Below are 1,153,433 nucleotides of genomic sequence, written 5' to 3'. Positions count from 1 at the left end.
CCATACCATATGCCAGAACCCCGCCTGTTTCACACCACACCTGGGGCATTCATCAGACTGCTCCTTGTTCATTGCCCGAAGCCCCACCAGGGTCACATACGTCCTGTGTAAAATATTAAACTGGACCAGCTGGAAGCAGGCATTCCGTGATGTCTGCCGGACCAATCCCCAGACCTGTGTTCATTCTTTTTCTGATATTGGACGTCCCATGTCCGCCTCCCACCTCTCCTTTATCCTCAACTCACCCTTGGGGTTCCCCTCCCGTAGGGCTTTATAAAGCCGTGAAATACGCGCCTTACCCCTGTATGGTCAAGCAAAACTCGGAGCACCGGACTCGCCTCCGGTTCCTTAGGCATTCCCTCCCACATCTCTGCTAACCTACGAACCACCGCTCCATATGCCAGAAAAAGTCCCTGCGGTAGGCCGAACTTCAAACACCATTCCTTGCAGGTAAGTAGCTTCCCGCCTTCAAAAAAGATCCCCCACGGTCTCACACCCCCTCTCCGGAGCCTCTGTATTCCTGCACTTCCAATCGCCTGGTGGAGTTTCCGGTCCGCGCCCCATGGAAGTCTGCCCTCCTAGTGACCCCCAAATCTCCTACCACCAACATATTTCCTCCACGTCTCTGTCACCGCCTCAAATACCGTGGTTCTCCCCTTATTACCCATTGGATACCAAAGTAGTTCAACTGCTCTACGGTTTGGCGGTAGATCCCCTATCAATACTCTCAGGGTTTCCCCCCCCGAGGATGATCCCACACCAAAATTGACTGCAACTGTGCCGCCAAAAAATATTTTTCATAATTCGGGAGGCCCAGTCCCCCTTCTCCTCTATCTCTCTACAATGTCTCCAAAGATAACCTCCTCCTCCCCATATTCCACAGTAGTTCCCTGACCTTAACGCCCAGCATTTTAAAGAAGACTTTTTTCGCCACATAGGGTATATTTGTAAAGAAATAGAGCAATCGTGGCAGGATCACCATTTTACAGATTGCCACCCTACCCATCAGAGAAAGGGGTAAGACTTTCCAGAATTGTATTGAGTCTCCTAACCCCTGACAGCGCCCTCCCTGTATTATGTACGAACGTATCCTCCACCTCATGAAATACCCTTATCCCCAGATACTGGAATGACTCCCTCTCCCATTTAATTCCAAACTCTGGTAATTCCTCCTGTGGTCTATCTCTCAGCCCCCCTAATGGGAACAACAGTGATTTTCCCGGATTAATGCGAATGTCAGACATGAAACAAAAAAGTTTTAATATCTCTACCAACTCTGGAAGATACGTCTTGGGGTTTACCACGTACAACAGTAAATCATCCGCATAGAGGGAAAATATATGCCTTTGACCCCCCCGCTTCGATCCCTGCCTCACTCATTTCTTGCCGCAAAAATGCTGCTAAGGGCTCCAGGGCCAAAGAGAGGCTGAACACCCCTGCCGCATCCCCCTGCCCAGTTTCCATGTTCCAGTCACCCAATTATTGGTCCTCACCTTAGCCATCGGCTTCGTATATAACAGGGCCAACCATCTACACATGTTATCCCCAAATCCGAATTCCCTCAGCACCCGGAATAGCCATTTCCACTCTAGGGTGTCGAACGCCTTCATGGTGTCAAAAGAGGCTATCGCCATGTCCTGCTTCCGTGACTTCACTAGATCCATAACATGGTGAAGGCGAGAGATATTACCAGACGTGTTTCTTCCCCCAACAAACCCGCATTAGTCCGGGTGGACCAAGGCCGGCACTGCCCTCGCCAATCTAACGGCTAAGAGCTTCCCCAAAATGTTTGCATCCACATTCAGCAGGGATATCGGTCGATACACCACGCAGTCCATTGGGTCCTTCCCCTCCTTCAATATCGCAATTATCGCCGCCTCTCTCAATGATTCCAGGAGGCAATCCTCCTCTGAAAAGCTTCCTCATATACCTTCTTAAGCTATGGTGCCAGGAGATTGACAAACGTGGAGTAGAACTCCACTGGAAGTCCGTCAGTACCCGGCGCTGTGCCTTTCCTCATTGTGCGAATCGCCCAGCGGATGTTGGCCTCCTCGATTGGGGCCTCCAATTCTTCCCGTAAGCCCTCCCCCAATTTCGGTAACCGTAACAGTTCCATGAGGTCCTCCACATCGACATCCACATACCCCCCTCACTCATATACAACTCCTCGTAGAATGCCACAAAGGCTTCATTAATCTCCTTTTGGGTACCAACTATCTCCCCCGAGCTTGTCCTAATCTGGGTTATAGCCCGGCTCGGGTTTTCCTTGCTTGCTGATCAACCAGGCCAGCAGCTTGCCCGCCTTATCCCCCTCCCTGTGCAATCTCCCATCCCGCCTACTACTATCAAAGCGCGACAGGTCTGCTAGGGTCTCCTGGTTGAGCTCCAACTTCTGCCCCAGAGCTTCCCCCACCACCGTGCCCCCTGCTGCCTCCCTATCCAATTCCGCCACCTGAGCGTCTATTGGCTGCAGCGTGTCCAGGAGCTGCTTACGCGTGCCTACTGTCATGGATAGACACTGCCCTCTTATGGTCGCCTTAAAGGCTTCCCAGAACAACCCCCTGGACTCCACCGACCCCTCATTCAGCTCAAAAAATCCTGTGATCCCCTCTCTAAGCTCTCCGACAAATGCCCCATCCCCCAGTGCCTCTCTCTGAAGTCGCTATAACCGCTGCAGGGGACTCTCATTGGTCCCAAATAATGTAGCCACCAAGGGGGAGTGATCTGACACGGTGCGCCCTAGGTACCTTATCTCCTTGAAATACTGGCAGTGCTCCCTCCCCGTAATAATATAGTCCAGGCACGAGTACGAGCCATGTACGCCCGAATAATAGGAGTATCCCTTTTCCTTCCCATGCCTCTCTCCCTCCACACCTCCACCAGATCTAAATCCTTCATTATCCTATGGAGTGACCCCGTTATACCCTTCTTAGGCAACCCTCTACCCCCCGACCCATCTAATCGCTCATCCAAGTGACAATTGAAATCACAGCCCCATATTAGCATTTCGCCCCTATATGCCCCCAACATGCGTAACACTGATGGAAAATATTCCTTATCATCTACATTTGATGCGTACGAGTTAATCAGACACAGTGTTTTGCCCTCCCATAAACCCTTCACTAGCACCGTTCTACCAATCTCGTCCTTCAGCACTGCCTCTACCTTCAGTGGTACCCCTCTCGCGACCCAAATAAGCACTCCTCTAGCTTGGGTTGAATAAGTCGTGCCAACTACCTGTCTCCCCCATAGTTTCCCCAGTCCCTCCTTATCCACATGTGTCTCCTGTATCAAAGCCACTTGTATCCCTTGCCTCCTCAGGAACTCCCCCACCCTCCTCCTCCTCCTCTTCTGGTGGTTCCCTAATCCCCGGACATTCCATGTCACAATTTTCAAATTTCCCACCTTACCCATCTATCCTACTGATACGATCACTCAAGTTACCCCCTTATCTCTCCCAAAAGTCCCCTTCCCAGACTCTCCCTCTCTGCCTTGCCCAGTACCTTTATACAGAACCATCTCCAACCTCACAATATGTTTTATTACTGCCATGCCATTCCTCCTGCCTCCTCCCTGTCTCTGGACCTCCCTGTCTCTGGACCTCCCTCTCCCTCGCACCCTTCCCTAACTCGGTGCACCCAACCCCAACCCTTCCCTGACCAAAGACCCTCCCCCTGACCCTCCGCTCCCCCGCCTCCCTCCCCAACTGTCCCTTCCCTCCCACTCCTCCCCCCCTCCTTTTCCTACCCCCACACCCCGCAACTACTGTGGGTGATCAAACCCCACCCAAACTCCCATTCTCCTCTCCTTCCCCATAGACCTCTTAACTAGTCTACCCCCACTCCTCCCCCTCCCTACACGGGCAGTAGTCAACGGCATCACCAGTTCTGGGGGATTCTGCTATCCCTCCGATACCCCCCTCCCATGTAGCATGCCCCTCATATCACACCACACTTCACTCTCAAACAACTTCTTTCCTGAAAACCTCCACCTGGTCCTCTGCTCCATCTCCACCTTCCTCATCCCTCTGTGGCCCGGCGCTCCTCCGCCCGGTTCCTTCGGTCTGGGGGTCTGCCCCATGTGTCCTGGCTTCTAGCCAGTCCCATACCTCCCTTGGGGACGTGAAAAACCATGACCTTCCCCCCCGACAGTACCTTCAGCTTCGCTGGAAAAAACATCATATATTTTAAATTGAGTTCTCTGAGTCGTCGCCTCACTGCGTCGTATGACCTTCTCTGACGCTGCACATCCAAAGTGAAATCTGCAAATATCCTCAGCTTCGCTTGCCCAATTTCATAGTAGCCTACTCTATGGGCGTCCTGCAGGATGGCATCTCGATCCTGAAAATTCAAAATTTTCGCCACCAGGACACTCGGCGGGGCCCCTGGCGGTTGGGGCCTCCCCGGGACCCTGTGCGCCCTCTCCACAGTGAAAAACTTGGAGATGCCTTTAATCTCCAGCACCTTCAGGATCAGGTTTTCCATGAATAGCTCGGGGCTAGGGCCTTCCTCCCTTTCCGGGACTCCGACCAGACGGATGTTACAGCGCCTGGTGCGGCCCTCTGCATCCTCCGCTCTTACTTCCAGTGTTTGGGTCGCCCCCACCAAACCTGCCACTTGATTCTTGAGCTTCTGGATGTCGTCCTCCACCGTACTGACCCTCTGCTCCACTTGCGTAACCCTCTCGCACACTTTGCGGAGGTCTGATCTCACCAGGGAGACATCAACCCCCACCTCCTTGATAACTCTCCTGAAGTCTAAATCTAGAGGCCTGTATCGCCTCCATTAGCAAGTCCAAAGTCACTCCACTTTCCTCCCCAGTAGCACGTCTCTCTCCCGTCTGTCGCTCTGGACCGTCCTGTTTATGTGTCCTTTCCTTTGCTTCCGTATACTTGTCCATCCGCTGCTGGTTCTTGCCCATACCGAACGGGGGAATGTGCAGCCCCCCTCCCTCGGGCAGCACTGTTTATATCGTGGCCTTCCTTATGTCTCCAATGTTCGCCCCAGTATTTCCCCACACTCCGTCTCCCTACGTTGTTTGTCTTGCCTACTATCTACGTTGTTGGATCTGCTGAGCCTCTCCTTGGATTCAACCGTCCTCACTCGAATTCTCCTCTCCTCTCCTCCCCCGCGCACAAATGTCTGTGTTCCACCCCACCGGAAGAGGTCCGATGGCCGAGCTTAGCGGGGCTCCAAGACCCTCGATCCCTGAGTGAGCCCCTAACGAGGAAGGAGCCAACAATGACCTACAACCCCGCGCTGCTAGAATGCTCTGCGCCAGCCTCAGCGCTCACCGTAGCTCCACAACAGCCTCCGGCGATCGCTTCACAGTCTGGGAGGAGAGTGATCCTTTACTCCATTTAGCCCCCCTCCTTCCTTAGGTAAGCGCCAGCTCCCAGTTCAGGCTCTCACTCCAGCAGGGCATCCGTCCGTCGTACCCCCAATATCTACAAGGCGTCAGTGCCCAGTCTTACTTGAGCCCTCTGGCTCCAGTTCAAACAGTGCAAGTCCTCCCTCTGACAGGGCGTCTCCACGTGACTCACTCCCAAGGCGACACCCCGCCGGTGCTCTTCTCATGCCCTGCATACCTCCTCCCCTTACGAGCGCAGCCGGCTCCCTCTTCCTGCAAGACATCCGTCCCGCTGGCCCACACACACAGATCCACTGCGTGCGTGGGGGTTGGGGGTGCAGCTTCTGGCACCTGAACCTATCCGCGGTGCACTCCGGATGTTGCTGCCACGTTTTCAGCCTGTGCCGCAATCCAAGCACTGCAGCACCAGGGTCGGGCGCACGGTGTACCCGGTCGCTCCTCCTCACCAGAGTGTGGCCGCCATCTTGGAGGCTTTCCTCACGTCCCGCGGCAGCTCCCTTCTCCGTCAGTTTCCGCAGTGTGGCTCTGCCTGAGTCTCCTTCCCGTTGCAGCGCTCTCACCTCCAGGGCTTCCCCCGTCAGTCAGAATCCGTTTAATGTCCCGACATGGGGTATTTCTGTCGGATTTCAGCAGGATTTCCTCGGCAGTATTGGAGCTCTACAAGCCTACGTGTGCATCTCACGCCGGCTAGCCACGCCGCGTTTGTGGATTTTAAATCTGGTTTTGACCTACTCAACAGAGAGTGACTATGGGTTAAAATGTCCGAATGGGGCTGTCCTTTGTGGCTTTTGCAGATAATTAAGTCCCTTCTTAACAATACCACTGCCAGGATAAGGCTAGGACATGGAAATCAACTCTCTGGCGAATTCAGTATAAATAGAGGAGTTAAACAAGGATATATGATGGCCCCGCTCCTCTTTAATTTATATTTAGCAGATTTGATTTGCCGACTAGAGACGGAGGGTAAAGGGTCACCTAGAATTGGTCAGGATTGTATCACTGCAATTCTTTCGCAGTTGACCTTGTCCTTCTTAGCCATACTTTAGCTGGAATTAAGGATTTATTTGTAGAACTGGCACGATATGTTAATGAAAACGAGTTGACCATAAATCTGGAGAAAACTAAGGTAATGCTGGGGCCCTCTAAAAAAAAAAAAAAATACGGCTATTGAAACCCAGTTGGGTCATATCCAGTACACTGCTTCATACAAATATCTTGGTCTTGATTTAATGCAGTCCGTGAGCTATGGAAACTTAATAAAAGCTAAAAGCATGAAGGCTAGACAATTGACCTTTTTGATTAATAGATTTGCAAGAGAAAGGGCAGGATTTTCTATGAGCAGGATTTTATTGTTGTATAAACAGTGGTTCTGCCCTTATATATTTTACGGCTTAGAAGCTCTTGAAATGTATAACCTAGACTGGTTGAATCTTATTGAAGGTTTGTTTGGCGTTGTATGCTGAATTTTCCACAGTCTACTCATGGAGTATCTGCGTCTTGAATTAGGGCTCCTATCTATGAAGGCATTGATAATAAGATGCATGGGTGAGTTGTTTCTCCGAGCACAACTGTCAGTAAAACCTTGCTTCTAGCTTGTATGTTTTTTTTAATCCCGAGGGGATACAAAATACTGATAAATATTTACAATTGATAAAAGAGCTGTTTCTTACTGTAAATTTGTATCCTACTTTTCAACCGCGGGACCCAATATGAGGGTTTGAAAAGAGTGTTTGCAAAGAAGGTAGCGCAGTGGGACTAGGTCTGTAACTATCAACATTTAGCTAGGCTTCACAGCTATGCCCCGGTGTCACTCGTGACCCACAGGTATATGAGTCCTCAACCCTACTTACTACTTTGCCCTGATCCCGAGGTACGAAGGCTCAGACTTCTGATCCAGATTAATCAGCTCCCGGTGCTTGCCACATTGGGGGGATGTTTGAAGCGGCACAAGGACAACAGATATTGTAGAATCTGTATGATCCCAGGGGAATAAAGAAACAGCGAGGCATTTTTTCACGCTATGTCTGAAATTGGGCCCGCTATACATGATCCACCTAGGGCACTTGGTTCATAGTTATGATGCAATATTAGACCACGAATTTTGGACATGCTGTCTTAATACAAATTCTACCTCAGTCTATATTGCCTTGTACCAAATTTGGCTTGTTGTTAAAACACATATTGGGAAAGGATTCTATTAACATTCCTATGGAGGAAATATATATATATATATATATATATTTTCAATGAAAAAACTTTGTTAAAGGGACGTTATGGTTAAGTTGGGCTACTAAAAACCTATCAAATTCAGTGAAAAAACTTTGTTAAAAGGGACGTTATGGTTACAAGTAAAACTGAAAACCCCCTGAAATTCGCCAGTTATGGTAAGCTAAGCAACCATAACTCGCGCCACCACCGTGCACTGCTAAGAATAACACCCATGACATCAAAGATGACATCAAAGATATGATTGATGACATCACTGATGACATCACATGTGCATTTCATTTTCAAAGGAAGTCTCTACAAGGGGTTGTGAATGTAATGTTGGCAAAAAAGTGTCATGGGTGATCTGGAGATGTGTGATGAACTACATACTTGATTATGCAATGTATTGCTCCAAAGAACATTCCATTGCAGTGTTGTTTCTAGAACAGGAACCTACTCATACAGAAACATAGGCATTGGCTGCAGCATACACCATAGAGATGTAATATTTCTAATTTTCCCATGTTGGATAGTAAAACAGTGAATGCTTCTGTATCACACTTTTGCATACTGTGAAACATATACTAAGTAGGTAATAATGCATCACTTACTACATGCTTTACTACTACACACAAAACATTAAGAGACCACAATGTATACAAATATGGGGTTTATACAGGGAGAGTAAAGTAAGTAAACAAGAGGCAGTATCATGAGCCACTGTGTATAACCAACATGATTATCTTTACGCATAGAAATGATTGCTGTGTTTCAGGCCTGCTTCTTCCCTTATGTATGTGCATCATAATATGCAACTGAATTCTAAGGAAAGTACTGTAAGAACATGTGAGAATAGCAACGTCTACAAATGTAATACCTTTTGAATTTTAAGTTTTTGACTGTCAGTGAATAAACTCACCTGGCCTAGATATGTCAGTGAACAAAAAAAGAAGGGGCTAGACATGTGATGTCATCATTGATGTCAACAATCATATCTGTGATGGCATCTTTGATGTCATGGGTCTTATTTTTAGCAGTGCACAGAGGTGGCGCGAGTTATGGTTGCTTAGCTTACCATAACTGGCGAATTTCAGGAGTTTTTCGGTTTTACTTGTAACCATAACGTCCCTTTAACAAAGTTTTTTCACTGAATTTGATAGGTTTTTGGTAGCGCAACTTAACCATAACGTCCCTTTAACAAAGTTTTTTCACTGAATTTGATAGGTTTTTGGTAGTACAACTTAACCATAACGTCTACGAACATCTGACTTCATTGCAGACCTTCCGGACAGTGCCACATGACCATATGCTGGCGCGCGGCATGATGACGTCTCCGAGAACCTGTCCGCACTTCACGATAAGATCCGTGCTTCGCGGACAGTTCGGAACTGCATTTTCTACTGATCTAGGAACTTTAAACTTCAAAATTTCCCTTGCACAGCTCCAACACCTATTCCTACTTATCCATCTAGTACACAGTACATACTTTTAGCAAAACTGCTATTTATCTTAAAATGGAATCAGCTAATGCCATAACACACGCGCATAACACACACGCAACATTTTCCCCTGTCCACCTGGCCCTCCATATTTGTGTTTGGTGCCTCTTCCGTCATTTCCCTCCCCACGTTTCGTTCTAAGCTCTCCTGCCAAAAAAAAAGAAATGCATCCAAAAACAATAAAAGAAATGTTCCTTTAGGAACCACCTTTCACAGTTAAAAAATAGAACTAAAAAAAACGTATAGACTCCACATACTTTATATTTCTCAGTAAGGTACATAGACTCAATAAGATTTTCCAACATTTCCATTTGCATTTTGTGTTATGCTAATGGCAATATTGTGGCGTTTATCCTCCGTTCCAGGGATGGAACAGTGGACACCAGCCTGGCAGCCCAAGTTATCAGCCCAAGCGAAGAGAGGGTGGATAACGAGGTCTCTGGACCATTATCCCCCCATTCCAGCCCCTGTAATGGGGGATGAAGGCCATTAGCACACTAGGTTCCCAAAGCGGGAACCCAGGGTGCTAAAAAAAAAGGATTTTTCTACCTACACCGGGACGCCTCTGGCATCCCGGTGTAGGAAGGAAAATCCTTTTCCAAAATGTCCACCATGGAAAGGGAAGGCGGAGTTCCATACAGGGCCCCTCTTCGCTTTCCATGGCAGCCTGCAGAAGGCAAAAAGAGAACTCTATGACCATATTACCACAAGCACATTTTTCTTCCTTTTCAAATCCATCCCTATTTCGAATAACTTTACCACAAAGCCAGTCCCAGGTGGACATGGCCACTTTAACCCCATGTTTTGTCCCTCATGGTCATGGCCAGTAGCCAGATTGTCCGGATCATGACCTTATTCCATGACCCGGACAATCTGGCCACTGCCCATGGCCACAGGCTACACGTCAGTCACCAAAGGTATATCACTATTTTTTGTACTTACATTATGACACGTGTCAAAAAATAAAACACGGGCACATTTTCAAAACCAAGTTTGCTGGAAATCCACCCATGTTTTATTTTTTCAAAAGTGTCAAGTGATGCACATACCATCGTCATATAACCTAGCCCCCACTTGACAAAATCCATTCAGACTTTACGAAAACATTTATTTCTAGATCTATAATCTTTTTGCAAACCTGTGTGTAGATTTGTCAAATGGCACCACATTTATAAGGCTTTACAATATTTTGGGACCCCACCTCTAATTCTTCCCCCTCTTGACAAAATCCCACCGAACTTCGCAAAAACATGTATATCTAGGTCTATTATCAGTTTGCCAAATTAAGTGTAGATTCGTCAAATGGCACCTCATTTATGAGCCTTTACATTATTTTAGGACTCCCCCTCTAATTTTGCCCCTCTTGATAAAATCCCACCAAACTTCGTAAAAACGTTTATATTTATTTGTATTATCAGTTTGCCAAATTAAGTGTATATTCATCAAATGGCACCTCATTTATAAGCCTTTACATTTTTTTGGGACCCCCCCTCTAATTTTGCCCCCTCTTGACAAAAGTCCCCCCCGATCTTTGCAAAAACATGTATGTTTCGATCTATTATCAGTCTGCCAAATTAAGTGTAGATTCGTCAAATGGCACCTCATTTATGAGCCTTTACGTTATTTTGGGACCCCCCCTCTAATTCTGCCCCCCTCTTGACAAAATCCCACCAAACTTCGCAAAAACATTTATATCTATTTGCATTATCAGTTTGCCAAATTAAGTGTATATTCGTCAAATGGCACCTCATTTATAAGCCTTCACATTATTTTGGGACCCCCCCGCTAATTTTGCCCCCTCTTGACAAAAGCCCACCCAACTTCGCAAAAACATTTATATCTATTTGTATTATCAGTTTGCCAAATTAAGTGTATATTTGTCAAATGGAACCTCATTTATAAGCCTTTACATTATTTTGGGACCCCCCCTCTAATTTTGCCCCCTCTTGACAGAATCTCACCAAACTTTGCAAACCCATCCGGGATCAGGTCAGGAATATAATTGCAAAAGTACATGCCGTTCCATTAAGTGGCACCAAAGTTATAAACCATCAAAGAACTGCTTTTCACCAAACCAGTAATGCAGAGGTGTCCGCAAACTTTCACAGGACCGTTAGCGAACATCTGGACTGTTCGGGGACTTTCACGGCAAAAAACACCTGTTTTTTTACTTCTTGCAGCCATACTCCATCTCATCCTCATCACCACTCATCTCCCCAGAGATTATTTGATAAGTTTGACAAGTGCAATGTTGTGTTTTTTAATATGTTTTTACCGCGATGTCCGCGGATCCAAGATGACGGCCATTTCCAAAAATCTGATGCACCTCACGCTTCATGCCAACCAATCAGCGAACACGTTGTGTGTCCGCGGACATGACGCAAGTCAATTAGCCAATCAGTGTCTTGTCCGCGGAGCGGACATAGATATCACTAATTTTTTTGCCTTACGATTTGGTCGTTTAAAAAAAAAAACGACTGGACGGATTTACACCAAATTAACAAAAGCACGCTTTCAGAACCAAGCCGCCGCTCCTGCCGCAAATTTGGTGAAAATCAGTCCAGCAGTTTGGGCTGTAGGCGTGAGCAAAGTTTTTTCCCATTATGTCTATGGGAAAAAAATACATTTTGGGACTTCCCCTATAACTTTGCCCCCACTGGACCAAACCTCACCAAACTTTGCAATTCAGAGTGGGCCATATACTTTTTTTTGCAAAGTTTGATGAGGATTCGTCCAGGGGGAGCGAAGTTATAAGCCGCCCAAAAAGTGCTCTTCCTATGGGTTTAGCAACTTAACCATAACTACATGGCTGCTACCGCAGGCCATGTAATATATATATATATATATATATATATTATTTTTTTTTTTATTCGTATTTTATTGAATTTATGTAGCGTTTTAATCCAAAACGGTTTTACAAGAGGAAAAAACAAGATACAGCAAGCATTACATAACATTTGAATTAAACCAGAAAACCGTACAAAAACAATTTACATTATGGAAGGGGAAGAAGAGTAGGGAGGGGCCAAGATGAGAGAAGAGGTAGGAGGTATGAGCAGAGGAGAGAGCAGAAGTAAGAAAGGAGGCAGAGGGAGTAAGGGAGAAGTAAGGAAGAGATGAGGATTAGAAAGGTGCAGGACATGGGATAGGAGGGAGGTGGAAGGAAAGTAGGAAAAGGAGTAGGAGGTGTGGGTGGGAATACTAGTAGACGTAAGAGAGGAAGCAAAGGGTTTTAAGGAGGTGAATGGAAGAGAAGATTTTAGAGAGGTACGAAAGTAAATGAAGGAGGAAGTAGAGCGGATGAAGAGAGGAAGGCGGTTCCAGTGGTAAGGGGCAAGCAGTTGGAAAGAGCGGAAGTGAGAAGGGGCACAGGGTGGTGGTTGAGAAGAGAGTAGGTAGAGATCGGCAGAGCGGAGAGAACGAGAAGGAGTATAGAAAGTGAGGAGGGAGGAAAGGTAGGGGGGCAAGACCATGGATGGATTTGAAGACTAGACAGAGGAAATATATATATATGTATATTTACTATGTAATGTGTCGTATTGTATTGATGATGTTTTTTACACATTTTAGCTTTATAGAGCTTTTAATGTGTTTGTTGATGTTAATGTGTTTTATGATTTCATTCTTAGCTTTGTCTGTAACATTGTAGATTTGATGATTTTAAAAGTTTTATTAATTAATTTTAGAAATGAGCATATGTGTATTAAATTATATGTGTAAAGTTCTAAGAAGAAAGAAAGAAAGAAAGAAAGAAAGAAAGAAAGAAAGAAAGAAAGAAAGAAAGAAAGAAAGAAAGAAAGAAAGAAAGAAAGAAAGAAAGAAAGAAACTCCCATTGAATAAAGCGTTGTGACCAGATGGCTTCCCGGCAGTATTCTATAAGACATTTTCGGAATGAGTTGGCTCCGAAGTTAACAGTACTATACAACAACTTCATGACGCTGAGCTGAGTGTCACCCCTATGGATCAAGTGAAGGTGGTACTATTTCCCAAACCAAATAAAGAACAAAGATTTGTGGTTCTTATCACCCAATAGCATTGAGCAATATCGATGTGAAAATGTATACCAAGATACTTGTGAACAGGATAGAATAGATTCTCCCAACCCTTATAGACCTTAACCAATAGGGTTTCCATAAACAATCGACAGACTTTTGACAATATCGGGAGAGTCTGCCATCTAGTTGAGAAAATATCCAAGGGAAAAACCCTGGCTCTCCTACTATCTCTCAATGCAGAGAAGGCGTTCAACAGAGTTGAATGGTCGTTTCCGTTCCACACTCTAGAAGATATGGGGTTTGGGACGCACTTTATACCAATAGTGCGAGCAAACTATTGTACTCCCAACATATGGGTATCAATTAATGGCCAATTATCTCACCAAATCATTATCGAAAGAAGAACTAAACAAGATTGTCCTCTGTCCCCATAACTGTTTGCCAGTATCCTGTAAAAACATCTGAAACATAGAGTGGTAAATTTCAGAGTGGACAAAAACACTGAAAAACACTGTGGGCCTTATTACGACCCTGGCGCTAAGTGGTTAACGGTGCCGTAAAAGGCTGCGGCGCCTTTAACCACTTAGCGCCTTACTACAAGGTCCCTTTGCGGGACCCGACCTGAACGGCTGGTCTAGACCAGCCGTTAAAGTAGGGACCCGCAAAGGGACTCTCGAGGTAAGTACGGTACCGTAATTTGCAGTACCGTACTTACCACCTTCCCCAGTCCCATTGAGCCCTATGGGGCAAAAATGGGAATGGGGAAGGGCCAATGTTCAATGGGGAATTACCGCCCCGCCAACCTTGGAATGGGGTGGTAATTCCCCATTGAACATTGGCGGACTCGTTACGATACCGGCCTCAACCATGCTGCTAATAGCGCCATGGTTTAGCACCAGTATCGTAATGAGGGCCACAATAAAGGTTAGTTGGGTAAAGGGGTTAAAACGGGTCAGGATGGGGTTGTGGTGGCATTTTAAGGGTTTAAAAAACAGGGTTTGGGGTAGCCACCAAATAAATAAATAATCTGTATTTTTTTATATTCTTTCCACAATTAAATTTACCACTCTAATTGTGGTCGGTAAGATCACATATAACCTTGTTTGCCATATACTTAGAACCCTTTCTGGCAAGGCTATGGAATACGTCACAGGTCGAGGGCATTACATCCAGAGGAGAGGAACATAAGATTGTTGCATTTGCAGACAATGTGCTACTCACACTGACGGATTCAGTTTGCTCATTAGGGGCTGTCATTCAGGAAATTGAGACCTTTGGGGGAGTTGCAGGACTTAAAATAAACCTATATAAATCTGAAATTCTCAACTTATCCATTGAGGGAGACCAGTTGGTGCAGGCACATTGTTCCTCTCCATTCAGATGGGCTCAAGAGGGGATCCTTTATCTTGTCTTGGGGTGGCCATAACAAAGACATTAGATTTGTTATACGAGGCAAACTATAAAACATTGCTAAACACTACTAAAGTGGACCTCAGTTAGTGGGCCCCCTCAATATTTCATGGTTAAGTAGAATAGCCACAGTAAAAATAGTAACCCTCCCTAAGATCCTCTATTTCCAGGCGCTTCTAATATCCCTCCCAAAGTATTTCTTCGCAGCATTGAATAATATCGTAACAACCTTTATCTGGAAAAACAAGAGACCACAAGTAGCCCTACAAACGTTGATGGCTGCAAGGTGCAAGGGGGGGTTAGCGCTTCTGAATTTTGTAAACAAGTTTGAGACTTTGCAAACAGGGGTAATAAAAGAATGGTTTTCTGAGCACACAATTAAACTCTGGGCCAAAAGGGATAGGGCAGTGGTGGGGGCACCACTATCGGAGGTATTATGGCTTAATAAAGCTGATAGACCAAAAAGTATACACGCCTGTCAGATAACAGCACTTTTGGAGGAAATTTGGGACAGATTGCTAGACGGGGTTGGGGAGAACTGGGCAGGGGAAATCTCCTTCATTCCCTCCCCATTTACGCCACTATTCAGGATCCACAATTTACACCAGGGATGGAAAGTGGGACCTTCCAACTTTGGAGTGCAGTGGGATGTTAAAATATGAGAGATTTAATACATGGGCAGGCAGTGAAATTCTTTGAAATGTGTAAACAGGCATTTGGGGTTAGAGAAGGGGAAAGACTTAGATATTATCAGTTGAGGCATTGGCTATTGCACCCACAGAATAAAATAGCTTCCCTAACATTCATCCCCTTGGAGAAATACATTACATCCCATTCAGGGGACAAAAACCTCATCTCATCACTATACAAAATCTTCACTGAAACTTCCCTATAGAATCAATGGTCATACATGAAATAAACTGGAAGAGATGCTTAGGGAGGGATTCCACAAGACCGATGGGACTTTCTCTGGGGAAACATACCGAAACTACCCAGGGCTATACAGCTCCAGGAAATGTGGTACAAAGTTATGGTACAATGGCATTATACCCTGGATAGGTTGTAGAAAATGTTCCCTTATGTGTCTAACTACTGGAGGGGCTGTATGGAGAGGGGGGGTTGGGCCCTTTTGGAACTGTAAAGTGATTAAACCCTACTGGGCAATCATAACCTCAAGTATAGAAGAGATCTTCGGAACAGAGTTTACCCTGGTTAAGGAAGAATGCCTACTAGGTATTTGGGCTCCCGGGAAAGGAGCACAACCCAAGGCACAGTTTAAAGCATATATGCTCTTCCTATTGGCGGCATCTCTGGTTCTGGCAAAGAATTGGAAGGTTAAAGAAGCATCAACTGAACATGAATTGTCTGTGAAAATATGGAACATTGTAGCGTTAGAATGGGCTACATATTCGATTGAAGGAGATTGTACGAAGTTGGGACAGGACTGGGGTCCAGTCCTGACTTTTTTTAGGGAACGATTTTAAAATGCCCACAATGGCTGAAATTATTGGATATCATGTAAAGAAGTGTGATTTCAGTGTGGTTTTAGGGAATGAGATCAGTAGACTATCTGGCTTGAACTCCAGGGAGGGGAGATGAAGGTGGTAGGAATTTGGGGCGAGGGGTAGGGATAGGTTTGGTTATGTTGTAAAAAATGTAAGAAAGCCAATAAACACAGGTTTAAAAACAAATCTATAAAGACATTTTAAAGCCACTTTCTTTAGTCCTGTGGTGGGGTCACTTATTATTTACATTCTGACATTCCAACTGTAGTCGGCTTATCTGCCAAACCCAAAGTCTCCTGACTGTATTTCTTTCCTTATTGGCTTACAGAGTGTATGTACACTGACTATTTACAGCTCATGTAAAAATAATGTAATTTGTTCTTTTAATTTGACAAGGTCCCCGATTACTTGTTAAATGTTCTTGATACCCTTCCCTGCATTGCATAAAGTCCCCTTCTAAGGGTATTAACTTTCTTTTTTAACTGTCCTTAGTAAACTTAATTGCACCTTTGAACTGACTTAATCAACTGTGCCGCCAAAAGAGAGATACATTTGGCTACACAATAAACATTTGCAACTCTCCCATCACATCTGGTAATTACAAGGGATGTGTTCATCTTCCCATACAGGCTCCTCATGCTTTTATTATGTATTTCCCCCCATACTAATACTTATAATTGAACGTTCTATTAGGGGAATGTGTTCTATACCAATATCATTAAAAGCATTAGTTTGAGTTGCTAAAAAATGTTCAAGTCTAGCATTGTATTGATGCTGGACATTAGTTAAGGTACAGCCTTGTACTTGACTCATATTGACCCCCAGGATCAGTAAGTCAATAGTCAGTATTACGTTTACTAATACACCTTATATTATGATTCAATTTTCCCTGTTTTAGGTTTGATTCATCCATCGCCTTAAATGCAGTGTTAAAAGCCCCCCTCTGTTGAATTTGTTTACTGGGCGACAATCCTGGGTGACTGATTAGTTGTATCTATTAGTGATGGAAGAACATCTCCTTGTGCTTCTATTGAATTACAAAAGCTGTTTGTAACAGTAAAAGGCATCCTTCAACAATCAGGCTTAAGTTTAAAGGATATTGATATATACCTTATGTTTATTGGTTGGGAAGGCCAATCCACTTTTCCGTTGCAGGGCTACTTTATATTGCCTTACTCTCCAAGTGTTAATCCTGAACAAGAAGTCATGGCTATACCCAAGAGGAGTTTGGGGGAGGAAATGGTGGAAAAGAAGTGACAAAACATCCTACAAATGCACAGAGTCGGAGTGCCGTCCTAATAGAGGCATGGGGCTGGCCCTACAGGATGTAACAGAACATTTTTTGCAGCTCTTGAATGAGGAGAATGCTGCCCGACTCATGTTTTTAGACCTCTCAGTTGCTTTCAACAACCTAGATAAGCCCCATCTTATTTGCTGCATGAGGTTGGTCGTGTGTTGGTTTTAGGATGCAGCAAATTTAATTATTAGTACTTAAGGGAATAGACTCTCCAGAGTCTAAGTAGATTTGTTTCAGTCACGTTTTGATGTGGTGCATTGTGGGGTCCAGCATTTCCCCCTTACTTTCTAGCATCTACATTAAAACCCTCCATGATCTTGCAGATCTTGAGTGGCATTTCAAAATTAAACAGATGGCATCCAGATTGTCATCCATTTGGAGGGTAATTGGGAAGAAGTACATTCTCACCTGCAGAACACCTTCAACTGTGTAAAGAGGTAGGTTGTTAAAACAAACTGCAAAGTTCGAATCATGACAAAACTGAGCCTCCATTCGTATCCTGCATATATCCCGACTAAAGGTTTATAGACCTCTATCCCCATTTTTCCATCTCAAGCTTTTGTATTTCAGTTTAGGACACTCCGCTCTTTTATGGATTTAAATGTTACATATTTCCATCTTCATTAACTATTGCCTGATGTTCTTAGACAGCTATCTGAGACTCATTGCACCATTATTGTCCATGTGATCATGGGTGCAAGGCTGGATTATTGTAATGTGCTTTTCCTTGGAGCTACCCAACAGGTTCTCTGGCGTCTTTAGGCCCTGCAAATGCAGCAGTGAGAGACGGCATAAGAACTCTGACACTTATATCACTGGTGCATAGGGAACTTAATTGGCGCCCAGTGAAGGCACAGGTAGTTTGACACTAGTTGGAGCATTACATAAGAATGGCAGTGCCAGAAGCCAAGTAAGCCTGTTTATTGGTAATTAGGGCTTTCCCAATGAGTCTGGAGTCTTGAGGTTCGTAACCTGGCTGTGCACGCCGAGTCAATGGAAGAGAGCATCAGTGTGGTTCTCTCTGGTCCTGTTGTGCTGTTGTGAGGTCAGGAGCAGGTAAACTCCATCCATACTTCACTGTCAGAGAGTAGAGTATAGAAGAATTAAGTTACTTACCTGTTACTCCTGTTCTCCACCATTGGTATCTTTCATGGATGCACATGCTCCTGAACATTCCCCATCATCAGGTTGGGAATCCTCTGTAACATTGAAGCAGTTTTACCTTTAAACATTTAAACTGCGTGTCACTTCAGTGCTCTATTCGTGAATTTGGGTCATACTGCCCACAGCCAATTAGACCGGTCCCCTTAGCTCCTCCCCTGGTGTCCATCTTCAGATTTGGCAGTGCACGTAATGTGGCAGTATGAGCCAAGAAAAGCCAAAGAGGGGCAGGAGGGAGGGTCGCATGTGAATCCATGAAAAATACCAATGCTGGAGAACAGGAGTTACAGGTGTGAGAAACCTGAAGGTGTCTCTCTAGCTAGTCCCTGGGGATCTGTCATGCAGGTGGCCAAGACACGGCCATCGTTATTGGATCCAGTTCCTGAGGGTGGACCAGTGAGGGAGGATCACCTGGATGGCCGTGTCCTCAGGGAGTGGGACACCAAGGGGTGAGACGCGGTATCCCCCTTCCTTTGACATCTTTTCCCCATCCTCTCACATAGGACATTCAAAACCACTGCCCCCGCTTATCCAACACATAGACTTTTGCACAACACAAAGGACAACAGACAAAACCCCAGCCGTTTACCTGACATGTCCCAATACAAGGGTCAGGCAAAGTCAGGCAATTGACCAGAATCACACACACACACACACACACACACACACACACACACCTGACGGCTGTTTCCCTTCCCCGCAGGGATAAAAGGTGGAGACCGAGAGCACAGTACGAGCACCGCAGACAGCACAACAAGATGGGTAATCAGGTGCTGGAGTTTAAGAGAAGGAGAAAGCCAGCAGGAACCGAGGGTGGCGAAGAGAAGAGTGACCTTGCCCTTTTCGTCTCAGGCCCGCAGAACCTTCGTGGAAGAGAGCCTAAAACCACGAACAATAGCACAAGTGTCTTGCAGCTGATGTCGACGGTACACGCGGCAAGCCTACATGAATAAGCTAGAGCGAGGGAAGCTCCTGCGCCCGTGAGACCAGCCTTGACTCCAGAGAAGAGAAATGCCAAGTGGTTCATCATAGCTGGTGAGTCGAGGGGAGAACCGATAAGAACCGGGCTGTGTTGATTGAGAATCGCAAAGTTGAAGGTTTGGACCAAGTGCAATGAACTGTGAAAGAACTGTAAAAAGTGTTAAAGGGGAGACCAGCTGCAGAGGGACACTGGCATCACGTGGGTGTTGGCTCCAAAGACTCTCGTAAATCCCCATCTGAGTGAAACTAAAGATACCAGAAGGTCGTAGGAGAGACACCTAAATAGGTCAAAGTGGTCATACTGAGGGTCCAGCAAAATCCCAATACAATCAAAAGACTTTGATCTACAAACTGTGTGAAAACAAGGAAAGTGAATCCCAGTGACATTAAACTGCATAAAAGAGACAGCAAGAGTTAACCCGACCGAGAGATGCCAGAGTATAGGGCCAAACAGTGTGTTGACAAAAGTGAACCCAACCGAGCGATATCCACTGGAACTGTTTAAAAAGACATTAAGGTTTGTGATGAAGGAAAAGCCCTAGTGAACCCAACCTAGGGAGGCTAAGATTCGAGAGAGGTCAGCGCCCGGAAGAGGGGGACCCAAGGGTGGAGAATCCTCACTCTAAGTGAAAGCAAGAAACAAACTTTCATTTGTTGAAGGAACTTTTGTTTTATTATTTTGAAGACATCAGGTCCTCGAAGGCAAGAGACTTTCAAGTGACACGAGACTTGGCCATCGACGGCCCTGATAGCTGAAAGCTGAACTGTCATCTCGTGCTGGTAAAGCTCAAGAGTGTGCTGTGCTCCACAATCCCACCTTACCCCGTGCTCAAAACGTGGGGAAGGGAGACCCAGGCTGCCGCATACTGACATATTATTTGAGAACAGTTCTTTCTTTACTTGAGGACTATCCCACACCCCTGTTTGTATTATTTGTAAGGTTCGGCAATAGATTTCTTAGTATATGCCCTTTTATTTGACACAACGCCTCTAGGACTGCCTTATTTTTCATTTGATCGTTGAAACTTGCTCCCATCTTAGATTTAGATTTAGATTAGGCGTGCTTTCCAACCTGCATACAGCATTCATTGTTCAATAAACACCCCTGAACTATGATCACTTGTGTCTGTCTTACTTGTTGCCACCATGAGTTCCTTACAAAGGTAAGTAACTTATTCCTTCTCCAGCATTAGATTTTTCATGGATTCAGATGCTCTTGAATAAGATTATACAGCAGTACATAAGCACAACCAAAAATGGGTGGCGGCATCACTCAGCAGAAGTAACCAACTCACCTCTGGAACACTCACCTTATGGGAACAGGTTGCGGAGCACAGCCTGGCCCACTCAGGAATGCTCCCTGGAATCCCTATTGACGCAGTAAAACCTTGTGATGGTGTGGTGTGGGTCAACCTCCACGTAGCTGCCCTGCAGATGCCGAGCGGGGGAACACCGGACAGCAAAACCATAGTGGATGTCACAGATCTTGTCGAGTGTGCTCTTGGTCTTCCTGGAAGGGGCCTGTTGGCCAGGTGATGGCATTGGGGAAATACACGCGGATAGCCATCTGCAAAGGACCTGGTGATATGGATGGTGGTGGAGGAAGCAGGCCTTCCCTTGCTGGCTATCCATGTGACTATGGTGGCGAAGGCAACGATGGGGCTGGAAACGGTTGTTGAAGCTCAGACACAAGTGTCTGCATTATGGATAGGATATCCATTGATATCCGTTGAACCGGCCAGTACAGGGGTCTGCAGAGCCTTGGAGGGCACATCCCTGGCTACTGGCAATGGTTCCCTTGAACCGGCCAGTACAGGGGTCTGCAGAGCCTTGGAGGGCACATCCCTGGCTACTGGCAATGGTTGAGCTGCGCCTTGAAGAACGCCTTGCTTCCTCTGGGGAGCCGGAGGTGTCATGTCCGCCTCAGGGGTTACCCCATTGTCACCCCTTCGGCTTCAGACAACACCATCTCTGGCAGATCTAAGTCCAAATCAGCACCTTGCTGTAGCAACTGCTCAGAGGTCCCATAGATGGACAATGGAATTGCAGACGATGCATAGGGAGCCACTGAAAACAGTGACTGAGCACGCATTGGCCTGGGTATATAAGACAAAGCAGACGAGGCATCCCTGTCTACGGCAAATATCTGTGAGAAAGTTAAGACCAAGGGCCTCTGCACAGGCGTTGTGGGCGATGCAGATGTGCTTGGTGCCGGCGTAGGGGTAGTCGGAAAACTAAGTGTATCTAGTAGATCTAGACATGGATGATGATTTGGTGATCGACGAAGTGGTTGATGGGATTGAAGCAACCACCTTAACCGCTGACAGGGTTTGCAACGGGATTGTGGCGGAAGAGGTCATGGACGAGGATTTTGTTGTTGGCGATGATGATCTTGGTCGACTATGGGTCATCGATGATGATGGTGTAGATGGAAGAACTGTAATCGTGGACGAGCATCGCTTTTCCGAAGAGTGCTTGATGGCGCAGGTGTTCTTGGCACTGAGGTAGTCAACAAGGTGACCATAGGCAGTGGTGGAGCTGTCCGTGGTTGTGATTCATGTCCCTTTTCAGCCTTCTTCCCCTGGGACCTCAACCTCTTTGAAGAGGGAGTGCGCTCTAGGGTATGCTGTGCCTGGCAGAGGAATAACTATGGACAGAGGCAGAACCAGGGGCCCTGGCACCTTCATCCAACCAAGCCACTAACCTGCGGTGGTGATCTTTGTGGGACTTAGATGAGAAAGACTGGCAGACATTTCAATTGTTACCGCAGTGCAACGGGTACAGATGACACTTTTCAAGAAGATCCTCAACCTAAACGTTCTTTAAGTTACATTTCGAGCAGTCCTTAAATAGGCTTTACTTCCTTGTGTCTGTCATCTTGAAGATCTCAAACGAAGATCGGAACTCTGGAGGCAATGGAATGGGCCGAAACATCACGGCCGTCAGCGAGAAGCGATGCAGCACCAGACCAGAAGATTTGATCGAAGAAAATAGCAAAAATAGACAAAGTCAAAGTTGTAGAAGAGAGAATTCTCAAGGACTCCCAACACTTAATGTGCAGTAAGAAATCTGAAGATGGCCACCAGAGGAAGAGCTAAGGAGACGAGTCTTGTTGGCTATCGGAAATATGACCTACAATGACTCTAATAGAGCACTAAAATCACAAGCAGTTTAAACGTAAAACTGAATTAATGTTACTAAGGATTCCATCCCTGATGACGGGGAATATTCAAGAGCATGTGAAACCATGTAAGATCCAATGCTGGAGAAGTAGAGACTTCTCTTTGGGGACAAGTCGCAGCATTTGACAAATAGAGGTACAAGTACTCCTGTTCTTACATAGATCCTAGGGGCTGGAAGCACATCCCGTCCTAAATGAACATGATGCACCATTCAAACAGGTTGTGACCACCTAATGAGGAGTAAGTGGACTCCACAGACAAGCCTTGCCAGGCAAACACATAGGATGTGGATTCAGGAGTGAATTCCAGACACACATTCACACAGCCGGTCAGATCTGTCATTGGCAGCCCTGAGTTATCAAGCTGTAATCTCATTAAGACCATACCTATAACTTGTTTCCATGTTATCACTGCCTTGTGGTGGAGTTTCATTCAATTTCTGCATCCAGGTCCTAATGTCAATGAGATCAAAGAGGTCATGCTGGTTACAAGCCCTTGTTACCTGAACCTCAAATGGCTGTCACCAGCCAGGGAGTTCACACAAGGCTGAGCAAGTTGCCCTGCATGGGAAAACAGATTATAGGGTGCCTTTGTGGCACCCTGACCAAGAACATGTACACAGATTTACATTGCCAGTGATGCCTCCGGTGGGGACTCACTAGGGATAAAAAGGTTAAGAAACTTCAAAGACAATATAAAAAAAGACACTCGCTGTAAGTCAGTTCAGGATTTTAATCCCAACAGCTTGTAAAACCTGGTTGACCCAGCTAAACGTAAGCTTTTAGCACTTACGGTAACTGTGTTCAAGAGTGACTCCCTAGCTGTTTATCTTTAAAAATCCTAAATGTTTGCTTTCCCTACCTCCACATTCCCCAACCGAACCCTGCTCCTCTTCTGCCCGACCCCACCTATCGCTTATGGGGGTATGCTTAAGTCCCCCCATGAATGCTGCATCTATCATTGTTGAACCGAACCAGATGCCCATGCACCACCAGACATGTGCTACCAGACATGTGCTACTGTGTACACACGATATATTCAATGCATTTCAGCAATCATTGATCACGTTTTGGGAACAAAAAGCTGTCATCACAACAAAGCGTCTTCTACCTGCCCAAAATCCTTAGCAGGAGCATTCTTACACTAATTTTCCCTGGCTTTAGTCGGAATAAATTCCTTCATGTCAAAATCTAGAAAATTAACAATCCCAGTTTGCAGACATTTACTATAATTGTTTAATCTTTATTACACTGTATTTAGTTTCAAATTATTTTTTACAATGCTAAAACTAAAAACAAACAACATTTCATTAATATCATATAATACAACAAACGAACAGAACAAAAATGAAAACAGCAATGAACTTACTTCTCCAACTCACTACAACTTTCAATTCGTCATTATATCAATTCATCCATTCAATTCATCACATCATTACCATAGCATCCTTTTCTAGAATGTCTAACTATTCTGAACATTCTAATATCCTACAACACCTAAAACAATAGTTATTAATACTAATTAATAATCCGTTGGCCATTAGACACTCTTCAAATCCATTTTTTTTCCTTACGTTATTGGCCATTCTCATTCATATATGTTGATGCCTTCTGCCACACCCTATAAAGTGCCACGTGCATTGTATTTGAATCTGTGTTTATACAATAGGGCCAAAATTCTGGCGATTTTATGGACCCATAGTTGTGCGTACATTTCCCCAAGATGGTTATATATACAGAACCTAACCTCTGGCATTCTGTTAGAAGGTGCTTTGTAGTTTCAGTACTAATCCATACCATGCAAATTCTGCAGAAAAAAGTTCTTCGGGGGCAGCTTCCATTTTGACCCCTGAGTTGCCCGGTCTGGTAGCTGATTCATATGTAATTTCAATCGAAACCTACTCACGCCTGGGTCTGGACATTTCAGTAGATTGGATTGAAGGATCATATACCTGTGCACCACCTGCGCTACCTGAGGGTAGTTGTGTAGCTTTGTCAGGTGGGGAGAATTCTCGCCCCATTCCTATCTTTGAACCCTTTTTCTGAAAGCCCTCCTTAATGTACGATAATGACAACATCGTTCAAAATCAGGAAAACAATTGATCTTGATCGCATCACACAACTCTCTCATCAACATGGTGAATGGATCACCCTTTTTGCATGTAGCTAACAGATTGAGATCAGCACCTATAATCCCTAAGAGGGGGCACTTTGGAGATGCTTTGGCTTTCAAAAAGAATGTGCCTCTGCGTTTCAACTGCTGCGCCTTCAGGTAGAGCAGACCCAGCTCAAGATGAATGTACTCAATCGGGGTGCAGCTGGGTAAACCCAGCACCGTATGCCCCAAAAAAACCTCAGTAATATTGAGCCATTTCACGTCTTTCAAGCAAAGTGCCTCCAAACCATATAACACAGACGGGCAAAACCACTGTCGATATAAAACTAATATACCCCCAAGAGAAAAACCTGTGTGTTGGTTTGCAAACTTCTGAACTAACAATGTAATCTGGTTAGCCCTCCTTATTTTATCCTCTTTTATAATCTTATGTCCCAACCCATTGGACATCTGAGGCCCCAAGTACCTATAGGTATGTGTATAATCATTCGTTCCCGAGGAGGTTTTTAAACTGGGGCGGTTTATCTTTTTAGAAGATACCAACCTACTTTTTTTTTTTACGGGTTTTTTACGGGTTTATAGTTATCTCGTTTTCCTCCTCGTAGAGACCCAGTTCCTCTAACATTGCCTACATTCCAGTGTATGGTCGAAGAGAACCAAGTCATCAGCATAGAGCATAAATGACACTACTGTCTGGGCAAACCTTGGTGGACATTTAGCCTTCACAGCCAAATGTGCTGGTAGATCTGCAACATACAAATTAAAAGGCAGATGCACAAGCATGCACCCTTTCTTTATGCCTCAGTTTATTCTTATTGAGTTGGAGAGCATTCCCTCATCATTCAGACGGATTTGTGCAGTTGTGTCAGAGTGCATTGCAATAACTATCTGCACCAACCAGTATGGGCAGCCCATCTTCCTTAATTTTGACAATAAAATCTTATAGGTTCACCTGGTCAAATGCTGCCCTAAAGTCAATGAAGACAAAATATAATGACAAGCCCAATCCTGACTTTGGACGTGTTATAAAGATAATCCAATAATCTGATGTTGTGCGTGGTACTTGAACCTGGGCGAAACCCGGTTTGAAATGGGCAGAGGATATTATTATGGGTGACCCAAGCTTGCAAGTGGTCCAAAACACAAGAAGCAAAAACCTTTCCAGTAGTGACAGTAATTGATAATTCTCCGGAGACAATCGATCACCCGCTTTATGTACAGGCACTAAAATTTACCGCCTCCATGATACCGGGAACAGGCCTGTGTCACATACTTTGCTAAATAATGTTACAACCAGGCGCCCTTGAATTCTTCCAATTCATTATCAGTGACCTCACGCTTTCAACACTAAATTGCAAGGGCCACGATTGTGTTCCTTCAGCTTTTGAGGGCTTCTCACCACATCGCTCAAACATTCTGTATTCAATGTGTGACACCAAGCTCTCCTCAGTAATTGGATTTAGTACCCTCAAATCTGATTCACGCCTAGCCAACTTTAGCACCTTCCATACTATGGTTTTAGGCAACAAGGAGTAGGTAGTGAGTTCTTTTGATACATTAGTCGGGAATGTTCCAGTTCTGGTACCAGGTACCCCTTTTAGCTAAGCTTCACTAAATTGTTCAATCTTACCCACATTTTGTGTCCTGCTATGGGATTCTGATAACTCAGATTGGACTACCTAGAAAAGTTCTCTAAGGCCTCATTCTTTTGCATCCTTTTCTTCACCTTTGCATGTACATTTGGTTCCTATCAAATATGTTTAAACCACAGTCCCCACTTTGTAGATCCTTCATATCGATCAATTTTTGCATCAAATGCTTCCACCTTTTAATTTAGCACCTCTAGATTTGGTTACGGCACATAGTGGTGCTTTAGCCCCACCATGTGCAACAGAGAGAGAAGAGAAAGGGCTTTGGGAAGAAGGATGGGGGTAGGTAGGGAAAGGAGGGGGTGGGTGGGTGGGGGGTAGGTAGGGAAAGGAGGGGGTGGGTGGGTGGGGGGTAGGTAAGGAAAGGAGGGGGTGGGTGGGTGGGGGGTAGGTAGGGAAAGGAGGGGGTGGGTTGGGTAGGTAGGGAAAGGAGGGGGTGGGCGGATGGGGGGTAGGGAAAGGAAGTGGTGGGTGGGTGGGGGGTAGGGAAAGTAAGGAGTGCATGAGTGTGGCAGTAGGGAAAGGAAGGGGGTGGATGGCATGGGTGGTAGGGAAAGGAGGGGGTTAGGGAAAGGAGGGGATTGGGTGGTAGGGAAAGGAGGGGGTGGGTGGCATGGGCGGTAGGCAAAGGAGGGGGTGGGTGGTAGGGAAAGGAAGGGGGTAGGGAAAGGAGGGGATTGGGTGGGTGGGGGCTAGGTAAAGGAGGGAGGGGGTGGGTGGGTGGTAGGAGAGGAGGAGTTGGGTGGGTGTTAGGGAAAGGAGGTGGTGGGGGTTAGGTAAATGAGGGGGTAGGGAAAGGAGGGGGTGGGTGGATGGGCGGTAGGGAAAGGAGGGGGTGGGTGGTTGGGGTTTATAGGGAAAGTTGGGGGGTAGGGAAAGAAGGGGGGTTTAGGGAAAGGAGGGGTGGAGGGACAGGAGGGGGTGGGTGGTGGTAGGGAAAGGAGGGGGTGGTTTGTGTTTTATAGGGAAAGTTGGGGGTGGGTAAAGGAGGAGGCTGGGTGGGGGGTAGGTAGGTAAAGGAGGGGGGTGGGTGGGGTTAGGCAAAGGAGGGGGCAGGTGGGGGTAGGGAAAGGAGTGGGGTGAATCGGTGGGGTTACAGAAAGGAGGGGGTAAGTGCGTGGGGGTAGAGAAAGGAGGGGGATGGGTTGGAAGGTGGGTCGGAGGGGGTAGGGAAAGGGTGAGGGGTGGGTGTAGGCAAAGGAGGGGGTGGGTGGGGTTTGGGAGGAGGGGTGGGTTAGGGTAGGCATAGGGTCGAAGCAATTCATGGCAAAAATGAATGGGGTGGGGAATTGGAAGAGGCAAATTGGAAGGTGAAGGCAAGAGGTAAAGATTGGAGAGGGGGAGACAAGGTCATGAGGGAATTAAGTGCAATGGATTAGGTAGGTAGTGGGAATGGTGAGAGTGGGATAGAGCAGCAGGATGAGGAGGGTAAGAAGAGGGGGGAATGGGGAGAGGGGGAATAAAGTTGAGTTGGAGGGGACGAGGTTGAGGGAGAGAGGATTACAGATTGAAGAAGGAAAGAATTAGGGTAGTGACAGGATTGGAGAAATGGGGTGGGAAGAAAAAAAGTCAAAATTCAGAATGGGAGAATTTAAAAATGGTTGAAATGTGAGAATTGAAGATTGAACGTTGGATTAGAAAGACAATACTGAAATAGGGTTAGGTTAGGGGATTAAGGGGATTTCAATGGGAGCAGGATTTCAGGGTAGGGGTCAAAGGAGGTTTCAGGTTGGTATTCAGTTTGGTATTCAGTTCAGTTCAGTTCAGTTCCATTTAGTTCAGTTTGTTTATATACTTAGCTTCTTCCCCTTGCCCCCCAGCCATCCATTCAACCCAGCTAAGGCCCCCAACTGACACTCACAGAACATTCACACATAGATCCACCCAACATTCTCCTGAGCTGCATTCATGCACCAACATTCTACGGCAAGCACCCAGGCCAGTGGCAAGACAAGACTACACTACAACATCTCCCTTTCATACCAGACTCACCACACACAACATCCCCCTTTCATAACAGACTCACCACAGACTCTCACCACAACATCTCTGTAACACCAAAACCATATAACTAAAACAAACACCTTCCATTTGGACCTGCCACATCCAAACACAGAGCCTGCCACACTCTGGCACCAACCATAAACAACCAAGGAAACCAATAATACATCCGGGTGGGGAAAAAGGGGGGGCTTCACGCATTTGCCCTGCCACGGACCCGGTATCACCACAACCATGACACCCAAGGGAACATAGTCCAAGCCCAACCATTTAACAAACAAAAAGAGGTGTTGCCATGACAGGTCAACAATTTCAGAGGGGATAACTTAGATCACACCTCTTCCTCTCTACACCCTCACGTCTCATCCAAACACAAATCGCTCCCACATGACTCCCTCAGACATCCCACAGAATCACAGCCACACAAAAAAAACAGCTACCACCAGAACTACAGGGAAACTCCAACCAGCCATGGTGAACATACGCATACATCACTCATCACAATTATCATCCAAACCACACACTACCAGACCCATGCTAAGACACCAAAGAACAAATGAAATGCTCCTGGTAGCATTAACTTTTTTTCTAACATAACTATAATAACTAAAAACCATAACAACTCAAAACATTTGGGGACCTTGATAACCTATACATTCATTATTCTCCTTAGTGCACTATATTTTCATTTGAAATTCCCGTTAGGCATAAATCCTCATTTCCCATTTGCCATAAATCCTGAGGCCTTTTCTTCTTTTACGCTATATTCTTTACTCTACTCACTGCACTTTAACAGCATTTGCATTATCACATTTGTAAACCTCACACCTTTTATATTTTTACTCAATAAGAGCGCATCTACTGAAGATTGCCGCACCATCCAAACTTTTGTGGATGTCCCCATACAACTTTGCATTTTCATTTTGCATAAGCTTCACAAATTTTATATAAGTGCGCAATTAATGAAGATTGTCGCACCATCCAACCAAAAAAAAACTTGGAGGATGTCCTCTCATATCATGACACCAACCATACTTGCAAAAACATGCAGTGTGTCTGCAAAAAAAACAAAAAAAAGCAAATTAAGATTAAATCAGTGTCATGCATTAAAAATCTATGAATTCCACTTTACTTTTCCTGTATTTACTTTTAGAATTTTAACCATTATGACAAAATGACCTTTGTCACCATACAATATAGTTTACACCATCATGAACCCTTGGACCACAACATAAAACAACATTCCACAAGACAATGGCCCATAACTATCAAAATTATCACTACATAGAACATGCACAATACATTAACATAGTGTGTCCCCTTGACCACAGTTAAGCTTTTAAAATGTCCCCACCTACCAAAATGGCACTGAAACAACCCGAGTTTAAACTCCCATATCACTTTCAACATAAAAGAAACACTTTAAAATGGCACATTAAAATTGTCTCACAAAATTCAAATTGCAAAATAGAAATACCTTGCATAATTCAGTATGAATTTGGATTCCAAGTCACTGTCCACCTAATTATTGTTCAATTCAGTCAGGAAAAACATTAGTAAGATTCCTGGAAAAAAACGTTATAAAGTATCGCCCTTAGTGCATTTGTGATGACATTCCTCATTATATAAATTCACCATATGTGTACCACAAGAGTTATTTCATTGTAATAACTGTTCGCTTCACTTCCCTTATATGTGCCCATTTCTGCCAGCAGATAAATTATCCAATTATAATAGCTGTTAGTTTTATTTTCCACTCACTACTATGCATTATGGCATTCCTTATCATGTTGGTGCCACCTGCTCATGAATCCGAATGGCTGTAACTTCAGACAACGTGCTCTACACTTTGGCATTTTCCTTCCTTAGTTCAGCACGTAAATCGCTGTCACCCAAACTTGCCACTAATACATAGCTTCAAACACTGCAGACACATTTCTTCAATACCAAGCGCTGCACTCTGAAACATTACTGCAGCTTGCTTCATAGGAGCAACAAAACGCTGAACTTAATTTCCTTATAGCATCGTAACTCCTGTTAACACTGGCCAGATTTCAAGCCGGCATTTTTTTTTTTTTAAACACACATCCATTTCTTGAAAAGTCATCACGGCTTCATATGCATGCTAGTGCGTTACTCTGACAGGATTAGAATGTTGTGGACACAACATTCTTCAGTCCGCCAACTCCCTCAGCAACACAAACACGTAATAATTTCCAGCAGTGTCTCCGACAAAGAAAGAACTTCCCCTGTAGCAACCGTCACTCTAGCGCTGCCACTATCCATGGGTAGACTTTCTCCATAAACACACATCTTGTCTGTTGGCTGGCAGACACTGAAACAAATAGTCTCACTTTCAACAGGCACTCTCAGCACTGGCATTCATGTTCATTGGGAGCCTCTCGCAGCGCTCTGCATTTGTTTTCCATATATGACAGATTTACTTTAAAAAGTGTCTCGGCGCTCCGGACATGTCTATTAACTTTTTTTTTATATATAGCTGAAAAATCCACGTGCTCTAGCTCCTTAGTATGCAGGCTGTCCTTTTCGGGGACCAATGTCTCTTGTATAGGGATCTCTTGGAAATGTCTCAATTGTTGGGGATCTCCCTCCCAGAGTCCAATGTCATTTTCCATTATTTTCACATTAAGCTGGGCAGGATGGTGCACATTAAAGGCATTTGGGGAAACGGTGGGTCACTCTTACGCTGCTTCCCCCCAACAGCTCTCCTGTACTTTAAAGTTGCTGCAGCTCCTCTATGCGCACGCGGACCAGTCCCTTTCTCCATGTCCTTTTTGTTTCTGGTTCATCTCGTCGCCAATGTTGTAAAGCCTTATGCTAGACAACCAGAGGCACTTCTGAATCACAGACCAGCTGCAGAGTCTAGGTTAGTTCCAGGTAGGCTTTATTTCACATATGTACAATCTGTACATTCCTCCAGTTACTCCTCATGTATTTACAGCACGTGTAGACAGACAGGAACATGGGAAGGTATAACATCACTTATAAAGGAGCTGACCCACCGGCCATCCATTCAACCCAGCTCAGGCCCCCAACTGACACTCACAGAACATTCACACACAGATCCACCCAACATTCTCCTGAGCTGCATTCATGCACCAACATTCTACGGCAAGCACCCAGGCCAGCTGCAAGACAAGACTACACTACAACATTCTGCCAGTGTGGTTGCTCCCTAATCTTTATTAATTATGTAACACACTCTCTTCCATTAAATCCCACACCTTTGTGCCTAAATTTATAAAAATAAAAGGGAACCATGCACAGTAAATCCAAAATTCGTTTCTGCCCGGGCCATTTCTTTTACATGTACTGACTTTTTACAAGTTTTATATTAAAACTATTCCTGAAGCTCTCATTCACCTCATCAGCCTCTTGGCACAAGTGCACTGGCAACACTAGGGGGAGGATGCGCTCATACAGATAGGTCTTGGGCGCCTTATTGAAAACCATGGCTGACCCTATTTTTAGCTACCATTGTTTGCGGTTGGGAAAAATCATGGTAGTTTGATCTAAACCACTGACACCAGCCATTTCAAGTAGGAAAGGGTACATTTGACTGTTACATGAGTGTTTTGACTCAGGGGATGCTAGGCAACCCCTCCAGCACTCTATAGGAAGATAGTGTGTGCTGGGTCTGTAAATTTAAAGAGACTAGTGTAGGGAACTGTAAGATGTCACCGCATTCCAGTTCCGCGAGACACCCTGTTTGTGTCTCGTAGAACTGGAATGCAGGGTTTGAATGTACGGTTTTGTTGGAGAAGGAGAGCGGAGGTGGGCCCGCTGAATAAAAGCTTACCTCTAAGCTTCTGAGTCCTCGCATTCTTACACTGGCGACGAGGATAGCAGCGGGCCACAACACGCTAGAAGTACAGGCAGCTGCGGGTTGCTGTGGAACAGCTGATCGCTGCGCTGGGAGGCGCTCCCCGCACTCCCAGCTGGGAGCCGTTGTTGACCAGGCCGTGCCACTCCACCCGACCTCTGTGTGTCGAAGCGGCCAACGTCTGACGGCAAAGGGGTGCTGTTCCAGACCGGGGACGACCGCGCACTGTCCACAAGTACGCCGCTCCGCCCCTGTGGGCGTTGATGTGGCCAACGCAACAGTGTTTACAATTCCGCCATTGATTACAGTATTATCTGCAATAGACGGGAGGCGGACCTGCACAGTACAACAGAGGATAAGTACCGCACATACTGTAATATGGCCACAAGTTAGAATTTGAACCAGTAGCAGCATTTCCTGTAGTAGAAGAGCAGCAAGCCCGCAACACAGGCTCAGGATACTACTGTATGTATTGTAAGACTACAGCAAGCGAAATTGGGGGATAGTCGGTCACTTCAAACTGGGACTACCACAATTGCTATTATTAGCAAATAGCACAGCCCTAATATATTCAACATTGAGGGTGCCACCCAGGGAAGGATGGTAGTGAAGCAGGTCTGTTAAGTAAGTCTGTTAAGTAATTGGGAACCAGAGATCTCTCTTCACAGTGCCAAAAAACTGTGCAGTTGGGTTCACAGTCCACAAGTTGAAAGTGGAGGTTCCGCCATCTAGGAAGAGAGGACAGAGGTGTAAAGTTGAAATTGCCTAAACATGAAGAGCAAGAACTTGGGTTCCTTGAGAGTACATGCTGTGATCATGGCAGCTGCCAGTATGCCCCCCTCCCCCACCTTTCTTATCTGAACCAGGTACTCCACTAATCAGGTGGGACAGATGGAAGAAGTTATTTGATACTTATCTGGTTGCCATTGGGGGAGATAAATTTTCCCCGGCCAGAAAGGAGGCTGTCTTGGTCCACAACTCGGGGACAGAAGGGCACAGTGTCTTTGATGGCCTTGCAGAACCCACGGAAATAGGGCAAGGGGAAGAGGATCAGTTCTCGGTTGCAATCAGGAAATTGCACTCGCATTTTGAACCTAGGAAAAATGTCACGTTTGAGAGGCACACATTTTTTTCAAGGAGCCAAGAACCTAATGAACTTGTGGAAACATTTATTGCTGCACTCCGCACCCTTAGTCATTCATTTGAGTTTGGACAATTGACAGATTCTCTAATTCGAGACCAGTTAGTGCGCTGCACTAACAACAGTAGGGTGCAAGAGAAGCTACTGTCTAGAGACCTACCCCTGGATCAAGCAGTAGAAGTAGCTAGGGGTATGGAGGAGACATCCAAATATATGGCTAGTATGAGAGCGGACAAAGAGGCGAATTAAGTGTCAGCGATTCGCAATACTAAGAAGACAAATTACACAAGAGGTGTAAAATGTTTTAAGTGCAGTAGTAACAGACATGTTTCTTCAAACCCGTTTTGTCCAGCGCAGAATGCGAACTGCCAGAGTCTGTAAGGAGAACACTTCAGTGGAGAACATTGAAGGAAATACCAATGTTAGATGTCCTGAACAGGAGGAAAGTGTCGGAGAATACCAACAGGGTAAACACGTGTTGGAAATTGGAGAATTGTCCAGTCAGGATAAGGGACCGATTGATGTATTCATGGTTAACGGCAGGGTAGTCACAATGAAGGTGGACAGCTGCTCTCCATGGACAATAATGTCTAGGAAATCCTTTGGGAAATGTGTGAATGGAGATAAGAAGCAATTGGAACTTCCAGGCATAGAACCATATGCATAAGGGAATGTCAGAATAGAGTTGCTATGAAAGTTCCAGACCACCATAAAAATTAAAGGCAGAAGCTGTGAAGCTGATGTATTTGTCACCAAGGAAGGGTCATCATTGCTAGGAGGGTCTGAACAGAGAAAACTAGGTATAAGGATCCAGGCTAATGCGGAGTGCCCAGTCACTGTGGCAGAAGTAAGAGACCAATGGGAGAGAGAGTTTTCCAATGTATTTACGGAGGATCTGGGAAGACTAAAAGGTTATGAACATTATATCAGACTAAAGAAGGGAGCTGTTCCGAAAATACACAAAGTTAGAGTCGTTCCGCAGAATCTTAAGCAAAAGGTGAAGGAGTAAATTGAAGTATTGCTCCAGAAAGGCATTATAGAGAGAATAGAGGGATCGGAGTGGTTGTCACCAGTTGTGGTAGCAACTAAAGGCAACAGAGACATAAAGGGCCTCATTCCGAGTAGAGCGCAAAAGGATACCGCGCACCGTTAAGGACATCGGTGCCGGTAATCCCTTTGCGCCCTACTGCGAGGTCCCTTTGCAGGTCCCGCTAAGGCCGCAAAGGGTCCAGGGAGCAAATAACGGTACCGCAAATTGCGGTACCATTATTTGCACCTTCCCCATTCCCATTGAGCCCTATGGGGGCTCAAATGGGAATGGGGAATGGTATTTTCAATGGGGACTTACCGGTCCCGCAAAGGTCAGACTAGACCGGTAAGTCCCCATTAAACGAGGGCGGACACGGTACCGGTATCGGTGCTAGTCATGGCGCTAATAGCGCTAGACTAGCACCAACCTCGGAATGAGGCCCTTTGTGTTGACCTAAGAGACCTGAATAAGAAGATTGTTGTGGATCGTCATTAGTGAAGAACTAGCCACATTGGGCAAAGCAAAGTGTTTCTCAGTGATTGATTTATCCCAAGCATATCATCAGATATCACTTTCGCAGGAGTGTCAGCATTTAAGCTCGTTCATCACCACAGAAGGAACATTCAAGTACTGCAAGATGCCATTTGGGTTGGCTTCAGCAGCCACTGTCTTTCAGAGGGTGATGGAGATGGTGATGGAGGGGGTTAAGACTGATCATTTTCCAAGTTGACATTTTAGTATATGCAGAGTCTGGTGAAGAGCATGACAGGTTGCTGAGGATGGTATTGACAAAATTGGGAGAAGCAGGCCTTACTGTGAAAAGGAGTAAATGCAAGCTATACGTGGGGAGTGTTGAATATTTAGGTCACGTCGTGTCTGCACAAGGGGTTAAAGTCGAGTCTGGTGGATGCGATCCAGAAAGCACCATGTCCCAGTGATAAGGATCAAGTTAGGTCCTTTTTAGGGTTGGCGGAATATTATCACAAGTTTGTGAGGGATTTTGCCTGCATTTCGACTCCACTAAGGGCATTATTGAGGAAGGGAGTACGTTTCCAGTGTTCTGCACAGTGTGATGAGGCTTTAGAATTAATAAAACAAGGCATTGTACAAGCTCCCTCTATAGGGAAGTTTAATGCTAATGACAGTACTGTGATGGTGGTTGCTGCCAGTACTTTAGGATTGGGAACAACCTTATTGCAATACAATGTGAATAAAGTGGAGAGGGTGATAGCTTTCACCTCTAGAGCTCTTAGAGGAGCAGAAGAGAGATATTATTTGATAGAACGGGAGGCGTTGGCCATGTTCTGGGCAGTAAATCACTTCAAATATTTTCTGTGGGGAAGGAATTTCACAGTACGGTCAGATCACAAACCCTTAGTGCAGCTATTCAATAGTGGCAGGTGGGCTATTGGATCACCAAGAATAAGTAGATGGGGTCTGGGTCTTCAACCATATAATTTTGAAGTTTGCTACTTGCCTGGAAAAAAGAATTTAGTGGCAGATTGTCTATCAATATTACCTACATCAAAGGAACCATCATATACATGAACAAGATTTGATATTTAGTTGTAAGTATCTAACTCAACATTGACTGTATAAACGTCAACATAAAACACTCTGTTCAAAATTGCCCATTTTTCTCTTTATTCCCACCTTTTTCCTCTCAGATCTTTCCATTTGCCTATCTACCTACAAATTCCTCCTGAAGAACCGCCATAAACCATGTGGCGGAGAAACACGTGTTGAGGATAATATTACCTAGTGAATGAGGATAATATTACCTAGTGAATTAAACTAGGGCTTCGCAATTTTCGAGCAACAACGTGAAGACAACATTGACTAAACTTTGAACCAATTCAAATTGAGGCCAATACTGCCTAGTGAATTAAACTAGGGCTTCGTAATTTTCTAGTGACAACGTGGGATACAGCAACTTAGTGAATTCAACTAAAAACTTAGAACCAATCTAAATTTTGAATTCTTTTGTCTCTCCATCAACCCAAATGTCGAGTGAATCATACTAAGGCTTCGCAACTTTCAAGTGACAACGTGGGACACAGCAACTTAGTGAACTCAACGAAAAACTTTAAACCAATTTAAATTTTGCATTCTTTTGTCTTCCCATCAACTTATATGTTATGTTCAAGATGTAAAAAGGAATCCCTATTTGTTTACAGCACAATAGAATTCTGAATAAAAATGACAAATGGAACCTAAAAACGAGAAAGTCTCTATATTATAACATTTAATTTTGGAGAAGCGCTAGAGGAGGGCTTCTCTTCGTTTCAGATTGTCTATCAAGGTTACCGATAAGGAGAGGTCAAACTAATCAGGCACAAGATGAGGATGAGGAGTATGTAGTTGCTGAATGGAGTGTGTAGACCGAGAGGAGTGGGAACATGCAGAGCTGGTGGATCATGATCTCAATCTTATAAAGCAGTGGACTATTGAAGGGTGGCCGGAAAAAGAATTACTAGAAAGTGTGAGATATGGTGGGAGATAAGTGATGAGTTAAGCCTAGTGGGGGACAGGTTAAGGAGGGGAAGCTGTATAGTGCCCCCTGAGGCGGTAAGAAGGAGCTTGCTGGAACTAGCACACCAGGGACATCTGGGTGAAGGGGCTACAAAAAGGAGAGTGAGACTATGTTACTGGTGGCCCAAAATAGACAAAATGGTGGAGGATCTTGTGAAACAGTGCAAAGCTTGTCAAATGAGTGACAAAAATAAGGTGGTACGAGAAGTACCGTTAATACCAAACAGTGTACCTGATCAACCGTGGCAGAAACTAGCAGTTGATATCCTGGGACCGGTGTCTGGTTTGGGAGATGGGTTTAAGTATATTTTAATGCTAGTGGATTTCCATTCCAAATGGGTGGAATGGGAGGTGGTGAGAGAGGTGACAGCTGTGGAGTTGGTGGCTTTTTTAGAAAGGGTGTTCCTTAAGGAAGGTTGCCCTGCTGAATTGGTTTCAGACAATGGGGTGCAATTTTTCTCTCAATTTATGAAAACCTTTCTAGAGGGCTATGGCATTAAGCATGTCAGGACAGCTCTGTACCACCCTAGAGCGAATGGGTTGGTTGAAAGAGTAAATAGATTCAGTAAAGGTGGGATTCAGTTAGCGATGCGCAATAGACAACCTTGGATGGAAGTGTTGAATCACATGCTTTTGGAGCTACCTGACAACCCCACACTCCACTACGAAAGTATATCCTTTTGTCTCTCTTAAGGGAAGGGAGCCTGGAACCAGGTTATGTCCAGGTTGGTTAGGTTTGACAGGTACAGTGACAGTTGACAGGGAAGCTATTATGAGGTTGATTGTCATAAGCCAGACCAGTAACAAAGAGTCTTTTGACAGGAGGGAGTGTGCCAAGAGTAGAGAGTAGAATGTTGGAGATTGGGTGTGGAGTAGGTGAGGAAATGCAGAAGGGGGAAAGTGATGATGATCCTCCTACAGATGATTCTTCTGCAACTATGCGTGTCAGATTGGATAATAATTGTGAAGGCAACAAGAGACTTAGACGCAAAACTAACTGGTTAAAAGACTTTACTCAGTGATAATCTCTTGATATATATATATAGGTTGCTGTTGCTTCTATAGATTTTTTTAAATTGTTTTTTTGTTTTTGTTTTTTCCTCTCTACTGTTTATTCCTATTAAGTTTTCTTTTTGAGGTTTTACTTAATTGTTATAAGGGGGAAGATATGTATGGGACTTTAAGATGTCACTGCATTCCAGTTCCGGAAGACATCTTTTTTCGTGTCTCGTAGAACTGGAATGCGGGGTTGAATATATGGTTTTGTTGGAGAAGGAGAGTAGAGGTGGGTCCGTTGAATAAAAGCTTACCTCTAAGCTTCCGAGTCCTCGCATTCTTACAACTAGTAAAGTCAATTTAACTTTACATTCTCTGGGAGGCAGTAGTCAGTCCAAGAGAAGGTATTTAAAACTTGGGAAGTCTGAAAGACATCCCTGTGCCACTGCACTGAAGGTGCTGTGTGACACCCAGAAAAAGATGATGCTTATGGAGTTGTTTTGCAGCATTGTCCCCCAATATTCCAGGACCAGATTAGTAATTTAACCCAGTCTTAGAATATTTTGCAAGTGGTTTTCGGAACTATATTAACAAAAAAACGCTTTCTAGGATGTGGAGGTATCATGAAGCAAGACACAAATAGATTCAAAGTTCAAACAAAAATGGTTTATTACCTTAAAGGCCAGGATGGTAGAAGGCCTAACTTGCCCTACGCTAAGGTGGGTTTTCCCAACCTAAATAAACTAAGGATAGTCTGAGTCAGTAAGTACAACTTAAAAGTATGTCTGTGGCCATAACCTATGCTTTCCCTCACAACTAAAGCTAAATAATGTGTTGGGATGTCAACAACAAATCAAGTAGTGTTTCAAAGTAAAGTTCTGAGCTTCTTCCAGCTCTCGGCTTGCGCTCCAGCTCCCCTTCCTCAAGTTCAAGAAAGCTCCATAAAGTCTCTGGTTTCCCTTCCCCAAGGAAAAAACAAAGTTCACAAGGTCTTAGGTTTTCCTACCTTAAGACGTCAGCTTGTCCAGCTTGGCAACTCACACTTAGTTTCAGCCTCTTAATATTCAAAACCAGTTCCAGGTAAACTTTACACTCCTTCTGATTCCTCGCCAGTTTACACAGATTGCTTTCTTCTGCTTCACTTCAGCAATCTCTTACATGCATGCGGATTTATGATCTGTACGTTTCCTTTTCTTTCACAGATAGGGTATCTGCAGTCTAGGCGCAGTGGTCAGACCACACGGTCCACCCATTACAGGACACGCAACTGATAATCCTAGGCTTTCTTGCCCATATGTGTTTTTCTGTTACTGCACCTGTGTTCTGGTTCACATTCACTTTGCTTTCTCCTCGCCAGTTTTTTGACTTTGCCACAATGTGTTTTCCTCCTTGCCTGTCTTTTGGCTTTGCTACAATGTATTCTGTCATGCAGTTCAGTCCGTGGTGCTCTCCTTCCTTCACCACATTACTTCCACACTCTTCATTAATGTGCATTACTTGCTTGGACTTGTATTTCATAAGATTCATGCCTTACATAGATAGGCTTATCAAAACTTTCCGTTAGTTCGGTATTCAATAGTTCTCAACTCACGATCTTTAAGTTACAGTTCAACCTTTTCATATGGTTCACTTCAGCCCCTCACTTTGGGTTCACTTTAACTTGCATATTTTATTTTATTCATTCTGCAATTACATTTGCCCTGTAGTAGTCCCCACTGATACAAGTGTTCCCTTTTGTACACTCACCGGTCCTTGGCAGCTATTGGAACTGTATTTTCTTCTTGGGGAAGGGAACCCCGAGACTTTGTGGCACTGTCTTGAACTTGGGGAAGGGGAGCTGGAAATCAAGCCGAGAGCTGGAAGAAGCTCAAAACTTTACTTTGAAACACTATTTGATTTGTTGTTGACATCCCAACACATTATTTAGCTTTAGTTGTGAGGGAAAGCATAGGTTATGGCCACAGACATACTTTTAAGTTTTACTTACTGACTCAGACTATCCTTAGTTTATTTAGGTAGGGAACACCTACTTTACCATAGGGCAAGTTAGGCCTTCTACCATTCTGGCATTTAAGGTAATAAACTATTTTTGTTTGAACTTTGAATCTGTTTGTGTCTTGCTTCATGATGCCTTCACATCCTAGAAAGTGTTTTTGTTAATATAGTTCCGAAAACCACTTGCAAAATATTCTAAGACTGGGTTAAATTACTAATCTAACTCTAGTCCTGGAATATTGGGGGAACAATGCTGGATGGTGGTCAGGGAGCCATTAGGAATAAATATTGTTTCAGAAGTGGCATATTTGTCATCGATATTTTCATTAGATGCTGACCTTGACAGCAGGTTGATGCTCTATTAAAGGTTCTCAATTCACATTCTAACCCCGATCCCTGCTGGGAGAAGAGAAGTGAATAATTCCAAACAGCACCTCCATTTTAATCTACTTGCTACAACTTCCTTCTGCATTTCAGTTTAAACTAACATGCAATACTTCTAAGCACTTGCACATGCAGAAAAAATGTATCAGGCTCATTAACCCTGTAGATGGAGTAAAATCTCTCTCGCGTAGCATTCTTCTCTCCAAATTCATTTAAAAACGTATCTTTTCTGTGTTGCTTTCCCTTCATTTGAGAACTGGGTTCAATAACTTGGTTCTAATGTGTTTTTCTTTTCTCAATCGTTTGTCAATAATACTTTTATAAATTGCTTTATGCCTGCTTTTCATCCTTTCATTTAATTTTTCCTTTGCTTTTGGTCATCTATTCAATGTTCTCATTCTGCAAATTGTCATTTTATTCTTAAATACTTTACAGTTCCCAGGTACCCTTTGACTGTTAGGACGTCCTCTACACACTTGATAAATATAAACATTTTAAAATTGGTCACCATCTTCAGCTGCCCCTTACGTTAGAGTCCTGACATCATGTTAGGGAGAATTCTCAAGAATGTGCTCATTTCCCTTACCTTTTGAGACAACCAGCAATTTTGCCGGATTTCTAGGATTAGATTTTTCTACCTGGGAAGAGTGAGAGCCTTTTCTCCACTCTTCCATGTATTTTGATGTGTGTTTTACTTTTGTGTTCTTTGGTTATGGAGTTTTAAAATAACTCCATAGGCATCATCTTTTTCTGGGTGCCTCACAGCACCTTCAGTGCTGTGGCACAGGGATGTCTTTCAGCAGGGCTGTCACAATATGTGGTGAGGCCCTCTTATGAATGTTTGCACTGGGCCAGCTGCGGCACCCCCGAAAATAGGAGACTCGAGAAATCTCCCCTTGAGTTTGTGTGGAGGAACCCAAGTATGGTTTATTTCTACAACTGCAAATCATCAACTACAGCAAAGATAGATTTCTCTACTGAAGAAAGGTTTATGTCAGACTAGCTTTTGTATCATATGCATAAATATATATAGGATGGCATGAAGTCATGTGGTGCATGATGCCAGCATTAAAGAGCACCCTGTCCCTGTGTGCACATTAAAACACACATCATACACAGTGGCAGTCAGATAAGATGATGGACAGTGGAGGCTAGTGAATTTCTGAACTGAAGAGGCTTAAATGTTTAAGCCAAATATGCAGGATCGACAGAGCACAGGGAGGGAGCCCAAACCAAACAAGGGTTGCTTGAGGGGGTTTCTCACTCCCAAGAAAATGTTTGAACATTGGGTTAAAATGATGCATTTTACAGCACTTTCTTTGCAAAATTGGCTAGAAATCCATACAGTTTGTAATTGGTTTTGTATGGTAGCACATGGAAAAACCCAATAGTTGCAAGTCTTCAACCATGCACAGGAACATTTTCCAATGCATTTCATGCCGCCTTTGCACACAACATATATTAGTACAGAAATATATTCATGCTTGTTGTTCCCATGTATGTCCATGCAGGCTGCAGCAATATATGCCATTATTACCATGTACAGACTCCCGGCCTGTAAAAATGCCATGCCACAGAAAGTATGCCCAGGGAGACTGTGCACCATAAGCGTTATTACTGCCTAGACTGACCTAAATTCAAGGTGGGCCAGTTTAGCCAAATAGTATGTTTGCTTTAACCTTGATGTATAGTGCTGTGCTTCAAGAGTAAAGAAAAACAAGCATTGGCAATGCTAACAGTTTGGGCTTTTGTGTAGGCATGGGAAAAGCACTGCTGTATTGGTATCTACTAACCATTGATGTTAGCAGGTGCAAAATGTTTTGAGAACCTGAGCATCTAACAGCAGTGCCTGGCAAATGCCTAATACTTATACACAAGCCAAAACGGTTGGCTTTGTCAGTGTTTGTTTTTAACAGGACTTCAGTAAAAGACACGCACTGTGCTTTTAAATAGAGTGACTGAAGGCAGACCTGGTCAAGACATTTGCATTACACTGGTACTGTGCTTAGAACTCCAACTAAGTCATTAACTCTCAGAAGACTCCTTTGAGAAAACACTCACAGACACTGAGGGCAAAGTTTGCCACTCCCACTTTGAGGCAGATGGCCTCTTTCGATGTGTCACCAGCAAGTAGCACTCATTAAGGAGCGGCATCAGCATCAAAAATGCAGAGCACAAAAGCCTATTCACGCGATATCAACAGACTCACTTTGATAAAGTCAAAGTCTTAACTTCTGTTCTCAGCTTTTAGATGGCCCACCTCTCGTGAGACTAGCATAGCATTATGAAAGTAAACAACCTCTGAATTGGGGTGAAAGGTGCGACAATGGCCAAAGGGAAGGTGCGATAGCTATTCAGCTTCCTAGCTGGGCTCAGGGAATTGGGAAGGACGTGGGAGAAGAGCTGGTGGAAGATATGTCAGGGCTGGTGGGGGCCCGTTTTTTTGGATGTTTTTGGGGCACCCCTTACATTACAGATTGGAAAAATAGGCCAAAGCACCTGTGAAGTGCTTAAATCAATAATAAAGGCAAAATAATGCAGCAAGGTGGTTAAAAGCTGTAGATTATCAGTAGGTTTTTGTGTCATAATACTGCCAACATGAGGCAGCTGCTTTGGGGCCCATTTCAACTGTAAAAGCTGAAAGGCCCACATGCCCTCCCTCAGTGGGGAGACGGATAGCGTAATGGGTTTATTGGCCCCACACACTATACGCTTTCAGAACTGTCATCCAGCCCCTGACGGGATGTCCAACGGAGCTGTGGCCAGCCGCAACAGGACACAGACGTTAATCGGTGCCTGGGCTTCGCTGTTAAGAAAGGCCCTGCAATTACTAACATAAAACATTTCGCTGTTAGCACCTGCATTCATATGCATACATATTTAGATAATTGAAATTGTGATGTGGGGTTAGCACTTGTATACCAGGGGAGTGATTAGAAGGGAAATGGTGATATGATACATCTCATTCTCACTGGCAGTAGTCCTTGAGTGCAGGGTTTCAGAAATGAAAAGAGTTAGTTGCTTTAACATTGAAGCTTCACCAGAATAGTCTCATTTGAATGTGGAAAGATGCCCCCACAGTAAGTTTGCCCCTCTCCCAACATTTGAAGTGTTAGTCCGAACCCACCCCCCGAAAGTTTAGCCTAGGTACACCTCTGATGCAGTGACCCCACCTCTTAACTATGCAGGGCTGCTAAATTTAGGGGTAGGGGCTGACACACACACTCACATACCACACTTTCATAGATGCACTCATCCACCAGTCACACAACTCCTTACATGCATGCATACATAAAAGCCAAACACAGAGTTGACCCCAACATAAACACCAACATGCACGCATGCATTCATACACATATACATACTCATTACACATATATACACATTTAATTAAAATAAAATAACACTAAACTTACCTCCATGCACCTTTCAAAAGCGGATGGCCCTCCCATCCACTTTGACACGTAGAGATGCTGCTGACTGATAGGAGAGAACGCCTCTCCTATCAGTTAGCGTGGTCACGCTGAGCAACTTGAACACATTGACTGACAGGAGAGGAGTCCTCTCTTATCATTCAGCTTGTCCACGTTGTCACTTCTGAGCACTGCTGTCCCCCATGATTTTGTTGGTTGTTGTGGAGCCAAACGGCTTCGCAACAAACAGCAAAATCATTGCTGGTGCAGAGAGCAGACAGCACAGTCCCCCGTGTGAACAAAGAACACGGAGGACTGTGTTGCCTTCTTTCTACTCAGGAGAGGGGGCCGCGAGGCCCCTGACAAGCGCAAGGCCCGGGCCAGTTTACCCCTCCTGCCCCCCCCCCTCGTGACGGCCCTGTCTTTCAGACTTCCCAAGGTTTAAATACCTTCTCTGGGACTGACTACTGTCTCCCAGAGCATGTAAAGTTAAATTGACTTTACTAGTTTCTTTAAATTTACAGCCCGAGCACACACTTTCTTCCTATAGAGTGCTGGAGGGGTTACCTAGTATCCCCTTAGTCAAAACACTCATGTAACAGTCAAATGTTACCCTTTCCTACTTGAAATGGCTGGTGGCTGTGGTTTAGATAGTAGCAAAAAATCGGGTCAGCCATGTTTTTCAATATGGCGCCCAAGACCTATCTGTAAAAACAGACTCCGGTCAACTTTTTTTGCCATTTATTTTTGGAAAGGTCCTTCTTGTGTTTGTCTCTGCGTGCCAAACCAGGTTTGGTCCCTTTGTTCGTTGGCCTTTGGCGGGCTTCAGTGCTGAAGCCCTCCTCTGGCACCTGAGTGTCTGGGGTGGACAGGATGTGAGGGAGGTGCCAGAAACTCCCTGTGCTTAGTCTCCTAGGAGACCTGAATGCACTCTGGCATGATTGGCCGGCTGGCTGTCTGGCAAGGACAGCCACCCTGCTGTGTGAGTGACAGCCAGGCTGAAATGAATGGGGGAAAACTGTTTAAAAGCAGGTCTCTGAGACGTGGAAAGCAGATTCGACCACTGGAACAAAAGAACCGAAGACGAGCTGAAGGAAGACGACTGCTGCAACTCCTGGATGACCGGTGAAGCCCTGCTGCAGGTCTGAATTGCCTGAAACTCCATCGACAGAGAAGCCCTTCAAGGTTAACTTCTTCCCTTGAGTTTGGTGGGAACAACCAACTCGCAAGCCGCCTGGACACCGTCCCCTCCTGGTCGATTTTTCTACAGAGTGCTGTGGAAAACCGTATAGCCAGTGGGAATTATACCAGTTTGTGGTCTTTAAGGCACTCACACCTTAAACCGACTTTTTGCCAAGCTTGTGGCCTCTTTCCTGGGCAGTGCAGGAACCTGCCGATGTCCTCCTTCTTGTCCCCACGACTGAAGCTCAGAAACAGCGAGATCTGCTCGAACTGCCAGGAACAACTGCCTCAGCTCCAGCTCTTCTTCACTTTAAAGGTACTGTGCAAACGCAGTCCGGAAATCTTTCGGCCACAGTGAAAATTTGTGAAACTTTCCCGACTTCGAAGGCTGTCCTTCCCTAAAGCAACATCTAACTTTTCGTCTGACCAAATTCTTCTAAGATCCCTGGCAAAGACTTAACGTTTACTACCAGAACTGTGCTATCCTATACAAAGACTATGAACCATTGACTTTGGCCCAGGTCTATGAACTGAATTGCTGGTTGTAGTTAACTGAAACCCTTTGCGCTGCCTATGAAAGTATTTGTGCTGCGTTCCCTATAACCTTATCTTTTTACCCCTTTTTAAAGTAACTGAAGTGCTATTTTGCCCCCTGAACTTGTTCATTAACTAATTGGTTGTGTATTTGTAGTATATTAGTATATGATATAGAGCTGCTCTTGCTAGTGTAATGTTTTCTAAATGACTGTATAAATAAATGTATATTCTTTTACCAAGAAACCTTGAGTGTTTGTTTGAATCACTGTATTTGTTGGTCCTTTGTGTAACGTACTGCTCACTCAAATCTTGAGATAAGTCTGGCTGCTCAGCCTCTGCTACCACACTACTGTGTAGTACAGGCTTGTACCAAAGGTGAAATTGTACTGACACTTGTAGTCTTAATTGCATGTAGTGTTCCCCAAGGGTACTGCATGGGATTCTGCCTCACGCATCACAACTATTACCTGAAAGAGGGAAAAACAGTGCAACCAGGGAAGATCTGTGCTGCCAGACACAGAGATAGGCTGAAGTAGAAACTAGTGGACAACCCAGGCCTCCATTTAGAAGCAGGAGGACCAAAGTGAGTCCCACACACTTCTTCTCCACCATATCACCATGGAGGGATTTTGGAAACACAAATATGTAGGAACTAGAGTGTAATAAAGTGTGATGGAGGGGACACAGGCCTTTTCAGCACAAGTCTCTTAAGCCATTTCCCTGCCTAGGAAAGGAAATTGGTCAGTAGTTTTCACCCAAAAAGAACCTTGTACACTTTGAGGTGTATTCAGCGAATATGAAGCAGCCACCAGATGTTGCTTGGAATTGGATTCCAGGTCTGGATGTGAGCACATCCTCCCCCTAGTTTTGCCAGTGCACTTGTGCCAAGAGACCGATGAGGTGAATGACAGCTTTAGGAATAGGTTTTATATAAAAAAGCCAAAAAGCCTGTACATGTGAAAGAAATGGACAGGACAGAAACTGAATTTCGAATTTTCTGTGCATGGTTCACTTTTATTTTATAAATTTAGGCACAACGGTGTGGGATTCAATGGAAGAGAGAGTGTTACATAATTAATAAAGATTAGGGAGCAACCACACTGGCAGAATAGTTTGAAACGTCATCAAGCTCATTACCCCAGTGGCGCATGGAGGCAGATCCTGAACAGTGTGATGAGAGAAGATGGGACAGTGACTGTAGGGACATTCGTTTGAAATGATGTCTGGGAAGTACCCCGCTAGCGGCAGACAAAACACATGAAAATGTACTTGCTCACACCCTTGAATATGCGTACCCCGCTCGTGGCAGCCAAAACGTGTGGAAATCAACTTGCGCACCCCCTTCAATACGCGTACTCCGCCTGCGCCAGGCAAATTGCGTGGAAAATGTCCCCACTGTGGTGTGGGCTGCCTTTGGGTCATGGTCAGGGGTGATGGGCTGGCTGTGGGTCATGGTCTGGGGTGATGGGCTGCCTGCGGAGCATGGTCTGGGGTGATGGGCTGCCTGCAGGTCATGGTCAGGGGGGATGGGCTGCCTGTGGGACATGGGCAGGGGTCATGGGCTGCCTGCAGGGCATGGGCAGGGGTCATGGGCTGCCTGGGGGGCATGGCCAGTGATGATGGGCTGCCTGCGGGGCCTGGTCTGGGGTGAAGGGCTGCCTGCGGGTCATGCCCAGGGGTGATGGTCTTCCTGCGGGGCATGGTCTGGGGTGATGGTCTGCCTGCGGGGCATGCCCAGGGGTGATGGGCTGCCTGTGGGGCATGGACTGAGGTGATGGGCTGCCTGCCGGGCATGGGGAGGGTGGATGTATTGCTTACGCATATTCCGGGAGTACGCGTGGAGTTCTACACGTGCTTGGCCTGGCTCGAGCAGGGTATGCGTATTCCGGGTGTGTGCGGGGAGTTTTACATGCAATCGGACTGGTGCGAGAGGGGTACACATATTTCGAGGGTGCACTGGGAGTTTTACACGCGATCAGCCTTGCGCGAGCGGCGTACGCGTATTCCGGGGGTGCGCAGGGAGTTCTACACATGATCGGCCTGGCGCAAGCAGGGTACGCGTATTCTGGGGGTGCGCAGGGAGTTTTAAATGCGCTCTGCCAGGCGTGAGCGGGGTACGCGTATTCCAGGGGTGCACGTGGAGTTCTACACACTATTGGCCTGGCGCGAGCGGGGTATGCGTATTCCAAGGGTGCACAGGGAGTTTTACATGCGATCAGCCTGGCGCGAGCGGGGTACGCGTATTGCGGGGGTGCGCGGGGAGTCCTACACGCGATCGGCCTGGCGCGAGCGGGGTGCGTATATTCCGGGGGTTCGCATGGAGTTCTACACATGATCGGCCTGGCGTGAGCGGGGTACGCGTATTCCGGGGGTGCGCGGGAAGTTTTACACGCGATCGGCCTGGGGTGCGCAGGGAATTTGACACACGATTTGGCAGTGTGGGCCCACACGGGTGTGCCTCTGCCCCCCTCCCCATGCTCCGCAGGCAGCCCACACCACAGGGGACACACCTACAACCCCTCCCCATGCCCCGCAGGTAGCCCATCAACCCAGACTATGCCCCGCAGACAGTCCATCCACCCTCACCATGCCCCGCAAGCAGGCCACATGGCACCATGTACTTGGGAGCCCCAACACATGTCCCCCCAACCCACCCCCAGTGAGGACAACCTGCCAGCAGGCCCTGACACATGTCCCCCCACCCCAATTAACAGGCACCTGCCAGCAGGCACTGACTCATGTCCCCCCCACGCCACCCCCAGTGAGGGAAACCTGCCAGCAGGGCCCGACACATGTCCCCCCCCACCCCAACCCAATTAACAGGCACTTGCCAGCAGCCCCTAACTCACGTCCCCCCCACCCCACCCCCAGTGAGGGCAACCTGCCAGCAGGCCCCGACACATGTCCCCCCCCACCCCAATTAACAGGCACCTGCCAGCAGGCCCTGAATCATGTCCCCCCAAACACCATGTCATAACTATACAGACCCATGGCCCCAATCCCAACCCAAATCCCACTCCCCCACCCCCAGTGCAAACATCCAACGATCCACTGCACCCACTCCCTAGCAAATTACCCATTCCATGATAGTCTGAAAAGAACCAGCATGCCCATCAACAAATGTCCTACATAGCCACACAGTGGCAACACATGACTGAGCCAATGCTCATGGAGACATGCGCAAAATAAATCATAGTACACCACACCAATAATGTAGAATGATGAAATGTATTAAAAATAAAACAAAATTACAAAATGAAAACCACACATGCAAATGAAGAAATAATGAATGCAATCTGAAAAAGAAAGTTAAATCCAAGGAAAAAGGAAAATCCAAGACATGAAAAATGAAAAGTGGTCCATTGCCAAAGTCCATAGAAATAAATCCAAAAAATGAAAATCATAAAAAACCATTACTCCATGGGATGACAAAAAAAAGAAAGTATTTACATGTCCGGAACTATTTACAAAGAAAGTCTGAAGGGTCCATGATCCCAAAACAAAAGGAAACCTACCTAAAACCCTATCTAAAATACAACCATATACAAAAAGTGGAGCAAAGTCCATGGACTCCAAATCATAATAAAAACCAAATGAAACCTAAACCTAAATAACCATATACAAAGGCGGCTAGTCCGACGGCTCACTCATTGATGTCCCGGGCCAGGGCATCATCGAACTCCACGTCAATGTCCCAGAGGCGGGCCTCTTCCCTGGCCTTGAGGTCTCACAGGGATGCAGCTATGGCCTCCTCCAACTCCCTGCGAGTTGCCTCGAGGCACTCAGCCGCCGCAACGCCCGGTGCATGGCGTTCTCCACCCTGACCATTGTGAGCCGTGCCCTCTACGCCCGCCGCAGCTCCGTATCTTTTCACTGCCCCAGCCGCTGCCACACGGAAGACACTCCCAATCCAGGGTCCTCCTGCCCGCCGGCCGATGCCTGCCCCTGGGATGTTGATGGCCCGAGCCATGATCGCTCCCACCCTGAGCCTGCTGCTGCCGTGCACGTGCCCTGCCTGTTCATGCCTGCACATCCTCCTTTTGCTGGGGTCCAGTTGGTGGGGTGGCCACCCCTGCTGGTCCTCCGACTCCCGACTGTGGCAGGGATGTGCCCTCTACCCGCCTGGCCGCTGGCTCAGGGGCAGCTCCACAGGGGGCCCAGGTGATACTTAGGTGGGAAAATGGCAGAGGACGACTGGCGCATAGGGGGTTCAGTTGAGGAGGGGGCACAAGAACATCCAGCACACGGATGAACACAGTGCCGACGACCTGTCCCAGTAGGTCGACGCGACCAAAGAGGTATTAGAAATGACGTGCATTGTCCAGACGAGAACCCTGCACATCATCCCAAATACCATGTTGGCGCACCGCCACCCCAGCTAGGACAGGCTAAATCCAGTCATGGATTGCAACGTCCGCAGGGAGAGGAAGGACAGTTGTTGTTTGCACATCCCCTCCCTGAAAACGGGTCTGGGCCGAGGCATCCCTGCTGGTGGTGGACGATGCAGTCACAGGATCGGGGACAGGATTACACACAGGCACCTCCGCGGCGGCCTATGCTGCCTCCTGTCCCTGCCCCTGGACTGCACCACTAGCACCAGTGGAATCCCCCCTTCCAGGCCCCTGCATGGGGCTTCCACGGCCTCCTCCTCAACCAAACCGCCCACCAACCTGGATGACTTCATGCCATCTTCCTCCATAGGCCCCTGTGGGGGCGCAGCTGCCCATACTGCTGCCGAGGAGTCCTCCTCCAAACTCTGCCTCTTGGACCTTCCCTCGGCAGCTGCGGACATGGACGCGGCACCAGACTCCTCACTCCCGGAAGAGATCACTACCTGGGAGCGTAGCTGGGCCTTGCGTCTCCGGCTGGCAGTGGGATCCCTGCTGTTGTGCTCCACAGCACCGTCTCCGCCCTCTTCATCAGTCGACATTGCAGACAGGGAGAGACAGAACACAGGCATCAGGGCACTGTGCAATGGTCTGATACACACATGACAGTTGCACATGAGTGGTAGTGTCAAACTTCACAGATGGCATCACACTCCCCAACACTCATATCATTTGAACCCACGCACAAATTAACAGGAATCGTGCAGCAGGCAGCAGCATCCATACACACACAACAGCATGAACATCCGAAGGTTGGCATGACGTCACAAGCAACATGGGGAGTGCCAAACACCTGCACACACGCCACCAGACAGACATGCATCTGTACATCTCCACCATCTGTCACAGAGCAATCATCGGCAACTATGTCACATCTGCCAATCGGGTTCCTACATGTCTGTGTCACAATCATCCATGGCTGTCACAGTCGCACACATGTCAAACACGCACATGTATGCTGTGCACATACATGAAGGTGGAACCAGCATCCATGTGTCACACCCCAACCATGGCATAGTACATACACAGAAATGCTACACAGAAATGCTAACATGTGTTCGTCTTCATATGCAGTTGTGCATCATGCTTTGGAACACATACACCATTGATGTGCATCACACATGACTGGACTCACATGCAGCATGGTCATGTCCCTGCACATACACATCCATTCATAGGCCTTTCCAGACATATGTCCAAGCTGCACACTTCTGGCACACCTCAACATGCACTGCGTCCAATGAGTACGCATGGACACTTACCGCTCGACTCCGGATGGATCTGCCTCTCGAGGACCTGGAGGTGAAGCGCTGGGCGAATGCGTTCCAGGACCCTCATTTGGTCGAAGATAAGGTGGACCCGGCACCCCACTGCATCCGCTGCGTCCAAGAGGCGCTGGGCCTTCCTGGAGGGTCCTGGACCTGAAGTCCTCCCAGCGCTTATGGACGTCTGGTAGGTCACGGGTTGCCACCCCCTCTGCGTTGATGGCAACCCCGATGTCCATCCAGATCCTCTTCCGTCCATCCTTGTCGGCACGTATTCGTCCGAAGAGGGCATCATAATGCACCAGGACTTGCTCCACCTGGATGCCAACTTCTCCTGCAGTGAATCTAGCAGATCCCTGCCTCTCTTCTGGGGGGTCGCCACTGGTCCCCGATGGATTTTGGCCTGACATGATAACCCCCAAGGCAGGTGTGGGTGGGCAACTGAGTCCTGGTGCTGGGCTGTGGAGCAATGGAACTGCAGTGGGGAGTCTTCTGTTCCAGCAGGGGTGGTCGCAGCAACTGGACCCCTGCAGATGGCTGACGTACAGGCACCAAATAGCAGGGCACGTGGCTAGCAGGCAGGTAGGCAGAAGCAGATGGCTCGTGGGAGGCAGCTCAGTGGTGTGGGGGGCAGGAAAATGGCCTTCTGGGCAGGAGCGTGGTCTTCCGTGTGTTGTCACGTGGCCAGCCTGATGCAGAGGGATTTGGCACGTGAAAAAAAACAGCACGTCAGCGTGTAATTCGAGGAAAGGCCCTTGGCACATAAGCGCATCAGTGACGTGACGTGCGCTGGCGTTTCCCTCGGCACGGGTGCATAGTGATTCCGCACGTGCAAAAACACAATGTCCGCGTGTTAATGCGTGCAATTAGAGGAAAGGGCCTAAGCGCGTAAGTGATGTGACTCGCGTGGCTATTTCCCTCAGCACGGGTTGAAGGTGAGCGGGGCCCAGCAGTTCGCTGTATGTGCTTTTCATGGAGACCGGACGCGTGTGTGGCTACTTCTTGTTTCACGTGCCATCACTTCACAGCGGATCGAGAACGTATCTCTTTTTTTGGAGGGGGTCTTGCCTAAGCGTGTTTTTCATTACCACGCTAGTCAGATGGTGAGTCGCGCACTGTATTTTTCCCACTGCGGGTCCCCTTGTGTATCACTTACTCGTTTTCGAGGTCATAGTAGTCTGTGTGTCCCACGCGTACGTGTTTTTTGTGTCCCTGGGTGCCACTGCGTACTGCGGGAGGTTAATTCCACACACGTGGGCTACCGGGGTTGCGTGCCCGATTTTACTGCAGTTTTGGGGTGCCTGATCTTTGCGTGACCCGTCATTTTCTCACCGGGGTCACATAAAGCCTTGCAGGCGCACAGGGGTTCTGTTTACATCTAGTACCCTACCCCTTTCACCCCAATTGCCCACAACAATTGTTGTGTACAAATCCCATTGGCACTACTACATCTGTGCCATGGTTGGGAGGCCATGAAAGGTGAGGGGCGCCTCAGCTGGGTGTCCTCCACGTGGTGGGTGTGGTCAGGGACGTGGCCGGGGTGACCAGGGAGTAGGGGGAGTCTAGGGTGCCCAGGGTGGCTGCAGAGGCGGAAGAGGCATGGATGCGCCACTTCGGCAGGATGTTCTGCCACGTGTTGGTGCAGTCATGCCACCACCCCCTGCGGCTCCGAGAGATGCAGCTCTTGCATCTTACACTGGCGCCCATGTGACTCGGCAGTCAGTTTAATCGACTGCCATGGGCCCAATGGTAGTGGTAGCTGCAGGTGCAGCTGTGGCGACCACCACCCAGGCTCAGGGTCGGCCAGCGCATGATGCATTTGCACCTGGCGCAGAATTTCAGGTGGTCAGGAGGCACATGGTAAGTGCACGCAGGGCTGCTCTGACCGAGGCACATGTCCCTGGGGCAGTGTTGTCATCTGCTGCCCCGAGCAGCCGGGTGTTAGCAACTGCATGGGCAGATGCAGCCGACAACACCCCAGCTTTGAGGCTGCTAGCCAGGACAGTCTCGGTCAATGACCTTAGCACAGCAGCGGTTGCTGCGCCTGGTCCAGTCAAGAGCACCCAGCAGCCACTGACGCAAGTCAGGGCTTCCGTCCTAGTTCCACCTGCCACTCCCATGGTCCAGTCCACCAGCGCCACTGCCCCTACTGATCAGGGCGGCATTTGCCAGTCAGGGTCCGGACCACTGTCCAAAAGGATGAAGGTTGCTCCTGCACAAGAGGCTGGGACCCCAGACACAGCTCCGGCCTCTGGCACGTCGAGGAAGAAGCCTTTCGGCAAGCAGGAACTGGACTTCCTTGTGGGCCATGTGTCGGAACACAACCGTGATATGCTAGTGGGCCCAAATTGTCACACTACGGCTGCCCAGTGTTGTGACCACTGGAAGCATGTTGCGGGGGGTGTTAGTGCATTCGGACATGAGGAGCGCACAGCTCAGGAGTGCAAAAAGTGATGTGATGACCTCTGACGCTGTGCTACGCTAAAGCGTGCATCGCGGGACAACGGAGGGGTTGAGGGGTCATGGGAGAACATCACGGGACAACAGCGGGGTGCGGGAACATGGCAGAACATCACGGGGCAACGGAGGGGGTGGGGGTGTGGGAGAACATCGCAGGACAACGTAGGGGGTGGGGGAACATGGGAGACCATCGCGGGAGAACGCAGGGGGTGGGGGGCATGGCAGAACATTGCAGGAGAACGGAGGCGGTGGGGGGACATTGCAGAACATCTCGGGGCACCGGAGGGGGTGGGGGAACAGGGCAGAACATCACGGGACAACAGCGGGGGTGCAGGAACATGGCAGAACATCACAGGGCAACGGAGGGGGTGGGGGGCATGGGAGAACATCGCAGGACAATGGAGGGGGTGGGGGACATGGCAGAACATCGCGGGATAACGGATGAGATGGTGGACATGGCAGGACATCACAGGACAAAGGTGGGGGGGCGGGAACATGGCAGAACATCACGGCACAACAGAGGGGGTCTGGGAACATGGGAGAACATTGCGGGACAACGGAGGGGGTGGGTGGACATGGGAGAACATTGCGGGACAACGGAGGGGGTGGGTGGACATGGGAGAACATTGCAGGAAAACGGAGGAGGTGGAGGGTGGCATGACATTACATTGCGGGAGAACGGAGGGAGTGGGGGGACATGGCAGAACATCTCGGGGCACAGGAGGAGGCAGGGGAACATTGCAGAACATCGCGGGATAACGGAGGGGGTGGCGGGTATCTAAAAGCAATGAGGGATAACGGATGGGGTGGGGAGACATGGGAGAACATTGCGGGACAATGGAGGGGGTGGGGACATGGGAGAACATCGCGGGACAACGGATGGGTGGGGGGACATGGGAGTACATTGTGGGACAACGGTGGGGGTGGGGGAGATGGGAGAACATCGTGGGACAATGGAGGGTGTGGGGGTCATGGGAGAACATTGCGGGAGAACGGCAGGGGTGGGGGGACATGGCAGAACATCGCGGAACAACAGAGGGGATGGGGACATGGCAGAATAACACGGGACAACGGAGGGTGTTGAGGGATTTGGTAGAGCATCATGGGACAACGGGGTGGGGGACATGGCAGAACATCGCGGGACAATGGAGAGGGTGGGGGACATGGGAGAACATCATGGGACAACCGAGGGGGTGGGGAGACATGGCAGAACATCACAGGACAACGGAGGGGGTGGGGGACATGGCAGAACATCGCGGGGGTGGGGGATATGGCAGAACATTGCGGGGCAACAGAGGAGTGGGGGGACATGGGAGAACATCGTGGGACAACGGAGGGGGTGGGTGGACATGGGAGAACATTGCGGGAGAACAGAGGTGGTGGGGGCCATGGCAGCACATTGCGGGACAATGGAGGGGGATATGGGAGAACATCGCGGGACAACGGAGGGGCTGGGGGGTCATGGGAGAACATCACGGGAGAACGTAAGGGGTGGGGGACATGGCAGAACATCGCAGGACAACAGATGGGGTGGGGGGACATGGCAGAACATCACAGGACAACGGCGGGGTGCGGGGACATGGCAGAACATCACGGGACAACGGCGGGGGCGGGGACATGGCAGAACATCACGGGACAATGGCGGGGGTGTGGGAAAATGGCTGAACATCACAGGGCAACGGAGGAGTGGGGGGACATGGGAGAACATCGCAAGACAACGGATGGTAAAAAAAAACTCAGTGTAATTTCAGTGAAACTGTGAAATACATGAGTGAAGGATAATGAAGTTTAAAAACAGTATGACCTTGAGAGACACCAGATGGGTTGCTTCAGCGTGACTCAGAAACCAAATCACTAAACTCCTATCCTCTGAATAGTAAAAAGATATCTACCTGGCTTAAGTCAAATGTCAATCACATAACTCTTAAAGAGCAAAAGACAGTCAGAACATAACAAACCTGTAGAATTACAGCCTTCACAAGTTTCATTGGAATTTACATTAACAGTCCTGTCCTCTTGAGTAGCAGAGAGATCTCAACATAAGTTAAAATAAATGTCATAATCATGTACATCCTAAAGTGCAGCAAACACAATCAGATCACGGGTAACATATCAAGTTACAGTCTTCGTTCCATTAGGAGCCCCCAAATCCAATTTGTCAATCCAAAAAGTCTTTCTTTGGTCGAACCTCTGTGTCAAATTGTCATGTGGTCCCCATTTGTGAACTTTCAACCAAAATCTGAAACCTGGTCTGGGAGATGTGCTGGCATTCAATCCGATGGCACGCCACCTCACACAATTCATATTTCTGGTATGTATTGGAGCGATGCTCATTCCAGCGTAGCTTGCATGGATTTCTTGATTGTCCCATGTAGTACATGCCACAGGGGCACTGTATCACAAATATGAATGAATGAAACTTGATTTGGTGAGAAGCCATGAAGTATACAAAACAAATTACAAAAACCAAAAGCACAGACAAAAGACACTTCTAAAATCAATCATTGTGAGCCTAAATGAGATCAAATCGACGAAAAAGCAGCATTAAAACAAGGGGACCTAGAATCATGTAAAAATCAATATAACAATATTCCAATCAATACATTCCATAATTAATAACAATATCCGGGGAGGGCATGCTCATAGGCCCTATTATTCCACAATCTGAAAAGGAGAGAACATGCATTTCATACATTTACTGCCCTGATCTGAAACCTCTTATGGGTTTGCATCAAATACTAGCTTCTAGCGTCAATGAACCAGCCTCATTCATCTTCAGCAGTTTTGTCCTTCCAAGCCACGCCCTGTGAATGCAACGGGGCTATGTTAAGTACACTATTCAGATTGGCACACCCTTTACAGAAGCAACTTTGCTGGATTTTTTGGGATTTGATTTTTTGTATTTTGTGAGTGGTTTACTTTTGTGTTCTTTGCTAATGGAGTTTTAAAGCAACTCCAGCGGCATCATCTTTTTCTATGCGTCACACAGCACCTTCAGTGCAGTGGCACAGGGGTGTCTTTCAGACACCGCAAGGTTTAAATACCTTCCCTGAGACTGACTACTGTCTCCTAGGGCATGTAAAGTTAAATTGACTTTACTAGTCTCTTTAAATTTACTGACCCAGCACACCCTATCTTACTATAGAGTGTTGGAGGGGTTGCTTAGCTTCCCCTGAGTCAAAACACTCATGTAACAGTAAAATGTTACCTTTTCCTACTTTAAATGGCTGGTGGCAGTGGTTTAGATCAACTACCGTGATTTTTCGCGACCGCTAACAACGGTAGCTCAAAATCAGGGGTAGCCATGTTTTTCATTATGGCGCCCCAGACCTATCTGTAAAAGCAGACTCTGGTCATCTTTTTTCTCCATTTCTTTTAGGAAAAGTCCTTCTTGTGTTTGTCGCTGCGCGCCAAACCAGGTTTGGTCCCTTTGTTCTTTGGCCTTTGGTGGGCCAGAGCTGAAGCCCTCTTCTGGCGGCTAAGTGTCTGAAGTGGACAGGATGTGAGGGAGGTGCCCGAAACTCCCTGTGCTTAGTCTCCTAGAAGACCTGAATGGCGTGATTGGCTGGCTGGCTGTCCAGCAAGGAACGGCCACCCTGCTGTGTGAGTGACAGCCAGGCTGGAATTAATGGGGGAAAACTGTTTAAAAGCAGATCTCTGGGACTTGGAAAGCAGAGTCGACCACTGGAACGAAAGAACCGAAGAGGAGAGGAAGGAAGAGGACTGCTGCAATTCCTGGACGACCGGTGAAGCCATGCTGCAGGTCCAAATTGCCTGAAACTCCGACGACAGAGAAGCCCTTCAAGGTTACCTTCTTCCCTTGAGTTTGATGGGAACAACCAACTCGCAAGGCACCTGGGCACTGTCCTATTCTGCTCGAATTTTCTTCAGAGTGTTGTTGAAATAGGCAGAGGGAAGGAGACCAGGGGGACTTTAAGGCACTCGCACCTTAAACCGACATCTTGCTACAGCTTTTGGCCTCTTCCCTGGGCAGTGCAGGAACCTCCCGACGTTCTCCTTCTTGTCCCCACGACTGAAGCGCAGGAACAGCGAGATCTGCTCGAACTGCGAGGAACAACTGCCTCAGCTACAGCTGTCTTCATTAAAAGGTACTGTGCAAACGTGGTCTGGAAATCTTTTCGGTCATCGAGAAAGTGCGTGAAACTTTCCTCAACTACAAAGGCTTGTCCTTCCCTAAACATTTCGTCAAACTCTTCACCTAGCCAAACCCTTTAAAAATCTGTGGCGAAGACTTAACCGTTACGTACCAGAACTGTGCTATCCTATACAAAAGATTCTGAACCATTGAATTTGGCCCAGGCCTATTGAGTAGAATTGCTGGTTGCATTTAACTGAAACCCTTTCCCCTGCCTATGAATGTATTTGGGCTGTCTATTCTTATAACCTTGTCTTTTCGCTCCTTTCTTAAGTATCTGAAGTGCCGTTTTGCTCACACTTCATTTTGAGCTAAACTTGTTCAAATACTTACCGGTTGGATTTCTGTGGTATATCAGTGTGTGATATTGAGCTGCTTGTGCTAGTGTAATGTTTTATAAATGATTGAGTAAATAAATGTATATTCTTTTACTAAAAAACCTTGAGTAAGTGTTTACTTGAATCACTGTATTGGTTCTACTGCTCAAACTCTTGAGATAAGTCTGGCTGCTCAGCCATCGCTACCACTTTACTGTGTAGTACAGGCTTGTACCAAAGGTGAAATTGTGCTTACATTTGTAGTCCTAATTATCTGTAGTGTTCCCGAAGGGTACTGCACGTGATTCTGCCTAACAGTCCCCCCCTACCCCTCTTCATTGTCCCTAGTCTATCCCCGTCCTAATTGGCCCTAGTCCCCCTTCCGCCTCCTCATTGGTCGCAGCCACTCTCCTTCCTCTTCGTTGGTCCTAATCCCCCCTTTCTCATTGGTCCTAGTCCCCCCTCCCCCTCCTCATTCCTCCTCTTGCTCCTCCGCCTTCTCCTCCTCTCCCTCCTCCTCTTCCTTCCTTACTTCCTTTTCCTTGGTCCAAGTCTCCATCCTTCTTGATCCTCTAGCCTGATGATTCTCCTTGTTCTCCATCATCCTAGTCCTCCCCCCTTCATCCTAACCCACCTCGGGATAGTATTACTTTGTCAAAATCCTCCTTTGTCACAGTCCTTCAGTCCTCTTTCTTTACAGTCCTTCTTATACGGCTTCTGTGCCCTAGTCCCTTTTCTTTGTTTTTCTGTCATAATCCTTCTCCTTAGTCAGTCTTCTCAATCCTAGTCCTTCTCTGTCATCATAGTACTTTGTCACAGTCCTTCTGCATCATATTTCTCCTTTTACCAGTCCATCATGGACCTTCATTCTTGTCCTCCTCCTTTTCCATGGTACTCCTCTATTAGTCTTTATTTGCCTTAATCATTCTCCTGTCTCCCAATCATTCATAGTCCTCATTTGTGAGTCCTTCTCATCCTAGTCTAGAGTCTTAGTCCTCTGAGTTCCTGTCCCTAGTCATTGTCCTCAGAGTCCCTAGTCCCAATACTGTTCCAAGTCCTAGTCTTCCTCTGAGTCACAAGTCCTCATCCTAAATCATCTCCTCAATGTCCCTTGGCATCCTCCCTAGTGCAAGTAGTTCTCAGAATTCTAGATCTCAAAGTCCAGAGCCTTTCTCCTTAGTCTGGTAACAAGTCTTCCTTGAGCCTGGTCCTCCACCTCCCCCTCCTCCTTAGACCTTGTTCCCCTCCTATGTGGACCGAGTCCTACTGTTCCTCCGCTGTCATTGTCCTCCATCTTCAAATTAACCATCCTCTTCTTATCATAGTACTACTTAGGATGTCAGACCGGAACAAAGGAGGATTACCACTGTCACTGCTTCCTTGCCCTAATCCTTTGACAAAAGAGAAGGATTATGACACAGAAGGATTTTGGAGTAGAACTATGGCAGTCTTCTCCATCATAGTACTTCATTCTAGCTCGCCTCATCCCAGTCCATCTGCCATAGTACTATTTTGTCACAGTCCTTCTCTGTCATATTTCAACTTTGTCTCTCATCATCCTTTCTCCCTGTCCTTGTCCTCCTTTTACCATGGTACTACACCAGTCAGTCTTTTTCCTTTGCTGCAGTACATCATAGTCAGTCGTCAGTCCTCCTCCTTCTCCCTTGTTGTCCTCAGAGTCACTAGTAATCATCCTTTAAGTGCTTAGAATTAGCCCTTGTCATCCTCCTCAGAGGTCCTAATCCTAGGTTGCCTCTTAGACATCCCTAATCCGAGTGCTCTGCCACATCCTTAGTCCTCTGCCACACTCCTAGTCAGAGTCCTCCACCAAGTCCCTAGTTTGTCACCCTCCACATCTGTAGTTCATCCTACTCCTACACGTCCCTAGTCACTCTACGTAGTCTAGGCTCTAGTTGTCGTCCCTCCTCCTTGGCCCTGGCCCTAGTAACATCATCCTACTTCCTGCCCACCTTCATCTTCCTGTATCTTAATTCCCTTTGTCCTGCATCCTAGCTCCCCTCCTGGGTCATAACTGCACTCTGTCACCGTATTCTGCACCAATTCACCATTGTCGCAGTCCATGATAGTGCTACTTCACAGTGATTGTCCTTTATCATAATGGTTCTTTGCTATATTCCTTAATCGTCATCATACTATTACTACTTCATAATAGTGGTTCTGGTTTAGTGCTTCTTTCTCAAACTTTGTACATCTCAGTCCTTACTAAATAATTTGTCATAGCGCCACTCTGTCACAGTCCATCATAGTCCTTTTCCATCCTAGTCCTCTGCTAGTCTTTTGTTATAGCTCTCCATCAGCCCTTCCCCACTACGTCAGTCAATGTCCATTGGTCCCCGTCCTTTGTCTGTCCCCTTCTTCAGTCAGTCCTTGTCACATTCCTAATGCTTGAGCACAGTTCTCCATCATCCTAATCCATTGCTGTTAGTCCATCTTCATTACAATCCCTCACAGTCCTCAGTCATAGTCAGTCTCATTTGGCACATTCTACTGCAGTCCTTGTTAATAGCTTTTGTCACAAGCCTCCATTAATTTCTCTCTTTAGTCAACCTTCTTCTTAAACCCTCTTATTCTGTTAGTCCTTATTCTGGGTCCAAATCTTCCTTGGTCCTAATCCTCTACCTGCTTGGACCTAGCCCTCTACCGCCTTGGACCTAGTTTTCCTACATTTAGAGTCTGCCTCCTACCCGGACCGTCACAGTCCTTCACATTCTGCCTAGTTGTCCTCTTTCAGCCCAGTCCCCCTTTTCACAGTTCTTCATTACAGCCCTCCTTTGAAACAGTATTTTTCTTTTGTCCTAATCATTGTCTTAGGCAGTCTCTCAGCCAATCAAAAGCTCCCTCTCTCCAGCGGCTACTATAAAACTTCAATCTTTTCTTCTTTTACTCCTCTAACTGTCCCTTTTCTCTTGTGTATGCTATCACTTCCTCCCTCTTTCCTTCGCTCTTAAAGGAGATTGTGCTTCCCGTCGGGGAGGAAACCGCACAAGAGAAAACTAAGAAAGAATTAAAGGCTGGCTCTCCAATTCCCTTTTCGAGCTGTGCACGCAGAGGAATGTCTCAAGAATTAGCTTCCAAGCCGATTGTCGGAAGCGGCTGACTCAGTGGCTTGACAATCCGACCTGCAGCGTCCTCGACGTACAAGATGTGAGGTTCTTTCCACAGGAGTCAGCAGCAGAGCAGAGAGTTGGTACGGTAGACAGGAGTCGCCTATATACTGCGGCATATGGCTGTGGCTCCTTCATACAACCGATGGGCGTGTCCTTGCATCCTCAAGATCCCCTGCACAGTGTCCTTGGTGGCTGGTTGGAGCTGGTAAGTGTGGGCTGGTGAGGGTTGCCAGCCGCATTCTGGACCAAAAGCTGAGCTGTGTTGAACAAGTTTACGCGGTTTAACATGCTGAATAAGTCAATTGTGGGTCAGATTTCCTGCAAGATAAGCAAGTATTGCGCTGAGCTCATTGTACAAACTGTCAGCTATCGCTATGCCCAGTATCTATCTCCACAGTGGCGTATTGCAGGATGATCTGTGAGCTCCTGAGTGTTAGATCATTGGTAATCCTCCCCCTCTCCCGTCCAACTCATTGCTGGAGACTGGGGATTGTGTTCATATGGTTACATCTCAGGTGCATAACCAACTCGCACTGTTGAGACGGAGCCTTGTGGCTACTGTGATAACTGGCGTGGGGGTGTGTGAAAGTCGTTACTCCCACACCATCAAAAGCTTTAAGAATATCTTTGGAAAAAGGCTTAGAATATACCCTAAAGAGGGGGCGAGGCTTTGGATTACTTTAGGCTAAATTAAGAAATATACAATAGGGGACCAGGCAAAATGTCTGCCTCCCTGGGAGGGAGATCCTCTGTCATACTCTCGAGTCTGCCACCTCAAGTCCAGCACTCTAGCCATAGTCCAGTGGTGGCTTTGCATTCCCGATTGGATGAAGTCTGCTCTTGCTGTGCCCAGGACTCTGACACTGAGCAGCGCTTGGGGGAGCTGGGGGGGGGTGGCTTGAGGGGGTGAAGGAGCCCAGTGAGGTCACTTTGGCAGCCTTGAACTTTGCTCTTAAGTCCACGTCCACTCAGGGATTTTGATGGAACTAACTAAAGAGTCTAACGTCTGTGATTCATCTCTAGTGGGCCTAATAACTGTGATAAACATAGCTGTCGTGGATGCTTTACAGGACCTCCAGTTTGAAGTGAAAAGCCAGTTCTCAAGGGTTGAAAGCACTACAGAATCAGTCTGTGGTTTCAAAACAACTGTTGGGAGATCTGAATAATGGTGTATCCTTATTGTTAATCAATATGCAGAAGGGTGTTGCTAAACCAGAGTATAGTGTAACACAGCACTTAAGTAGAGTTGTAGCTCCCCTTTTAGCAATACGCCATTGTCAGAATCAGTGTTGGAAGAATTTAAAAGTCTGGTTTAAGCGGTGGAGTTAGTGGATTTAGTAGAACTTGAAGAAAAGAAGGGAACAAATGCATCATCGAAGCAAGGAGCGTCTAATGGTGTTGCAGATTCTGAGGTGCAAGAACACTGTAGCCTGGAAGAGTGTGTGAGGTCAAATGGCAAAAAGGGTAAGAAGAATAAACATATGAAAGTTGTAAACTCCGTACCTCCTGTAGAGGAAACTAAATTAAAAAAACGAGGAAGAATAGAAATTCTGTGAAATCAAATTTCTTTCGTGGAATATTCTGTCTGAGCATGGGAGATCATAGGCAAGTGCCATCTAGAAAAAAGAACACGGACCAGCAAACTTCAACCCCTCCTGCTCTTGAAGTTACAAGTATTCTTCATGTTTGGGTATAGATGTTCAGGTTGAGCCAGTAACAAAGATTAATAAAGACAAGACAGTTGATGCCCGGGAGTTAAAGAAATGGAAGCTGATTTTTTATCGAGGCAGTAAATATGGAGCAGGCACTGTGCAGACATCCTAGAAAATCTACAAAATCGGACATTGGTGTGCAAATGGTTGTGGCTCAGATGGCAATAAAATGGGAGCCTATTTCTTATAGGGGGAAAAGACAGAGTTTGGATGTAGCGCAAAGTACTCGAATAACACCACAAGAAGCTGTAGAAACACATTCTGACTTGTGGTATTTGCTGGACAACAGGGGGGGGGGGTAAACAACCCATCTGATTTAGAATCACAAAGGGATGAGTTACTGCCTTCTGCAAGACAGAGTTTGGCTATAAAGGATTGCTGGGGGTAGGTCTAGTGCTGCCCTCAATTAGGGTGCAAGTTTTAAAGAAGTTCCTGAGCTATATCTTTTCAGCACAAATGATATATATTATGTTCGGTTCTCGTTTGATGATGGTGTGTCAATAGTCGAAATGGGTTTGAAGTCCAAACTGGGGGGCCAAGGCGATTCTGGCGATGAAGGGGCAACTCCTTAAGCTTGGTGATAAGATCTCGCTTGTAATTTTTGATAGAGGAGAGTGTGAGGGACTCGGTAGGACAGTTAATAGGTCGAAAAATAATTAAGTAGTACAGGTGACCGTCCCTTCTCAGACCAGTGTTACTAATACTGGTGTATCAAAAAACTCAACAAAATATTACAAAAGTAGTTAAAAAAGATTGTACGTTGGTGCAAGAACTAACGCAGTTTTATTCAGGGCAACAGACGCAGCTGGGTCAGCAAATTCAAACAGATCGGGGAAAAGAACTGCATGAAAAGGCATTGTCAAAGAAACGCCCCTAAAGTTAGAACTTTTATACAATGCAAGTAATTAGTATTTGTAGTCGTGTTACATGAAAAAATCTCCCCACACAAAGCTGATTGGATTTCTCACTTTGAACCTTTATAGAAAAGCATAAATTGCATTCAACAATTGGGTCCACAAACCTTTCACCACCGCCCTCGTTTACAACCTGTGAGGTCACAATGCACCCCGAATTCCCACAGCACAAAGGTAAGTCATTAAAACGACCAGCAGAACTTTAATCAACTGCCCTGGTTGCCTCATCCGAATTCTCATGAGAATAGCTTACCACCATGTCATTGCCAGAGCCTTGAACCACAGACTTACTGCTACACAAATGTTGCATATCAGGGACACTAACCCTTTTCCCAGGGAAAATGGTCTAGAGGGCAATTTGAAACCGCTGTGGTTCTTTCCAGCTCCGATAGAAAATAGCATTTCATAAATGATTTTGATTAATAAAATGGTCATGTACTCATTATTCATTTGCGGAACTTGTGAGTTCTAATCTGTGACTTCGTAAAATAACAACCACTGTATACTTCTTTCAGCACTGGCCTGGGATCGCAGACTGCACTAAATCATCAGCCACAGCGGCTTTTTCCACACACAAAATGCTAACACATTTTCTGCAAAGCAAGATTTTAAGGCCCATTTACCACATTTTGTTCTACTGCTAAGTTTTATTATACTTACCTGTGCCCCTGTATTTATGGATTAGTTTTATTGAGCATTTTATTTCATAGATATCAAAAAGATACCCCACCCCTTTTACAGTGCTACTCTCACAGCTGGTAAGTGTGTTCCTTTACATCATGTTGAATTTGCAACTTTATTACATTATTCCCCCCTTTTATTGATGTAATATCTTTTTAGGCCTCTCGTTCCTTTTTAGCAACTTCATCTTTATGTATCCAAATGTTGTCCAATCATGTCATGTCTCTGCCAGACTCCTCCCAACCATTCAGATCTTCCCCACCCATACACACCCTGTCCCATCCATTAGACATTGAATCCAGAAAGCTTTATCATTTTCAACATCTGCAGGCTGTGCAGAAACCCATCCATCAGGATCCTCCTCTTCATCTTTCCCCATTATTTTGTTTCTATTATTCATTTCAAAACCTTTCTTGTCAACACTCAAGGGTAAGACCAACTGTCCTGTTTGCTTGTTAAAATATACTTTCAAAATGTTCTTAAAAATGCAGAAGGTAATGAGAATAAGAACGAACACCGGCACAGCCACTGGCAACAATCCAGAAAGCCAGGTCGGTACCCATGTCAAGCCAGTCTTTTGCTTGCACTCCATTACCTCGCTTGTCATATTTCCATGGTGTGTCCATATCTCTTGTATGGTCACATTTGAGGCCTCACCATAAGGTATGGCAGTACAACAACATGTCCCAAACTTAGCGCAGACACCTCCTTCGATGGCTGTTAGGAGGTCCAAGACAAAACAATTTTGAAGAGCCACCAAGTGCAAGGCCCTCGTCTCGTCTTTAATTGCGTTCAAACCTTTTGCTGTTCAATTGTCTAGCTGCAGTTACTCATACTGAGTCAACTGCAACCATTTCGAATTGTATGCAGCCTGCACTCCTGGAAGCAACAATGAAGTGAAAAAGGGGGCAGTCATGGAGAATAAATGGTACGCATCGGCTTTCTTGAGAAATAATTGCTTTCACATTTTCATCTCATTATTTTTTGCTGCTCATTTTGCTGCACCATTTATCCCTGCAGTGCAATTGTCATGGCAGTACTATTTTGAGGCACCACTAGTGCAGGGCTGTGCAAGGTGTCAAGAGCCCACACTCCGCTCCAGTCAGGCGGAAGTTGGGCATATGCTTTGGTTCCGCAGGCCCACTTAGAAATCCATCACCGTAGATGTTCCCTGTGTCAGCGCTGCATTCTTCACCAACTTGCACAGCCCAAATTAGCCACCAGGAAAATGGACCCATTTGACCTGAAACACAAAGGGAATCGTGTAAAGCTCCTTATGTCAACTGGTTGATGTTTTTCATGAAGCCACTTTAAGGCATGCACATATTTTCCCCAAGTTATTCGGCAGCTGTCATTTACCTTGGCTGCCACGTTTTGCTCAAATCCTACCAATCTTTCAGCAGACAACTGCATTATTCCCCTTTTCCATTTGGCCTGATATCATACTGCTCCTATCCTCACCGGTGGCCTTGTGTGACACCAGGGAACCCTTTGCCCTCCTTTAGTTGTGCACTGCAATCTTTAATGGTCTCTTATTTGTAATTCCCCTTGTTTAGGACCCTCAGTGACATATTCCACCACCTTATGCCAGGTTTCCTCATTTTTAAGCATTTGTGTTAATTGTAACGCTCACCTGATTCTCGCAGAGGCGCCGGTCTTGACTGGGCGACTACCGTATCTTCAAAGGTGATGTGTAGCACCCGGTTGGCTCTTTGGGCTGGACCCCTGTGCACTGTATGCCTGACGTGTAGAGTAAGATGTCTGCAGATAGAAAAGATGGGGTTAATGAACTGGGGTTATTGGGGTGTCCCTATCTCTTTCCTCTTCTCCTCTCCTGTAGACCCCCAAAGGTTAACGCTCTCACCTTAGGTAAGTGAATGCCGAGCTCTCCATCTGCCTCGGGGCAGGGTGCTGTAACCAGTTTCTTCACTGGATAGGTAGCGCAGGCCTCTTGACTTCAGAGGACTGCTGTCCGTCGTTTACTGCACGAACGGTAAGTTTCGAGTCATTCAAATGTCTTTAAAGTCTTTAGTAATGATGTCTCTTGTTTTGCAGGGTTCCGGCGATGGCGGATGACGGGCTGAAGTGAGTTGAAGATGGAGCCCGTGTGATGAATAGAAGCGCCTGGAAGCACGTAAGTAAGCGCTTGTTGCCTGCTTCACTATGCGCTCTAACTGTCTTTTTATTTTGCAGGTACGAGTTCGGAGCGGCTGCAGGGTGCCGGAATACCCACTGGATTAGATGTGGAAAGGAGTAATGGCACGTGAGTATTAAAGTTCCCCAATGTCTTTAAACGCACCTTGTTTTGTCTTTCAGATGCGGGATGCAGCGCCGAAGGCCTCCGGAGCGTGCGAAGAGTTGGTAAACTTTTGTCTTTCAGATGCCGGAATGCAGTGTGAAGACCTCCGGAGCGCACGAAGAGTAGGTAAGCCTTTGCCTTTCAGATGCCGGAATGCTAACCTGTTCTTTCTTGTCTTTATAGGTGTTGCTGAAGACTGGATTCAGGATGGTAAGCCTTTGCCTTTCAGATGCCGGAATGCTAACCTGTTCTTTCTTGTCTTTATAGGTGTTGCTGAAGACTGGATTCAGGATGGTAAGCCTTTTTCCTTAGGCCCAGGACCGGATGCAGAAGACACGATGAGCGTTCTGCTGCAGAGGTTGCAGAATAACGCAAAGCAAGATTCATCCACCGGGTGTGGTTTAAATAGCCTCCTGTAGTGCTTAGGTCTCTCCTTCCACAGCCACGCCTAAGTAAGAAAAGAGTTCCTGGTAAGAAAAGAGTTCCTGCCTTCCAGAAGAGTTCCAGTGTTCTGAATCTAGGGAGTGGCTCCAGCCCCACCCAACAGGAAAAGTAGTTCCAAACAGAAGAGGATCAGAGGCTCAACTGGCAGGCAAGTAAGCAGCATGGTCTGCTGAAGGTAAGTCCACCCAAGCATTATGAGCCCGGCACTTCCAGCGCTGGGACTGGGCATATTTATGAGCCTGGTGCCACTGGCGCCAGGACTGGGTCCAAAAGGTCCCAATTGGGACTGGTTGGCACTCGGAACTTGGGTTATGGATCTGCTTCCAAGGGAGTTGGGAAAACCCTGACCTTTTGGAAGCAGAGATCATGACATTAATATAAAAACATTGTCTTCATACAAATTTTACACTTCATCCACCCAGTGAACAGCTAATTTTTTCCTCTGTAATAAACTTCTAGTTCTACAGAGAGACAGGTGCATTAGGCATCCCGCCTCCTCATATGACACAGCTTGCGCCAGGAAAAGGTTGGACACTCCAACTAATTGTGGAATGAGAGATCATATGTAGCATGTGCCATTTAATATCTCCCTTCCCATAAACATCATCTCATAATACCAAATGTTTCCCGTTAATGAATTATGCTTCTCTTCAGTGCCATGGTGGAACCCTCCCCATTCATCATACTTCTTTTTCCCATATTTCATTCAGTTTTGTTTTATTTGATTTGTAAAGAAAAAAGTGAAACACAAGTATTAGTATAATACCAAAACATATTAACATCATTACGCTCCAGAAAACTGAAAATGGCTTTCTTAACTACACCTTTTTCATTATGTTGTGCTTTGGGAGACGGTGCTCTTGTCTTTGAAAACGTTGGTGATGTGAACCCATCCTCGCCGACCTTCAATCTTGACAGCAGTTGGTGTTGAATAGATTATGTGGACCAGTGAAGTTCACCTCTTTCAACTTTCTGACATGGTTTCTCACAAGGACGTGGTCACAAGGATATAGAAGTGCTGCTGATGGAAAGTGTCTGTTTGGGTCACCCTATAGTGCAGATTGGTTTGTAGGCCTCCTCCACAAGGAGATATATTTAAGGGACTTGGTAAGTTCTTTGAGATACATATCAAACCCCCCCAGAATAGCAGAGGAAGAGTGAGCGTCAGATTGTACTCATGGGTCAGATGGTGATCTGCTCCAGGCGTATTTCTTAGTGCAAACAGAGCAAGAGGCAAGCAGTGCACCCATGATTTTTCAAGCGTTTGCGTAAGCTTAGCCAAACGCATCTTGACCAGTCCATTCACCTTTTCTACCAAACCGTTGGCTTGAGGATGGTAACCCATGCATAGTTTTTGCCATAACATCACCAAACCATGTCAGTTGTGGACAGAGAACATCCTCGCCCTTTCCACAACTCTTTTTTTGTGCACTCTCCAGCCCGCCTGTGTACCAGACCTCAGCTCACCTTTTGGATTGCCTTGCCGCCTTGACTCTGCAATCGGCTTCGCATACCATCTCATCTACTGGCCCACTCCAGTCAACTAAAGAGGTCTCTCAGGGTTTTTTTGTGCCATTGGCTTTTTCCCCTTCTCGACATTCCCGGAGGATTGCCCTTTGTCACCCTTGTAGGTGGCACAGTGGCATCCTTCCGTGAACGTTCCTATTTCCACAAAAAAAAGGAGAGACCCAGAAGAAAAGATAAGATGGGTACCAAGAAGAAGGACGAAGGTGAGGAGCTTGGGGAGGGTGGTGAATCGGACTCTTCTTTTGAAAACGAGTATATTACTGACCCCAGTGACAGTTTACAACGCCAAAAAGAGATTGAGATGGCAACACCACAAGTAGTTCAGGAACTTGTAGCTGCATTTCAGAACTTGAAAGTACAAAATCTCAAGGCAGCTAATACCACTTTGCAGCAACGTATGGCGGAGAGAGAACGGCCTTCTGCGGATCTACCTCCGCTCCCTTTAGTGTCGGACAAGTTTGATGGCTCTCCAAAGAAAGCCAAAGAATTTTTGGATGCCTGTAACCTTCACTTCTCTTTCCGTCCCCAAACCTTTGCCTCAGATCACGCCAAAGTGGGCCTCATGATTACCCATATGACGGGTAACGCCATGGCATGGGCCACCCCTCTAGTAAATCAGCCTGATCCTGTTCTACAAGATTATAGCGCATTTAAAACCCTCATGAAGCAGACTTTTTTGCGCACAGAAAGTACATTTCTGGCATCTGAAGATCATCTGGACATCCGTCAAGGAAACTCCGACCTACTTACATACATAACCGCCTTTAAACAAGTAGGAGCAGAAGCAGGTTGGCAGGAGCAGGCACAGTATGCCATCTTCCGGCATGGGTTAAGAGAAGACCTCAAGGATGAGCTGGCCTGTATTGCTCGGCCTACATCTTTTGCCGATCTCCTTACTGCTACCCTCCAAATAGACTTCAGATTAACAGAAAGTCTCATGGAAAAGAAAAAGACCAAGTTTTATGGGCCCCCTCCCTTGGAAGCTCACTCATCTACATCAGTGCCTTCCTCACGTCAAAGCAAAGAAGAACCTATGCAAATCGGCACAACTCGAGCTCCGCTCACCCCGGAGGAATGTAAGAGACATAGGGATGGCTGTTTGTGTATGTATTGTGGGGCATCCTCACATCTATTGAGGGATTGTCCTGAAGTTCCTCCCAGACGTTCGGGAAATGATTGCCCTCGGTGAGTGTTGGGACTCACTTCAGAGGGGCCATTCCAAGTCCTTACACAACCCTTTCGGTATCCTCATCGGAGACACCCGAAGACTCTCGCCTCATGGTTCTCACAGTAACCCTCAAACTAGGGGACACCGAGGTATCTTCCCTGGCTTTACTCGATTGGGGGGCAGCCGGTAACTTTATTGATACCCATTGGGCCGAACAGAAGGGAATCAACCGGATTGCCAAACAAGAAGACCAGAAGGTGGAAGGTGTTGATGGTGAACCGTTAAGTTCTTGTATGATTACCCACATCACTGAAGAACTAACCCTGTCCATACAACAGCATTTGGAAAAGATTGTCTTTGACATAATCCGTGCGGCCCACTTTCCCCTTATCTTGTGGATTTGCTGGTTATGAAAGCACAACCCCAACATTGATTGGACTAAGAATTTACTGAACTTTCATTCAACGTTCTGTAAAACGGAATGCTTGCCGGAACCCAAATTTGAAACGGTTAAGACTGCAAACAGCTGCGAGACCAGAGCCGTTCATTGCCTGCCACACCATCTAAAGGAATTTACTGAGGTGGTCACCGAGAAGATTCCCATCGAACTACCTCCACACCGACCAGAAGATTGCTGTATAGACCTCACTCCTGGAGCCCTGGTGCCCTTCTGTAGGATGTTCCCTCTATCTCTGGAGGAAAAACGTTTTCTCAGAGAGTATCTGGACAATAACCTAGCTAATGGACTTATCAGGCCTTAAAAGTCTCCAGCCGGGGCCTCCTTGTTTTTATCCCAAAGAAAGAGTCGCAGGAATTGAGACCTTGCATCGACTATCAGGGCTTGAACAAAGTGACCATAAAGGACCGATACCCGATGCCCTTGATAACGGAGATTATTCAAGCAGTCCATGGAGCCACCGTATTCACCAAACTCAATCTAAGGAATGCGTACCATCTGCTCCGAGTACAGACAGGAGACGAGTGGAAGATGGCCTTCAGGACTAAGTTTGGGCTCTTCGAGTATCAGGTGATGCCCTTTGGGTTAGTAAATGCCCCATCCATCTTCCAACGCTTTATGGATCGACTATTTTCAGATCTACTGTGCCATACTACCGTAGTATATCTCGATGACATTCTGGTGTTTTCCAACAATTTAGAAGAACACGAAAGTCACGTCAAGGAAGTCTTCCGAAGACTAAGAGACAACCACCTCTCAGTCAAACTCAACAAATGCGTGTTTTCAGCCACATCCATTCCGTGTTTAGGATTTATCCTTTCTAGTCAAGGTATTGCCATGGATCCCCGCAAGGTGGCCTCTATCCTGGAGTGGCCCTCGCCAAATTCCATCAAGGAGATCCAAAGATTTCTAGGTCTGGCGAACTTTTATTGAAAGTTCATATCAAATTTTTCCCAGATGATCGTACCCATTACGACCCTACTTAAGAAGTCTTCGGTTCCGTTCAAATGGACTACTGAAGCAGAAGACAGTTTTTGCAGTCTCAAAGAAGCCTTTTGTTCGGCTCCCATTCTTCTTCAGCCAGATCAAAGTTTACCCTTTATCTTGGAGACGGATGCGTCGGCTGCCGCCATTGGTCTTATTACAGGAACATCTGGGCATGGAGAACCCCATTTCATATTTTTCTAAGACCCTCAATGCCAGCCAGAGGAATTATTCTGTAATCGAACGCGAATTGTTGGCCATGAAATCAGCTTGTCTGGAGTGGCGCCATTTTCTTCAGGGAGGCGAGCACCTGTTTACCATTCGGACCGATCACAAGAACCTTCAGGCCCTGAGGCAATTTGACTGTTACAATACACGTCAAGCCCGATGGGCTCATTTCTTCGCCCAATTTGATTTTGTCATTACGTACATACCAGGAAATCAGAATGTGGTGGCAGATTCCCTTTCTCGCCGAAGTGAATACCTGCCAGAAGCAGAACCCTCTCGAGAACGGATGTTTCCTCTAACCAAGCGGATCGGAATGCTTTCCACATTCTTGAGGCAAGTGAAAGATGCTTCTGGAGGACAATATTTACCCACACCAACTTTTCGGAAGACGGCATTGACTTGGTGTCATGATTCCAAGATAGCTGGTCATAGAGGCTGCAAAGGCACCTTAGAGTATCTACAAAGACATTTTTAATGGCCAGGGATGAGAGAAGATGTTGATCACTATATACGATCCTGTGCAGTCTGTCTTCGTAACAAAGCCTCACATCAAAAGCCCGTAGGGTTGTTAGAATCCTGTGCTGTACCTGTCGGGCCTTGGAGTTCCATCTCGACCGATTTCATCATTGAGTTGCCCCAGTCTCAAGGATGTACGTGTATAATGGTGGTGGTAGATTCTTTTACCAAACTGGCTCATTTTTCTCCCTTGCCTGGTGTTCCATCCGCAGCCGAAATGGCAGAGGTGTTCCTTAAAGATGTCTTCCATCTCCATGATATACCCACTAAAATAATCTCAGATCGTGGAAGTCAATATACTTCCCGGTTTTGGAGAGCCTTCTGTGATAGGCTGGGAGTGGAGAGAGCATTGACATCTGGATTCCACCCACAATCTAACGGACAGACTGAACGCCTAAATGGTACTCTCGAACAATACCTGCGATGTTTCATAAATCTCCAACAGGACAATTGGTGCTCACTATTACCCCTAGCTGAGTTTTCTTATAATAACTCTGTACACTCTGCTCTTGGTATCAGTCCTTTTTTCTGCACTTATGGCTATCACCCCCGTTCTATCATACCACTTTCTGACCTACCAACCAACTTGCCCGCTGTTGATTCTTCACTTTCCCTTCTCAGAGAAATCCACAAGAAAACTAGGGAAAGCCTCAGTGAAGCACAGAAGTGTTACAAGACACAAGCCGACAAGCACCGCCAACCTGGATCTCGGGTTATGCTGTCCACAAGATATTTAGCTCGATGGACTCATCCCTCCAAGCTGTCCCCTAAGTTCCTAGGACCATACAAGATCATACAGAAAATCAATCCTGTGGCCTTTCGGTTAAAGCTTCCCCCAGGCCTTCGTAGGGTACACCCTGTCTTTCATGCTTCGCAATTGAAACCTTTCCAGGAGGATACCTGGTCTCGCCAACCCAAGAGGACTACTTTACCCCCAGATTCTACCCAGGGCGAGTATGAAGTTGCCCAAATCTGCGATTCTAGATATCGCAGAGGTAGATTGGAGTATCTTGTGCAGTGGAAAGGTTATCCCTGGTCTGAAAATTCATGGGAACCTACCTCACATATTACAGCCCCTTTTCTGATACACAAGTTTCATTACTTTCATCCGGGTAAGCCTGGGGGAGGTCGCCTTAGGAGGGGGCATACTGTCATGCTTCTGCGACGGTGGCGGATTTGGAACCACTGGCGCTATGGTCTGCCATAGTCAGTTCCGTCACGTTTGTTCTTTGGTTCTATTACTGGTCTAGTGTTGCGCGTGTACGTGGCCAGAGGTATTTCTACAACCACTTCCGGTTTACGGACGCGTTGCAACGCTTCCTGGTTATCGACCTGTTTGTTGCCCAACGCTTCTCCTGCGTTCCTTCCCCGTCCGGACTGTGTTCCCTTCCTTTCTCCTCCCTCCAGCTACTCTTGCTCTCTTGTTTATTCACTCCTACTCCCTCTCCCACCGTCTTTCTTATTATCTACTCTGTTTCCTGTGTTTTCTCTCCCTCCTCAGCTGTACTCACTTCCTTTGTTCTCCTCTGTACTCTCCTGTCCGCCTGTGTACCAGACCTCAGCCCGCCTTTGGATTGCCTCTGCCTCACGTTGTGTACTCTCTAGCCCGCCAGTGTACCAGACCTCAGCCCGCCTTTGGATTGCCTCTCTCTCACGTTGTGCACTCTCCAGCCCGCCTGTGTACCAGACCTCAGCTCACCTTTTGGATTGCCTCGCCGCCTTGACTCTGCAATCGGCTTTGCATACCATCTCATCTACTGGCCCACTCCAGTCAACTAAAGAGGTCTCTCAGGGGTTTTTTGTGCCGTTGGCTTTTTCCCCTTCTCGACGTTCCCGGAGGATTGCCCTTTGTCACCCTTGTAGGTGGCACGGTGGCATCCTTCCGTGAACGTCCCTATCTCCACAAAAAAAGGACAGACCCAGAAGAAAAGATAAGAGGGGTACCAAGAAGAAGGACGAAGGTGAGGAGCTTGGGGAGGGTGGTGAATCAGACTCTTCTTTTGAAAACGAAGATATTACTGACCCCAGTGACAGGGTGTTGTACTTTATTAATGCCAACTCTACTGGCAGTGGTAACATTTCTAGTAGTTTACTCAGTAATGCTGCATGCTGAACGGGAGTGCCATCACTTCTTTTAAACCCTCTCCTTTCCCATCTTGCTAATCCTGAGTGCAATGTAGAGGTGACTTAGGCCAAATCAGAGATGATGTTCACTGCTTGGCTCTCTGTCATGTTTAGTGCTTCAAGCAAGGCCACTAGCTCTGCTGCTTATGCAGAGTAATTGTTTGGCAGCCATGGCTGAGAACACCATCAACTCCTCCCCTCTGTGCGCTCCTTGTCTGTGCCCAACCACTTTCCAACCTGAATGCCTTTGCCCTGTGGTCTGGTCAACACTGGAACTTCAGTCAATAAAAATCATGGCCCCCTCATCACTTTTTCCTTAACCAGTGGGTTACCTTCACACATGTCTATGCATGGTCTGCAGTCACGTACATAATCCCCTTCTATTTTCTCTGCAATTAACACTGCTGGGTTTATGGTCCTGCATCTCACCCCTTCTTTTGCTGGGTTTGTTAGTATTACCTCATATTCTAAAGATCTCCGAGTTGTTAGTGTTGATTTTGTTTTCTGCAGAATTGCAAATTATGCATGTTCCACGTACAAAATCACTAGGCCTCCCATAGTTATTGTGGAAGCCTTCTCAATAGTAAATGCAGCAGCAGCAAGTGCCTGCTCACATGGGAAATGTCCCTGCATCAATGCATCCAGTGACTCACTGTAATATGCAAGTAGCTTGTGTCTGTGTCCCTTTTTCTGCATCAGTACTGCTGTCCTTACTTTTGTATCTGAAAGTGAGAACTGGTGAAACTTTTCTTTGTAATTGGGAGTTGGTAAAACACAAGCTAGCACATGCACCAAAGCTTTCGCCCATTTCAACTGTCCATTTTGTGTGCGTTTCATTTTTTTGTGCTTCTTTTAGTGCTTGCAATAATGGCCTGGTGTATGCGGAATAATCAAAAACCCATGCTCTGCAGTAGCTGCACAAGCCAAAAGACTGCTGCATCTCTTTCACTGTTTTCAGTCGTGGAGTCTTGTGTATGGCCTCGACTCTTTCTGGTGTTATTTTTCTCCTGTCTGCTGACTCAATCTAACCCAAGTACACCACCTCTTTGCCAGCAGACAAAGGATAAAAAGTGGATGGAGAGAAATGACAATACTGTCAAAGTCCGTAGTGTCACTGAGTTCCTTCTACACTCCTCTTCTGTTGGGCTGCACACCGATAAGACATAAACGTACTGTATTACTGTGCTAGCAACCTGAAAATTGCTCAAGTCCATTTGCATTACTCTGTTGAAGATGCTAGGTCATTCGCAGTACCCCTGAGACTTTCTAGCATGTTCAAACTGGGTCCCGCAAAACGTAAAGCCGATGAGATACAGAGTCTGGGTGTAGGGCAATGGCGAAAAATGAATTTTTTAAGTCAACTACTGTGAAATAGTGTACCTCCGCAGGAACGCTGTAAAAAATCATCACAGTGTTGGGGGCTAATAGATACGCTTCCTCAATATAATTCAGAGGGCGTAAATCCTCTATAAAACACCATACTCCTCCCTTTACTTTCTTATTCAGATAGATAGCTGTGTTGCAAGGTGATGAGCTCAACTGTATTACGCCTTGCTGCCATAGGGCATGCAGTGTCTCATATATGCCCTCATCTGTTTCTCAAGAAAGGGGGTATTGCTTTACTCGTGGCAATAGTGCTTCTTCTTTTAACTCGATGTGTACTGCCCTGCCCCTTCAAGTATTCCTACATTATGGGGTCCTGTTGTCTACAAACCCTTGGTCACTTTTTCCATATCTTCCTTCAAATATTGTACTTTCGTTTCTGTTATCTGAGTAATCTGGGGCACTTTCCTTTATTTTATGTGTATTGGGCAAGGTATGCTCAGTTCGAAAACTACCTCTCCTTCTTCATTGTCTTTTGTTGCAAACAACTCTGTCACTTACTTCGTCAGTGTTAGTGTGGGGTCAATACATACTATTGAATGCCATTCCATGTTCACATCAGTGGCAACTAACATAATCATGTCTTTTCTTACCACTACTTCCTCCAGGAACAATAAAGTGTGTGTGTCTGAGCTAACCAAGGAAGGACACTGATGCCTGAACAGAAATGTGTTGGACAGCCGGAACACCTTCCCCTCAATCCCTGGCAACCATCCCAAGAGCACCTGTACGCCATACGCAAACACCTCCATGCGTGTGAGTATTCCTTTCATTGTATTGTATTGTATGCATAGTATGCCCGGATCACTACTGCCACCCGAGCTGGATACACCCCAGGTGTGGTGCACACCATTCCTTTCTCTGAAAATTAAATTTTTGTGTTCAATTTGCTGAGTAGGCCCCTCCCCAGAATGTTGATGGAAGTGTCTTTTGAATACAGCAAAGGTGCTACAATATGCTGTGTCCCTACTGTCAATGGTAATTCTTTAGTCAGAGGAACTTTCAAAATTGTCCCCGAAAAGCCTTGTGTCTCCAAACCTTTTAGATAATGGAAATCCTTCTTCCTTGATGCATGATCTAGTTGCACTAGTCTCTATAAAAAAGGAAACTCCTCTCTGTCCTATCTGAACTGCTACCTCTGGTTCCTCCTCTGGGTCTTCAGTTAGTGCTAAAACAGGACACACGTGCACTCCCTGTGGACACCCCAATTGTGAAAATGTGTTAGCGGATTATGTAAATGGGTTACTGTTCACCACTGTCACTTGTGTGTATTGGGGCATGGCGTTCTGTCCCAGTATAGATACCCCTTCTGGTATTTGTGTCTGTACTGATGCCTGAAGTACGCTCACTGTACCTCGAGTTCCTGCCATTTCCCCACTCTGCAACTGCACTTGTCCCCGAGTAGCAATACCTTGCGTTTGTGCAGGCTGTCTCTGTAATTGCTGTTGCTCTGGCATGCCCTGCACCTGGTGAGGAGTCTGCTGCGTGTATTTCTGCTGTTGCTGCCCTGCCTGTGAAATAAGTGGGCATGTTCATGCAAAATGTCAAAAATTCCCACATGCAAAAGAAAACGTGCAAAACAAAACGTGGTGTCATTCCCATGTATCCCATTCCCCTGCCTGTGCATAATATCCTCTCCCTGTCTCATACTTTCCCATGTATCCATTTCCTCTGCCCACCTGCATAACCCCTTGCTGTTGCACGTTTATGAATGCAAGTTGATGCTCCATCTGTACCATTCCCCACTGCTGGTTGGGTGGCACCTGAGTGTAACCTCCTGACTGCATTACTGTGGCCACTGGGAGCCTTCCTTGCTGAGCTTGTGGAGCGACAACTGGCCCTGTAAGTACTTCTCCCTCCATATGTATTTTTGCCAGTTGTTTCTGAACTAATTTGTTCTCCGCTTTTGTTGCATTATGGATTGTCTCCTTATCATTCTCCCGCTTTCTTTTGCAATAGTGTACAACTGTTGCATGTATCTCAGGCCACCCTTTTGCCTCAATTCCCACTATCTTTTCTAATGAAGTCTGCACATCTGTGGGGAGCCCCCTCACTAAGATGTGGTAAAGCAAGGGTATTTTGTTCATCCCATGACACTTTATTTTTCTGTGTCCACATTTCTTGTATGGATCATATGTATTGCGCAGGATCCTCATCTGACTTATCTGGATACAGCTCCCGCAGAGCCTTGCTAACATGTACTCGATAGTTGTTAAAGGGTGCTTCATCGTGTATATTAGAGCTTAATTTTACCGCTGGTATCCAGCCTGTTGCCATATTTTGGCACTTCTCTCCCCAGCCAATAGTGCCAATACACTTTTTTTCTCCTATGGCCAATGGGATTCCAACTCTGTCTCCTTTTCAAAAACATAAATCCACTTGCTCAACCCGCCATCAAACAAGGTAAACTGTAAATTAAATTGTCCCTGTCCATTGTCTGCCATGGTATGTAGTGAACCTCGCCCCTATCTTTCTATAAAAGGGGCATCTGCATGCATGCTCTATATTTATTAACACGTTGTGGTCTCTTCACTACTGCTATTCTGATTTTCCTACTCCAAAGTCTATTTCCCCAGTCACCCAGTGATTCTTCTCTTTCCTCCTCTTCTCACTCATCTCTTCTTCTTTCCCTTCTCCTGTCTGTCAGACTGCGTGTGTCTATTTCATCAGTCCCATGATCGCTGCCACCACAGTCTTGCCAGTCCGATATGGTGTGCCCTTCTTCTGCCATATCAGTTCCACTAGGGTCTAAGTTCTGTCCCAACTTGTCTATTTTGAACTTTATGCATCCTGTTGTCCACCCTTGTTCGTTGGCTCCCTTCTCATGTTATTTTCCTTTCTCCTCTATTTCCGTTTCCATTGCTTTTTCTGCTTCCTTGAACACACTGTCAAGTTGTTGCTGAGCACTGTTTTTTTAATGTTATTTAAATACTTCCTCCTCCCTTTCTCATCCTTGCTAATAATGCTCATGTCGTTCTCCTTTTCCTTTTTATGTGTTCCTTCCTTGTCTTGAGACACTCTTTTAGGATTTGTATACCCTGCAGCTGGTTTTAATAATGGGTGCATAGTATAGGGAGGGCGCGGTGCACTCGTTTTTTACCACAGCCACATAAAACAAATACTATCACCACTGACCACAACACTAAAAACAACTGCTGCTATTCATGAAACACTTGTGCGCATGTACCCCAAAATAATTTTTCCCCAAAGAAAATAAAGTGAAGCAACTATACCAATTGCCTTCACTAGGTACAGCTCATGTCGAACAAGGTCTGCCACTTACTATGCAAATCTCTGCTCTAGTGCAGGTGTGCCACAGTCTACCTGCTCCCTATCGGAACGGCAGACCTAACATCTAAGACTACTACAGTCAATCGGCTTTCACAATGAATGAGGGTGTGTTCTATACACCATAAAAATAATCCTTCCCATCCCTTGCGCTTTCATGTACGGGTACACCCATGTATCCGTTTAGGAGATTCTTCACTTCTCTTGACCATAGAGTCACCCCTTTAAAGGTCTGCACTTCAGTCGGAGTGAAAGCAGTGCCAGACTAGGCGGACCTTTGGGAAGTGGCGTCTGTTGACCTCTTCTGGCTCGAGCTCTTAGTACTGGCCAATGGATGCTGTCCCGCACTCCGGGAGCACGGCTGGAATTCCCACGCCTCGGTTGAAAGGGCAGATATATCTCACGGGGGCCTCCAAAAATGTATCAGGTGTCACCTCGAAAAACTCACTAAAATATTGCAAAAGTAGTTTTCCCCCGGTGCAAGAAGTAACACATTTTTTTATTCAGGGACCTAGATGCAGCTGGGACAGCAAATTCAAACAGATTGTGGAACAGAACTGCATGAAAAGGCGCTGTCAAAGAAATGCCCCTAAAGTTACAACTTTAATACAATGCAAGTAATTAGTATTCGTAATCGTGGTTCATGAAAAAATCTCCCAGACAAAGCTGAACCCTTATAGAAAAGCGTACATTGCGTTCAACAATTGGGTCCACAAACCTTCCCACACTGCCCTCAATTATAACTTGTGATGTCACAATCCACCCCCAATTCCCACAGAACAATTTTAAGTCATTGAAACATTTGGGATGACTAGCAGAACTTTAATCAACTGCCCTGGTCGCCTCATCCTGATTCGCATTACAATATCTTAACGCCATGTCACCGCCAGAGCCTTGAACCACGGACGTACTGCTACATAAATGTTGCATATCAGGGACACTCTTATCCTTTGCCCCGTAGAACATTTTCCCTGGTAAATTTGAAACCGCTGTGGTTCTTTCTGGCTCTATTTGAAAAAAGTATTTCATAAAAGATAATGAATTATAAAATGGTCATGTACTCATTATTTGTTGGCGGAGCTGTGAGCTCTAATCTGTGACCTCGAAAAATAACAACCACTGTATACTTCTTTCCGCACTGGCCTGGGATCACAGACGCTGCACTAAATCACCAGCCACAGCGGCTTTTGCCGCACACAAAATGCTAACACACGTTTTCTGCAAAAGCAAGCTTTTAAGGCCTATTTACCACATTTCGTTCTACGGCTAAGTTTGATTATACTTAGCTGTGCCCCTGTATTTATGGATTAGTTTTATTAAGCATTTTATTTCAGAGATATCAAAAAGAGCCCCTCCCCCTTTTACAGCGCTACTCTCGCAGCTGGTAAGTGTGTGTGTTCCTTTATACCTCGTTGAATTTGCATCTTTATTATACTGGAGTGCCCACTGTGGGAACAAGCGACCCTAAAGTATTAAGTGACACAAAGATGCAGATGTGGTCAATGCTCCCAGACACTTTGTAGCTCATTTTTCAGAAATTGGGGTCCCCTGAGGTGGCACTTTTTTCAGATTCTGAGTTTGAACACGCTGGGTTCCACTTCATTTAGGAATAGTGCAATGAAAAAGGTTGTTTTGGTAGTAAACTAATTATCCTACAAGAGACGTGGTTGACCAACTGCTTACAATGAGATGGCTTCTTAGTTTTACATCAACTGGCAATACCCCATAAAAATGGTAGGCCCGGCCGGGGGAGGCCTTCTTATAGCAGTTTGGAAATCCTTAGTCAAAGAAGTCGAACTGATCTCTCTGGATATAAGGGGCATTTTAGCAGTAAGATTATCCCTGAGAGGAGATTTGCCTCGGAAGTCTCTTGTGGCTGTTAACATATATTTTGGAATTCCGCCTGCTCGACGCTTCTGCTTTTTTTGGAATTCTTGTCTGTTCTATTGTTGAAGATCAAGAGTATGTTTGGGTCAGCTGACAGTCATTTCCATTAAGTGATGGTCTTCTCAATTGTCCTTTTCCCCCCATGGTCAATGAGGCTATACATTGAGAATTAGATGGTTTTCCTTCATGGCAGAATGGAACCTGAAGATGGCCAATGGAAATATTCAGGGGGAGGTGCCTTCTGCTTCAACTTGGGGGCAAGGCCAAATGAGTTCAACTATAGACTGTTTGACATTAGATTTGCTTGCTAGCTGTCACAGCTTCCACATTTTAGATTGTGGTAACAGTGATCACAAGCCCCTTAGTGGGATTTTTCCATTAAGTTAACTGGTACATAAATGGGTCCCTGCACTGACTGGTTAGTGAATAATCGTAAGAATAGAGTGGTGAAGTTTCGAAGAGGTGTTCAAGTTCAGAATCAGACTTATTTTCCACAAATCTCTTCAAATTGCCATTCGAATGGAGAGGTTTGTGGCCCAAAAAATGTTGTGAGATTTTTGTGGGATCTCGAGTCACCCTACCCTCCCATTCCCATCAGACCGAAAATTCATAGCCATTGTTTGGATGAGGAAACCTGGCAGAGGAAGCTCCAATTAAGACAAGACATCAGATGTTTAAAAGAAGAGTTATTAAATGTTGGGGAGTATGAGTGTAAAGGGCAGTTCCTGTGAATAACATCGGAATTGGGCCAGTTCATATAGATATCTTCATCATCAACTAGACAGAGTTGATGCTGGAAGCTCTGATGAATGGCAATTCCAGAAATGTGTGGTCTCTTATTAACCATGAGAGAACCACCCACATTTCTTTGCTAGTAAACATGGCGTCAGACAAAGCTTGGTGTAAGCATTTCAGTATACTGTATGAGAAAACCCTAACGGGGAACTGTACCTTGAACTTGGACGTCCCTTGGAAGTTACAGCTCTCACAAGAAATAATAACATACCTCATTTTGAGCTCCTCTATATCGAGAACGGCGGGACCAAATGGTCTGTCTAATCAAATACTGACAGTGGATGCATATTCCTTGTCTACGGTCCTGTTGATCTTATTCAGGGAAATCCTATAAAGTCGACGAATTCCGGAATCCTGGAGGACGTCTATTATTGTACCCATCTACAAGAGTGGGCATGGGGCTGATCCAGGCAACTATCGCCCGATTGCACTCTTGGATGCGGATAGCAAGATTTTCGCTGGGGTTATCTTAAGAGAATTAGAGACCTGGGCATGTGATACCATCTTTTTGAAGTTACAAATAGGATTCAGAAGAGGCCTGTCGACATCTCTAAATGGCATCATTATGAATGTGGCGTGTGAACATTCTTGGTCTAGGGGAGGTTGAACCCTATATGGAGCATGGATCGACCTCTCCAAGGCCTATGATACAGTTAACAGGGAGCATCTCTGGGCAAAGCTGGCAGCCTGGGGACTGCTGAGACCGCTGCTAGCAATTTTGGTCTGCTTACACGATAACACTAGTCTGCAGGTCATATTAAATATGCTTTGTCATTTGTCTTCTTCGATGTCAACTAAACGGGGCGAGGCAAGGCTGCATCATTGCCCCCCTTTTGTTCAATTTACATTTGGTGGACCTGGAAGAATTTCTGGCACCGTATTCTCTAGGTAGTCCGAGGATTAGCTCCCGCCTAACGTTGTGGATTGCCTATGCTGATGATCTAGTCCTTATGGACTATACCCCAGTCAGTCCTCAAGCGCTCTCAGGGAGCGCTGTAGGCCATGTCAAAGAAAATAACCTGCAAATTAACCAGATGAAGAACTGGGAAATGCATTCCGCATTTTGTCTGCTCTTTGGGTGAGCAAGCAATCCTGATCGAGAAGGAAGCAACCTACCTAAGCTTTAAACTCCACTCATTCCCGACATTGTCACAGCATGTGTCGTAGTTACATGGGAAGGCCCACCAGTTTTCGTGCCAGATGTCAAAATTGCTGTCAATGTATTTCAAATTCTCACTAACGCCTTTAATAAGACTCCACACAGCAAAGTGCTTCCAACCTTGCTCTATGGTGTTGACATTAGGCCATTAGAGGCGAAAGTCAACTGGACCAAAATAGAGTGAGGTATCTGGAATAGGGTGTTGAGGCTACCCCAGAGTTTGCTGATGGTCAGCCCGAGACACGAGCTGGGCATATACTCCCTGCAGATGCATGTGGAGTTGCGTCTTGTCTCACTGTATAGGTTAACCGTTCCGCAGGGTAAGACTTCGTATAAGGATATTAATGTTGCACTGGAAAGGGGTATGAGCCCACTCCTGGTGAATCTTAAAATAAAAACTAGTGATCAAAGTCCTGAGTGAGTGTGAGCGGGATCTTATTGCCAATCCTGTGGGAGTTAAGGCGGTGATGGGTAGCCGGGACTGGATTCGCACCATCGAAAATATGCGCAAGCTAGTCCTGGCAAAACCTTTGTGTCATTTTGATAAACCAAGAGGCTATCTCCCAAAGTGCATGAAGTATTTCCCCAATTCAAGGTTCAAAGAAGAGTTCAGATTCGCCTTAATTTAATTAACACAGGTGAAATGTTGTCTAGCCGTAAATTGTGCGTAGGGGCAGTCTGTTCTTGCTCTTATTGTAAAGAGGAATGTAACCAATCTCTGAAGCACATCACGATTAAATGTCAGGTACGCGGGAGACAAGACTTGGATTCTTGGGTCGCTTCGTGGCCCGGCAGCGTAGTCTTTCCTCTGAAATGTTTTGGGAGCTTAATTGCAGGACAAGAAGCATTGCTCGCCAGGTGTTAAGAGTACTACAGGCATTAGGCCTCAAATACATAATCGACCATTGGCCAATTCTTAGAATTGGTTACTACGTCGAGTGGACTGGTAAACACGGACGCTGGCTAATTCACTATGGGGTAAAAATTGGCTAATGTAATGGATGTACTGATTAATGAAATGTTATGAAGTTGGTGACATGCTAACTGATCTCTCCCTTTTTTCTCCTCTCACATTTCTTTTTCACTCTAATTTCTAACATTTTATCTCAAAATAACACGTTTTTGATTTGTGTATGTAACTTTTTTTTTTTAATAATGAGATTAATTGTATTGAGTTTTTGCATTAACATGTTTTTTCTCCTGGTTTGTAAAAAGTCGATTATTTGGCTGAAACATAATACAAAATAAATTAAAACATTAATTAAATGCTGCATGCAAAACATTTACAGGCATGGGTGTTGAAATCATAAAATGTAATGTACGATTATTCTGCTCTCACGCTGAAACAAACCCCACCACGCAGCCTGCATAAGGACCAGCTTGTGATATTTTCAAATTCGGCAACTGAGGGCCTTTCTTGGATGCAGGGTTGGATGCATGCATGGAACATAACCTCCACGATTAAGAGTGTCAACTTGGGGGCAAGGGCTGAGTGGAGCAGCTGCTTGAGGTGTTCCGAGAGAAATGGTAAGGCATGAATGCTGATAAAATAGGATCTAAAAGTGGGCATAAAGGTGTCATACTGTTGATTCTTCCTACCACATGCACGTTGATGCCCATGCCTGGGAAATCGGTGCTGGGTCTTAGTACTGCGCAGTATTCTCATATTTATTTATTTTTTTTTTACATTTATAGAGCGCACTGCAGCCCATAGACATCGAGGCGCTATTACATGAAGGCGTAGGCAGCAAGATTGTGTAAACATAGGAAACATAAGGTACTTAGTTACAGAGAGAAGAGCGGAGCATAGTTACAAATGACGTTCGTAAGCCTGTAAATATAAAGGCAGGAAGGTTTAGACAAACAGCCTGGTTTTTAAGGCTTTGCGGAAGGCTAGGTGAGAATCAATCCCCCTGAGGAGCGAAGGTAGGGCGTTCCAGTGTGAGGCTGCTAGGGCTGAGAAGCTCGAGCCGCCCGCACGTACTCTACAAGTCTTGGGAGTAGAAATCAGGTTGGTGTAGGCAGATCTGGTGGGCCTGGCCGAGGTGGGTCGTGAAATTCTCTGGGCAAGGTAGGGGGGAGCAAGGTCATGGAGGCATTTATGGGTGAGGGAGAGGATTTTAAAGATGATCCTCTGCCTAATGGGCAGCCAGTGGACCTGCCTCCTAAGGTCAGAAATGTGGTCTTTCCTGGAAAAACCTGTAGCGGCCCTGAGGGCGTTGTTCTGGGCAAGCTGGAGTTTAGCGATGTTTTTTCCGGAGGTCCCACCAAGGAGTGCGTTGCAGTAGTCCAACCTAGATCCTATGATGGCCCTAGCAATAGTGAGGCCATTTTGTGAGGATAGGAAGGGTCTTGCTGCGTAGATGAGCTTGGAGTAGTATGCTGATGAGGAGGCTATGGCATTAACATGCTTGTCCATGGTGAGATTAGAGTCGAGGTAGACTCCTAGAGTCTTGACTGATTGGGATACCGCAATCGGTATGTTGTCGATGGTAAAAGAGGTGTATTGTTTGTCAAGGTTGCCTAGAATGGTTGGTGACCCAATAAGTAAAAGCTCGGTCTTCTCGCTATTGAGACAAAGCCAATTGTCAGCCATCCAGGCTTGGATGGTGGCGTAGATGGAGTTGAGGGTGTTCTTGTCCAGCTCATAGTCACCTGTAAGCGGGATGAGTACTTGGGTGTCATCCGCATAATTCGTGTATGAGATGCCCATAGAATCAAGGAGATTGAAGAGAGGACGTGTGAACAGGTTGTAGAGGGTGGGTGCTATGCAGGAGCCCTGGGGCACCCCACATTTGATGTGACTAGGAGATGCACATGCTGAGTCCGAAAAGACTTTCATGGCCCTTTCCTGTAGGAATGAGGTGATCCATGCGCATGCTTTTGGGGAGAAGTTGGCTGCTATAGAGAGATGGTGGCAGAGTGCCCCAAATAGCAGTTTTCAAGCAGTACACACTTTCTTACAGTCCCAAATCTCTTATTTCTGTATTCTATTTCAGAGCGATACATTGCAACTTGTTGGCCCTGTAGTACACAGATAGTTAGGTGTTACACCATTCTGTTGGTCATTGTTAATTGGAACTTGAAGATCGGGTTTTACATTTTGAAATAAGTCATGCTGGATGGTACAGAGACCAAAAGCATTTTATTGGCTTTCATTGCAGGCTATATACGCTGCAGGTTTTATGCACAATTTTAGTAATTTTTTATTAATACCATGTGTTGCAGTTTACAAAAAATCTACTTTTCACACTTAAAAAAGATTTTTCATAGATATATCAACATAACCTTTTACAACAATCAAGATATACTAATTCCATACAAAATTACCTACTTTCAATTTAAAAAGGAATTCTCGTTAACATAATTAACACAAAGCACACTTAATCACGGTTACACTATGATGTACATCTTTGAAGACCACAATTAAAATCTACTGGTCTAACCAAATAGAAATTGGACAGGAAAAAAACATTATTAAGCACCTATATCCTAAAAGGCAAAAAAGGCCCCTTAATAGTGAGGTAAAAAGATAAAATAACCTCATACGGAAATTAACCAGTGACATCAGAATTCATTCTTTGCAGAAGTTAATTTTCAATTTTACATAATAACCGTCCCAATGCACACATACATGAAATATGAGGATTACTCATGCATTTGATCCATAGCATTTCGCGTGCACATACAGAATTCATTGCGTTTCTGATACGATCTTCTTCAAAGTGACTGCAATAAATTACCAAATGCTTGATAGTTTGCGCAGACTATTCTAAAAGTTAGTAGTAGTTAATCTTCCAGCTGAGGCAAACAGGGCACATGTACACTTGACAGCGTCTTCAGCTCGCATGTTTTTTCAGCTGGCCCTGTTCTTTATGAAGCCAACACAAATTAATAACTATAAATGTAAAATCAAACTACTGCATTTGCCCATGCTTGCTTACAATAATAGTTACCCTACATTCTTGTTTATCTTGCTTCTATCCTAAGGGTTGACTGACTTATCAAGCACAGCTACCACTAGATAGGAAGGAAAGCTTAAGGAGCTTATTTGCATAGGTTAACAAAGCTGTCCCTATAACCCTGATCACAATGTTAGGAGAACCAAGAGCTGGGTGTCAGACCATCTGACCGCCTAACAGGGGCATCACAGAACGACAAAATCAAATCTCCCAATTATTTAAACAAAAAAGAGAAGAAGTCTGAGCAGAGTTTGGAACCATTTAGAATTCTGCTGCCTTCCCTCCCCCCAGGATGCAGGCAAAGAACAGGCTGACTGCTCCCTAGTGGAAAACCTTGTACCGCATGATGGGCATTTTGAAATTTGGGGAACTGAATGATGAACCTCTGCCGAAGGAAGAGAGCCGGAACAGTGTACCAATGGCTCACAGGACCAAGGTAAAGTTACCTGTGGCTGCCCCAACTTACCACTACATAGGCAATCTTATGAAGAATTGGTTGCGATAAAGACAATCAGTTTGGAAGCCAATGGCAGATCTTAACTTGATTAGCTTTGGTATTAGGCCTCAATGACACCTTTGGAGTGGATGGTGTCATTAAGCTTAAAGTTCACCTTAACGTAACCTCTGGGTCTAGGCTATTGGGCACGCAGGGGTGACCCTAGGCGTAGGTTTCTTTTTAGCAGTGATTGTACTGTCCTTGAGACTCAGTCTTGTGCCGATTGGGGTGACTAGACAAAAATAAGATGCCTAGTAGGAGGGTCTGTGAAAAGGGTAGGTTACCATTCGCTTAATCATGATAACTGTGCTAATCTCCGAAGTGTCTGGCTGTCGATGACTTGGCTCTGGGCAGGTGTCCTGATAATGGGCAGGTGTCCTGATAAGATTCTGCATTGGGAGTATTGTACTCCATACGTTTTGAAGTTGGGAGTAAGAGGACTGGTCAGGGAGTAAAAAAGAATGCCGTTTTCACTCAGATCTAGTGTATTTTTTAGGAAAGTAGACTAATATTTTAATTTGGCCTAAATACACAAACTGTAGTGCAGACAGAAACATCTAGTCTATCAATCACAAAAACAAATACATCCTTGTTAGGCAGAATTATATGCAGTACCCTTTGGGAACACTACACACAATTAAGACTACAAGTGACAGTACAAATTCACCTTTGGTACAAGGCTGTACTACACAGTAAAAGTGGTAGCGATGGCTGAGAAGCCAGACTTATCTCAAGAGCAAGTGAGCAGTATCAAATAGTTACACAAAGGACAGCAATTACTATTATTCAAACAAACACTGACTCAAGGTTTTCAAGTAAAAGAATATACATTTACTCTTCAGTTGTATAACATTTCACTAAAGTAAAGCAGTTTAAAAATCACTCTCTTAATACACCACACCACTCCCAATATGTTCCAGACAAGTTAAGCTTACAAAATGAAGTGGGAGCAAAATGGCACTCCAGCAATTTAAAAGGGAGGGAAAGACAAAGTTGATAGAAATTGAACCACACCAACAGGTACATACTCAGGGCAATTGAGCAAGAGGAACTACAGTGATAGAATCAGGTAAAAAAGGCTTAGGGCCAAAGTCAATAGGTCAAAAGTCTTTTGCTCAAGATCACACGGTTCAGGGTAGTTCGCGGTAAAGTTCGTGCCACGAGTTCCAGACGAAGTTGGTCAGCAGAAAAGTTAGTTCAAAGAGAAGAGAAGGACAAGCCCTCAGATTGGAGAAATATTTCACACACTTTCACCGCGGCTGACCGAAACGAACAACCGGATTTGCACAGTACCTTAAAATGGAGAGGGAGCTGAGGTGGACGTTCCTGCAGGCTCACAGTTCCTGAAGCGACTGTCGGACTCACAAGACGTAGGAAGACTGGAGGGTCCTGCACTACCCAGGGAAGAAGCCAGCAGCAGAGCAAAGCAACGAATAAAAGGTGCGCTCCTTAAAACCCAAGCATGGTCCACCCTTCCTGGCTATCCGACCCACTGTAGCTCTGTACAGTGAATTCGACCAGAGGAGGGGTCCTGGCTTGAAGTTTTGGCGTACTGGTTGGTCCCACCAGCTCAAGGGAAGAAGATTCCTGGAGGATCCTCTCTGTTGTCGGATTCTGAAGATTCAGACCTGCAGCAGGGCTTCACCGGGCGGTTCAGTCATTGTAGGGGTCCTCTTCTGTCAGCTCCTCGTCGGTTCTTTCGTTCCAATGGCGACTCTGCCTTTCCAGTCCCAGAGACCTGCTTTTTATGCAGTTTTCCCCCATTCACACAGCCTGGCTGTCAATCACACAGCAGGGTGGCTGTCCTGGCAAGGACAGTCACCCAGCCAATCAAACAGGAGTGCGACTTGGGTTACCAAGGGAACCCATGGCAGGGGTCCTAAGACCCCTCCCTCACATCCTGCCTAGCCAGACTTTCAGGCACCTTAAGGAGGGCTTCTGTGCAGAAGCCCACGAAAAGATGGCGAACAAAAGAATCAAACCTGGTTTGGCGTGCAGAGTAAAACACGAGAAAGACTTTTACAAAAAGAAATGGTGAATAAACCCAGCCGGAGCCGAAATAAAATATATTTGGTCAAGCGGATTTATGTTCGAGGCTAATAAAATAGCCTAAAACAATACCATGGTTATTTAAGATAACTGCGGTATGAAGAATTGGGTAGTTACCATTGCCACCAGCCAAGTCTTGATGAAAAGGGAGCAAAACAGTGCTCCAAGAGAAACAGACAAAAAGGGATAAGATTTAACCCTTTCCAATACTCCATGTAAGATGGGGTGTACTGGGTCTGTGGTTTAATGAGACTACATAAAGTTAATGGCAACTTTACATGTTTCTGGGAGACAGTAGTCAGTACCAGAAAAATGGAGTCAGTGGGAAGTCTGAAAGACAACCCTGTGTCACTGCACTGAAGGTGCTGTGTAACACACAAAAAGATGGTGCCCATGGAGTAGGTGAGGCTCCAGAGCCCAAGATCACACAATTGGTAAAAACACACACAGCAAAATTCATGTAAGAGTGGGAAAAAGGGTCACACTCTTACCAGGTGAAAAAAATAAATCCTAGAAATCCAGCAAAGATGCTGAGGGACTCAGTAGGTAAGGGAAATTAGCCATTTTGGAGAATTCTCCCTAACACTCCTCAATGAAACTTTCTTTGAGGAAAAGAAGTTTTCTCCAAAATTCAATTAGAAAACGTTATGCAGAAAATAATAATTTTAGTCAAGTAACTTATGACTTAACCAGCCAGACAGACTTGTCTTGTTTCTCTTTTTCGTCTGGAGCATTTACCTAATTTGAGTGAGGAAAAACAGACAAGGTAATATGCTTATTCGGAGGGCTGGCTATGGTAGAAGTATAACTCTCGACATCCTAACTTAAAAGGTCACAAATGAGGTTATTTTCGTTGTAGAGGAAAAACAATGAGCATATTTTTTCATGCACGTTTTTTTACTCCCCGTGTTATTTTGGTGTATGTAAAGCGGAGCATGAAATGTACGATTCCTCCACCAGATCAGATAAAGCTGCATGCAAATTTGATGCAGATTGTGATGGTACCGAATGTGCATGCTTTTTACACCTGTTAAGTAAGCGGATTACGTAGGAATGCGTGTAAATATCTCCCACCATGTTCATACATGGCAGAATACAATTACAGTCTATTTTGGAAATGGTGCACTGCAAACATGGAAGCCGCAGTCCATATGTATTTCAGTTTTCGAAATGCACCATTCATCAAAACAGATCAAAATTGCATGGAGACTTGTACAGAAGTTGTTTCCTATGTGGTAGCGCCTTTTAATTAATGGGGCCGTGTGCCTGGCAGCTGTTGGTGTGGCAGTTTGGGCTGTGCATGAAGAACATGGAGCACCAGAGCAGAGTAGGAAGCACCTGCACATTTGAACGTAACCGATGTGTGAGCGCGGCATGGCAGCAGCAGGAGCTTCCCCAATCTGGCCTGTGGATTGAGGCATCTAACTGGACCACTAGAGCAGAGGAGGAAGCAGCTTCACATTTAAACGTAACGACTGCACTGTCAGGAATGCCCTACCGGTTGGCCGCCAAAATCTAGTGAAAGTACCTGCTCAGCGCCCCGTGTTCCCAGCCAGGGGTACGGGCAGGCATTGTTACAATGCGCCGTTTCTCCGGTGTTGGCAGTTGCCATGGCGCCGTAGGCAACCAAACTGGATTGGATGCCATGGACGCATAAGGAACGTTGCGCGTCACTCGACGCAGCGCCACGTGACACAGTGTCACGATTCGACGCTCGTATCCGGAAGTAAAACCGGAAAACACAGACGCGGCGGTGCTTCTGATTGAGCATTTTGTTGTGCAATCTGTTGGTGCTTCGTTTCTTGTTGGATTATTCTTGTTTACCTGACCTTGGCCTGCCTTTGGATTTCTTTTGGATCATCCTTTATTATGCTCTGCTCTCGTGTGTACCAAACCTCGGACTTCTTACTGGATTGATTGTGGTTTGCCCCGTTTTCTCCTTGCCGACTCGGAATCATTCTGACCTGCTTAGCTTTTTGTCTTGGATCCTGGTTCATCTGTGGAATTTTGTTTTCTGGCACTCTGGGATGTACTTACCTTGGAATTCGGCAAGCATCTTCCCAGCAACTCATCAACAACCCGGATTAAAGATGCTTTCCTGCTTGTCCTAAGGTGTCCTCGTGCCAGTGGGATAGGTTGTGTTTTCAGCAGCCTGGAACTAGAGACGCTCTCTTGTTTGCTGCTTAGGCGTACTCGTGCCGACGGGATAGGTGTGTCTTTTGGAACTGTGACTTTTCTCTGGATTTCCACGTGGAACTGCAGGACTGGTACATCCTTTGAACTCCCATTGTCCACGACCTTGGTTCACGGTTTTCGGGTGCGCCTTGGGACATCACTTCCTCCTTCCTTCCCTGTTCTCAGCGCCTCCACTAACAAGCAAACAGGTGTTCCGGAGTGATGTCCTATCTTCCGACTACTGGACCCCGTTGTTTGTAAGCTTAGAACAACAGAGGGTTACAGTTGTAGGAAGAATCCTTCTCCTACTGTCTCCAGATCCATAGTGGTGAATCTGTTACGGAGTAAGGGTTGATTCATGACAGAATCAGAAGCCTCTAACATAGAGACAGTAGACGCTCTGGACAAATTGGTATCTGAGTTACGTGCAGACATGACCACTGCTCATGATGCCACCCATCGCCGCATTGGCGTTTTACAGGCAGCTCAGGCTACCGGGACTCAACCCACCCCTTCTTCATCAATGGCGGCAGGTTACTCATTACCCAGGCAAGAGCCAGTACCAGTGTTGATGTCCACACAATTCCCTCTAGCTGCCCCTGAGAGATTTAATGGTGACCCAAAGCATTTCAGGACATTTGTCAACCAATGTCCGCTTCATTTCTTATGCTGGCCGGCTTCCTTCCCGGACTCTACTACAAAAGCTGCATTCATCCTATCCTAATTGGGGGGGAACAGCAGTGGCTTGGGCGAATCCTTTGCTAGAACAGAACAGTTTTATGTTGTACGACTGTGACGCTCTGCTCTCAGCCATGGGTAGCATTTTTGATACCAGACATAAGTCCCAAGCTACCGACCTGGAATTGCTTAACCTCCAACAGGGTAATACCCCTATCTTGTCCTACGTTGCCAGGTTTAATCAGCTGGTAGCTGAGACGAACTGGCCAGAGGACACAAAATCTGCTGTATTTTATAAGGGGCTTTCCCGATTCTCTAAAAGACACTTTGGCTACTGTCCCAGTTCTACCATCCGTATTCGCAGACCTTTTAGATCTGGTATTACAAATATATGCCAGACGGATAGAGAGAAAAGGAAAACGCAAATCACCTTTTCTCGTTGCTCCGCGTTCAGACGCTGGTGGTAGCACTGTACCTGAATACATGCAAATTGGGGCTGTTCAGGGTCCCTTGTCCCCTGACAAACGAGAAAGATGCAGAAAAAACAACCTGTGTTTTTACTGTGGGTCCTCTGAACATTACATCAAATCATGCCTCAAGAAGCCCAGTAGGCCCCAGGGAAACTCCATAGCTCGGCACTAGACTGGGTCCGTGTGCCGAGCCTTGGGTACAAGGAGTCCCCTACCTTTGGTGGGTTTTCTCCATTCACCGTTGCCATATCGTTTTGTTACCCTTCTGGCATACCATGGACAGCATAAGCTGTTATAGACTCTGGAGCCACAGGCAACTACATGGACATACAATATGCCCGGGATAACAACATACCCACGGTAACCAAAGAACACCCTGAGATGGTTAATGCCGTAGACGGCACGTCCCTGGTTTCGGGATTGATCACAGAAATTACTGTGATGTTAACCATGATATCGGAAGACGGGCACACTGAGGAACTTGCTTTTGATCTGATTGCTGCTCCCCAATACAGGATCATTCTTGGCTTACCATGGTTAACGAAACACAACCCATGCATTGATTGGCAAAAGCAAGACGTTAGCTTTTTCTCTGTGTTTTGTGGGAACAGTCGCCATCTAGGGGCCCATGCCAAGCACTCCTTAAAGGCACCCTTGATTCCATTCCCATTGTGGGGTTGGTGTCCGTGTCCACTCTGCCTGCAGAATACAGTGATTAGCAGGATGTTTTTGACAAGGCCTGTGTGGAACAGTTACCACCCCACAGGCCCTATGACTCCCATTGATTTGAAGCCTAGAGCTTCTGTTCCTAACGGCCGTATATATTCCCTTACACCAAAGGAGGACACGGTCCTGAAGGACTATATTGAGCATGCGCTTCATACTGGGTTCATTCGCCCTTCATGATCCCTAGCGGCTTTCCCGTTGTTTTTTGTGCCTAAAAAGGAGGGGGATCTGAGGCCCTGTATCGATTATAGGGCATTGAATGCCATCACTATACGGAATCAGTACCCCCTTCCTCTGATTTCTGTGCTTCTTGACCAACTAGGCAACTCCACCCTATTCACCAAGTTGGACCTGCGCGGTGCGTACAACCTGGTGTGCATACGCGAGGGTGACGAGTGGAAGACAACTTTCAAAACTAAATACGGGCTATATGAGTTTTGCTTAATGCCCTTTGGCTTATGCAACGCACCAGCCACTTTCCAGAACTTTATCAACGATATATTCCGTGACATGTTGGATCGATACGTAGTGGTCTACTTAGACAATATTTTGATATTTTCTACGTCTTATCAACAACATGTTGAGCATGTTACCAGTGTTCTCCAACGCCTTCGCAAGAATCACCTCTATGCCAAATTGGAAAAATGTATTTTCCACACCACTGAGGTGGAATTTTTGGGTTATGATCTAACCAGCAAAGGGATACAAATGAATAAAGTGAAGGTCTGTGCGGTCTTGGACTGGCCCAGTCCTAAGTCATTGAAGGAGCTGCAGTCCTTTTTAGGGTTCGCCAATTTTTATAGGCGCTTCATACGTTCCTTTTCAGGGATTGTGTCGCCCCTGACAGTTTTGACTAGTACCAAACAGCCTTTCTGTTGGACAGAGAAGGCGCAACTGGCCTTTGAGTCTCTAAAATGCTCCTTCACCTCTGCCCCTGTTTTGCAACATCCCGATCCTACTTCCCTGTTTCAAGTGGAGGCTGATGCATCGGGTATAGCCATAGGCATAGGCGCCATACTGTCCCAACAGTGCAAGGATACGGGGCTTCATTCAGTCGCCTTCTTCTCTCGGAAACTTACTCTGTTCGAGAAGAACTATACAGTCACTGACAGGGAATTATTGGCGATTCGTGATGCATTCAGAGAATGGTGGCATCATCTGTTAGGGGCGTACATCCTATCCAGGTCTATACCGATCACCGTAACCTCCTAACCATGAAGTCAGTCAAGTGTTCCACCTCCAGGCATGCTCTTTGGCACGAGTTCTTTTCTATGTTTGACTTTACTGTTAAGCATTGTCCTGGCAATCAGCATTCAAAGGCGGTTGCCCTTTCACGTCTACATGGTACCCCGCTTATAACCAGTCATGTTGAGCCTCTTTTGTTGCCACATCAGGTGGTCTGCGGCTGTACACCACAGCCGTCTCTCAAAGCTGCCCTCAGCGAAGGGGTTAAAGGCACACCTGCAGAGATCACGGACTTGCATCTTGACGTGGTGAATATGCTGCCATACATACAAGGCCGTCTGTATATACCAGACGCTAGGACTCGTCAGACTGCACTCCAGTGGTGCCACGATTCAGTCTTTTCAGCACATCCCGGTCGCAGTAAGCCTGTTGAATTACTGCGCCGGTGGTGTTGGTGGCCTACCTTGGATCAGGACGTGGCTGATTACATCAAGACCTGTGCGGTCTGCATTCAATGCAAGTCCACACCGGCCAAGCCCGTAGGTTTGCTCCGTCCCTTGCCAGTGCCACAGCGTCCTTGGGCTATGGTATCCATGGATTTCATCGTGGATCTCCCCGCCATACAGCAGTACAACACTTTATGGGTGGTCATTGACTACTTTACGAAGATGGCGGTGTTCGTTCCCTGTCGTGGTCCACCTTTGGCCCTGCTGTTGGCTGATTTGTTTTTGAGGCATGTCTTCAGAGTCTTTGGATTGCCATCCATCGTGGTGTCCGATAGAGGATTGCAGTTCACCTCGCACTTTTGGAGATCCCTTACGGCTTTGTTTGGTATCAACGAACGGTTCTCAAGCTCATACCAACCTCAGACTGATGGCCAGACTGAGCGGTTGAATGCCACCCTCGAGCAGTACCTACGCTGCCTAATCCTTCAACATCAAGAGTCCTGGTTATCAGTCCTAGTGGCGGCAGAATTTGCGTATAACAACTCTGTCCATACCTCTACAGGTTCTTCCCCGTTCCATGCCCTCTAAGGTCAGCATCCGAGGGCCTTGCCTCTGTTCCCCTCTGTTTCCATGGACAATCCGGCTGCTCTGGCTCGTGTCTGGGATGTTTCGGCCATTCACAGGAGTGTTGAGGAACATCTGTAGAAGGCTCAAGAGTCCGCCAAGTGATTTGCCAATCGGCATCGTTCACCTGAACTGGATTATTGTCCTGGTATGATGGTGTGGTTATCCTCCAGGAATTTGCATCTCCCGGGGTGCAAGCTTTTGCTACCCCACTTTGTGGGGCCTTATGTGATAAGTGAAGTTATCCATCCTGTGGCTGTCAGGCTTGTTCTTCCGTCTCCTTGGAAGATACATCCGGTTTTTCACGTTTCATTACTCAAGCCTTTTTGTCCTGGTACTCGTTTATCCACCACTACTGCTGCTCCTCCGCTCGCCCCCCCTTCTGATGTCTTCGAGGTGAGAGCCATCCTCGATTCGCGAGTGGGGCGGGGTGTGCTTCAGTTCCTGATTGACTGGAAGGGTTATGGTCCTGAAGATCGGTTCTTGGGAACCTCTGCGGAACATTAACGCACCTCTGCTGCTGGATCGTTTTCTCAAGTCACGAGGGGTGCGTGCTCCATTGGGTGAGGGAACTGTCAGGAGTGCCCTCCCGGTTGGCTGCCAAAAGCTAGTGAAAGTACCTCCTCGGCGCCCCGTGTTCCCAGTCAGGAGTACGAGCAGGCATTGTTACAATGCGCCGTTTCTCCGGCGTTGGAAGTTTCCATGGCGCCGTAGGCAACCAAACTGGATTGGTTGCCATGGACGCATAAGGAACGTTCCGTGTCACGTGACGCAGCGCCACGTGACACAGTGTCACGAGGCGACGCTCGCGTCTGGAAGTAAAACCGGAAAACACAGACGCAGCGTTGCCTCTGATTGAGCATTTTGTTGTGCAATCTGTTGGCGCTTCGTTTCTTGTTGGATTATTCTTGTTTACCTGACCTTGGCCTGCCTTTGGATTTCTTTTGTATCATCCTTTCTTACGCTCGGCTCTCGTGTGTACCAAACCTCGGACTTCTTACTGGATTGATTGTGGTTTGCCCTATTTTCTCCTTGCCTCCTTCGTTGCCGACTTAGAATCATTCTGACCTGCCTAGCTTTTTGTCTTGGATCCTGGTTCATCTGTGGAATTTTGTTTTCTGGCACTCTGGGATATACTTACCTTGGAATTCGGGGAGCATCTTGCCCGCAACTCATCAACAACCCGGATTAAAGACTCTTTCCTGCTTGTCCTTAGGCGTCCTCGTGCCGGCGGGATAGGTTGTGTTTTCAGCAGCCTGGAACTAGAGACGCTCTGCTGTTTGCTGCTTAGGCGTCTTTGTGCCGGAGGAATAGGTTTGTCTTTTGGAACTGTGACTTTTCTCTGGATTTCCACTTGGAACTGCAGGACTGGTAAATTCTTTGAACTCCCATTGTCCACGACCTTGGTTCACGGTTCTCGGGTGTGCTTTGGGACGTCACTTCCTGGTTCCTTCCCTGTTCTCAACGCCTCCACTAACAAGCAAACAGGTGTTCTGAAGTGATGTCCTATCTTCTGACTACTGGACCCCTTTGTTTGTAAGCTTAGAACAACAGAGGGTTACAGTTGTAAGAAGAATTCTTCTTCTACTGTCTCCAGATCCATAGTGGTGAATCTGTTACGGAGTATGGGTTGATTCATGACATGCACATTAGCGAGCATGGCAGCAGTTGATGTGGTCGTTTGGGCATTACATGCTGTTGCTGCCTTGTACGCTTTAATTCCTCTTCACTGTTTGCGCGCTGTCTTCCCACTGTTAAGCCCATCTCCCAACATTCATCACTGCCATTCTGCCACAGTCCTGTGACCATGTGCACACACTCTGGGGGAGCGACCATACTTCATTGTAATTTGCGCTCCCCAGCATGAACAAACTTGTTAACCGCTTCCCCCTCTCTCTCTCAAGCTTCCTCCCTCCACATCCCACCCCTGCCTCTCCCTCCTGGCCCACCTGGTTAGCATGTATTGGTGCGCTCGGTACCATCACGTGACTGGAAGGGTCACCAAGCACCTGGGTACACCTCTGGTGTAGAAACACATTTCGGTCAATTCTGACTCAGTGCTGTGACCATGTGCAGACCCTCTTGTTTAGCGACCATACTTAATTATAATTTGTCCTGTCCAGTGCCTACAAACTTGTTTACCGCTTTCCCCTTTCTCAAACATCCTCACTCCCTCCCAATCCTGCCTAGTCAGCACTGATTGGTGCACTCAGTACCATCACATGACCGGAAGGGTCCTTTTAAGAGACCCTACCAGGGCAGCCTTGCACGGGCAGCCGGCCAGAGACAAAGTGCAGCTTGCATTCCCTGTTTGCACAAGAAGCCCTGGCCAGAACCACTCAGGCTGATTTGCTGAGGTACGACATAACCACCTCCTCTCTCATGCCTTTCCTGCTGACCTGGTTTTGTGCTACTCCATTCATAAGCCTTGCACTGTGACCAACTCTCTTCCTCCCCTCAAGTACGCCTGCTAGACTCAATCGCTTGTAGCCTCATTTAGCTTGGTCATCTCCTCTACCTATTGGATACTGTCCCTCCCTTCCTAGCTCTCCCCTTGGTCCCAGATTCTCGATTTCTACCCCTCCCGTATTCCCTTGCCGACTTCTCCCACTTACTCAGAACTTGCCCACACATCTCACTTTAACTATTAGTCAACACAAGGTGCATGCAAACTAAAGCCAAACTTGGTTTCAAGTTATATCTCAATGGAGACAAGACCGAGCTTATGGTCTTCGGATCCCCACAGACCATAGCCAAACTTGATCCGGCTTACTCTATATTTAAAATCAAAAACTCAACGGTTAAGGTCTCAGACAAAGTAAAGACCATTGGCGTCTATCTACAGACTTCTCTGGGAGCAGACGCCCATGTTACATACCTTAAGCAAACTTGCCAATACCACCAAAAACTCCTTAGATGAATCAGGCCCCACCTAAATCAGCAAAACAGTTGCACCATTGCTAGAGACATAATCCTATCCAGGTTAGATTATGGGAACTCACTGATGCTGGGGGCCAGTAGCTAATGCATTAACCAATGCCAAGTCACCCAAAATAACACTGTAAGGACAGTCACTGGCAAATCGAAAAAGGAACATATTACAAAGGAAAGAAAAGCCCTTCATTGGCTGTCGATTGAAGATCGAATTACTTTCAAGTCAATGTCCCTGGTCCACCACTGCCTACACGGAACTGCTCCTGAATATCTAAAAAAAGCAAATCAGCCCATATGTACCTGGCCGGACCTTAAGGTCCATAAACCAAGGGCTAGTTAAAACTGGGCACACAAAAAAAGCCAATGCACTTGGACGGGCATTATCCACCAGAGCGACTGCCAAAAGTAACGAACTCCCAGCCCACCTCAGATTAGAACCAAACTATCTTAAATTTAGAAAAAATCTCAAAACTGTGCTGTTCAAATAAGTCGGCAACGACAAGACTTCCCTCCTCGTGACTGCTTTATTACTTAAAGATCCTGTCTCTATTCTGTTGTCCTAGTCTTTTAGTGATGTGCCCTGATGCCTGTGGGCTGCGGCGCTCTATAAATAAACAAATAAAATAAATATCTCAGTACGCTTAGGTGGGAACAGGAATGGAGAACAATCTAATTTGAGTCTAGGTGCACTTTAATACTGCAACTGTTTTGAACCTAGGTTTACTACAATTCTGCATTTTTTTTAACCTAGGTGCATTTTAATGCTGCAATTGTTTTGATCCTAGGTGCCTTTTGATGCTGCAAATGTTTTGAATCTAGGTGCATTTTAATACTGCACCTGTCTTGAATCTAGGTGCATTTTAAAACTGTGATCATGCCTAGTGTAAGTGTGCAGAAGTACGGGTCTTTATAAAGTTGTGGTAGATTGGTTGGCATAGATTTATTTACAATAATAAAGGAAAGAGAAAAGCCTATATTGCCTACTTTTCTATGAGGGGTTGCCCTACCTCAGCAAAAATACTAAAGGACCCAGTCAGGATGTCTGTAAAGTAAATGCCCAACGTCCTGTGTCTAGACCTATTTCCGCCCCTTCCACTTTGTCTCATTAACCCAGAAGGAGGCCCCTCCCGTTCTGCATGTAGACTCCAAGGCACAGTAGTAAATTGTTCACTGTTTGAATGTTCATCCCAAGTTAAAGAAACACACAGTTGCTCACTTTCCTGGATAAAACCTTTTCCTCAGTTCTTGCTTCCATTTATAAACAAAACCTATTTCTTCCCTCTTCTAGAGGAAACCTCACTTGAACAAAACTGTCTGAAAGCAATACACAATTCTGCCCTCTCCTGAAGGGAACTTCTCTTGAGCAAAACACGGTTGGAAAAATAATCCACAGTACCCCAGTCTTCAGGGAGGGCACTACCTTCCTTGGTTTGTGAATCACAGTTGAACTTTCTCAGTCTTATCCGCCTGGCTCACTAACCTGCCAGACCTGACCGTAGACTTTATCAATGGTATCCCAAGTCAGGTTCACGAACCAGCTCGACTTGGTTTCATAATGTTTAAGTTTCAACGATATTTGCTCTTCCACTGGTTTCCCTATGATATCCTTTTATGCCTTCTCGGGATCTCCCCGACTGTTTCTGGAGGCCAGCCCACTGGTTCTGCGTCTCTGCGCCTTGAGGTGGGTGTTCAACCCTTAGATACTTTGTTGATGCGCTTTGTTTGGGTCCCAGATCCTGCTGCACATTTGCAGGGCTTCAATGCTTTCATATGGGTCCCAGACCCTATTTGGCTGCTTCCGTGGGTACCCCTGTGACTGGTTTACTTAGTGTCCACTTGGACAGACCTGGTATACACTCCTGCCAGGTACTATTCCCCATATGTTTGTTCTTAATTTATTTATTTATTACATTTATATAGTGCACAGACAGCCCAGGGGCATTGTGGCGCTGTTACTTGTAGGAACAATTAGTTACAGTGTCAGTGCATAAGGTTCTCCTGCTATCCCCTTTGCACCCTTTGGGATTTGGTTATCTGTTTTGCAATGTTCGTACTAAGTTGCACGATTCCTCTTCTAACCCCTTGGGCTTTCCGGGATATATTTTCAAAATTTACAAAGTTCATATCAAGTTGTACAATTTCATCCCGATGGGTTTTTTGGAAAGCGCTTTCGAGTCTTTTCAGTGTTTTCAGCTCCCTCAATGCTGCTACAACCGGTCTGACCCTTTTGCTACCTTTAGGAAGTCATGGGGCAATTTCTGGTCTGTTCCTGAGGTGGAGCAGAGCTTCTCTGCTGCTGTCACACCCAGTGTTCTCTCCCTCGTGGCTCCGCAGCTCCAGACTGTTCCTCGCATCTCGAGCTGCTTGCGCCTTAGTTCTTGGTTGGATCTCGTCAAACTGGCTTTCTTTGTCTCTGCCAGCAGCCTGGTCCACCTTGCTGGGACCTCTGGGACCATCACAACTCTGTTTCCAACTTTCGGGTCCTCTGCCACAGAACGAGCATCTCGTTCCCTGCTCCTCCAGGACTGGCTCGTGACAACTATACTGCATGTTGTTGGTGCTGCGGTGGGCTTTTCCTCCTTGTTCCCTCTTACTCATCTCAGTGGTATTTGGTATAAAGTTTGGGTAAGACTCCCCCTTCCTCGTATTACTTTACTATCACACACAGAGGCATGGGGGATAAGGAGAGTGGGGACACAAAAGGGTGAAATGAATACCGCATTCTCCCAGGGGCATCATCACTGGTCCCATGAAGGACCTCTCTCCCCATGAGATCCACACGCTGAGTACCACCCACAGGGGGACTATTGTGTAGCAGCCTCACGTCCCTGTCCTCATGGAAAGGGGCTGCCCCATGACAATACCCTGGGATTCACACTAAACACAGTTCCAAGGCCAGAGGTGCTCTTTGGCACACCGGAAGCCAGCCCTCCCACCTCTGTGGCCCCATAACTCCAACCTCCCACCCACCCCTGCTCCCCTTCAACACTCACTGCCTGCATCTCCACCTCCCCAGCACCCTCCTTCACTCTCCACCACCTCCCATACCCTCTCTCACCCAGCCTTCCCAGCTCTAAATGCAGCCTGCGCAGCCCTAGCAAAGACTCCTCACTCAGCAGCCCCACCAACTCCCATACACCTCAAGCACCCTCGCACCACTCAAAACCCAGAATCCACGCTCATCGTAATCTCACATCCCACCTATCCCCTATACTCTCTCCAAGAACTCATGCCGCTCTGATCTCCTATACCCTAACAACCTCCCCCTTTTCGTAACCCCATCCACCCACTTCTCTTATCCTCCAATGCCAACTCTCCAAGCTCTGCACCTGACCCACTTCCAAACTCAAGTCCCCCCTACCTTCTTGTGCACTCCCCACTGTCCCAGTCAACTCCCAGCATCTACCTCCCTCCAGCCCACTAAAAACACTCTGTCCTTGCAATCCCCTCCTCCTACCCATGATCACCCCTCCACTTCTCCTGTACACAACCCCACCTAAATATCCTCTCCCTTGTATCCCCCCTAGAAGCTCACCTCTCCTGCATATTTCCGTGCCTCAACTAGTCACCTCATACTGCCCACTCCCTCCCCCCACTGCCGCTCCCCCACCCCCTCTCTTGCATATTAATCAATGCCAGATCTGTCGCCAAAAACAAACACATTGAATTTGATTTTATCTCTTCTGAAAACCCAGACATCCACTTAATTACTGACCCACTGCACACAAGGGCTTCCCCACTGAATACTCCCTGGTCATACACAATCGATCCAGCAGAGCAGGAGAGGTAGCCATCCTCCACAAACTACACCTCACAGTCCGACACACTAAGAATGAACCCTGCTACGCTGACTGTGAATCTCTGCTAGTTAAATTCCAACCACCCCCCCACCAACACCAACACCCACAGCTTCCTACACCTTTACAGAGCCCCTGGCTAAAATAGAAATTTTGCAGACTCCCTTGCGGCCATCCTGATCTCTTGCCCTTCACGTACCCTGCTAGGAGACCTTAACATCTGGTTTGACACCCCGTCCAACCCGTGACCCATCCGCTCAACAACTTGGAAACCCTCAACAGGACCCAACTGGTATCAGGGCCCACCCACATAGCAGGGTACACCCTTGACACGGTATTTAGCTCCACAGACTCAATCTCCCCACCAGCCCTCTTGTATAAACAGATCACACCACCATCTTGTTTGTATTTATGGCCCCCCCCTCCTCTCCCACTCCACCTCACCAACTCTGACACCCCCCCGCCCTTTGGAACAAGGTAATTATTTCCCCAGACCTGGCTAACTCCCTGCTCTCCTCCCTTCCCACTCTCCCCTCCCCCCCAAGGAGGAATACCATTCATCAACCTCTTCGACCGATGGTTCTCTGGTGCCCACATCCCTCTCAAATCCTCCTCCCACAGAGCAGGCCCTTCCCCAAAGTGGTTCACACCCTCCCTCAAAACCCTCAACCACAGCCTGTAACGTAAATGGTCAGCTGATCTGTCCTCCCTTAATAAAACTCACCTTACCAGGCAGATCAAGGCTGAGGGCCGAAGTAAGGAAAGCCAAAAGATCTTTCTTTGGTTTTTGAATCTCCAATGCCCTCAACCCCAGCAGAGAACTCCACAAGATCATTGTGGAATTCAAGGCCCCGATCTGCTCTTCCCCCCTCCACCCATCACTCTCAGTCACTCTGCGATGCCCTGTCAGATCACTTTTATAACATCACTGTCGAAAGTAACCTCACCATCAGCACTAGATTAGCAACATTCCACCCGCTCGCCCACTCCCCGTTCCTCCCCCCCAGAACCCTTCTTCCGTACCATCTTCCTTCTGGAATTTCTAAAGCTACTTTCAAGTAGCTGCCCCTCACTTGTGCAGGCAGTATCGCTAGATCAAAAATCTCTCTAACTTCTGGTGTTTTCCCAGCAGTCTGCAAAACCTCCCATGTCAAACTACTACTAAAAAAGCCCACCTTCAACCCCCTCATCCCTTGGCAACTGCTTCATTGCCAAACGTTCAGCTCCCAACACTGCCACTTCACAGAATCCCATGGCCTCCTCAACCCTGCCCAATCTGGCTTCACACCGCTCCATGGACCTGAATCCTTCATTCTCTCCATCTCAGATGACATGAAAAGAACAGCAGACTCAGAAGGATGCCTTCATCCTCCTTGCACTCACGGCAGCATATGTGTTACGCTCACCTGATCTCTGCAGAGGCGTTGTTACGCTCACCTGGTCTCTGCGGAGGTGTTGGGGCACGGTTGCAGCCCTCCCTGAACTTGAATCACCCCCTTCAGGCCTCTCCCTCAGTAGAAAAGCTGAGAGTGGTGGTACATGGTGATACTGCTCCTGTGTGGAGATGAGTGTGTGTGAGTGCGCCAATCAGTGATTGTTATACCTCTCAAACCCTTCACCCCAAAGTACAGTTTCTGTGAGCATACGCCGGCCCATAAAGCTCACCTGTGAATTATGGAAGATAAGCTCTCTGTCCTGCTATTTCTGGCAGGGGCGCGTTGAATGGGATCTAGTTACTTCACTGATCCCTGATAAGCATTAGTCCAGTCCAGCTGCGACTATGCTTCTCCTTATGATTGGTAAGTATTTTTTGAGCTCTTGTGATGCTGTTCGTTCTGTTTAATGCCTTTATATGTTTCTCCTATTTATGCCCGCAATAATGTCTCTCTTCTGTTTTCTTCCCTTAGATGGAAAAGCGGCCTCAATGCAGCTGCGAGACGGGGGCAGATGGAAGATGGATGCTACCGCAATGTTCGACAGCAGGTAAGTGATGGTTTAAGGGAAAGCGCTAAGTATGGCGAAGCGCAACCTTAAACTGACTTTTTTTCGATGTCTAACCTTGTCTTCTGTTTTTCCTTGTAGGCGCTGCTGTCGACGATGCCAAGATGAAGATTTCAGCGTTCCGGAAAGTGGAAAGATTAATACTTGGTTCGCCGAAGAGATGTACAGGTAAGAACAGCTTCCCCCAGTTGGTAAGTATGCCGACAGGAAGCAGGATGTCCAGGAAGCAGGATCTTCAAAGGTAAGTCTGACCTCAGGTGACGGTGAGTGTTACGCTGCTTGCAAGTGCACAATAACGCGAAGCATCTGTCTTTAGGATTGGGGCAGCTTATATAGCTGAGATCTTGGGCACGCCCATTAGGTCCGGCTTACCAGCCACACCCTGCCACTCCTAGAGAGTGAGCATGTGCGAAGGCAATCCACTAGCAGCCACACCCAAGAATACACTTGGGGCTGCTTAATGGATGGAATGTTCAAGGTTAATGCATCTGAAGTGGTATGTCCATAATAAAAGCCTTTTGGTGTTAAATGGATGTTCTTGTTTATTTTTGTTCATGAGCCTGGCACCAAAGGCGTCAGGACAGTGTCCACCCAGGTCTCCTGTGCATGCGACCCCTGCATGCCTGTGCCCCTGACTTCATGACCATGATAGCCATTGGGGCACGGTTTCAGCTGTGCCAGGAATTAGATCACCCCGTCAGATCTCTCCCCCTGCGGATAAACTGTGGACTGCAACAACTGCTGACACATCTCCTGCGCTGATAGGAGAAAACGTGAGTTCGCTCATCGGTGACTATGGTACCTCTCAAACCCTTCTACCCAAGGTGTGATTTCTGTGGGCATGTACCGGCCCATAAGGCTCACCTGTTAATTATTGAGGGTGAGCTCTCCGTCCTGCTACTTCTGGCAGGGGCGCTTGTTGATGGGATCTAGTTCCTTCTCTGATCCCTGGTAAGTAATAGTCCAGTCCAGCTGCGACTATGCTTCTCTTGGTTGATAGTAAGTGTTTCTCAATGTCTCTTGTCTTTTCCTCTTTCTGTTTTCTCTTTGCCCCTTCTCGCTTTCTGTCTTGTATTATTGCTCTCAATATTGTTGTTAATTCCTGAATAATGTTTTCTCTTCTATTTTCTTCCCAATAGATGGAATTGTGGCCCAGAAGCAGCTGTGGAGGTGCGGAACACGGCCGGGAGGAAGATCCATGAAAACGCTTTGTCTGACAACAGGTGAGTGATGGTTTAAGGAAAAGCGTGAGGTGCGGTGGGAGCACAGCCTTAAACTTAATGTCTTTTTTAATGTCTAACCTTGCCTTTCACTTTTACTTGCAGTTGCTGCGGTCGCGGACGAAGCGCGTAGTGCTGCGGTGCCAAGAAGATTTCAACGTCCTTGAAGATTTGAAGATGAGCTGCGGTGCCAAGATGAAGATGTCGGCGTTCCGGAAGATTTGAAGAAGACGCGCACAAGTGAGAGCAGATTTCCCAGGTGGTAAGTATAAAGGCAGGAAGCAGGATTTCCAAGGTAAATTTAATCCCAGGCGACAGTGAGCGTTACGCTGCATGGAAGTGCAGAATAACGCAAAGCGTCTGCCTCGTGGATTGGAGCAGTTTATATACCTGTGATTGTGGGCACGCCCACTAGGCCTGGCTTGCCTGTCACACCCTGCCACTCCTAGTGAGTCAGCATGTGCAAGGCAACCCAATAATAGCAGCCCCACCCAAGAGTACAGATGGGGCTGCTTTAGTGATGGAAGTTCCCATGTTAAATGCACCTTGCACCTGAGGTGCTATGTTCACAATAAAAGCATTTTTGTCCCGAATAAATGTTCTTGTTGACTGTTATTTATGAGCCTGGCACCAAATGTTCTTGTTGACTGTTATTTATGAGCCTGGCACCAAAGGCGCCAGGACTAGGTCCATCCGGGCCCCTTCTGTGTTGTTGGCCCGATGACCATGACAGTATGCCACCATCAACCACGTCACGCTGACAAACTCCAGTCCCTAAGCATCAGGAACTCTGCTTTAAGATGGATCTCTTCTTTCCTCTCCAACTGCTCATAAATAACCATCCTCCCTTCCTTTCTTCTCCTCTCAACCCTATCTCCCAGGGAGTCCCCTCAGGGAGCTTCCCTCTCCCCCTCTTCACCCTCTACCTAAGCCCCCCTCACTGCACTCATAGGCTCCCACAACCTTACCTGCTACAACTACACTGACGACACTCTGATCATTTTTAAAATTCCAAATTCCCCCTGCTCTCCACACCCAGACCTTGCCTGCTGACTCATGGATATCGACCACTGGATGATGGCCAACCTCCCCCTCCTCAATGCTGGCAAAACAAAAAATTCTGATTTGTAGCAAGACAGCACTCCTCTCTCTCCGAACCCACCCCTTGGGCGCCCTTCCTAGGCCCCCCCCACATCATCCACCTCAGTAAAGAACTTTTGATGCACCCTCAGTTTGGATCTCACAAACTCGCCAAATTGACACAGTCTCCAGATCTTGCTACTTTTACCTCTACATTGTCAGTCGAATCTTCTCCTACCCTCACAATCTCTGCAATACTGGCCACCATCCTCTCTCGGCAAAATTATGCAAACTCCCTCTACATAGGCACCCCTGCCTTCCAGCTCAGAAAGCTCCAGCAGAATCAAAAACAGCAGCAATGCTCCGCCTTGCCCTCTCCCAAGAAAGCACACATCCCCTGCACTTAGAGTACTCCATTGGCTCTCAATAAGCCGATGGTCCACTTTCAAAGCCATGTGCATCACCCACTGTGCATTCCACAAGAAAGGTCCGGAATTCCTCCAAAACAAATTCTCTCAGTTCCGACCAAAAAGAATCCTCAGATTTGGCTCTGCGCACCTCTTGGTGGTTTTCCCCTTTCAATTTCACAAGGCTAGAGGGATCTGCTGTCTCAGTCCAAGCACCCACAATCTGGAACTCCCTCCCTTTAAAAGTCTTCCTCCTAGAGGACCACCTTGCCTTCAGGAAGGCCTTCAGGAAGGCCCTTAAAATGTGGCTCTTCCCTCCTGCAACCTGACTTCCCCTTCATGCCTACACGAATATACCTAGGCCAGAACTCCATGCCCGCCCACCCAAGCCAATTCCGGTCCGTGTCTGGAGGACTCCCGCTTTGCTTCAGAGACCTGCCCAAGGCCTCTCCAAGCACCCACACTCTGGAACTCCTTGCCTTTAACCCTGCCTCCTGGAGGACCTCCTCACATTCACGAAGGCCCTTAAAACTTGGTCTTCCCTCCTGCAACCTGACTTCCCCTTCCCGCCTACACAAAGATATCTAGACCAGGACTCTATACCCAGCCACCCAGATCAATTCTGGTTTATTACTGGATAACTGCCGCTTCAGTGACCTGCATAGGGCAGCCTGCCCGAGTAGACTGTTGAGGCCCAAGGCATAGGACAGCTCCTGGGTCAGTGCCTTGGTCCCTGAATCGAGTCTCGTGATCAGAGAACACCCCCTCTCGGTGGCTCTACCAGGATGATCCTGCCCAGTTAACAGCCAGCGATGGGGGAAGCTATCAGGGACAGCTCCCATCCGCAGCTTGCCCTTCTTGCCTGTGGGAGGCCCCATCCAGGCATTGAAACCAATCAAGAGACAACATCCCAACTCTCATTGTCTATGGTAGCATGCAGCCAGGCTGCCGTTAAGGTATAGACACTGCATTCTTTCAAGCCGATTGTCATAGTGCAACCAGTGTATCAACACTAGGTAATTGCAGAATGCAGCCAGGCTTGAATCTATGTGAATGAAGACTACAGCCAGTGTATTAGATCTAGGTACCTGTGTAAAGTAACCTTCACTTTATTTCAGGTCTTGCGGAACGCAGCCACATTTTTAATTCCAGGTGAAAATAGAATGTAGCCATTGCACTGAATGTAGGTGACCGCAGAATAGTCTCTATGGAATCCAAGCTAATTGATGAATATAGCATGAATAATGAATCTAAGCGAACTGAAGGTTAGCAAAGGTCTGAATCTGGAAAAATGTGTAGTGCAGCTTTGCTGAATCCAGAAGAAGGTTGACGGCAATCCTTGCACTGAACCTAGGATCATGACAAAATAAAGAAAGCTGACTTAGAATTTAGCCATCCTATTTATCCTGGGTCACTGTTTAGAATGTAGACAATGCATTTAACCTCTCAATCTCCATGCATAGGTATACTAGCTGAAGGCACGTACGCAGACCCGCACACACCTGCCATCATACACCACCAGAAGACACTTCGTGCAACACCTCTACCATAAGAACGCAGCTACTGTTCACGACATAAATTTGTTACGTAACTGCACACAATTTCTCTCCCGCATATCCTCCCTCTAGACCGCTTATCACCCCTTCACATGTTAGCTCGACATGGGTGGCTTGCAGGGGCTTGGCCAGCCCTCAGCATGTCTGTGTGCATATTGGCCTGTATGATGATATCATCTCCTCAAATTTCCTCCCATACCTGGACTTCGCCCCCCCAACGCCTGAGGGTGTTCAACCAACTGCGCGTTATGACCATACTAATGATGAAAGGCACTATACAAATGATGCATTACATTACTCTCTTAACTGTATTAATACGAAATCCCCTTGATGACATATCCACACACTACTTGGGGATACCTTGTCTTCCACTTGTTGGCCTCCTTCAAACAAGGACCTCTGTTTTCATGATGCCTTCGAGATCCTGGAGTTACTCATGAACTTGTGTTGAAAGGTGCTGCTTCTGATCTCTTTCTGATCCCCTATCTGGGTGGCCACTGCCGCTTTCTTTATTAAGGACTTTGTCACCTAGTGTAGTATGAATGGATGAAGGCAAAGTAGTGAACAGAAGCACGATGCAGAGCCACTCTAGGAATGAGGCAAGAGATTACTTGCTCACAATGAGAGCATCCATTTCCACCCGATAACACTTGCTACGCAGGTACCAGATCGATTTATTTGCTGGCTCTGTGGTTGATTAGTCTCCATTTAGTACTGTTTTGCATTCTTTGGGTGCCTGTGGCAGTCAAGAGCTAGAATAGGAACAAAGATTTTTAAAAATCTTTTGGATAACCATCAGTTTGGGCTATTGCTAGTGACTTTAGTGACAATGATAACTGTAACGGAGTAGTCCTCAGAAGCTACCAAATACAAGCTAGGATACTTCCTTCAATTTGGCTGCTGTCTTTACTAACTTCTGACAGTTTTAGGCTACAAGGAAGGCCATACTATTGGGCATGTTGGAATTTTGTGTTAGCTATAAATTTGGAGGGTATACTATAATTAGTTCGGGTTACTCTTGGATCCTTAAAAGTCTATAGTTGTCCATTGAGGCCATTGGTGAAATGACGTAATAACCATATTTTAATCCAATTTAAAATCTGACCTATTTTTGAGAGAAAAAAATATTTAGTTCACTGCAGCTGGGTGGTGGGGGGAGGGAGAGCTGGGCTTAGCCCTGCCCCAAAACAGTATGTGTTCCGAGAAAGGTATAAAAGAATTAACATTGTGGCACACAGGAATGTCAGAGGGCCTTTTTTCTAGATCAACCTGATAAACCCTACATTTTGGCATTTTAAATGTGCGCATGAATAAATGCTGCATTTTACAGTGGCTGGCAAATTACATAACTGCATACATTTAACTTAATCATTTTTATTCTATTTTAATGAATAGCTTTATTAGGTTTGTATATTTTGTGTGCTAATATTTCACACACATTGTGCTTGTATTATCAATTTTGTTTTTTACAGGTTTGTAACTTTTGATATATATTTCACAAGGTTGACAGTATTTTACGCTATTACAATAGGCAAATAGCAATTAGCATCTTACATTGTTATTTTAAACACATTACACACTTCTAACCCATTTAAAAGGGGCGAGTTGTCAAAAAAAGACAACCAATTCACTATTGCTCAAAACCCAAGGAAGCTAGTGGGCAATTAGATGCAAAGATACCCTGCACAGAATATGTATTAAATCTGTGAAGACCTGCTCTCCAACCTTGATTCCAACACCCCCTGTGTCCTCATCTTACTTGATCTCCCTTCTACCTTTGACACGGTCAACCATGCCATCCTGCACAACCGTCTCCGTGATAACCTGGGTATCACCGGTCAGGCCCTGGCGTGGCTGACTTATTTCCTTTCTGATCAACCCTCCCAGGTTCAACTTGGGTCCTTCCTCTCCTCCATCTCTATCTCTACCAGTGGTGTTCCCCAGGGGTCTAACCTCTCTCCCTGGCTTTTCAACCAATACCTGGCACTTCTTGCCTACTGCATTGCTGCACTCTGCCCCAACTTCCAGTGCTATGCGGATGACACTGAACTAATTTTCAGGCTACCCTCAGCCACCTCTTCTCCCTCTCTCATCTCTGACTGGTCTGTCCACCATCCAGGAGTGGTGTGCCGCCAACGATCTCTGCCTTAATGCCAGCAAGACTGATATTCTCCCCATCGGCACACTCGCTTCCTCCTTTCCTGCCACTCTCTGGCCGGCCTCTCTTGGCCCTCTTCTTGCTCCCACCTGTAAGGCTAAGAACCTCTGGGTCATCTTCGACTCCACACTCTCCTTAGAGACGTCAGAGATGTGAGGAGAGAAGAAGTCAACTACCAGCTGCACCTCCTCAGAGGTATTCTTCCTTTCCTTTCCTTTGCCCAGAAGCTCACTGTCTCCAGAGCTCTGGTTCTCTCCAGGCTGGACTACTGCAACAGCCTCTTCTGCCTGCTTCTACCCTCTGCACCTCATTCAGAACAGGACTGCGAGACTTGTCATTGGCCTCAAGCCCAGGGATCGTATCTCTCCAGGACTGAAATCTCTCCATTGGCTCCCAGTGGCTGCGAGGATTAAGTTCAAAACCCTCTGCATTGTTCACAAGGCCTTCTGGTGCCTCAATTCCTTCGACTCTCTCTTCCTAAATATCTTCCTTCTCGAGCTCTTCGCTCATCCGCCTCCAACTCCCTCAGGGTCAGTTGCTTCTCCAAGCAACGAGTTGGTGGTAGATCTCTTTCTTCAGGTGGGACCTCCCTATGGAATAGCCTCCTTGAAACTTGAGGAGAATCATCTCCGGTTCCGGAAGCACCTCAAAACCCCTTGTTGCTTCTGCTTTTTCTTCTCCTCTCCCCTGCTGATTTTCTGAGCGAAATTGAAACTGCACTGGTTACCTGGCCACCTTCTGATCTCGGGCCCAGGTCCCCTCCCCCGCTAGTCGCACACCTGCACTGCCTTCCTGGCAACACCTGCACTTGAGGACTGTTTCTGTATCCCTACAATCCCACTACCAGCACTTGACACCTGATGTCTGCACTTACCCTTGCACTTGCCACCTGCTGGCCATACTTTTACTTACTGTTATTTATTCTATTATGTACTGCACTGTCCCCTCCACTTCTCACCCACACTTTCCCACTTCCCCCTCCCATGCACTTGAGCGATCTGAAGGCCACCTGGCCTAGTAAAATCGTGGTCTGTCTTCCCTCTGTTCCCCCTCCCTTGCCTTGTCGTGCCTTGAAACACGTGTGTATAGGCGCGTTATAAATGCCATATCATATCATGCTTTCATTAATACAAATTCCTACCCAAGTTCTTGGAAATCAGCAGGTTTAGTGCCAATATATAAAGAAAGGAGACCCTATTTGCCCTCAACAACTATCGCCCGATTTCCCTTTTCGACTCCCCATTTCATTTATTTGGGGAAATCATTTTGGAAAAATGAGGGGACTGGGTAATAAGAACCAGATACTAAACAACACGACTGTGTACCATTCATCAACCCCTAAACCTATACCTTATATAAGTCTAATCATTTTTAATTAAAAGAAGCCAATCTTCATAACATTTTTGGATTTTAGCACAACACAGCCAGATTCTGTAAATAGAAGTAGGCTGTAAAAAATGGATTATTCCATCAGAATTCCAAGAGAGCTTTTGTATTCAAGAGTAGCAATGTATGTCTCAAATCTCACTGCTTAGCTATGCAGAATATGGTCTCAACATATGTTAAAATAACTTAATAGGCGAGGTGCGTCTTAGTGCCATTACTGTTTAATTTATACACAACAGGCTCTATGAGTTTCGAATTAAGCAAGAGTTAGATGTTCTAAAAGTGACTCAAACAATAGTACCTAGTCTATCATATGTAGATAATTCAGTACTTAGCACTTTGACTCATCGTATGATACATTTGATTACAAGTTACACATTGTTTATGAAGGATTTAGAACTAAGAGTGAACCCATAAGAATATATGGGGATTAGGTTTGGACCAGGGGCTACATGCAATCCCACTTTCAGTGTAAAATGGAAGGAGAGATTATCCCATCTGTTATAGAGTTCAATTATCTTGGAAAAACATTTTCAGAAGAGCCGAAGAGGTTAAAACAGAGAATCTAAGATGCTACAATCAGTAGCTAGTTTTATTTGTTTTTGGAAGGGGTTGAAGGCGCAACTCAGTAGAGAGGAGGCATTTTGCTTATCAAATCTAACTATAGAAAATATGTTTAGTAAAAATATTTTGGGTTCACCCTGTTCAGTTGCCATTCTTGCAGAATAGAGTCATGAATGAGCTATACAAGAGGCTGTTTAAAGGGAGCTCAGTAGGCTTGTCTTGTTTTAAAAAATGTTAGCGAATCACAGACCTATGTGTTCCCACATGATTCTGTACATTTGCCATCATCCAAATAGAAAACTTTGATTACAAATAATGTGCTTACATTGCTCCGTAGTATAGGCTTGACAAGTATATTTTTCATTCTCTGCTTCCCTTAAAGACTAAATATTGATAATAATTTTACACTTCAATTGTCTTCCAATAAATACTTTAATAAGCACGTGGATTGGAACAGCACAGTTGTCTTCTAGTTGTCCGTTTTTTTACACAAGCTTTAGCACATGCTATTCTTGTGTCCTGTATATATAGATGTTGAGGACTAGATAATTAGACAGATTTTGAAAAAGTTTGGGATTACACATTTTATTTCAGTTTATATTTATTTACTTTTGGCAGATACAATTAAGTGTTTTTCAGGCTCCTTTACACTTGGTGGTTATGAATGCTATTTCAAGGACTAGATTGATTCCAGCTTTCTGGAAATGTGCGGGCACGTTCCAGGTTTAAAAAAGGCGACAAATCCTTATTGGTGTCATCTAGGCAAATTTCACTAATTGATGCTACAACTCAATTGTTTGGGAAGTTGTTTCATAATAGCTCATGTAAGGGGTGCAGAACATTTGACACAATACACAATATGGATTGCAAAAAGGTTTAGGTATCATTAATCAGATTATTCATTTATTTGCAATCACATCCAAGCATGCGGTTAGTAAACAGTCACCCACAGGTTTCACCTATGTGGACCTGCCCACGGCATTAGATTGTGTGAGAAGATACCTTTTATGGAACATTCTGGAGGAATGACTAAAACACAACTTGAAACGTATTGAAAGTTTTAAATGAAAATAGTACTGTGATCGTAAGATTTGGCAATAAGGGAGAGCTACGACTATTTCCGTCAGGGATCACCTGCCTTCACCGCGGTGCAGCGTTTAGTGGCGGTATGCCGGTCCTGCAGGGGGCTGGCGTCTCCCAGTAACATCTGGCAGAACATGTGGCCCGTGCTCTGTGCCGGCATTCTCCTGTTGCACACGCGATGCCACCAACCGGACTACAACTCCCTGCAGCCCTTGCAGTACAGCTTGGGGAGTCATACACACATTCTAGTGTGCAGCCCGGAGGCTCTCAGCATAAAAGGAACAGGGATTAGGCACCCCGCGCTCCTCAACTGTGTTTCATCGTGATTGGCGCCCTGGATTCTTTCCGACTTGTTTCCTTGTGTTTTTTGACTTTTTGCATTTGTCCATTTTTAGATTGCCTCTGGATTTCCTCTGCGCTGTGTTGCTTGGTTTGGTTGCCTACGGGTTCACTCATAACTTGCTGGTGGTATTTGGACTTGCTTGGCCTTCTCCCTGCCTGCAGTGACGTTTTGGATCTGCAAGCCTTGCTTGGATTTTGACTAGATGTTGTGTATCCCCGATTGCTTATGGATTGTCCCTGGATTATGGTGTTTTTACATTTAAAAATGTTTTATTGCGATTCCGGCCTACGGATTTCTTTGGAACTTTGTACCTGGACTAGAGTAGTTCGCCATTCGTTTCCGTTCTTGTGACTTTAGGGTCATGCCCCTGTGGGTCACCTTGGGACTTTGCGCTCAGTGGCAACTGTGTCGGGCGGGCATCTCTGACCTATGGACTTGTAACTATCAATCTTATCATACGTAGCTTTAGCAGGTTTTTCCACATCTGGCTTCAGGTAGGAAGGGTAACAGGAGGGCTGTTCTGGTCGATTGTTAGGTAACATGTGATTGTACCACATATCCCTTTCCTTCTTTCCTTGCAGAGTTTGCTAATTTCCTGTGCTCCTGCCTTTTCGCCTCAGCCCGTGGCCTTTCAGTATCCATTTGGGGCTGTGGGCGGCGTTCTCAGGAGAAAAGTCTACCCTGATAGGTGACCACTGTCCTTCCACTGCTACGGGCGGGCAGTGGTGTTCGTGGAGGTGACACATTCCAACAACAATTTCCTATTGTTCGTAGCAAGGATGCGTTTTACGTCCTTTACCAGACTTAATATAGAAGTTAAAAAGTCAAATCCATTATAGATCAGCCCACAAAACAGGTGCCCAAGATAGCGTAAAGGTATATTCCTGCCATGTCACACATACATAATCTGTTTAATCACGCATACCACTTGAGCCTTACAAATACATATATTACATATATTACACGGCCTGCGGAAGCAGCTGTGTAGTTATGGTTAAGTTGCTCAACTCATAGGAAGAGCACTTTTTGGGCGGCTTATAACTTTGCTCCCCGTGGACGAATCCTCACCAAACTTTGCAATATGGCCCACTCTGAATTTTTTTGCCAAGTTTGGTGAGGTTTCGTCAAGGGGGCGCAAAGTTGTAGGGGGGGTCCCAAAATTATTTTTTTCCCATAGACATAATGGGAAAAAACTTTGCTTACGCCTACAGCCCAAACTGCTGGACGGATTTTCACCAAATTACCAGCAGGAGCATTGGCTTGGTCCAGAAAGCGGGCTTTTGTTAATTTGGTGTAAATCCGTCCAGTAGTTTCTTTTTAAAATGACCAAAAAGTAAGTAAAAGAAATTAGTGATATCTGTGTCCGGTCTGTGAACCAATTTCCCTGTTCGGTCCGCCAACAGGGCTCTGATTGGCCTAGAAGGCAACGTGGTGTCCGCGGACATCGGACGCACCCACTGGTTGGATGGTGAAAGGCGTGAAGTACGTCAGATTTTTGGAAACGCCCGCCATCTTGGATTCGTGGACAGCGGCCGGTGTCCGCGGACATCGCAGTAAAACCATATTAAAAAAAACAACATTGCACTTGTCAAACTTATCAAATAATCTCTGGGGAGGTGAGGGGTGATGAGGATGGGATGGGATATGGCTGAAAGAAGCAAAAAAACAGGCGTTTTGTGCCGTAAAAGTCTGCATACAGTCCGGATGTTCGCGAACAGTCCTGTGAAGTTCGCGGACACCTATGCATTACAGGGTTGGTCAAAAGCAGTTCTTGGATGGCTTATAACTTTGGCGCCACTTAATGAAACTGCATTTATATTGTTGACCTGATTTCGAATGAGTCTGCCAAGTTTGGTGGGATTCTATCAAGAGGGGGCAAAATTAGAGGGAGAGCCGCAAAATATTGTAAAGGCTAATAAATGTGGTGCAATTTGACGAATCTACCCAAACGTTTGCAAAAAGATTTTAGATCTAGATATAAATGTTTTCGTAAAGTCTGAATGGATTTTGTCAAGTGGGGGCTAGGTTATATGACTATTGTATGTGCATACATTTGACACTTTTGAAAAAATTAAACATGGGTGGATTTCCAGCAAACTTGTGTAAGGAGCATTGGCAAGGACCTGAAAGCAGTGTTTTGCAAATGCGCTCGTGTTTTATTTTTTGACAAGTGTCATAATGTAGGTACAAAGAACAAGTTATTACCAACTGGTAACGTTCTTTCGACTGGATGTTTCTCCAATGTATTCCACATCTTTGACATGTAATGTCCACAGCTGTGCCCTTCGGAAACTTTTTCAGCAGAGGGCGTCCTGCATCGATGACGCCGGGTCGATGTCCCTTGAAGGCCTCCATCGAGGGCGATATCACCGGATGTTATAAATAGGACGCATGGCGCCCATAGCCTCCGTTTAAGTTTTTTCCCTCAGAACATGTGGCACCAGTCTCATGCCTGCTTGACTGCACGTAGCCTTGCAGAAACGTAAGCTGCAATCGCATAGGAAATTCTCCAGAGGGGCAGGCTGGGAGGGCGAAATGGAATACGTTGGTAAGTAACTTGTTCTTCAAATGGATTGTTTCCTCCAACGTATTCCAAATCTTTGACAGACTCCCAAAGCAGTACCAGGAAATGGAGGAGGGAAAAGAATTTAGAGTACCCAATCAGATTGCGGGATAAAGAACCGCCTTACCAAAGGCCACATCCTGACCATGGACTGTGTCCAGGGAGTAATGTTTAACAAAGGCGTGGATTGAAGCCCATGTGCCAGCATCACAAATGTTCCTAATAGGGACCCCCTCGCTGGAGGGCTGTGTAAGTAGCCACGCCCCTAGTGGAATGAGCTTGCAACCCTTCAGGAGGGACCTTACCCACCAATCGGTAACACTCTGTAATGGTGAGGATAATCCACCTGGACAAGGTCTGTTTGGTAACAGCCTGGCCCAAACGGTGTCCAGCATATCCTACAAAGAGTTGATCGTCCACTCTGACCCTGGACATCCTAGAAATGTAAAAGCTCAGAGCTCTCCTAGGATCCAACCAATGGAGTTGCTCCTCTTCCTTACCAGGATGAGGAGGAGGGTAGAAAGATGGAAGAACCACCTTTTGTCTCAAATGATATTCAGAAACTACCTTGGGTAGAAAAGAGGGACGTACCCGCAGTACAACCCTGTCCTTGTGAAACACAGTAAAGGATGGCTTAGATGAAAGTGCCTGCAATTCACTCACTCTGCGAGCAGAAGTAACCGCAACCAAAAACACAGCATTGAAGGACAGTAATCTCAAAAGGACAAGAGTGCAAAGGTTCAAACAGAGCACCCATGAGAAATTTCAAAACCAAATTCAAATCCCAAACCGGCACCTGGAAAGGGGACGGCGGGAATACATCAGTCAGTCCTTTAAGAAACTGAGAAATCAAAGGAATCTTAAAGTAAAAACATTCTTCAGACGAGCGCTTAAAGATAGACAGCGCCACCAGGTAACCCTTAATGGTACCCACTTGAAGGCCCCTGTGGGCCAAAGAAAGTAGAAAAGACAAAACCAAAGGAATGGAGCACTGAAAAGGATCAACATTGTGATCTCTGCACCAGTCGCAGAACTTACACCAACAGCAACGGTACAGGAATTTTGTTGCAGGCCGCCTGGCTGAAAGCAACACCTCCATCGCGTCATCCGGGAGGTCCCAATCCTTATACCTCAACCTTTCAGATACCAAGCGTGAAGGTTGAGAGTTTTGACCTCTGGTACCCACTTGAAGGCCCCTGTGGGCCAAAGAAAGTAGAAAAGACAAAACCAAAGGAATGGAGCACTGAAAAGGATCAACATTGTGATCTCTGCACCAGTCGCAGAACTTACACCAACAGCAACGGTACAGGAATTTTGTTGCAGGCCCCCTGGCTGAAAGCAACACCTCCATCGCGTCATCCGGGAGGTCCCAATCCTTATACCTCAACCTTTCAGATACCAAGCGTGAAGGTTGAGAGTTTTGACCTCTGGATGGAGAACCTGGGCCGCCCCACCCCACACACGCGAGAGCAGATCCTCCCGGTAGGGAAGACGGCATGGAGGGCAGATGGCATTTCTAGAAGGTCCAGGTACCACACTCTCCTGGCCCAATCCGGAGCAGTGAGGATCATGTGGGAACCGAACCTCTGTAACCTCCGTAAACTCTGCAACACTTGAGGAATGACAGGGACTGGAGGAAACGCGTACAATAGTGGGAACAACCAATCCACCACAAAGGCGTCCCCTAAGGCTCCTCTTGGAGGAAATTCCCTTGAGCAGAATCTCTCGCACTTCTGGTTGACACTGGTGACGAAGAGATCCACCTGCAGCGTTCCTCAAAGGGCGAAGATCTCCTGAAGGACTTCCTGAGCCAACTCACACTCATGAGAGACCGTGCTCTGCCTGCTCAGAGCGTCCGCTGCCACATTTTCGTCTCCGGCCAGATGAACTGCCGAGATCGAAATTTCCTGCTGGATAGCCCAGAACCAGAGCTGCATTGCCTCTGCACAACGGAAGTGACCCTAGCCCCCTTTTTTGTTGAGGTTGGCCACTGTGTTGTCCGTCATGATCAGGACACTCTTCCCCGTACAGAGGGCAGAAGAGCCTTCAGGGCTAGCCTGATGGCCCTCAGCTCTAAAAGATTGATGTGGAGTCTGGGCTCCGACAGAGACCAACGACCGCTGGCGGTCAAGTCGTTAGCATGAGCACCCCATCCTGTGAGGGAAGCGTCCGTCACTACCGACACCTCCTGCCACGGTTGCCAAAATGGTTCCCCCCTCATCAGGTTCCCTTCGTTGGCCCACCACAGAGGATCCTGGGAGACCGAGAGTGGAATCTGAACGGGATCCATCATCTTGCCGGAGAACTGCGACCACTGCATCTTGAGGACCCACTGCAGGAATCTCATGCGCAACCTGACCTCTAACACCAGAAAAATGCAGGATGCCATGAGGCCAAGCAACCTTAAGAATTCAAAAGTCGGGAGACTCTGGGCATGTTGAAACTTGTCCACCATCTGCACAATGTGATGAGCCCTCACCTTGGGAGGCGAGCACTTCCCTAAGGACGTGTCTAACACAGCCCCAATGTACTGGAGCTGTTGGGAAGGTGTCAGATGCGACTTCTTGAAATTCAGGGAGAAGCCCAGCCTGTGGAGGGTGTGGCTGGTGAGACCGAGGTGATCCAACGCTTGCTTGGGAGAGCATGCCCGGATCAGCCAGTCGTCCAGGTAGGGGTAGACGTGAATCCCCCCTCGCCTGAGGTACGCTGCCACCACCACCATTAGCTTGGTGAAGACCCTCGGGCGGAGGTCAATCCGAATGACAGGGCCGAAACTGAAAATGCGCCAGCTGCAAACCTCAGGTACTTTCTGTGCACGGGATGAATCGGCACATGAAAGTAAGCATCCTGTAGGTCCAGAGACACCAACCAATCCTGAAGTTGAAGGGCCTGGAGGACTTGTGAAAGAGTAACCATCTTGAACTTGTCCTTCCTGAGAAGGTTCTTCAACCAATGCAAGTCCATGATGGGTCTCAATCCCCTGTCTTTCTTTGGTATCAAACAAAAAATAAGGAGAATACCATCCCTTGTTCCTCTCCGCTACAGGCACTAGTTCTATAGCACATTTCTCCAGCAAGGTCAAGATTTCCTGCGCAAGGAGCAGATCCGGAAGCTTCGACGAGAGTTTCCCCGGTGGATTGTCGTGAGGCCGCTGAAGGAAGGGAAGGCAGTAGAAATGGGCTATGGTATCCAGAACCCACACATCTGAAGTAATGGCTCACCACTCTTCGAGATGCTGAGACAGTCTGCCCCCATCCGGCGAACCATGGACATGGCCTCATAACTGTTTGGAAGCGGCTGCGGCAGTGCCTGAAGGCAAAGAGCGAGTGCCTGAGCGGCTTTGGCATCTCGATTTCCCCGACCACTGCGGGTACTTTTTCACTGGCCCCTTTGACTGGCAGCCCCTCTCGTTCTACCAAAAGAGGAACAGTAATGAAAAGAACCTCCCCTCCACTGCTGTCCCCAAGGACGAAAAGGCAGAGGTTAACGCACCGCGGTGCTTAAAGACCTTGCCGCAGCTTTTGAGGTCTGCAACCTCTCATGGCTCTTGTCAGCCTTGCTGCCAAACAAATGTGCGCTATCAAAGGGCATGTTCAGAAGACGGGCCTGCACATCTGGAGCAAACCCCGACTTCCGCAATCACGCAAATCTGCGTATAACGGTGCTCGCAGCCATAGACCGGCTAACACTGTCGGCCGTATCCAAACCCGACTGAAGGGATTCGCACATGGCATCCGTGCCGTCCTGCACAATAGCAAGGAACCCATCCCTTTTTTCCCCCTCGGGAATATGCTCAGCCGCCAAAGAAACAAAATTCCACAACAGAGTGTGTGAAAACCTTGCCAGGGCACACATGGAGTTGGCCGATTTCAAGGCCATGCTCCCAGCAGAAAATACCTTCCGGGCCCAACCGTTGAAGCACTTGTCTTCCCTATCTGGAGGGATGGTAAGGTACGCCGCCTGCCTCGAGGTGGCTGTAGCTGCCTGAACCACCAAACTCTCGGGAGTGGGGTGAGTAGATTGGGTCGCTAATGGAAGGGCAGCATTTCTTGGTCAAAGATTTATCAACAGCCGGAATAGATTCCGGGGACTGCCAAGCAGCTGCCACCCTTTTCTGCAAGGTGAGATGAAGTGGCAAAACTGGGTCAGAGGACGGACCTTGATCTAAGATGTCCATTAGATCATCCTGCACAAAGTCTTCAGGAGGACTGGACCAGACCAGATACTCCGAGACCCTTGCCATGAGCCTCCTGTACGAAGACTCTGCATGAACCCCAGGCTCAGGCCTACCAAAGTGCACTTCCGGAGAAGTGTCCAACCCACTGGCATCATGGATGGTCTGCCTCAACTCCTCAACTGACTGTCTCCAGAAAAAAGTGGAGCCTCATCAAGTTCACCAGGGTCCTCAAACTCAGACCTTTCTTCCTCTTCATAAATGTCATCCAGAGTGGGCTGAAACTCAGGCCTGGAGACAGAAGAGGGCCTGGAGGCCAAAACTGGCTGCACAGACTTCCCAGTAGCCTTCCTTGGAGGATCCACTAGATCCGGGTACTCCAAAGGCAAATTTCCCCGAAGGCTTCGACACCGAGAGCCTCGACAACCTTGACATCGTGAGCGGCGAAGGCTTTGGCGTCGACACAGGTGCTGACGGTGCTGTGGGCTGATATGATGGCAAAGCGTCGACGTCCGAGTCGGACGCCGGCATTGAGCCCTCAGTAGATTGCTGCGGTCTCGCTGGTGACGAGGACCGAGACCTAGAAGCACGTCTCTTGCGACTTTTCGAATCCTTGTGCTTACGGGACCTCGAAGGCTCCCGATGCAATTCGCGACGTGGCGCCGAGCCTGAAGGCGTGCAAGCCACGGAACAAGACTGATCCAGGCCAGCTTCGTTAGAAGGAGCGACCGGACCCGTGCCCTGCGATTGAAAAAAATCGCTAATATTTGTTCTTTAAACGCCGGCCTTTCCTCCGGTGTCGAGGACTTTGTTGGGCATGCTACCTTCCTCGAGACACCATCCTCTGAGGAGGACAGGGAAGGCGACCACCAGTGACTGCGCTTCCTAGAGTGCCGGGACCAGGAAGACGAATGGCGGGAACCACTCCGGGACCGAGATCCCCAGGACTCCTGATGTGGAGAGTCGCCCCTCGAGTTGTCGGTGGAAATCCCCTTGGACTTAGATTTGGATGTACGGGACTTAACATGCTTAGAACCCCTACCTACCTCGAGCTTCCCCTTTCCCTTCCGCTCCCGCAAGGCCTTGGCAGTCAGCAACTGGCATTTTGAGCCGTCGTCTTTGGCATGCGACTCGCCCAGTCACTACAACAAATGCGGTGTGGGTTGGTGAGCGACATTTTTGACTTGCAGTTCCGGCAGGTCTTGAAGCCAGACCGCGGAGTCGGAGGGGTCGAAGAGAAAGACATTGTAACGATGAACACACAAGGCGTGCCGAGTTTCACAAATCAACACGTTTGCAGAAAAAACAGAACTGAGGCTAAGAGGGCACGTGCTTCCTATTTATAACATCCGGTGACGTCACCCTCGACGGAGGCCTTTGAGGGACATCGACCCGACGTCATCGACGCAGGACGACCGCTGCTGAAAAAGTTTCCGAATTGCACAGCTGTGGACATTACATGTCAAAGATGGGGAATACGTTGGAGGACACAATCAATTCAAAAATAGTGATATACTTTTGGTGACTGAGGTGTAGCCTGTTGCCATGGGCAGTGGCCAGATTGTCCGGGTCATGGAATAAGGTCATGATCCGGACAATCTGGCTACTGGCCATGACCACGAGGGACAACAGATGGGGTTAAAGTGCCCATGCCCACCTGGGACTGGCTTTGTAATAAAGTTATTCAAAATTGGGATAGGTCTAAAAGGGGAGAAAATATGTGGTCGGTACTATGGTCATAGGGTTCTCTTTTTGCCTTCTGCAGGCTGCCATGGAAACCAAAGAGGGGTCCTGTATTGAACCCTGCCTTCCCTTTCCATGGTGGCTATCTTGGAAAAGGATTTGCCTTCCAAGTCCCGGTGTACGAAGAAAAATCCTTTTTTTAGCATGCTGGGATCCCGCTTTGGGAACCTAGGGTGCTAATGGCCTTCATCCCCCTTTACAGGGGGGATGAAGGTCTTGCTTCGCTTGGGCTGATAACTTGGGCTGCAGGGCTGGTATCCACCGTTCCAGTCCCTGGAACGGGGGATGAACGCCACGTTAGCATAACACAAAATGCAAATGGAAATGTTGGAAAATCTTATTGGTTCTATGTACTTTACAGAGAAAAGTAAAGTAGATGGAGTCTATACGTTTTTTTTTGTTCTATTTTTTTAACTGTGAAAGGTGGTTCCTAAAGGAACATTTCTTTTGTTGTTTTCGCATGTATTTTCTTTTTTGCTGGAGAGCTTAGAACGAAAGGTGGGGAGGGAATTGAGGAAAGAGGCACCAAACACTAATATGGAGTGGCAGGTGGACGGGAAAATGTTGCACGTGTGTTATTTCTAAGGTACGGGGGCAGTGTTTCTCATGCTCCTTGATTACAGCGGAGGTGGTGGCTCTTGGGGAGGAGGGATGGCATTAGCTGATCCCATTTTTAAGATAAATAGCAGTTTTGCTCAAATTCTTCCAAGTATGTACTGTGTACTAGATTGTTAATGGATAATGAGTAGGTATAGGAGCTGTGCAGGGGAAATTTTGAAGTTGAAAGTTCCTAGATCAGTATAAAATGCAGTTCCATACTGTCCGCAAAGCACGGATCTTATCGCAAAGTGTGGACGGGTTCTTGGACACATCATCATGCCGCGTGCCGGCGTATGGTCCTGTGGCACTGTTCGGAAGGTCCGCAATGAAGTCAGATGTTCGTTGACGTCTACGGATGCAAAACCAGTTGAAATAGTTGCAAAAAAAGTATAGAAGTGTTAAAAATGATTCTAGAAGGTGGGACATGGCAGAGTTTTAAGGGGACACTTTGTAAATTGGACACAAATATTGCTATATTTGGCAAGTATGATATTAGTAAGTTGTAGGAAAATAGCATGAACTGGTAAAAACCCATGAAATTCACTGAAAAAACTTTTTTAAAAGGGACGTTATGGTTAAGTTGCACTAATAAAAACCTATGAAATTCAGTGAAAACACTTTGTTAAAGGGACGTTATGGTTACAAGTAAAACTGAAAACCCCCAGAAATTTGCCAGTTATGGTAAGCTAAGCAACCATAACTCGCGCCACCACCGTGCACTGCTAAGACCAACACCCAGGACATCAAAGATGACACCACAAATGTCATTGATGACATCACTGATGACTTCACATGTGAAATTAATTTTGATGAAAAGTCCCTACAAGGGGTTGTGTTTATATTGTTGATAACAAGATGTCAGGGGTGATTGGGAGACCTATCATGAACTACTTAATCCATTAAAGAATGTACTCATCTAAAATCATTGTATTGGAGTGGTGTTGTTGAAACAGTCATATATAAACATAGTCAATGACTGCTGCATGCACCATAGAAGTACAATATTTATAATCTTGTAATTTTGGATAGCACAATAATGAATGCTACCTTATCAGAGTTTTGAGTAATGTTAAACATGTAATAACTATCTAACGATTCAAGACTTATAACACTTGTGCTAGTACAAACAATACATATGAAGAACCACAATGCATACAAATCAGAGGCACATACAGGGAAACTAAAGTAAGGAAGACAGAAACAGCATCATCAGAAAATGTTAATAACATTAAAGTTTATCTTCATATACACAAATGAATTGTGTGTTTGACGCCTGCTCATTTCTTCATGTATGTGCACCATGAGCTGAGACCAAACCCTAAGGAAAGTTCTTTCAGAACATATGACAAGGTTAACGTCTAGATATATAGCACCTTTTCAATTTTAATATTCTGACTGTCAGTGAACAAAACCACCTGGCCTACATATGTCAGTGAACAAAAACAAGTGGGCCAGATATGTGATGTCATCAGTGATGTCATCTTATTTTTTAAATTTGCTTTTATTGAGCATTTTTCAGATAAAAGTTTCATACAGCAATAAAAGTTTAATAAAAGAAAACCGTTAACATGCAACACAGGAGAATATATTAAAAAGTCCCTAGCCCCCTCCCCAGTATTCAAACATGGCATCATCGGGAGCCTTGATGGCTAATCATGAAAGAATATTTGCGATTGGGATGGCACAGTGTTCCTCTCGTTTATTTGTAGGCCTCAATGAAAGGGGCCCGTTCCAATTCTTTGCTTGGTGTAATATCATGTAGGCAGGCTGTTATGTTTTCCATCTCAAAGAGGTCTTTCGCCTTTTTTTGCCCAAGTTGTTTCCGTCGGCAGCATTTCAGATTTCCAGCATACCTCCAAGCATGCCCTTGCTGCCAGGAGTAGGAAGTGTATCATATGGGGCACTTTTTTCCACCTATAGTCTCATAATTCTAGGCCGAATAAGACCAGTCTGGGGTCGCTGTCCCTAGGGATCCCTTCAATCTTTTTGGTCCAGCCCAGGACTTCCTTTCTGTATGCTTGTGACTTAGGGCATGCCCACCACATATGCCAGTAGTCCGCTTCAGCACCACAGCCTTTGCAGTACATTGGGCTTGTTTGGGTGAACATTTTCGAAAGTCTTTTGGGGTCAAATTGCCACCTATGTAGCAGTTTCAGTCTGTGCAACTTATATTGGGCAGAGATAGATGTTTTGTATGCTGTTGTGCAGATTCTAGCCCAGATGGCATCTGTCATCCTTGGGCCCATGTCTCGCTCCCATCTCTTTTTAAGGTCCTCCATCTTGTTTTCTTTCACCTCGAGCAAGGCCCTGTATTTCTTTGAAATGAGGCCTTTGGTAAGGGTTGACTCGCTTAGGATTCTTTCCATTGTGGTGAGTTCTCTCTCCAGCTTTTCTTTCCATTTCCCTGCCAACAAAGTCCCCTTGAGCTGCAGGAATTTGAACACATCTAGTGGCCCAATCTGCAGGCCTGTTTTACAGCTCTTGAATTGTTATTCACCCGCTTGGTTTGATCATCTGACCTGCCCTTTCTAGCCCCGCTTCATACTATTCCTGGAACCCTAATGGCTCATCGATATCATCCAGAATCGGCGGCGCCCATACACAACTCATGGGAGATGGCCAGGTTCTAAGTCCCCACATTTCCCCCTTGCTCCACCATAACCTTAGGAGTGAGCCCATTGCAAAATGGTTGATAACACTTTTCGAGAAGGCTTCCTTTGGGGACCATAGCCATTCCCCTAACGAGACTGGTCTCATTCGATGGTTCTCGATGGCTACCCATTGCTTTTGTTTGTCTCCCCTCAAGTGTGGCACCAGTGCTCTGAGCTGTGCGGATCGGTAATACGTATACATTTCTGGCAAACCCACCCTTCCCCTTTGGCTGTGTCAATACATTGTATGATATCCTCTGCCTTTTTCCCTGCCATAAAAATGTACAGATCATCCCTTTTAGTTCCGTGAAGTGATGAGCTGGGACACTAATTGGGAGCTTTTGGTACAGGTACAGCAACTTCGGGAGCACCACCATTTTTAAGGCGTTAACTCGTCCCAGCCATGATATAGTGAGCTTGGCCCACCTCTCCAGGTCGTTTGCTATTTCCTTTAAGAGGGGGGGGAGGTTTGCTTCGTAAAGTTTATCAGTGGTTCTCGTGATGTTGGCTCCCAAATATTTAAGACCCTGGATGCACACCGGTATTCCCTCAGCAGCTGGGACTTTTCCATCCACACATTCGGAGGCCCTGTACAGGAAGAGAGTGGATTTGTCGCTCTTCACTTTAAGTCCTGCCCACTTCCCGAATTTCTGGATTACTTGGATAACTTTCTAAATGTCTTCCTGGGGTTTTGACAAATAGAGCAGAATATCATCTGCAAACATGGCCAATGCATGTACTCCGCTGCACCTACACATATCCCTCTGATCTCTTTTTTTCCCCTAATGTTGTTCCCCAGCCGCTCCATGGACAAAGTGTACAGGAGTGGTGAAAGGGGGCACCTTTGTCTGGTCCCTCTAGTCATAACAATCTCGTTCGATACTTTGTTGTTTACCACCACCCTTCCTTTTGGGGATTTATACAGAGATTGGACACCTCTTATGAATGTTTCCCCAAATCCCATGTTCCTCAGCACAGCCCAGAAAAACCCCACTCGACTTTGTCGAACACCTTTTCTGAGTCCATGCTGAGGAGAGCATGGTTTTCCTCGCTTCGTCCCTGTAAGGCAGAATCCTGTGCAGTTCCCCTAGGGAGCACTAAAGAAGATTAAGACTACAGGTGAGAGCAATAAATCCCCTTTGGTATCAGTCCATACCACAAAGATTTAGTTGATAGCTGTGGCTGAGCAGTCAGACTTATCTCAAGAGGGAGATGAGCAGTATTCCGGGTTTACACAATAGGCCTACAGTACTATGGCACAAGGAAACACTGACCAAAGCTTTGTATTTAAAAAGTAGATATATATTTATTTTTATACACTGCTAAGTTAAACACATGTATCACAGTATCAAGCAAGTTAAATTAAGTCAAAAGAAAAATATACACACGCCCAAGTTGAATTGTAGACCAAGTGAACCAGAGTGAAAACTGAGCAAAACGGCACAGTGACAACTACACACAAGGGATCCTCTAATAATTCCTCACAAAGGAGGGAAAACACAAGTTAGCTAGAAATAGTTTCTTTAACACCCAAGCAACACCTCACATCAGTTTGTGAACCAGTTTAAGCAAGACAGTGCATCAGTATGAATAATACTTAAACGAAAACTCAGCAAAATGGCATTTCACAAGGTTTAAAAATGGGAGGAAAAGGGTAGTTACAAGAAATAGGTGCATCAACACAGTTCTCAGTGAGAATCAATCCCAGGAAGTCAGATCTAACAGATATAGCCAGAGTCAATAGGCCTGTGCCAGAGTCAGTGGTACAGGGCAAGGGCCCAGGAGCAAAATGTTCTTGTAGCTGCAGTCCAGTCTTTGGTTAACGAATTTGAAAAGGTGGATGCAGAAGTTGAAAAGACAATGTTAAGAGTGAGGGGCGGCCAACCCAACAGGTAGGTAAAGGATTTAAAACACCTTTAGGCTACCGCGAAGAAAGGGCGGCCTGGCGGAACAATGTACCTTTAAAATGAAGAAGTGGCTCCTGCGGTGGTGGTTGTTCCTGGTAGTTCCTGCAGTTAGAGGGATCCAGCAGAGGAAGAGAGGCTCTCGTCGTGGATGAGGGTTCGAGGTATTGCACTACCCAGGGATGAAACTAGCCGTGGTGCTGCCAAACGAAGTCTTAAAAAGGTACACTCCTTTTAATCGCGGTCTGGGTCGATAGCTGCCTGGCTATCCGGTCTCCAAGTGCAGGGCTCTGGCGATTCGACCACGGCAGGTCCGAGAAGGCGATTGGCAAACGCCCCCCCCCAGTTCAAGGGAAGAAGGCTCTTGCAGGTGAAGATCTTCGTCGTGTGGAGAAAAGTAGTGAGACGCTGCAGCAGGGCTTCACCGGTGGTTCAGACGTTGCTGATGTCTTTGGCTTCTCTCCTCTTTGGCTTCTTAGTTCCAGTGGGGACATCTTGCTCTTCCAGTCCTCAGGACCCTGCTTTTATGCAAAAAGATCCCCATTCATACAGCCTAGCTGTCACTCACACAGTGGAGTGGTCATCTTGGCGGGAGACCCTCCAGCCTATCAGGATAGAGTGCGACATGGGTTACTGAGGCAACCCTGTCCAGGGGTCCTACTCCACCTCCCACACAATGGATCAACCCCAGACTCAGTGGTGCCGAAAGGAGGGCTTCTTAGCAGAAGCCCGCCAAAAGGATGAACAAAGCATCCCCGACCTGGCTTAGGAGTTTCGAGAAAGACACGAGAAAGAAGTTATATTAAAGGTCTGGCAATAAAAACCAACCGGAGTAAAGTTAATATTAAAATACAACGGCAGTATGTTAGAGGCCGTCAGAAAATGTGGTAGCCTCGAACAATGGGAAAATCCCATATGGAAATATTTGCGGTCGAATATTTATGGTAGTAACCACTGCCACCAGCCAGAAACTTTTGAGAGAGGGACTGTACGGTACCCTCTCGAAAATGAACATAAGGGAAAAACTATTAACCCTTCCCAGTACTTCCATAGTAAGATGGGGTGTACTGGTTTAGTTCATAGGATTTGACTAGTAAAGTCAATGGGGACTTTACATGCCCTGGGAGACAGTAGTCAGTCCCAGGGTATGGAGTCTATGTTTGGGGGTTGCTACGACACCCCTGTGTCACTGCACAGAGGGTGCTGTGTAACACATGTGAATAAAGACGGTTCCTATGGGGTTGAGAAAAATCCCATAAGCATTAAACACAAAAATAGACTAGGACACACACAGTAAAAATGCCTAAGAGTGGGAAAAAGTCTCACTCTTGGCAGGTAAAAAGAAACAAACCCTTCAAATCCAGCAAAGCTGCTGGGGGACTCTATAGTTAAGGGAAATTAGCCATTGAATGAGAATTCTCCCTAACAGTCCCGTATGTTCCATGATATCCAGGGTCTTCCTCACTGCGTCAGCTCCCTGCCCATCTTTTATGAAGCCTACCTGGTTTGGATGGACCAGGCGGGGCATAACGTCCTCCATGCATCACTGGAGGACGTTATCTCTCTCGTGTAAACCTTAGCATCTGTATTCAGAAGCGATATGGGTCTGTATGATTTACAGTTCGTGGGGTCCCTACCCCCCTTTGAGATTACTGCTATGTGTGCTACTGAAAATCACAGAGGTGCCGAGCCTTCTTCTCGTATCTGATTGAATAGATCTGCTAGGTGTGGGGCCAGAGTGTCTGGAAATTGTTTAAAGAACCTCATGCTATATCCATCCTCTCCCTGCACTCCCCCCGGTGGGAATCTTTTTATGGCTGCCTGCACCTCTTCTGCAGTGATGTCTCGGACCTCTCTGCGTCAGTCAGACGTGTTAACCCTGCCTCTTTGATATAATCCTCCATCTCACCTCCCCTTCTGACCCCCTCCGAGGTATATTGAGTTTCATAATATTTTGCGAATTGCCCTGCTATATCATCTGGTGACCTCACTAGCCCCTTCGCCTCTGTTTGTATCCCATCCATCCATCTTTCTGCTTTCTGAGCCCAGAGTCTAGCAGCCAGCATCTTGTCGGCCTTGTCCCTTTTTTCCTAAAATGTTTGTCTTAAGAATTGGAGCTTTCTTATTACCTCCCTTTCCCCATCGCCTTCAATTCTTCCATTTTTCCTTTAAGAGTTACCAGGTGTTCTCTGCGGTGTGATCCCTGTCCATCTAGCTTTCCCTCTAGTTCTGCGTTCCCCCTTACGTCTGGAGCCTTCTCTCATAAGGTGACCTCTCCAGACCGCCTTACCCGCCTCCCACATCGTGGTCTTGCCTACTTCACCATTGTTATTAATTTGGAAGTACTCCTCCGCTGCTTCCTTAAGTTCTTGGGCATATAGCTTGTCCAACCATAAGGAGTCATTACATTTCCACCTGGTGTCTCTGTGGCCCACCGCCTCTATCTCTATGGAGGCTATGACCATGTTGTGATCTGTCCATGTCACTGGTCTGATTACAGTGTTTTGTACCCTGGATCTGTGGTCTTTATTAATCAACAAATAATCGATCCATGTGAAAGTATCATGAACCTCCGATTTAAACGTATAGCCTTTTCTCCCCGGGTTGCATTCCCTCCAATCGATCAAACCCTCCTCTTGCAAGGTGGCTGTGAACTTACTTGCATCGAGACGAGTGGCGCTCTTTGTCTGAACCTTTGTTTGCTGCCTGTTCATTTGGGGATCCGCCAAGGTGTTGAAATCACCCCCTACCAACACCAGTTCTCTGTCATTTCTTCTGAAGGATGACAGGTCTGCTTGGTTAAAGGAGATTTGGCCTTGATTGGGCAAGTATACCCCTACCAGAGAGATTCGTGCAGTTTCCCATTCCCCCAAAACTATTATCTGTCTACCTTCTGCAGACCTTTCCACTACTGGGTTTTCTACCCTTAATCTTTTACTCAGCAGGATCCCCACTCCCCCTTTTTTTTGGTTCGCTGAAGCCCAGAACACCTAGCCCAGTCCTCCACCCCTCAACGGTCTCTCCTCCCCTGTTTTAAGTCTTGTCTCTTGGATAAAGAGGACGTCTAATTCTGCTCTTATAAATTCCCTTATTAGTAGGGATCTCTTAGTTGGCGAATTCAGCCCCTTCACATTCAAAGTTCCCACCCTTAAGATAGGCCTCCCCGGCATTTGTTCAGTTTGTTCTGCCATTTTTATTTCCTATGCTGGGTCCCATTGTCGCCTTCTGTTCTTTTCGCCCCTGGTCCGTGATTGCAATAGCAGCTTCACCTTCCCTGGTATCCCGTTGCTGTTGCTTATCCGTCTGATTCCTCCCCCTGTTTCCACCATAATAATAAACTTGGTTAACCATATAAACTGAACCACAGCCCCTGATGGTTGCAATGGTCCCATGGTTTGTCACGCCTTCCTTAAACTGAGGGCCATCAGGGTTTGTACACCGCCCTCCCCTGGGGACACAATTAGTTACCCTGTTCTTCCTTCTCATTATTCCCCCCTCAGATCTCAATTTTGTGTTCACAGATTGTTCTTGAGGTTCATCTAACCATGTCTCTTGTCGCCCCCATTTTCATACCTTTATCATGGCGGTTTCGGCTGCGACACAGGGTTCGGTTTAAAGTATTTCCTCCCCTCCTTTGTCTGCGCGCTGCATTTTCATGTTCCGCCAATTGAAAGCGTGAGATTTCTTGCGGGCCCACCAGGCCCCTGGTGCTCATCTGATTCGTAAGGCTATCGAGGACTTGTTTCGCTTCTTCAGGTGTGGTAATTCTATAGTCCTCTCCTCTGTATTCAAAAGTCAGGTCAAACGGATACCCCATCTGTATCGAATTGCCTGCTCCGTGAGCCACACGGTGAGCGGCCGGCATGCCCTTCTTCTTACCAACGTAAAGCTTGAGAGATCTTGAAAGATTTTTATTTTGGAGCTTTGGAAATCTACGTCCTGTCTCTGCTTCGCTTTGGTGAGGATTTCTGTTTTTTCCTTATAGCTGAGGAACTTGATCACAATTGAACGCGGACCCCTCCCGAACGCCCTGCCTCCTCTGTGGGCTCTTTTAGTTGTAACCACCTTTCCTCCCTCATCCTCAAATAGGTGGTTAATTATGTGCTGAACCTTTCTTTCCACTTGCTGTAGGGTCTCCTCGTCCTTCTCCGCTAGGCACAGGATTCGCAGGTTTAACCTCCGTTCCCTGTTCTCCATGTCGTCCATCTTGAGCATGATTTCTTCTTCTCTTAGTTCAATGTCCGTCATCCTAGCATTAAGTTTAATTTCTACTAGGTCCACGTTGGGCTGGTTGTTCTCCAGGTTTTCCACTCTCCCTTCTATTCGCTCTACATTGCCCCTTATTTCTGATATGGACGTGTGTATGTCCGATCTCAGCGCCTTAATCTCTGCCATTATATAAAGGGTAAGGAAAGGTGGTTATAAGAGTTTAGGTGCACCAACACATTTCTTTATGAAAAGCAATCTAGAGAAGGCAGTTGTAACTGAAATAGCCAGAGTCAATAGGCCTGTGCCAGAGTCAATGGTACAGGGCAATGTGCCCAGGCTCAAACGGTTCTAGTAGCTGCAGTCAAGTCTTTATTTAACGATTGAAAAGGCAGTTGCAGAAGGTAAAAATACAATGTTAGACGAAAGGGACGGCCAGCCCAGAAGGTAAGTAAAGGATTTAAAACACCTTTAGCAGTACCCAACGGAACGGGAGGCCTGGCGGAACAATGTACCTTAAAAGTGGATGAGGCTGCTGCGGTGGCTGTAGTTCCTGGCAGTTCCTGCAGTTTGGGAGATCCAGCAGAGGAAGAGAGGCTCTCGTCGTGGAGGAAGGTTCGAGTCACTGCACTGCCCAGGGAAGAAGCCGGCCGCGGTGATGCCAAAACGGAATAAAAGGTACGCTCCTTTAAATCGCGGTCATGGTGGACGAGTGCCTGGCTATTCGGTCTCCTAGTGCTTGGCACTGGCGATTCGATCAAGGCAGGTCCTGGAAGGCAATTGGCGAACTGGTTGGCCCCACCAGCTCAAGGGAAGAAGGCTCTTGCAGGTGAAGGGAGCGGGAACGGGAGAGAGCAGTCGCCGCTAGCCCTGAGGGAACTGCAAGCCAAGGGAAGCCCTGCCAGGCCCTCCGAGCCTCCGTGAGTTTAAATTGTGCATTTTTTTACCATTCTGCTGTTCGCGCTCTGAGCACATTGTTGTGCCTGCTCCCCCCTCCCACTTCCTGGTCCTCCTCTCCCTTCCCGCCTCCCTGCCCGCCCACTCCCCCCCTCTGATTGGCTGACTGGCTAGTCCCTTCTGGAATACTCAACGGCTGCTCCCCCTGCTCGCTTCTTTGTACAGCGGAGCGGGAGAGAGCAGTCACCGGTAGCCCTGAGGGAACTGCAGGCCAAGGAAAGCCCTGCCAGGCCCTCCGGGGCTCTGTGAGTTTAAATTGTGCATTTTTTTACCATTCTGCTGTTCGCGCTCTGAGCGCGTTGTTGTGCCTGCTCCCCCCTCCCACTTCCTGGTCCACCTCTCCCTTCCCGTCTCCCTGTCCGCCCACCCCCCCCCTCTGATTGGCTGACTGGCTAGTCCCTTCTGGACTACTCGACGGCTGCTCCCCCTGCTCGCTTCTTTGTACAGCAGAGCGGGAGAGAGCAGTCACTGGTAGCCCTGAGGGAACTGCAGGCCAAGGGAAGCCCTGCCAGGCCTTCCGGGCCTCCGTGAGTTTAAATTGTGCATTTTTTTACCATTCTGCTGTTCGCACTCTGAGCGCGTTGTTGTGCCTGCTCCCCCCTCCCACTTCCTGGTCCTCCTCTCCCTTCCCGCCTCCCTGTCAACCCACCCCCCCTCTGATTGGCTGACTGGCTAGTCCCTTCTGGACTGCTCGACGGCTGCTCCCCCCGCTAGCTTCTTTGTACAGCGGAGCAGGAGAGAGCAGTCGCTGGTAGCCCTGAGGGAACTGCAGGCCAAGGGAAGCACTGCCAGGCCCTCCGGTCCTCCGTGAGTTTAAATTGTGCATTTTTTGACCATTCTGCTGTTCGCACTCTGAGCGCGTTGTTGTGCCTGCTCCCCCCTCCCACTTCCTGGTCCTCCTCTCCCTTCCTGCCTCCCTGCCCGCCCACCCCCCCTCTGATTGAGTGACTGGCTAGTCCCTTTTGGACTACTCGACGGCTGCTCCCCCCGCTTGCTTCTTTGTACAGCGGAGCGGTAGAGAGCAGTCGCCGGTAGCCCTGAGGGAACTGCAGGCCAAGGGAAGCCCTGCCAGGCCCTCCGGGCCTCCGTGAGTTTAAACTGTGCATTTTTTGACCATTCTGCTGTTCGCGTTCTGAGCCCGTTGTTGTGCCTGCTTCCCCCTCCCACTTCCTGGTCCTCCTCTCCCTTCCCGCCTCCCTGCCCGCCCACACCCCCCTCCCCTTCCTCACCTCCCTCTGCCTTATAACTGTTTCCTCCTGGGCAGCCCCCCCTGCCCGGCAGCCCCCCGGCTAAGGGCCCCTTAGGCAAAGGGCGGCTCCTCGGTTGCGGCTCCCTCTGTGTCTGCAGGTGTCCGCAGGGGACGCCAGGCGCCAGCTATTACCTTGCTTCACCACCTGCTCTCCTGGCCCACCCCACCCACACCTGTTCACTTCATTCGCATGGTGTCTACACGTCACTGTGTTCCGCAATTTGTGGTATACTAGGGCCTTTTTCGCCCCTCGCAGGATTCTCAAACTTAGGTGGCCTCTCCACTGGGTACCTAGTACGCATTTACTGTGTTACTGTTGTTTTCTGAAATGTGGTAAACTAGGGCCTTTTTCTCCCCTTGCAGGATTCTCAAACTTAAGTGGCCTCTCCACTGGGTACCTAATACGCATTTACTGTGTTACTGTTGTTTCTGAAATGTGGTAAACTAGGGCTCACTGCTCACTTCCTGTCCGCTTGCTCTCGTCTGTCCCCCCCCCACTCCCTCCTATTCCATGGTGCTCTCTATCTCGCCTATCTTCTCTAACTGCTTCTCCATTGACTATCCTCTCCTCACTAAATCTTGTAGGAAAAAGTTTAAAAAGGACATCCTGGTCTCCAACCCAGGCCTCCCTATCGCTGACACCTACTCCAGTGCCTCCTCCAAGGAAACTCTCACTGACATCCTCTTTTTCGTGCCTTCGCCTGACCTATGGACCCTTCATATGGTCTCTGTGCTCTCTCCTTTCTCCTCTTCTCCCATTAATGGTGGCACCCGTTGAAATGTCCTCCTGGCCCCCTTCCACTCCTCTAAGGCCATCATTAATGTCTACGCTAATGGGACCGTTTTGGTCCAAGGCCCTCAGGCCAACCTTCACCTCTTTGATAGACGCTTCCCACGCCTCATCAACTTCCTTTCCTCTCCTGCTGTCCCCCCTACTCTGTCCTCGGCTACCTTGCCTCTACCCTCCCTCCCTGCCCCCTCTCTTGCTCCTTCCTCACCTCCGCAGGGCGTACCTCTGATTTGTACCCCGCCCCGGAAGTCCTTCAAGGTTGGCAACCTTCTCCACATTGCCACTCTTAACTCTCGCTCTGCCATCAAACATTCCTCTCATATCTGTCGCCTTCTTGAGGAACTCGACCTCGACGACCTCGGTCTCACTGAGACATGGTTCACGGCCAGCTCTGTCACCAGCTTTGACACACTCCTACCTGACGGTTACAAGATCCTCTCTGTGCTCAAGCCCAACCGTGCTGGGGGGGGGGGGCAGTGGCCCTTATCTTCCCTGAGTGGATTCCTGCCACTGTCACTCCTACGCAGACCTACTCCTCTTTTGAATGCCTTGTCTGCCGACTCTCTCTCTCTCCTAGCCATTCCCTTATCGTGGCTACTATCTATCGGCCACCTGGCCAAATTTCCTCCTTCCTCTCCGAGTGGGCAGACCTCTCCTCCTCACTCCTGTCGTCAACCACTAAACTCCTCTTTCTTGGAGACTTCAACATCCACCTGGATGCCTCCTGCCCCCCCTCTGGACTCTTTCGCGACCTCTGCGACTCTCTCTAGCTCTCTATTCTCCCATCTGGGCCGACTCATTCGGCAGGACACACCCTTGATGCTCTGATCTCTTCTGACCTTCCCCTCTCCGCCCCCCTCTCCACTCCTCTCTCTTGGAGTGATCACTTTCTCCTATCCTCCCACCTCACCTTCCCTACCCCACAGGCAAAGCCACCCTCATCACTGCCACCCTCCTTCTCGGTCATCCGACCCATGAAGCGCGTGTCAGTTGAGGCTTTCGCTGCCACCTTCTCGCCCCCCCTACCCCCTGCGGCTGACTCCCACCCTGACACAGCCTCTCTACGCTCCACTCTGCTACATCTGATACTCTTGATATCCTTGCCCCTATCATGAGAATCCGCCTGAAGCCCAAAGCCAAATGTAACTCCTGGTATGACTCGGATCTCGTCAACCTAAAACGCAAGTGCAGGGTGGCAGAGAGGAAATGGCATACTTCATGTTCATCCTCTGACAAACTGGCCTGCCGCCTGCTCCAAAGGCAATACCGGCTCTCCGTTCTCACCAACAAGAGAACCCTTATCCAAGCCCGCATCTCTGCGGCATCTAACAATGTGGCCGAACTCTTTAAAATCTGCAAGGAGATGGCCAACCCTGCTGCAGTCTCTACCTGTCCTGTCCCCTCCCAGGCCCTCTGCACGGCACTGGCCTCTCACTTCATCTCTAAAACTCAGGACATCCTGTCCTCACTCTCCTCCCACCACCTCCCTCCCTCTATTCCCTGCTCTTCCTCTGGTCCCTCTGCAGCCACCATTCCTCCATTCTTCCCTGCCTTTCCCCTTCTCTCCGCTGACGAGGTTTCCGATCTATGAAAGTCTCATCAAAACAGGATCACCCCTGTTCCTCCAAAACTATCAAGGACCACATCGACTCCCTGGCTCCTGCCCTGGCTGACTTTTGCAACCACTCCTTCGCCTCTGGAGTCTTCCCATCCCCCTTAAGCACTCCCTTGTGCACCCTCTTCTTAAGAAACCCTCTTCCGACCCCTTCCGACCCCTTCTGCCTGGCCAACTATCGCCCAATCTCCATCACTCCCTTCCTGGGCAAGCTCCTGGAGAAACTGGCCATCTCCCAGCTTAACCTTCATGCTGAATCTGTTGGTAGTCTTCATGACCATCAGTCTGGCTTTAGAGCTGCCAGAAGCACGGAAACTGCTCTCCTGAACATCCGTGAGGACCTGCTCTCGAACCTTGACTCCAACACTCTGTGTGTTCTCATTTTGCTCGATCTCACTTCTGCCTTTGATACTCTCAACCATGCCATCCTGCTCAACTGTCTCCGTGATAACCTGGGTATCACTGGTCAGGCTCTGGCGTGGCTGACCTCTTTCCTCTCCAATCGACCCTCCCAGGTCCAACTGGGGTCCTTTCTCTCTGACATCTTTTTCTCTGCCTGTGGTGTCCCCCAGGGATCTAACCTCTCTCCCTGGCTGTTCAACCAATATCTGGCACTCCTTGCCCATCGCATTGCCGCTCTGTGCCCCAACTTTCAGTGCTATGCGGATGATACCCAGCTCATTTTCAGGCTACCCTCGGCCTCCTCCCCTCCTTCCCTCATCTCTGACTGTCTGTCTGCTATCCAGGAATGGTGTGCCACCAATGACCTCTGCCTTAATGCCAGTAAGACTGAGATTCTACTCATCGGCATACCCACTCCCTCCTTCCCTGCTACTCTCTGGCCGGCCTCTCTTGGCACTCCTCCTGCTCCTACCTGCAAGTCAAAAAACCTCTGGGTCATCTTCGACTCCACACTCTCCTTCTCTCCTCACATATCTGACGTCTCTAAGAAGTCACACTACCAGCTGCACCTCCTCATAGGTATTCTTTCTTTCCTCTCCTTCCCCAAGAAGCTTACTGTCTCGCAAGCCCTGGTTCTCTCGAAGCTGGACTACTGTAACAGCCTCTATCTAAATCTGCCTGCCTCTACTCTCCGCAACTTATCCAGAACAGGACTGCAAGACTTGTCCTTGGCCTCAAGCCCAGGGATCGTATCTCTCCAGGACTGAAATCTCTTCACTGGCTCCCAGCGGCTGCGAGGATTAAGTTCAAAACCCTCTGCATTGTCCACAAGGCCTTCTGGGGCCTAAATACCTTCAACTCTCTCTTCCTAAATATCTTCCTTCTCGAGCTCTTCGCTCATCCGTCTCCAACTCCCTCAGGGTCAGCCGCTTCTCGAAGAAACGAGTTGGGGGTAGATCTCTCTCTGCGGCAGGGGCCTCCCTCTGGAATAGCCTTCCTGCCTCCCTGAAACTTGAGGAGAACCATCTCTGGTTCCGAAGGCACCTCAAAACCTTCCTCTTTGCTTCTGCCTTCTCCCCCCCCTCTCCCCTGCTAAATTCTTGACTGAAACTGCACTCAACCTGCAACTGGGCCGCTCTCCACTTGCACTGCCTCCCTGGCAACCGCTGCACTGCGGGACTGTCTCTGTATCCCTACAGCCCCCCTTACCAGCACTTGTCTGCACTTACCTTGCACTTGCCACCAGTCTGGCCCTATTATTTATCTGTTGTTCCACTACCCTGTACAGCACTTTCCCCACTCCCTTTCCCCTTGCACTCTTCCCTTGCCTCCACCCATGCACTTGCACGATCTGAATGACACCTGGCCTAGTAGGATCGTTGTCTGTCTTCCCTTTGTTCCCCCCTCCCTGCCTTGTCGCGCCTTGAAACACTTGTGTATATGCGCGTTACAAATGCCATATCATATCATGAAGATCTTCTCTGGTCGTTGGAGAAAAGTGGTGAGGATCTGCAGCAGGGCTTCAACGGTGGTTCAGTCGTTGCAGATGTCTTTGGCTTCTCTCCTCTTCGGATTTCTTAGGTGCAGTTGCGACTTCTGTCTTCCAGTCATCAGGTCCCTGCTTTTATGCAGAAAAAACCCCATTCATACAGCCTAGCTGTCACTCACACAGCGGGGTGGTTATCCTGGCGGGATAACCCCCCAGCCCATCAGGGCAGAGTGCGACTTGGGTTGCTTAGGCAACCCTGTCCAGGGTGCCTATTCCCCCTCCCACACATCCTGTCTACCCCAGACTCCCTGGCGCCTAAAGGAGGGCTTCTGTCCAGGAGCCCGCCAAAAGGACGAACAAAGGGCCGCAACCTCGACTTGGATTACAGAAAAAGACACGAGAAAGAAATATTATTAAAGATCTGACAAAAAAAAAACTACCGGAGTAAAGTTAGTAATAAAATAATCCGGCGGTATGTTAAAGGCTATCATAAAAAGTGGTAGCCTCGAACAATGGGAAAATCCCATAGGAAAATATTCACGGTCGAATATTTATGGTAGTAACCACTGCCACCAGCCAGAAACTTTGGAGAGAGAGACTGGACAGTACCCTCTCGAAAATGAACACCAGGGAAAAACTATTAACCCTTCCCAGTACCTCCATAGTAAGATGGTGTGTACTGGTTATGTTCATAACTATTGACTAGTAAAGTCAACGGTAACTTTACATGCCCTCGGAGACAGTAGTCAGTCCCAGGGTATGGAGTCTATGTTTGGGGGTCACTGTGACACCCCTGTGTTACTGCACTGAGGGTGCTGTGTAACACACATGTAAAAAGATGATACCTATGGAGTGAGAAAAACTCCATATCCCATAAGAACAAAATATAGGTTGAAAAACATATCAAAATACAACTAAGAGTGGGAAAAGAGTCTCACTCTTAGTAGGAGTAAAACATTAAACCCCTATAATCCAGCATAGCTGCTGGGGGACTCTATAGGTAAGGGAAATTAGCCTTTTAAGAGAATTCTCCCTAACACTCGTCCCCCCCAGACTAAGGAACAGGAGGATCTAATCCACTCCTGGATGAGTCTCTTACCTCTCGTCGGTTAAAAACGTCCTAGAGACACCATCAGCATATTGGTGGTGACATCCTGATCAATGCTCCAAGGTTTTCCTTTGTAAGCTATATGACCTACAAACCCTTTCTGGTACATCTTTCCTATTTAAGGTATAAAAGGAGCTGATCTTTATTTTATTTATTTATTTATTTAAATTTATATAGCGCGCAAGCAGCCCAGGGGCATTGAGGCGCTGTTACTTGCAATAACTTAGTTACAGGGTACAGGCAAGATAGCGATTGTTGACACATTATGAATACTACAAAACATCATACTGTTGTTACAGATATTGCATTTGGTCATATATTACAACTTATATGATAAGTATTCATGCTGATGTGACGGGCCTTATGTGAAGAGGGTAGTTTTCAGAGTTTTGCGGAAGGTGGTGAGGGAGGCCTCACCTCGGATAGTGGGAGGTAAGGCATTCCAGTGAGTGGGCGCGAGATAAGGGAAGCTGGATCCGCTGGCTCTGACTCTTTTTACTAGTGGCACAGAGAGCATGTTGGTGTACGGTGATCTGGTTGGCCTGGTAGTGGAGACGGGGTGGATCCTTTGTGAGATCTAACAGTCCCCTTGAAGTTGCAACAACTTCTGAACATAAGAGAGGTATTCTCAAGGGGTCCTTAAGAAGGATTCCCTTGGATCTAGAAGGGCCTCCATGGTTCCTCACCACCTCTCTTTCAAGAGCAGGTTGGGTCTCAGGCATCCTGGTTGGAGGGTCAGAGGTCAAGCCAAGTAGAGGCTTCCTCTTCTTCTGAGATCTGGTTTTACCTGGTGGAGGAGTTTCTTTCCTAACACTAGGTTTTCCTTTGGAGTCTTCAGTAGAGGAGTCCACAGCCTTAATGCTTTTAGCCTTGGGCCTATTGTTCCTGGATTTCCACCAGCTTTGAGTATTACCAGTTCTCACAGGCCTAGAGAGGGGTCCAATCTGTCTATCCACCTCTTCCTCAGAAGCAGGGGGAGTCAAAGACTTTATAATTTGATGGTCAATGGTGGAGCTTGGCTGGGGCTCCCATTTCCCTAACATTCTAGCCTCAGATTTGCCTGTGTTAGAGGTCAACTTACTAACATCAGGGCTTTCAGTAGAGGTTCCCACAGGTTCAGAGTGGTCTCCTAAGGTTGCCTCTCTAGCCAATTTGGTTTGGTCCTGTGTCTCCTTACTGGGAGGCCTGGGGGTACTGGATACTATTCCTAGAGTTTTTAGATCATTCCCCAACAGGACTCTCCCAGGCACCTCAGTCTGAACACTGACAGGAATCCTCACTGTCATGTTATTTCACTGAATGAGGGCGGGTACAATAGGAACCAACTGGACAGGACCTCCAGAAAGTTTAATGGGAACTTTGGGTGACTTAGCAACATCCTCAGGCTTGGAAAATCTTTCATCCACGACTGTTCTGCTGGCCCCAGTTTCTCTCCTGGCAGGAGTATCCTGGCCATTGACAAGGATACTGTCCATGTAATATACTTTAGAGTTTTCTGGAAGGGAGTCATACACACCTCTATTCTGTTTGCTAACCAGACCCATGGACTCTAAGGATACAGTTGCTTGAAGACCCAAGAGTGCTTCAGCAACCAATTCATAATGGGGACTAGCCATTTGTACTTCTTCCTGTTGGGAGAAGGCTAAGGAGGATGTGCTGATCCCTGCAGGTTTACCCTTGCATCTGGGATCACACTTTATATGGTCAGTAGACCCACAAACATAGCATTTTCCAAATGCTCTCAGGAATGGGGGTTCTGCTGATCTACCTCTCGTTGGGCCCCAGAGGGTTCACTAGCCCTATTTGGGTTCCCAGGTGGCTTACCCTGGCTATTTTGTTGTTTTGGGCCCTCTTTGGGATGGGAGGTATTAGAATTCTTTTGGTTCTCTTTGGTGGCTGCTTCCCCTCGTCCTTCTTCTGAGTTGCTCCAGATTCCTTGTGAGTAGCCCTGTTGGCAACCCACAAGTCAGCAGCCTTGCCTAACTTTGTAGGATCCATTTCCTTAGAATCAGCCAAGTGCTGTCTGAGCTCAGGAGAGCAGGCATCATAAATAGACTCCAACATAACAAGATTTCTCATTCCCTCATAAGTGTTAACTTTGTAACCCTTAATCCAACCCTTTTTCAAACATTCAGTTACCCAGGTAGCCCACGGGGTACCATCATGCGTTTTGAGGGTCCTAAACCTCTTAAAGTACTGGGAAGGGGTCTTCCCAAATCTAGCAATTAAACCTAGCTGTAACGCTCACCTGATTCCCACGGAGGCGCTGGTCCCGGCTGAACTGTTATAGTCTCTTCAATTGAGAAGCGTAGAGCTCGGATGACTCTCTGGACTGGGCTTCCTCTTATTGACCGTCTGGCTTGCAGGGTAAGGTTTCTGCAGGCGGAAGAAAAAAGGGTTAATGACCGTTTGGCTGGACTTCCTCCTCACTAATCGCCAACTCTCCGAAAGTCCAATGTCCTGGTGAGCTCTCACCTTAGGCGTATAAATGCTGGGCTCTCCATCCTGCGACTTATGCAGGGGTGCGTGGGTTCCAGTTACGTCACTGGAGGTCCTCAAAGTCTTTTGTGGCCTTAGAAGTGGCACAGGTGCTGAGATGCCAAAAGGTGATGCCGCCGTTACTGCACGAGCGGATGCCAGTAGGTATAAAGAGTTTATAGTCTTGAAGAGATGGGCACCTTTAATGAAGTCTTTGCATTGTCTTTTTCAGGTGCCTGGATGCTGAGGGCGTGGTCACTGAGAGCGCGACACGTGCGGTTGTACGTAGGTATGGGAATTTCAATGACACCTCAATAATGTACCTTGTTTTCTGTTTTCAGGTCTTGAGATGTTGCGGGCGTTGTTCGTCCGTTGCACGTGCGAAGTACGTGAGTATAATGATCTGTGACCTTATTATAGCACCTCTAACAATGTTCTTTTCTTATTTGCAGGTGTCGGGACCTTGCGGGCGTTTTCCCAGTCGTGGTTGCACGTGGGGACACACGTAAGTGTTAGGCTTTCTTGCAGTCTTTAATGGCACTTAAATAATGTCTTTTTTTGTTTTCAGGTGCCGGGCTGCTGCGGTTGAAGAGATCGTAATACGCGCACAAAAGCAGGTAAGAAAAGTAAATGCGGCCGCCTTCACCCGATTCCTACTTAACAATGTTCTTTGTCTTTACAGGTGCCGTTAGGCTGCTGAAGAGAAGGCCGCGAAGAATCTGTGAAAGCACAGATGGATCAGGTAACCGAGCGCGGCTGCGAACGTGTTGCAACTTGCTAACCTTATGTTTCTTTTGCTTGCAGGTTCTGCCGGTGTCTGGATTCCTGGATGGTAAGTATAGTTCTCGTGTCTTTCTTCCACAGGTTGCTGAGCTGAAGCTGGAGATGTCACTGGAATGCTGGAGCTGACTCGGTGAGCGTCCTGCTGCAGATGCAGAATAACACGAAGCACGTTTTCCCAATCGGGTGTGGTTTAAATAGTGTTGGAGTGATTGGGTGTCTTCTTCCTCAGCCTCGCCCAGGTAAAAGAGTTCCTGTGTTCCAGAGCTAAGGAGTGGCACCAGCCCCACCCAGGTAAGAAAGTAGTCCCAGTTCAGGGAATAGTTCCTCCCAGCAGAAGGCTGGGGACTTCATCCTGCCAGCATTTGCAAAGGTGAGTATGCAGCATGGTCTGCTACAGGTAGGTCCACCCAGGCACCTTTGCAAGAATTATGAGCCCGGCGCCCCTGGCGCCGGGACTGAGGTTCCTTATGAGCCTGGCCACAGAGGCGCCAGGACATGGTCCAAAGGGCCCCAATAGGGGTTTGCTGGAGCCGGGGACGAGGGTCGTGAGCCTGCTTCTGGGGATGCTGGGCTTGACTTGGCTTCTCGGGAGCAGTGCTCATGACAGCACCCCCCCTCAAGGCCCCTCCCAAACTTGTCTTCCCCGGAGGTTTTGGCCTATTGGGAAAAGTTCGGTGGAATTTTCTGACTAGACGAGGAGCATGGACGTGGTCATAGGGTTCCCATGATCGTTCTTGAGGTCCGTAACCCTTCCAGTCGATCAGATAGTATAATTTTGACTTGATGATCTTGGAATCCAGGATGTTTTTAACCTCAAATGCAGGTTCTCCATTTACTTGAATAGGCTCTGGAGGTTTATTCAGTCTGGTTCCAGGTTGCAAAGGTTTTAGTAGAGATACGTGAAACACCGGTTGTATTTTCATGTGGGATGGCAAACCCAATTTGATAGCCACTGGGTTTATTATGGCTGTAATTGGATATGGTCCCAGATATTTTGGGTTGAAGGTGTGAGGTCCTTTAAGTGATAAATGTTTGGTGGATAACCAAACTTGATCTCCAACCTGGTATTGAGGGGCGTCTCTTCGGTGTTGGTCTGCTCCCCTTTTGTACCGTTCTTTAGCCTGTTGTAGGTGGATTGTCGCTTCTTTGAAAGCTTGAGTGATAGCATTGTGAAGTTGATCCACGGCAGGCGTTCCAAGATCTTGGGGTGGGTCGAGATTGGAGGTTTGAGGATGAATCCCATATAAAATGTAAAAGGGACTTTTTCCGGTTCCTGAATGGATCGAGTTGTTGTAAGCATATTCGGCTATCCAAAGGATATCTTTCCAATTACTTTCCGACTGCTGTAGCATACAACATAAATATTGTTCCAGAGTTTGGTTTGTCCTCTCAGTTTGTCCGTCGGTCTGGGGATGAGGGCTGGTTGAAAGTCTCACATCGATTTGAGCTAAACGACAGCAACTTTGCCAAAAGTGAGAGATAAACTGGCTCCCCCTATCTGAGATCAAAACCGAAGGGAAGCCGTGCAATCTTACAATATTTTCAAGGAATTCCCGTGCTAGAACTGAAGCTGAAGGTAAGCCCTTTAGTGGAACGAAGTGGGCCATTTTAGAAAACAAATCTACAATTACTAGAATAGTGTTGTAACCGGAACAGGAGGGTAAATCGGTGATGAAGTCCATGGAGAGGGTATGCCAGGGATGTGGCGGGATGTCTAGCGGATGCAGGAGACCCGCTGGTCTTTCCTTCTGACCTTTGTTTTGGGCACACACACCACAGGACATCACAAACTCCTTTATGTCTTTTCTCCATGACGGCCACCAGAAGTGTCTCTTGACTTTTTCCGAGGTTTTGGCAATGCCTGGGTGGCCCTCCATCAAGGAATCATGGTAGCAAGAGATTACCTGTTTTTGTAAATCGGCATGTGGTAAGAATAGTCGTCCCTGAAAATAAGGCAGGTCTTTTTTTATGATGAAGTCCTTTCCCTTCAGTTGCCAGTTTTGTAAGTCCGAAGGGGTCACAAGTTGTTTAACTTTTGCTTCAATATCTTCGATGGATTGTGAAGAAATCAGGCCCAGGATTCACTGTTCTGGAATTATTGGCCCAGGTTCAGGATTGACAATATTATCTCCCATTCCAATCCGGGAAAGGGCATCCGCTTTGCCATTTTTGTTGCCGGGGCGATAAGTAATTACAAAGTCGAATTCGGCAAAGAAAAGTGCCCAGCGAAGCTGTCTGGAGGACTGAGCTTTGGCTGTTTTCAGGTATTGTAGGTTTCGATGATCGGTGATTACCGTGACAGTGTGTTTGGCTCCAAGGAGATAGTGACGCCAGGCCTTGAAAGCGGACTTAATTGCTAAAAGCTCTTTATCTGTGATGGTGTAGTTAATTTCAGGCGCCGAGAACTTGCGAGACCAGAATGCCACGGGGTGCAATTGGTTAGTTTCCGGATCTCTCTGTGATAGAACCGCCCCCATTGCTAAGCTGGAGGCGTCGGTCTCAACGATGTAAGGGAGGCCTGGGCGTGGGTGTTTCAGTATGGGTGCTGAGGTGAACTTGGCTTTTAGCTCTTGAAAGGCCTGTTCTGCTTCTGTTGACCACTCGAAACGTTTGTTTTTTCTTAAGAGGGCGGTGATGGGACTGCACCACTCGTGAAAACTCTGGAATAAACCTGCGGTAAAAGTTGGCAAAACCTAACATGCTTTGGAAACCTTTCACGGAAGTAGGTGATGGCCACTTGATGATAGCGTCCACCTTTCTCGAGTCCATGTGGACTCCTTTGGGTGTCAGAATAAAGCCTATAAATTCGACCTCCGTGATGTGAAAAACACATTTTTCGAGCTTAGCAAAAAGCTTATGTTGGCGGAGTTTTTCAAGGACGGCTCTAACATGTTTCCGATGATCTGCTTCTGAAGATGAGTACACAAGGATGTCATCTATGTAGACGACTACGCAAACATCTATGAGTTCTCTGAGGACATCATTCATAAAATACTGAAAAGCGGCTGGTGCATTGCATAGTCCGAAGGGCATCACTTGGTATTCAAATAGTCCATACTTGGTGCGAAATGCCGTCTTCCATTCGTCGCCTTCTTTAATCCGTACCAAGTGGTAGGCTCCCCGGAGATCTAGCTTTGTATAAATGCAGGCGTTCTTAACTTGGTCAAGGAGTTCCGGAATCAGAGGTAGGGGGTATCTGTTCTTTACCGTTATCTGGTTCAGGGCACGATAATCAATACAGGTTCTAAGGTCACCTTCTTTTTTAGGTACGAAGAACAGAGCCGAGGATGCAGGAGACTTTGATGGGCGGATAAATCCATTGGCCAGGTACTGGTCCAGATACTGTCGCAAATGAAGATTTTCAGGCTCGGTAAGGGCGTAAATTCTACTACAAGGGGGAGTGGCTCCGGGTATCAGGTCTATTTGACAGTCGTAAGATCTGTGGGGAGGCAGGGTATTAGCCTGTTCCTTCTGAAAGACATCTTGGAATTCTTGATACTCTGGAGGCAATTGCGGTCCTTCGGATGTTGCTACTGCTAGGCCAATACTGGGTCGAGGATAACAAGTAGGTGCACACTCTGGGAACTGTATCGTCTTTGCTCGCCAATCAATTTGAGGATTGTGTTTCTCCAACCAAGGGATCCCCAGAATTATTTGGAACTGAGGGGCCTTGATCACATCGAACACAATTACCTCCCGATGTCCATCTTGGCCTAAAAACGTCACTTCTGTGGTGGTATGGGTTACCGGTCCGGAGGCTATTTCCGTACCATCCACTGTGGTAATGACGTCTTTAATTACCTTAGGACAAAGGGGTAGGTTCATCCTGGAAGCCATCTCGCGGTCTACATAATTTCCAATCGCTCCGCTATCAATGTATGCTTTAATGGCATGCAAACGATCCGGTCGTTCTGGATTTATGAGGACCATTGACATTATGAAGTGCGAGGTCAAAGAACTGGTTTTTACGCTCGGCAAGCGGACCTCTACACTTGTCGGGCGAGGTCGTTTCCCGGCTCGGGCTTTTCCGAATTCTTATCAGAAGCTCCCACTGTCTTCTTCTGAGGTTTCACCAGGCAATCTCAGAGGAAATGTCCTGAATTTCCACAATAGAGACATAGCTGCAATTGTTGTCTCCTGTCGCGTTCTTTCTGGGTTAGGGGACCCTTTACGACCCCTATTTGCATAGGTTCTACGGCTTCAACTCCTTTGGTGTGAGTTAGTGGCTTAGAGAATACTCGAGTTTCGAACCTGGAGCGGTCTGCCTTTCTGTTTTGTAGTCTGTGATCCAATTGGACCACTAAATCAATGTACTCTGAACAATCTTGAGGGGGATTCACGACCTGGGCTACGACTTCTTTGAGTTCGCCACGCAAACCCCTGTGGAAAAGCGTGATCCTCTTGTCCTCGGGCCATCTGGTTTCTACGATTAGTCTGTTAAATGACGCAATATAAGCCAGAAGATCCTGATTGCCCTGCCGTAGGGAAAGGAGTTCGTTGTCCAGGGCCTGCCCCTGGGAATGTCTTGCGAAATGTCTTTCCATATTGGCCTGGAAGGCCTGGAAATTGCGAAGAATCGGGTCATCCTGTCTAACCAGAGGGATCGACCAATCAGCGGCGCTGCCGCTAAGATACGAAAGCACAAAGGCTACTTTAGTCTGATCAGTCGGAAAAGCAGCTGGTCTACAAAGAAAGTGCAATCGGCACTGATTTATGAACACCGCAAACCTCTTAGGGTCACCAGAGAAGCGTTCGGGCGGAGCCAAAGGCACATTTCCGAGCAGATTGATTTGAACAGGATTGGCTGAAGCCGCTGGGGTATAGGTCCCTCCTGAATTAGGTAAAGGGGTTTGCCCCGCTTGTGTTTGTTATAACTGTCTGGCGAGGTCATCAGTTCGTTCTTTGGACATAATCAATTCCCTCCTCAGGGCATTAGTTTCCTGGCGGGCAGCATGTACTTCAGCTCTTAACTCCCCTAGTAACTGGGCCAGTTGATCAGTGTCGGAAGTTTCCATAGCGCCTGGGTAGGAGGTTATTGGAGGGCTTTGCGTTCTGTAACGCTCACCTGATTCCCACGGAGGCGCTGGTCCCGGCTGAACTGTTATAGTCTCTTCAATTGAGAAGCGTAGAGCTCGGATGACTCTCTGGACTGGGCTTCCTCTTATTGACCGTCTGGCTTGCAGGGTAAGGTTTCTGCAGGCGGAAGAAAAAAGGGTTAATGACCGTTTGGCTGGACTTCCTCCTCACTAATCGCCAACTCTCCGAAAGTCCAATGTCCTGGTGAGCTCTCACCTTAGGCGTATAAATGCTGGGCTCTCCATCCTGCGACTTATGCAGGGGTGCGTGGGTTCCAGGTACGTCACTGGAGGTCCTCAAAGTCTTTTGTGGCCTTAGAAGTGGCACAGGTGCTGAGATGCCAAAAGGTGATGCCGCCGTTACTGCACGAGCGGATGCCAGTAGGTATAAAGAGTTTATAGTCTTGAAGAGATGGGCACCTTTAATGAAGTCTTTGCATTGTTTTTTCAGGTGCCTGGATGCTGAGGGCGTGGTCACTGAGAGCGCGACACGTGCGGTTGTACGTAGGTATGGGAATTTCAATGACACCTCAATAATGTCCCTTGTTTTCTGTTTTCAGGTCTTGAGAGGTTGCGGGCGTTGTTCGTCCGTTGCCGTTGCACGTGCAAAGTACGTGAGTATAATGATCTGTGACCTTATTATAGCACCTCTAACAATGTTCTTTTCTTATTTGCAGGTGTCGGGACCTTGCGGGCGTTTTCCCAGTCGCGGATGCACGTGGGGAAACACGTAAGTGTTAGGCTTTCTTGCAGTCTTTAATGGCACTTAAATAATGTCTTTTCTTGTTTTCAGGTGCCGGGCTGCTGCGGTTGAAGAGATCGTAATACGCGCACAAAAGCAGGTAAGAAAAGTAAATGCGGCCGCCTTCACCTGATTCCTACTTAACAATGTTCTTTGTCTTTACAGGTGCCGTTAGGCTGCTGAAGAGAAGGCCGCAAAGAATCCGTGAAAGCACAGATGGATCAGGTAAGCGAGCGCGGCTGCGAACGTGTTGCAACTTGCTAACCTTATGTTTCTTTTGCTTGCAGGTTCTGCCGGTGTCTGGATTCCTGGATGGTAAGTATAGTTCTCGTGTCTTTCTTCCACAGGTTGCTGATCTGAAGCTGGAGATGTCACTGGAATGCTGGAGCTGACTCGGTGAGCGTCCTGCTGCAGATGCAGAATAACGCAAAGCACGTTTTCCCAATCGGGTGTGGTTTAAATAGTGTTGGAGTGATTGGGTGTCTTCTTCCTCAGCCTCGCCCAGGTAAAAGAGTTCCTGTGTTCCAGAGCTAAGGAGTGGCACCAGCCCCACCCAGGTAAGAAAGTAGTCCCAGTTCAGGGAATAGTTCCTCCCAGCAGAAGGCTGGGGACTTCATCCTGCCAGCATTTGCAAAGGTGAGTATGCAGCATGGTCTGCTACAGGTAGGTCCACCCACGCACCTTTGCAAGAATTATGAGCACGGCGCCCCTGGCGCCGGGACTGAGGTTCCTTATGAGCCTGGCGCCAGAGGTGCCAGGACATGGTCCAAAGGGCCCCAATAGGGGTTTGCTGGAGCCGGGGACGAGGGTCGTGAGCCTGCTTCCGGGGATGCTGGGCTTGACTTGGCTTCTCGGGAGCAGTGCTCATGACACTAGCTTCACACATTCATAATCCATCCTATCCACCTCCCCCAACTCCATTACCACATCAGATGCAACAGGGGGGAGCCTATAGAATAACCAGGGAAGCAAATGATTCCCTGTGATTTCTTGGAGCCCATGATTGTATTCAAACATAGCTAACCAATCTAACACATCCAACTTAGGTTCATACATACCCACAATCTCTTTAGGCATCCGGGGTCTCTTTGGACTGGAAGATGAGGGTCCGGGGAGAGAAGCATTTTCCAAAGACAATTTCTTCATCTCCAACTCATGATTGAGCTCCATTTCTCTGAGCCTTAGTTCTTGGTGTTTCTGTTAAGAATGGGCCTTAAGTCTTTTGAATTCAAGTTCAAGCCTCATTTCTTCTAGTGAGATAAACTCAGGACTTAATGTGGGACCTGACACAGGTCCAGTAGACAAGGCTTGAGGCCTTTGAGCAGGCAGAGGGTCAATGGGGGCTACATTGTCAGCCTCCTCTTCCTCATCTGCTTCAACAATAACATCATCAACATTATCATCCTCAATATTTGCTACAGTTGCTGGTGGAGTAGGCACTACAGCCCCATTCTCCAGACTTTGTTTCTCTAACAATCTTTGAATCAACTCTGATTTCTTGCCTATGGCAGGAAGACTTTTCTGTCTGCACAGATCCCTCAAATAATCAGCAGTACTTACAAGGAGGGTCTCCTGGCTATAGCTTTCCATATTTGACTTTTGTTTAAAATAAACTTTTAGTGATTGTTAAGCCTTGTGGTTAATTGAACCAAGGTACTAGCAGCACTCTAAAATGTAAACTCAATACTTTATCCTCACTGCTGTACACCAGTGTTAGGCAGAATCCCGTGCAGTTCCCGTAGGGAACTGCACGGGATTCTGCCTAACATTCCCCGTCAGAATCACTGCTTGTTTGCCCAATGTTCTGGGGTCTCGCACCTTATGCCCCCAGAGCCCCCTCTCTCGTTGTCCATGCTATTTGGCTGGTTGGCTTGCTGTCCGGGGGCTTTCCGTTTATTTGACGGGTGTCTTTTCTATTATTCTATCTTTTTGTGCCCTCCAACAGTCTACGTGCCGCATCTGTGGAGTCTCATTTCCGTTTGCGCCCTCCACCTAGCTTGCCGCTCCACTTCCCTTTTAGGGGCGCTTTCACCCGGTGTTCTTAGCTGTCTGTACCTGGTGTACTTCCTTTCACAGGCTTCACTTTTACCTTTGGGTTGGGCGTCTTTCTTCCTGCCAGTGAGACAGCACTCCTCCACCCCGAGTCACTGTTCACTGGGCCTGTCGTGCCTTGCTCCCGTTTGTTTCAAAGCTTTTATTTTGGATGCGCTCCTCACCTTACGATGGAAGTGGATGCCCAGAGTTTACTCCCCTGTCGGTGCCCCAGTCTTTCCTTTGTTTTATGTTGCCGGCAGTTCGTTCCCTCTATATTCCCACGGCGGTCCGTTGCAACCTTCCTCGTGGGATCTCGATCGACTTCCCGATCCTTGCTGTCAGCCTTGGGTCGCCTTCCTAGGGAGCTCCGCTCTGGGGTCCCACCGAGTCTCTCCCTCTCTAGGGGCGGATCGCTGGTGGCTCTTTCTACCTCCGTCTCTCCTGCGTAGCAGCCACACTCTGGATGCTCTGTTGACCGTTTCTGCTGTGTGCTACGTAGCCAGCCCCCTCTGAGATTTTGGCTGCTTTCACCTTAAAAGCTCCGTTAGCTTCCGTTACTTGTTGTCCTCCGCTGCATAGCAGTTATCTGTGGTGAAATCGGGGTATCGGTTCTCGCTTTTCGTTGTAGCTTCCCACTGTATGGTGGTCCTTTCCAGCGGTGCTTCAGAAGGTCGCCACGGCTCCTCTACCCCTGTGGGATCCATTGATTTCGCCCGCCATTTTCCAGTTGCCACTGGGGTGATGGGTCGACCTCGAGTTTGCCTCTTTTACCACTCCGTTTTCAATTGTAAGACAGATTCTTTTCTTCCCCTCCGGTTACGAGGCAAAATAATTTCATTTCTGTTGAAATTGGAAGTCGGGGTAATCTCTCATTCATCTCTCCTGTCCCCTCGGATTGCGGAGCCGAGCTTCAGGCGGCCATCACCTTCTGCACCCCTTGGTGGTCCAGAGATGTTATTTTTGATGTCCTGGGTGTTAGTCTAGCAGTGCACGGTGGAGGCATGAGTTATGGTTGCTTAGCTTACCATAACTGGCGAATTTGTGGGGGTTTTCGGTTTTACTTGTAACCATAACGTCCCTTTAACAAAGTTCAATTGAATTTCATAGGTTTTTATTAGTGCAACTATAATGTCCCTTTAACAAAGTTTTTTCATTGAATTTCATAGGTTATTAATGCAACTTAACCATAACGTCCCCTTTAACAATGGTTTTCATTGAATTTCATAGGCTATTAGTGCAACTTAACATAACGTCCCCTTTAACAAAGGTTTTTCATTGAATTTCATAGGTTTTTATTAGTGCAACTTAACCATAACGTCCCTTTAACAACGTTTTTTCAGTGAATATATATGGGATACATTACTCACCGTAATCATATTTCTGATGCTTGTATCTGCTTAGATTCACATGCTGTGCATAGTCCGACAACTAGTGTAAGCTGCAGAGTATTACAGTTGTTGTTTTCTAAACTCGAAAAGGGACGTCCACAGGGCGTGCCAGTAATATTATCCCTAGTGTGACGTCCACTGTACCTATGATCCCTCACGCATCGAGGTCCCTCAGATTGTTATTTTTCTGACATGAGGTAGCATGAGGTGTAGCGTGAGTACAGTTGTATCCAAGCAGATATATATATCAGACAAGCTCATAAGCATCCATGTGCCTTCTCTCCGAGGGGAGGAACGGTGGGTCGCATGTGAATCTAAGCAGATACAAGCTTCAGAAATATGATTACAGTAAGTAATGTATCCCTTATGAGGCTTGTGGAATCTGCTTAGATCACATGCTTTGCATAGATTAGCGAGCAGTGGAAGAAGGAGGTGGGATGTGAGAAGGTTCATGAGCGAATAAGTGACTTAGAACCGCTTGTCCCACTTGTGTATCTGTCTTGGAATGGGTATCAATGCAGTAGTGCTGAGTTAAAGTATGTATAGAGCTCCATGTAGTTGCTTTGCAAATACTGTCTAAGGGGACATTTGCATTGAAAGCCAGAGTGGCTCCAGTTCCTCTTGTGGAGTGGGCCCTAGGCGTAAAAGGCAGTGTCTTATTTGAAAGGGAATAGCACAGTTGGATACATCAGACTATCCACCTAGAGATGGCATTTGTAGAGATGCAATCTCCTTCTCTGCCTGGCGCTATGGAGACAACAGTTGATCTGTCTTTCTTAGCGGTCTGGTCTTGTCTATGTAGTAGAGGACCGCCCTCCTCACATCGAGTGTGTGGAGTTTTACCTCAGCAGAGCTTTTGGGTTCTTGGAAGGAAGCCGGTAGCTCAATAGACTGGCTAACATGGAATTTGGAAATGAACTTAGATGAGAACCTAGGGTGAGTCCGTAAAACCAGTTTGTCCTTAAGTATAGTAAAGAAAGGATCCTGCACTGACAGAGCTTGAATTTCAGTGACCCTTCTTATGGAAGTGATGGCTACTAAAAAGGCAGTCTTATAAGTCAGGTGTTTAAGACTAGACTTGTGCATCGGCTCGAATGGGGAACCCATGAGCTTAGCGAGTACCATGTTTAGGTCCCAACCTGGCGGTGGGTTAAAGATTGGAGGGTGGAGTCCCTTTACCCCCTCCATGAATGCCTTGATGACAGGTACCTTCCACCATGAGACATTATTCTGGGAAGTGGTGTAGGCTGACAAGGCCGCCAGGTGGACTTTCAGGGAGTTGAACACTAACCCCGCATCTAGAAGGTGGAGCATGTAGGTAAGAATGTCAGATGGAGTACAATCAATGGGATTGATTTGCTTATTCTGGCACCAAATTACGAAACGTTTCCATTTATCATAGTAACAGTGCCTAGTGTTTGGTTTTCTTGATTCTTTCAAGATATCCATGCATCTCTGTGGTAGATTGAGATGCCCAAACTCTGACTTCAGGAGCCATGCTGCTAAGTTCATAGAGTGTGGCTGTGGGTGCACTGTTAGTCCCTTGTGTTGGGTGAGTAGGTCGAACTGCCATGGGAGTTTGATGGGATCGTACATTGCCAGCCTGCGTAGGTGTGGATACCACGGTTGTCACGCCCACATAGGAGCAACTAGGATGAGCGTCATAGGTTCCATGTGTAACTTGTTCACCACTTTCCTCATGAGAGGAGTCGGGGGAGGGGGAGCGTAGGCAAACTTCCCTGACCAGTTCATCCATAGGGTGTTCCCCTTGGAGCCTGGCTGGGGGAACCTGGACGCAAAGTCTGGGTATTGACGATTTTCAATAGGTCTATAGTTGGAAAACCCCACAGAGAAGAGGTGTGTTCTACGACCTCTTCCTGTAGACTCCACTCGTGTTCCTCTGGCAGGGGATCTCTGCTCAGTGAGTCTGCTAGAGCATTGAGTTCCCCTGGAACATGTTGTGATGACAGGAACATTTTCCGTCTGAGTGCCCATTTCCAGATTTTCTGTGCAAGTTTGGATAGATTTGGAGAACGTGTCCCCCCCTATTTGTTGATATAAAACATCACTGTGGTGCTGTCTGTTAGGATCTGCACCGACAGGCCAGGTAAATGGGGTTCAAATGCTTGAAAGGCTTTCAACACTGCCAGAAGTTCCAACACATTGATGTGGTTCCGAGCTGCAGAGTGAGACCACAGACCCTGAGCTGTGTGGTGAAGGTAGTGAGTCCCCCACCCTGCCAGTGAGGCATCCGTTGTGACCACTGCCTGTATCTGTGGATCGTAGAAGGGTTTCCCCTTGGTCAGATTCGCTCTCGTCCACCAGCGAAGATTTTGTACCAGTGTTGGATAAACAACCACTAGATCATCCCACTGACCGCTTGCCTGAGACCATTGTTTCGCCAACCACTCCTGTATGGGACGCATGCGCAGGCGCGCGTGGGGAACCAGGAGTATGCAAGATGCCATCATGCCCATTTAAACGCATCGCTTTGCGTACCCTTATCTGGCGGCCGGCCTGATAATGTGGTTTTTGCAGTAACAAGTTCTTTATCCTTTCCTCTGAGGGAAAGACCAACCCTTCCTCTGTGTTTAGGATAGCTCCTAGGAACGGTTTGGAAGTGCTGGGCACCAGGCTTGATTTATTTCTCGTTGATCGAGAAGCCCAATTGAAAGAGGAGGTTGATAGTTGTGTGGATGTTTTTTCTGCAAATCAGAGGTGATTCCCCTGATGTGAGCCAGTCGTCCAAGTAAGGGTACACTGGGTTTGCCTCCCTGCGCAGGTGCATTGCCACCACCGCCAGTACCTTGGTGAATACCCTTGGAGCCGAGGCTATTCCGAAGGGCAGCACTTTGAATTGGTGGTGCTGGTTCGCTATCCTGAAAGGCAAGAATCTTCTGTGCGCTGGGAACATTGAAATATGAAAATAGGCATATTTCATATCCAGTGTGGCCATGTAATCCCCCTTTTTTAGAAGCAGGATTACCTCTTGTAGCATGGTCATGCAGAACCTTTGTGGCTTGACATACTTGTTTGCAGGCCTCAAATCTAATACAGGACGCATTGTTAGATCTTTTTTGGGAACAAGGAAGTAAGTTGAATAGATACCCCTGTTTACCTGGTTGGCTGGGACCACTTCTATGGCGTCCTTTAATAGAAGCGCTGTTATTTCCTCTAGAAAGATCTGCTGATGTTCTTCTGAGTGGACCTTCTATCTTGGGGGGGGGGTGATCACCAGGTTGTTTAAGAAGTTCTATACAGTAGCCCCCTGCTACCGTGGACAGCACCCATCTGTCTGAGGTGATACCCTCCCATGCGTGGGTGAAGTTGGAAATGCGTCGTCCTACTGGAGATGCATGGGAGGGTACCTGGAGCGGAATGTCACTTGCTCTGAGGTGGGGTGCCATCTCGAGCTTGGCCCCTGCCCAGAGTACCACAACCTCTTTGTTGTCCTCATGGATAGCCTTGAAACCCATAGGAACTCTGGCCTTGGTTGTATCCTGATCCCCTCTGAGAATTTTGGCCCCGAAAGCGGCGAAGATTGCCGTCACGTCTCTGCCCCGTGGGCTTGTTCGTGAGCTGGCCTAAAGACTTAAGAGTGTCGTATTCATCTTTAGCAGTTTTCACCGGCATATTAATTAATGTGGCCTGTGTTTCTAGCCTGAAGCCTGATTGGCGAAGTCATGCATGTCTTTTTATGATGACTCTACCTGCATTGTCGGCAGCGTCAAAATTTGACTTTAGGAGACAGGTAGACACCGCTCTACCATCTGCTGCCACCTGGGCTAAATGAGACTTAAGTGGCTTAGGTGCGGATGAGAGTAATGCCGAAACCTCTTCCCGCTTGTGGCAGTTGTAACTTGCTAAAAGTGTAGCATTATTTGCGATTCTTGTCTGGTAGGCCGCGGAAGAGGTTACTTTCCTGCCCATTGCATACATTTTCTTGCTCTCCTTATCCAGAGGAGCCTCAGAGGAAGCAAGAGGAGTGCATGCTCTTTTACGTGTGGTGGTAACCACCAAAGAGTCTGGTCTTAACTGGCCTCTTATGTATAGGGGGTCAGAAGGTGCAGGTCTGAACAGTTTCTTCACACACAGGTTAACGGCCAAAGAAGGTTGGATTCTGCATTGCACAGACTTTAGCAGTGGAATAAATAGTCCTACTGTTTTCTTATCTCCAACAATTGCTCAGCGAAGTCTCTGTCTTCTAGAACTTCCTGTGTGTCTATGCGGAAATGTTCTGCCAATTTAGTTAGGACTTCGTTGAGGAGGGGTTGATTGTCTACAGGGGAAATCTACCACTGGAGGGTCTTGATTGATAGGTGAACCTATGGAATACATGTTTTCCTCCAGGTCCGGGTCCTCATCGTCCCCATAATAAGTTCCGTATATGTCCTCATTAATAAGTTGAGGGTCAGATGTATTGATGAACGAAAGATCATCCTGGCCTTCTGGATGAACTTCACGGTCATATAGATCTATAACTCTGCCCTAAACTGGGGCATCAGAACGGGCCTTCTTGGTAGGAGGTTTAAAGACAGAGGCTTGAGAGCCTGACGGGGCTGAGGTGGGCGGGGTGGTCTGAAAGCTTTGAAGATAATCGGGATTTATTTCAAAGAAATTTGCCATAAAGGTAATTCTTCGCATTACTCTGTCGATGTCCTGCTAAGACCATTCCTTTGAGCTTGGGATTACAGTTTCGGGCTCAGTGTCGGGAATACCCTTGTCTTCATTAGTAGGAGGACTAGGCCTAGGCCTAGAGTCTTTAGGTTTCTCTATTGGTTTGAATAAGATACCCTTTTGTGAGGACCTGTCCCTAGTAGGGCTCTTGTCTCTATGGGGGGGGGTCTTAGAGGGTGTCTTATGGTGTTTCTCCCCACCCTGGGGCCCAGAGGAGTGTGTAACTGACTTTTGGGGGCCTGGCGTTTTACCAGATGAATGTCGAATTTTGGGTGTGGGGGCTGAGGTTTCATCTGCAGATGAACGACCTTCGGACGGTGTTTTTCGTGCGACACCCTTACCATCTTTCGACGTCTTAGCCTTGTAATGCGGCGATCTAGAACGAGATTGCCCAGAGGACCGGGACTCGGTGGACCGTTCACGGGGTGTCGAACGTTGCCGACTATTCGACTCATTTGTCGAATGTCGACTGGGGCTTGTGTGTTTTGTGGTGTGTGCCCATGGAGTGCTTCCGCCGCCGGGTGTAGTCCCCACAACATGGCCACCGGCCTGTCCTACTTGCTTGGGGGCTTGCGCTTGGGTAGCTAAAGCTACTCCGGTGCCCTCGCCGTCCGAAAGTGCGTCGTCGCTGCCATCGCTGAAGGCTCCTTCCATCTCCATGGCCTCGAGTTGCCTGGCGTACTGGGCCCAGCGCTTAGTGGAACGGTCCTTCAACGTCTTGCGGCTTGAAGAGCATGTAATCTCGACAAGACGTCTCGACGTGGTCTCTCGGGAGACACAACTTGCAAACTAGATGTTTGTCTACCCAGGGGAACTTACAGTTGCACTTAGAGCAAAACTTAAATGGAGTGTTCTCCATAACACTGGCTAAAAGGGATGGCAGTTGGGCGAACAAAGTGTAGGAAGGGGAGAATATGCATTCTAAAAATGCCCTCCTAACAATGGCTTCCCCCCTCTTTCCCTACTTTCTGGGCCGAGGCTCGGGGTGGTCTTCCAAGGCCGTACGGTCCGTCGCGATGGTCTCCGACGGCAGTATTCTTTCTGTTTCTTCAGCGTGGTGTTCCGAAGTCGAAGAAAGGATAGAAAGAAAAACTATCGTAATTAAACAAATTCAATGGCTTATCGCCGAAAGGAACTCTGCTATATGCGACCGTCTAGCATGGCGGAAAAAAACAATCTGAGGGACCTCAACGCGTGAGGGATCATGGGTAGAGTGGACGTCACACTAGGGATAGTATTACTGGCACGCCCTGTCGACGTCCCTTTTAGTTTCGAAAACAACAACTGTAATACTCCACAGCTTCCACTAGATGTCGGACTATGCACAGCATGTGATCTAAGCGGATTCCACAAGCCTCAGAAATATATATATATATATATATATGATACATTACTTACCGTAATCATTAGGCCGACATCTAGTGGAAGCAGCAGAGTATTATAGTTATTGTTTTTGAAACTCGAAAAGGCACCTTGACAGGGTGTGCCAGTATTACTATCCCTAGTGTGACGTGTACTGTACCCATAGTGCTTCACGCGTTGAGGTCCTTCAGGTTGTTTCTGACATGAGGTTGCATGAAGTGTAGCATGAGTACAGGTGTAGTAAAGTAGATTATGTTCCAGATACGCCCAGAAAACATCTATGCACCTTCTACTCCAGGGAAGGAAGGGTGGCCGCATGCAAATGTAAGCAGATACAAGCATCAGAAATACAATTACGGTAAGTCATGTATCCCTTCTGAGGCTTGTGGAATCTGCTTAGATCACAAGCTATGCATAGATTAGCGAGCAGTGTTTGGAGAAGGTGGTGCGTTGTAAGAAGCTACAGCAGCAAATAAATGTTTTAGCCCGGCTTGTCCCACCTGAGAATCTGCTTTAGAGTGAGTGTCAATGCAGAAGTGCTGAGTAAAAGTGTGGACAGAGCTCCATGTAGATACTTTGCAAATGGAGTCCAGCGGGACGTTTGCAATAAATGACAAGGTTGCGCCTGTACCCATAGTGGAGTGAGCTCTTGGTGTGAAAGGCAGTGTTTTGCTTGATAGAGAGTAGCAGAGCTGTATGTATTTGATTATCCATCTGGAGATGTCATTTTTGGAAATGCAGTCTCCTTTCCTGCCTGGCGCTACAGAGACATACAGTTGGTCTGTTTTCCTTAGCGGTCTGATCTTGTTTACATAGTAAAGGACCACCCTTCCTTACATCTAGTGTATGGAGTTTTTTTCTCAGCTGAGCTTGATTGATTTTGATAAAAAGCTGGTAGTTTTTAGCGCGCGTTTGTGGAAGTGCGATTGCAAGTGTGATTGCTGTCTCGCTGTGGGACACCTTTAACCTGATCCCTGAAACTTGCGTGGAATTCGCCAGAGACTCAGCGATTACTAACACAAGCTATTGCTATTGACTGTTCTTTACGAGCCTAAGAGGACCAGCAGACTTTGATCCTTTCCTGCTTTTTTCTCTCTCATAGCCCGTTTGGCCCACCCTCCCCGCATCACTTCCTACAAAGACATTGTGCACGCGCGTATGCGCGCGATTGCAAGTGTGATTGCTGTCTGGCTGTCTAGTGTGATAGCAGAAGGCGGGGGGCGCCGTTTACCAACCGATAAGCCGAGTATTCTGCTGTCATTTACGTGACCACCGGAGTTTATTATATGGTAATTGCTTTTGCAATTTGATTTTGATTATTTTATTTATTGTATTATTTTTAATTTGGAATTACCCAATTCATCGTTGATTGCGTTCTTGTTACTCAGTGGAGACAAGTGCATACGTGAAAGTATGTTTTAAGAACTGGTATGCCGAGCTTTAACAAAGATATTCACAGCACTATAGAACTTTCTACTAAAAAAACACTTATGAATACGATGATTAAAGAAAAGAAACAGACCAAAACTCAGCGCTCGATGTCTTTAACATCGGACATTCAAGCTTTTTATTTGTCCGATGGCTTTTTATTTGTCCGATGGCAAACAAACGACTATAACCAATTTTGGCAGCAAAGCACGGGTTGAAGTACCTGAGTCGTGCGCAAATATACACGATGCCAATATCTGCCTTAGCGAAACTGGGGAGACAACACTTGGTATTCCTGCTGTGGTTAGTACCATACAGCCCTCCAGTGAAGTCACAGATATGACCTTGGTATCGTCATGCAATGCTGGCGAATTGTGCTCCCCTGGTGCTGCGGCTCCAGACCGAGCTAATATAACAGCTTGCATCTCCACTCCCAAAGCCCCAGCCATCTGCACAGTTGAAGCCCAACATAAACTAAGAGAGGCCTATAATAATGTAACTACAGCTGGGGAATTGATGAAGAGACATTGAACTTTATGAATATTAGTAATACTCAAGAACATTCATCACAGGATACTAAGTATATATGCTCTAACACGGGTGATCTGATTCAGCTCCATGAAGAGCTTAATGATAGTCCCATGCCCACATTGCCAGTCCCTCTAGGAGAGACCGAGCTGAATTTGTCTCATTCACCTGTTCTGTTTGATAAATCCTTTTCTGGGGGCTCGATCAGATCGCTTTCTTTTGTAGCACCTACACCTAGATGCACGAAGTTCAAAATGACAGTAGAAGAGCAACCATTTTTTATTCGGGTTCACTTAACTAATACAGCACATAAACGGTTCTCTGTCCCAGACGCGCCAGCTTTAAACAACACTTTAGGTGCCATGAACACTGCATTGCTTGCAATAGCAAAGTTATATGAAACTGTGAATGAGAAAGTCAACAGGCAAACTAAACTTTTGACAACATTATTGACAGAGCTAAAAGCCAAGTCCAATTTGGTCGATATAAACAAACTACTTAACGAGATGAGACGAACTTCAGACGTCGTCTCTCAAGAGTCACAACTTGCACATAATCAACACAGCCATGGGGTATCTTACAAATTAGTTCAAGCTAAGCCAGCTCTGAAAGTACTCATGGCTGAAAATACACCTATACAAGCAAAAGGTATTGTTGCAAATGCACTCCATGGCATAGGTGTGAATAACCTTGTGGAGCAGGCGCCCATTTTGTTAGACAGGTCAACTAATATAAACGAGGATGCATCGGATTCAACTGACCAGAAGCTGACTGACATCACGACTAACAGGCCGATTCATGGAATTAATGTGCGCCGAAAAAAACGGCGCACGCGTGCGAAAATGTGCGATTCGCAGTGAAATAGCGAAAAACGCAGTGCAAGTGCGATTATCGCACAGTAAACATCGCACATCAATTCATGGAAGTCCGTGCACGCGCAAAATGTGGGATGTGCGCTGAAAAAGTGCACGGCGCACGCTGGCGCACAGGTCATCGAACGCCGTGCGATAAGGCCACAGCGAATTCGCACATAGCGCGGCGCACATAACAAAAGTAGGCGTAACACGGGGCGTCACACGCAGAATGGGGAACAACTCGTGAAAATGTGGGCGTCACGGGGGAAGTACAGGAGGCAAGTGTGCAGAACGCCCACACGCTCGCCTACAACACGTATTCATGGAATCGAATAGGGAAAAACAGCACACGTCCAAAGACGCGCACACGCCCATACATGTCCGCCACATGAAAGCAGGCGGTAGCGTCCCTGCGCAGGAAAAAAATGTGCGCCAAAGTTCTACACGAGCGAGAAGGCCCACACGCAATCGGGCCTGGGGGAGCGTGTGTGTGTATTTCAGAGGTGCGCAAGAAGTTTCACACGCGATCGGGCCTGGGGGAGCGTGTGCGTGTATTTCAGAGGTGCGCGAGAAGTTTCACACGCGATCGGGCCTGGGGGAGCGTGTGCGTGTATTTCAGAGGTGCGTGAGAAGTTTCTCACACGCGATTGGCCTGGGCGCTTGCATTTCAGGGGTGCGCGAGAAGTTCCACACGCGATTGGCCTGGGCGTGTGTATTTCAGAGGTGCGCGAGAAGTTCCACACGCGATTGGCCTGGGCGCGTGTATTTCAGGGGCTTGCGGGTGTTTTCACACGCGATCGGGCCTGGGGGAGTGGGGTACATGTATTTCAGGGGCTCGCGGGTGTTTCTACACGCGATCGGGCCTGGGGGAGCGGGGTATGTGTATTTCTGGGGCTTGCGGGTGGTTTCACACGCGATCGGGCCTGGGGGAGCAGGGTACCACTCACCCGTCTGCCTTGCGTGTAGAAGAACGCGTAGCCGATATCGTGTGAACCCCAACGCCTGCAAAACACACGCACCGCACCCCACGAAAAGCAACGCCCGTGCACGATACGTCACAGACGCGCATACACGCTAAGGGCCTTTGGTCCAATGGAATCGCGTATGCGTGCTTACGCGCTAAGGGCCTTTCCTCGAATTACACGCTGACGTGCAGAATTTTCACGTGCCAAATCACTCCGTATCAAGCTGGCCATGCGTAAGCACACGGAAGACCACGCTCCTGCCCAGAAGGCCGAACTACTGCCCCCCAGAGCCCCGAGCACGCTCCCACCTGCCATCTGCTGCTGCCTGACTGCCTGCTGCCCACGTGCCCTGCCATTTGCTGCCTGCACATCAGCCAGGGGTGCTGTTGCTGTGACCACCCCTGCTGGAACCGAAGACTCCCGACTGGGATTCCATCGCTCCACAGCCCAGCCCCAGGACCCAGTTGCCCACCCACTCCTGCCTCTGGGGTTGTCATGTCGGGCACTGCAACATCTGGCACCACTGACAACCCCCGGCCAGAGAGGCAGAGGGGCACCAGCTTCAGTGCCACCGAAGTTGGTGTCCTGGTGGAGCAAGTCCTGGGGCAGTATGATGCCCTCTTCGGAAGTTCCCGCGCCGACAAGGAAGGACGGACTCGGATCTGGACTGACATCGTGACTGCCATCAACGCGGAGGGGGTGGCAGTCCGCGACTTCCAACATGTCAAGAAGCGCTGGGAGGACTTCAGGTCCAGGACCCTGAACAAGGCCCGGCGCCTCTTGAAGGCAGCGGATGCCAAGGGGCGCCGGGGCTACTTGTCAGAAGATCAGATGAGGTTCCTGGAACGCATATCCCCAGCGCTCCACGTCCAGGTCCTTGAGAGGCAGACCTGTCTGGAGTCGAGCGGTAAGTGTACATGCATCCTGATTGTGAGCTGTGCGTGTGGTGATGTTTCAGTAGTGTGCAGGTTGCACATCTGTTTGTATGGGGTCGAGTATGGGTGGGGGTGTACAGGGCCGTGGGGCTAACACATGCGAGGGCTGTAATGTGTGAGACATGGATGGTGCTTGTGTGTGTAGGCTTGCATGCCAAATGCAGTTGTGTGGGCACACGTTTGGATGAATGTGTATGTAAGTAGACATGTCCGTGATGTCACGCATGTATGTTGTTTTCAGCTGCATGTATCAGCACTGTGTACATGTGCATTTGTGTGTATTTGACAAGGGTGCAACAGTGATGCAACATGGATGCATGTGACAGCGGGATGTGGAAGCCTGATTGGCAGATGTGACATGGATGCCCATCTGAACACTGCGACACTTGGCAGAGGTGTACACATGCATGCAAGTGTGGTGGTGTGTGTACATGTGTGGTGCACTTCCTGTGTTGCATGTGATGTCTGGCTCAGCTTTGCCTGCTCATGCTGTTGTATGGGTATGGATGGTGCTGGCAGTTGCGATATGGCTGTGGTATGGCTCATGTGTGCGAGTTGAAATTACATGTGTGTTGGGGATTTTGATGCATGTCTGAGGTTTGCCAATGCCACTCATGTACAACTGTCATGTGTGTATGTGTCCATTGTACAGTACCCTGATGCCTGTGTTTTATTTCTCCCTGTTTGCAGCGTCAACTGATGAAGAGGGCGGAGAAGGTGCTGTGGAGCACAGCGGCGGGGATCCCACCGCCAGCCGGAGACGCAAGGCCCGGCTCCCCTCCCATGTTGCCATCTCGTCGGGGAGTGAGGAGTCCGGTGCCGCGTCCCAGGCCGCAGCTGCCGGGGGGAGGTCCAAGAGGCGGAGGTTGGAGTTGGACTCCTCGGCAGCAGAAGGGGCAGCTGGGACCCCACAGGGCCCAACGGGGGAAGATGGCACGGAGTCATCCAGGTTGGTGGGGGGTTTGGTGGAGGAGGAGGCCGTGCAAGCAACAGAGACGGGGTCTGGAGGTGGGGATCCCACTGGTGCTAGTGGTGCAGTGCAGGACCAGGGACAGGAGGCAGCACAGGCCGCCGCGGAGGTGCCTGTGTGCAATCCTGTCCCTGATCCTGTCCCTGCATCATCTTGCACCAGCAGGGATGCCTACGTCCAGACCCGTTTTCAGGCAGGGGATGAGCAAACGACAACTGGCCTTCCTCTGCCTGCGGACGTGGCTATCCGGGTCCGGGTTGAGCCTGTCCTGACTGGTGTGGCATTGCGTCAACGGGCCATGCGAGGTGACCATCAGTCTTTTCATGAGGAGACTGCACGTCATCTCGAATGGCTCGATGACCACGTCAGCCTGCTGGGACAGGTCACCCAGGCCGGATTCCTCCGTTTGATGGGGCTTGCTACGACCCCCTCCTCAACTGAACCCCCTACGTGCCAGTCGTCCTCCGTGCCATCTTCCCACCCATCAGTCACCTGGGTGCCCTGTGGAGCTGCCTCTGACGGTGCGGCCAGGCTGGTGGAGGAGGCATCCCTGCCACAGTCGGGAGTCGGACGTCCAGCAGGGGTGGCCACACCAACGACTGCACCCCAGCCGGCGGAGGATGTGCAGGCAGCAGGAGGCAGTGCACGGGCAGAGGCACAGCAGCAACGTGGTGGGAGCCATGAAGGCTCGGGGCCTTCAACATCGGAGGGGCAGGCATCGGCCGGAGGGCAGGAGGACCCAGGACAGAGAGTGTCTTCCGTGTGGCAGCGGTTGGGCCCGCCATAGATGCGGAGCGGCAGCGGGCGGAAGAGGCACGGCTCACAATAGTCAGGGCGGAGAACTCCATGCAGAGGGCCCTGAGGCGGGCCGAGTGCCTCGAGGCAATCCGCAGGGGGTTGGAGGTGGACACGTCGACGGCCCTGTGGACCCTCGGGCCATGGAGGAGGACCGCCTCCGGGACATTTAGCAGGAGTTCGATGATGCCCTGGGCCGGGACATCCAAAAGTGAGCCGTCAGACTAGCCCGCTGCCCTTGTACATAGTTATGTAGGTAGTGTTAGGTTTCCTTTGTTTTTTTATTTATTTTGGACCTTTTGGACATTGGCCACATTTTTGTATATAGTTTATTTTATAGGTTGGTGTTGTTAGATAGGTTTAATTTCTTTTGTTGGGATAATGGACCCTGGCTTGTTCGTCTGTACATAGTTCACTGTTGGATGTAATTTTTCTTTCACAATTTACCCATGGAGCAATGGCTTTCAATTATTATTTCCCATTGGATTTGCTTTTGTGGACAGTGACTTTGGACACCATTACTTTGGATTATGATTTTTGGTTTTGCTTTTTTTCACGGACATGCTTCTTTTCTTTTTTGTACATTCCCATTTCTGTTTCTTTATTGTTGAATCTATTTATGTTTCCTTTAATACATATTTTTTTATCGAACTTCAATGTGTAGTATCATCTCATTGGTTTCATGCATATCATGATATGGGTTTTGAGATTCACTGACACCCAGTGGGTGTATGTGAGGGACATGTGTTTGTTTCGAAACTTGCAATTGGTGTTCTGTCATGTAATTGCCATTTCTGAGTGGGTGGATGCAATACGCGGGTGGGTGTTTTGCATTTGGAGGCTGACCATAGGGACCAGGGATCTAGATTGTGATGACATGTTGGCTGGGGAACATGAGTTGGGGCCTGCTGGCAGGTGCCCCACAGTGCTGGGGGGTGGGGGTGGTGGGAGACATGGATGGGGGCCTGGTGGAGGGTGCCCCCCTACACTGCTGGGGGGTGGGGGTGGTGGGGACATGAGTTGGACATGGGTGGGGGCCTGCTGGCAGGTGCCCCACAGTGCTGGGGGGTGGGGGTGGTGGGGACATGAGTTGGACATGGGTGGGGGCCTGCTGGCAGGTGCCCCACAGTGCTGGGGGGTGGGGGTGGTGGGAGACATGGGTGGGGGCCTGGTGGAGGGTGCCCCTGCACTGCTGGGGGGTGGGGGTGGTGGGAGACATGGGTGGGGGCCTGGTGGAGGGTGCCCCTGCACTGCTGGGGGGTGGGGATGGTGGGGACATGAGTGGGACATGAGTGGGGGCCTGCTGGCAGGTGCCCCGCAATGCTGGGGGGTGGGGTGCAGGGGGACATGAGTGGGACATGAGTGGGGGCCTGCTGGCAGGTGCCCCGCAATTCTGGGGGTGGGGGTGCAAGGGGACATGAGTTGGTGATCATTAGTGCAAGGAGACATGTGCCTTTGCTGGGGGGCATGCCCCTGTGGTGTGGGCTGCCTGCAGGGGCCGTGGAGGGTGTACAGGGAACACCTGGGAGGACCCACACTGCCAAATCACATGTAGGACTCCCCGGCACCCCTGAAATACACGTACCCTGCTGAAATCGCGTGTAAAACTTTCCGCGCACCCCTGGAATACACGCACACGCTCCCCCAGGCCAGATCGCGTGTGGAACTTCACGCGCACCCCTGAAATACCCGCACGCAGCCCAATCGCGTGTGAAACTTCTCGCGCACCCCTGAAATACACGCGCCCAGGGCAATCGCGTGTGAAACTTCCCGCGCACCCCTGAGATACACGCGCCCAGGCCAATCGCGTGTGGAACTTCTCGCGCACCTCTGAAATACACGCGCCCAGGCCAATTGCGTGTGGAACTACTCGCGCACCTCTGGAATACACGCGCCCAGGCCAATCGCGTGTGAAACTTCTCGCTCACCTCTGATATACACGCACACGCTCCCCCAGGCCAGATCGCGTGTGGAACTTCTCGCGCACCTCTGAAATACACGCACACACTCCCCCAGGCCAATCGCGTGTGGAACTTCTCGCGCACCCCTGAGATACACGCGCCCAGGCCAATCGCGTGTGCAACTTCTCGCGCACCCCTGAGATACACGCGCCCAGGCCAATCGCGTGTGGAACTTCTCGCGCACCTCTGAAATACACGCGCCCAGGCCAATCGCGTGTGGAACTTCTTGCGCACCTCTGGAATACACGCACCCAGGGCAATCGCGTGTGGAACTTCTCGCGCACCTCTGAAATACACGTGCCCAGGCCAATCGCGTGTGGAACTTCTCGCGCACCCCTGAAATACACGCGCCCAGGGCAATCGCGTGTGAAACTTCCCGCGCACCCCTGAGATACACGCGCCCAGGCCAATCGCGTGTGGAACTTCTTGCGCACCTCTGGAATACACGCGCCCAGGGCAATCGCGTGTGGAACTTCTCACGCACCTCTGAAATACACGTGCCCAGGCCAATGGCGTGTGGAACTTCTCGCGCACCCCTGAAATACACGCGCCCAGGGCAATCGCGTGTGAAACTTCCTGCGCACCCCTGAGATACACGCGCCCAGGCCAATCGCGTGTGGAACTTCTCGCGCACCTCTGAAATACACGCGCCCAGGCCAATTGCGTGTGGAACTACTCGCGCACCTCTGGAATACACGCGCCCAGGGCAATCGCGTATGGAACTTCTCGTGCACCTCTGAAATACACGCGCCCAAGCCAATCGCGTGTTAAACTTCTCGCTCACCTCTGATATACACGCACACGCTCCCCCAGGCCAGATCGTGTGTGGAACTTCTCGCGCACCTCTGAAATACACGCACATGCTCCCCCAGGCCAATCGCGTGTGGAACTTCTCGCGCTCCTCGGAAATACACGCGCCCATGCCAATCGCGTGTGGAACTTCTCGCGCACCCCTGAGATACACGCGCCCAGGCCAATCGCGTGTGCAACTTCTCGCGAACCCCTGAGATACACGCGCCCAGGCCAATCGCGTGTGGAACTTCTCGCGCACCTCTGAAATACACGCGCCCAGGCCAATCGCGTGTGGAACTTCTTGCGCACCTCTGGAATACACGCGCCCAGGGCAATCACGTGTGGAACTTCTCGCGCACCTCTGAAATACACGTGCCCAGGCCAATCGCGTGTGAAACTTCTCGCTCACCTCTGATATACACGCACACGCTCCCCCAGGCCAGATCGCGTGTGGAACTTCTCGCACACCCCTGAAATACACGCACCCAGGCCATTTGCGTGTGGAACTTCTCGCGCACCCCTGAAATACACGCACCCAGGACATTCACGTGTAGAACTTCTCGCGCACCCCTGAAATACATGTGCCCAGGCCATTCGCGTGTGGAACTTCTCGCGCACCCCTGAAATACATGCGCCCAGGCCATTTGCGTGTGGAACTTCTCGCGCACCCCTGAAATACACGCACCCAGTCCATTCGCGTGTAATACTTCTCGCGCACCCCTGAAATACACGCACATGCTCCCCCAGGCCAGATCGCGTGTGGAACTTCTCGCGCACCTCTGAAATACACGCACACGCTCCCCCAGGCCAATCGCGTGTGGAACTTCTCGCGCACCTCGGAAATACACGCGCCCAGGCCAATCGCGTGTGGAACTTCTCGCGCACCCCTGAGATACACGCGCCCAGGCCAATCGCGTGTGGAACTTCTCGCGCACCCCTGAGATACACGCGCCCAGGGAAATCGCGTGTGGAACTTCTCGCGCACCCCTGAGATACACGCGCCCAGGCCAATCGCGTGTGGAACTTCTCGCGCACCTCTGAAAAACACGCGCCCAGGCCAATCGCGTGTGGAACTTCTCGCGCACCTCTGGAATACACGCGCCCAGGGCAATCGCGTGTGGAACTTCTCGCGCACCTCTGAAATACACGCGCCCAGGCCAATCGCGTGTGGAACTTCTTGCGCACCCCTGAAATACACGCGCCCAGGCCAATTGCGTGTGGAACATCTCGCGCACCCCTGAAATACACGCGCCCAGGCCAATCGCGTGTGGAACTTCTCGCGCACCTCTGAAATACACGCGCCCAGGCCAATCGCGTGTGGAACTTCTTGCGCACCCCTGAAATACACGCGCCCAGGCCAATTGCGTGTGGAACATCTCGCGCACCCCTGAAATACACGCGCCCAGGCCAATCGCGTGTGGAACTTCTCGCACACCCCTGAAATACACGCACCCAGGCCATTCGCGTGTAGAACTTCTTGCGCACCCCTGAAATACACACGCCCAGGCCAATCGCGTGTGGAACTTCTCGCGCACCCCTGAAATACACGCACCCAGGCCATTCGCGTGTAGAACTTCTCGCGCACCCCTGAAATACACGCGCCCAGGCCATTCGCATGTGGAACTTCTCGCGCACCCCTGAAATACACGCACCCAGGCCATTCGCGTGTAATACTTCTCGCGCACCCCTGAAATACACGCACACGCTCCCCCAGGCCAGATCGCATGTGAAACTTCTCGCGCACGCGTGTTCCCGACACCCGTAATACGCGTTTCCCGCTTTGCGTTTGCTGTTTGCCAGTCCGGTAAACTGGTACAGGGTTGGCGCAGCCCTTTGCGATGGTTTTGCGATCCTGATGGCTTTTCCTTGCGCGAGGGCGTTCTTGGGGGCGTAACTGGCGCTGCTGCAGGGTCGCTGCGCCACTCTGCGCCACGTCTGCTTTTGGAGGCGAGAATCCATGAATACGCTATGCGCGGAAATTGATTTTATCGCACGCGGCTGGCGCAGACATTCGTACGGGCACGCTGTGCGCCAGCCGCGTGCGACACTTTTGTGAGGAATTACATGAATCGGCCTGTAGGTATACTGTAAAAAAAACCTTACAATTAATTTAATATATTCCTTGGCCCTTCTAAGGACCAGACTGAAGAGTCGGCTTTGAAAGTGCAGAATGAGGACAAAAAAGCTCATCGCAAACTGGTGCACAAAAAGAATTCTTTTTTAATTAAATCGAGAAAAATGATAAGAATTGCAACTATGGCGACCACGAAGAAAATTTGTATAGTACCATTGAAAACAAATTTAACGCCTCATCATTTAGAACCATACAAACCACTAGATGACTTGGTTGCATTGTCAAAACGCACACCTACATTTGTAGACAGTGATACATCTGTGAATCCACATCTCTCAAAGCAACCACCGATAGTTGCGCAGGTAGCCCAGAAGCAGGATGCTCCCTCATTTCAAGTGGTTCCTGATGAGAAGCTAAAACCTATTTTTGCCTCAATTCAAGAATTAAGAGATGAGATTAGGCAATCTATAGCGCAGTATAAAATGCCTGTCCCGGATACCTCTATTCATCCAATAACCAACTACCAAACTATACTAACTACAGATGACAGACTCACCTTGCAATCCTTGATGCCTAACATCAATACATTACCAAGAGGCCCTAGTGCCGATCAAAGACTGCAAACAAATGAGTCACTGATAGGGAACATTGGCGAAAGCATTAATTATGCTAATGGAGCATTTTCTTCAGCCACTAAGCTTGACAAGATTCAAGATCCGTCATATAACAAAAAATGGGCATTGTATAAACATTTCCATCATTTGGTGATAAAGTGTAGACCTCATCCACATCCACATGCGGGGCATGACTTGAATCGCACAAGCATCTTCAACATTTGTTCGGAAGTTTCAACATTGAAAGATCTAACATCTGCAGATATTGGTTTGGTGGAGTTTATTGAGCCCAAAAATCCTGACACAGCTAGACTGTATATTCAATCGGGAATGGTGGCAAATATACTGTGGCAGGCACGCACCTCCTTGTATAAGCTAGGATTCATACTCCTGCAGGATATTGCCTTAAATGATGAAATGAAGAAATCATCAGAGTTGCCAAACGCGCGGATATATGGGCGAGGCAGGCAGGAGCAAATCAAACGGGGTCAGTATCAAACCAAGGTACACTGGCAAGATCAGGACAGAGAGAAAAGATCATAACAATCAGTAGATTGTGATCCAATAACCCTAATCTCATGGAATACGAGAGGGCATTACCATTTTATTAATACCAAAAAAGGATCCTTGAGCGAATATGACATAATAGTGTTACAGGAGACATGGCTGCTCACAGGGACTCACATAATATATTCACGTTCTCTGCCATACAAGCAATCCAAGGCCGTCCAATGGCTGGTTTGCTTATGGCATTTAAAAAAGACAAACAATTTAGAATGCAGTCATACCCTACCCAGTCTTCGTTCTTCCAAGCTGTCAAGATGCAAAGAGGCTCGTTAATCATGGCTATTGTAAATATATACTGGGGTAGGAAACATCTGGACCCTGATTCCTTTTTGGTGCATTTAAATTCTATATTAGATGTCTTGATATTAGACTGCTCCCTTCAACATATTTTAATAATGGGAGACCTAAATCTCCATCTTTTGCCAACAGATAAAGTAGTTAATACTACCGAGGAGCAGAGATGGGTCTGCACCATGACAGAGAGAAATTATATCATGTTGAATACTGCAGTCCAAGGAGGTACATCTCCAAGAGTAACATGGCAGCGAGACACTCAGCAAGCCACACTGGATTTTATCTATTCTGATATCGCCTTTATGAGCAGAGTGATCTCTCTGGAAATAAAACCCTCCTCCGTAAGCGATCATTCCCAATTATGTTTGATCTGGAATGGGGAGAAGCCAGAATATGAACTCAAGATAAATCATGATATGGGAAATCTGACGTTAAACAACGCAGGCAATCGAATCCAATGGTCAAACAAAAAGCTCAGTACTGCCAAGTGTTAAAACACGCATGTGGTAACAGCGTAAATGAAAACAGTACATGTTATGTCCAAGCCATGCAGATCTTTAAACAAAAAAGTCAGCATGCTCATCAATGCAATAATACCCATTTGCATGTTTTTGACAGCGTGGTAAAAGAGAGAAAAGCGGAATTGCGCAAAAATATCCGGAGGTTAAGATACACTTCGCCTGAGTTCAGAATTCTGCAAACTAAACAATTGCGATATGCCTAAAAACACTGGCTTAAAGAGAGATGTGCAATCCAATACCAGAAGGATGTGGGGGTCAATGATGAAACAGATTATTTTAAAGTCTTCAGGGGGAATATGGGCTCTTCTTAACAGGAGTTCTCGTAATCAATTGATCACACAGATAAACCCTATATACATACCTGCATGCATATGGAGCTCCTATTATACTGATGTATATGATATGATATATGATATGATAGGGGGGCGTGGCCAACTGGCCATGGAATAGGACGTGCTGCGCGAGGAGCTCCTGATGATCCGACTATTTTTGCCAAAGTTACCCGTTGAAACTGTAACGAGCGCCTAGAACTTTGGGGATCAGGTGTCGGAAGCCGCACGCCAAGTGAAGTTCGCTGGAGAAGTTCATAGTCCCCGGAAATCATGAAATATACACATTTTTGTTGGCGCGACTGTGCGGCCGCTTCGGCACCAAGATGGCGGCTAACAAAAGAGAGGCCTTCATGGAGAAACGACACTGATTCCCCGGAACTGCTGGATATGGCTGCGGTAAATTGCCTGGAGGAATAGTACGACAGGGAGATATGTCGGAGTGTTCGAATTAACACAATGAGAGCGCCCGGCCTGGCATACGCTAATGGAGCCTCGGCAAGCTGACCGATAACATTGGATGCTTGGGCGACGAGGCCTACGGAACTTGAATGGGGAGTGTGAGGCCCCAGCCCATCCGTAAGACAATTCGAAGTGCCATCTCGAATGTGAGTTAGGAGACTTGGGAGCCAGACCTTTGTCGGACCGAGGACAGTGCAATAGCTGCATTAAGGCGGAGGCGTACAAGAGTGGAGGGCAGCGCCATGTCGGCGAAAGGGTTGAGAACCAAGACTAAGCAACCCACGATGGAGACTTTCACGAAAACGCAACGGACCCCCTCAACATCGGTGCAGAGCATGGTCGTGACCCCTGCGGAAGACGCCCCCGAAGGGGACAAGCACCAGATCCTGGAGGCTATAACGGGCCTGAGCGCAAAATGGGACTTGGCAATGGCGGACTTGCGCACAGCTCTAGAGAATAAGATCGATGCTGTAGGTACGGAACTCACCCTGCTGCGTCAAGATGTTAGAGCACTTGCAGAAAGGACCAGCGGTCTGGAAAGTGAGGTGAAGATTAATGCCGATGTTAGCACGAGCAATGCGAAGGAGATTCATGTCTTAAAACAACAGGTCACCAACCTGGAAAATCGTGTGGAAGAGGCGGAAGGAAGAGCGAGGAGGAACAACATTCGCGTGGTTGGCCTTCCGGAGGGGAGGGGGGAAGAAGGCCAAGACCGCACAAACTATGTCGAAAACATGATCCTACAAGGGATCGGAGCCGGGAATCTTTCGCAGGGATTTACGGTGGAGAGGGCGCACCGCGCCCTAATGAGGATACCCCGGCCGGGGGACCCGCCAAGACCGATCATAGCGAGGATCCAGAATTATAGGGATAGAGAAAAGATCCTCGAATATTTTCAGAAGAGCGGCACGATAGAGAGAGCATCCACCAACATCACAGCATACCCGGACTATACGATACTGGTGCAAAGGCAGAGGTATAGTTACGTCACCGTCAAAAGAAGGCTAAGGGCGGCGGGAGTCAAATATATGCTGTTGTATCCGGCACGATTGAAAGTGCTACACAAGAACAAAGCGCTATTTTTTGATACCCCTGAGGATGTTGTCACATGGCTGGACCTGCAGGGCTGCCCGGAACAAGAAGCGGATCGTGACCGGCAGGATCATACCGAATGAAGATTTCGTAAGGAGGAAGACCCTGATGGCACAGAGAAACTGTAACTAACTGAACTTTGTACGCAATCTGAGCCAGGTGCTCGATTTGGACTGGAATATATTGAGTGTAACTGTAACTGGTAACGGTTTGGCAACTGTATACGTAATGTTTTTTGAAATGAGCAACAGAACGTGGACGACCTACCCCAATAGATTACTAGTTTCAGCGGCCATTAGGGCGGCTTAACCCTACTGATCCCTGAGTAGAAGCTTGTGCTAGGCAAGGCTAGATGTGGGGGTGCCTGAGATCCAGGAATGGAGCTGGGCAACGGTTGGGGAGGGTATTGTTGGGGGAGGGGTGGGTGGGAGGAAGGTGGGGGGATGGGAATTTGAATGTGTGTGTGGTCTTGGGGAGTTTAAGTTTTGTTTCTAGTCTATTTGGAAGAATTGTCACGCTCACCTGATTCCCACGGAGGCGCAGGGCTGGCTTCGAGTGCTGATGCTTCTTCTATGGTGAAGCGCAGGACTCTGAAGATGAACTCACTGGCTCGCAGGAATATTCCCCTTAGGGTCTGGAAGGATGAGTTCTCCATCCTGCTTCTGATGCAGGGGCGCGTTGAAACCCAGTTACTTCACTGGATTGAGGTTTGATGGGAGTTCAAATAAGCTTGACTATTCAGGTAAGGCGCTGTAAGAGTTCTGTAGCAAGTTCAAAAGTTCAAGCTTAATAATAATGTTCATTGTCTTATTGCAGCAAGCGCTAACGCTTATGTCTTTTTCCCCTTAGGGGCCGGGGTTCGGAATGCCGGAGATATGGCGCCGACCCGAAGTGAAACGTGCAGTTCCAGTAAATGACAGGTAAGTTCTGGATGAGCGTTTGGGTAATGTCTTTGCATTCGCTCATTCAATGTCTTTGTCTTTTTTCCCCATAGGGGCCAGGGTCCGGAATGCCAGGAAGCGGCAGGACCCGAAATGAAATGGGAATGACCCAACAGGTAAGTCTTAGAAGGAAACTGAGCTTTTCCTATTCCCTTCCTTCTCTCACCTTGTGTTCTTGTCTTTTTCTCTCTAGGCTCTGGGAAGTGGATGCGGATCCGGAGGATCGCTGCTGAAGATGGAGGTGCCCAGGAAAGGTGAGTGAAATGCAGCGCTGCAGCGATCGGAGCGAAATGCTTTTAAAATGATGTCTTCCCTTTCAGGATCGTCGGTGTGAAGTCTCCGTGATGCAGCTTTAGCAGGTAAGGTCTTCTTTCTCTCCAATTCTCTCTTAGCAGGTGACCAGGATGCTGACAGGCGTGGCTGAAGTCCAGATGCAGGAGCCGACACGGTGAGCGTCCAGCTGCGAGGAGCAGAACAACGCAAAGCGTGAGTTGCTGATCGGGCGTTGTTTAAATAGCTTTGGAAGAAGTTCCAGGTATGTATCCTTCCACCGATCAGGTATGTATCCTTCCCCGACCACACCCATGGGAAAGTAGGTCCACAGGTAAAGTAGTTCCATTCAGGCCTCAAGAGGGCCTGGATGTAGCAGCATGGTCTGCATCAGGTAAGTGCACCTTAAAACACTTGAACACATGTCTAGCTTTATGAGCCTGGCATCTAAGGCGCCAGGACAGGGGTCCAACATGAGCCTGGCGCCTAAGGCGCCAGGACTGTGTCCAAAGGGCCCCAGCTTGGGCCCGCTGGCACTTCCCTGGGGGAAATGATGCCTGCCTCTGGGGTTGCTGGGTCGGACCTGGCTCCTTGGAGGTAGGCATCATGACAAGGATCAGCATGGTGTACTTGCGGTGCATGAAGGGGCGTAATCGGCGGAGGATCGGGAGGGTGCTTATTAATGACCTATGGGGGACCTCAGGATAATAACGTGGAACGTCAGGGGCCTTAACAGCTATCTGAAAAGAAACAAAATCATGATGTATCTGAAAAGGCAGAAAATAGATATCGCACTACTACAGGAGACGTACTTGACGCGAGAGAAGTTGGACCTGGTTAAGAGAAAGTGGAGAGGGACCGTAGTGGGCACGCCATACTCTGCATATCCCCAGGGGGTGTTAATCTGGGTGGCACCGCATGTCCCGTTCAAATCGATACAAGAGGTAGTTGAAACTGATGGAAGGATGGCTATATTGCGAGGGCTGGTGGAGAGCAGGGAGGTATGCATAGTAAACACGTATGCCCCCAACCAAAACACAGCAACATATTTCAGAGCCTTGTGTACTAATCTTAGTATGTGTACAGGGAGCGCAGTGATCTGGGGTGGGGACTTTAATTGTGTGTTGGATCCTGTGGTGGACAGATCTGATGGCAGGGCGGGTAAGCCTAGCCCAGCGGCGAAAGTGTTGCAGATGCTGTTAACTGATTTTGGCTTCACAGATGCGTGGAGGATGAAACACCCCACTGAGAGGCAATATTCGCACTATTCAGCCCCGCACCAACTGCATACTAGGCTCGATTACGTCCTTGCCACAGCAGATGTGGTGTCTGAGATCACTCAAATTGAATATAAGGCCAGGGTCCTCTCGGATCATTCGCCCCTGATCCTCGGATGGCAATATTGCCCCCCGAGGGCGAAGATCCCTACATGGCACCTCCGAGCGGAGGCGCTCAAAGATCCAGTCTTTAGAGAAGATATAAGGGAAGAGATTACTAACTTCTTTGAAGACAATACTGGGAGTGTTGATTTTGCGGGGACATTATGGGAAGCTTTTAAGGTGGTGATGCGGGGGGCGGCCATTGCTAAGTCAAGAGGGTTACAAGGTGGGGTCTTGGCTGACCTGCAGAGGGTGGAAACTGAGCTAGAAATAGCATTGAAGAGCGGTGATGTAGACACGGAGCTGGTACTCCAACTACAGCATCAATGTGCAGGGCATTGGGAAAGACTCTGCAATCTCAATTATAAGAAATATGTTGAGAGGCGGCACGCGGGGGGAGACAAGACAGGCGGCCTTTTGGCCTGGCTATACAAAAGCGAGACCCCTAGGCCTCCTATCCGGACTGTTATTAGGGAGGACGGAGATGAGGTGGCCACACAAGAGGGGGTTAACAAAGAATTTGTGGAATATTACAAAGTGCTGTACGGAGACGATTAGATGGGTGACCAGCGCAAGATAATCAAAACGTTAGAAGACATAGGGCTGCCCAAGATAAGTGAAGAAGAGAGAGAGGAGTTAGATGAGCCAATCACGTTGGAGGAGTTAGAAGAGGTTGTGAAGCAGCTGCCTACCTGTAAGACCCCAGTAGCAGATGGGTTCCCCAGCGAATTTTATAAAGTATACAGAGAGGAAATCCTCCCCCCAATGTTAGACATGCTTAATGAAGAGTTTGAGATAGGACGGTTGCCTGAGTCACTCAGAGAGGCGATCATAATACCGCTGCCCAAGCCCAATAAACCGGAGCACAGATGTGGCTCCTACAGGCCCCTGTCTATGCTGAATCAGGACAGCAAGATTCTCACGGCTGTCCTAGCAAATCGATTGCAGAAAGTGATTGGTAGTCTCATACATCCTGACCAAACGGGTTATGTCCCGAGCAGAAACATAACACACAATCATAGGCGGCTTCACCGGGTGGTCGAATGGGGTAGTAAGAACGAGGGTTAGATGGCGATAGTGTTTCTAGATGCAGTTAAAGCTTTTGACTCGGTCAAGTGGTCATGGCTATTGGCTGCTTTGGAAGGGTATGGAATGGGGCCAGGCTATATCAGGTGGGCCAAGATGTTGTATAGCGAGCCGCTTGCCAGGGTCCGAACTGGAGCGGTGATATCGGAGAGATGGCAACTTAGCAGAGGCACCAGACAAGGGTGCCCCTGGTCCCCGATGCTTTATATCTTGGCCCTGGAGCCTCTGGCAATATGCCTTAGGGCACAGTATGATGCGATTGGCATTGAGGTAGGAGGGGAATGACACTTGATATCCTTGTACGCGGATGATCTGTTACTGTACTTGCAGTACCCAGAAGAAAATCTCTGATACACACTTGAAGTGATGGAAAGGTACGCAGAGTTGTCGGGCATCTCGGTGAACCCCCAAAAGTCTGTCATATTCCCGCTAGGTAGCTATAAGGGGATCCCTGTAGAAGGACTACCGGTGCTACAGGTACCATGGGCAACTAGCTCTTTTCGCTATTTGGGCGTAGATGTATATCACACGGTGCAAGAAGAACACAGACACAATACGGAAGTAGCCGTCGAGAAAATTAGAAACAGCATGCAGTTCTGGGCAAGATTGCCCTTGGCGATGATGGGGTGGGGGGCCATGCTTAAGATGGTAGTTCTGCCCAGGCTACTGCACTACTTCAGTAATATCCCATGCATAATACCCAAGAAGTTTTTCAGCAAATTGAATAGCATGTGTAGGGACTTCCTGTGGCACGGTACCCGAAATAGAGTGGCGTTTTGGAAACTGCAGAACTTTTATGAAAAAGGAGGTATCAGACTGCCTCATTTTGAGGTTTATTACTTGGCGGGACAGTTACAGTATGTGGCCAAGTGGCTTTCTGATGAAGTAACCCCTGAGCATAGGGTGCTTGGACAGGACTGCGCCCCGTTTTATCTGAAAGAAATGATTTGGCTGCCTGAAACTGAAATGAGGGGGCGTCCTGCGATGTTGAGGCTTGGATTGAAAATTTGGGGTAGGGCTTGTCGTTTGATGGAAGTCCCTTGCCCGTGCCTCCCGCAGATACCGCTGGTTGCTCTGACAGGAGGGGATGATCAGTTGAGGGCGATTGTTAGGACCTACTGGGAATCAGTGGGGCTGGCAACGCTAGGCGATGTTTGGCAAGAGGGATCCATTAAGGAGTTTATAGAACTCAACGAAGAAGCGGGGCTACACACGGGCCAATATGTCATGTACATTATATTGGTACGGATGATTAAGAATACCTGGCCAGAGACAGTTTTGATAGAAGAACCAGATGCAGTTTTGGAAACAATATATGATATGTCCGAAGGGGGTCATGAGATCTCGAGACTGTATGAGATGGTGATGGCTAAGGCGGGGAAAGATTTAACACATCTGAGGCTGGACTGGGAGGTGGAAGTGGGGGCCCCGATGGAGGACGGGGTATGGGAGCGTGCCCTGGGTTACCACAAACAAGTGTCTAGAAATGCCAGATTAAAACAAATACAGCTGTATGTAACGCATAGGGCATACATGACCCCCTTGAGGATATCCAAGTTCCGAAACGCTGGAATACAAGTGTGTCCTAAATGTAACCTAGAAAATGCTGACATGACACATATGTTTTGGTCGTGCCCGATTATCAGGTGCTACTAGGGAGAAGTGCCACAGAAACTGGCTGATAAAGGGGTTACTCTTGTCACAGACATGGCCTCGGCCTGCTTACTGGGCGGGTTCCCTAGGCCACGGAAGCTCAAGCATATTGAGAAACTGAGAAATCTGGCGTATGTGCTTGCGAAACGCAGGATCGCCATGGGGTGGAAGAAATGCCACAAACCTAAGGTGGATGTATGGTGGAAGGACTTGCAGAAATGGGCGGAGGCTGAAACGGTGGCATGGCAAGAAGCGAGTAGCCGGGCTGATGATGGGGAGGCGTGTACCTTGTTGGCTTGGAAAACGCTAATAACAGAACTGTTTGGAGTAATACCAGATCCAACAGACTCCGAAGAGAACGAAACCCGGCCGCATGCGCCAAACATTGAAAGGGATTGACAAATAAGCTCACGGGGGAAGGGAGGGATAATGGGAGCAGTGTTTACGATAACTTGATGTGTAACTGAATTATTATGATTATGCTGCTTGTTTGGTTTTTGTTGTTTTGTTTGCATAAAATCAATAAAAGAAATTAAAAAAAAAAAATATATGATATGATATGGCATTTGAAACGCGCCTATACACAAGTGTTTCAAGGCGCGACGAGGCAGGGAGGGGGAACAAGGGGAAGACAGACAACGATCCTACTAGGCCAGGTGTCATTCAGATCGCCTATATCAATAGCCTTTTCTGGGTTATCAGATAAACATGAATCCTGTGAATTCTGACCACATGATTAATTTAGAGGAGGCGGATACAGAACATTGCATATCGAAATTAAGTAGATCACGTGCCAGATGGCCTCCACAATGTTATGCTTAAGAGTAATCCCAAGGTATGGGCCCATATTCTGTACACTATTTACTCCCACATCATGAAGACTGGTAAGATCCCCTCATCATGGCAGAGATTGATTATTCTGCCAATATTCAAGAAGGGCGATCGTGCCGAGCCAAAATCTTACAGGCCAATAGCCCTCCTTGATTGCCGTGGCAAAATATTTGCACGGCTGCTCTTAGCAGAGTTTATCAAGTGGCTGGATAGGAGCTGCCTGAGAGATCCTTATCAAACAGGATTTATACCGGGGTTAGGTACAGCAATTAACTTAATTACATTGACCTCCATTTTACAGCAGGAACAGCAACACAAACAGGCCATTTATGTGGCATTCATTGACTTTAGGACCACATTTGACCTGGTACCAAGAGAAATATTACATAAAAAATTGCTGTCACAAGGATGCCCATGGTACATAATGCATGGATTGTAGAGTTGCATAGAGCTACCACCATACAAGTAAGACTGAGACAAGAAGGTTTATTAACTGATCCTATTCAGACCGTGCGCGGTTTGAAACAAGGATGTTTATTAGCTTCCGCCTTGTTTAATTTTTATATTTCAGATGTAGATACATAGTTTAGGGGATTAATTACGGATGCCCCTAAACTTCAAGGGATGGCAATTAATTGGTTTTTATATGCCGATGATATGATCCTCATATCTAAAACTCCAAGTGGATTTAAAAAAATGTTAGAAGCCTTAGATAAATATGCTACAATGAATTACATCAGTATTAATACAACAAAATCACAAGTGATGCAATTTGGAAATATTGCACAGAAACATAGATGTCATAATTGGAAACTACAAAATGTAAAATTAGTATCCGTTAAATCTTACATATATTTAGGTATCTGTGTAAATAACCACCTCCGAGATTTACCATATGAGGAACATATCAAGACTAAACAGCTTACAGCCTCATCTCAGATGAGGATTATAAGAACTAACAGGGTAATTCATAGAATTTCGCAGAAAAGTGTTGCAAGCGGCTGGCGCAGAGTGTCCGCGTGCGATTGACTGCGCCAGGCACGTGCGCTAAAACCGATTTCCGCGCACAGCGTATTCATGGATTTCAGGCTTCCAAACCAGCCGTGGCGCAGAGAATCGCAGCGACCCTGCAGCAGCGCCAGTAACGCCCCCAAGAACGCCCTCGCGCAAGGAAAAGCCATCAAAATCGCTAAATCATCGCAAAGGGCTGCGCTAACCCTGGACCAGTTCACCGGGCTGGCAAACAGCTAACGCCAAGCGGGGAACGTGTATTGCAGGGGTGCGCGGGAAGTTCCACACGCGATTCCATCAGGGTACGTGTATTTCAGGAGTGCGCGGGAAGATACACACGCAAATGGGCCAGTGCGAGCAGGGTACGTGTATTCCATGGGTGCGCGGGAAGTTCCACACGCAATTTCATCAGGGTACGTGTATTTCAGGGTTGCGCGGGAAGTTCCACACGCGATTGGCCCAGTGCGAGCAGGGTACGTGTATTTCAGGGGTGCGCGGGAAGTTCCACACGCGATTGTCCCAGTGCGAGCAGGGTACATGTATTTCAGGTGTGCGCGGGAAGTTGCACACACGATACCAGCAGGCAATGTGTATTTCAGGGGTTCTGGGGAGTACTACACGTGAATTGGCCGTGTGTGTCCTCCCAGGTGTACGCTCCACAACCTGCACGGCCCCTGCAGGCAGCCCACACCACGGGGGACTACCCTGCACCCCTGCTCATGTCCCGCAGGCAGCCCATCCACCATGGGCATGCCCCCCAGCCAACCCACATGTCACCTTGCACTACTGATCAACAATGCATGTCTACCACCACCCCCACCCCCCAGCACTGTGGGGCACCTGCCAGCAGGCCCCCACCCATGTCTCCCAACACCCCCACCCCCCAGCCACCAGGGGCAGCCTCCACCAGGCCCCCACTCATGTCTCCCACCACCCCCACCCCCCAGCAGTGCAGGGGCACCCTCCACCAGGCCCCCACTCATGTCTCCCACCACTGCCACCCCCCAGCCACCAGGGGCAGCCTCCACCAGGCCCCCACTTATGTCTCCCACCACCCCCACCCCCCTGCCACCATGGGCAGCCCCCACCAGGCCCCCACTTATGTCTCCCACCACCCCCACCCCCCTGCCACCATGGGCAGCCTCCAGCAGGCCCCCACTCATGTCTCCCACCACCCCCACCCCCCAGCAGTGCAGGGGCAGCCTCCACCAGGCCCCCACTCATGTCTCCCACCACCCCCACCCCCTGCCACCATGGCCACCCTCCACCAGGCCCCCACTCATGTCCCCCTGCACCCCCACCCCCCAGCATCCAGGGTCACCCTCCACCAGGCACCCACTCATGTCTCCCACCACCCCCACCCCCCAGCCACCAGGGGCAGCCTCCACCAGGCCCCCACCCATGTCTCCCACCACCCCCACCCCCCAGCAGTGTAGGGGCACCCTCCACCAGGCCCCCACTCATGTCTCCCACCATCCCCACCCCCCAGCCACCAGGGGCAGCCTCCACCAGGCCCCCACCCATGTCTCCCACCACCCCCACCCCCCAGCAGTGCAGGGGCAGCCTCCACCAGGCCCCCACTCATGTCTCCCACCACCCCCACCCCCCTGCCACCATGGCCACCCTCCACCAGGCCCCCACTCATGTCCCCCTGCACCCCCACCCCCCAGCATCCAGGGTCACCCTCCACCAGGCACCCACTCATGTCTCCCACCACCCCCACCCCCCAGCCACCAGGGGCAGCCTCCACCAGGCCCCCACCCATGTCTCCCACCACCCCCACCCCCCAGCAGTGCAGGGGCACCCTCCACCAAGCCCCCACTCATGTCTCCCACCACCCCCACCCCCCAGCCACCAGGGGTAGCCTCCACCAGGCCCCACCCATGTCTCCGACCCCCCAGCAGTGCAGGGGCAGCCTCCACCAGGCACCCACTCATGTCTCCCACCACCCCCACCCCCCAGCATCCAGGGCCACCCTCCACCAGGCCCCCACTCATGTCTCCCACCACCCCCACCCCCTGCCACCATGGCCATCCTCCACCAGGCCCCCACTCATGTCCCCCTGCACCCCCACCCCCCAGCATCCAGGGTCACCCTCCACCAGGCCCCCACTCATGTCTCCCACCACCCCACCCCCCAGCAGTGCAGGGGCACCCTCCACCAGGCCCCCACTCATGTCTCCCACCACCCCCACCCCCCAGCCACCAGGGGCAGCCTCTACCAGGCCCCCACCCATGTCTCCCACCACCCCCACCCCCCAGCAGTGCAGGGGCAGCCTCCACCGGGCACCCACTCATGTCTCCCACCACCCCCACCCCCCTGCCACCATGGGCAGCCTCCAGCAGGCCCCCACTCATGTCTCCCACCACCCCCACCCCCCAGCAGTGCAGGGACAGCCTACAGCAGGCCCCCACTCATGTCTCCCACCACCCCCACCCCCCAGCAGTGCAGGGGCAGCCTCCACCAGGCCCCAACTCATGTCTCCCACCACCCCCACCCCCCAGCCACCAGGGGCAGCCCCCACCAGGTCCCCACACATGTCTCCCACCACCCCCACCCCCCAGCATCCAGGGTCACCCTCCACCAGGCCCCCACTCATGTCTCCCACCACCCCCACCCCCTGCCACCATGGCCACCTTCCACCAGGCCCCCACTCATGTCCCCCTGCACCCCCACCCCCCAGAATCCAGGGTCACCCTCCACCAGGCCCCCACTCATGTCTCCCACCACCCCCACCCCCCAGCCACCAGGGGCAGCCTCCACCAGGCCCCCACCCATGTCTCCCACCACCCCCACCCCCCAGCAGTGCAGGGGCAGCCTCCACCAGGCACCCACTCATGTCTCCCACCACCCCCACCCCCCAGCATCCAGGGTCACCCTCCACCAGGCCCCCACTCATGTCTCCCACCACCCCCACACCCCTGCCACCATGGCCACCCTCCACCAGGCCCCCACTCATGTCCCCCTGCACCCCCACCCCCCAGCCACCAGGGGCAGCATCCACCAGGCCCACACCCACGTCTCACACCACCCCCACCCCCCAGCAGTGCAGGGGCAGCCTCCACCAGGCCCCCCCCATGTCCAACTCATGTTCCCCACCACCCTCACCTCCCAGCACTGTGGGGCACCTGCCAGCAGCCCCCCACCCATGTCCAACTCATGTTCCCCACCCCCCACCCCCCAGCACTGCAGGGGCAGCCTCCACCAGGCCCCCCCCCGTCTCCCACCACCCCCACCCCCCAGCAGTGCAGGGGCACCCACCACCAGGCCCCCACCCATGTCTAGCACCGCCCCCACCCGCCTGCCACCATGGGCAGCCCCCACCAGGTCCTCACAATCCCCAATCATGTGCGTAATGGTCAGCCTCCACAGCCAAAAAGCCCTACCAAGTAACCCATTCACCCACATGGAATTGGAAATCACATGTTACACCCCCAATGTTCATGAAGCTAATGAACCCATGTCCGTCACACACAATGGTTGCAATTGAATGGGAAAACACCCAACATGACATGCATGAAACCAATGAGATGATACCACACAGTGAAGTATGGAAACAAAATTGTATTGGAAAAAATAAAGAATGCTAAAGAAAGAAAACAAACTACAATGTGAATGAGAAAAAAAAGCTGCATGTCCGTATAAAAACACAAAACTGCAAATCAGAATCCAAAAAAAATTTGGCCAAAGTCCAATGTAAAAAAATCTCCATGCAATAAAGAACTATGTAAAAAACTACCAAGGGTCCATGAGCCCAACTGAACAAAGGAAACCTACTAAAAAACCTACCTAAAAATCAACTATATACAAAAAGTGGAGCAGTGTCCGTCGACTCCAAATCATAATAAGAAAGAAAGGAAACCTAAAACTAAAGAACTATATACAAAGGCGGCGGGGCAAGTCCAGCGGCTCACTCCGTGGTGTCCCGGGCCAGGGCATCATCGAACTCCTGTTCGATGTCCCGGAGGCGGCCCAGTTCCATGGCCCGAGGGTCCGCAGGGACGACGCTGTGTCCTCCTCCAACCCCCTGCGGATTGCCTCGAGGCACTCGGCCCGCCTCAGGGCCCTCCGCATGGAGTTCTCCGCCCTGACCATTGTGAGCCGCGCCTCTTCCGCCCGCCGCTGCACCTATGGCGTGGCCCAACCGCTGCCACACGGAAGACACTCTCTGTCCTGGGTCCCCCTGCCCTCCGGCCGATGCCTGCCCCTCCGATGTCGAAAGCCCCGAGCCTTCATGTCTCCCACCATGTTGCTGCTGCTGCTCTGCCTCTGCCCGTGCACTGCCTCCTGCTGCCTGCACATCCTCCGCCGGCTGGGGTGCAGTTGTTAATGTGGCCACCCCTGCTGGACCTCCGACTCCCGACTGTGGCAGGGATGCCTCCTCCACCAGCCTGGCCGCACCGTCAGAGGCAGCTCCACAGGGCACCCAGGTGACTGATGGGTGGGAAGATGGCACAGAGGACGACTGGCGCGTAGGGGATCCAGTTGAGGAGGGGGTCGGAGCAAGCCCCATCAGACGGAGGAATCCGGCCTGGGTGACCTGTCCCAGCAGGCTGACGTGGTCAACGAGCCATTCGAGATGACGTGCAGTCTCTCCATGAAAAGACTGCAGGTCACCTCGCATGGCCCGTTGACGCAACGCCACACCAGACAGGACAGGCTCAACCCGGACCTGGATGGCCACGTCCGCAGGCAGAGGAAGGCCAGTTGACGTCAGCTCATCCCCTGCCTGAAAACAGGTCTGGACGTAGGCATCCCTGCTGGTGCAAGATGATGCAGGGACAGGATCGGGGACAGGATTGCACACAGGCACCTCCGCGGCCGCCTGTGCTGCCTCCTGTCCCTGGTCGTGCACTGCACCACTAGCACCAGTGGGATCCCCACCTCCAGACCCCGTCTCTGGTGCTTGCACGGCCTCCTCCTCCACCAAACACCCCACCAACCTGGATGACTCCGTGCCATCTTCCCCTGTTGGGCCCTGTGGGGTCCCAGCTGCCCCTTCTGCTGCCGAGGAGTCCAACTGCAACCTCCGCCTCTTGGACCTCCCCCCGGCAGCTGCGGCCTGGGACGCGGCACCGGACTCCTCACTCCCCGACGAGATGACAACACGGGAGGGGAGCCGGGCCTTGCGTCTCCGGCTGGCGGTCGGATCCCCGCCGCTGTGCTCCACAGCACCTTCTCCGCCCTCTTCATCAGTTGACGCTGCAGACAGGGAGAAACAAAACACAGGCATCAGGGCACTGTACAATGGACACATACACGCATGACAGTTGCACGTGAGTGGCATTGGCAAACCTCAGACATGTCATCACAATCCCCAACACACATGTCATTGCAACTCGCACACATGAGCCATACCACAGCCATATCGCAACTGCCACCACCATCCATACACATACAACAGTATGAGCAGCCAAAGGGGAGCCAGACATCACATGCAACACAGGAAGTGCACCACACATGTACACACACCACCACACTTGCATGCATGTCTACACCTCTGCCAAGTGTCGCACTGTTCAGACGGGCATCCATGTCACATCTGCCAATCAGGCTTCCACATACCGCTGTCACATGCATCCATGTTGCATCACTGTTGCACCCTTGTCAAATACACACACATGCACATGTACACAGTGCTCATACATGCAGCCGAAAACAACATACATGCCTGACATCACGGACATGTCTACTTACATACACATTCATCCAAACATGTGTGCAAGCACAACTGCATTTGCCATGCAAGCCCACACACACAAGCACCATCCATGTCTCACACATTACAGCCCTCGCATGTGTCAGCCCCACGGTCCTGTACACCCCCACCCATACTCGACCCCATACAAACAGATGTGCAACCGGCACAATACCGAATAATCACCACACGCACTGCTCACAATCAGGATGCATGTACACTCACCCCTCGACTCCAGACGGGTCTGCTTCTCTAGGACCTGGATGTGGAGCGCTGGGGATATGCGTTCCAGGACCCCCATCTGTTCTTCCGACAAGTGGCCCCGGCGCCCCCTGGCATCCGCTGCCTTCAAGAGGCGCCGGACCTTGTTCAGGGTCCTGGACCTGAAGTCCTCCCAGCGCTTCCTGACATGTTGTAAGTCCCGGACTGCCACCCCCTCCGCGTTGATGGCAGTCACGATGTCAGTCCAGATCCGAGTCCGTCCTTCCTTGTCGGCGCGGGAACTTCCGAAGAGGGCATCATACTGCCCCAGGACTTGCTCCACCAGGACACCAACTTCGGTGGCACTGAAGCTGGTGCCCCTCTGCCTCTCTGGCCGGGGGTTGTCAGTGGTCACAGATGGTGTTTGCCCCGACATGACAACCCCAGAGGCAGGAGTGGGTGGGCAACTGGGTCCTGGGGCTGGGCTGTGGAGCGATGGAATTCCAGTCGGGAGTCTTCGGTTCCAGCAGGGGTGGTCACAGCAACAGCACCCCTGGCTGATGTGCAGGCAGCAAATGGCAGTGCACGTGGGCAGCAGGCAGTCAGGCAGCAGCAGATGGCAGGCGGGAGTGTGCTCGGGGCTCTGGGGGGCAGTAGTTCGGCCTTCTGGGCAGGAGCGTGGTCTTCCGTGTGCTTACGCGTGGCCAGCTTGGTACGGAGTGATTTGGCACGTGAAAATCCTGCACGTCAGCGTGCAAACCGAGGAAAGGCCCTTAGCGCGTAAGCGCGTCAGCACGCATACGCGAATCTATTGGACCAAAGGCCCTCAGCGCGTAAGCGCGTCTGTGACGTGACCCGCACGGGTGTTTCCCACACAGCATGTGATGACAGAGCACACGTGGAAAGACTGCACGTCAGAGTGTCATCGCGTGTGATTGGTGGAAATGGCCCTACACGCAGAAGTGACAAAGCGTGTAATTGGTGGAAATGGCCCTACACGCAGAAGTGACAAAGCGTGTAATTGGTGGAAATGGCCCTACACCATAAGTGACAAAGCGTGTAATTGGTGGAAATGGCCCTACACGCATAAGTGACAAAGCGTGTAATTGGTGGAAATGGCCCTAGCGCGTACACGCCGCGTAAGTGACGCTGGACGTGTGGGCCTGTATAAAAGGTACGCGTAGAACACCATTTCCTTGTACGTGCTTTTCGTGGAGAGCGAGTGGGTGAATTCTGTACTTCTTGTCGTTTCACACGCGATTTACTTCACGGCGTTTCAAATTCGTATTCCCTGTTACCTCTGACAGCTTTTTCTCTTTTTTCTCTTTTACTGGTTTACCTGGGCCTGTTCCCTCAAACAGTGTTCCCTTCTACTGTTGTCCTGTCTCCTCAGACAGCGTACAAATCTTCTTTTGGCGGGGGTGTTGCCAACCAAACGCGCTCCTTTTTCACGCTCTTTTACCTGGCAGACGGTGAGTCACGCACGTATCTAACATCTGTGCTTGCCCCGTGTGTAGCCTACCCCTTCAGAGGTCATTCTAGGCCGTGTGTGACACGCATACGTTCATTCTTGTGTTACTGGGTGCCACAGCGTAGTGCAGGTTTTTCTTTCTGCACACGTGGTCTAGGAGGGGTTGCGTGCACGTCATCTCCCTTTTTTGGGGCTCCTGTGCATAGCGTGACCCGTCATCTTTCCCCAGGGGTTACAATCAGCCTTGCAAGAGCACTAGGGTACAATTACCATCTGGTACCGAACCCCTTTGACCCCCAATTGCCCAGGACAATATTTTACAGCCACTCCCATACGCACATTAACATCAGTGCCATGGCTGGGAGGCGAGGATTCCGTAAGGGTGGCAAAGGTGGAAGAGCCACAAGTGGTGGCCGTGGTGGATCCGGTAGGGGACGTGGTCGTTACTTGCAGGGTGAGCCTGTCCCCCCATGTGTGGAGGACCAGTCAAGGGCACCCATAATCACCCCACCCCCCCTCCCGTTGAGGCTGATGTGGCTGACACCATCCATGCTCAGCCCGTGTTGGACCAGCCCATTGTGGCACCAGACCTGGCAGACTCAATGGCAGACTTCCAGGTCAGCAGGCCTATGACACGTGCGCTGGTGCACGTTGATGTCACCATGCCACGTGCATCTGGGGCAGCAAGGTCATCTGCTGCACCAAGTAGGCAGGGCGGAGAGGCTGCAGGGGCAGCTGCGGCTCCATCCACCCCAGCCCTCACACACCCAGCCCGGACAGTGTCGGTCCTAGTCCATGCTGCTGACATTCCCCCTGACACCATCACACTAGAGCCAATGCCTGCACCAACTCCCATGCTGAGTGTGCAATCCCACACTCCTGATGCAGAATCCACCAGGGCTCCTGCCCCTAGTGTCCAGAGCGGCGCAGGACACTCAGGATCACCACCACCTTCCAAGCGGAAGAGGAAGAGTGCTCGTCCGGCACAGGCTGATGCCCCAGACACGGCTACACAGTCCGGCCCGTCCAGGAAGCCCAGCTTCACGGATGACGAACTGAATGCACTTGTCGAGTATGTGTCCGTACATGACAACGAGATGGTCATTGTTGCAGGATCCAAGACCACACCTGCACAACGCCAGGCACACTGGCAGACCGTTGCGGACATCGTAAGTGCCCTTGGAATCGTGAGGCGCACAGCCAATGATTGCTATAAGCGCTGGAATGACCTAAAGCGCAGGGCAAAGAGTAAGCTGGCCTCAAGTCATGCCGCAACTCTAGTGACTGGAGGTGGGTCTCCAGTAGTAGACATGGAACTCACTCCACATGAGTCAGTCGCTGGGACCTACGTCACGGAGGAACAGATCCAAGGCGTGGGAGATTTGGCTGATTACGAGGCATTGTCCGGTGAGTGCACATGCATGTGTGCGTCATCCATGTGCATGGTGTGTGTGAGGGCTTCTGTTTGTGTGACAGGTGAGAGTGTGTGCGCCTGAGTCGTATGGGTCTGCCATGTGCTTCATGCAATACATCCTGCGCAGCTGCATTTGGCCATAGCAGTATCCCTTCTGCCAACAGTAGACATCTAGCCCAACAGCACGCCAGTTGCCCTTGAAGTGTCACCTTGCCACAACATTGTTGCTTAATTTTTCACTGTTCATTTAGTCAGATTGTTTGCATTCCACCACTTTTACTAGGCATGTCGCAGTCCTCTAGTCACATGTCTGACATGGCTATGGTAAAGTGGAGTGACTTTGTTACCTGGATATCATTTGTTCAAACATGTCCCTGTGCAATTGCACCATTTCGGACTGGCAGCTCCAGGTGAAGAATCTGACCTGTTTGAATTAGAAAAGCTATTACATGCGGGAACTGGACTGAATGAATAGGTGCTGCCCTCTTCTCCATCTTCACTCAATAGCAATGGTACATGCCATCTGTGTGATGGCATGTGTGTTTCGCCTGCCAATCACAGGCCAATGTGTGATGCCACTGCCAGGCAGCATGCAGAAAATGTGTTCATCTTCCATCTTGGTGTCATCAGTGTGTGCCATTTGCCTGCCCTTCATACGCAGTGAGGGTGCATGCATGGGAGGGTTTTAGTCATGTGGGACATGTGTCAAACAAGTACTGGTTCTCTTGCTTCTCAGCCCTCATTGTGTGCCATGGTGCTAATGCCTGTTTCCATTTCTTTGTTTTTATGTCTTTGCAGGGGAAGACGCACCTGATACTGCTGGGGTTGTGGAGATGGTGCAGACCCAGGAGGGTTCCGAGGGCCGACCAACCACCAGTAAGGGACGTGGTGTGGTGGTGGGTGAGAACCCACAAGTGCTGCAGGTCCTGCTCTCAAGGGGTGTCTCTGGCTGCACCTCCCCCGAGCTGTACTCAGGTGTTGATTCGGATGAGACCTACATGCCGTCGCAGGTGAGTGTTCCAGGGAGGGATTCTGTTCTGTCTCACCCACCTGCACCAGGGTCAGAACCCTCAATGGGGATGTCAGTGTTGGCAGCTACGCCTTTGGTGGTTACGGATGCAGGGTCACACTCTGCAACATCTGATCCTGTTCCTGGGCCAGCAGATCAGAGGGGGAATGCAGTCCTGCAGCCTCAGGCAGTGCCGGCACAGCAAGGCGCAGTTTGCCTTGCCCCAGACAGGTGTGGTGCCCGCCGACGTGGTGGCCGTACGCCACCTGGCAATACCGCATGGGAGCAATCCATTTACGGTATGGCAACCCAACAGGCAGCATCATCCGAGATGATGGCTCAGGCCATGGATAGGGTGGCCACTTCCATTGTCCCCCCTGAAAGGCTGATGGAGCGACTAGAGCAGGCAACCGACTCCATCTGCCAGTCACACAGGGAGGACATGTTGGGGTCCAACAGGGACAGGCGGGCGGCATTGGCGACTCTGCAGGAGGCCATCTCCATTGAATCCCAGGGCCACAGGGAAGCCCTGAGGCAGGAGCTCCTTCACCTCAGGACGACTCTTGTTGAGCTTGAGGCTTCAACACACCAAAGGACAGAACAGCAGCTGGAGCGTCTCACCCGTACGCTCTCAGCTGAGATGCAGGCAACGAGGGCGGAGGTCCGGGCATCCCGTGAGTTGTTGCATGGGGACCTCCGCACACTCATCCTCCAGAACCAGACCTATCACACCCGCATGCTTGCAGCCATGGAGGAGCAGACTAGGGCCTTGCGTGGGCTGCCTCCCATAGTGCAACCACCTCCGGATGCAGCTGCACAGGGTGATAATAGCGACAGCAGTGATACTCCCACAATAGGGTAGCCGTGTGGGCCATGAGCCCATGGAGGTGTTTTTTTTCCCCAGGATCCACGCAGGTGGGTTCTGGTGTGCATCCTGTCCTCGGACCTCCTGGGTGGCCTCCCCAACCCCCCCGGGCCCTTCAATGGCCATTTTTTATTTTTTTTTAATTTATTTTATTCCCAATTATTTTGGGACGATTTGTTGGCTTCCGTGGTTCCTGTGGGCATACGCTGCATTGTGGCTGGGCACATGCAGGCTTGTAATGTATTTGGTTCAGATGCTTGGGTTTGAGTCACACACACCCCTCCTGCTTCCCATTTCCATGGGCTTGCAAAGGGTGTGCCCAAGTGACAGTGAATTACACAGTGACGTTGGACTCCCATGAGCTGTGTGGGCAGTCTGTAGTCAATACTGTGTATACATTCCTAGTGCATATTGCTGTTGTGTTGTACACTGCATGTTGCATTGATGTGTAACTCATCTTCTGTGTCTACCTCCCAATTTGCAGGTCCCTTCCTCATGTCTACACAAGGACCTCTAGTCTGGAGATGTGGTCCATGTTGGCAGCAGTGCAGCTACAACTCTACATGGCGCCAACACTGCACAGTTGGTAGTGGTGGGAGTGCAGGCATTTCCAGGTGGTGAGACTACTAATATTTAACATTAGTTATGTCATCTTAATGGTAGTACGTGCTCAAGTTTGTTGTTGGTCCGCCATTACTGTGAGCATTTCAGGTGTTGCAAGTTTCTAATAGGGACACTGTACATTGTGACACTAGTGTCATGTTGTGGGGATTACTTTGTTTACCTGCAAATAGCATGACATGGCACGGTGTGTCATGTGGCGGTGCTGGGGTTGGGTTGGCTGACATGGCACTGTCCTCTTGTTGCATTTTGCAAGTGGGTATTCATTTTAGCTGCTTGAATGTGTAACTTCACAAAACTGCATTGGTGGTGTCTGTGTGGGTAGGGATGCACACATTGTGACACTTCCAGGTGAACAATCTCAGGCTGATATGGTTTTCACAGTTCTTTCTCCAGACATTCAGGATCAGTGTCAGGTTGAGTCATCATTGATTGTCAGATGGAATGTGCCAGGGCAGTGTGCACTCCACAGGGGTGTGATTTCTGTGTGAAGTAATTAGCCACTAGCTGTGTACGGGCTGCCTCCCCCCGTGCCCTTTCCCCTCCCATGCGCAGCGGCTGTGCATGTGGTTGGGGATGGGGGGCACCACCATGTCCACGGCCAGGCCCCGGCGTGTTGCAACGTTGTGCAGGACACATGCTGCCACTATGATCCTGCACACTACTGGGGGAGCGTACAACAGCTGCCCGCCAGAACGGTCAAGGGAGCGAAAGCGTGACTTCAGCACTCCGAATGTGCGCTCCACTATGCCCTGGGTTGTAATGTGGGCTGCGTTATATCTTACCTGGGGTGGCATGGTGGGGTTCCGAATTGGCGTCATCATGTGGGGGCTGAGAGGGTAGGCACTGTCCCCTGTGGAGGTGGTGATTGGTATCATTGGTGGGGTTGTGACCTTGCTCAGTATCTGACATGCATGCATGTGCAGTGGCATTCATACTCACCAAGCAGCCATGTACCGCCATGCCGGCCAGCTTCTAGGTCCCGGCTTAGGGTGGACATTCGGTGAATGAAGCTGTCGTGGGTTGACCCGGGATAGTTGGCATATACTGAGGTGATGATTCCCTTGGCATTACATACTACCTGCACGTTGATGGAATGCCAGTGCTTGCGGTTCCTATAGATGTGCTCAGATGCCCTGGGGGGACGTAGAGCCACATGGGTGCAGTCGATGGCACCTAGCACTTTGGGGAATCGTGCCACAGCGTAAAAATCCAGGGCGGCAGCATGCCTTTCTGCAGGGGTTCTGGGCAGGTATATGTGCCTGCGGACTGATGGGCGTGCAGTGATGATGTTCAAGACCTGGTGTAGGCAGCGTGACTGGGTGGCCTGTGATACACCACCCACAATGGCACTTGTCCGCTGAAATGATCCAGTGGCTAAGAAGTGCAGTACATAGAGGACCTTCTCCAGGGGGCTGAGTGCTTGGGAGCACAGGGTGGGTGATGTGAGGTCATCCTCCCACTCACTCACCAGGTCCAGTATGATGTGTGGTGGAAACCTGTACCTCCCATGCACCTGGTCATCAGGCATCCCGAAAAGGCTGGTTCTGGGTGTGAATATTCTGGCCCTGACTATCCTCCTCCTCCTCCTTTGGTAGGCCACGCTCACTGCTGCTAGGAACGGTATGTTCATCCTGGGTCTGAGCTTGTTATTTTGTTAGCGCGCAAATTAATGCGTTGCGCGTGTTGTAGGCGAGCGTGTGACCCGCGCACCTCTGAAATCCAGTACCCAGTCCAATAGCGTGTGGAAATTCCCGCGCACACCGGGATACAGGTGCGCTGACGTACTTGCGTGTGTAAGTGTACGCGCACACCTGATATACACGTACATAGGCCAATCGCGTGTACGCGCACTTTTGTCCAATTACACGCGATGACACCCTGACGTGCTGTCCAATTACACGCGATGAGACTCTGCCGTGCTGTCCAATTACACGCGATGAGACTCTGACGTGCAGTCTTTCCACGTGTGCTCTGTCATCACGTGCTGTGTGGGAAACGTCACAGACGCGCTTACGCGCTGAGGGCCTTTGGTCCAATAGAATCACGTATGCGTGCTGACGCGCTTACGCGCTAAGGGCCTTTCCTCGGTTTTCACGCTGACGTGCAGGATTTCCACGTGCCAAATCACTCCGTACCAAGCTGGCCACGCGTAAGCACACGGAAGACCACGCTCCTGCCCAGAAGACCGAACTACTGCCCCCCAGAGCCCCGAGCACGCTCCCACCTGCCATCTGCTGCTGCCTGACTGCCTGCTGCCCACGTGCACTGCCATTTGCTGCCTGCACATCAGCCAGGGGTGCTGTTGCTGTGACCACCCCTGCTGGAACCGAAGACTCCCGACTGGAATTCCATCGCGCCACAGCCCAGCCCCAGGACCCAGTTGCCCACCCACTCCTGCCTCTGGGGTTGTCATGTCGGGGCAAACACCATCTGTGACCACTGACAACCCCCGGCCAGAGAGGCAGAGGGGCACCAGCTTCAGTGCCACCGAAGTTGGTGTCCTGGTGGAGCAAGTCCTGGGGCAGTATGATGCCCTCTTCGGAAGTTCCCACGCCGACAAGGAAGGACGGACTCGGATCTGGACTGACATCGTGACTGCCATCAACGCGGAGTGGGTGGCAGTCCGGGACTTACAACATGTCAGGAAGCGCTGGGAGGACTTCAGGTCCAGGACCCTGAACAAGGCCCGGTGCCTCTTGAAGGCAGCGGATGCCAAGGGGCGCCGGGGCCACTTGTCGGAAGAACAGATGGGGGTCCTGGAACGCATATCCCCAGCGCTCCACGTCCAGGTCCTAGAGAAGCAGACCCGTCTGGAGTCGAGCGGTGAGTGTACATGCATCCTGATTGTGAGCAGTGCGTGTGGTGATTATTCGGTATTGTGCCGGTTGCACATCTGTTTGTATGGGGTCGAGTATGGGTGGGGGTGTACAGGGCCGTGGGGCTGACACATGCGAGGGCTGTAATGTGTGAGACATGGATGGTGCTTGTGTGTGTGGGCTTGCATGGCAAATGCAGTTGTGCGTGCACACATGTTTGGATGAATGTGTATGTAAGTAGACATGTCCGTGATGTCAGGCATGTATGTTGTTTTCGGCTGCATGTATGAGCACTGTGTACATGTGCATGTGTGTGTATTTGACAAGGGTGCAACAGTGATGCAACATGGATGCATGTGACAGCGGTTTGTGGAAGCCTGATTGGCAGATGTGACATGGATGCCCGTCTGAACAGTGCGACACTTGGCCGAGGTGTAGACATGCATGCAAGTGTGGTGGTGTGTGTACATGTGTGGTGCACTTCCTGTGTTGCATGTGATGTCTGGCTCCCCTTTGGCTGCTCATGCTGTTATATGTGTATGGATGGTGGTGGCAGTTGCGATATGGCTGTGGTATGGCTCATGTGTGCGAGTTGCAATGACATGTGTGTTGGGGATTGTGATGACATGTCTGAGGTTTGCCAATGCCACTCATGTGCAACTGTCATGCGTGTATGTGTCCATTGTACAGTGCCCTGATGCCTGTGTTTTGTTTCTCCCTGTCTGCAGCGTCAACTGATGAAGAGGGCGGAGAAGGTGCTGTGGAGCACAGCGGCGGGGATCCGACCGCCAGCCCGAGACGCAAGGCCCAGCTCCCCTCCTGTGTTGTCATCTCGTCGGGGAGTGAGGAGTCCGGTGCCGTGTCCCAGGCCGCAGCTGCCGGGGGGAGGTCCAAGAGGCGGAGGTTGCAGTTGGACTCCTCGGCAGCAGAAGGGGCAGCTGGGACCCCACAGGGCCCAACAGGGGAAGATGGCACGGAGTCATCCAGGTTGCCAGGTTGGTGGGGGGTTTGGTGGAGGAGGAGTCCGTGCAAGCACCAGAGACGGGGTCTGGAGGTGGGGATCCCACTGGTGCTAGTGGTGCAGTGCAGGACCAGGGACAGGAGGCAGCACAGGCGGCCGCAGAGGTGCCTGTGTGCAATCCTGTCCCCGATCCTGTCCCTGCATCATCTTGCACCAGCAGGGATGCCTACGTCCAGACCCGTTTTCAGGCAGGGGATGAGCTGACGTCAACTGGCCTTCCTCTGCCTGCGGACGTGGCCATCCAGGTCCGGGTTGAGCCTGTCCTGGCTGGTAAGGCGTTGCGTCAACGGGCCATGCGAGGTGACCTGCAGTCTTTTCATGGAGAGACTGCACGTCATCTCGAATGGCTCGTTGACCACGTCAGCCTGCTGGGACAGGTCACCCAGGCCGGATTCCGCTGTCTGATGGGGCTTGCTTCGACCCCCTCCTCAACTGGACCCCCTACGCGCCAGTCGTCCTCTGTGCCATCTTCCCACCCATCAGTCACCTGGGTGCCCTGTGGAGCTGCCTCTGACGGTGCGGCCAGGCTGGTGGAGGAGGCATCCCTGCCACAGTCGGGAGTCGGAGGTCCAGCAGGGGTGGCCACATCAACAACTGCACCCCAGCCGGCGGAGGATGTGCAGGCAGCAGGAGGCAGTGCACCGGCAGAGGCAGAGCAGCAGCAACATGGTGGGAGACATGAAGGCTCGGGGCTTTCGACATCGGAGGGGCAGGCATCGGCCGGAGGGCAGGGGGACCCAGGACAGAGAGTGTCTTCCGTGTGGCAGCGGTTGGGCCACGCCATAGGTGCGGAGCGGCGGCGGGTGGAAGAGGCGCGGCTCACAATGGTCAGGGCGGAGAACTCCATGCGGAGGGCCCTGAGGCGGGCCGAGTGCCTCGAGGCAATCCGCAGGGGGTTGGAGGAGGACACGGCGTCGTCCCTGCGGACCCTCGGGGCCATGGAACTGGACCGCCTCCGGGACATCGAACAGGAGTTCGATGATGCCCTGGCCCGGGACACCACGGAGTGAGCCGCTGGACTTGCCCGCCGCCTTTGTATATAGTTCTTTAGTTTTAGGTTTCCTTTCTTTCTTATTATGATTTGGAGTCGACGGACACTGCTCCACTTTTTGTATATAGTTGATTTTTAGGTAGGTTTTTTAGTAGGTTTCCTTTGTTCAGTTGGGCTCATGGACCCTTGGTAGTTTTGTACATAGTTCTTTATTGCATGGAGATTTTTTTACATTTGACTTTGGACAAAATTTTTTTGGATTCGGATTTGCAGTTTTGTGTTTTTATACGGACATGCAGCTTTTTTTTTCATTCACATTGTAGTTTGTTTTCTTTCTTTAGCATTCTTTATTTTTTTCAATACAATTTTGTTCCCATACTTCACTGTGTGGTATCATCTCATTGGTTTCATGCATGTCATGTTGGGTGTTTTCCCATTCAATTGCAACCATTGTGTGTGACGGACATGGGTTCATTAGCTTCATGAACATTGGGGGTGTAACATGTGATTTCCATTTCCATGTGGGTGAATGGGTTACTTGGTAGGGCTTTTTGGCTGTGGAGGCTGACCATTACGCACATGATTGGGGATTGTGAGGACCTGGTGGGGGCTGCCCATGGTGGCTGGGGGGTGGGGGCGGTGGGAGACATGAGTGGGGGCCTGGTGGAGGCTGCCCCTGGTGGCTGGGGGGTGGGAGACATGGGTGGGGGCCTGCTGGCAGGTGCCCCACAGTGCTGGGGGGTGGGGGTGGTGGGAGACATGAGTGGGGGCCTGGTGGAGGCTGCCCCTGGTGGCTGGGGGGTGGGGGTGGTGGGAGACCTGAGTGGGGGCCTGGTGGAGGGTGCCCCTGCACTGCAGGGGGATGGGGGTGGTGGGAGACATGAGTGGGGGCCTGCTGGAGGCTGCCCCTGCACTGCTGGGGGGTGGGGGTGGTGGGAGACATGAGTGGGGGCCTGGTGGAGGATGCCCATGGTGGCAGGGGGGTGGGGGTGCAGGGGGACATGAGTGGGGGCCTGGTGGAGGCTGCCCCTGGTGGCTGGGGTGTGGGGGTGGTGGGAGACATGAGTGGGGGCCTGGTGGAGGGTGCCCCTGCACTGCTGGGGGGTGGGGGTGGTGGGAGACATGAGTGGGGGCCTGCTGGAGGCTGCCCCTGGTGGCTGGGGGGTGGGGGTGGTGGGAGACATGAGTGTGGGCCTGGTGGAGGGTGACCCTGGATGCTGGGGGGTGGGGGTGCAGGGGGACATGAGTGGGGGCCTGGTGGAGGGTGCCCCTGCACTGCTGGGGGGTGGGGGTGGTGGGAGACATGAGTGGGGGCCTGCTGGAGGCTGCCCCTGGTGGCTGGGGGGTGGGGGTGGTGGTTGACATGAGTGGGGGCCTGGTGGAGGGTGACCCTGGATGCTGGGGGGTGGGGGTGGTGGGAGACATGAGTGGGGGCCTGGTGGAGGCTGCCCCTGGTGGCTGGGGGGTGGGGGTGGTGGGAGACATGAGTGGGGGCCTGGTGGAGGCTGCCCATGGTGGCAGGGGGGTGGGGGTGGTGGGAGACATGAGTGGGGGCCTGGTGGAGGCTGCCCATGGTGGCAGGGGGGTGGGGGTGGTGGGAGACATGAGTGGGGGCCTGGTGGAGGATGCCCATGGTGGCAGGGGGGTGGGGGTGGTGGTAGACATGCATTGTTGATCAGTAGTGCAAGGTGACATGTGGGTTGGCTGGGGGGCATGCCCATGGTGGATGGGCTGCCTGCGGGACATGAGCATGGGTGCAGGGTAGTCCCCCGTGGTGTGGGCTGCCTGCAGGGTCTGTGGAGGTTGTGGAGCGTACACCTGGGAGGGCCCACACGGCCAATTCACGTGTGGTACTCCCCAGAACCCCTGAAATACACATACCCTGCTGAAATCGTGTGTGGAACTTCCCGCGCACCCCTGCAATACACGTACCCTGATGAAATCGCGTGTGGAACTTCCTGCGCACCCCTGAAATACACATACCTCGCTGAAATCGCGTGTGGAAATTTCTGCGCACCCCTGAAATACACGTACCCTGCTCGCACTGGGCCAATCGCGTGTGGAACTTCCCGCGCACCCCTGAAATACACGTACCCTGATGAAATCGCGTGTGGAACTTCCCGCGCACCCCTGAAATACACATACCTTGCTGAAATCGCGTGTGGAAATTCCCGCGCACCCCTGAAATACACGTACCCTGCTCGCACTGGGCCAATCGCGTGTGGAACTTCCCGCGCACCCCTGAAATACACGTACCCTGATGAAATCGCGTGTGGAACTTCCCGCGCACCCCTGAAATACACGTACCCTGCTGAAATCGCGTGTGGAAATTCCCGCGCACCCCTGAAATACACGTACCCTGATGAAATCGCGTGTGGAACTTCCTGCGCACCCCTGAAATACACGTACCCTGATGAAATCGCGTGTGTAACTTCCCGCGCACCCCTGAAATACACATACCTTGCTGAAATCGCGTGTGGAACTTCCCGCGCACCCCTGAAATACACGTACCCTGCTCGCACTGGGCCAATCGCGTGTGGAACTTCCCGCGCACCCCTGCAATACACGTACCCTGATGAAATCGCGTGTGGAACTTCCCGTGCACCCCTGAAATACACATACCTTGCTGAAATCGCGTGTGGAAATTCCCGCGCACCCCTGAAATACACGTACCCTGCTCGCACTGGGCCAATCGCGTGTGGAACTTCCCGCGCACCCCTGAAATACACGTACCCTGATGAAATTGCGTGTGGAACTTCCCGCGCACCCTTGAAATACACATACCCTGATGAAATCGCGTGTGTAACTTCCCGCGCACCCCTGAAATACACATACCTTGCTGAAATCGCGTGTGGAACTTCCCGCGCAACCCTGAAATACACGTACCCTGCTCGCACTGGGCCAATCGCGTGTGGAACTTCCCGCGCACCCCTGCAATACACGTACCCTGATGAAATCGCGTGTGGAACTTCCCGCGCACCCCTGAAATACACATACCTTGCTGAAATCGCGTGTGGAAATTCCCGCGCACCCCTGAAATACACGTACCCTGCTCGCACTGGGCCAATCGCGTGTGGAACTTCCCGCGCACCCCTGAAATACACGTACCCTGATGAAATCGCGTGTGGAACTTCCCGCGCACCCCTGAAATACACGTACCCTGCTGAAATCGTGTGTGGAAATTCCCGCGCACCCCTGAAATACACGTACCCTGATGAAATCGCGTGTGGAAATTCCCGCGCACCCCTGAAATACAGTACCCTGATGAAATCGCGTGTGGAACTTCCCGCGCACCCCTGAAATACACGTACCCTGCTGAAATCGCGTGTGGAACTTCCCGCGCACCCCTGAAATACACGTACCCGGCCAAATCGCGTGTGAGACTTCCCGCGCACCCCGGTATACACGCACACGTATTTTTTGTCAGCGGGTGTCCGTGTTTGTGGGTACCTCTTTGCACGTCATTTGTCCTGGAGGGCCACAGTATAGGACATTCATCATGGCAGTATATAGGTGCTATTTGTTGGCGCACCTTTTGGCGCACATTTCTTACAGCCGCAGAGACGCTACCGCCTGCTTTCTTGTGGCGGTCGTATTTGTGCCTGTGCGCTGGTTTGAGCGTGCGCTTTTTTGCCCTATTCTATTCCATGAATACGTGTTGTAGGCGAGCGTGTGGGCGTTCCGCGCACTTGTGCCCTGTACTTCCCCCATGACGCCCACGTTTTGGCAAGTTGTTCCCCATTCCGAGTGTTACGCCTGTGTTCCGCCTACTTTTGTTGCGTGCGCCGCGCTATGTGCGATTTTCGCTGTGGCCTGTGCGATTTTCGCTGTGACCTGGCGCACGCTGTTAGATGGCCTGTGCGCCAACGTGCACCGCGCACTTTTTTATCGCACATCCGCTGGTTTTCTCGCGCACGGACTTCCATGAATCGATGTGCGCTGCTTTTCGTGCGATTTTCGCACTTGCACTGCGATTTCCGCTATTCCACTGCGATTCGCACGTTTTTGCCCACTTGCGCCGCGCTAATTATTCCATGAATCGGCCTCTAAATATTGCACATTTTCTATCATGCCATTATTATTATACTACAAACTAAAGCTTGTGCCTACAATTCTTTATGGTTCTGAAACCAAAGGATGTCAAAAATACCTTTATTGGTCAAAAATAGAGTCTGTACTGGAAAAAAGCTCTCATGTTACCAATGTCGGAATCTATATGCATCATCAGGCACGAATTGGGCCTGATATCACTTTAGGCAATGTATAAATGGAAAATGTGTATGTTGTATAGAAAAAGCAATAATGATCTATTAAAGATAATAGAAAGACATCTTAAAATATCTGAAGATCGATTCGCATCGACCTGGCGCAACACTGTACAAAAGATTCTGCAGAGCGGGAATATCATTGGAGATATTGATAGAGAACACAAATAAAGCCAAGAGCATGCTCTGGAAGTATGATTGGATACAAACACGGGAAAGCTGTATGGAATGTCAAAAATTCATGCAAAATCTCTTTAGGCTAAAGCGTCAAGGAATAACTGAGACCTACTTATTACGATCTCCACATTCCAGCCATCACGCAGACTTTTTACGCTACAGACTTAATATCTGGCCAACTAGAGAAATACTCTGTAAATACAAATTGCTCACAACCGAGGGAAACACTTGCTGGTTTTGCAATGAAACGCCAGAAACCATGAAACATCTAATGGTTGAATGTACCAAGTTATTGCAGTTGAGAATAAAACATCTGAAGCAATATTTCGAGGGTTAGGATGGCTTATTAGCAGAAGAGTTATGGTCAGAATTATTTCATGCACAAAAGAAATCATTGAGATACGCGATCATAAGTTCATTGAATTGTTTAAAAATTAAGAGATCTAGATGACTGGTATACGTCTACTCCAAGTTTAAACTTCCACAATGTAATGAAGATAAGTGGATAACCAATGTTAACTTGAGCGATCGAAAGAAGGTTACATTTGTTTTACTTGTTTGCGTATCCATTTTTCTTTTAGGAAATGTATCATATTATATTTTTTGTGATATTTGTTTTATTTTCTTTCTCTTTTACAAAGACTTAACTTTTAACTTGTTAATAGATTGAATATTGATTTTGTTTATACTGAGAATTGTATTGTATTGTTGATGCTGAAAGGTTGGAATTTTATTTTTTCAATCATACCAGCGAATAATTTTAAAAAAAAAAAAGCTGGTAGTTCGATGGCCTGATTGACCTGGAACTTTGAAATGAACTTAGGTGAAAACCTAGGGTGTGTTCCTAATACCAATGTGTCTTTGTGGATAACAAAGAAAGGGTTCTGCTCTGACAAAGCTTTCAGTTCAATGACTCTGCTTATGAAGGTGATAGCCACCAGGAGAGCCGTCTTATACGTAGGTGTTTAAGGCTGGATTTATGCATAGGCTCAAAGGGGGTCCCATGAGCTTTGCAAGTACTACATTGAGGTCCCAACCTGGCGTCGGGTTTGAAATAGGAGGGTGGAGTCTTTTTACTCCCTCCATGAAGGCCTTAATGGCTGGGATTTTCCACCAGGATACCTTCCTCTGGGAAGTTTATGGAGTTAAATACAAGCCGAGTCTAGTAAGAGAAGCATGTAATGAAGATTGTGTGATGGTGTACATTCTATTGGGTGTATTTGTTTTGAGTGGCACCAAATTACAAATCTCTTCCACTTGTTAAAGTAACAGTGTCTAGTGTTTGGTTTACGTGCCTCCTTGAGGATTTCCATACACCTTTATGGTAGATTTAAATGTCCAAACTCTATGACTTCAGGAGCCAAGCTTACAAGTTCATAGACTGAGGTTTAGGGTGTATTGATGTGCCCCTGTGCTGCGTGGGCATGTTGAATGGGCACGGGAGTAAGATAGGCTCGCACTTTGCCAGTTTGCGCAGATGTGGATACCAGGGTTTTCTCGCCCACACAGGAGCAACTAGGATTAATGTAATCCGTTCTTTGTGAATCTTGTTCACCACTTTGCTCATTAGAGGAGTTGGGGGAAAAGCATAGGCAAATTTCCCTGACCAGTTCCATCCACAGGGCATTCCCCTTGCAGTTGTGTTGGGGAAACGTGGATGCGAAGTCTGTGTATTGTTTGTTTTCTCTAGTTGCAAACAAGTCTAACGGGGGGTAGCCCCATTGTGTGCAAATGTAGTAAACGATATTCTTGTCGAGTTGCCACTTGTGTTCTTCTGGTAGAAGATCTCTGATCAGTGAGTCCGCCAGAGTATTGATTTCCCCTGGAACATGTTGTGATGTTAGGAACATGTCCTGCTTGAGTGCCCACTTCCATATTTTTTGTGCTAGCCAGGACAGACTTGGAGAATGTGTGCCCTCCTGCTTGTTTATATAAAACATCGCAGTGGTGCTGTCTGTAAGAATTTGTACCGTTTGATTTGTCAAGTGTGCTTGGAAGGTTTGTAACGCTTTGAGCACTGCTAGAGGTTCCAGCAGGTTGATGTGGTTCTGTGCTGTGATTTGAGCCCACAGCCTATGCGATGTAAGATGAAGGTAATGCCCCCCCCACCCGGTGAATGATGCATCTGTTTTGACCACCGCTTGCACTGCCGGGTCATGGAAGGATTTCCCTTCAATAGATTTTCCTTTGTCCACCAGCATAAAGCTTGTACTAGGGTTGGCAAAACGACCACTAGATCGTCCCACTGACCGCTTGCCTGAGACCAATGTTTCGCCAACCACTCTTGCATTGGGAACATGTGCAATCGTGCGTGTGGGATCAGGTAAATGCATGATGTCATCATCCTGAGCAGGCGCATTGCTTTGCGTACGGTTATCTGGCGACCGGCTAGATACTGAGGTATTTGCAGCATTATGTCTTGTACTCTTCCCTTTTATGGAAAGACTAGACGCTCTTCTGTTTTCATCACCGCTCCTAGGAACTGTTTGGTCTTGTCTGGTACAAGGCTTCACTTTTTCACGTTGATTGAGAAACCCAATTGAAAAAGTTATCAAAATGTAGTCATAGGCGACCCTCTGGGAAAACAAACACGGCCCATTGCCCTGTTCTTTGGGAAGGTACCCACTTGAGAGTCTGCAGCCACATTTTAGCTCCTTTCACAGATGGGAAATATCTATTTGCATATCAGTCTTTGTCTCGCCCATATGGGCAGCCCAGCACCGAAATGCTATGGCAATTGCCTTCTGAACAAGAGTACCAACAGCAACCCCATACACGTGTTTCAGCCTTGTTGGGCATCATCAGTGAGGTGGAGCTGTGCCTCTCTGAGCACAGTGAGCAAGGGGTCCACGTCTGGATGACCCTGGGAAACTTAGGGTGAATAGACCTAAGGCCCTTGAAATAATCAAAATGTTGTCATAGGCACCCCTGTGAGAACGAACACGGCACATTTAACTGTTCTTTGGGAAGGTACCCACTCGAGAGTCCGCAGCCACACTTTAGCTCACTGTACCTTTCACAGATGGGAAATATGCAAGCCTTAGTGGATGGTTGGTGGGTTGCTGTAGCAGCTCTTTGCAATAACCGCCCGCCACGGTTGAAAGTACCCACTTGTCCGAGGTGATTCCCTCCCATACATGGGTAAAGTATGAAATGCGGCCTCCTACTGGAGTGGCATGGGAGGGAAATTATAAGTTACTCACCATAGTGACTAACGTACTCCTAGTTCATAGTCCCCTTTCCTCCATACTGCATAGGTGTTCCTTGCTAGGGACGGGAGGGATCTTTTTCACCAGAAAAAACACCCCCTTTTAAATTTAGAGGCGTGCAGCCCTGGGAGCATGCACTCTCCTGACTTCGCCCACCGGCACCACTCCTCAGTCCCTATTGACGCGTCGACAATTAAACAGGTTACTCACCGTAGTGACCACCTTACTCCTAGTCCATTGTGCCCTTTCCTCCATACTTATGGGACATTGCTCCATCCTGTGGGATGGGACCGGAGCACTTTGTAAATGTGCATTTTAGTCCATCCTCTCATTCTACACGGGGTACGGCACGCGGCCGTGACCCTGCCCATCTTAGCTCCGCCCCACACATCGCCCATCAGTCCTTTTCTATCGCCAGGTCACAGACCTTTAAGCAATAATAGAGGAACCTTATTAGAGGGGACGGCGGGTGGGCGTATGGAGGAAAGGGGACTATGGACTAGGAGTAAGGTGGTCACTACAGTGAGTAACCTGGTTATACTCCTACGTTCCGTCCCCTTTCCTCCATAGTTCTGGGAGATTCCCAAGCACTCCTCACAGGAACTATGGGTGGATGGAAAAACCCCTATTGAAAAAGGTTCTTCAGCACAGCCTGGCCAAACTGAGCATCAGATCTGGAGCTCAAGTCTAGACAATAATGTTTACAAAAAGCCGATGGGGAGGCCCAAATAGCTGCTTTTGTGATGGTCTCCTAGGGGACATATTTTTGAAAGGCAACTGCGGCTGCCTTGCCCTGCACCAGGTGTACATGAATACCTTTAGGAAGCTGCAGTCCTTGGACAGTGTAAGACTCTGTAATACAGGCAGCAATCCATCTGGAGATAGTCGCCTTAGAGGCCTGTTTACCTTGTGGATTACCAAAGGTAACCAACAGTTGAGAAGAGTTCCTAAATTCAGATGTTCTGTCTAGATAGAACGTAAGAGCCCTTCTCACATCCAAACAATGCAGAACCCCTTTCCGCTTCTGAAGCAGGGTTCGGAAAAAAGACCGGTAGGGAGATCGATTGGTTCAGATGAAAATCAGAGACCACCTTCGGCAGGAAAGAAGGATTTGTCTGTAGGACCACCTTATCCTTGTGTAAAACCAAGAAGGGGTGCTCCACTGATAAAGCTTGGAGTTCACTCACACGCCTTGCTAAAGTAACGGCAACCAAAAAGGACACCTTCCACGAAAGGTACTTGAGGTCCACCGTGGCCATTGGTTCTAAAGGTTCATGGCACAACGCCGTAAGGACCACATTCAGATCCCACGCCGGGTGCGGTTTGCGAACCAGGGCATAAAGGCCCGTCAAACCTGCAAAATGTCTCCTAACCACTGGATTAGACAGAGAGTAAGAGCATTGGTCAGTGGATAGGTAGGCGGATACTGCCGAAAGATAAGTTCTGCAAGACAGAAAGTGAATGCCCGACTCTGCTAGGTGAGACACGAAAGACAGCACAGTGTCAATTGTAGCTGCCTTTGGGTCCAGCTGTTTGTCTAAGCACCAATGACAGAACCTAAACCATTTGCTTCTATACTGAGACCTTGTCAAGTGTTTCCTGGCTGCCTTAATAATGTGCATGATATCAGCAGACAAGTTGAGATGTTCTAATGACTTGAACTCAGGCACCATGCCACCAAGCTGAACGATTGTGGGGAGGGATGCCACAGCTGTTGATCCTGGTGAAGCAGGTCGGACTCACTGGTAGCCTGATCGGTGGATACACCGACAGGTGTTGAAGTTCTGAGAACCAAAACCAGGCCGGCCACCACGGGGCTATGAGCAGAACAGAACTGTTCACCGTGTTCTTTAGCTTGCAAATCGTCCGATGAATCAGAGGTAGAGGCGGGAAAGCATAGGCTCTCATGTTATGCCATGGAATCTCAAGAGCATCCCCCAGAGAGGAGGCTCCCAGCCCGTTTCTGGAGGCATAGAGAGGAAGTTTCTTGTTTGCCGCTGTTGTGGAGAGGTCCACTTCTGGAGTGCCCCAACGCAGGAAAATCCATGAGAGGATCTCCGCCTTCAGTTCCCACTCGTAGCTGACCATCGTCCGCCGACTGAGGGCATCTGCCGTGACATTCAGCTGGCACGGAATGTGTACTGCAACACCATGACGAACCGCCCACTCCCAAATCTGAATGGACAGGTCCACGAGAGGGGGAGACTTGGTGCCCCCTTGCTTGTTGATGTAATACATTGACACCACATTGTCCGTGCGGATACGAACCATTTTGTTGGCAATGATCGGTCTGAATGCCCCGAGCGCTAGGAAGATCGCCAGAAGTTCCAGATGATTCATGTGGAGGAACTTGTCCTGAGGCGACCCAAGATCCGAGACCTGAAGAAAATCCAACGTCGCACCCCACCCCAGAAGGGAGGAGTCCGTTGTGACCGTTACCATTGGGGCTGGGTCCTGAAAACCTGCACCCACCGACAGGTTGTGAGAGACGACCACCACTCCAGGTCCGCTCTCATGGAAGCCGGAATCAATATCAACTTGGAGTCCAGATCCACAGCCTAACGCCAAGAACTCCGAAGAGCCATCTGAGTACGCCTCATCTTGAGACGAGCAAGAGGAAGAGTCAATACGCACGAGGCCATGAGGCCCAGGAGCCTTGGGAACCACCAGGCCGACATGCTCTCCAACTGCGCAAACATCTGACACGTGGCCAACAGATCCGCCATTCTGTCCCCGGTCAGGTACACTCTGCAGTCGATCGTGTTCTAGCGAAAACCCAGGAAAATCAAGTCCTGCGAGACCGTCATGGAAGATTTCCGCCAGTTCACCGACAGCCCAAGATGGAACAGGAGCTGAAGGAGAGACTGAAGATTGCACGCAGCTTTCAATGGGCAACGGCTGCGTAAGAGCCAGTCGTTCAAATACAGATACACATAATACCCTGCAGATGAAGATAGGCCGCAATCACCAACATCATCTTAGTGAAGAGACGCAGCGCCGAGCTGAAGCCAAAAAGAAGCACCCGAAACTGGAAGTGCTCCTCTCCCACAGAGAAACTGAGATATCGCCTGTGTGGATTCCAGATCAGAATATGCACGTATGCATCCTGAAGGTCCACCACGCTGCAAAGAGGACCGTACCTGGCCGGGCGTGATCATCTTGAATTTCACTTGGGGTAGGAAAAGATTGAACTGAGAAAGGTCTAGGATGGTGCGCAGGCCAGCCTGGTTCGGTTTGGGAACCGTAAACAGCCGGGAGTAGAAGCCCTCCCCTCGTTCCCCAAGGGGAACGGGTTCCACAGCTCTGAGGTCCAGCAGTTTCGGAACCTCGGCTTTTAGGGAGGACGACCCCGACTGTTGGAAAGGAGGGTTGAAGGGTGGGGTGGGGGTAAGTGTAAGGGTAAGCGGAAGCCCGCTCGAGCGACTGACAAGACCCACCAGTCCTCGGTGATGGTCTGCCACGCCTCCCAATGAGACGCAGTGCGTCCTCCCACCGGGGTCTCGTGCGAGCACGGAGAACCCTCATTTGGCAGGCTTTTCAGTGGTGTTACCACCTGAGCCGGAGGAGGAGGCTGAGGAGCGGGGAAAAAAACGAGTCCGTTGCTGCCTCTGGCAGTTATTACCCAAAGGGGTATCCGCTCTGCGGGATTTCCGATCTAGAAACAATGGTCTCTGGGTTCTAAAAGGAGTTTTAACCAGGACGGACAAGGACTTAGCTGTCTGGGTGCTGTCCTTCATTTTGGTCAGCTCCACATCCGTTGTGGAATGGAAAGGCTCCTTACCATCAAACGGCAGGTCCAACATCTTGTCCTGCACCTCCTTTGAGAACTTGGTGGCATGCAACCACGCCTGTCGAGAGGAATCAACTCCCAGCATAAGGCCCCGAGCCGAAGTGTCGACGTGATGAGCCGCGGCCTCCAGCAGATCCTGGGCCAAGACCCTGGCATCGGACAATCCTGCCTTAAAGTCCTCCAGCTTCTCGACCGAAATTAATTCCTCGAACTCCGACAGACCTTTCCACATTTTCATATTTGCCCCCACTAACACCAATTCTGAATTGGCCTGCCGGAGCTGCAGGGCCGTGTTAGCAAAAACCTTCCTCCCAAGGGAGTCGAGGAGCTTGTCCTCTTTCCCCAGGACCCGAGTAGCTGTCATAGAAGAGGATGCTGCAGACCTGGACTGTAAAGTGGCCGAAGCCACGACTGTGGAGGAGGGGGGCGGACAAGATGCTAGGGCCACCTCTTCCGAAGAATGCAGCCTGTATCGCGGGTCAATTTTCTTATTGACGAAAGGTCCAGAGTGTGGCTTCTCCCAGACTCTACGGACATCAGCCAAAACATCCTTCTGCAAGACCAGGACGGTACGCTCCGAAGGAGATAAGGTGAATGCCCCCGAAAGCACATCCTCCTGCGGGGCGGGTGCCTCGGGCACTGGAACATCCAATAGACACATCATGTCCAGCACCCGGTCGTGGAAAGCTCAAATAGAGCGGGGCTGGTCTTCACCGTCCTGATCGCCCTGCGCATCATCCGACAGGTCAGGGTCTTGCTGAACTACGTCGGGCACGGCCTTGTCCACTGGGGACAACGGGGGCAAGGGCGGAAGGGTAGACGAAGGCACTGCAGTCAAAGGCAGCGCCGGCAGAACCACCGGAGGCACTGGTGGAGCCGGAGGCCCAGGCGGGCAAATTTCCCTAAAAGGACCCTTGAAATACTCCCTCATGGGGTCGGTACGCATGAGCGTCTGAAACTTGCCGAAAAAGGCGTCCTCCGGAGAAGGCTTTGGAACTGCTGGAGGAGCCCTCTCATGAGGAGGATAATTCCAGGGACGCAGAGGGGAGGGTTGCCAAACAGGCCCATCCCCAGAGGTGTCCACATAAATCAAGGGTGCCGAACCCACAGGCAGCGAGATGTTGTGCGGAAGAGGCATCCGAGTGTTCCAGTCGTAAATTGGACGAAAGGGATGCACACAATGAACCTTATGTTCACCCACAGAACCAAGCCCTACATCTTCGGCCGATGACGTAGCTGCAGGGAAAGCGCCCAAAATGGCTGCCTTGGTTGTGGTGGGAACTGCCGCCATTTTGCCATCACCTGAGGGGAATTGCAGCACGAGTGGAAGTGAAGCAGGGGTCCCCGCCGATGGATCAGGGGTCTTCATTTTAGCCTTTACATAAGGAACCTCGGCCGAGCCGGTACTATGCGGCCTGGAATGTTTCTGCGACATACCAATAGCCAAACTAGCCTTCACAGGAAGGACCTCGGCACTGCCGGTAAAGGAGGAACTTCGATTCAAAAGCCCATGGTTTCGCAGGCCACCAAGGATCTATCCGAATGATGCTGAGGTGACATGATTCTCTTATCTTGCAGATCACCCTGTGAACCAGGGGAGTGGGAGGAAATCTGTATATGCTGTTCCACTGTAACTGCAATGCATCGCCCAGGCAGCCGGGGCCCTGTCGCTACCAAGACATAAACTGAGGGCTCTTCTTGTGGTACCAGGTGGCAAAAGGATCCACTTGAGGATGCCCCCATCTGCTGAAGATCCCCTGAAGGACCTGGTCGTTCAATTGCCATTCGTAATGGTCTGCTACCAGTCTGCTGAGCTTGTCCGCCTCCAGGTTGGACCCCCCCCGCTGGGAGGTGGATTGCGCTCAAGTAAATGTTGTACAGGGCCCACTCCCAAATGCTGACCGCTAGGCTGCACAGAGGAAGGGACCTGGTGCCACTCTGCTTGTTGATGTAATACATTCTGTTGGAATTGTCAGTTTGAATGAGGATCATCCTGCCACTGATAGGAGGCAGAAAAGCTTTGAGAGCGAGCCAGATAGCTTTCAGCTCTAGCCAATTGATATGGGTCTTCTGCTCCTGGATGAACCAGACTCCATGGACGCTGTGGTTGTCGAGGGTAGCCCCCCAGCCTTCCAAGGAGGAATCCGTAGTGATGGTCACTTGTGGTGCTGCTTGCCGGAAGGGCCTGCCTGTTCACAAGTTGCTGGTGGAGAAAGGGAGGAATGCTGACAAGCTCCGCTTGGGAGCTTTGCTCCTTATTCCACGAGGCTGCGAAGTGCAGCTGCAACCTCCTAGTGTTGAGCCTCGTGCGAGGTACTGCCAGTAGGAACGCCGCCATGATACCAAAGAGATGCTGGTACCACCAAGCTGAGGTCACCTCTCTGCTGTGAAAATGACCTGTGGCTCTCTTGATGGCTGTGATCTTGTCCTCCAAGGGGAACAGTCTCTCAGTGCTTGTGTCCCAAATGAGGCCCAGGAAAGTCAGACTCAGCGTAGGCTGCAGCTGTGACTTCTTGAGATTGATGGACAATTCCAGTTTGTGGAGTGGGTTCATAAGGGTGGAGGAAGTGTGCTGGACCGCCTCCGGGATCTCGCCCTGACAAGCCAGTCGTCCAAGTACAGGTAGACATGGTGACTTTGGGCCCTGAGAAGGGCTGCCACTGCATTCATCAGTCTGGTAAAGATTGTGGGGGTTGAGTTGAGGCCGAAGGGTAGAAACTTCTATTGGAAATGGAAGCCCATGATCCTGAGCCGTAGAAATGACAGATGAGGCTGCCAAATTGTGACGTGTACATACGCGTCCTTCAGATCCAGGGAGCACATCCAGTCTCCCCTGCACAGTGTGTCCGCAATAAGAGCTGGCGTAACCATCTTCAATTCTTGAAGAGGGAGGGAGAGGTTCAGGGTGGAAAGGTCCAACACAACTCTCAGGACAGCCTGGTTCTTCTTTTGTATGGCAGAGGTTGGGACTTCATCCACTGCCTGGCTCTCTACGAGCGAACGAATTTCCACCAACACGGTTGTTGTCCCAATCTGTGGGAGTGGAGGGGAGGAGAGGGAGGAACTGGTAGGCGGTAACCCATGGACACTACGGATAGGATCTAGGGGTCAGCCAACCTCTGACGCCAAGACTGTGCGTGAAGGGCAAGCATGCCCCCCACCAGAGACACGTGGATCGGAAGGGGTGCGTCATGCCTGGTTTCCCTCTGAGGCTCGGGCTGAGGAGGGGTACTGAAAGAAGCCCTTGCTCCTTCCCGTCTGCTGCTTGCGCCAGTGCTGGCTGAGAATGGTCCGGCTGTCTCAACCTCCGTTCCTGGAAGCTCAGGAACCCGCCAAAGACTTGCCCCTAGTCGGAGCGTTGATGCGACTGGGTGTAGGTCTTGGGCGTGGCCTTCAGTAGGAAAGATAAGGACTTCACAGTTCGGGAACTGTTCTTATCAAGCTCCTCATCAGTGGTGGAATGAAAGATGTTGCCACCCTCGAATGGTAGGTCTAATATGCGTTCCTGTACATCCAGGTTGAATTTGGTAGCCTGTAGCCAAGCAGTCGTTCTCATGTCTGTGGCGATGCAGATGGCACAGCCTGAGGTGTCTCTGTCTGCCACAGTGAACTCCATGATATCGTGGGCCACCATTTTGGCTTCTGCCAGCTACACCTTGAAACGTGCCTGGCTCTGCACCGGAGGTTATGGAAGGAAGTCAGCTATTTCCCGCCAAAGCCTCTGATTAACTGCTGTCAGCATGGCATCTACGCTGGATTGACGAAGATGCAGTGAGGCGTTGGAATAGACTTTCTTTCCATAAGCCTCCAAGATCTTTTCCTCCTTGCCTACAAGCGCCTAAGACGAGGTGGCTGAGAACGACTGAGGCTTGGAGTATAGTGATGGTGCGGCGATCACTAAAGAGTGTGGTTGAGGATGTGCTGATAGCAAGAGTGGATCCCCCTCCAACTGCCTGTATTTGGCGTTGAGTCGCCGATTGATAGGCTGGGCTGAATGTGGTTTCAGTCATCCCTTTTTGGCCAAGGCAACATCATTCTGCATCGGGATCCTTGCTCTAGCCGCGGGGCATAGACTGAGGACCTCGGCCAGGACCCCCATCTCCGTTTGTTCCACCTCGGGTTGTGGAAGCCCCAAGTATTCGGCCAAACCCGAGAGCCATTCGTGAAAGGCCTTGGCTGAGGATGGCGTTTCGTGGTCCTCCTCCGCGGGTGGAGGAGTGCTGGGTCCGAAGGCTGCGGTGTGAGAACCGGAGCCAGTGGCTGGTGTGGAGCCACCTGAACTGTGGGAGGCAGGGGAGCCGGAATCGAAGGACCCGGCGTGGGCAGCAAGGTCTGCGTGGGGGCCTGAGGCACTGGAGCCATAGGGAGGAATGACTATAGGTGCTGGCGGTAGGACCGGCAGGAGCATGTCCCTGATCACATCCTGAAGGATGCCCCCCATCTGAGGAGACCTCATGAGCGTGAGGGACTTTAAAAAAAAAACCTGTCCTCACAGGCTAGTGGGGTGGTAGATGGTATTGACAGGGCCTGTGCGTACTCTGCCTTGCTGGTTACGGGGTAAATCTGCCCTGCGACGCTGAAGGATAAGCTGTAGGCCACGTACCTCGTGAAGACCAGTCCCACTTCGAAACTCGAGCAGCCATTTTGTCGGGCTGCATGCCATGTGCCTGTGTCATGGTGCTTGCCTCGCTGGGACCAGCCTCCTCCAGGACTCTTGGTGGTGGAGCTTGAGGCCTACCCTGCACCTCCGGACGAGGCCTGGTAGGCGTATTGCCCTTGGCTGTGTTGCCGGTAGTGCTGGTAGCTGAATCAGCCTTGGTACCTGTGCCGGTACGAGAACCTGAATGGACCCTCCCGCTCGGGTGTTTCTTTGGGAAGGAGTCACCTTTGCGAGGTGCGATGGAAAGAAGCGGCCCTACCTTGGGCCTTGACCTGTGTCTGACGAAGTTCTTCAAGTCCTCCGGAGGCAGGGTCAGATTGGCCCCACGGCCTTTTGGCCTGTGGCCGGGCTGAAATCGTCCCTGGAGTGTGGGGGCCGGTTTCTGGCCATGTCTGGGCCGGTTTGGAAGAAACAAAAAATGTTTTATAAAATATATATTTTTCAAATTCTTTTTTTTTTCTCCAAAATCCTTTCATCCTTCTTAGGTCTATAAATGAGTCCCAACAGAGGTTGGGTGATATTGTATGCATATTTGTTCTATAAAAAAGAGCTTAAGCATAAGTGCTATACAATAACATATTATCATGTGGCCTTGGACGTCTGCTTGGATTCAAAGTAATTTAGTGTACTTAGGGACAATGCTATTTGATGCCACTTCCTGTTTTGTCAAGGGGTGAAAGGTTATGTTTCATCGCTTGCTGTGATGTCACTTTGGGGTAGGGTCAAATGATATCACTTCTGGTGATGTCATCAGAGGTCAAGGGCCATGAGGTGAGGGGTGCGCCACTTTTTTGAGGCGAGGGGTGGGCCACTTTTTTGGGTGACCGGGCCTATTTCTTGTCTCAGTCCGATCCTGTCCGGAGGCGACTTCTCGAAGAGCTCCCTCCACCGAGCTAACCTGTTCTTCAGAGCGTGCAGCGTAAGCGCATCACACGCTGTACAACCCTCCCACCCGTGACTGAGGCCAAGGTAGCGGAGTCAAAGAGCGTGGGGGATCGGACATAGGGAAGAGCCTATCTCAGACTGGACACCTGCTGAAGCCCACTGACGTCGACATGCGCCAGGGAGGAGCGTGGCGCCAGAGGACCGAGAACCTGATTAAGACCAAAAAACAGAAGACAAAAGACAGTATCCGGGGAAGAGCGCGTGAATTATAAGGCCAAAGCCAACCCCAGGAGCGCTGGTGAAAGTGGTCCATTTCCGCCAATGCGGAAAAGGAGACTGGGAAGTGGCGCCAGTGGGTGGAGTGAGTAGAGCACATACTCCCAAGGGCGAGCCTCCAAATTTAAAGTGGAAGTTTTTTTCTGGTGAAAAAGGTTCAGTCTCCCGTCCCTTGTGAGGGATGCCCATGCAGTATGGAGGAAAGGGGACGGGACGTAGGTGTACCTGTAGCAAGTGGTCATTGTTTGGGGCTCCCCTGGAAGAGGAGGATCTATCCCTGCTGTGAGGCCTTCACTGGCCTCTTTGAAAACCTTGCAAGGACTGTCCCTGTGATAAGCCCCAGGACGAGCTCTGACCTTGGTTGTAACCTGACCCCCAAAGCAGTGAAAATTGTAGCCCACTCTTTGCCTGGAGAGTTTATTAGTAAGTTGCCCTAATGACTTTTGGGTATCATATTCTTCTAAAACGCTCTTTAGAGCATCTTCCACCGCCTTGCTGAACAACACGTTTGGCTCTATGGGCATATTAAGAAGGGTAGCCTGTGTCTCAGGCTTAAACCCAGACTGGCATAGCCATGCGTGGCGTTTGATTAACGTGCCCTCAGCTATTATTCTGCCTGCATTATCTGCTGTTCTTATGGATGCAGTTTGCAACAGTTTTACCTTCTGCAATGGAGCGTGACAGTTGTGTCTTCAGGGGTTCTGAGGCTGAAGCCATTTGTTCGGCCAACACATCCCACTTATGACAGCTGTAGCTAGCCAGTAAGGTGGTGTTATTGGCAATTCTCGCCTAGTAAGCTGCCGAAGAGGCTACTTTCCTACCAAAAGTGTAAATCTTCTTACTTTCCTTATCCGGGGCCGCTTCGGGAGAGGCTAGAGGTGCTCTCGTCCTCTTTCTAGTGATTTTAACCACTAAGGAGTCTGGTTTTAATTGTCCCCTGATGTCAAGGGGGTCTGAGGGAGCTGGTCGGAAGTCTTTCTCAATGTGTATTTTAAAAGCCTGTGTTAAATTTGGTGTGACTAGAGAGGGTTGAATTCGCCGCTGTACTGACTGGAGTATGGGCATTAATTGGGTAGCTGAATTTTTATCTCCCACTATTTTTTCAACAAAGTCCTTGTCTACCTGTGTCTCCTGTGTATCGATCTTATAATATTCTGCTGCTTTTAGGAGCAGGTAATTAGACTGAATATGATTGTCGACCGGTGAGTCTGCCACTGGTGGGTCTGAGTGATCCAGCGATTGTATGACGTAAACGTCGTCGTCGTAAAACTGGTCAATATCATCCATGTCCCCTTGGTTCTCAGTGTAAGTTTCAGTGTCCTGAAGTCTTGCTTGGAATCACAATAAGCAAGCTGCCCCAAGTCTTGCTGAGAGGTGGGTGCTTGTGTGGTGTCTGTGCGGGTTCTCTTGGTGGGGGGGCTGTGCAACTGTGGTCCTACTACGCTGGTCTGCTGTGTGGAGTGCCCTGAAGGTTTACTAAGACCTCTGGTGGTTATCAAGGAAATTGGCTAGGGAAGACATTTGTCTCATGACTATTTCCTCTGCAGACCATTCAGCTGAAGTTGGGATAATTGGGGGGCAGGAGGGGTTGGTGTACGTTCAGTTGCAGGGGGATTCTTGTGCCTCATAGCCCCTGAAATGGTGCCCTCCCCATGGGTCATAGTCCCTAAACTAGAGCCCTCTTTCTGTGTTTATGAAGACTTGTGGTTTTTTTCGACGTCCGACCTTTCAATAGCATGCCTGGGATGTGTTTTTTGATGAGCTTTCATTTTTGAGCTTTGTGTGGTCTTCGCAGGGGCTTTAGACGTGTTTTTCGACGGTCGATTTTCGGCATACTTGTGGGCCGTCTTTCGAAGCTCGGTTGTCGCGTGTGTGGACTTTGAGATTTTGGACACAGTGTCAGAACCAGACTTCGTTGTCTATTTCGGGGGCCTATCGTGAGGCGAACGAGAGAATGATGGCCCAGAGGACAGGGAACTGTTGGACCTCCTCCTTGATGCCATGTGTGGCCTTCCGGTCAGCGTTGAGGTCGACTTTTGGCCGTGTGATGTGTGTTTTTTGTGATGTTTGTTTGTTCTAGTGCCGCCGGTTGTTGTCCCGATAGCAGAGCCACCGGCCTGCCTGATGAGGTCGGGGGGTTTGCATGCGGGCATCCGACAGATCCCGTTCACCCTCAGCGTCACTATAGATGTCGATGCTGCCGTCACTGGAAGCTCCCCCAACATCTATGGCGGGCTCGGCCTGCAATGCGTGGTGGGCCCAGCTCTTTGTTTTGCAGTCCTTAAGTGTCATGGGCTTGAAGAGCTTGCAAAATTTGCAGTGGCCCTCGTTTTGATCCCTTGATAGACAAAGATTGCACACCTGGTGTAAGTCTTTCCAAGGGAATTTACGGTTGCAGGATGGGCAAAACATAAAAGGTGTATGGGGAAGGCAGACTGGTGAATTAAGTGGATAGAGAAGGGAATATGCATTCTCTTAGGGAGACTAACGAATGAACCACCCCCCAATCTCCCTACTGTGAGGGCCGAGGCCGTCTGAATGGTTCGTCGAGACTTGTTGGACTAGTCGATGAAAGTAGTCCTCAATGCCGTGAACGAAGGTCTTGCGGGAGAACGGCTAACAAAGGACAGAAAGAGTATACTACTATACTAGAATTAATTATTTTTGTAAGTAAAGGAGATAGCCAGAAGGACGCTGGTATGATCGACCAACAATGATGGCGGAAAAAAAACGATCTGATGGACCTCGATGCGTGAAGCACCATGGGTACAGTAGACGTCACACTAAGGATAGTTTTACTGGCACGCTCTGTCGACATCCCTTTTCGAGTTTCGAAAAACAAATGTAATACTCTGCAGTGTCCACTAGATGGTGACCTATGCATAGCATGTGATCTAAGCAGATTCCACAAGCCTCAGAAATATATATATATGTAGGATGAACCAGCTGAATATAGGCTTATCAGTTAATATCAAAAAGTCTAAAATATAAATGGTGAACACATTAAAACATGTAATCTTTTTAGACTGGTCTGTCTGAGAGAACACATTTCTGAGACTCTCAGATGGACCACACATGTCAATGGAAAATGTTCCAACACCACAAGCTAGTGTTTTTTTGTAGATTTGCAAAAGATTTTGTGCCCAGCCCTAAAGGCCAATGCTACAGTTGTATAAGGCAAAAGCATGGACCTTGGCTGCATATGGCACTTCAGTCTGGGAATATGCCACTTGCTCAAAATTGGAAATCAGAGTTTTAAGAGCCACCTTTTGGGAGCATCTAGGTCTCTGGTACAATCTCCATTTCAAACATTCTGATGTGACTTTAGCAGAAGCCCAAAACCGAATCAATTTCCTTTAAAGTTGCACAGCTCCATGTGTTAATAGCCTTAAAGACCTTAGGAGGGTCATTATCACTTGGGATGATGACCCTTCCATAACTTAAAGGGGTAGTTCACGCAAACATTTTATTGTTTAAAAAGATTGGTCATAATGAAAAAGCTATATATTTTACAAAAATTTCCTATGTCAAATTTTCGGGAAATTAGCCTCAAAGTCAGGATTTTCAATTAGTAGGAGGCATCCATTTGGTGAAATTAACAAGACTCCTGTGTTCATTTTAACTCTGATCTTGTGGCACGAATCGAGCAAAAGCCCCCTATTAGGAGTGTTTGCTTATTGCTGCCGGAGAGCAGAGACTGGAGGCTTGTCCATGTTCTCCTGGTGAGTGCTGCCATCAATTTCAATTTATATTTATTCTGGCTCCCCGTAAACTTAAAACGTAAGTACCAGCAATTATAAATACTTTGCCGCAATCGGCGTGCAGCGGAATATTCATAATTGCTGTGACTTTCGTTTTAGGTTTCCTGTGCTGGAACCTTAAAATGAAAGTCAGGGCAATTATGAATACTCCAGCCGCCACATTTCTATATTAGTGAAGTTCATTAACAGGAAATCAGGAGGCTGCATAAATGTACAAAATGGATGCCTCCTAGTGCAAACTTTGAGGCTCATTTCCTGAACAATTTACATAGGAACTTTTTATAAAAATATTTTTTATATAAATCTTTTATTATGACCAATCTTTTTAAACAATAACATTTTTGAGTCAACTACCACTTTAATTGTCCATGATCATGACCCCTCCCTCGGACTACAAGGTTAAATTATTATGAAGGATCTTTTTCAAAGTGATGAAAGAGATAAAATACCATGGCTGCTGGACATCTAAACTTGTCTACATACTATACACTGGGAAGGTTGGTTACAAGTGTTGGAGCCACGTCCAAGTAAAGCCATGTCCATTATCAGATGTGAAATAAATGCATATTTAACTTTGAGACAACAGGGAGTGTGTGAAAGCCTTTGTGAGATCATATGTTTTAGCCCCTCTTTCAAACACAGATGGATATCCATTACTATTGTGCTCCATTACATTGAAACACCAAATGTGCATATCTAAAGTGCAATTGAATTTACTAACTCTAGAAACAGTTACAGGGAAGTGGGAGAAAAAATCATTTCATCGAATCTCCATCCTTTTTTTTCCCAGAGATTCTGGAAACTAATGTATTTCTTACTATTTTGCACAGCATATGCCATTATAAGAAAATGACCTCTAATATCTTTATTAAGGAATCGAGGCATTAGAAAAGTTGGTTTGTCCGTTGTATACTGGAAAATATTCTGCTCTTGTATTTTTAATGTAACGCTTTAACAGAGTAACTTACTTTTCATTTCATCTGTAAATGGAATCTCTCACGCAGATTGTGAATGGTTATTGAAGTGGTATTTCTTAAAAGGGAGCGTCATCGTAATTTGGTTGTGTTTTACTGTAATGATATTTTTCAACTAATGTACAGTTTACCTTTTTTATAGCATAATGCCTGTATTCACTTGTGTGAGTTATAATATGCTTTTACTGGGGTAATCTTGAAATACACTATTGATTGACCCCGGCAAAAGAATGCAATCGGGCAAGGCAGCATTTAGAAAAGGCACACAGCTTCTGAAAATTAGTACAGACGGCATGACAAAACCTGTTGCTTGTATAAGAAGGTATGGAAGTGCATGGACGATGGAGTTAAACAAGTAGCCTGACCCAGACCAAAAAGTGAACTCTCAAGAAATAACGGTGGCATGAGTCTACTGTGCAAAACACTTGCCCTCCTTGACTATATGAAAAGGACTGAAGTACAGAAAGATAGCTTGCACAGAGGGTTGAGAGAAACCAAAGCATACACTTTTGAAAATGTTTCAGTGCTCTTCACTGCCCAATAGCCAGCCAAAGAATCTGAGAAAAGGCAGCCGGCTCCAGGAATAATCAGCAGTATTAAGGTTGGGTGGAGTTGGTCTTAACATGATTCCTTAGCTTAACAGTATAAATGGCTCAAATGACTTGGAAGGTATTGTTAAACAAGGAATGGACAGTACTTAGTGTGGGTTTCGGACAAAATGACCTAAATGATCTACACCACCAAAAGTTCAAAAATAGATACTACTAAATGTCCTACTGACTAAATGTTCATAGGACATTTTGTAGTATCTATTGGTGGTGTAGGTAAAAAAAAACATGACATTTTTAAAAAAAGGCTGCGGGAGTGTCTCCTGCAACATCCCGCTCACTATGCTATACAGTATAGTGAGTGGGATGTTGCGGGGGACACCCCCACAGCTGACCCGACCAAAAAAAAAAAAAGAAAACAAAACCCCCTCAAAAAAAGGACCCTGCGGCGCCGGTTCCCGATCACGAAAGTGAAAGGGAACCAGCGTCGCAGGGACACAGCGCGTCGGAATGAAATGTAAGTAAGGGTCTGGGGGTGTGTTGGGGTGTGGGCAGGTGGGAGGGGTTTCGGGTTTATATAGATTTGGGGTTGTTTTACCGTGGATGTCCGAATGGGAAATGTATGAACAATTTTGTATAACGTACATTTCTCATGCAGTCATTTCCTTCGCGGACATTTCCACCGCTGTAAAACAAGCCCAAATCCTTAGTGTGTGCTGTGAAAAACCTGAAGGTGTCGCCCTGGCTACACCCAGGGGATCTGTCATCCAGGTGGTCAGGACACAGCCATACCTATTGGATACATTTCCTGGGGGTAGACCATTGAGTTAGGATCACCTGGAGGGGGGGTTCTTGGAAAGTGGGAGACCGATGGGTGAGACGTGGTATCCCCTTTCTTTCAACACCTTTTCTCCATCCTACCACGTAGGATATTCCAAAACAATGCCCCCCACTTCCCTCCTGACACAAACACTTTCGCACAACACAGAAGACAATGGACTAACACCAGAGTCGTTTACCTGACATGTCTCAATACAAGTGTCAGGCAAAGTCAGGTAATTAACCAGAATCACACACACACACCTGACTGCCATTTCCCTTCCCCACAGGGATAAAAGGTGGAGCACAAAGGCACAGGACGAGCAAGGCAGACAGCACGACGCGAGAGCTAAATCAGTGCTGCAGTTCACGAGGAGGAGAAAGATGGCACAGACCGAGAGGGTGACAAGGAGAGAAGCAACCTTGCTCTTTCCGACCAAAGCCAGTGAATCCTCCACAGAAGGAATCATAAGACCGCAAACAATAGCCAGCGTGTGTTGCAGCAGAGGTGTCATGATCCATCGGACACGCCCCTTCTGGGCCTCCTGGTCCCTGTCACGTCAGGGCTTACACTCTGTTGCACTACCAACATGACCGCAAGCACTGACGCTGCCTACCAGCCTTCATTTTCATTGCAGCACGTTCTATAAAGTAGCCACACCCCCGCGACCCCACGCATCTCAACGCTACTGTTAGCTGTGGCTAGACGTGTGCTCCGTAGTTCGCCTTCGCGGAACTCTGTTGTTTTCCTGGCTCCCGGACCTTCTGCTTCATTCTATCCTCTCTCCTTCTTACCCAACCGTCTCCCGGATTCCGTGCACCGCCTCTGAGTGCTCCTTCCCCTTTTCCTGGATTTCCTGGAGTTTCCTATCGATCCCGGTCAAAGAAGCTAAACGAACACTGGAAGCCGAAGACGGCGAGCGGGCTTGTACAAGACCCGAACCATAAGGAAGAAAACTTCTACTAAGGATCCTATCAAACAGCAAAAACAGGTGAGAAAGGGGGAAACCTGTGACAAGAGGTCTATGGTACGCAAGACCCTCCTCCGCTGATAACCAAGCCAGGGAAGGACACTGGTCTCGGCGGTACCAACCTTGACTCCAAGGATAAAGAAAGGGAAGCGGTTCATCACAGCAGGTGAGTCGAGCAGAGATTTGATAAGAAACCGAACTGTGTTGAACGAAAAATAGCCAACGGCTAATTTGAACATTGAAAGAATTAAAGATATAATGGACGAGCAAGGGGAACACAAGCAACAGAGGAGTTCGGCACCATGTGGGTGCCCAGGCAGGAAACTCTGTGCGATTACTCGATGGTATAAACTACCATAACCAGAAGCCCTTGGGAAGCGTAGAGAAAAGGTCAAAATAGTGATACAGGGGTCTTGTAAAATCCTCTGTACCATTGAAAGTCTTTGACAGATGATTGAAAAGCTAAGAGAAATGTGTCCTGTTTGCTGAAGTCCCCATGAACAGTGTGTTGTAAAGTTGTCAAAAGTGAACCCGGCAGAGGGAAGCAAATGTCAAAATGCAGTCCAAGCCCGAAAGAGGGAGATCCGGGGTGGAAAGTTGTCACCCAAAGTGTAAAAGTGCATTGAAAAAGGAACTGTGTAATCAATGTGTTGCATACGAATTTGTGAAGGGTCTACACCCGAAAGAGGGAGACCCAGGGGTGAAGCCATACCCAAGGTATACGTGAAGCAGAACTTTGTGTTTGTTGGATACATCAGGCCTCTAAGGCAAGAGACTTTAGTTAAGAGACTTAACCATCGAAGAACCTGATAGCTGGAACAGAACCGTCAGATCGTGCTGAGAAAGCTCAAGCGTGTACTGTGCTAGCTGTAACCGAAGTGTTGGCTCATGCTGGGAAAGCTTAAGTGTGTTCTCTGCTCAGAAGTCGCACCTTATCCCGTGCTGAAAACGTGGGGAAGGGAGACCCATGGCAATCACATCCTGACTTATTATTTGAGAACACTTCTTTCTTTATTGAAACCCTATCCCACACTCTTTCTGTAATTAGTTGTAAGGACTTGGCAATAGGTTTTTCTTAGTATAGGCCCTTTTATTTGACACAACGCCACTAGGACTGCCTTAGTTTTCATTTGATGGTCAACGCTTGCTTCCATCTTAGATTTAGGTTAGGCGTTTTTCCATCCTGCATTTCATTGTTCAATAAATACCCCTGAACTGTGCTCATTGTGTCTGTCTTTACTGTTGTCACCATGAGTTCCTTACAGTGGTTAATAGAGAAATGACCAACAAATGTTTAAAAACAACAAACATACTCAATTGCATAAACAAACTTATCTTGCTTTCCAAAAACGCTGATAAAAACCAAAATCAAATGAAAAGCAAATGTTTGTGTTTAAATTAATATAGAGATTTTGGTGGAATTCATTATTTTTATTTGCTGTAGAAATGTGAAAAAGAGGTATAGGTATCACGTTGATTCTTTTCGAGAAATGGATTGGTCGATTAGCACCATTATTTTTATAGCTTGTATAACTGTTTAAAATATCGCATCATCCTTCTTTGCTGTTCTTCGGTTTTCTGCCTTTTTTGGGTGTTGGTGGACCATTCTGACAACAATCACAAATCCAACGACCTAAAAATGCACAAAACAAAAAAAAAAGAAAATCAGTTAATACTTCATATAGTGAGAAAGAAAATTGTACCTCCTCACTACCAATGCCCGCCACTCCTTTTCTTTACCCTCTATGCCAATGTTTATGAAACTTAGTGGTCAGTATTCCAGACACTTTTAACCGAACCAGAAACTTCCAACGTTGATGTGGCCGCCTCTTACAATTTAGGACACTTACCCGAACAGCCAGTGGCAATATGCTGTGTGAAAGGCAGAGCTAATTAGATGGTGAAAGTGACATATGAATGGGTTTGAAGAACCATAAGTAAAGGAGTTGCCTTAATGAGTTGCTTTCTTGAAAAATAACAAATGTAAGGCATTGAAACATATATGTCTTGAACAGAGGGGCATAATTCAAAGAACACATACACAAGGAAACACAAAAGCATTTTAAAGCAGGCTTACTTCCCTGTTTGAGGCGCTGACAGAGCCTTACCATGACCAGCACTTCCACCAGTCTAGGTGTCGCTCACAGTTGTTGACCTCTTGACCTGTTCCCCAGCACCCCCCACACACACAGCCTTGACCTTCACATCTTCCTTTTGGTTACCATCCACCACCTTTCTAGCATATAGCTCCTCCACTCTGTTTCTCCACTGGTCATTTCTGCCTCCTGCTCCTATTTCTCCCTCTTCCATTTGGTCTCCCTTCATTGTTTCTGCTCTCCAGTATCCCTCCCCGAACTCCACTCCCACTTCCGCCACTATCACTTCCCCCTCACCTGCCTTAACTCTCCTCTCCATCTGATTGGCCTGCTTGGCACATTACCAAACGTGCTGTGCCTCTCACTGCACTTATTACTCTCACACGGTCATCTGCTTCCTGCTCCCTTTGATATCCCTGCCAGGTGGGTTGCGGGGCAACTGATAAAGATTTCAGTCGTGTGTAGCATGTGAATAGAGCCTGTGACTCACAAGGTGGCGCCAGGACAACTTGATCACATATTAAAAATTGGCTACTGGCCTAACGCACAGCTCCACTATCCGAGCTCACTTTACACCTCTGGCAGCCATTTTTATTCCTAGGCCATGGGCTGCAGCACTGATCGCCGCTTGCTAGTGAAACTGGACCTTCTGCATGACATTGAAGTAACAATACAGGTTTCTGGGAAGCAGGATTGCCCATTTTGGTAGGTTTGCGGCCTACAATGGTCTACATGACTGAGTGGCAGACCTGCATCTCTCAAATTAATAGATTCTCTTTATAAGTACAGTGTTTTCCATGGCTCATTAAACCATTTGATATTTCCTCACTATTCTATAGTATTGTCCGCAGTGTGACATAACCTTATTTCACTGAGATGGTTCATGGGTAACATTTTGTGGAGTAACACCAAAGCTATACATGCGTTGGGGAACCTCTCTAAACCCACACTATGGCTTACATCATGGAGCTGTTGGCTCTCCCTAGTTACCAGAGCCCTATCTCCTTGCCTCCGGCATGGGCCTTCATCACAGTACCAACTTCCTCTGCAGCAGCACCAACTGATTTTTTAGATAATTGAAAAATGTGTTAGTGTATAATAGTAGCAGAGCAACATGTTTTATTGAATTGCTAGCATTTTCTGATAATTTGAGAGAAATTATTTGTTAAGAGTCCACCACAAATATATCTCTCCAGAGGAGATGTCTGTCTCCTAATGACATTTTTTAATAGCATGCCAGTCAAGCGATATTGCAACAAACTGTATATGGTCTTTATGGAGCTTTCGTACAGTCTCTGCAAAATGGGCTTGTAAATTAGAAGTTCACCCTTGTATCTCCTACTTTCAAAGAATTTAGAATGTTAAGTGGTAAATTGCTCATTCCCACTCTTCAAGACAATAATTCAACTTCATCTCTTAGAAATAATGATCCATGTAGCCGCCCCACACACACACCTGGCAGATTTTCACGATCTCTCGAAAATCCATTCTTTTCAGTCTTCCATTTTGGATTACATTAGTCACACGATTACTCCATAGGCAACCCTCCCTTGTTCTGTTTCTTCAACCATCTCTTTTTTACCTTATATTACATTATTTAAATTAGTTTGTAAGGGATTGTGGGGCGTCACGTGTGAGACACTGGTGTTTTGCCAATACAACCCCTCAGGTAATTTGTCACAGTATAGCTGTTGTGTAACCACTGCAGAGGTTTGGCGAACCACAACTTATCTCATGTGAAACATCTGGACACCTATTCTTCCATATTTCCATCACTGCCATCTCTACAATTACATTTTTGATCAGCTTACCAATTCAAAGGAAAGAAGAACAAGTTACTTTCTTACCTGGTAATGTTCTTTCGATGGGATGTTCCAACAACGTATTCCACATCTATGACAGGTAATCACCACAGCTGTGCTGCTTCGGAAAACTTTCACCGTCTGCGTCGATACGCTGTCCTTGAGGGCCTCCGTCGAGCCGACGTCACCGGATGTTATAAGTAGGACGCATGACGCCCGTAGCCTCAGTTGTAGTTTTTTCCCAGAACGTGTGGCACCAATCTTCTGCCAGTATGACTACAGAAAGCCTTGCGGAAAAATGGAAGCTGTAATTGCATAAGAAATTCTGTAGAGGGGCAAGTAGGGAGGGAGCGATGTGGAATACATCATCGGAATATCCCATCGAAAGAACGTTACGAGGTAAGAAAGTAACTTGTTCTTCAAAGGGATTGGTTCCTCCGACGTATTCCACATCTATGACAGACTCCCAAAGCAGTACCAACGTATGGAGGTGGGAAAAGAATTTAGAATTTTAGAATACCCAATCAAATTGCAGAATAGAGGACAGCCTTACCAAAGGCTAAGTCTTGCCCGTGGATCGAGTCCAGGGAGTAATGTCTTACAAATGTATGGTCAGAGGCCCATGTGGCTGCTTCACAAATGTTACGAATGGGAACACCCCTCTGCAGAGCAGTGGAGGCAGCCACACCCCTAGTAGAATGGGCCCTCAAGCCTATCAGAGGGTCCTTACCCACCAGACGGTAGCATTCCGAGATGGTCAAGATAATCCACCTTGACAAGGTCTGCTTAGTAACAGCTTGACCCAAACGCCTTCCAGCGTATCCTACAAAAAGCTGATCGTCCACTCTGACCCGGGACATGCGTGAGATGTAGAAGCTTAACGCTCTCCTAGGATCCAACCTATGGAGCCTTCCTCTTCCTTACCAGGATGCGGAGGAGGATAGAACGCCGGAAGAATGACCTTCTGGCTTAAATGAAATTCCGACACAACCTTCAGGAAGAAAAGAAGGACGAACCCTAAGGACAACCCCGTCCTTATGGAACACCGTGAAGGGTGGCTTGACGGATAGTGCCTGCAACTCACTCACTCTGCGAGCGGAAGTAACCGCAACTAAAAATGCAGTTTTCAAGGTCAACAGTCTCAAAGGACAAGAATGTAAAGGCTCAAACGGAGCTCCCATTAGGAATTTTAGAACCAGGTTCAAATCCCAACAGGGCACCTGAAAAGGTGACGGTGGGAACACATTAGTGAGCCCTTTCAGAAACTGAGAAATCAAAGGAATCTTAAAATAAGAACACTTCTCAGACGAGTGCTTAAATATGGGCAGCGCCGCAAGGTAACCTTTAATTGTACACACTTGCAGGCCCTTGTGGGCTAACGAAAGCAAAAAAGACAGAACCACAGGAATGGCACATGAAAAAGGATCCACATTCTTTACCCTGCACCAGTCGCAGAACTTTCTCCAACGGCAACGGTACAGGGACTTGGTTGCGGGCCTTCTGGCCGAAAGCAACAACTCCATTTTCAAGTTGATCTTCAGGGAGGTCCCAATCCTTATACCTCAACCTTTCAGAAGCCAAGCATGAAGGCTGAGGGACTTGACCTCTGGATGGAGAACCCGACCCCCCTCCCGTGAGAGCAGATCGTCTCCGTAGGGAAGACGGCGTGGAGGGCAGATGGACATGTCGAGAAGGTCCGGGTAAAGAACAAAACACACCCTGGACGTTGCCGACCAGAAACCCAATGATGCACTCCTAACTGGATAATATCCCAGGTAAAGTATCGCAACTCAAGAGGGTTGACCCAAGAACTACATAGAGTCAGTCATCCCTAATGGTTGAGGTAGTAATATTGTACTTTTGTGGCGAGCACTGTACATATATGCTCACAGGTTATTCACAATCTCATAATTGTTACAGTATAACCATATTTCAATACTTCTGTCCGCCTACTGGAGTATAGAGAGGAAAAACAACCACACTGACTCAAGACAGGTTTTGACAGGTGAAACACAGGTGTTTATATATCACAGTTACTTAAGATCGCACTGTTAACCACACAGTGCGATGTGTAAACAGTAAAAATTGTCGCAAGACAGTGATTCAACACAACAATGGTACAGTTTGAGCTGTAAAAATGCTCGGGAAAACCAAATTTACAAAGTTATATCACAATTACGCCATTGGTAATAACTTTTGAAGTTTGAACATAAGAAAGCACCCTAGGTGATGTTTGGTGCCAACGTGTTTCAGATTAACCTAATCCATCTTCAGGGCTGGATGTGCTCATCTTTCATACTGTATTCAAGAAAAACACTCTCAGTGAGTCCTAAGAGTAATTAGAATAAACTAGTCAATAAGTGTATTTGAAAGTAGTGCAAATAAAGCGATTAGCTCGCAGATCCACTAACCTAAATAGTCCAGAGGACAGGACTCATGAGTATGGACTGGTCTGGGGTGAGACTCCTAACAGCCAGACCGCAGAGGAGTGGTGGCGGGATTCAACCCCCTTGCAGGCATCTGCGAGAAAAGGAGGGAAAGCCTCAGTCAGAGCAGATAGGAGAACCCAATGGAAAAATAGTTTAGATGCCCCAATGTAGTGAGTACACCCGGACTAATGTTGAAATGCAATAAAATGTTCAAATCCTCATTCGAACACACAGCAATTAAAATGATTGGTGAGATGAAATAGTGCACGATGCAACTAAAAAAACCGTCTTGTTACAGTTAAATGTCCATTTGTGATGCTGTTATGGGCTCGGTGAATGTGGCGAGATATCGTATATTCAAAACCCTTACTTGTCATATGCGAGGAGAAAGTAGAATCGAGCAGCCTGTCACCAAGACCTCTTACCACTTTCTCCTGGCCCATGACAGAGCAATGAGGATCATTCGGGAACCAAACCTCCGCAACACTTGCAGAATGACGGGGACTGGAGGAAACGCGTACAGTAGTGGGAAGGACCACTCCACTACGAACGCGTCCCCTAAGGATCCTCTTGGAGGAAATTCCCGCGAGCAGAACCGTTCGCACTTCCGGTTGGCACTGGTGGCAAAGAGATCCACTTGTGGGGTCCCCCCAAGGGTGAAGATCTCCAGGAGAATCTCCTGAGCCAACTCCCACTCGTGAGAGACCGTGCTCTGCATGCTCAGAGCGTCCGCTGCCACGTTTTCGTCTCCGGCCAGATGAACTGCCGAGATCGAAGTTTCCTGCTGGATGGCCCAGAACCAGAGCTGCATCGCCTCTCTGCACAGAGGGAGAGACCCTGCCCCCCCTTTTTGTTGAGGTAGTGCATGGCCACTGTGTTGTCCGTCAGAATCAGGACATTCTTCCCCCGCAGAGACGGCAGAAAAGCCTTCAGGGCTAGCCTGATGGCCCTCAGCTCCAACAGATTGATATGGAGTCGGGACTCCGACGGAGACCAACGACTGCGGACTGTCAACTCGTTGGCATGAGCTCCCCATCCCGTGAGGGACGCGTCCGTCATGATCGTTACCTCCGGCCAGGGTAGCCAAAATGGAGCCCCCTTCATCAGATTGCCTTTGACGGCCCATCACAGAAGATTCTGGGCGACCGAGGGCGGCACCTGAACGGGTTCCGACATCCTGCCAGAGGACTGCGACCACTGCAGCTTGAGAGCCCATTGCAGAGATCTCATCCGCAACCTGGCCTCTGGCACCAGAAGAATGCAGGATGCCATGAGGCCGAGCAACCTGAAGAACTCGAACGCAGGGAGACTCTGGGCATGTTGAAACTTGTGCACCATCTGCAGAATGTGATGAGCCCTTATCTGGGGAGGCGAACACCGCCCCAGAGATGTGTCGAGCACTGCTCCGATATACTGGAGCCGCTGGGTAGGTGTCAAGTGGGACTTCTTTAAATTGAGGGAGAAGCCCAGCCTGTAAAGGGAGTGGCAGGTGACTGACAGATGATCCAGGACTTGCTCGGTAGAGCGCGCCCTGATCAACCAATCGTCCAGGTAGGGGTAGACGTGAATCCCCCCTTTCCCGAGATACGCTGCCACCACCACCATGAGCTTGGTGAAGACCCTCGGGCGGAAGTCAATCCGAACGGCAGGACCCGAAACTGAAAATGCGAGTCGCCATCCGCGAACCTCAGGTACTTTTTGTGCTTGGGATGAATCGGCACATGAAAATAAGTGTCCTCGAGGTCGAGAGACACCAACCAGTCCTGAAGTTGAAGGGTCTGGAGGACTTCAGAGAGAGTAACCATCTTGAACTTGTCCTTCCTGAGGAGCTTGTTCAAACCGCGCAAGTCCATGATGGGTCTCAATCCCCCGTCTTTCTTCAGGATCAAAAAATAAGGGGAATACCATCCCTTGTTCCTCTCCGCTACAGGCACCAGTTCTAGGGTTCCTTTCTCCAGCAGGGATTTGATTTCCTGTGCAAGGAGCGGATTTGGACTCTTCAAAAAGAGAGATTCCCTGGTAGATTGTCATGAGGCCTCTGCCGGAAAGGAAGACAGTAGCCGTGGGCTATGATCTCCAGAACCCACACATCTGAAGTAATGGCATGCCATTCTACAAGATGCTGCGCCAGCCTTCCCCCAACCGGCGAACCATGGGACATGGCCTCATGACTGAGCTGGAGCGGCTGCGGCAGTGCCTGAGGGCAAAGAGGCAACTGCCCGAGCGGCCTTGGCACCTCGAGTACCTTGTTTTCCACCTCTGGTACTCCTACGGTGGCCCCTTTGACTTGCAGCTCCCATCGATCTACCAAAGGAAGAGTAGTATCGAAAGGAACCTCCCCTCCATTGCTGTCCCCTAGGACGAAAAGGTGGAGGTTGGTGAACTGCAGCGCTCAACGACTTCGCTGCAGCTTTAGAGGCCTGCAACCTCTCAAGGCTCTTGTCAGCCTTGCTGCCAAAAAGATGTACTCCATCAGAGGGCATGTTGAGAAGCCGGCTTTGTATGCCAGGAGCAAACCCTGACTTCCGCAACCACGCAAATCTGCGCATTACGGTGCTCGCCGCCATGGACTGGCTGACACAATCTGCCATGTCCAGACCTGACTGAACGGATTCACAAATGGCATCCTTGCCATCCTGAACGAGGGCAAGAAAACCATCCCATTCCTCCCCTTCGGGAATATGTTCAGCTGCCAAAGACACACAATTCCACAGAGTGTGAGCGAAACGTGCTAAGGCACACACGGAGTTGGCTGCCTGTAAAGCCATACCCCCAGAAGAAAACACTTTCTTCGCCCAGCCATCAAAACGTTTGTCGTCCCTATCAGGAGGGATGGTAGGGTACGACGCCTGCTTTGCTGGGGCCGTAGTCACCTGCACCACCAAACTCTCTGAAGTGGGGTGCGTAGTCAAGTAGCAGGGATCGCTGCTGGCTGGACAGTATTTTTTCGGCAACGACTTGCTCACTGCCGGGAGCATCTCCGGAGCAGTCCAAGCCACCGCCACCCTTCTCTGTAAAGCCATATGAAATGGCAGCACCGGGTCAGTGGGTGGACCTTGGTCAAGGATATCTGTCAGGTCAACCTGCAGAAAATCCACTGGTGGCGCAGACCACCCCAAGTACTCCGTCACCCTCGACATGAGCCGCCGGTATGAAGACTCGGTGTGCATGCCAGGCTCAGGCCAACCGAACTCAACCTCCGGAGAGGTGTCCAGACCACTGGCGTCGTGCAAAGACTGACGCAGGTCTTCCAACTGGCTATGACCAGACACGAATTTGTCAGGAACCTCCACAGGAACCAAACTGTCATCAGACCCTTCATCCACCTCAGAGATGTAATCCAGAGGCTGGAATAAATCCCTGGATGAGGGCACAGAAAAAGGTTCAAATACAGGCCTTACTGACTTCTTCAAGGATTTCCTCTGAGTTTCCACCGATGGACAGGGTACCACCAGTAAAGCCTCCACAAAAGGCGTTGAGGGTGTCGACAGAATCGGCGTTGATGTCGAGTGTGGCGCCAATGGCTTTGACACAGGCCTCAAGGGCAGTGCCCCGAGCGTGTCCTTTGACGGCCTCAGCGCCGATGGCGTCGATGACTTCCTCGGAGGCGGAGCCTCGAGAGAGTCCCTCGATGGACATGGCTCCGATGGCTTCGACGTCTTCTTAGAAGACCTCACAGGCTCCACCAGTCTCGAGGGCGTCGAGGACCGGGACCTGGAGCGGGCATGGCTAGAGCGATCCACCTTGTCCGACCGGGACCTCGAAGGTTCCCGGTGATCGCGCCGACCCCCCGAGCCCGAAGGCGTGCGAACAGTGGCCCTAGCCCGTTCCTTGCTGGCTTCTCTCGAAGGCGCAGATGGAACGGAGCCCTGCGACTCGAAAATCGCCATCATTTCCTTACGAAATGAATCCCATTCCGCAGGGGAGGAATGCTTGGTAGGACAAGCTACCCGCCGTTTGGCGGAGTCCTCGGATGAGGACGGGGAAGGCGACCGGTGACGGCACTTCTGCGAGTGCCTAGAAGAGGCAGAGGAATGGCAGGAACCACTCCGGGACTGAGACCCCGCGGAGAGTCGCCCCTCGAATCATCGGTCGAAAGCCCAGCGGATTTTGACTTTCGGGGTTTGGAAACCCTACTTACAGAAAGCTTCTTCTTCCGCTCCCGCAAGGCCTTCGACGTTAACGACTGGCAATCATCACAGTCATCAGTGGCGTGGTCCTCGCCGAGGCACCAGAGGCAGACGTCGTGCGGGTCCGTAAGTGACATCTTGGAACCGCAGTCCCGACACTTCTTGAATCCCGACCGCGGGGTAGCAGAAGACGAAGACATGATATCTTCACAAATAACCAAGTTCAAAGAACCGATAGAAGTTACAGAAGAACCTAGGCGTGCCGAGATCTCCTCAGCGAACACGTTCGCAGAAAAAACGGAACTGAGGCTACGGGTATCGTGCGTCCTACTTATAACATCCGGTGACGTCGGCTCGACGGAGGCCCTCGAGGACAGTGTATCGACGTCATCGACGCAGGACGCAGAAAATGTTCCGAAGCAGCACAGCTGTGGTGATTACCTGTCATAGATGTGGAATACGTCGGAGGAACCAATCCATTCGAATATGTGGATATCACAAGCGGCAGTGATCTAAAAACATACATTAGTTTTTGTAGAATCAATTTTGACTGAGTTTCTCTCAAGGCATTGAAGACATGGTTGGTAATAAGCACCTGTTTACATCATATTTGGTTTGTGAAAGTGATATGTTCAAGATGCATGTTGATGTGTTCAAAAGATTTTGTGATGAGAATACCCAAGTATGGGTTCCAAGGAATGCCTCAGATATTCCCTCTAGTAGTTATGTTTGTAGGTTTTTCGTACATCCTGAGTACTGGCCAATGTCTGGAATATTGATAATTCTCAAGATCAGACAGTAATGGAAATGGATCTGCATCATATACATGTGTTATATGCTTGAAGATGAGACTACTGTAACCAATACCTTAAATATTACTATTTTGCATGTTAGCAGCTACAATGGCTTTTAAATATTAATCAAAAAGTGAGAAACGGGGAAAACTCCTCTCAAAAGTGCATATGAAATTAGATAATCAGTCAATATTCATGAGCTAATACCACCATTCCCAGTTTTGAAGAGGTCTACGAGTTTTCACAAAAACCAAACCTCATCAGTTTTAAGTGAAAGATACCCTTCTCCCAGATTTAAAGCCTTCTTCCAATAAGTCACAACAGCATATTAGTGTTACACCCGATACCCTCATATGAATCCAGATGGATTTGATGTCACCACTTTTTTTTTTAATTGTGCTAGTTAAATGCAGTAAATATGTTCATATAATTAATTAGGGAGATAGGCCTAACATTTTCATTCAGGGATTTTTGTTTTCAGCTTCTCTGGAATCAGAGTTATCAATGCCTGTCCCTCAGATGTAGAAAACGGACTGTTTTTAGACAACATTGAAAACAATCAGAAAAGAATGGGCTCAGTGCGTTCTTGCATGCTAAACAAAAATCACCTGGGAGACCATGGAGTGCTGGTGAACAATTTTTTCAGATTATGTTAAATATCAAAGCATCACTAAGACATATACTGTTCTTAAGACTGGTCACCCACCTCTTGGCTCCTAGTACAGTGAGCTGTAAAGGATTCTGCTGTCATTAATGTCTACCTCCTTTGACAGACCCTACTAGGAGACCAAATTACTGTAATATCCACCAACACCTTATTTTTTAAACTCTCAACTAACATTGAATTGCTTCTCTTTAGAACAATAATAACATTTCTAAGTTAGCCTTTCATCTCCATAAACTAAACAGACATAATAAGAAACCCAATGAATGAAAGGCACACAATATGATCAGAGTGTTAGGGAGAATTCTCATTCTATGGCTAATTTCCCTTACCTATAGAGTCCCCCAGCAGCTTTGCTGAATTTGAAGGGTTGGTTTCTTTTTACCTGCTAAGAGTGAGACTCTTTTTCCTACTCTTAGGCATTTCTTGCTAGGTGTGTTCTAGGCTATTTTTGTGTTTAATGCCTATGGGATTTTCTCTCACCCATTGGAACCATCTTTGTGCACATGTGTTACACAGCACCCTCCGTGCAGTGACACAGGGGTGTCATAGCGACCCCCAAACATAGACTCCATACCCTGGGACTGACTACTGTCTCCCAGGGCATGTAAAGTCCCCATTGACTTTACTAGTCAATTGTTATGAACTTAACCAGTACACCCCATCTTAATATGGAAGTACTGGAAGGGGTTAATAGTTTTTCCCCTATGTTCATTTTCGAGGGGGTACCTTAAAGTCCCTCTCTGAAAAGTTTCTGGCTGGTGGCAGTGGTTACTACCTTTTATATTCAACCGCAAATATTTTCCTATGGGATTTTCCCATTGTTCGAGGCTACCACTTTTACTGACAGCCTCTAATATACCGCTGGTTTATTGTATTATTAACTTTACTCCGGTAGGTTTTATTTGCCAGAACTTTGATATAAATTCTTTCTCGTGTCTTACTCTAAAACGCCTAACCCAGGTCGGGGATCCTTTGTTCGCTATTTTGGTGGGCTTCTGCCAAGAACCCCTCCTTTCGGTGCCAGAGTCTGGGGTGGGTCTGTTGTTTGGGAGGGGGAGTAGAACCCATGGACAGAGTTGCCACAGCAACTCAGGTCACACTCTAACCTGATAGGCTGGAGGGTCTCCCGCCAAGAAGACCACTCCACTGTGTGAGTGACAGCTAGGCTGTATGAATGGGTCTCTTTCTGCATAAAAGCAGGGTCCTGAGGACTGGAAGAGCAAGACGTCGCCACTGGAACTACGGAACCGAAGGGGTGAGAAGCCACAGACATCTTCAGCATCTACACCACCGGTGAAGCCCTGCCGGATCGTCTCAACACTTTTCTTCCACATGACGAGAGGAGATCTGCATCGAAAGAGTCTTCGTCCCTGGAGCTGGTGGGGTCAACCAGTTCACCTATCGCTTCCTCGGACCTGCCTTGGTCGAATCGACAGTGCACAGCACTTGGAGACCAGATAGCCAGGCAGCTATCGACCCGGACCGCGAATAAAAAGGAGCGTACCTTTTAAACTTCGTTTGGCAGCACCGCGGCTGGTTTCTCCCCTGGGTAGTGCAGCGACTCGAATCTTCCTCCACAACGAGAGCCTCTCTTCCTCTGCCGGACCCCTCGACCTGCAAAGACTACCAGGAACAACAGCCACCGCAGGAACCACTTCTCCACGTTTAAGGTACATTGTTCCGCCAGGCAACCCTTTCGCCGTGGTAGCCCCAAAGGTGTTTTAAATCCTTTGACTACTTGTTGGGTTGGCCGCCCTATCTCTTAACATTGTCTTTCACCTCGCATCTACCTCTTCAATATTTTTCTACTAAAGACTTGACTGCAGCTACAAGAACATTTTTGCTCCTAAGCTCTTGGTCCTGTACCACTGACTCTGGCTGATTTGTTAGATCTGCTCTCACTAGATTGGTTTCCAATAAGAAATGTGTTGATGCACCTAAATCTTCTGAACCCCTCTTCCTTCCTACTGTTTTAACTTGTGGAGTGCCATTTTGCTAATTTTCATTCACTTATCTTTCTGCTAAAGTGTTACTGTGCATTACATGTTCACAAAACTTCAGGGAAGTGTTGCTAGGGGGTGTCTGAAGGTATTTCGGTTTTTACTTGTACTTTCCCTCCCATTCGAAGAATTGTAGAGTGCCATTTGTAGTTGGTTTTCACTGTGCCGTTTTGCTCAGTTTACACTCTACCGCAAACTTGTCTAACATTGAATAGGGAGTTGTATAATAATTTTCCTTGACTTAATTTAACTTGCTTGATACTTGTGATACATGTACCTTCTTAGAAGTGTGTAAAATAAATATATAACTACTTTTTAACTACCAAGCTTTGGTCAGTGTTTTCTTGTGCCATAGAACTGTAGGCCTAATGTGTAAACCCTGAATACTGCTCATCTCCCCTTTGAGATAAGTCTGACTGCTCAGCCACAGCTACCAACTAAATCTTTGTAGTACGGACTGATACCAAAGGGGATTTATTGCTCTCACCTGTAGTCCTAATCTGATGTAGTACTCCCTAAGGGAACTTCACTGGATTTTGCCTAACAGAGAGCATAAAGTGAGTGTATGGCAAATACTACAATAAACTCTGAGCCAACAATAGTCCATCCAATTTATTTCAAATTCCACCCCTGAACTCAGCAATTTGATTCAATGCCCATCCTTCAAACAAATTTTAGGTTAAATAATGCTGTTAAAAATGTAGAAGCATACAAATAGGACTGCATATTAAGATGTTGATCCTAAGGGCATTGTTTGTGCCAAAGGCAAATTCCATAAAAGACAACTATAGACTGCTATACAGCAAACTGCTTGAATGAGTCTTTAAAAAAGTGGTAATGCTAAAATAATGTGGAGACCCTGTAATAGCCCCGCTTGTATCAGATTTCGCAGAGGATAGATTCAACAGATCAGCTTCATAACGAGCACCTAACATGTCTCATGGGATAGTTTGAGCGCACTTCAGATAGCAGGCTGTTGCACAGAAGTCTTCACTTAGTGAGCTGTTTCTTTCAACCTAGGCAAACATTCTATTCTACCCTACCTCTAGTCTGCAGCTTCCCTAAAACATTAAAGGTGAACAAATAATTAAATGATTTTCTCTCTTTTTCGAGAACAACAAATGTATTATGACACTAAATAACACTCTTTGTTTAAAGGACTGTTGGAAGCCAATCCAAAGAAAACCACCAGAAAATGTTACCTATTTGATGGTTTGCATCCTTTAGGAAGCTTATCAAGATAGTGTTGTAGAGCCACGCTGGCCGCAAAATCCAGAGTGTCACCGCCATTTTCGATCCGGTATGGTTTGGTACCCAACAGCCATACCTAACAATTTAATTCTTAAATGTTCCCATATCACTGGGCTTTTCTAGCATATTGTGTAAATCTCAATCTACGACCAATTCCACTGAAGAATTTGTGCCTTCTTCAGAAATTGTAAAATCACCATACACCTTACTTAACATATTCCAAATGAAGGCCCTGGGAATAGCATCTAGGGACAGAGGTGTGAAAAATTGAAAAAAACATTGTTTGCTCTGGATTACAAAGGACCTGAAAGAAATTCATCTATAATCGGTTTATTCTTGGCAATCTTACTGGATCAGAGACGTCTGCTATTTTTAAGATCTTTCTCCTTGATCTGTTCTTCTGGCTTTAACTGATGCTTGATCTTGTTTTATTCTGGATGGAGCACTGAAGGAAACAAGGACTCTTACCCTCTAATGAATCCTGGTTTCAAATGTATTGACCCTTCCTGTGATAGCTTGCAGTGCTAATTTTATTCCTGCATTACTGCTGCATTTTATTGGATTATATTGAAGGTGGACCTTATCAAATAAGTCACCTCTGATTTCTCAGTGTTTTAAAGCCTTTCACCGATATATCCATCTGGGAGGGCTTAAGATATTAGTTTATGACAGACTAATGGAATGGTTATAATGCGACAGAAGGTCTGAACTCATCAACCATGACTAAGTCAAGGTATTTTCCCTGTAGAAGAACAGATTGCTTACAGCCGGTAATGTTCTTTCTGAAGGATGTGTCTCCCATGGATTCCTCATCTTAGATATATTTTCCAGTGGGAGTAGATCTCAAAGTTTCAACAGCAGGGCACGTCCCTTGGCGCTCTTAATCTCCAAGGCAGGATGTGACGTCAGTACAAATAGCTTGTACCGTGTCCCTGACCTGTTAACTCGTTTTTCACTTTGCTCAGCTGTTTTGGGGATTACAAAATATATGAGACATACCTTGACACTAAAAGAGAAAGGAATAGGAGAGAGCACTGTGAATGTGGGGTACGATGAACAAGCGGTGAGGAATCTGTGGTAGGCTCATCCATCAGAAAGAACATTACCGGAGGCAAGTCATTTGTTATTCTAATGTATTGTGTCCTCCAACGTATTCCTCATTTTAGATAGACTCCTGCAGCAGTACCAAACCCCTGGAGGATGGAGGAGCAAACTCCTTTTCTATTACACTAGAACATGCTACAGGACAGCTCTAACAAAACTGGTGTCCTGACCACCGGGCATCCAGGCAGAACGTTTTGCAGTGTTGTTGATAGTAGCCCACATTGCCAATTGGCAGTTGTCTTGGACTTGTACTCCTCAATGCAGCCTTTCCTCTTCCTTAGAACGGTGAGGCACAGGGTAAAAGGCTGGCAAGCAGACTTTTCTCAAGAGGTGAAACTCAGACACCACTTTGGGTAAGAAAGAGGTACACACCGAGTATGAACTTGTCCACCAACAAAATCATAATAGGCGGTATATATGACAGAGCATGAAGCTCATTCACCACCCCCAGAGCAGAACAGTTTGCACTTCTTGTTGGAACTGGGTGCACACTTATCTATCTGATAGGTTCCCCAAAAGGTAAAAGTCTCTGAAAGAACTTCCTGGCGTAGCACACTCATAAGAAACCAAGCCCTCAATGCTCAGGCATGTCTGCCGTCATATTCTCCATCTTAATTATTTGAACCGCTGACATGAAGATCTACAATGTCCAAAAAGAGTTTCAGTGCCTCCCCAAGGTTCCAAATTGCTGGGAGCTATTTGGCTCCTGCTTCTACCCTAGGAAAGCCTGGTTATCTTAAAACCAAGAGTTACCAGGAGCTACTTTTGGCTCCCCAGGCCAACTAGCACCTTTCAAATATGCATATGTGGCATGAACTTTGAGTGTTTAATAATGCAAATAAACAAGAATTAGGACACATTTAAATATGATCGATCATACATAATGGGCAAACATTTCCATAGTGCATCTCACATAGAAGCTAGATTTTTGGTGCACTGTGTACTCGCTCCTGGTTCCCCAGCAGTACCTATTGCCTACTCGGCGATGCCCGACACCCAAGAGCTGGTTTTATTTACTGCTCACTGAATTTTTATTTTGAACCCTGTTCCCTGTACAGAGGGAGTGCTCCTACAGTACCTCTTGTTCACGTAGTGCACAACCATTGTGTTGTCCGACATGATCAGGAAAGTCTTCCCCTGTATAGAAAGCAAAAAAGCTATCATCGCTAGTCCGATTGCCCTCCGTTCCAACAGGTTTATGCAGAGTTTGATCTCTGCCAGCGACCACAGCCTACCCACCATCAGCTTGTTTAGATGAGCAGACCAGCACTTTAGGTAAGCGCCTGTAACCACAGTTGCTTTCGGCCACAGTTGCCAAAAGGGTTCTCCTGCCTTCCAATTCTCTCTTCAAGCCCACAACAGTAGGTCCATTATGTTGCTTGAAAACTGACCATTGAGACCTTAGGGCCAACTGAAGTGACTTCCTTCGCAACTGGGCCTCCAGCACCAGAACAATGCAGGAAGCCATGACACCTAGCAAGTAGAAGTCTAGGGCCAGCAAGAAGTGGGTATTTTTCAAATTTGGTGACCAACTGTTGGATGTGCAAAGTCTTCTGAGAGGATGAATCCAGGACCACTCAGATGAATTCAAGTATTTGATAGGGTGTCTCTGGGAATCAAGCGGCTCGAATGGGGGCTCCATGTGCTTTGCTAGTACTACATTGAGATCCCATCCTGGCGGTGGGTTTGAAATTGGAAGGTGGAGTCTTTTTACTCCCTCCATGAATGCCTTAATGACTGGAATTTTCCACCACAATACTTTACTTTGAGAGATGGTATAAGCTGATAAAGCCGCCAGGCGGACCTTTATAGAGTTGAATACTAACCCAATATCTAACAAGTAGAGCATATCATTTAGAATGTGTGAAGGAGTACATTCTATGTGGTTTATTTGTTTTGACTGGTACAAAATTACAAATCTCCTCCACTTGTCGAAATAACAGTGTCTAGTGTTTGATTTTCGTGCCTCCTTGAGGCTATCCATACACCGCTGTGGTAGATTAAGATTTTCGAACTCTATGACTTCAGGAGCCATGCTGCCAAGTTAATGGAGTGTGGTTGTGGGTGCACTGTTTCCCCGTGTTAGGTTAAAAGGTTGGTTTGGCACGGGAGTTTGATGGGATCGCACATTGCCAGTTTGCGCAGATGTGGATACCACGGTTATCTCGTACACATGGGAGCAATTAGGATGAGCGTCATCTGTTCTCTGTGCAGCTTGTTAACTATCCTGCTCATTAATTGAGCAGGGGGAAAAGCGTAAGCAAATTTCCCTCACCAGTTAATCCATAGTGCGTTCCCCTTGGTGTCTGGCTGGGGGAACCTGGACGCGAAGTCTGGGCATTGCTTGTTTTCTCCTGTAGCGAACAAGTCTATTGTGGGGTAACCCCACAGAGAAGATGTGGTCTACGACGCTTGAGTCTAGTTGCCACTCGTGTTCCTATGGTAGGGGATCTCTGCTCAGAGAGTCTGCTAGCGTGTTGAGTACCGCTGGAACATGTGGGAGGATAGAGATATCCCCGTCTGAGTGCCCATTTCCATATTTTCTGCGCCAACTTGGACAGACTTGGAGAGCGTGTTCCCCCCTGTTTGTTGATGTAGAACATCGCAGTTGTGCTGTCCATTAGAATTTGAACTGCCTGGTTCGTCAGTTGCACTTCGAATGCTTGAAGTGCTTTGAATACTGCTAGTAGTTCCAGCAGGTTGATGTGGTTCTGTGCCGTGATGCGAGTCCACAGACCATGTGCTGTGTGGTGAAGGTAATGAGCCCCCCCGACCCGAACAGCGACGCGTCTGTTGCGACAATCTCTTGTGCTTCCGGATCGTGGAAGGGTTTTCCCTTTAACAGATTTTCTCTTGACCACCAGCGTAGGTTTTGAACTAGTGCTGGCGAAACGACTACTAGATTGTCCCACTGACCACTTGCCTAGGACCACTGTTTTGCCAACCACTCCTGCATTGGTCGCATGCGCAGAGGTGTGTGTGGGACTAGATATATGCACAATGCCATCATGCCTAGGAAAGGCATTGCTTTGCATACACTTATCTGGAGACCGGCTTGATACTCGGGTATTTGCCGAAGCATGTTCTGCACTCTTTTCATGGATGGAAAGGCTAAGCCTGTTTTTTAATCTAATACAGCTCCTAGTCACTTTCTTGTTGTGTTTGGTACAAGACTTGACTTTTTATCGTTTATCGAGAAGCCCAATTGAAAGAGAAGATTTACGGTTCTTTGCGTGTTTTGTTTGCAAAGATGGGGTGTTTCTCCTGTGATCAGCCAGTCGTCCAGGTAGGGGTACACTTGGATTGCCTACCTGCGCAGGTGTGCCGCCACCACCACCAGTACCTTGGTGAATACCACTGGGGCTGAAGCTATTCCAAAGGGCAGCAACTTGAATTGGTAGTGCTGGTTCGCTACTTTGAACCACAAGAATTTTCTGTGCGCTGGGAGCATTGAAATATGAAAATAGGCATCTTTCATATCCAATGTTGCCATGTAATCCCCTCGATTTAGCAAGGGGATTGCCTCTTGTAGCGTTGTCATGCAGAACTTTTGTGGCTTTACATAAGTGTTTGCAGGGCGTAAGTCTAATACTGGGCGCATGGTTAGATCTTTTTTAGCACAAGGAAGTATGTTGAATAAATACCCTTGTTTACCTCGGTAGATGGCACAATCTCGATGGTGTCCTTGGGGAGCAGCGCGTTGACTTCTTCCATCAGGATGTGTTGTTCTTACCTTGATGTCTTCCTTTGGCGCGGGGGTGGTGTGATGGTTTTTCTAGGAGCTCCACACAATAACCTCCCGCTTCTGTAGATAACACCCACTTGTCCGCGGTTATTCCCTGTCACGCCGAAAACCTCTGCGATGTCTATGGGTACCTCCGTCCCCAAGCACCAGTGAAGAAGAGATATAGTATACTCCTTCACCAATTATTGAGGCCACAGGTGTGAAAGGTCAGGAACACGGGTACCAGGTGCTGTAAGGAAAAAGTGGGTAAGTATGAGTGCAAGACAAGAGACTGGAAATGACCAACAATAAAGAAAACGGAGTGGGACCTACCTAGTGAGATGAATCAGGATGGGGAGATATCAGGGAGCACTGGATCCGGACCCCATTATTAGGCACCTGACGTGATACACAGCTGAGATCCAAAACAATCTAGAGCCCAAAGAAGTTACCAGAAGCAGTTCCAAAATGTTCGAAGCAGAAGAGGTCCAAGATCCGTGGAAGGCAAAACCCAAAAGTTCAAAAAGCCAGAAGTCCGAAATCCGTAGAGAGCGAGTCCAAAGGTGCAAGTCAAATGTCCAAAGTCCGTGAAACTGAGTCCGAGTAACAAATCCAAGGAGCAGGCAAAGGCAATCCAAAATCACCAGAAAACAAGGTCCAAAAGCTGGAATATCAGGATCAGAAAACACAACGCCACTCGAGATGCTGAGAACAGCTCAGAAGCACGGAGGATCGGCTTCAGTGTGCTTTTGAGCCAGTGCTTGGGTCACGTGATCGCTTTCTCATTGGTCCACGTGAGTGGTGTTGCGTGTCACGTGACCCTCGCAACCGGGAAGCAGCAACAGGATTGGCTGGGCGGGCCGCCCCTTTAGTATCACGTGAGCGCTGCCTAAACACACGTGACCAGGAAGCCGGGTCAGTGGAGACTGATCCTCCCCAGCGCCACCGCGGCCATAGTTTCCATGACGCCGTACGCCGCCTACCCCATGCGGGGACCCCGGCGCCATGGACTCTCAAGGGGCGCGCCCGGGAAGGGTTACTGCCACAGGTATGGTGCTGCTGGGAAGTGGTTGGTGTTGTGTGGGTTGTGCGTCTCGTGACATTCCCTCCCATGCGTGGGTGAAGTTTGAAATCTGTGACCCTACTGGGAAGGCATGGGAGGGGACCTGTAGCGGTTTGTCATTGTTTGGGGGGGTTCCTCCTCCTTGAGAAGTAGAGGACCTCCCATAGCCGCGGGATCTGTGCTGGCCTCCAGGATAATCTTGGGACACTTGACCCTGGTTCTTCCAGGATGAATTTTGATTTTGCCGTATCCAGAGCCTCTTTGGGAATTTTGGCCGCAAATTCATATTCCTCTTTGGCGGATTTCAGAGCATCCTCCACCGCTTTGCCGAATAGAAAGGTTGGTTCCGCAGGCATGTTGAGCAACCTTGCCTGGGTCTCAAGCTTGAAGCCAAGCGTGGCGCTTGAGAATGGTTCCTTCCTCAATAATATGGCCCGCATTATCTGCAGCATCAAGGTTGTTCTTCAGTAAGCTGCTGGCAGTGGCTTTGCCTTCCGCTGCTATTATGGCAAGTCTAGACTTTAAAGGCTCTGGAGCAGAGTCGACGAGGGCTGTAATCTCGTCCATTTATGGCAGTTATAGCTGGCCAACAGCGTGGAATTGTTGGCGATCCTAGCTTGAAACGCTGCAGAGGTTACAACTTTCCTCCCCATTGTATAAAGCTTCTTGCTCTCCTTGTCCGGGGGAGCTTCTGAAGAGGCTAGTGGTGTACATGCCCTCTTTCGCGTAGTTGTGACAACCAGCGAATCCGGCTTAAGCTGTCCTCTAATATATAAAGGATCAGATGGAGCCGGGCGGAAACGTTTTTCTATCCACTGGTTTACTGCCCTTGTCTGATTGGTAGTTTCCAGTGTAGGTTGGATTCTTCTCTGGACAGACTTTAGGATGGGTATGAACTGGGTGGCAGCTTTTATGTCTCCCAGGATATCTTCGACAAAATCTTTGTCTTGCTGAGTCTCCTGAGTTTGAATACCGAAGTGCTCAGCTGCTTTTATTAGTAAGTCATTAAATAAGCGCTGATTATCTACTGGAGAATCAGGCACTGGGGAATCCTGTTGAAGACATAGTATACACCCCTGCCTCATTATCATCACCATCATAGTATTGACATTCTTCCTGATCCCCTTCAGTGTCTGTATGGATGTCATAAAGCTCAGCAGAAATGCGAGACCTTTTTGCTGGTGGCTGGGATGAAGACAGGGTCTGAGAAGTGGAAGACAGGGGCTGAGAGCTTGAAGCCCGAGCAGCAGGAGGTGTGTTTTGGAAATGTTCTATTGCATGAGGGATTTTTTCAAAGTAGTTTGCAAAAAATGTCATTCTAGACATCACCCTATCCTGTCCTGTGCTGTCCATAGGGCTGAGCTTGGGATGACCCCAGGGTAAGGTATGGCAGGGACTTGGGCTGTAGGTGTGGGAAGGCCTTTATTATGTAAGGCCTCACTTAAGAGACCCTCATCCTCTTCTTGTGGGACAGTTCTAGTTTCCTCAGAAGAGGTAGCTGTATCCCTATGAGACGGGTTCCATGTCATTTCATCGCCTGCCTGTTCATCCCCAGGCTTAACGTGCACATTTCCCCAAAGCCCCTCTTCCACACATATGTTTTGCTATTGCCCACCCGCCCAAACCCTTATCTGCCCTTTCCCACCCCCCCCCTAAAAAATTTGGTGAGCACATTCGATGGAATGTACACATACATTCAGGTACATATACACGTTAAAAAGCCTGGGGATGAACAGGCAGGCGATGAAAGGACGTTGTACCACAAGACTTGTTCTTATCTTTATGAGACTTAGTCTCTACGATTGGAACTCAGAGGAAGACTTCTTGGAATAAGAAGCCTTTAATATGCTTTCTGGGACATGTTTTTTAACCAGGTGTGATAACCCTGCATTTTTGGACTTTGAAAAAAATGTGTCGAGTTTCGGCATTGGGAAGGACCTCCGCCACGTCTGCCGACGTTCGGTCGAAGGAGTTTTATGGGCAGCGTCCTTTGTCTTATGGGGCATGTCATGGGGCGACCAGGATTGCGAGTGCCCAGAGGACTGGGAATCTACTTATCCCCCCCTAGATGCTGAATCTGGGCGTACGGTCGGCGGTGCCGACACATCGCTGCGGGGTGTGTGCTTAGTGTGGCAAGAGGAAGTGCTCTTGCCGCCGGGTGTTAACCCCACAACAGGGCCGTCTGTCTGTCTACTAGGGTCGGGGGCTTGCACTTGGGAACTTGGATGTTGCCCTTCGCCCTCGTCGTCCGAGAAGATGGCGACGCTGCCGTCACAGGAGGCTCGGCCTGCATGGCATGATGGGCCCAGCGTTTTGTTCTGCGATCTCGAAGGGTCTTCGGTTTAAAGAGCTTGCATGCTCAACAGTGCCCTTAGTCATGGTTCAACCACAGGTTGCACACTCTGTCGATCCACGGAAACTTTTTGTTACATGTGGGGCAGAATTTAAAGGGTGTCTTATCCATGTTTGGGAAAGGCAGCCGGGGGATAAAGGGAAAGGGTGGGAAAATGCATTGTTCAATGACCGCCCCCACTCTCCCTATTGTATGGGCCTAGACTCGGTGCGCCTTCCAAGGCCGAAAGGGTCAGTCGAAACTTGACTTCGTCCGACGGCGTTGTCTTGTGCTTTGTCTTGACTCTTTACCGTGTCAAAGAACGATGTCGGAAGAATAAAGGACAGAAAGAGTAACTATATTTAAACTTTGCATAATCAAATGGCGTCAGCTGAAATTGAACTCTGCGAGAAGCGACCGCTCACGATGGCGGAAAAATCAATCTGAGGGGCCTGGACCCTTGACGCGTGAAGGACCATGGGTACAGTGGATGTCACAGTAGGGATAGTATTACTGGCACGCCCTGTCAACGTCCCTTTTCGAGTTTCGAAAACAACAACTGTAATACTCTGCAGCTTCCACTAGATGTCGGCCTATGCATAGCATGTGACCTAAGCAGATTCCACAAGCCTCTGAAATATATATACACACACAGAGATATATATTTGATTTGTCACAGCAGATTACAAAGGTTGGTGTATTTTTTGTGTGCAGTCAGCCCTATAAACTTCTGAAAGACTATCCTATCTAGCAGTTGTGATACGTATAACTCCAACTGGTGGATAAGACTCCGGATATGATGATGTAACCCTAGATTTGTCTTATATGTGTTCATGTATAATTTCCTACTTTATAATGCCAGTATTATGCCCATCAGATGGATTTTAACAAGTGTATATTTCACAACCGGATAAGCCACAAAAAGTAAAAATTGTTACTTCTGAATGTTACTGAGTAGGGTTTAAAAAGTTAACATTACCTGAGGGAATAGCACCAAGACCCACGCAAAAAGTGTGATAACCACGGTCACACTTGTCGCAGAACATCATTTCTTCTTCATGATGAGGGTGACCACAGATAATGCAGGTTTTACATTCCATACACTGCCATGGATATTTCTTAATCACAGACACAAGCTCAGAAGACATATCCAAACAAGAAGGATGACCTGAAGAAAAACAAAACAGGTAGAGAAAACATATTGGAATACAATTTTATCAGCGCACACCTAATGTCTAGACAAATGTTTAGAATTATTGTATTACATTACAAAGAAAGATTTGGGTGCAGGGGAGGAATACCGGCCCTGGCACGAAGCAGTACAAAACATGCAGCAAAATAATGTCCAAACTATAGACACTTCCACCCCTGCACACCACAAATGCTGAACAGCAGCGAAATAATGTCACAGCATATGCACAAACATGTTTAACTTATACATCCATCTTGTGGTCTTCTTTTATAATGGTTAAATTATTTCAAGGCAAGTCCTTCATACTCTACAGGATTCGGGGTGCTGTGCCCCTTCTTCAGGAGTGGACTTCTGTAGGTATAACAAAACAAAACGAGGCTCAGATTTCACATAATATAACTCTTTACCTCCACGATACTTTCATCAATAATGTGCCACTAGTTACAAGGCAACCTTCATCTCAGGTGCATAGCTTAATCAATAAATAGGTGTTGTCTAACAACCCCTGTATGCCCATAACTATAAATTCACTGCTTGGTTAGCCATGCACAGTGTAATGCCAGTCATAAAAGAGAATGCCAATCCACACTCCATCCCATCTGATGTTAAATTCATGCTGTATATTTCATGCAGGTTATAGCATGTCTACACCGTGATTATAATTTAAGCCACTCCTGCCTAAATATAGCACCCGTGATGATTCTGAAGTGAATGTTCCACACAAATCCCTGTGTTAAGAGGCCACTCCTACCTTATGATTCTCAAAGCGATGTGATGATACACTCTATTCCTTTATATCGAGCAAAATCACAAAGATGTAATTACTTCCTTTAATATAATTACAAATACGTAGCCCCGCCGGGCAAATAATAAGTGCCAGGACAGCACTGTGGTTCCTATTAGCGCCATGTGCATGTGGGTACAGAGTAGAGTTAACAGTCTTCACCCATAGGATATGCACTGCACGGGAGAGAATACATTACTTCTCCTGTTACAACAAACCGTGCAGTGATTAACTGTCTAAGGACAACTATGACTTAATTACATATAACCTAGATAAAAGTCTAGGTTATATGATAAAAGTGTGAATGTTGGCATGACCACACCTGTATGGAGCCCTAAACATTGGCCTGCGCCTAGATGGGTATGTGAGGGCCAACAAGTGCCACACTCCTCAGAACTGCGAGTGCTAGCATTGGTAAAGGTCAGGTAACCCACTAACCAATATAAGCTCAAACTCTGCATACTTATCTCACTCAAAAAACTCACACAACCATCTCTCGCACAACAAGCCGCACGCACTTCACAACACTGCAACAACACATAAGCCGGAACAACAGCACACGCGGACTGACTCAGATCCGATACCCGCACCAAAGCTCAGCACCCGGTGTATACTGAGTTGAAGCTGCCAACAGAACACCAGTTCTCTCACTATCCTACTCCCTTCTTCAACCTACTAACCCATCCCACCTTTATCGTTTACAGATCCGCCTGAGCGCCTGGGGACCAATTCCGTTGGTGACGGTGCGCAGTACAAATACCTTTAACATTTAACATTTAAATTGAAAGTTAAAGGTCAGCGTTGTTTGCTATTCAAAGATAATGACACTGATGAATAGCATTTTAATTTCTTTTTTATGCTACTTATCTATGGTTATTGTATGTTTTGTAAATGTTTTATGGATTTTTATTCAAAATAAACATTACGTTGTTGGTTTAGCCAGAGGTCGGAAGCTTCTAGGCAGGGTCTTGGAGATGTCATAACCTTGAATAACTGGCTTCAGGCTGATTGCCTTTGTTACTCCAAGATTACTTTTTGAAACATGGTTCAATTAATTTTTGGTTACTTCCCACCAATACTGCAAGAAATGTATTAGTGAGAGGAGACTTCCTGATTGATGTTTGACCGAAACTCTACCTGGAAAAAAAATGTCCCCCCTTCCACCTTATTACATACTTTATATTTGATTTTTAGGTTGGGGGAACATCCAGTGGTGGCAATATTTAAGGAAATATGGAAATGCAACTTCAATTCTACTAGGTTTTGCTTTTGAAACTATATCATGGAGACCATATTGCAGATTATTTTGTCTCCAATCAGGTTTCCACCCGAACCATGGCACAGAGTCGGCCCTTCTATCCGTACATGATGATTTAATGGAGGCCGCTGATTGGGGGGGGGTATCTACAGTGCTACTAATGTTGGATTTCTCTGCGGCCTTCAATACCGTAAATCACCAGATGACAGAACGAATCGGGCAGGTGGGAAAAGCCTCTGAACGGGTTGTGAAATGGTTTGAGTCATTTCTCAAAGACAGAACCCAGAGGGTCATACTGGATGGTTTCACCTCACAAATGGTGGAACTTGATTGCGGGGTTCCACATGGCTCCTCTCTGTCCCCACTCATCTTAAACCTTTATTTTTGTCCTGTTTTTAGGTTATTCAGGAAATATGGTCTGCTATTTCATTCATACGCGGATGATACGCAGCTGTATATTGAGTTGCAAAATAGTGAAGAGGTTTTTGAGAGAATCAACCAATGTATGAAATAACTTAATGAGTGGATGAATAACAACCATTTACAACTAAATGCAGCAAAAACAGAAATCATACTGTTCAGTCCAAAGAATAAAAGAGCATCGAAAACCCAAAGCTCTACCCCACTGATCCTAGGGGAACAACTGCAATATGCAAAAAAAGTTAAAAATCTAGGCTGCTGGTGGCAGGAGAATTTGAATAGTGAGACGCAAGTAAGAGATAAAGTGAAAACAGTTCATTTTGCATTACGATCACTACGGAAAATACTCCCTTATATTCCGATGGAAGACAGAGCAGTTGTGGTGGGTGCAAGGACTAACCCCCAGCTGGATTATTGCAATAGTTTGCTGGCAGGAATTCCTCAAAAGCAAATGATGAGACTCCAAAAGCACAAAATACAGCAGTAAGAGTAATTGGAAACTTGAAGGAAAGAGACCATGTGTCATCAGTGCGTAGATAACTCCACTGGTTGATGGTGGAAGATAGAATTAAATTTAAGATGGCATGCCTAGTGTTCAAATGCATTAAAGGGCTTGTCCCCGCATATTTAGCTGATAAAATTGTATTATATCAGCCGAAAAAGAGTCTACGCTCAGAGGACAAGCTTCTACTCGGCATCCCACAAACAAAATGTATTTCAAGAGGAGACAGAAGCTTTGGTGCCTATTGTCCTAAAGTTTGGAATCAACTCCCACCTGAAATCAGAAAGTGTGAAACCCTGGACATTTTTAGAAAGAGATTGAAAACATTTCTATTTAAATAAATGTGTACAGTTAACTAAGTCAGAATGCCAGCTACGCCCTGTTCTTTTCTTATGAAATCTTCTATTTTTTTAGTTACCATCTGTGCCCGAATGTGGTTTATTCTGTTTGGTGTGCGTAATAAATTACTCAAAATCAAATATCACACCTTGGGAAAAATATCTGTATATAATTTTGTGTTAGAGAGATAAAGGACTGTTGGTCTACAATTTTTGTGTTAAGCCACAGATGAAAGATGGATAAACTTTACTGTGGCTCCATTAATTTAAATGGCTTAGGCTATTAGAAGTAGATTTTTACCTAAAAACATTTTGCAAGTGATTTTATTTTATTATATTGAAACTGCGCTATTTTGTTTTTGTCATTATTGACTCTTGTATTTTATCTAACAATTTGATTTTATATTGCAATGACGTTGTTTTGCTGACAATCGGAATTAGAAATGCAATGTTTGTTGTATCAGACTATATAGAAACACAGGGTGCTATCATTGTGTTATGTGCTTTTGCTGTTAGTGATCCTTCAGCTAAACCAGTCTGATGAATGTGCTTGTATTCTTTCCTTCCCTCTTAGCGGATCAAAATATTCTGACAAGCCAGAATTATTTATTTTTTTACCCAGAAAGATAAAAATTGATATTTTAAACTGTAGCTAGGTTGAGAGTCCCGGGAATCACTTTTCACAATCCTTAGCCAGATATATCACGAGACCAGTTTGATTGTACGTTTTGGTCTAATGAAGAAATTAGTCATTTATGTGTGGCTCTGGTTTCAAGCAAGAAGTTTTCTTTTTTCTTAACAACTTTGCTTTATTAATCTATACTATCTATCCCCAGAATCTCATATGCAGATCTATCCTATCCTTGGGGCATTCTCTTCCTTTCCCCCTGCCCCACTCTGTTCTCCTGCTGACCTCATCATCCTCCCTTCCAGCTTCCCTTTTTTCTTCATACCCCACTCTGGATTCCCTTCTTTGCTCCTCCTCCTCCTCCGTCCCCTCTTACTGTTGTCTCCTACTTTTCTCCTCCTCATACTCCCATGAACCTGACCCGCTCTGGGTCCTCCTACTCTTCCACCTGCCCCTCACTGTGCATTGGTCCGGCTTCACCCCTTTTCTCCGCCTTCCCTATGCTTGGTACTCTCTTGGTTCTGCACATTTTCTCTCCTCCATGCACCTTTCCTGCTAATCTCCACACTCCACCTGGAACCACTCAACCAGGTTTTTGGGTACCCCCTCATTCCTGTGGCCTGTTACAGGTGCCATATGGTTGTCACTCTGTGTCCTGATAGAGTGCTTTTTCTGTGCCCTGCACCGGGTCTGTACCCTCCTTCTGTTGTCATCTCGGTCCCTCATGCTCTTGGTAGTAGTTCTTTCTTGCTATGGTTCTCTGTGTGGGGCAGAGCTTGGCTTCCATGCTATGCAAAGGGCACTGCATGTATTCCTACATGGCTACGCTCTGAGGTGTCTGTAAAGGCCTCTTTAGCGTGTATATGTATGTATATGTTCATATTCATTTACATATACATAATTAGTATATATTAACATTGTGAAAGGTATGAATGTTCTTTTCTTAAAATCCTGCATATTACACATTGGGTCTGCCCATAGCCTGCCTCCATCCATTTTGGGGTAGATAATCTAAATTGGGGTTCCACCATTAGCTACTTGTGGATTTCCTTACACAAATCAACACGCCATTTGTGTGGTACAATTTAATGGTGGTACACCTCGTTTTGCCACGACATTCAATACCTCACTAATTGAGCCTCTGATTAAAATGTAGATTGCAAAATGTGCCCCAACTGCACTTCATGGTGATGGTTTCTGGGGCTGGGTAGTTTCTTGTCCTCTGCAGATGAAAGTAAATATCTGCCTTTGCGCCACTGCAGTGCTCCCTCAGACAGTTCTAACCAATTGCACTCCTTTGGAATACGCCTATAGATTACAATCAAGTGGCTGAACGATAGACTAAAGAAATGCTTATCATTGGGTCTTCATGAGGGGTATATAAACACTTATTCTACACCTAAAAATGTAAAATTATATCCAAACCCTATAGATGGTAAGAACAATCTTCTATGGAAATCCTCAAACTAGCAGAATCAAAGACAAACCAAGGGCTGGAGAGATACTTTAATTGTGTTGTGGAGTCGAGTGAAAGGGTTGCCCTTACTAGAATAACTGAATAACATGCCAGTCGCCTCTTCAATGGTGTGTAGTCTGGAACTAAAACACAGAACTATGAATTAATGTGTGCATATTTGTTATGTTATGTCATTGGAGTTGCATGGCAAAATGACTACTGTCCTGCAGGAGTACAGGGGATGTGCTTCTAAGCTCTTACTCAGCCAAACTCTACTTCTAGAACAGCATTGATCTCAATCATAAATTGAAACACACAAAATATGAATAGTATACATCCTTCACCTCTTTAAGGTGGCATGGGACAAAAGCAGCTATACCTTTCAGGAGGGTGTGAGCCAGCATGGAAGCATCCAAAACAACAATACTATGGTTGGCAAAATAAATGTCTACGGTTCTATAAAAATAAGTCTTTAATTAAAGTGAAAGGACAAACTATTAACAACACCACTAACCAACCCACTCCTATAATGAAATGCAAAGAGAATGCATATTGTCGGAGAAAAGGGAACTCTGGGCATTGAAGAACATGGGAGCGCTCATAAAATAATCTTGTAGAAAAGTCAAAAAAGTTCTCAAATGTTTTTAAGACATCCAATGTGGTCTCAAATGTCAATAGAGGGCCCATTGCACAATGCCAGGGGAACAGAACTATTGATGTATACATGTTTAATGTTAGTTCAGGATCTGAATGCAACATTCCGGGTTTCTGGGTGCTTTTCAGTGCATAGAGTCTGGTTCAAGTTGGCAAGCCGGCTTAACTGGATCCAACAAAGTAGTGCATTCACAAGTAATCTATCCATGCCACCCTTGCCCTGTGTATCTTTGGTAATTGGCTTGGTCTTGTAAATATTCGTTCGTCATCCTGGTTCTTCTCCAGAGGTTGAGATATGTAATAAAGGTATTTTTAGAAAGTGGGTGTGGAATTGGATTTCTTGGGAAGGTTCCATTTTGGGTTTCATAAATTGTTGTTGTGGCCCTTTCTGACATTCGGACAAAGCAGTTCAGTAATATGTTCCAGGTAAGCATTTACAATTGTTTAATAAAAACAATATGTATGCAGGCTTATGTACTGTAACAATTCACCTCTAAGTGGCACTTATGGACAATGATTTCTCTGCCGCAACATAGCGTCCAAACTATAGGCACTCCTGTCCCCTGCACACCACAAATGCTGAACAGCCAAATAATTTCACAGTATATGCACATTGTAATTTGTAAAAAATTACAAACAGAACATGTTTAACTTATACATCCATATTGTGGTCTTCTTTTACAATGTTCAAATTCTTTCAAGGCAAGCCGTTCATACTTGCACAGTGTAATTACAGTAAAAACAGAGAATGCCAATCTACACTACATCCCTTCTGATGGTAAATGCATGCTGTATATTTCATGCAGGATATATCATGTCTATAACGTGAATATAATTTAAGCCACTCTCCTGCCTAAATATAGCATATGTGATGATTCTGAAATGAATGTTCCACACGATTCCCCATGTTAAGAGGCTACTCCTACCTTATGATTCTCAAAGCAATGTGATGATGCACTTTATTCCTGAATATCGAGCAAAATCACAAAGCTGTAATTACTTCCTTTAATGTCCTTTTAAATACGTAGCCTGGCCAGGCCGAATAAATATGTACCTGTTTATTACGTTGTAAAGCAAATGCACAAACTGCACTCCAAAAACACTTCATCCCACTATCAAACGTCGATTTCGATAGATTCGTAATGTGTGGGGAGAAACAACACGATGATGAGTCCCAGGACCAGTTTTGCGCACGTCTGCGTCAACTGTTGAGCACCTGCAGGTGGGACAATGAGGAGGTAATGATTCGGAACCAAGTGATACAGGGATGCAGCTCCAGCAAGCTGAGAAGGCAGATTCTGCGAGAGCCAGGCATGACATTAACGCAAATACTTGACAATGACAGGGTGTATGAGCTCGCAGAGAGCAGAGGCGCGAAAATGGACGCTGCAGTGCGCCCGTGCAAAGGAGAGGAAGCGTTTGCCATAGGGAAATCGACCCCGTCCAAAGCACGCTGGAGCCAGAGGCGACAAGAAGCATCATCTACACAGGGCACCCCAGCAGTGTGCCAGTAAAGTGGGTGCAATTTACCACACTCGGAAGACTGTCCGGCGAAGACAAGGGTTTGCGGGAGGTGCAGCACACCTGGGCACTACGCGAGGATGTGCTCTGTGGCCGCTCCGGTGACAACGCACAGAGGGCACGCAAGAGCAAGTGGGAGCAGTTTCAGGAGACAGCGAAGCGTCGCTACGCTGGAACAGGAAGCCTAGAGGCTAAACATTGCAGAAGAGGAAGAAGACGACGAAGAGATCTTCTTTATTTCGAACCTTGCCACGGGAGCCAAGAGAAGGAGGCAACCCACATGTGTTGTTGACATGCAGGGCGTCCCCACACCAGTACTGATCGACACAGGGGCCTCGGTGTGTGTGTGTGTGTTGGCCACAGAACACTACAAGGCCATCCCAGGCCCACTGCTGTTAGATAAATCAAAAGCCAGAATTTACACTTTTGGAGGCGACACACCGTTGCCGATACAAGGTGTATTCGTCGCGCCAGTGACACATGGGACAAATGCAATCAAGGCGCGTTTCTACGTCACCGACGTCAGCACACACTCACTGCTGAACATTGTGGAAAGTGTGAGTTCTTCCGGGATCGCATTGGATTCTTTGGATTCAGCTTTCATGCAAATGGGGTATCACCTGACCCAGAGAAAGTCTGAGACCTCTGGGAGGCCGCTGCGCCCCAATCTCCCACCGAGGTGCGCAGCTTCCTCTGAATGGTTAATTATTGTGGACGATTTATAAAAGGCCTCGCTTCACTATCAGAGCCGCTCCGAGCCCTGACAAAGAACAACGTGCCATGGACATGGGAAAAAAGGGAACAGGAAGCGCTCCAAGACATAAAGAAAGCACTCTCAGACCAGGACACCATGGCCTATTTTGACCCTACAGCCGAGTCAGAGATAGTGGTGGAGGCTAGCCCGGTGGGGTTGGGAGCCGTACTCATGCAAGCAGATGCAAGGGGGAACATGCGCCCAATTGCCTATGCCAGTAAGGCCCTAACGGACACCGAGAGACGATATTCACAAAAGGGAAAAATCGAAAGGGAGCCGCTAGTGATCTTGTGGGGGTGCTGGCATTTTCGCCTCTTTATCCTAGGGAAACCAGTTGTGGTGGTGACAGACCATAAACTGCTGATACCAATTCTGGCAGGCGTGTCACTGATGCCCCCACCATGCATAGAACGGTGGATGCTTGCTCTCATTGTGTATGGAGTGAAACTGGTGTATAGACCCAGTACGAACAACCCGGCTAACTACCTGACCCGCCACCCGAACAGCGAAAGGGGACAAGGTCCGGGAGAGCTGGTGGAATGTCAGGAGTTCGTTCACAATATTGTTGAAGGAGCCATGCCAGTGGCACTGTCAAGGGAGGTCGTAGCCAAAGAGTCCATAAATGACGAAGTCTTCAAGATCATATAGGCGGCCCTACGGAGCGGAGAATGGAAGGAGGTGCTGAACAACAACACACGGCGAGAGGACAGAGCACAGAGAGACTTACAGGCTCTGTGGAAGGTGCGAGATGAACTTTCTATCTCTGATGAGGGCCTGCTATTGCGAGGACGACAGATTGTTTTCCCGCACTCGTTAGTATCCTGGGTCCTGGAGCTAGCGCACACCGGTCACCAGGGAGTCACCAGGACGAAAGCACGGCTGAGACCAAAGGTGTGGTTTCCCGACCTACAAAACCAGGTGGAGGGACATGTGCGGAGGTGCCTGCTGTGTCAAGCAGCAAGCCCAGCGGAGAGGGCCCCGCCCATAAATTCAATGGACAGGAGTGAAACCCCTGGGGCACAGTTCATGCAGACTTTGGCTCGACGGGGAGGGGTATGTATTTCTTGGCCGTAGTTGACCAGTGGTCAAGGTACCCTCAAGTCGAGCTAGTGGACTCAACGGCAAGTGACCACACCCTCTTAGCACTTGAAAAGATGTTCGCAACTTACGGATTCCCAATGGTTCTGTGCTCCGACAATGGGCCACCATTCACGGGGAACCATTTTGCACAGTACATGAAGGAGAGGGGGATACAGCACAGGAAGGTGACACCACTCTGGCCCTGGGCCAATGGGGAAGTGGAAAGATTCATGAGAACATTGAACAAAGTATTCCGCATCTCGGCAAATGGGGGTGGCTAGCTGAAGAAGAACATGTTCGAGTTCCTACGAGAATATAGAACGACTCCCCACCAGTCGACAGGGGTCACTCCGGCCGAGGCCATGTTTGGACGCTGCCCCAGAGGGCTCATACCAGAAATAGAAGGACGCGAGCCAGGTGTAATTGACGACGACAGGGTTAGACAGGAGAGAGCGGCCAGGAATAAGAAGGAGAACGTGAGGAGAGGCCTGCTGGATAAGGAGGTAGCAGTAGGAGACTCCGTACTCGTCAGGAACCGCCGACCCGAGGGGAAATTATCGCTCACGTATGAGCCGCAACCTTGGACAGTCACACACGTACAAGGGACTATGGTAACAGCAGCCAGCAAAAGAGGGACAGTAACTCGCAACAAGACCTTCTTTAAGAAAGTAGAGGTACACCACAGGGAACGGTTGCAGGAGGACGACAACCAGACCAGAGGAAAGGGCAGAGACCCCAGAAGCCGATGGGCAAGAGGACATACCACACATCGATGTTACACCGCTGCCGACCCCAGGGAGTAGCAGCCGTTACCCGGCGAGACATGGACGCCAACCACCCCTGCGTTTCAAGGACTATGTCATGAACTCAGGAGACTGAGCTGGCAGTATGCCCAGATCAGTGACTCACGTTGATTCTGTTTAAAGTTGTGTTATTTTATGTTTAAAAAAGGAGGGATGTTACATTGTAAAGCAAATGCACGCATGCGCGAGCCTCGTTCTAGTTTATAGGTTATATAATCTATTAGAACAAATCCCCTAAGACCAACTACCAACTATTAACAATAACAAATCTCCATAATCATTGTTAACCAATATAATGTTCACTTCTCCTGGCAATTCTTGGATTCCGAGTATCTTCAAACATACTTGTAATCTCGTTGACCTTTTAATTCATCACCTAAATGGGTTCCATATGAGCCACAGTTCAATGTTTTCTTAATAACCATGCTGTTTGTGTGCACTTAGTAGTTTTTCTAACTTTTGAGGTATCAGTTGATTTACACAGGGCTATTTATTTTATTTATTCACATTTTTTAAAGCACACAGCAGCCCTTAGGCTAGCGCATCAAGTAGGTGTTGGATAAAAAAACTCTTTAAAATAAACTTCTCCCATGAGACTATATGATGGGCAAAGAAAGAGGAAATCCTCAATATTTTCCTTGTGCTTGGTGCAGCCTGGACACATATCTGAAGAAATCATATATGATGTGATATCTGAATTTATAGTGCGCCCATACACAAGTGTTTCAAAGCGCGACGAGGCAGGGGAGGGGAACAGGAGGGACAAGACAATGATCTTACTAGGTCCAGTGACATTGAGATCATGCAAGTGCAGTGGAGAGTAAAGGGGGAAAAGTGCTGGGGGGGAGGGGGAGCAAGTGCAGGACATAGGATCTAAACATCAAGAAACAAGAAGTGTGCCCAGCAGGTGGCAGTGCAAGTTTAAGTGCAAAAACAGCAAGTGATAGACAGGGCAGGTAGGGGGGACTGTAAGGTTACAGATATGCCAAGCATGATGAAGTTCGTCAAAAGGTATTATGCCTAATCGAACGTTCAAATAAAGAGAGCATGCATACACAATGCTTATCATGTCCAGATAACCTTTGTAACCAAAGTGCTGTTTGCAATCCCAATAAACAGCTACGTGAGTGAATGTGCTACAAAGGGTCATGTTTTTCTCTCAACAATCTGATATGTGCCTTCTTTATCACAGATTTCCTGCTGCCATCAAACAATGCACATTGGACCAAAGCTCTTTAAGGCCCAGAGCAAACAAACATTAGTTTGATATGACTGCACCAGGGTAGATCTGGCCCTCTGCCACACGCTAGTAAACCAGATAATGCCTCTCTGCACTTCCCCAAATGAGGTGAGGCCCAAAGACGTGCCCAGTACAAGACGGGTCTGAGTATAATGACATCAGTTATGTGCTTTTTGGTTTGCCTCTATATGCAAGACCATATTTAGTGTACTTTAGGGGAAGATTTTTTTTAAAAAATTCGAAATATTTTCTCAACTACCACATGTCTTGCAGACTATTGCAGCTGACCTAGCCTGTATAGTATAAATATTTGGGGCAGGCAAGAGTGAACCATTCCCATGGGTAAAGGCGAATTTCAGAACTGTGTTGACGGACCTATCCAAGAAAGCAGTGTCTTTTCTATTTGGTTGGATTAGTTGACATTGCCCATAAATCTAGAGCTGAAATTATGAAATCTATTTACTTGCTCAATTGTATGCCTCACAATTGTGCCCTGTAATTTTGTTTTTCCTGAGGCGAATGAAAAATCATTATCATTTAAGGCCATTCTGAATCATGAAATGCTGCCACTTGCTTTTTCAGCCCAGCAGGACTAAGGGAAGATGTTTTTGTTGTATTTTATTATTTTTGGTTTATACAAAAAAACTTTACAAAATTTCTTTATAAAATTTCACCACAAAACGTATCATTCAAATTACTAAAATTTCAATTTTCACATAACGTACCAAATACAGAAACCACATTACCTATGGAATAATCAACAGCACGTCAACTTTCATCATGTCGGTTAATAATTCATTAGCTAAAATAAAATACTCTACATAAACAAACACAATACTAAATCCTAAATACTATTAAAATTTCATCTATACAGTCCTATACCTGTCATGGAACTAAACATTGTTGATCATAGTTCCAAAAGGAATCACCTCCAGCAGAAATCACACTATTCCTTATATCTCCTCTGGTCTCTATAGCCAATAGCCATGTGACTAATAGAATAGTATGACAAGAATCTAAATACTGGATTTTTGGGAGAGATTTTCTTCGATAACCTCTAGCAATTTGGTTAGCCTAATTACTAGCTTCTGATTAGTTCCCCACATGGAAAGTAAAATAGCATCACCTGCGAAAATCAATAATGGAATCTTGTCCCGACCCAATTTAGGAGCATCCGATTATGTGTCAATTAATCTTTTTATGAGCATTCAAAATAAGGTTGGGGTAAGGACACAACGTTACCTCACACCTTATTGATGCTACAGCAGGTGGTTGTGTCAATACATAGGTTCCAGTGGACCATGGCTGTGCTTTTTCTGTACAGACTTGGTTACTTCCTCCTCCCTTTCGATGGCCAGATTCACCAGACAAAGAGCGGGAGGAGCCAGCTTCACATGTATTGCTCCCACTCTTTGGAATGCTCTCCTTTCCTCTATCAAAGACGAGCCTTCTTAATTGATCTTTCGTAAAAAAATCAAAAAATGTTGTTCAACAAATACGCCTAATTGTTTCCTACTTACCATTACTGCTGCAACCTTACTAATTATGTAACCGAGCAGCTATTCTGTGACAAAAGCATCCTTCCATGCAACTTACCGTGTCAAGCAACGAAACTGGACTATAATTCGAAGGGCCCTCGAAGACCCGTTTCTTGTACAGTGGTACAATAAGCGTGTTAGTCCAGGAAACCGGAACCACAATCAGACCCAGGACATGAGTAGTTTAAGAGCGGCCAGATCTCCAATATAGGTTGCACCTAAGTTGCACTGCATAGAAAATAAACCGTCCCTGCAGCTGGGCTCAAACGTTGCACTTGCCAATAGCCATTGGATAATAATTGACTCATGGCAAGTAAGAATGGTGTAATGGTGTACTGTGCGTATGTGAAGATTTGAGGAGGTGTGTGACTTTATGGCTGGCTAGTAGCTTGCAATTCGAAATGTTGAACCCTGCACTAAAAGAAGAACAGTAAACTGCCAGTAAAACATACTGTCAGGAGGGCCTTGAGCCTTTAGTCTAGCACAGCCCCATAGTTCAGCTTCATACATGGCTGCTGAAGAAGCCACTCTCTGGTACACCAGAATAGCATGCGCTAGTATAGAACCACCAAATGTCTTGTTAAAAGCGAGAATACTTCCAGCAACCTCATTCAAGGGAGTAGCGGTTTAATTTATCTGCAAAACCCAAGATCAATTAATTGAAAAGTGTAGCTCTAGGAAATCAAACCGTTAACCTATTTCCAAGGGTTTCCGGTTTAATTATCCAGGACACCACAAAGAATACAATTTTCGCTTGATCTCAGCTCTGCTTTCAAGCTATAAACTGATTTTTCATGCATTAATGTTAGGGAGAATTTTCTTATAAGGCTGATTTCCCAAACCTAGTGAGTCCCCCAGCAGCTTTGCTGGATTTTTGGGGTTTGTTTCTTTCTCCTGCTAAGAGTGAGACTCTTTTACTGCCACTCTTAGGCATGATTGGAGGTATGTCTTTGACTTGATAAGTGCTTATGGGCTATGGGGTTTCTTTTTACTCCATAGGGTATCATCTGTTTTTTGGTATGTGTGTTACACAGTACCCTCAGTGCAGTAACACAGGGGTATCACAGTGACCCCCAAACATAGACTCCATACCCTGGGACTGACTACTGTCTGACTACTGTCTCCCAGGGCATGTAAAGTCACCATTGGCTTTACTAGTCCAAAAGTGTGAATAGATCCAGTACAAACCATCATATTGTGGAAGTACTGGTAAGGGGGAATTCGATTGCCCCTGGGTCTGTTTTCGAGGGGGCAATGTCCCGTCCCCCCTCGTCGAGTTCCTGGCTGGTGGCAGAGGTTACCACGCAAAATATTCCACCGGAATATTCTCTATGGGATTTTCCTATTTATTTTAAACGCACCACTTTTTGGTGCAATGCTAAAGATACCGCCGGTTTATTTATTTAATATTAAATCACCGGTTGGGTCTTTTTGCCAGAACTCGATTATAAAATGGCGTTTGTGTCCGTCTCTGTAACTCTGACCAAGGTCGAGCCCTTTGTTCCACTTTTTGGCGCCACTCTGCCACTCTGTCTGGGTTCCACAGGAGGGGTGGAGGGGGGAATTGGCACCCTGGACTGCGTTGCCTTAGCAACCCAAGTCGCACTCTACTCTGATTGGCCCAGTGCTGAGCCGCCCGGCTCGCCACTTAGCATGTGTGATTGACAGCTAGGCTGATGAATGGGGGTTTTTCTGCATAAAAGCAGGGCCTTTGGGACTGGAACTTCAGAAGTCACCACAGGACCTAAGAATCTGAAGAGGGAAGAAGCTGAGCATCTGCAACGACGACACCACCGGTCGAGCCCTGCTGCAACAAACTCACCACTTTCCCAACGACAAGAGAAGATCATCTGCTGGACGAGTCTTCTTCCTCTGAGCTGGTGGGATAAACCAGTTTGCCCCTTTCACCTTCCAAAGACGTCTCTTGGTCGAATCGCCCGTGCCAAGCACCCCGGCGGCCGGATAGCCAAGCTTCACCACTTTAACCGCAAATAAAAGGAACGCACCTTTTAACCGGAGAACTCCGCGGCTGGTTTCATCCCTGAGCAGTGCATCGACTCCAAGTTTCCTCCTCGACGAGATCCTCTCTTCCCCTGGTCGGAACAACGAACTGCAACCACTGCCAGGAACAACTGCCACCGCTGGAGCTTCCTCTCTCTTTAAGGTACTGTGTTCCACCTGGCCTCCCTTTCTTCGGATTGCTAAAGGTGACCCTTAGATCCTTGGCTTTCCAACTGGGTTGGCCCCAGACCTTCTAACCTTATCTTCCTGATTCGCCCCCACCTCTTTTGAATATTCTGCAAAGACTTTTAGTACATTTTAATCCGTGTGATCATGGGCACATTTCGCTTTGCTCCCTTTAAAGTGGGCCTGGCCTATGAACTTTGGCTCTCCAGTGTATACTGCCTTTATTCCCTTGCTAAGAACTCCTAAAAGTGTTGGGAACTGTTTTATTTCCATGCTCTGCCTTTTTCTCTCCCGTTAACTGCATTATCAGAGTGCCATCTAGGTTACACGCTCACCTCTGTTTTGCCAGCTAGTGGTGTTTTGACCTAGACTTGTTTGATAATCATTTAGGGAGGTGTCTATACTTTACCTGACTGTGTTTTAATTTGCTTTTGATTGAGAGTGCTAGTATATGCCTTAAAGTGTGTTTTAAATAAATAATTATATACTTTTTATACAAAGCTCTGGTCAGTGTTTGTGTGTTCTACTGTGTTTTTGGCCCTTTTGTGTATACTCTACATACTGTCCTACTCTTCTTGAGGGAGGTCTGACTGCTCAGCCATAGCTACCAGGTAAATCTGGGTGGTGCAGACTTCTACCAATTGGGTTTACTGCTTACTCCTGTAGTCTTAATCTTTTTGCAGGGTTCCCCAAGGGAACTGCACAGGATTCTGCCTAACAATTAAGAAGAGCAGACTGAGAACAAAAAGCCTTCTCGGTCTTTGCCAATAAAACTGCATCATCTGCATATACAAATAAAGGAACAGGTACACCTTTCAGTACCAGGACATCTAATTTTAAATTCTTAATACATACAATGTAAAGCATTTAAAAAAGGAGCAAGAACGCAACCTGGGACACATGCTGTTCCTACTCCTTGAGGCTCGTATTGGAGAGGAGCTTGATATTTTACTGTGCAAACTCTGCAATACATTTAAAACCAAGTTAACACCCTCCAGTTTCACAGATTTCTAAAGATCTATGGTCAGCAAAGTCAAATGCTGTTATAAAAGCAACAAAACCCTAAACAAATTAATCTTCCTGACTGTCACATAGAGAAAGTCAAACGCCCCGCTCAATAGTCCCAAAGAACTACACTAAGCCTGCTTCCTCATAGTTTCTCTCCCAAGCTAAAATCTGTGTTAATACTTTCCAAAGAGTTTGCCTATGTTATCAAAAAGAGATAGGGTGATAATTGAGTCTAATCGCCCTTTTATAGGTAGAGACTTTATAAGTCTCCAAATCAAGAGGGCGTGTGGGGGGGCAGCTGCTGTAGCTAGTAAATATTCTAAGCAAGTCAGGAGCCCAAACATCAGTATCATGCTAATGCATATCCAGGGGTATCCATTTGGGACTGGGGAGCTTACCTTTCTTTTGTTCCCAGTTACCACTTCACTCAAGGTAAACTAAAGATGCAACAGCTCTTCCAACTTTTTGCCAGTGACAAGTATTGAATATCCCAAATTACGATTGTAATCAGAAGGCACGGTTGCATGGTGGAAGTTCATATAAAATGTGGAAAAAGGTCAGAACCATTCATCGACACTAATGTTAGAATTGGGGGATAAATACCCTTTGTTCCCTAGGCAGCAGGGCTGCCAAAACCACCAACTCTTGTGGGTCTTGTCTGCTTCCACCAAATCTTTCCAAGTAAGCTGCCTGGTTTTCCTGGGTCTTCCATTAATGATTACAGCATAATGATTGTAAAAAGACAGGACGTCAAAGACAAGGTGCCCACATTCACTAGAAATAAAATGTTCTTTGATGGAAGCGTAAGGTTAACTTCATTCCAATTACCCCATAAAGCAAGACTACAAAATTACATCAGAATAACTAACTACAAAAGCGGGGAAACCACCAAAGGATGCATAACAAATTTGAACACATCTAACATGGAAAGCTAATCTAAATCGAAAAGAACAGAAAGGAAAAGGTCTGCTTGGAACATGCCGGAACTCAACAGAAAGCTTTATGAACTTGTTGCTAAGATAGCATTCATCATTACTTTCCTCTTAAGACTTTTGTAAAACAGACAACACCAAAAGCACAGAATTACCTCAACTCAGGGCCTGATTCATGGAACCTTTTCCTATGGGATTGCACCATTATAAAACACTTCCATGAATCAGGCCCCACGTATTCATTTTGTCCTTTTGAGGATTATGTCATCCGTTCCATGCATTACAAGGATAAGCAGATTCAGAGTATAGACTCTGAAGAGATGCAAGAATCAATTGAAATGAATTTATAAAAAAACATTCTGCAAACAGGCCTTGTTCAACCTATCCTTCCAATATGCTGTTTTTCATGTTTTCCTTCCATTTTCTCTATAATTGTTAACAATTGAGGTTTGATTTAGACTTCTTTCAATGCATCAAACTAATAAAGAAATGGGAAATAAAATGCATGCAGGGTACTTCATTCAGGAACCACCATGCTGTCACTGTAGGACAGACTGTGGAGGCAAGAAAATTGGGGTTCGGGGCATGGTGGGAAAAGTGGTGTAGGTGGTAGGGGGGTTGCCCTTAATGGGACTCTCTACCAAAATTCAAAGCTGGACAGAGGGCATAGAAGTTCTGAGCCTATCATTAGCAAGTAACTAACTAGTTAGAGAGATGGGGCAGCTGGAAATAGTGTAGCTACTGTGAGGGGTCAGAAATTAAAGCCAGACACAAAGTTGTCATGTTTTTGGATAAATACTTATTAAAATGAAAATGGGTTGGAAAGATGCATCTCTGGCCCTATTCTAAAGTGGAGTTTCCCTAGCTAACAACCAAAAACGAAGGATAGGTCTGTGTCAGGATGTCAATAACTGAAAAGCCGTCCTTGTGCCCAAAACGGCTTATCCTGTCACACTACAAACAAACAAAATAGCTGACTGAAGAAGCAGCAGTTCCATCGTGCCACTTCCAGCCCCTCACTGATGCTGCAATTATGGTAGGTAAACACATTTGGGCTCTGTAATAGCACCGTGCATCGCCTCCTCCTCGTCTTAAATTGAAAAAAAGATATATTTTTTTTATTTTGCAAACACGCACCAAAAATATAAAAGTGTTGCAAATTTGAACTACCCGCAAATAGTCACCCTCCAGTTTGCATCTTTGCAGTGAAGGATGCTTTTAAAGGGCAGTAATCCTCCTGGCTGCATTGATGGTGATGTTCGTGGGATTTTTTCCAAGATGGCTGCCCCAGTCTACCCCAGTGGAGCCATCCATTGTTGATGCCTGGCCCCATCCATTTGGATGCCCCCTCCTATTTCACTCAATCAGGGCCACAGGGAGGCGGAAGCCGGCCCTACATCGAAGGGCCCTGCACTCTATTACCACTAAATCCAAAGATGCCCCATCATGTAGAATACTGCTTCCACGCACTTCTGGACTGTGACATCCCCCCTCTTGCCATCACATGAGTACTGTCTGTTGCTTGGTGGCCGTTTCGCCTCTACGCGATTCACTCCCTCTGCCTCTCCAGTCATTCACACTGCAGATGGCCCCTGATCTACATTGGAACCTCACTCTGCTTTCACTCCCTGAACTACATTTCCACTGACCCCATCTCTATACTGCTGTTCTGCAATTCCTGTGATATCCTTCATAGCTCTGTCTGCTAGTGTAAACATCGAATTTAGGTGTGCCTTCATCGTATTTGTCTGTTAGTGTAAAACCCGAATTTGTGTGTACCTTTTTGTTTTTGTACTCTTAACTCCCAGTTGGCCAACTGTGTAAAAAGACATCCTTGCTGCAAACCCTGGCCTCCCAAATTGCAGACAACTATTTCAGTGCATCATCAAGAGAAATCTTCACTGACATCCTCTACTCTGTCCCATCTCCTGACCGATGGACCTCTCACCTCACTGCCACTCTCCCACCTTACTCATCCACATCCATTAAAAGGGGAACCAAGTGTGAAGTCCTTCTTGCGGTCTTCTCATCCCGCTGCTGCATCAATCTCTACCGCACGGGCATAGTCCTGGTTCTAGGCCCTCAGGCCAACCTCCTTTTCGACCAGATCCTGCCTTCCCTCATGAACTTCCTTCCTTCCCCTGCCTCTCCCCCTTCTACCCACTCTGCTCCACCACTTTGGACGGAAGCCCCACGCTGCGACACTCCACCTACAAAAACCTTCAAAGGCAGCAATCGCCTCCACATGGCGACCCTCAACTCACACTCAGCCATCAAACACTCTGCTGACATCTGCCTTCTCCTTGAAGACAATGACCTGGACATACTCGCACTCACTGAAACTTGGTTCAATGCCAGCTCAGTTACTACCTTTGACTCACTCCTACCTGACGGCTTCAAGATCACCTCAAAGCCCCGACCCCTCCGTGCTGGCAGTGGGGTTGCCTTAATCTTCCCAGAGTGGATTCCTTCTTCCATCCTACCTACTCAGCCCTATTCGTCCTTTGAGAGCCTAGTATGCAAATTGGTAATCTCTCCTTCCTCCACCATGACCATTGCTACTATCTACCAGCCCCTTCTCTGTTCCTCTCTGAATGGGTGGACTTCTGTTCCTCCCTACTCGCCACTACCTCCAATCTGCTAATAGGTGACTTCAACATCCACCTAGACACTCCTTGCACAGCAACCACCCTCTTCACTGACCTCTGCTCCTCCCTATCCCTCTCCTTTCTTCCCTCAGGCCCTACCCATTCTGCTGGACACATGCTAGACGCCATCATCCACTCCAACCTCACTCTCTCTACTCCCCTGGTCACCCCTCCCTCCTGGTCTGGCCACTCTCTCCTCGACTCTCACCTCGGGCCCTGTGACAACTCCTCATAAAGCTCTGCAAACCTTGTTCACGAACATCCATCAGATGAAACGAGTGTCAGCTGCTGCATTCTCTTCCACCTTAATTGCCCCTTGCCCACCCAACACAGACTCTCCCACTGATTCTGCCCTCAGTAACCTCTATCTGTCCATTACCAACACCCTTGCCTCATTCATGAGGATCCGCCTAAAATCTGCCTCCAAGCGTAACACCTGGTATGACTTAGAAATTGCAGACCAAAAACATATGTGCAGGGCTGCTGAACGTAAGTGGCACACTTCAGGCTCACCGTCTGACAAACTGGCCTGCCGCCTGATCCAGAGACACTACAGACTCTACAACTATGCCACAAAAGCGCACACATTCAGGCACGAGTGTCCATGCATCCAACAACACGGCTGGACTCTTAAAAATTTGCAGGGAACTTGCCAACCCATCCACAGTATCTTCTGCCCCTACTCCTTCCCAGACCCTTTGCAATGCACTTGCCTATCACTTCATTTCCAAAACCCAGGACATACTGAACAGCCTTACCACGCAGTCTTCCAACCCAACCCTCTCCTCTCTGCCCCCCCACTACTCACTCTCCCACCTTCCTCGCCTTCGCTCCTGTCTCCCCTAAAGAAGTCACCAGTGTGGTCAACTCCATGAAGGTCTCTTCCAAACAGGTTGACCCATGCTCTTCCAGAACCATCAAGGACAACATCTCCTCCCTTGCCCCTGATCTTGCTGATCTCTGCAAAAACTCCTTTGTGGTTCTTTTCCATCCTCCCTCAAACCCTCCCTTGTGTGCCCCCTCTTTAAAAAAACCCTCTGCAGACCCTTCCTGCCCAGCTAACTACCACCCCATTTCCATCACCCCCTTCTTGAGGAAACTGCTTGAGAAGTTGGCCCTCTGCCAACTCACCTCTCATACAGAACTTGTTGATGGTGTACGTGACCACCAGTCTGGATTCCGAGCATCCACAGGCAGGAAACTGCTCTTCTGAACACCTGTGAAAAACTGCTGGCATCCCTTGATGTTGGAATCCCCTGCTGTCCTCATCCTCCTTGATCTCTCTCTTGCATTTGACACAGTGAACCATTCCATCCTCATAAAAAGGCTCCTGGATACCCTTGGTATCTCCGAGCGGGCACTGGACTGGCTGACCACGCTCCTAACTGACCGTTCCACCAAAATCGTTCTGGGCCCTTTCTCCTCCCCTACTGCCTCCACCTGTGGCGTCCACCAGGGCTCCATTCTTTCACCCTGGCACTTTAACATTTAGCTTTCTCTGCTGGCACGCCTCATTGCCTCGTTCTCCCCAACTTCCAGTGCTACGCTGATGACACGCAACTCTTCTTCAAACTTCCTATTGACACCCTTGCACCTTCCTTCATCCCGGATGGCCTCTCTGTCATCCAGGCCTGGTGCACTGCTAATGGCATCTGCCTCAATGCCAGCAAAACAGAGATTCTCCCCATTAGGTACCCTGCACCCTACTTCCACCCCTCGCTCTGGCCTTCCTCCATGGGCTCTCTCCCTGCCCCCACCTCTGAAGCCAGGAATCTCAGAGTCGTCCTTTCCCTCATCCCTCATATTCAGGACATAGTCAAGAAGACCCACTTTCAGCTCTTCCTTCCCAAAGGAACTCTACCCTTCCTCACCTTCCCCCAGGAGACTGAATATTGACCGTGATCTGGTTCTCTCCAGGCTAGACTATTGCAACAGCCTCCACCTTAATCTTCCTTCATGCACCCTTTGACCCCTCCAGCTAACCCAGAGTAGGGCAGCAAGACTTATCCTTGGCCTCAAGACAGGGACCGCATCTCTCCTGCCCTACAAAGCCGTCATTAGCTCCCGGTCTCAGCACGGATTTAATTCAAATACCTCTGTATCATCCACAAGACTATCTAGGGCCGGGGACCACTATCTTCAATGCTTCCTGACCAAATACTCTCCTTCTAGACTCCACGTTCCTCTGGCACCAACTCCCTGCGTGTGAAGCGGTTTGCTAAACAGAGAGCTGGTGGTCGATCCCTTTCCTCGGCGGGCTCCCTTCTGTGTAACCTCCCTCCCAATCTGCTTCTTGAGCAGGACCCAGTGGTCGAAGTGAGTGGGAGCGGTGCTCCTCTACTTTTTTATATTCAGTTTTACTGTTCCTATACTTTTATTTTAAAAAGAAACTGTTCCGGAATGCTTTCGTTTTAAAATAAAAGTGTAGGAAGAAGTTGAAACTTGCACTTTCACTGCTCTACACTAAACGTTCCCTTATACAGCAGCGCATGTGTTTGGGGGTTTGTATTGTGTGTGGGAGGGGGAGTGGTGATGGGTTTTGTGGGGAGTGGGTGCAGGGCAGCAGGGAACATAGCTCCACTACTTCTTTTCATACACCTCGACCACTGGCAGGACCTGCTCAAGTTCTGAAAAAGCCTCAAGACCCATTTCTTTACTTCTTCCCTCTCCTCCGGTCTTTCCTGCTAATCATACAGTAGTGTGACTGATGTCCAGGGCCCTTATGTATCCTCGAGGCCCTGACACCCCACATCTCTCATCCCAGCCGCTGTCTATTCGCTGCACTTGCTTAGGCCCAACTTCCCCATGGAAGGTTGCACTTACGATTTCCCTTCTTAGCACTTCACCCCGAGCACTTTTCCATGAGCACCACAGCACCTATCCCTTAATCCCCTCCCTTATGCACATTCTGAATACTCACAAGGCATAGTAGGTTCGTCTCCCCTCCATTTTATTCTCATGATTGCTGTACTATTATTTCAATTATTTATCTTTGTTTTAATTCATTGTCTACCTTCCCCTGTCCCCACCCACATGCCCTGTGGGGGCTTTGAAACAGTTTGGCTAATTGTATAAGCGCCAATAAATAAATAAAATCAATGTCTTGAACCTGATATTGATAAAAAGTGTTCATAAATGAAAATTAGAATAACTCCAACAAAAATTAAAGATACCAACGCGGGGGAAATGGAGTTACAGGTAAGAAATGACTCCCTTCTCCAGCATTGGATCTTTCATGGATTCACATGCTGTGAATAGATTGTATAGCAGTATACATGTTAGGAGGAGATAAACCAGGCAAACAAAGACTAGAAACTTGCATTTTTCTGTGCTCATGCGAGAAGTATACATAATATGATATATTTGATTTATAGTGCGCCTATAGACAGGTGTTTCAAGGCGCGACGAGGCAGGTGAGGGGAACAAGGGTGGGACATGACAATGATCTTACTAGGCCCAATGACATTGAGATCGCGCAAGTTCAGGGGAGAGGAAAGGGGAGAAGGGGAGGAGGAGCATGTGCAGGACAAAGGATCTAAACAACGAAAAAGAAGAAGTGCAGCCAGCAGGTGGCAGGGCAGGGGTTAAGTGCAGGCAACAAGTGTTAGATAGTACAGGTAGGGGGACTGCAGGGTTGCAGATACAGCCCAAGAGCAGGGTTGCCAGGAGGCAGTACAGGTGTGCAACTGGGAGGGCAGGGACCATAGTTCAGAGGGTAACGAGTGCAGTATCAGACAGGAGATCAGCAGCGAAGAGGAAGAGAGAAGGCAGAAGGAAAGAGGAACATCTTGAGCTGCTTCCGGAACCGGAGATGGTTCTGCTCAAGTTTCAGAGAGGCAGGGAGGTTGTTCTAGATTGAGGCGCCAGCCGAAGAGAAGGATCTGCCTGCAGCTAGTTGCTTAGAAAAACTACTGACGCTCAGGAAGTTGGAGGTGGAGGAGCGAACAGCTTGAGTAGGAAGATACTTCAGAAGAGAAAGCTAGAGCTATTTTGGTCCTAGGCCCCAGAAGGCCTTGTAGACAATGCAAAGGGTTTTGAACCTGATCCTTGCAGCTCCTGGGAGCCAAAGGAAAGATTTCAGTGCTGGAGAGATACGATCCCTGGGCTTGAGGCCAAGGACAAGTCTCGCAGTCCTGTTCTAGATAAGTTGCAGAGGATGACGAGTAGAGGCGGGCACATTTAAAAAGAGGCTGTAACAGTAGTCCAGCCTAGAGAGAACCGGAGATCTTAAAACAATGAGCTTCGGGAGGAAGGAGAGGAATTTGAGAATACCTCTGAGGAGGTGCAGTTGGTAGTTTTACTTCTTAGAGATGTTGGAGATGTGAGCAGAGAAGGAGAGTGTGGAGTCGAAGATAACCCTGAGGTTCTTAGCCTCACGGGTGGGAGCAGGAAGAGGGCCAATGGAGGCCGGCCAGAGAGTGTAGGGGAAGAGGGATGCAGGTGTGCAGGTGTGCCGATAAGGTGGATCTCTGTCTTGCTGGCATTCAGGCAGAGATCACTGGCGGCACACCACTCTTGGATTGCAGACAGACAATCAGGGATGAGAGAGGGAGAAGAGGCGGCAGATTGGGAGCCTGAAAGCGAGCTGCGTGTCATCCGCATAGCACTGGAAGTTGGAGCAGATAGCAGCAATGCGGTGGGTGAGAGGTGACGGGTATTGGTTGAACAACCAGGGACAGAGGTTAGACCCCTGGGGAACACCGCAGGTGGAGAGAGGGATAGGAGAGGAAAAACCAAAGTTGGACCTGGTAGGGTCGGTCAGATAAGAAAGAAGTCCGCCAGGCCAGAGCCTAATCAGTGATACCCCGGTTATCACGGAGCCGGTTGAACAGGTTGGCATGGTTGACCGTGTCAAAAGCAGAGGAGAGATCAAGTAGGATGAGGACAGAGGGAAGATTAGAATAGAGGTCAGAGATCAGGTCTTCAGGAATGTTCAGGAGAGCAGTTTCCGTGCTTCTGGATGCTCTCAAGCCAGACTGATGGCCATGGAAACAACCAACACATTCAGTGTGAAGATTAAGCTGGGAGATGGCCAGCTTTTCCAGGAGTTTGCCCAGCAAAGGAGTGATCGAGATCGGGCGATAATTAGCCAGCAGGGAGGGGTTGGCTGAGGGTTTCTTAAGAAGAGGGTGCATAAGAGAGTGCTTCAGGGGCGGTGGTGTGGGGGGGAGATTCCAGAGGTGAAGGAGTGGTTGCAGAAGTCAGCTAAGGCTGGAGAGAGGTCAATGTGGTCCTTGATGGTTTTGAAAGAACAGGGAAGAACTTGTTTTGATGAGGTTTTCATAGATCAGATTTCTCTAGAAACCTAGTCAGGGGAGAAGAGAGGAAAGGCAGAGAATGGGGGTTGGAGGAAGGGTGGCCACAGGGGGGCCAGAGGAAGGGGAGAGACTGGAGGAAGAAGCAGGAGAAACTGAAAGGGTAGACAGAAAGTCCTGGGTTTTAGAGATGAAGTGAGAGGCCATGTGTTAAGGAGAATTCTCTGTAAAGGCTAATTTCCCAAACCTAGTGAGTCCCCCAGCAGCTTTGCTGGATTTGTGGGGTTTACTTTTTTCTCCTGCTAAGAGTGAGACTCTTTTACTCCCACTCTTAGACATGATTTGAGGTGTTCCTTTGTCTTTCCATGTGTTTTATGGGCTATGGGGTCTTTTACTCCATAGGGTCTCATGTGTTTTTGACGTGTGTTACACAGCACCCTCCGTGCCGTAACCCAGGGGGTGTCGTAGCGACCCCCCAACATATACTCCATACCCTGGGACTGACTACTGTCTCCCAGGGCATGTAAAGTCACCATTGGCTTTACTAGTCCCAAATTATGAACAGAAACCAGTACAAGCGATCATATTGTGGACGTACTGGTCGGGGCAATTCGATTGCCCCGGGGTCTGTTGTTTGAGGGGGCACTGTCCAGTCCCCCCCGACCGAGTTTTGGCTGGTGGCAGTGGATAATACTTTTTATATTCGACCGCAAATATATTCCTATGGGATTTTCCAATTGTTGGAGGCTACCACTTTTTAATATAGCCTCGAACATACCGCCGGTTTATTAAATTAATATAAATTCACTGGTTGGTATTTTTTGCCGAAACTTGGTTACAAAATGGCATTGGTGTTCGCTTCTGTGACTCCAACCCAAGTCGAGCCCTTTGTTCCACTTTTTGGCGGGCTTCTCCACAGCAGCCTCCAAAAGTGGTGCCACTCTTTCTGGGTACCACAGGGGGTGTGGGGAGGGGGTTTAGGAACCCTGGACTGAGTTGCCTTTGCAACTCAAGTCGCACTCTTGTGTGATTGGCCCAAGTGGTGAGCCAGCCGGCTCACCACTTAGCATGTTTGATTGACAGCTAGGCTGAATGAATGTGGATTTGCTGCATAGAAGCAGGGCTTTGGGGACTGGAACTTCAGAAGTCGCCACAGGACCTAAGAATCCGAGGAGGGAGAAGCTGAGCCAACCTGCAACGACGACACCACCGGTGGAGCCCTGCTGAACCATCTCACCACTTTTCCCGATGACAGAGGAGATCTCCAGTCCGGAGAGTCTTCTTCCTTTGACTGGTGGGGATAACCAGTTTTGCCTTCTTTTCACCTTCCTGGAGCATCTCGTGGCCGCCTTGCCTGTGCCAAGCACCCCGGCAACCGGAACACCACGGTTTACCACTACCACGAAGAGAAGGGTAGTACCTTTTAACTGAAGAACTCCGCGGCTGGTTTCTTCCCTGGCAGTGCAACGACCTTCATCTTTCCTCCACGGCGAGACCTCCTCTTCCTCTGGACGAAACACCGACTTGCACCCGCTGCCAGGAATAACTGCCCCCGCTGGAGCTTCCTTCACACTTAAGGTACTGTGTCCCGTCTGGCTTCCCTTGCGACAGATCGTTCGGGGTGACAGTAAAGCCTCGACTTTCTAACCTGGTCTGGCCTGGAACAACCTAGCTAACTTTTCCGGACTTTAATTTCATTCTTTGTGTGCAAACTATCTACAAGACTCCTTGGGCATAACTCCACTGTGTAAACCTGGACCCCTTCTGCTTGCTATCTACAAGAGTGGTGGGCCAGGCAATTGACTTCCTTGCTCTCCAGAAGAACTCTGCCTATCCTGCCTTACTGTGGTTCTTTTAAAAGTATTGAAATTTGTGTGCTTCCATAACTCTGCCTTTTTCCCTCCCTTTTTAATAACTTATTAGAGTGCCATCTTATGTTAAGCGCTCACCTCTGTCTGAAATTAAGTGGTGTTTCTCACTAAGACTTGTCTAATAAGTAATTAGGGTTGTATATATGTAATAGTGACTGTGTGCTGAATTTACTTTTCTCTTTATGGTAGTGTAATTTACAAGTGTGTCTTTAAATAAATAATTATATACTTTTACACCAAAGCTCTGGTCAGTGTTTGCTTGTGCTACTGTATCTCTGTACCTATTGTGTATACTCTATATACTGCCTAACTCTTCTTGAGGGAAGTCTGACTGCTCAGCCACAGCTAACAAGTGAATCTGTGTGGTACAGACTGCTACCAAGTGGGTTTACTGCCAAACACCTGTAGTCTTAAGTCTTTTGCAGTGGTCCCTAAGGGAACTGCACAGGTTTCTGCCTAACATCATGGCCGTACCGGGGGCCTGGGAAGGAACAGGAGAGGTAGCGGCTTCGGCAGGATTGGCCAGTTACTTGCAGATTTTAAAGAGTTTGGCCGAATTGTTAGATGCTGCAGAAATGCGTACTTGTATGTGAGCTCTCTTCTTAGCGAGGATACAGAGTCAGTATTGCATCGGAGCAGGCAGCAGGCCAGTATGTCAGAGGATGTACAAGATGCCAACCATTTCCTCTCAACCACCCTACACTTGCGTTTAAGGGTGACGAGATCAGAGCCATACCAGGAGTTGCACTTGGCTTTAGGCTTCATGCGGACCCTCATGACAGGGGCAAGTGCATCGAAAGTATCAGAGATAGAGTGGAGCATGATAAGGGCTGTGTCAGGGTGTGATTCAGCCAGGGGTGCAGGAGGGGGAGAGAAAGAGGTGGCGAAAGCCTCAACTGACACACACTTCATGGGTCGAATGACTGAGAAGGTGGGTGGCAGTGTGAGGGTAGGCTTAGCCTGAGGGGTAGAGAGAGATGAGAGAATAAAGTGGTCACTCCAGGAAAGAGGAGTGGTGAGACAGTTAGAGAGGGGGAGGTCAGAGGAGATCAGAACATTGAGAGTGTGCCCTGCAGAGTGAGTCGAGCCAGAGGGAAGAATAGAGAGGGAGAGAGAGAGTTGCAAAGGTTGTGAAAGAGTCCTGTGGCGGGGGAGGAAGCATCCAGGTGGATGTTGAAGTCTCCAAGGAGGAGGCGTTGAGTGGTTGAGGACAGGAGGGAGGAAGGAAGGAAGAGAGGTCCACCCACTGTGAGAGGAAGGGGGAGATCTGACCAGGTGGACAGTAGTTAGTAGCCACTGTGAGGGAGTGGCCAGGAGAGAGAATGCCTACAGACCAGGCAATGATATATGATAAGATATGGCATTTGTAACGCGCCCATACACTAGTGTTTGAAGACGCGAGTTGGACTCCCATTCAAGGGAGGAGTAGGCCTGCATAGGAATGATAGAAGCAGGAATCTACTCTGGGAAGATCAGGGCTACACCCGCACCAGAACAGTTGGATCTGCCGCGGACAGGATCTTGTAGCCATCAGGAAGGAGAGTGTCAAACCTTGTGACAGAGCTAGCCATGAACCATGTCTCGGTGAGACCAAGGACGTCAAGGTTGAGTCCTTTCAGGAGATGGCAGATGTCAGAGGTGTGTTTGATGGCAGAGCGGGAGTTAAGAGTGGTGAGGTGGAGAAGGTTGCCATCCTTGAAAGTCTTCGGGGGAGGGGTACACATCAGAGGTACTCCCTGCGGAGATGTAGAAGGAGCCCGAGGGAGGGCAAGGTTGCAGAGGAGGAGGAAGAGGTTGCCAGAGTAGTGGCAGTGGGTGGAGGCAAAGAAGCCAAAGAAGGGAGAGAAAGGTTAGCGGAAGAGGAGAGGAAATTGATAAGGCGCGGGAACCGTCTATCAGCGAGGAGGAGGAGGATGGCCTGAGGGCCTTGAACCAAGACCGTGCCATTGGGGTAAACATTGATGATGACCTTAGAGGAATGGAAAAAAGCCAGGAGGCCCTCCCACCCGGTACCACCATTAATGGTAGAGGGAGAGTAAGGAGAGAGCCCAGAGAACATATGAAGAGTCCATAGGTCTGGCGAAGAAGCGACAACGATGATGTCAGTGAGGGTCTGTCTGGATGAAGCGCTGGTGTAGGTATCACTGATAGGGAGGCCTGGGTTGGAGACCAGGATATCCTTTTAGAACTTCTTCCTACCAGACCTAGTGAGGAGGGTTGGATAGTCGATAGAGAAACGGTTGGAGAAGATGGGAGAAACGGAGAGCACCATAGGTGATGTGGAGGAGGAGAGAGAGAGAAAGAGGGAGGGGTTGGTGGGTGGGAACACTAGGGGAGAAAATAGGAGGGGGTGCAAGCATAAGAGCCAAAACAAGACACACAGCGGACAGAAGAAAACGCAATGCAGCCACTAGGCACAGCTACATTCAAAATTAGCAGGACAAATGAAAAACACAGTGCAGCCACAAGGCACAGCCAAATTCAAAATCAGCAGGACTAATGACACAGTGCAGACACTAGGCACAGCTACATTCAAAATCAGCAGGACCAAAGAGACAGAATGGGGGGAGTCTTGAGAGGGGGGTCACAGGGGTAGGATATGGTGTTTAGTATGGCGACTCACCAACAAGGGAAGAAAAAGTGTCACAATGTTCTTCAATCCAACAGCTACCATGCGTTCATGTGGGCGGTAGGGGTAGAGGAGGACCCCCAGACCCGGTCAGGCAGCGGACAGGGCCTTCGTTGTGGGCCTTTCGGTTGCTGCAATTGGCTGAAGAGGACCAAGGCAGCCAATGGGAGGGGGGGGGGGCAAGCTCAGGCAGCAGCGAACACCAGTGTTCAATTCAGGTCGGCAATCTTGGCAGGGTCTCACGAATACGGCAAAAAGCAATTTGTAAAGAAATTCGGATCGACCTGGGTGCTTGGGCAGATGTTACTTTTCCCCAAAGCATGCAATGATCGTGCGACTAACAAATAATTAAATTAGCTCGCAATTATTTTCATCATTCGCGCCGAGATGCGTGTCGTCACAGTGCGGGAAAAGGGCTTACCAAGGCTCTGGGAGCACCGTGAGGTTGACGGCAGACAGGATGCATACTTAAGCAAACAAAAATACTCCGGAAGCTACAGGGCTTAGCTTACTGGAAAAGCCATTGAAGGACTGCCCGTCCCATCTGCACATCTTCGGCGTGCTGCTGTTATAGGCAGTAGTGCCTGGTAAATATGTGAGGCACTGCCCATGTTGCTGCCTGTCAAATGTCTTTGATGGGCACTCTGGACCAGAGAGCCACTGAGGCGGCTGTGGCCCTTATAGAGTGTGCCCTAGCTGCAGTTTGCAGAGGCCTGTTGGCCTTTGTGTGGCAGAAGGAAATCGCTGAGTATATTCACCTTGTGATGCCTTGTTTTGTGATGGCTTTTCCCTTGTTTGAGGGGCCAAAGGCGACAAAAATCTGTTTTGTTGCTCTAAATGATTTTTTCCGATCCAGATAATATTTTAACACCCTTTTCACATCCAGAGAGTGTAGAGCTCTCTCTGCTGGGGAAGTGATGTTTTGAAAGAATGTAGACAGGGTTATGGTTTCATTCTTGAGAAATTCCGATGGCACTTTTGGGATGAAGTGAGGACTGGTGGAAAGGATTACCTTGTCCTTTGTGAATCGGAAATACAGAGGGTACACCACTTAAGCCTGCAGTTCAGAGACTCGTCTGGAGGTTGTAACAGCGATTAAGAAATCCACTTTCCAGGTCACACACTTGATGTGTGCTGCTGATAGAGGTTGTTCGAAAGGAGTTTTCATCAGACCGGCCAGGACCAGATTCAGGCTCCATACTGGTGGAATTATTTTCTTTGGAGGAAAAGTGCGAAAAGAGTCCTTTTAGGAAGCGTTTCAGAAGCCTGTCGTTGTAGAGAGGAGGTGATCCTCTTTCCCTTGTGAATATAGAGAGTGTAGCTAAGTGTACCTTTATAGGGGAGATTGCTAGACCTCCATTTGCCAATTTGAGAAGGTAGGGAAGAACCTGTTGAGGTTGTACGGTGCTACCAGAATGATTTTGCAGTGATATTTGCGCATCATCTGGATAGTTTTTTTCTGATGAGAGGTAATGGAGGGAACGCATATGCAAACATGCCAGTCCATGGGAAAGAGAATGTGTCCCCATGAGAGTCGGGCTGTGGAATATGGCTTGCAAATTTCTTGCACGGCTTGTGGCCCTGAGTGGCGAAGAGGTCCAGAGGAGGTTGACCCAATGTCGAGAAGATTTTGGATACTTGGTTGTTGTGTAGTTGACATTCGTGGTACTGCAAGGAATCCCTGCTGAGGGTGTCCTCTTGTTTGTTGTGTATCCCCGGGAGGTGGAAGACTGGCAACAGAATTTTGTTGCGAATGGCCCAGTGCCAAATGGTCTGCGCTTCTTGAGACAGGGTGGTTGACCGTATTCCGCCTTGTTTGCGCAGATAAAACATTGTGGTTGTATTGTCTGTGAGGACTCGCACAACTGAATTCCTGATAGAGGTAGGAAAGCCTTTAGGGCCCAAAGTACTGCAAGCAGCTCCAGCACATTTATGTGGAAGATGGATTCTTCGGGGGTCCATAAGCCTTTGACCTGGAGCTCGTCTAGGTGAGCTCCGCAACCCAACAGGGAAGCATCGGTTACGAACGTGAGATAGTAACTGGGTTATTCTAGGAGCATCCCTTTCGAGATTTTGTCGGGGACTGTCCACCATTGTATTGAGTTTGATAGAGACCGGGAGATGGTAATTTTGTCTGACCAGGACCCTTGTGTTTGGTACCATATGGTAGCTAGAAATCTTTGTACTGGTTGTATGTTTAGCCTCAATTGGGTATTAGTGGAATGCAGGACGACATTGTCCCTAGAAGAGCCATGTATTTGCACACCGTGATTTGTCTGTTTGGAGTGAAGGAGTTTGTCAGGGTTATTTATTTTTTCCATGGTGGACAAGGGTTTGACAAGGCTTTGGTCCATCAGAAATTTTGTGCCCAGGAATAACAAGCTTTTGGATGGAACTGTTCAAGATTTGACATAATTGATTGCAAATCGCAATTGTTGGAGAAGGGTTTCCATTTGTCCCAGAGGAACCGTGGTTTGTTGAAATGTTGGACCTCTAACCAACCAATCGCATAGGTATGGGTAGACGTGGTGGCCATGTTTTCTGAGAAAAGCTGCCACTGGTGCCAAGCATTTGGTGAACGTCCTGGGGGCTGATTTGAGGCCGTATGGAAGTCCTCGAAATTGGTAATGATTTTCACCGACCTTGAATCTGAGATACATTCAGTGTCTTGGATGTATCGGGATATGGAAGTATGTGTCCTTGAGGTCTAACGCTGCTAGATATTTGTGGGCTTGTACCATCTTTATGACATCTTGTAGTGCGACCATCTTGAACTTTTGCTTTTTGATGTTTATGTTTAACTTTTGCAGGTCCAGGATTGGACCCCACTTTCCGTCCGGTTTCTTGACAAAAAAATATCTTGAGTATAATCCCTTACAAGAATCAGGAACTCTTTCGATTGCCCGCACTTCCTGTTGTAAAATTGGACGGTGCGGATGCAATACCTTTAGGGGAGTTAGCGGTTTCTGTGTGCGTTCGAATTCCAACAACTAGCCGTGCTGGATGGGATCAAGCACCCATCTGTCTTTTGTAATTGCTTGTCACTTGTGGAGACGTAGTGAATAGAGCGGATGTAGTGAATGGAGCGGATGTAGTGAATGGAGCGGATGAAGTGGACGAAATGGATGAAGTGGATGAAACGGATGAAGTGGATGAAACGGATGAAGTGGACGGAAAGGATGAATACAACGGATCGGAGTGTATGGAAAAGATAGAGTGGATGAATTGGAGTGGATGGACTGGATGGAAAAGAAGGAATAAGAAAAGAAAGGATGGAAAGAATGAATCGGATGGAACAGATGGAGTAGATGGAATGGACAGAACGGATAGAGTGGATGGGAAGGATGGATGGGAAGGATGAGTGGATGGGAAGGATGGAGTAGATGAAAGGATGGAGCGGATGGAGTGAATGGAACGGATGGAAAAAGTGGATGGCGTGGAAGGAAAGGACATAGTGAACGGAATGGATGGAAAGGACAGAGTGGATGGAGTGGATAGAATGGATATATCTCGATAAATCTCTGTATCGCATATTTATGCTATGTATATGCTATGTTCCTGTATCCCCATGTTATCCGTATCACGTTTACCCTATCCATCCTGGCGCTTTATAGATGTATGCTGCTATGTACGCCCCTGTACTGCTATCGTGCTTGATCGCAGGCACTTTACTGATAACCACCATATCACACTACTACGCTTACTCTCTCCTATACACCATCATTCAACTAGAACACAGCTATACTATGACACATTCGGTATATCTGTTCTCATACTAAAATGACCCCACAAACCCATCATCCTAATAAAACACAGCTAGCTGAGCACATACCGCTAGCTTAGGCATCGCCTCAGGCCTAACACAGCCAGAACTCAGTCTGGGTGTCCATCCTCCAGACTGAACACATCCAACTGATTTCCTCAGCACCACACCTACCGCTAAGAAGCAGCTATCATGCATCAACCACACCAGCTGCACACATATCCAGTGCGCCCACGCACTATACGGCACTCTCTCTCTCTCTCTACTGACTTGAACTGCGGTTCCCGAGGGCGTTCAACCTACCAGCGCTTTGAGGTCATACCAATGATACATAAGGCACTATATAAATGCAAAGTAACATAATATAACACGGAACACTGCATTTTCTCCAACCTGTGTGCCCCTGATGCAGTCATTGCTGGGCTTTGCTCTGTCTACCTCCGAGAGGTAGATGATTCGCATTCTGTACCCGGTGATACTCCCTGCTGCGCGGACTGGTAGTTTCTCTTGTATCCCTGGGAGTAATATCCTGATCTGCCGTAGTTTTTGTTGTCCCTTGATGAGAACCTACAGTGACCAGAGGCACCCCGAAAGGAACGAAAATACGTCTGCCCTGTAAGGATGTTAGTGACCTAGCAGTATCGGAGTCTGCTTTCATCGATTTTAGGGCCTCATCGTTTTTGTTACCAAAAACATTTTCTCCTTCAAAAGGCATATCAACCACCTTATGTTGTACCTCCCATCTAAAATCGGTGCAACGTAGCCATCCTTGTCTTCGGAGGACGACCCCATTACCAATTTGTTTGAATCCTGTTTCTGCGAGATCCACTGCAATGTTAATGCTGTGGTTTGAGACCTACTCTCTTTTACGCACTATGGTCACGGCTTCTTTACGTTGTTGCTCTGGCTAGTGCTCTAGCAAAGGAGCTAAGCAATGCCACATTTCTTGATTGTAGGGCATTGGCCGCTTTGACTGTTGTTGCCCCGATTGTGAGCATTGATTTTTCTACCTTCATTATCTGGGGGGAGTGGCGCATTTGTGCTGCGTGCGAGCCTTGCGACCTGCTGTCGCTGACACAAGCGACTCTGGAGAGGGCTGTGAGGTGAGACATTTTGGTGTTGTGTCTGGTGCTTTACATTTTTTGTCAAGTATCCCTTCAAGTGCCGGTTCAGAGAATGGGTGTTTGAGAGTACGCAGGCCTTCTTGCCACATATAATCTAGGATGGGTATAGAAAACACAGCCTTTCTGCGCTCACCCATGTGCTAAAAACAGAAAGCAGTCTTTGTTTTTTCTTCCGCAGGAGTTAAACTGAATTCCTGGCACGCCTTAGATACCGTGGAGTGGAAAGTCCCAATGTCATCTGGAGCCGAGGTTTGAGCAGGACTTTGTGTATCTTGATCCGGGTCATTCATGTCCCACGTATTTTCTCTGCGAGGAGATGAAGAGGTGGTAGAACTTGTGTCCCTTGGACCTGTATCTTGGTCTGTTTCTACTAGTTCCCCCTCTTCTTGTTCGCTTATTTGTGGACTATTCCTTTGTGGAGGTGGAGGTCTAGGTGGCGATTGGGCCCTTGGGCATTTGTCGTGGTCCCGGGAAGAATGCCCTGGATCCCTTTGTTGCTGCTGACCTGGTGTACCCTGATCTTTCCTGCATCGATGAACCCCCTGCGGCTGTGGAGGTGGAAGCCTGGCATCGAGTTGTCCCAGCAGTGTTTGTAGAGTGGAAAGCACTTGGCAGGCAGAGCAAGGATTGTGCGTTTAAAAGGGGGTATTGTGTAGTCATACCTCCCGTTCTTGAAGGTGTTGATGGTAGAGTAGGTGGTATGTTCTGTATTCTTAAAGGAGTTTCTTCAGAGGGTTTGTCATGAATATTAGTTTGGGACCTGCCTTCTTCAGGATCGGAGTCTGTGACCCCTAGGCACTCCTCTGCTGGAGGCTCGAAATCTGAAGTGATTTGTCATCTGGCATGACGTCGGGGTAGCTTATAGGAGACACTCCTAGAGGAAGATGTCCGTGCTCTACGGGATCCCTTGTCAGGGTTTTTAGTATTCCTTTGCCGGATGGGTGAACAACTCTTGTCCACAAGAGGATCTATGACCTTCTTTAGAAGTGCAAGACTCAGAGGACAAATGGTGTTTCTTTTTTGCGGATGAAGCCTGGATCTTCGTGGACGACTTGAATTTGTGTTTGTACGTCGTTGGAGAGGACCTTCTCAATGAGTCAGACGTGGTTCTAGTCGACAGGACTGAGCCTTTATCCATCAGCTTTTCCGATGGCGTCTTAGTCGAAGGGACTTTGGACAAGTGCTTACACCCAGAATTGGACCCCGCACCGCTACCTGGGTTTTTTTTAACAGGAGAGGAGTGTTTGGCTTTATCGTGGACTATTTTGGCTAACATGTTTTCTGTTTTTTCACCAAAGGTTCTTCAGACTTGGACCTGTGACCTGATGGCGACCTCTTGACACCACTCTTCCACTGCCTTGACGTACCCGCTTCCGACGCCGGGTATGCCCCTTCATTAAGCAAACAAATGAGGTGACTGTTTGTCTTTAAGGGTTTTCTGTGAAAAACCCTGGCAGATTTCACATTCGTCTGGGGAATGGGTAGGGTAGAGGCAGTATAGACAATTTGCATGCCTGTCACCTTCATACAAATTCTTTAGGTGCAAGTGTCACGGGCCTGGACAAGGACTTCTTTTGGTACAACAGTCACCATGGTCGTAAACTGGACCGTAGATGAGTTGTCGGTTGCTCCTGTTACAGAATAAGTTGAAAAAATATTAATTTTGTGTGGAATGATATTTTCTTTCAGGAGAGAAGAACTCGAGGAATACCACCAACTTGAAAGATGGTTCAAATCTGAACGGAAGCTGCTGGGGCAGAGCTATACAATCAACGTCCTATTGGTGGGGACCAAAAGCATCCACAACGACGTTGATGGGACACTCAAGGTGTCAAGTTTTTCCATTGGAAAATTACTAAATCAAAGTAACCAGGGATTCCCAGCCTGACAATGGGAATATTCACAGCATGTGAATCCATGAAAGATCCAATGCTGGAGAAATTAGGCCATCAATCCTAGGAAGTTCATATTCCCTCTTTCAGATAACATAGGCACCGGCTGACTGAACAGCTCAGATTGACAAATAAGTGGGGGAAAAAACTGTCCTGATGTAAAACAGTACCTAGGAACGGAGTGGGACCACTACCTAAAAGGTAGTCAACACAACTCAATGCTGACAACCATCATGGTGATTAACTACCAAGAAAGGAATTGGAAGACAAAGCAGGATTTCTGTGCCAACTGAAAACAAGAAGCCATAACATTACATGGAACTGCCAAAGCAGCAAATGCTAGCTTAGATCAGTAAGAGTTCCAGTCCTTCAGAACCTCCTCACAGGTTTTGGGTGAAATCTATGGTCCCCGACCATGTATGAACAGATAACCACAAAACTCTATGAAATGAGTTCAAATGCAAACTCTCGACATCTAGTCACTTTCTCAAAAACTGATTTTATTAAGGGGGCACCGTTGTATGGTACAAATCTTGTCTTTACAATTGAGGAGGTTACAGTGGCAATTGAAATACAAAAGTACAATCACTGCCCAGGGATGGATAGTATATCTGCAGATCTATCCCGAGCGAAGGGACAGCGGTTCCATGGGGAAGTCCAAAACAGGTGTCACATTAAGGAAGCAGTGACGATGGTGACATCTAGAGGCTATGGATCCTAAAAAAGGAGAGAACCCACAGTCCTGCCGCCTGCCTCATCAGGTAGCACAGACTCAATTAAGTCAAGGAGATGAGCTGGAACAGGAACTGATTGGGGCCCAGAGTAAAAAAAGGAGAGGTTGGTGAGCCAGCCAGTGGAGAACTGGACTGACAAAATGGCACCTGAGCCCGACAAAGCGAATAGCGCTGTAGCAATAGCTGCACGCAAATGCCGCACAACGGGCTACTAGAAGATTGTGATGGTACTGGGCGACCTCAGAAGTAGATTGAGGATCAGTGGCCACATTCCGAAGTAGGATGAAGCATTACTAAAGTGGGGGATGCTGCTGATGGTGTGAAGAAAGATGGTGGTCGTGCACAGTGGAATTGGAGTGTGAAGGAGCAGGACACAACATACAGAGACAGGTTGCACAGGGCACCTGACAGGCTGTGATGGCCATGGAGAAACTCCAGATGTGCTATCAGCAGCTCCTAGCCCACAGGCTGAAACACAGTGGTGGCGGACTATCTGACTGGTAATGAATTATGGGGCGATTGCTACATATGTCCCGGCTCGCTACTAACTCTAATTAAATTGCTGCATACAAACACGACCATGCAGGTGAGACTTTCCTTAGAGGGGCTTTTGTCTTCCAGCTTTTCAACCAAATGTGGTCTTAAACAGGGGTGTATTTTGGCCTCCATTCTATTTAATCTGTTCATCCTTGATTGATATGGCCGAAACCTTTGCTGCCATCATGTCTGATGCCCCAAAACTAGGTCTCCAACGTATCATATGGCTCTTCTATGCGGACAATCTCGTCCTACTTTCCCAGACCCCCAAAGGACTTCAAAATCTTCTTAATAGTTTGGACAAGTATGCTCTTGAGAACAACATGATTATCAATACATATAAGACCCAAATAGTTGTTTGCAATGGCTCCTCGACAAAAACAACCTGTACCAAATACAAGTGGGTGTTATAACATGCTGAATTTAAGGTGGTTACCCAGTATAAATATCTGGGAGTACCTTTCACTAACTCATTGTCAGTTGCCATTTATCAATCCTTGGAGTTAAAATTGTCAACATTGACCTCACAGGCTAAGATTCTAATGTATAAATATGGCAAATTCTCATGAAAACATGTAATGATATTTTTCCAACAGAAAGTTGTACCAATTCTATTATATGGGATTGAAGCCAGAATTCTGCGCGCACAAAAGATTTGGGATCGCTTAGAAGCGCGCTTTTGGAGGCAAGTTCTAAAACTCCCAAATTGTGCGCCTCTTCCCATTATACGCTATGAATTGGGCTCCTTTTCTTTATATGTACACGTCTTATGGAAAATGTCCACATTGTTATGTAAATATCTTTTAGGACTTAACTCAAACAATATCTTGAGCGCTGTTGCCTATTATCTCTTGGAATCTGACCATAACTTTCCCAGCAAGTGGAGGATTTGTGTATTGGATGCTTTATCTGACGCCTAAATAACCTTGGATTTCCTACAGCAGAATCCTTTGCGAGCAAAAAATAAACTGTTTGAATTTGATTGGATCAGTAATCGTGCTAAATATGCATCCCTCCAAGACTTCAACAGGGCTTCCTTTGGTCATAAAAAATGTTGTAGCATGGGATATTACTTACTAAAATGCCCAGCCTTGTACTTCCATTATAAATACCTACGATTTAGGCTACATTTATGGCCAACTTCCGCCGTGCTGGCTAAAACGGGTCGGATTCCTAGTGACCAGAACTTTTGCCGGTTTTGTGCTGATCACCTGCAGCAAGAATCTTTACAACATCTAATTGTAGACTTCCCAGCCTTGGCAAAGAAACGACAATTATATTTTAAAAATGTGATGTGCATTTATCGACCTTTAGATTCTAACATTATATGGCAGCTTTTATTTTCCAATTCTAAGATTACCATCAAAATTGCCATAGTTCACTTTCTTAATGCAATTTTTCCATCGCAATTGAATTTCTAATTTTTAGGAGACCTTAGACCCAAGTATAACTTGGTCTGTCTTGGTTCTAATAGAGCTGTGCCATGTTGGACACTCCATTGCGCCTGTGGAACGTGAGAATTGTTGGTTTCCAACTGTATTGACAACTATATGATGTGTTGTGGGGCTGGATTTAACTCCCCAAGAAGTTGATTGTCTGTTTAATATACCTTTGGGGGTCATTCCCTGACAGCATTTTGTTGATATCATATTCAAGTTGTCAAAGAGAGTCGTAATCATTATGCTTTGTTCACATTTCTTGTTTTTATTTCATTCTATTATGTAGCATGTAACATTTATTTTTGAAAGGTTGATATTTTCAGCCAACCAAAATTAAAAAAATTAAAAAAATAAAAATAAAGATGTGCCTCTTATCAATGCTTGTCAATGGGGAGAGAGAGAGGAACAAGTTACTTTCTTACCTGGTAACGTTCTTTCGATGGGATGGTCCGACGACGTATTCCATATCTATGACATGTAATCACCACAGCTGTGCTGCTTCGGAAACTTTTTTCTGCGTCCTGCGTCGATGCGCCATCGTCGAGGACCTCCTCCGAAGTCCGACGTCATGCGATGTGATAAGTAGGACGCACGACACCCGTAGCCTCAGTTGTAGTTTTTTCCCCCCAGAACGTGTGACATTAGTCAACTGCCAGTCAGACACAAAGCCTTGCGGAACGTAAGCTGCAATCGCAAAAGAAATTCTGCAGCGGGGAAGGCAGGGAGGGAGCGATATGGAATACGTCGTCGGACCATCCCATTGAAAGAACGTTACCAGGTAAGAAAGTAACTTGTTCTTCGAGGGGATTGGGTCCTCCTACGTTTTCCATATCTATGACAGACTCCCAAAGCAGTACCAGAGCAAGGAGGAGGGAAAGAATTTAGAATCAAAATTTAGAATAGCCAATCAAATAGCAGAGCAAAGGACCGCCTTGCCAAAGGCCAGATCCTGTCCTCGGATGGAATCGAGGGAATAGTGACGTACAAATGTATGTACTGAAGCCCAGGTGGCTGCATCACAGATGTTGCGAATAGGAACACCCCTCTGCAGGGCAGTAGATGCAGCCATACCCCTCGTAGAATGGGCCCGCAAGCCAGCCGGTGGGTCCTTACCCGCCAAGCGGTAACACTCCGAGATGGCCAAAATAATCCAGCGAGACAAAGTCTGTTTCGTCACAGCTTGCCCCAAACGCTTTCCAGCGTAACCAATAAAGAGTTGATCGTCCACTCTGACCCGGGACATGCGTGAAACATAAAAGCTTTAAGCTCTCCTAGGATCAAGCCTATGGAGCCTCTCCTCTTCCTTACCAGGATGCGGAGGAGGATAGAATGCCGGAAGAACAACCTTCTGGGCCAAATGAAATTCTGTCACTACCTTCAGAAGAAAAGAAGGACGAACTCTAAGGACAACCCTGTCCTTGTGAAATACAGTGAAGGGTGGCTTAACTGAAAGTGCCTGTAACTCACTCTGCGAGCAGAAGTAACCGCAACTAAAAACACAGTTGTCAGAGTTAACAGCCTCAAAGGGCAAGAATGTAAAGGCTCAAACGGAGCACCCATAAGAAACCTAAGAACAAGGTTTAAATCCCAACCGGGCACCAGGAAAGGTGACGGAGGGAACACATTAGTGAACCCTTTCAGAAACTGTGAAATTAAAGGGATTTTAAAGTAAGAACACTCTTCAGACGAGCGCTTAAAGATGGACAGCGCCGCCAGGTAACCTTTAATGGTACCCACTTGCAAGCCCCTGTGGGCCAAAGAAAGTAAAAAGGACAGAACCATGGGGATGTCACATGCAAAAGGATCCACATTCTGAACTCTGCACCAGTCGCAGAACTTACGCCAACGGCAACGGTACAGAGACTTTGTTGCTGGCCTTCGGGCCGAAAGCAACACCTCCATCACGTCTTCAGGGAGGTCCCAATCCTTATACCTCCAGTATTTAACCTTTCAGAAGCCAAGCGTGAAGGTTGAGGGATCTGACCTCTGGATGGAGAACCTGACCCCCCCTCCCGTGAGAGCAGATCGTCTCGGTAGGGAAGACGACGTGGAGGGCAGATGGACAAGTCGAGAAGGTTCGGGTACCACGTCCTCCGAGCCCACGCCGGGGCAATGAGGATCATCCGGGAACCGAACTTCCGTAACCTCCGCAGCACTTGCAGGATGACAGGGACTGGAGGAAACGCGTACAGCAGCGGGAATGACCACTCCACCACAAACGCGTCTCCTAAGGCTCCTTTTGGAGGAAATTCCCGCGAGCAAAACCTTTCGCACTTCCGGTTGACACTGGAGGCGAAGAGATCCACTTGAGGGGTCCCCCAAAGGGCGAAGATCTCCAGGAGAATCTCCTGAGCCAACTCCCACTCGTGAGAGATCGCGCTCTTCCTGCTCAGAGTGTCCGCCGTCACGTTTTCGTCTCCGGCCAGATGAACTGCCGAGATCGAAACTTCCTGCTGGATGGCCCAGAACTCGAGCTGCATCGCCTCCCTGCACAGAGGAAGTGACCCTGCCCCCCCCTTTTTGTTGAGGTAGTTCATGGCCACTGTATTGTCCGTCAGGATCAGGACACTCTTTCCTCGCACAGTCGGCAGAAAAGCCTTCAGGGCTAGCCTGACGGCCCTCAGCTCCAACAGATTGATATGGAGTCTGGACTCCGACGGAGACCAACGACCGCTGACTGTCAGCCCGTTGGCATGAGCTCCCCATCCCGTGAGGGATGCATCCGTCACGATCGTCACCTCCGGCCAGGGAAGCCAAAATGGAGCCCCCTTCATCAAGTTGCCTTCGACGGCCCACCACAGCAGGTCCCGGGCGACCGAGGGCGGCACCTGAACCGGGTCCGACATCCTGCCGGAGGACAGCGACCATTGCGTCTTGAGTGCCCACTGCAAAGATCTCATCCGCAGGCGAGCCTCTGGCACCAGAAGAATGCAGGATGCCATGAGGCCGAGCAACCTCAAGAACTCGAACGCTGGGAGCGTCTGGGCATGCTGAAACTTGTGCACCATCTGCTGAATGTGAAGAGCCCTCACCTGGGGAGGAAAACACTGCCCCAGGGAAGTGTCGAGCACTGCTCCGATGTACTGGAGCTGCTGTGTTGGCGTCAAATGGGACTTCTTTAAATTGAGGGAGAAGCCCAGCCTGTGAAGGGAGTGGCAGGTGACGGACAGATGATCCAGGACTTGCTCGGGAGAGCTCCCCCTGATCAACCAATCGTCCAGGTAGGGGTAGATGTGAATCCCCCCTTGCCTGAGATGCGCTGCCACCACCACCATGAGCTTGGTGAAAACCCTCGGGTGGAGGTCAATCCGAACGGCAGGACCCGAAACTGAAAGTGCGAGTCGCCAACCGCGAACCTCAGGTACTTCTTGTGCTTGGGATGGATCGGCACATGGAAGTAAGCATCCTTGAGGTCGAGTGACACCAACCAGTCCTGAAGCTGAAGGGCCTGGAGGACTTGAGAGAGAGTAACCATTTTGAACTTGTCCTTCCTGAGGAGTTTGTTCAAACCGCGCAAGTCCATGATGGGTCTCAATCCCCCGTCTTTCTTCGAAATCAAAAAATAAGGGGAACACCATCCCTTATTCCTCTCCGCTACAGGCACCAGTTCTATGGCGCCTTTCTCCAGCAGGGCTTGAATTTTCTGCGCAAGGAGCGGATCCGGACTCTGCAAAGAGAGGTTCCCCGGTGGATTGTCGCAAGGCCTGTGCCGAAAGGGAAGACAGAAGCTGTGGGTTATGATCTCCAGAACCGACACATCTGAAGTAATGGCTTGCCACTCTACAAGATGCTGCGCCAGCCTTCCCCCAACCGACAAACCATGGGACATGGCCTCATGACTGAGTGGGAGTGGCTGCGGCGTTACCTGAGGGCAAAGAGGCAACTGCCCGAGCGGCCTTGGCACCACGGGTACCCTGTCGTCCACCTCTGGTACCCCTGCGTTGGCCTCTTTGACTGCCAGCTCCTCTCGCTTTACTGAAGGACGAGTAATAGCGAAAGGAACCACCCCTCCACTGCTGTCCCGTAGGACGAAAAGGCGGAGGTTGGCGAACTGCAGCGCCCAACGACTTCGCTGCAGCTTTTGAGGTCTGCAACCTCTCAAGGCTCTCGTCAGCCTTGCTGCCAAAAAGGTGTTCACCGTCAAAGGGCATGCTGAGGAGCCGGGACTGCACATCAGGAGCAAACCCCGACTTCCGCAACCACGCAAACCTGCGTATCACGGTGCTCGCCGCCATGGACCTACTGAAGCATTCAGCTAAGTCCAAACCCGACTTAACGGACTCACACATGGCATCCTTACCATCCTGGACCATAGCAAGGAAACCATCCCGTTCGTCCCCTTCGGCAATATGTTCAGCCGCTAACGCAACACAGTTCCACAGAGTGTGTGTGAAACGAGACAAAGCACAAATGGAGTTGGCTGCCTGAAGCGCCATACCACCAGAAGAAAACACTTTCTTCGCCCAGTCATCAAAACGTTTGTCGTCCCTATCAGGAGGGATGGTAGGGTACGTCGCCTGCTTTGCCGGGGCCATGGCCGCCTGCACCACCAAACTCTCCGGAGTGGGATGCCTGGTCAAGTAGCAGGGGTCGCTACTGGCTGGACGGTATTTTCGTGACAAGGATCTGCCCACCGCCGGGAGACTCTTCGGAGCAGTCCAAGCCACCGCCACCCTTCTCTGTAAAGCCATATGGAACGGCAGTACCGGGTCAGTTGGGGGACCAACATCAAGGATGTCCGTTAGATCATCCTGCATCCCTGGGGGAGCAGACCATCCCAAGTACTCAGAAACCCTAGCCATAAGGCGCCGGTACGAGGAATCGGCATGAGAGCCAGGCTCAGGCCTACAAAACTCCACCTCCGGAGAGGTGTCCAGTCCACTGGCATCATGCAGTGACTGCCTCAAATCGTCCAACTGACTATGGCCCGAGACAATTTCATCTGGAACCTGACTAGGAACCAGGCCATCAGAATCCTCATCCGCCTCTGAAATATATTCCAGGTGGCGAAAAGAAGGCACCCGAGAGTGCTTGCTCTTAACCAGAGCCTTCCTAGGGGGTTCCCCCGTGCCACGGGGTACCTCCGACACGAAAGGCGTCGATGGCGTCGAGCGAATCGGTGTCGAGAGAACAGGCATCGGCGCCGAGAGGATCGGCGTCGAGGAAATCAGCGTCGACGTCAGATACAGCGCCGCCAGCATCGGCGGCGTCGACACAGCCCTCGAAGCCAGAGCCCCAAGCGTGTCCTTCGATGACCTGAGCGTCGACGGCTTCGACGACTTTCTCGGAGCCGGAGCCTCGAGAAAGCCTGTCGACGCCCTCGACGCCTCAGACGTCGATGTCTTCCTCGAAGACCTTACAGGTGTACATGGTCTTGAACGCGTCGAGGACCGGGACCTGGAACGGGTACGTCGAGAACGAGTCTCCTTGTCCGAACGGGACCTCTCCTGTGACTCGTGCCGACCACTCTTGCAAGCGGTGTCTCTTGACCTCTCACGACCGACCCCACTCGGGGGCGCGGACGGCCTAGTACCCTGCGACTCAAGAATTGCCAGCATTTTGTTCCCGAAGGAAGCCCATTCCTCTGGCGTTGCACGGCTGGTGGGGTAAGCGACGTGCCGGGCAGAGTCCTCCGAAGAGGACCTGGAAGACGACCGGGGTCGGCGCTTCCGAGAATGCCTCGAAGAGGCTGAGGAGTGGCGAGACCGACTCCTAGAAGGAGACCCACGAGACTTCCGACGATGACGCGGAGAGTCACCCCTCGAATCATCTGTCGAAAGCCCCGCAGACTTCGACTTCCGGGGCTTGGACACCCGACCTACCAACAACTTCTTCTTCTTACATTCGCGTAAGACTTTGGACGTGAGCGACTGGCAGTCGATACAGTCATCCGTGTCGTGGGCCTCCCCGAGGCACCAGAGGCAGGCGTCGTGCGAGTCCGTCACCGACATCTTGGACCCACACTCCCCGCACTTCTTGAAGCCCGGACGCGGGGTCGAAGACGAAGTAGAAGACATCTTCACACGAAGGATTTTCACAAAAACTAACAGGTTCGAAGAACCGAGAAGAACAGAACTCCAAAGAGTCGAGGGGTTAACCGAGATTCACGAAGCAACACGTTCGCGGAAAAAACGGAACTGAGGCTACGGGCGTCGTGCGTCCTACTTATCACGTCGGATGACGTCGGACGTCGGAGGAGGTCCTCGACGACGGCGCATCGACGTCATGGACGCAGGACGCAGACGCCGAAAAAATTTTCCGAAGCAGCACAGCTGTGGTGATTACATGTCATAGATATGGAATACGTCGGAGGACCCAATCCCCTCGAAAAGGGGGTTCACATGGTGTCTCGTCACCCTGCTGAATTCGCTGCAGCGGAATAAACCTGTCTCTCTGAGCTTCAAAAACCAACACTCTGTTCTGGTGTTATTTTCTGAACACATGCGGGAATACTAGAAGTATTTTCTCACAATTGCTTTTGGTGGAACTTTGTGGTTGGTTGGATTTGTGGAGGGATATGAAATCCACAAAACAGAAGGATTCTTTAAAAAAAACAGCTGCAGATTCTGGTGCGTTCCAAGATGCTATTCACTGCTTTATTAGAGAGCCCACAGAGCAATGACCACAAAGCCACATGATGGATCTCTAACACACGCAATCATCACCAGAGAGCTGAATCACAAGGATCATTAAAGGAAACTGAAAGAAGCAGCAGGAAACATGCATTACTACAATAGTACCATCTCTATTTTAACAGTTTACACCACAGCAGCACGGAGGAAGCTGTGCTCCATTGACAAGGTAAAATATAAGCTGCAAACATTTACTATAAAATGCATAATCATCTTGTGGTCCAAGCTCAAGATAATGCGAGGATAGCAGGACCTGTTTTTTTTCTTTTCGATGCAGCCATAGAGGGAGAGGGCACTGTGCTGAAAAGCTCAAGTTGGAAGGAAGAGATGGCAGACCTAGAACTGCAAAGGAGCCTATACATGAAGCTGCAAGGTGAAGTTGGAGGATCAGTGGTGGGTAGAATGGATACTTCAGACAACATGGAGGAAGACAATTTCAAAGGTATCCAGTGAAGTTACTGAAAAGAAAACAAATGAAACGTTACCAAAACAATAATGAAAACTAAATCTATAGGGGGTGTGGGCAAAGGGTTAACAGGTGTGGGGGTGGTTTGATTTGGGGGGACGCCACCCCAATTTTTTTTAAAAGACTAAAAATGAAATCAATATTTTATATTTCCCAGGAACATTTAATTTGTTTAAATTATTTTCGGTAAGATCACATGGAACCAAGTTCAAATGGTTGATTGGCCAGGGGTGCTGGACTGGGGTTGGGGGGAGGGGAGATTTGAAAAGAGGGCAGTTAGAAGTACACCAGGAAAAAAGAAATTCAATTAAGTCACCATAGTGACTAGAGTACTCATAGTCCATAATCCCCTTTCCTTCAGCTTTGTGGGTGTCCCCCACCATGGGGATGATTTTGGAACCTTTGACAGCGAAAAATTGAGCTTCCCTTTTAAATTTAGTATAGCGTACATCCTCAGGCGTAGGAATGGGCCACCGAGGCCCTGCCCTCAGGCGCCTCACTTCAGTCCCCTTTGAACACATCGGACACTTAGCTACCTGACTATGCTCATTACATATTAGCCATTGGCATAATAGCAGGGGAAGGCAGGTGGGACGTATGGAGGAAAGGAGACTATGGACTAGGAGTACTCTAGATACTACGGTGAGTAACTTATTACTCATACGTCCCGTGCCCTTTCCTCCATAATTGCGGGTGATTCCACTGAACAAGAACATAGGGTGGAGGTGTGATAACCTGCCTCATATCTAGGACAAAGCAAAAAGATTCTTCAGAACTGCCTGACGAAACTCTGCATTGCGCCTGGAGTTGGTGTCCCGTGAGTAGTGCTTACAGAAGGCCGATGGAGTGGCCCAAGTAGCTGCCTTTCTGAGGACATCCCAAGAAGCATATCTCTGACTGCAGGTTCAGGAAGAATAGTGGCAGGCAGATCTCCTGATTTAGATGAAATGGAGAGACCACCTTGGGCAAGAAGTTTGGGTGAGTGTGCAAGATGACCGTGTCATTGTGAAACGTGGTGCATGCAGAGGTGAGAGCCACCAGTAAAACCATCTTTAGGGTCACCAAGCGGATGTCCACAGAGGCCATCGGCTCGAAAGGCGTGTGCTGCAAAGCAGCCAGAACCACATTGAGGTTCCAGACCGGATGCAGCCTATGCACCAGTGGAAAAAGCCTAGACAACCCCTGAAGGTAGGCCTTAACCACAGGTTTGGCCGCAGAAAACACACGCTCAGGGGAATTCTTGTAAGCCCCAATGGCTGCCAAATAAGTGCAACAAGAATCCACCTGAACTCCAGTGTGCTGAAAAAGCCAGTATGTCATCCAGAGGACAGGTGACAGGGTCCAGACCCTTGTCACGATCCCAATGGCAAAACCTAGTCCATTTACTCTTATACTGGGACCAAGTCGTGGACGTCCTGGCCTGCTGAATGATGTCCTGGTTGTCATCTGAAAATGGAGTATTCTGAAGCCTCAGCTATTTAGGAACCAGGCCGCCAGCGCCAGCTTGGCCGGTCTGGATGTTCCACCACCCCACCCTGCTGCGTCAGGAATTCCCTGCTGGAGATCGGAAGGTGGACAGGACCCTGGGAGCACAAGTGCAGCGGTTCCGAAAACCAAGGTCTCCAAGGCCATTGGGGGGGCTATCAGGATGAGGCTGCAACCCACCGAAGCCGGAAACATGCAGGGATGCGTTGGAGCAGAGGGGTGGGGGGGAACACAACACCTGCAGCCGTGCCAACAGATCTGTAAGCGACCCCCCGTCCAGCCCATGAAGCAAACTGGGGGCACTTAGAATTCAGAGGGAATGCAAACAAACCCAGGTCCGCGATCCCCCAACGCTGGAATGGGGCAACAAGGAGTCGGTGTGCAACTCCCACTCGTAGGTGTTGAACCCCAAGCAGCTCAGCTGGTCCGCTTCTGCATTGCTGTCCCCTGGGAGGTCGACTGCTGGAATCCAAATCCTCGGTCAGGGCCCATTCCCAGATCGATACAGTCTCCATGCAGAGGAGGGTGGGGGGGATATTGAACGGGTGACACCCTGCTTGTTCAGGTAAAACATGGTGGTAGAATTGTCCGTCCTGACCAGAACAGACCTTTCCCTGATTAGGGGCAAAAATACCTTGAGGTTCAGGCCCACTGCCCTGAGCTCGAACAGTTTGTAATGCAGGAGGGCTTCCGTCCTGGACCATGTTCCATGAATCGCATAGCCCTCCAGAGCAGGCCCCCAGCCCGAAAGGGAAGAGTCTGTCGTCACCAACAGGGTAGGCTCCGGTCAGGTGAAGGGGGCTCCCACTGAAACATTGCCATCCATCAACCACAAGTGAAGATCAGGCAGTAGGAGCAATCGTATTGGTATTGGTCCGACTGAGACCCTGTCTCCTCATCCCAATTGGCCGCCAGGTGGAGCTGGAGGCACCTCATCTTGAGGCACGCATGCTGTACAGTGAGCATGCAGAAGGCGATCAGGCCCAGAATGTGCTGAAACCACCATGCCTAGGTGGTTGAGTTGGCCAGAAAGTGCCCCACTGCCTTGCAGAGGGACAGAAGCTTGTCGGTAGTAGGGAACAACAGCTGAGCGGTAGTGTTCCAATGCTCACCTAGGAAGACCATTTTCTGAGATGGGCACAACTGCGACTTCCTCTGGTTGAGGGACAATACCAGCTGATGAAGGATATCCGCCATCTCTGGCAGGAGTGCGCTACTCCTTCGGGTGACCCCGCCCTCACCAGCCAGTCATCCAAATAAAGGTACATATGATGGCCCTCCAAGAGGAGAAGGCCCACCACTGCGTTCATCAACTTCGTGAAGACACTACTTGGCGGGTTCAGGCCGAAGAGCAGTACCTTGTACTGAAAGTGGTACGACAATCGTGAACCGCAGAAACTTCTGATGCCGTTGATAGATGGGTACATGCAGGCAGCATCCCTGAGGTCCAGGGACAACATCGAGGCCCCTGCACACAGAGACTCAGCTATGTGCGCAGGAGTAATCATCTTGAAATGTTCCAGTGTGTAAAGACAGATTTAGAAATGACAAGTCCGGGGGCGCTGTTGCGCGACTAGAAAATGACTGCAGCCTGATAAGCTCTGGCAACAGTCAGAAATCCTCAATTAATATGTTGCAATCTGAGCCTCCGGTTTCCTGTGGAATTCACGGCATGACTCTGATAAGTGGGGCAGCAGTAGATCAAAACAGCGACTCACCGCAATCCCCTGGCGCAGCGCACTGAGTCACCCGCTGGACAGGGCCACCCCCTGCAAGCTTGTAGAGCATGCTTTCCTGAGCGACACGACACCGCAACAGCATCCTGTGCCCCTGATAATCTAAGTACCTGGTGCTGCAACCATTGTGCAGGTGAGGTACCCCCGACACGACTGACCTAGCACTGTGGGCTGAAATCGGCGGCCCGGTCCTGCAGCGAGGAACTGACCAAGCAGGGCTGGGGGGGAGAGCCCTCTGTGACCAGGCCGCTTCCCCCCTGGTTGTGTGACCATGACCCTGGTCGCGCCCCCCCACGACCCTGTGGGGGAACACCCACCATTGGAGAGACAGAAAAACATGGTGGGTAAAGTACTACCCGGACCCCGCTATTAAGAAGGGGGGAGCGCACCACAACATCCTACTGGCCAACCCGGAAGGAAGCACCGCGCCACGGACCTGGCAGCTGGAGCCTGATGGCACCTGTGGCTCTCGCTGCAGAGACCACTCTGAACCTTTTTGCATTCCCGAGTTTTGAAAGTGTGGGGTTGTCACCTTGTGAGGAGGCGCAGTACATGGCAGGCGGGGAGCTACACTGAGCCATTATATCACTATACTTCCTTCAAAAATACAAACTTGCTGCACAGTGGACTCGGCGACCTCGGACAGTTGGGCCTGGTGGAATAACACGCTGTGGGGGCCACAACACTGCACGCACCTAGATAGCACCGGAACCTGCATTCTATTATCCATATCCCTAGGTGTGATGGATCACCTACTGCTAAGGAGGCCCATATCGGAGTAAAAAACGGGGCACAGCCTGGGATGCACTGCTACGGGCCCGCCTCCAATACCCCTGAGAGACCCGCCATTCCGTCCTCTCAATCAAACCAAGTGGTCATCGGGACGGGCCCCATTATACCCACATTCCTACTTGACAGATACCAGCAATTGGGGCCAAACTGACAATAACCGCTTTGATATACCGGCTCATGTCGAGTCCGCTATCCGACCCCCAACAAAAGTGGGGTCCACGATTGAAGTCCTTAGATAACCCACTTATCGACGTGACCCGACAGAACAAAACACAAGATAAAGAAGCACTCACAGTGTGCGCAACAACAGCGGGCATTGTTCAATGGGCAACCCCAAAAGACAGACCAAGAGATGGATCAATTTGCGAGGACGGATCAGTCGCACCCCCCTCTGGAGAAGAGCCAGGGCCCCACCCACCTGGATGTGTCGACCCTAAACAAAACGCTACTGGCCCTGAAAAGCGGCACAGATAAACTTGGCACAAAAACTGATGCCCTTACCTGCAAAGTCGACGTCTCAGCTGTACAAATCGATAAACTGGCCGAATGACTGCGGCGGACCAACGGATAGGTGAAGGGGAGGACAAGGTTACCACCCTGCAATGGGAAGTGGCCGCGCTTCAACAGTCAAGAAAATGCTGGCGAATAATGAAGACCTGGAAGGGCGATCAAGACAGAATAACATTTGCATTCTGTGGATACCGGAGTCCACACCAATCAATATCAGAGACATTTGTGAAAAAGCTTCTTGTGTAAGTCCTTGGCGACCCCTCGGTCACGAATATGTTCATGGTGGAACGGACACTTTCGATCACTGGCTGCCAGATGCCCCCCTTGCGGCACCGGAATGCCCCATCATTGCCAGAAATTTCAGCTACTGTGTCAAAGGATATCCTGCTTTGTACTGCCAGAGACAGGAAAGAACTATGGTGGGGATCTGCTACCATACGCCTTTTCCCCAGACTTCAGCTCACTAGTCCAGGAACAAAGGAAATCCTTCCAGCCAGTAAAAAACGTCCTGCGGAGAAAGGAGGTTCGATACTCAATGATATATCCTGCAAACTTCAGGGTGGTCCACAGTGTTACAGTGACCTTCACCTCCTCGGATGCCGCTGAGCGCTTTGCACAGGGCCTACCCGACCCCGATGGGCCACCTCGCCTTCATATCACCATTAATAATACATTATGGATCACCACATGGATGCCCAGACACACTAAATGGGGAGTTCCAGACAGGGCACATAAGGACGAAATGATGTCAGACATGGCCAGGAGCGATGTGGTCGCATATGGCTCCCCAATGTGCGCAGTCACTGTGGACATTGTTTAGTGTTTGAGTATGAGGGATGTTTGGGGGACGGGGGAATGGGAGCTGGTAGGTTTATGTTTCTGGCGTGGGTGGATATTAGTGGGTTATGGTATTATACATGTTTACCTGACTTAGTTTATAGTGGGGGTGGGGGGAGGGACCAGAGTACAGCGCAGGAACGAGCAAATCAATGTCCAAAGCACACCATGATTACAATCCGGTCCCGGGACCAACCACGACCCAATCAAGAGGGCATCTTAGGTTTTGTCAATTCTTACCACTGTTTACAATACAGGGATGCCTAAAACTATGGGAAAAGTAGACAATGTAATGTCATTGCGGTCACGGAATATACGTGGATTTACCAATCAGAAAAAAGTCTGCCTGATAAATTATGTCAAGAACCATAATGTAAATATTCTATGTTTGCAGGAAACACCCAGAACCGGGGAGGGACCCTCCCTAGCATAGTGGGCTGGGGAATACACAGGTATTGCTCTTCATACACCTCACACTCCCGGGGAGTGGCCACGTATATAGACTGCACCTTAGAATTTAAATTACATGAACAGATTGGTGACAAGGAAGGTCAGTATATCATACTGGCTGGGAAGATATCTGGATTGAAACTCCTCGTGGTGAATATTTGTGCCCCAATTACAGACTCACCAGAATTCTTGCACCGCTGCGCTAGCCATATTCATAAATACCTGGACTATGACATTGTGTGGGTGAGCGATTTTAAAATGGCCATCGCTTTAGACCTGGATAGATCATCAACAGTACAACACATCCTGCCTTGTGCGGCCCATGCATGGACCGCCATTGCAAATGATCATGGGATACACAATACATGGCGCAAGATGCATCCCGATGACAGGGAATACTCCTTCTATTCAAGTGTGCACTGTAGCTCCTCCAGAATAGACTATGTTATGGTAACATTCCCCCTACCTGGGAATGCAACTGAGGCAGACATGCTTCCTCACACCCTCTAGGAGCACTCCCCAGTGTTGGTCCACATCACAGGACCAAATAAACCCCTGAAACAATTGCGCTGGCGGTTTAGGGCGGGCGCACTAGATGATGCAGTATTCCAAGAAGAAATTGGGCAGGATATACACACTTACTTTCAAACTAATGTGGGCTCTGTCCGTTACCCGGGAGTGATCTGGGAGGCCTGTAAGGTGTACCATAGGGGATGATGTATATCAAAAGAAGGTGGGGCTCTGAAGGCTCTAGGCAGGTCCATGCTCACACTAGAAACTGCTATTAAAGACCTAGAAATCAAACACGGATACCGAGACTCGCTATAGATACGCAACACTCACAAGTGAAAAGAGATGAGCTGAGATCACTGGCGATCTGAGAGGAAAAGTTTGTTGGTGACCGCATCACAGCTATGAGATATGGCGAGGCCGACAGACCTAGCAGGACGCTTTCCTGGGCTATCAAACGAGAACACCAACTGATGTCCATCATGGAGGTAGAGGACCTGGGTGGGAACATTAACAGAGATCCTGGGGATCAATGGTGTCTTTTGGGAATTCTACTACAGTCTATACACATCCCAATTAGATGTTGGACATGACATCATAGGGCAGTATCTGGACAAAATAGCCTTGGGGTGGCTAGACCTGACCCAGGGAGAGACCCTAAACACGCCCACTACAGATGAAGAGATCCGTAATGCAGTCTTCTCCCTGCCCAACGGTAAGGTTCCTGGCCTGGATGGGATAACGGCGTACGTGGACCTGCTGCTTCCACACCTGCGAGATATGCATGAGAATGCTATATCCTCAGGCATTCTCCCGGAGTCTACCAGAATCGCCATGGTAACAGTGCACTTAAACCAGATAAAGATCCTAAAAAACAGCACCTTGTAAAGACCACTATCCCTAATTAACACGGACAACAAAATACCAGCTAAAATACTTGTGGACCGACTCTTACCCTACATGCCCACTCTGGTACTCCCGGTACAGGCGGGATTCATCCCCGGACGGTCAACCCAGAATAATTTAAGACAGCTATTCAAGCTTATGCATAATGTCAAACCGGAAATACCCATTGCAGTGGCTGCACTAGACGCAGAGAAGGCCTTCGACTCTGGAATGGCCTTTCCTGTTCAAGGTCCTCTGTCGTTCTGGGTTTGGTCTTACATTTATAAAGTGGATCTGTCGGTTGTACACTGCACCCAGAGCTGCAGTGAACATTAATGGAATTACCTGAGAATATATCCATCCCACACGGGGGACGCGACAGGGTGCCCCTTATCGCCAATCCTGTTCGCCCTAGCGGTTGAACCTCTGGCCTGCTATATACGAGAATACCATGCCCATCGAGGCACAAGGATACAATTACACCTCTCCATTGTCTCCCTGTATGCAGAGGATATAATATTATATGTAAAACATCCCAAGCAGAATCTACCACCACTGACACAGGAAATAAGCAGGTTTGGGGATCTCTCAGGGTTGAGAATTGGACTAAAATCAGAGGTATCGCCCTTAACCCCAAATGTCCAGCAGTCAGATATTGGGAAGGATTTCCGCTGGTGCCCCCCCGGCATAAGATATCTGGGGGTCCTGGTGACACCATCAGTGGGAGATCTATTAAGTGAAAACTATGTAAAAGCTCTCGAATTACTAAAACACAGCGTCGGATCATGGATCCTTTTGCCTATTTCCCAAGCTGCCCGCATTTCCTTGGCAAAAATGATAGTCCTGCCTAAACTACTCTATACAGTTAACAATGTACCTATCTGGCCCCCTGTAAGCTTCTGGTCCCGGCTTAAGAGCCTGTTAGTGCGACTAGCCTGGGCAGACAAACAGGCAAGGGTGTTTTATGACATCCTCGCCGTCCCCTACGAACGAGGTGAATTAGAATACCCTGACATATTTATATTTTTGGGCTGTGCAGATTCAGTACTCTGTGTGGTGGTGGTCCCCCACGACCGAACGCCCGCATACACTTCTAGCGAAAGCTATCACTTATCCAAACAACTTAAAGGGAGTTCTATGGGGCACCCGAGGGAGGATGGCGAGATCCGAGATCCAACCAGTGGAAATCATGCGTGAAGCCTGGGAGCAATCCTGTCAAATGGCAGACTCGTTGACCTGCTACTCTCCGAACCTCCCCATATTTAAAATATGTGGGATCCCGATTACACACAAGAAGGTGTTCCAGACTCACTTTGAGAGGCTGGGAATCCAGACTCTAGGGGACCTGGTACTGAACAAGCAGTTTATTACATGGGATGCCCTGAAAGCCAGGGGCGAGTGGACAGCAGTGACTATACTGCTCGATTTCCGACTCAGGGAGGTAGTCAAATCCAAATGCCCTAGTTTCCCGCAATCCCCCGCCTCTCCCCAATGCTTCAATACGTGATTAACACAATGTCCACCAAGAAATTAGTTGCCACCATCTACAAGATGCTCAGAACATTGAAGGAGATGAGGGGTCAGAAATATACAGGTAGGTGGGAACGGTCCCTGGGATGGTGATAAATGAAGAGCAATGGAAACTCGTATGCACACAGACACGTAACCTTTCCCGATTTATTAACATTACTCACCAGCCTGCTTGTGTAGCTTCTTCCCTGAGAAATCTACCCTTTGTAAAAGATGAAACTGGGACTCGCCGATTTTTATCATGTGGCATGGTCCTATCCACGCATCAGGCCCTTCTTGGAAAAAATGCAGGATGCTATTACTCAAATGTTAACAACTCCATGGGACCTCTCCCAGGAGCTATGGTTGTTGGAAATGATCAGGGAGGACACTACTGGGGATGGCAACTGTGACTGCTAGATCTAAACTTTGGGGAAACGTAAACCACAATGCTTTCAGAGTTGCCTGAACTATATAAATGTGTGAGAGAAAACAGAAATGCGGTATACAATTATGCTCCAAATATGGTAGACCACCTCTTGACTATTGGGACCCTTTCAGGCGCTACTATGCCGAGCTGATGTGTGACACGTTGGCAGGCAGGGGCAGCCCTGCAACAACGGAAACTGACCCCCAATGATTATTTACAATTCCAAATACGTGGGAAATGAACTTCGGACTATACAGACTTGGGTGAGATGTGTACCCCTGACACCCGATTCATCCCATCGCAATGTAAAACTGTAAGAGAACCAGGGTTAATATGGTCTCACACACTTACTACCATGATGATCCCTATTGTGTTGTATACAATGATTAGGTATGACATGTATATAAAATCTGATGCACCGTATGGGGGAGCTTGAACGGGAGTTGGGGGGGTCATTGTTATCATCAGTAGTATTACTATCACTTACTGTTATGTAAAATCAATAAAGACAGTTGGAAAAAACAGAAAAAAAAGAAATGACAGGTCGAGGACAACCTTCAGGCCAGCCTGGTTGTTTTTGGGTTCCACAAAAATCCTGGAATAGTACCCGGAGCGCCCGTCTACAAAAGAACCCGTTTGTATAGCCTGCATCTCCAAGAGCAAAAGGACCTCCCGTAAAAGAGCCAGGGACCCGATTTGACAAAGAGGAGAGGATGGTAGAGGCAAAGGAGGAAGAAGACTGAAGCCCATGGAGACTACAGATAGGAGCCACAGGTTGGTGAAAATATGCTTGCAGGTCTCCTGGAACAGAGCCAAATGGACCTCCACAGGCGAGCAGTATTTCCCCACCTTGACGTCACTGCTTCTTGGTATCCGAGGCGGGGGGCTGGGGGATGGGAGCGGAAATACCTGAACAACGTTCTCTGCTGCTTCCCTCCTGTTGTTGCTGGGCAACCCGTCAGGCCTCTGTACCGCAATCCTGGAACCCCTTGAAGGTCGAGCAAGCACAAGGCTTGAACTCGGTCCTGCTCTGGGACTGAGGGAAGGATTTCTGTCCAGGTTTTGTCAGGATGGGCAAGTTTGAGTGGAGGTGTTCTTCTTTGTCAACTCGTCATCGAATGACGAATGAAAAAGGTCCACGCCCTCCAAGGGCAGATCCAGGATCCGCTCCTGCACGTCAGATGAAAACTTAGTGGCGTGCATCCACGCCGTCCTTCTCATCTCAACACCAAGGCACAGCCATCTGCTGGCTGTGTCGATGTGGGAGACCAAAGACTCCATGAGGTCCTGCACAATGGCCCCGGCATATGCCAGACAGGCCTTGAAGGAGGCTTGCTTGTTCGAAGGGAGGTCGCGCAGAAATTCCCCAAGCTCCCGCCCCAGCTTCTGGTTAGCCGCAGCCAAGTGTGAGAAACCTGAAGGTGTCTCCATAACTAGTCCCCGGGGATCTGTCATCCAGGTGGCCAGGACACGGCCATCGCTATTGGATTTGGTTCCTGGGGGTGGACCAGTGAGGGAGGATCACCTGGATTAGGGCTTTGGAGGGGGGGGTCTTCGGGGAGTGGAAGGGGGGCACCGACGGGTGAGACGTGGTATCCCCCTTCTTCTAACATCTTTTCCCCAGCCTACCACGTAGGATACTCCGACACTACCCCTCACCCCTTTTCCGACACAAACACTTTCTTACACCACGAACGACAACAGATAACGCTAGAGCCTTTTACCAGACATGTCCCAACACAAGGGTCAGGCAGAGTCAGGCAATTGGCCAGAACCACACACACCTGAAGGACAACCTTTCCCTTCTCCACAGGGATAAAAGGTGGAGCACAAGAGCACATGACGAGCAAGGCAGACCGCACGATGAGACAGCTATTCAAGCATAGCAGTTGAAGAGGAGGAGAATGGCGATGAGAACCAAAAGGGTGACAAGGAGAGAAGCTACCTTGCCCTTTCTGACTCAGACCCGTGAAGTCTCCCTGAAAGGAATCTTCAGACCACAAACAGCCAGCGTGTGTTGCAACAGATGTCAACGGTACACGGAGCACGCCTACATTGATAATCAGAACATGGAGAGACGCTTGCTACTATGGTACTGTTCTTGACTCCAGAGACAAGAAAAGCCAAGCAGTTCATCAAAGCCAGTGAGTCAAGGGGAAAACCGTTAAGAAACTGAACTGTGTTGAACGGAAGTCGCAAAGAGCAAATTAAGGAAAGTTAAAAGAACTGTTAACATTAAAGGAAAACCAGCTGCAGAGGGATCCGGCACTACGTGGGTACTCATTCGAGAGACTCTGGTTGATCCTACGTTTGTTTAAACTACCGATACCAGAAAGCCCTAGGCGTGCCAGAAGGAGTAGGTCAAAGTGGTCATATAGGGGTCTAGCAAACTCCCTGTAAAATGGAAAGTCTTTGACCTACACATAATTGAAAAGCTAAGGGAGGTGAATTCCCCATAGTGACAAAATAGAGAGAACTGTGTGATTGGCAAGAGTTGACAAGAATGAACCCAACGGAGGGATGCCGATGGAAAGGGGGCAATGTCTGAAATCCCAAGAACATTGTGTTGACAGTAGTGAACCCGACAGAGGTATGTCCACAGTGAACTGTTTAAAAGACATTAGGCTTGTGAATGCCACAGGTGAAATTGTTTTGAGATTGAAAAGGGGTCTGAGCCCAGAAGAGGGGGACCCAAGGTTGAAAAGACATCACCCAGCTATACATGAATATAGCAGAGAAAATGTTCTTGAATACAAGCCATAGTGAACCCGACGGAGGGAGGCTGACATTGGAGCAGGGTCTGAGCCTAGGGGTGAAGAATTCTCACCCAACGTACCAACCGAAAACGACTTTTTGTTTATTATTTTGAACCTATAAGGCCCTTGGAAGCAAGAAACGTAACAACCGAAGGTCCTGATATTGCTAGGAACTTTTGTGGATCTGAGCCCGGAAGAGGAGAATCAAGGGGGGTAAAAAGTCATCACCCAATGTACATTTGGAAAGCAACCTTTTGTTTGTTATTTTGAACACATCAGGTCATCGGAGGCAAGAGACTTTTTGTAGAAAAGTGACAACCACCGAAGACCTTTATACCTGAAAACAGAACGGTCGTCTCATGCTGGGAACGCATGAGTGTGTGCTGTGCGCAGGAGTCCCGCTTTGTCCCGTGCTCCAAACGAGGATCAGTATCCCGGCTACCACATTCTGACTTATCATTTGTGAACACTTCTTTCTTTATTGTGAACTATCCCACACTCTTTTTATATTTAGTTGTAAGGATTGGCAAAAGGTTTTTTGTATAGGCCCTTTTATTTGACAAGACGCCACTAGGACTGCCTTATTTTTTGATGGTCGTAGCTTGCTCCCATCTTAGATTTAGGCTTAGGTTAGGTGTTTTTCCAACCTGCACGTACAGTTTAATAAACACCCTTGAACTGTGATCACTTGTGTCTGTCTTTCCTGTTTCCACCATGAGTTCCTTACACACAAGAGGGCGTCTGTGTTGGCTTGCCGCAGTCCTGAGATGGAATAACAGCGCTTTCCCAAAGACTTGAGGACCTGGTCCTCCTTGGAAAAACAAGTGGAGGTGGCTCCCGTGGAGGAAGACAACTGTTTATAATACAAGGCGGCCGCAGGCACCACTGAAGAATGAGGCTGCAGGTGGGAGGCCTGGAGGGTTGGCTCCTCGTCCATCAGTCTAAACCTGCTGTCCAACTTCTTGTTCATCTGGGTGTTGGCCCTAGGAGTCTCCCAGACCTTGCGTACCACCTGCAGGATATCATTCTGGAGAGGGATGCCAGACCTGACCGTGGTGTGTTTACCCAAGACCTGTGCTGGCACTCCCGACTCCTGGTGGTCTTCCTCGGGCAGAGGGACCCCCAAAAACTTTGCCAGGCCCTGAAGGCAGTCATGAAAGGCCTTAACGGATGCAGAGGGTTCATTGTCCTGGGCTTCATCATCCTCATCGACCCCCCCCCACACCTTTTTCACAGACCGAGGGGATCCAGGTCCTAGGACACAGGTGCAAACCAGGTCCCCCCCACTACATTCGGCGCCAAAGACAGGTCCAACAGCTGTTGAGGGGAGGCGTTTGTGGTACAGGAGGAGGTGGAGGGGTCTGGATAACCGGTAGGGACTGGACCACAGGAGTGCCGGCACCAGAACCGGCACCACAGGAGGAATGGGAGGCATACCGAGAGGAGGGGGCTGGGGCGGCGCCACCTGCAGAATGACCTCCTATACTATATCCTTCAGGAGCCCCTTCATCTGAGGGGGAACGCATGAAGAAGAGGAAGCCCTCGAAGAAGCGGTCCTTGAAAGCCGCTGGATGCCTAGGGGCCAGGCCATCCAATGCGCTGGGCCATCGCTTGTGGTCGAAGCCCTTAGGCACCTGGGGCATGGAGCCATAAGGGTCTGATGGGTAGATGTATCCCTGAGGAGAAAAGATGCCTGTACTGTGCAATCCGCTGCCGCTTCCAGAGGGAAGGGGGCTGGGATCATCTTGCGAAGCCCATTCGTTGGGCAAAAGCATGGGTAGGCACTGAACTGGATCCCATATGGCCGGCGGTCTGGCAGGCTCTGCCACATGCCCCTCTACCATTTTGAAGCATTGCGCCACACCCTGGGAGGGAGGTTGCGAAGGCCCTGCGCCACGAGAGGCCTCAGACACGGGAGGAAACAGCTTGGGTCTTGCACTCGAAGCAGAAGTATCGACCTCAGAGATCATTTATTTATTAACAGTTATAAAGCGCGCAACAGCCCCAGAGGCATTGTGACGCTGTTACAAGACAGCATGCTTAGTTACATAATGCATTCCTAATAACATACATAATATATTCTTAATTATATACAGAGTTCAGGATGGGGAGGGGAGGGGAGGTAGCATGCAGAGGAAGAGAATAGGGCTGAGTTAATTGAAGTGTGGTTTTTAGCACTTTCCGGAAAGCTGGGAGGGAGGTCTCAGCTCTAACTGTGTTGGGTAGGGTTTAGTTGCTATATGGGGGAAACCGATCCCATCCGCTTTGGCCCTTTTAATGGGAGGGATACACAGTTGGTTGGCGTGGCAAGTTCTTTTAGGACGCGAGGAGGTGGCTCTGACGATAGTCTCTGATAGGTAAGGAGGGGCTATGAGTGTTAAGCACTTATGCGTTAGTGTGAGGTTCTTGAAGGTTATTTGTTCATTAACGGGGAGCCAGTGAGCGGCTCTCCTGACATGCGCGATGTGTCCTCTTTTAGGGATGTATAGTGCTGCTCTGAGAGCATTATTCTGTATGACTTGGAGTCTATTTAATTTTTTTGCAGAGGTCCCTGTTAAAAGGACAGTACAATAATCTAGTTTAGCCCCTTAGCCCCTATGGCGGCTCTAGCTATTTATGGGCAGTTTTGTTTGGACAGGAAGGCTTTTACTGCATTTATTAGCTTGGTGGTGTGAGCAGAGGCAGACGCAATGGCGCTAACCTGTCGCGTCATGGTCAGAGTGGAGTATAGGTAATCCCCTAGTGTCTATACTGAGGAGGAGACAGGGATGATGGAGTTCTCGATGGTGAAGTTACAGTATTGTTTACCAAGTTTGGATAACGTGGGCCAGTGGAGACTATGGTGTTGTAGGGTTTTGGTGCGGAACCTAAGCCTGGAAAGCCTGGACGCTATGTGGGCCGTAAGGCCAGTTGTGGCAGTGGGGCACCTAGGGTGGGCAATGTTAGCAGGGAGGGCGTACTGTGGTTAAGTATGGGTGGTGGTACCCCGTTCCCGGGGAGAATGTGCGAGGGGTAGGTCATGCTGGAATTTTGTATTGTTAACGGAGCAGAATTGAGGCAGGTGATTAAGATAGGCATTGGGGCTAGGGTCATATGCCAGGGTAATGTAGGCTCATGCTGGTAGGCAGTGAGCCTTCGGCTGGCCGGCAGTCGTAGCACCCTGACTCACAACCTCAGCGCAAGCTCCGGTAGGCTGGACTCCCTCGGCACCTGTGCTGGCAGCATGCTGGTTTCTGCCGAGAACAGACTCTTGGAGATGGCACTCGACATTCCCTTTACCCCGGGGTCGAGGAAGAGGACGAACTTGACTGCACTTCTGAGGACAGCCCTTTAGGGCCCCTGAGCCCCTCAGCTTGGGAGCCGGAAGCCTTAGAGGCCTGCCAGAACCTGAATCTGAGGAACCCCTGATCCGTGGGAACCCCCGGGGAAGGAGTTGCTGCGCTGCAGAGCCTACCTTGTCTTGATAAGTGGTCTTGGAGACCAAGTCCTTAAGGTGGGGCGGAAGAGAAGTGTGGAAGATCTCCTTCCACTGCGACAACTAATTCTTCAATGCCCTGTGACCAAGAATGCTCCAAGCTAAACATGCGTCCCAGCAGTGGTCGGGACCCAAACACTCAAGACAGAGTCCATGGGGGTCCGAGGCCAGGAACGAGCAGTCGCAAGGAGTCACATCTTGTGAATCCTCCTGCAGCTGACATGCGCTGGGGGAGGAGAGGCACTGAAGGGGGGTTAAATTAGATTGAAAAAAATAAAACTTGGAGCAAGCGGAAAGCCAAATAAAATCTCTGCACTGGCTACCAAGTCAGACGCCGTGCATGCGGAAAAAGGGACAGAGGTAAGGCACCGGAGGGCGGGACCTCGACAAGGCATTCGCACACCAGAGGACTCGCGCTATACTAAATTTAAAAAATTGAAGCTCAATTATTTTGCTCCCAAAGGGTCCGGTACCGTCCCCTTGTTGGGGGACACTCACAAGGATGGAGGAAAGGGGACAGGACGTATGAGTATGGGGCAGGAGCAGGAGCAGGAAACATATGAAGCCATAAAGGGGAGGTAAAATTAGGTTATGTGCCTTTATTCTTGTCCATCTATTTCTTTCCACTTCTTCATCATAATGTTTATTTTGGAAATGTACAAAACTTTCCATAAAATCAGTGCAAGAATAATATAAAATACATAACAATACAGCTGCCAAAAAATAAAACATTTTTAAAAAAGTATCAGTCATATCATAAAATCTTTAGCAACCATACAAAACCACATTTCATAACATTCATAATCATACGCTTTCTAATATAAAGTGCTATTTCTAGGTACAATAAGAGTCCAACCAACACGAGGAGAATCGACCCATAATAAGAAAGTCAATGCAGGTCGATATTGCACAAAAAACAATTCACGCAGCAAAGGGTAGAACAGAGAAACTCTCACTCTCATATGCCAAATAACAAATGGGCTAGATCCTTCCTGGAGGCACTTTTCCCTCCACGTCGAGGCCTGACGCATGGTCCGGTTGCTCTGTGTCATGCCTTCGGGTCGTTCCTCCGGCCATGTCCCGACACCCAGTCTGGTAGCCCGTCCCTCCCATTCACCTGTCTCCCGGGGCTCACGCAGGCAACCCAGTTTGGCTCGCGCGCTAGCAAGACAAACACCATACACCCCACAGTCGCGGTTGCGGCCGTTTCTCCATTGGCAGTTGCCATGGAGATTAGGCCACCGCTCGAGCAGTAACACACTCGCTCGTACCGTTGTGGCCCGATCACGTGACCCGAGGAGACGGTCACGTGCCCCAGGTTCGCGGTCACGTGACTCCGTTTAGTGTCATGTGACCAGGAAGTAGACGATATTTAAGCAGTGCAGTGCCGGTACACTACGCTTCACAGCTGGTTTACCTGGAAACACTGTTTGGCTTACTTACCCTTGTTGCTTACCTGGCTTCCTTGGACCTGGCTTTTGTTTTCTGGAATTCTTGTGGATCGCGCTTGGCTATTGCTACATCGGCTCTTCTGTTCATCACGGCTCCTGACCTCGGACTGAACTACGGACTTCCTTTGGATCACGTTTTTGTTCTTCCCTTTGGTTCGGACGGCTCTTCCTGGCTTCAGACCTTTTTCTGCAACGGACCTATCTTGGGCCTCCCTGATTGCACCTCTGCACTGGTAATCTCACTTTCCAGTTGGTGGCTGCCATCTGATTACCTGGGGCCCCTCTACAATACCTACACTCTCCAGGTGGAGACTGGCGAAGAACATCCAGACCTATCCAGGTCCTTTGCCTACGTGAGTCCCGGAACCATCCTCCCGTTCAGGTTCACCATCCCTTTCATCAGATCCCCGGTAAGACTCTGATTGTCTTCTGATTAATATATGTAGTATCCTGTCTGCTTGGTATATAATCATTGCCTTTTTTCACAGCTGCCTTGGGGTTCCTAGTACTTCGGTTCCGGCTCCGGATTATCTCCACCTGTGGCCTCAAAGGTTGCACAGGGAGTGAAATAGTGGTTCTCCCTGTGCGGCATTTGGGGACGGAGGTCTCCTATATCTTCACGACTCTCAACACGAGACAGACTGTGAAGCCTGTCGTGTAAGATATGGAGGGTGCCGCTGAAGACCCCCTGGCCGCTGTCATCCAAGCGATCACGGTACTACGGGCCGACATGGTGGCTGCTAATACAGCGGTCCATCAGCGTCTTGACCTGTTACAGAGCGCCCAACATCCCTTACCCGTGGACCCGGAGCTCGGAGACGCCCCTCCAGCACCGATACCCCATGCAGACCCAATCCCGATTCCCTCGGCTCCCGTTCCGGTGGTCCTGCCTTCTCCCTTTCCTTTGGCTGCCCCAGAAAAGTTCCATGGGGACCCGAGAAAGTTTAGGACCTTTCTCAACCAGTGTAAGCTGCACTTTTTGTGTCGACCCCTTGTTTTTCCAGATCCTACCACCAAGGCTGCATTCACTCTCTCTCACCTAGCTGGCACGGCTGCTGCTTGGGCAAACCCGCTGTTAGAAACCGATCATCCTGCCCTCTATGATTTCGACCAGTTAGTATCAGAGATGTCCCGAGTGTTCGACACCAGGTATAAAGCACAATCCCACGATCTAGAACTGCTGGACCTGTCCCAGGGTAAGGGCTCCCTTATTGAGTACATTACACGATTTAACCAACTGGCAGCAGAGACCTCCTGGCCCGAAAGTAAGAGATCGGTTGTATTCTATAGAGGGCTGTGCAGCCCTATGAAAGACGCCTTGGCTATGGTACCGTCTCTACCAGTCCAGTTCCCGGCCCTAGTGGACTTGGCTCTCCAAGTGGACGCACGACGCTCTGAACGCAGGGCTGAGGCCGGGTTTTCCCAGACGGCCAGCTCTGCCATCTCGTCGTCGTCCTCTGAATCCACCGGTGAGCCTATGCAAATAGGGGGTGTTAGGAGTCCCATCACCTCGAGAGAGAGGGAGCGCAGAAGGGCTGAGAACGCCTGTTTTTATTGCGGCTTAGGGGGGCATTTTGTGAAGGAGTGTCCCCGGAGACCCAGACCCAAGAAACAGGTTTTTCATCCAGCTCGATCCTAGATACGGGGGTAGGATCGAGTTCTCCATGCCCTTCCCCGAGAATCATTCCATCGTTTGGTCAAATCAGGCCCATTCAGGTAGAAGCCACCATACAGCCTGCCCCTGGTATCATCCACCCCGTGCGGATCATTTTGATTCCGGGGCCTCCGGGAACTATATTGATATCGCTCTAGCTCAGACACTGAACCTACCCCTGATCAATAAACCTCGACCCGAACCGGTTCAAGCAGTCGATGGGACAGAACTCGCTTCTGGTCCCATTAAGCAACAGACCACCCCCCTCGTCCTAACCATCCTATCAGTCCATAGGTAAACCCTCCACTTTGATCTGATATCCACGCCTCAGTTCGGCATCATAGTAGGAATACCTTGGTTACGAGAACACAACCCGCATATCGATTGGGGAACGGGACACGTCCATTTCGAATCTGAACTCTGTCAGAACTTCTGCCTCCCCGTGGACAGAGAAGCAGACACCCCAGCATTAGCACTTGGTGCTGTTGCCCAACTCACGATACTGGGCGACGACATTCCCCCTGCCTCGTATATAGTGGGTTTAGTCACCGCTCACATACCTGTGGTTTATCAGGATTACACAATGCTATTCGATCCGGGCTCCTCTGAAGTACTCCCTCCTCACCGCTCCTATGACTGTCCGATTGACCTGGTTCCCGGGGCCTTGGTGCCTTCAGGCCGCATCTATTCTTTGTCTCTATCGGAGGACCTGACTCTTAAGGAGTACATCGATAGAGCGCTGCGTCTGGGTCACATACGTCCGTCTAAATCAGCTGCAGCTAGTCCCATATTCTTCGTGCCTAAAAAAGAGGGCGACCTTCGTCCTTGTGTGGATTATCGTCGGCTTAATGCCGTCACGGTGAAGAACCGCTACCCGATTCCACTCATCTCTCCCCTCTTGGACCGGTTAACCCACGCCTCCATATATACCAAGTTGGATTTGCGGGGGGCCTATAACCTCGTCCGCATCCGAAAGGGTGACGAATGGAAGACCGCCTTCTGTACACGGTATGGCCTTTTTGAGTATACGGTCATGCCCTTCGGCCTGTGCAACGCCCCTGCCACTTTTCAGCATTTCATGAACGACATCTTCTCGGACATATTAGACACGTTTGTGGTGGTGTATCTCGATGATATACTCGTCTTCTCTCACACTCTGAAAGAACACATACAACACGTACGAGAAGTGTTGTCCCGGCTGCAAAAACACTTGTTGTTTGTCAAACCCGAAAAATGTTTGTTCCATGTGTCTAACGTGGAATTCCTAGGGTTTAACATCACACCTGGTGGTCTGGCCATGAATCACGCCAAAGTTTGGGCGATCCTCGAATGGCCAACACCAAAGACTCTAAAGACTGCAATCCTTCTTGGGTTTCGCTAATTTCTATCGGCGCTTTATCTCTGGGTTCTCTTCTCTTGTGTCACCTCTCACATCCCTTACCAGTCCTCTTGTTCCATTCAAGTGGCAGGAGATACACCAACAGGCCTTAGAGGCATTGAAGAACGCCTTTACCACTGCCCCTGTGCTCCAACACCCCGACCCCGACCAGCCTTACGTCGTTGAGGCTGACGCCTCTTCTTTTGCATTGGGGGCGATCCTGTCACAGGCCTGTCCCGCTACAGGGCGGTTGCATCCTGTAGCCTTCCATTCGCGTAAGTTTAGCCCCGCAGAATCCCACTATACCGTAACCGAAAAAGAGCTACTGGCGGTGATGGACGCCTTCCGAACCTGGCGTCATCACCTGTTGGGGGCCAAACATAAGGTTACGGTATACACAGATCACAGGAACCTGCAAGACCTGGCAGCCCTAAAATGCGTAAACAGTAGACAGGTCAGGTGGCATCTGTTCTTCGCCGCTTTCGACTTCCAAATTAAACATCGCTCTGGTACAGAGCATAGCAAGGCTGACGCTTTGTCTCGCTCCCCTGGGGGGGGTTTCGTTACCGGTGTTTCCTGACACGCTCTTACCCCGGGGGCATGTTGTCTGCACATGTACACCCCCTCCGGCACTACTAGAAGAGATTCGTTCTTGGGTTCAAAAGCACCCCGATCAGCTGTCAGAATGGGATCCCATTTATCACAACGGTCTGCCATATGTACAGGATCGCCTAGTTCTCCCTTCCACTGACACCAGAAACCTAGCCCTGGAGTGGTCCCATGACGCCGCGATCAATGGTCACCCGGGCCAAGCCCGCACCTTGGACCTCTTGAAACGTGGGGTTGGTGGCCTTCCATGAGACACGACGTGGGCTGTTACGTAAACTCATGCTCAGTCTGTGCTCAGGGCAAACATCGTAGGGGTCGTCCATTGGGGCTACTGCGACCCTTACCCGTGCCACCAAAACCCTGGCACACCCTGAGCATGGATTCCGTAACCGATTTACCCAGGATCCAGGGCTACGACACCGTATGGGTAGTGGTCGATGTCTTCACTAAAATGGCTCATTTCATCCCTTGTCATGGTATCCCGTCTGCCCCTGCCTTGGCCAAGCTTTTCTTTGATACTGTTTTCTGTCTCTACGGCCTTCCCTCTGTCCTTGTGTCCGATCGAGGCTCTCAGTTCACATCCCGTTTCTGGCGTGCATTGACCGCTCTGCTAGGTATCGATGCACGTTCTCCTCCGCGTACCACCCGGAAACCGATGGCCAGACCGAGAGAACAAATCAGTCCATGGAACAGTATCTGCGTTGTTTGATGCTACAACAACAATCGACCTGGTTGCAGAACATACGTTACGCTGAGTTCGCCTACAACAACGCTACACACTCCTCCACTGGTCTTTCTCCGTTTTACGCCATGTATGGCCAACAACCCAGGGTCCTCCCTATCCCCGACATTTCACCCACCGAGAACCCTGCCGCAGCAGCCTGCGTTCGGGATATGTCAGCCCTCCATGCCCAGGTCCTCGTTCATCTGCAGGAGGCACAGGCATCCATGAAGGCCTCCGCAGACGCTAGGCGTACCATGGCCCCGTTGTATCCCGTTGGTTCCCAGGTTTGGCTGTCCTCCCGTCATCTACACTTGAAGGGCTGTCGCAAACTATTGCCCCGTTTTGTGGGTCCTTATGTTGTTTCCCGTGTCATCAACCCTGCGGCCTATCGCCTAGTTCTCCCCTCCTCTTGGCGAGTACATCCTGTATTCCATACCTCCCTCCTCAAGCCTTGCCCGTCCTCGACGCGTCTTCGCCCTTCTCCTGCCCCCGTTTCCCTGGATGCGCCTGATGTTTTCGAGGTCTCGGGCATTCTGGGGTCCCGTTTCCTTCGGGGTTGCCTGCAGTACCTGGTCGATTGGTTGGGTTTTGGTCCAGAAGAGCGCACCTGGGTCTCCGCCTCGGATGTCCATGCCCCTCGGTTGGTTTCTCGGTTTCATCGGGAACATCCTTCCTGCCCACGGGGTCGTGGGCCTTTGGGGGAGGGCTCTGTCATGCCTTCGGGTCGTTCCTCCGGCCATGTCCCGACACCCAGTCTGGTAGCCCGTCCCTCCCATTCACCTGTCTCCTGGGACTCACGCAGGCAACCCAGTTTGGCTCGCGCGCTAGCAAGACAAACACCATACACCCTACAGTCGCGGTTGCGGCCGTTTCTCCACTGGCAGTTGCCATGGAGATTAGGCCACCGCTCGAGCAGTAACACACTCGCTCGTACCGTTGTGGCCCGATCACGTGACCCGAGGAGACGGTCACGTGCCCCAGGTTCGCGGTCACGTGACTCCGTTTAGTGTCATGTGACCAGGAAGTAGACGATATTTAAGCAGTGCAGTGCCGGTACACTACGCTTCACAGCTGGTTTACCTGGAAACTCTGTTTGGCTTACTTACCCTTGTTGCTTACCTGGCTTCCTTGGACCTGGCTTTTGTTTTCTGGACTTGTGGATCGCGCTTGGCTATTGCTACATCGGCTCTTCTGTTCATCACGGCTCCTGACCTCGGACTGAACTACGGACTTCCTTTGGATCACGTTTTTGTTCTTCCCTTTGGTTCGGACGGCTCTTCCTGGCTTCAGACCTTTTTCTGCAACGGACCTCTCTTGGGCCTCCCTGATTGCACCTCTGCACTGGTAATCTCACTTTCCAGTTGGTGGCTGCCATCTGATTACCTGGGGCCCCTCTACAATACCTACACTCTCCAGGTGGAGACTGGCGAAGAACATCCAGACCTATCCCGCAGGGTGGGTCTTTTGCCTACGTGAGTCCCGGAACCATCCTCCCGTTCAGGTTCACCATCCCTTTCATCAGATCCCCGGTAAGACTCTGATTGTCTTCTGATTAATATATGTAGTATCCTGTCTGCTTGGTATATAATCATTGCCTTTTTTCACAGCTGCCTTGGGGTTCCTAGTATTTCGGTTCCGGCTCCGGATTATCTCCACCTGTGGCCTCAAAGGTTGCACAGGGAGTGAAATAGTGGTTCTCCCTGTGCGGCATTTGGGGACGGAGGTCTCCTATATCTTCACGACTCTCAACACGAGACACTCTGACAACCACTTCCTTGCCTCTACTTTACAGCGTTAGCTTGCACTGGCAGACCCAATCCCAATATATAATAATTCTTGATTTTGGGATGTGTAAAAATATGTAAAAATAACTAATTTATTTGTTTCTTCACAATTGTCCCATAACAAGGGGCACTTGTTTCCACTATGATTTCCTAGTAAGGTCACAGTTTATCATTAATACAATTGTTTCTTCAATTCCATACTTCCACTTGTTAAGAGTTCATTTGTAAACCAACTGTGACTAAGAACAAATTTATGTCAACTCTCTTCACTAAGTGTTCTCATTTCCTTAATGACTCTACACCTAATAATTGTATGTACCATTTAAATCACTGATTTTATATGCTTTTATATGCTAGACCTCACTACTTTGTAATTTCCATAATGTTTATGTCTCATTTTGAAGGAATGACTTTACTTTCTGACCGCATGCAATATCTATGAATTATACTAGATATAAAGGTTTTGGACCGGATGAATAACTCTAATTAATTTATACCCCATATGGGCCAACCCTTGATACACCAGGACCTTGTTTTGTTGTAAATACAGATGCCTTTTGACCCCCCTGGTGTGTCACTCCTGGGTCAGACCACTGCTGCTAGATGGTGGCACTCTTTTCTGTATATAGATCCTCATATGGGGCATCGCAACGAGGACAAGACCTATTACCAATCTCTCTAGACCAAGCTGCCACCACTGCCTTTAACAAAACACAGTCAAACCTTGCCCTGGTTATGACAACTCGCTCCGCTGGTGACTCAGCCCACAGTAAGTACTTCTGAATGCCAGGAGACATGATGGCCATAAGCCCTCTGTTCTAAGGTTTCAAAAACTCGAAGCTCTCCCTCTGACCCTAAATGATCATAGAAGCGGCTTGTCACCAATCTTTTCTCCTCTTGCGATATAACATTAAGACGTGGGTACAAATGTGTTATATTGATTTCCATCATTTCTTTCTTAATGTGGCACAGTCTTTCCACCGATATCTTTGGCAATTATGAAGTTGAACAACTCAGGGGTAAGTACTGCTTTTTCATTGCCCCATAACCTGAGCCAAAGAAAGACAGGCTTTAGGGAAATCACATCCCGAATTAGTTTACAGCCCAATTCTAATTGCACCCCAAAGATCAGAGCAGAGGATAGCAGGCCCAGGATACTTCAAAAAAATGGTTCTATACTACTTGGATGGAGTTAGTATTAGAATATCCCCCAACTCCATCCCAAATCTAGCGACAGAAGTCGCTTTTCCATTATACAATTTCAGCAACAGGTCAATTGGTTTAGCTCTGAACATACCAATTGACCTGCTAACCCCTTCCGTTGCCTGCTTAAGGCGAGCTGCCTGTTTGCTCAAATGCGAATTTGGCCCAAAATTGGAGGAGAACCTGACCCCTAGATAGAGGTTTTCGACCTTGGGATCAGAGCGGCCCTACAGTACATAGCCTTGAATTTCACGGTTCCTCTCCCTCTACGACATGCCAACACTGCTGACCTTGCTGCGTTAACCAGAGTGAAGGCTATCCATGAAGCAAGCGTAATCTCAAATAAGCCTATGTAGGGTCATCAGGGTAAGCACCATTAAGTGTCATCCGCGCACACAAAAACTGGCAAAGGCCGGCCACCCATCCTGGGGACATCAGGTGAGAATCTCAAAAGATGATCGTACAAGTCATTAATGTACAAACTGAAGAGCAGGGAGGCTAGGACACAGCCCTGGCGCACCCCAGACTTCACCTTGAAGGAACCTGTACATTTCCCACTGGCATCACTCCTGGCACAGGCCTGTGTCGAGTCATGCAATCGTCCCAAGAGACTCACCAATGCAGGAGGGCAATTCATGGATCCAAGCACGGCCTACAAGCGGACCCTATTAACCTTGTCAAAAGCCACACTCCGATCCATGAATGCCAGATAAATTGACTCCTCCCTTCCATAGATCGAATGAGAAATAACCATATAAAAAATGAGACTGTTCAGCCGTACCCAGGCACAGCCAAAATCCTAGCGAAAGGACCCCCACTGTCCACAAACCCCTCCTCTAGCCTTGCAAGAATAAAGCAGCCAAAGATTTTAATAAGAGTCGAACAGTGAGATCGGCCTATATGCGGCGGGGACATCCTGCGACTACTTTTTATATATTGGCTGGATGATTGTACAGGACCATGATGGGGTACCACTCCCCCTGCAGCAATGGCATTGAACCCCTGGCTCATAACATGAGGAGGCCTCAGCCATCCGAACCGGTTACCTTTTGTGCTGTAAAAAATTACCCAAGACATTTTGTTGTGGTTGGCAATAAAACAGGCCTGGCTTTTTATTGCAGACAGTAATATCAAACAACAAGAGTGCCACAAGCCAGCTACCCGTACTTGCCCACCGAGGTGTCAAAAAGCCGTAATCAAAACATTTATCTAGCTGACAAAGCTAAAATAGACAGGGGTCTCAAAAGATGTAAAAAGAAAGACATATTTTAATATTATCTAGTACATATTCATACAAAACATAAAACAATTCATAAAAGACCAGAAAAATGAATCGGAAAGTAAAAGAATGACAACACATGAGAAAGCCTGCCTATCACAAATTGAACGTGAGGTTAGTACTTCTACGTGAGTGAATGTACATATTTAGCCATCATTCACTTATTTCAACATTACTTCTCATTGTTAGCATGTCTACATCAAAAGCATTTTGAGACAGCAGTATTGTGTCGACCAGATACAGTTTAGTCCTTCTGCCAACCAGCCCAGTAAAAAAGAAGGACACCAGGGCTCCTGGTTTTAGCTCACAGACAGCAATATCATAAAACAATTAGGTACATTTATTTATCCAAACAAACACAATGATAAACAACTGTAATCGTTTGGGCACCGGGCCAGTGGCGTCTACCTGTCCCGTGCCGCTAATTTCTTCCCACAACTTTGTGGGCCCGTTCGTTGCCCTGTTGTCCTCTCTTCTTCCTTCCGTTAGGGTGGGTGGGTTTTGGGAAAAGAAGTCTTCTGCATACGCAGCTGACTTGTTTGGTACTCAGTGCAAAGTACCAAAGAGAACTGGCTTCCCCACAGCCAGGCCTCCCCTTATATTCTCTTTTTTGCTTGGCTGGAGGTATGCAAGAACGCTAGAGGCTTCCTGCCCCATGTCCGGCTGGCGCTGATGGCAATTCACACCTATGTGTGTGGTCTTGGCCCTCCCTTCCTGCCTACACCTTGGGCTTTTGTTTCCTTCCCACCTCCCTGTAGTGTGACAAGTGTTGTAGGTGGGAGCTCTAGGCATTGCGGTGCCGGGCAGCCTTCTCCTGCCTGCTGGTGGCAAGGGCTGCCCAGCAGCCTTTGTTGTGTCAGCTGTCCTGCTTCCTTGCCCTGCCCCCCCCCTCTGATTATGTCCCTGTGCCCTTGAGCTCCCTTGGTGCCCAAGCTTGCGGCACCTGGACAGAATCGGGGGCCCACAATTCCAGGGCCATGGCAAACAAGTCAGCCAGGACATTATCGGGTCCATGAGTCCGAATGCAGCGCCGACAGCCAATGGCTTTAGTTATATCCACCACTGAGAAAACAATCCTTGCAGCAATGCCCCCCTCCTCCATGTTCCCTATACTCCCCAACGTAACAGGGCTACAAATCACTTCCCCTTGATGTGCGCTATATAAAGATGAGATTAGAGACCAGGACCTTCCGATTACATTTGTATAACAGGCCATAATTCATGATTTCCCAAAAGAGTTGTACATCATTAACCTGGGAAGCTCTGACCCATGTGTCCCATACCTCTTCTTCAATGAACCTTTTAGTCCTGGCCATAACCTTCTTAAAAAGGGACTTTGGACAAATAATAGAGTATTTGGTGAGCAGAGGACTTTTCAATAGTAAAAGTAAATGAGAATTGGCTCTAGTGCAATCCTGTCAAACCAGGCAGACCTAAGTACATCCATTCTTTTGCCAGCTGCACGGGTTACCACCAATGACAGATTGCACAATAATGACCCAAACTCCTTAGAGATAGAATTCCGCTCCTCAGCCCACGACGATATAACCTCCAGTTTGTATGGACTAGATTGAACAGCCTTTCTCAGTAAATCCTCCTTCCCATAATTGTTCCACCGGAGCCTACCACCGGGTGCGGCCAGAGATACCTCCCCCGCAGATAAGCCTGTCCAAGTGGAACAGCTCTATAGCCCAAATCCATATCGAGCCTAATAGGAACATGGTCACTGCAGATGTTATCCACCACTGTGAACCCGGTCAATTCACCCCAAACCTTTAATGGGACACATAAATAATCAATGGGGGAGCTACCCAATGCAGAGGAGAAAGTTCACTGACGTGGATTGTCATTCCCAAGGCGGTCATTTACAGTGCGCCACCCCACTCAGAGGTGGCAACATAACCTCTGCTCCTCTGCACACAGTCGATCATAATTGGAGCAGGGATCGCTGCCACCTCATCCTCCATCTCGTTCTACAGCATATTGCCCGGCCTCTATGCAACTTCGCATTCAAGTCTCCCCCAAGTACCTGACACAGGTTTTGCATAGTGAACTGGGGGATATAATCCACCAACACTAGACTGAGGACTTGTATGCAGTTTTTCTTATGTTGGCTATGAAGGCTATTATAAAAATTAAACACCAGTACATTCTATGACAGAAATGACATTTGGTCAATGTGTGAGTTTAGATCTACAGGGGCTGGGGTGGTGCCCTGGGAAGCCCCTTGGGTATGGCGAGAGTTTAGGCCTGGCTGCTCCTTTCAAATCTTCTCTCCTTGCTATGATGGAAACCAGTTAGTAGTTTATTTTTAAAACTGAGCGGAAAGTGATGGTAAACAGGTGTCGATCACCACAAACCTATATGGGGGTGAGGATAGAAGAGAATAGGGGAGGAGAAGAAATTAGTGTGTTAAGTAAATGTTTCAAATATGCAAACATTAAATGTGGGGTCTAAGAGGGACAATTATTGGGCGTTTTGCTGAGGTTAAGCACTATTTTAAGGGAAGGAGGGTTGTTCATTGTGGAGGTAAGGGGCAGGTGTTCTTTGGTGCATTACCGGGAAGGGTTTGCACACCCACAACTACCATCCAGCTGCTTGCTCCACAAGTGGATAGGTTGTAGTACAGCCAGGAGGAGCAAAAAAAAACAAATGTACAGTTAAGGAGGCAATGTTTGCAGTGTGCAACAATTCAAAATACTGCTGTCAATGCACCAGTTGAGCTGGGACTGCCAAGACGGAGGGGAGATGGAGAGTTAATTCGACAATGCAAGCAGCGGGCCAAGACAGACCACACACAGAAGATACAGATATTGATATATGGGGTACATATGGACATGTGCGCGAGGGAGACTTAAGGGACATTCCAAATTAATGTGAACTATAGAGATCTTTGGGACTACTCAAAAGGGTGATATTGGAGATGGTTATGGAAAAGTTATTGGGGTGGAGACACAGCCCTGAAAGACAAGCTCCTTAATCGCTTCACAAACTAGGTTAATCATGTTGAACAGGACTTAAACTAGGGACAAAATGGCAACAAAAACTCGGAAGGAACATTGCAGGCAAGTGGCAGTTAAAGAACAATTGAGAGTGCAACAGATGCAAATGGAACAGATGCTAAGCTTTTTTGCCTTGTGGTGCCGAGACTCCAGGGCATACAAAATAGTGAAGAGCAGCAGAATTTTAAAGTCAAAAAGCAGGAGTTTTAGCACCTCATGAGCAGAATGAACCACAAGAGAGCAGAGTAGTGCGACTGACATTACCATCTGGCCCAGAGCCAAAGCAGAGGAGGGCTCCTATTGGTAACAAGCCTGAAAGTAGACAAGTCTTGTGAAAGAGACTGCAACAGTGCAGTGGACACTGAGAAGGGTAGGTTATCCCAGGACATGCTGTTGGATTTATGTAAAAGAAATAGGTTTTTGGTATGTTTTAGCTTATTAAAACTTTTGACAAACGATCACAGTTATACAGTTACACAATATACAATACAAAAGGATGTATAAATATTCCTTCATCATGCAATTAATTGATTTCATCATTATACAGCATAGGCAGACTAATCAGTGGATTAGTGAGCATCCAACTAATGCAATTATTAGGTGAGCCTGCATGCCCTCCATCGGGCATTGCCAAAATATATCAGTTTTTATAAAATTCAAGTTGTGAATGAATTTCTTATATGCATGGCCTTCAACATGGTAATCACTAAACACCCAATTAGGAGATGCTTGACTGATTCTGTTTAGAATATATCGGACAATCAACAACCTCTTTTATTCTTCTCTAGACCCTTATTTGGGCCCCATCTATCGAAGGATCCAAAGAAGGTAAATTGAAAATGCATATAAATATAACTTCACCTATTATCCGGGAATTTGGAATGATATTGAGGGAGCGAACTGTAAGGTCTCTGATTTTATTGCATATTCCGAGTGGAGTTTATATTTTTGGATGTACAAGGTTGACGGCAATCAATCAGATTTTCTTTCATTCTTTAATTTTATCAGGGTTTATCAGCAGAGATTGTGAATTGCAATCCAAGTCTTGTAATACCGAATCACACTCCAAGATAAAACTAGTCCTTTAAGTTCTACAAAGAGAAGTTGAATAAATAGGGTGCGAGAACACAACCCTGTAGTAATCCAACAAATGTACAAAGTCCCCTACTTAGGACACCACATGAGTTCAATCTAATCTGATTCATGGCATTGTGAAGAAATTATATTATTTTAAGTAGTCCTTGGATACCCCATGCCCATAGTTATCCCATAATCTGTGTCTATTGACAAAATCAAACGCAAGAGACAGGTCAAAGCATGCTAAATGTGTCCACCATGCTTGCTTTTGTAGAAGCCTAACCAAGATGCCTTTTAAAACCTTCCCCGTCTGCTTTCTGAATCCCGTTTAACACTTGGATGGTCTGCTGACCATGCAGGCCCAATTATTGAGATCTAACAAAAAAGAAGAGACCTTAAATGAGAAGTCTAGAAATGCTATAGGGTGATAATTATTAGGACTGGAGAAATCTCCTTTCTTATAAATTGGGACTATATTGCTCCTACAACATAGTAGGTCAAATTCCTTTTACTGTTATGTCTGAGAATAATTCAGATGAAATATGCGCCCACATGTAAGCATCTTCTTTTTTTTAAAAAAAAAAATTGTTTTTTATTGACATAATACATACAAGGTAGGGTGCGACGGCAATCCCCGCCTGCCATATAGCAACCAAACAAAAGTGTCAACTTTTTTTATCGTTTAATCCCATCCCCCCTCCCCCCTCCCTCCCCACCCTCCCAACTTTGCTCCATACCAAGTCTTGAGGTTTTGCAGGTTATAGAAGTTGCCGAGAGCACATTCGAACATCGCTATGTACATTGTTATAAACTTTGACATCGTGGGATCTGCTTGATTCAAGGCAGACTGAGGGCCAAACACTAACTCTGGGGCTAGTGCTTAGATGGTTACATGAAATACGTAGTAAAGCATTTTTTGTTACAGACGCATCGAAACACAGTCATCATGGAGGAGCACCGCAGTCCATTCCTGCGTAAATTCCGATACCGAGTCATTTTTCACTGCTGTAAGCTTTTCATAGGTGAAAATCGACCTTAATTTACAGAGCCATTCCTCCTTGGATGGTGCTAGAGCACTTTTCCACTTTTGGGCCAGCGCTAACCTCCCCGCCCTCAACATGGCCCCAATGACCCTCAGGAATGCGTTCTGTTCCGTCTCCGGCATAGTGGTACCCAGGAGAATTTCCAGGGGGAGTAGGGATGGGCAGAACCCCTCTATGTCCTTTATCCAGCTGAGCAGTTCCGACCTGTATACCTGAATAACCGGACATCCCCACCACATATGGAACCATGTGCCCCTTTGGAGACATAACCTCGGCCAGAAGGGGGATACCTCTGCAAACATTCTGGACACGGTAGCCGGGGGGCGATGCCAGGAATGGAGGATCTTAAAGCTGTGCTCCATGGCAGCGGTATACAGAGAACCCGTGAATATAGACTTGAATATTGCCCTCCATGTGTGGTCATCCAACGTCATACCCAGCCTTTCCTCCCAAATTTGTTTGAAGGGTTGTCTGCCCTCCAGGTTAGCCGTTATCAGTGCCCTGTAAAACTTAGATAGAGAGCCCTTCCGAGAGACACTTTTAGCTATTACATCTTCAAAGGGGATGAGGGGGCGTTTAAGGTTGTCAGACCACCGAGGGTGAGTCAGAATTCCCTTTAAGCGTAGATACTCAAAGGTCGAGGGTGGTTTGTCCCCCAATGCCTCACACAGTTGGTCATAGTCTATGAAGCCCTCTTCGCGGGATAGTTGGGAAATCCTCTCCAAACCCATGTCTGACCATGCCTGGGTATCCCGGAAGCCTCTGGTGTCTAGATTGACCGGGGGGGCCCCACAGTGACGTTAAGGGGGACGGCCAGGATGACAGTACTTTGTTATCTTTATTCGGTTTCCAGGCTGCCCATAGGGCCGCTAATGTAGGGTGTGTTCTGAGGTGGGAGGGGAGGGCTTTAGGAGAGGCCTATAGCAAGTCTCTGACTTTTTTCGGGTGGGTGTGGATATCTTCGATATATGTCCAATATGCCCTCATGTCTTCCCGCATGTGTTCCATCATTACCCGGAGCTGAGCTGCTTTATAGTATAGCCTAAAGTCAGGGAGGCCAAATCCACCATGACATTTCGGAAGGGTCAAGGTGGAGAACTTGACTCTTGCTCTCCTCCCGTCCCATATAAACTGAAGGACTCGGGATTGTAAAACCTCAAAAAAGGCATCAGGGATCACCACGGGGAGGGCTGTAAATAGATACAGTAGGCGAGGCAAGACGTTCATTTTCACCGTGACCATACGCCCAAACCAGGAGAGTGTAAGTGGTGCCCATCGTTTGAGATCATTGCTAATCTTGGCCAAAATTTCGGGGAAGTTACTCTGGTATAGTAGTGAAAGGTCCCTAGGAATGCAGGCACCCAGATACCTAGTGGATACTCGTTCTATTCTTACCCCCAATATTTCGGAACTATTCCCAATATCGTGATCCCCCAGACCCATAGGCATAATGCTAGACTTGGACGCGTTTATCTTAAGTCCCGAAAGTGCACCATAATAGTTTATAAGCTCGAACAGTCTGGGTAGTGAAACCTGGAGGTTGGTCAGGTAACCCAAGATATCGTCAGCAAATAGGGAGAGTTTAAAGTCGCAGTCCTCACAGCGTATCTCTGAGATTTCCTGGTCCGCTCTAATCGCTATGGCCAGGGGCTCCATTGCCAGAGCAGATAAAAGGGGTGAAAGGGGGCAGCCCTGCCGGGTTCCCCTGGACAGTGCCAGGGGTTCCGATGTGCCACCATTGACCAAAACTCTTGCTATAGGACCATTATCTAGTGCTGAGACCCACCCACAAAAAATTTTCCCCAGGCCCATTTTCTGATGAACTGTACCCATATAAGGCCATTCGACACGGTCGAAGGCCTTTTCAGAGTCCAATGCCAGCAAGTAGCCCTCCACCCCCTGCCTAGAAGCCTCGTGCATGAGGTCTAGGGTCTTCCGTATATTATCCGAACCCTGAATGAAGCCTACCTCGTCTCCATGTATTAAGGAGGGGAGGAGCTTCGCCAATCTGTCCGCCAGAAGTTTAGCCAGGATTTTAACATCCACGTTAAGAAGGGATATAGGTCGATATGATTGACACAGGGAGGGATGCTTCCCTTCTTTGGGGAGCACTACTATCAGAGCAGACATCATCGAGGATGGAAGGGTGTCCTGAACTAGAGCTGAATTAAACATCTTAGCCATAAACGGGGCCAACGTTGACCGGTAGGTCTTGTAAAACTTGACTGTAAACCCATCATCCCCTGGAGCTGTACCACTTTTCAAAGAGGATATGGTGTCTATTATCTCCTCTGAGGTTACGGGGAGTTCTAATGTACTTGCTATTTCGGGAGAGAGACCGGGAATCGGGAGCGAATCCAGGAAGTTGTCAATCTCGGTTCCATCTCCTGCGTACTCCGAGCAGTACAGGTGCTCATAATACAGCCGAAACTGTTCAGCTATTTTACTATCTCTAACCGTCGATTCCCCTCCCGGAGAGCGGATGGAATTCACCCTTCTACTGTTTCCAAGCTAGTATCTTATCCGCTTTTTCCCCTTTTTCCATATACTTCTGTTTCAAAAAGGACAGTTTTCTTTCTGTTTGACCCACCTGGAGATCTGCCAACTTTGAGCGCAACCTTTAAAGCTCCTCCCACTTTCCGGGGAACATTTGCGTTTTTAATTTCCCTCCCGGTTGGATGGCCTCTATCTTTTTCTTCAATAGTTTCTCCTCATGGCCCCTCTCCCTCTTTTTCCTCAAACCTGTTTCAATGAGAATGCCCCTAATGGTTGCCTTGAATGCCTCCCAGACTCCTTTGACCCCGACCTCCCCATTATCATTTATAGAGAAGTATTCTGTAATATCTGTTAGGAGGGATGGGCGTACTTCTTTGTCATGCAGTAGGAGATTGTTACACCTCCATAGGGAGCCAGGTGGCGGGGCCGGGGGGATACCCATTTTTATTCTAACCAAGTCATGGTCCGTCCAAGGGACAACCTCCACCCCGAGTCTGTGACCTCTCCCCGAAGCGTGGAATCCACTAGGATATAATCAATACGGGAAAATGTAGCGTGTGTTTTTGAGAAAAATGTAAAGTCGGGGTCATGGCCTCGCTTACTGTGGTGTGTATCGCTCAAGCCCAGCTCTTCGTTAACTGTTTGGAAAGTCTCAGCCAGTTTTTTTTTGGAGTCGCTGATTAGGACACGGGATGGGCGACCTCCTGTCCCGTTCAGGGCTGAGAACCATGTTAAAATCCCCACCAACCAATAAAGTACCCTCAGAAAAAGCTATAATCTTCTCTCTCATCCCCACCCAGAAGCTATCTTGCCCCTCGTTTGGAGCATATACACAAACCAAGGTAAACAGCCGACCCCTCACCTCCCCCTTGACCATGATATATCGCCCTTCTGGGTCTGCCCTCTGAGCTTTGTGTACAAAATGGGCCCCAGGAGAGACCAGCAGTGCAACTCCACGTTTCTTCGCCAAAAAGGATGCTGCATACGTCTGTTCAATAGTTTTAGCCCTCAGCTTCGGTTCCTTTCCCCTAACCCAGTGTGTTTCTTGCACAAATAGGAAGTGGAGCCGGAGCTTTGAAAATTCCCTCACCAGCAGCGACCTTTTAGTGGGAGAGTTAAGCCCCCGTACATTTAACAAGCCCACTGTCAAAAATTGTACTGAGTCATCCATTATAGCGATGGTGAAAGTTCCTGTCTCCCTCCACAAAGCAACTAATTTCAGTGCTCCCACAATATTTCCGCCCCCTGCTATATTCAAAAGACAGAACTGTAGTTACATAACAAAGCAGAACACTTGGCTTGCCCCAGCTTAAACCCCATTGAACAAACCCCAACTTTTTCCTCCCCCTTCCCCCCTGAACGCCTGGCAATCCAGCAGCTTCATCCTGTCGCTGAGCCAGGCCACCAATGTCTCCCCCCTCCGGGCTCTTGAACTCTTCAAGTACCATCAACTTGAGCTCCCCACCCCCCTCTTGCATTTAGATTGTAAACGTTTACAGCGCTCACCCTTTGGGAATAAAGAACAAACTTGACCGTGAAGTGTCCTGTGGTTCCTCATGTGTCAGGTTGACCAGGGGATGTCGGAGCCACTCTTCTGAACTTCCTGTGGCCTCGGACTTTACGTCTCTCGCGTGGAGCCTTTGTCCCCCCCGGGCCAACCGGTTCTCTTACACTCTCTTGCTCTCCGACCTCCATGTTTGGTTCATCTAGGAGCTCTCCCGACACCCTACGAATATCATCCTCCGTGACCAGGGCATATTTGTATCCCTCCAGTTCGAAAGAAAGTGAAAAAGGGTATCCCCATCTGTATCGAACCCCCTTGGCCTGGAGCATTTTCGTTAGCGGGGAGCACAGTCGACGTCTTGCCAGGGTGAAGGCGGACAAATCCTGATACACCGAAATGCGGGCCCCCTCCCAGTCCACCGGACCCTTCTTGCGTGCTAGTTCCAGGATTTTGCTTTTCTCCGTGAAGTAATGGAATCGTACGAGAATGGATCTGGGGCCTCTGTTAGCCGCACCCGCTCTGTGGGCTCTATCAATAGTAGGTTCATTCGTATTTGCACCTTCAAAAAGAGTTCCCACCACCGCATTTACAGCTTTCAGAATGTCCATGCAAGGGTCTATCGCTCTCTGTCCCTGCTTTCTGTCGGGATACCTCTGCTTGAGATATTCTCCTGAGGGTGGACACTGTAGTGGGGCCCAGCAGCAGGCGCGGTAGGTAGCCCCGGGACGATCCCCTCTGCCCTGGGTGTTGATGTATGATTTGGGGCACCCTCATACCGTATGGGGTCCTCGGAGTCCGGTTCACCTCTCCTGGTCAGCGCTGGAATCAGGGGAAGCCCGATGGGGAGGGGACAGAAAGACCGCCGTTGGCCCCCCTTCCCGGGGGGGGGGATCCCGTTCTCCCGCTCCGCCCGTGGGGGCCCTTGCTCCCAGGGTCCTCTGATGAAAAATGGCCCTGTAGGCCGAGAGGAGGTCAATAGTTAAAATGGCGCAATCCGCGCCCACTGCGTAAGCTCTTACGCCAGCTCCCCGGGCCTCCCGTGTTCCGTGGGGGAGTCCAAGTCGTAGGGCCCAGCTTGCGTCCCCAGGCAGTGGTCCCAGAAGAGAAAAGTCAGCCCAAAACACTATGTGACCTCACTCGGGCGTCAATGGACCCGGAAGCCCCCCACCGACGTGGGCCTCACGCAGGCCGCAGCTCCCCTCTACCTGGTGTGCAGCCGCCGTCAGGGGAGGCCAGGCTCGCTCTCCTTCCTGGTACAGAGCCGCAGGCCGCCCGTGGCGTTGAGTGTCCCGGCGTGGATTCCCAGGAAATGCAGGATCAGCCGCGGTGGCCAATGCGGCGGGATGTCGCTCTCCTGGGCCCCAGCTCAGCCGCGGCATTCCGTTACTTCTCGCGGAGCCGCTGCGTGGGAGAACTCGGTGAAATCTCTGTGTCGGATGACCGGATTTGGGGCGCTCGGAGGCCCTGAGGTGTCCGCAAGCTGCGGGGGGGGGGGGTCGGCGCCTCACTCCTGGGGGTCGAGACGGGGCTCAAGTCCCTTTAACAGCGCCCTGTGGAGGAGACCAGTGCAGATGCGTCAGTGCATCTCTGCGCCCCCTGGTGGATCTTCAAGCATCTTCTTTTAATACCAAGTTCAGAAGGAGGTCAGGCCCCGTAGCTCTAGAGCTTTGGGGTTTTATCATTTTTGTTTCTCTATCGGAGCATGAAAAAGAACCAGTCCATGGAACCAGTGTGTCAATAGTGAACATAAGTGGCGTAGCTGAATCTCTTAACAAAATATTCCCTCCATCTTGACTGAGAAATGGCATTAGATATTTGACTGGAGGAGGGAATAGATATCACATTTATGCTTTTCCAAAACATGAGAAGACTTCATACTAGCAATCCTCAACATGATTTCACTGTCACTCATTCATGAGAATTATTGTAATTTTACTTTAATGTTTTCTTTTTTTGTATTTCGGCAAACAAGAGGACATAAGATTCCTCTTCAAGGACCTAAACTAACTGCCATGCAATACTGTTTTATCTTTTGCATAATTTCTGCATCTCCGTTGAAATTCATCTTCGTTGATTTCAGGCTAGTATGGACTAGTATTTCGGAGACTCACTCAGTTATTTCATGGAACTTAAATTGATGTTATTTTATTCACACAGGAATTCATTATACCATCTAAAAGTATGTTTAAAAATACACTGTACTTGGCTATCGTAGATGGAGACTAGAAAATACTTGTGCATGAATTGTTATTTAATAGACAAAGGTCTGCCCGGTCAATGGAATAATTTTAAGTATTAAGCAGCAGTGATGACTTAGTTTGGACACTAGCGATAAAAGAGTGAATATTTGGTCGAAGAGAATGAAATATACATAGCCTTTTTTCTGAATACTTGATTACCTCCATGTATAACGACTAGGAATGCTACCCTTGCTATATATTGCCATGATTACATCAAGTCAGACCAGCGAATGCCTGGTTCGATTACACAGTCTGTTCACCTAGGATGTCATGGAGTGAAGAGAAGCGCCACTCTGTTCAGAGGTGAAGAGATGGCACCTGTGGCGAGAGCAGCATAACAAAGAGTCTGTCCTATTCCCTGCATCAAGAAGTCCCTCTTTGCAGATCAGAGCAAAGAATGTGCACTTCCCTCTCTGCCATCTCTTCGGTTTCTGAAAAGGCATGTAGGCAAGCCAAAGTAAAAGAAAAAAGTACTACCCATAGCTGGAGACCCCATACCCAGTCAGTTAACAGAGGGACTGGGCATACGAAGGAAAGGGGGAAAATACCTACAACCTTTGCTAAATATCTATAAGGAATAACCATAAAAAAACATTCTCCCACTGCCCAATGTGACTGGCATCTCCAATTCTCCATAGATAGGTGGCACATCTAGGGCAACTAGAGATGACAAGTAGTACATTTTTACAGACCTCTATCTTTGGACGAGAATTTATATACAAAAATTAAGATTTAAAAACAGACCATTGCTAAAAAAATAAAGCATGGGCAGGGGAAGAGTCAGACTGTCGGCGTAGCTCGCTAAGTCTGCAGGCCTTCCCAAAAAGCAGAAAGGAGGCCACTAATGTTAAGCCCAAGAAAGCGAGCATAAGAACCATTTCATTTTAGGGCTCTGTGATTGAAACACTGTAAACTAGTATGCAACAGATAAAGAGCACTTCAGGGGTGGGAGTTTCATACAATTAGCAAAGACTCAGGCTAACGCAACATATAAAAGAAAGATTAGACACCACAACCATGGCAATTCAATTGATAAGTTCAGATCAAATAAAGAATGATCCTGCGAAACGCACTAGCAAATAGACGAGGTGAGTGAACATAGTAATTCAATCAAAACAAAGCCCCAAAGCGGATACATTACTAAATCTTAACAAGAGTGGAAAAAAGCAACCACATTCAAAAGGTAAACATTCAAAGTTCAACCCAAATGAACAAAGTTCATTACTCGGCAAAAATAACTGGCGCTTATAGTAAACCACCTGTCGAAGGTAACACAGTAGGAATATAAATTAAGCACCTAATTAATTTACAATGCTTGGACAATAAAGGTAAGGTGCCAGAACATTAAAAGCTTGTTGAAGCCAAAGTAACCACCATGCAGACCTCCAGATAACCTTACTACAAAACAACACGAGGGACAAACTCAAATGTTTGACTTTAACAAATAAATGGCTACTATGCAAGCGATCGGGGAACACGCACAGAAGCACTTCTTAAAGAAATTGGCTCTATCAAAGGGGGATTCAGGAAAAGTCAAAACGAGAGGCAAGATGTAAACAAACAGACTAGGATATCATATAATTTAAGTTGAAAATTGATATACTGACCTACCAACAAATTGTGAGGCAATAATAGACTAAAGGTATTCGAGGACCACAAAAAATTCCTGCTAGAAAAGAACATCTTGTTAAATCCATCATTAAGTAACATCGATAACAGCCTACTTTTGGGACTTACCGGATCAAACAAGCTGTATCCAAAACCAACTGGAGCAGCAAAACTTGCTCCCAAAATGAACTTGTAAACACATATTCTGGCCGATCTTCACTACCTACCGCTCCAAGCATGTATCATCTTTAAACCCGGCTGCAGGCACCGTCCGCTCCTACCAGGCAGGCAAAGACACCACACCATTGACTTTAGCTAATCATCAGAAGTCTGGTCCAGAACAGCAGAAATGAAAAAAAAGAAAACCAGGAAACAAGCATGCTTGACCTATGCCCCCAGAATGTGGATCATCATATCTGTCCTAAACTGACCCAGCTCCCGCACACCCTTACGCATTTCAGAAAATAAAATAAGACCCTTTTCTTCTATGAGCACCTTCTTCTAAATCTACTGTGGTAAGCCTAAGGAAGGATGCAAACAACTGGACATGTTTCAACTATGTTTTATTAAAGAAAGAAAACGTCTCCTAGCCTTATTGCTACTTTGAAGATCCCCTATTCGAAATTGAAAATAACAAAGTGCTATCCTATATCTCTGACAAAGAAACAGAAACTTAGCCCAGAGAGGTTTTTCTCATTGACCCTTGCTTGGCTTCTGCTGAATAGTTCACAACCCCCCCGCCGCCCCTCCCAACAATGTCTCTGGAATTTGTCCGATTAACTTCCCAAGGTTTCGTGTACAGTTCAAGTAAATAACAAAGGTTTTGGATTCCATCACAAATACAACAGGCACACGGTTGGCCCTTCTAGTTCTGGTCCTTTTACAAACCGCCGTGGAAAACAAGTCTTTTGGATTCGCGGAATTAGCCGTTGGCTCAACTGCTGTCTCTCGCTCACTCCACAAGGGTGCGCCAGATTTGTGGCAATAGTGAGTTTTTATGGCCCCACGGGAAACTTCTGTCTGAACAAACTGAACAAACTACAGGTACTGCAGAATAATGCCCTCAGTGCGGCACTGAGTATCCCGCGTCACTCACATATCTCCAGCTACAGACAAGATGCCCACTGGCTACCTGTACGAGACAGAATCACCCTGAGATCCCTCGTCATCGTCCACAAATGCCTTTCTAACGACGCCCCCAAATACTTGGCAGACAAGTTCAACAAACACACCTCAACCAGACCAACCAGAACTGTGTACTCTCACTGCCTATCCATCCTCAAATTCTGCCTTACAAAAGCAGGCAGCTCCAGCTTGCCGGTCCTAGCCGCCAAACAATGGAATGCTATACCTTTGAACCACAGAGCAGAACCATCCTTTTGGACCTTCAGAGCTAAAACGAAGTCCTGGCTCGCCAACAAGAAGCCCACCACTGTCTGACACACTAATTGATGTACCCCTATTCAATGTCTGCTCTCGACCACCATGTAACCCGGTCACCTGCACTTACTGTTTTCTTTATCCTGTATGTCTATATTATGCTGTAACCTCCTCTAAGTCTCCGGCACCCAGTTACCCTAGGGTTCGGCACGCGGTATAAATAAAGAAACTAAACTAAACTAAACTTGAGAATTGGAGATGCTGTATGTTTCCAACCCCTGTGAGTGGCTGGGATTTTTAGCGCGGACTGGGCTCTGGGTTCCTAGCCAGGTTTTCCCCTCTCTTACGTTGCTTCGTTTCTCTGAACCTTTCTCAGGTATTTCTTTTAATTGGTCTTTTCTCGGAAATCCTTTGTGGGATAGGTCTTTCAAGTTCGTTCCCTTTTTATATTGGCTTCTCAAAAACCATTGAGGGTAGTTAGTGGCCTTCGCAACTTAACCCCCTTTTGGTATTGTGCTCTCTTTCTGTTTTAGAATAACCCTTTGTGAGTTATTATTCTCAGGTTCACGCCTTTTCGGTATTTGACTAATTCCCTGGTTTCTAATAACCTCTCACGCATTATGGTTCTCTGCTTCAGCCCTTTTATGCATCTCTCTCAGACTCTTATGGTTTATAGGCCCACTGGCCTTCTTAGCACTTGGTTCGCTTTCTCAGAGTTCTGGCTCCCTGTTGGAGCCCTGCAGAGCTCAACTACCTTCTTCCCTTCTCCATGGCGAAAACCGCATACCTGCTTTTTTGCAGTGGCCTTCTTTGGGGGAGGTCACTCCTTCCACCGTAGAACCGGGCTCCTTACGCCGTCTTTTCTCGGTTGCTTCCTTCAGCTGCCGCAGTTTCGGCATGCCGGTCTTCCTTCTTGGTCGTGGTTCAGTCACGCTCCTCTAGAGATCTTGGAGCCTGGGCTTCCAGCACTCTGCATGTTTCGCAGGCTATCTGCCCACCAAGGATGCATTGTGGTCCTGCCTCCAAGATGTAACCACTCCACACTGCAGCAGTAGCTTGCTTCTGGTGAGTTTCGTCCTCTGGTTCTCCTGCCCCCAATAGTCAAAGCTTTCCGCATTGGCTCCTCAACTACAGGTAAGGGTCTTGCCCCTTTTATGGGTCTCCCTACAAGGAGAGACAATTCCATTAGTCATGGGATTCCGGTCTCAAGGAGGTGTAAGCAGCCAAACCAAGCATACTAAATGACCCATTTCTCTACCATGATAAGCCCCCATGTATGCAATAACCCTGGTGCACATTGGTGGCAAGGGAGATGTTACAGATTTGCTCACTGGAGTGTCATTTTTCCCAAAGGGGGAGGGAGGGGACGCGACAGCGCAGGGCACCCCCCAGTCTCAAAAGCAGTGGCTCCCCCTTGGTGAGAAGGGACACATTCTGTGGATTTGTGTCACTGGCCTGAACACACCAATCCCAGCATTCATATTCCCAATTTTACCCACAGTCCCATTTCTTATATTTTAAAGTTAATCATTGAAGGTAAATATGAACTAATCCCTGCAGTGCTAAATGGCATGACACTCGCGAAGACTGCTGCCCCATCTGGACTATCTATAACCATGACTGAACAACTGCCTGTAATCCATACTCAAATAAAACGATACATTCTTCACAAATCTAGTTTCATGCTCAAACAGTCATAATAAAATTGATATCTTGAGAGAAGGACATTTTTTCCTAATTAAAAAACAAATTAGGCTAATAAAGGAAGAGCTATGGTCTAATAATATGACTCAACTTTTTCCTTACAGATGTAGGATTGCAAAGAAGAGGTACGGCTGAAAACCTTAGCCTAGCAAAAAAAGGCAAGTTGAAGTACCTCAGAGTTCAGCCATTCCAGCTTAATTTCAGATGGAGTGACTGAGCAAGGGTAATCACCATGCTACATGAAGCAGAGAATGAACATATAGAAGAACAAAAAACATCCATAACCCGGTAGATCGCCATGAAAGCTGGAGGAGATAGAAAAGAAGAATGATGTAGGGTTCACCAAGTAAGAAACAGCATAAATGACACTCAGTAAGGCAAATTTATTACAACATGTTTGAGCAATTTACCTTTTCAGGTAACACAGGAAAAACTTAAATTCCTGAGGTGCATGATTACGTTATTAAGTGTGATATCCATATCCATGTTTACTAAAAGGAGACATTAACTCCAATCATTAGGAGCTGGCCTTGAAGACCTCACAAAGCAGCAATTAGAAGTGTAGAGCCCAGCATTTACCCAGAGGCTTATGGGTACTGAGTTCATCCGATCTCTATTCTTACAATAGTTTATGTATAGGAGTGGTTCAAACAAGGGATGAGATCACTGCAGAGAAGAAAAATGAAAACAACTACAACGCTCATTAATAATTGGCCAGTTCTAGAAGAATAAAGACAAAACACGCGTAGGCTTGTTAATAGTCATTCAACCTTTGGGGCCTTAATATGCCCACAAAGAAAAGAAACACAGAATTACACCCATAAAGATAGACCAAGTGATTCAAGTCCAAAAAATCTTACTTACACAACCAAAGCACAGCAAGGCCCAGCAGGTGCTGCTCCAAAGTGCCATTAAAAGCTGTGCGAAACTTAATTGAGGGAAATTTCAAATTGCCCTAGACAGAGTAAGTGAAGACTGTCGCTGAAGGGAAATATCAAGATCATTTGACGGGGCCAAAGTGGAGTGACTTCTTGGCTTGAACCGTTTCCACAGCCCAGGTTTGATGGTCAACTATATAGAATTTGATTTCTCTGAAACATCAGGACGACATAGAATTGTGGAGCACACTTTGGTATCTCATTCGCCTTTTCTGTTACTTCGGAAATTAATTTGGCTACCAGCCTGAGGTGTAGCTCCATCTAAATTGTCTCAAGTCAGTTGGCTTTTCTTCCCTTTCCTGTAAAGTTGACTGTGAAGTCTGGATAATTGGACAGTCACTTCATTATTTTAAGGTTTTCTTTTATGTACAGTAAAATAAAAAAAATTGGGTAGTCTCATTCTAGTGATACTGGAGCTGGGTCTTTTTGCAAAATGCAATAAACTCTCCAGTTGGGAATTATGGCCAGAAGAGGAAACCAAAGGGGGAACGTGGTCATTTTGGAAACCATAGTGGCTTAGGTAATCAGTTATACAGAAAAAACAGAGGGATTCTATCCAAAACCAAAAGTATTGTACTACAACCACTGGTTAAACGCTCTGCCTATGCAAATACTGAACCAAAGAATCCACCACCTGACGTTATAACAAGAAGGAACAAGAAGATAGGTCAGCAACACCCAAATAAATGTATACCAGCAACATATTCTAAGAGCACAACTATTGACCATATCACACACAGTGGCAGGTGTTCAGATGTCAATCTGCCAAAGACAGGAAAAAGCTACAGTAACTATCACTTTATTTATTTATATGCGCCGGAAGCCGCAGGCATAGGGGCGCAACGAAAAGATAAAGACAAAACATCGGACACGTTTCTAGACAAGACACTTGGCATAGCCAAACAAAAGAGACTACCTAGCTAACTGAGGGGTAGCTGTATTCATTTAAACAAATATGTTTTCAGATTTCTTCTGAAGATGAGCTGTTTGGACTCTAGTCTCAAGTTCAGTGGTAGGTTGTTCCAATTGGAAGCTGCACGGATAGGAAAGGCTCTGTCTAAACCTTTAGCTTTTTTGTATGGCTTAACCACAATTAGTCCCAGTGCTTCTGATCTCATTGCACATGCAGGCATATATCGGACAATCTTCGATTAAGATATGCAGGTGCTTTCCCATACATGCACTTGTGAATGAGTGTCATGGATTTGAAAAGAACTCCGTCTTCTACCGTCAGCCAGAGTAACTCCCTCTGGCATTGCTTATGTGCTCTGTCCTGGGTTTCTGTTTGATTATCCTAAATGTATTGTTTTGAATTAGCTGGTATTTGGCTGTGCATTGTTTGCCATCACCCAGCAAAAGTACATTCCCATTATCCAGGTGAGATAAGATGGTTGCTCTTGCTATAGTTGCACAGTTTGCTTCATTTAGAAACGGTTTGTTCGCTCTAAGGAGCCTGGGGTAATATGAGCAGTTTCTGCTCATATACGATCCCTGAGCCTCTAAACTCAGAGGCTTCCAGAGTCATTCCTAAAGTCTTAACCTTGCTCACCACTTGCATATGTGTGTCTTAATCATGAAGGATTCATATTGGGATGATAATTTAGCCCTGGCTTGATGGGATCCAAAAACCATCAGCTCAGTTTTATTACCGTTCAAACACATCCAGTTATGGTCCATCCATGATTCTATGATGTTGTATAGGTCCTTTACTGTGTGGCTGTCCTTTACGTAATTACCGCTCAACTGCACTACCAGCTGGGTATCGTCAGCGTAGTTAGTGAAATAGGTGTTGATATTATCCAGGTCTTCGCAGAGAAACCTCAGGTACAAGTTAAACAAAAGCGGTGATAGACTTTCTCCCTGCGGAACGCCACAAAAGATGTCAGATTCATGGGAGAATTTAGCTCCCCAATGTACCTTGGACTTTGTCGGTAAGGAAAAAGGCCAGCCAGCTAATTGCCTGCTTGGAGCAATTAGCTACTTTCTCAAGTGCACGCTGGAGTAGTTGGTGGTCCAGGAGGTCAAAGGCGGCACTTAGGGCGAGAAGGATAAGTAGTCCTGTCTTGCCTTTGTCAATTATACCTAACGTGTGTCTGCAAATCGAGCATAGCTGTCTCGGTGCTGTGTGCAGCACGCAAGCCAGATTGTTGGTGGTGAAGAATTTCACTTGCCTCTACAAACGACTGTAACTGCGCAGTGGCGATCTTATCCATAACTTTGAGAGTAAAGTTACAGTTGGTAATGGGCCTGAGATTCCCTGGATCTCGTTGGTCAAGGCTAGGCGTTTTCACTAATGGGGTGATGGTAACCTTTTTAATGCTATTTGGTACCATTTTATCATGGAAGGAGGCATTAACTATTTTCGTGAGTAAAGGTGCAAGGATGTCCGCATTGTCAAGGATTATTTTCAGAGGCAGTTTATTCTCTGCGCACAACGAGGGCTTCATTGAGGCCAGCGTGGTTAACATATCTTCTGTTGAAATCTCCTTAAAGCTAACATTTTCCAAGTGTTCTGTATTCGCTCTTGTTTAGGGTTGATTAAATTTTGCCTTATTTATTTGGGCACTTGTTATCAATTCCCTTGCCTTAGTGATCTTAATGGAGAATGTTAGCTGGGTTTTGTCACATTCTTCCTAAATAGAGCAAATAAGTGGACTAATGCGGCAGGCTTTTCGATGGATTTAAGTATCAAAAAGTTTGCTAGGCGCATTAGCCACCGACCTGATTTGGTCATTGAAATAGTTATTCTTTGCCTCAAAGATGCTCTTTTATAGGCTCTCTCCATCTCCTTCCAACTTTCTTTGTTGGTGTGTGATGAATTCTTCAGCATCTGGTTTCTCTTCTTTTTTTGAGCTGATAAGTCAGAGTTGAACCCCCTTTGGTGTTTGCTGTTAGGTCTGACCAATTTGGACTATAGTGGGGCCTTCCGATCCACTAGCTCCATAACATGGTTATCGTATTTGGATATAATGGTCTTGCTTGTGTCCTCTTCCTTGAGATCTCTTAAGATTTTGTTGACGCACTGTTCAAGGTGGGATCTTCCGATTTTCTTAAAATTCCGACAGTGTACACTCTTTGCCTCGTTGGCACGTTTCTGACTCGGATATGGCAAGGTCCGTGAGGTAGTGATCAGTCCAAATACAGGGTGTTGTCTCCTAGTTGTTTGTCTGTAGGTTATTTGTTATTACTCAGTCCAGCTGGTTGCCATTTGCCATGGTGGGGCTGGCGTTCATGACATGGAAATGTATCTTGTTCAACGCTTTCTTGAGGCTCATGGCTTCCTTATCCTTGGAATTCCCTCGCCATCTATTGAGGTCGCCCAGCACCAGTGTTAGGGCTCTTCAAAACATTAAGTAGCTGTGTTATTTCATCACTAAACTCATATGTAAGAGATGGGGGTCTATAGATTAGAATTATATTGATGCAGCTGTTGTCTGAGGGAGAGTGTTTGAAGTGTAAAATTTCATACCCTTTACATACTGATTTAAAAGGAAACATATGAAGGGAGTCTCAGATTATCATTGCAACACCATGTCATGTCACGCGGGAGACTGGGGTCTGCCGCTCCCATTTCCTCCTGGCGAGTCTACCCGCGCGTTCGCGTCTGGGGACTCGCCGGGAGGGGAGCGACGGGTTACGGGGCCGGCGGCCTTCGGCGCATGCGCGGAGGTCCTCTCTCTCGGTTCCGCGCATGCGCCGTGGGGGCTTGCCTCCCAAGCCTCGTTCTGGGTTCGCCGGCGCCCGGAAACGGAACGGTTTGCGTTCCAGGCCTCTCGGGCGCCGGCGGCCCATAAAAGAGGCCGGGAGTCAAAGCGGGCCGTGTCTCAACGCGGTTCGCTTTGCTCACCTCGTTGTTCCTGCCCAGCCTTACCTGTGGCCTGTCCTGGGCCTGCTTGCCTCCAGCCTTACCTGTGGCCTGTCCTGGGCCTGCCTGCCTCCAGCCTTACCTGTGGCCTGTCCTGGGCCTGCCTGCCTCCAGCCTTACCTGTGGCCTGTCCTGGGCCTGCCTACCTCCAGCCTTACCTGTGGCCTGTCCTGGGCCTGCCTGCCTCCAGCCTTACCTGTGGCCTGTCCTGGGCCTGCCTGCCTCCAGTCCTTACCTGTGGCCTGTCCTGGGCCTGCCTGCCTCCAGTCCTTACGTGTGGCCTGTCCTGGGCCTGCCTGCCTCCAGTCCTACCTGTGGCCTGCCCTGGGCCAGCCAGCCTCCAGCTACTACCTGGGTTCTGCCCTGGGTCAGTCTTCCCTCAGCCCATTCCGGAGTTCTGTCCTGAGTCATCATTGTGTAGATGGGACTTATCCCACACTAGCCTGCATCCCCCTGTTCCATCTTGGGCACGTTCCTACAGTTCTCTAATTGGCCAGACTGCTAGTTCCAACTGTCCTCACTCTTTCCTGTCTTGCCTGACTCCGAATCTCATCCTGTGTACCATTGGAACCATCTGCACCAGCCAAGCTCCTTTTGCCTACTGCAAATACCTTTCTGCTACACTGGTCTATCTATCAACTGTCGCTGCACTGAGGTTCTTGGAAGATTCATGGTCTTGACAACAAGCTCTACCTGGACTATGGTTCCATCCATCTGAGCCTACATCCTCTTGTCACGCTTACCTGGGAGAGTGCCTTCGTGACATTGGGGGTTGGTCCATCCTTCACCCAGTTCCTCTTTTGGGTGGTGGAGAGGCTGATTCCTCGTGCCGCTATCTCATCAGTTCCTGGACTCCAGACTGGCGACTTCTGCGAGACCAACCACCAAGACTACAGGTACGCGGTCCTCACGGGCCAATCAGCTTGACACACCACCCCTTTGCCCCGATTCTCTATTGGTGTAGTGAATGGTGTATCCTTCTAGGACTGTCATTGCACAGGTGAGACCAATGGGTTCCTGCAGCCAGGATTCCGTAATGCACATCATGTCCAATTTTTCCTCAAGAATAAGATCATGGATGCATACTGCACGTTTGTTTAAGGACCGAGTATTCAAAAAACACATCTCAAGGTCCTTTACCTGGTTTTTTTGGGCGGTGTCCCAGGTTTAGAAGATTTTTGCAGATAGCTCCCTGGGCCCCATGCCAAAGAGATTAACTATCAGTGGCCTCAAGCTAAACAAAAGAAATAATAATAAAAAGAAATAACAGAAAATTAAGGCAGGCTGAGGACTTCAGGCCACCAGGAATGGCCAATTGCCCCAAAATGGCAGAGGATGCCCTTTATAAGACGACTTCACATTACATCAAAACGGACAGTTCTTTTGTTTGCCAATTTTCATAGTTATATATATCAGTATAAAATGTAAACCCTTGAGTCATTGCTAAGGAGAGTCAATTTGCTAATGCAGCATCTCCCCAAATTAACTGATCACCCAGAAGTGGCAAAGAAACATTCTTGCAGGTTTGACACACATTTTTCCAGCAGTTTTAATGACCAATCTTGTATTGTTTGGCACACTCCAGCTTGGGAAGTATATCCAGCAACCTACCTCCCAAATGGATAACTGCCACCCCCTTAAACGTACCCATTCCGCACACTTAATTTCTTCCCACACACCTCTTTCCTCCCTTTTGCACACATTAAATTATCATGCTTTGTTATGTACTCAGCCGGAGAGAAAATTATGAAGATCTGTTTTAACTTTTGGAACAAGACTCCTTGGTCAAGAGTGGACAGAAATACATTTTTGTACAGCCTAAGGGACTAACTGTAGCTAGGTGAGATCGACACCTACACTCAAATGTTTTGCGGGAGAATGTCTAGTTCTGTATTGCACACATTATTTTGTGGTGGGGAAATGTTTGCAGCTGCTATATTTAATTCAGTCACATGCTTGGGCTATTTTTTGTTTTTGTTTTAATGTTTTTACTGGCATCTTGCAAGTTTACATAACAATCACCCCCCATCCCCTCTTCCGTTCCCCCACCCCTACTTTTCCCCCGATCAGCAGAACCCTTAATGATGAATAGACATTAGTAATTTGTGCTTTCTAAATTTCTAAATAATAATGAGGCTTTAGGCAATGATCAAAATCCTGATGTTTTGTGGGCATAAATTAGATCGGTATTCGTCCTTCAAAAAGTCAAATAATGTACCCCAGTCCTTCCTGAACTTCGATCTTCCCCTTGTAAATTATATGTGAAATATTCCATGGCCAGTACTTGCCAAAGTTTATATAGCCACTCATGGTAAACTGGGGCTGCCTCCTCCTTCCAACTCTGTGCAATCCCAAATTGGGCCGTTAACATCAAAACCACTAATTACTTTTTATGTGCCCTATCTCGTGGATTCCCATCTTTTGTCCAAAGGCCTATAAGGCATTCACCTGGCCCTACAGATACATTGGCGCCCAGAACCTCCTGATTGGTCCTATTAACCTGGTCCCAGAAAGGCTGCAAAACCAGACATTACCACCATATATCGATTCAGGCCCCCCGCTTCTTACATTTACGCCAGCGATCCAGCGATGTTCCCTTGAAAATCTTGTTGAGTCTCTCCGGGGTATAATGCCATAGAGTGAGAATTTTAAGCCACATTTCCCTTAGTTATATCGATCGTGTTAGATTTGGGATATTGAACCAAAGTGACTCCCATTCCTCATCAGCTATATGATGATCTAATGTGCATTCCCATTTGCCCATGTACAGCCATTTGTCTCGAGGGGCCCCTTCACACAGTAAGGCATATAGTGTTGAGATCAGATGGGTGTGCCCCGTGTTTAATGTAAAATATTTCTCATATGCAGTGAACGGTCTGTCAGCTAGAGCTTTACTGGGGGCTTGGGCTATTTTAACAACACACTCCCAATAATATCTCAACAGTACAAATAAAAAAAGGTGGGTAATGGCAGGTTGCAACAAAAACGAATGACTGAACCAAATATTTACTGCCAAATAGATTTGATGTGCCAGAATATAGGGTTTTCCATCGAACAAAGGACAGGGCAACAAGGCTTTTACACACTTGTATGAAACAATTGGATAGTAGTTATTTCCTAGGCAGACCTACAATCTGCCTTGCCCTAACACCACAATGTAAGGCTGTGGGTAATGGAAGTGCACCAATAATATTGAGTCCTCAGCTAGAGAAAAACAGAATTTCATGTAGCGTAGTACTGCACGCCAAATGATTGGTGCCATTATATGCAACCTTTTGAGATTTCTCCGATATTGGAATCTTAGATAAAAGATAGCGCCACTTAAGCTACAAGGCATATTGTACCTCCTGCAGTTGAATCCAAATAAAGCACACATTAGGAGTGGCTCCTGTCACATGGCTGCCTAGGACAAAGAAGCATGCCACAACTATATGAGGTTTAGACTTATTTAGGGGAATATTTACCAGTCAGGTCTAATTAAAGTAAAATTGGTTCTTCTCAAAACCCAAAATGTGTCACAATAGGTGCTCTCCCAACCCTGACTATCATTTTCATAACTGGGTGGTTCCACAATGCCCTCTCCCAGGTCGCTGTGGCTTTCCCCGCCTCTAATGTAATGTCCTTCCTAGCATTTACATTTCAAAATGGGTTCCCTCATCCCATTTAGTTCTCTGGACTGTGCAGCCTCCTAGGGTTTCCCGAAACCAACTCCTGGTGACTGAGTACTTGCAGGTTTTCTAGGGTCTTGTACCCAAAAGTGTAACTGTAGAAGGTATCCAGAGGCCCTGCTGCTCACTTCCCATTGGCCTCTTTGATCTTATGCAGTCCCCCCTGACTTGACACCCTCTCGTCCTCCTACCACCTTCTAGTCCTGCCTTGGGCTGACCATCTGATCTCATCCATCTCTTGCCATCCAGATATGCCTCCTGTTATCGGCACATCCCTCTCTCAATATTACCACCTCCTCCTCAACTCCATGTCCTTCCCTCCCCCTTCACTCAGGCAGTTTTGGCTGCCTCCTTTCCATCAACTTCCACTGCTGGCATCACGTCCTCCTTCCCTATAGATGTTACCACTACATTCTTTCTACCACCTTTACACCGCTTGGGGTTAGTAGCTCCCCCGTCCCACTAGTTGTTGGCACCGACGCCTTAACTTTTTTATCTCTCACATCCAACTTTACCCATTCACCGTTGTCCAGTATCAAATCTCCTCCGTCCCACCAGCCTCTGTTTCGCCACATCTCTCCAATCACCAACCCCCTCCAAATTAGAGCCTTCTGCTTCTATAATCCACACTGACTGGGTTCACTTGGTTTTACAAGCTCTTCCTGTTCCACTTCAGTTGGGCTATTGATGAGGGTCTGCACTTGGATCCAGTAACTGGGGTAGGTTTGGGATAGGTTACTGCTCATGGCCTCATTGTGGGTTTGGGGGTCAGACCACAAAAATGGATTGCAATCCCCACTTCCAGTCACTCTCTAATGCCACTTGCAAAGAAGCCAGTTCTCCTGTTCCTGCAGAGTGTGAATAGTATCCTGGAAAAACTCTTGGTAAGCTCCAGTTTCAGCTCCATCAACATCATTGGCAAGCCCGCTTTAGATTCGGATTGGGATCCCTCCATAGGATCCGCATGGATCTGCACTTCAACTAGCTGGGACTGTTCCTTCAATGGAACTTGTGCTCACAACATTCATTTTTATATCTTTACCTTTCACGGTGGATATTGAGATGCTGAGTTTTACTCCTCTTTGCCAGCAATAAGAATTGTTTCATGAAACTCTTTGTAATAAAAAAACTGGAACTTGGGCGTAATTTACGGTATTGTACGAAAAGACGATTACAAGTTAACTGTACTGAGATCACCTAAAAAACAAACAAAAATATAAAAATTGTGTGAAATCCTACAGATCAGTATTTAAAAATAGGACAGGAACTTTTGGAATTTGATAAATCTTCAATAACGCCAACCAACTGAGCATGCAGGCAAATCCATTCTTGGAAGAAAAGGGAAGCAATATCTTGAGGTATTATACTGCAGAGAACTGGAACATATTAACACTTTACAGTACCTGAATTCTGAACCAGATATCTATAATTTCATTAAAAAAGCAAATAGTTAAAGATCTCCAGGTACTAGTGAAATTTCTAACAGGACAATCAAAGGAGATGTTTCGAGTTATGGGTTCACATTTTGTTTCATTTATTTATAGCTTTCCTTAGAAATAAAATATTACATGACTCATGGAGACAGCCTGCACAGTGCCAATCTTCAAAAAAGGAGATTGGTTGATAATTACTGATCACATTGAGTATGGTTTTTGCATCAATACACTTAAATAATCTAGAATCCTGGTTTTTATGAAGCTGATATTCTAGACAAGAATAAGTCACGTTTTCTCAAGAGATTGGTGGCCATTTTTAATGGGTTTATCTTGCACTTTCTTACAGAACGGGTGAATGGAAAAAAACATTGTCTTTAATTGATTTGTCAATGGCATTTCACAAAGTGAACTGAGAAAAGTTGTGGGCGAAATGTAATAAGTGGGGGTGTCCGAAGCATCTTTTAAACATTCTAAGGAATCGTCATTATGGCACGAAGATCTAAATTAGATTAGATAGAGAGGGTTCCTTAATGGAACTTATGTCTGCCTATTGAGGCCTACGACAAGGCTGTGTTTTAGCACCTACACTTTTTTAGTTTGTATACAGCAGATGTTGTACAATACGAAAGTAATGTGTATCCCCCCACCCCGTAGTTGGAATTCGCCAGCTTGCATATGCTGATTATTCCCTCCTTATGGATCTGACACGGATAGGATAGCAACAATCTCTTAATTCCGTTAATTCCACAGAAAACTAAAATGATAATTTTCAGCCCGAACAACAGAGCAAAGACAAAATCTACAAAACATGTAATTGGTTTATTAATGATATGGAACTGGAGGTGGCACCCAATTGGAAATACTTTGGCTTCACCATTATAGAAAAGCACAGATACAAGATATGTTGCCTCGTCTTGTGGACTAGATGAAAAAACCAAATAAGAACAGCAAATTCTGTACTAAACCAATTTTGAAATTTTATTCTGGTAAAGTGACACCAGCTTTGCACTATGAAGCGGAATTCAAAGACATTACATTTCCTTGGTCTACGCTGGAAGGAAAAATATGGTGTACGTTTTTACACTTGCCTCAACGGGTTCCTATCATGATTATTCCATTTGAATTGGCTTTTACTTCTATTCAGGCGACAGCAGAACGGAAGAGACTGCTGCTGCTCTCAAAAATATTGTCTCTGCCATCTCACTCTTTGTGATTTGCATCGCCTGGTGGAAGTGAGATCTTGTATTGTTCTTAGCAATTGGATGCCGGATTGTTCCGTTCTTTTGCAAAAAAGTGGAACCACTAAAGATGAATTGGTTGACAACTCACCCATTGTTAAGAAGCAGCTTTGGCTTCGAGACTGGATTGAAACGTCTTGAGGAAAAATAAATATACGTTTTATTCCCATCTTCCCTATGAAGAGAAAAGATTATATTTGCCCAAATATTTAAACATTTGCCCTTCTAGAAAATGTAGATCCACTTTTATGAGGTTAAGATTTAATATTTTGCCTACTAGGGATATACGGGAAATTAGAGGAAAATTATAACGGGCATTACATTCTGCCATTATTGCAATATCCAGGAATTAGAAACTCTGAAGCATCTCTTCATAGAATGCCCTAATTTAATTTTAATATAACATTTTGGCAGATTTGTTCACGCTGCTCATAACATTCACACCAAAAGGTTCAGAATTAAGAAAATTAACTAAACAACATTTGAGATTAGATGATTTCTTGGTAAGAAAGAAATCTATTATTGAAAAGTATAAGAATCAACTAAAGTGGTATCAAATTGATGCCTATAATTGTGAAAATACAAAGATGCTCAAATTCATATGTGCTCAAAAAACGAGAGATATATGGAATCTTCTAAAACATGTAAACCCTATTGAACCAAAGGTTGACTCTTGTATTCCGTCTGATATTTGGACCGAATACATAATCAAGAAATTCAGTCTGCCCGTAAAATTTTAAGATTTTATCTATATTCCTCCTCTTTCGACATTCACGCAACCCTTACAGATCTCTATATCAGATATATTATGGGCCATTGGGAAATTAAATCCTTCTAAAGCAGCTGGCCCCGAAGGCGTGCCTCCTTGTGCATTTAAGAGTGATCCATATTCTAAAAGTTAAGTTTGACCTTATTCTTAAAACCACCACGACTCCAGACTCATGGGCTAATGCCATCTTTGTCCCAATTGATAAGAAAGGAAACCATATGAACCCATGTAATTATAGACCCATAGCTCTGACGCTTCATCAAAAGTTTTTTCGACCATTTTACTATTTGAACTGGAGAAATACATAAAGGAACACAATCTTCTAAATGTTAAATTGGTTTCAGAAAGGGGATGAGCACTATGCTTAATGCGACTGTACTTTCCCATCTTTTAGCCGGCACTAAAAGTCCTAAGTCTACGCCAGTTTATATTGCTTCTATCGATATGACCTCGGCCTTTGATACTATCATTAGAGATATTCTATGGAAATGAAATGGAACTGTTGAGTCTCCCGACCATACTAATATTTTGGATAATTAAGCTCCATCTAGGTACCTCATATCAAATTAGGGTCACCAAGGAAGGCTCCACCACGAAATCCATTCTTACTTTTGTTGGACTCAAACAGGGCTGCGTTTTTAGCAGCCACTTTATTCAATCTTTATATTTCTAATCTCGATATGATTTGGGATTCCATAATTACGTATGCGGTGCGAATAGGATCCATGCGTCTGCTCTGGTTGGCTTTTGCTGACGATATTTTATTATTGGACCCAACTCCTTATGGACATCAACATAAACGACATGCTTTCGCAAATTTTGCAGACACTCACAATCTTAGCGCAAATGTTGAAAAAAAAATGATGTATGTTTTCACTTCAAACAAAAAGCAATCCTAGCCAAATGGAAAATGAATGATATAATCCTAAAACAACCCACACATTTTACATATCTAGGTTCCAATATCTGTAATTCTTCCTCCCTAAAATATTGGGTAGAGCATCTAAATGAAAAGGTACGTCCATTAACATCACAAATGAAGATCATCTACAAAAAATTCGGTAAATTCTCTCTATTACCCTAAATAGAGTTTATTACGAAAAAGGTAGAACCTGTATTCTTGTATGCAACTGACATGTCCCTTCATAATGTAGATACCATTTTAAATACAATACAGGGATGTCTTATGAAGAAAACATTTGGTTTAGCAATGGCTATTCCCAATAAGGTCATACGGCATGATTTTGGGCTTATATCACTTGCAAGTCGCAATCACTGGCGTATTTTGTGTAATTATTCAAAGATCTTAGAACCTCCTAAAAATGTGTTGCATTATGATCTACATCATATGAGGCTTGCACAAAACCTGCCTATTGCTATGAGAACCTACCTAATTTATGTAAATGACATCTTGACAGAATTAGAGACATCTAATGAAGATCTAGCATTCGCCCAGCCCATGTGAACACATTTTTTTATGAAAAAGACTGGATTCAAACCATTGAGTCTATTTCCAACTATAAAACTTATTCCGACTATGCTAACCATACAAGAAAACGGATACCTTACCAACAGTATATTATTTCCTTTCCTTGTAAAAATGTTCAGTATATGTATTTAAGATTTAAATTGAATCAGTTACACACTCGTGAACGTATATCTCAATGGTTCAACTCTTCATCAGGATAACTAAGTGTAGATTTCCAGGCTGTGATGCCAAAATTGAATCATTAAAACATATAATTCTAGAGTGTATTCACTTTAAAAATATTAAATGTAATCTGTTTCTCAGGATTGTCAATCAACCTTTTGAAGACTGCTTGGTGTTTTTTGGAACAGACTGATGGAAGGATCACACAGACCACTGATATTTGCTTTGTTTCGGTTCATTGGTTACTTTGAACAGCTATGTGAGATTTATAAATCGTAATATGTTAGCCTCATGACCTAAAGGGACTAATGGTGTTTAACATGATGAGTGTTATCTCCTGCTCTGTTGTGGTCATTAGTCTTTTTAATAGTAATATGAGACTCTAAAAATGATTTAGGATGTTTTTCTGTCCTAAATGGATTTATTACGTTTAATATGATGAAAGTGTCACTTTTGATAATTGATTTTTTTTCCCTTCCTTCATGACTAGGAATGTTGAACATCGTGAAATGCAAAAGAATTTTATTTTTTAACCTTTTCTTTGTAAACATCTCTTTAAATTGTATATAATTATATTTAATTCTAATGGAACTTTGTATGCAATTGTTTAATTACCATTTTTTACAATTATTTTATGTTCTTCACATGTAAGCAATAATGAACTAATTAGATGAACATTGTTTGTAAAGGTTTTTCATAAACTAAGAGCAATAAAAAACAAAAACAAAAAAGGTTTTGCTGAAGAATTCTAAATTCAAATTCTTCTGTTCTAACAATTGCTGTTATTAGATTAATTGAGAGAGTTTTGGGGATGGACTCTTATTGTCATGTTCATGATTAGCAATGAATTTCTTTCTCTTTTCCTGTTTTTATTATTCACATTACGTATGAACTTACCATCTTATTGGAATCGTGGGGATATATTTATTGTATGTTAAAATGTAATTTGTTCATAGTATGTTCTGTGATAACTAAATATACAGATTGTTATGTAGCGTTTGTAACAAACTGTATACAATAAAAAAAAGATAATGATTGCATATCTAAAGCAAGGAAGGTGGGACTTTGCAACTCAGAACTCTATGCAAACACATCTTCACCTGAACTATGTCTGCTCTCTGCACAAACGCACTAATGAGGGATGCAGAACCCATGGTTGTATTATAACTGCATCTGCTTGCATCCACCAACCACACCACCGGGGTCTGTCCCCCTCCCGGAGGGCCCACAAAACGTACTGAAGCTCTTTGTGAACTGCTGCAGCACTCAGCTCTGTTGGCAAGATGAAAAGGGCTCCACTGCATAACAGCCAAAAGTTTGAGCAGCTTCCTGGTAGGGGCCCTCCAATGGCCCATATCCGGGTCTCGGTTTCTCCAGTAGTTGTTGAATCCTCCCCTTTGCTCACCTCAATACTGCCCGCAAATCAGCGCTGGCTCTCGCTTGCAGATCGAGATTACTAGTGTGATCTGTGCTGCATCATTATGCAGGCAATCTGCCGCTGTTTTCGTTTTGTTAGCTGGTGTGTCTCACCAGATTGAGAGGCTCTAATCCTGCTTGCATCAGTCAGCACCTCATGCTTGGTGGACACACCACTCTTAATGGAATACTGCGGCACTCCGCCCCATTACTAACATGGAAGGAGGTTCCTGCATAGGCCATCAAGAGCTTTCACAGTGGCTTCCTGAAAGGGGCCCTCCCATGGGCCATCCTGGGTTTCTTGTTGGTACAGGAGTTGCCGAACCCAACTCCCCTTAACCTTTCCTCTGCTTGCAGGCCAGCACCGGCTCCCTCCCTTCAGCCCACGAGCACTAGTGTGATCTGCGCAGCGCCATTTTGCAGACGACCCATAGCATTTTTCACTTCGTTCCCCAGTGTCTCCCACCGGATTGACATCCTCTAACAATACTGTTCTCTGTCTGGGCAGCAGGTAGAAACTATGCTAAAGGCTACATTTCTGGCTCTTCAGCACAGGCATTGAGGGGCTTCGGGTCAATGGTTTCCCGGAGCTGAAGCGCTCAAGGCCACGACCCCCCAACTTGGGTCCTTCCTATCATCTATCTCCCTCTCGATCTATGGTGTTCCCCTGGGGGGGGGTTTAACCTCTCGCCCTGACTTTTCAACCAATACCTGACAACTCTCGCCCACTGCATTGTCATTTTCTGCTCAAATTTCAAGTGCTAGGCTGACGACACTCAACTCATTTTCAGGCTGCCCTCGGCCACCTCCTCTCCCTCTCTCATCTCTGATTGCCTGCCATTCAAGATTGGTGTGCTACCAACGATCTTTGTCTGAATGCCAGAAAGTCGGAGATCCTCCTCATCGGCACACCTTCACCATCCTTTCCCCTCATTCTCTTGCCAGCCTCCCTTGGCCTTCCTACACCCACCTGTGAGGCTAAGAACCTCATTGTCACCTTTGACTCCACACTTTCCTTCTCCGCCCACATCTCTGATTTCTCTAAAAAGTCAAACTTCCTACTGCACCTTCTCAGAGGTACTCTGCCTTTCCCCTGCTTCCCTCAGAAGCTCACTGTCTCCCAAGCTCTGGTTCTCTCTAGGTTGGACTATTCTAACAGCCTCTTTCTAAATATACCTGCCTCTACTCTCCGCCCTCTGAATCTAATCCAGAACAGGACTGCGAGACTTGTCCTTGGCCTCAAGCCCTGGGATTCTATCTCTCCAGCTCTGAAATCTCTCCATTGGCTCTCAGTGGATGCAAGGATTAAATTCAAAACCTTCTGCATTGTCCACCAGGCATTCTGGGGTCTGGGTCCTTAATACCTTCAGCTATCCCTCCGGAAATACCTCCCCTCTCAAGCTCTTCGCTCCTCTACCTCTAACTCCCTCAGCGTCAGTCGTTTTGCAAAGAAACGGGCTTGGGGTAGATCTCGGTCTTTGGCTGGGGCCTCCCTCTGGAACAGCCTCCCTGCCACTCTAAAATTTGGAGAACCATCGCCGGTTCCGGAAGCAACTCAAGACCTTCCTCTTTGCTTCTGCCTTCACCCCCCGTCCTCTGCTGATCTGTTCTCTCGGCACTGTGCACCTGGCCACCCTCTATCCTCGAGCCCAGGTACCTTCTCACCCTGCCACCCTCCCGCACTGCCTCCGGGACACCCCTTGCACTGGGGTCTGTATCTATACCCATACAGCCCCCCCTTTTTCTTCCTGCATATCAGACCTACCCTGTCTGCTACTTTAAACCCAGCAATTGCCACTTGCTGGCTGCACTACCACTGTTTGTTGCCTTTATTATTTATTTATTTATTATTATTGATCTGTGTTTATCCTTTGCTCCGCACTTTCCACTCCCCCCTTCAATGAACTTTTCCCCTCCTTCCACGCACTTGCGCGTTCTCAATGCCACTGGGCCTAGTAAGATCATTGTTTTGTTCTCCCCTGTTCCATTCCCTTGCCTTGTCATGCTTTGAAACACTTGTGCATGAGCGCAAAAGAAATAAAATATCAATTCAATTAAAGAATTGCGTCTCATCATGTACCTCCTGATGCTCAGCTAGCTCTCCCAACTCCCACACTTATTTTCAACCATTTCTTTTCAGAGTTTCCTCCTCTTCAAAGATCTATTTCTGCACAGTTAATTCCTTGCACAGGGGAGGCCTGTCCTTTGTTTTCTTGCTCCACCATTCCATGGGACCACACAGAGACGCTTTTTGCAAGTGGCTTTTTAAGTGGCTGTTTGCTGGAACTAGCGTATGCAGGACTCAATAGGAACGTTGGAAAATTGCAACGGTACGCCTTCCATTATTGGTGAAAACAAGCAGAAACAAGGATACAGGGATAAAGAGACTATATATGCCAGCCTCTCCATATATCTGTTTTTGTTTTAGGAGCGTATTCTGCAAGGCTCCTTCCTTACTTACTCAGAATGCCATGAAACCTAGGGTGTGCATATGCTTTTTGCAAGTGGCTTTTTTAAGTGGCGGTTTGCTGTTCGCTGCTTCGTGCATAGTGAAAGTGAGCGTGTTGGGGTGAGTCTATCACACGGTAACTATTGAAGAGCGCCTAGCAACTACACTCCTTGTGAATTAGTGATCTGTTGATCGTGCCTTGATCGTACCTTTTACAACTTGTATTAACTTGTAAGGGCTGTAGACACATTGCGTGAAATAACGAGTGAGTACGAGTGAGTATGAGTAAAGGTCTTCTGTGTGTGGCGTACGAGCACCTCAGAGACTGGCACATAAATAAGTTACTCACCATAGTGACTAATGTACTTTTAGTCCATAGTCCCCTTTCCTCTATACTGCATGGGCATCCCTTCCAAGAAACGGGAGACGGAACCTTTTTCACCAGAAAAAAACCTTCTTTTCCTTTAAATTTAGAGGCACAAGGGTGTGGCCCAGGGAGACTCCACCCTCCGGTGCCACACCTCAGTCCCCACTGACGAGTCGACAATAGAATTAACATTGCCTAATGACACCAATATTATTGGGGGGGAGGCTGGTGGGACATATGGAGGAAAGGGGGACTATGGACTAAGAGTACATTGTCAATACAGCGAGTAACTTATGATTACTCTTATGTCCCGTCCCCTTTCCTCCATACTGCATGGGCGATTACAACTGAATGTAGCCCCAGGGTGGAGAGGAGACCCTCCTTAAGCAAATAGGTTCCTGAGAACTGCCTGTCCAAAAGCCGCGTTAGATTTAGAGCCGGCATCCAAACAGTAATGCTTGCAGAAAGCCGAGGGAGTGCCCAAGTGGCCGGCGTGCTTATGACTTGCCAAGGGACATGGAGCTGGAATGCGATGGCAGTTGCCTTGGCCCCGACTGCGTGGGCATGCATGTTGGCCGGAAGTGGTTTGTGCTGGCCCTCGTACACTTCTTTGATGGCAGAGACCATCCAGCGGGATATGGAGGACTTGGAAGCCTGATAAGCTAATCTTGAGCCTCCGAAGGTGACAAACAGGGCATTCTATTTGCGGAAGCCCTTGGTCCTGTCCAAATAGAAATTCAGGGCACGCCTGACATCCAGGCATTGCAGCACTCTGTGCTTCATCCTTAGGATCGGCAAAGAACGTAGGAAGGACTATTTCCTCGTTCAAGTGAAAAGCAGACGGCACCTTGGGCAGAAATGCTCGGTGTGTCCGCAGGGCTACTTTGACCCTGTGAAAGGTAGTATATGGTTCCGAGGCGACCAGTGCCTGGATCTCACTGACTCTACGAGCCGAGGTGAGGCCGACCAGTAAGGCCGTCTTGATGTTGATCAGCCTGATGTCCGCAAACACCATTGGATCAAACGGTTTGTGTGCCAGGGCGCCCAATACTATGTTAAGGTCCCACGCGGGGTGTGGTCTCTGATGGGCAGATAGAGCCTTGCAAGCCCTGTCAAATGTTTCTTGATGATAGTAGTCCGTGGTGGAGTGGAAGAGCCCCCCGGTAGATCTAATATGCGTTCCTGGACGTCAGGGTTGAATTTCGTTGCCCAAAGCCACGCTGTCCATCTCATGTCCATGGCGAGACAAATGGCACAGCCAGAGGTATCAATATGGCCCACGGTGGATTAATGAAGACCTGCGCCACCAGCTTGCCTTCAGCGAGCCCCGCCTTAAAGTGTGACTGGCTCTGCGTAGGGAGCACCGGGGCCGGGGGCGCGTGTGGAGGCACTTGTGGTGCCGCTAGCATAGTCGTGAGGACCTCCATGATGGCGTCCTTGAGGATAACCCCCATATGAGGTGACTTCATGAGGCCGAGGAACCTCTCGAAGAGCCCCTCTTCACATGCCAAAGAGGTTGCACGGGGTACTGACAGAGTAGACTGGGTCTGATAAGAGTCGCTGCATACCCTGCCCGTATGGACGTAGTGGGAAGCTGCCCTGCGCATTACAGGGGTAGGCTGTAGGCCACGTACCTGGTTGAGGCCCTTTCCACCTTGACACTCGTTCATCGCCTCATTTGTGGAATGGTGTTGGATGTGTGCCTCTGTCTGGCGCAGCGGCCATCTTGTCGAGCTGCCTGCCACGTGCCTGCAACGTGTTACTCAGCCCGCTGGGCCCATCCTCTTACAAGACTCATACGTGTGGATCACGAAGCCTACCCTGCTCCTCGGGCCTAGGCCTGGTAGGTGTGGCACCCTCGACCCGAGGGTCGGTAGAGTTGCGTTTAGGCGCCCCCTCGGACTTATTGCTGGTATTAGGGCATAGCCCCTCGGCCATATTGCTGGTACAAGGGTGGAGCCCATCAGATGATAATCCAGTACAAGAACCTTCTGGTCCCTCAACACTACCACCAGGAGGATCCAAGGATCCCTCGGTCCGGAGGCTGGTAGCTGCGGCAGCCTCTGTGCACGTGCTAGTAGAAGGACCTGACCAGTCCCTCCCGCGCAGGAGAGTTCCTGGGAAGGAGTCTCCTTTGCGGGGTGCTATGAAGAATATCGGCCCTACCTTGGGCTTGGCTCGATGTTTCACGAAGTTCTTGAGGTCCTCTGGAGGAGACTTCTGGAAGAGCTCCCTCCACCTGGCTAGTCTGTTCTTCAGCGCTTTTGAGGTCAGCGAGCCACACGCTGTACAAGTATGCCAACCGTGGTCTGGGCCAAGGCAATGTAGGCAAAGGGCGTGGGGGTCTGAAGTTGGGAAGAGCCCATTGCAGGATGGACATCTGCTGAACCCTGCGGAATTCGATATGCACCGGGGAGGAGCGTGAAGCCAGAGGACTGAGTACCTGAATGATAAAAAGACAAAGAGCAGAAGTATCTGTGCGTGGAATTACATGGCTGAAGCCAGACCTAGGAGCTATGGTGAATTCGGCCCATTCCCGTCGATGCGGAAAAGGGGACTGGGGTGTGGCACCAGAGGGTGGAGTCAGGGCAGCGCATGCTCCCTGGGCCGCACACCCGCGAGCCTCTAAATTTAAATGGGAAGCTTTTTTCTCGTGAAAAAGGTTCCGTCTCCTGTCCCTTGGAAGGGACGCCCATGCAGTATGGAGGAAAGGGAACGGGACGTAAGAGTATATGACCATATGACTTGGCCTGTCTGGTTAATGTGAGGTCTAGTGTAGTCATCCAATGGAATTAAGATCAAATAGTCCCAACCATACCCGAATGACCCCTCCTAGCCAATTTCCCTTGAAGAAGTTCTCTGGTGCTATGCCGGATGAGTATTTTACTCGTTTTGGCATGACGTGCAAATGTAATATTATTTCTCAACCCGGCCTCTTAACCGATGGAAGACTAGCAAAGATTTTTTTTGTAAAATTGAGCAAACTGCATGTGCTATGTCAAGCCAAATGTCTGCGACTGTGGAAGAAAATCGCCTACTTGAAATAGTGGAAGATTTGACTTCTAGTCTCCCCTGCGTTGCTTTAAAGTTGCTCTCTCAAGTTCTCCAGAGACCTATTGAAAAGGTCCCTGTGAATGAGGGAAATATATTTATTGTTAGGGGTAAAATACCTGAAGAGTGTGAATATAGTGAGACTACTATGACCCCTAAGAATGATGTTCTTAACCTCTGATAAATATAGGACTGTCTTGCTGTTCTATGCTCTCTGATACGTTTGTGCTAGTGACGACCTTGAAAGCGATATTTGAAAAAAGTATGACAGCGGCGCAAATGGTAACTGAAGTATCCAATTAATTACCTTTTGTGCCCAATTCAGTATTTGATTTGCTGGGTGAAACTGCTCCTAAAAACAATTCTTTAAGTAGAATTGAGGTTGAACCCATCACCGGGCAGATAATTCGTAAAGAGCTGTGGCATCCACATGAGATATCTTCCTCTGAGCAGACGGCGATCAACTTGGATGGGTGTATGCATTCCCGACTTCCCTAAAGACTTGAGCTTTGATAGCATCGACACTGAAGAATTGTTTGAAGCCTTGGAGAATGTTTTGACTACCCTGGTTGTTAAGTGCGACGACAGAGCGCAAACTTGATGTGCAGTCCTTGTTGTTGCACAAGAGTATCAATAAGGGTAGAAAAACTCTTAGAGATAGCAGCACAAACACAGAACAGGCAATGCCTAAAAATATTTTGGCATTAAGTATAGGAAACATGAACTACCCTGAATCAGTGGCACCCCTTTTTTAAGGATCTTATTTAGAACGCCGAAGTTTTTTGCCTGTGAATACATTTTATTGGCGTGGAGCCTAATGTATGCTAGTGATATTCTCGAATACAACATGGCAATGTTTGTGAAATTGAGCTCTCTAGATAATGATACTTTTATAGTCGAGTTGATAAAGGTATTTCACAAAATTGAGAACCAACAGGACTTAAGTGTAATAGACTCAATGTGCACTGTATACTTGAGATGGGCCAAGGAAAATGCCCCATTATGGTTTCCAAATTCACATTCAAAGGTCAAATAGTTACTGAAAATGTCGATAAATGACTATGCCAAAGAACTTCACATGATCAATCTATCAACTAAAACTAATAGAGTTATATTTTTGGTGTTTTGGATGAAAGACTCAACAAAACCAAAATATCAAAGTGCTTTTCCAGATTGCATCACCATCAGGCGCTACCTCCTATTTAAATTTAATATGTGACACCCAATGGAGCTCTTGGGAGCAAGATATGCTATTGCTAGGCACTTGAGATTACGCACACTGTGTGGTACAGTGGTCATTGAAACTGCAAAACATTATTTGTCACTGTGAGAGTCTAAAGTCTTTGATAACTAAATACTTTAAAGCATATGACAAAGCCAGCAATAATGAGAACATGCATGGCACATGGGAAGCCCTCCTGTGTGGAAATGATGTGAACCTTATTTTCCATTTGATAAAATGTTATGAGCTGATTTGATCTATTTTAAAAGGGAATTGTCCCTCTGCACTTTGTTTTTATAGAAATTGTTTTCATGGCGATAAACTGATTTGGAAATATGTATTGAAATTAGTGTTTGTTATGCTTGTTTTTATATGTAAAGCCTTTGTTGGCTATGCACATATTAATCAATAAATAAATATAGGAGCCAGTCCATGGAGGGAAACAGATGAGTTCTACTTGTAAATAATTGCCACATACACAAACTACTACTTTCTCCCTAGTGTCTGTGTCCTTTTATTAACCTCGTTTCCCTCAGGGAGTGAGCATTAGAACAACTCCAAGGCATGCCCCAGTTGGGCCAGGCAATACACAAATACACACGGCACTGTAGCTTTTGAAAAAGAAAAGACTAGCACTATTGTTTAATAATCCAATCATTCAAAGACGTTAAGATCATATTATGCAAAATGTGATATAACAATGAAAGGTTTGTTTAAAATGCATGCGTACACTTATAAAAAGCCATACTTACCACTGTTTTCACATTGGGAGCATTGTATTAGTGCTTCAGACTTCCCTTTCTTATTGGATTCTTTACCCTTCAGACAAATCCCACACAACGCATTTGGGCTGACCTTCAACTGAAAGGGTAGAAAAGGGCATACAATCATGACACAAGAACCCATACTGGGTTCAACAGGATTCTCTGAAGTTGTGGTATACAGTATATTTATATATTCTGTTTTGATCTGTCAAACACAGCAAAAGAAATTCAAATGTCTCCTGGTCTAAATTTAAGAAGGGTGATGTTTACTCCTGATCATTTACTGACATCAGTGGGTTGCACGCCGAAGGATTCGAATGAACAAGTCACCATCATTTAAAATAGCAATTATTTTGTGTATGGTCAACCACTTTCACCCTACCACAACAAATTCACTGACTTTCGGAGAAAAATCAGAGCTTTCAAAGTTTTGCCATGAAGAATATATTAAGTAAAAGAACAGCACATGCACAGGCGCGCAGAAACATCTCTATATACATACAGAAATTGCACCAAATTTTGTATGTCCTCATAATACCTCAACACACACCTGTTTGAACCCATTTTTAATTACAAAACTTTTTCCAGATAAGAAATGAAACAGAAAAAGGGCAATAATGAGGGATCCATCAAAAGAAAAGAGGATTATACAACTCAAAAATTAACAGATTGCCAAACAATTTTGTTTATGAAATACCATGTTGTAGGAGGAACACAATGTTTCAGAGCTGTACACTCAACACATCCTAATCGCCCCAGCATACGACTATCTAACCAAGTAAACCAGTCTCGCTAAATAATGTGCCTTTCGAAGCAGAAAGTTGCACTACCAATGCTAAACTTCGAAAGGAGTGTGTGGGTTGGTCATCTGTGGCGAGTAGCATCAAAACTAGCCTGATTAGCGTACAACCTGCCAAAAATGTTATCAATTTGTTGGATTAACTGCTAGCACATGCAGTACCCGAAGAGGATCTGTAAAGAGGCGAGGTGGACTGCTTATTTTTTATTCTATTGAGGACGTGGGCAGAAAATGGCTTGACATTACAATGTAATGATTTTCTTTCTGGCAGCTGGAGATTAACGTTTTCTTTTTTAAAAATACATGAATGCTAGAATGAATTTAAAATATATGGGAGCCAGAAATCAACCTACTCCCTCCAATTTTTGCAGAGAATATAAAATGTTCCTTCGCTCCATCCCTTTCTAGCGCCTGCCATGGTTTGTTTTGTTTTTCGCCACATTCCTGGAACTGACTGTACGATCACTAAACGCTTTCACCAAGTAATTGATAACCTTCATTCTCAAATGACGGGAGGGCGCACCTTTAGCATTCTGCAATAAGTGATGCGCAAAATTACACTCATGAGCTTGCAAACAGGCCCACAAAGTAAGCGCAGTGTGGCAGTTGTAGGACCATCATTGGTTGATAGTAGATTTCTTGTACACGCCATCACACAGACAGAATAGACCCAACAAGAACAACTTCTGGACATCTGCCATCACAGCTGAAAAGACTACTCCACCAAGAGGAAGACTTTACCTCTAGTCAAAAATGTGCATGATTGTAAATGAAAGGGGGTGGGGCCGGGGGTATAACCGGGCAGCTTTTAAAATTCATTACCTGAGCATATATTTACAAAGTTCACCTTTTTCACTGCATTGCATTACTGTTACATATTGACAAACACATCAATGCACATAGCGTGACAACATTGTTATGGTGATTTCCAAATGTGGTTTAATATGGTCTTGCTATCAATCACTGTCGACTGGTCCCTTGATGTGGTTCTTTATATCGTTGTATACATGTAACACTGTATTTTCGTCCCATGAAAACGACATTTCTCACTTTTCTAGTGGAGGCAGGTGCGCTTAGAATGTCATTCTCATTACCACTGCATCACTAAATCTGTAGATAAGAAAGAGTTAAATAAGGAACAAGTTACTTACCTGTAACTGTTGTTCTCCAGCATGGGTCTGGCATGGATTCACATGCTCATGAATATTCCCAGTCGTCAGGCTGGGAATCCTCGGTAAAGAAAAAACCAGTATCAGTTTCGTTTCTGATCTGTCTTTCGTAGTAATAACCAATCACTGGTCTCTGCGTCATACTGACCACAGCCAATGACTGCCCTCTACCTAAGCACCGCCTCTGGCAGCCATCTTCAGATTTGGAAGCACGTGAAGTGGCAGTATGACCAAGTGAAGAGCCGCAGAGGGGTAGGCGGGAGGGTTCGCATGTGAATCCCTGCCAGACCCATGCTGGAGAACAACAGTTACAGGTAAGTAACTTGTTCCTTCTCCAGCAATGGGGCTGGCATGGATTCACATGCTCATGAATAAAGAATACATAGCAGTACACACATGCACAACCACGGGAGGTGGCAAAGGCTCAACATTAAGCATTGCATCAAACTCAACATTAAGCATCTTACCTCCCCACCAGGCTCACCTCAGGCGAACAGGTTGCGCAGCACTGCTTGGCCGACCCTGGACTCCTCCCTGGAATCCCGATCGACGCAGTAGAACTTCGTGAAGGTGTGCGTCGACCTCCACGTAGCAGCCCTGCATATGTCCAGCCGGGGCACACCAGAAAGGAACGCCGTGGTAGCTGCGATCGCTCTGGTGGAATGGGCTCTCGGACGGCCAGGCAGCGGTCGGTTTGCCAACCGATGACAGTACATGATACAGCCGGAGAGCCATCTGGAAATGGAAGCCTTCGAGAGAGCCTTCCCCTGATTGACAGGTCCAAAGTTCACAAAGAGTTGTGACGTCTTCCGAAAACACTTTGTGCGGTCCACGTAGAACTTCAGCGCTTTAGCCACATCCAGCGAGTGCAAAGTTCTCTCAGCCGGCGACGAAGGCGACGGGAAGAATACAGGCAACACCAAGGGTTCGTTGAGGTGGAAGTCCGACGGTACCTTGGGCATGAAGGAGTGGTGCGTCCTGAGCACTACCCTCGTGTCGTGAAAAGTCAAGTACGGGGCCTTGCAGGAAAGGGCCTGGATCTCTCCCACCCGTCGTGCGGAGGTGATGGCCACAAGAAACGCTGTTTTCCACGACAGAAACTTCAACGGGGCCGAGTGCAGAGGCTCGAACGGAGGTCCCATGAGCTTGGTCAGCACCACGTTGAGCTCCCACGCCGGGGCCGGAGCCTTCACCGGCGGGAACGATCTGAACAGTCCCTTCATGAACTCTTTCACCAGACGATGAGACCACAAGGACGTCCGCCCCGTGGTTCTGGTGTATCGGGAGATCGCAGCAAGATGAATCTTGATGGACGTGTGTGCCAGTCCAGCTTTGGCCAGCATCAGCAGGTACGGCAGTACTTGGGGAGCCGTAATCCGTAGAGGGTTAATCTTCTGTGCGTGGCACCAGACAGAGAACCTCTTCCATTTGTGTCCGTAGCATTTAAGAGTCGAGGACGCCCTGGCCTTTGTAAGGACCTCTCTGCAGTCGGCCGGTATGTCGTATCCTCCAAACTCTAGCGCTGCAGGAGCCAGGCCTGCAAGTTCAGCGATTTCGGGTCGTGGTGGAGGATGGCGCCTCCTTCCCTGGAGAGCAGATCCGCGTCCACCCGCAGCTTGATTGGCGGGGACGCTGACAAGTCCAGAAGGTCCGGGAACCATATCTGCCTCGGCCACGCAGGTGCGACGAGGATCATCCTGCACCGTGACCTCTTGAGCTGGTTGACGAGCCGGATTAGCAGTGGCAAAGGAGGGAACGCGTAGAGGAACAGGCCCTCCCAGGGGAACGAGAAAGCATCGCCCATGCTTCTCGCCTGGGGAAACCTGCTGGCGAACCTCCGGCACTTGGAGTTCGTCGCCGTCGCGAACAGGTCGATCTGGGGTGTGCCCCACCGTCGGAAGAGGCGATCCACTAGATCCTGCCGTAGTTCCCACTCGTGGCACGAGCGCAGCTCCCTGCTGAGTGAGTCGGCGATGGTGTTTTTTATCCCTGCCAGATGAAACGGCACCAGAAACATCCCTTGGGCGCCTGCCCAATGCCACAGGTCCTGCGCCTCCTTGGACAGTGCTGGGGACCTGGTTCCACCCTGTTTCCTGATGTAAAACATGGTGGTGGTGTTGTCGGTGAAGATCCTCACCACCTTGCCCTTGAGGGACGGAAGGAAGGACCTGAGGGCCCAAAACACTGCACGGAGCTCCAGGACGTTGATATGTAAGGATTTCTCCGTCGGGAGCCAAAGGCCTCTTGCGTGCAGATTTTCGGTGTGTGCTCCCCACCCTTCCAGGGAGGCATCCGTGGTCACTGTCTCCTGGTGGGCTGGGGTCTGGAAGTCCATGCCCGCCGTCAGATGCGCGCGGGTGCCCCACCACCGGATCGCTCGTCGGAAACTCTCGTCGAGTGTGATTCTTTCCTCGAAGCTGCCCGTCGTTTGGATCCAGCGCGCGTCCAGGAACTCCTGCAAGGGGCGCATCCGGAGCCTGCACATGGGAATGAGGTAGATGCAGGAAGACATCATTCCGAGGAGGGACTTGATGGACCTCACCTTGGCCGCGTCGGCCACCAACATCCGCTGCACCTTGCCCAGGATGGTCCTGGTCCTCTCCTCCGACGGGGAGGCCAGAAGGGACACTGTGTTGAGCCTTGCTCTGGTAATGACGCCCTTGGACCACAAACCTGAGGAATTTTCGGTGCCCCTTAAGGATGGGAATATGGAAGTAGGCATCCTCCAAATCCAACGACGACAGGAAGTCTCCTTCCTCCAGCTGACCCAGGACGTGCTGGAGGGTGACCATCCGGAACTTTTGCGCCTTGATGAACTTGTTCAGACGTCGCAGGTCCAGGATGGGGCGCCATCCCCCCGTCTTCTTCTTCACGAGGAAGTATCTCGAGTAAACTCCGGAGCCCCGAAGCCTCTTTGGGACGAGTTCGATGGCGCCCTTCCTGAGCATCGCCTTTACCTCCAGGAGAAGTTGAGGGACGTGAAGTTCTTTCCTGGCCACGGGGGGGACGCGCGGACACTTTCTTTGAAACTCGAGCGCGTGGCCCCGGGCCAAGGCGTCCAGCACCCAACGGTCGGTGGAGATGGACTCCCACACGCTGACGAAGCTCGCCAGCCGGCCTCCCACCGGGGTGCTTCGGTGGGGGCCCGACCCCACGGCCGGTTCAATCCTGCTTCGACGAGGCTTTGCCGTCTTGTCCTTGGCGACGACGGCGGGGTCCGCCAGACTTGCCTCGTCCTCTGTAGGCCTCCTGAGACGACGAGCGGGCCGCTTGACGGTAGGAGGAGAAACCGCCGCCGGAACCTTTGGAGGCGCCCTTGCCTCCGCTGCTCCGAAAGGGCGTCCGTCGTTGTTGCAGAACTTCAAGGGCCCGGGCCGTCTCGGTGTCCGCTTTAATGGCCTGAAGGGAATCGTCCACTGTTTTCCCAAACAGGTTGTTCCCATCGAAGGGCATGTCCAGGACTCTGGTCTGAACGTCTTGACGGAAGTCCGTAGCCTTGAGCCATCCACGCCGCCTAAGGCAAACGCCGTTGCCCAACTGGCGGAACCCAGTGTCGGCGATGTCCGTCGCAACGGTAATGGCGTGGTCCGAAGCCACCTCACCTTCCTGCAGGATCTCCAGGGCCTCTGCCCTCTTGTCGTCCGGCAAGAAGTCCAGCAGGGGAGCCAGTTTGTACCGGAGCTCCCTGTCGTATCGGGCCACGATAGCCAAGGCGTTGGCAGCTTTAATCGTCGTCGCTGCAGACGAGATGACCCTGCGTCCCATAGCGTCCAATTTCTTTCCCTCGCCGTCCGGTGGGGAAGTCGATGTGGAGGCCGCACCCCCCCCCGCTTTCTTCCTGGCCGCCGCGGAGACGACGGAGTCCGGGGTAGGCTGCGCCCGGAGGCACAGGGGGGCCGTGTCTGGGACCCGGTACTTTTTCTCGTACCGGTCTCTTCTAGCTGGCGTCGTGGAAGGGTTCTTGAGGAGGGTGAGGCCCTCATCCCAAATGTCGTCCAATAGAGGCACTGCGAGGACCGTCTTCCTCTTGGCCTCGCGCCGCTGATAAAGGAAACCTTCCTTCTTCTTCTCCTCAGGGCAGAGTTGGAAAAGCTCGGATGCCCTGGCGATCATGGAGTGGAACGATCCAATCTCGTCGGGCGGAGAAGCCCTGGTGGGAGGCGACGACGGTACATCCTCGTCGTATACCTCGTCGTCCGTACCCGTCGCTGCCGTGTCAGTCCCCGTATCATCCCCTCGGGTGGACGGGGAGGAGGGCTGGAAGGGGCGCGACGGCTGAAAAGGAGGAGGAGGGTGGATCCTTCTTTTCTTGGTAGGGGGAACCCCAGAAGGTCCCGGTTCTGGGTCCCCCGACGGGAGAGGTTCCGTCGGCAACGGTAGTCTCGTCCTTATCTCTGAGCATAAGGACTGTATAGCCAACAAAATGGCCGCCAAGCTGTCTCGCGGCGCTGGCAGAGGGGAATCCGGCGGGCGATCAGGGGCCCCGTCGGTACCCTCGACGATGTCGTCGTCACCTGCGTCGGGATCCATCCCGACGGGCCGGTCTTCTTCCACGCCGAGGCCGTGGCTTAAGACCTCGACCAGCTCCTCCTCCGAGGTTGAGGCCGAATCTACGACGACGCCCTGCCCCCCTTTTTTCTTCCCCAAGGGGGATTTCACGGGGGTCCTATCGATGGGCACAAAAGAGGACTCCCTCCGAGGTGGCAGGGAGACTCTGAGCCCCGAGGTCGCCACCACTGGTGTAGCCTCCACAGGCTGAGCCAGGGCCGCCGCGACAGCTTCGATAGAGGGCTTGGCCGGATGGATTAAGGCCTTCACCACCTTAGGTGCGCTCACCGCCTTATCCTTGAGGGGGGGGACACTGCCTCGCTCCCCCTCCGCCTTTGAGCTTGACCGGGGCCTCTCCATGAGCCTCGCCGGGTGCTCGGCCTTCCTCTTACCCGACCCAGAGCGTTGGCTTGTGGTTGATGGTGCCGGGGAGGGTGCGCCCAGCCTGGCGCCCGTAGAGCCCGACCGTTCGGCGCTCCCGGTGCCAGCGGACTCGCGGTGCTTGGCCTTATGTTGGACCCCCGTCGCCGGGGCGTCCTCAAAGGTCTTAGAAGACCGCTCGGATTTCTTCCTCTTCTTCTCGCCGGACGGGCTCTTCCCTTCCAGCCAGTTGGCGAGACGTTGATGGCGGTCCTTCATGGTCCGCTCCGACATGTTGCCGCAAAACGCACAGTCCTTCTCCACGTGCGTCTTGTCCTCATGTAAGCAGTAGAGACAAAAGGAGTGTTCGTCCTCCTTAAAGACGTTCTGGAGCTGGCATCCAGGGCAGATCCTGAACAGCTTTCCGGGCGTCGAGCTTCCCTTCTCCTGGGCCATGTCCGGGCCTGAGAAACTTCTGGAGTCCTCCAAAAGCGTAGCTCGACGAAATCTTCACCCTTGAGGGGCGCAGACGAATCCGACACGGGTCCCCGTTGATCGGATGGAGAGTCGGTGGAGCTTGAGGCTCTTTTGACCGAAAAAACGAAGTTTTTGAGAAAAAACTTGAAAAAATAGCACTAACGCTCGAGAGCAATAACACGAGGATCCCAACACATGAACGTGCGGTAAAAATCTGAAGATGGCTGCCAGAGGGGGTGCTTAGGTAGAGGGCAGTCATTGGCTGTGGTCAGTATGACGCAGAGAGCAGTGATTGGTTATTACTACGAAAGACAGATCAGAAACGAAACTGATACTGGTTTTTTCTTTACCGAGGATTCCCAGCCTGACGACGGGGAATATTCATGAGCATGTGAATCCATGCCAGACCCCATGCTGGAGAAACAACGTGCCATCCCACTTTAGACTAACGTTTCCTTCCATTAATACATCTGAAAAAGTTACCGAACTTCGATATGGACAACAGCAGCAGTGTGGCTCCTGGTCGCAGAGTTACACAACGGAGAGCACCAGAATAGAACGACGCAGTTCATGTGGGCATGGCTCACCCATATGACATCGCTTCCTGGAAATTTTCGTGTACCACAAAATCATGGAACAGACAGAGCTTAAAAAAAATAAGTTACCCAAGGTATTTAAAATCTTTTCAGATACGGGGTTATGGTAGGGTGGGAAAGATGAAACTGCAGGAAGTTAAAAGTGACCATTTAAAAAAATAAATTAAAAAAAAGTACAAAAGACAAATTATTGCTTTTTCTAATCTTCTCTTCCCAGAGACAAAGTAATCGCCATCATAGTAGGAAGGGCAGAAGAGAAAAAGAAATACAGCACTCTGCAACTCATTTGTTGCTGACTCGTGTCTAGGTATTCAGCTAGTATTGGTCGATCTAAATACTGGGTGGGAACTGTGGAGAAACTATCTAAAGCCGTGAATGTCATGGTTCCCATGCGGCAATGCACCTGGTGATCCCCACACACAGGCCGGCATCGAGGGCCCACTGACTATTTGTCAGGGTCCATTCCAATATGATGTTTGGGTCTGTTACCAACTCTGATACTGCATTCTCTTTTGGTTTCTTTTAGGCACATTGGATGCAATGAGACTGGCCTACAGCTGAACACCCATGCCAAGCGAGGTGGCAGAGCTGAGCTGTGGAACGCATAATGCCTCAGTCCTGGAGCAGTTCATGAGCCCTTCCTGAGAAGTACATAGCTGACAACAATGCTGGACCAAACACCAAGGCCAGTGGCTGCCTCGCAATGCATTTCACAACTGCAGGTAATACGCCCTCCTTTTCTCCGTAATGGACCGGTTTGTTATTACACGTGCTGTTTTATGGGTGGAGAAAAGATTTAGCCACTCCATTTGTATATAAAGGGTGAGTCAAGCCTGGAAGAGGGGAAGGAGGGATAGAGCAGTAAACTAACATATTTGACTGAAAACAGGTCAGAGGATTCTTAGAGGCACCTTTGATAGAGCACCGGTCGTGGAGAGATGGTGTAGGGTCGATGCTGTAGAGGGTACAGACAGGGTAAGAATGTGAGGCCAGAAGCCTAAGTTAACCTGCCGTATGTCCGATACCAGTTACAGATTACAGTTACAATATTTATTTGCATCTTTAAACCGCTCACACATCCTGGGAGCATCGAGGCGCAGTTACAGAATTTGTTGTTGTCTTAGTTGCATATTTATAACGTGCTTTAATACCCAGAGGTTTCTAATGCGGGCCCAGGGATCGAACCTGTGCTGCTTTGTGTCGTCTTGCTTCCAAGGTGAGCACGTTGCCACGGAGCTATCCTCCCGGGACAATATGGTGGACACCGGTCCACTGACCAGACGGGAGGAGGGGTCAGACCGGTCATATAAATCGGGGTCAAGGGCAATGCTGGAGAGGTTGAGGAGCATGTTGGACAATTAGGATGTGGTCCCCCTGTTGGTACAAAAGAATAGGGAGGTGGGGGTTGCCCAGGAACAGCAATTACAAAGGGTACCGTAGGGCAGGGATGGAGAGATGTTGCTGAACTACAAGCGAAGCACAAAGATCTCACAAAGATGATGAAGATCGGGAGGGATCAGAGACCCTTGCATTTTGCAAGGGTAGTTTTCAGAGTTTTGCGGAAGGTGGTAAGGGAGGCCTCACCTCGGTTAGTGGGAGGTAGGGCGTTCCAGTGAGTGGGTGCGAGATAAGGGAAGCTGGATCCGCCCGCTCTGACTCTTTTTACTAGTGGCACGGAGAGCATGTTGGTGTATGGTGATCTGGTTGGCCTGGTAATAATGTGTATATTGAGTTTACTAGCCCCATTATTTACTGTATCAGTATTATGGTACTTGGAGGAAATGTACCCTCTGGAAGTATTTCTGCCTATTATGAACATTTCTACGACGGAAAGCCCAGTTCATATGATTTCCTATACCCTGTCCCCAATGGAAGAGAGACATAGGGAAGGGTATGGGAACAACACAGTACTATTAATAATGAACATGACACACTCAATATTAGGAAAAAACAATTGTTGGGTTTGTGCCCACTTGCCACAGCATGGTGGTAAGGGAATCGGATGGTATATATAGCCCCTGTCACTGACCTCTGCATGCTATGCCTCTCTGAGTGCCTTATATTATGGGAAATGGAACGAAAGTGAAACTGGTCAATTAGATAAGACAAACATGAATGAGTTTAAGGAAGTGATTATGAAACCCGTGGGTTGTTCCATATTCCACAAAGCACGATTGATTACACCAGCAATAATGCCACAAGATAGATTTTCTGTGCCTTATAAATCATCTGTGATCACGTTCCATATGAGCCCAGAGGGAAATGAGGATGCGGAGCCCCCTTTCTATACAGTGAATTATAATCCACATTCTGTTCCTTTTTGCTTAAAGAATAAGGGCTCTTTCCAGGTGGGGACATTTACTAGATGCAACAACATAGCATTCCTTGATAAAGAAGTGGAACCAATATATGTAGGAGAACCTGTGTACTTTATATGCAGGGAAAAAGCATATCTTTGGTTACCCAGAAACTGGGGAGGTTCTTGTTATTTAGGCTTTCTATTTCCTGGGGTATTTCTTTCAAAAACAGCAAACATAGCCAAATTAATCAGGTCACGAACTCGCCGAAATGTTGAAGGCGGGTTGATTGCAGAAGACATAGCAAAATCATTCATACCATTCTGGGGCCAAGCAATAAACTCTTATAACATAAGACGACTATCCAGAATATTAGAAGAGACAATAAATGGAACAACTGACATATTATATAATATGACTCTTGACGAAAAAGGAATCAGATTAATGTCACTACAAAATAGAATGGCTCTTGATATAATCTTAGTTCATCGCGTCGGTGTCTGCAAAATCGTGGGATCAGCGTGTTGCATATTTGTAAGCGATTCCTCCCCCACGATTTTCGAGGCAATAAGAAAGTTACATGTTTTCAGTTCGGATCTTCACCTTCCTGAGGGAGGATGGGAAATGAACATAAGCTCCTGGTCCTGGGAAGTGTTGTGGTCCTGGGGATGGAAAAACTATTTGCAATCTTAGTAGCAATTCTAGGAATATTTGTGACATGTTGTTGTTGCATACATTGTCTCCCTATAATATGCACTGAAATTAGTGAAGAGTGTGTACAGATGATGGGACGAAAGAACACTACTAGATCAAATACTAACAACAATGAATCCAAAACTATTAAAGAATTCATGGCAATTGATATTGCTGATAATGAGGAGGAGACGACGAGTGTACGCGAGTCAGAGTTCGAATCAGATTCCGAATCTGATCTAAACATTTGGTCAGAGGAGGATGCAATGTATGGATGAGGTGTTTGGCATACAGCCAAGAGGAGGGTTTGTCAGTCTAGAAAAAACAGACACCCCTCGAGCAGACGGCAGTGGAGGACAATTAATTGGCCGAAGACCAACCGCCTCATTCTCAGTGTTAGAAATATAAAGCTATTCGTCATTACATAGTTATTAGCTCAACTAGAGTGCGGTCATTTTAAAATTACCAGAATCGCCATTTTGTTTCCTCTCTGTTCTCTCCAACGCTGCCACTTTGCCTCATGTAAAACTGCTTTGCTGTAGATATTATTCCCCTTCAATGGTCCAAGGTTATTAAAGACATGTTGAAACATTGCGCGGAAAGCCAGACAAAAATGACCAGTCCCCTACTTCACATATCCTTGGAAGCAGGGAACAAGGCATTCTAATCAGTACGTGGATGCCAGCGAGTCTCCCTAAAAGAATAGCAATGTACAAAACTATTATTAAAAGGTTCGAATTATGTTCTTCTTTACGGCCCCCCTTCTTGGGCACTGTGAGGCCCGGAGAGCAAGTTGACCTCCGGAGCGTGAATAGAAACCAGGAGATGGCAAGACCTGGAATGTGCCATTCCCCTACGCGCAGCTTGTCCATGAAAACAGAAGCGCTGTGTTCTATTAAATAAAGAATGGTGTCTGCAAGTCTGAGATTGCAAAAACTGTTGCTAAATGTAGCAGCCCAAGATGTCAAATTCGTCACTATGGTCAATCATCATCTCTAATTCAAAGAGAATGAATTGGGGGCGGCATTGCTGATTGCAAGACGCTCATTTTGTATATATGTAACTGATGTACGATTCTCGCTCTCTTGTGACCCCCGAGGCCTGTTAGACACACGTCGCGGGGCATGGGACCATTTGGCCAACTGAGACTATTTGCTTTACAATAAATCCTAGATTTTGGGAATACAACCTCGTGTCTGGCGTATCAGTTCGTGTGTGGTGATTGTGCCTTGTTTCCACATTCGAGGGTCCCTCAGGGGCCCCTTCAGCTCTATGGGCTCAAGTGCAGTCATCACAAAGTTATCATTGCTGCGTAAGTCTGGATTTGCGCTTGACGTCTAGTTAAGACTTCAAGACTGCTGGACATGCCCTTTGATGGGTCCAAACTTTTTGGATCGAAAGCTGACAGTTTACAGATGCTTCAGGCTTATAAAGCAGACGCAAAATCTTTGGGAGCCGCCATTCCTCATCCAGCATCGCAGCAACATCTGCTTCCCCAGGCTTGGAGAGGACATTCTTTCGCTTTTATTCTTCTTTTGGAGAGAGAGGGAGAGGTCAGGTGACCCAAAAAAGGGCAAAGGATATTTTCACGTACCCCTAGAGGACGTAGAGGAAGAACTGCTCAGGCAGCCACCTCCTCACTGCCCTCTGCCGCAGTCATAGCCCCAAAACCTGTGAGCACATTGCACCCAGCACCCTGGTGGGAGGCAGGTTGACCCGGCATCTGAAAGAATGGCGTTACATTACTTCAGATTCTTGGGCAATACAGACAGTAGGCTAAGGGTTTTGGCTCCCATTTCTAAAAAAGAAGATTCTTTCCCTGCTGTAGAAAGGTACCATGGAAAGGGTACTTGTGGCGGAGCAATATCAAGGTTGGTACTCCACCTATTTTCTGGCTGCCAGGAAAGAGGGAGGACTGCAGCACCCTTGGCCCAGAGACTCTTGAACAGAAGGACAGATTGAAGATGCTCACTCTTTCACAGATTCTCCAGGCCTTCAACTCCAGGATTGGATGGTGTCACTCAATCTTTAGGATGCTTATTTTCATGCCCCTTTACATCCCAAACAGGGAAAATACCGGAGGTTCACCATTGGCAGTTCCCACTATGAGTTTCGAATTCTGCCTTTCTCACCTCCGCCCAAGTGTTTTCACCAAGTTGATGGCGGTGGTGGCAGCAAATCTAAGGAGGGGAGGGATTCACATCTTTCCCCATCTAGACAATTGGCTGATCAGAGCTTGTTCTCCCAAACAGGCCCTGTAATGTCTCAACAGCACCTGCCACTCTCTCCACAAACTGGGCTACACCCTCAATTTCAAGAAGTCCCAGGTGACACCTTTTCAGGAGCGTCAATTCATTGGAACAGTCCTGGACTCTTCCTCCGGGAAGATTTCGCCCCCCGAGCGGGCTCAGCATATCTTGCAGATGGTAAAGAGAGTTCAGAACGCCCAACATCTTCCAGCGTTCGACTTTTAGGTTGCTGGGCCCAATGGCTTCCTACTTATTTCTGGTGTCAGGAGCCTGTATAAGGATGACATCCCTTCAGTGGGCCCTCAGATCCCATGCTTACAATTCTCAGGCAGGACAACAGACATTCTTCAGGTCCAGAGCAAGGTTGCAAAGGATCCCCTGTGGTGGGCCTGCGAGGAGAATGCAATGATAGGGCAACATTTTTGGCAAAAGTAGCCAGAGATCACTGTAGTCATAGATTCTTCCCTCATAGGACGGGGAGCTCATACGAGCTATCTCACAATCGGCAGACTTTGTATCCCATCAGAAACCAGACTACACAAAAATGTTCTTGCTGCGGGCAGTCCGACTGGCACTGATGGCCTTTTTGCCTTCGATACTGGGGAAGAGCGTCCTGATAATGACGGACAATACAGTGGCCATGCAGTACAACAACAAAAGAGGAGGTGAAGAGTCACTACAACTGGGTAGGGAGGGAATGCAGCTCTGGTTTTGGGGACTGCAAAACAGAACCTCTCTATGGCCGTTCAACTAGCCAGAGAAGAGAACACAATGTCAGAGGCTCTGAGCAGACAGAATAAACAGTTTCCCACGAGTGAGGTTAGCTCAGGAAGTCCTTTTAGAAATATTTGCCCTTTGGGGAACTCAAGTGGATCTGTTCACATCCAGTATCAATATAAAAGGAGACCTGTTCTGTCCCAGGGAATTTCCTCAGGGAGGAGTTCTGGGGACGTGCTCGTAGTGGACTGGGTATTTCCACTCCTGTATGCGTTCCCACCAGTCCCAGTCATTCCTCATGTCATCAGGAGGTTTGACGGAGTTTGAGAAGTCCATGAAATGGATTGCTCCGGATGGGGCCAGGAGGACACATGACCAGCTGCCCTCCATTCCGTCTTCCCCAAAGACCTACTCTCACAAAAGTTTGGCCGTCATCTTCGCCCAGAAATCAGAACTCGGAACCTTCACGCCTGGTTTCTGAGAGTTTAAGATACAAAGATTGGGACCTCCCGGAAGACGTGAGGGAGGTGTTGCTTCGGCCAGAAGACCAGCAACAAAATCCCTAAACTACTGCAGTTGGAACACGTTTTGCAGCTGGTATAGACATAAAGATAGTGATAATTTCACTTGTAATATACCTGCAGTGCTTTCTTTGTTGCTACACCTAGCCACTCAGGGGTTGCAGGTGGTTACCGTCAAGGGATACCTGGCACATTATCCATCTTTAAATGCACGCCAGAGCAAGGTTCTTACTTTAAGATGCCAACTGTTATTCAATTCCTCAAGGGGTTGACAAATACTTACTCACTGGTCCCCTTCTTGGCCCTGTCCAGGGATTTAAACCTGGTATTCACCTTTTTAATGGGAGTTCAATTTGAATGTCTCTATTCCTGTCGACACAGATTATTAACTTTGAATACAATCTTTCCAGTAGCCATAATTTCTGCTTGCAGAATGAATGAGCAGCAGGCTTCGTCATGTAAACTTCCTTTCACTATATTTTCGAAGAAGAAGGCAGTCATGAGGGTTGTTTCTCCTTCTCTCAAGGTGTTGTCTGAATTCAATTTGACATAAAACATTACTTTGCCAGTATTTTACCCACCTCCTCATCCTTCTAAGGAGAAAGGAATTGCATAGAATTGATTTAGAAAAAAGGGCTAGGATGGCAAATGTTAGGCAAGATGACCAACGTTTTATTGGTTATACAGGCCACAGACAAGGCCAGGCAGTGACTAAACAAACCTTGTCACGCTGAATCATTCTGTGCATTTCAAAATGCTATTCCACAGCTGGGAAAGACGTCCATGAAGATCTAAGGGCACATTCCACCAGTGGAGTGGGAACCACAACGACTCTGCAAAGAGTTGTACCAGTACAGGATGTTTGAGAATGCTGCAACTTGGTCCTCGCAACATACCATTTCAAAACATTACTGTTTAGACACCTTGTTGGGTCAGGACACACTTTTTGGAAGAGCAGTTCTGCACAATATAACCCAGTAAGAAAAGATCTAAGACAAAAATCCTCTTGTCCCACCTGTATTTATGAAACTGCTATGGGAGTCTATCAAAGATGACGAATCCGTGGGAGGATACACTCCATTAAAAGAACAAATTACTTACCCCTGGTTCTTTCAACAGGATGTTCCTCCTATGGATTACTCATCGCCCTCCCAGCCTACCCGTCTGACTGTGGGTGAATTTTTTATTTACACTTCTCTCTTTCAATGCCCATGTGGGCTTCCATAATCCTCAAGTCGGCTATGAAGAAAGGAGGAAACATTGAGGCGTACCCACTCGCAGGAGGACCTGCAACTCTACTTCTGTGCTCTGAACTCTTAAGTCCACGCTGCATAGAGCGAAAAGGGAATTCTACCTAACCATCTGACTCGCTCCAACCATCCTCCTCAGCTACAGGGCACCCTAAACTCACTCCTCCTAAGTCGAACTATCAACTCCACCCTTGCAACTAATGACCCAGCTGAATACTAAGCTGCAAACATTTTCAAAATTAGAAACTCTCTCCTGACCTTCCTCACACTCCCCCTCCTGCATTTTACACTCTGCCTACCCCTACCATCATCCTCTGCCGCTATCTCCCACTTTAGTCACACTACTGACTTAGTTCTATCGATACTGATGAAAACTAACCCCTCTTGTGCCCCATCAGACCCTCCTTTTCCTCAGCTAGTCATGCCTATGGCTACTTTAGTGGACTCTCACCTCGCTGAACTCTTCAACCTGTACTTTCTTAGGCATCCACAACCTTTGAGAATCCGTACAAGCAGGTTTCCGCACTCGACACTCCACAGATATTGCGCTCATGAATGTCTCCAACTTCATTGCCTCTGCTAAGCACGCCAACCTATCTTCTATCCTAATTCTCCTAGACCGGTCTGCTGCCTTTATCACGGTTGATCACTATGCTCTCTAATACTCTCTTCTTAGGATTCATGAACAAACCCTTGCCGGGAATGAATCCTACCTCGCACATCGCCAATTCTCTGTCTCCTGGAGCAACAACACCTCTCAACTCACTCCCCTATCTGGTGGTGTTCCACAAGGCTCTCTCTTGGGTCCGCTCCTCTTTACACTCTGCACCTCTGCCCTTGGGGAACTTCTCTTCCTTTGGGTTCTCGTACCAACTGTTTGTGGACACACAAATCATCTTCTCTTTTCCTGAACTCTCCTCCGATTGCTCTACCAAAATTTCCAACTGTCTCTCCGTCATTCAATATTGGATGGCTTCGTACTCTCTGATGTTAAACCAAAACAGAGGTGCTCTTCTCTGCCAAAAGCTCTCTCTCATCTCTTCCTCTGTCTATCCTTTTCCCACCTGACACTCACCCCTACTCTTCTTCAGCAAGAAACCTCGCCGCCATCTATGACCCTTCTCACACCTACTCTACTTTTATCTGCAAAAAAAACAGTAAACCAAAAGAAGCCCTGGCAAGCAGAAGTACCAGGCACCTGAAGTTGTATGAAGTTTGGACATTGTGGGAGGATACCTGGCAGGGGAGTATAGCACAGGATCTGAGAAACTCAAAAGAAGTCCTGACAAGCAGAAGTACCAGACATCTGAAGTTGTATATTTTGTATACAAATTCAGACACTGTGTGAAGTACGCGCCAGGGGAGTATACCAGGCGATCTGAAAAGCCCATAGGAGGATACCTGGCAGGGCAGTATGCCAGGCAATCCGCTAAAGTTACCAAAAGACCTAAAGAAACACTGACATGGAATGTATTATTTGACCAAGTTAAAGAAAGACTGCTATGGCATTCCTTATTTGAACAAGAACTTTGTAAGTCCAGTATAAATTCACAAAAAGAACTTTGGGATAAGAGACTTTTGCCATCCTACTCAATAGTCCAGGGGAAGGACCACGCTCTGGATCCAATGATGCTTCCCTGGAAGTTGTGTTTGTTGGAATCATTGTTATATTTGATTGTGAACACTTTTTGTTTATATCAGGTCAAAGACACTTCCTTGCATCATTTGATGTTTTATTTTAGTGTGAGGGTCAACTTAGAATGTTTGGACAGAAGGACGGCTTACTGACATCCCGACGCAGACAGGTCCTTAGTTTTAGAGGTACGGAAGTTGCCCTGTAGGATAGGGCTAGAGGTGTTTTTCTAACCCGTATTTATTTAATAAAATGTCTGATTTTGAAAAAATAAACTTGTGTCCGCCTTTCATTTCTGACCCCTTACACATGATATTGGTATATCAAAGATGAGGAATCCATGGGAGTAACATCCAGAAGAAAGAACATTACCAGTGGTAAGTAATGTATTCTCTATATTAAGGGTCAGTCCCTCGATTGCAGAATAGTTAGTACCTGGCTCATGGACTTGTACTCTCCAACAGTGGCAGAACACACCAGAAAGTCATCTTGAAAACAAGCCATCACTGAACCTTCCCCAAGAGGTTAGTGCATGAACCACTGGACTAATAATGATGCTGAGGCCAAACCAAAGGGCAAGCATAGGAACCTGTACAACCCCTCTAGAGTCCCAAAAGTAGTGTAGTCAAAGGAGTCTGGTTAGAGGTTCTCGGTGCTGGCTAGCCCCCCCCCACCCAAGGAGCTCACAGACCAACAATATTGGGTAATTAATGGTACTGGTTAAATGCATTTCATGGAATATGTGGCCTGAATAATCCACTCAAATCTTATAAGATTGTGTTGTATAAAAACCTCCAGACTCTTGGTCTAATATAGGAAACAAATCTTTCTGAGCCAGCACATCAGAAATCTGCATGCACATGGTGCATCAATAAATGGTTCGGAAGCTACTCTCCTTAATCGAGAGGGATGATTAGATTAGTGGATAGCTGATTCGGTTTCATCCCTGATTACAGCATCAAGGACATTTTTTTTTTTTTTACATTTGTAAAGCGCCACACAGCCCAGAGGCATCGGGGCGCTGTTGCACGAAAATGACTTAGTTGCAGTGCAGGGAGGGGTAGATCGAGGGTGTTACAGCGAGATCGTGTCTACCCCTAGCCTGGAAAAAAGGACGTGTGACAATGAGGGCAGAAATGTGGTTGTGGCTAGAGGGCTTAAGTATAGTCCTGATTTTATAAACTGCGGATTCCCTGGAATCTTGAGTTTGTATTCTCTATAAATGTGATTTTAAAGGGACAGAAATGTGATAGGGTTTTATTTTGTTACTACACAACACAATCTTAAACATATCCTATACTAGTCCATACGCCCCTCACTAAATTTACTTGAGCCACAAAGACATAATGATGTTTTGGCTTTAACTGGTATCTGATACAAACTTTGTCAATGAGAAGTGACGTACACTCTATTTACTGTACATGATTTGAACTTGAGAATCTCTGGCTGGGTTTGATTACAACTACAGTAATGGTAACTGACTGTTCATTACTACCGAGAACCTTTTCAGGTAGCTCTTCTGTTTTCTCTTGCTGCAAATATACTCTCCTTACACATAAATTAGCAATTGATGTCACAATCTACCTTTTCGGCAGGGCTTAGCCCAAGAAGTTGTACAAATCTTTCGTACAATTTGGACCCAGTAGAGCGTTTCACTTTCATCTAGGAAACCTTAACATTTTACATTAGAGGATACTGTATATGTAAAGTAGTTGGTATACTGAAGTACATATGTAACTCATTAAATTAATTTGAAAGCTCTTTAAAAATCCCAGAAGACAGATATGTCTCAATTTAACAACTTAATCTGACTTAGCTCTTCAGATCTGTGAATGTCCTAATAAAAAAATCCAATTTATTACGGGTCACAGAGGCGGGCAGATACGCTAAGGTGGACAGTCCGGGAAGATAGCTAACCTGGGCAATCAACTCTGAAAGTGGTTGATCTTGTGATAGATGCCATTATCACCACAGATTGAAGCTTGTCCAATAGTTCACAGGACATCAACCGTGTGTTTCCTTGTGAAGTGGTACAATATAAGGCAGAACAATATCAAACAATGGTGACCCAGATTGAATCGAGAGAGAGAGTACAGAACTAGTCTGGCTTGACGAACAGCGTGCCACACTAAATGTAATCATCGAGACTGAGACACTAGGTGCATTTGTGGAGTTGAAATCTGGCAAAGACCCCGGCCTGACTGCAAGTCTTCAAGGAATGTGGGTGCGTATTAGCTCTTACGCTTATCAGGAGGCCTTACAAAATACCTTGCTGCCTACTTCATGGGAAGCTCTTAAAATACTGCTTCCTAAATCTAACACAGAAAATAAACTATAATTACTATAATCCTCCCTCTATGCTAAATCAAGAGAATAACACTCTTGCTATGATACTGGCCCGACAACTTAACCTTTTATTACCATAAATGATTCTGCAATACCAGTCGGGACTCATCCTTGGCAGGTCAACATGGGCTAATTAACACAAACGCTTTAACGTGCTTTTCCTCTTTAACCCAGAGATTACTGTGATAGCGACATTGGATGCTGAAAAAGCATTTCAGCGAGTGGATGCTGAAAAAGCATTTCAGTGAGTGAAATGTCATACTCATGGTATTGAAATTAATGGTCGTACTTTCCATCCTAAATCACATTAATAAACACTCAGCCTTCTGCCACAGTATATACAATGCATTAGTGTCAAAATCTCTCTCATTGTCTAGCGACACTATACAGGGTTATACCCTGTGTCCAAACCTCTTTCCCTGTATCAGTAGAACCCATGTCCATACAGCGTGAATACCACAGCCACAGAGGATGGCTGATGTATAATCATGGTTTCATTTTAATGTACAGAAGGATAATCTCCTGCTATATGGAGAAAAAAAAGCTCTCAATCTACCCCCGTTGATTCAACAGGTAAACGATTTTGGATGTTTCTCAGGACTTCAGATCAACTAGGACAAATCAGAGATATTTCCCTAAACAGCAAACAGAAAAAAGACCCACTTATTTAGATGTTACTGTGCCCAAAACCCCACAACTTTTATTGGATTTCAATGTTAAGACCTTCTTTTCTGATATTTTACATACAATAGGCAAATTGAGTTAACATACAATTTTTATTTTTTAAGTTGGCATACATTGTATCAGTTAAGATGGTTGTCCTAACTACATGCTTGTATTCATTCACTAATATGCCCATCTAACTATCTCACACATTTTCTTTTATTTAGGTTGAATGTTCTAGACGTAAGAGAAGACGCACATATCATACACTTATCCTGGCAACGTCCTGCTGTGAATGCTTTCTGGTCTGAAGATATTGACTCAATATCTTAAATAGTTGACTTAGTTATGCCATTTAAGTTATTGTTTTCTCTTTTAGGGATCCTGACTTTGATTGCCAAACCCAAGAGCAGGCTTGTAAACCTACCCCTTTCTCCCTGAACTTTAAGCCAAATGTTGCATTGAATCAGAAAGATACAGAAAATAGAACAGTCAAATCAATAGCAAGTGTATACAGAGGTAAACATCAGAGCAAATTCAAAGACTGGATCAAAATAGACACAAGGACTTAAACATAGCAGGTCTAAAGGTTTTGGTCAAAGTAGATGAACAGTAGGCAGCAAAGGGCCCCCATTAATGCTGAAATTTGGGTAGAGTACCATTCAGAATAGCTGTCAGTCTTTCCATCGCACAGGTGTTTCACAATGTGCACCACCAGATTGCCATGGTATGGCCTCCAGATTCCTCCAGCATTGGGCAAGTGTGAGCCTAGCCACATGTAAGGAGTGTATGATAAGATTAGAAAAGTGGGCAGTCTCGTTTTTTTCTTCTGCGTCTTAATATACCCAGGACTAGGAATAAGGGGTTTAGTGGTAGTGTCATCGCCGTTAGATCTTTGATTCTAGCTAGAATTGACCTCCAGAAAAAAACGTGCCTTTTGTGATAAGTCCACCACATGTGGTCAAGATTGTCCATCATGACACAATCTTCCAGCATAAAGGTGAGAAAACAGGTATGGAGCAAAGCAAACGCTTAGGGTATTAATACCACCACAATTAGATCTTGTAAAGGCATTTTTTGGTGGAAGTGTGTCTTCTCAATGTTGTGGCTTTGCTCCAAACTGTTGACCAAGACTCTGGGGAAGGGGGCGGGGGATCTCTATGCCCAAATCTTCCTCCCGCTTCCTCATATAACTCACTTCAGGGTTGGCTCTACCAAACAGATGATCTGACTTTGTAATCTTTCCTCTATGAATGTCCAGTAGGAGTAGCTCAAGGAGAGTGTGCGGTCTAGTACTGGGACCATGGCCATTGGGTGCATTCTCTAGTGACACAACTGAAAGTATTTGTATCATTCAGTTTCAGGAATATCAAACCTATGGTGTGTGAGAAACAGGAGGGTATCCTCAATCCTACTCCCCCTGGATCCTCTTCTCCAGTGGCCAGGGAAAGGAAATCGCTTTTGGATTCTGAGCGAGAAGAGAGGGAGGATCACCTGGGTGGAGGGTCCTTGGGGAGAGGATATCCATAGGCAAGACATGGTATCCCCTTTTACTTCTGAGAACCAACCTCCCCTCCCCTGGCCTTTATAGGCTATAGTAGAGCATTTCCCCACATCTAACCCACTCTAGTACTGGGACGAGGAAGAGGCGACTAGAAGCAGTACACATTGACATGGCATTTCACCACTCTAGCACTGATACGAAAAAGAGGGCTGTGAAACATCAATATACAAGTCACAGAAATCCCATTAATTGGGGTCAGGCAAAGGACTTACACCTGGAGCCAATTGCCAGGCCCCAGGCAGTTGGGGAACAGGTGCAAGTGGATCTAGGTCACCTCCGTAAGCACCACCCACCTTCTTAGCCCTGCCTCTTCCTTTCTGCTCTTAATTCTTAGATCAAGGGCGTTCCTCGCCCAGGACTCAGAAGCGAAGGCCAGATGGAGAAAAGGGCAAAACCTGTTTGGGCCTCTTCGGACCAGGAGGACCCAGGGCCTGAATCCCTGGTCTGACAGCAGATAAGCATGCACCAACATGCGTTTTCTCACTCTGTCCCCACAAGCCATCCCCAACATCATCAGGCAATGCCAACATTAACTTCTCCAGTGCTGGGGTGAGGACAGGTGCTCAGTGGCACAGTTGTGCATTTGTAAAAATGTTATTCTCGCGCTGCACCGCATGTGCCCGCTCCCCCTCCCTTTGTCCGGGTTGCTTCCTTGTTTGTTGGCCCTCCCTCACATTGCGCTCCCATTGGTTGGTGGGCCCTTTAAAATCATCCACTCAAGGCACCCCCTGCCGTGGTAGCCTCCTCGGCCAAGGACCAGAGGCTACGGACAGCTCCAGTGGTGATTGTGGTGTCCACCGTGGTAGCAACTAGCCTTCTGCTGCATGGTGGACTGCCATTTTGCCTGCAGTGCTGTCAGGATCTGCTTGCTATGGTTCCTATGTCTCCCTGGTGCCTTCTACCATAACTGCTTTTTCTCCTTGCTTTTGAGTCACACTTCTGGTAAGGCGGATTATTATCCTTTTGGGCTATCACTGGTTTTGAGGTTTAGGTTTCAGTTTTAAGTCTCAAGGTACCGGATGCTTCAACTTCTGTAAAAGAAGCTGTGCACTTGCTGGGTTGTTTTGCCATACACGAGCAAAGTCATCTGAACCTCTACCTTGAATACTTACATTTATGTCCTGGACTGTTGAGTTACTCAGCAGATTTCCCATGGTGGGTCCCCTTAGCTCCAGTGGTAGCGAGGTTCTACACATCTACTGCAGTTCGCCATTGACTACATTGGCCCCGAATCATGCTCTGCTTCCATTCCTCTGGGGTCTTCTTGGTCTCAAACTGGAACCCTTCATGGCAGTCTAGTCTGAAGTCCCCTGGATTTGGTTGCACCTTTAGCTGTTGCTATGCAGTAGAATAATGACTTACCGGCCTTTTACCCACCCACAGCCATGTACATTACATATGTTCCATTATTTCCTTTGTGGAACATTTACCTTCTTGGAGACCCCCCACACTAAAGTGACTTTAATAGTTATATACCTGAACACTGACATTTGTGCTGGGTTCCCCCGTTGGACCTCTGTTTTCTACAAGAGCTAGAATGTCAGCATATACCACTGATTTATTGCATATTTTTAAATCATTGCATTTCCTTCCTTTCTATGGAAATGTGTAGTTACAAAGTATAACTGCTGATTGATTTGTGCCACTGGGTTTCATGAGTGTAATGAGACTGTTCAGTTCTGGGATTTTCAGAATAAATAAATACTAACTTTTGCTAGACATCTGCCCATTGATGGGAAAATTATTAACCCCCTTCAATCCCATCTAGGTTGCTGTATCTAGTTGTATGGTCTCCATTTGTAAACATTTTACTATGTGGGGATTACTGAAACAATTAAAGTGTTGGCATTTTGGTTATTGATCAGTACTTCAATGCATTTTACTGTTCTATAGGATTCCCTTTTCTGTGTTACTATGTGATCATTCTAATCTAAAGCATGCATTTGGCCAATTAGTTACTTTCTGTGTAATTTATTATATGGTGTATATTTTACAGTAAACCGGTACAGCATTTCACTGCCGGTCTACCTTCCCTGTTGCGGTAAATCTGACTGCTCTGCAATTGCTACCCTGAAAAGATTGGTTCATCTTTTGTTTGGGATCATTGTCTTTCCAGTGGGTTAGATCATTTTACAGACTCCAGTGAGGGCTGTGAAAATATCTTCTAACGGTTTATTGAGAGGTCACCCTCAACACGGGGAGTTCCTTCCCTCCCCACTCAAGGTGTCATGCAACAAACTGTTAAATGGATTATTTTATTTAGCCATTTCTCCAATTCATCTAATACCCCTTGGATCTCTTCCCCTAAGCTACCAATGAGCCAAAAACCAGGCCGGTGTACAGGAAATATATTTATTTGAAGTAGATGTCAAGATAAATCGCACAAACTACACCCGCCACCTTCTTTGTGGCTTCCAATCAACTTCTTGTTACTCAATTAAATGACACAAATTGTTTGGGGAAAAACAAATCACAGTAATTTACCTCAATTTCAATTCAAGAAATAATTTTGTGCTGGTCAGTGAACACAAACAATTACTAATGTAGTGCTGTGCAATTTTGATGTTCCTGCACGTTTAAAAGGCTAGCAGTTTACTTTTACAAATTTGGGCAAATGCATATGGCAATTATTATTTCACCCACACTTCCAGAGGAAGTCCGACAGAAAATTAGGATGCTTGAAGCATTTTGGATTTCAGACTCCCCTCTACTGAAAGGCTTGTGTTGGGGGAAGGTTCGACAAAAAGATTGGACTGATTTAAGAATAAAGATACCCCTCCCTCTTTAAAGAAGTCGGGGTCAACAGGACAAAAAGGATTACCCAATTAAATTATAGGCTATAGTTTTTCAGCGCACACTGGGAAGAGAGCTTTGCTAATTTCACTTTTTAACAATAATCACCCCAAATTCAGGACAGCCAGCTGCATGTCGGCCCCCTCTGAAGGAATAGGGCACAAATCTGGTCGCTTCTCTCCCAGGATGGCCCCCTGCTCTCCACCACAGGGTCCAGTCAGCTTTTATTTTCTTTTTTCTTAATAAATGTTTATTGGTTAAACATAAACAAACTACAGCTTAGTTTGACATGTTAAGTCAACCATTTAAATTCATATTCAATTACATGATATTCATTCCATTTCAGTGTCCAAGGATTAAAACCAACTAAAAGCATATTTCATAGATCATCTTCATTAGAACGGTGACAAACAATGGAGTGAATAAACAGGGTTTTAAAGGCCGAAGAAAAGAGGAAGTATTACTCGTCTCAGTCTTTGCTAGGATGGCTTCAATGAACTTGAAGACTTCAAGACATAAGCTGGTGCTCTCCCCCATGATCATCCACTTTCACCAGCTCTGATCAAGTTCAATAGATTCAATCTTTTGAGTTTTCTTTAAATGTGTAGTTCATAGGGTTGCTAATTTAGGACAAGAGGTTACCCAGTGAACAAGTGTTTCTACCTTACCCTCCGATTCGCATAATCTGCAGTAAGCTTCGCCTGGTGATATTAATTTCCTCTCTAGGGCTATCTCTCGTGTATCAACTATGTTCAGTCTTACTCTTAGCAAGAGGTCCCTATAAATTAAGTATATTGGTAATTCATTTAACTCTTTTTTTCCTTTTCCTAAGCAGGCCCTCTCATATCACGATTTCTCCTGTGTATAGTTTCAATCCAATCCTGTTCTACTAACTTTTTTTTAAATTTTCATAGGATTGAAAATAAGTTCTCTCACATAGGTCATGATCTTTCATTATTTTCTCTATCTTAGTCCACCTTATCTGAAGCGTAGGGTCTTTAGTTTCCGCTTGACAATTGAAGATTTCCAAAGGTGAATCCAGTTCTGCTATTTTGGTTTTTCGATAGAGTGTAATGGTCTTCCATAACACAATGCTCTCCAGTGATTGTAATCTAAGTTCATGTCGAATGACCGCTATTCGGAGGGAAGACGCAGACATTTCCGCCAAAATAGGCCTTCTAAAAGGGACCAGATTTTCCAAGATAGACATAACATTCCCTCTGAGCCCTATGCCAGGATTGCAGCAACCTTTTGGCGATAGAATGAATCAAGTGGCATTATGGAATATCTTCTGTACATTTGGAGGATACTTGTGCCTTGGGATACTAGGCATTTGGTTTTAAGTGTGAGAGCCCAGTCAGCTTTTTAGGTCTCCCCAGCAACTAACGGCTCCAATAGACAGCTCCACCCAAACGCAATTTCTGCAATCTCTTCTGGTGTTTCCTTCTTGCTGTCAGATGGTAAGTTTCAGCAGCTCTCCTTCGATGGTAAATTTCAGCAGCTGTGTCCCTTCCTCATAGTGTATTCCACTTTATATAGCAGCAATGACACCATCAACTTTACAATGTTGGGGGGAGTACCCGGCAAGAGTTCTTATAAATAGGATTGGGCAGTCACCCTTCTCTTGCCTCCCAACTCCCACCTTTCTCTACGGATTGGTTTAAGAGTCTTGAGCAGAAATATGGCAATACCCATTTGCAATCGCAATTTGTTCTCAATTTGGGCAAAACTAGTTATGTATCAAAAACATGGTGATTTACTATTAACTGCCATCATAATATATATATTTTCTGCTTCAACTAATCAGGGGGCATTTGATAGAACAACAGCCAAGTCTGCATCATGTTGCACAGTTATGTGGCAATTTTCTGCCGTTTTAACAAAAAGCATAATTGTTAGGAACAGGATATTTATTATCCATATTCCCAATTTCACCCTCCACCTGTTTGCCAACTCTTAAATTCGGGACATTTGCAGATCAGCCAGGAACATAGTTTAACTGGCCATTGTAGTTCCGTAAATTGCAGGTGGATGAATTTTATATCGCAAAAATCATCTGGAAATTATCTAAAAAATCACACAAAGAAAATCTGACTTATGGTTGCTGAAAAAGTGTTTACGTTACTTACCTGTAACTATTGTTCTCCAGCATGGGTCTGGCATGGATTCACATGCTCATAAATATTCCCTGTTGTCAGGCTGGGAATCCTCGGTAAAAGAAAACAATGTTTTACTTTCACTATAAAACTGTATTTCTCCTCTAAATCAATCACTGCCCCATCCAATGACAGTCTCCTCTCCTCCCTAAGCTTCACCCCTGGTGGCCATCTTCAGATTTGTTAAGCACGTAAAGTGTCAGTATGAACCAAGAAGAGACAGAGGGGAAGCGGGAGGGTTTGCATGTGAATCCATGCCAGACAACAATAGTTACAGGTAAGTAACTTAAACCTACTCCAGCATGGGGTCTGGCATGGATTCACATGCTAATGAATAACAATTACACAGGAGTACATATACACAACCACGAAAGGTGGCAAGGCTCAATAGAAGCAATAAACACTAACCTCTGGAACAGACTCACCTCAAACAAACCAATTGCATAGCACCGCTTAGCCGACTCGGGACTCCTCCCTGGAATCCCTGTTGATGCAGTGGAACCTCTTGAAGGTGTGCGTCGACCTCCATGTAGCAGCCCTGCAAATGTCCAGCAGGGGCACACCAGAGAAAAACGTGGTTGTTGCTGCGATGGCTCTGGTGGAGTGGGCTCTGGGCCAGCCTGGCAGCAGCCTGCTAGATAGTCGAGAACAATGCATGATGCAGGCAGAGAGGCACCTGGAGATGGAAGCCTTCGACAAGGCTTTTCTACGATTTACAGGTCCAAAGTTAACGAACAACCGAAAAGTCTTCATGCAGCATGCAGCGAATGCAAGGCACTTTCCGCTGGTGACGATGGATTCGTGAGAAAACCAGTAAGGCTGAATGCAAGACAGGGCCTGAATCTCCCCGACCCGCCTGGCGGAGGTGATAGCCACGAAGAAAGTCTTTTACCACAAGAGAAACTTGAGCAGGGTCTGGTGCATAGGTTCGAAAGAGCGTTCCCATGAGTTTAGTCAGCACAACATTGAGTTCCCATGAAGGGGTAGGGGACTTCACAGGCGGGAAAGTACTTAAGAAAGCCTTGAAGAACTCCTTCACAAGCCTGTGAGAACACAGCGAAGGTCTGCCCGGAGACCCGATGTAGATGGATATGGCGGCGAGATGCACCTTAATGGAGGCCTGAGCCAGTCCCGCTTTGGCTTAGGAAAACAAGTATGGTAGAAGTTGCAGAGCCATGACATGCAAAGGGGTAATCTTCTGAGTTGGGCACCACATGGAGAAGTAGTTCCATTTATGCCTGCAGCACTTGAACGTTGAGGAGGCTCTGAGACACCCCTCATGCACCACATCTGCTAAAGTGTATTCTTTTCACTGCCCAACTCCCGAAATGCCCCATCTTCAGCAGTTCCATTAGGTGCGTGTTATGGCAAATGGGCTGATCTAGGGTCGGTTTCCCACCCGATCCGATGTCCTGATGTGCCTCCTCCCACACTTGGCACGTGTGCCACGTCAACTCGGGGAGAGCCCTTCTGTGCCTTGCCCCCTCTGTACCGTACCCGTCTGGGTGTCCTGTCCAACATTCTTTTTGTGTTCAGCTCTAATGTGAGGGAAGATCAGGTCTCCATGCAGCCAGCCATTCACAGCACGCAAGCTGTGCGGCCCAGTAGTAACTACGCAGGTTAGACAAACCTATGCCACCTTCCCAAACTGATCATTGCAGTGTCCTCAATGCCACCCATGGCTGCTTCCCATCCCGTAAGAGCCCCCGGAGGGACCCTGCGATTTCTGCAAAGACCTTCTTTGGGACCGGGAGTGGGATGTTTTTCATGACAAAGACATTTAGGTAGTGTTGGCATTTTGAAAAGGCCTGCTTTCCCCAGTAAGGTTAGTGGGAGGGTTTGTCAGTGCACAATATGCTGCGCAAACTTATTCACCACCAGGGAGAGGTTAAGCTATATGAAGTTAGTCGGGCATGGACTGAGGTGAATTTCCAGGTACTTAAAGCCTGCGGCTGCTATTGTGTACGGGCATTCCCGTGAGCGTTGTTGCACACCCCCTGCACCAGGAAGAGGACTGACTTTTGCCAATTTATTTTGATCCCGCTAAAGCTTTGGTATGCCTGCAATATACTGGTCACAGCCGAGCACGATACCCTTGGGTCACTGAAGTATGTTAGGATGTCTGCGTAGAGAGAGACCCTGTCGCCCCGCCATTTGAATCCCACCCATTCTGGGCTCTCCCCTAAGCTGTATCGCCAGTGGCTCTATTGCTAGTGTGACCGAGAAGGGGCATCCATGCCATGTTCCCCGCCCCAGGAGGTGACTAGTAACTCTTATTATCGCCTCTGGGCAGATGTATTGCAAACATACCCAGGCCAGGACGTTTCCCCCAAACCACATGCGACCCATAATTTTCCAAAGCGCATCCCACCTCACGGAGTCAAAAGCCTTAGTGTATTGCAAGGAGAGCCAGGGTATCCAGTGTGTCGGCAGTCAGGCCTATGGCGAAATGCACCCTGCACTGGTTCATTCATGTGTACCTAGAGGGCATAAATCCACACTGTTCCGGATGCACTTGCGAGACAATGATCCCCGTCCAGGTGATTAGCCAGCACCCAGGCAAGGATCTTGGCCTCCCCATTTATTAAAGATATTGGCCTGTATGAGGCACACTGTTCCAGAGGTTTACGGGTTTCGGGAGAACCACGTCTCAAACGGGAAGCCATTGGGCCCTGGTGCTTTACTTGTCTGCAGCTGCGCTATTGCAGCTGAGATTTCTCCCTCTGATATGTCTGCCTCCATACCCAGAGCCAGTTGAGCTGGGAGCCTCGGTAGAGGTACTTGATCCAGTGAACCCAGTCATTCTCTCACCAAGCCCCCCTGCCCGGGACTATATTGCGCCTCACATTATTGAGCAAAGGACTCAGCAATGTCTGCATCGTTAGTTCCTCTCCTTGGGAATCCTGTAGGGCTCGCCATATCCACTGCCCCTGTCCCTCCTCTCCAGCCAGGCGAGCATTTTACCTGCTTTATCCCCAGCTTCATGTATTTGGCTTTGCATTGCCCAGTACGCCTCCCTGGCATTGTCTAGTGCCACATTGCGCAGTGATTCTTGCGACGTGGCTAATGCAAACTTGGTGTCCTGCAACCCCAATGAGAGAAATTCTTCCTCTGCTTGTCGTGCTGCCCTTTCTGCCGCCTCCACTTCCTTTACGTGCTTCCTGTGCCTAGCTACCACCATTGAGAGTGCCTACCCCTGCATCGATGCATTGTAACCCCCCGCAAAGCGTGACTGGGCCGTCAACTCTCCCTGTGTTCAACTCAAAGTACTCCCCAAGTTTTTTTGGACAGATCGTCTATGAATTCCGGCTCCCCCAGGTAGTAGGTGTTTAGTCACCAGCTCCTATTGGGCTTAGGGAGCTCGTTCTTCAACTCCATAGACTAACGCGGAGTGGTCTGATATCCCTCTAGCCAATAACTTAGCAGACAGCATCTTATGGGTAATATTAGATGGGATGAAAAAGTAGTCGATCCTTGACAGGGAGGCGTGTACTCCAGAGAAGAAAGAGTAACCTTTTTTTCTGTTGTATGCAACCATCTCCATGCATCCACCCACCCTACGGCCTTGGCAAAAGAGCACCATTTTGTGTAGGGTGCCGGGTTCCTAGTGCCAGCACGCGCCCTGTCTAAACCCCAGTCCATTACCTCGTTAAAGTCCCCAGCACGCCCCAGTATCCAGACTTCCGCGTGGTTCTGCAGTGTGAGCCCTTGGAGTTCCGAGAGGAGGTCTGATGCAAGTGGTGGGGGTGCATAGACAACGACCATTCCCCAGGTAGCCCCCCCACACTACCCCCCTTAACAAAACATAGCCCCCTGGGATCGGACCTCACCTCTTCCAAGCCGGAATGTAACCCTCTTGTGTAGGATTATGAGCTCCCCCCTTTGTAAAGCCTGCATGGAACGGTACCCTGCAATTGGATCCGAGAAGAAATTTGCACTCTGTTCCCGCCAGGTGTGTCTCAGTGAGGAATACAATGTCGGGGGACTGCCTATTATGGAACTGTAGCACCAGCCTTCGTTTAATACTTGAACATAGTCCGTTGACATTCCAGGTCATCAACCTGACTTTCCCATTATGAGCCATCATCCCAGAGAAAACGTACCTTACCACAGATTTTGCCCCCCCATCCTATTCCTCCCCCTGTCTCCCTTTAGCGTGCCCCTTGTCGTGCCATACCCATGCGGGATGCCTGTATGCCCTGCGTACCTTGCAAATCATAATTCAAACAAAACAAGGGCAAAAAAATGGCAAACTCCACCCACATCCCACCCGTTACTCCAACCCCATATCCCACTGTGTACAGCCACCCCAACAGGTAGCACCTATCGCGCTAACACTGCACCTAACGAGTGCAAGAAAACCAAGTCAACCATCCGGGATGCCCTCTGTTTCAGCTTGTGCAAGCCTCCATCGCCGATCAGCAGCTGCTATAAACGATTACCCCAAAATATCCCTGCCATGGGGTGATCATGGCCCGGCACCATCCCGGCCCCAAAGTCATTCATTGCCTACTACCCAAAACGCGGGCTGCAATGGCACTGTTTGATCTACTGTCTGTAATTCTAACAGGATTGGAGAGAGGCCGCAATCGGGTGCCCGTCTGGGCCGCCCGCCCGACTGCTGAGACCCAGGGGCTGACAGAATGTGAGTCACTAGCCATGCCCAAGCCTCACTCGGATTGTTGAAGAGGTGCACAGTTCCTTTGTGATAAACTTTGAGTTGCGCTGGACAAAAAAGAGCATACTTCATGCCCAGTGAGTGCAGCTTCCTCTTGAGAGAGACATATGATTAGCATGCTTTTTGGACGTCCGTAGTGTAATCCAGAAAGAATCCAATACAATAGCCATTGTACGTGATGGGGCCAGTAGCGCGTGCCATTTGCAGTAGGGCATCCCAGTCCCGATAGTTCAGAAGCCATGCTATTATGGTGCGGGAGTAGGGCAGGGGGGCCAGAGCTTTCTTCAGGGCGACAAGAGCAGCTCCTCCATGCTTGGCCCCTCTTCCCTTTCCGGCACCCCAAGGATACAGATGTCATTGCGGCGCGCTCTCCCTTTGCTATCTTCTGCCCTACTTTTAAGGTGTGTGAGCTTCTGAGTGACCGCTGTTAACTGCTTTTCCATCCGCTTGATCGCATCTTCCAAGTCTGAGATACGTTGTTCTGTTTCCCCCAACCCGCAAGGCCAGGTTCTGCATAACTTGCCAGAAGAAGGACACTTCATTTGAATGCAGTCAAGTTTTTCTTCCATAGAGGATCTGGATTCCCCTATGGCTCCCATGATGTTGTGAAGGGGGATTTGAGAGCTGTGTGACTTCCTTTTGGTTGTTGTGCTGGTTCTGCACCCCTTGATCCACCTGCCGCCCCTGCTAAAAGTTTCATGCCTGACCCAGGCACAGCTGCAGTTTGCGTCCCCAGTCCCACTTCATCCTCCCAAGATCTTTGTAGGGAGGGCTTAGACTCGGTATAGTGTGCTTGTCAGGCCCAGCAGAGTCCTTAAATCGGGTTCCAGCGCCCGGTCCGCCTTGTTGCCACCTCACCACTGTGCTTAATTGGCGGACCACCACCCATTGACAGTGTCCCACCGGTGCCTGGATATCCCCCAGTGCGCAATTTATAGGGCTGTCTTCCAGATGTGTTAGAATGTGGGGTTTATTGGATTCTGCATCCACCTGCTGTTGGTTTGGCGGGGCCGTAGCTGCGGCTATGGAGCATCCCCCACCACTTTCTCATGGCGGGTCCACTTCTCCCACCCACAAGCTTTACGGGGAGGGCTTAAACCCTGTATATAGAGTGGGCGGCATGCCCGGTCCAGCAGAGTCCTTAAGTCGGTTCCAGCGCCCGGTCCACCTTGTTGCCACCTCTCCAATGTGCTTAATTGGCCAGCAACCCCCCAGTGAGTGTCCCACCGGTGCCTGGGTATCCCCCAGTGAGCAAATTATAGGGCTGACCGCCAGATGTGTGAAAACGATGGGTTTACTGGATCCTGCACCCACCTTCTGGACTGGTTTGGCGGGCCATGGCTGCAGCTATGGAGCATCGGCCCACCACCTTGTTGTGGTGCTCGCTTTAACGCTGTGTCTCCTGCCTCCTTTCCAAGTTTCCAACGAGTCCACAACACATTGTGTTGCTGGCGGTGTCCATGATGTCTGGTTCCTGGGTCCCCCTCCCGGGCCTCCGGAGCCCGCAGCGCAAGCTCTCCTGCTCCCAGCGCCAGCTGCCTGCCTAGGTTCCAGCCCTTGTGTGCCGGCAACGTGGGGGTGTGGCTCTCTTGCCCGGGGTCCCCACCGCACCAGTGCACTTGGTAATGCCAAGGCGTGGGAGGGGGGGGTTCGGTTAGGTGTTGGGCCCGCATGCTACTACACCGCTTTGACTTTGGGCTCTGGTGATGCCGCCGGGGGTCTGTATCAACATGACACCAGCCGTCCCGCTTTCCCGCTGATTGGTCTTTACACCGTTTCCCTTCTTAGTTTCTTTTTGCGAATGAAGGTTTGTGGCTGCAACGTTTCGCTTGTAGGGGATGCAGATTCCGCTGTGAATTTCATCCAGGGAACAAGATTTATACCTTAGGATATTTGCAGCCATCATCATATTTACCATTCTTATGGGGACACGATGGCTAGGGGCGTTAGATGGCTTGATAGTAGAGGGTGCCGTGTAAATTATTCTCTTGCACATTGCATCCCGCTTCTTCCCCTCCTGTTCCGGAGGCACCATGGCTGCCGATGACTGGTTCGCTGAGCGCGTCCTGGCTGCTGCCGAGACCACCGATTTGGGCGAGGGCGAAGACCTTAAGAACATGGGGCTGAATCCGGGACCTTGTACTTGGGGCTCGTCCGCATGCAGCGTCTCCCCGTCGGTCGCAATGAAGTCGTCTTCCTCGTTGGTGCCTGTGACCGTGGTGGATGTGTCCCTGCCCATGTCTGTAGGCAGGTCAAGGGCTCTGGGTGGGGTCTTTCCGCAATGAGGTGGTTGTAGAGTCTGATGATGGCTAGGATCAGCGCCTCCCCCGCCTCCCTTTGGCCTTTTTCTTTTCGCAGGGATGAGCTTAGCCTTGGGGGCTCCTGCATGTCCAGTGAAGGCTTAGGTCCTGGGGCATCCTCTGCTGGATTTCGGTGACCAGTGTGTGCAGGTTCGTTGGAATATAGAGTGACACGTCCCTATCTCTAGGTGTGAACGGAGCCAGCGAAGTCAGGTCTAGGCTGATGTGCTTCCCTCTTTCAAGCAGGAGACCCCCTTGTGATCCATATAGCAATCGTCCTGCAGATCATTGTCCTCGTCTGTACTAGAATAGATCTGCTCTGGTCTGTCTAGGACAGCCAACTGATCCATGTACTGAGGAAGCTCCACCGGAAGGACCGTCCGTCTCTCTCCTTTTCAGGAGACTGCTGAGTTTGTGTGGTCGCCGGGTCCATCCCTGACCCCGGAATGGCTGCCGCCTTAGTCACTGCTTCCGCAACTGTTGCTCGCCTTGGGGACAAGGACACCGTGGCCACCACCTCCTTCACTGACCCACTCCTTCAGCCCTGTTGCAGCGCTCGTCGTTGACTTTGATGACGATGAGCTTGTTTCTGCTTTTGTCGACAGTGCCGTCGTCAACTCCGTTGACCTGGCATGCTGTGAGGTCTTTGTCAGATTCAACGAGTCCTTCCCGGACTTGTCCTTCATAGGCTTATCCGTGGACACAGAGTTTTGCTGTGTTTGGGGACTTCCTCTTTGAAGAGGACTCTTTCAATGTTAGGCTCACTGTAGAAGTCGCTGGTGATGGCAATCACCTTTTGCCCGATTTAGGACCTGCATCGAAGGGGAACCCAGAAGCACTAGAATTACGGAGCTTAGCCTTCTCTTGGACCCCCTCCGAGAGGGGTGTCCTCAAAGGATCTCTACCTCCTCTCAGAGGGAGTTTGCTCCTCAGACCGGCAGGTCCTAGAAGAGGCTGGACTCTGCCCAGTGGCTAAATCAGTGGCCTTGCTCGAATTGAGCCACGTTGACAGTCTGCTGTAGCGGTCTTTTTTGGTTTTCTTCGAGAAACCACAGCACACTTCACATCCCTCCTCATCGTGGTCCAGATGCAGGCAATATAAGCATTTATGATGCCGATCCTCACTTAATCCACACTTCGCGCAGAGTTTGAAGAGGCTTCGACTTTCCTTCTTTTCCTCACTCATCGTTGAAAAAGTGTGAAGTAGGGCCAAACCAGGCCCTCTCGAAACTTTGATGATGATCCCACAGTGGATGAAGATCTTTGCTGGTTGCGGATCCCCGCTGCCGGCCTCTGTCCTTCAAAGACATTTAAGCCAAAATCAGTCAAAATTCAAACTATTTTGGTAAAAAATCTGGAAAAAACACGAAAATAGCACAGAGAGCAACTTGAGGACTCCAACACTGAAGCGTGCGGTAAAAATCTGAAGATGGCCCCCAGGGGTGGAGTTTAGGGAGAGGACTGTCATTGGATGGGGGCAGTATAATCCAGGGGACAGTGATTGGTTTAGAGGAGAAATACAGTTTTAAAGTGAAACACTTTTTTCTTTTACCGAGGATTCCCAGCCTGACGACGGGGAATATTCATGAGCATGTGAATCCATGCCAGACCCCATGCTGGCGAAAAGGTTAATCGTCCTTTTAAACAAAGGGAATCTTCATATGGGCAAATATGAGCTTCCGATCTCCACGCCATTTGCCACTCTGGGCCAGTGTTTTTATTAGTCTCTTTGAAGTTGGTTGCCTCTTTGAAGTTGGTGATTCAGCTCGTAAATAGGCTAGGGGATGCATGTGCTACACAGAGACCCCATCACTGTAGATGAACAGGGCTGGACCTGTGATATCACAAGGCCTGTCCCCTTATCTGGAGGGGAGCACTATTTCGATCTGAAAGGCATCCATTTCTTGTATTTCTTTCAATGTTCAGCTCCTCTTAATTGTAGCCCCTGTTGTCACACCACTTCTATACATTCCGGGGATGCACGAGCCAGGGCCATTTGTCTCTTCACAGAACCCAGCCTTTAGGGACAACACCTTTCAGGCAGGCCACATTTTATTGCAGTTGTAAACAACTGGGATGCAACAGAGGCGCGCTATGGGGAAGTTCTTTGTGAAGTGTGCCCACCCACAAGCAAAAAGGTATGTCTCGGGCCAACAGAAAGTTTTTCATGGAAACAAAGTGGGCTTTTCTCTTCAAATGTTGCCTGGTATTTTGCCTGCAAAACATAATATACATTACACTTTTTGTCAACACGTACCATGTATTATCCCTGACATATGTTAGCAGGGTACATTTTTCACATTCAAACTGCACACACATGCAAAGCCGTTTTTGTGTCAGTGTTTAAAAATCCTGTTTTTCTTATAAAAGAGACCTTTGCAATTCTTCTTGCTTTGTGAATTAAAATGTTGCTTTTCCTTTGGTAATGACAGGCATGCCTGGTTCACATGGACCTTCAGTTTGGGGTCTTTGATTACACACCACAATCTCCCTAACAGCAATATTTTTACTGGGATTATTTCTCCTGCTTTAGTCGGTGTACAAGGTCTCCCTGGCTAAGAGGTTTTAGACACTAAACCCATGCCTATGTCTGGAAATGCTTTTGCTAAGAAACACAAAGCCGTAAAGGAACATTGTTGTTTGTGTTTAGCGTTCATGGGATCTGTCACTTCAGTGCGCGTCCAGGGGGGAACACTTGGGTTACGTGTTTGTTGCTTCCTTTCCCCTTAGGCCATTAACTGCTGTGTGTGCAACCTCTGAACAAAGATAGACGCCCGACAGTTTAAGTCCTTCATCCCTATTAAGATCAATAAACAGATCCATAAAATTGGCTAGGAATACCTAACTCAAGTGCTTTAAAGCAGTAAAAATATGGGAAGCGCTTTGTTAAAATGCAATATTTTTAGGATCAGTTAACTGGTGTTGGGATGCCAGCCCAGCTCCCCTTTACCCCTAGGCGATTTAGACAGAGCAATACGCTAAGAGTGCATGCACTGAAGGGCTGGGTGTGGCAGGGGGAGGTGTAAAGAAGGGATAATAGAGCTTGCAGGAAATGTATAACTTGGAGATGTTAGGTTTTCGAAGTGGCAAAGGCACACTGAACCACTGCCATTTTGGAAGTTAGGCCCCAAACAGCCAGGACCCAGTACTAGGGAATAATACATGTAGGCCTCAGTAAGGAACCTCCTCCCTAACCCTCTCCATCATTGCTCCCTTCCCAGACAGTAGCGTAGAAGGTCATTGTATCAATTAGGAGCCAAGCAATTTCTTGTTTCACACTGTAGGCCCATGTAATCCGAAAGGAATGTGCACAGCCAAGTGTGGGTAGGGTTGTGTGCGAGTTTGAAGGACGATCTCACGAGAAGCAGGACAGAGGTCTAAAGCTGCGAAAACATGGATCTCAGATTTAGAGCACCCACACGTCCCCAAACAGTCAGTTTGAACCACCAGGGAACCATTATCCAAAGTCATAAATCCCTCAACTGTCAATTGATTAGTGTGTCCACAACAGGCAACCCAGGAGGGGGTTTATGTCAAGGTGGGAGCTCAAGTACAATGCCCTGTGATTTGTAATGCGAGGCGTGCGGGGTGAAAATAACACATTTAGGGTAGCGATGGAGAGGTATGGCAGGGGCACTACAGCATCTGGGATCGAGCTAAGCTCCTCACATTTCTGTGGGCTATCTTGACCTCGAGAGGATCCACCAAGCTCATGTCTAAATTACCAAGTGCACAACATGTGGTCGAAATGTCAACAGAAAAGCCTATTCATCTAATGAACCAATAGAGTTACTAGGGTGTGAACTGTGAGAAACCTGAAGGTGTCTCACTTACTAGTCCCCAGGGATCTGTTATCGAGGTGGACAGGACACGGCTGGCGCTATTGGATCCAGTTCCTGGGGGTGGACCAGAGCGAGATGAACACCTGGATGGGGGGTCCTCTGGGAGTAGAAGTGGGATGCTGACAGGTGAGGCGCGGTATCCCCTTTCCCATAACACCTTTTCCCCATCCTACCACGTAGGATACTCAGAAACTCTACCCCGCCCTCTTTTCCGAGACACTTTTACAGCATGAAAGACAACGGCCCAACACCAGAGCCGTTTACCTGACATGTCCCAACACAAGGGTCAGGCAGAGTCAGGCAATTAATAATAACCACACACACCTGACAGCCCTTTCCCTTCCCCACAGAGATAAAAGGTGGAGCACGAGAGCACACTCCGAGCAAGGCAGACTGCACAACGAGACAGCTATTCCAGGACGGCAGTTCAAGAGGAGGAGAAAAGCGGCGAGAACCAAAGGGGCGACAATAAGAGAAGCAGCCTTGCCCTTTTCGACCCAGACTCGCAAAATCGCTGTGGAAGGAAATCATAAGGTCGCGAACAATAGCCGACATGTGCTGTAGCAGATGTAAACGGTGACAGAACCCTCCTCCACTGATAACCAAGGCAGGGAGAAACGCTTGTTACTGTGATACCGTCCTTGACTGTAGAGACAAGAAAAGCCAAGCGGTTCATCACAGCCGGTGAGTCGAAGTGAGAACCGATAAGAAACCGAACTGTGCTGAGCGAAAGTTGCAAATGGCAAATGAATGGAAATCAAAGAACTGTTAACGCTGCAGAGGAAAACCAGCTGCAGAAGGGTCTGGCGCCACGTGGGTGCTCACTCGAAAAAGACTCGCGCTGATGCCCCTTATTGTTTAAGATACCGATACCAGAAGGCCTTAGGAGAGCCGCAAGGAAAACGTCAAAGTGGCCATACATGGGTCGAGAAAAAAAAACCTGTACAGTCGAAAGTCTTTGATAGGCAAGTAATTGCAAAGCGAAGGGAAAAATCCTGAGGGATGCCTGCAGAATGGGGTGAAGCATGATGCCCCAATGAACATTGTGCTGACAAGAGTGAATCCGACGGAGAGATGTCCACAGTGGATTGTTTAAAAAGACATTGAGACTTATTTATGCAACAGAAGAAATCTTTTGAATACAAGCCGTAGTGAACCCGACGGAGGGAGGTTAACATTCAAGGAGGGTCTGAGCTCGGAAGGGGGGACTGCAGGGGTGAAAAGCCATCATCCAACGTACATACGGAAGAGGAACTTTTGTTTTGTTATTTTTAACACATAAGGTCTTAGGAGGCAAGATACTCTTTTCTAAAAAAAAAAAAAATCAAAAAGAAAATTAAAAGAAGAGTCTTAACCACTGAAGATCCCGATACCTGAGAACAGAACTGGTGCCTCGTGCTGGGAAAGCACAAGAGTGTGCTGTGCTTAGGAGTCCCGCCTAAACCCGTGCTCAAAACGTGGTGAAGGGAGAACCCCGGCTAGAACATCCCGACTTATTTGTGAACACTTTTCTTTCTTGTGAACCCTATCCCACCCTCTTTTTGTATTTAGTTGTAAGGATTGGCAATATATATTTTTTTAGTATAGGCCCCTTTTATCTGACAAGACGCCACCAGGACTGCCTTATTCTTATTTAATGGTTGTAGTTTGCTCCCATCTTAGATTTAGGTTTAGATTAGGGATTTATCCAACCTACATATACAGTTTAATAAACATCCATGAACTGTGATCACTTGTGTCTGTCTTTACTGTTGCACCATGAGTTCCTTACAGAACTTATCGCTGCCAGGGTCCACGTGGGAGAAGATCGACACACAACACCAGCCAATCATTGGATGGTCTATGAGGAGTCGACTGTATGTACATAGAGGCTCCACCAGTAATAATGAAGACATTATACTGTATATTGTTTTCGTCATGAGTGACATTTGTGTGCCTTAAATGCTTAGTCTGCTTTTGAACCAACCAGTGCACTCCATGTCAGTAGGGTCTGAATGTCCCTGCTGACAAGTATTATTCTTTTTGGAAGTAAAACTATCCTCGGAAAAGGTGTTCTGAGCTTTTTTCCCTAGAGGGCTGTATTTATTCCTTGTCTGGAGGTCTGCCACACACTGGGAATAAAAAAGTCAAGAAGAACATTAACTAGTTAAAACAAGGTTAAAATCACACTCTGTGCTGAGGGCAAAATAGGTCTATTCTATATAGAAAAGTATTATTTTATCAGGATTTGGGACAATAATCAAAAAAGTCCCAAATATTCCCAATACATTGGTGTGGCAGCAACCCATTCCATCTGATGTCAGCACAAACAAGAAAAAGTGAGGGGGCACTGGGCCAACAGCCCTTCAAGCAAACAAGGGACAATATGGGTAGTGTGGTTGCTACATGCTGAAAACATTCTCATGTGTAAACGTTCCTAAAAGGCTGCTATCTTTCTGTATTATAGCTCAAGTGATGCAAGAGGAATATTCAAATAATGAAAATATGCCTTTGAACTACAAGAAGCATATGCCCTCAGTAATATATGTTTATGTAACTCACCATATATGATTTTTTCTTTTTCACTTTGCGATGTACAGCGGGTGAGAGTGCAAGGGCCAGCAGCTTAGTTTATTTGACTGGCACCTACGACTCACAGGAGTATCTAAGTGCCTACCTAAAGCGCATATCCTTGTACTGGACTTATAAAGTCATAATGGGACAGGATGAAGAAACAGCAGAAAGATTAGTTTGAAGTGCTTTCCGAAAGAAGAACAAGTTACTTACCAACTGTAACGTTCTTTCGACTGAATGTTCCTCCCACGTATTCCTCATCTTATGATAAATCGTTATCTCACGCTTCGCTGCTTCGGAAAAAATAATTCTCGGCAGAGGGCGCTGTGCTCGAGGTCGTGGCGTCGATTGTCCCTCGACGGACTCTGTACTCTGTCGATGTCACCGATGGTATAAATAGCTCGAGCCGCGCCCGTTGCTTCAGTTCTGTTTTTTCGATAAACATATAGGAGGAACACCAAGGCATGCCCCATGACTGATGCACTCTTTGTGAGAGGAAAGTGTAAGAAAACGTAAACTGGACTGTGGGGTAGGATGGGAGGGTCGACGAGGAATACGTGGGAGGAACATCCAGTCGAAAGAACGCTACAGTTGGTAAGTAACTGTGGACAGAATGCAGAACTGCCTTGGCAAATAACCCCTCATTGGAGGAGGCAGTATCCAAGCAGTAATGCTTGATAAAAGTATGCATTGTTTTCCAAGTTGCAGCTGAACAAATATCTCCTGCCGGGACTCCCCTCTTTAGAGCCGCAGAAGTAGCCATTCCCTTTGTAGAATGGGCTCGAAGCCCATCTGGTGGGTCTTTTCCCGCCAATCTGTAGCATTCAATTATGGCCAAAATGATCCAGCGGGATATGGTCTGTTTTGTTACTGATAAGCCCAGTTTATGACCAGTATAACCCACAAACAGTTGGTCATCTTGTAGTAATTTAGACATCCTTGAGATGTAAAAACTAAGAGCCCTCTTGGGATCTAGTCTATGCAGTCTCTCCTCTTCCTTGCCCAAATGAGGAGGAGGATAAAATGTTGGTAGCATTATTTTTTGTGACAAATGGAAGTCCGAAACTACCTTTGGTAAAAAGGAAGGTTTAACTTTAAGGACTACCTTATCCTTATCCTTATAAAAAATAGTATATGGTGGTTTGCATGAGAGAGCCTGAAGTTCACTAACCCTGCGGGCTGATGATAGGGCCACAGGAAGGACAGTTTTTAGTGTTCGAAGCCTCAATGGACAGGAGTGCAGAGGCTCAAAAGGTATGCAAGTCAAACATTTTAGTACTAAATTTAAATCCCAAGTTGGGACATGAAAAGGTACTGGAGGGTATATGTTAGTAAGCCCTTTTATAAATTGAATGATTAATGGTATTTTGAAATATGAAACCTCTTCCGAGGTGCGCTTGAAAATGGACAGAGCAGGAAGTATCCTTTGATTGTTCCTATCTGGAGTCCCAGATTGGCTAGATGTAATAGAAAAGAGAGCACTACTGGAGTGCCACATTGAAAAGGGTCCACATCCTTATCTTTGCACCAGTTACTAAACCTGTTCCATTACGTCACCCGGAAGATCCCAAGCCTTGTGTCTCAACCTCTCAGAAACCTTGCGTGAAGGTTGAGTGTCTTGACCTCTGGATGGAGAACTCGACCTTCCTCTTGCGAGAGAAGATCCTCTCTTTGTGGAAGACGTATTGGAGGGCAGATGGACATGTCTAGAAGGTCTGGGTACCACGTCCTCCTGGCCCAATCCGGGGCAATTAGGATCATGGTTTTCCTGAACTTTCTCAACCTCCTGATTACTTGAGGAATCACAGGGACTGGGGGAAACGAGTACAGTAGTGGAAACTTCCACTCACTACGAATGCGTCTCCCAGAGCTCCTCTTTGAGGAAATTCCCTTGAGCAGTACTGATCGCACTTCCAGTGGATCGCAGTGGCGAACAGATCCACTTGAGGGGTTCCCCAAAGGGCGAAGATCTCCAGAAGGACTTCCTGAGCTCAGAGCGTCTGCCGCCGTCTTCTTCTCTCCGGCTAGGTGAATGGCCGATAGAGATATTCCTTCTTGTATTGCCCAGAACCAAGGCTGCATTGCCTCTCTGCACAGTGGTAGTGACCCTACACCTCCTCTCTTGTTGAGGTAGTACATAGCCACTGTATTGTCCGTCATTATCAGGACATTCTTGCCCTGTACAGAGGGTAGAAAGGCCTTCAGCGCTAGTCTGATTGCCCTCAGCTCCAAAAGGTTGATGTGTAGAGTTTGGATACCAACGTCTGCTGATTGTCAGATCGCTGGTGTGTGTTCCCCACCCCGTGAGTGAGGCGTCCGTCACTACTGTTATCTCCGGCCATGGTTGCCAAAAAGATTCTCCCTTGAGAATGTTGTTGTTGCAAGCCCTGCCATAGAAGGTCCTGAGCAACTGCGCTCAGGACTTGCAGAAGATCCAACATATTCTCTGAGAACTGGGACCACTGAGTTCTGAGTGTCCATTGAAGGGATCTCATTCTCAACCTGGCCTCTGGTACTAGGAAAACGCAGGATGCCATGAGGCCGAGCAACCTGAGAAAATCGAAAGCCGGTAGACGTTGGGCATTCTGGAACTTTGTTACCATCTGCTGGATGTGGAGAGCTCTCACTTCGGGAGGCGAGGCTTTTCCCCAGGAAGCATCCAAGACTGCTCCGATCAACTGGAGCTTTTGGGATGGTATCATATGGGACTTCTTGAAATTGAGGGAGAAGCCCAATTTGTGGAGGAAGTAGCAGGTGATCGAAAGATGTTCCTAAGCTTGTTTTGGGGAACTTGCTCTGATCAACCAGTCGTCCAAGTAGGGGTATATGTGAATACCTCCTCTCCTGAGACTCGCTGCCACAACCGCCAACAGTTTGGTGAAAACCCTCGGGGCGGAGGTCAACCCGATTGGCAGAACTCGAAACTGATCATGAGAGTTGCCAATCGCGAACCTCAGGTACTTTCTGTGCTTTGGATGGATTGGCACATGAAAGTAAGCATCCTGAAGGTCCAATGATACCAACCAATCTTGGAGTTGGAGAGCCTGAAGGATCTGAGAAAGGGTCACCGTCTTGAACTTGTCCTTCCTGAGGAACTTGTTCAAGTTTCTTAAGTCCAAGATGGGTCTCAGTCCTCCGTCCTTTTTTGGAATGAGAAAATATGGGGAGTACCAACCCCTGTTCCTCTCCGCTACAGGTACCTGTTCTATGGCACCTTTCTCTAGCAGGGTTAAAATTTCCTGCAACAGGAGCGGATCTGGAATTTTGACATAGTTGGCTCCCGGTGGATGATTCTGAGGCCTTTTTTGGAAGGGGAGACAGTAACCTTGGGCTACTGTTTCCAGTGCCCAAGCATCTGAGGTAATGCACCGCCATTCCTTCAGATGCTGAGAGATCCTGCCTCCCACTGGTGTTTTGTGCAACAAGGCCTCAGAGGGATTTGGAGGCGGCTGCAAGAGTGGCTGAGGGTAAAGATGCCACTCCTGAGGCTGATTTTGCACCTCTTCCTCGTGCTCCACGAGGGAAGTTTCTTTTGTCTCTTTGAGAAGCCTGTCCTCGTCCTCTACTAAATGAGGAGTAGTAACGAAAAGAACGACCCCTCCAGGAAGATGAGCTGGAATAGGGTTTTAGAGGCTGGTGCATGGAGGTGCTAAGCGATTTAGCTGTCGCTTTCGAGGTCTGAAGGTTTTCTAGGCTTTCATCAGCCTTACTGCCGAATAGCCTCGAGCCATCAAAGGGCACGTTAAGGAGTCTGGTTTGCACGTCTGGTGCAAACCCTGACTTCCTCAACCACGCAAATCTGCATAGCACAATGCTTGCAGCCATGGATCTGTTGATACTATCAGTAGTATCCAGTCCAGACTGGAGACATTTCCCCATTGCCTCCTTCCCGTCTTTGACTATATTCAGGAAGCCTTCCCTTTCCTCGCCTTCCGGAATATGATCAGCCGCTGCTGAAATACAGTCCCACAGGGTATGGGTAAACCTGGCCAGGGTACAGGTGACATTTGTCGATTTAAGGGCCATACTGCCTGACGTGAAAACTTTACGTGCCCAGGCATCAACTTTTGTATCCTCTCTATCTGGAGGGATAGTAGCATATGCAGTTTGCTTTGATGTGGATGCTGCCTGAATGACTAGACTTTCTAGAGTCGGATGCTTGTTTAAGTATTCAGGATCCGTACCATCTGGTCTGTATTTCTTGGGGAAATTACTATCTGCAGCAGCAGTGCTCTCAGGCTTTTCCCAGTTTTTCTCCACCGTCCTCTGAAGAGCCCTGTGAAAGGGGAGAACTGGATCTTTTTGAGGATCTCTGACAATTATATCCGTCATGTCATCCTGTTCAAAAATGGGTGAAGTGTTACCCCAACCCATATACTCAATTACTCTGGTCATAAAACTCCTGTACCCTGCGTCTGCATGTTCTGCAGGATCAGGTCTGGCAAACTCTAATTCTGGGGAAGTGTCAATTCCACTGGCAGAATGTAGAGTGTCACTCAGGTCTCTCATTTTAGACTCTTGATCAATGAGTTCCTCAGGAACTTGCTTTGTGCCATTGAAACTCCAAAGGGAGTGACTTCCTCTTCCTCCGAGCCAGATTCCTCATAAATTGAGGACATGGATTCAAAAAAGTCTGACCTGGGCAACGGAGTGAATCTTCTTTCTCCCTCTACCATACGCGTCGAAGGAATAGAAAAATCCTTCGAAGTTGTCGAAGGAATCTTCGATGACTTCGAAGATGACTTTGATACGGGCGTCGAGGTTGTTTTTGGTTTCGCTGCCGATCGACGACTTATATTTTTTATATGGCACCGGAGAGGTGCTCGACTCTCGAAGAGTCCTCAACGACTTGGTGTCGACTCGAGTTTTTCCCGTATCCTCGACACTACTGGTTTTTACCATGGTAGTCTTAGACTTCCCTTTGTCGTCCAATGGAGCGACTTTAGGGGTATGGCTCTTCCGAGGTTCATTCGAGGGAGTCGGGCCGCATTCTCGAATACCTCTATCATCTTTTTACGAAATTCTTCCCATTTTCTGGGAGAATCCGATTTTGTCAGATATCAAATTTCTTCGGTCGACTCTGAAGATGATGATGAGGGAGATCTACGTCTCCTCTTCATTTTTTTGGACGAGGAAGAAGAGTGTCTCAATCTACTCCTAAATCGAGATCTCTTGGAATGCCTATGGTGATCCGATTCCTTCGAATCAGTCACTTTCTTATGTTTTTGGACTTAGCCTTCTTAGAGGCTTCCTTCCCCACCAACAGTTTACCTTCTCCTCTCACGAAGAGCTTTCTCAGTCATGGATTGGCAGGAACCACAGTCGTCGGTCCGGTGACTGGAACCGAGACACCAGAGACAAACCCGGTGAGGATCCGTGATCAACCTTTTTGATCCACAATCTACGCACTTCTTGAACCCAGTCTTGGGTTCGAAAGAGTCGAAGAAGATGACATTTTCTTCACAGAAAATCTCAAGCGTGCCGTTCTCGAAAGCGAAGCGATCGGCGAAACAGAACTGAAGCAACAGCCGCGGCTCGAGCTATTTATACCATCGGTGACGTCGACAGAGTACAGAGTCCGTCGAGGGACAATCGACGCCACAACCTTGAGCACAGTGCCCTCTGCCGAGAACATTTTTTTCCAAAGCAGCGAAGCTGGAGATAACGATGAGGAATACGTGGGAGGACACAATCCATTCGAATAATAGGTTATTAATCTTATGTATCTTTCCGGTCCAGGAGTTTCAGAAAGGGCAGTTTGGATGGTAAATGAGCGTCCCATTGTTAGAGGAAATATACTTCTTGAATGGAAACAAGTTGCTTACCAAGTAATCGCAGGGATCTTCTGCGGATATATATTTTGAACTGATTTTTAATATAACTTTAGGCATTGCCATAAACTGCCTTATGGATCAGGTTTAAATATTTGAAGACTGGATCGGAACGGTAGCCAGTGTAATTTATGCAACATGGGGGTAATATGCTTTCTTCTTGGTCTATTAGTGATCATACTAACTATGCCATCAATCAGAAGTTGACAGTGATTAGTTACATATTGAGGAGCTCAGAGAAATAATGAATTGCAATAGACTACTCTTAAATCAATAATAGCGCAAGCTATTTACCGAAAGGGATGGTTATTTAGGAAGGTTTTTCTTGGTGAAGGAGCATACGATCTAAGGAAGTAGTGCAGATCACTTGATTTACTTTCGCCATAATTTAATTGGACGGATGATTCTCAGGCACACAAATATCCCAGACCATCTCTCAAAACAGTGTATTGTATGAATGGATGATCCAAAGTGACCATGCCCCATTAGGATGGTACTCATTTCCCTTGTTTAACTACTGCAATGTACAGGCTGAATCACAGCAATAATGCAAAATAAAAGTCCTTTTCTTAGTGCTTTCAGTCAATTGTAGATAAAGTGAAGCAAACTGCCAAACATTTTAAGAGCAAAATAGTAAATTACTTTTTGTGTTGCGGGTCTTTTTCTGACATATTTCTAGCCCAACGCTCAGTATTATAAAATCCAGTCAAAATTTGCAATCATGCCTCGTTTCTTTTTTTTTACAAGTTAAAACAAGTAATTTTTATTTTGAGGACAGTCCCTGAAAACGTTTTGTTAGATAGTTGTGTTTAAATATTACAAACTGTACATCTTTCTTAAAAAGAGGACAGAGGCACTCGCACATTTTGTCAATTTATTTTAGAAACATTGTCTGCCTATATTATACATACATTAAAAATAATCCAAGAGTTTAACATTCAAAATGTCACTACAAACAAACATATAATGGATGTCAACTGAAACCTACATAGATACGTGTCATTACTTATTGCGTTGTAAATTGCACTGTATCACATGTTGCCTCTTGTCAATGGTACATTTTAAAAATAGTTTCTGTGCAGCACATTTTTATTTCTTGCGTTACTTACAAGTAAAACAAGACCAGTGAGAAAAAGCATCCAGAAAGTTCAATTAATACAAAAATAAGGCCTAATTTAAAAATGCCATAATATACAGCAATATACATAACTTGCCTACTAGTAAAAATGTAAAATACGTAAATCGGGCCTATTTGTGCAAACCTGCTAGAAATAGCAAGGCAAATGTTATACTTTGTTTTCTAGCAGACAGCAACACGGTCATAGTTAATGCTGCTCTTTTCTATCTCCACTCCTTTCCTAATTATATATTCACAATGTGAACAGAAAGCTGTATTTAAACTAAAGGCAATTTTCTGGATATTTGTGAATATGTGTGTTTATCAAGGAGCTTTCGCAAGAGGTACAGCAGTGAACACAATCTCGGGTGTCCATTTTATGTAGCATTAATCTGTACAAAACTACTAGAATTAGTTGTGGTCTGGTGACGCATACCAGTGCTTGTAAGATTTTGCAACAAAGACCTTTGAGGGACGCTTAAACAAATGCCCAACAATCAGAGGTTTCTCAGTGATAAGGCAAGGCAATGCTACTAAACAGCACAGCATGTGTTAATGTTTGCTACTTGGCACTCAAATTTTAAGAAAGTGTGTTTGCTTTTTAAATTTGTATTCAGTCGTACTAATGAATTACCCTTTCACTGAATGTAAAGACATGTTCCCAACGTTGGAATGGGGCAGGGTTACTATTTAGTAATGTGGGTCACAGCATTCTAGATTTGTTGACAAAATGATTTATTTTACATCTAATTGTTTTGCCTTTCAATCATGTCACCAGACAGTAATCAAGATAAGGCTATCATTGGCCACCAGTTATTTGTTTTAACCGACGTTTTTGTTCTTTTATAATTAATCTCATTTTAATCGCCAACTTTTTTATATTAATAAGGGTACGTTCTCAACAGCTGACTAAACTAGGTTTAATATACTTATTTGGATGCCTGACTAATATGGGGGTTGCCATGCACAGATGTTTTACTTAATAGGCTCGAATGTGTGGCAAAATTACAGCAGAGTTCAGTTCAAGTGTATGTTTGGAATGTAGTTTGCTTCTGAAAGAATCCTCTCCCATGACCTCTCTCTCTCCACTTACTTTAGTTGGTCGTGCTCGCCCCAGTAAGTAAATGTAAGTAAGTTAGTCTGATGATCTTTTGGCAAAGTTCTTGGTTTAATGGAGTACACTATTCAAAAAAGAATACAGCCAACACGTGTTTCGATCACAGAATCTTTTTCAAGGCGATGGTCATTGAGTGGATGTCCCCTTATGCGTAGTCGATTTCTTGTGGTTGGCTGCAAGTTAATATATAATTCTTAGTTGGATAGGGTTCCTCGGAACCCTATCCAACTAAGAATCATATTATCTTGCTCAACATTCACATTATCATCGCATTTTGCAACACTAGCACACAAGACCAACTATACGCTAATTTGGGTAGTTTTGCCTGCTGCCAACCACAAGAAATAGACTAGATATAAGGGGACATCCACTCAGTGACCATCGCCTTGAAAAAGACTTCATGTCGAAACACCTGTTGGCTGTATTTTTTTTAAAAAGTGTACTCCATTAAAGCAAGAACTTTTCCAAAAGATCATCAGACTAACTTACTTACATTTACTTTTTGGGTCAAGCGCGACCAACTAGTACCATTATATTATAGCTTGCTTACATTTTTGAGGTTGGGAGTAGAGTCTCGATGTACAAGCTGCACTCCACACCAATACCTGTTTTCTAGGACTAGAGGGCACTGCAAGATGGTCATACTCAACTCTTAGTTTGCCTCCACTTAACTCCCAACATCCTCAGCCTTGATAACTACTCAAACCATCCTAGCATCTCACTCATGTCTTTTTTTCCCTCCAATTAGACAACCTTAGAGATCGTGCACATGTGACAAATCAGATTTAGCTGTTACGTCTTTCACAACACTACTCTTATACTCAACCTCGAATGCCTCAACATTGACTTGTCTGAACCCATTGTACTAAATCCTTTAAAGAGCCACTCCACTTTCATTTCTTAACTTGCCTAATTCTAGTTTTTGTGGGCACATCAAGTATCTATTAGCGCAGCCACAAACCGCTCTCTAATTTGCCTATTTTCCCCATCTGGACTCATTACTATTCACTTCTAATAACCTTCACCCTCTCTCAGCTACCCACTCTACATTTTGTCCCCTGCACACTCTAAGCTATCCGCTCCACACTTACCTATCCCAGACTCACCCACCACCACTTCTACCTCATCTAAACTATTCACCAAGTGTGCGTTTATGTGTCTGCCCAACTATCATCTTGCAAGCAACTCATTCTGATTTTCTAGACCTCGACTTTTACCTGTTTCGTGATCTTCACTAGCACTGCCGATTTCAACACGAATGACCCTGGCACTGTTTAAAAAAAGGAAAATCTTCAGTTCTCAAATCATTGCGCCAATTCTTGATCCTTTGTCCCCCTCAATCTGAATTCCCTGCCCCAATTCTGGCCTATTTAGACACCCTTTCGCTAGCCTCTCCAATTTCAGGTTTTCCAAATCATTGCTTTGTGCCACTCTGGTGTCTTTCAACCATCAATTCTTACCATTGCCAAGCTCCAATTCTTATCTTTCCATTCTTAGCTCACACAATTTGCCTACTCTAACCTCTTGAGCACTCATCCATGTTCTACCTTACAATCACCCTCACCTTATCCGGTCTCAAAAGTCTCATCTCGCCTAAACCCACTTTTCTATCTTTAAATCTATGCAGCACCTACACGTCCACACATCATGCCAACCACTTCCCCTTCACACCTTGCTTAACCATCTTGCCCCTCCCCTCGCACATCAATTCTCTCAAAAAGAAATGCTAATACATTAACATTTCAAATTAGGTTCCCGTACTAAAAATAGCAAACCAGAGAGAACATTTTAGGTCAACCTTAACCGCACACCCAGCAGTGGTCGCTAATTAACTTCCACAAAAGCTATGCAATTGCAGTGAATGATAACAGGGGACAGGAGTGGAGGTAAAATGAAAACAGCGTTGAGTCTTGCCACACATTTTTTAACACTTGAAGCATATTGGACTGGTATTGCCACTGGAGATTACCACTTCCTATGACATTGGGAAAAAACACTTAAAGCGAACATATAAAAATATCACAATTAAACTGAATAATATTTTTAACTGCTGGAATGCAAAATATAACCAATATCATTGTCGTGCATGTGCTAAATGAAGCAGTTAAATGTCCACTGTAAGTCTAACATACTAGGTCAATTAAACAGTCTTGCAAAGAAGAAAACATTCATCCAGTAGGTACACTTCAGTTTTTAAATTATTGGTTAATGTAACCTAACAGTCTTCTAAAAACTATTAGCCAACAAAGGCCTGTCTGATTTGGCAATGGCAAACATTTTCTAAAATTTCATTCAAAATATGCAAAACAATTTTACACACTTTGATGCTAACCACCTTTACATGCAATTTACCTAAAAGCTCATTCAAAGAGCAGGTGACTAGTACAAATGTTACAACTATGTTCTCATCAATACAATACCAACTTGTAAGCCCAGTACTGAGAGTTAGGGATGTCCATACAAAACAAGGTGGTTTACACTTTTGCTTGAATTTAATTTTTTATGACGGCTACATTTTGAGACATTACATGCCTAATGACAAAACTCATTGTTGACGATCAAAACAAAGAATCGGCTACTTAAATCGTAGCGTTTATCAAATCTATGGCATGGGTGCTAAAATTTTGCACCAAAAAAACAAAAAACAAACAACTGCTCCTTTAGGGAGCTACGATTATGTCTGAAATCTCAGCCTCTTTGCAAGTATACACTACATTCGGGGAATACCTTGGTGTGATGTTGGTAGAGGAGTGGCACAGGGGCTTAAAGGAAGAAAGTCATGACAAACACAATAGTTGCGTAAAACAATACTACATCGGTTAATCCGTGACTTATAAACTATAATGCAGGTGAGCAAGCCAGACACCTTTTGTACAAAATATTCTCAGGATAAAAGGGTCAGAAACTTCCTGCATGTACGCTGCTATTGTGTCATCATATTTCCAGAGGTTGTGGGGGAGTTGAACCCTCATTGCATCTATATTCGCTACCTTATTGATCAAAACGAAAATCACTTTTCTCAGTAGACAAAGGGATAGAACAGAGAAAAGATGCTGTTGCACAAGCAGTAAGGAAAAACTTTAGTTTTTATCCCCAAAACGAAAGGCAACCATAACAGGAGACCAATCCACTGGCTTGTTACTGTTCCGGGCTCAATGGGTTTCCCCACCTCTAACAATTTACATATTTGATGACATCATGTGTTCCCATATTTCTCTGTGTTAATCTTCCCGTATAGTCTGTCTCACTCCTAACCTAGAAAACAAAATGGCATTCAGACTTTATACCAAAACATCCTCACAAATCATTCAATCCTGAAGGCATATATTTTAAGATTTTTTAACTTGTAGATTGCTCTGGCTTGGTTTACATTTCCTAGTATTGTTTTTACTTTTTGTAACTTAAGGTCATTGGAATCTTCCTTTTATTATGCCAATATGCCTTGCAACCTACTACTTTCAAGTATAATTACATTTAGAAGATAAAATTCAGCGCATGCCAACACAACCTTAGTTGCATTACGTTACTCCCAGAAGGCTACGGTCACCATTTTATTTGTTGGCACAGTCGATCATTTGTGGCAAGAACTGATCAGCTGTAGTAAGCACTTCCTCTAACGTGCCCATTCAGCTACCTGAAGTGTTGCATGTCCCAGCATGGCACTATGATCAATGCTTCCAACTACCTCTTTAGTAATCCTTTTAATGAATGCAATTTATTAGCCTTTATCCTGTTCATCGATATCACAAAGGGCCCTTTGCACATACATAGTTATGGAGAGAATTTAACTGCAATGCTTGAAACCATGGATGATAAATTGAGATCAGTGGGGGCAAGGAGGCCAGTGGGTCATGCTGACAAAGAAAGAATTCAGTCATGCTACAACAGAGTGGCAGAAATAAAATGTGTGTGACAGAAGCCGATAGCGAAACAAGTTCAAGAGGATATTCCTCTGATGAAAGAAATAGATTCAATCATGATGCACACACTAACGAGGGGAGAAGGGATTACAAGTTTGAAGTTGCAATGTCAGACGTCTTGGAGGCTGAGGGAAAGGATGCATTCCAGAAAATGAGATGAATAGTAATTTAAATAGGATGAAAAAAAACAACAGGAAGCAACAGAATCAAAATTATACCTAGTGCCAAAAAAAAAGAGAAAAAGCATTCATGTGTTAGGGTGTAGTTGGGCAACTGACAAGATAGCCCCTTAAATCACAGAGATTGCTAAGAGGTTCCAGATAGTGTTAGAGAAAGAATCACACTGATGTTGCACACCTAGGTGAGTTGTGTGTAAGGTAAGTTAGATTAGTAGTTCTATACACTGGGGGTGCTGGGCAGAGTGATACCACCTGGGCATAGGGCAGAAAATAATATGAAAGGAAGAGTCCCAAAAGATAAGGACCCTTGTGTCCCCTGCCCACTATACTGAAATACAGTCAAAATCCATTAGAATCTGTGAGTATTGTGGTAACCAAGAAATCAAAGTCAAACTTATTTCAGAAACAGTTATTTTAATAATACAATATAAAAATCAGCTCTACGCATTTCAGGAATCCCCCTTCATCAGGAGCAACATTATTCATTCCAGAACATTTCAGTCTTCCGGCTCTACAAGGTAAATACAACAAATGTAGAGAAAAATGTATCATATCAATCACTCAAACTAAACATCAATCTACTTCCGAAGTATATAATCTCTGCAGTCTACCATGATCAAGAGACATTATTCACCTAGATTGTAGAGCGAGTCAATGCTAATTGTGTATTGAATTCATCCGGGGGAAACAACACTCATCCAAATCGGTTGTCCACCGTGATATGTAACACTCTAAAGAAAAAGGTTTGATACAACCAGATTAGGGTCTAAACTGTGCTGCAAAAACTGTGGTGACAAATGAAACTAGTATAATTACACAAACTACACAAATATACACAACGAGCATTGACTCGGTCTACAATGCAGGTGAATAATGTCTCTTGATCATGGCAGTTTGCAGAGATTATATACTTTGGAAGTAGTTTGATATGATACATTTTTCTCTACATTTGTTGTATTTACCTTGTAGAACAGGAAGACTGAAATATTCAAGAATGATGAAATCATTTTGCTCCTGATGAAGGGGGAATCCCGAAACGCGTAGAGCTCTGATTTATATATTGTATTATTTAAATAACTGTTTCTGAAATAACTTTGACTTTGGTTCCAGATAGTGTTCCCTGAGATTTTTGCTCCTAACTGAGCAGTAATCTGTGGCATTCCGACCTCAAAGACTGGGCAAAATGCCCATGGCATTTCTCTGGCCACCACAAAAAGCAGTGTGCTCGCATAAGGAGTTAACTCGTGGCCCTGTAACTGCAGTAAGAACTGTGAGTGTCTGGACAGGCTGCGACTGCTGCAGGTCCACAGATGTTGCATAGTCAGGTGCTCAGCTGATCTGCCCTCTCACAATGGCTTGAAAATCATAACTGTGATAAGAGTTTTTCCAAGGCACAAGTGCCTAGAAATATGAGAGGTGAAGAGCAGAACCCCAACATCACAAATGATGTTGCTTAAGCGCTCTGTACATTTCCATCAAGGAGGCAATGCATAGGAACATCGAAGTGGGCACATCTGCAGAGAATCTAGAGGTCTTAAATTAATTCCATACTAAGGAAGTCGGAGCCATGGAACTGCTGGACTAAACTGTAACTTGCTGACAATGCCGGCTGGGCAGATAACATAAGGTTGTTGGAGGTCCCTGTGACAATGGAGGATAATCCTCTCTGCCCATTTCAAAACAAAATCTTCTCTTTACTGACATGCGCCTGGAAGGATGAGGCAGCAAGGACAGTTTTCATGGTATTAAAGGGTGCTGTTAATCGGCTAATTGTTTTGGTCAAGGATGCTAAATGACCGTTTCCTGATCTTGGTTCAGAAATCAACATAAGGCCTTCGGTACAACTTCATATTTTTGCTCACAGTGAAATTTAAGGTAAGGTTATCATTTCCTGATGCAAGTGCAGCGTCAGGGTTTCATGATGCTCTTCCCACAGATTGCTTGATGAGACACACAAACTTTTGCGAAGGCATCATGAAGTAAGACAGACAGATTCAAATTTGAACTCAATCGTTTTATTGAACTTAAATTGCAGGATGGAGTGAGGCCTAATTTGCACAATGCTAAGGTGGGATGTCCCTAACTAAAGAGAACGAAGGATAAGCTGCGTCAGGATGTTCAAATCAGGTGACTGTCAAAAAAGCTGCACTTGCCCTCACAACTAATTGTATACAATGTGTAGGGATGTCGGTTTCAAAATGAATTGAGTTCAAAAGAAAGTTTAGAGCTGCTCCCGGCTTATGGTCAGTTTCCCCTTCCCCTAGTTCAAACCAGTTCACAAATGATTGGGGTTTCCTTCCCCAAGAGTTCAAATCTTCTAGCTTTTAAAAACAATACAGTTCCTTGGGACACTTCCCAGCTCTCTTGTCATTAGTACTCTTCACTGGTTCACAAAGACAAGTCTGTTTCTTGACTTCAAAATCATATAAGCAGCGGTTGCACAACACAAGTTTCTGTATGGATACTTTCGTTGACTTTCTTCATAAAGGCCTTGGTCTAAGTGCAGTTGTGGGACCACATGGTCCACCCAACACAGGTCACGCAACCGATACCCCGTATCTGCTTTCCAGCAACAATTATCCACTGATTTCCATGAACAGATAAACATGTTCCTTTCATCAATGTTACACACTTCCAACACTTAACGTGGCTTCTTTTGCCAACATTCACTTTGTTACACCTTGTGTATTCTTCTGGCTCTTGCCAATACAGGGTTTCCCTTAACCTGCAGTTCCTTGAACAATTGTAACTTTGCCCAACACTTGACTTCTCCTCTCATACCCTTATTGGTATTCTCTTGGCTTTGCCAACACTCGTGTATCAAACAACTCACTCTGGTATCCCTTACTTGCACCATCGTGTTTCCGTTCCATTCACAGTATTCATAACTTGTTTTATGCAGCATTCAAAATTGTTCAATGTCTTTCAATTCGTTTGGGGATAAAAAAAAAAACGTATCTTGGCCTTCAAAATTGCTCGTTACAACTTTCAGTATGTTCGCTTTTCCAAAAGCACTGTTTCTGCGTTCCAAAGTGCTTATAACAACTTTACTTTCATTTGGTAGTTAAGAGTGCGTACCTCAAGCTCCCAGATCGCCCCGGTATCAAGTGTTTTTTTTAATCACTCACCGGCTCCACTAAGCAGCTCCATTTGCCTTCTCTCGTGCTCCTTGCACAGCTGTCTGGCTTCTTGCGTCTCCGTTCTTCCTTCACAGAGACCGGAGAGGACACAGCTCACTCTCCTGGCATTCTGCGGCCACTAGAGTGCCTCTGCACCTCACAGCTCCTGCTGCGTGGACCCACCAGGGAGCGCTGGCAGGCCTCTGCCACAGCTTCCTTCTATCCAACCTGCTTCTGGGTTCTTGTCCGTGCTCCCCTACTTGCTGTGCAGCCAGGTTTCTTATACCCATTGGACTTGTTGAAGGCCCACAGATGTGAGTCATTTAGTTCAATTGCCTGAACTTTAGGAAGCCCATTAGCTGGACATGCCTGGCTATTGCACTGATATACTTCCATAGCCTTCTTCTTCATCTCTGTACCAAGGTGGTGTTTGGGGAGATCTAGATTAAAGGAAGTGTGCATTACTCTGTGCTGTCTCCTACTCGTCTTGGTACTTGACTGATGCATGTCATCATAAGGTGAATATATTTTTATCTCACATAAATGAGGATGTGTCCTCCTAGTTGGCCTCTTCCTCGTCCCAGTGTTGAGGTGATAATTTTGGGGGACATTTTGGAGGGAAGCAAAGTGAAAGGGCTGGCAATAGCCTACAAAGGCTTGAGGAACAGAAGGTTTGTTTTGGAAAGGGAATGGGGATACCATGTCTCACCTACGAACGTCCTCTCCCCATTCCCCAAGTTCCCTCTACCTAGGTGATCCTCCGTCGCATATCCACCCCCAGGGTCGAGATCCAAAAGCAATGGCCTTTCCCTGGCCACCTGCAAAGAGGATCCAGGGGGAAAAGAAGTGAGGATGCCCTCATGTTCCTCACACTGTCCATTAGCAGACTAAGCTATGTGGGTCGGTATGGAGTCACGTCTGGCCGAATAGTCATCCTAATTACAGGTTTTGGGGAGGGCGGCTGTGGCCTCATTTCAGACACTGTTGTGTGTGGAAGTATTTTTCTCTTTTCTGAGAGATATGTAGTGGGTATATTGCAGTCTTTACCTGCGTTCTTATTTCCCCACGCAGTGTAGTGCATCATGGTTGTGGGGACTAAGATTTGGTGCACTATACTGTTAAATGTTTGGCAGATGGAGTTGTCTGATCTATGCTAATGGCGATGGGTGACAGGGTGTAACATGTCTAACTTTATGGTATAGTCCCGGCTCTAAAGTAGCAGCACCATTTTGGAATGGAGATTGAGCGAACTGAACAAAAGTGCGTGTAAACCTTTCATTCATTTAGCGTCCACTAATTTACTGTATGTCTACTGCTGTGTGACCATAGCAGATCGCTGATCATCAATGTCCTTTGCTAAATCTAGTGAACAAGTGGGGTCTGACCTTCCCATACAAATTTACTGACACTTCTGGTTTTAGTGCGATTGCATAGACCAAGGGGGAGGCTCTCATCAAATTTGCCTCCAGAACCAACAAATGTTGAACCCTAAAATAGCTCTGGATAGATATATATGTGTATACACACATCCCTTAAGATAAATTATTTGTTTTTCGAAGGTTTATGGGAGGACCAGCCCAAAATGGGCCTCTTCCCTTCCCCCAAAGCCCCCACTCCTCTACTTTAGTACTTTAGATTAGCTGCTTTCCATAGCTAACCTACAATATGACTTTTTTTGTTTTTTAAATCGAAATTTAAAAAAGGATATATTTTGTTCTTTATTTTTAAACTCTAGGTTTTTACCAAAGAAAATTTGACTGAATGTTGTTTGCCAGTGAGAGGGGGAACTATATGTACACATATATATATATATATATATTTATATACACACACACTTTATATTGAGAGGGGCACTACATTAATTATTTTATATATGAGTGAGCTGAACATTATCATTGTTGCAGGAAAAAATGGACGATGCACCTTCCACCTGGACAAATTAAAACTAGCAAGCTGGGTGCTAAATCGAAATAAAGGATAACTGGGCAAATACACCGATATGCGCTATTTCATTGAAACTGTGAATAAAAAAGCTACAGGGTGCTCTCTCAGACTCATCCTGTGAAGGAAGTGGTTGTGTGCTATATCCATACAACTGTATAGAGGGTAGACTACCCAAGGGAGACCAGTATCCATATTAAGAGTAAGAACCCTAACAACTTCATTATTATTATTATTATTATGTGCCACATGCCCGTGGGCCTCAGAGGGCACAACACAAAACAAGGGAACGAGCAGGAAAGTCAGTACTTGCAGTGGATGAAGGTTTCCTCAACTTGGTTTTTGATAAAACAGGTGGATTTAATTGAGCTCTTGAATTCTGCCAGGGGCGGGGATACTTTCAAACAGAGAGGGAGAGCGTTCCATTCCCTGGGCACTTGCACGTCAAAACTAGCTGCCCCAAATGAGAGCTTGAAGCGTGGTTGTACTAGTTTGTGATTGTCATTGGAGCACAAATTGCGTTTGGACTGATTGATGGTCATGCGCTCAATCAGGTATTGAGGGGATGTAGTTGGCTAGCATCATAAGTAAGTGACAACAGTTTGTGATCTCCTGTGTCTCATGGGCAACCAGTGTAGGCCCTTCTGGACGAGGTCACATGATCACATTTGGATAGACCATGACCAGCACGCACTACACCATTGTGTGTGGTTTGAAGGGAATGAAGGTTAGCCTGTGATGTTCAGTTAAGGAGACTGTTACAGTAGTCAAGCCTGGTATTAACCAGGGCGGTAGCTAATATGAATAGTTCAATCCATCCCAACACCTTGTATCTAGAATGTTCCAATATAGGACACCATTTTTAGTTGCAAATCAACATACTGTTGCCATGGGAGTTTAATCAAAACTGGATTTGGTAAGAAATAAAGTGTTGAAATGTACTTTGTGTGTCTCATACGCCAGGGGTCCCACAACCTGGTATTCTCCATTGTATGTCTTTTGAACTACTCTCTGCAGAAGTTCAAGTGGCCTGTTTTTATTTCACTTTTGTAGGTTGAGAGAGGGAGGAGGAAGATTACTATGAGGTGTGGAGCTCCCAATGAGACTATGGAGCCTATTTCAGCCAAGGTGGTTTCCCCTTGGAGGAAAGAATGTAAAAACCTCGCTGAAGGCACTCTGTTCTTGCATTGTATCCAGACAATCTTGATTTGAACTGTGGTTTCCTGCTCAGCCTTTTTTCTGCTGACTGCTTTTTGCCATTGCCTGCTACATTTTCCAATGCCCTTATAACCCCCTCCCCCACCTTGTTCTCGCTTAAAAATTCCAGTGACCCAGGTTATCCCTCCTAGACTCTCTTGCATTATCCTTTTTCATGCACTTGCACGTTCTTAAAGTCACTGGGCCTAGTAAGATCGTATTTTGTTCTCCCCTGTTCCCCTCCCTTTGCTTGGTCATGCTCTGAAACAAATGTGTATGAGCGCGATATAAATAATATATCATATCATATCCTCTGTTCCCTGCTGCCCACAGTGCTTTTGCACTCTGTCTGCACTCCACTGTCAAGTGTCACCAGTATGTCTCTGCCCCTTTTTTCTATTAGTGTGCCATTTTAGTCCTTAGTTTCTGACTGTAGCTCCTTGATGCCAGTCTGTAGTCAAGTCAATATTTCCTTCACTCCAGTCCATGGTTTCCAGTCAGTAATTTCAGTCCCTGGTACACTTATTTAGTCCACAGTACTCTTGTTAATGCTCTTGCTCATGGTTTCTCTGCTTTTTACGATTTTTCTTGGCAGGGCCTTCTATTGCCTTGACCTGTATTTTCACTTGCACTGTATTGTGTCCTTTGTCCTTAAGTTAGTTTTTCCTTTCTGAACCATTACCTACCCTGCCTATGTTCTACTAGTAATTTCTGCTAAGGTTTGAGTTTCTGGCTGTCCCCACTTGTGGTTGTATACAACCTTTGTCCAGAGATGTGCTCCCGGAACCCCAGCAGGCAATCCTTGGCCTTCCCCTGTGCTGTGTCTCTGTCTATTGTCCATTATACAATATATGTTAGCAGTGGCAGTGGCAGTAGCAGTGGGCTGCTTCCCTTTTTTCAAAGGCAGTAGCTGATATAATTCCTACTGGATCCACACAGGAAATTTTCTTGTGAGGACTATTTCCTTGGTTGAGACTGAAGGACCAATCCACTCTGATTCTTCCCTATGAGCATTTGAAGTGAGGTACATTTTTAAATAGCTAGCTCAGAAGGATGGACAGTCTGTGATTGTAGGAGAACATGCAACCATTCTATGCACACCTAGAACATGTTTGTCTTTGTTGCATGTCACTTCCGTGGTTTCTAGTCTATACCCATTGTGACGTGCTGGAAGGAGTCAGACAAAGGAGTGGTGTGGTATGGTATGGTATGGTATGAACACTTCTTTATTAAATAATAAGAAAAGAAAAAGCTAACACTCCCTGTTCTAAAGGGTATTGAAAGAAAATGTGGGTGCTCGTCGTCAGGGTGCATGTCCAAATGAAAAGAAAGTCCTGCCTTCAATCCAAAACTACGAACTTTAGCCTTAGCACTAAACACACAAATAACAGAACAGGAGAACAACTCCCTTTCTCACGATTCACCTTAGTGATTGGGTTGTTTTGTGTTCCACAAAGAGGTAGAATACCTGGATGATGACGCCCCGATCTTGGTCCAATGGTTAAGCGTCCTGACAATATCTTTGACAACCGTTGCCCTAATGTCTGAATCTACGAACTGTATTGGGAGGCCAGAAGGACTTCCTTGTCCTAATTCACTTGGCTTTTGATGACAATATATTTCTTAAACTTTCTTATTAAGCTTTATGCTTCTCTCCAGGCTTTCTCCAGATTTCATTTAAGTGTTCTTGCTTCACTTTGCTTTCTGTTACAATAAGTGTTGTGGCGAGGCAGATCACAGCAGAGTCTTTGGTTATCGTTGCCAGAGTTACTGAGAGGAGGGAGATCACACCTGATGCTTTCATCAGCTTTGCAAGAATTACAGAGAGGGAGATCACTCCCAATGCCATTGGCTATTCTCCCCCAAGCACTACTGTGGTTCCAGTTACCTCTTCCTGGGAAGTTGGGGCCACTCTTCTGCATTCGTCGTCACTCTTTCCTCGCTTCTCTCAACCCTGCTTTGGTTCTGCAGGGCCTCTGATTTACTGGTGTCGGCGTTAAGGAACCAACTGGTCCACCTCGCTGAGGTCACACCACGGTTAACAGGATGATCGCTTCTGCATTGGTCGGGCCTCCTCCTAGTTCCCAAGGCCTCCTCTTACCTTCCAGCCACATCCTCTCAACCTGTTTCTCCGTTCTGCGTCTTAGTTGGTGGGTTTGAATTTCCCGGGCAGGTGAGTCTTCATGCTGGCTTCTCACTGGTTGTCCTGGTCTCCTTGCAAGCCGTCCTTTGTCTGTTTTTATGGTCGGTAACTGGGTCTTCCCCAGCACAATGTTATGGTCCCTTGTCTGTATCGATGATGCACTCTTCAAGCCTCCTCGGGATCACCTCTTCTCAGTACTTTGGCTATCACATGAAAGAGTAGTTTGTAGAACTCCCATAATCATCATCTTCACAGTATTTCCATAACACAATGTATTCGGTTATATACGATGAAACAGAGGAGTGTCACAATAACACAGTGGTACTGTCAGATCTTAGGGATTTCAGGGACTTAAAGGTAAGAGGGTTAGGGAGTTCCACCATGAAATGGGAGCCATCATCCTCATAAGGGAAGTGTCTCCCTGTGAGGTCCTCCTGCATTTTACCACCCGTAAGGGGAATATCGGGTAGCCGTCGAACCCCCATAGCCTCACAGGGAAGGCGCCCCCCCCACCACCCCTGCCCCCATGGGGAGAAGTGACCCCACGATTCGTCGCACTATAGAGACCACCTTCTCATGTTTGCAGGAATCACTTCCTTACTGTCTGGTGTACACTATCCACTCTTCAGCTTTTGGGTATCAGCTCCCCATTCATCTCCCGACAATAACTAGCCAATAGATGAAAAAGGCAAATATCAAGCTAGATATACCGTGAGGGAACTCCCCACAAAGGGAGTCAATCCTATGGGGGATGGGGAGATATAGACATTACAAAGGTTCATCAAGATGCAGACATATCCGTTCCAAAAGGGAGAAAAATATACCAACTATGAGTCACAACCTATTCACCAACAAGGAAATGTTTCCATGTGGTCTGAATGCAATCATGAGCCAGGACCCTCCAAACTAGAGCAAAGCTATACAACAGTAAGTGCTCAGCCTTGGCTTCAATCACATGCTAAAATAAACTGGTACAAAGAACCCTAAATCTGCCATCTCAGTCAGAGTGGTAGAAATGCAAGCGTTATTTGCGGAGTTTAAAACTAGCATTTCAAGGCTCGGACACCGAGCCATGCCCCACCCCCCCCCCATCTCCACCCACCCACCGTCACATCCTAGCAGCCTTGATCCCACCGTCTCACCACAAAGGGCCAAGGGGCCTCTTCCTCAAGCGCCTTTTCTTTCTCCCATTGATGGCCCCAATCCCTTGTAGACGCGTATGTATGAATCCCTTCATAAAACCTTTTTTTGAAAAATATATATATTTTAGATTATCTCCATTAATGAGTGGTAATGAAGATATTGGTCAAAGGTCATCCAGTCATGGGAACAGCTCACTGCTCTCAGGAATGGGCCTTACTTTGCTTTGTCCATTATCTAAATGTGTCAGACTGTTACCAGCTGTGCAGCTTTAATCCATTAGCTCTAAATTACAGTTGAATCTGCTCCTTTAACAATCGAAGTATGAAATGCAGGTTCTAACTACAAGGAGAAGACGGCAGCTTGTATTCCATGCTTCTGTTTTTACTGTTCACAATTCTCTAGCCAACCAGCAAGTTTGGAATGCATGATTTAACCCCTTGCATTCCAAATTTCCCTTTGTAATGTGTACACACTGGGCAGGGGACATGTACAAGCTCAACCATCAGGAGTCCTGAGTGAGGCTTTCGTTTCCCCCTGTGCACAAGTTCTAATAGTGTTTGAGTCTTTACTAGCCAGGTCAAATGTGTGCTAGTTGACTTTTGCCTTTTTACAGGCCCTCGCCTTTAGCTCACAACCAACTTCAGTGGCTGTCACCCATCATACAATAGAGCCAATGGTGCAGGAACCAATGCTTAATTTGAGAATACCATGCACATGAAGATGTCCTGTGGGAGAACATGATCAGTTCTCTGCATATTGTAGCTAACAATGCAAAGCTGGAGGACATTTTACACCTCATGGCAGTGACACGTTCGACAATGATATTAAGCAAATGGGACATTAACTGAATTAACCTGAATTGACAGCAGCCTATCAAAACGTAAACTTAGATTTCCTTAATAGACCCAAAAACAGTTCATTTGCGATTCTTCACCCCCAAGGCAGACTAATAGGCAAGCCAAAATATAGATCGAATGAATAGATCATTTTATTGTGCACACCGATTTGATTTACGTGAGAGACTAACAGTTGACCAGTTATGATTCATCCTGACCGAAATGGAAGTACTTCCATCAAGATGGAGATATGAGATTAAGAGAATTGGACCAAAATTAGACTCTATGTCGCATACACTTTTTCAAAAGCAAACCTTAATAAAGCAACACAAATCCATTTGCTATGCACTTCAAATAGTTCTGACAATGACACTGGTGTATTCATTCTTGTAATTTGTTATAGCGCCTTTCACCATAATTATGGTCCCAACGCTCTTTTGGTTGAACGCCTTCGGAGGGACCAGAGTCCAAAAATGTGGACGAATTTGGAAGGTGCTAGTATGTGTGTGTGCATTTCAACCATTAAAGTTATGCTTAAGACGCCAAGACCCTCTAGTCACCCAGGGAGATGGGGAGAGGGAGGAGGCAGAGGCTGAGAGCAAGGGGGAGAAGGAGGAGGCAGAGAGGCCGAGAGGGAGAGGCAGAGAGGCCGAAGGAGAGGGAGGGGGAGAGGGAGAAGGCAGAGAGGGAGAGGGTGAGGGAGCGATGGGGGAAGAGGCCGAGAGCGAGGGGGGAGAGGGAGGGAGAGAGAGAGGGGGGCAGAGGTGCCGAGAGAGGGGGCAGAGGCGCCGAGAGAGGGGGGGAGAGGCAGGAGAGGCTCCTAGAGATGGGGGAGAGGGACCTAGAGAGGGGGGAGAGGGACCTAGAGAGGGGGGAGAGGGACCTAGAGAGGGGGGATACACCTAGAGAGGGGGGAGAGGCACCTAGAAAAGGGGGAGAGGTGGGAGAGGCACCTAGAAAGGGGGGAGAGGCGGGAGAGGCACCTAGAAAGGGGGGGAGGTGGGAGAGGCACCTAGAGAGCGGGGGGAGGTGGGACAGGCACCTAGAAAGGGGGGAGAGGCACCTACTGAGGGGGAGAGGCGGGAGAGGCACCTAGAGAGGGGGAGAGGCACCTAGAGAGGGGGAGAGGCGGGAGAGGCACCTAGAGAGAGGGGAGAGGCACCTGATGAGGGGGGAGAGGCACCTGAAGAGGGGGGAGAGGCACCTGAAGAGGGGGGAGAGGGACCTGAAGAGGGGGAGAGGGACCTGAAGAGGGGGAGAGGGACCTGAAGAGGGGGAGAGGGACCTGAAGAGGGGGGAGAGGGACCTGAAGAGGGGGAGAGACAGACTGAGGCCAACAGAGACAGACTTGAGGAAGAGAGAAACAGACTGAGGTGGAGAGAGACAGGCCAAGAGAGAGGCTGAGAGAGGAAGTGGGAGACAGACTGAGACAGACTGAGGCAGAGAGAGAGAGAGGGCGAGACAGGCAGAGAGAGGGCATGAACGAAGGGGGAGAGAGAGGACGAGACTGAGGGAGGGAGAGAGGCTGAGAGAGGGCGAGAAGACGAGACTGAGGCAGGCAGAGAGACTGAGGAGGAGAGAGAGAGAGTGAGGGAGGAAATAAGGGGGGAGAGAGAAAGAAAGAGGAAGAGATCTTGATTTATTATAACACAGGGAAGCCAGTTCAAGTCAAAGAGCCAATAATAGAAAGGCTAATGAATGGAATGGGGACCTAAAGTCCATGGTTTGTAGAACGGAACTAGGCCCATTAAAATACTGTAACATCAGGTCACGCAAAAGAAACAGTGAGAAAAATAATAATGCATGTTAGAACCAGTGCCCTGCAGAAAGACTAGAAATAGGACAACGCTAGGAAGTCGGGCCAAATCCAAAGAATCAGAGAAGGGGAAACGGATACATGTGGGAGCCGGCAATACATTGAACTGCAGAGAGAAGTGAATCATTGTAATTCTGGCAAAAACAAGGCAAAATTAATAAAGGTATGAGAGTTCTAGTTACAGCAAGTGTTGGGACAAAGTTCATATTGAAGTACCCTAGCTCCATGCTGGAAGCAATTAACTTATTGACTATGAAGTAGAAACATTTCTAAGCTCAAGAATCACTGAACACATTATTCTTAAAGTCTATGAAATACACATTTGGTTCAGGCTAAGAATTGTTAAAAACATTCATCGAGCCTTTGAAATAATGTTAAAGTTCTGGATTCATTGAAAACATTCACGGATAGACGAATATTTCCACAAGTTAAAAAAAAAGGATGCTGAATATGAGACTTTCCAGGAACACAAATACTGAAGGAGAGTCTGGCCCTCTTGGAGCCCATGAGAAGGGAAAAACGTTTCCAAGTACTACTGAGACCCCACTGTTCTAGATCTTAATTATGACTTTGAGCTTCATTTAGTTTATGTTGTCACAAGTAATACCACAGTAGGAAATTAACTTTGAGTTTCCCTTGGCCACTGGTCAAATGCAGCTTTCCTTATGTTGTGAATGTCACATGTTCACAAATACAAAATGCAGACAAAGTGTGCATTTATCCTCTTCATGTGAAAGCTGCCGCCACCTTCTTTGCCATCTTAACAGAGCCCTGCTTGCCATTTTCAACTACATAGTTCATGTCTATGAGGTATGTAGGAGGTCCAAAACAGTACATACAAAACAGGCTTATGATATCCTTGTGCATCTGGCCATTGTGAGATGGCACAGTAAGAAATGCATTTTCTAAAAAGCAAAACTCTTAATTGGAATACAACACTAGATGGTTGAAGTGTAAAAGGATGGACAATAGCATTGATAAAGCCATGAAAGGAGCAGCGTTCAGAATTCCTTCAGCACAGCAGACTATCCTGCTCTCCTCACAAAATCTGGTAGGAAGAAGTTTAAAAGGGACATCCTGGTCTCCAACTCAGGCCTTCCTATCGTTGACACCTATACCAGTGCCTCCTCCAGGCAAACTTTCACCGACATCCTCTTTGTTGTTCCCTCACCTGACCGATGGACCCTACATATAGTCTCTGTGCTCTCTCCTTTCTCTTCTACTCCCATTAATAGTTGCACCCGGTGGGATGCCCCCCTGGCCTCCTTTCACTCCTCTAAGGTATTCATTAATGTTTATGTGAATGGCACCGTCCTGGTCCAAGGCCCTCAGGCCAACCTTCACCTCTTCGACCGGCCCTTCCCACGCCTCATCAATTTGCTTTCTTCTCTTGCTGTCCCTTCTCCCCCCTACACTGCCTCCTCACCTCCCCCCACTGCCTCCCCCTCCGCTACCTTGCCCTGTCCTTCCCTCTCTGTCCTTCCCTCTCTGCCCTCCCCCTCGAGCTCCTTCCACACCTCCGCAGGGCGTACCTCTGATTTGTACCCCTCACCGGAAGTCCTTCAAGGGTGGCAAACTTCTCCATATTGTCACTCTTAACTCTCGCTCAGCTGTCAAACACTCCTCCGACATCTGCCGCCTTCTTGAGGAACTTGACCTCGATGTCCTCGGTCTCACCGAGACATGGTTCATGACCAGCTCTTTCGCAAGCTTTGACACGCTCCTCCCCGACTGCTACAAGATCCTCTCTGCACCCAGGCCCAACCGCTCCGGAGGTGGTGTAGCCCTGATCTTCCCTGAGTGGATTCCTGCCTCTGTCATTCCTACGCAGGCCTACTCCTCTTTTGAATGCCTCGTCTTTCAGTCTCTCTCTCTCTCCCTCTCCCTCTCTCTCCCCCTCTTTCTCTCTCTCCTTCTCTCTCTCTCTCCCCCTTTTTCTCCCCTAGCCATTCCCTTACAGTGGCTCCTATGTATCGGCCACCTGGTCATATCTCCTCCTTCCTCTCTGAGTGGGCGGACCTCTCCTCTTCGCTCCTGGTCTCAACCACTCAACTCCTCCTTCTTGGAGACTTCAAAATCCAACTGGATGCCTCTTGTCCTCCCTCTGGACTCTTTCGCGACCTCTGCGACTCTCTCTCACTCTCTATTCTCCCCTCTGGCCCGACTCACTCTACAGGTCACACTCTGGATGTTCTGATCTCCTCAGACCTTCCCCTTTATGCCCCGCTCACCACTCCTCTCCCCTGCAGTGATCACTTTCTCCTTTCCTCCCATCTCACCCTCTCCACCACCTCCATCACTGCCACCCACCTTCTCAGTCATCCGACCCATGAAGTGTGTGTCAGTTGAGGCTTTCGCTGCCACTTTCTCATCCCCACCCAGCCCCCTCGCTGACTCTCACCCAGACACAGCCCTTTCCCTGCTCCACTCATCTATATCTGATACTCTTGCCCCAGTCATGAGAATCTGCATGAAGCCCAAAGCCAAGTGCAACTCCTGGTACGACTCAGACCTCGTCATCCTTAAACGCAAGTGCAGGGTGGCCGAGAGGAAATGGCGTGCTTCATGTCCATCCTCTGACAAACTGGCCTGTCGCCTGCTCCCAAGGCAATACCGACTGTCTGTCCTCACCAAGAAGAGAGCTCATATCCAAACCCGCATCTCTGCGGCATCCAACAACTCGGCTGAACTCTTTTTTAAAATCTGCAAGGAACTGGCCAATCCTGCCGCAGTCTCTACCTCTCCTGTCCCTTCCCAGGCTCTCTGCACTCTAAAAAGAAATCTAGAACACTTGATTATCCCAGTAATCTATTCTCATTTCAAAATCAAAACCATTTTCGAATTTCCCTTTTCATTTATCCTCAGTTAGAAACCATGCTTATCCAGATGCAAACCATATGACGTAAACCCCTGCAATGCCCAGTTAGCAAAATCTTCTCTCACACTTCACAATTATTTAATAAGCCCGGAACTTTGGAGGGGTGGGGGGCGCATTACTGCTACAGGTAATGCCCTTGGCCCATATTAACATGCAGGAATAGGATTGCAATGCTTTAGCCAGGCAGATTAAATTTTGCAGTTCTGGAACATCAGTTATTTGAATGCTTTAATGATTTTATGCTGGTCATTGAACTAAATATATTTTGTGAATCTGTTTAGAACAGCTATGAACATACTATGATCTATATATGCATGCCTGAATGAAAACTGAATCATCTGTTCTGTGTTTTACTTGAACTAGGCAGGCTAAAGATTTCATTTTGTTTTTTGTGACAACCTCTTATGCAGTGTTCTGGCGACTTTCTCAGCACTGAGTTGGAGGATAAGCTATATTTCAATGCAGTGCTTTAAATAAAGCAAACAAAATATTCTACCCAAAACAGTCTGATTGTAGTGCCACAATGCGGGGTGGGATTGTCATGAATGGGTTTGTTAAATTCGGGTCATCTGTGCCATCCACCAACTCAATTTAAGCAATTTGGCACGCCAGATTTTGGGTGGGTTGTTAAAGTGCTTGGAGCTAGCTTCATAGAATTGATTCAGATAGTTCTCCAATTGGTAGTGTGACATTGTGTACATTTCTCATCCTAAACTTTAGCAACTCCAGCTTTCCCTTTAGTGGTCAGAGACCTAGGATTGCACACTGTGTCCAGTATTATCATTGGAATAAGGCAGTATGCTGAATAAATATCATTTGCCATTTCCATTGCTCCTTTTATTTTTTACAAACGGCGATTGTGTAAAACTGTGGTTCGCACCCATTTGTGAGTTGTTACTTTTAACTACTGAGAATTGAAGTATTTGCCTCTGCCACCCAATTGGGTTTTGTGATTAAAGGGTATTGTGAGGAACCAGGAATGAGACACAGACAAAGAGAACTCATGGTATTGTTTAATGACTTTTAGTAAAGAATTAAGGGGTTGGAAAATGCCACACTCTCCCTAATTTAGGAGGTATTTTACCTACCTCAATCAAAACTAAGGGTCTGTCCTGTGTCAAGATGTCCAAAGGCAAAATGTCCTGTGTCGGAAAGCCTATCCTAGCCCTTGCATTCTAAAACAAACTCTAAGGTGTTAAGGGCATTGTATCTTGCATGAAAAGTGCACAAACGTTCTAGTTAAAGAAAAAGATCTAATCCAACACAAGTTCAAAATGGGTAATGTTCACACCAAAACCAAAATAAAAATTTCCAAAGAATAAGCAAGTTCTTTAAGGCCGAAGAGGTTGCCTCTCTCCACTTGGTGTTGCAATCCACTCCTGGGGAAACAACTCCCTTCCCCAAGTCTTTTCCAAAAACACTTTCAAAACACCCAAGGGCATGACTCTTCCGTGGGATTCTCTTTACAAAGCAACACACTTTGGGTGCGGGTCTCAGACTTGCAAGACACCTGGTATACTCTCCTGCAGGCTCTCTTTATTTCGGTATTTCTTGCATCACATGGTTCCGGTATTCTGTATTGTTTTCACCAAAACACTAGGTCTCAAACCCCTTTCATTTGCTTTCCTTGTTAAATGTCCAAACACCTGGTATACTCCCCTGCCAGGTTCACGCTTTCTTCTATTTCTCAGATTCACAAAGTAAAAAAATTCTGTATTGTGTCTTAATCCCCCTTTGATTTTCTTTCTTTGTGGAATGTACCAGTGACCGATCCTCCTCGCTCGAGGTCACCCGACTTATGCACTTTGCACTTATTGGTACATGGTGGTGTTGCCAAAACGCCCCAGTGACATGGCTTCCCTTCCCAGAGCTCACCGGCTTTCTTGGGCGTCTTTCACATCTACTGTGGCACACACACCAAAGCATCCCGCCTCCTCTCCACGGGCTCTCCCGCTTCGCCTGGTAGCTTACACTTCGTTCGCAGCTCCTGAGCCCTCCTCGTGTTCAGGCGGCACAGGCACTGCTTCACGGTTCCCTCATTCGCCAGGAAGGGTCCTCCTCTCTTCCTGCTGCAATACCAGCACGGAGACCCGGCTCCAGCAGTCCTCCTCTCGTTGTCTCCCTGCTCCTCCATGGGCTTCCCTGGCAATAACTAGCCAGCTTCAACTCACCGTTACCTACAGCTATCCCATCTTTAACCCCTTAACTGCTTAGCTTTAATAAAGTCTACGCAAAAAGGACGAGCATACTCATCCTTAGCAATTAAGGGGTTAAACTCCCGCCTCTAGGAAGGGAGTTGCTTGGAGCCAATCGGCTCCTTCCAAACACTAGTCTGCTTCTTCAGATTCTGCCTAGTATTCAGCATTACTCTGCCCCTGTTCCTCATCTCAGTCTTTGCTATTCTGTTAGTTACAGAATATGGAGGGATTCAATAGCAGGCTTTAAGGGTTGTTGAAGGGGGTAATCACAGTTTGCCATTAAAGCATGAGGAATGGAAGGGATATCCCTAAAAGGGAAAGGCCGGATACCATGTCTCATCGGATGATGCCAGTTTTTTTGGCCTGAGGGTCACCTCCCCCATGTGATCCTCAAATAGCTGCCCCCAGGGCCAGGATCTGGTAGCTGCTGCCGAAACATCGCCACTTGAGGAGAGGCTGTTCTGGGAAAGGAGTGATGACATCATAAGATTCATCACAGTCTCCTGACACACTTTAAGAGGAAGTGGCTCCTTTTCTAGTGTCCCTCTTCCTTCTAACCATGTGAAAGGTTTGTATGATCCAGAACTCTACTGCCAGCCTGAGAGTCATTGAAAGGGCAGATTAAATGCAAACCAAACTTCAGAGCTTCATTGGGTTGTTTGTCCCATCATGTCCCCATTGCCCTTGCCACCTCATTCCATTCTCTTTTTTTCTTTTGGTCTTAACTAGTCTTGTGTGAAGTTGGTGGGGAAAATGTATGCCCATGTCTGGTTTAAAACCTAAAACCCCAAGCCATGAATGCTTTAATAGCTAGCCCTGGAAATGCCTGTCGGTCAGTCATTTTAGCTGAAGCCAGGCTTGTCTTTATCTTTTGGCATATTACTCTAACTTCCTTTCGTAGTAATATAATTTCCTGCATCTCGTCAAATTTGCAATAGGGTAATATGGCAAGTGATGCTGCTGGTTTTATGTCCTATACAGATTAGGTTGACACATTCAGTTCAAAAGCTTACTATCTTTTCAGCTTCCTCATCAGGCAGTGCTTCAGAGGAAGAGTGACAAATGCAAATTTTCAGAGGCAGGGTGGACAATAACCATTGTTGGGTCCTGTGGTGCAGGTTTATACTTTATCTCAATTCTTGGATTGATTGAACATTTTCTGGTGACAGCATTGCATGCTTTAGGTGTTTATTCATTTCAGCCAGTAGAGGCAATGCAGAGTTTTCTGTTTTCAGAGAAACACCATGTTTCAACCATGAGGGTTTAACATGTTCATCTAGGATAAATATGGCATCTAAAATACTAATTTCAGATGTTCCAAGATGGCCAACGGTGATGGGAGACGTGTGTAGGTCTCGCTCCCGCCGAGCCTTTCTTTAGCACCTCACTAAGCTTCGCTCCGGAGGGTGCCAGCCAAGTCTCTTGGCTGGTTTACGCGCCTGGAGGCTCAGGTCAAAGCTCGGAAATGAGCCCATCTGAAACGAATACAGAGAACCGCAGCAGCGAGGGTCTTGTGCCCCTCACCCACTGGGACAGCGTCAAGGCCGCCGCGGTCAGGAGGAAAGCGGTGGCTGCCTCGAGATCCCAGCGCCCCCCCGATGTGACCAGAGAGACGCCAGCCTCCGTGGAGAGACAGCCGGAGGTGGGAGCGGGGTGGCAAGAGTTGGCGTTCCAGCGGCAGCACTTAGGCGCCACACGGACTTCCCCACCCCTTGTGAGGTGATACGGGTGCGGAACACTCAGAGGCACCTAGGAGCCTCGGGGGAGGTCGGCGCGAGTGCGGACAGTGCGCATCTCCAGCCCAGACGGTCCAGGCGGGGCCGGGTGAGCGGTACGGCTGGAAGGCAGTACGGGGACCTAAGGACACACGCCCCGGCCCCGAGGAAGAGGACACAATCGGCTGCAGGCGGGGAGGTGGTGGCACAGGTGAGAGGCTCCCCCCACCCCCTCCACGTTCAGTCAGCAAACAGTAGATCGAGAGGTGCTCGAACAACGGGAGGGCACCCGACCCCTCCAGGGGGGCGGCGATTACAGCATAATAGCACTGGGGGTATTGGGGGATATCTCCCTGCCCCCCCTTCCCGCTTGTGGGAAATCAGCAGAACACGGGGGGCATTCAACCTGTGGGGGAAAGCTGATCCATCTGCCCCAGTGGCTACAAGCACAGCAGAGAAGCCTACTTTTCCGGAGCCCCAAAGTTGGAGGGCTGACTCAGACTGTTACACTAGAAACAAAGCAGTATCCCAGCCCCGGCGTTAACCCAAAAGGGTTTCTGCATAGTGGTCGGTGGGAGGCCAGCAGAGGATTATAATCTGGTCTAAGGCCAGGGAGCCACTCGCAGGAAGACAAGACATTACGCAACCAGGAACACAGAATTGAAAGTGGGCAATGTCCAAAGCGAAAGGGAAAGGGGGGGAGCCCAACAGCACCCACAACCTTCTAAACAGGACACGAGCATCCTCCAAATGTGGGCTTCAGACACCCCGGTGTCGACCAGAGGCAGGTCGCAGGAAGACACGACAACGGATGCTTCCCAGACCACCTCGGGTACCCAACCCCCATCGAAGGAGGATATGCGCTACTGGTTTATGGAGCTCGAAGATAAATTCATGTCAACAGTGCAAGATCAATTTGCTACAATGCGAAATGACATGAAACAGACAATCCAAGACATCAAGCAGGACATAGCCAACCTGGGGGAAAGGACAGACACATTAGAAAAAATTGTGCAAAACGTGGAGGACGAGGTAGTCCAATACAGTGAAGCCCAAGAACACCTGGCGAGGCTGACACATAACCTGGAGATCCAATGCTAGGACCTAGAAAACAGGTCCCGCAGATCGAACATTCACATTAAAAACACGCCGGAATCAGTCTTGGATAAGAATCTAAAGAAAGCAGTGCAGGAAGTGTTTAGGGATATCATTGAAGCGCAAGACGCCGAGTCCATTGGCATTGACCGTATCCATCGAGTGGGCCCCAAATGCACAGGCGCTCCTGGGGAAAGACCAAGAGACGTGCTGGCGGCAGTCTCCTCATACCCACAGAAAGAACTTATTTTAAGGAAGGCAAGGCAGCTAGATCACATTAGGATGAATTGAGCGGACATTCAGCTATACCAGGACTTGGCAGCCACAACACTCCTAAAGAGAAGAGACATGGCCACTCTAACCAGGGAACTGACCATGAAGGAAATAAAATACAAGTGGACCTTTCCTTTCGGCCTATTGTTTGAGTGGGAAGGGAAACAAAGGAGAGTGTCCACTTGGGAAGAGGGGCTGCACATCATGGGCCTTCCTACGGAGGAGGTGTCACTTGGGGGCGATAGGGGAAAAGTAGATCAGCAAAAGAGGCCAAACAGGTGGGAAACGGCAGGGCAAAAAAAGAAGCGAAATGGGAGAGGTCATTTTAGACCGGCATCTACAGAATAGAGTTTGGGGTATGACAGGTAACAGAAGGGCCCATGCTTCCATCGAGGCCGCGGGAACGGTACCCAATGAAGGACGACAAAATCTTTTGCTCAACCGACCCGGCCGCAGAGCGGGAACAGATACACACACCGGTCTGAGAAACATGCAGGGTTTAGGACTCCCCATAAAATTAACCTCGAGTTCACAGTGGGCAGGGAGCGATAGGCGGCACGCCCTAGCTAACATGGGTACCCTGGCCCTTCTCGGGGTGAAAGTTGTTTTTGGTTATTGGTTGGGAAATTCGGGGGGGAGGGTTGAAGAGACTTCTCCGGAAGAGAGTAGGGACTGCAGCATTCGGATGTATAAGTCAGCTATAACAGGTAGATGATATGGGGCAGATCAGAATTGTAACGTTGAATGTAAGGGGCTTGAACTCCCCAGTGAAGAGGAAAAAAACAGAAAATGTGCTCAGAAGGCGAAAGCTGAGGTGCTTCTCCTACAGGAAACACACATTAGAGACTAGGACAAAGGGAGGGTACACCTGCGAGGATACGAGATACTCGCCCAATCCTGTGCAGCAGGCAAGAGGGCCGGGGTAATGATCGCAATAAAAGGGGGAATAGACGCAGCATTGGTAGACAGGCAGACAGACAAGGAGGGGAGGCTGGCCTTTGCCAACGTCAAGATTTATAACACTATGATGACTCTGGTATCAATTTATGCCCCAAATTCGGGACAGGATGGATTCCTGAGGGACGCACTGGGGAAATTGGAGGGTTTTTTCGAAAGGAGGGATTGTTATGGGAGGGGACTTCAATATGGCTTGGCATCCTCAGACGGATAGGAGCTCGGGGGACTCCCACAATCGCAGTGCCCATTCCAACCTTCTCAAACAGAGGATTGATGGCTTGGCTCTCTGTGATGTGTAGAGGGAGCTTAATCCTCAAAACAAAGGGTACACCTACTATTCGCACGTTCATAATACGTTGTCAAGAATAGATTATTGTTGGGTCTCGGTGGGGATTCTGGGAAAGGTGCAGGCGATGGAATTGGGCCCCATCTCAGTCTCGGACCACGCTCCACTTTGGCTAGATCTCTCGATCTCGGGGGGGGGGGGGGGGAGGCCTGTGACGATGGAAACTGCCGCAGGATCTGCTTTCAGATCCGTTTCTGGGGGAGTCCATAAGAGAAACAACTCAGAGTTCTTTGAGCACAATGATACAGGTGAAGTCCCGCTGGGAACGGTATGGGAAGCGCTAACAGCAGTCACCAGGGGACACATGATAGCCCGATAGCCCTGAAGGCCTCAAGAGACAAACAAAGGCAAGGATGGGAACGAGAACTAGAAAAGAACATTTTTGAGATTCGAGAGGAGCTAGTATCCCACCCTACCAGAACCTTAAAGAAGGCTCTGAGGCACACGCAGGGCCAACTGGAACTTCTCCATACCAGGAAAGCAGAGAAAGCACACCTGTACCTCAAACAAAGGCTCTACATCAAGGCCAATAAGGCAGATAAACTGCTGGCCCGACAACTCTCTGCAAAGATAAAGTCGACCACCATCCGAAACATCAAGAATGTACATGGAGAGACGCTGACGCGTACTGCAGAAATAGGGGACACGTTCAAGGAGTTCTATCAAAATTTATATACATCAGAACACCCTGATGAGAACAAGCAAGACAGATTCTTACAGGCACTCCCCATCCCTAAAATACCAGAAGAGGATAAATTTGCCCTAGACTCCCAGATTACGGAAAACAAAGTTAAAAAGGCAATAGTAGACCTCCCTAACAACAAAGCACCTGGGCCAGATGGCTTCACTGCACCCTTATATAAAAAATATGCAGACGTACTGACCCCATTCCTCACAAGACTATATAACTCATTTAGAGACACCGGGAACATAACCCCATCCATGAACGAGGCTAAAGTACAGGTGTTCCATAAACAGGGGAAAGACCCATCCCTCCTTGGTTCCGACCGTCCTATTGCACTAATCAATCTGGACTCAAAAATGTATACAAAAATACTGGCTGCCAGGCTTGCCCCGCTCCTGCCTACACTTATCCACCCGGACCAATCCGGATTTATTCCGGGCAGGCAAACTCACGACAACCTTAGAAGGATAATCCACCTAATAGGAAAAATAAATATTACTGATACTCCGGCAATTCTACTATCACTAGACGCCGAAAAGGCTTTCGACAGGATGGAATGGTCCATTCTTTTTAAGACCCTGGAACATATGGGATTTGGGGAAAGATTCATAAACATGGTTAAAGCTAACTATAACTCCCCATCGATAAGGTTGGCGGTCAATGGGGAACTCACAGATAGGGTAAGGGTCACCAGGGGCACGAAACAGGGCTGCCCTCTCTCCCCCCTCCTATATGCCATCTTTTTGGAGCCACTATTGATTAAAATAAGAGCGTCCATGGAGGTAAAGGGGGTTGAGATGGCGGGCAGACAGCACAAGGTCATAGCCTATGCAGATGACATGCTACTAGCACTTGAGGATCCGGTAAACTCGCTAGCAGTTACCCTGCAAAAGCTGGAAGAGTTTGGGGGCATCTCGGGTCTGAAAATAAATAAGAACAAATCAGAAATCCTACTTTTGGCGGGGAACAGTGACTCTTGGGGCAGGGGGATGGGTAATTCAGGATTAAAACTTGCGGTTTAAAATACCTGGGCATAACGCTTACACATAGGGTAGACACACTCTATAAAAGGAATTACCCCCCCATTACTAGCCAACCTGAAAAGGGATCTAGAACGTTGGTGTCCACTAAATGTCTCGTGGTGGGGGAGAATTCAGGCAGTGAAGATGAATACCCTTCCCAAACTGCTTTACTATTTCCACGCCCTCCCTATAATGATCCCCGACTCCTTCTTTAAGGCAGTGGCAAGGTTAATCTCATCCTTTGTATGGAACAAGAAACTCCCTAGGGCGGCGAGTTCCGTTCTAACGACCCACATCAGAGAGGGGGGATTGGCACTTCCACAATTTAAGAACTACTATCATGCAGCGCAGTTATGGGTCCTCAAAGAATGGTTGGGAGACGACCAACGAACAATCTGGGTGACCCCAGAAAGGGCGGTGGCACGGTCCCCGCTGGAAGACCTCCTCTAGAAACTCCAGCAGCATCGACACCCAAATCTAAAAATTAGTGAAATCATGAAGACCACCTTGAATGCCTGGGATAAGCAAATGAGGAAGAGAATCATGACTACAACAACAGCCCCTTTCACACCCATTTGTAGGAATCCCCGATTCCCGCCCGGACTAATCCAAGGGGCCTTTGAGAAATGGGAAGAGGCGGGATGCAGGAAAATTGGGGAATTGTTCAAGGACAATGTCATAAGAACTTTCGCAGAATGCAAATCAATGTGGAACCTTACGAATGCGGAAAGGTACAAATATGAGCAACTCGGACATTGGTTAACCATGCCAAACATGCAGCAGGCGGCGACTAGGGAGCTGACCGCATTTGAAAAATACCTAATAACCAATTCAGGGGACAGGAAAGTGGTCTCCACACTCTACAACTTCATCAACCCACAAGAGGAGCTCATTAAATGGGCTTATATGAAGAAGTGGGAAAAAACGCTGGGAGAAGAAATATCGAGCTAACAATGGCAGGCGCTATGGGCAGACATTCCAAAACTTACTCGAGCAGCCCAGACAAGAGAAATGTGGCTAAAAGTCCTTACCCAGTGGCATTACACACCAGAGAGGCTCCATAACATGTACCCGGCAACATCAGGTAGTTGCTGGAGGGGCGGCAAAGAAACGGGTACGTGGAGGCACATATGGTGGGACTGCCGAGGGGTTAAAGGATTCTGGACAGAATTGATCTCGGAAATGGGGAAAATGTTCCCCGTGGCGGACCAGTTGGGGGAGGTGGTCTGGCTGTGCGGATTTAAAGATCAGCATGCAAAAACATACACGAAAGCGCAATGGAGAAGCTTCATGGGCCTGGTCATTGCGGCTTGGGCTACAATCGCACAGAACTGGAAGAAACAAGACCCTCCGCTAACATTCACGTGGCTCCGAAAAGTCTGGGCACAATTGACGATGGAGAAGATCACGTACACTCTACAGGGATCAGAAGACTCCTTCTAGAAGGACTGGGGGGGGTGTTAGAATATCTGCAATCGGACTATATGGTACAGTGGTGTCCACACAATATCAGAATAACAGACTTATTCATCTCATAATCAAAATCGAAGTCAACGGACTAAATATGATCTCTTCCGGAGAAGGGAGGCGAGGGGAGGGGGGGGATCGTTTTGGAGGGCAGGTTGGGGATATTTGGTTAGCTATTTTTCTCTTTTATTTGGCGTATTGTATGTATTGTTAAGAGAAAACAATAAAAACAAGTTAAAAAAAAATACTCATTTCAGCCACTGTGCTTGCGCTTTTATCTTATAATTCAACAAGGGGGTCTGATTTGGCTTGGTAAATCAAAGAAGACTTCCTCTTTTACACCTGTTTCTTCGCATTATCTTCCCACTGTTGGTCTGAATGTTACCAAAGGAGCCTTGGAAGCTTCTGAGACAAACCGTTAACTATAAGGAATGCAGGTTTTGCCACTGTTGTGTCAAATCTGGTTTCAGTGTTGCAATTTGGTATTTCTGTTTCGGTGTCAGTGACAAAGGTCTATTTCAGGATCTTGAATGTCAAAGCCTCGATTTCTTTTAGAGCAGAGGCATGGCCTTGCATATCAAACCCTACAGGTGGTGCTTTTGGAGGATCCCAAAATGTTTGTTTTCGGGCATATTGCACAGACATTTGTTTGAAGCCTTCTGGCTTCTTTTGACAAGTACTCATTTGCTGAACTGTCCTTTAAGCAGAAGATGGTGTACTTTCATTTGGGCAATCAGTGATGCTTGGTTTGGAATTTTTCACTGTTGAAGTGTGTCTTCGTATCAAGCTGTCCAGCACCTTTTTAGTAGTCACCAAGGTCTCATGTTCATGATACTCAATGTGGGATTTGTGATGAATCCGATGGTGCCATCACTCCTTTACGATCGGTGACCTCTCCCCATGTGGCCAGGGGACAGCAGCCACCATCTGATCCTGACCCTTGGGGCGGCTATATGATGGAGGTTCACATGGAGGGGCGGAAGGCAAACCTCAAAGGAGTGATATGACATCCCCTTCTTACAATTCTAAAAACCATGGTTTGTACTTATCCTACCGTTCTGCAAAAAGTACTGGGACGAGGAAGAATATGAGATGCTTGGATGAAGATCCCTTTCCCAGTACTGTGACGAGAAAGATCCCCAATGACTCACCAGTTTGTTATAATATCAGTTCTGTACAGAGGGAAAAGAATGGAGGAATGAGGATTATATGTAAAAACCACATACATCAATCTAGTCTTTCACCTAATCCTATTAGCAGATCAGTATAAAAGCAAGGAAAGACTCAGGAAGTGAGAGAGAAGCCCTCCCTGGTAGACCTGACTGCAGGATTCGTTTGTTGCAAAAGGAATTTGAACTTCTGTTCCAGAGGAAAGAAGGGGGATCCCGTGCATCCCAACAGCCTGTGGAGAACAGGGGGAACCCAGGAAACCGCTTTGGCCCCCGAAAAGGGGGAGATCCCCTGGAAACCAGCAGTATGGCAGAGAGAAGCTGGAGGCTCCCTCACTGGGGAAATGCAGCTGAAAGCAGCAGAGGTTCTCAGCTCACGGCAGAGAAAAGTACTGGTGCAGTAATCCAGACCGCTACAGAGTGCGAAAGGACAGCCTGGTGAGCAACACGCTTTCGAGAGGATTGCAGAAAGCGGAGCGCGAGGAAGCAAGTTATGGTTCCTGAAGGCGGCAGCGGCTGGAACACCATCCAGAGTACAGACGCTCACCAAAGAAGCCGAGAAGCCATAAAGAGAAAGCCGGTGTTCCCAGGGAAAGGGTTGGGACACCTGAGCACTGTCGGGCAATGTAATGAAAGCTCAAGACCGTGGGTCTGGGAGACACAGTATGAACTTGAAGACGATCAAGAAGGGTCTGGGACCCTATGAGGGTTCAGTAATGTGAGGCGGACAACCTGTGTTTTTATCCAAATTTAACATTTTATTGAAAGTAAGGAACACATTACTTACCTGTAACTATATTTCTCCAGCATGGCTCTGGCATGGATTCACATGCTCATGAATATCCCTATCAGGCTGGGAATCTTCGGTAAAAGAAAAACAGTTTCACTTTCTTTCTCCTTTAAACCAATCACTGTCCTCTGGGTGATACTGCCCCCATCAAATGACAGTCCTCTCCCCAAGCCCCTACACTAGCAGCCAGATTTGGTAAGCAGGTAAAGTGGCAGTATGACCAAGAAGAGCCGCAGAGGGGACGGAGGGAGGGTTCGCATATGGATCCATGCCAGACCCATGCTGGAGAACAATAGTTACAGGTAAGTAACTTGTTCCTTCTCCAGCATGGGATCTGGCATGGATTCACATGCTCTTGAATAATTAATACATAGCAGTACAACATTTCACAACCACGGGAGGTGGCAAGGCTGAACAGAGGCAATCAACTCTTACCCCTGGAACAGGCTCACATCAAGCAAACAGGTTGCGTATCACTGCTCGGCCGACTCGACTCCTCCCTTGAATCCCTGTCGACGCAGTACAATTTCGTGAAGGTGTGCATGGACCTCAACGTAACCACCCTGCAGATGTCCACCAAAGGCACACCAGACAGGAATGCCGTTGTCGCATCGATCGCTCGGGTGGAGTGGGCTCTTGGATGGCCGGGCAGCGGTTGATTGGCCAACCGATAACAGTGCATGATGCAGCCGGTGAGCCACCTTGAGATAGAAGCCTTGGACAAGGCCTTCCCATGGGTCACAGGACCAAAGTTCACAAACAGTTGAGAAGTCTTCTGAAAACTCTTTGTGCGTGTCGCATAGAACTTCAGGGAACAAGCAACGTCCAGCGAGTGCAAGGCCCTTTCAACAGGTAACACTTAAGGCTTGTTGAGGTGGAATTCCAAAACAACCCTCGGCATAAAAGAGGGGTGTGTCTGCAGCACCACCCTCGATTTGTAGAAAGTCAGGTATGGCTGTTTGCAGGATTGGGCCTGGATCTCACCTACCCTCCTGGCAGAGGTGATGGCCACAAGGAAAACAGTTTTCCACGAGAGGAACTTGAGAGGGGCTCGACGCATAGGCCCAAAGGGGGCCGCCCCCCATGAGCCTCATCAGCAGCACGTGAGTTCCCACGCCGGGGCAGGAACCTTCACCGGTGAGAAAGATCGAAACAGTCCTTTGAGGAACTCCTTGACGAGTCAGTGAGACCAAAGTGAAGATCTTCCTGGAGACCTGGTGTAGCGGGAGATAGCCGCCAGATGTACCCGATAGAGGCGTGCGCCAGTCTGGCCTTGGCCAAGGATAGCAAGTATTAACAAAGTTACTCACCGTAGTGACTACCTTACTCCTAGTCCATAGTCTCCTTTCCTCCATACTTTTGGGACATTCCTTCCTGTGGGACGGGACTGGAGCACTTTGTAAAAAAGCATCAAATTGAAAAAATGTGTCCTTCTCTTTTTACATGGGGTACTGTATGCAGCCGTAACTCCGCCCTCCTTAGCTCCACCCCGTGCATCGCCCTTCATTCCTTTTCTATCGCCAGGTCTGAGAGCATTTAAGCAATAATAGAGGATACTTATTAGAGGGGACAGCGGGCGGGCGTATGGAGGAAAGGGGACTAGGAGTAAGGTAGTCACTACGATAAGTAACTTTGCTATACTCCTATGTCCCGTCCCCTTTCCTCAATACATTTGGGAGATTATCAAGCACTCCTTACAGGACAATGGGTGGATGGAACTCTACCAAGCACTCCTTACAGGACAATGGGTGGATGGAACTCCTTTACTGAAAGCAGTTTTTGAGAACAGCTGCTTTGGCAATGGTTTCCCAGGGAACATATTTTTGGAAGGCAATGGCAGTTGCCTTGCCCCGCACCAGATGGACATGAATTCCCTTCGGAGGTTGAAGGCCTTGAACGGTATAAGCCTCAGAAATACAGGAAGCAATCCATCGGTAGATAGTTGCTTTCGAGGCCGGCTTTCCTTTTGGATCACCGAAGGTCACCAAGAGCTGGGAAGAGCTCCAAAGATTAGATGTTCTGTCCAAATAAAAATTAAGAGCTCGCCTTACATCCAAATTATGCAGAAACCTCTCGGCATCAGAGGCCGGTTCTGGGAAGAAAACTGGTAACGAAATAGACTGGTTCAGATGAAAATCGGATATCACCTTTGGAAGGAAGGAAGGATTGGTCCAAAGGACAACCTTATCCTTGTGAAAGGTGAGGAATGGATGTTCTACCGACAAGGCCTGAAGCTCACTCTCACACCTTGCCGAAGTCCCCACAATTATAAAAGCCATGGGCTCAAAGTGTTTTTGGCATAAAGCAGTAAGAACCACATTCAGATCCCACTTAGGATGCAGGTTACGCACAGGTGGATACAGATGCAACAGACCTGTAAAGTGCCTTTTAATGACAGGGTTTGTCAAAGAAAAAGAGCAAGAGTCCGTGGACAGGTAAGCGGCAATAGCCGATAAATAAGTCCTACAAGACAAAACATGCATGCCTGAAGCTGCCAGGTGAGAAATGAAAGACAGAACTGTGTCGATGTTTTTGCTGAACACCAGTGACAGAAACCGAGCCATTTGCTCCTATACTGAGACCTGGTCGAAGGTTTTCTAGCCGCTTGGATAATACGCATATTATCTGTTGACAAATTGAAGCTTTCTAAAGACTTGAACTCAGGCACCACGCCGCCAAGCTGAATGATTGTGGGGAGGGGTGCCACACCTGCTGATCGCTCTGGTGAAGCAGGTCAGGAACCAGCGGGAGCCTGATTGGTGAGCAGACTGACAGATGCTGAAGCTCTGAAAACCAGAGTCTGGCTGACCACCACAATGCTATGAACAGGAGAGTGCAATTCGATGAGTTCCTGAGCTTGCATAGCTTGCAAAGCACCCGGTGAATCAGAGGAAGAGGCAGGAAGGCATAGGCCCTCATTGTGCCACGGAATCTCGAGAGCGTCCCGCAGGGAAGAAGCTCTGAGCCCGTACCTGGAAGCATAAAGAGGAAGTTTCCTGTTCGATGACGTCGCAAAGAGGTCCACTTCTGGAGTGCTCCAATGGTGAAAAAGGTCAGAGAGGATCTCTGTGTTCAGCTCCCACTCGTAGCTGACCACCGTTTGCCGGCTGAGAGAGTCTGCCGTCACAATCAGCTGGGCCGGAATGTGTACCGCCAATAGCCAAACACTGTGCTGAATGGCCCATTCCCAAACCTGAATGGCTAGATCTACAAGGGGAGGAGACCTGGTACCCCCCTGCTTGTTGACGTAAAACATGGAAACCGCACTGTCCATGTGGATGCAGACCACCTTGCTCACAATCCCTGGCTTGAAGGCTTTGAGCGCCATCAAAATCGCCAGGAGCTCCAGATAATTAATGTGAAATTGTCTGTCCTGCGGTGACCACAGGTCGAAAACCTGAAGATGATCCATCGTTGCGCCCCACCCGATAAGGCAGGAGTCCATTGTAATGGTCATCTGAGGGTAGGGCTCCTGAAAGGGCGCACCCACCGGCAGATTGCTGGAAGAAGACCACCATAGGAGATCTGTCATGCAGGATGGAACTGGAACCATCTTTTTGTCTGGGTCCACTGCCTAAAGCCAGGAGCTCCGAAGATCCAACTGCATAAGTCGCATCTTGAGACGCGCGACGGGAAGAGCAAGCACGCACAAGGCCATGAGGCCTAGAAGCCTCTGGAACCACCAGGCGGACATGCTCTCCGACTGAATGAAAACTTGACAAGTAGTTAACAGATCTGCCATCCTGTCCACCGTCGAGTACACTCTGCAGTCGATCGTGTTCCAACGGAAACCAAGGAATATCAGATCCTGAGAGATCGTCATGGAGGATTTCCGCTAGTTCCCCTACAGCCAAAGACTGAACAGGAGCTGAAGGAGAGACTGAAGATTGCTCTAGGCTTTCACTGGGCAAGGACTGCACAGAAGCCAGTTGTCCAAATATGGATACACATGAATACCCTGTAGCCTTAAAAAAGCTGCAATGACTGACATCTTCGTGAAGACACGCAGCTCTGAGCTGAGACCAAAAGGGAGCACCCGAAACTGGTAGTGCTGCTCTCCCCTAGGGAGAATTGCAGATATTTCCGATGCAGGCTCCAAATCAGGATATACATATAAGCATCCTGAAGGTCCACCATGCTGAGCCAGTCGCCCTTCGGAAGAGAGGTCTTTATTTGGCAGGGCGTAATCATCTTGAATTTCTCTTGGGGAAGAGAAAGGTTGAACTGGGAAAGGTCTAGAATGGTGCGCAGGCCAGCCTGTTTGGGTTTTGGTGCCGGAAACAGACGAGACTAGAAGCCCTCCCCTCTTTCCCCTAGGGGAACAGGTTCTACAGCCATGAAATCTAGAAGCTTCTGGACCTCGGCTCTGAGGGAGGGCTTCCCCAACTGCAGAAAGAGGGGACTGAAGGGTAGAGTAGGGGGAGGGGCAAGCAGAACACTGCCCGAGCGATGGACAAAATCCACCGGTCATCGGTGATGGTTTGCCACGCCTCCAGATGAGACGAGATTTGTCCTCCCACGGGAGTCACGTGCGAGCACCAAAAAATATAATTTTGCAGACTTTTCGGTGGAGAGACTACCTGTCCCTGAAGAGGAGGCTGACGACCGAGAGAAAAACCAGCCACGTTGCTGCCTCCAGCGGGAGTTACCCGGCAGAGGATCAGTCCTGCGCGACCTGCAATCTTGGAACCCTCTAAAGCCTGAAAAAGATCGAGATAGGGACCCAGATCTCTGACCTTTGACTGGGGCCTTCACGAGCAGCGACAGAGACTTGGCAGTTTGCGTGCTCGCCTTAGTCTTGGTGAGCTACAACTCTTTCCAATCAAAAGGCAGGTCCAGAACTTTTTCTTGGACCTCCTTCGAAAAATTTGTTGCATGAAGCCAAGCCTGACGAGAGGTGTCCACCCCCAGCATTAGGCCACGAGCCAAGGTGTCAACATGATGCGCAGCAGCCTCCAGCATATCCTGCGCCAACACTCTGGCGTCTGACAAGCTGCCTTTAAAGTCTTCTAACCTGGTCGACAGGAATGAACTCCTGGAAGTCAGCCAAATCCCTCCACAGTTTCATATTCGCCGCCGCCAGGATGAGCTCTGCGTTGGCCTGACGCAAATGCAGCGCCGAATTGGCAAAAATCTTCTTGCCCAAGGAATCAAGCAATTTGTCCTCCTTGGACAGAACTTGAGCCGCAGCTGCGGAAGACGTAGGGCCTCATTACAACTTTGGAGGCAGCCATGCCCTTAGTAAGGGCATGGCTGCCTCCAAAACCGTGTCCGGTCCGGGTTCGCTGAATGGGGAAATACCGGGCCATTCCGAGTATGGAGGGCCCGGTATTTCCCCCTTCAGGGAACCCGGGCCCTGTCCTTCCCCATTCCCATTCGAGCCCCCATAGGGCTCAATGGGAATGGGGAGGGAGCTAACAATGGGTCCGTTAATGATGGGCCCGTTGTTAGCTCCCTGGTCCCCTCGCGGGACACGGTATGGACGTCTGGTAAAACCAGAAATCCAGATCGGGTCCCGCGAGGGGACCTCGTAATAGTGTGGAGTGGGTTTAACGACGCCGGCACCATTACCGGCGCCATTAAACCCATTCCACACATCTTGTAATGAGGCCCGTAGAGGCCGGCTTGGATTGCAGAGTGGCGGCCGCTACCCCCGTCAAGGACGGAGCGGGCATGACGCCAAGGCTCCTTCCTCAGAGTTGTGAAGCCTTTAACGGGCGTCAATCCTTTTATTTAGGTGCAGCCCGGTGTGGGGTTTATCCCAGACCTTGCGGGCCTTGGCCAGATCGTCCCTCTGAAGGAACAGGCCGGTGCACTCCTGTGGAGACAAGGTTAGCGCCCCCGAAAGCAACCCTTCCTGCGGAGCGGGTGCCGCAGGCACTGGTATGTCAAGGAGTGACATCATGTCCAGTACCCGGTCGTGAAATGCCCGGACAGAGCGGGGATGGTCCTCACTGTCCTGATCTGCCAAAGGGTCGTCTAGAGCATCCGGATCCCCCAGCTGCGACGCGACCGGCGTCAGATTGACATCACGCTCTGCTGGAGTCTTGTCCACCGGTCACAATGGAGGCAGATGCGGAAGAGCCTGAGGAGGGCCGGGGGGCAGAGAAGGAGCTGCTGCTGGGGCGACAGGTGCTGTGACAGGAACTGTCGGGGAAGGCAGCGGAGTCTGTGGGCAAATTTCCCTAAAAGGCCCTTAAAGTACTCCCTCATGGGATCAGAATTCATTAGACTTTGAAATTTCCCAAAAAAAGGCATCCTCTGCCGAGACCTTAGGCGCTGGAGTGGGCAGAGGCCTCTCATGAGGAGCATAACCCCATGAACGCAGTGAGGAGGGCTGCCAAGAGGGCCCGCCACCAACTGGGTCTAAGTAGACTAATGGGGCAGATGTAGGAGGAAGCGAGACCGAATGTGGTAGTGGCATCCGAGCACGCCAGTCATAGGAAGGGCGGAACAGATTCACACTGTCGCGTGGAAAAGGTTGTCCACCAAAAAGAAGGTTCCCAGCACCCGCCGTCCTTAGCGTGGGTGTGAGGGAAGAATCCAAAATGGCTGCCATAGTCCACAGGGGAAGGCCCGCCATTTTGTGAACATCTAAGGAGAACTGCGTCACATGTGTAGATGAGGCAGTTGACTCCACAGACTAGTCAGGGGACTTGACTGAAATCTTAGCCTTGACATAAAGATCCTCGGCAGAGCCGGTACTATGGGGCCTTGGATGTTTACTGGACATCCTGTCCCTTGAATTAGCCTCAAAAGGAAGAACCTCGGCAATGCCGGTAACAGAGGAGTTGCGTCGACGACCTCTCCCTGTGCCCCCTCAACAGAACCGGTAACTCAGCCAGTGCGGGAAAGTTGAGGAATCCACCTCACAGACAAGATCTTAACAGGCCTCTCAGTTCTGTTGGCATACACCTTTGCCTCATTAAGAGGAACCTCGGAACAGATTCTGGCCTTAATGGCTCCCTCGAGAGGGGCCTCGAACCTGGGTTCGGTACAGAAAACCTCACCAGAGGCCTCAGGGCGCACCCCGGTGTCTGTGTGGGAAGCTCCTGACAAGAAGACCTCGGAGCGAACTCCGGTACCCAATGCCTCAGCACGACTATGCTGGCTATTGGAACCTGATCGGTGAACCTCGGATCGTGATCCGATATAGGCCGTCCCCTCACGAGACCCTTGGAGAAAACCATGGTACACCTATTAGGCCTGCGAGGCACCTCAGGGAGAACCCTGGTAGCAGAGCTTTTGAAGCCACTCGCGGACAGGAGGACCCCGGGTAGGAGTCCCCTGGCAGGGGTGCCCTGAAAAGTAAGGATCTTACCGGGCGTCTCTTCTTTCCGTCGATGAAGAGTTGGAAATGGACGGAGGAACCCTCTGGAAGATGATCTCCCACCGATGAAGACGACGAAGTGCCCAGACCGAAAGGGAGTCGCAGAAGAAACACGAGTCCCAACGGTGATCCAGACCCAGACACTCGAAGCAGAGAGAATGGGATCTGCCCTAGTGCAGCGACGCTGCAAGAGGAACAAGTGGAAAATCCCAGACGCTCCGGCATAGACGGAGGACTACGCGACGGCAGAACCGGAGCAGGAGAGAAGTACAATGGGAAGAAAAAGGTCTTCTCGGTGATGCTAGTGCATCCAGCCCCGACCGCGCAGAGAAAAGGACTGAAACGCAATGTGCGGGGTGGAGCTAAGGAGGGCAGGGTTACGGCTGCGTGCGGTACGCCGCGTAAAAAGAGAAGGACACATTTTTTCAATTTGATGCTTTCTTTACAAAAAGTGCTCCGGTCCCAACCCACAGGATGGAATGTCCCAAGGAGTAAGAAAAATATGTGGGGCTGTGACCCTCAGAGGGCTAATCCTCTGAGACCGGCACCACGTAGCGAAACACTTCCACTTGTGACCGTAGCACTTAAAAGTCCACAACGCCCTGGCCTTTGGGAGGACCTCCCTACAGTCCGCAGGCAACTCTCATCCTCCAAACTCTAGGGCTGCAGGAGCCAAGCCCTCATGTTCAGCGATCCTGGATCGTTGTGAAGGATTGGGCCTCCTCCTGTGGTGAGAAGATCCAGAACTACTAGCAGCTTGACCGGAGTCAACGCTGTCAGGCTCAGAAGGTTTGGGTACTAAATCTGCCTCGGTCACGCGGGAACGATGAGCAGCACCCTGCATTGGCACTGAGTGTGTTGATGACTTGTAGCAGGAGAGGCAACAGAGGAAATGTGTACAGAGACAGGCCTTCCCACAGGAAGGAGAACAGCCCCCCAGGCTCCTCGGTTGGTGGAATCTGCTGGCAAACCTAAGGCATTTGGAGTTCGCTGCCATCGCAAACAGATCGATCTGGGACTTGCCCCACATGAAGATGCGGTCCACCTGGTCCTGCCGAAGTTCCCACCCGTGGCAGGAGCACAATTCCCTGCTGAGGGAATCTGTAATGGTGTTCGTGACTCCCACAAGGTGAAGAGGAACAGGGAACATCTCTTGTCCGACAGCCCAGTACCACAAGTTCTGTGCTTCCTTGGAGAGTGCCTGGGATAGAGTGCCCCCCTGCTTCCTGATGTAGAAAACGTTGGTGCTGTTGTCTGAAGATCCTCACCACCTTGCCCTTCAGAGATGGAAGGAAAGACTTGAGTGCCCAGAACACTGCCTGTAGTTCCAGGATGTTGATATTGAGATCCTTCTCTGCTGGCAGCCACAGGCCTCTGGAGTGCAGACACCCTGTGTGGGTTCTCCAGCCTTCCAGGGAAGCATCCGTGGTGACCGTCTCCTGGTAAAAAGGGTTTTGAAACTCTGTGCCCCGGGCAATGTTGGAGCGGACGCCCCACCACCTTATCGCTCGACAGAACTCCTCGTCGCTCGGGTTCTTGTCCGTGAAGTTGCCGAACATCTGTATCCAGCAAGCGTCCAGGAACTTCTGAGAAGGCTGCATCTGTAACATTCAGAGCCAGATTTGGTAGGTGCAGGACGACATGCCAAGCAACGACTTGATGGTTCGCACCGTGGCGATCTTCATCGACAACAGATACTGCACTTTTCCTTGAATGGCCACTACCCTCTACTTCGAGGAGAACGCCAGTTAGTAGAGGCATTTGTCTTCAACAAACACATTTCGTAGGCTGCACTTGGTGCAGGATTTGAAGAGGGATCTTCCTTCCTTCTCCTCCTTCATGGTTGGAGTGTGCGAAGTAGGCCCGATGGCTTTCTGGATACTTTGACGATCTTCGCCCTTGAGGGGTGCTGAAATTTACCAACAACGGATCCCTGCAGTCGGCAGATGGAGAAGAGAGCACATGGGGGCTCTTGGAACAAAAATAGAACCTTTTTTACGTCAAAAACACGAGAAAAAGTAGAAGTAGCTCGCAGAGCAAACTCGAGGACACCCAACACTGAATCGTGCAGAAAAATCTGACTATAGCTGCCAGGGAGGGGCTTGTGGAGAGGACTGTCATTGGATGGAGGCAGTATGACCCAGAGGACAGTCATTGGTTCAAAGGAGAAGAACAAGTTACTTACCAACTGGTAACGTTTTTTCGACTAGATGGTTCTAAATGTATTCCACATCTTTGACATGTAATGTCCACAGCTGTGCACTTCGGAAACTTTTTCGGCAGAGGGCGTCCTGTGTCGATGGCATCTGGTCACTGTCCCTCGAAGGCCTCCGTTGAGGGTGATGTCACAGGATGTTATAAATAGGACGCACGGTGCCCGTAGCCAACGCTTTTTCCCTCCGAACGTGTGCCAGCAGTTTCATGACTGCTTGACTGCACCTAGCCTTGCGGAAACAGAAGCTGCAATCGCATAGGAAATTCTCCTGAGGAGCAGGCTGGGAGGGCGATGTGGAATACGTTGGATTAACATCCAGTCAAAAGAACGTTACCAGTTGGTAAGTAACTTATTCTTCGAATGGATTGTGTCCTCCAACGTATTCCACATCTTTGACAGACTCCCAAAGCAGTACCAGTAAATGGAGGAGGGAAAATTAGATTGCGGAATAAAGAACCGCCTTACCAAAGGCCATATCCTGACAATGGATTGTATCCAGGGAATAATGTTTAACAAAGGTGTGGATGGAAGCCCATTTAGCGGCATCACAAATGCTCCTAATAGGAACACCCCGCTGGAGGGCTGTGGAAGTAGCCACGCCCCTAGTGGAATGAGCTCTCAACCCTTCAGGAGGGTCCTTACCCGCCAATCGGTAACACTCCGTAAAGGTAAGGATAATCCACCTGGACAAGGTCTGTTTGGTAACAACCTGGCCCAATCGGTGTCCAGCATATCCTACAAAGAGTTGATCGTCCACTCTGGCCCTGGACATCCTAGAAATGTAAAAGCTCAGAGCTCTCCTAGAATCCAACCGATGGAGTCGCTTCTCTTCCTTACCAAGATGAGGAGGAGGGTAGAAAGATGGAAGAACCACCTTTTGACTCAAATGAAATTCAGATGAACAAGTTACTCTCTTACCTGGTAACGTTCTTTCGATGGGATGGTCCGACGACGTATTCCATATCTATGACAGTAATCACCACAGCTGTGCTGCTTCGGAAAATCTTTTCGGCGTCTGCGTCCTATGTCGATTCGCTGTTTCGAGGGCCTCTGTCGAGCCGACGTCCCCGGATGTTATAAGTAGGACGCATGACGCCCATAGCTTCAGTTGTAGTTTTTTCCCAGAACGTGTGGCACTAATCTTCTGCCAGTATGACCACAGAAAGCCTTGCGGAAACGTAAGCTGCAATCACATAAGAAATTCTGTAGCGGGGCAGGCAGGGAGGGAGAGAGCGATATGGAATACGTCATCGGACCATCCCATCGAAAGAACATTACCAGGTAAGAGAATAACTTGTTCTTCGAGCGGATTTGGTCCTCCGACGTATTCCATATCTATGACAGACTCCCAAAGCAGTACCAACATATGGAGGAGGGAAAAGAATTTAGAATATAGAAATTTAGAATGCCCAATCAAATTGCAGAGTAAAGGACGCCTTACCAAAGGCCAGATCCTGCCCATGGATAGAATCTAGGGAGTAGTGTCTTACAAAAGTATGGACCGAAGCCCAAGTGGCTGCTTCACAGATGTTACGAATAGGAACACCCCTCTGCAGGGCAGTAGAGGCAGCCATACCCCTAGTAGAATGGGCCCGTAAGCCTACCGGAGGGTCGTTACCCGCCAAGCGGTAACATTCAGAAATTGCCAAGATAATCCATCAAGACAAAGGGCCTCATCACGAGTTGGGCTGTAGCCCTTAAATGAGGCGGTAACGGTATTACCGCCGCATTTAAGGGCTGGCCCTATCATGAGTTGGGTGCTAAATCTGCTGTTTTACCTCCAACTTTTTTCTGGAGGTGAAAATCGTTGTTTTCGGCGGTATCACAGCCCGCTGTATTAGCACCGAAAATTCCCGATTGAATTGAATGGACCCAATCAGGAATGGGGATTTACCATTAAGGACCAACCCGTGATCTGGTGGTAATACCACCGGACCGGTCGGTCTTATAGCTATTACAGTCAGCGGTATTACAGCCGGGAATACAGCCCAATTCGTGATGAGGCCCAAAGTCTGCTTAGTAACAGCTTGTCAAAAAACGCCTTCCAGCGTAACCAATAAAGAGCTGATCGTCCACTCTGACCCGGGACATGCGTGAAATGTAGAAAAGTAAAGTTCTCCTATGATCCAACCTATGGAGCCTCTCGTCGTCCTTTCCAGGATGCGGTGGAGGACAGAACGCTGGAAGAACAACCTTCTGGCTGAAATGAAATTACGTCACAACTTTCGAAAGAAAAGGACGAACTCTAAGGACAACCCAGTCCTTATGAAATACAGTGAAGGGTGGCTTAACTGAAAGTGCCTGCAACACACTCACTCTGCCAGCGGAAGTGACAGCAACTAAAAATACAGTTTTCAATGTTAGCAGTCTCAAAGGACAAGAATGTAAAGGCTCAAACAGAGCTCCCATCAGGAATTTTAGAACCAGGTGTTAGGCAGAAACCTGTGCAGTTTCATTAGGGACCACTGCAAAAGTTTGAGACTACAGGTGTTAGCAATAAACCCAATTGGTAGCAGTCTGTACCACTCAGATTTACCTGGTAGCTGTGGCTGAGCAGTCAGACTTCTCTCAAGAAGAGTTAGGCAGTATATAGAGTATACACAATAGGGCTAGAAATACAGTAGTACAAGCAAACACTGACCAGAGCTTTGGTATAAAAGTATATCATTATTTATTTAAAAACACACTTGTAAATATACACTGGCACTAATATGTCAAGCAAGTTCAAACACAGTCACTAGAAATATATACACCTCCCTAATCAATGATTTGACAAGTCTAGGTTAATACACCACTTATTTAGCAAAACAGAGGTGAGCGCGTAACCATAGATGGCACTCCAATAATTGTTAAAAAAGGGAGAGAAAAGGCAGAATAGGAAAATCCCACAGTATCAACACTTTTAAAGAACCACAGCAAGTCAAGAAAGGCAGGATCTACTGTAGAGCAAAATGTTCATAGGCCAGGCCCACTCTTGGAGAGAGCAAGGCGAAATGTGCCCAAGATCACACAGTGGAAATGCACTAAAAGTCTTTGCAGGAAAGTCAAAAAGAGGTTGGATGAGGTTAGAAAGGTAATGTTAACGGGTCTGATGTCACCCCAGGATAGAGAGTCAAGGATTTACGGGACACCTTGGACAGTCTGTTGCAAGGGAGACCAGGCGGGACGCAGTACCTGAAATGGTGAGAAAGCTCCAGCGGGGGCAGTTTTTCCTGGCAGCGGGTGCAAGTAAGTGCTTCGTCCAGGGGGAAGAGAAGATCTCGACGTGGAGGAAAGCTGGAGGTCGTTGCACTGCCAGGGAAGAAACCAGCCGCAGAGTTTCCGGGTTAAAAGGTACTACCCTTTTATTCGCAGAAGTGGTGAAGAGTGGCTATCCGGCCGCCGGGGTGCTTGGCAAGGGCGATTCGACCACGAGACGATTCAGGAAGGCGAAAAAGGCAAACTGGTTGGTCCCACCAGCTCAAAGGGAAGAAGACTCTCCTGGAAGAAGATCTTCTCTGTAGTCGGGAAAGTGGTGAGTTTCGTACTGCAGGGCTCCACCGGTGGTGTCGTCTTTGTAGATGGCTCAGCTTCTCCCCTCTTCGGATTCTTTAGGTCCTGTGGCGACTTCTGAAGTTCCAGTCCCCAAAGCCCTGCTTTTATGCAGCAAAACCCCCATTCATCAGCCTAGCTGTCAATCAAACATGCTAAGTGGTGAGCCGGGCGGCTCACCACTGGGCCAATCACACAAGAGTGCGACTTGAGTTGCCAAGGCAACTCAGTCCAGGGTGCCTATTCCCCCCTCCCACACATCCTGTAGACGCAGACAGAGTGGCACCACTTTTGGAGGTTTCTGTGCAGAAGCCCGCCAAAAGTGGAACAAAGGGCTCGACTTGGGTTGGAGTTACAGAGGCGAACACAAACGCCATTTTAAAACCGAGTCCTGGCAAAAAGACCCAACCGGGGAATAAATATTAAATAAATAACCCGGTGGTATCTTTAACATTGGACCAAAAAAGTGGTGCGTTTAAAATGAATGGGAAAATCCCATAGGAAATATTCCGGTGGAATATTTCCCGTGGTAACCACTGCCACCAGCCAGAAACTCGAAAAGGGGGGACTGTACAGTGCCCCCTTGAAAAACAGACCCAGGGGTAATCGAATTACCCCTACCAGTACTTCCACAATATGATGGTTTGTACTGGTTCTGTACACAATTTAAGACTAGTAAAGCCAATGGTGACTTTACATGCCCTGGGAGACAGTAGTCAGTCCCAGGGTATGGAGTCTATGTTTGGGGGTCACTATGACACCCCTGTGTTACTGCACTGAGGGTGCTGTGTAACACACTTACCAAAAACACATGAAGCCCTATGGAGTAAAAGACCCCATAGCCCATAAAACACATTACAAAGTCAAAGGACATTCTCAAATCATGCCTAAGAGTGGGAAAAAAAGAGTCTCACTCTTAGCAGGAGAAAACAAATAAAACCCAAAAATCCAGCAAAGCTGCTGGGGGACTCACTAGGTTTGGGAAATTAGCCTTTACAGAGAATTCTCCCTAACACCAGGTTCAAATCCCAACCGGGCAGCTGGAACGGTGACGGTGGGAACACATTAGTGAGCCCTTTGAGAAACTGGGAAATCAAAGGAATTTTGAAATAAGAACACTCCTCAGACGAGCGCTTAAAAATGGACAGCGCTGCCAGGTAACCCTTAATGGTACCCACTTGCAGGCCCTTGTGGGCTAACGAAAGCAAAAAAGACAGAACCATAGGAATGTCACATGAAAAAGGATCCACGTTCTTAACCCTGCACCAGTCGCAGAACTTTCTCCAACGGCAACGGTACAGGGACTTTGTTGCAGGCCGTCTGGCCGAAAGCATCACGTCTTCAGGGAGGTCCCAATCATTATACCTCAACCTTTCAGAAGCCAAGCGTGAAGGTTGAGGGATCTGACCTCTGGATGGAGAACCTGACCCCCCTCCCGTGAGAGCAGATCGTCTCGGTAGGGAACACGGCGTGGAGGGCAGATGGACAAGTCGAGAAGGTCCGGGTACCACGTCCTCCGGGCTCATGCCGGAGCAATGAGGAGCATCCGGGAACCGAACCTCTGTAACCTCCGCAGCACTTGCAGGATGACGGGGACTGGAGGAAATGCGTACAGCTGTGGGAAGGACCACTCCACTACGAACGCGTCCCCTAAGGCTCCTCTTGGAGGAAATTCCCACGAGCAGAATCTTTCGCACTTCCGGTTGACACTGGTGGCGAAGAGATCCACTTGAGGTGTCCCCCCAAAGGGCGAAGATCTCCAAGAGAATCTCCGGAGCCAGCTCCCACTCGTGAGAGACCGTGCTCTGCCTGCTCAGAGCGTCCGCCGCCTCGTTTTCGTCTCCGACCAGATGAACTGCCGAGATCGAAATCTCCTGCAGGATGGCCCAGAACCAGAGCTGCATCGCCTCTCTGCACAGAGGAAGTGACCCTGCCCCCCCTTTTTGTTGAGGTAGTGCATGGCCACTGTGTTGTCTGTCAGAATCAGGACATTCTTCCCTCGCACAGTCGGCAGAAAAGCCTTCAGGGCTAGCCTGATGGCCCTCAGCTGCAACAGATTGATATGGAATCTGGACTCCGATGGAGACCAACGACCGCTGACTGTCAACTCATTGGCATGAGCTCCCCATCCCATGAGGGACGTGTCTGTCACGATCATCACCTCCAGCCAGGGTAGCCAAAATGGAGCACCCCCTCATCAGATTGCCTTCGACGGCCCACCACAGAAGATCCTGGGAGACCGAGGGTGACACCTGAACGGGGTCCGACATCCTGCTGGAGGACTGTGACCACTGGAACTTGAGAGCCCATTGCAGAGATCTCATCCGCAACCAGGCCTCTGGCACCAGAAGAATGCAGGATGCCATGAGACCGAACAATCTCAAGAACTCGAACGCCGGGAGACTCTGGGCATGCTGAAACTTGTGGACCATCTGCAGAATGTGATGAGCCCTCACCTGGGGAGGGAAAAACTGCCCCAGGGATGAGTCGAGCACTGCTCCGATGTACTGGAGCCACTGGGTTGGCGTCAAGTGGGACTTCTTTAAATTGAGGGAGAAGCCCAGCCTGTGAAGGGAGTGGCAAGTGACCGGCAGATGATCCAGGACTTGCTCGGGAGAGCCCGTCCTGATCAACCAATCGTCCAGGTAGGGGTAGACATGAATCCTCCTTTCCTGAGATGCGCCACCACCACCATGAGCTTGGTGAAGACCCTCTGGTGGAGGTCAATTCGAACGGCAGGACCCGAAACTGAAAATGCGAGTCGCCAACCGCAAACCTCCGGTACATCTTGTGCTTGGGATGAATCGGCACATGAAAATAAGCGTCCTTGAGGTTTAGAGACACCAACCAGTCCTGAAGCTGAAGGGCCTGGAGGACTTGAGAGAGAGTAACCATCTTGAACTTGTCCTTCACGAGGAGCTTGTTCAAACCACGCAAGTCCATGATGGGTCTCAATCCTCCGTCTTCCGTCGAAATAAAAAAATAAGGGGAATACCATCCTTTGTTCCTCTCCGCTACAGGCACCAGTTCTATGGCGCCTTTCTCCAGCAGGGATTTGATTTCCTGCGCAAGGAGCAGATCCGGACTCTTCAAAGAGAGATTCCCTGGTGGATTGTCACAAGGCCTCTGCCGGAAAGGAAGACAGTAGTCATGGGCTATGATCTCCAGAGCCCACACATCTGAAGTAATGGCACGCCATTCTACAAGATGCTGCGCCAGCCTTCCCCCCAACCGGCGAACCATGGCCCTCATGACTGAGTTGGAGCAGCTGCGGCGTTGCCTGAGGGTAAAGAGGCAACTGCCTGAGCGGCTTTGGCACCTCGAGTACCTGGTTTTTCACCTCTGGTACTCCTACGTTGGTCCCTTTGACTGCCGGCTCCTCTCGATCTACCAAAGGAAGAGTAGTATCGAAAGGAACCACCCCTCCATTGCTGTCCGCTAGGACGAAAAGGTGGAGGTTGGCGAACTGCAGCACTCAATGATTTTGCTGCAGCTTTGGAGGTCTGCAAACTCTCAAGGCTCTCGTCAGCCTTGCTGCCAAAAAGGTGGACTCCATCAAAGGGCATGTTGAGGAGCCGGGCCTGCACATCAGGAGCAAAACCCGACTTCCGCAACCACGCAAACCAGGATAGCAAGAAAACCATCCCGTTCCCCCCCCTTCGGGAATATATTCAGCCGCTAATGAAATACAGTTCCACAGAGTGTTTGTGAAACATGACAAAGCACATACGGAGTTGGCTGCCTGTAAAGCTATACCCCATAAGAAAACGCTTTCTTCGCCCAGCCATCAAAATGCTTGTCGTCCCTATCAGGAGGGATGGTAGGGTATGATGCCTGCTTTGCTGGGGCCGTAGCCGCCTGCACCACCAAACTCTCCGGAGTGGAGTGCGCGGTCAAGTAGCAGGGGTCGCTAATGGCTGGGCAGTGTTTTCTCGGCAAAGACTTGCTCACTGCCGGGAGACTCTCCGTAGCAGTCCAAGAACCGGGTCAGTTGGCAGACCTTGGTCGAGGATATCCGTCAGGTCATCCTGCAGAAAATCCACTGGTGGCGCAGACCACCCCAAGTAGTCCGTCACCCTCGACATAAGGCGCTGGTACGAGGACTCGGCGTGCATGCCAGGCTCAAGCCTACCGAACTCCACCTCCGGAGAGGTGTCCAAACCACTGGCGTTGTGTAAAGACTGACGCAGGTCTTCTAGCTGGCTATGACCAGACAAGATTTCGCCAGGAATCTCTGCAGGAACCATACCTTCCTCAGACCCTTCATCCACCTCAGAAATATACTCAAGAGGCAGGAACAAATCCCTGGATGAGGGCACAGAAAAAGGCTTAAAAACAGGCCTAGCTGACTTCTGCAGGGCCTTCCTCAGGGTTTCCACCAGCCTCCGGGGCACCTCGGATAAAGCCTCCTCGAAAGGCTTCGAGGGCATCAACGGAATCGGTGTTGAGAGCGGCGCAGATAGCTTCGACACAGGACTTGAGGGCGGTGCCCCGAGCATGTCCTTCGACAGCCGCGGCGCCGATGGCTGTCACGCTCACCTGATTCCCACAGAGGCGCAGGTCTGGCTTCGAGTGCTGATGCTTCTTCAATGGTGAAGCGCAGGACTCTGATGATGGACAGGAAGGGCCCCTCTACTCTGGCTTTTCTGGCTCGCAGGAATATTCCCCTGTGCGTGAAAAGGGAGTATTACCTACTGACGGAATAATGCTCAAGCCTCCCACTCCCTTCCAACCCTTCTCGAAACCCTTCCACGATTCCCCGTGAAGTCTCACCTTAGGGTCTGGAAGGATGAGTTCTGCATCCTGCTTCTGATGCAGGGCGCGTTGAAACCCAGTTACTTCACTGGATTGAGGTTTGATGGGAGTTCAAAATAAGCTTGACTATTCAGGTGAGGCGCTGTAAGAGTTCTGTTGCAAGTTCAAAAGTTCAAGCTTAATAATAATGTTCATTGTCTTATTGCAGCAAGCGCTAATGCTTATGTCTTTTTCCCCTTAGGGGCCGGGGTTCGGAATGCCGGAGATATGGCGCCGACCCGAAGTGTAAGTTCTGGATGAGCGTTCAGGTAATGTCTTTGCATTCGCTCATTCAATGTCTTTGTCTTTTTTCCCCATTGGGGCCGGGGTCCGGAATGCCAGGAAGCGGCAGGACCCGAAATGAAATGGGAATGACCCAACAGGTAAGTCTTAGAAGGAAACTGAGCTTTTCCTATTTCCCTTCCTTCTCTCACCTTGTTTTCTTGTCTTTTCTCTCTAGGCTCTGGGAAGTGGGTGCGGATCCGGATGATCGCTGCTGAAGATGGAGGCGCCCAGGAAAGGTGAGTGAAATGCAGCGCTGCAGCGTTCGAAGCTAAATCCTTTTAAAATGATGTCTTCCCTTTCAGGATCGTCGGTGTGATGTCCCCGTGATGCAGCTTTAGCAGGTAAGGTCTTCTTTCTCTCCAATTCTCTCTTATCTCCCCTTGCAGGCGACCCAGGATGCTGACAGGCGTTGCTGAAGTCCAGATGCCGGAGCTGACACGGTGAGCGTCCAGCTGCGAGGAGCAGAACAACGTGAAGCGTGAGTTGCTGATCGGGCGTGGTTTAAATAGCTTTGGAAGAAGTTCCAGGCATGTATCCTTCCACCGATCAGGTATGTATCCTTCCCCGACCACACCCAGGTGGAAAGTAGTCCCACAGGTAAAGTAGTTCCATTCAGGCCTCAAGAGGGCCTGGATGTAGCAGCATGGTCTGCATCAGGTAAGTGCACATTAAAACACTTGAACCCATGTCTAGCTTTATGAGCCTGGCGCCTAAGGCGCCAGGACAGGGGTCCAACATGAGCCTGGCGCCTAAGGCGCCAGGACTGTGTCCAAAGGGCCCCAGCTTGGGCCCGCTGGCACTTCCCTGGGGGGAATGATGCCTGCCTCTGGGGTTGCTGGGTCGGACCTGGCTCCTTGGAGGTAGGCATCATGACAGTACCCCCCCCCTCAAGGCCCCTCCCAAGGTTGTTCCCTCCGGGGGTTTTGGCTTGTTCGGAAATCTCCGGTGGAACCTTTGTATTAATCGAGGTGCGTGAACATGGTTACTAGGCTCCCACGATCTCTCCTGAGGTCCATATCCCTTCCAGTCAACAAGATAGAAGAGTTTTGACTTTAACACCTTGGAGTCTAAAATGTCTTTAACTTCGAATTCTAATTCCCCTTCAATTTGAACTGGGTCTGGCGGCTTGGACAGTCGGGTCCCTGGTTGTACTGGCTTCAAAAGTGATGCATGAAAAACTTGATGAATACGCATGTTAGACGGTAAATCCAGTTTAAAGGCCACGGGATTGATTATAGCCTTGATGGGATAAGGTCCTATGAATCTGGGATTGAAGGTTTGCGGGCCCTTGAGGGGTAAATGTTTCGTTGCTAGCCATACCTGGTCTCCTACTTGGTAAGGAGGAGTTTTACTTCGGTGTAAATCAGCATTTTCTTTATACTTTTTCTTGGCTTGCTGTAAATGAGTTGCAGCTTCTTTGAAGGCTCGGGTTATTGTGGAATGCAGATGATTTACTGCAGGCATTTCTAGGGTCAGAGGTGGATCTAGGTCAGAGGTCCGAGGATGGTGACCATACAAAGTATAAAAAGGAGTTTGTCCGGTTCCAGAATGCACTGAATTGTTGTATGCATATTCTGCGATCCAAAGGATGTCTTTCCAATTTAACTCGGATTGGTGTAACATGCACCGAAGATATTGCTCGAGAGTCTGATTGGTTCTCTCGGTTTGTCCGTCGGTCTGGGGGTGGTGGCTGGTGGATAACCGCACATCTATTTGTGCTAGTTGGCAACATTTCTTCCAAAAATGGGAGATAAATTGACTTCCACAATCCGAGACTAATATGGAAGGAAAACCATGTATGCGAACTATATTCTCCAGAAATTCCTTGGCCAAGGTGGAAGCTGAAGGCAAACCTTTTAAAGGGATAAAGTGGGCCATTTTGGAGACTAGATCCACAATTACAAGGATAGTGTTGTAACCAGCACAAGGAGGCAGGTCAGTTATAAAGTCCATTGACAAGGTGTGCCATGGTGCCGGTGGAATATCCATGGGTTGAAGTAGGCCGGCTGGCATTTTCTTTTGACCCTTGTTTTGGGCGCAAATTCCACAAGACAATACAAAAGACTTTATGTCTTTTCTCCAAGAAGGCCACCAGAAGTGGCGTTTGATTTTTTCCTCCGTTTTAGCGATACCAGGGTGTCCTTCCATTAATGATTCATGATGATGGGCAATAACAAGTTCTTGCAATTCTTTACTTGGCAGAAACAACCGCTCCTGGAAGTAGGGTAAATCATCCTTAACGGTGTAATGAGGACCCTTTTGACTCCATTCCAGTAAGGCTGAAGAGTCTAGAAGTTGTTTTACTTGCGTTTGGATGTCCTCAATAGTTTGCAATGAAGTTAGGCCTAAGATTCTTTGTTCAGGTATGATTGGCACAGGTTCTAAACTCGAATTGGGTTCTTCCATGCCAATCCGGGATAAGGCGTCCGCTTTACCATTCTTGCAGCCAGGGCGATAGGTAATTACGAAATCAAATTCCGCAAAGAATAGAGCCCATCGGAGTTGTCGAGAAGATTGAGCTTTGGCCGTCTTTAAATATTGTAAATTTCTGTGGTCTGTAATTACGGTGATGGTGTGTCTTGCCCCGAGAAGGTAGTGACGCCAAGCCTTGAAAGCAGATTTAATAGCCAGTAACTCCTTGTCGGTAATTGCGTAGTTGATTTCAGGAGGAGAACATTTCCTGGACCAAAATGCCACGGGTGTAGTTGGTTAGTTTCTGGGTCTCTTTGCGACAGGACAGCTCCCATGGCCGAACTGGATGCATCGGTTTCCACAATGTAAGGGAGATCTGGGTGCGGGTGCTTCAATACAGGTGCAGAGGTGAATTTGGTTTTCAGGTCCTGAAAGGCTTGTTCAGCCTCAAGAGTCCATTCAAAGCGTTTGTTTTTCTTTAGGAGAGCTGTGATGGGTTGGACTGTTCGGGAAAATTCTGGAATGAATCTTCGATAGAAATTGGCGAAGCCGAGCATGCTCTGAACTCCCTTCACCGAGCTAGGAGATGGCCATTTGAGGATGGCGTCCACCTTTCGCGAGTCCATTCGGACTCCTTGAGGTGTCAGGATGAATCCGAGAAACTCAACTTCTGTGGTATGAAAAACGCATTTTTCGAGCTTTGCAAATAGTCTGTGCTGGCGCAATTTCTCAAGAACTGCCCTAACATGTTTTCTGTGATCGGATTCTGAAGAAGAGTACACCAGGATGTCGTCAATATAAACCATGACACAGACATCGATAAGTTCCCGAAGAACATCATTCATAAAGTACTGAAAGGCGGCAGGTGCATTGCACAAACCGAAGGGCATCACCTGATATTCGAAGAGCCCAAATTTGGTGCGGAATGCAGTCTTCCATTCGTCGCCTTCTTTTATACGCACCAGGTGATAAGCTCCTCGGAGATCTAACTTGGTGTACACACAAGCGTCTTTCACCTGGTCGATAAGCTCAGGGATCAGGGGCAGAGGATAACGATTCTAAATCGTTATTTGATTTAGGGCGCGATAGTCTATACATGTTCTAAGGTCGCCCTCTCTTTTCGGCGCGAAGAACAGAGCTGAGGAGACAGGAGACTTGGACGGGCGAATAAAACTATTGGCTAGGTACTGATCTAAATACTGACGCAAATGCAGGTTCTCAGGTTCCGTAAGAGCATAAATCCTACTACAAGGTAGTTGAGCATTGGGTACCAGATCGATTTGGCAATCATAAGACCGATGGGGAGGTAACGTGTTAGCCTGTTCCTTCTGAAAAACGTCTTGGAATTCTTGGTATTCTGACGGTAGCTGTACAGGGGTGGAAGTTGCTGAGGCTAGACCCATAACTGGATTTCTTGGATAACAAGTTGGTTCACAATCAGGAAAACTTATCTTCTTTGCTCGCCAGTCGATTCTGGGATTATGTGTTTCTAACCAAGGAATTCCAAGAATTACTTGAAATTGTGGGGCCTTGATCACATCAAACACGATTGCTTCCCGATGTCCATCCTGACCCACCAGTGTCATTTCAACAGTGGAATGCATTACAGGCCCTGAGGCTATTTCAGTTCCATCTACTGTAGTAATGACATCTTGGGTTACATTCGGGCGGAGAGGGAGCTTAATCCTGGAAGCCAATTCACGGTCTATGTAGTTTCCAATAGCTCCACTGTCGATGTATGCATTTACAGCATGCAACTGCTGAGGCTGTTTTGGGTCCATGAGCAACATTGGCATGACAAAATGCGAGGTCAAAGAGTTTGTTTTCAAGCTCGGCAAGCGGACCCCTACGCTTGTCGGGCTAGGTCGTTTCCCGAATCAGGTGTCAATAAATCGTTATCAGTGGCTCCAACCACCTTCTTAGGTGGTTTAACTGGACAATTTCGAAGAAAGTGACCGGAAGTGCCGCAATACAGACAAAGTTGCATTTGCCGCCTTCTCTCTCGTTCCTTCTGCGTTAATGGTCCTTTAACACCGCCGATTTGCATAGGTTCGGATACGTCGGTACGCTTGGAGTTAGCGTGGGTTTTGATCGGTACTCGGGTTTCGTACTTGAACCGATCTGCTTTTCTATTTTGAAGTCTGTGATCAAGTTGAACCACCAAGTCTATGTAGTCTGCGCAGACCTGGGGTGGATCTACTATCTGAGCTAGAACATCCTTAAGCTCTCCGCGCAGGCCTCGATGAAACAATGTGATCCTTTTGTTTTCTGGCCATACAGTTTCCACAACCAGTCTATTAAAGGTGGCAACGTACGACAGGAGATCCTGATTACCTTGTCGTAAGGATAGCAGTTTGTTATCAAGGGCCTGTCCTTGAGAGTGTCGAGCAAACAATCTTTCCATGCTGGCCTGGAAGCCCTGAAAATCCTGGAGAATGGGATCATCCTGATTTACCAATGGAATAGACCAATCGGCAGCACTGCCACTGAGGTAAGATAGTATAAAGGCCACCTTGGTCTGGTCGTTAGGGAAGGCCCCGGGTCTGCATAGAAAGTGTAAACGACATTGGTTCATAAAGACGGCACATTTCTTGGGATCCCCCGCAAAACGTTCAGGCGGGGCCAAAGGCATGTGTCCAGGTAGATTGATTTGTACCGGGTTATTCAAACCCATTGATGTGGAAGTACCTCCGGAATTAGGTAAAGGAGTGTGCCCTGCCTGGGCCTGCAATAACCTTTTGGCCAGGTCATCAGTTCTTTCCTTCGATAGGATCAGTTCTCTTTTGAGAGCGTTAGTCTCCTGGCGGGCTGAGTGCACTTCTGCCCGTAATTCCCCCAAAAGCTGGGCCAGCTGATCTGTCTCGGAAGTCTCCATAGCGCCCGGGTGGGAAATTGTGGGTAGGCTTCGCGTTCTGTCACGCTCACCTGATTCCCACGGAGGCGCAGGTCTGGCTTCGAGTGCTGATGCTTCTTCAATGGTGAAGCGCAGGACTCTGATGATGGACAGGAAGGGCCCCTCTACTCTGGCTTTTCTGGCTCGCAGGAATATTCCCCTGTGCGTGAAAAGGGAGTATTACCTACTGACGGAATAATGCTCAAGCCTCCCACTCCCTTCCAACCCTTCTCGATACCCTTCCACGATTCCCCGTGAAGTCTCACCTTAGGGTCTGGAAGGATGAGTTCTCCATCCTGCTTCTGATGCAGGGGCGCGTTGAAACCCAGTTACTTCACTGGATTGAGGTTTGATGGGAGTTCAAAATAAGCTTGACTATTCAGGTGAGGCGCTGTAAGAGTTCTGTTGCAAGTTCAAAAGTTCAAGCTTAATAATAATGTTCATTATCTTATTGCAGCAAGCGCTAATGCTTATGTCTTTTTACCCTTAGGGGCCGGGGTTCGGAATGCCGGAGATATGGCGCCGACCCGAAGTGTAAGTTCTGGATGAGCATTCAGGAAATGTCTTTGCATTCGCTCATTCAATGTCTTTGTCTTTTTTCCCCATTGGGGCCGGGGTCCGGAATGCCAGGAAGCGGCAGGACCCGAAATTAAATGGGAATGACCCAACAGGTAAGTCTTAGAAGGAAACTGAGTTTTTCCTATTTCCCTTCCTTCTCTCACCTTGTTTTCTTGTCTTTTCTCTCTAGGCTCTGGGAAGTGGGTGCGGATCCGGATGATCGCTGCTGAAGATGGAGGCGCCCAGGAAAGGTGAGTGAAATGCAGCGCTGCAGCGATCGAAGCCAAATGCTTTTAAAATGATGTCTTCCCTTTCAGGATCGTCGGTGTGATGTCCCCGTGATGCAGCTTTAGCAGGTAAGGTCTTCTTTCTCTCCAATTCTCTCTTATCTCCCCTTGCAGGCGACCCAGGATTCTGACAGGCGTTGCTGAAGTCCAGATGCAGGAGCTGACACAGTGAGCGTCCAGCTGCGAGGAGCAGAACAACGCGAAGCGTGAGTTGCTGATTGGGCGTGGTTTAAATAGCTTTGGAAGAAGTTCCAGGCATGTATCCTTCCACCGATCAGGTATGTATCCTTCCCTGACCACACCCAGGTGGAAAGTAGTCCCACAGGTAAAGTAGTTCCATTCAGGCCTCAAGAGGGCCTGGATGTAGCAGCATGGTATGCATCAGGTAAGTGCACATTAAAACACTTGAACGCATGTCTAGCTTTATGAGCCTGGCGCCTAAGGCGCCAGGACAAGGGTCCAACATGAGCCTGGCGCCTAAGGCGCCAGGACTGTGTCCAAAGGGCCCCAGCTTGGGCCCGCTGGCACTTCCCTGGGGGGAATGATGCCTGCCTCTGGGGTTGCTGGGTCGGACCTGGCTCCTTGGAGGTAGGCATCATTACAATGGCTTCCTCGGAGGCAGAGCCTCAAGGAAGTCCTTCGACGGTCTCAGCGCCGAAGGCGTCGACGTTGTTAGGCAGAATTCTGTGCAGTTCCCTTAGGGAGCACTACAGAAGATTAAGACTAAAGGTGAGAGCAATAAATCCTCTTTGGTATCAGTCTGTACCACAAAGATTTAGTTGGTAGCTGTGGCTGAGCAGTCAGACTTATCTCAAGAGGGAGATGAGCAGTATTCAGGGTTTACACAATAGGCCTACAGTACTATGGCACAAGGAAACACTGACCAAATCTTTGTATTCAAAAAGTAGATGTATAATTTATTTTTATACACTTCTAAGGTAAACACATATATTACAGTATCAAGCAAGTTAAATTAAGTCAAAGGAAAAATATACACCCGCCCAAGTTGAATTGTAGACCAAGTGAACCAGAGTGAAAACTGAGCAAAACGGCACAGTGACAACTACACACAAGAGATCCTCTAACAATGCCTCACAAGGGAGGGAAAACACAAGTTATCTAGAAATAGTTTCTTCAACACCCTAGCAGCACTTCCCATCAGTTTTTTGAACCAATTTAAGCAAGACAGTGCATCAGTATAAACAATACTTAAATGAAAACTGAGCAAAATGGCATTTCACAAGGTTTAAAAAGGGGAAGGAAACGGGTAGTTACCAGAAATAGGTGCATCAACACAGTTCTCAGTGAGAATCAATCTAAAGAAGGCAGATCCAACAGATGTAGCCAGAGTCAGTAGGCCTGTGCCAGAGTCAGTGGTACAGGGCAAGGGTCCAGGAGCAAAATGTTCTTGTAGCTGCAGTCAAGTCTTTGGTTAACAAATTTGAAAAGGTGGATGCAGAAGTTGAAAAGACAATGTTAAGAGAGAGGGGCGGCCAACCCAACAGGTAGGTAAAGGATTTAAAACACCTTTACGCTACCACGAAGAAAGGGCGGCCTGGCGGAACAATGTACCTTTAAAATGAAGAAGTGGCTCCAGCAGTGGCGGTTGTTCCTGGTAGTTCCTGCAGTTCGAGGGATCCAGCAGAGGAAGAGAGGCTCTCGTCGTGGAGGAAGGTTCGAGGTACTGCACTAGCCAGGGATGAAACCAGCCGCGGTGCTGCCAAACCAAGTTTTAAAAGGTACGCTCCTTTTAATCGCGGTCCGGGTCGATAGCTGCTTGGCTATCCGGGCTCCAAGTGCGGGGCACTGGTGATTCGACGACGGCAGGTCCGGGAAGGCGATTGGCAAACTGGTTGGCCCCACCAGCTCAAGGGAAGAAGGCTCTTGCAGGTGAAGATCTTCTCTCGTCGTGTGGAGAAAAGTGGTGAGACGCAGCAGCATTACTTCACCGGTGGTTCAGTCGATGCAGATGTCTTTGGCTTCTCTCCTCTTCGGCTTCTTAGTTCCAGTGGTGACGTCTTGCTCTTCCAGTCCTCAGTACCCTGCTTTTATGCAAAAAGATCCCCATTCATACAGCCTAGATGTCACTCACACAGTGGAGTGGTCATCTTGGCGGGAGACCCTCCAGCCTATCAGGATAGAGTGTGACATGGGTTGCTGAGGCAACCCTGTCCCGGGGTCCTACTCCCCCTCCCACATAATGGACCCACCCCAGACTCAGTGGCGCCGAAAGGAGGGCTTCTTGGCAGAAGCCCGCCAAAAGGACGAACAAAGGATCCCCGACCTGGGTTAGGAGTTTAGAGAAAGACACGAGAAAGAAGTTATATTAAAGTTCTTGCAATAAAAACCTACCAGAGTAAAGTTAATATTAAAATACACCGGCGGTATGTTAGAGACTGTCAGAAAATGTGGTAGCCTCGAACAATGGGAAAATCCCATAGGGAAATATTCGCGGTCGGATTTTTATGGTAGTAACCACTGCCACCAGCCAGAAACTTTTGAGAGGGGGACCCTCTTGAAAATGAACATAAGGGAAAAACTATTAACCCTTCCCAGTACTTCCATAGTAAGATGGGTTGTACTGGTTTAGTTCATAGGATTTAACTAGTAAAGTCAATGGGGACTTTACATGCCCTGGGAGACAGTAGTCAGTCCCAGGGAATGGAGTCTATTTTTGGGGGTCGCTACGACACCCCTGTGTTACTGCATGGAGGGTGCTGTGTAACACATGTGTATACAGATGGTTCCTATGGGGTTGGAGAAAATCCCAATAAGCATTAAACACAAAAATAGCCTAGGACACGCATAGTAAAAATGCCTAAGAGTGGGAAAGAGAGTCTCACTCTAAGCAGGTAAAAAGAAACAAACCCTTCAAATCCAGAAAAGCTGCTGGGGACTCTGTAGGTAAGGGAAATTAGCCATAGAATGAGAATTCTCCCTAACAGACGTCTTCTTCGAAGACCACGCAGGCTCTGACGGTCTCGAGGGTGTCGAGGACCGGGACCTGGAACGGACATGGCTAGAGCGACCATCCTTGTCCGACCGGGACCTCGAAGGCGCCCGGTGATCGCGACGACCGTTCAAGCCCGGAGGCGTGCGAACAGTGTCTCTAGCACGTTCCCTACCGGCGTCTTTCGACAGCGCGGACGGAACAGAGCCCTGCGACTGAAAATCATCTCCTGACGAAATGAATCCCATTCTGTAGGAGTGGAATGCTTGTTGGGACAAGCAACCCGCCGACGGGCAGAGTCCTCGGACTAGGACAGGGAAGGCGACCGGTGACGGCGCTTCCGAGAGTGCCGCGAAGAGGCAGAGGAATGGCGGGACCCACTCCGGGACCGAGACCCCCCGGACTTACGCCGACGATGCGGAGAGTCGCCCCTCGAATTGTCAGTCGAAAGCCCAGTGGATTTCGATTTCCGGGGCTTGGACAGGCCTTCGATGTTAACGACTGGCACTCGTCACAATCGTCCGTGGCGTGGTCCTCACCGAGGCACCAGAGGCAGGCGTCGTGCGGGTCCGTCAGCGACATCTTGGAACTGCAGTCCAGACACTTCTTGAAACCCGGACACGGGGTAGAAGAAGAGGAAGACATCATGGAAATCTTCACAAACAAACAGGCTCGAGGAACTGAAAGAACAAACTCAGAAGAACCGCCGAGATCTCCGATGCGAACACTTTTGCGGAAAAAAACAGAACTGAGGCTACGGGCATTGTGCGTCCTACTTATAACATCCGGTGACTTCGGCTCGACGGAGGCCCTCGAGGACAGCGTATCGACGTCATCGACGCAGACGCCGAAAAGATTTTCCAAAGCAGCACAGCTGTGGTGATTACGGTCATAGATATGGAATACGTCGGCGGACCCAATCCCCTCGAAACTACCTTAGGTAGAAAAGTAGGATGTACTCGCAGTACAACCCTGTCCTTGTGAAACACAGTAAAGGGTGGCTTAGATGAAAGTGCCTGCAATTCACTCACTCTTAATATTGAAAAGTATGTTCTGCAAATTTTCAATACGTCTGATCGTGGAATTTTATAATGCGAAAGTAATTCCTTCTATTACATACGCAGGTGAGACAGCACTGAGAATCCCGTGGGATACCTGGGACAGACCCGAGGCTAGGTTCTGGCGGAAAATCTTGAGAATCCCGTCTTGTGCACCTATGAGTAGAATACGACACAAACTGGGACTATACTCAATGCAAGCTCGAATTGTCTGGAAAGCTCTTGCTACTTTCAGAAAGATAACATTGTTTAATTGTCCACCACAATATACAATATTGGATAGAGAAACAGAATAAAATGCCTTTCTGGGCACTAGTTGAATGGAAGGAAAAATGCAAGGAAATATTGCAAAACTTGAATGTAACAACTGAAGTCCTGTGTAGACAACCAAAGAAAGTGAAACCACTCCTGTTGTCTATTGATTGGTCAGAAACAAAGTTCGCGAGCAGCCTCGAATTTTCACACTCTGTCAACTAATATCATCAGATCGCCACAGATTTTGCCAGGATATTTAGAAAAAAGCGCAAACCAGAACCATAGATATCTAATTATGCACTTCCGCCTGAATATTATGAGAGCAAAAACCAACTTGTTGAAATATGGCCTGGTAAAGGAAAAAGGATGTCGATTATGCAAACAAGATGAAGAATCAACACAACATCTAACTTTGTTTTGTCCAGAATTACGAACAAAAAGGGGACGCCTGCTACAACCAATACTAATGCCAACATGTGATCTAGACCCAGACTTATGGTGGTCAGCGCTGTATGATGAGCCAAACCGAAAAACTACAAGAGGACTGGGAATGTTTCTAGAATCAATGCTAAAGAGACTGGACCAAATTTAAACAGAACAATCGTACAATGGACCTTATAACGCAACTCTAACAGGCAAAAGGTAAACGCATAGCCAAACCAGGACCCAAACTGATGGTTTGGCTTGTGTTTGAGAAAGTGGAAAAAGTTATTTTAAAAGCAAAAGTTTTTATTTTTATGACTGCTTTAACAAAAAAAAATTAAAAAATGCACTCACTCTGCAGGCGGAAGTAACCGCAACCAAGAACACAGTCTTGAAGGACAGTAATCTCAAAGGACAAAAGTGCAAAGGTTCATACGGAGCACCCGTGAGAAATTTCAAAACCACATCCCATCCCGGCACCTGGAAAGGGGATGGTGGGAATACATTAGTCAGTCCTTTAAGAAACTGAGAAATCAAAGGAATCTTAAATTAAGAGCATTCTCCAGACGAGCTAGACAGCGCCGCCAGGTAACCTTTAATGGTACCCACTACAAGGCCCCTGTGGGCCAAAGAAAGTAAGAACGGCAAAACCATAGGAATGGAGCACTGAAAAGGATCAACATTGTGATCTCTGCACCAGTCGCAGAACTTACGCCAACGGCACAGGGATTCTGTTGCAGGCCGCCTGGCCGAAAGCAACACCTCCATCACGTCATCCGGGAGGTCCCAATCCTTATACCCCAACCTTTCAGATACCAAGCATGAAGGTTGAGAGTCTTGACCTCTTGATGGAGAACCTGACCACTCTCGCGCAAAAGCAGATCCTCTCGGTGGGGAAGACGGCGTGGGGGGCAGATGGACATTTCCAGAAGGTCCGGGTACAACGCTCTCCTGGACCAATCCGGAGCAATGAGGATCATGTGGCAACCGAACCTCCACAACACTTGAGGAATAACGGGGAAACGCGTACAGTAGTGGGAATGACCAATCCACCAAGAACGTGTCTCCTAAGGCTCCTCTTGGAGGAAATTCCCTTGAACAGAATCTCTCGCACTTCCAGTTGACACTGGTGGCGAAGAGATCCACTTGTGGGGTTCCCCAAAGGGCGAAGATCTCCTGAATGACTTACTGAGCCAACTCCCACTCGTGACAGACCGTGATCTACCTGCTCAGAGCGTCCACTCCGCGTTTTCGTCTCCGGCCAAATGAACTGCCGAGATAGAAATTTCCTGCAGGATGGCCCAGAACTAGAGCTGCATTGCCTCTTAGCACAACGGAAGTGACCCTATGCCCCACTTTTTGTTGAGCTAATGCATGGTCACTGTGTTGTCCATCATGATCAGGACACTCTGCCCCCGTACAGAGGGCATAAACGCCTTCAGGGCTAGCCTGATGGCCCTCAGCTCTAACAAATTGATGTGGAGTCTGGACTCCGACGGAGACCAACGGCCGCTGGCAGTCAAGTCGTTGGCATGAGCACCCCATCCTGTGAAGGAAGCATCCATCACTACTGTCACCTCCGGCCACAGTTGCCAAAACTGTCCCCCTTCATCAGGTTTCCTTCGTTGGCCCACCAGAGAAGATCCTGGGAGAACGAGAGTGGAATCTGAAAGGGATCCGACATCTTGCCGGAGAACTGCGGCCACTGCATCTTGAGAGCCCACTGCTGGGATCTCATCCGCAGCCTGGCCTCTGGCATCACAAAAATGCAGGATGCCATGAGGCCGAGCAACCTTATGAATTTGAAAGCCGGGAGACTCTGGGCATGTTGAAACTTGTCCACATCTGCACAATGTGATGAGCCCTTACCTTGGGAGGCGAACACTTCCCCAACGACGTGTCCAACACACCCCTATGTACTGGAGCTATTGGGAAGATGTCAGCTGCGACTTCTTGAAATTCAGGGATAAGCCCAGCCTGTGGAGGGTGCAGCAGGTGACACCAAGATGATCCAACTCTAGCTCGGGAGAGCGCGCCCTGTTCAGCCAGTCGTCTAGGTAGGGGTAGACATGAATTCCCCCTCGCCTTAGGTATGCAGCCACCACCACCATGAGCTGGTTCCATGTCATTTCATTGCGGGATGTTTTTTCGCTGTTTTTTTTACCGCGATTTTTTGAACGAAAAAACCCATCACATTATTTTTACACTTTTTTTGAGGGGCTCCCCCCATTTTCTTTCGTTTGTATTTATTCCCAAACTCCCACACCCCATATATATAATTTACTAACCCCCCTAAAAAATTCGATGGGTTTTTTTGAAAAATAATTTGCTGTAAAAACCAGCGAAAAAACATATCACGATGAAAGCACGTTGTACCCATGAGCTTGGTGAAGACCCTCGGGCGGAGGTCAATCTGAACGGCAGGACCCGAAACTGAAAGTGCGATTCGCCAGCCGCAAACCTCAGGTACTTTCTGTGCGCGGGATGGATCGGCACATGAAAGTAAGCATCCTTGAGGTCTAGGGCCTGGAGGACTTGAGAAAGAGTGACCATCTTGAACTTGTCCTTCCGGAGAAGTTTGTTCAACCAACGCAAGTCCATGATGGGTCTAAATCCCCCCGTCTTTTTTCGTGATAAAAAAATAAAAGGGAATACCATCCCTTGTTCCGCTCCCCTACAGGCCCCAGTTCTATAGCGCCTTTCTCCAGCATGGACAAGATTTCCTGCGCAAGGAGCAGATCCGGAAGCCTCAAAGAGAGTTTCCCCGGTACATTATCGTGAGACTGCTGAAGGAAGGGAAGGCAGCAGCCGTGGGCTATGGTATCCAGAACCCACGCATCAGAAGTAATGGCCCACCACTCTTCGAGCTGCTGAGACAGTCTGCCCCTAACCGGCAAACCATGGGACATGGCCTCATGACTTTTTGGAAGAGGTTGCGGTAGTGCCTGAAGGCAAAGAGGCAGCTGCCTGAGCAGCTTTGGCACCACGATTTCCCCGACCACCACAGGTACTTTTTCACTTGCCCCTTTGACTGGCGGCCCCTCTCGTACTACCAAAGGAGGAGTAGTAACGAAAAGAACCTCCCCTCCACTGTTGTCCCCTAGGACGAAAAGGCGGAGGTTGATGCACCGCGGCGCTCAAAGATTACGCCGCAGCTTTGGAGGTCTGCAACCTCTCAAGGCTCTTGTGAGCCTTGCTGACGAACAAATGTGCGCCATCAAAGGGCATGTTCAGAAGACTGGCCTGCACATCCGGAGCAAACCCGACTTGCGCAACCACGCAAATCTGCGTTTAACGGTGCTCCCAGCCATGGATCGGTTAACACTGTCGGCCGTATCCAAACCCCACTGAAGGAATTTGCACATGGCATCCTTGTTGTCTTGCATGAGAGCAAGGAACCCATCCCTTTCTTCCCCCTCAGGAATATGCTTAGCCGCCAAAGAAACAATTCCACAGAGTGTGTGACAACCTTGCCAAGGCACACGTGGAATTGGCCGATTTCAAGGCCATGCTCCCAGCAGAAAATACCTTCTGGGCCCAACCGTCGAAGCGCTTGTCGTCCCTAACCAGAGGGATGGTAGGGCACGCCGCCTACCTCGAGGTAGCCGTAGCCGCCTGAACCACCAAACTCTCGGGAGTGGGGTGACAGATAAATACCTGGGGTCGCTAACGGAAGGGCGGTATTTCTTGGTCAAAGACTTATTAACAGCCGGAAGAGATTCCGGGGACTGCCAAGCAGCTTCCACCCTTTTCTGCAAGGTAAGATGAAATAGCAAAACAGGGTCAGAGGACGAACCTTGATCTAAAATGTTAGTCAGATCATCCTGCACAAAGTCTTCAGGAGGACTGGACCAGCCCAGGTACTCTGAGACCCTCGCCATGAGCCTCCTGTACGACGACTCTGCATGAGCCCCAGGCTCAGGCCTACCTAAGTCCTCTTCCGGAGAAGTGTCCAACCCATTGGCATCATGGAGGGTCTGCCGCAACTCCGCCAACTGACTGTCTCCCGAAAAAAGTGGAGCATCCTCAAGGTCACCTTGTTCCTCAACCTCAGACCTTTCCTCCTCTTCATAAATGTCATCCAGAGGGGGCTGAAACCCAGGCCTGGGGACAGAAGAGGGCCTGGAGGCCAAAACTGACCGCACAGACTTCCCCGTAGCCTTCCTTGGAGGATCCACGAGATCCGAATACTTCAAAGGCAAATTTTGAGAAAAAATCCCCGAAGGGTTCGACACCAAGAGCGTCGAAAACCTTGATGTCGTGAGCGCCGAAGGCTTCGGCGTCGACACAGGGGCCGATGGCGCCGGGGGCTGGTACGACAGTAAAGCGTCGACGTCAGAGTGGGTCGGACACGGCGCGGACCGAGTCGACGCCGGCATCGAGCCCTCCGTAGGTAGCTGCGGTCTCTCTGGGGACGAGCACCGAGACCTAGAGACACGTCTCTTGTGACTTGTTGATTCCTTGTCCGTACGGGACCTCGAAGGCTCCCGTTGTGAGTCATGTCGTGAACCCGAGCACGAAGGCGTGCGAGCCACGGTACAAGACTGATCCTGGCCGACTCTGTCAGAAGGCGCGACCAGAACTGTGCCCTGCGATTGAAAAATCGTTAACATGGATTGTTTAAACGCCGCCCATTCCTCCGGAGTCGAGGACTTCGTTGGGCACGTAACCTTCCTCGAGGCACCATCCTCCGAGGAGGACGCGGAAGGTGACCGGTGACGGTGCTTCCTAGGGTGCCGGGATGAGGAAGACGAGTGGCTGGAACCACTCCGGGACCGAGATCCCCAGGATTCCATCCAACGTGGAGAGTTGCCCCTCGAGTCATCGGTGGAAACCCCCTTGGACTTGGATGTCCGGTACTTAACAGGCTTAGAGCCCCTACCTACCTGGAGCTTCCGCTTCCGCAAGGTCTTGGCAGTCAGCAACTGGCATTTCGAGCAGTCGCCGGTGTCGTGCGACATCCCCAGGCACCACAAACAAATGCAGTGAGGGGGGTCGGTGAGCAATATTTTCGATTTGCAGTCCCGGCAGGTCTTGAAACCAGATCGCGGAGTCGGAGGGGTCGAAGAGAAAGACATCGTAATGATGAACACACCAGGCGTGCAGAGTCTCACGAAGTTAACACGTTCGCGGAAAAAAACGGAACTGAGGCTACGGGCGCCGTGCATCCTATTTATAACATCCTGTGACGTCGCCCTCGACGGAGGCCTTCGAGGGCCAGCGACCTGACGCCATCAACGCAGGACGCCCACTGCCAAAAAAGTTTCCGAAGTGCACAGTTGTGGACATTACATGTCAAAGATGTGGAATACGTTGGAGGACACAATCCATTTGAAATACAGTTTTAAAGTGAAACTGTTTTTCTTTTACCTAGGATTGCCAGCCTGACGAAGGGGACTATTCATGAGCATGTGAATCCATGCCAGACCCCAAGCTGCAGAAAAAGTGCAAATTAAACCTAGCTAAACCTACTCTATCCTGGAGTTCCCTGCCTATCCTAAGGTCTAAACTTGGCTTGTCCAACCTTTTTGAATGTGCGGCCGAAGCATAAGCTTTTTGTCGCCCGGTGGTCCGGCAAGCCAAGAGTCAACAACCTCACCCAAAGCAGTATAGTAGAAAGCAATATTGTGTGACCTTTGACACAATAGCATCAAAGGCAGTGATATATGATATGATATTTTATTTGTATCGCGCTCGTACACAGGTGTTTCAGATGCGCATGCAGTCCCAAAGATAGCTTTTGGGAATCTAAAGGATTAACTCCTAGCATCAACAAAACTGGCCCTCACACTAAACAACAAAACATTCAAGATAAAACATAACCAACATAAATTAAAGAATAACCAACCACCAATGACTTGAATAACCTTCACCTGCCCTGGGTAGATCCCTTTGGATTCCAAAGTCATTTTCTCCCAAATGTTCAAAAGGAAAGTTAAGTTTTGAACGAGTTCTAAGTTCCAAAAGAAAATACAAGTTCAACAAACAGAATCCCACTGGCAACAGCTCTCCAGCCTTCTGTTGAAAAGTTCCCCTTCCAATTTCAGCTAAGAAATTGTCAAGCTGCGTGCCTGTGTCGTGGTGCTTGCCGCGTTGGGCCCCACCTCTTCCAAGACTCGTGGTGGTCAAGGTAGAGGCCTACCCTGCACCTCAGGACGGGGCCTGGTAGGCGGATTGCCGCCAGTAGTGCTGCGTACAGGTGCCCTCTCAGACATCTGTCTGAAACTAGGGGGTAGCCATTCGGGCCTTACCCCGGTAAATGAACCTTGTGGCCCCTCCGCTCAGTCACCAGTAGGCTCTCGTGACCCCTCGGCCTGGTAGCTCCCGTGCTGGTGCCTCCTGGACGGAGACAATGATGCAGGGTGTGTGGTGCATACAGGCGCCCCTTTGGACATCTGTCCGATACTGGGGCGTAGCCTATAGGGTGTAGCCCCAGTAATTGAACCTTGCGGCTCCCCAGCACAGTCGCCTGTAGGATCTCGCAACCCCTCGGCCTGATGGCTTGGAGCTGTAGCAAGCAGCCTTGGTACCAGGACCTGAAAGGTTCACCCGCTCCTACGCTTCCCGGGGAAGGAGCTGCTTTTGTGGGGTACATGGTGCGTACAGGTGCCCACTCAGACATGTGCCTGGTACTAGGGCATAGCCCCTCGGGTTAGGCCTGGTAATAGAAACTTGCAGCCCCTCAGCGGAGTGTCCGGTAAGATGTGGCGACCCCTCGGCCTGACAGCCGGTAGCTTTATCAGCCTCCGAACCTGCACTGGTACCAGGACCTGAAAGGTCCCTCCCGCTCTTGCGGAAGGAGTCACCTTTGCGGGGTACCTGGTGCATACAGGCGCCCCCTCTGGCCTCTGTCTGGTACCAGGGCATAGCCCCTCTAGTGTAGACCCGGAAATAGAATCTTGGGGCCCTTTATCACAGTCAGCGGTACGATCTAGCGGCTCCTCGGCTTGGCGGCCGGTAGCTGTAGTAGCCTCGTACCTGCACTGGTAAAAGAACCTATGAGGTCCTTCCGACTATGTGCGGATGAAAAGAGTGCCCCTACCTTTGGCCTGGACTTGTCCTGACAAATTCCTTTGAGTCCTCAGGCTTCCGAAGAGCCCCGTCCACCAGGCTAACCTGTTCTTCAGAGTGCGTTGTAAGCGCATTGCACGCGGTACTGGCCTCCCAACCGTGGTCAGGGCCAGGGCAGCGGAGGCGGAGAGCGTGGGGGTGAGACGTAGGGAAGAGCCCCTTGCAGGCTGAACACCTGCTGGAGCCTGCTGGCGTCGAACTGTGCCAGGGAGGAGCATGGCACCAGAGGACAGAGGTATCTGATTAAAGACAAGAAGAAGATAAAAAGAAAATACTTATCCGGGGAAGAGCGCATGGAATTACATGGCTGGAGGCCTAACCCTGGAGCGCTGTTGAAAGCAGTCCGTTCCAGTCGACGCGGAAAAAACTGGGGAGTGGCACCAGTGGGCGGAGTCGGGGGAGCCCATGCTCCCAGAGCCACACGCAGCCCACGCCTCTAGATTTAAATGAGAAGAAGGTTTTTTCTGGTGAAAAAGGTTCTGTATCCCGTCCCTAGTGAGGTCCCCCCATGCAGTATGGAGGAAAGGGGACGTGATGTAAGAGTACAGAGGATGTTTTGACCAGAGGTAAGCCTGGTCTGATCTTATTGTACTAGTTGGCAGTCGGCAAACCCATATGACTACTTTTTGAGACTCCATGGGCCCCTTTTTATCCTTTACTATCTTTTGGTGTTTAGATTCTTAGAACTGAAGATCCATTTGTGATCCACACCATAATGAATTCTGGGTTTATCTCAGAACATGTATACTCATACCAATATTAGAGGTAAGGTTCCATCCTTAATAACGTTGTAGCCTGCGGGAAAAGATTGGTTACAGGTGTCAATACTGCCTTTGCTGCAGGTACCAGATTTAATCCAGTTGTACCACACACTATTCCTTTTATCGTTGATTGATATATATCACAGTGGACATCCGACTTTGATGAGCGTTTTCTCTTCTGAGGAATTCTATACACAACGAGTTTTGACTGAATCTACAAACCAGGTGAATAATGTCTCTTGATCATAGGAGACTACAGAGATTATATACTTTGAAAGTGGATTGATTGATATGATGAAATGTTCTTTTATCCAAATGTATTGCACTTGTAGAACAGGAAGATTGAAATGTACTGGAATCATGAAATAATTTAGCTCCTGATGAAAGGGGAATCCTGAAACGCGTAGAGGTGTGTTCTATATATTGTTTGATTCAAATACATTTTTTGGAAAAAAAGTGTTTCTTTTGATCTTGTTGTAATCAGAACATTGACTGATTTGATAGAATTTTTACTGCATTGCAGTATAATGGTGTGCAGGGGATGCAAGGTTCCTTATTTATTTTGTGACTCTCTTTTGCAAACTTTGAATTTACCATCTCAGCCTTGACAGGAGGTTGAGAGATGTTAAAATGACAATAAGCCATAACCTGCTCTGGCATGATGGGTAAGAGAATCCCTTTCAGAGGAAAACTACTGTGTCTCATCCCATGGACTCTCCTCAATACCCAGGGCCTCGTCTCCACCCAGGTGATTCTCCCGCAGTACACCAACCCCAGGAATGAGATCAGGAAGTGTCTGCCTTCTCCTGGCCACCTGGGAGGAGACTTTAGGCAGGGTTTTGGTAAGGGATCCACAGGATTATTCATAGACACGCAGTACTAGGTTGGGAAAGCAAAGGCAGAGAGGTCAAAGGGAGATTAGGAACTTTGCAAAATCGCAATAGTTATGAGTCTGGGGCTCGCATCCAAGGGAAGAAAAGCCAGAGAGGTCAAATGATAACCCCCTCACCTCGTGAACGTTGTAAAGCTCTAACAATAACAAGTGTTCATATGAGAAAGCCCTGACAGGGGAATGTACCAGGAAGATGCAAGTAAGTTTATATGAGAAAGCCCTGGCTGGAGAGTATGTCAGGCAGATGCACATTACAAGTATGTTTACATGAAAAAGCCCTGGCAGGAGACTGTACCGGACAAGGTCAAGTTGAACAGTGTCTAAAGTACATCACATGAGCAAGTCCTGATAAGGATACATCGGGAATAGCCAATTACTGAATTGAAGGCATCTTAGAGAGGAAAATAAACTTGGCAGGAGAGTACACCAGGGAAGCTACCAAGTTTAGGATTAACAGCCACATTGTTTTGTATGCCAGTTGTTTTGTTGACTAAAGGAAACTCAAGGAAACTGATCTCTAAAAGTGTAAAGCGCAGTTCAGATGAATCCTAGGGGAAAGGAACAATCCCCTGGAACTGTGAACTTTATCCATTGAGAACATTTATGTCAGAGTTACGCCTTTCCTTTTGAACTTGAAAATGTGTGCACTTTCACCTAAGACCTTACCCTTTTCACCTTAGAGTTCATTTTGTTAGAATGGGAGGGCCAGGATAGTACTTTGGACACAGGACAGTTTGCTTGTGACATCTGACAGACTATTAGATTTATGTTAGGCAGGGAAATACCTCAGAATAGGGACAGAGAGGCATTTTCCAACTCCTTTTGTGTTTCAATAAAAAAAAATTAAAAAAAAGTTTATGGCTAAAATCAGGACTCCCCTGATTCTGCGTCTCAGTCCTGGCTCCTCACAGATGGCATAGGCTTTAACAAATGAATCTACATCTGGCAAGTATTTGACTGTGTCATAGCGTATAAAGTGATTAATAAGCTGCAAAAATAACTTATTTTGATCACATGGTAGACCTTTATTGCACACATGGTTTATCAACCCGCAAGAATTTATGATTATACGACAGACCAACGTTCCATGAATTTTGGTTTATGAACCAATGAAGAGAAATGTATAATTAATTTAAATGTCAAATTTATTTCGTCTATTCACAAATATGGAAAGACCATGGGAACAATGAATTTGTAATGTCACAGGTGTTTACAAGACATTCTAAATGTGACGGAGACCGCTCTCATAATTGTTCTGCTTTTTCTCTGATCAAAGCCCATTGTGGAAAAAAACGATCTGAAGACGGTGTCATCTCACAGGACCAAGATGGGAGTAGCATCCACAACCTACTGGCATCTAGTTCTTCATATGCCCAACACATGTCCTACTTTGAATTAGATTTTTAAAGCAATATTCCAGACCAAACGCTAGACGGTGGCCTATGCTCACCATGTAAATCTTAAATAGATTCACCCTGCTAAAAAACATTAGTAATGCCTCCTCAAGGGCATGTGATTTTGATGACACTTTAGAACCATGAGATAACTGAAACAATTGGGGGACAATCATTCTAGCAAGTAGACCTAATATTTAACTATTTTATTAAAAACTGATGAGGACCTTGTCATCATAATGGCTTTAGCCACAGCAACATTCAGTGCTGCCAGGTGCTCTGTGCACTGCTATTCTTACCTGCAAAAGGTTATATCTTGCCATGCCAGGATACACACAACTGAAAATGCACGTTAGAGGTTGTCTTACTGTAAGCCAACAATAAATTGTGACCATGCAGAAAGCCCTTTTTCAGCTTCCGTTCTTTTCCTGCAACCTTGCCAGAGCATTTTCTTTTCACAGCGAGGATGCCACATTTTGTAAAAGCTCCAATTGCATAGCTGGAGGATGCCATCTTTTTTCTAACAGATGCAAAGTTTTGAGGAAATGTTATGTCAATGCAGGTTCAAATCACTTCTCACACATAATCAACTACATGATGATATCAGTCTCAAGGGCAGTTTGTTATATCAGAAAAAAAATTAAAACTCTGTTCCAAGGACAGACGACCAGTTCCCAGAGCGATAAACAGTGGTTTTGGTTTAAAAACATTTCGGATTCACATTGATAAGCAATGATAAATTAAGTGTTACTCACCAGAGTGACTAACGTACTCCTAGTCCATAGTCCCCTTTCCTCCATCCTGTAAGGCCGTCCCTCGCTAGAGACGGGTACTGAACCTTTTTTGCCAGAAAAATAACACTTTCCCTTTACATTTATACATGCGCAGGGCGCGGCCCTGGGAGCTTGCTTTCTGCTAACCCTGGCCCACCGGAGCCACACCTCATGCTCTTTTCTGCATCAACGGGAGTGGACCGCTTTCACCAGCGCTCCTGGGTGAGGCATCAAGCCTCGTAATTCAATGCACTTTCCCTAATCTTTTGCTTTTTTTCTAATTTCCAGGGTTTGGGAACACCGTCCACCGGTGCCCTAGTCTGGCCCCGCCACATGTCGGCCGCGGCTGGCTCCAGCAAGTGCCCGTCGTGCAATGGTTCCTTTCCCACCTCAGATCTCCACATGCTCTGCCTTTGGTGCCTTGGAGAACGCCACGGATGGGAAGGCTGCTCGGCGTGCAACACTCTCACGCCCCGTGCCTCAAATAGCAGCTTACGCAGTGGAGAGAGTTCTCCAGGGCATTAAGGAAAACGTACGCAAGAAGACCAAGAGGTAAGCATACTCTTCTCAAAAGCACCCCTGAGGTGCGTCTCCTTCCCGGGGAAGCCTGACGGGAGGGGTCAGTCGGACCCTTGCACCGGCAGCAAGGACACTGAGGTTCTTGTAGCGACCGGCTTAAAGGCTGAGGGGTCTAAGGGCCCAACCGGTTACACCGCCGAGGAGCCTACTGGCTCTGGTACCGGGAAGCATCCCAAGGGATGCAGCTGTTACCGAGCACACGCCTTAGGGGGGCACCTACACGCAGCGCAGGCAGAACTACTGGCGTCATGGCCCAGTGCCAACTGCCTACCAGGCCCACGCCTTAGGTGCAGGGTGGGGCAGAGCAGATGCGTTCAGGCATACAGGCCGAGCCCAGGCCTGCATCATCCACGGTCCCATGTGGGGAAGGCATGGACAAGATGGCGGTGCACGCAGACAAGATGGTGCCCAGGACAGAAGCCCACCAATAGGGCGATCCGCAAAGGCGCGAACGTATGGCCAGGGTGGAGTGGGGTCCTATGACCCCGGTAACGTGGACCACTTCGTACCCGACCTTCACGGGTCAAGCACGGTATCACGAGGGCATGTACTCACAAGGGTGTGGGGGCAGACAACAAGCCTTTGCCCTCTGCCGTAGCCGGCACTGGATCGCACCAAGCCCGCTTGCAAGGATGGTTGTCTTAACACGTTTTTGACCCTCATGCGGTCTCCGCAGATGGGGAACATCCTTAAAGGCATAATTCAGGAGATGCTGGCATCCACACCGCCACCTCAGCCGGTGCCTGCGCAACCTGTAACTCCACCACCACCGTTGCCCAAGCCTATGGTAGTTCCGGTTGCAGCGACACCTCCAGTTCCAGCGGCTGGGCCAACTCCAGAGGCAGACCTAAAGCCGGCAGACCCAGGGGCTCGTTCTAACTCAGGTGACCAATAAGACACTGATGATCAGGAGCAGGACACGCCTTCCTCCGTCAGGGCATTCTATGATAGGATTGCAGGCCTAGCTGAATACCTGGGCATCGCTCAGCCCCAGAAGGAGCGGATGGAGTCAGGGGTACTGGCAGAAGTACTCACCATCAACGAGGAATTCAGATCTGGCATCTCGTTGCAGAACGTGGAGGCTCTGGCCAAGAAGGGTTGGCTCAAGCCCCACTCTGCTCAGCTAACAAATAAAAGGCTGGATGCAAAATGTAGGCAGGTGGAGGGCAACACTCTGCTCTGGTCGCTCTTGTCAGTTCACCCCCAGCCGCTGTCAGTCATTGAGGCGGCGGCGTCTAGGAACTCCAAGCCTCAGACCTCTATCACGAGCACCTCAACTTCAGCACTGCTGGGCAAGGAAGAAAAAATGTTCGAGACCTATGGGAAGAAGGTGTACTTGAATGCAGGGCTCCACCTCAGGAACGCCAACGCATCCTGGCAGCTGCTAATAAACAGTAGTGGAGGGAATTTGCAGACTTCCTCCCGGATATTACAGCCGACAAACAAGCCTCTTTCAAGCTAGGACTCGCAGAAGCCAAACTTGTGGCACAGGATGCCAAGGTGGCGCACATAGATACCGCCAGCAGGGCATTCTGTGTGGCGAGGAACTTGATAAAAAGAAGAGCAGCTCGCAGACGGCCAAATCCATGGCCATGCTCACCAAGCCAGCAGTTAAAACCTTCACACAGGGCCACTCTAGTCCAGACAGAGGAGGATCCTTTGGCGGTTTTACAGGTTTTCCAGGACCGCCAGGCCAGGCAACCGGACAGGTCACCCAGCCAACATAGGCGAAAAACACCAGTAGTCTTGGCACAAGGGATTTTTTCAGTCCCGCGGCCCCAGTCATCTGCCTCTAACCCAAAAAAGCAATGACGGCTCTTTTCAGATCAACAGCACCCCAGTCAAAGGCAGGTTGGCCTTGCACAATCAAGATTGGCGTTTACGTTTTACCAACTCATGGGTGATTTTGGTAGTATCCTCTGGCTTCCGGCTTCACCTGCCATACCCTCCTCCTTAAACCCCCAACCCACCAATCGGGACTCCTTCACTCTTAGCAGAGATCCATTCCCTTGTTTAGAGTGAGGCAGTGGAGGAGGTTCCTCTCCCTCAGCAAGGGAAGGGCATTTACTCATGCATCTTTGCTATTCAAAGGACGAACCAGGCGGGCTTGCGAGTAGTCCTAGATCTTTCTTTCCTGAATCTGTACCCACCTCTGCAGAAAATCAAAATGGTGACGCCAGCTCTTATAGTGGAGACGCTGTGTTGGTGGGGTGGGGGGGGGACTGGACATGCTCGCTGGATCTCAGGTCGGAGGGCCTCCATGTATAACCTTACCTTGATGACTGGTTAGTCCGAGGTGGGGGGGGGGGTGGATCTCTGGAGCATGTCAGGTACTCAGCGGGCAGACTCATGACTAAACTCTACGAATTGGGGTGCTCTATCAATTTACAGAAGTCTCAGCTCTGCCCTACTCAAAAACTGGTGTTTTGGGGGCTGCTGTGGGATACTCAGAAGCAGAAGGTTTTCCCCCACGAGGGAAAAAGTGGCAGCCATCAAATCTTCCATTGTTCATGTCCTCAACAGAACAGTAACTACGGCCTGATGGTACCAGCACCTGCTGGGAGTACTGGGGGCATGCCTTCTGGTTATCCCTTATACCAGGCCTCCAAATGAGGAGGTGGCAGATGCATTTTTCGGCATCCTGGGATCAGGAGTCAGGCCATCAAAGAGACCCGGTCACTATACCCGCACACCTGCAGCAGGACCTCACTTGTTGGGGGCAAGATGCAAACCTCATGGTGGGCAAACTCTGGCAGATCGTACTAGAACTACAGATTCCTCACTGCACGGGTGGGGTGCTACCCTTGGGGATAAATTCTGTGCATGGTCTGTGGTCCCAGATCAACCAACAAAATCACATCAACTGGCTGGAAATGATGGCCATTTGGCTCGCACACAAAGCATTGCTCCCGCTCATCAGGAGCAGTGCAGTTTGCATTCAGACACACAACTCTACCTGCATGTACAACCTCAGCAAGCACGGCGGCACCAGATCCCTGCTACAATGCAGGATGATGACCCTCAGCATCTGGGAGTGGGAGATTGCGCATGACATCTGGATCTCAGCAGTGCATCTGTCGGAGGAATCAAAGCAGGAGGCGGACAGACTCAGTCGGTTGGTCACCGATGACTACAAGTGGCAACCGAATAAGTGAGTCCTTCGCAACATTTTCAGCAGGTGGGATCAGCCGGTCACAGATCTGTATGCGACGGAGAGCAACCAGACTTGTCATCAGTTCGTGTCCTGGGGGGGAAGAGGGCGCTGTCCCCCTGGGACACGCTTCGGATCACCTGGGACAGGATGTGGGCGTAAGCATTTCCTCCTACCCCGCTCATCCACAAGGTTGTTTGCAAGATCAGGCAGTCCCTGAGGCTGCGTCTCACTCTCACAGTGCCTCAGTGGCCGGCCAGGCCATGGTTCTCGGAGCTTCGACAGCAGTCAGTCCAGCCAGAAGTCCCTCTCCCGTTCGGGAAGAGCGCACTCCTTGCGTGGAGGACTGGGGGGGAATCCTTCACTCCTTCCTGGAGAGGCTAGCCCTAGCAGACTAGTACCTGAGCAGGTGACTCTTCAACATCTCTGGCTATCTCAGGACAACCTAAAAATCATCGAGGGGGCCAGGAGTCATGCTGCTACTCAAAAGCTGTATAAAAGCAAATGCCAGGTTCTGTTTCTGGCACAAGGAAAAAGGAGTGGACACGCCATCTTGCACACTGGATTAGGTGTTGTCTTTCTCTGCGTATTTAGGCAGATCAGGGGTCCAGGTCGACACCTGCCAGGCATACCTAGCGGCCATTGGCGCATACAGGAACTCTGACAAGTTTACCTTCACCTCGGCCAATCCAGTAGTGAAGAGGCATCTTGCAGGGTTAACAAGGCTGTACCCGCCTCTGAGATGCCCGCACGCAGTCTAGGATATCAACCTTGTTCTTAGCACCCTCGCGCACAAACCATACGAGCACAATGGCCACAGTAGAAATAATTTGTAACGCTCAAGACAACACTACTAGTGTGGCTTACTTCAGCTCGCAGAGTTCGTGAGATTCAGGTTCAGGTGGTTTCCGAGCCCTAGACTATGTTTCACCGGGACAGGGCCGTGCTTCGCACTCACCCCAGGTTCCTACCAAAGGTGGTCTCCTCCTTCAACATTAACAAAGACATTGTGCTCCCCACTTTCTTTCCAAACCCCAAAGAAGACGCTGAGAAGGCTCTTCACTTTTTAGATGTCAGAAGAACACTAAAATTCTATCTTGACAGAACTAAGGATTTTCGCAAAATGGATGCCTTATTTGTCACATTTGGCAGGTCAAGGACTGGACAACAAGCGTCCAAAGGGTCGATGGCTAGATGGATGACTGCAGCAATCCAGGAGGCATACAAGGCTCAGCACAAAGAATCACCAAAGGGCATGCACGCTCACGCAGTCAGGGCCAAAGCAGTGGCTGGTGCCTTTCAGCATCACGTACCGTGGCAAGTGATTAGCAGGGCAGCGACAACGGCCACACCATTGGCCTTCTGCAAGCACTACTGTCTGGCTGGATACCAGTGCCAGGGTGATGCAGCTTTTGGCCAGGCTGCCCTTCGTAATCTGTTTGCCTAGATTGTCAAGCTCTACTCATCAGTTGTAGTCGCCCATACAGGATGGAGGAAAGGGGATGGGACGTAATACTAATTAAGTCTTGCTCACCAGAGTGACTAACGTACTCATAAATCCATAGTCCCCTTTCTTCCATACGTCCACCATCCTCCCCCCCCTAAAAAAGAAGAGCAGGGTTGAAAAGTGAATACAGCTGACGCGTCAAAGGGGACTAAGGTGTGGCACCTGTGGGCGGGGTTAGGGTGCGCATGCTCCCAGAGCCGCTCCTGTGCATGTATAAATTTAAAGGGAAACTGTTATTTTCCTGGTTAAAAAGGTTCCATTCCCATCCCTAGCGAGCGTCGCCCTTGCACCACAAAAATGCTAAAAGGACCACAAATGTCTCAATATCAGCTGTCACTGTCCTTCACACTAACCTCTCAAAATCAGAATACTAAATTAAAAAACACTCTCCCAATCACTGTAAATGACACTGCCACTAAGAAGCCCACAAATATAGGCATTGAACTGGATTAAAAACAACCCCTGTAAAAAGGAAAATCTTTTTGATGTACCGTTATTAATATAAACAGCACAGGAATAACATCTGCAAACCATATCCTGGCTACTCTTTGAAATTAATTATTTACTTACGAGATCTCATTTTTGGAATATATGTAGGGCCATGAACGCAATGTTTAATTAGCTCTGATCACAAAGGCCTGATATTTTTCAGTGATATGTTTTTAAGAAAATGGGTAAAAATATATTTTCCAGATAAAATTACCTCTAATTTGGCTCCTATTTAGAGTATAGCTTGGAGCACAGATTAATTATTTCAATTACTATTAACCATTCACAGGGCACTGATCCATGTCAAGGTTTATCAAATCGCCCACACGCAATCAATGCTTGAAGGGGTTGATTAAGCAAAGTCGGTATCAAAGATTACCCAACCTGTAGCTCACATACTGTCATACGCGATAAATGTGTACCAAATACATGGACCAAATCTAGCTCTTCTAACACGTGGAATAGTGTGTGAGCGACTTCTATGTTGAAGTGAGAATATACTAGTTAATTCTATTCTAATTCCCATCCCACTGAATATTAAAAAAAATATCACCAAATATAAAACTGACTGTTCATGCCAACTTTCTTCTTTAACTTCATACTCCCCATATGAATGGGAATAGTAAAACTATCCTGCATTGAAACAAGAGATTACAAAAATCCCCACAGATGCCCTCGCTGGGAAGTGTAGATTGAAAACATCTCCTGTAAAGCTGCACTAGTGCTAGTACACGGCTGCTTGAAGTTCCAAGTAACTAGAACAGACATTGCATTACTGCCAATTATACCTTTATACTGGACAATGTTATCCTGCTCTGTGTGGCTGATGTTAAAATGAAACGTCCTGCTGCACTGTCCATGCACACTAGACTCATATTGAAGGCTTTGCCTGCAATATTTAAAGTAATCAAGCAATATTACTAAACAACTGTGTGTTGTAGCCTTACAGTCAGCATTTCTAACTAATCTAAATTAAGATGCAGAAGCAGACCCCACTGCATGGAGACGATAACACAAAAGCCCAAAGAGAAAATAGAGGGAAGAACTAAGGCAGGAATCATACAGAAAATTCAGAGGCAAAGAGGAAAGCACATCAAAATGTACAATACATCAAAACAGAATACAAATACTGTTTAGGGGGTAGGGACGAGAGGCTGGTCAGTAAAGAAGCCGAGTCAGGGGCTTTTTTCTTCTACCTTGTACCCATGGACTGATTTTGTAACGACAGAACGTTTGGAACCCTCTTTTCTTGGAGTTGAAGGCTTGTCCTTTGTTTTTGGTTTTCCCTGGAAAGAATCCTCCTGGTTATCAGTCATGTTTTCGCCTTCAGAGGCATGGCCGGAGGAGTTGTCCTACAACAAAAGAACATTATTTAAAATCTTGGTAGGGCCTTCCATTCTATAGATCCATGTTTATCAGGCTGTAAGAAATTTGCATTAAGCAGCCTTGCCTGCAATCTATCAATTATAAGCTTTTAGTGTGGGAAATCCACGTTTGATTTAGAGCTCAGAATGTAGCTCCCAATAAAACAACATTTCCAAGTCTAACTTGTCAGATCTGAGCACTTTCAGCTCACAGTGGACCGGGAGTAATTTCCCTTCATTTTGTAGCACTGAATAGCAAACATCACCTAACCAGTAATAGTATTTATGTAGCTTATATCGGCTTAGGCCAGCTTGTCATATGTTCTTAAAGTACTTTCCTTAGGGTTTGGTCTCAGCTCATGGTGCACATGCATATGGCAATAAGCAGGCCTCAAACACACAATTCATTTGTGTACATGAATGTTATTAAAATTTCTGTTGATGCTGTTTCTTTCTTCCTTACTTAGTTGCCCTGTATGTGCCTCTGATTTGTATGCATTGTGAGTCTTCATATGTATTGTATGTACTAGCACAAGTGTGTAGTAAGTCTTGAATTGCTAGCTAGTTAGTACCTGTTTAACATTACTCAAAAGCCAAGAGCCACCACTACCAGCTGGAGGACCTACACTACAAAAAAAGTGCAGTACTTCCAAAGACAATGAAGACAACCAAGAACATGAGGTAGAGGAAGTGCCTACCTCTAGCACACAGAGAGAACATGGCCGTGGCTGTTCTTTACCACTGTTGGGAATGTACCAAAGGCTAAAGCTACCAAAGTGAAATGCACTGAGTGCAACTACAGCCGCGGACTATCTGGACAGTACTCCTATGGGACCACCTCCATGCACTGCCACACCAAATCCAACCACTGCAATGCTCTCAGAAAGGTTGTTCCTTTCTTAGCAAGTAGGAGGCTGTCTTCCTCCACCTCATCTTCCTCAACCAATACTGTAACCACACAGCCTACTTCTGGGACACACAAATCCCACCAACTACCTTGCAAGCAATAATAGAGGCTGTTGATCCATATCTTTCAAAGACAACAGTCCTCTGTATATACTGCAACACACCCACTCTGCAGGGGGGAAGCAATTTCGAAAGTGCTTGTTTGTTTGTTTGTTTGTTTATTTTATTTAGTATAGCGCTCCAGACCCAGGGGTAAATGGGTGCTTAGGACAAGTTACAAAGTTACAGTATACAAGCGGTTATACAAATGTGGCGGGAATATGCCATATATAGTATGTACAGGCAGGTAGTAAGAAGCATTTCAGAGTATGTACAATATATACAATAAGAACTAAGCTTAATCTAACTAAGGGTTACCTTCTCCAGTAGCCAGCTGATGACTAGTGTTCTAAACAATTGGAAGGATTTGACCAGTTTAATATTCAGTGGCAGCGTGTTTCAAAGTTGAGGGGCGAGGACCGTGAAACTCGAGCCTCCCGCTCTTTTGGCGGTGAATCTGGGCACGATGAGGCTGAGGGTATTGGATGTTCTGGTGACTCTTGTGTTGGGTTTAAGAGTGAGTTTGTTAGTCAGGTATTGGGGGGCTAGGTGGTTTAAGGCTTTGTTGGTGAGGCACAGGGTTTTTAGGTCAATTTTTTGCTGAATGGATAACCATTTGCAAGAAATTCTTGTGTGGGAAATGTGCTCCCTCTTGGGAATATTTAGTGCTGCTCTCAGCGCATTATTTTGGAGGATCTGAAGTTTCTTGATTATGGCTTGGTTGGCACCAAGGTAGAGGCTATTACAGTAGTCAAGCTTTGATTGTATAAGGGCTCTCGCCAGAATGAGGCAACTGTTTGTAGATAGAAACGGTCTACAGGCCGTGATTAGTTTACCCGTGTAGGCGGTGGCTGAGGCAGTCATGTTAACTTGTTTGGCAAGGTTGGTATTGGCGTCCAAGTAGAAGCCTAACGTTTTCACGTTTTTCACAACTGGAATGATGTTGCCATCTATGGTGAAGTTTGAGTAATCGGGGCTGAGTTTCTGTAGATTATTAGTGGACCCGACTAGGAGGAGCTCAGTCTTCTCATCATTCAGACAGAGGCCGTGTGTGGCCATCCATGCCTGAATGATGGCGGAAGATTTAGTTAATCCTGGAAGCGTCAGTGTTATAGTTGCCAGAGATGGTGAGGAGTATCTGGGTGTCATCTGTGTAGTTGGTGTAGGTGACACCCAGATGGTCCAGTTTATCAAAGAGGGGTTTCGGAAAGATGTTATAGAGGGTAGGGGAAACGCAGGACCCTTGTGGGACAGCACAGGTAATGGGGTTGGGGTCAGCTGCAGCCATAGATGAAAAAACCCTCCTAGTTCTGTTGGCTAGGAAGGATTGAATCCACATGACAGCAGGGGGGGAGAAGTGGGCAGCAGAATAAAGGTGGTTGCAAAGTATTTTGTGGTCAACCAGGTCAAAGGCTGCTGAAAGGTCTAAGAGGAGTAGGATAGCTGCTTTATTTTTGTCCTTGATGTCATCAATCTGGCTTTTAAGGTCAACAAGGGCAGTTTCCGTTCCATGTTGAGGGCGAAAGCCAGATTTGACGCAGGCCTAGCAGTTGATTAGCCTCCAGGTAATGCTGGATTTGCAGATAGGCAACTCTGTCGAGGATTTTTAGCAGGAAGGGCACCGTGGTAATAGGCCTGTAGTTGGTGGGAATGGTTGGGTCAAGAGATTGTTTTTTTAGGAGGGGGAGAACCCAAGACTGTTTTAGGTTGTTAGGTACAGAATTAGTAGAGAAGGATAGGTTTACTAGTTTGGAAATAAATGGGGCGAGGTCTCGCGCCGCGTCTTTGATGATCTGTGCGGGGCAGCTGTCCCCTTTACAGTTAGAGGGTTTGAGGGATGCTATGATTTTTTGAATTTCAGATAAGGAAACCGGTTTAAAAGTAAAGCCGGAAGTATTGCTAGCAGGTGTGGGTGCGCTAGGTATGACGGCGTTGCTATTTGATAGTTGTAATCTTTTAGATTCGATTTTATTTTGAAGACCAGTGATTTTGTTAGCTAATGCATTTTGGATGCTGGTGCACGATGCCTTGTCCTTCACGCAGGTATCGGTTGGAGGATTCGGATTCTCTAATTCTTTCAGGATGGAGAAGAGTTCTTTGGCAGAGGATTGGGCATTGTTTATTCTGACATTATAGGCTTCTTTTTTGGTCCGGATTATCTCTTTCTTGTAGTGGGAGGAAATGGACGTAAGATTAGCTTTGTTTTCTGCAGAGGGGTTAGTTTTCCATATGGTTTCCAACTTGGCTTTCTTTTTTCTAAGAGTTTTGAGTTCCGGTGTGAACCAAGGGTTCAAGTGAGCTATAGGTTTGCATTTACGTTGCTTTAATGGGGCAACGGCATCAATAGTGCTAGTCAGGGCATCATTGTAGGAGTCGACTAGGAGGTTAAGGTCAGCGGTAGCTGGGATTGTGTTAAGAAGGGGGAGGACGAGTGGTGTTAGGGTCTCTGCGGTGATGTTGCGCTTGTTTCTCGTCAGGCAGGCTGGTGAGTAAGGGCACTGTTTTAGGTTAGGATTCTTTTGGTGGATGTCAAATAATATGAGGGAGTGGTCAGTCCATACAAGAGGTTGTGGGGCTTTGCAGGTGATGATGCAGTTGTGGGCTGCGACCCAGTCAATAGTTCTAGCTTTCTGGTGGGTAGGTAGAGTAACGACTTGGGTGAAGTTGTGCTCAGATAAGGCGTTAGGCAAGGAGGCCGCCGGAGCGTCGTTAGGGTCATTAAGCCCTAGGTTGAAATCTCCTAGAATGATATTTTGGGAGTGGGGCTTGGAATTCTCTGCTATGAGAGAGGTAATGTCTTCCTCGAAGGAGCTTGTGGGGCCTGGGGGCCTATATATGATTTGCAGGGTGATGGTACTCTTAGGGGTAGTTTGTACTTTGATGGTGAGGAGTTCGCAGGACTTAAGCAGGGGGGAGGTGATGAGTCTGAAGTCGAGAGAGGACTTGAATATGGAAGGTGTAATCAAGGAGCATGAAAAACACTGCCCCTACCATAGAATTAACACATGCGCAACATCTTCCCCTGTCAACCTGCCCCTCCATATTAGTGCTTGGTGCCTCGTCCCACATTTCCCTCCCCACGTTACGTTCTAAACTCCCCTGCAAAAAATAATAATACATCAAACAACAACAAAAGGAAGGTTCCTTTAGGAACCACCTTTCACAGTTAAAATATAGAACTAAAAAAAAAAAAATCTTAGACTCCATCTACTTTACATTTCTCAGTAAAGTAGATACTCAATAAGATTTTCCAACATTTCCATTAGCATTTTGTGTTATGCTAATGGGAATAATGTGGCGTTCATCCCCCGGCAGCCCAAGTTATCGGCCCAAGCGAAGCAAGGGCGGATAATGAGGGCTCTGGACCGTTATCCCCCATTCCAGCCCCTGCAATGGGGGATGAAGACCAATAGCAGCCCGGGTTCCCAAAGCAGTAACCCAGGGAGCTAAAAAAATAAATAAAGGATTTTTATTCCTATACCGGGATGGTGCAATGTTGAGTTTTTTTATGTTTTTACCTCAATGTCTGCGGACACTGGTCGCTGTCCGCGAATCCAACAAGGGTTGAGGAGGCGTTTCCAAAAATCGGACGCACTTCACGCACTGTGGCAGCTGCTGTAGCAAGGAAAATCCTTTTCCAGGATGGCCACCATGGAAAGGGAAGGCGTGGCTCCGTACAGAGCCCCTCTTCCCTTTCCATGGAAGCCTGCAGAAGGCGAAGAGAGAACCCTATGACCATATTACCACGAGCACAATATTTTTCCCTTTGAAACCTATCCCATTTTCCAATAAAATTACCATATAGCCGGTCCCAGGTGGACATGGCCACTTTAACCCCATTTGTCGTTGCTCGTGGTCATGGCCAGTAGCCATATTGTCTTGGTCACGACCTTATGCCATGCCCCTATGCCATGACCTGGACAATCTGGCCAATGCCCATGGCCACAGGCAATACCTCAGTCACCAAAAGTATATCACTATTTTTTGTACCTACATTATGACACTTGTCAATATATAAAACACAGGCACATTTGCAAAACCATGCTTTAAGGTCCTTGCCAATGCTCCTTATATGAGTTTGCTGGAAATCCACAAGTTTTATTTTTTCAAAAGTGTCAAAATATATGTACATACAAAAGTCATAACTTAGCCGCCCTTAACAAAACCCATTCAGACTTTACACAAACTCTCAAGGTCGGGTCTATAATCTTTCTGGAAATATTTGTCCACATTCGTCAAAAGGCAACAAAGTTATAAGCCATTTAATAATGTTGAGACCCCCCTAATTTAACCCCCTCTTGACAAAATCCCACCAAACTTTGCAAAACCATTCAGAATCAGGTCTAGAACAGAATTCCATAATTTCATGCAGTTTCATTGAGTGGCGCCAAAGTTATCATCCAAAACGGCATTTCACCAACCCTGTAATGCAGAAATAGGCATAGATGTCCAAGGACATCTGAAGTGTTCGCGAACATCACAGGTCTGCCCCGAACATCCGGACTGTTCGCAGACTTTGGGGGTAAAAAACAAAAATATTTTTACAGCCATATCCCATACCATCCTCATCACCCCTCACCTCCCCAGAGCTAGTTTGATAAGTTTGAAAAGTGCAATGTTGTGTTTTTTTATATGTTTACACCAGTCGCTGTCTGCGAATCCAACATGGGGGACGTTCCAAAAATCTGACGCACTTCACGCTTTTCATCATCCAATCAGTGGGCGCGACCAATGTCCGCGGACATCACGTCGCCATTTAGGCCAATCGGACTAAACGCAGATTTCACCAATTCTTTTTTACCTGCTTTTAGCCCGTTTTAAAGAAATCAACTGAACAGATTTATAAAAGCACGCTTTCAGGACCAAGCCGGCGCTCCTGCCGCTAATTTGGTTAATATTCAGTTTAGGCTATAGGCGTCAGCAAAAACATTTTTCCATTGCATCAATGGAATAAAAAAAATTTGGAATCCCCCCCATAACTTCGTCCCCCCCTTGACGAAACCTCACCAAATTTACCAAAGAAATTCAGAGCGGGCCATATACTTTTTTGCAAAGTTTGCTAAGGATTCGTCCAGGGGGAGCGAAGTTATAAGCTGCCCAAAAAGTGCTCTTCCTATGAGTTGCGCAATTTCACCATAACTACACGGCCGTTGAATATACGGGATACATTACTCACCGTAATCGTATTTCTGATGCTTGTATCTGCTTAGATTCACATGCTATGCATAGGCCGACATCTAGTGGAAGCTGCAGAGTATTCCAGTTGTTGTTTTCGAAACTCGAATAGGGACGTCAACAGGGCGTGCCAGTAATACTATCCCTAGTGTGATGTCCACTGTACCCATGGTCCTTCATGCGTCGAGGTCTCTCAGATTGTTTTGTTGCGGACATGAGGTAGCATGAAATGTATCGAGAGTAGAGGTGTATCCAAGCAGATATCTATCAGAGAAGCTCATTTAGGATTTGTACCGACTGATTTGTTAGCTGTGCTTCGAATACTTGAAGCGATTTGAAAACTGCTACGAGTTCAAGCAGGTTGATGTGGTTCTGTGATGCGAGTCCACAGACCATGTGCTGTGTGGTGAAGGTAATGAGTTCCCCACCCGGAGAGTGATGAGTCTGTTGTAACGATCGCTTGCACTGCCGGGTCGTAGAAGGGTTCTCCCTTTAACAGGTTTTCCTTTGTCCACCAGCGTAGGTTGCGTACTAGTGTTGGCGAAACGACCACTGGATCGTCCCTAGATCGTCCCACTGACCACTTGCCTGAGACCATTGTTTCGCCACTCCTGCATGGAACACATGCGCAGACGTGCGTGTGGGACTACAACACCATCATGTCTAGTAAACGCATTGCTTTGCGTACGCTTATCTGGCGAGCGGTTTGATAGAGGTATTTGCCGTAGCATGTTTTGAACCATTTCCATGGATGAAAAGACTAACCCTGCTTCCGTGTTCAAGACAGCTACTAGGAACTGTTTTGTGTTGTTTGGCACAAGTCTGGACCTTTTCTCGTTTATTGAGAAGCCCAATTCGAAGAGGTTTATGGTTCTTGGTGCATTTTATTTGCAAAGATGGAGTGATTCCCCTGTGATCAGTCATTCGTCCAGGTAGGGGTACACTGGGATTGCCTCCCTGCGCAGGTGCGCTGCACCACTTCCAGTACCTTGAACACCCTCGGAGCCGACGATATTCTGAAGGGCAGCACCTTAAATTGGTAGTGCTGGTTCGCTATCTTGAAACGCAACACTTTTCTGTGCGCTGGGAACATTCAAATATGAAAATAGGCATCGTCATATCCAGCGTTGCCATGTAGTTTACCCGCTTTAGCACAGGGATTACCTCTTGTAGCGTTGTCATGCAGAATTTTTGTGGCATTACATAAGTGTTTGCAGGTCGTAAGTCTGACACTGGGCACATAGATAGATCTTTCTTTGGCACAAGGAAGTAGGTTGAATAAATACCCTTGTTTACCTCGTTCATTGGTACGACCTCTATGGCGTCATTGAGTAGTAGCGCAGTGACCTCCTCGAGAAGGATGAGTTCTTTCTTCGTTGAGTTCCTTTGACGGTGGGGGATGGTTCAATGGTTTTTGGATGAGCTCCAGGCAATAACCTCCCGCCATGGTAGATAGCACCCACTAATCTGTGGTGATTCCCTCCCATGCGTGGGTGAAGTGTGAAATACTCCCTCCTACTGGAGAGGCATGGGAGGGGACCTGTAGCGGGCTGTCATTGTTTAGGAGGTGTACCTCCACCTCTGGATGTGGAGGACCTCCCCCGGCCACGCGATCGGCGCTGGCCTCTCTGGAATCCCTGCGAGGCTTGACCCTGGTTGTTACCCCAGGACGAGCGCTGACCTTGTCCATAACCCGAGTCTCTGAGAATTTTGGCCATGAAACCAACGAAAATTGCTTCCGCATCTCTGGCCTGGTGGATTGTTTCCCAGCTGGCCTAGAGCTTTAAGGGTATCATATTCCTCTTTGTCTGACTTTAACGTGTCTTCTACGGCTTTCCTGAATAAGGCATTGGGTTCCATCGGCATATTAAGGAGTGTAGCTTGGGTTTCAAGTTTGAAGCCAGACTGGCGAAGCCATGCGTGGCGTTTGATGATGGTCCCTTCGGCAATAGTCCTGCCTGCATTGACTGCGGCAACGGTTGTTTGTCTGGCTTAAGCTGGTCCCTTATGTAAAGTGGGTCAGATGACTCTGGGCGGAAAAGTTTTTCAACCCGCGGGTTGGCTGCCCGTGTCTGGTTTGGTGTTTCTAGAGATGGTTAAATCCTCCTTTGGACGGATTGCAGAATAGGAATGAATTGGGTGGCGGCTTTCTTGTCTCCCGATATGTTTTCTAGGAAATCTTTATCGAGCTGAGTCTCTTGTTACCAGCTGCCTTTATATGCATATCATTATGGAGTGGCTGATTTTCAACTGGCGAAAGCGGCCACTGGCGAGTCCTGTTGAATTGGTGAGGCTAGGTTATACACCAATTCCTCATCATCATTGTAAGGATCTGTCTCGTGAAAGGTTTCATTGTCGTCAGTGTCTGTGTGAACATCATGCAGATCACTCTGGACTGGTTCGATTGGAGTCGGAAAAGGAAGAGTATTAGGTTGTGTTTTCTTAGCTGGGGGCTGGGAGGTCGAAGCCTCAGCTGTTGGAGCTGTGGTTTGGAAGTTCTGGTATGCCTTTGGGTTCTTCTCAAAGAAGATGGCAAAAAAGGTCATCCTAGTCATGACCCTGTCTATGTCTTCGGCAGTCCATGTGGTTGAACTTGGAATGATACCAGGATACTGAGGACCAATGGCCTGTCCTAGGGGTGTAGGTTGGCCCTGGGGTGTATACTGGGCCGGAGTTTGAAGCTGGCCTTTGTTCTTTAAGGCTTCTGCCAAGGACCCCTCCTCCTGGAGAACAGTGTGCTTCTCCCTGCGAGTAGTGGTAGGCTCGTCTTTGTTAGACTTCTCCTTATGATTGGGGCTCTTGGAGGAGTGTTTCTTTGAATGTCTAGACTTAAGCAGGCTCTCAGGGACATGATTTTTCACCAAGCGGGATAAACTAGTGATTTTAGAGCTTACAGCCGTTTTCGACATGGGGTGTCGACTTTCGGCGGTGCAGCAGACCGCAGCCTTGTCTTCAGACATTCAGCCGATGTTTTGGGGACAGTGTCTTGTTTGTCTTTTGACTGACGGGGCCTGTCGTGAGGCGAGCGGGACCTTGAGTGTTCAGAGGACAGGGATTCTGTGGACCTCCCCCTTAACGCCGCGGGTGGGCGTTTGGTCGACGATGGTGTTGATTCCTTGCCCCGGGCTATGTGTTTAGTGCTAGGAGTCGTGAGAGTGCTTTCACTGCTGTCTTTTGGGGTCGGGGGCTTGCACTTGGGAACCTAATGGTTCCCCGTCGCCTTTGCTGTCCATAAAGACGGCAAGGCTGCCATCACTGACTGCTCTCTCCACGTCCATGGCGGCCTCAGCCTGCATGGCGTGATGGGCCCAGCGTTTAGTTCTCTGTTCCCAAAGTGTTTTTGGCTTGAAGAGCATGCAGGCTCAACAATGCCCCTTGTCATGATCCCATGCTAGACACAAATTGCACCCTCTGTGCTTGTCTATGAAGGGGATTTTTTTATTGCACATGGGGCAAAACTTAAATGGAGTGTTCTCCATCTTTATGTCAAATGGCAGGCATGCGAGAAAGGAGAGGATTAAGGGGAAAATGCATTCTACAATGACCACCCCCCACTCTCCCTACTGTTAGGGCCTAGGCCCAGTGCAGCCTTCCAAGGCCGAAAGGGTCTGTCGAGCCTGGAATTTCGTTCGACGGTCATCCTCTCCACCGCATCAATGAAGCAGTCGAAGTCGGTTTGGAGAAAGGACAGAGAGAGTAACTAATCTTCATTTTTTCAATAGTAAATGGCGTTAGCCGAAATGAACTCATCGATTAAGCATCCGTCACACACAGTGGCCATCACACTAGTTGTAGTATTACTGGCACGCCCTGTCGTCGTACCTTTTCGAGTTTTGAAAGCAACTGTTATACTCTGCAGCTTGCACTAGATGTCAGCCTATGCACAGCATGTGATCTAAGCAGATTCCACAGGCCTCAGAAGAACAAGTTACTTACCAACTGGTAACGTTCTTTCGACTGGATGTTCCTCCAAAGTATTCCTCATCTTTGATAATCACGTCCAGCTTCGGAAAAATGTTCTCGGCAGAGGGAGCTGTGTGTCAATGGCGTCGAGTCTATGTCCCTCGAAGGCCTCCGTCGAGGGTGACATCAGGTGTGTAAGTAGCATGCGCGGCGCCTGTTAGCCTCAGTTCTGTTTCTACCTCCTGTTCGTGTTGGCTGTTAGCCTAGGCAAGCAGTAGTCAGCCTTGCAAGAACAAAAGCTGTAACAGCATAGTAAATTCTACAGAGGGGTAGGATGGGAGGGCGATGAGGAATACATTGGAGGAGCATCCAGTCGAAAGAACTTTACCAGTTGGTAAGTAACTTGTTCTTCGAATGGATTGTGTCCTCCAACATATTCCTCATCTTTGATAGACTCCCAAAGCAGTATGCAGAATTGGAGGAGGGAGGAGAATTTGAAATTGTCGTCATTTTATAAGGCCGAATACAGTACTGCCTTACCAAAGACAAAATATTGAGTGGGAAGCATATAGACAGTAATGCTTTGTGAATGTATGCAACAATGACCATGTTGCAGCATCACAAATAGATTTAATATGTACACCCCTTTGAAGGGCTGCAGAAGAGGCTATATCTCTGGTAGAATAAGCTCTCAAACCCTCTGGCGGGTCCTTGCCTGCCAATTTGTGGCATTCTGAGATGCCAAGTTTAATCCGTCTTGATAAAGTCTGTTTTGAAATAGCTCGACCCAATTTTTGTTCCGGTGTAGCCAATAAAGAGTTGGTCATCCACTCTAAGTTTGGAGAACCTAGAAATATAGAAGCTAAAAGCTCTTCTACAGTCCAATCTATGGAGCCTTTCTTCCACTTTACTGGGATGCGGCAGGGAGGGTGGAGGTAAAACGCGGGCAGAACAATCTTTTGACTTGGATGAAAATCAGATACAACCTTAGGTAGGAAGGAGGGTTTTACCCTCAACACAACCCTGTCCTTGTGGAATACAGTATAGGGTGTCCTAGAAGAAAGTGCCTGCAACGCGCTCACTCCATGTGCAGATGTCAATGCAACCAACAATATGGTTTTGAAGGTCAATAACTTCAATGGACAAGTGTGCAAGGGTTCAAATGGGGCACCCATTAAAAACTTTAGAACCACTTTAAGGTCCCAAACTGGAACCTGAAAAGAAGAAGGTGAAAACACATTTGTGAGCCCTTTTAGAAATGTAATCACCAACGCAATTTTAAAAAGGAGGAGCATTCTTCCGAAGAGCGCTTGAAAATAGAAAGCTCTGCCAGAGAACCTTTAATGGTCCCAACATTAATACCTTTGTGTGCTAATGATAGGAGAAAAGATAACACATCCGGAGTTGAACATAGAAAAAGGATCAACTTTCTTTTCCCTGCACCAGTCGCAGAACTTGTTCCAACGGCAACAGTACATAGATTTTGTTGCTGGTCTTCTTGCTGAAAGCAACACCTCAATGACGTCATATGGGAGGTCCCAATCCTTGTACCTCAACCTTTCAGAAACCACAAGTGAAGGTTGAGAGTGTTGACCACTGGATGGAGAACCTAACCTTCCCTTTGCGAGAGAAGATTCTCTCTTTGCAGAAGACGAATCGGAGGACAGATGGACATATCAAGAAGGTCTGGGTACCACGTTCTCCTGGCCCAATCCAGGGCAATTAAGATCATGCGGCTTCCGAACCGTCACAGCCTCCTGATTACTTGAGGAATGATGGGGATCGGTGGAAATGCGTATAGTAGTGGGAACTCCCAATCTACCACAAATGCGTCTCCTAGAGCTCCTCTCGGAGGAAATTCCCTTGAGCAATACCGTTCACACTTCCGGTTGCAAACAGGTCTACTTGAGGGGTTCCCCAAAGGGCGAAGATCTCTTGAAGGACTTCCTGAGCTAGTGCCCACTCGTGGGATACTGCGCCCTGCCTGCTCACAGAGTCCGCCGTCGTGTTCGCCTCTCCGGCCAGGTGAACTGCTGATAAGGAGATTCCTTCTCGAATCACCCATACCAGAGCTGCATTGCCTCTCTGCACAGTGGTAGTGACTCTACACCTCCTCTCTTGTTGAGGTAGTGCATGGCCACTGTGTTGTCCTTCATTATCAGGACATTCTTTCCCCTGAACGAGGGCAGGAAGGCCTTCAGCTCTAGTCCGATTGGCCTCAGCGCCAAAAGGTTGATGTGTAATTTGGACTCCGATGGAGACCAACGACCGCTGACTGTTAGATCGCTGGCCTGGGCTCCCCACACTATGAGTGAGGCATCCGTCACTACTGTAATCTCCGGCCATGGCTGCCAAAAATGTTCTTCCCTTCAGAAAATTGTCCTTGCAGGCCCACCACAGAAGATCCTGTGCGACCCTGCTTGGAACCTGAAGTAGGTCCGTCATCTTTCCCGAGAACTGGGATCATGGAGTTCTTAGAGCCCATTGAAGGGATCTCATTCTCAGGCGGGTTTCTGGCACCAGAAAAATGCAGGATGCCATGAGGCCGAGCAACCTCAAGAAATCGAAGGCCGGAAGATTCTGGGCAGTTAAAAATATGGTAACCATCTGAAGAATGTCTTGTGCCCTTGCCTTGGGGGGGTGAGCTCTATCCCAAGGATGTGTCTAGTACAGCTCTGATATATTGGAGCTGCTGGGAAGGTGTCATATGTAACTTCTTGAAATTGAGGGAGAAGCCCAGTCTGTGAAGGGAGTGGCCAGTGACTGAGATGGTCCAGGGCCTGTTCGGGAGAGCGCGCCTCGATCAGCCAATCGTCCAGGTAGGGATAGACATGATGCGCTGCCACCACCACCATCAGTTTGCTGAAGACCCTCGGGCAAAGGTCAACCCGAATGGCAGGACTCGAAACTTTTAGAGCGAGCCGCCAACAGCGAACCTCGGGTATTTTCTGTGCTCGAGATGGATTGGCACATGAAAATAAGCATCCTGAAGGTCCAATGACGCCAATCAATCCTGTAACTGGAGGGCCTGAAGGATCTGAGAAAGTAGGACCATCTTGAATGTGTCCTTCCTGAGGAACTTGTTCAAGTATCTCAAGTCCAAGGTGGGTCTCAGTACCCCGTCTTTCTTGGGGATCAAAAAATATAGGGAATACCAACTCTTTTTCCTCTCTGCTACAGGTATGGCTCTATAGCACCTTTCTCTATCAGGGATAATATTTCCTGCATAAGAAGCAGATCTGGACTCTTCAAAGAGTGTTTCCCCAGTGATTGTCGTGAGGCTGCATTATGAATGGAAGGCAGTAACCTTGGGCTATTGTTTCCAGAGCCCAAGCATCTGAAGTAATGGCTTGCCATTCTTCGAGATGCTGATACAGTCTGCCCCCCACCGGTGATTTGTGACGCACGCTCGCAAAGTGGTTTTGAGGCAGTTGCTGCAGCTGCTGATGGTGGTAAGGAAGCTGCAGCTGGAGCTGGCTTTGCACTTTTACCTCGTCCACCACGAGGGATTTTCCTTTGGCCTCTTTGACTGGCCATTCCTCTTGCCTTTCCAAATGAGAAGTAGTAACGATAGGATCGTGCCCTCCATGATTGTCCTGATGAAAGAAAAGGCTGAGGTTGCCTAACTCGGCCCCTAAAAATTTGGCAGCCGCCTTTTGGGTCTAACCTCTGAAAGGCTCTCCTTCAGCCTTGATGCCAAAAAGGTGAGACCCGTCAAATGGCATGTTTAGAAGACGGGCCTGCACGTCTGGTGCGAAACCAGACTTCCGTAACCACGCAAATCTGCGTATAACCATGCTCGCAGCCATGGACCTGCTGACGCTGTCCGCAGTGTCGAGTCCAGATTGAAGGGATTCACGCATGGCTTCCTTGCCAACCTTAACAATAGCTAGGAAACCCTCCCTTTCTTCCCCTTCTGGAATGTGCTCCGCCGCCATGGATATGCACTCCCACAGAGTGTACGAAAACCTGACTAAGGCACTTGTGGAGTTGGCCAACTTTAGAGCCATACTCCCAGCTGAAAATACCTTGCGTGCCTATCCATCCACACGCTTGTGGTCCCTATCCAGAGGGATGGTAGAGTACGCTGCCTTATTTGATGTAGCAGTGGCTGCCTAGACCACCAGACTCTCGGGAGTGGGGTGCTTGGACAGATAGCCGGGGTCGCTCCTGGAAGGGCGGTATTTTCTGGTGAGGGATTTATCCACCGCAGGGATAGAATCCGGGGACTCCCAATTTTTGCCCACCCTATTTTATAAGGCTACATGAAAAGGTAAGATTGGGTCTGTAGGTGAACCTTGGTCCAGAAAATCGGTAAGGTCATCTTGGACAAATTGAACCAGAGGTCTAGCCCAGCCTAGATATTCTACCACTTTGGACATCAGGTGACGATACGAGGAGCCAGCGTGTTTGCCCGGCTCTGGCCTACCAAACTCCGTTTCAGGCGATGTATCAACACCACTGGCATTATGCAGTGTCGACAAGGTCCCTCGTTCTGCTCTCCTCCGAGATTAGACATTCTGGGACATCTGGAGTTCCAAATTCTAGGCCAAAGGGGACATCCTCTTCATCAGATCTTTCTTCTTCAAAAATCGAAGAAAGTGATTTAAAATACTCCTTTCTTGGCAAAGTGGTATATGTTTTTTCAGGAACAACCAAAGGTGTAGTAGGTTTCTAGGAAAGCTTTGGTTTAGTACCTTTATCAGTTTTAGGATGCCAAGAAGGCTGTGCTGTAACCAACGGAATCTTCGGCGTCAATGGTTTTGGTGTTGACAACCGTGTCGATGGTGTCGATAGTAATGGCGTCGAGGATTTGACGGCCCCCTTTGAAGATTTTGACTTCGAGCGTTGTGGAGTCTTTGATGGCATCGAGGACCTCGAGCGCTCGTCGCGACTCGGGTGTCTTTTTTCCACTGGAGACCTCAAGGGTTCTCGATGGGCCTTCCTTCGACCACCCGGCGGCTCGAGGGTGCACGAGTGTCGGAACGGGACCGCTCTCGGCCGGCTTCCAAAGAAGGCGTGGACAGAGGCTTATTCTTTTCAAATATTTCCAGCATTTTCAAGAAAATGCCTCCCACTCTTCATATGATGAATGTTTGGTGGGGCACTTACATTTTCTGGGTGATTCGTCTGACGATGATGGAGAGGATGGCGACCGATGGTGCTGTCTCTTCGATTGTTTCATTGTGGACGAGTGCCGGGAGCCACTACGCAATCTCAATCTGTTTGACACTCTTATGTTGAGGAGAACTATCTCCGGAATCGACGGTCGAGGAACGATCGGCTTTAGTTTTACGGGGCAATTTCGCTACCTGCAACTTCCCGTTCCATTCTCGTATGGCTTTTCCCGTCATTGCCTGACACTTCGAGCAGGAATCAGTGTGGTGGCCTTCCCCCAAACACAAGAGGCAAGAGGGATGTGGATCCGTGATAGACATTTTCGAATAGCATTCTTTACACTTTTTGAAACCTGTGCGAGGTGTAGTCGGGCTAGATGACGAAGACATGTCAATGATTTATTCGATATTTTAGAACTGCATAGTAAATACATCCTAGCAAGGCACTCCGAGTCTCCGAAGCAAGCAAACACGTTTGCCGAAAAACGGAACTGAGGCCAACCGAGAATATTTTTCCGAAGCAGCCGAAGCTGGACGTGATTATCAAAGATGAGCAATACGTTGGAGGACACAATCCATTCGAAATATATGTATTCATCAGTTATGATAAGCTAAGCAACCATAACTTGCGCCACCACCATGCGCTGCTAAGTCTAACAGCCAGGACATCAAAGATGACATCACAAATGTAATAGATGACATCACATGTGAACTTCATTTCGATGAAGTCCCTACAAGGGGTTGTGTTTATAATGTTGGTTACATGATGTCAGGGGTTATTATGTAATGTTAAACATGTAATAACTAGCTAACAATTCAAGACTTACTACACACGTGTGCCTGAAGACCCACAATGCATACAGTAAGGAAGAAACAGCATCATCAGAAAATGTTAATAGCATTAAAGTTATCTTCATGTAATCAAATTAATTGTGTTTGAGGCGTGACTATTGCTCCATGTAAGTGCACAATGATCTGAGACCAAATCCTAAGGAAAGTACTTTAAGAACATGACAAGGTTAACGTCTAGATATACAGCACCTTTTGAATTTTAACATTCTGACCATCAGTGAACAAAACAAAACCACCTGGCCTAGATAGGTCTGAACAAAAACAAGTGGGCTAGATATGTGATGTCATCAGTGATGTCATCAATGGCATGTGTGATGTCATCTTTGATGCCATGGGTGTTAGTCATAAGGGAATGATCGATGAAAACTGGTTTTGGTATGATCTATTTATTATATGCAGGATTCAATTCTTTGTTTTTTTTTTGTACTTGTAAGATTGTTTATCTATTTCTCACTAATTTTACTGTGTTATGATCCTGCTACAGCATTTTGGTTCTGATGACCTTGAATTTTATTATTTGTATTGATCATAATGTTTATTAATATAGCGCCTTAATCCAAAGCGCTATATAAAGCTGCTTTTTCCTTTCTTTTTTTATGTGAAGCGCAGAACTATTTTCACAGAAACTTGCATGCACATTAAAAAAAATGATTATATGCAGGATTCCATTTTTGGGGTTATTTTTTGTACTTGTAAGATTGTTGATCTATTTCTGAGTAATTTTACTGCGTTATGATCCTGCAAAACCATTTTGGTTCTGTTGACCTTGAATGTTATTATTTGTATTGCTTTTCCTTTCTTTTTTTTATGTGAAGCGCAGAACTATTTTCTCAGAAACTTGCATGCACATTACCCGTTTGGCTTTCTGTGTGTATCCTTCCGACATCTCATATTAATGATTTGATCGTTTTTTCTTCAATTAGGCTAGGGTGTATATATTAGGCTTCGAATAATATAGCCAATATCTATCCCACCAGTTGGTAGCAGCTCCCCTTTTTCTGCAAATTGCTTTCATACTTGCCCCCGACTGCTACCGGTCACTTCATAGGGCAACCAAACCCCTGCTTGGCTTATGGGTGTTCGTCTTAGCAGTGCACAGTGGTGACGTGAGTTATGGTTGCTTAGCTTACCATCACTGGCGAATTTCATAGGTTTTTATTAGTGCAACTTAACCATAGGAGTAAGAGAGCAAGTTTGCCTTTGTCTTTTAGATCTTCAATCTGTGTTTTTAAATCTATGAGGGCAGTTTCAGTGCTGTGACGTGGCCGGAACCCAGATTGCCTAAGTCCCAAGGGTTTGTTAGATTCAAGGTAATCTTGAATTTGTAGATATGCTGCAAGGTCGAGGATTTTTAGTAAAAACGGGACCGTGGTGATTGGCCTGTAGTTTGTGGGTATACTAGCGTCCAGGGTGGGTTTTTTCAATAGGGGGATGATCCACGCTTCCTTTAGGTTGTCAGGTACGATCCCAGAGCTAAAGGAAGAGTTGATGAGCGTAGTAATGAATGGCGCTAGGTCATGAGCTGCTTCCTTGATTATAGGTGCCGGGCAGAGGTCGCCTTGGCAATTGGTTGGTTTAAGGCTGGTGATGATCTTTTCCACTTCGGAAATGGAGAGTGGAGAGAAGCTAAAAGGAGTCAGAGAGTCTGGGATGGGGTGTTTTAGGGTGGGGATAGGGTTGGGTTGTGGGTTGGATTGTAGGCTTGATTGTTTGTTATTGATTTTAATTTGGAGGGTGGCAATCTTGCCGAGGAGAGCCTCTTGGATTTTGGTACACCAAGTGCTATCTTTGATGCAAGTGTCTGGTGCAGTGACAGGGGTTTCAAGTTCTTTTAGGATTCTAAACAATTCTTTGGTGCTGGATTTGGCTTGTTCGATACGTTTATTGTAACTGTCTTTTTTAGCCTGGAATATGGCTTCCTTGTAGTTAAGGGTGGCCAGGAGAAGGCACGATTTGTTGGCTGAGGACTGGTTGCTTTATAATGTGATTCCGCAATTTGTTTTTCTTTGCGCAGGGTTCTGAGCTGGGGTGTGAACCAAGAGTTCAGGTGGGCTCGAGGTTTGGGTTTTCTCAGTTTGGATGGGGCGATGATATCTAAGGCTTTTTGCATAGGGAGGTTAAAGGTGTCAACCATAGCCGTGGGGTCGGAGCATGAGCGAACCTGGTCATTGAGAGCCGAGAGGAGGGGGAGGAGTCTGTCGCAAGTGATGTCACGTTTATTGCGGGTGGCAGTAGCCGGTGCAATGGTAGGAGAGAGGCTGGCAGGTTTGGACTGAATGTTAAACGTAATTAAGTTGTGGTCGGTCCTTGCATACTGTTGGTTAGAGATGATATGGATAGGACAATTGTGGGAGGCTAGCCAGTCGAAGGTTCTGCCCTTAACCTGGGTAGGTTGGTTGATAAGCTGTATGAATCCTGCATTCATAAGCATATTATCAATAGTCATGGCAGCAGTGTCATTGGGATCAGTGAGGCCCAGGTTAAAGTCCCCTAATATCGAGGCTTGGGATTTGGTTTTGGTGTTATGAGTGATGATGTTGGAGAGGTCCTCAGCGAAGGTGGAGAGCGGCCCAGGTGGCCGGTAAAATAGATGGAAGGTGAAAGAGTGGTTAGGAGTGACAGCTAGTTTGGCTGTCAGTGCTTCCATAGAGGAAAAGTGATGCGCAGAGGAGAGGTGGAAGTTTAGAGCATTTTTATGGGTGATGGCAATGCCACCACCTCTGGACTGTTACGATCGTGTCTGATAATGTTGTAACCTGGAGGGATGGCAAGGGAGAGTAGTGGGCCAGAGGCTGCGTGAAGCCAAGTTTCGGTGATAGCCATAAAGTCGAGGTCGAGGGTAAGAATAAGGTCATCCACTTCTAGAGCGTGAGCCGTGAGTGATCTGACATTGATTAATGCACCCTTAATGTTGCTAGTGTTAGGGAGGTTGGGGTGAGGTGATGATGGGTTTTTCAAGTGGGTGGATGCGGTGGAGGTCAGAGGCTGTTTGTTAAGATGCACAGAGTGATGGGCGGCGTGCGTGAGTCGCGAGCCAAGTCTGGCATTTCTCAGGGTGATGGAACATGCTATGTTTGGTGAAGGTCTGGAAGCAAAGTGTTGGAGCCATAAGGCTGGGTTGTTGAGGTAAGGGTTGTTGTGGTGAGCAATGGACGGCATAGTCATGGTGTTGTGAAGATTGGGGTAGTGGAGGGAGGCGGTGGTGTAATTGGGTACTGTCCCACCGTTGTGCCATGTGAGGTAGAGTAGGGTGGGCAGTATTCTTGCAAATAGAATAGTGAGGGTGGAGGGCATGTTGGCCTAATACAGTCTAAAAGCAGATGCCTGCCAGATCTACAAAAAGGGTGGTTGAGGTAGAGGTGCTGTCGTAGGCAATTGCACACAATGTTAAACAATAATAACAATGACCACCGTAGGTGCAGTGACGTGCACAGAAAGTAAGGCAGCAGTAACCGCGGTAGCAGTGTATTAGGGTACAGATACCTAGATTCGATTTTAGCAGAGGGAGCCAAAAAAGGCAGTCAATTAAAATGCATAAAGGCACAAGTTCAAATACATAATCCAAACATACCTAGATTCGTTTTTAGCAGAAGAAGCCAAAAAGGCAGTCAATTAAAATGCAGAAAGGCACAAGTTCAACTACATAATCCAAACATACCTAGATTTTATTTTAGCAGAGGGAGCCAAAAAGGCAGTCGATTAAAATGCAGAAAGGCACAAGTTCAAATGCATTAATAACAAACACATAAATGTGATTTGTCTATGAGGAGAGGGGATAGTAGAGATGTCCACCAGAATGTAGAGTACATAGGTCCGACTAAAGGTGGCGCACTGTTGCGAATGTTTTAAGCAACCTTAACGTCCAATGCAGTGACTGGGACACATAGCAGATGCCGGTAAGGTAATAGAGGGAGCGGATTGTGTGGATAAGGTAAAGGGCGCAGGTGGAGTAGGTGAGACAAATATGGATTACTCACAACCTCATAAGAAACGAGCAGGGGGTATGGCCATGGGCTCTGGTCAGCTCAGGACAGTCTCTGGACAGTTGTTGGCCTTGCCCTCAGGGCCTTTCCAGGAAGGGCCGGCTTGCGCCTTCCGGCTTTGGATTGGAGGGGAAGTAAGCTGCTCGAGCCAATCCTCAGGCGGCGTCTCACCTCTGCTGAGGAAGTCGGTCCAGGAAAAGATCAGATGGCCTGGGCGGCCATCTTGGAGTTGGTTCAACTCGTGTGCTGCAATGGCGGTGGCACAGCACGAAGGGTAGTTACAGCTCAGGCTGCTTTGCACATCTGATGAGGTGTGTGCATTTCCTTTCCAGCATGATAGAAGTTAAATGCTGGGTGGGGCGCTGTTGAGCAGCCTGCAAGATGGCTGCCTAGCTTTTGACCTCCGTGCCCGACTGCTGTATATCCGCCTATATCAGCGGTACCCTGTATCATCCGTCGCTGGGAGTGAGCTCATCGTCTTGGCTGCCCTCGGAGCGACATATTGATCCAAGTCGTGGTGAAAACCGTAACTTTTTCACAGTCACTCGGCCCCTGCGTGCTGCTGTGACTGCGACTTCCTAAGCCTAGCGGAGCGGCTGCCTACCTCTGGTGCCCTGCGGAGCCACACAACATCGTCAGGGGGGAGGCCCCCCGGAGGCCGCGTAAGCGGCAGACTATATTTTTTTCCTGGCCTTGCCACCTGTGCACTTGACCCTCTACGAACCGCCCGGGCTGTGCCTTCCTCCCGAGCTTCTCCTTCTGGACTGTCTGGCGCCTGAAGCAGTTCCTATCCTGGGCGCCTCCTGGTTGCTTGCTGGCCTGCGGCTGTAAGACCCGAGCTACGCCACTGCGGGTGAGGGGGTTGGGGGCTGCGATTGTGGCACGGCGCCCCCTCTGGCTCTGAGGCCCTCATACTCACCAACTGCTGTGGAACTGTAGCCCTGGGGCGATAAACTGAACGGCTGGGGACCCAGCCCTACCATTGCGGTCCCACCGCCCTTGGGGCCTACCCGGATTACGCTTGGCCGCCCACACGGGGTGCCGGAATTGCGGCCCACGTCTAAGCCTCCGTCCGATCCTTCTCTGCCGCTGCAACTACCGGGACCTGCGATCCTGCTCTGGAACGGTGTCGCCCAGTGAACGGTTCAAAACTACCCGCACACCGAATTTAGACTCCTGCTGGCAGAAGGGTGGGACTCCCCTGCCTGTCCCGATACTACTGCACCTAAGGGGCCCAAAGATTCCGGTCCTAATAATTCGCAGAAGCTGCCCCGTGGTGCTTCATTGCACTCCCGTAGTATGCCAAGTAAATCACGCGGAACCGACAAGGCGGGAGCAATGGACAAATACGCTAAGTCGCTCCCATGACAGGAACGGGAGAGGTCTCCTCCGAGCCGGGATGACTGACCCACCATCCGGATCCCTGCAGCCTGACCTCACCACCCTGATGGAAACTATGGCGAAAAACTTTGCCTCATTTCATGAAAAATTGGACAACATAAATGCAAGTGTTGCTTCTATGCGAGCCAAATTGGACCAGCACGGCACCAGACTGGTGGAGGCCGAGACTCGTATTGGGGCCACCGAGGATGGCGTGCACACTCTTCAAAACACTGTTTCTGAACTGGTGCGGGTTATGAGGCAAGTTAAGGCAAAGTGCGACGACTTGGAATTCAGGTCCCGCCGGAATAATCTCCGCATCGTGGGGGTCCCGGAGTCCGCACTGAAGGGTAAGATGGAGCAGGCAGTTGAGAATCTACTGAGAGAACTCCTGGGTAACCCCCAACTCTCCCCGTTCTTCACGATTGAACGCGCCCATCGAGCGCTTGCCCCACGTCCCAAACCGGGAGACTTCCCCAGGCCGATCATTGCCAAGATGCTGAGCTTTCGGGACAGAGATCAAATACTACGCTTGGCCCGGGAGAAAGGGGAACTGAAATTTGAATCCCAAACCATTAAAGTTTTCCCAGACTTTTCCATGGGTGTGCAAATGGAGCGTAGGCAATTCAACGGCGTGAAAAAACTGCTCAGAGAGAGGAAAATTGAGTACGCCATGCTATTTCCGGCACGCCTGAAGCTTACTCATCGCAACAAGTTGTCCTTCTTCACTGTACCCAAGGAGGCAGTGAAATTCATCGAGGCCCACATTCCTCTCCCCGACCCGCTCGAGGAGCCTGCTGCGGGTGACTGAAGAGGTGAACATGGACCCATACACGTGGGCCGCCATAGGCGCTATTTAAGCGTGCCGTTTACGCTTCCTTTGTGGTATTTATGAACATCGCAACATCTTTATCCTTTGCTAAGTGTAACCTATTGTTAAAGCTCCCTGTAATGCACTAAATGTTACCGCTGCATAATACACGGTGCGCTGCACCAATCTCACATTCAAGGTGGGTTTACGGCAACAGCGACCCCCGCTGCAGCTGCAATGCCGAGTTTGGTATGTTACGGCCGTTGTACCCGCCCCAGTTGGGCGCGCAGCCGGGTGCGCCCCTGTTCCGCAGGGCGCGTGCCCGCAAGGTATTGGGGTGGGGACTTATACACTGCTTGGTTGGGGAGGGCAGTGAGGGAGGGGGGTGGTAATGTTGAGGGACGTTATTGTGAAAATGGCAAGGAGCGTGTGGCTTGGAGGGTGGAAGACGGTAGCCCTGCATCGAAGATTACTACATGGTCAACAATCAATGCTACGCGATGCTGGGATGTTCCTTAAGCTTGTAATATGGCTATTAGGCTAATGTCATGGAATGTGCGGGGGCTGAGTAATTTTACCAAGGCTCGTAGGATAACTCCATTCGCCCAGAGACATGGGGTCAATATTCTTCTGCTGCAGGAGACCCATGCACTTGCGCACCTTTCCGCCTCCCTGGCGCCGGCATGGGGAGCCAATACATTCTACACAGTGTACTCCTCTCAATCCAGGGGAGTGCTAACCCTAATTCAGTTTTCCTTACGCACTACCCACATAGATCGAGAGGGTAGATATGTGATCCTACACTGCCTGTTGGCTAACACGGAATGCCTGCTGGTCAACACTTATGCCCCGAGCATAGACACCCCCAACTTCTTCAATGATATCAATAACCTACTTTCGAGATACATAGGGATCCCGGTTATCTTGGGGGGGGGACATGAACTTCATACTGAACACTGAGCTAGACAGATTGGGCACTGCACACAGGACATTATCTAGGGCCGCCCGCCGGCTCCAGGCACACATGGACCCAGCTGGCCTAATAGATGTCTGGCGAGCACTCAACCCAAAATCTAGGGAATACACTTTTTATTCCTCTGCACACGACAGCCATTCCAGAATCGATCTCTTTCTCCTTTCAGCCGAGGTGATGGGGAGGAACCTCAGCATGCAGATCTTACCACGCACACTCTCAGATCACTCCCCAGTGACACGCGATATTACCCTACAACACACACTACCGCGCCACTCCGGCTGGCGCTTCAAATCTGAAGCACTACATGACATCGTTTTCAAGGCTAACATCCTTGCGGACATCAACACCTTTTTTGATACCAATAAACGTCATGACACAACAGAGGGGGTCCGGCGGGAGGCTTTCAAGCTGTACATCAGAGGGATGTGCATTTCTAGGGAAGCAGGGGTCCTGAAAGACATCAGGATCTCTCTACAAAGATCTGAATCAAAACTCAAGGAACTTGAGAGTGAATACGCCTCTGCTCCCTCCCCGCCCAAGCTGGCACAGATACGGGCAGAATTGGAGAGCTTCGAGGCACATGCCCTTAGGGAAATAAGATATTACGCATGACCCATTGCGGCTTGCAAATATGGCGAGGGGGAAAGGCCCGGTCGAACTCTGGCCAGGTGGACCCGGATGGAGGGGGGCAGAACCTGTATTGATAGCATCAGGGGCAAGGACGGCGTACGCCACTGGGCTGACCAACCCATTCTGGAGGCCTTCTCCGACTTTTATGCAACCCTCTATGCCCCGCAGAGTGAGCACAGTCCTCAGGACCTGGATCGTCTCCTCGATAATATTCCCATGTCCTATATATCTCCCACCACCAAAGAGCAGCTTGACGCTCCCATCTCCCTTGATGAAATCACTGAGGTTATTTCCGCCCTCCCAAAAGGCAAGGCCCCCGGCCCGGACGGCCTGACGCTGAATTTTATCAAGGGCATGTTGCTTTACTGGCCCTGCGCTTGCATGAAGTATGGGACGAGTCCCTCCGTCTTGCCACTCTCCCTCAGTCCCTGCGCAAGGCTAAAATCACTGTACTTCCAAAGCCAGGCAAGCCCCCGGAGGAATGTGGCTCCTACAGACCTCTTTCTCTTATGAACACAGACACGAACATTTTTGACAAGATAATTGCGAACAGATTCCTTCACATCATGTCGTACCTCATTCACCCAGACCAAATCGGCTTTGTCCCTGCCTGCTCTACCTCCTTAAATATCCGACGCCTCTTCAACGTCATTCCTAGAATTGACCCTAACGCTAATGCGGTCGTGGTGACACTGGATGCCCAAAAGGCGTTCGACATGGTGTCATGGCAATACCTGTGGGCCGTGTTGGAAAAGATGGGAATTGGCCCACGCATGCTCTCCTATATCAAGCTACTATACACAAACCCAATGGCCAGAGTTCTGGTAAATTCCCACATCTCCGCTCCCTTTGCCCTCCACAGAGGGACGCGCCAGGGGTGCCCATTTTCCCCCCTACTGTTTGCGATGGCCATCGAGTCAATTGCGGACAGTGTCAGAGACAAACACACTCGCAGGGGGATTCGTCTTCGAGACACACCTGAAATTATATCTCTGTACGCAGGTGACGTGCTTCGGTATGCCAGGGACCACTCGGTCCACTTAGACGCAATCATCCGCGAGATCATCAAAATCGGCACATTTTCGGGCTTCACTATAAACTACACCAGAACAGACATCTTCCCTCTCACACCGGCAACCCCCCAACCCTCATGCGAATTCCCACTCAGGTGGGCCCCAGAAGGCATCAAATATCTCGGAGTCCAGGTCTCACTGGCTAGGGCTTCCCTCTTGGCAGACAACTACAGTGCCGCAGCGCAATGCGCGGAGGCAAAAATGGAGAGGTGGCGTAATCTCCCCCTGTCCTTGGCGGGAAGACTGTCGCTCATCAAAATGATTATAGTCCCAAAGCTCCTATACATATTCGCGAACGTCCCACTCTGGCCCGGGGAGCACTACTTCACAAACTTGCATGCAGGGTTCGCCCGGTTCCTCTGGCACGCCGGGGCCGTTCGCAGGAAGTGGCAGCATATTACCTTACCATACGATAAAGGGGGACTCAATGCGCCGGACATAACACAATACTGGATAGCCGCACAGGCCCAACATGCGACTCATTGGTACAAACACCAAGACCCACCTCTGCATGTCAAACTCGAGATCCTGGCAACTGAGGAGATAAATGTCATGTCATTGATCCTCTTCCACTCGTACCAGTCTGACGCCCCGGCGGATCCAGTGTCCACCACTATCAGGGCATGGAGACATATGCTGCAACCCCATTCTAACCTCCGCCTGTACTATAAATGGCTTCCCATATGGTCATTCCCAGGCCTTGCCCCCACGCAGAATAGGCTCCTCATGCAACACTGTCAGGACTTGCGGTATCAGGCGCTCTCTAATCTGTTCCCCGAGGGGAAATTCATCACCCCGCAGACATGGAGGCCAGGACACTCAGGCTCACCATTGGAGTTGCTGCAATACTTCAGGCTCAGAGTGGCTGTGCAGGACATGTGGCCCTTGTACCCGGACGAACCCCCAGAATCCACCGAAATCTGATACATTGCTAATTCAGTGGGGGGTAGGGGCATGATATCCGCACTTTATAAAATGCTGGCTGAGCGCTCTGCAGAACCATCTTGCAAGGTTTGTGATGCCTGGAGCCAGGAACTGGGGTTGGTAATCACCGATGAGATGTGGGTGAAAATTTGTGCGCACACGCGTAAGGTTTCCCTCAACTCTAGATTTAGATGCATACAATTCAAACTCCTTAATCGTCTGTACTACACTCCTCAAGCGGTTGGGAGGTTCGCACGGGATCAACCCCATGTTTGTCAGAGATGCAAATCCAGCGAGGCGGATCACGCTCACATGTTTTGGGCCTGCAGGGCGTTGGCCCCGTTCTGGGAAGCTGTGCTAGAAGCCCTATCGGAGATGGTGGGATTCCAGATAGATCCTGACCCCTTGGCGGTATTGTTTGGGAGGTGGGAGGGTGAGGGGGCTAGACGGGTTGTAAAATTTTTGAACATGGGAGCCATAGTGGCCAAGAGATGCATACTGCAGTGCTGGAAGCGGAGATCCCCCCCCCCTACACTAGAAATGTGGCTTAAGGCTCTTACTTGGACATAGGTGTGTGAGGAGGACTGTATCAACACATTGCCTGCGAATGCTCGCCCTAAAAACATATGGACTGAGTTTTGTAGTTACCTGAATGCTAAAGCTGATCTGGAACTCTTATCCTCGCCTCCAACGCCGGATCGGGCAGAGGTGGAGGCTGTACTGTGACTCTCCCCGCGAGACTCGATCGGCTTCTTTTGAATGTACCTGCTCTGTTGCTAATGTATTGATTGTTTGTCCATACCCTTGTATATGCAATATGCTTTTGTTGATGTAATATGTGATCCACTTGCTACCGCTTCTTGCCAATAAAGAGAAGTTTAAAAAAAAGAAGTTAAATGCTGCTCGTGGTTACCGTGCCTAGCGCGCTCAGAGTATCCAAATAAATACAAGTTTTGTGGTGGCTTATTAAGCCTACAGCCATACCTTAGTGCGGTCCTGCACTCGGATGGCAGATGGAGTCCCAGAGTGGACCGGAGCTCCTGCTCCCTCTCGGGTGATGATGTGAGTGGTCTGTTTGCAGGGCACTGTTGATTTCATTCACGGAGCTCAGAGCACGCCTTCCGGCTTTGGATTGGAGGGGAAGTAAGCTGCTCGAGCCAATCCTCAGGGGGCGTCTCACCTCTGCTGAGGAAGTCGGTGCAGGAAAAGATCAGATGGCCCGGGCGGCCATCTTGGAGTTGGTTCAACTCGTGTGCTGCAATGGCGGTGGCACAGCACGAAGGGTAGTTACAGCTCAGGCTGCTTTGCACATTTGATGAGGTGTGTGCATTTCCTTTCCAGCATGATAGAAGTTAAATGCTGCTCGTGGTTACTGCGCCTAGGTAACAAAGTCTCAAGTAGACGCACCCTTTCCATGTACTAGAACCCAAACGCAAATATAATTATTAAACAAACCAGTACTGTGATTAAAAAACAGTGAATCATCAAGGACCATGATCTTTGATGAACAGATTCTTTGTCAGCCACAAGACCAATAGCTTGATCCGCACGAGTGGATTTAGGAAGGGACATTGTTTCCCAGAGTCTGTTTGGGAGCGTCTCCGTTAGGCTCTTTTAGTTCATCCGTCGGCGGCTCCTGACCACGTGGCTTATCTTGCGTGAAGGTGACTTTGCCGGTCCCTGCCTCTTATTTATTTTTCAGTGAAAGAGTGACAAGGGACTGGCTCAACGATGATTCAACTCCCATGAAAAGGCCGTATAGCGGACCTCTGTTCGCACCTTCTGACAGCCGCAAAGATTTAGATAGCCAGACTTTGCAAAACCCCGACGGCCCAGCCACGCAGATGTGGTGGTACAAGTGCTGGGAAATAATAGCAGTGGAAAAAATCACAGCCATCAGATTTGGCAACAAACCCAAGTTCGACCAACTCTGGGCTCCTTTCCTGGACTACACACATCAATTCCCAGGAGTAGTGAAACAGCCCCCAACCCTGCGCTGGATGGGAAGTCAAGATTTAAGGCCAAGCCAAAGCATGCGAAGCAGGGGGTCAAAGCCACCGGTGCCGAAAACTAAGGCACAAAACACCCCACATTCTTGGCCATAAACACCAACAGAACCCAACCCAAAACTATCAATGTACCCAAGCACCAAGGTGATCGACACTCTTGTACCAAGCCAACTGTGAAAGACTCAATCTTCCCGTTCCTCTCCCCGGCCGTTCGCTTTACCCTCCCACAAAAGACTGTTACTGTTATTTGTGTTATCATTTTTATTTTGGTTCCGTTAACACATTTCTTAGAGCTTGCAAATAGCTATCATCTATGATCGCCCAGAAAGCTTGTATACACTAAAAGCAATAAAAAAGAAATCTGAAAAAAAATTAAAAAAGAAATAGCATCAGCTATTGCCATCCCTCCTCCCCAAGAGCCATCACCACCAGCTGGAGGACCCACACAACAAAATAAGCGCAATACTTGCATAGACAATGAAGAGGACCAAGAAGATGAGGTAGAGGAAGTGCCTACCTCTAACACCCAGAGAGAATCGTGGGTGTGGCAGTTCTTTACCACAGTTTGGAATGTACCAAAGGCTAAAGCTACAAAAGTGAAATGCACTCAGTGCAACTTTGTACTCAGTCGCGGACTATGTGGACATTACTCCTACGGGACCACCTCCATGCACCGCCACACCAAATCCAACTACCGCAATTCTCTCGGAAAGATTGTTCCTTTCTTAGAAAGTAGTAGGCTGTCTTCCTCCACGTCATCTTCCTCAACCAATACTGTAACCACACAGCCTACTTCTGCGGGACACAAAATCCCACCAGCTACCTTGCAAGCAAAAAATGAGGCTGTTGACCCATATCCTTGGAAGACAACAGTCCTCTGTATATACTGCAACACCACTCTGCAGGGGGAAGCAATTTTGACGTGCGTTTGAAGCTGTAATCAAGGAGCATGAGAAACACTGCCCACTAGCTTAGAAGTAGCATGCGCAACATCTTCGCCAGTCCACCTGCCCCTCCATATTAGTGCTTGGTGCCTCTTACCGCATTTCCCTCCTTACTTTACGTTCTAACCTCTACTGCGAACATTTTTTCTTTTTAAAACAACAAAAGAAAGGTTCCTTTAGGAACCACCTTTCACAGTTAACAAATAGACTCCATCTACTTTACATTTCTCAGTATAGTACAAAGACTCAATACGTTTTTCCAACATTTCCATTAGCATTTTGTGTTATGCTAATGGTAATAATGTGACGTTCATCCCCCGTTGCAGGGACCAGACCGGGGGATAACGGCCCGGCAGCCCAAGTTATCGGCCCAAGCCAAGCGTGTCTGTGTGTGCCCTGATGCCTGCGGGCTTCGATGTGTTATAAATAATGAGGGCTCTGGACCATTATCCTCCATTGTAGCCTGTGCAATGGGGTATAAAGGCCATTAGCCCCCCTGGTTCCCAAAGCGGGAACCCGGGGTGCTAAAAAATATTTTTCTTCCTACAGCGGGACGTTTCCAAGATGGCCACCATGAAAAGAGATGGCGGGGCTCCGTCTGAACACTTTTGTCCACATTCGTCAAACGGCAACAAATTTATAAGCCACCTAAAAATAGGCATAGATGTCCTCGAACATGTTAAGTGTTCGCGAACATCACAGGACTGCCCCCGAACATCTGGACCGTTTGCAGACTTCGGGGGTGAACAATGCCCGTTGCAATGTTGTGTCTTTTTATACGTTTCTACCGCGATGTCCGCGAATTCAGCATGGTGGGCGTTTCCAAAAATCTGACTCACTTCACTCCAATCAGCGTGCACGCCCGATGTCCACGGACCTCACGTCGCCCTCTGGACCAATCAGAGGCCTGTCCGCAGACCGATCAGGGAAGAGAGTTCATGTACCGAACCCAGATATCACATTTTTTTGGACATACTTTTTGGTTGTTTAAAAAAATCTACTGGAAGGATTTACACCAAATTTACAAAAGCAAGCTTTCAGGACCAAGCCGCTGCTCCGGGTGCACATTTGGTGAAAACGCGTTTGGGATGTAGGCATGAGCTTCCATTAGGTCTATGGAGAAAAACAAAATTGGGAACCTCCTTATAACTTCCCCCCTTGACGAAACCTCACCAAACTTGCCAGAAGAATTCAGACCGGGCCATATACTTTTTCTGCAAAGTTGGGTAAGGAATCGACCAGGGGGAGCGAAGTTATAAGTTGCCCAAAAAGTGCTCTTCCTATGAGTTGAGCAACTTGACCATAACTACACGGCCGCGACTGCAGGCCGTGTAATATCTATATTTTTCCCTATCCCCCCTTCACTCCCATGCAGGGAGGATGGGTGGGTGCATGTGATTCTAACCGGACAAAAGCCACAGACGATTACTGGATAAGTAATGTTTGCCTTCTGAAGCTCGTAAATCTGCTTATATTCACAAGCTGTGCATAGGTAAGCAAGCAGTACCAGATGACAATAGAGGTATGCTGAATGAACAGTTGAGAACAACGTTTTTAAAACAGTTTTCCCACTTAAGAATCTATTCTCGTTTGTGTGTCTACACAAAAGTGTTTGTGTAAATTTTTACGCAGAACTCCACGTTGCAGCTTTACAAATGGCTTCTACTGGTACATTAGCGATAATAGCCAGTGTTCCTCCTGGGCTATGTGTGAAGTGTATTCTAGGGGTAAAATTTATATTTTTATTTGGCAGGGTGTAACAATGTTGAATACACCTAGGGAACCAAATTGCAATGGCTGATTTTGTAGCAGGATCTGCTACTCTTCCGGTTGCCATGGACACAAAGAAAGTCTGTTTTTCTAAGGTCCTTGGATCTATTCAGGTAATACATGTCCACTTGACTAACATCCAGTGTGTATAATGTCATTTTTCCACTGTTGTGTGGATTCTAGATGAAAGCTGGTAATTCAATGGATTGACTGAAGTAAACCTTGGATTTGTATTGGGCGAGACCATTTCATGTGTCCTAATACAACTTTATGTTTCTGAATTGAGACAAAAGGTTCTAAAACAGACAACGCCTGTAGTTCACATTCATATGTGACAGCAATAGGAAAACAACCTTATATGAAGGTTCCTTTATAGGCGATTTATGCCTAGGACTCAAAAGATGGTTCCATTAATTTACACAACACTATTTAGATCCCATCCGGGCGGTGGATGCGCCACTGGTGGATATATGCAACGTCTTCCATGAAAGCTTCATTACCTGGACCTTTTCACCACAAGACCTTATGTTGTGTATGCTGCTAATGCTGCCAAATGAACTTTCAGTGGGTTGTATAGTAGGCCTGAGTCAAGTAGATAAAGCATTTAGGCGACCACTGTGATGAATCACAGGATATTGTCACTGCCTCCATGGGCACGTCACTTCCTATGAGGCCAGGGAGGTGGGGCCACTGCCCGATAGTACGCCTGGGTGTGGTACTCTGTGGGTGGATCTCATGGGCCTGGAAGCCCTCCATGGGATAAGTGATGATCACCTTGGGTGAATGCAGTATTCATCAACTTCATTTCAATCCCCTCCTTCCTTTCACCCCGCTCAGGGCCCTCTGGTTCCCCACACCTCTATATATTTCTGTAGAATAGAGGATTCCATTCATACAGGATATACTGGGACGGGGAAGAGTGAGGCTTACCTCGCTAGAATAAATACGATCACTAACACAAAGAAGACCAAGCAAGGAAGCAAAAGCCCACCGCTTAACTAACACATGCGGTGCAGTCTGTTGAAGACCGCTTCAGCCATAAAAAGTGAAGGATTAAAACGCAAAGTGAAGCCAGCCCAAGAGCAGAGACTAAGCAAGCCAGCCCTGGAGGAGCGAGGAACCAGACGCTGGTTCTGTGCCGAGAGACCCGATGAAAAGGGAACGAGATGCCATCAAGGAAACCAGAGTATCTTTGAAGCGCCCTCGAGAGAGAGCTTGCCCACTGACTGGCAGAGAAATGACCCGACCGGTGAAGATGAAGAAAGCAGGAATCGCACAGCAGGTACATGAGAAAGCTTGAAGCTGTGCAGCCTCCAAGGACAGAATGTGAACACTGCAGTGAAGATGTCCCGCACTACTCCCAGGTCAAACCGGAGGCCGCAACAGCATTTCCAAAGATAGGGAAAGGGTCGGGCCGGATTGAGGGAAGTGGAGGGCATGAAAGAAGTTAAACAGATGTATGCCAATATTCCGAAAGGTAGAAAGGGATAACGAACACACTGAAAGAGGTGGAACAAACTTTATTAAAACACCCTATGTGGAATAGTACCTGGCAGGAGATTACACCAGGTCTGTTCAGTAGGACATTGAGTGGAACAGGGATGGAGAACCTGCAAAACAGTACACCAGGGTCTGGGACCCATATGAAGAGGCAAAAGGGAGAACGAATGTTGTAAAACATCCAATGTGGAACAGTACCTGGCAGGAGAGTACACCAGGCCTGTTCAGTTGTACAATGGGTAAATCAGGGGTAGAGAACCCATGCCAGAAAAACACTAGGGCCTGGGACCCATATGAAATTGGGCAAATCCTACAAAAGCCAAACCCATGGGTCAAGGACCCATATGAAACACAGTCAAGGGGCTGGAACCCATAGCAAGTTGGGGAGAGCCCCAGAGAACATAAACGGGTCTGGGACCCACAAAGAAGAAACAGAAGTTGAAAAACAAGTTGCAGAGACCCGGAGATATCCTAGAGGGATCTGGGATTCATGGAAGAAAGAAGGGTACAAGAAGCTGAACAAAGGGGTCAAGGACCCATTGCGAAAGAAAGGAACACTTACTCGACTTACAAGTTCTACAGTTAAGTCTGGCAGAATAGTGCACAAGACCTGATGCTACACACCTTAAGTTGGAGAAAGAAACAAAAGCAAGGTCTTTCTCGCCCGATACAAGGAAAGTCTATTTTTGTGATAAGAAGGTTTACTGTTAACTCTGGCAGGAGAGTGAACCAGAGTTAACATTACATTTGAACTGAAGAGAAGGAGGGAGGGAGGATCCCACCTTTGGAAGTTGTGTTTAAAGAATCAGACAGAACAACAAGGGATCTTGTGTCGCATGGGATCAATTTCAAATGTTTAATTATCTCAAACTCACTACCCAGGTCATCAACGGACATGACATCAGCAGAACCTCAAAGCGAAATTATGAGAATGTACAGTCAATAAATAATTAATTTGAATTTAATAATTACATAAAGGCATATATAAAAACATGAAATGCAATCACATTATTATTGCAAGACAAATACTCATACTGTAGAAATATAAATCCACATCAACTTGAGTCCAGTGCAACCCAGTACTGTGTGAAGAAAAGAAATATAACTTCCAACAGAAGACATTGTTTGTTTGTTTATTTATTTATTATAGCGCGCAAAACCCAGAGGTAACAGGGCGCAACAGAGGTCAGGAAGATAGGATTACTTAAAAACTTGGTTACAGAATAAGATAGGCATGAGAAAAAGTGCATTGCATTTACAGTTACATTGTGTGGGATGTGCATATATACATATAATTGAGCGAAGGTTTACAAATGTACATATTAATACTGTGCGTAGGAGCAGTTCGGTTGCATTTACATATTTACAAATTTAAGGCTGTGCATGGTAGTCAGGTTATAGCATTGGCATGATCAGATTAGATGGCAGGGTTAGTCGTGAGGATCATTGGCCCGCAGCCAAGTGAGGGTGTTTCGCCTGAAGCTATAGTAGGATTGGTCTGTCCTAATGTGGAGTGGGAGGGCGTTCCAGTGTTGGGCTGCCAGGACAGGGAAGCTGCTGCCGCCGGTTTTCTTTTGTCTGAAATTGGGTACCTGCAGGCAGTAGGAATTGATCGATCTGGTGGGGCGGGTGGACGTTTTTTTCTTTATTCTGGATGCGAGATAGGGGGGGGCTGCGTTGTTTAAGCATTTGTGGGTGAGTGATGCCGTTTTGAGGGAGATGCGGTCATGGATTTTAAGCCATTTGTGTTCTCTTCTTTTGTTGGAGATGTGTTCCTTAGAGGGTAGGTTGAGGGCTGTTCTGAGAGCGTTGTTTTGTAGTGTCTGTAGTTTGTTGGTTATGCATTGTTGGCTCCTAGGTACATGGCGTTGCAATAGTCCAGTCTGGATAGTATTAGGGCGTTGGCTATGATGATGCAGCTAGTTTGGGTGAGGAAGGCTCTACATGCCCTAATTAGCTTGCATGTGTAGGCGGTGGAGGATGCTAGTGAGTTGACTTGTTTTTTTAGTGACATGGTTGCATCAAGGTGAAAGCCTAGTGTTTTCACTGTTTTGGCCACTGTGATGGTATTGCCATCAATGTTGAAGGCCTTATAGTTGGAGCTGAGTTTTTTGAGATTGGTATTGGATCCGAGGAGCAGGATTTCGGTTTTCTCATCATTTAGACATAGACCGTGTGTGGCCATCCATGCCTGAATGATGAGATATATTTTGTTTACCAAGGCCGTATCTGAAGCGTAGTTGCCTGAGAGGGGTATGAGGATCTGGGTGTCATCTGCATAATTGGTATATGAGACACCCAGTCTGTCCAACTTGTCAAATAGGGGCTTGGTAAAGATGTTGTAGAGGGTGGGAGAGACGCAGGAGCCTTGGGGCACCCCACAGGTTATTTTAATGGGGTCTGCTGAGGCTAGGGTGGAGAAGACCCTCATAGTTCGGTTGTCCAGGAATGATTGGATCCAGGCTATGGCCTCTTTCGAGAAGTGGGCTGCTGAGGCCAGGTGTTCGCACAGGACTGCGTGATCCACCAGGTCAAATGCTGCCGACAGGTCGAGGAGTAGTAACATGGCAGTGTTCCCTTTGTCGTTAATCTCATTGATCTGGGTTTTAAGATCGATTAAGGCTGTCTCGGTGCCGTGCTTCGGTCTGAAGCCTGATTGGTAGGTGCCTAGTAGTTTGTGAGTTTCAAGATATTGCTGAATCTGCAGGTATGCTACTCTATCTATTATCTTTAACAGGAATGGCACCGTGGTGATGGGCCTGTAATTGGTGGGAATGGCGGGGTCTAGGGTTTGCTTCTTGAGGAGAGGCAGGACCCAAGATTCTTTGAGGTTGCTTGGTATGGTGTTGGAGGAGAAGGATGCGTTGATCAGCTTGGTTATGAAGGGGGCTAGATCCCTAGCAGCATCCTTGATTATTTGGGGAGGGCAGTTGTCGCCTTTGCAGTTAGATGGTTTAAGTGAGGCTATAATTTTTTCTGTTTCTGGGATAGATATTTTGGTAAATCTGAAGAGATTATGGCCTGGACGGTTGGCTGTTTTGTCGTGGTTGCTGGGAGATGCTTCATTGGTGGTGAGAGAGTCTTTTTTCAGAGCGATTTTGGTTTGGAGACTTTTGATTTTATTAGTTAGGGCGTTTTGGACGCTGGTGCACCATGCTTTATCCTTAATTATATTGTCTGGTGGGGGTATAGGGGATTCTAATTCCCTTAGTATAGCAAATAGTTCTCTGGTGTTGGAGCTCGATTTTTCGATTCTTTCATTGAATAGTTTCTTTTTTGTGAGTAGAATTTCTTTTTTGTAGTTGTTTGCACAAAGTTTGAGTTGTGATTTGTTCTCTTCAGTAGGGGAGTTGTGCCATTGGCTTTCAAGTTTCCTTTTGTGCAGTCTAAGTTCTTTCAGATGTGGGGTGAACCAGGTGTTCAGGTGGGCTTGTTGTTTGCTTTTGCAGAAAGAAATAGATCCACAAGTCTCAAGCAAATATTGTGAAACAATTAATATTCTCTGAAGACCACAATACAATGAAAAGCAAAATCCTGGATATTATAGGACAGTAAAGGTTCCCCAATCTTGACAATGTGTGAAAAGAAGGGGGACCCCTCAAGTATGAAATCTGGTTGGTCATTACATATCCTTATCAAGAACTGAACACTATATATCCAGAACGAAAGAAATCTTTTGGATCAAGTATTTACCCAGTTTTTCCTTAGTTTAGTTTAAGGGACGGAAATAGGTTTGGACACAAGACGGTGGATACTATGTTACAATACATCCTGAGTCATTAGTGTTTTTTAGGTAGGGCAATACAAGTCTTTGCCAATAAACATGTCACCGCTGTGTCAGACACGTACTTCTGCACCCTTACACCAAATATCCTGTTGAACAATTAATTGGGCTGTCTTATTTCTGGTAACACTACATTACAAACCATTGCATTTATTGTAACAACAAGGTCTGGAATTTGTTTTTCTTGCTTCGTGCAAGATGCCCATGCACCATGTGGGTAACTGTAAATGTCTGAACACTATGGCCTCAGGAGCCAGGCTGCTAAGCTGGTGGTCTAAGTTCGGATGGGCTATCTGCTGGTGTTGTGAAAGCAGATTTCAGGAAGCATGCAATTTTATTGGTGAGCATCGATACATGTTTAATAGATGGACATAAATTGGCTGTATCCCACACATTGGAGCAATGGATATAAATGTTACATGCTCTTGGTGTGGTTTGCACACTATTTTGTGGAATAGTGATTACTGGAGGTGCAAGGGGGGGTGACAGGGTGTGAAGTAGGTGGTAAGCAAAAATGCCTGACCAAGTCATCAATTCTGCTTTGCCTAGGGAACCCTGTACTGGGTACCTGGATTATAAATGTTAGCATTTTGGGCGTTCTACAGTTGCAAACAGGTCCACGTGTGAGGTGCCCCATTTTGCAAAAATCCATTTAAGTATACTGATGTTGAGTGCCCACTCATGTTATTTTACTAGAACTGCGTGCACGCTGTCTGCAAGAAAATAGTGTCCCCCTGGAACATGTGCTTGAATGTATATGTTTCTTTGCATGCACCATTCCCAAATGGTCTGACAGTGTTTTTAGGGTTGTTTCCCCTTTGTTTGTTGATGGCTGTAATATTGTGTTTATGAGGATGCAATTTCCTGCTGGGATGATTTGGAAAGAGCTAAAGTGCCATCTTCATTGCTGGTAATTCCAACCAATTTATGTGGTGCTTGATTTGTTGGCTTATCCACTTTCCTTGGGCAGTGAGGTGTTGTCAATGTGCTGCCCCTAAGTGATAAATCTGACCTAACTGTTACTTGTACTCGCAGAGATACAACATTCTTCCTTGTAACATTCTTTTCTGTCCACCCATAGTATGCGCTTTACTACCCCATGCAAAACTAACACTACATCATCCCACTCGTCTAATTTATTTTTAGACCATTATTCCACCAACCACTGTTATATTGGGTGCATATTGAGACGGTCATGCAGGATGATAAAAACACTCGGAACCATCCTATCCAGGAGCTCCATTACCATCCTGATTTATCTGGTTTCCCACTTGCACTCTATCTACAGATGGCTAAGCCATTGGCTTTTGAATGTCTAGAACTGCTTCTAGAACCTTTTTGTTTGGCTTGGAAAGAGACTTGAATTTTCCCTTGTTGAGTTTAGACTGTCGAGCCTTCTGACTGTTCCACTTTTAATCCAGATGAGGATAAACTGGTATGGCCTTGCGGTGCAGATGTGCTGTGACTACAGCAACCACCTTAGTGAATACACAATGCACATATGCAATTCCAAAATGGAACACCATGAATTGAGTGGCTCATTTTGAAGTGAAGATTCTTGCGATGAAAAGCCAACATTGACATATCAAGGTATGTTCTTAGTAGGAAAGTAGGGTCTTTCCTCTCTTCTATCTCTCTCTCTACTTGTGTGATTCCCCAGAGGTCTAACCTCCCTCCCTGGCTCTTAAACCACTACCTAGCACCACTTGCCCACTGCGTCGCTACTTTCTGTCCCAATTTTTTATGTTATGCGGATGACACTGCGATTTCTTTCAGGTTCCACTCAGCCACCTCTGCTGCTTCTCTCATACCAAACTGTCTGGCCGCAATTCAGGAATGGTGTGCCGCCAATAATCTCTGCCTTAATGCCAGTAAGACTGAGATCCTCCTCATTGGGACACCCACTCCCTCCTTTCCTCTCTCTCTGGCCACCCACTCTGGGCCCTCTTCCTGCTTTTTCATGTTAGGCTAAGACCCTTGGTGTCATCTTCGACTCCGCCCTCTCATTCTCTCCTCACATCTCTGACATCTGTAAGAAGTTAAACTATCAGCTGCACCTCCTCAGAGGTATTCTTCCTTTTCTCACTTTCCCCCAGAAGCTCACTGTCTCCAGAGCTCTGGTCCGCTCTAGGCTGGACTATTGCAACAGCCTCTTTCTAAATCTTCCTGCCTCTACTCTTTGACCTTTACAACTTATCCAGAACAGGACTGAAAGACTTGTGCTTGGCCTCAAGGCCAGGGATTGCATCTCTCCAGCTCTGAAATCTCTTCACGGGCTCCCTGTGGTTGCAGGGATCAACTTCAAGACCCTCTGCATTGCCCACAAGGATTTCTGGGGCCTGGGACCATTCTTCCTCCAACTTTCTCTTCCAAAACATCTTCCTTCTCGAGCTCTCCGCTCATCCAGCTCCAACTCTTTGAGGGTCAGACGATTGACCAAGCAGAGAGTTGGGGGCAGATCTATATCCTTGGCTGGGGCCTCCCTCTGGAACAGCTTCCCTGCCTCTCTCAAACTTGAGCTGAACCACCTCAGATTCCAAAATCAACTTAAGACTTTCCTTTTCGCTTCCGCCTTCACTCTTCCTCTCCCCTGCTTATACACCCAACTGCTCAATGAACTGGTCACCCTCTGAACCGGGCCCAGGCTACTATATGTCCAGTTGCCCTCGCAGTGCCTCAGGGCTCCCCAGCACTTATCTGTATCTGCAACCCTACAGTCCCTTCTCTCTGCACTTACGAGTCACCGGATGGTTGCACTTATGAATTAACTGTACTTCCCCTTCCACTTCTCCCCTTCCCTGTACTTGCGTGATCTGTATGACACACAAGGCCTAGTAAGATCGTAATTTTTGTCCTCCCTTGTTTCCCCCTCATTGTCTTGTCGCACCTAGAAACACTTGTGTATAGGCACGTTATAAATGCCACATCATATCACACGCATATTTCATAACCAATATGGTCATTTAATCTGCCTTTCTAACCGCGGTATGACCACCCTTTGGGGTGATAGGTAGCAAGCACCTGATAATCAATAAGAAGCCAATTCATGATTGTTCATATATTTGTTTTTTCACTTGTTTTTGAGGTATTTTATGTGATAGTACTGTGTTTTTTGTCCAAACCCAGACTACACTGTGTCTATATAAAAAGATGCCTAATGTGAAAAATTGCTGATAACATGTTAAACGTGCTTTATGTGTTTTTAATACAAAAAGAAAAAAACAGGCTCAAGATGAGCCAATAATAAAATATGATGCTCAGTGACAAAAATAGTATGGTTTGTTATATTAGGAGTTGATACAATTTATGATTTCAAGGTGTGGAGTAGGAGGATGTTTGTGGTTCAGGTTAGGGCCACCACGGGGGGAATGACTCCCTCACCTTGGTCTATGCATCACCTAGCTTCAAACAAACAGTTCTCAAATGTTAGAAAGGGTCCACAACCGTTGCTTTTCCTCTTCTTGGATTGGACTCACTTGGTATCCCTCTCTAACAAGTACTGGGAAGAGGAATCGTATTACTTCATGACTTTGGGTCCCAGACCCTGGCTTCTCTCTCTCTTTGGTTTAGCCCACTTGGTTCACTCTCCTGCCAAGTACTCCCACGAGGAAGATAACTTGCTTGTTGATTTGGGTCCCAGACCCAGGTTTCACTCTTCGGTTTGGCCCACTTGGCTTACTCGCTCACCAAGTACTGCGAGGAGGAAGATGCCTCTGATCCGCCTGTTCTTGATTTGGGTCCCAGACCCCTTTCTCAAGCCCCCACTGGCGCCAAGACATTTACCTTCTTGGCCTCCTGGATGCTCCGCCGGTCCTCCTAGGTCCTCCTAGGTGCTTGCCATTGTTCGCCGGGTTGCGCTGACACCTTTTCTGCTTGCCTGGTCTGGATCGTGCCTCTCCTTCCCGACACTGGCTTCCAACCTCCAGTTCTGCTCCCGACCAGCCTTGCTGGTTTTTTGCATGTTTTTTTTTTACTCCCTCGAGGTCAGATGGCTTCCTTCTTCTCTGCGTCCTCTTCGAATCTAGTGGACTGGGCGGTCCTTCGCTTTGGTCTACTGGTGTGGCTGTGGCTCTCCCGAATGCAGCTCCAAGGGCGTCGGAACAACGTCTGCAAGTCCCTTGTCAGTTTTTATCTGTCTCGCAACCACTCCTCCGTAGAAAGTTAGAATGGTCATTACAGGTCTACCAGTCGTTCTTCATGGCTCTGCGCCTCTTCTTCATGCCAGTAACTAGAGTAGTTATGGTACCTGCAGTACAGCAGCACAGAGGTGCTATGAAGGGCAGAAGAGGAGGGTATGGGTTAAGGAAAACTGTGTTGTGCCAATTTTGTCCCAGATGGTCGTCCTTATGCCCAGAGGGCGAGTCTATCCCCATGAGATCCTCCCACTGTGCACTATCCCCAGGGGGACTATCGGGTAGCGGCCTCACCACCCTAGCCTCATGGGAAGGGGCTCCTTCTTGGGCGGAAGTGACATCTCAGGATTCGTCACAAGACTCATACTCGCTTCATGCTACCTTGGTGTCTGCTCAGAAATGCTGTCAACTCACACGTCTGTATGCTATTTGCAGTAGTTTGAGAACCAGGTCTTGGTCTTACACCCTGTTTGCCCTGGAGTAGCTATCGTATGCATTCTCATGTAAGTGTTACTCATACAAAGTATCAAGGGTCCCAGAAGGGAGGCAATGAGAACACGTCTTTGCAGTAATTGCCTAGTGACTGTTACATTAGTGCTTGGAAAGGAGGGCTAAGAGACAGCCAAGTAAAATTGAGATAGGCACCTGAACCAAAGTACTGAACTCAACAAATAGTTCTTTCAGGTGCAAGGAGAGGGGTAGAGGGAGGTCGGACTAAGGGTGCCCCCAGAGCAGTCTAGCGTTAATTGCACTGGACTGAAAATTGTTCTCAGCTACGCTAAAGGTGACAGCCTATTTGTCCACCTAGAAAATGCACATATCAACTCTTCCCAGGGTTAGCAAGGTGCAAGGTATTCATTCTGTGCAGCAAATTTGCACAGGTCATTGGTCCCCTACCAAGTGGCAACTAATGGTAATCGGTCTAAAGACTGCCACTGCTTAAGTCTTCAAAACAGAACAAGAAAGGGGTGCATGCTAATTAACAGCTGCAATCCCCACTCCTTGAGTATTCCTAGTGGGGAGTTGACAGGTTTTGGCACACCTTTGAGTCCACAAAGTACCTTTAAAGTGGGCTAAACCTCCATGTGAACCTCCAAGAGGATTGTCAGGCTATGTAGCCACCCACCTTTTGGTGCTGAGCTAGAAGAAGAGGGAGGTGTGGGGGGGACTTGGGACAGACCTCCTAAGCCAGTCGGGCGTGCCCCTCTTAAACTCCTGTTATACAAGATCTGCAGCTAGTTATTTCATCCATAGTATCCTGCCGGCGGAATTGGCTATGAACACCAAACACTCACCAGGTTAAGGTGAAGTGGAGCCCTGGGAGCGGGTGTGGGTAGAGGCGGCAGACGAGACATTCCTCCCAAGTCAGGGGTGTTAACCTCTTACGACTTTCAAATTTGTGTTTACATAGGGGATTTTCTTGCATCTTTGTACTACTGCTTGAAGGAGGGGAGGAGGGGAATCAATCCAGGCTCTTGTTCGTTTTAAAATTTGCATGGCATTTTGCCTCTGTCCAAGCTGTCCCCTTAGATTGAATTAGTTTTGTACTAATTAAATAGCTTTCAATCGAAATCTAAACTGCAAATCTCAGTATTTTACTATTTCATTATGTTAGTGGGGAATCTTAATCAGTGTAAAAGCACAACGGAAGGTAGATACTTATACACCCGATGACGTCACCCTTGACGGAGGCCTTCGAGGGACCATCGACTCGACGACATCGACGCATGGTGCCCTCTGCCGAAAAAAATTCTGAAGAGCAGCAAAGCTGGATGGAATACATCTAAGATGAGGAATACGTTGGAGGACACAATCTACTCGAAATACCCTGTTTTAAAACATTATTCAGCAACCCTTTCCCCTTTCATATAATAAAGTCAATATATGATGCCATGTAGAACGAGGCCTCACTCACAAACTTAAAGATCCAAAATGTGTGGGAGAATGATTTGGGAAGCATATTAGACAACACACAGTGGTGTACCTTATTGTTATACCCTAGGATGGTGTCACACAACAAGAGGTTTAAACTGAGCTTGTAAAATCTCCTACACAGAGTAGACTTAAACCCGGAAAAATTATTCCTTACTACACCACACTATTAACCCAAATGCCTATTACAAGATGCAGATTTTATGCATATGTTCTGGAGATGCCAGAACTACATTGTAATGGGAAATTATACGACAGACATTGATGAGTGGAGCGGGTCTCTGATGAACCGGGAGCCTGCTTGCTGGGCCTACAGCCAAGAACAAATAACAGTGTTTGGGAAAACGTGTGCATTTGGCAAATATAAGGGCTTTTAGAAAGATAGCTTTTGCAAAGAAGTTGAAAAGATCCCAAGTGCTTAGATGTAGGTGTCTGATCTACAATGCTGTACAAAGGCAGAACTAGCCACACTCGAAAGTAACTATGCACATACTAGAAAAGAGACCAGGATACAGTGGGGGGCGGATACTAACGACAATAACAAGGGATATGGACGATAAGACACCCTGAATGGCGCCTCTGATTTTTCAACACATTAAGACTTTAAAAGCAAACAAGACTGTCTTTATTTGACCTGTAGCAAACTAAAATACTGGCTTTTCCTTTCTTTTCAAAATCCAGTGAAATAAATGTTTCGCTACATTGTGAAACAGTGTATTGATAAGAGATTGTTGAATATGGAAATATTTAATGGAAAGATTCACAACAAAAAGAAAGCAGGGGCTTCCCAAGCATAGGGTGGACACGGTGGATTCTACTGAGAAGATGTACTACTATTCAGTGTACCCAAAGAGTCCACACCAGAGCACCATAGGAGGTTGGTGGTATCCCATGATGTGAGGTACTTCCTACTGCAGTTGGCCCATGACATGCCTCTCAGGTCATCTTAGCATCAAGAAAACTAAAGAAAGGCTAACCTATGTCTTCTTGCCTGATGTCCAGTGAAGACCACTGCAGGAGCTGCCCTACTTGTCTGCACCTCTAGTGACTTTCTGTATTTTGTGTCCCAATTGAGAGGATAGGGATTTACATAGTTGAGCCTCTTGGCATTCCAACCACCTGAGGCAGCAGGTGTATACTTGTTGTAGCAGACCAGGCCATTAGATATTCCTAGGTCATCCCCTTCAGGAAGTGACTAGGGCCTTGCTGGGTATCTTTACCAAAGTAGGTTTCCTCAAACAGGATACGTCTTGTAGGGGGACAAACGTCATGCCCGACTACATGCAAGCTACGTGGAATAGGAATAATCAATCAACTTTATTTTGGGTATGCAACCATATAAGTATGCATACAATCACTGTTTAAAACAGTCCTATAATGGTTGGGGACCATTTTCCTATCAATTGATTATGCTTGTCTTCTATATTCAACCGATGATATTTATCGATGTCGGTTTGGTCTCAAATCAATTACTTTAACAGTCTAGATCATTATGTATATATTAAAACAATTCAGTTTAAAATGCTGGTCTACAAATACATAATCTTAACATTAATTAAATAATACAATTGCTTGTGTCACCAAGGTATACTATATACAGGAAAAGCTTGGTTCACAGGGCGACTGCAATATAACAGGCCCAACTGCTGTACTTTTGCTAAATGTTATGGCTTCTTCAGTTGTCCTTAGTTCAGACTCTTGTAAGCAATTACTTGGGTACCTCTTTCTGTATTCTAAATATAGGGGACATAGCATAAAATGTACTTCGGATTCCACTTTTTACTCTATATGGAATTCTTGTGGAGCATCCTGTATGTCTTCCACTGCTTGCCATCTTTAAGCAATGGTTTGATTGGGAGGTTCATCATAACCTTGAAGAGCATGCTGGGTGCACTTGACGAGTCCCATAGCATTAAATGGGATCTCCTACCATGCCTGCAGGTTCCTCAGAAAGGTGTAGCATTTAGGCCTTTTGAACTCCTCTTTGGCCATCCAACGAGATGCCCTTTGGCTCTAGTTAAGGAAAACGGAGGCTTCTCCTGCCTCTCCATCCTTATATGTTGTGAATTAGGTTCTAGGCCTCAGTAGGATGATGGAAATGATGATGGCTAAGGCAAGCACAATCCAGAGGCAGCCCAGGAAGTAGTAAAGCATTGGTATGACCCAAAGCAAACTCAAGAGTTCACTCCAGAGGTGCAGGTGCTCGTCATGGTGGCAGTAAGGCCAGGAGGCTTGCAGGGCTAGCGAACTGAACATCACAAGACTGTAGAAAGGCTTGGAGAGGTCAAGTATTTAGTGGACCTGGGTAACCTTTCAGAGGCCCCTAAAGTATTCCACACATAGATTGAAGGCTTTCATCCATAGGATTGAAATAGGAGCCTTACTCCTGGTTTCAAAGGAATAGAAAAAACCTCTGCCCTATCTCCTCCAAGGTAGTTCTTCAGATCGCTCAGTGGAAGGTGTTACCCTCACTCCACATCGGACAGTGCAGCAGCAGGGTGAGTGCAGATCTTTGTTAAAACAGTTTCACTCTCCGTTTCCATTGACACAAGGCCTGACTCCTTGGAGCAAAGCAGGATATTGATATTGTGACAGTGCCCCTTGTCAAAAGCAGGGCCTCCAGAAGGTCAGACTATGTCTGAAATCACAATGTCAGACGTGAACAAGATGCTTGATTGCAGGGTAATTGAACACACCAACAGTCCCGGGTCTACTTCCGTAGTACTAGTGTGAAAAGCAGAGTCCAAGGAACTGAGATACTGTGTTGGATATAGGGCCATGAGGGCGGTCACCAAGACTGATTCTCATCCCTTACCTAGGGCAGATGAACTGGAGAAGACGCTAGAGTCTGCCAAGTGCCTCAGTACATTTGACCTCATCTCAACCTAATGGCAAATAACCCTTATAGGCTGCACGCCAAGGAAAATGCTGCATTCTCCAACGCAGAGAGCCTGTATCAATTTGGGGCACTGCCTTTTGAGCTACAGAATGCCCTGGTCACATTCCAGAGGTTGGTAAATCACACCAAGTAGGCTGGTGAAATGCTGCATAGCATATTTGGATCATATTGCAGATATGATATCATATCCAATGTAAGCTCCACTTGGGAAGAAATTTGTTTACCTCCTCAGCCAGGTGTTGCAGGCTGTTCAACAAACACAACTGGCCAAGACCAGACAGTGCATGTTTGATTAGGGATAAGTGGTGTATCTTGGGCTAGTGGTAGGAGGGTAACATCAAACCTCTTTCTACGAGGAGTACAGGACTGGAGGATCCCAACTACTCAAACTCAAGTGAGTCGTTTTCGGCTTTGTTGGCTGCTACAGGGAATTCATGGTAGACTGTGGGATCATAGCAGCTCCTGCTTATTGTCATCGCCTCCTTCCAACTCCCCCAAAAGGTGAAATAGATGGAGGTGTTCCAGACAGCCTTCCAAAGATTGAAGCATGCCCTTCATTTTCTCCCATTTTGAGAGCCCCAGATTATGAGATGACGCAAACCGCACATACTTCACAACACCACGACGACGAAACAAACCCCACGTAATCTCACCCAACACCACATGGCAGCCACCAACCGAAAATCAAACCTACGTTCGATGAGCGGTGTATACGAACTGAAGCACATCACAGCTCTCTTGCTCTTTTTCCCGCTCCATCCTACTTACAACACCCCCACCCTCCTTGCATTACAGATCCGTCAGAGCGCCAAGAGACCACAGAGGTGGCAACAGTGGTTGGTATAAGAACCTTTAACATAACTTTCATTGTAAAGATTGATCTGAGGCAGGAATATGTGCAGTCTTGCCCCTACTTGATGACAAAGGAGGGAGCATTATCTTTCATCAGCAAACAGGCAAAAGACAAAATTGAGGTGAGCGAGAGTAGAGGACTGCTTTTCCGTTATTGCATTGTGTGGTCCTTCAAGAATTTCAGAACCTACTCGTTAGTGGCTATTTTGAAGTCACTCAAGTAGTTGACTAACATGACAGGGAGAAACCTAAATTGCTGAGATGGTCCATAAGCCTGGAAGGCTTTGACTTCCCCATAGAGAACAGACTAGGGTCACACAATTGTAATGCAGATTGTCTGTCCAGGAAATATAACTGATTGGAACAAGAAACCCATTACAGGTTCAATAAGACCTTCAACTGTCCCTCAGGACGCTGGAGGCTGGACGCTTTTTTGTTCAACTCTTTTTGCAAATCTGTCCACTACTTCCTTTTCCACCCACCCTTCTTTCTGGATTTTTTATATCATTGACTTTGAAGGTGAGTGAGATTTTTCAACCTCACCACAGCAATATATTCATTTTTGTTTGGGGGGCACGGATTCAACATTTTGAAATACCAGTGCTGGAGACCTTGTCGTTTTGTACCGTCATTTGTGTTTTTCCTATGGCAGCACTCACCTATGTGGAATTCTGCATGGGGCTCTAAGAACCCCATTTTCTTTGTTGCAGAAAGTGCACTGTATAGCCCATGTGCCTACCAGTGCAGAGGTCGTCACCCCCATTTATTGACATTCATGTTTCCCATTGCAGCACAAGCCAGCTTCCATGGAATGCTGTACGGATGACCCTGCGCTCCCTTTACCTTGTCAGAAGTAACATTTTAGTTACTTTATATGCACCTCATGAACAGGCTGGTGGTAGTGGATATTTCTTTGTTGGATGCAAGAATGTGTGTTCCTTTTTTACTCCACAATGCATTTCGGAGGACCATACTCTCAAAATGGCTGCTGTTTGTAATGTTAAGTCCTGAGCAAGATGGCACAGCCTTTGCTGGCCCTCTATCTGCCCTTCTAGGTGGGGCAGGGTCATTTCTCTGCATAGTCTTTCCACAGGAAACCCAGAAAAGATTTCCAAGTGTGCATCAGCTGTCAGGAAATGGGGACAAGGGCTGTCTGGTCATAATACACATTGCTTCAGGAGTATGGATGTTGACGGGAAGGGAAGATTTTGTTAGACTGGTATTCCACTAACCTCTAGCATGATTTCTGGATATAAGGAGGGGCGCTGGATCAGGAACTTACTCGAACACTGGAAATTGAAGAGATCTTCAGCTGAACAAGGAAGGCAGAAGGAATGCTGCAGTAAACGGCACAGGCCCACACACACCATTTGGTTTAGGAACTGTACTTTCTGCTCGACAGGAGAGACCTTTGCAAGGCACCTTCCTCCCTTTGACTGGTGGGCATAACCAGTTCAGTGTCCTGCATTGCCATTCTTAGACCGACGGAGCTTGCAAGTCTGCAAATCGCCTTAATCACGCGGAATCTGCTGTGCTCTGCTGCAAGGACTTCTATCCAGCCTGTAATCTTAGTGGGCATCCTTTGTGCTCTGCTACAAACAATGGGACTGCTGTAGTGACTAGCACCAGAAGAGGAGTCTAATCGCCGAGCTGCCAGACGCCTTCTGCCCTCTCTGGGGTCAATGCAATAAGTTTAGTCATCCGTAAGGGTCTCCGCTCGATTGCAGGATCTCTGAGGGCTTCAGAAGAATCAGAAGATGGCTGCCAATGGACGCCATTAAACCTGCAACCAGACAACTCAACACACTCCCAAACGATGCTTGGGTGAATCCTCCCCAGCAAATTATCTATTGGGGGTGTTTCGACCTTTGTGGGGTCGTAGGAGCTGAAATACTTTACATCTCTTGAACCGCTCCTCTCTCATTGGGTTTGCTTTGGGCACAAAGTCCTGCTTAACATAGTGCTGTCCTGGGCTGATCCAGGTCAGTACTGCAAATCCAAAAGTATTTGGTTTAGTCCCTGGGGACCTAAAGGGTAGTACCTGCTTCCTAAAATGTACTTTTGACTTAAGCCCCTTGGGTCATATTGTGAAGTTGCTGTACACTTGCTTCCTTCTTTGTTGGAACTCACTACCTGAGTGGCCTCCCCTATTGTTGCTCACCAGTGAATCAGAAGAAACTTTCTTGGACATCTAAAACATACCTTAAGACTCTTTGATTGCAGGTATTGGGCTTCTGAAGTTAACTACTTTATGTAGTGCTGCCTTATAGGTCAAAGGTCTATGCTTCTAACAGTGTTTCCTTACTTTAGAGGTTAAAGTGTTTTGTGTGAAATATTAAAATATTAACATAGTGAGCCACCCATAGTGGGCTGCCAAACTATTATATTTATGTATAGTAGAATTCTGCCTTTGTTTTAAGTGTATAACGTGTGCCTTAGTTTGATAGTCTAATAATCTAGAGTATATTTATACTTACCTGTGTGGTTCCTTTTATTTAGCACCTTTTTAAATGTGAACTATATTATTCAGCAGTGCCCCTTTGCCTCCGTAGTTCAACCAAACTGCTCAGCCATGCTACCTTAAGAGAATGGTCATGTTAAGCTTTGCTTGAGACAATCTTCTTTAAGTCCTACCCCGGGTAGTGACTTCGAAACACATGCAATAAGAAACTGAGATTCATCTGCTGCTACAGATCACTGCTACAAAGACACAATAGCATTTATCTCATGGAGAAGTTGATGGTTGGTGGTGGTGTCAGAACTTATTTTAGCACTGACTGAGCTTGGTTTATGATGGAATGCTTAAATATTCTGACACAGAACAAACAGAGATGAATTTTCCTGCAAGGGAAAAACAGAATCAGTTGGGGCCATCAGCAGTGAAGCATCTGCCACAAACAATACATTGCTGGAGCCCTTTGATATGCAATACAGCAGAAGTAGAGACTGTTAGGTAAGAATTGGTGCAGTCACACTGAGACTACACAAGACTTATCTGCTTGGTATTAGGTAACCCCCTTTTGGTACATGTCTGTACTACACAAGTTGGTTGTGTGACTGAGAAGCCAGGCCTATCTCAAGAGGAGTAAATGTGAGCTCTACAGCTGTATAATTGAAATCCGTAAATACAAGTAGCCAATTAACACTTACAATCAAGGTTTCAGTTATAAATAGCCATTTATTTAACATCAGTTTTAAGTAAGCATTCTTTAAAAAGGCAAAGGATTGTAACAATTTGAGTAAACTTTGAAATTACTTTTCAGAGTCAATACATCTAGTGAGTAATCTTTGGATATGCTCAATACATTTCTCCTACACCCTAAGGTGACTTCAATCACAAGGATAGTATTGGCATATTTTATTTTTGGATTTTTTTTGGTTGGTATAAACAGCCTTTACAAAATACATATCACATTGTTACATTATTGCTTTTATATATACTTCCTAAATCATATAATAATTAATTCTCTTCACAAATACATATATTGATAAAAACACAAGATTCACTAATAAACCAAACATTAAACATATACATATACAAAGGTATGTGCTAAACAGCAAATGGGCAACAGCATAAATACAAAGTTACTTTAAGTGCAAAACTGCAAGTACACAAATATACAGCAACCATTGTTAGGCAGAAACCTGTGCAGTTCCCTTAGGGACCACTGTAAAAGATTTAAGACTACAGGTGTTTGGCAGTAAACCCACTTGGTAGCAGTCTGTACCACACAGATTCACTTGGTAGCTGTGGCTGAGCAGTCAGACTTCCCTCAAGAAGAGTTAGGCAGTATGTAGAGTATACACAATAGGTACAGAGATACAGTAGCACAAGCAAACACTGACCAGAGCTTTGGTGTAAAAGTATATGATTATTTATTTAAAGACACACTTGTAAATTACATTAGCAAAAAGAGGTAAGTAAATTCAGCACACAGTCACTACTATATATATACAACCCTAATTACTTATTAGACAAGTCTTAATGAGAAACACCACTTATTTTCAGACAGAGGTGAGCGCTTAACATAAGATGGCACTCTAATAAGTTATTAAAAAGGGAGGGAAAAAGGCAGAGTTATGGAAGCACACAAATTTCAATACTTTTTAAAGAACCACAGTAAGGCAGGATAGGCAGAGTTCTACTGGAGAGCAAGGAATTCAATTGCAAGGCCCACTCTTGGAGAGAGCAAGCAGGAGGGGTCCAGGTTCACACAGTGGGGTTATGCCCAAAGAGTCTTGTAGATAGTTTGCACACAAAGAATTAAATTAAAGTCAGGAAAAGTTAGCTAGGTTGTCCCAGGCCAGCCCAGGTTAGAAAGTCGAGGCTTTACTGTCACCCCGAACTATCTGTCGCAAGGGAAGCCAGGCGGGACACAGTACCTTAAGTGGGAAGGAAGCTCCAGTGGGGGCAGTTGTTCCTGGCAGCGGGTGCAAGTCGATGTTTCGTCGAGAGGAAGATGAGGTCTCGCCATGGAGGAAAGAGGAAGGTCATTGCACTGCCAGGGAAGAAACCAGCCGCAGAGTTCTTCGGTTAAAAGGTACTAACCCTCTATTCGCGGTAGTGGTAAGCTGTGGTATTCCGGTTGCCGTGGTGCTTGGCACGGGCAAGGCGGCCACGAGATGCTCCAGGAAGGTGAAAAGAAGGCAAAACTGATTATCCCCACCAGTCAAAGGAAGAAGACTCTCCGGACTGGAGATCTCTTCTGTCGTCGGGAAAAGTGGTCAGACGGTTCAGCAGGGCTCCACCGGTGGTGTTGTCATTGCAGGTCGGCTCAGCTTCTCCCTCCTCGGATTCTTAGGTCCTGTGGCGACTTCTGAAGTTGCAGTCCCCAAAGCCCTGCTTTTATGCAGCAAACCCCCATTCATTCAGCCTAGCTGTCAATCAAACATGCTAAGTGGTGAGCCGGCCGGCTCACCACTTGGGCCAATCACACAAGAGTGCAACTTGAGTTGCCAAGGCAACTCAGTCCAGGGTGCCTAAACCCCCTCCCACACCCCCTCTGTGGTACCCAGACAGAGTGGCACCACTTTTGGAGGCTTCTGTGGAGAAGCCCGCCAAAAAGTGGAACAAAGGGCTCGACTTGGGTTGGAGTCACAGAAGAGAACACAAATGCCATTTTAGAATCGAGTTCTGGCAAAAAATACCAACCGGTGAATTAATATTAAATAAATAAACTGGCGGTATGTTCGAGGCTATAGGAATTAAATAATTAAAGTTGGTAGCCTCGAACAATGGGAAAATCCCATAGAGATATATTTGCGGTCGAATATAAAAAGTAGTATCCACTGCCACCAGCCAAAACTCGATCAGGGGGGACGGAGACGTGCCCCCTCGAACAACAGACCGCGGGGCAATCGAAAGGCCTCGACCAGTATGTCCACAATATGATGGTTTGTACTGGTTTCTGTTCATAATTTTGGACTAGCAAAGCCAATGGTGACTTTACATGCCCTGGGAGACAGAAGTCAGTGCCAGGGTATGGAGTCTATGTTGGGGGGTCGCTACGACACCCCTGGGTTACGGCACAGAGGGTGCTGTGTAACCCACATCAAAAACACATGAAACCCTATGGAGTAAAAGACCCCATAGCCCATAAAACACATGGAAAGACAAAGGAACACCTCAAATCATGCCTAAGAGTGGGAGTAAAAGAGTCACTCTTAGCAGGAGAAAAAAATAAACCCCAAAAATCCAGCAAAGCTGCTGGGGGACTCACTAGGTTTGGGAAATTAGCCTTTACAGAGAATTCTCCCTAACAACCATACTTAGAGTAACAAACTGCAAATGTGCAAATACAGCAAAGATGTGCAAAACGGCATAATGAAAAAAGCATCATACATATCCAGAATAAAACCTTATATTAATTACATACAATTAAAAACCAACATCTATATTCAACTTTCAAGGTTATTCTCAAGGTTACAATATTACAAATAAGTGCCCATACAAACTTTAAGGATCAAAATCCTGATTAAAATTTCTTAGCAGAGACAATCAGGGTTACGAGGAAGCTCAATTTCTTGTTCAATCGCTTTCAGAAATGCTACTAGTGTAAAAATCAGTACATTGTATTGTCCCAGCATTAGTCTATTCCATAATCAGTCCATACAGTTGTTGAAACCAATATTAACAAATTTCATAAAGAACTTAGACTGTGCATCTCTAAAATAAGTACATTCTAAGATAATATGTTTTAATGTATCATTGACTTCTTCACATTTAGGGAACCTACATGATCTTGAAGGATAATTATCCTTATTGGAACCCCAGAATCTAGTCCGTCCCAATGTTTTCATTTGATTTCATTTAAATCGCATATAATAACGAGCAATATTACATGGAAAAATTGCCAGGTATGAACAACAACCATCTCGTTTCCTAGCATTTATATATCACACCAATATACTTTGTAGGTTCTGAGTTGCAGAAAGTAAGGGTTAAGGGAAGAAGAAAAGGTTAGAACAGTTTCTCAGAAAATGAGAGGACAGCTGAATCCTCCAATGAAGTCTACATAAGCATTTCCCAGCAGTAACAAGTGATTAACAAGCTACAACTATTGGGGGATAATCAATCCCAAAGTCAATGGATATAGAAGAGTGCCTTTAGGGAGCCAGGACAGCCAAAGTCATTTGGACACGGTCTATAGTTCTGATGCACTTCTTGGATTAAAGTCTTGCACAAAGTTAGAGCTGTTAAGCCTGTGCAAAGGAGTTGAAATCAACTCGGAAAGTAAGCAGGTGCAAGTCTTAAGTGAGATAGCACGACTTAAGGCAAGAAGGTAAATACCCCATTCCTGAAAAAGTACCTTTGGTTAGAAGGAAGGGGTCTGGCTGGATTCAGCCTTGCTACAGCCAAGCAGACCCTGGTTCCTGAGCCTCAGTCGTGGGGACAAGACGGAAGATGTCTGGAGGGCTCCTGCGGAAGTACTCAGGAAGGTTGTCGGCAGCTGCAGGTTTTCTCTATTTCAGCAGCACTTTCGCTGTTTCAGCACTTCTCAAACAGCACTGTTACAGAACAATGGACACCGGTTGGACTTTCCTTGCTCCCTCGGTACTGCACCCTGGTGAGGGGAATCTAGATCGGAATTTCCTGCTTCTGGAGTGTCCTTAGGAGGCTCCTGGAGCTTTTGGCCAGATTCTCTCTGCGGCAGACGTTGCACTCGACTATGGACATTCGACCCTTGGCATTGGGCTTTTGCAGCCTCTGAGAAGCACAGCAAGTCGGAGATTGTGCCAAAGAGGAGTTTGTCTCGGGCTTAGTTGGTCCCACTAACCCAAGGGGAGAAGTTGTTCCGACCAGAGCTTCTCTGTCGAGGTGAAAAAGGAGGTCAGCACATAAGAAGGGCTTCAACGGGCAATTCAAGGTCTAGGAGGTTGCAGCGGGCTTCTCTGCATGGTTTCTTCTTTTGCTGTTTCTTCCAGTGGTCGATTCTGCATCTATTCCCAAAACCCTCGCCTTTTAAGCAAGTTTTCCCATTCATGCACAGCAAATCTCTACTCACACAGCAGGACTGGTTTCTTTCAGACACTCCTAGAGACAAAGGACAGGGGAGTTTCGGGACCCTCCCTCAAATCCTGTCCTTCCAGACACACTGAAGCCAGGGGTGGGCTTCCGTGCTGAAGCCTGGCAAAGGCAAAACACACAAAGGGCTCAAATATGTCTCAACGCACAGAGTAAAAGCCAACAAAGACCTCACAAACAGATGGTGAAAAAAGAAAACAGGGGCCATTTTGACAAAATGGACACCCATGGGTGATGTACTGCAGCTGAGGACTCAGCCTGCGGTAGAAAAGCACAATGGGAGTAACAATTAAAGCCCTGCTATCAGCCATTTAAGTAGTGAGGGTAACAAAAAAATGTTACATGATTAAGTAGGATAAGGGGTTACTAAGTAGATCTACAAAGAGAGAAGGTAAGTAAAGTCAATTTCACTTTACTATTCTTGGGAACTGTAGTTCACCCAAGAAAAGGTATTTAAACCTTAGTTGACACCATACAAAAAGCAGTGCCTATGGAGTTTGTCAGACTCCAAAAACAGTGAAAACATAAAATCCAAATCAGGTAAAAACACATGAGAGAGGGAGAAAAAGGTCCCACTCACTCAGGGGTTAAAAAGTCCCAAGTCCAGCATAAGAGCTGGGGGTCTTTAAAACTGGAGGATTTTAGCACAGAAATGAAAATTCTCTCTAACAGAAACACAGCTTAAAGAAAATGGAAATGAAAATCAATCATAACGGGTAGAAATAGTGATGGGAAGCCAAGTGTGTTGGAGAAAGTCTTAAGCCAAATAGAAAAACAGTCATGTGGGGTTGGCTGGTGATGCCCAGATAGTGAGTGGCGAGTCTGGATATATGTAGGAAAGCACATACAGAAAACCACCTATTGGGGAAAAAAACCCTGATGAAACCACCTCTCTTGGGTAAAAAATTCTGACCCTGCCATGACTGTAGATGTCAGCTAGAAGAGTGGGTGTATTCTGCCCCTGCCCACTTAAGACTCGTAGTACAGGGACCCCTCATTTCCAATGATTAGGGAAAGGCAAGCCGTCTCAATGTGCAATAAGAGTCACAGTAAGTTACATAAATATAGAACAGCGTTTGGAAGATTTATTATTTTGCAAATCTCCCCACAACTTCCTTTGAGCCTGCAGTACTACTGTTTGGCTTTTCTGGATTTTTCATAGACTTTTAGGGAGAGTGGGCCCTGCTGCATTCATTTTTATTTTGGAGGCACTCGTTCAACTTTTTGGGTTCCCAGTGCTCTGTTCTGGCATATGTGTTTTTTCTATGCAGCACACCCCACCTTACGTGGAGTTCTGTCAGGGGTCCAAAGGAAAGCAACATTTCCCACCATGTATGGTGAACTGTGAAGCCCATGTACTTACCTCTACAGAGGATGGCATCCCTTTTCTTAAAGGGACATTAATGTATGTTTACCATTCCAACACAACCATCTTCCATGAAGTGCTTGGGGCCACTGTGTCCCCTTTTATTTGTCATAAGTAACACTTTTGTTACTTTCCATGCGCCTACTGAACAGGCAAGTATCAGTTGATCCCTTTATATTCTACCCCAGCCCAACCCATGTAACACTCTGCGTTGCCTTTTTTACTAGGACAATACATTTTGAAGTACCATATGCTCTCAATGTACACTCCATGTTTCAAGTTCTGTTGAGGGTTGCACATCCTTTGGTCTCTGCCTTTCCAGGTCGGGGAGGACCTGCTCTCTTCATGAATATTCACAGACTAATCAGGAAACCCCAAAAATATGATCAAGGTGAATCAGCTGACAGGAATTGTAGAGGGGTTGGCGGGGCGGGGGGGCATTATGTTCCAATCCACAATCCTCCTCCACATTCCTCCAGTGGTATTGCTGTTTCTGGGCAGACAGAGAGGCTGGCTGTCACCCCCAAGTTTGAATTTGCCAAGTTTGATATTGGAGGGCTGGGTTGAGGCACCCTACCCCATTACATGGTTTCTGGATATAAGATGAGTTTGACCCACAAATTAATTTGACCACTCGAACCTGAAGAGATCCTAAGGAAAAAACAACCAGGGACATTGGAAGACTGTTGCAGAAGCCACAACTGGATTAGCCGGTAACACCATGGTCTCGGGAGGATAGCTCAGGGGCAAGGTGCTCGCCTTGGAAACGGAGCAACACAGTGTCCGGTCAAAGGTTAGAAAAAAAAATGATCGAATGCAATAGGGTCGAGTCAATAGGACCGAAAACAAAAGGGTTCAATTTTTTTTTAAAATGTATATTTACACCCCCAAAAAAAAATAATAATTCAACCCTTTTGTTTTCGGTCCTTTTGATTCGACCCTATTGTATTTCGATCCTTTTGATTCGATCCTTTGACCTACAACCGAGAAACACAGGTTCAAACTCTGGGTCCGTGCTTAGAAACCTCTGGGTATTAGGCGGGTTATAAATAACCAATCATATATCATGTTTTGGACATCCACTTTCTACTCAGCAGGGGTGTCCTTTACAAGACGCCTCCCACATTTTCACTGGTGGGTATAACCCATCAGTTTTCCCAGCTAGAGCTGTATATCCATCTTCAGGATGCAGTTTGCAGGCTTCAAATTTGACAGCACCACCCAGAAGCAGCTTTCATCCACTGCAAGGACCTTAATCAAGCTTGGGGGCTGGCATCCTCAGTGTCTTGATGCAGGGCTGGAACCTTGCTGTGCTGACCTTCACCATAAGAAGAAATTGCCTGGAACCCAAAGCCCAATAGCTGAGCTGCAGAGGGCCTACTGACCACGCCGAGGTACAATGCAAAACGTGCATCAGTCAAGTCATCTGTGATGGTCACTGATTGGTCAAGGAAAGATCCAGGTGGACCCCGCTCCAGTCCCAGAACTCCAGCGGAATACAACTCCTGCTGGATGCTTTTGAACCCACAACCAGGCATGTCCCCAATTACAGAGAGGAAAGTCTTTCGTAGCAATTTCTTATCGGCTTGGATGTTTATACCATTGTGGGGGGGGGGCACTGGCTGATCTACCAGATCTCTTGAAATGCCCTTCTCCCCCATTGGGGTTGCATTGGGCACAAAGGCCTGCTTACCTTAGCGCTACCCGGGGCTGACCCAGGTCGGTAGTGGCCGGGCCAGTACTTTTTGGCCAAGTCCCTTTTAGGTTTCTTACAACTTGTGGGACTAAAATCCACAGAAATCCCTGATCATAGCTGCAGAAAAAGAATATGACAAACTGATCTCCCAGGTAGTGAACTGGAGAGCTGTTGGAAGGGGCCAGTAGTTCGCTTGGTGCGGCTTCACTTTGTGGACGTCTCCCTCCCCTTCCTTTGAACTCTCCTGAAGCCTTCAAGCGGCCCCCCCCCACCATGTCCAGGGGACGGCAGCTGCTACCTGTTCCTGACTGTGGGGGTGGTAATATGAGGGAGGATGGCTACCCCCCACCCCTGCTTGAACAAAGCACTATAACAACTAAACTGTTGTTGGCATACTGCCATTCGGATCAGAATAACATTCATACCTCATGTGCTTATAATACACATTTAACATCTCCTGTCTCTGAGGTTTTTGTTTTAAACACGAATACTGAACAATATCAATGTAGAAGACCTGGAAATCCTATGGATAATGCCTCAAGTACTGAGACGAGAAAGAGCAAGAATGAATTAGTATGGAGTGAAAGATACCATAAACTAAACACGCAGACTAGTTGTTGCAATGGAGATCAGCACTGAGGGACATTTGAAAATGGCTTACACTTTCACTGGCAAGAGAGTCGGAGAAGAGAGAAACAAGCAGAGTGGGAAGCAGAACCGCAGGTGGAGGCAGACGCATGGAAAAGGGCAGTGCAGAAGAAGGTAGGATCTTTCAAGCCGCCACTTTTTAGTGTTACCTACCGGAGTGGCGGAAGATCCATGGAAGCATGGCAGGCACAGAGAGAGCGCTGCGGAGGTACAGGCAGCAGGAGTAAGGCTGTCGAGGACGGGGTCGTGCCAAACAACAGAAGCTTCACCAACGAGCGAATGCAGAGCAGGCGGGAAAGCTGGAGAAAGGTCTGCAAGGCGGGAGTGAAGACTTCCCAGCAACAGCGGGCCACGGGTTGGAAACTCTAGGAGACACCGATGGGCGTGCCCAGACATGGTAGGGACCCGGAGGGGGGGGGATACCGACTTTCCTATGAACAATTAAAATGTACTGACCAAGTAAAATAGAGAGAAATAGTTTGCACAAATCCTTGTGCCCGAGATGTAAATATGGGGAAGTTGGAGCAAGCAATGCCACAAACAAATGAATACTGGTGAAGCAGGTAAAAGACAGAATTTCAACACGTTTATATGTGAGATGTCCATATGGGGAAGTTTGGAACAAGTAGTATCTAAAGCCAATGAAGTGTAGACTGTGCAGGAACACAAATGTGCTATACTGTAAAACAGAGAACATTGAAAGAAGCCCTCATAAACGAGGTATGTCAGGCAGTGAGCCTTTTTTAGTGGAAAGATGCCTGGCAGGAGAATACACCAGGGGGATCTACAAAATCCAAAGTGGGATTCCTGGCAGACGAGTACACCAGGAAATCCACTTAAAGTGTATGACATCATGACACTGCCCCTCCTTGTGGGTTTGTGGCAAATACTTATCACTCTCTCTCCTCTCTGATTTTGCCATCCTCATTCCTTCTCACTTGGACTTCCACTTTCTCATCACGTCTAGCTGTGCCCAGTGGCTGTACTGTGTTTTTCATCTGCCGTGCATATTTTGAATTTAGCTGTGCCCAGTGGCTGTACTGTGTTTTCCTTTGTCCTGCTGTTCCTGTTGTTAGGCAGAATCCTGTGCAGTGCCCTTAGAACCACTACACACAATTAAGACTACAGGTGGCAATACAAGTTTACCTTTGGTACAAGCCGTACTACTATGTCAGAGTGGTAGCAGTGGCGGGGCAGCCAGGCTTATCTCAAGAGTATATGAGCAGTAGCAGAGATTACACAAAGGGACCACAATTACTGTGATTCAAGCAAACACTGACTCAAGGTTTCAGGTAGAAAAATATAAGCACATTTATTTTTAAACCATCTGTTATAAACACAACACTTCTATTAAACTTAAACACAAACCACACGTCAATTATACTACAATTCACCAATTCACTTTGTACAGTATTTCTCAAGGTAAGTACCCTGTGTTTGAATGAACCGGTGTTGCGAACAAAACACGTTACCGCGAATACGATTGTGATCACTTTTTGACAGTTCGGTCTACTAACTAAACGCGTATCTGTGACATGAAATGCTACCGGGGCAAAAACACACTTAGCACCTGAGATACCCAGAGGGAGCTGGGGGCAAAAATCACAGGCAATATTTTGGTTAGGCAGGCAGAATCGAGAAACACTCAGAGACAGGAGTTCAAAAGTCAAAGGGCCGGAGCCAGAGTCAAGTGACACCGGAGACCTGTTGCTGAAGATCACGCCGTTAGACAGTTCACGATTCAAAGTAGCCAAGAGTACTTCGATATTGTCAATCTTCGGAAGCAAAAGTTATAAGAACGAGGGAAGACAAGGGCAAGCCTTGAAGATGAAGAAAAGGTATTCACCCAGTTTCCTCAAGCAGAACACAGTACCATATTTCAAATGGTGTGGCTGGTGCCCTGGCAGAAGTTCCTGTTGGTTTCCCGCAGACCAACGATTCCTGGAGCTTCGTTGTGAAGGCGATCGTCTGAAGAGGGTCGGCACCACACAGGGATGAAGCCAGCAGCAGCAACGATGAATAAAAGGTGCGCTCCTTAAAAACAGGAGAGGATCTTCAGATGGCTATCCGGACCACTACAGCAGTGTGCAGCGATTTCGACCACGAAGGCGACCTCTGGCTGAAGAAAATGAGCTGGTTATCCCCACCAGGCTCAAGGGAAGAAGACTCCCGGATTTTCTCTTAGTCGTTGAAGGGTAGGTAGCTCAGGACTGCAGCATGGCTTCACCGGGACAGGGTAGTTGCAGCAGCCGTTGTTCTCTCCGCTTCTCTTCTGTTCCTTGTAGTTCCAGTGGCGACTCTGACTTCTAGCCCAAGAGACCTGCCTTTTATGCGCAAAACCCCCATTCACACAGCCTGGCTGTCAATCACGCAGCAGGGGGGGTTGTCCAGCCTGGACACACACCTCAGCCAATCATGGCAAAGTGCGACTTGGGTTTCCTAGGATACCCTGTGTAGGGTGTGACTCCAGTGCCCAAAATCACACAATGAGTAAAAACACATAGGGCAAAACACATGTAAGAGTGGAAAAAGATGTACACTCTTACCAGATGGAAAACATAAACTCCAGAAATCCAGCAAAGCTGCTGGGGGACTCACTAGGTGAGGGAAAATAGCCCTAGAAGGAGAATTCTCCCTAACACCTGTATTGCTCCATCTCTTCCGCTTGCACCCCCCCCATTCCGCTCTTCATTCATTCCCCTCCCACCCTCTCTCCTCTTACCCTTCTTCCACATCTCCTATGGTGCTCTCCGTTACTCCCATCTTCTCTAATTGTTTCTCTATCGACTATCCTACCCTTCTCACTAAGTCAGGTAGAAAGAAGTTCAAAAAGGATATCCTGGTCTCCAACCCAGGCCTCCCTATAGCCGATACCTACACCAACGCTTCCTCCAGACAGACCATACTCTTTGTGGTTCCTTCGCCAGACCTATGGATAGATCTAGATATATCTCTCGATATATCTCTCCCTCTCCTCTCTCTCCTCTCTCCCCCACAAACCCCACTGCTACTCACCTTCTCAGTCATTCGACGCATCTGGACAGGATTGAGAATGTTAGCGTGTACCACACATAGATGGAATTCTCAACTTTATCTTGCATCACACATCTAGACAGGATTATGAATGTTAGCATGTACCACACTTAGATGACACTGTGAATGATGACAAGTGCAACACCTGAATGGAATCATGATCACTAGCCTTCCTCACATCTAGACAGAATATTGAAATTAGAAAGCGCCACACTCCGATGGAATAGTGAATGATAGCAAGCATCACACCTAGACATATTTGCCAGGACAGCAAGTCCAACTAACCAATCCACTAACAATTTCATCCCTCTGCATACACCTCTCAAACTCTAACCAAACACAACCACAAGCCTAAAACGCAGAAATCTGCACAAACTTCACTACACTGCAACAACAAAACAAACTGCACATAGACTTGCACAACAGCACACAATGACTACCGACCGTAAAACACCCCAAGCCCAGCCAACGGACCCACCGGGCTGAGGCTTCCAACAGCACATCACTGCTCTCTTGCACTTCTCCAGCTTATCCCCCCTCCCTCTTTCAGAGCTGCCAGAGCGCCAGGGGACCACTCTGGTGGTGATAGTGTGCGGTACAAATTTCCTTTAACATAAAATGAATGTCAGCTGAGGCTTTCAACGCATCTTTCTCTCCCCCTTCTGCACCTCTGTCCGACACACCCTGACACAGCCCTTTCCATGCTCCACTCTCCGATACTCCCGATTGACTTGCCTGTTATGAGGTTCCGCATGAAGCCTAAAATCGACTGGTACGACTCAGACCTCGTCACCCTCAAACACAACTGTAGGGTGGCTGAGAGGAAATGGTTGGCATCTTGTACACCCTCTGACCAACTGGCCTGTCGCCTGCTCCAAAGGCAATACCGACTCTCTGTCCTCACTAAAAAGAGGGCTCACATCCAAGCCTGCGTTTCTGCAGCATCTAACAACTCGGCCAAACTCTTTAAAATCTGCAAGGAGTTGGCCAATCCTCTCACAGGCTACTACCTCTCCTGTCCCTTCCAGACCCTCTGTCTGGACCTGGCTTCTCACCTCATCTCTAAAACTCAGGACATCCTGTCCACCCTCCCGGCTTCTCCTGCTTCTCCCCCCATGCACTAATCTCCCTCTGGCCCACCTGCGGCCACCCCCCTCCCTTCTCTGCCTTTCCGCTCTTCTCCCCCAATGAGGTTTCTAGACAAGTCTGATCTATGAAAGCCTCATCTAATCAGGTTCTTCCCTTTTCTTCCAAAACCATCAATGACCACATTCACACCCTCGCCCCAGCCCTGGATGCCTCTGCAACCACTCCTTTGCCTCTGTTACCTTCCCCTCACCCCTGAAGCACTCTTGTGCACCCTCTTCTCAAGAAGCCCTTAGAGGACCCCTCCCTTCTGGCTAATTAACGCCCGATCTCTATCACTCCTTTCCATGGCAAACTCCTGGAAAAGCTAGCCACCTCCCAGCTTAACCTTCACACTGAATCTGTTGGCTGTCTCCATGACCATCAGTCTGGTTTCAGAGCAGTCTCCTGAACATCTGTGAAGACCTGCTCTCTAAGCTTAATTCTAATCTCCCATCTGTCCTCATCCTACTTGATCGCCTCCTCTGCCTTTGACATGGTTAACCATGCCATCCTGCTCAACCGGCTCCGTGATAATCTGGGTATCACATCAGGCTCTGGCCTGGTTAACTTCTTTCATCTCTGACCTACCCTCACACGTCCAACTTGAGTCCTTCCTCTCCTCTAGCTCTCTTCACCTGTGGTGTTCCCCGGGGGTCTAACCTCTCTCCCTGGCTGTTCAACCAATACCTAGCACCTCTAACCAACCGCATTGCTGCATTTTGTGCCAACTTTCAGTGCTCTGCAGATGACACCCAGCTTGCTTTCAGGCTCCCCACTGCTGCCTCTTCCCCATCTCTCATCCCAGATTGTCTCTCTGCCATCCAAGAGTGGTGCACCGCCAATAATCTCTGCCTGAATGCCAGCAAGACGGAGATCCTCCTCATTGACACACCTGCGACCCTCTTTCCCCTCACTCTGTGGTCAGCCTCCCTTGGCCCTCCTCCTGCTCCCACGAGCGAGGCTAAGAACCTCAGGATTATCTTCGACTCCACACTCTCCTTCTCTCCTCACATCTCTGAAGTCTCTAATAAGTCAAACTACCAACTGCACCTCCTCAGCAGAAGGATTCTCCTCTCTTTCCCCCAGAAGGTAATCGTCTCTAGACCTCTGGTTCTCTCTAGGCTGAACTACAGTAAGAGCCTCTTTTTAAATCTGCCTGCCTCTACTCTCCGTCCTCTGCAACTCATCCAGAACAGGACTGCGAGACTTGTCCTTGGCCTCAAGCCCAGGGATCTCACCAGCACTGAAATCCCTCCATTGGCTCCCAGTGGCTGCAAGGATCAAATTCAAGACCCTTTGCATTGTCCACAAGGCCTTCTGGGGCCTGGGACCAAAATATCTCCAGCTTTCTCTTCTGAACTATCTTCCTACTCGAGCCCTTCGCACTTCCATCTCCAACTGCTTGAGGGTCAGACGCTTTTCCAAGCAATTTGCTGGGGACAGATCTTTCTCTTTGGCAGGCGCCCCCCTCTGGAACAGCCTCCCTTGCCTCTCTGAAACTTGAGCAGAACCATCTACGGTTCCAGAAGCAGCTCAAGACTTTCCTCTTTGCTTCTGACCCTGCTGGTCTCCTGTCTGATATTGCACTGGTTACCTGGCTACCCTCTGAACCAAAGGCCAAGACCCTGCCCTCCCAGCTGCACACCTACACTGCCTCCTGGCAACCCTGCACTTGGAGCTGTATCTATAACCCTACAGTCCACCTACCTGCCCTGTCTATCACTTGCTGTTTTGCACTTAACCTTGCACTGCCTCCTGCTGGCAGCACTTCTTGTTTCTTGTTGTTTAAATTCTATGTCCTGCACTTGCTCCTCCTCCCCTTGGCACTTTTCCCCTTTCCTCTCCCTTGCACTTGCGCGATCTCAATGTCACGGGCCTAGTAAGAGTGTTGTCTTGTCCCCCCTTGCTCCCCCCTTGCCTCGAGGTGCTTTGAAACACTTGTGTATGGGGTCGCTATAAATAAAATATCACATATCATTTGATAAAGACATTGTGAAGATACCTGGCAGGAGAGTATGCCAGGAAGTTGTTCTTAAGAAGTTTTGTGAGAGACTTTTGACATCCTTGAAACAGCTGTTGTGTAAAAGACTTTATCCAGCCTTGAGAAATTGTTGCATGCAAGAGACATTCTTGCCTTCCTTAAGGAAACATTGTTTGGAAAAGACATCTTTGTCATCCTACCTGAAATAATTCAGTCGAAGGGCACAGCCCCTTGGATCAAAGGATGGTTTCTGTTGGATTTTACATACTTGGTTTTTGGGGCACACTTTGAGCATAATATAAAACAGACATTTACCTTGCACATTTGGTTGTTCATTTTTAGTGTGCATTTCGGATACATTTTGGACAAGGAATGATTGCATAATTTTGACGAGGAGGTTAGGGACAGAAAGGCCTTCATACAATCCCTTTATTTTAATAAAGATGTCTATTGTTGAAAACATTACGACTTTGTGTCCGCCTCACATTTCTGACCCCTCACATATGGTGTCAGCAGTGAGATTGGATTCAGTTGATACAAACTGGGGGACCCTTAAGTTTGTAAAACACAGTAAGAGAGCCTATGATCCCTACCACTGCCACTGAATATTCTATTGGATTTGACTTAAACAGTAATAGGGGAGAATTACTCCAACCTGGGGACCGAACTTTTATACCCACTGCCTTGGTCCTTATTCCACCTCCTGGGACTTATATTAGACTGGCCTCTAAGTCAGGTTTGGCAGGGAGATACGGCTTAGACGTATTGGCTGGTGTCATGGACCCCGACTATAGAGGAGATTTAAAGTGAAGATACAAAATAATGGGAAAATGCCTCACCAAATTAAGGCAGGGGAAAGCCCAAAGGATTTTGGAGACGGCTCCATTTCCTAAGCCCCAAGAAATCAAAGGTTGTGATGATACGGAGGGGAACTACAGGTTTTAGAGAAGCAGACAGATGCTCCGATTGAACCAGCAATACAACCTATCCCTATGGTAGAAGAAGAATCTGAGATTATTCCTGACCCAACCTTTGCCCAAAGAAATGATCCCTCACTGGCCGAGCCCTTTCTTCAGGTATTACCTGTGGAGGTAGGAAGGGAAAAAGGCAGGCCATATTTCTTTCTTAAAATCTGGGTTGTTATATAGGGCAGATGTTGGACCCAATGGTATTCCTAGGTCGCAAATAGTGGTACCCAAGAGTCAACATTTATTTTTAGAAATTGCTTATTCTCATCTGGCGGAAGGACATCTAGGAACAACTAAAACTCAAGCCCACATTTTGAACCAATCCTATTGGCCAAGAATATATGCCGATATAAAGAACTTTGTCATTACTTGTGCACTTTGTCTAGGTGCCTCCCCCAGCTCCCTTACAGCCCTTACCTATAATACACATACCCTTTTCAGGTATAGGCATGGATATAGTTGGTCCCCTAGAACCGTCAAAGTTGGGAAACTGATACATATTGGTGATAGTGGACTACGCAACTCATTATCCTGAAGCTTTTCCTTTACGGAATACCTCCCAACACATTCTAAAACATCCAATTACCTTTTTCTCAAGCATCAGTTTCCCGAAGGAGATCTTGACTGATCAAGGATCTACCTCATGAGTACTCATGTCTGAGGTGACGGAAATTCTTCAGATTTAAAATGTGTGTACCTCCATCACTCTCAACCCGATAAACTGGTTAAACGATCCAATAAGATCTTGAAACACATTCTAAAGAAATGAGTACGAAAAAATTAGTAGAAGTGGACGGAACAAATTGGGATGTTATAACACTGTCGGCCCCTTTTGCCTTTAAACAAACATCACAATTATCCACAGGATTCACCCCATTTGAGCTATTATATGAAAGAGAACCAAGAGATGTTTTAGATGGGTTACATGAAACATGGGAAGAACGAGAACATGCTTCTCTACCTGAATCCCAAACTGCCCTGCAGTTGAAAGAACATAGAACAGGAGTTCAGTCTATAGTACAGGCTAATATGACTAGAGCCCAGGAAAAACAGATCTTAGTCAACCTTCCCTCTTCAGACAATAAAATGTTCTCTAGGTAGCATGGTCCCTATGAGATTATAGAACAGACAGGACCTTGTAACTATCGAGTTTCTCAACCAGATGGAAAAAATAAAGACGCACAGCCATCATGTTAATCTTCTTAAAGAATGGAAAGAGAATCCTGTGGAAGATCCTTCAGTGATGTTAGAGAAGATGCAATGATGCAGCCTTAAATGCAACCTTTGTTGAGTTGAAAGGGTTAAATGTTTTTAGTTCTTCTTATACTTGTTGGGGTAAAGGGCTGTGGTTTGTGGTGTTATCACTGAGGCTGCCCAGTGTTAATGAAATGCTTAATCAAAAAATGGAACACTTAAGAACACTGAGAAACAAGGATCTAAGTTACCCACTCGCCAATAATCTTTTTCAAGATCATGCTCAAGACGACTTGAAGGGAATTTCGTTCTTTGGCATCGAAAGAATTGCCAAACCGGCAAAAGGAGGCAATAGAGAAAAGATATTGCGACAGTGTGAAGCGAAATAGATATGCTTGGCAGACAGCTGCCAACCCGGTTTAAACACGGACAATGAATTATTCCATTCAATCTAACACTTTAACTTTTACTTCATCTCAGCACGGAGCATCAGGTTTTCACATTATCACTTGCACTGCAATATTCTTTGTTAAATATATTCTTTGCGATTATTTATGTTAATCCGCTATAATTTTACCAAATGTATAACGTTAGCATCATGAAAAGTTTTGTACACCTATTTCTCTCATTTTCTAATCATTTTATCTTGTTTCTTTTTGTTGTTGAATATTAAAGGTTATATGCTTTTCCTGTTAATTAGTGCTACCTCACATCTAATTGAACACTCGAACTGAGATTGATTATTATGACATATTCACCATTAGTACCCGGCGGACGGGCGTCCACGGGATACATTTAACGTGATTGGCTCGTTTCCAAGCCATACCACGGTGTAATCCCGTGGACGCACGTAGGTGCATGGGTTTGTTCCCGGTGGGGGGTGTGGCAGCCCCTTAGCCAATGAGGAGGCTCGAAACGGGGCAATCCCTGCTCCCAGCCTCCCCATGGCTGGAGGCTGCCTTCTTCCTCCGCTGGGAACAAGCCCAGGCACAAACCCACTTACCTTCTTTTTTCTTCTTTTCTCGGGAGCGAACGCGCTGCGAACACTTCTGTTCCCAGCGCGTCCTCTTGCAATGGCCACCATGGAAAGGGAAAACTAACTACGCTCCCAGCGGGCATTTCATTTGATTTTTTTTTCTGTTGGGTGCATTCAGAACAGAAAAAAACGGGCCGGGGTACTAATGGCAATACGCCCCTTGACGGCGGGCCAATACCGCCCGCAGTAATGCCCCTGGGGCCTCGTTAAGGCCCTTGCTACGCACGGGCCAGTAACTATGGGCCTCGGGGCATTACCTGGGGCGGTATTGGCCCGCCGTCTCGTGGCTTATTGCCACATTACTACACTCCAAAGATCCTCTCCTAAACCTGTTTGCTTTCTTTCTTTCCCTCTTCACTCATCAACTTCCAATCCCTAATACACAAACTTGAAATACATTGTAGTGCACTTACCCAGCACTATTATTCAGAGTGACTCAAGGACCATAATACTTAAAAACAACCAATCCATACATAATATATAAGAGGCAATCTAGAAGACGCAAAATTACGGACGAATTACGATCCTGTTTCAAAATGGCGCCTGGCGTGATGACGTCATCACGTTATGCCAAAAACATGTGATGTCATCATGACAGTATATATAGCGGCCATTTTGATTGGGAAAGTCAACACAGCGACGGTTATCAGGCCATTTGAGCAGAAAATTAACCAACTCTTGAACATCAAGCAAGGAGTGAGCCCATCTTAACATACTAAGGTAAGAGACATCCATGTGAATAGCCTCGAGATTTCAAGGCAACTATTTAGAAATACCAAATAGATATTACCAGCACCATAAATGCCTAACCAAAGGGTTATTCCTTTCGCCTCACTAGAACAATACTAAAGGGATGACAACAGAATTAGGATTGATTATACCTTCCAATATATTCCCTAAATGGATAGAAGTTAACTTACAACTTATTTGGAGAGAGCGCCCCGACGTGAAATAGATAAATACTGGGAAATCATTTCCCTTAAAAATTACATAAGTAAAGAGCAAATACCAAGGGGACTTAGAATTCTCATCTTCCCTGATTTTGCACGAGACGAAGATAAGGATTTGGCAGAACTATGTGAAAAGAATCTGAATCTTAGCTCCAAGAACATGTTAGACCTATTGGTTGAACATGCCACCGGAGAACATAAAAGAATTACTGAACAGATAGATACTATGAAAAAGGAGATTCAAGAAGCTAAAGCACTGGAAGTTACAAAAGAGAAAAATTATCAAAAGATGTTCGAAATTTTAAAGGAGTATCAAGATGAAATCAAATTAACAAAAATGAGGAACTTTTTCAGAGATGATCGTGATTACCAAGATGATAAAGTGTATACATTTCATGACAAATACAAACAACTGTCTAAACCAGTCTCGAGAGAGAGAGTACACCGACTTCATCACCAGGCAGCTCGGATGCGGATTCACAAGGCGATCAAGAAAAAGAAATGGACAAGGAAACAGATACAGGCAATCAACCAAACACAGGACTAGGTTTTTTTAAACAAATTAGAAGATTTAAAAAAGGTAACCGTACCATGTACCAGAAAAAAGTTAGTTTTTTACTTCCACCTCAAACGACGCAACAACAACTCATCACAGGTCCAGGGGGAAGCGTGGGAATGGTAGACCCAGGGAATCCCGACGCATTAGAAGATTTCAGAAGACTTACAAGGGCTGCGGCGAGGGAGGCAGCGAAAAAGACCAAGTAGATAATCTTGTTCTCAATCTATCCAACCGACTCCGAAAAACAGAAGAAATGTCCTTACTGAACAAAGGCTTTTCTTTTGCCCCGACAATAGATTACAATACCACGGATGTCCACATAAATCTGTTTAAATTTGTCAGAAAACTCAAACTTAAAAAATGGTTTGCTACTCAAGTGACTGATATGTATCGACAGAAGGAAGTTCCTATTATGCCAAGTGAACTCACAATAGAAGATCTCAACTATATTCACTTACTCAGATCTTTGGAAGACAACACTGAACGACCAACACATGAAGCGTTACATGAATTACGTATTCAACAAAGCAGCCTTGCGCCAAAAGAAATGAGAAATAAATCAAGATTTACACCTCAGCTAATGCCAGATAACCTAATAGATGTGTTTTACAAAAAAAAGACTAAGGATCTTAATGATGCATTTGACACAACAAAGTCTAACAGAATGTCAAAAATCAAACACAAATTTGATAACCTGTCACGAACAGAAAGGAAAGCTCTTCAAGACTTGCAACAAGATTCCACACTAACGATTAAACCAGCCGACAAAGGTGGTAAAACTGTGGTGATGAACCGCAAAGATTATATAACAATGGCCTACAATCATTTAAAGATACCATTGTGTTATGAGAAGTTAACATCAAATCCTAAATTAAACATTATTGAAGAACTCATGGGAGCAATTTCATGCTGGCACCGTCAAGGTCTTCTATCAGATGAGGAAAAACAAGCATTGGAAATCAGACATCCTACATTACTGACTATTTACTTTTTACCTAAAGTCCATATACCATTTGAGCGAATTCCAGAAGGGAGACCTATCCTCAGTGGAATAGGTTGGGCTACGGTTAATATGGCAGAATACATTGATAATATTCTTAGGCCCAAAGTAAATCTAACAAAGTCATTTCTTAAAGACACAACAGCAATTATCAACAAATTAACAAGTGTCATTTGGCAACCTGGTTACATCCCAATACAGATGCTTAAAGAAATGCTGCTCTTGACTTTGAAAAATAACATGTCTCTTTTTAACAAGGAGTATTATAGACAGACCTGTTGTGTAGCTATAGGAGTAAAATATGCTCCAGCACTTGCTAACCTTGTAATGGCTATGTACGAGGATCAACATATTTATTCAGATCCTAATTATGTAGAAAATGTTGTTTTATGGAACCAATATATAGATGACATTTTTTTCATCTGGAAGGGCAATGACGACCAGCTGCAAGAATTTAAACTACGAGCAAATCAAAACACCTTAGGAATACAATTTACTGGAACATCCAGCATATTAGAAGTCAATTTCCTAGACCTAACCATTTATATAGAAGAAAACGAGCTTATGACCAAAACATACAGGAAACCAACAGAGGCGAACTCAACTTTGTTTGCGACAAGTTGTCATCACAATCCCGTAATTAAAAACATCCCTAAGGGGGAATTCATACGAGCTCAAAGGAACTGTTCGGCAAAAGCAGCCTTTGATCAGGAGTGTAAGCTACTTACAACCCGTTTTCTAGCCAGAGGATATGCCACGCAGAATATTGCTAAAGAACGCGTTCAAGCAAGGGGACTTAACAGAGAGAACACACTTATCTCTAGTAGACAAAATCAAAACAAGCCAGAACGGATCAGATTCATTACAACTTATTGTGCTAACAACTTTGTAATAAGGAAGATCTTCAAAAAGAACTGGGAACTCTTAAAATTGGATCCACATATCCAAAATTATATTGAAGAAAACCCTTCTGTAACATTTAAAAGAGCAAGAACTTTGAGAAATATCCTCAGTCCTTCATTTTTACCGGAAGAAAAACATATAGAGTCAACTTCATGGTTACCACAATTACTTGCGGGTTTTCGGAAATGCAGTTCATGCTCCATGTGCCAATATGCAATGTGTAATACTGAGATTTTTGAAGATTCCTATGGCACTAAGTACAAAATCACAGACTTTATTAATTGCAAAACTAAATTTGTGGTGTACGCAATTATTTGTCAATGTAAAAAGATGTACATTGGGAGCACCATTAGAGAAATGAGAATCAGAATCCGTGAACATATGTCCAGCATTGCCAGTCAAAACATTAATTTACCACTGGCAACTCACTGGCAAAGAAAACATCAATTATGCAACAAACAAGACATTACATATTTGGGTCTCAAAAAAGTAACACTTGGACCAAGAGGAGGTGATCAAGAGAAGAGACCGAGAAAAGAGGAGGCGAAATTAATATGTAGATTTCGGACAGTAGATAGAGGTCTGAACTCAGACAATGAGATGTCCTCCTTCTTATGAGACATTTGAATTTTGCATAAGCTATGTATTTTGTGCTAGTTACTTATCACAAAGTCAATGTCATGATCTCTGCTTCCAAAAGGTCAGGGTTTTCCCAACTCCCTTGGAAGCAGATCCATAACCCAGGTTCCGAGTGCCAACCAGTCCCAATTGGGACCTTTTGGACCCAGTCCTGGCGCCAGTGGCACCAGGCTCATGAATATGCCCAGTCCCAGCGCTGGAAGCGCCGGGCTCATAATGCTTGGGTGGACTTACCTGCAGCAGACCATGCTGCTTACTTGCCTGCCAGTTGAGCCTCTGATCCTCTTCTGTTTGGAACTACTTTTCCTGTTGGGTGGGGCAGGAGCCACTCCCTAGATTCAGAACACTGGAACTCTTCTGGAAAGCAGGAACTCTTTTCTTACCTAGGCGTGGCTGTGGAAGGAGACACCTAAGCACTACAGGAGGCTATTTAAACCACACCGATGGATGAATCTTGCTTTGCGTTATTCTGCATCCTCTGCAGCAGAACGCTCATCGTGTCTTCTGCATCTGATCCTGGGCCTAAGGAAAAAGGCTTACCATCCTGAATCCAGTCTTCAGCAACACCTATAAAGACAAGAAAGAACAGGTTAGCATTACGGTCTTCAGTGACAGCTCTTCACTTACCTGGTCCATCGGCTGTCACCAACGCCTCGCGCTGCATTCCGGCATCTGAAAGACAAAACAAGGTGCGTTTAAAGACATTGGGGAACTTTAATACTCACGTGCCATTACTCCTTTCCACATCTAACCCAGTGGGTATTCCGGCACCCTGCAGCCGCTCCGAACTTGTACCTGCAAAATAAAAAGACAGTTAGAGCGCATCGTGAAGCAGGCAACAAGCGCTTACTTACGTGCTTCCAGGCGCTTCTATTCATCACACGGGCTCCATCTTCAACTCACTTCAGCCCGTCATCCGCCATCGCCGGAACCCTGCAAAACAAGAAACATCATTACTAAAGACTTTAAAGACATTAGAATTACTTGAAACTTACCGTTCGTGCAGTAAACGAAGGACAGCAGTCCTCTGAAGTCAAGAGGCCTGCTCCCCTTATCCAGTGAAGAAACTGGTTACAGCACCCTGCCCCGAGGCAGATGGAGAGCACGGCGTTCACTTACCTAAGGTGAGAGCGTTAACCTTTGGGGATCTACAGGAGAAGAGAAAGGGAAGAAGAGAGAGACATTCAATAACCCAGTTCCTTAATCCCATATTTTCTATCTGCAGACATCTTACCCTTCAAGTCAGACATACAGTGCACAGAGGTCCAGCCCAAAGAGCCAGCCGTGTGTTACACATCACCTTTGCAGATACGGTATACGCCCAGTCAAGACCGGCGCCTCTACGGGAATCAGGTGAGCGTTACAGTCAACGGATAACAAGCTTACCCTGTATTCTAATTAACAGCTCAGAATGCTAGTATTTGAAACTCAATAGATAATTGCATATATGGACAGGAAGGTATATCCCTTAACATTGGTTCACCCTCACTTTATTCTGTAATACACAATTACCTTACATTCTTTTATTTTTCTATTTAGTCTATTTGTATCTTAATCTGATTTAATATCACTTCCAAAAGATATACTTTGTAAGCAACGAATTTAATTTAACATGTTTAAAATGAGTGCTCTTATTTTCAATCTTATTTTATCCATCCAGAACATTAACGTCCGGTGAAGGCGAGCGTCCCCAGATAGCACGATCCTCCCCACAATGAGAGACAATAATGGACTCTCCCAGGATGGGAATAAGGCCAGGACAAAGTGCAGGTGAGCTTAAATGGGAGTTTATCAATCAGAATAGGGCATGCAAAGAACTCTGCAAACTCCGAGAACGCTCTGTCTGACAATAGCAAAGACAGGCATATATATTTACAAAAAGCGTCATAAAAACCTAAATGCTATAGGGGGCACAAGTTCGTGGGGATTGGGTGGCGACGACTAACTATAGGTGCTGCTGCGATGTGGTTTGCCGTGGCTGGAGGACGTCACTGGTTACCCTCGTGGGTTGGGCTGGGCCTGGCAGGTCAGCTGGGCTCATCCGGACGGTGTTGTTGTGCCAACCGTGACCAGTGTCAGAGATGAATGTCTTTCCTGACTTTCTGCCCTAGGGCCACGCACACCACAGTCATTCAACATTGCAATATTATCTTCTCTGGTAAATCTTCCAATAGGTTATTCTACAGGTTAATGCAACACAGGAGGAATGCACCTAGAGTGGGGTCCTTTGGCAATACATGGTTACCATCGTCCTGTTGACCGGGTATCATAGGTCGCGGGGTTGGGTCTCAGGGCATGGGACAGGCGGTCCGCGTTATCATGTCTCGTTAGAAGTCATTATGGATGTGTTCCTGCAGTGTTGCCATAATATTGGGTGTCCTAATTTTACAGGGGCCATTAACCTAAGGTGAGCCGGTGGGTCGTGGAGCCTAAGAAAGGGCGCCTTTGGATCTGTGTTTTAAGGCCGGGGTTTACTGTTGGGTTGTAAATAATTCAGGTGGCAGGCCGTGGCCTTGGGTGCTGCGGGGGAATGTGAATGTTTGAAGCAGCTCCAGCCGAATTGGGAGAGGTTGAGCAGAGCAGCACAGGCCTCTGGTTTTTCATCTGACAGGCTTCACTGGGGGAAGGGGGAATGGCCTTGCATGTGCTCTCAAAGGTATTTTTCCTCGTGTGTTGCAGATTTAGGTGGAAGAGACATAAACATTTACATAATATACAATACTCATTGAGTCTTTTCAAAGCTCACGTTTTTGACATTGCTAGTGCTACCATATGGCCAATTCGAACATATTACTTATACGCTAAGTTTTTAACAACTACAACATTTTGTTACATGTCTATACATGTGGGGTAAGTGAGGTAGTAGTAAGGTTGGTGGAGCACGCAGGAACAACCCGCCAATGAGACTGACGGCAGTGGCACATGGAGAGCTTGGTCATACAAATGGTGCATTTTCATGCACCCCTTACGTGAGCTCTCAATATGGTTGCATTTGTCTTCCTTTGCACTCTAGCAGCATTAGTTCATTTATGGCGCGGGACCGTGGGGTGCAGTCTTCTTGATGAAACACATAACACGAGAAACCCCCGGGACACTTTTACTATTTGCGCATAGCTACAGGGATGTGGGTGATTCATCCCTAATGTCATATAAGCACACATTCTGCCATTTCTATGGAGTTTACAGGTTTTTAGTCAGAGGGGTCGTGGAGAGAAAAGTTTCACCACAGGTGGTTTGCTCATTAGTATTTGGGGACTCTGCTTTTGTCAGGGGACCGTTTTACAGTTCTTTTCCACCCAGGCCCTGCTGGCCGGGTCATGCTGGAAACAGCGATACACTGCGGAAGGTGAAATGTTACAGTGTTGGTGTCTAACACTAGCTCATGTCCGTCTGTTCGTGGGAACGTGCTCTCAGCGGATCTGCCAGAGAGCTGCGGCCACAGGGATAATTGAAACTCTCCAAGGGTGGGGGCCGCACTGCGGTGCACAGGGCTCAAACCATCTTTATTTCACAAAATGGTTTCCAGGGCCTAGCTAAATTCAGCAGGTTTGGTCAATGTCTTCAGCCAGTGGCCCACCCATCACCTGGGCCCTGGTGGCAGGGGCGACCCCTGACGAGCAATGGACTTCACCGGGGGAGAGGATGCAGGGGAGGGGGGGTCTCTTGGACCAATCCTCCCATACATTTCCCCCCTTTCGTTACTTAAGTAACGAATACTTTAAATCCTCCAATCTCCTACACTCTTCCTCGTCAAATATAGCGTCATCCCATGCAGGGGTGCCTTTTATGGGCATCCATGCCCTGCACACCCCTCGCAAACTCTCTCCTCTCCTAGCATATTCATCTGGGGTGCAGGTCAGGTATATACATCCGCTCTCCCCTTCCAAGTCCACCCACACCTCCTCGTACCATTCCAGTATACGGGGCTCTTTAATTGTAGTATGCCATAATTTATCTACTATATCCTTGTCGTGGTACCTGGGCACCATCTGGTATCTTGACGTGTCATCTGTTCCTGTTTGTACCTGTACTTCCTGCATAATTCGTATTGTACCGTGGGCGTTGCCCATTGTCACCATCATCATTGCACCATTCGGCACTGCGTTAGCACAACATCGAAGACCCACCTGGCACAGGCAAAAAATGAAAAGGAGGAACACTACAGCCGGCAACAAAAATTTAACCGTCATTCCCAGCCACGATGGGACCCAGGAGAAGATATTGTTGAACCATGTGCTTTCTTCTGCTCCACCTTCCATTTTCATTCTTTCTCCTAGGTTATGTACTGCTTCGATCACGTGGGACAGGGAGCCGTTATCTGCGTCTTCGGAAGGTACGAAAGTGCAGCAGACACTTCCAATTTTTCAGCAAACACCTCCGTCCATTGCTGTCAACAGGTCCAAGACATACCTGTTTTGCATGGTCATTAGCCGCAGTGCTCGCAGTTCCACTTTTATTACGTTAAACCCTTCTTCAGTATCATTTGCCAGCTGGATCAGCTCCCAACGTGTGATTTGGTGCCACTTTGCGTTTGCTCGCTGTGTGGTCAGTGTACTTTTTGATCTCTCAAGTATCGCAAATAATGAGTGTTCCACGAACACCCCATTACTATTGTGGCACTTTTCTCAATGGCGAACGCGGCGGCGGCGAGAGATTGCTCGCACGCGAAATGTCCTTGCATCACCGCATCCAATGTGCCACTATAGTAAGCCAGGGGTTTGTGTCCTAGGGAAGTCTTTTGTGTCAGTACAGCTGTCATGAGTGTTCCCTTACAATGTGAGAACAGGTAAAATTCGCGTTCATAATCAGGGTTGGCGAGTACTGGAGCACTCAAAATCAATTCTTTTAGTGACTTGAATGAGTCGCTCATCTCTTCTGACCATTCTATTTTCCTGTTCTCTTGTTGGGCCTCCTTGAGTGCTTGCAGTAATGGTCTTGTGTAGGCTGCATAATCTAATATCCATGCTCTACAATAGTTGCACATTACCAAGAATTTCTGCATCTCCTTCACTGTTGTGGGTTCTCTCACTGACCTTATAGCTTCCACTATGTCAGGGATTATTCTTTTTCCGTCTCTTGATATCAGCTGCCCCAGGTACAACACCTCTGTCTGGCAGTATTGTAGCTTTCCCTTGTCCACCTTGTAACCTTTATTCGCCAGCAGCGTTAGAAGTGTTACTGAGTCATTTCTGCACATCTCTTCATTCTGCGCGCAGACGAGCAAATCGTCTACGTACTGAATGATCGTGCTTTCAACTGATACATTACCCAGGTCTTTGTGTAGTATGCGGTTGAATATGCTTGGGCTTTCACAGTATCCCTGTGGTAATCTGCAATGTTCGTATCTTTTCCTCCCAATGTGAATGCTGTTAGGTACCTGCTTTCTTCTGCCAAGGGGATGGAGAAGAATGCGTTTTTCAAATCGACCACTGTGAAATGTGATGCCGTTTTCGGGATGCTGCATAATATTGAAGCAGGGTTCGGGACCAGTGGGAACTCTTTCTGTATGACGTCATTTAGGGGGCGTAAATCCTGGATCATCCTCCATGCCCCTCCCTTTGCTTTTTTGATCGGGTAGATACACGTGTTACATGGGGAGTTTGAAGGCACAATTATCCCCTGTGCTAATAATGCATTTATTGTCTCTTTTATCCCTTCCTCTGCTTCACGGGACAATGGATATTGTTTCACTCGGGGCAAAATTGCCCCTTGTTTGAGCTTTATTACCACTGGTGTCACTCCATGCAACAACCCCACATCATGGGGGCCTGTTGTCCACAAATTGTTCGGCACCAGTTGCATGTCATCATCAAAAAACGACGCTGGCGATCCCACCACTGCCATCAATTGGACGGGAATTTGTCTTGTCTGAATCAAAATGTCATAGGGCATTGCTATTTCCATTATTATTTCGCCATCATTTTCTGAATCAGAAAAGAGATCCTCATCAGACAATTCCCGTAGGGCAATGTTGGCGTTGATGCACAGTACAGTGCGCCATTCACACCCATCTATGTCTATCCCAATCACTGCAATCCTTTTTGCGGATACCTGTACAGCATGCAAGTCTAAGGATACCACTGACCCTGGTGCTATGTCTGGGTGCACTATTGGGCGGAAGACAAATTCTGCGGGTATTCTCCACTCTAGCTTTTTTAGCTCAGGAACTACTTGGGCCAGTGTTTTTAAACCTTCAATGAACATTCTTTCGTCCACTGGCAGGCCACGTATTTCCGGAGCAGTTGTTTGAGCCTGTACTACCAGCATTACACGTAATGGGCATATTCCTGGTGTCGAACACACTATTCCTCTTTCTGTGAACAATATTGTCATGTTGAGCTTGCTAAGAAGGTCCCTCCCGAGCAAGTTTATTGGCGATTGTTCATAATACAGTAAGGGTGTTTTTACCGTTTTACCCCCCACTGTCACATCCAAAGCTTCTGTGTAAGGAACTTCAATTACAGCCCCAGAGAACCCCTGCGTCTCTAACTTCCGGTTAGATAACGGAAACCGGCCCTCCCTAAGGAACAAGTTACTTACCTGTAACTGTTGTTCTCCAGCATGGGTCTGGCATGGATTCACATGCTCATGAATATTCCCCGTCGTCAGGCTGGGAATCCTCGGTAAAGAAAAAACCAGTATCAGTTTCGTTTCTGATCTGTCTTTCGTAGTAATAACCAATCACTGGTCTCTGCGTCATACTGACCACAGCCAATGACTGCCCTCTACCTAAGCACCGCCTCTGGCAGCCATCTTCAGATTTGGAAGCACGTGAAGTGGCAGTATGACCAAGTGAAGAGCCGCAGAGGGGTAGGCGGGAGGGTTCGCATGTGAATCCATGCCAGACCCATGCTGGAGAACAACAGTTACAGGTAAGTAACTTGTTCCTTCTCCAGCATGGGGTCTGGCATGGATTCACATGCTCATGAATAAAGAATACATAGCAGTACACACATGCACAACCACGGGAGGTGGCAAAGGCTCAACATTAAGCATCACATCAACTCAACATTAAGCATCTTACCTCCTCACCAGGCTCACCTCAGGCGAACAGGTTGCGCAGCACTGCTTGGCCGACCCTGGACTCCTCCCTGGAATCCCGGTCGACGCAGTAGAATTTCGTGAAGGTGTGCGTCGACCTCCACGTAGCAGCCCTGCATATGTCCAGCAGGGGCACACCAGATAGGAACGCCGTGGTAGCTGCGATCGCTCTGGTGGAATGGGCTCTCGGACGGCCAGGCAGCGGTCGGTTTGCCAACCGGTGACAGTACATGATACAGCCGGAGAGCCATCTGGAGATGGAAGCCTTCGAGAGAGCCTTCCCCTGATTGACAGGTCCAAAGTTCACAAAGAGTTGTGACGTCTTCCGAAAACCTTTCGTGCGGTCCACGTAGAACTTCAGCGCTCTAGCTACATCCAGCGAGTGCAAAGTCCTCTCAGCCGGCGACGAAGGCGACGGGAAGAACACAGGTAACACCAAGGGTTCGTTGAGATGAAAGTCCGACGGTACCTTGGGCATGAAGGAGGGGTGCGTCCTGAGCACTACCCTCGTGTCGTGGAAAGTCAAGTACGGGGCCTTGCAGGAAAGGGCCTGGATCTCTCCCACTCGTCGTGCGGAGGTGATGGCCACGAGAAAAGCTGTTTTCCACGATAGAAACTTCAACGGGGCCGAGTGCAGAGGCTCGAACGGAGGTCCCATGAGTTTGGTCAGCACCACGTTGAGCTCCCACGCCGGGGCCGGAGCCTTCACCGGCGGGAACGATCTGAACAGTCCCTTCATGAACTCTTTCACCAGACGATGAGACCACAAGGACGTCCGGCCCGTGGTTCTGGTGTATCGGGAGATCGCAGCAAGATGAATCTTGATGGACGCGTGTGCCAGACCAGCTTTGGCCAGCGTCAGCAGGTACGGCAGCACTTGGGGAGCCGTAATCCGTAGAGGGTTAATCTTCTGTGCGTGGCACCAGACAGAGAACCTCTTCCATTTGCGTCCATAGCATTTAAGAGTCGAGGACGCCCTGGCCTTTGCAAGAACCTCTCTGCAATCGGCCGGTATGTCGTATCCTCCAAACTCTAGCGCTGCAGGAGCCAGGCCTGCAAGTTCAGCGACTTCGGGTCGTGGTGGAGGATGGCGCCTCCTTCCCTGGAGAGTAGATCCGCGTCCGCCGGCAGCTTGATTGGCGGGGACGCCGACAAGTCCAGAAGGTCCGGGAACCATATCTGCCTCGGCCACGCAGGTGCGACGAGGATCATCCTGCACCGTGACCTCTTGAGCTGGTTGACGAGCCGGATTAGCAGAGGCAAGGGAGGGAACGCGTAGAGGAACAGGCCCTCCCAGGGGAACGAGAAAGCATCGCCCATGCTCCTCGTCTGGGGAAACCTGCTGGCGAACCTCCGGCACTTGGTGTTCGTCGCCGTCGCGAACAGGTCGATCTGGGGTGTGCCCCACCGTCGGAAGAGGCGATCCACCAGATCCTGCCGTAGTTCCCACTCGTGGCACGAGCGCAGCTCCCTGCTGAGTGAGTCGGCGATGGTGTTTTTTATCCCTGCCAGATGAAACGGCACCAGAAGAATCCCTTGGGCGACGGCCCAATGCCACAGGTCCTGCGCCTCCTTGGACAGCGCTGGGGACCTGGTTCCGCCCTGTTTCCTGATGTAAAACATGGTGGTGGTGTTGTCGGTGAAGATCCTCACCACCTTGCCCTTGAGGGACGGAAGGAAGGACCTGAGGGCCCAAAACACTGCACGGAGCTCCAGGACGTTGATATGCAGGGACTTCTCCGTCGGGAGCCAGAGTCCCCTTGCGTGCAGATTTTCGGTGTGCGCTCCCCACCCTTCTAGGGAGGCATCCGTGGTCACAGTCACCTGGTGGGCTGGGGTCTGGAAGTCCATGCCCGCCGTCAGATGCGCGCGGGTGCCCCACCACCGTATCGCTCGTCGGAAACTCTCGTCGAGCTTGATCCTTTCCTCGAAGCTGCCCGTCGTCTGGATCCAGCGCGCATCCAGGAACTCTTGCAACGGGCGCATCCGGAGCCTGCACATGGGAATGAGGTAGATGCAGGAAGACATCATCCCGAGGAGGGACTTGATGGACCTCACCTTGGCCGCATCAGCCACCAACATCCGTTGCACCTTGCCCAAGATGGTCCTGGTCCTCTCCTCCGACGGGGAGGCCAGAAGGGACACTGTGTCGAGCCTCGCTCCCAGAAACAGTGCGACTTGCGCGGGCACCAGGTGGGATTTGGCGTAGTTCACGGAGAATCCCAGGTCCGTGAGGAGTTGGACGGTCCTTGCCGTGTGGACCACGGCGAGCTCCCTCGTCTTGGCGCGGATGAGCCAGTCGTCCAGGTAGGGGTAGACGTGAATCCCCTCGCGGCGCAGCTGCGCCGCCACCGGTGCGAGGCACTTGGTGAAAACCCTGGGTGCCGACCGCAGTCCGAAGGGAAGGGCTTTGAACTGGTAATGACGCCCTTGGACCACGAATCTGAGGAATTTTCGGTGCCCCTTTAGGATGGGAATGTGGAAGTAGGCATCCTCCAAATCCAACGACGATAGGAAGTCTCCTTCCTCCAGCTGACCCAGGACGTGCTGGAGGGTGACCATCCGGAACTTCTGCGCCTTGATGAACTTGTTCAGGCGTCGCAGGTCCAGGATGGGGCGCCATCCTCCCGTCTTCTTCTTCACGAGGAAGTAACGCGAGTAGACTCCGGAGCCCCGAAGCCTCTTTGGGACGAGTTCGATGGCGCCCTTTCTGAGCATCGCCTTTACCTCCAGGAGAAGTTGAGGGACGTGAAGTTCTTTCCTGGCCACGGGGGGGACGCGCGGGCACCTTCTTTGAAACTCGAGCGCGTGGCCCCGGGCCAGGGCGTCCAGCACCCAACGGTCGGTGGAGAAGGACTCCCACACGCTGACGAAGCCCGCCAGCCGGCCTCCCACCGGGGTGCTTCGGTGGGGGCCCGACCCCACGGCCGGTTCAATCCTGCTTGGACGCGGCCTTGCCGCCTTGGCCTCCTTGGCGACGACGGCGGGGTCCGCCAGACTTGCCTCGTCCTCTGTAGGCCTCTTGCGACGACGAGCGGGCCGCTTGACGGTAGGAAGCGAAACCGCCGCCGGAACCTTTGGAGGCGCCCTTGCCTCCGCCGCTCCGAAAGGGCGTCCGCCGTTGCTGCAGTACTCCAAGGGCCCGGGCCGTCTCAGTATCCGCCTTGATGGCCTGAAGGGAATCGTCCACTGTCTTCCCAAACAGGTTGTTCCCGTCGAAGGGCATGTCCAGGACCCTGGTCTGGACGTCCTGCCGAAAGTCCGTAGCCTTGAGCCATCCGCGACGTCGAAGGCAAACGCCGTTGCCCATCTGGCGGAACCCAGTGTCGGCGATGTCCGTCGCCACGGTGATGGCGTGGTCCGAGGCCACCTCACCTTCCTGCAGGATCTCAAGGGCCTCCGCCCTCTTGTCGTCCGGCAGAAAATCCAGCAGGGGAGCTATCTTGTACCAGAGTTCCCTGTCGTAGCGGGCCACGATAGCCAAGGCGTTGGTCGCTTTAATCGTCGTCGCCGCCGACGAGATGACTCTGCGTCCCATGGCATCCAATTTCTTTCCCTCGCCGTCCGGCGGGGAAGTCGACGTGGAGGCCGCACCCCCCCCCCGCTTTCTTCCTGGCTGCCGCGGAGACGACGGAGTCCGGGGTAGGCTGCGCCCGGAGGCATAGGGGGGCCGAGTCCAGGACCCGGTACTTTTTCTCGTACCGGTCTCTTTTCGCTGGCGTCGTGGAAGGGTTCTTGAGGAGGGAAAGGCCCTCATCCCAAATGTCGTCCAACAGAGGCACTGCGAGGACCGTCTTCCTCTTGGTCTCGCGCCGTTGGTAAAGGAAGCCTTCCTTTTTCTTCTCCTCAGGGCAGAGTTGGAAAAGCTCGGATGCCCTGGCGATCATTGAGTGGAACGATCCAATCTCGTCGGGCGGGGAAGCCCTGGTGGGAGGCGACGACGGAAAATCCTCGTCGTATGCCTCGTCGTCCGTACCCGTCGCTGCCGTGTCAGTCCCCGTATCATCCCCTCGGGTGGACGGGGAGGAGGGCTGGACGGGGCGCGACGGTTGAAAAGGAGGCGGTGGATGGATCCTTCTTTTCTTGGTAGGGGGAACACCAGAAGGTCCCGGTTCTGGATCCCCCGACGGGAGAGGTTCCTCCGTCGGTAACGGTAGTCTCATCCTTATCTCGGAGCATAAGGACTGTATAGCCAACAAAATGGCCGCTGAGTTGTCTTGCGGCGCTGGCAGAGGGGAATCCGACGGGCGAGCAGGGGCCCCGTCGGTATCCTCGACGATGTCGTCGTCGTCACCTGCGTCGGGGCCCATTCCGACGGGCTGGTCTTGTTCCACGCCTAGGCCGTGGCTTAAGACCTCGATCAGTTCCTCTTCTGAGGTTGAGGCCGAATCTACGACGACGCCCTGCCCCCCCTTCTTCCCCACGGAGGGTTTCACGGGGGTCCTATCGATGGGCACGAAAGAAGACTCCCTCCGAGGAGGCAGGGAGATTCTGGGCCCCGAGGCCGCCACCACTGGTGCAGCCTCCACAGGCTGGGCCAGGGCCGCCGCGACAGTTTCGATAGAGGGCTTGGTCGAATGGATCAAGGCCTTCACCACCTTAGGTGCGCTCACCGCCTTATCCTTGAGGGAGGGGGCACTGCCACGCTCCTCCTCTGCCTTAGAGCTCGACCGGGGTCTCTCCAGGAGCTTCGCCGGGTGCTCGGCCTTCCTCTTACCCGACCCAGAGCGTTGGCTCGTGGTTGATGGTGCCGGGGAGGGTGCGCCCTGCCTGGCGCCCGTAGAGCCCGACCGTTCGGCGCTCCCGGTGCCAGCGGACTCGCGGTGCTTGGCCTTATGTTGGGCCCCCGTCGCCGGGGCGCCCTCAAAGGTCTTAGAAGACCGCTCAGATTTCTTCTTCTTCTCGCCAGACGGGCTCTTACCCTCCAGCCAGCTGGCGAGACGTTGATGGCGGTCCTTCATGGTCCGTTCCGACATGTTGCCGCAAAACGCACAGTCCTTCTCCACGTGCGTCTTGTCCCCATGAAGGCAGTAAAGGCAGAAAGAGTGTTCGTCCTCCTTGAAGACGTTCTGCAGCTGGCATCCAGGGCAGGCCCTGAACAGCTTTCCGGGCGTCGAGCTTCCCTTCTCCTGGGCCATCTCCGAGACCGGGCCTGAGAAGCTTCTGGAGTCCTCCGAAGTGTAGCTCGACGAAATCTTCACCCTTGAGGGGCACAGATGAATCCGACACGGGTCCCCGTTGATCGGATGTAGGATCGGTGGAGCTTGAGGCTCTTTTGACCGAAAGAATCGAAGTTTTTGTGAAAAAGCGCGAAAAAATAGCACTAACGCTCGAGAGCAATAGCACGGGGATCCCAACACATGAACGTGCGGTAAAAATCTGAAGATGGCTGCCAGAGGCGGTGCTTAGGTAGAGGGCAGTCATTGGCTGTGGTCAGTATGACGCAGAGACCAGTGATTGGTTATTACTACGAAAGACAGATCAGAAACGAAACTGATACTGGTTTTTTCTTTACCGAGGATTCCCAGCCTGACGACGGGGAATATTCATGAGCATGTGAATCCATGCCAGACCCCATGCTGGAGAATGCATGATTTCTCCGCTCCCGAATCCACCATGAATATGAACTGCTTGTCTCCTATCTGCGCCCCTACCAATGGTTCCTCTGCTGCATCGTAGGTTGTAGATAGAACAGGACACGCAAGTGTTCTCTGTGGGCTGTCCTATGCTGGGTGTCTCATTGCCCCCCCCTGGTTGAATACACTCCCTGAAACTACTGATACACCACTATAGGGGGCTGGTGCTGGGGCTCCATTTGCTGTCGTTGCGAAAGGGTTGCCTGGGGTATAGTGCATAGTGTCGTTGTTTTGTGGGTGATTCTGTGTTCTGTAGTGATGTCCCTGCCTTTGCTCAGTGTACCCCTGCTCTGGTTCTCTTTGTTGTTGCCCCATTGGGAGACCAAATGGGCTTACCGGGTGGGGGTGTCCATAGTGTTCTGTCTCTGGGAATCCGTTGTGTGTTCTACTCCTACATTCTTTAGAAAAGTGCCCCCACCTCCCGCAGTTCCAACAACTTCCTTGCGCACCTCTGGGGCCCTGCCATCCGTTTCCTCCCATTCCCCCGTACCCTTGTCCACCCCCTCTTCGACCCCTGTACCCACCTCGCCCCCCTCGAGGGGCCCACTCTTGACACTGCGGACCTCCACTCTGCTCCTGTCCGTTCCACTGCCGTTGCCCTGCTCCTGCCCAACTCGTTTCCATTCTTCCTTGTATTGCTACCAGCCCCTCCTCCTCATCTCCCTCCCTGCTGTGTGGGAGTGCGGCTACTGCTGCGACGACCTTCACCAGCTTTGTTTGTACTAGTTTTGCCTCGTCTGCCAATCTCCTCTGCGCTATCTCCTTTTCCCTCTCTTTTATTCGTTTACAGTGGTGAACTATTATGCTCTGTATTTCGGGCCATCATTTTGCTTCAATACCTGCTATTTTGTCAAGTGCTTTTTGCACCTCTTTTGGGAGCCCCCTCTTTATTATGAAGTAGAATAATGATGTTGATTGATACCAGGGCGTGCCCGTTTCGGCTCTCCACATCTCTTGGACCCGAAAAATGTAATCCATAGCATATTCCCTGTCATTCATTGTACATTGCATTACTGACTGCAAATCTGGGGTATCTGGAAACGTCTCCCGTAAGGCGTCCCACACCCTGGCACGTACTGTGTTGAAAGAGGCGCCATCGTGGCGATCGCAGTCTAATGTTACTCCCGGGAAGCCAGCCTTTACCCATACTCTATCAGCTTGATCCCCAACTGCTGATACTAGCAAACTCTTCACATCACCTATTGCTAGAGGTACCCCGGCTGTGTGTTTCTCGAATGCATATATCCACTTGCTTGCCCCCTCCTGATAGCGGGGGCAATAACTTTAACAAATTGGCCTTGTCCATCTGAGCCCAGGGTATGTAATTTGGCCTCCCTCCTCCCCTGTGTATTAGTGGGAGTTGTAGCCCCCCCTTTGTCGTTGTATCTGCACTCACCTTCGTTCCCTTTTTTCCTAATGGTGCCATTTTCCCCAACCTATTCCTCAGTCGTCCTGTCCACTCTTCGTCCATGGTTCTCCCTGAACATGCGCCATCCAACCCCTCGCTTTCCCCTCCCATCGCCATGTTTAGTCTTTCACTTTCCTCTAAATCTTCTCCTATATCACACAGTAGCTCCTCTCTATCTCCTGTAGTCCTTATCTCATCATCAGTGCACCCCTCTCTTCCCTCTAGTTCAACTATTCGGGTCGGTTCTTCTTGTATCCTAAACAGTATCTCTCCTTTTTTCCACCCTTCTTCAATTGTTTTATTCTCACTCTGCGCTCTCGATGCAGGCTGCGACCTAGCAGTCTTCATTGCAGTCCGTTCACATATGCTTTTTATTCTCGAGAGCTCGCCTTTGGCTATAGAGAGCCTGGACTCTAGGTCTCCTGTTAATTTCTCTATGTTCACCATTGGTGTACTTACCTGGTCTCACTCTCTATGACTCTCATATGGTGGGGGTGCTGTCGGCCCTTGAGTGGTAGTGGTCGTTGTTGGGGGTACATATGTTGGGTCACTATATCCTTCTGCGGGCACTGGCTTATTTAATATTGGGTACAATCTAGTTACCTCTACCGGTGGCTCCCCTTCTGGCAACACCTTGTCATCTTTTGGTATCAGTAATGGATTGTCAGTGGTAGATGGCAGATCAGTACCTAATTCCCTTTTCTTAGGCGGGGGTATTTCTTCAAACAGTCTCCATAGGTCTAATATTTCTCTCCTATTGTGTAGCTGCTTCCCCTTGTATTTCAAACAAATGCATGTAGCTACCATATCTAGGACACTTTAGTCAAATGATCCCCCTTCAGGCCATATCTGAGGCAATCATTCTCCCTTCAGCTCTGTGATCCACTGATCATGATATTTCTTAACACGTTCAGCGTACCCAGGTAGACGTTTGCAAATATGCGATAAGGGTGTTTCTGCCCCCATGCTTCGTGGTTACTCGATACGGACGTATGTCTGTATATATCTTAATATAGATGTATCACCATATGAGTCTACGTATTTGTGTCTTACTAAGCATGGGAACCTTTGTGGTTCTCCGCCACCTGTACAGTATGAGAAATGGCTGCGTATAGCCTCTGTTCTATACACTTTGGGGGGCACATACAAGAGCAAACTATCAATTACTTCAGTAATTTTACCCGACAAATCAAAGAAATAAACACTCACTTTACCACATTACACTCTTCTTTGTGATATTTCTTCTGGTCACACTTACCATAACCATACCATAATTATGCATTTCTGACCACCTTTACACACTCATTATAACAAATATGTTCTGACACATACGATGCTTACACACTCATAGGCAACAGTCTATTCATAGCCCAGTTTGTCTTCCCTTTCCTCCCTTGCCAGCTGTCCCTTTCCGTTTTGCTCCGATATGTATTCGTCTTCTAGTTTTGATATAAACTTGTCTTTCTACCTATATTATCTCTTCGTTTGTACTAACCCTGTTTTTTCCCCGTGCCCAGAGAGAAGAATAGAAAAAATAGCAGTCACTAATGTATTCTCCGTGTCTTCCTTTACCAGACACCTTTATCTCATTTTCTACTTCTTCATATATTCCCAGTACTAGACAAGATAGCACTATGCGGCACCGCCTTCTACCCCTTCACAGAGCTAGGTTCCCGTCTCTTTATCTCTGTTCACCTCTTAATCCTAATGGCCATATGCAAAGAAAAAGCAAAGAAAGTTTAGAGTGGTCCTTAGTAGACCCAAAGTGTCCCCTTTCAACCAGCCTCCTTCCCTGTCCTATATTTCCTCCCCTACTCCCTTTATGGTCGCTCGCACTCAATACTCACATGCCCGTCTTGAACCGAGAGTCTCCGAAACTGGGTCCGTCCAGGCAGTGTTGCCGTACGCTCAATGGTCAGCCCCGGCTCCAGCGAGCGGTACTCAAAGGAGATTTTTCAACCGGGATCCCGTACCCTCTCTCTGTTGAGTGCGCACTTCTGAGCGTACCGGTCGCCGTTGGCGGGCAGCCTTCCGGAGCCGGCGCACCGTGCGTATCCCTTTTCAACCAGAGATTTTCGTGCCAAAGGGGACGGTAAGGATATATATATGTTAGGAGAAAAATAATAATCACGCTTTCGGGGTTACCACTGAAGGCGAGCGTCCCCAGATAGCACGATCCTCCCCACAATGAGAGACAATAATGGACTCTCCCAGGATGGGAATAAGGCCAGGACAAAGTGCGGGTGAGCTTAAATGGGAGTTTATCAATCAGAATAGGGCATGCAAAGAACTCTGCAAACTCCGAGAGCGCTCTGTCTGACAATAGCAAAGACAGGCGTATATATTTACAAAAAGCGTCATAAAAACCTACATGCTGCTGCGATGTGGTTTGCCGTGGCTGGAGGACGTCACTGGTTACCCTCGTGGGTTGGGCTGGGCCTGGCAGGTCAGCTGGGCTCATCCGGACGGTGTTGTTGTGCCAACCGTGACCAGTGTCAGAGATGAATGTCTTTCCTGACTTTCTGCCCTAGGGCCACGCACACCACAGTCATTCAACATTGCAATATTATCTTCCCTGGTAATTCTTCCAATAGGTTATTCTACAGGTTAATGCAACACAGGAGGAATGCACCTAGAGTGGGGTCCTTTGGCAATACATCAATACATGGTTATCATCGTCCTGTTGACCGGGTATCATAGGTCGCGGGGTTGGGTCTCAGGGCATGGGACAGGCGGTCCACGTTATCATGTCTCGTTAGAAGTCATTATGGATGTGTTCCTGCAGTGTTGCCATAATATTGGGTGTCCTAATTTTACAGGGGCCATTAACCTAAGGTGAGCCGGTGGGTCGTGGAGCCTAAGAAAGGGCGCCTTTGGATCTGTGTTTTAAGGCCGGGGTTTACTGTTGGGTTGTAAATAATTCAGGTGGCAGGCCGTGGCCTTGGGTGCTGCGGGGGAATGTGAATGTTTGAAGCAGCTCCAGTCGAATTGGGAGAGGTTGAGCAGAGCAGCACAGGCCTCTGCTTTTTCATCTGACAGGCTTCACTGGGGGAAGGGTGAATGGCCTTGCATGTGCTCTCAAAGGTATTTTTCCTTGTGTGTTGCAGATTTAGGTGGAAGAGACATAAACATTTACATAATATACAATACTCATTGAGTCTTTTCAAAGCTCACGTTTTTGACATTGCTAGTGCCATCCATATGGCCAATTCGAACATATTACTTATACGCTAAGTTTTTAACAACTACAACATTTTGTTACATGTCTATACATGTGCGGTAAGTGAGGTAGTAGTAAGGTTGGTGGAGCACGCAGGAACAACCTGCCAATGAGACTGACGGCAGTGGCACATGGTGAGCTTGGTCATACATATGGTGCATTTTCATGCACCCCTTACGTGAGCTCTCAATATGGTTGCATTTGTCTTCCTTTGCACTCTAGCAGCATTAGTTCATTTATGGCGCGGGACCGTGGGGTGCAGTCTTCTTGATGAAACACATAACACGAGAAACCCCCGGGACACATTTACTATTTGCGCATAGCTACAGGGATGTGGGTGCTTCATCCCTAATGTCATATAAGCACACATTCTGCCATTTTTATGGAGTTTACAGGTTTTTAGTCAGAGGGGTCGTGGAGAGAAAAGTTTCACCACAGGTGGTTTGCTCATTAGTATTTGGGGACTCTGCTTTTGTCAGGGGACCGTTTTACAGTTCTTTTCCACCCAGGCCCTGCTGGCTGGGTCATGCTGGAAACAGCGATACACTGCGGAAGGTGAAATGTTACAGTGTTGGTGTCTAACACTAGCTCATGTCCGTCTGTTCGTGGGAACGTGCTCTCAGCGGATCTGCCAGAGAGCTGCGGCCACAGGGATAATTGAAACTCTCCAAGGGTGGGGGCCACGCTGCGGTGCACAGGGCTCAAACCATCTTTATTTCACAAAATGGTTTCCAGGGCCTAGCTAAATTCAGCAGGTTTGGTCAATGTCTTCAGCCAGTGGCCCACCCACCACCTGGGCCCTGGTGGCAGGGGGGACCCCTGACGAGCCATGGACTTCACCGGGGGAGAGGATGCAGGGGAGGGGGGTCTCTTGGAGCAATCCTCCCATACACCGGGATAATCGTTCTTCAATCTGAATCATATTTGCTTTGTATTTTGGTGACATTTCTCATCTTCACTTCACAAATACCTTCAATACACGTTATGTAATTTGTATTATTCTGAAAGCAAGATCACACGTAACCGTGGATACTAGGTGGTACGTTTACACAACACTAAAAGATGGCGCTCATATTAGTAACTAACAAAGGACCATTGCGGTTGCTGTGACAACCACACCAACAACTTTTTAAAGCCACCATTTTGGATTCTTCCGCGAACGTGGACAGAATCGTACGGAGGTGAATACGGTACTGCAGAGGTAAGACACGCTTAAGGGATTATCTCGCTGCCCCATCCCGCACGGCATCGGAGAAGACCGATCTAATGAGTACACGTAGCACAAGGAGATATAGAAGCGCACTCTCTAAGCAGCTCATTGTTAGATTGAATGGTACAACTACTTAATCAGACACCCGGACATTTCTTACTCTCTCGTTTGTTAGGAGCACGAAAGATGTGCTTTGTTTCTGTATTTACAAAAAGCCACAATCGAACAGAGATACTTAATCATATTAAAAGATAAACATGATGCATTTAACCGGTCAATTCCACTCTATATGAACGTAACCAGACCTCTAAGAACACTAACTAGACAGCCATAAGCTAACAGATGTGCCAATATAGAATCTAATAACCCAAATATTGTTTGGCAGGCTGGGATTGATCCCATGAATCTTTTTGTTACGCTGAAAAGCAACGTTCCGAATTAAGCAACTTATAATATTGGGTAAGATTCATTTATTTCAAAAAATGATTTTATATTTAATTTGCATATTCATGTTTTCAGAGACAAATGAACTCATGGCATCTTATTTGTTTTTTCTCTCCAACCAAACCCTTTTCCATTCCTATCCCGCTTTTGTCTCCAATCTGTTTATTGAATGGCATTACACAATGAATCAATTTCTGCTTTGATGCTTAATGTCACACTGTTCATCCCAATTAATCCTTCCCATTTCCCACCCTCTCTGTCTGTGCTACACTTGACACATTGATTCTTTTGAATTGTTTTTTTGGACTTCTACTTTTATAATTTTATTTGTATTGTATTATTTTTTAACTAATGAGCCCTGATTTGAAAAAGACGGCGTGGTCCGTTGAAACACATGTCATCACAAAGGGCACTTACCCTCACCAATACAGAAATGTATTTCTATATTCCAATTGAGTGGAGTTTTCTTTGTTTAAGTTGGTGCATGTAAGAGAGAGTGCAACTACCTTTTTCTTTTTTAACTTACAACTTATATGGTGCATTTATTTACAGCTACTTTCATAAAAAAAAAACTCCTGAAGAACCAGATCATCCCATCTGGAGAAACACGTGTCAAGGGCACTAGTATACACTTCTATTAATCAAATTTTGAAGAAACCTTTTCTTTAAGACCAAAAATATGTGAAGTAACATGTATTCACAACTTTAAAGTCAACAAATGCCAATTGCAACATTTTTGAAAACGTCAAGAATTATGTAAGGATCTGTACAAATCGCAATATTTCTAATTTCTCTCATAACAAGTGAAGCAACATGGTATTGACAAGCGTTATGTTTTCAACTTGCACAAATACAAACTTCAAAAACTAAGCAGTTTCTACTTGATTTCTTTCTTTCCTCAAAAGTAAAGGGCGCAGGGAATTACCAGGTGTACTTCAGTGATGTTAACTTAGTCGGTTGTCTGAAGAAAATGACACCAATATTTTAATCACTTCAGATTTGGCACAAAATCAAAAGATTCAATGGACCTTTTGGAACAGTTCCCTGATATTTATAGAACGGAACCAGGAAGAGCGAACGGGGTATGTCATTATATCCATACCCCTCCAGGAAAGGTTATTCATCTAAAAACGTACAGAATACCTGAGAGTAGAATGAACATAATTCAAGAAGAGATGGAAACCATGTTAAAGGCTGATTGTCATGGCCACAGGCCCCAGAACACAGAAACCACACCATCTAGTGATGGGGGCAATGGGTCACTTGACTCACTTATGTCCCTTTGGGACCTATAAACACAGGGCCCCTGGCTGGACTCAGTCCCGGCGCCTTTGGCGCCAGGCTCATATAGAGATCTGAGCAGGAACACTTTATTTCAGTGCAGGAGTGCTTTTACTTTATTTCAGTGCAGGAGTGCTTTTATATTACAAGAACTTTCCAGGAGCTGAAAGCCTTTACTCGGTCTAGATCATACAAGCGCCCCTGCCAGAAGAAGAAGGATGGAGTGCTCGCCAAAACTAATCAACAGGTGAGCCTTCCAGGAACAGCGCATCCCACAAGTACCACGGTTTGGGAGAAGGGGTCTGGAAGGGGATCAGGCGCACAAGCTGGCATACTCACGCCCCCTATTCTCCACGCAGGAGCAGTCCCAAGCAGCATCACCTATTACCACCAGTCAACACATAAGCGCAGAGGGCAAAGTCAGAACCCGAACGACTTCAGCCTCGGGAGGGCTGCAACTGTGCCCCAACGCCTCCGCAGAGACCAGGTGAGCGTAACAGAACGCAAAGCCTCTTCAAATCTATGCCTGGCCGTTGTGGAAACTTCTGAAACTGACCAGTTGGCCCGATTACTGGGAGAGTTACAGGCTGAAGTTCATGCCTCAAGACAGGAAACCAATGCCCTAAGGAGGGATCTAATTGTGAACCGGGAGCGGACAGATGAACTAGCAAGGCAAATACTCCAGGCACAGGCAGGCCAGGTCCCACTGCCGGGGTATGCCCCTCCTGCTGCACCTCCACAGCCCACGCCTGTACAGGTGGTTCTTCAAGGGGACTTCCCCTGGTCCCACCAGAACGCTTCATAGGTGGTACGAATAAGTACGCAATCTTTATGAATCAATGTCACCTACATTTCTTGTGCAGACCTGGGGCATTCCCCAACGATCAAGCGAGAGTGACATTTGTACTCTCATATTTGGAAGTTAGTGCAGCGGACTGGTCAATACCCTTGGTAAACCAGGATGATCCTTTGCTTCAAGACTTCAGAGGTTTCCAGCCTGAAATGGAGAAACTATTTGCATGGCATACTCAAGGGCGGGCTCTGGACAATGAACTGTTATCTCTACGGCAGGGTAATCAAGACCTACTAACATATATTGCTTCCTTCAATCGTCTGATAGCACAAACTAACTGGCCAGAGGAGAAAAGAACTACGCGCTTTTACCGAGGTTTGCAAATGTGAACTTCTATTAGCCCAAGTAGTAAATCCCCCGGAAAGATGTGCTGAATACATCGACCTGACAGCTCAATCAGAGATTGCAGGATCGGAAGATGGATCGGGCCAAGGCCGAGGGGCGGTCGGTCTACGTGCGAACCTGTGAGAATCAAACCAAATCACACGATCAGTCCGAGCCAATGCAAATCAGAGGCTTGTGGAGCCCACTCACCAAGGCAGAAAGGGAGAAAAAGAGACAGCAGCAGCATTGTTTGTACTGTGGTAAGGCAAGTCACTATCACAGAGAATGCCCGGTGAAACCACACAGGAAAGCAGTTGGAGCAACTGACAAGGGTGAAGAAGAAGAACAGGACTCTGGAAACTCCAACGCCCAGCAAGCGTAGGGGTCCACTTGTCGAGCGGTGAAAAGGAACCTATACAGACCTCACATCTAGTCAGCCCTATGCTCCTGGTAAACCACAAGCAACCATCGAAAATACATGCCTTGGAGACATACACTGACAGTGGGGCTGTGGGAAATTACATGGACCAAGATCTGGCTACCCGGGTAGGCCTTCCTCTCCAACAGAAGCAGGTTTGGGAAACCATCACAGCAGTTGATGGATCTCCGCTATCGACCGGCCCAGTGACGCATTACACCGAGAAGGTCACGCTTCTGTGTCAGGACGGTCACCAAGAGGACATCACCTTTGATCTCATCGGCGCTCCTCAGTTCCAGATGATATTGGGAATGCCCTGGCTGGAGACGCACAATCCCAGGACTGACTGGCATAAACGAGTTCTGACCTTTCCCCAAGACTGTTCCGACACCTGTTATAGCAAGGGATTCTCATTAAAAGGTCTTACCAACCCAGTTTCGTCAAAGAAAAAAACCACACTGGGCCTCACCAGTTCACTACCACCTGAATACCTGGATTACCAAGATGTCTTTCAAAAAGAGCAAGCGAACACCCTACCTTCGCACAGACCGTAGGACTGCCAAATTGATCTGGTTCCTGGAGCTCAAGTTCCCTGCAGCCGGATTTACGCCCTAACAGAACAGGAAAACCAGCATCTAAAAACCTACCTGGATCATTATCTGGCAAATGGCTTAATTCGTCCGTCCAAGTCCCCTGCATCCTCGCCCCTCTTTTTTGTGCCTAAAAAGGAGGGGGACCTGAGAACTTGCATTGACTACAGAGCACTTAACCAGATCACGGTAAAAAAACGGTACCAGTTACTGCTTATCCCTGAGCTCTTGGACCAAGTCAAAAACACCCAGATATATACAAAACTAGACTTATGAGGGGCCTACCATCTAGCAAGAGTCAAAAAAGGAGACAAGTGGAAGACGGCCTTTCACACGAAATATGGCCTTTATGAATATCAGGTTATGCCCTGTGGACTATGTAATGCCCCGGCAGCGTTCCAAATTTTCATGAATGACGTGCTCCGCGAACTGTTGGACGTCTGCGCTCTTGTCTATATTGATGACATTCTTATCTATTCGACCACCAAGGAGGACCACGTCAACCATGTCCGGGCAGTTTTGGACAAACTACAGCAACACCTGCTATATGCTAAATTGGAGAAATGCTTCTTTCATGTGACAGAGGTAGAATTCCTCAGCTTTATTCTCACACCACGGGGCGTACGCATGGACACGGGCAAGGTAGACGCTATCCTTAACTGGCCCTCACCAAAATCCGTAAAGGGAGTACAGAGTGTATTCGGGTTCGCCAACTTTTATCACTGGTTCATTCCCGGGCTCTCCGAGATCGTCCACCCAATCACCTCTTTACTACAGAAAAATAAAAAATGTAACTGGTACGCTGAGGCAGAGAAAGCCTTCCAGGAGCTAAAACAAGCATTTACCACAGCACCAATTCTACGGCATCCTCGACCAGAACTACCATACGTGGTCGAAACTGATGCTTCCAACATAGGAATGGGAGCAGTCCTGTCACAACGAGACCCCAAAACAGGTCAGTTGCATCCCGTGGCATTCTGGTCTCGCAGGTTTTCAGCCCCTGAATTGAATTATGCAATCACTGATAAAGAACTGCTAGCAATTAAGGCAGCGTTCAAAGCCTGGAGACTGGAGACATTATCTTCTGGAGCTAGACATACAGTCACCGTCATCACGGATCATAGCAATCTACAATATATGAAGACCACTAAGGCTCAATCATCACGCCAACTGCGCTGGGATCTCTTCTTTGCAGAATATGACTTAGTCATCACCTATAGACCCGGAGTATGCAATGGAAAAGCGGACGCCCTGTCTCGCATGAGTGAAGGAGAAGAGGCATTCACTACACCAGACCCCGTGGCCATCATCCCTGAAGGATGAATCCAAGGCATGATTGCTGCAACCACCATTCTAGACAACTTAAAATCTGACCTGCAACACTTGATGAGTCCACCAACGCAACAGGAATGGCTAGGGAAGGGAGACCGGTATACGATCGTGGACAACCTACCATACTACCAAGCACAATTGTACATCCCGGATCAGAAATTACAGAATGAAATCATAGCAAACTATCACGATTCATTAGTAGAAGGGCATCTGGGAATAGTCAAAACCCAAGCTAAAATAAAAAAAAATGACTGGTGGCCAACTTGGCAAAAGGACATCGTCCAGTTCATCGCAACCTGTGGCACCTGTGCACAACACAAGTCCCCAAAAACAAAGTCCTGCAGGTCTGCTTCGTCCTTTAAAAGTACCCCCAGCACCTTGGCATACGCTATCAGTGGATTTTATTACAGACCTTCCCCCCCCGTAACGGATACAATACCATCTTAGTTGTCGTAGATCTGTTTTCCAAAATGGCCACTTTATTCCCCTGAAAGGTCTCCCAACTGCTTCTACTCTGGATACCATGGTTTTGGAACAGATTGTCTGGCTACACAGGTTCCCATCAATATTGATATCAGACCGAGGAACTCAGTTTGTCTCTGCATTCAGAAAAAGGTGTTGTAAAATTGCCAAAATCGACCTGCGGCTATCTACAAGCCATCACCCCCAAACCGACTGCCAAACCGAACGGACTAACCAGACCCTCGAGCAATACATAAGGTGTATGCTGAAACAAACCGAGGATACTTAGAAGGACATACTTTGGTTAGCAGAATACGCATATAACAATTCCATTCACACCAGTACGGTACAAAGCACATTCTACATGTTGTACGGTCGACATCCACGGACATCTGTTTTCCACACACTCGAATCATTAGAAATGCTCCCTGTAACGACCTTACACAAAACCATCACCCAGGTTTTTAAGGAAGCAGCAGAGCATCTTGCCAGAGCCAAAGAGAAATAGAAGCAGTTTGCGGATCGACAACGAAGGGAAGCTCCCAACTACCAAGTAGGAGACAAGGTTTGGTTAGCATCCAAAAACATCCCCCTGAAAGGACCACTGGTGTTCCGTCCCAGATATCTGGGACCCTACACTATCAAGGCTGTGATCAACCCTGCGTCCATGAAATTAGATTTACCGGCCCACATGCGGATCCACCCGGTGTTTCATGTCTCCCTCCTAAAACCATTGAGACCAGGTACGCGGATCGATACACCACCGGATCCCGAAATAGTTCAATGAGAACCAGAATGCGAAGTTAAAAGGATCCTAGACTCTAAGATGGTCCGGTCCCAGTTATACTACCTTATAGACTGGAAAGGTTATGGACCCCAAGATCGGACCTGGGAACCCAGTGAGCATGTCCACGCTCCACGATTAATCAGGCAGTTCCACTGCAATAACCCCACTAAACCAGGGCCAGGGGGGAACCACCCATGAGAGGGGCCTTGAGGGGGAGTGTTGTCATGGCCACAGGCCCCAGAACACAAAAACCGCACCATCGAGTGATGGGGCAATGGGTCACTTGACTCACTTATGTACCTTTGGGACCTATAAACACAGGGGCCCTGGCTGGACTCAGTCCTGGCGCCTTTGGCGCCAGGCTTATATAGAGATGTGAGCAGGAAAATTTTATTTCAGTCCAGGAGTGCTTTTACTTTATTTCTGTGCAGGAGTGCTTTTATTTTACACAAACTTTCCAGGCACTGAAAGCCTTTATTCCAGAGAACATCCTAATTTGCTGACTCATCGGGTGTGGCTCCCTAGACCTGGTCTTCATGTGCCGACTCATCGGGTGTGGCAGGGTGTGGGAGGCAGGCTGAACCTGGTAGGCGTGGCTTCAGAAGCTCAGCTATATAAGCTGCTCCATCCTTAAGGCCGGTGCTTCGCGTTACTGTGCACTCGCATGCAAAGTGACGCTCATCGCCGCTTGGACCAGTTTACTTACCTTTGAAACCAGGCGTTCTCCTGCATACTCACCTCCAGGAAACCGGTGCTTCAACTGCAGACTCATCTCCTGACATCCAGTGATCTTGATCCTGACGCCGCAGCACCGCACTCTACATCCACAAACTCAGACCCCGTGAAGAAAAAGAAAGACAAGGTTAGAACATCCGCCTTAGGGCCACGCAGCATTTGAACCCTACGCGCCCCTAGTTAACAACTTAACAGCTACTGTACCGCTGCAGTTTCGTTCCTCATTCCGTCCGGCTGTCGCCATGATCTCCGCAGCTTCTGCCGGGCCGGCAACATCACCTGCAAGGGAAGAAAGCAAAAGAGCAAACATCAAAAGTGGAACGGACAGCAATACAAGACAACAAACTTTACAATACAACAAAAACAGACGAGGAAAGACAAAGGCAGACAGGAACACTTACCTGAAGTATAGTGGCTTAGTCGCAGCAGGACTGGACTACCACGTGCAAGGGACCAGTGAAGGAACTCGGTCCAGATCATACAAGCGCCCCTGCCAGAAGCATCAGGATGGATTGCTCGCCAAAACTAATCAACAGGTGAGCTTTCCAGGGACAGCGCATCCCACGGGTACCAGAGTTTGGGAGAAGGGGTCTGGAAGGGGATCAGGCGCACAAGCTGGCATACTCACGCCCCCTATTCTCCATGAAGGAGCAGTCCCGAGCAGCATCACCTATTACCACCAGTCCCCACATAAGCGCAGAGGGCGAAGTCGGACCCAAGCGACCACAACCCCGGGAGGGCTGCAACCGTGCCCCAAAGCCTCCGCAGAGTCCAGGTGAGCGTAACACTGATATTATACAAAATTCTCAAAGCTCATGGTTTTCCTCTATTGTGTTGGTTGCTAAACCAGATCAATCATGGAGATTTTGCATTGATTTTTTAGAAAAGTCAACAAGGTTTTCCAATATGACAGTTATCCCATGCCAAGAATTGATGGTCTTATTGACAGGTTGGAAACTGCAGTGTCTCTCTCCACGATTGATCGGATTAAAGGATGCTGGCAAATTCCAGTTAATCCCACAGATAAACCAAAAACTGCTTTTTCCACTGCCCTAGGTCTTTTTCAATTTAAAGTCCAGCCACCTTTCAAAGGTAGATGGATAAAATTCTTCGACCTTATGCTTCCTTGTGGGGAGCGTATATTGATGATGTTATCAACAGAACAGAACCGCAAGACTTCTCCTTGGCCTCAAGCCCAGGGACCGCATCTCTCCAGCGCTGAAATCACTCCACTGACTCCCGGTGGCTGCAAGGATCAGGTTCAAGTCCCTTTGCATATTCCACAAGGTTTTCTGGGTCTGGAGCCCTAGGTATCTACAACGCTCTCTTCCCAAATACTCTCCTTCTAGAGCCCTCCGCACAGCCTCCTCCAACTCTCTTGTGGGTGAACCGCTTCTCCAAACAGAGATTTGGGGGTAGATCCTTATCCTCTGGAGGTGCCTCCCTCTGGAACAGCCTACCTACCTCTCTCCGTCTTGAGCCAGACCTCCTTAAGTTCCGGAAATTTCTCAAAACCTACCTCTTCTCTTCCTCTCTCCCTCTCCCCTGCTAACTTCCGTTCTCTTAGTTTCTTTCCCTCCTTTCCTTCTCTCCCCTAACCTGCTCAGTTAGTTGACTGGTCGCCTGGTGCACCTCCAGAGCCTCACAGGTCCCAGGCTCCCCCGCCAGTCCTGCACTTGCCTCCGGGCCTCTGCACTCTGCCGGGCACTACTGCAATATGCTCCATGAGAGGGGCAACATCTCTGCACTTAACCCTGGTCCCTGCTGGACGTGGCACACTTGTCCCCCCTCCCTGGCACCTCACTGTTCTGCGCACTTGCACAACCTTGACCTGAATGTTCTACGCCTTGAAAGTGTCTGTGCTGTCCTCCCTCAGTCTCCCCTTCCTAGCTTGCTTGTGCTTGAATTACTTATGCATAGGCGCATCGGATGACCAACCACCAAGCAATCTGAATTGTCGCCAGGCCAGCACTGTAGTTTATGGATCTGTATGTTCCTCTGCCTCTCACCCCGCCTCCTTTGTTAAGCCCTTTACTAGTAGATATGCCTCTGGCCCAGTATACTAGCTATTGTTGTTTGATCATTCAGAATCTTCAAGGCCTAAGAATGACGACTGTATTCCCTTGTTCCCTTTCCGCAATGAAGCGCTTTCAAGCACTTCACTTGTGCATAAGTGCTTTACAAATAAACAATTACAATTTACAATTACAATCCATAGCAAATCTTTCAAAGAATATATGTACCATCTATATTTAGTTGCTAGAGCCCTGAGAAAATCAGGATTTACTGCAAACCCAGAGAAACGTCATCTCGCTAGGTCTGCAGTAAGATATCTTGGGTTCTTTGTGGGGAATGAACTAGTTGAACCCCATACTGAAAAGGTCAGAGCAGTACAGGAAACTCCTTCTCCAAAACCATGGAAGAACTGTAGAGGAGGTCCCAAATGCTCCCCGCACTGCAACCGTCCATTTTGAAGTACCTGGAACGTTCACACCGAGATATGTGACGTATGATCAGCAGAGAGCCGCAGTGGGGCTCTGTCCAGTACCTATCAGAAGAACGATGCCTATTGAAGTACCAGTACCGAGGAAACCATGGACAGTAAGGTACACATTGAGAAAGCAATATCAACAAATGAGACGAATCGAAGATCATCCGAGTACAGTCCCTGAAGAAACCAAACAGGTCCTAATGGATGACGAATGGTGACATCACGAGAGGCGCACCTATAGATGAAATGATGACAAGAGAATGACAAAGAGACAAAAAGCCATGAACAAGGATATCGTGAACTTAGAGTGTGAAGGCAATGTCAAATGAAAGAAGCTTAAACTGTAAGCATGACACGTTTACATATGCTTGGAACCGCAAGAAAGCTAAGAGAATCGTGCGGCTTGCTATGCTTAGTAGAGGGATAGTGCAGCAAGCGCCATATACATATGTACCTCAAATAAAGCACTTTATATGAGTATACTTCCACTTTGCACAAAAAGCAGAATCAACAAAAATTACTAAGGCCATTCGATAAAGGTTTCACATTCAACGACATCAGGAGCTGAGCGGCAGAAACGAAACTCTGCAGAGGCAACTCGTGCCTAGGGAACCAAGGCCGTATCCATCAAAATGAACGAGCAGTAGCTACAATTAACTGAAGCAAGGACCAGAATATACTGCTTTGAAGGGGCAAGATAAGAAGGCGAAGGTAGGTGGCGGGTGAACATAAAATCAAATACACAAATTGTTGAGGAAAAGGCAAATCCACGGTGTCTGTATTGCGAGACCAGCCGAACGAACAGAGCAAGACCCCACACCTATGCATGGTTGTGAGCCAGGAGAAGATATCTATGCAGAAGATGCAGTCTCGAGGCCAACCACAGGGAAATAATTGACACATAGCCACTAAAGTGATGATTGTTTGGAGGAAGGCCGGGTGAGTTGAGGGGCACCCTGCACGTGGCCGACCATTCTGCGTGCTGCTAAGCAAAGTGAAAAAGCATGCATGGGGTTGGTGCCAACCCAAGCACAGTGGACCGAGTAATCTAGGGTCCCATAGTTAGTAGAACCAATGGGACATCATACTTTTAGTGATGTCTGCAGTAGTCATTTTTTGAAGGGAGGGCTTAGATGCCCACCTGACTGTGTTTTCCCAATCCCCTCACTCCGTTACCATATACAGATATAGTACCTATAATAAAGTTACCTTTTCCGGACCAATAGAATTGCATGTCAACTTTTGAGTGTTACACGTCAAGGATGACGAGTTTTAGTATAAATGTTAAGATTTTTATGAAGTTCATTGGAGTTGAAGCGAGAAGGAAGATTGCACCATTGCTGATATTCATGACTCCCTGGTTTTTGTACTTGTCCTTAAACGTACTCCCTTTGCCAAACCGTTGAGTCGTCCTTATTGATTGGTGTTGAAGTATAAATCTGCATCCCCATCCATCTCACGGGTGCTGCTAGCTTGTCTTAAAGTGCTTCTGAGCAAACTCTGACTCTATTGGCCGGTCGGGGGGGTCTCGGAGCACAGAACCAAAAGCCTTTTTAGGTTTATTTGGATATTATAGATGGCTTATTCCTAATTTCTCATCTATAACCTCTCGTCGTACAGATCAGCTCAGAAATGCGGAACCTCAAACTTAAATGGCTTTCTGAAGATCAATTATGTTTTGACCACCTAAAACGTATTTTATGCAGTGAACCGAAGGTGTCAGACTACAATAGGGAATTAATGCTTCAAACTGATGCTGCACAAACAGGTTTAGGCACAGTTATTTCACAAAGCCATGATGGTATATAACATCCAGTACTCTGTATGAGCAGGACATTATTCTCCCCCACCCCGCACAGGGTCTGAACTTGAAGCCCTGGCCATTAAGTGGGTCATTACCCATCTTAAATATTACCTGACTGGTAAAAGGTTCCGACTTGTCACAGACCATGCCCAAATAACTTGGTTGAGCCTTCACAAGGACACTAATGCAAGGGTCGTGCACAGGTTTCTCGTTTTACAGCCCTATTGTTTTACTGTGGAACATCGAAAAGGAAAAGAACAGGGTAATGTGGATTTCCTTTCCTGGGTTCCCAATAGATGCTGGAAAACCAGCGACATTACGGAAATGTGATAAATCCTGCAGAGTCATCACTTATTCCCCGGTGATGGTCTCACCCCCCACCGCATGGCCAGGTGATGGCAGCAGTTACCTGATCCTGACCCTGGGGATGGTATTATAAGGGAGGATCGTGTGGAAGGGGATGACAACCACAAGGTGATAACTTCATTAGAAGAGACGTGGTATCCCCCCCCACCCCTTTTGAAGAAAGCACTAGAACACCAAAACTGCTGATGGCATACTGCCATTCTGATCAGAATACCAATCATACCTCATGTGCATATAATACATATTTAACATCTCCTGTCTCTGATATTTTTGTTCTAAACACGAATCCTGAACAATATCAATTTGTAAGACCTAGAAATCCTATGGACTCCCAACTCCCATAATGTAAGTACTGAGACAAGGAAGAAGTTTGTATAGAGTGAAAGAATCCCTTACCTAAACACAGACGAATTGTTGCAATGGAGATCAGTGTTAGGCAGAATCCTATGCAGTTCCCTTAGGGAGCACTACAACAGATTTGGACTAGAGGTATATGCAATAAATCTCCTTTGGTATCAGTCTGTACCACACAGATTTAGTTGGTAGCTGTGGCTGAGCAGTCAGACTTATCTCAAGCGGGAGAGGAGCAGTATTTAGGGTTTACACAATAGGGCTACAGTACTATGGAACAAGGAAACACTGACCAAAGCTTTGTATCAAAAAGAATATATATATTTATTTTACACACAAGTCACTATTATTAAAGCAAGTTAAAACAGTCAAGAAAAGTATACACAACTCTCTTTTTAAATTGTAGACAAGTTTGAGCAAGAGTGAAAACCAAGCAAAATGGCACTTCAACAATATATAAAGGGGAAGGAAAGGTGGTTATAAGAGTTTAGGTGCACCAACACATTTCTTTATGAAAAGCAATCTAGAGAAGGCAGTTGTAACTGAAATAGCCAGAGTCAATAGGCCTGTCTGAAAGTCAATGGTACAGGGCAATGTGCCCAGGATCAAACGGTTCTAGTAGCTGCAGTCAAGTCTTTGTTTAACGATTGAAAAGGCGGTTGCAGAAGGTAAAAAGACAATGTTAGACAATAGGGGTGGCCAGCCCAGAAGGTAAGTAAAGGATTTAAAAAACCTTTAGCAGTATCCAGCGAAACGGGAGGCCTGGCGGGACAATTACCTTAAAAGTGGATGAGGCTCCTGCGGTGGCGGTAGTTCCTGGCAGTTCCTGCAGTTTGGGAGATCCAGCAGAGGAAGAGAGGCTCTCGTCTTGGAGGAAGGTTCGAGTCACTGCACTGCCCAGGGAAGAAGCCAGCCGCGGTGATGCCAAAACAGAATAAAAGGTACGCTCCTTTAAATCGCAGTTGTGGTGGTCGGGTGCCTGGCTATCTGGTCTCCGAGTGCTTGGCACTGGCGATTCGACCAAGGCAGGTCCTGGAAGGCGATTGGCGAACTGGTTGGCCCCACCAGCTCAAGGGAAGAAGGCTCTTGCAGGTGAAGATCTTCTCTTGTCGCTGGAGAAAAGTGGTGAGGATCTGCTGCAGGGCTTCACCGGTGGTTCAGTCGTTGCAGATGTCTTCAGCTTCTCTCCTCTTCGGGTTTCTCAGGTCCAGTGGCGACGTCTTGTCCTCCGGTCCTCAGAGCCCTGCTTTTATGCAGAAAACCCCCCATTCATACAGCCTAGCTGTCACTCACACAGCGGGGTGATTATCCTGGCGGGATAACCCCCCAGCCTATCAGGGCAGAGTGCGACTTGGGTTGCTTAGGCAACCCGGTCCAGGGTGCCCATTCCCCCTCCCACACATCCTGTCTACCCCAGACTCAGTGGCGCCGAAAGGAGGGCTTCTGTGCAGAAGCCCGCCAAAAGGACGAACAAAGGATCCCTGACCTGGGTCAAAATTACAGAGGAAGACGCCAGAAAGAGGTTTTAACAGAGATATGGCAAAAATACCCAACCGGAGAATAAATAATAATTAAATAAACCGGCGGTATGTTTGAGGCTACTATTTAAAAAAATAACCACGAACAATGGAACATCCCATAGAAAACTATTTGCGGTTAAACGAAAAGTGGTAGAACCACTGCCACCAGCCATACTCTGATAAAAGGGGGACGAAGCATCGTCCCCTACAAAACAGACACAGGGGATACATTACTAACCCCTCCAGAACCTCCATATAATAATAATAATAATAATTTGGCATTTATATAGCGCTACGAACCCTCAGGTATCTGAGCGCTGCTTATTATTACCCACGGTGTGTGGTGCTCATTTATCGACCTCGGAAGGATGAAACGCTGAGTTTGGCGCTGCCGGGATTCGAACCTGCGTGAGCAGGCTCTGCACTGATGTCAAAGCGAGCGCTCTACTCGCTGTGCCACTTGACCGGCTAAGCCTATAAGATGGTTTGTACTGGTTCTGTTCAACAGATTTTACTAGTAAAGTCAATGGTAACTTTACATGCCCTGGGAGACAATAGTCAGTCCCAGGGTATGGAGTCTATGTTTGGGGGTCACTATGACACCCCTGTGTTACTGCACTGAGGGTGCTGTGTAACCCACATCAAAAATACATGAAACCCTATGGAGTAAAAGACCCCATAGCCCATAAAACACATGGAAAGACAAAGGAACACCTCAAATCATGCGTAAGAGTGGGAGTAAAAGAGTCTCACTCTTAGCAGGAGAAAAAAATAAACCCCACAGAAATAAAATGATACCTATGAGGGTGAGAAAAACCCCATAGACCATAAGCACAAAAAATAGCCTAAAACACACATCAGCCAAATGTCCAAGAGTGGGGAAAAAGAGTCTCACTCTTAGCAGGAGAAAAAAACAAACCCTTCAAATCCAGCAAAGCTGCTGGGGGACTCCTTAGGTAAGGGAAATTAGCCTTTAAAGAGAATTCTCCCTAACAATCAGCTGCGCAGGACATTTAAAAATGGCTTACACTTTCAATGGCAAGAGAGAGCCGGAGAAGAGAGAATCAGAGTGGGCAGCAGAACCATAGGTGGAGGCAGATACAGAAAACACGCCATGCAGGAGAAGGCAGGAGTTTTAAAGCCGTTGCTTGTAAGCGTTACCTACCGCAGTGGCGGAAGATCCAGGGAAGCACGGCCGGCACCAAGGGAGAGCCGCAGAGGTACTGGCAGCAGGGCCAAGGCTGTCGAGGATGCGGTTGTGCCAAACATCAGCTGCTTCACACGTGAGCGAATGTGGAGCCAGCAGGAAAGCTGGAAGAGGGTCTATGGGGCAGGAGACGCTGTCCCCGAGTGAAGACTTTGCTGCACAGTGGGCCTGGGGTTGGAAACGCTAGGAGACACCGGTGAGTCTGCCCAGTGATGGTGGAGACAAGTAAAAAGAGTTTGCACAAATACACATGCCAGAGTTGTCAATATGGCGAATGTCGGAGCAAACATTATCACAAGCAGATGAATGTCAATGAAGAAGCTGAAAGACAAAATGTGCATAAGTCTCCATATATGAGATGCCAATATGGAGAAAGTTGGAGCAAGCATTGTCACAAGCAAATGAATACTGGTGAAGAAGTTAAAAGACAGAACTTGAACAAGTTTCTATATGTGAGATAGCCATAAGGGGAAGTTTGGAACAAGTAGTATCTAAAGCCAATGAAGTATACACAGTGCAGGATCACAACAGTGCTACACTGGAAAACAGAGAACATTGAAAGAATCCCTGATAAACTAGGCAGTCAACCTTTTTAGGGGAAGATACCTGGCAGGAGAGAACACCAGGGAATCCTCTTAAAGTACATGAAAAAGATACTGAGAAATACCTGTCAGGAGAGCATAACAGGAAGTTGTCCTTACGAAGTTGTGTAAAAGACACGTTTTTCAGCCTTGAGAAATTACTGCATGGAAGACATTCTTGCACTCCTTAAGATAACATTGTTTGGTAAAGACACTCTCCAACCTACCTGAAATAATCCAGTGGAAGGGAACCACCCATTGGATCCAAGGATTGTTTTTGTTAGATTTTACACAATTGGTTTCTGGCACACACTTTTTGCTAAATTTAAAACAGATACCTTTACCTTGCACATCTGGTTTTTCATTTTTAGTGTGGGGGACAGATGGGCACAAGGACTGATTGCATAATTTTGATGTTGAACATTTGACTGATTTCTAGTTTGTTTCCTATGTAGGGAAAGTCTTTAGGATAGGGATAGAAAGCCCTTTATCCAACCTCTTCATTTTATAAAGATTTCTAATGTTGAAAACATTACAGCTTTGTGTCTGCCTCTCATTTCTGACCCCAAAGACAAACGTAGGTGAGGAGTTGTTATTGCTTAATTTGAGCTTAAAGTTGGTTTTGTGTGGGCAACTCCTCATAGGACAATATACTTTGGAGTCACGTGTTATTTCCTGAAATGGCATCCAAATATTCTTGAAGGAGTAATAGTGCACATGAGCCAGGGTCTTTTCAAACACTGGTGGATGCATCAATTCAGCAATTAGGTGAAGGGGGTACAAATGAGGTGAATGTGCAATGGGGCGTTGAAGACCCCAGGGATCCCCGGACTCTGCTGGATGTTTCAATAACATAGTACGACCGGAACAGAATATAGTGCGACCCTACCAAATTGTAGCGCATGAAAAACTGCTGCAAGCAACAGCGCCCAAAACTGCTTTGTCCCCTCATGACACTTTGGGGAAAAAAATTGTAATTAACACCAAACATAAAAATTACTACTTTTTTTTCGTTAAGGTGGATTCTGGTCCACCAGCCCTTCGAATTGAAGTAAGCTTATAGAGGAGCCACAGGACGCTTTATCAGACAAGGAGATGATGTGCCTTCAAACGGGGATAGACCAGATGGAAGAAGTGGGAATAAATATTCCCTTTAGCCTGAAAGAACTTGGAGCAACACAAACTACGAAATCTACAATAAAAACGATTAAGGAAGCCTTGGTTAATAGAAAACTGTATGAGGGGTTGTAAGTACAAACTGCTGATGACCATGCTTTAAATAAACTTGAAAGATCGAATATAGAGGCTCAGGCACTTTTTACTCAAAGAACCTTTAATTATAGACAAGCATGCAGAAGGACTCAGCACCAGTTTTAATAACATCTGCCCATGGCAGGCAAATCAAGAAATTGGTACTTCAAGAGCAGCCCCAGCCAGAGAATCATGAAGAGGATGTGATGGGTGGGTCGTCGCAACAAGGGATTATAGGAGGCCCTGATGAGGGGGTTGAGCGGAGGATTGTAACCACTGAGGACACCACAGCTCCTTTTCTGGTATCCCCGACAGCCTTGACGGTCTTATATAATTACTCCTCGCAAAGCTCCGACTCCTCCTCTTGTGCTTAAAGTCCATTGCGAGATTTTTCACCACCTTGTGAAGCACCTTTATCTGGTCCTCCTTTAGGCGCGTCAACCGTTATCTGCCTTAAATTATGTTTGGTCATCCTTGGCTCCTTCATATATTAAACTATAAAGGAGCAAACGTCTGTGTTGAATGTTTTAAATGCAAAAGCAGCTATTTTAGAGTCTTTTATCGGTGGCAAAGATCTTGATGCCCAATAATAATGGGATCATAAATGACGTGGGGTTAGGAAACCTGGAAGTCTTCAATATTGACGAAGTAAATGATGCATCAGTGATGGTGTTAGACCAGAAACAACCTTATATGTATAGTATTTTGGCCTGAAACCAATCGCATCATGTGACAAACATTGCGGTCAGAGAATCGTCAATGTAACCAGAGGGCGTCCATTTTGTGAAATATCGGCCATTTGCTTTTTTCCTTTCTGTCAAAATGCTTTGCAAATGTATTCTATGCTTCGAACTCGCACACAGTGCGAGGCCACGGCCTGAATGCTCAAATACTAACACAGACAGGAATGTCAAACTATGCAGAAATACATTGTTTTTCTCTCTCACCGAGTCCTTGAAATCCAGCAGAAGCCGCATCTAATCAGTAGTGCAGGTGATGGCCTGTCTTGCAAACGCTGTAGTAAAAGGCAGTTAAAACATGAATTATATTCTTTTAGCGGTGCTCCTTCGCAGAGAGTGGTATTCTGCTTCAGAACTATTTGACCTTTTAGCTCATGACACAAGTCATACAGATAACGTAATAAGGAATGTTTTCCCTGCTGAGAATACGATATCCTTGCTGAACCAGAAGCTCCATGTTCCCCATAACAGAAAGTTGTCTCTGCTGCCTTTGCTAGAATAACTATGTGTAGACTGAATGAAGACTCGTCATAACGTGTCATAATTGTCAATCACCGAACCCTAGCATGAATGACATGTTTGTGGGCGGATCGAATTGCCTTCATAAAGATTATATGTAATGTATATATATTACTGCTTGAGCGTTGCTCGCTCTCTCGCAATTCACGAGGTCTGGGAACACACATCGTGAGATGTTGAGACCCAGTCGGCCGACTGAGAAACCTTTGAAATAAACCAGACTTGGTTGGAAAACGATGCTCGTGTCTGACGTGTCACTTGGATATATGGTTTTTGTGCCTTAGTTTCCATATGTGGTCTTTATGGGCTAGCAATGGGAAATTCATTACACAATGTCGAGAAGACTAATCCCTTGCATGAAACTGGTATAAGATTAAGTGTAGATTTAACTGAGGAGGTACAAGAGGTGTTTGCAGTACCTGATAAGCCTGCGAATATTATAGAATAGGTGATTATGATTCAGGAAGATGGGGATGCCAACTCTGAATGACAACAGGAGGTGATATTGAACCATTTGGAAAATGAACAGGAACACAGTGTGCTAAAGTACTCTATTTATTAGAACAAGAGCAAGAAAAAACAGCAGGGAAGAAATGTCAGAATAAAACAAAAACAATGATTTTGAAATCTGTGGGGGTGCCCTCTAACTGTGGGTATAGGCGGTTTTTAAGAGCCTTATCACATCCGTTAAAAAATGGTGATGGGCTGAAAGCTAATGAGAAGGGTTCAAAAAGAAGCCAGTTAGAGGATGAGGGAGATTATGAAGAAATTCCCAGTATAAATGACCTTCTGGGAATTTCGACATATTCAGATGACAACCCTCCTCTAACTGAAGCTGGTATTGATGAAGTAAGTGTGTCAAGAGATGGATGTTGGGGTCAATGTGGTACCGTCTTACTGAGTAGACGTAAAACAGAAGCCAGAATATAATCTGAGCCAAGATGAAGTGGATGAGAAACTGGCCGGAGACCCCATTAGTTCTCCATTTGTTACATTAGAACAAAGAAGAATGCGGCTGAACTATCAAGGATTTACACAAAACACTGAGCACCAAACGATAGGGTGCCGAGAGGAGTAGTCAGAGGAACAGTGTCTTGTATTAGAATACATTTTAAAACCAAATCAACATTTTCTTCTGAATAGGAGTAATGTTTTGGCACTCTTACATACTATCCCTGGTCTTCGAGCAATAATGACAAAAGATATTGATTGTGTAGAGTTTATTGAAGACTCGAATTTATCCAGTATTTGCCTGCACATAAATTTGAAACTGGTAATGCAAATACTGCTAGAGGGTGCCCCCCAACTTTTACCCTTTGGGTATGACCTGATAAAGCTGAAGTATGAAGATTTGAGAAGGGAAGTAATAGAGTGCAAAAAATATTCTAAGGACGAGGGCTTTTATTATGGAAATTGCTTGCCTATTCATGTGTCACCTAGTGGCTGATGCTAAGGAAGGTAATACTGGTAAGAATGCACCCGGTGGAAAAGGAAGGAAGTTGTGTTTGGAAAACGGTAGCAATCCAGCCAAACAAAAGATAGCAGGTGGCTACCGAAGGCTATAGACAGATTTCAACTATTTCATGAAATAGTAGGGGCTTTACCCATTTTTTCCAAGCAGAAAACCGCAGTTTGGAGTTAAACAAGTATGACATATTTATGCTTCAGGAAACATGGCTCCAATCAACCCCACTTTTGGACGGGTTCCATTTGTTTTTAAATCCTGCTTTGAAAGGTTCCAAAAGGAAGACTTTCAGCAGGATTGTTGTTCGATATACATAGCAACATGGGTATCACAACTAGTTCTTAGAAAGGACCTAACCCTTTCTTGCAGGCGATGAAAGTAACGTGGGGTAATAAGTTATAGCCAGGGCTTAGTTATATTCGGATGATTAATACGTATTGGATCCCAGCAGTGATTCTGTTGCAAGAATTTATAGATGAGGTTGAAGATTTGTTAGATGAATGGATGATGGAAACTAATTCCGGAATGATTTTGATTGGTGGGGATTTCAATTCAATGTGTATGATGGGACAGTCTACTTCGGTAGTAAATGGTAAAACCTGATCATTGAAACGTGGGGAAGCCTGGTCCACATTAATGCAGAATTGGGACTGTCTATGCTTAATGGCTTTTTACAAGGGGATTCTCCCACAAAAGCACTTGGGAACATGGATCTCAGAAGGTGCTAATTGACTATATGTATGCATCAGAGGCCATGTTTAATTGTTGCAGGTCTTTTCAAATTGTTCATAATGATGTTAGTGATCATCATATTCTGTACATGGTCTGGGAAAAAATGTATGAGGGAATGAAGAGGGGCAAATGTGTGATGAATTTAGAGATACATTCAGGCAGGAACAGACTCTCACTGAACTTTAATAGTATTGATAGATTTAATAATTGTATATACAACTAGTACTCTAAGGCCCAAGGGTCTTGCGACTGTCACTCAGAAGAAAGCGCCAGCAATGTGGTCTCGATTTTTACTAGCCTTTTTAGTATAATCTTAAGTGAAAAAAGAATACCTACCTCCTTGAAATCTTATTATTGTACCTATTTTTAAAAAGGGAAAAAAGGAGGTAACCACGAAATTATAGATCTTCTGATATTCTTAAAAAGATTTTTGCAGCACTGGTTAGGGCGCATTTAACCAAAACGGCTGTGGATAGTAAAAGAATATATCAATTCCAATCTGGCTTTAGGAAAGGGTCTGATACCGTGCTGAATGGATTTATTTTAAACTTTTTAAATTCAGAGTCTGCAAAAAGATTTGTATTTAGAGTTTGTGGATTTTGCCACACCTTGTGACAGCATTCTTACTGTGGGAAAAACTGCAAAGGTGGCATTGTTCAGAGTATTTGATCATAAGACTATTGCCAAATATAAACTCCTTAGGAATATAGGAAACCACATTATTCTACGATATCCATGTCTAAATATCTCTTCAAATTTAAGAGCTTTATATATCATCATATTTTTATGTGTTTTAAGTTTAATCTATTGGGTACCCTCGAGAGATGGGGTCTTATTAGGAACATTGCACCTAATGATGGCCACTGCAGACTTTGCAATGCTGTTTCTTCGTTAGAAACCTAAAAATATCTTATATTAAATTGCAGCAGCACTTTTGCTGTAAGATTTGTTTTTGGGAAATATGCTCACTTTCACTCGGCCGAGAGGATTTTTGGCATGGACTTCTAAGTGTTCATAAGGTTTCCTTAACAATAGCCTTGATACAGTGTTTTATCAGGATTCAGGTCACTTTGGGGGGAAATGTTTACTACTCAAGATGTAATAATTTCTCGTTTAATGTATATTTGAGTAATGCATCAATTTCTATTTTTATAATTCATGATCTTATGGTAATATTGTGTTAACAAGTGTGTCTTATCTGTGTATTTAGGTATACGTTGTAAGGATCTTGTCTATATGTTTTAAGGATCTTGCTTTTTCTAGTTGGCTTTTAATGTGGTGGAAGGCAGGGAGTAGGGGTGGAGCAGTGGAAATGGGTATGCAAGCTACTGCCTCTTACTCTGATTTTTCCCCTGGGGTCCTTGGAATTAGGGGCCATGGCTGCAATGGCTGTGTTCGGCTTCAGGATTGGGTCCGGCTGAATGGCGCTTCCACGCTTGGACAACATGGTTCAGATGCCTTGAAGCATGACGGCGAAGGCACCTAAGGACAGCCATAGCAAGTCCCAGGACATCAGGAAACCACCCCCCCAGGACATGCCAGGCTGGCAGCAGCGAAGATCACCCTGGTGGCAGACACTTGTGACACAAAGACGGCGGCTCCAGCAATGTGCCTTTTAATGCAGGAAAGTAGCAGCTGGAGGGCTGGTCCTGAGCTATAAGCTGACAATCTGCAGAGAACCAAACTAACTCTGAACGGGGACGGATGCACAGACGATGCCTTGGAGGAAGCTGATCAGCATGCATGCTGGTTCCAGGACACTTTCAAAGGCAGGATCTCTGTGCGAGGGTTGGGACCAATTAATCCCACTAGCCCAATGGTCGAAGTATCAGCACAGGTCTGCTGTGGATTGTTACATAGATGTAGGGCTTCACCAGGATTTGGCTGGAAGCATTGTTGGCCATCTTCAGCAGCAGTCTTATGGTATTCAGCAGGCTCTCTTCTGCAGGGTCTTGGCTCTAGGGAACAGCTGCACGATTCCTTGAATATCAAATTCAGGTTGGGGTCGGACTAATAGCAAGGATCTGCACCCTAAAACTAGCAAGGGCTGTCCAATCATGGACAGCCTCTTGCCCCACATCTGCCCACAGACAAACATCCGCAGGCTGGAATGTGGGTTGGGACAAGACAGTCCTAAACCCCACATCCGGCCAAGATGCACACAAAGTTGCTTTTCCTCGGTAACTCGAGCCAGAGCCCGGGTAAGGCTTAACCTTAGATGGCATTTCCTTCCTTGGCAGTAAAATGGCAAAAAGTACAAGATGGCAAAAAACATGTGCTATAGTGATTCTGGGTATAGGATACTTAAAATGGCATTGTGCAGTAAAGCATAAAAGTGCACACAGTAAAAATTAAAAACACAGTACAAAAATGTCCACTGCCAATAGTCCGCCCTAGATGCCTCATAAAAGTAATTAATGTTACAAAGTGTAAAGAAAAAGCGGTACAAAGTACCCCGGCAGCACTTCATTTTAAGGTGGGGTGTGCTACAGTCAAAACAAAAATCTTATAAAAGGGGACAGAATCCCTGCCCTGGTAACCATAAGGGCTGACCAGTGGACCAAAAGATGTGAGTGACGCAAGGAAAGTAAGGCAAGAATACTTTACTTGCTGTCAAAGGTTAGATTCAAGGGCGGTAAGCAAAAATGCAAAAATGCAACAACCAAATATACAGTGGGAGTGATGCTAAGTGCAGTCAGTCAATGAAAGGTGGAAGTCAGAATTGCACACCACTTTGGTAAATCTTTTTTTCAGAACCATTCCATGACATGTGATGCCAACACTGGAAAAATAAATACACTGTTTCAAGTTCATATTTGGAAAACTAAAATCACAGATATTGCTTACTGAAGATCCTTTGATTTTCCTTTTGGCATCACCTCGGCCCTCCTCTGCATCATCAGAATCTCCCTCACTGTCTAATGCCAGCAACTCTGGATCGAGTGGGTCCAGGGGTGGCTCATATAGGGCAGTGTTGATTGGTAGATAACGAAGTTCATCTGGAGAATATCTACAAGACAATAAATAGGTAATCAGTTTTTCCTCTTTAATAACTCATAGCCTTAATCTTCAGATGACAAACGCCAACATTACCTGATGGCTAATTCTACTGTCATCCAATACTTATGATGTCCAACTAATACCTCATTAACTCTGTCCCCTACATGGAACAGATCAAGTGTCATTCCTTCAATGTCACTATTACACACAGAATTAAGCAGATACAAAACTCTGAAGGTCAGAAAATCATGTTTAAGTTCTATATCTCAATAGCTGGTCATAGTGAAAACAATTTGTCAACCCAACAACTTGTACATTATTTAGATCCAGGTCATCTTTCCATGTATCATCAAACCTTGCTTCTTTGAATCTAAAGTTAAGTCTCTCCTTTACTGACAAAATTCCATTCCCTTCTATCCATTCATAGATTTCTTTTTCCTTTTTGGGGCTTCCTGTTTCTTAGGTTGATCATCTTTCCAAATGAGCTACTGAGAGACTACCCCTAGGTTAGCATGCCAGAACAATGAACACGAAAGACTCTCTGCTTCACTTATGGAGTGCAATTTGCTCTCCTCTTTTCAGAATTCCTCTATTTTATAACAGAAAATCAACACATGACTAATGGACAGGCTCATATTTTCTACAATGTAAACAAAAGCTTATGTATTAGAAAAGCCTATGTTGAGTATTGACTTTGGTTTTCATAATATCGTCAAGCATTAGTCAACAGTTAAACTCATACCCAGATTTTGACGACAATCAAAGTCCTTTTTCTCAGTGAAAAATAAAATGGTCAGACTGGCTGTATTTGCCATTGACCGACTATTTCTTATTTCTGTTACTACTTGTCCAGACTGAACCTGGACGAGACGGCTCAGCAATTTTAAAAGCAGCCCAGTCTCTTCTTCCTTGCCCAGCACCTTTACGTTGCTGCCTGCACTGGCCTGTCAATTCCCTGCAACCTCCCCCAGCACATTCCCCTGTCCCTAGGTGCATGTGACCCCTTTTTAATCCAGCATTCAAGTTATAAAAGCTTTATAAACTTCACCCTCCAGCCATACCAGGAGTTACGGGCCCATATACTCGGTTAAAGCCGAGTTTAGGCCTTTAACCGGGGGCTTCTAGTTCCGAGAGCAGAACAATGGCTAGGACTTTTAACCTTTCAAAGCACTCTGGGCTGGGAGCACTGACAATCAGATTTCTTAGAAGGTGGACTGTATTCTGGACAAGCCCACATGCCAAGCAGCTCTTCCTTGCCCCTCTGTGCCATTACTCTGAAGCCACCTGCATGTCCTTTAGAACCTGCGATATGCAGACAAGGCTGGTAAAATCTCTTTACAAAAGAAAATTCGAATATATTGAAAAATGGAAAACTTACCTGCGCTAGAGTAGCTGGGATCTGCAGAACTTAGTTTTCCGTGTTGGTGTCACAGTCATCACACACTGAAAACGGACTGACAATTCCAAGCGAGATTGTTGCTAGTTGAAATTAGTTTTCATTTTCCTTTTATTTAGTAAAGACCCTTTAGCACCCATGTCTGCATGTTGCGGGTGTTAGTGGTGAAATTACCTTCCAGAATGGGCCAAAACTATAACAGCGCCACCATCAATATTAAGGGATCTTTGCTTCGCTCATTACCTTAACTTGGGCGGTGGGCTGTTACAGACCAGGTCACTCAGCCCTTTCGGGTAATATCGCCTCAATAAAAGAATATCCACACAGTGATGTTCTAAACAGAATCAACAATTATCTTGATGGTGATTTTAGGTACTTAGTCCATGGCACAGCTCTCTTTATAAACCTCACAACCTTTGTCACCTAAAAACAGACAAATCGCTAAACATCATGAACTGCAAAACCATGGTCTTACACTTATCACCAAATCCATAAACAAACATTAAATTCATACTGGTTTATAGACCACCGACATACGATGCAACCTTCGTCGACAACTTCATAGAAGCCATCACCAACATAGCCATTCAACATGAGAATCTGATAATCCAGGGGGATTTCAATATATGGTTCGAAGAAAAACACGGCAACTCCCAAAATTCACTAATCGGACAACTAACAACCATGAAACTACAACAGCTGGTCAAAGGGGCAACACACTCGGCAGGACACATCCTTGACGCAATCTTCACCAAGAAAAATCTCATCACCACTGCACCTCCGATACACATACTTTCGAGCGACCATCTAATCATTCCATTCGTCATCACGCTACCAACCAGAGCCTCAAACTGCCAACCACCACAAAAAGAAACAGGAAAACCATCAAAACCAGCAACCTAATAGAACAACTAGAGTCGCCCAAACCTTCAACAGCAAAAATAGAGAAGGCAGACCTAGATGGGAAAACTGAGCTACTCCATAAATGGATTACTGATACAATTGAAAACATCTCCCCCGGAAAAACTAGCCCCTCAAAGAAAAAGAGCAATGGCAAAATGGTTCACCCCACTACTAAACACCATGAAAAAGAACAACAAGAAGCTGGAATTAGAATGGAGGAAAGGATATGACCAAGATGAGAAAACCCAATTCCAAAGACAAATCCGATGGCATAAGAAGGAAATCCAAAAGTCAAAGAAGAGGCATTATGGTGACAGAAACACTAAAGCCACCAACACCCAAAAAGAAATGTTCAACATCATAAACGAAATGAGCAACCCACCAGGTTGCGACAACACTCCAATACCCTCACAGAAACTATGCGACAACCTGGAAGACCACTTCAAAAACAAAATCAACGACATCTGACAAATCATACAAAACAGACCGACCAACCCCAACTCTCAACCAACCGAACCCGACAAGGAACCAGATTACAAACTTCAAAACTTCCTGGAAATATCAGTGGAGACATTCGTCCAGCTGGTAAATCATAGCAAGTAAGCAGGATCGCCCATGGACACCTGCCCCTGACACCTACAAATCAATCCTCACGCAAGGAACGCCATCTGAATATTACAGAATTCTCCTAAATCTGTCACTTGCGACAGGGACCATACCACGATCCTTCAAATCAGCATATATTAAACCTCTTCTAAAGAACACAAGTGGCAACGTGGAAGGCCTCTCCAACTACAGGCCAATTTCAAACATTCCCTATCCAGCAAAACTCCTAAAAATGTACGTATACAAACTAACCCAAGAACACACAGAAAAACACCAGTTGCTAGACCAAGCACAAGTCGGCTTCAAACCTGCAAGAGGAACAGAGTCGGCACTCCTATCCATCTGGGACGACCTAAAAAGAAACGCAGACTGCAACACAAACGCAGACTGCAACACAAAAGCAGGCTGCAACACAAACTCAGCCCTGATTCTGCTCGACCTCTCCGCTGCTTTCGACACAGTAAGCCATAACACCCTGATCATAAGATTAGAAGATATAGATATAACGGACATGGCACTACTCTGGATCAAATCATTTCTAGCAAGCAGAACAGAAACTGCATGGATTAAACCCTTTAAATCTACTCCACGAGTTAACGACTGTGGAGGACCACAAGGATCATCACTATCACCACTATACTTCAACATCTACCTGACGACATTAATCAACATTTTCAAAAAATTCAACATCATATGCTACAACTACGCAGACGACACTCAAATTATATACAAAATCGAAGACACTCAAGAAGATCACTCAACTCTAGTAGAATGTCTAAAAGAAGTCTATGAACGCCCATAACCTAAATATCAACCTAGGAAAGACAGAAATCATGATTATATCCCAAAACAAAGAGAACACCACCTATAGTCCCTGGCCGATTGAATTGGGAACCGCGCCCACACCATCTAAGGTAGTAAAAAAACCTGGGAGTCCTAATGGACAACGCTGTAACCTTAGACCCACAAGTAAATGCAATAATTAAGAAATGCTTCTTCCTCCTTCACTCAAAAAAAATATTCTACCTTTCCTCTCCTTCAGCCACAGAACACTGACAATCATTGCCCTCATCTCAAGAACAGACTACGCAAACAGCCTCTACCCTGGGATGCCGGAACACCACCTGAAGAAACTGCAACGCATCCAAAATGCAGTAGCTAGACTCCTCCTGAAACTGTCAGGACGAGATCACATCACTCCAGCACTAACAATTGTTACATTGGCTTCCAACCAAACATCATATCACATTCAAAACAATGTGGATAACACACAGGGCAATCAATGGGCAGGGAGAAGAATTCCTACAAAAGAAAATAACCATCTACAAACCAACGAGACTCCTCAGATCAAGCAATGAAATCCGCCTGGAACCAAAATCTTACGTCAGAAAAAACGAGGAGGCTCCACTTTCTCCCATCTAGCGGCAAAAACCTCAAACAACCTCCCGAAAGGAATAAGAAATACCAAAGACCACCTAAAATTTAGAAAACGACTAAAAACCTGGCTCTTCTACACCTCGGAACCAGACAAACAACTAAAACAATCAAACAGGAAATACAAAGAACAGGCTGACAGAATATTCAACGGCACAGACCAACACCTAGGACCGACTAAGGCAAACTCCTACGAGAACCAGAGAAAAAATGCCAGGTGGAATGGAACACGAGCAACAACTCCATCTCGACAGAACAATAGTAGACGTGCTGAAAACAAAGTTACAGCCACCAACCCACCCACTCACACAGGACGTAGGGTAGGGGCGCAGGTAACATGCGGATCGATCCGAAAGGACTAGTTTACACCAACCACAAACTGAGATGTAGGGTGGGTCAAATACAAAGATAGAAATGCTAAGACTAGCTAACTTGATATAACGACAGGGAGATGAGAGACAGCCTTATACTGCTGAATCCTAATCACTGATAGACAACCATCTCTAAATCGCCAAAGACACACAATAGGAGTGAGCATCTCTCCGAATAACAAGGCTACCAACCACCCCCACAAAGCTTCTATGAACCTCATCACTCCTCACACACCTCTCACACTAACTAAACACAACCACACTACTTAAACAGCAACAACCCACACGCACTTCACCACACCGCAACAAACACGCCACACAGACCTTCACACAACAGCACACAACGGACTCAGACCGGATACTAGACCACAAAGCCCAGTGAACAGTGTTAACCAAACTGAAGCTGCCAACAGTACACCACAGCTCCCTTGCTCCTCTCCAAACTTTGTCCCACTAGCATGCCCCTAACCTTCCCCCCCCCTTTCTCTTTCAGATCCGCCAGAGCACCAGGGGACCACTCCGGTGGCAATAGTGCGCGGTGTATATATATATACATATATATATCAATATTGTTTATGTGGGTAAATGCTCAGTTGTAAGCCGCCAACTATATGTGGGATGTCACAAACACCTTTATAAGACATTGATCAAAATAAAGTGCAAATACAGGGTTTCTCTTACTGTTTGTGAATACACATAACTGTGTAAATAGCAAAATGTAAATAAAAAATAGTAAATGTAATAATGTGTAAATATATACGACATGCATTACTCACCGTAACAGCATTTCTGATGGTTGTATATGCTTAGATTCACATGCTGTGCATATAGTCCTGCATCTAGTGGTAATCGCAGAGTATTGCATCTTTCATTCGAGGATCGAAAGGGGACGTCGACATGGGCGTGAACACTATCCCTAACCTGATGTGTAGTGTACCCAAAATCCCTCACGTGTAGAGGCCCTTCAGATTGTGTTTTGTCAGCCATGAGGGAGCCTTCTAGTCAGCATGAGTGAGTACATAAGCGAGAAGGTGTAAGATGTCTATGTTCCCTCTACTTCAGAAGGGGAGGAAGGCTGTGCGCATGTGAATCTAAACAGATACAACCATCAGAAATGCTATTATGATGAGTAATGCATGTCTTCTAATACTTGTTAATCTGCTTAGAATCACATGCTCTGCATAGACTAGCGAGCAGTACCCAGAGATGGTGGTGGGATGTGAGGAGAAACAGTAGTGAAGAGAGGGCTTAGCACTGCTTGTCCCACCCGAGAATCAGACCTAGAGTGGGTATCTAGGCAGTAGTGTTGTGTAAAGGTGTGTACAGAACTCCAGGTTGCTGCTTTACAAATGGACTCAAGAGGAACATTTGCAATGAATGCTATGGTAGCCCCTGTGCCCAGAGTAGAGTGTGCTCTAGGCGTGAAGGGTAGATCTCCCTTGGCAAGAGTGTAGCACAGTGCGATGCAGTTTATGATCCACTTTGAAATAACCGATTTAGATACAGGGTCCCCTTCTCTACCAGCTGCCACTGAAACAAAAAAACTGGTTTGTCTTTCTTTGTGGTCTTTTCCAGATAACAGATCACTGCTCTCCTCACATCTAGTGTGTGGAGCCTTTTTTCTGCCACGTTAGTGGGTTTCTGGAAAAAGGTGGGTAGTTTTATGGACTGGTTCACATGGAACTTAGAAATCAGCATAGGCGTAAATTGTGGGTGCGTTCGCAGGACCACCTTATCCTTGTGAATCGTGACAAATGGGTCTTGAACTGAAAGGGCTTGCAGTTCACTAACTCTCCTTATTGATGTGATCGCCACCAAGGAGGCGGTCTTGTAGGTGAGTGCTTCAAGGCTAGCCTTATTGTAAGAACAAGCTGGACAGGATGTGGTTTTGAAACAAAACTTAGTCTTTATTGACTAATACGGAAAAATAAATATAGGATCAAATATTCTCCTTAAAAGTAGTCCAAAATAGCTTAGGTCTGGGGCTCTTTCGAGGATATGGCAAGAACCTGGATCTAGTCCTAGTAAGCCCAGCGGAATTCTGCAGCTCCTTCCTCGCCTCAGGGTCTGTTCTGAAACAGAAGGGAGAAGAATCTGTTAGTCCCTTCTTGCTGTTTTCATTATATAGGGACTGGAGGTCCATAATCCAATCAGGCACCACCATACTGTGAAGCCTTGATAAGCCCCCCCAAGGCCCACCCCCTTCTTTCCGGAGTGAAGGCCGCCATAACGAATTTTGAACGGGTGACTCGCGGGGACTGCTGGTTGGAATCTCATGCTCCAGAGTTTTGGGTATGTGTCAGGATTAATCAGGTGAGTACAAAGGCAGCGAATATGGCAAGGGAAATGTGCACAAAATCGCACAGTGAATAACCTTGAATCAAACAACGTGGACACAAGAACCACGACTCATAATACTAAAACCCAGGAGTGCAGATAGAGTGAAACAAAAATACCCATATATGAAAAGGGATGTGGGGTAAGCACTTAGAACCTCCTTATGACTGAAAGGAAAGTCGGCAAACTCCTTACCCACTATGCTCTTACAGATACTGACAGTGCTAAGCCCACGTAGAGGGCAAGCAAGGACAGGATCTGTGTGCTGACACTCTGGATGATACTGAATAAGGAACTTAGAAACAGTACTCACGAGAACCGGAAAGACCACTTGAATGTCAGTAAACCCACGAACCCAGTTGATCAAACAGGGACCCAGAAGGCTATAACAGCAACGGGTGGAGGATAACTAAATACCTAAGACCTAAGTCAAGGAGCAAGTAGGAATTGTGATTAAAGAAATAGTGAGGAAAACAAAAGGCATTCACACAGGGACTAGTTACTACAGCACCCCACACCTAAATAATCAAATGGGAAATAAATGCAGAAGTGAAATGGAAAACATGGCATGGATCCCAATAGGAAGTAAGGATCAGGAGCAGGGAAAATGATATCACAAAAGGAAACCTTACCCACCCATCCAAGGAGAAAAGGCAGGAAACTAAATCTAAAAAAGGAAAGACTAATGCATCAAGTTTTTCAGTAGCAAAGGACAGCATCAAAGAAACAGAAAACGCAGGCAAATTGGGCTGCATCAAAGGGTAAAGCACAGAGAAAGGCTGCCTGCAGACAGAGGAAGACAGAAAGGGAAATCCAGAAAGCAGAAATCAATTTAGCACATGAATCCGAAATCCAGGGCGGAGGAACAAGAAACAGGAACTAGGCACAAAAGCTAGGAACAAGGAACAAGGGACTAGTCACAACAGGAACACTGCAACGATGACCAGCGCTGGACTGAAGTAAACTGAGGCTTTTAAAGCTGCTTAACAAGCACACCCCTCAGGTGTGCCGCCTGCTGCACCTGCAGCCACAGGTGTTGCCTATCCTCCACCCAACCTTGTCCTGCAAGGGAGGAGGTGAAGCAGTGAGCCAGGCATTCTGGGAAGCATAGTCATTTGAGTAAAGTAGCATGCTGGCTGCCAAAAACCTGGAATGGATACGGAAGGGAAGTAACTTGGAAAATAAGGTTTTAGCGCTCCCAATACATCACAGCACTGTAGCATTAGGTTCGGAGGAAATGTCCAGTAGGGAATAAACCCCAAAACATGCCCCCAAGTGGCGGGAGCGAAGGGAGCGAGTCGTGACAGTATGTTAAAATAAACATTGTCTAATGTTATGTTAGAATCTAATGTCTGCTACTTCTCCAGTTGCGGAAAAGGATATTCCGAAGTGTCAGTGTCCCTTACACTGATTTTTTAATCACTTCCCACCGTGCCGATGACTTTGTGTAGACACGTGGGTTTACTCCTGGCATTCTCGCTTGGCCGCTGCCATGTTTCACGGCCTCTCCCCGTGGCAGTGTTTGCTCTGGAAACTTCCCCGTTCCTCGCTGCGTATAACGCACCATTGGCCTCAGTGAACTCTGTTCTTTCGCCGCCGGCATTACTGTCCTCTCCGCTCTTGTTTACACCAGCATCCTCTTCGGTTGGGTAGGCTGTCAAGGGTACGTCTTATCCCCACCATATGTTTTCCGAGGCGTCTGGCCCCTCTTCTGACTTGAGCCCTTCAACATGGCTATGGGTTTTACACTTATGCATAAGTTCAAAGGCCTATAAATGCCTTTATTACTGGAATTTTCCAACATGAAACTTTCTTCTGGGACGTGGTGTATACTGAAAGTGCAGCTAAGTGCACTTTTAGGGAACTGAACACCAGGCCTGAATCTAGCAGGTAAGTTAGGTACAGGACAATATGTGTTGGTGTCCATTCAATCGGACTGATGCTCTTGCCATTACACCAGATGACAAAGCGTTTCCACTTGCTGGAGTAGCAATGTCTGGTGTTGGGTTCCTGTGCCTGCCTGAGTGTGTCCATACATCTTTGAAAAAGTTGGAGGTGCCTGAACTCTATGACCTCAGGAGCCAGGCTGCCAAGTTGAGAGTTTGAGGGCATGGGTGTAGTGTCTTCCCCTTGTCTTGCGACAGCATGTTGTAAGGGCATGGTAGCTTCCTGGGAGGGGTAACTGGCATTGCCATGAGATGTGAGAACGAAGGTTGGCGGGCCCACATAACGTCAAACTATGGGAGACTGGCTGCCACCCCATCTCTTACTTTTTACAGGGCACTCAATGCTTTGCCTTCTCAGATTGCCTAACCATCAGCTATTATTTGTGCTTCTGGTTTATGAGAGAGTATCACTTTACTCTGTTGTTTTTGTGTACCAAAACAATGTTATTTTTACAAAACATAAAAAAGCCTAGACAATAGCTTCATCATTAAATCACAATGATGAACAAAACGACATACATATTCAGATTGTGCGCATGTAAACAAAGATGTTAAATGCAAAACAAAGTAGGTGCAGTAACACTTGTACACAGACAAAAAATGGTGACGGGAGTTAGTATGATTGTGATATTTCTACTATCTTATCAGACCACATAGGTGTACATGGTGTCTTTTATATTCTGAAGAGGACAGAATAAGTCAGATTTTCTTATTCCAAAAGTCGACACAGGTTTCGGCTCTCAATATTTGTTACACTGTACTCGCGTGTACACAGTTGGTTAGTTGGGGAGCCATCTTCAGGACATACAGTTCATTTGAATACAGCACTAGTCAGAGTATCTTCCTACAATACATAAAAACAAGTGTTTGTCTCTAGTTACTTAAAAGCATCATTTGTGGCTTTTGTGTTATGGCAAACCCAGAAAAGAAGACTAACTTATAACAAGGCAGGCGTAGTAGGGAGATATGAGGTTGCTTTCCGGTCCTGGGTACTCAGATTTCAGGTTTCTTCTACATTTTAAACATTGTCTCGCGACTAAGGATTGGAGACATATACATTGGCCCTCATTCCGAGTTTGGATGTAGCCATGGCACTATTAGCGCCATGGCTGCCTCCAAAATTGTTCCAACTCCGGTCTGGTGGATGGAGTAATTACCGGTCCAGTCCGAGGTTGGCGGGACTGGTAATTCCCCATTCACCGGAGCCATTCCCCATTCCCATTTGAGCCCCCAATGGGAAGGCGGCAATAACGGTACCGCAAATCGTGGTACCGTTATTGACCCCGGTATCCCTTTGCGGGTCCCGTCCTTAACGCCTGCTAAAACCAGGCGTTAAGGAAGGACCCGCAAAGGGAACTCGTAGTAGGGCGCAAAGGGATTACCGGCACCGGTGTCATTACCGGTGCCCGGTATCCCTTTGCGCGCAGCTTGTAATGAGGGCCATTGTCTGGTATTTCTTTCGTTTTAAAGTTCAGTCATCCAATCAATGTTATTATTCAGGTGAGAGATTTACCTCTAGTTGGGCCCTACGGAGAAAATGAACGTGGACGGTGAGTTAATTCCGCTGGTGTGCTTGTTTTCCAGCAAATGTGGGGCTTTCTGCTATGTAATGACAGAATGAAGGGATATCAATGTTTATTTTTCTGCATTGCGAAACCATAATGTATTATAATAATGTAGGCTGTGTTAGTCAGCACGTGTTGCAGCCTCCTGCTCGTGAGCAGAGGACTGTTTCTTTTTAAGTCAAAACCCTGAAAAATGCAGGGTATGTTCACAGTGAAATACTGCAAAGCATGCTGCTCCTGCTTTTATTATGAATTCAGCATGACTCTGCTGTTCGCTTCTGATCAACCCTCGATATGCGCGTGTAAGTATTTGGCAGTAGCAGGATGAACTGCATATACGGCCGTGATGCGGTTCGAAAAGCTTTACTACATTGCGAAACAGGAATGTATAATAATAATGCAGGTTGTGTTGGTGGGCACGTATTACAGCCTCCTGCTTGTGGGCAGAGGAATGTTGCTTTTTAAGCCCACTTCTTGAACAAAACAAGGTAGCTTCACCGCGAAATACTACAAAGCATGCTGCTCATGCTCTTTTGGTGAATTCAGCATGAATCTGCTGTTCGCTTATGATCAACACACGGTACGTGTGTGACTATTATTGGCAAAAAAACAGGAGTAACTATCTACGGCCGTGATGCGGCTCGAGCAGTTATAATGCAGATCTAATTATACAGATTACTAGCGTTTTACAAAGGGCACAGGCTTACCGCTTATTAGAGCGTTATGGTAGAACAGCCAGCCGTCAGAGTGCAGACGTGGCACTTCCCGAGTCAAAGCTTTTAGGGGTTGCCTTGGATACCATCTACTCTAAAGACGAGGCCTGGCAGGTTAGATATTAGTTTAGGCGTTGTCATAGTGACATGACTCGAGCCCGATAAATGAAAAAAGGCCAGGTTGCTGTAATAAGAAATCTTGAGGTGCCCTATGCAAATGTATTAACGAGGATGAACCAGGGGTGTGTGGTTATAAAACAAGATTGAAACCATTGACGTATACAAATTCAATCTATCAATCATATCCTAAACAGCTGTCACAAAAAATGCATTTGATGCAAAAAACTGCCATAAAGCCAGATCTCTTTCTTAGACGGATGGGATGTGTTGGTGATCTTATTATAATAGCTTGAGCACTGTAACCAACATGAGGTGCAGCCATATATGCATTTCTCGCAAACTTAATTTCAGAATGTGTTTAAAAATATTAATGTCGCACACCCTCTCCCATCTGAATAGGTCTCTTACATTCATTAATGTGAACATAACATTTGACGGTTTTCATAGAGATCTCAAATGCATTACACCCCATAATTTAGAGAATGGATCTGTGAGGAGAAAAAGTATACATCAGGTGATTGTTTGAGGAAAAAGTGCACGATGGAGCGTCACTCATGATGGTGTCGCTCATACGTTCATAGGTGTAGCCATGGGGCGAAATGTAGTGTAGATGGTCTCATTCGGCCGCTCTAGGCTCAGTAAAATGTAGTGAACCCTGCGGGGCCTACAATCCCCATATAGATTCATAAATGTCTGGCTGGGTGTTACAACATCATTATTCATGTATCTGCATGCACATCTCCCATCAAGGTGACTATTCCATTACTGGATGTATACACACTGAGTTTTTTTTACGGGTGGCGGGAGCCAGATGGTGTTCATATGGGATTGTACACTTTACTTCTGCATAATTATTTGTGACACACACACACAAGAGGTAACTCGTATGGAATGCCTTTCTCTTGTGCATGAACAAAGCCCATTCCACACTTGTGTTAAGGCCCTGGGCGACTATATTTAATTTAAAAATCCACTTTTTGTCTTTTTACAAGTGTTACCGCACATCAATATTTTTTCTTTTTTTCCAAACTTATGTTTATTGGTTTTGTGCATACAAGCTTACAAACTTATCACAGACAGAAAGAGCGTTTCTCAGAGCTTTCGTTATAACCTAAATCAAAGAGAACCAAAGGAAAAGAAAAACAAACACAGATAACAATAATAAACTTTTGGTAGGGAGGAGGGAAGGGGATTGATGGGGAAACAAGAGGCCTCAGACATGGGAGGATACACCTGGGGTCTTGCACCCGCAGTGAAAGCTTCAACCACAGAGATCACTCTGGTAGGCAATGAGCTCTCGGCCGCAAGGCCGGTAGTCATAACACCCTGACTCACAACCTCAGAGCTTTACTTATTTTCCCTGTGTGCTAATGTAGTTCTTCATCAATGCTTTAGTCTACATGGAGGTGTCAAGGGGTAAGAAGGGTCTGGAAAGTTGTGGAGGACTCTTATGAGGCCTTCCTTTGAGTGCTACATTGGCATCTAATAGGGTCCATTTGGAGTCAACAAGATACAAATCCAGCTATTCTTTGTCTTTAATATGCATGATGCCGGATTTACAATTGTTTCAATATTTGTTTTGTTCAGGTGTCGGGCACCATTTTGTGGTGCTAACCTATCTTGGTGCTTCTTGATTCATATTAGAATGCAAAGTATTGGCTATGTACTATGACAAATGCGTATATCAGAACACCTTGTTACTGCGGATGTTTATACAATGGTTTATTGGGTCGTAGGGTCATTAAGAGTTGATGTTTAGAGTAGATATGAGATAATACATATTATATCTGGGTATGATTATATTTGCCTACATGGCTAAATAATATATGGATGGATGAGGTATGTGTATTAGAAGGTATGCTACTTTGTTATTGTGCCCACTTCTGACAGGATATCTTCATGTTTGTTAGAAGAACACTGCTCTGCATACTCTATCCTGGTGTCTTACTCTCAATGTTTACTGAATTTTTATATACTGTCTAAAATGTGCTGAGTTGAGATGAGATGGGGGGGGCGGGTTCTCCCTGTCTTTGTGGGAACTGGGAACAAACAGTTTGTAAATATTATTGCACTTTGGTTACTTACAATTATATGTTGTTTGTGGGGTCTCTCACAGTTGGTCTTGAATGATATATTTGTTGGTGTAAGTTTGTATATTTAGAAAATCTGTTGCGGACTAACTGACTTTGTGACCGTTGCGTTATTGAATTTGATAGGTTATTTGTGTTAACAAGAAATCTATTGTTTGTGTTGGGCACCATAATGGAATGGAATGCTGGTTGAAGCCATCATATGTGATATATTATGTGGTTTGGTAGAGGTCCATGCAGGTTTATTGCTATTTATAGCTTGTCAAAAAAAATATACTCAGGTGAGTAAATGCTATGTGTCATGGTGATTTGGTTGATAAGAAAGAATTAGATGGGGTGAATGATCCCTAATTGGTGTGTCTGAGGGCTGATGAGAAATCGTGCGACGGATTGTTATAGACTGATAAGTTCTTGGATTAGGCTTAGTTGAGTGGAGAGTGGCTGAGGAGGTATGGGCTGGGTGTGACCTTGAACATATAGGCCAGATATACAGTACAGTGGTACAGTGGGTTAGTAATCTCTGTGTTATATATGAAGGATATGCGTGGTGATGAATGTTAAGGGACAATCGGATTTTGGGTTTAATAATATAGATTTAGGGGTTTATATGTCGTTACACTATTTGGGGTAAGGGAGAAGAAGAATGTGTTTGTTGACACATGTTCAAGATGTTGTTAGGTAATTGGTATTATAGTTTGTGGTGGTATGTTATGAGGTTTTAGTTATAAATATATAGGAGTAAACTTGGGTTGTTATAGTTTAAAGTAGGGTAGGAGATTATCTTGTATGTTATGTGTAAGTTGGCCTAGGATGTCTGGTGAGTATAGTTCTGAATGGATGTTGGTATGTATATCATTTTGCTTATCGTAAGCCTGATGGTTGTTGGGCTTCTGGAACTGGTAGATATGTGTGTTTTGTGTTGTTTTTTGTGAGCGTATGGATGGGGTTTTCTTTATCTTTTACACTTATTTTCTTATTTATTTTTTCTTTTATTTTTCATACTTTTCACACTCTTAGGTTGGAAGTTTTTATTTTTCTCTCACAAATGGATTTAGTAAAACATATTTGTATCTGTAGATGGGAATTTAAATGTGTAAAAATGCAAGTAATTCTAGTGGTGAGATATTGATCCTTTAGGCTTAGTTTCATGGAATGTTAGAGGTATTGGATGTGTGTTTAAAAGAAGGAAGGTTTTGGCACGGATATGGAGGAGTAGAGGGGATGTTGTGTTTCTTCAGGAGACCATTTGAATGAGCAAATTGGTAGTTATTTGTCTAATCATAAATACCCGCAGGTGGAATCGAACTATTAGGATACTAAATCTAGGGGGGGTTAGTGTACTATTCAGGAGGGGACTTTATCAAAATTGAAAAAATTGTAAAAGATCAAGAAGGTCGTATTCTAGGGGCGGGGCGTGGCCTGCAGCCGAGCGATGTAGACGTGTTCCCTCGTCGCTCCCGGGCCACCAGCTAAATCCTGGTCGATATCCTGCAAAACAACAGCATATTTTGAAAGAAATAGCAGCCACGGGCAGCGGAATCCTCAGACAACGGACCTCTGCAAAATCAGCCTGATTCGGAGCCCGGAAGACACGGAAAATGTTGCCGAAAGCGAGACTGTCTGAAACCGAACGATGAATGCAAGATGGCCGCCGGGGCTCTGAACTAAAGGACGGACGCATACCGCAGCGGAGGTGTCTCTGCAACGAACACCCTGCTGTGGTTCAGCGGAGTGCGGGAGAGCTACTCGCCCTTGTCCCAGACCTGCGATCGCAGAGGAACGGAAGATTGCGGACTGCCGCGAGTGCGGGACGGGTCCTGGTGTGTGGCGTCGGAAGGGACTTCCCGCCAAGAAGAAGAGGCAGGGTGCCCCGCCCGACCGGACGCCGGCCCCGGGCAACCTGGAACTCGACCGAGCCGGAGACCGGTTGGCTGCGCGTGGAAACACCCTTGGATGCCACCGGAGGTGAACGGAAAGTGAAGGCTTGAGACTCGTGGACCACCATCAGTGCGGGACAACAGAGCGAAAGGCGTGCCTGCTTCCGTGCGGCCATAGCACCGCGGCTAACACAGATGTACACCCACGCTGCAGCAAACCACGCAAGTATATGTGACCCTGAAGCGCGAACCCAGCGAACTAAAGGGAAGCAGAGAGCGAACTCCTGCCATCCGGAAATCGTGTTCATCGACGGGGTAGATGCAATGGGCGGTGAACGGTCCGTGCTGAACAGAATAGAGAGCCCGGTTGCGAGACACGCCTGATACAGGCCCTAACCTGCTCCCCCCCCGGCCAGGTCTGTGGCGCACAAAACGCTCCCCGCCTGCCCCCCAGCAGAAGAAGTGGTGCTGTGGGAAAAAAGGAATGTCCCTTCCGATCCAACTTTTCCCGCCCCAATACAGTGTCATAACGCTCTGAGAAAACAACTCCGTCACACACGTCTGAGGCACTGAAAGAGACAGCCGCTGGCATCCCCCCGCTGCCACGCATTGAACGAGGTGCGGGACGACTTCTCCCGGAAGGAGGCTTGCCCTAACGGAACCAGCCTTGTGCCACCCGGAGCTCCGGTCCGGTGGGGGTGGACTGTGTGGTGGTTGCGGGCGCTCTGTGCTACGTAGAGCGCCCGCTGTACCCCACCGTGTTGCCGGGTGTTCCGCAGCCCTCCACTACTTATCCAGGATCCACTAAGGAGAGGGGGAGGTGGGAAAGAGCCGGCATAGCCGGTGCAGCCCACAGTGGGAGAAACCCGTGTGGCGGGCGGGATCCCTGAAGGTCAGGCTTCACCGATCTGGGAACCCCTCCCCTCCCGAGAGTCACGACCCACTCCCTTCTTCAGCTCATCTCGGTGCTGCGAAGCACGCCACCAACTGCCGCACACAAGGCTGTCCGAGGGGAGTCCTGGTGCCACGTGTAGTGCCCCCAAGGAGCCGACACAATGGAGAGGGGAAGAAAGAGGACACATACCTGTAACATTTCCATGTGAAAATAGACATAGACTATCCCCGATGAACAATTGGAGCTGCTGTGTCAAGCATAACAATAAACCCACAACCCGTACCCCAGGGCCTCCATACAGTGGTGAGTGAATGGTGCTGGGTGCCGGCGAAGTGACATTAAACCTGCAGGATAACTGAATAATGGATAGCCTGAATATATACAGCATATATAGGCAGTGGGAGTGGCCAAACCATCCCAAATAGACGACCACGCTACACTACGGACATAAGGCACAAAGGAACCATAAAGCTTCCACCCGGACTGTGCGCACTATAGGACAAGGTGTGATCCAACTGCGAAGCCAAATCCACTCTACCAACTGCCAAGCATAAGAGGAATAAAGAGCCCGGAAAATAATCTCCGAGATGGGCAAGGAGAAAGCCAAGATAGCAGGGACTCAGAGCACAATGGAGCAATACACAACACTGGCCCTGACCCCACCAGCGGACCAAAATAAATTGGATGGCCCACAAGAACCTGCAGAAAACATCTCTCTTAAGGATGCAATGAATGCCATCTCCAGCTCAAAGCATCTATGGAGGTGAAAATGGATATCATTAGCACTGAGGTGTCCCTGCTGCGTCATGACCTCCAGAAACTATCATCCCGAACGGGAGAGGCTGAAACTCGCATATCAGTGGCAGAAGATAAGCTACAAGGCATGAGCCAACAAATGAATAGTGCAATGGAACACATCAAAGCACTGGAAGAGCGGGTGGAAAAGGGAGAAGGTTGATTGAGAAGAAACAACATCCGAATCCTCTGTCTGCCGGAAAAAACAGAGGGGGCAAGCATGGAGCTTTTTCTGGAACAGTGGCTCGCTGATCTATTTGCCCCAAAATCCTTGTCAATTTTTTTTTCCATTGAACGCGCCCATAGAATACCAACAGGCAGACCGATTCCCGGGCCACCACCACAAACAGTGATCGCCAAAATCCGGAATTACAGAGACCGTGGCGCGGTGCTCCAAATGGCCAGAACGAAATGCGTGATAACATATAACAGCTCTAAGATAGCATTCTTCCTCGATTTCACTAAAGAAGTACAAAAAGCGAGACAATCGTTTTACCCTCTTAAGAAACACCTCCAGATGTTGAATGTGAAATATGGTCTATTATTTCCGGCACAGATGAAAATATACCACAATGGCACAACAGTGCAGTTCACGGACCCAAGGGAGGCATGGAATTGGGCAGAACGCAACCGGGGTGGACATTGGGGCCCATGGAGAAGGCAAGAAAATCAAAGGAACAGGCCTCGGCCAAATAGACCACCAGACGAGCCACCACAACAACAGTAGGAAGAGGAAATGCCCCCAGAGGGCAACAAATAAGAGCAGGTGCCGGACAAGCGGACAACAACATTTACGGCACGCTCACCCTGTGGACACACTGACCGAAAGCTAAAATACCTACCTAACAAGGAGGCTGGCGGCCCTGCGATATGTCGCACTATAAACCCCCCAACCTCGGACCCTGTCGGCATACGCCGTCCCAGTTACAGATTGGGGGAGTATAACTGACAGGAATTTATTGCATCAGTACTGCGAGTGATAAGTTTATGTTTAATATGTGTTTGAGCTACAAAGGGACGCCAGATGCTTCAGTTGGGGGTGAAGTATGGGGAGGGGGGAGTTGGGTATATGTTCAGAGGATGGAGAAGCTCAATAGAACACCGAAACCTACGAGAATCAGGCGTTAGTCAAATACTGGCTATCGTTCCTTGCCACAAGACAATGTAAGCAATGCCTCCACCCCGGGGGGCTCCACTGTCATTCACAACTGTGAGTGCTTAAATGACCCCGCAAGACACTAAGACCCGAGCCTTAAAGCTTCTTACCTGGAATGTGAATGGCCTAGGAAACAGCCTAAAGAGACGACTAGTACGACAGTTCCTGAATAGGCATGGCCCAGACATAGCCTTCCTAACTGAGACTCATCTAGCAGGAACGGCCAATGCGCTATCCAAGCGTTCCAACTATCGCACAACGATACAGGCAGGCTTCACAATGGGAGCCAGAAGAGTCATGATATTAATACATAAAAAACTGCCATTTACCCTCACGAAAGCAACACAGGACACCGGTGGCAGATTTACGTATGTCACAGGCACGCTCTGGAATAAAACAATCTCCCTGTTGGCAGTCTATCCCCGCCCACAATACAAACCACGCTAATAGAAGACATTATGCCTTTGCTAATCCATGATACCTCAGATATCTTGGTCCTGGGGGGAGACCTCAAAGATGTCATGGACAATATACAAGATTGCACACACCTACACAATAGAGACCCCAACCGCCGAACTAACTTAGCCACATTTGTGGAAGCATTTGATATCAGAGATGTATGGCGCGACCTGCACCCTGGGGAAAAGGAATACTCCCATCACTCTGGGGTACATGCATCACTATCGCGCTTAGATTACTTCTTTGTACCAGCATCAATAATACATACGGCAACACAAGCGGAGTACCTCCCAAGAGGCATTTTGGATCACTCCCCCCATCTCATGTCAATCACGATGTATAAACCAACCCCGCCACCGGTATGGAGACTGAACAGTTACCATCTAGGCTCCCCGGAGCCGATTGAACGTTTACAAAACGCCAGCACAACATACTTTGAATTAAATGAAGGGTTGGTAGACTGTCCTATTACACTATGGGAAGCCTATAAACCTGTGATACGAGGGGAGATCATCTCCTGGACTGCAGCACAAAGGAAAGCACACTTAGAATCATTAAGGGAGGCAGAGGCAAACGTTAAACAGGCAGAGGAGACACACCTAATCCAGGATCGTCCCGACACAAACAGAGCTTTGGTCCTGGCCCAAAAAAAGCTACAAAGCATTGCATTAGATAATGCAAAACAGGCACATGGGGCAATGAGAGCTAGAACTTATGAAACGGGTGATAATGTGGGGAAGATGCTAGCGTGGCTCGAGCGTAGGGATGAGGGCACAATCAAGTAAGAGCCATCACGCTCCAAAATGCGGAACCGCGTCTGACGGATGCGGATATAGCAGAAGAGTTTGCAAGATACTATGAAGGGCTATATAAGACACCAGAAGCTTCCCCTGAAGCCTCCATACTGGAAGAGATCACCCTTCCCTCCCTAAATACCAAACAAGTTGCTAACCTAGAAATGGAAATCACGGAAGAAGAGATCATAGCAGCCATGATGCAGCTGCAATCCGGAAAGACACCCGGACCGAATGGTTTTCCCATAGAAACCTGGAAAAAGATAGGTGGTAATGAGCTGGCCCCCCGCCTACTTAAGATGTACCAACAGGCCCGAAGCAAAGGGAGCTTACCAGCGGACCTAAGGAAGGCAACAATAATTGTAATACCTAAAGCAGATAAACCCCCAGATAATTGTAGTTCATATAGACCAATATCCCTCATTAACATCGAGGAGAAGATATTGGCTAAACTGTTAGCAACACGCCTGCAACAGGTCATAATATCCCTAATTCACCCAGACCAATGTGGCTTCATGCCCGGTAGATCTACAAGAATGAACATACGAAGAATACATCTAGCCATTGAACACGCCCAGACCCTGAATATTCCCTTGGGAGTACTCGCAATAGACTGTGAAAAAGCGTTCGATTCAATCTACTGGGGGGCACTCTGGGGGATCATGCGTAAGATGGGGTTCGGCGAGCGATTTCTATCCTGGGTCCAACGGCTGTACAATGCACCGATGACCAAAGTCAGAGTGAATGGCTGGACATCACGATCCTTTGCCCTGGGAAAAGGGACGCGGCAAGGCTGCCCCCTATCAGCCCTCCTTTTTGCACTGGCCATGGAGCCAGTGGCCCAGTTGCTGAGGGATACATGTACATGGAGGGGCATCCCGGGCGGGCCAGGGTGGGAGGACAGAGTTTCGCTGTACGCAGATAATCTATTAATATACCTACCAGACCCCAAGACGACATGCCCAGTGGTGACACAGCTACTTCAAAAATATGGAGCCTTTAGTGGCCTAAAGGTGAATTGGTCCAAATCCACACTATTTGCATTAAATCAATTAGGTATGGAGGCTCCCGAGCCCTGCCCATATAGAGTTGCCTCCGACCACTTTCAATACTTGGGCCTCCGGATCACACGAAATCTCAATGACTACATACTCAATAACTTACAACCCATCACAGAACGATTCACAGGGGATGTGCAGCACTGGATATCTCTCCCCTTGACCCTCTTGGGTCGCGCTGCACTGTTTAAAATGTTAACACTTCCCTGCTATCTGTATATACTTCAGAATGCCCCACTACACATACCTATGAAGACGTTTAAAAAAATAGACTGTACACTCAGGAAACTCCTATGGGGCGGTGGGCATCAGAGAATAGCTCTCCAAACATTGCAAAGGTCGATATGGTGGGTGGCATTAGCCTGCCAAGGCTACAGACGTATTACTGGGCCAGCCAGATGTCGGTAATAAACGACGCACTACACGCTGAAGCCACAATACCACACGTGCGAGCATCACCTCCCAGAGCTGTATGCTGCAACAACCAGATCAACCCCTCGAGATATGCTATCACAGACATCTCGTATCTGGGCAGAGTCACACGCTTTTATAGGTTGGGGGGGAAAAGTCATGCCAATACAACCGCTATGGAACAATAGGAATCTCCCTGAGGTGGCTAAATTGCCGAAATGGCCAGTGTGGGTGAGACATGGCGTAGAAAAAGTAGGAGACATTATAATAGAAGGAACTATTAGACCCTATGATGAGCTAACTTCGTCCTTTAACCTCCCAGAGGCAGAAAGATACCACTAAACACAGTTCCGGCATGCACTACAACAGCATCTCCCTACCCTTTCAGACATGTCAGACTGTACCCTATTGGTACGAAACATAGTCACAGAACATATTCAAGCAAAAGTCACCACAGTCATGTACAGTGCTATCACCTCCTTTGCCACGCCAGAATTGGTAAGTTTAAAAACAAAATGTGAAACTGAAGTTGGAGAGATCATGTCGGAGGACTGGGTTCAGATCCTAATGTAACCCTGTGAAGTTGCCATATCGACTACGCTATGTCTAGTGCAGCTGAAGATATTACACAGAATCTATTACTCGAGGGTAGCCCTGTACCGCTGGGGTAAAATAGCAGAACCTAACTGTCTACGCTGCCGGGGAGAGGAGGGAACCTTCTATCACATACTATGGGAATGCCCAACTATTAGCCATTATTGGCAGCAATGTTGCCATATCCTTACAAGGGTCCTGAAACAGACAATCCCCAGAGACCCCAAACTACTGTTACTGGGAGTAGACAGCGAGATAGACTTGTCAAGATATGAAAAGCTCTGCTTCATGACTGCAACAGTGGTAATCAAGAGAAACATAGCGCAGCTATTGGGAGCAGCGGAGTCGCGGCAAGTAGGCCAGTGGATCACAGATGTACAAATTTGCATCGCCATAGAAAGGAGAGTATATAGAGCCAGGGGATGCCTCGAAAAAGCGGACAAGATTTGGCAACGTTGGGAAGACATGATGTGAACCTTTGAACTTCGGATAACATAACACCATAGGATGTAGGATGTGGACATTGCAGTACAGAACCTACTATAAGATATTGTAAAGACTGGAGGGGGGTGTCTGTACTCCTGCTCTCTATATGGTAGAGAGGCACAGAGGACCCCAGCCAAGATTCTCTATTAGTGGTAACGTAGTCGAGCAATCAAGGCCTAGCTTTTCAGGAGGTGATGCCGGCTGGTTCTTAAGTACAGTGTAGTTCCCAAGCCCCCACAAAGGAATGTCCACACAATGTATTCGTTAAAACACAGTCTTTATATAATATTCAAGGTTATGTACACTATCACAATAACTCACGTTGTGCTCAGAAATCAACAATGGTAAATATATGCAATTCTAAAGTGGTACCACAAATATTATCAGATCTCATTAAAGTGCATACTGTCAGAATGTCACACAGATCAAATAAAGAGGAAACCAGCAGTTGAGAGGGGAAGGAAAGCAAGATGGTTGAACAATTGGCAGAATACTGGTCATGCTACCTAGACACAGTTCTGTGTGGAGATCCCCCCACCTGGGCAACCTGTAAAGCAAAGATGTATCACAAGCCCAGTCCATATACTGTTCTATGAGTCTTATTTCCCCCTACAATAGTTCTACAGCCCCAATGTACCTGGATTTGTAGCGTTCGTCGACGGGAAATTGCCGGCCCTTCTTGAGTGCACTCCCTTAAAGGCGGGAGTCACGGGTCGTCGAACATCCGACAGAGAACAGGGTGAACTATGACAGTCTGTGCAGCTTCGTTCCTAGCGGTGTTCGTCGACGATGGAGCGTTGGCGTCCTGCAAGGAAGAGGTGTGCGGGGCACCTCGGTGACGATAGTTCTGGACCACAAAGAGATGATGAAGAACTGCGGCCCAGCAAGGGCGTCGAGTCGTCGGCGTCTCTGTGGTCTTTAGGTGGCAGGAAACCCACCGGCGGATGGTCCTCGGCACGTCGACGGTCGGGCCTTCTCCAGCGGGATAAAGCGGGCGGCGATGCAGACGAGAGCGTCTGTGGATCAAATGAAGTTCTTAGGCAAACAGGAGCATGGCGGCTCCAGTCAGCGACGGCGGTCGTCGACAGTGGCAGACAACAGTCCGGGCGCTTCTCCTTGGGATTCCGCAGCAATCCCCGTCTCCGGTCGGCAGCCTGCCGTAGGTCTGTCTACCAGGGAGCTTTGACAAAGATCAGCTGGTGCACGATGGTCCCTCGTAGCTCGGGAAGAGGGTGCCTTACCATGTCCTCTCTGGGTCAGTTCTTGGAGACACAGCAGCTTTCAGATTGTGAAGGAGAGCAACAGCAATTCTTCTCTTGCACAGGGCTTCAAGGTCAAGCTTCAGTTACTCCAGTTACTCGTCGTAGTGGACTTCAGCTTCTGAACACGAATTCTAGCAGTGAGATGCCCCCAGATATACTAGTTGATCTCCCATTCATTCTGCTGGGTCACACTCAGGCAACCAATCGGTCAGAAGGGCATTCATGCAGGCAGGCAGCCAATCAGGTGCATAGTGCATTCAGGCCATTCACTTCTCTCCAGACACTCACAACGTACACAGCCATTCAACACTCCACACTGCATTCATACCAGTTTCGGGCAGGGTTGTCTCAGTCATTGTGTCAAACACCAGATACTAGACACCCACAACACAGAATGCGTATTCGTCACACACTCCATTCACCCAGGTCCCACCCACAGGGTGTACCCACAACATACAGTCACTGGGAAGGCTCCAGCCAGTCTGGCCTGGACTTCACAACAACACCATATATGGAACTTCCACCCAACAGCCGGTCAGGGGGAAGGGACAGAGTCAAGGCTTTCCAGGACTTTGGGAAAACAAGGTAACAGGTAATAGAAAGCAAGAGGCCACAGGGGCCATCTTGTTTCATATCAGGAATCAACTGATTCCACTGGCAGTGCCTGGGTATCCCAAAATGGAGGATACTCAGAGCACCCGTCAAATTCAGCATGGAGCTGCCACCAGCCCATACCCTGCTCTGTGGGCCACGCACAGGTGCCCAAAACATACACTAGGTACACAAGGTTGCACCCCCACCCATGGGTGCCATAAGGGTATCCCAGGGGTCTGTACACCAAACCAAAAGAGAGCTGCACCGCCAGGAGTCCCCAGGAACTCCTGCACAGAAAACACGACAGAACACACAATAAAAAACAGTAAAGGACAACGATACGGAGGCGCTGTCCCTCCGATGCATTTCCAGTATCACAGATATGTATTGTATGTGATCTATTTGAGTGCGTATTCCATCAAACATTATTGTTGTTGTTATTAAGATCTGGCCAGGAAAGGACCAGTGGTTGTATATTATAAAATCAATAAAATGTGATATTAAAAAAAAAGAAGGTTGTATTCTACTCGTAGATGTATAACATAATGGAAGGAAAGTTACTATTGGGACAGTATATGCTCCATGTGCTCCAGATATGTTTTTTTTTTAGGAAATTAGATGGTCTTTTAGAGGAGATGGAGGGAGAGGCGGTGGGGATTTTAACTTGGTGATGGATAGTGAGTTAGACAGGAAGTCAGATTGCAGGTATAATAGTGGGAGGTTAGGAGAATAATTGAAACAGTTTGCTTTTAAATATGATCTTGTTGATATTTGGAGGGTTCATCATCTAAGAGAGAGAGAATATTCATTTTATTTGACGGTACATAATTTGTATTCTCGGATAGATTTTTTTTTAATTAGTGATAAATTAGTTGATCAGACGTTTAGTTCCAGTATTGGGGAGATATGCATTTCTGATCATGCGCTAATAGATTTGAAAGTCAATTTGCATACTATTCATAAAAAGAATAACAGATGGAGGATGCAAGCCAATTCCCTTAATGACCCGTTGATTAATGTAGGACTAGATGACTTTGTTCGGAAATATTTTGAGGAAAATAATGGATCAGCAGACGTTAAGATTGTATGCGACTGTTTTAAGGCTGTTTTGCGGGGTGAATTGATTTGTAGAACTTCACATGCTAAAAAGAGAAGAAAAGAAAAGATTGAAAGTTTAGAGAAAGAGATTGTGGATTTACAAAGGAGCTGTGCGCAAGTGGAAAAGAATTGCATGAAACATAAATTGAATAAAATTAGAAGAGGAATTAAATTTACTTTTGCAATCACAAGCGGGGAAGAGCTTGTTTGATACAAAACAGCTTTTTGGGGAATTTAGAGACAAAAATGGAAGACTTCTGGCAAATGAGCTTAATGGTCTAATGGCGGACAAGTGTGTTTCATCAATTGAAAATGTTGAAGGTGAAGTATTTCATAGGAGTGAAGAGTTTAGACTATTTTATAAAGAGTTATGTAAGGAGCAGTTACATCCTAATGAAATAGATTTGCAGTCTTTTTTGATAAAGTTAACCTTCCAGGACTTCGGGATGACAAAACATTGATTCTTGAATCTACAATAGATGTGGCTGAGGTTACTAATGCAATATTGCAATTGAAAGATGGAAAATCACCAGGGCCAGATGGGATTGTTTCAGAATTTTATAAAGAACTGTGTAGAGCAAATATCCCCAATTTTCTGTGTTCTCTTTAATGATTTTTTATAGTCGGGAACGGTATGTGAATCAATGATGGATGCGATGATTATTGTCATTCCTAAGCCTGATAAGAATCACAAAAGATGCAGTAATTACAGACCTATTTCATTGTTGAATGTGAACTTTAAGATTTTTACGAAAATATGGGCAAATAGGCTTATGGTAAATATGGGAGATCTGGTGGATGAGTCTCAGGTGGGTTTCATCCCAGCTAGATATGGATATGATAACATCAGGACTGTTTTGAATGTCATTGGGATGCATCATAATAAAAAATCAAAGGGGTCATTGGGTTTTTTGATGCAGAGAAAGCGTTCAACAGGGTTAATTGGAGGTTTTCGGAATACAACTTATTAAAAATGGGCTTTGCACCAACCTTTATGAAAATGATTAAGTGTATTCATTATGAGGTTAAAGCAACGGTGACTGTGAATGGTTTAATTTCGGAGTCTTTTTCATTATCCAAAGGCACGCGACAAAGGTGCCCTGTGTCGCCTTTTTTGTTTGACTTAGCACTTGAACCGTTGGCTACTTATATTAGGCAATGTGGAGAAATCAAAGGCTTATTTGTTGCACGAATAAAGGTTAAGGTTTTGTTTTATGCGGACGAAATGTTGGTCCTACTATTTAATCCAGAACAATGTGATTTGGTTCTGAGACAGATGTTTGAGGAGGTGGGCGAGATTTCTGGTCATAAGATAAACTGGGACAAAACTGAGATTTTCCCACTGGCTAAAGAGTGTAGTAGAGACATTCTAAAGGTATGGAAGTGCAAATGGTCCCATCAGTGTGTTAAGTATTTTGGTTGATACATCATTGGTGATTTGAAGAAAATTATGCAACATAATATTGATAAACTCATGGATAAAATTGTGTATCCAATAAGAAGATGGGAAAGACTTTATTTATCATTATGGGCAAAGATAAATGTGATAAAGATGATTTTGTTACCAAAAGTGTTATATATAATTCAGTCAATTCCATTATTAATTTCCAAAAAGCAAATTTTGCAAATTGATAAACCTTTTCAATGTTTCCTGTGGGGTTGGGCAAAAGACCGTGGATTCCAAGATTTATGTTAATGCAGATTGTGGAAGAAGGAGGTTTTGGTTATCCAGATTTATATAAGTACTGTAAGGCACTTCTGCTCAAGAAGGGAACTTATTATTATACAAATGATGATTTTAAAGGTGCTATCTGGCTGCGCATGGAGAGAGAGGTTTGCAGTCTGTATCGTTTAAATAACCTTTATACCATGGTGTTAGGGAGAATTCTCATTTTATGGCTAATTTCCCTTACCTATAGAGTCCCCCAGCAGCTTTGCTGGATTTGAAGGGTTTGCTTCTTTTTACCTGCTAAGAGTGAGACTCTTTTTCCCACTCTTAGGCATTTTTGCTATGTGTGTTCTAGGCTATTTTTGTGTTTAATGCCTATGGGATCCTTTCTCTCACCCATAGGATTCATCTTTATGCACATGTGTTACACAGCACCCTCCGTGCAGTGACACAGGGGTGTCGTAGCGACCCCCAAACATAGACTCCATACCCTGGGACTGACTAGTGTCTCCCAGGGCATGTAAAGTCCCCATTGACTTTACTAGTCGATTTTTATGAACTTAACCAGTACACCCCATCTTAATATGGAAGTACTGGAAGGGGTTAATAGTTTTTCCCCTATGTTCATTTTCGAGAGGGTACCTTAAAGTCCCCCTCTACAAAGTTTCTGGCTGGTGGCAGTAGTTACTACCTTTTATATTCGACCGCAAATATTTTCCTATGGGATTTTCCCATTGTTCAAGGCTACCACTTTTACTGATAGCCTCCAACATACCGCCAGTGTATTTTATTATTAACTTTACTCGAGTAGGTTTTATTTGCCAGAACTTTGATAAAACTTCTTTCACGAGTCTTACTCCATTTTCCTAACTCAGGTCGGGGATCCTTTGTTCGCTATTTTGGCGGGCTTCTGCCAAGAAGCCCTCCTTTCGACACCTCAGAGTCTGATGTGGGTCTTTTGTTTGGGAGGGGGAGTAGAACCCCTGGACAGAGTTGCCACAGCAACTCAGGTCGCACTCTAACCTGATAGGCTGGAGGGTCTCTGGCCAATATGACCACTCCACTGTGTGAGTGACAGCTAGGCTGTATGAATGGGTCTCTTTCTGCATAAAAATAGGGTCCTGAGGACTGGAAGAGGAAGACGTTGCGACTGGAACTACGGAACCGAAGGGGAGAGAAGCCAGAGACCTCTTCAGCATCTACACCACCGGTGAAGCCCTGCCGGATCGTCTCACCACTTTTCTTCCACACGACGAGAGGAGATCTTCAGCGAAAGAGCCTCCTTCCCTGGAGCTGGTGGGGTCAACCAGTTCACCTATCGCATCCTCGGACCTGCCTTGGTCGAATCGACAGTGCCCAGCACTTAGAGACCAGCAGCTATCGACCCAGCCCGCGATTAAAAGGAGCGTACCTTTTAAACTTCGTTTGGCAGCACCGCAGCTGGTTTCATCCCTGGTTAGTGCAGTGACTCGAACCTTCCTCCACGACGAGAGCCTCTCTTCCTCTGTTGGATCCCTCGACCTGCAGGAACTACCAGGAACAACCGCCACCGCAGGAGCCACTTCTTCACGTTTAAGGTACATTGTTCCGCCAGGCCGCCCTTTCTCCGTGGTAGCCCTAAAGGTGTTTTAAATCCTTAACTATTTGTTGGGTCGGCGCCCTCTCTCTTAACATTGTCTTTCGCCTCACATCTACCTCTTCAATATTTTCTATTAAAGACTTGACTGCATCTACAAGAACATTTTTGCTTGTAAACTCTTGGTCCTGTACCACTGACTCTGGCTCAGGCCTATTGACTCTGGCTGATTTGTTAGATCTGCTCTCACTAGATTGGTTTTCAATGAAAAATGTGTTGATGCACCGAAATCTTCTAAACCCCTCTTCCTTCCTACTGTTTTAACTTGTGGAGTGCCATCCTGCTCAGTTTTCATTCACTTGTCTTTTGGTTAAAGTGTTACTGTGCATTACTTGTTCACAAAACTTCAGGGAAGTGTTGCTAGGGGGTGTCTGGAGATATTTCGGTTTAACTTGTGCTTTCCCTCCCTTTCGTTGAATTGTTAGAGTGCCATTTGTAGTTGGTTTTCACTGTGCCATTTTGTTCAGTTTTCACTCTACCGCAAACTTGTCTACAATTGAATAGGGAGTTATATATGCTTTTCTTTTGACTAAACTTAACTTACTTTTTTAACTGATCTATGTGTTGACCTGGAAGTGTATAAATAAATATATATTCTCTTTTTGATACAAAACCTTGGTCAGTGTTTCCTTGCTTCATAGTACTGTATTGCCTATCGTGACAACCCTGAATACTGCTCATCTCCCTCTTGAGATAAGTCTGACTGCTCAGCCACAGCTACCAACTAAATCTTTGTGGTACAGATTGATACCAAAGGGGATTTATTGCTCTCACCTGTAGTCCTAATCTGGGGTAGTGCTCCCTAAGGGAACTGCCCTGGATTCTGCCTAACACATGGGTAATATGTCGGTCAGTAGATTAAAGATAAAGTCAATAGTGGCAACTAGGCAGATCATGTGGTTATGGTTTGGAGAGAATAGTCAATCATATCGCTATAGTGAAGATGCTTCTCTCTGGCATAATGAGGTATTGCAATTAAACAACATATGCCTGATATGGCAGAATTGGGTTCGGAAGGGGGTTTTGACACAGGGTGATGTATTAGATGGAGATTGTCTTTTGACATCTGAGGAAATACAGAGGAAATTTGGGCTGCATCAAAGAGAAAGACGAAAATATGTAGAGCTGAGCTCCCTGATTAATCTCAGGAAAGGCATGGTTGGTAATTCCTTAGGAACCAAACCCGCATTGTGTCAACTGCTTACTGGACAGGAATATTCTGTGCGTAAATACATGAACTTTATGCAATTAGAAAACAAACATGTTGTGGCATGGGATAAATTGAGAACGGTGTGGTCGGATGATCTAAATACGAACTTCACAGATATGGAATGGAAGGATATACTTAGGGTGAGTGCCATTGTGGGTGCTGATTTGAACTTGCGTCGGATTAGACAGAAAGTTGTAGGTCGGGTGTATTGGACACCAGTAAAAATGTATAAACTGCGGCTACAAACTGATCATTTATGTTGGGGGTGTGGAAATGAAATGGGTACCCTTCTACACCTTCTCTGGAGTTGCTCAAGAGTTCGATATTTTTGGAATGATGTGATTTATTTTAAAATTTGTTTATTGGCATTTGTTATTAAGTACAACCACAGGGCAGTTATCTCAACTGCCATTAGAGGACGACTTGCATAGCATCTCGGATCAATAACATTAGCAACTTTAACATTAAAACATTGAAACATTAAAACATTAAAACATTAACTATCTCCAGTTTCTGTTTCCTGAGAATCCGGTGTCAAATGGGGGCGTAAAGGGGGGTTAAACCCTTCGGGAAGGGTGGGGCTTCGGGTCGGGACTACAAGCGGCCGAAAGCGACCGCTTCCGGGGCTCCCATTTAGTCTATGGATCTTCTTATAGTGGGTTCATGTCGGCTCATGGGGGCTTATCGTCGGAGGGGTAGAACAAGGGGTTTGTGAGTCCCTTCCAGGCGTCTAAGGTCATGCTCGAGGCTTCTGCGGATCTGGCCGCACTTTGCTCCCAGGCTTTTGTTTCTGCTAGCACCCAACGTTTAAGTTCCTTGTGCCAGATTTTCTGTTGAGGCCCCGATGGTTTCTTCCAGGACATCGCGATTGTCCTCTTTGCCAGGATGCACATGATGTCCATTAATTTGGCGAGGTGCTTTAGTTTTGCTGGTCTGGGATACGTGCCCAATAGGCATACCGCCGGAGACCATTCGTATCTGGTTAGCCCCAGTTTCGCACTAGTTTGTTGAATAAATAACCACAGGCACCGTGTCCTGGCGCAGTGCCAGAATGTGTGAAAGAGATCCGCATTGTCCATTTCGCACCATGTGCATTTGGAACTCTGAGTTGTGTGAAGTTTGGCTAGCCTGGATGGGGTTAAGTATGTTCGGTGCAAGAGGTTCAGTTGTATTTGTCTAAATCTATGATTTCTAGACACTGTCCTAGGAAATGTCAGGGCCCTTTCCCATTCGCCATCCGATAGTTCTCGGCCTATATCTGCTTCCCATCTGGATTTCAGGCTAGCGCTGCGTGGGTTGGGGGTGTCGCTTAGGTGGCCATAGATCTGAGACACCGGTCTTCCTCGCTCACCCAATTCATATAGTAGTGTGATCAGGGGGCTTGTTTCTGGTTCTTCTGGCCATGTTGGCCATTTGGTTCTTGCAGTAGATCTCAATTTTTGGTACCACAGAAACTGGCCAGCGTGAACATCGTTTTCTTCTTGGAGGGTTTCGAATGCTTTGAACTCCCCCTCTGTGTATAGGTCCCCCCATGAGTATATCCCCCTTTGTTCCCAGTGTCTGAGATGCTGTAAGTCCTCGGGGGTTTTGCATAGGTTCGAGATCAGCGGTATGTTCGGGGAGTATTGGTATTTGGCATGGGCAAGGGCTTCAGCCCTGCGCCAGACTCTGCGGCCAAGAGTGACCAACATTGGAGCATTAAGTATCAGGTGGGCGGGGGCCCAGGGAAGTTCTTTCATATACAACGGGGAGATCAGTGGCTGCAAGAGTGGTGTTTCTGAGGTGGCATCGTCAGCTAGCCATTTGGTGATAAAGCCAAGTTGAGCTGCCAGATAGTATTTTTCGAAGTTTGGGAGTTGGATTCCCCCCTGGGTGTACGGTAATGATAAGGTAGTAAGTGCTATCTTACGTCTTCCCTTCCCCCACAAGAAGTCTCTTATCATCTTTTCCATTAGGCGAAAAAAGGATGCTTTGATATAGGAGTGTACGTTTTGGAACCCATACAAAAATCTAGGGAGGACGATCATTTTGATTATGGAGGCCCTGCCCATCATGGATAGGGGAAGTTTCGCCCAGAAGGCCATAGATTTCCTTAAGGCGGGAAGAGCAGCCTTAGTGTTAATTTATTTATTTATTACATTTGTTATACGCCCAGACCCGGGGGTATCACGGCGTAGTTACAGACAATGGAAAATGCAATCTTAGAATGAACATAGTGGTGTACAGGTATAACAATCAAAAATGTACCATAATAGGAATCAAATATACAGTAATATACAAAGCAGTCAAGTAAAATAGTTGATTGGAGGGGATTAGTGCACTGGTTCAGTTAGAACTTGTTGAAGAGCCAGGTCTTCAAGAGGCTTTTGAATTTGGGGAATGAGGTTTCATTCATGATGTGGGTAGGTAGCGCATTCCAATGTCTGGGGGCCAATGTTTTGAAGCTGCTGCCCCCTGCTTTCTCTCTTTTGTATCTGGGGGTTTCAAGGAGTGCGTTTTTGTTGGACCTGAGGAGTCTGGTGTGGGGCTTCATCATGACTGTGTTGTTGAGGTATTTGGGCGCTTTGTTAGCCCTGCATTTGTGGGTGATGCTCAGGGTTTTAAATAGAATTCTAGCTTGTATGGGGAGCCAGTGGTGGTCTCTTCTGGTGTTGGATATATGTTCAGATTTTTTGATGCCTAGAGCTGCTCTGAGGGCTTTGTTTTGCATAAGTTGAAGTTTAGCTATGTTGGCTTTGGAAGTGCCAAGGAATAGGATATTACAATAGTCTAGCTTAGACAGTATGAGTGCTCTGGCTAGAGTGACACAGTTGTTGGTGGAGAGGAATTTACGGCTGAGGGAGATGAGTTTAGAGGTGTAGGAAGTGGATGAGGCTAATGTGTTTACTTGTTTAGACATGGATAGTGTGGCGTCTAGGTATACTCCGAGGGTCTTGACTTGTTTAAGAACGGGGATTATGGTTCCATCGATGGTGAATGATTTAAAGGCGGGCTCAAGGGTGTTGATTTTGCTGGAGGAGCCTAGTATGAGGAGTTCGGTTTTGTCGTCGTTGAGACAAAGGCTGTTGTTAGCCATCCAGTTTTGGATGAGTGAGTAGATTTGGTTAACCAGGAGGGAGTCTTGTTCATGGTTACCTGTGAGAGGAATGAGGATTTGGGTGTCATCGGCGAAGTTAGTATAGATGACACCCAGGGCATCCAAGGCTGCAAATAATAGCTTGGTGTAGGCGTTATACAGAGTGGGGGATAGGCAGGAGCCTTGTGGCACACCTGCAGGGACGGGCATTGGGTCTGCTGATTCTTTGCCGATGGATACTCTGGAAGTCCTGTCAGCCAAGAAGGATTTAATCCAATTGGTAGCGTTCTGAGCTAGGTTGAAGTTGTTTGCTAGAGTGTTACAGAGTTTGTCGTGGTCGACCAGATCGAAGGCCGCTGAGAGGTCCAAGAGCATCAGGAGGCAGAGTTTACCTGCTTCTCTGGTGGCATCCATTTGGATCTTTAGGTCAAGGAGGGCTGTCTCTGTGCTATGGTTGGGACGGAAGCCTGACTGGCGGTCTCCTAGTAGGTGATGTTGTTCCAAGTGGTTCTGAATTTGGCAGTAGGCTATTTTGTCGATTATTTTTAGGAGAAATGGGACCGTTGTAATAGGTCGGTAGTTAGTGGGTATTGTTGGGTCCAGGGTAGGTTTTTTTAGAAGTGGTGTCACCCAAGCTTTTTTGATACTGGTGGGGACTGTGTTTGTGTGGAAGGAGGCGTTAATGAATTCAGTGATGATAGGTGTGAGAGTGGGGGCGCATAGTTTCACTAGATGGGATGGGAATTGGTCTTCCTTGCAGTTGGAGGCTTTGAGTTTCATTATAGTGTTGAGAACTTCTTTGTTGGTCACTGGTGAGAATTGGAATGGGGGACCAGTAGTGGCGTTAGAGATGGTCGTTGATATGGTGGGTGGGGTTTTATCAGCTAGGAGTGTTTTTTTACTATCGATTTTGTTTTGTAGTAAGAGGATTTTGGATGAGAGTGCGTTTTGAATGGTGGTGCACCAGTCTTTGCTAGCGTTTGAAGGTGCTAAGATTTGACAGGGGTTTTCGAGCTCTCTAAGAATGGTAAAGAGTTCTTTGCTGTCTGAGGACGCGTTAGCAATGCGGAGGTTGAAGGCATTGGCTTTTTGAGTGATTATTGCTAATTTGTATGTTTTGTTGGCTTCAGCGAAGGCTGATGCGGAATCTGGGGTGTTGTTTTTCTTATGGAGGTGTTCAAGTGATCTTTTGGTGCGTCTTAAGGCTATAAGTTCTTCATTAAACCAAAAGCAGGAGCGTTTATCAGGTCTACGGGTTTTGGTGGTGATGGGTGCAAGTAGGTCGATAGTTTGGGTGAGGCATTGTTGGTATTGTTCTGCTAGATAGGAGGGGTTGTTGGTGCCTAGGACCGTGTGGGCAAAGGAGGCACTCAGGGCTGGTATGAGTTTGTCGGAAGAGAGCTTTTTGATGTTTCTAGTCTCAAATGTTTCTGGTTTTTTAGGGGTGATGTGTTCGGTACTGGCATTGTCTATGGTGAAGTTAATTGCATGGTGGTCTGACCAGTTGACTGGTAGGATGGAGTCAATGGTGACTAGAGAGTTGAGAGTGAGAAGCCAGTCTAAGGTTCTTCCTTTTGAGTGGGTGGGTTTATCTACCAGTTGTATGAAGTTCATCTCTGACATGGCTGTATAAAATGTAGATGCTTCTGCGTCGAGGGGGTCATTGTAACCTAGTGTTGTGTTCATGCATTTGTTCCGGGGAGTGCATTATGTGTAACCCTAAGTATTTGAACGAGGTGTGTTCCCATTTTATTCCCGCCAGGGGAGGTTGCGATGTTACCGTTCCTTTAAGGTTTGCTAGGGGGAAAAGACAGGATTTTGCTCGGCTGAATTGTATACCTGAAAACTTCGCAAAATTGTCGAGGACGTCCATCATCGTGGGCACATTGTTGTATGGGTCTTTGACAAATAGTAAAACATCGTCCGCATAGAGGGAGATAATGTGGTCCGAGTTGCCCAGCCGGATTCCAGAGTCGAAAAATTGTTTACGGAAGTAGATAGCAATGGGTTCTAGTCCCAGCACATAGAGCATAGGGGAGAGAGGACAACCTTGTCTGGTTCCCCTGCATATGTTCCAAACCTCTGATATATGTTTCCCGGTTTTTACTCTGGCTCTAGGCTCTGTGTATAATATCTTGATCCACCTAATGAACCCTGGGCCGAAGCCAAACTCCTCCAACACTGCTATTAGCCATTCCCAAAAGATCGAATCGAACGCCTTGATAGCATCAAGGGACAACAGGGCGTACGGTTCTGTGCAGTCTACAGTTTGGGCAATAACGTGTTGCACCCTGCGCAAATTCATGGTAGTATTTCGGGCTGGTACGAAGCCGCACTGATCTTCATGTATTACATCCCCTATGATTCTGGCTAATCTGTTCGCTAATACTGTCGTCAGGATTTTCACGTCGCAGTTAAGGATTGCTATCGGACGGTAAGAGTCGCATCTATCAGGGGGCTTATTAGGCTTAATGATCGGGATCAGGAGGGTCTCCCTCATGGTGTCGGGTAGAATTCCTATTTCATGTGCTTCTCGAAAGACCTCGTGTAGGAGGGGCGTTAGGGTGGACTCATATGCCTTGTAAAATTCAGTGGGCAGGCCGTCGCTCCCAGGAGTCTTACGGGTGGCTAGTGATCTAATTGCCTCTGAGATATCCTCGGGTGTAATGTCTGCGTCTAGGGCCTCAGATTGTTCCGGGGGTATCTTGGGGAGCCCTATTTCTTCCAGAGTGTTCATGATTTGCTCTAGGGGAACCTGATCCTTGTGGGAGTAAAGGTGTTCATAAAAGCCCTTAAAGGTTTTGTTTATGGCTTGCTGTGTCTGTGCTACCCCTCCGTCTTCAGTCTGTAGCCCCGTGATTGTGTGTCTGGGGTGTTCTTTCCTGCAGAGCCAAGCTAGCATTCTACCAGGTTTATCTGCCTCAGTGTGTATCCTGTCGGTTTTGGTGGCATAGTCAAATTTGGCGAGCCTGTCCCATGCTAAAGTAGTGTTATTTCTAAGTTCTTTGAGGTTGATCTCTCTCTGCTCCGTGATAGCCGGGGCCCTTTCCAGTTGTTCAATCTGCTGTTCCCAGTGGTTCAGCTCGCCTCTAAGTTGTTTCCTAATGCCCCCTGCTCTAGCTATGATTTCCCCCCTTGTCACTACTTTTAGGGCGTCCCACATCGTGCCTGTTCGGTCCACGCTTCCGGTGTTACTTTCAATGAAGCTCTCTATAAATTTGTGTAGGTCATCTCTGAATACTGGATCATCAAGGGCATCTATCGGCATTCTCCACATTGGAATGGGAGGCCTGGGGCCCGTGTGGTTCCAGTCTACCAGGAGTGGCGAGTGGTCGGAAATGGTTCTGCCCAGATATTGGGCGTCGGCTATTTGTGGCAAGTGTTCATTGCTTATGAGGACATAGTCTAGCCTCGTGTGGAGACCGTGAGGGGAGGAGAAATATGAGTAACCCCGGGCGTCAGGATGACACTCTCTCCAGGTGTCTGATAGGTGCAACCTATGTATTAGTAGGGAGAGGGCAGTTGTGGCCGCTGAAGGTCCCTTTGGGTGCGGGAGGGACCTATCTAGTTTTGTATCATGGACACAGTTGAAGTCTCCCCCCCAGAAAAGGATTCCATGTCTGTATGGTGCAATCTTAGCGTACATGGAGTTTAAGTGGGATGGGATGTTGGTATTAGGGAGGTAAGAGTTGACTATGCAGATTTCTGTTTGTTCTAGTCTGCCCCATAGTATTACGAACCTCCCCTCTGGGTCTGTCTCCGACTTAATTAGATGGAAAGGGAGTTGTGGGTGAATCCAGGTAAATACTCCTCTTGCATATTTGGAGTACGAAGTTCCGACCCCTTGGCCTCCCCAGTGTTCCCTCAACCTCGCCAGTGATTCCGCCGTGCAGTGTGTCTCTTGCAGTAGCGCTATCTGCACTTTCTTTCTGGTCAAATAGGATTTGATTCTATTACGGCGTAGGTAAGAGCCCAGGCCCCTCACGTTCCAGGTCAATATCTTTATGTTTGCATTAGACAACATTTCGGGGTAGTTGAGTTACACTTACAGTTATTTGGCCCCTGCCGACCATCTTTTCCGCTGTGTCCCGGCCTCCTCATCGTCTGGCCCCTCATTCCGACTTCGATCTTTCCGTTGATTGGAGATTTTTGAACTTGTGGAACTCCCATCATGTTAAATGGGGAAAAACTAGACAAAACTTTTCAAACTGTCCCTAGCAGTTGCTTTTAACTTGCAGCGCTCAGGGGTTCCTGAGCCTTCCAGGCCAGTCCTGGCCTTCCGGATCAGGTTGTGTGTGAGCAAAGTGCTTACACCTTTCTTTGGTGGGGTGGGTTGCTTGTCAGCCGCTCGTGTGTTCCTCCGAGCTCTCGTCCGATGTAGCATACATCACAGCAGGACTTTCGTGGTGATTCATTCGTCTGCAGTTCGTTATTGCCTGTGCTTTTATTTTTGGGGGGAACTGTCTTTAGCCTGCTTTCACCGGGGGGAGAACGGTTATCTCCGATCTAAGTTCTGTGGTGCTTCCTTGTCGTCCGCCAGATTATTATGCTCGAGCCACAAATTGGCAGCGGCCGGGGTTTCCAGGAATGTCGCCTTTCCGTTATACAAAATCTTGAGACGTGACGGGTAGAGCAGCATATACTTCAAATTGAGCTTTCTCAGCCGAGCTTTTATTGGAATGTAGGAATTTCTGGCCTGCTGCACCGCCGGGGTGTAGTCCGGATATATAACTATTGTTGAGTCTTTTCTTTTTATCTCCCCGCCTTCTCTGGAAAACCGTAGTATGGTTTCGCGGTCTCTGAAATTTAAGATCTTGGCTATGATCGGCCGGGGATGAGATCCGGGCGGAGGACGCTTCTGGAGAGACCTGTGGGCCCTTTCAACAGAGAACCCCTGGGAGAGGTTTCCCGCCCCTACCTCTTGTTGCAGGAGCGTTTCAATGAAGGTCGTCGGGTCCGAGCCTTCCAGGTCTTCGGGAATTCCCAGTATGCGAATATTGTTACGGCGCGCGCGGCCTTCGGCATCTTCAGAGCGGGCTTCCAGTCTTGCCACCTTTTGTTCCAAATCTCTGACCGTCTTTTTTAGATCTCGGGTGTCTTCAGTGTTTTCATGTAAGGTAGTCTCTGCCAGTGTGACTCGTTCCGTTAGGTTGCGGGCATCCTGGCGCATGAGTTGCATATCCGACTTTACCTCTTCCAGTCGTCCCTCGAGTGATGTGCCGAGGGCAGCTATTGCTTGGAGGACTTGCGTGTGTTTAAGGTCCTCTTCCTGTTGGGGCGAGTTTTCGGGGGTCTCCCGGTCTTGTTGTGCTGATTGACTTTGAGATCTGCTTGTTGTAAAGGAGTCCATCGTGACTAGTTTCGGTTTGATCTTGGGGGGAGACATCCCTTGGCTTGGAGGTTATGAATGCGATCTCCTGCGGAGTGCAGGTCCGGCTCCGGCCCTTGTTTGGTAATTTACCTGGGGACCCCGCCCCAGCTCTTCCGCTGTTTCTAGCCGCTCGCGTTTCTGAGGTCAGTTCCCAGAAGCTTGTGGGTGCGGGTTTTTGGGAGGCCTCAGGCTAGCAGAAGACGTGGTGCAGATCAGTTTAGTTTTCTGTGTTTGAGTGGGTTCCGATTCCTGGGTGTGCCTCAAGTGGGCTGTTGTCGGGGAGATGTCGTCCCCAGTCTCTGCAGCGATCTCCCTTTATTGCTGTAGGTCTAGTTTTGTTTCATGGGTGGGCTCCAGGGACGGCCAGGGCCTTGCTGGGCCAGATCGGGCCTCCTCGCTGGAGTTAATGCAGGGCCCCAGGGTCAGCCGCTGCGGCGCAGCCTCGGACCTCCGGGGGATCGAGGGAAGGTCAGGCGCCGGCGCGTGCCACGAAGGGGGCCCAGCCCGGCCTGCGTCGCTGCACCAGGGTCCTCCGTCTGCAGCAGCGCCCCCGGCGCCACCACCCGGCCAGGAGCGCACCCGGTCCCGCCTTCCTGCGGGTGCGTCGGCGTATTGGGAGCGATCCTGGGTTCCGCGCTCCTGGGTCCTCGGCGGGCGGCTTTTCTCCGACGGCCGACCTCAGTGCCGGTTTCTATGTCTCCAGTGCCCGCTCGTGGCGCAGGCAGCAAGCCCCACCGTTCTGGCTCCCCCAGCCGCAGTGGTCCGATGGATGATCTGGGCGGACGGGGCCGGATCAGTCGCCTCACGCAGTGGGCGCCGCCATCTTGAAGGCGCAAGGGGCACGGTCCCGGGCTCCCCGTTCTCCGGCGTCCGCTCACCGATTTCGTCCGATTTTGTTGTCGAGTGCAGGCAGTCGGTTCCCCTGTGGGATTCTGGAGTTGTGTCAGGTCTCGCACAAGGATTAAGCGAGAGCAATTTGTTCGATTAAAGGATCACGGACGGAGCTCCGTGGAAGTCTGTCCTCACGGCATGCGCGCTGGCCACGCCCCCCTTGGAATGATGTGATTGATAGGATTAATTTGATTTTGGAAGTAGTTTTACAGAGATCGGGTGGGAATATGATCTTACTTCTACATCGAGATAGGTGTAAACGTTCTTTGAAATATAGCAATTGGATAGATAAGGCTTTATTAATGGCCATGAGACTGATCCTTCGGGTTTGGAAAACTAGGAAGAAGCCAACAGTCGAAGACTGGTTGGTTTATTTACGCATTTTATTGAATTTTGAAAAGCTCTTCTTTAAGGTAAAAGACAAAGAAGAGGTGTACAATCCATTTTGGGGACCATTCAATGCCTTGTATGATTGATTATATGGGCTGTGGATAAATGTAAGGAGTGGGTGAAATATAAATAATTTTAAAAAGAAATCTCTTTTTCTTCTTTTTCTATTCACTGTTATACTTTTTGGGGGGTTTGGTCTGGTGTTTGTGTGGTGTTGGTGTTTGTGTGTGTGTCCTGTATTGGATGATTTTTTTTACTATTGTATTTTGCTCTTTTATTGTCTGCATAAATTAAAGGTTTCTTAGTATGTCTGGGGGGGGTTACTTGATTGTGATGTTTGTTTATTGATATGCAATTAAGTTGAATGATTTTGAATTGTTTTATTTGGTTTACTATTCATTTCTGTATTATACTGTTATGTAATTTATTTGTTGACATACTAATAAAAAGATGTTAAAAAAAAAAACAACAACCTCGGACGAGCTCCAGTAGGCAGGACGTCCTTGGCACCGGTGCCGGTAGCCGTGCTGGATCGTGCAGAGGATAGATTTTTGGAGGTAGCAGTCGATGATCCCTTGCCCCTTGGGGTCAAAGCGGAGGGTGAACTTGATTGCCCTTCTGAGGACAGCCGGGTAGAGCCCCTAAGCCCCTCCGCTTGGGATCCGGTAGTCTTAGAGGCCTCAGGCCTGCCAGAACCGGAATCCAAGAAACCCCTCTCTGTGGAATCCGTGGGGAAGGAATCGCTGCGCTGCTGTGGAGCCATGCTGAACAGCAGGCCTACATTATCTTGACGAGAGGTCCTGGAGACAAAGTCCTTAAGGTGGGGTGGGGGAGAAGTGTGGAAGATCTCCCTCCACCATGACAACCGATTCTTCAATACCCTGTGACCGAGAGCGCTGCAAGCCAAACATTCATCCGAGCAGTCGTCGGGCCCCAAACACTCAAGACAGAGAGTGGATGTGGGTCCGAGGACAGGAACGGGCTGACGCATGAGGCACATCTTGTGAATTCGCCTGCAGCCGACATGCGCCGGGGATGCTAGGCACTGAAGGGAAGTTAAATAAGTTTGATAAAACAAACCTCTGCGCTGGCTGTCAGGTCAGTCACCGTCCGCGCAGCAAAAGGAACTCGGGTGAGGCACCACAGGGTGGGGCAAGGCCACGCCCTGTGCGCTATACTACATTTCAAGGAGAAGCACAGTTTTTTGCCTCCAAAGGTTCCGGTACCGTCCCCATGTTGGGGTACGCCCACAGGGATGGAGGAAAGGGGACATGAAGTATGAATATGTATCACCCTGGGGCACAAACATGGGGCTTGTAAAATACCCCTGGCCTAAGAGCCGTCATATCGGCTACCACAGGACTGTATACCGATAAAGGGTTGGAATGGCAGAGGAACTTAAGTAAATGTTCAGTAGATGTTTGACCACAAAAAGAGGCCAGATCCTTAAAAAAAAAAATGTAAAAGTGTAGGTGTCAAATAACAGCACTCCCCCCGCAAATGGAATTCTGCCCAAACACCTTTCCATGTGGTAAAATTGCCATATATGATATGACACCAACCAGAACCTGACAACATCCCTGACAGGTAACCTTGCCCAAAGAAGGGGCACCACCGTGATATCCCTTTTTTAGGGGCCTTAAGGATCCCTCTGGGGCGCAAACTATGATTCCTGGTCATGTCAGCAGTGAGACCTGGAAAGGGACTCACTGAAGGGATGAGGGCCCCTTAGCAAGCTCTGCATTTGCAGACTTTGAATGTTTCTTTCCTGCATGCTTTTTCTTGGTATTTCATCACAGCAATGGTTTTTAGGGAATTTACGTGCTTCACATTTCTGGAATCGTGCAGCCAAGCCAACAGCCTCCTACATCTGCCATGCCTAGTCTTGGAGAGAAACCTTGTCACAACTGGAAGGGATCCTCCTCACGGGGATGGAAACAGAATTTTCAGAGCTTGTGGGGTCTTCTTGGCCTAGATTATTCTTACACATGTGCTCCAAGTCTTGAAAATCGAAATCTTTAACACTGTCCCAAATGTCTAAGGACTACAGCCAGCTACCTATTTGAAGGAAAAATAATACAACTGAGTTTGGAACAGAGGTTCAGCACTGATTGGATAACAGTGGGCTGGCAGTGCATATGCCCTTAAAGGCACAAGCACCTGTTTAGGTGGGCAACAGAGAATAAGAAACAGTTATTTTTCTATGTCAACTGAGAATTTAAGAATTGTGGATCCCTAGCCCGAGAAATTGAAATGTTCAGAAAACGTGACTGCATAATAGATGCAATAATGGAAGTTGTGAATCAAGAAGATGGCACAGAAATTTGCTTCTTTAAGAAATTATAGCTAGATTGGCTTCAATAAAATATGCCACTTTAGCCACGTAATACCACTCAAGCTTACTTTATTTCAGATGTCCAATCAAAATAATTCCATGCCAATGTAAGAAAGGTTTTTGCTGACTGCGTTTATTGTATGCATACCTTGGGATTGACATGCACCAATGCCCCTTCAAGCCAGAGCCCACACATTCATATACAAATGCTCACAAGCAGTCTCGCACCCATAGAGAATCAATAATTCACACTTATCGCTTTTACCCAGTGATAGCAGGTGAATCTTTGGATTGGAAGGGTGTAAATACTTCCCAAAAATCTGTGCTAGTGACCGAGCACAGCAAGGAAGCCTAAATCAAAAACATGATGGATTTGTCGGGGAGTTCCCCTCCCACTCCAATGGAAAAACTATTTCAATAAAGAACTAAAATGATGCATTGTACAGTACATCTTTGTGAAAAATTGGGAAAAAAGCCAGAAAGCATGCACTAGGTTTTGTTGGGTAACTCATGGAACAATCCAATAGATGAATCACCAACAGTGCATGATGCGTTACTCAATATATGTCACAACAAAAAACATTTCCACGCTGGCTGTACTAATACATTTCCAAGCACACTGCACAAATATATGCCAGCGTTACCATATAAAAACATCCACAGGTTTGCTTTGCTGATAATGCCAGTACCCCCCTGTAAGAACATACTCCATTTGGCCTGTTAAAAATGCAATGTCAAAATAAAAAATAAAAGTCCAAATTGGCTTAAACAATGCTAGTCTAGGCACGTAATAACACGTACACTGCTTGTTTTACCATTGATGCCCAGTAAAAATGCCATGCTTCTTTAAGAAATCATAACTAGACTGGATTCCAGAAAATATGCCACTCTAGCCACGTAATACCACTCAAGCTTACTTTATTTCAGATGTCCAATAAAAAATAATTCCATGCCGAAGTAAGAAAGGTTTTTGCTGACTGCGTTTATTGTATACATACCTTGGGATTCAAATGCACCAATACCCCTCCAAGCCAGAGCCCACATATTCATATACAAATGCTAACAAGCAATCTCACACCCATAGAGAATTGATCATTCACACAACACCTGCAGAACACTTCATTCACGTATATGACCATATCTGTATGAGTACAGTGTTCTGGTGCAGGTGGTGGGAAAGATGGAGAAAGCTATATGGGTGCGTGACTGCTTTTGTATTTGGATATGTGTGCAGGCTTGGAGGGGGCATTGATGCAGGGCAATACCAAGTTAAGAAAACATTCTTGCAGGCTGAATGCAGTCAGAAGAAAATGTTTTTTTCATCTTGGTATTGCCCTGCATCAGTGCCCCCTTCAAACCAGAGCCCACACAAACATTCATATACACATGTACCTGCACACAAGCAGTCAAGCACCCATACAGACACTCGCAATCCTTCACATAACACCAAATGGAAGATTTCACTCACACAGATATACAGATTTGTATGTACCAGCTTCTCCCGGTCACTGAACGAGAGAAGCTGCATGGGGATGCGACTGCTTGTGTCCATGTATATAGGTTTCATTCACACAGCACCCAACTGAACACTTAACTCACAAAATTACACACATCCATATACAGTTACACATATGTACACAAGCAGTCACACACCCACACATCCTCTCTCAATTATACACGACACCCACCAGAACACTTTGCTCACCCAGATGTGTATAATATATATATATATATATATATATATATATATATATATATATATATATATATATATATATATATATATATATATATATATATATATGTGTTTTCTCTTCTGGTATCCAAGCCAGATGTTGAGATGTACTCTTTGATGTGATTCTCATAAATGATCAGGGTACCAAGGAGGAGACAAACTTCCTTTAATTTCTTGAATATAAAATCAGAAGAAATGATTTGAAAGCCATCAGCATATGGCATTTCCAGTGTTTGTCGGAAAAATTTGGCAGCTTAAAGCGTTTTGCAACTGCCTTGTCGCTTATTCAAATCAAATTGCCCATTCACAAGTGCACATTTAAAATAATACAATGTGAGAAACGCAATAGACACAAAATTCACTAGTGCCGCATGCTGAAAACTGTTGGCCATGTTGTACTAGTATGTCTGAGTTACAAAAGTCCACCGATCATTTTTCTAAACAAATATTCTTTTTAAATTAAAGATTCCCCATGTACATTCAAACCTGTGGTCTAGCTCATGCCTCTATTATAACAAGGTGCATAATGCTGAGCAAAGGTTATGCTGGCAATAAAGTGCTAAAGGCATCACAATTTTACCAACGAGACAGCATAAAGTGCGTAGTGCTGTACAACAGTTCTGCTGGTAATAAAGTGCTAAATGCCGAAGCACATTTATAACCGGGCAGCATAAGGTGCATAATGTATAGCAACAATGATATTATCAATAGAATGCCAAAGTGCATTTCACTGTCGATAACCGCTCATGGTCTGATGGTCTTTGGCATGTGTTTTACCAAGGTGCCTAAAGCTATATAGCAGTTCCGCTAACAAAAAAGTGCTATGTACGTTGCCATGTTTACGACCAGGCAGATGTATTTCATGATCAATCACTGCTCGATGTCTAATGGTCTACCACATGTGTTTTGCTAAGGTGCATAATGCTATGTATCAGTTCCACCAACCATAAAATGCTATGTGCAATGCCATGTTAGCGACCAGACAGGATAAAGGGCATGTTATATAGCAGATATATTTATTTATTCACAAAACCGGTCACTGTTTTCTAATCTTGGACATCTTATAATGTGGAATACAAGTGCCAATAAAGTGCTTAGTGCATTGCTGTATGTGTGGTGAACCATCATAAAGTGCATAGTACATGGCAGCAATCATGTAACCAATAAAGTGCTATGTGTATTGGCGCATGTGTAGCCACCAAGTATTTACTTATCAAATGATGTATAGATGATGCAACGCGATCTATGAATGGTAACAGCATAGATATTAACATAGTAAGCGGGATGTTGTACTGTCTACATTACGTGATATATTTCTTGTGGGGGTCCTATGCCTACCGCTACTTGCCCAAAACACGTTGCGGTTATAAAGTGCTACGTGCCACACCGAGATCTCATTTCCGGGTAAATGCTAGAATGCTAAATGCCTCTACTGCCTTGGACAGTTCCAACAATGCACAGCGTACTTTTCGCTTGGGAGAACGAGGAATGTAAGTTGGTGCAACATGCATTGAAATGCCTTTAAATTGTGCACTCTTGTTTACAATTAAATGCGTATGTTCCTCATGTAATTACTGATCTCTATACCATCATCTTATGTTGGAATCAACAAGAAGCCCTGTGCCATGTCAACGACAGTGATGCAATGGGAAAACTGTAGCATCGCTAACATCAAACACCTGAATCTCACAAATAAAAAGTGCAAAATGAAACATATGATCAAACCTCCAAAGAGAAAAAATAAAATACAGAAAGAAAAACCATACCAGAAAGGAACCCAAGTAACAGATCAACCAACAACCACAATGTGCAACATCAATAAAAAAATAAAATCTGTGATATGGTGAAAGAGAAGATGGAAAACCCCTGAAAAATAAGCAAACCAAATGTCATAGCGATCACCAAATGAATCAGATATTTTTTCAACTAATATCAACTCTCAGTAAACTCCAAAACAGATCCAAGAGTAACATACTGGTGGGCCAAAAACGTTATGGGAACACCCTATCATTTTGTATACAAATATTGTGGGTTGGCAGACATAATAGCCTTAACACAATAAGTACAAAATATACAGCTCTTCATCCGTATTATGGCCATTTGGGTATTTGGATCTTTCTAAAATGCATGGTTTCTTTTTGTCTGAGCATGCGCTCTCTGCCTCCACCACGTGGTCTGATTTCAATCATATGTATTCCAAAAAAACTGAAACCCTCCAAAATACCTTGATGGAAATCTACAAAATGTTTTGCCATGCGATAACCAGAGTCATTATTGATTATTGCTCGCACATGCTGTTGGATACAAACTTTTAACTTGCATTTCGTACTGCTGATGTACAATTGTTTACATGAGCGTGTTAAAACATTTACCACATAATCTGATTCACATGTGATTTTTTCAATTATAGAAATTGATTGGCCTAGTTTAGGTTTAAAGACTGTACAATTGTCTGCATATTTACAGATCTTACACCTAGTACATTTTGAAAAGCTCTTTCTTTGGTCTGTCAACCACATTCTGGGTCTGTCTTCTTCATGTGCCATAAAACTACGAACCAATGTATCTTTTATTGAATGGTTCCTTCTAAAACTAATGTCTGGATTAGCCTTCAAGTTATTGCGTAGGTCACTATCAGGCAACAATATCTTCCAGTGTCTTTGTAATATGCGTCTGATGGGCAAAGCTTGACTGTCAAAAGTCAGGATAAGTCGTGTTTCTTTATCCGTCTCAGGCTTCTTGTTTTTCATGGATCATGTAAGGAGGCTTTGGTATGTAACCAAGATTTAATATAAGCTATTTTGATAACCTTCTTGGGATATAGTTGCTGTTGGAATCCACGAGCCGTTATTTTGCTTTCCAAAACATATGCTTTTAAAGTAGAACTATTTCTTCGTAACCTGACAAATTCACCATAGGGAACACTCCATATCAAGCTCTTTGGATGACTACTCATTGTATGTAGAGGTGTGTTGGATCCCGTAGGTTTCCTATGCAGTTCACAGGTTAAGGTCTGATCAACAATTCTCACATTGATGTCCAAGAAGGTGATGAATCTACGACTATGCGTTTCTGTGAATCTTAGGTTATTCTGGTTACAGTTCAATAGCTTGACAAAATCTAACCATCCTTGTTCCGTACCTTTCCAAATAATGAAAAGGTCATTGATTTATCAAAGCCATAATATTATATTCTCTGTTTTTTCTTTGTTTTGATCTGACTAGACAGATGCCTCCCATGAACCCATGGTAAGATTCACGTATAGAGCTGCAAAGGTTGTACCCATGGCAGTCCCCTGAACCTGTTGAAAGTAATCTCTGTTGAAGATTAATACGTTATTAGTAAGGCAGAGATCTATCATGCTGAGGACCATTTGTGTATGTTGGAGATAGTTGAGAGACCTTTTTCCAAACTCGTGTCCTATCGATGTGTATAGGGACACAACACCCACAGTGGTCATGATGTAATTGGTTTCGCAAGGTAAGTCATAGATATGAGTGAGAAAGTGTGTAGTGTCTTTGAGAGATGAAGGAAGATCAGAAACAAACAATGAATCTACCAGAGTCACAATAGATCTCCCCGACGGATTGTTGATGTTCTTATGGATTCTTGGGAGAAAAATATGGTAGGCATGGTAGAATTGATGATGAAAAGAAATGTGCAATTTTCTTCTGTGAGGATTCCTTTCTGCTCCCACTCCATAATGAAATATATATTTAATACCCCTACCAGCCCCTGACACTCCAGGCCCAGTAGAAGCACATATATATATATATATATATATATTTTCTTTTCTCTCTCTCTCTCTCTCTCTCTCTCTCTCTCTCTCTCTGATTGAGAGAAGCTGAATAGGAGGGGACTGCTTGTGTGCATGTATATAAGAATATGTGCATCTGGCAGAGTATGTATTCTGCTGGGCCTGGAGGGTCCTGAAAATCAAGGGCTGGTAGGGATGCCACCCCATCTCCCCCTATGAGAGGACCCCCCTGCTTTGACCTCAAACATGCAGTGAAACTACTCAATCCACACAACTACTTCTGAACTTTTCCAAACGTTTCATACATTGACGGAGACAATGCCATTCTAGCTGGAATCTCACTAGTGATTGGCTCAGAAAAACTCACAAAACAAAATGACATTACTTCAAACTGTGTGTGAATTGTATTCCCAAAATAATTTCTTTTCCTTGAGAAATCAGATCCCACATTGTGCCTATGAGCTCAGCAGTAGTACTTCAGGGACAGGAAAAACTCCCTGGTTCATTTAGTGGATTTGATGGCATTATATAGCATTTGGGAAAACTCGCTCTCCACACGGTTCTATGGCCACATATCTTGTCCATTAGCAGGTATATATCCAACTGAACGGGAGTCTGGAAAAGTCGGTTGTCTTTCAAATGGGCCTTTATTTGAGAAAGGATGTGACCCCTCCCCCCCGATGAACATTTGACAAACACCTTCCCTTGCCACGTGTCAAAATGTCCTTGCCGGTCACGGAGCATAGTGCGTGAGAATGTTAAGCGGTTCGAGGCATCTCTTAGCCTGCTAACCAACTCATCAAGGAAGATGAAATGGTTGACTGCAGTCCTCAAATTGCAATCTGCCTTTCCACTGAATCTTAAGATCTGTCCTCCCATAACCCCAGCAAGGAGCTCATGGTAGTGTGAGTTCCACACCGCCCCTTTCCCTCATTTGCTTTTTTTGTTTCTCAAGTGGCACACTGTATCTACTTTAGACAGAGAGAGAGTGTTGTCATTGGAATCTACAGAAATGGTACCTTCCTGCAATGGCCTGGGATCGGAGTGGTGGATTACAAGTCATTTAGCCTTCAACGCCTACTCACCCCTTCCCCATGACAAACCAACTCCTCTACTAGACATCCTGCCACCTTACACGATAAACAACACAGCACCCCCACAGACAAGCACCACAGGCCTACCGATTAGCACATCAACACTATCCAAGTCATGACCAAGCTCTCCTCTTTAGCCCACATCACACTCGCCCACATCAGCGGCTAACCAGACCCAAAGTACTGTTGTCCATCAGATCTTGAGCTCTTTCCTAAAGATAACTTACTCCCAAGTTTCTACACCAAACCAATAGAAAGTAGACTGGCATTCAGGAATTGGGTACATACAACCTGGACCCATCAACACCAAAGGTTACACATCGGCTTCTCCCACTGTCCCATTAAAACACCCACCCAAGATCTACAGAGTCCTGCGCAGCGAGGATGCCAATTGGGGCAGAAACGTGATTTACAAGACCAATTATATTAAATTCAGAATGCTTAATCTCATAGATTTATTTCTCGTACACTGGTTTGAAGTCTCATTAAAAGTCTGCTTCCACTTAAGTAAGATGATCTCTAGTCTATCAGTCAAAGGGGTTTGGCTTTGACTTTCTGCTATTTGACTCAAACCCCTTTAGCTTTCTCACCCTTCTGACTGCATTATTCCTTGCTTAATCACAGTTGGATCACATAATCCCCCACCCTCGCTTCTTGTAACACTGTCATACTTGCAGTGCCACTGTTTTGCCAATTCTCTCTTTCTTGTGGGTGCAGAGTGCGTCCAACAAGTCTTTCATAATTCTTAAAGGTACTGAGGCAAACTGGAAGAAGGAAGCTCAAAAGAGTCCATCTCAAAGAGGTTTATTTTCCCTATAAGTACAAGGGTATTCCCTACCTATGAAACTAAAATAAACTGTATTGTCTGTCCTCTAAAGAAGGAACAAGTTGCTTACCTGTAACTATTGTTCTCCAGCATGGGTCTGGCATGGATTCATATGCAAACCCTCCCTCCTACCCCTCTGTGGCTCTTCTTGGTCATACTGCCCCTGTACGTGCTACCAAATCTAAAGATGGCTCCCAGAGGAGGGGCTTAGGGAGAGGGCAATCATTGGCTGGGGGCAGTATGACCCGGAGTTCAGTGATTGGTTTAGAGGAGAAATGCAGTTTGTAAGTGAAAGTGACACTTTTCTTTCTTTTTATCTAGGATTCCCCGCCTGACAGGGAGTATTCATGAGCATGTGAACAATAGTTGCTGGAGAACAATAGTTACTGTTAAGTAACTTGTTCCTTCTCCAGCATGGGGTCTGGCATGGATTCACATGCTCATGAATAAACAATACATAGCAGTGCAACATTACACAACCACGGGAGGTGGCAAGGCTCAGCAGAAGCAATTACTCTTACCTCCGTAAACAGGCTCACCTGCAAGCGAACAGGTCGCGTAGCACTGCTAGGCTGACCGTGTTGTCCTCCGGAATCCCTGTTGATGCAGTAGAATCTGGTGAAGGTATGCGTGGACATTCCAGCCCTGCAGATGTCCAGGAGGGGCACACCAGACAGAAACACTGTCGTCGCAGCGATCGCTCTGCTGGAATGGGCTCTCGGATGGCCAGGCAGCAGTCGGTTTGCCAACCGGTGACAATGTGTGATACAGCCGGAGAGCCACAAGGCCTTCCCATGGTTCACAGGACCAAAGTTCACAAATAGTTGAGATGTCTTCCTGAAACTCTTCGTGCGTGCCAGATAGAACTTCAGAGCACGAGCCACATCCAACGAGTGCAAAGCCCTTTCCACCGGCGACAAAGGTTTTGGGAAGCACAAAGGCAACACCAAAGGATCGTTGAGGTGGCAATCCGACGGAACCTTTGGCAGGAAAGAGGGGTGCGTCCTCAGCACCAACCTTGTGTCATGAAAAATCAAATAAGGCGGTTTACAGGATAGGACCTGGATCTTACCTAGCCTCCCGGCAGAGGGGATGGCAACGAGGAAAGCCGTTTTCCACAAACGGAACTTGAGAGGAGCCTGATGCATAGGCTCGAAGGGGGCCTCCCATGATCCTCGTCAGTACCATGTTGAGTTCCCACGCCGGGACAGGTGCCTTCACCGGCAGGAACAATCAAAAAAGTCCTTTGAGGAACTCCCTGACGAGACAGTGGGACGAAAGAGAATACGATCCTGGAGACCTGGTGTTGTGGGAGATAGATGCCAGATGCACCACGATTGAGGCGTGCGCCAGCCCCGCCTTGGCCAAGGACAACAAATACAGAAGAATCTGAGGGGCCGTGACCCTCAGAGGATTGCTCTTCTGCTTCCGGCACCAAGTCACAAAACGCTTCCACTTGTGTCTGTAGCACTTCAACGCCGCGCTGGCTCTGGCAAGGACCTCCCTGCAGTCCGCCGGCAACTCGTACCCTCTGAACTCTAAGGCTGCAGGAGCCAAGCCTTCAGGTCCAGCGACCCTGGGTCGTGATGTATGATTGCGCCTCCTTCTCTGGCAAGCAGATCCGCGACCACTGTCAGCTTGAGCGGGAGCGACGCCGACAGGCTGAGAAGATCCAGGTACCAAATCTGCCTCAGCCATGTCAGGGTGACGAGGATCATCCTGCATAGGCACCGTTTGAGTTGATAGATGACTCGCAGCAGGAGAGGCAACAGAGGGAACGCATACAGGAACAGACCTTCCCAAAGGAAGTAAAATGCGTCCTCCTTGCTCCTTGGCTGGTGGAAGCTGCTGGTGAATTTTTGGCATTTGGAATTCGTAGCCGTTGCCAACAGATCGATCTGGGGTCTGCCCCACTTGAGAAAGAGGTGATCCATTTGTGATTCATTTGTGATGGTGTTCGTGACTTCCACTGGGTGAAAAGGAATGAGGAACATCCCTCGGGCAACAGCTACTTCCCTTGACTTGGCCCGGATAAGCCAGTAGTCAAAATACGGGTACACATGTATCCGCTGTAGATGCAGATGGGCCGCCACTGGTGCCAGGCACTACGTAAACACTGTTGGCGCAGACTTCAGTCCGATGAGGAGGGCCTTGAATTGGTAGTGGCGTCCTTGCACAATGAAGCTTCTCGTGAATGTGGAAGTATGCGTCCTCCAGATCCAGTGACGTCAAGAAGTCACCTTCCTCCAATTGGCCGAGCACGTGCTGCAACGTGACCATCCTGGTCTAGAATGGGCCTCCAGCGCCCGGTCTTTACCAAGACGTATCTGGAGTAGATTCCGGAGCCCCAGAGTCACTTTGGAACCAGCTCCAGTGCCCCTTTTCTTATCATGGCTCGGACTTCCCGCAGGAATGTGCTGCTCCTGCTGGGCCACCGGAGGTATCCGCGGACACTTCCGCTGGAACTCGTACGTGGGCGGGAGCGTCCAGCACCCATCGGTCGGTGGGGATCTTCCACTCGCTGATGATGCCCGCCAGCCAGTCTTCCACTCTCTCAGTGTCAGTCTTAATGGCCTGCAGACGGCTTTCTCAACTAGGTTGTCCCCATCAAAAGGGCATGTCCCGAACTCTTGTCTGGACTTTCTGATGAAAGTTGGTGGCTTTCAGCCAGCCATGACGATGGAGGCAGACACCATTCCCCATCTGTTGGAACCCTGTGTCTGCGATGTCCAGGGCCACCGTGATGGCATGGTCCGATAGCACCTCCCCCTCCTGGAGGATGGAAAGTGCCTCGACCCGCTTGTCGTCGGGTAGGAACTCCAGCAGTGGGGCCATCTTTTACCACAGCGCCCTGTTGTATCTGGACAGGATAGCAAGGGCGATGGCTGCCTTCACTGTTGACACTGCGGAGTAGATTATTTTTCTTCCAATGGCATCCAAATTCTTCCCTTCACTAACTGGAGGGATGGAGGATGAAGACGGGGGGTTAGACAACTTCTTCCTTGCTGCCGCCGAGACCACCGAGTCCGGGGAAGGCTGCGAATGTAGGCACTTTGGTGTGAACTCAGGCACCTGGTATTTCTTCTCCAGCCGATCCCTCTTGACCGAGGCCATGGCCAACGTTGTCCAGGAGAGGCACCGCCAAGATGGTCTTCCTCTTAGCCTTGCGTCGTCGATATTGGAAGAGGTCCAACGCCCTGGCGACCATGTCATGGAACAACCCCACCTCGTCCACGGGGAGGTCCTTGGCGGCGGTGGGTCCGCCCCAGTGTCTCTGGAAGGGGAGGGCACGTGTGGAGGTTGATGTGACGGCGTAGGGTGCTGCTTCCTCTTTTTTGCTAGAGGTTGGGCCAGCGGTGTCGTCGGCATCTGTTTCTTAATCGCTTACACCAGGGTGTACAGGGTCAAAAGGATGCCCAGCGATACATCCCTCGGAGGGGTCCGCAGTAGGCCTAATGGGCCCCGCGCCGCCTTCATTGGCAGGTCTGCCGTCATCACCTCGGTCGTCCCCATCAGGATTTTCGTTGTTGTCTCCCACTTCCTCCTGGATCGTGTGAACGGATGCCTGGTCCTCCTCGTCCGACGAAGAAATATCTGTGCCCTGGAGTACTGTTGAGGCCTCCTCTCCTCCCCCCTCCCCCCTTTTTGCATCCTGGGGAGTCGGGTTTGGGCTCAGGGATGGCATCCTCTTCTCCGGTGTCCTCTCCACGGGCTTACCCGATGCCTCCAGGCTCGAGGGCAGTGATACTCTGGTCACTGCTGCGACTACCTAGCCTGGGTTAGCCCCCTTGGCCTTCGAGAGGGCAGTCACCACCAACTCTATCGTCGACATCGCCTGGGCCTTCTGGGGTAGGTCAGTCTTTTCCTGCACCTTCGTCTTCTCTAGCTTTTCCTGCAGCTTCGCCGGGTTAGCTGCTTTCCACTTCGAGGAGGAGCTGGAGCGATGGCTGGAGATGGAGGCAGATGGTGAAGATGAGCGTGCCGAGTCTGTCGCGGGAGCCGCTTGTGCGGCGCCCCCGACTGAAACAGACTTGCAGTGCTTGGCCTTATCTAGGGCCCCCACGGATGGAGCGCCCTCAAAGGATTTAGAAGCCTGCTCTTCGGAGTGGCCGGTTTTGGTGAGGCATGCCCCTGCTTCCCACATGGGGCAGAGGCCTTTTGCGCCGAGCCACGCTGCCAGCCTACCACGACAATCCTTCACGGTTAGTTTGGAGAACCCGAGGCAGATTTCGTAATACGCATCCCTGTGATCCGGATGGAGACAGTAGATGCACTGGAGGGGTCTGTCCTGTACAAACACATTCTGCAGCTGGAGCTTCTCTCCTTCTTCTCCGACATGGTCCGGAGTGCGAAGTAGGCCCAATGTCATTCTGAAATCTTCGATGAAACTTCGACGATTCTTGCACTTGAGGAGAAAGAGCACACAGGCTCTGTTTGACAAAAAAACTAACTTTTTTACCAAAAACGTGCAAAAAACGTACATCAGCTCACAGAGCAAAGCAAGAGGACTCGCAACACTTTAACGTGTTGTAAAAATCTGAAGATGGCTGCCAGAAGAGGGGCTTAGGGAGAGGGCAGTCATTGGCTGGTGGCAGTATGACACAGAGTTCAGTGATTGGTTTAGAGAAGAAATACAGTTTGTCAGTGAAAGTGAAACTTCTTTTTTACAGAGGATTCCCGGCCTGACAACGGAGAATATTTATGAGTATGTGAATCCATGCTGGAAAAATAGAAAAATTTCCTCCGTCAAACCTACTTTCTATCTAGCCCTACCACTATTGAAAACAACCTAAATAGCTAGATGCTTATCCTACTGGTTATTGACCTGCCAGGCCAAGGTCACTGGATTTGATCTCCAAAAGCCATTCTTAGTTCCATGAAAGAGAAGAACAAGTTACTTACCAACTGTAACGTTCTTTCGATTGGATGTTCCTCCCATGTATTCCTCATCTTAGATATATATCTTTACCTTCAGCTTTGCTGCTTCGGAAATTTTGTCTCTCTCCACCAGAGGGCGCGCCACTCGAGGCGACGGCGTCGATGTCCCTCGGCAGCATCCGTCGAGTGTCGACGTCATCCGTAGTATAAATGCCTCGAGCGCGCCCGTTGGCCTCAGTTCTGTTTTTTCGTATCAGAGCCCATGTATTATAAACAAAGGCGTGCCTCTTATTGACCCAAGCCTTGAAAGAATTTAGAGTGTAAACCACGTAAACTGTACTGTGGGGTAGGATGGGAGGGTCGATGAGGAGTACGTGGGAGGAACATCCAATCGAAAGAACGTTACAGTTGGTAAGTAACTTGTTCTTCGAATGGATTGTGTCCTCCCGCGTATTCCTCATCTTAGATAGACTCCCAAAGCAGTTTTGTATTGGAGGCGGGAGTACAGATGCCTTTTAGTCATGTACCGAATGTAGTACAGATTTGGCAAATAAACCTCCTTGAGATGTAGTTGAGTTCAAAGCATAATGTTTGATGAAAGTATGCATGGATGACCATGTGGCTGCTGCACAAATATCTTGCACAGGGACACCCCTCTTAAGTGCTGTTGAAGTTGCTATGCCCCTAGTTGAATGGGCTCTTAAGCCCTCAGGGGTATCTCTTCCGGATAGCCTATAACACTCTGTTATGGCTAAAATTATCCATTTTGATAATGTTTGTTTGGTTACAGCTAGTCCCAATTCACGGCCAGTGTATCCCACAAAAAGTTGATCACACTGACGTATCTTTGACAATCTTGAGATGTAAAAACTTAGAGCCCTTCTGGGATCTAGCCTATGCAGTCTTTCCTCTTCCTTACATGTGTGAGGAGGAGGGTAGAACGCAGGTAGAATTATTTTCTGTGACAGATGAAAGTCTGAAACTATTTTTGGCAGAAAAGATGGTTTAACTCGAAGGACAACTTTATCTTTATGAAAGATGGTGTGTGGAGCACCACTCGAAAGTGCCTGCAACTCACTTACTCTGCGGGCTAATGTCAATGCAATTACAAGTATAGTTTTTAATGTAAGAAGCCTTAACAGACAAGAATGTAAAGGCTCAAAGGGTGCACATGTCAGAAATTTAAGTACCAAATTTAAATCCCACACAGGAACTAGAAAAGGTACTGGTGGAAAAACATTGATTACACCTTTTAGAAATTGTATTATTAAGGGTATCTTAAAATAAGATCTTTCTTCTGATGAGCGCTTGAAGATAGATAGTGCTGCTACATATCCTTTTATTGTCTTAACCTGGAGCCCCAGATTAGCTAAATGTAATAGAAAAGATAATACCATTGGAATGTCACATTCAAAACGATCCACATTCTTATCCCTGCACCAGTTACTGAATTTATTCCAACGACACCGGTACAAAGATTTTGTTGCTGGCCTTCCATATCATCATCCGAAAGGTCCCAATCCTTGTATCTCAACCTCCCAGAAGCCATGCGTGAAGGTTGAGTATGTTGACCTCTAGATGGAGAACGTGACCTCCCTCTTGCGAGAGAAGATCCTCTCTTTTTGGAAGACGTATTGGAGGGTAGATGGACATGTCGAGAAGGTCCGGGTACCACGTTCTCCTGGCTCAATCCGGGGCAATTAGGATCATGGTTTTCCTGAACTTTCTCAACCTCCTGATTACCTGAGGGATCACAGGGACTGGAGGGAACGCATATAGAAGAGGAAATTCCCACTCTACTACAAATGCGTCTCCTAGAGCTCCTCTCGGGGGAAATTCCCTTGAGCAGTACAGTTCGCACTTCCTGTTGACAATGGTCGCAAACAGATCCACTTGAGGGGTTCCCCAAAGGGCAAAGATCTCCATAAGGACTTCCTGAGCTATCTCCCACTCGTGAGAGACTGTGCTCTGCCTGCTCAGAGCGTCCGCCGCTGTGTTTTACTCTCCTGCTAGGTGAATGGCAGATAGAGAGATCCCTTCTTGTATTGCCCAGAACCAGAGCTGCATTGCCTCTCTGCACAGTGGCAGTGACCCTACTCCTCCTCTCTTGTTGAGGTAGTACATGGCCACTGTGTTGTCCGTCATGATCAGGACATTCTTTCCCCGTACAGAGGGCAGGAAGGCCTTCAGCGCTAGTCTGATCGCCCTCAGCTCCAAAAGGTTGATGTGTAGTCTGGACTCCGATGGAGACCAACGACCACTGATTGTCAGATCGTTGGTGTGGGCTCCCCACCCCATGAGTGAGGCGTCCGTCACTACAGTGATCTCCGGCCATGGCTGCTAAAAAGATTGTCCCTTGAGGATGTGTTCTTTGCAAACCCACCATTGTAGGTCCTGAGCTAATCTGGTTGGAACTTGTAAGAGATCTGTCATTTCCCCTGAAAATTGGGACCATTGAGTCCTGAGGGACCATTGAAGGGATCTCATCCTCAATCTGGCCTCTGGCACCAGAAAAATGCAGGATGCCATGAGGCCGAGCAACCTAAGAAAATCGAAGGCCGGTAGATACTGGGCATTCTGGAATTTTGTCACCATCTGCAGAATGTGGTGAGCTCTCTCTTCGGGAGGCGAGGCTTTGCCCGAACGAGTATCCAAGACTGCTCCTATAAACTGGAGCTTCTGTGATGGTAACATGTTTGACTTTTTAAATTCAGAGAAAACCCTAGTTTGTGAAAGAAGTGGCAAGTCTTGGATAGATGATCCTGGACTTGTTCTGGAGAACGTGCCCTGATAATCCAATCGTCCAAATAGGGGTAGACATGAATGCCCCCCTCTTCTGAGACTCGCTGCCACTACCGCCATCAACTTGGTAAAAACTCTTGGGGCGGAGGTCAACCCGAAAGGCAGAACTCGAAACTGATAGTGAGAGTTGCCAATCGCGAACCTCAGGTACTTTCTGTGCTTGAGATGGATTGGCACATGAAAGTAAGCATCCTGAAGGTCAAATGATACCAACCAGTCTTGAAGTTGGAGAGCCTGAAGGATCTGAGAAAGAGTGAACATCTTGAACTTGTCCTTCCTGAGGAACTTGTTCAAGTTTCTCAAGTCCAAGATGGGTCTCAGTCCTCCGTCCTTCTTTGGAATGAGGAAATATGGGGAATACCAACCCTTGTTCCTCTCCGCTACAGGTACATGTTCTATTGCACCTTTCTGTAGCAGGGTTAAAACCTCCTGCAACAGGATCGGGTCTGGATTTTTGGTAGAGTTGTATTCCGGTGGGTGATTCTGAGGTTTCTTTAGAAAAGGAAGGCAGTAACCTTGGGATACTGTTTCCAGTGCCCAAACATCTGAAGTAATGCCCCGCCATTCTTTCAGATGCTGTGAGATCCTGCCTCCCACTGGGGTCTTGTGAGTCAAAACCTCAGAGTAGTTTTGCAGCGGCTGAAGGGACAGATGCTGCTGCTGGGGCAGATCTAGCGCCTCTTCCTCGCCCCCAAGGAAATTTTCTTTGCCCCCTTTGATTGGCCTGTCCCCTTCCTCTCCCAAATGAGGAGTAAAAACGAAAGGGACGACCCCTCCAGGAAGATGAGCCTGTGAAGGGGCGTTGCTGAGGTTGTCGTATAGCGGCACTAAGTGACTTTGCCGCTGCCTTGGAGGTCTGCAGCTTCTCCAAACTTTCATCCGCCTTGCTGCCAAATAACCTCGAGCCATCAAATGGCATGTTAAGGAGTCTAGATTGAACATCTGGTGCAAAACCTGACTTCCTTAACCACGAAAATCTGCGTAGCACTGCGCTAGACGCCATGGACCTGCTGATACCGTCAGCAGTGTCCAAACCTGCTTGAAGGCATTCTCCCAAAGCCTCCTTACCATCCTTAATTATGGAAAGGAAACCATCACGTTCCTCTCCTTCCGGGATGTGTTGAGCTGCCGCTGACATGCAGTCCCACAGAGTATAATTAAATCTATCCAATGTACAAGATACATTGGTAGACTTCAGAGCCATGCTCCCTGATGTAAAGATCTTTTTCAACCAAGTATTTATTTTCTTGTCATCCCTATCAGGGGGTATAGTGGGGTATGCATAATTTTTTGTTGATGTGGCTGCCTGAACTACCAGACTCTCAGGAGAAGGATGTTTACTCAAATACTCTGGGTCAGAGTTACAAGGTCTGTATTTTCCCACATATTTTTTATTTACTGCTGGACTAGATTCCGGTCTTTCCCAAGCAGCATTTACTCTCCTTTGCAGGGCAATATGAAAAGGAAGTATGGGGTCTGGTTGAGGACCTCCTGACAAAATATCTGTCATGTCATCATCCTGGTATACAGGTGCATTATTACCCCACCCCATAAAATCTGTTACTCTATTCATGAGTTTTCTGTAACCCAGATCAGCATGTTCTGCTGGATCTGGTCTCTCAAATTCATATTCAGGAGATGTGTCTATTCCACTTGCAGACTGTAAACATTCATACAAATCCTGCATTTTTGATTGAGGATTTATTAATTCCTCTGGAACATCTCTTGTCCCATCTTTTACCCCTGCTGATGTAACCTCAGGTTCATCTTGTTCTTCATATTCTTCATTTTCTGATGACATTTCTCCATATACAGATGACATAGTATGGAAAAAATCATGTCTGTTTTCAGGGTGAAATATTTTTTCAGGAATATGTTTCAACCCTGGTGTTGACGTCGACATAAGCGTCAATGGCGTCGAAGTCGTGGCCGTTACCTTCGATGTTGTCGAGGTATTCTTCAATGTTTTCGAAGGCACTACAAATGGCGTCGAAGGAATCTTCGAGGCAGTCGATGTTGTCGAAGTAGTCTTCGAAACACTCGACGCCGTCGAAGAAATCTTCAAGGTCGTCGATAAAATATTCAACGTGACTTTTTTCTGTTGGGTCGTCGACCCTTTATACTCGACAGCCTTCGACAGAGGACTTAGCCGAGTCTTTCTTCCCTCTCGAAGAAAACTTCGAGGATTCCTCCCCCACCGCCAGTTTACCTCGTCTTTCTTTCAAGGCCTTGTGGGTCATGGATTGGCACGAACCTCAGTCACCGATCCGATGTTCGGACCCGAGACACCAGAGGCAGTTAGGGTGAGGGTCGGTCAGCGACATTTTTCTGCCGCACCTTAGACACTTCTTAAACCCCGTTTTCGAAGTAGATGGGTTTGAGGAAGACGACATAATCGATTAAGACTGAAGCGCCGTTTTATTTCGATCCGAAGCGAAGCTAACAGAAAAACGGAACTGAGGCCAACGGGCGCGCTCGAGGCATTTATACTACGGATGACGTCGACACTCGACGGATGCCGCCGAGGGACATCGACGCCGTCGCCTTGAGTGGAGTGCCCTCTGGTGGAGAGAGAAAAAATTTCCGAAGCAGCAAAGCTGAAGGTAAGGATATATATCTAAGATGAGGAATACGTGGGAGGACACAATCCATTCGAAAGAGTTGATTGGAAAAATCACAAACGTTCCTTTATCTGTTTCAGGTGAAAATGTCTTATCTGTTATCTCACAACAAAGTTCTATAATTCACCCCCTTCACACTCCTCATGAGCTGCATCAACTTTTGATAATGGTTCAAACTTACAAGTTCTGTTTATTCAAGGGATTCGTCTCATCTCCCTTTTCTGTCCAATTGTATTGTTCTCTGTACACTTGTGTTTCATATATTTGAACCGTCATGGTTCGTTCCCACTTGTTACTTCAATGGGGTACTGAAGACCCTGTTGCTGTCTGATATCTAATACTGTTCGCTTCATGTTTCTTGAGTACCCGTAACCACACAAATTGTATTTCTCTTCGTTCCACTCTTCTTCCCCTTGCCCGAGCAACTCTGCTACCTGTATATGCATCGGGTCTGCTCCTTGGGTTTGGCGTCCCTGCGGGGCAACTCTCCAGGGGCTGCCTCAGTCTTCGGCTTGCAAGGGCCGCTCCAACTGGGCTTCCATTAACCACTGGTCTCTTCTCAATGTGGGTACAACTTCCAACTGACCCCCTGTTGTTACTGGCTCTCCTAGTCATCTCTTGGCACAGACTCGAGGCTTTTATCCTGGACAGGATTCTGTTGTCCGCATTCATTAGAAGGCTCCCGACAAAACCGGGATCAGCGTGGGCTTTTCTGCGTTTGTCTCTGCCTCGGCTCATCCACCGCATGTACTGCTGGTCCTCCGTCCTTTGCTCTCTGCTCCGTGAGCTCACGCTACCACCGGCTCTGCAGCACTGCGTGACTCCACCCCTCCTGGACGTTGTGTCTTAAAGGCATGGTCTAGTAAAAAATGTTATTGTCCCTAAGGGTCGGCCATGTTTTTTTAAGCCTAAGTGGCTCGATTTTAGAAAACTTTCCTGTGGACCTTACCCGAGTTTTCGTCCATTAAACGCACGCGAAAACAGGCACCAGGGAGCTGCCATTTTGTGATAATCCTATAATTTCCCCCATCGCCCTGGCTGACCTGCTTTTGCGGCACTAAATCATATCCCCCGCCCCGGAGCCTGTCATCAGCAGACACGTACCGCCCATTTCACAACGCCAAAGCACGTCTTGTGTCAACATTCGTTGCGCTTCAGCAAATGATGTGTCGCCATGGAAATGCAGGATGCCTCTTTCCTCAATAAGTATAAACAGACCGTTTCACAACACACAGCAGCAGATTTTCAATTCCATTCCTCTCTCTGTGTTACTTAGAGTATTTTGTGACTCGTTTCTGTGCTCTGGTCAGCTACCTTCGCCGCTTGTAGCCCGTGTGAACACCTGTACCATCTCGGTAAATTATTTTACTTTGTTTACCACACAATGGCTACAATAATGCCCTACATGTATGAGCCCGAGTATACCGAGGAGGAACTACTGGAAAGGGAAGCACGCGAAAACGATGGGGATTCGGACGGCAGTTGGCAGGACGAATCAACAGATGAAGAGCCTGGGCCTAGTCGCATGGACGGCATCTCCACCTGGTGCACATGCAATCGGTGCGAGCTAATGCCAACCGAGGAGGAGAACTGCTGTGCCGAGAAAACTCGGGATGCCTGGCCTACATTTCGGAAGGCGAGCCATGACCGCAATGCATCACCGAGCTGCCAGACTTCAGGGCAGCCTGCCTCACACAGGCCGTGTTGAGAATAATTATGCTGCTTATGCACGAACTTCGCGCAACTGTTCGTCCTCATAATCCGAGTAACGAGCAAGTATTCTCTGCTTGTCATGCCACTCCTATTTCATGTTCTTCTACTATATCCAAAATTACATCTACATATCATTGTAACGCATGGAAGTCGTTCAATAGTGTGCATTGTCTAGATAGCATTTGTCCGTGCAGAATGCCATTAGTTACAAGAATTGTCATTGACAACAAACGTTTATTAAACTTATCTTGGTCATTTAAAAACAGTTTGTTTCATTCCTTTTCACAGGTGGTACAGGCTAGTGGCCTATCGTTCCTTTACATGGTGGCTCCACGGGAGGCTTGGACACCGCGTTCGAAGAGTGATACCCGCCTGTGCCGTTCGTGCCATTAGAGAAACGTTCCCGAGTGACATCGGTCAGTACAGGGGATTTTCTCTCGCTGTGCTGCAACCTGACCTGTATAATCTTTAAAGTCTTGTATTTTTGTGTCATGAAAATAAGATACAAAATAAAACACCACATATATTTTAACAACGGTTGTTTCAATTTTTTAAATGAATCAAGTGTGTCTCCATTCAAGGATGGACGTCAGACATCTGTGCTCCGAATGGGTGAAGGTCTGGTCGCTGTGAAGCAGGGTGGTCACTATCTATCTAAGCTAACATAACATATTCTCGATAATGCATGGACTAAATAACACTTGTTCAAAGTCTTTCAGTAGGTTATGTCTCTATAAAAGTCACACATATATCTATACTAACAATTACCATTGGATTATACAGGCCTTAGGGTCTTGACCACTATAATACACCGGTTGAAGTTTGGGTCTGTGCTCACAAGAATCTCCGGTATGTGGCATTTGTTATGGATAAGCAACAATATACTATCAAAGGCGGTTCGCGCCAGTGGATGAGCGCTGGCATGGGGGGCTGTCAGGGGCGCGAAAGGCCAAGGTGCCAAACTGCATGTACACTTCAAAAGGTATCCCACGCCAAGGGGCCATCGGTCACATGGCCTCCTCAGACCCCGTGTCTCCAGCCAGGCCTCCCCTTGAAGCAGGCCGCCCCCCTGCAATCCACATAAGTGTGTCTCCATTCAGCAGTCTTCCTGTGCCTTATCTGCACGCCCCAGGCCCATCCATCCCACCCCCTCTATCAAAGGCCGTTCGCACCCGGGGATGCGTGCTGTCAGGGGCGCGAAAGGCCAAGGTGCCAAACTGCATGTACACTTCAAAAGGTATCCCATGCCAAGGGGCCATTGCTCACATGGCCTCCTCAGACCCCGTGTCTCCAGCCAGGCCTCCCCTTGAAGCAGGCCGCCCCCCCTGCAATCCACATAAGTTTGTCTCCATTCAGCAGTCTTCCTGTGTCTTATCTGCACGCCCCAGGCCCATCCATCCCACCCCCCTCTATCAAAGGCGGTTCGCACCCGGGGATGAGCGCTGGCATGGGGGGCTGTGACGGGCGCAAACGGCCAAGGTGCCAAACAGCATGTACACTTCAAAAGGTATCCCACGCCCAGCGGCCATCGCTCACATGGCCTCCTCAGACCCCGTGTCTCCAGCCAGGCCTCCCCTTGAAGCAGGCTGCCCCTCTGCAATCCACATAAGTGTGTCTCCATTCAGCAGTCTTCCTGTGCCTTATCTGCACGCCCCAGGCCCATCCATCCCACCCCCTCTATCAAAGGCGGTTCGCACCCGGGGATGCGCGCTGTCAGGGGCGCGAAAGGCCAAGGTGCCAAACGTCATGTACACTTCAAAAGGTATCCCATGCCAAGGGGCCATTGCTCACATGGCCTCCTCAGACCCCGTGTCTCCAGCCAGGCCTCCCCTTGAAGCAGGCCGCCCCCCTGCAATCCACATAAGTTTGTCTCCATTCAGCAGTCTTCCTGTGTCTTATCTGCACGCCCCAGGCCCATCCATCCCACCCCCCTCTATCAAAGGTGGTTCGCACCCGGGGATGAGCGCTGGCATGGGGGGCTGTCAGGGGCGCGAAAGGCCAAGGTGCCAAACAGCATGTACACTTCAAAAGGTATCCCACGCCCAGGGGCCATCGCTCACATGGCCTCCTCAGACCCCGTGTCTCCAGCCAGGCCTCCCCTTCAAGCAGGCCGCCCCCCTAAAACCACGACATACATACGGCATTCATTCACAAACACACCCCTGTTTCTAATACTTTATAAACCACTTGATATGTCTCATGAGAACATCTTTGTGCTTTGCAAGTCAACTCCTGAACGTGCTAACTGGCAAACACTGAGATCTACGCTAATCTGCTCGTCGTCGTGCTATCCGTGAACTTCTGTGACCGCTTAGAGGAAACCCATCAGTGTGCTACCTGTGGCCACCCACCTATTCTCCTGAAACATACTGCTCTGCTTGCTGAATCCAACTGTTTGTTGGTCAAGGTAAGGCCATGTATCCTAGTCATATTTCGCAGATTTTTAAATTTCTATCTATTTGCGAGTAGAGTACACAATAGTGCTATGTTCATTGGTCTCATTGCTATTGACTTGAGTTTCCATTGCTATGCTATCAATAGATCTATTTATTTTCATCTGTGTCTATTGTCATCGAATTGCATCCTTCGAAGACCAGTCTATAATGTAAGCATGTTTCCTTCTCGTGCAAGACAGAACATCCAAGGGAAAAGTCACATGTTCAGATTTTAGTCACATCATTTATACATTTCTGCAACTTATGCAAATACTAAGCCGCACATAATGAACTGGTATAGTTCCTGCGACCAAAACAAACCTTGCATTGATCATTGTATGATTCATTCACTTTTGTATCAAATCCTTATTCTTGAAGATTGTATAATAATGTCGATATTTACTTTTCAGATTCATCAACAATGCCTGCCTGTTCGATTAGCGGTTGCCCTTCGAAGACCCATGCGAAATCTGAAGGCACTACAATGCATGTATTCCCGAAAACTGTTGATCGAATAAGAGAATGGGTCAGACATTGCGGATATCCACTGGATGAGCTGGAAAGTAGAGTCCAACAAGTCTTACAGGACAAGAGGGGTGATCAATACCGCATCTGCAGCCGGCACTTTTCCTTGGACATGTACACAACATCTTGGGTAACAAAGAAGAATAAACGGCGAACGACACGGAAATTGCTCGAAAACGCTATTCCCACTCTATTCGTCCACATTCCGCCACCGGTGAGTCAAGTGTCCGGATTTAGCTTTAGGCCTTGAGGTAGTGTGTAGGTAGCCGAATGGATTAATTGATATTGTAGGTGTTCTATCCCTTGTAATAATTTCGATATTGATATGAGTGTATAGTTTTTTGAATAATAACATTTATCAATATATTCTTTTTCGATTTCATAACCCACAAACGCAATGTATATATATGGGAACAGGGAACTGTGGTGTATTGAGCATTTTTCAAGTATTCTGTCGCCTTACATGGCTATTTTTAATATTGGCATTTCATTATCAATCATTAATTTACCTTTACAACTTCTTGACTATCCCTTGAATCTGAAGCAAGAACATTCTACGTCCTTGACGTCGTCGCAGTTATCAACCACTTCTAGCGCGTATCAGGTAATCTTACTAGGCTAATCCGCTACAGACTTGTTTTATGCATGTCAAGTAATAGTTTTATTCTACCGTGTAATTATTTTACCGAATGTTTGGTTAGTGCTTTCCAATTGATATACACCTTAGTTATCGTCCACTGGTGTTTGTTTTCAGTTATAATTAGTGTTATCCATACTAATGCAAGTACTGTCTTTCAGGGAGATGCTGAAGCGTCCGCCACATCTACAACATTTCTAGATGTTCTTCACCAGCAGGAGGTATGGATACTGACAGCTCCATTGAGCGTTATCATCAGAGCTGGAATTCTTGTCGTTTGATTGTTCTACACAATGTTTCATTCGTGGTTAGCCGTTGATATGTACCTGTACTGTCGACCCAGGTGTGTGTTATGTTTTCACTATTGTAATCCTCACTAATGCAAGTACTATGTTTCAGGCAGTTGATGGAGCGTCAACCCCTGCACTTGATGCAGAGCCTGACATTCAAGTAATTCCAGGGGAAGTGGAAGCGGGACCATGCGTATACGAATCGGCGCAACAGCTTTCGGAAGTGCGCACTACATTTGCAACATCCATAGATATTCTTCAGCAGCACGAGGTATGGATACTGACAGCTCCATCATGCGTGATCATATAACGTGATTCCATTTGCTATACTTTCTTCCCTATTAACACAAGTGCTGTGTTTCAGGGAGACGACGAAGCTTCCACTACAATCATAACATCCAATTTAGATGATGCAGATGTAAATAAATCGGAAAAATAAGTCGATGAAATGTGATCATATTTAGATTTTCCTTGATTCTTTTAGACAATGCATCATTTGTGGTTATCTCTCTATATGTACCTGTGCATTCGACCCCAAGTGTGTGTTATGTTTCCAATATTGAAAACCATACTAATGCAAGTACTGTGTTTCAGCGAGACGACGGAGCTTCCACTACAATCACAACATCCCATTTAGATGATGCAGATGTAGAGGAATCGGAGAAATAAATCGATGAAATCTGCATACTTAAATTTTCCTTGATTGTTTTAGACAATGCATCATTTGTGGTTATCTCTTTATATGTACCTGTGCCGTCGACCCCAAGTGTGTGTTATGTTTCCAATATTGAAAAGCATACTAATGCAAGTACTGTGTTTCAGGGAGATGCGGATGCCTCCTCTCCAATACAATCATTCATGGCAGCCTATGCAGAGCCAGAGGTATGGATACTGACAGCTCCATCGAAATAGATCATCACTGGTCGAATACTTGTCGTTTGATTGTTGCACACAATGTTTAAATCGTGTTTGGCTATTGAGATGTACCCGTGTGTTCTTCCTCAAGTGTGTTTTATGCTAACAATATTTTGATACATAGTAATGAAAGTACTATGTTACAGGGAGACGATGGAGTCTCATTCCGTGCTGTCTATGCAGATACAGAAAATATAGTTGTTGCAGCGCAAGAGGAAGGGAGGACATGCGGAAACTCGGAGCTACAGCGTGCAGATGTTGAAGGTCGAGTCAAAAAAGTTGCAAAGAAAAAAAAACAAAAAAAGGTTAGTTACAAACAGTTCATAACTTTAAAAAAATGTTTGTGCTGGGGACTATTTTATGTTTTTTGTCCAGTCAATTGGACTATACTTTATCTTGTGTTTAAACTGAACATCCCTTTTCCAATCTCTCCTCCAGTTACCCGTGGGTGTCAGAACTATACATACACAGACAGTGAAGCGAATGAGAGATGTTGCTTGCCAGACCACGTACACTATGGAGGAACTATTAATTGAGGCGAGGCGTGTTCAGGCTCGAGATGCTCATGTCCAATGGCCAGAACATGAATTAACTGTGTTTGGAGACTACAGCAAAGTTGCATTGGACCATAGCTACAGTTCGACCGCACCACCACAAGAAGATGTTATTGAATGTATTGAAGATAGCTCTGAAGTAGTTGCAGATCAATTCACACAATCTACACCCGCCAAAAATTTGCCACCCAAAAACCTGTCGACATTGTTGTGTTCTCCCATCAATGTTGAAGTAATAGATGTCGAAATGACAGAGAATGAACCAGCCGCAGCATCCATAGACGCATCAGAACTTGATATCAGCAATATTACTTTCCAATGTGTTGAAATCTCCACAACGTCACAGGCCGAAACAACGTTGACGCAGGAAGACAGTCTAATGAAAGAGAGCAAATACATTGTATTCAACAGTTGTTTGATGGAAATTATAAGTATGCTGAAATGTGTGCATTCCATTAGAGGGAAAGTATGTGGGAAGCCATTGATTAATGTGGCTCGTCAAATAAAAGGCAGTAACGTCAAAATAAATGCCACCTGTAGATTAAATCATAGGTTCTCATGGTCTGCACAACCGATGCTGGGGAAACTGCCAGCAGGCAATCTACTGTGTGCAGCTGCATCACTTTTTAGTGGCTCCAGTTTTAGAAAGTTAGAGGCTTTCTTTCAGTTTGTGGGACTCCATTTCATTTCTAAAGCGCTGTACTACATATACCAACGTGATTATCTGTTTCCGGCCATTAGTGATGCTTGGAAAATTGAACAATTGTCTCTAAAGTACATTCGAAGGCAAACGATTCAGGCTAGCCGGCGATGGACAGTGCGACAGCCCTGGATTTTCTGCCAAGTACTGCACCTACCACTTTCAGGACATGGATAGTAAGAAAATTGTGAGTTCGGTGGTTGTGTAGGTAACACAATGTACATCGTCAGTGGCCATGGAGAAACTAGGATTTATAAAATCAGTGGAATATCTACAATCAAGGGGAATGCACATCGACCTCATAGCCAGGACAGACACGTTTCAATTGCCAAGACAATGAGAAAGCAGCTCCCGCTTATTAATCATCAATTTGACGTATGGCATCTTGCTAAATCAATCAGTAAGAAAATCTCGGCTGCTGGAAAAAAAAAAAGGTTTTGAAAGTATTTTGCAGTGGTCCCATTCTATCACCAACCATCTTTGGTGGAGCTCATAAACTTGTGAAGGGTCAGTGGAAATACTACTTGAAAAATGGCAGTCACTGATGCACTACTGTACCAACGTTCACCGCTGGACAGCAAATCAACATTTCCACCAATGTGAACATGGCCCATTGTCCCCAGAGGAGGCACGGAAGAAGAAGTGGTTGATTCCATCTTCACCAACACACAAAGCCATTGAGAAGATTGTTTTCGACAAAACTCTATCAAGAGATTTGAGAGGACTGACAGAATTCTGTCACACAGGAGATTTGGAGGTGTTCCACAATATGTGCCTAAAGTACAGGCCAAAGCGTTTGCATTTTAGCTTTCGGGGCATGAAACATCGCACTCTACTAGCGGTCTTGGCCCATAAGAGCAATGTCGGACGTGAACAATCTAGGACTAGGGGTAAAGTAAGGATGCCTCGCTACACTAAGGTGTTTTCAAAACGAAGTAAGCAATGGGTGATAAAACCAGTCTATGAAGAAATGCAGTTCGACTTTGTGAAAGGCCTTATTGTTGCTGTGTTAGAGAAGCACAGATATGGAATTTTGGACGTTTCTGTGCAGAGCAGTGATCCATTGCCACCGAACATTGCGACTGTGCCATGCCCACCCAAAGCACAGCTGGTTGTGAAGTACAAATCCCGGTTTAAATAATTGCAATACGATTGTCTTTTTGTAAATAAATGTTATTGTACAGTGTACCTGTAACCCTAACCCCTACCTTCACCATCATGGGTGGCGAACAAGCTGGGTGTCATCTTTGAATTCTCTATATTCACCTCATATATGTGTATGTATATATTTTTCTCATGTCTCATCTCATGTAAATGTAAATGCTGCGCACTGTTGCGCACTGTTAACGGAGGGGAGGCTTGCGTATTGCAAATGATAAATCAAACAAACAAACAATAAATCTCACTTTTAACTCAACTCCTGTGGTTCTTTATACTTTCCCTGACCTTCCGCCAAAAATGAAATGTCTCAATTTGGGCTGCAAAGCTCGCAGACAATGGGGACAAAATTGGGGCACTTAGAACGCGCCAAGATGGCCGTGGCATTTGGGAGAGAAGCCAGTTCGCATTTGCACATTGAGCCGCACTACATAGAGGGATTCTAAACTTCAAGTTCTCACAGATGCATATACCACGTGATGTTGCAAATGAAGATTTCGAAGGACAGCGGCTTTGATTTTCAGCTCGTGCCCAGATGAGGCCCACAAGTCGCACTGGAAGTATAAGGGTCTATTGTTTTTTTACCTTGAGACAGGGACCATGCCGAAAGAACTACATTAGAAGGGGGTGCGCAATAACGTAAGAGACGATAAGGCAGAAAATTCAGAAACTAGACCGAGTTTCATTTTAGTTCAGTATACGAAAAATCGTTGTCAAGAGCACGGTCCGTATTACAGATTGCATTACGAAGAGACACAATGGAAATTTCAAATATAATGTAAGTAAATCTTTACACGCTTTTATACCGGAATGAAGATTTAATGAATGGATGCATGAATAAATGAATGAATGAAGACCTAGGAAAAGCAAGGAAAACGTGTTCGTAGTGGGCACATGGGCATGCAGGTCCACTGGTCTCACCGATCTCGGTCCTTGGCCGAGCCACTTTTCCCTGCACTGCCTACCTGCACTACGGGACTGTCTCTGTATCCTTCAGCCCCTTCTCCCGGCATTTACCTTGCACGTGCCACCAGCTGGCCCTATTATTTAATTTGTATTCAACTAACCATGTACAGCACTTTTAACCCCCTCCCCCCTTCCCCATGCGCGATCAGAAAGACACCTGGCCTAGTAGGATCGTTGTCTGTCTGCCCTTGTTCCCCACCTGCCTCGTCGCGCCTTGAAACACTTGAGTATAGGCGCGTTACAAATGCCATATCATATCATTCTTCACGCATGTAGACTAACTGTCGTTTATCATTGTGTGTTGGCCTCGATTTATTTCGTTACTTTTCGCATTGATTTTAGAGCCGAACATACTCCATTGAACTATCCTTGCAAGCAAATAGTTTCTGATCAGCTGTAATAAATAAAATGAGTAATATTAATGAAGATCGGCTGGCGAGACTAATTATAATTTTTTTGTTTTCATAACAGGTATTTGCTCCCCTTCTGCTACTGCCATCGGTTTGAGACACCAGCAGATGGCTTTTACAGTAGACACCTGCAGCTTTGTGTGAACAACTGGAGCACACTGACAATTTTATGGGACGATCGCCAAGGGCCCACATGCCCTTACGCTGTACTAGTGGCTAGAAGCAACATATCAACCTTTACGATGGACTAGTGCCGAGTTGATGGAACAGCCTTGTGGTTCACCGTGCTTCCAAAGTGCTTCTTTTAACGAAAAGCAACACCCTGTGTACAATGGCGGATACAGATAAAAGAAAATAAATGGCTTTCGGAGTTCATACGGCAATTGCTGAATATTCTCTAAACATTTAATGTCAAATAAATGTACTTTACCGAATGTACCGTGTTGCTGTTTGATTTTAAAGTACAGTTTCATATTCCGAATTGTGGCGCGCTGTGTTGTGAGATGGTCTGTGTTGGTTTCCGGGTTCTGTGTGGAGTCGCGTAGAAGACGACTGGGCACGTTTGCCTACGCAGCACAGTAACGTCACGGAGAGAAGCGGGGAATATGAATGTTTTGATAATGTCAGGCTCAGGGGCGGGGGAATTGATTTAGTGCCGCAGAAGCAGGTCAGCCAGGGCGATGCGGCAAGTGATAGGATTATCACAAAATGGCGGCTCCCTGGTGCATGTTTTCGCTTGCGTTTAATGGACGAAAACTCGGGTAAGGTCCATAGGAAAGTTTTCTAAAATCATGCCACTTAGGCTTAAAAAAAAATGGCCGACCCGTAGGGACAATAAATATTTTTTATTGGACCATGCCTTTAAGAGGCTCGCCTCTGCACTGGATTCTCTCGCTCTCCCTCTCTGGGTTCTTCGTCCTTTTATGTTTCAGGCAAGGGGGCGTGTCGTTACTCCTTGTATTCGGAATACGCTCCACCATGGTCGAAAGCCAACGGTAAGGCTACAATGTCACTACTTGTTATAGGAAATATAGTGATACAAGTATGTTTCTCAATTCCCATGTAAGCAGATACTGTCTTCATTCAGGGGAGTTCTTTATGGAAATGGGAGTCCTTGCCTTGTCCACTTAGAGGGGAGTCACTCCCAGTGAGGTGCCACTTGTCCTGGGAAGAAGGGATGAATACTTCAGTTTCATCACAGTACTCGTCACTCTTTCCACCTTCTGAGGAGAAGCGTTTCACACACAAATGCCAGTTCAGAGGATTTTTCGCTCTCACCTTCTCATGAGTAATAATTGTCTACAGCCCTGCCATCCATCATTCTGTTAATCCATTAAAGAGCTAATCACGGATATTCATTACAATAAGTCCCTTCCCTAGTTGTGGGACCATCCACCCATGGGCATGTTAACACACTTGACTGCAAACAAACTACTGCAGAAAATGCAAGAAGGCATGGTGTCTACTGCAATTCATGCCCCTCAGATGTGCCTCAGCAAGTGAAGTAATGACATCGAAGTTCAGGTAGCACTTTTCCCAAATTTTTCTTCCTCAAATCTTCTTTCTATGCAGCATTTTGAGACAGGTGCCTTAGGGGAGGTGTTAAAACTCACCAAAAGAAGAAAAATAAAAAACAATATACAACTACTTCCTCACATCACACTTTTCTGCCTTCATCTTGCTCGGTTTTAATGCCCATGCAGCCGATTAAGTAGGCTACAGCATTTGCAAGGCTATGCGCCTTGGAGAATCCCCTTATCTCGATGACTGGTGCACAATGGAGTATTCATTTATAAGATCTAGCAAGTGCAGGCCAATGGCTGCCTATTCTTGTTTCATACAGCAAAACATTGGACAAGAACCTCCTCAAACTTGCTGAAAAACTATCGTATTTTCACAAAACGATATCAGGACTCCTTTGGTTTAATTCTGCTCCTTCAATTATAGTCATCACTCAATTCTGTCTTACAATTTTAGCACTTGGATGCCTCAACATTTATAAAAGTTATGAAATTACCATGAAGATGTGAGAGAACGTTTTCAGAACAAGGAGGCCCGATACATTCTAAATCGTACAACGTGTCTAACAGTCCATAACAGTTCAGACTCGAAGTGTAGCAATTAACGTGCATAAGATGCATACAAATACACACTTTAACAATTAAGTACCTTTTGTAGTATTCCTGGAACTGTCCTGGAATAAGAGACACTGGATAAGGACCAACTTTTGTTCTCTCTGTCGGTATAACTTTGTATTTTCCTTGAGGCACTTGAATAACCTACATCACAAATGTAGAAACAAAAATGTAAAACTGCTTAATTAAATTATTTTACAGTGCGCAAATAGCCGCATCGCATGCCAACATTTCAACTTTCAAACTTTAACAAGCCATGGTTACCAATTTCTTTAAACTTAATGTGTATGGCTCTTGTTATTTTATAATAAAATGTGCTCAGTTGGGTTTAGGGGAACTCAACAACCGTCACTGACTTGAGAAACAGCCCAATGAAAATCATGTTGCTGTATTTTGCAGCATCAGGTCTTGAACAAACATTATGTACGAGATGCCACTCCCAAGTGTTTGAAAAACAAAGACATCTTCTATTTATAGATACACAAGTGAGCATATAGTTGCTCATTTGAGATCTGATAACCCAGCATTCTAGGATCAATTATCATTTAACATTTTGAAAAATAACAAATACTGTCTTGTACATACTTAACTGAACATATGCACACATTTTAGGATGAAATTCATCCTCTCTCTTCCACAGGGGAAGAAGGGTGGGTGCATGTGAATCTAAGCAGATACAAGCATCAGAAATACGATTACAGTGAGTAATGCAACCCTTCTGAGGCTTGTGGATCTACTTAAATCACATGCTATTCATAGATTAGTGAGCAGTGTCTGTAGAAGGTGGTGGGTTGTGAGAAAGTACAGCGGCAAATAGATGTTTTAGCACCGCTTGTCCCACCTGTGAATATGCTTTAGAATGTGTGTCAATGCAGTAGTGCTGAGTAAAAGTATGTATGGAGCTCCATGTTGCTGCTTTGCAAATGGCGTCCAGTGGGGCTTTTGCAATAAAAGCCAGACTATTTCTTGTACCCTTGTAGAGTGAGCTCTTGGTATGAAAAGCAGAGTCTTGTTTGATAGGGAGTAGCAGAGTTGTATGCATTTCACTATCCATCTGGAGATGGCGTTTTTTGAAACAGGACCCCCTTCCCTGCCAGGTGCAATGGAGACAAACAGTTGGTCTGTTTGTTGCAGCGGTTTTGTTTTGTTTACATAGTGAAGAACGACCCTCCTTACATCTAGTGTATGTTGTTTTTTTGTCAGCTGAGCTTGAAGGGTTTTGAAAGATAGCTTGTAGTTCAATGGACTGGTTGACATGGAACTTAGATATGAACTTGGGTGAAAACCTAGGGTGTGCTTTTTTGTAATTAAACATGTTTGTATTAGTTTTATCAACAAAAAAATAGCAAGAACGAGTTCCCACCCCGGGACCACAAAGCCCGCATGACACCCCCCCCATCACCAAACTCCCTAAAATGGTGAATTCAGCAGGCTACAACCACGGGTGCATATACTAAAGTCAAAAAGATACCAGCAATCAGTGCTAAAGGAAATCGGACCATATCAGGGGTTCAGTAGAGCTATTCACTACGTTTAGCCGGTTCCAGTAATTAGTGGACCATCAGGAAGGGTGATACAAGTTCAGTCAAGGAGAGACAGCAGTCACATTGATCCCAGATCTATAGGGCTTGAAGGGGGGCCCAATAATCCAGAATCCTGCTGTTAGCTGGTAGCGACATTGCATACATAGTTTCTCTCTGTTCCAACACGTTCAAGCCATTCAGCCAGGCCGAGAAGCTCTGAGCACTTAGCCCAACCCAGGATCTGGCGATAAGCGACCTGGCCACTACTGAGGCCATGCCAAGGAACCTCCTCTCAATCCAGGGGCCGTCCTCCATCATGGCCAATAGCCACAACTCGGGTGGGTACTCCCATGGGGCAGGTAACATTGCAACTATTGCTGTTTCAACCGCCTTCCAGAACTGTTGGACACTGGGGTATGCCCAAACCACATGGAAATAATCTGCACACTCCATGTTGCATCTATAGCATGAGGAAGATCTGTCTGGGTACAAACAGTGTAGTCTTGCCGGAGAGTAATGTACCTGGTGTAAGAATTTAAAATGTACCAGGCGTAAACGATTATTCAGGGAGAAGCCCTTTGTATGCATGTAGATAAGTTTCCATTGAGAATCTGACAGCGTTTTACCCAAAGCTAATTCCCACTGAACTCGATAATTATGTAAATGGCGGGTTGTCAGGGAACGTATGATTTTGTATACAGAGGAAACGGCTTCATAGCCGGCCCAGATTGTGAAACATATGGAAGGAGTGGTTAGGGGGGCGGTGCACGGGGATAATCGGGCCATTTGGATTGAAACATTGATCGTAGACGATAATATAACAGCATTGTAATAGCATTCCAATCACCTCTCCCTTTCAAGGTATCCCAGGTAATAAAATGGCGCTCCACTATGAGATCTCCAACTGTGTTAACCACAAGGCGCTCAAAGTGTTGGCGGAAGACTCCCTCTTGTGTGATCGGGATCCCCCTCACCACATACATAGGGAGGACAGGGGTGAAACAGACAGCCACATCCACCACACGGTCCAGGTGTTCCCAAGCTTTGCAAGTGTTTTCTACCAGGTGTATTTCACAACAGGGTGTCGGGTGAGGTCCCCCCACACCAATCCCCTGCGGTCATACGAGGACAACATCACCTTCTCAATTGTGTTATGAGGCAGAGCCATGGAGGGGCTCCACCACCATATTGAATATTGTATCTGGCCACAAGAAAGTAGTGATACATGTCGGGATACCCCAGGCCGCCCTCCGCATATGGCAGGCACAGCGTGCCGTACAAGCCTCGAGCTTGTCTGCCTGCCCACACCAAGCGAATCAGCAGGGACCGAAGTCTAGACTAAAATCTGTCAGGGGACCAGATGGGAACGCTGTTGAAAATGTATAATAATTTGGGAAGGAGAACCATTTTGGCCAATGAAATCCTGGCAGCTTGGGACAATGGGAGCAGAATCCACCCCTCAACCCTTCCTCTAGATGTTCTAAAGTTTTCAGATGGTTCTCGGAGTATAGGGTGCTAGGGAATCGGGACACCTGGAACCCTAAAACCCTGTATATCATGCGGACACCATTTGAAATCCCCAAATATGTCCCCCTGTGACGCTGCCTGTGTCAATGGCATTAGTTTGGATTTAGACCAATTTATTCTGAGACCTGACAGGTCGCCAAAGTGGATAATGGCTTGTAGTAATGGTTGCAGATTGTCACGTGGGTGTTTTATATAAAGCAACATATTGTCCGCGTATAGGGAGAGAATGGAGATGTGTGAGTGTATCCTGATGCCACGATGTGAATGGTATTCCCTGATGAAACAGGCGATCGGTTCCATAGCCAGTGTGAACAGAGTAGGAAATAGCTGGCACCCTTGCCTTGTCCCACCGAACGCGAACATATATTCCGACTATTGCCAGTTGGTATATACTGCCGCCCTTAGTGCAGTGAAAAGCAGTCTAATCCATTACAGGTATCCCAAGCCCAGTCCAGATCTGCAAAGGACTTCAAACATGAAGGGCCATTCTATAGAATCAAAATCCTTCTCGGCTTCTAAAGCTGCTATGGCCAGGGGGATTTCCGTGTTAACATTATGCATAAGCATTTGGGTCGACATGCCGGGTATAAATCCAGCCTGGTCGGGAAGGACCAGTGCTGGCATATGGGGAAGCAGTCAGTGAGCAAGGATTTTCGCAAGGATCCTATTGTCTGTGTTTATCAAAGACAGTGGACGATAGGAAGAGCAGTTACTGGGGTCTTTACCAGGTTTTAGGACGACAGTGACCAACGCTGTTCTAGCGGACTCAGGCAGAACCCCGGCCGAGAAAGATTACGAGATCGCTATATACTTTGTATAATTCTGCAGTAATACCGTCCAGTTGTGGGGCTTTCCCTCCCAGGAGCGAGCGGATTGCAGCTAAGATTTCTTCGTCGCAGGGAGGCACATTCAGCCCACCCTCCGTATCGGCATCCAAACAGCCCAAGGCCACCTGGTAGAGATATTGCACTATGTAGTCATGCCCAGCACAGGATTTAGTGGTATACAACTCCTCAAAATATCCACGGAAGGCCCCATTTATCGCCCCAGAGTCCCGAGTCTTCACTCCTGACAGGGTGGTAATTTTGGAGATAGCTTCCAATTGGCGCTCCCACTTAATAGCACAGGCCAGTGTATGGCTAGGGCAGTCCCCTTCCCAATACGGAGCAGCAGCAATGGGATCCCCAAGAAACCTCTCCTCCCTTTCCATGAAAGAAAGCATGGACGCTCTCTTCTCTCTGAGTAGTTGTTGAAGGACGGGCGAGTCGTTGGCGCCCTGTTGCCGCTCTAGCTCTTTAATATCCTGCTCCAGTCTGGACATTGAGGTGCGCAGCGCTCTTAGGACGCCACCCTCCCGTGATATGCAGCGTCCTCTGATGTAACCTTTGACGGTGTCCCATATTACCCCATTATCAGGGACCAACCCTACATTAGCCTGAAAATATGTGTCTATATCTTGAGCGATTCCGTTTCGAAAGGGAGATGTCACGGAGCGCGCAGGCCTGAAACTGCCAGCGTAACTACCAGGGGGCCGGGGGGGTTGGGGGTGGAGCTGAAATGAGACCAACACAGGGGAATGATCTGAGAGGGTGTGGGGCAGAATCCCAGCAGCTACAACCCTATGTAGGAGTTCAGAGGACAGCATCACAATCAATTCTGGAAGAGCTGTTTTGAACCCCGGAATGGAAGGTATATTCTCGCCTGTGTGGGTGCATTGACCGCCAAATGTCTTGTAGAGCGTGGAATTGATCAATGTCAAGCCAGGCAAGCGCCCTCCTGGGGAGGTTAGTCTGGGACGTTTGGGCCTGTCCATGTCTAGCAAAAGCGCAACATTGAAATCACCCACCCATATTGTTTCGGAGTGAGGGTATTTATGCAGATAGGAAGCACATTTCCTGAAGAATTCAGGAATGTCGGTGTTGGGGGCATTTACATTTATAATAAGGACTCTCAGTCGCTGTACTTCCCCAGCCAGCAAAAGCAATCCGCCCTCTGAGTCCCTGTTTTACTCATGCAGCTTAAATTCCAATGAGCGGTGTATGTAGGTGGCCACCCCTCTAGAGTGTGTTTTGAAGGACACGTACCTGTGCCCCCCCGGCAGTGTCGCAGGGTTAATGTCTCTGTGTAAGTGTGTCTACTGAAGACACAGAATATTGACATTATGATTCTTTGCATAATTCCAAATGAGTTTTTTTTTTCTTATTGGTAAACCCCTGTATATTCCATGTTAAGATAGAAATATCATCCTCACCCCCCCCCCCCATAGTGATTCCGGTTGTGAACAATGAACCACTAAGGTCCGGACCTAATCAAGGTACCCACTGGGGGAAGACCCGTCATGGTAGCAAAACCAGGTAGATATCCACTCAGAGCTGAAGCCCAACATGAGCCCACATAAATGCACATCCCAACAATCCCTGCAAGAAACCGGTTACCCACCCATGCCAGAACCCTAAACATACCGACAGGGTCCTCCACCTGTGAGAACCCCAAACACAACAAAAAAAACAACAACCCCTGCATCGACTGCAGTAACAAGGAGCCGCTGGTGGCAGACGGACTGCAGTGGCTCTGTCTCATCCTTGACGACACAAGGCCTCCCTGGCCAAAGCAGATTAGATGCATTGCAAGAGACAAGAATCAGCCTTACGTCTGATGAGGGGTGCGTAAGAGATCATGGTTCTTGAACGGGGTAACGGCGCGACTCTGGCAGTTCCTAAGAAAATCTCTCTGCTGCCTCCGGTGTAGTAAAGAAGGAGACTTTCCCCATGTACTGGACACAGAGCTTGGCCGGAAACATCATGGCGTATTGGATATTTTTCCGACTGAGAATATTCTTGGCCGGTTGGCAGGTTCTCCTTTGCTCTTGATCCTGGGGGCTGAAATCTGGAAACCGGCAGATCGTCGAGGATTGCCATCGCAGTTCCCCCCCACACCCCTTTCTCTAGCTGTTCTCAATAAGACTTCCCTGTCGCAGTAATTAACGATCTGTGCGATTATGCAACGCTTGGGGGCCCCAGGGGGAGGAGTAATGGGGGGGCCGGGGGGAGGGTTTGCAGCTAGGGAGTGGTGCGCCCTCTCCACCTGAAACATTTTGGAGACCGGGAGTTATAGGGGGCACATCCATTAACACCTTGTCAATAAACTGCTCCATGTTGCCGGTGGGAGTAGATTCGGGCACCCTGAGGATGCATAAGTTATTCCGCCGAAAGCGCCTTATAAGTCGTCATTTCTGGCGCTATTTTTTTGACAGTCTGTTGTGAAAGTGAGACTTCTAAATGCAGGACCGAGACTATCTTCTCCCTCACTAATTCTAGTCTCCGCCTCAGTCATTCTTCCACAAAATGTATCGATCTGGATAGCTGATATGTCCACTTTACTAGAGAGGGCATCGATCTTCGTGCCGAGGGAGTCAGTGCTGGATTTGAGGGCCAAAAGGGTGTGGTTAAGGACCGCGACATCCAGCTGCGAGGGTACGGGCTGCACCGGCGACGGTGCCAGCCCCATCCTGGTGAATTGGTCCAGTTTTCCTTGTTTCTTGGGGTTGACCATAGTGCAGTATCACATGTAGACAAGTGGGGTTCCGGCGTTGTTGTGTCCCTGCGTCAGGTCATGGAGAGCGTGGTGGTGGGCGATGGCAAAGTATACAATATTATGCCACTGCCAAGCTGGGGGATCCCACTGGTCGACCCTCACAGCAAGGGTAGGGTTCTGCACAGGGACCTGTTACTCTCGGTGACCTGGATCGATGGATCCCAAATAATCATAGGAAGAGGATCCCTAGTCATATTCTTGGGGCTCTCTGCAGGACGATGAAGTGCACTACCTTCCAGTTGGAGGGCGTTAACACCTGGGGCCAGTCTACCCCAGTCTACCCCTGAAATATTGTTCCATCCACCACACTCATCCACCAAGGAATCCAGACGGCACTTCCAGGATGAATAAACAGCTGCACCTCACGGCTCACAAGAGGGCCAGATCCCTCTCCTCTCCTCTCCTCCCCAACCCACGTCATGTCACCACCACGCCACTGGAGCGAGGCCCACAATGTGCAGCAGCAAGGGCGCCATCCGGGGGTAGGGTGCACTAACCTCCGTAGCTCCCATGGCCCGGGGGCCATCACCGCCGTGGGGAGTGGGGTCACCCGATCCTTCAGCGCAGCATGAGCCCACCGCAGGGCACAGCGCTCCAGGCAAGGCGCTGTCTTACTGGTCCCACGGGGGGCGGACATGGGGGGACCGCCTACCCGCCCGACCGCGGTCCCCAAGAAGGCCCAGAACGGGAGAGGATCCGTTGGCGTGGAGCCCCAGCAACGGGGAGATGGGCACCTCTGAGGCCACAGCCGCACGGCGCGCCCAGCCCCGAAGAGACAGGATCGACGGGCACCAGCCAGTTACCACGCTGCCCGACGCCTCCCAGACCCAGGAGAGGAAGATTAAAGGGGAAGCAGGGCGGCTCCAACAACAGGCAACAGGCGAGCCTCCGGACCGGTACACCACAGCAAGCGGCAGCTTGGTGCACGCCTCGCCCTCCAGCAATCACCAAGGCGGTGCGACTCGGCCGCCGCAGGGGACTCCGGCCTCATGATACAGCTCATGGGATCGGGGCACGAGCACCTACCACGGGCGGCCCGGAGCTGCGAACTTCAAACCTGTCAAGCACCGCAGGTCGGTGAGCAGGAGCCGGCATCAAGAGGCAGGCTTTCAGGTGTGGGAGGCAAGGATTCTATAGTCGGATAGAAGAGCCCGAGCTCTCTCAGGCTGCGGCCATCTTGTCGTCGAGCAGCAGCACCCCCCACCCCAACCTAGGGTGTGTTCTTAGTACCAACTTGTCTTTATGTTATGTTATGTTATTTTGCATTTATATAGCGCCTTATATACCATTGGTATGGTCTGAAGGCGCTGGTAGGTTGAACGCCCTTGGGAACCGAAGTTCAGATCAGTAGAGAGAGTAGAGAGAGTCAAAGGTGCGTGTGAGCACTGGGTATGTGTGAGCTGGTGCGGTATTCGTGTAATAGCTGCTTCTGGTGGTTGAGAGATCCGGAATATGTGTTCGTTCTGGCAGGATTTATCCAGACCGAATGTGGCTGTGTTAGGCCTGAGGAGAACGCCTGGCTGGGGGGTGTGTAACCAGCAGTGATTACTTAGATTGATGTGGAGTGTGCGGCGGATGTTGGTATGAGAACAGTTATATCGAATGGTGTCATAGTATCTCTGTGTTCTAGTTGAGTGGTGGTGTAAAGGAGAGAGTAAGCGTGGTGGTGTGATATGATGGGTTATATGCTCTTTCGAATGTTCTCTGCATTCCAAACCATACTATATACGTCACGCAGTTCTATGCGCTCCAGTCCGTTACATGCACTCCTATCCACTCCATGCACCCCAGTCTGCTCCACACACTCCATTCCGCCCCGCGCGCTCTAGTCCGCCACGCGCGCTCCAGTCTGCCCTGCGCACTCCAGTCGGCCCCACGTACTTCAGTTTGCCCCACGCATGCACTCTTGTCTGCCCCACGCATGCACTTTTGTCTGCCCCACGCATGCACTTTTGTCTCCCCCATGCATGCTCTCCTGTCTGCCCCACGCATGCACTCCTGTCAGCCTCATGCATGCACTCCTGTCCGTCACACGCACTCCTGTACGTCACACGCACTCCTGTACATCACACGCACTCCTGTCCGCCACACACACTCAAATGCGCTCTATTTACTCCGATCCGTTTTGTGTATTCTAAGTTGTTTTATGAACTCCATCCACATATTTCACCCGTACCATTCCGTGTATTCTAAGTTGTTTTATGCACTCCGTCCACATATTTTGCCCGTAACATCTTCATACTTCATCCTTTCCAACCACCTATTTCACACGTTTCATCCACTTACATGACCTGTTTCATCCACATATGGCACCCGATCCATCCACATACAGCACCCGTTCTATCCACATATGCCAGCTGTTCCATCAACGGATAATGGATAACAAAGGAAGGGTCCTGCACTGACAAAGCTTCTTATGGAGGTGATAGCCACCAGAAAAGCAGTTTTATATGTAAGGTGTTTAAGGCTGGATTTGTGCATAGGCTAAAAGGGGGGTCCTATGAGCTTTGCGAGTACAACATTTAGGTCCCACCCTGGAGGCAGGTTTGAAATGGGGGGCTAAAGTCTTTTTACTCCTTCCATGAATGCCTTAATGACAGGGACCTTCCACCAGGACATCTTGCTTGGAGAAGTGGTTTATGCAGATAGAGCCGCTAGGTGAACCTTAATGGAGTTAAGTACTAGCCTAGTAAGTGGAGCATGTAATGAAGAACCAGGAGCACCAGGTGCGAACGGTCACCGACGGTTGGATTCCTCTCGTTTACTCTGTCCTGAGCTCTGGAGAGGACTCTTGGTTGTGGAGGTCCACACGGATGTCACCTAAGTACCAGTGAGATTCGATCACGATAAGACTATGCACTCAACAATGGTCGAGGTACCACCAGTATTTGGATTCTGAAGCCCAAGAAGGTCGGGGATGGCTCAAAATTAAGTTTGTCATGAGGTTGGTTATGCCCATCAGGCCAGAGGAATAAGTCATCCTTGGTGGATCTTCCCTGTTGATTAAAAAAACAGGTTCAGGAAAGCAGCAATGCTTTTGCGGGGGCTGGAGGTGAGGCAGGTGACTCTGGGCGTCTTCTTTGAATCTTCGGTTCCAGTGGTCGACTTAGCCTTCTGCTCCAAAAGCCATGCCTTTTATACCGGAACCCATTCATTAATACCTATGGAGCTGTCAATCACTTGGGGGTGGCTGTCCTTGTAGGACAACCAGTCTCCCAGCTGGATTCTACCATGCATACCCTCAGCCAAAGGCCAGTGAATGTTTGGGCTCCTCCCTCACTTCCTTCCTCAGCAGACACACAGAAACCTTGGTAGGCTTCAAAAGAATCCCACAAAAGCAAAACTCAAAGAAGGCCCACCCCCACCTGTAATGATAGAAGTAGGGCCAAGAAGGACCAAACAAACGGAAAATGCTGATTGACTAATCGGGCCATTTTGGGAAAATGGTCAACCAAGGGTGCTGTACTGCAGCTGTGGAAACAGCATGCAAGTAACTTCCACACAAATGGTAGACAAATGTATCAACTGCCACCAGCGATTTAAGTTTGTCCAAAACTGTAACTAGGAAGTTACAGGAGCAGTGGGAAAGGAGTTACAGTGTAGCCCCTCAGCACCCCACATAAGGCGGTGTGTGCTGATCCCACAAAAGAAAAGTTAAGATAAAAAAGTATCCTACTATCGCAGAGAAAGTAACGACAGCCAGAGCCGGACTTCTACACCGTTTCCAGAACATTTGGGCTCCATTCCTGGAATACGACCAGAAATTCACGGCCCTAACTCATAAACCTCAGGGGGTCAGGACGGTCCTAGGCGTCGGGGGGGCACTCTGGAGGGGAGAGGGTGCCGAGATGGAGGCGGAGGACACAAACTGGTGAGACTTTGGTCCTTGTTGGCAGACTAAGGGGGAGGGAGGGGTCACTAAATGACAAATATTGTGTTCTTTTGAATTGTATGTTGTTGCCATCCTGCATTGGTTTAAAATAAACATATTAAAACAGTAGTCCTCATGGGAAAAAAGAATAAAATAAAAAGGGAAGCCCAATGGACTCACCAGCAACACTGCACCTAGGGTTCTGTGCGCTGCATAACTCAATGCCTGTAGTGAAATACATGGAGGAAGGCATGACTCCATTAAAGTAAAAATAAACTACAGTAGCAGTGAAACGGAGTTCCCATGTCAGAGGAGCAAAAAGAATGAATGAGTGGGACAAAGTTCCACTCGCTCAGGAGAACAGATCAAAAAGATCCCAGAGTCCAACAAAAGTACTGAGTGTCTCAGATGGAGGGGAATTTGCACAGAAATTGAAAATTCAACCCAATAATAGCCACCTGACCATGGTGACCCCTGCTACAATCCATCTTCTTTACATCTGTGAAGGTGTAGCAGTACATCGGACACAAGTGTGGCATGCTGATTGGCAAAGACCTTTATTAAAACGGTGTGTGTCAGAATGTCCAAAGTAAAGTTCTCTATCATGTGTCCAAATCCTAATGCATCCCTCACAAGCTAAACTCAACATATCGTAAAAAAAGGGAAATGTCTGACTGCTGACCTGCAGCCTGGGCTTGTGGTTCCAAAAAGGTGTATAAAACCAAGCAAAAGTTCCACAAAAGTCCTTACCTTTACTTAGCAGGCCAGGATCCCAGGCCGGCCCCGCAACAAGGATAAATGGCCTGGATACCTTTTCCAAGCAGTGTTAAGGGTCCCAGAGCCTTGGTAGGCAGATCAGCATCCCAGGTACCCAACGATAAAGAATAGCCCAGTTTTCCGAGGGTCCCCGACCCTTTTCTCAGTTCCCGTTCCTTGGTACACTCTCCTGCCAAGTAGGGTACTCACTCAACCTTCTCGTTCTCATAGTTTTCTCTCTCGGTCTTCACTTCCACCCAGAGCCTTGCTTTACTCTCCTGCCAAGGGCTGTGAGTACCACTTGTAAAATGTGTATACCTCTGTATTACTGTTTGGGTTGTGTTTCCCCAGTGTGGGTCCCAGACCGCCTTCACTTGGTTACTTCTCCCAGTTCTGCGTCTGATCCTTCTTCAAGCCACAGCCTTGTGAATATCGTCAGTATATGCAAAGTTCGTATTCCCCATTACTACTGGTCAAGGAAGGCCTTCCTGATATGGGTCCCAGATCCCCTTTACTTGGTTATTCAAAAAGTTTTTTTGTTTAGTCTTTCTTCGCTCCACAGTCTTGGTTTACCCTCCTGCCAAGGTCTGTGATTGCAACTGGTATCTGTCGGGTATGCCTTCCTGATTTGGGTCCCACACCTCTTTCAATAGGTTACTCTGCCCCAGTGATTATTCCTTCTGTACTCTGCTTCGGGCCTTCAGTACTCTCTGGGTCTCCCCAAACCCTGGGACTAGCCACCCTTGTACCTGTAGGGCCTTGGCCGTCACCATCTGGTTGTTCGCAGGTCTACCAGGAGCTTTCCCACTTCTCTGGCTCAATATGACCTTCCCCGGTCTTCTGCGCGTTTCCTCTGCAGTGTCGTGGTTTTCTTGGACTCCAGCATCCTTGGTCACCAGCGGGAACATTTCCCTTTTTCTGGTCCATCTTCTTCAAGCAAGTCCCTCCCTTGGACACAGTCTGCCTCCCTGCTTTACTGTTCGGCACTTACTGGGCACTTTCCAGGCTCATGCTGAACCGACAACAAAGACACCAACATTCTCTTGCCTCTCAGCTTTTGAATGACAGCTGATCAATAGGATCATTCACAAGACTAGAGTGTGTACATTCGTTCTGGTCAGTGAACTTCATTGCTCTTGGCCTCTTCTAGTCCTTACTTGGGACACACCACAGAAATATAATGGGGCACTAGGTAGTGTGGAATTGGAGGGTTTCTGAGGGAAGGTGGGAGGGCGAAAGGGATACCATGTTTTCCTGTTATCGTCAATACTCTAAATGGGGTCCTCCCTCCCCATGAGATCCTTCAGCTGAGTACCACCCCCAGGGGGACTCTCTGGTAGCAGCCTCACCTTCCTGGTCTCATGGAAAGGGGCTCCCCCATCAAAAGCAGTAACGATACCTTGTGATTTGTCGCACATCCTAGAGGTGTCCTGTGGCCTTCTGCACAGAAGGAATCTTTTCCTTGCCTGGGTGTTTTGTTGGAGGTGATCTGGAACAAATTCCTAAGCACGGCGACCAACCAAAACACAATCCTGCAAAGAAAAGCAACCTCTGCACCTGTGACACCAGGGACTTCCTCGACCGAACCACGCACAGAAGACTGTGCCCAAATGATTCTGGAACCTTGTCAGTGGTCTCTGGAGAAATCAGTCGGGGTTAAGTTAACATACCCGTTTCTGTCCCCCATGTTCTCCATAGAGTTACTAGAGCATAGAATCCTGTCCCCAAAAACCACTCATTCGTGACTTTGTTCAGTGGAGGCATCGTCAAGGATACCTTACTAGACCTATTGTAGTGTCTAGGATTAAGTGAATTTACCTACCTGAACTTTATCGAACCTTTTGACTCAATAAAAACCACTGACATTGTCAATCTTTTAATAAACATACCTGTGAAGTTGATAATTGGAGCTGGTGACTTTTGGGCACAAAGCCCCAAATCATCTTACGGTTGGAATTCAAAAGACCCAGGTTAGCAGCTGTTCATGGTTATTCTTAAGTGTCTTTTTTTTTTAACCTCTAATGCATCCGAATACTTACCTGTGTAGCACTTGTTATTGAATCAAAGGCTTTTCTATATCTCTTAAGAGTGAATGTAGATCTCGGTTTTAAAGTTTTGGTGTGACATTTTACTAGACGTTTTTACTCTGCTACCTTACCTTGATTGGGGGCTTGGCTAAAATCTCAGTGTCTCCCTGTTCACCATGATAGGGTGGGCCCCCAAACTTTACCAACTGGGTTGATTGTGGAAATCCATCTGAACAGTCTTCCATCCTCATTTGCTTTCTATGAATGTGTTCTTCCGCCTGCCTTCGTTAGCAATTGTACCCCTATTCAAATGCTTTTTCTTCCTCTCCTTTCATTCGCCTTTCTTCATCTGCCGCTAAACTCTAATTGGTGCACTTCACTCCTCCTCCCTGCGACTATACACTCCCCCCATCCTTCCACTTTCTCTACCTCCTCACTTTACATCTGCATATCTGCTTTCATGTACCTTCTGCTTGCTCTTCTCTAGCAGCTCTCCAATGTGACTACTGTCCTCCTTCCAACCCCCACAATCTAGCACTGAATTCCCGGATTCGCTTCCTGCAGCCTTGAACATCAAACCGCACTGAACAGCAACGTTTCAGATGGTGAGCGCAGGGGATCGTCTCTTTGAATTGTACAGCACAGATTCTTCTGGTTTGTCCGCTCTCCTCAGGCACATGTCATCAGACCAAACCCTCAAGAGGGGTACTGTCATTTTGTATTCCTAACTTCTACTGCATTGGTTGCCATTGGTCCTCTTTCTGGCAATCACTGGCCGACACAGACCACCTCGTCACAATCACACGTTCTCCATATAAGTTCTGACAGATAGATGGTTGGTCCTAGGGAAGTCGAACCATTGCTGAATTTTTGTAGGGAGGAGGCAGTAGGGTACTGCTGCCATTGTCTGGCTCTTTTGGATGTGATGCCACAGACATCTTTGGACACTAGCCACAGCTAGTAGACAAACACGTTCAACGTGGTAAGGCTAAAAACTAAAATCCCCAAAAAAGTGCAAAAAGTCACTGCTGCTACCAGCTTGTTCATTAAGCATACCTAGAGTAACAAAAAACCTTTGAGTGTTAGACCAGGGCAAAACAAATAGTGTACCCCATTGTACTGCATTGTAAAATGCATTGTACAATGATACAAGTTACCACAAGTGATAACCAGTAACTAAAAATAGTAACAAAGCCGCAAGACTAAGGAAAACAATGTTTCACAGTACTGCCAGCCTAAAGGACATTTCAGTTTCCCCATAACAGATGAGCAAAAGACTGTAGTGAAGGCCTTCACTGCAATGTAAAAGGTACAGGTCACAATCAAAAATAAAAGCTAAAAGTTTGGGGGTCCATTAAAATGGAAGGAAAGGTGCAGTAAAGAGAAATCTTTCCTAACAGGAGGCAGCAAAAGTTACATTTCATGCACCAGGTTCTTTATTGCGGGGGGAGGGAGGGGTTTGACTTCTGTAAATCTGGTCTAATTTCGCTTTTGGTAACATACCATGCAGACTTTCCTGTATACAATTTAAGTCATTGCAGATCGTCTGTATCTGTTATTTAATCCCAATTTCGTAGCTTTTGTTTGATGACCCTGTAGGAGTCCTCCTCATTTAAAGCAACCATTTGTATGAACCCAGTACAGCTTTTTCTACAATCGCATAAGTATGTACTGGAATTGCCGTTCATAGTCTCTCCCAGCATGTCAACTAAGGTTGAATCGTCCATATTATTGAACTTTTTGTATAGTAAAATACAGTCGCTCATATGCACTGTCCACCAGGATTGCAAACTGAACGCCGACCGTATCACACTTATAGGAACTGATCCTGTCAATTTATGCACCTCTCTCCAAATGTGACGTTCTAAAATATCAATGCATTTCCTACTTGAAAGGGGCAAATGTTGAGGTTCCATAAAGTATCAGGTGTTACTTTCATATGGTAGAATTCAATAAGAGGTTTCAATGAATATGTGTAAAATCTAATTTTTAGAGATTTTAGCAACGGAATACCAGCTCTGACCTTATTAAGCATCTTTTCCTTCTGAATATTTAGGATCTGTAAGTTTGAAAAGATGAAGCTCAAATAGCAGAAAGTGTCGACTTCTTTTATTGGTACATCTCCCAAAGAAGTGCTTTCTCTGCTTTTTACTACTAATTGTCGTTATGAGTGATTTTGAAGGATTTATGATTAATTGATTCTCACGCCAATAAGAAGCAAACCTGTTCAGTGACGTTGCAACCCAGCAGGAGTAAGGCCCAACACTAATATTATCCGCATAGCCTATGCAATTCTCTTGCCATTGAGCTTGGGTAGGTAGGCATTCCACTTCAAACTCTGTTCCCACAAGTGTGCGATTTATGAATTAAAAAGTGATGATGCAATTACACAGCCCTGACAGACTCCTCTATTCACCGTAATATTACGTGAAAGATTCCCTTTAACGTTTAATCTGACCCTCACATTGTTGGAGTACAAGACTTATCTGTAGTAGACCTGGATCAATACCCCCACCTCCGCATTTTCACCCACAGGATTGCTCTATCCATGTTGTCGAAGGCAGAGGATAGATTGAGGCTTGCCACATAGAGACTCAGACCAGTTCTCCCTGCTAATGCCATACAGGAGGAGAGGGCCATCCCATGCATATGCGCTCCAATCCCTTTCTTGTGCCCTGTTTGGAGGGGGCTATTTCTTTCAACACTGCCCACTTATTGAGATCCTTCGGAATCATGTTTGCTAGAATCTTTGAGGAGCAATCTATAAGAGCAATGGGACGATAACTTAGTGGAGAGCATCGCCTTCCTTTTTTTAAAACAGACACTATTATTGTGTGTTGCCAGGAGAATTTGGGCCCACAATTCAACATTGTTCTTTAATACAATGATTGAGGTTCCGTCTGGGCCGCAGGAACCAGAGTTCTTAGACCCATCTATGACTGCCTTAATGTCATCTATTTCAAATGTATACTCCCATTTCAACGCATTTCTTGTGTTAAGGTTATGTACATCACCGTTAAATGCGTCACTCATAAAAACAAAAGAGAAGCGAGTCACCCAGTCATCCTCAGCTACACGATGATGCAATTTAGGTTGCATTTTATTCCTTTTGTTAGGTTTCCACCGGATAGACCTGGCATCTTTCTGGGCTATGCTTATCAGGAACTCTTGATTCTCTTTTATGTAATTTAAAAGTTTATAATTATTTTGCCAATTTTTGTGCTACTGTTTGAATAGACGTATCTTCCTTTTCTTATCGGCCTAATCCGTGTGCAATTCTTTCTTTACCTTTCTTAGCCCTGACCTCAAATTTAGCTGGTGACAGTTAATAGGGGGATTAACATGCTTCCCCTTCCTGTCTGCAAACATATTTTGCTTCCAGTTGTTAAATGTTTTTAGTCTGACTTTGACAGCACTTAAGGTGTTCGTAAACTCCTCTGGAGAGCACTGATGGTTCTTCCCATGCTCAGTTAAGTGCATCCAGCAAATATTTAGATTCCCGTTAACTCTGGCGACGTTCTTACTAAATTGGTTCAATATGTTACCTCTGGTATTTGTGATTTCATTTATGCAGGCCCGGTTTCTACTGGAGGTAGATTCTTCCATCCGTACAAAACTTGCAATCAGTATTGCATGATCACTCAATTTTGTTTTTTATATCAAAGGAGGAGACGGATATTTCAATATTCAACAAGAAGATATAGTCTATTACTGAACACGAGATAATGCCAAAACAAGTTGCGTGGGGCAATAGTTCCGGACAGAAAAGGGAGTTCAACTGAATGAACTCCCATCTGGCCAGAAAACAAGCCCAAATGACTCAATCAGAGCTCTTTCTACCTGGCTCCTAAGAGATCAGATACTAACTTTTCTTTCTTATAGCTCATGGAAGGGTTCATTCATACGGACACAGATAGAGTTAAAATCTCCAGTTAAAATAATTGTACTGCTTGCATTCTCATGGGACCCGTCCAATAGAATGTTTTCAAGAACATTAATTATGTCAACGATAATACCTCTGGATGGATTATATTATCCATTTATCACACACACTACAGAGGGAATTTTAGCAATCTGTACGGACACCATTGTTACCAGAATTACTTCTGATGTTGTTACAATGTTCCCAACTGTAGTCCCTCGTGCATTTTTCACTGCTGTTTGCATACCTACAAACGGTTGTGCTCCCCCCCCCGCTTACAGGCAAATTTTACGTAAAAAATAAACCCATGTATAATTGGTACAACAATCAAACAGGTTGTATTAAAACTATATCATACTCTAAAAATAAATTTCTCATATTCATTTTCAGGAAACTGTTGTGTTCGTGGGAGTTCCAACTCAATACTTTAGTTTCTTGTTTTGCCAAACCTAGGGTGGTTTCCAGTGTTTGTGGTAAGAGAGGAGTCGAGCCAGGCCCAACTCACAGGTTCCTGATTGATCATGACCTGCCTCCGTCCCTGCCCGTCAACATTACACTTTATATTCTTTTTTGGCGTGTTAGACACACCACACTTTTCCAAATTGTTATCACCATCTTCTTGTTCGGGTTTAAAGGCATGGTCAAGTAAAAAATTGTATTGTCCCTACGGGTCGGCCATGTTTTTTTAAGCCGAAGTGGCTCGATTTTAGAAAACTTTCCTATGGACCTTACCCGAGTTTTCGTCCATTAAAGGCACGCGAAAACAAGCACCAGGGAGCCGCCATTTTCTAATAATCCTATCTTTTCCCCGATCGCCCTGGCTGACCTGCTTTTGCGGCACTAAATCAATTCCCCCGCCCCTGAGCCTGACATTATCAAAACATTCATATTCCCCGCCTCTCCCCGTGACGTTACTGTGCTGCGTAGGCAAACGCGCCCAGTCGTCTTCTGCGCGACTCCACACAGACCCAGAAACCAACACAGATCAACTCACAAAACAGCGCGCCACAATTCGGAATATGAAACTGTACTTTAAAATGAAACAGCAACACGGTACATTTGGTAAAGTACATTTATTTGACATTAAATGTTTAGAGAATATTCAGCAATTGCCATATGAACTCCGGAAGCCATTTATTTTCTTTTATCTGTATCCGCAATAACTGTTCCGTTTCATCTTGAGTCACGCGCTGTTCCTTTATGGTAGACAGGGTGTTCATTTTCGTAAAAAGAATCACTTTGGAAGCACGGTGAACTGCAAGGCTGTTCCATCAACTAGGCACTAGTCCAGCCTAAAGGTTGTTATGTTGCTTCTAGCCACTAGTACAGCGTAAGGGCATGTGGGCCCTTGGCGATCGTCCCATAATATGGTGATTGTGCTCCAGTTGTTGACACGAAGCTGCAGGTGTCTGCTGAAGAATCCATCCGCCGGTGTCTCAAACAGATGGCAGTGGCAGAATGGGATCAAATCCCTGTTATGAAAACAAAAAAATGATAATTAGTCTCGCTAGCCGAACTTCATTAATATTACTCATTTTATTTATTACGGCCGATCAGAAACTATTGCTTGCAAGGATAGTTCAATGGAGTATGTTCGTCTCTAAAATCAATGCGAAAAGTAACGAGATAAATCGAGGCCAACACACAATGATAAACGACAGTTAGTCTACATGCGTGAGGAATGATATGATATATGATATGGCATTTGTAACGCGCCTATACTCAAGTGTTTCTAGGCGTGACAAGGCAGGTGGGGAACAAGGGCAGACAGACAACGATCCTACTAGGCCAGGCGTCTTTCTGATCGCGCATGGGGAAGGGCTGTACATGGTTAGTTGAATACAAATTAAATAATAGGGCCAGCAGGTGGCAAGTGCAAGGTAAATGCTGGGAGAAGGGGCTGAAGGATACAGAGACAGTCCCGTAGTGCAGGTAGGCAGTGCAGGGAAAAGTGGCTGGGCCAAGGACCGAGATCGGTGAGACCAGTGGACCTGCATGCCCATGTGCCCACTACAAACAGTTTTACTTGCTTTTCCTAGCTCTTCATTCATTCATTTATTCATGCATCCATTCATTAAATCTTCATTCCGGTATAAAAGCGTGTAAAGATTTACTTACATCATATTTGAAATTTCCATTGTGTCTCTTCGTAATGCAATCTGTAAAACGGGCCATGCTCTTGACAACGATTTTTCGTATACTGACCTAAAATGAAACCCAGTCTAGTTTCTGAATTTTCTGCCTTATCGTCTCTTACGTTATTGCGCACTCCCTTCAAATGTAGTTCTTTCTGCATGGTCCCTGTCACAAGGTCAAAAAACAATAGACCCTTATACTTCCAGTGCGACTTGTGGGCCTCATCTGGGCGCTGCCCTTCGCATTCTTTATTTGCAGCATCACGTAGTATAGGCATCTGTGAGAACTTGAAGTTTAGAATCCGTCTATGTAGTGCGCCTCAATGTGCAAATGCGAACTGGCTTCTCTCCCAAATGCCACGGCCCGCTTGGCTGGCGCGTTCCAAGTGCTCCAATTTTGTCCCCGTTGTCTGCGAGCTTTGCAGCCCAAATTGAGACATTTAATTTTTGGCGGAAGGTCAGGGAAAGTATAAAGTACCACAGGAGTTGAGTTAAAAGTGAGATTTATTGTTTGTTTGTTTGTTTTATTATTTGCAATACGCAAGCCTCCCCTCCGTTAACAGTGCGCAGCATTTACATTTACATGAGATGAGACATGAGAAAAATATATACATACACATATGTAAGGTGAATAGAGAGAATTCAAAGATGACACCCAGCTTGTTCGCCACCCATGATGGTGAAGGTAGGGGTTAGGTTTACAGGTACACTGTACAATAACATTTATTTACAAAAAGACAATCGTATTGCAGTTATTTAAACCGGGATTTGTACTTCACAATCAGCTGTGCTTCGGGTGGGCATGGCACAGTCGCAATGTTCGCTGGCAATGGATCACTGCTCTGCACAGAAACGTCCAAAATTCCATATCTGTGCTTCTCTAACACAGCAACAATAAGGCCTTTCACAAAGTCGAACTGCATTTCATCATAGACTGGTTTGATCACCCATTCCTTACTTCGTTTTGAAAACACCTTAGTGTAGCGAGGCATCCTTACTTTACCCCTAGTCCTAGATTGTTCACGTCCGACATTGCTGTTATGGGCCAAGACCGCTAGTAGAGTGCGATGTTTCATGCACCGAAAGCTAAAATGCAAGCGCTTTGGCCTGTACTTTAGGCACATATTGTGGAACACCTCCAAATCTCCTGTGTGACAGAATTCTGTCAGTCCTCTCAAATCTCTTGATAGAGTTTTGTCGAAAACAATCTTATCAATGGCTTTGTGTGTCGGTGAAGATGGAATCAACCACTTCTTCTTCCGTGCCTCCTATGGGGACAAAGGGCCATGTTCACATTGGTGGAAATGTTCATTTGCTGTCCAGCGGTGAACGTTGGTACAGTGGTGCATCAGTGACTGCCATTTTTCAAGTAGTATTTCCACTGACCCCTCACAAGTTTTTGAGCTCCACCAAAGATGGCTGGTGATAGAATGTGACCACTGCAAAATACTTTCAAAACCTTTTTTTTCCTTGCAGCCGAGATTTTCTTATTGATTGATTTAGCAAGATGCCATATGTCAAATTGATGTTTAATATGTGGGAACTGCTCTCTCATTGTCTTGGCAATTGAAACGTGTCTATCCGTGGCTATGAGGTCGATGTGCATTCCCCTCGATTGTAGATATTCCACTGATTTTATAAAACCTAGTTTCTCCATGGCCATTGAGGATGTACATTGTGTTACCTGCACGACCACCGAACTCACAATTTTCTTACTATCCATGTCCTGAAAGTGGTAGGTGCAGTACTTGGCAGAAAATCCAGGGCTGTCGCACTGTCCATCGCCGGCTAGCCTGAATCGTTTGCCTTCGAATGTACTTGCTAGAGACAATTGTTCAATTTTCCAAGCATCACTAATGGCCGGAAACAGATAATCACGTTGGTATATGTAGTACAGCGCTTTAGAAATGAAATGGAGTCCCACAAACTGAAAGAAAGCCTCTAACTTTCTAAAACTGGAGCCACTAAAAAGTGATGCAGCTGCACACAGTAGATTGCCTGCTGGCAGTTTACCCAGCATCGGTTGTGCAGACCATGAGAACCTATGATTTAATCTACAGGCGGCATTTATTTTGACGTTACTGTCTTTTATTTGACGAGTCACATTAATCAATGGCTTCCCACATACTTTCCCTCTAATGGAATGCACACATTTCAGCATACTTATAATTTCCATCAAACAAATGTCGAATACAATGTATTTGCTCTCTTTCATTAGACTGTCATCCTGCGTCAACGTTGTTTCGGCCTTTGACGTTGTGGAGATTTCAACACATTGGAAAGTAATATCGCTGATATCAAGTTCTGATGCGTCTATGGATGCTGCGGCTGGTTCATTCTCTGTCATTTCCACATCTATTACTTCAACATTGATGGGAGAACACAACAATGTCGACAGGTTTTTTGGCGGCAAATTTTTGGCGGGTGTAGATTGTGTAAATTGATCTGCAACTACTTCAGAGCTATCTTAAATACATTCAATAACATCTTCTTGTGGTGGTGCGGTCGCACTGTAGCTATGGTCCAATGCAACTTTGCTGTAGTCTCCAAACACAGTTAATTCATGTTCTGGCCATTGGACATGAGCATCTCGAGCCTGAACACGCCTCGCCTCAATTAATAGTTCCTCCATAGTGTACACGGTCTGGCAAGCCACATCTCTCATTCGCTTCACTGTCTGTGTGTGTATAGTTCTGACACCCACGGGTAACTGGAGGAGAGATTGGAAAAGGGATGGTCAGTTTAAACACAAGATGGAGTGTAGTAGAATTGACTGGAAAAAACATAAAATAGTCCCCAGCACAAACATTTTTTTAAAGTTATGAACTGTTTGTAACTAACCTTTTTTTGTTTTTTTCTTTGCAACTTTTTTGACTCGACCTTCAACATCTGCACGCTGTAGCTCCGATTCGTTTCCGCATGTCCTCCCTTCCTCTTGCGCTGCAACGACTATATTTTCTGTATCCGCATAGACAGCACGGAATGAGGCTCCATCGTTTCCCTGAAACATAGTACTTTCATTACTATGTATCAAAATATTGTTAGCATAAAACACACGTGAGGACAAACACACAGGTACATCTCAATAGCCAAACACGATTTAAACATTGTGTGCAACAATCAAACGACAAGTATTCGACCTGTGATGATCTATTTCGATGGAACTGTCAGTATCCATACCTCTGGCTCTGCATGGACTGCCATGAATGGTTGTATTGGAGAGGAGGCATCCCCATCTCCCTGAAACACAGTACTTGCATTAGTATGCTTTTCAATATTGGAAGCATAACACACACTTGGGGTCGACGGCACAGGTACATATAAAGAGATAACCACAAATGATGCATTGTCCAAAAGAATCAAGGAAAATCCAAATATGATCACATTTCATCAACGTATTTCAATGATTCCTTTACATCTGCATCATCTAAATTAGATGTTGTGATTGTGGTGGAAGCTCCGTCGTCTCCCTGAAACACAGTACTTGGATTAGTATGGTTTTCAATATTGGAAACATAACACACACTTGGGGTCGAACGCACAGGTACATATAAAGAGATAACCGCAAATGATGCATTGTCCAAAAGAATCAAGGAAAATCTAAATATGATCACATTTCATCGACTTTTTTCAACAAATTATTTACATCTGCATCATCTAAATTGGATGTTGTGATTGTAGTGGAAGCTTCGTCGTCTCCCTGAAACACAGCACTTGCGTTAATAGGGAAGAAAGTATAGCAAATGGAATCACGTTAAATGATCACGCATGATGGAGCTGTCATTATCCATACCTCGTGCTGCTGAAGAATATCTATGGATGTTGCAAATGTAGTGCGCACTTCCAAAAGCTGTTGAGCTGATTCGTATACGCATGGTCCCGCTTCCACTTCCCCTGGAATTACTTGAATGTCAGGCTCTGCATCAAGTGCAGGGGTTGACGCTCCATCAACTGCCTGAAACATAGTACTTGCATTAGTGAGGATTACAATAGTGAAAACATAACACACACCTGGGGTCGACAGCACAGGTACATATCAACGGCTAACCATGAATGAAACATTGTGCAGAACAATCAAACGACAAGAATTCCAGCTCTGATGATGACGCTCGATGGAGCTGTCAGTATCCGTACCTCCTGCTGTTGAAGAACATCTAGAAATGTTGTAGATGTGGCGGACGCTTCAGCATCTCCCTGAAAGACAGTACTTGCATTAGTATGGATAACACTAATTATAACCGAAAACAAACACCAGTGGACGATAACTAAGGTGTATATCAATTGGAAAGCACTAACGAAACATTCGGTAAAATGATTACACGATAAAATAAAAATATTACTTGACATGCATAAAACAGGTCTGTAGCGGATTAGCCTAGTAAGATTACCTGATACGCGCTAGAAGTGGTTGATAACTGCGACCACGTCAAGGATGTAGAATGTTCTTGCTTCAGATTCAAGGGATAGTCAAGAACTTGTAAAGGTAAATTAATGATTGATAATGAAATGCCAATATTAAAAATAGCCATGTAAGGCGACAGAATACTTGTAAAATGCTCAATACAGCACAGTTCCCTGTTCCCATATATATACATTGCGTTTGTGGGTTATGAAATCGAAAAAGAATATATTGGTAAATGTCATTATTCAAAAAACTATACAATCATATCAATATCGAAATTATTACAAGGGATAGAACACCTACAATATCAATTAATCCGTTCGGATACCTACACACTACCGCAAGGCCTAAAGCTAAATCCGGACACTTGACTCACCGGTGGCGGAATGTGGACGAATAGAGTGAGAATAGCGTTTTCGAGCAATTTCCGTGTCGTTCGCCGTTTATTCTTCTTTGTTACCCAAGATGTTGTGTACATGTCCAAGGAAAAGTGCCGGCTGCAGATGCGGTATCAATCCCCCCTCTTGTCCTGTAAGACTTGTTGGACTCTACTTTCCAGCTCATCCAGTGGATATCCGCAATGTCTGACCCATTCTCTTATTCGATCAACAGTTTTCGGGAATACATGCATTGTAGTGCCTTCAGATTTCGCATGGGTCTTCGAAGGGCAATCGCTAATCGAACAGGCAGGCATTGTTGATAAATCTGAAAAGTAAATATCGACATTATTATACAATCTTCAAGAATAAAGATTTGATACAAAAGTAAATGAATCATACAATGATCAATGCAAGGTTTGTTTTGGTGGCAGGAACTATACCAGTTCATTATGTGCGGCTTAGTATTTGCATAAGTTGCATAAATGTATTAATGATGTGACTAAAAACTGAACATGTGACTCATCCCTTGGATGTTCTGTATTGCACGAGAAGGAAACATGCTTACATCATAGACTGGACCCCCGAAGGATGCAATTCGATGGCAATTGACACAGATGAAAATAAATAGATCTATTGTTAGCATAGCAATGGAAATTCAAGTCAATAGCAATGAGACCAATGAACATAGCACTATTGGGTACTCTACTCGCAAATAGATAGAAATTTAAAAATCTGCGAAATATGACCAGGATACATGGCCTTACCTTGACCAACAAACAGTTGGATTCAGCAAGCAGAGCAGTATGTTGCGGAAGAAAAGGTGGATGGCCACAGGATAGCATGACGACGAGCAGATTAGCATAGATCTCAGTGGTTCCCAGGTAGCACGTTCAGGAGTTGACTTGCAAAGCACAAAGATGTACTCATGAGACATATCGAGTGGTTTTTAAAGTATTTGTGAATGAATGACGTATGTATGTATGTCGTGGTATTAGGGGGGCGGCCTGCTTCAAGGGGAGGCCTGGCTGGAGACACGGGGTCTGAGGAGACCATGTGAACAATGGCCCTTTGGCGTGGGACACCTTTTGAAGTGTACATGTAGTTTGGCACCTTGGCCTTTCGCGCCCCTGACAGCCCCCCATACCAGCGCGCATCCACCGGCGCGAACCGCCTTTGATACAGGGGGGTGGGATGGATGGGCCTGGGGCGTGCAGATAAGGCACAGGAAGACTGCTGAATGGAGACACACTTATGTGGATTGCAGGGGGGCGGCCTGCCTCAGGGGAGGCCTGCCTGGAGACACGGGGTCTGAGGAGACCATGTGAACAATGGCCCTTTGGCGTGGGACACCTTTTGAAGTGTACATGTAGTTTGGCACCTTGGCCTTTCGCGCCCCTGACAGCCCCCCATGCCAGTGCGCATCCACCGGCGCGAACCGCCTTTATATCAATGATAGTATATCGTTGCTTATCAATAACAAATGCCACATACCGGAGATTCTTGTGAGCACAGACCCAAACTTCAACCGGTGTATTATAGTGGTCAAGACCCTAAGGCCTGTATAATCCAATGGTAATTGTTAGTATAGATATATGTGACTTTTATAGAGACATAACCTACTGAAAGACTTTGAACAAGTGTTATTTAGTGCATGCATTATCAAGAATATGTTATGTTAGCTTAGATAGATAGTGACCACCCTGCTTCACAGCGACCAGACCTTCACCCATTCGGAGCACAGATGTCTGACATCCATCCTTGAATGAAGACACACTTGATTCATTTAAAAAATCGAAACAAACGTTGTTAAAATATATGTGGTGTTTTATTTTGTATCTTATTTTCATGACACAAAAATACAAGACTTTAAAGATTATACAGGTCAGGTTGCAGCACAGCGAGAGAAAATCCCCTGTACTGACCGCTGTCACTCGGGAACGTTTCTCTAATGGCACGAACGGCACAGGCGGGTATCACTCTTCAAACGCGGTGTCCAAGCCTCCCGTGGACCACCATGTAAAGGAACGATAGGCCACCAGCCTGTCCCACCTGTGAAAAGGAATGAAACAAACTGTTTTTAAATGACCAAGATAAGTTTAATAAACGTTTGTTGTCAATGACAATTCTTGTAACTAACGGCATTCTGCACGGACAAATGCTATCTAGACAATGCACACTATTGAACGACTTACATGCGTTACAATGATATGTAGATGTAATTTTGGATACAGTAGAAGATCATGAAATAGGAGTGGCATGACAAGCAGAGTATACTTACTCGTTACTCGGATTACGAGGACGAACAGTTGCGCGAAGTTCGTGCATAAGCACCATCATTATTCTCAACACGGCCCGTGTGAGGCAGGCTGCTCTGAAGTCTGGCAGCTCGGTGATGCATTGCGGTCGTGGCTCGCCTTCTGAAATGTAGGCCAGGCATCCTGAGTTTTCTCGGCAGCAGCAGTTCTCGTCCTCAGTTGGCATTAGCTCGCACCGATTGCATGTGCACCAGGTGGAGACGCCGTCCATTCGACTAGGCCCAGGCTCTTCATCTGTTGATTCGTCCTGCCAAGTGCCGTCCGAATCCCCATCGTTTTCGCGTGCTTCTCTTTCCAGTAGTTCCTCCTCGGTATACTCGGGCTCGTACATGTAGGGCATTATTGTAGCCATTGTGTGTTAAACAAACTAAAATAATTTATAGCGGTGGTACTGGTATCTGTTCACACGGGCTACAAGCGGCGAAGGTAGCTGACCAGAGCACTGAAACGAGTCACAGAATACTCAAAGTAACACAGAGAGAGGAATGGAATAGAAAATCTGCTGCTGTGTGTTGTGAAACGGTCTGTTTATACTTATTGAGGAAAGAGGCGTCCTGCCATTTCCATGGTGACACGTCATTAGCTGAAGCGCAGCGAATGTTGACACGAGACGTGCTTTGGCGTTGGGAAATGGGCGGTACGAGTCTGCTGATGACAGGCTCAGGGGCGGGGGAATTGATTTAGTGCCGCAAAAGCAGGTCAGCCAGGGCGATCGGGGAAAAGATAAGATTACCAGAAAATGGCGGCTCCCTGGTGCTTGTTTTCGCGTGCGTTTAATGGATGGAAACTTGGGTAAGGTCCATAGGAAAGTTTTCTAAAATCGAGCCACTTAGGCTTAAAAAAACATGGCCGACCCGTAGGGACAATAAACATTTTTACTAGATCATGCCTTTAAGTATATAAGATGCAAAGCCCCTTTTTAAAATACTGTCCTAATTAGCATAGACAACATTTTTAATTAAAGGAGAGTAAAAATGTACTGCACACCTGCCCAACCAAGAAACAAACAAATCTACAAATTTGAAATCAGTTGCGAGAATCTCTAATTCAGGAATAGTATTAAAAATTGCTAAAGTTCTAGACCTATTCAATGGGATATTTTCATCGTCATCAAAAACCGATTCAAATATTAGAATTGATGGATTAACGCACAGTTTGACCACGTGTTTTTCGCATTCCAGTCGCCTACGACAGTCTGTGACTATAGTTATTTTGCATGTCCTTTTCATCACCACATTTATTATGTGTAAGCATGGTGGATGCCGTACTTTTAATTGTCTCTTCTTGGACCGCAGTACTCTTAATTATAGTTATATCTTCTTTGACCTTGATAGGACTGGTAGGAAGTCTATAATGCTTTGCTCAATGAATTACTCCTTACACCTCAAACCAACTTGTTTCTTTGTAGCTAAGAGGACGTTTCTTATTCCATTTCATTCTCCTCTTATTTTTGTTAGCTGGTTTTTGTCGTCCTTCGTTTTTATTATTTACATTGACAGTCTCTGGCTCCATCTCATTTGCAGACACATTTCCCTCCAAAGGATGTTCAGTCTTTAATTGTTATAATTTCTAGGTCATGAGTGTCTATATTGATGTGATCAGTAGTGAGATGTTCTCGCCGATGGGTCACCCCCAAATTTGTTCTCAGAAATGTTCTTGATCCTCCATTTGTGTTTTTTACCTTACATTTGACATTTTTAGATTTTTTGAGGTGTGCACAAGTTCTTGATTTCCCATTCTCTTCGGATTTGCGACAAACTACGTAATTTAAATTGACGTTTGTTTCTTTTATGTTGTTTTGTTGGGAGGACCCTTCCAATGAATGGATGTATCATCTGTGAAGAGGTTGTGAATTAATACCTTTCTGTATGAGATCTCTACGTTCAGTTAGAGTTAAGGTGCTTGCTGTAACTTCTAAAACTATTGTATCGTATAATCACATAAATGATTGTGGCACTAAGTTGTGTGCTTCTAAGGAAGTACCACCTATTTGCGAGGACTCCTGGAAAAGAGAATCATCGCCATGAAAAGGAAGGGAGGAACGATCTCCTACGTGCGTCAGATCATGTATACTAGCTCCATTGTTCATAGTATGTGAAATTGCCTCAGCGCTTGTTGGTGAGTCAAACATATTAGGTTAAACACTGAAACGAGTTGAAGGAATTTCTAATGCATGGATTTCATCTTCCATGCTCAAACATGCATCCATCAGCAATGTGTTGGTTCTCCTTTCGGTGATTTAAATCAATCAATCAAAACACAGAGTCCCTTCTAGCATTGCATGCTCGATATTTCCATTTCCTATCTGAAATTTTGAACAACTCTCAAAGATTTTTCTAGAAGCAAAGAGGTAATCAATCGTTGAGAAGGAGGCTCCCCTGTGCCAAGTTGGAAAGTTATGAATATCCCCCCAAATGTTACCATTAAACATACAAAGATCCCAGTCCCTCATGAAATGTAACCACGTTATGCCATTACTGGTTTTAGATTGAGTACTTCCTGTACAAGGATCTTTTGTGGAAATACATTGTGAGTTCAAATGTTCCGCAATAATTATTTCGTCTGCTGGATATTGGGAGGAATACTCAACTAAACAATTTGAGAGAATTTGCAGGAACTCATTTAAGGGAAGTGCCCGGGGGTTCCAATACAGATTTACAATTATCCAGCTTGAACCAAGTTTAATGTCTCTTTTCACTACTCTTACTGTTAAGATGCCCTGTCTTTCATTAGATAATATATATATTTTTGTAAATTTTATTTTGCTTAAAAACAATTATATTTGAAAACATAAACAAGAAGAAACAATATACAATATCTACTTTAACAATCATTGAACTATATACATTTCTACCACCCCCCAAACTCCCTAAGTAGTCACAACATTGTCCAAACCTAATATAACAAGAGAAATGTACCCCAGATCTTGTCAAATAAAGCATTTTTCTTTTCCCTCCGATACAACACTCTTTCCATTTCTGCCAACATATGCATCTACGCAATCCACATCTCAATAGTAACCGAATCGGATGATTTCCAATGTCTTAAAATCAGTTTCTTCCCAACAATTGCCCCCCGAAAGATCAATTTTTTCTGAGATGTAGTCAAATCTCCCAACATGTCATCACTACCAAGCACAATGGTCCAGAAATCCATGCAAATCTTTTCATCAAGAATATTTTCACATATTTTGTCAAATTCCAACCACAGACCCCTTACTCTTGTACAATCCCACAGCATGTGTTCTAAGGTGCCAACCTCATGTACACACGCCCAGCAGTCAGAGCTGTCACACAATCCCCTCTTCACCAGTCTCTCAGGCATCCAGTATACTCTGTTTATAATCTTAATTTGATGGGATCTTTCAGCCAGCCACAAAGAACATAACTTGACATTCTCACAAATACATGACCAATGATCTTCTGCAATGTCATCCTCCAATCCAATCTCAATGAGCCATTTCCTCTATAATTTGACACAATTAGTCTATAAACATAGCTGACTAGACCACAACCACTTACTCCTGGTTTCCATCCAAGCATATCCATGTTAATTCTAACATCCATATTCACCTCACCTACTGCCTTCTTGATCTTCCGATAGTCTGCCAAACAGAAATGAGAAATATCAAACTTTGTCTGTATCTCCTTAGCCGTCATCCATTTCACTCCATTGAAAAGATCCGCAATCCATTGCACCCCAGCTAGAAACCATTCATGACAGAACAAAACTTTCCCTTCATGTTTAACACTCCGATTCATCCAGACTGAAGCACTTGGATCTCTTAATGCAGAAAAACCCAAATATTCATTCAAAATCGACCAAGAAGTTTGTAAACTCTTAGTCAATGGATCCTCCACCCCTGATCTGTTTGGTTTAGTTGTTAACAAAGCCCTAGGCGACAATTGGCCCATATGGCTAGACTCTGCACACAACCAGTCTTCTTGCTCTGTTTTAAGGCATGCGAATAAGGTTCGTGTCATACAAGCCATATGATAGGCTCTGAAATTTGGGATTCCCAGACCACCTTTAGACAAAGGTAACTGTAAAAAACTTATTTTAAGACGGAGTGGTTTTTGATCCCATAAGAAATCTTGAATGAATCTGTCCAATTCACGCCAATATTTCTTCTCAATATCTAACGGGATCATACTCAGTACACATTTTATTCTAGGAGTCGACACCATTTTTAAAGCATTCACCTTCCATCTCTCCAAATCCAGTTTGAAAGTGTACAGACCATATTCCTATTCTCTCTTACAGAATCAATAACATTTGGCAAAATCCACCCCCACAAATATAGTAGTTTTTCACCGCACCACCTAAAACCCAACTGCGTGATAAAATGTTTGTCACATATTGGCACCAACGGTAGGACTTCCGATTTGGCCCAGTTTATTTTGTATCCGGAGCACTGGTGAAAGGCTTCCAAAATGTTCATAAGCACGGGCACCGACTCACCAAGATTCTTGAGAACCAATAACAAATCATCAGCGTATAGCCATATTTTTTGTTGCAAGCCCCAACAATTAATGCCTTGTAAATCCTTTTCAGCTCTCAGCTCTCAATTCCAACTATAAACAGTAAAGGGGATAGCGAGCATGCTTGTCTCGTGCCACGTTCCAATTCAAATGATCCTGATCTCTGTCCATTCGTTTTAACATCAGCCGTAAGTTTAGTGTTAGCAGGCTAATCCAAGATCTAAACTGGACTCCAAAACCCAAGTACTTTAAACATAAATTGCCAATTTACTCTATCGAAGGCCTTTTCGGCATCCAATGAGAGGACTGCTGAATCATCTGACAGCTCTGATGCCATTGTAATGGTGCGCAGCAGTTTCCTCATATTGCTGGATATCATTCTTCCTTTAACAAAACCAGACTGATTTTGATCTATCAACTTTGGTAGGAGGTTCTCCAGCCTTAGTGCCAATATCGTGGCCAGAATCTTATTGTCCACATTTATTAAGCTAATCGGTCTGTAACTAGATGCCAGAGTTTCATCTTTGTCTTTTTTTAAGAATACAGAAATCATTGCATGTCTAGTCGGCTCCGTGAGCAATCCCCTAGACTTAGAAGTCTTGAACATATCCGTCAACAGGACCAATGCTGAATTAGGCAGCCATCTATAGAATTAAACTGGCAGACCATCCGGCCCTGGAGTCTTACCAACATTCAATTTTGATATCGCAATTTTAACTTCTTCCACTGTTATAGTTTCTTCTAGGAACCTGGATTCTTCCTCTGAAATTTCGAACAATTGAATTTTCTCCACAAAGTCTCCCTTAGCCGCATCAACATGTGGTTCATTTTGATATAATTTTTCATAGAACTTTCTGAACACCTCATTTATTTCTGTTGGCTTGAATGTGATTTGACCATCAGAGTCTCTGATTGATGTAATTGAGCGTTCCGACTCTCTCTTGCTCAATCTAAAAGCCAGCCAGCGATCACACTTCTCACCTTGCTCAAAATAAGTGCACTTTTGTTGAAAATACCTTTTGTCTACTCGATTTGATATTAATGTTTTCAACTCTTTTTGCAATTTGTTCATTTCGGGAATCAAGTTCACTTTCGTAGGGTCAATCATCAGATCACATGACATAGCTTTAATATTCAATTCCAATTCTTTATGTTTTGTCTCGAACCTTTTCTTTAATCCACTCGCCAAACTTATAAGCATACCACGTACAGTACATTTGAATGCTTCCCAAACTATGTCAGATCTGACTTCTCCTTTGCAGTTCTCCTTTACAAAGTAATCAATTTCATTTGAAAGTTTGTCCATCTCATCTTTGTTGTCCAGTAACATTGTATTCTATCTCCATGTATATTGTCTGTTCATAGCAAAGTCCGACTCTAAATCCATAACAACGTGAGCGTGATCAGTTAACACAATATTTCCTATACTGCTTGTTTTATAATTCTGTGCTATGCCTCCAGCCATCGCAAAAACAAAGAGGTGATGGCTGGAAGGTTTAGACTTAATCTTAACCACTGGCAATGCTCTGGGCAACCCTCCAGACCACCGTTCTTCGCCTGCCAAGCCATTACAGAAGGGAAAGACCATATGCAAATCAGGCTTGGCCCCACCCCAAAAGGGGCAGTCCAGCCCGAACTGCTAGGCCACATCCCTTCTGCACGAGACCACAAGCATCCCCAAACATGTTTCGCCCTTGTTGGGGCTCATCAGTGAGGAGTAGCTTGGGTCTCTAGGCCCAGCAGGCACGGGACCCACGTCTGGGCATACCCGTCCCACTCGGGGTGACATAGCAAAAACAAAGAGGTGATGGCTGGAAGGTTTAGACTTAATCTTAACCACTGGCAATGCTCTGGGCAACCCTCCAGACCACCGTTCTTCGCCTGCCAAGCCATTACAGAAGGGAAAGACCATATGCAAATCAGGCTTGGCCCCACCCCAAAAGGGGCAGTCCAGCCCGAACTGCTAGGCCACATCCCTTCTGCACGAGACCACAAGCATCCCCAAACATGTTTCGCCCTTGTTGGGGCTCATCAGTGAGGAGTAGCTTGGGTCTCTAGGCCCAGCAGGCACGGGACCCACGTCTGGGCATACCCGTCCCACTCGGGGTGACATAGCAAAAACAAAGAGGTGATGGCTGGAAGGTTTAGACTTAATCTTAACCACTGGCAATGCTCTGGGCAACCCTCCAGACCACCGTTCTTCGCCTGCCAAGCCATTACAGAAGGGAAAGACCATATGCAAATCAGGCTTGGCCCCACCCCAAAAGGGGCAGTCCAGCCCGAACTGCTAGGCCACATCCCAGCCATCAACAACATGTCTATTCTGGACTATGTTGCATGTGCTCCGGACTAAAAGCTGTATTCTCTCAAAGGATTTTCAATTCTCCATCCGTTTTTCAAATTGTGTTCCTCCATCAGGTCTTTCAGTGCCCGTGACTGCATGTCAATCCTTCTACAATGTCTTGTGCAGCTCCTATCTAAGGCTGAGTCAATGACCGTGTTGAAATCTCCACCTATGATTACGTTACTTGACTTTAGACCTTGAATCGTTTGTGCCACCTTTCTGAAAAAAGTACCATCATCTGTTGATGGTGCATTAATATTGCAGAAAACAACCTCTTCGCCCTGAATATTTGCTAGAGTAACGACCATTCTACCTTCCCTATCGCATATTTCTTTAGTAACCTTCATCGGGGCATGCTTCCTAATTAATATGGCCGCACCTCTAGACCTTGAATCAAAAGATGATCCATATGCTCTCCCAACCAAACCTTTTTTCAGACCTTCCAGATCTGTCTTTAAGAGATGCACCTCCTGAAGAAAACATATATCCACATTTAGATCATTCAAATATGAAATTACTTTCCTTTTTTTCTGTACGTTGTTCAAACCATTTACATTCCACGAGATTACTCGTAATTGATCACCCATTTTCCACTTCAATTTGTCCACCCTTACCAACCCCAAGAAATGCTCATCCAATAGACCTTGATTAATATTTGTGACCCCCAATGTAAACCCCAACTCACCCCCTCTGAAGCAGATGCAAAACACAAAGAACAGCGTAAAAGATAAACTTCTAAAACACATTCCAGGTAGCCCAACTCCCTGGACTCCTCTCCTAAATAACTCAAACTCCCCAAAAAATGTAAAATCATATCTTTTTTTTTAAAATCAAGTTTTATTAGGTTTCGCACATGTGTTACAACAATGCAGAACCTATTTAAACATGAATAAACAGGAAACCAGTTATAACCCACCATCCCCCACCCGTTCAAGTTCTCAATAATTGCATATTTGACGGGTTCCGAAAAGAGCGTAGCAATGTCTACATGATGTGCACTTAGCACCCCCGAAGTCATGGGCCGAGCTTTGAGGGACTAGAGGTTGGACTAATGAACGATGGCCCGAGGCCCCCAGGTGGGAGTTCTCTGGGTCTGGTGCTTGAGATGATACTGAGCGGCCGTATTTTTCGAAGAAGGGGAGCCATATTTCCTCGATGTTGGATCTAGATTCGTCAAGTAGATGTGTGAGGAATTCCATGTCGTAAATGGCCCGTACCTTGGCTACCCATGCTTTTTCCCCCGGGCATTCCGGGGTTCTTCCATTTTTGTGCCAGATAGCACCTGGCCGCCACCAACATAACCTGCAGCATGTGGTCATGGGTATTCTTGTGATCATCGCCAATGTCAATTCTGAAAAGGAGAAGCCAGGGGCAGGAAGACAGCCCCACCCCATCTATCCCCTTAATCCATGTCAATACCTCCTCCCAGTACTTTTGGACCACCGGGCACCTCCACCACCTGTGAATATAATCCCCCCTTTCGGTCCTACACTTCCAGCAATGTGGGTCATACCCAGGCCTCATTCTAGCAATCCTCTGCGGGGGGGTAGTGCCAGCGATGCAATACCTTGAGGGCCTGGTGGCGGTACTGGAGTGAGGCCGTGGGGCGATTGGCCCGTCTACACATCTCCCCACACCTCTCGTCGTCGATTTCCTCGCCCAGGTCCTTTCCCATTGTGTGCGTGCGCGTGGGGGGTCTCTTGGGACAGAAAAGAGGAAGAGCTTGTAGAGGAGGGATATTATTCCCTTAGAGCCCCTCGCCGAAAGGAGGAGTTTTTCAAAGTCTGTGAGGTCTCTCTTAAGGGTGTCCCCCCAGGATGGTTCGGTAAGGACTCCCTTGAGCTGGAGATAGCGAAAGGGGGATGGGGTGCCTATCCCCAGGGCCTCTTCCGGATCTTTCAAGGGTAAGAAAGAGCCCCCCACCCAAAGGTGACCAGTCCTGCTAAGGCCTGCCTTGAACCACGTCTGGTACGCCGCTGGCTCTGCTATCTTGGCCAGGAAGAGGGGGGCCCAAATACAGCTCAATGGGGAGGGCCAGGTTGTGAGCCAGCGGTAGTAACCCCTCCCTCCTTCCATAGTGATCACAGCACTTTTAGGACTGGGTGATACAAGACACTTCTAGGGATCTTCCTCCTTGGGACCCAGAGCCATTCCTCTAGGGTGACGGGCGCAAGTAGCCCGTTATCCATGGCTACCCATTGTTTTTTCGTACCCGGGGCAAAGTGGTCGACCAGGACCCTCAGTTGGGAGGCTCTGTGGTAGGTTTCTAGGTCAGGATATTCCACCCCTCCATCCTCCTTTGGTCTGGTCAGCACCTCGTAGGAGATTCTATGTTTTTTACCTGACCAGAGAAAGTTGAGGAGGACTCGCTTCGTTTCCGTGAAAAATGTTTTGGGGATCAGCACCGGGAGCATTTGAAAGAGAAATAAAAACTTGGGGAGGATTACCATTTTTATGAGGTTGAGATGTACCATCCAGGAGAGCCCCGACCCTGACCATCGCTCTATGTCTTTCCTGATTGCTGACCAGAGGGGGGGGAAATTGGCTGGGTATAAGCCCTCGGGATCGCGGGTGACCTGGGCCCCGAGATACCGGAATACGTCATCTCTCAGCCTAAAGGGGAGCCTGTTAACAAAAGCCATCTCTGGATCTGGTAAGTTGCCCCCTATGAACACCACCGATTTCTCAAGATTAACTTTGTACCCCGATAGGTCCCCATAGCGCGAGAGGCCCTGCAGCATTCGGGGGACTGTTTGGGATGGGTTTGTGATATAGAGTAGTGCATCGTCTGCAAAAAGGCAGATTTTGCACTGCATCTCTCCGACCTGTACTCCCCTGATGGCCGTGTCGTTACGGATCGAGATTGCCCATGGTTCCATCACGAGTGCGTAGATTAGTGGGGACAAAGGGCATCCCTGCCGTGTACCACGCTCGAGGGGGAATGTCCTCAACTCGGTCCCATTTGCCACCACTCTAGCGGAGGGGGAGGAGTAGAGCGTGGAGATCCAACCTAGCCACCTCGGGCCCATACCCAGAGTCGTGAATACCTCCCTCATAAAAGCCCAGCTGACCCTGTCGAAGACCTTCTCCGTATCAAGGGCCAATAGAAGCGCGCCTTCGTCGCGGACCCCTCTCGAGGTAAGTACATGGAGCGTCTTCCGCATATTATCGGAACCCTGCCTGTTCAAGACAAATCCCGCTTGGTCGGGGTGTACCAGGCACGGGAGGCAGCCCTCTAGTCTGGTGGCTAGGATTCTAGCAAAGATCTTAGCGTCCAGGTTGAGGAGTGAGATGGGTCTATAGGACCCACATTCCGTCTGGTCGTTGCCGGGTTTGGGTATAACAGTGATGAGGGCCTGCAGAAATGTCGGAGGGATGGACTCCCGATTCCTGATCTGGTTAAACAATTTGGACAGGGGCTTCAGCAGGACGGGTTGGGTCTGCTTGTAGAAATCGGCTGTATAGCCGTCATCTCCTGGTGCCTTTCCCACCTTCAGTCTTTTGATGGCGCCCTCCACCTCCTCCTCCGATATCTCTCTCTCCAGGAGCTCTAGCTCCATGTCGGACAGCCTTGGCAGAGGGTGTTCTGCCAGGTAGGCGCGGATATCCTCTAGTGATTCGCCTGCCTTTTTGGAACAGAGTTTGCTGTAATAATCAGCGAAACACTCCACTATTTCCTCACGGCCCTCATGGATCCCGCCCACTCCATCCCTGAGACGAGTGACTCCTCTCTCAACCCTACAGCCCCGAGCCCTCTGCGCCAGTAGGGTCCCCACCTTGTCTTCCCGTTCGAAGTACCTCTGCTTAGTATATCTCATTTTCTTGATAACTTCCCCTATGAAGACCGTATGGAGTTCCCGTCTTTTACCCTGCATCTCCTCCAAGAGAGCCCCACGATCAACCCCTGGGAGGCCCAGTCTGGCTCGCACAGCGCCCAGCTCTGCACAGTTTTCCCTCGATTAGGCCCCTTTCCCGTTTACGTCTCGAGCCCTCCACTATGAGAAGGCCCCTGAAAGTGGCTTTTGCGGCATCCCACACCATGGACATATCCGTCTCAACGGTGTTGTTTGTCTCAAAGTAGGCCAACATTTCCTGTCTCATGAAATCACGGAATATCGGGTCCCTGAGAAGTGTATCATTACAACGCCATCGGGAGGATCTTGGGGAGATGGGCAGTGACCAATTAGCTATGAGTAGTTTGTGGTCCGACCAAGTTATGGCTTCCACCTTAGGCTGTTGTGCCACACCGTTCCCCTCTTCCGAGATTAACAAAAGGTCAATTTTGGTGTAGGTGCAATGTGGGGGTGAAAAAAAGGTGTACCCACCCTGGCTCGGGTGGGCTTTTCGCCAAACGTCCACCCAATAATGCTCTCTCAGAAGGGTCTGCAGGGCCAGATTATCCTTGGAGATACCCCTGGGTGTCCCCCCCTCGCGGACCACCAGTCAAGCCTCGGGTCCATTATAAGGTTGAAGTCCCCGCCCAGTATCATGTTCCCTCTGCCCATTCATCCATGACATGAAAGACCTGGGTGAGGAAATGTATTTGTTTTGAGATGGGCGCGTATAGACTGGCCAGGGTAATGCGCTCTGCCTCACAGGTTCCCTTAATGCCCAGGAAACGACCACCAAAACCCCTCTTGGTTTCTATATCCGTGAGAAGGAACGCCCTGCTCAGGAGGATTCCCACCCTTTCCTTCTTAGAACTTCTATGTGAGGCCCAGTAATTGCCCCCAATGTCTTTCCCCTTGATCTTCGATTCCCTACCTTGCCTGTAATGCGTCTCCTGTAGGAAGAGAACCGATAGGTGTTTCTTACGGAACATGTTGCTCGTGAGAGATCTCTTATTCTGGGAGTTAAGGCCCTTGACATTCAACGTGCCTATCTTTGCTTCAATCATTATCATTTTTCGTTACGCGCACTGTAATCACCTCTAAGTGTCTGCTACTCGGAGCCCGTTGCAAAACAAGTGTCCATAGTTTGAGCTGGTTTTTCCCTTCCCCTCGGGCCCCGCAAGGGGCACCCTCCCCCTCCCACTCTGCCCCCCATTCTCCTTACCCATTTTGTGGGGCGTTCGCCGTCGGGGCCCCGGGTGGGGATGTGACTGGCAACGAACCACCAGGGTCGCTTCCCTGGCCCCGGGAAAACAATTTCCTAGGTGTAGCGCTTTCCAACATGCCTTTCTTCGTTAAGTACCGGCCCTCTCTGATCCGTGGTGGGGAACTAGCTGTAGTGTCTCCCGAGCCAGGCGCCCCCCGGCCTTGGTGCTTGATCGGGCCCCTTTGCCCTTGACGGGGCGTGTCACGGCATGAGGCCTGGAGAGACACCGACAGTTGTCAGTGTGGAGTCGCCGTGTAACTTTCTATGAAACCATACAACAGCCTCTAAATGGGCAACACTTCAACCCTGACCGAAGTCAATTGAACAAAGAACTCCCCACTGGCCGTGGGAAAAACACACTATGACCGGCGGGCTCCATGAGTCGTCGCGTGCTCCCGTGGAATGTAGATCAAGCCTTCTGCACAGAAAGGTGAGCCTTGGTTGCTGCTTGTGCGATCATATAGGGTCCCCTCGGTCTGTGGGTGGATGTTTGGTTTTTCGAAATTTGTGTGAGCCTTTGACCTTTGGCTTCCCCTGGGAGAGGTCTGGGCACGAGGGCGATCTCCGTCGGTTTCGTTTGGATTTTCTGATGGTCCCGCGATGTTGCCTGTGAGATCCTCGGTGGTCCTTCGGATTTCCGCCTCTGTGACTAGTTGGTACCTCTGGCCCTGCCATTCAAATGCTAGGCGAAATGGGTGGCCCCAGCGATAGCGTGTCCCCTTTTCTTGTAGCCACCTGGTGATAGTGCCGCATTTCTTTCGCATCTGGAGAGTGAAGGACGAGAGATCCTGGTAAATCGTCACCCTGGAGTTATCATGTTGAATATCCTGTAAGGTTCTCGCCCTCTCCAACACCCTAGCCTTGTCCTTATAGTAATGAAATTTTGCAAGAACTAAGCATGGGCCTCTAACCCCCCCGCCAGTCCGATGGACCCTGTCAAGCAGGAGAGTCTCCCCAGAGTCTGACCCCAGGACAATTCTGATGATGTCTTGGATTTTGCTCTCAAGTCCCACCGGGGTCTCTCCCTCCGTCTCCTCAAGGCCGAAAATTCTTAAGTTGTTCCTCCTCTCCCGGTTTTCCATATCGTCGACCTTGAGCCGGAGGTCGTCCTTGCAGCGTTGCAGTTCCTGAAATCTAGTTTCCATTTGCGCCTCAAGGATGTCCGTCGATACCTGATTGCACTCGACCCCTTCTACGCGATCCTCCAGCGTTGAAACCTTGGCCGTGAGGTCAGCCAATTTGGCCCCCATGTCCGTCCTCATACCCCTAATCTCTTCTAGGATTGTTTGGATATTGCACTGCATGGCATTCATGTCCGGGGGTTGCGAGGCTGCAGGGTTGGTCTCCATTTTGTAGGACCAAGGCGTGAATTGGTATTGCGCAAGGGTCTCCCTCCAGTTCATGGGGTAACGATTACCCTGTAATGTGGCGAACCCTTGTTGCCGGTATCGCGGGTGCATGGAGGTGGGCAGTGACCAGTTGGCTATGGAGGGCCCCAAGGGAGTCCCCGGGGGGAAGCGCCGTGTCTCACCTGTACCACCGGCGTGTGGAACTGAGCGTCGCTGGTGGGCAGGAGGCCTGGAGTAATCTCTCTTTACTGCAGAAGGCGGGGGCCACGGACTCCAACAGGGGAACGCTCCCCAAGGGGGGGGGGGCCCGGGAAGCAGAGTGGCCCAGGCGCGCTCCCGCGACGGCCTGAGCCTTCACCCGTGGTCCGGTGGGCTCCTCTGCCACTAATCCAGAGCCCCGCGGGGGCTGTGGGGAGTAGGCCTCGGGTGTCTTTGAGGCGGCGGTCAGGCCTGGAAACGTGGACTGTTGAGGTGGGTCCGAGGCGAGCTCCCGCGTCGGCCCGGGCACAGACGAATCACTGGTGGTGAGAGTGGTGGGGGGAGCGCGGGCCCCCCAGGCGCTCCGGGCTGGAGTTAGTATAGCGGTGGTTCCCCCGTATCCCCTATGATGGAGGCAGGTCACTGTTGGCCTCCAGTAATGGATGAGCCGGTCGCCGGCAGCTATTGCAGCTTCTCAGAAGGCCCGCCTGGCGTTGGGCCCTGTGTGCTGTTCGCGCAGGCCATTCCTCCTCTCTGGTGGGGTCGAATGACCCGCCGGATCCGGTGTGGGGCTTCCTCTGAGATGTCCGGAAAGGCAGAGGCCGTCAGCCGTGTGGCGGCCGAGGGAGGGTAGGGGGCTCCTCACCCTGCGTTGCGTGGTCTCCACCTCGGTCGCCAGGCACTGTCCGTCTCCAGCGGTGGGGGGGAGGGCATTATTTGCTAGTGGGGATCTCTTCAGGGCCCGCCCGGGCCGTCAACAGCACCACAGGCCTCGGTGCGCGAGTCAGAGCGGGTGGGGAATTCGACTCCTCCCCCCACTACGCGGCCAGGCGATGTGCGGCTCCCGCCCGGGGCCTTCCCTCAGAGGCCAGGAGGAGGGGGGGTCGCCGATCACAGGTGGCTATCTGGGGAACGGGGGCATCTCCGAAGCCCGGACAAGCTTATGGGTAGTCCACAGCGGTTCCCCTCCTCAAAGATTGCTGGTAAATGGTGTTAAAAAGCATATAAGGCATGTCTATCCATGGGTTTTCCGGGGCAATACGGGGAGCTCGAGATTCAGGCGGCCATCTTGGCCCCTAGTGGCCTCCTAAAATCATATCTTAAATAACTAATAACAAAACCAGAATTCATAAAATGAAGTATTGAAACCAGTGTCATCTCCATCTAAAACATTAAAACCTTGTCACCTACACCTCAGCTATTAACCCACATTGTAGTATTTCTTGGTTCACTGTTATAATGCAAACCCCAGACTAAGAAATTAACTCCCTAGCACCACACCACCTTTCATTAGATAATATAGTCGAAGCACTAAAAGCATCATTATTACGGGCAATGAGCAAGCCCCTCGTTGGTCTACCACCTCCCAAAACCCTGTGCCAACTGTTGGAACGTAGAGAACCCATCAATCCCCATTACACAAGCCATGTTTCCTGAAACAGAATCAAATCAAAGGTCTTAAATATATGGGTTTTTCTGGGCTCTTTAGAGAAGGAGGCATAGCCTCTGGTGTTCCACGAGAGTACGTTAATCTGACTATTAACTAGAGCTTCTGCTGACTCGTACCCATTTACAAGAAAACCTGCAAGATTATCCCCAGAACCATTTCCCACATGTTCATTGGGGGCGATGCCTCACCGCTTTTACTTTGCATAGCTAAAGATCGTTCGTGATTGTACATTTGTCGGTACAGGACAGGCATGTGAGATCCTCAGTCCCCTTTGGTCCCATGCCTCTCACTCCCCTACAATTGAATCCAACCCAAGTCTTGATTTTAACGCTACTTCAGCAATGTTAGTGTCGGCGCTGAAAGGGAAGCTTACAACGTCGATATCTGCCGTTGAGAAATACTTCAGGGCTGGAATTGACTTAATTTCTGAAAGAATCATTGATCGATTTAGGGGTAACCCACTTTGCATGATAGGGAATGTTCTTGATAGAAAGACTTTCAGTTCCGATGATTGTTTAGAGGAGCTAGATTTTTTGTACGGCTCCTCCAAAGGCTTACTCATCGATGGAGGTACGATTGTTAAATTGTCAGCACCGCTCCCATTCACTATTTGTGCCGATGCCTGTTGCGCTCGTGGATTGCTTTCAGTCTTTGAGCAGGGGAGACCTTGACCACCAATCTTGTTAAGTTCCCCTGTACTGCATTGATCCTCTTCACTGGTAACTATAGGCAATTTTGGTGTGTTTCAAGAAAATGGGAGTGATTTGTACATGGAATTCGACGGTCTGCCTCTTCGTTTGGCTAATAGGAAAATTGGAGCAATTTTCTTTGGTGGCTCAATTGAGTCCGTTTGGCTTCCCACTGTAAGCTTCACTATTACTATTTCTTCATTGCCCGTGGGAATATCATCTTTAAATCCTTTAACTTTAGAGATCTTCTTCCCTTTTTTCACTTTATCAATTGTGGGAACCTTGTCTTTAGGCATTTTTTCCTCCAAACTTAGCCCTCCCTTTAAATTTCGCAGAAAGCGATTTGAGTCTGTGCTCTTCTGTTTCCTCTTTCGTTTGCCTTGGTTATTGGTGGCTAGGTTTGGGGCGTCATTTATTACCTTCATCATTTTTTTTCTTCTCTTTTTCGACTTGCCATTTTGTTTCTTTTTTTGGGCAATTCCAGATCCACACTTCTAGAGGAGACATTTATTACCGACCCCTCCTCCGATTCTTTCTGGGGGGGCTCTAAATCTCCCACGTCGCCAACCGCAATAACTCGTCCATCACAGAAGCTGGGAGAGGAGTATCATTTAAAGCTGGATCCAAGGCGGTAGTTGAAGTGCCTGCTTTACTTCTTCCCTCTGTAGTGTAACCTGGGCGATCTGATTTTTCAAATAGAATTCATAAATCCACTTTTAGCTCCCCACTCAGTTCTGCCAAGTGATCCATTTTTACTGATTGCTCTTCGGTTGCTTTGCAGAATTCAATCAGGGATTCATCCACCACTTCATTAACCACAGATTTTAAGGCCACCATGGTTATTTCATTTATCTCCAAGTCCTTTCTGATCTCTTATAATATTTCCCCGTAAGCTGTAGGACCTCTGTTTTTAGATTTTCAAAAACTTTGACTAGTGAACTTAAGACAAAATTCAAGGCCATTATTGTAGGTGGCACAAGTTCCTTAGGTATATTCACAGGTTGCTGGTTACACATGGTTTGAGGGTTGAGCGTGGACTTGTCGGGCTTCTGGGGGGCAGGCCCTCTTCCCTGTTCAGGATCCCGCTCTCCTGATGTAATATTTGATTCATACGATAGAGTGCCAGGAATAACCATTTCCAACTCGAGCAGACCTTCGTCTCTAGGCTCAATGAGCCTAGAAACGATCAAAATCGGTTGATCTTGAGGGCCCATGGACTGGGTAGATACCGGCCCCTGAATCTATAGTACAATCCATTGTTGACTCTGAAGCCGATGTAAAATGATTTAAGATAGCATTCTTCATTGTAGTCATTCTTAACGTACAGTTAAGATTTCCTTGAAGTAAGTCTCGGATGGGTTGACTAACAGGAGTCGATTCTCCCATTTCCTACCTAACAGCAACCAGTGATTTAATGAGCCCCGAACTAGTTGGAAATAAATTGTCTGAGGGGTAAATACTTGGCAGAGGAAGAAACACTCCTCCCTCCCCGATTTATAGTGCTTAACAACACTTTTTCCACCAGTACCTGAACCCTGGTTCTTCGCACAGTCTTCATTAACAGGGTTCTGATTGTTGTAGATGCCTTCCACTCCCTGTGAGGCACTTCGAAGGTTATACATTCTTGGCAATAGCATGTTGGCTCCCCACCTGGCACTTGGGTCAAAGACCGACAGCCCACAGTCCCCAAGGTAAATGTGCTTGTGGGGTGAGAGTGCGAAAAAGAGTCTTAAGGTTAGCACACTTGTGTTATAAAAATAAGAATCACGGGTCAAAGGCAAGAGGCCGACAGTAGCCGGATCTGTATGAACAAATTTAGTAAACAAAGTCATAAACACTGACCAAGATGCCGGCTAGAACTAAACTCTGACAAGAGCCGTGGAGACAATACTTCTCCCGGTCTGAAACCGGCTTTGTTGACATGAAAAAAAAGGGCCTCGCCCCTGCGCTTTAGGAGCACGCCAATGCAGCCGGAAGAATCAACTGTTTGTTCAAGGACTCGAGCGCTTTGCTGATAGGACGCTGCCCGCAACCCACTGCACTAAGCCCTGCAATGCCTTAAAAGACACCCTGATGCCTCAGGAAAAATCTAAAGGGTCGTTATCTTCAGCAGTGCGTGTAGGAAGTCACTATCCTGTGAATATCAGATATAGTCATATGCGAGCTTGCCGCAATAAACTAATTTGGCTCATACACTCAAGAGCCCTACTGTTTGCAGATGCGTAGGGGGTACGCGGTCCAAATAAAACTTTACCTTTGCTTTCGTAGTGTAGTTACTGGCTGGCTGTTCTAGGCGAGCAGCCCTTAGTCCGGACATGCACGGACTGCACAGACAGCCTCCATTTGCCTCCACTCAGCAGAAAAAGTCAGATTATATGCATGCAGCTCCTCCTTTCACGCAAGAGACTGTAAAGACTGCAAATTGACGTCCAGCACCAAAATACGATGACAGGCTGCACACACCGCCTCCACGCCTCCTAGAACCGAAGATCATAACTTCCGTTTTTATGGAATTCAAATGAAGTTTATTTTTGAGCATCCAAGTTCTTATGCGATTGGTGCAGTCTGCGACACGAGTAATAGCTTCAGATGGTTGGTTAAGCCAGACACATATTTGAGTGTAATCTGCATATGAACGGAAGGGAGTTCGTAACGTGAAAATATGCTCAAAAGGGGCGAATATACACATTAAAAAGTAATTGACAAAGGGAGAAGCCCTGAGGCACCACACATTGAACTGGTAGGGAATCTGAGGCAAAAGTACAGAGTTTGACTTACTGGGTACGATTAGATAGAAAAGAATGGAACCATTTCAATGCATCATTTGACACCAGTGCAACCAATAATCTAGAGACAAGAATGACAAAGTCAACCGTGTCGAAGGCTGTCAATAAGTCCACATGACAAGCATGCTGACCTCACCTTCGTCAGTGGCCTTTAATAGGTCGTACCAGATGGTAACAAGTGCTGATTTAGTACCATGACTTGGTCTGAATCCAGATTGATAGGTATCAAGAATGTAATGTTTCTCTAGGAAGTTTTGCTTCCTCATTAGATCTGATTCCCCCTTCTGCTTAAGCTGCGGTTGGATCCATTGTTTACTTTGATTAATGGTATGCAATCTCCCCATGATCAACGATAGGTGGGTAGGCCACCTGTAAAAATGTGCGCAGGGCAGAAAAACATAAAATTAATGGCAGTTTCCAATACATTCTCAAGAGAAATAGAGTAGGTCACCTAGCCCTGTCTGTTGGCTAAGAGCCTCAAAACCTAAGCATTTCTTTTACTAATTAATTAATCAGGCCCACAACCTCATACTTATTCACAGAAAAACATTATGCATGTATTCATTATACAAACTGAACTAAAAACAATATTCTTCACAAACAGTTTCATTTCAAAACGCGTCTCCAAAAAGTGAATCAAAGGTGCATTGTGTTACTAGCCAGAAAAGTGCAAGTGCTTCAAAGTGCATTGCAAATATTTGCGTGCAAAACCTTATTTTTTCAAAGAAAACTTGTACAACACAGCCAGTAAACAGATTTATAGTACAGTGCTTCTTTACCTTTCTTTATATATATAAATGCAAATTATTTTCTCTTACTACTCATGTTGCCCTTAGTACAACAAATATGTGACTTATAGTGTAAACTTCATAAATCAACCTATACAGTTTTATGGGCCCCCGTTTTCTTAGTGGCCTCATTGGATGAGAAAAAAGTCACAATTTTAAAAACAAGGTAATATCGACACTCTGTTACAGCCAAATGTTAAAAGGAGTACACTAACAATGTCTCCCTGCTTAACTTAGATGGGCCTTCATTAGGACAAAGCAGTCACTTTGCAATAGAAGATCAATCATGTATAATCTTTGGCAAGGAGACTTTTTTTATTTTGTATTGTTATATGGCTAAACAATAGCCTTTGACAACTCATTCAAGATAATCAATATACATCAGATTAATGCACATTAAAAAATATAACCCAGACAAGAACAAGAAATACATTAATACTAATAACTACTTTCAATACAAGGATTAAAACATGAATCAAAAAAGTAGGAAAAGTAAAGATAATCATTAAAACTGTTAAAAAAAATTAAAGACCAGTCATACAGAATCTATGGGAGATTCAACTTTAAGAATGTTGCAAATCCAGTCACGGCTATCACAGTGGAAGGTAACCATCCTGCCAGACAATATTGCCATACTGATACGGCATCCCCATATCAAAGAGATTTTAATTATTTTTAAGAAAGATCATTCTCCAACAGCTACACAAGAAATAAAGAGGAGCTTTAAGGTTTCAATTTGTCCCTCTTCATTACAGAAATGACACTTAGCACACTCTGGTTGGAGATGACCATATTTAACCAAAACTTCCTGTGTGTAAAAAAGATTAAATTTAAAACATAAAAACCACATCTAGTACCCCTGTCTGGGTAAATAGCTAAATATGGAGCAAGGACCCCAAAATTCGTTTATGGTCACCACTCAAGTGATTCAATGATTTGTAGGAGTGCATTCTATCAACAGTGGGAGTCCATTCTTGCCTAAATAGATGTTTTAACTTTCACAGGGTTGAGGCCAAATCATTCAAGGATAATTCCATTCCATTGAGCAAGGTGGTGCAAAAATTGGAAAACTTACCATGAATTGATCACTATTTAAGTCCTTAACAGCTTGAATATCAAACCAATTGGGAATACTTTTGGATATAGTATTTTATGATAATACATAAAAAAAAGTCCAATGTGCACTTGATAATAGTGACGGTAAACCAAGCTCATATCTTACCACTAATAGAGGAACACTACTTTGTATTCGAAGAAGCTTTTGGCAAATTAAGCCCTCCAATGCTACTAAACCTCAAAAGGTAAGATTTCGATTCCGATATAAAATCTTTGGGATTACCTTTGCTTGATAAAACTTTAAAACAGGGATTAAAGTATACTTGCCATATTTAGAGTCGATTCTAAGCATCTGATTCAAAAGTGCAATTGTGCGTGTTATAAGCAAGTCCTTTTATTCAGTCAATTGTGATTTAGCATAAATTGGGAATCCCGAAATAAACAAAGCTAGTAAGCTCAGCAATCACATCAGGACCCACTCGTCAAATATGTTTCTCTGCCTTCCTCTGGTTAGTACAATGCATGACTTTTGGTTTAGCAGGATTAACCTTCAGATGATTAAGTTAGCAAAATAAGAAAAGGCAGCAAATCAGTCGTCGTAAACCCAGTCGAGAGCAATCAACGGGGAGAAAACCCTCAGCGTATGATGTGGTTACATTTTGTGTGTGGGGCTAGGAAGTGGAGGGGTGTAGGACTCCCCCACCCCAAATCGGTGAAAAACACATTGATGAAACGTGCACAAAGAAAGTGCACATGAGGAAACTGTCGTCAAACAACGAGTTCACCCCATATGTTGACAAGATCATGGCAAAGCAGGGTAATATGGTATGCTCTTGATGAATTATATTAGCAAACAATCCCCACTTGCAGAAGATTAAGGCCCACCCTATTGATAGAAATGGACAAGATGAATTGTACGTGTGAGATCTGGTGGGGGTGGGTGGGGAGAGCTGGTGGGGGCGTGAGAACTGATGGGAGTGGGGTGTGCGTACATTAAACACCAAGGGCAGTATTGGTTGCTATAAATGTTAAGAAATGCATTTGACTCATTACCCTGGACAGATCTTTTCATGAACAAGCTCATAGGTACAAGTGAATGAAATTACATTTAATGCTTTTAGGCTGCAGCATGGCACTAGGCAGGCGTGTCCATTGTCCTCATTCACGCTTGCAATGGGGTCCCTCGTTTGTAAGCTTTGACCAGCTCTGTCAGATAAAGGTGCCACCACAGGTAGAATAGAATATGTCAATGTATGCAGACATTACTATATTTGGATGAACCGATTAATGTATTCCCGAAGGCACAGTACACTGTTCGACCAATTTGAAATATACTGGCATATATCAACAGTCTTACCGCTGAGTAGCACAAAACCTGACTGTGTAGTAGTTACTGGGCTACAGTGGGAAGCTGAATACTTTAAATATTTGGGAGTGAAAGGGAGATATAATGTCACTGCCGGATCTCTATGCATACTAACTGGCAGCAAAGCTACAGACTACTATCCCGTGGACAGTAATTCGCCTTGAAACACTTCTGTATAGGTGCATTATAAATACCCAATAAATAAAATAATCTCTGGACTCTGCAGGAAATTACAGAGAAGGTTAAGTATCTGAGTAATGCAGCCATAGAATCTACCATTTCCTGAGTACCTGAAGAATATAAAGTGAAGCCAGAAGCGAAGCACAGTTATGGCCTGAAGCGTGTTGGTGATGGAGATTCCAAACACCACCCTGCACCTGCCCAGAGATGACCTGGAAGGGGTGCCGGCAACCCAGTCTATCATATGTCTGAAAAGTAGGGCTGAACAGGAGAAGGAGAGTGTCAAAATGGGAGATCTCTACCCCGAGGGTAGTTTTATTGATCAGGAGCACAGGGGCTGTCTGAGGATACACCCCCGGAGTCACCTAATTTGAACAGTGGCGGGACATCTAGCCCACTCACCAACATAAAGTTAACAGAACACCCTGTACCTACAGTCATGGACGGTGAAAACATGCCGCACATAATGAAAAAACCCACTCTGCCAGGAGATTCCAAAATAAAATCTACAGAGACTACCTGTCAGAAAACTACTTCTCCCACAATGCACTATGCTGAATCACGAAGAAAAGCTGCCAAATCACTCAGTTCCAAAATGCATAGTGACCTTCACCTACCTTATTACCTCAGCAGAAGAAAGGCATTCAGAACGGACAGAATATCAGGAGGGCGGGTGGAATCCAATAATAACCAGTGAGGTCAGGTGGGAGAGCCCAGAGAAAAAAGCGAGGAAAGGGTGGGGTTGATTCATGAGAGCACGGAAAGATTGAACACACCTGGACTTGGGAGGGGAGGGGAGGACAGCATTTTTAACGCATGCGTGGATTCAGAGAGGCTGTCTGTTCTTTCTTTATCTAGGGAGAAGGCGAGTGCAAGGAGAAATGGAAGGAGGAGGCAGCAGGTTTTAACTGGGCATACTGATTGCCAGAGCCACAGGCATGCAAGAAGTCCGTATGCGCGAACTCTCGCCGCAGAAAAACGCAGAGTCCCTCTGACAGGGGCTTACTTGAAAAGCACCATTTGGCCGGGATAAATGCTGGCTGTTAGACGACAAGGGCATTGATTTATGGACTGTTTACTTTAACCCACGAAACCAAGGAAAGAAAAGGTTACCGGAATGGACATCTTTTTTTTTAATTGAACTTCAGATAGGAAGTCTGAAGCAACGCTTAGTGAGTGCCTTAGGAGGAAAAAGAAGCCCACAATAAAAGGCAAGGACATTTAAAAGACTTCTGTTTATTTTTCTTTCTTTACATTAATTTGGCCTTAACCCGTGTCACAGCACCAACCCTGATTTAAGGCCTTGTTCAGGAAAGTGAAAGGAGTGCTTCCTTGAAAAAACGAAAATCGTGCTTGTGTTGAAAACTGCATTTAAAGTTTTTTTTTTTTTTTTTGTTCTGAATAAAAGGATTTGGTGCATCCTCAAATACGCCTCCCGCCTGCTGATTAACAGTGGTGGCAGCGGTGGGATAAAGATAGCGCCTCGCCAACCACAAAACAATGGAAGCGGTAATAAAAACCTTGGCTGAGGGTCAGCAACAGTTACAGCAACTAATCCAGGTGCAGGGACACCAAGCACAAGTAGATCGCCAGGCCCTGCAGCAGGCAATCCAGGTACAGAATGCCGCCCAAGATCAAGGTAGAGAAGCACTACGAATACTGGGGGAAGCCGTAGCGGCAACAAGAACTCAACAGGCAGTTCCACCCACAGTACTTCAGAAATACCAAACGGGGGATGACCCAAGTTTTTTCTTTGTCAATTTTGAACGAATAGCAAGAGCCGCCCAATGGCCACAAGAGAGATGGGCTTTCTTTCTGGCCCCTTTGCTGACTGGGGTAATGCAGGGAGCCTATCAAGCAGCAAATCCCACAGGGGATACCCCATATGTCGAACTGAAAAAAACTATCCTAGAAAGACTGGGAATGGATGAAGACTCCTATAGGATCAAGTATCGGGAGACCAGGCTCAAACCAGGAGAGAGCCCGAGACAACTATTTTATAGAATTCAGGACCTCGCAGAGAAATGGTTGCAGCCCAGCACCTCCACCATTGGGCAAATCAAAGACAAAATCATCCTTGAACAATTTGTAGAGGCCATGCCCGGACCTATACAGAGGTGGGTCAGACAACACCACCACCTAACACTACCAGAAGCCATAGACGTAGCAACTGCCTTCCAAAAAGCCGGTACCCCAAGGTCCTTCCTGACACCCCAAGTGAAACAAAGTGGAGACGCGGCCACCCTGTGCAATGGGCCTTACAGATCGATATCGGCAGAGCCCAGACCTCGGCCAGAGATCAGAGCGTCCTCAGGTAATGGGGGTCCGAGAACCCCTGGGGGCCCACAATGCTTTGAGTGTGGTGAATGGGGGCACATAGAAAGATTCTGCTCCCGAAAAGCAAAACCAGAACCGATGGAGATTGGAACCATTCAGTCCCAGGAAATCCGAAGACGGCGACTCCCGTACGTGATAGAAGTAACTGTGGATGGACACCCCGCGCAGGCCCTGATGGACAGCGGAAGTCGTCAAACAGCGATCCAGCCCCATGTAAGCAACCAAGAAGATAACCAGGTGAGCGGAGTAGTTGTGAAATGTGTGCATGGGGATGTCAAAGAGTATCCTACCAGAGACATTACTTTGGGGATAGAGGGGGAGCAGATTCCAATAAAAGCAGCAGTGATACCTACACTACCAGCCCCAGTCTTGATAGGTACCGACTTACCCGGATTTGAAAAATGGCTAAAAGAGCACCGTATTCCGGATCAGAACTGAAAGGGTGCCCACTTCGGGAACGGTTGTCACGGGCCCAGAAAAGAGAGAATAAGTGGGGATGGAGGGCAGAAGCCCAGGAAATAGCCCTGATAGATTGGAAAGTAGAGGATCATATACCCTCATTCCGCACCGAAATAGAAACGGATGACTAACTAAAACGGGCAAGAGAACAAGCTCATGTCCCAACCCAAAATACAGGCTCCACCCCATATTTTAGAGAGAAGCAGGGTCTTTACTACAGGATAACTAGAGGGGTAGACCACACAGAAAAAGAACAACTATTGGTACCTCTGTCCTATCGCAAGAATTTGGTGCAACTAGCACATGACCACAACACAGGGGGGCACCTGGCAGAAAATATGACTCTGAAAAGACTACTCCTGAACTTCTACTGGCCGGGGATATATGCAGAGGTGGCTAAGTATTGTCAGGAATGTTCCATCTGCCAAAAGACCAGTAATCGTATTCCGCCTCGAGCCCCGTTGCAGAGGATGCCCCTTATTAAAGAGCATTTCCAACAAATCGGGATGGATATTGTCGGCCCCATAGAACCTAGCAGCCGAGGGTATAAGTTTCTCTTGGTGATAGTGGACTATGCCACAAGATACCCGGAAGCGTTTCCCCTACGAGGTATCTCAGCTAAACAAGTCTGCGACGTCTTGCTCCCATATTACGCCCGAGTGGGAATACCCCAAGAAATAGCGACAGACCAAGGAAGCAATTTCATGTCCCTTGTAATGAAAGAAGTGTGTAAAACATTAGGAATAAAGCATCTGAAAACTTCTGTGTACCACCCACAAACTGATGGACTTGTGGAAAAATACAATCAGACCATAAAACAAATGTTAAGAAGGGCCTCAAGTCCCACAGGATTGGGGTGGGACAGAACACTACCATGGGTACTGATGATACTGCGCGACACGCCCCAATCCTCCACAGGATTTTCCCCTTTTGAACTGTTATTTGGAAGGCAACCAAGATCTATTCTGAAAGTGTTAAAGAACACGTGGGAGAATCAAGAAGAGAAAACGTTGTCTGAGTATGTAAATGACTTACAAGAACATTTGGGGCACCTCCGGGAATTTGCACAAGAGAGGTTAGGTCGAGCCCAACTACAACAAGAAAAATATTACGACCAAGGAACCCGATTACGCACCTTTAAAGTGGGAGACAAAGTCCTGGTCCTATTACCAACAATTACCAATAAAATGCTGGCACAGTGGAAGGGTCCTTATCAGGTCACAAAAGTCTTAGGACCGGTGAACTATGAAATAGCCCAGCTCGACAGAAAAGAAAAAAACACAAATTATCATGTAAACCTTCTCAAATTGTGGAGAGAGGATACCCCACAAATACTGTGTGCAGCCCTCTCAGAATTATCGGTGGCGGAACAGTTGGTGCCCAACGCATCCAGTGGTTTACATGACGTGATGGTCGGGCAACAACTGAGTAAGAATCAACTAGCAGAGTTGTTTGGATACCTTGATCCTGTATCAAAAGTATTTTCCGGACTTCCGGGGCGAACCAACCTGGTGTCGCACCACATAAAAACAGAACCAGGCAAAATAGTCCGCCTCAGACCTTATCGGATACCCGAGGCCAAACGGGAAGACATAAATAAGGAAATAAAGGAAATGCTGAGACTGGGCACCATCATACCATCCAAAAGCGCCTGGTGCTCACCAGTGGTACTCGTACCTAAGCCTGATGGGTCCACAAGATTTTGCATGGATTTTAGACAATTGAATGCCATATCTCGCTATGAAGCTTATCCCATGCCTAGAATTGATGAGTTATTAGAAAGGTTAGGAGCAGCAACATACCTAAGCACACTGGACCTCACAAAAGGGTATTGGCAAATACCACTGCACCCGGAGGATCAAGAAAAGACAGCGTTTGCAACCCCTCAAGGCCTCTTCCAGTTTACTGTCCTTCCTTTCGGTCTGCATGGGGCACCAGCCACTTTCCAAGCCCTGATGGACCAAATCCTAAGACCACATGAACCATATGCAGCTGCCTACTTGGATGATATAGTTATTTTCAGTACCACCTGGGAGGAACACTTATCCCATCTTAAAAAGTAATCATGGCATTGGGAGAAGCCGGCTTGCACATAAACCCTAAAAAAACCAAACTGGCAGCAACCACTACCAAATACTTAGGATACTCAGTGGGTGGAGTAGTGATAACACCTCTGTTAGACAAAGTACAAGCCATACAACAGCTCCAAGTGCCCACCACCCGGAAGGGGATACGAGCTTTTCTAGGATTTGTGGGATACTACAGAAGGTTCATTCCTCACTTTTCCTCTATAGCTGCCCCATTGACAGACGCCCTCAAAACCAACAAAACGCTAACTATCACCCCAGAAGTAACCCGGTCCTTTTATTCTCTGATCAAACTGATCGCTAACAGGCCGGTTCTACACTGCCCCGATTTTTCCAAGCCTTTCTTTTTACAAGCTGATGCTTCAGGGTGCGGCCTGGGGGCTGTACTATCACAGGGAACAGAAGATGAACTCATCCCAGTTGTTTTTATAAGCAGAAAACTGTTATCACATGAACTTCCATATTCAACCCTGGAAAAGGAGTGGTTAGCCATAAAATGGGCAGTGGAATCTTTACGTTACTATCTGCTGGGTAGACAGTTCACCATTTTCACGGACCATGCTCCTTTACGGTGGCTAGCAACACAGAAAGATTCCAATCACAGGGTATTGCGATGGTTTCTTACATTACAGCCATTCCGATTTGTAACCGTGCACAAACCAGGAAAATATCAATTGGTAGCGGACTATCTGTCTCGTTCCCTAGATCAGCCCGATCGGCATGATTCCTTGAGGGAGGTATGTGAGGATACACCCCCGGAGTCACCTAATTTGAACAGTGGCGGGACATCTAGCCCACTCACCAACATAAAGTTAACAGAACACCCTGTACCTACAGTCATGGACGGTGAAAACATGCCGCACATAATGAAAAAACCCACTCTGCCAGGAGATTCCAAAATAAAATCTACAGAGACTACCTGTCAGAAAACTACTTCTCCCACAATGCACTAAGCTGAATCACGAAGAAAAGCTGCCAAATCACTTAGTTCCAAAATGCCTAGTGACCTTCACCTACCTTATTACCTCAGCAGAAGAAAGCCATTCAGAACGGACAAAATATCAGGAGGGCGGGTGGAATCCAATAATAACCAGGGAGGTCAGGTGGGAGAGCCCAGAGAGAAAAGCGAGGAAATGGTGGGGTTGATTCATGAGAGCACGGAAAGATTGAACACACCTGGACTTGGGAGGGGAGGGGAGGACAGCATTTTTAACGCATGCGTGGATTCAGAGAGGCTGTCTGTTCTTTCTTTATCCAGGGAGAAGGCGAGTGCAAGGAGAAATGGAAGGAGGAGGCAGCAGGTTTTAACTGGGCATACTGATTGCCAGAGCCACAGGCATGCAAGAAGTCTGTATGCGCGAACTCTCGCCGCAGAAAAACGCAGAGTCCCTCTGACAGGGGCTTACTTGAAAAGCACCATTTGGCCGGGATAAATGCTGGCTGTTAAGACGACAAGGGCATTGATTTATGGACTGTTTACTTTAACCCACGGAACCAAGGAAAGAAAAGGTTACCGGAATGGACATCTTTTTTTTTTATTGAACTTCAGATAGGAAGTCTGAAGCAACGCTTAGTGAGTGCCTTAGGAGGAAAAAGAAGCCCACAATAAAAGGCAAGGACATTTAAAAGACTTCTGTTTATTTTTCTTTCTTTACATTAATTTGGCCTTAACCCGTGTCACAGCACCAACCCTGATTTAAGGCCTTGTTCAGGAAAGTGAAAGGAGTGCTTCCTTGAAAAAACGAAAATCGTGCTTGTGTTGAAAACTGCATTTAAAGTTTTTTTTTTTTTTTGTTCTGAATAAATGGATTTGGTGCATCCTCAAATACGCCTCCCGCCTGCTGATTAACAGGCTGCAGCATTGAATAACGCAAACCTCAGCTAAAAAATATGGGCAAAGTTTAATTCCTTTCCTGCTGTAGAGACACTGACACCACCCTTACTGCAATGCGTACCTAAATCAGCTGCCACAGAAACAGGACATATATAAAATAGAGCTATTAGGGTAGAAAGAGCTAAAAAGCCAATGACCGCTAACAAAACAGGACCAGGGTTCGAGTACTCCAACAGATCAACAGTGGTTGAAGGTCTGAACCACATGAACCACCTTTTGGGGTTTCACTGGATGCAGCGTTTCTCCCGATACATAATAAAATACTGACAAGATAGGACACCCGAGTGGGTGAATGACAAAGTTACTCACTGTAGTGACTACCTTACTCCCAGTCCATAGTCCCCTTTCCTCCATACTTGTGGGACATTCCGTCCAGCGGGACGGGAAGGAGGGACGGGAAGGAGCGCTTTTAAAGCATCAAAAAATGAACTCTTTCGTCCTTTTATTTTTACATTGGGTCACTGCAGGTCACCGTAGCCCCGCCTACCTGAGCTCCGTCCTGCAGTCCTTTTCAATTCGCCAGGGCCATTTAGTAACAATAGAGGATACTTATTAGAGGGGACGGAGGGCGGGCGTATGGAGGAAAGGGGACTATGGACTAGGAGTAAGGTAGTCACTACAGTGAGTAACTTTGTCATACTCCTACGTCCCATCCCCTTTCCTTCATACTGGTGGGAGATTCCCAAGCACTGACCATAGGAAATACGTATTGGAACAAATTCTTAAGAACTGACTGGCCAAATCAAATTGGGCATCAGCCTGGGAGCTCAGGTCAAGACAATATCTGCAAAAAACTGATGGGGAAGCGCACGTAGCAGCCTTGGCTATGGACTCCCAAGGGACGTATTTTTGGAAGGCAACTGCAGCCGCTTTGCCACGGACCAGATGTGCATGAATTCAGAAACCACTTTGGGAAGGAAAGAAGGGTAAGTGTGAAGCACAACCTTACCCTTGTGGAAGGTTAGGAACGGATGCTCGACAGAGAGCTTGAAGCTCGCTTATTCGTCTTGCAGATGTTACTGCAATCAAAAAGGTCACCTCCCAAGAAAGGTACTTGAGCTTGGTAGTGGCCATGGGTTCAAAAATTGTACGTTTCTCACCGTAGTGAATAACATACTCCTAGTCCATAGTCCCCTTTCCTCCATACTTTATGGGCGTCCATCGCTAGGGTCAGGAGACTGACCTTTTTCACCAGAAAAATCTTCTTCACCTTTAAATTTAGATGCGCATGGGGGTGCGGCCCTGGGAGCGTGTGCTCTTCTGACTCACCCCCCGACCCCAGCACCACTCCTCTGTCCTCTTTGACGTGTCGACAATAATACCATTGCCTAATGACACCAGTTCTGTTAGCGGGGAGGACAGTGGGACGCATGGAGAAAAGGGGACTATGTACTAGTAGTACATTAGTCACTACGGTGAGTAACTTATATTTACTCCTTACGTCCCGTCCCCTTTTCTCCATACTGTATGGGCAATTACAACTGAATGTAGCCACAGGGTGGAGAGTTGACCCTCTTAGGAAAACACATTTCTTAACACTGCCTGACCAAATGCCGCGTCCGACCTGGCGCAGGCATCCAAGCAGTAGTACTTGCAGAAGGCAGAGGGAGTAACCCACGTGGCCACCTTGCTGATAACCTGCCATGGAACGTGTCTTTGGAAAGCTACTGCCATTGCCTTCACTCTGATGGCGTGTGCATGCATGTTTGCTGGTAGTGGCTTGTGCTGCCCTTCATTCGCCTTCTTGATGGCCATAACCATCCACCTTGCTATGGAAGCCTTGGAGGCCTGACAGCCTGGTTTTGATCCCCCCCAAAGGTGACGAAGAGGGCGCCTGATTTGAGGAAGCTCTAGGTTCTATCCAGGTAGAATTCTAGAGTGTGTCTGACATCTAGACAGTGCAGCACTCTCTGAGCGTCATCCTTAGGGTCTGCGAATAAAGTTGGTAACACTATCTCTTCATATAAGTGAAAAGAGGAGATTACCCTAGTTAAGAATGTGGGGTGTGTTCTGAGCACCACCTTGTCCTTATGAAATCTAGTATATGGCTCTGACGCCACTAGCACCTGGATTTCACTGATTCAGCGTGCTAAGGTAAGGTCCACTAGCAGGGATGTCTTAATGGTTACTATCCTGATGTCCGGGGACACCATTGGCTCGAATGGTTTATGGGCCAGGGTGCCCAGGACCACATTGAGGTCCCACACTGTGTGCGGTTTCTTGAAAGCGGGCCTAACCAGACTATAGCCACCTAAGAGCCTCTTAACAACCGGATTCGAGGAAGAGAGTCCCTCCTTCTGAGAGTTCTTGTAAGCTCCAATGGCCGCCAGACAAGTGAAGCATGTATCTTTTTCCAATACTAAGTATGCGAGGTGTGCCGGAAAGAAGAGCACGTCGTCCAACGTGCAAGTCAAAGGATCAATTTCCTTTGACTCTGCCCAGTGACAGAACCTGGTACACTTGCTTTTGTACTGGCTCCTGGTGGCATCACTCCTAGCCCCCTGTATAATGGCCAGGTTAGCCTGTGACAGGCGCAGATGCTTCAGGGAGACCTATTCAGGAAACACACCGCAAGGGCTAACTTTTGCAGGTAGAGGTGGATGACTGTACCCCCCTACTGAGAGACGTGGTGTGCTGGGACCAGCGGGAGGTGTACGGGGGCCTGGTCCGAAAGGCTGAGCAGCTCTGAGAACCAGGGTCGTGCTGGCCAGCATGGGGCTATCAGAATGATCTGAAGACCCATATCCTGCAGATCACCCTGTGCCCCAGAGGAGTGGGGGGGGAAAGTAAGCGGTCATGTTCCACTGGATCTGCATTGCGTCACCCAGCGAACCACTGCCTTGCTCCTGCCAAGACCCAAACTGGGGGCACCTCTTTTAGGTACTGGTGGCAAAGAGGTCCACCTGTGGATGACCCCACCTGTTGAAGATTGCCTGAAGGACCTGCTTGTTCACCTGCCATTCGTAGTTGTCCGCGCCCAGCCTGCTGAGCCTGTCTGTCTCTAGGTTGGACATCTCTGGGAGGTGGACTGCTGACAGGTGTATGTTGTTCACCAGAGCCGACTGCCAAACGTCGACCGCCAGTCTGCAGAGGGGAGGGGACCGGGTGCCACCGTGCTTGTTGATGCAATACATGCAGGAGGAGCTGTTTGAATGAGAATCGCCCTGACAGTGATAAAAGGTATAAAGGCTTCGAGAGCAAGCCTGATGGCCATCATCTCAAGCCAGTTAATGTGTGCTAGCTGCTCCTGCCGGGATCATACTCCATGGATGCTGCTACTATCTAGGGTAGCTCCCCATCCCACTAGGGATGAGTCTGTGGTAATGGTGACCTGAGGTGTTGGTAGCCGGAAGGGCCTGCCTATCCGCAGGTTGTTCGCTGTACCCCACTAGATCAGATCCTGGTGGAGCTGTTGTGGTATACTGACCTGCTCCACCTGCAAACACTTGTCCTGGTTCCAGGAGGCTGAGAAAAGAAGCTGCAGCCACATTGTATGTGGCACTGCAAGAAGACATGCAACCATAACTCCCAACAGATGTTGAAACCACCACCCCAATGTCACTGTTCAGCTGAGAAAATGGTACGTACGAAAAAAAGACATCACATTTAATAGGGGGGTTTAGAAAATTGTACATATGGGGTGTGGGTGTGAGGCAATACCTAAACATTTAAAGGGGATGGGGTATTTGATGGGTGTTTTCATAAAAAAATCTACGGTAAAAAGCCCTACGAAAAAACATGCCGCGATGAAATGACATGGAACCGAGAAAATGTCCAGTGGTCCTCTTGATGGTCGTGATCTTGCCCTCGGAGGGGAAGATCCTCTTGGAGCTTGTGTCCCAGATAAGTCCCAGGAAGGTCAGACGCTGTGTGGGCACCAACTGTGACTTTAAGAGATTGATAGAAAATCCCAGGTTGTACAGTATATTCATGAGGGTGGATGCTGTATGTTGGATCGTCTCCGGAGATCTCGCTCTGACTAGCCAGTCATCTAGACATGGGTAAATATGATGGCCTTGCGCCCTGAGTAGGGCTGCCACTGCGTTCATTAGCCTTGTAAAGACCCTGGGGGCCGAATTGAGTCCAAAGGGTAGAACCCTGTATTGAAAGTAAAAACCCATGACCCTGAACCTTAGGAAGGATCAATGGGGTTTCCAAATTGGGACGTGTATGTAGACATTCTTCAGATCCAGGGAGCACATCCTCCCACACACAATGTCTCTGCTATGAAGGCTGGGGTAACCATCAAACTGGTAAAGGTAAGGGGAAGGTAAAGGTTCAAGGAAGAAAGGTCCAACACAACTCTCAGGCCAGCCTGGTTCTTTTTGTGTAGGGTGAAGATTTGTGAATAGAAGCGTGTGCCCTGCTGAGATGCTGGGACTTCGTCCACGGCCTGGCTCGCTACCAGCGAGCGTATTTCCGCCAACAGAGTTGCTGTACCAATCTGCGGGAGCGGAGGGGAGGAAGGAGGGGAAGAAGGAATGGGGAGCAGGAAGCCCATGTATACTTACTGAGAGGATCCATGGGTCTGCAAACCTTGTCCCCCAGCAGTGTTTGTGAAGGGCAAGCCTGCCCCCCACCGGAGACTTGTGGATCCGGATGGGCCTGTCACAATTTATTCCCCTCTGAGGCTGGGGTTGAGGAAGGGGGCTGAAAAAACCCTTTGTTAGCCGCCTTGTACTGTTTGCACCTGTAATGGCTAGGGGATCTGTCCGGTTGCCTGCACCGTCTCTCCTGAAAGCCTCTGAAGGACAGACCCTTGTCCGAGCGCTGGTGCATTTGGCTGTAGGTCTTTGGAGTGGACTTGGTGAGGATCGATAAAGATTTTGCTGTATGCAAGCTATTTTTCTTATCGAGTTCCTCGTCTGTTGTCGAATGGAACAGCTCCCCTTCCCCCAAAAGGCAGGTCTAGTGTGCGTTCCTGCACATCTGTATTCAATTTTGTCACCCTTCGCCAAGCCATCCTTCTCATGTCGGTGGCGATGCAAATGGCCCGACCTGAAGTGTCAATGTGGGCCACCGTGGGCCACCGTGGACTCCATTAGGTCTTGTGCCACGATCTTGGCCTCAGCCAGACCAGCCTTGAAGCGAGCCTGGATGTGGGTAGGGAGCTCAGAGAGGACATCAGCGATCTCCCGCCATAGCCTCTGGTTGACAGCCGCCAACATGGCATCTGTGTTGGCCTGGCGCAGGTGGAGAGTAGCGTTGGAATACATTTTCTTGCCAAACGCCTCCAATATCTTTTCCTCCTTGCCCAGGAGTTCAGATGCCGAAGTTGCTGAAGAAGACTGTGGCTTGGAGAACAGTGATGCTGCTGCAATCACAGAGGAATGTGGTTGGGGGTGTGCCGACAATAAGAGGGGGGTCCCCTTCTGTTTGTCTGTATTTAGCGTCGTAATGCCTACTGGTAGGCTGGGTAGAGTATGGCTTGAGCCACCCTTTTTTGGCAAACTCTACTACGTCTTTCTGAAGTGGGATTCCTGCTCTAGCAATAGGGCACAGCGTGAGAACTTCAGCCAGTACCCCTGCCTCTAGTTGTTCAACCTGTGGCTGTGGGATTCCTAGGTACTAACACCCATGCCCGCCAGCTGTTCGTGAAAAGCTTTGGCTGATGGAGTGTACAGGACTTCCTCCTTGTCTGTGTCCACTGTTGTGCCCTGCGGGTCCGGGGGAGCCGGAGGAGTGCTGAGCGCAGACAGCTGTGGCGTGCTGATTATCAAAGCCGGAGGCTGCAAAGGTGGCAGAGCTGGGGCTTCTGTGACTGGTACAGGCATGGTGGCCGGGGCTGCCGGGACTAGTACTGGCATGGGGGCTGGGCTGGACCCAGGGGCGGTGTGGCCAGAGGTGCTTGCAGCTGAGCAGGAGGGAGCATGTCCCTGATCACGTCTCTGAGGATGGTACCCATCTGTGGTGATCTCATGAGTGCGAGAACATTCTCGAAGAACCTGTCTTCACAGGCCGGAGAAGTGCCTGAAAGGGTAGGCACAGGGGTCAGGCCCAGAGGCTGCTTTGTCCTGGGCGTGCCCTGTCTTGCTGCATATGGCGAAGTATACCTGCCCTGAGAAGTGGATGGATAGGACATGGAGCAGATCAGAAATTAACTATTTTTATATATATAGACCATGTAAATAAAATAGACACGCAAGCGCAAGATGAAAAGCAGACTAGTTCAACACTACAGATATAGACATGTAAATAATGTAACCGCGCATGTGCGAGATGCTTTAAACAAAGTAAAGAATACTTATGAAGGGATGAGCCAACCGCACCATTATGTTTGTGGAAGGATGCCGAGGATGCAGTCCATGTGAATAAAATAGACGCGCAAGCGCAAGATGAAAAGCAGACTAATTAAACACTATAGATAAATGTTAAAGTAAGGATGAGTAAAGATGAGTAAGTAACAGCCATATTATTGTAAAAGGATGCCAAGTGGCATATATTTATCTCCTTTGACAGGTTCTGTGAGGAGAAAGCGTTGGTAGCGTTACCCGCTGTTAGCGGAGAAGACGCAAAGCGAGCGCTTCAGAGGAGGCAAGGCTTAAGTAACTCCCTCTGCAATATCAATGGAACGCGCTGCAAGATATGAATGGATCTTGCGGCAGCCATGTTTGGAGTATAAGGCGCATGTTAACACTATGAAAGTCTATGGAAGCAGATGCTGGGAGTGGTGCAAATGCCATGTATGCCAGGCTAACATCCACTTTTGACCCACTGACTGAGGTAATGTTCCTGGCTTATCTGGGAGGCCTGAATGTAAACTGTGCTCATAAGCTGGGATCATGACAGTTATCCTCAGAGAGGTTGAACTAAGCTAATGATCGCAAACTCAGGCACCAGGCCGCCAAGCTGAAGGATTGTGGGGAGGGGCATGCCACAACTTGTGATTGCACTGGTGAAGAAGGTCGGGAATCTGCGGCAACCTGATCGGGGAGCACACCGACAGGTGCTGCAGTTCCAAAAACCAGAACCTGGAGCTATGAAGAGGAGAGTGTAGTTGGAGGCACTCCTGAGTTTCTAGAGCGACTGATGAATCAGCTGCAAAGGAGGAAAAGCGTAAGCTTTCATGTTGTCCCACAGGATCCTGAGAGCGTCCCCCAAAGAAGACACTTTGAGCCTGTTCCTGGAAGCATAAAGAGGACATTTCCGGTTCAATGAGGTCGCAAAGAGGTCCACCGCTGGAGAACCCCACACCACTGAGTCTGCAGCCACATTGATGTGACCTGGAATGTGCACAGCTTGAAGCCAGACATTGTGTTGGATAGCCCAATTCCGAATTTGGATAGCAAGGCCCACCAGAGGGGGAAGACTTGGTGCCCCTCTACCCCCCCACGTTTGTTGATGTAATACATTGTTAGGGAATTGTCCGCATGAATTCGAACCACACTGTTGGTGATAGAGAGTCCAAAAGCCTTGCGTGCCAGAAAAACTGCCAGGAGCTCTAGGTAATTGATATGGAACCGCCTGTCCTGAGGCGTACACAAATCTTACACCTCGAGATGATGCAGTGTCGCTCCCCACCCCAGAAGGGAGGAGTCTGTAGTAACTGTTGCTTGCGGGCAGGGCTCCTGGAAGGAGGTCCCCACTGAAAGGTTGCTGGCGAACAACCACCACTGAAGATCCACCGCCATGCAGGATAGCACTGAAATCATCTTGGGAGTCCAGATCTGTAGCCTGGGACCAGCAGCTCTGAAGAGCAAGCTGAGTGCACCTAATTTTCAGTCGTGCAAGAGGTAGAGCTAACACGCAAGAGGCCATGAGGTCCAGGAGCCTCTGGGATCACAAGGGGGAGGGGCAAGCAAAGAACCGCCCGGTCGACGGACAAAACCCATTGGTCTTCTGTGATGGTCTGCCATGCCTCCGAAATACATCCTCCCACCAGAGTCTCGTTCTACCGATGAAAAACATCATTTAGATGGTTTATCGGCAGGAAGACCACCCGTTGCTGAAGAGGAGGCTGTTGACCAAGAGAAAAACTGGCCACCTTGCCTTTGCTGTTTATGGTGAGGGCCACCAGCTGGAGCCTCTGCCCGGCGTGCACGGCAATCCTGAAAGCCTCTGAAACCAGAGAAGGACCTTGTTTCAGACCACAATCTCCAAGTATATTGTGCCTTTGCTGGGGTTTTGGCAAGGACAGACAATGACTTGGCAGTTTGCGTGCTTGCCTTGGTTTTTGTGAGTTCCTCATCAGTAGAACAGTTCCTTACCCTCGAAGGGGAGATCAAGCACCTTGTCCTGAACTTCCTTCGACATGTTTGTAGCATGCAGCCACGGTTGGCGGGAGATGTCTACTCCCACCATAAGGCCCCGAGCGGAAGTGTCTAGATGATGGGCTGCAGCCTGCAGTAGATCCTACACCAGAACTCTGGCATCAGATAAGTCACCCTTAACGTCTCTGAGCCTATCAGGAGGAATACATTCCTGAAACTCTGCACGGTCCTTCCACAGTTTGACATAAGCAGCAGCCAGGATAAGCTTGGTATTAGCCTGACACGGCTGAAGAGCCAAATTGTAAAAGACCCTTTTCCCCCAATGGCGTCAAGAAGCTTGTCCTCCTTGGAAAGGATCTGAGATGCTGCAGTGGAGGATGTAGAGGTTGGCTTCGACTGGAGCGTAGCTGCTGCCACCACCGTCAATGAGGGGTGTGGACATGCAGACAAGGATATGTCTTCAGACGCGTGTAACTTGTAGCGAGTGTCAATTTTCTTATTTAGGTGTTGCCGGAATTATGTTTTTCCCAGACCTTCCAGGCTTTGGCCAGGACATCCTCTTGAAGGAACATGGTAGTGCGCTCCTATGTCGACAGACTAATGGCTCCAGAAAGTACCTCTTCTTGTGGAGCCGGAGGCTCAGGTATTGGGATGTCTAGCAACGCCTTCATATCCACAACCCGGTCGTGAAAAGCTCTAATAGAGCAGGGCGGGTCGTCGCTGTCTGGTCCACTTGATCCTCATCCAGCAGAAACCTGATCTGCCACACGTGGTGCCTCAGGCCCCAAAGGCAGGGTTGACTGCACAATGGGAGTCATTTCCACAGGAGAAAGTGGAGGCAGATGAGTGAGGCAGTGGAGGAGGCTCCACAGAAGTGGTGGAGGAGGTGGCACTACCGGGACCTGCAGAGGGATTGCCGGAGCAGGGGCTGGTTCAGGCGGCTAAGGATACATTTCTTTAAATAAATCCTTAAAGTACGCCTTCATGGAATCAGAATGCATAAGCGTCTGAAACTTGCCAAAAGACGCATCCTCAGAAGAAGGTCTAGGCGCTGGAGTGGGTAGAGGCAGACTGGAAGGGGCATAGCCTCAAGTCTGCAAAGATGATGGTTGCCAGGATGGTCCGCCACCAACTGCATCCACGTAAACTAAAGGAGCGGACTTAGGAGGGAGCAAGAATGTGTGCGGCAGAAGAGTCCGAGCACACCAATCCACTGGAGGGCGGAACGGGTTCATGTTATCCACAAAACATGGAAAAGGCTGCTCAGCCCCACAAACAGTCCCCTCAGTACCAGCCGTTGTGAACACAGGTGTGAGAGGTAGACAACATGGCCGCCATGGACCGCAGGGGTTGGACTGCCATTTTGTTAACACCCGAGGTGAACTGCGTCACAGGTGTCAATGAGTCCTTGATCACCACAGGGGATTTATGTTCCATTTTAGCCTTGTGACAAGGAACCTCCGCAGAGCTGGTACTAGCAGACAAGAGTGTTTCTCCGTCCCCTTAGAGACTGCTAAATTAGCCCCCAGTGAGGGAACCTCGGGGAACCAGTACTCGAAGACTTAACGTGTTTAACCGGCTTCTTTGCTCCACCCCCCCCTCAGCAGGATCGGTTACACTACAAGCCTGAGTGTGGGAAGGCTTAGAGTCACACCCTGAAGCCAGATCCCTCGAAGGGGGCCCCTCAATCTTGCTGGTCTTTGATATAGCCCAAGATGTGGAACTTTGGGGGTAACCCTGATACGTTTAGTCACTTTAACGGGAACCTCGAGACGTGTCTCAGTGCACTTCGTTCCAGATGTGGAAACCTCGGGAATGACCCCAGTGGGTGTAACTTTTAGCCCTGAAAAGGGGAACCTCGGATGAAGATACAGTCCTGGCAGTCACTTTGCAGGGAACCTCGAAGGAAATTCCACAGTGCCATTTAGATCCCTTTCGGGACACCTCAGGGAGATCCCTGGTAACAGAGCCACTTGAGCCCCTCCCGGACCCCAAAGACCCCGGGAAGGAGTCTCCTGGCTGGTGTGCCCTGAAAAGGAACGCACAAAACTACTTTCACATGTAGAACAGGACACGAATCCCAGATGCTCTGGCATAGACGGAAAAAAGAGGACCTTGGAACCGGAGCAGGAAAATGAAGGACAAGGGAACAAAAAGAAAAATATTCCCTCATATGCAAGTGCGTCCGACCCCGACTGCGTGGAGAAAAGGACTGAAGGGCAATGCGCGTGGAGGAGCTCAGGTAGGCGGGGCTACAGTCAGGTGTGGTGGCCCGCGTAAAAATAAAAGAAGGACAACAAAGTTAATTTTTTAATGTTATAAAAGTGCTGCATTCCAGTCCTGATGGACGGAATGTCCGACAAGTATGAAGGAACGGGGACGGGACATAGGAGTATGTTCGATTTCCAGACATTGAAATTATATGTGTGAAACCAGGACCGAATTAAGGAACATTAATATATTTGCGGTGGGTTGCCCTATTAGGTAAACGTTTGGGCCAATGTACTAGGTGAAATAATGCTTATTGGAAGCAAATCAAACTGGACCAGTTGACGATACTACTTGCATTTGATTTAGTTCTGATGCTGACACAGGCAAGATTTGCTAGGCTTTCTGTATTGTTAGTCAAATGTAAAATATGAATGCGTTGGATGCACCCCAGGGTACCACCAGGTGGTGCCCAGTGGGTAAGAGACGGTCTACTGTAACAAAATGAATGTTTATAGAGCCATACAATAATAATAGTTGGCCTTCAGATAATGTTGTCTTTAAGCATGCATTGTACTGATCCCAAAAAAAGATTGATAGTCATATGTAAATTGAGAGACACTGTAGGTGATACTAAAAAGACAGCGAAAATGGTGCCAACACGGAAAGTGACCCCAGCAATAGTGACCCCCACCCTCCATCGGAACCAAGACACGAGACACAAAGGCCCAACGATTTCAGGAGCTTCTGAAGTGGACCATGAGCAAATTCGAGTACAGGGGTTGAATAAACATATCTGTTTCTATGCCGCCCCCTCCTGCCCCCCTCATCTCAAAAGAGTTTACAGGCATAATGTCCTTGCCCTACCTCTCTTGCCTGACTGCGATTTGTGGAGTTCTGTTCAAGGATCCTCCCCTGGGCTTCCCCCAAGTTTGTTGGATTGGGAAGAGGGTCTACTAAGAACTTTACATGCCTTCAACTTTGAAACACAGACTCATTGAAAGACTCCTAACCTCCTGAAGAGTTGTATTGGGACTTGTGACTAAGGGTACTAGGACCAATCTTTTCTAACTAGAAAAGGACTTAGAAAGAGTAAGGCTGCAAGTTGCATTTTAAACTCCTTTCTTCTTAGATATTAGTTCTCCAATTAGTTAATTGCTTACCTTATTGGTTCTTTAATTGCTTTGCAATGTTACAGTGTTCGAAAATGTATCGGTGTTCAAAAGTGAAGTGTTGATGCTCTGTATCCTGAGCACTTTGTATCCTGAGCACTCTAAAGGTGAATGTGTATTTAATAGTGTATGTTTAGTATAATAATGACATGTGGTTAACTGCCAAGAGTTGCCCAAGAACTAAATAAATAATTGTACTTTTATACATTCTGTCTAAGCTGTATTAATGTAATCGAAATTACATCTTTTATTAAAGCACTGAACTTAGATGATTTAACTGAATGAAGTTTTAACAAATGTAATCAATTATTCTTTTTTAACACTGTATAGTTTTATTATGCTCTACTTTTATATGTATTGAAATGAATGTTGATGTGAACGTTTTATATTACATGCTTCTTATGTAATTATTAAAGGTTGAGTTTTTTTCTCAACCATTAAACAAACAAAATAAAAAGGAGAAGACTTACTGCTCAGTCACACTATCCTGATATTTGGCTAGATAGTAGTATAATCAAAAAGAGTCCTCAGAATCTGCCTACAGGGCAGATACTAAAAATCCCTCTTAACTGGAGATTGTGTCTCACTGCGCCAGTATACATATGTAACCTACACACACACCCTGGGTTTACAAAGTTGACAGGTCTTCACTGTAGGTTTCCCAGTTTCCTCTGTTTTCCACAGCCAGTGGCAGGAGCACTGAGCGGGTGATGGCAATCGGTCCCCATGTCTTTCCCACTACTGACTGTTGTCGAAATGGACAGTATTTTATTTTGTAGGGTCATGGACGTACATGAGCCACGGACCGAGCTAGGCCTGAGCCATGTTATTGGACGGCCTAATGAGCTGCTGCCCTGATTAGGGAGCTAGCATGGAATGAGTAGAGGCTGGTTGGCAGGCATACAAAAGCCCATTAAGGTACTGCATACATTAGGCAGGGCTTGGGAATGGATTGTTAAGCTCCTACACTACATTGTTACTAGTGTTAGCATCGCAAATGTACGTTAGGTAAACAGCCTGAGAACCTGAATGGGGAAGCCAATGAGGAGAGCGCTGCTGAGTCAGCTACCAATACGTTAAGAGAAGAGATCCACTAGAGGACAGGGATTTGGGAGGGTATGTATAACATGTGGACAGCAAGCAGAATTGGATCAGGTCTTGAATGATGGTGTAAATCCTTGCCCCCAAACCTAGAGGATGTACCATAAAGGAAGTTCAAAATGTAACTGACTAAATGTATCAATCGACTTTTCCGTACGAGGCTCATTGTGTGAAAACCTATAAAAACCCTGACGCTTCTGAGCTTAGGGAGTACATTCTTAATATGCCAGTTTCTCCCCATTTATTTCTGAAAGCTGTCTGCAAAAGAATCCTGTCTCTACCTTTGCTCCCTCGTGTCGCATTTGGATTAATTAGTGAAAGACTTTGGGTCCTGTCACAGTCACAAGTATAAACGTCAGGTACAATCGTAGCAAAACTGGGTGAAAATGTGTGTTTGAGGCAGGTGAGAAAACAGGGAAACTGGTTGACAGTTTAAGAGCATGTTTGTAACCACAAAAGTATACTTACATGAGTTTGTAAATCGAAATAGGCACGCCTTTCTTCCATTCGTTCCCGGTTTAAATTACTATTAAATTCTGCAGCTTTCTTGGCAGCTTTTTTAATGTACTCCGGAACCTTGCTTGGCTCTACTTTTTGTGTGTTCTGTTGTTGCATTTGCTGAAATAAGAAAACACAAACAACAAACTAATATCTGATAAATATTAAAGTTAGGTATACTTTAAAAACAAACACTGATACAGAACGATATTGAATGACTTATTCTTTGGTTAAAGGGCTTACTAGAGGGCAAACATGTATTATGATGTAAATTATAGTTTCTTTTTATTGCTTATACATAAAAATGGAGACAAACTAGTTGATATACACGATTTGTAAATCTTGGCAAAAGGGACGGCACAGAGACCAATGACAGCAGTGGGGTGTTGGGTGTCTTGCGAGGGACGACCCAGGTATTCCGCATTGCGCGCCACGCAGCAATAATTCATGGGAGACTGAGCTCTGAATCAACACATCTTTATTCAATCTTTCCCGGCACGTACAACTTGGCCCCTCCCTCCCACCGTCACTTCCCTCCAACCCCACCCCATGACCCGGAACCCAACTGTAACGTGACAAGCAGTAATGGCAGCCCTGCCAGCTAGGCCCGTGCACAATGTAAAGTCAGGCAAAAGTTTGTTCACGTGGATTCCTTCCGATCACCACTTCTACCTGTTACTTCGGGAGTCCAACTGGGAACCATTACCCAATACATTATCTTTAAAATGTACATGGGGGCCTAATGCCCAGCCACAACATTCTCAACCACTGATACATAAATAAAACACAGTTCTGCCTTAAACTCTTAAACTGTCAATCATTAAAGACATAGACATAGTGTGCGGTGTAGATGCCGAACTTGTGAGATCCCGTATGAAGGAGGCTGCATGTAACCCTATATTGCCCCCCCTCAAAATGTATTGAATGGGGGGGGTAGGGGGTGGGGGGATGGGGGAAGAGCCCCTGGACCCCATTCCAGAATGTAAGGGCCCAAAGACCCAGGGCTGGGTGACACCATACAGGGACCGCATGGTCATGATGCGGCCTGCATATAGACGCAGAGATCAGAGGAGAAGGCCCAGCCGGAGGGGCGGCTTGGATGGTGCGGATCCTCGCGGGATTGCAGCTGGAGTGGTGCGGACTGCCGGTGACTCCCTGAGGTGCACCGAGTTGGCAGAGGCAGCCGGCAAGTGGAGGGGTGCCCATTGCCCCAAAGAGGACAGCTGTGGGAGACGGCTTCTGGGCTGTCACGCCAAGTCTCGATCTCATGGAAGTCCAGACAGCCAAGGATAGGAGAGCAGACGGGCTCTTCTGATGGCCTTTTGATTGATACTCCCAGAGTGATGGGGATCATGCGGAGCAGCTGCCACTGGGAGCCTGAACAGTATGCTTCCCAGCAAGACTGAAGCCTGATGAGGGTGGGGCCACGCGGGAATCCCGCCGTCCAGGTGAAGAGATGGGGCAGTACCTGACAAGGAGAGCCTAGAAAGGAATGGCTTGTGGTCTGGAAGAGTGTATCCTGATGTAGGGATGAGTTGAATAAGAATAGCTGCCTTCTCCTTAGGGATGCAGAAGAAGCGCTGCCCGCCATCAATTACAACTGGCTAGCGGACAACTTATAACATCCATACAGGAGGCATTTACAGGGGTTTCCCGAGGCAGAGGACACGCGGCCGCCTTGTAAGGTGGGCGAGATGAAGGAAGAGAATAAAAGGCGGGCGGCCAGCGATCTGAGCTGTGGAAGCTCCTTGGCCGTGTGCAGGGGACCACTCTGCAAAAGAAGCTAGGGGAGTCGTCCTGTTTAAGGCGTTACTCTCCAGTGTCTACCTAGGTAAACACCCTTCCTTGGTCCTAGAGGCAATGGCGTCAGGCACAGGGAAATCCACAGTGCCTGCGCCTGGAAATCCTCGAGGCTCCAGTTGCAGACAAGCGGGCAGATGCACGCACCAGTGTTCCGGCCCGTTTCTGAGAAGGATCCCTCCGTGTTGATGGTGCTGATGGTGGACATTAAGGCCATGCTGACTGACCTGAAGCAAGAGCTCAAGCAAGAAATGCAGGTGAGCATGAATAAGCTGACTGGGGCAGTTGTGGATCTTCAGTCCCGGGTCACTGGTGCAAAGACCAGGCTTGAGGAGCTGAAAGGATTATTGGTGGAACAGACCCATGACCAAGCATTGCAGTCTGAACAGATGGATGGTCTGAACAGCGGCTGGAGGCGGTAGTGGTCAAACAGGAAGATGCGGAAAATCACTCTAGATGTAACATCCGCGTTAGAGGAATCCCCAAGATGATACCTGACCAAGAGCTACATACTTACATCAAAGCACTACGCTTCTTGATATTACAATTGGCAGAAGCCAAAGACCTGATTGTAGACCATAAGCATAGGGTTTTATACAGCACTGCAGAGTGTTAGGAAAGATTTCATTTTATATGTAATTTCCCCTCCAGTTGTACACCCCCAAACGTTTACTGCTGTTTAACACACTATGGTCTGACTTTGCCAGAGAAGCACAGCCTTCAGCTGCACTCCTCTAGGCTTTCGCTCACTTTTTATGGGGAAACTGGCATGCTCTTAAGACAGTCAGTACTGGGAGACTTTGTTTCCCTTAGTCCTTTTCCAATGTTGCAACTTTTCTACAACATGTACCAAGTGCACAATGTACCTTACAGTACAGTGCACTTGGGTCTCCTATTCATTTCCAAAGACCGTAGATACTCTCATAGGACTTTTTGGGAGATGTGCAGATGTGTCATAGACGGGGCTGGTGACAGCTTATCTTTTCATGTAATGTTAACCCTTTCCTGCCATTTAAACCGCGATTGCTGCGTTTGGCACGAATAGGTGGCCTGGCTCAATGGCCATGCCACGAGGTTCTTTGTCCTGTCCTTTGGCCATCTTTCTCCTTTGCCTTCCCCAGGTCGAGCAGACCCGGTTCAGTCCTTATTTGGTCATGGAGTTCCCCAAGAAATGCCAAGCTTTCGCAGGCTTCTGCATGCCTTTTGTGTGTGCCTCCAGGATGTGGGCTGGGGTGTCTGTCCCCGATACACATCCTGGGTGCCAGAGAGTCTGGAGTGCTGTGAATGCATGGGATCACTGTGGTCCATGATTGGTCCACGTATGGAGTGTGTGTTTGTGAGTAGATCTCCCATTGGGTCCTCTTCGTTTTGGCTTCAAGGAGACTCTGGATAAGAGGAGGCCCCAAACAACCGTACCATGTTGATCTCTGGAGTTCTCACTGAACGAAGGATAGGATCCAAGTATCCTGAAACTAAGAAGCCGAGTCGAGGAACCGCTGGAAGGTTTGGCACCCTGAGCCTGCTGTCATCCCGTGGGACCCCTCTGCATCTGGTCATCCTAGAAGGTCTGGTAAGACGCTTCGACCCATTAGAATAGTGGTACCAACTATTCTCGGCACCTTCAACAAAACCTGCAAGTAAGCCTGCTCGGAAGTGTCCCTTGGCCAACCAGTGGGCTGACCAGCTTACGCAGGACCTTTGCTCTATCTCCGCCGCCGTTTCGAGGAGGCCCTCGAAACGTGGCATACTGCTATCTCTGTGTCCACGGCACACTCACACCGAATTTTGTACACTTGGCATTCCCAGGTCTGAAGGGAGATGTGTGCGCCAGGACTGGAGTAAGGAACAAGTTACTTACCTTTAACTGTTGTTCTCCAGCATGGGTCTGGCATGCATTCACATGCTCATGAATATTCCCCGTTGTCAGGCTGGGAATCCTCGGTAAAGAAAAAATCAGTTTCAGTTTAGTTTCTGAACTGTCTTTCTCTCTCTGAGAAAGTTGCATTTAGAAGTTGTGACCAATAGCCTCTCTGAGAAAAGTTGCATTTAGAAGTGTACTCAATTGCATTTAGAAGTGTACTCTCTTTGAAAGTTGCATTTAAAAGTATGCCCAATAGCCTCTCTGAAAGTTGGAATACATGGAACACATGAGTGTATGCGTGGGGCACACTGGAGAATGAGGGACAAACCAGAGCACGCAAGGTGGACTAGAGTGCGTGAGTGTGTCGAGCTGACAGGAATGTGTAGGGCAACCTTGAACGCATGAAATGAATAAAAATACATAGAACGGACCTGACCCCATAGATTTGCGTGACGTATATATTATGCTTTGGAATTCAGGGAACATTTGTAAGAGCATATATCATACCACACCCCACGCTTACTCTCTTCTTTACACCACCACTCAACTAGAACACAGAGATACTATGACACCATTCGGTATAACTGTTCTCATATCAACATCTCCCGCTCACTCCCCATCACTCTAAGTAAACACTGCTGGTCTCACACCCCCCAGCCAGGCGTTCACCTCAGGCCTAACGCAGCCACACTCGGTCTGGATAAATCCTGCCAGAGCGAACACATACTCCTGATCTCTCAGCCACCATACCTACCGCTAAGAAGCAGCTACCACACAAATTCCGCACCAGCTGCACACATACCTGGTGCGCACACGCACCTTTGGAGTCTCTCTACTCTCTACTGACCTGAACTTCGGTTCCCAAGGGTGTTTAACCTACCAGCGCCTTCAGACCATACCAATGGTATATAAGGCGCTATATAAATGCAAAATAACAATAACAATAACAATAACTAATAACCAATCACTGGTCTCTAGGTCATACTGCCCCCAACAAATGACTGCCCTTTACCTAAGCCCCTCCTCTGGCAGCCATCCTCAGATTTGGTAGCACGTAAAGTGTCAGTAGGACAAAGTGAAGAGCCGCAGAGGGGTAGGAGGGAGGGTTTGCATGTGAATCCATGCCAGGCCCATGCTGGAGAACAACAGTTACAGGTAATTAACTTGTTCCTTCTCCAGCATGGGGTCTGGCATGGATTCACATACTCATGAATATAAGAATACATAGCAGTACACATATGCACAACCACGGGAGGTGGCAAGGCTCAACATTAAGCATTTATCAACTCAACATTAAGCAACTCTTACCTCCTCACCAGGCCCACCTTCAGGCGAACAGGTTGCGCAGCACTGCCTGGCCAACCCTGGACTCCTCCCTGGAATCCCGGTCGAACCAGTAGAATCTCGTGAAGATGTGCGTCGACCTCCACATAGCAGCCCTGCAGATGTCCGGCAGGGGTACGCCAGACAAGAACGCCATGGTAGCAGCGATCGCTCTGGTCGAATGGGCTCTCAGACGGCCGGGCTACGGTCGGTTTGCCAACCGATGACAGTGCATGATGAAGCCGAGAGCCATCTGGAAATGGAAGCCTTCGAGAGGGCCTTCCCTTGGTTCAGAGGTCCAAAGTTCACAAATAGTTGTGATGTCTTCCGTTGGCTCTTCTTGCAGTCCACGTAGAACTTCAGTGCTCTAGCGACATCCAGCGTGTGCAAAGTCCTCTCAGCCGGCGACGAAGGCGACGGGAAGAAAACAGGTAACACCAAGTGTCATGAACCATCGAACTCGCCCTTTCTGGGCCTCCTGGTCCCTGACACGTCGGCCCTTGCACTCCATAATACTACCAACATGGCGGCAAGCTCAGAATGCTGCTCGCCAGTCTTCACGTTCTACGCAGCGTCCTCTATAAAGAAGCCACACCCCCGCGGCCCCGCGCGTCTCAACGCTGCTCCTAGCTGTGATCAGACATGTGCTCCAAACCTTCTCTAGTGCTACTTGCTATCCCCTGGCCCCCGGATTCCCTTCTCCCGACTTTTTCCCTCTTTCCTAACTTCCCGGAATCCCTGTGCCGCTTCCACGTGCCCCCAACTCCTTCTTGAATACTCCTGGAGTTTCCCGTGATCCTGGACATCGAAGCTGAATGTAATCTGGAAGCCGAGGACGGCCGAGCGGGCTTATTTAAGTCCCGAACCATACGAAAGAAAACTCCACCTAAAGAGGACATCAGGCAACATAGACAGGTGAGTAGGGGGGAAACCTGTGACAGATTGAGACGCCACCTGACCGAAGTCGATACAGACATGGAGGCGGCCATCCATAATCTTATGCGTGGCATGCAAGAACTATCGACCGAAGTACAGAACTTGAAAGCGGAGAACGCCGCGCTGAAACAATTGGTACTTTCACGCGACTCTGCCTCAAAGCATGCTATTGGGCGGCATTGTTGATAAATATGACGGCTGTGCAAAAACCCTCCGAGGATTCCTGGATTCTTGTTTGGTCCACTTTACCTTTAAACCTTATTATTTTTCCACCACCAGGGCTAAAGTGGGATTTATTATTTCTCACCTCTCCAGGAATGCCTTAGCCTGGGCCACACCATTAGTTAACACCAGAGATTCCCTTTTGGATGATTATGATGGATTCATTCAAGCACTAAAGACTATGTTTGACCGTCCAGAACAGGTCTTTAGTGCTCAAGAACGTTTACTCGATTTCCAGCAAGGCTCTCAGGACATGCTCACTTACGTAACTCGATTCAAGCAATTGGCTAAAGAAGCGGGTTGGCCTTCTGAAGCTTGCTTCACCCTCTTTCGAAGAGGGCTAAATGAAGATGTTAAGGACGAATTAGCCAGGGTAGCACGTCCTAGTTCTTACCAGGCACTTATGGATCTTTCTCTACAAATTGATTTCCGCATCCAGGAAAGAAAGGCAGAGAAAAGGAAGATCAAGTCAACCATCCAAAAAAATCCTCTTGTGAGCCCTTCAAAATCCGAAGATTCTCCTGTTCCTACAAATGAACCCGAACCCATGCAGCTAGGGGCCTTCCGTGGACCCATATCCCCCCAAGAAAGGCTGAGAAGGATCCATACTGGCTTATGCATGTACTGTGCCTCGGACAAGCATTTAGTCAGAGAATGTCCCTTAGCCCCTCCACGGCGTTCGGGAAACACCAGCTCCCGATCCTAGATGGAGCTCAGTTTCGGGAGAGAGATGCAGGCTCCACATCTATACCATCCTTGAACTCTCCTGGACAAAACTCTCTGGTAGTCTTAAAGGCTTTTCTATCGTCATCTAAGAAGGAATCCTACCCCATTCTGGCACTAGTGGACTGTGGGGCCATGGGAATATTCATAGATCAGAAATGGGTCCTTAAACATCATATTCCTTACGAATCCCGGAACGTCCTGCAACCTGTAGAAGCAATTGATGGAAGACCTCTTTCTTCTGGACCGATAACCCTTCAGACTAAGGAAATTGAGCTTGCTATAAACCATCACCGAGAAAGGATAAAGTTTGACATCATAAAATCTGCCCATTACCCAATGGTTTTGGGAATGCCCTGGCTACAAAAACACAACCCATACATCAATTGGACAGCTGGTACCCTGTTCCTCGGTTCCGAATTTTGCATGTCCCATTGTCTGCTCCAGGATCCTTCACCGACAACATCAGAAGAACATTCAACAACTCAGCAAGATCCTCTTATGGTCTCCAACATCATCCAGGTTCCTAAAACCTACCAGGAATACGCTGATGTGTTCTCTTCTGCTATTGTCCAAGCCCTACCACCCCATAGGCCTGAGGACTGTGCTATTGAAACCAAACCTTCAGCCGTGATTCCCTTTGGAAGGATGTTCATCCTGTCTGAACCAGAGAAAAAGGCCCTTCGTGAATACCTAGATTCTAACCTAAAAAACGCCACCATACGCCCATCCAAATCTCCGGCTGGAGCTTCATTATTTTTTGTTCCTAAGAAAGACACCAAGGAACTCAGACCTTGTCTTGATTATCAAGGTCTTAATCATTGCACCCTTAAGGATGGTTATCCATTACCCTTGATCTCGGATATCCTGGAAGCCGTAAGAGGAGCCGTAATATTCACCAAATTGGATCTTAGGGGTGCTTATCACTTGATTCGTATTAGAGAAGGTGACGAATGGAAGACAGCTTTCAGAACACCCTTTGGTCATTACGAATACTTGGTCATGCCCTTTGGACTCTCTAATGCTCCGGCAATCTTCCAACGCTTCATGGACCGGGTGTTTTCGGATATGCTATTTCTTTTCGTCATCGTCTACTTGGACGATATTTTGATATTCTCTAAGGATCCTCTCAAGCATGAAGAACATGTTAAATCAGTGTTACAACTGCTACGTGAACACAAGCTTCTAGCAAAACCTGAGAAATGCCTTTTTCATGTTTCCACTGTTCACTATCTAGGTTAAGGCCATACTATCCTGGCCAACTCCGACCTCCGTAAAACAGATCCAATCTATCCTGGGCTTGGCTAATTTCTATCGGAAGTTTATACCATCCTTCTCCGAGATTTTTAACTGATCATCTCCTTGTTGAAGAAAGATACTCCCCATCATTGGACCCTAGCCCAGGAGAAGGCCTTCCAACGCCTGAAAACAGAATTTACACAAGCCCCCATCCTGGTTCAACCTGATATAAATTGACCATTCCTAGTGGAAACAGATGCCTCTAACTATGCCATCGGAGCTGTTTTGAAACAGGAACTAGATGATGGGCTGGAACATCCTATTGCCTATCTTTCACGGACATTGACCTCCAGTGAAACTCATTACTCAGTCTTAGAAAAGGAACTTCTAGCCATCCGTCAAGCCTTCACAAGTAGCGTCATTTACTTCTAGGAGCTAAACATCCTGTCCAGGTTCGGACAGACCATTGAAATCTCCAAGTGTTACAGGCCTTGGAATGCAGGAACAGCCGTCAGGCCCGTTGGGCGTTCTTCTTTGCTCAATACCAGTTCCAAATTCACCATGTTCCGGGAACACAAAACGTAATTGCTGACGCCTTGTCTCGGCGCCCTGACTATGAACCTCCTGATGACCAAACATTTCCCAAGATGTTTCCCCACACAATAATTGTAGCCCAGGCGATCAGCCTCCTAGATGAAGTCCACAGTCAGACTCAATCCTCGGAACTCTGGAAAGATATCTCGGACAAGAACCAGTGGAAACTGAAGACCAAAGATGGATACTTGTTCATAGACAATGCCTTGGTCATCCCAACACAAAAAGTACAGCAAAGGATAATAAATCTCTGTCACAATACTCTTTACTCCGGGCATCGTGGTATTACCAATACCCTCCGATTAATACAAAGGCAATTTTGGTGGCCTGGAGTGAAAGCTGATGTACAAAGGTATATCCAGGCATGCTCTGTCTGTAATCAAAACAAACATGACAACAAGAGACCAGCGGGTCTATTGCAGCAACCTCCACTTCCAGCAAGGCCTTGGGAATTCATAGCAACAGACTTCATTGTGGAATTACCACCTTCCAGGTGATACACAACCATCATGGTCACCATTGATTTGTTCACCCATGTGGCCCATTTTACACCTCTGTTTAAACTGCCATCCTCGTCAGAACTTGCTGGAATTTTCCTGGAACACATATTCCGACTGCATGGACTGCCTTCCAAGATCATATCAGACAGAGGGCCCCAATACATTTCTCAGTTCTGGAAACATCTTTGCCAAATACTAGTAATCCAACGCGCTCTTTCCTCAGGATATCATCCCCAAACCAACGGGGCCACAGAGCGCGTAAACCAAACCTTGGAACAATACCTCTGTTGCTTCGCTACCAAGGTCCATGACGATTGGTCCCTCTTAATACCAGTGGCAGAATTCGCCTATAATAATTCAGACCACTCTGCTATTAAGACCAGTCCTTTTTTCTGAAGCCAAGGATTCCACCCTTCGGTTCTACCCTCCATCCTTCCTCATCCTACACCAGTTCCAACAGTCGATTCCTGGATTGAAATGATCATTAATGTTCAAAGAGAAGCCAAAGAACAATTAGAAAAGGCCAGGACCCAGACCAAACTGTATGCAGACTCCAAATGAAGACCAACCCCCTCTTACACAATAGGGGATAAGGTTTGGCTGTCCTCGAAACTGCTACCACGGCATTTGCGACCAAATGAATTGGCTCCTCTATATTATGGGCCATTCCTTATAAAGGAAATCATCAACCCAGTGGCCTACCGACTCAAGCTTCCAGACTCCTGCAACAAAATCCACCCAGACTTTCACACGTCCTTAATAAAGCCATATGTTCAGACCTCTCGAGCTAACCTTCGGCCCAAACCAGTACTCATCAATGACCAACTGGAGTATGAGGTCTCCAGGATTTGCGATTCTAGATATAGACGTGGCAAACTCCAGTACCTGGTGGAGTGGAAAGGATATCCCCCCAGTGAACGCACTTGGGAACCTATCTCAAATCTAAATACCCCCAGGCTACTCAGAAGGTTCCATCTCATACACCCGGGCAAACCCGGTGGAACGAGTTTCCGGAGGAGGCATGCTGTCATGAACCATCGAACTCGCCCCATCTGGGCCTCCTGGTCCCTGACACGTCAGGCCTTTCACTCCTTAATACTACCAACATGGCGGCAAGCTCAGAACGCTGCTCGCCAGTCTTCACATTCTACGTAGCGTCCTCAATAAAGAAGCCACACCCCCGCGGCCCCGTGCGTCTCAACACTGCTACTAGCTGTGATCGGACGTGTGCTCCGAACCTTCTCTAGTGCTACTTGCTATCCCCTGGCCCCCGGATTCCCTTCTCCCGACTTTTTCTCTCTTTCCTAACTTCCCGGAATCCCTGTGCTGCTTCCGCGTGCCCCCAACTCCTTCTTGAATACTCCTGGAGTTTCCCGTGATCCTGGACATCGAAGCTGAACGTAATCTGGAAGCCGAGGACGGCCGAGCAGGCTTATTTAAGTCCCGAACCATACGAAAGAAGACTCCACCTAAAGAGGACATCAGGCAACATAGACAGGTGAGAAGGGGGGAAACCTGTGACACCAAGGGCTCGTTGAGATGGAAGTCCGACGGCACCTTGGGCATGAAGGAGGGGTGCGTCCTAAGCACCACCCTCGTCTCGTGGAAAGTCAGGTATAGCGGTTTACAGGAAAGGGCCTGGATTTCTCCCACTCGTTGTGCGGAGGTGATGGCCACAAGAAACGCTGTCTTCCACGACAGGAACTTCAACAGTGCCGAGTGCAGAGGCTCAAATGGGGGCCCCATGAGTCTGCTCAGCACCACGTTGAGTTCCCACGCTGGGGCCGGAGCCTTCACCAGCGGGAATGATTGGAACAGTCCTTTCATAAATTCCTTCACCAGGCGATGGGACCACAGAGATGATCATCCCAGAGTCCTGGTGTAGCGGGAGATCGCAGCTAGGTGTATCTTGATGGAGCGGTGCGCTAGCCCCGCCTTGGCCAGCGACAGTAGGTACGGCAGCACCTGGGGGGCCGTAATCCCCAGAGGGTTAATCTTCTGTGCTCAGCACCAGACAGAGAACCTCTTCCACTTATGTCCATAGCACTTGAGAGTCGAGGACGCCCTGGCCTTTGCAAGTCCTTGCAGTCCGCCGGGATATCGTATCCTCCAAACTCTAATGCTGCAGGAGCCAGGCCTGCAAGTTCAGTGACCCTGGGTCGTGGTGGAGAATGGCACCTCCTTCTCTGGTGAGGAGATCCGCGTCCGTCGCCAGTTTGACAGGGGGGAACTCTGACATGTCCAGAAGGTCCGGGAACCAGATCTGTCTCGGCCACGCCGGTGCGACGAGGATCATCCTGCACCGGGACTGTTTGAGTTGACCGATGAGTCGCAGCAGCAACGGCAACGGTGGGGACGCATAGAGGAACAGGCCGTCTCAGGGGAATGAGAAGGCATCGCCCATGCTCCCCGGCTGAGGAAACCTATTGGTGAACCTCCGACACTTGGTGTTCATCGCTGTCGCGAATAGGTCGATCTGGGGATTGCCCCATCGCTGGAATATCAGATCCACTTGATCCTGTCGCAGTTCCCACTCGTGGCACGAGCGCAGCTCCCTGCTGAGTTAGTCGGCGATGGTGTTCTTTATTCCTGCCAGGTGGAAGGGAACCAGAACACATCCCCTGGGCGACGGCCCAGTGCCACAGATCCTGTGCTTCCTTGGATAGGGCTGGGGATCTGGTACCTCCCTGCTTCCGGATGTAGAACATCGTGGTGGTGTTGTCAGTGAAGATCCTCACCACCTTGTCCTTGAGGGACGGGAGGAACGACCTGAGGGCCCAGAACACAGCCCGGAGCTCCAGTACGTTGATGTGGAGTGACCTCTCCTCCAGGAGCCAAAGGCCTCTTCCGTGGAGATCTCCGGTGTGCACTCCCCATCCCTCGAGGGAGGCGTCCATCGTCACCGTCTCCTGATATGCTGGGGTCTGGAAGTCCATACCCGCTGCTAGATGCGTGCAGGGTGCCCCACCACCGGATCGCTTGGCGGAAGGTCTCGTTGAGCGAGATCCTGTCTTCGAAGCTTCCCGCCGCTTGCATCCAATGGGTGTCGAGGAACTCTTGCAGTGGGCGCATCCGTAGCCTGCACAGGCGCACGAGGTAGATGCACAAGGACATCATGCCGAGAAGGGACTTGATGGACCTCACCCTGGCCACGTCCATGGTCGACAGCCGCTGCACTTTGCCCAAAATGGCCTTCGTCCTTTCCTCCGACAGAGAGGCCACTTGTGCCACTGTGTCGAGCCTGGCTCCCAGAAACAGGGCAACTTGTGACGGAACCAAGTGGGATTTCACAAAGTTGATGGAGAATCCCAGATCCCTGAGCAGTTGGATGGTTTTAGCTGTGTGCTCGACAGCGAGTTCTCTTGTCCTTGCTCGGATGAGCCAGTCGTCCAGATAAGGGTAGACGTGGATAACCTGCAGGCGCAGCCACGCCGCCACTGGTGCTATGCACTTGGTGAATACCCTGGGCGCTGACTTCAGTCCGAAGGGAAGGGCTTTGAACTGGTAGTGCCGCCCTTGGACTACGAATCTGAGAAACTTTCGATGTCCTTTTCGAATGGGGATGCGGAAATAGGCATCCTCCAAGTCCAGCGACGATAGGAAGTCGCCTTCCTCCAGCTGCCCCAGCACGTGCTGGAGGGTGACCTGATGTACTTGTTTAAACAACAAAGGGCCAGGATGGGTCGCCAACTGCCGGTCTTCTTTCTAAAGAAGAAGTATTGTAAGTATACTCTGGAGCCCCGGAGCCTCTTTGGGACGAGTTCGATGGCTCCTTTCTTCAGCATCGCCCTTACTTCCAGCAGCAGTTGAGGGACGTGGTTTTCTTCCTGGCCACAGGAGGAATGCGGGGGCACTTCTTTAGAAACTGGGGAGTGTGTCCGTGGGCCAGGGCGTCCAACACCCATCGGTCGGTGGAGATGGACTCCTACATGCTGACGAACCTCGCCAGCTGGCCTCCCACCGGGGTGCTCAGGTGGGGGGCCCGACGCTACGGCCAGTTCAGTCCTGCTTGGTAGCGGCCTTGCCGCCTTGGCCTCCTTGGTGACGACGCAAGATCCTCCGACCTTGACGCGTCCTCTGTAGGCTTCCTGCGACGAGGAGCGGGCCGCTTGGCGGTACGTCGAGGGGCTGCCGCTGAATCCTTTGGAGGCACCTTGCTTGCCTCCGGAGTTCCGAAAGGGCGGCCGTCGTTGCTGCAAAACTCCCAAGGCCCAGGCTGTCTCCGTGTCGGCCTTGATGGCCTGCAGTGACTCGTCCACTGTCTTGCCAAACAGGTTGTTCCTGTCAAAAGGCATGTCCAAAACTCTGGTTTGCACGTCCTGGCGGAAATCGTTTACCTTAAGCCAACCACACCGGTGAAGGCAAACACTGTTGCCCATCTGGCAGAAACCGGTGTTAGCAATGTCCGTGGCCACCTTTATGGTGTGGTACGATGCCACCTCGCCTTCCTGTAAGATCTCCAGGGCCTCAGCCCTCTTGTCGTCCGGGAGGAAGTCCAGCAGAGCAGCGATCTTAAACCACAGCTCCCTGTCGTAGCAGACCACAATCGCGAGGGCGTTGGCCGCTTTGATCGTCGTCATCGCCCCATGGCCTCCAGTTTCTTCCCTTCGCCGTCCTGCGGGGAGGTCGAAGTTGAAGCCGTCGTCCCTGCCTCTTTCTTCTTGGCCGCCGCCAAGACAACCGAATCCGGGGTCGGTTGCGCCCTAAGGCACATGGGAGCGGAATCCGGGACGCGGTACTTCTTCTCGTACCGGCCTCTCTTGGCAGGAGTCGTTGACGGGTTCTTCAAGAGCAAAAGCCCCTGGTTCCATATGTCGTCAAGCAATGGGACCGAGAGGATCGTCTTCCTTTTGGCCTCACGCCATTGATAGAGGAAGCCTTCCTTATTCTGTTCTTCGGGGAAGAGCTGAAAGAGCTTGGATGCCCTGGCAATCATGGCGTGGAAGGAGCCAATTTCATCGGGCGGGGAGGCCCGAGGAGGTGGTGATGGAAAGCCCATCCCGTCGTCACCACCGTCGTCATCCGTCCCCGTCGTGGCCCTCTCTGTTCCCGTGTCATCCCTCAGGTCAGGGGAAGGAGAAAGAAGGCTGCAAAGGCTGGAATGGAGGGGGGGATGAATTCTCCTCCGCTTGCTCGGCGGGCTTCCCGACGGTCCAGGCTCAGCTGGATCGTCCGTTGGTGGTAAGGGCAACCTTGTCCTTATCTGTGTGCACAAGGCCTGGATCGCCATCCAGATAGCCCCCGAGTTATCTTGTGGCCCTGGCACCGGCTGCGACGGATGGGGATCCTCCATCTTCACGGGCTCGTCGGCTCCACCGTCACTTTCTTCGTCTGCCTCGTCGGGATCCCTCCCATGGGGTCGGACCTCCTCGAACTTCTTGTTCAGGATCTTCGCGACTCCAGCCAGCTCCTCTTCAGAGGCTGTATCTGTGTCCGTAATGGCCTCTGCCCCCCCCTCTTTTTCCACTGGGGCTTTCACGGGGGTCTTATCGATGGGCTGAAAAGAGGATTCCCTCCGCGGTGGCAGAGAAACTCTGGGCCCCGAGGTCGTCTCCACTGGGGTAGCCTCCGCAGGCTTCGCCAGGGCTGCCACAACTCCCTCGATAGAGGCCTTATCTGGGTGAATCAGGGCCTTCGCGACTTTAGGCGCGCCTGAGGCCTTGACCTTGGGGGGGAGGGTCACCGCCTTGCTCCCCCTCGGCTGTATCCATCGGGATCGACCAGGGCTTCTTCCTAAGCTTACCCGGGATCTCCGATTTCTCTTCCCCGAGCCAGAGCGTTGGCTCGTGGTTGATGGCGTCGGTGAAAGCACGCCCTGCCTGGCAGCCGAGGAACCCTGACAGATCGGCGCTCCCGGTGCCCGCAGACTCGCGGTGCTTTGTCTTTTGTTGGGCCCCTGTTGCCGGAGCACCCTCAAATGTCTTAAAAGACCGCTCTGACTTCTTCTTCTTGCCTGCTGAGCTCTTTCCTTCTAGCCAGTTGGTGAGGCGGATATGCCGATCCTTCATAGTCCGTTCCGACATGTTCTTGCAAAACGCACAGTCCTTCTCCACGTGCGTTTTGTCTTCGTGAAGGCAGTAGAGGCATCGGGAATGCTCGTCCTCCTTGTAGTCCGCATCCAGGGCAGTTTCTGAACAGCTTGGATCCGGGTGTCGTGTTTCCTTTGTCTTGGGCCATGTCCACGCGGCCTAAGCCTCAAGGTCTTCTGGAATCCTCCAAGAAGAGAAAACTCGACGATAACTCTGCCCTTGAGGGGCGTACAAAAATCCGAAACGGGTCCCCGTTGATCGGAAGTAGAAACGGTGGAGCATGAGGTTCGATTGACCGAAAAAATTAGATGAAACCCTTTGAAAAATCACAAAATGCAGTAAAAGCTCGAGAGCTAAACCCTGTTTATGCCTGCAATTTAAAGACAAGCTGGGGGAACCCCCTCGGCAGACGTTGCCCAAACTTAGTCCTGCTCTGTGGTCAGATCTTCAAGATGTGGTCCGAAATCCTATCCGGGACCCACGCGGCCAAAAGATGTCGGCCGCCACCTCATGTCCCATACACCCGCCTTGAGGGGGAGGTGCAGGCGAGCTAAAGCAGCCCTGGCCGTCAGACAAAATCAGCTCGCGCACCCGCACTGCCTCGGACGCTCCAGCACCCCAGCTCCCTCCCTTCCAACAGTGAAGCCCGGCAATCGCGGGAGTCGAAGGAACTGGGCACCCCCGACTGAGCCGCAACCATTCCCGCTCTACAGGGACTACACACCACGTCTCCAGATGCCTGGGACGGCGCGGACTGTCCCAAGCTCAACCAAGGCTCGGGGGAGCCCGGCAGGAGACTGTGCAGCACCCTGGGGCCTCATCATGGGAAATCTCTTCCTCTCCCTCTACCAGTGTATGCGGCCCCTCCATCGTGATGAGGAAGCAGCAACCATCAACCCCGCTGAGCGGCTCCACTGGGTGGAACGCCCCACACAGAGCCTGCAGGAAGCTCGGCGCAGGGTCAGACCCACCCCGCTGTAATCCAGGGCCCCCCACGTCCCACCAGCTGCACATGCGGTCGCCTGAGGGGCCTGTGGAGGATTGCTGCATCGCTGCGCCTTGGGTCTGGCATCAGGTTCCCCAGAGCAGCAGCTAACCAACAGCCGGTGCACGCAGCGGCCGCCCGCAGCTTAGCCCCATCAACTCACCAGCCTGCACTCCTGAGGCTGGCCCTCCCGTAGACCAAATTGGAGCACTGACATCCGCCATCAACATCTGCAGCGCGGACCCATCGGCCCATCCGCCCACAGATCCGGGCTCCTCACGCCCTGCAAGTAAACACCTGCGGCAACTCGGAGGAGCAGGGGCCCGTGGAACTGCAACATCGGACCAGGCGAGGTGAGGATATGGTTAAGTGGGGGGCCCTGCCGCGGCCTACACGAAACCCAGGCTTGCCTCTCACACCAGCCCTGGACCCCCCCCATATATCAAATAGGTACATCCACCTGGACAACCACGGCAGAGCCCAGTCCCCCTCCTCCCACAAGCTCACCCCTACAGCCAGCCTATATCCATCAAGAAGAGCTGTCAAAGCCCGATCTGTCAAGGGGACTCATGATATAGTAGTGTAACTGGGAACTCAGACCCTCAAACCCGTGAAGCCTCCCGCTCTCCGGTCTATTCAGAAAAGCACGGAAGAGGTCACGAAAAAGATCAACTCCCTCAACAAGAGAGTGGTAGCCGTGGAACACCGAGCCGCTGAAATTGAAACCAATCTGCAACCAAAGATTTGAGTGTGAGCAAGGCCGGGGCAGAATTGCAGCCCTAGAAGCGAGGTGCGACCTCGTAGAAGCAAAGCAGGAGGATGCAGAGAACCGGTCCCGACGGAACAATATCCGCCTGCAGGGGATTCCATCTTCAATCCCAGACGCAGACCTGAAGAGCTATGTGTCGAACTTGCTCAGATTCATAATCACCCTTCCTGACAACTCATCATTGGAATTGGACCGTGTCCACAGAACGACCCCAAGACAGGCGTCGGCTCTCCCCCTGGACGTCCTGGTGAGAGTACATTTCTTTCAAGTCCAGGAGGAGATCATGCGGGAGGCAAGACAAATGCACCAAATCACCTTCCAATGATCCACAATTTCTCTCTACCAGGACTTATGAAATTCCACTCTTCAAAAACGAAAAGCCATGAGAGCATTCACCGAATGGCTGCATGAAAGAAAGATTCCATACCACTGGGGTTTTCCGACTTCTGTGAGATCCACCTGGGAGGGGGCTCAGAAACAGGTTCAGTCACCAAAGGAGGCAGACAACTTTATGGGCATCGGCGGGGGAGAGGAAGAATCAGAATCCGAGGGAGCAGGCCGGGCAGACCCCAGAAAACAGTCGGAAGCAACCTGGACAAAAGTCAGTAGAAGGCGCAGGCTCTGAGGTCCTCCCCGGAAAGAGTCCAACCCAGGATGAACAGCAGTAATATCGATTACCAACCAAGTTCCGTGGGCTCCACGATACCCACAAATTCCGATGAGGGGGTCGGGGGTGAGCGATGGTCCTCCCAGAGTCAGCAATTTAAGGCAATCTGAATTCTTCGCAAAAGGAGCCTACTCACACAGTTGCAGTGCGGGAGCAGTGTTCGAGCTCAATCTTATTTGGTTTCGGCGGCCCAGTTGGCCACCTTCTGGTGCACATGCGCCACCAGTTTCCCATTGGCAGTAGGATGAGGTTCTCCCTACTAGACCAAGAAGGGGGGGGCGTGGGAGAGGGACAAGGAGGGACAATTTCAAATCACAGAGACGGGACACACATGGTCCGTCTTCTCAGCCAACTTCACAACACGTTACATCAACATCATCAGCCTGCGTTATGCCAATGCAGCGGTTTCGCCCCGCACTCAGAGGAGCCAGAATCAGCAGGGGACAGAGAGCTCACCATAGCCAATGCCGAAGATCGAGGGGATGGTTGACACAAACGAAGTGGTAATCCTCTCCTGGAACGTCCAGGGCTTGAATTCCCCAAGGAAGCGCAGATCAGTGGAACACAGGTTGGGTCAATTAGCCGGAGACATCGTCCTCCTCCAGGAAACCCACTTACTGCAGGCAGATTAACACTGGGTCAGATTCAGCAGATATAAAAAAGCTTACTTCGCCACGTCTGGAGAGAAGAAAAGAGGGGTGGCAATACTGCTGAGTGACAGGGTCCCCCTATCAAAGAACACGGTGAGAAGAGACCCGGGAGGACGCTTCCTCCTACTTAAGGGGCTATTTGAGGAACTGCCTACTACTATTATCTCAATCTATGGACCCAACACGTCCCAAAGCAAGTTCATCTCTGAATTAATTCCGACCATCTTAGCCTTTCAGGAGGGGCACCTGATTATGGGCGGGGATTTCAATACGACGCCAAACCCCCAAGTGAACAAAACTCTGCCGCCCACAAATGCAGACTTCGCACAAGCACTATCCCTGGCAAAGCTGCTCAGGGAAACTGAATCTGTCGATGCTTGGAGGTTAAGTCAACGGAACATCAAGGGACTACACCCACTACTCCTGTGCACACAAAGGGTTTTCAAGAATAGACCTTTTACTAATCTCCGAGGTCCTATAACCGTGTTTAAATAAAACAGAGATCCACACATGCATGATCTCCGATCACGCCCCAGTTTCCGCAAATCTCAGCATATCTGGCCAAAGACACCCCACTCAGAGACATTGGAAACTGAACGACTCCGTACTGTTAGACGAGTGCATCAGGAAGGAAATTGGCAAAACGATATCCAACTATTTCAGGGAGAAAACAATTGATGACTCACCAATCAACATTGTTTGGGACGCTATGAAAGCAGTAGTTAGAGGGTCCCTAATCAGTTCAGGGGCAGAACAGAGGCGGATCTCGAACATCGCTGCAGCTAAACTGGAGGAAAAGGTAAAGCACTGGGATGCAGAGCTGAAATCCCAAAGTTCCAGGAAAACAGAGAGGGCTCTGAGGAAAGCCAAAATAGCACTAGAAATGCACTTGGCCGATCGGACAGCCAAATCACAAGTCTTCACGAGACAGTTCTATTATAGCAAAGGGAATAAGGCGAACCGAGTACTAGCACAAAAATTGAAAAAAAGGTCCATAGGAGGAACAATATCCTCAAACTGATGGGAGCCGATGGAAAGGTTTGGGAGCTGACGGAAAGGTTCACTACTCAGAGGCAGACAAAATCAGCGAACTGGTGCGACATCACAAAGCTATAATGTCAGGGCAACCCACACCGCTGGACAGCCTTCCAGAGTACCTGCGGACTATCGAGCCTCAAAACAAAGCCCAACTGGCATCCCTGGAATCCCCTATCGCTATCGAAGAAACTATCGAGGCCATTAAATCCCTCAAGAATACTGCGCCGGGCCGTGACGGATTAACCCCAAACTTCTATAAAAAATATGCAAGCATACTAGCACCGCAAATGTCAGCCCTGTTCAATTCCTTCCTGTCATCCAAATCGGTCACTAAATCAAAGACAGAGTCGCTCATAGTGCTGCTACATAAAGCCGGGAAAGACCCCGAGTTGGCTGCGTATTACCGACCGATCACATTACTGAACAATGACGGGAACATTTTCGCAAAGATCCAAGCACGTAGACTGGTGGCGACTCTCTCGAGCTTTTTAGACCGGGACCAAACAGGATTTATCCCAGGGAGGGGGACCCACGATAACATAAGGCGAACAATAGACCTCATTGAAAGCGCTCATAGGCTGGGCGTGGGAATGGCAGTCATATCCCTGGACGCCCATAAAGCCTTTGATCTGGTGGACTGGGGGTATATTCGGAGTGTGTTAGAGCACTACGGCTTCGGCCCCAACTTCACAACTTGGGTAATGGCCAACTATCAGACACCCACCACACAACTACGGGTCAAAGGCAACAGGTCCGAGGCAATACGCATATCTAGGGGCACTAGGCAGGACTGCCCACACTCGCCCCTGATTTTCGCTCTATCCATGGAGCCCTTCGCGGCGACATTTAGGCAGAACATGAGGATAAAGGGGATCACTGTTGGAGACCACGAATATAAAATCGCTCTATACGCGGACAATGTCCTAGTAACAGCAACAGACCTGGTGGCTTCTCTGGGGTCCCTCTGGGAGGAAATTAAGGAATTCGGAGTGATCTCCGGGTTCAGGGTTAATCTAAATAAATCCTCAGCCCTAGCAATTAACCTCCCCAAGCAAGAAAGAATCAACCTTAACCCCCTAATGCCAAGCCCATTGGCGAAAGGAGCATTTGACTACCTTGGGGTACAAATCACTACCCATCACGCTTGTACTCAAGTAACTTCCCGCAACTAATTAACAAATTCCACAGTGACAAAGCGATGGAAGGCCCAGGAAATCTCCTGTATTGGGCGGATCACAGCCATAAAAATGAATATAATCTCCAGGTGGCTGTACTACTGCACAGCATTAACGACTTATATCCCGGTCCTGTTCTGACCTCCCTGCAAAAGAAAATACAGGAATTTGTCTGGGGGGCGGAGGAAAAGCCTCGAATCGGAAGGAGGATCATGATGCGGGGGAAAGCACAGGGGGGGCTCGGAGAACCTGATGTAGCTAGGTATGCCCTTGCGGCGCAGTTGTCACATGCTTACACCTGGGTCTATGCTTACACCTTGGTCCAAACGGTGGATCAGACGATGTGGAACCAGCTAGAGGAGGCCTGTTGCCCGGTCGTCCCATCGGAGCTCCCACACCTGCCAAACATAAAACCCCAGTCGAACAGTCGTCCCCTGTCCGCAACAAACACAACTGTTCGCAGTTGGAAAGCCGCAGCCTGGAAATGGGGAGTCTGGAGTACACTGGGCCCTCATACCCCCATCTGGAACAACCCCAAATTCTCACCAGGCAACCCCCCGCTTGGCTTCGAACCCTGGAGAGAGGGGGGGGGGACTACTAAAAACGAGGGACTTCCTGGAAGAGGGAATACCCATATCGTTCGAGAGATGCAAGGCGAAATTCGGAGTGGGCGCGCAGGAAAAATTCCACTATGCCCAAATTCGGCACTGGTTGTCCCACAGAGGAGTTAGGGAAAAAAGCACCAAAGAGCTGACGGAGCTGGAACTCTCTCTAACATCACCAACTGCAAGAGGTAGAATCTCAGCTCTCTATCGGCTCTTGGACAGGTCAGACCCCTCTAAAAAAGAAAGATACATGCTTGAATGGGAGAAAGACCTGGGCCGGGAAATAGGGGTGGCGGTGTGGGAGAAAATCTGGACGAGATTGCATAAAAGCACTCAGTGCATCACGAACAGGGAAGGGGGCTACAAACTCTGCTACAGGTATTACGTCACTCCAGCTCAACTAAACAAGGCCAACATGGCCATTTCCGCGACCCTATTCCACATGGTCTGGGCCTGCCCGAAAGCAGAGGCATATTGGAAAGAGGTAACGAACTATATCAAGGAAATTAACGGATTATCCATCCCCTGGGACCCCGGCATAATCCTCTTGGGTAAAACAGGGGGAGGGGCTCTCCCGATTTCGGGCCCTATCCCTCGCCTGTGCACGCACCTCCTCCTGGCAGCAAAAATTGTGATGGCCCGGCTATGGAAAAACACAGATGGACCCTCAGTAGCACTATGGTGGTCCAAATGCTGGGACATAGCCGTCGCCGAAAAGGTCGCGGCAATCCGGTCAGGCTTCCTGAACAAAGCTTTAAACATCTGGGCTCCATTTATGGACTACGCAGTAAAGTTTCCAGCTCTTACTAGAAGACTTCCACTGACCAGATGGCTCCAAGGCAGCGCGATCTATTAAGCTAAAGAAGCAGGAGGGGAGAACTCAGGGCACGTGGGCCCGCCCCCGGCAATGTGAAAAGGCATGGACATGGACAAATAAGGACAGCGCCCCAGCCATCGAAACAAGCCTATCCCTTGGCGCAAACTGCATTACTGTATTGGCACTATCATTGAATATTGCAATGTTGTTGATGTTGTGTATATTAGTAAAACCCAATAAAATGTTGTTATGAAAAAAAAAAGTGCAGGGAAGTCCTGGGGGCCTTTGGGGGTCACACCATGACTGGACGGTAACACAATGTGGGAGGAATTCTGGATGGCTTGTGGGTGGTGGGGGTGAACTACAATGTGGGGGAAGTGGGCAGGGTGGCCTCAGCGCATGAGAACTGTCCCCAGTTGGAGGCACTTGACGTTTGGTTCAGTTATACCCCTAGAGGAGGGTGGTTGTTTTTGGTTGAGGTCTACGCCATGGTTGGCATATTTACACTGGAGTTCACCAGGACCTGGATGCGAGCTACAAGTTGGGGATGGGTGGGTGTGATGGGGAGACAACCTCCAGCAGACATACCATCAGCGAACACGACTCACTACAATCTTCTGGAACGTGCGTGGGGTCAACGCTCCCATTAAATGCAAACTGGCTATAGGCCGGTTGGGATCCCTGCAGTGGGATATCGCTAATCTTCAGGAGACCCACTTGTTGCCAAAGGATGAAAAAGGGGTCAAATAAAGGCGTGACTAGAGGGTGTCTTAACAGACCCAGAGTGGAAGTATCTGGCTCCGTGGGGCACCTTTGAAGGTGTTCCGCTGATGGTAGTGAGGCTACACGGCCCAAGTGATAAGCAGGATCAGTTTATCCGGGACATGGTCCCAATCATTCTGGGGTTTAAGGCGGGTGAATTGGTTATAGGAGGCGATTGTAACTTATCCATCCTTACAAGAATAAGGCACCCCCAACCCTCTCTCGGGTGGATCTCTGGAATTTAAGGGCCATCACAACCATGCTGAGAGAACTAGACGTGGTGGAGTCATGGCGGTTCCACCATCAAGTGGAATGTGACTTCACATTTTATTCCTCTGTCCACAGATCCTTTTCGAGGTTAGACCTGTTCCTAATGGCGCCTGCCATAGTTCGGAACACCACCTCTATATAGAACCAATGCTTCACACGGAGCACACCTTTGAGGGTCTTATGCTTCCACCCGCTGAGCGAGCATCATGGCAATTGAACGGGCAGCATTAAGAGATCCAGTGTTGAAAAGGGAAATGGGGGAAGTGATAAAAGTTGTACTTTAGGGAGAACGACCAGGGGGGCTCGATCCAGGGTTGGTGTGGGATGCAGGGAAAGCGGTGTTCCAAGGGGAGTTGATCGGGAGGACTGCAGCCTTGACTCAAGCAGCAGTCCGTAAACAGGAAACACTTGAGGCTCAGCTAAAAACCAAAGAGGGAGCGTAAACTGAAAAATTAATTGCGATCACTCAGAACGACCCAGACTAAAATGGATGCAGTGCATGCAGGAGCAGAGGTGCAAGCCCTCTTGTACACCAAGCAATATTAGGGGACAAGGCGAATAAGCTCTTGGTAGCTAAATTGAAAGGCACGCAAACACGCACTAGCATTGGGGTTTTGCGAGATCATGAGGGGAAGCAGTGTTGGGATGAGCAAACGAAAAGCCAAATAATAGAAAGCTACTACACAGAATTTCGGGGTGCAGGGGTACTTATCTCGGGGGATGTACAGAATGTATAGATTCAGCCCAACTGCCCTGCCTGTTATAAATAGACAGACACACAGAGGGCCCCCATAACGGACCAAGAGGTGGACTCGGTCATCAAAAAAACCCCAAGCGACAAGGCTCCGAAGCCAGGTGGGTTTTCCAACGCCTTTTATAAAAACCTTTCGATCCCAGCTGGTCCCCCCATTGACAAAGATTTTTAATTCTTTCGGGGCGAGCTGGCCGGTTTCAGGCACGAAGGGGGGGTCTAGAACATAACTCATCCTGATACCGGCGAAGGATCCTGAAGACTTCAACTCAATGGTTCATAGCATTGCTCAATAGCAACGCACAGATATTTACCAAGATATTGGCCAACAGGCTCTCAATGCTGCCGTCCTTAATGAAGACCAAACTGGCTTTATTAGGGGTAGGTCGGCATTTGACAATATACAGCGTAAGCTAAATCTAGTTGAGTTAGGGGCTCGTACTGTGCAGGCGGCAGAGGCACTATCACTGGATGCAAACAAAGCCTTTGACAGCATGGCATGGCCTTTCCTGCAGGAAATATTGAAAGCGTATGGCTTTGGCCCTTGCTTCTACAGGCTGGTGTTAGCCAACTTTACAGATCCCAACACCCGGGTAAAGATAAATAGATCCTACATGGGGACGATTAAAATCAGACTGGAAACCAGACAGGGTTGCCCCCTGTCGTCGTTATTGTTTGCACTTGCTATGGAACCCTTGGTCTAGCTGATAAGTGCGGATGGCGACATCACGGGTTTCGCCAGGGGCCAAAAAAACAGCATAGGAATGGGCTATATGCGGACAACGTTATAATATTCCTTACTGACCTTAGGTGCTCTGTTCCCCGTGCCTTAGCAGTGAACGAAAGGTTCGGTAATTACTCCGGTTTCACTATTAACTGTGGGATGTCTGTGGGAATTAAAATTTGGGGGGAGGGGGTCGCAAGAGCTATTATCACAGAAAGTCTGTCCCTGCCGTTCTCTCCACTCGGTCACTGATGAGATAAAATACCTGGGGTGTATCTGACTACAAAGTGCGACATGCAGTACAAGGTGAACTTCCAGGGATGGGAACATTAACAGATTTCTTGGCTAGGCAGAACAGCACTGAAGATGTCCTGTATTCCATGGTTGGTGTACGCATTCCATGCCCTTCCGTTTAGAATTCCCAGAAAACCAATTTCTCAATTACTGGGGAAGATTCTGAAGTTCATCTGGTGAGGGAAAAGGCCCAGGGTGAGCAGGAAAGTTTTAATGCGATCCCATTGTCAGGAGAGGTTGGGGGTTCAATCTCTGAAAAGATACTTAGATGCAGCCCAGGTAAGCTCCCTTTTTCACTGGGGAGGAGACAGCACGAATCAATAGGTGGAGCAGGAGGCTACGTCAATCCTTCTGGATTGTATGCAGTTTCCCACACTTAGGGTGCGGGAGGATGGGGGCAAGCTCCTTCATACCACCAAAGCCTCATTAGCGTATTGGGATATAGGAGGAAGTATGATGAAGATCCCATTGAGGCTAGGAACTCAAACGCCAGTTTTTAACAACCCAAAATTCAGCCCGGAGTTTAGGGGCCCGGGAATTTACAGCCTGTGAGACATATGGTGGGCTTAGGATGGGTCATATGTTTACATATACAGAACCACAGACCTTTGAGGCCTGAAAAGCAACATCTGCTATAGATGAGATGGAACAGTACCATTATACCCAGCTCGCTCTGGCACTTGAACACTAACAGGGAAGTTAGACAGAGGGGGAATAGGGATCCCACAGGGTTGGAGCTTATGCTTGTGGAAGGCCTTGCCAGGAGATGCTCTCAGCCTACTGTTACAGACTGCTGGACCCTTCTGTCATCTCTGATATGCTACCCTACATGCGGATATGGAAATAGGAGTTGGGGGTAGACATCCAAGCCGACTCGTATTTGGGAGAGAAGCCATAAGGAGTCCTGTTGCATGGGATTAAAGGAATGTGGCTATAAAATGTAATGCAGGTGGTACCTGTCCACAAGTAGACTGCACGCAGTCAACACCATCAACTCTGGTCATTGTTGGAGGGGATGTGCAGAGCGGGGAACATTGGGGCATATGTGGTGATCCTGTCCTCTCTCACAATCATACTGCAAGGAAATCCTATTGCACACAAAAGACCTCATGGGGGTTGTCCTCCCCTGGGACCCGAGGGTGATCATACTGGGGGACGCCGACGAGGATGGCGGCTACTGCTTGAGAGGACAAACTGCATGAGTTATCACACAGCTAGTGGTAGCTGCCCGAGTTCCATTTGCTGCATCGGGGAAGACTAAAATACTCAATACCTCCTCCACACCAAATACACTCAACATCCCCCCATTTTCAGACATAGCTGTCTGACAAGAACCTCATGGGCTTCAGACCGTAACAGACAGCCTGCATCAAGAATTTTCTATTTTTTATTTGTATATGGTTCGAACATGAACCTTTACAAAAAAGGAAACCAAAATGACATACAGCAACAGAACCAGAAAATAATATTTACAAAACAGGAAAAACAAATAATCTACTAAGCAAACATCAGGGACGAAAATAAAACACTTTTGCACCATAAATACATTAATCAGAAAAAATTACCTAAAATTTCAATATTTTGCAATTACTGCTCCAGAAAAACATTATTCCATTATTTTTGCAATTTTTAAAACCCGAACTGTTGAGGCTGTTAAAGCTACATTAGATCCAGAAACCAAGTAATCCCAAAATTATTCTGCTATGATCCCTTCCTCGCAGGATACAAATTTGCTGAACAGCAGCTTTCGGGAAGGCCATGTTCCCTCACACTCCATCAGTAAATGCCTTAATGTTTGGTTAGATGGAAAAGCACACACATTACACAATTTTACAGCCTTATCTCCCTGTTGACGCCTTGCCAGAACTTCTCCACAATGTACCAGGGTTAGCCTAATCCTGAGGAAGTCGTTCCTTCCTACCCTATCACTGAACTTTAAGAGATAACGGGAAAGGCAACCAAGGAATGGGTTTACACATGGTGTCTCTCTTACCCTTGCGATGGTTTCCATCCAATCACTTAATTCAAGCTACCGTTTTACCATTAACGGGTTTGAGATAAGGGTCAACCTCTAGATCTATTTTCTCCAGTGATACCTTCACTCTTTTTTTACCTCCTCCACACCAAATACACTCAACACCCACCCATTTTCAGACCTAGCTGTCTGACAAGAACTTCATGGGCTTCAAAACGTAACCGACAGCCTGCATCAAGAAGTCTCTGGGATTCCACAAAGCCAGCTACTTCCTCTCCTTCAGAGCATACATTATCAAGAGAAATTAGACAGCATGGTACACAGAACCCTTCCTCCGCAGCCCTCTCTACCAGACAAGCTTTAAATGTGTTACGCAGGCCCAGATCCTCTCTCAGCTGAATGGAATAAACACCTAGCTTACTGGTCTACAGACCACTACATCCTAGCACATATGCAAAGAGTCTGACACAACTGTTTCAAAGTTCTCTAGCATGTGTAATTTTATATATTTTTTTCAATATGATGCTTTCACAGAGGCGCTGCACATTACACAAAATAGATACATTCAGGTTAAATAAGACCAAGTGAGGATGTTTTAATAGGGAAAATAGAGAGAAGTACTAGCCATAACGAAGCATGAAAACAGGTTCCTCTTTTTAGAGGCTGGAGGAGATAAAGGATGGAAACATGAACATGATTGAGCGGAGGGAGATAGAAAAACACATTAAGGATAATACTAGGAGATGAGAAGAAATATATGAAGGAACAAGACCCTGAAGGCACTTGAAAACAAAACACAGGAAGTGAAATTATAAACTGCCTTCAAATGGCAACTAATGGAGTTAAAGAAGAGTAGCATAAACAGAATTCTGCATGACAGTTCAGCAAATTAGATGGATTTAAGAATTGTAGATCCAGCTGGGCAGGTTGAGGAGTAGGAAGACCATAAAGGGCACAACAATAAGCAACAGAAGAGAATATGAGAAGACATCCGAAGCTTAGTTGCATGAAAGGAACAAAGTGGTCGGGCCTTACAGATGCTATATAAGTGAAAGCGACAAGAGCGAGCAACGCAAGTAATGAGAGGCCAAAGAGAGAAGAATCAAGTAGAACGCATAGTGTACGAGCCGAGTTAATACAAATGAGAGGGGCAAAGGAAATAAATCAAGGCGGAGCAGGGGTGATCTGTGTAGAAGGAAAAAAAGAGAAGTTCAGTTTTAAAAGAGTTTAGCTGGAGAATGTTTGCATACATCCCTAACTTAATGGCTAGAAAACAAACTGGAAGAGGAGGGGAGAAAATCAGAAGGATGAAAAAAACAAAGATCTGGGAATCATCAGCATTTAAATGATGAATGATGAAAAGAATGAAGAATAGCTGAGAGGAATGGTATACAATGAAAAAAAGGAGAGGACCCAAAACAGATCCTTGAGAAAAAAAAGTACTGCCTTAGTAGTACAGTGCTGAGGTAAAATGGCTGCCACATGAAACACAGTAAGAACAGTCAGAAAGGTCGGAAAGCACCCCAGGGCCCCCATTTCTATGCAAAAGTGAGTGATGGCTGAACTGTCCCATTGCCTCCTCCAGCTTTCTCCCTGAACCGTAATTGTGCCAATCCTATTCTGCTCTTCTCCCTTGACCACCTCTTTTCGTCACTGCACTCTGTGTTCTACAATTGGTAAACTAATTCATGTTGAGTTTATCCTTTTCATTTTGCATTCCTTGTGTGCGCTGCATTGTGATCCTTTTTTAAAAACTAATCTAGGTGGGTGTGCTTTACATCTTGGACTCATTCTGTGCATTGTGTTCCTTTCTAAAATTGAATCCTGCACCCCACCTATTGCTCTGCATTTGTATTTGTTCCCTCCCTAACTAGTAGGCCACCTGAGTATAAGAGCCAGGACTGTGCAGTGCAGCCCCACACCCCTTGTTTTCCTTCTCTCAGCTATACTCTGCCACTGAGATGGCACTAACCAGCTCTCCAATCGTCTGTAACTGCTACACTATAACCTATCCTCCCTCTCTCACGAAATCTCGATGTAAAAAGCACACACAAAAAGACATCCTGGGTGCAAATACTGGCCTTCCCATCGCAGACACCCATATCATTGCATCTTCCAGAGAGAGCTTCATCGATATCCTCTTCTCTGTCCCCTCTCCAGACCTATGGACTTCCTCATCTCATCTCTCTCCCCTTTTACTTCCTCTCCTATTAATGGTGGCACCAAGTGGGAAGTCCTCTTGGCAGGCTTCTTCTCATCACGCTGCATCATTAAGGTCTACCATATTGGCACTATCCTTATTCAAGGTCCTCAAGCCAACCTTCTCTTTGACCGGATCCTGCCATCCCTTATTAACTTTCTTCCTTTTCCTGCCTCTGCCCCTACCACTCCCTCTGCCCCTCCTCCCAACCCCCTGTCTGGAGTACCACACCCCTGTACTCCACCACAGAAAACCTTCAAAAGCAGAAACCGCCTCCACTTGGCCACTTTAAACGCCCACTCAGCCAACAAACACTGGTTCAATGCCAGCTCAGTCACTGCTTTTGACTAACCTCCTACCTGACCGCTTTAAGATCATTTCCAAGCCAAAACCTCACGATGCTGGCAGTGGGGTTGCCTTCATCTTCCCCGAGTGGGTTCCTTGTTCCACCTTACCCACTCAGCTCTACTCTTCCATTGAGAGCCTGGTATGCAAGTTGGTAACCTCTCCCTCCTCCACCCTGACCATTTCTACCATTTACCGGCCTCCAGGCATTACCTCCCTGTTCCTCTCTGAATGGGCCGGTTTCTGTTCCTCCTTACTTTCAACCTCTTCTAACCTGCTCCTCTTGGTTGACTAACATCCAATTGGACTCCCCTGGCACAGCCTCCACTCTTTTCATTGACCTCTGCACCTCTCTATTCCTCTCAATTCTCCCTTCTGGTCCAACCCACTCCGCTGGGCACAATCTGGACGTCCTCGTCCACTCAGACCTCCCTCCATCATCTCCTATGGTCATGCCGCTCTCTTGGTCAGACCACTCTTCTCTCCTCCCACCTGGCTCCCTAGGACCGCACCTTGAAAAGCCCTGTCAACCTCGTTCACGAACATCCGCCCAATGAAACGAGTGTCAGCTGCTGCATTCAATTCCACCTTTATCCGCCCCTTACCCCAAAACTCAGACTCTACCACTGACCCTGCTCTCAGCAACTTCCACCTGTCCATCACCAACACCTTTGACATTCTTGTCCCAGTCATGAGGACCTGCCTGAAACCCGCTGCTAAGCGCAACATCTGGTACGACTCTGAACTTGCAGCCCTGAAATGAAAGTGCAGAGCTGCGGAACGAAGTGGCAAACTCCACTCTTACCCTCTGACAAACTGGCCTGCCGCCTGCTCCAAAGGCAATATAGACTATCCATGCAAAGAAAAGGGCCCACATTAAGGCACAGGTATCTGGCACATCCAACAACACAGCTGAACTTTTCAAAATCAGCAGGGGAACTAGCCACCCCTTCCGCAGACGACTCCTCCCCTATTCCTTCTCAGGCCCTCTGCAACGCCCTGTCCACTCACTTCACCACAAAAACACAGGACATCCTGAACCGCCTTGTTACTCACCCTCCCAACCCAACTCACACCACCTTGCGTCCCCTGGCCCCTAACCCTCCTCCTTCGCCCCAGTCACACCTGAAGAAGAAGTCACCAGAGATGTCCGCTTCATGAAGGTCTCTTCCAAACAGGTTTCCACTTGCTCATCCAGAACCTTCAAGGACAACATTGGCTCTATTGCCCCTGCACTCGCTGATCTCTGCAACAACTCCTTTGCCACTGGTTCTTTCCCCTCCTCCCTCAAGCACTCCCTTGTGTGCCCCCTATCTCCATCAGCCCCTTTTTGGGGGAACTGCTGGAGAAGTTGGCCTTGCCTCAACTCAATCCTCACACTGAACTTGTTGGTCTCCACGACCATCAATCTGGATTCCGAGCATCCTGAGGCATGGAACTGCTCTTCTGAATGCCCGTCAAGAACTGCTTGCATCCCTGGATTCCAACTCCCCAGCTGTCCTCATCCTTCTTGATCTCTCGTATGCCTTCAACCACTCCATCCTCATCCAAGGGCTCCACAACACCCTTGGTATCTTGGAGCAGGCACTGGACTGGCTTACCTCCTTCCTAACTGTCCGCTCCTCCCAAGTCATCCTGGGCACCTTCTCCTCTCCTACCTCCCTTTCCACATTTGGTGTCCCCCTGGGCGCCATCCTCTCACCTTGGCTCTTTAACATCTACCTTACTCAACTGGCACTCCTCCTCTCATCCTTCTCCCCCAACTTCAGTGTTATGCAGATGACACACAACTCTTCTTCAAACTTCCTGCAGACCCTCTTGCACCTTCCCATAATCCACCATTTGCCTACCTGCCATCCAGGCCTGGTGCGCTTCCAATGATCTCTGCCTCAGTGCCATCAAAATGGAGACCCTTCCCATTGAGACCCCTACTCCAGACTTCTTCCCTACACTCTGGCCTGCCTCCATGGGCTCTTCCCCATTCTCCCTCTGAAGGCAGAAACCTTGGAGTCATCCTCGACTGCTCTCTCTCCATCCTCCCTCCCTCCCACGCAGGACATTGCCAAGAAGTGCCACTTTCAGCTCTTCCTTCTCAAAGGAATTCTACCTTTTCTCACCTTTCCCCAGAAGCTCAATGTTGCCCGAGCCCTGGTTCTCTCTAGGCTTGACTATTACAATAGCCTCCTCCTGAATCCACCTTTGTCCACTCTGCGACCCCTCCAGCTAATCCAGAATAGGGCAGCAAGACTTATCCTTGGCCTCAAGCCCAGGGACCACATCTCTCCTGCCCTAAAAAGTCTTCACTGGCTCCCGGTTGCTTCATGGATGCAATTCAAATCCCTCTGTATCATTCACAATAATATTTTAATAATAATTTAGCATTTATATAGCGCTACAAACCCTCAGGTATCTGAGCGCTGCTCATTATTACCCACGGTGTGTGGTGCTCATTTATCGACCTCGGAAGGATGAAAGGCTGAGTTTGGCCCTGCCGGGATTTGAACCTACATCAGCAGCCTCTGCACAGATGTCAAAGCGAGCGCTCTACTTGCTGTGCTATCGGACCGGCATAGGTCCTCTGCCCCATAGGACAAGGCTGTCTGGGGCAGGGGACCACACTATCTGCAACTCTCTCTTACCAAATATTCCTCCTATAGACTATTGCGCTCCTCTGGCACCAAATCCTTGTGTGTAAAGCGTTTCACTAAACAGAGTGCAGGAGGTCCATCGATTTCCTCAGCTGGCTCCCTTCTTTAGAACAGCATCCCCCTCCCTCTTCTTCTTGAGAAGGACTTCATTAAATTCCATAAACTCCTCAAGACATTCCTCTTTACCACCTCCTCCTCCCCCCTCTCTCCTCTGCTAATCTCACAGTTGCTCGATTGGTATCCAGGGCCCTTATCCATCCTCTGTGCCCTGACCTCCCAGCCCGAATAGCCCCCAGCTTCTAATATCCTTGCACACCTTCCATCCTGGAGGATTGCACTTAACATACATTGCACTTCACCTGTTGCTCAGCCCTGAGCACCCCAGCCCCTACCTCATTCCCCCTCCCTCTGCATTTGCAAGTTCTAAACACTCAAGGCGTAGTAGGTTCATTTTCATCCCCCACTGTATTTTATATCTTTATGTATTTTAAATTTTTCTCATCCCTTTATCCCCTCCCTTTTGCCCTGCGGGCACTTTGAAACAGACTTGCCTTACTCTATAAGCGCCTAACAAGCGAACAATAAATAAATAAAATCAATTGAGGACAACCCTAAAAATATGCGGAACAGAAAGGGTACGGGAGAGATTAGTGTGCTCAATAGTGCAAAAGCAGCAGAGGTGCAATAAAACTAGAAGAGAACAATGCTTAGTATTTATTTATATACAGGAGGAACAATGCTCTTTTGATAAAAAAAAATACAATAGATAAGAAATCAGGTTTGTCAGGAAGCAGTGAGTTTCTTGCAATGGGGAGAGTCTGAAGGACATTCTGACCAGGTTGCGGAGAGAACTAAATGGATCAGTCACCAGGGATAATACATAAGTGGACATGCATAGATTAAGGGCAACGAAAATTGGACATTTTTAAGAGCAGGTAGGCGGTATGGCCAGCTGTGTTAGGGACATCATCATGATGGGTGAAGTGCTATGGTGGAGACAGAGGAAGTGAGGGACAGAGGCAGGTTAGAGGCGAGGGGAAAATGTGCTACCCCGCAGATGACAGGTAGGTTAAGAGGGTAACTGAGGTGAGGAGGAACAAATCCCTGTGGACCGTTTCTCAGATGTCTGGGGGAAGAGAATTCCATGCAAGTAGATCAATAAGAGAGAAAGAGCAGAAGCAAGAAGCAGCACAGGGAGGGGAAGGAGCCACAAGGGTAGTTAAGGAGGCAGAGCGGAGATTACAAGAAGGCTTGTAGAGTTTGATAAAGGAGAATAGAGACATTGGTGCCTTACCGTGGAAAGATTTGTGAACCAAAAGAGGAAATGTATAACTGGCCCTGTTATGCATAGTCAGCCATCCAGCTGGTGACGGTACATGGAAGTAGGTGTGAAGTGAGGGAGTTCAAAGAGTCATAGCAGCAAAGTTAATGATCTTGTCGAGAGGACAGAAAGCATAGTTGGGGAGACCAAAGTGGATGTTGGCACAGTAGTCCAGTCTAGAGAAGACTAGAGTGGTTAGGAGATGCTTGGCGGCCTTGAAAGGCAGGAGGTGCCTGATTTTCCCAATATTTAATAATTAAGTCAAGCTGTGGTTCCAGTTTTGGAGATGAAAGTAGAGAAGGTGTGAGAAGGGTCCCCCCCTCCTCCCATCCCCACCTGCCACCCCTGGCCTCCCGATCCTCCCTCAGCCTCTCTCCTATCACATCGGCCGAGGTCACTAGGGTAGTCCGCTCTATGAAGGTCTCCTCCAATCAGATCTCCCACTGTTCTTGGGAACTATTAAGGACAACATCGGCTCCCTTGCCCCTGCACTTGCTGATTTCTGCAATCACTCTCTTGCTACTGGATCTTTACCCTCTTCCCTCAAGCACTCTCGTGTGTGCCCCCTTATTACGCATTAATAGCCCTGGTGCTTAATGGACCGTGTTTCCCTTGTCAGGCGCTTTTGCTTTGCATCCCATTCCAAGATGGCGTCCAGACGTTCGTACCGTGTTGTGATGTCATCACGCGTACGCGGATGCTGGCCGTCGGCTTTCCGGAAATAAGTAGTTCGTTTAGAGGCGCCTTGCGTTGCAATAGAACTTTGTTACTGTACACTAGTTTTGTCTCAGATCTACTTCGTGCTTTCTTGTTACTTCTCTCTGGCTCCCTCTGTGTTCCCGGTTCCCCCCCCCCCGGTTTCCTTCGCTACTCTCTCCGATAGCGTTCCGGTTCTCTTACCTTCTCTGTACAGTCTTTACTGTGCTTCCAGTTCCTTCCTGGGTTTCCCAGAGCTCCCGTTTGGCTCAGTCCTTCTCTCAGCTTTCTCACAGCTTCTCCGCTTTCTTTTCCAGTTGATCTGCTCCTGCTGGTTCAGCGCTGAGGTGCTCACAGTTACTCTACCTCCGTGTTCACTTTTGTGAACATCCACTGGGTTGCTGCAGTGCCTCGTAGGATTCTGACTCTTTGTTGTAGCTTCTTGGAGACTTTGAATTTTCTGCATATACCGGAGATTACCTCTATTCCTCATTGAAGAAGTCGTTGGATCTTCACTTCCCTGGGCATCTACTCTACACCTTGGGGTTTTTCCCCACTCAAGAGGGGTTTCCCCAGGACCTGGCTCTCTGGGTGGCCACAGTGCCCACCTACCTTCCTGCTATTAGGTTGCACAGTGGCTACCTGGAAGGACAGGCCTTACCTCTTCTCAGCAAAAGAAACAAAGACTAAAGAGGTAAGGGCTGAGATGGATACCCCTCCTGAAAAAGCCTTCTGCCGACCCCTTGTGTCCGACTAACTACCGTCCCATCTCCATCACTCCCTTCCTTGGGAACTCCTGGAGAAGCTGGTTCACCCACACTCCCCAACTCGCCCAGCAATCTGGTTTCCGAGCATCCTGAGGCACGGAAATTACTCTTCTGAACACCTGTGAACTGCTTGCATCCCTTGACACTAACTGTCCCGCTGTTCACATTATACTTGATCTTTCATCTGCATTTGATACCATCAACCACTCAAACCTCATAAAATGGATACCCTTGGTATCTCAGAGTGGGCACAGGACTGGATGACGACCTTCCTCTCTGACCGTCCCTCCCAGGTCATCCATGGCTCTTTCTCCTCTCCTACCTCTTTCACCTGTGGCGTTCCCCGGGGCACTAACCTCTCACCCTGGCTCTTTAACATCTATCTCGCTCTGCTTGCTCACCTTATCCCCACTTTCTCCCCTCACTTCCAGTGTTATGCAAATGACAGCCAACTCTTCTTCAAACTTCGCTCTGATGCGCGCCCTACTTTCTCTACCATTCCAGGATGCCTATCTGCTTTCCGGTCCTGGTGTGCCTCCAATGATCCTGCCTCAATGCCAGCAAGACTGAGATCCTTCCTATTAGGACTCCAACTCCCTCTTTCCTCCCTTCCCTCTGGCCACCCTCTATGGGCTCCCTCCTTCTCTTGCCTCTGAAGCCATGAACCTTGGAGTCATCTTCGACGACTCTCTCTTTCCTCCTTCACATCTTGGACCTTGCCAAGGTGGCCCATTTTCAACTCCACCCCCTGAGGTATCCTCCCTTTGCTCACTTTTCTCCAGAAGCTCAATGTCTCCAGAGCTCTTGTACTCTCTAGGCTGGATTACTGCAACAGCCTCTTCCTTAATATACCCTCTTCCTCTCTCCGCCCCCTCCAGCTTGTCCATAACAGGGCTGCAAGACTTATCCTTGGCCTCAAGCCCAGGGACAGTATCTCTCCAGCCCTAAAAACCCTCCACTGGCTCCCGGTTGCTGCAAGTATCAAATTCAAAACCCTCTGCATCATCCATAATGCTGTACGGGGGCCGAGGACCAATCTATCTACAACTTACTCTCACCAAGTTTTCTCGCGCTTTGAAACATTTGTGTATGGGCGCGCTATAAATAAAATAGATCATATACCAAATACTCTCCTTCCAGATCTTTACGCTCCTCCAGCTCCAACGATCTGCATGTTAGGCTCGTTTCTAAGCAGCAAGCTTGTGACAGATCCCTCTCCTCGGCTGGATCCCTCCTCTGGAACAGCCTCCCCCTTCCTCTCCGTCTTAAGCCAGATCTCCTCAACTTCGATAAACTCCTCAAGACTTTCCTCTTCACCTCCTCATTCCCCCTTCTCACTCCCATGCTAATACCCCAGAGTCACTGAGATTGGTGGCCTGGGGCCATGTACCCTTCTGGGTCCTGGTTTTCCACCCATTTGCCTCAGCCTGCCGCTTCATCCCAGCACTTGCCTTAGGGCACCCACTGGCTTGTGTTCTCACAGGTCTGCACTTATTATTGGCAGGTGATCATTCTGTACCAAGTGATCTCTGCTAGACATTCACTGTTGCACACAACTGACTCCTTGGCACTTCCCTCTGGGGAACTCCTAGCACTTACCCCTTCCCCGTCCCCTCTCTTTCTCCCTGCAGTTGCACGTTCTGAATGCTCACAAGGCCTAGTAGGACCGCCCCTTTCCTGTTCATTAGTTTGTTCTATTTGCCTTTGTTCCCATGTTCACTCCCCATTGCCCTGTGGGTGCTTTGAAACACAACTTCTTGATGTAGAAGCGCCTTATAAATGTACAATAAATAACAGAGTGTGAAGCCATCCTATATTTAATGGCAGAAACACAGTTGGAAATTCTGATAGAGGAAGTAGTGACAAGTATGACTAGCATAGAGAAGAGAGCCAGTAACGAAGTAACACTGTCTTAGTTAAGCCAAAGTGTAAAATCATGACTGGTGGGGCTGAAGGAACAAATGACTGAATTAGGAAGAGACTTTGGTATAGATCACTTCAAATAAGCCCACATATTGGCCACGCTAACAGAAACACAATAGCTACCCCAAGCAAGCATCCCCTTTAAAGCCAGCTGTCACACATGCAAATCAGCCATAATGCATGCTACCTCCTACCTGGCAGACAAAGGCACCATTTCCAGAGGGAAGAGCATCAACAGAACCCAATACATGACCAGACAAGAGGAGCTGAAATGCAATATCAGAGAACCAGGAAACCAGTATTTTCCATCTACGCCCCTAGACTGGGGCACCCCATACCCATTTAACATCAGACTTGCTCCCACCCTGATGCACTTTAGAAATGAAGAATCTGCTCTTCAAGCAGAGCTTTACGATCTGTAGATGCACGTTCTCTGAGCCAACCCAGTACAATAACCCTCCTATCCACCATCCAACAGTCTCCATTTCAGTGAAGTATGGGGACACCAGGACGGCAATCCCATGGAGGTAGCACAGAACAGATTCCTAAGACAATTAACGGGCCTCCCACCCGGTAGTCTAAGTAGTGCACTGAGGAGTGAGCTGGGGCACCAGAGCATAGGTTTACTAGCACAGTCAAGATTTTTATCTTATTTTGCAAAACTCAAATTATGTCATGCCGACAGCCGCAATGTGGTCATAGGGTTCTCAGAGATGGAGGCATCTGAGAGCACGGGCAAATATAAGTGGTACAGAATTAGGTGCAGTCTCTGGGATGTGTTCATAAGAGCAAATGAGGACAACTCAGTCAAGGGCACTTTGAAGCAAGACAAATTAAACATCCAAGCTTGGACCACAAAAAAAGGCCCTGGCTTTGATGTAGTAAAAACGAAATCTCTATCCTCTCCAGCAACGTACGCAGATCTGAAGAATTTCAAGGCGACGCCAGGTTCCATTGTTAAGCTAATCTTACTAGCAGGTAGGACATTGCTAATGTTGGCCTGTCTGAATTTACTGCCCCCACTCAAAATGATGAGCTGGCTGAAGGGGCCACAATAATGCCAATGTCATATGAAGGTGGACGAGGATCTGGCTAATTTTCTCGCGATTGCCGGCAACATCAGAAGGAGAGGAAGGAATGGCTCAAACCATATTTCCATGGTCATCTTCCCAGTCTTTTAAGAGAGTTATGTCTGCTGTATTTAACTCTGAGGACGCTCAATTCTTTTATAATCTGGCAGAGTTTATAGGCAGAGTTGGAAAACAGATTGCATACCATGTACGGTACAGGACAAGACTATGACCCACAGTATCTATTTTAATTGTAATTAACGTGAGGGGAGGGCAAAGATTTTAAATTGGTTATATTAACTAATTTATGGTTATGTGCATGTGTTTTAGTGTTATGGAGCAATCAAATTGATTTTTTGGATTGTCTCCATTTCTAACCTTTTACACTCTCTCAGCACTGGCATACCCCACTAACAGTGAATTGATGCCTTTGGTGATTTTGTTTGCGCTATACAAATGCGGATAGTTAGTTAACTATAAACATCAACTATGCCTTTGATACCTTAAACACTATATGTAAGTAAAGATGTTCTTTTTGCAGCTTTTCCTCTATTGACATCAATGGACACGCACCCCCGTGCCCCAAAAAAACCCTTATGCAATTTCGTACTCCGGTCCTGACTTTTGGAGGCAAGGAAAACATTTTTGCTTTACTTACCTTGCTTAGTTCATCCATTTTGGGGCCACTGGTCAGTCTCTAAAGATAACAGTGCATCCCTTTATGCAATGTCTTCTTGTTTTTCAGCTGCACAAATCATCTTAAAGTAGAATGCAGAAGGGGTACTTTGTATGCCTTTTTCTCCATCTTGTACTAACATTTTTGTTACTTCCACAATGTGTGCCCAAGACGGGTTGGTGGCAACCAATATTTAGTGACCATGTTTTTTGTTTTTAACGCATGCACTTTTCACCACATAATGCCATTTCGAGTATCGTATACTAAAAAGGGCCATGTCACATGTTTTTATCCATCTAGTCCTTTGGCCTTCTAAGGTCAGGAAATACCAGAAGGAAAGACATTTTCTGGGCAAAACCTCAACTTTCCCAGGCAAAGAGGAAGTACGAGTACCTGGCCGGGTACGGCAGCTGGGACTGTCTGGTCCCAAGTCATACTTTGATCAGATGGACGTCTGTTGTGGGGCAAGAATCTGTCCAGGATTGGGGAGCTTCTGCCAGTGTGAATGGTGCCAATCCTCATAAATGAAGTACTAGGGTGACTCTAGCTCAAATCTGAGATAAAAGGAAGACTCCTGCAGCCATTCTGGGAGATAGCTGCTGGAGCCTAGACCACTAAAAGGATGCAGCTAGCTGAAGACCTGTGGACGGCTGAAGACTACCAGCATTAACTCCAGCCAAGTCCCGGTGAAGCACTGTTCCTCTGCCCCAATCTTTTGAAGATCCTCAATGGTGCTTCAACTTCTAGGCTAGTGGGACCAACCAGCCTCGACCCCTGCACATGGATCCTATGCTCAGAAGCCTTCAGCAGTGTCACGGTCCCATCTTCTGGACCAATCAGCTCCATCCAGGGCATCTGCTGTCATCAGTTACAATTCTGAGTTTTGCTTTGGAATTCGGAAGGACTCCAGCATGTGTGGTGTGCCCAGAAAAATTCTCCTGCTACTGCTGCTCTCCAATTTAAAGAGGGGCATTTAAGGAGCAAAAGCATTCTGCTTGCCGCAAGTCACCTGCCGCCACTCAGGTGCAGTGATTGTTGCTGCTGCTGACTTCGGCTGTATCCCGTTGTCTCCCGTCGGTTCTGTCTTATTTTTGCTTTTTATAGGTCGCCTAACAAAAAGACCAATTTTTTTCGTACGATTTTATGCAGCCTGCGAAAAGGTGGCGTTGCCTCCCAACCCCCCTATCCCCCCCAACCTCACTCCCACCCTCGCTGGTGGGATTTGTGAGAATGGGGTTTCACCCCTCCGCGAATCCCCTTTCCCCCCACCCAAGGCTCCCTCTAAACAAAGCACACACAAATATACAACACACACAAACAACCAGTCCTCCCCAGACGCTGCTTCCGGGTCCTTGTCAGCCTGTCAGCCCCTGCGTTCACTCGTTTGCGGCAGGGGCGTGACATTTTGATTTAGAAAGACAACTCTGTGTGGGCACAGAGCGGTCTTTCTAAAGCAGTCTTTTTCAATAATTTTTTAAAAACGATTTTATAATTGAAGACCCTCCAGACGTCATGGGACTCCCGATGGTCTGCCTCTCATTGTGACTGGGTCATCTAGCTGTCCAGACTCAGAAACCATACCACAGGAGCGCAGGAGCGCAGGAGCGCAGAACCGTAGACTCCCTAAGTGACGGCTGCATTTGCAGTCTTGAATGCCCTTCAACAGAAGTGAATAAGGGAGGGTGTGTGTGAGGAGGAGGGGTAGGAGGGGGGAATAGTGGAGGAGGTGTATGGGGCAAGACTGCATAGATGTTTTCTCCCCCACCATAGGTCTGCATGGGTGCAAAGTACTAACTATCACTCCCTTGCCTGCTTGTGATTGTCCTTTGCCAGGTTGTGATCAGTGAAGTTCTGGCCAAGGGCACCCTCGACCCCCAGGCTTCTGCTAGTGGTGGGAATGAGGGAGAGGACCCGTAATCTCTGGTATTTATATTTGTTTCTGCATAACTGGTAATGTTTTATTAAACTGTTCGCTATTCCAAAACTTGTTTCTCTACTCGACAAGGATCTTGATTCTTAAGATTTCTCCTTGGGACTAGTGAATCTTAAAGGCACAAGGTCAACACACTTCTAGGGCTGGGTGAAATTGTTAGATTCAGGTCTGCTAACCGCTAAAGCGAAATCTCAAATGTTGATGCGCTTCGCCCCAATCTGCCATTCTGCCACACCCTTCTATCAAAAAGAGCGGCACAAACCTAGCAAGAATCAAAAAGAACAGTGCAAGGTTTCTCATGTCGCTGGGTGAAGCTAGTACGGATCAAAAAAAAGACCTGTGCAAAGTTTCTCGTCACGCTACACAAAACCATAATGGAAACTAAACACCACGCTCTGTGTAAAACCGGGTAACATTTCTGTGGCGGCAGAACCATAATGCTTGTTTCATGGAACGAGTGGTAGCAGACTTTGTGGGCGGAAATATCACCCACCCCTACTTCATCAGGAAAGGACTTTCAAAGTGTTACAGGCCTTATTTTAAGAGGTAGGGTAGCTGTATTGCTTATACCGGTTCTTGAACTTCTAACTTGTTTTACTGATTTAATACATACAGTTTTGGCCTATATTCTCAACTGAACTGTTCTTTTTTTTTTTTTTAAATAAAGTGTTGTGCTCTGTAGTGAGAACCCTGTGGTAAATGTATAGGATATTAGTGTGGCAGTAATAATGAGCTATTTGTTACTTTTCATAGTGTATCCAGGCCTAATAAAATAGAGTATTTTTGTACTTGCCTGTAATTGATTATATTGGAGTGCTCTGTTTCTGTCTCACTGCAGCTCTTCATGTAAGTCACAAGGATACCCATCACTCCCCTAGGGACCAATGGGCTATAATAATATCTGTACATAAATGGAATCTGTTTGAAGTGGTTTCTTTCCACAATATTAATGATTGTAGAGGTTGTCTGTTGTGTATAATCTATGATTTAGTTATTGTCACATGTATGTCCTTCCTATTTTAAATATAGCAACCAAAGTATGGATTTGACTATATTTTATGAACGACTGTAGAAAGACATTAGAAATAAATGTTTGTACAGATATTGTTATAGCCCATTGGTTCCTAGGGGAACGGGCACCCTTGGGACTTACAAGATTTAGAGCAGCCCCATCGCTCTAGGGTACAATCCTTTCAATAACTGGTTATTCTAAACCAATAATGAAGTTACAACATAGCAGATAAAGCATTCAATTACACAGAAGATTTTGGAGACCAGAAATGGACCAACATTATTTGATAATTTAGCATTAGGACTAACAAAGGAGGGTTAAACAAGTACTGACTAAGAAAAAGCAGTTTAGGGCCCATTATTTAAAAGAATACCTTAAGTCAAATCTTATTCCCAAAGTTTTGTAAGTGAAAATTGTGCCAGTATTATTTTAGGATGATGGTTAATATCAAGTCCATTTCAGCAGTATTGAAAATAAACTCAGTAGAGACTTAATGGCATTAACCACCACTACAGCACAAAGAAAATAAATGATATTAGATTAACTCCAAACAGAGGAAAACAATGTTGTGACTAATAGCACCATCATTCAAAAAATGACACTAAGTGAAAAAAAAAATCTCTAAACTTAAGTAAGATGTCAGGGTTTTCAAAAGAAAAGTTATATCCCTAAGACAAATTAACAATAATTCAAAATGAGAATTACCCCAAAAACGCTATAACCGTAGATTGTTTTGTGATTTATTATGCACCACAAGTGTTTTAAGGCGCAATAAGGCAAGGAAGGGGAAACAGAGGGAGGACAAGACAGATCTTACTAGCCCTCGTGTCATTGAGATCGTGCAAGTGCGCAACAAGAAGGGAGAGGGTACGGGGAGAAGTGCACCCAGAGAAGCAGGGCCCGAGTTAAATGCTGTGAAGGCTGGGGCTACCAGGGGCAAGGTTAGACAGGTGGCACTGCAAGTTGGGCCAGGCGGCAAGTGCAGGGGGAGTATCAGGGGCGGAGGGGCTGGTGTCCTGTAAGACTCCGGGGACAACCGGGCAGCCAGTCAGTTGACAGAGCAGTTAAAGGTTAGTAGGGTAGAGGGAGTGAGAAAGAAGAGGAGTAAAGGAAGGTCTTAAGGAGTTTCCGGCACTTAAGGCAGTCCGGCTCAAGGCGGAGAGAGGCAGGGAGGCCCTTCCAGAGGGCAGCACCTGCAGAGGAGAGAGTTCTAGCCCCCAATCTCTGCTTGGAGAATCATCTCACCCGCAGAGAGTTAGAGGTCGATGAGCAAAGAGCTCTAGGAGGAAGGTACTTGGGAAGAGAGAGTTGAAGGTAGTAAGGGCCACTGCATAGGGTCTTAAACTTGATCCTTGCAGCCACAGGAAGCCAATGGAGGGATTTCAGGGCCAGAGAGATTGGGTTCCTGGGCTTGAGGCCAAGGATAAGTCTTGCGGTGCTGTTCTGGACGAGTTGAAGAGGGGAAAGAGTAGAAGAAGGCAGATTGAGAAAGGGGCTGCTGCAGTAGTCCAGCCTAGAGAGAACCAGGGCTCTGGAGACAGTGAGCTTCTGGGGAAAGGTGAGAAAGGGGAGAATACCTTTAAGGAGGTACAGCTGGAAATGGGCGTTCTTGGCAAGGTCTGTGATGTCGGGAGAGAAGGAGAGAGTGGAGTCGAAGATCACCCCAAGGTTTTTTGCCTCACAAGAGTGTGAGGGCAGAGGGCCCAAGGAGGGCAGCCAGAGGGAGAGAGAAAATGTAGGAGCAGGGGTCCCAATGAGAAGGATCTCTGTCTTGCTGACATTAAGGCAGAGATTGTTAGAGGCGCTTCATGAGTGAATAGCAGTAAAGACAGTCGGGGATTAGCGAGTAGGCGGCGGCCGAGGGTAGCCTGTAAGAGAGCTGCGCGTTATCCGCATAAAACTGAAAGTTAGAGGTGAAGGTAGAGATCAGGAGGGCCAAAGGGGCCAGACAGACAAAGAGCCAGGGGGAGAGGATAGAGCCCCGGGGAACACCACAGGTGGTTGAAAGGAACCAAGCTGAACCTGGGAGGGTCAGTTCAGGAGGAAGGTGGTCAGCCAAGCCAGAGTGTGATCCGTGATGCCAAGGACGTGGGAGCCATTTCTGAGGTATGCAACAGAAGAGATGTGAATTCTGTAATGCACCACTAGTTTAAGGGCCCTGAACCTATGGACCTAGATGTTTAATGAGAAATAGGTTGGTACAAAAGAATTATTAGCACATATTAGGAAGAGAGAAAGACCATTAGCCAAGATATAGTTATTGAGAGAGAGCGGGGGTATGGGTACGAGAAGGTGGCGGATGAGTTGGGTTATTTAAAATAAGATGTCATGTTAAGTGAACCTGGATACAGACAGTTTGAAATAGGAATACGGCTAGGTGGAAAATGATGGATTGTTGTGTTGTAGTGCGCTTACTCAGCGAAATTCCTGTCAAGTAGTGTGTCGAGCGCAGAGGCTGTGCTGTCAGAGGAAATGTCAACAGGAGATGAGCCTACCGGAAAAGTTACGGACATAGAAAAAGACAAGAATAGTCCACCAAGTGGCGTGGAGTAATAGCGTTCTTTTATTTGATTTTGTGATAAGAATAGGATTACATGAGGTTCAAACATTAACCTAGCATTACCAGCTGTTAGATTTATGAAGTGAAGCTTTGCAAGTGATGTCCACTCGATTCAGAATTGATTTGTTAATATTTAAAATAAAATAAACCATGAAAAAAAAAAAGTCAATACATTTCTGAAGTTCACTTTATTTTCCTAATCAGGAGAAGATTTAGGAGTCTGAATCTAGCAAAAGCCTTCCAGTACTAAATCATCTTGGTAGAATGCTTTGCAAACGTTTCTCCACAACTACAGCTTACCGAGTATTCTTTGTAGTGGTCTGTAATCCGCTGACGTTCTTTCTCCTGCAGTATAACTGAATACTCTGCATGCTTGGTTGGGTATTCTTTAATCATTAGGTCAATTACTTCATCACTTCGTAAAGCCGTCAGACCTAGATTGTGTGAGAACACTGAAAAATTACAAAGGGAAAAAATATTTTCAACATACAAGGCAACTCTCACTTTTGTCAAATGGAGAAAATGCAAATTATTTTGCATCTAACAAGTAACAATCTTCCTCTTTAGGAAGCAAGTTAGTTTTGTGGAATTATGGATGGGCAGATAATTTTATGATTTACTATTCAACATAAATGTGGGGCTCCACGATAAAGGTTACATAAACAGCTACCCTCCCTTTTTACAAGCAGTACAGTAAAAGAAACAGTATCAGCATAGAAGAAGCAAGCACAATTCGAGTTTTTGTATCCACAATTTTCTGTTATTCATAGAATTTACACCGAGCAACAAAGTTCTTGGTCAAATATCCAGCTATCGTTTTCCTTGAACATAAAATTTAACGGGTATGAGAAGATCAAGGCTCCCAAAGGAAAGTAGTGAGGGTAGAAGGTAGAAACAGTTACTCACCATACTGACAAAAGTACTTCCTAGTCCTGAGTCCCCTTTCCTCCATACTTCTGGGACATTTTGTCCTTCGAGAAGGACCAGAGCACTTTTTGGAGAACCAAAACACATCCTCTATTTTTGAGGGGGCAGCGCATGTGCAGCCTTTGCCCCACCCGCCCTTTCCGATAACCGAGGTCAGTGATCTATGCACAACTAAACTATATTTTAAGAGAGAAGACCAAGACGGCTTATGTAGGAAAGAGGACTCTGGACTAGAAGTGCGTAAGTCACAATGGTATTTGTATTTGTATTTTATTTATTTCTATAGCGCACTTGGCCCAAAGGCATCTGGGCGCATTTCTTGAATTTACAGTTACATAATAAACATAGATAAGAACAATACAATAAGAAGCTTGCAGGTAAATTACAAAAATACAAATGTACAGGGTATTTACAACAATAAGTAGTCCAGGGGAGCATCAGAGTAGAGTATAGTGGCAGGCAGAGCAGCTTAAGAACTGGTAGGGCTAGGATAGTCTTGCGAACAAAGCCAGGCTTTGGCCTTACTCTTAAAAGCGTGGAATGAAGGTTCAGCTCTGATGGCTTTGGGCAGTGAATTCTAGAGTTTCCTGGCAAGTACTGGGAAACTGGAACCACCCGATTTCTGAAGCTTGTATCTGGGTATGGATAGACAGTGTGCCTGGACAGCTCTTAGAGGGCGGTTAGATGTGTGGTGGGTAAATCGAGAAGACAAGTAGCTGGGTGCTTGGTTATCAAGACATTTATGCGTCAGTGCAAGAGTTTTCAGTGAGGATCTTGGAGATACTGAGAGCCAATGTAAACTCTGTCTTGTGTCTGAGATATGCTGGTACCTAGGGATGTTTAAGGCAGCTGTAATGGCATTGTTCTGAGTAACTTGGAGCTTGTTGAGGTTGTGTTGACTAGTTCCTAAATAGAGGGCATTGCAGTAGTCGAATTTTGACATAATCAGAGTTCTAGCCAATGTGGTAAAGTTGGCTGTGGTGAGGAATGAGCGGTAAGCTGTAATAAGCTTACAAATGTAAGCGGAAGCCGAGATTACTGCATTAGTTTGTCTGGATAGCGATAGCAAGGAGTCAAGGTAGATGCCTAAGGTTTTAGTATCTTTGGATTTTTTAATGGTGTTACCATCGATGACGAAGGCTTTAAAAGGAAGGGTCAAGTCTGTTGAGCCTGAAATGAGACCCAAGGATGACGAGCTCTGTCTTTTCATCGTTAAGACAGAGTTTGTGTTGGGCCATCCAGGCCTGGATGACCTTGTAGATGGCATTCACGGCATTGGTGTCTGCAGTGTGGTCTCCCGTGATGGGAATGAGTATCATCAGCGTAGTTCGTATAGGTGACACCCAGATAATCTAAGATATCAAATAGGGGTTTAGTAAACACATTATAAAGTGGTGGGGAAACGCATGATCCTTGAGGGACCCCACACGGGACTGGTGAGGGTTCAGATGATGAGGACGGTGAGAAGACCCGCATAGATCTATTATCTAGAAAGGGTCTGATCCACGAGGTGGCTTTGTCTGAGAAATGTGCAGTTAGTTTAAGGTGTTGGCAAAGGATTTGGTGGTTAACCAAGTCAAACGCTGCCAACAAGTCAAGTAAAAGTAATAGGGCTAGCTTTCCCTTGTCTTTGAGGTCCTCAATTTGCGTTTTTAGGTCAATGAGAGCTGTTTCGTGTTTAGGCCGGAACCCCAATTGTCTGAGGCCAGGAGTTTATTAGATTCTAAGTAGTTTTGGTTCTGCAAATACGCGGCACGGTCTAGGATTTTAAGCAAAAAGAACAAGTTACTTACCAACTGTAACATTCTTTCGATTGGATGTTCCTCCCACGTATTCCTCATCTTATGATAACTCGTATCCCAGCTCTGCCAGAGGGCGCTGTGTTCAAGGCCACAGAGTCCTAGTCCCTCGAGGGCTGCCGTCGAGCGTTGACGTCATCCGCTGTATAAAGGGCTCGAGCAGCGCCCGTTACCTCAGTTCTGTTTTTACGGTGCTCATGGTCGCATCAGCTGATCAGGTCTTAAGTTCTCAGGCTCTTAAGGAAATTAGAGTGCAACAGGCGTAAACTGTATGGAGGGGTACTTTGGGAGGGTTGATGAGGAATACGTGGGAGGAACATCCAATCGAAAGAACGTTACAATCAGTAAGGAACTTCTTCTTCGAATGGATTGTGTCCTCCCACGTATTCCTCATCTTATGATAGACTCTCGTAGCAGTGATAAATTTGGAGGAGGGAGTACCAGAAGAACAAGTTACTTTCTTACCTGGTAACGTTCTTTCGATGGGATGGTCTGACGAATATTCCATATCTATGACAGGTAATCACCACAGCTGTGCTGCTTTGGAAATTTTTTTCGGCGTCTGCGTCCTGCGTCGATGACGTCGATGCGCCGTCGCCGAGGACCTCCTCCGACGTCCTCCGATGTGATAAGTAGGACGCACGACGCCCGTAGCCTCAGTTGTAGTTTTTTCCCCCGGAACGTGTGACATTAGTCTACTGCCAGTCAGACACAAAGCCTTGCGGAACGTAAGCTGCAATCGCATAAGAAATTCTGCAGCGGGGAAGGTAGGCAGGGAGCAATATGGAATACGTCGTCGGACCATCCCATCGAAAGAACGTTAACAGGTAAGAAAGTAACTTGTTCTTCGAGGGGATTGGGTCCTCCGACATATTCCATATCTATGACAGACTCCCAAAGCAGTACCAGAGCAAGGAGGAGGGAAAGAATTTAGAATTAAAATTTAGAATTGCCAATCAAATAGCAGAGCAAAGGACTGCCTTGCCAAAGGCCAGATCCTGTCCTCGGATGGAATCGAGGGAATAGTGACGTACAAATGTATGTACTGAAGCCCAGGTGGCTGCATCACAGATGTTGCGAATAGGAACACCCCTCTGCAGGGCAGAAGATGCAGCCATACCCCTGGTAGAATGGGCCCGCAAGCCAGCCGGCGGGTCCTTACCCGCCAAGCGGTAACACTCCGAGATGGCCAAAATAATCCAGCGAGACAAAGTCTGTTTCGTCACAGCTTGTTCCAAACGCTTTACAGCGTAACCAATAAAGAGTTGCGTGAAACATAAAAGCTTAAAGCTCTCCTAGGATCAAGCCTATGGAGCCTCTCCTCTTCCTTACCAGGATGCGGAGGAGGATAGAATGCCGGAAGAACAATCTTCTGGGCCAAATGAAATTCCGAAACCACCTTCGGAAGAAAAGAAGGACGAACTCTAAGGACATCCCTGTCCTTGTGAAATACAGTGACGGGTGGCTTAACTGAAAGTGCCTGTAACTCACTCACTCTGCGAGCGGAAGTAACCGCAACTAAAAACACAGTTTTCAGAGTTAACAGCCTCAAAGGGCAAGAATGTAAAGGCTCAAATGGAGCACCCATAAGAAACCTAAGAACAAGGTTTAAATCCCAACCGGGCACCAGGAAAGGTGACGGAGGGAACACATTAGTGAGCCCTTTCAGAAACTGTGAAATTAAAGGGATTTTAAAGTAGGAACACTCTTCAGACGAGCGCTTAAAGATGGACAGCGCCGCCAGGTAACCTTTAATGGTACCCACTTGCAAGCCCCTGTGGGCCAAAGAAAGTAAAAAGGACAGAACCATGGGGATGTCACATGCAAAAGGATCCACATTCTGAACTCTGCACCAGTCGCAGAATTTACGCCAACGGCAACGGTACAGAGACTTTGTTGCTGGCCGTCGGGCCGAGAGCAACACCTCCATCACCTCTTCAGGGAGTTCCCAATCCTTATACCTCAACCTTTCAGAAGCCAAGCGTGAAGGTTGAGGGATCTGACCTCTGGATGGAGAACCTGACCCCCCTCCCGTGAGAGCAGATTGTCTCGGTAGGGAAGACGACGTGGAGGGCAGATGGACAAGTCGAGAAGGTCCGGGTACCACGTCCTCCGAGCCCACGCCGGAGCAATGAGGATCATCCGGGAACCGAACTTCCGTAACCTCCACAGCACTTGCCGGATGACGGGGACTGGAGGAAACGCATACAACAGCGGGAATGACCACTCCACCACGAACGCGTCTCCTAATGCTCCTTTTGGAGGAAATTCCCGCGAGCAAAACCTCTCGCACTTCCGGTTGACACTGGAGGCGAAGAGATCCACTTGAGGGGTCCCCCAAAGGGCGAAGATCTCCAGGAGAATCCCCTGAGCCAACTCCCACTCGTAAGAGATCGAGCTCTGCCTGCTCAGAATGTCCGCCGTCACGTTTTCGTCTCCGGCCAGATGAACTGCCGAGATCGAAACTTCCTGCTGGATGGCCCAGAACTCGAGCTGCATCCCCTCCCTTTTTGTTGAGGTAGTGCATGGCCACTGTGTTGTCCGTCAGGATCAGGACATTCTTTCCTCGCACAGTCGGTAGAAAAGCCTTCAGGGCTAGCCTGACGGCCCTCAGCTCCAACAGATTGATATGGAGTCTGGACTCCGACGGAGACCAACGACCGCTGACTGTCAGCTCGATGGCATGAGCTCCCCATCCCGTGAGGGATGCATCCGTCACGATCGTCACCTCCGGCCAGGGAAGCCAAAATGGAGCCCCCTTCATCAAGTTGCCTTTGACGGCCCATCACAGAAGGTCCTGGGCGACCGAGGGCGGCACCTGAACCGGGTCTGACATCCTGCCGGAGGACTGCGACCATTGCATCTTGAGTGCCCACTGCAAAGATCTCATCCGCAGGCGAGCCTCTGGCACCAGAAGAATGCAGGATGCCATGAGGCCGAACAACCTCAAGAACTCGAACGCTGGGAGCGTCTGGGCATGCTGAAACCTGTGCACCATCTGCTGAATGTGAAGAGCCCTCACCTGGGGAGGAAAACACTGCCCCAGGGAAATGTCGAGCACTGCTACGATGTACTGGAGCCGCTGTGTTGGCGTCAAATGGGACTTTTTTAAATTGAGGGAGAAGCCCAGCCTGTGAAGGGAGTGGCAGGTGACGGACAGATGATCCAGGACTTGCTCGGGAGAGCTCCCCCCTGATCAACCAATCGTCCAGGTAGGGGTAGACGTGAATCCCCCCTTGCCTGAGATGCGCTGCCACCACCACCATGAGCTTGGTGAAAACCCTCGGGGCGGAGGTCAATCTGAACGGCAGGACCTGAAACTGAAAGTGCGAGTCGCCAACCGCAAACCTCAGGTACTTCTTGTGCTTGGGATGGATCGGCACATGGAAGTAAGCAACCTTGAGGTCGAGAGACACCAACCAGTCCTGAAGCTGAAGGGCCTGGAGGACTTGAGAGAGAGTAACCATCTTGAACTTGTCCTTCCTGAGGAGTTTGTTCAAACCGCAAGTCCATGATGGGTCTCAATCCCCCGTCTTTCTTTGAAATCAAAAAATAAGGGGAATACCATCCCTTGTTCCTCTCCGCTACAGGCACCAGTTCTATGGCGCCTTTCTCCAGCAGGGCTTGAATTTCCTGCGCAAGGAGCGGATCCGGACTCTGCAAAGAGAGGTTCCCCGGTGGATTGTCGTGAGGCCTCTGCCGAAAGGGAAGACAGTAGCCGTGGGTTATGATCTCCAGAACCCACACATCTGAAGTAATGGCACGCCACTCTACAAGATGCTGCGCCAGCCTTCCCCCAACCGGCGAACCATGGGACATGGCCTCATGACTGAGTGGTAGCGGCTGCAGCGTTACCTGAGGGCAAAGAGGCAACTGCCCGAGCGGCCTTGGCACCACGGGTACCCTGTCGTCCACCTCTGGCAACCCTGCGTTGGCCTCTTTGACTGCCAGCTCCTCTCGCTTTACTGAAGGACGAGTAATAGCGAAAGGAACCACCCCTTCATTGCTGTCCCCTACGATGAAAAGGCGGAGGTTGGCGAACTGCAGCGCCCAACGACTTTGCTGCAGCTTTGGAGGTCTGCAACCTCTCAAGGCTCTCGTCAGCCTTGTTGCCAAAAAGGTGTTCACCGTCAAAGGGCATGTTGAGGAGCCCGGACTGCACATCAGGAGCAAACCCCGACTTCCGCAACCACGCAAACCTGCGTATCACGGTGCTCGCCGCCATGGACCTGCTGACGCATTCAGCCATGTCCAAACCCGACTGAACGGACTCACACATGGCATCCTTACCATCCTGGACCATAGCAAGGAAACCATCCCGTTCGTCCCCTTCGGGAATATGTTCAGCCGCTAACGCAACACAGTTCCACAGAGTGTGGGTGAAACGAGACAAGGCACAAATGGAGTTGGCCATACCACCTGGAGAAAACACTTTCTTCGACCAGCCATCAAAACGTTTGTCGTCCCTATCAGGATGGATGGTAGGGTACGACGCCTGCTTTGCCGGGGCCGTGGCCGCCTGCACCACCAAACTCTCCGAAGTGGGGTGCCTGGTCAAGTAGCAGGGGTCGCTACTGGCTGGACGGTATTTTCGCGACAAGGACCTGCCCACCGCCGGGAGACTCTCCGGAGCAGTCCAAGCCGCCACCACCCTTCTCTGTAGAGCCATATGAAACGGCAGTACAGGGTCAGTTGGGGGACCAACATCAAGGATGTCCGTGAGATCATCCTGCACAAACTCCCCTGGGGGAGCAGACCATCCCAAGTACTCGGAGACCCTAGCCATAAGGCGCCGGTACGAGGAATCGGCATGAGAGCCAGGCTCAGGCCTACAAAACTCTACCTCCGGAGAGGTGTCCAGTCCACTGGCATCATGCAGTGACTGCCTCAAATCGTCAAATTGGCTATGGCCCGAGACCATCTCATCTGGAACCTGACTAGGAACCAGGCCATCAGAATCCTCATCCACCTCCGAAATATATTCCAGGTGGTGAAAAGAAGGCCCCCGAGAGTGCTTGCTCTTAACCAGAGCCTTCCTAGGGGGTTCCCCCGTGCCACGGGGTACCTCCGACACCCCGGCCTCAAAAGGCGTCGAGTGAATCGGCGCCGGTGTCGAGAGAACAGGCATCGGCGCCGAGAGGATTGGCGTCAACGTCGAGTAAATCAGCGTCGACGTCAGATGCAGCGCCTCAAGCATCGACGGCGTCGACACAGTCCTCGAAGCCGGAGCTCCGAGCGTGTCCTTCGACGACCTGAGCGTCGACGGCTTCGACGACTTCCTCGGAGCCGGAGCCACGAGAAAGCCTGTCGACGCCCTCGACGCCTCAGGCGTCGATGTCTTCCTCGAAGACATCACAGGTGCACACGGTCTCGAACGCGTCGAGGACCGGGACCTGCAACGGGTATGTCAAGAACGAGTCCCCTTGTCCGAACGGGACCTCTCCTGTGACTCGTGCCGACCACTCTTGCGAGCGGTGTCTCTCGACCTCTCACGGCCGACCCCACTCGGGGGCACGGGCGGCTTACTACCCTGCGTCTCGAGAATCGCCAGCATTTTCTTCCCGAAGGAAGCCCATTCCTCCGGCGTAGCACGGCTGGTGGGGTAAGCGACGTGCCGGGCAGAGTCCTCGGCGCTTCCGAGAATGCCTCGAAGAGGCCGAGGAGTGGCGAGACCGACTCCTAGAAGGAGACCCACGAGACTTCCGACGACGACGCGGAGAGTCACCTCTCGAATCATCCGTCGAAAGCCCAGCAGACTTCGACTTCCGGGGCTTGGAAACCCGACCTACCGACAACTTCTTCTTACGTTCCCGTAAGGCTTTGGACGTGAGCGACTGGCAGTCGATACAGTCATCCGTGTCGTGGGCCTCCCCGAGGCACCAGAGGCAGGCGTCGTGCGAGTCCGTCACCGACATTTTGGACCCACACACCCTGCACTTCTTGAAGCCCGGACGCCGGGTTGAAGACGAAGTAGAAGACATTTGCACACGAAGGATTTTCTCACAAAAACGAACAGGTTTGAAGAACCGAGAAGAACAGAACTCCAAAGAGTCGAGGCGTAACCGAGATTCACGAAGCAACACGTTTGCGGAAAAAACGGAACTGAGGCTACGGGCGTCGTGTGTCTTACTTATCACATCGGATGACGTCGGACGTCGGAGGAGGTCCTCGGCGACGGCGCATCGACGTCATCGATGCAGGACGCAGACGCCGAAAAAAGTTTCTGAAGCAGCACAGCTGTGGTGATTACCTGTCATAGATATGGAATACGTCGGAGGACCCAATCCCCTCGAAATGTTTGTTATGGACTGCATGAAGGATAGCTTTTGCAAATAGTCCTCCTTGATATGAAGTGGAATCCAAGCAATAGTGCTTCACAAAGGTGTGCATTGACGACCAGGTTGCCGCAGCACAAATATCCTGCACCGGCACACCCCTCTGAAGAGCCGTGGAAGTTGCCATACCTCTAGTTGAATTAGCCCTTAATCCATCTGGAGGCTCTTTTCCAGCCAATTTATAGCATTCAGAGATTGCTAGAATTATCCATCTGGATAGAGTTTGTTTAGACACTCCAAGTACCAATTTGTGTCCAGTATATCCAACAAATAGTTGGTCGCATTGTCGAAGATTTGCCAATCTGAAGATGTAGAAACAGAGCCCTTTTTGGGTCCAGTCTATGCAATCTTTTCCTCTTCCTTACTAGCGTGAGGAGGAGGATAAAAAGAAGGTAAGGTCATTTTTTGTGACGGATGAAAATCAGAAACTATTCTAGGCAAGAAAGATGGTTTGACTTTTAGAATAACTTTGTCCTTATGGAAAATGGTGTGAGGAGGCTTACAAGACAGTGCCTGCAACTCACTTACCCTGCGGGCTGATGTTACTGCCACCAACAGAATTGTTTTAAGAGTGAGAAGTCTTAATGGGCAAGAATGTAAAGGTTTGAAAGGGGCACACATGAGAAATTTTAAGACTAGATTCAAATCCCAGATGGGCACCTGAAAAGGTGTAGGAGGGTATACATTTGTCAACTCTTTCAAGAATTGAATGACTAAAGGCATTTCAAAATAGGACACCTCTTCCAAGGAGCGCTTAAAGATATATAGCGCTGCCAAATATCCTTTTATAGTACCAACTTGGAGCCCCAAATTGGCTAAGGTTACGAGAAAAGAAAGTACTGTTGGAGTATTACAAAGGAATGGATCCACATTCTTATCCCTGCACCAGTTACTGAACTTATTCCAACGACACCGATACAGGGGTTTTGTTGATGGCCTTCTGGCCAAAAGCAAAATCTCCATTACGTCATCCGGGAGGTCCCAATCCTTTTATTTTAGCCTCTCAGAAACCATGTGTGAAGGCTCAGTGTCTTGACCTCTGGATGGAGAACCCAACCTTCCTCTTGCGAGAGAAGATCCTCTCTTTGTGGAAGATGTATTGGAGGGCAGATGGACATGTCCAGAAGGTCTCGGTACCACGTCCTCCTGGCCCAATCCGGAGCAATTAGGATCATGGTTTTCCTGAACTTTCTCAACCTCCTGATTACTTGAGGAATCACGGGGACAGGAGGAAACGCGTAAAGGAGTGGAAATACCCAGTCCACTACGAACGCGTTCCCTAGAGCTCCTCTTGGGGGAAATTCCCTTGAGCAGTACAGTTCGCACTTCCGGTTGGCACCGGTCGCGAACAGGTCCACTTGAGGGGTTCCCCAAAGGGTGAAGATCTCTTGAAGGACTTCCCATTCGTGGGAGACTGTGCTCTGCCTGCTCAGAGCATCCGTCGCCGTGTTCAGCTCCGGCTAGGTGAACTGCCGATAGAGAGATTCCTTCTTGCATTGCCCAGAACCAGTGCTGCATTGCCTCTCTGCACAGTGGGAGTGATCCTACGCCTCCTCTTTTGTTGAGGTAACACATGGTCACTGTGTTGTCTGTCATTATCAGGACATTCTTTCCCAGTACAGAGAGCAGAAAAGCCTTCAGTGCTAGTCTGATTTCCCTTAGCTCCAAAAGGTTGATGTGTAGTTTGGACTCCGATGGAGACCAACGACCGCTGATTGTCAGATCGTTGGTGTGGGCGCCCCACCCGGTGAGCGAGGTGTCCGTCACTACCATTATCTCCGGCCATGGTTGCCAAAAAGGTTTCCCCTTGAGGATATTCTCCTTGCAAGCTCACCATAGGAGATCTTGAGTCACTTTGGTCGAGACTTGCAGAAGATCTGACATCTCCCCTGAAAACTGGGGCCATTGAGTCCTGAGGGCCCATTGAAGGGATCTCATCCTCAATCTGGCCTCTGACACCAGAAAAATGCAGGTTGCCATGAGGCCTGGCAACCTTAGGAAGTCCAATGCCGGTAGATGTTGGGCATTTTGAAACTCAATTACCATCTGCAGATTGTGGTGAGCTCTCTCCTCGGGAGGCGAGGCTTTCCCTGAGGAAGTGTCCAGGATTGCTCTGATGAATTGGAGTTTTTGGCTTGGAATCATTTGTGACTTCTTGTAATTGAGGGAGAAGCACAGACTGTGTAAGATGTGGCAGGTCAAGGCCAGATGTTCCTGGGCTCGTTCGGGTGAACTCGCCCTGATTAGCCAATCGTCCAGATAAGGGTAGACGTGAATCCCCCTTCTTCTGATACTCGCTGTCACCAGCGCCATCAGTTTGGTGAAGGTACGGTCAGGTGAGGTGAGGTCAACCCGAAACTGTTCATGAGAACCACCAATTGCGAATCTCAGGTACTTCCTGTGTTTGAGATGGATTGGCACATGAAAGTAAGCATCCTGAAGATCCAATGAAACCAGCCAATCCTGAAGCTGAAGAGACTGAAGGATCTGAGAAAGGGTCACCATCTTGAACTTGTCCTTCCTGATGAATTTGTTCAAATTTCTTAAGTCCAAGATGGGTCTCAATCCTCCGTCCTTTTTGGGGATGAGAAAATAAGGGGAGTACCAACCCTTGTTCCTTTCCGCTACAGGTAAATATTCTATTGCACCTTTCTCTAGCAGGGTTAAAATCTCCTGCACAAGGAGCGGGTCTGGAATTTTTTTTACAGAGTTGGCTCCCGGTGGATGATCTTGAGGTCTTTGATGAAAAGGAAGACAGTCACCATGGGTCACTATCTCTAGTGCCCAGGCATCTGACGTAATGCCCCGCCATTCGTCCAGATACCGAGTGATTCTGCCTCCCACCTGGGTGAATACCTCAAAGTAGCTTTGCAGCGGCTGCAGCAGTGGCTGAGGTGGTATTAGCGGCTGCTGTGGCTGATCTAGCACCTCTCCCTTTTCCACCATGAAAGGGTTTTCTCTGTTGGCCTCTCTGACTGGCCTGTCCCCTCCCTTTTCCAAAAGAGGAATAGAAGCGAAAAGGACGACTCTTCCAGGAAGATGAGCCTGCGTTAGAGTTGTTGAGGTTGCCTTATAGCGGCATTAAGTGATTTTACTGCCGCTTTTGAGGTCTGCAGCTTCTCTAAACTCTCGGCCGCCTTGCTGCCAAACAACCTCAAGCCGTCAAAGTGCATATTAAGTAATCTAGATTGCACATCAGGTGCAAAGCCAGATTTCCTTAGCCATGCAAACCTGCGTGGGACCGTTCTAGATGCCATGGACCTGCTTACACTATCCGCAGTGTCCAGTCCTGACTGAAGGCATTCCTCCATAGCCTCTTTACCATCTTTTACTATAGCCATGAAAACCATCCCGTTCCTCCGGGGTGCGATCAGCCGCTGATGACATGCAGTCCCACAAGGTATAAGTAAATCTTGCTAATGTGCAAGTGACATTAGTCGATTTAAGGGCCATGCTGCCCGGAGTAAAAGCTTTCCGGGCCCAAGCATCAACTTTTTTATCATCCCTGTCTGGTGGTATTGATGGGTAAGCTGATTGCCTAGTGGAGGCTGCAGCTTGAACCACTAGACTTTCAGGGGAGGGATGTTTAGATAAATATTCTGGATCTGATAAAGATGGCCTATATTTTGGTACAAGTTTCTTGTTTACTGCTGAAATAGAATCAGGAGTATTCCAATTTACCAGCACCCTTTTTTGCAGTGACTTATGGAATGGAAGAATAGGATCTTTTAAAAGGACCTTCACTCAGGATGTCCGTCATTTCATCCTAGACGAAATGTGGGGAAGCTGCCTTCCAACCCATAAAATCAATGACCCTTCCCAAAAGATTACTATAGCTAGGATCAGCATGATCTGTAGGGTCTGGTCTTTCAAAATCCACTTCAGGTGAAGTGTCTAAGCCACTAGCATTTTGGAGACAGTCATAAAGATCTGTAATTTTAGAATTTTGGTCCACTAGCTCTTCTTGGACCTCTCTGGCTCCAAACCTAACTCCAGCTGAAGTAACTCTCTTCAGAGGAGTGTTCTTCAAAAATGGATGACATGGATCTAAAAAATTCCTGTCTAGGTTGAGGATGGAAAGCTTTTTAAGGTAAAGAAGGTGGAATCGACCTAGGTATGGACAATGGCGTCGACTTGGGTCTTGGAATCAAGGAAGGCCTTGATAAAGGTGACGAAGGCGTCGATAAAGACGACACTGGCTTCGACTATGTCGAAGGAGGCTTCGATGCTGTCGAAGACGGCTTCGATACAATCAAAGGTGTCGATGACATTTTCGTCAATGGTTCGACGCTATGGTCATCGACTGTGTCGAGTCTAGTTTTGGCTTTGACGTCGATTCCGCTAACCCCGATTTATGCACCAGAGGTTTTGACTTAGTACGAGGCGTCGGGGAACTTTCCCTTGAAGACACTCGACTCCTTTTCAACTCTCGTGTGTTTAGATCTTGATTTTCCTCTGTCACTTTTAGAGTGGGTAGAGGCATGATCACCATGCAGCAACTTCGAGGGGGTCTGGGCCGCTTTCTCGAATAGTTTAAGGATCGAAGCCCTGAAGGCCTCCCATTTTTCTGGGGAATCGTGCTTTGATGGATAAGTTACTCTCCTCTCAGAGGAGGACAAGGAGGAAGAAGACCTGTGATGTTGCTTTTCTCACTTTTTAGTCGAAGACTAGGAGGATATCCCCGAGCGACTCTTTGATCTCGACCTCCTCGACTCATGGCGAGATTTTCGACTGGATTCATCCGAATCCTTTTGTCTTTTAGAAGACTTGTACGTTTCCCCCCTGTTTTTTTCTCCTGCCAAGAGTGAGTCTCTTTTATTCACACTCTTGGACATGATTTGAGGGGTTCCTTTGACTGTTAATGTTAATGTGTTTTATGGGCTATGGGGTCTTTTACTCCATAGGGTCTCATGTGTTTTTACTATGTGTGTTACACAGCACCCTCAGTGCAGTGACACAGGGGTGTCATAGTGACCCCCCACCATAGACTCCATACCCTGGGACTGACTACTGTCTCCCAGGGCATGTAAAGTCACCATTGGCTTTACTAGTCCCAAATTATGAACAGAAACCAGTACAAACCGTCATATTGTGGATGTACTGGTCGGGGCAATTCGATTGCCCCGGGGTCTGTTAGTCGAGGGGGCACGTCTCCGTCCCCCCTGATCGAGTTTTGGCTGGTGGCAGTGGATACTACTTTTTATATTCGACCGCGAAAATATCTCTATGGGATTTTCCCATTGTTCGAGGCTACCAACTTTAATTATTTAATTCTCATAGCCTCGAACATACCGCCGGTTTATTTATTTAATATTAATTCGCCGGTTGGTATTTTTTGCCAGAACTCGATTATAAAATGTCGTTTGTGTTCTCTTCTGTGACTCCAACCCAAGTCGAGTCCTTGGTTCCACTTTTTGGCGGGCTTCTCCACAGAAGCCTCCAAAAGTGGTGCCACTCTGTCTGGGTACCACAGGGGGTGTGGGAGGGGGTTTAGGCACCCTGGACTGAGTTACCTTGGTAACTCAAGTCGCACTCTTGTGTGATTGGCCCAAGTGGTGAGCCGGCCGGCTCACCACTTAGCATGTTTGATTGACAGCTAGGCTGAGTGAATGGGGGTGTGCTGCATAAAAGCAGGGCTTTTGGGACTGGAACTTCAGAAGTCGCCACAGGACCTGAGAATCCGACGAGGGAGAAGCTGAGCCGACCTGCTACGACGACACCACCGGTGGAGCCCTGCGGAACCGACTCACCACTTCCCGACGACAGAGAAGATCTCCGGGCTGGAGAGTCTTCTTCCCCTGACTGGTGGGCACAACCAGTTTACCTTCTTTTCCTCGCATCCCAGGACATCTTGTGGTCGAATTGCCCGTGCCAAGCACCCCGGCAACCGGATAGCCACTTACCACTGGACCGCGAATAAAAGGACCGCTCCTTTTAACAGAGAACTCCGCGGCTGGTTTCTTCCCTGGCAGTGCAACGGACTCCTGTCTTCCTCCCCGACGAGATCCTCTCTTCCCCCGGACAAAGCACCGACTTGCATCCGCTGCCAGGAACAACTGCCCCCGCTGGAGTATTATCACCACTTTAAGGTACCGTGTCCGCCAGGCTTCCCTTTCTAAAGATTGCTACAAGTTAATAATAATCCCTTAACCTTCTGGACTGGGCTGGCTGCCTTGACCATCTAACTGGTCCCTTTCTTTTGGTCCAACTCTTTCTGAACCTTTTCGAGAATTTTGTGCACTTTTCAACCGTGTGACCTTGGACACATTTCGTTCTGATCCTCTTAAAGTGGATCCGGCTTTCTGAACTCTAACTTCACGGTTTGATTCTGCCTTCCTCTCTTGCTGTGTTCTTGTGAAAGTGTTGGGATCTGTTTCAATTTATACTCTGCCTTTCTCTCCCTTTCAAACCGAATTATTAGAGTGCCATCTGCGTTAAGCGCTCACCGCTGTCTGAAAATAAGTGGGGCTTTACTTAAGACTTGTCTAATATTCTTTTAACGGAGGGTATATCTTTTAGTGACCGTGTTTTTGAACTGCTTAATATTAGTGCCTGTGTGTTTTATTAGATGTGGTTTTAAATAAATAATTATCTCTTTTGCACCAAGCTCTGGTCAGTGTTTGCTTGTTCTACTTTGTTCTTTTGACCTATTGTGAATACTCTGTATACTGCCTAACTCCTCGTAAGGGAAGTCTGACTGCTCAGCCACAGCTACCAAGTGAATCTGTGTGGTACAGACTGCTACCAAGTGGGTTTACAGCCAAACACCTGTAGTCTTAAATCTTTTGCAGTGGTCCCAGGGGGAACTGCACAGGTTTCTGCCTAACACTCCCCCAACGCCAGCTTACCTCTACATTCCCTAAGAGCCTTATTGGACATGGCCTGACAGGAACTGCACTCGTCAACCCGATGGTCTGGGCTGAGGCACCAGAGGCAATTCCGATGGGGGTCAGTTATCGGCATATTCCTACCACACTTCTGACATTTCTTTCATGAACCCTGTCTTGGGTGTGGTGTGAGTAGATGAGGACAACTTGGAGGAAAAATCTGATGCGCCGTTCGTAACACGAACCAGTTGCGTCGTAAAAACGGAACTGAGGTAACGGCGCTGCTCGAGCCCTTTATACAGCGGATGACGTCGACGCTCAACGGCGGCCCTCAAGGGACTACGACTCTGCGGCCTCGAACACAGCGCCCTCTGGTGAAAAATGTTTTCTGAAGAAGCAGCACAGCTGGGATACAAGTTATCATAAGATGAGGAATACGTGGCAGGACACAATCCATTCGAAAGGCACAGTAGTTATTGGCCTATTGTTCGTTGGTATGCTAGTCTCCAGACACAGGATTTTTAGCAAAGGGATAACCCAAGCATCCTTCAAGTTGTCTGGGACAATTCCTGTATTGAATGAGGAATTAATGAAAGCAGTAATAAAAAGGCGCTAGTTTGTGTGAGGCTTCATTAATGATGGGAGCTGGACAGGAGTCTCACTGACAATTAGAAGGTTTGAGCTTATTGATAATCGACCTCTGTAGTAGTTAGAGGCTTGAAACTAAAAGGTTTAATGGTATGAGTACTGGGTGTGGAGAGGCTACGTGGAAAGTTGATAAGTGGGGCAGTATGGAGGCTCATTTTTTTGTCGTTAATTTTAGTTTGGAGTGTGGCAATTTTCCCAAGGAGCGCTTTTTGAATGTTGGTGCACCAAGTGCTGTCTTTGGTACAGGTATCCAGCAGGGACAAAGGGGTTTCCAGTTCTTTTAGTATCTTGAAAAGCTCCTTGGTGTTGGATTCAGCTTGTAAGATGAGCTTGTTGTAGGAGTTTGGACGGCACTTTTATAGTTCAAGGATATTAAGAAGAGGCTGGCTTTGTTAGTATCATTGGGATTACTTTTCAGCTGACTTCTGCATTACGCTTTTCTTTGCGTAACGCTCTCAAATTTGGTGTAAACCAAGAGTTAAGGTGGGCGCATGGTTTGGGTTTTCTGGATTTAATGGGTGCAATGGAATCCAATGCTTTCAACATAGACTGGTTAAATGTGTCGACCACGACAGTAGGGTCAGTACAAGACTATGTCAATTTGTGAAGCGTAGTGAGGAGGAGGGGGAGGGGGAGCAGTTTTTCACAAGTAATGTCCTTCTTATTTCTTGAGCAGATTGCAGGCGATATCCTGTCTAACACAGTGGTCATTAGCTGAGATGTTAAACGTGATCAGATGGTGGTCAGTCCACGCACATGGTTGGTTAGTTTCTAATTTGATTTTGAAATTTGATTCAACTAACCAGTCGAGGGTTCTACCCTTGTTGTGAGTAGGTTCCAAGATGCAATGTGAGAAGCCAAGGTTAGACAGAGTGTTGGTGATATCCAAGGCTATGGGGTCATTAGGATCTTGGAAACCAAGATTAAAGTCACCAAGTAAGACAATTTGAGAATTAGTTTTGGTTTTGTCTGCTATGATGGAAGTAATGTCTTCCGCGAACGTGGAAGCGGGTCCTGGAGGCCTGTAGATAAGGTGTAGAGTACTGGTTTGGTTGGGGGAAGCAGCGAGTTTTCACTGATAGTAATTCAGCTGAAGGGAACTGAAGCTCAGAAGTTATTTTAAGGTTGATAGAGTTTTTGTGGATGAAGGAGATACCGCCTCCTTTAGTTTGATTGGTGGTGCAGTCTTTTCTAATGATAGAATAACCTGGAGGGATGGCCAGGGATAGTAGTGGTCCCGATGCTGCGTGGAGCCAAGTTTTGTGATGGCGAGGAAGTCCAGATCACGTATGGTGATCAAGTCAGCGACGTCCAGTGCATGGGCCGGAAGAGACCTGGTGTTGATCAGTGCGCACTTGATCAGAGTTCCCTTAGGTGTGGGTATAGATTTGATGTTCTTCATGCCAGTAGACGGAACAATAGTAGGGTCGGTTGCGGGATGCAGTGTGGTGTTGGTAGGCATGAGAAGGGTTGGAGGGTGGCGGGCTGTGCAACTAAGTCTGGAGTTTCTTACAGGTACGGTACATGGTTTTTTAGGAGTGGGTATGGAAGCAAAGTGTTCTAACCAAAGGACAGGTGAATTAAGGTATGGGTTGCTAGGTGGTAGTAAGGACGCCAGTGTGGCATTAAGTGACTGCGCGGTAGTCGTCAGTATGGTGCTGCGTGGTTGTTCTCTCAGATTAAATGACATGTTTTTACCTGAGAGAACGTGTAATGACAGCATAGTGAAGATGGGTCTCTCTATTTGGGAGGGTTGAAAGGGTAAGAGCCAATGTTCGCTAAGGTGTATGTTAAGTAACCCGATCAGGATTATAGAATGCAGTGTACGATCTGTGGTAAGGTGTAAATTATGCTGGGAGTGCATAGTGACGTAGGTAGAGGTTAAGGGTGGCTGTAACAAGTGGACATATGAGTGCAACACAGATGTCAGAATTCACGACAGGTGACACTAGTCACTGGCAAGTGAGATAATGTGAGGTGTGGCAGTATACGTTTGCAGTAGGCACGAGGGCGATAATGATGTTAAAGCTCGACGATCGAAGCGTGTCTATGATCAGAAAGGGAGGGAGCAAGTGATTAGCACCTAGAGAGGTAGTTAAGGAGTGTGACAGGAAGGTATATCTGCGTTATGAGTAGTGACCCATAGTTAACAAAAGGTATGTAGTGTAATGCAGCATGAAAGTCAGAAGTGGGCCACATTCAGTACATTAAAAACAAAAGTTTGTGCCAGAGGAGGACAATGAAAAAAAGCAGCACATTAATGTAAATAATGATCACAGCTATAGGAAGTATGAAATGGACAAGAGAAGCAACAGTACACAGTGCGTTTGCGTTGTGGTTGGTGACACCTCGTTGACAAAGTACCTCAAATGGCACAATGTGAGAGATGGATGGTAGACCACGTTCAGTAAGAGACTTCACCTTGGACAGGGTGAGGAAGCCTTGCAAGGCTCGTCGTGAGTCTCAAGTAAGTAACCCAATTTCACGGAGGGTTGCTGAGGTAATTCTGTGCATGTCACTATGGTACGTCTGCGTAACAAGACAAAAGCACAGGAATAACTACAGGCAAGCGTAGTATATAGTGCAATGATCAACAGTGCTTCCAGTGCATAGTGTGGCTACACATTGAGAAATGCATAATGAGTCTGTAGTGCAATATGACAGGCACTGCGTGTAGTGGCACAAGAGGCGGAGTGATAGTTACGCGTGCTGTGGTCTTACAAGAATGATCAGTATTCAGCAAAGGCAAGGTTAGTCAGAAGGACCCCTAAAAACAGTGAAACAACCGGCTGTGCCATTTCGGTGCAAGTGAAACATTCAAGGCCTATTAAGGAGAATGGGCACCGCATTTCGGCAAAGTATGAATCATACAATAAGCGTAATGGTGCTAAAGCAGGCAAAGCAGGTGATTACTATACAGAAACAATAGTGTTTAGCACTAAAGTTCTGAGTCTTACCGCATGTATGAAAGGTTAAGCAGTCTTAATGTTAGTAGTGTACAAAGATCAATGAGACAGAGCCTTGGGGAGAAGGCAGGAAGTCAGGAATAAAAGGTAAGTGCCCCTCATGCCCTCCCGGCTCCTACAGGCTCGGGACATGAACAGCCCTTGTGATTGTGCCTTCGTGCGATGAGCCGGCGCGCGCCTACCGGCGTGGTATTTGGTGGGTAAGAAGTAGCGTGTAGCCAATCCTGGGCCAGAATGGAGGTCAATAAGCAAGTCTGGCTGCAAAGCTCACTTTGGTGAGCAGAACGGCCATTTTAACAAATAATGAAATTGTGGGTCGTGATGGCTGCGCTATGCACTCTCATGTGCAATGAAGGTAAATGCTATTATACAAGTTGTAGCTGGCGTTGCATGAGATAAAGTGGCCTTGTTATTGAAGTAGCCGCTTTATTCTGTGCTACCGATGGGGGACACAGCTGGTGTCTTCAGCATCTCCTATGAAGCACTCGGGCTTACCTCGCAGTGGATCTGAGGTCTGGCTGCATGGACACTGCTCCTGCAGTGCGACGGGGAGCTCCTGCTCCTTCAGGGGATCACGATGCTTAACATTCTTACTCCTACGTCATATCCGTTTTCTCCATATGATTCCCAGGCACTGGGGCAGTATTAGTGGGTGGATGGTCCTAATTCCATATGACTTAGATTTTTGAGAAGCACTTGCCCGAACTGAGCATCAGCTCCGGAACTCAAGTCAATGCAATATTGTTTACAGATTTTTGACTGGCAAGCCCAAGTAGCTGCTTTTGCAATGAACTCCCAGGGGACAGATTTCTGAAAGGCAACCGATGCCTTTTTGGCTCTCACTATATGTGTATGAAAACCATTAGGTGTGTGTGTAAGTGTGCAGTCCCCAGGCTATGCTTACAAATAGATAAATAATAAAGAAACAAACTGGGCAGCTGAAGGAGGTGTGGGGTGGATTTCTCTTTCAGGAACATTTTCTATCTATTCCACTGCTCTTTACCCCAATATATTCGTCCTAGCCCCTACCATTTTTGAATTTGTCTTCCCTTTTTGCAGACTTTGGTTAGGGTGGACAAGTATTCCCTGCTTGCGGTGGACAAGTATTGTCTTATATGGGGGGGCGTGGTCCAGGCTCATGAAATAAGGACGCAACTTGCCTGAGCTCCCGCTTCGATCCTACTAATTGATCCTGAAGTGGGCTATCATTGAATGGCTGGGGAGATCTGCTGATACGGTTGATGAGCTCAACACTGGGACCGCGGTCTGGGTGCTGCTTTGAGGAAAATTGGTCCTCGAAAAGCAAGAGCAAAGACGCTGAGGAGAGCACTGAGTGCAGCGTCCAAAGATGGCATCTGCAGCGGTCCCGTAATGGTGTGGTACTCGCTCCAGGCACAGCAGCAGTGGGTCCACACTGATCCAGCTTCCTGATCCCATCGCTATCGGAGAGCTAAGCGAGCTCGGCGAGGCGCGCCGGTGTGTCGCTGAGGCTGATGAGACCAGTCGGTTGAGCCGGTGCCTTTGCTTGCGGCACCGCTCTCTGGCCTGGAGACGGAGGAGCGGAGGCAGGCCGGAGCGGCTCCCAGGTGAGACAAAGGAGCAAGAGAGCTAAAAGGCAGAGAGAGCATGTGCCCCCCCCACCTCCTTCCAAGCAAGCATGGCAACATTCAACCACTGATAGCCTATCAGGAGTGGGAGGACCTCCTGCTTTGTGCGCAAGCGGCAAGCGAAGGGGCTGCCGGAGTAGGAGTACAGATCCCTGGACATCCGCTTGGTGGTGGCGCGGGTGGCCAACACAGGGGCTCACAACCCACGGGACCGGGACGGCGAGTGCATTACTCCATTCTCTATCCTCCACGCCAGGGGCTGCACATGCCTTGGGAATACCAAGGTGCAATCTATCAGAGCCCCCACGGACCTCAGGCCGGGATGGAGATTTCTGAGGGGGCGTACCACCGTGTGCTGCAAAAAAATCAGTGTAGTCGCCCTGGGACCGAGCGTAGCGAGTGAATGGTCTGAGTGGGCCGCCGCAGAGTCCCTTCCTTGAGAGGAGAAAGAGCTCGGCCTGATTCCTACACTGAGGCACCATGAGGCAGTGTGGATACCAACACGCGTCCAATCACCCTTGAGACGAGATCACAGTAGGGGGAGAAAGTACTGTACAAATACATTTCGGATACTGCCATAAGGGAGTGTAGACTAATGTGGGCCTGTGGGGGCATGCGGAGGTACAGCCTGCCAGCTACTCTGAGTGCTGGGCTGGGGTCCGGGTGAGGCGAATTGCAGGTAGGACTAAAGTGACCAATCCCATTGTTGAGCAGCAGACCAGGGGCGGTCGATGACAAGGAGGAGAGAAGGCGAGGCAGCCACGAATAGGAGTTCGACTTTACCATAGCAGTTGGTTGGACACAGGGAAGGCAACTGAGGCACTGCTACTTTGTGAACACTGGTTTGACATAAGGTCCGGGGCTAAGCCCAGACACAGCGAAGGGGTGCTTAAGAATACTTGACTGATATCAGTGAAACAGAGCTCTGCACCTTGGCGCTGCAGTGCGGCCTGCCTGACCCCGAACAGACAGTGGTGTGTGTGAACACAACTAAAGAAACAGCTTGAAAGCTGTGGGTCAGGCTGTCGACTGCACAGGTCTGGGGTTCCCCCCTCGGTGTCACTGTAGAGCGAGGACCAGGCAACCATGCCGTTGCAGGTCACTCAGGCCTGACGGAGACACCGCTCTCAGATGCCAGACAAGTGCCGGAAGGGGAAAACCAGGCAGACCGTCATGGAGGCCTATGCGCAGAAGCGCTGGAGAAGCCCGTGGCAGCAGGGCGATGGGACAAAGGCGGCTCCGGCGCCACAGGTGACTGTGCAAGACAGAGGCCCAATACTGGTGGCCATAGCGGATTTAAAAACAGCACTGGAGTTCAAGATCAATGCAGTCAACAGAGAAATAGCGGGCTAAACGCCTATACCTTCCAGCGAGGTGGAACCACGAGGAGAAGTACCCAATAAGCAACAATAGGGGCATACAACAGAGAACACACTCCAGACGGCGAACACCTTGAAAATCGCCACTTGGAATCAACGTGGTATGAATAGCTACGTCAAGAGGTTGAGAGTTATGTCATATTTAAGCAGGAAAGCCATCCAGATAGCTCTATTACAGGAAACCCACCTGATGCCAGACAAACAAGCACACATACTTAGCAAATGGAGAGGCAAAGGGTACGGCTCTCCATACTACAACTAAGCAAGGGGAGTACTCATAGGGTTTGCCCCTGGAGTACCACATCGAAAGCTACACACGTTTTCTGACACAAAAGGGAGAGTGATTCTAAGGCATGGATACATAGACAGAAAGGAGTACTGCATAATTAACAAGAATGCACCTAACCAGAACGCAGCGACCTTCTATCGCTCACTATATCCTACCCTGTCCTTGTATAGAGATGCTGTTAAACAGCAGGCAGGAAGCGTTTAGTCTGGTTTCAAAAGCTTTCTTTATTCAGGATTAACATGCAAGGTGCACCATCCAGAAATAATCAAAATAGCTGGTTCAGTTTCACGAGGCCTGCAGGCAATACCAAGAAAAACAGGAAGAGTAACAAGAAGAAACAAGAATAACAAGAAGAAAACAGGAAGAAACCAGCTCGGTTGAAGTCCAAATTCCAAATGCCAGTTCTGTTCGACAAATGAATAGTTCAGTGCTGTCTTAACCGGCTGTCTTGCGCGGTGTTGCACGTAATTATTGTCCAGGCTCCAGCACACAATTCCGCGGGTGCCGGCTCTGCGAATGGTGTTAGACAAAGGAAAAGCAACCAAGAAAACTAGGAATGTATCTTTCATGGGTCTGATCAGCTTCTCTTGGTTTTCGGTCGCTCGTACGGACTCCCTCGACACCGGGCACTGGCAGCCTTAATATGCCCAATGGAATCCTGAGACGTCCTCGGTCCACACTGCTCAGTTCTCACTCTCCCCCTAGATGTAAGAATCGAGAGAGCGTTTGAGACCATGCATCCTGTTTTAACTGGATTTTCTTCCCTTGCCCACCCCAACTCAGGTGTTTTCAATTGGTCCCCACCCCTCTGTGCAGACCCCTCCTTCACCTGGGTTCTTGTTGGTTCTTTGATCACCCGCCCGCTTCGTGTATTATGGTGTGCCTTTTCCCACCCTTGTAACCCATCGGTGTGTTTAACTTGATGGTAAGGTAAGTGAACTGTCCGTTTTCTTTTTATGGTTTGGGTCTTTTCAGCCTTCCAATGGTGGCTGGTTTATCAGCACCTGGCCTGATCCATTATGGGATATGTGGTTTTTTGTTACCATATCTTTTGGTGTACGAACCCCCCAACGTATACAGGCATGTAGGGGTTTCCTTTGACCCGTCGGCTGCCACCTCCTTCCCTCCCTCGGTGACTGCATACACCCGCTCCGCTGTCTTTTCACTCTCGTTCGCCCCTTTTATGACAGTATCCGGGTCTGAGGTCGCTCCGGCCTCGTCCGTGGTTCTTTCCGTCTCACAGACGCCCACTGGATTTGGGGAGGAGATTTCAATTGCATATTAGACCCAGCCCTAGATAGGTCGGTATACTCACAACGGCCTCCTCCAACTGCCCTCCTCCCCCTGTCCAAAAAACAGACAACTCTAGCACGAGAACTAGAACTTCAAGAAATATGGCTATAGCTGCATCAGACCAAGCAGGAATACTCATTCTATTCAAGCGTGCATAAAATATATACAAGAATAGACTGCCTTCACGGGGAAGGAACACCTAGGAAGCATTGTTGAAGTCGCATATGAAGGCAGGACCCTGTCGGGATCACCCACCCATGATATTACAGTGGGCCCTGATGGATTGCCCGGCACCAATCCCCACATGGGAGCTACAAGCGGAATCACGAGACAATGGTTTCAAGGAAGACCTGAGACTTCGGACCGAAAAGTTCTTTAAGCACAATCTGGGAAATGTAGACAGCATGCGAATAGTGTGGGAGACATACAAGGTGGTCATAAGGGGAGAGGCAATAGCCAAAACAGGAGGAGTCTAGAAAGACCTAGAAAACCTGATATCTGCATCAGAGGCTGAGATCAAAGAAATGGAAAAGAGAAACTTACCCAAAGAAGTCAAGGAAGGTACCCTAATAGCTCTAAGAGAAAAATGCATGGAACAGTGGGAAAAATTGGACAACTTCAATTTTGCAAGATACACCGAAAAAATAGATGGGCAAGGTGACAAGCCGGGCAGACTCTTAGCCTGGTTGATTCGGGGCCAGGACGCCAGAGAAGGAGCAGTAGAAACAGCAGACGAATGCGGACATGTATGGCGATCACAAACGGAGATTATATAGTTATGGATGATGCAGGTTGAGTCATTTTAGTTGATCTGAAATTCGAAGATAACATTTTTACTATCGGCTCTGTTTATGGCCCATGTGCAGCGGGGAGTCTTTTTTTTTACTCTGTAACTAAACTTTTAGCTGATATGAGGGGGGAAGTAGTCATTTTAGGAGGGGACTTCAATTGTGTTATTGACTTCAAGTTAGATAGGTCCTCGGCATGCTCTTTTACTGGCCAAAAATCTAGTAGAGAATTTCGGGATTTTGTAGAAAGATTTGATTTGATAGACTCTTGGAGGTTTTTACATCCAAATGTGTATAGGAATTTTCATTTTATTTCGCAGTTCACGATTCCTTTTCAAGGATGGACTACTTACACACATCGGATCCATTGGTTGAGACGATAATTGAAGCTAGAATTTGTGAGCGGCATCTTTCAGATCATTCCCTGGTTTTGGTTAAATTGCTTCTTACTCCATGCTCTCCGGATTCTGCTAGATGGAGACTAAAACCATTTATTCTGAAAGAGGAAAAAGCATTAAAGTCACTTTCCGTTTTTGTGTCTAACTATTCTGATGTTAATAGAAATTCGGCTGATGGTCTAGTGGTGTGGGATGCATTTAAGGCCTCAGATAGGGGTGAATTGATGAATTGGACAGCTAGAGTGAGGAAAGAAGAACAAGCAAAAATGAGGGATCTTGAGCTGGAACTGGGGAAATCACAATATGTTTATGCACATACTGGATCTGTGAAAGATTGTTTACAGATGAATAGATTGTATGAGCAGTTACGTCTAGAATGTGAGATTCAAGCTGACCGTGGAACATTTTATTCTAAGCAACGCTTTTGGGAGAAAGGGGATTGTGGGGGGAAATTGCTTGCAAATAGATTGAAGGGTTTGTGTGAGAGGTCCTTTGTTCAAAAAATAAAAAATTAGTCTGGTAGAATTATTGTAAAAAGAAAAGAAATTAGTGAGTGTTTTCGTACATATTATGAATCTTTATATACTGATGAACATGATCTGTTGGAAAGTGACCTGATAAGAGTTCTTTGACAAGATTGAGGTTCCTTGTTTGTTTGTCCGATGAAGCCAGAGAATGCTCCTATATTGGTTGAGGAGGTGATGGAGGTTATTAAACAATTGAAATCTGGAAAGTCGCCTGGCCCAGATGGATTACCAACTGAGCTTTATCAAACTTTTACTGAGCAGTTGGCACCGGAGTTATGTAAACTCTACAATCGGTTTCTTATGGAGGGTACTTTATGTCCCTCTATGAGAAAAGCAGTGATTTCAGTGATCCCCAAAGATGGGAAAGATGAATCGAATTGCTTTAATTATCGCTGCATATCGCTTTTGAATGTGAATCCAAAGGTATTTATGAAAATGTTAACTTCTAGGCTGGACATAGGAGCTTTAATTGATAAGACTCAGGTGGATTTTATGAAGCAACGTCATGGATATGATAATATCAGAACCCTCTTAGATATTTTAAATTTGTCATCTACAGGATCAGAGGATTTACTTTTTATATTTCTAGACGCTGAGAAGGCATTTGATAGTGTGACTTGGGCTTTTTTAAATTTTACTTTGGTAAAAATGGGTTTTGAACCCTTATTCATAAATGCTGTTGGGGCCTTACAGTCGGGTATCAGTGCCAGGGTCTGGGTAAATGGGGTTCTTTCAACTTCTTTTAGATTTAAAAGGTACATGTCAGGGATGTCCCTTATCGCCTTATCTGTTTAATTTGACTCTTGAACCGTTTTTAATATATATTCGGCAATCGTACTGTCTAACAGGCTTTAAAATTGGAGAGATTGAAGTTAAGATTCGGGCTTATGCAGATGATGTAGCAATTGTTCTCGATAATTCTGAAGTAGGGGGTGGCATTTTAAGGAATATGATTACTGAGTTTGGAAGACTGTCAGGTTACAAAATTAATTGGGAGAAGACTGTTATATTCCCAGTTCGGGATACTCCGGTACGGAGACAATTATTAGATTGGAATTGTAAATGGGAAAATTGTCAGGTGAAATATTTAGGGGTATTTTTGTCCACGGACATGAAAGGAATGCCTGGGTTCAATATTGATAAGGTTTTAGAAAACATAAGGAAGATTATCCATAAATGGAGCAGGCTCCCGTTATCCATCTGGGCAAAGGTTAATGCTATTAAAATGGTGCTCTTACCTAAAGTTCTATATATTGTTCAATCTCTACCTTTAAGATTCACAAAAACAGTTCTGGGTTGTGTAGATCGGGTTTTTCAGGAGTTCTTATGGGGTGTTGGAAAGAAACCTAGGGTACCCCGATATTTGATGATTAGAAGTGTACATGACAGGGGTTTTGGTTATCCTAACATTGAAAATTACTACAAAAGATTTTTGATTAAAAAGTCAATCTGCTATTTCTCGATGAATGAGTGAGGGGTTCCAATATGGACTCAGATAGAAGAGTTTAAAATGAGACCCTTCGAATTGAATCTTTGTACTCTCTTGGTAAATTACCTAAATCGGTCAGTAATTTGCAGGCTGTGCTTGCTACCAAAGATGCAGTCACATCAATGATTGTAGGTGGGGGGAAGCGGCTATATTTATATGAGGAGGCCTCCATTTGGCAGAATCCGGGGTTGCAGATAGATAAGATGATACGTTGGAAAAGTTGGATGAATAAAGGTATATTGCTTATAAGAGATGTCTGGGGTGAGGAGGGTATGTTATCGTTTGAGTTTCTGAAGGTGAACTTTGCACTCCATAATAGGGAACTGAGGAGATATAACTTGTTGAAAGGTTTGATATCTGAGAGATTATTAATGCTCGATGAACCTTTGTTACTAAGACCGGAAAGGTGCAGTTTTATTGTAGTTGCTCCTCGTGAAGTATCTAGTTATTTAAAGCTGTTCCCGGAAGAGGAAAAGATCAGATTTTCATGGAATGCTTTACGCCTTGCGTGGTGGTGTGATGAATTGGGTGGGGAAATTACGATGAAGGATTGCGAAAGTTTATGGAAAGTCCCAGTTAGGATGAAGATTGATCTGAATCTACGGTATATTAGGCAGAGGATTCTGGGACGTCTTTTTTAGACCCCGGTTAGAATGCATAGCTTTGGTTTAAGAGAGGATAATACATGCTGGAGTTGTTCTAAGGAAGAAGGCACTATGCTTCACATGTTATGGGATTGTTTAAGGGTTAGGAGTGACATTTTAGATAGAGTTGACTTGGTTTGGAACATATCTTTTCCTAGGACACCGTTATCGGTACTTTCGAAATCACCAATTGGCACGCGTCATATGAGTTATGCGACTCTGTGTTGGGTTACTAAAGTGTTTCTGGTGGCGACACAGCAAATTTTGCGCCTATGGAAGACAAGGAAAAAGCCATGTATTGATGAATGGTTATTACAGGTGCAGTTTCTCTCATGGTTTGAAAAGATTAAATATTGTGCTTTAAATATAGAAGAGTTTTATAAGGAGCAATGGAATGTTTTTAATGAGCTCTATGCTTGAAATTAGTATTAACAGGTTCTGGTTTGTTTTACAATCAACTTCAGAGTGGTTAATTTGATGAGGTGTTTTTATGTTTGTCTTGTTTTGTGTGATATTGTGTTTTTTATATATGATATTTTTCTCTTATTTGTCGACTCTGTCATTTCAAAATGTGATTGTTATATTTTAATGGGGATGTTTGGATAATTTCACTTATTGATTCTGTACTACTTGTATTAACTTAATGTTATACTGTTTCATTTAAATTTATAATGTTTTTCATATATGCTGTTTTGAAATGATGTATTTCTTTTGAAAATTTTAAATAAAGTCAAAAAACGAAAAACAAAACAGAGATTAATCATGCTTTCAGAGACTTCTACAGTAAGCTGTACAATGACAGCACGCAATCCAAAAACACTGAAATAAAGGAAACCTTAGAGCACATAGGACTCCCCACATTAACGACAAAGCAACGGGAAACACTAGATGGCCCCCTCAAATTGGAGGAAATACAAGGAACCATCAACTTGCTACCTATCGGGAAAACCCCAGGCAGCGACGGACTCCCGTCGGAATTCTATAAAGAATATATAAACCTACTAGCCCCGCAACTACTACAAGTCCTACAAGAAGCATACAAAACGGGGGTCCTTCTGGACACGATGGAACAAGCCCCGATACTTCCAATCCTGAAACCAGACAAAGACAAGAGACTGTGAATTCTATCGACTAATCGCACTGATGAACCAGGGCACCAAGATACTCACAGCGATTCTAGCATAACGGCTCAAAAGGGTGATAAGCACACTGGTCCATCCAGACCAGACAGGATTTGTCCCGGGCAGGGCCACAACAGCAAACCTAAAGAGACTCCAGGCAGTCATAGATAAGTCGCGTGCCATCCCGGAGGGCTGCGCGGTAGTAGCACTAGGTTAAAGGGATTGCATTTTTAAAACGCCGCCGTAATTCACAGCATCTGGTAATTTTAGCTCTGTTTTAAGAAACCCCACTTAGAAATCTAATAGTTTGCCTTAAAGTAATTTTAAGGAAATTACTTGTATATTTTAAACAGTCTGTTTGCTGTTCTGTACTTGTTTTATATCTGCGCAGTTTGACTGCAACTTGATTGTTCCCTACCAGTGCTACTTGGGTAGTGGAACTACACTTCCCAGCAGCCTGGTAGTTTTCGGCTGCCTTATTAGTTTAAACCCGGCGCGAACGCGCCGGCGCGAAGGGGGCAAGCCGGTCTGTGCCGGTCTGGCCGGACTATAAAGTCCACTCTGAACGGCCTCCCCTGTTAAAGGGATTGCATTTTTAAAACGCCGCCGTAATTCACAGCATCTGGTAATTTTAGCTCTGTTTTAAGAAACCCCACTTAGAAATCTAATAGTTTGCTTTAAAGTAATTTTAAGGAAATTACTTTTATATTTTAAACAGTCTGTTTGCTGTTCTGTACTTGTTTTATATCTGCGCAGTTTGACTGCAACTTGATTGTTCCCTACCAGTGCTACTTGGGTAGTGGAACTACACTTCCCAGCAGCCTGGTAGTTTTCGGCTGCCTTATTAGTTTAAACCCGGCGCGAACGCGCCGGCGCGAAGGGGGCAAGCCGGTCTGTGCCGGTCTGGCCGGACTATAAAGTCCACTCTGAACGGCCTCCCCTGTTAAAGGGATTGCATTTTTAAAACGCCGCCGTAATTCACAGCATCTGGTAATTTTAGCTCTGTTTTAAGAAACCCCACTTAGAAATCTAATAGTTTGCTTTAAAGTAATTTTAAGGAAATTACTTGTATATTTTAAACAGTCTGTTTGCTGTTCTGTACTTGTTTTATATCTGCGCAGTTTGACTGCAACTTGATTGTTCCCTACCAGTGCTACTTGGGGAGTGGAACTACACTTCCCAGCAGCCTGGTAGTTTTCGGCTGCCTTATTAGTTTAAACCCGGCGCGAACGCGCCGGCGCGAAGGGGGCAAGCCGGTCTGTGCCGGTCTGGCCGGACTATAAAGTCCACTCTGAACGGCCTCCCCTGTTAAAGGGATTGCATTTTTAAAACGCCGCCGTAATTCACAGCATCTGGTAATTTTAGCTCTGTTTTAAGAAACCCCACTTAGAAATCTAATAGTTTGCTTTAAAGTAATTTTAAGGAAATTACTTGTATATTTTAAACAGTCTGTTTGCTGTTCTGTACTTGTTTTATATCTGCGCAGTTTGACTGCAACTTGATTGTTCCCTACCAGTGCTACTTGGGGAGTGGAACTACACTTCCCAGCAGCCTGGTAGTTTTCGGCTGCCTTATTAGTTTAAACCCGGCGCGAACGCGCCGGCGCGAAGGGGGCAAGCCGGTCTGTGCCGGTCTGGCCGGACTATAAAGTCCACTCTGAACGGCCTCCCCTGTTAAAGGGATTGCATTTTTAAAACGCCGCCGTAATTCACAGCATCTGGTAATTTTAGCTCTGTTTTAAGAAACCCCACTTAGAAATCTAATAGTTTGCTTTAAAGTAATTTTAAGGAAATTACTTGTATATTTTAAACAGTCTGTTTGCTGTTCTGTACTTGTTTTATATCTGCGCAGTTTGACTGCAACTTGATTGTTCCCTACCAGTGCTACTTGGGTAGTGGAACTACACTTCCCAGCAGCCTGGTAGTTTTCGGCTGCCTTATTAGTTTAAACCCGGCGCGAACGCGCCGGCGCGAAGGGGGCAAGCCGGTCTGTGCCGGTCTGGCCGGACTATAAAGTCCACTCTGAACGGCCTCCCCTGTTAAAGGGATTGCATTTTTAAAACGCTGCCGTAATTCACAGCATCTGGTAATTTTAGCTCTGTTTTAAGAAACCCCACTTAGAAATCTAATAGTTTGCTTTAAAGTAATTTTAAGGAAATTACTTGTATATTTTAAACAGTCTGTTTGCTGTTCTGTACTTGTTTTATATCTGCGCAGTTTGACTGCAACTTGATTGTTCCCTACCAGTGCTACTTGGGTAGTGGAACTACACTTCCCAGCAGCCTGGTAGTTTTCGGCTGCCTTATTAGTTTAAACCCGGCGCGAACGCGCCGGCGCGAAGGGGGCAAGCCGGTCTGTGCCGGTCCGTGGCCGGACGTGCGGGCGTTCGGCGCAACTCCAAGTTGAGACCTCAACCCCCTTTAGCGGATCCACGAGCTTTTTGAACTCACCTGGTACCTTAGTAGTCTGGTAAGCGGGGGCGCGAGACATGCATGTACCAGCCATAGTCACACATGGGAGCCGGATGAAGGGGGAGGAGGCCAATAGTCATGAGAGGGAGGGGTACTCGTCTGCTGACACCCCTAGGGATGGTATGGAGAAGTGGATGTGCCTAAACATTGGCCTTCTCAATACACGCTCCCTAACCAAACACGCTATCAACATTAGAGACATGATATCCTCCTACAATTTAGACATACTCTGCATAACAGAAACCTGGCTCAAAGACCCAGTGGGGCCTACATGTGAGCAGGCTATTCCAGCAGATTACACCATTTACTATGACAATAGAGTACTGAGTAGGGGAGATGGGGTAGCAATTATTGCCAAGAATAGTCTCAAACTTTTTAAGGTATCTATAGGTTTTAGCGGGTGTGAAGCACTACACCTCAAAATGATCTTCTCCCCCAATAATTGTCTCAACCTGATAGTTATCTACAGACCACCATCACTGGTCTCAGACTTCCCTTTGGAACTCTGCTCCCACTTAAACACCTTGAGTTCTGTCAACGCGTCTACGGTGGTTATGGGAGACTGGAACCTCTGGCGTGGTAATAAGAGAGACAAAGGGGCTATAGCATTGGAGAAAGCTCTGAATAATCTTGAATTCAAAGTCCTTAATAAAGACCCCAACACCCCCCAGGGAAACCAACTGGACTGGCTGTGTGGTCACAACATCTTCTTACAAAACTGCAGCACCACTCCCTGCATATGGAGTGATCATCATCTGATATCGGCAAATCTTAAGTTGCCTTGCTATATACACAAGCAAAATCCTCATATTAAGGCAGAAATCAGAAATTTCAAAAATCTAAACGAACTCCAGCTCAAGCCCTGCTTGGAGAAAATTCTGCGCTCTTTTCAGGATCAAGATTCATGTACCGAACTGCTAGATAAATATAACAAACACCTAGTCGAGTTAGTAGAAACCGTGGCGCCGCTCACCACCAAATTAACTAGGAGGAACAGCAACAACCAAAAATGGTACACACCTGAGCTTCTTCTATTGAAGAAGGAAAAACGGATATTGGAAAGAAAATGGATTGCAGACAAATCGGTGGATAGTAAAGCGAGTTGGAAAAGGAAGGATAGGGAATATAAAGAGAAAATCAAGTCAGTCAAGGCTAATTTCTTTAATACCGAAATTGAGCATGCTGATAACAATACAAGTAAACTTTTCAATGTCTTGAAAAGTATAGAAAAACCCGCTTCTCTTACTCCCCCATTTACTCCATCCAAGGAGGACTGCAATATGGTGCTTAATGCATTCCAAGCCAAAACGGAAAAGGCGAGGCAAAACATTATAAAGGCCAGATCTACCCCTAACCAGGAGATCCGCCCCATTGAAGGGAATGTACCTGTCAGGGAACAACTCTTTAAATTTGACCCCATCTCAGAAGCAGATATGCTAGAGGTGATGAATAACATGAAACCCACTACCTGTGCGGAAAATGTCCTGCCCCCAGGCATTATTCTTCAACATAAGGATATATTTGCTCCCATCCTCCGGAAAATAGTGAACGCGTCATTTCATGAGGGTTTGGTGCCTACAGATCTGAAGAGAGTCACCATCACTCCTCTCGTTAAAAAAGCGGGACTAGATCCCAAGGATCCCGCAAATCTTCGCCCCATAACTAATTCGAATTTTGTTCTCAAACTGCTGGACAAGGTAGCCACACAGCAACTCCAACATTTCGTCGAAGATCAGGAGATTCTGCACCAACAACAATCCGGCTTTAGAGCTTCCCACAGTACTGAAACAGCTATGCTGGACTTGCAGAATCAGATGTTGACGATGCTGGACGACAACAAATTGGGGATGCTGATGCTTTTAGATCTCAGCGCAGCATTTGATCTAGTAGATCACAGCCTTCTTATCAAGGCGCTTAGGGAGAGCGTTGGCTGCTCGGAGGGAGCTATTGATTGGCTACTATCCTTTCTTTCCAATCGCCAAGCGAGAGTACACTGGGGTAACAGCTTCTCCGATTCATGCGACATCATATTCGGAGTGCCCCAGGGTGCTAGCTTATCCCCAATGCTTTTCAACATATATATGCGCACTTTGTGCACCCTTCTGGTGAAAGCCGGAGTGTCATTTACTAACTACGCAGATGACACCCAACTCATATTGGAGTTGGGGGGCAGGAATCACGCCACAGATAACGAAGTGCTCACCAAGGTTTATAAGCTAATTGACGACTGGATGCAGGCAAACTGGATGTGCCTGAACGACTCCAAAACCGAATTAATGTTGTTCGGCTCCAGTCGTCGGTTGGAAAAACTGGGGGCAGAGTATAACTCTTTTCAAATTAAAAATGCCACTATCCAGGTGGTTCCCAAAGTGAAGACCCTGGGCATGATGGTCGACTCAGTCGTCGACTCTCACGCCCAAACTAATTTCCTCCAAAAAAACACAGCATACTATCTTAGGCTTATGAAAGCAATTAAACCACTGCTTAACGAAGTAAACAGGGCTACGATAGCAAGAGCCATCATTCTCTCACGGCTCGACTATGGGAACGCCCTGTTGTTGGGGGCCGCTTCCAAGGATCTATCCACTTGTCAGGTCATCCAGAACAACGCGGTCAGAATAGTAAAAAATCTGAAAAGGAAAGACCATGTTACCGAAGAGAGGCTAGCTCTGCACTGGCTCAGAGTAGAGGAGCGCATTAAGTTTAAAGCTCTCTGCCTGGTCCACAAATGCCTTTATGGCACAGCGCCTTCCTATTTGAAAACACACTTAAGGCCCTACAACCCCACCAGAAATCTTCGCTCGGGTGGAAAATGCCTTCTGCACGTGCCCAAGTTTAAGCTAAAAACAGGGCTGGGCAGATCCTTTCTTGTGCTGGCTCCTAAACTGTGGAACAGCGTCCCGGAATTACTTAGGTCTGAAGTCAATCACTCAGTTTTTAGGAAGAGGCTGAAAACACACCACTTCAGATAGGATCGTGGGCGCAGGACCTCACTCTGAGACCTCGCCGCTCAATAGCTAGCTGTACCATTGTCCGTCTCAAACGGGTTATCCGTCTTGTTTGTCTCGCAGTCTCTGTGTTCTGTGTACAAGCGCCCTGATGCCCTTGGGCTATCGGCGCTATATAAAAACTAAATACATACATACATACATACTAGACCCCATCAAGGCATTTGACTCTGTAATGAGAATGGCTGTTTGCCACCCTAGAGCTCTTCGGTATAGGACAGGGATTTATGAGATGGATTTGTATCCTTTATGCCAGACCATCAGCAAGAGTACACACAGGAAAGCATATCTCTGATCCATTCCTGAGCCGCAGTGCTGCCCTCTGTCACCCCTATTGTATATTTTAGCGCTAGAGCCCCTGGCGATCTATAGGAGAAACTCATTCATGGACTCAGGACTGCAAATAAACGAGACCCCCTCACATAATTTCCCTTTACGCAGACAATATATTGTTATACATGAAGAGCCAATCCAGGAACATACTTACAAGTGCTGGACAACTTGCACAACTATCAGGAATATACATAAACAAAAGCAAATCCTGCTTGTTTTCTCTAGCGGGATGGGCAGGCAAGCCGGAAGATCAACTTCCCTGTCTCGATCTCCAAAGGAAACCACATACATTTTGTTACCTAGGCATAAAAATATGCCACGACATAGAAGGCACCCATAATGCAAACAGGTTGAGAGCAAAGAAAGGCCAGAAGGCACCCATAATGCAAACACGTTGAGAGCAAAGAAAGGCCTGGAAGCATCCGTGAAATTCTGGGAAAAACTCCCTCTATCAGTGATGAGACAAACATCACTGATAAATATGGTTGCCCTCCTCAGACTACTCTACCACTTTAAAAATGTACCCTATCTTATACCAAAGTCATTATTCAAAGAACTAAACTCACTTCTAACCGGTTTCATATGGGACACAGGCCAGAAGAGAGTCATCCTGGAAGTACTATGTAGAGACTACACAGAAGGCAGAGTGCCCCTCCCACATTTTGAACTATACCATTTAGCAGGGCAACTACAACACGTGGCAGCTGAGCTGGCTGATACAGAAACAATAGAATATAACCTGCTGAGCGCCACTGTGTTCCCATATCTCCTCAAAGAAGTGCTGTGGCTCAATAAAAACCTAATAACCACTGATGCTCCTACAGCTGGGCCTACAAATATGGGGCAGAACAAAGAGAATTCCCAAGGCAGATGAACCATACTCCCCTCAAATACCACTGGCGTCTCTAAACAGATCTAGCACAGAACATCTTAAGCAAAGCAGAAACTGCTGGAAGACCAAAGGACTAATCACATTAGGAGACCTGGTCCCCGATGGGACGTTACTAGAATTTCAAGTCCTGATCGAATCCCAAGTCTTGATCGAATCCCATGACCTGCACCACTGTCAGTAAATAACCTATGCAAGACTCGCCAAACACCTAAAGACCAGATGGCCATCCCCGACGATCATGCAATCCGAAGACCCTCAGTGCTAGGAGTATTTGTATTTTTTATTTTGTTTATTTGTGTAGCGCACAAGGCCCGAGGGCAACCAGGCGCATTATTTAGTTACAGTCAGCTTACATAAAAGTATTTACATTTAGAATATACAAAATATACATGTGACATAATCAAAGGTATACAATTTACAATATACATGTGACATAATCGAAGGTATACAATTTACAGGATAGGGCAGAATGCAATGGCAGATTCATAAGGTAGCCTGTGGTGTCATAGAATATTGTTACAGACAATAGTCATCCTTAGTCGAGGGTGGATAGCCAAGCTGGGGCATTACGCTTGAAGGCAGTGAAGGAAGGTTCAGCTCTGAGTGGGTTGGATAGTGTGTTCCACAGCTTGGCTGCTAGGACAGGGAAACTGTGACCTCCCGATTTTTGGAGGTTGAACCGTGGGATGACAAGGCAATTAGTGTGTGCGCCTCTGAGAGGTCTTGCAGCTGAGTGCGAGGTGAACCTTTGAAAAGGTAGCTGGGGGCTAGGTTAGCGATACTTTTATGTGTGACTGCCAATGCTTTAAGAGAGACTCTTTGGGTAACTGAGAGCCAACGGAGGCTCCGTCTGTATTCGGAGATATGTGCAGTTCTGGGAATGTTCAGGGCCGCTCTAATAGCGTTTTTTTGTATGATTTGAAGTTTTCTGATATTACATTGGTTAGTGCCCAGATAGAGGGCATTGCAGTAATCGATTTGAGAGGACAAGGGTCCTGGCTAGTGTTGTGCAGTTGGCAGGAGACAGGAAAGGGCGGCAGGCTGTAATAAGCTGGCATGCGTAAGATGCTATACGATGTGACCGAAGGAGGACACATGGTATCTAGGATATATCAAACCCTCCTAGAAGCAGTACCTAAAGACACTATCAAAGAAAAGCAGACATGGGAAACAGAAATAGGCAGAGAAATTACAGATAAAGAATGAACCAAAGCAAAACTATACCCCAAGAAAGTGTCAAGGAACGCCAGATTAAAACAATTGCAATTCTATGTACTACATAGAGCGTATCTGACACCGAAAAAGATATCACACCAGTTTCTGTACGCTGGGATTTGTAATCTGACATTTATTAGAAAGGTAAACCCTACAGAGGCCACATAGGGGGCGCATGGAGTCAGCAGCAGGTAGAAGGGAACTTCTGTGGGCTCTGAGTCAGCAGCATGTAAAAGGGAACTGAGCCCCATCTTTATCCCCTCCAGAAAAAGCTTTTGTCGATGGTCCCCGCAAGGGTAATATCTGGGGCGCACTCGCTCCAAGTCTGGTGCAATTTGGCAGTATAACGGCCGAGCTAGTCGCAGGAGAAGCGGAGGCGGGAGGAGAAGGGACCCCGGACCGCAGCAGTGTTTCGGGACAGGGCACGCTGGGTCCAAATGTCAGCTTCCGGGGTCTTGGAAGCCCTGAGAGACTGTAAGGGTCTTCATAACCTGCCCTCTCTGGGGGCTCGTTGGTTGCGGCCCCACAACCTGAATTGCGGCAACAGGAGACGGCCAGGTTGAACACGGGGAGATCAGCTTAGGTACCGCTCTAGAGGTCTCTGGAGAGCCGGAGACTGAGCTGCACCGGAGAAGGAGCTGGCAGGGCGGCTTGTGGAGATCACTTTGTGGGGGGATTGGGAACCTCCATCCAGTGAGATCCGCAAAGTGAGTTCACCATCTGGCCCAAGGGTGAGTGCTTACTGAGCCCCCAGCAGGGTGAGTGACCACTGACTGTAGCCCCTGGGGCGCCCCTCACCCCAAAGGCCCTGCTGCAGTGGACCCCACACCCCCAACTTATGGTCCAAGAAAGGGATTTGAGACAGGTGCCGGTCACAAGTGTGGGGAGGCTGGAGCCCAGACGGTGGGGCACCACCGAGGAGGAGCAGGAGGCACAGTGGGCCAGTAGGAGGTGGAGGCCCAGGCGAGGTCCCACACGTTTAAACCTGCCCCCAACCGGACTCTGGAGTACAGGCCCTGGACGCATGAGGACCACACTACACTAGGCTGAAAGGAGAGGGTCCCGCATGGACCATACCGGCAGACCCATCTACAGAGGGAGAAGAGGCGGACGGGCCTCCACCGCAGTCACAGTGGGAGAGGGCCCCCCTGAGGAGCCGGACAAGTGACACAGGAGGGTGGCCCTGACCGGTGTTGGATCCCCCCCCCCCCCTCGACTACGCTGGCAATTAAGAAGAGCGGGAAAGGTCGACCTCAGTGCGGCCATAACCTCAGGGAGGAAGAGGAGGCGACCCGACCGGAGGCACCAGGGCTACTGCAGAGATTCTGCCCCCCCCACAAACCCCCAGCCCATGAGCTGGAAAGCTTCCTTACAGAAGTTCCAGTTTGCGGGCGAGGAAAGGGCCGGACCAGCTTCTGTACCACCAGGAGACGCCATGGAAGGTGACCTGGCTGCCACAAATTCACGACGTGGCAGCCTTCATGGAGGAGATCAGGGTTATCAGATCAGCCTTTAACCAGAGGTTGGACAAGATAGACTAGAGACTCCTCTCAGTGGAAGACAGGATTCAAGGGCTGGAGGCTTATCAGTCCTCAGTAAACACCCTAGAGCTCTAGACAGGGGTGAGGATGGCTGACCTAGAGAGGAGGGAAGCAGAGACCCCCCTGAAACTGGATGACAGAAAACAAAGAACGCCGAAACAACCTACATTTCTTTGGTTTCCCAGAAAGAGAGGGATAAACGGAGGGCGACATCAAGAGAGCCATCCAGGAGGAGATTGTTCATGGTATCGTCTCCAAACAGCGTGCAGAACCTACCATTGACCGAGCACATCGAGCGGGGGGTGGTTCCGGGGCCGGCGAGGCCCAGATCACCATCTTCCAGGATCTTTCAGCTCTCACCCTCACCAGGAGAAGAATGTGCAGCCCCCTCACCAAGCAGTTTACAGACAAGGGGGTGCGATACAGATGGGGGTTCCCGCTCTCACTAAACTTTGAATATGACAGCCAGACTTACCGGCTGGCAATGGAGCCACATATCAGTCGCGTGTCTGAAGAACTCTTGGGAGACTCACGGCTCCAGGCCTCAAGTTCGGGAGAGACCGCTGCTCCGCTGGCACTGCCTGCAGGCATCAGAAATAGGACCAAGATAGTGGGGGCATGCAAATATAAAAGGTTGAATAGCTCCCCCCCCGACCCCCAGGTACTGTGTAATGAGCAATTCTTTAATGCTGCCCGAATGCGCAGACAATGGGAAGGCGGGGGGGAGGGGGAGAGAAAGAGGGGAGGGGCCGATTGAGGGCATCCTGTTATGAGGTATTCAAAAACTCTTTATTGTTGACTGTCAGTTTAAATACCAATAAAAACTAAAGTTAAAAAAAAGAAAGGTTAACCTTAGACATTCCTGTGCAGCCCAGGTTGGGCTTACGTGAGGATTTTTCTTTCAAGCTCAATTTCTATAATTTTTAACATCTGGATTTCTGCTTTTGGGGCTGGTGTTTTATGTTTTTTGGAACTTTAAAGTATTTTTAAGATTTTCTCCCTTCCAATGTTATTTTGATAGGAGGTGGCCCTTTTTTTATGTCTTGCAGTTTTTTCATTATGTTGCTTGACCTTCACCTTGACTTTCCATGGCGCTTCAATTCAAATGTCTTTCTTTGGGGGGGGGGGGTGCTGTTGAGCGCCGAACAAGATGGCCGCCTGAAGCTCGAGCTCCGTGGCAGGCAGATCGTAAGATCCTAATTTGGCACTTCTATCATCGAGTAATCAACCCCAGCTGACACGTTTATTGAGCCGCTGACTCGGGCACCCTGCGGCCCGAATTCTGATGAAAAACAGAGCCGTGGACCCCTGTTTTTGAGCACCACTGTGACCATCCCCCGGTTGCGGTGCTCCTGCGCGCCAAAATCCAGCCCCAATGGAGTAACATACTGATCCGTCCAGTGAGCCTGCGACGCTCCTCTACTCCGGCGGGTGCACACCAGCGGATTGCGGTTCACCACTGCTTTGGATGGCGATTTGAATTGGAGGCAGCCTGAGCGGTCCCTGAGGCGCGGCCACGGCCGCTGACGCTGAGCGGCCCCGGGCAGACTGTTCTGGCATTGTTCGGGTGGCGACTGCCTTGCATCAGAGCTGCCCGGCCCTCCCCATCGATTGCAGCGCTTCGTCGGGGAGCCTACTCGGCGGGAGCCTCAACGCCCAGGGTGGAGCTGCGGTACACCAGCAGGAGCCAGGTACCGCGCCCCCAACGACGACGACACGCTGTGCTGCCGGTCCCTGTTAACCATAAGGTACGTGAAGCAGGGGGGCCCCACGGAATTCCCCTGGTGGCGACGTCGCCTTGCTCCCTCCCTGCGGGGTTGCACGGACTGATCACCGGCGGTGCTGGCCTCGAAACATACCAATAGCGCTAGTCCATGCAAGACCCGGGAGACGCCACCTGCGCATGCTTGCTACGGAGCACGCTGAGGCCCGGAGGTCCGTTCTGGGAGACACATCGTGGCCCGGACTCTGCCTTGGCTCCGTTAAACCTTTCACAGAGGTGCCTCTGCGGCGCAGGTCCGCCTTTAACTTCTTGCTTTAATTGTGCGCAGCCTGGCCCGCACTAGACTCCTGCACTAAGCCCAGAGTGGCCTTAACTCCGGGTCACGTCATTCTGGCTGCACATTTACTTTGGTTGCGCGTCCCACATGTTAATTGGAGCCTACCCTGGAATTCACGCCCTATCAGCCCTATAGGTGAATGCTACAAGGCTGTGTGGCATCTACCCTCGCCCCACCCGCAAATATACTGGACACTTGGACCCGAGTTCCTGCCTTCCGTGGAGGTTGAGTGGTATTGCCGCGCTCAGCCCAACGGGGACCTGTGACGGGCACCCTTTACGACACGCCGGTGGATTTGGGCCTATACTATTATCTTGCCTAATACGGCCAGGGAACATATAGGCTACACTAGTGGTCACAGACATTGCAGGGACGAGGGCACGGGCACTGGACCCCCTGCTCGCCTACCGGATCCTCCTGGTCCCTCCTCCTGTGGCACGGGGGCAGATAGGGTTGCCTACCGCTGCACACCAATTCACCCGCTTGCACGATCTAAGTGACCCCCATCTTCTACCTGGGTTGTATACAATTTCCGATCCCCCCGGGAGGCTGCCTGCGGAGTGGGTTAGTGGCGTGGTCCTCCAGGGGGCTGCATCCTGTTGGTCCCCCTCTCGCGCTGACCGAGGCACCGCGGTCTCTCCCCCACTCCGCTTGATCCCTAACGTTGCCACAATGACCAAGGGGGCCGGGAAAAAGCAGAGCTCCATCAATATGTTCGCGAAGACTCCAATGAGATCGTCGGAGGAGGTCCCTGAGCAGGCCCCTACTAACTCATCCTCAACTGTCACCCCGGAATCCCAGAATATGATGAATTAATCCGCGAAGGTTTCACCACACTCCACTCGAAATTAGACGACATGAATGGCACCATATCCTCTATCAAGGCCCATATCGAAAGGACTGATGGTCGAGTGTCTGAAGTCGAGAACAGGGTGAGCTCCGCCGAGGATGGTCTAGGTGCCTTGCGTGCAGAGGTCACTGCTCTCTCCAACCGAGTCCTTGAGGTGGAGAAGAAAAATGAGGACTTGGAATCCCGATCGAGGTGTAACAACCTCTGCATTATCAGCGTTCCCGAGAATAGTATCAATGAACCAATGGAGGGCTTGGTTGAACATACATTGCTGTCCCTCCGTGACTCACCGAGTCTCTCTCCACAGTTTGCTATAGAGCGGGCGCACCGTGCCCTGACAGCTAAGCCTAAACCCGGCGCTCCTCCAAGACCCATTATAGCACGGGTGTTGAACTTTCGAGATTGTGATGCCCTCCTCAGGGCTTCAAGACTTAAGGGGGAGCTCCTGCTGGGTGGCGCAAGGATACACCTCTACCCTAACTTCTCGGCGATGAAGAGAAGGCTCAGAGACCATGGAATAAAATACTCTATGTTATATCCTACTAAGCTGCGCATAGAGCACGCCAACCAGACATTTTTTTTCAGGATCCCGGAGGAGGCTTTATCGCCGAACATTTCCCTGGCTGACCCTCTCCTCCAATTGTGTTTATACCACTGTGCAGCTACCCCGACGGGGGCGGTCACCGACTCCGGTCACCCCCCTGCGTCAGGAGTATATTAGTCTCAGACTCCTTCATTAGTTTAGCTTGGTTCACCTCCACAAAATTGTGCCACACCAACATGTGCAAAAACCCTTTTCAAGTTCCGTGCGAAGCCTTATTGTAGGCACTATGTCTTAATCGGATCTGCCGCTGGCCTGGAGCGGCGCTATCGGTACGGCCTACAGGCCCCCAGGCGTTGATGCCACTGGTTTGGATTTGGTTAAAGGGTTTCGGGGTTGTCATTCCTCAAGTTGGGGGAGGGACGTGGGTGGGGTTGGTATATGTTGGGTGTTTTGTTATTAAAAGTTTGGTGTTGGCAGCGGATCAAAGGGCAACATGGAATGAAGGGGGCTGCAGGGCTGCTAAACCAGTCCATTGTTTATTAACACACTCTCGACACAAACACCGTTGCGGCATTGCCTGAAAATAAACTGACTTACATGAGCTGAAATGTGAGGGGACTGTGCAATTTTAAGAAGATGAGACAGCTCCAGCTGCAGGCCGAACGTCATGGGACCAAGATCTTTTTTTTTTACAAGAGACGCATGCCTGCGCTGAACAATGTATAAGATTTGCCAAAACGTGGGGTCCTCAAAGATACTTCACAAACTTCTCTACCCAGAGTCGCGGGGTCATGACCCTTTTTCATTGGAGTCTTAAATTCACTCTCATATCCGTGCAAATAGACCCCCAGGGCATATATGTACTCCTTCACCCTACACTTCAGTACAGGGAAGTGGTTTTACTGAATATCTATGGCCCCAACATAGATGACCCGGAATTTTATGCACACCTCGCATCCCTTCACGATGGCTTCCCGTTAGTTCCCATTTTATGGGGGGGGGGGCTTCAACACAATTTTTGACGTGGACCTTGATAGATCTGGATCCAGACCTCGCCAGCTCACTAAGGCAGCCTATACTGCACTTTCATCTTTGCTCCACCTCGCTATGGTTGATGCTTGGAGACTCCTCCACCCTGACTCTCGTGCCTACTCCTTTTACTCATCGGTACATGACTCCTATTCCCGGATTGATAGGTGGGTGATCTCTGATGTATTGATTAAAAATGTCCTACAACAGATGATCCTTCCTAGAACCCTATCTGACCACTCACGTGTGACCATTACTGTGGGTTGGGCTCCGGATCACGACCGAACCAGGCACTGGAAGATGAAACCCCATTCTCTTCTCGACCCTGTGTTCAGCTCCGAGCTCGAGGCGGCTATTGAAGAGTTCTTTGAAATAAACAGGGGCTCAGTGTCTTCACAGGCCACGCTATGTGAATCCTTCAAGGCATACATTCGGGTGATAGCGCTGTCCAAAGAAATTGGCATTCTCAGAACAATTCGGAGGGGCACCGCTGAAAGCGAATCCAAGCTGTCTGTCCTTGAGGCCCAGTGCTCGCTTCTCTCTACCCCGGAGACTCTGGCGTCTATAGGGGTGGAATTAGACACATTCCTGTCCCTCGCGGATCGTGAACAAAAATGTTTAGATAACCCCGGCCTGGCGAGGAAGTACGGGGAGGGGGAGCGTTCTGGCCGCCTCCTGGCTAGACTCATCCGCCGTGAGCTGGGAGCTCCACATATTCCCAGGATTGAAAGGCCCGATGGCTCTATGACTATCACCTCACAGGATATTAATTCAGAATTCTTCACATTTTATGAAGCCCTGTATTCCAACTCGGATGAGGCCTCAATAGCGGAAGTCAGTTCCTATCTTGATGCCCTCCCCCTATCGACTCTTTCGCCTGAGACTACGGGGTCCCTCAACTCCCCGCTCACCCGTGAGGAGTTTTCAGACGCAATAGACTCCCTTTCCTCGGGGAAGGCCCCTGGCTCTGATGGCATCCCGATTGAGTTTTATAAACACTATAAAACTCTCCTACTCCCTCATTTAATAGCTCTATGGGAGTAGTCGGTAGGGGCAGGCATAGTTCCTCCGTCACTCAGAGAGGCCACAAGTACGGTATTACTTAAACCTGGTAAATCTCAAACACAATGCGGTTCGTACCGCCCGCTATCACTCATAAATTGCGATGCCAAAATATACGCCAAATTATTCGCGACACAACATGCCCCCTGCATGCCATCTATTATCCACCCAGATCAAGCGGGCTTTCTCCCCGGTCGCTCTACCTCTTTGAATTTGAGACGTCTCTCTAATATAATTAGTAGAATAAGCCACAATGTACACGCTGTGGCCGCCACTCTAGAGTTGCAAAAAGCGTTTGATTCGGTTTCCTGGAAATACCTTTGGCGGGTCCTCGAAAAATGCAAGTTTGGTCCCACGTTCCTCTCCTGGGTCAGGGTCCTTTACTCAAACCCTTTGGCAAGGGACCGCACTGAAGACCGATACTCCCCTCTATTTAAGATCGCTAGGGGGACGAGACAGGGTTGTCGATTCTCTCCCCTGATCTTTGCTATAGCAACAGAACCTTTTGCTGACATCTTGCGTCAAACCCATGCGCACAGAGGGCTCTGCACTGCTGGTCAGGCGGACATAGTGTCCTTGTATGCTGATGACGCACTGCTCTTCATACGTTCCACCTCCATCAACTTACCCCCTATATTAAAGATTGTCATTCACTTCGGCCACATTTCGGGCCTCAAGGTGAACTGCTTGAAATCCATTCTCTTCCCCCTAACGGACTGCACCCTCCCCCCTCCCGATACTCTGGGGTTCACTTGGGCGCAGGCAAAAATCACCTATCTGGGAATAGTAATAACACGACAATTTGGATCGGCCTTTGAGGAGAACTATCAAAATTATCTTACGCACCTGGCGACTAAGACGCTAGCCTGGAGTAAACTACCAATCTCCCTAGCAGGCAGAATAGGGATATTGAAAATGATAGTGCTACCCCAACTACTCTACACGTTCACCAACATCCCCTTATGGCCAGGCGAGGGCTTCTTCCGAGCATTGACTCACACTATTAACTCCTTCTTATGGCACTCGGGGGCGGTTCGACTCAAACTTGGGACATTGGCCACCCCCATGGCCAATGGTGGCTTTGGGGCCCCCGATTTTCTTAAATATTGGCTGGTATCCCAAATACAATACACATCACACTGGTTTAACACGACAGACCCCCCCCCCACATGTCAGACTTGAGAGGCTCGGGGTCAGTGACCGGGACATCCGTTCCTGGTTCTGCAACCCTCTCCCTCGACACCGGGGACACTGGAACCGGTCGCCTGTACATCCTTGGCACTAACAAGAATATGGAAACTGTTTGATATTACTTACCCGTTCCATGGCAACCTCCCGCTCTGGAACTTTCTCCCGGGGGTCCCACGAGTACCACCTCCTATGGTGCGACGCTGGGCTGAGGCGGGATACGAGCTGCTTCGGGACGTCTTTGACCAGGGCAGCTTTGTCGAGTGGCCGGACCTCCCATTGCCCCTGAGACGCGGCCAGTGCGCATGGCTTCAGTATTCGTCCCTCCGTAAGACCCTTAAACAAAACTACCAAATGTTCCCAGCGTTACCGCCGGATGACCCCGCTATTGAAGAACTGACCTCCCCTACACCCACTAGAGGGAAAATATCTAGGCTGTACACCATGATGCAATCCAGATCCACTCCAAAGTTCACTAAGCTGAGGCAGGCATGGGAGGATGACCTGGGGGTGGAGGTCACAGATGAACACTGGGCCCATATGTGTGATCGCATACACCGGGTATCGTTTAACTCCCGCTTCAAATTGATTCAGCTTAAAGTACTGCATGGGTTTCATTACACCCCGAACAGATTGCATCATATGTTTAGTGACCACTCTCCACGATGTCCCAGATTTGGCCAAGATACAGCCAATTATATTCATATGATTTGGTCCTGCCCCCGTCTCTCAATTCTGGGGTATGGTGTGCTCAACTGTATCAGCAATTCTCGATCACCCTATCGACCCCTCCTCGATAAAGTGCCTCTTCCTTGACTTTTCCGGACTCCAAAAAATTGGCTGGCCTTTGCATGCTCCTGGCAGTGCGATCCATCCTACTCTGTTGGCTACGCCCCACACCCCCTCTCATACCCAATGGCTCGGGGCAGTCACATGGGCCTCTGACACTGAGGAAACCTGGTCTTACCTATAGCCCACTCACTCAAGGCCCAGAGATATCTGGCTTAAATTCCAGACCTATATGTCTGATCTAGAAGCGATACCGGATGCATCCTCTCCAGCTGTCACCCCTTCCCGCATGGGGTCCCCACCCTGAACCATAGTCTGCTAGCGACTTGCTTATCCTACATATGTATTTGTTGAACACTCCGCACTGTAAGCAGTTACTGTAAGCCTGTTTTGTTTTCAACCGTAACTACTTTGCACCTGTCCTGTATGTTGTTCGCCTGTGTTATGCTGCCAAGCTGAATAATAAAAAAAAGTTTTAAAAAAAATGTCTTTCTTTGTCGGTGCTGTTTTCTTCCCTTTTCTCTCTCTTTGTTCTATTTCTGCTATAGGTTGTCATTATTACAGTTATTGTACCAAGTCAATTTTTGTAAAGCGCCTTGGTGCAAGTCACTATAGAAGTAAAATAATAATAAACATTGCTTTCACAGAGAAAAGTTCCTCTACTTTCTTCCATAGAGCTGGGGATTCATTCTGGCGCACAGGGAGAGGTAAAGGAATAACAGTAGGGAGAGGAAGGCAGTTAGTAACTGAAAGGAGCCATGCATAGGAGGAGATGGTCCTTCAGTATTCCAGATTTTTAGAAAAGCGTCCCCCTCACAGGCATTCATTGTAAACAATTCCGGACCACAACCTTGAAGTCTTCTCAGTGGTACCAGAAGATGACCTTTCTGAGGAGGAATGTGAGCAGATACCTACCGGTTATGCTTTCCTGTTTTTGCCACTAAATACTTTGAGAACAATCTGGTTGTTTGGGTTTGCAATCCTGAAAACCCCCAAATCGCACAAAGGATCAAGAACAAAAATCAGACCTGAGGAAAGGTTGACCTCTGAGCTGAAGGCTTAGTCAGAACTAACTGATTTAGCTGCCATAACATTGGGTCTTCCTTTTTGTAAATTCTTCATCCTTGTACTCAAAGAGGAAATCTAAGATCTTATGCTGAATGTCCTTGGCAAACTTGTAGCATGCATCAATGCTTGACGACAGGTCTCCACTAAATGAGGAGATCTAAAATCTTATGCTGAATGTCCTTGGCAAACTTATAGCATGCATCAATGCTTGATGACATGTCTCCACTAAATGCTAGCCCCTCGTAGAGGTGTCTACATGGCGGGCCACAAATTCTAATAAGTTTAGCGCCACTAGCCTTGCATCCATTAGGCAAGGTCAAGCTTGTCGGGTGAAATGTATTGATCACATTCCAACAAATCCCTCCAGAGTTTTAGATTAGCTGCTGCCAAAATAGGTACAATGCTAGTTTGCCTTAATTGAAGAGTTGAGTTAGCGAAAAATGACCCCCCACACAACTCCTTCTAGAATTTTTTTTTTAAAACTTTTTATTCAATGGTCATATAAAGCAGAGTTGTTCACAATCATATATATACATATATATATATATATACAGTGTACAACACTTCTATTAGGTGAGCAACATCTTTAACACCTACAGGTGGGTACTGACTGGGGCTCTGGTGCTTTCTATGTCAGAATTAATCTAGCACAAGCACTTCCTGAATGGGGCCCAAATGTCCTTAGGGTGGCATGTCAGGGGTACAGACAGAACACATTTCTCTTCACGTTCATTAACATAGCTTAATTCGTATAGCCAGTCATCAAGGCTGGGTGCATTCTTAGACTTCCCAACATTTTAACATGCATTTTTTCGCATTAGCAGTTTCAACATTAAACAATCTTCTTGTAGTCTCAGAGGTCTTGCCAATATCCCCAAACAGGTACTTGAGTGGAGCAAGTGAGGATGGAATGTGTACTATTTCCTCTGTAGCCTCGGAGGCCCTGCCCCAGAATGTCATGATCAGGGGGCAGGACCAGTACATATGAAAGGCGTCTGCTTGTGGGCTCCCACACTTTAGGCATTCGCCCGTGCACTCAGACATGAACTTAGACATTCTGGCAGGGGTGTAGTGCAATTGGTTCAGGACCTTAAATTGGATCAGCCTCAACCCAGCGTTCAGAGATACCAACTTAGTTAGTAGGCAGCATTTGCTACACTTATCCTCCCCAATTGTGGCTCCCACATGTCTTTCCCATACTTCGTTAATGGAATTGTGAGGGGGGGGGGGGGGGGGTGTGGTTGTATTAAACTGTATAATCTGGACGCTCCGTTCTTTGTACACTCATTTGATACAATAGCGCTTATGCATTCATATGACTGGTTCCATCAAGAATGATGGCCATCTGTTCGGATTGCAGCTCGCATTAGGTGGTATTGCAGCAGTTTTAACTGGCCTGCCCCTAGAGTATCAACAAAGTCATTTTGAGTGACAAATTTCCCCTCAGGGTACAGGTCGCCTATTTTTAATTGCCCTAAGGGATCCCAAGACTTCTGTAGCATCTTATCGAACGTGGGGGAAATACCCGGAAAGTACCACAATGGAGTCTTGCGGTTGGAGGGCACCTCTACCCCCAATCTTCCTAAAAATGATCCTCCATGCATTGACGGTTGTACTTACAGGGTCAAAGGTGCAGGAGTCCCTATGCCTTTCACTAAACATAACCGAACGAAGGTTCGTGGGGGACGCCCCGTATTTCTCCAGAGGTATATGTGTAGCTGTGTCCTCAGTGTTGTACCAATATCTTGCAAATTGAGCCTGCAATGTCAGGTAATACAATTCGGAATCGGGTGCCGCAAGACCCCCACATGCATAAGGTTCAGATAGTTTTTGCCAATTTATAATTGCCACTCCGGAATCCCAAACAAACGTGGAGGCTAATGATTTGAGCCTAGTGTAAAATGCTTGCCCCGGCCACAAGGGGACATTACCAAAGAAATACAATAACTTCGGGAGAAACACCATTTTCAGCAGTGCCACCCGCCCATAAAGTGAGAATGGGAGTTTTGACCACAGAAGTAGCTTGGTAGACAATTCTTGAAAGTAAGTTTCATAGTTGTCTGCGTACAATGATTGTCGGTTGCCCAACCCCATAATACCCAAGTACCGAAAATACACTGGTGACCATTTAAACCCTCCTATGTTAGGTGGCTGAGTAGTGATACACGTAATGGGAACCAACTCTGACTTGGAATCGTTTATTCTGTATCTGAATAACAAAAGAATGTATGAATATCATTCATTATAGGGGCAAGGTTGTGTACAGGGTCCCGCACATATAGGAGAGTATCGTCAGCGTATAACAAAATAATCTGGGGAGGCCTGTTTATTCTTAACACTCTGTGCCCATGTACCCTTCTGACTGGAGCAGCCACGGGTTCAATAGTAAGAGCGAACAGTAATGGAAAGAAGGGGCAGCCCTGTCTGGTGCCCCTCCCGAGGGAGAATAGTCCCGAAAGTGTTTGGTTTGTTAAGACTCTTGCTCCTGGGTTGGAATATAGTAACCGAAAGGGAGCTCAAGAAGTATGGGACAACTCCAAAACAACACGGCACCACAAATAGGTAACTTCATGATACAGAATCAAATGCCATTTCGGCGTCGAGGGCAGCCACTACTGATGTTGCATGAGGGCTCACCTGTGCCATCACCCCGAACAGGGGACGCAAATTCAAAGCGTTGATCTTGTAGGGATAAAGCCTGACTGATTAAGCACCGGTTGGGGCATAACTGGGAGAAGCCTCGAAGCCAGGATTTTCACGAATATCTTAGCATCCGTATTAATGACAGTGGCCTACAGGAGGCCACATCATGGGGGCGTTCAGTGTAGTTTAAGCAACACTGTGATAATAGCCTTGTGCATTGATTGTGGGAGTGTACCTTGTTCCATGCATTCCTCCCACACCATCGGTAGGATGGGAACTAGCTCCTGATGGAACTCCTTGTAGGGTTCGATCCTCGGTCCATCCGATCCCGGCGCCTTCCCGGTAGCTAACGACTGAATGGCATTCACAATCTCGTCTAGTGTTACAGGATGTTCCAGGGTGAGCCTAGCTTCGGTCGAAAGTGTAGGAAGCCCCACGGACATCAAATATTGGGTGAGCTCCTCCTCTGTAACCTCATCCCGATTAGAGTATTGGGTGGAGTAGAATTCTGTAAATGTGTCATTTAATGTCTTTATCACCTGTCTTTACTATGCCATCCGGGCCCTGAACCCCAGTGAGAGTAACAGCGATTCTCAGCTTTTACCAGGTTTGCCAGTGATCTACCGGCCTTGTCCCCTTCTCCGTATCTCCATGCCCTGGTGGGGGCAGCTATATATAAAACGTCCGTATGCGTTACTTTGTGGAATTCACCCAACAATTCCTGCATCCGTGCAAGCGTCTCCTCATTGTGTGCTTTACTGTATTTGTTTCCCTGGTCCCAGAGTTGGTTTTCCACTTTTCCATTATGATGCCCCTTACCCACACTTTGAATGTCTCCCACAGCACTGCATGGGTAAAGACGGATCCTACATTAATAGCAAAAAATTCAGTAACTTCAACGTGTAAGCCTTCGGTCACACAGGGGTCTCTTAGGAGAGCGAAAGGCATTCTCCAGCGTGAGGTACATGTTGGAGAGTCCGAAATTTCAAGCACTCAGGCATCAAAAAATCCTTTTGGGGATTACATTGACAGTGAAACAGTTGCCTTGAGGACGACCAAGGGTCGAAACTCGTGTCAGCTGTTATGAAGCGCAATAATAAATGACTAACACATTGTCCTTCGAAATCTTGAATGACTGTTTAAGTGACATTTATATTTTTTGGGTGTAGGGCAATTTGACAGCACAACTATTGCTAAAAGATACCCATTTGAACAGAGGTAAGGTGAATACCTCAGAGTGATGCCGCTGCAGTTTACCGCATACTATAAATGGATGGCCATAGCGCACCATCTTACGGTTTATACCCTCCGATACATTTACAGGTAAGTAACTTGTTCCTTCTCCACATGCTCATGAATAACGAATACACAGCAGTACAACATTACACAACCACGGGAGGTGGCAAGGCTCAACAGAAGCAATTCACTCTTACCCCCTGGAAAAGACTCACCTCAAGCAAACAGGTTGCGTAGCACTGCTTGGCCGACTCAGGACCCCTCCGTGGAATCCCTGTCGACGCAGTAGAACTTTGTGAAGGTGTGCGTGGACCTCCATCTAGCAGTCCTGCAGATGTCCAGCAGGGGCAGACCAGCCAGGAACGCCGTTGTCGCAGAGATCGCTCTGGAGTGGGCTCGCCAACCAATGACAGTACATGTTGTCATGCCAGAGAGCCACCTTGAGACGGAAGCCTTGGACAAGGCCTTCCCATGGTTCACAGGACCAAAGCTTATGAACAACTGCAAAGTCTTTCGAAAACTCTTTGTGCGTGCCACGTAGAACTTCAGAGCATGAGCAACATCCAGCGAGTGCAAGGCCCTTTCAGCCCGAGACAAAGGTTTCGGGTAGAAAAACAGGTAACGCCAAAGGCTCTTTGAAGTGGAACCTTCAGCATGAAGAAGGGATCCGTCCACAGCACCACCCGCGAGTCGTGGAAAATCCGATATGGCTGTTTGCAGGACAAGGCCTGTATCTCACCCACCCTCCTGGCAGAGGTGATGACCACAAGGAAAGCCGTTTTCCAATAGAGGAACTTGAGAGGGGCCTGATGCATGAGCTTGAAGGGGGCCCCATGAGCCTCAAATGCACCACGTTGAGTTCCCACGCTGCGACAGGCGCCTTAACCAGCAGGAAAGATCGATACAGTCCTTTGAGAAACTCCTTGACTGGACTGTGGGACCAAAGTGAAGATCTGCCTGGAGACCTGGTGTAGTGGGAGATAGCCGCCAGATGCACCTTGATAGAGGCGTGCGCCAGTCGCGCCTTGGCCAAGGATATAGAGTATGGAATATCTGCAGATCCGTGATCCTCAGAGGGGTGATCTTCTGCAACCGGCACCACGTAGCGGAATGCTTCCACTGGTGACCGTAGCACTTAAGTGTCGACAACCCTCTGGCCTTGGCAATGACCACTCTGCAGTACGCCGTCAACTCTTATCCTCCAAACTCTAGGGCTGCAGGAGTCAAGCCCTCAAGTTCAGCAATCCGGGGTCGTGATGCAGGATTGCGCCTCTTTCTCTAGTGAGCAGATCTGCGACCACCGGCAGCTTGACCGGAGCGACACTGACAGGCTGAGGGGGTCAGGGTACCAAATCTGCCTCGGCCACGCCGGGGCGATGAGTATCATCCTGCATCTGCACTGTTTGAGTTGATGGATGACTTGCAGCAGGAGAGGCAACGGAGGGCACGCGTACAGAAACGGGCCTTCCCACAGGAAGGAGAACACCTCTCCAATGCTCCCCGGCAGGTGGAACCTGCTGGCAAGCTTCTGGCATTTGAAGTTTACTGCTGTCACAAACAGATCGATCTGGGGCCTGCCCCAATTGATGTAGATGCAGTCCACCTGGTCCTGCCGAAGTTCCCACTCGTGGCAGGAGCGCAACTCTCTGCTGATGGAGTCGGGATGATGTTGACTCCCACCAGGTGAAAGGAGAATGAGTAACATCTCTTATCTGACGGCCCAGTGCCACAAGTTCTGCGCCTCTTTGGAGAGCACTGGGGATCAAGTGCCCCCCTGCTTCTGGATGTAGAACATTGTGTTGGTGTTGGCCGTGAAGATCCTCACCACTTTGTCCTTCAAGGACAGAAGGAATGACTTGAGGGCCCAGAACACCGCTCATAGCTCCAGGATATTGATGTGGAGATCCTTCACCTCCAGCAGCCACAGGCCACTGGCATGTAGACGTCCAGTGTGGGCTCCCCAGCCCTTCAGGGAAGCATCCGTGGTGACTGTCTCCTCATGTGGGGAGAGGGGGGAATTTAAAACCCTGTGCCTGGGCGATGTTGGATTGCACGCCCCACCACCTTATCGCCCGACTGAACTCCTCGTCGAGAGGGATCTTGTCCGCGAAGCTTCCGGACTCTTGTATCCCGCAAGCGTTCAGGAACTCCTGAATAGGTCGCATCAGCAACCTGCAGAGCCAGGTAAGGTAGATGCAGGACGACATCATGCCGAGCAGCGACTTGATGGTCTGCACCGAGGCGGTCTTCATAGCCGATGAACTTTGCCCAGCATGGCCGCTACCCTCTCATCAGAGGGCAACACTAGGCAGGCGACCGTGTTGAGCATGGCTCCTAGAAACAGTACGTTCTGCGATGGTGTCAAGCAGGACTTTGGATAATTGACGCAGAACCCCAGATCCGTCAGCCGCTGGACAGTCGTCTCCGCGTGTCTGACAGATACTTCCTGTGAATGGGTCCAGATGAGCCAGTCGTCGAGGTACAGGTATACGTGTATCCCTCGTAGACGCAGATGGACAACCACTGATTCCAGGCACTTTGTGAATACTCTGGGCATCGATTTGAGGCCGAAAGGAAGGGCCTTGAACTGGTAGTGCCTTCCCTGTACAGCGAAGCGTAGAACTTTCAGTGCTGTGAATTGGGACGTCGAAGTAGGCGTCCTCCAGGTCCAGCAACGTCAAGAAGTCCCCCTCTTCCAGTTGGCCAAGCATGTGCTGCAACATGGCCAACCTGAATTTCTGGGACTTGAGGTAGTTGTTGAGATGTCGCAGGACTAGAATGGGCCTCCAGCCCCTGGTCTTCTTTCTGACCAAGAAGCATCTGGAGTAGACTCCAGAGCCCCATAGTCATCTTGGAACTAGCTCCATCGCCCCTTTTCATAGAATGGCACGTACCTCTTGCAGGAGTTGAGGGATGTGTATCTCCTGCCGGGCCACCATAGGGATCCGCGGACACTTGTGTTGAAACTCCAGGGTATTCGGTGGGTGAGAGCATCCAGCACCCATCTGTCGGTGGAGATATTCTTCCACTCGCTGGTGAATCCCGTCACCCGGCCTCCCACCGGGGTGCATGGGTGGGGGCCAGACGTCCTGGCCGGTTCAGTCCTGCTTCAGCGGCTGCGTTCCGCCTTGAGAGCGAAGGCGGCACTGACCTCCTCCACCGAAGGCCTTGGAACGGCCTCTGTAGGCCTCCTGGGTCGTAGACCGGGAGGACTGATGGTACGACAAGGAGAAACCTTTCGTCGATCTGCCTGACTTTCCTCCTGAGGCGTGAAAGGAAGAGCAGTGCTGTTGGAGTGTCCAGGGCTCGAGCCGTCTCTGTATCCGTCTTGATGGCCTGCAAGGACTCATCGACCACCTTCCCAAAGAGGTTATCCCCATCGAAGGGCATGTCCAGTACCCTTGTCTGGACATTTTGGCAGAAATGAGTGGCCTTCAGCCAGCCTCCCTGACGGATGCAGACACTATGCCCCATCTGCCAGAAACCTGTCTCGACGATGTCCAGGGCCCCTGTGATGGCATGGTCCGAAGCCACTTCCCCTGTTCCTGGAGGAGTGCGATCGCCTACAGTTCTCTGTCGTACATGGCCAGGATTGCCACTGCATTGGCTGCCTTGGCGGTCGACGCCGGAGTAAATGACCTTTCTCCCCATGGTGTCCAACTTCTACCCCTCGCTGTCTAGAGGGACTGAGGACGACGAGGGGTTAGACAACCTCTTCCTCACAGCCGCCAACACTACAGAGTCTGGCGACAGTTGCGACCGTAGGCACTTGGGTGCGGACTCCGGCACACACTAATTTTTCTCCAGCTTATCACGCTTGGGCAGTTCTTCAGGAGGGCTAGGCTTTCCTCCAACATGTGGTCCAGGAGGGGCACTGCCATGATGGTCTTCCTCTGGCCTTGCACCTCTGGTATAGGAAGCCTTCCTTCTTGGTCTCCTCAGTCGTTAGCTGGAAAAGTTTGGAAGCTTTGGCGACCATGGTATGAAATAACCCCACTTCATCTGGTGGGGACGCCCTTGGTTGCAGCGATCCGCCTGCTGTGACCATGTAGTCCCCGTGTCCATCGGAGGAATGGGGGGCACCAGGCGCGGATGTGGAGGTGAAGGCGGGGGCGTGGGATGGCGCTTCCTCTTTTTAGCCAGAGGCTGATCCGGAGCCACAGGGTCCGGGGCCTGCAGCATCCTCTTCTGGATTTCTGACACCAACATGTCTAGGGTCGAAAGGATGTCCAGGGATACATCTCTCGACTGAGCCTGCGTGGTCGGCACAGTAGGCGCCGCACTGCCATTGGCGTTGCCGCCGTTGTCCCCCACGTCCTTGTGGACCGTGTGCAGGGACTCCTGGTCCTCGTCGTCCAAGGATGAAACATCCATGTCTTGGGGTACAGCCTGTGGCTGGCCTGGGACTATCACCCCCACCCCTTTTTGCACCCTGATGGGTCAGAGCCGGGCTCGGCGACGGCACCCTCTTCTCCTGTGTGCCAGCAGACTTCGCCACATCCCTGGCTGAGGCATCCCTCCTCATGGGACAGGGACACACTGGGCGCAGTAGGGGCTACCTTCACAGGGTGAGCCCCTTTGGCCTTCTAGGGCAAGTTGGATGTCTTTTCTTCCACCCTAGGTTTCTCTGGCTTCTCCCGCAGCTTAGCTGGATTGGGAGACTTCCTTTTTGAGGACGAGCTTGATCGATAGCTGGCGATGAGGCAGATGATGACATTGATCACGTCCTGCCCATCGAGGAACCCGCTTGCGCGGCGACCCCACGACAGAAACTGACTTGCATTGCTTGCCCTTCCCTTGGCCCTACACGGATGGAGCGCCCTCAAAGGACTTGGAAGCCTGCTCTTCGGACTGGCTGGTCCTAGGTGAGGCATGACCCTGCCTGTGGCACGGGGCAGAGGCCTTGGCACCTAGTCACACTGCCAGTCTACTGTGTCGATCCTTCATCGTTCTCTTGGAGAAGCCAAGACAGATTTCGCAGTCTCCTTCTTTGTGGTCCGGGTGAAGGCAGTAGAGACATTGAAGGTGTTTGTCCTCCACAAACACGTTTCGCAGTCCGCATCTGATGCAGAACTTGAAAAGGGAACTTCCTTCCTTCTCCTCCGTCATGGGCAGAGGTGCGGAGTAGGCCAGATGGCCTTCTGGAAAGGTCTGAACTTCTGGTTCTTTAGTAACGTGCATGAAATGGATGGGTTCACAGATGTTAGGGAGAATTCTCTGTAAAGGCTAATTTCCCAAACCTAGTTAGTCCCCCAGCAACTTTGCTGGATTTTTGGCGTTTATTTTATTCTCCTAAGAGTGAGACTCTTTTTCTCCCACTCTTAGGCATGATTTGAGAATGTCCTTTGACTTTATAATGTGTTTTATGGGCTATGGGGTCTTTTACTCCATAGGGCTTCATGTTTTTCGTATGTGTGTTACACAGCACCCTCAGTGCAGTAACCCAGGGGTGTCATAGTGACCCCCAAACATAGACTCCATAACCTGGGACTGACTACTGTCTCCCAGGGCATGTAAAGTCACCATTGGCTTTACTAGTCTTAAATTGTGAACAGAACGAGTACAAACCATCATATTGTGGAAGTACTGGTAGGGGTAATTCGATTGCCCCTGGGTCTGTTTTCCAAGGGGGCACTGTCCAGTCCCCCCTTGCCGAGTTTCTAGCTGGTGGCAGTGGATACCACATGAAATATTCCACCGGAATATTTCCTAGGGGATTTTCCCATTCATTTTAAACGCACCACTTTTTGATGCAATGTTAAAGATACCGCTGGGTTATTTATTTAATATTTATTCCCCGGTTGGGTCTTTTTGCCAGGACTCGGTTTTAAAAAGGCATTTGTGTTCGCCTCTGAAACTCTAAACCAAGTCAAGCCCTTTGTTCCACTTTTTGGCAGGCGTCTCCACAGAAGCCCTCCAAATTGTGCCACTCTGACTGGGGTCAACAGGATGTGTGGGAGGAGGGATTAGGCACCCTGGACTGAGTTGCCTTGGCAACTCAAGTCACACTCTTGTGTGATTGGCCCAGTGGTGAGCCGCCCGGCTCACCACTTAGCATGTTTGAGTGACAGCTAGGCTGATGAATGGGGTTTTTTCTGCATAGAAGCAGGCTTTGGGGGACTGGAACTTCAGAAGTCACCACAGGACCTAAAGAATCCGACGAGGGGAGAAGCTGAGCCATCTACAACGACGACACCACCGGTGGAGCCCTGCTGTAGGAAACTCACCACTTTCCCCACGACAGAGGAGATCTTCTTCCAGGAGAGTCTTCTTCCCCTTGAGCTGGTGGGACCAACCAGTTCGCCTTTTTCGCCTTCCTGGATCGTCTTGTGGTCGAATCACCCGTGCCAAGCACCCCGGCGGCCGGATAGCCACGCTTCACCACTACCGCAAATAAAAGGGTAGTACTTTTTAACCGGGAAACTCTGCGGCTGGTTTCTTCCCTGGCAGTGCAACGACCTCCAGCTTTCCTCCACGTCGAGATCTTCTCTTCCCCCGGACAAAGCCCTGACGTGCACCCACTGGAGCTTTCTCACCATTTCAGGTACTGTTTCCCGCCTGGTCTCCCTTGCAACAGACTGTTCAATGTGTCCCGTAAATCCTTGACTCTCTATCCTGGGGTGACCTCTGAAATGTTAACATTACCTTTCTAACTTGATCCAACCTCTTGACTTTTCTACAAAGACTGTGTGATCTTGGGCACATTCCGCCTTGCTCTCTCCAAGAGTGGGCCTGGCCTATGAACGTTTTGCTCTATAGTAGACCCTGCCTTTCTTGACTTGCTGTGGTTTCTTAAAAGTGTTGGTACTGTGTGTTTCTCCTATTTTCTGCCTTTTCTCTCCCTTTTTAAACAAATTACTGGAGTGCCATCTACGGTTACGCGCTCACCTCTGCGTTGCTAAATAAGTGGTGTCTTAAACTAGACTTGTCAAATAATTAACTACGGAGGTGTAAATATTTATAGTGACCATGTTTAAACTTGCTTGACATATTAGTGCCAGTGTATTTTTACAAGTGTGTTTTTAAATAAATAATTATATACTTTTATACCAAAGCTCTGGTCAGTGTTTGCTTGTGCTACTGTATTTTTAGCCCTATTGTGTATGCTCGATATACTGCCTAACTCTTCTTGAGAGAAGTCCGACTGCTCAGCCACAGCTACCAGGTAAATCTGGGTGGTGCAGACTGCTACCAATTGGGTTTACTGCTAACTCCTGTAGACAAACTTTTTGCAGTGGTCCCTAAGGGAACTGCACAGGTTTCTGCCTAACACTGGTGTACAGCGGTGGCATTTGTATTGAGTATACATTAGTGTGCTTTTAGATACCTTAGTGCAACTAACCACAAAGCTTAGCACTAAAAAGTTTATTTTCTAACCTGTCAACTATGGAAAGTTATAGTCAAGAGTCCCTTGCTACAAAAACTGCTCATTGTTTAAGAGTTCTCTGTAAGAATGAGAATCTCCTGACTAAAGGCAAGAAAATGGAGCTAATAGAAAGAGTTTAGCAAACCAAAGTCTGGGTGATGGTTCAGAGGACTCCACTCTCCCAGAAAATGTAGATAACAGTGATGATATTGATATTGATCAAAGTATTGAAAATCTTGAGGCAGAATCAGAAGAGGAGGGTGAGGCTGTTGTAACTGTCCCCCCTGGGCCTCTGTCTGCTCTACCAGCTGTACCTACTGGACCTTTACCAGGTCCCACACTTAGTCCTCAATGTATTGAACTAGAGAAAATGAAGCTTGAATTGGAGTTTAAGAGACTTAATGATCAAGCAGAACAAAGACATCAAGAACTAAGGCTCAGACAAATGGATCTCAAGCATGAGCTAGAGATGAAGAAATTGTCTGTTGAAAATGATTCTCCCTCCGGATCCTCTAGGAGTACCAGTCCCAAAAGTCCCTGGATGCCTAAAGAGATTGTGGGTATGTATGAGCCTAAGTTGGATGTGTTGGATTGGTTGGCTATGTTTGAGTATAATCATGGGCTCCACGACATCTCAGGGAATGAGTTACTTCCCTGGTTGTTCTCTAGGCTTCCCCCTGTTGCATCTGATGTGGTAATGGAATTGGGGGAGGTGGATAAGAAGGATTATGAATGTGTGAAGCTAGCTTTGATAGCTAGATTTGGGAAGACCCCTCCCCAGTACCTTGAGAGGTTTAGGACCCTCAAAAAGCATGATGGTACCCCTTGGGCTACCTGGGTGAGTGAAAGTTTGAAGAACTTAGAGGGATGGATTAAGGGTTACAGGGTGAACACTTATGAGGGAATGAAGAATCTTGTGATGTTGGAGTCAATTTATGATGCCTGCTCTCCTGAGCTCAGACAGCACTTGGCTGATTCAAAGGAATTAGATTCCAGAAAATTAGCTAAGGCTGCTGACTTGTGGGTTGCCAACAGGGCTACTCACAAGGACTCTGGGGCAACTCAGAAAAAAGATGAGGGGAAACAGCCTAAAACGGACTCCAAAGAGAATTCTAATAATCCCAATCCCAAAATGGGCCCCAAACAAAACAATAAGGGTAAGCCACAAGGGAAACCGAATCAGGCTAGTGTACCTTCTGGTGCCAAACCAGAAGGAGGTCAGAACAAGCCAACATTCCAAAAAGCATTTGCTAAATGCTATGTTTGTAGCTCAATTTACCATGTGAAAGGAGATCCCAGATGTAAGGGTAAACCTTCAGGGGTCCACACTGTCTCCTTAGCCTTCGCTCCAGAGGAGGAAGTACAGATGGCCAGTGGAAACTTTCTACTACTGGCTGGTGATCCCATTGGAGTCTCAGCCAGGGTTTCTTTAGTGTCTCTGGGGTTGTGGGAACAACAGAATTTAGATGTGTATAATTCTATCCCAGGTAATACTAAAGAGTATTATAAGGACAGTGTCCAGGTGAATGGTCAGGTGACTCCTTCCATTAGGGACACTGGGGCCAGCATAACTGTGGTGGATGAATCATTTTTCAAGGCAGAGGATGTTGCTAAGGCACCCAAACGCCTCACCAAGTTAGCTGGAGGGCCTGTGCAGATGCTTCCCCAATTACCAGTTCCCATCCAGTGCAATGATATGACTGTGAAGATACCTGTCAGTGTACAATGTGAGGTGTCAGGAAGGGTTCTGTTGGGAAATGACCTGAAAACTCTTGGAGTAGTGTCACACACCCCCAGACCTCCTAGTAAAAGGTTACAGGAGCTAACCAGGCCTGCAAGAGAGAAAACCATGAGAGGTTCTTCTCTGGAGATGATGAAGAAAGATATCACTCCTTCTCCAGTGGAGCAACTTACTGCAGTCTCTAAATCAACAGAAGCAAATGGGCAACCCAAGACTTCTAAGAAAAAGCCAGCAGAAAGCACTCCAGTGCTTCCAACAAGGACTTCCCCTAGGTTGTCCAAAGTTACACCTGTAACTCTACCTCCAGCTGAGGACGAGAGGGAGGTACAACCCTGTATGGTTGAACTATACTCTGAAGAAGAGCTATTAGAAGGCCAAGAACTTATTGGAGATCTGGATCCTGTTGACCATCCTGAGCTGCAGTCTTTACTGGCAGAAGGTGGACCCAACAGGGCAGACTTCAGTAAGGGACAAAGAGAATGTCCAACTCTGGAAGGTCTTCACCATCAGGCAGCTTCTCAGGCTGATGGGCAAGAGCCTGGGAAGTATAGGTTGCACTGGGAAGATGGCCTCTTCTACAGTGAACCGACTCAGTCTGCACCTGGCGACTACAAGCGGCTTGTAGTACCTCAAGAAAACAGACAACAGTTCTTGCAACTAGCCCATGAAATTCCTTCGGCTGGTCGCTTGAGTTTCAAGAAGACCAAGGAAAGGCTCTCATTCTACTTTTATTGGCCAAAGATGGGGGCTGAAGTAGATAAGTTTTGCAAGAGCTGCTACACCTGCCAAACTTCTGGTAAGGTTGGTTCCAAGAATGTGGAACCTTTAGTGCCTCTCCCAGTAGTCGGAGTCCCATTTGAGAGGGTAGGGATTGACATTGTTGGTCCCCTTGATCCTCCAACCTCCTCAGGCAACAGGTTTATCCTTGTTGTAGTAGACCATGCTACTAGATACCCTGAGGCAATTCGTATGAGCACTGTTACAGCTCAGGCTGTGGCTAAGGCCCTCCTTGGTATTTTTACCAGGGTTGGGTTTCCAAAGGAATTAATCTCTGACAGGGGGTCAAATTTTATGTCCCACTACATGAAAGCCATGTGGAAAACCTGTGGAGTTACTTACAAGTTCTCAACCGCATACTACCCTTAGACAAATGGGTTGGTAGAAAGGTTCAACAGAACCATGAAGAGCATGATAGGTGCTTTAGAAGATCCCCTTAAAAGAAAGTGGGACCTTCTACTGCCATGCCTTCTCTTTGCTTATAGAGAAGGAGTAGGTTATTCTCCCTTTGAACATCTTTATGGCCATCCAGTCAGAGGTCCCTTGGCCCTAATTAAGGAGGGGTTGGAGAGTGCTCCTTCCCCCAAGCCAGTCAGAGTGACTGACTAGGTGATAGGTCTCCGGAAGAGAATGTCACATATGATGGCAGAAGCTAGTGATAACCTGAAAGCTGGGTAAGCTTTGGTCAAGCATTGGCATGATCAAAAGGCTAACATGGTTAAGTTAGCTCAAGACCAGCTAGTTCTAGTTATGATCTCAACAAGGCAGAGGGCCTTGCAAGATAAATGGATGGGACCCTTCAAGGTTGTGGGTAAACTTGGAGAGGTGAACTATCTGGTGGACTTGGGCAATCCCAAGGAGGCTCCCAGAGTCTTCCACACCTACAGACTAAAGGCGTATATCTCCAGGCCTGAAGTAGGAGCCTTGTTCCTAGCTTCAACAGAAGAGGAAGAAGAGAGTGAAGCTCAGAGGCTTACCCTTGGATGAAAAGATTGAAGGAGTAAATCTCTCTACAAATCTGACACCTGAGCAACAAGAGGAGTGCACATCTATGTTAAATCAGTCTGCCTCCCTGTTCTCACTTTCACCAGGCTTTACCCCTTGGGGCCAGCATGATATACTCACTGTTGACTGTCTGCCGGTCAAAAGCAGAGGATACAGAATGTCAGAAAATGTTAGATCCCACATCAAAGGGGAGGTCAGCAAGATGCTGGACCTCGGGGTAATAGAGCCCTCTACTAGTCCATGGTCTAGCCCAGTTGTGTTAGTACCAAAGGCAGGATCTAAAGAACTGAGATTCTGTGTGGATTATGGAGCTCTTAATGCAGTCACCAAGACTGATGCCCACCCTTTGCCTAGAACAGATGAGTTGGTGGATAGACTTGGTGCAGCCAAATTCCTCAGCACATTTGATCTAATGTCAGGCTATTGGCAAATAGCCCTGACAGACCATCCCAAGGAGGAAACTGCATTTTCTACCCCAGTTAGCTTATACCAATTTAAGGTTATGCCTTTTGGACTGAAAAATGCACCTGCTACATTCCAAAGGATGGTAAATCAGGTTCTGGCTGGGATGGAGGACTTCTGCGTGGCATACTTGGATGACATTGCAGTGTTCAGCCACTCCTGGGAAGAACATGTTAACCACCTAGGACATGTTTTGCAGGCTCTTGGGAAGGCCAACCTGACCATAAAGGCAAGCAAATGCCAGATTGGACAGAGTAAGGTGGTCTACCTTGGGCATGAGGTAGGAGGTGGAGAAATAAGGCCTTTGCTCAGTAAGATTGAAGCTGTGCAAAATTGGACAACACCTACTACTCAAACCCAGGTGAGAGCCTTCCTAGGCCTCATTGGGTATTACAGGAATTTCATTGAGAACTATGGGACCATAGCTTCTCCACTGAATGTGATCTCCTCTCCAAAATTCCCTAAGAAGGTCAGATGGAATGAGGAGTGCAATAAGGCCTTTGAAAACCTGAAGAAAGCTCTTTGCCAAGCACCATTACTGAGAGCTGCTGACTACCACCAAACTTTCATTGTACAGACAGATGCCTCAAATGTAGGTATAGGTGCAGTCCTTAGCCAACTGGATGGGAAAGGTAGGGAGCACCCCATTTGCTTCATCAGTAGAAAGCTGAAGGATCCTGAGACAAGGTGGGCAACAATTGAAAGATAATGTTTTGCCATTGTGTGGGCACTGAAGAAGTTTAGGCCATACTTGTATGGTTCTACTTTTGTCATTCAGACTGACCACCAACCCTTGAGATGGTTGATGCAAATGAAGGGGGAAAACCCAAAACTATTGAGATGGTCAATCTGCCTTCAATGGTTTGATTTCACCATTGAGCACAGGTCAGGGTGTCACCACCAAAATGCTGATGGTCTCTCTAGGATGTATGTCAGCGACTAGAGGTATGAGATTCATGAGGGGCGCTGACATTCACCGACAAACGGAACTCTGCTTGTCGGCAGATGGAGATAAGAGCACACAGGCTCTTTTTTTCCGTAGATTATCTCAAGGAGAAAAACTCGAGGACTCCCAACACTCTAACGTGCAGTACAAATCTGAACATGGCTGCCAGAGGAGGGGCTTAGGGAGAGGGCAGTCATTGGCTGGGGGGTACTATGACCCAGAGTACAGTGATTAGTTTAGAGGAGAAATACAGTTTATAAGTGAAAGTGAAACTGTTATTTCCTTTACCAAGGATTCCCAACCTGATGACAGGGAATATTCATGAGCATGTGAATCCATGCCAAAACCCAAGCTGGAGAAGTTGGATAATCTCTTTGGGGCAAAGAGCTCCGTTAGCCATCGATCCAAGAAGAGCTCCATGCTGGGGCTCTTCTTCCTTTCCGCCACCCCCAGGATGCGCAAGTTGTTATGCCTTGACCTGCCCACACTGTCTTTGGCTCTGCTATACAGGTGATTGAGCTTCTGGGAGACTGCTGCCAGCTTTTGCATCCGCTTGAGCGCATCCTCGGAGTCCGAGATGCGTTGTTCTGCCTCCCCACTCGCAATGCGAGTTTCCTCAGGTCTTGCCAGAGAAAAGACACCTCGGCTGAGAGGCCGTCTATCTGCTCGTCGACGGATAATCTTGACTGCCCAGTAGCACTCAATGGGCCTCATTACGAGTTTGGAGGTAGCCATGCCCTTAATAAGGGCATGGCTACCCCCAAACTCGGGTCCGGGATCCTGCAAAAGGGGACTTACCGGGCCATTCCGACCTTGTAGGGCCCGGTAAATCCCTTTCGCGGGACCCAGACCTGGAACGTCTCCATTCCCATTTGAGCCCCCATAAGGCTCAATGGGAATGGGGAGGATGGTAACAACGGTCCCGTTAATAACGGGGGCGTTGCTGCCATCCGGTACTGCTCGCGGGTGCCGCTCTGCACGCCTGGTCTGACCAGGCGTCCTGAGCGGCACCCGTGAGCATACTCAGAATGCTGCGGCGAGGTAACAGCGGCGCCGTAAGCACTACCGGCGCCCTTGCTGCCTTACCGCAACACTCCTAATGAGGCACAATGTCTGTGAGAGAACACTAGAAGGCGTGTGTCTCCTGTCATGTGGCCAGCATTGCTGGAGTATGAGTTGCTGAGGGCCACCCACTGTGTATTGGTCAATCCTGTGCTGGGACCCCGTTTTCTTGACCCCATCTTTGACCATTGTGTCTGCATGCCAGGTACTGGTGCCCGGCCGTCACCCCACCACCCCTCCTTAATCGCCGTCCAAGATGCACAGGACCTCTGGGACCCCACCTCTCCCGGGCCCGGGACCGACTGTCCTACCCAGGGAAGCATCCTCTGTAATGTCAGCATGCAACTGGCCCGACAGCGTCTGATGTACGGCCCCAGCCTCTCCATGTGGGACGACCACCTCCTTTGACTAAACTCCAGGGAAACCAGCTCTGTGCATTTTTTCAATTGCACCCTACAGCTTGTGTGCATGGCCCTCCGTGATTGCTGTGGGGGTATCGGACAGCCCTGGGTAGGGAGACCCTCCCTCCCCCAGGCCTTCCCCCTCTCAGAATAATCAGCAGTTTGGTGGCCCTGTGAGTGCTTTGGCCTGTCCATCAGCAATGGCTGGCCGTCCTTCCCAGTTGTCAGGGTTCACACAGTCTTGGCAGGCTGTTCACCTTGTGCACCCCAGCCTCCCATATTACTCAACATCTGCTTATATGGCCTGCCAAGTGTTGTTGCCCCTGGGGAGGCTAGTTCTTATATCCAGTTGCTGCGACACTCATATGCAGGAGGACAGTCATGCATATTCTTATCTCTTGGTGCTGAGGCAATTTAGAAGGATGTGGGTATGCAGGGCTTTGTTTTATCTCAGCTTCATCCACTGTGCTGCCTTGCTTTCTCACTGCTTATCATTGGGACAGCCACTTTTCCAGCATGTACAGCCCTGCTCCTGCATTCCCTCCTTACTGCACCCCCTGCCGGGGGGCCTGGCTATCCCAGCCTGCCTGGCCCTTCAGATGGCTCCCCAGTCGGGCCATGGATTATGAGTCCCTGCAAAATGCCCCAGGTTTTACCGCTGCTGGCCCGGCACCTTCCTGCTTAATGTCTTTCCCAGTCTCCGGCACGCCACATGCCTCTTTCAGCGCCTGCACCTGGGCTCTTCGTCACCGACCCAGTCTCTCCTTCCATGGGCAGCTCCTGCTCCAACCCCCCTTTGTCACCTTTGAGCGGGGTCCTGCCTCTGCAGTCTCCTCTGGCAACCGCAATTCCTGTTTGCAGTCAGTTCCCGCCTGTGTCCCACCTCTCATCACCTTCTTGTTGCTGCTGGAATCTGGCTGATTGCCCCGGGCACACACCGCGTCCTTGCCACGAGGTCCGGGTCGAGCAACGGCTGAGCTCCCAGCCGTCAGCCTCCACACGCTGGCCCCGAGCCTGCCTTCCTCTCACCTCACTCCAGCTTGCCTTCCCGTTAGGAGTCTCTTGCGCCATCTATAATGCTACAGTAGTCCAACTTACTCCCCGCCACCAAGCCGAGCCGGTCTCAGTCAGCGTTGATTTCAGGGTTTCATGCACCCGTTTTTGTCAGAAAAAGCAGCAGGATGGAGCCGAGGTCCAGGGGAGTGTAAGTGTCTTGTTTTACCCGCTGGGGCTTTCCAAGTCAGACTCTGCTGAGGGACTGGGGGGGCAACATTGTTTGTACCAGTGTGTTCCACGCATCAATTCTCATACTGCTTACGTGCATTCCCCTTTGTAGTGCTCTATGCCACACACTCGGCCAGCGACCAACATTTCAGGTATGTACACCACGCTTTTATCGTCAGGCCAGCTTTTGATTTCCAGGCTATCGCAACCCTGCGTTTTGCCAGGATGCACATTAAGTACTTAATTTTAGCTAACTGCCTGTTGCCTCTTGGGATTTAGTCCCAGCAGGTAGGATTCCGGCAGCTAAGCGTGCATTTGGATGCCACCTGTAGCCTCTCTTGCTTTGATCTCCTCCCAGAATTTCTAGATCACCAGGCATGTCCAGAACAAATGTAGCAGGTTTGCGTTCTCTGTGGCACATCTTGGACATACCTGCCTTTTCTTGCCACCCATTTTGGATAACCTGTTTGGGGTTAGGTATGCTCTCTTTGTTACGTATAGTTGTATTAGTTGAAATCTGGCGTTTATGGAGACCTTTTTTTATGTACATTAGGGCCCTCCCACATTCTGTGTCTGTTAGTGCACTCCCCAGCTCGTTTTCCCATTTGCTCCGTGCAGGTTATACCGTGGCGTTATAGTTACGAAGGAGAAGTTCATACAGTCTGGACACTGTGTCCAAATTAACAAGGGGGGAGTCCCTCTGCCAGACATTAGTCCTGGTTATGAGAGACTTACCCAGAGTCTTTAGCTCACTATCTTTCACAGAGAAGAAATATCCCAAACATATCAGTCTTTGTCTTTCTGAAAGATAAAAAATAAAAAATAAAAAAATAAGTCTTGTGTGCAAGAATCAGGCGCAGTCTCCTTCCAGGTCACCTATACTTCATACTATTCAGCAAGGGGTCTTGTACTTGGCTAAACCCCCGACTTGGTGAGACGCGACTCTAAGGATTTATTGGACTACTTACATTTACGACATTCAGTTTTTTACCACTATCGGATGTCGCCAGTTTAGACCAAACCTTCCAAGCCAAGGGTTTTTTATGAATACCCTATAATATACCCAAAATATTCTTTCGACAACTGAACACAACCATAAGAGAATTCCTGTGGGGAGGGTGCAGGAACAAAGTCGCTCTAGGCACACTACAAAAGGATTATGACCAGGGTGGGATAAAACTGCCGCATTTTGAGCTGGACTACCTAGCAGGCCAACTACAGTTTGTTGCAAACTGGTTAGGAGATGAGCCCTACCTAGACACTTTACTCCTGCAACCCAGACTACGCCACTGCTACTTAAGAGATAATATGGATGGGAAAGACTCTGAACCAGAAACCCCCCTTACTCATTGCTTTAGGCCTCACCCTATGGCGAAGAGCATGGAAGACTTTAAAAATCCTGGACCCTTGCTCTACATACGCCCCGCTGGCGGGACTCATTGATATCCAACCAGAAGCGCTGCACGCATTCCGGAGGCACTGGGAAGCCAAAGGAATCGCCCAAGTAAGTGACCTATGGTGGGAAGGACAGTGGTTTGAGTTCCAGAGCCTAATGGAAGAACATGATATACATAAGGGCCAATTTCTGTTACACAAAAGCATGAGACTTGTAGCAACTTTGCGATTGTACGCGCTTAATCTGAACAGCAGGGATTTATCCCAATGACATATGGAAGCTCATCTTTCACATTATGTGACAGGGGCCTCTTACATGACCATAAGACTAATCAATAGCCCTGATTTGAAAAAGGTCCTTGGAGGACCGAAACACGTGTCATCAACGTTAAGGGCAATTTTTTCTGAAAGATAAAAGATAAAAAATAAAAAAATAAGTCTTGTGTGCAAGAATCAGGCGCAGTCTCCTTCCAGGTCACCTATACTTCAATATATTATAGGGTATGTTGGTAAAATGGTATAATAGGCGGGGGAGCACTATCATTTTCAGCAGTGCTGCCCTGCCTGGCATCCCTAGGGGCAACGTCTTCCAGAAGGTCATGCAAGTTATAACATTCTTGAGTGCCACTAGTGTGTTTCGGTGCGATGCCGCAGGGTCATGGTGTATGTTAATTCTCAGGTAGCGAAAGGATTCTTGAGTCCATTTTAGGCCCAATACAGATAACTGCTCCATTCTGCGCTCCCGGAGTGCTGCTTTCGGGGGAACAGACAGGACTTGTCTTTATTGATACGTATGTCCGATAGTGTGGCAAATTCTGCTATGACGTCTAGTAGGTGCGGCAGGTTCTCTTCCAGTTGTTTGACATATAGAACCATGTCATCTGGTAAAGAGAGATTAGGTGGGTAGTGTGATCTATTTTTATCCCTGCATCAGCATATTCTTTTCCGGAGGAAGGCTGCCAGGGGCTCCAGCGCCAGTATATAGAGCATTGGCGACAGCCCTGCTTCATGCCGATGTGGATTTCCCATTCTGCCCATTTTAACCCTGGCTTTAGGTTTTGTGTAGATCAGCTTGATCCATCTCAGAAATCTTGGGCCTATCCCAAAATGTGCCAACATGTGCAGCAGCCAGTCCCAGCGTACTGAATCGAAAGCTTTCACCGCGTCTAGGGAAGCTACCGCACTGTCTTCCGACGTGTGGTTAGTTTGGTCGATAACATGGTGAAGTCTCCTTAGATTCCACGTTGTACTGCGGCCTGGGACAGATCACGTTTGGTCTGTGTGTACTAGGGTTTTTATGGACAGTTTTGGTCTATTGGCTAGAGCCGCCGTCAGAATTTTACTATCTTGATTGATCATAGAGAGGGGCCTATACAAAACACAATCAAGTGGTTGCTTCCCTGGCTTCAGGACCGGTATAATTAATGATTCTAGCATGGTGTCAGGTAGGAAGCTGTGTTCGTATGCTTCTACATAGACCTCCAGGAGTCTGGGTGCTGTTATTGCTTTATATTTTTTGTAAAACTTCCCCGAAAGTCAGTCAGGGCAATGGGTTTTGGGCGTCGGGAGGTCTGCGATTACTGCCTCCAGCTCGTCAATTGTCCGTGGAGCATCTAGGGCTACTGCCTACTCTGCGGCCTGTTTTCGTAATTCAATTTGAGGTAAGGCCTCAGGCACGTCCTTTCCTTCTGTGCTCAGAGTAGGCAAGTACAGTTCTTCGTAGAAATGGGAGAAGACCCGATTGATGCCCTTCTGGGTTCTGATAATCTCTCCGTCCCGGTTCCGTATCGCGCTAATTGCGTCTCTGTGCTTCTCGCTTAGTTAGCAAGGCAAGTAGCCGGTGAGATTTGGGGACCAAATGATCTAAAGAACACAGTGGCATCTTGGTTAGGGGCGTACGTGTTTATCAGGCACACTTCTCTATTTTCCATTAGGCCGTGTACTATAACCAGCCTTCCTTCTCTGTCCTTGTTGACTTTTGTAAGTTGGAAGGGTCCACCCACGTCAGCACTCCTCTGGCGTGAATAGAATAGGTTGATCCGTATACTTTACCCCCACATTTTCTTGCAATCATGAACTGTTTTTTGACAGGTGTGTTTCCTGCAGCAGCGCTACTTTCACCTTCATTTTGTTTAACCATGCATACACTCTTAATCGTTTGACATAGTTATTTAGTCCCTTAGTCCCCTTACGTTCCATGTGACTATGTTCGTACCTTCAAGACATGTCACTGCGGTTTGTCCGAGGACCTGCGTCTTCCCATGGGCCCGCTTGTTTCTTCGTTTTCGTCGTCAGTTTTTCTACCCCCAGTGACCCCAGGTGTATTTGTCTACCTCTTTTTTCGGAATCCTGATCACTGGGTTTACCCCTGTGTCCCTTACGATAGGGTGGTAAGGTGCTGGATAGGCCTGACCCGCTCCTCGATCATTGCGAGGGCTTTCCTCATTTTTATTTCGTATGCCTTTTGTCTGCAGTATGACCCATGTCTGCTCTTTGATGAGCATGTGTCCACCCACCTCAACTTCAACTTTCGACCAATGCCCAGCCACCCTCCCCTAGCTCAGACTTAGCTGCTTTTCTCGCGCAGTCTCACTTTGCAGAAAACGGCATGCGGCAGCGCAATTCCTTCTAACTGGCATCTGAACTTTATTAAACATCTTGGGGGGTTGCTTGTTGTAGCAACTGTCAGGCAGTTGGTTCCTGTGCGAGAGGTTCCTTTTCTACCTCCCGCTGCTTTCAACATGTCGGTTCAACAATGTCTGTCGATAGTGAGGGCCGGCTTTACGTCTGGGGCCCAATGATGAATGTTACTGTTAGTTACTCAGGTGTGAGGGAGAATTTTCATCTTCATGCTTAATTCCTCCTATCTTATAGACCCCGAGCTCTTTTGCTGGACTTTAGGACTTTTAAATTTTAACCCTGGAGTGAGTGTGCCCTTTTTCTAACTCTTTCATGTGTTTTGACCTGATTTGGATTATGTGTTATGGTTGTTTTTAGAGTCTGACAAACTCCATAGACATCTACTTTTTGTATGGTGACACAGCACCTTGAGTGCAGTGTCAAAGAGAAATCCTTTATATTTCTCAAAAGGTTTAAATAACTTTTCTTGTTTAAACTACTGTTCCCAAGAATAGTTAAGTGAAATAGGCTTTGCTTACCTTTTCTCTATGTGGGTCCAGCACACACCATCTTATGTGGAGTGCTGGGGGGCTACTTGGTAGCCCCTTATCCTACCTACTCATTTAACATTGCTTATGTTAACATCATTACTTTAAATGGCTGGTGGCAGTGGTTTAATTTTCCAACCATTTTGCTTTTCTACCGCAGGCTGAATCCTCAGCTGCAGTATAGCATCTATGGGTGACCATTTTGTCAAAATGGCCCGGTCTTCTTTTTTCGCCATTTTCTGTTTGTGAGGTCTTTCTTGGGTTTTACTCTGCACGCCAAGCCAGGTTTAAGCCCTTTGTTTTGCCTTTGGCGGGCTTCAGTACTGAAACCCTCCTCTGGCTCCAGTGTGTCTGGGAGGGCAGGAAGTAGGGAGGTTCCCAAAACTCCACTGTCCTTTGTCTTTAGGAATGCCTTAATGCACCTAGTCCCCACCCTGCTGTTTGAGTGACAGCCTAGGCTGTGCATGAATGGGAGAAACCTGCTTAAAAGGCGAGGGTTTTGGGACTAGAGGCAGAGACGCCCACTGGGAAGAACACCCGATGAAGAAACCATGAAAGAAGCATGCTGCATCCTCCTGGACCTTTGAATTGCCCGGTGAAGCCCTTCTGCTGTACTGAAACTCCTTTTTCTGATCAAAAAGAAGCTCTGGAAGGGACACATTCTTCCCTTGGGTTAGTGGGACCAACTAACCCTGAGACCAACTATACTGGACCATCTTCCCCGACTGGCTGTACTTCTTTGCTGCTGCAGGAACCGAGTGTCAGGGGTCGAGAAATCTGTAGTCGAGTGCAACGTCTGCAATCTGGCCAGAAGCTCCAGGAGTCTCCCCAGGACCCTCCAGAAGCAGGACGACCAGAGCTCGAGTCCCCTCACCAGAGTGCAGGACTCAAGGAAGCCCAACCGGTGTCCTAGATCCGCAGTGGTGCTGTTTACCGAGCGCTGAAACCGCAAAGTTCTGCTGATCTGAAACGAGCCTGTAGCTGCCGCCGACCTCCAAATTGCTGCCCCAGGAGTCCTCCAGACGTCCTCCCTCTTACTCCCACGAGTGAGGCCCAGGAACCCAGGATCTGCATCACTGCAACCAGACAGAAGCCAGCCGGACCACTCTTCTAGCCAAAGGTACTGTTCCGATTTGGGGTACTTATCTCAGTGTCTTTAGGTTTGCTCTTCTCAGTTGAGACTTGCAGCAGTTACTTTGCTAGAGTTGATTTCAGCTCTACCCTTCACAGGTGTAACAGCTTGTGACACTACAGTGATTTTTCCGCAAACTCTTTAACTTTGTGCAAAACTGTTATCTAAGAAGTGCCTCAGCTCCATAGACTGTGCTCCACTTGACTTTGGCTGTCCTGGCTCCCTGCAGACTCTTCTAGTCCACTTGACTTCGATATTTACTGTCCCTTGGAGGTGATAACTTGGATTTAAACTATTATTGCTGGGAAAGGTTTTTGTCTAGACTTCATTGGAAGGAAAGTGCTCACGTGCCAGGAGAACATGTTGAACCTTTTTTCCTTCCCTTAACCTTTCCTTTCTACAAATCCCAGAACCTACAAAGGGTACTAGTGATATATGAATGCCATTACTGTCCAAGTTATTTAAGTCACCTCAGGCTGTATGAAGTGTGTAAAAAGCATCTCTAAAGACTAGCTTTGTGTTGATTCTGGAAAAGTATATTAAAGTATATTTGATTGTTACCTATATTGCCCTTTTAAAGAAATATTCATTTAATAACTGCTGTTAAATAAATAACTATTTATAACTAAAAACTTGAGTAGAAGTGTTACTTGGTTACTTATATTTGCGAAGTCATTGCTACAGCTACGGCTCACATTTACCCCTCTTGAGATAAGCCTGGCTGCTCAGTCGCACTACCAACTTGTGGAGTACAGGCCTATACCAAAAGGTGGGCTACCTAATACCAAGAAGACAAGTGTTGTGTAGTCTCCCACAGGGTTACTAAATACATTCTTGCCCAACAGGGTGCGTTGTTGTTGTGCCTGGCAGCTACCTGGGGTATGCCCTACTCGTCCAACTAAGAGTGGGCTTCAGTGGTGGTCTCAAAGTAGGATCTTCCCTTGTGTAGCACGTTTAATTTGGCAGGGTATAACAGCATGCATCGCAGGTTCGCTTTCCTGAGGCGCTCTTTTGTCGGGCCAAACATCGCCCTGCGCTTCTGTACCAGTGCTGTGTAGTCAAGGTAGATAGCCAGCCTCGAGGAGCTTCTAGTGATTATGCCACCTTCTCTCGAAAAAGTGAGGATCTTGTCCTGGTCTTTAAATTTCATGATTTCAGCAATCATACGCCTCTGTGGGGCATCTGGAGGGGGACTTTTGGTCAAGGATCTATGGGCTCTCTCCACTGTGAAGCCCTGTGATTGTGTGTCAGAGCCAACCTCCTGCAGGAAAAGGTTTTTGATGTAGTTGGTAGGGTCCCTGCCCTCCTCTACCTCTGGTAAGCCCATTATACAGATGTTTCTTCGGGCTCTGCCTTCCGCATCCATGGCTCTGTGTTTCAAGGTTTGTATTCTCCCAAGCATGTTCGAGATTTGGGGTTGGGTGCTTGTGATATTGGTGGCGTTTTCATGCACTTGGTGTTCTGTAGTGCCCATCCTGACTGCTAAAGCCCGTACATCTTGGCATAGTAGGCCCCAGTCCACAATTACTGCATCCATTTTATGCTCCAGTGCAGACTTTAGTGCTTCAATCATCTTCAGGGTGCGTTGCATTGGTGCCTGTAGAAGTATGTGGGCCGTTTTCGCTCTTACGAGCGTATGATTCCATGATTGTTTGGCTTTGACGCTGAGCTGCTTAGCTGGCAGTTTTACTGTTGGGTCTCGCAGCAGCGTTGTCAGTAGCTGTTTTGAGGTGGGCAGGATGCAGTATGCGCCTGGAGTTTTCGGGGGTCTTGCGGTTTCTTTGTCCTGTCTGTGATGCAAGCGTTTTGGGGCCGACCCGGGTTCTGGTGTGCTCAGTATGTTCCCTCTGTCACTTGGGGTCAATCGGGTTGGTTCACACAGCAGTCCGGGTAGTGTTGATGCTTTGTGCTGTCTTGTGCAGCCAGGGCCGCGAGGGCTGAGCGGGGGAGGGTTCTGCGGAAAAGAGTGCATGCTCTCCGCTGGGGTGCACTCACCGTTATTGGCTTCTGGGGGGGTGGGTAGCTTTCAGTGCGTGCACCATTCGTCCTGTACCGACAGGTACAATTTGCCTTTAGCCCTTTATGTGGGCCGAGGGTCTTGTGACTTGGACCGTGATAGCTCCACAGTCCAGGGGTCTGGTGAGCCTCGGTTCGCGTTGCCGCTGATGGACCACACTGCTGACACGGTCCACGGCTACTACGCTGCTTGGAGACTCACTTCCGGCAGCCCCATCCCCCTCACCTGTCAGTTTTTTTAATCGGCACAGTCCCGATTCCTTCTCGTTTGCTCTCCGAGGGAGGGCCTTCTGGACTGCCGCACAGCACCCGGTCTTCACCGCGGGCCGGTCGAAAGCTTTGCCACCATATTGTTTCTGCACTCTCTGCAGCGCAGGCTCTTCGCCTTCTTTGTACGCCCGAACTCCGCGGTTTTTGGGCCAGCTGTTCCTTTAGTGTTCCAATGCAATATCTTCCAATTGTAAGTCAAAACGGACCGATTTCAGGATCAAACCAGCAGACTTATCGAGTCTGCTGCCTTACTGCATGGCTGCTGGCCATGCCCCCCTTATTCAAATAACCAACATTCTTAATCAACTTACACTCTATGTTTTTTTTGCTGATGTTTCACTGGCCTGGTTCTGCAAGTTTAAACTAAGAGACCCTACTCATGGATAACTCAAGCCAGTATCAGTAATCACTAGCAGATGGATCTACCACGTCCACTGATGCCCTAATATAGCTTGACCAATGTTTCCCTCCGCCAATCATGTCCATTGCCATCTGATTTTAGTCATGTAGAGGGAAACAAACAAGAACATCTAACTTACCTATGGTACCTTCATATTTATTAGCACATGCAGATTGTTATTGACTAACTACTGGTATTGACTGCATTCTGAACAGTCTTCAGAAGCAGACAGGTAAAGAATAATGCAATTTCCATCCATGATTTCTTAGTCTTTTTTTTTAAATAAGGTAATTCCGTTCAGTCTCTTACTTTAATACTTCTATAGCACCACACGTCCATAGGCCTCAGGGCACAGAAACATTCTGCAACAATGTTTGCTGCAACAAGCTATTTAGCAGGCGAAAGAGAAAGCTAAAACATTGGAAAATGTTTTCACTTTCTTATAGAGAAATAGTTACTTTTACATTACACCTAATGCAGACTCATGCAGTTGCAATTAAAATTCTTAATTCAGGAAGACAACCATGTTATTAAATAGTACAATATAAAACTACTTTTAGTGTACTAACTCAGTTTATCTACTTTTTTCACTCTTAAAAGTTACATTTTGATTCCGAAATTGCCGCCGGCATGGGATAGACGTGCCGACAGTAGTTCCTCTTCCCCAGTAAAGCTAAAGGAGGCTTCCACCACTCCCAACGGCTGAAATCAGCGGGAAACCGGAGCTGAGGGCCCCCGCTGCGGTGAAATACTTGGCAAGAAGGAAGTAGACCATAAAGTGCACTTCCGGCACAGGAGGCGCTCCCAGCACCGAAGGCGCCAGAAAACGCAACAGTGTTCTGGAGAAGCAGGCCCCCTCGCCCCAGGGCACCCAGAGCGAAGAGAAGGACCTGAGGGAGCACTCCGGGCTGCAGGGAGGCAAGGAAGACCACCTCAACCCCCCCACCCCATGATGTGGACCGGACCACAAGTAATCCAGATCAAGCGGTGCCCCGCACCCCTCCCCGCCAGCGGTTTCACAGGCGAAGGCGCTGCTGAGTTTCAAGTGGGGACCGGTGAAAAGGTCCGGTGAAGCGGCGCCAGGGAAACAGGGAGGACACAAGAGAACCCCCAAGGGAGCACTCAACAGCAAGACAGACCACCAAAAGGCGCAGCTGGGTGCTCTGACCCCCGGACCAGCAAAGCGACCCATCGGGAAGCAGACCCCAGCCGTCCAGAGCAAGCATTGGAGAATCTGCCAGGAAGAAGCCTACACTCCCCCAAGTACAGGACCAGGAGGTGCATCGCCCAACAGAACTGTGTGCAGTTGCCAAGGAGAGGCCACGCTCCCTCTCCCCGGCCGGCGTGAGGGACCTGCGCAACCAGGATCACCCGGAGCCAACGCGGGGGGAGCTCCCCCCCCTGGTGAGGAGGCGAGCGGAGTGGTGATCCACTGGCACGGACTGGAAGTAAGGAGGCACTGGGTCGGGAGGCACGGCGGGCCCAAAGGGGTGTACCCCCGAGCAGTGGAGGGCCTTGCTAACGGCCAGGGAGCTCAGGCAGAGGAAAGAGGCCCAGCAGTGGGGATGGACCCGGTGAGACGGGGACAAGGCCAACTCAGCACAATCAACGGCCCCAACGAAGGCGGGGACATAGCAACAAGGCCCGAGATCAGCAAAACAACCCTGAGAAAACGGAGGGGGAGTAGGGAAAAGGCTTAAAACAAAGTACCCAGCATTGGGGGAAAGACCAGGAAAATCCCTCAACAGAGGCAAGAGGCAGGCAGCTGAGCGCGGGATGCCCCACTCAGTCCCACTCCGAGAAAACCACAAGGGTACGGGATAAAATACCCCACAGGGGCAAGAGAGAAGGAGGGCAGTGCTAACGACCAGCGGGGGATAACAGGACGCACGTGAGAAGGCCCTGGGGGGTGGGGTTCCCACCCCAGCCGAGGGTTCAAGGAGAGGCCCCAAGAGGAGGAACCCCAAAGAGGGAAAACCCTGGACTAAGAGGGATACACGACCACCAGGTGGGCGCAAGAGGACATTTACAGGCGGGGTGTGGAAGAGAATCCGGGCCGATGACAACAGGGGAGAACGGCTACATAGGGCGAGCTCCCCGATCCCAAAGAAACAAAGGGGGAGAAAAGACACAAAGAGGAGGGACTACCCAAAGAACTTAAAGGGGCACACAGAGCCTACCAAAATGGACACCTATCTGGAAGCCAGAACCACATTCAAATGAAAGTAGCTAGCATACAGCCACACACATTAATGTCATCCAAAGCTAGAAGCAAAACAGGGAAAGGAGGACTGCCGGCAGTAGACGCCGCCCGCACACTCACGGCCATGTGGCCGACGCTGGACCAACGGGACCAAGTCAAAGGTTTCATGGACCGGGAAAAAGACCAGAGAGATGCAGAGAAGCCGGAGGGCGACACACCGATAACTAAACAGGACTTCCGCCGCAAGATGCTCGCACTAGAGACCACCCTGGCCAAGACATTTCAAGGACAGTTTCAGCTGATGAGATCGAATGAGGCACGAACTGGGACAACTAGGGGAACAAACTGACCTATTGGAAAGGGGTCTGCAAGAAGTCGATAAAGAGACCACGGACAATAGTGAGGCGATAGAACGCCTAAGCACAGCAACACTAAACATGGAACTACAACTGGAGTACCTAGAAAATAGATCTAGGAGAATATATATGAGGATAAAACGACTTCCAGAAACGGTCCCAGACAAAGAATTGAGGGGAGAGGCGCAAAAAATATTCACAGACCTACTGGGAGAACAGTCCCCCGATGCAGTGGAGCTGGACCGGGCACACAGAGAAGGCGTCCCAATAGGGGCCCCAACGCCAGACCAAGACGTTCTGGCGGCATTCCCCAGATACGGACAGAAAGAGGTGGTACTCAGGGCGGCTAGGCAGCAGGAACCAGTGGTCTATAAAGGCCAGGAAATCGCTCTGTTTCAACACCTCACGAGCAGTACCCTAACTAAGAGGAGACTCATGAGCCCCATCCTGAGGGAATTAACTAAAAGGAACATCAAATACAGGTGGACCTTCCTATTCGGTCTATTATTCCAACTCGATGGAGTGCATAAACTGGTCACCTCCCCTCAAGAAGCAGCAGACATACTATAAGTGGAATTAGGTGATGACCCCCCCCAGGAGAAGAATCCCCGCAGATGGAGGACAAAACTAGACCCCAACCTTGGGAGTGGTCATTCGCGGGAGAGCGCCAAAGTCGGCGAATGGCACTCAGAGGCCCGGGCCCGAGAGGAGAAGGAGGAATGTCGAGGACCACTGAGGGATAGTGAGGGCACCCAGAGAACCGGCAGGAACAAAAGGAAGGGGGGGGTGGATCTGTGGGTATGCACTAGGCTTGGGGCAGGCAGCATAACACATACTGGAACCAGTAAGGGTGAGTACATCTGAGGGGAAAAGGGGGTGGGGAGGGGGAAAGGAAAGAGTTGCTCATTCCAAAGTTAGGGCAGGGAATGAGGGAGAGGGGGTTGGCAGGGAAAGAGGGTGGGCAGCAGGGGTTGGGGCGGTGGGGGGCAGAAAGAGCTCATATTCCAGACAAGGGAACAAGGAAGGGAACACATGCAAGGAGGAAAGGTAGGAGAGAGGGTTTCCAAGGGGAGGGAGTACAGGGGCACCAAGGGGAAGCAGGCGGGCATCTGGGGTGACCCGACAGGTTCAGATGCATGACCCATAATGTGAGAGGGCTCGACACCCCTCTCAAAAGACAGAAACTCAGGAAATTCACGAGTCCTGAGGCGTTGGCCCTACAGGAGACAGACCTTCTAAAGCAAGACCAAGGGCGATTCAAATTGAGAGGTTTTGCACAGGTGTACCTCGCATCAGGCCCTACCAAGGCAAGAGGTGTAGCACTAGCATTTAGGAACAACCTTGATTTCAGAGCATGCAAGATTATCAGAGAGACGGGGGGAGATATATAATCATTAAAGGGGACATCAGAGGAATCGACTACACATGTGTATAAGCATACGCCCCAAACACAGGCCAGGAACAATTTCTGGGAGATTTTCTCTGGAAGGTGGAGGACTCAGCCAAAGGGGACATAATCCCGACGGGGGACCTAAATACAGCCTGGGATAGGAAAGCAGATAGAAGGACAAGGGAAGGGCACGGGGAGGGTCTGTGGCGTCGCCACAGCTCAGAGCAAAAATCAAAAAACTGGGCCTCCGGGATGTATCGAGGACCCTAGAGGGGCAGAAGGAGGGACACACCTTATATGGGGTACATGGCACCCAATCCCGGATTGATTATATCTGGGTCTCGGCACACCTAAGGGAGAGAATAGAGAGAGTAGAGGTGGGACCGCTCGACATAGACTAGAGCTAATATAAGGTGGGACGCATTCAAGGCCACTATGAGAGGGGAATTCATTGCGTACAAAGCCCAAAGGGACAAGCAGATCAGGGCGCTGGAATTACAACTCATAGGGGAGGTGGAGGTGGCAGGTAAGAAGGTAGCCGATTCTCCAAATAGGAAGACAATAAGGGAATACAGAGGGGCAGTAGGACTCTTGAGAACTAAAAAGGCAGAGAGTGCCATGCTATTCATGAGGCAGAAATGTTCCGCTAAAGCAAAGACAGACAGACACACTCCTTGTCAGATTACTCAGTGAGACCCAGAGGCAGCACACCATAGTAGCGGTGAGCGACAAAGGGGGCAGACGCTTACTCGCACGGAAGAAATAAAGGAATGCCTGGCCAGATACTACACACTCTTGTATGCATCACAGAACCACCCCCAACCCAGAAGCAAACCGAATTCCTAGCAAAGTATACAGCTCCCTGTAGCCCCATTGGCAGTACAGGGGCACCTAGGGCAGGATATCACGATAGAAGAGGTGCGAAGGATGATATAGGGCCTCCCACTGAGGGTCCGGGGTCGCCTTTTATAAGACATATGCACATATATTAAGCCCATATCTCGCCCAGTTGTAGAATTAGTTTAAATCCTCAGGAACCATAAGTGCAACAATGGAAGAAGCCTAAATTACACTTATCCCTAAACCCAAGAAAAGACCCCCTGGAGTGCTCCTCATATAGGCCTATTTCGCTCAAACAGACGCAAAGATGTATACCAAAATCCTGCAAAGAGATTGGAAGCTCTACTGCCCTCCTTGATTTATCCGGATCAAGTGGGCTTTGTTTTAGGAAGACAAACAGCGGACATTAGGAGAGTGGCACACCTAATGGAGAAGGCACAGAAAACAGCCACTCCGGATGTGATATTAGCTTTAGATGCCAAGAAGGCGTTTGTCCAGGTGGAGTGGACGTTTCTGTTTAGAGTAATGGATAAATGGGCCTTGGGGGGAATTTCTAAAGATGGTCCAAGCAAACTATAGACAGCCTACGGTGTGATTGGCGATAAATGGATCCATGTCGCGGCTATTCAATCTAGGCAGAGGCACCAAGCAGGGGTGCCCACTCTCCCCCTCTATGCGCTATACCTCAAGCCGCTATTGCAGGCAATAAGGGAAGAGGAGGATACCCAGGGGATCCCGTTCGAGGGGGTGCAACATAAAGCTGCGGCATTCGCAGATGACATGCTGCTAGCACTCACGAACCCCAGGGTCTAGTTGAAAGCGTGTGGGAGACTTCTGACCAGGTTTGGGGAAGTTTCGGGACTGAAAATGAACCAGGGTAAGTCAGAACCGATGAACCTAACAGTGGGGAAGGAGGCGGCTGGGGAATTGAAAACGACAACCCCATTCTTGTGGAGCCCGACGGGGATCAGATACCTGGAGGTCAAAATTACCCCTAACCTACCAGAGTGGTATGCAGCGAATTACCAACCCGCGTTAAGTGCAATTAGGCAGATTACCTAAAATCACACTACCGAGGCTACTTTACTTATTCCAGGCAATCCCTTTGCACGTCCCCAGGAGTTCTTCAAGGAGCCAGGGAAGACAACTAAGGAATTTTTATGTGACAGAAACAGGGCAAGGATAAACTGCCATCTCCTGATGACACCTGAAAGGGAGGGGAGGACACTGAAAGGGAGGCGAGGACTGGCGTTCCCCAACTTCCAACAGTATCACGAAGCTGCGTGATATGGGAATGGTTCTCCCAAGAGGAAGCGAAACAATGGAGGCAGATGGATAGGGTAGTGGCGCAACAACCTGGGGAGGTCCTTTGGCTCCCACGACAGAGCAGGCCCAAAAACGTATATAAGAGTGCGATCACCAAGATACTGGCAGACACCTGTGATAAAGTAGTCAAGAAGGGGATCACAATCTTTCCATCTCTGTTCACCCCGATCCTCAACAATAGGGAGTTCAAACCGGGACTAGAAAAAGGAGCGTTCAAGGGATGAGACAAGGGGGGCTGCAGAAAAATTAGAGATATGTTCATGGGGGACAGAGTGAAATCTTTCCAAGAATGTAAACAGGACTTCGGTGTGGGGGAGAGGGAGAGGCACAGGTACTTTCAAATAAGGCACTGGGTTATGAATGGGAAAGTCAAACAGGCGGCTACCCGCCAACTAATCGTCTTTGAGAAATATCTAATAACGAACGATGGGTTCAAGGGCCTTAAATCAGGGTTATAGAGACAACTGGGCGAGGCCTCCCTCCAGCAGAGAAGATGCTGGGAAAAGAGATTGCTAATGAAGATTGGGAAAGGCTATGGAGTAAAACACCGAAGGTAGCAAGGGCAGCACAACTCCAAGAGGCGTGGTACAAATACCTCTATGGGTGGAGGGGGTCTATTCATTGTTTGTTTAAAAAGAAAATGTTAAATATTTTGCTTCACCACCAAAACATGTATTCCTACAACCACCATGTGCTAATAGCCTTATAGACCTCGGAAGGGGTCATTATGGCTTAGGATAAGGACCCTTCCCCAGCTTCACAATAGACCATAAATTGGCAGCGGTCATTATCCTGCAATAACGACCTCTCCTGCAGTCTATAAAGCTATACAAGTACATTTGTATGCACACTTTACAGCAGGACTCCCCACTAGGCACAGAGAACCAATGCTATTAAGCAGTTTTAAGATACTTATTTTATCAACCTGTAGAGGCTGACCAATTTAGTAAACCACCAGGATACAATACTGTAACCCATCAGAGTACACATACCACTGCAGTCGATGCAGCAATCCATTAAAATATGTCTCTTCTTGTTAGAGAGGTACAAAAAGATGCCATGAGGCACAAGTGTGTCACACATCCCCCTGCTAGGTCCATCTTTTTGCTATCCTTGTCTTTTGGAACAGAGGGCAATGATTCTTGGATAGGGCAATTGTTTTCGTTGCAACAAATTGCCAAATATTCTACAGATTATCGGTTACGAAGAATGGGCTATCCTTGTCTAACCAGGCATGATCTAGTAAATGATGCATTCCAAAATGTCTCTTTTGCTGAGTTTAAGAAACCAAGTAACAGAGGTACACAGGTTTTGGAGCCAAAGGTGTAACCAGAGTGAAAAAGATAGGAGCCAATAAAAACTCATGGATACCGGAATACGCAAAACTTCCACATGCACTCTTGACTTGAGCAAATGATGCAAGATAATCTGTGGAGAAGGTTGTCCCGATTGCTTTTCACTTAGGTGACAGTGGCTGTACACTTTCCCGTTCTCAATCAGAAGTTTAGACACTCTGTTCAGGGCATCCTATCATAGCATTTCAAAAAGCAGGAGCTGGTGGCAGTGTGTATAAAGTCTCTTGGAGGAAGGTATTACTTCGATACAGGCCTGACCAAAGATGGAGGTAGTGCTACAAAGCACCCAGTTTTTACAAGCTCATGTTCAGCCATTTCCTAAAGAATGAAAAGGCAGCATTGCAGTGGGTGGGGAAATGGTTGTAGTCTGATCCAGAAAGAGGGGTGCCTCAACTTTATCTCAGGATCAAAGCCTGTGATGCTGTGAAGTGCTTCAAAACTTCATGCTGTTGAGATTCCAAGATGGCCACCGCCGTATGAGGACGTGAAGCTCTGTGCTCCACCCCGGGCCTTGGTATTAAGCACTGAGCCGACCGCGAAGGGAGGTGCGGGGGCCAGTTTTTTGCGCACTGTGGGGGTGTGGAGTGCTGCCCCCTCCCCCAAGAGAGCAATGGTGAGGGAGTGCCAGAGCCGACATGGAGGATCCAATTGGCTGTGATGTGAGGTGGCAGCGGGCCCTGGATCTGAATGCAAGGCAGTGGATGAATTTGTGAGAAGGGCATGTGGCACAGCGAGCGGAAGGCCCAGAGAATGGAGGTGGGCAGAGAGCAGTGGCGCTGCAAGCTGGAGTTGGGGGGCGGGGTGGGGTGAGCCAGAGCATGGAGGCCTCCCCACCACGCCCTCCCTCCGGTGATCCTGACCGGGTTGGAACAGAGGATTACAAAGTGACGCTCCCAGAGGATTGACAGGGCAGGGGGAGATTGCGTGTGAAAGCTGGATCGTGGAAGCTATGCAACTGAACCCTGGCTGGCAGAGACGGTTGTAGGAAGGTGGCCTCAGCGCTGGCTACGTGAAGTGAGGAGGAGCGAGTGGAGCGAATAAAGAGGGAGGCAGTTGGTGAGAGGTAGGAGGGCCCGGTGTAAAGCGCAGGAACCACCAGAACGGGCAACCATCCCATATAAGGACAAGGAGAAGGATAGATTGAACCCCAGTGGCGCTATGCCCCACTGAATACAGATTGAGGATACAGGAAACTAATCGGTGGTGGTAGGTGTGGGGACAATAGCTATTGCTGCTCCCTTTTAGCTCTGTATCATAACCCGGACATACAAACAAGGACTTCCCCTGGTGGACAGAGTGGAGAAAGGTTGGGTGAGACTGATGGAAGTTGGGGACGTTGCAGTGGACTGTAAGGAGCAGTGCAAAGACTAAAGGGAACCAGGCCTTGAAGGAGTTTGAGTGTTGTAACCCAGACAGGAAAAGGTGATCCCAGTGAAGGAGACAAGGCGACCAGGACTGGGGAGTTATCAAGGCGGAGAGGGTGAATGTCAGATGCCAGGAGCAAAAGGAAAAACTACGACGGCCTGTCTAAAACAATGTCCGCAACGTCAGGAAGGGCAATTAGAATGCTGTTGGAGACAGAGGGGAGAGGAAGCTACAATTGGCAACGAAGGACAGGGACGAGATGGCAGCGAAGGCAGCCAAGGGGAAGGCAATATGGCTCTCAGTAATGAGGATTTAAAGGAATGTCCAGGATCTGGAGGTAAGGATGGCAGTGACATTCCAGGATCAATTTTCAGCACTCAGAGAAGAATTGCAGAACTCCCTGAAGGAGGTGTAGGGTGAAGTAATGGCCCTGGGCACTAGAATGTACACGGATGAACAGGGACTGATGGAGATGTCCGAGGAAGTGAGGCAAAACAGCGAGTTATTGGAGCAGATGGCAACAGTGGCGCACAATTTAGAACTGCAAGCAGAGGACTAGGAGAATCATTTGTGCCCATCCAATATTCAAATGAAAGGCCTCAGTGAGTCAGTCCCGGGCGCAGAACTACACACTATAGCTCAAAAATGTTTTGGGGACTGGTTGTCAGATACGACACCAACGGAGGTGGGAACTGACCGGATACATCAAGTTGGTCCCAAGAGAGTGGAGCCGGGAGCACAGCTGAGGGATGTGTTGGTGGCTTTGACCTCATGTGGCCAAAAGGAGGGGATCCTCCGTGCAGCAAGGGGGCAAGCGAATATAACCATTAATGGATCACAGGTTTCATTGTTTCAGGACCTAGCTATGTCGACCCTCCAGAAGGAAAGGGATATGGGACCAGTTACGAGAGCCCTCTAGGCCAAAGGTATTGCATACAAATGGACATCCCCTTCTGGATTGATATTCACATTGGATGGGAAGCAACTTTGTATCACGTCACGTGCGGAAGGACAATCGTTGCTAGGCCTGGAGGATGAAGGGGGTGAAGTGGGAAGGCGAAAGGGACGGTCATCCCAGCGAGGTGGTAGGCAGAGGGAATGGCTTATGGTTCAGGGGAAGTGGGGTGGCGGGGGGGCAAGCCTGAGAGGAGCTCAGGCTTGTACGGAGAAGGTGGGTGGCAGGAGTTGAGAATTGGGGCAGATCAGACTTGGGGGACAAGGGGGAGGAAGGAATGTTAACTGACTGGGAGGTGCGGACAATTTAGAAGGTTCGCGGGGGTGACAGGGATGTGGGAGAAGTATCTTGGAATACAAAGGGAGGTGTAGTTAACCTCTGCAAGGGAGTGCCCCAGGTGATTGCTCTGATCAGGACCGGGGGGGGGTTCGTCCCAGATGGTATTTTAGGAACTCTGGTCCAGACCTGGGAAGGGGGGGAAACAGTTGGGGTAGTTTTAATATTACAGGGAGAGGGGGGTGGCAGTGGCAATGAAAGGAAGAAAGATGGTGAAGAGCGGGTGTTGGAATGGAGTAGGCAATAGGTATGTAATAAAAAATGTCACATTCAAGATATGAACACATAATATACAGCGCTTTAATTCCCCAGGTAAGCGTAAAAAGATGGAAGCGCAAATCAGGCGTGAAGGGGCAAATGTGATGATGTTTCAAAAGACCCACATTAGAAAGATGGACCAATATAAATGGTGGCAGTGACAGTTCTCACTGACATTTCAGGCAAATACTGAGGGGAATACTGCAGGAGGGTTGATAGGGTTTCGAGATATGTGCTCTGTACAGACTGCACAAGTGCAGATAGATACCGAAGGGGAGATATTAGTTTGTGCAAACACAGTGGGACATACAAAAATTATGATAACAGTGTATGCTCCCAGAAATTGGTCAAGATGGTTTCTTGCGGGAGGTGGTCACTAAACTGGAAGGCTTTGCAGTGGGGGAGGTGGTTGTGACAGGGATTTTAATTTGGCGTGGGATCCTACTGCAGATAAGAGCTCGGGGGAACGACTGGGAACTGTAGGCCCATCCCCGTCTCTTAGGGAGGCCTTTGATAGTCTGGCCTTACAACATTGCTGGAGGGTGCTGAGGGGGAGCGAGAAGGGGTATACGTGTTATTCCTATGTCATGTCTACAATAGATTATGTATGTGTCTCAGCAGGGATGATGGGAGGAAATGGGGGAAATAACGGTGAGGGTGATAGCATTGTCGGATCATGCTCCTCTTACAATACTGTTGAAAGAGTACAGGGAACGGAGTAGGCTGTGGAAGTTTCCAGAGGACCTCCTAAATGAGGAACTGACTGCAGAGACCATAGGTGAGACAATTGAAGCGTATTTTGTCAACAATGATACCGCTGACATCACACAGGAGGGACTTTGGGGGACATTCAAGGTTGTAATGTGAGGGGAACTGATAGCTCTTAAAAGCCAAAGGGAAAAGCAATGGAGGCGGCTATAGGAGGAACTGGAATCCAAGTGCAGGAGGTTATGGGTGCTATAACAGAAAAATCTAAAACACGTAAGGGGCAATTCAATTAGAGCTGCTACATAACATTACGGGTGAATGGACATTGTTGAGGACTGAACAGAGGTTTTATGTGAGTGCTAATAAAGCAGACTATTGGCGAGACAGCTGACAGCGGCTGAGAGCGGCTACTGAGGCCCAGAACATTATAAAGATAACAGAACCAGTGGGGGCAGATGGTAATAGTCAACAAAAATCATAGAGGCGTTTGCCAAGTTTTATGAGTCCCTATATACTTCAAGGGATCCTACACAGGGGGTGCCAGAGGAGTATATGGAATCAGTATGAGTACCAAAGGTCACACCAATAGAAAGGGAAGTATTGATATATGAATAAGGCCCCAGGGCCGGATGGCTTTTCAGCATTGTTTTACAAGCGACGTAGTGGGGAAACTTGTACCGAGACTTGCAAAACATTTTAATGCAATGGTGACTGAGGGGAGAGTGACAAAGGCTATGCCAGAGGCTAAGGTGGTGGTATTTAAGAAGCCGGACAAAGATGAAAAACAATTCAGGTCATATATACCCACTGCTCTAATGAATCTTGATGCTAACATTTATACAGGAGTGCTAGCGGCCAGGCTATCCCCTCTGCTCCCTACGCTGATCAACTCGGACTAGTCGGGATTCATCAGAGGACGACAGACGTTTGATAACATAAGAAGGATTGCACACCTACTCGAGAAAACTAAGCGGCAGGTTCCGTCAGTGTTGATATCGCTGGATGCGGAAAAGAAATTCGACTGTGTCGAATGGCTGTTTTTATTTGCCTCTCTTGAGCACATGGGTCTAGGGCTTAGATTTATACAAATGATCCAGGCGAATTACAAGAACTTGGTTATCCGATAAGCGATTAATGGTGGTCTCTCCCAAACTATTGCTATTACGCGAGATACGAGGCAAGGGTGCCCCCTCTCCCCACTATTGTACGCAATCTATCTGGAGACCCTGCTCGAGAGGCTCAGATTCAGTGAGAAAATGAAGGGCATATCAGATGACATGCTGGTGGCATTGACGGAACTAAAGATGTAAAAAACGGAATTGGTGGCACAGTTGGGTATAGTGGAGAAGATTTCAGGTCTTAAGGTTACATGCAGAAGTCAGAACTTTTGGACTGGCGATTACCCCAGAACGGTTTAGGGAATTGGCGCAGCACTCCCCTTAGAGTTGCTGATAAAAGGTATACAGTATTTAGGAGTGAATATTGCAGATACCAATTCACCGAATATATGACAAAAACTATTCGGAAGTGTTGAGACAGACCCGGCTAGACCTGGCAAAATGGAATCCACTAAGAACATCATGGTTAGGTCGCATCGCAACAGTGAGGATGTCACGGTACGAAGGCTTTTATATTATTTTCAGACGCTACCAGTGTCAGTTCCGCTTACCTTTTTCACAACGCTAAATAAGCAAATTAAGATTTATTTGGCGAAATACGCATCCACGTCTCGCGCTGCGTACCTTGATGGCGCCACGGGAACGAGGGGGCATGGGCCTACCAAATTTTATGAAATAATTTGGCAGCATAATTAAGAGTGATACAGGAGTGGTTCTATGGGGATATTAATAAGCCGTGGGTACGAATAGATAGGGCAGTGATGGGGAAACCTTTAGAGCGGATATTATGGTTGCATAGGCAAGACGGCCTCAAAATACTCTAGCAAGCCAGGTAGAAGCAGTGGTATGTGACATATGGGACAGGTTGTTGGAAAAGGGGACATTATCAACAAAACGGTCCCCTTTTACGGCGCTACTGGGGAACCCGCAGTTTACACCAGGGATGGAATAGGAGTTATTTCAGCAGTGGAGATCTGAAGGCTGCAGGAAATTGGGAGACATGGTGGAAGGGACGGTGATACGCTTTTTTGAGGAATACAAGCAGCAGTTAGGGCTTACGAGCCCATGAGTTTAAGCAGGCGGCGGGGAGAGAACTTACCACGTTTGAAAAATTAATTACAACCCATTCAGGAACCAAACAGATGATGGAAGAGGACACAGTAACACAATGGGGAGATATGACGCAGTGGGAGGACACATTAGGAGAGACTATCCATATGGAACAGTGGGAAAGTTTATGGTGGAATATCCCCAGTTGACGCGTTCAATACAAATAAGAGACCTGGTATAAGGTTATGACGCAGTGGCACTACATCCCACATAGACTACATATAATGTATGCAAGCAGCACGCAAGAGTGCTGGAGAGGGTGCTTGAGTGAGGGGAACTAGAGACATATGGTGGGATTGTCCGATATTGGGAACATATTGGGCCGATATCTCCACCCAGCTGAAAGCAATGGCACCACAAGTTGTAGTACTGATACATAAGGAATGGATGTGTGGACTCTTAGATACAGGAGCTGGACAGCTTAGTAAATCCCAGAAAAAGGTGCTTATGATGATGAAAATAGCAGCATGGCAGGTTTAGCGAAACATTGGAAGCAGAGGCCACACGTCACAGCCACCATCTCCTCTGAACAAGAGTACCAACAAAAAGATAGCAAAAATGAACACAGAGTTGCCAGACACTTCGTACAGATGGGGAAGGTCAGGTTCCATGCATTTAGTTGGGGTTTCAGAGATGTAAACAAAGACTGTGGCAGCAACGGTGGGACTATGAATTCTTGGACCCAACGAGCAGGGAATGGCTACAGAAACGGTGGGGGCTACAAGCCGTGGAATGGATTACCTATCGAGTTCAAGGAGATGGGTGCGGGGGGTTTCGGCGGGATTGGGAGTGAGTTATGGGATATTTACAAGGAGACTATTGGAAACAATGGTGCCCACATCGTTTGAGAATATTGGACTTGTGACAATGTGAAGCTCTTCACTTCGGGGAAGAAATGCTGGGTGGGTGGGGGATGAGGTATTTGAAAGCCACTGCTGGGGGGCGGCGGAGGCAGGAAAAGTGGTTTGGTTTATATGCACAAAAAATGCATCATGTTGTAAAAGGGGATACCGACAAAGAACAGACCACCAGAGTGGGCTCAAAGGCTGCAGCTTCTGATGAACACACCTAGTATCCAAGGAAGATTCCACTAAAATCATGGAATTATTTTTAGAGCTATAGTCTGATCACTTTCCTCATTTGCCTTTCTCCTTCGTTTACCATCAGAAGTCCCTGCTGCAACATGCACATTGCTGGAGGAGTAGCACTTCTCTACTTTTAATATCCTAAATGGCATTTTTCTGCTGTGTCTGCACTCACCAACTTTATGGTGGCTTGATAACCAGAGAAGACCCTTAAAGTGCCCATCTTCTCCGTGCATCATACCACCACACTGAGCTAAATAAAGGGGGGTCTGGGAATCTCTCTACCAGCACGAACACAGCCCAATGACCTGTTCTTGCGTGAATAACCCCTGGGAGAGACTCTACCAAGTCTTTAGCTCACTGTCCCTTTCAGAGAGAAGAAATGTCCCCGCATATCAGTCTTTGTCCTGCCCAGTGGCAGTCCAGCACCGAAATGCTAGGCAATTCTCCTCTGAACAAGAGTACCAACAGCAACCCCATACACGTGTTTCAGCCTTGTTGGGCATCATCAGTGAGGTGACGCTGTGCCTCTCTAAGAACAGTGAGCAAGGGGTCCACGTCTGGATCGCCCTGGTAACTTAGGGTCAGACCCAAAGTTAATTTATGCAAAACAAAGGGAGGTGTGGGAATCTCTCTACCAGCACGAACACTGCCCAATGACCTGTTCTTGGGTGAATAACCCCTGGGAGAGACTCTACCAAGTCTTTAGCTCACTGTCCATTTCAGAGATGCTAGGCAATTCTCCTCTGAACAAGAGTACCAACAGCAACCCCATACATGAGCTAGGCTTCAGCAAATAGCTTTCAACATAAAAATGGACACACACAAAAAACAAGAAATCTCAGCAATTTTAGCAAACCAAAAACAAAAAGAATACAAAAAGAAAACAGTAGATATAATCCAATTAAACTTTACGCTCGGGATGAGCAGAAAATAGAACTGAATGGACTTGGTGGGAACATGGTGGGCGTTATACCGCTAACAGCCTTAAAAGGAGATGCATCAGAAACCCCAATTCAGGCTATGTTTAAATCAGTTTATATAAAAAAGGAAGTGTTGTGCTTCATTTTAGTGCTGAATTTGATGAAATATAATCTTTCTAAGAGTCATTTGTGATGCAACAGTAATAGTGTTTTAGTTATGAATGGCAAAGATCCAATGATGAAGAAATTCCTTGGTTCCCCCAGGCTCCAGAAGAGTGGAAAAAAATATAGTGTTCTGTGAGTGCACAGGGTAGTAAGAAGTGTGTTATGGGATGGAAAAAGAAAAGATGTTAATAAAATTAGGATAAATCGCGGCAGGACACACATGATATTGTAAAATAATCAATGAGAAGGTTACTATGGCTTATCAGAAATTCCTGCATTTCAAGTTCATTTGTCAGAGTTCACCGACACAAAAAGATAGCAAAAATGAACACAGAGTTGCCAGATACTTCGTACAGATGAGGAAGGTCAGGTTCCATGCATTTAGTTGGGGTTTCAGAGATGTAAACAAAGACTGTGGCAGCAACGGTGGGACTATGAATTCTTGGATTCCCATGCTAGTTTGCTCCTGTAAGTGGCTTATTCTCTGAGGAAAACATGGGTTGGCAAAAGAGAAGTCATCAACTGCTATCCATCAAGGTCCCTCTCTAGCTTATAAAAAATGAATAAAAAAGCATGACATTTTGTAACAAGATGAAAAACACCAATTATGAATTTGGTTTGGCAGTACTTTACCCTAAAAAATATGTGAGAATAGTATTTGATATATTTTTGTATTTTTAATAGATTTTTATATGAAATATTTTGAATACTTTCTCAAACACTGTAGATCACATATAAGGTATTAACAAGTCACTGACATGGACAGCCGTAGATCTTGCACCAGAAAACCATATCATCAACAATGCTCCCGGACACAACCAACCCCATGTGCACAGTAAATGCCAGAGTAATAGGAACATGCTCCACCAAATACATCCAGGTTTGGCGCAACAACACTTTTCAAATGCTCATATTTCCATTAATCGTACCGTGTGCAACATTTGAAGATCTTTGCCTGCATCTGATCCCTTGTTGACAACCACTACCCCATATCTAGCCACTGCCTCCAAATCATAGATGTTACCAAATGCATAGATCTATAGTGCACAAAGTAGAATTTAGTCTGCTATATCAATAAAGGGTTTGCATCACAGGATTGTAATATAGGTTGCTTTGAGAACAATGCACCAATGTATAACACTGTCAAGTAATATGCATTATAAATTCCTCAATTGCATGAAAAGCAACATTTCAAAAAGAACGAATGTAACTGCAATATGAAAGGAGGCGGTTATTGCTAGTTGTTACCTAAAGTACACTGTGTTTCGGTGATGACATTCATTTCTCTCAGGTACAGTTTCTCTTTATGGGAGAGATCTCGCCGCTCCAAGTCTTCAGATGACGACATAGCAAAAAGAAAGAACAGTGCAATGTCAACATAATTCACATATACCATTCACAAAAAGACTGATGTACAGCATTATCACACCAAGTGAGCATAGATTTCCCACATTTTTAAATATCAATGGATCTGTAAAATAACCACTTATTTGTTACTCAATAACAATGAAAATCAGATATTCACAATGATTCAAATAGAATTCCCTACTAGTCTGCATCAAAGAAAACCAAGTAATAGGTCAACGACATATTAAACCGCTTTTACAAATCTTAATTTAGGCAAAACATGCAGTGTTCTCGTTGCCGGATGACTTCACTAGACGAATGATCTTTTCATGCAGCTCTGCCATGAGACTGCAGTAGAAGAGGCTGGTCACTTTCATCAAAAACTTGGGTAGGACATACACCTACTAGAAGGGGAGGGTGCGTGGTGGGGATTTCAGTGAGAGGTCAACTGAAAAAATTCCATTATAACTTACCAGATACCCATTACACTGAGGCCGCTCTTTCTTGTACCCGTTCTTACAATAAGAGGCATCCACCATCAGGCTCACCAAATGGAACCTTTGTCAGCTCAGCCCCTGGAACCCCATACCATCTGGTGTAGAGTGTATATTGTGGCAACAATGACTGAAGAGACTGACCAAGTGGTGCCGTGATGACCGCTATACACTTTTATGAAACAGAAAATAAACCTATCTGTCCTTAACTCTAGTGGGGTTTCCTTACCTAAACTAAAGAAACTTGGCTGCTCATCAAGACGTCAGTGAAAGTCCAAAGCAAAAGGCACCAACCCAGTCAAAAAGGCTTTTACTCTATCCCTAAAATAAATCAAAAGTTCTGGCTCTGTTCATAACTCAGGTTAATTTCATTACAATTATTCTATTATTAGAATGACTTCCTTCTCCTGGATGTAGAGTGTCCCAAAGATTCCCAGGTTGTTCAAAGCAAAAGTAACTAATTTCCGGCTTCTCAAAAGCAAATAAAAGACAGTTCTCTAGGATCATCATGGGGCTAGGAGAAGGACTACCTTCTCCTAGCTAGTTCCCCAATGTCTTTTACAGTTCTCAGCAATATTTGTAATCCTTTACAGAGGTTTTCACTGACTTGACTTTTATATTTGTTATCGTGTCACCACTGGGATGACAAAGATGCTCCCTGAGTCCCTCTTGACTCTCCAGCACCACACTCTTGTGGAACTGGCCAGGGTATTGTGGTTCAACGAGAGTCACCGTCTTATCCGCTTGTTTGAATTTTACAGTCTTAAGTATTCTCAGTATCCCTTGGTATTGACAGGCTAAAAGAAAGAGGCCTGATTTACAGCTTTTCAAAAGAGAAGACAATCATTGGCTTTCTTCTGGTTTCAAAAAGGGAGATTTAACCCAGTGGATTGAAAGTACTGGACTCTTGGCAGGATCTGGTGTCAACCAATCATAGGTTTGGAATTTCCTTTTGACAGAGGGTGATTGGTTGTTGCTCGGAAGACCAGCCCTAGATGATTCTGGGCTGTCTGCAGGAGGGCTTCTATTTCCCACATGCTTTGGGATGTTGCGTCTGTCAACAATTATGCCCCAACGTCCTCTTAGAACTCTGTTCTCACCAATGTTCAATCGACAGAGTTCGAGAAGATAAACCCTTCAATAACGTTTTAGGGTAGTTGAGGGTTGGAGTTTTAAAGGCAGACTTAATTCACAAGAGATGTGTGTTAGTTAACCACTATTTATACTGTTGCTCAAGTAACAGTTCTTAATACTAGTTTGTTGTTGCCCGTTTTTCAAGGCTCTCTTAATTTTCCTCAGCTCCCTCCCGGACTATTACCTCCTGTTACCTGCTCTTGGTGGCGGGAGGCTTCACTGGTTCTGCCTGGGATCTTGTAATGATCAATAGTTTCTTCTGTCATTGGGCGCTTGGTAGTTCAGTCCCCACCACTCAGAATGCTTCTCAAGCCCGCTGCTGCGGCTTTGCGAAAGGCCAGGGTTAGTGGTCTTGGTGCAGTTGTCAGACCGCTGGGTCAACCCACTAAAGTTCACGCCACCACAACCCAATCTGTCATTACGTTGGGCCGGTTTGCGGCCGACTAGTTCAATGCTTTCCGGGCGCCTCACACATACGTTTGTTTTGTCTGGGGCATTGTTCCGATTCTCCTCTCTCTTGGTCTTAGTCTCGTCCACCGGTCAACAGGTTTCACTTCTATAATGTTCAGCATTCTGGCTCAGTGCAGGAAGCCTTCTCCACTTTCTGATTCTGCATCCACTACTGCCAACACCTAGCTGGCCTGTAAGACGTTCTTGTGCGTTCTTCTGAACCACACCCTCCACCTATCTCCTTCAAGCCTCTTGAGACTTCCTTCAGCTTCTACCTTCGCCTCAAACTCCATCTTTCTTTCCAATTCCACCTTCCTCTCTATCTCGATATCACTACCACTGTCATTTGTTTCTGGTGTCATGATATAGCAGGATCCGCCCTGGCGTAACTTCAGGTTCATTGACAACAGTTGGTCGAGCGTTTTTCCCCACTTGACTGTAGCGTTCAAGTTTTCCCTCGTCTTTGTACTTATCACATTGAGATTGTGTGCCCTCACGCATATTACCACTCCTAGGAAGGACTATCGCTTAGCGGCCGCACATCCATAGCTCCATGGAACGCGTCTCACGCCTGGGAAAAATTGACGCCATCTAAAGGATTGTCACAATAGGTGGTGACCCTATCCAGTAAGTCCTGAAAATAGTACAGTAACACACAATCGGGGAAATATCTGAGGTGGGCAAGGATTGAGGACTGAAATGATGGAGTATGACTGTGTAATAGGGATTCCTCTTTGTTTGAGTCCTTACATTATGAGTATTTGACAAGCAGTACATTAGTCAATGTTAAGAGACCAGGCTGAACAAATTTGCAGTGCACATCATTCTCTTCTATAACCACCTGCAGGAAACATTCAATCATCGACCCAGGAGAAGGCCACAGAACCAAAAGTTGGGTCACCGCACATCCACATCCGGGAACAGTAGGCCAGAGTGCTTCATTTCTCCAGTCTCCTCGCCAAGCCAATGGCCACCAGAAAATTGACATTTTAGGACAGATGGTCCACGGTGATTGGTTCAAGGAATCAAAGGGGTAGGATGATAAAGTCCTTAAAACCAGGGGGAACCCGAATGGAAAGAGATCTAATCCTGGGGCGTTATGTCAAATCCTTTTGAGTAGTGTGGAAGCAAGGAGATGTACGGACCCAAGAGAAGAAATGCAGACAGTGGCCATCCGTCAGCTGTGGCCAGAGTGAACTTATAGCCAAGCCCTCTGGAAGGAATGTAGGACTCTGCTGGGGCCGCAAGAGCTGGTATCACCAGGAAAATTATGCACAGTGGCCTGCATATGCCATTACGGTGGAGGTGTATCAAGAACCCAGGAGAGCAAATGCCAGGATGGGCAAAAGGCCCTCTTGCTTTAATCCCAAGTATTCAAGAGCTAGGCAAATAAATGCAATCGCTTCAAGGTCATACTGGGAAGAGTCAGCAATTGGAAGCGAAGGGGTGTCCGGATAAAGGAGTTAGGACAGCTGTATGAGCAAGGGAAACAGAGCTTCCAGAGTTGTAAGGTAGGTACATCACCTCCCCTGCCCACTTGTCCATTTCCCTTTTTGCTTCCTTTTTGTGAAGCACGGACTAGGTTTACCCCACAAGTTCCAGCCAGATCTCACTGGGGATGCAGTTCTTCTGTACGTGCCCTTTTGGAGACGCTTCTGGCCTTCAAATGTGGGGCCTAGTACCAAGGTGCCTTCGGACAACTAACCTCGCCCAGTTAGTTATTCTGGCTTTGGTTGGAGGCAGTATACCTTAAAACAGTGCTTGTAAATCCATTATTCAGGCAACTGTACTTTATTGGTCTTGTGTGATTGGTGGGGGGGGGGGCGGGTGATTGAGGAGAGACAAAATCATGGTCAACTCATGCAAATGACACTGGTTATCCGATTAATGGTGAGCCATTCAAAATTACTCTAAACCCTGCCAAGCACGTGCCATATATACCTCAGTATCCCCCCCCAGACAGGCTGAAGGAGGTACTCGTCCTGTAATACAATCCGTTCTCCAACAGGGTATTATTGAACAACCCGTAATCCCTGCAAAACTATTATTTTACCCACTAAGAAGCCAGGTAAAGAGGTTTATTGTTTTATTCAGGATTTTCTGATATACGATATGATAGGTTATTTATAACACGCTTAATACCCTGAGGTTTCTAAGCGCAGACCCGGGGATCGAACCTGTGTTGCTCTGTGTCGTCTTGCTTCCAAGGCGTGCCTGTTTCCCGCAAACTATCCTCCCTTCACGCAGTTAATGCAGCTGTGTTACCAGCTTTTCTAGTTGTACCTAATCTGGCTACCATGCTGTCATGTATTCCCTATTCAGCCAAGCATTTCACTGTTGTAGATTTGTGTTCAGCATTTTTCTCCATACCCATACACCCCAACAGCTAGAACCTGTTCGCATTCATCCATAAATCCACACCGTATACTTTCACTAGGCTTCCAATGTGATCCGTAGAAAGCCCTACTCTGTTTCCCCAAATGTTAAAGAAATATTTTGATTCTGTTCAGTTTCCAGGAGGGTCGACGCTGGTGCGGTATGTAGATTATCTGCGCCTAGCTTCCTCATCCTTGGAAGCTTGAGTAAGACTCACTTATTCTATTGAAAGCGGTTGCTGAAAAGGGTCACAAGGCATCTAAAGACAAATTACAGTTGTGTGTGCCACGTGCTCCATACCTGTGCCATGAGATTTCCACTGGGGAAAGCCATTTATCCCAGGATCGGATTGCAGCGATCCAGAAAGTCCCCAAGACACAGACCAAGAAACAGATTAAAATGTTCCTCAGGATGGTAAATTACTGTAGATAATGGGTGCCAGGTTATGTATCCATGGTTAAGCTCCTTCAGAACCTCAAGCATGATTTGACCCACAAAACCCTGCCATGGTGTCAGAAAGCAGAAGTTGCTTTTGTCACCATTAAGCAAGTACTCGCAATGGCACTGGTTTTAGGTTTGCCGGATTACAGTACGCACTTTGGGGTGTTTTACTATGAGCACAATGGATTTGCTCAGTTACATGGTGATAAGCACCAGCCCGTATCCTACCACTGCGTAGCTTTAGATCTTGTAGCCGCGGGACTGCCAGCTTGCCTGCAAAGCTGTCGCCGCTGCAGCACTGTTGATAGAAAAAACAGACTTGTGCAGGGACATCCGGTTAGGATTGCAGTTCCCCACACTATGCTGTCATTGCTTAAAGGGAAGACGCAGCTTGCGTCAAATTCCCGCCTCACCATATATGAAATGTTTCTTCTGTTGTCAATGTAACATTGAATCGATGTTCAGTCCTGAATCCCACCTCTTAGCTACCAACGCCGAAGGATAAGGAGCCGCATTGACTGTCGGGTTGTCATGGAGACACTCTTGTCATCCCGTTGATCTATTTGATGTTCCTTTGTTGAATCCTGACCAGATTCTTTTTGTTGACTGTTCTTGTATCCATGTCCAGAAACTGGGAAATTGGTCTCTGGGTATTCTATATGCAACCCCCATGCTTTTCTAGAAATATATCTATTACCTATGGCAAAATCAGCACAGGTCGCCGAGCTTGTGGTTTTTGCTTGTGCTGTGGCCCGAGATGGATCGGCTACAATCTATACTGACTCCAGGAACGCCCACGGGGTAGTCCACTATTTCAGTGTCCTTTGGAAGTAACGTGGATATTTAACATTCACAGGCATCCGAATATTAAATGGAAAATTTGTATCATCTTTATTGAATGCATTGTTACTTGCTGCAGCTGTAGTCATCGTAAAATGCAAGGGGCATGATCCCTCGGTCATTCACAGCCCTTGGAAATACATTAGCAGATAGTAAGGCTCGCTCGGGTCGGCCTTAAATGGGCCCCTTGCTTCCAATTAATTTCTTGTTTGTGGTGCAGTTCCACGGTCACCCATTGCTTCCCTTTCCAGTCTGGCAATCCATGAAGGTCAAGCCCCAGAAGCTGAAATATGACCTGGACTCAAAGTTTAGGTGGCATTCCTGAGACAGCTGCATGGTGGCACCCAAGATTTATTGTGTCGATATTGGATGGCTCCTGGATTAGCCTCTATGGTCCAAAGTTACTGTGAAAATTGTGTCAAGACTTAATGCAGATCCTGCCTGCATGAACTAGGTTTACTGTTTTGTCCGAATTGACATGTTGTCTGGGTGTGTAGAGGAATACCCGTGTAGAAAAGCAGACGCTGTCACTGTGGCTAAAAAGTTGATATAGTTTACACGCCGCTTTGGATTGCCCCTCAGTATAGAGAGCGACTGAGGTACTCATTTTACTGGTCAAGTTATTAGAGAAGCGTGCAAACCTTTAGAAATAACTCTGCACCATTGTGCTCATTACCCTTGCTCTAGTGAACAAGTACAACGCCGGAATGGGGACCTTAAGATAAGGTAGTCTAAAGTATGTGAAGAGACAGGTTTGAAATGGCTCCAAGCCTTGCCCCTGGTTCTGTTTACCATGTGAAACAATCCACAGCGTAAACACAAATTGTCTACTCATGAAATCCTCACTGGCCACCCCATGAGAATGGGAACTGCACCCCCAGCAGTTCCCCCACATTCAAAGCCTGCCATTAGAGGATGATACGTTGCTCCAATTTTGTCACATATTGATTAAAACTGTCTGATCTCTCCATGGTCAGGTCTGTGAAGCCCTGCCAGAAACCGGCTACTGATCCCCTCCACCCTGTGCAGCCAGGACACCAGCAGAAATCTGTGCTCCAGGTTCTCCTAACCACAAATTCAGCATTAAAGTGTTCAGAAATCCTGGATTGGATCCAGCAGACGGCACCAACACCACTACTTCTGCGACGACTGATCTTGACTGGCTTGGCCCCAATTCCACTCCGACCACCGACTCCACCACCAGCAACACCGTTGATTGTTTGCTGATGTCATACTCTTCCAGTGTTACTGGAATGGCCAGTACCCAAAGGCGAGAGTGCAGCCCTCTATTAGCCAGCCATATGCTAACATGCTGAACCAGGACCTGCAGCTTCTGAATCTCTTCCACGCATGGAAGTACCTGCGTGAGCTATAGCGGAGGCTCCTTCGGCAGGCAATTGAAGTTCCGGAAGAAACAACCCAGATTCAGACCTCACGGTTGGCGTACCACCTTTAGTGTCAGACTCTTCTGGACCTCACAACACAACCGCCAAAAGGTACACTTTGCAATCCCGTGGTAGAGCTTCTGAGAAACAATAGCTCTGAACAAAGTGGCAACTGGCCAAGTCGCTCGTCCCTGGATTTGTCCCATTATCAACAATGAATTCACCCTGAGGTGACAGTGCACTGGCAGAGATTAGAGGCTGCTACTGTGGATTCACTGATACCTGCACTGGAAGTTATGGCCCCTTCCGGTATCTATTGGTCATTCTTTTTGTTACACTAAAACTCATATGCACAGGAGGCTCTGGTAGCTTTGATACTTGTAGTTTGGACTTTTATCTGGAACTTTCAATCATAAACTGTGGATTAAAGAACTGTTTGCTTAGTACTTGATTCATGTGGAACTTTTTGGCATGTACTTTGCTGCATCTTCACGGATCCTATAAACTTTGAACTGGACGTTTTGGTCTGGCAAACTTATTTTGTTTGTGTTTTACACCTTACCTGCCTTAATGAACTAGATTGAACTTTGTCTTCAAGCCACAAACGTTGGTATAACAACCGTATTCCTGAACTTGGACCTTTGAGGATTGCACCAAGGGTACATGTCTGGGTACATTTTTGTTATCGTAGTGATTGTCAGAAAATGTACATATTATTGCTTTACCGCGACTGTTGCTTTTCGCACCATCCGTCATGAAAATGTTTCCTCTGCACACTCCTGGGCTCACAGTGAAAACACTTACTTGCATCTCTCCTGGCAGTATGCCTGCATTTCCAATCTTACCGATTGCTCGGTCTGTGCCCATCTGCCACATGTCTTATCCTCCAGGTTCCCTCTCGCACCCATCCCCTTTCAGTGGGGGGATGTCTGTCTGGACCCTGTAGGGAGGCTCACTCCGCCTTTGGCTTTAACGGTACTCTGAATTGTCCTATCGCAGACCAAGTATGCACTTTGCCAGCAGCACTCCAATTTACCTCCCCAGCAAGTGGTCTTATATGCTACACCAACCCAGGTCCTCTGTTTATGGGAACTAGCTGTAGTGATCAATGATGTTACATTTGCCTTTGATTGTAATTTTTCATTTTCCTAGTCCGGGTATGCTTCATATTCTGATACCCATTTCATCTGTGGGAATGAAGCTTATCCCTGGATATCCATTCATTGGGGAAAGAGTTGTTATATGGGGTATTTTCTGCCCGTAGTGCATCATAATGCACTACCCCATACTCCTACCTTTCCAACTCTGCCCGTCTCAGGAGAAGCAACGCCTGGGAACACCTTGCTGTGGGGGCAGGTTTTTTTTAACCGGCCCTTGGGATTAAGATATATTGAGTTTGTCTGACCAAATTGTCAGAGTTAGCGGAGGATATTGCAAATGCCACTGCGTCCTCTTTGAATCTATTATCTCGAGAACAAGTAGCCATCCGAACCACAGTACTTCAGAATCGTATGGCTCTAGATATTGTTCTGGCCACACAAGGAGGCATCTGCGCACTCATGAAGAGTAAGTGCTGTACTTTAATTCCAAATTACTCAAGCAATATTACTGACATCGTCACCCACATCACATTCGGCACACTGTAAGGCTCCTTCATACAAGTCCGGATGCTTCCTGTACCTTTGGGTCTTGGATTGAAGTTCAACGGGGACCTCTGTCTGCATCTATTGGTCAGATCTTGCTCATAGCACTAGTAAGAATTCTAAGTCTGTCTTGTCTGTCGATGGTTTGCAAGTGTCTCTTTTATCAGCTATGCAATGCCCATTTTGAAGTCTCTCAAACTGCCCAAGTGCTTTACTTTCATTCTACTGAAGAAATAATTTGCAATGATATGCCGGGATGTGATGTTTGTTCCTCTAGAGATGTATGCAATGAGACTGGGGTGAAGGTATCATAGGAGGGGACTGTAGGGGAAAGTTTGGAATTGTACCATTTATGTACTCCCCTTGCACATGAATACATTATATTGAGCAGGTCCTGCAAACAGCCATGTTAAAACAACTGTTTCTTGCTTGTGAGGCTTAGGCTTTACTGTGCATCTCTTTCAGATGAAGGCTCTTCGCCTAGAGTGTAACTATACTCGCCTTGTTTCCCTTGTGGCATATGCAAACGTGTTGTAGGCTCCTGCTTTCTTAGGAAAAGCAGCATTAGCAGACGGAAGTCATATTGAAAGCGTTCTCCCCTGCCTCAAAGCGTGTGTGAATCTTTGATGAGTATATTCAATTTCGCTAAATGTATCATGCTATGCTGTCCTCTTTGGTAACACCGTCTAACATGCAAGAACGCAGGTAACATCAAAAACTTGCATAGTGGGGCTTTGTTCACTGCTTGCAACCTTGTTTCATTGTGATACCTTGCCCTGTCTGGACCACCCCTTCCATTGAAATGCATATATTTCTTTGGGCATAAGAATGGTGATCGGAAAGAGGAGGTAGGGGGTTCTCACTTGCACAGAAGTTTTGTATTGTTGTTGGGTTGTTTTGTCCCAATTTGGATTTACTAACACATTGTTCACCAATCCACCAGAATCGTCAGTGGTCATTTTCCAGGACACCTTCCTCCTGTAGTTGGTGCATGAAGTTCCCCTTGCAGTTCATCTTGATATCAAGAGAACTACAGAATGATCACCATGCAGTGCTGCTGGGCCAGGATGAGTGTCCCGGTAGAAAACCACTACTGCGGTTACACGTTGTCAGCAATCTGAAAAAAGTGGAGCAGGGATTTAAAATCCATCCACACCACTACCAGTAGTGAGTGCAACTTTTGAGGAGATAGAGGCTACTTTTGTTAGTCCTCTGAACTCTTTCACATCCTCAGGCAATAGGATTATCTTAATGGTTTCTGATCACACCACCAGGTACCCTGATGCCAACCCATATCAGACAGTAGCTGGCAAGTCAGTTTCTCTAGCTTTACAAGCCACTTACCAAGGGTAGCTTCGAGGAAGAAGTTGTGCCTAACTCAGGCAGTAGATTCACATGCAGGTATAGCCAGGCCTTGTGGATGGAATATGAGGTGACTTATAATTTGTGATCCACATATCCCCCATAATAAGTTGATCAGAGAGAGATTCTTTGAAATGCTCCTATGTATGATTGAAGCCTATTGGGAGCCCCCAGGAAGGCAGCGGGACCTTCTTCTATCATACTTGGTATCGGAAAACCTGATCATGAGTACATGGGCAAGTCCTTACAGACTCAGCTTTGTATTTGACCTTGGAAGTGATCCATATCAATCTGCCTGGCTTATATGGGCGATACAGCAGTTTTCAGCCCTATTAGGGGAGAACATGTGCGACACATGGACATTTTGTTCCAGGCTCTTCAGCAGGCCCACCAGACAATACCAAGTACCAGATTGGTCAGGGTTCAGTGACCTACCTTTGACATGAGGTTGGTGGGGCCAGAATTCAGCCTCTTCCCAGCAAAGTACAGTCTGTACACGACTGGGCAAGCCCCACAACTCAAACCCAGGTGAGAGCTTTTCTAGGCCTCACTGGGTATTAGAGAAACTTCATGGCAGACTATGGAACCATAGCTGCCCCTCTGACTGCCCTCAACTCCTAAAAAGCCCAAGAAAGCCACTTGGACTGAGGATTGCAAGAAGGCATTCCAAGGCCTTAAGGATTCCCTTTGTCAGGCCCCTGTTCCTAGGGCACCTGAATACCAAAGAACTTTTATAGTGCAGACAGATGCCTCCAACACTGGGGTAGATTCTGTCCTGTGTGAGAAGGAATTCTCTTTTAGCCACTTTCGCTCCATAGTTCTATGGACCCCCAAATGTTTTGCTCTTGTTTTTGAACCTATCCTAACATTTACAGGGAAGTGACGCCTTAAGCTTCACTCCCCTGGCCTTTAACTTATTTTATTATGGGGAAACCGTTCAGTCCTTCATACTATCAGTACTGAGAAACTATGTTTCCCTTTTGTCCTTTACTTTTTTGTAACTTTTTAACAGTGTACACAGCATTTTACAATGCAGTGCAGTCGGGATACTTCACCTCAATCATTTATACTTGGGATGTTTGGTTACTTTTGTATGTGCCTAAAGAAAAGCTAGTGGCAGCAATTACATTTTTATCATTTTTGCATTATTTATATTGTGTGCATTCATGTTTACTGCGAATGGCTACTTAACGTGGCGAGTGCCCCAATATGGCCATGCCATGAGATGTTTGCTTGTTCTCTGGCCATATTGTTGTTTGGCCTCATTAGTTTATGCACATGCCTGGGAAAGTGGATGCTTTCGCAGGCTAGTGCTGCCTTTGGGAGTGCTTGGCCTAGGAAGGGGGCCAAGCACATCTGTGATGCCCGAGAGTCTAGGTGTGTGGCATGAGTGAAACCCACAGTGTTTCCAGATTGAACAACTACTGGTTGCTTGAATGGTGCAGATGCGTACCATTGTTGAAGCCATTTCTTCACATCAGCTTTGGAGCCAAGTATCCTGTGTGGAAGAGAAGCCGACTGAAGATCCTTGGACGACTCCTGAAGTGGCCCAGTATCCCTTCCTGCTTTTGGCCCGGTGAAGCCCTGCTGGACTACCTGATCTGCAAAGGCCCTGAGCGGTGCATCAATCTTTGGACTGGTGGGACCAACCAGTCTTGACGCATTCTCACGGATCCAGCCTGCCTTTGGAAGTGGGCTACCTTGTTAGAACAGTCGATTTTCTGCATTCACTGCCGGAACATTGGTAGTCGCAAGCTTGTGTTAGAAATCTTTCATTAAATCATTAAGATACTACTTTGGGCAACGTAATCAAACGAAGAAAGGAACGTGGTGTAAATATTCCCATAAGAAAAACTGTTTACATTGTGGACTTCAAGTCCCACAATTCCCAAAGTACTGAGATGAAGAGGAGGGCTGCAGAGGCATGAAACAGCAAAGTGCAGTTAATTAGTGAAAATGACCCACACCTGAGGGAGACTGGGAGGCTTAAAAGGCCGCCTCCGGTGCAGGCCAAAAGGAAGGAGAAGAGTAGCAGCAGGAGGTGGAGTAGCCATGGTCTCGTCACATCGTGGCCGAAGCAGAAACTGGAGGAGAGGAGAGACGCTGGGATCATACCACTGTCGGATGTCGACCAGTTGCCGGTCCCGACAGGGTCTCATCCTCAAGGAATTCTAATTGCAGAGGTTGCATGGCGGAAAGCGTACATTTTGAAAGCTTTTCCCCAGCCGAGGCAGTCTCCGGTGACAGGCGAGCACCAGAGGGCCTCCGGAGTGGAAAACGCTCTGTTTGCGAGTGGCGCAAGCCACAGGAAGCCTAAAGCAGGAGGTTGCAGGGCTAAGTGAAGAAGCAGAAGACCTGGCAACGGTAATGTTTATTTATAAAGCGCCTATACGCAAGGCAAGTGTTTCAAAGCGCTCAAGGAGGGTGGGAACATGGGGAAAAAAACAGTCATTCAGAGCCATTGAAATTCAGAGAAGATACTAGTCTGCACAGGCAGAGTAAGAGCATATAATAGAATTAACAGTTGGGACACAGCAAATCTGCCCGATGACGATTCTGCAGTTTTACCAAGTGCAATTTAGGGGCGAAGACAGGGCAGAGCAAACGGACTATCTTCAGGCATGGTGCATCCGGATTGTGCAATTGCACAGATGGTTACAGGGAGGGGGAGGTCCAAGTGCACCCAGTCGGTGGAGAATGGGGTAAGTGCAGAGAGAACCACTCTCGAGGGTCATTTCTCAAGTGCAGTGAGGGTGAGGCGAGTTCAGGGCCCAGAGGCAAGTGTGGGAGAGGACTGACAGGGGGTGCCAGGGACATGGGAGACTCTGAGGTACACCAGGCGGCCAGTCAGCAAGCTGTAAGAAAGGAGGGAAGAGATGGAAAGAGCAGAAAGTTAGGTTAGCAGGCTAGAGGGAGAGAGAAGGAAGAGGAGAAGAGGAAGGTCTTGGAGTTTCTGGAACTTCAAGACAGTGGGCGACAGGGAGGCTATTCCAGAGGGAGGCCCCTGCTGAGGATAAGGAACCACCCTCCAAATCTCTGCTTGGAGAACCGGCTCACCCGCAGAAGGTTGGAGGTAGATGAGTGGAGGGCTCGGGAAGGACAGTATTTTGGTAGGGAAGGTTGCAGATAGGTAGGTCCCAGGCCCCAGAAAGCCTTGTGGACAATGCAGAGGGTCTTGAACTTGATCCTTGCAGCCACGGGGAGCCAGTTTAGAGATTTCAGCGCCAGAGAGAAGCGGTCCCTGGCCTTGAGGCCAAGGATAAGTCTCCCAGTTCTGTTCTGGATGAGTTGCAGAGGGCGCAGGGCAGAAGCAGGGAGGTTGAGGAAGAGGCTGTTGCAATAGTCCAGCCTAGGGAGAACCAGTGCTCTGGGGACAGTGAGCCACTGGGGGAAAGTGAGAAAAGGTAGAGTACCTCGGAGGAGGTGTAGCTGATCGTTAGACTTTTTGGAGATGTCCAAAATGTTAGAGGCGAAGAAGAGAGTGGATTCAAAGAGGACCCCAAGGTCTTTAGGCTCGCAGGTGGGAGCGGGCGCAGGGGCAAGGGAAGCCAGCCAGAGTGAAAGTGGGCAGGCGGGAGCAGGGGTCCCAATGCAAACTACCTCTTACTGGCGTTGAGGCAAAGGTCATTTGCAGCACACCATAACTGAATAGTGGACAGTCAGATATGAGCGAGCAGGAGGAGGCTGAGGGTAGCCTGAAAGATAGTTGAGTGTTATCCACATAGCACTGGAAGTTAGAGGTGAAAGTGGAAATCACACATGCCAAGGCAGCCATGTAGACGTGGAAGAACCAGGGGGGATAGGTTAGATCCTTGGGAGATGCCACAGGTTGAGAGAGTGATAGTAGAGAGAAAGGCTCTGAGAGCCACCTAGGATGGACAGTTGGAGAGAAAGCAGGTTAACTACGCCAGAGCCTGACCTGTGATTCCCAGGGTGTCACGGAGACGTGCAATCAGGATGTTGTGGTTAACTGCGTCGAAGACAGAAGAGAGGTCAAGGAGAATGAGGACAGAAGGAGTGTTAGTGTCAAGGTTTGAGAGCAGATCTTCACGGGTGTTTAGAAGAGCAGTTTCCGTGCCTCTGGATGCTCTAAAACCAGCCTGATGGTCGTGGAAGCACCCAATAGATTCAGTGTGGCACGCCAGCTGAGAGATAGCCAACTCCTCCAGGAGTTTGCCCAGGAAAGGAGTGATAGAGATAGGGTGGTAGTTTTCCGGAATGGAGGTGTTGGCAGATGGTTTCTGGAGTAGACGGTGCACAAGGGAGTGCTTCAGAGCAGTTGGGAAAACTGCACTGGAAAAGGAGAAATTGCAGAGATCAGCCAAGGCTGGGGCAAGGGAGTCAATGTTGTCCTTAATAGTTTTGGAGGGGTAGGGGTCCACCTGTTTGGATGAAACCTTCATAGACCAGACTTGTCTGGTGACCTCATCGGGTGAGAGAGAAGAAAGGGAAGAGGAGGGGGGGTGAAGGGGGGTTCAGGTGTGGTGTATGCTGTGGTGTAGAAAGGATGGAGGAAAGGATGTCATAGGTTTTTATGATTAAGTGTGCAGCCAGGGCCGAGCAAAGGTCCTGGGTGGGTGTGACAGAAGAGGATGCTGCAGTACTGGCCAGTTCCTTACAGACTTTGAAAAGTTCAGCTGTGTTGCTTGATGCCGCAGAGATTCAGGCTTCAATAAAGACTCTTTTTGGAGCGGATGCAGAGTCGATATTGCCTTTGAAGGAGGCGGCAGGCCAGTTTGTCAGATGGTTCGCCTGACGAATTCCATTTCCGCTCAGCTAACCTACATTTGCGTTTAAGGGCAGCCAGATCAGACTGGTACCAAGGGTTGCACTTTTTGGAAGGCTTCATTTGGACCCTCATGACAGGGCCAAGAGTATCAAGAGTGTTGGAGATAGAGAGATTTTTAAAAAAAATAATATTTATTTGTACATTTTGCAGAATAACAATAAAAACAGATAGAGAGATTGAGGTTAGCAAGGGCTCGGTCAGGGTGGGAGTCAGCCGCAGGAATGGCCAGAGGAGAGTAGGTGGAGGCAAAGGCAGCCACTGTCACTTTTTTCATGGGTCTGGTGACTCTGAAGCAGAGTGCCCGTGCCGGGTGTGCTGCTGCAAGAGGAGATGAGAGCTTCCGTTGTGTTGAGAGAAAAGAGGGTTCAGTCCAAGAGAGAGCGGTAGTGAGAGGGACAGAGAGAGGGATGTCAGTAGAGATGAGAACATCCAAAGTGTGGTCCACAGTGTGCATGGAGCCAGAGGGTAGGATGGAGAGGGAGAGAGATTTGCAGAGTTTGCGGAAAGGTCCTGAGTAGTCGGGAGAGACCAGATGGATGTTAAGATTAACCAACAGGAGGAGTTGAGAGGAGGAGGAAAATAGAGAGGAGGCCAGGTCAGCCCATTCCAAGGAAGAGAGTGGACTGTCCTGGTGGTGGACAGAAGGTGGCCATAAGGAGAGAAGATTAAGGAGAGAGAGGGAGAGAGAGGGAGAGAGAGAGAGAGAGAAAGGGAGAGAGAGAGAGAGAGAGAGAGAGAGAGAGAGAGAGAGAGAGAGAGAGAGAGAGAGAGAGAGAAGGCCTGAGTAGGGATGATGGACACAGGTATCCGTTCTGGGAAGATCAGTGCCACTCCCCCTCCTGTCTTCTCTGGCCTGGGCACAGAGGGGACTTTGTAGCCTTCAGGGAGGAGTGTGTCAAAACCTGTGACAGAGCTATGCTTGAAGCATGTCTCTGAGAGACCGAGCACGTCGAGATTCATGAGTTCGAGGAGGTTGCAGATGTCAGACGAGTGTTTGACGACAGAGTGAATGTTGAGTGTGGCAATGTGGAGCAGCTTGCCATCTTTGAAGGTCTTCGTCGGGGGCGCAGGGGACAGTGGTCCCCCCAAGCATGGCAGGAGGGCCAGAGGGATAGTGGAGGATGCTGAAGGAGCCTGGAGGCAGCGGAGCGAGCAGACGCGCATGCCAGACCCAGTGAGTTCACTATGGTATGGTGCCCGAAGCATAAACCTGTTGTATGCAGGGGCAAAACCAAACATATTTTGAATACCAAACTGAAGTAAAGTTGAACACTGAACCATTTAAAAACCAAGCTAATGTAAAGAGGAGGAGGTGGCAGAATTTGACAAACAGACCAGAAAGATATGGTCGAATGGGGCAAAATAAAAGCCAACAACAAAAGAGGGAGAGAGTTAAAGAAACCAATACAAACAACTATTACCAAAGCCAAAAGAAGGCAATTCACAAATCCAATGTTGGTAAAATCCTGTTTCCCGTATGTAAAGAAGCTCATAAGAGAAGCTGGCTTAAACCCCCATTGCCAAAGCCAAAGAAGTGTTAAAGTGAGACAGATCCTTGTCAGCATTTGGCTAACGTAGAAGTGGACAAACCAGAGTGGCAGAACAGTTGACTTTCTAATAGAAAGCATCCAGTAGGAGTAGAACTTAATCTACATTTCATGTGACAAACACAAGGACGTACGAAACAGCATCAGTGTGTTTCTGGTTTACCCCAAAATGAATATTTTTATTTGAATTTGTGGAGCCGAAGTGGGGAGACAAGAATGGCAGGAGGACTGGCCTTCTGATAAGATATTCAAAGGGCATGGTGCATATATTGCCTTGCTTGTAGCAATCACCAAAGTGTAACAAATAGCACCAGTGTGGTTCATGTTTCCCCGGAGGAAAATTCAAACTTGATATTAAGTAAGAAACATTGCTAATTTGTTGGAAGTTAACCTCTACCATCGAAGCATGTATAGTTAGAAGCTTATTTTGGCCAGACAGGAGCGTACACCAGGTCAGAGAACTTTGTAACCATTTGTTCTGTTCTGGCAGGAGAGTACACCAGAGCAGATATCTTTGTATTATTAGGCCTGGCAGGTGAGTGATCCAGGTGGAAGTTGAAGTACTGTGTGTGGTGGTGAAAGGTCATAAAGAAGTGGTAGAACCACCAAGATGTCTTTTGAAAATATTACAGAATCATCCTGACAAACTTACATTGCTGAAGCAAGTGTTGTGTAAACTGCTGCAGAACCATCTAAAATGGTCTAAGCAATTGTTATACGAACTGTTGCAGAATAATTTTGACAAAGACAATTTCTGTTGATCCTTATGAACTAGGAAAGTGTCTTGGCTTATAATAAGTTGTTTTGAGTTCTTTGTGTCACCAGTGTAAAGAAGAAGAACGTTGTTGAACAATTTTGAAGTGTAGGAACTTTTGTTGCCAAAGTGGAATCAAAAAAATTATATTGGAACTGTGTTACAAGACAGGATTTCCTTACTCTTTTGGGACTATTGAGCAGAATCCTGGTTGAATCTGGGGAAGAGAAATTCACCCAGGTTATAAGGAGAGACAGTTACCCTGATGCAAACCTATCTGTTATATTTGTTGGCTTTCTTAAACTGCCAAACATGACCTTATCGAGCTGTTGTATGTACAAGTGTGAGGGACAGACACCTTTTGTTAGAACGTTTCATTTAGTTTATTTTAGGCAGGCAAATCCTCATCAGTATAGGGATAGTCCGGCGTTTATCCAACCTTTTGAGTTAATAAAATGACATCTTTTGAAAAATCTTCAGAGTTGTCCGCCTCACATTTCTGACCCCTGACAAACAGCTGTACCTTACAGATAACACAAGTTTACTTACCTGTAACTGTTCACCATCTCTCTGGAACATTCCACCAACAGAGCGACTGGAGACTGTCCCTACGTGGTAGCGGTGCACGGTATAAATCAACATAACATAACATAACTCTTTCAACATCAGACCCTTTTCCTAAGAAGCTTTGTGACTTTTGGGTACAAGGCCCCACTCATGAAGTTAGAGTATATTCTTTGTAATTTGGTTGCATTCTACTGTAGCTGCTTTGCAAATGGTGTCAAGGGGTACATTTGCAATGAAAGCCAGAGTGGCACCAATGCCTCTAGTAGAGTGGGCTCTTGGCGTGAAAGGCAGAGTTCTTTCAGAGAGTGAGTAACACAGCTGGATACAGTTAATAATCCACTTCGAGATGGCACCTTTAGAGACGCTATCCCTCTCTCTGCCTGTAGCTACGGAGACAAACAGTTGATCTGTTCTTCTTAGCGGTCTGGTTTTATTTACATAGTAGAGGACCACCCTACGCCCATCTAGGGTGTGTATTTTCACCTCAGTCGAGCTTTGCGGGTCCTGGAAGAAAGCCGGAAGCTCAATGGACTGGTTTACATGGAATTTAGATATAAATTTAGGTGATAACCTAGGGTGTGTGCGTAAAACCAGTTTGTCTTTATGGACAGTAAAGAAGGGATCCTGCACTGACAGAGCCTGAATTTCACTGACCCTTCTTATAGAAGTAATAGCTACTAAGAAGGCCGTTTTATAAGTCAGGTGTTTGAGACTGCTTTTATGCATGGGTTCGAAAGAGGGACCCATGAGCTTGGCTAGCACCACATTAAGGTCCCACCCTGTTGGTGGGTTTGGAATAGGAGGGTGAAGTCTCTTTAATCCTTCCATGAAGGCTTTAACTACTGGTACTTTCCACCACGAAACCTTGCTATGGGAAGTGGTGTAAGCCGACAGGGCTGCCAGGTGTACTTTCAGTGAGTTAAAAACCAATCCTGCATCTAGCAGGTGGAGCATGTATGTAACAATAGTGGAAGGAGTGCAATCAACCGGGTTGATTTGTCTACTCTGGCACCAGATAACGAACCTCTTCCACTTGTCAAAATAACAGTGCCTTGTGTTTGGTTTCCTAGATTCCTTTAGGATGTCCATACACCTCTGTGGCAAATTGAGATGTCCAAACTCTATGACCTCAGGAGCCATGCTGCCAGGTTCATTGAGTTGGGTTGCTGGTGCACTGTTTGACCTTGGTGCTGGGACAGTAGGTTGTACCAGGATGGAAGTTTGATGGGCTCGCACACCGCCATCCTGCGTAGGTGTGGGAACCACGGTTGTCTTGCCCACATGGGAGCAACTAGGACGAGCGTCATCGACTCTCTGTTCATCTTGTTCACCACTTTCCTGATGAGAGGAGTTGGTGGAAAAGCGTACGCAAACATCCCTGACCAGTTCATCCACAGGGCGTTCCCCTGGGAGTCTGGTTGGGGGAACCTGGATGCAAATCCTGGGCATTGTTTGTTTTCGCTTGTGGCGAATAAGTCTATAGTGGGGAAACCCCACTGAGAGAAGATATCTTCTACGACCTCTCTGTGTAGAACCCATTCGTGTTCCTCTGGGAGGGAGTCTCTGCTCAGAGCATCCGCTAGGGAATTGAGCTCCCCTGGAACATGTTGTGATGACAGGAAGATGTTCCGTCTGAGTGCCCATATCCAGATTTTCTGGGCAAGCTTGGACAGATTTGGCGAGCGAGTCCCTCCTTACTTGTTCAGGTAGAACATGGCTGTTGTGCTGTCCGTCCGGATTTGCACTGACAGGTTTAGTAGGTGGGGCTTGAACGCCTGAAGCGCTCTGAATACTGCCAGAAGCTCTTGCAGGTTGATGTGGTTCTTGGCCACTGAGTGGGACCAGAGACCCTGAGCTGTGTGGTGGAGATGGTGAGCTCCCCACCCCGTCAGACATGCATCTGTAGTGACTGCTGCCTGTACTTCGGGATCGTAAAAGGGTTTCCCCTGTGCGAGATTCTCTCTTGTCCACCAGTGAAAGCTTTGTACCAGTGTTGGCGAAACGACCACTAGATCGTCCCACTGACCACTTGCCTGAGACCACTGTTTCGCCAACCATTCCTGCATGGGACGCATGCGCAGGCGCGCGTGGGGGACCAGGTAAATACATGACGCCATCATGGCCAGTAAACGCATTGCTTTGCGTACCGTTATTTGTTGACCGGACTGATAATGCGGAATATGCAGTAGTATATTCCGAATTCTTTCTTCTGAAGTAAAGGTCAACCCCTCTTGGGTATCTAGGATTGCTCCTAGGAATTGTTTTGAGGTGCTTGGCACCAGGCTTGACTTTTTCTCGTTGATTGAGAAGCCTAACTCGTGGAGGAGGTCGATAGTCCTTTGAATGTTTGTCCTGCAAATTCCTGGGGTTTCCCCCGTTATGAGCCATTCGTCCAGATAAGGGTACACTGGGATTGCCTCCCTGCGTAGGTGTGCAGCCGCCACCGCCAGTACCTTGGTGAATACCCTTGGTGCTGAAGCTATCCCGAAGGGCAGTACCTTGAATTGGTAGTGTCGACTGTCCACCTTGAAGCGCAAATACTTTCTGTGCGCTGGGAACATGGAAATATGAAAATAAGCATCTTTCATATCCAAGGTTGCCATGTAATCCCCCTTTTTTAGGAGGGGGATTACCTCTTGTAGCGTGGTCATACGAAATTTCTGGGGCTTGACATACTTGTTGGCAGGCCGTAAATCCAATACTGGGCGCATTGTCAAATCTTTCTTTGGCACAAGGAAGTAAGTTGAATAAATACCCTTGTTTACCTGGTGTCCCGGGACGAGTTCTATTGCGTCCTTTTCTAGCAGAATGGCGATCTCCTCAAGGAGAATCTTCTGATGTTCTAAAGAGTGTACTCTTTGTCGTGGAGGATGGTTCTGGGGACGCTGCAGTAACTCTATACAATATCCTGTGGATACTGTTGACAGCACCCATCTGTCTGATGTTTCCCTTCCCAAGCCTGGGTGAAGTTGGAAATGCGTCCCCCTACTGGGGTTGCATGAGAAGGGACCCTGAACTGAGCGTCACTGCTTTGGTGGAGGCGTCCCGCCTCCCTTGTTGGGGCTGCCTCTGCCTCTACCACGACCTCTCCTATTACCCCTGCCGTAACCCTGGGTAGACTGTTGGTTGTTGTTCCACTGTGTACCCTGCCCCTGGGAATAGTTTGATCCTCTCTGGTGATTTTGGCCGCGTGGGCGACGAAAATTACTATTCCCTCTCTGGTTAGGGGGTTTATTGGTTAACTGGCCAAGGGTCTTGAGTGTTTCGTATTCGTCCTTGGCATTTTTCAGTGCGTCTTCGACCGCCTTACCAAACAACAGATCGCTTTCCACCGGTTTGTCCAACAATGATGCCTGGGTTTCTGCCTTAAAACCAGACTGCCGTAACCACGCATGTCTTTTGATAACAGTGCCCTCCGCTATCAATCTGCCTGCGTTGTTCGCGGCGTCGAAGGTTGCTTTCAAAATGCAACCAGACACGGCTCTACCCTCTGCGGAAATCCAAGCTAACTGGCCATTTAAAGGTTCAGGAGCAGAGGCTATGAGTGCCGCGACTTCTTCCCACTGATGGCAGTTGTAGCTGGCCAACAGGGTGGTGGAGTTAGCAATCCTTGCTTGATAGGCGGACGTTGAGGCTACTTTCCTGCCGAAACCGTATAGTTTTTTGCTCTCCTTGCCGGGAGGAGCTTCGGACGATGACAAGGGTGTTCCAGCCCTCTTACGAGTGTTGGTGACAACTAGGGAGTCTGGCTTCAGATGTCCTCTTATATAGAGAGGGTCAGACTGGGCCGCCCTGAAAAGTTTTTCAACCCTGGGATTGACTGCTCTGGTGAGGTTCGGGTTCACAAGGAACGGATCTATTCTCCGCTGAATGGACTTAAGGATAGGGATGGTCTGGGCAACAGGCCTCCTTTCTCCCACTAACTCTTCTGCGAAGTCCCTTTCCTCCTGGACACCGTGGGTGTCAATGTGGAAATGTTCTGCTGCGCGAGCGAGAACCTCATTTAGAAGGGGTTGGTTATCGACCGGGGAGTCGGTAACCGGGGCTTCGTTCTCTACCGGGGAATCTACTCTGTATGTTTCCGGGTCCTCCTCTTCTTCTTCCTGGTCCTCATCATCCCCATAGTAGCCCGTCCCGGTTTGCTCTTCTACCATACCAAATTCTTGGTCCTCACCAAAGGAAGCCTCTCCTTGATACCGTGAGTATGGTCTTGCGTATGGTTGTACCTCGAAGGGTTCTGACCTCATCGGACTTTCAAACCGGGGCTTTTTACTCGGGGGGATAGGATCAGTAGAGCCTGAGGGTGTCGCCCCTTGTGGATCATACGAGAGGAAATACGAGAGGAAATGTTCTGGATTTTTATCATAAAAATCAGCCAAAGAAGACATTCTTGACATGACCCTATCTATGTCTTCACTGGAACTGGGATGACTCTCTCAGCAAGTCTATGGGATTTATCTTGAGTAGCTTTGCTGGTTGTAGACATAGCAGACCTGGTTTTGTCTGTCTGTTTAGGGGGAGTGATGTGTTTCACAGGTGTGGAAGAATGCAAAGGTAGTTTCTTCTGCTGTTTTCCCCCCTCCCCCTGCGTGGAAAAATGTTTTCCTTGTCCTTTAGTGGCTCTGGAGTTTTTCGACGCCTGGCGTCGAGGATCGGGGGTGGTGTCCCTGTCCTTCGAGCGTGGGGCCTCGCTGGCTTTAACTGCGGGCTCCGACTCCTGGAGCGCGGCCTGGGGCTGGAAGTCGTCTTCGTCTTCCGATGATCGAACTTCTGTTAGCCTAGGGAGCGAGGCACTCTTGGCAAGAGTGGATGATTGCCTGGAGTCATGCAGCGATCTTGATCGAGAGCGCCCAGAGGACACCGAATCGGACCGTTCTGTTTGTGCCTCTTTCCGAGAACTCGACGTCGTCGAGTCTCGGTTGGACTTGGTGTGTTTAGTGTGTGTAGTATGTGAAGCGCTTGTGTCGTCGGGAGTCTTCCCCATAGCCGCCCTGCCGGACGACCTTCCGAGGTCGGGGACCTGCGCTCGGCTGTCTTTCGACGCCGTAATGCCCTCGCCGTCCGAAAGTACGGCGTTGCTGCCGTTGCTGAAGGCGCCCTCCGCTGCCATGGCCGCCTGCCTGGCGTGGTGGGCCCAACGCTTCGTCGAACGGTCCTTAAGTGTCTTAGGTTTAAACCTACTACACGCTCTGCAGTTCGCTTCGGGGTGGTCCCTCGGCAAGCACAGATTGCACGTGGCGTGCCTGTCGACCCAAGGGTATTTGCGATTGCACTTGGGGCAGAATTGAAAAGGGGTACCCTCCATACGCACCTTGAGGCAGCGGGCTGTTAAGTGTAGGAAATGTATAAGGTGTACCTATATACCAAGAGTGTAGAGTATGTACCACCCCCCACTCTCCCTACTTGCCGGGCCGAGGCCAGCGGCCTTCCAGGCCCGGGCCGAGGCCAGCGGCCTTCCGAGGCCCAAATCCGTCGTGCAGCAGCTGACGGTCGATTTCTTCTTCAGCCGGTGTCGAGTGTCGAAGTTCGATGTTGGGGTGGGGAAGGATGTCAATAGATTATTATTTTAAATTTTAGCAAAAGTATGGCTAAGGCCAGGGGATCCGCAAAATGCTTCCGACCAGTATGGCGGAAAAAAACAATCTGAGGATCCTAGACGCGTGAGGGATCTTGGGTACAGTGGACGTCGCACTAGGGATAGTATTACTGGCACGCCCTGTGTCGACGCCCATTTTCGAGTTTCGAAAAACAAACTGTAATACTCCGCAGCTTCCACTAGATGTCGGCCTATGCACAGCATGTGATCGAAGCAGATTCCACAAGCCTCAGAAATGTTTATACTTGAGTGTTGCGTAATATCACCAGCTTGCTTAATTTCCTAGTTAGTATGTGTTTTGCGCCTAGAATAAACCCACTATTTTTGTCCTTGCCTTTCTAAATTAAAATAGTGTGCTTCACTGTGTGGACTCATTGTGGACCTCGGACTACACTGACACTCTCCCGAGAATAGCCTTCACTGCTTTCCACACTTACCTTGATTGGTTTTTGGCCAACCTCTCAGAGAGTTACCCTGTTTACTACAACTAGGATGGCCTCCTAGAATCTGTCCACTAGGCCAGATTCTAGAAATCCATCTAAATAGCCCTGAAAAAACATTTTTATTTTTAACTGTCATGTTGGGAAGAATATACATATTCTACAAAATAAGCCTTTTCCATGGGTTAAGCTTCTCAAATTGGTGCTCTAGCTCAAGCCTTTTCAGAGGAACTGTGTGTTCAGATTGATCGTTCAGAATCTATTCTCTTATTTTGATATGGAGCTGTATCATTTGATGTAGAACAGATCAATCGAATTTAAGAAAAATCAGAGTATATCTACCCCAACTGAACTGAAGTGCACCATCTTGGTCTTATTCGATCACCTATGTGTTAGGGAAAACGTGGTAATGATGGGATCCTTGCACATAAATGAAGAATCGCCACAAAAACTGCGGGTTAATGCTTTGGCGTAATTACATGCGATCGTGAAATTTACTATTCCTTGAGCACCAGAATTAGTGTTATTTAGGAGCTGTATTATTGTTTTGGATGTAGATTGCATTTATTATACACATGCTGCTCTAATAGGAAGTACATTCTTTTACAGTGGGAATGTGGCGGGTCCTCTCGATACGCAAATGGAATAGCAGACTGTTTCATTTGTTCTCAGCTGAAAGACACACATTGCAGCCCCTTTTACCTTACTTCAGGTATATGGTATTGGATCACCTTTAAGGTGCACAGTCTCAAGGGAGCCTCACAGGGAGCCCTCCATTTTGTCCTAGGGTGATTATATCACATACATTGATTAAATGGAGTTAGTTGGCATCTGTACTTTCGTGTTGCCTTCACCAGGGGTGCAAGTCATTTTACAGCACTGCCAGTCCAATGTAAAATTATTCTGTAGCCATTGTAGTATTTTTTTTATCCAGTGCTCAGCTATTTCGTAGTTTATGGATTCTGTTGTTCAACGCAGCCACCAGGTAGTCTCAAAATAGCTGTTGTGACAACGTGGGCTCTTCATAGCTTCCTGCATATCGGTTCTGACTGTTATAGGCCCGTTGTAGGTCTCTGGGTTCTCCCTCTCCGTTTCTGTGGGGGTGGTCTAGGCTGGGTGGCAGTTCTGACCAATCAGTATTAGTGGTCATCTGACCCTTTTCCTCCAGGCCCCTTCGACTAATGGTGGGGTGGCCTTTTGGCAGCCGTTCTGCAATGGTACCAGAGGCTCTGCCTAGCCTCAGTCTCGTGCTCTGCATCTTGAAATAAGCAGGTTAGCCAACCTGCTGAGGGATTTATTCCACCATTTTTGTAGGTTTTAATTCTGACTTTGACATTATGTGAATGTGCAGTAGTTTGGGCATATCCAGGTTTGGATTTCTGTTCATGGCAGACGAACCTAGGCTTCCAGAATTCTCCTGCTGCCTTCCATCATCTGCTGGGTCAAGCCTTCCACAATGGAAGTGTTTTTTAGGTCTATCAATGCAGTTTCCTGCCATTTAACACCAGGATCATCTGCCTCTGAATTGGAAGCTGTTGCAGTCTCTTTGTTGTATTCTTCGCTCCCGGCTTGAAGGTAGTTGACGTTGTAAGGCCATTAAGTTCTCTATTGTCGTGGACGTTGTCCCTGGCTCAGGGTTCAAGCCCCTGAGCACCAGATCATGAAAATAGCACCTTTCAAAGAAACCTGCATTTAACTTAAGGTTTCTTTGCCATGCTGGAACAGTTGCTTTGCTTTGCCAAAACAGCTGCTGTAAATACTTATATTTGGGTCTGGCCAAGATACGCACTCAGAGGAGCCCCTCTGGTTCGGGGGTTGAAATTCTTTGGAGTGTCTGTCCACTGCATTTCCAGTTGACTCACTTGGCCTGTTCTGCTCTACTGTAGCTTTTCCAAAGCCTTCAGCAGCCAACCTCAGGATATCTTCAATAGGGTCTCCTCTGGTCGTCCTGGGGTTGTGTGCAGCGGAATCCGCACCTGTGAGATAAAACAGACAACACATGCCTCCGAATACAAGTGGATGGCCCATTGACTTGGTCCCATTAACTTCTATGGAACTTTGCACCTGCCCTGGAACGCTTCTAAAGTGACTGAGGGTTCTTACCTGCTGCTGGATATTTTTGCTGCACATACAAGGTGTCCTTGAGTTCCAGGCCAAGGACTGTATTTGAAGTGATTGCCAGGGATTTTATATGTATTTTTAAAGTTATTGCTCTGGACGTCATTTTGTGAATGTATTTTTACACTGTAGTCAATGTTAGTGACTGTAAATATGTTTCCCTAAAGTGTATTGGAAAGGTAACTGTTTCCAAAATGTATCCCGAATTCTTGGCAGACTTGGGCTGTGGTTCTGAAATGTATCCCTCCAACCAGCACTTTTTTCTATTGTGTTGTGTGCCTTTTGGATTATGTTAATACTATACCCTAGTGACATGAATGTGCATGGTTGATGTTGGCCTTAAGAATTTTACGACTTTCCTGCTGGTCACACAGTGGTGTGATAGAATCACCACCATCGCAATCGGACAGATTGGGATGCAATGCAGGGAATTGTCATGGGAGAATGTGTGCCACTTCCATGTCTCGCACCAGTCGGCTAGGTGCGAGTCCCCAGTACAATACTCCAGGAGGGCAATCAAGAACCTGCACCGGAACTGCTCTGAAAAAAATGGAGTGATGGGCAGGTTTTGTGAATGTATGAACTATAGCATGGGCCACCCATGGTAATGGTAACAAATGAAAAGGTTCTGTAAGCGCTTGATATCTGGGTAGACTCGCCACACTAGCCTAGAAGAACCTGGAAGTACAACCAGTGCTCCTCTTGTTGCAAATAGTTGAGCATAGACGGTCGCTGTCGCTAACCATTTTATCGCAGCCACAATCAACAGAAGAAGCCAATTCCCTAGGTGGGTGCACAAACAACAAATCACCACCAAATTCTGCTAGGTACTTATAACGCACCAATCCTGTGGGCGCTGGCCGCAGGCATGGCTACCCGCACACATCAGAATACAGCAAGGTCAATGACAACATTTGGTCGTGCTGTTTCCACCTACTTACACCAGACCACGCCTCAACACCCCCGATATCAGAATGCAGCGAAGACCTATGACAAATTCAGGCATGCTGAACACATAGCAAGTGTCTAGCAATAAGGCCATTTACTGACTCCTTTCAAAACCCATCCACATGCTTGACAGCATGGTTTGCTCTCTACCAGAGCCTGCCCAGCCCTGCTAAGCATTATTTAGCCAAATGCACACACGCATCCTAATCTTACTCCATGACCTGGTAAAAGGCGCTATATAAATGACAAGTACAATACAACTGGTCCCTTTTACTTCCTACCCCTTGCTGGATGGTGACCAATTGGATTTGGGACCTACTAGATTTAACAAGGATGGAACAAGTTACTTACCTGTAACTATTGTTGTCCAGCATGGGTCTGGCATGGATTCACATGCTCATGAATATTCCCCATCAGGCCGGGAATCCTCGGTAAAAGACAAAACTGTTTCACGTTCACTTACAAACTGTATTTCTCCTCTAAACCAATCACTGTAGTCTGGGTTATACTGCCCTCCTCAGGCAGCCATCTTCAGATTTGGTAAGCACGTAAAGTGGCAGTATGACCAAAAAGAGCCACAGAGGGTTAGTATTTTTAGTATTTTATTTATTTCTATAGCGCACCAGGCCCAGGGGCAACCGGGCGCTTAACTTAGTTACAACAAGATGAAAGCATGACAAGGCAATGTGACAGAGTATTACAGGATTATTACAGGAAGATTTACAAAATTTACAAAATATACATTCAAACGAATATCGATAAGGCAGTGATTTACAGGATAGTTAATAAGGGATGAAGAGTAGGTCAAAGTGCAAGTAGGGCAGTAAGCTGGTGTTAGCAGTCTTGGGCGGATAGCCAAGCTTTGGTAAGGTATTTGAATTTCAGGAAGGAAGGTTCTGCTCTAAGGTCATTGGGGAGTGAGTTCCAAAGTTTGGCTGCCAGGATGGGGAAGCTGGTTCCACCAGATCTTTGGAGATTAAAACGCGGGATGTCAAGGCAGTTGGCTTGGGCCGCTCTGCGAGGTCTGGTGGAATTGTGGAAGGAGAATCTGTTTGCCAGGTAGCGAGGGGCTTGGTTGTGGAGGCATTTGTGTGTGAGAGCCAAGGACTTCAAGGAGATGCGATGTGGGATAGAGAGCCAGTGCAGGTTGCGCCTGGTGTCAGATATATGCTGGCGCCTAGGAATGTTAAGGGCCGCTCTGATCGCATTGTTTTGGACAATTTGTAGCTTGTTTAAGTTGCGGAGATTAGTACCTAGATAGAGGGCATTACAGTAGTCGACCTTGGATAGTACAAGGGTCCTGGCCAAGGTTACGCAGTTGGCAGTGGTTAGGAACGGGCGACAGGCGGTGATGAGCTTGCAAGTATGCGCTGCTGCAGATGAGACTGCGTTGGATTGTCTAGTCAAGGATAGGGTTGAGTCGATGTAAATCCCTAGGGTTTTCGTGTCCTTAGCAATCGGGATGGTGTTCCCATCAATGGTGAAAGACTTGAAGGCAGGGTCAAGTTTAGTGAGTTTTTGTGGTGAACCAAGAATGAGGAGCTCTGTCTTTTCATCATTTAGGCAGAGGCCGTGTTGGGCCATCCACGCTTGGATGACCTGGTAGATGGCGTTGATGGCAAGGGAGTCAGTTGTGTAGTCTCCTGTGATGGGGATTAGTATCTGTGTGTCGTCAGCGTAATTGGTATACGTGACGCCCAAATGGTCCAAAATATCAAAAAGGGGTTTGGTAAACACGTTATATAACGTGGGCGAGACACAGGACCCTTGAGGCACACCACAAGAGACCGGAGCGGGTGGTGCGGCCGCAAGTGGGGAGAACACGCGCATTGATCTATTATCCAGGAAGGATCTGATCCAAGTGGCGGCATTTTCTGAGAAGTGTGCGGCTGATTTGAGGTGATGGCAGAGAATTTTGTGATTGACAAGATCAAAAGCAGCAGAGAGGTCCAGGAGAAGTAATAATGCCAGTTTGCCTTTGTCTTTTAGATCTTCGATCTGCGTTTTTAAATCAATAAGGGCGGTCTCAGTGCCATGGCGAGGCCGGAAGCCTGATTGCCTGAGTCCCAGAAGTTTATTTGATTCAAGGTATTCCTGAATTTGTAGGTAGGCCGCGCGGTCAAGGATTTTTAGTAAAAAAGGTACAGTGGTAATTGGTCTGTAGTTTGTGGGTATGCTGGGATCCAGGGTAGGTTTTTTCAGAAGCGGGATGACCCATGCATCCTTAAGATTGTCCGGTACAATCCCAGAGCTAAAGGAGGAGTTGATGAGCGTAGTGATGAATGGTGCTAGGTCGTGAGCAGCTTCCTTAATAATAGGTGCAGGACAAAGGTCACCCTGACAATTGGACGGTTTAAGGCTAGTGATAATCTTTTCCACTTCGAGAATGGAGAGTGGAGAGAAGCTAAAAGGAGTCAGAGAGTCTGTGATAGAGAGGTTTATGGTAGGTATAGGGATCTGTAGAGGGTTGGATTGAAGGCTAGATTGTTTGTTGTTGATTTTAATTTGGAGAGTGGCAATCTTACCTAGGAGAGCTTCTTGGATTTTGGAGCACCAGGTGCTATCTTTGGTACATGTGTCAGGTGGAGTAACAGGAGTTTCAAGTTCTTTTAGGATTTTAAACAATTCTTTGGTGTTAGATTTGGCTTGCTCGATGCGTTTGTTATATGTGTCTTTTTTTGCCTGGAATATAGCTTCCTTGTAGTTAAGGGTGGCCAGGAGTACGCGTGATTTGTTAGCTAGAGAGTGATTGCTTCTCCAGTGGGATTCTGCAATTCGTTTTTCTTTGCGTAGTGCTCTGAGATGGGGTGTAAACCAAGAGTTTAGGTGGGCTTGAGGTTTAGATTTTCTCAGTTTCGAGGGTGCAATGGTGTCTAAGGCTGTAAGCATGGCCCGGTTGAATGTGTGGACCAGGGCCGTAGGGTCAGAGCATGAGGGATCCCGAACATTGAGAGCTGGAAGGAGGAGGGGGAGGAGTCTATCGCAGGTAATGTTGCGTTTGTTACGGGTGGCCATAGCCGGGGCAATGTTGTGAGGGAGGCTGATAGGTTTGGACTCAATATTGAATGTAATTAAGTTGTGGTCTGTCCAGGCGCACTGTTGGTTAGAGGTGATGTTGATGGGACAGTTGAGGGCGGCTAGCCAGTCAAGGGTTCTGCCCTTGTTGTGGGTAGGTTGGTTTAGGAACTGAGTGAATCCAGCATTAGTGAGGATGTTGTCAATAGACGAAGCAGCAGTGTCCTTGGGGTCGTGGAGGCCTAAGTTGAAATCCCCCAGTATCATGACCTGGGAGATAGCTTTGGTGTTGTGTGTGAAGATGTTGGAGAGGTCCTCCGCGAAGGTGGATAGTGGGCCGGGTGGCCGGTAGAGTAGATGGAAGGTGATAGAATGGTTGGGTGTGAGAGCTAGTTTAGCTGTCAGTGCTTCCAGAGTGGAGGAGTGATGTGTGGCTGAGAGGTGGATGTTCAGAGCGTTTTTGTGGATGATGGCGATGCCACCTCCTTTAGATTGGATGGAATTACGGTCATGTCTGATAATGTTGTAGTCAGGAGGGATAGCGAGGGAGAGAAGAGGACCTGAAGCTGGGTGGAGCCAGGTTTCAGTGATTGCTATAAAGTCGAGGTCAAGGTTGAGGATCAAGTCAGCTACTTCTAGGGCGTGAGCCGGGAGTGATCTGGCGTTGATTAGCGCGCCTTTGATATTGTTTAAGTTAGGGGAATTGGAAGATGGTGGTAGATTAGGTGAAAGTGTAGGTGGTGACAAAGGGAGAGGCAGTTTGATGCGGTGAGCTAAATGATGGGAAGCGTGGGTAAGACGCGAGCCAAGTCTAGCATTTCTCAAGGAAATAGAGCAGGGTAGGTTAGGTAAAGGTCTGGTGGCGAAGTGCTGGATCCAGAGGGCTGGGTTGTTAAGATAAGGGTTGGTGTGGTGAGCGTGGGATGGCATAGTTGAGGTGTGATGCAAGTAAGAGTGGTAGATAGAGGTGGTGGTATGGTATAGTGCAGTGCAGCCAGGGTGCAGTATAAGGATGAGAAGGGTAGGCAGCAGTCTGGTAAGTAGGGTACTGAAAGAGTACAGTGGTGAGTTTGCAGTAGTTAGACTGTTGGTGGGGGGCATGTTGACCTAGTAGAGTCTAAGCGCGCGTGGTCTGGTAAGGAATGCGAGGGCGACCATATGACATTTACACAATAACACTAGTCTGTTAGTGACCAGGGGCACAACACAGTTGCAGTGGTCAGTTAGCGACCATAAGGCACAACACAATTGCAGTGGTCAGTTAGCGACCATAAGGCACAACACAATTGCAGTGGTCAGTTAGCGACCATAAGGCACAACACAATTGCAGTGGTCAGTTAGTGACCAAAGGCACAACACAATTGCAGTGGTCAGTTAGCGACCATAAGGCACAACACAATTGCAGTGGTCAGTTAGTGACCAAAGGCACAACACAATTGCAGTGGTCAGTTAGCGACCATAAGGCACAACACAATTGCAGTGGTCAGTTAGCGACCATAAGGCACAACACAATTGCAGTGGTCAGTTAGCAACCATAAGGCACAACACAATTGCAGTGGTCAGTTAGTGACCAAAGGCACAACACAATTGCAGTGGTCAGTTAGCGACCATAAGGCACAACACAATTGCAGTGGTCAGTTAGCGACCATAAGGCACAACACAATTGCAGTGGTCCGTAGGCGACCAAAGGGCACAGCCAGTAGCAGTCATGAGGCATACAGCATTAGGGGCAGAAAGTGACTGTACTATTGAGAGGTGGCAGTAACGCAAAGAGGCAGCAGAGTTGGAGGCATAAGTGTATGTAGCAAACAGTTATCGAGGGTGAAGAAAAAACGAGTTTAAATGTTTGTGATTGCGGAGTAGCAGAAGACATACCAGAAAGCACAATAGTGTAGACTGAGGGTATCCCCTCTACTCACAATGGATTAAAGGTCCGAGTAGACACTGGCTCCAAGGCTCCGGAGGCGAACAGGGGGCAAACAGGGGCCTTAGTGCGGGCCTTTGTTGAGAGGCCGGCGTTCCCGCCTGCCGGCGGAAGGGGATAAATATGAAAGGGGAGGTCAACAGCTGATTCGTGCGGCCAGAGCCTCGCTCTGGTGCCGCGATGCGCCCGCCATTGCTGGGCCAGGCGGAAGAGTCTGACGGAGTCAGTCGATTCTCAAGAAGCGTTGCGCTTCAGAAATCGACGAGCAGCTGGAAATCAATAAATATGCACGATGGCCATACCTGACTGAGATATGATGGCAACCCTCGGCCTTGAGGGAAATCGGTGAGGCAGGGTGATCTGACGCACGGCCGAACCGTGTGTAGCTGGAGATGCTCCTCGGCTCAGGAGGCTAGTGCTCCTGCCCCTCCTCCGTGGTGTGCTGCTGCGGCTGGAGCGGTAAGGGCAGAGTTCCTGGCCCCTGGCTCCTGTGGCTCCGAACAGGCTCTCAACAGGCCTTTGTATGGCCTTCGTAAGGGCCGCCGGCAGGAGGGAGGGTTAGGAGGGAGGGTTCACATGTGAATTCATGCCAGACCCATGCTGGAGAACAATAGTTACAGGTAAATAACTTGTTCCTTCTCCAGCATGGGGTCTCGCATGGATTCACATGCTCATGAATAACGAATACATAGCAGTACAACATTACATAACCACAGGAGGTTGCAAGGCTCAACAGAAGCAATCAACCCTTAACTCTGGAACAGATTCACCCCAAGCGAACAGGTTGCGTAGCACTGCTTGGCCTGCTCTGGACTCCTCCCTGGAATCCCTGTCGACGCAGTAGAACTTTGTGAAGGTGTGCGTGGACCTCCATGTAGCAACCCTGCAGAGGTCCAGCAGGGGCACACCAGACAGGAACACCGTCGTCGCAGCAATTGCTCTGGTGGAGTGGGCTCTCGGACGGCTGGAGAGAGGTGGGTTCACCAGCTGATGACAGTGCGTGATTCAGCCGCAGAGCCACCTTGAGATGGGAGCCTTGGACAAGGCCTTCCCATGGTTCACAGGATCAAAGTTCACAAACAGCTGAGAAGTCTTTTGAAAACTCTTTGTGCGTGCCACGCAGAACTTGAGCACAAGCAATATCCAGTGAGTGCAAGGCCCTTTTAGCCGGTGACAAAGGCTTTGGAAACACAGGTAACACTAAAAGGCTTGTTGAGGTGGAATTCAGACAGAACCTTTGGCATTAAGGAGGGGTGTGTCCGCAGCACCACCCTCGATTCGTGGAAAGTCAGCTATGGCTGTTTACAGGATAGGGCCTGGATCTCACCCACCCGCCTGGCAGAGGTGATGGCCACAAGGAAAGCGGTTTTCCACGAGAGGAACTTGAAGGGAGCCTGATGCATACGCTCGAAAGGGGCCCCACCAGATGTACCTTGATAGAGGAGTGTGCCAGTAGTATGGAAGAATCTGCGGGACGTGAACCTCAGAGGGGCGATCTTCTGCGACCGGCACCACGTAGTGATACCCTTCCACTTGTGACCGTAGCATTTAAGAGTCGATGACGCTCTGGCCTTGCCAAGGACCTATAGGGATATTCATGCAAAAAGAGCAAAAGTGGGCGTTTCATTGGGTAGTATGTAAAACCAGCCATTTCAAAGTAGGTGAGAGGCACAGCATTTTAGCAATAAGCTAGCAAGCAATAATTTTTGGAAAAGCATTTAGCCAAACCAGCAAAATGGGTTTAGTTTTAGAAGCATTTAGTACAGTGTGCTGTCATTTTAAAATGCAGAAAATGTGCATATTTTACAATTTGGATGTTTTCATCTGTGTGGAACTGCATTGGAAATATATAATTAACTAATCCTATACTAATTTGTGCCACTAACATATTAACTGTTCTTCTAATATATAATACAGTTCATAAAACACATTGAAACCCATTCCATTTTAGTGTTCTTCTATGGAGAAGAGAAAAATGTGCGACAGGAAAAGGAAATTGAAACAGTTGCTTTGCTGGGCTGAAACCTCCATTGTCCTGATAGGCGAGGAGATAGTGCAGGACATTCTTGTAATTTGATTGGTAAATGAAGGGGTGGAAAAGCTGATGTCAAGAGGGGCCTGACCTAAGATTGACAGACAAAGTTTTTTCAATGAGCTGGGCTGAAGAAAATAGGCAGAGCTGTTTGGTATCTGACTGCAAACAGCCAGGGATTCAGGTGCTGCTGATGTCTCCTTTGAATGGGGGCTCAGTGAATGCAGCCTTGAACACAGCTGGCAGCCCATAAAAAGGACGGCTTGCTAGCATTGAAACCGGAGGAGTTCCGAATTCTGCCTGTGACGTCGCACTGATCAGTCCTGATGGAAAAAGACAAAAACCCCAGCGTGGGTGAGTGAAGTTAACTGAGGAGTACGTGGGTGGTTGACATGTAATTAGATTAGCTTAGGGTGCTGAAGTTATAACAAAAAATGATGTATTTTTTATATAAAACGTGTAAAATTTCTCTCTGCATAGTTGCTATTGCGCAGTGCTTGTTTCTGTTGTTTTTTTCTTCTCCGTTATCTTTTGTAGGCTCGAGGCTGTGACAAACGTGGTAAGAGCAATTGATTCTAACATCCCATAATGTAACCTTGTTATCATGATTGTGTAATACATTGTGTACTGAAAGTATATTGGGTTTTTCTGTTGTGCTTTATTTCATGTGTCTACTGGTCATTCTTCAAGGGAAAGGGAAATTATAAGGGTTTGATGTTCAAGCTGGGGCGCTAAAGCATTTGCCATTTTATCAACAGTGCTAAAAGTAGTAAACAAGGAATAGCATATATATATTTCTCTGCAAGGTAGGAAGGCGCGTGGATATGTTTTGAATGCGCTTTTCTCTGTATGATGTGAAGAGAATGCGGTGCCTCAGAGCACATAGGTTACTGAATATACATAGGTCAGTAACACGGGTTACATAGAATAAGTGGCATTCTGAATAAACTCAATGGGTTCCCTAAAGATGCTAAGTCCACAGAGTACCTGCAGACAGCCAAAGGTGGGTCACAATTACAATGAAGGAAAGTTTATTCAATGATGGGGCGATAGTATAAAAAAGACCTGCTCACCACTATACCACAAAAATAAGGCAATTCTAAAAATACCACCAAAATAAGATACCACTAAAATTACTGCTAATATAAGATATATTATCATCAAAATAGGGTAATACTCTAATGGTAAGAACAGTTTACCGCCAATATACAACCAAATTATTACAGTAAGAAAATACTGCCAAATCCAGAAATGGCCCAAAAAGACAAAAACCCCAAAATAAATGGTGCGTTGGCCCTGTGGGAACAGACTGTAGAGAAACTACTCGGCGTGGCAAGTGTGTTCCACACCGCCATATGTGCATTAAAAGGAACTCATTTTGTGAGAGCAGTGTGACACTGAAAGTGAATCTCAGGATGTCTCAAATTGATGCCACATTCCCATAGTTGGTGAAATATTATTTGGAGGCAAAATGATATGCACATGGAACATGGTCATCAAATGATGCCACAGAATGGCATGACCGTATCTATGGGGAACTTCAGAAAGAACCACTGGACAGCATTTTTGAAGACGGCAGCATAATTCAGGTCTGTTTTCTGGGATTATTTAATGCTGCTGACAAACATTCAGAGAAAGACTGTTTGATACGGCTCTGTGCCAAAACGTGGTTCATTTTAAATAGGTCTCTGCGAATGCAAGAAAATGATTCTCAGCTAATTAGTAGACTAAAAGTCGAATTAGATGGAGCTAGTGAACAGGAGAAAAAGTTAAGAGCAGAAGTGGAGGTATGTCAAAAAGACATGCAATCAAAATATAATGAATTTGACACCCAATTGTCTCAAAGGAGAAAACAGTTTGAGGACAGTGAACAAGAATTAAAACACCAGAAAGGGTTGGTAAGTCACATTAGACAAGACAAAGAGGAGGCTATTTTAGAGATGCAAGTTTTACAAAGAGAGAATCTAGAGAAAGAAGGTGAGCTCCAGACTGTTGAACAAGAGATAGCTAAAATGTTTCAAGAAAGGGACAAGCGGGACAAAGGGGACAAAGAGTTTAATGAATGTCCAATACAGATGAGCGATATGCAAAATGTGATTAATAAAATGGGCGATGAAAGCACTTACCTGCATAAGGAGGCAGACAGACTCCTTAAAAAGTGCAAAGATTTGCAACAGCAGATATGCAATTTCAGGTCTCAGAGCAAGCGACAGGGCACCACATTCAATGGGATTGAGGTGAACTCCATTTCTACACGGGGAAATAGCGTCCTGGTGACTGTGCCGGTGCCTGGACCTGGGTGCAGCACCTTTGGGGGGGTTTGACTCACCCATTGGGGGTTACCACCAATCCCATACACCAGAGGCAAGGATTGAACCACAAAGTAATGCAATTCCAATAGCGCCAAGTAGCCCTATCAAGATAATGAAGTCAATCAAGACCCTGATCAAACTGTTCAAAAAAGGAGGGGAGTGCTGTATAGAGGACCACTTAGAAGCGGTGCACAATATATTTAAAGCCCTAAACATACCTAAGGAACAATACAGACAATACTTCACTTAACTCTGGGTTCTCCCACAGCGAGCATCATCAGAGGATTGAATGAACAGGAGAACATGTCATGGGCAGAATTTGAAAAAGAGGTTAGGTATCATTTTTCTCCATTTCAGTCATTGCAGGATGCAAAGAAAGCTGCATATACGATAACAGCTGGGCCAAATACATCACCTCGCCAATTTCTTCAAGACTTAAAAAGAGCCTTTTCTCGTTTTGATGTATCTTTTAATCCTAATTCCAATGAGTTTAAAACTGCCTATTTTTATGGCTTGCAGAAAGACATTATATCACAATTAGTTCGCAAATTTGATCGTGAGAAGTCCCTTGAAAGGATTTCACACCAAAGTGCCAAACTGTATGAGGTGCTTTACTGTCAGGGCAGAGAGGGACATAAAATGAAAGAAACAAGATCAAAATCTAAAGAATCCTCGGCAACAGTAATGGAGATCAGGTCGGCTAAAATGTCACTTCAGTCCGCTAAAAGTTCAGGCAAAAATAATATGACAACCGAACAGAGGGGTAATCCACAGAAGATGCGGCCCTCAGCACCGATGTTTCAGTCACATGATCCAAGTAATAGAGAGAGTTACATTAGTCCTAGGCACCTACGAGACAGACCCCGGGTAGGATATCGGCCGATATGTCAGGCATGAACAACAATCAGAGACAAAATCAAGATCAAAGAAGTAATAGTCCCTACCAGACATTGGGGACACAGAGCAGATTTGACCCCAACACCATGATATATGGTAACCAGGACAGACCACGGTATGTGGATCAATTTATTGAAAGTTGGAATCAGCACAGGGACCAGTACTCACAAAATGAGAGACAAAACATGAGGCAGAATATGAACTATGCTCCACGTCAATACAATCAATCACCGCCACTAGGGGATCACAACCAAAGAATGGGTACACCCCGATCCCTGCCTCACATGAATCAAGAGTTCAGAAACAATTCAAATAGGAACCAATCCCCTGAGAGATCAGAACAGATTTAACCAGGGGGAGAACAACCAATACCAGCCTCGGACGCAAAGAGAAGATTCTAGAGAAATTGACAGGTTTCAATGTCTTGAGGCCCAGGTAAAAATGTTGGCTGAACAAATAGGGAAACTGTGTACAGTTCAAAAACAGTCATCAAATGAGAGGGCAGAAGGTCGTAGAAGTGACCTGGTGGCTTCTGATAATAAGTGACTAAATATTCATGACACATGCAATGATAAAAAGACAGATTCCCACTAGCCGGTTTTGCATAATGGCCCTGAGCTGCTTGATGATTTAAACATGAAAATACCGGCAAATGAACATGAGGCAGGAATTGCAACCACATCTAAAAAAGAGGTTTGGCTTAACCTAGCGTTGAATCAAACGTTGGAAGTCTGTACAAATGAAAAAGTAAAAGGATAAAAACATGAAGTTCCAAAGGAATAAAGAGACAGATTTACGAAAGACAACTTATACATTGATAGAATAACTAATGGGGGAGTAGATGTGAATGTTAGGACACCCTCCCTAGACAATCAAGATGCTGATAAAATTCAGACAGGAAAAATAAGTACTAAAAAGGAAGGTATGGTTCAGTCACCTGAAGAGTTTTTTGAGCCCCATATTTTTGAGGAAATCAAAAAGGCTGATATCATGCCAAATACCAATAAATGTCCAGAATTAGAAAATGACAACCTATTGTGTGATGTTTATAAGCATGTTCAGTTGGAGAATCACAGTGTGAACGCTGGTGATCCCCAGACAGAATGGCGAACAGTGGCCACACTCCAAATAGTCTCTGAACATGGAGAGATGGGCAAAGTTTATCAAAGGGAAATGGAAAAAAAGGAGGGGAAAATGTCCTTTCATTTACCGATGTCTTTAGCCAAGAGTGAGAAGGGCCTGACAAAAGGGAGTCCTGAAATCAGTAAAAATGCACACTTATTGTGTGCATTGGAGGAAGTTGAGGACAGGTATTATGCTCCCATTACTGTGGAAGAGAAGTGCAACACATTTGCAATGATTGACACAGGTGCACAGGCCACTATTATGTCCAAAGAATTGGAAAAAAGTATCAATGAAGGGAGATCCCCAAAGAATCAGATCAAAGTGAGACAAAATGAAGGCCCAGTACATAACTTTAATGGTGAGGGGGTACCCATTGAAGGTGTCACTGAAGTTGACAAAGTTAGGAAAACACAGAATGAGACAGGAAGTATTGATCACATCTATTTGTGAAATTCCATTCTTGATAGGAACAGAGTGCCTGAAAAGATGGTCACCTCTCATTGATGGGGTGAATGGGGTTCTGTGGTCTTTAACCAAAAAACCATTAAGGCCTAGGAAAATAAAAGTCACAAAACAGCAGTGTAAACGAGTGCCATAATGTTGCTAAATCAAATGATGCAGTGGAAGAATAGCTGTGTGCCTAGTGTCACTGTTATTTTAATGTGTCAGGACAAAATGCAAAGTGAAAAAGAAAAACAATCCGTGCAGATTTATTTGGATCCTAGGAAGAAATGGCAAACTGTAATAGATGAATACACATTGCGCTTCTATTTAAAAGAAGAGAAGTGCAAACAAAACACCATCGCTAAAGCAGACACAGAAAAACACATCACCACTCTTGCTGAAATACATATGGAAGATGAGCAGCCATGGATTCATGTTGGTATAAATGGCCATTCTGAAGTGATAATAGCCACTTTGGCATTTGAACAGGAAAAGAGTTTTATTTATGAGAAATTACTTCAGAGAATAATGGAAAGGGAGGAGATCCCGAAGTTTAGAATTAAAAACCAATACATCTCTGGATTGGGCAATCCAGATTTTGAAAATCGAATTGCAGGAAGGTGCATGCTAAAGATTATTGTTGGACAAAAAAACATCTACCACAATGTGTGGATAGTGAGTTGAACACAAAATGATTTTTACCTGGGCAATGATAACATGCACAGGATGTGTATGGTGTTAGATTTCCTTAACCAAAAAGTATGGTTCCGGCTAAGCGGGCCTGCGCCCGAATTTAGACAAAAGAAAGGCTTATCATTGTGCACAATTGGTGCCATATGCAGCTGAACTACAGGTGAAGAAGGTTATTACTATTCCTACATTCACCAAGCAGGTTGCTATAACACAAAAACGCAAAAATGGACAGCAAATAAAGGATTCTGATGCATTTGTGTGCTTGAATGAGTCCATGAAACAGCAAGGGTTGGACTATGAATGTATCCCACTGGTAGATAGTGGGGAGGGGTCCGTCAAAATCATGGTGGATAATAAAGGGTGTCAACACATTTATTTAGAAGAGATTTCCATGCTAGGAATGGCAATACAAAAATCACATTATACTGCAGATTTCAACAATATGGTGATTGGAAATATCCCTGAGAGATATGTAGATGCACAGGGTGTGTTGCCAGAGTACCTGGATTCTCAACCCAAAGGGATGTTAAAAATTCAGTCTGTGTACCCTTATGATTCCAATGAGACAGTGTGCTGTCACCAGGAGAATTCCATATTATTTGATTTAAATGAAAATGAAACAGGAAGTCAGCACATTGAAATGGAGGCTGATATGCCAAAATATTTAAAAGTGGCAACTCTGCAGAGAGATACAGCCACACGGTTGGAAGAAAGCAGAGAGGTTCTCCATTGGAGGATTTCCAAAAATGGTAGAGGAGCAAATTCTGTTAGATGAGATGCCTGTGATAGCGAAGAGGATAAGAATGAATTGAGAAAAATATTTATGGAATTTAAGGAAGTTTTTGCCAAAGACACATATGATTGCGGCCTAACTGATTTACATGTTGCCACATTACCAGAGGAGTGTGGTAGAAATCCAGTATTTGTGCGCCAATATCGATTGCCACTGGCATGCTTGGAGTCATTGGCAGAGTTAATTAAAAACTTAGAGTCTAGGGGAATTATCAGACCCATTCATAGTACCTCCAACACTCCCATTTTGGGTGTATGAAAGCTAAATGGTCAATGGCGTCTGTGTGCAGACCCGAGGGAATTAAATAAAAGAGTGCCAGTGTCTAGATGGCCACTGCCATTATGATATGATATGGCATTTGTAACGCGCCTATACACAAGTGTTCAAGGCTGTGCTCAGGTGCATGGGTCAAAGTTGTTTACCACGTTAGATCTTACATCTGGGTACTGGTGTGTGCCATTGGCAGAAGATATTCTGAATTTGTTTGCATTTTCATTTTATAAAACACAGTACGCTTGGTCCAGAACACCATTTGGGCATGTCAATAGTGGCAGCGAATTTGGTATATTTTTGAGAAAAGCCATGCCAGATGCGGCAGAAAGAGGGACCATAGTTTATGTGGATGATGTCCTGATAAAAAATGAAAGTCTAAAAAGTCTTTTTGGTGAAATTAGACATGTACTTGACCAATTGTAGAAGGCGGGTGCCAAAGTATCTTTACAGAAAGCCCAATGGTGCAAGAAAAAGGTGAATTTCTTAGGCCATGAAGTAACTGAACATGGGTTAAAAGCAAAAAAGAAAAAGGTGGAGGCCATACAGAAATTGAAAGATCCTAAAAACATGAATGTTTTAAAAAGTCCATTAGGAATGACAGGATATAACAGGATATGTATTGAAAATTATACTGAAATCAAAGAGAGGGTGCCATGAATAACTTGGAATCTGAACCAACTTCATAAAAATCATATAAAACGGTTGACTATGGATCAATCCATACTTGATTTACCTACATCGAGTATTTTGGGTTGGATTACCTCAACCGAATTAAACGGAGATCAAGATTTAAATCGATTATTCATGCTGCAGACCTTTAAAAAGATTCCAGCTCTAAGAACTCTGGTATCCAGTGACATTAATTGGATTACACTTCCATCGGTAAAAAAATCATAGGATGGTCTTTGAATTGCAATCCCTAATAATTGCAGAACTAATCTGGAATCATAGAAGGGAACTAAAAATTTTAGGGTTATCTATCACCCATCTTCAGTCGATTGAAGAAGCTAATCAATGAAACCCTACCGCCTATTGTAGCGAATACAAATAATCAACCAAACTCATCCATCAGTCCGCAAGTGTCGGAAACTGCAGCATTGACACAGTTGGTTGCAATTTCTGCTGTCTCCAAAGACTGGTCTTGGTTATCAGCTCTAATAGGGTCCCACAAGGACTCAACAAAAGTTGAACAATCGTAGTAGGAAAGAGCTCCTACGAGTAATGTCTTGGAATTCATGCGTAGTACAAAATTTGAAAAGATGGGCAGCGAAATATGCCCCTCAGGAAATTGTGGATATAGTTTTATGTCAAGAAACAATGGCTGTCAAGCAACTCGTAATTAGTGGCTTTGTTGCCTATTCCACTCTTGCGACACGAATGTCGAAAGGTAGACCATCTGGTGGAATCACCATTTTGATGAACACAGAGCTTGTTTAAGGATTGGTAATGACACGGTCCTCTCACTCTTATATTAAGATACTCCTAGAACTAGGAACGGCTAATGCGAACACCATATTAATAGTGTCATTGTACTACAACCCCCTAAAAACTGCAATAACAAACTTGTTCACTGATCTTGATGCTTTACTTGATGATCAAGTGGCCTAATGTAAAAATAATTATCGGAGGTGATATTAACTCCAATTGCCTCCAGGATCCTTGTACTGTACTAAAAACCTCACTTCAAAACCAATTATTGCTGAATAGGAAAAGAGGATTACTCTTTCAGCACTTTTTTGAGCGTTGGAACATTGTTTTTCTTCCTTTTACTCCAAGTGAGAATGTTTACAGATGGTTTCGCAATAACAGAAAATCATGTATTGATTATATTGCGGTATCAGTGGAGTCATCCTCAAGTTGTACTGGAGTAGAAACCGCTATGATTGAATTAAGTGACCATTGCATCCTATAGACGGAAATGCAACTAATCATTCCAAAATTGGTACAAGATCCACTAAGTATATTTATCATGGAAGATCGACCAGGTGTGTCAATAAGATGGAACTCTAAAACTTGTAGAAAACTAAATGCAAATATTAAAATGCTAGCACTAAATTGCATGAATGTCACCAATACCACAACCAAGGGGTCGACAAAACTATTCCAAATTTCGACCATCATTACAACTGCACTCGTACATCTGGTTTGGCTTAAATCAACTGAACCAGTACAGCCTTCAGCTGTTGATTTACTGGCTGAGAGAATCAAAATGCTAAAAAAACAAAAAAAACTGGGATATTGGGCATTTATCCAAAATCAATTTATCTAACTCTGAATATAAAACTAGAAAAAGGAAAATCATCAATAAATATCACAATAACATAAAAAACTATAGAATTTATCTTCATCAGTCAACAAATCAATGATGGCATCACTGTGCACCAATGATAGGCGATCTACCTGGGCTATGATAAGGGGTAACGAATACTCAAGAACTGACGATCAATCCTCTAATATTAGTGCAGAAACATGGACGCTTTTTTACAAGGAAAAATGTGCTTTACCTGATAGATTTTGGGATTTATCATCTAAATTTACGGATCATTCAGTTGAGCAATTTAAGGGTTGGTCAACAGACGACATTGTATGGGCCTTAGGTAAGCTAAACAAATCAAGAGCCCCTGGACCGGACTGTATTCCGCCATGCATATTTAAGTAAAATGTGCAACTATGGGCACCGGTGCTTAAAACACAATTTGACGAAGTTATTCAGGGCATCTTGTGTTCCCCCGTTCATGGTTACAGTCTGTTACAGTGCCCATACATAAGAAAGGTCTTAAGACTAATCCTAGCAATTTTCGGCCCATTGCATTAATTGATGCAACCGCAAAAACGTTTGCTATTCTTCTACTACAGCGGTTAAAACAGTTTATAAAGCAGCTTGCCATCTTCTCACCATTTCAGATTGGTTTTCGAGCTCGCATGGGAACTGCGCTGAACGCAACTGTCCTTGCACACTTAATAGCCCAAACAAAAATTCCAAACTCGGGTGCGCTTTACATGGCATCTGTCGATTTATCTGCAGCATTCGATTGTGCAATTAGAAATTTACTGTGCGAAAAACTTGATGCAAAGGGGATCCCACAGACCCTAATTACAATGCTGGCTAAATTACTTCAAGACACTTCTTATCTTGTCCGTATTAACAGCACTGGATCAACAACTACTCCTATCCCTACTGAGGTGGGGGTTAAACAGGGTTGCAACTTGGCGGCGAGCCCCTGTTTAATCTCTACCTCGCAGACATTGAACAAATATGGAAAAATGAGATCACTTACCCTGCAAGGTTGGGACATCTCCGGATTCAATGGATTGCATTTGCAGACAATGTCTTATTATTTGATCATACACCATATGGACTCCCAAAAAAGCTCATAATTCTCTCAGACTATTTGTTTAAACACAATTTAACATGCAACGTTGAGAAATCCAGCATATTTATCTTGAAAAACAAAAAAAAGAATATCTCCATGATGAAATGGTCTATTAACTCCATTCCCAATCCCATAAACTTGAAGATGAGATATTTGGGTTATGATGTTATAGATTCATCCTCAAGAAAGAACTGGTTACTAAATTTAAATGCGAAAAAATCTGTTTTGGTGACTCAGATGCGGATAATATTTAAGAAATTTTGCAAATTTTTGATTATACCACTCTTTCAATTTTACATGCTGAAAGTAGAAGCCATCTTATTATATGGGCTTGATTTATGTTTGTGCAATATTGATGCAATTTTAGACCAAATTCAAGGATTTCTATGGAAGTCTACACTGAGACTACCAAACTCCTTACCAAACTGCGTTTTACGTCAGGAGTTGGGGATCTCGGCCTTGTCAGCTAGGTTCCACTGGCGACAATTAACAAACTATGGAAAGATGTTATTTCCACCCTCGCAATCGCTATACGAGGAGTTCTTAATTATGATCAAGAAACAAATGCCTGCTTCGATGGTCATTTTTTCAAATCTTATGATCAACAAACTCAATGAATGTGGCCTCAAACCAATAGACCTCGAATTTCGTGCTGGTCATGTAAAAAAAACGATTATACGAACATGATTGGTTAATTACTTTAAATGAGATGCATTCAAAAAAACAATATTCTGAAGCAGCAAAATTTGCTACTCGTAGAACTCCTCGTAGAGCATATTTGTTAAAATTTCCCGCTAGCCCTTATCGTGATCTATATTTGAGATTTAAGCTCAATCAACTGCACACTTTTAAAAAAAACTATTACGTGGAACAAGCAAATATTGATGTATCAGACTCCATGGTGTAGATTTTGTAATGGTAATTGCTTTACAGAAAATCTAAAACATCTAACCATGTATTGTAGTAAATTTCAAGCCTTGAGATATTCGCTTATTGGCCCAAATGTTTTAGGCATGACACTAGAATCTAGAGAATGGTGTTGGAGAAAATGTATGTGGGGTTACTCGTTTAAAATGATTGTTCTATTATGTAGATTTCTTGAGAAACTGGTTGTGGAATTAGAGAAGAAGGAATCTTACTCTACAGTAAATGAGTAGGCTCTTAATTTGATAGAATGAAAAATGTTATAAGGCTTTTAAGTATTTTTTTTCATCTTTTTGTATATTGGAGTTTGAATGTAATTTCCCATTATGAGACGTAAAATGAATTATGAATTGTTATGAAGAATCTGAAATAGTTGTAAAAAGTTTGTTAATCAAACTAATAAACAACTTTTGTTTAAAAAAAAAAAAAAAAGCCGGAAGACTCTGGGCATGTTGTAATTTGACAACCATCTGTATAATGTGATGAGCCCTCACCTTGGTAGGCAAACGCTTTCCCAAAGATGTGTTCAAAACAGCCCCGTTGTACTGGAGCTGTTGGGAAGGTGTCAGATGCGACTTCTTGAAATTGAGGGAGAAGCCCAGCTTGTGAAGGGAGCGGCAGGTGAGACCGAGATGATCCATAGCTTGCTCGGGAGAACGTGCTCGGATCAGCCAGTTGTCCAGGTAGGGGTAGACGTGAATTCCCCCTCGCCTGAGATACGCTGCCACCACCACCGTTAGCTTAGTGAAGACTCTCGGGCGGAGGTCAATCCGAATGGCAGGACCCAAAACAAAGTGCGAGCTGCAAGCCGTAAACCTCAGGTACTTTCTGTGCTTTGGATGAATCAGCACATGAAAGTAAGCATCCTGTAGGTCCAGAGACACCAACCAATCTTGAAGTTGAAGAGCCTGAAGGACCTGAGAAAGAGTGACCATCTTGAACTTGCCCTTCCTGAGGAACTTGTTGAACCAACGCAAGTCCAAGATGGGTCTCAGTCCCCAGTCTTTCTCTGGAATCAAAAAATAGGGGGAATACCATCCCTTGTTACACACTGCTACGGGCACTAGTTCTATAGTGCCTTTCTCCAGCAGGGTCAAGATTTCCTGCACAAGAAGCAGATCTGGAAGCTTTAAAGAGAGACTCCCCGGTGGATTGTCGTGAGGCCGCTTTAGGAAGGGAAGGCACTAGCCGTGGGCTATTGTCTCCAGAACCCACGCATCAAAGGTAATATTTCGCCATTCTTCGAGATGCTAAGACAGTCTGCCCCCAACCGGCAAACGTTGGAACATGGCCTCATAATTGTTTTGGAGCGGCTGTTGCAGCGCCTGAAGGCAACGAGGCTGCTGCTTGAGCAGCTTTGGCACCTTTATTTCTCCGACCACCACCGGTACCTTTCCGTTGACCCCTTTGATTGGCGGCTCCTCGTCTCCTACCAAAAGAGGAATAGTAACGAAAGGAACCTCCCCTCCATTGTTGTCCCCTAGGACGAAAAGGCGGATGTTGACGCACTGCTGCACTCAAAGATTTAGCAGCAGCTTTGGAGATCTGCAACCTCTCAAGGCTCTCGTCAGCCTTGTTGCTAAACAAATGAGAAGACGGGCCTGTACATCCGGATCAAAACCTGACTTCCGCAACCATGCAAACCTGTGTATAACGGTGCTCGCAGCCATGTACCGGCTAACACTGTCGGCTGTGTCCAACCCAGTGAAGGGATACACACATGGTATCCTTTCCATCCTGCACGAGAGCAAGGAACCCATCCCTTCCTTCCCCCTCGGGAATATGCACAACCGCTAGAGAGACGCAATTCCACAGAGTGTGTGAAAATCTTGCCAAGGCACAAGTGGAGTTGGCTGACTTCAGCGACGTACTCCCCGCAGAAACACCTTGCGTGCCCAACCATCGAAGCGCTTGTCGTCCTTATCAGAAGGGATGGTAGGGTACACCGCCTGCCTCTAAGGTGGCTGTAGCCGCCTGAACCACCAAACTCTCGGGAGTGGGGTGTGTGGATAGGGAGCTAGGGTTGCTACTGGAAGGGCGGTATTTTTTAGTTAACGACTTGTTAACCGCCGGAAGAGACTCCGGGGTCTGCCAAGCAGCCGCCACCCTTTTTTGCAAGGTCAAATGAAAAGGCAACATAGGGTCAGTGGACAGACCTTGATCCAAAATGTCAGTCAAGTCATCCTAAACAAATGCATCCGGAGGACTAAACCAACCAAGATACTCAGTAACCCTAGCCATCAGTCTCCTATAAGAGGACTCAGCATGAGCCCCAGACTCAGGCTTGCCAAACTCCACCTCAGGAGATGTGTCCAAGCCACTGGCATCATGAAGTGATTGACATAACTCTGCCAACTGACTGTCCCCGGAAAAGACATGAGCCACATCAGGCTCAACATGGTCAAATTCTAAATCCGACCTCTCCTCATCCTCAAAGGTATCATCCAGAGGAAGAAAATTCCTGCCTAGGGACGGAAGTGGGTCTGGATTCCTTAACAGGCTTCACAGACTGGGATTTAGCCTTCCCTGGAGGATCCACAGTACCAAAGATCTCCAGTGGCAAAATCCAGCCAAATGGCCCCGAAGGCGTTGAGGGCGGCGACGGCATCGACAATAGCGCTGAGGGCTGGAGCTAAGGGAAAGCACCAACCTCTGTATCTGATTGACACAGCGCCCACAGAGTCCACGCCGATCTCAAGCCCTTACCAGATTTCTGCGGTTTCGCCGGGGACGAAAACCGAGACCCGGACCTAGCACATCTCAGGCAATCAACCTGAACCTTGTCCGAATGGGACCTCAGCGGTTCCCGATGAGTATCGTGCCGAGGACCCGGGCCCGAAGGCACGTGAGCATCGGACCAAGACCGTTCCCTGCCGGCTTCTTCCGAAGGCACGGACGGAACTGTGCCCTGGGATTGAAAAATCACCAGCATCTGCTCCCGGAAGACCTCCCATTCCTCCGGAGTCGACGATTCAGTAGGACAAGCCACTTTCCTCGTGGCGCCATCATCCGTTAAAGGGCCAGCCCCGGGTCATATTCGGCACTTCGCACTGTTTCACTCTCCTGCATGCCTCTCTTTGTCTATATGAATTACCATGCTATTTGTCAATGCTCTCATTCCTTTGTATGCTTTGTTAGTTACCACATTATCCCTCAGGGCATCCATCCTCGGGTTGCCCTCTTTTTCTTTTTTTTTTTCTTTCTATATTAAGTACCATGGTATCGCTCCTTGTAATGCAACCTGTAATGCAACTGTAAAGTTAACCATGAATATGTATAACCCTATGTACCTGCAACCACCAAGCTTCATGCCAAGTATTTAATGTACAAATTCTTTTACGCCATGATACCTCAGGGCTTGAGCGTAATGCAATAAATAAAATAAATAAACAAATCCGACAGGGAAGGCGACCAGTGACGCTGCTTCTGGGAGTGCCTAGACGAGGAGCACGAGTGGCGGGACCCACTCTGGGATCGAGATCCCCGGGACTCCTTCCGATGAAGAGAGTCACCCCTCGAATTGTCGGTGGACATCCCTTTCGCAGCTTTTCGGGACTTCCTGCATTTTGTACCCGATCTAGCTGTAACTTCCCCTTATGCTCCCGCAAGGCCTTAGGAGTCAGCGACTGGCATTTCGAATAGTCGTCAGTGTCATGACTCTCACCCAGACACCACAAACAAATGCGGTGCAGGTCCGTTATCGACATCTTAGACTTACAGTCCCGGCAAGTCTTAAAGCCAGACCGCAGAGTCAGAGGGGTGGACGAAGAAAATATATTATCGAAGAATACACGGGGCACGCCGAGTTCTCAAAGCAAACCCAACCTAATGAATCCTTGAGTCTTTCTACATACTTAGAACCCATTCTTTCATTTCATGTCTCACCTTTTAGGATTCATCCCCAGAATTGTTTGGTGAGTTTCTAGCATTCACATATTGCATGAAAGTTTACCTGTACATCAGGCACACTGAATTCTTGGTAATGGGTCTCACCAATGCTCTAATAAAATGGTAATTTTCCACTAATCACTATTCGGATTACTGTGTTTGGATCCAACTAGAACAGCAACAGCACTCTGTGATAAGGAACCATCCTAACGAAATTAGTATCTCACTAACACAATGCCAATTGAACTATGATCATGTGCTAAGGAATTTTACATCTTATTCCCTCACAACTGCTCCCGCCCTCCATGACCATCCTTGCCTGATTATGGGTATGTACACCCGATTTGATGTTATTTACAATGCAATTCTGAACTGAATGTACATATGTTTATTTTTATTTGATTAATCGCACAATTGTATATTATTTATGTATCACTTATGCTTTGAAGATCCTAATTGATCACACACCAACAATTGTATATATTTTCGGGTTGATGATGATTCAATTGTTGCAACTATATTAATAACAGCCTTGAGAATGACCGATTGGTCGAAACGCGCACCGGCTGTACATAGAATAAACCACTACTCATACATCAGACGGCTACATCTATAGTTCTTGACAGTGTTTTGGAATTTTAAACCTGTTTTAGAGTATTGATTACTGCAACTTGAAGTCTTTTTGCGCAGTATAAATACACACCCCAATCTCTATTTTCTATTACTTCTTGAGGTACCAAATGGAACCTCATGGGTATTTTCTGCTGCATTTTGACATGATTTTAGGCATTTGAGCGCACTGCACAACTGTTACTCCCCTACATTGTGGTATTTGTAGAAACAGAAGGGGTTGTGCTAGAGCAGGTCGAAACGTATAACTAGTTGGGCCTGGTGCTTCTCATAGAATGCCACCTGGAAAGATCAAGTCTCAAAGGCAACCACAACCTTGATTAAATATAGTGGTAGCATCAAGAAGTTTTATTACATTACTCCGGTCCTGTATTTGTACCGGAGTAAGGCCTTGTTAGGGAGAATTCTCATTCTATGGCTAATTTCCCTTACCTATAGAGTCCCCCAGCAGCTTTGCTGGATTTGAAGAGTTTGTTTCTTTTTACCTGCTAAGAGTGAGACTCTTTTTGCCACTCTTAGGCATTTTTGCTAAGTGTGTTCTAGGTTATTTTTGTGTTTAATGCCTATGGGATTTTCTCTCACCCATAGGAATCATCTTTATGCGCAGGTGTCGCACAGCACCCTCCGTGCAGTGACACAAGGGTGTCGTAGCGACCCCCAAACATAGACTCCATACCCTGGGACTGACTACAGTCTCCCAGGGCATGTAAAGTCCCCATTGACTTTACTAGTCAATTGTTATGAACTTAACCAGTACACCCTATCTTAACATGTAAGTACTGGAAGGGGTTAATAGTTTTTCTCCTAGGTTCATTTTCGAGTGGGTACCTTAAAGTCCCCCTCTACAAAGTTTCTGGCTGGTGGCAGTGGTTACTACCTTTTATATTCGACCGCAAATATTTTCCTACGGGATTTTCCCATTGTTCGAGGCTACCACTTTTACTGACAGCCTCTAACATACCGCCGGTTTATTTTATTATTAACTTTACTCTGGTAGGTTTTATTTGCCAGAACTTTGATAAAACTTCTTTCTCGAGTCTTACTCCATTTTCCTAACCCAGGTCCTTTGTTCGCTCTTTTGGCAGGCTTCTGCCCAGAAGCCCTCCTTCCGGCGCCTCTGAGTCTGGGGTGGGTCTGTTTGGGAGGGGGAGTAGAACCCCTGGACAGAGTTGCCACAGCTGGAGGGTCTCCCGGCAAGAAGACCCCTCCACTGTGTGAGTGACAGCTAGGCTGTATGAATGGGTCTCTTTCTGCATAAAAGCAGGGTCCTGAGGACTGGAAGAGCAAGACGTTGCCACTGGAACTCCGGAACCGAAGGGGAGAGAAGCCACAGACATCTTCCGCATCTACACCACTGGTGAAGCCCTGCCGGATCATCTCACCACTTTTCTTACCACACAACGAGAGGAGATCTGCATCGAAAGAGTCTTCTTCCTTTGTGCTTGTGGGGTCAACCAGTTCACCTATTGCTTCCTCGGACCTGCCTTGGTCGAATCGACAGTGCGCAGCACTTGGAGACCGGGCAGCCAGGCAGCCATCGACCCGGACCACGATTAAAAGGAGCGTACCTTTTAACTTTGTTTGGCAGCACCGCGGCTGGTTTCTTCCCTGGGTAGTGCAGCAACTCCAACCTTCCTCCACGACGAGAGCCTCTCTTCCTCTGCTGGACCTCTCGACCTGCAAAGACTACCAGGAACAACCGCCACCGCAGGAGCCACTTCTCCACGTTTAAGGTACATTGTTCTGCCAGGCCGCCCTTTCCCCGTGGTAGCCCCAAAGGTGCTTTAAATCCTTTTGACTACTTACTGGGTCGGCCGCCCTTTCTCTTAACATTGTCTTTCACCTCGCATCTACCTCTTCAATATTTTCTACTAAAGACTTGACTGCAGCTACCAGAACATTTTTGCTCCCAAGCTCTTGGTCCTGTACCACTGACTCTGGCTCAGGCCTATTGACTCTGGCTGATTTGTTAGATCTGCTCTCACTAGATTGGTTTTCAATAAGAAATGTTTTGATGCACCTAAATCTTCTGAACCCCTCTCCCTTCCTACTTTTTTAACTTGTTTAGTGCCACTTTGCTCAGTTTTCATTCACTCATCTTTCTGCTAAAGTGTTACTGTGCATTACTTATTCACAAAACATCAGAGAAGTGTTGCTAGGGGGTGTCTGAAGGTATTTCCGTTTAACTTGTACTTTCCCTCCCCTTCGTTGAATTGTTGGAGTGCCGTTTGTAGTTAGTTTTCACTGTGCCGTTTGCTCAGTTTTCACTCTACCGGAAACTTGTCTAACGTTGAATTGGGAGTTGTATAATACTTTTCCTTGGCTTAATTTAACTTGCTTGATACTTGTGATACATGTACTTTCTTAGAAGTGTGTAAAATAAATATATAACTACTTTTTAACTACCAAGGTTTGGTCAGTGTTTTCTTGTGTCATAGAATTGTAGGCCTAATGTGTAAACCCTGAATACTGCTCATCTCCCTCTTGAGATAAGTCTGACTGCTCAGCCACAGCTACCAACTAAATCTTTGTGGTACAGACTGATACCAAAGGGAATTTATTGCTCTCACATGTAGTCCTAATCTGGTGTAGTGCTCCCTAAGGGAACTTCACTGGATTCTGCCTAACAGGCCTCATCTGCAGCATTATACGGTGCAGAGATTTGAATATGTGGAAAGTGCTCAAGTTTGGGGCGTTGCAGAAAAATTCTTAAAGTCAATTATGTCACAACTGAGTAGTGCCCCTAATGGAACATACGCCCTATAGAGCACGTAATAGCTTCCAAGCCTTTATTTCTATGGGTACGCATAAGTTATTGGCCAATTTTCTGGCTCTAGAACGCAGCTGTATAACTCCCTGGATTAGGCATGTTAAAAGCATTTGCATAACCTTGAGAGCGACTGGCATGCATTAGCCCTAAGAGCAAAAAGGTGATTAAAGCTACTTGCAGAGAACATTTAAAACAGGTTTTGGTGTCATCTTGTGCAAAGCTCTCTAGTGGCAAGCTTTACCTGCAGGTAAAGGGCACATTTGGTTTGGAACATTATTTGGACGTTATCACTCCATGCTTGGCATGCTCATTGTTCGATCCGAGAGCAGGTACTTTGCATGTAGCCTCCTTGGAATAATGGAATAATGTAAGCTGCCCTTTTTGCCAGTGCTGGGGCGCAGAGAATGAATCAGTCCTTCGATGTGTGCTGTTTTGCCCTAGGTATAAAGATCTTAGGGCAATGTACTGATTGCCACTATGCAGAACAAAAGGCTTTAGGAGGGCAACAGTGGTTTTGCAATTCTGCAGAGGAGGCAAAGACCCCAATATGTTATATTACATTGCCAAATACCTTCATAGGACATAGCGTAGAAGGAGGACAGTTTTGTGCAGCAGGCAGCTTATATAACAAGCTTCTAAAATGTTATACTTGTTGTAATTACAGAAAGGCCCAGGATTTAAGACATGTTTTAAAATATAATTTGTCTTTTATGAAATTACCAAAAATAACGGTTATTTTAAACAAAAGTTATCAGATTTTAGGAGCAGTTCTGCTTAATGTATGCATGTCGTTTTTTGTAACCACGTTTTATTTATTTTTAAATGTTTTTATTGCCATTTTTATAAATACTACCAAGCATTGTTCAAATATTCCGCATCAAATTGAAACTCCTTTTGCTTGCATTGTTATGACAGTAACAACAAAAACAACAAACCAAACAAAAACAACAACTTTCTTCACTTGTCAGGTATTATATACTTTCAAATCTCTTAGCATACACGTGCCATAAACAGGGTCCAGTCCCGGGTGCACACCTCCCCCTGTCTAGTGTCAGTAACCGATCTGGTCCGGCACCATCCCGACTATCGTTAAATTAGAGTCAAGTATAGCACAAAGGGATCGTCTGTCCTAAGGGGGGTTTGTCATCAGACGGGTGCAACATATCCCAAATCGGCGCCTTCCAGGCTGCACATCCATCACTCCCATCAGAGCCCGATCTACCTACCCCATCCCTCCATACATTAGTTTCTGCATCTGCCCATCTTTCGAATTCCCTATGCCATTGTGCATATTGCGGGCCCCCAGCAGATTTCTAAGCCATAGCAACCTATCTTTTAGCCAGTACACATGCCATGTCCATAAACTTGACCACTTGCTTATATTTACTAACTCAAGGATATGCCCCCAGCAGGCATTCCTTTGGCGACCATTTGTATCTCACTATTCCAGCCTTTCTGCAGGCCCGTTCAATTAGTTCCCAAAAACTCTGAACCCGCACACACACCCAAAACATGTGCATCAAGTCTGCATGCCCCATCCCGCACCATGGACACAATGGCTGTGCATTTTTGCTGAACGTAGCTACCCTGTGTGGTGTCAGGTTTAGTACATTTCGTTATATCAATCTGAAACGGGAGTTTCTCGATACTTCTCTGGGATATGCCAGTATCCGTTCCCATTCTTTCTCTGTTATGTCTGTGCCCAAATCTTTCTCCCATAGCTCTTTCAGTGCCGCATTTTTGGGGTTGGGTTTATCAGTAAGCTGTACAGTCTGGACACCGGCCTCCATCCATCATTTAGGCTATACATTTGGGTCAGTAGTGGGTTCGGTGACGGCACTTCCGGCCATCCTTCCCATTTTACTTTGGCCACCCTCCTGGTCCTTTGATACCAGAGAAATTGCCCGCTAGGTACCCCTTCCTTTGCCTGTAGTGAGTCAAACTCAATGAATACCCCTTCCTCGTACAAATCACCCCAGGTGTACATGCCCCACCTTTCCCACCGTCTCACTGTTGCCAAGTCTGCACCAGCTTTGCAGGAGTCTGCTGCAATCAGCGCCTCCAGTGAGTAGGGGTGGTCGAGTTTCAGTAGTGCCCCAGTCCTGCCCCATATCCTCCTCCCCAGTGTCACCACCATGGCGGTGCTTCCCAAGCAACCCGTAGGCACTCCCAGTATTTCGAATAGCCTTGTGGGGGCCACCAATCGTAATAATTCAGTTTCAGGCATGACCTCATCTGTCAACCATTTGACTACATGGCTTAATTGGGCCGCCAGGTAATACTTTTCCAGGTCCAGCAATTGCATCCCTCCCTCGTGGTAAGGCAAACGTAGTGTGGCAAGCGACAGTTTATGGCGGGCTGCCCCCCACAAGAATTTGCGTGACAGCGTTTCCAGTAATCGGAAAAAGGACACCATCACACAGGAATGCACGTTGTTAAAGCAATATAGTAATCGCGGCAGGATAATCATTTTGGTGATAGCCACCCTGCCCATAAGGGATAGCGGCAACCTGGACCAGAATTTCATGGATTTTCTCAAGCCTTTCACCACCACTGCTGTGTTGTTCTCGTGCATCTATTCCGGTGTGTGCCATATATTTACCCCCAAGTACCTGAATGATTCCAGCTCCCACCGGAAGCCGACCTCTGGTAGTTCACTTGAGTCCTTCCCCTTCAATCCTCCTACTGGGAATATACAAGATTTTGTTTTGCTGAAGCTAATCCCAGACAACTTGGCATAGTTGTCCAATATATCCAGAACCACCGGGACATTTAGGTGTGGATCTCTCACATACAATAGCACATCATCCGCGTAGAGCGAGATCAGATGACCTACTCCCCCCCACACCCAAATCCCTGCATCCAGGTACTGTTTTCGGAGATAGACCGCTATCGGCTCCAGTCCTAGTATGTACAACATTGGGGACAATGGGCAGCCCTATCTGGTGCCCCTTTGTATGTCCCATACCGGTGATACCATTCTCCCAGATTTAACCCTTGCTACTGGTGCTGTGTATAGTATCTGCACCCACTTGATAAATTGTTCCCCAAACCCGAATTCCCTCAATGTTGCCGCAAGCCATTCCCCACGTATTGAATCAAATGTTTTTATGGCATCTAGGGAAATTATAGCGTACTATGCCTGTGAGTCCGCTGTCTGCGCCAGGACATGCTGTAGTCTGCACAGGTTTAGTGCCGTGCTGCGACCTGGAATGAAGACATTCTGATCGCTGTGAATCAAGCCCCCTATGACCTTGCTCAGTCTCTTGGCTAATATCGTGGTTAGTATCTTAACATCAAAAGTTAACATTGCCCGTGGATGGTACGAGTCACACTTGTCCGCTGGCTTCCCCGGTTTGGGTATCGGGATCCCATATGGTCCCTGGCAGCACCCCTTTCTTGTATGCCTCCCTGTACTCTTCAAGTAACACGGGGGTCAGAACTGACTCGTATGTCTTGTAGATCTCCGGAGGGAGTCCGTCGCTCCTGGGCGTTTTGCTTGAGGCGAGCAATCTTATCGCTTCAGTTATGTCTTCAGCTGTTATGTCCTGCTCTAGTGCCTCGCGTTTTGTTGGCCCCAGCTTAGGCAAACCAATTTCTTCCAGTGTGCCCATTATGTCCTCCTGCGGTACCTGGTTTTCATGGCTGTACAATGGGAGTAGAAGTCCCGGAAGATTTCATTGACCGCCTGTTGCGATTTGCATATAATGCCCGATTTATCCCTGAGCTCTGTGGTAAGATGCCTGGGGTGTTCCCTCCTGCACAGCCACGCCAGCAGCCTGCCGGGTCTATCGCCCTCCGCGTGCATTCTAGTGGTCTTAACCGAGAAGTCAAACTTTGACAGCCTCCCCCAGGCATCTTGGCAGCTACTTCTTATTTGCGCGAGTTCAACTTCTTCCTCCCGAGTCCCTTGTGTGCGCGACTGCCTCTGTTTAATTTCCTCCTCCCACCCTTCTAGTTCCAGTCTCAATGATTTCCTAATGCCACCAACACTAGCTATGACCTCCCCTCGTATCACCACCTTCATAGCTTCCCAGATCGTGCTCCACTGCTCAACGCTACCCACATTCCTCTCCATATACTCTTTTAACTTGCTCCCCAGTTCTTCTTTAAACACCTGATCCGTCAAGGCATCTGTGGGCATATGCCACTACGGTATAGGGGGCCTAGGACCCCGCATCCTCCAAGTCAGCAGTAGTGGCGAGTGGTCCGAGATTGACTTGCCCAGGTATTGTGTCGATTCCATCTGCGCCAGGTGAGTCCTGGCCACAAATAGGTTATCTATCCTGGTGTGCAGGTGTTGCAGCGAAGAAAAGTAAGAGTAACCCCTGCCCATCGGATGAACTTCCCTCCACACATCCTCCAAATCCAGGGCCCCAAGCAACGCATTCAATGCCCCCGTAGCAACCTCATTCCTGGTGACCGGTAGACTAGATCTATCCATCTCCCAGTCCCGCACACAGTTGAAGTAAACGCCCCATATAAAAAAGCATTCCCGGTATGGGACTATCTTAGCACACTGCACGTTTAGGTGCGCAGGGATCCCATGGTTGGGGAGGTAAGAGTTGACTGCACACTTCCACTTGCTCTATGTAGCCCCTTAATATCAGGTATCTCCCTTCTGGATCTGCCTCTTTCCCCAGTAGCCTAAAGGGGACTGCAGCACTTACCCATGTGAGGACCCTGCGGGCATATTTGGAGTAAGCGGCACCATAGCATTGCCCCCCCCCCAGTGTTCCCCCTACCGTGGCCATGATGTTTTGCGTTAGATGGGTCTCCGAACATTCCAGGTCAGAACCCCTATGTCAGCTGTCATGACAATGCTGTGTCTCCACCTCGCACCTCCCCATTCTTCGTTCCCAGTCCCACAGCCTGCTCCCTCTCAGCTCTGCTTCAATTGGGGCATCCCCCACCCCCTCCGTCTCCCTGGTTTCCCACGTGTACATCTCATGTCATCTGCCTTTTTCTGTGAAGAATTCAAAACTTTAATAACGACAACATTCCAAATAACAAACCAAATAACTGCGCAAAGCAGCCACGTTCTAACTGCGGCGCTCGGGCGCCCTCGCACCTTCTTGACCCATCCAGGCAATTGTGTGCGAGCAATAGGGTGCCAGCAACTGGCCGACACCAAACTAATCGTGGGGTGGGTCCTCCGTCCCGGGTCGAGGGTCCTGGTTCTGCCGTTGAACATGAATACCAATATAACGGTGGCAGTGTATGTCAAGTGCTTTACCGCTGATCTTCTGCAGGCCCTTCAGTTGCTGCGTTCACCCCTCCTCCCGCCCCCTCGTTGGGCCGAGCGCCCTTCATGTGACTGCTTCATCTCCTTTATCCAAGTTGTTGTGTTCCATCCACATTGTGGCCGCTGCTGGTGTTTCAAGGAAGACTGAACGACCTTCGTAGATCACTTTTAGCCTGGATGGGTACATCAACATATATTTAAAGTCAGTTGTCTGAATCTTGCCTTAACTGGCACAAAGGAATTTCTTGCTCTTTGGACTGTGGGCGTGTAGTACGGGTATATAGCAATGTTGGCATTGTCGTGCCTTATCTCTCCGCCTTCCCTCGAGTATTTCAGGATGATCTCTCTGTCCCGGAAATTCCGAATTTTTGCTATCATGGGGCGAGGGTGTGAATCCGGCGGTGGGCGTTTCTGCAAGGATCTATGGGCCCTCTCCAGCTCGAAGCCCTGTGAGAGTTTGCTCACCCCAACTTCCTGTAGTATTAGGTTTTCCACAAACTCTGTGGGGTTCGGACCTTTCATTCCCTCCGGGATTCCTAGCAAGCGCACGTTGTTTCTCCAGGCTTGTCCCTCCGCGTCCTTTGCTCGGGCATCTAGTGCCACCTTTTTCCTCTCGAATTCCAATAGTCTCCTTCCGAGGTCCGTGGTGACTTCCATTGCTTCTTTCAATCCAGTCTCTGTAGTGGTGACTCTTTTCGTGAGTTTGTGGATATCTTGCCGCATCAATTGCACATCGACTTTGACCTCTTCAGTTTTTTGTATCTATGAAAGACCTCAGAGCAGCAATTGCCTCCAGCACCTGGTTTTCTTTAGCTCCAGCTTCTGAATCTGGTTTTTGTGCCTCTGTATTACCCTGTGTGCTGCCCCGAGGATTTGGCCGCATTGAAGGAATCCATAATTGAAGGTTCTTTTTTCCCTTTGTTAGAGGGCATTTTCTGTATTGGTAGTGCTAGGGCTGCTTGCGGTTGCCGTCTGCATGGTTGCCTACCTGAGCACAGGCAGGGTTCCCCAATTCAAGTCAGAGTCTCGCCTACCCCTCGTGCTGCAGCGCCTCTTGGGGAGATGGGTGCCGGGGTACAGTCCAACTGCACTGCCTTCAATTGTTATTTCACGGGTGCGTTACGTTACAGCACAGGACTGTCTATGCCCTTGTCCCACTCGTGTTTGTGGGCATACGCCTCTAACAGACACTGTGGCTGCCTCACTGCGTGGCTTCCTATGGCACGCTCTGTGCTGTGGTGTCACAGTTCCCGATGGGTTCCGGCATACGCTGTGCTTAGGTCACTACTTAATTGTATTGTATGTCCACAGTGGGATGGGGGTTACCTTAGCTCCTGGTCCCAGTCTCCCACCATTTTGGAGGCGCAGCGTGTTGTCTTACTGGCGTGACTCTTGGGGATATCCCCGCAGCTGTCTGCAGCTCCGCTCTGTACCAGGGTTATCCCACTGCGCAGCTGTCTACTCTCTGGACCTCCTTTTGGCCCCCTATCCTTGAACTCTCGCTGTGCGCTCCATGCGCATTATGTAGGAAGCAGTAGCACTAGTGTAAGAAGCAGTAACACTGTGGCCCCATGGTTATTCTGTGGGGCAGGCGCTGGGGGGCTGCTAACACATTAGCCTACCTTATGTCCTTAGTGCGCCAGTTGCTCCTCTCTGCGCCCTCCTAGCAGCATTATTCAGATCTTGCCCTCGCTGCTCATTGGGCGCGTGTGTTCACAATGGGGCCGGCAAGTCGTGCAGTGTGCACTATTCCAAAGTCCTTGCGGTTTACACACGTGCGTGTTCTAGTGCCTCCATGTGTTTTGGGCCGTTCTGTACGCTCCTTGCTATAATTCCACCGGGCCCGTACTGGAATGTTGAGCGGCCCGCTCGCCACTACGCCTCTCCGCGTACGATGTGTCCCAGCTTCAAGGGGCCGCTCACCCGACGTCCATTACTCCGCCCGCCTTCTTCACAGTGGGCACCGCTGCGCGCGGCCGGTGTGCTTCCACAGTGCTGCGGGTAACTTCTGCCCCACTGCAGCCGCCAATTCTTCCCGTGGCCCACGCCAATCCACCACTAGGTCCCTGCCACCCTGCATCCTCTCAGGGCCACTCTCCAGTGCTCAGGTCCGCCCGCGCCAGACTTCCACTGCACAATTCACTTATCCCCTAACGTCCAGGGGCCCGCTAGTCACAGGGACGGCCAGTGAGTGTGCTGCTCACGGTGCGGCCGTGTTGCTCCAGCCCCCCTCCTCCTCATCTCCGTGGCATAGCGATGACCGCCATCTTGGAGCTCAGGGTCTCAGACTTATGGTCAATCGGTCTCCCTGATGAACACTCCGATTTCGCCGAGCAGCTCGCTCATTAGCGGGCGGAGTGTTTCCCACACCTGTACATGTGTTCAGGTCATCACCATCTGCACCGAACCGCTAGGAAACTGGATCTATGTACGGATCTCGACGGGAGCTCGATCTCAGCACAACCTCACTCCAGGGGCTCAGGCCACGCCCCAGCAACCACGTTTGTATTAAATTATCATTTGCACTGATTGAGATTTCATGCATGTTGTCGCTTTTATACCGAAACAAAGCTGAGAAAGGGAAAAAAACGAACCAACTAAAGAATTCTGTCTAGCTGGGCACACATTGCTCTTCAGCACTAGAACTCTATTCTTAACCACAAACAGCACCCACCCACATGCCTGACCTCCGGGCTGCTTACTGGAGCCTAGAGAGCCTACCTAAGCCCTAACCCGGCAAAATGCACACGAGCATCTTTCATTTAAACTCCTAGAACCTTCTACACATGGACTGCGCTCACTGAAGGCTTCCAACCACAAAGCACATTGAAGCCATACAAATGGGGAAAGGGTGCTATATAAATAAGTAACGCAATACAAAAGTTGCATATATGTTCTGATCAGGAAGGATTAGTTGCATGCATACCAAATGATGTGACCTTTCATGGGCGAGCACAGAAGCAACAATCATTTTTCATGTTCCCCATGTAAAGTGTAATTTAACCTTAACTATACATTTATATGAGAGGAGATACCCCTACCTGGAAAAATGGTAAACTGACTGGGAATGTTGCCTTCGAGATCACCAGTGGAAACAGATATGGAGTGGGATGTCTAGATGTTTTATATGTATACAATATAAAAACAAGATACATTGGTCATGAGGTAGAATTTAACAAATGAAGGGTTACATGGTTTTTGACGCAAGCAAATTGATGCAGAGTGATTGTGATCAGATACTCTCTTGCATACATTTCTTATGCAAATATTTGCAAACAATCATATTGGAGGGATGTTTGTTCGAAGATAAAAAAAACATGATGGGAATCAACTTGCCATGTGATCCGTAAGTGGTATTTTTAAGCCACTAGCAGGAGAATGTTAAGCGGTTGTACAGGTCTGGCTCTAACCAGAGTGCCAGTTTGCATTTCTTTATGAACTAGCGAGTGTTAGACCATACTACGAGAAGTCACGTCTATGGAACTGCTGGCCCACAACATCAATCCTTATCTTAGTGTCTTTCACAACCTCATATCTGCTCTTATAAACTGTAAAGCAGAACAGAATAGAGTGCCTGGTTATAATAATCCCTGGTTACAGAGTGCAGGCCACGAAGCATAATTTTGGATATTATCGAGTGTTGACATAATGAGGGGAGAAAAGTGCAAAATCTCACTGACAAAAGTTAACAGGATCTACACCCTCAGTGAAGAGGGTGCAATCTGAACACAATACTATCTGAGAAGGGAAGGGCCACGGGTGAGGCCATATAGCTCACATGGGTTAAGAAAGCACATACACTAGGCTATGAAAAGTTATTAAAACAGGAACATGTATTAACATTAACAACATGAAATGGAGCACTACACACTATACCTGGATATTTCCGTTTGAAGGATGTCACACCCAAATATTCACTGACTTGTTCCTGAAGCATGTAATATTCACCAGTTTCATCAGGAGGCCATTTGTATTCTATCAAATTCTCAGCAGGAAAGTAGCTAGATCTAAAACAAACAAAACGTTCCCAATGATTATGTTACACATTACTTACTGGGTTTCTTAAATAGGTTTTATAAGACCAGCTAAAAGCAACATTTCAGTTCTGGCTTTCAGGGAAGATCCCCTACCACACAAATAATTTGAAAGGAAAGAAACAACACTTAGTCATTGTGCTCTTTTACAGAAAAATAGTGGAGTGAAACATGTGATGAATAGAAAAAACAATGCTCTTTCCTTGCAGAAATATTAAAGCGGTATTGATCTGCAAACCCATAAAATATTTCTTACGCATGCCTTTCAAAAACATATTTCTTGTCCAATTAATTATCATATTCCCATAAAACCATGACAATTGGATCAATCACAAAACAATTACTTCTTGTAACCAGCCCCAAAAGAGAAACTCAAACACAAAAACATTGTAATGAATTTGGCTAAACTGATGTTTTCAGCGAGAAAGTCATAATCACACTCCTTCCACAGATCAATTGCCACACAATTGGGGCAGCAGGCCAATAAGCCCTTCATCCTTGGTTTTGTTCCGAGCTCCTTCAGCGATGAAGTTGTTTAAATTGGTTTCAAAGAGCTACAGGCGGTTAGACCCAAAATCCTAGCTGAGGCTATAAGCCCAAAGAAGCGGAGCGAATTGCATAGCATACTGGGGGTGGGGGGAGGGTAACCCAGGGCTTGGCTGGAGCCAGGGAGGACTGGAGAAAGAAGCAAACGGCGAGTATTCTGGCGGGTACAGTCCAGTTTCTTGGCTGGAGCCTAAAGACTAGACAGGACCATAACCTAGCCCTGTTGCGGGTGGAAGCCTTGGAGGAGAACACTTGGATCATGTGTGAGAATAACTTCAGTGTGAAAAGCAACTGCGATAGGAGGGAAAGGGGGAGAAATCATTCCTGCCATTCACCCACTTTGGGTATCTCTAAGGCCAATCAAGGGTGGGGGCTACCAAGTTCTCGCATAGTAAGCATATGTCAAGTGTGCATTCCAGAAGTCCAGAAGGACCTTTGTAGACTACCTAGGAACCAATAAACAATCAATGGGGTGTGCAGGAGCACTATAAAACCCCTCTGAGCAACATGGAACTAGCAGGAAAAGGGGATGGTGGGAATATCCTAGAACAGTGCTTACAGAATAGGGAAAAGGACTTTGACTAGGTCTAGGACATTCGTTCTTCTTAGATTATACCCATACCCTCATTTGTTACGCCTCAATACTAATACTTTTGACCTGAGGAGGTATCCCTATCATGCAGAGGTCATACTACTAGAGGGTGATCTTAAATAATCCAGGAGACAATCGTAGCCAAATTCCTGCTAGGACAGACCAGACTAAGCACTAAGACTTGGGCCTTCTTTCGCTACCTAGATGTTAGATTTCTCCCCCAACCCGTTTTGCTCTTTAAAATGGCCTTTGTTCTTCACAGATTATTCTGCCCCCCTGTTACTGTTATAAGAAATAAAGTCTTGCATGGCACGTTCTGTTCTCCCCCCCCACTCTCACCCTAGATTTTCTCATGTGTTGGTACGAGATCCTTAACCCATGACACTTCAAAGGAGCAACACTAGCCTAACACAATAGCTCTGGACAGGCACATCTCATTACAGGTCATCTCCGCCCCCCACATAGCAATCGGTCCTCCTTTCCAGACTCCTTTTACTCCGTATAAAAAAAAAGAAAATCAATACTTAAGAGCCAGGACAGGATGTGCTACTGAATAAGTCAAAAGGCCACATTTTACTATAGATTACTAGTGCTGGTTTCCATCAAGGATTTACAGGCTTTGAAAGTTAGAAATTGACCACATGGGTGCCCGGTTCCCAAAAAAGCGTGACAGAGCTTTGACTTTAGTATGGTCGTGGAAGACTGCAGGATTCAGCAGTGCTTTGGCATATACTTTTCAGGTTCATTGTACCTATTCTGTAAAACCACTAGAACAGAGTTTCAACTTTGGGGGCAATTAGGTCGACTGATAAGTGTCCCAAGCCACATTCACAGTGTAGCATGAATTTACAAATATTTGTTGTCAAACCTACCTTTCTCATTTTTCAATGTTTTCATGATTACAATAGCAAACTACAAGACCTTGATATACTGAACAGAAAGTCAATTAAACAGAAAACTGCAGAAGAAGATTGTATTCTCCTGGAACTTGTTGTGCCAGGAGGAACATCGTGCTTGAGTGCCCATTTCCAAATGCTTTGTGCCAGTTTGGACAGCCCTGGAGATTGAATGCGCCCCTTCTTGTTTATGTAAAACATGGCCCTGGTGCTGCCTGTTATGACTAGAATGATCTTCCCATGTAGTTGTTGAAAAGCTTTCAGGGCTTTGAACAATGCTAATGTTTATTTAATTTAATATATTTGTAAAGCGCTGAAACAGAAGCCCTAAAGCATGAGAGCGCAGAGACTGACGAAAAAACAACAGAGAAGATCAGAGAAATCCAAACACAGGTAAGTTGAGTTTATTCAAAAAGTACAGTTTTCAGCAAGCGCTTGAAAGGGACCAGGCTAGAGCATAGTCGCAAATCTGGTGGTAAAGTATTCCAGAGGCGAGAAGTCGAAAAAGGGAAACGCCCCTTTCTACAATGGACAGTTTGGCTTTAGGTGATTCAAGCGGACCAGTGTGGTTGCACCCAAGACTGCGTCTGTCTAGAAGCCATTTCAGTTGGGTTGTCAGATAGATTAGATCTTTTCCATGGAGACAGGCGTGCACAATGCACAGGATACAAAACTTAACCCTATTGGCTATAAGAAGCCAATGAAGCGATCTCCTTGTGCTGATATATGTTCAGTTTTTCTCAGACCTACTACTACCCTGACTGCATTGTTCTGAATAACTTGTAGGCGATTGAACTCCCCCTTGCCCACTACCAATAGGACACTTGCAAAATAGTCCAAGCGACTGCCTATGATTTCTCTGGCAAGGGTAGCACAGCTGGACATGTCAAGAAAAGGCCCGAGTTGAGCCAGGAGCTTGATGCAGTAGGAGGAATTAGATACCAAGCAACTGATGTGAGCAGTGCTCCAGATAAGATTTTGAGGTGGGAGTATTTTACGCATGATTTTTCAAATTAGAGAGTAAATGCAATTTCAAGAGAGTAAAAATGAGTTTTCTCCTCTGCAGGGGAGTAAAACGTATCCAACATACACCCAATGCATACGTAAAATCTGACCCGTAAACCAAAAGAGTTGTAGATCAAAGTTGTCTGGCTTGCCTTTAACCATTTTATTACACTTGTGGAAAACATTCTGCCATAAAATAACTACCTTCCCTGCTGTCTGCTGCAGGAAATGAATGTGGTTCCCCACATTGTGTACAAAACCAAAAACATGATTCTGGCAAATCGGGAAGAATTGGGAAGAAATGCAGACAAAAGCATAAGTTGCAGACTGGTCCCAAATCCCTGCTTCAACACTAAAGTGTGTGATCCTGGGCAACTAATTTTGCCACTGTGCATTTTTAGCAAAAACAGAAATGTCTATAACAAGTGATTTATTGCCAACTAGTTACTACTCAAAAAAGCCTGACTGGCCCCTTTTCCACTGTTTGAACTATACCATTAATAGTAGTGACCATTTATAAAATGCACATAACAAAGGGCCTAATTCATTGAGCATTTTCCAATGGGGTGTTGCCATCATAAAAGGTGTCTGTGAATTAGGCCCAAAATGTATGTGTCTCCTGGTTTACTCCTTGCTGCTTCTTTAATATAAATTCACATGAACTCCTCGAGTATTAATAACTCACCTGTACCTGCCCCCATCTACTACTTCCATCATAGGTAAGCAGCCTTGATTGCCCAATAGGTTTCTTCCAAGATAGTCAAGAATCTGCATTTCTGGCATGACACACATCACAGCCAATTTAGCCTGTAATCGCTAATCACATCAGGGGGATTAAAGAGTGGTGGAAGTGGAAAATAAATGAACTACTGGTACTCTGGCTGCATCCAAAAATGAGGGGGTGGGGTGGCCAGACAGATGGGGCAGGTAGGCAAGGGGGGTAGGGGACGGGACCAGGATCACAAACCTTGCCTGAACTGTGAAGCAGGGATTTTAATCCACTCTGCAAATTTGACCACATAGCTTCCAAGGTTTACTTGGTACAAATAGTTTGGATTTCAAGGCCAACAGTAATGATGTCTTATAGATTTTAATTACAAAAAACACAAATTGCATGATAACGCCACATGACAACATGTAAATCCTTACAGCTACGTGTTAAGCCAAAAGAATATCATTGTGGCTTTAATGTTCACGTCTTGAATGGTAAACTATAAGTCCCAGAATGCAAGATAACGTCAACCTGAAAGATCTAGTTAACCCCACAGTACTATCAGTGATTTTAAGACATGTAATAAAAGATGTTGTATAATAAACTCAGATATGGAGATTCTTTGCAACAAACCTCCAGCTCATTGTTATTCATGATGTTGAAAACATTTGATTAGTGACTTAAAGCAACTTTATTTATTTTTTGCGCGTCAATCTAGCAGACATCATAGATATATAAAGCGCCCATTTAATGATGTGTTAATATAAACACATAATTAAATGGGCGCTTTGGGTTGCCCACTTTAACTATCATGCATATGAAAGGCTCTGCCACTGATAAAAGAAATGTGTTTGCTGGTGCAGATCCAAGACACTTTTTGCACTCTAGACTTGTCTTCCAGTCCCTCATTCTGTGGATGCCCCATCTCTGGTGGGACTCTATGAGCAAATCTTGAACAATCATTATTCCCAAGTGTCTTCTCAAGCTGACCCCACCCTCAGAAGATCAATCCTCAACCCAAAGGCAATGGGGGAACCCAGCATCACTGACTACCACAGTTTCCTAACCATTCTGCTCCTCTGGCTCGACCCTCAATCTGGGAAGCGCTGATTTTTCATTAAATGTTCTTATTAAAAGGCATTTGTGGTTTCCCTCCCATTGTGTCGTCACTAGAACCTTTTGTGGTTGACAAACAATGTGCACATTGACCACCTCTCACAACAGCAAACTGACTGGTGCAGAAATACTTCTTGAGCCATGGATATTATCCTCCAGACTGCTTTGCTGGCAAGTCCTTTTCTTTGGATGGATTGTTAAGGTCGATTTCCAAAATCAGCCCTGGTGGGAAGATTTGGAGAGGTAATTGTGGAGTCAGAAATGAGATCCGGACACAAAGTCATGGTATTTTTTTAACTTGTTTATTTTAAATCAAGGCAGGTTGATAATTACAAAACATTGTGAGCAACAATCATTCAGGCATGTTGATCCCCAGTCCTTTTTTCCTCCTGACCTCCCCCCCACCCCCGTCCCACCTTCCCCTCGGTCCTCGGAGGCGGATTCCTCCCTCCTAGATGGCCTATTTTGCGCCTCAAAGTCTATGTGTCTCCCTCAGGGATCACTTGGTCTTTCAGGATCCATCGAGCCCTGGTGGGTTTGTAGGTCAGTGCGGGGAAGCGCTGGTCATATTCAAGTACTGGGGCCCAAATATTCTGGAATCGGTGGAGAGTTCCCGCCTGAGCTGCCGTCACCTTCTCCGCAATCAAAATATCCCAAAGCTTAGTCCACCATTGGGGCATGTGAGGGCCTTCCGGGGATTTCCAGGAGCGGGCCAACACGGTTTTCCCTGCTAGCAGACAGTGTGTGAGTGGTATTGATCTGGTCCCGGAGCGTGGGTAGATCGTGGGAATCGGAGCTCCCAGCAAGATTGGCTCTGGTTCCAGCGGGATCGCCGTTCCGGTGAATTGCGCGATGGTTCCCAAACACATCTTCCAAAATTGCTGGATCTTTGGGCAAGCCCACCACATATGAAAGAAGGAGCTTGGGCAGTTACATCCTCTCCAGCAGGTATGGTCTAATTGTGGATTTATATGATGGAGTCTAAGGGGCGGGTAATACCACCGTAACATGATCTTATATGCGCATTCCCTATTGGTGATGCAGGTGGATGAGGCGTGAGTTCTGGTCCAAATGTCTACACAGGTTTGGTCGTCTATTGGGTGACCCAGATCTGCCTCCCACTGGGCCATGCAGAGAGTTCTTGCGATCAGGAAGTCACCTAAGAAGCGCCTATACAGAGTGGATACTCTCCCACGAGCTGGAAGATCTCCAAGTGTGAGTTCCAGGGTGGTGGGAGGGCGTGTCGCTGCTTGCAGAGTTTGAGGGTGCGCAGTTGGATATAGGTGAATCTGTCCCTTTCCTGGAGTTGGAACTTTTCCTTACATTGCTCAAATGTGAGGGGCATCTCTCCTGTATATAGCTGGACTAAAGTCATGGTATTCTTGAAGTCAGGCCTTTTATTAAACAAAAGTGGGTTGGGAACATGCCTCTCTAGCCCTACTCTAAAGAGGAACTTCACTACCTAAAAAACAAAAAAAAAACTCTGTGTCAAGTAGTCAGTAACAAAAGTCGTCATTGTGTCCAAAAGGCCCTAAACTGACCCTCACACCAGAAACAAAACAAATGGTACAAGGAAATGTCTTTGTCTTGATGTTAGCAAAATGTATTCACAATCAAAAATGTAAGAATGATGCAAACAAAAAGTATTCTCCAAGGAAAGACCCTTGGATCCAGAGGATGATTCCCTTCCCCATCGATTTTAAGGTAGGGTGGCAAAAGTGTCTCTTTGTCCAACTGTTCTCTAGTGTCTTAACTGGACTCACAAAGTTCTTGTTCAAACAAATTCTATAAGACTTTCATTTGCTCTTCTTGTAACTTTCGGAATGCTTGGTATACTCCCCTGCCAGGAATTCTTTTACGGGGTTCTCAGATCCCCTGTTATACTCCCCTGCCAGGCATCTTTCCACAATGTCAGTCTTTTATACAACTTCAAGTGCCTGGTATATTTGCCTCAAAATATATGGTACAGAGTACCAGAGACTTCTTTTTTTGGGGGCTTTGTGGAGGAGGACGAATAACAGTAGTATGCACAAGAATCCACAAAACAGCTTCCCACCTTCCCACGTGTTGGGTCAGATAGCTTACAGAGAGCGCCAAATCACTGCCAATATGTATTATAGACAGAGATGTTTTAAATTCACATATTTTAGTCAATATATACAAAACATTCAATCATAAAAGTTGAATCACGTAAAAACCATAATTTAGCATTAACAATGGCCTTATTGGACTAGGGGGTGGCACCCATGTTTCACCAAGTAAATTCTAATCATCCTAACATTGGGAGGGTAGTAGGGAAGTGTTGGTCCGGGGGGGGGGGGCAAAGTTATATGGGGGGGTCCCAAAATTTCTTTTTTTGCCATACACTGAATGGAGAAAGAATGTCTGTCGCGCCTACAGCCCAAGCCGCTGGACAGATTTTCACCAAATTTGCAGCAGGAGCGGCGGCTTAGTCCCAAAAGCATGCTTTTGTAAATTTGGTGAAAATCAGTCTAGTCGTTTTTTTAAAACGACCAAAAAGTAGGTCTCAAAAAATTAGTGATATCTATTTATGCTCTGCGGACACACTTCCCTGTTCGCTCCGCAGACAGGACACCAATTGGATAATCGGCTTGCGTCATGTCCGTGGACACGTAACAAGTTCTCCGATTGGTTGGGATGAGACATGAGGTGAGTCAAATTGTTTTGATGCGCCCGCCATATTGTATGCGCGCACATGCGCTGGAAGTGAGCATAAATCCAATTTTGGGGAGTGTGTTGGTGTGTATGAGTGCTTGGAGAGGGTGGGGGAGTAAGAGATGGGTCAAATGCTGTATTTGTTTAGGTGGGAGAAGGCCGTGATGTGTTCACAGTATCCGCGGTTGTCCGCGGACATACTAAACACTGGGCGCACTACTGGCTATTTTAGTTTAGTATGATGTTGGTTTTGGGTCGTTATTAGAGCATTGGGTGAAGAGGGTATTTATTGAAGAGTTTGTATGTTGGTTGTAATTATTTTTTAGAATGTTAATTGAAGTGCATAGTTTAGATGTGGTTGTATTATGTTTTTGGGTTGTGGTCGTTCGGTAGGTGTTTGTTATGCTGAAGTGGTTATATGTATTTGTGAAGGTGTGGGAAATAAATCAGAAGGATTTGATGGGGTCAGCATCTTATTACTCAGTAGGTGATTACTAAAGCACTGGGTGATTCTGTGATGCTTGGAGATGGGAGAGTCTGAAATTAAGTAAGGGTTGCAAGGAAGGATCTGGTGCTTGTGTTGCAGACTGAAGGGAAGGGGGGAGATGTTGTATGTCTTGCTTTACAACACTGTACATAGTTGTAGATGAAGTAGATATGACTGCACCTGTGCATAGTTGAATGCTGTTGTAAATTGTAGAACGGAATGGGCAACCAGCTAGAATGAGAGAGCTGTCTAGATTGGAAGAAAAGTTGTAAAGGCAGTGGTGTTGTTTCAGCTGGGAGCCTTTCAAATGGTATTGGCTATCTGTGTGCATCAATAAAGATGCATGTACTCATCCTGGCTGCGTGTAATTTTATAACACACTAGAAAGCCTTTTCCCATAATTATACTGTTATTTCTCCCCTCTTTTAACAGGAATTGATACTTTGTTAGATAGCTGTGTGTGTGGTGTCTGATTACTAATATAGTCATTTGTATTGTAAGTTGAAATGACAGAATGTATGTGAAATATGCAGAATGTATAGAAAGGAAATTGTATGTACATCTTATGCACTGTAATGCATTAAATGCCATCATGGTTGAAATGTGGATAAATATGTGGCAGTGGTTACAGAAATGATAGAATGAATGAAGAAAATAACAGTTTGCACATTGCAGTTAATAATATGGGTAAATAAAAATGTGAGAGCAGACAAGTAAGCTTGTTTTACAGGTTACACTGGGTAAGTGGCAGTTACCCTGTTTATATGCATTTATACAAGAGATGTACATGTACCATACATGCCAAACCTCCCGATTTTCGGCGGGAGACTCCTGATTTTTCAGTGAAAAATATTGTTATTTTTCACGTTCTCCCGCCGAAAATACATCTTTGCCCAATGCATTCTTATGGCACAAATGTTGCCTCTCGATTTTTCGGAGGAAATCTTCCTCCCGGGTGGGTCGGAATGTTGGCATGTATGAGGTACTGTGCAAAAAATATTCATACCTTTACTTTGTGTTCATGCATGTGGATGTGCATGAATCTGCAAGTAGAAATGTTGGAGAGTTTACTAGTAGTTGCTGTAGGTGCTTTGAGTCACAGCGCAATTGTACTCTGAGTGATCAACAGTATATCTAAAGTGCTAAATTGTGATGATGGAGTTCTATGTAGAGGTCTTGCATGTGATTGGTGGATGGTTGTGTGACTGCTTAACAGTAGCCAATGAGGGTATGGTGCAGAGAGTGAAGTGGAAAGGGTAGGAGGGCTGACCCAGTGTTACATATGCGCTCCGCTGACAGCGCGGCTGTTCGCAGACAGGGCATGCCACATCCGGGGCTTCCAAGCATGAAATGGGAGTGTATGTTGAGGATTAGCCAATCAGGTGTTGATGTTCTGCTTCGTATTGAGAGAAGCTGTGTGTAGTGAAGATGGCAGAGGTGGAGAAAGTCAGGATGGTGGTGCTTGGATATTTGTTTGTGAATGGTTGGGAGCAGTATGCAAAATGTAGGAATATGGGAAACAATTTTGATGTGAAAGGAGTGGAGGTGGTGTGGAGCACTGTGCCTGGTTTCAATTTGCAGGCAATGGTAGAAGTTTGTCGAGATGTGACTAGGGTTAAAAGTCCACATGTGGTTGTCCTGCACTGTGGTGCTTTGCATTTGGTTTATGTCAGTGCCCCTACTTTATTGGAAGATCTTCAAAACGTGGTTCAGTCAGTAATGAAATTACTTCCAAATGCAAAGATATTTTTTTCTGGTTTGATACCTAGGGCAATATAAGACAATAGTTCTGTTTTTTGTCCTCAGCAAAATGTTGGTAGGTGTTTAATCAACCGAGGCATGTTTGCTTTTAGGACTAGGGCTGGCATGTTATTTTGCAACAATGAGAACATTCACTCTGGTAATGTTGATTACTTTAAAGAAGATGGCATGTCTATCTTTTAAGTGAAATGCCAGGCTGTTTTGGAACCTAAGGGTTGCTTTGGAGAAGCTAATGTGAAGATTTTTGGAGGAAAATAAGGAAAAAAAAACAAAATAAAAAAGGTGTTTCTGAAGCATCTGCAAAAAAAAAAAGGCTCTTTTCAGAGCCAACCTCAAAGGGGCGATGGGGCACACTATTTAAATTTTAATTCCCCACGCTCATATTTTTCGATTTGTCCGCGGACAGTGCGTATTAAATACAGGATTTTTGAGGTTGAGTGGGATGCAAATGAGACGTAGCACAGCAAGGTATTGGTCAATAGGGTTTACTGGGTGTGATGTTTGAGCAGCGAGTTTGTCAGAAAGTCTTTTTCCTGAGGAGAGGAGATAAATAGGTCTGTGTGTTTCAGAAAGTAGATTGTCTGGATTTTGGCAGATTCGTGAATAAATTGGTTGGAGGTGCATGCAGATCGCTGCGGAGTGGCTGTACATCTTGGATTCCCTCATGTGGAGGTGCACTGGCATGGCGTGCGTGGAACGAAGTGGCTGGATTTGGTACCTCTTTGTGCTACTTTGGTGACACAGTGTCATCCAGACATTATTATTATTATTCATTGTGGAGGGAACAGTTTAGGACATGTGTCTGGAATCTCTTTGCAATTTGCAATGAAAGAAGGACTTGGGAAAGTCATGGACATGTATCCAAATTCCAGAGTAATTTTTTCCCGTATTGTGCAGAGACAAATGTGGCTGCGTTCTTCTTCATTTGGTCCACAAACGGAGAAAGCAAGGAGCAATGTTAACAAGGCTGTCTGTGCCTTTTTGAGAGATGTTGGTATGTCCTCTTTTCACAATGAAAACATTATGTTTCGTAGTACACACATTTTTCGCAGAGATGGAGTACATCTTACTTATGCCAGCAATCAGATTTTTCTGCGAAATATACAAAAAGTATTGCGACCTTTTTGGGAATTACAGCAATCCATTTTGCAGTAGGTGTTGACCATTTTCAAAACACAAAAAAACACCATAAAAAGGCTCTTTTCAGAGCCACCACTTCCTCCCAGAGAAAAGTGCAATGGTTGCGACAGGGCAGCACTGCAAAGATTGTAGAGGTCGGCGGACAGTCCGCGGACTTCTAAAAATGCACAGGGCCCTGCGCATTTCATAGACACTACTCTTTTTGAACTGTGAAAGGCGGCTCTGAAAAGAGCCTTTTTTTATTTTTAAAAATGACACACAAGGAAAGGAAGGGAAAGGAGGGTAAGGAAGGGACACCAACCATGGGGATAAGAAAGGGCAGGTGGAGAGAGGAAGATGTAGGATGGGCCTTATTCAGGTAGGTAGCAGTTCTTCTCATGCTTCTTGACCACAGTCTCAAAAGCACTTCGAAGGTTCTCCCCCTGCAGAGTACTGCGTCGCAGTATATGCACAATACTGTGACCCTCAAAATGTAAGGATCAACAGCATCATGTATGGCCTGCGAGGCAGCTGGAGAGATGCGCTGCCCCACAGGAGTGCCTCTTGTGGTGGCAGGAGCAGAAACGAAGAATGCTGCAGGGGAACTGAACCTACTATGTTTATCGTAAGGTACAACCTTACGGATAGCCCCACGTGGAACGATTTTAGGTGTCCCTTCATTGAGGTAGTACCATAGCTGAGCACCATCTTGCACTGATTGCAGGCCTCTTTGATGTTCTGGGTTTTAGTCTTAGCAGTCCACGGTGGTGGCGCGAGTTATGGTTGCTTAGCTTACCATAACTGGCGAATTTCAGGGGTTTTTCGGTTTTACTTGGAACCATAACGTCCCTTTAACAAAGTGTTTTTCACTGAATATATAAATGGGATTACATTACTCACCGTAATCGTATTTCTGATGCTTGTATCTGCTTAGATTCACATGCTGTGCATAGGCCGACATCTAGTGGAAGCTGCAGAGTATTACAGTTTGTTTTTCAAAACTCGAAAAGGGGCGTCGAACCAGGGCATTCCAGTAATACTATCCCTAGTGTGACGACCCCGGTACCCATGATCCCTCCCGCGTGTAGGACCCTCAGATTGTATTTTTTCTGACATGAGGTCGCATGAGGAGTAGCGCGAGTACAGAGTATCCAGGCAGATAAGATAGATAAGACTACAAGCATCCATGAGCTTTCTCTCAGAGGGGAGGAAGGGCGGGTGCATGTGAATCTAAGCAGATACAAGCATCAGAAATACCATTACGGTGAGTAATGTATCCCTTCTGAGGCTTGCAGAATCTGCTAGATCACATGCTGTGCATAGATTAGCAAGCAGTGTTAGAAGAAGGAGGTGGGATGTGAGAAGGTTCATGAGCGAACAAGTGTCTTAGAACCGCCTGTCCCCACTTGAATATCTGTCTTGGAATGAGTGTCAATGCAGTAGTGCTGAGTAAAGGTGTGAATTGAGCTCCATGTATCTGCTTTGCAAATGCTGTCAAGGGGCACATTTGCAATGAAAGCCAGAGTGGCTCCAGTACCTCTTGTAGAGTGAGACCTTGGCGTAAAAGGCAGTGTTTTATTTGAAAGGGAATAGCACAGTTGGATACATCCGACTATCCACTTAGAGATGGCATTCTTAGAGACGCGATCTCCCTCTCTGCCTGGAGCTATGGAGACGAACTGATCTCTCTTTCTTAGTGGTCTGGTCTTGTCTACATAGTAGAGGACCGCCCTCCTCACATCTAGTGTGTGGAGTTTCACCTCAGCAGAGCTGTTGGGTTCTTGGAAGAAGGCCGGTAGCTCAATAGACTGGTTAACATGGAATTTGGAAATGAACTTGGGTGAGTGCGTAAAACCAGTTTATCCTTATGAATAGTAAAGAAAGGATCCTGGACTGACAGAGCTTGAATTTCACTGACCTTTCTTATGGAGGTGATGGCTACTAAGAAGGCAGTTTTATAAGTCAGGTGTTTGAGACTAGATTTGTGCATGGGCTCAAAGGGAGGTCCCATGAGCTTAGCAAGTATCACATTAAGGTCCCAACCTGGTGGTGGGTTAGAAATTGGAAGGTGGAGTCTCTTTACCCCTTTCATAAATGCTTTGACAACTGGCACTTTCCACCATGACACCTTGTTATGGGAAGTGGTGTAGGCTAATAAAGCTGCCAGATGCACTTTAAGTGAGTTAAACACTAACCCTGCATTCAGTAGGTGGAGCATATAGGTGACAACATTAGAAGGAGTACAATCAACTGGGTTTATTTGTTTATTCTGGCACCAGATCACAAATTGTTTCCATTTGTCATAGTAACAGTGTCTCGTGTTAGGTTTTCTTGACTCTTTCAAGATATCCATACATCTCTAGGGTAAATTGAGATGTCCGAACTCTATGACTTCAGGAGCCATGCTGCCAAGTTCATCGAGTTGGGCTAGGATGCACTGTTAGCCTCTCGTGCTGGGAGAGTGGGTTATACCGGCACGGGAGTTTGATGGGGTCGCACACCACCAGTCTGCGTAGGTGCGGATACCAGGGTTGTCTCGCCCACATAGGAGCAACCAGGATGAGCGTCATCGGTTCCCTCTGGATCTTGTTCACAACCTTCCTCATCAGAGGTGTTGGTGGAAAAGCGTAGGCAAATATCCCCGACCAATTCATCCAATGGGGCGTTCCCCTTGGAGCCTGGCTGGGGGAACCTATTTGCGAAGTTTGGGCATTGCCTGTTTTCGCTTGTGGCGAATAGGTCTATAGTGGGGAAACCCCACTGAAAGAAGAGGCCTCCTACGACCTCTTTGTGCAGTCTCCACTCGTGTTCTTCTGGGAGGGAATCCCTGCCCAGAGCATCTGCTAGCGAGTTGAGATCCCCTGGAACTTATTGGGATGACAGGTAAATCTTCCGTTTGAGTGCCCATTTCCAAATTTTCTGGGCAAGCTTGGACAGATTTGGCGAACGAGAACCCTCTTGTTTGTTTAAGTAAACATTGCAGTCGTGCTGTCTGTTAGGATCTGCACTGACTGGTTGGATAGGAGGGTTTGAATGCCCGCTCTGAAGACTGCCAGACGTTCTAGCAGATTGATGTGGTTCTGAGCGACTGTGTGAGACCAGAGACCCTGATCTGTATGGTGAAGGTAGTGGGCTCCCCACCCTGCTAGGGAGGCATCTGTTGTGACAACGGCCTGTATCTCTGGATCGTGGAAGGGTTTCCCCTTTGTAAGATTCTCTCTTGTCCACCAGCAAAGACTCTGTACTAGTGTTGGCGAAACAACCACTAGATCGTCCCACTGATCACTTGCTTGAGACCACTGTTTCGCCAACCATTCCTGCATGGGTCGCAGGCACGCGTGGGGAACCAGGTAAATGCAAGATGCCATCATGCCTAGCAAACGCATCGCTTTGCGCACCCTTATTTGGCGACCGAACTGATATTGAGGAATTTGCAGCAGCAGATTTCGAATTCTTTCCTCTGATGGAAAGGCCAACCCCTCTTGGGTATTTAGGACAGCTCCTAGGAACTGTTTTGAGGTGCTTGGCTCCAGGCTTGTTGATAGTTGATTGAAAAGCCCAATTGGAAGAGGAGGTCGATTGTTCTTTGGATGTTTAGTCTGCAAATTAGGGGGGACTCCCCTATAATGAGCCAGTCTTCCAGGTAAGGGTATACTGGGATTGGCTCCCTGCGTAGGTGTGCCGCCACCACCGCCAGTACCTTGGTGAATACCCTTGGAGCCGAGGCTATTCCGAAGGGAAGCACCTTGAACTGATAATGCTGGTTGTCTATTTTGAAACGCAAGAATCTTCTGTGCACTCGGAACATTGAAATATGAAAATAGGCATCTTTCATATCCAATGTTGCCATGTAATCCCCCCTTCTTTAGTAGGGGGATTACCTCTTGTAGTGTAGTCATGCAGAATTTTTGTGGCTTGACATACTTGTTTGCAGGTCGCAAATCTAAAACTGGGCGCATTGTTAGATTTTTTTTGGCACCAGGAAGTAGGTTGAATAAATACCCCTGTTTACCTGGTTGACCAGGACGGCTTCTATGGCGTCCTTTACTAGCAGAATGGCGATCTCCTTGAGGAGGATTTTCTGATGTTCCACCGAGTGTACCTTCTGTCGTGGAGGATGGTAGTGGGGGCACCCTAGCAACTCTATGCAGTATCCTCCGGACACTGCGGACAGCAGCCATCTGTCCGAGGTGATCCCCTCCCATGCGTGGGTGAAGGTGGAAATGCGCCCCCCTACCGGGGATGCATGTGAGTGGACCCGAAGCGGAACGTCACTGCTTGATGGGTGGTGTACCACCTCTGGCGAGGCTGCCTCTACCCCTAGTGCGGCCCCTGCACTGCCATCTGGGGAAGCCCGGTGATGATTGGAATTGATTGTTGCCCCATGAGGTTCCCTGATTTTGATAATAGTTTGAGCCCCTCTGGGAGCTTTGGCCCCGAAAGCGGTGAAAATTGTTGTTTCCCCTCTGCCCCGAGGGTTTATTTGTGAGTTGGCCGAGCGATTTTGGGGTCTCGTACTCATCCTTAGCTGTCTTTAAGGCTTCCTCCCATATCTATAAGAGTGGCTTGGGTTTCAGGTTTGAACCCTGCCTGTCTTAGCCAAGCGTGACACTTTATAAAAGTGCCTTCGGCGATTAACCTTCCAGCATTATCTGCTGCATCAAAATTTGTCTTTAGTATGCATCCTGATACAGACCTTCCATCTGCTGCCAATTGAGCGCCAATTGGTCCTTTAGGGGTTCGGGTGCGGAGGATACCAAAGCAGCTACTTCTTCCCATTGATGGCAATTGTAGCTTGCCAAAAGAGTGGCACCGTTGGCAATTCGTGCCTGATAGGCGGAAGTGGAGGCAACCTTTCTACCCAGAGCGTATAGTTTTTTGCTCTCCTTATCAGGAGGTGCTTCAGAAGAAGCAAGCAGTGTACCTGCCCTCTTTCTGGTGGTTGTTACGACCAGGGAATCCGGTTTTAATTGTCCCCTGATGTACAGGGGGTCGGAGGGTGCGGCACGGAATAGTTTCTCAACTCGCGGATTAACCGCACAAGTGAGATTTGGGGTTACAAGCGAGGGATCAATCCAACGCTGGATGGATTTTAATATGGGGATGGCCTGAGTAATGGCTCTCTTGTCTCCTAGGATCTCTTCAGCGAAAACCACATCTTCTTGGACACCCTGCGTGTCAATATGAAAATGGGCAGCTGCCATAGCCAGTACCTCATTGAGGAGAGGTTGGTTATCTACCGGCGAGTCATGCACCAGGGGGTCTTTAGGAATCGGGGAGTCAAGATTGTAGGTTAGGTTAGACTGGTTAGCCGAAGTTAACTGTGACCTATCGTTGACCGACATCACTCCTTGTGCATGGACAGACCACCATCTTATCACATTCTCCCTTCCCAAAGACTCGCCTAAAACTGCTACAATTATCAGGGCACCGCAAACTGCAAATAGGAACAAACGCAATATTACCATCGATAACCTCAGACTCCTCCTAACGCCTATCACCAATAACTACCCTGCACCGAATGCAAATCCAACTGCCCTAGTAGAACTGTATAACACCACCTTGGAACAAGCCCTTAATCTAATTGCTCCCCTCAAATTAAGAAAGGTCAAACCAGCTGCCCACATGAATAAATGGGTTTCAGCAGAATTAAAAGTTCTTCGCAACATTAAGAGAGCAGCGGAAACTAATTGGAGAAAAGCCCCCTCCCTCACCACTAAAGACAAATATTCGTCTGCAGCCACTACTTACAAAACCGCTATCACAAACGCTAAAAAAGAGATTTTCAACCTGAGAATACACAATGCCCAGTCAGGCATAAAAGAGTTATTCTCCATTCTAAGAGAACTAGAATCACCAGTGCCTCCTACTGATGACTGCATCAAGGATAAAGCCTGGTGCAACAACATCCAACTAGCACTTTCGAACAAAATAGCCCTCCTACAAGCTAGGACAATGCCAAAGACCTTTCAAATAAGATAAAGAACTCTACCATGCCTGTCTGCCCTCCCTTCCACTTCTCCCCAGTCACTGAGGACGAAGTGGTAAACATAATTGCTAGCCTCAAACCGTCAAATTGCCAAGGTGACCTATGCCGTGCCTCAGTCATTAAGGACAGAGCCAAAGACCTAGCCCCCTTCATCACTTTGCTGATTAATTCCTTTTTTTTAAAAACTCATCTGTACCGAACAATCTCAAAGAAGCATGGGTCCATCCTCTCCTTAAAACACCCAACCTAGACCCCAACATACCCACTAATTACAGGCCCATCACGACTGTCCCCTTCCTCCTTAAAATTCTAGACAGAGTGGCATACCTCCAAATACAAGGCCCGACGTCCGTCGTGGCAGTCCTCGACAGCTGGTTTCCTTGATCTTCACCGGCGTCGATCTTCGGCGTAAGGTGGAGTAAACGGCGAAGTTTAATGATAATTGTAAGAATAAATGGCTAAAGCCAAGGGAACTCTGCAACATGCGTCCGACTAGTATGGCGGAAAAAAACAATCTGAGGGTCCTACACGCGTGAGGAATCATGGGTACAGGGGACGTCACACTAGGGATAGTATTACTGGCACGCCTTGGTTCGACGCCCCTTTTCGAGTTTCGAAAAACAAACTGTAATACTCTGCAGCTTCCACTAGATGTCGGCCTATGCACAGCATGTGATCTAAGGAAATTCCACAAGCCTCAGAAATATATATATATATATATTCAGTGAAAGAAACTTGGTTAAAGGGACGTTATGGTTCCAAGTAAAACCGAAACCCCCCTGAAATTTGCCAGTTATGGTAAGGTAAAACTAAAAAATGTGTTTCTAGGTCTCGGAACTGCGACTGTGTACAACCGACTTAATCTGGTTTGCAACGTTTGATGGACCCATCTTCAGGACACTGTGGTAGCACAGATAAGTTACAAATGACACATGGCACATTGTATGAAGATCTTCCAATCTTGACAATCTAAAAAACAAAACTAAATCGTGTTGGTAACACTATGATTTTTTTGTTAAACTATGTAATATTCTGTATCTATATATGGTGTTTGTGGCCATCATCACTGACCTTTCAATTTCTTTGACCACGTGTGAGGCGTTGTCTAGAGTGGGGGGAAGACGATATTCCTTAGTTCGTTGTGTTTGATACCAACTTCAATCTGGCTATAGAAGAGAAATAGTTTGGAAAATAAATATCTACTGTTTCAAACCAGATTGAGTCGGCTGTACACAGTCGCAGTTCCGGGACATAGAAACACATTTTTTAGTGTCGACCAAACCACCCTAGTCCAATAAGGCCATTGTTAATGCTAAATTATGGTTTTTAACGTGATTCAACTTTTATGATTGAATGTTTTGTATATATTGATTAAAATATGTGAATTTGGGATTCGAAGATGGCCGCGAGCACAGAGTAGATGTGCTGACGGCGCTCTCTCACCCCAGCAGCACAGAGGTACCCACCACCCTGCTTTCCCGCCAGGCTGTCATTGGCAGAGAGAGAAGCACATCGGAGGGGTTAGATATCGCCACGAGAGAATCTTTTTTCCTCGTCCCAGCTGCTGTCTGGCGATCGCTGCAAAGTTCAACGGCCCATGGCAGACCGGCGTCCCCGAGCACCGCACCAGGAGAGACGCACTCGGAAAGAAGGAGGAGGGCGGCCAGGCTTGGTCGAGACGCTAACCGGAGACTTCTGGGAAACGAAGTGTACGGCAGCGAGGAGAACCCCCGAGCGGACGCAGGAAGAACGGGAGATCGGACCAGCAGCCCCCATAGTGGACCCCGGGAGAAGGGAGGGCGGCGGAAGATGAGGTGCAGAGTGGGACCCTGCAGAGAGAGGCCTCGCCAGCGTCGCCCCACCCTGTGGACCGGAGGAGCTCAAAAATCTGAGCAGCAAACGTGAGGAAGAACCAGTGCTATAGGGACGGAGAGGAAGCTGTAGCGCAGCGGTAAGCAGAGAAGAGCAGCCGGGCCTTCCCCCACCCCCGCCTCGGCTGGAGGAGGTGACGCCTGGCACTGGAGGAGGCCCGGGAGACTAGGCTCGCAGAAACACCGGTAAGTGAGGAGGCCCCACCCAGACCGGGGAGCGAGGGCAAGTCAGCCCAGTGGGGACCCCACGAACCCCCCAGGAACATTTGCAGCCAGTCAATCTTCGCAGAGATCTTTGGAGAAACGCCACCCGACGGGGTGGAATTAGACCGCATCCATAGGATGGGGAGATTGGCGAAAGGTACGGCCGCAAGACCGAGGGACTTATTGGCACCTTTTACCAGATATGCCCAAAAAGGAGGAGGTCCTCCAAGCAGCAAGAAAACGGGAACCGATTATGTACAAAGACCACCGAATAGCATTGTACCAAGACCTGGCAAGTAGCACGTTGATGAAGAGAAGACAGATGGGCCCAGTCTTAAAAGTGCTCAATGAACGAGGAATTTGTTATGAATGGACCTCCCCGTTCGGTTCGGTGTTCGAATGGGAGAGGACCCAAAGGCGCATCACATCGATACAAGAAGGAGCGGATATCCTACAGATAGACCTGGACGAGGTCTCCACAAGGGAGGGAGGACTGGTAACAGACAACAGGCCAAGGCTAAGACCATGGGAGTGGACAACCGTGGGGGAGAAAAGGAGAAGGGGGGGCAAGACCGAGCAGACCTCTGCCAAAAGATAGGAGAAAAGCACTCGCAGAGGAAATGGACCCAGCAGAACGGGAGGAACCCTGAATGACATTGGCACTACAGGGGTGGTGGGCCTCTAAAGGTGGTAACAGAGCAAGGGGGGGAGCAACTATCTGGGAATTCAAGTGGGTAACCCATAATGTCAGGGGTCTCAATTCCCCGCTGAAGAGGAAAAAGCTAGAAATATTCACAAAAAGAGAAAGACCTGACTTTTTGGGGATACAAGAAACGCACTTGCTGCACAGGGACCAGAATCGGCTCAAGATAAGGGGGATTTGACCAAATACTTCAGGCGTCATGGGTGACAAAAACTGGAGGGGTGGCACTGGCCATCAGAAACACAGTGAGCAGAGGAGAAAACAAGGGACAAAGAGGGCAGATATATAATAGTAAAGGGCAGGCTTGGAGATGGGGTATACACGATAGCGGTCATCTATGCACCAAACTCAGGTCAGGAAGCTTTCCTGAGGGGCCTCCTAGAAAAACTGGAGGAGCACGCAAGGGGCCAAATGATTATAATGGGTGACTTGAACATAGCCTGGGATAGAACCAGAGAGAGATCGGGGAATAAAAGCACAGGAGGGGGAGCAGTGTCCTCAGCAGACCTGAGGGACAGAATGACTGGCATGGTTTTAAGGGACATATGGAGGGAATTAAAAGGGAACGGGAGGGATATACCTTCCTCTCAGAGGTCCATGGGACGCAATCAAGAATAGACTATATATGGGTCACTGCGAACCTGGTGGGAAGGGTTAAGGGAATAGAGGTGGGCCCCATGGGAATAGCGGACCACAAAATAGTATCAATGCAAATGGAATTGGGAAACAGGAGGAGGGGACTATGGGGATGGAAATATCCGGAACCCCTGATGAGGGATCCTGTAATCAGAGAAGAGATGGAGAGCAAGATGAGAGAATTCTTCAAGAACAATAAAAGGGGGGGGCACGGGGGAAGACACCAGGGGGAACGCGTTTAAAGCCACAATGAGGGGGAAATCATAGCAGCCAAAGCATAGAGGGAAAGACAACTTCAGGCTCTGGAGACACAGCTGGAAGCAGAATTGGAGGGAGCAAGGAAGAAAGTGGGGGAAGTACCCAATAGAAACAACCAGAGGGAATATAGAAAGGCAATAGGCCAATTAGGGATCCTACGAACTGTCATGTACGGGCGTGCAAGCAGTGTTAAGAAGCGGCTGCATAGCCCTTTAAGGACGCTGCAACCAGGTGCCTGGAAGTTGGCATGGCATCGCTGGTGTCCTCTCAGTGTTTCCTACGTCCGACGCCGGAATCCGCGTAGCGCTGTCATGTGACCTTTTCTTTTTAGGCACCGCCTTCACTTCGTATCGGTGCTTCTGATTTGAGAATTGGTGGCGCCTTGTACCTTGTGCTTAGTATTCTGTTCCCTTGAACCCCTGTTGCAGTACCCTTCCTCCTCCCCATTCCCTCCTGTGTTCTTGATTGCCTCGTTTCCCCGACCCCGACCATTACCTGGCTTTCATTCTGGACTGCCTTGTTCTTGTTTGCAGCCTGTATCGTGATTCGACCTTGGACTGCTCATGGACCTCTTTGCCTTCGCCCATTTGTTTTGGTTGCTCTTCGTCTGCCTTCTGGATCCTCACTCACCTGGATTGCGTCTGGGGAATTCGTTTTTTGGAACTTTTCGAACTTTTGGATTGTTGAAACTTTGGAACTTTTCGAACTTTTGGATTGTTGAAACTTTGGAACTTGGACTTGTCTGCTACGTACACAAACTCAAGACTGCCAAGTGTGTATTAGGCGTCCTCGTGCCGGCGGGATAGGTGGTTGGGTTTTCCTTGGATTCTGGATTGTGGATTTTGGAATTGGATTTGTTTCCCTGCTCTCTTCCACCTGACTTCTCCCCGGCTGTGATTAAGACAAAACACGGTAAGCCATAGTCTCTCATGGGAAGGGGGTTGTTATTGGAATTTGACAAACACGAACTGCATTCTTGATCTGTTGTTTTCGGGTCTTGTCAGAAGGGCGGTTGGTTATACATTCTGTGTTGTGTTAACCCCTCACTTGCAGATCCAACGCCTGTCCTCTGCCACTCGTACCACCCGGGCTTCGCCGGTAACAACTCCTGCGGCACGCGTCATCATCTGGGTCGTCTAGGTCTCATCTAGCATCCTTTCTTTCCTCTGATTGATCGCTCTGGTTGCCTATTCCTGGAACCAGAGGGTTCCATCAGGAGGAAGAACTCATCGGCTACACGACGTGGGCAACTCGCATCTGACACAAACCAAAAAGGTGGAGGGGGCCCTACTATTTGTCAGGCAAAAATATTATGCAACAACAAACAAGGCTGATGCCCTACTAGCGCGTCTCCTACAAGGGGCAACATCGAGAAATGTAATCACGGCCCTAAATTCAAAAGTAGGAGACCGTGCTACACGAACAGAAGACTTCCAATAAATCATGACCAAATTCTATGAGATATTATACACGCCACAGAACCCCCAAGCTCATGTACAGGAGGAGTTTTTGGAGAAGATCACATTACATAAAATAAGCAGGGAAGCCCGGGATAGTTTACACCAAAAGATAACAGAGGATGAGGAGAGGGGTGTCATTGGGAAACTGCCCCTGGGCAAGGCCCCAGGCCCAGACGGCTACACTGCAGTAGTTTACAAATCTTTCTCAGGGATATTGGTACCACAACTGACCCACCTCTTCTATTCCTTCAAGGATAGAGGTCACATAGCCCCGTCCATGCAAGAAGCCAAAATCACCCCGATTCTAAAACCAGATAAGGACCCCTTGGAAAGGTTGCCCTATAGACCGATAGCGCTCATTAATAAAGACTCTAAAATCTATCCTAAAATTCTAGCAAATAAATTAGAGGGGTTACTCCCTGACCTGATATATCAGGATCAGGCGGGATTTATCAAAGGCAGGCAGACGGCGGACAACATAAGGATGGTTGCGCACCTATTGGAAAAAGTGAAAAATACGGACACTCCGGCAGTCTTACTCTCACTAGACACTGGGTGGAGTAGTCATTTTTATTCAGGATCATAGCAAGGATAGGGCTCGGGGGCGACTACCTGCAAATGGTGAAGGCTAATTACGAGGGCCCTCAGGCACGGGTAGTAGTAAATGGAACGACTTCACACCCATTCAAATTACAAAGGGGTACAAAACAAGGCTGCCCCCTATTCCCGCTGCTATACGCGATTTACCTAGAACCAGTACTTCAGGCAATATGGGAGGCAGATGATATCCAGGGTATCCCATTTAGGGGCAGGCAGCATAAGGTAGCGGCATTCGCAGATGATCTGCTGCTCACCCTGACCAATCCCATAGAATCATGCAGGACAAGTAGGACTCTACTTGAGGAATTTGGGGGGGGCATCGGGGCTACGCATTAATATGGGTAAATCCGAACTAATGAATCTGACACTGGAGATAGAAGAGCGGGACGAGCTAAAAAAAGAGAACGCCATTTGCGTGGCGACCTGGTGGGATCACATACTTGGGAGTGAAGATAACCCCAGCACTTACAGGGTGGTATGCGGCAAATTACCCTACCCTTCTGAGGGGTATAAAGAAGGACCTTCATAGGTGGCGGAACCGCCGAATCTCATGGTTGGGGAGATTGGCAGCAATAAAAATGGTCATGCTACCACAGATGTTATATCTGTTCCAGGCTATTCCTCAAGCAGTCCCGGCAAGTTTTTTCAGGGAACTCTGAATCCTAACAAACTAGTTCCTATGGGAGGGAAAAAGAGCAAGGGTGAGTAGGCTGCAATTTACAGCCCCGAGGAAAGAGGGGGGACTAGCCCTTCCCAATTTTCGACAATATTACGAGGCAACCCAGTTAAAGGTAATTGGCTTCACGAGGGGATGGCTTAACGAGGGGGAAGAGAAACACTGGGTCAAAATGGACAGAGCGGTAACGAAGCATGACTTAAGGGAGGTTCTATGGCTACCAAAGCAACACTGACAAAACATATGTACGAGAGCTCCATTACCAAACTAGTGGCAGTCAACTGGGATAGGCTAGTAAGGCAAAGGGAAATCACCACATTGCCATCCCCCTTCACACCTATAATCAAACAACAGAGATTTCATGCCTGGATTAGAGAGGGGTGCTTTTAAGAAATGGCAGGAGGGGGGCTGTCGGATGATGCAAGATTTGTTTATAGGGAAAGAGATAATCGCCTTCACAGACTGTAAAAGAGATTTCGCAATAGGGGAGGAGGAGAGATTATGTACTACCAACTACGCCACTGGCTCCTACACCCGGTAAACAAATAAGCGGCCACTAGATCGCTGACTCCCTTCAAGAAATTCCTAATGACAAATGATGGGTCTAGAGAGTTGATTTCACAATTGTATAAGATACTAGACAAGGCCACCCCCAGACAAAACTGGGCATACATGGGCAGATGGGAACGGATACTGGGAAGGGAGATAGGGAAGAGGGAATGGGAGAAATTATGGAGGAGAATCCCCAAACTAGCGAGAGCAGCTTAAACTCAAGAGGCTTGGTACAAAATACTCTATTGGTGGCACTACACACCAGCCTGCCTCCACAGAATATACCCACAGACGTCGGGGGACTGTTGGTGAGGGTGTGGGAAGGAGGGTACAGCTGAAAACATATGGTGGAGATGCCCAAAAATAGAACCCTTCTGGAAGGAAATTCAACAAGCACAGGAACAAGCATTCGGGGCAGGGGGAAGCAGGCCCCCGGAATGGACTCTACTGGGTCTCAGGAGCGCTGAAGCGGCAGGGGAACCCCAAGCCAGAGAAAGAGCACTGCCTTTTTTATTAGTGTGAATGCCAATTTTAAATGCCCTGCGCACTTTAGGTCAAGCAAAACAACTAGACTGCAAGTTAGGCTTCTGCCTTTTCTTGGATTGCATAAACTCCTTCCTCCTCCACGTCTCAGTACTTGACGATTTATGGGAGTTGAAGTCAATAGATGTCACTGGATTTCTTGGATGGTGTTGTTCAAAAGTCTCACAAAGACACATCAGAAACAAAAAGACGGTATGTGTGAGTTGTGAATGTTTGAGTTATAGAACCAATTGTTCAACACTATGCACACCTCAATTCGAAATAGTTGTTATATCAAGATTTAAGGTAATCTACGTGTCTTTGGTTATTAGATTGAGGAGATTTGAGGTGCAGGGGAGATAATCTCAACCTTGGCATCTGGGTTGGTACTAGAACAAAAAAAGGGGGTGGATGTTCCCAAAATGGGGAACTCCCGTCCCCTGCACACTATCTATAATCTGTATATACAGAAAAATAGTTTGGCAGTGTGATGTACTCTTATAAGGCAATGTGTTGTAACACTGTCCTATAGAGTCACCAAATGAGCTTCATATATTTTAGGTACATTTATATAGTCTTAATCTACTGTGAGTCAAATTGACTAACAATTTCAGTCAAAGCAAGATATAAATGAAAAAAGTAACAAGTTTTTTAACACAAGAACTTGACTTTAATCCAACGCGTTTCGAGATTTCTCTCTTCATCAGGGGTACATAAATCGAGAATTTTCATAGTTTCTATTAAAACAAAGAAATAATATCAATTTTAACAGAATTATATAAGTGCGAATTAGTTAGCAACGAACAATCAGTTCAAATTTAAGAGAGTTAACTTTTGATGACTGCTGTGGCAAATAATCTTATTTTTATGAACTCATCATCATACAATTTCATAACAACATTTCCATGGAATCACAAAGTATTGATATGGCATAATAGTTATGGTTTGCAGTTTTGTAAATGCCATTGCCTGCATCTTGAGACAAGACCTCCAGAGGACCCCTTTTTATACTACACAAAAGGTTAGCAAGCCTAATTTTGTTCATTTGCGATTCTTAGAATGCTGGATTTTTTGAAAAATGCAGGCAATGGCATACAGAAAAAAAGAATAAAGTTCTAAAAATAAAAAGGTTGAAAATAGGAAAAAGAGGAGATTATTTTGTCTTTGGCTCTCTGGTCTATAATAATTTTTTTGTTTGTATTTACTAGACACAAGATAATATTTTCGTTTTTTCCCCTTTTTATCTATTTGTCAGAAGATTATCTAAACTTAACTGTTGTATAATTAAAGGATATGAAGTTGTTTTCTGGGATGAATGAAGATTTTCTGCAGGAGAAAGTTGGTACCAAGCAATTTGGGTCTTCCTTGCTATGTGCTATTTGAAGGTGAGGCGTTGGTCTATGTCGAACCCAAGGGACGTGGTGATGGTGGCCAGCTAGGGTGTGAAGCTAGAGATTTACCCTCTAGGTTAGGAACACTGCTTTGGCAAAAAGGTGGACACAACATTGCACTGCAATCTACACACACCAATAGCAAAAGGTGGGTTTGACTCCCAGATATGGCCTCATCTCTTTCTACACCCCTTCCCGCTACCTTCGATTTGCTGATCTCTTCCTTCTCACCGTCCTCCCTTCCCCATGTGCCTCCTCCCGTTTCCGCTCCTAGCCCCTCTACACTGGAACTCCCTACCTCTCTCCATCCCCACCTTTTCCTCCTTCCGTTCTTCCTTGAAATCGTTCCTTCTCCATTCCCCTCCCCGATACTCTTTACCCCATCCCTCTCTCTCCTCCCTCACTTCTTCCCCTATTCCTCTCCCTACCCGCTCCTTTTTCCCCCCTCAACCTTACCTCTCCCTCCTTAACTCTTCATTCTAACACCCTCTCTGTTTCCTCCTCCTACTCTTCCTCACCCACCCCACCCCTCCTTCCCTTACTTACCCTCACAGGTTAATTGCCCTAACTACAGTTTTATTGGTTTGATTCATGTCTTGTAAATTGCTTACACTGTTATACATTTCTATGTATCTTGTTGTTATAATGTAAAGCGCTTTGGATTAAAGCGCTATATAAGCACAATAGATACAAATACAGTTGCAATACATAGCTCAATGGCTATCAGATGAGGAGACATTTGAGGTATGACTCCAACACACCCATGATCCTGGATTCTCTTGCTCCTTGTTCTGACCGGTTCCCTGCCATTCTCCTCCTATTGTTCCCTACCCATTACTCTCTCAACCAGCCTGGTTTACTCCTTCCCCGAGTTCCTCCCACCTTTTTTGCAATTGCTGCAATATCTGCAGAATTCTCTGCAACCCTCAGGCAGTCCTACTTTCAGCCTTCAGATAGTTACTTCTCTGCTCAATTCCTTGGTTGCTTTATCGCTGCATCCTTCTGCCTAGACTACTGCCAGCCTCCAGCCTGTTGCTCCAGCTAATTCCTCCTGCAATTACTTCAAGCTACCATCTTGGACTGCACCTTAGAGTTCGGCCTTCACCTGTCAGTGCTTGCACTGTTCCTGTGCCACGTAATTCTGCGAAGAGCCTTCCTGTGGCGTGGGGAGCCGATTTAGGACTTCATAGTCGCATCTTGGGAGGTTTTGGGTTGGTTTCTTGTGTCACACTGACATCTGTACCTTCATCTTCGACAGCCTGGCTTCTTCACCACAACGAACAGGAAATAACAAGGTACACAGTGGGAAGATGTATACCTAAGAGGTCATTGAAAATCCTTCACAGAATTAACAAATACTCATGATATACCTTCTGGTCAATTTGTAACTTACACAGGCCCAAGTACAGCTGCTAGAACGCATTTGCACAAATTGCCTAAGGAACCCCCACAGGACCTACACGGTCTAGATTATATTAGAGAAGTGAGGGATACCAAATAACAGCTATATATGAATCTTTACTAGATGAAGCAACACACAGGAACTTAAATGTTCGAGTTGCATGAGAAAATGAGTTCAGAGACGCATTTCATGGCACACAATGGTCTACTATAATGTTCAACCCCAAATTAGTATCACAAAACGTGTGCTTCAAATTAATCCAATACAACCTCCTGCATTAAGTACATTGAACACCACAGTGGTTTTCTCAAATGTTCCACCACACCTCCACATTGTCCTAAGCGTCTACTGCAAAATGTGCACGTATTACATATGTTCTGCATGGTGATTAAATTAAATTGGGGGAAAGTATCACACATGCGGCTGACCTAATGATCAGATGTGAAGATGCCATGCTGGAACTATCAGCAGGTGCACAGGGGCACCCTTGCTAGGCTTGGGAAGTGTTGAGCTGATGTAAAAGGGACAAAGAAGCGCATGCACAGGAGAGTAAGAAGGGATAACAGATTATGTAAATGCGATCAATGGAACAAGAGGAAAAGACACATGGCAATGATGAATAATAAAGGAGAGGACCCACGTACTGGAGAAAGTTGAATCCACTACGATTGTACAAGGGTCCGACTTGAGACTGCACACAGAAGTAACTTAAGATCAATGCCCGAGTGTGGGTTAGTCTTACAGACACTCAACCCTGCAAGCCCATGGAAGATGGTGGAGGAGGTGCGGGAGGGGGGCAAGAGTGGCTTCTGTGTCTTGACCCCAAGGCACAACTAAGATGTATACTTTCACAAGACAACCCTTAGTGGATACAGCCAGAACATACATTGATGCCTTCTGTGGGAACCGTAATCACGCCTTGTTAGTTGAAATACAATATAGATTACAGGTAAGACAAGACAAAGGAAGGAGCAGAGATTGCCTCCTAGGCAATAGGAGTCAATCGCTGTACAAAGGAATAGACAGAGGCATACGTGAGAACACCATCCAACACTTACCAAACTTTAAGAACCCAAAAAGGAGAACAAGAACTCAGACCAGCAATGTATGGTTCTGGAGCAAGTCACGCAGAGCAAGGCAAGCAGAGCAACAGAATCTTAAGGTTGTAAAACATGACTGAAACATGCAAGCTACAGCAAGCAGGGACATGGAACTACAACCAGGGGGAATGTAAGAAAAAGAAGCAAGAGAATGACATACAAGATAAAGCTTGAGAAAAGACCCAAAAGCAAAAGAAGAGCAAGTAGAGAGCAGAATAAGGGGTAAAGTAAAGTAAAACAGGACAATTAACAGATGGGCAGCCACAGGGACACAGTACTATAAGCAGGGGCTGCGAGCTGCACGAAAGCAGAACAAACAGACTAGAGGCTGTAGGGACACAGCACATAGGAAATTAGGAAAGACACTGGCAGCAGGCAAATGTGGCACGGGGGACTGATCCTACAAAGCAGAGCCGTAGAAAGTGGGGCGAGGCATCACAAGAGCTGAGATAAGTCACACGCAAAACACAAGGCAGAATGGTCAGCAAAGCAGAGTAATTCCAAATGGATTCTAGCTGCACGCCATTCAGACCTTAATATATGATCAGGGACCTTCAGCTCAGGAATGCTACTACAGCCTTTAAAACCAGAGATAGGCTTCCAACAACTAGTTCGAAAAGCCCAAAGACCACCTACCTAGCTCGAAGTGCCCAGCCTCTGACAGTCCTTTCAGAGACACCAAAACGTCCTTCTTAAGCAACAATCCCCTGAATAAGGCACCAAAGTAATTACATAGCAAGTCCTACTCTCCAAATTATTTTTCACCGTGAGCAATGTATAAGTGGTGGAATATGAATTAAGTTAGTCTCCCCTACCTACTTTAATGTACGGATCGGTCCAACAGTTTTAACCAAACTACCCCCCCCAGTGACTAATCGCCAGTGAACCTATTACCAACCAAGATTGTGCAGATGAACCTAATCATTAATCACAAAAAATGCTTCCACCAAAGGAAAATAAATTCAAATTGCAAGCTACTAGCCAGGTTAAAAAGTCACCTGCCTACTCAGTTCTCCATATGCAGCCGGTACACCTATTCATATTCACCAAGTGTCTGCCAATGGCTACACTTCTTCCACCTGCGACCTTGTAAGTTTAAATGTTCCCCCTTACAGGACATACAGATTTACTTCAACAAGCATGCCTGTGTGTGGACATTGCATTATTCAAAGTGATAGCGTGGCCTTATCATGTCGAATAGAAATACCCTCTTAAGCCATTGCACATAAATCAGTAGTTTTGATGGACCGTCTTAACTACTGACTGGAGAACATTTCTGACAGAACCCACACCAGGAGTATGATAAAAACGAAAAGGTGGGAGTTAAATATCATTCAAACTTCTTTCAATGACAAAGGAAAACAGGAATCTGGATTAAAGAGAACATGGCAAATTGATAATGTATTTAGCTAGGAGAGTGCTGTGAAGAACAAACAATGTATTTGCTTAACTGGGAGCAAAGGTTAAACGAGTAATAGAATGCCCATTTTCCACAGAAAATACTTGACTATGAAATGGAAAACAATTATTTTACCCAAAGTCTTGACTTGTGGTTTCACAACTCCGTGTGCTTTGAGTGCTGTCTCCTGAACCCATGCGTCGTCTTTTCGATGGCTGACTACCATCATTTGAAGTCTCTTCGGTTTCTCTCCCATCGTTGGAATTTTCCTCCTAGGGCAAACACATTCAATTAAACAAATGATAAGATTTAGGATATCAGGCGTTTATGTGAAAGACTTAATTCTTATCTGCTAGCTCAGTTATCGATGCTCATCTTTGCCTTCCTGATTTCACTATTATAGCGTGAGGTCTGGGCCTGTGGGAGCAACAGGGTGATCACTGCTTAGTTTAAGCACCATAGCAGACCCAATTAAGGGCACCTGGACCTCAGCTGCAAGACTAACATCTAAACACAGTCAAGAAGCATGGGCCAGATTCACCCTTTCAAGCATTGCAAATAAATATTGCCCAACAAAGGGTAAAAGGCTGTGCAGGCAGAGAACCATTGCCATCTGTAGATTTTGATTTAACTGTGATATTACGTGTAAATGCCTTCTTTGGCTTGGAGTAGTTGACGTGCCAAGTAAGAAAGAATGAGTAGCCTGGATGGATAAGCACATGCCTGCATTTCCCCAGTCTGTCCGCCACCGCCCTCAGAAATAATTCCACACCTATAATTAGGAGTAATCAAGGCCAATAAAAGCCACTCCTTCACATTGCTTAGGAAAACCATAATGACTTCTCCTTTCACACAGATAAAATCTTCCAGTGTATATCCTCCTTACAACCCTTTAGCGCCAAGAAGCTAACTGAGAACTAAAATCTATTAAAAACGGATGCTCATCTGTCTGTCTGAACCAAGTGCCCTCAGTTTACAGGTCTACTAGGACTCTAGGCACATTTAACCTAGCTGCTAAGCCAACTACAACATCAGCTGTACGATTTTTCACTATCTCACTAATAGTTGGTATGTCCTAGTTGTATAGTAGTCATGTATATAGCCCCATTTCACAATTTGTATAGCCTCAACGCGCGTTGTGGTTGGAACGCCCTCTGGGACCGAAGTCCATGTATGGGAGAGTCTAAGAGTTAACTTTAAGATGCACGTGTGCATTCTGCCAGGTTAGGGCTTAGGAGGGCTGGCTATGCTCCAGTAAGCCGCCCGGCAGTCAGGCACGAGGGCAGGTGCTATTGATGGTTTAGGATAGAGTGCTGGTGCAGGAGACTGCGTGGGGCCAGCTAGACCGAAAGGATTCATAGGTTGCAGCTGTATACTAATGGCAGGGGTGTAGAGGCATGTCGGGGGTTTCAGTGCGGATGGCTATGCTAGCTGCTAGACCGGATTTGCATAGCAATAGCTGCATTCTATAGTGCATGGCTGGGTAGCTGCACCTGCCCCATGTGTCCGCAGATGTGGTGCGAGTTATACATACCTTAAACTTGGACGGAGTTAATCTCTGGTGTTGTTTTCCTAGGTCCAAAGCGTTTGGCTGGTCTCGCCAGCGGAGGACTGCCTAGATTTGAGAGCATGTGCAGTGAGCGGGGGCCCAGAGGGATGGGGAGGGGTGATGTACGATCGTCTGGGGTTTTTGGGGGGAAGCCGGGTTTATCACTGTGTGCCGCTGCGAACGCTGCCCGGATCCACAGTGGTTTGAAGGGATAGGTGTGTTGTCGAGTTTGGGCCAGTGCTTCTGTGCACAGGTCAAAGCATACAGTGCAAGAAGATTTCAAAAGGAGATAGGAAAGTCAGGTTTTGAGGGCCTGTCTGAATGTGAGACGAGTGTCAATGTTGCGGATGTGGAGGGGCAGAGAGTACCAGATGGTCAGAGATTGGACGGAGAAGGAGGATCCGCCCAGTCTGGTGCAGTTGTAATGGGGGACAACTAGGAGAGAAGTTGCGCCGGATCGGAGTGTACTGGAGGGGTGGTAGCGTGTGCGGAATTCTGGGGCGTTGTTGTGGATGGCACAGTGAGTGGTGCACATTGCTTTAAAAGGTAATTTGTTGAGCAACAGGGAGCCAGTGGAGGGCTAATGTGTCCTCTTGGGAGGGTTGGAGGTGTGGGGGTGAAGAGGCCAATGAGCGGGTGGGCTGCAGCATTTTGGATTATTTTCAGTTTCCTTAGCTGGAACGCCAGTGCGCCTAGATAAAAGGCAGTTTGCATAGTCTAAGCGGGGGAGGATGATGTAGATGATGGAAGAGATTCGGTAAGCATAGGTGAAATATGGTAAGATACACCTGAAGATGCATAGGTGGAAGAAAGTTTCTGGATACAGAGTTGATGTGTTGGGAGAGGGATACGTCCATGTCCAGCAGGCATCCAATGTTTTTCACAGAGGTGGAGGTTGCCGGGGGGGGGGGTGGGGTCCTAGAGAGTGAGGCCAGAGGATAGGTTGGGAAGGAGCGCAGTTTTCCCCGCAGACTAGGATTTCTATTTTCAGGGTTGAGGATGAGGTGGTTGGTTGTCATCCAGTGGTCAATATGCGAGAGGCACGACAACGAATCTGGGCGGTTGGCGCCTAGCGATTTTGAGATTTTTGATGATGATCTGGGTATCGTCTGCGTAGTTGTAGCAGGTAAGATTGTGGGAGCGGATGAGTGTGGGGGGTGGAGTCAGGCAGATATTGAAGATGGGAGATGGGGCTGCTCCATGTGGGATCCCATTCGGTACTGGGTAGGATGTAGGGGTAAAAGGGTGGAGGAGCATGATTTGCGAGCGATTAGAGATGAAGCAAGAGATCCAAGTGAGGGCAGTGTCTTTGATTCCTAAAGAGTGTAGCCTGTCTAGGAGAATGGTGTGGTCAATGGTATCGAAGGAGGCAGAGAGGTCAAGGAGAATGGGTAAAACGCATCAAACATCTGCTGTTCTTTTTAGGTCGTCCCAAACAGACGCAAGTGAGGACTCAGTTCCTCAGAGGGGTATGAAGCCAGATTGGGCCAGGTCAAGGAGGTTGTTTTCTTCAGCGAAGTGGCTGAGTTGATTATATGCTGTGAGGTCCATGAGTTTGGCCATGAAGCAGGTGTTGGAAATGGGCTGGTAGTTGTGGGGAAGAAGCTAGTTGAGCGTAGGTTTTGGAGGAGGTTAAGGTTTCCAGGAAGATTCCTAGTGTTAAGGATTGGTTAAAGATTTCAGGTGGGTGGGCGGGTAAGGGCCATCAGGGGATCCTGACGGGAGGCTTTGTGCTAGAAGCAGGAGGAACTCCTGGTGTGAGATGGAAGAGAAAGAGGCAAATGTTTGCATTGGTAGGGAATTGGGACAGGAGGGAGTTGACACAGGGAATGGGAGGTGGGCGGGGGCATTATTTCTATTTTAGAGATGATGACAGAATGTCTGTTGATAGAGATGTTGTGAAAAGGTTCTGATAAGGCATTGCATAGGGAGTCGGAGTTGGGTGGGGTGGGGTGGGCGGGGGTGATTTGACCTGGCGATTTAAATTCAGAGATGATTCTATGCCGTTCCTTGCTTGGGTTGTGAGAGTTCAAGATTCTGTGCCCATATGATGCTTTTTTGCTTTTTATGATTTCCGATCTGTAGGCTTTTGTTAGTCTTGCCAGAGGGGTTTTGTTTTGAGGGGTAAGGGTTGGTTCTCCATGTCCATTACAGATGGTACTTGAGGATTTTTAGAGGTTTACCACCTGGGTGTGAGGCCTGATCTCAGAGGGGTCTGTTTTGTTGCTGTGTTAGGGTGCTGGAGAGCCGGCGGTCAAAGAGTTTGATTGGGGCTTCAGGGGGGCTTCCTGGAGGGAGAGTGCTGGAGAGAGTTGATGAGGGAGATTGACAGATAAGGAGTGATAATGATTTTGTTCCAGAATGGGGTGAGAGTTGTGGAGGTTGGTGGTGACCGGACGTGGCCTTGGGCGCTGGCTGCGGTTGAAAGCGATACAGAGAAAAAGATTACTGAGTGTTCTCGGGAGGATAGCTATGGGGCAACATGCTCACCTTGGAAGCAAGAGGACACGGAGCAACACAGGTTCGATTCCCGGGTCCGCGCTTGGAAACATCTGGGTATTAAGCGCGTTATAACTAATCTATCATATCATATCATATCTGTCCATGTTAGGGGGCATGGAGGCAGAGTGGATATGGTGCTTGTGGTGCTCAAGACCGCATCAAGGGTGTGGCCTGCAGTATGGGTGGGGCAGAGGAATGTGTTGTGTCAGGTTCAAAGCTTCTAGGTTGTCAGAGAGCGGGTCATGGGGTTTGAAGGGGAGTCAAACCAAATTAAATCACCAAGGATGGTCAGTGCTGGATGTAGACTGAAGGTAGTTGTCAGAGCATCGCAGAGTATGTCTGCAAAGTTTTTCTTGTAGCCACGAGGTCTGTACATGAGTAGGAAGCTGTGGGAAGTGGAGGGTGAGAGTTGGAGTTTTACACCATCTGCTGTCACTGAGAGTACGCTTAGAGACAGCGGAAGGCGATACCGTGGTTACCCTACTACCCTTTAATACACAGAGAGAGGGTAGCGACAGCAGATGGTGTACCACCAATAACAATTGGATGCAATATTGCTCCATTGGGGGAGACCATTCATGTGCCTGAGACCAATTGAAGACACATGTTTATGTGATTTAATACAGAGACCTGGAGGATTGATTTCCGGCATCTACACTACCCCCGACACCATTGTGGTTAGAGAGATTTATCACAGAAGACATCTTTTTTCCTGTTATGTTGGGAACCCTGACAAGTGGTCCCTAGATCCTGAAGAAGGTTGGATAAATAGCGGAACCATTGGGTCCAAGATCGACCGAAACATATGTAGATCCAAGAGAGAGGAATCATAACTACTCTGTGAACATCCAAATGTGTATTAAGATACAGAAGAAATAACACTGATACAGGCAGGGTTGTTTTATGTTCGTTTGGGATGACTTAGGTCTCACTTCTTTTTGTGAAAGAGAAAAACATAGTTTATTTTGTATATGAATGAAAGTGTGAAAGAAGAGAATATATGATGTCAAAGAAATGATGTTATGTAAATATGTTCTGATTCCAGAACCTGAAAATTACATGTGACAATATTAAATAAATATATTTTTCTATTGCAAGAATTGTTTTGTAATTGTGAAAGTTTTGTCGCTAGCCTCAATTATATCTAGGTCCATTACTTAATTCTCATATATCTTACCTGGAGGACCTATGATATTTACAGGTACCCTTATATTTACCCCTGACAATCTGGGAGTACATGATTGGAGGGCCACTCCCCATTTCTGATCCATGTTCGGTTTCAACCTGAACTTTTTGCCAGCTTCAAACCTCCATTCCATAAAAGGAGTTACTAAAAAAAGAAAATTACCTCTATTATGCAAACGCAAAAAGTCTTCCAGCATAACACTGCCTTGCGTTGGAACACTTATTGAGTGCAAATTTTCCAACCCTTTAAGCTGTGCTTATGTAGTGGCCGCACACCCAACATTACACTACTCTGCATTACGCACCAATGCACTACATAGACCTTCCACTTAGCATGAAAGAAACAATCTGACATTTCAAGTGCACTCCAACACCAGGTTTGCTTACTGCAGTTGATTTATAATAGCACAGAAGTCACACTAATCATCTAATTGCCAGAGGTATCTGAACAAGGGAAGGACCAGGAAAGATTTGAGGCAGTATGGTCCACTTGATCATATACGGACACAATTTGCCAGACACCAACAATATATCTATTCTTAATTGCATATTATGAAAAGAAGCCAATAACTCTAAGAATAATGCAGTTTGAAGGATATGGTGCGTTTTACCTTGCACAGAGATGTCATGTGCTGCCTTGCTTTTATGCTACTCCTAGCCAGGGTCAAATCCAAAATGGTGTTGAAAATAACAGCCCATGTTTAACACATGTTTGGCAAACTATAGAATGTCTCAGCTAATCCCACAAACTTACCTGTTCATCTATATTTGCGGCTTATGCATTTGATCAGACGGTAATAAAGCCATTACTGTCCTGTGAATCAATATACCTCAAAGACACAAATCGACACCTTCAAGAGTAAATAATTGAGTGACTGGTGTAGGAGAGCAATCTCATCCCTAGAACTAGATGCGTTATAACACCTAGTGCAGCCCTAGCAAAACTCTCATGAATATGATAAATGTATAAAACACCCCTGTACACAAGTGTTTCTAGGTGCAACAAGACAAGGAAGGGAAGACAAAAAGGAGGCCAAAACAACGATCTTACTAGGCCTTGTTGCATTCAGATCGAGCAAGTGTGGGCGGAGGGAGGGGGAGAAGTGCCAGGGAGAGTGCAATGGAATTCCTATGTGCTGCCAGGGAGGTGGCTCATACGTGCAGATAGGGGACTGTAGGGTTGCAGATACAGTCCCTAAGTGGTTGGGAGGCCTGGAGGCAGTGCAAGGGCAACTGGTCGTGCAGGAGCCTGGTCCCGTAGGTTCAGTGGGTGGCCAGGTAACCAGAATGTGCAGCAGACAGGGACATCAGCAAGGGCGAGGGAGAAAGAGAGAAAGCGCAAGCGAAAAGGAAGGTCTTGAGTTGCAGACTGAACTTAAGGTGGTCCTGCTCAAGCTTGAGAGAGGCAGGGAGGCTGTTTCAGAGGGAGGCCCTAGCCAAGGACAGAGATCTACCTCCCAGTCTCTGCTTGGAGAAGCATCTGAGATAGATGGAGTGTGGTCCCTGGCCCCCAGAAAGCCTTGTGGATGATGCAGAGGGTCTTGAACTGGATTCTTGCAGCCACATGAAGCCAGTGGAGAGATTTCAGGGCTGGAGGGATACAAGTCTCACAGTCCTGTTTTGGATTAGTTGTAGAGGGTGAAGAGTAGAGGCAGGCAGATTTAGAAAGAGGCTGTTTGCAGTAGTCCAGCCTAGAAAGGACAAGGGCTCTGGAGACGGTGAGCTTCTGGGGGAAGTGAGAAAAGTAAGAATACCTCTGAGGAGGTGCAGCTGATAGTGTGACTTCTTAGAGACGTCAGATTTGAGGAGAGAAGGAGAGGGTGGAGTTGAAGATGACACCAAGGTTCTTAGCCTCACAGGAAGGTGCAGGTAGAGGGCCAAGGGTGGGCGGCCAGAGTGAGAGAGGGATGGCGGGAGCAGGTGGTTCCAATGAGGAGGATCTCCATCTTACTGGCATTGAGGCAGATATCACTGGAAGCACACCATTCCTGAATTGCCAACAGTCAGGTAAGAGAGAAGGAGCAGAGGAGGCTGAGGGGAGCCTGAGGAAGGGCTGAGCGTCATCCGCATAACACTGAAAGTTAGAACAGAAGGTAGAGATGTGGTGGGCCACAGGTGCCAGGTAGTGGTTAAAGAGCCATGGAAAGAGGTTGGACCCCTGAGAGACACCACATGTAAGAGAGAAGAGAGGAAAGATCCACGTTGGACCTGTAGAAAGCAGAGGATAGATCAAGGAGTATGAGGACAGAAGGAAGGTTAGATTCTAGATCAAAGAGCAAGTTTTCACGGGTGTTCAGGAAAGCAGTTTCCGTGATTCTGGCTGGCATTGGAGGAAACACATCAACAGGTGACATGAAGTATGGCTATTTTGATCCCAAACTGGTCTAGTTAGTTCATCTGGCAAGATTTAAATGCAGTTACTCAGGCCCCACATACCACCTTAACAGCAATACTCCGACAACCACAGAGCTTAGTTAAAACCTTTGCACCCGAAAGCCACGCGGGAAAAAAATAAAAATATGAAGTAAAAACACCTCTTTAAATACAGTGCAACAGATTACAATCTTTAGCAAACTGTCCTCCCACAACCTGCAGCACCACAAGGCAGCCAGGGGAAAAAGCCACTGCCGAAAAAGAGTTCCATGTCTTACAGTGCCAACCAATTTAAGATGATATTGCCACAGTGACAGGTAGGCACATTTATAAAAGTTAGTAATTATTTTGCCTGTACTTGTCCATCCATTTACCATAAGAAAAAATAATGTAGGACCTATTTACTGTGGCTAGATGGTCGCTGTGTCCCACTTGCAACATTTAAATCAGCAAAAAAATCAAGCAGAATATAGCTCACAAAAGCCAAGAAATGTACGCTCTGCATATACCAACCATTCCGCATATACAATCCATGGCATACATTTGTCATGTATAATGCTAAAGCAAATCAAACAAACTATCTTCATACTGACGACAGCTCTGGTTAAGGTGAAACAGCACAGCTGTGGCCACCTTATTGGATCAGAAGGGCAATTGTTCCCCTTGGAATACGGCAAATCACGTCTATACGAGGAGGGTGGAGCCTCTTTCAGTCGTCCATCGAGCACGGAGATATGGAATTTGTTTTTTCTGTTTCCTCCTGCCACTGCATGCTCTCAATGGTAATTGGGGCAGATGAGATTTTTTTCAAGGTAGTGTTTCTCTGGGTTTCCAACAAGGGGTGCACTGCGGTCGTCTAAATTGGGAATATACCTTTGATTTTACAAACTTGGCGCATCCTGAGATGTGTAAAATGTGTAAGTGTTAAATTAGGAGTATACGTGAGCTGTAAACTGGGATTGCAATGTACTGGTATATGCTGAAATAAAGCACATGGCAAAGCACCTAGATTATAAAATGTAGAATATACTGGTATAGCGCAAACCAAGACTATATTGGGGCTTTCAGACTAAGTATTCTTAGATTGGTTAAACTGTGCTTATGCTTGGATTGTAAATCTTGTTTTACACCGAGAATGTCCAGACAGGGCATTTACTGGGGTTCTGCAAAATGAGTATACAGGGATTGCCTAACAAACTTAATGCATGCTGCCATTATGCAAACTGGATTCTGAAACTATGACTATAGTGGAAACATGCAAATAGGATTGGTCAGACTGCAAAACTAAATGTAACCACTCTTTTTTTCTTTTTTTATTGTGGTCTGATTTACATGAAACCTTTCACATTAAAAAAAACAATCTTAAAATGTAGATACAATTACAAAAAAACAATACAAACATCACACAACAACATGTTTTGTCAAACAACTGATGTATCAATAAAATATTGGATTAACTGAAAAAGAAAAATTCAAATAATTAATCAAGAAGCTCAAGAACCCTCACAGAGAAAACAATAAAGGGCTAATATCAGTGAAACATTATCTTGGCGATCACTAAACATGCTGGGTATTTTAGGAATATAATCGATGCATGCATTCTGCTGTAGGAGTCAGATGTGCACATGAGGGTCAAAACTGCATGCAAGCCATAGTAGACTTGGCTTTCTGCCCGGTATAGGTGGTGTGACAGTCCCCTATTAACAGCCTGGATAGTGTGGTGAAACCTTTACAAAAGACAGTGGCAAGGCAGACAAAAGATGTCCATACGCTGGGCGTGCTATCCCAGCCCAGGGAAGGTCTGTGGTAAATAGGAGTATTTCTTAAAAGAGCAGCTCAGTGTGTGTTGGAGTAGCTGTTAATCGAGAGATTGCATCCTACAGTTTGTGCAAATTTTCATACAAGGGACGAGTGGCTGGCTGGGCATCACATTTAATGAGAGGCCCAGGCCCCTTCTCTGCAAGGAAACAGGGCCCCCAAACTATGTATTTGCATCCATTCATGGAGGGCATAGACCGTCCTTTTGGGAGAGCAACCTGAGAGAGACCCGGTCAGGGGTGAAGTCCTTGCAGAACCTCAAAAGGAATTTAGCACCAAGAGGAGGTAGATGACTAATGATTGGACTTAAGATGAGTAGAAGTAAAATCAGTAGCCCTGCTAGGCCTACAAGATTAGTGAGCCAAGTTAATGCAGAAAAGGTAGAGTGACAGAAAGAATCAAGATAGAGCTGTCAAGTGCCCACTCCTTATGTGTGTTCGAATGGCAAGTCTATTATGTATCGCCTACATCGATCTGATTAATGCATCAAGTAAAGCAGTCTGTTGGTTAGCACAGAAAACAACTTTAAGTGAATCCTGCAGTGAATGGATATTGTTTTCATCTGCATAAATGCCCCCCCCTCAATAATCACGGTAAACTTAAATGAATAACACTTTCGTTTAGTAATTCAAATTTTTATAACTGGAATATATAGGTGGGCAGTGCATTGTAGGAATGGGATGCATTGCAGGACGTATGTGCACACCAGCTTGCTGAGCGGCACATCAAACGTTACTTCAACATCAATGATCACACATAATGGCATGCATAGTACTGCTGGTGGCTACACCGTTTGTTCCATAACACTGCACCTTTGCAGAAAACGTACATGCTTATTAACGGCTTTAAAAATACCATTTTACACACATGATTTCCAAGGAAGTTGATGTCGGCATGAATTGGAACAACCTGGGAGAAATAGTTTATGGAAGACGTGTTGGCTGTAAATTAAAATGCATTCAATAAACCATGAGTTTCAGTCATGCATTAAGATGTATTTTGAATCAGGTGTGTGACAATGTACAATCTGAAAAATAACTATTCATTATGTGTGCCAGTGCAAATGTTAGGTTATAAAATATATATATATAGTGTACATTATTTGAGAAACCAGAAGGTGTCTCACCCACTAGTCCCCGGGGATCGGTCATCCAGGTGGCCAGGACACAGCCATTGCTTTTGGATCCTGTTCCTGGGGGTGGACCAGTGCAGGAGGCTCACCTGGATGAGGTGTCTTCAGGGAGTGGGAGACAAGATGGCGAGACGCAGTATCCCCTTCCCTGTACCACCTTTACCCCATCCTACAAGGTAGGATATCTAGGAACTCAACCTCCACCCCTTTTACAACACGAACACGTTGTCACTGACAGCCCGCTATGAGAGAAAATGGACTAACACCTGAGCCGTATACCGGACGTGTCCCAAAACAATGGTCACACACACACACACACACTACTTCCATTACACTTCCCCACACGGATAAAAGGCAGAGCAAGACAGCACACTCTGAATGATGCAAAGCACATGAGGAAACAGCCGCTCCAAGATGGCAGTTTAACAAGAGGAGAAAGACGGCAAAACAGAAGGGGATCGCAAGGAAGGAAGTTCCCTTGACCTTTTCGACAAGGAACCGTTACTTTCACAAAACGTCCAGAATGGAAGGCCTAGGGCGAGGAAACGAGGCTGAGGAATCCTACATTGTGTGAGGGAGGTACCCGGGGCCCTCGCGCGTCAATAAACAAGGCAGGGAGAATCGCCAGCTGCCCTGGTACTGTCCTTGGCTCCAACAACAAAGCAGCATCAGTGAAATCAACACAGCCGGTGAGATGGGGAGACCGATACAAAACCAGTCTGTGTTTAAGCAAAGGTTGCCAGCAGCAGCATTGTATGGTGAGCGCCGAGACGAACATTGTATGAAACGCGTGTGATAACCAACACGATTAAAGTTGAACTGCAGATGAGTGATTGAACTTTGAAACCAAGATACAATACCTTTGACAAAGTGGTCCGGCACTACGGGTGTGCTCATTTGAAGGTCTCTGTAAAGGTACCTAAAGGTACCTAGCTGAGAGTTGACAAAAGTGAAAGAGTAGCAAAGAATTAGGAATCAAAGTGCTCCTGCGACAGGTCAAGCAAAATCCTGTGCGCAATCGAAAGTCTTCGATGTTGATACAGTAAAGAAAGTTGATGGCAAAGTAGATAAAGTTGGTCCAAGCCCGGCATAGGGAGGTCAGCTGAAAAGCTTTGTGTTAAAGCAAGTTTGTGTTAAAGTAAATAAATAGGTCCAAGCCCGGCGGTGGGAGACTGATTGAAGAATTTGTGTTAAAGTGGTTATGAGCCAGGCACAGGGGATCTGAGGTGAATAGAAAATTGCGTACATGTGAAATACAGAAAGGAAAGGTATTTTTTTTGTTTGTTGCATCAGGCCCTGTGAAAGAAAAGACTTTGAATGGCAAAGAGACTTTGACACAGAAGGCCATGATGTTGAGTTTTTGAACTGCACCCTCGTGCTAGAGAAGCCAGAGACTGTGCTAAGCTTGAGTGTGCCGCCTTGTCCCATGCTGAAAACGTGGGGATGGGAAGCCAACAGCTAGAACATCCTGAAAAATGATTTCTTGAATACTTTTCTTTTGCATAACATGGTTTCCCACACTATTTGTTTTTAGAGGTAAGGATTGGCAATAGGTTTATTAGTATAGGCCCTTTTTTTATTTATTTTGACACGACACCACTAAGACTGCATTATTATTTGATGGTCGTAGCTTGCTGCCATCTTTTGATTTAGGATTAGATAGGCATTTTTCAAACCGAATTGAAGTTCAATAAACACCCTTGAACTGTGGTCACTTGTGTCCATCTTACTGTTGATACCATGCCTTCCTTACAATTACTTACCGTAATGGTATTTATGATATTTGTATCTGCTTAGATTCACATGCTTTGCATATCCCGACATCTAGTGGTAGGTGAAGAGTATTGCACAGCTTGTTTTCGAAGTTTGGAAAGGGACTTTGACTGGGCGTGTTTTAATACTATCCCTAATGGGGCGTGTACTGTGCCCATGATCCCTCGCGCATCGAGGTCCCTCAGATCGTTTGGTTTCTGACATGAGGGAGTATGAAGCGTATGTGTGAGTATTTAGAAAAGTAAAGATGAGGTGTGAAATATTTATGCCATGTCTATGTACTGTGAAAAACCTGAGGGCGTCCTCACACCCATCGATCCCATCGATCCTACAGCGCCATCGATGTGGCAGCTCCTCTGATGGTCTCTGTATGAAGCCCGCAGCAAGTATAAGATGTTCCCGCCGTCCTACAAATGAAAAGCAAGTGGGTCCTGTAAGCGGAATGCCAGAGCTCCTAGGGATGATAAAATGAACCCTTAATGCGCAGCAGAACCCCAGAACAGAGCTGGCGAAATCTGCGGCGCTGGCACCCGAGGCTCTCAAAATGGCGACTGGACCGAAGAAGCTCCACCACAGCGTCTCGTCGGAGGCTTGCAGTGGAGACCTGGTGTAGCGAGTCACCAAAAGCGGAGCCCTGCCAGCTGAGCGTTGCCCGTTCCACCAACTCAGAGTGGATGACACTTTGTGCCCACTGGCCAGCCACAACCGCAGCGAGAAAAGCACCCTATGCACTGATCCACAGAGTTCCAGCCTCAAGCGGGGAAGTGGACCAGCTCTGACAGTGGTCTTCGACGGAGAAGACTCAACGAACAGTGGTGGCAGGGGGGCGATTTAAAGCTTGCCGGCCGCTCCCGGTGGACAGACACTGTACCGAGCACTCTAACGCTGTCAGGCAGCTCTGCACACGCAAGGCACTGCGCTCATCGTCCCGAGCGGTGCGAGAAGCGCAGAGCCCTAATAAGCCCAACAGCAGAAGTACCCATGATATCCAACTATGGGAGAGATTTGCAGCACAGCCCACCACCGAATTTGGCTACATGGCCCCCCATGCTGCACTGAGGGGGATGGATACTCATGAGCTCACCCACCCTCCAGGATCAATCAAGCCCTACAAGGAACGTGGCCAGCACAGAGGCACCACACAGCCACTCCCCAGAGGGACTTGAACCCTCAGCTTAACTACACTCCCCCAGAGCGACCTGTGACTCCCGGGCCTATGACTACCACCTGGGGCGCCCCAGCCCACAGCTCCATATCCGCCCGAAATTATAGGACCTTGCCACATTCGTTTGGGGTAGCCTTGGCCCGCCCCAATCCAGAAAAGGCAGCTGGCTAGCCTTTCCGGAAACAATCTACTGGCACACTCCCCTACCTTGGACTCGCAACTGGGAGCCCGACACCACAAAGACCAACAGGAGGTGAGATGCATAACCTCTGACTCCATGCTCAATGTCCTCCAAACCTTTGCCACCCCAGCAAAACCCCGGAGACCTTATCCCTCCATCACCACAAGAGCCTCCCACCCACAGCCCAGCTCGAGGGGGATCCTCTGAGTGGCCCCTCCGCTCACCCAAGTACTCGTCCCAGCCACATACTCTCCACCCAAAAGACCAAGCTTACACCTCGAGCAGCACTATCCTCCATAGGTAGCCGAGCAAGACCCGGTGGACCTCTCCTCGCTTTTTGGAGCAGCAACAGTTACTGAATCCCCCCAACCCCTCCTTTCCTCCCCGGCTTTTCCTCTCTGGAAGGCACACAGGAAGACCTTGATGGGATCCTGAAACAATGACCAGGCACCTGAAACCCGCCAAGAACTCCGACATTACCACCATGCTGCTCTCAGCAGACAGGGGAAAAAAAATCTGAGCCCCCAAAACTCATGCCTCAAAAAACCCCAGAGGATAAAGGATTGCTTGCAACTAAAGGAGGCATCCAAGCCTTCATGTCAGACATCAAGGCGGAATTCAGATCATGCATGCATGCTGGAGCTCTCCACCAAAATAGAGAGGACAGACCAAAGGGTCACGGACGCAGAGCAGAGGCTAGGTGCAGTGGAGGACTTAACCCAAAAACATTCCGCCACCCTCGTGGAAGTACAACATTCGATCCAGGCACTTTTAGATGTAAGTGAGAAACTTGAATTTAAACAGGAGGACCTCGAAAACAGGGCCCGCCGGAACAATCTGCGGATACAAGGGGGTTCCCTCCTCGATTCTAGATAAAGACCTGGCTTATTATGTGGGTGATTTCTTCTAATCATTGCTGCCACACCTGGACAAAATCACAACTTAGGCTGGATCGCACCCAAAGGCTGCGCCCTCGACGAGGAGTAGGGTCAGACTCTCCCCCAGACGTGATAACAAGGGTACATTTCTACACCACCAAAGAAACAATTTCTGCAATTGGGCGATCCCGCTCCAAATCTACCAAGATCTCTCCCTCCTGAAAATACAAAAGAGAAGAGCCCTTCGGCCTCTTACGCTCTTCCTCCAAGACCATCAAATCCGATACCGATGGCTGGTCCCAACTGCCTTACAATTTTCTTATAACGGGACCTTACGCAGTATCAGCCACCTCCAAGACGCTGCAATGATCCTACACCCTGACTCCCCTGGGGGAGCGAAAGACCCATCATCGTATCACATCGGCGGCGAAGCGGACAATTCTCTCCCTAAACCGAGGCGACTATCTTGGACGAAAGTACAGAGGAGCCGGAAGATAAAATTACCATCTACGACCCGATCATAACTAGACGACCATGGAACAAGGATCTACAAGAACAGCGCTGCAGGCTTCACGCAGCCCATGCCCAAATCCAAGGCTCATGCCACCAAGATTCCCTTGGAGTGGGAATCAGACCTTATTGACCATCTTAGCCCTGTTGGCTGGACGGACTGGCTTAGCCCCGTTGGCTGCGGGACATGCCGGACAGGAAAAACCGTCTTCCCAAAATTCCTGGACAGGTTTGGCCCCGTTGGCCAGGGGATATGCCGGTTCAGAAATATCGCCCCCCCCCAAACTGTTAAAAGGTTCGGCCTCCCATTGGAGGTCGATGTTAAATTCCAAGCCACAGGGTGACACCAGGCCAACGAAACCCCCAGGCGATGGCTGATCCACGTTCATCTCAATCCCCCCCGTCATCTGATACTGAAGTTCGTCTCGCTGAACATCAGGGGGTTGAACCCCCCCCCCCGCCAAACGCAAATCCGCTTTGCAGAGACTGCAGGATGGAGATACCGCAGTGGCCGTTCTACAGGAGACACACCTCCTTCCAGCGGATTTCGCACGGCTCTGCAACAGACACTTCGCGCTCCAATTCATGGCCTCCAGCGGAACCAAGTAAGGGGGGGCAGCGATCCACTTCGCAAGAGGGCTAAATCCACAAATTCTGGAGACCAGACAATGCCCTGAGGGTCGCTAAGTCGCGGTCAAATGCATTATGCTTGGGCAACAGTACTCATTTATCTCTGTATATGTCCCCATCGAGGGACAAGACACCTTCTACAAGACACTGGGCAATACTCTCGTTCCATTTGCGGAAGGCCAAATTGTCAAAGGAGGAGACTTCAGCGGGGTCCCTGACCTGGCAAGAGACAAATCACACCCCCTGACCCCCAAATACTTCAAACTCACTATCAGCCTACTCCATTTCTTCCGGACTCTAGATGTAGTGGATACATGGAGTGCTTCATTCCACCGAGACGGACTTCTCCTTTTACTCCCATGTGCACAGGACATTCTCCCGGATTGACCTCTTACTGGCCTCCCCACAGATCTTGGCCTATGTCGATGAGGTAACCATGGGAATCAGGATACTATGCGACCACGCTCCAATAACGCTGGCCCTCTGGACACATGACCCAGACCCGGTCCCGCAAAGCCGATGGAATCTGTATAACCCCATGCTCAATGAAATGCCACTGAGAGATGCGATTGCCAAAACGATCAAAACATTTTTCAAGGAAAACCCCAACAAAGAGACCTCCCCCAGCCAACACTTGGGACGCCATGAAGGCAGTGGCGCGGTGGGAACTGATTGTGCAGGGGGCAGCGTACCATAGATGCAAACGACAAGCCCGACTAATCCTTGAAGAAGAGGCCCAAAAAGCTGAAGCAAATCAAACGTAAAGGCTGGTCCCCAAAAACCCAACAATCCATACAAGCCACCCGGAGAAAACTGGAAGCCCATTACGCAGAGAACACAGCACATCTGCTAGCCAAATCCAAGCAAAGCTACTACATCAGAAACAACAAAGCAAATAAATTGCTGGTGGCAAAGCTGACTAGGACAAAGAGGAAAACACGATCATTGGGCTCTGTGACCAATAAGGCATGGTCCAATAAGCGGAACAGGAAAAACTGCAATTGGTGGCGGCCCACTTGTCCGAGGTAATGACTGCGTCATCGTGAGACCAAGGTGAACAATTGGAACACCTGTGGAGGGCGGCTCTTCGCCAGCTGAAAGACTACATCCGGGAGAGCCTCGACGCCCCGATCTCTGGTGAGGAGGTAGACGCTGCCATTAAATCCCTCAAACCTATAGCTCCAGGCCCTGACGGATACTCAACCAGGTTCTATAAAATGTTCCACCCCCACTTGACTCCCTCCCTGGCAACCCTCTTCAACTCATTTGGTGAATCAGGTTCTGTTACCCCTTCCATGCAGGAATCCCTCACCATCCTCCTACTCAAACCAGGCAAAGACCCCAGGGACAATAGCTCCTACAGACCCATCTCACTCTTGAGCATAGACACCAACTTCTACTCCAATATCCTTTGCGAACCACCTGGCAAGCGTCTTGCCCGACATAATCAACCTGGACCAAACAGGCTTCATTAAAAACAGGTCAACAGGGGATAATATCCGCAGGGCCCTGAACCTAATAGATATCGCTACCTAAGACTCGCAGAAGCTAGGGCTTTTGGCCCTGGACGCAACTAAAGCGTTTGATAAAGTTGACTGGGCCTTTATGCGTGTTACCCTGGAAGCATTCCGTTTCGGCTCGACCTTTCAATAACTGGTCCTGGCTAACAATAAATCCCTGAAAACCCTTCTCAGAATCAATGGCTCCCTCTCTGGCCCAATCCCCTTAACCTGTGGAACTAGATAAGGTTGCCCCCTATCCCAGCTCCTAATTGCCATGGTTATGGACCCCTTTGCCCAGAGAATCGATTAGACCCAAAGATTAAGGGCCTACAAGTTGCCTCTTCCCAGCACAAAATAGCCCTCTATGCAGATGACGTCCTGCTATCCATTATGGATATTAGCTCCTTGTTGAGGCCTGCTCTCTCTGAAATTGACAGATTTGGGAAGGTAGCGGGCTTTACCATCAATTTTGATAAATCCGTAGCTCTGGGGATAGGCTTAGAGCCAGGAGAGCAGGAGTCCCTCGAAACTCTCTGCCCAGTCCAATGGAGCAAAAAAGTAATTCCCTACTTGAGGGTTCATATTACCATTCTCCCGAAAGAGGTATATGTTACGCTCACCTTGTCTCTACGGGGGCGTTGAACAATGCTGGGTGGCGGGTGCTACTTCTGTGGTCACTCTGGTCAACGATTCAGTTTGGGGAGGTCTGCTCCTATGACAGGTTAAGGGAGCAATTAGAGTAAAGTTCTTGATTGGTGTGGCCCCCACCTCCCTCTGGTCACTAAACCATTCCCTAAGGGTTATCTCTCACCTTGTGTTTGTAAGCTGTGAGCTCTCCATCCTGCTTCTCTATGCAGGGGCGCCATTGTGGATGTAGGCGTCCTAATGCAACTAGTTACTTTACTGGACCGCAGGCATGCATGTCGAGCCCAGACCGGCTGCGGCTCCGACTCTTGTTTTGCCACTTTCAGGTGAGTGAAGGGTGTCTTTTCCCTGTAATTGTAAGAGTCTCTTGTATTATTTCTCAATTGTCTTTCGGGCTCTCTCCTGTCTCTTTCCTCCCTTTCCGTGTTTGTCCTTCTTTTCGGTGTCTTTTCCGACTGTTCGAAATGTACACGTCTAATGTGATGTTCCATTTTGTCTCTGCAGGTTTCGCCTCTGTCGGCGTTCGCGACATGGAGCCGTGTGTAGTCTGTGCTTGCAGCCGGCTGAAGAGCGGAGGGCGCAGAGCTCAGGCCAACGAGGATGATGGGTAAGGCTTAGTCCGCGAAGCGCTGGCGTTGGGCTTGGGGCGATTGTGAAGTTTGCTAACCTGCGGTCTTGTTTCTTCTCTTTTCCTGCGCTGCAGGCTGCGATGGTCTCCTGGAGCGGTAAGCGAGCGAACAGGCTGGATGGAGTTCAATGGCTGCTGCTTTCAGGTAAGCGCTGAGAATAATGTTGTTCAGTTTCTTTCTCCTTAGTAGATCAGCTGTTTTTTTTCAGGACCGAAGATTCCAGGGCCGGAGATCAGGTAAGCTGGAGCTGGATACGGTGAGCGTTACGCTGCAAGGTGCAGAATAACGCAAAGCACGATTTCCAGTCGGGGCGTGGCTTATATAGTCAGCCACTCCCGAGGGCCCCAACCACACCCAAAACACTAGTCTGCATGGGCTTGTTTTGGGTACAGAGCTGTGATGCAGACCTCCATGATGGATTCAAATCAGTACCCGACACTTGCCCTATTTACTGCAATGAGCCTGTCGCCAGAGGACCAGGAGTTTCTCCTTATGGTCTTTGAGGCCCTTGGGGCCATTCTTAGACACTGCATTACCGATGTGGCATGGGGGCAAACATGTAAAGGATCACCAGGGGTCTGAATCGTGACAGCATATCGGGTGAATTTCCCCCCACTCTTTAAAGATCTTGAGAGGGACCTGGACCGTTGGCTGTCACAAGAAATCTCACTTATCGGGCGCATTCCCGCCTGTAAAATGAACCTCCTTCCAAGGTTCCTATACGCCTGTTCATCCTTACCCATCACAATCCCGTTGCCCCCTCTCTGCCGCTTGCAGAGGAAAATGTTCCGATTAATTTGGAAGGGAAGAAAGGCAAGAATTTCCCAAAGAACAATGATGGGCAGGGCCAAAGTAGGCGGGTTGGGGGTCCCTGACCTGCATGGGTACCAAGTGGCAGCACAGTTGGCTCACACTCGGGCATGGCTCATGTCCTCAGAGCGCCCAAAGTGGGTGGAGGCGGAACAATTCCACTTGTCACTTCCCCTGCACTTCCTCCCACACATCTCACGCCCCCCCCCCTTTGCCAGCACTGGGGAAAAATGTTCTCCTCCACTAAACATACCGGTAGCATATGGGACTGTGCCTTGAGGCCTAGGGGCCGTCCGAGGGGGCTGGGCCCCTCCTCCCCAATATTCCATAACCCGGCTTTTTCCCCAGGGTTCCATCCCCTGAATTTAAAAAAATTGGAATGCGGGTGGTCTTGAAACCCTGGGACAACTCTTGAGGGGGGCCAACCTCGCTCATTTGAGCAATGCAAAGCAGCCACTGTCTCACTGAAGCGGATAGATTCCCCTACATTCAACTACGGTATTGGTGCGCTCACCCCCTAACTCGTCAAGCGGCGACACGCACCACCAATTCCCTCGAGCTTGCCCTAAAAGATCTCCTGCCACATGGGAAAAGCTCTACCATTTATAAACACCTGCAGGAAAACATTCTTTCCACAAAGGCCCCACATATGTTGCAATGGGAGAAAGACTTGGGGCACCCCCTGGAGGATCAGACTTGGGTGGACATTTGGGCACAGACACATTCTTCCTCCTTTGCATCACCAACAGAGAATGCGCTCATAAGGCGCTCCTGCGCTGGTACTACCCCCCCCCCCAGGCTCCACCGTATGAACCAGGCACTGGACCCCTGCTGCTGGCGTCTCTGCGGACAGCCGGGTATCTACTTCCACATGTGGTGGTCATGCCCAAGAGTAAAAGCGATCTGGAGACAATGCATTTCCACTATAAAATACATCACCCAGGTTGCAATCCCTCTAGAACCAGAACCCATCCTACTAGGAGCCCCAGTCCCAGGGATTTAACCTAGGTCTGGAAAATGGACCAAGCTACTGACCCAATTTCTCTTGGCCGGGAGAATCACAGTGGCCCGCACTTGGAAGACCACTGAAGGGCCATTCATGTCTCTTTGGTGAATAAAAATGTGGGACATATTGATTGTGGAAAAAGTGTCAGCAGCCAAGGCAGGCCTCCTACATCGCTTCGCAAATACCTGGGCACCATTCCTAGACTACGACCAGAGCTTTCCGGCTCAAACTAACAAACTCCCCGAGGTTAGGAGGGCCCTTGGCTCGGAGGTAGATCTCCAAGTGATGGGGTCCCCGGGGCCAGGCCGGGAAGGGGCCGAAACAGGGGCATGGACATGCGAGACTCGAGCCTACTTTTTGTGGACAGCCGATTGGGGAATATATAATGTGTTCTTTATTCACTTCTACAACTGTCACCTATGTGCTGGTTTAAAATAAACATTAAAAAAAAGAAGAAAAAACACACACAAAAGAAAATAATAAAGAAAAAAGGTCTATACACCAAAACCTCATTGAGGGTCAAACTGGATACAAATGGTCTGCTATCAGACCCAATTAAAACAACAAAAGGGCTAAAGCAAGGCTGTTCTATAGCGCCAATGTTATTTAATTTCTTTATCTCTGACATTGGTAACTCTCTGATGAAAGCTAGAAGCTTCCCACCCAAACTGGGCGGTGAACACCTTGATCGGCTTTTGTATGGAGATGATCTAGCTCTCACTGACCAAACCCTGATAGGCAACCCGATGCCCTCCAAGTATACATGGATGAAAATGGGCTTAAGATCAATGCAAATAAATAATTTGCAGGTCCTTATATTGGAAGTATCAAGGAAAAACAACAAACTTTCCTGGGTCCTGAAGGGCGAGAGACTTGAGAAAGTAAGCTTGCTTATGTACATGGGAATGAATGTAAGCAGCAGCAACAATGATGCCCCAAGAGAGGCCCGCCTGCGAAGTAAGATTAAGACCTTAGCGACCCAGGCTAGGATCACCTTGAGCAGATGGAATAATGGTACCATTGATCCATTACTGTAATTTTATGTTTATGTTTATTAAATGTATATAGCACTTTAACTCAAAGCCCTTTACAATAAAACAACAGGTACAATAGAGGGAGAAGCATATAAACAATCATGATACAAACCAGTGTAACAGTACGTAGAACAGTTTCCTTAGATGGAGGAGGCGAGGGAAGGGTGAGGAGGAAGGGAGTGGGGGTAGTCAGGGAGGGGAATCAAATTCAGTTGTCTGATTTAAGTTCCACGGGTGTGAGAAAAAGGGAGGGAAGTGGGAGGTATGAAGAGGATAGGGGGGACTGGGGAGAAGGGAGGAGATTTTATCGTATGAAGGTAGTTCCCATCACCACCTACGGAGATTAAGCATTTTTTGCCCTCTCGGCCAAAACCTGCCCCTTTTAGAGGGCTTATTCTGGAGGAAAGTGCTGCACCTGCCACAGAGCATACCAACTCAATTGATAAGAATTGAGCTAGGCTTCCATGTATGCTATGGTGGTCTGGAAATCACTGAGCCTAGATCGCAAATGTATTGATCTAAAACCGCTTCTGAGCTTCAGGTTGGTACAAGAAATTATTACTGACGGGCTGGATGGTTCATTGAGAGAATGGAAGCTATTCTGCATACCTATCCCTGAGGACATTGGCGCTTTGGAGTACTTACTTTTCATTGACCCTACCAAAGTTAAACGCAAGCTATGGGCACAAGACTGGATTTGCACCCGAGAAGAAAGATCTGGTTTTAAACTTTATGCATCCAGTTACGGGGAAGCTACAGTTTTAAATGTGCTTCCAAAATACCTCAAGAAATTCCCAAACCCTCAACTTCGAGTACAGTTCAAGCGCATTAGATTCAATCTCTTTTCAACGCGAGAGGTGCCGTGTGCCAGATCTACTGGACCTAATGGTGAGCAAAGTTGTTGATTGTGCCCTCCATCAGGTCTGAAGGAAACCTTGCACCATCTGGTTCTTTTTTGTCAAGGTCTTACTGAATTAAGAACCAAATATTTGGGTACATTTATCATAGAATTTCCATCGCTTCCTGCTTAAGAGTGGTGGTGAATTATGTTACGAGGGGAGAGACTGCCAGTGCCAATTGCCTTGATATCTTTTTTAAAGGAATTCTTCTTATTAATTGAAAAACTCAGAATTTAATTGATTACATGAGGAACTCTTGGAAATTATCGTATGGAGTTAGGAGGATCTATTCCTTGAAGATTGGATAATTGTGTAAATGATTAAATGTTTTTTTTTTCAAAACCACATGTCAATAATACATTTAAAAAAAGACAGTGCTACCCCAAAAGAAATTCATTTTGAGTGGAAGGCTGCAGCTTCCTCGATTGCAGATCCGACGGGTCTTGCTAGGTTCAAGTGAGGAATCTTTGTCCCAATGATAAATGATAAGCATTGTGTGACACCCAAGGTTTTTGACACTATCGGTTGAACTTTGCAATCAATGAAAAAAGAATCCTGAAACTAGTGACCTGAGTATTTCTATTCTGTGGTGGGATTTCTTTCAGCAAAACCTAAATTTCGGGTAAAAAAATAATTAAATTAAATAAACAAAAAGGTTGGGTATGGTGGCCAGCATCTCTCAGAGTTATCCCAGCCACATTGAATTGTTAATGCACATGCGTCAGCCCTCTGGGCCCAATTCAGCTGTGGAAGGGTTATGTATATTCCACCAGACAGGTTAGACCCTACCCTTCTGGCAAGAATGTAGCCTGGTAGGATTGCCTCTCTTTGTTCCTTTGTAAGGGCAGACCTTCTCCCAAGGACAGCCACTCCACAGGATGCTGGCCTGGGAACAGGAATCAAAGGGCACACCCATTCACAAAGAACAAGACCTCAGACCCCGGGGTTGCATTTCTAAAGGCCTTTGTTCTTAGAGAGAAGGGTAAGGGCGAGGAAAGGTAGTCGGGGGAACTCTGATCAAGTGAAGGAGACTCATCTTGAAACTCTTGGTCTCTCTTTCCAGTCCCCTCTGGCAAAGCACTTTGGGTATAACATCAGAAGGGAAAGGTCTGCTAATTTCAAGAGCAGGCATTGGACCCCTTGTAGAGGAGGTCCCAAGTATGGCTTGCACTCCAGTCGCCCATTTTGAAGTACCAGGAACATTCAAACCAAGATATGTGACATACGATGAGCAAATAAACCAACAGAGAGCCGCACTAGGGCTCTGTCCAGTGCCAATCAGAAGATCAATACCTATTGAAGCGCCAATAACCAGACAACCATGGGCAGTAGGATATCCTTTGAGACAGAAATATCAGCAAATGAAAAGAAATGAAGATTGTTTAAGCGCTGTGCCAGAGGAAACTCAAAGGGCCTTAATGGAAGACGAAGGATGACGTTACCGGTGCCCGGGCAGATGTACAGATGAAGAACGACAACCAAAAGATGACACACAAAGACGAAACGTCATGGATAAGGATATCACAGACACAGAAGAAGAAACTATGTTGAGATACAAAGAAACGTAAACGGTAAAGCAGGATGAAAGTATTCAACTAGCTAAAAGCCTGTACATAGGCTTGTAACGCAAGAAGCTAAGAAAACAGTCCGGCTTGCTATGCTTAGTAGAAGAATAGAGCAGCAAGCGCCAACTATATCTACCTCAACGAAGCACATTATATAAGTGCAGTCCACTTTATACAAAAGCAGAATTAACCCAGGTTACTAAGGGTCAAACAGGCCAGGATTCTTATTCCAGCTAAAATAAGAAGAGAAACGGTGGAATCGAAACTCAGCAAGGAGCAGGGCGTGCCTGGGAAATCGAGGTCAAACCAAGAGAGGGAGGCAAACAGTAACTTCGGACAACTGAAACTTAAGAGCAGAGCAGCCTGCCCCGTGAAGGTCGAGATAAGGGGGCCCAGGCAGGTGGCAGCCGAAAAGGAGAATTAAATGCACAAATAGAAGGAAAACTAAGCTGATTCACGGTGTGCTAACACGTGACCAGCCAAGCGCGAAGCAGTACCAACATCTGATGTCACCCAAAGCAGGAGATACCATAACTTTTCCTGAAAAGAAGCTACAGTTTCGAGGCCATCCTCAGCCAACTAATTGACACATAGTCCTAAAGTACTGATACTGATTGATGGAAGGTAGGCAGGGTAAATCTTGGGGCATACTGCATCTGGGTGACCATTCTGCATGCTGCTAATTAAAGTGGAGATTTATGCTTAGGGTTGTAGCCAGCCCAATCACAGTGGGCCAAATAATCTAAGGTCCTATAGATAGTAGAACCAATAAGACGTCGTATTTTTAGTGATGTTTGCATGAGTAATGAGGGAAGGGTGTAGACCCCCACCCTATAAGAGTTATCCAATCCTCACACCCCGTTACCATATTCAGGTATAGCACCTATACTTAAGTTACCTTTTCCAACCAACAGAATTGCATGACAAACATTTGAGTGTTACACGTCAATGATGACGAATTTTGACTATAACTATGGCTGTTTAAATGAAGATTGTGGAGGTTGAAGCGAGATGGGCCACCGCATCATTGTTGGTCTCCATGTTTCCTCGGTTTTTGTACATGTCATTAAACGGACTTCCCTTTACCAAACCATTGAGTTGTCCTTATTGATTGGTGTTGGAGTAAGAGAATCCTGCACCCCATCCACCTCAACGTGCAGCTATCTCGTCTTAAAGTACTCGAGGGTGAGCTCTGATTCTATGGGCCAGTCAGAGGTCACTCCCTCTCCTGTACACCCTAAAGCAGGTTTGATTTACCAGTTACCTGGAGACTTTTGCCTATATATTTTTTTTAAAGTGTTTTAAACAAAAGGTTCTTCCATCACATCTTTGAATCATCTTTAAACATATATTGGACTTTAACCCTTGAAGATCTGGTAGGACCCTGCTGGGACAGCAGTCCTTTCCAGAGTCTTCCAGTTATGAAGTGGAGGCAGGTGTTCCAAGAAGAGGTGAGCTCTGTCCCCCAACCATTCCCAGGGACCATTCAGGGTGAACCTGCTGCTGAAAAACAAATCCTTTCTCTCTGCCAGCCACAGGGTACCCAGGACCTCACCATGTTAAAGAATCCCTGCAGTTCTGTGCCAGTCTCCCCTGCATTTTGGAACCCGTGAACAAGGACCCATCTTGTTTCAGAGTCCCAGGAGTGGGACTCACAGCAACCTGAGGAGTTCCCTGCTGCTGTAGCAAGAACATGCCTCTCTGCCAGCCACAGCGGTATCCAGGACCTCACCATGTTGAAAGACCCCTGCAGGTGTGTGCCAGCCTCCCCCATACAAAATGGACCCATCTTGGCAGAGGCAGCTTTTGGTGTAGGAGTGGGAAAGGCTCTCATCGTGGGGCACTGTGAGAAACCCAAGGGTAGTCTCACTACTACTCCCCTTGGATCCTCTATGCAGGTGGCCAGGGAAAGGCCATCGCTATTGGATCCTGACCCTGATGGTGGACAATGGAGGGTGGATCACCTGGGTGGAGGGTCCTTGAGGATTGGGAAGAGGGTGCCCGAGGACGAGACACTGTATCCCCCCTTCCTTAATGAGGACCTATCCAAACCATCTCCGACTTAATAGGCTAATACGACTATGATCCTAGATTCCCCCTTGACATCACACAAAATACTGAAAAGAGAAAGATGCCTCCATGAGCAATGCAGATTACCCTTGGGAAATACCACTATGGTACTGGGACGAAGAAGAGGTAAACTAGAAGCTGCAGAGCTGTAAGTCAGGCATGTCCCAGTGATTGGCTTGATTGGATTCAGGCAAACCAGAAAAAGGAAACACACCCGAGCCCCCTTAACAGGGGGCAGGTGTATAATGGGTGGAGCACCAGTGTACCAAAGAGAGGAGAGCAGCAAGAAGGCCAACCCAATCAGTGAGTTTCCCAGGGAGAACGGAGCACCCAAACTCTGAAGGACTACAGAAGAAAACAGGCTGTAACTGCTTGGCGAGGGAGATGTGTCTCCAGGGAGCTGGTGAGAGGATCCGAAGGGAGCCGTGTGAAGTCGGTCCCTTTATTGTGGCCAGAGACTGCTCGTTACTCTGGCTGGACGAGCCAGCCCATGCTGTCTGAGGGGCAGGTGGTGAGACCCTGACCTCACTGGTGAAAGGACCGAAGAGCCAGAAAGCTGAACACTGCAACCGGCGGGTTTCTATGAATGAGAGAAACCATATGAACTGAAAGGATTCATGATAATGGAGTGATGGTGTGCAGCCATCACGTCCTCAACAGCCTTCGAGTTAGAAGATTGAATGCTAAGGAAGTAAAGCATTGTTAACCGTTTGTTCTGAAGGGAACATTCTATCAGTAAGAATCTCCCGAAGTCGCAGAACAAAAGGCAAATGAATTTGCCGCAGGGAGCTGGCGAAGTGGGAGCAAAATTACAAAAAAGTGTTGAAAATAAGCAAAGTAAGCTTTATTGAACATTGAAATTAATAAAATAGGTAAAAGGAACTTTAATTGAATACCAAGCTGAATGAAATTCAACTCAAGTGTCTTTACTGGATACTGAACTGAATGAACCAAGTGCAAGTTACTTTTTGAACTCGGAAATGAAAGGCAGAAGCAAAGCTATAATGTATGGAGTGAAAGCCAAATCTATAGCAAACTGAACTGTTAATCTCAATGCAAGGATATAAAAGGCAAAACATCATTGTTGAACAGTGAAGTAAAAATCTAACAGGAGGCTGAACCGAAGAAAAGAAACAAATGTGGTAAAAGTTGTGAAGCTACACTTTAAGAAACTGTTTATTGAGTCAAATATTGAACTTTGAGGGAAACGTGCAAGCTCATGGTTACGTGACCTGTAATGGGTGGACTTGTGGTCTAAAATTATACCTTGACCAGTGGTGAAAGCCGGAAACCAAACAACAACAGACTTGGGGAAGGGAACCCCAAGTCTTGAATTTTGAAACTGTTTTCCTGGAGTTGTGTTCAAGATATTTCATTTATATAGTGACACTACGCTTGGGGGCGGGGGGAGGGAACCCTACGTCTTGGTGCCCTGGTACTGTGTTGCCCTGTAACTGTGTTGAACTTGGGGAAGTGCTCCCTGGTCTTTATGAAATTGTGTTCCTTCTGATGCTCGATGGAAGATACATTGAACTTTATAATGAACTTATGAACATTTGGGAAAGGAAGCTGAAGAGTAATCTAGAGCTGGAAACGGCTCAGCACTTTATGTTGGAAACACAATTTGAGTTGTGATTGACATCCCTACACATTGTTTGTATTAGTTGTGAGGGCAATGATAAGATATTGACAGACAGATTTAAGTTGACAATACTGACAAAGACTTTCCTTAGTTCCTTTGGGTAGAGATATCCCTTCATAGTTTAGGGCAAGTTAGGCCTTAATCCACCCTGATCTTTTCTTTAATAAAATAGTGTTTAACCTTTAATCCATTGTCTGTGTCTCCTTCCATGATGTGAACCTCACAGCGCCCGTGTTGTAAATTATTCAAGGTCCTGCAGTGGCTTGGAATTTCTTTTTCTACAGGTGCATTAATGTTAAAACCATGCATTGCCATAGTAACACGTTTGTGCATATATGCAATATTGCCATTGTAAGAACACAATTTCATGCTGCCCCTGTCCAATGCATATATTGTCAAATAAAGTGGCCTTGTATAGTGCCTCTCGATGTGTGTGGCCCTGCAGGGAAAGTGCGTTGGGGGAGAAGGGAAGTTCCCAATAGGAGAGAAAAGGCAGATGCGAATCCTGAGGAATTGATACGCGCAAGCCACAAGTAGTGAGTTCTGGGTGCCAGTGTGCTTCCAATTGATTTTTGTCAGTGGCTCTTTGGTGTGGATTTAACCCACAGGTAGAGGCCAAGATCACTCATTAGGAATTCAGTACTGTGAGACCAAATTTGCTGTTGGCACGAGGATGATCAAAGAACTAATGATGGGAGTGGTAGGTTGCTCAGTTAATGTAGTATTTTCAGGGCACCTTACTGTAGTGTGCAGGAATTGACTATGTGAGAAGTGCAAGGTGGAAAGAGATAGACAAGTCAGTTAGTGGGTAGCAGAAGGGAGTGGGGTAGAGAGTACTCCCATTATAGGAGTTTCAACGAATGAACCATTCAAATTCCAGTCTTTTGCGCTGGGGTGGCAATTTCCACGATGGGTATTTACAGGTTATTCCTCAATCTTGAGAAGTCTGATTAAATCACAATGATAGCAAAAAAAATCACTGCTCACTGGCTATAGATCAAGCCATCACATTTAAGCCCTGTGTTATCAACCAGGCCCTTAGAGAAAAGCACTCCAAAATACTAAGAAAGTTGGTATCATGCTCATACTATGGGCAAAACATTATCTAAAACAAATTGAGTGTTGGGCCCATTATTTTGCAACACCTTGGATCATCTATCTCAGGACTCTGCACTGCCAAAGGGAACCGATAACAACTCTTTTGAAGGAAGCGTTTCAACTAGCCACTGCTGGACGAAAATCCTTCATGCCCAGTTTCCCACATGCAAACACGACCTGCAGCCAGGAGCAAAGCTTGCAATCTACACTGCCCCGAATCCCACAAAAGGGTGGGTGCTCTGTCCATGATTCGCAACTTAATATGTGCACTATGAAGTGGCTGCAATGTACCTTTGGTACAAATATATATCCTCTTACCCTGTAATGTTTAAGACCTAAAGGTAAAAGGAAATGAAAACAACCTGGTCTTGTTTAAATGCTGTGTGCCGCTACTAACATTAGCAGACAAAGCTTGAAATGTGATCAACATGGTCCATGTTAACAAAAACATACACGATAGTTACTGCGTGAACATCCATTAAGGAGACAGTACAGTGCAATAATCAACGGTTTGTTTAGATGTTCAATAAAAAGACTCCAAAGATGCAAAAAACACCAACGATGGACACTATGAATTAATTACAGCAAACAACTTTAGAAAAGTGATTACACTTGAGCCCGATTGCTAGAGTAATTAGAGTAAGTAAAGCGACAAGAATAGGTCTCAAACTAGTACCAGGAAGATCAGCATCTAATTCTCCTGTCTGTCAGTTGAGGGCTGTTAGAAATTGTATTTGTGGGATTCTAGGACCTACAGCTCCAGGGATGGCTGCCTGAAGACTAAGCTCCTGTGTCCAGCACTCATTTCTCTATTGAATTCACTTGCAATGACAGAAGAAAACGCTGAAACTTCACAGCTTTCAAAGAGGCAGAAAGGAGAAGAGCTAGATAGCGAGAAAAGAGGATATGTTAATGGAACTACTAATGAAAGTGACTACTGATATTGCAGAAATTAAGTCTACGCTACTTGCTTCAGAGGACAGATATAATGATCTATCTGGCAAAATCACCATTGTGGAGAGACATCTGAATGTGGTAGATGAAGATTCACGAATGAACTGTAGATTCATGTGGAAAGGCTGACTGCCAAGTGCCCTGAACAAGAACATTTTTCAAGAAGGAACAATGTTGTTCGTGTGGCAGGGTTTCCAGAGAACATTGAGCAAGGCTGTCCCATGGACTTCTTGGAGAAGGCCTTGATTAAAATGCTGAACCTGGATCCAAAAACTCCCTTGGAGATTGAACCCATGGAGGAGGCACCTACCCAGAGAGGTGGATTATCAAAGAAAAAGAGATGACTTGCTTACTCCAGCAATTTATAGATAATTTTGTTTGTTAATATTTTACATTTAGCTATTTGGTTTAATTTATCCACTTTATGATATTTTGATTTATTGCATTAGTATTTGTGCAAGTTATGCTGCCGTTGAAACCGTTTGAGAACTGTATTCATTTAAGGAATAGCATGCAAGAAAATCTGTGAAACAATTTGAGCAAAGAACCTTTTGGATCCGACGTGGAAGAACGTGATGACGAGCAGATAGCTGGCAAGGTAGGAGTAGGCATGTGAGGTGCGCACCAGTTAGATAAAACATTACGCACTTAAGGAGTTATGCACTAGAGAGGTCATGGGCTATCAATATGCTGCGGTGTATCACAATGAAATGAGTAAGTGACGGCGGTAGCAAGGAACGTTTGGAACATTTGCTGAGTGATACGGAGCATGGATTTCATGCACTACTATTGCAGCAAAGGGTGCGTGTAATGGACACACACCAGGACTGATGTTGCCAATAGTTTGAATACGCGCTGATAACTGCATAATGAGCCCAGTAAGATTAACGTTGCACGATTATTGCTGAAAGGAACCTTGCAGCCTCCCTTATTTAATAGCTGCGCTGTAACTCATAGCTGGCTGACAGATGTGAAATATACTGTTTGCTCTGACCACCTCCTTTACCTTGCTGTAGAAACCTGTGAAATGAATGGGGTGGAAGCCCCTAGTTTGGAAGACTGGTGTTCTAGTTTGGCAACTCCTCATAAAGAGCTCAACTATGGAAATATGTATGATAATGCACTGTTGATATTGTAAACAAAGATATGCTTTTGGGTCGCAATATGCATTTTGCACAACTAGATGCTTGCCATAACTAAAATCATACTTGGGGGAGGGAGAGGAGTGGCAATGGGAAGTAGTAAAGGGGAAAAGTGTTCCATATGTATTGAATACAGAGCAGCTTGCAACATACTTATCAGGAAAGTATATTGATAATCATGCGCACTCTAATGGTTAAGTGGTGGTGATGAGGATTTAGGGGAAGTGAAAGACGTGTGTGGTAATTTGAAGCTGGATGTTTTGAGGTGGGGCAGTGTTCAGAGTTGCGGGAGATGTCCATCTAAACTTTTGGATGGCGCAGAGCCTTGTGCATGGATGGGTTGATGGGGCCACTTTGGTGAGGGAGAGTGCTGCATAGGTGGCTTTTACACAAAGAGATTGGCCATTTGCTGCTTTGGACTTTTGGGAGGTTTGTTGAATGGGTGTAGGTCAACGAGGAAGTGATGATAGAGCCGAGAGCAAGTTATGGGGGAGAGAGGTGATTATGACAGGGCATGCGGAATGAGATAATGGAGTTACATGGCCAGGAAGATGGGGATGGGAAGCTGGAGGTGATAATGGTTTCCTGGAGAGTTGGGGGGGGGGGGTGATGATAGGGCAGAGGATAGGGGATACCACGTTTTGCAGCTGCTCCAAGCTAATTAGGTTTAGAGTTACTATTAATAGGGAGAACAATATGAGAAAGTACACTGCCCATCATAGATATTATATGGATAAGTGGGATTGGTTTGTAAATATATATGATGCCATTAGATAGATATTGTAAAATGTCTCTGAGACCAGAGTGGAATAACTTTGGCAGGAATGACACGTTAAAGCTGGATAGCCATCGTAATATAGGTGTATTTGCATTAAATGGAATGGATAATTTGGGAATCAAATTCTCTACTCTGACGTTTTGCTGGAAAACAAGCAGTTTGGAAGTGCTAATGACGTTTAAATTACAATGGGAGGGAAAAGACGAAGTGACCAAGAATTGGATGATCAATTTTGAATGTCAAAAAGGACTTGAACGATGAAACATTGTCCTGATACTATGCAAGGTGGAATATTATTTGATATGTAAAAGACAGTTGAAACAATTTAAAAAATAAAAGGAAGATTTAATTTAAAGATGAATGAAGATTGCTGGATTTAAGGGTAAGATGGTAACTGTGTGAAGTAGAGATGTCAAAATGTGCTTGGGAAGAAAGTATTCAGTTTTATTTAAGGCATACCTTTTGTATGGGCACAGACCTCTGGGGGTATGGTTCGGAACATTGATTATGCAGAGAACTTTGGTACTCAGTGGATGCTTGGAGACTTTCTCCAGGTTGCAAGATTGTTGATATTTTGCTATGTTGAATGTCTTTTTTGTTGTCTGGTCTAGTTGGTGTTTAGTTTGTCTCTTGTTTCTATTGTTTTGTTATCATGTTATCACAGAGTTTACCTATCTCTAGTCATTCATTTAGCGTATAAGAAAGTTAGGGCTTGTATAATACTGCTATGCTTACTGCAACTGTGATGATTATTTATATTGAAGGTGTATGGTAGATAGGATTGAAGCTATGAGTGTAATTGTCATGAGCTTGTAAGAAAGAAAAACTAGTTATTGAATGGGAAGGGAGATGATTGAGCTAAAAAATAATAGCATGGAATGTAAAAGTTTTAAACTGTCCTCAAAAAAGAAGAAAGATGAAGGCGCGGTTATGGAGGGCGAAAGCAGCAAGAAACGCATTTAACAGTTGAAGATAGGCGTTTCTTGAATAACTCAAGGTATAAGGAATTGCCCAACTGTTTTTTTAACAAAATCAAGGCGAGTAAGCATCTTGTTTAGGGAGGGTTTACAATTTAAGACTGCTAAGTTAACAATGGATGGGGAAGGTCGAATGATTTTTGCTGACATAATTTACAATGAGAGGACAATCACGTTAGGGTGCGTTAATGGGCCGTGCAGGTCAGGGGAGGGCTTTTTTGACGTAATTTCAAGGCCGTTGAGATGCAGGGGGACAACTATCTTAAGAGGTGATTTTAACTGTATTCTCAATCATAGACTGGATAGTCTCAGTTCACGTAGATATACAAATATGAGTGCACGTAACAAGTTCCTTCTTCAGAAATTTGACCTAGTGGATACATGGAGAGAGACACATCCGTCTGTAAGGGAGTATACTTTTTTTTTCTCCAGTTCATGACTCATTCTCCAGATTAGATTATATGTTGATCACTAAAACACTAATAGATAGAACTATTGATGTACATATTAGAGAGCAGGAAATCTTGGATCATGCGCTAATTGATCTTCATTTAAGGATTGCCAGAGGGGTTCCATCTTTTCACAGATGGCACTTGAAGACGGGGATACTGGAGGAGAGAAATGTGGTTGAAGGGGTTTCGTCAAATATAAAAAGTGACTTTGAAGAGAACGAAGGATCTGCAGATTCAAATATAGCCACCATAAGGGGAGATTTGATTACCAAAACTTCACGTCTCAGGAAGAAATGCTTGGGTGAACTGAACGCAGTTGAAGCACAGAGGTCGTGTCTTCAGCAAATGTATGCACAATCAGGGAAAGCCAAGGATAGATTAGAGATGGATCATGTCCGAGAAACTTTACCAAGTAAAACAAACTTGATGGTAGAACAGGGGCTTTTTTTCATGAGACAGAGATATTGGGAAGGTGGAGACAAAAGTGGGCGGCTAGTGGCAAATAAATTGAATGGGCTGGAGGGAAAGTCATTTGTTCAGGGAATTGAGAACGATCTTGACCAGTTAATGTGGAAAAATGTTGAGATCTGTAAGTGTTTTAAGGAATTCTATGAGACATTATATATGGAGGAGGTCTCTGTTTCACAGTCGGATTTGGAAGGATTATTTGGACCTATAGACATGGCCAAACATCGGATGATAATATATCTTTAGAGGCTGAAATTGATGTAAGTAAGGTTTTAATGGTGATTGAACTGCTCAAGGGGGGGGGGAATCCCCAGGGTTAGATGGCCTGCCAATAGAATTTTATAGGAAATGTAGTTCTTTAAATTAATTCTTGAGAGATATTAGAAAATGGGAACGGCTGGGACTGGGAATTTGGGCAAAGATAAATGTGATTAAAAGGTCTTTTACCGAAAGCTTTGTATATTATGCAATCCATACCCCTAAGCTTCTCAAAGAATACAATCAAGGAAATATACAGAGTTTTATCAAGATTTTCTCTGGGGTGAAAAGAAACATCAAAAAATCCAGTGATTTATTTTGTTACGTGGTACTAAGGAAGGGGAGTTTGGATACTGGACATTTATTGGAAAATATCTGAAAAATATCTGGAAAATGATTATAGAAGATTCCTACTAAAGAAGGCAGCTCTCTATATATGGCACCCGAGACTGAATGTGAACCGGCATGGCTGACAATTGAAAGGGATATGCTGTCTCAATTTCACTTGGATAATATTTATTCAGTGGGAAAGTTGCCAATGAGAGCAACTAAATTGCAGTCAGTTGTTGTGACTAAGGAAATGATAATACAGTGGTTAATTAATTTTGATGGGAATTTATACCTGAATTATAAGGCTTCTATTTGGCAAATTCCTGGTCTGATGATCATGAACAGGACTCTAAATTGGAGAAGCTGGATTTCAAAGGGGATCCTAAACATATGGGATATAATGCGAGATTGGCAAATTCTAACATTCGAGGAGCTGCAAGGGAATTTCCATCTGGATAAAAGAGAAAATAATAGGTTTAGAGAATTGGGAGTCTCTCGAGTCAGAGAATCTGTTGTCAATGCCATTGGAGAAAGAACCGGGAGGTTGTGCTATTTTTCACACATCACCGCGTATGGTTTCCACATATCTGAATCTCATGCCAGTGAACAGTCTGGTTGTTGATTCATGGAAAATACTGAAGGGAAAATGGGAGGATGAGCTGGGATGTATGATTAGAGAGGGGGAATGGGGACGCATGTGGCGAGTAGGCTATAGGAGTAAATTAGATCTCAATTTAAGGCTTACACACCAGAAAATATTAGGGCAAATATATTGGACTCCAGAGCGTATGAGTAGGTTGGGGCTGATGGATGGTGACATGGTGTTGGGGGTGCGGAAAAGAAAAAAGGACTTTTACCCATATGTTATGGCATTGTTCCTGAGCGTGGAAATTCTGGAGTGAAGTGCTGGATAGATTGGGCATGGTCTTGTCAATAAGTTTCCCACGGAGGCCATTGCAGGTACTGCTATTAACGGATAGTGGACGATGTAAAACCGCTCAGTTGTATGGAAATTGGATTGATAAAGTAATTGTGATAGCAGCGAAACAGGTTTTGAAAGTGTGGAAAACAGGGAAAAAGCCACCGGTTGAGATTTGGATAAATGATACATTAATATTGTCTAATTTCGAGAGTTATGTTTTAGAGGCAGTGCCGGGGGGGCAAGTATTTGGATCTCTGGATGCCCTTTAATGACCTCTATGGTTGTTGAATGTGGGATTGAATTATGAGTATTTCTAAGAAATTTAGAATATGAGAGAGATGGTACTCTTAATTTGTTTTTCTCTTTCTTTCTGTCTAAATGTTTGTTCTGTGTTTTTGTTTAGTGTGTAAGTAGGTTTTATTGTTGTATTAATATTATTTAGGAAGGAAGAGTTTTGTTTTAATGGGGAAAAGACTCATCAGATTCAACAGGGTGCAGGATGTTTTAATGGTCATTGATGTAGTGATGTATAGTGTATCGGTTTTATTGTTCAAAGAATTCATTGTTGTATTCTTCCAAATGTTTAAATTGAAAATATTAAATAAAGATGAGAAAAACATTTTTTTAATTGTATTTTTAATATGAATGATATCATGTCGATTGCAAACCCAATACATCAAATGGCTGGCAATCCTGCTTTGACAAGAAGTGAATATAAATAAAGGATTCTACAATTGCACACACACGATTTTATTAATCATCAAGGCTGAACTTTCCCACAATGGACTTTACAGTGAAACATGTATTTACTAATTACTTTCCTCACTGGAGAGTACAGTGATTTATTTATTGTGCATTTGTAAGGCGCTTATACATCAACTAAATTGTCTTTCAAAGCGCCCTCAGGTCAGCAGGGAAGGAACATGGGAACGAAAGACAAATTTACTAACAATGAAGAGAAAGAAAAAGCCGTACATACTAGGCCTTGTAAGTATTCATAAAGGACACACAAGCAGTGAAGGAGTGTCCTGCCTCAATATCATTTCTCCATCTGATCCCTTAGTGATTTTTTTTAATGGGCATGCAATTACTAGCCATATGAATAAACTGTGCAACGTTGTGGAGAGAAATTAGTGCAGCTATATTTGCTGATTAACATTGTTTTCCAAAGTTACCTTTTCTGTATGTATTGAGCAAATATTTGAAAAAAAAACAATAGATCAGTCTGCATCAAGCTATGCAGGCCAGCATATATGACAACACTACTTGGAAGGAATTCCTTGTTGTGTAAATGAAGCAGGAGTATGTGATAATGTATTTTTTCCCCTTTTATTTAACATCCTGTGGGAAATGGCATGTACAAATAAAGCATACAGTATTGGCATAACTGACCTAAAAACATTTGATCGAATTGTTTAGACATATATATATATATATATATATATATATACACACACACACACACACACGTTGCTAAGGGTATACATTAGGTTGAGGGAAAGTAGTGGAGGGGTTGCGGAGGGTCTCCCCCCGCATTTTAGACTGAAAAAAAGGTCAAATAAATTCGATCAAATGTGATTAGGTCAGATGTTTTAGATCAAATAAACCCAAACCAACCATACATCATACATACGTTAGCATAGGTTACACAGAGCATATAATTCCATACAGCATTCCGGAGTCCCCCACAACCCACGCCCTACCCCGCCCCAAGAACACAGCGATCCAGATCCATGCCCGCTCCCCTCTATGAGAGCATTGCAGTACTGAAAAATGTCCAATAAGCGGAGGTTTAACAACAATGGCTGGGTATTTCTCTGCATATTCAATAAAAAAGCTTCCAAGCAGATACATACTTGCTATATCTCCTTTCGCACAGGGCGGTGATTTTATCTGCAACTACAATGTCCCATATTTTCACTCCCCACATCTGATTTTAATATTTCTAGAGCGCAAATCCCCACAAGGAATCTGCGAGAGAACTGCATCTAGGTGCAGATGAAAAATAACTGAGTAGAGTAGGTACCTGCTTTAAGCTAGTCACAGAAATTATTTAAACAGATAGGTTTTCAGTTGCTTTCGAAAACTCAATCCAGACTCAACTTGCCGCAGACTGTCTATCTCCCCAAGTGGTTGTTCTCAAAAAAGGTGCTACTAACAGACCATGTCCCTCAGAGCGTCAGAGCGCAATGTGCAAGTGGGACAGTAAGGTATCATTTTAGATATCAGATAGTTTGGAGCAGCCCAAGCCCATGTATGCATTTAAAAACAAGGCATAAGATCCTAAACGCTGTTGAACAGGTAACCAATGGAGAGCTCTCTGGAACTTGGAAATAGGTGTTTTCCGTGGCACAGAGAAAATCAGACGGATGGCTGAATTTTGGACCACCTGTAAATGCTGCAATTGGTATTTTGGGATTCCCGACAGAAGAGCATTGCAGTAGTTCAATTTAGAGTTGGTAAGAGTGCCTACTACAAAGGGGACGGTCCTTCTCAGAAATCAATGAAAGCACAGGTTTTAAATGTTTAAATTGGGGATTCCAAGATGGCGGCCGAGCCGGGTAGACGTGTGTGAGCGAAGCTCCGTCCCCCAGCTCGGGCCGCAATAACAAAAAAATACAAAAAAGCAGACATATGACCCTTCGGAGCTAGTCTCCACAGAAGATACGCCGAGGGAAAGCAAATCGGAAATCGAAGATCCAGCACATCGCTATTAGGAGGAGGACCCGCAGGCCCACATCACATAAACACAAAAAGCGGAGAGAGAGACTGGGACCTCCGACCGAAACACGCGACACAGGAGGCAGGACCAGCACGCCACCCTTCCGTGCGACCCGGCGACGCATATCAGAAGCGGAGCCATAGAGACTACCGTCAGGGACCCAGGCAAGCGGCTCAGCCCGTGCGAAGACGCAGCATCCAACGCGGGAAAGCGAATTGGTGGATCGGATCTCCGGAGCCTCCAGGAGGAATCCTCAGCAACGTACCGCCGAACCGCAGCAAGAGGAGAAGGAAACCCACAGAACCTCCGACGGTGCACCAACAGCCGGGGAAGAGGCCCCCCGCATGGCGTCCGACAGGAGAACCACAGGCGCAGACGAGCAGAGAAAGCAGACACAGCGCCGAGGTCGCCACCCGCCGGAGGGGAGAACAACAAAAGACCACGAGACCGCCATCTCAGGAGAAAGGAAGACTCAAAACGAACAGTAAGCGCACAGGGACGGTGGGAGGACAGGCCACAGTAACTGCAAGCAAACACCCCCACTGCCCCCCACTGTACCCTCCAACAACAGGAAGGGACTGGGCCCAAGGGTGCAGGCAGAAAGGAAGGCTCACCCCACAAGGGGGCCCAGACAACCTCAGAGGCCACAACGCAGGGCAGAAGAAGCTGGGAAAGCCCTCGGGGGAGGAATCAGACACCGGAGGGGAGAACACCCAGCCACACGAGAATAACGCTGCGGGGGGAGAATACCAGAAATGAATGGCGACCACACGACCACCCTCAGAGGCAAGGTACCATTACACCACTAACATCAGGAAGGGACGCAGGCCATAGGGAACAGGCACAAAAGAAGACCCCCCTGCCAAAGATAGCCCAGGCGACTCCACGGGACACAACGCGGGGCGGAAAGCACGCTCCAGGCTCAATGGGAGAAAAGGATGCAATAGGACATCAGCCCCACACACGGTTCTACCACAGCAGAGAAGGCACCTCCAAGGGACTGAAATGGGGCTACTCACGAGCCAATCAAAGCAAGGGGAAATAGATTCCGGAGGGGCAAGAAACCCCAATAAAGCGAATATAACTGGTAGAATAACCACACCACCAAGGCCACCATGGGAGAAGACTTGCACACATGTCAAGATCTAGAAACCGTCAAGTGCATCAGGCAACACAGCCATCCAGCAGCAAGCCCAAACAAGATAAAGACCTAATACAACTCTGGGGAACAGACAAAGGAGCGACATTGAAAGCAAATACGCAAAAGGATAAGGGGAAGACTATAGCAGAGCAGTCAGGAGGCACAGACATGGCCATGAAAGACAACATGAAAACGTGGTTTAAAGCATTTCAGGACCAATTCATATCCTCCACGCAAACACAGTTCGAAAACATGAAAGGTGAGATGAAACAAGCAATTCAGGAACTGAAGAAGGATATGGGGAATCTGGAGGATCAAACGGACCAACTGGAAAGAACGGTCCAGAATATAGATGAGGAAACACAGCAATACGCCGAAGCACAAGAGCGACTGGCCAAACTGGCCCAAGAACTAGAAACCCAATTTGGAGACTTAGAGAATCGCTCCCATAGGTCGAACATAAGAATTAAAAATATGGACGAATCGGTCGAGGACAAAGACCTCCGTACGGCAGTCCAACAGGTGCTCCAAGACATACTCACGGATGGGCCAGGCGAAGATTTCCAGATAGACAGAATACTCAGTCAGCCCCCGTAGATCGGGAGAACCAGGAGCCCGCTCAAGAGATGTTCTGGTAGCACTGACGCAATACACACAAAAAGAGCAAATCTTAAGGAAAGCCAGGACCATAGCCACATAAGAATGAACGGCAAAGAAATTCAGCTATTCCAGGATTTAGCGCAATAGACGCTAAGGAAACTAAGAGAGATGGCCCAAATAACAAAATACTTTACAGAAAAACAGGTGCGCTACAAATGGACCTTGCCATTTGGCCTTCTATTTACGTGGGAGGAGAAGCAACATCGTATCACCACATGTGAGGAGGGTCCCAAAATACTGAACAAGAAAGAGCAAGAGAAAGAGCCAACAACAGACAAGGATACACACTGAGAACGACTGGCGCTGAGGGGATGGCAAACAGAGAATAAAAGAATGCAACGCCAAACCCGAAACCTGGACCACAAATAATACTATCTCAAGACAAAAGGAATAAGACTTATCAGATGGAATGGAGACATTGATATGCAACGATAAGAAGAAAAGGGCCAATTGTCGCCCACAAAGTGCGGCAGGGCCAAGGGACACCCTTGGAATCCACAACAGACAAGCAGGGTTTAGGACTCCCTGCGAAAGACACTAACGTGAGTTTTTAGAGGACATGGAGCGAAGGCCATCCGCCCGAGTAACCATAGGGCCCATTGACTTCCTCAGGGCAAAGGTTGGGGGGATTTGTGGGAAAGTTACAAGGGGGAAAAGATCCAAACACCGGCACCAATGGACATACCTGCGAACCACACAGTAAGATACATGGGAATTCAGAAACTCAAGGGAAAGGATCGGGCTGAAAATACTAACATATAATATTAGAGGGCTGAAATCCCCAGTAAAAAGAAAGAAAACGGAACACTTTCTACACAAAGAAAAATACGATGTAATAATGCTACAAGAGACTCATATACAGAGTAAAAGAAAAGGACAAATCCACATAAGAGGATACAACCAGATACTCCAAGCCAACGATGAAGAGAAGATAAAAGGGGTCATGATAGCATTCGCTTACCAACTCAATGTACAAATACGAGAAACAATGTCAGACAAAAAAGGTAGATACCTATTTGCGAAAGTGCAGATCGAGAACTGCCCACTGACATTAGCAACCATGTACACCCCAAACGTGGGTCAGGACGGATTCATAAAAGACACACTGAACAAACTGGAAAATTTCGCAGTAGGAGAAGTAATTCTGACAAGAGACTTTAATATAGCATGGAACCCGAGGTAAGACCGCTCAAACCCCAAACACACGCAACAAGGGACACCGTCACAATCGCTAAAGGAACTGGTGGCCCTGGAGGACGTATGGCGGAGAATCAGAGGCATAACCCCGGGATTCACATACTACTCATACGTGCATGGCACAAGCTCAAGAATTGATTTTATATGGGCCACCGGGAGCCTACTAGGGGAGATTCAGGACATAGAAAAAGGCCAGATATCGCTATCAGACCATGCCCCGCTGTGGATATCACTCCCCAAGATTTGCAAGCGCTCAGGTCTATGGCGCTGGACACTTCCAAGAGAAATATTACAGGATCCGGTAACGAGAGAAACAATCAGAGAGAAAATAACAGAATACTTTGAACAAATTGATACCTAGGAAATCTCAAAGGCCACAATATGGGCAGCCTTCAAAGCGGTGATACGAGGACAAATAATAGCCCTTAAAGCACAGAAAGACAAGCAATCCAGAAAATGGGAAAATGAATTAGAAAACAAATTGGAAGAGATAAGAGAAGAAATGGCAGATAACAGATCTCTGAAAATAAAGAGAGCCTACCGACACGTCCAAAGCCAGCTAGAAGCACTCAGAACCAAAAGAGCTGAAACTCAACTACTACACTTTAAGCATTGGTACGTGATGAAATCGAACAAAGCGGATAAACGCCTGGCAAGACAACTGAAAGGAAAACAACAAAACCAAACGGTAAAAGCATTAAAAGACGAACATGGGCAAATGAAAACATAATCGAAAGAGATAAAAGAAATATTCAGAGACTATTACCAGAAACTCTACACATCAGACAAACCGAAAGAGGAGGAACAGAAAGCATACCTGGAGGGGATTACACTTCCAACCATCACCCCAGAAGAAAAAACATCACTGGATGAACAAATAACAACAGAGGAGGTAACAAGAGCAATCACAGATCTACCCAAAAATAACTTCCCAGGTCTGGATGGATACACAGCCGCCTTCTATAAAACCTACGCAGAAGTTCTGTCCCCCATCTTAACGACCCTCTTTAACACCTTCAAAGACACGGCCAACATCGCTACGTCAGTGAACGAGGCAAAAGTACTGGTCTTCCACAAGAAAGGGAAAGGCCCTGAGAATCCGAGCTCATACCGCCCAATAGCATTAATAAATATAGATGCAAAACTTTACACAAAGGTCCTTGCTAACAGACTTTCGCCCCTGCTCCCCAGTCTGATACATCAAGATCAATCAGGATTCATCTCAAACAGGAAAACTCACGACAATTTCAGACGAATCGCACACCTAATAGAGAAAGTGGAGATCACCAACACCCTGGCAGCAATCCTAGCGGTGGATGCCGAAAAAGCATTCGACCGGGTGGAGTGGTCCATGTTGTTTGCAATACTGGAGAAAATGGGCATGTGCAACACGTACATCAGCATGATACGGGCCAACTACTACTCACCCTCGGCAAGAATTGCAGTAAATGGAGAACTCTCAGACAAGATCGGAATAGGGAGAGGCACCAAAGAGGGCTTTCCGTTGTCCCTCCTATACGCAATCTTCCTGGAGCCACTACTGGCAAAGATAAGGGCGGCTTCCAACATTAAGGGCATAGAAATGGAAGGGCAGACACACAAGACTGCGACATATGCGGACGACATGTTGATGACCATAACCGAGCCAATAGAGACACTACCCCACCTCATACAGGAAATAGACGAATATGGAACAATATCAGGCCTGAAAATAAATAGGCAAAAGTCATCGGTAATGGTCCTGGCTGGAGACATACAAGAAATACATACGAAAACGGAAGAGCTACATCTTCAAACGGCGGAAGAAGGGGTACGATACCTCGGAGTCACGCTGACCAACTCGATAAAAAATCTCTATGCAGGGAACTACACAAAATTAATAGAACAGATGAAAAGAGACCTGGAAAGATGGAATCCACTCTCAATATCCTGGTGGGCAGAATTACAGTCATAATGACAATATTGCCCAGACTTTTATACTACTTTCAAGCACTCCCAATAAGGATACCAGCGGCATTTTTCAAGTCACTCACCAAAGTAATAACGAAATACATCTAGCAGAACAAAACCTCGAGACTGTCAAACCAAGCACTCACGAAGCAAAAGTCAGAAGGAGGCATGGCACTCCCTCACTTCCGGAAGTATTACCAGGCAGCCCAGATGTGGGTTCTGCAGGAATAGATCCCAAACACATCAGCAAAACTATGGGAGGCACAGGACAGAGCGGTAGCGAGATCAAACATGAGACATCTGCTTTGGATCAAACCTGAAAATAGGCATCAGAATGTCTGAATAAGTGAGATCATGAACACAACCTTGGAAATATGGGACAGAGCGACTAAAAATGAAACACTGACAAAAGACCCAGCCCCTTTCATACCAATACTTGACAACCCAGAATTTCTCCCGGGCACGGAGAAAGGAGCATTCCAGAAATGGTGGGAAGCAGACTGCACGAAAGTGGGAGACATGTATGACGGTCTACAGATCAGAACATACACGGAGTGCCAGGACCTTCTGGGCCTCACAGAAAAGGAAAGATATCAATATGAACAACTCCATCACTGGCTCACTACCCCGAGAATAGCACAGGCAATAACAAGGGACCTGACCCCATTCGAAACATACATCATGACACAGACAGGGGAAAAAATCTTCGTCTCCACACTATACAAATGCTTAAACACCCAGACAGAGGAAATAAAATGGCACTATATGAAGAAATGGGAAACCACATTAAGGAAAAACATCACGAGGGAGCAATGGATATACATCTGGCAAATAATTCCCAAATGGACACGGGCGATCCAGACAAGAGAAGCGTGGACAAAAATGATGATACAATGGCACTATACCCCGGAAACACTCTACAGAATGTTCAACACAGCACAGGATAGATGTTGGAGGGGATGTGACGCAGTGGGCAATTGGAGACACATCTGGTGGGACTGCCCGGAACTACAACATTTCTAGTCAGAGGTAAAGACCCAAATGCAAAGAATGTTTAAGGGCGCAGAGGCACTTGGAGAAGAGGTATGGATGTGTGGCATGTGGAACCCCCGAGACAGGACATTAACTAAGATACAGAAGAGAAACTTTATGGGATTCCTCACAGCTGCATGGCTAGCAACAGCACAAACATGGAGACAGAAGACACCCCCATCCAACCAGGAATGGCTACAGAGAATTTGGGCATTTGTGGCAATGGAGAGAATTACATACAATATTCAAGGGGCCCGACAAAAACTTGTGACAGACTGGGGCGAGGCGATAGGCTATCTACAAAGCAACTATATGATGCAGTGGTGCCCACACAAAATCCGCATATTGGACATATTTACAGGATGAGACAGAGTACGAAGAGTGGAAGCAGAAGAAAATGAAGGACAGCAAAACCGGTGAGGGGTAAGGGGGGGAGGAAGGGATGATGTTGAAATCTCGATGTTTATGTTTAAAGAAAATGGCAATTAAAAAAAAAAGTTTCAATTGATAGTAAAAGGACTGAATAATGTGATTAACTTGTGGAATGCAGCTGAGATTTGACTGCCAAATACAACCCGGGTTCCTTACAGACTGTGTATAATTAGTTACAGTCCCAAATAAAATAGGACAAGGAACCGAGGGCATCATTCTGTCCATCTTCTTTTTAGGGGCAAAAACAATAATCTCGATTTTCAAGGGATTCAGCTGGAGTTTATTTTCCAACATCCAGAGTTGGATTTTTTCAGCACACTTCCCAACTCACTCTACCGCCTCCAAAGACTGCTTTAGACGAAAGTAGATCTGCATACGAGTGATATTGCAGGTCGAAGTGTAAAGATTTTTAGCGATGGACATGACATATATACATGTTAAACAGTAGAAGTGACAAGGACAACCCCTGCAGCACTCAATAAACTGGTAGTGCTTGTGAACAATACGGGCACATCCTAACCTTTTGAAGTCCATCAACAAGAAATTAATCAAACCATTCACTGGCTTCCTTGGATACATTTTTCAGAGACGTCAATCTGGATTTAAATATAGCAAAATCAACTGTATTGAAGGCTTCCGACAGGTCCAGGATGACAAGCATGCCAATGACACCTTCATCAGCAGCCTCGAGGATGTCATTCCAGACAGCCAACAAGGCTGTCTCGGTGCCATGGCCTGGCCTGAACCCAGGCTAATCGGGCCTTTCGAAGTTCTTACAATTGCAGACAAGGGTCAACTTGGCTGCTAAGAGCAAGCGCCCAATCAGAAGTAGCCATGGGCCCCAATAAGAGTACACCCCATCTCCTATATATCGCACCCACCAAACACCACCGCCCGAGAATTTATGGGCAGCGATAGGCCCATAATTTCTTTAACTTTCGCCAACACTTCCTTCCAAAAATGGTTTGCTTTCCTGCAAGTCCATACTATGTGCAAGAGAGACCCCACTTCATTGCATCCCCACCAGCAATTAGCAGAGTACTCGGCTGACATATGATGCAATCTCTCCAGTGTAAGGTACCATCTATAGTATAGTTTGTAGGAACTCTCCTTATCTATAGCACATTAAAATGACTTGTGCATCCAAGTCCATATGCATAGCATGCCCCCTCCTCCATTACAACTCTAACATCTTCCTCCCATTTACGCATGGAAGGCAGACACATTATTGGTTCCCAAATGTCCAGTAACTGGTACAGTTGAGAGATTCTGCCCTTGGATATTCCCCCTGAATAGATAATTCCAGCGGGTTCAATTGCCTGGTAGCCCCACGTTTCGTGGGAGGGTGAGAAGGCCAGTGACACAGTTGAGCATAGCAGAACGCTCAGTTTCAGGTACAGCAAAAACCTCCTTACACTCATTAAAAGTAAACAGATGCCCATCTCTATATAGCTGCTGTAACCTCTACAGCCCCCGTTGGTCCAGGCCTCAAACCTGCCCTGTTGACACCCTGGGTTATTACAAATGTGTGCGAGTGGACCTATTCCTTGTACTGTTCCCCATTTGCGACGCACCCTCCTCATGCAGTAAAGTGCATTTCTAGTCGCTGGTAGCAATGGGAGCATTGCAAACACCAGCAGGTATAACGGGCATCCTTGTCGGGTCCCCCTCGTTATGGTAAGGTTGGGAGAGTATCACCCATTGAACCTGAGGGAGGTTGATTGTTCCTGGTAATTGGCCAAGAACAATGTGATGAAACTATGACCAAAAGCAAATGCTTCCAGAGTGCGCCGAATGTACCCCCAGTACACTGTGTCAAACGCCTTGTGGGCGTCCAATGTAACTATCCCTACCACTACCCCAGTCGTCTGCCACGCCTCAAGTAAATTCAGAATACGCCTCACGTTATCGTACTGCACCACGTGATGAACCTAGTGTGATCACCATCTATGACCCTTGGGAGAACCTCCATCATACAGCGTGCCAAAATCTTGGCGAAAGGCTTAGAGTCAATATTGCTGAGAGTAATGGAGTGATAGGAGCTACAAAGCGGCTGATCCTTCCCCGGTTTAGGGAGCAGTATAATAGTAGAAATTCCCGTAGTAGGAGTAGTCTTGCCAGTACCCAAAAACGAGTTAGAGCGTTCAGGGTAGGGACCAGGATAGAGCAAAACATTTTGTAAAGGGGAGCCGTAAACCCATCAGGAATAGGTGCCTTTTTCATCAAGGTTTTAAAAGCCCATTTCTGTTTACTAGGCAAAAAGGGACCCACCGGAAAATCGCGCTCCTCCCTCGATCACCTCTGTAGTCGAGCTCCTGAATCCCCCCAAAACACTGCCTTGAAATGAGTCCGAAATATCTCCAATTTATCAGCTTCAGGCCGCTTCAGTATCCCCTGGTCATCACACAGAGCCGAAACAAAACCGTATTACGCATTTGAAGTTCTCAACATAGCTACCAGAAGGCCATTAGCCCTACTCCCATTGGCATAATAGAATCGTTTGGTTTTTAGCATTGCTTGGGCCGTCCTATCCGCTAGATGTTCTTCCAATTTCTTACGCACTACTCTCAGTTTACGCAGCGAAGTGAATGACCCCCCCCTTCCTCCTCCTCTAGTCTTTTCCAGACCAACTGGTGCTCCTTGGTATAGGTTGAAGCTTTGCCAATTAATTCCTCCTGCACCACTGCCTTCATTGCATCACAAATGATTCCTGGTGAGGGCCTCCCCCCCACCACCTGCTGAGTCACTATTTTCTTGAATGTACTTTGTAATAACCTCACCAATCCCACTACACAGCACCTTATCCCTCAACACCGGTCATACAGCTTCCAAGGGTGTCTAGTCGGCTCCAGTCTGCTTTTAATTGCCATAGTGACAAAGGTGCATGACCAGAGAGCATCCTCGTACCCATTTCCACTCCCCTCACACAAGGATATAGAGTACTAGGGATCAGCAATAGATCTAGTCTGGAGAAGCCCCCATGAACATGTGAATGAAAGGTGAAATCTCGGTCCTCCCCATCCATCCACCAACCCTACTTCTCGAATCAGCGATGCGCAGGAAATTGCATATTTAAAATCCAGTCTAGATGCTGGTAAAGATTTATCCAGCAGAGAGTTAGGTACCATATTACAGTCCCTCTCGCCCCATCATAATTTGACCCTCAGGGAAAGCTAATATTTGCGATAGGAAGCCTTCCAGAAACCATCCTGCCCCACATTTGGAGCATATAGAGATATTAGAGTGAACATGCACTCCCAGATGAGGCCTTTGACACATACATATCTCCCATGGAGGTCCCGCAAAACCCTATCCCTAGTCATTGGGACTTGTTCACCCACAATTCCTACTCCTCTTTTTTTCTCTGCACCAGAGGCAAAGAATTGTATCAGGAATGCTCTCGTTCGCAGGTGAGTTTCCTGAAGGAATACCATGGAGAGAGACATTCTACTTAATTGCTTGAGAACCAACGCCCTCTTCAAAGGGCGTTGCACATAGTCATCCCCACAGAGAAACCAAAGGGAGATAAAAACAAGCTACCTTTCGATATCCTCACCAGGGGTTACAAAACTGAATCACAAACCATGTCCATGTATTCACAAACCATCAGTCTTTTAGCAAATATAAATAGATGGGAGGCTCAATTTTAACAAAAATATCTCATATTTATTATATTCTGTAGTAAAACCGACCATTCGGTCACATTTGCAAATCTCATCAAACATAAAACATAAAGAGAGACAATTGATCAATAATTTAGATCTTTGTATTCATTCATATGATACGTTATAACCAAAAAGTGATGTTAGTAGCACATGGGTGACTTTGAATTAGCCCATTAGTACTTGCGCTAAACAATCCCCATTTTCCTTGTGTCGAAGCCCCTAAGAAAAAAAGAGGACCCATGCTGAAATAGCGTGCTCATTGCTTTTCATAGTCATCCCCACAGTAATCATTTGTAGGTTAACCCTCCCTCCCATCCCTCCAATACAAACAATGAACATTTGTCAAACAAATGCTTAGATTCAAGATACATGGTATGGGAATCAGACTCGAGGGAACCTGAACTACCCTTCAAAAAGCTCTGCCCCCCTGTAACTCAACACAGCCCAAACCTTTCACCCATCACTGCCATCAAACAAGCTCTATGAGCTAAGGATAACAGAGCCCAGCAAACAACACCAGACACCCCAGTACATCTACTGATTAAGACTCTCGGGTCTTAACCATTCACGGCCCCTCCATCTCAACCCCCCACCAAACGCCTCCCTCAACAAGCACTCCGCTCACCTCCTTCTGATTTCTAACACAACAGCGTCTCCCTTGATACGAGAAACGGGGTGCTGTAGGAAACTCCATCTGTGATTCACTTCCTTGTTCCTCAGCCATTCAGTCAATGGCTGCAGCACTCCCCGTTTCACCAGGGTGGAGGAAGCCAAGTCCTGGTACAAAGAAAGGGACATATTACAGAGGTGAAATGTCTGAAAAGTTCTAGATGCAGCCATTATGCGCTCCTTCAACTTTTGTACCCAGGACAACCCATCCAGGGGCTTGTCCTGGGGGAAGAAGTCCGGCCTCTTGTTCGATGAGTCCTGATGAAGGCTGAGATGTCAGCAAGGTCCAAAACGGATCAGAAGAGGCCAGCCACAAAGTCTGGAAGTTCATCATCCCGCACAGCCAGAGATACTACGGATACAAAATCCTGCGAGAACGATTTTCACCATCTTCTTGTTTATTCTCCAAGGCTTTGCATCGGGCTTCCAGAGCTTCTATTTTATTGGAACATTCCCCCACCTCATACAATTGCTCACATAATGTATCTTCCACCTCCGAGACTCTGTGCTCAGTTTCAGACATTCCTATGAACCGCCAGAATCTTGTGAGAAAGCTCCTCTGTGCTCCTACGAATTTGCTTCCTGATTTTAGCCAACAGTTCTTGTAAGTCCACCTTAGTGGACACCTGAGTGAGCAGGGCTGGAAGCAGGTCCATGGCATGAACCTGGGCCGCCACCACTTTGCTGCATTTATTCTCAGCAGCCGGTTGCAGAATTGTGGAGATGTCAACCTGCGCCCCCGATTTGGGTGTTTTTACCATGGTGCAGCTGGGTGCAAATTGCAAACATGGGTATTAACAAGGTATTTATGTTCTGTGCACTGATCCATGTCACGGTTTTCCCGCCTGAACACTCCACTGGGGCTCACCCAGTGCCCCAACAGCGAGTCGGTGTGCATATGGGCCCCACTGCAAGCAGTAGTACCAGATTGGTCCTCCCCGACCAGCCTGCTTCACCTTGTCAGCGGCTTCCTCAATTATACCTGACCTCATTCAGGCAGGGTCAGCAGAAATCCACTCTGTCTCAGTGTTACTCCTGTAAGGAAGGCATGGTATCAGCAGTAAGACAGACACAAATGAACACAGTTCAAGGGTGTTTATTAAATATCGAAAGGGTTTGAAAAACGCCTATCTAATCCTAAGTTTACAGATGGGAGCAAGCTACGACCATCAAATAATAATAACGCAGTCCTCGTAGTGTCTCGTCAAAATAAAAGGGCCCATACTAATAAACCTATTGACAATCCCTACCTCTAAATACAAATATTATGGGAAATAATGTGACGAAAAAGAAAGAAGTGTTCACAAAATGATATGTCAGGATGTTCAGGCTTTTGGCCTCCCTTCCCTGCCTTTTCCAGCACGAGATACAGTTCAAGACATACGCATCAGGGCCTTTCGTGTCCAAGTCTCTTTTCCCTTGTAAAGTCTCTTCATTCAGGGGGCCTGATGCGACAAATAAGTTATTTTCCCTTTTCAGATTACCACAAGTACTCAAGTTCTTAGACGATTCGCTATTCACCTTGGACCCCCCTCAGCCGGGCTCAGATCCTTTCACCACAATGTTTGTACATTATTTATGTATGTAATTCCTCGTAGGGTATTCTTTCTTGGGTGACTCACAGCTCACCCCGCATCCCCCTGAGTTGGGCTCAGATTCCTTTTAACACAATGTTCATAACTTTACACAAACTTGTGTAACACTTGCCTGGACTTCTCGGGAGCGTAGTGCCTTCTCACCCTGACGACCTGTTACTTGAGCACTTTTTAGATTCCTTTTCTGTGTAAAGAACAACAACAATAGAACTGCTATAACAACAATAGAACTGCTATAAAGAGGTTACTGTATAACTGTGTATTTTGGTAATCCCTCCCTTCTCACCTGTGCGGTGAAAACTTGAACAGACAGGTACGTAAACTTATTTACACTTCTTCTGTCTTCATTTCTGTTAAGTTTGTTTGTTAATGAAAATAACTTGTGTCTGCAGGTTTTTGGAAAACTGCAGAAATACCTTCGGAAGATGCGTAAGAAACTTCTGACTGAAGATATTGCGACTGCGAGGGAAGACTGCTGCTTGAAGACGCTGTGGCTGCGAGAGAACTTCAGACGGAAGATGCTGTGGCTGTGAGAGAACTTCTGACAGAAGATGATGCGACTACAAACAAACGCTGCTGACTGAGGAACCGCTTCGGAAATAACTTCTGCTCAGTAAGTCTTTTCTATAACTATGGAATTCTGTTAATGTCTCTATTTTCTCTCTTGACAGGTTCTCTGAGGAGAGACGCCGGTAGTGTTACCCGCTGTCAACGGAGCAGACACGGAGCGAGCGCTCCAGCGGAGGCTGGGCTTAAGTAGCTCCCTCTGCAATATGTATATAGGGTGCTGCAGGTTGCCAATGGATCTTGCAGCGGCCATGTTTAGTGTATGAGACCACAGTAAGCACTATGAGAGACTATGGACGCATATGCTATGAATGGTGCAAATGCCATGTGTGCCAGGCTTGAACCCACTTTTGGCCCACTAACTGATGTGTAGTCCCTTGCCTCTCCTGCATGCCTGGATGGCAATTGTGCTCACTGACTGGGATCATGACAACTTGCTTTAACCAAAAGCTTTGTAGGCTCATCTCCCTCCACCAGGCTCGGACCAACTTTATATACGCTTTCATCAACTATTGAAGACTTTCAAATGTGCACAAGGTTTTGCTTGACCAGTTGCATGACCACTTCGATTTCACAATTCTTTATCACACGTCACATTTGCCACATTTCAGCTGATACCTAACAGAGACTTTCGAATGAGCACCCTGCTGAACCACTCTTGTTTACAGTATCGCAGGGACCGAATTTCAGGGGCGCTGGGTGCTAATTAGCTCCTGCTTCTTACTACAGTGCGCCTGGTAAGGTTTTTTACACTGGTTTGCGGGCACTGCTTTGAGTGCCTAGTATTTCTTCCCATGTAATTGTCTGCCGTGTCCACTAGGTGGCAGCAGAGCAACAGGCAAAGGCCCTAGCGAGAGGCGCAGATTCACTCATGAAAACAACACACACCATGCCTTCCTGAGGATTAGCCTTGCACGTGAGCACCAGATATTGCACAGAGAACTCCTTGGCCCATTCAAATGCTACAAGAATAAAGTATGATCATTTCCACATGAAAGATCTCAAGTGTGGTCCACCCGATTTCAAATTGCGCTATATTTTATGTAACCCACATTTCGAGTATGGATACATGGGCAAATTTATTTATTTATTTATTTTTTGCTATATATTTTTGGAAGATCTCGAAACCAAAAAACTATACTTTTGGACATGAAAAAAATGTGGGTCATGGCAGCAGGAATTGAGCAGATGGCACGAAGCATTCCGATACCATTTAATGATTTATTCGATCTAGCACATAATCAGTCGGTCTTATGTGCTAATTACTATATAATTACTAAATTGTCAAACATTTTAAGTAGGCAAGGTGCATGATCTTAAGAATTAAGCCTGCTTCCTCATTTTGTGGGAACGTGCTTTCCCCTACTGACAACATTCAACTTAATGAAGAATTTGCTGGTGCTGCTTTGAAATAGACAACACGGTTGATAAAAAAAAGCTTTGAATTTGAAGCCGATATTTCTCCTTGATTTTACTTAATAATGTGTGTGTTTTATCTCGAGCTGTGCACTTTTCTGCGTGCGCTCTGGAACAGGAGTCTGGAAGGCCAGGAGGCCTTAGTCCCTCATCAGCTAAACACAGGAATTTTAGCAATGATCCCTTACAGGTCATATTAATTCAGAAAGACGGCAGAGTGCCATGTACAGATGGAAAAAGCGCCATCTGCAGCATGCCTAGAGGTCATGTCGAAACCGTCCGGGGCATCTTGTCCATCAGGCAAGCTGTCTCCATTCAAACAAGAAAACTTTATTCTTGCAAAATGCACATCAGTGAAGACACAATCATTAGAGTGTGTTTGTTTTATTATTTGTAATGTGCACCAGACCCAATGGTATCAGGGCGCAACAGATACAAGAATATGCAAAGCTTAGTTACAGTGAGTCACAAAGTTACAGGCAGTCATAAAAAGCAATACATTACTATACATTATTATGCAAACAGGATATACAGATATTACATGTATTGTACATAGAGGTGAGTTAGCGCCACGGGATTAGCAGGCAGTTTGCAATTTGGTTACGCAGTCGTGCAGTTAGTGGTCAGTGGATTTTAGCCATAAGATAGTATTGGTTCTGAAATTCTGCTAAGGCTGGTCTAATCTTAGGAAGGGATGCAGGGAGTTCCATAGTTCAGCCACATTGTTGCATTTAAGAAAAGAAAAAAAGGACCGATAGTTAAGTTTGTAGTTTAAACTGGTACTACAGTTCTTTCATAATTGGAACTGGAAGTTCCAGCTTTGAATCAGGGGGGTGGCTGCTCCTGCACCAGGGCTTCAGCAGTACCAGGTCATTGTAAAGAATCGGCGTCCCCAGGGGAAACTGTCACTAATGTATGAGCCAAGCCTGATGGATGTGGTCGATGTGAAGTGGGTCGATGGTGATGGCCTCCGATGGAACCGATAGGTGACCAGAAACGCCAGTTTTTTCAAGAGAGTTGGATAAAGCATGCGGCTGGGAGTGTCCCCGGGCCAAGACTGCGCAGAAGAACCGAATGGTGGGGCGGCTAGACCGCAGGTTCCCCAGGGTCGGGGGGGACCCAGATGAAGACAGTCCGAGCTGGGAAGGCGGCAGGAGGTATCCTCAACAAACTGGGAGGGGGAGGCCTGCCCACCTCAGCGACTATGTGCAGGACCCCTGAATCATGCATGTGGAGACTCAAACTCCAGACAGTACAAAATAATGCCCTCAGAGACGCCATAGCTCTCAAAGTTTTGTGTCGCCAAGGTAGATGAAAACAGCTGATTTTTGAGGGGCGGGTTAGAGCATGTGGCAGGTGAGAGCACATTGAAGTGAATGGGTGTATAGGGTTTGGGTGAGTCAGACGATTGCAAGGCGGGTGAGCTGACAACTATGCATTCACCCCACTTCGCTCAGCCCACATTACCACAAAAGTCAGGAGGTGTGGCAAGGTCTCTTTAAGTGACCAAGACCATGTGTGGTCATTACGTGTGCAAGATAAAAGCGGTGTCAATCAACCCTGGTCTAAAAGGATGACTTTAGAGACCATCCTGGGGTCATCTGATGATCATCGAACTACACTAGAAATCATTCTCACATCATCAGATGTCATCACGCTGTTAAAGTCATCAGCAAATATCTCAGGATGGTGGATGATGATTTGGGGATGAGCTTAGGACTTAATGAATATGCTAACATTATCTCCATTTTAGAAAACTCTTTGTTCCTGATGCTTTTAGGATGAGCTACTGATCACTTCAAGAGATTGCACGTTTGTCCATGATGATTTGGGAATGATTCTGGGATGACCTGCTGATTACTTCAAGAGCATTGCCATGAAGCAGGTTTGTTCTTGGTGATTTGGGGATGACTTACTGATTACTTCAGAACATCAGAGTTTGTAGAATGATATGCGGACCAATACAGATTGTCATTCTGCTTTTGCTTAGTTGCACTTATGCTGAATGATCCCCCACTGTGGCAAGTGTAAAGCTTGAGAATATGTTGGGCCAAAGTAGAAGCCAGAGGCCTAAACATAGCATGCACCCATCACCCTCACAATCCCGAATGTGGCATGGATAAAGCCTGAGACTATGTTGGGCCAAAGTGGAAGAAAGAGGCCTAAACATAGCATGCACCCCCTGGGTGAGAATCCTTTGCCATCCCAGTCAAAAGCAGGAACCCAGCACCCTCACAATCAAAACATTTCCATGCTGACTTGTTAGGTAAGAATTGGTGTTGTCCCACTGTGTGACACTACACACCACTTATCTGCTTGGTATTAGGTAAGCCCACCTTTTGGTATAGGTCTGAACTACACAGGTTGGCAGTGTGACTGAGAAGCCAGGCCTATCTCAAGAGGGATAACTGAGCTGTAGAGCTGTACAAATGAAATCTGTAAATACAAGTAGCCAAGTAACACTTACACTCAAGGTTTCAGTTATAAATAGTTATTTATTTAATTAACATCATTTTTTAAATAAGCGTTCTTTAGAAAGGCGATTCATGTACCAATATAAATATACTTTTAAATTACTTTTCAGAATCAGAGCAAGTTAGTGGATAATCTTTGGATATGCTTCATACACAATTGCTACACCATGGGGTGACTTCAATCACAAGGACAGTAATGGCATTTACATATCACACTTGCAGATTCTGAGGTTGCAGAAAGGAAAGGTTTAAGGAAGGAAAAAGGTTAAACAGGTTCTCATTATATGTGAGGACAAATAAATCTTCCAGTGAAATCTAGACAAGCCTTTCCCAGCAGTAACCGCCTAAAACAAGTTACCACCTATGAGGGACAAACCATATCAAAGTCAGTGGGCTACAAGAGTCTGCAGGGAACCAGGACAGCCAAAGTCAATTTGAAACAGTCTATGGAGCTGAGGCACTTCCTAGAATCAAATGTCTTGCACAAAGTTAGAGAGTTTGTTAGAAAATCACTTGTAGGGTCACAAGCTGTGAAAACAGAGTTTGAATCAACTCTAAAAGTAAGCCACTGCAATTCCCAACTGAGAAAAGCAAGGCTACAAGACAGTGAGGTAAGTACCCCAGGTCTAAACAGTACCTCTGGTTTGAAGAAGAGTGGTCCACCTGGCTTCTGTCCTGCTACAGCGTTGCAGACCACGTATTCCTGAGCCGTAGTCGTGGGGACAAGAGGGAGGACATCTGTAGAGCTCCTGCGGTGCTACTTTGGAGGTCTTTGGCAGCTACAGGCTCTTTTCGGTTCAGCGGCACTTAGCGGGTTTCAACGCTTAGTAAACAGCACTGTTGCGGATCTCTGGTACCGGTTGGGCTTCCTTCACTCCTTGGGTCTGGTGAGGGGACTCTAGCTGTGGTCGTCCTGCTTCTGGAGGGTCCTTAGGAGACTCCCAGAGTTTCTAGCCGGATTTCAGATGTTTCACTCGAATACAGATTACTCGACCCCTGGCACTTGGTTCTTGCAGCAATGAAGAAGTACAGCTAGACAGGGAAGATGGTCCAGTGGAGTTCGTCTCTGGGTTAGTTGGTCCCACTAACCCAAGGGGAGAAGTCCATTCCGGAGCTTCTCTGTCTGAAAAGGGAGTTTCAGCACAGCAGCAGGGCTTCATCGGGCAATTCAAAGGTCCAGGAGGATGCAGCAAGCTTTGTTTGCGGTTTCTTCGTGTTCCTCCCAGTGACCGACTCTGCCTCTAGTCCCAAAACCCTCAACTTTTAGGCAGGTTTCTCCCATTCATGCACAGCCTAGGCTGTCAATCACACATCAGGGTCGCTGTCCTGAAAGGACAGCCAGCCAGCCATTCAGCACTGGTTGCATTTAGGCATTCCTAGAGACAAAGGACAGGGGAGTTTCGGGACCCTCCCTCACATCCTGTCCTTCCAGACACACTGGAGCCAGAGGCAGGACTCGGGGCTGAAGTGCGCCAACGGCAAGACAAACAAAGGGCTTCAATCTGTTTGACGCACAGAGAAAAACCCAAGAAAGACCTCACAAACAGAAAATGGCAAAAAAAGAAGACAAGGGCCGTTTTGATAAAATGGTCACCCCTGGGTGCTATACTGCAGCTGAGGGTTCAGCCTGCGGTAGAAAAACACAATGGTAGGAAAAATTAAACCACTGCCACTAGTCATTTAAAGTCATTTAAAAGTAGGGAGGGCAACATACCAATGTTACATGAGACATGCTACTAGGTAACCCCCCAGCATTCCACATAGGATGGTGTGTGCTGGACTCACAAAGAGAAAAGATAAGTAAAGTCATTTTCACTTTACTATTCTTGGGAACAGTAGTTCACACAAGAAAAGGTATTTTAAACCTTATGAGAAATCTAAAGGATTTCTCAGTGACACTGCACTGAAGTTGATGTGTGTCACCATACAAAAAGTAGATGCATATGGAGTTTGTCAGACTCCCAAAACAGTGAAAACACATAATCCAAAGGTCAAAACACATGATGCAGTGGGAAAAGGGTCTCACTCACTCCAGGGTTAAAATTAAAAAGTCCTACAGTCCAGCAAAAGAGCTGGGGGTCTCTAAGGTTGAAGGGAATTAGCACAGAAGTGAGAATTCTCCCTAACATGACTGCACCAATATATGCCAGTATTCACATGCACTCCTTCACACAATATTCATGCTTGCTTTGCGCAAAATCCAATAATCAACAACCATAACGGAAAGTACCTCCAGGATAAAATAAATCAAAAGAAAAGGATCCAAAAAAGAAAGAATCAATAAACAAACGGAACCACAAAATCCCATCAACTACCCACAACCTACCAAATACAAGCAACAAAAAACCACAAACAGCAAAGACTAAACCCAAAAGACCATGAAAAACACCAATCGAAAGAGGATGCCCTGTAAGGAACACAACCCAAGCATCATGCCTCGCCACAAGAAAGACAAAGAAGCCAGAAAAGACAATAGAAATAATAAGAAATCCCAAACCACTCGGGAAGGCAAGGACCAGCATGATCCCACAACCCCAAAAAACTCGACAAACATCTGAGATGGCTCAAGGAGACATACAAATAATAGAGCCAAGACAGACTACAATGCTTGCTAACTGTCCACATACGACAACGTGGTAAACAAAAACAGCACAGCAACAATGAACCGACAGCCAACAAGCTTCACGAATACAGACCCAACTCGGACACCAAACGTATGACAACTAATAAACCATCCCAACCCGGTCTCCACCATGGACAATACCCCAACCAGAACAAGGAACAAATTGGAAACCATCACACTCACTCTACACCCCCTATATCACCAAGACTGGAACAACAGAGGGGTAGCGACCCCATTTACCACCCAGAAACAAACCAACCCCACCATAAACCTTATCGGTCTACTCGACAAAGAGACTGACCAACAAAGAGCCACCCCACCCAAAAGACTCAACTGGGAAAAACCCACCTGGAATGTAAACCCAACTAACAACACACTGGTCAGAACAAGCAATACTAACAACAACACAAAAGGGAAATCCAGCAAACTACACTGCATCCTCCTCAACATTAGATCCATGGCAAAACACTCAACAGAAACCAATGACCTCTTAAGCGAAGGAGGCACAGACGTGCTCTTCCTTACAGAAACCTGGCTATCAGACAACTATAAAGCCATCGTGAACGAAGCAATACCCGACAATTATAAATTAATACACGCCAACAGAGAAAACCGAGGAGGAGGTGTAATCGCAATTATACACAAAAAACACACCTGAGCATCTTGAATCATCACAACCAACGCAGAAGACTATGAATCCCTCCTAATCAAGATAGAACTCAACGACCAATCCAACATACTATTCCTACTGATCCACAGACCATCTTCTTACAACCCCAACTTTGCAACAAAACTAGCGGATGAGGCCGCCATGCTATCAACCCACCACGACAACCTAGGTGAAAGAGATCCCACCGATACAATCATAGATACACCAGAAGACACACTCAACAATTGGATCACCAAGGCCATTGACCAATTAGCACCAGCTAAAACATTCAAGCAACACCACCAAAAAAACTGGCAGCAAAAACTGGCAGCAAAATGGTTCACAGAAGAACTGAAAAAACACCAAAAAAACCACCGCAAAATGGAAACAAAATGGAGAGAACAATACACCAGACAAGACTAAATAAAATACCAAAGACAACTCAAACTGTACAAAGCAATTCCTCAAAGCAAAAAAAAAAAAGAAAAAAACAAAAAACAAAAAAAGAAAACTACTATGCCACAAGAATCGGCAAACAATTCATAGAAAGAATTCCATCACCCCTACACAAACACTTTGTGAAAGTCACTTACACCAGATTAGGGTCTCTGTAGTAGCTACACAGCAGTTACTGCCTTTTATCGGGCATTAGCCTGCGCAGGTATTATTATATATGTAGTCACTTACAACAGAGCAGGATGTGTGTAGTAGCTGCACAGCAGTTACTGCCTCTGCGGGCATTATCCTGCGCAGGTATAATTATATATGTAGTCATTTGCACCAGAGCAAGGTGTGTGTAGTATCTGCACAGCAGTTACTGCCTCTGCGAGCATTATCCTGTGCAGGTATAATTATATATGTAGTCACTTACACCAGAGTTGGGTCTGTGTAGCAGCTGCACAGCAGTTACTGCGTCTGCACGCCTTTGCCTGCGCAGGTATTATATATGTAGTCACTTACACCAGAGCAGGGTCTGTGTAGCAGCTGCACAGCAGTTACTGCGTCTGCGAGCCTTAGCCTGCGCAGGTATTATATATGTAGTCAATTGCACCAGAGCAGGGTCTGTGTAGCAGCTTCACAGCAGTTACTGTGTCTGCGAGCCTTAGCCTGCGCAGGTATTATATATGTAGTCACTTGCACCAGAGCAGGGTCTGTGTAGCAGCAGCACAGCAGTCACTGCCTCTGCAAGCCTTAGCCTGTGAAGGTATTATTAGATATGTAGTCACTTACACCAGAGCACGGTCTGTGTAGTAGCTGCACAATAGTTACCGTGTCTGCGACCATTATCTGGCGCAGGTATTATATATATATATATATATATATCACTACAAAAAAAAAACTTTGTTGAGGGGACGTTATGGTTAAGTTACCCTAACACAAACCTGTACACTTCACTAAAAAAAAGTTCCACCTCCCCTTTATGCTTCAAATTAAAACCGAAAAACCCCTGAAATTCGACAGTTATGGTAAACTAAGCCCCCATCCCTGCTAACACTAACACCCAACCCATGAAAAATGTCATCTCAAATGTCAATGATGACCTCAATGACGACATCACTTGCTTAGCCCCTTTCTTTTCCTTCCCTGCCATACATATATACGTACATTCAGTAAAAAAAATACATTAAAGGAATGTTACACTTTGCAGTGCACCGAAACACCACTGTACATTCCCCCATTATAGTAAGCTAAGCAACCATAACTCGCACCATCTGCGTGCATTGCTAGCACTAACACCCAGGACATCAAAGATGACATCACAAATATCATTGATGACATCACGTGTGCCTCAACTATTTTGGTGCATTCAAAAATGTAGACTGGGTGGTTTTATTATCGGACCAGCACAATATGAAAAGTGAAAAGGTGCAGTGTAGCAAAACGTTACCCTTGTCGTGTCTTCTTAAAGTACTTTCCTTAGGGTCTAGTGGCAGCTCATGATGCACATGCATGGGGCAGGTGGACATTTTTTTGTGTGAAGATACAGGTTTGTGTTAGGGCAACTTAACCATAACGTCCCCTAAACAAAGTTTTTTTTGTAGTGAATTTAACTGGTTTTTGGGGAGTGCAACTGAACCATAACGTCCCCGTCACTACGTTTTTTTGTAGGGAATTGCATAGGGTTTTGGACGGTGGAACTTAAGCATGAAATTGTGGCAATGAAGTCTTTTAGCAGAATATACACTGTAATGATATGATTTTGAAAGATATGTAGTATAATGTACGTACTTGACATACATTTAACATAGAACATACAGAACCCCCTCCTTATTGATTTTGGAAAGGGACGGAATGAATGCCTGTTTGCGGACGGGGTTGGACAGCATCAACATTACCCAAAGGGGCAGGGGATAGCTGAAAATGTACTATTGTTTTACAAATAAAATGTGCAATGTAGAAGAAGGACATAAAGATATTATGAGTATTAATAGGTAAATATGGAAACCTGAAGTTAGGAAAAGAAAAGCACACAATTAATAAGCATGCAGAATAAAGTGGATGGTACCATAAAAAAGAAAGGATGCCTCCAGCGTAATCACTTCACAGAAACTCGGTAGCCTGGAACGACAGTGGACGGACGGAGTAGGACGAAGGGACATTGCAGCAAAAGAGTGAGTACAGGTCATGTTTTTGTATGGGTGTTTTTTTTGTGGTATGTAGTGCATAAATAGTAATTTTTTCTGTTGGTTTCACTCAGAAATAGCAAGCACTTTGGAGTGGCTGGAGGAGCATTTCCCACATTACGAAATGTCTGAATGAAGACAGAGACAATAATGGTACAGAGTGCTCTGCATATGCAAAATAGTGACCAGTATTTTAGAGGCATTCAACCTATGTTTTTTTTGTTTTTAACAGACCAGGAAAGAAAAGAAGAAAAGGGCAACAAACGAGACAGAAGAAGACAGGATAAAAAGGATAGAGCAGAAAATGGACACATTGAACCACAATTTTCAAAGTTTACGGGAGTTTGTGGAGGACTGTGTGAGAGGAAAAGTTTGTTATCATTGCCCCACCTGCACCTGCCCTGCTTCTCCATTCCCTAGTCAACCATCCCAAACCTTGGACAGGAAAATAGACGTTTTGACGAAATATCCATCCCTTCTTCCCCTCACAAATCTTCTCCTCATAACCAGCCCGTGTTGAATCCTAATTCCCCGATATTTGTTTCTGTGTCCGCTTCCCCCGCTATTTCTTTAGAGTGATGTGTGTGTGTGTGTGTGTGTGTGTGTGATGTTTTTGTGCAGTAGTTGTAGAGAAAGAGTGTGTGTGTAGAATTTTTTTAAAAAGACGTAAAATGTTCGCGAACAGCGCCTGTTCGACCTATCCGCAAGCAATGGAATGTGGGTGCTGTCTAATGTGAAGTAAGACGGATGTGATGTGTGACTGCACCATCTTTTGAAAATGTGCGTACATAAACAGAAAGGGGTGTCCAAAGGATGTACTACGTCGGCATACCGCTTAGAAAAGGAAATAGTAGATGGTCGTAGAACACACAAGATGTCCGGAATGGGTGTAAATGAGTAAAAAGGGAGTGTGTGAAGGACAGTATAGAGATCCGTATTGGGCGCAGTCAAAATGGTGCCGTCCGTAGAACAGGCACGGTGGCCGGCAAGTTCGTAGGCAAACAAAATGGAGTTGTTCTAAGGACACTGGAACTGTCCGTACAGTGAACATAGCATGCGTGCACATGCGCAGTACAAACACTGTCCGTAGGACACTTGTGCGCATGTGCATGTTTGATTTGTTGCATTTGCTGTCCAGGGGACTTTCATTACGGAGGCGGATGTGTTGACGACGTCATCTTGTGACCGCACCTACGCTGAGCGTGAGCACTAGTTTCCGCGGTTTGTGTGCTTCCGCAACAATAAAAATGAACTTCTAGACACAAGGCAAAGTATTGTGGAGTGTAAAGATGTCATTTCACACATCCCAAACAGTAGACCACCTCAGGAGTTGCCATGTAAAATGTGTGCACCGCTTTGTAGGGATGGAGACGGTCATGAGGCACACCCCTGCACCCCTACAAAAGGCCAGACCCCCGAGCACATCTTCATTGTCCTTCTAGCTATAGCAGATTGAGGTGCATTGCCTTTACTGCTGTAGTGACCAAAAGGAAAGTAATCGGTATGGCTTCCATGGCTGCTGTGGGGTTATTAGCCTCTGCACCACCCCCAAACCCGCCACCATCACCACCTCACCAAGGGCCTGCAGAGAGATATATGGGTGAGGATGTAGGGATTGAGGAAGAAGAGGAGGAAGAGAATGAAGTGGAGGAACTCCACACTAGGAGCACTCAGCAAGAGTCGTGGGTGTGGAAGGTGTTTTCCGTTTATGGGAACGTACCAAAAGCACGTGCAAACCTGGTGAAGTGTAACCAGTGCGATGTGGTGTTGAATCGCGGGAGATTTGGAGCGTTCAGTTTTGGTACGACAACCATGAAGCGACACCTCACTTCGTTCCACACTGCGGACATTCCCAAGGAGGTGCCATGTGAAGAGCGTAGTCGTTTGAGTTCCTCCACAGCATCCTCAGAATCCGATCCTCCCACCACAAGAGACACTCCTGTGGGGGAGCGCCTCCCTCCAGCTGCTTCACAAGCCATTCGCAATGCTGTGGACCCTTACCTTTCAAAGGTGACAGTAGTGTGCACGTATTGTGACGCAGTGCTCTGCAGGGGGGAGTGTTTTCAAAGTGCTTTTGAGGCTGCAGTCAGCGAGCACCAGAAGATTTGCTCCTTACCTAAATAAAGATCACCCTTAATATTTGTCTGTTCAGTTGCCCTTTCTTATCCCCGTGGCTGGTGTCCCTTCCTTACCCTCCTTTCGCCTCTTCTCCTAGTGTGTTGAATGCTGTTAATGAACGTAAAAACAACAAAAATTACAGAAAAGGCTCTTTTCAGAGCCGCCTTTCGCAGTGTAACAATAGAACTATGAAGTGAAGGCCGTAGACCCCTGCGGAGTGCAGCAAAAGTTTGCGGACAGTCGTAGAAGGGAAAACGGAGGGTGCAAGCGGAGCAAACGCAATAAAGTGTACGTTAGAAGTAAGTGGCGACTCTGAAAAGAGCCTTTTGGTGGGGTGTTGTGTGGGTCAAAAACAGTGGATTGGGGAAAACGGATTGTCAGATAGGTTAGTGTGATTGCAAAAGAGGGCGCAATGCATTTTCTAAATGGTGAAGAAACATCTAATTGCCAGCATATGTGAGGTGGACCCCATCTCTGCGGAAAATGTACGTGCTATGAAACAAAATGTTTTCTTTGTGGAAAGAGGACATGCCAACATCTCTTAAAAAACACACACAGCTTTATTCACATTGCGTCTCGCTTTCTCCATTTGTGGACCAAATGCAGAAGAACGCAACAATATTAGTCTTTGGGCAATGCTGGAAAAAAGTATGTGACAATTTGGAAACATGTCCATGAGCTTCGCGAGTCCTTCCTTCATGGCAAATTGTAAAGAAATTCCAGATACATGGCCTAAACTGGTTTCTCCACAATGAATGATGAGTATATTTGGAGGACGCTCTGTCTGTAAAGTAACACAAAGAGGTACCAAGTCCAGCCATCTCATGCCACGCACGCCATGCCAGTGTACTTCCGCATGTGGAAATCCGAGATTTGTAGATAAACTGCAGCTTTCTGCATGCACCTTCAACCAATGTGTCCATGAGTCTCCCACAATCCAGATAATCTGTTTTCAAGCACGGAAAGCCATGGCTGTGTGGTGTCCTGTGAGGGAGAAGACGGTCTTACTAAAGTACGTCGGTCAGAACACACCTACTGAACTTTATGGACCAATCCCTAGCTCCGCTTAATCTCATTTACATGCGGCTCCACCCTTCAATCCCCGGTGGTGATATGTGCTGGCTGCTAACTACCGCCATGTTCGCGGACATGTACAGGATCAGAGTGTGACGACAGTACATTAAAGTACGATTCCCCTTTTTCCCCTTTAAGGTAGGCTTTGAAAAAAGCAGTTTTTTTAATTTTTGGCCACATATCGTACAGACATGTGGTATTTTATGTATTTTTTGTATTTTTTGTCCTTGCTTTACTCTTGCAAACATTACAGAACCTTCTCTAAAGCAAGCCTTATGTTTCAAAAGAACGTTGCATTTCCCAAAGAGGATAGCGCAACACCATCTCCTTCAAAGTAATGCGCATTGCTTGGAGTAATGTTATCGTGGCTACAAAAAAAGATACCAACTCGTAGCATGAATGCACGCATGCCGCGATTGATGATGCACCTCCCGATGCTTTGATCTGGACAGAACACAGAAGTGTTGTTCCATTGTACTCTCGGGAGTAAAGCAGAAAAAATAACTTTCGATGTTGGGAAGATGGCCATGAGTGCTTCAACCAACTGTGCAAATCTGCCAACAAAGTACATGAAGTCAGGTATCCCAAGTGGCAAGCACCGTAGTGCAAAATTACCACATGAGGAGTGGTCATTCTACGCATGTCTCTGCAAACTTGCAGAATTGCCACAGCATTTGAATCAGTGTCAGCGCTCCACACCACCTCCACTCCTCGCACATCGAAATGGTGTGCCACATGCCTACTCTCGGCATAGTGCTGTAAGCCTTGCACAAAAATGTCTCCAAGCAACAAAACCCTGACCCTCTCCACCTCTGCCATTTTCAGTGTGCGCACCGTCTTTCGACACAAAAGAGTAATGTGAACATCTGATTGGCTGATGCCTACAGTCGTCTTTCCATGCATCATTTGCTGTAGAAACCCGTATGTGACACGCCCTACCAGCAGACAAGCGTTGCCCAAGTGCGGCACGTAACTCGTACCCAGTCCTTCCACCCTTTCTACAGCGGTACCAAAGCGAGTCCCTCATTGGACACAACTGAGCGGGCGCACAATCATCCACCAGTCACATAGAACATCGCTAATTTTAACACCGTCATCAACATTGCGCACTTCAAAATTACTGTCGATGATCCTTAATGGAAATCGCATACCATTGCAAAGCACCTACTTCACAAGCTACAGTGCAAGGATTGCAAATTTCTACGTACAGCTCCATGCATGTGCACATGCATCAGTATAGAGTACAGGTATGTACATTTTAATCAGAGTACATGTGGAAGCCTTATGATTTAAAATAGACAAAATAATGATGGTAAATTTCCATAGGGAACACATAACAACGCGCCCCCTTTTAAAGTGCAAGATTGCCGATTTGTCATTAACAAATCGCACGACTGGTTACTGTCTCCTGCATAACCTGTACATACGTTGCAAGCATGCCTATTTGGGCATATCTCTCAACCATTTTTGTCTTAAAGGCGGGTGAAATCAGCCGATTGTGTTTTTGGCGGGTGAGACGCCCATTGGAATGAATGGCCGTGCAGGAGGCTTGGCGGGTGAGTCTGCCCTTTACAAGGCGTCTGACACCCGCCAAAACGTGTTAGTTGAGAAGTATAATTTAGGGCAGACCTCAATTTTGTATGTGGCAATGTCAGAGTTCTGTACTCTGTACTACCTACAGTAATGCTACTTGCAATGTGATGGTATGAGAATAGTAAGCGCTCTCGTTTGTGGTGCTGACATGTCCTTCAGAGGGTCTCCCGATTTGTGGACATTGTGCTTTTCATTAACAAGTACAAAATGTTGGCCCATCTAGTACTTTGCCCTATCGCATACAAACCTCTCTCCTATGCATACTACACTTCGGGAAGAACAAGGCATTTGCAAACCCTTACAAAATGTAGTTATTTTGAAGGACTTTCAAGTACCATATTGAAAGTAGTATGCAAAGACTGCACAGAGAGAAGTGAAATGTGCACGCGGACTGGGTTGCAATATGAAAGTTGAATCCTCTGACGAAAGAAGTACAAGTAAAGTCTGCAGTATCATGACACCTGCAAACACACAAAGTAATTGATATTGTTTTTTTAATTCACAGTGAAGACTACTCTCCTGAGAATCAACAGCATCTACCCTGCAGACGACATATCCGAAGAAACCTGCTCATCTTGCAAAAAAATGTAAGTACATTACAACCTTCATATTGTAACTATTTCTCAAAGAGGCTGCGTGGGTTATTTGTGCATTTTGGGCACCAAAGCAAGCATTCATTTGTAAACCTTTCTACCTACAACTATCCATTTATTGAACAAAGAATAACAGGTGGAATGGCTGACAAATCCCTGTGTGTTTGGTACTCAAATAACTTAGGAAATCCTTAGAAGGTTAGATTGTGAAAATATGGTGCTGTAGCAAGTTTTGGGCATTTCGGTTATTAATATTGGTTCTTGCCACAAGTATGGCACTTTGTACACTCATCTAAAGCACATTGTACTAGTATACAAACAGTAAAGTAGCCTTACCAAATGATAGTTATAGATCACTGTGCGTTGACACACCATGCCAACGAGCTTCCCCATCACATTTATGTACACATGCACACAGCACACATACATTGGACAACAGACCAGAGTATACTTTTTTTTCTCAACAGACACCAAAGAATGCCTACCAAAAAGCAACTCCGTAGAAAGGAACGCAGAATTAGAGCAAATAAAAATAAAGGTGCCCAATGTAAGCATCCACCTGTTGTACAGTTAGTGGAGAATCTTGGTACAAACCATCTAATGCAGTTGGGTAACATAATAAAAGAAGTCTCAACTACCAAAACTGTACCTCCTCCATCAAAATGTGTCACAAAACACAGAAATATTGTCAAAATAATGGCTGCCAGTGCAGCTAACAATGTTCCTAATACACCTGATAGTATAAGAAGAACCCATAGTAAAAAAAGTATTTTGGCAAAAATGTTTCGTCACAGAGTCCTTCAGAATCTACTAAGAAGAGGGCCAAAATCATCCTCACCCCTTAAAACGTACCGTAGAAAGTTAATTCTACAAGCACTCGTGGACAGTGCAATCCTTCTCAAAAGGAACTTGTTTATATTAGTGTTAAAAAGGATGAAAGCACTAACAAAACTAAGTACCAAACTACAAATGAAACTCAGCAATAAACGGAATGTGAACAAAAATAATTTTTTGCATGTTTGTGGTGGTGAATGGACTCACACAACAACCACAGAGCCATATTTTAATGAAGAAGCATACAAACAAAATCAAACAAACACAATTCCCATCCATAGCAGTGGACGAGGGTATGAGAAAATCAGTACTACCATCATAGAACAAGAAACACTGCTTAAAAAACTATCTTCTGAAACCTCAGAATTACCTCTCGATTCAGCAGAACCACACCGTCCAGTATACAAATGGCCGTGCACATCAATGTGTGCCAATCCAAATAAAGCTTTCAAATCTTTATGTCAGTTCCTCAATCAATATGTAAAAGGTAAAGACAAAAGTAAAATGAAAGTGCTGCAAAATATGGATATTTGTGTAGTGCGGAAAGACACAGGGCTAAAAGGACATTCATTAGCCTGCATTTCTGGGCCTATTTGCAAAAGTACCTTCCATGATATCAAAGGAATATCAGTACATCATTCCAAAGTAAGAAATTTAGTATATAAAATATATTGTGCAAAAAGTCCAGCTTCAGAATTAGGCAATTTAAATACCACTCTTCTGCATGGTACACCCAAATACTTACAAGAAGAAATGGACCGTATTCAGAAAAAGTATTTTGGAAGTGAGAGCCATGTAGAAAATGCAACAGTTTTAGAGCATAGTAGCGACAATTCTGCACATAGCAACCTTCTATTACACACATACAGAAAAGAAATACTCAAATTTAAAAGGTCATCTGCTGAAGTACCAAACCATGTGTGTGTATGTTGCCGCAGAACGTTTTACAAAAGAAACACAAAAAGTTTGGACATAGCATACAAAAGAAAAAACAATGAAGACTCTAAATGGTTTGAATTAGCTTTGTACCTTGTAGCTGAAGGAAATATAAAATAACTGAATGCCTAATATGTTGCAGTTACTGTACTACAAAATTAGACAACAACCACACTCCTTCATGTGCAATGACAAATAATTTGGAATTGTTTCCATTAACAAAAATCCTGCAACAGTTCAATTTGTATGAGAGCATAATAATTCAAACAGTTCACCCATTTCAAGAAATTGTACGTCTTCATCCAAAAACAGCAAATTTACCTTCCTCTGAATTGGTGAAAGGCATTAGTGGCAAAGTAGTTTACTTGCCATTAGATCTAACGGAAAATGTGCACACTCTAGGAGTGGAACGTTCGATAGAGCATTCTTTAATAGTCTTGGTAAATGGAGTACCAACAAAGGACAAAATAATTTGGCAACAATTAGTAGACTTACACAAAGTTACACAAGCATTGCAATATCTAAAAGACAACAATGAGTACTACAAGGAAATCAACATTGATGAAAGCTTAAGGCAAACAATTGAAATAATTCAAGAGCCATCAGAAACTGGACAATCCGAACTTCTGGATCCAGCAACAGTATCCACTCTTTTGGACCATTACACAATTTATCCATTGCATTCCAATGAAAGCATAGATGATGCACTAGAAACTTACCAAATGCGACAAACCAAAGGATCACCAATGAGTATTTGGGAAAAAAGTATAGAAGCACGTGCTTTTCCACTGCGATTTCCTACTGGCAAAGGTGGGAGATACGATGATAGACCCACTCAGATTGGGGCAGTAGAATACCGCTCATTATGAATGTATTCGCAAGATCCCAGATTTAGACAAAATGTGGAATACATATTCAATCTACTCTATGAAAGTGAATTAGCAACACTATGTTATGGAGTTGCGCACATTCTTAAATCTGGAATGGAGTTTCAAAATATGTCAGCTAGGCAGTTAATACAAAAAGTACAAGAAAAAGATGAGATTTTACAATCAAGTATAACAAATTTGTTTGCAAACATGCGTGGTACAAAGGAATACTGGTTTAGGCGGCACGGAGACGTGCGTTGCATGATCAGAAACCTTGGACCACCAACTTGGTCTGTTACGCTAAATTGTGCAGAATATGCATGGGAAGATTTACATGAGTTCCTACGCATAGCAAACAGCAACAAAAACAACATAGATATATTAACACCTGGAGAATTTTGCTCTCTAGATCCAGTTAATGTCTCAAGATATTTCCATCATCGTTTCATTGCAATGCTACACTTTATTTGCAATAAAACTGTTCCTCCCCTTGGAGAAGTGGAACACTTCTTTTGGAGAAAAGAATATCAAGCGAGAGGAGAACCACATATTCACATGCTGTTATGGATCAAAAGGTGCACCGAAATTTGGGCACGACAGTGATAGCACTGTTTTGCAGTTTATCCAAAAATATGTCACATGTGAAATCCCTTCACAAAAGACACATAGTGAGCTGCATGGGCAGATTTTACAATTTCAAAGACACAAATGCAGCAAATATTGTCGCCGTAAATACAAAAACAAAGACAAATACTACACCAAATGCCGCTTTGGTTTCCCTAGGCCAGTTACAGAAACAGGTGAAGTAAACAACTTCATGTCTTCAGTTTGACATAGTGTTAAAGGTAAATCACCTAAAAACACGTATTACATAAAAAGAAGGGAAGAACCAAAATATATCAATGATTACAATGCAATCATTGCCCTATTATGGAATGCAAACATAGATGTGCAGTACATTGCAGACAATTTAACTGCTGTTGCACAATATGTTACAGCCTACTTAACAAAAGCAGAAAAAACAGAGCTTCAACACCTCTGGGATGACCTAGCATCAGACAAAACATTATCACAGAAAGTGTACAGTCAAGGCATAAACATGCTCTCTCATAGAGAATGTGGGGTCTATGAAGCAGCAGATCGTTTAACCGGCACTGCTTTGTATGGAGAATCAGACAACATAGTATGGCTCAGTCTTGATCCTGCAAAATCTAGAAAAAGAGTGCTAAAATAGACAAAAATTGCCAGAAATTATCCCAACAGCCAAGACATTCTTAAAAACAATTGACTGGATACATACTATCCCAACAGGAGTACCACTCTGGAAAGCATGCGTCTATACCACATGGCTCAAAACTTTGCATACAAAAATAACGTAACACCCGATGAAAACAAACGTAAATATAGAGTGACCGATTGTGAAGGGAGCTTAGTTAAACTTAACAAACAAAGCTTAATTAATCATGTGAAATTGTCATTAAAAACTCCTCAACAGAAATAACTATATTACATGTCTCTGTTACAACTTTTAAAACCATGGAGAAAAGAGGAAAACATACTAGATAATTATGAGTGCTATGAAGATGCTTTCAAAGCAAATGAAAGCACTATCACCGATGTTAACTTTACACAGTACAAAACAATGTTAGACAATGAGCAGCAACAGGAAGAAGAAATTCAGGCCCAACTAGATAAAGACTCTTCCAACAGTAGTCAACCTTCTGTAACAGGAAGCCAAGAACCGTTAGGACAACCACTAATAGCAAATGAGGCTGAAGTTGCTATGGCAGAAGTAGAAAACACTATGTATCAGTATCAAGAAGATACAGAGGACTTAACTGTACAACAAGCAAAACTTAACAACGATCAGCGCACCATTTTTGAAGAGGTAACAAAACAAATTGTGCATGGCGTACAACACGAAAATAAAGAATGTACCTGCCAAAATTACAAACCTATATTGCTGTATGTCAGTGGTGAAGCTGGATCAGGGAAAACATTCTTAATCAAAATTATCAGCAAGTTCCTTCAACAATTGACAAACAACAAACTGTCAGCTGTTGTAACAGCCCCCACAGGTTTAGCTGCCTACAACAAAGGCGGTGTGACTTTAAACCGATTACTACTGCTTCCAGTAGAGCATCAAAATAAATTAGACTGCTACAAATTTTCTGCAGAAGCTGCAATGGAATTACGTAGAGTATTGAAACAAATAAAAATGCTACTAATAGATGAAGTGAGCATGGTCTCCAATCTAATGTTGGCTTTGATTCATCTCAGATTGCAAGAAGTACTTAAAAGTAATAACCAAGAACTCTTTGCAGGGAAACACAATCGTTTTCGGCGATCTTCTACAATTGACACCAGTAAAAGGTGAACCGATTTTTTAAACCTTAGGCCACAAACTCTGCCGTAAAACTGTTGGTAGCAAAGGTAATGTTAACCTTTGGCAACATTTCCAATACAGAGAATAAACTGAGAACATGCGGCAATCTGCAGATCTCACTTATGCCAACATCGTAAAAAGTATTAAAGTTGGTGTATTATCGCAAGAAGCACAAGCTGTATTGAAAAAGCGGCATATACATGCACTTTATGGCGATACTGCATGTGCAACTGATGTTATGGAACAAATAGCGCACAAAAATGTCAATTGTATGGCCTTAATGCCAACTCTTGCAAGCTGTTTCAAATTCAATGAAACAATGTTAAAGAAAGAAATGCAAGCAATAATAGAAATTAGCTCCACAGACAAACTAGACGTACATGGTTTGACAGTACCCATGTGTGAGCAAGCCACAAAAAGACTAAAAAAAATTCAATCTCCAACACAGCTGGGTTGGAAAAAGTATTGAAATTATCATTAAATTGTAGAGTAATGCTTAAACGTAATCTTGACGTAGAGCAAGGGCTAGTTAATGGAGCACTGGGCACAGTTGTTGGCTTTCAATCATACCCACGCGATAGCAGCATTCAGTTTGTAAATATTCGCTTTGATAAAGTTTAAGAAGTGAAAAGGATAGGGCGCTCAATGGCTCAATTTCTTCTCTTCAAAGACATGTATGTACGTAGAGAGCAATTTTCTCTAACTCTTGCATATGCAGTTACCATTCATAAATCGCAAGGTCTTACCCTAGAGAAAGCATTGATAGATATAGGAAAGACAGCATTTAAGGAAGGCATGAGCTACGTAGCATTATCACTCTTATGTACACTTGACAGTCTATTGCTAATAAACTTTGATTCAAGTAAAGTCAAAGCAGATAGTCCTTGCATTCTAGAATACAATAGATTGCGTTCACTGTACACCCCTCATCTGAAACAATACCCTGTTCCAGATAAAGTGAAACGTGGTAAAAGAAAAGTAAATGAAACAGAATGCAACAGGAAATTCTGCAAAAAAAACAAAAAAAGAAACTAAAGTTTCATCAATTGCCGCAAACATAGATGAACCTATTAGTGAATGTAAACCAGGCACGTCGGCAGAGAAGCAACAGAAAAACCGAAAAATGCACTCCGATACACAACTTGCTGGCCATTTCAAATTTAGAAATGAAAGTGGGGTAAGTTGCTATGCAAATTTAGCAATGAATATTCTATTTCAATTGCCACCAATTGTTAACAATATTTACCTGCACAGCACAGACCAATTGTGTTTGCAAATGTTAGTGCTGCATAGAAATGCAACAAGCAATCCTGACAACACATACAGTGTTCATGGAGTAAGGCAACAATTGGACGACTGAATTGGAATGATGAGATTCACTATGAACTCACAAGAAGATCCACAAGAATTTCTAATGTACATACTATTAGTATTGGAAAACAAAAGCATACCTGTAAATGAAATATTCCAAATTTCATACATGTGGAAACATACATGCACTCTCTGTAACAAAGTGATACAGGAAGAAATCCCAAATGAGTGAATTGTGTATATTTCCATACCAAATTGTGAGAGCATTCCATTTCAGCAACTTGTACAAAATGCAAACCATGGCAGATTATGTAGTATTTGCAATTCAGACAATCGCTCTACCTTACTGATACAATCACATAGTGCCTACATAATACTTATGCTTCTACGTTATAATGCAGATGGCACCAAAAACAACTGCAAACTAACTGGATTTACACAAGATCAAGTGTCACTTGGAAAGAAAACCTTTACAACAGTAGGAATAATCTACCATGCAGGAGCTACAACCAATGCCGATCACTACACTGCATACATTAAAAAGAATTGTGGATGGTTTGAATGTAACGATAGCACCATTACTCTAAAGCAGAGGTTGCCAGCTAACCTAACAAATGCGTATTTAATGTTCTTGAAGCCAAAATTTACGAAATAATGTGTACTTCAAAATTGTCAACAAAGTATGAGAAAGACTAGAAACAGTTACAATATGCCCACAGCTATCTAACTACCCAACAGGATGGAAGAATGACACAAATAAATGATTATCACAGATTGTTGGAAACAAATGCACAGGCAGAATACGCCTATACGTATCTAACTGTTGTTAAAAATCGGCAGGAAGGCAACAAAGAAAACATTAATGGGAAAGATAAAGGAAAGAGGATATGTCAACGACACACATGAATATTACAAATCTGTAGGAACAAATGCACAGTTAGAATACGCCTACGGGTATCTAACTGTTGTTAACAATGGGCAGTTAGGCAACAAACATAACATTGATCACAAAAAAGAAGAAAACACTGAAAGAAAAAAATGAAGTACTTAGTTGCATAAGAAATTAAAGTTTTTTTTTAATCCGACAAGGATTTTTTTCCCCAGACCCAAGGATTAGACAAGCAAACACAGAAACTGAGCGCAATGCACAGTACACTGGTTTGTAAACTAAATATGAGGGTCTAAAAACATTTTTTGACTATTATGCAATGTGGTAAATGTGGAAAAACTTCAAACATTAACACACCTTTTTCTTTCATCACAGAAATGGAAAAAGTGAATCTTCCTCCAAGTACGATAACCTATTTAAAAAAGGTGTATGGATTCTGAACAAAGTAAAGAGTAAGTATATTGGCAGGCATTTTCTACACATGGGAATCTACTTGTCTAATCGATGGTAGTAATATGCTGCAGTGCCTGTAGGCTGGCCTTTCATCTGCGGTGAGTAACCTACCACCTACGCCTTACAATCAAGTTTCAAGGAGTACAGTTCCTATCCACAACCATCGCTGCATATGTAAAACATGGTCCTTGTAAATTAGCTGCTTATAAATGTACTTTTCAGACCATTGTCTGCAGCCATGAAGTGAAGAAACTAGGGCATCAACACAACGACCACAATCCACCACACCCATATTAACTTGTAACTCCACTGCTTATGACTTCAGTCTTGCGTGCATGGGCTTTAGCCATGCTCCCAAGACTGCAGGGTCTCCCCACAACCACCTCGGTGATGTGTGGTAGTGGGGGTTATTCTACAGGTGTGTTATCCTTCAGTACCTCTGCCCAGAGGCTTTCCTCCTAGGTGTAAGTCTGTAGATCTTACTTGGGATGGGTGTGCAGTGTCTTCCAAATGTAGTACTTACCACTTTGTTCTTGGTTGCATGGCCTTCGGCCATGCACCCAAGACTGCACGCACTCCCCACAACTTTCCAATCAAAATGCAACACTACGGGTGTGTGCATGGGTGGCACATGTGGCGGTGGTTGTGGCCAGGGCCTACAGTCTTGTAAGTAACGCCTTCGGCCGACGGCCATGCATCCAAGACTCTAGGCCCTGGCCACAACCACTGTAGCATGTGCCAACTATGGCAGCGTACTAATGAATATAATAATAGCCATTGGAAACAGTAATGAATTTGTCCTTACAAATGTAACAACTCCCCCATGCAGTGCATGGCTGAAATAATGGCCTTATTGGACCCCTTATTTTCTGTGCGTACAAGGAGGCCACAGAACATACCTCATAAAGTAGGTACAAGTGTATTATTGGGTGCATGGCTGTTATGCTTGATTTATGCTTAATTCAAAATGGCGTGGGCGCGCAGTGCATTCTGGGAGCGCTCTGAGCCATGTTGGATATTTACTTCACACCGCAGTGAAAGGCTGCACACATTTTGCTGAAGTGTTAGATTCACAGTGCTGAGACAAACATGCTTCTCCAAACCTGGTATGCAGTCAAGGCCATTTCTGCTGGGAAAGCTAATATTGTTATGGCTTGCTACTGTTCTCCGTGGAGCGTGTTTTTAGAGTAGGGAGGCCCTGCGTTCCTTGAGGGGAGCTCTCGATTGACCCAGCTGGCAACCGACGGCTGTTCCTCAACTGTGCAGGTGCAATTTCCAGAATGTTTGAGAATTAACTCCCCATTGTGGAGTGTGTATATATGCGTAAACCCGGAGGGGGTCAGGTGAGACTTCGGCCAGAGAAGGACGCTCCGTCTGGCCTACCTGTGAGCTGTGGTACTCTCGGCCTGGCTGTTCCCGGGGTCTTCCAGCCGCTTCTGGACGAGATGAGGACTTCTATTACGCTCAAAGTGATGTATTTCTTTTTGACTTCTTTACTTTTTCTGTGATCAATGTCCTTATTATTTCTAAGAGTTATTTCTATGTACTTGTAATCTTTGAATAAATAGCCGTAAATAACTGATTATCTTCTAAAGCGTGCGTGGCTGTGAGTTATTGTGTCTGTCTATGGGTTGAAGTATTTGCTCTATAATTGCATTGGTGATTTATGGTTGCTCCGTGCACTTTTCGGGGGAGAGCAGTACAATGGCCTTCGCCCATGCACCCAACACTGCACGCACTCCCCACAACTTGCCAATGAAAATGCAACACAAGGGGTGTAGGCATGGGTGCCACATGCAGCGGTGGTTGTGGCCAGGGCCTAGAGTCTTGGAAGTAAGGCCTTTGGCCTTCGGCCGACAGTCATGCATCCAAGACTCTAGACCCAGGCCACAACCGTAGCATGTGCCACCCATGGCAGTGTACTAATGAATATAATGATAACCATTAGAAAAAATAATGCATTCATGGGCTAATGTCAATTTCAATGTTCCCTAACACCACACGTGTCCTTACAAATCTAACAACTCCCCCATGCAGTGCATGGGCTGAAATACTGGCCTTATTGGACCCCTCTTTTTCTGTGCGTACAAGGAGGCCATACAACATACGTCATTAAGTAGGTATAAGTGTACTGTGCGTACAAGATGTCCATACACATTACATCATTACGACTGACCCCCAGAACAAGTGCAATAATCACCCATATGTTAAGACTGTAGCCCCTGGCCACTACCACCGTAGCATGTGCCACCCATGGCGGCGTACTAATGAATATAATAATAGCCATTGGGAAAGTTCACGGCATGTTGTCAATTTCAATGTTGCCTACCTATACCCGTGTGCTTTCAAGACTTACAAATTTCCTGCCCACTACATGGACTGAAGTGCTATCGTTATTACCCCCCACATTTACTGTACGTACAAGGTGTCCATTGAAATTACATCATGACGGCCGAAGAACACATGCATGGATTACCCATTTCTTACTGGGTCAACCTTTCCCAATGCTCTGTGACACAGCAAAATAGGGTAATGAAAAAAGCATGTGTACGCTGGTTGTTGCTCTGCTTTCCGCGGATCCAAGATGTCGGGCGCTTCCAAACCATCTGACGCAGAACACGTCTCGCAGCAGCCAATGGGCAGAGACGTTGCGTGTACGCAGTCATGACGGAAGCCCCTTAGCCAATCGGTTTCTTGTTCGTCAATCGAACAGGGAAGTGTGACCGTGGAGCGAACATAGATATCACTAATTATTTCAGACCTACTTTTTCATAATGATAAATAAACGTACTGCACGTATGGTGACAAAATTTACAAAAGCACGCTTTCTGGACCAAGCCCCTGTACCTACCGCAGATTTCGTCAAAATCCGTCCAGCGGTTTCACCTGTAGCCATGCGCAAAGTTTTTTCCCCATTCAGCCTATGGGGAAAAAAAGACGTTTTGGGACCCCCCCTATAACTCCGCTCCCCCTGGACGAATTCTCACCAAACTCACCATACACTTTTTTTGCAAACTTTGGTGAGGATTTGTCCAGGGGGAGCGGAGTTATAAGCCGCCCAAAAAATGCTCTTCCTATGAAAATAGCAACTTAACCATAACTAAATGGCCACTACCGTGGCTATGTAATATATATATATATATATATATATATATATATATATATATAGTAACTTACCCTAAAAGCGTCTGTGTAGTAGCTGCACAGCAGTTACCGCGTCTGCGAGCATTAGCCTGCGCAGGTTTTATTATATATGTAGTCACTTACACCAGGGGAGGGTCTGTGTAGTAGCTGCACAGCAGTTACTGCGTCTGTGAGCCTTAGCCTGCACAGGTATTATTATATATGTAGTCACTTACACCAGGACAGGGTCTGTGTAGTAGCTGCACAGCAGTTGCTGCGTCTGCGAGCATTGGCCTGCGCAGGTATTATTATATATGTACAGGGTCTGTATAGTAGCTGCACTTTCAGCAGTTACTGCATCTGCGAGCCTTAGCCTGTGCAGGTATTATATATGTAGTCACTTACACCACAGCAGGGTCTGTGTAGTAGCTGCACAGCAGTTACTGCGTCTACGAGCATTAGCCTGCGCGGGTACTATTATATATGTACAGGGTCTGTGTAGTAGCTGCACAGCAGTTACAGCGTCTGCAAGCATTAGCCGGCGCAGGTATTATTAGATATGTAGCCACTTACACCAGAGCAGGGTCTGTGTAGCAGCTGCACAGCAGTCACTGCCTCTGTGAGCCTTAGCCTGTGCAGGTATTATTAGATATGTAGTCACTTACACCAGAGCACGGTCTGTGTAGTAGCTGCACAGCAGGCACTGCGTCTGCGAGCATTAGCCTGTGCAGGTATTATTAGATATGTAGTCACTTACACCACAGCACGGTCTGTGTAGTAACTGCACAGCAGTTACTGCCTCTGCAGGCATTGCAGAGCCTGAACCGTACCGTAAATGAGCTTCGGAGCAGCTGCTGTGTCTATGCCAACAACAGGCTGCCCGGTGTAATTTCAAAACCAGATGTTTAGAAAATCACGTACTTACAATATTAAATTTCAACAAGTGATAAGTGCATCACAAGGAATTACAGCTTCAACGTGCATTCCTAGAGGTTGCAAAACGGCTCCTCTTAACAATATAACAAAGGGATAAGAACGTCAAAGTCGATGGATGCTAAAATAAATGCATATAAAATTCACTACAAGAGCTGGATCGCATGCACTCACCTGATGCTGCATGGACACGGGACATAAGCGTTTCATAAAGGGTACTTTTCGGTAGACTAGTTCCCATCTGAGAAAAGGACCATAGCAACGGCCTGTCCACTTTTCCTCACGTGATCTCTGATGTCATCCTGTGATTTCCGCCAGAGCAATAAAGCGGTTCCGGGGCACTTTCAGTGCTCAGGAATCAGGATGCAGCAGGATTCTGGAAGCGGGAAGGAAGGCTGTCTTTTGCTTGCAGTGATTGGGGTGGGCATTTTATTTTGAATACCGGGAACGTTTCTACGAGATCCTGGAGCGTCGGACTTGTCTTGTCTGAGCAAGGCCCTGGCTGCCAGGATGCAGGAGCAGCTGCAATCCGTGTGCTCTTGGCTGACTCCAAATACAATTAGCATTTTCTTCCGAGATACCGTGAACGTTCCTGCAAACCACCAGATTTCCATAGCGAAGCGGGAAATTACATTTATTTTAAAAATCTCGTTCAGTTATTCATCATGAAAGGTATGGAGGGCTAAGAAAAGGAACAGGGAGACAGTGGATGGTGGTGTTTAAACTGATCAAAGGGGGCTAATAGAGTCATTTAATCTTTCATGAGGGTGTGTTTAGGATGGGTGGTTTTAGAGGGGTCGAATGGGGCTGAGCATCTGTTGCAAGGGGAAGGGGCATCTTGCTATGTGGAGGGAGGATGGGGCATTATGGTATTGGTATAGAGGGAGGGATGGGGTATCTTGGTGGGGTCTGGATGGATAGGGGCACGCTGGTGTGGGTCTGGCAGGAAGCGGCTCATTGGTGTTGGTCTGGCAGAAGGGGCACATGGATGTTGGGCTGGAGGGATAGGAACATGGTGTGGGTCTGAGTGGAGTGATAGGGACAGTAGTGTGGGTTTGGGGTACATGGGTGTGGGTCTGGAGGGAGAGATGGGGATCAATGTGTCTGGAGGGTGTCATGGGTCATCTAGGTTTGGGTTGGGAGGGTGGGATGGGGCATCTTGGTGTGGCTGTGGAGGGAGGGTGTGGGGGCACATTGGTGTGGGTTTGATGGGAGGGATGGGGCACATTGGTGTGGGTCTGGAGGGAGAGATGGGGCACAGTGGTTCTGGAGGGTGGCATGGGTCATCTAGGTGTGGGTTGGGGCATCTTGGTGTGGCTCTGGGGGGAGGGGTGGGACCACATTGGTGTGGGTTTGATGGGAGGGACGGGGCACCTTGGTGTGGGTTTAGGGGGAGGGATGTGGCACATGGGTGTGTTTCCGGAGGGAGAGATGGGGCACAGTGGGTCTGGAGGGTGGCATGGGTCATCTAGGTGTAGGTTGGGAGGGTGGGATGGAGCATCTTGGTGTGGCTCTGGAGGGAGGGGGTGGGACCACATTGGTGTGGGTCTGGAGGGAGGGATAGGAACATGGTGTGGGTCTGGGCGGAGGGATAGGGACATGGGTTTGGGGTACATTGGTGTGGGTCTGGGAGAGGGATGGGCACAGTGGGTCTGGAGGGTGGCATGGGTCATCTAGGTGTGGGTTGGGAGGGTAGAATGGCATATTGGTGTGGCTCTGGAGGGTGGGGGCACATTTGTGTGGGTTTGATGGGAGGGATGGGGCACAGTGGGACTGGACGGTGGCATGGGTCATCTAGGTGTGGGTTGGGATGGCATATTGGTGTGACTCTGGAGGGAATTGGTGGGGGCACATTGGTTTGGGCTAGATGGGAGGGATGGGACACAGTGGGTCTGGAGGGAGAGATAGGGACACAATGGTGCAGGTCTGGAGTGAGGGATAGGGACACAGTGGTGCGTGTCTGGAGGGAGGCATAGGGACACTGGTGTGGGTCTGGAGAGAGGCATAGGGATACAGTGGTGTGGTTCTGGAGAGAGGCATAGGGACACAGTGGTGTGGTCCTGGAGAGAGGCATAGGGACACAGTGGTGTGTGTCTGGAGGGAGGGATAGGGACACAGTGATGCGGGTCTGGGGGAGGGGTAGGGACACAGTGGTGTGGGTCTGGAGGGTGGGGTAGGGTCACAGTGGTGTGGGTCTGGAGGGTGGGATAGGGACACAGCGGTGTGGGAGGGTGGCGTACAGTGGTGTGATGGGTCTGGAGGGAACAATGGGGACACAGTGGCGTGGGTCTGGAGGGAGGGATAGGGACACAGTGGTGCGAGTGGAGCGAGGGAAGGGGCTTAGTGATGCGGGTCAGGAGGGAGGGATAGGTACATGGTGCGAGGGAGGGATGGGTGCTCATTGGTCAGGGGAGAGATGGGGCATCTTGCTGTTAGGAGGGAGGTTGAGGCATCATTGTATGGGTCTTGAAGGGATTGGGTATCTTTGTGGAGTCTGGATCGGAAGTGGGCATTGTTGATCTGGAATGGCGGGACAGGGCATATGATGGGGGTGTGTCAGGGAATGATGGAGCATTTGGGTCTGAGTGAGGGCTGGAGCACTCTGTTGGGAAGGAAGAGGGGCATCTGTGTTTGAATGGAGGGATGGGGTATGTATGTCTAGAATGAAGGATGTTGGTTTATGGGAGGGGTGGGAGCATGTGTATGTTGAAGGGATGGGGTAATCGGGTGTGGGTAAAGAGAGAGAGGGTGGATGGTGCCATCTGAGTGAGTCTGGAGGTAGAGTGTGAAGCATGGGTGTGGCTCTGAGAGGTGGAGCTTCTTGGTGTAGGTATGGAGGGACAGATGTTGGTGTCTTTTTGTGGCTTCATAAGGAGGGAGGTGGCATTTGAATCTTGAAAATGTGTTTGAAGGAGAAATGGGGCATTTGAGTGTGAATTGGGACATGTAGGGCTGGGGTATCTGCTTGTGAGTGGGGGCATGAAGGAACATGAACAGCAGAGCAGCTGGAGGGAGAGCCGCGGGCCGACCTCGGTTGTATCCCAGACGTGCACTCACACAGGCCGGGGCACCTCTCGCAGAGAGGGCTGGGGTGCCTGGGCAACCATGCGCAGACGAGCGGGGTTTCCCTTCCACCATTCGGGGGACCGCAACCCAGCAGATGATGGGGACACCTGGCAGGGTTGGGTTAACCTGCTGGGGATGTCCCCAACCATGCACCGGAAAGGAAGCCCTGTGCGCCCCCCTCTCATCACCAAGCAGGCCCATGCGCTGGCCGGGGCCATGCACTCCACTTTCTGACCCGCCAGTGGTTGGGCATTGGTGGGCGCACCCCGGTCAGCAGGGAATCCCTGAATGGGGGTAGCTGGGAGCCGAGGGGAACCTGACTTCTTTCGAAGGGCGCTTCCCCAGGCAGACGTGTCCAGCACGCCAGGCGCGAGCCGTGAGCCATGGCGTAGCAGGCTTGCACAACGTGCATCGAGGTTAAACCACAATGGTCTCGGCTGAGCTGGACAGGGCGCTGGGCTGTCTCGCCACAGACTGCCTCTTCTGCACCTGGCCATGTTGTGTGTGGCTGTCTTTGGTGTCCAGCGACTACCGGCGCAGGATGGCCATGTAGCACGGGCCTTGCGACCATGTGGGCTTCGGCCACAGGTCAGGACAGCGCACACTCTGCTGAGCCAGAGGCACAGGGCTGGGGAATACCCTCGACCCCACACCCCACCCCCGCTGTACAGGCCTGAGGCCAGCTGCCCTGAGCTTTGTGCTCCCCCTGACTACGGCCTCAGATCAGATGTGGTGACCCGTTGAATTTATTACTAAGCGGAGGAAAAGAAACTAACCAGGATTCCCTCAGTAACGGCCAGTGAAAAGGGAAGAGCCCAGCGCCGAATCCCCGTTCAACGGCAGGTGTGGGAAATGTGGCATACAGAAGATCGACTCCCTGGCATCGCTCAGGGGACTCAAGTCCTTCTGATCACCCCGGGGACGGTGTTAGGCCGGTAGCTGACTGGCACGCCGGGATCAGGTCTTTTTGGAGTCAGGTTTCTTGGGAATGCATCCCAAAGCCTGTGGTAAACTCCATCTAAAGGCTAAACACGTGTGCGAGACAGATGGTTAACAAGTACCGTAAGGGAAAGTTGGTAAGAACTTTGAGGAGAGATTTCAAGAGTGCGTGAAACCGTAGAGGGGTAAACTGGTGGGGTCTGTGCAGTCCACCCACAGGATTCAACATGGCAGGCAGGTCGGTCGCCTGGAACGGTGGATGCCGTTGCGGGACTGTGGCCCGGGCAGACCCGGCCCCTGCAGAGCGCATTTCCTCTGTGGCGGTGCACCGCGGCGGGCTGGGAAGGCCCCAGGGGGCAGTGGCTCTCTGCTCCGGCAGAGTGTTACAGCCCCCTGGCAGCAGTTTTGCTGTGTCTGCTGGACCAAGGGAGATTGACAGCTGCCGTGCCCTACTCCGGCAACCGTCCTGGCCCCTCTTGGGCGTCTCTGGTGCGGCGACAGGAGACAGGGCTCCCGATGCGACGGTGGTGGACAGTCCTCAGTGCGCCCAACCACTTTGTGCCGCTGGGTGGGGAGCCCAACAAAGGGTGCCAGGGGTCCGAGGAGTCTTAACATGTGCACAAGTTCGAGGGCCGAATGAAACCCTGTAGTGCCAAGAAGGTGATGGCCACCGATTGCAGTGGGATCCTGTCGCGGTGGGCGCACTACTGACCCGTCTCGCCTGCTCTCAGGGTGATGGAGCATGAGCGTCTGTGATAGGACCCGAAAGATGGTGATCTAGGCCTGGTGGAGGTCTGTAGCGGTCCTGATGTGTAAATCGGTCGTCTGACCTGGGTATAGGAGCAAAAGGCTAATCGAACCATCTAGTAGCTGGTTCCCTCTGGAGTTTCCCCTCAGGATAGCTGGCACACGGAAACCAGTTTTATCTGGTAAAGGGAATGATTAGAGCTCTTGGGGCAAAAATGATTGAAACCTAGTGTGTACGAAGCCCGTCTCGCTGGCGTGGAGCCAGGCATTGAATGCAAGTGCCCAGTGGGCAACTTTGTTAAGCAGAACTGGCGCTGCAGGATGAACCGAATGCCGAGTTAAGGCGCCCGATGCTCATCAGACCCCAGTAAAGGCGCTGTTTGATACATGGAAGTCGGAATCGGCAGAGGAGGGTTCTCTTTTCTTTGTAAAGGGCAGGGCACCCTGGAATGGGTTCGCCCTGAGAGGGGGGCCCAAGCCTTGGAAAGCATTGCGGTTCCGGCGGCGTGCGGTGGGCTCTCGCTGGTCCTTGAAAATCCGGGGGAGATGGCGTAAATCTCGTGCTGGGCCGTACCCATATCCACAGCAGGTCTCCATGGTGAACAGCCTCTGGCATGTTGGAACAATGTAGGTAAGGGAATTTGGCAAGTCAGATCTGTAACTTCAGGATAAGGATTGGCTCTGAGGGCTGGGTCGGTCGGGCTGGGTAGCGGGGCAGGCTGTGCGCTGCGGCTGGAGTAGACATCTCATTCCCCTCTCCCTGCGGGCGGCGCCGACTCTGGTTGCGAGCCAGGCCCTGCCTGTGGATCGCCACAGCTACAGTGGTCGCCTCTCTCTGTTCCCCTCCCAGGGTTCTGGCCTGACTTTCTGCCTAGGCTGATACCTAGAAGCTGACTTAGAACTGGTGTGGACCAGGAGAATCTGACTGTTTATTTAAAATGAAGCATTGCTAAGGCCTGAGGTGGGTGTTGACGCAATTTGATGTCTACCCAGTGCTCTGAATGTCAAAGTGAAGAAATTCAATGAAGCGCAGGTAAAGGCGAGAGTAACTATGACTCTCTTAAGGTAGCCAAATGCCTTGTCATCTAATAAGTGACGCGCATGAATGGATGAACTAGATTCCCACTGTCCCTACCTAGAAACCACAGCCAAGGGTCAAGTCCAAGACGGGGTGCCTTTAGCAGGTCCCTTTCCTCCATGTTGGGGTAAATGCACTCACAAATGCTTGCCTCGAGTTCCAAAGTGTTTGTGGGTTAGTCCCGGAGGGAAAGGCTCTAATGTGGTGGGAGAAGCTCAAAGGGGGGCCTGGCCAGAGCTCCCAGAGAGTGCTGCCCCCCCAGCCTTGGGCGCCTGTCTCACGTGTGGGTTGACTGTCCCTCACCGGAGGGATAAGCTCCAAGGCGGACGAGAAACCTCTTATGTCGAGGGTGGGGGAGCTCTAAGGTGTCCTGGCTAGACCTCGAGGATGACCATTGGTGCTGGCCCATGCCCATGGGGACCTGCCGATCCTTTGTCAGGCGGGGAGGCCAAAGGCCCTTCCCATCCAGGCCCATTGGAATGCATTGCCCTCCCAGATGGCTGCTCTCCTAGCCTGGCCATCTGGTCGTTGGCAATAGAAATGACTGCAAGGACAAGATGGCCGGGCTGCTCTGGAAGTCCTAATGGAGGTCAATTTAAAAATGTTCTCAAGTTGGGTCTATAAGGAGCCCGGACGCTTTTGCCGAACTCTGGGACTCTGGGTACACAGATTACAAGAAAGCTTAGTCACCTTCCTCCGGATTACTAATAGACTGGGTGAGGGGGACCTGGCTGTGCTCCTCTTCGTTCTCGCTGCCCGACCCACGGTCTGTGGCGAAACTACTGCACCTCCAGCAGAGACTGTCCTTATGGGGGCACTCTTTTCTGATCACTCCATGGGATCGATTTTGCGCACTTGGTTCGTCTAGGGTTGGACTGCTTGGCCAGCCTCGGCTGTTTCAAGCAATTCGCTTCCACCTGCCTTGGGACTGTGGCAATGGTATGCCCCCCTCAGGGAGGACCCCCTCATGTTGGCAGCTCTGCCCACTGATCAGAGCAAAGGCAGAGCAGCCCGGCAGCTCCCCAGTGGTCAGAGCAGCCTGGCATCTCACAAGTGGTCAGATCAGAGTGGATGGGGTCCCCCTGCAAGCCACGACACGGCCCCTCCTCCACCAAGCATGTTTCTCCAGCAGTTCAGAACGCACCTTCCGTGGGGTGCTGACCCCCTCTGTCGCCAAACCCCCCCCTACCGCTTCAAGTTGTGCCTGAGCCTGGCCTTGTCCCTCCCACCCACCACGTGGCAGAGCAGGCCCTGCCGCCGGCGCCCATGTGACTGACCTGTCCACCTGACCTGCACGCGTTGGGGGACGCTCTTTGATGCTCTGGTCCTGCATATAGACCCAGAGGGTGCGAAGGTCGGCTCTGTAGCGGGCGTGCGCCCTCCCCCATCAACACTCTCAATCAGGTGCGGCTACCTGGTTGTACACACGGCCGGTACAGTGAAACTGCGAATGGCTCATTAAATCAGTTATGGTTCCTTTGATCGCCCCATCTGTTACTTGGATAACCGTGGTAATTCTAAAGCTAACACATGCCGAAAAGCGCAGACCTTCCAGGATGCGTGCATTTATCAGACCGGCTCGCCAGGCCCTTTGGCGCTAGATAACCTTGGGCTGATCGCACGTCCCCATGACGACGACGATGCATTCAGATGTGTGCCCTGTGAACTTTCGATGGTAATTCTGTGCCTACCATGGTGACCACGGGTAATGGGGAATTAGTGTTCGATTCTGGAGAGAGAGCCTGAGAAGCGGAAGGCAGCAGGCGTGCAAATTACCCACTCTGGACACCGGGAGGTAGTGACGAAAAATAACAATACAGGACTCTTTCAAGGCACTGTAATTGGAATGAGTATACTTTAAATCCTTTAACGATTACCCATTGGAGGGCAAGTCTGATGCTAGCAGCCACGGTAATTCCAGCTCCAATAGCGTATATTAAAGTTGCTGCAGTTAAAAAACTCATAGTTGGATCTTGGGATCCAGTTGGCGGTCCGCCGCGAGGTGAGCTACTGCCTGTCCCAGCCCCTGCCTCTTCGCGCCCCCATGAAGCTCTTGCCTTAGTGTCCTGGGGGTTCCGGAGCGTTTACTTTGAAATAATGTGAGTGTTCAAAGCAGGCTGGTCACCTGAATACTTCAGCTAGGAATAATGGAATAGGACTCTGGTTCTATTTTGTTGGTTTTCCGAACTGGGGCCGTGAGACGGCCGGGGGGACTCGTATTGTGCCACTACAGGTGAAATTCTTGGACCGGCGCAAGACGAACCAAAGCGAAAGCATTAGCCAAGAATGTTTTCATTAATCAAGAACGAAAGTCTGAGGTTCGAAGATCCATTGTAGCTCCGACCATAAACTATGCAGACTAGCGATCTGGCTGCATTTTTGCCATGATCTGCTGAGCAGCTTCTTTGGGTTCCGGGAGAGTATGGTTGCAAAGCTGAAACTTAAAGGAATTGACGAAAGGGTACCACTAGGAAACCTCGCCCGGACACGGAAAGGATTGACAGATTGATAGTTCTTTCTCGATTCTGTGGGTGGTGGTGCATGGCCGTTCTTAGCTGGTGGAGCGATTTGGCTGGTTAATTCCGATAACGAACGAGACTCCTCCATGCTAACTAGTTATCCGACCCCCCCACTGCGCCCCTCCCCCCAGCGGTCAGCGTTCAACTTCTTAGAGGGACTAGTGGTGTTTCACACTAGATTGATCAATAACAGGTCTGTGATGCCCTTAGATGTCCGGGGCTACACGCGCGCTACACGGAACCGATCATCGTTTGTCTACCCTTCGCAGACAGGTGCAGCTAACCCGCTGAACCCCGTTTGTGATAGGGATTGGGGATTGAAATGATTTCCCACGAAGAAGGAATTTCAAGTAAGTGCGGGTCATAAACTTGCGTTGATTAAGTCCCTGCCCTTTGTACACACTGCCCGTCGCTACTACCGATTGGATGGTTTAGTGAGGTCCTTGGATCGGCCCGCCAGGGTCGACAACGGCTCCTGGCTCAACGGCGAGAAGACTATATCAAATATGACTATCTAGAGGAAGTAAAAGTCGTATGGGTTGGGTTAGCCTGCCTGGGACGTCCCCCCACAGGAGATAGGCAGTCCTTAGCTAGTTTATTCAGGGTTTTGAAGATTCTTTTGGGGGACCACAAGGGGGGAGAGCCTGAAAGTAATATAGCACTCTAGGGAAAATTATCATTTTAATGACATGTGGCCCATACATGATATGTTAAGAAGCCGCCTCTCTCCCAGCCAGGTCTTGATAGTTTCCAACAGGTGCGGATAGTTTGCTTGGTACATATCCTCTAGGGTACTGGTTGTCACCCCCAGGTATCGAAGGGATCCCTCTGCTCGTGTAAATTGCCCTGTATCTGATGTTTCTGATGGCGTGCCTTCTTGTAGCACCATTAGTTCAGATTTTTGGTTGTTGGTCTTCAGGTCTGCCACTCTGCCAAATTCCCCTAGGAGTGCCGTTAACCTCCGGAGGGAAGTGTCCATGTCTGTTAGCACGACCAGGAGGTTGTCAGCAAAGGCCATTGCCTTATGTTCTTCCCCACCGAACGTAATCCCTTTTATTCCCTCTCCTGTCTAATTCTAGCTAGGAAGGGTTTGAGAACGTTTGCGTACAGGAATGGTGACATGGGCAGCCCTGCTTAGTACCCCTAGTGACCCTTATCGCCTGGGAGACATGCCCATTGATAGCTAGCCTGATATAGAACTTCCTATAAAACTCTGTGAACGCCTGCAGGATCTCTTCTGTATGTGTGGTTTCCTGTCTCTCACCATCTGAATGTGGCGTATTGTAACTGCCACCTCCTTCTGCTTAACCTACCTGGCTAAGAGGCGGCTTGTCTTGTTTGCCTGGAGGTAATACTGCCTCAAGAATAGGAACGATTGTTACTGCTTGTTTAGCTAAAAGGATATTGATATGCCCTTTGATATGCCTATACTCCCTCCTGATCATTACCATTGTATCAGTCTCCATTCTCTCCATTACCCCTTTTAAGCGCTGTGCTAGGTCCACCTGGAGGGCCTTCTCCTGTTTGGCTCGAGATGCCTGCTTTGCTATGAGCATCCCCTGCATGGTTGCCTTAAAGGCGTCCCATACTACATGTTCCTGCACGTCCAGGGTCTTATTTTCCCCCAAAGAAGTTGCGAATGGACTTGTGCATCTCATCGCAAATGACTTAATCTCTCAGCAGATAGCAGGGGAACCGCCACTTCCGGAGACCCACCCCCCCCTTCTCCCATTGATTCCTGCAGGGGAGTGTTGTCAGGCATGGCTATGGGGTTCCATGTCATTTCATCGCAGGATGTTTTTTCGCTGTTTTTTTTTTTACTGCAAATGTTTTTACAAAAAAACACTTTATAAAAAAATTCAATGGGTTTTTTCGGCTAAAAATTAACGGTAAAAAACCCTGCGAAAAAACATCCCGCGACGAAAGGACGTTGTACCGGCTATGGGTTCCCTTTCTATGAGCCGTACTTGGCCAAGCAGTGTCGCCGAAACCCATATGTAATCAATTCTTGAGAATGATCGGTGCACTTGTGAGTAGTAAGTATACCCCTTAGAGTCCCCTTTTAGTTCATGCCATGTATCCGCTAATACCATTCTGTTATGCTAGCCTGTAGTTTACTAGATGGGCCTTTAAATGTGGGGAGTGTCCTCTCCATGCTTCTGTCCGTGGATGGGCGCCATGGCAAGTTAAAATCCCCTGTCAGTATTAGCTGGCCCGTTGTTAACTGGTCTAGCATCTCCAAAACCCTGTGCAAGTATCTGTCCTGCCCTGAGTTGGGGGCGTACACTGTGGTGATTGTGAGAGCCCCTCGACGAAGAGGAATCTACCTTCCTTGTCGGCTTTTGTGCTATTATTTCGACGCCGGGTAGGTGTCTAAATGCTATGAGAACCCCTCCAAGCTTTGCTCTTGGCCTACAGAACCTGGGTGTACCCTCTCAACTTCATTCTGTGTCTGTCTTGCTTACTGATATGGGTCTCCTGGAGCGTCACAATGTCGGGCTTGGTACCTGGAGGAGGTTCTCCAGTTTCTGTCTCTTCAGTCAGTGTGTTTAGTCCTCTAACATTGAGCTTTAGTATTTGGGTCCCTTTTCCCGCTACCCATACCCCATTACGCCCTGAGAGTAACCATGTCGAAGCAATCCCCCTCGATTTAAGCCCCCCGCCCCACCCTACCTTCCCTCTCGCCCCCTCCGGCTGGACTCGGCTCAACTTCCCCAGTCTGTAACATCGCCCCCTCCGGCTGGACTTGGCTCAACTTCCCCAGGCCGTAATGTCCTAGGTTGCCGGATCTCGTTCCCATCCCGGAGAATAACTGTGCGGGGAGAGCCATTCATCTGCTCTCCCCTGTTTCCAAGATCCGGAGCCGACCCTTAGGCTGACATTGCCCTTGAAACTCCCTTGGGTCTCAACACACCACTGCTGTTAAGTGGACAGTCTATTCAGCCTGGGGCTTTGGTTGCTGCCCCCCTTGGCCACGCAATTGTTTGCGTCTTGTCTTTGACCTCTCTACTCTCCTCCACTCCCATGGCTTCTCTTGGTCGCCTTCATGTTCTGGCCTCCTATTATGTCCTCCCCCTGCATTCCCTTCTTCTTCAATATTCAGGAACTTGGGTCCCTCGTCCAACGTGGTGATGTGGTTTTGGCACCCTTCCCACTTCAAGACCATTCCAAAGGGGAATGTTCACCTGGATCTTATCTGGGCTTTGGTAAGGGCTTTGGTCACTGGGCCCATTTGCCTCCTCATTGTTAGTATGGATTTGGCAAGGTCCTGGAAAGGTTCTATGACGGCGCTGTTCACCTTTATCAGGGTTGCTTTCCTCGCCACTTGGAGGATCAAATCATTTTGGTCGTATTGCTGTAAAGCCATCACCACTTCTCTTGGCCTGGCCCCGGTTTCTTCTTGCTGCGGACCCACGCAGTGAATTCCATCTATGAGAATTTCTCCCCAGCCATGTCCAGAAAATCTTTGAACATGTGCTGCATTGTTTCCCCGAGGTTGGCATCGCTCACACTTTCTAGCAGCCCCTTCACCCTGATGTTGGACTTTCGCAAGTGGTTCTCCAAGTCCTGGGCTTGGAGCTCCAGGTTGTATGTCGCTACCGCCTGCTGCTTCGCTAATACATCTATCTTCCGGGTGTTTGAGTTCTTGAATGGCGTTTTTATTTGTATCAATTCTACTGTCGCCTTCGATTTCCTGCAGGGATTGTGCAAGTTCTGTGCGTATTAGGCTTGTGTCTGAAGGGTAGCCATCATTTGGTCACTGAATGCCTTAAAACACTGTTGCAGCACCTTGCTTGTGACCTCTTGCCCCTGTGGCAGCGTCAGGGGTTCCTCTGTCTGCTACCTCCCTGTCACCGCTGGATCATCTTCCTCAGGGCTTTTCTCCATAGCTTTTGGAAGGTCACTTCCTGTTTTCTTGAGATCTTGGCCCTTGCGGGGCCCTTTTTGGCCTCCTTGGGCTTGTTGTGCAACATTGCCTGGTGATGGCGAGTGCCTGCCTGCACCTTACTTTAGGGGGCTTCTTCCAAGGCCTCTGAGGTTCTTCTTGACCCCGGGGTATTGGCCAGTTGTTCCGTATGAAGGGGATGCTTCTCTCTCCCTCTTGTGTGCAGTGGGGGTCTAGCTCCCCTTTAGAGCCTGGGTTGTTTGCCCCCTGGGGGCTGTGGGGCTAGTACGCTCAAAGGTGAATTTCTTCCTGGGGTGCCCCCGGGCTCCCACCGCTCCTGAGCCTTTAAGTACGCTCTTGCCCCCCCTGGAGATTCCTTCTTGGTTAATCTTGCATGGCAGGGCTAGTTTTCAGGGCTCCCACCGCTCCTGAGCCTCTAAGTACGCTCTTGCCCCCCCTGGAGATTCCTTCTTGGTTAATCTTGCATGGCAGGGCTAGTTTTCATAAGGGTGGGCGTTGGAGCGAAGCAGCGCTCTCCTGCAGAGTCAAATGCTGGGGGTTGGGAGCATGCGCCACCCACCCCTCCCCCGTGTTCCTTCCCTGCCCGTTAGCGGGGGGGGGATGCTGCAGGAGACTTAGTGCTGTCACCCTTCTATTACTGCAGTTTGCCTCTGATGTTGCTGAATGGTATGGGCTTGGGTCTTTGCCTGGGTCCGGGTATGCTGCGGGTCTCCTGCCGTAGGGGGTCCCCTTCCAAGTGTAGGTTAAGGTGCGCTGGGGCAGATGCTTTCATAAACCTCCCTGTCCGTTGTTTGGGAGGGGAGCGTCTTGCGTGTGCCTGCTTCATGGCTGCCAACTCCCTTAATTATGCCTGCTTAACCTCCGCCAGCTGGGGCGCATCACAGCTCATGGGGGGGGCCCTGCGTCGCGTGGCTTGTGGAGGCCCTGTGCCGCGGGGGCTTGCTGTATGGGGCAGAGGCAGGCACAGGATTTCAGGGGAATACTAACTGCTCCCTCGCATTTGTAGCTGGGTGTCCGTGCCGCGCCGGCTCTACTGGATTTCCTCACTGCGGTGCTTGCGCTATTGCATCCCGGCGGGCGCGCTGGTCCGACAGCTTTGTCTCCCCCAGGTCGGCCGCTGGGGATCCGCAGTTGTCCGCTCACACTCCCAGTCTCGCCTATGTTGCTGTGACTGAATGGGCACCCTGCGTCTTCTGCACCACCCATGTGGGTTCTCTCTGATCTCTTCTGGCTCGACTGCCAGTCCCCACACAGGCATCGCTGCTAGCGGCCTCAGGTCCGCTCATTCTGCCCCCAAACGCTCCAGTTGGAGTTTTCTTGGGGACCACTCGGTTCGCGGGTCGTCCCCGTTGCTTTTGCTGCCCTGGGGTCTTGTTTTTAGCGCTGCTAATTGCTCCTTTTTCGGGTGGCCGGGGAGGAGCACGCTCCTCATGGTGGAGTGGTTACGGGGGCCATCTTGGAATCTTTTTATGAAGCTTTTTGAAGCCTTCGTCTGCCCTTTCTTGAGCAATCTTTCTTCTTCCTCACTTCTCAATCAATTTTTCATCCAGGACATGGCACAGAGGGGGTGCTGGTCTCCAACGTTGACGATGTGGCTTGGCTGCACAACTTGGCCAGCGTTGGTGCTTATTACTTGACTTATCTGCCGCCTTTGATACTGTTGACCATGGTCATCTGGGCCGGCCTTTCTGGTGCTGTTCTTTCCTGGTTTTCTTTTTCTCTCTAACCGAACAGTCGATTTCCATCACCCCTTTTCACTCTGTGCCGTCTGCCTTGAGATGTGGAGTCCCTACAGGATTCCTCCATCTTCCAGGTTTTGTTTAACATGTACATGAAACCTCTTACCAAGCTTATCTGCTCTCACGGCTTCTAATGTTATTCTTAACAGATGACGCAGATCCTGGTCCATTTAGATCTCTCGTGTCGAGACAGCAACCAGGTTTAGGGCCTGTCTCGAAGCTGTGGGTGCATGGACGTGTAATAGCTGGTTCAGGGGAAACAATTGAGGTGTTGGTGTTGGGCCCTCCTTCCTATGCCTTTTGGACCTCCTCTTTTTGGCCATCTTTAGGGGTAAATATATTGTCTTTTCTGTCTGCGGAATCTCTGATATGTCAAAGGGGCTATCTTCAACGGAAAACCCCATAGTAAGGTTCTTTGTTTACTCCTTTCTCAGTTATGTGCCCCCTGTGGTGTCCTTACTTGTTATGTCCTCCATGGACCAATGCAACGCCCTATTTCTGGCACAGTCTACTTCTTATGGCACCTTCAGGTCCTGCAGAACTCTGCAGCCAGAGCAGCCACTTACACACCTAGTAGTGCTCACATTACTCCATTTGTGCACCCTCTTCATTGGCTACCCATGGCCAAGCCCATTTCGGTCAAGGCCTAATGTCTAGTTCATCATGCCTTTTATGGAACGGGGGCAGAATATCTACAGGCCAAATTCTGGTTGTACATTCCTGCTCGGCCACTCCGCTTGGTAAATCCCTGATGTTAAATACTGACAAAACTGCATGTGCATATAAATCCTTTATCCATCCATATAAAAGTGTTGTGTGCAAAATGCATCATAAAGTCAAAGCAGAACCATATTATTTCAAGGCAAATCGTAACTATTGGAAATGCCAGACTAAAGTGCAAAGAGTATAACGGATTCAAAAAGTGCCAGGTGTGCTTGAGAAAAGTGTCGAGTGTTTCTGAGTTAATTCCAGTCTAATCGCATTTTTTATTTTAGGCAGTGCAAGTTGCTTTTCATGTTATTTTAACTCACTGTCCTATAAATCCATGTTTTTAGTGACATTGTTAGCTTGGAAATGTTCTTTCTGAGATCTTTAGTTATCTATAGTTTACCTGTACTTGTTCAAGCTACAGCACCATTATGAAAAGCAAATAATGTATAGATCGATAATTGCGTCACAAACCTCCGACACTGTGTATCAGCATGCCCCTGCTGAAGGTGTGAAGTTGTGATATCTGTTGAGCCCTTACAGGAAATATTGTGACAAAAGATTGTGAACATTTGTAATAATGAAGTTTACTTTTTCTGTTATCCAATTCTTGCATGTGCAGTTATGAGAACTGTTTTTCCATAAATGTTTCACTGTTCGGCTTCTTTTTCTTCCAATCCCCCCAGGTAAAGCAGGTTCACTCCATATGGCTCCACCAATTTGATCTTTGCTTTACGCATGTATATGTATTATTTGTTGCTTTACAGTGTAAGCACTTGACATAATAAAAACACTTCAATTACCCAATTGTCTATTTATTTCTTTTAAGCTAATGTGTTTTGTTTTTAACCCCTTAACTGCCAAGCCCTTTTTTGGTGGTTTCAGTATGTCGCCATTCAATTCCTTGTAACTTTTTATTTTACATGTGATATCTCACCTACATTTGGCCCCCTTTCTTCACGCATGTAGGTGGTCATAACGCCACCTAGGAACCCTAGTTTGCTGTATGGGGGTGAGAGAAAATAACCAAAAAGGGAGCACATTTTGTGATTTTTCAGAAAATTCCGATAAAATGATGTACAAAGAAGCCTGTGGTTGTTTCCTTGTAAGAGGTAGGAAGAAATGGTTTGCTGTGCTGAATTAGCCATTTTCCAGGCTTTCAAGAAAAGGTTGAGTGGAAACCAAACATTTTTCTTTTTTTATGTAAAGTTACCATCTGAGAGCTATGCGAGTTTACCCCTCCCCCCCTGGACCCCATCCCCCAATAGTCCATGCGTGGACGGAATGGAAGAGGAGGGTAGGAAAGCTGAAAGGGAAGATCAAGGCATACATTTCTGAAAAGTAGACCAAATTCCAAGTTTAGGAAAGGGTGATTTGTGCAGGTCAGGCTACATCTATGTAGGGAAAATGCCCATAGTTTGGGGAAAGATTAAAAAACGAACAGTTAAAAAAAGGTATGTTCTGGACATGGTTGGACCTGTAAGGTAATGGCTTCTGTGAATATTGAGGAAAGCAATGCCCTGCTACATTCCCCTGACTTTTCCAGTTAGGAAATCGCATTTTTTTTGTATTGTTTCACAAAACAAGCAATGCTAAAAGCCACAAACGGAGCCATAGTACACAGGAATTTTATGCTGATGGCCTAAACAGACATACTTAGCATGTGTAAATGAGGAAAGGCAAGCATACCATTTTTGATAGCGCACAGGCAGACCTTATGAAGGATAGGTGACTTGAGCAGGTTATAAAAGCATACAGTGCCTAAATCAGCAAATACATGTAGTTAACATTTGGGAAATGAAAGGGTTGTGTAACAAAGTGCAGTAGCAAATGTATGAAAATGTTATGAAAACCAAGAGAAACAACAAATGTTGTGCATTCCGACATGTGTTGCGATGAAAACTGTACCTGATGTGTGGGTGCACCTACCTGGGTGCAAATAAGCCACTGCTAACCCAAGTGTTTCAGAAGAGCAGACTCCCGTAGGAACCCACAGAGGTCTGACTTGCGCACATTGCCCTAGAGTTTATTACCCAAAAGCCTGGCAAAGTCTGAAATTTAGGGGGAAAGAAATCACAATTTTCAGACCTTTCCAACCTGGAAACTACTGAAACATACCGCCAACAACACATGTCCTACCTTCACACAGCTGTCTGGATGAAAACGGTACCTCATGTGTGGGTGTACTTACCTGGGTGAAAAAGAAAGTGGTGACCGTCCCCAAGTCCAAAGGTAGTCTCAAGGAGCACCAGCAGGGTCTCCATCTGTTCCCTAGAGGGGGAATTATGTAATGCTGCCTAGCAAGAGCTCCAGGATGGTTGGGGGTGATTGGCTTTGGACGACTCTACCACGTGGGTCTTCCATCACCAAGCGCAGCTGCACTCCCAGGGAGCCCCGGCAGGGTCCCCGACCTTTCCCAGGGGGGAGAAGCTGTAACAGGCCAGCCAGAGCTCCAGGATAGTTGGGAGTAATGTTCCTGGCCTTGGGCAGCTGTCTCCCATATGGTGTGACCATCTCCAAGTGCAGCAGCTGTCCCAGGGAGCCCTGACAGGGTCCCCTTCCCGAAGGGAGTGGGACTCTTCCTGAAACCACTGCTGAATTGCGGGAAGTTCAACCCACATGGGAGACAGCCGCCCAAGGCCGTGGACATCGCCTCCAACCATCTTGGAGCTCTGGCTGGCCTCTGTTACAACTTTCCCCCACCAGGGAGCCCTGGCAGTGTGCCAATACCTCCATGAAGGGAAAAGCTGTAATGCAGCCCAGCCAAAATTCCAGGACGGCTGGAGGTGATGTCCCTGGCCTTCGGCATCTGTCTCCCATGTGAGTCCACCATCCCCAAGTGCAGTGGCAGCCGAAGGGGGCCCGGCAGGGTCCCCTTCACAGAGAGAAATTGTATAATGCAGGTCAACCCATAGCTCCAGGATAGTCTGGGTGCTGTCCCTGGCTTTGGGTGGCTGTCCCTCGTGTGGTTTGACTGTCCACCAACCCAGCAGGGGTTCCAGGGAGCCTCGGAAGGGTCCACGTCCTTCCCAGAGGGTGAAGCTGTAACGAAACCCAGCCAGAGCTCCAGCACGGTTGGGGGTGCTGTCCCTGGCCTTAGGCATTCGTTTTCCATGTGGGTCTACCGTCCTCGAGCACAGCGGCTGTCCCAGGGAGCCCTGGCAGGGTCCCTTTCCTTTCCCGGAGGGAGAAGCTGTAATGCAGGCCAGCCAGAGCTCCAGGAAGGTGGGGTTGAAGCCCCTGGCCTTGGGTGGCTGTCTCCCATGAGGGTTGACTGTCCCCAAGTCCAGCTGTAGTTCTGGGGAGCCCTGGCAGGGTCTCCATTCCTCCCCAGAGGCGAAATCTGTAACGCAGCACAGCCAGAGGTGCAGCCTGGGCTTGCAGACAGTCAACCCACATGAGAGACAGCCGCTCCCAGGGAAACACCAATGTCTTGCTGGCATGGGGGAATTTGTGGCCTGACCCTGCATTTGTGTCCCAGCCCACAAAAACACCTCCTAGATTACCCAATCCCGTAGAATAAAAAAAACTACTCGCATAACGTTGGAGCTCCTTGCATAAAGAAACCTGCAAACAAAAAATATTCATTACCTATGTTCAGCCCAGCAAAAACAAATCAACTATCACGCTCTGATCACCGCCCGCTTTCAAGCCATCCCTGGTGGTCTAGTGACCCTCACACCCCAGTAAAAACACATTCGATTTTTATTAAGACTATTAGTGACCATAACACAATTTAACCGTATAATTATAGGTTTATGGATTTTGGTCGCCTGTCCCCCACGTCGCCTCCCAACTGGTTGAAAATCCCCTGCCCCCGCCCCTCATTTTCTTTAAATTTTTTAAACCACCAAAGGTAGATGATGGGTTGGGGTCAGGCCATATTGGATTGTGTAAGATGATGGTGGGGCGACCTACCCCAAAATCTGACATCAAAAAAATTTCGGTACAAAACATTTGGAAAAAATTCAACTAGTTCAGGTTCAATTTGAACACATAGGGCCATAATTATGCCAACGGCTATGATCACTTTGGTCCAATTAAATAGCTATAATAAATCTTAAACCATGAACTGATAACTCTAGTAATATAATAAATGAAAATAAGGCCTACTTTAACAATATAAATACTTTCATGGAACATACATGACTTAAAATATGAAACTGTCAATTAAAAGAATTACATATTGAGTACAACAATGAGCTGAGTGACGGCATAAAAAAAAAGGAGAGAACTTTGACCATGTTTCTAGGTGGACACATAGGAATGGAGCTACGAGACCATGGGGGGGGGCTGTACCTTCAGAAAGATAATAGCCAGCATATAAGGTATTCTCAAGGCGTCTACCCTATCCACTTTATCCTTTGCCGGGTACCAGTCTGTAATTCAAGACCTGGTAGAGTTTTGAAGAATGAACAACTCTGCATTAGAAGGACAAAAGATCTGTGGGTATCATCTTTGATCCAACTAAAAGTACATCTGAATACACAGTCTGCAGGATGGACTGTGGAAAAGACCTACTTGAGCTTGGGAATGCAATAAAGTTGGCAGATGAGGTTCTAGGTTGGCAGAGTTATTGTGCAGCTGCCTGCAGGAGGCACCATGGTGGGGGTCAGGCAGCTACCATGACAGCGCTGCTTGACTTCAAGTTAATAGCTGACAATTTATAACTGATACAAATGGCTAGATCTGACGATGGCGAGTTACTCAGAAGAGTCAATTACTTTGTCACGTACACACAAGGACTTGGGCACATTCATTAACACCCTTCCTTTTCCAGTATCAAAAGGGGGCAGGACTATACAGGGAGGCTTTGGTCGAAGGCCTATTATGGGAGTTTGCAAACAAGTGTTGGAGTAAAAGAGGAAGAAGGAAGGCGACGGGGGTGGAAGGAGAGTAAGACTTCAGGTGGATGGGAGAGGATGGTGAAGATGTGTCCAAATTAGGGAAAGGGGAGAGCAGTGTGAAGAGGGGAAAACTAGCAAGGGGGAAAAGGAGAGATTGAAGGTGAGACACAAGAGAAAGGAGGAAATTACTTGGAGAACAGTTTAAAAGGTACAGACAAAATCGGTGTAGGAAGATGAAGGCCACCGATGGAGGAACATTTTGGTAGAGGTACTGAGGAAGAAAAGGAAGGTGGAGGAAGGAAGAAGTGCAGAAGGTGGATCCTGAAAATAAGGTAAATACTGTGGAAGAAGGCATGTGTCCATTAAGAAGTATGCTGGCTGGCGCCCGGTTGTACATCTTAACCTAATAACTAGCCCATCAAAAATAGAGAGGGGTAGTGGAAAGACTAGGACGAGTGCAATACCCTGGGTAAACCAACTTGACCATGGTTTAACTCTCAACACCAAGCTGAGTGGGCCTCTCTTCGGTTTCTGGCCCTGCCAATGCATCACATCATCAGTTTCTGGCCCCTGCAAGGGCCTATCTTTGTATTCAAGCTCAGAACAGACAAATGGTCTTTCTGGCAAGGAGAGCAAACAAATATTGATGCCTAATAGGGCCAATGCGTCATCAATCCTAGGAGGGTCAACCCATGCTCACATAGAGCACTAGAGGGGGGACTAACTGGACTATTCACACTTGGAAATACAACACTAGTGAGTAATATTAGAATACGGAAAGTGGCCATGGGAATAAAGTCCTCTAGAAGAAAGGGGGACTCCTTACGGTGTTAGGAATGTCAGCAGAGGGAATGTTATGGGTGTGGAATGCGAACAGAGAACACTAGTAGAGAATGCAAGTTGTACGGTGGTTGGTGTAAGGGTGAGGACAGAGAGATTTGTTACAGCATAAAGATTAACTTAAAATAAATTGTCACACATACTGGCTGTGTTCTGGTTCACTTCCTTAACTGGTGATTAGTTGCAGCAATGACAAAGAGCCTGCACTTGCCATAGATTGTGGTTGCCCTGGCTGAGCAGGTACAAGGTTAGTTGCACAGTCGAATAGTGGCTCACTCTTCAGGCATGTATTGGGGAGTATCTGGGCTGTGCGTGAGCCTATGAGGACACATGAAGCACCCTAGCAGCATAGCCGTGCATGCACGCGACAGAACACGTGATCCAAGGACGCATTGTCCGGTGTTGCAAGTTGTTACCTGTAATTTTAGACATGATAAGGAGTTGACGTGTCTGTTGCTTAGCTATGTAACAAGCTGAAGGCCTTCAATGCGGGCCCTGTGCTTCGTGCTGTGCCCGTCCCACATGCAGTGTAGTGACTGAAAGAATTACTTGCACACATAAAGAAGGGAGAATGCAGTAGCAAGCACAATTGGCTGTTACTCTGAAAGGGTTTTTTTCATTGCACCTTAAAAGGGAGATTACAGACATTGGTCCCTGTGAACAAGGTGACAAATACCAAGAGCATGAAAATAGGGAAGCAACAGAAACTAATTGAAAGATTATGGCAAATATACCAGGCACTGGGTTATTCCTAGGTTATAAAATGGAAAGAAAGATTCCAGAAGTATATGTTGGCAATATATGGTCCTAATTATTTGTGTAAAAAGAAAGAGGCACAGTTCCATAGTCAAGGTAGGGCTGGACAACAATTTTTGAAATCTAGCTGAATGCATCAAGATGGGCAACCAGTTTTATATATGCATAGCCAAGATGGACAAGCATTACGAGGTGTAGGGGAATAACATTTTTGCTTGTTATCAATTTGCCATCAGACAACAGAAATATTGTGAGACCACTGAGGAGTTTGTTACAGCACTGTGAGGGTTGGCAATAAAGTGTTGTTTTGAACATTATCAGAAAGAGTACATTCTGCACAAGTTGATGATCAACAGATCATCAAGAGGTCCCCTCGTATAATGGGAACTAGCACACTCACACTTAAGCATCTATTTCCCATTAGAGAAACGGCCCTCCCACCTGGAGAGGCAGAAAAGTCAGAGGGCCGTTTCTCTAATGGGAAATAGTTGCTTCAGTGTGAGTGGGCTAGTTCCCATTAGACGAGAGGACCTTTCTGCCCCTCCAGGTCGGAGAGGACCTTTCTGCCTCTCCAGGTTGGAGGGCCGTTTCTCTAATGGGAAATAGCTTCTTCAGTGTGAATGGGCTAGTTCCAATTAGACGAGAGGACATTTCTGCCTCTGCAGTTCGCAAAGCCGTTTCTCTAATGGGAAATAGCTGCTTCAGTGTGAACGGGCTAGTTCCCATTAGACGAGAGGACCTTTGTGCCTCTGCAGTTCGGAAGGCCGTTTCTCTAATGGGAAATAGCTGCTTCAGTGTGAATAGGCTAGTTCCCATTAGACAAAGAGGACTTTTCTGCCTCTGCAGGTCGGAGGGCCGTTTCTCTAATGGGAAATAGCTGCTTCAGTGTGAATGGGCTAGTTCCCATTAGACGAGAGCACCTTTCTGCCTCTGCAGGTCAGAGGGCCGTTTCTCTAATGGGAAATAGCTGCTTCAGTGTGAATGGGCTAGTTCCCATTAGACGAGAGGACCTTTCTGCCTCTGCAGTTCGTAAGGCCGTTTCTCTAATGGCAAATAGTTGCTTCAGTGTGAGTGGGCTAGTTCCCATTAGACGAGAGGACCTTTCTGCCTCTCCAGGTCGGAGAGGACCTTTCTGCCTCTCCAGTTTGGAGGGCCGTTTCTCTAATGGGGAAATAGCTGCTTCAGTGTGAACGGGCTAGTTCCCATTAGACGAGAGGACATTTCTGCCTCTGCAGTTCGGAAAGCCATTTCTCTAATGGGAAATAGCTGCTTCAGTGTGAACGGGCTAGTTCCCATTAGACGAGAGGACCTTTGTGCCTCTGCAGGTCAGAGGGCCGTTTCTCTAATGGGAAATAGCTGCTTCAGTGTGAATGGGCTAGTTCCCATTAGACGAGAGGACCTTTCTGCCTCTGCAGTTCGGAAGGCCGTTTCTCTAATGGCAAATAGTTGCTTCAGTGTGAGTGGGCTAGTTCCCATTAGACGAGAGGACCTTTCTGCCTCTCCAGGTCGGAGAGGACCTTTCTGCCTCTCCAGTTTGGAGGGCCGTTTCTCTAATGGGAAATAGCTGCTTCAGTGTGAACGGGCTAGTTCCCATTAGACGAGAGGACATTTCTGCCTCTGCAGTTCGGAAAGCCATTTCTCTAATGGGAAATAGCTGCTTCAGTGTGAACGGGCTAGTTCCCATTAGACGAGAGGACCTTTGTGCCTCTGCAGGTCGGAGGGCCGTTTCTCTAATGGGCAGTAGCAGCTTCAGTGTGAATGGGCTAGTTTCCATTAGACGAGAGGACCTTTCTCCCTCTGCAGGTCGGAGGGCCGTTTCTCTAATGGGAAATAGCTGCTTCAGTGTGAATGGGCTAGTTCCCATTAGACGAGAGGACCTTTCTGCCTCTGCAGGTCTGAGGGCCGTTTCTCTAATGGGAAATAGCTGCTTCAGTGTGACTGGGCTAGTTCCCATTAGACGAGAGGACCTTTCTGCCTCTGCAGGTCAGAGGGCCGTTTCTCTAATGGGAAATAGCTGCTTCAGTGTGAATGGGCTAGTTCCCATTAGACGAGAGGACATTTGTGCCTCTGCAGGTCTGAGGCCCGTTTCTATAATTTGAAATAACTGCTTCAGCGTGAATGCGCTAGTTCCCATTAGACGAGAGGACCTTTCTGCCTCTGCAGTTCGGAAGGCTGTTTCTCTAATGGGAAATAGCTGCTTCACTGTGAATGGGCTAGTTCCCATTAGACGAGAGGACCTTTCTGCCTCTGCAGGTCGGAGGGCCGTTTCTCTAATGGGAAATAGCTGCTTCAGTGTGAATGGGCTAGTTCCCATTAGACGAGAGGACCTTTCTGCCTCTGCAGGTCGGAGGGCCGTTTCTCTAATGGGAAATAGCTGCTTCAGTGTGAATGGGCTAGTTCCCATTAGGCGAGAGGACATTTCTGCCTCTGCAGGTCGGAGGGCCGTTTCTCTAATGGGAAATAGCTGCTTCAGTGTGAATGGGCTAGTTCCCATTAGACGAGAGGACCTTTCTACCTCTGCAGGTCGGAGGGCCGTTTCTCTAATGGGAAATAGCTGCTTCAGTGTGAATGGGCTAGTTCCCATTCGATGAGAGGACTTTTCTGCTTCTGCAGGTCGGAGGGCCGTTTCTCTGATGGGAAATAGCTGCTTCAGTGTGAATGGGCTAGTTCCCATTAGACGAGAGGACATTTCTGCCTCTGCAGGTCTGAGGGCCGTTTCTCTGATGGGAAATAGCTGCTTCAGTGTGAATGGGCTAGTTCCCATTAGACGAGAGGACATTTCTGCCTCTGCAGGTCAGAGGGCCGTTTCTCTGATGGGAAATAGCTGCATCAGTGTGAATGGGCTAGTTCCCATTAGACGAGAGGACCTTTCTGCCTCTGCAGGTCAGAGGGCCGTTTCTCTAATGGGAAATAGCTGCTTCAGTGTGAATGGGCTAGTTCCCATTAGACGAGAGGACATTTGTGCCTCTGCAGGTCTGAGGCCCGTTTCTATAATTTGAAATAACTGCTTCAGCGTGAATGCGCTAGTTCCCATTAGACGAGAGGACCTTTCTGCCTCTGCAGTTCGGAAGGCTGTTTCTCTAATGGGAAATAGCTGCTTTACTGTGAATGGGCTAGTTCCCATTAGACGAGAGGATCTTTCTGCCTCTGTAGGTCGGAGGGCCGTTTCTCTAATGGGAAATAGCTGCTTCAGTGTGAATGGGCTAGTTCCCATTAGACGAGAGGACCTTTCTGCCTCTGCAGGTGGGAGGGCCGTTTCTCTAATGGGAAATAGCTGCTTCAGTGTGAATGGGCTAGTTCCCATTAGACGAGAGGACCTTTCTGCCTCTGCAGGTCGGAGGGCCGTTTCTCTAATGGGAAGTAGCTGCTTCAGTGTGAATGGGCTAGTTCCCATTAGGCGAGAGGACCTTTCTGCCTCTGCAGGTCGGAGGGCCGTTTCTCTAATGGGAAATAGCTGCTTCAGTGTGAATGGGCTAGTTCCCATTAGGCGAGAGGACATTTCTGCCTCTGCAGGTCGGAGGGCCGTTTCTCTAATGGGAAATAGCTGCTTCAGTGTGAATGGGCTAGTTCCCATTAGACGAGAGGGCCTTTCTACCTCTGCAGGTCGGAGGGCCGTTTCTCTAATGGGAAATAGCTGCTTCAGTGTGAATGGGCTAGTTCCCATTCGATGAGAGGACTTTTCTGCTTCTGCAGGTCGGAGGGCCGTTTCTCTGATGGGAAATAGCTGCTTCAGTGTGAATGGGCTAGTTCCCATTAGACGAGAGGACATTTCTGCCTCTGCAGGTCTGAGGGCCGTTTCTCTGATGGGAAATAGCTGCTTCAGTGTGAATGGGCTAGTTCCCATTAGACGAGAGGACATTTCTGCCTCTGCAGGTCAGAGGGCCGTTTTTCTGATGGGAAATAGCTGCATCAGTGTGAATGGGCTAGTTCCCATTAGACGAGAGGACATTTCTGCCTCTGCAGGTCAGAGGGCCGTTTCTCTAATGTGAAATAGCTGCTTCAGTGTCAATGGGCTAGTTCCCATTAGGCGAGAGGACCTTTGTGCCTCTGCAGGTCAGAGGTCAGTTTCTCTAATGGGAACTAGCCTTCTCAGTTTGAGTAGGCTAGTTCCCATTATTATGCAGGACCTGGCCACTAGGGGCAAAAAGGGCCATTTATCTAATGGGAACTAGCCTTCTCAGTATGAGTGGGCTAGTTCCCATTATTATGCAGGACCTGGCCACTAGGGGAGCAAAAAGGGCCATTTCTCTAATGGGAACTAGCCTTCTCTGTGTGAGTGGGCTAGTTCCCATTATTATGCAGGACTTAGCCACTAGGGGCAAAAGGGCCATTTCTCAAAAGGGAACTAGCCTTCTCAGTATGAGTGGGCTAGTTCCCATTATTATGCAGGACCTGGCCACTAGGGGAGCAAAAAGGGCCATTTCTCTAATGGGAACTAGCCTTCTCTGTGTGAGTGGGCTAGTTCCCAATATTATGCATGACTTAGCCACTAGGGGGCAAAAACGGGCAATTTCTCTAATGGGAACTAGCCCACTCACACTGAAGCAGCTATTTCCCATCTGAAAAATGGCCCTAACAACCGATGGTCCGTTTCACGGATGGGAACTAGTATCAACCGTAGTTTTCTAGTTCCCATTAAGAAACAGACAATAGCAACACTCTGCCTCCACCTCAACACGTGGGCTTCTCTGCGTCACATGGGTTTAAACGTCCACTTCATCACATGGGCTGCTCTGCATCAGGTGGGTTTCAACGTCCGCTTCATCACGTGGGCTGCTCTGCATCAGGTGGGTTTCAACGTTTATGGCCGTGCCGCACACGCCGAGGGAATTTCAGGGCAGATCCGGCTGCCACCATCTTCACCCTTATCCAGTGGTGGAAATTAAAAAAAAAAGGTGGGGGGTCCCACAAGGGCCGGGGTGGGGGCGGAGTTGAAGGGGCGGTACCCAAAGAGGCGGGGTTTGGTGGGGGTGGAGCTGGCAGTTGACCTCCGATCAAAGGAAATGCACAAAATAAGATTTTAAAACGGCGCAATTTCTTTCATGCTGCTTCTTTTCCAGACTATATATCAATTCCGCTTTAAACCACTTCCATGGCACTGGCGATGAGTTACTTCATTATGCGAATAATAGTTTTGACCAGTGTTGCTGAGTAAATATTCTTTAAAATGAACAATTTGCATCCCATTTTATGAAAAAAAAACCTCCCCCCTTGGGTACTATTCAAACATGGTCAGAAAAGGAATGAATTGCCGTTTACAACTATGGGCCACTTTTTTATTGGTGCCCGAGACTATTCTATGGCCCAGTCCGACCCGCACTTGTACAAGTGAGCAAACCGTACCATCCATCTGTGCACCTAAACTACCATCCGCAATGTTAGTCTACGCTGTGATCTGAGCTCCTACAGAGGATTATTCTAAGCAGACTTAAAGAATCATTAAAAGGAGCAATTACTCTAGCTAATGTTATGTTATGTTAAAGGTACTTGTATAGCGCACCGTCACCAACGGAATTGGTCCCCAGGTGCTCTGGTGGATCTGTAAACAGGAAGGGCGGGTAGGGTTAGTCGGAAAGAGGGGAGAAGGAGAGTGGGAGAAGTGGTGTGCTGTTGGCAGCTTCAGCTCGGTATACACCGAGTGCTGGGCTTTGGTGCTAGCATCGGATCGGTTAAGGCCTCAAGTGCTGTGGGTGAAGTTTATGTGTTGTTGATGTGGTGTGGTAAAGTGCGTGCGGATTGCTGGGAGAGAGATGGTTGTGTGGGTTTAAGTATGCAGAAGATTGAGGGTTGTGTTAGTGGGGTCTGTATCCTGATTCATGTACTTATGGTTCCGTTAGAGTTGTATACCTGTAGGTTGGGTTGTTGCTGGTTCCTCGTGGGCCGACTCGCTTTGGTGTTGTTGCACTGATCCAACTGTATCCTATTGAGTATAGTTTAGATTGGTTGGTGCGTCTGAACCTAATCTTCGGTTGTGGGGCTGGGTAGGTAATATCTATTCTCAGGTTATCTAGTGAGACCCTGGTCGGTTAAGGCTTTGAATGATTCAGGGTCAGAGTCGTGTTGATGTGTTGTCCTAGTGGATCCATCTTGGTGAGCCTGTGTATTCAGTCGTTCGTAACCTTCTGTCCTGACTGGTTCATTGGTTTCCGTGGGGTGAACTTCCTTGGGACCATTGTTTAGTTGTAGTTTTTGTGTGGTGGGGCATTGTTTCCTGCTGTGTGTCAGTGTGCAGTGATGAAACATTCTGTTTCTCACCCATTGGATTGGGGCTCGTGGTGCCGTGCTTCCTTTCCCTCTCTATATTTTGTCCTTAGGGCTGTTGGGGAATGTAAAGGTTATGGTCATGGTCCTCTTGATAATTCGTCCTAGTGTTTTTTTTTATTAGTTTGCTATGTTTACTGTCTTTGATCGTATTGCGGCTGTCTCCCGTTTGATCGTTTCGTATGTCGTGGGGTATTTACCTTGGCTTTTCCCCATTGATTGAACGGTGTGTATTGCGGATGCTCTACGTTCATTGATGTTTATGTAGGTGCCCCTGTGACCGGTCTTTTCAGTTATGACGCGAAGAGCCAGGTTTTGAGTAATTTCCAGAATAACAGGTGGTTTCTTTTGTTCCGTATGTACTTTGGGAGGTCGTTCCAGGTTTTCGGGGCTTGGTGAGAGAAGGAGGATCCTCCAAGTTTTCTTTTTTTTGTAGGGCTTCGGTTCCAGGCGGATGTCCATGCTTGATCTGAGCGTTCTTGTTGGTTGATGTAGGCGCAGTTTGTCCCTTAGGAACTCAGCGCCTTCGTTGTGTACTGCTCTGTGCGTAATGCACATTATTTTGAATTTTAGTTGTTGTTTTATTGGTAGCCAATATAGTGTTTTCAGCGCTGGTGCGGTGTGTTCTCTTCGGGGTAGTTTCAGAAGTAGTCTGGCTGCTGCGTTTTGAATGCATTGTAGTTTTTTTTTTAAGAGTCGTTCGGGCATGCCTAGGTATAGGCTATTGGCATAGCCTACTTTGGACATGACGAGGGCGATGATGGTGGTTGTTTTGTTGGTGAACGATTGGAACGGTAAGATTCTCTTTGCCACTCGCAGGAGGAAGAAGCATTTCTTGAGGAGAGCGTTTACTTGTGGCTGTAGCGTGAGATTGTTGTCCATCAGAACCCCTAGGTTTTTTACAATCGGCGCGGGTGCTGTGGTTGTCCCGAGTTTCCTTGGCCAAGGGATGAATTGGTTTTCTCCTCCATTTTTTTGTGACAATCATTATTTCAGTTTTGCCTGGGTTGATTTTGAGGGAGTTTGAATTCATCCAGAAGTATACATCGCGGAGGCAGTATACATCGGAGAGGCAGTTTTTCTTTGTGGGTTGTCTTGTATTTTTGAAGATTATTTGTGTATCGCCTGCACAGTGTTTGAAAGAGCAGATAATCTGTGGGGAAATCCTGGTTTAAACCGAGGGATTGTCCTGCAACCTCATTCTTAAAACATTCTGATTTCTGTTCGCCATAAGCAACGTTTTCTTTTACTTGAACCACACCCGGCACAGCTCCTGCAGCTCCCCTCTGAAAGCAGTTGTGTGGCTGCATCGTGTGGGATAGTTTCAATGATAATAGGGGTATTTATTTATTCATGCAATGTTTGACGGCTACCTGTTTATTTTTTTTTATGCAATGTTTGTTGGATACAAGTATCCGACAAACATTGCATAAATAAACTGGGTCGTGGCGGAGGACTAACTTCTTCTGGTGACCCTGTGCACCCTGCATGGGGTCACCAGAGGAAGTTAGTTTGCTTTTCCTGTAGCTGAGACCTGTATCAAAGTCCTGCTGTGTACACATAGGGGGGCGGAGCCATCAGAGCGCTCATGGCAGCAATGAGCTGCTCTACCCCCCCCCCTACTCTGTGCCGCCACTGGCGCTTTCTTTTCTTTCTTTTTTTTCCAAAGTAACCCAGCGCAGAGCTTGGGTTTGGGGTTTGCAGCGGCTGACTCTGGCAGGATTCCACGATCCGGCTACACATCTGGTGCCGTATCTCGGATCCAACGAGAGCCGGCTCAATGACCAGTGCTGCCGTTATCTGTGCAACACGGCTTTCACTCTTATAACAGCAATGAGCTCACTACGACAGCATGCAGTTCCCTTGGTATGATTTCTGTAACTTGACTGCCTTTACGAGGTGAGGGGTTATGAACATTGCAGGAAGGTGTGCCTGACTTTACCGCTCAGTGCTGCCAGGCAGTGCATTGAGTTGTACCGGCCAGAGTCTCTACCACAAGATGTCTCTTGACCCTCACCCCCATATTTCTTTCTTTCTGTATAGGACCGACTTCCTTTATTTCCCTGCGACTTCCTTGATTTACCTGGTTGTCTCACTGACTAGGTGCCTGCATGTTGCTTTGCTAGTATACTGTGAAAATGCAAACTCCTATGTAGTCTTGCCAGCAAGATAACCATGAGTATTTAGCCCTAAGAAATAGCCATACTGTAGGCAGAGGTCTTCAATCTGTGGGGCGGGTGATTCAGGATAGCGAGAAAAGAGAAAATACATGCTCAGTCAGTGCAACGTGATGAGGGCGCGGGAAATAAATGCAGCCTGGAAGAGCTCTTTCCTGAATTTGGATCGCGTGTCCATGCTGCATTGTTGCTTCCTGCTGGTGACGCCAGCGTCTTATTGCCTGGTAAGGGATGCTGCTTCTCGCTCTGACCGCCACACCACAGTTGGATGGAGTGCCGGGAAGCAAGCGTTTCAGGCCTTTGTCGGTCCCTCTGCTTCCCTCTCCCCCTTTGGACCCACGAAGGCTAACGCACGGTGAAAGGTGAGCATGGGGGCTGGATGACTGCAATGCTGGTTCCCCCGGGACCCCTCTCCCTCTGTGCCCCCACCTTGCTTGGGCATGGGGGAAGAAGAGGCGAGCAGCGATGGAAGCACACATTGCCAGTGTTGTATGATATCCAGCTCCCCCACACCAGATTGCTGGGCTATCCAGCAATCTGCCGTGGGGTAGCCAGATATCATACAACACCGGTCCCCTCTGCCTCGTCACCCCTCTGGTCCATGGGACAGCGCTGGCAGGGTCCGAGATCCGGCATCAGATTTCTGGCCGGATCTCGGGACCTGGCCTGCCTCAGCCATGACCAGGCTTTATCAAGCCCCCAGCTTTGCAGAGGGAAGCTGGGGGCTTGGTGACCTAATCTAATCAAGGCTCCTTTCCCCAGCCGTCACTCGCGCTTTTCTTGGCTCTGTTTGCTCATCCCGTTTGTTTTTTCTGTCCTGAAAGGGACACCACGGAAATCAAGGGGCCGTGAACATCACTGTGGCGGGGAGGGGTGTGGTCACTGTTGAAAGAAGGCATTCTACATGCTGGACACATTATTGTTCAAATGTGCGTTTTACACATTCAAAGGAAAGTAATTTCCAAACTCAAAAACGCGGCATAAACTTGCGTTCACTAGTTTTCTTTGAGATGTGTTATTTATTTATTATTATTTTTTTCTGAGCACCACACCAATACAATTTGTGTGCCCCTTGCGTTGTGTTTTATCACAGGTTATATTCATAAAGATGTTATGTTTACAAATAAATGCTTCCATTGTGCTGACAGCAGTTATTAGGAAATTAAACTGGGTTCATGGGTGCCAAACGGAGGCAAAAATACCCCAACCCATCCCTTGGCCAAACACATTTGAAGCACTTATTTTTTTTTTTGAGCTACCCTGGGAGCCATCTACTATAGAGCAAGTCTATGCATCCCATGATATACTAAACTCACTGCATTACCAACAGTACATTTGTTGCACCGCTGCCACAGAATTGATTTAAAGTGGAATTCATGTATATCATCCTGCTGTGGAGGCCAGGCCTTCGCCTGCATGTGGCACCATATGTTGCTGAGAAGCCAGGGGCCCTCCTGTATGGCATGGCAGCAGCGGCAGTCTGCTGCTATTTCAGCGCTGTCACCTAACTGCAGTATAAGCTACATGGCTATTACTCGATGTTTCCAAAAGTTGGCTCGTGAGTTAAGAACTACTGTGTCGTAGTCTATGTAAGATATGTAGATGAATGATTTTAATGCCAGCAGGCTGGACTTCACAACTGTTAAGGATAACCTATAACAAGCTGATGCTCTTTCTCTCGCTTTGCTCGCTGTATTATTTTGTTTTGTCTCTGTGACTGAGTATGAGTTACGTTTTCGGGTATGTGCTCTGGACTGCTCTCTACCAGCTGGGGTGGACTGGCCTACAGGGAACTTTTGGAGATTTCCCGGTTGGACCCTGCACCCTAGGTCCCGTTTGTGTGCGGGGGAGGATGTGTGCCGACTGGCAGAATGTAGTGCGCACATATTGGTACGGTCAATCTGGTACGTTTATAATCTTTTTTTTAATTGTACTTTTTCAATTGCAGGAACACAAATTGGCTTAATCACCCCATCTTGGACAGCAAAGTCCCCACCAGCAATGGCACCATAAAAAATCCTGACATCTGTATTAGAACTTTCCGACGGTAAGAATATCTTTTTTCAATTATTTTTAAACATCTGTATTTTGCTGTGGGTGATGGTGGGGTCATTTTAAAGGTATAGTAGGAGTCACAACCAGGGATTTCAAACCTATTTTCGAGGCTGTTCCTTTCTCATGTCCAGTTTGGGGCGGTACTTAAAGTTCACGTCTCATGTGGGAGTTGCATTTGCAGTGCACTGTGTTCTCTCTCCTGGTTTCCCAGCGTTACGCCCTGCTTACTAGCTGATGCCTAACACCCAAGAGCTGGTTTTAACCCCTGCTCATTTTTGAAGTCTCAGGTAGACCCATGTATCCTTGACTAACTGTTTCATTGCAGCAGCATCACTCCAAGCGTCGGTGTGTCAACCTAACCACCAGTGTCCCAGCAAGAAAAATCCAGTGAAGCACTTGACCCAGTGACGCAGGCAAGTTAGGATTTCTTCTCCCTATGTAATATTGGTTGAGTAGAAGTGCTAAAGGTTTATATCGTCCCTGTGCAATGTGCATTCAGGTGTGGTTTTCGCCGGTGTGGTTTTCGCCGCCCTCTGGCCTAGTCCAGGACCACACTTCAACAAAAAATTAGAGCTAGAACTTCACGATCTTAACGGGGAGTCTTCTGAGACTTGCTTCAATGTGGTGTTTGTTTTAAATCCAAGCAGCATTTCTGACCCATTACTGCTGAGTTTGTTTTTCCCCCAAGCTGTTCACATGGTTTTGTTTTTCGCCCCCCCCAGCCTTTTCACATGGTTTGTTTTTAAATCTTATGTGGTGGTTTCTCAATTTAAATCTTTTAAAGCATTTTTAATTTTTGAAAACTTTAAATTAACGTGGGGTGTTTGCAATGTTTTCAGAGTCAGGCGCCTTTTTTAGATGGATCATTGGTACGAAGTGAAGAAAATATCTTTTTCACTGTACCGATTGGGGGGGGGGGTCGATTTAGAAAGACTGCTCTGTGAGCGGTCTTTCTAAATGGAATGATCATACTTGTTAAACCCCTGTCACACATAAGTGCGTGCAGGGGCTGCCAGGCGCTGTGAGACCCAGCAGAGTCGTCACAGGAGGCAGAGGTGTGTTTTGGACTGTGTGTGCACATGTGGGTAAGATGCGTGTGTTGGGGGAGGGAAATTGGGGATTCGGGGTCCCCCCTGATAGACGAGTTAATGAGCGGGTGGGGAAGGATGGGGGCAGTATGTGAATTCCGCACTTTAAAGTCAATACAAAAACGGCCGGGGAAAAATTAGTCTTTCTTTGTGTTCGGGCTTTAAAATACAGAAATAACACATAGAACTGGATTGTTTCCTAGTGCCCAAAGATGGTAGAACTGGATAGTTTCCTAGTGCCCAAAGATGGTAGGAATCTCAAACGAAAAGCGGAAGGAGAGGTGGAAACGGACACGAGAAATGTAAAAACGATGTATTTTTTGTGTTTTGGGTTCGCATGGATCACAGTTGCTGACAAGTTAAGCTGCAGTGTGTGGTTTGTGGTGCTACGTTAGCAAGCCTGGAGCCAACAATTAAGGCGCATTTGGAAACAATACCTTAGCAAAAAAGACCATAGATTTGTTTGTACAGCAGCTACAAGGCATACACAAGAAAAATACACTGTTAAAACGTGGCCTCAGTACCTGCAAATGCTTTGGAAGCTTCTTACCACATTATCTGGGGGCGGGGTGCCCTTTACAGATGCTGAGAGTAATTCTGCCAACAATTCTCACCGTCAACCGGGTAATGCTTAGTGACGGTGCAGCAGAGAAATGCAAAAGTATCTTTGACACCACAATTTTCCGCCGCATCACTGACCTGTCCTCTTATATCAGTACAGAATTTATATCGTGCTTGAAATATTGGAGAAATATTTTGTAAAACAATTCAGGGCAGAGCAACTGCATCTATAGTCATAGACATTATTAACTACTTCCTAAGTTCCCACTGCCTAAAGTGGGAGGTGTGTGTTGGTATTTGCTTGGATGGTGCTCCTTCAATGTCTGGTGCTAGAAGTGGGTTAAAAGCAAAAGTGTTGATAGTAGCACCACATATATTGTGGACACACACTGCGTGATCCCCGGGAAGCTTTGCCTGTGCGCAATGTGGGGAATGGATTCTCAAGAGGTGCTGACTTTATTTGTAAAGATTGTGCATTTTATTAAGATGCACCCCACAGGAGCCCACCTGTTTGCCACATTATGTGCAGAAATGGGAGCTGAACACGATGCTTTGTTTCACATGGAGGTCAGGTTGCTCTCCATGGGGAAAGGTTTTATATTGTGTTTAGGAACAAAGTGAGGCACTTTCTCCTGGGTTTAGACCACAAGAAAGAAGAGCCTCTGTGTGATTCACACTGGCTTGTACTGTTAGTTTACTATGGTGCCCTCTTTGAAAAGCTACATTTTCTAAACCTCTCCCTGCAAGGCACAGAAAAGAAACCACATCATTGGCTATGAACGCAAAAATGTCAGCATTTAAGAAGTTGGAGCTTTGGAGGAGGCGGAGGAGGGTTAATGTCTGCATTCCGACGCGTTTCATTATTAGCAGATGCTCTTGAGGAGGGAGTATGATCTTTTCATTTATTGCTGAACTAATGGGAAACCATCTCAGAACCACTCTCAAAAGTACTTTCCAGAGGACCATTGTAGCATCAATGACTGAGTGGTTCGGTTCAGCCTTTCCTATCGGACGTAGGGGCCGGCCCACCTCCCAATACACCGCCAGGAGGAACTAATGGAACTTCAAAGTGGCCGCCTACTGGAGAGTCAATTCAAAAAATTGTCCTTGGGTGGATTTTGTCAAAATGCAGTTTCCTCCATTTATCCAAATGCAGTCAATGTACTGTTAGCTTTCAGCACCTCGTACCTTTGCAAGATTGGATTTTCAACTTTTGCAACCCTAAAGACTAAATATTGGTCAAAGCTGGAAGAAAGCCAACCAGAGGTTATTGCAAAAATTGAACCCAATAGTGATGGCTGGCTGCTGAAAGGCAGGCCCATAGTTCACACTAGCTCTCCAGTATGCCACTTTTAGTCACGTCCTCTGTAGCAAAAAATTCTGAATGCTGCGTTTACAAATATTTGCCCTCTAATTTGAGTTATTGCAAGCAATGATTTTGAAAGAATGTTGTTTGGCACCCACACCTCCATTTGGCACCATTCTACACCAGATAAACATTTTGGAGTCCACGTGGATAGAGGGGCCCAAGCCAGGCACCTTTTTCTTAGGGAGTTCTTGGGGGTGAAACAAGTTTGAAGACCACTGCCTGTAGAGTGATTATCTTGTTATCAAGAAAATGTTTTTAAAAAAAAAAGATAAAAAACCTAATTGCTATCTTGTTGGCACCACTATATGTTAACATATATTTTGATTGCTAGTTTGGATGAGCACTTATCCTCCCTGGTCCCTAGGGGACAGTGCAGGTGTGGGCTTAAACGGCAGAAGCTTAATGTACTAAACAAACCTTTGAAAAATCCCTGGTTGCTTTAAAGTGGTCCATTATCCACGTGCTTGCTGTGCCCTTGTGTGTGGCGTTGCTATGTGTCCGGTACAGTGCATATACAACTCGTACACATGACAGCACCTTCAGTGGGTAGGAGCGAAATCATTCCAGTGCTTTACTGGGAAGGAAAGAGTTGCACGGACCCAGCGATACTCAAGATTTGACTCTTGTCGTCTGCTTAAGAACATTGCAGTGTCGCATAGCCCCTGTGAGAATGTGTCTCTTGTATATAGAGGGCACAATGCTTGTAATTTTCAATAAGTTGCCCAGACAGCTGCATGCCAGTGCACACACCTGCTGTCATAGATTTCCCTTCTGTGGGGATTGTTGTGTGGCTTGTGCGAAGCGTGTGTGACTTTCGCAGCATCTTTAATGTTGGTTAATTCTGAAGCAGGGTGCCCTGTGGCAATGTTTTGTTTGGCTAGCATGAAGGCTGGCTACGTTTTGAAGTGTGTGGCAGACTGAGCCGCTGTTTGGTACAGGGTGTGCTGCACACACCGCCAGGTGTAGTCTCAGGCTGGAGATGGTTGAAACACCATGATGAATGAGTTATTTGATTCCTGCGTTCCTCCTTCTGGTGGTACATGCTGCTTTGGGCTTAGATTTGCTGTTGTGATTCGGCGCACAGCGAATGGTTGCAGATATTGGCCATCCAAGCTCTCATGAAGAAAGGAGAGAAAAAGGCTCCTCTAACCAAGAATGGACAGATGCCCCCCCATCTATTTATTTCTCTTAGCAATGCTTGCAACCTGATCATTGTTTTCACTTAAGCCATTGAACACCAGCCAACCAAAAAAAAAGGTGGCATCCATTAATTTTCCAGCAACTGAATTCGCATTAAAGGAGATTTTCAAGCGAACTGTCTGGCATTCAAAGACTCATTTTATATTGTAATGCTTTTAAATATAATTTTTTCACTGCTAGAAGTTACGGATGCTATACCCGCGAGGCAGAGCTTTTTACGCCATTTATTTTAAAGGGCTTGTTCACCCCCCGTTTACCATTGCCTTTTTGGTTCATAGTAGAGTTAGTTGTGCCAGCCTTTATGCGCAGGGGACCGTGTTCTAATTCCCCTAATGACTCATGCTCTACTCATCTACGTTTAGTTTGTTCAACAATTTGGGGAAATCGCTACATGATTTAATATATACAAATGTAAGTTTCAGGGACTCTGGATTACTGCATGTTCTAGTTATACTTATGTGACAGTCTGTATATAGGTTGATGAGGTTACCGGAGGGATTGTATTGCCCCTTCAATGCGGTTTGCTTGACCTCAGCAGTTAATTGAAGATAGTTTGCCTGTAAACTTTATTGAATGCTTGCTAGGGATAGTGATCCCTATCATTAATTTTGAAAATATCTTTTTTGATCATTATTTATGATAATCTGGGGTGAATGCTTTTTATGGTTTTTCTTTTTATCTAATGATGGGACCAGTTCATTCTCGCTAGATGATGTTGAGCTATTTTCTTGCTTGTCTGGATTTTTCAGCAGCCTTGTGTATCAGAACTGGCACGGTAGCGGGAATTTTCTGACCTGGGCGTGAAAGGAGTACTGTGAATTGCTTTGCTATTTGAAAGTGGGAGGTCACTTTCTTCCCTTAAGGCAGTGGTCTTCACGTCTTTTATGCGGAGCCGCCCCCCCACTTGAGTAAAATAATTTCTGCACCCCGCCACAAATTCTTATATTTTCTATAAAAAAATCACCATAATCCTTCAAGCCCCCTACCAACTGGCATCCTTTGGGCCACCCAGTTTGAAGGCCTCTGCCATAAGACGCCTTAGCTGTTCAGCATACAGATGCCCCCTTTTCGTGGGTGGGGTGACTCCTTCCCAGGACCACACAATGACTGTTATACGGATCAGGCTGATTGCTTTCAAACCGTTGCCAAGTAGGGGATAAATGCCCCTACTGGCCGCCCCTCTCTGGCTTTAATGCTGTTGCTGCTCCAATGCCCCCACAATGTTCCACACAAATAGTCCCTGCCTTCCTCAGATAGGTGCACCCGACCCTCTACGTAATAGGTTATCTACATGTATTCAGCCGTGGTGCATGTGTGAGAAACCATGCCTCTGCAAAGTTTACCCATGGCTTGGTTTACTTTTTTTGCAGGATTTTTCCACTGTTATGAGTGCTGCACTAGTTCAGCTGTAGTGCATAATTTATTGCACATGAGCGATGCTTATGGGGGTGGGGACTTGTGACCCTTCTGGAGGATAGTGCCTGGCTCATATTGGCAAAGGCCTTCTGCTAAGGTGTAATATTTACTTTTTGTTCCCCCAGAAAAGATCTCTTTGGTCATGGGTTCTGTCAATGCATACCCTCCGATTTCCTGTACATGTTGCTGTCTGCAAGGTGGGGCTCTCTATGGTTGATATTTACATTTAAGAAACTGAAACATGTGTTTGTCTTTTAAAGGACACACACAAAATGACTGCATCATTTTAGGTACAAGAGCTCTGCAGTTAGACCGTATTGCCTCTCCAGAACACACACCTCTAAATTTGCGAACAGATGCAACTAGTTAAAGCCACAATGGTGGAAGTCTTGGAGGAAGTTAACCAAGCACCAAGAGACACTTCGCTCATAAATCGGGACACATCGGGCAGGAACATCCATAGCAAGCCCACTATAAATTAATGGTTTTGGGTACAGACCTGGTTCACAAATACTTGGTACATACTAAATTTACATATATTTTATTTCTTCTTTTAGGCAATAACTCAAATCATCATGGCACTCTTTGATTCAGACAATTCTCTGTGCATTTGAAAGGATGGGGAATTTGAGCCTTTGCAATTCCTGGTGAAGTTAATTGGAAATTGCTGATAGAGGGTATCGATGAAAGTAGAAGAGAAATACATGAAGAAAAGGATTTCAAGGAGTCATGCATTTCTAGTTAGGTAAGCAATGTGTTTTTTTTTCTTTCATCTATTTGATGTTTGGGGGAGGAGGGTACATCTGACGTCCCCATGTGGAGTCGTTCCCCTTTTTCACACATACAGATGAATGCTACACAATGCCCACCTCATTTACAGCATCTCTTTCCTTTAGAGTAACCGTAGATGGTCTACTGATTTCTCTTATGTTATTGGCGAAGCGCTATGGGTTGGACACCCCCGGGGACTGTAGTCCAGTTCAGAGTATGTGTGAAGCTAGGACAGAGAATGGATTGCTATTGGCGAATCGCACTCTACCTCCTTAAAGTTAGGCATACAGTCTTTTAGAAAGAAAGTAAAACAATATCATCGGGGTATTCATCTGTAGGTGAATTTATTCCCATAAAGTCAGCCGACACAAGTTTCGACCTTAGCCGTCTTCAAGGCCTTGAAATTGAACACTTGGTATGGTGACCAGGTTTGGAAGTTGATTGTGAAAATATCTTGAAACAATTTTCTTATAGTACTTGATTATTAAAGGGTTGAGTCCCGAGAGACCGTCAATGGCTGGCGCATTGTGCTAAAAGTTTTTAGTGGTGCTTGGACATCCTGGATTGGTTCCCCAAATCGAAATTCCTAAACTATTATTTTTTTTTTTTTACACATTAGATGCAATCCTGAAAATGTAGTCCACGGGTTGGGGAACTAATCTAGGATGTCCAAGGTTGAGCGCGATTCGCAAATACCAATCCGTTTTCTGTCCTATTCATTCAAGTTCTTTATGCGTAGACCTTGTGGAATTGGTGATGCAGCTTGCCACTATTTATAAATTATAGTGGTCACGGCGCACTCTCAACGGTATGTACCCATACACATTGTTATATGTGCAGCTACATGGGTAGCTGCATGGGGAGGGGGGAAAGCGCCAAGGAGAGCAAGAATAAGCAAAACTCCAAGGGGGCGGATAGGGTCACGCTTAAGGGGAGTCACCCCAGTGTACAGCTCAGGCAAAATGTTTGTTGTATTGTAGTCACATTATGAAGTTTCAACTTGCCTTTTTCATACCCACAGCCAAGAAACAATATTAAGACACAGGAAACATTTGATGAAATAACGAAAAGCTATAATTGAGGCATTAAAAAGAAAGGTAGAGGAGAAAAAGCAGCTACTGGTGGAATCTGGAAAAAGAAGATGCAGTGAAAAAAACAAGAAAATTATATTGTAAAAGCTGATGGGTGAAAACTGACTATTCCAAAATGTATTAATGGCTGTTCACAAAAGCTGGAAACCCTTTTTGGCAGGGATGGCTAGTGTTCTTCATTCCTTCCTCAGAACCTGCCTATTACTTCACCTGAACAGTTGATAGACAAGCATTAAATCAGCAGATGTCTGTGTAATGTTGCAGTTCCCAGAGATGTAGCTGTGCAACAACTGCAAAATATTGGACTATAAAGTAACCTGTCAATTGTCTGCTTCAAATGTTTTGTCGGACAGATTGAATTTGACAAGCTCAACTCTATCACCACGTCTTCTTAACAGTGTGTTCTTGTTACAGTATGACGGTCATGCCTATTTTGGACCATGAAGTGACACCTACAAGTTACCACACACCTGTGCAATCTTTTAGATTATGGTTAAAAAAAAAACAATGGAATTGGAACATCCCCACAACCGAGTTTGGTTGCTACGTCAGCCACTGCTACTAATCTACAATGTAATTGTAGCTCACATGCTGCTCTGTGCAACTGAAGATGCAAGTGATCTTGTGTGTAGAACTATTATAGTTGATCTGGTGAATTTGTAGGTTGGTGCCAACTTGTAAATGGTACACATTTTTGTGCTGTTGGATTTCTGTTGGGGGTAAGCTAATGTTTTCTTGGGTGTGGTGAATGGTCGAACAAATTGCTAGCTGATCATAGTGATATTGGGTGAAGTGATCGACAGTCTTGTCATGCAGGTAGACCTTCTGTTTAGGTCACTGAAAGTGTTTATAAGTCTAACCCTAGAGTAATACCACCCGTCTTACACACAAGGAATCAAAACCCTTTTCCTTAATCGTTTGAAAGCAACATCCTCCTGAAGTTGTCTGCAATAATCGTTCACAATTTCAAACCCACCCTAATGCTGTCACAGGGTCATCCTGGAGTAATCCCCCACCTATCCTGAAGTTGTCATGGGGTCATCCTGGAGTAGCCCCCACCCATCCCTGAAGTTGTCATGGGGTCATCCTGGAGTAATCTGCAGCATCCTGAAGTTGTCATGGGGGTCATCCTGGAGTAATACAAGATCATCACTGGAAGTAATCAGAAACTCCTCTTGGAGTAGTTTCTGTGATTAGAGTCATCTCATTTGAATATTTCAGCCTATACATATACTTAAGGATGGTTTTGGATGATCTCCCTGAACTAGCCATGGTGATTCTAGGATGGAGTCACCTAATGACTCAAGAATGATTCCAGGAAGATCTTCCTTTTTGACTTGGGAAGGCACAGAGTTAGTGCACAAGCAGAGCCCAAAATAGAAAACAAGTGTCTCCATGACACTTGTGTGTTTTTGTTGGCGCTGTATCGAGGGTCTGCAGCCTCAGAATCGGAAGTATATCTCTTAACTGTGCTGGTTTTACCTTTATGATTGCGTTGGCTCTTTCTTGTATAAGTGTCAGGGCTAGGTGGGCATTTTAGCCTCTACTCACCCTTGTACTTGTGCAGGGCAGAAGTCAATTCGTCACACCTACATATTGAAATCCTTTCTCCCAAACACTGAATTCGTTGCCCCTACTTTCTCCTACAGCACCAAAGCTCACTGTAATAACTGACCTCCAAAGCCTCAACCAATCCCTAACAGTTGAGCCCCTCACACAGACAGTATCCAAACCGCTACACCCAGCCGATCGCCTGCACTGCACCGTTTGGCCACTCTTGTCGCACACATGACCACATCATAGGTGTGGCGTATTCTGACTCCTTCACTCACCCGTAGTGATGGCGCTCCGGGACTAGGTGGCTCGCTGTTTGGCGGCAGAGTCCCGGAAGGTCTGGGAGAAACAGCAGCCGCCATGCTTTCAGATGTCTTGATGTTGTTGTTGTTGTTACTTCTCGCGAGAATCAGACATCACGCCGTCAGGTCTGACACTCGACGGTGTCAAGCGCTAGAGCGCGCAGTCTCTCTCGACGGCAGCCATATTGGATGTGTATATAAAATGTCCAAGGACAGGATTCATGCACAGGAACTAGGAAAAGACCAGGCCACTAGCCTCTCCGCCGCAGTGCTTGGGCATATTGACTTTGCACCTGTGAGTGCGAGCGAGGCTGCTGTCAGACTACAGTATATGTTAAGCTGCAGAATCCACTCTAAATGTATATTTATTTAATTGATTTGTTTGAAAAAGACTAGTTTTTGTTTATGTGAATGGTTTATTAAATTACCATTTTGGTTTCCAAAACTTAAAAGCATATAAAAGAAGACACACATACATATGTAGAAGATTAATTAGTAATTTGGATAATTGTTGTATTTGATAGATAATTATGTTTGTAATTGTAATGTGATATTTTTCAAATCAGAATGTTGATAAAACACACCCAATGAATTTAATGTTGTGCCCCAAAACAAATGGTTGGATTTTAAAATTAGATAAAGCTTTTCAAACGATTCCTTATTTCATTCTATTTAACTTGTATATTTAATCAACTATCTCTGTTGGAAAGAGCCTTGTAAGAGTTGCTGTGGCTACACAATAAGTATAAGGTCAAGAACAGTGTCAGTGGAACAGACAAAGACGTTCTTTGTGTGCCAATATGGCCACCCCTATCTTCTCTTCAATCCAACAAGTTAAAACGAAAATGTGAAAACATTCTGGACTAGCTTCTCAAAAATAAAAAAGTGCACAAATCTCAGTTGTGCCACAAACGCACCAGATATTGATGCACCTCATTCATAGAAGTGTGCATCTCAGAGATGAGCCAGTTTATAAAAGGTGTGCAAAGTGGGTGGAAAGCATGAAAATACACCAAATTAACCATGCAAAGGGGGAGTGTGACAAGGTCAGTATTCCAGAAATCAGATCTTGTCACAATGGGATAGGGGCACCTCATGGCCTGGGTTGAGAGTCATTCCAGGGCGGGAGCCAGAGCCAGTTCTACCCCAGAAGGGGCCAGAGGCAGTTGAGAGTGACCCAATTCTTGTACCCTGCCCAAGTGCCTACTTAGGTTCTACGTTGTTTCGCCGCAGGATTTTTCATCGCAGGTTTTTTCATCGCCGTTATTTTTTCTCTAAAAAACGAATCGATTTATTTTTTGGGGGGTTACCCCCACACCCCCCCTTTTAATTTTTCTTTTTTATTCCCTTACACCCACAACCATTTATTTAATTTTTTAACCCCCCCAAAAAAAAATCGTTTAGTTTTTTTCGAAAAAAAGGCAATTAAAAAACCTGCGATGAAAAATCCCGCAGTGAAACAACGGTATACCCCTACTTCTATGTGTGCAGTACCAACTTGCACCATGCCTCTTACAGAAAATACTTGCCAAGTTTCCTTTTTAGTTTTGGCTATTAGGTGGCGCAGAAATCGCTACTTATAAAGCCTAAACTATTGTCATTAAAAAAAGAGCTTTAATATGAGAGCTTGAAATAGGTGCTTTGGATGCACGTTTGTAATGCTTCAATGCAAGTTGACATATGAGGATGCATATATGGTAGTTTGGCTATGTGTCCCACCCATTTAACGCCCATCGCTAAGTGAAATCTATAGGATTTGCCTCCCATTCCCACCCATTTTCCCTCCAAACACACCTCTATTTGTATTCTTTGGCTGATTTTCTACTGTGTGGTGAATGTGTCAGCCATTTCTCCTTCCAAAATGGCACCACCATGTTTTATTGCTATTAAAAAGTTATGTAACTTGATTGAGGCTTTACAATATATTTACTGTAACTTTCAAGTTATGTTACACATTTTACTCTATTTTGTAGTTAAACAGGACCAATTCTGAAACGGTCCTAAATTTGAGACATCAATTTCAGCAGATGTATGGTATAACACCCAAATATCAAACTCCTCTGGCACACTTCGAAGTCTCTGAAAAATATTGGGAAAGTGCAACCATGGGGCATTGTTCGTGGTCGGTGGGGGATGTCCAATGGGCAATCTCCATACTCAATTATTCAAAAGCTGCCGGCCCGATGGAATTCCAGCCTGTGTACTTAAGGACGATCCCAACTTCTGGGCTGCTATTCTTAAAGCAAAGTTTGATCATATTTTTTATGCAAAACAGATCCCTGACTCCTGGTTAACCTCTATCATCATAACCAAAGAAAAAGTTTCCTAATTTAGGAAACCTGCGTCCCATGCCCACTTTCTGTATGGCTTAGGCCAGACAAACACTTATTTAGGCCTAGGCCATACAGAAAGCTTGCAGCAGACGCAGGTTTCCTAAATTAGGAAACTTTTTCTTTTTTTGTCACTTTTCCCAGCCTAGATACCAAGGCGGAGTACTTCTCCCCTGCACCTCAAATACTCTACATTTTACAGAAAATACATCTACAAAACCTAGACACCAATTAAATGATATCTTTGAAAAGGTGTGCACAGTGTTTTCTGCTTTTATTCGGGTTGGTATCTACACTGAATACTAGCACCCTAACCCTAGAATGTCATTTTCAACTATCAGTTCACTAACGGATAAAGCAGCCACTACTTTGTCATAAGGACGCGGAGGCTACCAGAATTTTGGGCCTCGTTAAGGACACGAGCAAGGAAACTTCCACTGATGAAAATCCGGATCGCTTAATACAGAAACTTGAATGACTAATAAGTCCTGAAATATCACAAAAATTGCACGCAACAACTCAATATTATAGATCAAAACAGATAGCTAGAGGGCTCAGAATCTACCTCAGACCAACTCTCTGCAAAGAAAATAAGGACTTTGTGGCAAGGTGGGAACAAATTCTAAACAAGTGCTTGTTGGATCTAATTTTACTAACTATTGAGGAACTGGCCAAATCAGTAACAAATTTACAACAAGAGATAGACGACGTATCACCACAGCTGTCAAAATTTAAAACTGGAGCAGAATTGAAACAAATCTTGGAAGACACCAACTCGAAGCTGGAAGGATATAAAAAAGATATAGAACAACGCAAAATTAGGAAATTCAGAAGGGATACCTTGGATTACGCCAGGGACATCGTCTATACTTGGCAGGAATTTTATGCCAACAGCAGACCCGCACCAAATAGACCTCCGTGACAACCTTTCCCTACGAATAACAACACAGACAGCAGGGAGGTAACAAGTGGAGAACTAGAAGAAAGACTCATAGCAAGCACCAATCCGCAAACTACAACGTCCCAGGAAGATTCAGTAGCTGGGACATCTACAGAAACAAGAATACACCCTCCACATCAACCTTTTTTAGGGGACGGAAGACAAGAAGAGGAAAAAAGAAAACACAGACAGAAAAAGAAATAAATCAACATTTAGTCATCAATATTTCCTCTAAAGCTTTGACTACAATGCAACTGGAAACCCTCAACCTAGGAGTTTCGTTCATACCCACTAACACAATCTTGTTCTTTGAGAAAGAAGTTAACCTGTTTAAACTGATTCGGAAAATCGAATTAGGAAAATTGAATAAAAGGTCTTTTTCAATAACATCGAGGATAACCTACATCCAGAAGCCAAACCGAAATTCCTAGAACTGAAGAACAAAAGCAGTTTTCATCCCCACGTGAATCATCACCTCATCAATCTATTTAAACAATAAACAACCAAAGACTTGAGGCGCCTGAAATACGAGCCCCCCCAAAACCTGCAATATCTGCAAACACCAATAGCTGGTGATTAAACAACTTGCAGAGGACAACAGCCTAATCCTCAAACAAGCAGATAAAGGAGGAGCACTGTGTCATGCACACTCATCCACGGGGGCATTCAGAGTCTCTCATCAGGCCCCACCGCTCACCCATGCTTACACGCTCTATTAAAGAACACTTACATCAGGGACCTGTTTCTTCAGCTTGGGGTGGGCATAGGCAATACTGGAGAGGATACCCACGCTGGTATGGTAAATGGAAACCTCCATGGGGCGTGTACATGCGGGTAAGCGCAGGCGTTTCTATGGCAATGCAACACAAAGAAAAGATAAGGACCGAACCGGGAGCGATGTCTCGAACTTTTGGCCACGGCTATTGTCATGCCCCCAGTGTTCCACGCTTCCCTGTCAACCAACGACGACGCTCGGCACGTGATACATGCAGCCGGATCACGTAACACAAATCTAGCCGTAACGCCTTAAATCAGCTGTGCTCCCGCTATTCTACGCTTCTCAACTGATCTTTTTGGCGTTTGTCATTTGTGTTGCTCGATCTGGACTATTGTGTTTTTGAATTACGGACCACGCTTCTTGGACTCCTTTTGCCTAATCCTTGATTACCTCGCCTACGTACTACTGTTTTCCACCTTCGAACGCTCCACGGACTGCCTTGGGACTCTCCTTTTGTTCTAGTCGCATCAGAACTCAAACGTTGCTTTCAGTTACTCTCCAAGTTTTCAATGCTATGTTTTGTCTACTCAGGTGCTTCCAGTGGGATTGGTTAACTTCCATTTCTGCCTTGTGGTGCTTTCTACTCCTCTCTGCTTGCCCCACTGAGGGAACAGGTGCCCACTCTTTAACCTTCTGCTACACACCAGGTGGCCTCCTAGTAGATCACTTATCCCAACATCTCATGGTAGGTGACCCCTTTTGTTACCACTGATATTTTTGCACTCAAACGGTACTGCATTCTACTAACCATTCATTCCGTTTCAGCAGCCATCCCGAGGACCTGTTGTTCCTGTTCCTGCACCTGTGGCCCTAATCCTCGAACAGCGAGTATATTATATCTCGCTGTTGGTTGCTTGGGGACGGAGGTATTCATATTCTTCGCGACTCTCAAGTCTTGACAGAACGTAACTGACTGAGAAGCCTTTTTATCGCCTAGTGTATGGATGCCTCCGCCGGGGACCCGGTGGCTGCTTTAGTACAAGCCATTTCAGCCCTACACACTGACATGGCAACCGCCACAGCAGCAATCCACCAACGTCTGGATACTATCCAGAGCGAACACCATGCACTGCGCGCAGACCCCCAGGTTGCTCCAAACGTCACAACACAAGTTATTGTCCCCACCCCGTTTCCCTTGGCATCAACTGAAAAATTCCAGGGAGACCCTAGGAAATTCCGTACTTTTCTAAACCAGTGCAAACTGCACTTCTTGTGCAAATCACAAGCTTTCCTCGATTCCACCACCAAGGCGGCCTTCACCTTGTCTCATTTGGGTGGTATAGCTGCTACCTGGGCCAATCCTTTGTTAGAGGGTAATAGTCCTGCACTGTACGATTTTGACCTCCTGGTGGCAGAAATGACCAAGGTTTTCGATATAGGACATAAGGCACAGTCTCGGGACCTGGAATTACTCAACCTAACACAAGGTAAGACTTCCCTCATTGAGTACATTACCCGTTATAATCAACTGGCACAAAGTGAACCCATACAGATTGGGGGGGTTCGTAGTCCAATCTCTTCCGCAGAAAAAGAACGTAGAAGAACAGCCAATGCCTGTTTATATTGTGGCCTCAACGGACATTATGTTAAAGAGTATCCCAGGCGTCCAAGACTAAGGAATCAGGATTTTCAGAAGGCTCGTCCATAGACGCATGGGCACGGACGGGCCTAGACCTGAACCCCTTACTGACCACACCACCTTATGGAGGAATGAAACCCATCTCAGTATCAGCTCTCTTGTTCTTTTCTCCTGATACGAAACACATGGTACATTTAGTCATTGATTCAGGTGCTTCTGGGAATTATATAGTTATCTCCCTGGCTAATACACTGAATCTACCATTACAGTCAAAGACCCGACCAGAACCAGTGCAGGTAGTGGACGGCACATCCCTGATCTCAGGGCCTATCAGACAGCAAACTGCTCCTTTAAATTTGGTGATACACGATACCCACATAGAATGTATCACTTTCGATCTAATCACCACAGTTTGGGCTCATCCTTGGTATACCATGGTTGCGTCTTCACAATCCTGTGGTTTATTGGGCTTCAGGTCAGTTGCATTTCGAATCGGCATTCTGCCAAACCGCCTGTCTTACTCACCCTGATGTTTGTGAATCCCTTCTCAACTATTGGGGGCCGTCGCACAATTTACGTTGGACGACCCAGTTTCTAAGGAATTAGAACTCAACATGTGGTGGCTGTCATAACAGGAGGTATCCCTTTAGACTATCTGGATTTCCATGAGGTATTCGATAAAGGATGTGCTGAAATCCTTCCACCCCACAGGCCTTATGACTGCCCTATTGACCTAATACTCGATGCCAGTATTCCCAAGGGGAGGATTTATTTGTTGTCTCCCACGGAAGATCAGGTACTCAAGGAGTACATCCAAACCGCCCTGAACCTGGGTCACATAAGACATTCAACATCACCATCCGCTAGCCCCATATTCTTTGTCCCGAAGTGGGAGGGAGATCTACGTCCCTGTATCGACTACCGGCCGTCTGAACGCCATAACTATCAAGAACTAGCTACCGCATTCTACTCATCGGTCTGTTACTAGACTGTCTGACTCACGCCTCTATGTACACTAAGTTAGATCTCTGAGGCGCTTACAATTTGGTCCGGGCACGCAGGGGCGATGAGTGGAAAACCGCATTTTGCACATAGTATGGACTCTACGAGTACCTGGTCATGCTGTTTGGTTTGTGTAATGCACCCGCTACGTTCCAACGGTTCATGAATGACATATTTAGTGACATCCTGGATGCCTTTATCGTCTTTCTAGACGATATATTAGTGTTCTCTCCCTTCATGCAGGAACATGTAGCACGCGTGCGTGAGGTGCTTTCACGAATCCGCACTCACGGTCTTTACGCCAAACCTGAAAAGTTCCTGTTTCATGTAGACCATGTGGATTTCCTGGGGTTCCATATTTCTCTGGGTGGTTTGCCCATGAACGCTTCTAAAATCCAGCCGGTATTAGAATGCCCAAACCCCACATCTGTAAAAACACTCCAATTGTTTCTTGGCTTTGCCAATTTCTACAGACGCTTCATTGCATGGATCTCCTCTATTGCAGCTCCTCTTACCTCCCTTACCAGTTCTCGAGTGCCTTTTCTATGGACAGAAATACATCAAAAAGCCTTTGATAAACTGAAGGCAGCCTTTACTTCAGCACCCGTACTCCAGCATCCAAACCCAGATCACCCTTTCATAGTGGAAGCCGTTGCCTCCTCCTACACTATGGGTGCTGTCTTGTCCCAGAAATGCCCAACTACTGGGCGTTTACACCCCGTTGCCTTTCATTCATGACAATGTAATCCATCAGAGACGCACTAAACTGTCACAGAAAAGGAACTCTTAGCCATAAAGGAGGCCTTTCAAGTTTGGAGACACCATCTCTTAGGGGCGAGCCACCAGACCGTTGTATACTCTGACCACAGAAATTTACAAGACCTGGCTTCTATGAAGTGTGCCAATAGTAGACAAGTACAGTAGCACCTTTTCTTCTCTGCATATGATTTCATCATTAAACATTGATCCGCAAGCATACATGGGAAGGCCGATGCCTTGTCGCGTTCCTGTGGGGGTGTCTTACTTCTGACATACCCCGATACCATATTGAACAAACGTCATGTAGTATGTGTATGCACACCTACACCCAATCTACTACAGACCGTCCGGCAGTAGTTAACTCTTCACCCTGAACAGCTGTCAGAATGGGATCTGGTTGTATGTGATGGATTACCATACTACCAATAAAAACTGTTCTTGCCCACCCCAGATACTCGAAACCAGGCACTAGAATGGTCCCATGATGCCCCAATCAATGGTCACCCAGGCCAAAAACGCACTTTAGGTTTGCTCCAAAGATGGCGTTGGTGGCCTGAAATGCGGAGGGATGTCAACGCATATGTCAACACGTGTTCCATTTGTGCACAATGCAAGCATAGGAAGGGACAACCCCTGGGGTTGCTCCAACCTCTGCCCATACCACCTAGACCATGGCACACTCTCACCATGGATTTTGTTAAGGACCTGCTGAAGGTGAAGGGTTTTGACACAGTGTGGGTGGTTGTTGATTCCTTCACCAAAATGGCCCGTTTTGTTCCTTACTCAGGCATTCCCACAGCTCCCCAGTTGGCAGGGTTATTCTTCAAGGAGGTATTTTGTTTGTTTGGGTTACCCTCGGTTCTGGTATCGGATAGGGGATCCCAATTTACTTCCAGATTCTGGAGGGCTCTCACCAAGCTCTTAGGTATTGATGCAAGATATTCTTTGTCCTATCACCCTGAGATGGACGGACAGATCAAACGGGTTAACCAGGTACTGGAACAATATCTGCGTTGTCTATCTCTGCAAAGTCAACAATCCTGGTATCATCTATTACATTTAGCAGAGTTTGCCTATAACAATGCACCTCACGAAGGAATCAAGCTAGATGTGGAATCTGCATGGGTTTGCATGTTGTAGGGATTCACCAGACCACGTAATTTAAAGCATGTTTGTAAACTCAAGGACCTGGCCTATATCCTGGCCAAAAGGAGAATAGCCATGGGATGGAAAGCGGCACACAGACCCAGACTAGAGGTATGGTGGAATGATCTCCTGAAGTGGGCAGATGCTGAGACAATAGCATGGTATGAGGCAGCCAGCAGAGGGGGGGGGGAGACAAAGTGGGACCTTTAATAGGATGGAGACGAATGGTAGCTACACTGTTGGGGTCCTCCCTAGCCGAATCCAGCGAATGTGACACGTCCGAGAACGGAGAAGGGGATAAGCCCCCAGCGAAAGGGAGCCTGTGGAACTGAAGTGGAAGCTCGAGTTAATGGGAGGGAGGGGGGAAGACAGCAATAAATTACATGTTAATGTCCGCCATGAAGCGAGTAATCGAAAATGTCGGGTGTGTTGAGTGTGTTTTGTTTATTGTAAAAACCAATAAAATGTATTTTTTTAAAAAAAACAATGCACCTCACGCCTCTATAGGTTTTTCTCCTTTCTTTTCCTTGTATGGCCAGCACCCACGCACCTTGCCTCTTTCTGATCTCTCTCTGTCTCAGACCCCAGCTGCTTCGGATTGCGTTAGGGAACCGTCCTTAGTACATTCACAGACACTCACTCACCTACATGAGGCACAGAAAACGATGCGTAAGGCAGCTGACAGGTGGCGCTCTCCTGTTGTGCCCTATGCTATTGGGGATGGGTTTGGCTGTGCACTAGACACCTTCATCTGCCCGGATCTCGGAAACTACTACCTAGATTTGTGGGTCCTTACAAGATCACTAGGATCGTGAACCCGGTGGCATTCCGGTTGTCCCTCTCTTCAACTTGGCGTACACACCCTGTTTTTCACTCATCCCTTCTGAAGCCATGTCCCGCTGCCACAAGATTGGTGCTTCCTCCTTCCCCTGTGGTTAAGAACAGTCCTGGGGAATACGAGGTCAACGCCATCCTGGGTTCTCGCCTTACTAGAAGTCCTTTGTACTACCTCATTGACTGGTTGGGTTACGGTCCCGAGGATAGGTCCTGGGAACTCGCTTCTGATGTACATGCCCCACTGCTTGTGTCTCGGTTTCATAGAGACAATCCATCTAGCCCACGGGGTCGTGAGCCCTTGGGGCAGGGGGTTATGTCATGCACACTCATCCATGGGGGCATTCAGAGTCTCTCATCAGGCCCCACGGCTCACCCATGCTTACACGCTCTATTAAACAACACTTACATCAGGGACCTGTTTCTTCAGCTTGGGGTGGGCATAGGCAATACTGGAGAGGATACCGACGCTGGTATGGTAAATGGAAACTTCCATGGCGCGTGTACACGCAGAAAGCGGAGGCGTTTCTATGGCAAAGCAACACAAAGAAAAGATAAGGACCAAGCAGGGAGCGCTGTCTCGAACATTTGGCCAAGCCTTTTGTCACGCCCCAGTGTTCCACGCTTCCCTGTCAACAAACTACGGCACCCAGCACGTGATACACGCAGCCGGATCACATGACACGGATCTCGCCGTAACGCCTTAAATCAGCTGTGCTCCCGCTATTCTACGCTTCTCAGCTGATCTTTTCGGCGTTTGGGTACTCGATCTGGACTATTGTGTTTTGAATTACGGACCACGCTTCTTGTACTCCCTTTGCTTAATCCTTGATTACCTCGCCTACATACTACTGTTTGCGACCTTGGAACGCTCCACGGACTGCCTTGAGACTCTCCTTTTGTTCTAGTCACATCGGAACTCAAACTTTGCTTTCAGTTACTCCCCAAGTTTTCAACGCTACATTTTGTCTACTCAGGTGGTTCCAGTGGGATTGGTTAACTTCAATTTCTGCCTGGTGGTGCTTTCTACTCCTCTCTGCTTGCCCCACTGAGGGAACAGGTACCCACTCTTGAAACTTCTGCTACACATCAGGGGGCCTCCTAGTAGATCACTTATCCCAACATCTCCTGGTAGGTGAACCCTTTTGTGACCACTGATATTTTTGCACTCAAACGGTACTGCATTCTACTAACCATTCATTCCATTTCAGCAGCCATCCGGAGGACCTGTTGTTCCTGTTCCTGCACCTATGGCCCTTATCCTCGAACAGCAAGTATATTATATCTCGCTGTTGGTTGCTTGGGGACAGAGGTATTCATATTCTTCGCGACTCTCAAGTCTTGACAGAACGTAACACACTAGTCTTGATGGATAGCACTCTCTACAACACAAGTTGCTCAAAATTCCTGAATGACACCAGGACGTACATGCCCCTAGATGGTGACCCAATTGCAGGTATCAAAAATATTATCAAAACGGTGGTAGATGAAGTGACTTACATGGACTGGATTACAGATAAAACAGCCAATTTCCTCATTCAAAAGCATCCTGTGACTCCCGTGTTTTACGAATTACCAAAGATCCATAAAAACAACAAAGACCCTCCTTTTCGACCAATCGTCGCAGGGACAGACAGTGTTTTTCAACCACTAGCCATTAACTAGGATACAGCGCTAGAACCATTAGTGCAAAAAACTACAACCTACCTTAAAGTTGCTACTCACTTTCTGAGAATAATCAACTCACTAAACTTAACAGAAGGGAATCTCATTCTCTTCACTATGGATGTAAATAGCCTCTATACTTCTATTCCACACAAAGAGGGAATTGAATCACTTGAATGGTTTTTACTTTTACACCAAGAGGTTAATATACACAATGTTTTTGCACTCAAGTTGATTAATATCATACTCTACAATAACTACTTCAGATACAATGGACAATATTACTTGCAAATCTCTGGCACGTCTATTGGCTCCTCTGTGGCTCCATCCTATGCCAATATTTGTATGCATCAATTTGAAAAAACGTACGTATTGGAGAATCCACAATGGAAGGCTAAGATAAAGTGTTGGCAACGTTACATAGACAATATTTTTGGTATATGGATTGGTACAGAAATTGAACTACTCCAGTTTTGGGTATTTCTGAATGGATGCAATGAGAGAATAGGGCTCACAATAGAGATTGTAAAACCATCTGTACATTTCTTGGATATAACAGTAGAAAGATCCGGTATGGGCCTGAAAACCAAAATCTACAGAAAACCCACTGCTGTTAACAGCTGTCTACATCACAATAGCTTCTATCCTAAGCATCTCAAAGAGAACCTGGCCTTCAGCCAACTGCTTAGACTTAAAAGAATAACAACAGATGCTTATACACTTCAAAATGAATATTACATCATGAAGAAAAGATTCTTAGATAGAGGCTTCCCCTTGGAAACCATCAAAAAGGCTATTGTAAGGACAAACGCACAAGAAAGGAAGGACTTACTACAAAGAAACACCAAAAAGGCAACAAAGAACCTAATCCACACGCTTAAATATTCAAGCCAGAGCTTCCAAATTAAAAGGATTATACACAAAAATTGGGATCTGATTAAATGGGACAACACGTTTAGAGAATTGTTTCCAGATCCACCAATGATGGCATACAAGAGAGGAAGAAATCTGAGGGACCAACTGATTAGAGCAGAAAAACCCAAAAAACCAATTCAGATGACCTTCAGCAAACAGAAATTGGGCACTTTTGCTTGCCTTCACTGTCAACATTGCAATAGCACCATCAAAGGGGACCATATTAGACATCCAAATACGGGCAAGAAGATCATGCTAAAAAACGATGCCACCTGCAACACGAAAAATGTGATCTATGCTATCTGCTGCCCTTGTGGGAAATACTATGTGGGCAAAACCAATAGAGAGGTGGACGGAACACAATTCCTGTATTAGGACCAACAACATCAAATCACCAGTGTTCAGACACTTCAGGGGCCATAAACACAATATTACACAGATGAGAGTGGTACTACACCCGTTAACATGGGGAGGCAACCTACCAAAACTGTTGGCACAAAGGGAACTCTTCTGGATCCACAAATTGGATGCCATGACACCTCAAAGAATCAGTGAGGATTATTATCTAGGACCTTTCCTGTAAGGGATCAGGATGGGGGCTCCCCCCACGGCTAATCCCACGAGACCAAATCCTAAGTATATTTGTCCTAAAAATGCACTTTTTTCGATTAATATGCTTTAAAATTGTGACCCATTTAGCGAAATGATTACATACACCTATGTTCTCATATAGTTTGTGAGTCATAGGATTCCACCATAATGGATCCTTTCTCTAAAAGGGATTTGGAACTGATGACCTGGAGATCACTGACTGAACAGTGATAATAATATATAATGATTGGTCTCACCATATCAGGCAATTACACTTAAACCCCCTTTTTTTACAAAAACATTCCTTTCTCCGCAAGGAACAAAACTGTGATCTGATACGGACAGATCGTTGATTAGATTGTACACCCCTTCTGTATGGGGTTAGTGATATACACATACATTAATCTGGCTTATTTTATCATGCTACTAAATGTAATGATGGTATATAGGCATTCCTGACATCCTAGGGAATATACATCTGTAAAATGATAAGTATGTATACCTGTCCCATAATGTGAGTTTAGTTAACAATGACATAGATCACCTTAAGAATGGCTAAACTGCTATATGTCCCCCGGCTCATAATCTTACTGTCTTAGACCTTATAGGTACTCTTTACTAATTTAGGTGCAATCTCAAATTGCTAAATAGACTTCGGTTCTACATTTCAGTTATCTTGTGTAATTATACAACCAACTGCTATTCCTATAGTCGCTCTGTACTCTCATAATTCTAGAAAGCAACAATCTGAATGCAAAGAATTCGTATAATGCTAATCCACGCAACCGCGAAACACCAGTAGTGATTCCTCATAGGGAATGGAACTAATTTATATGCCAATAGACTCTAGAAATAGACTTTAGTTCTAATTCCCATTTACCTTGTGTAACTGTTAGAACCAAGCTATTATAACCAAGCTATTTTCACTACAGCTAGCTATTGCTACTGCCCTGTACCTCGAAGAATTTGAATAATTCTGATTTATGGTAAGGTGACTCCTTAGATGCAATCCACGCAAGCGCGTTATGACACCAGTGATTACGTACCAGACTTTAACCTGACGTCACTCGTGCATGTGCACGTGATGTCACGACTACGTTGCTAAATAGATAATTGATCCCCTCACATGAAAAACAACAACGTGACGACACTCACGTTGCCAGTGAGCTTCTATGTCCACTCACAAATGTGACATCACGCGCATGCGCGAATGACGTCACGAACATCATTTTGTATATAAACAGGCTAGTGTGAGCACAATGGTAGACTCGGCTCCAGTGCTCCACACTACGGACGTCCACTGAAGTTATCCTTTGGTTCTCCACAAGTGAAAAGATGACAAGTAAGCAAGTAAGTGATTAGGGACTTCTTTAGACCAAATACATCTAAGTACCTTCTCTAATGTCAATACTTCTTTAGTCTACTATAACAAACAGATCCTTACTCTTTCCCCACCCTTATGTTTTACAATAGGGACTGGACTCACGTTTTCAGCACCTAAATGCACCATCTCTTCTCCACACATGACCGAAGGCGGATCACCTAATTTTGACTTTTTTTTAAAAACTCAGGGACTTGGACATATATTAATACAAGTAAGTTATTCAGAAAAGCATAGTTCTGCTTTTTTTGTTTTTTTAAGACCAATTTATTTTAAACACTGCGCTTCTACTTTTGTTCCAGGACCAAGCACTGTTTCTCACATGGTGCTACACCTACCGGGTCCATACCATAAACCGCCAAATGCTCACCAATTCAGTAGCAGAGAGTGCAGAAAACTTCAACTACCTTTTCCTTTCCTTTAAACTGTCTCACAGTTGAAGAATACCACGAATACAAAATAGGTGAGCATTATGAACCTATTGCCAGTACCATAATGGTAACGGCATTATTCTGGTCCTCGACCATCTTGTCATGAAGCCCTGCGTCCCCGAAAGCGGACATCCAGTCCCCAAGGAAGGACCCAGCAACCCCATATAGGGGCCCTTTGGACAGTGTCCTGGCGCCTATAGCTACAGGCTCATAAAAGACATCAGTCCTGGCGCCATAGGCGCCAGGCTCATTATGGGAGTGCTTGGGTGCACTTACCTGATGCAGACCATGCTGCAGGATCCCGGCCTCCTTGAGGCCTGAAAGGAACTACTTTACCTGTGGGACTAATTTACCACCCGGGCGTGGCCGGGGAAGGATACATACCTGGAACTTCTTCCTAGGCTATTTAAACCCCACCCGAACAGCCACACGTGCTTCGCGTTGTTCTGCATCTAGCAGCTGGACGCTCACCGTGTCTGCTCCTGCATCCTGACTTCTGCCACGCCTGCCAGCATCCTGGATCACCTGCAAAGGATGAGAAGAAGAGAACAGAAGAAGGAAAAGTCCTTACCTGCTAAATCCGCATCCCGGAGACATCTCGCCGACAATCCTGAAAAGGAAGACTTTTATTTAAAAGCTCATCGCGTCGATCGCTGCAGCGCCGCATTCCACTCACCTTTACAGGGCGCCTCCATGTTCAGCAGCGATCATCCGGATTCGCAGTCACGCCCCAGCGCCGAGGGAGAAAAAGACCAGAACAAAAGGTGAGAGAGAGAAGGGAATAAGGAAAGCTAAATCTCCATGTTAAGACTTACCTGTTGATTCATTCCCTCTTCATTTCGGGTCCTCGCCGCATCCTGGCATTTCCGGACCCCGGCCCCTAAGGGGAGAAAGAGACATCAGCGTCAATGAGCGAATGAAAAGACATTACCAAAAAATGCTCATTAAAGACTTACCTGATTTCTACAAGGATTTCACCTCTCATCTCGGGTCGGTGCCTGTTCCCCGGCATTCCGTACCCCGGCCCCTATGGGGAAAAAGACACTAGCATTAGTACATTAATGCATGGACACAAGGGGAACCTCTTATCAAAAAACATACCTGGAAGCCAAGCAAGTTTGGTTCTCACCAATCCGAAAATCCAGTGAAGTAACTGGATACCAACGCGCCCCTGCAACAGAAGCAGGATGGAGAGCTTGTCCTTCCAGACCCTAAGGTGAGACGCTACGAGGAATCACAGAAGGGTTTCGAGGAGGGTGGGAGGGGAAAGTGGGAGGCTGATTGCATTACCCTGCAGACAGTTAATCCCCTATTTTCGCCTACAGAAGGATACTTCTGCGAGCCAGACAAGCTAGATTTGGGGGCCCGGTCCAGTCCGTCTTCCGAACCCTGCGCATCACCTTAGAAGAGGTCACAGTAGCGCGAACCAGGCCAGCGCCTCCGTGGGAGTCAGGTGAGCGTTACAGAACGCAAAGCCTTCCTACAAATTCCCACCCAGGCGCTATGGAAAGTTCTGAGACTGATCAGTTGGCCCAATTACTGGGGGAATTACGGGCCGAAGTACATGCTGCTCGTCAAGAGACTAATGCCCTCAGGAGGGAATTAATAATATCAAAGGAAAGAACTGATGACCTGGCCAGACAGCTTTTCCACGGTCAAGCTGGGCAAACTCCTCTACCCGTTCCGGAGGGAACCCGGCTCCTGTGGTTTCCAGTAACCCTGTGCAGATTAATCTACCTGGAAACATGCCGCTGGCCCCACCCGAACGCTTTACTGGGGACCCCAAACGTTTCACCGTATTCATGAATCAGTGTCGTTGGCACTTCCTATGCAGACCTGGGGCCTTCCCTAATGATCAGACCAAGGTAGCCTTTTTATTGTCATATCTCAGCGGCTGCGCTGCCGATTGGTCAGTTCCACTGGTTACTCAAGATGACCCGATTCTCCGTGATTTTCAAAGGTTTCAAGCAAGCATGGAAAGGTTATTTGCTCAACACTCTCAGGGGCAGGCTCTGGATGACGAACTTCTATCCCTGCGACAGGGCAATCAGGACCTCCTATCCTATATTGCAACCTTTAATAGACTAATTGTGGAAACGGGATGGCCAGAGGATAAAAGAGTCACGTTGTTTTATCGAGGCCTACGCGGAGAACTTAAAGATGTCTTGGCCCAAGTTGTAAATCCGCCCCAAGAATGCACAGAGTATATAGACTTAGTGGTCCAATTGGATCACAGACTTCAAAACAGAAAAGCAGATCGGTCCAGGTTTGAGACCCGGGTGTTGGTCAAGACCCATGCTAATCCCAAGGGAGTTGATGTCTCTGAGCCTATGCAAATTGGGGGGGTTAAAGGACCCTTAACTCAAAAGGAACGTGAAAGGAGGCGGCAGTTAAAATTATGTCTTTATTGTGGGAATTCTGGACACTTTCTATGAGATTGCCCGGCAAAACCGCCCCGAAAGGCGGTAGGAGCCTCTGATAAAAACCATGAAGACTCTGTTTCGGGAAACGACTCCGCCTGACAAGTGTAGGGGTCCGCTTGCCGAGCTTGAAAACTAACTCTCAGACCTCGCATTTCATTGTGCCAATGGTTCTCGTAGATCCAGAACAGCCTAAGCGGTTGCATGCAATAAAGGCATACATCGATAGTGGGGCTTTTGGAAACTATGTGGATCGTGAATTCGTCTCTAGGATTAACCTCCCTCTCTGTCCTAAAACCAGCAAAGATGTCATCACCACAGTCGATGGAACTGAAATTGCCTCTGGACCGGTAATACATTCCACTACTGAGGTGACTCTTATTGGTCCCGACGGCCATCGGGAGGGTGTTGTGTTTGTTGTAATCAAGGCTCCACAGTTTCAGGTTATTCTTGGAATCCCTTGGTTAGAGACACATAATCCTCGAATTGATTGGCGAGCTAAGAGAATAACCTTCCCGGATTGTACACAAACCTGCTACCCAGAAAACCTGAAGATTAATCTAGCATCTGTAACCTCTGCCTCCATGCAACTACCTCCGGAATACCAAGACTTTCAGGACGTCTTCCAAAAGGAACAGGCCAACACGTTACCTCCTCACAGATCGTACGATTGCCAAATCGATCTGGTGACCGGTGCACAACCCCCTTGTAGCAGGATTTATGCCCTTACCGAACCTGAGAATCTGCATTTGAGACAATATTTGGATCAATACCTAGCTAATGGTTTTATTTGCCCGTCAAAGTCCCCGGCATCCTCGGCTTTGTTCTTCGTGCCCAAAAAAGAAGGCGACCTTAGAACTTGTATCGATTACCGCGCTATGAACCAGATAACGGTTAAAAACCGTTATCCTCTGCCTCTGATCCCTGAACTCCTTGACCAGGTGAAGGACGCTTGCATATACACCAAGTTAGATCTCCGGGGGGCTTATCATCTGGTACGAGTTAAAGAAGGCGACGAATGGAAAACTGCCTTCCGTACTAAATACGGATTATTCGAGTAGCAGGTGATGCCTTTCAGATTGTGTAACGCGCCGGCTGCCTTCCAATACTTCATGAAGGATGTCCTTCGGGAACTCATCGATGTTTGTGTTGTCGTATATATCGATGACATTCTGGTGTACTCCTCTTCGGAATCTGATCACAGAAAACACGTCAGGGCAGTACTTGAAAAACTGCGCCAACACAAACTATTTGCTAAATTGGAGAAATGTGTTTTCCATACCACAGAAGTCGTGTTTCTAGCATCCTGACACCCAAAGGAGTCCGAATGGACTCAAGAAAAGTGGATGCCATCCTCAAATGGCCATCACCTAGCTCTGTAAAAGGGGTTCAAAGCATGCTCGGCTTTGCCAATTTCTATCGCAGGTTTATCCCGGAATCTTCACGCGTGGTACAACCCATTACTGCACTCTTGAGGAAAAATAAAAGTTTTGAATGGTCTGAAGAAGCCGAGCAGGCCTTTCAGGATTTAAAAGCTAAGTTTACCTCAGCACCTATATTGAAACACCCGTGTCCAGATCTCCCTTATGTCGTCGAGACTGACGCATCCAGCCTAGCCATGGGAGCTGTGCTGTCCCAAAGAGATCCCGAAACCCACCAACTGCATCCCGTAGCATTTTGGTCCAGAAAATTCTCGGCACCCGAGGTTAATTATGCAATCACGGACAAAGAACTGTTAGCCATTAAGTCCGCTTTTAAAGCCTGGCGGCATTATCTGCTTGGCGCTCGACATACCATCACAGTGATCACTGATCACCGGAATTTACAGTATTTGATAACCGCCAAGGCTCAGTCATCACGGCAGCTCCGATGGGCTTTGTTTTTCGCTGAATTTGATTTCGTGATTACCTATTGACCTGGCTGCAAGAATGGCAAAGCAGACGCCTTATCCCGAATTGGAATGGGAGAATCTGATACAAACTCAGAACCAGTACCAATAATTCCCGAACAGAGGATTCTAGGCATGACTTCGTTACAGACGCTTGAAGACATTCAAGCCAGAGTGAAACAACTCCTGGACCCTACAACCTTACAGGATTGCATACAAAAGGGATCAGACTTTACCATAGATAATGGTTTACCTTATTTCCAAGGACGCTTATTCCTGCCACATAAGGAATTACACGAACTAGTTATTTCCGGTTATCATGATGCATTAATAGAGGGACACCCCGGTATTGCCAAGACAGAGGAAAAGGTGAAACGACAATTTTGGTGGCCCTCTTGGCGAAAAGATGTTAAATCTTTTGTGATGTCCTGTGGTGTTTGCGCCCAAAATAAAAGTCAAAAGAAAAGACCAGCCGGTCTCCTTCAACCTCTAGACATACCGCCAGCACCCTGGCACACCCTATCAATGGATTTTATTACGGACCTGCCTCCTTGTTCGGGGTACAATACTATTCTGGTAATTGTGGATTTGTTTTCCAAAATGGCACACTTTATTCCTTTGAAAGGTTTACCTTCAGCTTCTGTCCTAGCCAAAGAATTCCTCGAAAATATTGTTCGGCTACATGGATTCCCATCTATACTAATCTCTGACCGGGGAAGCCAATTAATTTCCCACTTCTGGCGCAAATGTTGTCAAATGGCACAGATCGACGTAAGATTATGGACCAGTCACCACCCTCAGACCGATGGTCAGACCGAGAGGACAAATCAGACCCTTATGCAATACTTACAGTGTATGTTACAGCAATCTGAAAGCAACTGGAAAGACATTCTTTGGATAGCCGAATACGCATATAATAATTCGGTACACTCTGGAACTGGCCACAGTCCTTTTTATACTTTGTTTGGGCATCACCCTCGGACCTCAAACCTTGACTCACCTCAGAACCTCGGAATGCCTGCAGTAGAACATCTGCATTCTACAATTACCCAAGCCTTCAAAGAGGCAACTACGCATTTACAACAAGCCAAGAGAAAATACAAGGAGAATGCTGATCTACATCGGAGTGAAGCACCTCCGTATCAGATTGGGGATCAAGTGTGGTTAGCTACCAGACATTTACCACTCAAAGGGCCTCGAACTTTTAACCCAAAATATCTGGGACCTTATTCTATTACGGCAATAATTAACCCAGTGGCTGTTAAACTTGATTTACCAGCTAGTATGCAAATTCACCCTGTTTTTCATATGTCACTTCTGAAACCAGTGGTACCCGGAACCCGACTACTCAAACCTCCAGAACCTATTCTAATAGATGGGGAGCCCGAATTCGAAGTGAAGAACATTTTAGACTCAAAAATGTTTAAGTCAAAACTGTTCTACCTAATTGATTGGAAGGAGTACGGACCTCAGGAGAGGTCGTAGGAACCCAGCGACCATGTGCATGCACCTCGATTAGTCAGGAAATTCCACCGACTCTTCCCAGACAAACCAAAACCCCCGGAGGGAACAACCTTGGGATGGGCCTTGGGGGGGAGTGCTGTCATGATGCTCGCTCCCGGGGAGCCGGTTCAAGCCCTGCATCCCCAAAAGCGGACATCCAGTCCCCAAGGAAGGACCCAGCAACCCCATATAGGGGCCCTTTGGACAGTGTCCTGGCGCCTATGGCGCCAGGCTCATAAAAGACATCAGTCCCGGCGCCATAGGCGCCAGGCTCATTATGGAAGTGCTTGGGTGCACTTACCTGATGCAGACCATGCTGCAGGATCCCGGCCTCCTTGAGGCCTGAAAGGAACTACTTTACCTGTGGCACTAATTTACCATCCGGGCGTGGCCGGGGAAGGATACATACCTGATTGGAGGAAGGATACATACCTGGAACTTCTTCCTAGGCTATTTAAACCCCACCCGAACAGCCACACGTGCTTCGCGTTGTTCTGCATCTAGCAGCTGGACGCTCACCGTGTCTGCTCCTGCATCCTGACTTCTGCTACGCCTGCCAGCATTCTGGATCACCTGCAAAGGATGAGAAGAAGAGAACAGAAGAAGGAAAAGTCCTTACCTGCTAAATCCGCATCCCGGAGACATCTCGCCGACAATCCTGAAAAGGAAGACTTTTATTTAAAAGCTCATCGCGTCGATCGCTGCAGCGCCGCATTCCACTTACCTTTACAGGGCGCCTCCATGTTCAGCAGCGATCATCCGGATTCGCAGTCACGCCCCAGCGCCTAGGGAGAAAAAGACCAGAACAAAAGGTGAGAGAGAGAAGGGAATAAGGAAAGCCAAATCTCCATGTTAAGACTTACCTGTTGATTCATTCCCTCTTCATTTCGAGTCCGCGCCGCATCCTGGCATTTCCGGACCCCGGCCCCTAAGGGGAAAAAGAGACATCAGCGTTAATGAACGAATGAAAAGACATTACCAAAAAACGCTCATTAAAGACTTACCTGATTTCTACAACGATTTCACCTCTCATCTCGGGTCGGTGCCTGTTCCCCGGCATTCCGTACCCCGGCCCCTATGGGGAAAAAGACACTAGCATTAGTACATTAATGCATGGACACAAGGGGAACCTCTTATCAAAAAACTTACCTGGAAGCCAAGCAAGTTTGGTTCTCACCAATCCGAAAATCCAGTGAAGTAACTGGATACCAACGTGCCCCTGCATCAGAAGCAGGATGGAGAGCTCGTCCTTCCAGACCCTAAGGTGAGACGCTACGAGGAATCACAGAAGGGTTTTGAGGAGGGTGAGAGGGGAAAGTGGGAGGCTGATTGCATTACCCCGCAGACAGTTAATCCCCTATTTTCGCCTACAGAAGGATACTTATGCGAGCCAGACAAGCCAGATTTGGGGGCCCGGTCCAGTCCGTCTTCCCAACCCTGCGCATCACCTTGGAAGAGGTCACAGTAGCGCGAACCAGGCCAGCGCCTCCGTGGGAGTCAGGTGAGCGTTACACATCTATACACAGATGACAGTTAAGACTGTAGCTGGTGAATATAATTAGATACAAGTCCCACCTAAATGGCAATGAAATTAGAACCAGTAGCATTATGATAACGGCATCATTTCGGTCTTTATACAAATTCTTTACAGATTGTATCTCTTTAATAAAATAAGAAACATGTCCCAGCCCAATGGTGATGAAATTAGGGCCAGCAGCTTTATGTCCAAGACTAGAAGATATAGAGATGGTTTGAAGTTTCAAAGAGCTGCTACAAATAGAACGGTTAAGGATTACCTATGGGTAACCGGTTATGTGCAAATTATGATTAATTATGTCTATATGATAAATGAATAGTTACAAATTGAGAACTCTAATGTATATTTAAATGTTTTCTTTTTCTATAGAAATTGCATGAAAATGAATGTATGCCCCGATGAAGAGTGATACAAACTCGAAACGCGTTGGGCCAGTTGCAACAAATAAAAGAAAATTGTTCTTTAACAAATTCAGAATTTGTCAAATGATATATGTGCTACAATTGAAATGACATTATATGTATGAGGTTACACATGGTAAAAAGTGTTCATGCTGATTTGTAAAAACAGGATGGTCTGGTCAGTTTTCTACACACAGAGTGTAGATTCTGACACTAGACTTATCCAGACAAACACTTATTTACGCCCGGGCCATACAGAAAGTGTGCAGGGGACGCAGGTTTCCTAAATTAGGAAACATTTTCTTTCGTTGTCAGTTTTCCCAGATTAGATTCCAAGGCTGTGTACTTCTCCCCTGCACCTCAAATACTCAATATTGTACAGAAAATACATCTACAAACCTAGACACAAACTAAATTATATCTTCGAAAAGGTGTGCAGTGTTTTCCACTTTTAACCTCTATCATCATACCCATTTACAAAAAAGGATCACCTTTCAACTTTAGACCTATTGCGTTAATGGATGCGTCTTCAAAGGTGTTTTCCATTCTAATTCTGAACAAACTGGAAACCTTTATAAAGAGAGCATGACACGCTCTCTCGTTTCCAAGTGGGATTCCGAAAACACATGGGTACCTCACTGAACGGTACCATTCTTGCATCCTAGAAACATCCAAACGGACACAAGGTGGCCCGAAATACATGGCAGCATTAGATATGATCTCAGCTTTTGATCGAGTTATTCTGAAGCATTTATGGAATAAGATGGTATTGCTGGGTATTCCTTCTCACATAATTAGCATGAGTGTAATGCTTCACTCCAACATCATCTACAAGGTGCGCATCAGCCAAGAAGGATTTCTTACGGATGCGATTCCCACTTCTATTGGAGTGAAACAAGGTTGCAACATGGCATCCATTTTATTCAATCTCTACTTGTGTGACTTCAACGACATATGGAAACATGAAAATATTTTTGTAGTCAGACTCAGCAAGTTTCATCATCTACATTGGATGGCTTTTGCCGATGTTCTGATCTTTTTCGATAGAACACAGTTTGGCTTATAAAACAAATTGCAAATATTTTCGATATATGCGCAAAAATATAACCTGCACACATTTTATTTCACCGAATCCGAGCAGGGCTCTAGTTTTATTGGACTTTAAATGATTAGACTTTAAACCAGCAGATGTCCAGAAGCAGCGTCCCTTTGCTTCCCATTTTATTAAATATCAGAGAGGCCTCTCTGTTCCATGACCCGTTTCTTAATTGCGGCTCTAATAATGAGCAGATGTTTTATCTCCCTAGAGCATGGACCCAGGGCCAGAGCCTTATTTCAGGGCTGGCAGCTCACCCCTCCGCTAGCGCCCGCACGAGTCCTGCACGCGGCTATTGATTGACGACCGCCCCCTGAGGAGATTCGGGATGTTGTGAAACGGACACGGCTGTGACTGCGGTATCTGGGAGGGTTTGTGCTGATTACAAAAGGCATGTCCAGACCCAGTGTTTTCAAAATCCACGCTACCCCGCTTGGCAACATGCAGCACCTTCTCGCAACCTTGGCTCCTCTTGTATGGTTGGGTATTAGCTGACATGTGCTGCGGGTAGGGGTTGCAGGAAATGGAAGACATTTTTGTCTCTTGAATTAAATCATTAAGCGGGAGCGAGTGTCCAAAGAGAAAGAAAGGAAACAACTGGATACATTTAGGTCACATGGATGAGCCAAACCAGCTGAAACCAATAATCATAAATGAATGTTTCTCTTTTATTCCTCACCACCATACATGCTCCCATCATGCTCTCTGCCCTGCGGTGAAAACAGCTGGACTATGCTGTTCCGCTTCTTGAAGTTATTAGCTGAAGCTATTGTTAGTGTGTCCAGAAACTGTTTCCGGAAGAGTGTGGCATGGTTATTAATGGTTATTAATGCAGTTCATGCACTCAATTCACCATCTTGGAAATACAACCGCAAAATGCAATTAAATAAAAACTGTGAGCATTTGTTTATGCAATTCAGGATTATATAATTTCCTTAATGACCCTTAGTTGGAAAAAGTAATTCCTTATAAATGACACAAATGCAGACTGTAAGGATCAATGCAAAGCAAGCAGAGATGTGTCATGAGCGTCTCTCCTCTTTTTGTTTGTTAAGCACTAATTGCACATGCTCACCTTTATTTAAAGAGCATGGCGCTGTCTCACAAACATCAATCCTAACATCCTAACAAACAACACTATTCTGGTTTTCTCCCCAATATTGATAGCATCTAGGCCTGACTGCTTGTATTTATAGGTTCTAAGAACGTTTGTTTGTTTTTATTCTCAGTTAGATGAAAGCAGGTACGTAGAACACGTCACAATTAAGGCAACTTAGTGTTATGTGATGTATAGGTATATTTCCTATATAGTGAAGCGTGTAGAGAGCCAGGCTGACCCAGGGACAATCCTTGCTCCAAAGCCTAGCCATCAGCCACACCATCTTGTAGTTTGTGTCAAGTAGAAGCATCCTGATTTGTTTTACCATTATCAGATGTACTGGGTTGTAGCTAGCCTGCAATGATTTGGTGTAAATCTTATCCTATTCATTCGGTTTTCTTGTGCCACTTGGGCATGTTTTTGTGTTTGTTTTACATTTTATTTATTTAGCGCTATACACCAAAGCTTTTTTTCAGGGGGAAAAATGCAATGTAGTGCCATGTTTTTATCTCCTTCAATAATGGACTGTATAGCACCCACAAGACAGCTCCTTATTGTTGCATGCTTGGGTTCCCTGGTTCTGTATATTATGTCTTTGCATTGAGTCATTGTGGAGGTGTCACTCATCTACTCCTCTATGCCTGGGCATATGTGTGCTCTGCCTTTTCAAGGAATATACTGTCTTTCTACAATTAGCTGGAATGGCCGCCAACTTCTCTCGTGATTTGACGAGATATAGCCAGCCCATTTTAAGCTTCTTAGGAAGGTTATCCCTTTTCTGCCCTCTGAAGTTCGTGGCTTGGTGGTCTCCACCTTTGTCATGGGGAATCTGGATTACTGTAATGCGACCCTCTTTGCTCAGCCTAAAACTCTTCTCCATCTTGTGCAGGTTGTGCAGAATGCAGCCACCCGTCTGGCTATGGGATTGCCTAAATGTGCTCGAACCTCTAAGGTGCTTCAGAAGCTTCACTGCCTCCCGGTTGCCAGTCGGATTACATTTTTAAAAACATTGTTTGGTCCTTCAGGCTTTTTATGGCCTTGGAGCGGTTTTTCTTTGCCAGAAAATCAATCAATATTGTCTCGGAATCTCTGGTCCGCAAGTCAATTCCTGCTCCAGGTCATGCGTTTTCATGAATCTACTATTCGGGGTAGAGCATTTTCTGTGGCTGCTCCTGCACTGTGGAATTCCCTCCCCATGGCTCTTTGGAATATTTAGGGCCCTGTTGATGGGTTCTCCTTCTTTTTTCTACTAACGGTTGTCGGACGTCTTCTCAGTAGTGGCCCTCTGCATAATGCCAGGTTTCCTTTGGTCCGCTGTTGCGCTTTACATGTAGTTATAACACAACATATCATGGTGTACACATGAAAGCTTGTGTAGAAAGCCTATTCTTAAGACTCTGTAGTTTATTCACAGTGTTACCACCTCCAATACGCTACATTAATTCTGCAAGCACAGGCTTTCCCGGTCTATGTAGACTATTTTGCTTTCCTCATTTGAGCACCTCCAGCAATTTGGATTCAATCAGAGTTCTGGCAGGATTTGTGTGCCAATAATGGTTGAAATTCTTTATAATACTAGAATTTCAAGTTTTTCTTTCTGGTATTGTGTGCTCTGTGAACACTAGTCCTAATTTGTCATCTAGTTTCTCTTAGATAGGTTATAGTATTTCTTGGTGAATAAGTTGCTTTAATTCAAGGGCAGTCAGCCACAATGTTTACCCCATCGAAATGTGGCACTGCAGCAAAACATTTTCCTTTGCTTTTGGTCATGACAAGGTGCAGCATTGGTCAAATGGTGGTATTTCGGTAAGCAAGTGTTTCTCATGCTAGATTTCTTGTAAAGTGCCCCAAATGGTACTCATCTGTCTACAATTAACCCTCATGCCATCACTACCAACTTTGTAGCTTATGTCCTTTCAGATTTTACATGTACCAGAGGATACCAAGATGATAATATGAGTCTGCCCTGTGACAGAGTGTCATCAGGTGAGGGATTGAAAGCCCTACTTGTTTAAAATTTGTATTAATGTAAAATTCTGTACGTATATTTGTTTCTGAAAGGTTAGCCTGCTAATCAGATATCCCCTTCCATAAAGCACAGCAACCATGTACCCTTACTGCAGTACAAGGCGGATTCAAAGGTAGCATGCATTTCTGGCAACTGCTGTGACCCATCTCACTGCAGCTAGTGGTGAGATTTTAACTTCTCCAATGCTGATTCAAAATATTATTTTGCCAAAACCTATGGCCGCGTTCGTTAAGTTGAAACACGAGAACAAAGGTATACGAATGTCAGGCCCGACTCAATCCATCTCATTATATGAAGACGACACTCTTCTATACATCCGTAATCCCGAAAATAACCTAGCTCCCATCATGTCTGATATACACGAATGTGCAGAGTACTCCGGATATAAAGTAAATAAAACCAAATCTTAAATCTTCCCGTTGACCTCAATCGCCAAATGCCCGACGACAACCTCTGGACTTAAATGGTCGACGCAACACATCAGATATCTGGGCATATTGGTCTCTAGAGATAGACAGACACTGTACACAGACAATCACGAACAGGTGCTACAACTCCTTAGCGCTAAATTTCAGATGTGGACGAAACTTCACATCTCTATGTACGGCCGGATTGCTATATTGAAAATGATTGTTCTCCCTAAACTTCTGTACCTCTTCGTGAATATACCCATTTGGCCAGGTAGACCGTTCTTCGAGAAGCTCCGCTCTATGGTGATAACGTTCCTTTGGGGTGGGAAAACAGCCAGAAAGAGGTGGGGAAAACTGGTTGAACCGTACTGTTCGGTGGGTATTGCAGCATCGGACTATGAACTGTATTACCTAGTTGCACATGCACAATTTGCCAAACACTGGTACGACCTATCAGATAGGTCACCCCACATATGGATGGAGAAATATGCTGCATCCCCTGTTGACCTCCGTTCTATTATTTTTAGTATACGACACGAGGAGAAAAGTCTGTTTGACCCTCTGAACAGTACGGTCCGAGCATGGGGCACACTCTGTAAAAGATTGAAGATGGAAAGGCCCTACGACCCGGATGTACCCCTTTGGAAATTCCCTGATATTCCCCCAACACTAGACAAAACAATACAGAAAACCTGAGAGGCAAACAAAGAAATTAAAATGCGGGACATGTTCCCAAACGGTAAATTTGTGTCCAAGGAAGACTTTAATGATGGGATCGGAAGGGAACCACTCAAAACACTTCAGTATTACAGAATGAGGTCAGCCTTCAGTACAAGATGGCCACTCTTCCCGGATCAACCCCCTATACATCCATGCCTACAAGCAGCAAAGTCCGGGAAGGGAATCTCTAAATTATATGCACTAGTACAGACACATACCCCTACATTGAATGATGTTAGAAGCAAATGGGAAAAAGACTTTAATGTGTCCATCAACGATGAGAAATGGTCTAAACCGACTTCACTACACTCCAGCAAAAATGGCTAAATTTACACCTAACGGTACAGGAGAATGCCCCAAATGCAAAGCACCTCAGGCAGGATCGTTCCACACGTATTGGGGATGCCCGGTGGTGGCTGGGTTTTGGAAATACGCAGCGGATATTATAGAAGAGATAACTCAAATACCGGCCTCCCTAACCCCCCAAAAGTACTTGTTCGGGGACATCGGTAAGTGTGCAGACGACCTTTCAACATTATGTGTGCAATAGCGAAAAAGTGCATATTGCAAAACTGGAAGAGCCCTGCCCCACCAAGCATAGATAACTTCCTACCAGAACTGTCATATGTCAATGAATGTGAGGAGCAATATATAATGACTGTATCTAGAAAATGTCGCCCCAAAGACATATGGACCCCGTTTCGAAAATATACTTATGTGAAATGGCCTCTGATGACGAAGCTTCTATGTGAACTTAAATATATAATTGTGTGATCTTGTTATATCCGACGAAATTTGTGTATTGCATTGTGGACTGTAGTCATGTTGTATCTGCTTAGACCATCAATAAACCAAGTTTAAAAAAGATATATATATTATTTTGCCTAGCCAGTCTGTGTGATAGATTTCAATTTGATGACAGGGTGTAGAAGCAATTTCTTAAAACACATTTTTAATTAATATAATAACATGATACAGGTAATTTCATCTCTGGAATCTGCCAACTAGATTCTCCTTTCATATGCTCCATGCCAATAGCATAGTGTGTACCTGTGCAGCTGATGCATCAGTAACCTCACCTTCAGCACGTGCTATACTAGTGATACAGAGCAGGTTCAGAGGTCACATCTTTCATGACAGCTGGGTCTCTGCAGCGCAGGGGTTGCATTTAAAACATGGCCTCCTGCCACAAACCCCATAATTATGAGTCAACTGTTCTGTTGGCAGATACATCTACAAATGTAGGCAATATCTCAGTTATGTTATGGTGAATGGTATTTCTCATAATTATTACAGCCACAGCAATTTGATACCACACGTGTATCAGCCGTGTGAGCCCAGCCGTGAAAGGATTATGTGTATTCTTCCTAGACAAAGCAGGCCTTGCCAATGTTGGCAGGACTGTAGCCGTGAGGCATGCCTCTCTTTGTTAGTTTGGGCTATTAGGTGGTGTTGAAAGTGCTACCTTAAAAGCCGAAACTATTGTCATTAACATAAGAGCTTCAAATATGGGCTTTGAATGAAAGTCTGTAATGCTTTTAAAATGGGATGACATTTGAGGACGGATACACAGTTGTAATCCCTCCTATTTTTTGGCCAAACCACCAATTCCTGCCCATCTCGGAACTCTTTGATTTTGAGTGAGCTCTACCATGGAGGCAGCCATCTTGGATGACTGTCTCTAAGGAAGCTCTCTGGAAACAAGCTGACCATCTTTGAATGGTAAATATACCATGCATCTTCCTATCCGATGGCACACAAAGGCCAAAACTGTTGGCTTTGCCAATGCTTGTTATTTTCTAGAAGTGAAGACCAGCCAGATCACGGCAGTGTCACGAGATCACCCGCAAGATTAGAACCCATCAGCGCCTCATGCCAGTGGTCTACAGTCAGCTGAGCCACTGGGAGAGAGAGCTTGTGAAAGAGAACCTGGCACGATTACACAACTGCCAGAGGCACTGGCTGTTAGAATGTTTAGGAGGCCACCCTTGTTAGTGAAACACAGGACACATCTGGGAAGATAGCCAGACCAATTTGCGATAGCTTTGAGAGCAGTCAGGGCTAAGTCTCAGGAGGAGTGAGGATGATCAGAGGTCTTTGGTGAGCACACACAGTAAGGCACCAATGATTACCATTAGACAGTGTGAAAAACCTAAGGGTATTCTCACTCCTACTGCCCTTGGATCCTCTGCGCAGGTGTCCAGGGAAAGGCCATCGCTCTTGGATCCTGACGCTGAGGGTGGAGAAGCGAGGGAGGATCTCGTGGGTAGAGGGTCCTTGAGGAGTGGGAGTGGTGTGCCCTTGGGCGAGACATGGTATCCCCCTTTCTCTATTGACGGCGAACCTAACCTCCCCCCAACTTTTATGTGCAATTATAAGCCAGTTGCCCTCATTTTCCCACATGTTACCCTTGACAGTACCAGGACAAAGAAGCAACTAGGAGTAATGAAGAGTACACTCTTTAACCACTCTGGTACTGGGACTAGGCAGATGCCTGCTAAGAGTTGTAAGGGTCAGGCATGTCCCTTTTGATTATGGTGAGGCAGGGCTAATTGGACATCCACACCTCTAGCATGTCAAGCGGCTTCAGGTGTATAAAAGGAGACCGGCCCAGCAAGTAAAGGGGAAACAGGGAGACATGTGTAGTGCATCGCAGGGAGGACAGCAGGAGACTCTTGAGAGAAGGCGGCAATGGTGGGACCTGAGATTGAGACAGGACACCGGCAACAACCCCAGAGGACTTGTGGGACCCGAAGTGAAGGGGCTGTGTGGTTCCCACAACCCTGGGGCATCCATTATCCAGTGCGTGCAGCAGGAGCTGCTATGGAGCCCAGTAGCTCAGAGGACGCCGTCCGCGTCCAGGGTGAACCATTGGTGGTGCCAGAGTGTAAAAGGAACACACAGCAAGCGAGCAGGGATCGCGCGTGTGGTTTCCCTGGCTTAAGAAGCTGGGAGGAAGACGCAGGAGCCACCAGAGATAAACCTAAAAGGCTGGTGAGTGGTGGATGAGCTCTTAAGCTCCGGGGCGCTTCAAAAGGACCATGCATGAGTAACAGTCCGCGAAAGGGAGCAAAAAATGTTTAAAAAATTCCGAGCTAAATGGAAATTTAATATTGAAGCAATCCAACGCATATTGAATTCTGAACTAAATGGAAATGTTTTAAAGCAAAAAAATGCTTATTGAATCCCGAACTATAAAGAAACTCAATATTGAAATGAACAAATGCACATTGTAGGCTGAACTAATTAACTAAATGAAACTTTAACATTGAAGCAAAAAAGTTCATATGGATTAGTGAACATAATTAAACAACATAAGTGCCTATTGGACCACCAATTGAAAGTCAACAATACTGAATATAAGTTGCACCGTAATTGAACACAAAACTTAAAGTCAAGTACACTGAGGACTGAAGAAAGCCAAACAGTGACCTTTAGGGTGTCAGAGCGTTTGTACATGCAAACATTGGTAACACAGTAGAATGGTAGGAATTGCAAGTAGGAGGAAAGTTAAGGCAGACATTATTCATACTTATTAAATAGCCAGGTTTTGACCAGTTTATTGAAAAGGGTGCACATGTTTTGTTACTGATAGAAGGGGGAAGAGAGTTCTGAAGTGTGGGGGCAGTTACTGTGAAGCTGACACCTCCTGCTCTGGATTTCTTGAATCTTGGAATAGAAAGCAGTTTACTTTGGGATGGGTGGAGAGCCCGTGTATGGAGTTTTAGGGTGAGGCTCCTGTTCAAGTAGCTGGGTGTCATGATCCCAGTCAGACACTCAGGCTAGGCAGAACACACTACAGCAATCAGCAGGTCAAAGGTGGGTGTTAGCCTGGCACATATATCATTTACACCATTCACAGCATCCAATCCCATAGACTTCCATGGGTTTCAATAGTAATTCTAAACTCCCAAAATGGCCGCCCAGAGGATCCATTTACAAGCAGCAGCATGGGACTATTCATTTGTCATTGGGGGCTACTTAAGCCCCACCTCTGCTAGAACACGCGCTTCACGTCTGCTCCGCTGACAGCGGTGTAAAGCTACCGGTGTTGTTGCTCACAGAACCTAAAGAAACCAAAGATAAGAGAAATACTATTTCTTGCGACAATTACAGAGCATCACAGACCACAGATAAGACTTACCTGACAGAAGTTTTCCTCCGCTGCTGTAATTATCGTTGAAGATTATTTGTCCGTTCGCAGCATCTCCACAGTCAGAAGTTTTACTCACAGCCACAACATCTTCAGTCAGAAGTTTTACTCACAGCCGCAGCATCTTACGAAACCCTGCAGAATACACAAAAGGTATTTAATGATAAAAACAAACTTTACAGACTAAAATACAAAACTTTTTTAATATGCTTACGTACCTGAAGTTTCCTCAAGTTATCCTCACAGTTGTTACCGTGCTCCACTTTTGAAGGTTGCAGTTACTCTGAATTTGCAAACTTACGTTTTTACGTTTTCTCATCCTGAGTAATGTCAAAGCCATCCCGCATTCATAGTATCTTCTTCATAAACAAAAACTCATCTTTTAAAGCGTGCATCATTTGTAGTCAGCGCTCCAAATCCCTAGAACCTGCAAAAAGGGTAAAAGACAACAGAAATTAGTTTGGCAGTATAAGTAGTGGAAGAGGCAAGGGCATTGACGTATTTGGTCATGTTGAGTTCGGCATCCAAGTAGACTCCCAAGGTTTTGACGTGTTTGTGTAAAGGAATAGAGGTCCTGTCAATGGAGAACACAGAAAAGGAAGAGGGGAGCTTGCTTTGGTGGAATGGGGAGACCACAATGAGTTCAGTCTTCTCATCGTTCACGCAGAGTTTGTGGGTGCCCATCCAATTATGTATGGTAGCGTAGATCCTGTTGATGATGATGATGGTGTCCTCCTTATGGTTGCCAGAGATGGGGATGAGAATTTGAGTGTCATCAGCAAAGTTGGTGTACGTGATGTTGAGGGAGTCGAGGATGTCAAACTAAGGCTTTGTTTAGGTGTTATAGAGGGTGGGGGAGAAGCAGGAGCCTTGTGGAATGGCCAGGGGTGCCGGGATGGGGTCAGCTGCTGATTGACCAATGCAGATTCATGAGGTGCGGCCTCCAAGGAAGGATTGCACCCAGGCAATGGCTTCCGGTGTGAAAGTTGAAGGGGGAGCCCAGATGTTGGCAGAGAGTGTTGTGATCGACCAGGTCAAAAGCAGCAGAGAGGTTGAGGAGGAGGAAGAGTATGGCTAGATTTGCTGAGTGACGAATGCTATCCAGTTGCATTTTCAGATCGAGCAGGGCAGTCTCTGTGCTGTGGTTGGGTTGAACCCCTGATTGTCTGGTTCCCAGCAGATGACTGGCTTCTAGGAAGTGTTGCACGTGGGAGTAGGCAACTCGGTCGAGGATTTTGAGCTGGAAGGTACACTGGTGATGGGACGGTAGTTGGTGGGGATGGTGCGGTCAAGGGTAGGTTTTTTGAGAAGAGGGGTAACCCAAGCGGCCTGTGAGAGCAACACCAGTATTGAATGAGGCATTGACAAAGTCAGTGATAATTGACACTATAGTGGGTGCACACATTTTGACGATGTGCAGTGGGCAGGAGTCACACTTGCATTTAGAGGGTTTGAGAGGTGAGATAGTCTTGAGAACTTGCTCGACAGAGACTTGGGAGAAGGAAAAAGGTAGGATGTTGGTGGGGAGAGGAGAGGAGAGGGGGTGGTGGGGGTGGCAGATGCTTTGGAGGCAAGTTGGTTTTTCTTGGCGTTGATTTTGCTCCGAAGTAGATTCATTTTGTTGGAAAATGCGTCTAGGATGGTTGTACACCAGGCTTTATCGGACCGAGTAAGCATGATGTGGCTGACTGAGTTTTCTAGTTTCCACAGAAAGGCAAAGAGTTATTTTGCATCTGAGCTAGCATTAGCAATCGTAGCGTTATGGGAGTTCGCCTTATGAGAAAAGACAGCTTTTTTTGTAGGTTTTGGCTGCAGCAGACAAGTTGTCGTGGTTGGTTTGGGAGATTTTATTTCCTGTAGAGATGTTCACATGATCTCTCAGTCCGACAGAGAGAAACTAGCTCATCTGAGAACCAGGGGTGTGTGGGGTTGTGCAGTTTAAGCGTTTTGGATTTGAGTTGGGCGTGTTGATCGATCATTAGGAGGAGGCTCTGTTGGTAGTGGTGAACTTGGGCTACAGGAGTGTTAATTGGCTGAGGGGAAGAGGAGAGAAGGGTGGAGAGGGTAAGAGAGAGCCCTTCAGGGGTCAGTTTTTGGGCTTTATGGGCCAGGATTGGGCTGGGCGCAGGAGTGGACATGGCAGGGGGGTGGGAAGATGTGTGGTAAATTCTATGAGGAAGTGGTCAGACCAGGTCACTGGTGATATGGTAGAAATATTGTTGAGAAGGAGATGAACCTATCCCACCCCCATAGGCGGTTTTGAGTAAGGTGAATTCCATAAATGCATGTGTGATGTACCAGGGGGCATGGGGATGTATTAAGAGACCCTGCACGAACATAATACTATGCGAAATGTAGATGCTTAGACTTAGTGCCCGCATATCACCAGACACCATTTTTGTAGTTATGGTAGAAACATTCTGGCCTGCATGACTGCGCGGTAGACACAGACCACAAACCCAATGAAGACACCTGAATAGGCCCAAGCACTGATGATCAAGAGACCCACGCTGTTAGTGTCCCTAGAAATGTTCCTTTGTTCCACAACTGTTGCTAATACGTGTTATCCCCAGAAGGAATGGGCCCTTCAAGGCCGCAAGACAGTACCAGGTGCCTCACAGTGCATGTTTATCGCAGCCAGGCCAAAGCAGGCCTCCAACCCCCACCCAGCCTGCCATGAGTTATAACACACACAACTGTCCCAATCCAAGGCCCCTGAATTCCATGATAGTATGTGACCCCAGACCGCCAATCATAAACCCACTGGTCATAAAAGCTCTAAAAGAACACGACAATTCCACCTTATTTCATAATGACAAGATTTGTAATGCGAGGTACAGCGTGGAATAAATTATAGTCCAAAGCGAGAGTGGAAGCCTTGGATGCAGATTGTGTGATACTGAATGAGTGAAGAATGTGTGGGTCAGCTCAATCTTAAGCCTCCTACTGAGCCATTCCCTGACCCTCCCAGGTGCATGCCATAATGCTAGAGTAGCATTGCCCTTAACAGTAACTAATTACAAACTCAACCTTGGTTCCTTGGAGATGATGAGCCAAGCAGACCCCACGTGGTGGAAGACAGACGGGGCAGAGGCCAAAGGCCTGGCATTTCCTATCGAGTGGGCTGACCATGTATAGGGTCTCACCAACCAGCCACGCAGGTTTTTACTGTAAATGTTCTCGTCACTGATGACCATTTGTTTCCATATAACATTGTGCTTGTACCATTTTTCAGCAGAACGTTCTTGAGCAGCAGATTTATCTGATGTCATACCTATTCTTTGTGTGATTAAAACCTGTTATCCTTGCAAGAATCTCTTGGCCTTTTTTTCGTAGCGGGTTGTATTTTTTCTGGCGTGAGCATTTGTGGGCTTGCCTTCATTTGGTGACCCTGACGTGATCCCAGTGCCCCCCGTCCCTGCAGAGGTATCGAGGCAGCCTCTCTGAAGGGGCCACGCCCACCTACAGCGAGCAGTCCCAAAAACACATATCTCCCAATGGCCGTGCAGGAGCCGTCTTTGCAGAATTCCTGTCTGCTTTTTGGAGCGGGGCGCAACTCCAAGGAGCAGTGCAGGCCGGTGTTGTTGAAACCCTGTGACGGAGGAGTTCGGGTGGACACACGCAAGTGAGTATAGCCTTGCAAGTGATAACAAGTTGGGGATAGATGTATGGAAGAGTGTGGACAGTGTGAACATGCGGATATTGAAGTTGTGAGTGTGATCTGTATGTGGTTTGTTTTGTTTTTTGGTATTATACATTTTTTAAGGAGTGTATTAAGGAAAGTAAAATGGAATGGTAGGGAGCCTCCCCAAGTGAGAGGAGAAGGTGGCACCAGTCATACTGTGTAACAGAGGAAAAGGAAATACATAGGAGCCTGTGTAATTAGAGGGCTCGAGAATATTAGTTTTTGTTATATCAACTTGTTATTTTAGCTTGTTTTATTTGTGTTTTTATTATGTAGGGTAGAGGCCCAGGAGGGGCACTGTGCATGTATGTTCTCAATGTGTGGATTGTGCGAGTGGCTGCGTCAAAGGAGAGAAGAGGAAAGGGAGAGAAAAGAACATTTTTTGACCGAAGTGAGGGGGTGAAAATTTATTGTGTTTTTTGGCAAACTGTAACAGCATATGCAGCGCGTTAGTACAAGCATAAGGACACGAAGGGCGCAACCACCACCACCATGGAAGGAGAAACCCCAATAGAATATATGTGTAAGGCCCTACCACTGTACCAAGATAGACTTGAGAAGTACCATAAGCAGTGGGTGACAGAAACAAGAGGTGACACTGAAGAGTGTAAGGGAGAGGACAGACAGGACGATAGCAAGGGCAATTTCCCAGGAAGAGAGGGCGGGGCAGCGACAGAGTACAGAGGGATATATCCACTGACAGCCTGCCCCGCTGCGGGATATATTAACCCAACTTATGTGTCCACAACAGCGACAGCCCCACTGCCCCTATAGGTGTCCCCTCCAGATGCCCCAGGACATCCTTACCGAGACCTGGCTACAAGAACCTACCGGTCCAACCATTAGCACAGCTGTCCCTACAAATTACATCATTCATTTTGAAAATAGAACAAAAGGAAAGGGAGGCGGAGTCGCCATAATAGTCAGACAAGACATACATCTTTTTTCCTCGCCCATTCAATGTCCGGGGTGCGAAGTTCTCCACCTCAAATTCACCCCCTCTCAAAACAACTGCATCAACTTCATTGTAATTTATAGACCTCCATCACTCATATCTGATTTTAACGATGATCTCTGCCATATTCTTAACAACCTTAAAGGAAAGAATACAGGCACTCTTCTCCTGGGTGACCTCAATAGATGGAGGGGAAACCCTACTGATAAAGAGGCTATTAGCCTAGAAAAAAACCTTTCCAATATTAGCTATTCGATTGCCAACAATGGTCCCACCATCGGTTCCAACAACCAACTTGACTGGATTATTTCTAATAACGTAGACCTAACACACAACCCTGTATCTGGAGCGATCATTACAAAATCGAAGCCATACTATCCTTGCCTTCCAGAAAAACCCAATCCAACAATTTACCCATAACTACCCAGAGCAGAAACCTCAAGAAAATCACGCCAGATATGCTTTCAAGGGGGATTGCACTCATAATGGATAACACCACAGACAACGACTCATGTGACACTATCATCACCACCTATAACAACTACTTTCAAGATCTTCTAGACAAGAATGCCCCACTGAAAAACAAACTAGTGCGCCCCAATCTCAACCACCAAAGTTGGTACACTACGGAACTAGGCACCCTAAAGACTATCAAAAGGAAACTTGAAAGACAGTGGCTCAAGAACCCTACAGCCCTCAATAAAGACACTTGGAAGAAATCGGATACTCAGTACAGAAATAAAATTAAAGAAATAAAAAAAAACTACAATAACGAGCAAATCTCAAGTGCGTCTATCTCCACGGGAAAGCTGTTTCAAATCTTAAAAACCTTCGAAAAGCCACCCACTCTTACCCCCTCATTCCAGCCATCTATGCTGGACTGCGAAAAGGTCCAAGCTGCTTTCTCCCAAAAAATCTCAAAAGCTAGAGACACTATCTTAAACTGCAATACCACGGACATCCCATTGACTCACATCAATACGGACTCCGAGATAAAAGTACTCAAATTTCAATTCACATCAATAACACCAGAAATCATGGCAGAGACTCTCTCTAACATGAACTGCACTTCATGCCCCGAAAACATACTGCCCCCCAAGTTCATTCTAGATAATATAGACGTTTTTTCACCCTTTCTTTGCCGTATGACAAACTCGTCTTTTAGAGACCAGACGTCCCCTTTAGTCTCAAAACAGTCACAGTCACACCATTGGTTAAAAAACCCGGCCTTGACCAGCAAAATCCTGCCAATCTCCGCCCTATCACGAACTGCAACTTTTTGTTGAAAGTTCTCGATAAAGTGGCCACCCACCAACTACAAGAGTATGTGGACAAGCACGATCTGTTACATCCCCAGCAATCAGGATTCAGAAGTGCGCATAGTACGGAATCAGCATTACTTGACCTTCAATCCAAGATGCTAGAAATTCTGGATGGAGGCAAGACCGGCCTGCTTGTTCTATTGGACCTCTCGGCAGCTTTCGACCTACTAGACCATGGGAAGCTCCGTGAGGCCCTGGGAAAAGCAGGTAACTGTGCTGAGGAAGCTATCAATTGGATATCCTCTTTTCTGAAGGACAGAAAATCAAAAATCACATGGGGTGGACATTCCTCTGGCACGAACCCAGTGGATTGTGGTGTCCCACAAGGTGCAAGTTTCTCCCCTCTCTTATTCAATCTTTATATCCGCTGCCTTTGCGCCCTCCTCTCACAGTTGGGTATTTACTTTACCAACTTCGCAGATGACACCCAACTGATTATAGAACTCAGCGGTGACCACTCCAGAGACAACAACAGACTCTCAGCAATCTATAATACTATAGAAAGTTGGATGAAAGCCCACTGGATGTGTCTGAATAGTTCAAAAACTGAACTTATGACATTCGGATCTCCAAAAGCCCTTTCCAATTTAGGCTCAGCCTACTCATCATTTACTATCAAGGACTCTAATATCCCGGTTTCTAGTAAGGTGAAAACACTTGGCATATACCTGCAATCCTCACTAGGTGCAGATGCCCAGGTTACTTTTCTCAAAAAAAACTGTCAATACTATCAGAGACTCCTACACCGCATTAGGCCGTATCTTAATGCCACAAATTGCGCCACGATCGCTAGAGCCACGATTTTATCCCGACTGGATTATGGGAATGCGCTAATGCTCGGTTCAAGTAACTCTTGCATTAAACAATGCCAAATAATCCAAAACAATGCTGTTAGAACCATCACCGGGAAGTCCAAGCGTGAGCATATTACCCATGAACGCATAGGCCTTCACTGGCTCGCCATTGAGGAGCGCATTAAATTCAAATCCTTGACACTGGTCCATCGCTGTCTTTATGGCACGGCCCCCACATACCTAGAGAAGGAATTTCGCTGGTACGAACCAAGCCGCTGTCTAAGATCTGCTAAAAAAGGGCTACTCAAAGCCAGCCACACCAAAGTCAAAGCTAATGGACTCGGGAGAGCCTTCCCCACCAAAGCTGTAGCACTCTGGAACGAGCTGCCGGATAATCTCAGATGTGAAAGTAGGTACCTGCCATTTAGGAAGCAGCTGAAAACATTACTCTTTCGGTAATTGTTATATATTCAGCATAGACTCCTTTGAGTCCCCTGTTACTTCTTTTCTCTTCTCTCTATGTTGTCCTGTGATCTTGTCCTCTCGTGTACTTGTCGCGCCCTGATGCTCGCGAGCTCCGGCGCGTTATAAATATATAAATAAATAAAATAAATAAATAAGAGTGTTTTAGAGGTGGCATTGGCCTCAGCAAGAGCAGAGTTATGATATGATATGATATGGCATTTATAACGAATAGACTGCCAACAGTGCAAAACTAAGTGAAAGCTGACAGACAGGTAGAGCAGGCACTCGATGGGTGGAAAGCAGGAGATTTCCAATTCAGGGTAGATAATACACCCATAAAAAACGTGCATGTGGAAAAGGAGGCAGAAGGAAGTGAGTGGGCAGACAGCCTAGGATATGACAATTCTGATGGGTGAAGTACCTTCAATGAGTTTGAGGATGAGGAGGATGAGGAGGTTAAGGAGTAGGTTTGGCCGGATGGCAGTAGTGTTAGGGAAATTCTCTTCTAAGGCTAATTTCCCTTACCTATAGAGTCCCCCAGCAGCTTTGCTGGATTTGAATAGTTTGTTTTTTCTCCTGCTAAGAGTGAGACCCTTTTTTCTCCACTCTTAGACAGATTGCTGATGTGTGTTTTAGGCTAATTATGTGCTTATGGTCTATGGGGTTTTTCTCACCCTCATAGGAATCATCTTTTTACATGTGTGTTACACAGCACCCTCAGTGCAGTAACACAGGGGTGTCAAGTGACTCCCAAACATAGACTCCATACCCTGGGACTGACCACTGTCTCCCAGGGCATGTAAAGTCCCCATTGACATTACTAGTCAATTGTTATGAACAAAACCAGTACAACCCATCTTACTATGGAAGTACTGGAAAGGGTTAATAGTTTTTCCCTGGTGTTCATTTTCGAGAGGGCACCGTCCAGTCCCTCTCCAAAGTTTCTGGCTGGTGGCAGTGGTTACTACCATAAATATTCAACCACAAATATTTCCCAATGGGATTTTCCCATTGTTCGAGGTTACCACTTTTACTGACAGCCTCTAACATACCGCTGGGTTATTTTAATATTAACTTTACTCCGGTAGGTTTTTATTGCCAGATCTTTGATAATATTTCTTTCTCGTGTTTTTCTCTGAAATCCTAACCCAGGTCGGGGATCCTTTGTTCATCCTTTTGGAGGGCTTCTGCACAGAAGCCCTCCTCTCGGCGCCACTGAGTCTGGGGTAGACAGGATGTATGGGAGGGGGAATAGGCACCCTGGACAGGGTTGCCTACGCAACCCAAGTCACACTCTGCCCTGATAGGCTGGGGGGTTATCCCACCAGGATAGCCACCCCACTGTGTGAGTGACAGCTAGGCTGTATGAATGGGGGTTTTTCTGCATAAAAGCAGGGCTCTGAGGACTGGAGGACAAGACGTCACCACTGGAACTAAGAAACCCGAAGAGGAGAGAAGCTGAAGACATCTGCAATGACTGAACCACTGGTGAAGCCCTGCTAGATCCTCACCACTTTTCTCCAACGACAAGAGAAGATCTTCACCTGCAAGTGCCTTCTTCCCTTGAGCTGGTGGGGCCAACCAGTTCGCAAATTGCCTGCCTTGGTCGAATCGCCAGTGAAAAGCACTCGGAGACCGGATAGCCAGGCACCCGTCCACCACGACCGCAATTTAAAGGAGCGTATCTTTTTATTTCCTTTTGACATCACCGCCGCTGGCTTCATCCCTGGGCAGTGCAGTAACTCGAACCTTCCTCCACGACGAGAGCCTCTCTTCCTCTGCTGGATCTCCCGAACTGCAGGAACTGCCAGGAACTACCGCCACCGCAGGAACCTCTTCCACTTTCAAGGTACATTGTAACGCCAGCCCCCCCGTTTTGTTTGGTACTGCTAAAGGTGTTTTAAATCCTTTATTTCCTTCTGGGTTGACCGCGTCTAACATTATCTTTTTACCTTCTGCAACCGCCTTTTCAAATCGTTAAACAAGGACTTGACTGCAGCTACTAGAATCGTTTGATCCTGGGCACTTTGCCTTATACCACTGACTCTGGCACAGGCCTATTGACTCGGGCTAAATCTGTTACAACTGCCTTCTCTAGATTGCTTTTCCTCAATAAATGTGTTGGTGCACCTAAACTCTTACTTATAACCCCCTTTCCTTCCCCTTTATACATTGCTGAAGTGCCATTTTGCTCGGTTTTCACCTAAGTATTGCTTATGCTGAAGTACTGCCTTGCCTAACTTGTTCACAATCCAATTGGGAAGTATTGCTGGTGTGTTTAGGAGTCTAACCCTATATGACTTGTCCTTTCCCTCCCTCTGAAGAAATTGTTAGAGTGCCATTTCTGCTTGGTTTACACTGTGCCGTTTTGCTCAGTTTTCACTCTTGCTCAAACTTGTCTACAATTTAAATAGGGAGTTGTATATACTTTTCTTGACTGTTTTAACTTGCTTTAATACTAGTGACTTGTGTGTTGAATTGAGAGTGTGTAAAATAAATATATATATTCTTTTTAATACAAAGCTTTGGTCAGTGTTTCCTTGTTCCATAGTATTGTAGTCCTATTGTGTAAACCCTGAATACTGCTCATCTCCCTCTTGAGATAGGTCTGACTGCTCAGCCACAGCTACCAACTAAATCTGTGTGGTACAGACTGATACTAAAGGGAATTTATTGCATATACCTGTAGTCTTAATCTTCTGTAGTGCTCCCTAAGGGAACGGCATAGGATTTTGCCTAACAAGTAGCAAGGAAAAAGGGAAGTGGGAAGAAGTTTGAGGGGAACAAAGCACGACTGCAAATGCCTCTCATACATAAGGGGACAGGAAGGCCTCATTATGTGCGATGGGCACAGATGGACAAAAATAATCTAATAAAAGTGCTCCCTGCCCTAACGGCGGGCCCGGGGAAGTGGATCTATACATTTAAAAAACAGATGGCTGGAGTGCCCCTAGCAGTAGGAGACATCAAAAGCCTATTGGTAGCTACGATCGGAGATCGGGCTACCGATGTGTGGGTAAAAGCGGGGTCCTGGGGAGTAACTAGGAAATGACACACATGACGGAGCATCCTTTAATAAAATGTGAGCGAAAATATGGGATGCACTGCAGCAAGCATTTCCTGACACACCCGACTTACAGTCGATCATGCAGTGTACTATAGGCGACGATGAAGCTACCGCTCAATTCATTCTTAAAGTTCAGGAGATGTGGAGAGCAGAAATGTGCAATGCATGGGATCAATCAATCCCCTTCTTCTACTTCAATTTTAAACAGGGCCTGCCCAAAGAGGTGCAGAAAGCACTAGACACAATTGTGGGGGTTTAAGCAAAGGGGTGGGCTGAAATACAGAGCATAATAGTACACCATTGCAGACAAATAAAGGAGCATAACAAGGAAACAACTCAGAGGCGACAAGCAGAGAAAGCAAAATTAGTCTAAAATAAATTAGCTGCGGTTGCTGTGGAAGCATCAGTATCGACGCCGGTACAGACAGAAGTGGCAGGATACACCCCTAGTTTCTAGAACGCCAGAATAGCCGCTGTATTGTCAGAAGGAAGACAGGGACAGTGGGGCGGGAACACGCAGTACCCCGGCCAGCAGTGGCTAGGAAGACAACAGCGAGGAAGAGGTGGGTTCCGAGGATCAACGGGAGGGGAATTTGGAGGAATGGGATATAGAGGAGGAGGAATGGGGCCGTTACAATGTTGGAACTGTGAAAAATGGGGACATTTCTCTAGAGAGTGTAAAAGCAGATGGGATTATAGGGAAGGCATGGTATCACAAGCATGACACTGACACAATGGATACAATTTGTAAAAACCTTTATTGAAAATGTTGGGGTCGGAGCAACTCCTATGTTCCCCAATGACTAAGATGGGAGTAGTCTGGAATGTAAAACGATAAACAAACAGTCCTAGTGGAGTCCGTCAAATCAAAATGGCCTGTGCTATCAAAAACCTAATGCCTGCCCTATCTCTTGTACAAAAAGTGTAAACAGGAGAAAGGTATGCAAAGGAGAAATCAGTGTACAAAAGCATAAAGGTAGTTGAACCAGCTCTCCTCACGTTAAACCTCATGGAGTAAGGCTGTCCTTGTAGGCAGGATGACACTCTGGCTCAGTTTCTAACACTCTAAACAGTCCCAAACCATGGATTGAGGTCTGCCTGACTTTCCACTTTAAAGTCTCTTTCTTGACTTTCAAAATTGTATTCCAACGTACAGTTCACGAAGGTCCCACTCTGCCGGGCTCAGACCTGTGAGAAACCAAAGGGTGTATCACCGACTAGTCCCTTGGGATCTGTCATCCAGGTGGCTGGGGCACGGCCATCGCTATTGAACTCAGACCCCGGGGATGAACCAGTGCGGGAGGATCACCTGGATGAGGGGTCCCTTGAGAGTGGGAGTGGGGCAACCAGAGGAGAGACGCAGTATCCCTGTACCCATTTTCCTATAGAACACCCCCACTGCATGTACTATCTAGGAACTTTATCCGCCCTTTCCTAAACACTCTCTGCTGCATGGACAGAGCGCTTTAGGGAAAGACAAACTCACACACCACCAGTCTGTTTGACATGTCGCAACATCAGGGTGAGGCAGAATCAGGCACTTAACCTTAATGACTCACACCTGAATCCTGTTACCTTCCGCCACTGGGATTAAAGGCGGAGCATGAGAGCACCCAGAGAGCAACGCGAGAGGTGCAACCGAAGTGAGCAAGACCAGCAGAACAGAAGGGCAGGAAATCCCAGGAAGGTGACACGAATATGGAAGCAGAGCAGACGGGACCAGAAGGAGAACAAATGGCCATGCTCCTACCAGCTGCAAGGTGAAAGTCGCTACAGAATCCCAAAGGGGCAACTCTCTGCCACTGCAGAAGGTCCTGGAAGAACCTCCTTCATGTACGGCGTGATTTGCGCTCGCCGCACGCTCCCAAGGGGGCTGGGTGCATGGGGACGCTCAGGGTGCCAAACACCATGTACACCTCAAAGGGGTCTACCGCACTGCAACCATTGTCCACATGGCCTCCCCAGACCCGTTGTCTCCAGACTTCCCTTTGAAGACACTGTCCCTGAAATCAGCATATGTATGTATCCCTTGAACATTGTTTCTGGCCATTTTCACTCGCCTCTCACCCATCTATCCCCCTCCAGTATCAATGGCAGTTTGCACCTATGACCGTGCACTTCCGAGGGGGGTGGGTGCATGGGTATGAGGATGTCAAACTTTGGCATTGAGGCTTGGTGGGTGTCAATGAACATGTCACACATTCACATACACACCCACTTTTCTGAGCCTTTATAAACACCTTGATAGTTCACTGGGGAACATCTCTGTAATCTACAAGGTATATCGCCATTGATCTACTTGTTACCAGCATGCCTCCCCTGCCCAGAAGAAGAAAGTTGAGTGGTATTCTAAGACCTTTGAGGGCGCCCCTCCCGCAAGGGGCCCAAGATAAGGCTAAGCACTGCGAGTCCACGGCCACTGGGAGGGCCGTTGCAATGGACTCCTTGGCGGCCAGGGCGAGTACAGCGTCTCCAGCACCTTTGACCATGAGCCAATGCTCAACATCTTCAAAGAAGAAGAAGTCACACCATTTCGGGCAAGCTCTTGGAGAAGACCCAGACAGGCCCTACAGAGAAGGCCAAGGGGGAGCGGGGCTCAGACCCTCCCCTAAGGTGAAGGCCTCCGGCTCGACCAAGGCTGTGAAGGCCCAGGTACATCTGACGAAGGCCCAACCTTCCATCGAAGGAGTGGTGGTGTCCCTCGCGAAGGCCGCCGAGGCGGATCCTTTTCAGCCCGTCGAGAAGACATTGGAGAAGATGATGCCTATCATTTCACCGAAACCGTCTCCCTTGGTTACAGAGAAGGGGGGAGGCACGGTAGCCCCCCAGGGCACGGATATCTCCTCAGAGGAGGAGCTTACCAACCTCCAGACCTTTTAGGAGGAACGATGCGCCGAGAGCAGGCCCTACGGGAAGGATCCCGAGGAGGGCAACGACGAAGGTGATGATGAGGAGACCAACGAGGAGCAACAGGGCATTGAGGGCTTGGAGGACCAGCATAAGCCACAAACACCCTCGCCTCCGTCACCACGGCTACCTCAGCAACCACCTGGGGATATCTCGGTGGACATTCTCTCTGCTTTGCATACCCTATGCTCAGAGATCCGGACGAGGATGCCTCCTGCGCCGGCGGCGCCACCCGCGGCACCGGGACAAACGGAGGAACCACCATACAAGAAGAGGAGAGTTCGACCTCCTCCTCCTTTCCGCCCTTCGCCTCCCTCTCCCCTCCGAGGGATGAGATGGATCTGGACACGGCGACGTGTAAGCGACTTCAATTCAACACTACAGCTAAGTCAATGCCTAGTCTGGGATGCTGAGGGAAACCCTTATTGATATATTTTTATGTCCAGTTCATTTAATCTGGATGACAACCCTTACATAACACCCCTCTCTCAGAATCCCCCCGACCCCGCTGAGCCAAGAAGTAGGTTTGTTTTGCAAATTTAAAAGGTTTATTTGAAAATTAAACAATATATATCTATCACACTTTCATAGTAAATTAATATTTGATAGCACACTTGTGAGGATGATAGTGATCAACAATGGATAATGTTACAGTGGTACACTCTTTTTGATGGCTTAGAAGTGATATAGAGAGGATGAAGTAGCTGAGAATGCTTTTATGGCTTCAAGAACAATGCAATGACGAATGAAAATGCAGTACAGAAAATAAACTTGATATGACTTCAACAAAAGACAATGTAATCACTTTTCTTTGACAATTCACCCCCTCCTCCCCTTTGATGCAAGGTAAAGAGATGGGATTAAAGCACACAGTTCTCAGGAATGCAATCAAATATAATTCAGTTCCTCCCTAGCAAGCTTAGAGGAAAACAGGTAGGAGTTTTAAACACAGGCAAGATACTTTGATGTGGTATGCAAAGAAGTTAGAAATATGCTAAAAATGCTTTTAATTCCCTATAGGAGGTTCAGTGTAGGAGATAGCGACTTTGTATTAGTTCAGGATCACTTTAGCAATGCTCTATGAATGATTGTCAGGTTGCAAACGGATTTCAGCAAAGGAAAGCAAGGACAAATCTTTTTACACGTGGCTGAAATTAAGCAAAATGTCAAATTGCGGCAAATTTAGTCGCGTGCGTCGAGCGTAATTACGGAGGCACTATAAGGAGTAGGAAGTCGGTTCTAGGCTCGTTGGAAAGCTTAGAATCTTAGCTTTAAGATGACAGTTAAAACTCGCTCCACACGGTTCCGGAGATATGGCCGATTTAGTAAAGGTAGTTTTTCGGATTTGAAATTTTAAAGCTCAGAATGACAGATGACAGTTTTCAGTTTTAAAGATGACAGAATGACATGATTCTAGGAGGCAGTTCTAATAGGCTAAAATAGTTTGGATTAGATTATTTTAAACTAAGAGATTGGTTTTGGCACAGTGCTAGCTGGGTACTCACACTAGATTTTGGACAGGAATGCGACTTCGTCACCGATCGGGTCAGGATTGGCTGGACTTCTGCTAGCGGTTCTTCACAGCGATCTGGTCTCTGGGTCTCTGGTTCTGTTATCGGTTCTGCTAGCGGTTCCGGATACAGCACTGCTTTCTGGATACTGCTACAGGTTCTTGCAAAAGTTCTTGGCAAAGAATTCAAACAGCTCGCCCGGCTGTTGAATAGTTTGGTTGGTTTTGAGGCCTGCTGAAGAGGATTCCGCTTGTGGATTCAGGCCTCTCTGCTACAAATTCTGGAGTTAATTTCTGGTCTCTGGAGATTGATGGATGTGAAGTCTGAAGTCTCCCGGCAAAGCGTCCCGCAAGAAAGTGGAAAGTGAATCTCTCTACCTGGGTTTCAGTGGCTCTTTTTATGTGTTTTGAAAATGGGTGTGTGCCTGGGCCTAGCTAAGCCTGCCCCTCTCACTTTGGCCAAGCTTTCCTCTCTCCCTTGATTGGGGGAACTGGGTCGTGAGTCAGAGTGATGCTGTAGGCTTTATGGTCAGAGGATCTTCCCCTTGTCAAATTGCACACAAATCTATTTCTGACCCAAATACATATTTATCTCTGTACCATTTTTCTAATATTATAGGTCCAGTTAACATATTTTCTGTAGCACCAAACCATCCGATCCCTGTCTTTGTACGATGTCGTGTCCACTTATGACAGAATTCACCCCTTTTCATCCAGATAACGACCTCTAAACCTTTCCAGATTTTACACAAATGTGCACCAGGGATATGGGTTTCAGATGATAAAGTGTCAGATTTTTAACATGCATACATTTGGAGTAACAACCTTTTTTCCCACTACTATCCCCAAGAACATGCCACAGGGTCCTAACACCTCTTAAAATGTGCACAGAAAAATCACAAAAATGATGATGTTATTTATATAATTTTGACAAGTCCGCACTGTGAATTATCCATCTTTTTTTAAAATCATGCTCTGGCCCCAAAGGGGTGTGGTTTTCCAAAGCACATGGTGGAATTTCTGGTTTATCCACTTCCCCCAAGCTCAGCTTGCCCTCACAGGCACTGGCCCTCCCAGTTTCTCCCAAGAGGAAGCCATTTTACGACCCCCCCCAATATAACATTTGCCTGAGTCCAGGACAGGGCTTTGTTCAACTTCCTGCAGTCCCCAGTTGCTCCTCCCCTTTTCCAATCAGAGAGGTGTCATCTCCTTTGGCAGGGGCAGCAGGATGCAGCTAGGCCTGGGAAGAGTGGCTGAGCAGGTTTCTCCTGTCAGGGGTAGTTGTCAGGCAGAATTCAGCTAAATGTCACTTTAGTTCCCAGTTTCCTACATTCAAATCCAACTTACAATTTTTGCACATGCGGCTAGAATGCTGATTCTAAGTTCAAAACTATGACATTTAAACAATTGCAACCTATGTGACACTCACAAGTAGGTCACTCATTTATTCTAAACATTTCAATTTTAGTGGCTTTAAACCCAAATTCACTTAAGCTGCTGACATCCCCAGCTATTTTTTATATATACATTAAATAATTACTTCCTTCAAGTCATTTCAGAATATAGTTTTACATTGTATCCACCTCTTAGCAAGTCTTTCCTTGGCCTGGTTTGGGTTCATTTGTTCAGTTTTACACAAAAGTCTGGTGGTTTTAAGACGCCGGCTTTCTGATAGTGGTGAGCACCAGTATTGCATCCATTTTTGACATTAAGAAATGAATTCCCACAGTTCTGGGTTGCTTTTGGCAATCAGCATTGCCATTCCCAATGGTTTCAGGTGTTACTCACCAACCAGGATGAGGATAAGGAGGTGACCAGGACCGGTATTCGCAGGGTTTGATTGAAGAGCTCGGATGGGGTCTCCAACCGAGCCTCCTCTCTGTGAGGGAATAGATCTTTAAAATGATATGACCCCCTACTGATTAAAACAGTACAAGAGCCTGATCACCCAAAAGAGCGGGGAGAACACACCGCCACGGTTTACCAGCTGTAAAAATAAAGAAGAAGATATGAGTTCTATAATTGCAGACCGGGGATGGATTATTTCTACCTCAAGACAATATCCCTGTCAAGACTATTCAAGGAACTATGACAATAGGTTGGAATAGGAAAGAAACACTCCTTACCACTAGTAGTGTTGGGATCAATCCAAGGTGAAACAAACGGCAGTATAAAATAATAAATGGGAATGTTAGTGAGGGTTCTAACCCGAACGGCACGAGGAGCGCACTATTTCCGGGTTGGTGCACACTCTGCGCAGCGTCCCCCTGTGCACTTGTTGAAGAAAGGTAAACACAATTCCCAATGTCCAATATCTGACTTGATAGAAATGTCAATGAATCCCAGACGGTAATCCTGTTAGATGTGCTGTTCGGGGCTAGGAGCAAGTCTTGAAAGGGTCCTGTTAACGTGCGGGCAGCAGAAGTACAAAATCGATTTGGCAAAGCAGTCCGTGAAAACAAGAAATAGGTCCTGGTACACTAACCTGACAGTAAAGTACAAAGCAGCAGACAAGACGGTCCGTTAGGCAGGCAAAGGTCAAGAATTCCAGATTTTCAAGAAAGGACGAAGACGAAACTTCAAAGGCGTCAGCAACTTCAATCAGAAGCAGCGAGCTGAATGAAAAGACTGCATTTATCCGAAAGAGAAAGCAAAACGTCAGAGCATGGTGATTGGAGGCGCAGGGCACATGATAGTGCAGTGGAGCATCATGGTACTCGTAGTTTGTTCAATCCCTGCCGCAATCTCCATTGTGAAAGGAATGGGGGAATGAAGCGCCGCATACCATAAGGAAGGAAAACATGTTTTAAAGAACAAGCCCGTCTTCTGGAGTGATGTGCACGGCGGGGTGTAACACAGGCTACTGTGTGTGTAGCCAAATGGTGGTTTTAGGCAGTGCCCTCCTGTGCTCACAACATAGGCAAAAATGGGTGGCAGCCTATTCTTCATGTTTTCCCTGTGCACTCTCTGGGTAGTTCTGGCCATCATGATGTTTTCAATGCCAGTAATGCACAGTTTTATGGTAGGGCTTGGATGCATGGGTAAAAACATCCCACAGACGACAGGCACTGGCACGGACGACGACGGCGGATTGGGGGATCTCCCATCTCTGCCGCCCAGATCTTCACCGCCCGACGAGATAGGCTTGTTGCACGCCATGATCTCAAGGGTCTCAGAGCTGTTCCAGCTTGTCCCTGAGGAGAAGAAGAAAGAGGGTTTTCTTTACAAGCGCTGCGAGGTGAAGAGGAAGACCATACTTTCGATCCTGCTCTTGGATGACATTTGGGACGAGGGGTTGTCCCTCATGAAGAACCCTTCCTCGGCCCCAGCGAAGAGGGACCGTTATGAGAAGAAATACAGGGTGCCGGACTCTGCGCCCAAGTGCTTACGGTCACAGCCGTCTCCGGACCCTGTGGTTTGGGTAGGTGCCCAAGAAGAAATCTTCAGGCTCCTCCTCATCAGCGTCCTCCTCCCCCCTGGCAGTGAGGGGAAGAAGTTGGATGCCATGGGGCAAAGAGTTATCACGTCGGCAGCGATGACCATCAAGGCTGCAAGCGCCTAACCCATCATTGCGCGTTACGACAGGGAGCTTTGGTTCAAGATTGCCCCCCTCCTGGACTTCCTTCCCGATGACAAGAGGACAGAGGCGTTGGAGATCCTACAGGAAGGTGAGGTGGAATCGGACCATGCCATTACAGTGGCCACGGACATCGCCGACACGGGGTTCCGCCAAATGGGCAACATTGTTTGCCTTCGTCGGGGCTGGATTAGGGCCACTCATTTCCACCAGGATGTTCAGTCGAAGGTGTTGGACATGCCCTTCGATAGGGACAATTTGTTTGGGAAGAAGGTGGACGAGTCTCTTCAGGCCATCAAGACGGACACTGAGACGGCTCGTGTCTTGGGCACGCTTCAGCAACGAAGGCCGTCCTTTCGGACTTCCGGAGGAAAATCCCAAGGTTCTTCCAAAGGATTTGGGGGAGGTGCTTCGTCCGCTCGACGGCCCAGGAGACCTACAGGGGACGTGCCAAATCTGGAGTTAGATGTCGTCAAAATAGGATTGAACCGGCTGACGAACTTCGTCAGTGTGTGGAAGACCATGTCCACCGACCGTTGGGTGCTGGACGCTCTCACCCACGGACACACCCTAGAGTTCCAACGGAAGTATCGCCATATACCACCAGTGGCCCGGCAGGGAAACCACATCCCTCAGCTTCTGCTGGAGGTGCGGGCCATGCTAAAAAAGGGTGCAATAGAGCTTGTCCCAAAGAGGTTCCGGGGCTCCGGAGGGTCCTCTCCTTACTTCCTCATCAAAAAGAAGACCGGCGGTCGGAGGCCCATCCTGGACCTCCGCCGTCTGAACAAGTACATCAAGTCTCAAAAGTTTCGGATGGTGACTCTTCAGCACATGCTAGGGCAGCTGGAAGAGGGGGATTTTCTATCATCACTGGACTTGGAAGATGCCTATTTTCACATCCCCATACACAAGAGCCACCGCAAGTTCCTACTCTTTGTGGTTCAAGGGCAAAATTACCAGTTCAAGGCCCTTGCCTTCGGATTGAAGTTGGCGCCAAGGGTTTTCACAAAGTGCCTGGCTCTGGTGGTGGCGCAGCTGTGCCTACGAGGAATCCACGTGTACCCTTACCTGGATGACTGGCTCTTCCGGGCAAGCTCAAAGGACATTTCCGTTGATCACACAGTTAGGACTGTCCAACTCCTGATGGATCTGGGGTTCTCGGTGAACTATGCAAAGTCCAGATTGATTCCATCGCAGGACAACGGTTTCTGGGATCCCGACTCAACACAGTGTTCTGCCTGGCGTCTGTTTGAGGAGAGGATAGTGGCCATCTTGGGCAAGGTACAACTGCTGTTGGCACTGAAGATTGCAAGGGTGAGGTCCATCAAGTCCCTGCTCGGCATGATGTCGTCATGCATATACCTCATTCGGTTGTGCAGGCTACGGATGCGTCCACTGCAGGAGTTCCTCAACGCCCGTATTGGGAAGCTTTGAGGACAAGATCACACTCAAACAGAGCTTCCGTCGAGCGATACAGTGGTGGGGAGTGCGTGCACATCTGTCCGCAGGCGCGGATTTCCAGATCACACCTCTTCAGACGATGGTCACGACGGACGCCTCCCTGGAAGGATGGGGAGCACATACCGGAAGTCTTCATGCAAGAGCCCTGTGGCTACCGGAGGAGGAGACGTTGCACATCAATGTGTTGGAGCTGCAGGCAGTGTTTTGGACCCTCAAGTCCTTCCATCTGCCCCTCAAAGGCAAGGTGGTACGGGTCTTCACGGACAACACCACCACGATGTTCTACATCAGGAAGCAAGGGGGAACCAGACCCGCGGCGCTCTCCAAACAGGCGCAGGACCTTTGGCACTGGGCTGTAGCCCAGTGGATGTTTCTCATCCCGTTTCATCTGGCAGGAGTGAAGAACATTGTCGCCGACTCTCTCAGCAGGGAGCTTCGCTCTTGCCATGACTGGGAACTTCGGCAGGACCAAGTGGATCACCTGTTCTGCAGATGGGGCAATCCCCAGATTGATCTGTTTGCGACGGTGACGAAAACCAAGTGCCGGAGGTTCACCAGCAGGTTTCCCCAGCTGCAGAGCATGGGGGATGCATTCTCTTTCCCCTGGGACGGCCTGTTTCTGTATGCGTTCCCTCCTTTGCTTCTTCGATTAGTCAATCAACTCAGACGGTCCCGGTGCAAGATGGCCCCGGTGCAGGATGATCCTCGTCGCACCGTTGTGGCCGAGACAGATATGGTACCCGGACCTTCTGGACATGTCCTCCAGTCAAGCTTCAGGCGGTCGCAGATCTTCTCGCCAGGAAAGGAGGCGCGATTCTGCACCACAACCCAGGATCGCTGAACCTGAAGTCCTGGCTCCTGCAGCACTAGAGTTTGGGGGCTACGATCTCTCAGCGGATTGTAAGGAGTTGCTCGCCAAGGCCAGAGCTTTATCTACTCTGAAATGCTATGGGCACAAGTGGAAGAGGTTCGCCGTTTGGTGCCGTACTCAGAAGATCGACCCTCTACGAGTCACCGCTCCACAGGTGCTTCCATATTTGTTGTCTTTGGCCAAGGCAGGACTGGCCCATGCTTTCATCAAAGTTCATCTGGCGGCTATCTCCCGCTACACCATATCGCCTGAATGATCATCATTATGGTCTCATTGATTGGTCAAGGAGTTCTTCAAAGGACTATTTTGCTTGTTCCCTCCGGTGAAGGCTCCGGCGTCGGAGCTCAATGTGGTGCTTACTAGGCTCATGGGTTCTCCGTTCGAGCCTATGCATTCGGCGCCACTGAAATTTATGTCGTGGAAAACAGCTTTTCTTGTGGCCATCACCTCCGCACGATAAGTGGGAGAGATCCAGGCCCTCTCTTGTAAGCCACCTTATTTAACATTCCACGAGACAAGGGTAGTGCTACGGATGCACCTGTCATGGGTGGTCGTCGGGGCTGGCCGGTGTGGCGCTGTTGGCGTTATCTTCATTGTATTAAGGTATCCCCTCCCAAGATGGCGTCACTTGCGACAAGTGCAGTTTCAGCTCTAAGATTGTCTAGGGATGCTGTAACTCATCCCCGTCTTCAGGAAAGAGTATTTCCGGATTCGAGACCAGCCAGACAGTGCATTGCTACGACTTATTGACAGCCACGCTCCGTGAGTTAGAGTTTGGCTTCCCTGCTGCTAGCTCTCCTCCTTTTGGCACCTGCATGGCTTGCCGGTTTCCTTATTGGAGTATTGTTTTCCCATTGCATATCAGTTGTTGAGTGTTTAAACTCACGCGTTGGAAAATGACAGTGCTTTGGGACAATCACATTCGCTGAGAAGCTAGAACGCTCACTCAGCTTCTCCACCATGATCCTCGGACGCCTGATCATTATCTTCTTCTCAGTACATGACATACAGTCAGATGTAACATACTTTGGACTATTGTACTGTTGATGCACCACCCGGGCCCCATGGGAACGGTCTGCCCTAGGTGAGAAGGAATGATATAGTCAGTTTTGTCACAGTGGGCAAATAACCAAACACCACCTAAAAGCTTTGTGTCCCTCCACATATGTCATTTCTCCCTATATGTACTCTAACGCAATAGTTTTGGTTTACAGATGGCTCGGCCACCACTAGTCCAAACTAATGAACATACATTATGGAGGCTCGAACCCCTCAAGTGCCAGGCATGAGAAATCTGGTGTGGCACTCTGTCACAAAATGCCTCACAGAACTTTTTCTGGTCAGTATTATTTTTTTCTTTTAGAACCACACCAAGCAAGAAAACATGAATTGCGAGGGGAACAGAATCAAGAACAACCAGGAAACGGACTGGTAATTTCCCTGCCAAACAGAATTGAGACACCCAATACCCAACCTGCTAACCCCAGTTGGATCCCAGGTGAATGGTAGGGCAACAGAAAAAGAACTGGGAGTCAGAAGAGACTTGTGAGGGACTGGAGAGATGCCGAAACTCTCCCTAAACCAAACTAGGAAAAAAGCTCACAAGCACCAGAGGAAAGTCACAAGGAGAACAATTAGCTGCTACTGTCGGGATTTGCTCCCTTCGCTCCCCTTGCCGCCACTTGGGGGCCTGATTTGGGGTTTATTTCCTACTGGACTTGCCTTCCGCACCTCATGCGACAGTGCTGTGGTGAATTGGGAGTGCTAAATCCTTATTTTCCATGTTACTTCGCTTCCGGATCCATTACAGGTTTTTGGTAGCCAGTATGCTGCTTTAATCTAAAGGCTATGCTTCCCAGAATGCCTGGCCCACTGCTTCATCTCCACCCTTTCAGGACAAGGTTGAGTGGAGGATAAGCAGCACCTGTGGCTGGCAGGTGCAGTAAGCAGCACGCCCGAGGCGTGTGCTCGTTACCCAGCTTAAAAAGACTCTGTTTGCTTCAGTCAAGCGCTGGTCATTGATACAGTGTTCCTGTTTGTGACTGTTCCCTTGTTCCTGGTTCTTAGCTTAGTGTCTAGTTTCTAGTTTTTATTTTCTTGTACCGTTTTCCCTGGATTTCGAATTTAGTGTGCTTATTAGTAATTTCTGCTTCTTGGATTCCCTTTCTGTCTTCCTGTTTTGCGGTCAGCACTTCCCAGTGCTTTCCTTTTTCTGTGCAGCCCAGTTTGTCTGTGTTCTTTATTCCTTCGACTTTGCCCTATTCAACAGCAAAATCTTGATCCTCTAGACACTCCTCATTTATATATTTAATATTTTGTCCCGGTTTGCCTTTCTTTCCCTGAGTTGGGGGGGGGGGAAGCTGCTGTGTGAATGCCTATGTTGTCCTCACTATTCTGTAAGGAACAAGTTACTTACCTGTAACTGTTTTTCTCCAGCTCGGGTCTAGCATGGATTCACATGCTCATGAATATTCGACGTCGTCAGGCTGGGAATCTGCGGTAAAGAAAAAAATCAGTTTCAGTTTCACTTCTAAACTGTCTTTCTCCTAACATCCAATCACTGGTCTCTGGGTCATACTGCCCCCAGCTAATGACTGCCCTCTACCTAAGCCCCTCCTCTGGCAGCCATCTTCAGATTTGGTAGCACGTAAAGTGGCAGTAGGACCAAGAGAAGTGCCACAGAGGGGTAGGAGGGAGGGTTTGCATGTGAATCCATGCCAGGCACATGCTGGAGAACAATAGTTACAACTTGTTCCTTCTCCAGCATGGGGTCTGGCATGGATTCACATGCTCATGAATAAAGAATACATAGCAGTACACACATGCACAACCACGGGAGGTGGCAAGGCTCAACATTAAGCATCTCTAACCTCCTCACCAGGCTCACCTTCAAGCTAACAGGTTGCACAGCACTGCTTGGCCGACTCTGGACTCCTCCCTGGAACCCCTGTCGACGTAGTAGAACTTCGTGAAGGTGTGCATCAACCTCAACGTAGCAGCCCTGCAGATGTCCAGCAGGGGTACACCAAACAGGAACGCCGTAGTTGCAGCGGTCGCTCTGTATCTTTTTTGTATTAACTGTACTTTTAGAACTTGAGGGTAAGAATGACGGATAAAAGTATGTTTTGACTGACAAATATACCATGGCAGCAGATGGACAAAGACAATTTGAGATGTAAGTTAACATCATTGACTGCTGGGGCTGGGAAGTGGATATATGAGCTAGAGAGACTGACATCAGGGACAACATTGGTGGTGGGTGACATGAAGAGTTTGCTTTCAGCAATTTTTGGGGAGGTTGCAGATGACATATGAAAAAGAGACGGTTACCCCAGAGTAACAGTACAGAACACGGTACATAATGGTACGCTTTTCAATAATTGTCGAGCGGCCAGATGGCAAGCTCTAAGGGTGCAGTACCGAGATACCGCAGACATTAGCGCAATTATGGCACACAAGATGAGGGAGGACGATGATCCCATTCAATATATTCAAGCTGTTCAAGAGAAATAGAGGTTGGAGACGCGTCAACCGTGGGAATATTTTATCATATATTGTGGCAGGGGTTACCTGAACAGGTGGAAAAACAGCTTAAGAAACTAGTGGGAATGGAGGCCAAATCTTGGTCAGAGATGCAGCTTACTATAGTACAATATTGTAGGCTAATGCAGGAGAATGCAGGAGGAAGCAGAACTAGTGCAGAAAAAATTAGCAAAGCAAACCATGGAAGGAGCAGTGTTAACCAACGGGGAAGGGGCAGGTATGCCGCATGAGCAGTACAGACTGCCACCAGCGGGGGGAGGCTTTGCTGGGTGGGGAGACATGCACCAAGGGTTTAGAGGGAGCGGAGGAGCACCCAGGGAAGAGGGTATGGACATCAAGTACAGCAAGGCCCAGAGGGATTTCAGGGGGCTATCAGAGACCAATGGGGGGACCACCATAGTGTTGGGTGAGCGGACAGATGGAGCACATTTCTTGAGTGTGTAAGAGCAGAGGTGGTATGCCACAGAATGGGGGAATGCTGCATCAACCCACTTACCAGGCAGAACAGACTGACTATTATGCCCAGGACCAAACACAGCAACAAGCACAGACACAAGACGGGTACAAGAAAGCATATCAGCCTATGTCACAGGCACTACAAATGCAGGGACCCGTATATCATACCCACATGTTCCACCTGCACATCAGATGCAGACACATGCAGCCACCACAAGCAGAACAGCAAGATGCTGGTGCACTGATAATCGCAGATTCCATGGGATCAATTCCCATTCAGAGGTTGGGGTGGGGGAAACTGTTGTGGGGGGAAACCTATTCATGGGGACAGGGATGTCATTATACTTACAATAGGACAGCCCACAGACGGACCTGATGTGTTCAATCCTATCAGTTACACCCAACCAGGCAGAGGAACCACGTATGGGGGTGACGATAGGTGACAAGACATTTTCAATTCTTGTGGACGCTGGGGCAACTAGATCCTGTATCAAAGACCTTATTGATAAACTCGGAGCAGCCACCTTTCTATCTACCCTAGATTTAACCAAGGGGTAGTGGTAAGTTCCCATATATGGACCAGATAAGGAAAAGACTGTGTTTTCAATGCCGCTAGGATTATTCCTATTTAAAGTCCTACTTTTCGGTCTACACAGTGCCCCAGCCACTTTCCAACGCCTCATGGATCAAATCCTAAAACCCTATTCTGATTTCTGTGGAGCTTATATTGACGATATCGTCATTTATAGTAAGATTTGGGAGGATTATCTCTTCCATCTAAATACCATTATGAAAGTCCTCAGAAACGCTGGCCTAACTGTTAATCCAGCTAAGTGCAGATTGGCCCAATCAGCCGTAAAATATCTTGGCTTCTTCGTAGGGAACGGGAATGTACAAGCACAACATGAGAAGGTAAAAGCCATCTTAGATACACCAACTTCCAAGACCAAAAGAGATTTTGGAGCTGTTCTCGGGTTAATAGGATACTACTGAAGGTTTATCCCCAACTTTTCGGCCTAACCAGCCCGGCTGACAGATAAACTTAAAAATGCTGAACGCCAGAAACTTCATTGGAATGATTAGGATGAGATATGTTATAACACCTTGAAGCAGACGCTGTGCCAGAATCCAATCCTAAAGGTAGTCCACTTCTCTAATGAGTTTGTCTTACAGACAGATGCCCCCCTTACAGGGTGAGGAGCTGTCCTGTCCCAGGTTTGCGATGGATTGGAACATCCCATATTATTCACCAGTCGCAAACTGTTCCCACGTGAAAAAAAATACTGTGTGTTGGAACTGGAGGCCCTGGCCATCAAGTGGGCCATTATCCATCTTAGGTACTACCTATTGGGACGAAAGTTCACACTCGTTACAGACCATTGACCCCTAGTTCGGATTAGCCAACACAGAGACTCCAACCCTAGGGTCACGCAATGGTTTATTTACCTACAACCCTATTGTTTCACTGTGGAACACCGAAAAGGAAAAGACTAGGGAAATGTAGATTTTCTTTCCCGGTTCCCCTGTGAAACAAATGCAGCTACATCGCATGGAGGAAGGGTATGTAAGAAACCTGAAGGTGTCTCCCTAGCTAGTCCACGGGCATCTGTCATCCAGGTGGCCAGGACACAGCCATTGCCATTGGATCCAGTTCCTGGGGGTGGAGCAGTAAGGGAGGATCACCTGGATGGGGGGTCCTTGGGCAGTGGGACACCAATGGGTGAGACACGGTATCCCCCTTCTTTTGATACCTTTTCCCCATCCTACCACGTAGTATATTCCAAAACACTGCCCCCGCCCTTTTCTGACACAAACACTTTCGCACAACACGAAAGACAACGGACTAACACCTGACATTTCCCAATACAAGGGTCAGGCAAAGTCAGGCAATTGTCCAGAATCACACACAAACCTGACAGCCCTTTCCCTTGCCCACAGGGAAAAAAGGTGGAGCACAAGACGAGCAAGGCAGACTGCATGACATGAGAGCTAACTCAGCATGGCAGTTCAAGAGGAGGAAAAAGACGGCGCATACAGAGAAGGTGACAAGGAGAGAAGCGACCTTGCCTTTCCGCCTAAGGCCTGTGAATTCTCCACAAAAGAAATCATAAGACTGCGAACAATAGCCAGTGTGTGTTACAGCAGATGTCAATGGGACCCGAGACCCTCTTCCGATGATTACTAAGCCGGGGAAATATGCTTGTCTCGGTGGTACCATCCTTGACTCCAAAGAGAAAGAAAGCCAAGCGGTTCATCACAGCCGGTGAGTCGAGGGGAGAATCGATAAGAAACCGAACTGTGTTGAGCGAAAGTAGCCAACAGCTAATTTGAACTTTGAAAAGTTTAAAGACAATATTGATGAAAAAGGGGGAAAACCAGCAACAGAGAAGTCCGGCACCACTTGGGTGCTCACGCAGGAAACTCTGGGCGATTGCCCGATGGTAGAAACTACTGTATCTAGAAGCCCTTGGGAAGAGACGAAAAGAGGTCAAAGTGGTCATACAGGGGTCTTGTAAAATCCTTTGTACCGTTGAAAGTCTTTGACCGACAGATGATTGCGAAGCTAAGGGAAATGAATCCCGCTTAGTGAAATGAGCGCATGAACAATGTGTTGTAAAAATTGCCACAAGTGAACCCGACAGAGGGAAGCTGACAAAAAGGGGCAAAGCCTGAAGAATTGTTTGAAAATACATTAAGACTCGAGAAAGTAAGAAAAGCCACAGTGAACCCAAAGGAGGGAGGCTGACATCTGAAAGGGGTCCAAGCCCGAAAGAGAGAGATCCAGGGGTGGAAAGTTATCACCCAAAGTTCATTGGAAAAGAAACTGTTTAGTTGATTTGTTGAATACGATTTGTGAAGGGTCTACGCCGGAAGAGGGGGACCCAGGGGTTAAGCAATCACTCAAAGTATACGTGGAACAGAAATTTGTGTTTGTTGGATACATCAGGCCTCGAAGGCAAGAGACTTTTTCATTGAAAAGAGACTTAACCATTGAAGAACCTGACAGCTGGTACGGAACTATCGGCTTGTGCTGGTAAAGCTCGAGTACATGCTGTGCTCAGGAGATCCACCTTGTCCCATGCTCAAACGTGGGGAAGGGAGACCCCTGGCGATTACATCCAAACATATTATTTGTGAACACTTCTTTCTTTATTGAAAACCCTATCCCACACTCTTTCTGTAATTAGTTGTAAGGATTTGGCAATAGTTAGTATAGGCCTTTTACTTTGACAGGGCACCACAAGGACTGCCTTATTTTTCATTTGATGCTCAAAGCTTGCTCCCATCTTAGATTTAGGTTTAGGTTATGCATTTTTGCACTCTGCATTGCAGTTTAATAAACACCCTTGAACTGTGATCACTCGAGTCTGTCTTTATTGTTGCCACCATGAGTTGCTTACACCACACAGAGGGCTTCAGGGTACAAGGTAATACTTTCAAATCCAGCCATAAAGCTAATAAGATGCAATACCGTGAACCCGTCCACATTTGTAGCGGAGCCAATAGAGGAGGGAGACAACCCACGATTTCACCACATACATAGAGCAGTATGACGACCTTCCAAAAGTGGGAGAAAAGCCACTTGAGGGGGAGAAGTGCTTTACATTGACGGTTCTTCGACGATAAACCAGACTACGGGAGAGACACACACTGGAACGACAGTAGTGAAAATAAAGGCAGACAGGACAGCTAAAGTAGTAGCAAGCGCACGGTTGCCATCACATTTTTCACGCAAGCAGTAGAATTAGTTGCTTTTATATTGGCATTAGAACAAAGAAAGGACCAGTAAGTTAGTCTATTCGGACTCTGCCTACATGACATCTACAGTACATGGGTTGCCACGATGGAAGAGGAGGGGCTACTGATGTGCTGATGGTATGCCAGTGCAGCATGTGCCCCTGGTGGGCAGACTCATAGAGGCGCTTCAACTCCCAGCAGACATAGCAGTCGTGAAGTTCCAGTCCCACACGAGGGGAAGGACCCCCTCTCCAGGGGCAATGAAGCAGCAGACACACAAGCAAAGTGTGCAACATATTTTGTTGATATTTTAGAATGTGATACTCCATCCCACACACTTATTTGTGTGCGCACAATGGTGTTACAGGAAGGGTACAGCGCGTTATCAGTGACACAGATAATGGAGTTACATGGAAGTGCACTAAGGGAAGAAAAGGAATTTGCATAAGAAGGGGATGCTCTATATCTGTGTCAGAGACCCTATGGCAACGGGAAAGTACAGTTAAACTGCTGATTCCACTATCATACCAGACTGCACTCTCACAACTACAGCATCCTTACCACATGGGGAAGGATGTACTTGCTGCTCACATTGGGGAAGAATGGTTTTGTTCCAATTTAGTGGAGCATGTGTTTGCCTTTTTAGAAAACTGTTTAACCTGTAAACGTTTTACCGCGGGGCATACGTTGAGGGTAGTGAGAGGAGCCATACCTCATCCGCTAGGTCCTTTCCCACATCTCAATGTAGATTACATCAATATGATCCAAGTATGTCAGGGCTACCGCTATATGATAGTGATCGTGTGCCCATGTTCCTGATGGATCAAGGCCGGTCTCTGTTCACACTCCGATGCTCTTAGAGCTTCAAGGTTCCTGGTCAGGGAAGTTTTCACATGCTGGGGGTGTGTGAGGTCCTGCGGTCTGACAATAGTCCTCACTTTGCTAATGAAGTATTCCAGCACATAACAACTTTACTGGAGATACAGCATAGGTTTTCCTGTGCTTATCACCCACAAGCGAATGGGGTGTGTGAACTCCTAAATGGCCTGTGAAGTAAAAAATAGCTAAGATAAAAGCAACACTAAATAAGAGTTGGCTACATTGTCTGCCCTAAGGCCTGTTCACATTGCGCAACCAGCCTTGGTCTGACCACCATTTAACACCACACAAGGTGGTAACCGGGCGGTGCATGCGGCTTTCTCTGGCTCCTCCCACTAGGGCTTTAACAGATGCAAACTCTGTGTCCAATGTTTTCGGTACTGAGATGCATACATACGTGGCTTCTTTTATGGCTAGTGCATCTTTTATTTCTCGCCAAATGCAGGAATGGCAGGAGAGGTCAAAGAAGAGCGAGGAGGACAACATCCCAGAGGCCATCAAAAATCGCTTAGCACCACCACTACTTTACCCTAAGGAATCTGTGCTGCTTTGGAATTTTACCAGGACCTGGTACAAGCCCAGGTTTAATGGCCCCTATACCGTGGAGGAAGCAACCGATTGAGCAGTGAAAATACGTGGAAAAAGAGCCTGGAACTACATTGGAGATGTGAAACCCTGTCGGCAGGAGACCTCTCCCAACCACGAAGAAGAAGAGAGCTATTTGAGGCAAGAGGAAGAACAAAATACCAAGCAAAGACAAAGACAAGCAGAAGACTTGCAGCCAAGACTCACACGCTGTAGAGCTAGAGAATTAGGGCAAGGAATTCCCGTACACATAGATTAGGCACACTGAGCCTCATTACGAGTTTGGCGGTAAGTGGTAAAGTTGGTGCCAGCTTTACCACTACGCCAAGTTTGTGCATGGAGTGGAGGATTTGCCTCCAGGAAAATCTTGGAGGTAAATCCTCCAACTCACTGCCTAAAAATCAGCAGAATTGAAAGAATTACTGCAGCAGAAATTCAGAAGTGGAAATACCCCCAAAAAAGCCCCATTGAGTCCAATGGAGTCAAATTAAATGGGGAATTACACCGCCACCATCACTTGTAATCCGGGGGAAATTACGCAGCACAAGTGGTGGTAACGTTTATTCATTCATTGGGGTGGTATTCCAGCAGATTTACTGCCGGGATACCGCCCAACTCGTAATGAGGCCCATTGTCTTTTTCTTACAAAAAGTTATTCATCGTGAAAGTAGTGACTGTTCTTTCTGTGTTCCATGATTTCCCAGAGGCCCGTAACATTTCAGCATCACTTTGTACAATTCGTAGTACAGTCTGAACAAGAGAGAAGGTTGCCTCCTGGTCTACTTTTTCATGCTTTTTTGCTTTATCAGGCCCAAACTTATCCACGACTTAATCGCAGAAACCCATCAGTCATAGAAGTTCTCAGTGACACCAGAATCTGTACTGTGTGCGAACGGCTGTTCCTCATCACACTTGAACAATACTATACCCATAGAGCTCAAGATAACATATATTAACAACATAATCACACATTTTTGAGGAATTTCAGGTGGGTTCTTCATTACATTTGGAGCAACACAAGATACCGAAGAGGAGTAAGTTATGAGTACCATTATTAAAAATGCAATAGTGATATTTTGTGCCTTCTGTTGTCTCTACTTCTTTACACTCATCATTGTACGAAGATTTTTTGTAGATGCACAAGCTGTGACCCCTACCAACGTAATCCCAATCTAGACAGGTATGGTCACCATATCAGGTCGGGCAAAAAGCACTGCCAAACCAGTAAAGAGAAGTAGGCGCAGTACAGACTTAGATTTAAGTCAGGTTGATTCATATCTAACGGATTTGGCCCAGGTATCTAATGACCTGTGGTATAAGCACATGACCAAAGTAGGTAAACTACTGGCGAGAGCTGTTATGTCTGCTCTCTCATCCCCTATGCCATGAGTGTCTCCCACACCTTTGTGGCAACTGAAATCCCAGCAGCAAGAGCACAATGCCTCATGCATTTATTGTTGTGCACCACAAGGGGAAGATTTCAAGGGAAAAGAGCTACCCTAAGATGAATGTCCAAAAAGACATTTCCATATGAAGATAACTATATCAAGACTCAAGAAAGGATTGATGATTACTGGAAGAAAGATCAGACAATAGAATACACAAAATGGAGAAACAAGGGTAGTGACACAAAAGGAGTTGCCATGTCCCAAAAGGGGACCAGTAGAGATAGGAGGAGAACCTCGATGCTTGTAAAGACCACTGATGCTGGTGTATGGACAAGTATACACAGCTGGCGGTTGGAAAGAAGGAGTGGTGGGGAGCAAGGCACATGCGCTCCTAACAGTTTTAACAGTTCCAGTTCGAAAAGTACAAGAGGAAAACCACAAATGCCTGAAAGAATGGGAAGCAAGTGCAAAGTTGCTAACATGGGTAGAGAACGAAGCAGGGACAATGCCCATAATAAAAATAAAAGGAGCATTATTATGATTCCAGAACGATGGCCCAGTAAAGGTTGGAGAAAATAAGGAATGTAAGCAGACAGTAAAAGTTCCAGGTATGAATATGTGAAACTACCATCCAACTGGGGAGGGATATGCTCACGGGTGCCTCTGAACACAACAGCACTGGTAGTACCCCAGAAGGACATCAAAGTAGATGGATTTCCCAAGATGGACTCTAGCTAGAAAAAGAAGAGGTCTGTAGGGCTGACCAGAGTAAATAGGGGGAACTATGCATCATCAAAACTGGATGAGTCCCTGGATGCAATACCACCAGAGCACAAACTGTTTAGCAGAACAGAAATATTCTTGGTATCCATCATTCCAGCAGTGCAGGCCAGCACAAATGCAAAATGGGTCTAGGTTGCAAAGTGGGAGCTGATGCAGACAATAAATTCAACCGTTAAGGGGTTCAACTCAATCAAAGAAGGGCTCCGAGCAGCCAACATCAACTCTGATTGTTAATGGTGCTACAGAATAGATATGCTTTAGATCTACTAACAGCCATGGAAGGAGGTGTTTGTGCCAAAATCGGGTCATCGTGCTGTACATTACTTCAAGCAGATGATGAAGAGAAAGGCACACTCACTGAGGCAGTTATCAGGTTATCAAAGATGCATGCCAATACAGAGTCAGAGACCAACGCTGCAGGAAAAGATGAAGGTTGGCTGTCATATATTTTCTCATGGATGGCCAACGGACTGAAGGTATTAGCATCAGTGCTAGTATTAACCTTTTAACTGCCATGGGTTTTCCCCCCAGTGCCAAGGCCTTTTTTGGTCATTTTGGTATTTCGCCATTCAATGCCTTCTAAAGTTTTCTGTTTCATTAACCCCTTAAGTGCCAAGGTGTAACGCTCACCTGATATCCACAGGGATGCCACTCAGCCCTGGTTGGACCACTCACACTCTCGTACCCCTCCCTTGGAATTTGTTCAGCCGAGGATTGGGCCTGCAATACAGAAATATCGGATTTAAACTTAACTATCTCTTGTTGCTTGGCTCCCGCCTCCCTTGAGAATCAAACCTTCCCCTTAAGCCTTCTCCTAACCTTGCTTTTTTGTATGATGCGCTCTCCGTCCTGCTTCTCGGTGAAGGGGCGCGTAGCTGGTGTGGGCACGTCGTGACCTAGTTGCTTCACTGGTGCAGGTCTTGTTCGAGTCCAGACCTGCTGTGACTCCACTTCGTTAAGGTAAATTTTGCTGTTTTTTACAATCACCTCAATCTTTGGACAATCACCGACTGCACCAATGTATCACATACAAGACAAAAGATATTTGTATTTCTTTTAGACAGCCATTTAAACAGTATCCAGTTGATGGTTTTGAGGAGGCAGAGGTTTCATCAATGGACCAGATCACAACATAGCAACGTTAGCCATGAAGCATTTATTCATCCATTCATGAAGGTACACAAACATGCACTAGTTTATTGCTTGTAGACATGAAAGAAATGCTTAGTACGCCTGTAGTTAGAGGACGGATGCATTTACATAATGCTAAGAACCTTTCCTTTCTTTAACCAAAGCGAAACCGCAAGATACAGAATATACGTGGACCAAGCTTGCATATGCTTTATTGCAACTAACCATAAGAAGCCATGAAGACACATGGAGAACCTATAAGGTGACTGAAGTGAATCAGGATGGAAAGACAGGCATCATATACATGGAAGGGTAGATATGATCCCTGCAGCATGAGGCACAGAGCTGGTGTTCACAGCCAAGGACAAGGGCGGGTGGACAATTCCTGGTTCCCAAGTGTTAGGATCCCACCATTTGTGCAGCGTACTCTGCCTAGGGCGCTTCATCGTGGTTCTTTACTGAGCCGCCTTTCACACTCAAATACGGTGCCGTTCTTCCATTGATGGATGTTGCCATGGCAACGTTGGAGGCCACTGTATGCCAGACGTCGCTCATCTGTTTGTGCGGTTGCCAAGGGGAACAGCTGCACACGCTCTCACGTGACACGGCAGGATGTAGCTCGACTAGCCTTTCTTTTGGATTAAATTCCTCGTTCATCCAGGAGCAACTGTTTCTGATTGAAGTTGCGTTCCTGCTTTTGTTCCTTGTTTCCATTGCATTTCATGACTCCCCGTTGTTGACCCGTCTCTGCTTTTTGGACTTGCCTTTCGGATTATCCCTGGAAACTGTAGAAACCAGTTATTGACCTGGCTACCTCCCTGGACTTCCTGCTTCGTGTTTTGTACCTCATTGCCCGATTAACGCTGACCTCCTGCTTTGTCCCTGGATTGTCTCTTCTTGCTGTTCGGATTCGGTGTTGCCCGCATCCTGACAACCTTCCTTTGCTCACCGGACTGCTTCGCGGCTCCTTATAGAGCCAGTGCATGGACTAGAGATGCTCCACGGATCTCTGTGCACAACTTATACTTTCTTCCGGACCTCCTCGTGGCTCTCGTCAGAGCCAGTGCACGACTGGAGATGCTTTCCAGGTCTTGGTGCACCCTCGCGGTTGCTCAGGCATTCTCGTGCCTATGGGAATCAGGTCCCACTAACATTCCCAACTCCTTTCCGCTTACGTTTTGTCTTTGCTGGATTTACTGGACCACCTTCCCTCCTGGTCTCCCGCTGTCCCAAGTCACTGGTAAGATATCACATTAATCCAATGTACCCATTCTACCTCTGTCCCTTCACTGATACCTAATTCTCTGTTCTGTTCTTCTAGTAATCCCAGGTCTACTAGGAAACACTTGGTCGACACCCCACTTACCGAAACCATTTGATGATAAACACCACGCAGGGAATTGACCCCTCAGTTAAGAGGTTAGCTATTCTCTCTCTCCTGAACAAGACTGCTTCATGTCACATGTTCATGCCGCTAATTGCTGTTACTTTCTGATTTACTGCTGGCGTTGTTTGTGGTGCTTTTTTGCCCTGCTCTTCCGATTAATTAACCCCTCTATTAGTATATAGTATTTAACAGAGGAGAGCATTGATAGGAAGAACTCCCTCCTGGTGAGGAGACCTAGGCTTCCGGTGTGGGTGGGGTGAAGAAGAGTCGGTTGAGATACCTGTCTGGTGAGTTGGTTGGAATCCGTGCTTGGTGAGTCACAGCACAGAGGCAGCAAGCCACCTCCAAGAATTCAGAATAAAATCATTATAATTGCAGACAGAAGAGCTTTGTTTTGCGTTCCTCTCACACGTGACCCAGCAGAACAGGACTATGTTCATTTACTTGTGGTGGGAAGAGAAGTTGTTCCCAGCGAGACGGAGTGGAATGATACAAGTGTTGCCCACCAAAACTGCACTCTCTCAAGCTCAGTTGATCAGACAGTGGTAACAATATTGGAACACACAGGCCTCCATGTTCCTTCCCATCACCTTGAAAGGGTACACTCTGCTCTGTGACCAGACAGAGTCCCAGGACTGGGAAGACCGCTCTAGCCAATTCAGAAACTCCATTTGTGAGGTGGTTTAAAATGTTGCACTGGCCAATGGTCTTCATGCGACCCTGCAACAGTGTGGTTTGCAACTTTTAGGGGTAGTCTCAGGCAGAGCCACCTGATATGGGGGACCAGTAAACAGACAAATGTATAGTTTTTGTACAGTTTTGTATACATAGTTAGGCCAAACTGACCTATGAGGACACCCTGTAGGTTTTTGGGGTGGACCCGATTTTTGTGACGCCATATGTGCATAAAACATGTGACACAAGCTCAGAAGATGAGAATGCTGGAGAATTGTCTTTTTCTGTGTGAACCATGTCTGTGTTGGATAATAGGGACTTCCATTCTTGTGGTGGGGAGTCTTTGATGGGCCCAAGTTTCTCTGCTCAGAGTCTGGATAAATGCTGTGAGGTCCCATCCACAAGTCATGAACAGAAGAGAGTGAACCGTTTAACGCCCCTGTAGACAACATCGAGGTCCTCAAAGCAATTTTGAAGTTCTAAGCAGGCACAGCAGTGGGGCAGGATGGCTGCACCCTTGCCTTCTAAATAGCATTTGGGCCGACCCTTGCCCCATTCCCCACAAAGCTTTTTAACAACATATTGCAGACAGTCCAGGCACCACGGTCATTCACTCAGGTGAGGATCATATTATTGCCTAAAGAGGGGAGGGACAAGACAGACTGCGGCTCATACTACCCAATATCACTTAATAATGTAGACACAAAAATATATGCAAGTGTTCTGGCAGTCAGGTTGAGTAAATCCTTCCCAAGCTGGTATACAATGACCAAGTGGGGTATGTAATGGGACGGCAGGGCTTGGACATCTGCAAGACCCTAGACCAAATCACCAGCCTGAATGCAGAGGATGTAAACTAAATTCTTATACTTTTAAAAAGAATGTTTTATTGTGATCTGGTTTATTCAACTTTTCAAAAATTACATCCAAACATTACTCGATTCGTTTATCAATTGATGACAAAAAGGCTTTTGACAGGGTGGAGTGGCCCTTTCCACGTGCGGTCCTTAACAAGTTGGGCTTGGGGGAGCAATGGACAACGGGTGCTCAGGCGCTGCACAAAAACACAACGCCCCAAGTGGTAGTCAATGGGATAGCTGAGATAGCTTTCAGTTAAGCAGAGGGACACGCCAGTGCTGTCCATTATCACCTTTGCTGTATGTGCTGGTTATAGAACCACTGGTACCAAGCAATTAGGGTGGTAGCATACATGGGCTAGTACGGAGTGGGAGGGATTACAAGCTTGCCTTGTTCATGGACAACACCTTAGCTTTCGTCACTCATCCAGACTCCTCTGTCATGGCCCCTCTGGAAGCCATAGCTGTCATGATGCCTACCTCCAAGGTGCCAGACAAGACCCAGCTACCCCAGAGGCAGACATTATGTCTTCAAGGGAAGTCACAACAGCCTCAAGTAGGGGCTCTTTGGACTCAGTCCTGGCGCCTTTGGCCTTTGGCGCCAGGCTCATATCGGGCCACAGTCCTGGCGCCATAGGCGCCAGGCTCATAAAAGGGGACTTTGTGTTAAAGGTGCTTAGTGTTAACTTACCTGATGCAGACCATGATGCAACATCCAGGCCTTCTGAGGCCTGAATGGGACTACTTTATCTTTGGAACTACTTAACCACACAGGTGTGGTCAGGGGAGGAATACATACCTGAGAGGAAGGATACATACCTGGAACTACTTTGAAGGCTATTTAAGCCACGCCCAAGCAGCAACTCACGCTTCGCGTTGTTCTGCATCTAGCAGCTGGACGCTCACCGTGTTTGCTCCTGCATTCTGTCTTCTGCCACTCCTGCCAGCATCCTGGAACACCTGCAAAGAGAGAAGAGAAGAGAAGAGAAAAGGGTAAAGAAGAGTCCTTACCTGCTAAATCCGCATTCCGGAGACATCTCGCCGACGGTCCTGAAAATGAAGACATCCATTTAAAAGCACATCGCATCGATCGCTGCAGCGCCGCATCTCACTCACCTGTACAAGGTACCACCACGTTCTACGGCGACATCTGGACTCGCAGCCACATCACCGCGCCTAGGGAGAAAAAGACAAGAATAAAGGTGAGAGGGGAAAGAAAACAAGGAAACCTTAATTTCCATTACAAAGCTTACCTGTTGGGTTATTCCAACTTCATTTCGGGTCAGTGCCGCATCCTGGCATTTCCGGACCCCGACCCCTATGGGGAAAAAAGACATCAGCGTTAGTGGGCGCATGAAAAGACATTACCCAAACTCCCATTAAAGACTTACCTGATTTCTTCTGGATTGAGCTTCGTTTCGGGTCGCTGCCGCATCCAGGCATTTCCGGACCCCGGCCCCTATGGGGAAAAAAGACATCAGCGTTAGTGAGCGCATTGATACAAGGACACTGAGAGAACTCTCATCAAGCTCACCAGAGCCTCATTCTTCGGTTCCACAGCTCTTCTCGGAATAGTTTCCGCACCTGAAAAAGAGACAACGAACAATTATTATTGCGGAATCATACTCATTAACAGAATCCTTACGGTACTATACCGGGAAAACAAAACTTGAACCCTCTACAATCAAAATCCCAGTGAAGTAACTGGATACAACGCGCCCCTGCATGAGAAGCAGGATGGAGAGCTCAACCTTTCAAACCCTAAGGTGAGACTTCACGTGGGGGTCGCAGGAGGGTTTCGTAGAGGGGTGAGAAGGGAGCAGGAGGCTTATACTTTCTCCCGCAGATTGTTAATACTCCCTTTTCACATACAGAAAGATATTCCTGCGAGCCAGACAAGCCAGATTCGAAGGTCCGGTCCAGTCCATCTTCCTGGTCCTGCGCTTCACCATAGAAGAAGCAACAACACTCCAAACCAGACCTGCGCCTCCGTGGGAGTCAGGTGAGCGTAACAATAGCAGAGTATGGCATACAATCAGGATTTCCTATCAATGTACACAAAACTACTGCCATGCTACTAACAACAGGCAACCCGCGGGTCCCACAGATTATAGCACAGCAAGGCATTCAATTGCGAGAGGAAGGCATTAAATACGTAGGGGTGACAAGTACGAGACAGTTTGGTGAGCTCTACGGAACAAACTGTCTGCTGTTGTATGCAGCTATGGTTCAGGACATAAAGAGATAGGCGAAGCTCACTCTATCCTGGGAAGGCAAGTTCCCAACCATAAAGATGAATGTCGTACCAAGATTGTTGTTCCTATTTCAATCGCTGCCGGTCACGATACCGACTGCCTTTCATCTAGAGCTGAAGGAGCTCCTCTCAATCCTGTGGGCAGATCAGAGGCATAGAATTGCATATTACACACAAATTCTCCTGAAAGACAAGGGGGGGCTGGGTTTCCCAGACCTTTGAGTATTATATAGCAGCCCAGCTGTGAATACTGCTAGACCACATGCAAGAAAACAGAGAAAAACAATGGGTAGCGTTAGAAAACTGCCTTTTTGTGCCAGTCACAATGGGGGAATGGCAGTGGGTCCAGCAAAACAGACTTCCCCGAAGAAACCGAACACACCCTGTGTTAGCTGTTTTCTGGTCATTGTGGCGGAGGGCAGGGCACACAGTAGGGTTGACATCATGGCCCTTCCCGCTTAGCTGCATGTGGGCCCCACCAATAAGGGATCTCTTAGCTGACCCCAACCGTTTTCAGGCATTGTATGAGGCTGGCCTAATCAGGGCTGGGCAAATGTGGCACAAAGGAGCCTTGCTAATGAATGGAGAATTGGAACAAGCCCTAGATATGAAAGACAAACCACTACTGCTGTACTTGCAACTTCGTGACATGCTGTTAGACCCGCATTGGAAGGAGCAACTACAGCAGCCATTAACACCCCTAGAGCAGGTCCTTGACACACACCAGAGCACAAGGGGGTTCGTATCAATGTTGTACACATCGCTACTAAACAGGGGTCACTTACCCACACCACACACTCAGGTGCAGTGGGAAGCTGAATTGGGTCTGCAGGAAAAGGCAGAAGTGTGGACCACCATCTATAGGGCAGTGTGGTTTTTCACAACAGCGATGTAGTACAACATGCATAATAGTAGATTGTTGTTTTGCTGGCACCGAAGGCTATCTAAAATTTACTCGGGGGTCAGCATTAAGTGACTATTGACATCAATGGTGGGACTGCCCAAAGGCACAGCTCTATTGGAAGGAGGTGTTAGGTAGCACTAGAACTCTGTCATCATTGCTGTTGTTTTGGGAGGAGGAGATGGATGAGGACTAGCATTGCTCCCCCACATGCCTCACATTTTGGCGTTAGCAGCACAGGTGTGCTTAACAAGGTAATAGAAAAGTAGCACCCTCCCCACAAAGTAGGAATGGTTAGATAAAGCCTATGAAATGTACAAAATGGAAAGCCTCACAGCAGCTCTAATGGAGTCGCATGCGCACATAGACATAGAATGGCTTCCGTTCTTAGAGTGTACAGGGCGTAAAAGCCAGGAAAAAGTTGGACCTGAGGCTGAAGTGCTAGACAGAATAACAGGGGTGAGCCACCCCAAAACATTTATCTGTAGCAAGTGAAACACCCAGTGAACACAACTGTGTGACTCTAGAAGTTTTAAGGGTGCAGATAGCCATCTACATGGAGAAGTGCACTGGAAAAACTCTAATACTTAGTCACAGCACTGCAGTTGAGGAGAGGGAGGGAGTTAATGTGAAACTAGCAAGCGCTTCAATGTCTTAGGCACCGCTAAAGTGCTTGCAAATGTTATCTGTATCCGGCCCTCAGGCTTGGTTCTCGCTCTTGCAGCTAGATGCGGCTGCATTGGGGAATTCTGAAGCTTGGGGCCTCATTACGAGTTGCCCGGTAAAACCGGGTTCATTACCGGCATGCCGGAATGAGCGGGTCCATGCTCGTATGAACCCGCTAATAGCGGGTGATTACGAGTGCGCGAGCACGCGCGTCCCCCCATGCCGGTAGTGGCAATACCGCCATGCCGCTAAAGGGCCTCCAACTCCCCTATACCGGCATCGCGGGACCCGCCCATAGCGGTACCGCCTCATACCAACCCCTAAATACCGGCATGGTAATACCGGCATGGTAATACCGTGTTTGCAAAAAAACTGACCCGGAAATTACGTCATCGCGCAGGAACGGGAAATGGGCTGGTGGCCATCTTTAAAAACACAATCCATTGCCATCCTCCATAACCACCAGCCGATACTCGGAGAGCACAGTGGAAATCCATAGAGGATGTCAAAGGCTACCAGTAAGACCACCCCCCGGCAGCGTAAACAGCGTTACTCAGACGCAGAGCTCACGGTATTAGTGGACACTCTAACTGCACATGCAGAGACAATACAATCCCACGACAAGAAGCGGGAGGTGCAGCAACAAAAGTGGCAAATCTGGCAGGAGGTAGCCCGCAAGGTATCGGCCGTAGGTCCCACCCCGCGCAGTGTGAGGGACTGCAGGAAGTGGTGGGATGACCTCCGGTTGAGGGTACGCAATATCATGGCCACCAATCGGAGGGAGGCCATGGTCACAGGCGGGGATGCCCACCCCCCTGCCAAATTGATGCCCTGGGAGGAGACGGCCAGCACATTCATCAATCCTGAGTCCATCGAGGGATTATGCGAGATGGAGACGGGTGCGGCATCAACCACGGACGGAGGTGAGTGACCCTGCAGATCCCTGTAGGGGAGAACATGAAGTAGCACAAGAGAAGTGGTAGAGAGTCTAGGCAAGGCAATGCATGTCCCAACACCCACATGACCATACCCAAATACAGATGGCGGGCCAAACGCTGCCACACTGAAATGCATGCCGAGTGCCCATCCCTTAACCAACACACAGCCAACACACCTGGAGCTTGCCCATGTGATACTTCACACAAACCCAAAATCAATGGCATGCCACCTGCCATGCAGTGAATGCTTACATGCCCCCTCTGAATACCCTGCGTGACACACCTGTAAGACATGAAAGCATGATCAAATGAATAATGAACAGCGCCGCCACTGCCATGTCACACCATCACTGATGCCCTGCATCTCTTCTACCCCCCAGGCACTGATAAGGAAGTAGCAACCCAGGAGACAACTGCGAGGGCATCCACCTCACACCGTAAGAAGAGGGCAACCACCACCACCACCACCGCTGGAGACAAGCAAGCCACACCCACACCTCTCCAAGGGGAGTCCCTGGAAGCACCCGCCTCCACTGGGGAAGAACTTGATGCCAGTGTGGAGCCTGAGGGAGACACTGAGGTGACATGCCCGGCTGCCCCGTGCCCACCCCCTCGCCCCAACACCTGCAGTCATCCACCTGCAGTGAAGTTGATCCCTACCTCCGTGACTGTGACCTACCCACCTCTGAGGAGTCTAGTCCTGAAAATGTCATCCACGTGACTGCACAACCCACCACTCCAGCCCCCTCCAGAACCTTGGAGACACGATTGTCGATGGTGGATGCCCAACAGGAGGCCATGTTAGACATACTAAGCCAGTACATAGCAGACGGGGAGGAAAAAAAGGCGGGGTATTGCCACAGCAATTGCAGGGACCACCCCGGCCATCGAAGCAAACACAGCCGCTGTCAATGCATCGGCTCGGCTAATGAGGGACTGCTTGGGGGCGGTGACACAGGGGCTGACCTCAATGCTGCTTCATATGCAGCGGCCACGGCTTGCAGGAGGTGTGGAACCTGCCAGCGAATCACCTACTACCTCCACACCAGCTTCATCTGTCCCCACCAGCCCAGTGCGCCACACACACTGAAATGCCGCCTCTGGACAGGAAGAAGTCCCGGAAGTAGTGTGGGGGGACAATGGTAGTGGGACACAAGGTTGGGGGTGAAGGGGTGCATCTTGTGGAGTCTATTGGGGGTGTTGGTGTTTGTTGGGGGGGTCAGGGAGTTCGTTGGGGGGGACTGGGAATTTGTTGGGGGGTCAGGGAGTTTGTTGGGGGGGGTCAGGGAGTTTGTTGGGGGAGTCTGGGAGGGGGGAGTGGGCACATTTATGCTGTTGTAAATAATACACACATTGTGATAAGAAAAATCCATGGCTGGACATTGTTATTTTTGTGTGCATCCATTTAATGTGGTACGGTGTTCAGTGCCCAACTCCCAACATTCCCTGTGTGCATTTCCACATTGGCCCAGTGTCTGACTGACACAAGTCTTTCATAGTCCCTGTATTTCAGAAGTATTTGTGAATTAGTGCTTGGCGTACAGCATAGCCATACCATGCATCACGTACTGGCAGGGGGGCTACTTCACCTCCGTCTCCATCCTCATCATCCTCACCCGGCTCATGCATGTCAATGTCAGGTGGCAGTGGTACATTTCTCCAGACGCACATGTTGTGCAGCATGACACAGGCCATGGTGATCTTTGCCACCTTCTCAGGCCTATATAGGAGTGCCCCACCAGACCTGCTGAGGCAGCGGAACCGCCCCTTCAACAGGCCAAAGGTCTGCACAATCACAACACGGGTACGGGTGTGCACACGATTGTACTCCTCCTCATGGATGTTCTGCGGGTTACGCACAGGGGTGAGTAGCCACGGCCTCAAGGGATATCCTCCATCACCTGCAAGCAGATTCAAATAGGTGTGTGTCACTCTGAACTTCCACATTCAGGGAGCACAGTCATGGCGGCAGCTATTTGGTGTGGCCATGCACATGTCCCTGTAAGCATGAAAAAATGTTATCTAGGTGCAATCTATACTGTCATGAGGTGTGGTAGTCTGGATGGCGTTCAATAGATGATGCAGAGTGTAATCATGCATGCTGAGGCAGATATGCTGTGGTAGTGCAACAATGTTTTGACTCCAATTCATGCTTTTCATTATTTACTATGCATGGTCACACTGCCCACATTGCCACACTTGCCATCCTGTTCATTCATGCATTGCTTGCCATCACCAGGGTGGCCTGGTTGTGCCTCTTACTTGTTCTCATCGATATGCATTATTTGTGATATGTGGCCCAGTGAAGTGTCATGTACTGTTTGGCTGGGTCAGGTGAGGAGTGTTTAGCTCTGCATTCATTCTCCACTCACTGGCTATTGCCACCCAGGTGTACTATTAACCCCCCCTTCCCAACCTGGTGAAGCATCCCCCCTTTCCCACCCTGATGAAGTATCCCCCCCCTTTCCCACCCGGGTGCAGTAGCCCCCCCTTCTGCATCCGCACACATGAGTACCCCACAGCATGGCCATGGGCCTGTTGTGCAACTCACCAAGCAGCCAGGCACATGGTCCTGCATGTCGCTCCATGTGACGGGGTAGCGTGGAGTTGCGCAGTACCATGGCATCATGTGTGGATCCAGGAAATCGGGCGCAGCAATGGGTGATGATCTTGCTGGAGTCACATACAATTTGCACATTGATGGAGTGGTATTGCTTGCGATTGCGGTACACCGCCTCTATGGCATGGGGGA

General features: G+C 47.2%; 1 protein-coding gene and 2 long non-coding RNA genes across 9 annotated transcripts; 2 read left to right on the top strand and 1 right to left on the bottom strand.

Moving 5' to 3' along the window:
- Positions 1–35,900: 35,900 nt before the first annotated feature.
- LOC138452678 (uncharacterized) lies at positions 35,901–36,616 on the top strand. Its single transcript, XR_011260307.1, has 2 exons — positions 35,901–35,957; positions 36,057–36,616. It is a non-coding gene; the product is annotated as an uncharacterized lncRNA (long non-coding RNA).
- A 185,629-nt stretch (positions 36,617–222,245) lies between these two features.
- PHF10 (PHD finger protein 10) lies at positions 222,246–1,037,602 on the bottom strand. Of its 4 annotated transcripts, none has more exons than XM_069606947.1 (12): positions 1,037,463–1,037,602; positions 960,019–960,155; positions 930,053–930,183; positions 868,855–868,938; positions 778,085–778,236; positions 733,895–734,044; positions 665,757–665,866; positions 593,881–594,043; positions 481,820–481,975; positions 355,846–355,954; positions 245,207–245,395; positions 222,246–222,468 (listed from the first exon to the last, which is right to left on the bottom strand). In XM_069606947.1, exons 1-12 carry the CDS (start codon positions 1,037,496–1,037,498, stop codon positions 222,386–222,388), a joined length of 1,500 nt encoding a protein of 499 aa, XP_069463048.1. In that variant the 5' UTR covers positions 1,037,499–1,037,602; the 3' UTR covers positions 222,246–222,385. The 4 variants fall into 4 exon arrangements, with proteins under 4 accessions (XP_069463048.1, XP_069463049.1, XP_069463050.1 ...); XM_069606948.1 differs by having other exon boundaries at positions 778,085–778,218; XM_069606949.1 differs by lacking the exon at positions 481,820–481,975.
- Positions 1,037,603–1,037,638: 36 nt separating this feature from the next.
- LOC138453792 (uncharacterized) lies at positions 1,037,639–1,076,436 on the top strand. Of its 4 annotated transcripts, none has more exons than XR_011260529.1 (5): positions 1,037,639–1,037,708; positions 1,068,821–1,068,919; positions 1,069,256–1,069,340; positions 1,075,119–1,075,306; positions 1,076,354–1,076,436. It is a non-coding gene; the product is annotated as an uncharacterized lncRNA (long non-coding RNA). The 4 variants fall into 4 exon arrangements; XR_011260527.1 differs by having other exon boundaries at positions 1,069,253–1,069,340; XR_011260528.1 differs by having other exon boundaries at positions 1,037,647–1,037,960; positions 1,069,253–1,069,340.
- Positions 1,076,437–1,153,433: the final 76,997 nt, after the last annotated feature.

This window comes from Ambystoma mexicanum, chromosome 4p (genome assembly GCF_040938575.1).
Source record: "Ambystoma mexicanum isolate Mex_15411 chromosome 4p, UKY_AmexF1_1, whole genome shotgun sequence".
NCBI classification, from domain to species: Eukaryota; Metazoa; Chordata; class Amphibia; order Caudata; family Ambystomatidae; genus Ambystoma; species Ambystoma mexicanum.
Note: the sequence above shows the minus strand (reverse complement) of the source record. Positions and strands in the feature narration are given on the sequence as shown.

What these genes read in the sequence shown, in the direction of transcription:
- PHF10 (XM_069606947.1), bottom strand. Translation starts at nt 1,037,498, where the DNA reads ATGAAACGCTTATGTCCCGTGTCCATGCAGCATCAG. An exon ending in CTTCAAACGGAAATATCCAG is followed by an intron (nt 868,939 to 930,052) that starts GTATAGTGTGTA and finishes CGTCATCTGAAG; the next exon opens with ACTTGGAGCGGCGAGATCTC. An exon ending in TCTTGGTGCTATTCCCTCAG is followed by an intron (nt 222,469 to 245,206) that starts GTAATGTTAACT and finishes GTGCATTTTTAG; the next exon opens with GTCGTTGGATTTGTGATTGT.